At 39.0% G+C, this 1,082,378-nt stretch overlaps 1 protein-coding gene, 1 non-coding gene and 2 pseudogenes across 4 annotated transcripts; 2 read left to right on the top strand and 2 right to left on the bottom strand.

Moving 5' to 3' along the window:
* Nucleotides 1-110,519: 110,519 nt before the first annotated feature.
* On the bottom strand, nucleotides 110,520-756,950 carry Adarb2 (adenosine deaminase RNA specific B2 (inactive)). Of its 3 annotated transcripts, none has more exons than XM_004662206.2 (10): nucleotides 756,562-756,950; nucleotides 339,237-339,323; nucleotides 318,785-319,692; nucleotides 191,070-191,184; nucleotides 159,579-159,747; nucleotides 155,925-156,076; nucleotides 147,555-147,723; nucleotides 127,694-127,875; nucleotides 114,688-114,866; nucleotides 110,520-111,693 (listed from the first exon to the last, which is right to left on the bottom strand). In XM_004662206.2, the coding sequence occupies exons 1-10, from the start codon at nucleotides 756,659-756,661 to the stop codon at nucleotides 111,517-111,519; spliced, it is 2,238 nt and encodes a 745-aa protein (XP_004662263.1). In that variant the 5' UTR covers nucleotides 756,662-756,950; the 3' UTR covers nucleotides 110,520-111,516. The 3 variants fall into 3 exon arrangements, with proteins under 3 accessions (XP_004662263.1, XP_045007435.1, XP_045007436.1); XM_045151501.1 differs by having other exon boundaries at nucleotides 111,517-111,693; nucleotides 114,693-114,866; XM_045151500.1 differs by lacking the exon at nucleotides 339,237-339,323.
* Nucleotides 243,602-245,862, bottom strand: LOC123461429 (annotated as a pseudogene).
* On the top strand, nucleotides 303,941-304,047 carry LOC123461839. Its single transcript, XR_006637904.1, has one exon. It is a non-coding gene; the product is annotated as a U6 spliceosomal RNA (small nuclear RNA).
* A 198,117-nt stretch (nucleotides 756,951-955,067) lies between the features above and the next one.
* LOC101594284 lies at nucleotides 955,068-964,244 on the top strand (annotated as a pseudogene).
* Nucleotides 964,245-1,082,378: the final 118,134 nt, after the last annotated feature.

The following is a 1,082,378-nucleotide window of genomic DNA, read 5'->3' as shown; positions in this document are numbered from 1 at the left end:
CTGAAAATGCCTTCATGGACAGGCTCAGAAATGTGTTTCCCAGGGATTCTTGTTGCAGTCAAGTTGGCAATAATATCAGCCATCAAATCCCCTTATTAAATTATGATGGAGTTCAAGTAGGTTAGAGTTTAGTTCTAAAACTTTGAACGTTTAGATATTTGGTCACTTAAAACTTCTGGTGCTGTAAAGCATATCATGATGCATATTTTTCCATTTGTTTTAATCCTAAGAAGAAAAGTCAATTTAAAAAGATCCTTTTCATTCATGGAGTATACTATAAAATTAGATCAAATAGACAAAAGTAGGCCCATTGATTTGAAATTACATATTAATCTATGAGGCAAATATCTCCCCTGCTTTGAAGTACACCACATTCTATAGGTGAGACAAGCATGTATAAAGACATTCCCACTGTGTCACATGTTGTGATTCTTCTGATATATAGGCTTCTTTTTAATCCATGTCAATATCAATAACAAATTAGTACTGAGCACTAACTTAGTTAATAACTAGTTTTATTAATGACTACTGCCTATCAAGTATTTTGCATATATTATTTTAGTCTCTTTAATACCCTACAAGAGAGGTGCTATTATTCTTATTTAATTGAGAAGATAAATTCTTGGGAGACATCAGACAGGTGATAAAAACCAGTTTATAAGTTCAGGTTGCCTTTACTCTCATTATATCAATTACATCCATGGGTCATAGTTTTCTGCAAGAGGACCCCACATATACTGGCCAAGAGGAAATGAGAATAAATTTAGGTAAAACTTACTTTTCACTCTCTTCCATATAGCTAAATTGAATACTGAATTTAAATTAAATTAGTATTTGTTGTTATCAGATGTGCTCAGGAAAATGTGGCATATTTGAATACAGGAGCTGTTTTGTAAGTCCCACTTGTGGCATGATATAAGTATACTCTAGACCCCAAGAACTGGTGGGTGAGCACCAAACTGGGTTTACAGAGTGGCTGGTAGGATCATGGATGTGATATTGGGGTCTGTAAGCTTATGCAGCATGCTCGGTGGGTTGTGAGTGGCTGAGTGATGAAATGTATGTTTTAGTTTCCTGCATAACTTCCTTTGATCTCTATAGTCATCAAGGGTAGTTTGAACTGAAGAAGAAGGTATTGTAGGTAGAATCACAACATTTTTTTTTCTTTTAGGTTTCAGATGGACCTCTGCATTCAAAGAAACAGAATTTAATGGCTCACTTCTTGGTAGGCATACCAGAACATACTACCTCACCTCAAAGGGGCCAGAGATAGCAGGGAAAAGAAAGTTCTGCTAATTTGAACCTGAGTACCTCTATTAGTTATTTTTCTTATTGTTGGGACAAAATATCTGACAAGAAGCAACTTGAAGGTTTTATTGTTTGCTCACAGTTTGAGGGGTGCAGTCCACCGTGGCAAGGATAGCATAGCAGCACGACCTTGAGGCAGCTGGTCACATTGCCTCTGAACTAAGGAAACAGAGAAGGTGACTGCTGGTATTTCTCCTTCTTCTTTTAAACTCAGTCCAGGACTACAGCCCTTGGAATAATATCACCCATTTTCAGGGTGTCTCCTCAGTGATTCAAGTATCAAGTTGACAATCAGTATTAACCATTACAGAATCATTTTGGAAGGCAGAGCTGGGACCAGGGTTCTGGGCACAGATGCAGGCATCTGAGCCAACCTTCTGGCATCTCAGAGCAGTTCTTACTGTCGACATCTTCCAGGTGTGATGTCTTCATGTTCTAACTCAAGTGTTCAATAGGGCAAACACCAGCCTGTAGTCCCAGTGTCTTGGTGAGACTGGGCAAGTGAGCCCATACATAAACATTGGGTATATGTGCACTCACACTACACCCCCAACACCAGAGATATCTCCAGCTGTGCATGGGAGAACAATGACTCATTATCTTGTTTAAGCCACTGTAATTCTGTTGCCAGCAGAACAATATCTGAACATGAAACACAGTTGACTTGTCTAAATGTACTTTGCCGAGGAATTTTTATCTTTTTAGTAAAGTCTTCAAGGTTTGATTAGACATGGACATGAGCTGACATCTTGCAGCTTCTATTGGCTGGTCAGGGCTGGCTATTGGGAACATTCCAAACAGTCAGTGTCCTTCTTTTGGCTCTCCAAGCTGAGCAATGGATAGCCCACACTCAAAATGCTATTTTTAGCTCAAAGACTATTCACATGTATATTTATATTTTATAGAAACTTATTGGTTTATGAAGGAATTTATCACCTCCATCATCTTCTATTTAAATATGTGTCATGTTCATATGAACTGTGTAGGACCCAGACGCTTCCAGGAGACAGCAGCAAAGTTCACTTGCTTTTTATCCTGAGTTATAAGCAACTGGCCTCACAAGGAAGCTGGTTAGAAACCTGAGGAGAGAATTGTTTTTATTTTTATTTTTTTGAGGAGAGAAGTTTTGACTATGGCATTCCTCTCTGGCCAAGATCTGCTGTCCCCTGAAGGTCTAGGGGCTCTGGAGATGCTCAATTCTGTTTCTCAAAATGCATCAAGAGTAACAGTAAGGAAGCACTGTGTCCAGACTACTGTTCATATCTTACTGTCTTCCACAAGGCAGCTTTATGTCTGCTTCTATTTTCTGAAGGAGATTGCATGGCTGAGAAAGGCAAAGAATGTACTTGTGGTGCCATAGAAGCAGCACAGTTAATCACTGCTAATCTTGAATCCCTCAAATGTAGCTTTTCCACTGTCTCTCTGTTTGTCTTTTCTCTCTGTGTCACCGCACCTCTCTCTCCCTCCCTCTTTTCCTTCAGGGCATGCTGTCTGTAGATGTCCATTGGATAATATGACAACACATTTAATTTTAGGTAGCATGTACTGCTAATAGTAGTACCTCATTAAATTTTACAATATAATTTCCATATAGTAGTACATTTGAGCATTAAAACCGAAGAAAAGAGATTTAGAGAGATGCAAACAACTTTGGCCAAAATCTTGTTGCTAATAAGGGACAAAATAAGGTATGTACCAGAACTTGGGGCTGATGTTTCATCAGGTTCTGTGCACAGACACTCAGTGAACAGAGCTGGCTTCTGCAGGTATTGACATGTGCAGGCTGTCACTAAGTGCTTGGTACCCTACATCCTCTCATGTAATCTCATGGTATGTTCAGAAGGGAAGCATCATTGGGATAGACATCATCCTTACCATGTGAGTGCATAAAGCACTTAAAGAGAGTTGAATCACTTTTTCAAAATAACACAGAGAATGTCAGAATTACCATTTGATCCCTGATTTTCTCCATTCCAAACCCTTTTATGCTAGAAAGGAGCATAGCTATGGTGTTGGGTATTGTAGCAGACCCAGAAAAGGCATCCAAGACTGCTTGCAAAAAGCTCAAAGCATCTATCTGAAAAAGAGAAGCAGATTCTCCAATGGAGAGTAAGTTAGCACCCGGAAAATTGAGATAACACTTACTTTTTTGATAGACAGTTTGATAGGTGTAGGCCCTCTTATACCCCATAATTGATGGTAGCTTGATATTGTAGAGTGGGCTTGTGTTTGGGTATGGTTCTGACTTGTTTCCCAGCTCCAGCTATGGGTCTATTACCACTGAGTGGATCCGTTAGCCAAATCAAGAGCAATTGGTTCCTCACCATGGCTGTGTACCACTATTGCACTTGTATGGGCATCACATCAGGTTATTTGTTGCTAATTAGGTTAAACAATGAGTTGCTTGGACAGATCTTGGTCATTTCCCCCAGTCGCCTATGTAGCACCTTCTGGCACTAGACACACTGACTGTCTGGGGACTGACTCTGTCCTGGCTTCCAGCCATGTCATTCCATTTTACGTGTCAGCTGCGTATGGAGTCTTCAGCAATAGGGTCTTACCACTGGCCTTTGGTGGGTCATCAAGTACTCTGACAGAAGTCTGTCATTGTTTTGGGAAACCTTGTAGGTTTCTCTGATCAAAAGCTCATTGTGGATGGTAGGCCCAAGCTGGAAGTGGGGGTTACAGGTCAGTGTCCACTAAGAAATTGAGGAAGAACATAACTAATATACAAGAGTTAGAGAGGAGAGAGATAGAGGGGGAGAGGGAGGGAGGAAGGTGTAGGAGATTTAGCTCAGTCTTGATCCTACCCTCTCCAGTGTCTTGTGGTTCAGGTGTTTCCTGTAAGGGTCTAGTGAAGGTTCAGCCATTTGGTCTGTCTTTTAGGAAGTAGAATTTTATCGTACCATTGCCGTTTGGGTCCGGATTACTGTTTTCCACCCTTCGATGCCCTCCCCGCCCTCCCATCCATCCTATTGTCTAGTCCATGAGGTGCTTGTTGGGTATGTAAGGTATCTTGGGTAGATTCAGGTTAGGTGTTGTAGATGAGTGAGACTATGTGTCAATTTTTTTTTTTCTGTGATTGGGTAAGTTCGCTGAGAATGATCTGTTCCAGGTTCAACCATTTTTCCTCAAATTTCTTTATGTCATTCTTTCTAACTGCTGTATAGAATTCCATTGTGTAGATATACCACATCTTTGTTATCCATTCTTCTAATAATGGACATCTGGGTTGATTCCAGCTTTTATCTATTACGAATTGAGCTGCTACAAACATGGTTGAGCAAATCTCTCTGGCAGATCCTAAGAAGAGAGCTGCCCCAACATATCTCAAAAGGGGCCCAACTGAAACTAAGGACAATTGGCGAAACAAGAAAGGGTGATATTTTCCTGTGAACCGGATACCAGCACAAAGGGGAAGAAGACCAACGCAGAGAAAAATCAACTCCTACCAAATCAGACAGCCAGAGCCTCAGAGGCCCCCAACACCTCAGCACTGAAGCAGACCAAAAATGAACCCAACATGGCTCAGGGAAATTTTGCGGAAGAGGGGGCAGAAAGAATGTCAGAGTTACATGTTGGGTCATGATTTGCAGAGACATTTATTGTACCAATAACTGTGGGCTAACTCCACAATGCACGACCCATTTACATCAACAAGGAGGATCCAATGGGAGGGGGTAGATCACAGATGAGCCTAAACAATGGTACCAAACTGCCTGTATTTACTGAAAAGAAAACTAATAAATTAAATTTAAAAAAAAAAAGCTCAAAGCACAAAAGTTTTAAACATGGAAAACAACCAGGGTGCTTTGAGTATCACTCAATGTGATTCTGTCTGTATGGTGTGTACATTGTCATGGACACAATGCAGATGGAAGAGAGAGCTGAGCCACTCTGAGGAGTATGGGAAGAGCTGTGACCAATAGCAGACATAAGGCCCTGCAGGGATAAGGAGTAATCGAGGAACAATAAATAAAACCACTAATCAAAAAGTTTGGGTATGGTATGATAAATGTCTCTGTATAAAACTGTGGGCTAACCCCACAATGCACGACACATATACCTCAACAAGGAGGGGCCAATGGGGAGGGAGTAGATCATGGATGAGCCTAATAATGGCACCAAACTGCCTGTACTTGCAGAATAGAAAACTAATAAAAAAATATATCTGGGATATTTAAAAAAAAGTTTGGGTATGGTTGTAACCCTGACATTGCTCATGCATTCAGGTTCAAGTAGGTGAGGGAGGGGCAATGCCAAGAATCTGGAGGGGAAGTGAGGCCAGGAGAAAGCCAGCAAGGAGGAGGGTAGAAACTGATTGGTCACACTGCTCCTGCATTTGGTTCTTCTCAGTTCCTCTTATTAGTAAACCCAGCACACCCACATGCAAGCACTCATACACATGCACAAACACATGCAACATCAGCACACATGTGTTCATAAAGGTGCAGCCTGTATTTGCATTACACACAACGCATTCACATAATGTGTACACAGTGTAATGCATATGCAAAACACGTAAACATATACTTGTAATTACACATAGGCCACATATGCACACATGTACAACTACAAAGTGTAAACTAGACAGAGCATTCACAGATGAGAACTAGATTTTCTAGTGGGTACAGAAGAGTGGTTAGAAGAAAACACATTCCACAGGAAAACTGAAATCCTTTCTCCCACATCCTGTTCCCATTAGCAGAAGTCTTTATCCTCCCTGCCCCTGGTTCTGACTCAATCCTTCCCCACACCCTCTGATCTTTTCTTTCTCTCACTAGAGTGATGTAGCTCCCTTCAGTGTTGCCAATATCCAGGTCCACCCATTGCCCATTCCCTTGGACTTTCTCTTTGCAAGGAAGGAGAATGGGTGATAAATAATTTTCTTTCTCAAGGATAAGAATAATGATCATTGTTTTTCCTCTTTCCTTTTTGTCTTGTTTAAAACTTTTTATGGAAATTTCTAAGCAAACAGAGAGCAGATTAGGCTGAGTTCTGTGCTCCCATCCTCTCAAAGTGAGCTGTGTTTCACCCCCACCCTGTTTTGTTCTGATTCTTTGTTCGCTCTGTCTTTGTCTATCTCTGTTTCACTAGCTTTTTGAAATAGGGGCATGTTCTATAGCCCTGGTTGGTTTAGTATTTCTTACATAACCTAGGCTGGCATGTAACTTGTGGTAATCTTCTTGCCTCTACCTCCTGCATGATGGGATTATAGACATGAACCATACTCAGCTTTTGCTGACTCGTTTGATGCGAACATCTAATGCCATATGGAAGCTCTGTTTTTAAAATGTCAGTCTGGGGCTGGGAAGATGACTTAGTGGTTAAGGCACTTACCTTCCAAGCCTAACCACCTGGGTTTAATTCCCCAGTACCCATGTAAGCCAGATACACAAAGTGGCACATGCATCTGAGCTCATTTCCAGTAGCTGGAGGTCCTGGAATGACCATTCTCTCTGTATCTCTTCTCTCCCTCTGCTTATAAATAAATAAATAAATAAATAAATAAATAAATAAATAAATAAATAAAAGACTGTCAGTCTGTTGTTTCTAGATCCACTCAAGAGTGGCTGTATCCTTTAGGAAGTCTATCACTAATTTAAAAAGTCCATAATATTTAGAAAATGGGGAAATTAAACTGAGATGCACTGTGAAGAAATTGCACATATTTGAAGAATATTCTAGCATTACACTGCCCTTCCCATCTCAGGCTCTTGTCTTATAAAATGCTGGGGGTGTATTTTTTTTATCAGTATGAGTAAGCCCAGCACACCAGCACTCTGGGATGCTGATTTATCTTGTCTGTTCTAGTAACAGGTCATGGAAGTTCCCCTTTCTTATATTCCATACAAGGACCACTGACCACAGAAAGCTTAGTTTTGCATACCCATTAACAGAGGCAGCAGTTCTTTCTCAGGCCTCCTGCCATCTGTGCATCTTATCCATCCATATTCTGCAGCAGAATGTATGCTCCCTCAAGGCAGACTTGCTTATCCAGCTCTTCTTCACAGCAGGTAGTAGAGTGCCTCATATATAGTGTATATATAATAAGTCCTTAATAAATGTTCAATTAAACCCTTGGGCCTCTTAATGTTCCTTTTATTTCCTTCCTGAGATTGCATAAGAATTTCAAGTCATGTTGGTAGCATGAGAAAATTGAGTTTCTGGGGCCATCTGGTGATTAATTTCAACCTTCAGAATGTATTGGCTCTGCTTGTCCACATCTCCCACTCTGGCCTCCTCCCCACACCTATGGGAGCCTCTGGGGTCGTTGCTTGCCAGACCTGTCAGAGAATTTCTGAAACTAGCCTGACATTTTGCTTTATTTTGAAAAATGATTCAGTGTGGACTCAGTTGTGGAGAGCAGCCAGGTGATTTTGTGCAGTGCGTAGTGCAGACGGGATGCAGTCCTCTAAGTAATGCAGGGACTGCACACTCCCAGGCTTTGAACCCATGGTTCTTTTTTTTTAAAGTAACTTGTTTATATTTATTTATTTATTGGACAGAGGGAGAGAGATTGAGAGAATCTGGCTTATGTGGGTCCTGGGGTATCGAACCTGGGCCCTTTGGCTTTGCAGGCAAATGCCTTAATCACTAAGCCATCCCTCTAGCCCCCGAACCCATCATTCTTTTTTTTTTTTTTTTTTTTTTTTTTTTTTTTTTTTTTTTTCGAGGTAGGGTCTCACTCTGGTCCAGGCTGACCTGGAATTAACTCTGTCATCTCAGGGTGGCCTTGAACTCATGGCAATCCTCCTACCTCTGCCTCCCGAGTGCTGGGATTAAAGGCGTGCGCCACCACGCCCGGCTTAGAACCCATCATTCTTGATGAAAAAAAGGCAAGGTGGGTTAAAAGCAGCCTTGTGGTTCTGGCTTGTTATGGAGAAAATTCTGTTCCCAGAAGCTCTTAAATATGAACATCCTTTTAAACTCTGTATTTAATTCTTTTGCAGGATATAGCAGTATTTTCACGAACTGGTTGTGCCGCAGAAGGCTTCGTAGCAAGACTAGGTAGCTTAAGAGAGTATGCACAGATGCATTTTAGGACATACACAGCACACCAAGAGAGTTCATGAGGTTAACTCATGGGGAATCAGTTATGTGTGTTTGTTTACTTGTACTTATGCACATGCACACATGTGTGCATGCCAGGGCCTCTTGCTGCCGAAAATGAAAACCAGATGCAAGTGCTTCTGCCACTTTTTGTGTTTGGCCTACATAGAAGGCTTAGGAATTGAACTTTGGCCCACAGGCTCTGCCAGCAAGCACGTTTAAAGTTGAGCCATCTGTCTATCTCCAATAATGGATGTTGAATGCTTATATTGTTGCCAGGCACAGAACTGAGAACTTTACCCATATTTTTTAGTACATATTCTTATTCTATTAAGTTGATTAATTGCATAAGGCCCAAGTTTAATGTAGAGGAATCTGTGTGAGAATGTGGGTAGAAATGCTCCAGATGTGGTGACATAGCAGCCTATGTGTCAAATGAATTATTTTTAACATATGGTAGGTACTAGTTTAAGTGGCAGATATTACATATATATTCCTATCTTCTTCCCCTATTTTATATTTTTATAAGTAATATTATGAAAAGGACAAAAATCTTCAAGGCTGCTTCTTTCACTGAGCACCAAGGAATACTAGAGGTTGGCAACTTCATTGATAGTGAAGTTGGGGTGGTCATAGTGTGATACCTGCTTAGGTAGACCCTGCCATTCCAGGAGATTTAGAAGGTGGCACAGGCTTTTTATAACCTGAGCTTTATGGTCACACAATTCTAAACTCATGACATTCTGTTAGTCACAGGACCTTCCCCATTAAAGGCAGGGGCTCTGAAATAGACATTCAGATACCTGGAGGCTTGACTCACTGGGAAGGGATGCTTTTGTTATCTTGCTGATACACAGATTTGTCATTATGAGAAAGGCATTATATGTGTCCCTTGTGTGCATTTATACTGTATCTTTTTGATATATATGTGTTTCTGGGTTGTCACATTGTGCATATTTAACTATATTAATGATCAGACTTGGCTTCATGGATATATGACTTGTATGGTTACATAAAGCCCCTCACTTGATTTATTGCTTAGCTATGCCATTTTTAAATTCTACTTTTTCTTTCTGTGTGTACCTTGTGTACTTGCATGTATATATGCACATTTATATGTGTGGGTACATGTGAATAGATGTCTGCATGCATGTGTAGGCCAGAAATTGACATCAGGTAGCTTCCTTGATTGCTCTCCATTTGTGTGTGTGTGTGTGTGTGTGTGTGTGTGTGTTTGTTTTTTGAGGTAGGGTCTCACTCTGACCAGGCTGACCTGGAATTTACTGTGTAGTCTCAGGGTGGCCTCGAACTCACAGTGATCCTTCTACTTCTGCTTCGCAAGTGCTGGGATTAAAGGCATGTGCCACCATTCCCAGCACAATGGGTGCACCAGGGCCTCTAGCTACTGAACATGATTGTGTCCACTTTATTTCCTAAGACAGGGTCTTTAACTTAAACTCAGGCTCTCTGATCAAGCTAGTTTATCCCGTCAGCTTGTCCCAGGGATCCTCTGTTTTGACCTCCCGAGCCTTAGAATTACAGGCAGGCCACCATGACAACCCAGCATTTATGAGTGCTGGGAGTCCAAACTCAGTTCTTCACAGTTGTATGACAAGTGATTTACTAACAGAACCATTTCCCCAGCCCCTAAGTTTTTAATATTGCTTCAATATGGGCAGTGCATTTTCATTTGCTCTGGACACATTTGGTATGTAGATGATCTTGAGACTTATTCCAAGTAGTTGTTAAAAGTGTGTGACCGATTTACGTGCTACCAGCCATCTACAAAATTCCTCATGTTCAACATCCTCAACAATGGTTGGCATTTTTAAACTTTAAAACGTTACTAATCTGATTATTGTGCAATAACATTTAATTGTGTTCTTTACATTTTTATTTCCCCAGTCACTAAAGTAGCAGATCTTTTTATGCTTTGGATTGACCATTCCCTCTGTTACGAAGTATCTCACTGTCTTACCTTTTGTTTTAGAATGTCTTTTTCTCCTTGAGATCACTGATTCAGTTAGCCAGGCTAGCCAGCCATGATTGGGGATCTGACTATAACTGCCTCTCTAGTGTTGGGATTACTTGTGTGTACCATGTCCAGTATTTTATTTGGGTATGGGGGAACTGACTGCAGGTCCTCATGCTTGTGCTAAACAACTTTACTTACTACACCATTTCCCCCAGTCCCATTTAATTTTTTTCTATAGAAATATTGAGTTGTCCCAGCATCATTCTCAACCATTTATCAAGTGTGCATGTATCCTACACCACACCTGGACTTTCCATTCTGTTTCATTGCAAATTTGTCATTTATTTTGTCAATATCTTAATTAATTGAGCTTTATTATAAATGTGAATATCTAGTAGGGCATATCCAGAATTAAAAAAAAAAACATATTGGGACTTTTTAAAACATTTTTTTCCAAATTTTTATTAACAACTCCCATGATTATAAAAAATACCCCATGGTAATACCTTCCTTCCCTCCACTTTCCCCTTTGAAACTCCATTCTCCATCATATCCCCTCTCCATCTCAATCAGTCTCTCTTTTAATTTTGATGTCATGATCTTTTCCTGGTTTTATGATGGCCTTGTGCAGGTAGTGTCAGGCACTATGAGGTCATTGATATCCAGGCCATTTTGTGTCTAGAGAGAGCATGTTGTATGGAGTCCTACCCTTCCTTTGGCTCTTACCTTCTTTCCGATACCTCTTCCGCATTAGACCCTGAGCCTTGGAAGGTGTGATAGCAATATTGCAGTACTGAACAATGCGGTCACTTCTTTCCAGCACCAGATACCTTCTGAGTTGTTCCAAGGTCACTGCCATCTGAAAAGAGAAGATTCTCTACCAAAAGTGAGAGCAGCATTAATATAAGGGTATGAACATTAACAGAAGTGCTTACTGGGCAGTTTGATAAACGTAGTATATAAATTTAGCCAGACAACAGCAGACGTTACACCCCTAAGGCTCATGATTACCCCTGTTTTAAGTTTTCAGTATCAGGGATGTATTCCCTCCCATGGAATGGGCCTCCAGTCCAATTAGAGGGCAGTTTGTTTCCACCATGATAGGGACTTTTTTTTTTTCTAAATTAAGAACATACTTTCTTTGGATACATCAAGTGTTGGTACCATGTTTTCTCTCCTCCCTATCCCCATTTTGCTGGGGGCCCTCAGTGGGGTTGCTGGTATTCCCCATGGGATTGTGGGATATGCACTGTAGGAGCAGCATGGCATCCCGACCTATGTCTTTTACAATTTTTCTGCCCCCTCTTCCACAAAAATTCCTTGAGCTGTGGTGGGTGTGTTTTAAGTCTCCTTCAGTGGTGAGCTTTTAGGAGCCTCTGTATGTGTAGGGTATCGTCAGTGTCTGTCTCCTTCACCCTGGCACTGATTGTCAGGCTCCCTACGGAAGCAGCACTCTTGCTCATCTCCCCAAATCCTCTGTGGTTTCAACTGGACCTTGAAATGCAAGGAGTGGTTTATCTCCTCAGGTCTTGCTACCTTCTGAAAAAGAAAAACAGATTCTCCAACAGAGTTAAACCAACATAAGATAAATTGGATGTGTTATTAATTTAGGAAGAGTTTGGTGGATGTAGCCCCTCTTTCAACCTCAGGCCACTAGAAGCTTGACATTGGAGAGCATATGGGTTCCTTTCCACTGAGGGGATCTCCTTAAGCCAATCAGAAAGCCATTGGTTGCCCACCAAGGCTGTGTGCCACCATTGCACTGGTGTGTACATCCTGTCAGGCTGGTTGCTTCTGAGTAGTTTAGACCCCTGTTTGCTCACACTGTTATTGGCCACTTTCTCCCAATAGCTCATGTACTGCTTTCCAGCACTAGATGGGTTATCTAGGGATAGCTCTCTTCTGGATTCCAGCCAGGTCTCTCAATGTTCTGTGTCAGCAACATATGGTGTCTTCAGCAATAGCGTCTTACCTTTTACCTCAGGCAGGTAATCAAGTACTTTGACAGAAACCTGTCTTGTTTGGGGGACCTTGTATGTCTCTTATATGTGGGTAGCAATGATTTCTGGTACTGGAAGTTATAGGTTAGAGCCAAAAATTTTTTAAGATTAGGCTTCATCCCACCTTCTCCAGGACTCTTCTTTTCAGATATTCCCCCTATGCTCCTGTTGAGGTTTAAATATTTTAGTCTACAAGGAGAAAGGTTTCTATTGTACCAGTTTATTTTGGGTTTAGTTTTGTGTTTATTCCAACCCCCCCCTCCAACCACCTCCTCTTCTCCCCTCAAACCCTTCTATCCCTATTGTCTGGGCTGCAAGTTGCCTATCTGATATGCCAGCAATTCAAGCTGATCCAGGTTAGGAACTGCAGATGAGTGAGAACATGCAGTATTTGTCTTTCTGTGACTGTGTGTGTTTGCTGAGTATGGTCTGTTCTGAGTCCATCCATTTTCCTAAAAATTTTATTGTATCATTTTTTTTTCTTACTGCTGAGTAGATTTCCATTGTGTAGATATACCACAGCTTTGTTATCCATTCGTCCATTGAAGAACACCTGGGTGGATTCCCGTTCTCAGCTATTGTGAATTGAGCAGCTGTAAACATGGTTGAGCAAATATCTCTGTAGTGAAACATGGAGCATTTGGGGTAAATACCCAGTAAGGGAATAACTGAGTCTTTTGGCACTTATATATTCATCTTTTTAAAGAACCTCCAAATTGATTTCCATAGTAATTGTACAAGTTTGCATTACTACCAACAGTGAATGAATGAAGGTTCCTCTTTCCCCACATCCTTGCCAAAATTTATGTCATCTGACTTTTAAAAAATGTTTTCACAGGAAATGTACATAGATATGTGTGCATTTAATTTAATTTAATTTATTTGTTTATTTGAAAGGGGTAGGGAGAGAGAGAGAGAAAGAGGCAGCCAGAATGAGACAGAGAGAGAGAGAGAGAGAGAGAGAAAATGGGTGCACTAGGGCCTCCAGCCACTGCAAACAAACTCCAGTTGCATGTGTATTTTGTGTATTATGTGGGTCCTGGGGAATTGAATGTGGGTCCCTTGGCTTTGCAGGCAAGTGCCTTAACCACTAAGCCATCTCTTCAGTCCTTGTTTGATTTTTTTTTTTTTAAATGATTGCCATCCTTACTGGAGTAAGATGAAATCTCATGTTTTTTTTTTTTTATTTGCTTTTCCCTGATGATTAGGGATGTTGAACATTTTCTTAAGTGTGTATTAGCCATTTGTATTTCTTCCTTTGAGAACTACCTATCCAGTTTTTTGCCACATTTTTCAGTGGGTTGTTTGAATTTTATTGTTTTATTGTTTATAGTTTTTTGAATTCTTTGTAGATTCTAGATATTAGGCCTCTGTCAGTGGTATAGCTAGTGAAAATTTTCTCTCATTCTGTGGGTACTATTGGCTCTGCTTATGGAATGTTTATCTGTGCAAAAGCTTTTTAGCTTGATGAGATCCCATTGGTTGAGTGATTTTTTAATTTTCTGGGCTACCCGGGTATTTTTCAGGAAGTCCTTCCCTATTGGGATTTTTGAATGACATTCCATTGAGTCCAGAAACCAATCTGAAGTATTGGTATATTATTTTATTTCTTTTATTTATTAGTTATGTACACAGTGTGTATACAGTCATGTTGATACCATCATTAGCCTCCTCCCTGCCCTCCCCATCCACAGGGACCTTCCTCATTGGGGAATATGGGTCATGCATTGTGGGGTAGCCATTAGTTATGGGTAAGAGGCAATGTCTCTGTGCATAATGATACAACGTGTGACTCTGACATTCTTTCCACCCCCTCTTCCACAAATTTCCCTGAGCCATGTTGGGTTCATTTTAGGTCTGCTTCAGTGGTAGGTGTTGAGTGTTCCCTGTGTCTAGGTCCTTCACCCTTGTGCTGGTACCAGGCTCACCAAGAAAGCAGCACTCTTGCTTATTTCCTCAATTACTCTTAGTTACAGCTGGGGCCCTGTTGAGGTGTGATGGGGTGGTTTTCTCCTTAGGATCTGTATCCATCTGAAAAAAAAAGCAAATTCTCCAACAGAGAGTGAAGTTAGCATCAGATAAATAGGATAACCATTGTTATTTTAGAACAAATTAAATAGGCATAGGCCGTCTTGTAGCCCACGATTGGTGGGAGCTTGATAATGTAGAGTGGGCTAATTTTTGGATATGGTTCTGACTTGTTTCCAAGATCCAGCTATGGGTTCCATTCCACTGAGCAGGTCAGTTAGGCAAATCAAGAGCTGTTGGTTTCCCACCATGGCTGTGTGCCATTATTGCATTCATGTGAGCATCATGTCAGGTTGTTTGCTGCTGAGTAGCTTGCTTGGACATATGTTGGTCATTTTTCTCTCATCACTCAGGCAGCACATTCTGGCACTATATTAGCTGTTTGGGGACTGACTGTCTTCCATATTCCAGCCAGGTCACTCCATGCTCCATACCAACAGCATATGATGTCTTCAATAGTAGGGTCTTAGCACTAGCCTTTGAAAGTGGGTCATCAAGTACTCTGACAGAAATCTGTCTTCTTTTGGGAAACCTGTAGGTTGCTCTGATCAATACCTCATTGTGTATGTTAGCCACATGCTGGTACTGGGAGTTACAGGCCAGCACCAAAGAAGGAAGAAAATGATAGGTAGTGTAAAAGAGATAGAGATAAGAGGGAGGGAGGGAGGGAGGGAGGGAGGGAGGGAGGGAGGGAGAGGGAGGGAGGGAGGGAGGGAGGGAGGGAGGGAGGGAGGGAGGGAGGGAGGGAGGGAGAGGGAGAGAGAGAGAGAGAGAGAGAGAGAGAGAGAGAGAGAGAGAGAGAATAAGAAGAAGAAGAAGGAGGAGGAGGAGGAGGAGGAGGAGGAGGAAGAGGAGGAGGAGAAGAAGAAGAAGAATAAGGTTAGTCTTCATCATACCTTCTCCAGGGCTCTGTGATTCAGGTGTTCCCTCTAAGGACCTGATGAAGGTTCAACCATTTAGTCTGTCTTTTAGGATGTAGAATTTTATGGTATCATTGTCATTTGGGTCCAGTCTTGTGTTGCCCACCCTCACCCTCCCCTCCCGCCCCACCTCCTTATTGTCCGGTTCTTGAGATGCTTATTAGGTATGTCAATATCTTGGGTAGATTCAGGTTAGTAGCCATAGATGAGTGAGACTATGAGACCATTATCTTTCTGTGATTGGGTGACTTCACTGAGAATGATCTATTCCAGGTTCGACCATTTTTCTTCAAATTTTATTGTCATTTTTCCTTACTGCTGTGTAGAATTCCATCATGTAGATATACCACATCTTTGTTATCCTTTCATCTAATGAAGTTAAATGAAATCTGGGTTGATTCCAGCTCTTAGCTTTTATGAATTGAGCATATAGAAATATGGTTGTGTAAATCTCTCTGAACTGAGGTGTAGAGCTCTTAGGATAAATGCCCAATAAGAGAATAACTGGGTCTGTTGGTAACTCTATAGTAAACCTTTTTAGGGGTCTCTATATTGCTTTCCAAAGTGGTTGTACCATCTTACATTCCCAACAACAGTGGATGAGAGTTCCTATTTCTCCACATACACTCCAGTATTTGTTATCATTTGATTTTTTAATGTTTGCTATCCTTACTGGGGTAAGATGGAATCTCATAGTTGTTTTAATTTGCATTTCCCTGATGATTATGGATGATGTACATTTTCATAAGTGTGTATTTGCCATTTGCATTTCTTCCCCTGAGAACTGCCTGTCCAGTTCTTTGCCCCATTTTTTAAGTGGGTTGCTGGACTTTTCATTGCTTAGGTTTTTGGGTTCTTTGTAGATTCTAGAAATTAGGCCTCTCCCAGTTGGATAGCCAGGAAAAATTTCTCCCATTCTGTTGTCTCTGTTTATTGTATGTTTGTCTGTGAGGAAACTTCAGCTTCATGAGATCCCAATGGTTGAGTGATTGTTTAAATTCCTGAGCTACTGGGGTTTTGGTCAGGTAGTGTTTACCCATTCCTCTATCATGGAACGTTCCTCCTATTTTCTCTTTCAGCAGTAGCTGAGTTTTTGGTCTTATATTGAGGTCTTTCATTCATTTGAACTTGATTTTTGTGCATGGTGAGATGTGAGGATAAAGTTTCAATTTCCTGCATATGCTTATCCAGTTTTTCTAGCACCATTTGTTGAAGATACTGTCCATTTTTCTAGCCTATATTGTCAGGGTCTTTGTCAAATATCAAGTAGTTGTAGTTACTTGACCCAAAGTCTGTGTCTTCAATTCTATTCCATTGGTCTATAATCCTGTTTTTATGCCAATACCATGCTTTTTTTTTATTACTATGGCTTTGTAATATAACTTTAGAACAGGTATGGTGATGCCTCCAGAGGTGTTTCTTTTGATAAGGATATGCTTCAATCTCTGAGGTCTTCTGCTGTTCCATATGAATTTTGAGATCTTTTTTTTTCTATCTCTGTGAAGAACAGTGTTGGGATTTTGATTCGTATTGCATTAGATCTGTATATTGCCTTGGTAAGATTGTCATTTTCACAATGTTAATTCTGTCTATCCAGGATCATGGGATGTCTTTCCATTTTCTCAAGTCCTCCTCAATTTCTTTTTTGAGTGTTTTTATGTTTTCATTTTATAGGTCTTTCACATCCTTAGTTAATGTTATTCCAAGGTATTTTTATTTATTTATTTTTGTTACTATTGAAAATGGGACAATGTCACTTATTTCTTTCTCTGTTTCTTTGACTTTTGCATATAGAAAGGCTATTGATTTTTGTGAACTGATTTTGTATCCTGCTACTTTGCTGAAGGAGTTAATCACCTTTAAGAGTTTTGAGATGGAGGATTTCAGGACTCTTATGTATAGAATCATGTCATATATGAATAGAACTAACTTAACTTCTTCTTTTCCAATTTTTGTCCCTTTTATTTCTTTCTTCTGTCTTATCGCTTGAGTTAGGACTTCCAGTACTATACTGAAGAAGAGAGATGAGAGTGGACACCCCTGTCTTGTTCTTGATCTCAATGGGAATTCTTTTTTTTTTCTCCATTTTTATTAACATTTTCCATGATTATAAAAAATATCCCATGATAATACCCCCCACTTTCCCCTTTGAAATTCCATTATCCATCATATCCCTTCCCCATCTCAATCAGTCTCTTTTATTTTGATGTCTGAGCTTTTCCTCCTCTTATGATGGTCTTGTGTAGTAGGTAGTGTCAGGCACAGTGAGGTCATGGATATCCAGGCCATTTTGTGTCTGGAGGATCATGTTGTAAGGAGTCCTACCCTTCCTTTGGCTCTTACATTCTCTCTTCCACCTCTTCCACATTAGACCCTGAGCATTGGAAGGTGTGATCGAGATGTTACTCAGTACTCCAGTCACTTCTTTCCAGCACTATGATACCTTCTGAATCATCCCAAGGTCACTGCCATATGAAAAGAGAAGATTCTCTACCCAAAGTGATAGTAGTGTTAATATAAGGGTATAAATATTAACAGAAGTGCTTACTGGGCAGTTTGACAAGCATAGTATATACATTTTTCCAGACATGAGCAGATCTTACACCCCTAAGGCTCATGACTACCTCTGTTTTAAGATTTCAGTATCAGGGATATATTCTCTCCTAACCCCCTTGGAGCAGGCCTCCAGTCCAATTGGAGGGCAGTTGGTTTCCTCCATGACAGACATGCCATTATTGCACCCATTGGCTCATTTGGCCTAGCTGGCCAATTATAAGGCTTGCAGTGTCCACTGTTGAGTATCTTCACTTGTGGTATCTCTTTCTCCCATTGAACATCATGTAGAATGGCTTCTTCCAGCTTTCTGTCAGCTGGTCTACATGGAGGAGGTTATCAGCTCAGTTCCAGCAGGATTTTTCAGTGGTCTTGCAGCCCAAGTATGTGTAGTCTTCAGCAATAGGGTCTTACCATCTATTCCTGGTGGGAAACGAAGGGCCTTGGCAATGACCTATAATGTTTAGGGGCATCAGGGACCTCCCTGGGCAACAAGTCACTGGAGGTATCTCAATGGGAATTCTTTTTTTTTTTTTTTGGAGTTTTTTTTATTTTGATATCATTCTCTTTTCCTCTTTTAAAATTTTTTTTATTTTTTTTCTTTTCACAATTTTTATTAACATTTTCCATGATTATAAAAAATATGCCATGGTAATACCCTCCCTCCCACCCCCCCCCCCACTTTCCCCTTTGAAATATATTTCTCCATCATATTACCTCCCATCTCAATCATTGTACTTACATATATACAATAACAAACTTTAAGGTACCTCACACACTTCCTTTCTCTTCCCTTTATGTCTCCTTTTTAACTTACTGGCCTCTGCTACTAAATATGTTCCTTCTCACGCAGAAGCCCAATCATCTATAGCTAGGATCCACATATGAGAGAGAACATGTGGCACTTGGCTTTCTGGGCCTGGGTTACCTCACTTAGTATAATCCTTTCCAGATCCATCCATTTTTCTGCAAATTTCATAACTTCATTTTTCTTTACCACTGAGTAGAACTCCATTGTATAAATGTGCCACATCTTCATTATCCACTCATCAGTTGAGGGACATCTAGGCTGGTTCTATTTCCCAGCTATTATAAATTGAGCAGTAATAAACATGGTTGAGTACGTACTTCTAAGGAAATGAGATGAGTCCTTAGGATATATGCTTAACAGTGCTATAGCTGCATCATATAGTAGATCAATCTTTAGCTGTTTTAGGAACCTCCACACTGATTTCCACAATGGCTGGACCAGATTGCATTCCAATCAGCAGTGTAGAAGGGTTCCTCATTTTCCACATCCCCGCCAACATTTATGATCATTTGTTTTCATGATGGTAGCCAATCTGACAGGAGTGAGATGGAATCTCAATGTAGTTTTAATCTGCATTTCCCTGATGACTAGTGACGTAGAACAGTTTTTTAGATGTTTATATGCCATTCATATTTCTTCCTTTGAGATTGCTCTATTTAGCTCCATAGCCCATTTTTTGATTGACTTGTTTGATTCCTTATTACTTAACTTTTTGAGTTCTTTGTATATCCTAGATATTAATCCTCTATCAGATATATAGCTGGTGAAGATTTTTTCCCATTCTGTAGGGTGCCTCCTTGCTTTTTTCAGTGTGTCCTTTGCAGTGCAAAATCTTTGTAATTTCATGAGATCCCAGTGATTAATCTGTGGTTTTATTGCCAGAGCAGTTTGGGTTGTATTCAGAAAGTCTTTGCCAAGACCAATATGTTGAAGGGTTTCCCCTACTTTTTCCTGTAGCAGTTTCAGAGTTTCAGGTCTGATGTTAAGGTCTTTAATCCATTTGGACTTAATTCTTGTGCATGGCGAGAGAGAAGAATCTATTTTCATCCTTCTGCAGATATATATCCAGTTTTCCCAACACCATTTGCTGAAGAGGCTGTCTTTTCTACAATGAGTATTTTTGGCATTTTTATAGAATATCAGGTGGCTATAGCTACCTGGACTTACATATGGGTCCTCTGTTCTGTTCCACTTATCTACATATCTGTTTTTGTGCCAGTACCATGCTGTTTTTGTTATTATGGCTCTGAAGAATAGGTTAAAATCAGGTATGGTGATACCACCAGCCTTATTTTTGTTGCTCAGTATTATTTTAGATATTCGAGGTTTTTTGTGATTCCAATTGAATTTTTGTTTTGTTCCATGAAGAATGCCTTTGGAATTTTTTTTTTTTTTTTTGGTTTTTTTGAGGTAGGGTCTCACTCTAGCCCAGGCTGACCTGGAATTCACTATGTAGTCTCAGAGTGGCCTCGAACTCATGCGATCCTCCTACCTCTGCCTCCCAAGTGCTGGGATTAAAGGTGTGCGCCACCATGCCAGGCACCTTTTGAATTTTGATAGGGATTGCATTAAATGTGTAGATTGCTTTTGGTAAGATTGCAATTTTCATAATATTGATTCTTCCAATCCAGGAACAAGGGATGTTTCTCCACTTTCTAGTGTCTTCTGCAATTTCTTGCTTGAGCGTTTCAAAGTTCTCATTGTAGAGATTCTTTACTTCTGTGGTTAGGTTTATCCCAAGGTACTTTATGTTTTTTGATGCAACTGTGAATGGGAGTGATTCTGTGATTTCATCCTCTGTGTGTTTGTTTTTAGCATATATGAAGGCTACTGATTTCTGTGTATTTATTTTGTATCCTGCTACATGGCTGTAGGTTTTGATCAGCTCTAACAGTTTGCTAGTAGAGTCTTTAGGGTCCTTTATGTGTAGAATCATGTCATCTGCAAATAATGGCAACTTGATCTCTTCCTTTCCAATTTGTATCCCTTTTATGTGTGTCTCTTGACTCATTGCTATGGCTAAGACTTCCAAAACTATATTAAATAAAATTGGGGACAGTGGACACCCTTGTCTTCTTCCTGATTTTAGTGGAAAAGCTTCCATTTTTTCCCCATTTAGTAATATGTTGGCATTAGGATTGTCATAAATAGCTTTTATCATATTGAGATATGTTCCTTCTATTCCCAGTCTCTGTAGCACTTTTGTCATGAAGGGATGTTGGAGTTTGTTGAATGCTTTCTCTGCATTTAATGAGATGATCATGTGATTTTTGTCCTTCAACCCATTTATATCAAGTATTATATTTATAGATTTGCAAATATTGAACCATCCCTGCATCTCTGGGATAAAGCCTACTTGGTCAGGGTGAATGATCTTTTTGATATATTCTTGTATTCTGTTTACCAATATTTTGTTGAAAATTTTTGCTTTAATGTCCATGAGGGAGATTGGTCTGTAATTTTCTTTTTTTGTTCTATCTTTGCCTGGTTTTGGTATCAGTTTTATATGGCTTCATAGAAGGAGTTTGGTAGAATTTCTTCTTTTTCTATTTCCTGGAAATGCTTAAGAAGCAATGGTGTTAGCTCTTCCTTGAGGGTCTGGTAAAATTCAGCAGTGAATCCATCTGGGCCTGGGCTTTTTTTAGTTGGGAGATTATTGATAACTTTTTGGATCTCCATGCTTGTTATTGGTCTATTTACATGATTAATCTCATCTTGATTTAATTTAGGTAGGTCATATAAATCAAGAAAATCATCCATTTCCTTCAGATTTTCTTACTTTGTGGAGTAGATGCTTTTATAGTATGTCCCTATGATTTTTTGAATTTCTCTGGAATATGTTGTGATGTTGCCTTTTTCATCTCTGATTTTAATTTGTTTCTCTTCTCTCTTTCTTTTGGTCAGATTTGCTAAGAGTTTATCAATCTTGTTTATCCTTTCAAAGAACCAACTCTCTGTTTCATTAATTCTTTCGATTGTTTTTTTTGTTGTTGTGTCTATTTCACTATTTTCTGCTCTAATCTTTATTATTTCTTCCTGTCTACTGATTTTTGGTTTGCCTTGTTCCTCTTTTTCCAAGGCTTTAAGGTGAAGCATTTGGTCGATTACTTACAACCTTTCTAATTTCTTAATATAGGCACTTAAGGCTATAAAATTACCTCTTAGAACTGCCTTCATTGTGTCCCAGAGATTTTGATATATTCTGTTCTCATTATCGTTTTATTCTATAAATTTTTTGATTTCCTTGTTGATTTCTTCATTGACCCATTCACCATTTAGTAGTGTATTGTTTAGTTTCCATGATTTTGTGTATGCTCTATAGCCTTTCTTGCTACTGATTTGTAGTTTAATTCCATTGTGGTCAGATAGAATGCAAGGAATTATTTCAGTTTTCCTGAATTTGTTAAGATTTGCTTTGTGTCCTAATATATGTTCTATTTTAGAGAATGTTCCATGTGCTGCTGAAAAGAATGTATATCCTGCAGCCTCTGGATGAAATGTCCTGTATATATCTGTTACGTCCAATCCTTCTATGACCTCATTTAGTCCAGATGCCTGTCTGTTTATTTTTTCCTGGGATGACCTGTCAATTGATGAGAGTGGGGTGTTACAGTCACCCACTACCACTGTGTTTGGTGTTTTCTGTGACTTTAGTTCTAATAGTGTTTGTTTGATGAATTTGGGAGCCCCCATGTTAAGTGCATGTATGTTTAGGATTGTAATGTCCTCCTGTTGGAGTGTGCCCTTAATCAATATAAAGTGACCTTCCTTAACTTTCTTGACTAATGTTGGATTGTCATATATACCTTGTCATATATTAGGATAGCATCCCCTGCTTGTTTTCTAGGCCCATTTGCTTGAAACACTGTTTTCCAACCTGTCACCCTAAGATAATGTCCATCCTTTTTAGAAAGGTGAGTTTCTTGAAGACAACAAATTGTAGGATGTCTTTTGGTTGGGGTATTGAAGCCGTTGTATTAAAAGATATTATTGAAACGTGTGTATTTATGTTTGTGATTTTTTTTTTTTTTGTGGTTCCAGATCTATCTTTGCTCTTGTGTTAACTAGTATTTGAGTATTGCTTGTTTTTTCTAGGTTCCTTATATGTGTGCTTTTCCTTTTCTTCAGGATGGAGGATTCTATCAAGTATTTTCTGTAGAGCTCATTTAATCTGCTTTTGTCATGGAATGTCCTTATTTCTCCATCTATTTGAATGGATAGGTTTGCAGGATAAAGTAACCTTGGTTGACAGTAGCTATCTTTCAGAACTTGTAATACATCACTCCAAGCCCTTCTGGCTTTAAAAGTTTGTGTTGAATAATCTGCTGTAATCCTGATGGGCTTGCTTTTGTAGGTAACTTGATTTTTCTCTCTAACTGCTTTCAATATTTTTTCTGTGGTTTATGTGTTTAGTAGTTTGATTATAATATGACGAGGAGAGGTTGTTTCCAGGTTTTGTCTGGCTGGTGTTCTAAAGGCTTCCTGCAACTGCATTGGCACCTCTTTCCCAATTTGGGGGAAGTTTTCTTCTATGATTTTGTTAAAGATGCCTACTATGCCTTTGGTGTGGAATTTTTCTCCTTCTACTATGCCCTGAATTCTTATATTTGATCTTTCCATAGTGTCCCGAATATCTTGAAATTCCCACTCATACTTTTCTATAAGTTTGTCTTTCACTTTGTTGGACTGTATTAGATCTGCCACCCGGTCTTCTAGCTTAGATATTCTGTCCTCTCCATCCATTCTACTGGTGATATTTTCTACAGAGTTTTTTTTTTTTTTTTTTATTTGAGAGCGACAGACACAGAGAGAAAGGCAGATAGAGGGAGAGAGAGAGAATGGGTGCGCCAGGGCTTCCAGCCTCTGCAAACGAACTCCAGACGCATGCGCCCCCTTGTGCATCTGGCTAACGTGGGACCTGGGGAACCGAGCCTCGAACCGGGGTCCTTAGGCTTCACAGGCAAGCGCTTAACCACTAAGCCATCTCTCCAGCCCCAGAGTTTTTTATTTCATTAACTGTGTTCTTCATTGCTAGTAATTATTACTGGTTTTTCTTCATTATTTCTATTTCCTTATTTATGTCTTGTATTGCCTTCTTTATTTCATGAAATTGGTGTCCTGCATCTTCTTTGATTCCTCTGATTTCCTCTTTGACTTCTTTGATATGTTCTTTTTTTTTGATTTATTTTTTTTTTAATTTTCTTATTAGTTTTCTATTCTGCAAGTTTGGTACCATTATTAGGCTCATCGATGACCTACCCCTCCCCATTGGCCCCTCCTTGTTGAGGTTTATGGATCATGCATTGTGGCGATAGCCCACAGTCATTGGTATGATAAATGTCTCTGTATATCATGACCCAACATGTGTCTCTGACATTCTTTCCACGCCCTCTTCCACAAAATTTCCCTGAGCCATGTTGGGTTCATTTTTGGTCTGCTTCAGTGATGAGGTGTTGGGGGCCTCTGGAGCTCTGGTTCTCTGATTTGGTACGCATTGATTTTTCTCTGTGTTGGTCTCCTTCTCCCTTGTACTGGTATCCGGTTCATCAGGAAAACAGCACCCTTGCTTGTTTCGCAAATTTTCCTTAGTTTCAGTCAGGGCCCTTTTGAAATATGATGGGGCAGCTCTCTCCTTAGGATCTGCATCTATCTGAAAAAGAGAAGCAGATTCTCCAAGGGAGAGTAAGTTTGCACCAGGTAAAATGAGATAACCATTATTTTTTTTATAGAGAGTATAATAGGTGTAGGCCCTCTTGTTCCCATGATTGATATTGGTGAGTGGGCCTATGTTTGGATATGGTTCTGACTTGTTTCCCAGTTCCAGCTATGGGTCTTGTACCACTGAGGGTATCTGTTATCCGAATCCAGAGCAGTTGGTTCCCCACCATGCCTGTATGCCACTATTACACTTGTGTGGGCATCACAACAGGTTATTTGCTGCTATGTAGGTTGGAACATGAGTTGTGTGGACAGATATTGGTCGTTTCCCCCAGTCGCCCATGTAGCATCTTCTGGAACTAGACATGCTTACGGTCTGTGGACTGACTCTCTCCTGGCTTCCAGCCATGCCGTTCCATTTTACATGTCAGCTGCATATGGTGTCTTCAGCAATAGGGTCTTACCACTAACCTTTGGTGGGTCATCAAGTACTCTGACAGAAATCTGTATTTCTTTGAGGAAACCTTGTAGGTTTTCTGATCAAAAGCTCATTGTGGGTGATAGTCACATGCTGTTACTGGGAGTTACAGGTCAGTGCCCCTGATAAAATGAGGGAAAAAGGTAACTAATATATAGGAGTTAGAGAGGCGAGAGAGAGGGAGAGAGATAGAGAGAGAGGGAGGGAGGGAGGGAAGATGTAGAGGATTTAGGTTAGACTTGATGCTACCCTCTCCAGTGTCTTGTGGTTCAGGTGTTTCCTATAAGGGTCTGGTGAAGGTTCAGCCATTTGTTCTGGCTTTTAGTACATAGAATTTTATGGTACCATTGCTGTTTGGTTCTAGATTAGTGTTTCTCACCCCTTCGATGCCGTTCCCTCCCTCCCCATCCCTCCTAGCGTCTAATCCATGAAATGCCTGCTGGGTATGTAAGGTATCTTGGGTAGATTCAGGTTAGGTGCTGTAGAGGAGTGATACTATGTGGTGAGATTTTTCTGTGATTAGGTAAGTTCACTGAGAATGATCTTTTCCAGGTTCAACCATTTTTCCTCAAATTTCATTGTGTCATTTTTTTCTTACTGCTGTACAGAATTCCATTGTGTAGATATACTACATCTTAGTTATCCATTCTTCTAGTGATGGACATCTGGGTTGATTCCAGCTCTTAGCTATTACAAATTAAGCTGCTACAAACATGGTTGAGCAAATCTCTCTGGCCTGTGGTTTGAAGGTTTTAGGGTAGATGCCCAGTAAGGGAATAACTGGGTCTATTGGTATCTCTATAGTCAGCTTTTTCAGGAGTCTCCATATTGCTTTCCAAAGTGCTTGTACCATCCTACATTCCCACCTACAGTGGATGAGTGTTCCTGCTTCTCCACATTGTCACCAGCATTTATTTTCATTTGATTTTTTGATGTTTGTTATTATTGGGTTAAGGTGGAGTCTCATAGTTGTTTTAATTTGCATTTCTCTGATGATTAGGGATGATGAACATTTTCTTAAGTGTGTGTTTGCCATTTGTATTTCTTCTTCCGTGAACTGCCTGTTCATCTCTTTGCCCCATTTTTTGAGTGGGTTGTTTGACTTCTTACTGTTTAGATTTTTGAGTTCTTGTAGATTCTAGAGATTAGGTCTCTATCAGTTGGATAACCCAGAAATAGTTTCTCCCATTCTGTGGGTAATCTATTGGCTTTGCTTATTGTATGCTTGTCTGTAAAGAAACTCTTCAGTTTCATATGATCTCATTGGTTGAGTGACTGTTTAAGATTGTGAGCCACTGGGCTTTTGTTCAGGAAGTGTTTTTCTATTCCTATATCTTGGAAGGTACTTCCTAAATTTTCTTCCAATAGTATTCGAGTTTCTGGTCTTATATTGAGGTCTTTGATTCATTTGGATATGAGTGTAGTGAATGGTGAAATGTGTGGATCAAGTTTCAGTTTCCTGCATATGGTTATCCAGTTTGTTCAGCACCATTTGTTGAAGATGCTGTCTTTTTTCCAGCCTATATTGTTCGGGCCTTTGTTGAATATCAAGTAGCTATAATTGCTTGACTCAAAGTCCAGGTCCTCAAGTCTATTCCATTGGTCTATACTCCTGTTTTGATGCCAGTACCATGCTGTTTTTATTACTATGGCTTTGTAATATAGCTTTAGATCAGGTATGGTGATGCCACCAGAGGTATTTCTTTTGCTGAGGATATGTTTGGATATGCGAGGCCTTCTATCTTTCCATATGAAATTTGAGATCATTTTTTCTATTTCTGTGAAGAACACTGTAGGGATTTTAATTGGAATTTCATTAAATCTATGTATTGCTTTTGGTAGGATTGTCATCTTCACAACGTTAATTCTACCTATCCATGGAAGAACTCAAACCAATCTTCCTTAAACTGTGCCACACAATTGAAGAACAAGGAAAGCTACCCAATTCCTTTTCTGAAGCTAGTATCACCCTAATTCCAAAACCTGGCAAAGATGTCACAAGAAAAGAAAACTACTGGCCTATTTCCCTAATGAACCTAGATGCAAAGTTCCTGAACAAAATCCTCACAAATTGAATCTAACAACACAACAAAAGCATCCTCCATCTGTACCAAGTGGGATTCATCCCAGGAACACAAGGGTGGTTCAACATACAGAAATCTGTCAATGTAATACACCATATAAACAAAGTTAAACATAAAAACCACACGATCATTTCAATAGATTTAGAAAAGTCCTTTGACAAGATATAACATCACTTCATGATCAAAACATTAGAGAGAATTGGCATAGTTGGTACATATCTTAACATAATAAAGGCAACATACAAAACTCCAGAGGCCCAAATAGTACTTAATGGAGAGAGACTGGAGGAATTCCCATTAAAATCAGGAACAAGACAGGGTTGTCCTCTCTCACTTCTGCTTTTCTTTTTTTTTTTTTTTTTGATTTTTTAAATTTTTTTTATTTTTTATTGGAGAGCGACAGACAGAGAGAAAGACAGATAGAGGGAGAGAGAGAGAATGGGCGCGCCAGGGCTTCCAGCCTCTGCAAACGAACTCCAGACGCGTGCGCCCCCTTGTGCATCTGGCTAACGTGGGACCTGGGAAAGCGAGCCTCGAACCGGGGTCCTTAGGCTTCACAGGCAAGCGCTTAACCGCTAAGCCATCTCTCCAGCCCTCACCTCTGCTTTTCAATATAGTACTGGAAGTCCTCGCTCAAGCAATAAGACAGGAGAAAGAAATAAAAGGAATACAATTTGGACATAATCCCATTTTCAATAGCAACAACAACAACAACAAAATACCTTGGAATAACATTAACCAAGGAAGTGAAAGATCTATACAATGAAACATAAAAACACTAAAAAAAGAAATTGAGGAAGACTTGAGAAAATGCAAAGACCTTCCATGCTCCTGGATAGGTAGAATTAACATTGTGAAGATGATTTGTTCTTTGACTTCTTTAAACATATTTACAGTCATTCTTTTGAAATCTTTTTCAGGCATTTCCTCTAACTCTTTCTCACTGGAGGTCATTTCTGATGCATTAATACTTTTAGGTGGATTTATATTGTCTTGTTTTTAGTGTTTCTTGTGTTATAATGTATATATTTTTGTATCTTGGATTAAGTTAGTGCTTGGATTTTCTAGCTAACTGGGTATTCTTAGCTGTATCAATTGATTTGATGTTATATATCTTCAGGGTAGGAGCTTAAGTTGTTAGGTGTGGCTCTTAAGACTCTCAGAGTATCTCCAAAGGTGTTCCTAGGGTTTGAGTTTGCTTGCTATGGGAGTATTCAGGTAGGCTAAGTGGAATAAAATATAGATAGGTTCTAAACTTTAACTAAACACTGTAGACATTCAATCAAAAACAGCACCGAGTATTTATGTAACAGTAGGTATTATAACAACCATATCCTCTATCAACAAAGAGGTTAAGATTTCTGGTCTGTTGAGGGATCCAAGTCAGCTTGTGACCAAGTGAGATCCATCCCTGGTGCAATCCCAGTTACCTTGGATGATTTTGGTCTCAGTCAAGTTGCTGGCTGGATCGTTGGGCTGCTGTTCTGATTTCTGGGGCGGGGCATGGCTTTTCCTGTGTGGCAAACCGAGCCTGGCAACTGTGGCCCTGCAGATCAGCACCCCCACTGCTGGAACCGTTACTGCTGCTGCTGAAGCTGGCACTGCTACATCTGTCATCACTGCTGCTAAAGCTGCCACTGCTGGGTCTGTCTTCACTGCTGCTGAAGCTGCTGCTGCTGCTGTAGCTGCCACTGCTGGATCTGTTGCTGCCTCTGAAGCTGCCACTGCTGAAGCTGCCACTGCTGCCACTGAAGCTGCTGCTATTGGATCCACCGCTGCTGGGGCCACTGTTGCCAGTGCCGGAGCCCCTGATGTTGCTACCAGACTCTGCTCCTGCTTTGGTCCCTCTATCAGCTCAAATTGGTGTAGCTGGGTCCTGGGACTACTGCTCTGTTCACTGGAGCTGGGCACAGGCAGTGGGGGAGGGGAAGGAGCTGCAGGTGCTCTAGTTTTCTCGCTGTTCCACGTGTTCTTCTACCTTGTGATCTGCTCCTCCGTTGTTTACTGCCACTTTCCCTTCACGTTTCTTGAGTTCACAGAGAGCACCGGTGTTAGTGGAAGCTCCCCTCCCCTGGCTTTTCCTGTGGCTTGAGGTGAGCCTGGCCACTTTCTGGTGTGCTGCCACCGACGCAGTCAATGGACCTGCTGTGGCCACTTTTGCTGCCCTGTGTGGGCTCTGGATGCTCTGGATCTCCCCTACTTCTCTGCTGTCATTTCAATTTCCTATACACCTCACTTTTTAGTAAAAGTGTGTATTTTGCTGAGTTCTTTTGGTCTTTCCCCCCCCCCCCCCAGGCTGCTTTGGCATGGTACCTATGCCACCATCTTAACCAGAAGTCTCAATGGGAATTCATTTAGTCTCTCTCCATTAAGAATTATTTGGGCTTTATGAGCTTTATATACAGCCTTTAATATGTTGAGATATAAACCAACCATGCCAATTCTCTCCACTTTTTTGATCATGAAGTGATGCATTTTGTCAAAGGCCTTTTCTGCCTCTATCAAAATGATCATGTTGTTTTTGTGTTTAAGAGGGAACTAGGCCTATTTTGTGTGACATCTCTGCCTAGTTTTGATATTAGGGTGATGCTAGCTTCATAGAAGGTGTTGGGGAGCTTTCCCTGTTCTCTGATTGTGTGGCACAGTTTGAAAAAAAAATGGTTTCAGTTCTTCCATGAAGGTTTGATAGAATTTAGCTGAGAAGCCATCTGGTCCTGGACTCTTTTTTTTTTTTTTTGGTGAGGTTTTTGATTACCTTTTCAATCTTGATGGGTGTGATACATTTGTTTAGGGGATTAATCTGCTCTGAGTTTAGCTTTGGTAGGTGGTATTTGTCCAGGAATTCATCCATTTCCTCCATATTATCTAGTTTTGTGGAGTCGAGGTTTTTGAAATAAGTCCTGGTGATTCTCCCAATTTCACTTATGTCTGTTGTGATCTCTCCTTTTTCATTTCTAATTTTGTTAATTTGAAGTGTCTCTTTTTTTCCCACTTGATCAAATTGGCCAGGGGCTTAATCAATATTGTTTACTTTTTCAAAGAACCAGCTCTTTGTTTCACCAATTTTCTTAATTGTTTTCTTAGTTTCCAATTCATTAATTTCTGCTCTGATCTTAATTATTTTTTTCCATCTGGAGCTTTTTTGGTTGGATTCTTCTTGCTTTTCCAGTGCCTTAGGTGGATGATTGGGTTATTGATTTGGGATCTCTCTGTATTTGTTATGAAGGCATTAAGTACTATGAATTTTCCCCTGAGGACTGCCTTCATTGTGTCCCAGAAGTTTTGATAAGATGTGTTCTTATTGTCATTTGTTTCTAGAAATTTTACAATTTCAGTTTTTATTTTGTCTACTACCCATTTATTGTTTAAATGTGTGTTGTTCAGTTTACAGAAGCCGATGGGATTCATGGTGCATTTTTTGTTGTTAATTTCTAGCAATACAGCATTGTGATCTGATATCATGAAGGAAATCATGTACATCTTCCTAAATATTTGGAGGCAGGCTGTATGACCCAGTATATAATCTGTTTTAGAGAGTGTTCCATGGGCTGCTGAGAAGAATATATATTCTGTGGATTTGGGTAGAATGTTCTGTAGATGTCAATTAGGTCTAATGATTCTGTGGTTTTGTTGAGCTCTCTCACTTCCCTTTTGATTTTCTGTTTGGATGACTTATCTATTGCTGATAGGGGGGTATTGAAGTCTCCCAATATGATGATGTTGGTAGTTATTTCTGTTTTATTGTCAAGTAGTTTTTGTTGTATGAATTGTGGTTCCCCTGTGTTTGGTGCATAAAGATTTATGATTGTGATATCCTCTTGTTGGATCATTCTCTTGATAAGTAGGAAATGGCCTTCATCTTTTTTAAATTGCTTTTGGTTTGAAGGCTATTTTATCTGATATTAGTATAGCTGCACCTGCTTGTTTCTTATTCCTGTTTGCATGTAATATCATTTTCAACTCTTTCACCCTGAGGAGGTATCTGTCTTTACTGGTGAGGTGGGTTTCTTGAAGACAACAGATTGAAGGGTCTAATTTTCTGATCTAGCCTGCTAGCTTATGTCTCTTTATGGGTGAATTAAGACCATTAATATTTAGGGTAATGACAGTGAGGTTTGATTTGATCCCTGTCATATCGTGGTGGTTTGTGTGGTTTGGTGTTTTCTTGGACTTTGTAGTTGTTTGTGACTTCTATGAGTTTGGTTATTGTGATCTGCTTCTTGTAGGCATTTGAGGTTGATTATTTAATTCTTCTGTGTGGAGAGTTTCCTGAAGTTCTCTCTGCAGGTTTGACTTTGTGTTCATGCAGTAGTAAAGCTGAGTTTTATCATGGAAAGTTTTTCTTTCACCATCTATTATGAGGGATACTCTTGTTCGGTAAATTAGTTTGAGTTGGTAACCATAGTTTCTTAGGCTTTGCAGTGTTCCATTCCAGGTCCTTCTGGCTTTTAGAGTTTCCATTGAGTAGTCTGAAGTAATTCTGATGGGGTTACCTTTATATGTAATGTGTTCTTTTTCCCTAGATGCTTTTAGGACTTTCTCTTTGGTATTGATATTTACAGTATTAATGATAGTATGTCTTGGAGAGTTTGGTCCAGTGTGTTTGGAGTTCTGTTAGCTTCTTGTAACTTGATCGGCCTTTCTTTTGAGAGTGTGAGAACGTTTTCTTTGATAATTTTGTTGAATAAATTCTCCATGCCTTTGGTCTGAAATTCTTCTCCTTATGGTATTCCCATGATCTCAATGTTGGGGTTTTAAAAGGTATCCCACAATTCCCTTTTGTTCTGTTCCTAAAAATTTTCAATTTATTGAAACTTTTGGACTCACAAACTGTTTCTTCTGTTTTGTCTTCCAGTTCTGAGGCTCTATCCTCCACATGGCTGACTATATTCACCAGAGTTTCTATAGAGCATTGAGCTTGTTCAATTTGGTTTGCATTTTCTAATGCTTTTTTAAAATTTTTATTAACATTTTCCATGATTATAAAACATATCCCATGGTAATTCCCTCCCACCCCACCCCCACACTTTCCCATTTGTATTCCCTTCTCCATCATATTACCTCTCCATTACAATCATTGTAATTACATATATACAATATCAACCTATTAAGTATCCTCCTCCCTTCCTTTCTCTTCCCTTTATGTCTCCTTTTTAACTTACTGGCCTCTGCTACTAAGTATTTTCATTCTCATGCAGAAGCCCAATCATCTTTAGCTAGGATCCACATATGAGAGAGAACATGTGGCGCTTGGCTTTCTGGGCCTGGGTTACCTCACTTAGTATAATCCTTTCCAGGTCTATCCATTTTTCTGCAAATTTCATAACTTCATTTTTCTTTACCGCTGAGTAGAATTCCATTGTATAAATGTGCCACATCTTCATTATCCACTCATCAGTTGAGGGACATTTAGGCTGGTTCCATTTCCCAGCTATTATAAATTGAGCAGCGATAAACATGGTTGAGCATGTACTTCTAAGGAAATGAGATGAGTCCTTTGGATATATGCCTAGGAGTGCTATAGCTGGGTCATATGGTAGATCAATCTCTAGCTGTTTTAGGAACCTCCACACTGTTTTCCACAATGGATGGACCAGATTGCATTCCCACCAGCAGTGTAGAAGGGTTCCTTTTCTTCCACATCCCCGCCAACATTTATGATCATTTGTTTTCATGATGGTGGCCAATCTGACAGGAGTGAGATGGAATCTCAATGTAGTTTTAATCTGCATTTCCCTGATGACTAGTGACATAGAACATTTTTTTAGATGCTTATATGCCATTATTTCTTCCTTTGAGAACTCTCTATTTAGCTCCATAGCCCATTTTTTGATTGGCTTGTTTGGTTCCTTATTATTTAACTTTTTGAGTTCTTTGTATATCCTAGATATTAAGCCTCTATCAGATATATAGCTGGCAAAGATTTTTTCCCATTCTGTAGGTTGCCTTTTTGCTTTTTTCAGTGTGACCTTTGCAGTGCAAAATCTTTGTAATTTCATGGGGTCCCAGTGATTAATCTGTGGTTTTATTGCCTGAGCAATTGGGGTTGTATTCAGAAAGTCTTTGCCAAGACCAATATGGTGAAGGGTTTCCCCTACTTTTTCCTGTAGCAGTTTCAGAGTTTCAGGTCTGATGTTAAGGTCTTTAATCCATTTGGACTTAATTCTTGGGAATTATGAGAGAGAAGAATCTATTTTCATCCTTCTGCAGATATATATCCAGTTTTCCCAACACCATTTGCTGAAGAGGCTGTCTCTTCTCCAATGAGTATTTTTGGCATTTTTATCGAATATCAGGTGGCTATAGCTACTTGGGCTTACATCTGGGTCCTCTATTCTGTTCCATTGATCTACATGTCTTGTTTTGTGCCAGTACCATGCTGTTTTTGTTACTATGGCTCTGTAGTATAGGTTAAAATCAGGTATGGTGATACCACCAGCCTTATTTTTGTTGCTCAGTATTATTTTAGATACTTGAGGTTTTTTGTGATTCCAAATGAATTTTTGGATTGTTTTTTCTATTTCCATGAAGAAAGCCTTTGGAATTTTGATAGGGATTGCATTAAATGTGTAGATCGCTTTAGGTAAGATTGCCATTTTCAAAATATTGATTCTTCCAATCCAGGAACAAGGGATGTTTCTCCACTTTCTAGTGTCTTCTGCAATTTCTCGCATGAGTGTTTTAAAGTACTCATTGTAGAAATTCTTTACTTCCTTGGTTAGGTTTATTCCAAGGTACTTTATTTTTCTTGATGCAATTGTGAATGGGAGTGATTCTCTGATTTCATCCTCTGTGTGTTTGTTTTTAGCATATATGAAGGCTACTGATTTCTGTGTATGTATTTTGTATCCTGCTACATTGCGGTAGGTTTTGATCAGCTCTAACAGTTTGCTAGTAGAGTCTTTAGGGTTCTTTATGTATAGAATAATTTCATCTGCAAATAATGATAACTTGATCTCTTCCTTTCCAATGTGTATCCCTTTTATGTGTGTCTCTTGCCTTATTGCTATGGCTAAGACTTCCAAAACTATATTAAATAAAAGTGGGTACAGTGGACACCCTTGTCTTGTTCCTAATTTTAGTGGAAAAGCTTCCAGATTTTCCCCATTTAGTAATATGTTGGCTGTAGGCTTGTCATAAATAGCCTTTATTATATTGAGATATGTTCCTTATATTCCCAGTCTCTGTAGGACTTTTATCATGAAGGGATGTTGGATCTTGTCAAATGCTTTCTCTGTGTCTAATGAGATGATCATGTGATTTTTGTTCTTCAACCTGTTTATGTAATGTATTACATTTATAGATTTGTGTATGTTGAACCATCCCTGCATCTCTGGGATAAAGCCTACTTGGTCAGGGTAAATGATATTTCTGATATACTCTTGTATTTTGTTTGCCAATATTTTGTTGAGAATTTTTGCATCTATGTTCATGAGGGAGATTGGTCTGTAATTTTCTTTTTTTGTTCTATCTTTGCCTGGTTTTGGTATCAGGGTGATGCTGGCCTCATAGAAGGAGTTTGGTAGAATTCCCTCTTTTTCTATTTCCTGGAAATGCTTAAGAAACAATGATGTTAGCTCTTCCTTAAAGGTCTGGTAAAATTCAGCAGTGAAGCCATCCAGGCCTGGGCTTTTTTTAGTTGGGCGATTATTGATAACTGTTCAGATCTCCATGTTTGTTATAGGTCTATTTCACTGATTAATCTCATTTTGAGTTAATTTAGGTAGGTCATATAAGTCAAGGAAAGCATCCATTTCTTTCAGATTTTCATACTTTGTGGAGTATATGCTTTTATAGTATGTTCCTATGATTTTTTGAATTTCTGTGGAATCTGTTGTGATGTTACCTTGTTCATCTCTGATTTTATTAATTTGTGTCTCTTCTCTCTTTCTTTTGGTCAGATTTGCTAAGGGTTTATCAATCTTGTTTATCCTTTCAAAGAACCAACTCTTTGTTTCATTAATTCTTTGGATTGTTCTTTTTGTTTCTGTTTCATTAATTTCCGCCATAATCTTTATTATTTCTTCCTGTCTACTGATTTTTTGTTTGCCTTGTTCTTCTTTTTCCAAGGCTTTAAGGCGAAGCATTAGGTCGTTTACTTGCGACCTTTCTAATTTCTTAATATAGGGACTTAAGGCTATAAATTTACCTCTTAGAACTGCCTTCATTGTGTCCCAGAGATTTTGGTATGTTATGTTCGCATTATCATTTGACTCTATAAATTTTTTTATTTCCTTCTTGATTTATTCATTGACCCATTCATCATTTAGTAGTGTATTGTTTAGTTTCCATGATTTTGTGTATGCTCTATAGCCTTTCTTGCTACTGATTTGTAGTTTAGTTCCATTGTGGGATCCCCCATGTTAGGTGCATATATATTTAGGATTGTAATGTCCTCCTTTTGGAGTGTGCCCTTAATCAATATAAAGTGACCTTTCTTATCTTTCTTGACTAACGTTGGAGTAATGTCTACCTTGTCTGATATTAGGATAGCAACCCCTGCTTGTTTTCTAGGCCCATTTGCTTGAAACACCGTCTTCCAACCTTTCACCCTAAGATAATATCTATCCTTTGTAGAAAGTTGAGTTTCTTGGAGACAACAAATTGTAGGATCCTGCTTTTTAACCCAGTCTGCAAACCTATGTCTTTTCATTGGGGCATTGAGGCCGTTGATATTAAGAGATATTATTGAAAGGTGTGTATTTATGTTTGCTTTTTTTTTTTGTGGTTCCGGTTGTACCTGTGCTGTCTTCTGTTAACTAGTATTTGAGTATTGCTTGTTTTTTCTAGGTTCCTTATATGTGTGCTTTTCCTTTTATTCAGCATTAGGATCCTATCAAGTATTTTCTGTAGGGCTGGTTTTGTCTTCAAATACTCCTTTAACCTGCTTTTGTCATGGAATGTCCCTATTTCTCCATCTATTTGAATGGATAACTTTGCAGGATAAAGTAACCTTGGTTGACAGTTGTTATCTTTCAGAACTTGGAATATATCACTCCAAGCCCTTCTGGCTTTAACAGTTTGTGTTGAATAATCTACTGTAATCCTGATGGGCTTGCTTTTGTAGGTAACTTGATTTTTCTCTCTAACTGCTTTCAATATTTTTTTTTTTAGGTGTGTGTGTTTGGAAGTTTGATTATAATATGGTGAGGAGAGGTTCTTTCTGGGTTTTGTCTGGCTGAGGTTCTAAAGGCTCCTGTATGTGCATTGCCACCTCTTTCCCAATTTGAGGGAAATTTTCTCCTATGATATTGTTGAAGATGCCTACTATGCCTTGGAGTGGAATTCTTCTCCTTCTACTATGCCCTGAATTCTTATATTGGATCTTTTCATAGTGTCCCAAATATCCTGAAATTCCTACTCATACTTTTCTATAAGTTTGTCTTTCTCTTTGTTGGACTGTATTAGATCTGCCACCTGGTCTTCTAGCCTAGATATTCTGTCCTCTCCCTCATCCATCCTACTGGTGAGATTTTCTACAGAGTGTTTTTGTTTCATTAACTGTGTTCTTCATTGCTAGTAGTTCTGACTGGTTTTTCTTTATTATTTCTATTTCCTTATTTATGTCTTGTATTGCCTCCTTTATTTCATGAAATTGGTGTCCTGCATCTTCTTTCATTCCTTTGATTTCCTTTTTGTTTTCTTCTTTGATTCTTTTGATTTTTTCTTTGACCTCTTTGAACATATTTATAATCATTTTTTTGAACTCTTTCTCTGGCATTTCCTCTAATCTCTTTCTCACTGGAGGACATTTCTGATGCATTAATACTTTTAGGTGGATTTATATCGTCTTGCTTTTTAGTGTTTCTTGTGTTATAATGTATATATTTTTGCATCTTGGATTAAGTTAATGCTTGGATTTTCTAGCTAGCTGGGTATTATTAGCTGTATCAATTGATTTGATGTAATATATTTTCAGGGTAGGAGCTTAAGGTGTTGGGTGTGGCTCTTAAGACTCTCAGAGTATCTACAAAGATGTTCTTAGGGGTTGAGTTTCCCTGCTATAGGAGTATTCAAGCAGGCTGAGTGGAATAAAATACAGGTAGATTCTAAAAGTTAACTAAACACTGTACACATTCAATCAAAAACAGCCCAAGTATGTATGCAGGAGTAGTTATTATAATGACCAGATCCTCTATCAACAGAGAGGTTAAGATTTCTGGTCTATTGAGGTATCCAAGTCAGCTTGTGTCCAGGTGAGACCCTTCCCTGATGCAATCCCTGTTACCTTGGATGATTTTGGTCTCAGTCAAGTTGCTGCCTGGGTTGTCGGGCTGCTGTTCTGATTTCTGGAGCTGGGCACTGGCTTTTTCTGCAGGGCAAACTGAGCCTGGCAAGTGTAGCTCTGAAGATCACCACCCCTGCTGCTTTAACTACTGCTGCTCAAGCTGCTGCTTCTGGGTCCTGTGCTGCTGGACCCACCGCTGCTGGTGCCTTTGCTGCTGCTGTACCTGCCACTGCTGGAGCCACCACTGCTGCTGAAGCAGCTGCTGCTGTGTCCACTGCCGCTGCTCCCACTGAAATTGCTGCTTCTTGGTCTGCTGCTGCTGCTGCTCCTGGGTCTGCTGCTGCTGCTGCCGCAACTGGAGCTGTTACTGCTGGGGCTGCTGTTACCGGTGCCAGAGCCACTGATGTTGCTGCCGAAGTCTGCTCCTGCTTGGGTCCCACTTTTGGCTGAAGTTGGCGTGGCCGGGTCCCGGGACGCTGCTCTGTTCGCCAGAGCTGGGCTCAGGCAGTGGGGGAGGGGAGGGAGCCGCCGCTGCTCTGGTTCTCTCACTGCTCCATGTGTTCTTCTACCTCGTGGTCTGCTCCTCCGTTGCTCACTGCTGCTCTCCCTTCACATTTCCTGTGTTGCGGAGAGCGCCGGTGTGAATGGAAACTCCCACACCTGGCTTTTCCTGTGGCTGAAGCCAAGCCTGGCCGCTTTCTGGTGCGCCGCCGCGGCGGCGGTTGGCTGAGCTTCTGAGCCACTTTCGCCAGCCTGTGCAGGCTCTGGATGCTCTGGATCTCTTCGACTTCTCCACTGCCGCTTCAATTTCCTATACATCTCACTTTTTAGTAAAAGTTTGTATTTTGCTGAGTTGTTTTGGTCTTTTTTCCCCCCTAGGCTGCTTTGGCGTGGTACCTACGCTGTCATCTTAACCGGCCTAATGCTTTTTTATGTATAGTTTCCATTCCTCTGTTGAGTTCCCTTTTCACCTCACTTTCTAATTTTCTTGATATTTCTTTGAATTCATCCTTGCATTTCTTTATGACTTCACTGAGCTTAGCCAGCTGATTATTGAGGTCCTCTTTTTTTTTCACTGTTGTTCAGATCAATTAACTGCCTTTGGAACCCATCCAGGTTTTTATCTATTCGGTCTAGTTTAGCAAGGACAGCATTCATATGATCGACGGCCTTTTGTTGCCTTTCTGCCAATTCTGCTACTTGCTTCATCAGGGTTGTATGGCTTATATCTTCATTTTGGTGTTCTGATCCTAATTTATCTTCTTTGTTTTGATTAGAGATGTCCATTGTGGGACTTGGCAATCTTATTGGATTTACTGCCATTTGAGTTTTCATGTTATTTCTTTTGAGCTGTGGTCTGCCCATAACAGTGTAGGAGTCTTATTTAATTTTTGAGGAAGGTGTAGTCTACCCTTGAAGTATCTTTAGTGGTTATTTGCCTTTATGTTTGCTTCTACTAGGTTTCTGGAGGCAATGCGACCTGCCTACTAAAAAGGAAGGAGCCATGAGGCTGTGGTAGGGTCCCAGGACCTGATATAGGGGCTTGTGTTCAGGGATTCAGGGCATGGGTCTGTGTGGTAAGGAGGCCCAAAGTGGACAGGAGTGTGGGGAGTTGTGTTCCCTAGCCTGGAGGCATGGGTAGAGCTAATCTGGCCTGCCTGGATCTGCAAGGGGATGGGGGGAGGGTGGTGGTGAGTGGTTTGGCATTCCTGAGCCTGGAGACCTGGTTAGAGTTATGCTGACCTTCCTGAGTCCATGCACAGGAGTAGGGGGCAGTGGCAAGTGGGATGGCATTGGCACTCATAGTGAGTGGGATGGCATTCATATGCATGTAACCTTGCTTGTGGTTAGTGTAGGTGGAACTTGCAAATTGGACTATGGCTAGGGTAGGTGCTTGATTGAGTTGGGGGTCTGGTAGGCTACCTGAGAGTGTGGGAATCAGCCAGATTTTTTTTTTTTTGCCCCTCACACCCTCCCACTGGAGGTCTACTATAGTTTGCTCTCTCCTTGAAGACCCAATGAACCCTTAATGTCTTGCCTTTCCTCCCTGGGAGGTGTGGCATGGTTAGACAGATGACATCTTGACTGGAAGAGTATTTTAAATAATGTTTAATATATTTGGATACTTCTCCATTTATCTTTGTTTTGATATTTCTTGGTGTTTTTTCTTATTAGTTTTGTACTCAATGAATATAGTCAAGTTGGTCCCATTGCTAGCCTCATCCATGTCCTACCCCCTCCCCGTGGCCCCTCCTTGTTAAGATATATTGGTTATGCATTGTGGAGTTATTGGGCCTTGAGAGGCCTGGACATGAGGCCTAGTGGAACTTCCTGAGCCTAAAGTTTGGTGACCTGTCTCTGGCCAGCTATGACTCAGCAGGTTCCTAATGGCCTCAGGCCTGCTACTGCCATGTAGGAAGTTGGAGATCTCTCTCGTGTGCTTAGAAACAGTGATCTCAAAAGTTCCAGTATGCTATTGACCCTTACATCTCACCCCATTCTAAAATCCCCATCCTTGTTCTCAAAGCTATATAAGCACCTGCCTGTTACAATAAAGTGAGTTCCTGCTTCAACAAGACTCCTGGCTTGGTGGTTTGTTCCTGGCCATCGACATCCTCCTCCTCCTCAACCCCTTGGGAGGAACCAGCGGGCCTGGTCCTTCTCAGCACTATCTGCTGGGGGAGCCTGGCAGTCTGGCACCCAACGTGGGGCTATGGGAACCCAGCAGACTAGTGCCCCATTTGAGGCATTCTCATTGAGGAGGTCAATCGGTGTGCGGATGAGTGTACCCTCATAAGTTATGTGGCAGTCTTCATATTTAATGTGCTAAACTTTGCTTCTATAACTGTACTTTCTTGCCAACATCTCTTCGTTCCCTTTCTCTTTCCTTTCACTTTCGGTTCACCGGCAAGCTGTATCTGTGGCTTTTGTATTTCTGAATGGGTCATACATCCCTAGTGGACACACCATGTGAACAGACCTGGAGAAGACTCAAGGCGTATTGCCCCCTCATTTCAGTGAGGGCTCCATCCCAGAAGATGAAGCAAATCTGCTGCGGAGATCTGCTACCATCTGCACCGTGTTTGGTATCATTGAGCCGACCCCTAAGGACACAAATTCATCTGGCCATCATGGATCTAAATCTGAACTTAATTCTACAGCATGTTTACCTATCTTTTGGGTCCTTGTTTTTGTGTTGTACTTGTGTATCTGTGGGTTGCTATTGCCCTAGTTTTATGGGCATTTCTCTCTTGATTTTATAATATGGGACAGTCTACCTCTAAATCCATCCTGCCTTAGAATCTCTCAGGACACTCCTGAAGAGTAGAGAGCTTGATTTGACTGATAATCAGGTTTGACAGACCTGGGATTGCCTTCTTAAGGTGGTGCCATGGCTGCTGGAAGGAAATCTCATTGATTGGGACACTTGGGATAGGGTGGAGGCCCTTGTTCATCAGACACATGTGGAGATGGGTCAGATACCCACCTTAGGGGTCCTCCCTACAATCTCGGCTCATAAGGGCTGCTTCCCTCTAAGACAAACCAAACAAAAACAAAAGACAGAGGAAAAAGGAAAAGATAGTGTACAACCTGATCCGGCTACTCCTCCTGGAGATGCAGCTTTAAAAACCCCAGAAAAAGGTGGATCCTTATACCCCTCACTCACTCCCTTTGGGAGTGCTCTTTGGCCTTCTGGGGGACCGCCCCCACATTCTCCATAGACTAATCCTTTACCCTTTGGCCCCCACTTCATATTTGACCACCAAGCCACCAGAAAATGCAACTACTCTTCAATTTCCTGTCAATCTAAATCCTGGGGGTAATCGCCCTGCTGCCTGGTATTCATGGGAAGCTCAGGACCTTAAGGAGCTTAAAAAGGTGGTCTTGGAGGATAGACCTAACTCTCCTTGGGCTGAGACCCTGTTACAAGGACTTTCCCATCAGCCTTGCATGACCCAAGATTGGAAAAATCTAGTTAAGTCTGTCTTGTTGGGTCCCCTATACATTAAGTGGTGTACCTTTTTTCAAGATGAGTGCCATATACAGGCTGAGCAAAACCAAAGTAAACAGTCCCCTGTGCCCATAACTTTTGAGATGCTCTCCTGTTCCTCTGATCAATATGCTGCAGGCACACCACAGGCAGCTATACCTGATCTGTATAGGGGCCAGGTCAGGGCACTGGGGTTGGTGGCATGGAAAAAGCTTGATGAGGGACCCTCTGAACCCCCCCCTCTGCCCTTATGGGTATTACTCAGAAACCATCTGAGGTCTTGGCTACATTTATAGATAAGGTGGAAAAAAGTCTCCAAAAAAATTTTCCCCAGGGCCATTGTGGGATCAGTTTACTAGAATGTTAGTTTAGAAAGGGATGACTGCCTATTATCGCCTCACCTGTGCAGGTCTCAAGGACAACTCCATGAGTAGATGGATTATAGCCATGAAGGATGTTGGCACTATCTCCTATCAGGCTAGAGCCATGGCTGCCACCCTTCAGGACAATAGACAAAGAGATTTGGCTATTGTGATCTGCATATTACAGTTAAATCCTAAAAAACTAACATGTTTCAGGTGCAGGGTGCAAGGGCCATTTTAAAAAGAAGTGCCCCAACAAGACAAAGCCTACCTCACCCTCTGAGGGGATAACCAACATCCCTCGCACCTGCTGCCCTAAATGCAAGAAGGGGTTTCACTGGGCTAGGGAGTATCGGTCAAAGTTTGACATACAGGGAAAGCCTTTAAACTCCTCCTGGGGCTCCCCCCAGCCCCATTAAATAAGGCCATTGGACCATCCCTCTGGTCCCCAGCCTTAGACCCAGAATTATTTTAAATATTGGCAATAAAAGATTCAAACTTCTCATTGACACTGGGGTGGACCAAATGGTCCTGAGAAAGGAGGAAGTGCCTCCTCCTGGCAGCTTGTGTCCAGCCCTCCTCTACTGTGAGTTGGTGGGCAGTCAACCTCCTGGGAGACTGCCACGTGGCTCCTTTGGACTGACCCAGGTGGGAGCAGGGGAGAAGTCTGCCCTCTCATGGTGACTGGGCTCACTGCTAACTTACTGGGGTAAGACATCCTTGGAGATGCCAAGGCTTCATCACTACTGACCAGAAGGCCTTTTATAATGATTTGTTAGATGAAGAATATCAACAACAGTTTGAGGAAGGGAGGGAATATCATCCCAATTATAGAGATGACCCTTACTTTGAGCAATCAGACAAAAGTACTCCAATGAACACCCCCAATTCTAAGGGCCACTGCCCAGCTCCCTCTTCCCCCGGTTTAAAATCCAGCAGAGACCCGGGAATTCTATATGGGTTGAGCAGTGGCCTCTCCCTTCTAAGTTACACCAACTCCACATACTTATTGATCAACAGTTGGAGGCTGGACATAACCTTCCCTCCACTAGTCCCTGGAACTCTCCTGTCTTTGTCATAAAAAAACCTAATGGGTCCTGGAGATTTTTACATGATTTAAGGAGGATCAAAGAATGCATGATCTCCTTCGGAACCCCCCAGAGGGGACTCCCATGGATCCCAGCTACTCCCAATATATACCATCTTACTATCATTGACATTAAAGATTGCTTCTACTTGCAAGGCATGGCGGTGCATGCCTTTAATCCCAACTCTTGGGAGGCAGAGGTAGGAGGACTGCCATGAGTTCAAGGCCACCCTGAGACTCCATAGTGAACTCCATGTCAGCCTGGGCTAGAATGAGACCCTACCTCAAAAAACCAAAAAAAAAAAAAAAAAAAAGATTGCTTCTTCTTTATCCCTCTCCATCCAGGAGACATGGAAAAACTTGCATTCTCTGTACCTGATGTTAATTTTTGTGGCCCAGATAGGAGATTTGAGTGGACTGTCTTACCTCAGGGCATGGCTAATAGCCCACCCATTTGTCAATATTATCTGTCATCCATTTTATCTTCTCTTATCAATCACCCCAATACTCTGTTTTATATTTATATGGATGATGTTATTCTTGGGTGCCTAGATTCCTCCACACTCCAGGACTGTAATTACCCATCAATGTCTAACTATCCTTCATACAGCTTTAAAGTAGCTTCTGAGAAAGTTCAAATTGTGCCTCCCTTTAAGATTTTAGGCTCGATCCTTACCCTACATACAGTTTCACCTGTTAAACCACAACTTTATATGCAGGATTCTTACACCTTGCCTCAACTCCAGAAACTCTTGGGAGAAATTAACTGGATGAGGCCCTGGATACCTATAACCACTGAGGAATTATCCCCCTTGTTTGACCTCCTAATGGACCTTGATCTTTCATCCCAAGCAACCCTAATGTCTGGGCAGAGATAAATCCTCCATAGAATCCAGAAGGCCATAGATAACTCCAATCTCAAATGATTTGACCCTGATCTCCCTCTTTCCCTTTACCTTTTCACTGGGGAGACCCTGATAACTGCCCTGATGGCTCAAAAGGGCGAGCCTATTCAGTGGATTCACCTCTCTATCAGTGGGGCCCCTAGGGTCTATTCTTTAAGTAACCAAGTTGCTGATTGTATCATTAAAGGAAGGGAAACTGCCATTAGACTCTTTGGTATTGAGCCTCACTCCATCATTACCCCATATAAGATAACTGATTTCACTTGGCTCCAAAGAAATAATATAAGAGTTGCTATAGCACTTGAGGGGCTCCTGGGCACCATAGACTTCCATTATGGCCCTCATAAGTGGATGACCTCCTTCTATAGGTTGAAGTGGAGACCCCCAGGCTTTTCCTACCTCAACCCAACACTGACTTCCTCATTGCCTTTACAGATGGATATACTGGAGGACATAAGAGCAAGACCATTCCAAGAGGGAATTCTGGCCACACTGCCAACTCACTGTGTTCTTGTTGGAGGCCCTTGCCTGGCGTCTTCTACCGGTACTCTCCGAAAACTCAAGAAACATGAAGGGAGAGTGGCAGTGAACAACAGAGGAGCAGATCACAAGGTAGAAGAACATGTGGACCAGCGAGAAAACTAGAGCAGCGTCGGCAGCCTTCCCTCCCTCACTGCCAGTGCCCAGCTCCAGCGAACAGAGCAGTGGTCCAGGGACCCAGCCATGCCAACTTGAACTGACAGTGGGACCCAAGCAGGAGCAGAGGTAACTGGGGTTACACCAGGGAAGGGTCTCACCTGGTCACAAGCTGACTTGGAACCCTCAACAGATCAGAAATCTTAACCTCCTTGTTGTCAGGATTAAGGGTGTGGGTGGGCACCACACACCCTAAAGGACAGTTAGAGGATCTGGTTGCCATAATTCCTACTCTTGGATAAATACTCTGAGAGTCTTGAGAGCCACACCTAATGCTTTAAGCTCCTACACTGAAGTTATATAACATCAAATTATCTGATAAATCCAGTAAATCCAATCATTAAATAATCCAGGATGCAAAAATATATACTTTATAACACAAGAAACACCAAAAGTAAAGACAATATAAGTCCACTAAAAAGTATTAATACAGCAGAAATTTGAAGAAAAATGGTTGAACCTGGAACAGAGAGAGATCATTCTCAGTGAACTTATCCAATCACAGGAAGATAATTGCCACAGCACCTAACCCAAATCTAAACAGGATGCCAATATACCCAGCAAGCATCTCAAGGACTAGACATTAGGGTGGGTGGGGAGGTAGGGGAGGGCAAGGGAGGGGGAAGGAAACACAAATCTAGACCCAAATGGCAATGGTACCATAAAATTCTACATCCTAAAAGGCAGACCAAATGGTTCAAATTTCATTGTGTCATTTTTTCTTACTGCTGTGAAGAATTACATTGTGTAGATATACCACATCTTAGTTATCCATTCTTCTAGTGATGGACATCTGGGTTGATTCCAGCTCTTAACTATTATGAATTGAGCTGCTGTAAACATGGTTGAGCAAATCTCTCTGGACAGAGGCTTGAAGGTTTTAGGGTAGAAGCCCAGTAAGGGAATAACTGGGTCTGTAGGTAACTCTATAGTCAGCTTTTTTAGGAGTCTCCATATTGCTTTCCAAAGTGGTTGTACTATCTTACATTCCCACCAACAGTGGATGAGGGTTCCTATTTTTCCACATCCTCACCAGCATTTATTTTCATTTGATTTTTTGATGTTTGCTATCCTTATTTTGGTATGGTGGAATCTCATAGTTGTTTTAATTTGCATTTCCCTGATGATTAGGGATGATGAACATTTTCTTAAGTGTGTGTTTGCCATTTGTATTTCTTCCTCTGTGAACTGCCTGTCCAGCTCTTTGCCCCATTTTGTGAGTGGGTTGCTTGACTTTTTATTGTTTAGGGTTTTTGAGTTGTTTGTAGATTCTAGAGATTAGGAATCTGTCAATTGGATATTCATCAAATATTTTCTCCCATTATGTGGTTTATCTATTGGCTTTGCTTATTGTATGTTTGTCTGTGAAGAAACTCTTCACCTTCATGTGATCCCATTGGTTGAGTGATTGTTTGAGATAAGATACTGTGCTACTGGAGTTTTGTTCAGGAAGTCTTTTTTCATTCCTATATCATGGAATGTTCCTCCTATATTTTCTTCCAATAGTAGCCAAGTTTCTGGTATTACATTAAGGTCTTTGATCCATTTGGACTTGAGTGTTGTACAAGGTGAGTTGTGTTTATCAAGTTTCAATTTCCTGCATATGATTATCCAGTTTGTCCAGCACCATTTATTGAAGATGCTGTCTTTTTTTCCTACTATAGTGTTAGAGTCTTTGTAAAATATCAAGTAGCTGTAGTTGCTTGACCCAAAGTCCGGTTCCTCAATTCTATTCCATTGGTGTACAGTCCTCTATTTATGCCAGTACCATGCTGTTTTTACTACTATGGGTTTGTATTACAGTTTTAGTTCAGGCATTGTGATGCCTCCAGAGGTATTTCTTTTGCTGAGGATATGCTTGGCTATCTGAAGCCTTTTGCCTTTCCATATGAAATTTGAGATCATTTTTTTCTATCTCTGTGAAGAACAATGTTGGGATTTTAATTGGAATTGCATTAAATCTGTATATTGCCTTTGGTAGGATTGACATTTTCACAATGTTAATTCTGCCTATCCAGGAACATGGGAGGTCTTTCCATTTTCTCAAGTCCTCCTCAATTTTTTTTTCCCCAAGTTAGGGTCTTGCTCTAGCTCAGGCTGACCTTTAATTCACTATGTAGTCTCAGGTGGGTGGCCTTGAACTCATGGCAATCCTCCTGCCTCTTCCTCCCAAGTGCTGGGATTAAAGGCCTGTGTCACCACCCCTGGCTTGTTTTGATCTTTCTTAATGTATTTTATAGTCTTCCTCCATAAAGATATTAAGCAGCCAGGTATAGAAGTTTATACTTATAATCCCAGTACCTGGGAAGTGAAGTTCAAGATTATCCTCAGCTGCATACCAAGTTGGAGAATTGGCTAAGATACTATGATGATTAATCTTCATTTTCAACTTGATTGTACTTAGTCATTATGGAAACATATTTCTGGGTATATATGTGAGAATATTACAAGAACGATTCAACTAAAGAATATCCATGAATGTGGGTTGCACCATCCAATGGGCTAGAATCTGGGACCAAATAAAAATGAGAAAACAAGCTGATTCTCTCTCTCTCTCTTTGCTTCCTAACTGTGGATGTGATGTGACCAGCTGCCTCATGTTTCTGCTGCCATGATGGACTGTACTTTTAAGTTGTGAGCCAGAATAAATCCTTTCTTTAAAGTATCTTGTCACAATAAGAAATATCATAGAGCTACACATGACCTTGTCTAAACAAACAAAACAAGACAGAGCAGAATAAAAATCAAACATACTTTTCTAGAATTCCTCCTAGGTGACTCATATTTTTTCTTTTCTTTTCTTTTCTTTTTTTTTTTTTTTTGAGATAGGGTTTCACTCTAGCCCATGCTGACCTGGAATTCACTATGTAGTCTCAGGGTGGCCTCGAACTCATGGTGGTCCTCCTATCTCTGCCTCCCAAGTGCTGGGATTAAAGGTGCACGCCACCACTCCCGGTTTAACTCATATTTTTGATACTTACGTGAATGGTGTTTTAAAAGTTGAAAATATTTCTATTGGTTGCTCACAGAAAAAATACAATATATCTTTTCATATTTTTAATTTTCAAGGAAAGAGAGAGAGCAATACATACAGAGAGAAGAGACAGGGAGAGAAGAAGAGAGAGAATGGGCACACTAGGGTCTCTTGTTGCTACAAATGAATTCCAGATGCACTTTGTACATTTGGCTTTATGTGAGTACTGAGGAATCAATCCCAGGCCATTAGGCTTACAAGTAAGAACTATAATCACCAAGCAATCTCTCCAGCCCACAATTAGCTTTTACATTGGTTTTGAATTTGCTAAGATTTTGTTTTCCTTTTTCATATATTTTGGAATCATTTCAGATTTACAGAAAACTTCAAAGTTTAATACAAAAAGAAAATTTTTGTGTACCCTTTATAGTTTTCAGTTGTGTTAATATTTTTTTGTGGCAAAGAGGAATTTATTTGTCAACACTGATATTGACAATGGCACATGGGAATTAACTGATCTTCAGACTTCATTTTGGTTTGGTGAAATTATTTCATGTTTCCCTGTCCCAGGCTGCATGTGAGATCCAACAATGCATTTCACTGTGTCTCCAAAGTGTCCTCTGATCTCTCACACCTGCTATATTAGTTTTTTTTTTTTTTTTTTTTTTTTTGATTGCTGGGACAGAATATTCAAGCAGAAAAGCTTAAAGTTTTCAGTTCCAGAGGGTAACTTCCATGGCAAGGAAACCATGGTAGGAGAGGAGACTGTTTTACATCATCACACTAGCACTGAGGGGGAGAGGTTAGTGTGTATGACTTCAAGACCCATACCCAGTGACACATTTCCTCTAGCAAGGATTCACCTCCTAAATGTTCCGTAACTTTCCTGAACGTGCTACTTCCTAGGGATTAAGTATTTAAACATACGAGTCAATGGGGGACAGTTTACATTCAAATTATCATGACCACTGAGTCTATTTTTAAAGACCTTGACACTTTTGTGTTTATTATTTATTTATTTGAGATCAACAGAGAGAAAGAGGCAGAGTGAGAAAGAGAGACAGAGAGAGAGAAAGAGAGAGAATGGGCATGCCAGGGCCTCCAGCCACTGCAAACGAACTCCAGATTCATGTGCCCCTGCTGTGCATCTGGCTTACATGAGTCCTGGGGAATTGAGCCTCAAGCTTCACAGGCAAGTGCTTAACCACTAAGCAATCTTTCCAGCCCAGACCTTCACACTTTTGAAGAATGGCTATTGAGGTTTGGGTGTCTCTAATATATTACATTTAGACATTTTGACTACTTTGTGGGTTCATGGAATGTGGGATTTCCACCTTGTTTGAGACAGGTTTTCTTGTACACTGCTATGCTATTCACTAGGCTAGCCTGTTCACAGCTACCAGGAAATTATCCTGTTTTCACTTCCCTTCTTCATGTCCATAGGCATGCTGGGATTACAGATGCCTGCTACAGTGTCCAGCTTTTATGTATGGTCTATGGATCTGAACTTGGGCAGTTAAATTTATGTAGCAAGCGCTTTATCCATGAGACGTCGTCCCACCCTGGATACATTTGGTAAGGAAAATGTCACTTCTTTTTGCCTTTTATTTACTTGGCACTTACCTACTCATGGACCTGTGTATTTATATTATACTTTGAATTGTGGTCCAATATTAATTATTTATTGTGCATTTCAAGTTGGTCCCAATTTTTCCAGTGAGAGCTTTCTCGGATTGACTTGTCCTTGAGCAACACCCTCATTATTGTATTTTTTCAATATTTTCTTACTTTCTGGTACAAGTTATTTGAGGCTCATCTTATATTTTCCTTGTACCTCCATTAGAATCAAGCAATTCTTCAATTACTGGGAGATAATATTTTCTTAGTGATGATATATAGTGTGGTGGTTTGATTCAGGTGTCCCCCAGAAGCCTAGTTGTTCTGAATGCTAGGTTCCCAGCTGATGGAGATTTGGGAATTAATGCCTCCTGGAGGGAGTGTATTGTTGGGGGTGGGCTTATGGGTATTAAAGCCAGTTTTCCCTTACCAGTGTTTGGCACACCCTCCTGTTGCGTGGTCTACCTTATGTTGGCCAGGGGGTGATGTCCACCCTCTGCTCATGCCATCATTTTTCCCTGCCATCATGGAGCTTCCCCTCGAGCCTGTAAGCCAAAATAAATCTCTTTTTCCCAGAAGCTGCTCTTGGTTGGGTGATTTCTACCAGCAATGTGAACCGGACTGCAACATATAGGAACCCAATTCCAGGTGTTTGCTGTGTTCACTGCATTCTTGGTGCATAGCACATAACATGAAATAACACTGTTAAAGAAAAACCATTTTCTCTATACTCTGCTCTCACAAGTCAACACAGAACAGTTCTATGATCAGATATATATTTTATTTTCCTACACTGAGAGACTCTATAGTGGAAACCAATTGGGTATTGCTTAATTCTCTTCTGATACTATCTATCTGAAGTTGGCTTCTGTAAATACTGAGTTTGAAAATTTTCTAGGAAGTTTATCAGTATTCAGCTAAAGCTTTTACTTAAGCTTGCTGGTTTATTATAAAGGATTCAGATAAAGAAATAGATAAGAGACTGGTAAGGAGAGGTGTGGAAGAATCCCAAGGCCAGAAGCATGTGTACCCATAGCGTGTGGATGCATTCATCTACCTGAAAATTTGCCAAATCACATTGTCCTGGTGTTCTAATGGAGGTTGATCTACAGCCACCTTTCTCATTTTTCCTATAGGAGATAGATGGAGCTGGAAGTATCATCTCTCTTATCTTGTCATGATTTGGTCTTTCCTGTGAAAAGCTCCATCCTGCAGCTAGCTGGAGGCCCACCCTAAGTCATATCATTAATACAAATACACCTGTGATTGAAAGGGCTTATTATCAATAGCAGAAATTTTTAAATTTCACATTGCTTTGAAAATGATGGAACTTTTAGGAACTTTGTATAAGAGCCAACTATTATATCAAAAGATACTGTTATCAACCATATCACTCAGGCAATTCCAAGGGATTTAGGAGCTATGTAAGTTATCTTGACATGGAGCTCAAAAGATATAAATTATACATCTATCCATCTTCATCTATTTATCTTTCTATCTATGTATCTATTTATGTATCTATGTATCTATCTATCTATCTACTCTGTATGTGTTACAGATATTTGTATATGTTTCTATATTTACAATTTCCCCAGCTCACATGGATGAATACCTTCATGTGAAACCAAGAAAGGTAGTATAGGTTAGTATTCACTTTTTCAAGATTCACTTCTTCCAAGGTAGCCACACTATTTTGTATTCACCAGGAATAGCTTGTTGTTCATATTCTGCAGCATTTGATGTCATTATTGTTTCTTTGGGGTTCAGCCACTCTGATAGATATGCAATGGAATTTCACTTTTGTTTCAATTTTCATTTATCTAATAGTAAATGGTGCTTGTCATTATTTCATATGTGTGATGGCTTTTATGTCAACTTGATAGGACCTAGAATCATATAGAAAGGGAGGCTTTGGGCATGTCCCTGAGGGGTTATTTTGTTTAAGTTGGATGAGGTAGAAAGACAAACCTTAACTGTGGACAGCACCAGCCCCATGGGCTGAGGTCCTGTACTGTATAAAAAGGAGAAATCTTGCTGAGCACCAGTATTCATCAGTCCATGTTTCTTTACTGTGGACTGAATGTGATCAGCTGCCTCAAATTCCTGCTCGTATGCCTTCCCTGCCACTGTGGACTATAATCTCAGACTGTAACCTGAAGTAAACCCTTAAACTGCTTTTTGTCATGTATTTTGTCTTAGCAATGAGAATGGAAGCTAATATAATATTTATATTTTCTTAGCAATATATTTGGCAAATTGTCCATTCAGGTTTATTGCTGACTTTTTTGAATGCATGAGTGTGTGTGTGTGTGTGTGTGTGTGCAGCTGAGCAAACACATATGTGCTCAAGTATGTGGAGGCCAAAGATTAATGTCAGGTATCTTACCTGATCTCTTTTTACTTTATTCTTTTTTTCATTTTTAAAATTTTTAAAAATTTATTTGCAAGGATAGAGTGGGAGAGAGAGAATGAGTGTGCCAGGGCCTCTAGCCATTGCAAACAACTCCAGATGCATGCACCACTTTGTGCATCTGGCTTTATGTGGGTACTGGGGAACTGAGCCCAGGTCATTCGGCTCTGCAGGCAAGTGCCTTAACCACTAAGCATTCTCTCCAGTCTATTTTCATTTTTTATTGAAAACTTTAGTAGTGAAATTATTGCAAATAAGTAATAGTCACATCAGGTTATACTCTCATGTCCCCTCTCTCCCACCCCTATTCTACTGACAGCCCTCCTCAGTGGGGTCATTGGTAATCGCTGTGGGGTCATGAATACACCAGTCAATCTCTGTGTGGGAGTCAATGCCTCAGAATATATTTCCCACCCTGTGACTCTTACATTCTTTGCACCCCATCATCCATAATGTTCCCTGAGACTGGGAGATCATGTTATAAACTTCCTTTTAGTGTTGAACTCTCAGTGGCCTCAAGGTTTTTGGCTTTGACAAGTTTTGAGTCTCTTCAGTGTTTACCTCCATTTTCTTGGAATTGGTTCTAAGGCAAGCTGTGAGATAAGTACTTCCTCTGTAATCTTTCCTGGGCCCCAGGCAGGTAGATGTGAGATTAATGACTTGTCCAGTGCATTTGGGTCCTGGGTCTTCCTTGCTATTCACTACTATCTGTATAAAGCAGATTCTTTAAGCAAATGTGAGAGCTGCATTGATCAGAGGAGTTAAGCATTTATGACAAATTATGATAAATTTGATTTAATTCTGTCCCTCCACTTGTCTATCTAGTATTCCCTGATTCCCTCCCTGCTTCTCTCTCTGTAAGCCTTATTCCAGCTTCCTCACCATTAGTACTATAAAGTTTTCAGTACGGCAGGGATTAATTTGAACCTAAGAGTTATGACTTTGAATATTAATAGTCTCAACTCACTAACCAAAAGTCACAGGTTGGGATGGAGAGATGACTCAGCAGTTAAGGCACTTGTCTGCAAAGCCTAATGACCCAGGTTGGATTGAATTTTTACCCTACTACCTAGGTAAAGCCAGATACACAATGTAGTGCATGCATCTGGAGTTCATTTGCAGTGGCTGGAGGCCCTGGTGTGCCCATCCTCTCTATCTGTCAGTCTCTTCTATATCTCTCTGCTTGTGAATACATAGTTATTAAAAGATGCAGGTTAACAGTGTGGATCAGAAAAATGGATCCATCCATCTTGTTTCTTCAACAAACCTACCTCACCATTAAGGATAGACACCTCCTCAGGGTGAAACAATGGAAAATGATTTTCCATGCAAATGGAAATCAGAAACAAGTGACAAAATAGACTTTAAATCAACAGTAATAAACCCAAAGGATTGTGTGCATGTGTGAGGTACATTATTTAGACTACCATATGACTTGACCCAATATTCAGTGAACTTGAATATAGATCAGTTGAGATTATATCATTTGAGTGATAGAGATAACAAGGTAATAAAGAAAATATATATAGTGTCTTAGAAACATGTTAGAGTGTCTCGTGTGACCAACATGTGTATATGGTGATTAAGGGTCGCAAGAGGTACCAGGTATAGTGACACACAGCTTTAGTCCCAGTACTTGGGAGGCAGAGGTAAGAGGTTCACTGTGAGTTCAAGGTCACCCTAGGACTACATAGTGAATTCCAGGTCATTTTGGGCTAGAGTGAGACCCTACCTCAAAAAAAAAACAAAAAAAAACAAAAAAAAAAAGAAAGAAAGAAAAAAAATAGAGTCATAGAAAGCAAGAAGAGAAACAGAAGGGTAGAAAGCATACATATAAAATGGCAAAATGGATCAAATTTCACTTGAAACATTCATTTCGATAAATTTCAAATATGATAAACTCAAGGGGATCAATTACCACACATTATTATTGTGGTGGTTTGATTCAGGTGTCCCCCATAAACTTAGGTGTTCTGAATGCTAGGTTCCCAGCTGATGGAGATTTGGGAATTAACGCCTCCTGGAGAGAGTGTATTGTTGGGGGCCGGCTTATGGGTATTAAAGCCAGTTTTCCCTTGCCAGTGTTTGGCACACCCTCCTGTTGCTGTGGTCCACCTTCTGTTGGCCAGGGGGTGATGTCCACCCTCTGCTCATGTCATCATTTTCCCCTGCCATCGTGAAGCTTCCCCTCGAGCCTGTAAGCCAAAATAACTCTCTTTTTCCCAGAAGCTACTCTTGTTGGGTGATTTCTACCAGCAATGCAAACCGGACTGCAACAATGATTATTATTATTATTATTATTATTATTATTATTATTATTATTATTTGTTGTTGTTGTTGTTTTTTCAAGGTAGGGTCTCACTCTCGCTCAGGTTGATCTGGAAGTCACTATGTAGTCTCAGGGTAGTCTCAAACTCATTGTGATTCTCCTACCTCTGTTTCCAGAGTGCTGGGATTAAAGGTGTGAACCACCATGTCTGACATAATAACCACATATTTTATAGCCAAACTTTGTAAGACCAAAGAGCCAGAAAGGTATCAGGAGAAAAATGACTCATCTGGTCTAAGCATAGTCTCAATCGTGTTACTAACTGATTTCTAATTAGAATCTAGGCTGAGCAAAAGACATTGGGATGACATATTCAGAGCAGAGGAAGAAGAACATGTGTCAATGAAAAAGTCACACATGCAGATCCAATTCATCCTTCAAAAATGGAAACTCTAGCCCAAAATGAAAACTGAGAATTTGTCACTAATGGAGGTGCCCTACAAAGTGCACTTTTGTTCTGTATGACGTGAAAGTTTACTAGATAGTAACGAAAATGGTGACATTAATAAATAAAAGAAAAACATTTGTCACAACAAAACTCCCTTAAAAGAAAAGGCAGCTCAGACCTCAAGGATGGAAGATAAGATTTCATTTGTTGACAAAGAAATTCAATCCAATCTCTATTAAAACTCCAGTTGGGGGGTGGAGAGATGGCCTAGAGTTTAAGGCACTTGCCTGCAAAGCCTAATGACCTGAGTTTCATTCCTCAGTACATAAAGCCATCTGCACAAGGTGGCACATACATCTGGAGTTCCTTTGCAGAGGCTGAAGGCCCAAGCATAACCATCTCTCTCTCAGTGTTTGTTTTTAATTCCAGCACTGGGAAGGAATGGTAGGTGGGTCACTGTGAGATCAAGGCCACCCTGAGACTACATAGTGAATTTCAGGATAGCCTGGGCTAGAGTGAGACCCTAAGACCCTATGTCAAAAAGAATAAAAATCTCCATTTGGCTTTTTTAAATTTTTCCAAAGTGAATGAGCTGTTTTCAAAATTCTCATGAAATTACAGTGGACCAAGGATAGCCAAAATAATCATTTAAAAGAACATTCCTATATCATTGAAGGTACTTACTAAATTTTCTTCCAGTAGTTTTCGAGTTTCTGGTCTTATGTTGAGGTCTTTGATCCATTTGGATTTGAGTGTTGTGCATGGTGAAATGTGTGGATCAAGTTTTAGTTTCCTGCATGTGGTTATCCAGTTTGTCCAGCACCATTTGTTGAAGATGCTATCTTTTTTCCAGTCTATATTGTTTGGGCCTTTGTCGAATATCAAGTAGCTATAGTTGCTTGGCCCAAAATCCGGGTCCTCAAGTCTATTCCATTGGTCTATACTCCTGTTTTTATGCCAGTACCATGCTGTTTTTATTACTATGGCTTTGTAGTATAACTTTATATCAGGTATGGTGATGCCACCAGAGGTATTTCTTTTGCTGAGGATATGTTTGGATATGCGAGGCCTTCTGCCTTTCCATATGAAATTTGAGATCATTTTTTCTATGTCTGTGAAGAACACTGTAGGGATTTTAATTGGAATTGCGTTAAATCTATATATTGCCTTTGGTAAGATTGTCATCTTCACAATGTTAATTCTGCCTATCCAGGAGCATGGGAGGTCTTTCCATCGTTTCAAGTCCTCCTCAATTTCTTTTTTGAGAGTTTTTATATTTTCGTTGTATAGATCTTTTACTTCCTTGGTTAACGTTATTCCAAGGTATTTTATTTTTTTTGTTGCTATTGAAAATGGGACTATGTCCTTGATTTCTTTTTCTGTGTCTTTGTCATTTGCATACAGAAATGCTTCCGATTTTTGTGCATTGATTTTGTATCCTGCTACTTTGCTATAGGAGTTAATCACCTTCAGGAATTTTGGGATGGAGTCTCTCGGGTCTCTTACATATACAATCATGTCATCGGCGAATAAAAGAACAAAAAAATTGGAGGACCCAGATTTCTGTATCTAAGAAGTTATTATAAATTTACAGTAATAAAAATAGTATGATAGTGTTACAAGAATAGGAATATGGATAACTAGAAGAGAATTAATAGTCCAGAAATAATTCTGATAATAAATAATAATGAGGGAATGAATACTTTTTCAACTATTGGTACTAGTATAACTAGATAATCACTTGCAAAGGAATAAAGCTGTATTCTATACCTTACTCTGTATGCAAAAATTAACTCAGAATGGATCATAAATGTAAGGACAGTAACTATCAAAAATATTTAAAGGTGACATAAGAGGAGATATTTTTAACCTTTCATTAGAAACTAAAGAAAAACTATAAATTAGGTTTCATAAAACTTTTAAAATGTGCTTAGAAGGACATCATTAATAAAGTATAACCACAATGCACAGAAACATTTAGGATCACTTTTTTGGTAATTTACCTAATAAAGGACTAGTAAACAAGACACAAATCAAAAGTATACAAAGTCCTGAAGAGTTATTGTAGTGGTTTCAGTGTGTATGTAGAGTTTGGAGCTCTGGCTGTTTGTGCTTGCTGGTGTTTGCCAACTACTGGATGGTATCTCTCTGCTATTGATCTGTGGAAGTGAGCAAGCTTCTTCCACCATTGATGTTGCTCCTATACATCTGTAAGCCCCAAATAAACCCTTTCTCCCATAGGCTGCTTCTAGTTTGATGTTTGTCCCAGCAATGAGAAACTGATTGCAACATCACGTAATTTGGTACTGAGAAGTGTGTCCATTACTACAACGAATCTGACCATATGGATTTTGGTCTTCTGGAACTAGTGTGCTAGAGGAATATGGAACATCTTGTTACTTTGCATTAGAGAAGCCTTATGAGCTTGATGGGTTATTCTGGTGAGAGTTTGAAAATTCTAAATGCCAAGAGAATTGTGTACTGTGAATATTTGTCTTATGAGCTTTCAAAGAGGAAGAAGAGAACTTCATTGGACCTTGAGTACTGGTGGAAAGGCTGATTGTGTTCTTTCCACGCCCTAAGAATTTGAGCAAGGATAAATTTCAAAATAATGGACTTGTTTGCTTGACAGAAGCTCTAAAACAGAAAGATGTGAAGAATGTATATATGTATTACAGGAAAAATTCAAGCAAGTTTACAGTTGCTGGTTTTAGGTTGAAGAAGCTGCAATGGTTAAACGGATTACTACCATTAAGAGTGGGCCAAGTGCTTTACGGTGGGACAATGAAATGTTGCCTAAGGGTGAAATTCACCCAGAAAGGCTCAATGAGTAGGAATGAAAATTCTTTTGAAAGAAGATGACTTAAAGGAAGAATTCTAAAGAAGTATGTTGCTCTTCAAGGTCAAGATCAATCCCCCTGTATTTAAAAATTTGGCTTTCCACAAATCTGGTACTGGTTTTTGAAGCATGAAAAATGTAGAGGAGCAGATTAGGAAGTGTACACAGTTTCTAAGAAGCAACATATGAAGCAGGGTTGAATCTCTGTATAAAGGCCCAGCAAGGCCATTGTATAAAGAAAAACAGCTCCAGGAACCAGCTTCAGAGATACAGCATTGTGAAGTAGGGTGAAGTTCCAGTATTAGAGATCAAGAAAACACCATTGTATGGAGCTATGAGGATGGGCTACAGTTTTAAATGCAGACTTAAAGATGTTTTGGATATACCAGAACTGTACAATGGGTTCCATGGAGCACTGTTGGCTTGGGATGAAAGCTTTCCCTGGTTTACTCAGCCTAGCTGGAGGGACAGAATAAAAAAATTCAGAGACTGTTGTCACTGGTTATAGATGTCAGACTTGAATTGCACATGTTTGATGTTTACCTGATAGTTATTGATTTATATTGGTCCTTTGTTATGCCTTATTTCAATGGAAATATTTACCCTGTGCAATTATGTGTTAGAAGTATTTAACTTGTTTTTATCTTACAGGACTCACAGTTAAGAGACAGTTTTGAATCTCAGATGAGACTTGGGATTTTGGAACAATTTTAAAATTTGTAAAGCTTATGGGGACCTTTGAAAGTTGATTGAATGAAATTTGTGTTGTGAGATGGTCATGAGTTTATGGGGGCCAGGTTCAGAATGTAGTAGTTTAAATATGTGGCTCCATAGACTCAGGCTTGAATCTTGAGTACCCAGTGGAAGAAGGAGCCCTACTGGGGAAGAGCTATGTCACTGGGGCAGAACTTGGGGTTTTTAATCCCTAAGGTGTTTGGGGGTGGATCTTGAGTCTAGCCCTGAGGTATGTGGAGCACAGTTTAAAGCTTTGGTTGTTTGTGTTTGCTGTTGCTTTCTGGCTGTTTGATAGTGTCTTTCTGCTATTGGTCTATGGAAGTGAGCCAGTTCTTCTGGCATTTTTGGCATTCTCCTGGATCTGTAAGTCTAAAATGAACCATTTCCACTCATAAGCTGATTTTGGGTGGATGTTTGTCCCAGTAAAAAGAAGGAGACTGCAACTAATATTTTTTCCAAAGAAGACAAATAAGCAGTACCCCAAATGCTAAGTATTATCACCAGTATTCATTAGGGAGCTTCACATGAAACTTATGAGATACCATTTTATTTCTGCTAGATGGTCATATTAAAAAAGGTAGACCATATAATAGGTGTTGGAAAAGATGTTCAGACATTAGAGTATGCATGCAATGTATAAAATGATGCCATCACTTTGGAAAATAGCTTCCAAATATATTAAATAATTGATTATTGGGCTGGAGAGATGGCATAGCAGCTAAGGCATTTGCCTGTGAAGCCAAAGATCCAGGTCTGATTCCCCAGGACCCATTTAAGGTAGATGCACAAGGTGTTGCATGAACCTGAAGTTTCTTTACAGTGGCTGAAACCCCTGCCATGCCCATTCTCTTTCTGTCTTTTCTATTTCTTTCTCTCTCTCAAATAAATAAAGAATAATAAATACAAAAATATCATTTGATCCAGAAATTCCATTGCTAAATATATATACAAAAGAAGCTTATAAAAAGTTGACAATGAATGCTTTTGGCAATTTTATTCATTACTTTCAAAAAGTGAGAACAGATCAAATGTCTACCATCTGGTGAATGGATAAACAAAATGTTATAGCCACACACTAGAATATTATTCAGACATGAAAAGTAATAAAGTACTAATTTCAATGTGGATGAATTCAAAATGTTATGCTACACTTATGCTATCTCCTCTACATTGTTCCTGTTGCTCTGGCAGTTGTGATAGAGTTGTCTCATTCAGTGCTAAGCACTCACTTGTCGCTACCTCTCATCATGTTGATGAGCCTTGGATTTCCCCAGTCGTTACTGTCATCTGCATAAAGAAGGTTTTCTAACAAAAAGTCAGAACAACACTAACAAATGAACACAAATCTAGAGGTTCAATTTAACGGACATGGTGTAGCCATTTAGTCAAAGAACAGTGGTAGCTTCTCTTCTATGGCCTCTGCCTTTCCAAACCATAGGTTTTTCATTCATCTTTCAGTACCAGGTTTTAATTCCCTTCCACTGAGTGGGCCTCAAATCCAATCAGAGAGGAGTTGGTTACCCCCATGACTGACCTGCCACTATTGCACCAGTGGGATCATCTTGCTTGGCTGGTTGGTTGTATAGCATATGACCCAATCATACCACTTGTGAGCATATACTCTAGGAACTCTACACTGTACTTCAAAGATACCTGCTCAGCTATGTTTATTTTTGCTTTATTCACAATAGCTAGGAAATAGAATCAGCCTAGATGCCCATCAATAGATGGATGTATAAAGAAGATGTAGTACATGTGTGCAATGGAGATTTATTCAGCTGTAAAGAAAAATGAAATTATGAAAATTTTAGAAAAGTGTATGGGTATGGAAAATATAATATTGAGTGAGGTCACTCAGGCTCAGAAAGACTGATGCTGCATTTTCTGTCATATGCAGAACATAGATTTGAAATTTTAGATATGTGTATAAATTGGAGCAAAAGTTAGTAGTAAAGGCCAGGAAGCTAGAAAGAGACTAGGAGAGAGGAGGAGAGGGAGGATTTAAGGTAGGGGATAGTAGATGTGACAATAGAGGCACAGAATACTAGGGGAGGAAAGGTGAAGATGGGGTTAGGGGAGGGTGACAGAAGAGAGGACAGGGCAGGGGGAGGGTTCATAAAACTACTGACATTATTAACAAGCCATATGGAAACCTACTTCTTTGTTAGCTAATTAAAAATCTATAACTTAAAAAAAAGTTTGGCCAGATAAAATTATTGACATTATGAACAAGCCATATGAAAACCAACTTGTTTGCCAGCAAATTAAAATATATAACCCAAAAAGAAAATAAAGAGTTTGAAGTATTCCGCTTGGGTAAAGAATTCTGTGCACAGACCTACAGGTTGTTACCGGAAAATTCCAATGCTGAGGGTGAATCATCCCTCAATGTGCTGTTGGTCAGCAAGGTCCACAACAACCCTATGAACTGTCTACTGCTATCTAAATTTGTGTATGAGAGAGCTGAAATATTGAAAAGTATATTTATCAATGTCACATGGATCTTAAGAGGCAGAAGTAAGATTCTAATCCATTTATAGGATTGGTATAATGGATCATAGGTTATAAGAACCCTTTTTTGATGGTGTTAGTAATTAAACCCAGGGCCTCATGAATTTTAGATAAACTCCTCCACTGAGCTCACCAACCCAGCCCCTAGCTTGTGGGAACTTGGACTTTGTAAGAGTCTTGTCACTTCTCTGGCATATGTACAAATGTATTTTGATCATATTCACCCTCAGTATACTTATTTACCTCTCATTCTCCATACCTACTTAGCTACTTTTTGCCAACAACCTTTCATGTATTTTTTTTTTTTTTTTTTGGTGACCACTAAGTTTAATTAGGGTTATTTATGTGAGCAAGATGGGGGGCTGGAGAGATGGCTTAGTGGTTAAGCGCTTGCCTGTGAAGCCTAAGGACCACAGTTCGAGGCTCAATTCCCCAGGACCCATGTTAGCCAGATGCACAAGGGGGCACACACATCTGGAGTTCGTTTGCAGTGGCTGGAGGCCCTGGCATGCCCATTCTCTCTCTCTCTCTCTCTCTCTCTCTGCCTCTTTCTCTGTCACTCTCAAATAAGTAAATTAAAAAAATAACAAAAAAGATGGGACTATTTCCTGGAGCATGGGAAGCTTACTAGTGGCTACACCAACATCCACTAATTGCCAATAGCTCCTCAGTGAAGGGTGAGGCCTCATGAGTCCCTCCCCCATTTATAATGGAATGATTAAAGGCCCAATCTTGTGTAGACTTGTGCAGGTGATCATAGCTGCTATGAGCTCATAAGTGCAATGTCAAGGTTGTGTCCAGAAGACAGCATTTCATAGCTCTAACATTCTTTCAGGCTCTTACATTCTTTACCTTCCCTCTACTATGACACTCCCTGGGTCTGGAAGGGTGATACAAGGCTCTTACATTAAATATGCAGGCTGAAATTAAGTCTATGAACAATAGCATTAACTTATGAGAATCTTCCCCAGGGGTAGACATAACAGTGTAACTGCTCCCCAAATATCTTTTGAATCATAGTCTTGTTTATTTTTATTTATTTATTTGAGAAGGATAGCCAGAGAAAGAGGCAGAGAGAGAGAAAGAGAGAGAGAGAGAGTGGGCACTCCAGGGCTTCCAGCCACTGCAAACGAACTCCAGATGCATGTGCCACCTTGTGCATCTGGCTTACGTGGGTCCTGAGGAATCAAGCCTCGAACCGGGGTCAAGCACTTAACCGCTAAGCCATCTTTCCAGCCCAATCATAGTCTTTAATACAATCAAAATCACAAAAAATAAAGCCAGAATCCATATAGAACAGATTGGAGGGTCCCTTTAAGGAGTTTCCAAGTCTTCTCTTTTTTCCTTTCTTCTCTACCTCCCTTTCTCTTTCCTTCACATGTGTGTGTGTGTGCACATGCACACCTGGGTGTGAATGTGTGGAGCCAGAGGGTGATGTCCAGTGTTTTACTCAATCATTTTCTGTTATTCTTTGAGGCAGGGTCTCTTGCTGAACCTAGAGTTCACAAGTTCAGCCAATGAGCTCAAGGGATTCCATGTTTCTACGGTTCCAGTGCTGGGATCACAGATGGGATTACAAAAGGTCAGACTTGCACAGATAGTGCTATACTACCAAGCAAGCACCTCAGCCCATTTTCTAATTCTTTGCAATGTTCCACATCCTTTCTGCCTCTTGGAATTGTCTCTCTGACAAGAAATTATACAACTAAGACTAAAGCATGCATAAATCAAGAATCTTACAAACAAAAATCTTACAAATCTTGAGTCAAAGCAACTTGACTTTTCCTTTTTCTGTCTATACAAATACTGCTTTCTCAAGGTAACTCAGATTCAGAAAGACAAATATTGCATGTTTTTTCTCATATGTAGATCATAGATTTTAATTATTACATGTGCATGGTGCAGAACATGAAACAAAAAATGGGACAATGATAAGGTATAAAAGGTCTTAAGAAGTAGAGGAAAGAAGGTAACAGAATTCATGTAACACAAAACATGGGGCTTCAAGTACTCAGACAGAAATCTTTCTTTTAGGAAACCTGTATGTTTCTGTGATCAAAAGCTCATTGTGGATGATAGCCACATGCTGGTACTAGGAGTTACAGGTCAGTGCGCACTAAGTAAAGGAAGAACAAGTTAGCTAATATAAAAGAGTTAGAGAGAAGAGAATAGGAGAGAGAGAGAGAGAGAGAAAGGTATAGAAGATTAAGGTCAGTCTTCATCATACCCTCTCCAGTGTCTTGTGAAGATACCATATGCGGTTGACACATAAAATGGAATGACATGGCTGGAAGCTGGAAGACATTCAGTCCCCAGACAATGAGTGTGTCTAGTGCCAAAAGGTACTACATGGGTGATTGGGGGAAAATGACCAATATCTGTCCAAGCAACTCATGTTCTAACCTACTTTGCAGCAAATAACCTGTCGTTATGCTCACACAAGTGCAATAGTGGCACACAGCCATGGTGGGAAACCAGCTGCTTCTGATTTGACTAACTGATCCCCTCAGTGGAATGGGACCCATAGCTGGAGCTGGGAAACAAGTCAGAACCATATCCAAACATGAGCTGCTTTCCATTATCAAGCTACCACAAATCGTGGGCTACAAGAGGGCCTACACCTATTAAATTCTCTGTAAAAACATAAGGGCTATCCCATTTGTCTGGTGCTAACTTCACTCTCCGTTGGAGATTCTGCTTCTCTTTTTCAGATAGATGCAGATCCTAAGGAAAGAACCACCCCATCATACCTCAAGAGGGCCCCAGCTGAAACTAAGAATAATTGGCAAAACAAGCAAGGGTGCTGTTTTCTTGGTGAACTGGGTACCAGCACAAGGGGGAAGGAGATCAACACAGAGAAAAGTCAACTCCTACCAAATCAGAGATCCTAAGACCCAGAGGACCCCCAACACCTCATCACTGAAGCAGTCCAAAAATGAATCCACCATGGCTCAGGGCAATTTTGCAGAAGAGGGGGCAGAAAGAATGTCAGAGCCACATGTTGGGTCATGATATGCAGAGACATTTATCCTACCCATAACTGAAGGCTAACTCCAGAATGCATGACCCATATACCTCAACAAGGAGGGGCCAAGGGGAGGGGGTAGGTCATGGATGAACCTAACAATGGTACCAACTTGACTATATTCACTGAGTACAAAACTAATTAATAAAAAAAAAAACATGGGGCTATTGTGGGGACAAAGGGGTCAATAGGAATGGAGTAAGGGGATAAGAATAGGTGAGGATAATCAACTAAAACAAAGTGCTATGAAAATGTCATCATGAAACACATTACCTTGTATACAAATTAAGAGCTTTAAAAATACTACTACTTTCTGCCTTTAAGGCCGGCACTTGGGAGACTAGGGTAGGAGGAGCACTGTGAGTTCGAGGCCAGCCTGGGACTACATAATGAATTTCAGACCAGCCCTGTGCCAATGATACCTAGCTCCTCCCACAAATTGCAGTGGTTCTCTCCTGTTTCCCGTTTATTAGCTCTTACTGTCTATACTTTTCAGCCTGATTTGACACTCCTCCCCCATACCTTTATCTTCCTCTCTTTTATTCAAATACCACCTGCCATTTATTGCTCCAATCAATTCCTTCTGCTTGAAATGCTCTGATCATTCTATCTTATTCTCATTTTCTACACATTTAACATTATTAACCATTAAGTTCTGCCAAATGACACCTATGCTCTCTTCACTATTTAATTTCTCCATACTTATCAGTACGTCTCACAATTTCTTGATATCATATATGATAGCTCCTTTTTATTATTCCCAAGGACTTGGGCTTGTGATTTTGTCACAGGAAGGTTCAACAAATATTTATTTATTAATTAAAGAATTTGGGCCTCACTATAGTGATTTCTTTGATTTATCCCTGTCAATGATTGGTTGAAATCTCAATAATTATGGGAGAAGGGGAGTGACAATATGAATAGAAACTGGGGAAAAAACTCTTCCTTCACTAATACTGCTGTCATCATTATTATTTATTGATCACTTACTTTGCCCTCTACAAACATAGCTCATTCAATCTTTGTAATGGTCCCTATTCTGTTAAGAAAACATGAAGAATTGGGGCTTAGAAGGAGCAAATAATTTGCTGAAATACATAATGCACACAGGTCTTTCTGATGCTAGTTGTGGTTTGATTCAATTGTCCCCATAAACTTATCTGTTCTGAATGCTTGATCCCCAGCTGGTAGCAATTTGGGAATTGGAACCTTGTTGGAGGTATGTTTTGGGGGCAGGATTATGGGTGTTATAGCCAGTTTACCATTGCCAGTATTTGGCACACTCTCCTGCTGCTGTTGTCCACCTGATATTGTCCAGAAGGTGATATCCAGCCCTCTGTTCATGTCATGCTTTTCCCTACCACCATAGAGTTTCCCTTAAAGTCTACAAGCCAAAATAAACCCTTTTCTCCCATAAGCTGGTTTTGGTTGGGTGCTTTCTGCCAGCAATGTGAAGCTGACTGCAACACCAGTGTATATGAAATTATCTTCCAGTTATTATAAGAAGACCAATTCAGGCTGCCATCAGGTATGGGGCAATATCAGCAACAAAGAAAGTCACTACTGCTTAACTCTGTACAAAACCGAGTGGAGTGGGCTGAATAGATGGCTTAGTGATTACTGTACTTATCTGTGAAGACTGAGGACCCAGGTTCAATTCCCCAATACCCACATAATCCAGATGCACAAGGTGGTGCATGTGTCTTGAGTTTGTTTAAACTGGTTAGAGGTTCTGACTAATCCACTCCCCCCCTCTAATGAATAAAAATTGATTTAAAAATATTTTTAAAAACTCAGTGGGCAAAAGGCAAATAAACTGTATCTTAATCCAGGGAGTTTTTTGAATGGATGCAGCTAACATAGACTCAATAATAGAAATTGCTATCTGTAAAGTAGCCCCTGTCTTCACAGTGAGCTTTCAGGGTAGTACTATTTCTTTTGAAATGCAAAGTAGTTCTTCCTACAGAACAGAAATTTCTAAGACCTCAGTCTTTGATATTTATTCAAAGAAGCTTAATGGCCGGGTTAAATTCATTCAGTAAGGTGCTAGATTGATTTCCTTCAAAGAAAGACATCAGCTAGAAAGAATGAAGAGCTCCGATGCTTGCGAGGCAAAGGTTAAGAAATCTGAGGCTCTGTGATGGGTGGATAGAGGTCACATTCTCCTGAGGATAGAACTGGGCTTCATTAGAAATGATGAGCTTTGTTCTTGGGCTCTCCTCTTACATTGCAATTGTGGGAATTTGAAATCTTCATGTTTTTTGGTATGTTATTCTTTTTATGTTTATTATTTTTATTGAAAACATATTTTGTATGACTACATCATGTGTTGGTACTCTCTTTTCCCTTGTTCCTGCTCCCATTCAACTGGGGATGCTCCTCAGTGTTGTTGTAGGTATTCTCCATGGTGTTGTGGTTTATGCATTGTGGGAGCAGCAGTCAATTATTTATGGGGGAAAGGAACGCCTCTGGGCATGATGTTTCAGCCTGTGGCTCTTATAAACTTTCCGCCCCCTCTTCCACAAAATTCCCTGAGCCATTGTGGGTGAGTTTTAAGTCTACTTCAGTGATGAGCTCTTAGGAGCCTCTGGATCTCTGCTTTGGTAGGTGTTGAGTATCCTCAGGATCTGTCTCCTTCACCCAGGCATTGGTTATCAGGTTCAGCTTGGAAGCAGCACTTTTGATCATCTCCCCAATTCCTCTGTGGTTTCAGCTGTGGCTTGTCTGAAGTGCAAGGGGTAATTTGTTTCATCTGCTCTTGCTGCCTTTTGAAAAAGAACAGATTCTCCAATGGAGAGTGAAGTCATCAGGGTTTAAATGGGATAAGCATTATTAATTTAGGGAGAATTTCATGAATGTAATCCTTCTTTTAGCCAAAGACTAGTGAGAGCTTGACACTGGAGAACATAATCTTTGTCTCCATAGGATTCTGATCTGGGTCTCAATTGCAGATATGGGTTCCTTTACACTGAGCAGATCACTTAGTCAATCAGAAAGCTATTGGTAACCCACTGAGGCTGTGTGCCACCATTGCACTGGCATGTACATCCTGTCAGGGTGTTTGCTTCTCAGTAGCTTAGATCTCTGGTTGCTCAGACCATTCTTGGCCATTTCCCCCAGCAGCTTATGTAGCACTTTCCAGCATTAGATAGGTTAACTGTCTGGGGACTGGCTTTCTTCTGAATTTCATCCAGGTCTTTCCATGCTCTGTCAGCAGCATATAGTGTCTTCAGCAATAGTGTCTTAGCTTTGCCTTAGGCAAGCAACCAAGTGATTTGACAGAAACCTGTCTTGATTTGGGGACCTTATAGGTCCTTCGATCAACAGTTCAATGTGGGTAGCAACCAATCTCTGATACTGGAAGTTACAGGCCAGAGACAGGAAAAAAAATTTCTTTAAAGCTTAGGCTTCATCCCACCCTTACCAGAGCCCTACTTTTCAGGTTCTCCCCTTTTACTCCTTTGAAGGCTTATATCTTTTAGCCTATCTCTAAGGATAAACGTTTCTATGGTATCAGTTCATTCTGGATTTAATTTTGTGTTTGTTTCCCCTCCTCTCAAACCCTTCCATCCCTGGGCCTTCAGTTGCCTATCAGGTATGTCAGCAACTTGAGAAGGTGCAGGTTAGGAACCGCAGATAAATGACAGCATGCAGCATTTGTCTTTCTGTGATTGGATTCTTCATATTCTGAGGCAGGGTGAGGCTCTATATCCCTTGTTTACAACAATATCTTGTGAGAAAGTATGAGAACTATTCATGAACCTCATCATCTGGATTTTATACTTCTGCTATCTGAAAGTGCCCTAGAGTTTCTTATGGCTTTGCCCCAAGGTTGTATACTCTCCAGACCCTGGTGGATTCATGAAGTAAAGGCAGATATTTATTTTATATTTAGTCACATGAACATAAAAGCTTCATTACCTTTTAGCCCAATATAGTTAAGTAGAATTGCTTTTAGTGAAAAAAGTAATCACAGCTCATTTTCCTCTACTTTATTCATCTGTCTCATGAATTCACAGAGATGATGGCAAAACACAGGCAATAAGTGGCTGACATCATGTTGGGCACTGTATTCACCTTCCTCTTTGTAGACTTAAGTAGAGTTTTGGGAAAGATTGTAACCAAGGAATTTCCTTGATATCTCTTGAAAATAGATTTCTGGCAACTCTAATCTTTCAGACTTGCCTAGATGTATCTGAATCTCAACAAAAAAGTCATAATTTGTGGTTCTTACTATACTGAAAATCAAGATGAAGGAATAATTTCAGAAGCAGAAAGAAATATTTCCCTTTTCAAATGTCAACAAAAAAGTTCCTTAGGTAGAGTCATAGTTTACAGAAACTGCAATGAATATTAATTTTTCATTATGTGAAACTTTAATATATGAATATACAGTAATTTGATTGTGTTTCCATTCAATTATTCTCTTTTGTACCCTCTACCAAGACCCTATACCCTGAGTATCATCTTTTTTCAAGGTATTCTTCCTCTGTTTTGTGGTCTCACTCTTTTTGCCCTTCCCTATCTTTCATGGTAAAATGTTAATGGATTCAGAACCATGCTTATCTTGTGGGGGTATTGATAACCACTGAGAGGTTATAAATTAACCAGTCAATTCATGTCTAGAGGATGGTGCTCCAAAGAATGCATATTTACTCTGTGACTCTTATTTTCTTTGCTCTCTCTCTTTCACAGTATGCTGTGAGCCCTGAAGAACATGATAGAAATCTCCTTTAGTGGGCTGGAGAGATGGCTTAACAGTTAGGAACTTGCCTGTGAAGCCTAAGGATACTGGTTCAAGGCTCAATTCCCCAGTACCCATGTAAGTCAGATGCACAAGGTGGCACATGCATCTGTAGTTCATTTGCAGTGGCTGGAAGCCCTGGAGCACCCATTCTCTCTCTCTCCCTTCCTCTCTCTCTCCCTATTTCTCTGTCTGTGGCTCTCAAATAAATAAATACATAAATTTCCCTTATTGTTGAGTTCTTGACAACTTATTTTCTCCTTTGAGAGTTTTAAGTCTCCGTAGTGTCTGATGCCATCTCTATAGAGAAGGGTCTCTGTTATCAGTGAGCTTGGCACTCATATTCATTCTGCCACTTCCTTTGTAATGTTCCCTGAGCCCTGGCAGGTGTGAGAGTGATGACTCATCCAATGCTAAGTACAATTTCTTCTCATTTTGGTCTCTCTAGTACTTGACTCTATCTATAAAAAGAATGTTCTCTAACCAAAAGTGAGTTTAGCTTTAATCAAAGGGTTTAAACATATGCAATTAGAAGAAATTTTTGATGGGCATAACATCTGAGTTTAGCCAAAGAACAGTGGAAGGTATCCTTTGGGATCTATAATGTACTAAGCCATAGATTTTTAACTTAGTTCTCAGTCCCAGGCCTGAATTTCCTTTCACTGAATGAGGCCTCATGTCCAGTTAGAGAACAGTTGATTATACACATAAAGTATATGCTACTGTTTCTCCCATGTGCATATGGGTGCCTGAATGGTTGATTTGGTAGTTCACAGAATCCAATGCTTGCCAAGACATTAGATGACTTCTCCCCCGGCAGCTTGCCATAGCCAGCAGGAAGATGACTTCTGTCTCAGTTTTAGCTTGACTTCTGTCCTGTGACCAGAGCCTATAGTGTTTTCAGCAATAGGTTCTTACTATCTAGTTCTGGTGGGTAGCCAAGTGCTTTGATAATGGCCTGTACTATTTGGGAGGCCTGATATGCCTTCCTGACCATAGGCTCCATGTGTAGGTATGACTCATCTCTGGCACTCACATTTACTTGAAACAATCTTTGGCTTTAGGGTAAAGCTTTCTCTATCCCCACAAGGTATTTCCACCCAAGCTACTTCTCCCTTTATTTCTCTTCATTTTTTCATTCTGGGCATCAAGCTTCTGAACATATTTCTACATGCAGGTAATTCTCCACCTGTTCAGTGCTAGAAGAGCCTGAGGCAAATCTGTGTGCAAGATATTTAATAAGAGAACATGCTTCCAGAACGAAGGCAGTGAATATAACAGTAAGGATAATTGAGATTCAGGCTCATTCTGTGGTGGTGGGGTGCTGGGCTCCTCTGGTGACAGGTAGTGCTGAGGAAGGACCAGGCCTGCTGGTTCCTTCCAAGGGGTTGAGGAAGAGGGAGAATGTCGGAAGACTCAGAACTTCTCCTCATCACTGGAGAAAAACCACACTGAGTCAGGAGTCTTGTTGAAGCAGGAACTCACTTTATTGTTACAGGCGGTTGCCTATATAATGTTGGGAATGAAGGCAGGGATTCTAGGATGGGGGGAGTAAGGGCCAGTAGTAAACCGTGACCTTTGAGATGATTGGTCCCAAGCACGCGCGTGTGGGATTCCAACTCCTACGTGGAAGTAGCAGGCCAGAAGCCATTAGGTGTCTTGCTGAGGCCTAGCTGGCCAGAGGCAGATCACCAAACTTTAGCTAGTCTCAGGAAATTATACTAGGCCTCAAGCCCAGGCCTCTCAAGGCCCAATATTTTGGTTGTACTATGGCAGTATAATATCTCATATTTTAAATATCTAATACTTATAAATATATCATATTTTAAATACTTAACATTTATAAACTCAGGCAGAACCTGTCACCCGTCTTGAAAACAGTACCAATTGATTTATAGATTAATTCATTTAACCTAGAAATTTTTAGCACCTGTGTTTGAAAACATCTCTGATTAGTTTAGATACCTGTGTTGGTACAAATTACTCTGAGAACACTGGAAACAGAACCATAGAGTTTAATAACTTTTTTTTTAAAACCAAAACAGCTAGCTAAATTTTAATATAACCCTTGATAAATCTTTTTGAAAGAAAAAACATTATTTGACAGCCCATTTATTTGGTTTAAGCTTGATAGTTATTGATTTTATGTACCACAGAAACTTTTATTAACATAAAACAATTTTATGTTTTATCCATGACTTAAATTTGATAAAGCTTAAGTAAGCTATCCTAACATCCCAGGAAGATAAAAGTTATCATTATTGAAATTAAATCACTTAAACCTAAGTGATTAAACCTAATTATGACCATTCAATAGAATTAGCATAAATAAGACAGAAGCTATTTTTAAAGTTATAATGTCTTTAGGTGTGAGTACTTCACCTTAGGAAAATAACCACTTCTATGTGAGCCTTTATCTTAGGAATAGTTAAAATCATGATGAAAAGAGGAACCTAATTTACTTTACTGAGAGAGTCTTAAAGCCAGTTTTATAACCCTTAAATCATAACAAATTAGCATCAGTGACCTGTTAATGAGTGAGGTCTTATCATAAGACTCAGTTTCTCCATTGATAAAACCTTGACATCAGGTAAACATTAGATTTAATCCAATTAAATGTTTAAATGAAGGGGCCCTTCCCCTGCTATACACATTAGGTAAGTCTGATGCTTATCTTATGTAAGGAGTTTGTAACCTGGTCAAATATCTTGACTCAGTTGACCTATTTAACATTTTGTCTAGGGAGAAATTTTATTTAACAGATGCGACTTTAGGTGTTAAAAGAGAAGAACTTGGGCTGGAGAGATGGCTTAGTGGTTAAGCGCTTGCCTGTGAATCCTAAGGACCCCAGTTTGAGGCTCGGTTCCCCAGGACCAATGTTGGCCAGATGCACAAGGGGGGGCATGCATCTGGAGATTGTTTGCAGTAGCTGGAATCCCTGGCATGCCCATTCTCAATCTCTCTTTCTCTCTGTCTCTTTTTCTCTCTCTCTCTCTCTGTCACTCTCAAATAAATAAACAAATAAATAAAATGAACAAAAAAAAAAAAAAGAGAAGAACTAAAGAGAACCACAGTTATATATTGTACATTTTTTTCTTTGTCAGAGAGCATTGGCCATTTTGTCTCTAGTCAGAGTCTGGGAGACACATGGCTTAAACTTGTATGGGGTCTGAGATAAAAGGGGGTTTTATCCATTTTTTTAAAGTCCAGCTTTCCATGAATGTAAGTAGCATATGTTGGAAAGCAAGAGCAAAATGAAATTACAGAGCAGAGATAAGCATCCTGACATTTCTTATCCTATTCTGAAGTTGTTTGTTTTTACATAGCAAATTTACCCATTTGCAAAACACAAGGGGTTAGACTTTTGTCTATGTTTAACCTGGTTAAACCTCCAACTTTGTGACCCACCTAGCATAGGCATCAGCTGTGTCTAATGTAAGATGAATTTAGATTAAGGCTATGTCCCTATACAAAACTTTTAGAATATCCTTAAGAGTCTGTAAACAGTTGAAAAATCTCTAACTTTAGGCATGGCATTTAGGTTTAGCCTGAAAATTGTTTCCCACATATGCACATCAGTCCATTACAAATTTAACCTTGATCAAACTCTTTGGGCCTGGGCAGCAGGACGCAGCCAGCCCTTATTCCAGTAGCCTAGTTCCAACAAAGTCCTCTGCAGTCTTTCCTTCCCCTCAGAAAGCTCATAAGCCAACCCTTGAAGTTCAATGCTGTCTGCACTTAGCATTTTATTCTCATTAGAATAGTCCATAAAATTTGGCTTACCACTCCAGAAGACACCTTCAGTTGTAAGCACCAAGTCCATGCCTATTCCTCCAAAACAAAGGTTCCAAAAGATCAACATCCACATGGTCAGGTTTACCTCAGTCCACTTATTGGTACCAAATTCTGTAGCAGACAACTTCAGGTTCATTGAGATATACTTCCAGACCAGATACAGTTATGAAGGAAGGGATATTTATTGATGCTTACAGATCCAGGGGAATTTCCACAATGGCAGAAAAAGCTGGCCTGCCTTCACAGGCCCAAGGGGAGGGAGAGAGAGAGAGAGAGAGAGAGAGAGAGAGAGAGAGAGAGAGAGAGAGAGAGAGGCACAGCCTAAAGGTCAAAAGCCACACAGTGTGTCCACTAGGAACATATGACCCTTTCAGAAATACAAAAGTTGCAGATGCAGCTTGCCAGAGAACCAAAAGTGAAAGGAAAGAGAAAGGGAATGAAGAGATGTTGACAAACAAGTACAGGTTATAGAAGCAAAGTTTACCACATTAAATATGAAGAATTCCTCATAACTTATGAGGGTATGCTCACCTGCACACCGATTGACCTCCTCATGAGAATGCCTCACACTGGGCACTAGTCTGCTGGGTTCCTGGTGCCCCACATTAGGTGCCAGATGCCAGGCTCCTCTCCAGTGGGTAGGTAGTGCTGAGGAAGGACCAGGCCCGCTGGTTCCTCCCAAGGGGTTGAGGAGGAAGATGAGCATCAGACAATTCAGAACCTCTCCTAGTCACCGGAGAAAAACCACACTGAGTTGGGAGTCTTGTCGAAACAGGAACTCACTTTATTGTTACAGACGGTTGCCTATATAATGTTGGGAACAAAGGCAGGAATTCTAGGATGTGGGGAGAGGTAAGAGCCAATAGTAAACCACGACCTTTGAGATGATTGGTCCCAAGTGCACGTGTGTGGGATTCCAATGCCTATGTGGAAGTAGTAGGCCAGAAGCCATCAGGTGTCTTTCTGAGTCCTAGCTGGCCAGAGGCAGATCACCATGCTTTAGCTAAGCTCAGGAAGTTCCACTAGGCCTCACACCAGGGCCTCTCAAGGCCCAACAGTGGGGGGATAATATGAGCAAGAATTATACTACCTCAAGGCAAGCTCAGCCTTTTATCGTCTGTGTTGGTAAGCCATGGGTTGTGAGCTCCACTAAGACCAGAGGAGATAATGTGACCAAATATAATAAGTTGATATTATGGTGCATGGAAAGCCATAACAAGCATTGCTGAGAAATGTCATATTTATACCTGCAGTGCTGCTGCCACAAAGTGAAAAGCACCTGTCAGCACCAGTTGAACTTGCATGATGAAGTGACCCAGACACTCATAATTGTGGGGGTTGAACACCTGTTCTTGGCATTGCTTATGAGTCTGTCCAAATCAACTTGCAGGATGCTGGCTCACTACTTCATTTTAGGCTGCTATGAGTTGAGCTGTGGGTCACTTTCTTACACCAACTCACCCAATCTGGGATCTATGCTCAAGCTTTTCCCATGTTGTTTGGTCTTAGGGAGCCTCTACTCCATGAAGCCACAGGTGCTCAATACTAGAGAAGCACCTGTGCATTTAGTGCTCTTGGCTATTGGAGCACCACCCCAAATACATTAAGACTTAAGAGTTCTATAAACCTTTCAATTAATATCTTTATGTTTTCCTGTTTCAAATCATTTGTTTTTTAATGTATATAACATGCTTTGATCATAATCCCATCCCATTCTCTTATCCTCACTTCCAATTTCTAACTACTTCCTCTTTTACTTTGATGCTGGTTTCCCCTCCTCTACATTCAACATTTGTATGTCCAATATTGTGTGGGCCTTGTGCAGGCAATGGCAATCACTATGAGGTTGTGAGTGCAGCGGCAACCTTTACATTCAGAAGACAGTGTACAAAGTGCTCATTCTCATCCACTGGCTCTTACATTCTTTGCACTTTCTTTGGTAATTTTCCCTGAGCAATAGAGGGCATGATAGAGATGTTATATTTAGTTGCCAGCACTCAACAGTCACTAATTCTTAGCACTTTCAAGAGATTGAATCTTACAGCTATCATTGCTGTCTGCAAAACACTACAGGCTATTACCAAGCCTCTTTGTTGTTCACCAGGGCTAGAAGGTAAGTCCCTATTGCAGAAGGCATGACATTCTTGGACTCCATGTCACTGAGAAAGTAAGCTGGAGCTGAGCTGGAAGATTCCTCCCTCTTCACTGCCTGTCAGGATGCTGCAAAGAGCTATACAGCCTGCTGGGGCAGAAAAGTCATCAATGGTCTTAACCAGCAGTGGATCCTGCAAGCTTTGTGGCTGCCCAGCCAGACCAAATGTACCAACTGGTTCAATGGTAGAATGTTTATTATAGGGGAAACCAACTGCATTTTGATTAGATTTTAGGCCCACTCTATGAGATGAACTTCCTGTCTGGCACTGAAAACCTTGTACCTGGGGGAATTGTAAGCCCTATGGGGGCACTCCTCCTGTTGTCTGGCTAAATGAATATATTATGCCTACCAAATTGCCTTCTAAATACTTATATTTATGCCCATATATTAATGTTAGTCTCACTTTTGGTTAGAGAAGCTTCTCTTTAAGGGATAGTGAAGTGTTCCTCACTAAGTGAGGCATCTCTATTACATGTTTCTAAGGCTTGGGGACCATTGTGGAAGAGGTGGAAGAAAGAAAGTAAGAGCTAAAGGATGGGAGAAGTGTTTACAATGCTATCATCCATATACAAAGTGACCCTGATATTCATGACCTTGCTTATGACAATATTTGCATAATAAGAGGGAAAATGATAATATCAAAATAGAAGAGAGAGAGAGAGAGAGAGAGAGAGAGAGAGAGAGACTATAAAGAAAGATTCAGTGGAGGAGGATTTGAGAAGGGAAAAGGAGAGGGTACTGGGAGGGGAGTATGATCATGGTATATTGTTTATATGTATACTGTTGTTAATAAAACATTACAAAATTGAAGAAAAAATGCTTTTCTAACCTCCCACTGATCTTTGCCTTATAAGGATGGCTATACATATCACAAAGTCTCCTAAATTACTAAGCCCACTCTTTAATCCTTGCTGCTCTCACTCTTGGTTGGAGAATCTGATTTTTAATATATAGATAAAATATATATACAGAAAATACCAGGGAGAAACATGCTCCATCAATATGACAAGCAAAGATAGACAACTGCCTACCATGAGATGAGCCACCTCTATCACATCAACCAGGACCCAGGAGACATTATAGAGGAAGCGACAATTTAAACATGAGTGATGCTCTCATTGCTAGCCTGACAACTAGCTCTAGGAAGATGGAGGCAAAAACTGTAAAAACCCAAAATTCATCAAAGCAGAAATTCAGAGGTTGCAGAGAGTTCAATATTAAAGTAGATGCATAAAACACCTGCCTTGATGTTCAGGGAACACTGTGGAAGAGGGGATGGACAGATTGTAAGAGCTACAGGGTAGGATGGAAGTATTCTGAGGCATTGTCTTCTTCCACAGATATTGACAGACACACTCATTACCCCCACATTGAATGCCAATAATCCCACTGAGGAGAGCCCTCAGTGGAGTAGGGGTGGAGGAGAGGGTATATAAGAGTATAACCTATGGGTTTCTGTGTCCTTGGGCTGGCCATGGTCCCCCAAGGCATCCCAGGCAATCAGAGAAGTGAGCGGATGAGAATCACTTTGGGAGACAGTTTATGTGAACAGCTCTTGGTTTATTGTCAGGGAAATGTGTTTATAAGTTGAGGGTCCTAAGGGGATTGTTTGTGTAAGATTGCCTACTGATTCCTAATTAGCATATGGGGACATTAATTTCATCACATAGGCAATGGAAGGGGTAGAGGCTGTGCAAAGTTGCTGGCTGATACCATATAAGGAGTTTCCTAGGCAACTGGTCAAAGGCCACAGGATTATGGGCAAAGCCTAAGTCTTATCTGCATGTCCAGGTATCATGTGCTTGGAGAGGGAGCGGCCTCACTTGATGCCAATCTCGGTCTGAGATTTTGTCCAGGAGTCCAGGCTCATTGTGACCCCAAGAATGGGGGGAGGATCCTGGCTCACTGCAACCCCCAAGCGTGTGGGGAGGAGCTCCCTTGCCATCAGGTCCCTGAGATATGACTGTGGTTCAGGCTGCTGCAACCTGGGGCATAGCCTGGGACCTTTGTGTCAGACAGCTTAGGTTTGCTTTAACCCAGGGCCTTGCCTATGTCCGACAATAACCCAGTGGTAGTATGGTCAACATGTGATGTATTCATGCAGAAGAGTTCATAAATAATAAAAATTTTAAACTCTTAAAACATTTAAAAACAACCAAGTGTGAAGGAATTGAAAACAAAATAGCTCCTCTGAGCAAAGATGAGAGCAGTACTAATCTATGGCCATAAACATAAATATTTAGAGTATAATTTGATAGACACAATCAAAGTATTCATTTAGCCAACAATAGTAGTAACTTCCTTCTTAGGACCTGTGGCATTCCCAACTATAGGCTTTTGATCATATTTTCAGTATGAAGCATGAATTTACTGCTGTGGAACAGGCCTTATCTCTAATCAGAGAGTATTTGGTTATCCACATAAGAGTTGTGCCACTAGTGCATGAGTGAGTACATCTTTCCAGGGTGGTTGGTTGTGTAGTTTTCAGGCTATACTACTGGGCAAGACCATAGATTACTTGTCTATCCCAGCAGTCTCCATACCATTTTCCAGTACTACGACAGCTAGCCATCAGGGAGGGGACATCCAGCTCTGTCACAGTTTCATTTTTTTATGTCCTACAACAAAAGTATGGAGAATTTTAGCAATAGGGTGGGCAGTTTAGACTATTGGAAATTGCCCGTGTTGTTTTGAAGGCTGGAAGCAGTGTCATTGGGCAGATTTTAAGGTGTGGTGGTGGGTTTGAGATTTAAATCTAAAGATATGCAAGTGTGCCCAGCTGGAGTTTCTGAACTGTGCTGTGATGTGTGACTTTTAGGCTTGGGCTTCTCTCTGTGTGTTTGGTCCTGTGAAAACAGGCCAGCTTCTTCTGCCATTATGGAACTTCCTATGGATCTGTAAGCTTTAATCAATCCCCTCCTCCATAACTGTGCCTGGTCTGGAAGTTCATCTCAGCAAACCTGAAGCTGTCTGCTACAGAAGTTGGTACCAAGAGTGGGTTGAGATGAATCTGACCATGTGGATGTTGGTCTTTTGGAATCTTTGTTTTGGAGGAATAGGCACAGACTTAGTGCTTGCAACTGAAGATGCCTTCTGGAGTGGTAAGCTAAGTTTTGTGGATTATTCTGATGAGAATTTGAGTATTCTAAATGCAAACAGTATTGAACTTTGAGATTTGGCTTATAACATTTCTAAGGGGAAGGAAAGACTGCAGAGGACTTTGTTGTCACTGGGTTACTCACATAAGGGCTGGTTCTTTCCTGCTTCCCAGGCCCAGAGAGTTTGATCAAGGTTAAATTTGTTATGGACTGATGTGCTTGGCTAAAGGCATGTGACTGGGAGATTTTAAATTGGAAAAATTCAAACAAGTTTAAAATTGACAGGCACTGAGACTAATCTTAGGTTACTGAAGCTGCTATTGTCAAGCACATTAGCAATGTTAAGGAAGTTGGCCCAACTGCTTTACATTAAAACAATAAAAAGGATGCCTGAGGAAAGACTATGATAGAAATGCAAACTCTTTTGTAAAGATTTGACTAGAGAAGGGACCTGCTTTTCAAGGTTATGATTTATTTTGTCCCTGAATTAAGAATATGGCTGTGTTCTGCACACCTGTTATTGGTTTCAGAAGCATGAAAAATGTGAGGAGTGGTCATGAATTGCACATGGCTCTAGGAGCTGCTGCTGAGATGAGTCATGGAGCAGGGCCTGAAACCCTGATAGGCTGAAAGAGCCTTTGGACGATGACAATGGTTTGCATAAAGACCTGAAGACATTTTGGAGGGTTACCATAGAGAGCACTGTTGGCCTAGGATGGAAATGTTCCCTGGCTACTCTGCCCAGCTGGAGGGATGGAATTGGAAAATCTGGAGACTGTCAGTCTCTAGTTATATTGAAATTGAACTGCAGAAGTTTGATGATTGCTTGATGGTGGTTGAGTTTGCACTGCTTTAGTCTCTCTTTGCTATGCATTATACCAGTTGAAAATGTTTACTGTTTTATGTTTATGTACTGTTTAATGTTGCCTTTATATGTTGGAAGTATTTAACTTGTATGATTTTACAGGACTTACTATGTTAAACTAATTAAGACTGTGGGGACCTTTGAAATTGAACTGAGTACAATTTACCAGTTGTCATGGTTATAAATCTATTGGGGGCCGGGGTGGAATGTGCTAGTTTGAATAGCTGGCCCCCAATATATTCAGTGCTTTATTAGTTTGTAGCTTGCATCTGTAGCTACATGGGTGGAGGCAGTGTCACTGGGTGGATCTTAAGGTGTGGTGGTGGGTTTGAGATTTCAGCCTAATGATGTGCAAAGCATGCCTAGATGGAGTTCCTGAAGTGTGCTGTGCTGTGTGAATTTTAGGCTTGTGCTTCTCTCTGTGTGTTTGGTCCTATAAAAGCAGGTCAACTTCTTCTGCCATGATGGAACTTCCCCTGGATCTGTAAGCTTCAATCAATCCCTTCCTCCATAACTGTACCTGGTCTGGAAGTTCATCTCAGCAAACCTGAAGCTGTCTGCTCTACTCATCTAGCTCATTCCAGCACTACATGGACTAAGTGTCTGGGGACTGGATCTCTTCCAGATAACAGCTATGTCTCTCCATGTTCTATGTTGGCAGCATATAGTGTCTTCAGCAATAGGGTCTTACCTTTTACCTCAGTCAGGTAATCAAATGCTTTGACAGAAGCCTGTCTTGTTTTTTTGACTTTGTGGGTCTCTCTGATTAACAGCTCAATGGGGGTAGCACCAATTTCTGGTACTGACAGTTACAGAACACAGCCATTTTTTCTAAGGTTAGGCTTCATCCCACCCCTGTTTTAACTTCTTATTTTCTTTTTAAAATATTTTATTTATTTGAGTAATAAGGAAGGAGAAAACAATGAGAGAAAGAAAGAAAGAGAAAAAGAGAAAACTGGTGTCTCAGCCCTACTAGTCCCTGTGAACACCTCCACCTTGTGTATCTGACTTTATGTGGGTACTGGGGAATGGAACCTAGGTTCTTTAGCTTTGCCAACAAGGGCTTTAACCATTAAGCCATTGCTCCAGCCCCTAACTTTTTATTTTAAAATAGGGTTTTACTAAATTTCACAGGCTGGCCTTATGTTCACATTGTAGCCCATGAACTTGTGATTCTCCTGCCTTAGCTTCATGAGCACCTGTGATTATACATATGTACCACCAGGTCCAGGTCCTAGGACCATTCTTTTTTCTTTTTTCAAAAAAAAAAAAAAAACAAAGCATTTTACTTATTTATTTGCAAAGAGAGAGGAGGGAGGGATGGAAGGAAGAAAGGAGACAGAGAGATAGAGAGGTGGATCAGGGCCTCTTGCTGCTGTAATGAACCCCAGATGCATGTGCGATATTGTGCTTCGTGAGTCTGGATTTATGTGGGTACTGGGGAATTGAACCCCGGTTATCAGGCTTTGCAAGCAAGCATCTTAACTGCTGAGCCCTCTGTTCAGCCACCTTCAGCCACCTTTATGGATGGAAGTTGGAGAGCAAAATGCTGCCCAGTGAGTACAGGCTAAACAGGGAATGAAGAGCCTTTCAGGTGTGTGGTGATTAATTTTATGTGTCAATTTTTCTGGGCTATGGGGGGACATTCATGTGAGGGTAGTTTTAATGAAGCACTGAGAGTAAAGCATAATGTCCTCCCTGAAGTGAGTGGGCTTCATCTAATCAGCTGAAGGCCTGAGCAGAATAAAGACTGGGATATCCTGAAGAGGAGGAAATCCTGCTGCAGCCAACCTTTGGATTCAAACTGCACCTCTTCCTAGGTCTTGAACCTCCTGCCCTATAATGCAGACTTTAGATTAAGCAAGCTTCCTCATTCATGGGGACCAAGTCCTTAAAATAAGCTCCTCTCTCTCTCTTTCTCTCTCCCTCTCTCTTTATATATCTGGTTAGCTCTGCTTTTCTGGAGACCTCAATTAATACAATGTAAAAGATGAGCCAGGACACAGCACAGGAATGTCTAACTCTAATAGCAGTTGGGTAATATTAGAATATAAAACACAAAGTGTGTGAAACTCTTAGGAATTTGGAATCCTCAGGGACTGAATTTGACATTTTAAAAGGTATCATATATCTTTTTACATGTTTAACACATTCAGCAAAGTGAGTATAGCATCCAAGTTTGAACTGTCATGATTATTCCCGTTCTCTTACAGAAGTAGCTACTTGGGAAGGATGCCCTTTGTTCCCTCACCTCCATGGGCAGTGGTCTGACTTTTATTTCCTACCTACAGTTGAAATTCAATGTGAAAAGTTCATTACCATTTATTTTGGAGCAAGTAAGTTCAGGTGACCAAACTGATAGACACAAAGCCCAGTTTGTCATGTGCTGTATGCAGAGCCATATGTTCAGCCTCAAGCCACCATTGCTCAAAAAGTAACCAGTTACCCCTTAATCACTAAACATACTTCCCACATCCCCATTTTACAGGTTAAATTGGAGGTTTTTGAGGAGCTTGAGACATGAACCTCTTTAGATCCTTGCTGACTCAGGTGTGTGGCCTGCAAGAAAACTTTGTGGCATGGAATCATCTGTTGTGCCTCACTGAAGTTTCTGAGGGCTTGTCAATAATCATGTGTCATGGGGCTTGTGTGTATGCACACAAAAAGAAATTGATGGTCATGATCCAACAGGCCTGAGGCCTTCAGGGACATTCTGATGTTTTTGGAGGTGTCACTTTATTGCCAGGGTGTGACATGGCTGCATCATTTATGGCAAGGCTCTGGACGCAAGGGATAGTCACTTAATGTAATTGAATGGGGAAGCAAAAACAAAGTGATATGTCACTCAGTAGGCCACTGTGTTTACAGAATACAACTGGCAGAGACAGGCCTGGGGTGTGCTAAGGAGGACTTTTCCAGAACTGGGATTTTGCTTTCATGCAATTGTGACATAAAGTAGCTCACCCCCATCTCTTTCTCCCTTACCATGATGCAAGAACATCTCTTTGCAGGCCAGGATTTGCTCATTTACATATGTGGTCAGATACTTCCTTCTGGATATAAACTGGATTGAAAAGACTGAGCAGTAATGCTTCCTTCTGAGCTAAGAGTTTGGAAAAATCCCTTTGCCTTGCTCAAATTTTGATTCCATTCCTTCCACTACCAGTGAGCCTTTCTCATCAGCAAAAATGCTCATTCATTCATTTTCTTGCAGCTATTTATTGAGCACCAATTACATGCTAGACACCATGGATACATTAGTAAAGAAACAGACAAAACAAAACCAGAAGCTCCAAATCAGTGCTGTGGTAGATAGAATTCCTTACTGATGATCTCTTTCCAAAAGACCTACAATGACATCTGTTCTGTGCCCAGGATGAGATGAGTCAGGGAATCTATGTGAACAGTGGAATGTAAGACACCAGCTCTGGAGGATCCCTCTGTCGGTGCCAATCCCTGGATAGTCCTGGTTGTCCTTGTAGGATTCTTTTAGCATTCCTTTGCTGAATACTTCTCACCCTCTGCTCAACATTCTGTTTTCTGTATAGCCCTCCCCTTAACCAGCATCTTCTGTTGCACTACTCTGTGTTAGTCTTTCCTAGTTAACTTTACTAATGAGCCATCAATATTCACTGTCTCCATTGCTTTATCTTTCTTCCTACATTAGCTCATTGTGTCAAAATGCTGCCTCCAATCATCTAATGACATCTTTAATGTGTCACTAACAAATATCCCTTGGTTGGCAGTGATTGTTCAAAGACTTCATACTCTTGCTTTCAAAACTTATTTTGGCATGATCATAGTCCTGATATACTCTTTCTTCTTAGGTTCTATAAAAAAAAATATGTCACCTCCTTCTCTGGACAACTTATCACCTTCTACGAATTCAATTCCTTCTTCTACTCCCCAATATTTTCTTACCTGAGGAGTATGTGAAACTCTTGGGAATATGGATACCCTAGGGACAAAACCTTGCATTTTAATGCAACATATGATCTTTTTATAAGTTTGGTACACTCATTTTACTAAAGCTGTGTCATTTTTAGCTGAGGAGATGACTCAGTGGGTAAACAGCTTACTCTTGAGGACCTCAGTTTGGATCCCCAGCACCTGTATAAAAATGTTTTGTCCTCCATTGGTTTTTGCCTTCCCAGGCAGCCACCCAGGGATGGCTTTACCCTTGGCATATAACTCTTGAGCTCAGCCTCATTTCACAATGTCATGGGGTGCAGTGCACAGCATGAATAAGCAGGGGACTGTAAACTATGAAATCAACCAGCCAGACAAGAAGTACACATTTCAGCAATAGTGGAGCACAGCCTCTGTGAGTAACAAACTGTTCTTTGATTGGACATGAGGCCTTCTAAATGGGAGAGAACACATACCTGGATTCTGGAAATCAATTCCGATTTCCATAGTCAGAAAACTCATACTTCAGAGAGAAGCACTCATTGCTCTCTTGAGAAGAACAGTGGACTTGCAGACTAAAAATTTCTCAAATAACTTTGCATATCTCCTTTAAGCGAAGCTGCTCTCAGTCTTGATTGAAGAATTTGCTTTATTTTACAGATAGCTGAGGAAACAGAGGACAGTCAATATCCATCCATAAGAGAAGAAGGCAAGTGATTGCCCACCATGAGACTTGCCATCTCTTCCACATCTACCAAGGCCCAGGTGAAATTGCAGTGGAAGCAACACCATGAACACTGCTCTTACTGTGAGCCTGACAACCAGCTCCAGAGTGATGGTGGCAGTCATGGTGATCAAGCACAACTTATCAAAGCAAATCCAGAGGCTACAGAGAACTCAGCACTAAATCAGACTGCCAACAGGCTTGCCACAGTACAGGGAACATAGCAGAAGAGAGGGTGGAAAGTTTATAAGAGCCACAGAGTGGGTGGGAATACCTTGAGGCATGGTCCCCCCACTATCCCCCTGGGACTGACTGAGGCCTTCATGACCCCACAGTAAATCCCATAACACTACTGAGGAGGGCCCCAGGGATATAGGAACAGATGAAAGGGAATAAAAGAGAATATATATATGGTGTGTGTGTGTGTGTGTGTGTGTGTGTGGTGTGTAAAGGTGGGGACAGAGGATCCCTGTAATGGTTAAGTTCTGTTGTCAAATTGATCAGATTAGGAATCTGCAGACATTGTCTTTGGTTTGTAAGGGTCCAAAAATCACTGAAGAAAAACCCGGGACTCAAATAGTATGTAAAAGCAAAGAGCGCTTATTCTGCAGAATCAGCCAGCATACAGGGGTCAACCATTCATACAAAATGGCAACCCCAAGAGGAGCTCACAGGCTCCTTTTAAGCACAGCTAGGGGAATTTTAGTGGGCTTAGTCTATTTTTTTATTTGTTTGTTTGTTTTGGTTTTTCAAGGTAGTGTCTCACTTTAGTCCAGGCTAACCTGGAACTCACTATGTAGTCTCAGGGTGGCCTTGAACTCATGGCTATCCACCTACCTCTGCCTCCCAAGTGCTGGGTGTCGCGAGCACTCTCAAAGATGATTGGTTGAGAGGATTCCGCCCACGAAGGTCAATAATACTCAGATGCTGGTGTACTCGCAAAGGAGTTTACTGGGATGAAAGTCACACACAAGCAAGTCCAAACTATCACAACTAATATTATAGCTAATATAATATATATCCAAATTATATTCATCACTACTAACACAAGAATATTTCTAATGAGTCTAACATGTATACAACCTGATATCGCGAGACTTGGGACGCAGTATCGCGGGACTCGGTCTCAACGCGAGACTCGGTCTGTGAGATTTCTGACGTCACAACCTGGCGACGCGGGGTCCGTGCTCCGACTTTTTCTCGGTTCGCAGTTTTCAAGGCGAGTCTCAGTCGTCTCGGTCGTTCGGACAGCGTGTCGGGCAGATGAATTCGGATCAGTGATGCGTCTCGCGGAGGTCTCAGTCCGGACCGCTGAGCAGCGGTTCAGTCAGTCATAGTGTCGGGAGGACTGGGACAATGGCTGCTAAGCAGCTGGGTTTTTTGTATTTTCCACTACTTATCTAGGGTTGCACACACACCTTCTGGTAATCTCTTACTATGTCATTGTACTCAGCTTTTTCTTAGATTTTTGCTTACAAAGGTTGACTTTGCAATTTTACTCTCACACACAAAGAAAAACAAACTTATTTATCTAAACTGTCCCTGGACCATATGCTGGTCCTTACATGCTCATAACACTGGGATTATAGGTGTGTGCCACCATGCCTGGCTTAAGGCTTAGTCTATTTTAACATGATTGGCTAATTTGAGCAGTAACTGTACTAGTACTTCTCTGATTGGTCCTAAAGACTTGGTGGGCTAAACCTAGGGGAATTCCAGGCAGATTGGGTAACCTTTCATTGTGATTGGCTAGGCAGGCAGCAACTACATTTGCACAACTTTGATTGGTTGGGATGAACGGTGCTAAGGGGACATGTCTGGGCATGTTTGGGCATGTTTCTGGGAACTGACTCAGCCCCTGGGTGGCTATCTCCTACAGCCACATGTCAGGGTCACTGTTGATTAACAGTTTGCCTTTTCCCAGAAGTCTTGCCTGCCTTTCCAGGAAACTGAAACTTAGGCCTACTTAGGGAGGCTCTTTATTGAAACCTGTCATGGTGTCAGTTTGGTCCCTTCATTTCCCATCTCGAATCCTTGAGATGTGTTTAAAGGTTGGTATTGTTGTCTTAGAACCATTAATTGTGCTGTGACTAAGTGATCCTTAACAAATTTGACCAAGGCATTAATAATGCAGGACCCACAAGTGAGGGCCAGCAACAGAAGGATAAGGGAACCTGCCAGGGAAGAATTTAGGGTTGTTAACCAAGGGGACCAATTGAACAAAGATTTATACCAGTTTTGATTTTCTTTCTATTTTTTGCCCTTTCTTTTAACCTCTTGTGGACCATGGCTAGGCTGTTTCTGACAATGCCTGAGTTGTTGGTATATAAACAGCATTGTTCTCCTAGGACCTGGCAAAACCCTCCTTGCTGTAGAAAGAGCAGGTCTAATACCCTTCTATTTTGTAGTACTACTTCAGCTAGTGAGTCTAGTGACTACTCTAGGTGATGGACAGACTTCTCTAATTCAGCAAGATCTGAGTCTGTAAGATTAGTTAGAGACTGATAAGTCTGATCCACCTTAATTAAGACCATTGTACCAGTGCCAATCTCTACAGCTATGCTGGTCCCAATTAGCATTGTGAGAAGGATTGCTTTCTAGTTTTCCCCCTGTTCTTATCACACATAGCCCTTTCCCAGTTACTTTTTGGAGGGTGAGAACTAGAGACTTTCCCCAAGAGCATCTTGGTGGGCTTTTTGAAGGAGTTGACAGGTTTCCTGTGGTGGCCCAACCAGTATAGTATGAGGGTCTGGGGTCCAGACAGAGCCAACAGTCTTCCCTAGTAAGGTTAGTTGTGGAGTTAAGAAACTTGAAAATGAAGTTAAGCAGCTGTAACTCAAATACACTGGACATATCTGGGACTCTGACTGCGAATATGGCCACATCCCTTGCTGGGGGGTGGGAGCCTGAGACCAAAGTTGGTGCTGTAAGTTTGAGTTTCCCTGGCCATGGTTTAACAGGGGGTAGTACTAAGATGGGGTTGGGCCCAATGGGTACTCCATGGTTAGCCCCTTGTGGCTGGGCATGGAGTCATATGGTAAATACCACTCCTGGGTCCTTTCCTGTTGTGCATTTTCTTAGTCCCCAACTTTTACCAGTATCCCATTTGGCGGAAGCTTTTTCTCTGTTAGTAAACTTAATTAATTGCTGATTACATCAGGACCGCTCACATGAGAGGGACCTCCCTGTTCTGGTGACAGTGATATAGTCTGTTTTCACAGGGTGGCCCAAGAAATGGGCCCTTGTGGATTCACAACCCCATGCTGCACAATAGTGTGATTCTGGGCCACCACACTTTGCCTGTTGCCCTGAGGTTTTGTCATGACCCAGGCACACATAAAAGGCCTTTTTTCTTGTGTTGACTTATGCTTGAGGGAAATTGCATCCAAAGGATGGGTTGCACTGGCATGGGCTGCCAGTTTCAGTATCGGTAGAAGCATAGTCCCAAGATTGCCCCACTAGGTCACACAAATCAAACATCAGATCAGGGAACCAGGTTCCAAGGGTGGTTAAATGGGACATGGAATTAACTACCTCCCCTGTGACCATATCAGTAATTGTCCATGTGAAATTGTAGGGCTGATGTGGGTGTGAGGTGATCAAGGTACAACAGAAGACAGACATGATACAAAATAATCTGGCCATCACTGAGTCTCTAGCTTACAAATTCTCAGTTTGAATGGGTCCTGTGGGTGTGTGATGGCCCACCACAATCCTGGTTTCTCCTCAGGAGCATAGTCATCTGGATCCATGTGCTGGTCAACAGGCTTCATGTGTGAGTGATGTATCCAGGCAGGGATGCCATCTACCTTGACAGCAGTTGGGGTGGGCAGAATCACAATGTAGGGTCCTTTCCAACCAGGTTCAAGAGTCTCATTCCTGTGTCTTTTGATGAGCACTAGATCTCCTGGCCTGAACCTGTGGGGTGTAGGTGGTGGTGCCTTCTCATAGATGGCCTGCAGCTGAGGCCAGAGATGTTCTTGCACCTGAAATAAAGCTTGTAGAGAGAAGAGGAATCTTTCATCATCAAATTCAGTTAACATTTCTGCTTTTATATTAAGCAACAATGGTGGGGGTCTTGCAGACATGATTTCAAAGGGAGTCAGTCTCATGGTGTAAGGGGAATTTTGAACTTGGAAAAGGGCAAAGGGAAGGAGAGACACCCAGTCACCACCAGTTTCAAAGGTTAATTTAGTTAGAGTCTCCTTTAGGGTCTGATTCATTCTTTCTACCTGTCATGAACTCTGGGGATGACACACACAATGGAGTTTCCAATTTGTCCCCACAGTGTTAATTATAGCCTGGGTTACCTGTGAGATGATGGCTGGTCCATTGTCTGACCCTAAAAGAGCAGGTAAACCATACCTTGGAATGATGTCATCTAATAGCTCTTGGCCACAGTTGTGGCAGTCTCAATTTTGGTTGGAAAAGTCCATCCTGAAATGGTGTGTATAAATATGGTAAATACTTGTGTCCATATAAACAAGGCTTTATCTCTGTAAAGTCAATTTCCTAATTTACTCCTGGCCGGGTTCCTCTTTCTCTGATTCTCGACCAAGAAACTCCACTTTTTGTATTTACTAGGTGGCAAGTATGACGCTGGGCTATGGCTTCTGCTGCTTTCTGTCTTAAGTCAAAAACTTTAAGGTGGGCCCACCTAAGGAAGTCCTCAGTCTTCTGTTGACCCAGATGTGTGCTCTCATGTATTTGTCTAATGAGTTGATTAGCAAAGTCTTATGAGAGAATGATCCTCCCATCAGGGGTTTTATACCATCCTTGTTCTTTATAGGCTGCTGTGCAGGTACGGATCCTCCATAGTTGTAGTTCTGAGTCAATATAGTTGGGTGTGGGTGTCTCTGGCAGGATTAGCACCACCAGTGGGGGCAATTTTGCCACCAGGGCAGTAGCAACCTGGAGGATTGCCTCTCGTGCTGCCTTGCCAGCCCTGTTATTCCCTTTAGAAGTAGGATCATCTCCTTTCTGGTGACCAGGGCAATGCATGATTGCTATCTCTTTGGGGAGCCATGTAGTTTGTAGAAGGTCTAAAATCTCCTGTTTATTTTTATTTTATTTATTTATTTATTTTTTGGTTTTTTGAGGTAGGGTCTCACTCTAGCCCAGGCTGACCTGGAATTCACTATGGAGTCTCAGGGTGGCCTCAAACTCACAGTGATCCTCTTACCTCTGCCTCCTGAGTGCTGGGATTAAAGGTGTGCACCACCACACCCAGCTCTCCTGTTTATTTTTTAATGGTTTCTCCTTCTGCTATCAACAGTCCTCCCCTTTTTTTCAGGGTAGGATCTCAGTCTGGTCCAGGCTGACCTGGAATTAACTATGTAGTTTCAGGGTGGTCTTGAATCCATGGTGATCCTCCTACCTCTGCCTCCCAAGTGCTGGGATTAAAGGCATGCACATGCCTGTCTACAGTCCTTTTCTTTATAAATGGCCCCATGAACATGTACCATTGCAAAGACATAACAGCTACTCAGTATAGATATGAAGTCTCTTTCCTTGGCCTAGTAGTAAGGCCTTGGTTAGGGCTATCAATTCAGCTTTCTGGGCAGACATACCTGAAAGTTGGGCTTCTGACCATATAGTTGTCTCTTCAGTTGTCACTGCAGCTCCTGCATACCAGACACCATCCTTAAGGAAGCTACTACCATCTGTATACCAGGTCTGCTCTGCCCCTTTATGGGGAGCGTCAGGTCCCTTGTAAACTGCTCAAGATCTCCGAGCAGTCATGTATGGGACTGTCAAGATCCAGATCAGGTAACAGGGTTACAGGATTGAGGGCCTGACTATTGGCAAATTGGACCTGTGGGGGGCACTGAGGAGAAGAGCTTGGCAATGAGTCAGTCGGGCATTAGTCAGCCACCTGTCAGGGGGCTGCTTTAGCACTTCTTCAATAGCGTGAGGAGTAGTCACCCTCAGGGTGTGGCCCAAAGTTAGTTTATCTGTGTCCTTGACCAATAAAGCAGTGGCTGCTATTATTTGGAGGCATGGGGGCCATCCCATTGCCACTGGGTCTAATTTCTTTGATAGGAAAGCAATTGGCCTCTTCCAAGGCCTGAGAGTCTGAGTTAATATCCCTTTGGCTTTGCCTTTGTTTTCATCCCATAAAGATGGAAAGGTTTGTGGATATTTGGCAAAGCAAATGCCAGGGCTTCAAGGAGGGCCTCTTCCCAGCAGAGGAAGGCCTTCTCCATTTCTGACATCCATTCTAGGGAGCTTTCTTGTCCCCTTGTGGCCTCATAGAGAGGCTTGACAATTTCTGTGAATCTGGGCATTGCAGTCAAGTTCGCATTGCTGGTAGAAATCACCCAACAAAGATCATCTTGTGGGAAAAAGAGGTTTAGAGGTTTACTTTGGATTACAGGCTTAAGGGTAAGCTCCATGATGGCAGGGAAAAATGATGGCAGGAGCAGAGGGTGGACATCACCCCCTGGCCCACATAAGGTGGACAACAGGAACAGGAGAGTGTGCCAAACACTGGCAAGGGGAAACTGGCTATAACATTCATAAGCCTGCCTCCAACAATACACTGCCTCCATGAGGCATTAGTTCCCAAATCTCCACCAGCTGGGAACCTAGCATTCAGAACACCTAAGTTTATGGGGGATACCTGAATCAAACCACCACATTTCACCCCTAGCCCCCATAAACTGATAAACATCCATGATGTAAAATGCCACGCATTAAGTCCAACTTTAAAAGTTTTTATCAGTCCCAATGATGTTCATATCCTCATAGTCCAAGATCTTTTGACTGAGCCATAATACCAAAAAATGACCTCAAAAAACCCATAATGGCACATAATAAACATTCACACTGCAAAAGATGGCATCGGGCATAGCAAAGAATATTCAGTCAATACAAGATTTAAAACAACAGGGCAAACATCAAATTCCATAGCTTCAAGTCCAACAATTCTAGTCAGTGACAAATCTCCAATTCTGATAATTCTAACCAGCAACAAACCTCTGGCATTCCAATTCCACCCCTCCAGCTGGGCTACTCACAGTCCTGGAAAACTTCATTGGGGCTGATAGCTTTCCTTAGCAACTAACTCATGGTCCTGGCCTCTCCACTGGGTCTTCACTGCAATCCATGGTTCATCCTCATGTCCCCATGTGGTCTCCATGCAGGCATCCAACAAACCTGATTCACACTGCCAATGGACATTTCCAAAACACAAGACTGTTGCAAACTCAATGACCCTCTTTCCAGCATTTCTTATACTCCACAATACCAGGTAGGGTGCCAATTTGTTAATCCAGGGGGGGAAATAAAGCAGACTCTGAAGAACAGGACACTCCTTGAGCACTCAGTCCCCTTCAAAAGAGTCTACATGCTTTTGTTGCCCCAATGCAGGTTAGCTGGCCCAATCTCAAAGATTGTAATCTTTCAATTGTAGCTGAATGGGCAGCAGTTCACCCAAAGATTTTCCATTCTGTACCATATCCCTCTGCTCACACCAATTCATTTCTACACCAAGCAACCCTGCACAACTTCTCAGAATCCAGGCATAACAGCAAATTTTTCACACAACTTGCCTCTAGCCCAGTCCAAGCAAAGCTCTTTCTCATCCTCATAAGCCAAATCTCACAGTTCATAGTTCTTACTGCATTCAGGTCTTTCAACTCTGACCAGAATAGTCCATTAAGCTGTACTTATAGCATTGCAAGGCATCTCTTAGGCCAAGGTTTAAAATCCTTCCGCATTCCTTTTGAAAATCAGCTCCAAAAGGCCAAATCCAGTCAGGTATCTAGCAATAACTCCACTCCTTGGTACCACTTTACTTTGCAGTCAGGTTCAGCCTTACTTGTAGACATCACCAACCAAGAGCAGCTTGTGAGAAAAAGAGGCTTATTTTGGCTTACAAGCTTGAGGGGAAGCTCCATGATGGCAGGGGAAAATGATGGCATGAGCAGAGGGCAGACATCACCCCCTGGTCCACATAAGGTGGAAAACAGGAACAGAAGAGTGTGCCAAACACTGGCATGGGGAAACTGGGTATACTACCCATAAGCTTGCCCCCAACAATACACTGCCTCCATGAGGTGTTAATTCCCAAATCTCCATCAGCTGGGAACCTAGCATTCAGAACACCGAAGTTTATGGGGGACACCCGAATCAAACCACCACACTGGGTATCCAAAGTCTACAAAACCTCACCAACCCCCAAAACTCACATACCTGTCACTGGGCTCTGGAGTGTGGGATTTTGAGAATTGTCTCTTTGCTGTCTTGAGACAACAGATGTTGGCCCCCCTTGAGTATGTACCCAAGGTATGTTACTTCCCTCTGGCAGAGTTGTACCTTTCTGGCTGAAACTCGGTATCCCATGTGGTCCAAGTCTCTCATCAAGGCCTCTGTGGCCAAGTGGCAGGCTTCTTCATCTGGGGCCACTATAAGGAGGTCTTCTATGTACTGCAAGAAGATTATCTGGGGATGGGCCTGATGGTACTCACCCAAATCCTCATGGAGTGCTTCATCAAAAATGGTGGGTGAGTTTTTGAATCTTTCTGGTAATCTGGTCTATGTTAATTGCCCATTGGATGCACATTCTGGATCATTCCAAAGGCAAAGAGAGGTTGACTGGCTGGGGCCATAAGCAAACTGAAGAATGCATCCTTGAAGTCCAATACTGTGTACACATTGTGTTCAGGTGACAGAGAGCTTAGCAGAGTGTATGGGTCCAGCACCATGGGGTGGATGTCCTCTACCCATTTATTAATTTCCCTCAGATCCTGCACAAGCCAATAGTCATTAGAGTGGGGCTTCTTTACTGGCAGGAGAGGCATATTCCAGGCAGACTAACAAGGGACTAATATTCCTTGTTCCCAAAGCTGGGTTACGTGAGGCAGTATACTATTTTGGCCTCTTGGGACATAGGGTATTGGTGGACTCAGATTAGGCTAACATTAGCTCTGAGTTGGACCATGATTGGGGCCCAATGTTTGGCCAATCTGGTCTGATTTCTCTCTGCCCATACACCTGGAATCCTTTCTTATAACTTCTTGAGACACAGGCTTTCAAGGGTAGTGTGGGAGGGTGAAGAGTAGAGTTTATATTCTTCCTCCAGGGACACAGTTAACACTTGTACAGGACCATTCTGATTGAGAACCTGTACTCCCTCAGGGCTGAAATGGATTTGTGCCCCCATTTTAGTCAAGTAGTCTTGCTGTAGGAGTGGATATGGGTGTTCAGGGATAACCATGAACGAATGGATTACCTGTCCCATTCCTAAGTCCACTTCTTTTTGGGTAGTCCATGAATATTGACTTGTTCCAGTGGTTCCTTGGACCCATGTACTTTTGGTGGGCAGGGCTCCCATAGGTTGTTTCAGGATAGAATGTTGAGTCCCATTATCAACCAGGAATCAGGAAAGCCACTGGATTCCCCTCCATCTTCAGGGTTACCCAGGGCTCATGGAGGGCACATGAGCCCTGATGCCCTCAGTCACTGAGTTCTCCTATTTCCACCTATTTCCAGGACTTTAGAATTTTTGTCCCTTTGTCTTTTTGGACATTCATTTTTTTCCCCAATGTCCCATGTCTTTGCAATAAGCACATTGGTTCTTTTGGAAATGGGGTCGGTGTTGTCCTTCCCCTCTCAATTGTGGGGCTGGCTTGCCCCTGTCTCTCCCATAAGACATGATTTTTAACTCCCTTGGGTCAGATTTTTTCTAGTTTGTTTTTAGTCTGGGGTTTCTATATTGTTATAAACTTTTTCTGATATTGTCACAAGTTCTGACATCTGCTTACCCATGAAACTGTTCAGCCAATGAAGTTTTCTGCAGATGTCTGGCACCACCTGGTTGACAAAAGCCATGTTCAGGGCAGACTGGTTTTCTCTTGCTTCTGGGTCCAGGGTTGTATAGGTTTGGTAAGCTTCTAATAGCCTCTCTAAAAAGGCCCCTAGGATTTCCTCCTTACCTTGTATAACCTGCCCTACCTTAGATAAATTTGTAGGCTTCCTAGCAGCCTGTCAGAGGAGCCCCCACCCCCCAGCAGTAGGCTTTGAGTCTCTCCTTACCATCAGGGCTGTTGGGGTCCCAGTCAGGGCAGGCTAAGAGAAAGAATGCACCCACAAGAGCCTGCACAATCAGGGGTTGGCTGTTAGGTCCAGGAACTAGCTTGCAGGTGGTGGCTAGAATCCATTCCCTTTCCTTTGTTGTGAAGAGAACCTGCAAAAGCTGCTGACAGTCATCCCACGTGTGCTGGTAAATTATCATTATGGAATCTAATAAGTCTAGGAGGGCCTAGGGTTTTTCTGAAAACTTTGGATTCTGCATCTTCCAATTATACAAGTCACTAGTGGGGAAAGGGATATGATCCATGAGCTGTTGGCTGCCCTGATTGGGGGAGGGGCTATTGCTCACAAGGGCAGTGTAACCACTGTGGGGTCTGCCTGTCTTGTGGTCTGGGCTTGCATATGGGGGGAGGATTGATCATATTATTTCCAGTTTTCCCTTGGCCCAGATAGGCAGTTATCTCATGTGGCCTGGGCTCCAGTGCAGGGGAGGTTACATTGGGAGGTGGGTGGAGGTCTTCCTCAGGGTCAGAGGGTGGCACCACAGCCAGTTTATGATCCTCCTGTGGCTTAGAGTACTTAACAGACAGAATGGCTGGGGCTGGCTGCAAACAAAGGGTTCAACCAAAGAGTGGGGGGGCTTTCTATCAGGTATTGTGAAACTGTGATGTATGGGACCTGGTCAGGTTGCCCAGGATTCATGATACCTTTAACCTTATAAATGGTGGGGAGGTGGAAGGTGCCTCCCTCTGGCCATCCCACATTGAAAGTTGGCCATTCATTCCTGCAAAAGATTGTTTTCCCAACTGTACTGTTAAGCTCAGATTGTCTGCCAAGCATCTGAAATCCTTGAAGTACAACTGGACTAGATCTAGTGGGGTGAAACTTGCTTCCTGCCCCATAGTACTTTTCAGGAAGACTTTCAAGAAAGTAGCAAAGGACAAGTAGACACAGGCATACAGACACAAAACAAATTCCCCGGGGCATGAAAAAGACATTCAAATGCCGCTGACAATGGCCTATCCCATGAACAGGCTCCACCAGACCAGATGGGTGTGACCTGTCAATGTCTAATAAAACCAGAGTCAGACTGGAGCTCTCTAGCTCCACCAGATGGGGATCTGGAGCATCCTTGGAACCACTGGCCCTGAGGTAATAATTGGCTTGTCAGCCTTATCTTCATGGGCCTCCAGATTGTACTGGACACCAGATTTACCAAAAACAAAGCAAAGAACAGAGCAGACAAAAGACACATAGTACAGAGGGGTGCCATGTTATGAGCATGTAAGGACCAGCATATGGTCCAGGGACAGTTTAGATAAATAAGTTTGTTTTTCTTTGTGTGTGAGAGTAAAAACGCAAAGTCAAACTTTGTAAGCAAAAAACTAAGAGTACAATGACATAGTAAGAGATTACCAGAAGGTGTGTGTGGAACCCTAGATAAGTAGTGGAAAATACAAAAACCCCAGCTGCTCAGCAGCCATTGTCCCAGTCCTCCCGACACTATAACTGACTGAACGGCTGCTCAGCAGTCCAAACTGAGACCTCCGTGAGACGCATCACCGATCCGAATTCATCTGCCCGACATGCTGTCCGAATGACCGAGACTCGCCTTAAAACACCGCGAACCGAGAGAAAAGTCGGAGCACAGACCGTACCACCAGGTTGTAAAACGTCAGAAATCTCGCAGACCGAGTCTCGCGTTGAGACCGAGTCTCGCGATACTGCGTCCCAAGTCTCGCGATATCAGGTTGTATACATGTTAGACTCGTTAGAAATATTCTTGTGTTAGTAGTGATGAATATAATTTGGTTATATATTATATTAGCTATAATATTAGTTGTGATAGTTTGGACTTGCTTGTGTGTGACTTTCATCCCAGTAAACTCCTTTGCGAGTACACCAGCGTCTGAGTATTATTGACCTTCGTGGGCGGAATCCTCTCAACCAATCATCTTTGAGAGTGCTCGCAACAGCGCCCAAACTCATCTTATGGCAGAAAACCAACTGTTCCCCTGAAAATGCTCCACTGTTGAGTCTGGGGGTCCCTAGTGATCCTGGACAAGTCTCCAAATGTAAGGGTCCAAAAATCGCTAAAGAAAAACCCTGGACTCAAATAGTATGTAAAAGCAGAGAGTTTATTTTGCAGGATCATCCAGCATGCATGGGTCAACCATTCATAAAAAATGGTGACCCCTGTAGGAGCTCATAGGCTCCTTTTGAGCACAGCTAGGGGAATTTTAGTGGGCTTAGTCTATTTTAACATGATTGGCTAATTTGAACAGTAATTGTATTTGTACTTCTCTGATTGGTCCTAAAGTTTTGGTGGGCTAGGCCTAGGGGAATTCCAGGCAGATTGGGTAACCTTTCATCATGATTGGCTAGGCAGGCAGCAACTACATTTGTACTCTTTGATTGGTTGGGATGAAAGGTGCAAAGGGGACATGTCTGGGCATGTTTGGACATGTTTCCAGGAACTGACTCAGCCCCTGGATGTCTCTCTCCTCCAGCCACATGTCAGGGTCACTGTTGATTAACAGCCACCTTTTCCCAGAAGTCTTGCCTGCTTCTCCAGGAAACTGAAACTTAGCCCTAGTTAGGGTGGCACCTCACTGAAGCCTGTCATGGTGTCAGTTTGGTCCCTTCAGGTTGAGTCTCTGATATTGCTTCTAGGAAAGATTAACTAAAGGAGGAAGTCATTCTTCCTGAGTGAGCCCTTTCCCCAGAGTGGGAGGTCCTCAATGAGAGGAGCTTTATGTAAAAGCTCTGAGAGAAAAGAATCCTTTCCCCTCACTTGCTTATTTGCCAGTGCTGCTTGCTGGTGAGTGCTTCACTTGTGTGTTCTACTTGACTATTCTTCTTGGTGTTAGAACCAAGTTTTCTCAGTTTTATGCCCAGATCACTGAGAGAGTTGGGCATGTATGCAACAGCAAAGAGCTTTATTTTGGGCTTAAGCTTGGGATCCAGACTTTATTAATGAGTGGGTCCATCCAAGGGCCCCAAATGGCATCTGGGTGGAGCTTTTATTAGGTTCAAACAAAGAAAAGGTAAATTTCCAACATAGCAGTTACATGATTGGTTGACATTTAGCAAGAGCATATATGTTTCAAGCTGATTGGTTACATAGTAGCTGAGGAACATTAAGTAAACTTATCTATAATGACAAGAGCCACAGGAATATATAACATCTACTTGTTTCTTTTTGATTGGCCCATTACAGGGACTGTTTTGGGTACTGAGCAATTTGTGGTTGTTTTTCCAAGTAATTGCAAAGTGCTGTGTCAGTAATTTGGGCCCTGCTGGGAAACAGAAAATTAGGCCTATTATTATTTTTAAAGTCTGTCATGGCATTACTTTGGTTTGGGCTCTTCACTCAGTCTTCCAGCATGGACTGAAGACCAACATGGATTGAAGATGAGTGACTCTCCAGGAAGCCTTCAGGTCATCAGTGCTAGATTGGGACTGCTGAGGTATCCAGCCCCATACATGTACTGAGTAGCTACCAGGTTCCTTGACTCTCAAGCCTGCAGACTGCTGTTGTTGGACTTCCATAAGCTAATCCAATAGATCCTCTTTTCAATACAATTTGTTCTTATTGGTTCTGGTACTCTAGAGAACCCTGACTAAGACAGATTTTGGTACCAAAATTGGGGTCCTAGAGAAACATAATTATAAGAATGGATTTCTCTAGTAGGCTTTGTGTTATCTTCAGTGCTACTAAAGACTTTACTACTGACAAGGAGAGGGCACTAACAATCCATGGTGTGCACTATTTAAAGAACTCTGTGAGAAAGGTGTATTTGGTGATCTCAAGCCATGCCTTGTGAACAGCAAGGGATTTAGTGACTCTGTATCTATTAAGGGAAAGGCAGAAGTTCAGAATGGAAAATTCCTGGCTTAAGACCCACATATATAATCTGAAGGTTTCTAAGTGTTCCCTGGAGGAGAGTCTCCTCTTTAGATGTAACAGGGCTCAAATTGCAGAAAATCAAACCCAAGCTCTTATGATACAATTGGCTAACTTGCAACACAAGCTCAAGTCCCAGTCTCACAGGCTCTTAGAAGTTAAATTGATTAGAAGAGAGTGGGATCCTATAACATGGGATTGGGGTGAATGGGAAGACCCTGAAAAATCTTGGGACATGGAACTCTCAGAGTCTGAAGAAGTTATTTTGCATCACAATGTGGTTTCCTCTCTCTTAGCAACAGTTGCATACCCATCCATGCTTCGAAGGATTGCCCTTTCCATCCTTTCCTGAAGGAATTAATCCTTGTTTGTCCAAGGAACCAGAAATGACCTTTCCTGCAGGAGGTGCTGAACAAGACTATGGTGATATGCCTAAGTGCCCATCTTCTCCTTTAGGCCTATAACCAGATACAAGACAAAGCAGACCCCTAAAGGTGAGATACACCTTTAAAGCACTTCAAGAGTTTTCTAACTTGTACAGGCAGAAGCATGGACAATATGTGTGTGAATGGATTTTAAGGGTGTGGGATGATGGAGGATGGAATATAAGATTAGGTCAAGCTGAATTTATTGAAAAGGTTCCATTAAGTAGAGATTATATATATAAAACACTGCAGCTCATACAGTTGGAAGAAGTGCCAAGAATTTATTTGATTGGTTGGCTGCCTGTTATACCTTGGCTTAATATTGATGAAGGCTCAGAGAACTTGGAATGCTGGAGTGGATTTACTATGTAAACTCATCTTTGTCCACACAATGGAAGGGTCCAGAAGATATATTCTTCACTAAGACTATAAGAAAAAGATCTGTGAGTGGAGCACCAGCATACTTAAATTTCCCAGTAGTTGCTGTGATATAAAGAAGACATCATGGTGGGAGCCACAGTTGTTGCATTAGGTGAATTAGATGCAACGGGTATAACTGAATCTTGGAGTAACAAGAGCCAAGTGGTAGTGCTGAATCACCAAAAGTGAGGTGAGCATGTTTACCATAAGAGACAGCATAGGCAAAGCAATGCTCATAACAGTATGATTTGTGTAGATCTTTGGTACTGGCTGATTAATCATGGTGTTCCCAGATGTGAAATAGATAAGAAGCCTACTGACCTACTGCTTGATCTGTATAAACAGAGCAAACCGAGTTGAGTGTGGTGGTGCATGCCTTTAATCCCAGCACTTGGGAGGCAGAGGTAGGAGGATTGCCATGAGTTTGAGGCCACCCTGAGACTACATCGTGAATTCAGGTCATCCTGGGCCTATTAGTGAGATCCTACCTTGAAAAACCAAAAAAAAAAAAAAAAAAAAAAAAAGCAGAGCAAGCTGTATAAACATTTCAAGAGCAAAGGAAGGAACAAAAGGCCACTTTGGATTATAACAACAGAGAATCAAGGCCTCTTAATTGGTTTCTAGTTTACAGATCCTGAGCCCCTTGAATAAAGCGGTGGCTGGGTTTCCTCAAGGAAGAACTCTCCTGCAAGCCCAAAAGTGTCAATATTCAGCTTAGTTCTATCCTGCCTCAGAGGAACCTACAGCCTTTTTCCAGGGTAACTGGGGAAAAGAAGGAAATAATCAGATCTCTTGAGGCCTATTGGACACTAGCTTTGAATTGACATTGATTCCAGGAGACCCCAAACAACATTGTGTCCTTCTAGTTAAAGTAAGTGCTTATAGAAGTCAGGTGATCAATGGAATTTTGGCAAATGTTTGACTGACAGTGGGTCCAGTGGACCACAAACTTATCCTGTAATTATTCCCTCAATCCAAGAGTGCATAATTGGGATAGATATACCTAGGAGTTTGCAGAATCCCCATACTGATTCCCTGACCTGTGGAGTAAGGGCTATTATGGTCAAAAAGGCCAAATGGAAGCCATTGGAGCTGCCACTACTAGGGATCATAGTGAACCAAAAACAGTATGTTATCTCTGGAGGGATTTCAGAAATTAATGCCACTATAAAGGACTTGAAAGATGCAGGGGTGGTGGTTCCCACCACATCTCCCTTTCACTCTCCTATTTGGTCTGTAAAGAAGACATATAGATCCTGGAGAATGACAGTGGATTATCAGAAATTTAATCAAATGGTGACTCTAGTTGCAGCCGTTGTACCAGCTGTGGTTTCATTATTTGAGCAGATTAACACATCTCCTGGTATGTGGTATGCAGCTATTGATCTTGGGAAGACCTTCTTCTCACATAACAGGCCATACCAGAAGCAATTTGCCTTCAGTTGGCAAGTACAGCAGTACACCTTTACAGGGTTATATTAACTCTCCAGCTCTGTGTCATAACTTTGTTCTCAGGGATTTTGATTGCCTGTCCCTTCCACAGTGTGTCCATTGCATCAATGACATTATTCTGATTGGATGAAATGAGCAGGAGGTGGCAACCACTCTGGAGTTTCTGGTACAGCATGTGCACTTCAGGGAATGGGAAATAAATCCATACAAAATTCAAGGACCTTCCACCTTGGTGAAATTTCCAGGAGTTCAGTGGTGTGGGACATGCAGGGATATTTTTTCTAAGGTGAAGGATAAGTTGTTGCACCTGACCACTCCTACCACTAAGAAGGAAGCACAACCTGTTTGGATTTTGGAGGCAGCACATTCTTCACTTGGGTGTGTAACTTTGCCCAATATACTAAGTGACTCAGGAAGTTGCTAGCTTCCATTGGGCCTGAGAACAAGAGAAGCCTCTTCAACAGGTATAGGCTGCTGTGCAGGCTGCTCTACCCCACTTGGGCCATATGATCCAGCAGATCTGATGGTACTTGAGGTGTCAGTGGAAGATAGGAATGCTAGTTGGAGCCTTTAGCAGGCCCCCAGAGGAGAATCACAGTGGAGGCCCTTGGGATTCTGGAGCAAGGCTCTGCTTTTATCTGCAGACAATTATTCTCCCTTTGAAAGACAGCTCTTGACCTGGTACTGGGCCTTGGTGGAAACTGAAAACTTAACAATGGGCCACCAAGTTACTATGCGACCTAAGCTGTCCATTATGAGCTTGGTGTTATCTGACCCACCAGGCCATAATGTTGGATGTGCACAGCAGCAGTCAATCACCAAGTGGAAGTGTTAAATGCATGATCTGGCTTGAGCAGGCCCTGAAGGTTACATGAGGAAGTTGTCCAAATGCATATGTTTGCTACTCTTGTTACAATGCCTTCTCTCTCCAAGCATGTACCCATGGCATTATGGGGTGTGTGTGCTCTATGATTGATTGATGGAGGAGAGAGGCCAGGGCATGGTTTATAGATGGTTCAGTGTGTTAGGTGGGCTCCTCCTAGAAGTGGACAGCCACAGCATTACAGCCACTTTCTGGAACAACTCTGAAGGATTGTGGTGAAGGGATGTCTTCACAATGGGGAGAACTTTGGGCAGTGCACATGGTTGTGCATTTTTCATGTAAGAAAAATGGCTAGAATTGCAGTTATACACTGATTCATGGCTGTGGCCAATGGACTGGCTGGGTGGTTTGGGACTTTGAAGGAGCACAATTGGAAAATTGGTTAGAAAAACATTTGAGGAAGGTGTATGTGGATAGACCACTCTGCATGGGAAAAGGATATAAAAGTACTTGCGTCCCATGTTAATGCTCATCAGAATATGACTTCATCAGAGGATAACTTTAATAATCAAACAGAAAAGCTTACTTGTTCTGTGAATTGAGGCCAACCTCTTTTCTCAGCCATCCCTGAACAAAGTGGCCATGGTAGCAGGGTTGCAGGTTATGTATGGGCCCAACAACATGGGCTTCCATTAACTAAGGCTAACTTGGCTATAACAGAGGTCAACATTGAGCCCCAATATTGTAGCATTCCTTGGGGTGACCAGCGAGCAACCTGGGCCACTTCTATCATGGAAAGGGCAGTGTTTTGTCCTTATTGGAATAGACACTTATTCTGGGTATGGATTTGCTTTTCCTGAATGTAGTTATTCTGCCAGATCTACCATCCATGGACTTAAAGAATGCCTTATCCACTGTCATTATATTCCACAAAACATTGCTTCTGACCAAAGAACTCACCTAACAACCAAGAAAGTGCAGCAGTGGGCTCTTGATCATGGAATTCACTGGTCTTACCATGTGCCCCATCTCCCTGAAGCATCTGGCTTGATAGAATGGTGGAATGACCTTTTAAAGAAACAGTTACAGTGCCAAGTAGGTGACAATAGCTTGAAGGGCTATGGGAGTATCCTACAAAAGGCTATGTATGCTGTGAATCTGTGTCCTATATATGGTAATGTTTCTCATATAACAATGATCCATGGGTCTGGGAATCAATGGGAATATTACCATGTACCATTACCCCAAGTGACCCATTAGCTAAAATTTTGCTTCTTGTTCCCACAGCTTTATACTATGCTGGCTGGAGGTTTTGGATCCAGAGGGAGGAGTCCTTTTGCCAGACATCACAAAGAACATTCCATTGAATTGGAAACTAATACATCCTCTTGACCATTTTGGGATCCTGATGCCCTTGAGTGAAAAGGCTGAAAAAGGAGTTACAGTGGTAGCAGGAATGACTGATCCAGAGTACTGGGGGTGGGTGGGTGGGGGATTTGACTTCTTATCCACAGTGAGGTAAGGAAGAGTATGACTGGAGTGAAGGAGATACTTTAGGGCATCCCTTGGTGTTACCATGCCCTGTTCAATGGACAACTGCAACAACCCAATCAAGGCAGTGTGATAAATGGCTCAGATCCTTCAGGAATAAAGGTATGGGTCACCCCTCCATGTAAAGAACCAAGACCTGCTGAGGTGCTTCCTAAAGGTGGAGGAAACACAGAATGGGTAGTAGAAAAAGAAAGTTGCAGATAACAGCTAAGGCTATGTGACCGGTTACAAAAATATGAGGACTGTAATTCCCATGAGTGTTTCTGTCCTACTTGGTGTGTGTGCATATATAAACCAATATTAAGATGCTTTTGTTTTTCTTTCCTGTATATATCTATTATGTAATTATTATTGTTTGGGATTATATGACTCATTAACTGTTGTTGAATTTATATTTAACTTATTAGGTAATAGAGACTAAGAATTCCTCAAGGGATCTTGCCTTGTGTTGGGGGAAAGATTGGGCCTATCCAGCTGTATGTGGGATAGTTATATCATGTTAGGCCAAATTATGAGCTTTTTACTGTCTTAATTTGAAAACTTAGTATGATGTGAGGGATATGGTTTGGTGTCAAATTGACAAGAGGTGAACTTGTGATGGTTATGTTTGATCAGATTAAGAATCCACAGACATTCCTTTTGGGTGGGTCTCCAAGGTTGATTCCAGGAAGGATTAACTGAAGGAAGAAGTCCTTCCTCCACAGCGAGCTCTTCCCCCAGAGTTGATGGCCCTTTCTGAGGGAGACTTTATGTAAGGAAGCTCTGGGTGGAAAGGAGCCCTTCCTCTCACCTGCTGCCAGTGCTGCTTGCTGGTGAGTAAGCACCTGCAGGTGAATCTTTCCTGTTCAGCTCTCCTTTGCTGGTATTGGAACTATGTTTCCTCAGCCTTCCAGCATGGACTGAGGACCAGTGTGGACTGAAGACCAGCATGGAATGAAGACCACTGGCTGTCCAGGAAGCCTTCAGGCTTCAGTGCTGGATTAGGACTGCTGAGACATCCAGCCACCTATACTGAGCAGCTACTGGGTTCCTTGACTGTCCAGCTACAGACTACTATTGTTGGATTGACATAAATTAGTCCAATAAATACCCCTTTTTATTCATTCTATTGGTTTTGTTCTCTTAGAGAACCCCAACCAATACAATTCCCAAGACTCATTGGTTCACTTGTCTAGCTGAATTAATGAGTCATGAATTACACGAGATTCTTACTTAAAAAAATAAAGTGCATGCCTTTAATCCCAGCACTTGGGAGGCAGAGATAGGAGGATTGCCATGAGTTTGAGACCACCCTGAGACTACATAGTGAATTCCAGGTCAGCCTGGGCCACAATGAGACCCTACCTTGAAAAACAAAACAAAACAAATAAATAAATAAAAAATAAAAATAAAGTGAAAAAGATTGTGGAAGACATCTCCCATTGACTTCTGGTCTCTACATACACATGTATACACGTGCATGTGACCCCTACATGTGTATCTACACATATGTGAACATGCACACATACACATGTAACACACACACCACAAAAGTCATGGCTCCTTTGAGAGAAGCAACTCATTTACTTGAGACACCTGCTACATGCTGTCAGCATCTCTGAAGACAAATATATAAACTGATATTTATTCCGCTTCTTTCAGTGTGAGAGAAATTTCAGCCTTTGTTTTGATTTCAACACAGCTCTGCATGTGGTATTTGAAGCCTTTGAAGGCATAATGTCATCTTCCCAAGGTCACATAACTCATAGAAGACACAGGAAGGGCTAAAAATCCAGCTTTCTGTTTCTGAAGGACATTATATTTCCATTCACCTATCTGAACTCTTCCTCCTAGAACCAAATCATTGGTTGTCAGAGTCCATGCATGGTGTTATCGAAGAGTGATTACCAGACATTCATCAAAATTCTGATACTTCAAACTCCTATATGTATCTGAGCAAATAGAGTGACAGTGTTTAAAAACAGAAAGGCTCTTTATGAGCTCAATTTAGGTTTAGGAAAGTAACTTATAATTCTAGGGCATTGAATGTGACTGCTTTGGGGTTCATCAGTATTTGTGTTTATCTTTGGTCTTACCATGCTTTATCTTTATCATGTTTCTTTTGGAAAGCTGACCTTTTAAGAGCAGTGGCTTCCTGAACCTCACTGGAAAAAGTGTGTTTTTCTCATCCCATTAAACCTGACTGAGGGAACCTGATTTAATAGCTCCAAAGTGGACAGGGCTGTGATCAATCATAGGTTTTAAAAACCACCACGGTGGTCATTTTGTCCTTCAACCTTCATGCACACTCATCAAATTTTAAGAATCAGAGTAGATTCCAGTTACTTTCCTTGGGGACATGCTCTTAGCTGAAACCTTTTACTAAGACAATATATCACAAACTTCATGTTTCATGCTTTAAAAAAATCTCAACAAGAAAGAAAAATACCACAAGAAAGGAGCCTGTGCTCTAGGCTAGGGCAGCCAGGGACCTGACTGACTTGAAGAATGTTTGGGGCATGTAAGTAGAATCATTACATTTAAAGAGGTTACCAAGACTCTGATCACTCATTTCCAAGAATGATTGATTGTTTTTTGTTTTTCTGTAGGAGGGGTCTACTGTGGACAGTAGCAGGCAGTGGGCACCAGACCTGAAAGTTATTTCTGGAGGGCCATTGAAGTTACTTTGGAGACCTTTCTCTCCTTTAGCCAATCAATACTTACCACTAGTCACTTACATTCCTTAAAGGTTAGAGATTTGGAGTAAGTGACTTTAGAAAATTGAGATGTATCTCAGAATTTCACTTTCAGGTATCTTTTTTGTTTGTTTGTTTTTGAGACAGAGTCTTGCACTGTAACCCAGGCTGGCCTGAACTTCACTATGTAGTCCCTTGCTATGTATGTCCTGAACTCATGGAAATCCTCCTGCTTCAGCTCTCTGAGTGTTGGAATTATAGATGTGAGCTACCATACCTGGCTTCCTTTATTTGTGGTATTGGAGATTGAACTCAGGGTCTCACATGTGTTAGGTAAGTGCCTTACCACTGACCTATATCTCAAGGTCTCAGGTATCCTTTATTTCCAACTAGTAACAACTCTGGTTCATTTCTTATCCTTTTAAAAATATTTATTTATTTGGAAAAAGAAAGAGGGAGGGAGGGAGAGAGAGAAACAGTGAGCATGCCAGGGGCCTCTTAGCATTACAACAGTACTCCAGATGCATGTGCCACTTTGCCTATCTGGCTTTACATGTGCCCTGGGGAATTGAACCTGGGCCAGAAGGCTTTGCAAGCAAGTACCTTTAACCAATGAGCCACCTCTAGCCCTATTATTCTTTTTGACTAGAGGTAACTGTCAGCTTTTAAAAATAAGAAGCTCTTTGAAAACTGATACTCAAAACTGACACCCTTAGGAATGAAGCCAAAGTACCAAACTTATTTTTTGTATTTTTCTGTGAAAGAAAGAGAGAGAGGGAGAGAGAGAGAGAGAGAGAGAGAGAGAGAGAGAGAGAGAGAGAGAGAGAGAAGAGAGAGAGAGAGAGAGAGAGAGAGAAGAGAGAGAGAGAAAGAAAGAGAGAGAGAGAGAGAAGAGAAGAGAAGAGCAAAGAAGAGAAGAGAAGAGAAGAGGGGAGAGGAGAAGAGAAGAGAAGAGAAGAGAAGAGGGGAGGAAAGAATCAGTGCACCAGGGACTCCAGTTACTGCAGTTGAACTCTAGATGGGTGTGCCATCTTGTGTGAATGTGCTACCTTGCATGCTTGTGTCACCTTATGTGTTTTGTTTATGTGGGATCTGGAGAGTCAAACATGGGTCCTCAGACTTTGCAGGCAAGTGTCTTAACTGCTACACCATCTCTCTAACCCTCAATTTTTTTTGTTTTAAATATTTTACTTATTTATATATTTGAGAGAGAAGGAGGGAGAGAGACACACAGAGAGAATATGGGTGCTTCAGGGCCTCCAGCCACTGCAAATGAACTCCAGGTACATGTGCCACCTTGTGCATCTGGGGACTAGGGAATCTAACCTGGGTCCTTAGGCTTCACAGGCAAATGTTTTAACCACTAAATCATCTCTCCAGACCAAAGTACCAAACTTCTAAAAAAATATTTTATTTTAATTAATTAATTTATTAATTAAAAAATTAAGAAAGAGGGAGAGGGAGAGAGAGAGAGAAAGAGAGAGAGAGAGAGAATGGGTATACCAGGGCCTCCAGCTACTGCAAACTAATTCCAGACGTGTGCATCCCCTCCCCTTGTGCATCTGGCTAATGTGGGTCCTGGGGAATCAAACCTGGGTCCTTTGGCTTTGCAGGCAAATGTCTTAACCACTAAACCATCCCTCCAGTCCCCAAACTACCAAACTTTTATGTTTTTACTTTAACTCATGGAAATCCTCCTGCTTTAGCTCTCTGAGTATTGAGATTATAGATGTGAGCTACCATACCTGGCTTCCTTTATTTGTGGTATTGGAGATTGAACTCAGGGTCTCACATGTGCTAGGTAAGTGCCTTACCACTGACCTATATCTCAAGGTCTCAGGTATCCTTTATTTCCAACTAGTAACAACTCTATTTCCTTTATTATCATTTTAAAATATTTATTTATTTATTTTTGTCTTAAGATCCTATGTCCACTTATGCTTTCTGCCTTTATCCTAAGGTCATATGTGCTTTCACCTGAGTTAAGCATTACTTTAGCGATTGTAAATAAGTATAGATAGAAAAAATGGAAACAATGCTTACTCTGGATTGAAGAGAGTGCACAGTAGAATTTTAGATACTTTGTAAGATAAAAGGAATACTTTCAAATACGAGATAGTGATAGTAGTCATTCAAATGATAGTATGCAAGACTTAATTGACAATTAGAAAAAAAAAACAACCAAAGCTCCTTCAGCTAGCAAACTTAGGTCCCTTTCTGGACATACTTGTGGCTAAGCTTATATCCCTGGAAAAAAAGCAGCATGTATCACTGGGAAAATGCTTGAGTGAACTCTGGAAGGTTCAGTCCATGCAGAGATATGTTGCTATAAACATTCCATAGTGATGATGTTTTAGGTTTGTTTTATGCTCCAATATCTTTCTGGAATATTATTCTACAAGTAGATTACCAGCTACACATATACTTAGTCTGTTATGATAAATTTAGATGGAGAACTCAGAACATAACATTTATAATGCTTTTACTTTCAGGGCAATATGACATTGTGATTTTGACTAGCTTGGGAAATCCTGTGACATTGTAGGATAAATCTTGTTTTCAACACTTGACAGTAAGAAACCTGAGGTTCAAAGCCATGCATGAAGTGATTCATTCATTTTACACAACTAATGAAATGCTGATTTAAGGCTCAAAGGCAAGTCTTTTCATGCCTAGTCCCCTGGTAATGTAACTAGTTCACTTGTTAAATCTAAAAGGGCAACATCTGGGCTACTTATCATGTCTCTTGCATAGTCCACTAATCAACATAACTACTATAAGAAGAAAAAGATTTTGGAGCAAAATACTCATTTCTCTTCAGGCTTTAACTAATCACAGTATATCATGGACTTCTAGAGACTCTTGTGTGTGACAAAAAAGGACCAACAATCCAAGAATGAACAATTTTACTTGATGTTTTTATTCACTTAACAGAAACATTCACTTATCAGATATCACTGATGTGCAATATACAGAACTTGGAGGGAAATTAACATATGTAAATTTGTATTTTAAGGTTTTAGATTTTTTTTTTACAAATATTACAAATGTACATCCATTGGTACAATATTGCCATTCATCATGCTTTTTATGTACATATCTTCAATTAAGAATTAGTATTTATTAACTTCATTTTGCTTAAAAAATGCTGAGAATTAACTGGGCACTGCTGGGAAAGATTCTTTTTAACTGATACACAGATTGTAGAGTGATAGAAATCTAGTGCCTGTGTGAAAAAAAAGGAACTAGAATCTGAATAACTATATTAATTGAAAGGATGCTTTATCTCTCTCTCTCTTTTTTTTTTAATGATGAGCAGGGAAATAAGGTACTTTTGCCAGGGTTTAACACTCTATACATTTCCCTGGAGGGATGGTATTGTTTGGTTTAAATTTCCGGAGATGTGGCCATCTGTGATCCTTTTGGTTGGAGGTCAGATTGAATGGCCCAATTATTTCGGGAGTTGTAAATCTCTATAGTCAAGCTATCATTTGAAGACATAGGGCGTGTCCTAACCATGAGCCCCAATCTATTGCACAGACCAGTTCAGGAGCAGAAACATGCCTGCTACTTCATCCCTCTCAGGGATACCAGGGAGTCAGAACAAAGGAAGTAGACAGCATCAGGGAAGCACAGACTATAAGAAGGGGGTTAAGAAAGGGTGGAAGAGAAATTCTATCCAAAGAGATACAATTCATAGGAAAATGATCCAACAGTGGTGCTGATGGTTAACTCATTCTCTTATTTCACAGCTTTCTCAAGGGTGAACGAAGCCCTCTGGAAACAATGCTCTGTCCTCCATGGTCATATCTCTGATGGTCTGCATTGTCTGTCTCTGCTTCTCCATTTCCCCACTATCCTTTATCTTATTTGGAGTTTGTGAGAGAAATTTGAAAAGAGTCAAAGTGGACATCACCATGGACCAATACCTCCATATACCCTTTGTTTTATTTCACACTGCCCTGCCCTAACTTGATGCTCCTACACCATGACCCCCAGCACATTATTTCACCTCTGTCTGCAAGAGACATGAAAGAACAGTAAGACCTTAGAGGTCATGTTTTTCCCAGCTGAATTGACTCTCATTGATATAGCTTTTCCTGAAGCATAGAGTTTTTAATTTTCAACTCTACTATGAATTTTGCAAAAAAAAAAAACAAAACAAAAAAAAAACAAAAAAAAAAACTTAAGGCCAGGATAGCTCTTCACAGTGTACAGGATGGTAGATAATCCTGGACTGGATTATGGACTCTGCACATTCTCCTAGATAAGGGTGATGGAGAAAAAGGTTTTTCAGAGTGCTAGCTAAGTGAGAGTTCTGCCAAAATACATGTTCAGAGCAGTCAAATAGTAGTACATACAAAGAAACTTTTTTTCTAATTTTCCTTTGGCTTCTTTTAGAAAGTGACTTTTTAAAAAATATTTTAGGCCAATTAGATTATTTTATTAGAATGGCTTCTTAAAAAAGTTTCCCTACATAAAAATGTCTACTATATTTAAATTTCAATTTTTAAATTTTTTTAAACAAGATACTATAGACTCATTTTGAATCTAAAAATAGGATTTCATCAAAATACTCTAACTATTCTATTCTGGGCATTGATACACTATGCATTTACTATTTATGGCTCTCCAGATATGGTAAAGCATTGAACTTTATTGATAAGAGGTTTCCTGTAAAAAGTAAATTATATGGAAAAATATGAGCTATGCCTTTGTTTGAAAAGTAACTTAGCTGGACATTTCTGAGGAACATCAAGGCATCACAAAATCAGTAGTGGTATGATAAGTATATACAGATTTAAGGAGAATCAAAGAAATACAAAGGAAACAATAGTTATAGACTTGCGAATCCTTTTGTTAGCAAAAACAAAATCCAAAGAAATCCTAAATTAAATAACTTGATATTATACATAAACCTTGTGCTAGAGGGGGATAAACAGAATGTGTATGACCTTTTCTATTGGGCTCAGTCCTGTGAAAAGGTTCGCCAATGATTGGGCGTTGACTTTTTGACTAAGAAACAGGCAGGGAACCTTCAATTCCTTATCTTCCCAATAGGAAAGCAATGTGTGTTTTAGAGACAGATAAAGATGATGCTGATTCTATTTGGACTTCAAATAAAATGAGTGAGGATAAGTAGCTGTGAATACAGAATACAGAAAGTTTGGAAGGAAAGGACTTTGAGCTGTTTGTGGAATGAGGCCAAAAGAGATACAGGGTGGTAGTTTTGAAATAAATGGATAGAGGAACAGTTAAGGTGACTTAGATGCCTGGATGTTCCCTGACTTTATGTTCTATACATCCTTTTTTTAAAAAAAAGATTTTATTTTTATTTATTTACTTGTTTATTAGGGAGAGAGAGAGAATGGGCATGCCAGGGCCTCTAGCCACTGCAAATGAACTTCAGATGCATGTGCCACCATGTGCATCTGGCTTACGTGGGACCTGGAGAATTGAAGCTGACTCCTTAGGCTTCACAGGCATGCACCTTAACCACTAAGCATCTCTCCAGCCTTACATCCTCTTTTACATTGGTTTATTTATATTTTTTCACTGTGACTAAAAGTTACACATCACCTATTTGTGTTTTGTTCTTATAGATGCTTCAGATAGGGGATGTCTATATGAGCTACTGTCTGAGACTAACTCAGTAGTCAAAACATACAGGTATACATAGCCTAAAAGTAGTCTAGGTATGTTTTTGTGGTTACTGAACTGAAAGAAATCCTTACACTTTTCCTACCAGCCCTTTTGTCTCAGAGTTCATTCTAGGTACACCAGACACTATGCCACATCCTGTGACTGGCCACTTTTGTGCAGAGTCAGAAGTAGCATATGTGTGACACAATATGGTTATGCTGTACAATCCTAATTTTGTTACTCAGTTGCTTCAGAGAATAAATGTATCCAGTCCTTTCCTTCTTCCCTTTTAACAGCTCTTTGTTTTCCTCATTGCTTGAAAAATTTCTTTTTCCGATTCCTTGGTTGCTTAGCACATGTCTGACCTTAGGTTGTTGCAACAACTCTTACTCCTTTTACTGTGCAGAGCCAGGGACTGTCCTCCCTGCTCCATTTCCCTCCTCATTTCACATCCATTCTGACTAGTATCACAAGTACCTTCCAAGATAGTTAGCTATTCCTATCCTTTGCAAGCAGCCAAGTGTTTCCCATGATAACTCTTGGGAAATCCCCCAGCTTCTCAGAATGACTTTCTGCAGCATTTAAAGTCTTCTACCTTCACATGGCCTCAGCTCTCCTCCCAAGAAACCTCTTATTGACTTAAAACATGGACCCCTAAGGTAGGTCTAGGTGGTAGAATAGAATCAGTGGGTGGCTTTTCTCAGAAATATAATTCATATATATTAAAATTTTGGTTGTTTCTAGAGAACCCATGCCATAGACAAGATGAATCATGACCACATGACTACAATTCAGGCATGTGGGAGTGTTCACTATTGAGTAAGTGGTTGCTTTCTATGGTCCTTAACTCAGATCAAATGGGTGACACCCACTTGACTCTTTGAAGGATACTCCATTCATACAAACATTCATCATGTTTGAGATCCTGCTATTGATGCTAGCCTCATTGAACAAACAACATTGTTTGGAGTGCACATATTAAAGAAAATGTGTGTTATCCAAGCAATAACTCTGAATATGAATAATCTGAGATATGAGCTTAGATTTTAGCTAATAACTGACTATAGTTCCAGTCTTTCAGAGAAGGGATCCAGGTTCGATGGTTGATAAATAATAGCCAACTCTCAATGTTTCTTGGTTCTTTAAACTTCCTCTAGTGATATATCACATTATCAGAAATTAATATAAATTGGCCCTATTAGTCTTTAAATTGAATTAAGATTTCACTTTCCTAAATATTTGTGAAATATTAACATGAATGATTTGTAAACATATTTTCAGGTCTTTTAAAACTTTATTTTGAGAAAGTTATGTGTTATGGTCCCCATGTTTGTTTTTTTTTTCTAAAAAGCTTGAAAAAAATAAAAGGACTTGAGTGATTTTTAAATTCTCTGTGTGTATAATGTATGTGTACATGCATGCCATAGTGTGTATGTGTGCTTACCTTCTAAGAAGAATTTAGTCAAAAAGTCAGAATTTGGTCCAAGACTCAGTTTCCTCATTACCTAGTAGAAAGGTTACAGGGAAGTGGCTATGTCATACATAATTCAAACTTCAACAGCTATCATTAGTTACAAAAAGAAATGAAGAGTTGCGATCCATTGAGTAGGATTGAGTTGCTTTGTATCACTCATTTAGTAGAATATTTTAAAGTGGCTTTCTTACATCATGGATTACAACACAGTTGTACCTTGGGTAAGTGATTCTTTGTGTGGCAAAAATGTTTTCCATTTCTCTGCTTCTAAGTTTAGTCTTTTCTTAATAGTACCCATTTCAAGTCCTTTCTGAAAGGAGGTGATAGATCTGAATGAATAATGAAGACAATACATCATTCCTATTGGTTTCTTTGGGTGGAACCCATGGCTTTTCTCTCCACTTGTGGCTTATCTTGAAGTATCACATCTTGTGCTAGTGAGACCCAAACCCAAATACATCACTAGTGAGGCCCATAGCAGGGGAAGGAGGACGCAGGATGGTGTATACAGCTTGTTGTTAAATGGCAACACTGGTACATCTTTTCAGTCCTGTGTCTTAGCTCCTTTTGTTTGAATAGACACTTTCCTTTCAATGGCACCAATAAGAGATGGAGCTAACACAATGGCACTTATACCTCTAGATACGACGGACAGAGCTCCTGGTACCAGCAACCTGGGGAGAAGTATCATGGCCTGAATTCAAATTTAATTGCTCATCCAAACTTGGATATGTGTGTGTTTTCAGACCACTGGAGGAAAACAAATGCTGAGAACCGATGAACACAACAGATCAATACACGACCACGTCCTCTCCAGGGATTTCACTCTAGTTCAGCAGCAAAGGAGTTTGGTGACTTAGAGAGTTAGTAGAAACTGATCTTGTTCTGGTGGTTTCCTCACCCAGGTACCCAGACCAGTTTTCTGAAAAGCCTTAAAGAGCTGCTGTTTAACAGACTGGTAGGTGTGAGCCCCAAGTTTGGCCTCACTGTACATGGCTGGCATGTCTCCAGGACCTGGGATCCGTGTGCTCAGCTGTGGAGAGAAGGAGAAAGAGCACTTAACCCTGAGCATAAACAGGGGCCTTAGGCTGGGAAGACAGCTCAGTTGGTAATTTGCTTGCTTTGCAACCATGAAGATCTGAGTTTGATCCCTAGAATTGTGTTAATAAAAAAGCCAATCATGGTGTTGTGTGCTTATCATCCTAGTGTTGGGAAGGTGGACTTAATCATGTCCCTGCTTTTTCTGGCTAGCCTAGCCTAAATAGAGAAGCACTGGGCCAGTGAGGTCCCTAGTCTCAGAAAAGGTAGATGTGTGCCTGAGGAATGACAATCAACATTGTCCTTTAACCTCTGTACACATGTTCACATGCACACACACACGTACCTTTACACACATACATGCATCATACATGCACACGTGCATGCACACACACATGCACACACACATGCACACATATACACGCACACAGAAATAGGGCCCTCTGTTGAGTTTCATAAGTTAAACATCAGCTCTTGGTTCCTGCCCTTTTCTTTACTTCCTTTAAAAGTTAATGGCAGTGAACTGAGTTATATTGGAAAATTCTATAGAAACAGCCCTTAAGAAAACTTCGCTTCCTCAGATGTGCAAATAATTAACAATCATATAACATAATATATAATTTGCCTTAATAGGACTTGGAGGCTGAGGCAGGAAGATTGTATGAGTTCAAGGCTAGCCTGGGCTACATAGCAAGATCTTGTTTTAAAAGCCAAAACAATTATGTAAATGTATTAAAATTGTCAATAAAAGTTAAAAAACAAAACCTACTGCTTTTTATTTTCTTTCTGGAGAATTAAAGGTTCAAAAATAGTGATTGGTTTTGAGGTTGTGTGCACTAATATCATGTCAGGCAGAAGAAAAGAAGAGCTTTGAGTTATACTGATAGTCAGCTAAGACAATAAAAATAGGATATGCTCTCCATCAAGCTTCTGAGTTATAACAGGCAAACTTTGGATCCAACATAAGGCAGGGAGAAAAATATAGTTCTTTGCTCTTCTGGCAGTAGAGAAGGTCAGGATGATATCAGGAAGGCTTGGGGTGGGAGAGCTTCAGATCGTACTGCAGGGTTTATAGATCAACATACACACTCACTGGTCAATGCCACCATGAGCCTGTGGAAAAGAAGACCTGTTTATTCAGCAAGACCAAAATCAGTGCCCTCCCCAGACCTTCAAAACTGTGTGGAGGAAGTGATGTGGGAGAAGGGATTGGAACAGGCATGAGCGAGCCTGAGAATTCCTATGGGAGCTGTGGGGTGCCTGGTCACAGATCCACATCTACCATGGTTTTGTATGGCAAAAGTCACTGCTAAGCTCAGAGTTAACCATGCAATTTACAGTGTTCTTTCATATGGCAAAAATGTTTAAGTTCCCTCTCTCAACCATTCTTATGTAAACAACCCAAATTAAACTCAATGAGTCACAAAACAAGACATTAAAGTAGAACTAGTTGGGAAGAAGAAAGGCTTCATCAGGAGGAGAGGGAGACAAGACAAGGTAATGGGGGTGAATATGACCAAAATGTATTACATGCATGTGTAACATTATCAATAAAATAAACCTTTAAGTGTCCACATGTCTATCTGTTCTACACTACCTACACAAACCTGCTTAATAAGAGGAAAAGGAAACTATGACACAGAATAGAAGAGGGTCTAATTGGGAATAAGGTTTTTGGTGGAGGGAGTATTTGGGAGGTGGAGATGAGGGTTGTGGGAGTGGATTATGATCATGGCATATTATCTAGAGTTATGGAAGGTCTCAATAAAAAGTTTAAAAAACATTTAATTTTATTTGTGTGTGTATGCAAGTACAGGCCAGGGCCTTTTGTCACTGTAAATGAACACCAGATACCGACACTGCTTTTTTCATCTGGCTTATGTGGGTGGCTTGGGAATTGAACCTAGGCTTGCAGCCTTTGCAAGCAAGCCCCTGCAACCACTGAGCAATCTTCCCAGCCCCAGCTCTATTGCTTCTATTTGGAGTCATTACTGAGGTAAAAATAGTACAAAAAAATCAGCAAAACATTTTTCACTTGTTGGCTTGTTTTTCAGTTACTTGTGTATTTTTTGCTTATAGTAAGTTATGCTTGGGAAACACATGCAAATCTATATTTCAGTTTAAAACTCTAAAATGTAGTTATCCTTATTTATGGGGGGGGGGAGCATTGAAATAGTGGAGATGGGTAGGCTTCAGGATTGGGGAAATATTCTAACTCTGACATTTGCTACCTTTGAAATTGTTGGGGGAGGATTAATTAACTTTTTAAAGCAGTAGTGTCCTGGGGAGAATACTGAATTCAAGAAGTTTCCATGGTGCTTTTTCTTTTCTTTTTATAAGTTTGTGTGTGTGTGGTATGCATGCTCATATGTCTGTGTGTGCCTTTGTGTGTGCATATGCATGTGTATGCATGTGAATGTGGAAGCCAGAGGTTGACACTGGGTCTCTTCACCAGTCTCTCTCCACCTTAATTTTTGAGACAGGGTCTCACAAGTAACCTAGAACTCACCCCTTCAGTTGAACTAGCAGACAGCAAGCTAGTTCTCTTGTCTATCTTTCCAGTGATGATATTACAGATGTGTGAAGACATGTCTGGCATTGATTTGAGTGTTCGGGATCCTAACTCAGGTCCTCAGGCAAGTACATTACCCACTGAACCATTTCTGGGCTCTCTGTGTGCTTAGGACACTGGGTAAATCAGTTGGCACAGTGACCGGTGGAATTATGTGGCCACTGATAATCTCTTTTTCCACCTGACTTCCCACAGACACACTTCCAAGCTCTGAAGCTGCTGGTCTAGGTAGCTGCTTGGTAGCAGGGTTTTACCTCTAAGTGGAAAATGCCTGGGGACTTGGAGACAAGGAAACAAAGCTTGGTTTGTGTGTGCACCACCCATCAAAATCCTGCAGACCAGTAACACCTGTTTCCCTGGAGCTTACTCAGGGCTTGAACCTGAGTCCCCCCCACCCAGAGGGCAGGTGCAACATACCCTACCATACAGTCGGGCCCACCGGGAAGAGAACATGTGCTTGCAGAGCCGAGATGCGCCCCCGCAGCTCCTTTTCCCTGTCATGGCGTTAATAATCTCCAGGTCCGCGTTGCTCGCGACCCAGTTCATGCTGAAGTGAGGAGATTTTCCTGGCTGCCGTGGCTCAGCATTACTCACTCCTGTCAAGAGAGAAATAGGATGCAGCCAAGCATTAATATTCCTGGCTTCACACTGGGCTCCCGTGAGAACAGATAATGGGAAATAAAGCCTGCGTCTGAGCTGGGACCAGACATTCATATACAGAGTGTCTGCCTGTTCCTTTTTGAAACTTGGCCAGGTTGAAGTAATCATTTTAATTGAAGGGGTGGAGGTTGACAATCAAGTTCAACCTAATGTCAACTTTATGCTGAGAGGCATCTCTCAGACCTGTTTCCAACCATCTTTAAAAATATTGTGTGTCTGTGTGTGTTGAATATGCATATTCATATGTGTTCATATGCGTGGATGCATGTGGTTGCGTGTGTGTGTGTGTGTGTGTGTGTGTGTGTAGAACAGAGGTCAACATTAGGTGTCTTCCTCAGTTTAGTTCTTGTGTCTCTTTTACATTATATTAATTACTTATGAGAGAGAAAGAAAGAATCACACCAGGGCTTTTTGCTGCTGCAAGTGAACTCCAGATGCATGTACCACTTTGTATATCTGGCTTTATGTGGGTCCTGGGGAATTGAACCCAGGATGGAAGCCTTTGCAAGTAAGCACCTTTAACACCGGAGCCCTCTTATTTTGGGAGGGAGGGTCTCACACTGAGGTTGGAGTTCACTGACTCACTAGCTAGCAGGTAAGTTCCAGGGATCCTCCTGCCCACAGATTTTCAGTGCAGTGAGAGATTATAAGCATATAATGTCCAACCTGGCTTTTGTGTTGGCAAGACGGCCAAACCCGGGTCCTGGTGCTTGCAGCAGTACGCCATTTCTCCAGTCACAAGTTAACCTTTTAGCTTAAAGAATTTTATGGACTATGTTTGAAAAATAAAGACCATTCTAAATTTTTCCCCTTTATAAATGTTTGTTAAATTAATGAACAAACAGAGTCCTATTAAAAAAAAAACAAACCTAGGAAAATGTATTGGGTACTCATTGCATACCTACCCCTTGTTCAAGGCAAAATATAGGGCTGGTAAGCACTCCCAGAAAGACTCATAGGTTTACAGTTCAGCATATGATAAAAAGGAGTGTTACTTTTAAGTTAAGAGAAATATACATATAAGATAATTAATGAAAGAATGCCATTTAGAAACTGCATTGGATGCAATATTTGCAAGACTCCATCCAAACTGAAAATGGGAGGCTCTTTATCAGAAAGTTAATAAGAATTTCAAGGCAGGTTTGTGGCCTAGGCTTATAATGGGATCGCCAGTTCAAGGGCAGCCTGAGTAACTGAAATGCTGCTTCAAAATACAAAGGAAAGAAAAAGAGGTCTGGGAGGATAGCTCAGTGGCAGAGCACTCATCTAGCATGTATGAGGCCCTAGGCTCAATTTCCAGACTGAAAAAAAAAATCTCAAGATGATAACCTCACATTAAATCAAGCACAGACCTTTGTAAAAAAAATTTATTCATTTGAGAGAGAGAAAGAGAGAGAGAACGGGCATACCAGAGCCTCTAGTTTCTGAAAACAAACTCCAGATGCATGTGCCACCTTGTGCATCTGGCTTATGTAGGTACTGGGGAATTGAACCTGGATCCTTAGGCTTCATAGGCCAGTACCTTAACCACTAACCCACCTCTCCAGCCCCATGCACAGGCCTTTTTAAGCTCAAGTCCCTGTTTGATTTGTGTAACTGGGTTATGTGTCCATGAAGCTGATTCAACACATAAAATATCTATAAGTTTCAGGGAAGTGAAGTTCAGAACATGCTTCTCCAAGTCCGATCATATACTCTGATTTTCATTTGGGTTATACAACCCCTACAGCAATTCTTCCCACAGTGGAGCCATGGGAGAAAGCTGAGTGTTCCACTCTGGGACAGCATCTGCTAAGTGATCTGGAGTTCAGTTATGTTTTCTGCTTCTAACCTCAGCCTCAGTCACAAGTCTTGTCTAGCTGTCTTATGATGCCCCTCATTCTGATTGAGACTTCCTGGATATTCTGGGCTGGGGTAAGATGTCTGGTAACTTCATTGGGTACCTGCCCTCTCTTCTGTACTGTTCTGTCATACTATCCCAAGAATTCCAACACAGACAAGACTCTGATGTTTTGTTGATTTCCTATGTGATGTCTTTCTTGGAGATTATGTTTTCAAACTGCTATCATTTCAATGTAAAATGTCCCTCATAGGCTCATGTGCTTGAACACTTGGTCCCCACCTGGTGGCACTGTTTGGGAGGTGGAGTCTTACTAGAGGAACTGGGTCACTGGGTGTAAGCCTTCCTGTTTGCTATCTGCTTCCTGACTGTGGGTGCAATGTGACCAGCTGGCTGCCATACTTTCCCCTCCATGACAGACTATGTTGCCTTGTATTTTAACCTGACATAAATTCTTTCTTCATTAAGCTGCTTCTTGTCAGGCATTTGGTCTAATAATGAATAAAGTAATTAACATACCAACTAACCTGTGACCTTTGTAAAAGGGTTATCTGAACAAAAATACAGTTTGGAGACACAGTGTCCCAAGTGAGTTTAGCCAGATGGTTTGCATAGGCTGCATTTCCTCATGTTCCTTCATACAGCCCAGATCCTTGTAAGTTTTGTAGGCTCTTCAGTAAGGTCCACTCTCTGCTTTGAGTTTCACGATCCAACCATGGAAGTAAGCAAAGAATTCAGTCTCTGGTCTGGCCACTTCAATGATACCCTTCAAAGGTTGGTTTCTAATTTTTGTCAGTTATCCTCTACTTATATCTCTTGCATTTCTCCTCCTCTGTTGCTCCTGCAGCCAATCCTATAGGTGACTGTGTCCAAAGGCAATCCATATGGGCTTTCTCCTTTCTTGTCTCGTTCTATCTTGTGCAAGTCTGCCCAGCCACTCCCTCCAGTCCTGACTGCTTCTTTCTGCTACCTCCTCCTCCCCAGCAATGGACACAGGAAGATGGATACATGAGAAGACATGTCCAAATTATGTGGCCAAGGATAGCTTGAATGCAACTCAATATAGCATCCTAAACGTATGTAAAATGTGTAGGTTTTTCTTTGGCAAGATTTTTTTGTTTGTATCATTTGATTTCATGATTCTTGAGTGTGAAATTTGTAGATGGTGACATCATGTCGTGATGCCAAAAGGTTGGACATGTCTGAGAGCTCCATGTAAGTGAGCAGAGCCTGCACTGTAGCTTTCTGCAAGTGCATTGCATTTAAGCCACTGGGGTAATTCTTTGGTGTCATAGGAATGAATCACTACTGGTGTGAAGCCCAGGTGTTGGGAAGCAGTCCAGGTAGAAAGTCTTGGCTGCAAAAGCACAGTGGGTTTCCAGAACTCTGCTGTAGGCTTCAAGTGAGGAATCTGCTCTTAGGCTTAGTAGAGGAAGGGAGTACACACCAGAGTGCCTTCCTAAAAACAGCCTGCATTTCAGAGGAAGAACTACTCAACTATGAGTGTCATAGCTATAGACTCCAGGAACTCCTGTGTCCTCAGCCCCAACCCCAGTGTTCCTGGATAGAACATACTCTGAGCACATGGCCTTCTGAGTTTGCTGACTGCCACCTACACAGCCTGGTTCCCAGACTGAAAGTCACCCTGTGACCTTCTTCTGGTCATGGATGGGCAGTGTTGGATGTTCAGGCAAATTCCACTCACATTAGCTCTTTTTCCTAGAAGTGATTCTCTCTGGTAGCTGCCCACACCTGAGAGCTGGGCAGGGGGGACAATCTGGCCCATTGGCAGCCATGGACTGTCCTACTGGGCAGGGTCAGTCTTGGCAGGAGGAGGCAGATGCTCAGGTCAGGGATGACTAGATACAAAGAGAAGTTGTTACTGCCCTGGAATTGTGTGCAGCTAGACTTGGCAATATGACAACTTCCTCCTCTTCCAAGTCCTTCTCTCTCCTGCTTTCACCCCATTCCTCTAGTGCCTATGTTTACAGTGATCACTGAGGCACATAGTTGAGTCTTTTCCAAAGTCTTTAAATTCTGGACTTATAGGCAAACCTCAGAGTGCTTGATGTCAATATATGACCTGCCTAGTTTCTTATAGCATACCTGTCCCTCGGCTTTCCTTTTATAACCTCTTTGCTGGGGACAGTATTGTACTTGGCCACTAGCTCTCAGCAGTGCCAAGGGCTCAATTGCAGCCCAGCTGGGCTCCACTCCCATCACCCTTGGTTGCCAGCCTCACCAGGGTGCAGACAATGCTGGGAAGACAGCCATGAGGATTCTTGTGTGTTCTGCTTCACATGTGGGGGACACAGAGGAAGGAACATGAGTGGTGTAGCTGTGTGTGTAACGCATGTCAATGTGGGGCATAGAGGCTGGCATTTGGCATCTTCCTCAATCTCTCTCCACCTCACTTTTTGAGACATGGTCTCTTACGGAACTGAGATCTCACTGATTTTGCTAGGCTAATTAGGCAGTGAAGCCTAAAGATGCTGTTGTCTTTGCCTCTCCAGTGCTAGGATAAAAGTGTGTGTCACCAAGAATAGTTTTATATGGATACTGGGGATTCAAATCAGGCTCTCTTTTAATGAACTGGCCACCTTAAAGGAGCAGTTCCTTAGTTTTGAAAACTTGTACAGAAGCCCAAGAAAGGGCAAAAGGGAGCAAGTAGTCCCTGAAAGACTATAACCTGGTGAAGACCAGAATCTACTACCAGCTTTTCCTTAACAATTATTTCTGGCCTTTATAGGAATAAATCCATTTCCTGTCCAAACAATTCCTCTGTCAAAATAGTCTATGGTAGAAATATGCTAATGAAAGTTTGTATAACCTGTTGTTTAATACAGGTATGTGTTGACATTTCTTGATTTGTAAATATGCTAAACAACCAATAGGTTAATCTTCTTTGATGAACATTTGGGGAGATAGTATGCATTTCAGAGTAGATCTATATGAGAATAGCTGGTCTTTACCAGCCTTTGGCACAGATATTCTGCCAGGTTGACAATTAGAGAGAATGGCTCAATGATGTTGTCTTTCTTATCATTTTAGTGCGCCTAATTATGTAAACAGGCGGTCTCAGAAATAGACCAAGGTCAAATATCACTTCTATGACTTCCTAGCAATATGATCTCTGGTACATTAATTAACCTACCACTGCTCCTCCTCCCACCAATATTTGATTATTACCACTGTCATGACGACCAGTGTCATTATTCCCATTATTATTTAAAAGCGGAGAGAGCAAAACCAGAATCCACCCATGAAAATGATCTTCCTAATAGCTCATGTAGCCATAGAAAAATGCCTTCTTTTAAAAAATTCTTTATTTACCATTTTAAAAAAGGGCATTATATAAGTGAGACATTATAGCATGTCTTTAAATAGTCAGTGCACCTACTATATTTAAAATGTAATCTGCTTTCCCCAAATTAAATTTATATAAGACATTTTCAAAGAGGTAATTTTTATACTAAGTGAGGCAAGTCTATAATATAGAGAAGTATTACATTTAATTTTGTGAAATGAATGGAGTATCATGCTTCTAGGCATGCATGGAATCATAAAGTTGAAAGAATAAAAGGGGCGTCTTCAATTTTATATACTGCCAGATACCCTGTGAGACTCTCTTTCCTAAGCATTAATGAATTTGTCATATTGCCATTTTATCCATTATCATTAACATGAACATCATCATAATTACAGTAATTTTATAGCTACTGTCTTGTCTTAATAGAGTATATTCAATGGAAAATACATGATATGTGCTGCGAACTGTGGAGGCAGTGTGACAAGACCAAGGATGGACTGACAACTGGTCCATTCTATGGTGAAGTTGTCTTAACAAGTTCTTTTGGTGTTTAAACAAAAAAATCCATTACAGTTGTCTCTCCTGTTTTCCTTCACCTGAGTTTTTGCTGGGTGTTTGTTATGGTTGATGGCACATGCCACAAGCCATCAAGATAACAGTACCATCTGTGGTGTCAAGTGTGAGAGCCTGATGATGTAATAACAATATCACCAGGACTGTGACACCTGTGTTTCTTTTCTTCTCAGGGAAGTGAATGCTTCTACTGGCTATTAGTTTCTAGAGTCACCAGGATTGTGACTTTATGCATGAGGACAAATGACTAGGGATTACATTCCACATAGTTTGAAGTGCACTGGTTCTCAGGATCCTTCAAAAGGTCAGAAATATCCACAGCCAGAAAACTGTAATGCACCGTTATTTTCTACCTCTGTTCTTATCAGGCTCTCTTTACCTAGGTACTTGTCAGCTCGTGGTAACAAAAAACTTTCCACTTGCTAAAGGGCAGAAACAGATAACTTTTAAGGTAGTTTATGGTCCGTCCTTTGTCCTACTTATTCTATAGCCACTTTCATAACCCCTTGAAGAAAAGGCCACCATGATCTACTCTTAGATCTGGGCACCAAGTGATCATTTCAGCTGAACTTGAGCTGATTACCTTGTATTTCTCAAGCACTAGGAAGGTGGCACCAAGATCAGAGCAGCCTTTCTAAAAGAGCTCTCTCTCCCCCACTTGTTTATCTCCAGACTGCAGCTTCAGCCTAGCTTGTACCTTGAAACTTCCTTGACAGCTCCTCTCCGATCTCTGTCCTTTAGCTTCCATTCTCTCTGTCCCCCGCCATGCTTCCTTCTCTCATTTCTCAGGACCATGCTCACATGTATCCATCACAATAGGATTGTGCCTGGTACTTACAAGTAATCAATACATATTTGCACATATTTGTAGAGTGATTAAAGGAATGCATGAATTATGTGGACAAATTTGATGTTTGTATAAACCAAATGTATTGACAATGGAAGCATTGTTCTTGTAGTAGTACAATAGAACAAAATATCTTACTCATTATTTTTTGAGACACGTTTCACCAGGTAGCACAGACTGGCCTAAAACTTGTGATACTTCTATCTCAGTCTGAGTACTGGGATTAAAGGTGTGTACCACTCTAACTGTCTTCAACTGTTTTTAAAGTACATGCATGAAAATTTGTCACTTACTCCATGCATCATATATCCATATTTGTTGTCATATTAAACTGATTCAGCAAAGCATTAACAATCAGATAAAATTGTCTGCTACCACCTCAATGAGTTCATTAAAAAATACTGTTCATGATATTAATTTTAGAAATCTTTCTTGAATTAAAGAAGGCTGACACTTCATAGAAGATCCTTGAACTTAGTATGCACTCTCTCAAAAGTAGGACTATATTTATAGATATTTAGAATGTGAAAAGAGATGTAATTGAGCAAAAATTTGTCTATTGCTGGTGAAAATTTTAATGAGTGTTAAACTTCTCTTTTTGTACATATGCATGCAAACATGTGTACATGTGTTTATATGTGTGCAAGTACATATGTATGTGCATGTGTGTGGTGGCCAGAGGATAACCTTGGGTGCTATTCCTCAGGAACCTTCCACCTTTTGTGAGACAGGATCTCCCATTGGCCTGAAATTTGCTGAGTAGGCTAGACTCACTGGTCAGTGAGCCCCAGATATCCTCTTGTCTTTGTCTCCTCAGTGCTCAGATTACAAGTGTGTAACACTGTCTAGCTTTTTACATTGGTTCTTGGGATTAAATTCAGCTCTTCATGCTTGTGAGGCAAGCACTCTACTGACTGAGCTGTCTCCCCAGTCCTCAAACTTCTATGTAACTAATTAAGCTGTCATGAAATATGATTAACTAAAGGGCTTCTCCTGTTTATTTTTACTGTTTCAAGATAAGAGGCACTATGCAGAGTGAGAACTGACATTCTTGATTTTATCACTAATATACTAATGTTCATCATATGAACCTAAATTAAGAGTCATAAACAACTCATAGTTTAGAAATCAGTTCTCTCAAATTCATTGCCAAGACCTTGCTATGTGCTATAAAAATAACCATGGTCTCATATATATATATATATATATATATATATTTTTTTTTTTTTAGAAAGTTCAACATTAAAACCACATCTGTTAAATATACATTCACATGAATAAAGAGAATTTGTTTGCGCTATCCAGATTTTCCCTCTTTGTTGAGATCTATTGTTTTTCTTGAAAAAATGTTTCTAACAGAAGCATATATTTTGAGCTTTATAGAAAAGGTTCTCAAACTCACTTTCCACTTCATGTCACATTTTTCTAAAGAGATAGGTATTCTGAATACAGATTTTTCTTCATCATCACTCTAACCATTTTTTTTTCACCTTATTGATACATGAGAAGAATCACTTCTTTAGGGTAGCCACTTTCAAGCAATGATGTAAATTTTGCTGAAGGGATTCAAGGCTGTAGATGGTGTAAATGTAAGCTTCTGGTCTTGTAGTTGGCCATAGGCTTGATCTATGCAGAATTTTTCAAGTATAACTTTCAAGAACCTTGGTATGCACCCTGAGAACTGTGGCAATAAGAGTATCCTTTCAGCTTGGCTGATTCTTTGTAACCCAGAACTGATTTATCCATATCTAAATTTCAGGGCTTCATTCTACTAATACATGCACTTCATCTTCTAGGGCAAGTCTGCACAATGACCTTGACAGAGGCTCATTTGCTTGTTTGAGTGCACTTTTTATTAGTATCTTTATGACAGAGCTCATTCCCCCCCTTTAAAACTCTTCTTTCTTTCTTTTGTTTTTTCTTTCTTTCCCCTTTCTGTTTTATTTTGTAAGAAATTCAGATGATTTCTTTTCAGAATTTGCGTAATTCTTTTGATGTGCATGTGTAGTTTGTATGGTGTGTATGGTTTGCATGTGAGTATGCCAGTTTGCACACCCCATGTGCATATGTGTGAAGGCCAGATGAGGATGTGCTGTCCTCTTCTATCACTCTTCTACCTTATTCCCTTGAGATGGGGCTTCTCATTGACCCTGGAGCTCACTGTTTTTCCAACGGAGTAGCTAGCTAGTAAACCCTACCAATTCTCCTATTTCTGTCCTTGACTTGGCACTGGGGCTATGGGCATGCACGACTATGCTCAGTATTTTACATAGGTGCTGGGGTTTGAACTCAGGTCCTCAATGCTTATGTAGCAAGCACTCTTACCCAATGAGATATATCTCCAACACATGTATGATTAGTTTTTAAATGTATGTCAAAATCAATGAAGTTGTTGGTGTGGTAGTGCACACCTTTAATCCAAGCACATAGGAAGATCATTGTGAGTTTGAGGCCAGCCTGGGAATACAGACTGAGTTCCAGGTCAGTCTGTGCTAGAGTGAGACCCTACCTTGAAAAAAATAAACAAGCATAAAAGCGATGAAGTAATATACAGGTGAGATACCAAGTTTTAGCCTCATTTTCATTTCTACAATAATGAAAACCAATTCTAAATTGGCATGTTTAGTCATACCAAACTGGCTATCTGTATTGGAGACAGACATAACTTGGGCTAGGGCATTTGGGACAAGGCACCTCAGGTCCTCTGTCTGTTACCTGATGCTACTCAAAGATGTCAGGAGGTTTTAAATTTCTCTAATTGTCAATTTCCTTTGAATTTCTCTAATTTTCTGTTTCCTAGTTACTCATTTCATACTTATGATTAAAATTTATTATTTTGTTTATGTTGGCATGTTGCCAGATGAGAATGCCATTTGTATATAGCACAGTTTGGACACTGAATGCTCAGGGAGAGATGCACTGGTGCTCAGAGGATGGATAAAACCTACTTCTTTTACATTGGTTTGGTAAAGCTTGTGTATTGTCTTTTCTATTGTGTTTGTGAAATTAAACCTTTGAAAAGATTAGATGCATACAGAATGAAGGCAACTTGAGAGTCAGAAGCATAGAGAAGGAGAAAACATGAATATAGCAAAATATATGAAAATCCTCCTAAATTTAACTTAAAAATAAATCTAAGAACTATGATACCTTTTGGGGGCATCTGGTGTGGGAACATTTGCTTCTACTTCCATTGTCTTGTCCAAAGCTATGTCTGATATATAATCACAGTAAGTACTTTTCATCAATTTAAAAGACAGAAGAAAGAAAAAAATAGAGAAAAATGAAAGCAAGCAAGAGGTGAAACTGGTCCCAAATGATATTTTATAAAAATTGCTATAATTATTGACCATTTTATAATAAATATAACCTTGTAGATATTAAGGCAAATCTGTTCTATGCTTGGCAGTAGATGAGCCTGCAGTGCTATCTAAATGATCATAGGAACAGTAGGCAGCTAAGAGCTTTAGAAAAGCTTCAGTGAGTTGGCTTGCCTCTCCCACACCAAGTCCCCATTAGTTAGATGGTTGCCACCTCTCCAGTTAGTCTTGTAATGCATTATTACTTCTTATGTGGTTTAAAAAATTAGACATCTAAGAAATTGTACTATACTTCCATGGGATACAGTGTGATATATTGAAGGACCTTCAATTTAGACTGATCAGATCTGAGTTCAAATCTTTGTTTCTTTTGGATTAATAGAGAATCTTAAGAATGTCTAGCATATATTGAATTTATAATTTTTTTGATATTTAAAAAGTGGAAAAGTGGGATGGAGAGATGGTTTAGTGAAGCCTAAGGATGCTGGTTCGAGGCTTCAGCCTAAGAAATTTAAATCATAAGTATGAAATGAGTAACTAGGAAATAGAATATTAGAAAAATTCAAAGGAAATTGACAATTAGAGAAATTTAAAACCTCCTGACATCTTTGAGTAGCATAAGGTAACAGACAAAGGACCTGAGGTGCCTTGTCCCAAATGCCCTAGCCCAAGTTATGTCTGTCTACACATTAACCATATGTACAAGGGGGCGCATGTGTCTGAAGCTTGTTTGCAGTGGCTGGCGGCCCTGGCGTACCCATTCTCTCTCTCTCTCTAAATATAAATATAAATATAAATATAATATATATATATATATATATCCTCTTTCTCTCTGCCTGTCGCTGTCAAATAAACAAAAAGGTGGAATATTAGGGCTGGAGAGATGGCTTAGCAGTTAAGGTGCTTCCTTGCCTGTAAAGCCAAAGGACCTAGGTTTGATTCCTTAGTATCCATATAAGCCAGATGCACAAGGTAGTGCATACATCTGGAGTTTATTTGCAGTGGCTGGAGGCCCTGGTGTGCCCATTTTTTTTCTCTCTCAATAAACAAATAAAAAAGAAAATATTTTTAAAAAGTAGAATATTAGTATCCTTGTTGTTGGCTGGGGACAGAAGTAGGGATGCAGAGATGGTATATCAAAGAGAAGTGGTTCAAGCACACTAGCATGCCATCCTGCTTTATTAATATTAACTCAGCTCCCAGGACTATTATGAAGAAATTATCCCATCCACAACAGCACAGCTCTATGTCACAGGAATGAAAGGTAAAGTCTTAGTAAATTAACAGCTATCTACCATTTTATCATCATTATCTTCTTAGCTGTGCATTTGCAAGTCTCTGTAATCTAACAATAATCTAATAAAGTCCTGGGTCTTTGAATATAGGATGAAGACATTCCTAACATGGTCTTTCTATGTAGCTCAGATAGGCCTGTAATTACCCTGTAGTCAAAGTTGTCCTCCAACTCACCTCCCAAATGCTCAAATTGCAGGAATGTGTCACCACACCCCACTTCAGATGCTGGTTTTGAGTCCATTGCCTGAATGCTACAAACTCTCCCACTGCGAACAGAAAGTACCTCAGGATCTCACTCTGTGAAGGTTCTGGTATAGAGTGATCCTCCAGTGACATCTGAGGAAGGAGACTCCTCTTCCACCTTCTTTTAGGTTTGTGATCTTTGTACAATCTTGAAATGGTGAGCATTGTAGAATAAATGAGTAAGTGGATTTATTTTTTGTGATAGGAAGCATCTTTTCATAAGTATCTGTTTAGCACAGTTTTGTGCTTTGCATGAATTATTTTGCTTCATTTTCATTACTGTTCCCACGAGGCCTGGTTGTACCCCTAATGTGAACCCCTAATTCTAGAACTATGAGGATACATTTTAGGCCCAACTACTCCCAGTTGCAGCACATGCACAAATAGCAGATTTATCTTACTGTTTCCTCTTTCTGGTGGCTTGGGCTCAGACTAAACCAGCAAAGCCCACTCGCGCCTGTCCCTGCTTGTTACTGGAGCGCCTCTGCACAGGCAGCTCTGCTTTTTCTCAATGCGCTTGCCTGATTTTTCCACAGGCAGTGCCTTGAGAAAGTACTTTTTGCTCTGATCTAGTGACAGGATGTGATTGAAACCCATACTATTCTTCCCTCAGCTTCTCCTAAGTTCCCATGAACCTACAAGTCCAGGGCTATAATGGATAAAAATGACCTTTCCAAAACCTCTTTGATACTTTTTGCTGGCTGCTTTCTATAGCACATGTCTTCCACACGTCTTCACGTCTTCCAGAATTTCCATGACTGTATGACTCATGACTTTTGCAACCAGCTGTGCCAGGCTGGCTGAAACACTGGGGATCTCTAAAGATACCTGGCCTCTCTGGGAAGTAGTGGCTGTGGCCTTGCAAAGGGCTTATCTATGACATATGCTTCTTGCCAAGCCCTTGTGACAGAGGGTGACTCTAGTTGATTTCTGGGGCCTGGCTGCTTCCTTCCTTCTTTCTGAATCATCCCATCCACTCGTTTGTCCATCCTCAGTGCCTGCTGAAGAATGGCACCAGGGGTAGGTGCTGAAGGCCTTGCATGTCATTAGTTCATTAGGGGTGTGTATCTTTGTACTGGTTACCCTAGATACCACAGTGAAAACACAGTGATGTGTGATGTGCTGAGTCTCATATACTCATGCTAAAATGTTACCTTTTATTATACTCAGGGATGCTCTGGAACCTTTTCTGCTTTTTTTTTTTTAAGTCGCTGCATTGTTTCAATTTTGCTCTTTGACAGAAATGAAGATGGACTCAGAGTTGTCATTCTGTCACCATGCAGCAGCTTTGCAGACAGAGCAGAGGCTAGTTCCCACAGATGGGGCTTCCTTACCACTGAGGAGAGGCCAGTTGTGCTTGTATGAGGTAGGCAGCTGGCCGATGTCTTCCATCCTGTGGCTTATGGCCCGGGAGAGGTGGCCTGTGTGGTGCAGGCTTCCCACCACAATGCTGTGAAGGTACACGGGCTCTATGAAGTGACAGAGGAGGGCTCCTTGTAGTCCTAGCACATTCCACCTGTTAGGAAAAGCAATGGTGAAGTCAGCAATATTTTCATTCCTGCTGGAAAAGCAGCCCATAGTCCACCCACCCTGCAGCTTCCTGGTTCTCAATTGTCACTTTTCCCAGGCTGAAGAAAGCTAGCCTGGGAGCTCCCAAGGCACAGCAGAGCCAGCAGGATATCAGCCATCATTCTGGGTGGCCCTAAGGCTTTGAGGTTGAGCTCTAGGAGTACCTTTGCATGTTAGTAAACTTAACTTCCTTTTTCTAGAACTGAATTGTTAAGAGAGGAAGCTGTATGCTCTCTTGAGGACTTAAAATTAGATTGCTTAGAAAGCACTGAATCCTCCAAATGAATTTGAATTTTTTATTTATTTATTTATTTATTTTCAAGGAGGGAGAGAGAGAGAGAGAGAGAGAGAGAGAGAGAGAGAGAGAGAGAGAGAGAGAGAGACTGAGACAGTGGTCTCCATCCACTGCAAACAAACTCCAGATGCATGTACCACTTTGTATATCTGGCTTTACGTGGGTACTGGGGAATCAAACACAGGTTATTAGACTTTGCAGGCAAGCACCTTAACCATTAAGTAATTTTTCCAACCCCTCCCTTAATTTTTTTTTCAAGTAAGGTCTTTCTCTAGCTCAGGTTGACCTGGAATTTAGTCTCAGGCTGGCCAGGAACTCATAGTTATCCTATCTCTGACTACCAAGTGCTGGAATTAAAGACATGCACCAGCCAGTTGTGGTGGCTCATGCCTTTAATCCCAGTACTTGGGAGGCAGAGATAGGAGGGTCATCATGAGTTTGAGGCCACCCAGAGACTACATAGTGAATTCCAGATCAGCCTGGGCTAGAGTGAAACCCTACTGCAAAAAAAAAAAAAAAAAAAAAAAGAGGGGCTGGAGAGATGGCTTAGCAAAACCGAAGGACCTAGGTTTCCTTCCCCAGTACTCACCTAAAGCCAGATACATCTGGATTTTATTTGTGGTGGCTAGAGGCTCTGATGTGCTCATTCTCTCAAATAAATAATTACTTTCTTTTTTTTTTTTTTAAAAAAGAACAAAGAGCTGGAGAGATGACATAGCAGTTAAAGAACTTGTCTGAGACATCTAAGGATCATATTTGGTCTCTCTCCAGATCCCATGTAAGCCAGATGCACAAAGGTGACACAAGCACAAGTTCACATGCACACTAGGTAGCACGAGCATCTGGAGTTCAATTGCAGTGGCTGCGGCACTCTGAATTTTTCTTTATATTAGCTGGGAAATAATACAAAATTAAATTTGTCTATTTCAGTTTAGGGAAAAGTACTGTCTTCTATTCCTTTTGTCCTTAGCAGTCAGAATGACCTATTATGCTAAAATTAAGTGACATTAATAAATGACTTTGTTTTCATCTGGGGATTTTTTTTTATTATTATTTTAAAAGCCCAGATCAGAGTGAATGACAGGGCCATTTTCATAGAAATAAATATAGCTCTGTCCAAATGTTTTTGTTTCTTCAACAAAAGTGCAAGGAGAATTGTAAGATTTTTTTGTCCCCTAAATTTAAGATAAGAGGTTTTGCATATCTGCTACTGATTTTGTGGTTTCCACTCTAAATAATGTGTTTAGAATTCAACCTCCATTGGTGGCAAGCATTATGCAGCTAATTTCTTACATCATTGTTCTTTCATTAATTAACATTTCTCCACAGTTCGAGCAATTATTGTGGGACCTCCATGCTGTACATCTCTTTTCATGATTAATAAGGAGTCATTATATTTCCCTTCCTGAAGCAGTCAATTAACACAGAATTCTTTCCATTAATTACCGCATGTCTCTCTACCTGGAGAGCAATCTGCTCTGAGAACCAGTGACACCAATTGCTTTAAAAAGTTCTCTTTAAATTTTATTCAGAAAACACAAGCAATTTAGCTAGCAATATTAATTTGCCTCAGAAGCATGGCGGTGAATGAGAAACATCTTTTAATCTCATGCAAGAAAAGGCAGCCATCTGGCTGGTGAGAATTTCAGGGAGCAACTCTCTCAGTCTCCCTCTGTAAATGCAGGTCATTAAAGTAATGTGTTCATCTACATAAAACTAAAATGGAATATAAAAGGTAATATTTATATACAAACAATTTAGTCCTACAATTTAAACAGTCATTGGTTTTATGAGACATTTACTTTAAGTCTATCAGATTTGCATAACTTCAGTTAAAAAATATTGTGGGCATTTCTATAAGTCATATCGTTTGCTCCTCTCAGAAAGCTAGGAAAAGGCAGTCTGCAGATACACATAATCTTATAATAGGGTAAATAGCTGAGGCTTCTGAGGGAAAGGGTATATCTAAAAGAAGTACATGTCTTTATTTATTGATGCTTTGGGACTCCTTCATTTGGCACTAACGTTTCAGCATTGATTGGTATTTTCATTACTACAGTCCAACACACCAACTGTGTATCTTTTTAGCATCCCCAGTTTTCACTGATAGTTACAGAATGTCTAGTAGAGCTAGGAGAGGTGTTTTGTGCAATTTGGGTTTTTCTTTGAAAGAACAATGTTGGTGAATTTTAGTAGTGCTTGAAGGATTTGGTTCATTCTCTTAAAAAAAAAATTATTTATTTGAGAGTGACAAACAGAGAAAGAGGCAGATAGAGAGAGACAGAGAATGGGCGTGCCAGGGCTTCCAGCCACTGCAAATGAACTCCAGACGCGTGCACCCCCTTGTGTGTCTGGCTAACGTAGGTCCTGGGGAATTGAGCCTCCAACTGGGGTCCTTAGGCTTCACAGGCAAGCGCTTAACCGCCAAGCCATCTCTCCAGCCCTTGGTTTATTCTCTTAAATCAGAAACATGAGGACTTAGTATGAGAAGGATGTCAGGAATAATAGCATCCCAGCAATCTGAGGTAGAATCCTGAGGATTCTGTGGCAGAAGGAATTTAAGTTGCTGGCTATGTAACAGGACTCAGTTTCAAACACACAACCCAAAACAACTGTCCAAATAAATATAACTCATTAATTAAAAAAAACTAAGGACTAATTTAACAGGATTGCTGCCAGCTAGTATTTTAGACATCTCTGTTTTAGATTTTAACATGATGGGAAAGTATGCCAAAAAAAAGGTTATAACTTGTAGCAAAGGTTTCTGGGAAATTATGCCAAAAGGTTATTATTTGCACCAATGTACTTTTGGGTTACAAACAACACAAGTGGGGCCTATTAATCATTCTCTTTCTCTCTATCTGCCTCTTTCTTTCTCTCTCTCAAATAAATAACTTAAAATTAAAAATATTAAAATTTTTCTTATCAATTAAAAGCCAGGAAATGCACATTTTCCCATCTATAACAAAGAACTTTCTTCAAACAAGTCAAGCCTTAAACAATAACATGAATATTTACAGAAGAGATGTCGTAGTTCTTTGCAACCATCAAAGTATTGGATTTGAACAAAACTTCTGGAGCATTTTTGACTGGTTCAGATTCTGCAGGATTGTTTAAAGACAAATAACTTCTACATCTGATTTCCTCCTAATAACCTTTACAATAAAGAGAAAAACCAAACTTCTCTTTGCCTGACTATAGGAGTTTAAACTTAGTCAGCTAACATGATCCATAAAACTAAATGTCTTTCTGAATATGAACTGGAGAATTCTCGGCATTCAGGATTGAATGGAAAAATACCTCTCCTTTTGTTCAAATAGCTGAGATGACTGCAATGTTGACAGAGACAGAAATCCCATGTCTAGTTTTCAATATAGATAATCCCTAAATAAATATATTTTTGTCTGTTTGTCAATCATTGAAATACCACAGATAAGTGGGGGAAAAGATCTTAGAAAAGGTTGCCTTTCTTTAGCCAAGGGATGTAATTTCCTTGCTGAATTTGAACCATGGCCTCAAAATTACAATGAGAAAATTATAAGATTCCTTTGAGGATAGGCTCTATATCATACTGTCCCCATAGGTATGCACTTTAGAAGTAAGAAGGAACAGCCATTAGTGGCATATGCTTTGGACAATTTTTCTCCCTTCCTATTGTTTATACCACTTTAATGTAGTCTTGCAAAATGGTACAACTTTGGGGATGTGTGCTTGCTTTGCCAGTATAAGTACCTGAGTTTGGATGTCCAGAGCCTATGAGAAAGTCATGTGCTATGGGCATTGTTACTGTTATAAGGGAAGTGGAGACAGGAGAATCTCCAGAAGCTCCTGGGCCAGCTAGCTTGGAGAATGAAACAGTGAATAAGGAAAGAGCCTGGAGAATGAAACAGTGAATAAGGAAAGAGCCTGGAGAACCAAACAGTGAATAAGGAAAGAGCCTGGAGAACGAAGCAGTGAATAAGGAAAGAGCCTGGAGAATGAAACAGTGAATAAGGAAAGAGCCTGGAGAACCAAACAGTGAATAAGGAAAGAGCCTGGAGAACGAAGCAGTGAATAAGGAAAGAGCCTGGAGAATGAACCAGTGAATAAGGAAAGACAGCCTATATCCAACATGGTAGCACACTCTCAGGTCCCACTCCAGACCTGCTGAATCAGAGACCCTGGGGTGGGGTCCAGCACTTGTGATGTGACAAGTCCTCTAGATGGTTCAAGTACTGTGGGACTCTGGAAATTTCCAGACTCCATATTGGAATAGAGTCAGTGTGGTACTGTCTGCTTCTCAGGACATTTGAGGATTATAGGAGATCATTTAATTTTCTATCCATCTAGAGATTGGTATTCATGTTCCTCTATACACCTTTTCCAAAGTCATATCTCCCTCCCCACACTTTTACAAAGATAATAATTCCAAGGCATGATCACTTTTTATCCCATTTATAGTTAACTAATTAACTTTCATTGGCTTTCCTAAGTAAAAGAGAAGAGTTATAATACTTGAAATCAATATTATCACTTCTAGGAATTGATCTCATTGTTATATTCTCAATAAAAGGTCATGATATATGTATGAGGATGGACATTAAAGAATTATTTGTAAAGGAAAAAATAAGACAAAACAAAATTAAAAACCTGGAAATAACCTAGTTGCCTCTTACTAGGAAATTGATTAAATAAATAATGATATAAACATGGAAAGAAAATAGATATGACAGTCATACTATTTGCCCAATTACCTGTGGAATATGCCATCATGTTCCTGGCTAGGGCTCTCTGACCTCCTCCATGCACCTTCTTCTATTAGAATCTCATGTCCAACCAGTTGCTTGCCCAGTGCCTCTTGTTAGTTGTCAGTGGACTGATGTCTGTCTTAGAATGCATTTTGTTCATTCTCTTTCTTTGTGTATTTATGGTATCTCTTGTTTATTGGTCTAGATGGCCAGTTCTGTTTTGCAGAACCAGGCTTCCCAGCCCCCTGTTCTCTCCACATCTCTGGGCAACGTCCTGGGGAGGAGCAGCAAGCCATCTCAGGTTGGTTTGATCTGGTCATTCTGTCTACTTTATGGAGTTGTTGCAGCAGTAACAGGGCAGGAGATACCAAGCTATCCTTGAATTGTTACTGTTTTTGATTTTTAAAAGTGTCATGCATTTGATCACTCACTATTTTCATCATGGGAGATTGTACAAAATTCACTTAAAAGCTGTCATAAAAATCATAATGTAAAAATCATGTGAAAAAAGAGGTAAGAACATTTTTTTTAAGAATTTTTTAAAATTATTTATTTATTTATTTGAGAGCAACAGACACAGAGAGAAAGACAGACAGCGGGAGAGAGAGAAAACGGGCACGCCAGGGCTTCCAGCCTCTGCAAATGAACGCCAGACGCATGCACCCCCTTGTGCATCTGGCTAACGTGGGACCTGGGGAACCGAGCCTCGAACCGGGGTCCTTAGGCTTCACAGGCAAGTGCTTAACCGCTAAGCCATCTCTCCAGCCCAAGAACATTTTTTAAACTGGGCTATGATGGTATGCACCAGTAGCACAGAAATTTGAGAGGTTGAGGTAGGAGGATCACGAGTTTGAGGCAACCCTAGGCTAGGCAGCAAGTTCCAGGCCAGCCTGGGCTACATAGTGAGAACCAATCTCAAAAATAAAAAAAATGAGATGAGAAAGTACTAACACTTTCACTTGACTTCCATAGAGTTGATCATACCTTAAATATAAGGTACCAATGAATAAACCCCATGTAGTCTAGGGCCGGGTGGGGGAGGGAAGCCAGGAGTACTTTGAGGGGACATGGAGCAGCAGGTCTTTGATGGGAAGAAGAGCTTGCTTTACACAATCAGAATGTGAGTTAAGAGTCAGACATTGCCTCACTCTCCAGAAAGCAGCTATCATTTTTTACAGTTTATTTTTTAATGGAGAAAATTTTAATCTGTTCATTTAAAGACACACTGTGATCAATAATCAGGCATAGATACTTAAAATTAGAAACCACATCTAAAGGGGCATTAATTGCACAAGATTTAGATTTGTATATGACACTCAAGTTTGGCTTCTTACAGGCAAAAGCAAAAACTACCACTCTGTTTTTCCCAATTCCTTAAGAAGACTGTAGCTTTTGCCTGCAATTGACTGTGCAGGGCATGAAAACTAACTCTTTCTATAGGAATGTGACATGTAACCATAACAATTGCTGTCACCTGTTTTTTGTTCCACTGGTAGGACAGGTAAGATGGTGGTATGCTCCTCAATCTTTTCTTTTCTTTTTTTTCAAGGTAGGGTCTCACTGTAGCTCAGGATGACCTGGAATTCACTATGTAGCATCAGGGTGGCCTCGAACTTGTGGTCGTCATCCTCCTACCTCTGCCTCCCGAGTACTGGGATTAAAGGCATGTGCCACCACACCCGGCTGCTCCTCAATCTTAATTTGTGGTTTTGATGGCAAATTTTCACTGATGAAGTAAAACAATCCAGTTTCTACAGATTCATTTAGTCTTTAAGGGTGCTGATAGAGGTGGGATTTTAGGAACATATTTTACCATGTTTTTGTTTGTTTTGTTTTAAATGTGGTTTAATGGTTTCCAATGAGATAAGCTAAACAAAAATTTCCATTAGGATGCTGTACTGGTTTCCTAAGGCTCTGTAGCAAATGACCATGAACAGAGTGGGTTAAAACAACAGAAATCTATTCTCATATGATTCTAGAGATGAAAAGTCTAAAATCACTGTATCAGTGGGATCATGCTTTCCCTTCCTCACTCTTTTGGCTGCTGGAAGCTGCATGAAATTTTTGGTGTTCCTTGGTTTCTGCCTGTATCAATTCAACTTCTGTCACTGTTGTCATAATAGCCTTTGCCTATGTATGTGTTCTTCAGTCCCTAAACTTCCTCTGTCTTTCTCTTATTTGCCCTTTTTGTCCTTCCTTCTTCCTTGTATCTATATGTCTGCCCCTTTCTGCTGCACTCCTTTCCTTTCTTTTTATGTGAGCCAATGAATTTTATTAGTGTTATGCACAGGATCCTGAACAAGGGAGTCTTTATAGAAGCATTTGCCAGTAGCTACACCACCAAAGAAAATGGGTCTCTCTCCCCAGCAACCAGTAATTATTAACCAGTAAGACCTCAAGCAGGAACAGGACCTTATGGCCCTTTCTCCGCATGACATAATGTTGATATACCCAGTCTTCTGCAAGTCTTATGCTGGCAGTCACAACTGCTGTGAGCTTGAGAGTGCAATAGCAATATTATGCTACAAAGACAGCTTTCCATCACTCTCCATTCCTTCCTCTGGCTCTTATGTTGTTACTGTTTTCATCTTGTTTATGGCTGAGTCTCATATTCTCACTATTCTGACCAGTTATGAGTCTCTGTAGTCATTTACCATTGACCACTTCAAATAGGAGTTTCTCTGACCAAAGCTGATGCTTTGCCTCTCTCTCACAAGGATGTATCTTGGATGCACTTAAAGGTTACCAAATAGGGTGCACATCTCCATTATCCAACCCAACCATTAGATATGTTTGGGGAATGAAACATGGACTTATCATCGTTAGGACACCATTTAGGTCTCTATATCCCAGGTAATTCCATCTTGTCTTCTGTTTATGAGAACCCAGTCTAATATTTATCACAGGTAGGCTCTATCATAATTTCTCTTTGAGGAATTGTGCCCTACGTAGGAATTCCTTTGTACACAGGTATCATTGGAAATACTCCTCAGAGTAGCAATCACCTGGAAACATTACAGACATCCAGATGAGGAATTAACCTCCCAATGGCAGGGCTATTAGATGTAACATTATGTCTGTATTGAAGGGTCAGTTCATTTTCATAGAGCCATGGTTACAGTGTTGAACAATAGCTTGTAAGCCATTGGCATATGAAGCAAAATATCAACAACAGGAAAATGTAAGTTGAAAAGATTACCAGGGGCATGGAGAAATTATTTAGTGGTAAAGGTGCTTTCTTGCAAAGCCTAGTGACCAAGATTCAATTACCAGTACCCATGAAAAACCGGATGTTGAGTGGTACATTCATCTGGAGTTCATTTGTAAAGGCTAGAGGCTCATTCACTCTCTCTTCCTCTCACTCTACTTGCAAATAAATAAAATATTTTTTAAAAATAACAGGAATATAGCAACAGTTGGCCACTCATTTTTGTAGCTGTTGGGATATTTGCTATTCTGTTTCTTTATTTTTCTTTATTATATTTCACTTTTCATTGAGGAGTAGGAACAGTTTCTCTATGTAGACTGGGTTGGTCTCAAATCCACTATGTAGCCCAGGATCATCTTCAACTCGTGGTGATCCTCCTGCTTCAGTATACTGAGATCTGGGGTTATAGACATGTACCATGCCTGGCTTGTGTATTCCTTTATAGTGACACGAATACCATTCATTTTGAGCTGCTATTTCAGAGGGGGCTTCTCAGTTTGTTACTTGAACTCTTTCTTCATTACTTTTATTACCTGGGGGTTTTAAAATTTATCATTATTATTGCTTTTCCTGGGTATTAAATCTAGGATCTTGAACACATCAGGCAAGTACAATATCATTAAACTATAGCCAGCACTTGGTTTTGTGAGACATTATCTTGCTATATAGCCCAGGCTGGTCTTGAACTTAAGATCTTGCCCCAGCCACCAACCTGCTACAATTACAAGGACATTTAGAACAGTGTGTAGTTTTAGAGAGTAAGTTTTGTTTCCTGTGTAAGCCAACTGACATACAAGGAGTTTAGTTCACCTTATTTGGAACTTTGCAATGAGCTTTTATTTTAGCTCCAGGGTTTTCAGTAATATTTCTTCTAGACTGAAAGACCTAGAAAAAGAAATATCACATGCAGAAGATTTTTTTGTCCTAGTAATTTTCCAAAAAATTCTGATGACTGTTTCAAACAAAACAATCTGATTTTGTTTTCTATATTTGATACCAAATTTTTGAAAAACTTACAACAATATTTTTTTTTGCCTATGTGTATGTGTATAGTGTTTACCCATATGTATATACATATTTGTATGTATGTGGATGCAAGTATGTGTAGGGGTCCATGTGGACTCCAGAGGACAACCCTGAGGTTGGTGTTGGTCTTCAAGTATGCCATTCACTTCTTTTTGAGACAGTGTTTCTCATTGGCCTAGACTTCACCAAGTAGGCTAGAATAGCTGTTGAGCAAGTTCTAGTGGCCCCTTGTCTATGTTTCCTTAGTACTAGGATTACAGGTGTACACTGCCATCCACAGCATTTTGTGTGGGTAATAGGGATTGAACTCAGGTCCTCATGCACATAAAGCAAGCACTTTACTGACTGAACTGTCTTCCCAACCCCTCACAATTATTTTTGGAAAAAAAATTACCTGGCACATCCCCAGGTCAGACTCAGGGCTATTTTTTCCCATCAAAGGGAAAGTAATGAGCTTGTGCCCTCTCTGAACATGATTCCTGCATCTAATCTGCCCAGTCTTGGGCTTTGCAGCTTTGGAGGGCAATCAGAACTTGTCCACCCCCACTGCTGCTTCGAGAGGACAGTGCCGCCTCACTCATGCAAAGTCAAAGGCACTTGCCTGTGTTACAGCAAGGAGACTATATTTTTACTTTTATTTTTTTGAGGAAAACCCAACAAACTGGCCTTTTTTCTGTATGGGGGGAGGGACAGGATTGGCACACCAGGACCTCCAGTTACTGCACTAGAACTCTAGATGTATACACTCCCCCTTGTGCACATGTGCAACCTTGTGTGCATGTGTCACTTTGTACATCTGGTTTTTGTGGGACCTAGAGAGTGGAACACGAGTCCTTAGGCTTTGAAGACAAGCACCTTAACTGCTAAGCCATATTTCCAGTCCAAGACTACATCCTTAATGGAGCCTCAAAGAAAAAAGACACTTAGGTATATCTTGAGTTCTACAGAGGAATTTATGATGGAGTCTGTGTAATAACTTGGGAATGCATGTGCGGAGGTGACCAGATTTTTGAGAAAAGTGAAATATTCCAGGCCCCCAGCTCCTTGCTAAGAAGTATCACAAATGAGAGCCTATATCATGCACTTCTCTGAGCCTCAGATCCTGAGTCTGTGAGATGAGATGATTAATAATGACATTGATAAAGCAGCACCTGCCTGTGACCTGCAAGCCACCTTGAACACCAGATTCATTTAAAGAAATTTGAAACACTGTTCAGCGTTGGCAATACAGGTGGGGTCTCTTCTTGCTCACAGTGTCTGGGCCTGAGTGCTTTTTCTCACCCACAATCCCACCCACAGAATACCCTATTTTTCAAGCTTTGAGACACTTGCTGCAACCTGAGGTATTGTCACAGCCTTGCAGTTCTCTCCTTGTGTTGTCTGTGATTCTGGCATGTCAGTTCCTCTCCTCTGTGGGAAGGGACTACTATATTCCAGATTTGTATGGTGTATGCGAGTGAAAGTGTGGACATGCCAAGGTGTACAAGTGGAGGAAAGAGAATAATGTTGAAAGTCAGTCCTTGCTTTCTACCTTGTTTGAGTCAGGGACCTTTATTGTTCACTATTGCATTTGCTCCCACAATCTTCTGGGATCTTCTCCTGGCTCTGTCTCCCCTCTTGTTGCACACATGCTGGGATTGCAGACACCTGTTATAGCACCTAGCTTTTTAAGTGGGTTCTGTGGATCCAAACAGATACTCATCCTCATACTGCAAGCACTTTACAAGTCATAAGCTGCTTTCCCTCTATTGCTTCTAGGCTGGTCTTGGTGACTAGTTAGCACCTGATATATTTTCAACATTCCTTCATGTCTGTAACTGGTTACATAATTACTTGGTCAGATGTATATACCAAGCTTCTAAGATGAACACTGTTCTGAAAGCTTTAGGGGAATTCATGACTGTTGTTCCTTAGCAAGGCATGATCTGTCAGGGAGCCAAGATATAAATAGACACCTCAACAGAAGAGTCTTATTGGGTGAACATGGTTGATGAGTACCTGCCCAGTTCATAGTTCAGACATAGCACAAGAGTCCTGTTATTTAAATACCATTATTAATTTATTTACTTGAGAGAAAGAGAGAGAGAGGAAGGAAGGGAGAGAGACAATGGGTACACCAAGGCTTCTAACCACTGCAAATGAATTCCAGATGCATGTGCCACCTTGTGCATCTGACTTTACATGGGTCCTTTGGCTTTGCAGGCAAGCACTTTAATCACTAAGCTATCTCTCCAGCTAAAGATAATGTTTTAAATGAAGCAGGGGAATTGTGGTTCTGTGATAGTTCTAGGATTTTTGTGAGTGGTGAAGAAAAGGACAATGGATGGAGGGGCATAGATGAGAATCTTCTACTCCTGGCATGTGGGCTGACTCTCATATGGAGACATGGGTCATCAAAGGGATTGGTCTGCAATTAGGCTCTCATCCCACAATGGAATTGGCGAAATCAGGGGTGGTCATTAGTGAGAGCCACCACTGTTTGCCCTGGACCCTCACTCACTGTCTCCATGCAAATTGAAGGATAGTTATCATCTGAATGCTAGAGAAAGTCTGAAATCATGGATAGAGGAAGAACAGTAGCCAATGTGTAAGTAAATGTGTGAGAGATTTTCTTTACCATGTTGTTTTATGGCTCAGTATAAAAATTTCAAGCTTTCTGTAATACATTTTTACATTTTCCTATAAACCAATGATACCACTGACACTGTAAAATGAAATTGGTTGTTATTCATAAAAATCCTGTACCCAGAAGAATGCCTGTTGTTATTAGGGATAGTATTACTGAGGTATTATTAATCTTCAAGTGGCCAATTATATAGCTTTGTTTACTGTTTGGATCACTGGATACAACAAGCTTTAGTTCACCTTAATATCAAAATGAATTTTCAAAGAGAATCAGGGATTTTTCCAGTTGCTGTACTTTTTCTACCTTAATTAAAGACACTTTTATTAATTTGTTTTCCTATTAATACATTAAAGTCACATTGTTGCAGTCAGGTTTGCATTGCTGGTAGAAATCACTTGACCAAGAGCAGCTTGTGGGGAAAAAGGGGGTTATTTTAGCTTACAGACTCTAGGGGAAGCTCCATGATGGCAGGGGAAAATAGTGGCATGAGCAGAGGGTGGACATCACCTCCTGGCCAACATCAGGAACAGGAAAGTGTGCCAAACACTGGCAAGGGGAAACTGCCTATAATGCCCATAAGTCCACCCTTAATGATACATTGCCTCCGGGAGGCATTAATTCTCAAATCTCCATCAGCTTAGAACCTAGCATTCAGTACACCTAAGTGGATGAGGAACACCTGAATTACCACATTCTGCCCCTGGCTCCCATAAACTGATAACGATCCATGACGTTTAATGCAATAAAATGAAATGTTTCAGTCCAACTTTAAAAATCCCCATAGTTTTTTTTTTATCAATCCCAAAGATGTTCAAACACTCCCATAGACTGAGATCTTTTAACTGAGCCATAATACCAACAACAACAAAAACACCCATAACACAGAATAAACAAACTGCAAAAGATGGCCTTGGACATAGCAAAGAAATATTCACCCAACACAAGATTTAAATAGGGCAAACATCAAACTCTGTAGCTCCAAGTATAACAACTGTAGTTAGTGACAAGTCTCCAAGTCTGGTAATTCTAACCAGCAATAGGTCTCAGCAATTCCAATTCCACCCCTCCACCTAGGCTACTCACAGTCCCAGAAAACTTCATCAGGGCTGTCATCTTTCCTTAACAGCCCTGTCATGGTCCTAGCATCTCCACTGCATCCATCATCATTGCTCCATTAGGTCTCCATGCAGGCATCCAGCAAACCTGCTTCACACTGCCCATGGACATTTCCAAAACACAAGATTGTGCTGCAAATTCAATGACTCTCTCTTTTTTGCATTTCTTATACTCCATAATATCAGGTGGAGTGCCAATTTGTTAGTCCAGGGGGGAATAAAGCAGACTTTGAAGAACAGGACATTTCTTCAGCATTCAGTACCCTTCAACAGACTGCATTCTTTCTGTTGTCCCATTGCAGCATGATTGGTAGCATAGATTGGGAGGAAGTAAAGTGGTTTGTGAAATAGCACACCACTTCGTACTGCCTCCTGGATAGACACAGCGGACATACATAACTTCTAGATCACACACACTAATAATGGAATTTTAAAGTGGTGAATTTTGAATGTTACTTTTGTCATAATATAATTTGGTAATAAAATTAATTGGTAATTAATTGTATTTATGTATTTTAATTTTTAAAAATAATGACTGAATTTAATAGTGAATTTTCAAAACTGCTTGAAAATTTAATAACCAACTCCTGAGGACTCAAATTTTTCCAGTGTTCTGTGATACTGGCTGTGGTGGTTTGATTCAGGTGTCCCCCATAAACTTAGGTGTTCTGAATGCTAGGTTCCCAGCTGATGGATATTTGGGAATTAATGCCTCCTGGAGGGAGTGTATTGTTGGGGGTGGGCTTATGGGCTTTATAGCCAGTTTCCCCATGCCAGTGTTTGGCACACCCTCCTGTTGCTGTGTTCCACCTTATGTTGGCCAGGGGGTGATGTCCACCCTCTGCTCATGCCATCGTTTTCCCCTGCCATCGTGAAGCTTCCCCTCGAGCCTGTAAGCCAAATAAACCTCTTTTTCCCAGAAGCTGCTCTTGGTTAGGTGATTTCTAACAGCAATGCGAACTGGACTGCAACACTGGCTATAGTGCATCATGGATTGCAGTCTATAGCCAAGTATATACTGCCACTGTTTTATAGATTGTAACTCCTCCCTCTGCCTTTTTGTTCTTGGAGGCATAGAGTCTTGAGTGTCAATAATTCCTTGAGTTAGAATGTTTCATCTGTATTTGTGTGCAAATGTCCTTTATTTTGAACATTATTTAAGCACTAGGTTGAATTTTTGTTTTTGTACAGGATGGTAAACAGATGAACACATACATTATCAGATGACCTTTTTGTGAAGCCTTTGTACAAATAGTGCAAGTTACAGATGCTTATGGTCTTAAATCATTAACATAACATATGTTCCTGCTCAAAAATGGCAAATGTGCTTCTGTTTTGAAATAAGCTGGTGCCTCAGCAACTGCATTCTTATGCTCAGGGTCTGACTATAGGGAGGTACAAGGACTTCCATGCCAAAGGAACTGTTTTGATGCCAATTGCTTTTGCCTGACCCAGACAGGACCGTTTAAAGATGGTACATTATTTCTGCCACTGTCATGGTCGCCACTGCCCCGTCCTCATCATCATTATCAACAAGCACTTTTTATCAGGGGCCATCATGCGCATCTCACTGTAACAAACACCATGCAAATCAAGTGGCACCAATGATCCCTTGAAGGTCAGAGCCTAGACACACACACACACACACACACACACACACACACACACACACACACACACACACACCAGTATTCAGCAGCTTCCTTGCCATTTCAGGGTAGGAGATGGGGTGGTGATGGGGCAGAATCTGAGGAGAATAAACCTGCAGCTGGGCAGGGGATGAGAGTACACTGGGTGACAAGACAGATACTAGGCTAATGGCTGCTAGTATTAGTCTCAGAAACTCATTGGTTTAGGGAATATGTGGAGCAAAAATGAGATGGTGCAGCCAGGGAGGGAGATGAAGGAGAGAAGACAAGATGCAAGGTAAGAGACAGATACAATGACACAGAACAAGAGACAGGGGAATATATAGAGAGATATAAGGAAAGACAAAGGGAGAAAGATGAAAGCATTACAGACACATACAGAAAAGGAGAGACAGAATGATAGAGAGACATAGGGAAAGAGAGGAGGGGAGAGAAATTAGACATAAGAGAGAAACACACGGGCTGGAGAGATGGCTTAGCGGTTAAGCGCTTGCCTGTGAAGCCTAATGACCCCGGTTCGAGGCTCGGTTCCCCAGGTCCCACGTTAGCCAGATGCACAAGGGGGCGCACGCGTCTGGAGTTCGTTTGCAGAGGCTGGAAGCCCTGGCGCGCCCATTCTCTCTCTCTCCCTCTATCTGTCTTTCTCTCTGTGTCTGTCGCTCTCAAATAAATAAATAAAATTTAAAAAAAAAAAGAGAGAGAGAGAAACACAGATAGGAGACAGAGATGAAGAGATAGAGCCAAACAGGTAGCAGAGAGATAGGGAGATAGAGAGATAGAGATACAGAGAGAGATGAGACAGAGATATATAGAGAAATTTAGGGAGAGAGATATAGAGACAAAAGGAGACAAATAAAAAGAGAGAAAGAGAGAGACAAAGACAAAGAGAAAGAGAAAGCAAGTAGAAATGGAAGAGAAAGCAAAGCATAGAAACAGATAGGGAGGGAGGTTGGCTTTGAGGGGATGGAGCAAAGGGGTGAGGGGGCGTCTTCAAGACCCTGTATGGTCATATCCTCATTTCTGCAACATGTCCTTCTGTCCTGTCTTGTCTCCACAAATGCAGATCTGATGAGGAGGAACAGCCAAACCACTGAACTATGTCCTACCTAACAGAGGGATTAAATCCTGGGTAAATTCAGTGAGAGCTTGGGGCATTACATTTCCCCAAAACTTTTACTTTCTGTTTAAAAGGTCTAGATGAGTACAGAACATATACCTGGGAGGCTGAGGTAGAGGATTGGTGTGAGTTTGAGGCCACCCTGTCTCAGAAGCAGTAAGAAAAAACAACAACCACAACCACAACAACAGTCTTGCTTCTTTCTCCATGCAGGATACCATTTGAAAACCCCCAGAAGGAGTGCTATGTGGACTTTTAGCTTTTTTCAGAGATTTTATTATAAAGAGCTTTTGAGCATTACTATCAATAGCTATTCGAACAACCAGTATAATCTATGCCTTGTAGCCCCTGTTTAATTTACTATCTATTGATGTTTAAGATCCCAGTGACAACAAAATTTCATTTCAGTAGCATTAATTTACTTCATTTTTCTGGGGAGTCAGAGAGTTAATTTAGAAACCTGCGCTATCTTAGGGAACCAAGAAAATTTCTTTTAAAGTGAAAATTGCTGCTTTTTTTCTTTTATTCCATGAATGGATGAAAAGATTGCAAAGGAGGAATTCATTTTCTTTTGAAAGATGAGCTCTTTTCCGACGCTGGGTTGTTCCCTTTGATACTCAAACCAGTGCTTTGATTTAGGCCATCTTCCTGCTCTGCTCCACCAGGAGCAATGAAAGCCAGGGACGTAAATGACACTATTTTTTTTTTTTTTCTTTTTGTAGCCACTTGGTAATTTCCCATGAGAATTTAGAATCAGTGTTCTCAGCGGTGGATATTTTCTCTTTCCTGTAGCTTCAGGAGCCTTAAAGAGGAGAGTAAGAGTACTTGCCGTGCTGCCTGTGGCAAAGGCAGAGGAACCCCCAGAGGCGCATCTTTTTCCTTCTGGGGACCCAAAATGCCGACGTTTCATGGGGCTTCATGCGTTTCAGCATTGCTTAATGTCCCCTCCTTGTAACACAAGCAGAACTTACCCCCCCCCCTTGCTCCTCCAGCTTAGCGTTCCACTCTCTATAGTGAAAGACACCCAATGGATCAGTTCTTGGGGTTATAATATAATAGGTTCATCCAGTTGGTTCACAAACATTTATTGAGCATAGAAGATGTGCTCAGTCCAGGGTGGCTGCTAGTGGCACAGTCTGAGGCTTTTAGGACTTTGATCTATGGGGGAAACCTTTCAGGATTTCAACTGGGTGACAGCTTTGCCAAATTTACCTTTAATTCCCTGTTACAGTTACTTTCCAATTTCTGGGACAAAACACCTGACCAAAAGCAGCTAATGGGAGCAAAGGCTTTATTTTTGGCTTGTAGTCTTAAGGGGAAGCTTCATGATAGCAGGGAAGAGATGGTAAAGTGGAAGAAGCTGGACATCACACCTTGCTGCAGAAGCTGGCAGAAAGCAGCAAGTGTGAGCTGAGCTCCCATGGGCAGGGAAACTGACCCTAGCACCCTAAAGCCTGATCCCACTAACATATCTTCTATAGCAAAGCTCCATCTCCCAAAATGCCACAAGTTGGGGAGCAAACACTAAGAACACAAGTTTATGGGGGACTTTGATTCAAAGTTCCACAGTGCTCCAGATCCTGCAGTGGTAAAACTGAGGACTTTGTGGTTGTAAGATGTCTTTTTCCTTAGGGGTCTTGGGCTTCATTTTCCCTTTCACCTTCCTAGCCTCTGTCCACATACATCTTGTGAGACCATTACTCTCACCTTCTGACAACTTTCAGTCACAAATACATCCATACTTCAGGGAGTTCCTATCTTCTGACATTGTGACATGACACTGTTATCTATACATGTGTTGGGCTGCACTCATATGCATTTTGGGACACATGTGGCTCATAGATTGTAGGTTGTACGCACCTAAAATTTAGGGGCATGCACTAGTTTACAGGATATGGTAGGATAGGATGCTCTGCTTTTCACTTAGATTATAAACTTAGATTATACACATAAATTCACTTAGATTATAAAATTAGATTGTACATATCAATAGATTCAGCACTCACTCTATGTTTCTTCCTTCCTTCCTTCCTTCCTTCCTTCCTTCCTTCCTTCCTTCCTTCCTTCCTTCCTTCCTCTCTCCCTCCCTCCCTCCCTCCCTCCCTCCCTCCCTCCCTCCCTCCCTCTCTCTCTCTCTCTCTCTCTCTCTCTCTCTCCCTCTCTCCCTCTCCCTCTCTTTGAGGTAGGCTCTCACTCTAGCCCAGGCTGACCTAGAACTCAATCTATAGTCCCAGTCTGGCCTTGAATTCATAGCAGTTCTCCTACCTCTCAATCTAGAGTTTTGTATTTTTAATGACCATCTTATGTTTTGGTCAGGGGTGGCTTGGGAGTTTATGGCTCTTTCTGGTAAATTCAAATTTTGCACTGGCCCTTCTCCTAAAAGTATTCCCTGTGATGATTTTCCAAAGAAGAATCTATGAGGCATCAGAATAGAGATGGGCAGGAGGCAGGAAGTAGGGTGTGAGCATCAGGATGAGGTTGAGGGGAACAGGTTGGCTCACATCCAGCTTCGAGCCTCTTTCCACTGAAAAGGTGCACTTTTCAGAAGCTGAGATGCTATTTCTGCAATTTCCTCCTCTTTCTGTTTAGCTTGGCTCTGAGACTTCTTTTTTTTAAAAATATTTTATTCTTTCTTATTTATTTACTTGAGAGAGACAGAGAGAGAAAGAGGGAGGGAGAGAGAGAGAGAATAGGCGTGCCAGGGCCTCCAGCCACTGTAAGTGAACTCCAGACATGTGCACCCCCTTGTACATCTGGCTAACATGGGTTCTGGGAAATCAAGCCTCAAACTGGAGTACTTAAGCTTCACAGGCAAGCACATAACCTGCTAAGCCATCTTTCCACCAGAGACTTCAATTTTTGAGAACAGCATAGAAGGCTTTTGACTTCTAGATGTGTGTGTGTGTGTGTGTGTGTGTGTGTGTGTGTGTGTGCACGCGTCTGTGTGTTCATGCACTGTGTGCAGGAGAGTGAACAAATATATGTGTGTAGAGGCCAGAGCACAATCTGAAGTATCATTCCTTAGGAACCATCTACCCTTAAAAAATTTTTTTGTGTGTGTTTTTCAAGGTAGGGTCTCACTGTAGCCCAGGCTGACCTGGAACTCACTCTGTAGTCCAGGGCTGACCTCAAACTCACAGTGATTCTCCTACCTCTGTTTCCAAGAGCTGGGATTAAAGGTGGGTACCACCATGCTCAATCACCATTCTCGAGACAGTCATTCACTGGCCTAGAACTCACCAATTAGGTTTTACCTGCTGGCCAGTGAACCCCTGGGATGCCTGTCTCTGCTTTCCCAGTGCTAATATTACAAGTGTGTACCATCATGTCCAGCTTTGTTCCATGGGGTCTAGGGTTTCAACTCAGGTATCCATGCTTGTGAAACAAGTAATTTACTGACTGATCCATCTCACCAGCATCTTGAATCCTCCACCATGTAAAGAGCATGGGAGTGAAAAGCCCAATGAGAAGCCATTGCTTCTCAATTAGTTTTGTGGCTATTTTGACAAGGATCAGCCCATTCAGAGATGGCAGACTCAAGACAGTACTTTTTTTCCACTATGAAAATCACTGATTGAAATCTGGATCATAACCAAAAATGAAACTAATGCATAAGTCAAGTGTTTTGAATGTTTGCACTGACAACTTAAAAAGCTAGGTATTTGTTTCTCAAGGCATTTTCCTCAAGAGCATGACATGTAGAAGGCATTGCAAAAGGGTACTGTGTCTTAGGGAACTTCCCTCCTGATGACATGCACTGCACTTTTCTGACCTCACTCTGTACTAGGACCGGGAACAATTTTGCTTTTCCCATTGAGGACCACATCTGACTTTTGGAAGAGGATGCCTGGCTGGGTTCTTACCTGGCAATCTTGTCTGTGCAGGACATGGTGACTAGCTGTTCCCCAAGCAGGATGCCATCCCATGTTTGGACTGCACTGGAACCCCGAACAGGGACTGTTCCCTCCCCAGACTCAATCTTGGTGCGCAGGTGTCCTCGAAATTTCCTGACGATGTGTTTGCAACTGTTTACTAGGAAAGAACAGATGGTGGTGAGAAATGGAGGGAGTACTTTTCCAGAGAGAATGCATCTGATAACCCAAGATTTATATGAGACATGGATTTTCCTTAACCCCTAAATTATGAGCTCCTGAGGGTGGTTATTACATGTCTGTCATGTGTCTGCCCTGGACTCTCCTCCTTTCTTTCCAGAACCTACTTGACATATACCCACCTCAAACACTATACTATATACCCCATATTATTTGATGAACTAGCATGAGCAAGAACAACTTTATATTTATGTTCTTTCTTTAAAAAGATTCTATGTATTGTATTGTTTGGATTATACTGCACTAAAAAATAGTTATCTGCTTTTCATACAAATGCTATATAAAAAAAGCACAGTGATTCCAATATATATATATATTAATATGAAGGACTATAAATGCTTTTTAAAGTATGTTTTGAAGTTGTAAAAGTTGCATGAATGGAGGTTTTTATTTACTTTCACTGACATGCTGAATAGTAGGCATGAGTTTTAGGAGTCCTTTCTCACAGAGGTCACCATAATTTCTAGCATACTTTCTTAATGGTTCTAAAAGTGAAAGTTCTTTTAGTACAGATTCATCATGCCAAAAGTTATCTTTTGGGATGAAAAGCTTCTATAATACTTGGAGAAAATAAACTTTTGAGGGTTCCTCATTTTTTTTACTTCCTTGACAACCAGAAATCCTATGTGATTTAATTTGGGCTTATCTGTGAGTCAACCATGGAAGGAAGAACCACAGAGAAAAATAGAGTCTGGATGGGTGCAATAAACAACCTTCCTCAGGTAGAGTGAAACTACCCCACCCCCACAGCTTTAAATGGTGCTGGAAATTGGATGATGTGGTGGTAGTGAAGATGATGGTGACCCTGGAGGTGATGTAGTCATGCTGATACTTCCATTGGTAGTGGTGATGGTTGCAGAAATAACAGGGGTGGAGATGGCAATGATGATTGTGAAAATAATGGTGACAACAGTGTTGATTATGATGGTGGTAATTGTGATTATGTGATGTCAGTGGTTATGATAATGGTGTAGTTCATGTTACTCAAAAATGCTTGAGCAAACTTGGGTTTGACCTGGATTTTTACATGATGCAGGTGAGGTGTTTTCCAGCATCAGCTTCTCTGCAAATAGCATCAGAAGTGTAGGAATCAGTACACCTCACAACCTCTACATGTTACCAAAAGGTAAGGGGCTTTCTTCTCCTATTGAGAGGTAGATTCTAAGGAAATATATCCTCTGTCTCTCTGGTTCTGTCAGTTATGGTGCCATTATGCTCTCCAAAGAACATGAGTGTCTGTATCATTTTACAGGTTTCAAAAGTTGCCCATTTCATTGTAAAGTCTTTCTAAAGTTTTAGCATATGTTAATGTCAAGAAATAAGGAAGCCTGGTTTGAGTTACAGTGGTTTCTAGGAGTCAACTCAAAGCTTTTAAATTAGATTAATTTCACTTCAGGGGCCAAGTGTGTGAGATGCTCCTGAAAAAATATATATACATATAAACCATATATATATAGGATTTTTTTCTAGGTAGGGTCTCACTCTAGCCCAGGCTGACCTGGAATTCACTATGTAGTCTTAGGGTGGCCTTGAACTCACAGCAATCCTCCTACCTTTGCCTCTCAAGTGCTGGGATTAAAGATGTGCGCCACCACGCCCGGCTCTGAAAACATTTTTTGTAGGTCATGAGTCCCTGCTGCCTTACTCTAGCGCGCTCCCTGCTAAATTTGCTTGGTCCTGTGGTGAGTTGGAGAGCTGGTAAACTCCTTCAACCCATTTCTTCTGGCTTTTTCTCTTTCTTGGCTAATTGCAAGAGGCAGGTAGTAGTTGAAAATGTCATTTCAAGTAGAATGAAATGCTAATACAACCACAACTTCAAGTGAGTGAACTGGCCTTAAATAATCTACATGGGGCTTACTGTGTGCATGAGGTAGTGGTGATAAACAGGGTTAAAACTCTGCCTGCCATGTACCTGTCAATTCCCCCAACTCCGTAAGAACATTATAGTTCAATTCTGATCACCCAGGTCATCAGACATTGTTGTGTCTACTGATTGAAAATCCTTGTTTTTTTGGATGATGGGTAGGTAAATTAGTATGCCTTAGAAAACAGTTCAAGTGAAGATTTAATTTTTAGGGGAGAAACAAAAGGGGTGGTAACTCATGACAATTAAATAAATCAGCTCCACCAGAAGCCAATGATTTATCTAAAAAGTGATGCATGGTTGCTACAATGATGTAATGTGTATGTGTGTGGTGTGAGAGAAAGACCAAAAGTATAAGAAAGGAACAAAATATTTTTAAACACTGAATTTTAAAATTTATTTCAAACTATCTTCAAGTAGTATATACTAGAAAGTATATTTCTGAGGTAGCCAGTTATTTGTTATAATAACCAAACCTGTAATAGCTACCACATGGTCATGTAGGTGACCTTTGTCTTATGTGATGATGCATGATGAGTCTATTAAAATTCATTACCCCATAATATATGAAAATGATTGTATAACACTTGTTTCTGTAACTCAGAAGGAACTTTAAAGATAGGGTCTTGAGTTGTGTTTTAGATTCAATGATTTACTATGGCCTTCTGGTTATACAATAAATGGGCATACTAAGCAATTAGCATAAATTTCTAGACACATTTATGATATAATCCTGGTATGTAGATGACATCTTATAAAGGTATACCAAAGACGTTAATGGGTAAAATTCTTGGAGAATGACAGTAAGAATGAAGTTACTTTTTAAGCCATGTCATGACAGAGGGATTTGTGAAGTAAATGTGATAAACAGAAACCTGCCAACAGAGAGATCTATACTGAGTTTGCTGGCAATTTGGGAGGCGGACCAAAGTTTCTTAGCCACAGTGAGGTGCTGTGAGTTTTTATATTCTTATCTTACATTTAGATCTTACCAGACAGGCCTTCTTCTAGACTCGGCCTCCAAAACCACTGTGGAATGAGATCGTCCTCCTTGAGGCTGGAGGGAGTGTCATTCCTCCTTTGTGGACACAGTATATATCCCTGGTTGTGTGAAGAAGTGTTTTTTAGCACTTGTCTTCATGTTGGCATGTCTAGGTCCAGGAGGATTTAACAGTTTTGTTTGAGTTACCAAGATGAATGCGGTGGCTCTGGCTTGTATAAGACCAGAAAACTCATTCTACAGATGCTATTGCTGAAGCAGTTTGCCTCTTCCTGATGTGTGCAGTGCACCATGCTGTGAGCTGCAGAGCTGGGCCTGGCCTTGGCAGGTACTCTGCCACACTGGTTCTCCTTGTAGTCCTCCCCACTGTGCTAGCAAGAAATAAATGCCCAAACTGTACAGGGGACAATTTAAGGAGGCTTAACAATAGTGATTTAAAATCTAACTGATGCATTTTTAGTAATCCGAGCCTGAGCCAAAGGGAGTCTGGCAGGAACCCAGGTTTTGTAAAACTTTTCAGATGACCCAATAAATAAACCAAGAATGGAAACAATGGAATCTAGTAAGTTCCTAAGCTTGCAGATAATATATTTGCTAAAACATCATGGGCCAACTGCCATTTAGCCATATTTAAAAACTCCAGGGATGAGACATTATTTGATCTGTTCAGATGAGTGATTTAATGTAAAATAAAACTGGAGAATATAGAATTTTTCTAGCCACACATACCAGGGAAGCAAGGCTTGATGGCAATGCCAAGATCCTAATGTTTCTCCTTACACTCTGTGCCTTGAATGTGGCCTCAGAGAGTTAGGATAGTTCTGTGTATTTTGATGATAGGGCTTGGGAATCTCATGAAATATACTGAGCTGTAAGGTCAGAAAAGTTTGGGGTAGAAGGAACTCACTCTGCTCAGGGTGGAGAACTGGCAATATGCTTCTTGAGATTCCATGTTAGGCTTGGTTCTTTCACGGTTCTTCTGATTATATGGTACTTGCTTTAATGATGGCTTAAAACTCAGAGAGAGCTAGGGCTGTAGCTAATTTGCTAGAGTGCTTGTTTACCATGCAAGAAGCTCTGGTGGGTTCCATCCTAGGACTGCATAAATTTAGCTCAGTGGTGGTGCATGCCTATAATCCCAGCACTTGAGAGGTGGAGGCAGGAGGGCAAGAAATTCAAGGTCATCCTTGGCAACAGTCTGGGCTACATGAGACTGGTCTCAACAACAGCAGCAGCAACAACATCATCTGGGGAATTGTCTTATGTTGCTCTTCTCTGTATCTTTGCATTTATAGAAGGGAAGGGAACAATGTAGGCTACTTGTTCAAGTTTCCAGAGTTCTCTTAGACTCAGTCATGTTATAGTTTATTTTGGAGATTCTGATGCATAACAACCTGTTGAGTGTTTACGTTGGCTTGCACATCTATCTCCGTGTGCATGTGTTTGTACGCTTATGCATGTGTATATATGCAAGAAAGAGAGAAAGAGAAATAGAGGGAGAGAGAAAAATGTTGGCATGCTGCTGGCCCCATGAGGAGATGCATAATAGTTCTATGCAGACAAAATGAGGGAGTGAGAAAAGGAAAAAGAGCCCCAATGTTCAGACCTAAGCAGGACACTATTCTGAGTGGGTCAGGATTACAGAGAACCTTGGGAAGACCAAAAATTCTAGTCTAGAGATTCCTTTGCCTTAGGATGAGCCTCTTAGATCTCCACTGAAGAGCTCTGTGAAATGGGCTGAGCATACCTGTGCTCTTTAGTCTCTGAGTTTGTGAGTAAAATGACACTACACTGACCTTTAGGGCTAGAAAAGATGGTTCCCAGGCCTTCATTTAGGAGCATGTGCTCTGAGTTGGTGATGCAGTGAGGCTGCAGTTTCTGCAGGTTAACTTGTATGGATTAAATGGTGCTAGCTGCTAACCTCTGGGACTAGAGTTAAGTTTTCTCTGTTTCTGAAAATCTACCTACAGGGGTCTTGTCATCATTGACTTTGCTTCCTCATGAGCCCTGGAAAGCTCCTCTCAAAGCAAAGGCCCAGCCACTAGCATTCTAGTATCCAGCAGTCCCATCTTCCTTAAAGAGTAGCAGCACAAGTCACTATAGGAGAAAGCAGCAGGCAGGGCTAAAAAGTGGTGCTTAGTTGGGTGTGGTGGTGCACACACCTTTAATCCCAGCACTTGGGAAGCAGAGGTAGGAGGATTGCCATGAGCTTGAGGCCACCCTGAGACTACAGAGTGAGTTCCAGGTCAGCCTCTACTAGAATAAGACACTGTATTGAAAAACAAAAAAAAAAGTGGAGCTTAGAGAATTTCTGTAAGGTGGGAATTGAAGAAGCTGCTCCTGAGAGATCCTGCTTTCCCACGAGGTATGAAAGATGCTGAGCAGTCTCTCTGCAGGCTCCTTACAAGTGGAGAACAGCAGGCATTTTGCTTTTCTTGCCCTTATGGAGTGATGAGGGGAAAATGATGCATGCCATTTGGCTGCCAAGTCAACTTTGCAACCTTGCTAGTGCTGCCTTCTCCACATTCCCTGGGTGGGGAGAGTAGGGAGATGCCGGCCTAAATTAGAGGCATGCAGTCAGTAGCATTTTCCTTTTGCTTAGTATATCTATAACAAAAATGGGAGGGAAGTGTTTTATTTTTTCCTCCTACCAGCACCTGACACTTCTTAAAAGCACCATGAAATAAAAGACATCTGTGTCTGGAAGTGAACCTCAGGGGGCCTCTGAGAATGCATTTCTTTGTTTTTCTAAACCACTGACATTGCTAGTTAGAACTGAGGGTTGGAGAAGCCACAGTTGGTGCCTGATGTACAGAGACATGGGAAGCCCAATGAGCCAGAACTGTCCCCACAGGGGACTGGGCTGTCTCAGGCATGGCCGGAGGTTTCTGTGGTCCTCATTCAGCCCTCCCCTAACTCCTGCTGGGGATTCATGGGCCAAGGAGGAAGCTGGGTAAATTAGTGCTAACCCCAAATACTTCATAGGACTGTTGGGAAATGTATCAAATTTTACAATTTTCTAGGGAAAATCATTGTCATGTAGATCAAGAATGATGGACATTTTAAGAAAAATAGATTAGATCTATGGTTTCTTTCCTCTTCTTTCTTTTGGTCTTTCTAAAAACTTCACACTAGATAAACCGTGATCTATGTGATCTCACATGGCTTACATCGTGCCCCTTCCCTTAAGGGAGGACTGTGGCTACTATCATACCATGGTACCCCAGTCCCATCTTAGCCCTCTTGCTCTCCTGGGAGCAACTCCTATAAGGTTTTCTGACAGCTAGTGTGTTACCTTTTCTTTTCTCATGTGTGTGTGTGTGTGTGTGTGTGTGTGTGTGTGTGTGTGTTTGTGTGCTGCACGCGCACATGTGAATGGAGGCCAGAGAGCAGCCTCAGGTGTCATCCTCGGGAATGTTGTACAGGCCTAGAGCTCACCAGTTAGCTAGACTGGCTGGTTCTGCTGCCCTAGCTCTGGGTGTACATGCCCATGCTGCCACATGCAACAACGATCCCTGGATATGGAACCCAGCACAAATCCTCTTGCTTGTGAGACAAGCAAAATGCTGATTTAGCCATATCTTTAGCTGGCGGGTTTCCTTTCCTGATTCTCAATTCATTTTGATTCTCTCATTTGCCTTCCAAGGATGTGAAAATCTCTTAGAATTGCATCACTCTTCCCAAAGGGGAAAATGATGGGGTTAGAGGAATGCTGACAAAAGGACAAGGAATTTCTGTAGACCAGCATCTAACTTGAGGGTTAAAGAAATAAACTAATGCATGTAGTATTAAAAAACACTGCCCTCATACTTATTTATCTTTGGTAAAGTTCTTCTACACAAGCCTAAAATATGGCAGACACTCAATAAATGATTTTTTTTTCTGACTTTCATGATTACAACACAAGGATAGTCTTCCATACAAGGAAAATGTGAAGGCCAGAACTAAACCTTTAATAACATTGTGTACTGTGTTTGTTCTAGAGATTTTCTCTCAGCACAGACCATACTTGATGGCTCAGCAACTGTTAGGATCAGATCCTTCATCATGTGCATGCATTACTTTTACTTTGTCTAAAATATTTTTATTTTGTTTAGTTGGAATGAAAAACTCAAGATAATAACTATGATTTGTTTAATTTCATTGTCTACTTCAGAAGATTTCTCTCAACCGCTGTTATTTACTTTTGTGTCTCTGTGACAAAATGCCTCACAGAAACAACTCAAAAGAGGATTTATTCTGGCTCATGCTTTCAGACATGTCAGCTCATCATGGTGAGGATGGAGGCTAATGCAGAGCAGTTCACTTTATGGCTGCTAGGAGACAGAGAGCAGCAAGATGAGAAAGGAAAAAAGCAAGATATAGCCTCAAGGACTGATCATTAATGACTTGCTTCCTGCAAATGTCCTGCCTCTTACTTTTCCCTCTTCCTAATAATGCCTGCCATCATAGTATGATGACATCAGGGGGTTAATCCTTTGATGAGGTAGATTTGGATCTCTTAATGTCATCAAGTTGACAACTAAAATTAACCATCACATAATGCTTCTAGAAAGAGTTTGGAAGTGTGTGTGTGGTATACATACATGTAGGTGCAAGATGTATACATAATGATAATAGAATTTCAGGTGTGAGCCCTTGGAATTTCTTATTTTGGAGGCAGCAATGGCACCAAAGTGGAGACCTACACAGAACCTCCATCCCTGTCACACATAGTACCTCCGTTCTCTGGTGGTGGAGGTGACTGGGAAGTGGAGGTCCTGCTGAAGGAGCCAGCAATGAAACTTTGGAGTTAATTGGAGCTGAATTTTTCCAAGGCCTCATTGGCACCTGGCTTTGTTACAAAAGCTGAGTTGTTTTTTTTTTTTTTTCCTCTCCAAAGTTGCCAACCAAGGCAAGAGGAACCTCTTCAAATTTGCTCTCCCTCCATGTAATTCTCACTTGCTTTGTCCCTCATTCCATTTTCCAGCTTGGGATATAGGGACTGTCTGCCCTATTAAAACAAAGCAGAAAACTATAGCAATTAAATAGGTAATTTTAGACCTCTAAGTACTTTTCTGCCCATGATCTGGATATTTTAGACTGAGATTTGGAGGTATGATAATGTAGTTAATTGTAACTGTGATTAACTTCCAGCATCTTAGCGCTGAGGCTACACCATACACAAGATGCTTGGGATAGAGTCTGGTGGGGTAGGGGTAGGGGGAGTCTAGCCTGGCCACATTTGTTGACAAAAGGCAAATATGTCGTCTCTTACTGTCAGTGGTGATTTCATAGGGAGAGTTGAGTCTTGCATCTCCACAGGGGGACGTGCTCACATAGAGATGGAAAAGGATGTTTTCTCGCAGCCTGTAGCCTCCCTCCTTTAAGTGCACAAATATAGATCTCTCCGAGTCCTCACGATGCTTGCTAGGGACACAAAGAAAAGATGGGTAATTTTTTTTGTTTTTTGAGGTAGGGTCTCACTCTAGCCCAGGTTGATCTGGAATTCACTCTGTAGTCTCAGGGTGGCCTTGAACTGATGGCTATCCTCCTACCTCTGCCTCCCAAGTGCTAGGATTAAAGGCATGCACCACCACACCCTGCTCAAGATGGGTAATTTGTAATAAACCAAAACAGAATTGTTTCAACCACTTGGGTACTTTGGCTCTTCTTTATAGAGTTAGTTACTTGTTCCTTGTTGTTAACCTTTTACACCCCTACCTCCCCACACGGTGTTTTCCCTTGCATGACTACTTTGGGGATGGTTGTAATGAAACCAGTTGAAAACAAACAGAAATCCTTTTATTCCTACCATCTCTTAGTGTTTAAATTTCGGTTTATCTTTGACAAGCTAGAATATGTCACTTATAAAGACAATGCTATGGATTTGCAAAACTTTATTGTAGAATGTTGTGGTGCCTTTCTGATTAGACATAGTCTTTAGTAGGCACCTGTGTGGCCAGTGGAGGGTAAAGAGACTTTATTTATTTTTTTATTTATGAGAGAGAGAAAGAGGCAGATAGAAAGAGAGAGAATGGGCACACCAGGGCCTCTAGCCACTGCAAACGAACTCCAGGCGCATGCACCATCTTGTGCCTCTGGCTTATGAGGGTACTGGGCAATTGAACCAAGGTCCTTAGGCTTCACAGGTAAGTGCCTTAACAACTAAGTAATCTCTCTAGCCTGGGGAAACGGACTTTAAACAGGGCTTGTGTATGGCCACCGGCAGACAGTGGAAGTAGTGAAGGATCTCTTTCTGAATCCAACTAGGATCCAAATAGGTATGAAAACAAAAACAAAAACAAAAACAAAACAGAAAACAAGCTTCCTAATCTTAGGCCCATGCATACCTTTTACTCCTCAAAAACTTGCCTTGTAATCCTTGACCCCAAATTTGAGCAGCCCTGCCTCCTTAGGGGAGACCCTGCAGTGACTGTTGAACAACTAGATTCATTTCCTTTCCTGGCATCTGCTCTCTTGCAATCTACTTTCTACCAGTCTTGCTGTTTCGACATGTTCTGCCCCATTGGTGATGGATTCTGTATAGCAAGGCCCTGAGATTTCACAGGCAGCAGAACAGACATTGTCTCCCCAGGAAACCCTTGAGGCTCCTACCAGCTCCACTGCTACCACCTGCCCTTCGTTTGTCCAAACAATCCCTTCCCAGATGCCCTGGGAGCAAATGTACCCAGTCTGGGTTGCCCAGTGCAGAGCCAGCCACATCCCAGTGCAAACCTCTCTGGCTCTTATTGTCATTTTAGAGCCATGGTTGGTATCCCTATGCAGGACAGGAATAGGGTGTGACTGTTTTTGACTCTCTCCCAGCTGGTTGTGCAGCACTTGAGCATGCAGCCAATTCTGGGCACAAGTTGGCTGGATTGCCTTCAGTGACACAAGCAGGAGATAGAGGCACTTAGAATCATTTCCAATCAAGCAGTTGGATATTCAGGAAAAATCCTTCTCTGCATTATGAGAGATTTCCATTTCCCTTCTCCTCCGTTCAACCCCTCAGCAGGCCTCCTGGAACTGATGTGGTAATATATCATGCTGCTGTGCACTGCTCAGAGGCTCAGATAAAAATTAATTGAGTGTATTAAGGTATTGCTTTTATTTGAGTCTGTTTGGCATATATTTGGGCCCTTCTCCCTTTGTGTGCTTTTTTTTTACATGCTGTGTGTGTGAATGAGTCACTAGCTAAAGTCCCCCTGGGAGCTTATTATTAGTGGGTTTGAGGAACCCCACTTCAAAGGATAAGAAAGGGCAGCTGGAAGATGCAGGAAGATGCAGATTCTGGCAAAGACTCCTAGCAATAAAATCACTGAGACTAAATTGATCAGTGGAGGAATGTGTCTGAGATATCATGTGCTCAAATCTAACCTGTGTTTCAGCTTATGTTTAATGCCTCTTGGAGAGGATACCAACTCAGTGACAGCTTGCATCTTCCAGATGGCTCCCATGAGAGCCTCAGCAGTTCCAGCACTGGAGAACATTTCTTAGGACCTTTTTGCTTCAAAACACTGTTATTAAAATGCATATATAGATGGAGTCAGAAAACAAGTAACTTCTTAAAGGTCATCACTGACTACTTTAATCATGATGCTTGATTACTATACTTAGAAGTCTAGAGAATGGAACACATTTGGGAGTGTGGGAATGTGGAGAAAACTGAGGCCAGGATATGGTGAACTCATTCACAGAATAGGGGATAGAAGGTTCTGAGCACCTGTGTCAAACTGGCCCCTGTGTCATTTGCAGGAGCAGCTTGCCTGACACTTGTTTAGTGGAACCTGAGTTTATCACTTGAGATGAGGCCTAGGGATAGGGAGTAAAATTATAGCCCATCTATGAGCCTGGCATCTGAGAGATGACTCTGGCTAGTTTTAAGAAAAATGCTGAGCTCTATAAGAAATTTTCTTTACTGAAAAATTCTTGCAAAACCAGCTTTAACAAGGGAAGAGAGATATTCTCTCCACTGTAGAAATACCAAACTGTGAGCCCTGTTTGAAGTGTACACAATTTTGTCAAAATTGAACAGAGATGTCAACTTCAACTTGGCACCTTTCCATGGCTGAAATGAAAGTTTACCAGAGAGCAAGTATATTGATTCAAGTCATCTCAAATTGCCACTGAACACTCTCTCAATTTAATCAACATAATTATGATCCCAGAGAAAGCAAAGGGTCCCATCTCCCATGAGACAGTGAATTCACTGTTTTGTTCCTATTCTCCCTTTCCATTGTTCTTTCTATCTCTTCTACTAAGTTACCTTCCCTTCTTTGTCTTCCCCCTCTATTTCCTATCCCCTCCCTGTACGACCTTTTCTTTTGGGAGAAAACTTATGTGCTTTACAGCTGGTCCTAGAACTGGATTGTCTCTTCACCCCATTAGCATTTAGAATTTGAGTAGTAGCTGGAAAAAAATCACTGACTAAAAGTGGATAGCATGTGAAGTGCAGAGACTGCCAGGTCCTGTGGTGTGGATGGCTCCAGAGGCACCTGAAACGAAGCTAATGTTAGTGGGATGCTTCAGTGAACTTTTGGATGGTTTAATTGAAAAATAATCAAATGACATAAGCTGTGACAGGGTGTGTCCCTGTGCATGTGTAGGTGTGTGTGTGTGTGAAACTTGTAGGTCAACAGGCTGTTTCCCAAAGAGAGAGATGGTGGCTAGTGCAGAGGATGTCTGGTGATTTAGTGCTTTGCTGCCTTCACGGCACTCAAAGGATGCTCACATCAATAAAAATAGATGCTTTGTAGTGCACAGTTGCACTTGCTGTATATGAGATCTGCCAGGATAAAGGAATAGCATGCTCCAATCTGGTTGTGAGCCCCCACTTTCCATTGCTTGGCTTCTAACCAGCCAGGTGTGCCAGCACACCTATAAGATTTAGAGCCCGACCTAGTCCAGCCCATGCAAGGGGGCCTGTTACCTCAAGTGCAGCTCCAGTTGTGCATAGAGAAAGTGAAGAAATGCCCGTCTGGCTAGAATCTCAGCATGGCAGTCATTGACAACCAGTCCTTGGTCACTGATGTGTTCACCACTGATGCACTTGGTCCCAGAGGACAGGACGATGACCTGAGCTTGTCTGGTGTCCAAGCCTAGGGGACATAGAAGATGGTTAGCACAGCTTGGGCTTCACTCTCCCTCACATTTTGCTGCCAGGATATCCATTACATAGCCTTGATGTTTACCAGGATAATATGTGTGGCATATGTGATGGTCAGTTTTCATTGTCAACTTGATTAGATTTAGAATCACCTAAGACACTGTTGAGGCATCCCTCAGGGTGACTGTGAGGGAGATTCCAAAAAGGATAAACTGATGGGTGAAGACCTACTTTGAATATGGATGGCACCATTTCTTGAGCTGGAGCCCTACAGGGAATAAAAGGTGAAAGGAAGCAGAGCTTGTATATTCCCCTTCTTCCTGCTTTCTAATCTGGGGTGCTCTACTCTGTGATGCCCTCCCCATCAGGATGTACTGAAAATCTGACGCCATGAGCAAAGCAAATAATTTCTCCCTCTACAATGTTCTGGGCATTTTGTAACAATTGTGAAAAAGTAATAAATATGATATAATTTGTTATACTCTTGGTATCTGTGTAAGAAACAGGGTTTTCTATTTACTACATATTTTGTAGGAGAGGCTTGAGGAAAGATTGCTATTACAGAGACAGGGTGGTGACCGGTTACCAAAGAACTGACAGGGCTGAGGCCAAACCTAGTCCTGGAGGAGGAGTGGCAGGACTTCTGCAGCTATTCCTGCTGAGACTCTACAGTGGAGGAGGAAGAAGAGCTCTTAGCCACTTGTACCACAACAACCCAAACTCTCTTCCTAGAAGTTCTGCCACAGATCTATTCCCTCCAAGGTGAGTTTTATCTTCATGGAAAGATTTGCTAATGGGTAATGCTCATGCACAGGAAGGAATGAAGGCAAAAGAAGGTACAAGTCTGACCCTTGCCCCAAGATTCATCTGTATTTTCTATGGAGAGGTGGCACAAGGTGCTGTGGTTTGAGTGGAAAATGTGCCCTGTAGGCTCATACATTTGAACACTTGATCCCCAGCTGGTGGTACTGTTTGGAAATATTGTGGAACCTTTAAGGTGTAGACTCACTGGAAAAAGTAGGTCACTAAAGGACATGACTTGAGGTTTTGTAGCCCAGATCCATATCCTGTTTTCCCTCTACTTCCTGACTATAGATGTGACCCTTGATCTCTCACTCCTATTACCACTGATACACTTGTATCATCCGAAACTGTAAACCAAATTAAACTCTTTCTCCACTAAGTTGCTTCTTGTTGAGTATTTGATCACAGCAATGAGAAAAGTAACTGATAAGCAAGGTTGGGATGGCTGTCTGCATACTTGAGGTCTGTATGCACTGGCCTCACCCTCTTTCAGCTCTTAGGAAACAGGTGACCAGCAGAACCCAGATGACCTGATTGTCATATCTTCTACTCCATGTTCTTCCCTTGCCTCATCCTGCATACCAACTCCTTGTTCCATGAGGAAACTCTTGAGTATCATGAGGACATCTCCTTTTCTGAGTCTCTAACTTCAAAGACTTCCCTACAGCTAGAAAAAAAATCTAAATCTGTGGATATCAAAGCCCAGTGGTTTTGAACATGTTTCATATACATACCTCATATCTTTCCTCCATAGTAAGTCCATTTTGTTGCCCAGATCATTTGCTTCTACTTTAATGTCATATATACATGATTTTATATATCTGTATAAATCTATACCTCCTGAATATTATATATAATAATAATAAATGTCACAGATCCATAATAGCATGAGGGTGAGCTAAGTTTCAGATTGAAGATCACAAGGGTTTCTGCCTTCCCTGAGGAGCTACAGGACCCATGGGAGGTGGCAGGCAGCCATGTCTAGTACTTTCATCTAGTACTTTCCTGTCCAGGAGGCTATAGTCTCTTTTCCACTCTTGGGGAATGCCCTAAGGGACAGCCCTATGCTATTCACCTTCTTTTCTTTGCTTGTTGTATGTGTGCGGAGTATATGCATGTGTGCATATATGTTTATATATGTGTAGATATATGTGTTGTGTGTGGGTGTGTGTACACATGCACATGTGTTTCCATTTATGTGGAGGCCAGAGGTTAAAAGATTGGTTGCCTTTCTAATCATTTTCCACCTTATTTTTTTGGGATAGGATTTCACTGAACTAGGAGTTCATTGGTTCATCTAGACTAGTTAGCCAGAAAGTCCCTGGGATTCTCTTGTCTCTGCCTCCTCAGCATATGGATTACAGGTGTGCACTACTGGACATGGGTTGTTTGTGGGTACTATGTTTCTGAATTCAGGTCCTCATGCTTATACACTGAGTGCTTTACTAACTGAGCCATGCTCCACAACTTAAAAAGCAAGTATTTTTTTGGGCTGTTTCTAGAACTTATGAAACAAGGCATCTTTGAGATTCTGGCCATACTTAACCAAATGCAAAAGTTCGAACAGTTCTATCAAGATTTCCAGAGAAAAACTTCTAATGTGCCTCTTTTGCTATCACTCTTACTTAAATCCTATTAATACTTGACAAGAGCAGAGAGTTTTGAAGTCAAACCTACAAAAGGAACATTAAAAAAAAAAAAAACACCTGGTCTGGAGAGACAGCTTAGCTATTAAGGCGTTTGCCTGCAAAGCCAAAGGATCCCAGTTCGATTCTCCAGGATCCACACAAGCCAGATGCACAAGGGGGTGCATGCGGCTGGAGTTCGTTTGCAGTGGCTGGAGGCCCTGACACACCCATTTTCTCTCTCTCTCTCTCTCTCTCTCTCTCTGTCTGCCTCTTTCCCCTCTCTCTCAAATAAATAAATAAATAACATATATTTATTAAAAAACATCTCTCTGAATCCTAGTTTCCCACCCATAAAATAGGTGCTACTAATTTCTCCACCTTTCTCAGCTTTTCCTTTGGTTAGATAACATTTTAGGAGTTGATAATTCGTTTATACTAACATGAAAAAGTCAGTGCATGCTTTGTGGTTACTTTTCACAAAATAATGTTCATTTTGACCATAGTCAAAGGAGCCCTGTCAACAAAAATGGCTCTCTGGAAGAAATGGGAACAAATAAAACAAAGAAATCTTGAAAGTCTTCAAACTCAAGGTTTTTGAAATGTGACAAAGGTCACCTTTGTTTGAGGAGAACCCATAAGACCACAAGTCAAAGGTTATTCCTTCTCTTGCTCCCATGGATACACACACATATACACACACACACTTCTCCTCAATAGCTGGTGAATTTCTTGAGGGTAGGAACCAGAATTTCTACAGAATATTCTAAAAAGGGATTCCCCAAGAGTCTGTAATTAGATAGCTTGCTTGACACCATCTAGTCCCTGTTGATGACTCAAAAACAAATCCAATTTTCCAGGTCCTGCAACTGAGAGTCCAGGGATGGTGCTGAGAGGCTCATTAGCCTAACCCTATATGTGAGAAAACTGCTATTTACTGGGTTTAGGATTCTGTGCTGTGTATAGCCAGTGCAAAGTGATGACTTAGCAGTGATTCCTACCACCCTGTTGAATTCTGTGATAAATATATGTATGAGCCATTTCTTTAAAGAGATGATACGTAAATTGAGGCCCAGAAGAACAGACCTTCCACTTTTAATAAGATTTTTTTCTTCAAATACAAACACTGCTGAAAATATAAAGTACTGTATAAATATACATACTTGTTTTTCTAACTTGAAAATTTCTCCCTTGAGAATTTAATTCTAATGTCTAAGGGACATCTGTCTCCCACCCTGACTCCCTTCCCCAGCCCAGGCTTTTCTTTGTGGGATGAAAAGGGAGCAGGGAGGGAAGAATAAGTAGCTGTGAGAGACCTGAGGGATGGGCAAGGGTGACAAGGCCACCATGGACTTATTTAGTCACTGTTGTCAGAGGACTGAGTCACCATATCCATTCAGTAAGCCTCCCAGCAGGCTGCATTGCCTCCTTGCCTGCTTTTGGACAGTTCCCAGCTGGGTGTCCACATTGTTTTCTTCATCCCTCCCTCCCTTCCTTCCCTGTCCTTACCCCCTCCCTCCCTCTTCCCTCCCTCCCTCCCTCCCTCCCTCCCTCCCTCCCTCCCTCCCTCCCTCCCTCCCTCCCTCCCTCCCTCCTTCCTTCCTTCCTTCCTTCCTTCCTTCCTTCCTTCCTTCCTTCCTTCCTTCTTCAGCAAAGCTGGCCCCGTCCAGTCACTCCTACCCACTCTCCTTGCTCTCGTGGTTTCTGGTGATATCCATTTTCAAAAAGGACTCAAGTGTCCTGGTCATGCTGTCTTCACACTCCCTTTTTCCTGGTTGGTTCCTTGGTTTCTTAGTGATTTCAGATAATAACTGGTTATGTTTAGACCTCAAGTCAGCAGCTGTGCTGCTTTGAGCAACATAGGAAGTAGAATACAAGCAAACACTTCATATTCTTCTCCAAGAAAGGCTGAAAACAGCAACAAACCCAGCTGCCACTGTTTCCTTGGTCCTGACTCAGCTGTTCTCTAGCTGGGCTCCCTCCTGGTTGGGGGTTCCTAGAGATAGAACTAACAATCATATGTTAGTAGGTAGTGCTATAGGAAAGAGGGCAAGCCAATTAGTCATTCATCTCTCTAAGGGTGCCTTGGGAGCTATTTTCTAATTGAAAGAGTTAACAGGACCCTAGATTATTGAGAAAGGGTTAATGAGGACACCATCTTGACAGAGAAAACATCTTGAGGCAGATTAAAGCAGATATTTCGAGTCATGGAAATTAATATTTCTAACCACTTTTTTAAGTGTTTGCACATGCGATCTAACTTAGCAGGCACCGTGGCTCCTGAAGCCCTGGCCTGGTTTTCAGCTTTTGATTCCTTAGAAATCAGAGCTGTAGGTGGCGGGGGGGGGGGGGGGGTCGGGGGAGACTTGGCTTTCTCTTCTCTCATTAATTCTCAACTCTGCTCCACTCCAGGCTTTGCCATGTTCAGTACAATTAAGTGGCTCAAGAAACACATTATTTCTTATTCTATTTTCATCAATCTTAATTTCTATGTGCCAGCACTATGCTACATAGGAGACATAAGATACGTATGACATGGTTCCAGCCTTTAGCATGTGTCTAGAGAGATTATACAGAGACAAAAGAAGTGCTGAGATAGATAGATGATTATATATAATAGATTCTGGAAGACATTTTGGTATCTGGGTATGTGGCAAGAAGGTTTCCTAGGCAGAATAAACACAATTGCCAAAGGCATAAACTGGAAAAGGCACACATCTATTTTTGGGAACAATGGAAAGTTTCATTTGGCATCAGTGGGAGATTTGAATACAAAAAGTAGTGTTAAGCTTAAAATGCAGCTAGGAATTGATTACAGAGGGTCTTGAATCCCACCCTGAAGATATTAAGTCATAAATCTGTAGACAATGGGAGTTTGTTAAGCAACTTTTTGAACAGGACAGTGACATTGCGATCTAAAGTGAGCTTAGTGCAGTTGGAAGGGATTGGACAAGCAGAGAGAGAAGGCCGAGGTAGTAGCTGGAAAGCCATTGAAATAGCTTAGAGTTTGAACATTGTATAAGGTCACTGGTGTGCAAACACCAGTGGGAACAGGCAGGTGTGTCCAGGGGCACTCAGGATAAAGATGACAATCCATCAATATGATTGGGAAATTAAAAGAGGACATCTCCTTTTATATATATATATATATATATATATATATATATATATATATATATATATATATATATATAGCTCAGTGAATAAAGTGATAGCCTCAGAAGTAGAAGAGCCCAAATTTGATCACCAGCACTATGTGGTTGTAATTCTAATGATGGGCTATGGGGGAGATAGGTGGATATTTGAGGCTCATTGGCCAGCCAGTCTAACTTATTGGTGAGATTCAGGTCAATGAAAGATCCTGTCTCAAAATGGTAGATTCCATTCTTGAATAACAACATCCAACTGGCCACCACATGTACACATGCACACATGCAAATACACATACATACAACAAATAAGATAAAGGTTGAGGGAGATGACGAAGTCAAGGTATATGCTGAAGAATTACCTACTAAAATGGAGACTATATTTTTATGATGAAGGGCCAAATTCAAACCCAAAAGTCCTAGTTTGGGGAGGAGATAGGCATATGGTCATTATCTTTAAAAAATTTTTTTTTGTTTATTTTTATTTATTTATTTGAAAGTGACAGACAGAGAAAGAGGGAGAGAGAGAGAAAGAGGGAGAGGGAGAGGGAGAGGAGAGGGAGAGGGAGAGAGGGAGAGAGAATGGATGTGCCAGGGCCTTCAGCCACTGCAAACAAACTCCAGATGCATGTGCCCCCTTGTGCATCTGGCTAACGTGGGTCCTGAGGAATCGAGCCTCGAACTGGGGTTCTTAGGCTTCACAGGCAAGTGCTTAACCACTAAGCCATCTCTCCAGCCCTCATTATCTTTTAAAAAAGGTATTTTATTTATTTCTTAGAGAGAGTGAGAGAGGCACATATAAAGAAAATGGGCACAACAGGGTCTCTAGCCACTGCTAACGAACTCCAGGTCATGCACCACCTCATGCATCTGTCTATGTGGATACTGACTTGGGAATCAAACCTGGGTCCTTTATGCTTGCAGGCAAGTGCCTCAGCTGCTAAGCCATCTGCCCAGCTCATGGTCATTGTCTTTACTCTCAAAACTCATGGAAGGAGACATCATGGCATTATGAATTTTATGAGCTGTAAAACTGAGGTCAATATCAATTGAAAAATATTGGGCTGGAGAGATGGCTTAGCAGTTAAGGTGCTTGCCTGCAAAGCCAAAGGATCCAGGTTCAATTCCCCAGGAACCAATGTAAAGCCAGAGGCACAAGGTGGCACATATGTCTGGAGTTTGTTTGCAGCAGCTAAAGGTTTTGAAGTGTTCTGACTGGGCAGAAGCCACTTACTACTCCACAGAAATGATTTACATTCTCCTTGTGACACTTTGGTTTCCATAATGGAGACCCCTGATTCCTGGGTTGTGGGGTGAGGGGCCCATTGCAAAGGGGCCTCAAGACTGTCTCAAGTCCATGTACTCATAAGCTCCATATGTGGTGCTTTGTGTATTTTTTCAGAACTTTCTAGGCCACTGGAAGCAGAGCCTGGGTTGGGAATTTCTGGACAGTGATTTCAAGCAAGTCAGGAATAGTCTAAGGTTATATTTATATATAAGGATATATATATATTAGAAAATTCTGGAATAAAAAAGACCCATATAGTTGCCTTACCTTGAAGCAAGGGTATGTGATTTTGCACTTACCAAATATGTATATGTACGAAATATGGGCTTTGTTTTTTTTGAGTAGGTAGGTTCTCACTGTACTCCAGGCTAGCTTAGAAGTCTCAGCCTGGTCTCAAACTAACAGAGATCCTCCCACTTCTCCTCCTGAATGCTAGAATTAAAGGTGTGTGCCACCATGCTTGTGTGTGTGTGTGTGTGTGTGTGAGAGAGAGAGAGAGAGAGAGAGAGAGAGAGAGAGAGAGAGAGAGAGAGAACATTAGGACCTATAGCTACTGCACAGGAACGACATATACATGCACCACCCTGTGCCTCTGGATTTACATGGGTACTGGGAAATTGAACTCAGGCCATTATGCTTTGCAGTCAAGTGCCTTAACTGCTAAGTAATCTCTTCAGCCCAAATGTGAGTATTTCTAAGTGTCTGTCTCCTTTAATTGGAGAAGACACAGCTGTGAGCTGTTCCTCAACATGTGGGGTAGCTAGGGAAGCAGGGAATGAGTCATGAAGGAGTTTGCAAGTGGTATCATGCCAGCAGCACCCACTCCAGTGTAATAGTCCTTCAAGTAATTTGGTTTAGTCTTTTAGTCTATAACATGCAAAGTTGTGTGGAAATATTACTATATTACACATAGTTTTTGATCCTCCCTTTTCTCTTTATAATTGCATAAAACTAAAATGTGAGTAAAGCTAATATTCTGTGTAAGTACAAGGGGAATAGTCATAGGCACATAGACATACTGATTTTTTATAAAATAAGTAGAAAAAAAATGATCAAAGATCTCCTTTCCCATGAAAGCACTAGTCTCAGTTACTTTTTTTATAATTTACTTGCCTTTAAATAGCATATCATTTTCAGGCTTTTCGTAGTATTCCAGTACACATGAAAGCAAGAAAAACCTCTTAAATTGTAGTTAAGAAATGCCTATGTTGAAAATATCCATTTAATATTGTACATGAAAGAAAACTACAGAAGAATCCCAGTCATATAAAACAGTCTGAATAAAATACTATTCATTCCTGTGCTAGAGAGATGGTTCAGTGGATAAAGTACTTTTTGCACAAGTGTGAGTACCTGAGCTTGGATTTTCAGAATGCATGTAAAGCTGGATATATGGCAGCTTGAGTGTCTATAAACCCAGTATGCTTATAGTAAGAAGAGAGGTGGAGACAGGGAAATCTCCAGGAGCTCTTAGGCCAGCTAGTCTGGTGAGATCCTGCCTAAACAAGGTAGAAGGTGAGGATTGACACTGAGGTTTTCCTCTGACCTCCATACATGTGCCTGGGCATGTGCACACCTGCATTCACATGCATGACCATGCCTACATACATATACATACATTACACACAAAATTTAAAAATTCTATTACTCAAGCAACAGAGCAAAATCATACTATATAGCTCATCAGCATAAAGTAGCTTATTTCCATAATATGAAAATGGATTACACTAAAGTGCAATACAAAAACATTTTCATAATCACAAATAGTGATGTGGCATCTGACAAAAGCTTCCATGACTTTGAATGAAAATTCAATGAGGTAGAATAAATTTTTTCATTGTGACTTTGCACACACACACACACACACACACACACACACGGCATCATGCTTAATGAAGAAACCCTGGAGGGATTTCTGCTACTCTCAGGAAAATGCCAAGAATGAACACTGTAGCTCTGTTATGTAACATCTGTTGAAGTTATTAACCTGCACAATGAGAAAAGGAATTAAAGTTTTGGTAACTGTAAAGAAGGAGGTGAGGTAAGCGCTGTCTGAGCATGCTATGACTGCATGTGTGGGAACCTCTGGAGCGTCCAGTTGAAATACTGCCAGAAACAACAGGACATTATAGAGAACAAAGTTAATACACCAAAATCAATAGTTTTCATATATACACACAATAACTAGAGAGAAACTATAAAGGGAAAACAACTCCATTTATAATAGCAACAAACAAGGTAATAGAAATAAGTTTAACAAGCAAGGAGCAAGAATGTTGAGGGATAAAATTTTAAAGCCCTACCAAAGGATATCAGCAATATGAAGAAACAGAAAGACATGCTGCATTTTAGCTATGAAGATTTAATATCATGAATTCTCTCTAAATTGATTTATAAGGTTAACATTATTCCAGTAGAAACAGCAAGAGTTCTTTATTCTGGATGAAGTCACCTGATTTCAAAAGTGTAGTTTAATTATTTTTTTGAACCAGGCAAGTTGATTCTACAGGGAAACCCAGAGAATTCTGGTAAAAAGGACCAAGGCTACGAAGCAAATGCTAGCAGATATCAAGCAGGTTGCAAAAGTTCAATAACAAATCATAGTGGAACTGATGCATGACATGAGACAAGTGTGACAAAGGAGAGAGTTTAGGAATCAGCCCCAGTACATATGAGAATTTAGTCCAGGATAAAGATAATACCTTTTCAAGCCACCAGAGGAGAGTTATGCTTTTTAGTGAAGGCATCTTATAACTGAAGAGTCATCTGTAAAATATAGTTGTATCTTTATCTTATATCATGCACCAGGATAAATACCAAATGGATCAAGAGTCACAGTGAAATTATAAAGAATTACACATGAATGTTTACTGATGCTATATTCATAACTTACAAAACTTGGAAGCAACCCTCATACCCTTTAGTAGGTGAATAGATACATTAATTGTGCTCCATCTACATAAAGGGATGTATTATTTAGCACTAAAGGAAATGATCTGTCAACACATGAAAAGACAGGGAGGAAATGTAATTGCAGATCACTAGGCTGTATAAGTCAATCTGCAAAGGTTACACACTGTACAATTCCAACACATGGCATTCTGCAAATTTCAAACCAAGGGAGCTTCAGAGGACCAACCCCATCCTGTGGCTCTTAGAGGCTCCTCCCTGTTCTGCAATGCTCCCTGAGCCTTGGAGGGCTTGTTATAAGTCTCCTTTAGTGCTAAACTTTCAGTAGCTGCTGATTTTCTGCTTTGATGAGTTTTGAGTCTCCTCAGTTTATACTGCCATCTCTGTGGAGGAGGTTCTCAGGTTAGCAGTGAGAACAACACTCATATTTAATCCATCATTTCCTCTGTAATGCTTCATACAACCAATTTTCAATATGCCCACATATTAAAGTTGCCAATAAAATTTAAATTAAAATATCTAAAGGAGCTGAGGAGATAGATCAGCCAGTAAAGTGCTTGCCTTGCAAGCATGAATAACTAAGTTAAAATTTCAGAACCTAAGCCGGGTATGGTGGCACATGCTTTTAAACCCAGTACTTGGGAGACAGAGGAAGGAGGATTGCTGTGAGTTTAAGGCCACCCTGAGATGACATAGTGAATTCCAGGTCAGCCTGGGCTAGAGTGAGACCATACCTTGGAAAAAAAAAAAAAAGCAAGAAAGAAAGAAAAGTAAAAGAAAAAAAAAATTGGAACCTATATAAAAAAGTAGGGGGAAGGTTGGAGAGATGGCTTAGCAGTTAAGGCGCTTGCTTGCAAAGCCTAAGGACCCATGTTCAACTCTCCAGATCCCACGTAAGCCAGACCAGCAAAAGTGAGGCAAGGACAAGGTTGCACATGCCCACTAGGTGGTACAAGCATCTGAAGTTCAATTTCAGTGGCTGAGGCATTGGTGTGTCTCCCTCCCTCCCTCTCTCTCTCCCCCTAAAGTAAAAAAAATTAAAACCCTGGGAGTCTGGGAGATGACTCAATGGATAAAGCACTTGCCAATCAAAACTGAGGATGTGAGTTCAGATCCGAGACTCCATGTAAAAGCTGAAACATGTGGTGGACTTTTATAATTCCATCACACTGTTGGTGAGATGGGAGGCAGAGACAGAAGACCATGGACCAATTAGCCTGGTAAATGCCGCAGTGAACAACAGTGAGAATGAGAAGAGATCCTGGCTAAAACTAGCTAATAGGCAAAGACTGACACCAGAAAGTTGTCCCCTTGAAGTGGCACATATATGCCTGCATTCATGCACATGAATATATATATACGTTGCACACAATATACACATGCATGACAAAAAATCCAGGAAGGGTGGCATGCTCTTGTAAACCCAGTTCTGGGGCAGTTGAGAGGCATCTGGGGCTTGCTGGTCATCCAGTCTAATCTACTTGGTGAGTTTGAGACAAGTACAAGGCCCTATCTCAAAAAAGCTGAGTGGTAAACCGGGTGTGGTGGTGCACGCCTTTAATCCCAACACTTTAATCTGAGGCAGAGGTAGTAGGATCATCATAAATTCGAGGCCACCCTGAGGCTACATAGCGAATTTCAGGTCAGCCTGGGCTAGAGTGAGACCCTAACTTGAAAAACCAAAAACCAAAACAAAAACAAATAAAAAAAGGTGGGTGGTGCCTGAGGACCCCAGATGCCCTCTGGCTTCCACACACATGCATCTGCACACACCCATTGTATGTGCTCATGTGTGCACACACTATGTCTTTGGAAGGACTCTGAAAATCTGTCTTTAAGCAATGTTTCTGAGCCATGTTTGTGACCAAGTGAATTTGTGGGGCACAAAGCTGAGCACATGGAGAATTTTCATTTCTTTGGTTGGCTGTAGGCTATTCCATGGATTTTTGCAGTAAGCAATTTGAGAAAATAAACCACTAAACTCAAGGGGCAGACTATCTGAAACTGAGATTTGCACACATATTAAACAATAGATTTAGGTGTCCTTGCAAAGAATCCCTAGTCTATTGGTAGCCTGGGCACTGTGGTGACCATTTTCCCTACTGCCAGTTTCAAAGGATGGTGAGTATCTTGTCAGTGAGTCTTAAATACTGACTTTGACCTTGGAAATAAGCTGGAAAGCCCATATTTATAAGATTCAATACTTTGCTTGTTAGAATAAGTATGGGAATCATACACTCCTTTACATCCTTCAAAAGGAAAAGCATGTGGCCTGTGGATGTATGTCAGCTAGTAGAGTACTTGCCTCACATGCACAAAGCTCTGGGTTTGATCCCCAGCACTGCAAACTGAATGTTGTGGTATATGCCTGTCATCCCACCCCTTAGGACATAAAGTCAAGAGGATCAGAAGTTCAAGATCATCCTCGGCTACATAGCGAATTCAAGAAGAGTGAGTTCAAGGGCTAGAGAGATGGCTTAGCAGTTAAGGCGCTTGCCTGCAAAGCCTAAGGACCCAGTTTTGATCTTTCTCCAGATCCCATGTAAGTCAGATGCACAAAAGTGAGGCAAGGACAAGATTGACATGTCCACTAGATGGCGCAAGTGTCTGGAGTTTGGTTGCAATGGCTGAGGCCCTGACATGTCAATTCTCTCTCTCAAAAAAAAAAAAAATTAAAGAATAGTGAGTTCAAGTACAGCTTGGGATGCATGACTGTCTCAAAAACTGAATAAATAAAAATAAAACAAGTAAAATAAAACCAAATTCTCTCAGAGGTCATGCTCACCTCTCATTTTGGATTGTTGAGACTCCCATTGGTATGAGCCCAAGCTCATTTGACAGGCATCCTGGTAAGTAAAAAAGAGTGGATCCAATTTCTCTGACGTCTTAATGGTGCCAAATATGAGCCAATATTTGGGTTTAGAAATGTTAAAAATGAGTAATTCTGCTATTTTAACATTACTCATCTGTTTTCTTCTAATATGCTTTGTACTTGTTTTCTAGACACAGACTTCATATGTAATCCCAATAGGGAATGAGATGGTCTCAGGCCCGGGGTGCCTTGTTGCCATGTTGTGAGGCTTGCATTCTTCAGCATGGTGACAATAATTTAGTTATGACAGTCACTTTTAGGGCTGACACTATACACTGATTACCCACACTGCTTACTCAGGTACTGCACAGCTTAGTGGAAGGCACTGAGGAAAGCCTGCAAATAATGACAGCCAGTCACTGTTTACTGACAATGTGAGGCCACTTTGGGCATTGTGGACTTCTCTGCACAGCCCAAAAGAGGCAGTCATTGTCATAGCAGAGGCCAAGATATCAGCTTGGTTGTGACTATGCTACCTCACCTAAAAACTGAACTCCCAAACTTTTATGGGCTAGAAGTGAGGTTGGTGGTGAGGCTGGGGAGGGAACAGTGATGATTCTGTGGTTGTCCAGCAGGAAGCTGCATGTTTGCTGGTCAGAGCTGAGCTAGTCCACCCCACATGGTCTCATATGTGCCTATCATTGCTGCAATTCAAACATAGCAGCCCCCCTCCAGTAGTGGATTGTGATTCACTCAGTGTGCAGACAGACAAGCACATCAACCGTCTTGTTTCAACCATTAGACTTAACTTGGTCTACATGAGACTAGTATGCCTGACATTTTCCTAAATTAATGTGTGTGTGTACATACACACACACATGTTGAGGCTAGAAGTTGATATTAGGTGTCATCCTCAAATACTGTCTATTGTGTATTGAAACAGTGTCTGTCAGTGCTCACCAATTTAGCTATTCCAGCTTTATAGTTTTCTCTGAGGATCTGTCTGTCTTTGTCTCCCTAGGGACAGGATTACAGCTGGGTCCCCTGCCGGATGTCAGCTGCCCTGAGGATCAAAATGTAGGTGCTCATGGCTTGCATAGAAGATGATTTACCCAATGAGTCATCATCCACACTAGCCCCAAATTAACTTTTTCCCCAGATATAACTTATAAGGGAGATGTGGCTAAAAAGCCCCAGCAGTATCTACTGCTACCATATACCTTTTTACAAGATTCCCCTCATAGCCAGTAACCATGATTACTCAGTATTAAACTGAAAATGAAGAGATTTGAGGTTCAAGGAGATATGAACATGCAGTGTTTATGGATGGGCTATCTGTTTGGTTTATTTGGCTAGATGGCCCCCAATATATTAACTGTCCTATTAGTTTGTAGTTTGCATCTGTAGCCACCTGGCTGGAAGTGGTATCTTAAGGTGTGGTGGTAGGTTTGAGATTTCAATCTAAAGATTTGCAAAGTGTGCCTAGCTGGAGTTCCTGAAGTGTGCTGTGCTGTGTGGCTTTTTGGCTTGTGCTTCTCTGTGTTTGGACCTGTGGAGGCAGGCCAGCTTCTTCTGCCATTATGGAACTTCCCTTTGATCTGTAAGCTTTAATAAATACCTTCCTCCATAACTGTGCCTGGTCTGGAAGTTCATCTCAGTGAATCTGAAGCTGTCTGCTACAACCTGATTCCAATCTCTCCTCCCTCCTCTCTTTCTGTTTTAGAGACAAGAATAAAATTCTTTTTTTCCAGTTCACTGACAAAGTTGTAGCCAGCAGGCATTTGTAGAAAGAATCTCCCTTTCTTCCCTGGGCTGATAGGGTACCTTTATCAGTCCTGGGATAGGCTGAGGGAGCCCCAGGGATGTACACACCCCAAAGCTCTCATGGGCCTGTTGCCAGTTTCCATTTTGACAATTATTTGACACTAATAAAAAGGAAATTGTCTAAGATGTTTTGAATCACCTATCTCAGTTCTTGCACGTAGACATGTTCTTGGTTGATACAACTTCGAAATGATCAGAATGGAAGGTAGTACATGACATGCATTAAAAAGGTAAGGTGACCAGACTAGTTTATGAGAATGTTATTAGCTATGTCACCAGACACAAACATTGTGAAGAGTTCCACTGGCTATAATATGGTAATTTTTCATCCAGCGAATATATTCAATGCCTTCAACTTATCCTCCAGAAAGAAGTAGAATAATGATGAACTCTGCAATTAATAGGTTTAAGAATCTATTTATTCTCCTGTTTGGATTGAGTCAAACCTGCTCTTTGCCCCACTAGTAACTCATTCTTTTATATCAAAGGAACAAATACAAAATACCTGGTTTGATCTATGTGAAATCTTTTTTTATGCTGCACTCAGGATAAGTGACAAGGTCTTCTCTATGGTGCCAAAACCAGAAATAATGACAGCACAAAGCCACGGTATATACATAATTCATAGGTTAAAGATTTTAAGTGGCAGTGCTTTCTGTGTCTGTAAGCAATCGCCTGGTATTCCCATTCTTGTTCTTTATGCTGGTGCCCTGGTTTTAAGAAGATAGATATGGGATCATATTTGAAACTGTTCAAAGACAAACTCTCGTTCAGGCCCTTGAGATCCATACCTTCTAATTTATGCCCCCTTTTGTCAACTTCCTGATATTTCCTATCTTTCCTTAACAGAGTTGTGTGAATTGCTTCCTTGAATCTCAGTTATTGTCAGTTGAAATATAATTATTGTCCTAATGACACAGGTATGTACTGATTTGAGATTGAATGACCAAACCCATTATTTTGATGTTTATCTTCTCTTCACCTCTTTTTTTCCCCACATTGATTTTGTCTTCTTCTGGATTTCTCCTATAGCTGACTACATCGAGGATAACCCCGGAGCTAAGACTCTGCTACAGTTGTGTGTGTGTGCGTGTGTGTGTAGTATGTGCATGCATGGAGGTCAGAGGACAACCTCGGTGTGTTGGTCCTCACTACTAGTTTGGGGCTCTCATGATTCTGCATCCCATTGCCATAGGTGTATTGGTATTACAGGCATGTGTGTACTTGTGTCTGGCTTTATATGGGTTCTGAGGTTATAAATTGCATGCATCAGGTTTTCACAGTAAGTGCTTTCAATCAATGAGTCATCCTCTCAGCAACCCCTTTTCAGAAAAGAACTCTCACTAACCCAGAGCTCATCTCAGGGATCCTCCTGTCTCCTCCTCCCCAGCACTGGGGCTACAGGTGCATCCTACCCACCTAGCATTTGATATGGGTATTGGGATTTGATCTCAGGTCCTCATTCCTGTAAAACAAGCACTTCTCCCCTGAGCCTTCTTCCCCATCCCATTAGAGTCGAACTGTAAAAGCATTGGCAAAGAAGCCAGAAGACCTCAATTTTGCTATGTGCTTTGCTTTGGATATGCATTTTCCCTCAAAGGCTTGGTGGAAATATTTATAAATGGGGTCTAGTGGGAAATATTTAGGAGGGTGCTTGTGTAGCAGTTAGCTGGGACAAAATACCTGACCAGAGCAGCTTATAGGAGGAAAGGTTTATTTTAGGCTTTCAGTTTCAAAGAAAACCTTCATCATGGTGAAGGAAGTAGCTCACTTCATCACACATCCACAGCAGAGAGAGAGAATTACAAGGACAAACAGGCTGTAAATACACAATAGGCTAGAATGCTCAGCCCCAAGCTTTCCCCCCAGTGACACACCTCCTGTAGCAAGGCTCTACCTCTCAAATGCTCCACCAGCTAGGGACTATAAGTAAGTAAGAAACTTATAAGTAAGTAAGTAGGAAACTTAATCACAAACACCTGGGAGCTCTGAGGGGTCTTTTTATCCAAATCACCATAGTCTGCAAAGGGGATTTTGAGATCCCAGTGTTTTCCTTTCTCCCATTGTGCTCTACCCATGAATTGAGGGGCTTTGTTCTGCCGAGTGCATGCCTTGTGGCAGTTGAATGCCACAGGATGGATGGATCTTATGTACTGGAACTTCTAAAACTGTGAGCTCAAATTAACCCTTGCTCATTGTATTCTGATGATTTCAGGTTTTGACTATAGTGCTGGAAAGCTGATTACCATGGTGTGCTAAGAAGCCATTAGACATTGGATTTCATTAGCACAAATACCCCAAAATTCCAACACAGAGCTATCTAGAACCCACTTTATCCCCCAGTATTTACCAGATAGCAGCCCTTTCAATGCCACCCAATATGAGAAAAAAGAATCTTGAAGATTTAAATACAGGGTCAACTAGAGAAGAAAGGAATATGTACCATGATCTCACATGCATGTATTGCAAAGGCCACAAGGACCTCAAAGGACTACAGTTTTACCTGGTTTGCATATTTGGTCATTAATTAGCATAAGCTCTTCAGAGTATTTTTTTTTTTTAAATTTTACTTCAGGCTGTATAGCAGGGGACCCAGGCAATGATATTACTCTACTTGCTCATGGATATGCACAGTAGTATTCTGAAGTTTCCTCCTCTTTCTTCCTCCTTCCCTCTCTTTCTCCTGCCCTTCCTTCCTATGCTTATCCAGATATGTGTATGTGTGTGCATAACAGAGAGAGAGAGAGAGAGAGAGAGAGAGAGAGAGAGAGAGAGAGAGAGAGAGAGAGAGAGAGACAGACAGACAGAGGGAGAATTGAGGTGAATGTAACAGTATAACATTTTTGCTTGTTAGGTAAGATATCATGGTTTAAATATACTAAAATATTGGCTGGCACTTAGTCAGAATATGTTGGTTCCTTTTCTATACCTTATCCCTTCTCCTTCCCTCTCATCCATTCTCTTCTATTTCTTTCCCTTCTCTTTCATTTCTTTCTTTTCCCTTCTCTTTCCTTCTGTTCCTTCCCTCTCCATTTCTTCCTTTGCCCTTCTCTTTCTTCTCCTCCCTTGTCCTTCCCTCCTATTCCCTTCTTTCACCAACACTGTTGTTTCCATTTTAAAAAACTCTTAATTTAATCATATTTCCTTCTTTAACCTTTCTGATTAATAAGAAATAAAGTAAGGCATTTTGTGAGGATGTAGCTTGTGGTTAGGATGATGGCTTCTCTTCTTAGCTAATTTAGCTTTGAGGATTTTCATTGGCACCTTGTAAATTATCCCAGACTAAAGTATTTATCTTTAAATGAGCCACTAATGGGGTTGGGCTGGGACAAATGAACATCTGGGGACTGATTTTTCTCTTATTTTAAAGAGAGGTGTTTAGTATAATAAGTCAGCATCCAGGCTATATACAGGGTCAGTGAGAGGGGTAATAAAAGCTTTCCTGGCCATTTTATGTCTGGAGGGAGCATGTTGTAAGGAGTCCTACCCTTCCTTTGGCTCTTACATTCTTTCCGCCACCTCTTCTGCATTAGACCCTGAGCCTTGGAAGGTGTGATTGAGGTTACTCAGTAATCCAGTCACTTCTTTCCAGCACTATGATACCTTCTGTGTCGTCCCAAGGTCACTGCCATCTGAAAAGAGAAGATTCTCTACCCAAAGTGAGAGTAGTGTTAATATAAGAGTATAAATATTAAGAGAAGTGCTTACTGGGCAGTTTGATAAGCATAGTATATACATTTTTCCAGACATCAGTAGATGTTACACCCCTAGGGCTCATGACTACCCCTGTTTTAAGTTTTCAGTATATAGTGCCTGACACTACCTACACAGGACCATGATAAGAGGAGGAAAAAATCATGACATCAAAAACAAGAGAGACTGATTGAGATGGGGATATGATGGAGAATGGAATTTCAAAGGGGAAAGTGGGGGGGGGAGGTTATTACCATGGGATATTTTTTATAATCATGGAAAATGTTAATAAAAATTGAGAAAGAAAAAATAAAAAAGCTTTCCTGCATTTTGCAGTCCAAACAGTTTCAACCAAAGATTTAGAATCAATTGCCCATTAGCAGGCCTTACTATTCTAGGATGCTGTTATCTATGAATCTTAATGTGCTTGAACAGATCACAGAGATATAGCAATTATTAAGATCAATCCCTTGAAATCAAGATGATAATTTACCATCTTTTATCATATGAGGTTTCTTTGGGTACTCTTTTGTCTGTCTCCTTTGTTTCAGCTTATCTTCCTCATGCCTGACTAAATATAAATAAAAGGCTCTGTTTAATTTTAAGATCAAAGTGATATGTAGTCATCTACAGGAGAAATTTGGAAAGGAAGAGGTTTTGAGGTATTTGGGGACTAAAGTGCTTATGTTGGAATTCTACAAGGCCCCTGTGAAGGTGACACATGCAAATGCTCATATGATGAAAAGAGAAGCTTCAATTATCTTCGAACTGTCATGATTTGTCAAGTGCAAATGGGAAAGTAACATTTAAATACCAGCTTTATCTGCTTGGACACAACAGCATGATCTTTATGCAAGCTAGGATCATGACAAAGCAAGAAGATTTCTTTACCTCCTGAACTCATTTAGGTCCAGAGTAAATGTGTGTAACAAAGCACAGCCTACACTTTAGAACTTGAGAATTCAGGCATCTTTCATTTTGTGTGTCTGTGTGTGGGAGGTGTATATGCATATTGATAAATGTGGGTATATGTTGGGAGGGGGAAGCCAGAGGTCAATGAAGATTGTCTTTCTCAATTTCTATCTGCTTTATTTTTTTTTCAGATAGGGTTTCTCACTGAGCTGGTGACTCATTGGCTAGATAGAAGTCTCATGGATTCACTAGTCTCTACCTTCCCAAGTGCCAGAATCATCGATGCATGCCAACTCACCAAACATTTTATGTGGGTGTTGGGGATCGGTTCAGCAAGGACTTTACTCACCAAGCCAGGATTATTTCATTGTTAAATTAATTGGTACTTTAATATTGTCCCTAATAAAATAGACCTTGCAATTTTGCTGGGAGAACTTGATATTCACAATAGTTATTCTGAACATGTTTTATGAATTTCAGATTTTTTAGGCTCCTTTTCAGAGATGTACTGTTTTTTTCAAGACATTTCTAAGTCTAAGAAATTTGTGGAGTGATGAAAGCTGCATGTTAGCTTCCATGGAGAGGAATAATTTTTTTGGGAAATTGTTTTATAGCTCAGTCTACAAAAAGAAAGATTTAAACATAAGTCCCTGAAAAAAAAAAAAACCCTCACAAAGTGAGTTTCCTAAAGTTATAAGGGTGAGGGAGGGCAGAGCTGGACTGGGAAGTTGTTATCAGCTTTGACCACTCAGGTTTCTTTAGAAGTATCAAGGACTGGAGGTGAGGATGCATGAGCTTTTCATGTACGGTTATCTTTCTAAGTTTGTCCAATAAATAACAGGAATGAATGTTTTCTAGCCTCTGTCTCAGGGTTGTGTTCATCAAATTGATTACTGGATGTAAACATAAACATTCGAACTGTATATTTCCACATCAAATACAAGCAACCATTATTAATTTTTCCTTCAAGAATCACTTTCTCATGGAAACACGACTTTCTTAATAAAGCCATACCTTTGACTACTTGGCTAACTGGTGCTGTCTAGATTTCAGTGTGCTTTGTCCAAAACAACTAAGGCCATATAAGAACCAACTCAGAACACTATGACTTCTTGTGCGTATATGTATTTATTAGTGTGTATGCAGATGCATGTCTGTAAAGGTGCATGTGGAGGCAAAAGGACAACCTTGGGCATCACTCTCAGAAAAACTGTCCACTTTTTTTTTGAGACAGGGTATCTCCTTGGCCTAGAGCTCACTAATTAGGCTAGACTGTCTGGTCAGTGAGTCCCAGGGATCCTCCAGTCTCCATCAACCCCAGTGCTAGAATTACAGACACATACAACTAGGCCTGGACTTTTTCATGGGACGTTGGCATTGAACTAAAACCACTAAAGTGAGGCATGCACTTTACTGACTGAGCTATCTTCTTAGCCCTCAAAGCATTTTTCACAAAGTTTATCTCTCATGCACATTTTTAAAAACAGGGTCTTACTTTGCAGCCCAAGCTACCTCAGAACTCACTATGTAGCCTAGGTTGTCTTTAAGCTCACAACTGATCGCCTTGCCTCAGCTTCCTGAGTCCTGAGATTACAGAATACACCACTATCCTGACAGGGAAGAAGAAAGGTGGTGATCCTAGAGACACGAGGTCTAGGGCCCATGTGACAGAGGCTCCAGAGGGAGCTGACAGGAAAAGAAGTGGGTTGGTTCCCAGAATACCTTACCCAGAGGTCACATGACTCAGCAAACATGTTAAAGTCTTGTTGTTCTTACTTTCTTTCTTTCTTTCTTTTTTTTTTTTTAAGGTAGGGTCTCACTCTGGCCCAGGCTGACTTGGAATTCACTATGTAGTCTCAGGGTGGCCTCGAACTCATGGAGATCCTACTACCTCTGCCTCCCGAGTGCTGGGATTTCACCACATCTGGCTACTTTCTTCCCTTTTCAAATTTTTTTTCATTTTTTTTTAATTAACAACTTTCATGATTATAAAAAATATCCCATGGTAATACTCTCCCTCCCCCCACTTTCTCCTTTGAAACTCCAATCTCCATAATAACTCTCCCTCTCAATCAGTCTCTCTTTTTTTTGATGCCATGATCTTTTCCTCCTATTATAATGGCCTTGTATGTGTAGTGTCAGGCACTGTGAGGTCATGGATATCCAGGCCATTTTGTTTCTGGAGGTGCACGTTGTAAGGAGTCCTACCCTTCCTTTGGCTCTTACATTCTTTCTGACACCTCTTACGCAATAGACCCTGAGCCATGGAAGGTGTGATAGAGATATTGCAATACTGAGCACTCCTGTCACTTCTTTCCAGCACCATGATGCCTTCTGAGTCATCCCAAGGTCAACTGCCCTCAGAAAAAAGAAGATTCTCTACCAAAAGTGAGAGTGGCATTAATATAAGGGTATGAAATTTAAGAGAAGTGCTTACTGGGCAGTTTGATAAGTATAGTATATACATTTAACCAGATAGCAGCAGACGTTAAACCCCTAGGGCTCACGACTACCTCTGTTTTAAGTTTTCAGTATCAGGGATGTATTCCCTCCCATGGGGTGGGCCTCAGTTCAATTGGAGGACAGTTGGTTTCCACCATGACAGATGTGCCACTATTGCAGGGTCTACTGTTGAGTATCTTCACTGGTGATTTCTCTCTCCCATTGAACTGCATTTAGAATGGCTTCTTCCAGCTTTCTGTCAGCTGGTCTACATGGAGGAGGTTATCAGCTCAGTTCCAGCAGGATTTCTCAGTGGTTTTGCAGGCCAAATATGTGGAGTCTTCAGCAGTAGGGCTTTACTATCTATTCCTGGTGGGAAACCAAGGGTCTTGGCAATGGCCTATAATGTTTTGGGGGCATCAGGGACATCCCTGGCCAGCAACCTACTGGACGGTATTCTATCTCTGGCAGTGAAATTTTCTAGCAACAATCTATGGTTCCTGAGTGTTTGAGTGTCCAAACAGGTTGGTTTCCACATAATTTATTTATATTCTCTTAGATTTTTTAAAAATTTATTTGAAACAGAGTGAGAGACAGAGAGAGAGAATGGGCATGTCAGGGCCCCTATCCACTGCACATGAACTCCAGTTGCATGAACCACCATGTGCATATGGCTTACATGGGATCTGGAGAATCGAACCTGGGTCCTTAGGCTGCACAGGCATGTACCTTAACTGCTAAGCCATCTCACGAGCCCTACTTTCTTGTTTTACTGAGGAAAAAGAAAGCTAACTCATAAAACATGAATATTATAATACTTTGCTGTTCCATCCATTTTCCTGTGGTTTTCACATTATTATTATTATTATTATTTTCACAAGGTAGGGGAACAGGGATGGAAAGGAAAGGGGAAGAGAAACAATAAACATAAATTCTGTTTTAAAATACCCCAGTGAGAGCTGGGCGTGGTGGCGCATGCCTTTAATCCCAGCACTCGGGAGGCAGAGGTAGGAGGATCGCCGTGAGTTCGAGGCCACCCTGAGACTACATAGTGAATTCCAGGTCAGCCTGAGCCAGAGTGAGACCCTACCTCGAAAAACCAAAAAAAAAAAAAAAAAAAAAAAAAAACCCAGTGAAACCTGATTCTTTGTATACTAGCAAAAAATAAAAAATAAGAAATGCATAGTGTTTCAAAAGCTGTATAAGAAAGCCTTGCTGTAAGCATGAGTTGGACTTGAGTGTGACTTGGTTTTGAGCTAGTGATAGAAGAGTCTGTATGATCTAGACAAGATGGATATTTTGTTTCAGGATAGAACTGGGCTAATAGACAATCCACTGTAATTCCAGGTTATATACTGGGTCTGGGATGATTCTCTTTACAATGTCCTGATGCTACTTAATGGTTTTCCACTGAACATTACTCAAAATAGAGAAGACTTGATTAGAATAGAATGGAGATATATGGTCAGTTATGATTAACTTATAGAAATTGTAAATGAGAGAACATGGTTACTAAGGAAAAGGGTAAGGGGCTATCAGCCTTAATTGGCATAATGGGGAAATGGGGAATGAAGTTGTACCATCTATATTGGGTAAAATAACAAACCAAGGCTTAAGTTTATGACCAAACATTACAAATATAAAAATCACAAATGAAGCAATAAGTGGATCAATAGATGAGTTAATAGAGATCAGTTAACATTGAAAATCTATACATGTGAACCAATATAGTATTTAGAGTCATATGAACAAAATTCTAAACTGGATAAACAGTGACTTCCTGCTTTTGACACCATGCCTTCCCCTTCTGCCATAGCCTAGGCCTCCTAAAACTGTAATCCAAAATAAACCCTTCCTTTCTTAAAAAAAATTGGGTATAAATGGATAGTTTTATTTTATTTCTGTTTATTTGTTTATATTTATTTATTTATTAGAGAGAAGAGAGAGAGAGAGAGGCAGAGAGAGAGAGATAGAAAGACAATGGGTGCACCAGGGCCTCCATCCACTGCAAATGAACTTCAGACACATGTGCCCCCTTGTGCATCTGGCTTATGTGGGTCCTGGACAGTCGAACCAGGATCCTTTGGCTTTGCAAGCAAATGCCTTAACTGCTAAGCCATCTCTCCAGCCCTGTTTACTTATTTATTAGAGAGAGAGAGAGACAGATTCAGAGAGAATGGGACCTCCAAGGCATCTAGCCACTGCAAACGAACTCCAGATACATGCACCACCTTGTGCATCTGGCTTTATGTGGGTCCTGTGGAATCAAACCAATATCCTTTGGCTTTGCAGGCAAGCATCTTAACCATCTTAAGCCATCCCTTCAGCCCAGAAATGTCTGGTTCTAAGACCAAAGAGAAATGTGCAGTGGAATTGAAGAATAATAGTTTTTAGTCATGAGTTCTTTCTATTTGAATTTTTACTTGTGGCAGAAATACTAGATAAAGTTAAAAATTCTGTGGGAAGATGAACCAAAATTAAGGCCATGTGAAAAACCAGATGGAAACCTACTACTTGGCAATCCAACTTAAAATATAAAATTTTAAAAAGGATTTAAATGCAGATCCCCTGTATTGGTGGACAAAGCTGCTTCCAGAAGTCAAAAGGTATTAATTGAAAATCCCAGTGCCAAGAATGAGTTATTTTCCAGTGAGTTGTTGGTCAGGGAGTCCCCAGACCCCAAACACACTGTTGGTTATTGCATTGCTCTTGGTTGCCCACCCAAACTAGATGATGAGTCCCTATTGCTGAAGACAACACATGCTTTGGTTTCAGGAAATAGAGAAGTCAAGCTGGACCTGAGCTGGATGCTTGTCCTCTACTAGCTAGCCTTTTCTGTGCCAGCAGGTGCTGTACAAGCTGTGTACTTCACAACACAAGGGATGGTGTACCCCTTGGTGTGATACTGGCTGATGACTTATAGGAGTAACCACCTGCACTCTGAATGTATTTTACGTCTGCTCTACAGGAGAGAAACCATGCCTGGTATTGTAAATGTGATCCAAAGTCTGTAACTAGGCCTTAGTTTCCCTTGCAAAACAAATGGTAAGACCCTATTGCTGAAGACTTCACACACCCAAACATCAGAGAAATCAAGCTGGTGCTGAGCAGAAAACTTTCTCCCTGTATACTAGCCAACTGAAAGCTGGAAAAAGCTGCACTGTATGCAGCCCTATGGGAGACAGAAATCATCATCAGTGAAAAAAGTGGATACTGGAAGCATCAAGTTTGGCTGTACAGGCCAAATGACTGAACGAATGCAATACTGGAATGTCTACTCTGGGGGAAACCAACTGCTCTCTAATTGGACTGGAGGCCCACTCTTGGGGTGGGAATACATACCTATTACTGAAAACCTAATGAAAAGCCTATATCAGGGGAGGTAATGAGCCCTAGGGGTATAAAGCCTGGTCTTGTCTGGATAAATCCATATATTATTCTCACCAAATTACCCTGAAAGCACTACACTTAATGTTCATATTCATATATTAATACTACTCTAATTTCTGGTTATAGAAGCTTCTATTTTCAAATGGCAAAGACCACTGGGATGACCCAAAAGGTGAAACAGTGCTGAGAAGAAGGGATGGAGGAATGTCCAGCACTGAAACATCTCTATCACAACCTCCAAGGCTCAGGGTCCATTGCAGAAAAGGTGGCAGAAAGAATGTAAGAGCCTAAGTAAGGTTACCACTACTTACATGACCTTGATATCCATGACCTCACAGTGCCTAGCAATACCTTCACAAGATCCTCATAATAGGAGAAAGAGATGATGACCTCAAATTAAAAGAAACACTAATGGGGATATGATGGAGAGCAGAGATGTGAAGGGGAAAGTGGGGGAGAGGGAAATATCAGGGTTTATTGTCTATAAGTATAGAAGTTGTCAATAAAAAATAATTTCTTTAAAAGTCTGTGGCTGGGAATTTCAGACTAAGGGGAGAGCCCATTACTGTGATTATGCTAATTGGATAGCATATCTTCTAAATATCTATGTTTGTTCTCATAAATAGGTTCTACTTGTAGCCTTGAACACAGAAGTTTCTTTATGCAAAGTTACCAAGAATAAATACCTAGTTTGTGCCTAGTCCTTAAATATACGCCATCTAAGCCATATCCTCTAAGACTTAGGTGAAAAGAATACAGAGCAGAAAGATGACAAGTAGGGCTAAGGAAAGCTCTTTTAGATATGACAAGTCCTGTACACTCAAGAACACATAGCAGATAGGGCTCATGCACACGATTGAGCCTGTCAGTATCTAATCATACATGAGGGAGGGCCCATGAGACCCCTCACCTCCCAGAGTAAATAGCAGAAACTATTGATTGCTAGGAAAGAGTAAGTCATGTACTTTAGAGAGTAATCACTGGAGTATTGTCTATTTTCTAGTAAATAGCCTCCCACCCATGATTATGTAAGCAATTCTAATTTAAGTGAGTAGGTTAAAAAAATAAGCAAGGCATGGAAGTAGATAAAAAACCTAGTCTGTTCATAAAACTATATTTTCCCAATAGTATTTCTCATAATGGCTGAAAAAATGGTATCTCTCCTACAAATGGACAGGGTGAATTGAATGAAGTTTATTTCAGAATAAGCTTAATTTTGTTCTGTTATAATATATACAAGACAAACCAGTATCAGAGGCCTTTAGACATTTGCTTCAATAACTGAGCTAGAATTAAGATTACATGGCATATCAACCTTAAGTAAATGAATATTTACAAATATTTTCATTCTTTACTTTGTACATTTCTTTCTATTATTTTTCTAGATCAATGGTTATTAACTATTCCCTTTATAACAGGATAGTAAATTTCAGCAATAATTTCTCCAGGGTTCAAAAATGACTAGTTCTGGGCTGGAGAGATGGCTTAGAGGTTAAGTGCTTGCCTGTGAAGCCTAAGGACCCCGGTTCGAGGCTCGGTTCCCCAGGTCCCACGTTAGCCAGATGCACAAGGGGGTGCACGCGTCTGGAGTTCATTTGCAGAGGCTGGAAGCCCTGGCGCGCCCATTCTCTCTCCCTCTATCTGTCTTTCTCTCTGTGTCTGTCGCTCTCAAATAAATAAATAAATAAATAATTAAAAAAATGACTAGTTCTAAAGCTTTACTTTGTAAAGACACTTTCACACAATAAATTTAGTTCACATAAATAAATAAATTGCCCACACAGAAAACAGTGTGTGTGCTGGCAATTTAGAAATATTATATTTCCACAAGCTTTTGTAAAATTTTACTGTTTTTCGGGTAAAATATGAGAACAACTTTCAAAATTTGCTACTGTTGAATTTCCCATAAAAGGGGAAAATTTGAAGAGCTGGGAAATGTTGGAGAATGAACTCACTGAGTCGTGCTAACTTATGCTTTTGTGGTTGGAAGCATATTGTAGATGAAAAAAGAAAAGCTACTGATTGGTACCTTTGTCCTTTTTTTCCCCTTCCCTCTATTTTTTAAACTTTATTTTTCATGTATTTTATTTATTTATTTATTTGAGAGTGAGAGAGAGAGAGAGAGAGAGAGAGAGAGAGAGAGAGAGAGAGAGAGAATTCGCATGCCAGGGCCTCCAGCCACTGTAAACAAACTCCAGATGCATGTGCTCCCTTGTGCAAATGGCTAACATGGGTCCTGGAGAGTCAAACCAGGATTCTTTATTTTTTATTTTTTAAAATTTTATTTATTTATTCTTTTTTGTTTATTTATTTATTTGAAAGTGACAGACAGAGAAAGAGGCAGCTAGGGACAGACAGACAGAGAGAATGGGTGCACCAGGGCCTCCAGCCACTGCAAACAAACTCCAGATGCATGCACCCCCTTGTGCATCTGGCTAACGTGGGTCCTGGGGAGTCGAGCCTTGAACCAGGGTCCTTAGGTTTCACAGGCAAGCTCTTAACCACTAAGCCATCTCTCCAGCCCAAACCGGGATTCTTTAGCTTTGCAGGCAAATGCCTCAACTGCTAAGCCATCTCTAACCCTCCTTCTCTCCTTTGCTTTTCCTCTTTCTTTCTGCTTTCCTTGAACATCAGGATGGTAATTTAAACTGAATTATCTTGGAATGTATGGTAGAAATCTGGGCAGTTCTTAACATTTATTTTGTTATTAATCCTGTGCCTGAGTACACTCTCTTTTAGGATTCTCTTTTTTGTTTCCATATGTGTGTTGTGTGTTTGCATGTTCATATGTGTATGCATGTGCATGTGTGCTAGTTTCACTAGCAGGTCAGTGAGCCCCAGGGAGCCTGTCTCTGCCTCCCCAAGCACTAGGGTTACAAGTACATGCTACTATGCTCAGCATTTTTCTATAGGTTCTGGGGCTAGAGCTCTGGTTCTCATGCTTGTAAGGCAGGACCTTTATTCATTGAGATCTTCCAGCCCTTTTTTCTTATATTTTTATTTATTTGCAAGGAGAGAGAGAGAGAGAGAGAGAGAGAGAGAGAGAGAGAGAGAGAGAGAGAGGGAGAGAGAGAGAGAACAGAGAGAGAGAGAACAGAGAGAGAGAGAAAATGGGCACATCAAGGCCTCTACTCACTGCAAACAAACTCCAGATCTATGCACCACTTTGTGCATACAGCTTTACATGGGTACTGGGGAATCAAACCCAGGCCTCCCAGGTCATTAGGCTTTTCAGTCAAGTGCCTTAACCACTAAGTCATCTCTCCAGCCCATCTCACAGCCCTTTTAAAGGATTTTTGCATTGGATTAAAAAATTATGATCTATTTTCTATTAGAATAACAGATTCACAAAAGTAGGCACTTGATCCATTTTATTCCCTGCTGTTTCTCTGGAACCTGGCATAACTGGGACTCAAGAAATAATTGGTGAATACAAAGGTACCGTGGTTACTACTAAATGACAATACTGACTCTGGATAAGGCCTCTTCCCAAGTTCAGTATGTACACATTTGACCTTCAAAATAATTTTATTAGTTAGGTATTCCTTTAACTGAGTCTCAGACAGAGCAGGTGATAGGCCTAAGTCACAGATCTTGTGGGTGGAGCTGGCAACCAAATGCAGGCGATTTAGTGCCTTGGCTCACATCATAGCACTCTCTTCATTGGGCTGTTATACTCTAAATGAGACACCGACTCTTTCCCATGCTTTCTTGGGCACAGAAAGTGGTGCCCAATGTATAGAAGTATTGGATTAATGGCTGGTTGATAGCTGGATAGAACAAGGCCATTTGAAACAGCAATGCTCTTGGGTGAAGTGGATTCATCCCTCAATTTAGAATATTTCCTATTCTGCAGAGGCAAATGCCATCAAATGTGTGAAAGGTGGACAAATAACACAGTGGCTTAGGCTGTATGCACGACACCACATACAATGATATCATTGATGAAAGCAAATTGCTTTGGCTTAGAACAGGGTACTGCATTTATAAAGTAATTTTCACCTTTCAAACATTTGATGTACTTTATCTTACTCAACAAATTACATCATGAGAAACATTACTATTTCCTTTTTGCTATGAAGCCTGAACTAGACAGGCTAAATAACATCCCCTGTGCCATCTCTAAGATAGAGTCCCAAGGGCTTCTGTTCATGTTCCATTGCTCTTGAATATCAGATTGGCCCTTGGGGGGCGTGTCTAGGGAAAACATACCAATCATTTGATTTTTTGTTCATTTTTGTAACTAATGTAAATAGTTTGGACAGCAGATCGATGGTCTTTTTCAGTCCTAGAAATTACGTACTTGTGCAGAGATAAAATGAGTACAAAACTTATTTACAAACATTTTATTTATTTATTTCAGAGACACACACACAGAGAGAGAGGGAAAGAGAGAGAGAGAGAGGGAAAGAGAGAGAGAGAGAGAGACAGAGAGGGAAAGAGAGAGACAGAGAGGGAAAGAGAGAGAGAATGGGATCACCAAGGCAAGGCCACTAGCTACTGCAAATGAACTTCAGATGCATGTGCCATCTAGTGCATCTGGCTTACATGGGTACTAGGAAATTGAACCTGGGTCCTTTGGCTTTGCAGGCAAGTACCTTTATTGCTAAGCCATCTCTCCAGCCCAAAAATTTATTTTTATTTCATGATAATCATCACATAATCAGTTGGTTAGTTACAATGGGTTAGTAATTAGAAGTGTTCACAAATCTGATTGCTCAAACCTAGCCATTAAAATTATTTTCCAACTTGGTTTATTATAGAGGTGACCTCCCATCAGGCTGACTCTTTCCTTCCTTGTGTCATTATTATTTTCCAATCTCAGAGAGCAGTTTAGGATGACAGTCTGAATAGGAAGAGGACTATATATCCAGTAGTTTATGTCCCAGCAAGAGTACTTAAAACACTCGGGAGCCAGACTCTCTGAAATATGTCCTATCTTCCTATGTCACTCACATCTCTCTTTGTCCTCTGTGTCTGTGTCTCCTGCTTCCTTCTGTGCACCTTTTGTCCTCTGTGTTCTGTCTGTGTTCCTCTGGTATTGTCTTGTGTCCCTTTGTGTCCACCCTGAGTCTAAGGTGCCCTCTTGAGTCCTAACTGGATTTCCATATATCCTCTCGGTGCCCTGTGCACCTTCTATTATGTCCTCTTTTCTGACCCCTCTTTGCACCTCTGTGGCTCCTGTGCTCTTTTTATCTATTCTCTCCCTTCCTTTCTTCATAGGCCTGCCTGCACTCTTGGAAGTGAATGTGTGGAGTGTGCACTGAGACATGCCCATGGATAGATAACCTTTTTCCAGGGAATAAGATATTCTGACAACCAACCTCCTTTGAAAAAGTATCCCCATACCTGACTACCTTATCCAAGTTGGTTCCACCTCCTGAACCCATGGTAATATACTTTTTTTCTGTGTAAGTGATGGCATCAGTTCCTAGTATTGGCACATTAGAGGTGTCAAGGAGAAGGAGAGCATTTTCTTATCTTTCAGCCTCTGATGGCTTTTGTGGTGTCCTGGTCTAGCTTCTGATTTGAGATTTTACAAGCAAAGGGATAGCTTAGTAATCTTGGACTCCAGTTGGCTTGAGCTACATACAGAACCCTTTCCTAATGGACTTAGCACATGGGACCCTCCCCTGCATTGCACTGCATGGACACCCCACATCAAACAATGGCACCTCTTGGTAACTTTGCTGGAAACACATTTGGAACTAGAGGCAGGGGGACTAATCCAGCCTGGACTGCTTTGGGGTGTACATGATTAGTTAAGCAAACTGTGTCCTCTAATGGAACATTTTTGGGGAAATCTCTATTTACCATCTTATGCAAAAATGGCATGAATGTGATTAAAATCAGATGAGTCTTGGAAAAGGACATGTGCAGTGAACAACAGCTTGCATAGCAGCCCTTTCAATCAAATCAGAGTTGTCACCTTTATTCTACCCTTAGAAACCAACTTTTCCTCCTGTACCCAAAAAGGAGAGCCTCACACAGTAACCTGCTGCTTTTGAGAACTCTAGCTCTAGCAGCCAATGACTCCTATGCAGTGGATCTGGCTCAAACATTCATTTTGTTCTCTGGTAACACTTCTTGCTGATTTACTATTGGTGTGTGGCTTTTTAGTTCTTGTATAAGATGCTCAGAACCTGTAAACACTGGTCTAGACTGCAACCACAGGCCACACCAGCATCATTCTTGAAATGGAGTGTGAGGAAATACCTAATAGGATTCATGGAAGTCATCTAGACACTTGTGCAGAGATGGGTTTCCATGGGCTGACCACACTGCATTACCAATGTGTTTGTTCTGGCAAAAAATGTGGTGACTAACTTCTTTGAATTTTATATTGCCTGTCTTTGTCCCATCTTCATGTGGTATAAGAATCCTATGGCCTCTAGGATTGGTTCAATGCTAACATTTCTTTCTGTGGTGATGAAAATACCCACAGGAAAAGGAAGTGGTTGTTACCTTTGGTCATGACGATTCCTGCCAGTGCTTTGTGGCGGGCATACACGGACATCAGGCCAACTGTAAGCTCATGGAACTTCTGTGTGACCAGCTGGGACACAGAGTCAGCAAATTCCTGAAAGACACAAGCATCAGTGCCCATCAAAGAACACCCTGCACTACCATATCACATGTCTGCTGTCTATTTTTCTCTGTCTCACAGATTCAGGAAGGACTGGGTTGTGAGGAATTAACACCTAGTATTGTCCATAGTGGAAATCCAGGTCCTTGCCCTGTCTATGAGTGGGTACCTGTCTTGGGTCTGAGCAGGAGACTTTTGGAGAGAAACATATAATTCCTCTCTCTCCTTGTCCTGTAGAGTAGCAAGTTCACAAAAGTCTCTTAGGTAGAACTTGACTGAAAAAAGCCTTAAAGAACATGAAGGGTATTTTCACCCTGTGGATTACTGTCCATTACTTTCTTTTCATATGCATGGGGCATATTTAAGTATTTAAGTAGCAAGCATATCTTAGTTAGTCTTGGAGGACTGATTACTACAGCTCACGCTACAACCTATTCTCTCATTTTCAGACACTGCAAGTACAGACATGGGTATGCACATGCAACATAGCATGCAAATGCATACAACATAAAATGCACATACAAGCACACACAAACACATATGCCCTCCCAATATACAATGCACACTGCACACATACAAATATATATGTGTGTACAAACTTATGCATGCACATAGATACACATACTTATATGCCACACACAAACATACACACCAAACTGATGTAATTTCTATTAATAGATCCTAAATCCAATCCATATTTCTGTTAAACAACACATGTCTAGTAAGAAAGGCCAGGAAATATGGTTCTGTGGCTTCTCTTCCTCTAGGTCCTCCAAGCCCTGTGACACAATATTGTTTTCCCTTCACATGGGGTCCCATGACTTTTCATTGGAGCAGCTTGTGTGATGTGACTATCACAAGACTTGGAGCAGGAAAACCTGATTGGTATCCCAGTTCTACAGTCTATGAGGACAAGTCATTCAACATCTCTGAGCCCTATTTCCACAATTTACAAGGTAGTCCTCTTAATTTCCATCTGACAGTGCTTTGGGAGGATTAAGTAAATTAACTTCTTAAATGCTTAGTACAGTGCCTCACACTTGGTAAGTGCTCACAAATGATGCCTATAACTGGTACTCTTCTCATTGTTTTCCCCAGTCACTGAAGGTATTGGTCAAATGTTTATGTAGCCAAATAAAACCAGCAATGTATCTATAAAGTGGGCAAACAAACTTATTTTGATGAATTGGATGTTAATGTTTCCAGCAGGTACATTTTGATATCATATAGGAACTGATACTCAAATGGACAGGTTTCTGATATATAAAGATAAGGGATAAGTCACCAGGTTAAATTTTCATTTGCATGCAATCATGTCAATATGAAAACAGGGCTACCTAGAGAATAGTCAAGGGCTGCCTGAGGAAACAGAGACCTGCCAAAAAATAACCCAACATGTCTCCACTCTCAATTATTTATAAGTGTGGCTTGTTATTTTTAAATTGCTCCACAAATCATTATGGATACCCTATAGAAGATAGATATCTACAAGCAGGCTTCTACTCAGTAGGTATAATGCTGGGTGGAGAAGGTGAGCACTGACTTTTCAAGGACTACTGTACTTGGAATATCCCTGGCTCTTCTACTCAAGGGGTTACCACAAAGCCTAGACTTCTAATGACTCATCCTGAAGGTTGTTGAAGTTAGTCCTGCCCTTTTATGTACTAGAAACTGAGGTTTAGTGAGGGTCACCAATGTCTCCAGACACTTTGTGTGTTGAGTCCTGATACTGCTTAGGGCTTAAAGCAGTATCTCTGGAGGTTGAAGACAAGACCAAGGTTTCACAGGCTTTGCTCCTTTCAAGGATGCTAGGGGAGTGAGAAGAAATAGGAACAAGGTGGTTTATTTTCCTAGATATGTAGTCAGCTAGGGAAAGGACTGAAAAGAGACAAAGAAGAAATATCACCTGGCCCTACCTTGGCAGAATTGGAATTCAGCATATGATCCAGTCTTATCCCTCAGCGACAGAGCCCCTGGCTTCTTCCCCAATCTGACATACCTAGTTATGCTGGCCCCTCTTGGCGAAACCCTTGAGTCCAAAAATACAAATCAGTCTCAGGTTGCCATCTGGCTAGAACATCCAGAAAGGCTTCCTCTGAAGCTGATGCTAGAGATGAACTTTGAAAGAAGAGCGCAGTTTACTCTATTTCCTTTGCTGACCAAAAGAATGAGTTTTATCTTCCTTCCTCTGGCCAGCTGTGGAGAACATGCACAGATGAGGAAACCATCAACTGTGTTTTTGAGTGATCCACTCTGGGTGATGTGATGATATTCTATCAGCAAGGGTGGTTCACGTAATCTATCTTTGTCACTTTATTTCTGGAGTCAGTTTCTTTGTTTAAAAGAAAATTTATTTATGTGTGTGTGTGTGTGTGTGAGAGAGAGAGAGAGAGAGGGAGAGGGAGAGGGAGAATGGGCATCCCAGGATCTCTAGCCAGTGCAAATGAACTACAGATGCATGTACTACCTTGAGCATCAAGCTTACATGAGTACTGGGGAACTGAACCTTTGTCCTAGGCTTTGCAAGCAAGTAACTTAATCACTAAGTCATCTTTTCACCCCTGGAGTCAGTTTCAAATTGTTCATGTATGTTAATCTCCTTCCCATATTTTTAAATGTTTTCAGGGCAAAACCAAATATGGGCCTTTGAAAATCCCTTTCTTGATACTGGGAACCTAATGTATCATGTGTTCCCTAGAAATTACCTTAGGTGGTGCTTTTAATTGGTCTTTCTTCTTTCTATGATATAGTCATGTCCAAGGATAATAACTGTGCCCAATATAGGTGACACCTCCTAGTCCTTTTATGTTTGCCTGGTGAGGCTTCTCAGAATATGATGTTTCCAAAGTGCTGAGTAATGATGCAGCTTACACAATGAATAACCTCAGTTATGTTTCTGAAGCCCACTTTGCTTTTTTTTTTTTTTTTTTTTTTTTTAAGAAATGGGAAGACACCCAAACAGAGCAGTAGAAACTAGCTACATGCCAAGCATGGTGCTGGCTCCTGTGTGTGCCTTGTTCTTTTAATCCTCACAGGGAGGACACTGATTTTAGCCCTTTCAACCATCAACGTGATATGAACCAATGTTACATGTCCAGGATGTGACAGATACAGGACTTAAGCCCCACAAATCTTCTGTACTGATCTGGAGAACTAATTGCTCTAAGAGAAAACATGGATGATGAAAGAGTATGTGAGAACTCGATCCATCCCTAGGGAGTCATTGGCAGTTAATGGTTCAATGGTTCCTGGGGGAGTAGTAGATATTTTCTGCAGTGCTGTCGCAACTGGTAGGTTACATGTACTCTGGTAAATAATTCTCACCCATATTTATGCAGGAAACCATAATTAAAATTAGAGGGACACACACATCAAAGTATAAGATGAATTCACTGGGAAAATAAAGGTATTCAGTAGAAAGCAGATAGGAAAGGGGGCCAAGACAAGGAGGGAATTATGATCATAATACATCCATTATTTTATACATGTCTAAAACTGTCAATTAAAAATTGAAAAGAAAGATTATGTAGAGTTGTAAATTATTTGTAAGAATTTTTTAATGGTTCATTAAAAAGCAAGCAGTATTTTCTTCTGAAGATCTTCCCATAGGCTTAGTTCTCTCTGTGTGCAAAGCTAGTGGCCCTGTTTGTAACTGGACATGACCAAATGTGCACTGTCATCTTGAGGAGGGCCAGGCTGCATATAGAGGTCTCATGGTCCCTTGACACCCTCTGGGCTTGTATTGTGGGATGCTGGTGCACCCATTAAGAGTTAATTAGCCCTGAGCCATAGCCATCTCCTAATGGAGTCATTTGAGGAAATGTTGAAGCAGAACAAATCACATTTGGTTTGGATCTCAGCATTTCCACAGATGAGTTCTTTGACTCACTTCATTTGGCAAAGCACATGGGCCGATGGGACTTCAGGTGGATTGTGCTATTCAGAGAGTGACAGAGACCTCTAGCTAGCAGAGAGTATCTGAGAACTGAGGAAGGCAAGATGTTACGATTGTTGATGGAGGCCTGAGATATAGCTACCAGATACAAGGCCACAGATCCTGGTACTTCATTCAATCCTGGGAGGGTCATATTAAAGTTATGTGTAACTGTTCTCTGACAAGCTGAGGGTGCTTCATCCTCCCAACACACAAACATCAAAACTTGTTTCTTATTCTGTTATACCATGGCCTACCTATGATGTCTATATCTATATGTAGATATAGATATATATTTAGTTTTTTTGTATTTTTTATGAGAGAGAGAGAAAGAGAGAGAGAGAGAGAGAGAGAGAGAGAGAGAGAGGGAGAATTGGCTCACCAAGGCCTCCAGCCACTGTAACTGAACTCCAGGGGCGTTCACCATCTTGTGCACATATGTGACCTTGTGTACTTATGTTCCTTTGTGCATCTGGCTTACATGGGATTGGGAGAGTTGAACAGGAGTCCTAAGGCTTTGCAGGCAACCGTCTTAACTGCTAAGCCCTCTCCAGCCCGCTAATATCTTTTAAAATTATTTCACTTTGTGGATATATGTGTTGCATCCATATGGTCATACATGTATGTGTGGGTGTTTAAGCATGCATGGGAACCCCAAAAGTTGACGTCATGTATGTCCCTTTATCACTTCTCAACCTTGTTTTTGTGAGGCAAGGTCTTTCAGTGAACCTGGAACTCATGATTCAGCCAGATAAGCTAGTCAGTGAGGCCCAGAGCTGGTATTACATCTTTGTTCCACACACTTGACGTGTTATGTGGGTGTTGGAGACCCTAACACAGGTTCATATGTTTGCATGGCAAGTACTTTACCCATGACACTATCTCCACTGGTCTCCATCTGACCTCTTAACTCCTAAAATTGTTTCTTGCCTTAACATTTGGAGGACATCTCTCACTTTTGACATTCACTGTCTAGAATACCAGCAATATCCATATAAGGATTCTTTTAGTCTTTGTCTTGGGTGATAGCCTTAAAATTTCCTATTTTTAATGATACAACCACCACTTAATATTGGATTACATGGCTTGTATTTATTTTACACTTTCTTGGTCCTGCCATAACAACTGCATGTGGTCATTATGTAATCAATAATCATGCACATATTGGATGGATGACCAAGTATATGAAATCATGGAATTCTGAAGTGAACTAGAAGGGTGTTGTATTAGTTCTCATTGCTGGGACAAAATACCTGACAAAAAGCAACTTAAGGCGGGGAAGGGTTTACTTTGGTTTACCTGGTGGGAAAGGAATTGTGAAAGGAGCCTAAGGCAGCTGGTTTACAGTCAAAGCAAAGATGAATGCTAGTGCTCAGCTCGCTTTTTCCTCTTACTCTGTCTGGAACCCGAACCCATGGCATGGTGCTGGCCTCATCTAGGTTAAGTCTTCCCACTTCAATTAGCCCAGTCTAGAAACTCCCTCACAGACATGTCCAGAGGCTTGTCTCATAGGTTATTCTAGATCCTGTCTAGTTGACAATCAATATTAACCATCATAGACATATAAATGTGTGTCTAAAGGGTAAAGCATTTAGCAAAACTGATAATTTTTTTCCAATTAATACAGTTTCTCTGTCTACTGCTGGTGCCATAACAGAATCTTACAGCCCATGTGGCTTAAACAACAATTTTTTTCTCATAGTTTTGAAAGCTGGAACTTACAGATCAAGGTAGGAAAACAGTTTCATGCTAAGGCCTGTTCTCTTGTCTTGTGTGCACTGCCACCATGTTGTATGCTCACACGACTTCTCTCTCTTTCTTTCCTTCTCTCTCTCTCTCTCTGTGTGTGTGTGTGTGTGTGGAGAGAGAGAGAAAGAGAGAGAGAGAGAGAGAGAGAGAGAGAGAGAGAGAGAGAACATGCAAAAACAAAATCAAACATCAGACTCATTGATGAATGGTGTTTCTTATTTTAATACCATCAACCTATGAGATTTGAGCCCCATTCTTCCTTTAATCTAAGCACTTCTTTAGTGGCTGTGCCTCCAGTCACAGTTACATTGACAATGAGGGCTTCTGTGTGCTATGGGGCGACAAAAATCCAGTCCACACGGTTCTGACTACCTCCTAGTCACGTCCTTTTTGCAAAGAAAAACAGATTTATTCTTTCTAGCAACCTTTTCCCCAAGTCATCACTAATTTTAACATCAATATTAGTTTTAAGTCTAAAGTCTACTCTAAGTCACATCTAAATCACATATGGGAGAAACCCTAGGTATGATTCATTTTGAGGCAAAAGTCCTACCTAGTTATAAAGCTAAAACCAAACAAGTTATGCCCTTTCAAAATACAGTGGTGAGACACATAGAGAATAGACATTTGTATTCCACAAGGGATACAAGAGGTATTTGGTCCCAAACAAGTCCATATTTTAGCAGGAAAAAAATCCATTGTATCTTAAATCTTTGGTTTGATGCTTCAGGCTCATTAGGATGTCAATGTTACCTCCTAGGCTTAGAGAGAAAGAGAGAGAGGGAGTGAGAGAGAGAGAGAGAGAGAGAATTCTTTGGTGTATCTTTGTGTGTGTGTATGTGTGTGTGTGTGTGTGTGTGTGTGTGCAAACATATGTGTGTGTATGTGTGGGTGCCCATGTTTTTGTGTGTATGTTTGTAGGCCAGTAGACAACCTTGGGTATTATTCACCAGAAATACTATCCACCTCTTTGGGGTATATCACTGGCCTCTAACTCATCACTTAGGTTAGACTGGATGGCCTGTAAGCTGTAGGGATCTACCTGTCTTTACTTGTTCTGAGCTAGGATTATAAACATGTACTATAGTGCCTAGCTTTTGTGGAATATGGGGATTGAACTCAGGTCCAGCATGCTTGCCTTTTATCAACTGAGTTATCTCCCCATACGTGATGTATATTATATGGCACAGATGCTATTAAATCAAGACCCCACTATACTTATTTCATTTATTCTCAATGCTTGCTTACTCCAAATACAGCTTCATTGGGTGTTGGGGTTCTCATGTATGACATTTGAGAAGACAGAGACATTCATCCATAACATGCACAAAGCAAAAAGTCACCTGAGCAACACCCTTTCTGATGATTATATGCCTTAGTCTGGCAGCTACAGGTATCATGTACCAATTGCTCTTGTACCAAGTGCACAAAGTAGATCCTAAATTATGTGGATCCACAGGGTTGGCAGAGATAGCGTTAGCCAGGTTGGTGTACTTCTCTCCTTTCTCCCTAGCATTGTGAAGCCATGTTATTCTGGGCTGCCTTTGAGTGTTGAAGAAATGATGTTTGCCATGTTTAGGTGTAAACTCCACAGCATCTCCAAGATGCTCCATGTTTATTTCTCAGATTCTGCCTCCCAATGCTCCTCATCCTTCACTTCCCTTTTCCCTCCTTACTCAGGCAATTGTCTCCTTGGTATGGCTACTAGAAACAGAGACAATGTTTCCCACTTGTGAACTATGGGGTCTCACTCACTTTAAGCCACTGATGCAAGGGGTTGTATGTTATAAAAATAGCAGTTTCTTATGGTTGGCATGAAATTATTCCCAGATGTCAAGGATCAGGTCCATTATTCCCTTTTGGTGGCTGACTATAAGCATTTTCAATATGAAAGTCACCATTATTAAGCTTCACTTATGGAATGTTTAATTTCCGTAAGTCATTGACTGGTGGAATCACATGCAAAAAGAAAGACAGTCATCACATCATATATTTATCCTCTTAGTGCCAGCTGATCTTGGACCACTAGAAAAATTGGAGCACTCTGGGCTTTATTTTTGAGAATCCCCTTAGCTCTGGTACAAAGTTTGTCCTCAATGCAAAAATCTGAGTGATGTTTAATGCCACTATCATCCTGGACTCAGTACTACCAGAGAGCTCTCACCCCAGTCCAGGCCCTGAGGGTTAATTAAGGCTAAATAAAATGCTTGACCAGTATTCTCATCAACCCAGGCGACTCCATGAGGGCATTTTCTCCATTACTATCTCCTCCTCTATAATTCTTCCTTTTTATCCTTTTTGAAAAAGAAAGGATTGAGGGAATGATAAAATTTATACTAAGCTATTTCTCAACTAATGTTTTACAAAAGTGAATGCAAGAAGGAAAAAGGCTTCAAAGATTTCTTTAACTTTTCTTACTTTGGGTGTTGAATTCATTAAAATAGAGATTTTCAGTTGGCACATTAAGATTTATTTCTTTGATATTTAACTTGTATTACTTCCTATAGCCACTTTTATGAGTATAACATTACTCCCCATTCCTTTTTGTAAGATTACTTTTGTGGTTCATGCATGTGTATGTATATATGTTGCTGCATGCACTTGTATGTGTGTGTGTGCATGTGTGTGTGGGTGTGTGTGTGTGTATGCATATGTGTCCCTGTGGAGGTCATAGGTTGATACTGAATGTCTTCCTCATCACTTTCCACCTCTCTTGTTTATTTATTTATCTTAAATATTTTTATTTATTTATTTGATAGAATGAGATGAGAGAGAAAAAGAGAGAGAGAGAGAGAGAGAGAGAGAGAGGGAGCGAGAGAGCATGCCAGGCCCTCCAGCCACTGCAAATGAACTCCAGACACATGTGCCACCTTGTGCATCTGATTTACATGGGTCCTGGGGAATTGAACCTAGTTCTTTGGCTTTGTAGGCAAGCACCTTAACTGCTAAGCCATCTCCCCAGCCCCCTCTTTTCTTTTTTATTTTTGAGGCAAGTTCTCTCAACCAATTTGGCCAGAATAGCTAGTCAGCAAGCCCCAATGATCCTTCCATCTCTGCTTCCCCAGAGCTGAGATTATAGGTATGTGCTACCATACCTAGATTTAACATGGGTTCTGAACTCAGGTCCTCATACTCACATGACAAACACTTTTCCAGCTGAGTCTCCTCCTCAGCTCTTTTCTCCTTCCTAAGATTACTACAAGTAGGAGTAGCTCTCCTCCAGAAATAACTTACTACCCTCAGTCATTTGTCTCTGTCTTGAGAAAAGACACCAGAATGGCTTGTTCATTAAAGATTCTTCTCCTCTATTCATCCTGTCAGGCCCACTTTGGTGTTTTGTTTTTGTTTTGACATAAGAGTCTCACTATAATTCCCTGGACTCAAGCAACCCTCCTGCCTCAACTTCCTAAGTACAGGGATGGCAGAAGTGCCACCAGGTCCAGCCCACCTTGGCTTTTAAATGTTCATAGACCTATGCTACCTTTGCATTTGGTCAAACATATATGTTTTTATTTTATTTATTTATTGTTTTATATGATAAGGTTTCAGTATGTAACCATGCTTGCCTAAAACTCATGCTTCTCTTCCCAAGACTGTCCAGTGCAGGGATTACAGACATGTCTAAGCACACCAGGATTAAGTGTACATATATTAGCTATAAACTCAGGGCATTGTAGGCATGGTTTTTATGAAGGATGATTTTATATGTTTATGTATTGAACTATGGCCTTTAGTTTTCTTGGGATTTGAACATTTGTTCTAGGTGTCCATATTGTCTTATTTTTAAAATTTAAATCCTTTTTAGTATTTTATTTTTATTTACCTATTTGACAGAGAAAGAGGGAGGGAGGAGGAAAGAGAGAGAGAAAGAGAGAGAGAGAGCTTGAGAATGGGTGCTCCAGGGCCTCTAGCCACTGCAAACTAACTCCAGATAAATGCACCCCCTTGAGCATCTGGCTAAGGTGGGTCCTGAGGAATCGAACCAGGCTCCTTTGGCTTTGCAGGCAAATGCCTCAACTGCTAAGCCATCCCTCCAGCCCCACATTGTCTTCTTACAGACCTTCAAGAGTCTTTGAGAAAAAAAGTTGGCTTTGTGAAAGTCCAGAGAAAAATATGTTTCTAAACTTCTATCTCCTCAAGGAAACCCTTTCCTTGCTTACTGTCTCCATAGTACAACTACTTCAAATTAAATCACATACATGATTTGCAGTGTATACAGTTTTTCATAGTTGAATTTGTATATGATTGCACAGGGTTAATAGAAATGAGACAGAAGCTTAAGATTCTTTTTTTAAGGCTGAGAGAAGGCATGTATATAGATGAACTAAAGAAAATGTTGAGAGTTGATTAAGAATTTTTACAAATCAGGAAGAAAAGAACAAATCATTAAATGGAATTGGCAAAAGTTTAAATAACCAAGTCACTGAAAAAACTCAAATGCCCAAGGAACATGAAAATAAATTTGCCATATTAGTAATTAAAGTAGTACAAATTAAACCACAATAAGATACTAATTCATGGGCTGGAGAGATGGCTTAGCTGTTAAGTACTTGCCTGTGAAGCCCAAGGACCCAGGTTTGATTGCCCAGAACCTTTATAAGCAAGATGCGCATGGTGACACATGCATCTGGAGTTCGTTTTCAATGGCTAGAGATCTTGCTGCATGCACTTTCTCTCTCTTTCACACACATAAATAAATAAATTAAAGTTCAAAAAAATACTAACTCATACTCATCAGACTGGTAAAAAGAATCTGGAAATACAAGCACTGGATAATCTGTCAGGTAATAAAATTTCACCCATACTACAGGTAAGACACATTATTCTTTATATATGAAAAACCTTTATTTTATTTTATTTATTGCAAGAGAGACAGAGGTAGAAAGAGAGAGAGAGAGAGAGAGAGAGAGAGAGAGAGAGAGAGAGAGGGAGGGAGGGAGGGGGAATGGGTATGCCAGGGCCTTCAGCCACTGCAAACAAACTCTGTTCATCCAGCAATGTAGAACTGACTACAACACCATCATACATGATTTCCATGTATCTCATTAGAAGAGTATTGCTGATCATGTGATTAACAACACTGTAGACAGCCCATGGCATATGTCTTTGTGGCAGGGACACCTTTTCTGTTAAGGTCAAGATTTCCAAGAGTCTCATGTAAGGCACAACACTGAGTTTTTACTCCAATCACTATGCAGTTTGCACTTTTGCTTTGTTTCCCCCCTCCTTAGATGAACTGTGAGGATAACCACTGTCCTGGAAGGGTAAATGGATTTCACTATACTTGCCACTGTCCCCAACATCAGCAGCAGCTGCACATTACTATTTCTAGCCTCTTTGCTCTTTGCTGAGTGCTCTGCTTGGGGCTATTGCTATGCCATTTAATCCCACCAACAACTGTGTCATCAGGGATTATTAATTCCATTGTGTACTGATGCGGAAATTTAGAGAGATTCCATAACTTGGTCAAAATTTACTTTTTTATGTGGTATGCATGCACATAGATTCTTTAATAACATCAGAACACAAATTTTTCCACATAGTGAAAATTCTTCTACATTGAAAGGAAGTCCACCTGTTACTTTGGCTCCAGCCTTGAATGACTACAGACCCCTCCATGGTCTTGTCCAGTGCTAGCCACTGTATGGAAGAAAATACATGTGGTAAGGCACCTCCAGACACCCAGCTGTGGATAGCATGAACTTCCATCAGAAAGCCTGTCTCTTTGTTAGACAGGTGAGGGGCTGAGAGACTGCACAGAGGCAAGCAAGATGCTGCTTTGTGATACAGAAAACTCTCCACAGGGAGACTCTAAACCTGCTCCCAAAAGCCTGGAATAATCAACAGAGAGCCATTTGCAACATAAATTCTTTGTTAAATATGAAAAAGAGAGACATCCAGCTGTACTCATTATTGTTGATGATTTGGCAATTTAGAAAATGCCTGCAAAAGGGTCCCTTGGTAAAGCATAGGAGGATTAATGTGTTTTCCCCAACCATTCATAGTCTCCCAGGATGCCATTTATACTGTGGGGAAAGGCACCACTCTCACAAAACCTGACTAAATATCCCTGGCTTCTGTCAAGGGGAAAAGGGTTGGCAGTTGATATTGGTGGTTTGGTGGGTGCTCAGCAGAATTCAAGGAAACCCTCTCAGCTACCTTGAATGCCTGGGTAAGCTCAGATCTAAAGTTCTAATGACCAAATTGGAACCAGCTGGACATTTGGAGCAGAAACAGAGGAGAGTGTATTTGGCTTCTTGTTAAATGATAGTGATAATCAGATGCTTCTGGTTCCAAAGGTTAAATGGTAAAGTTGCTCCATATTTAATGGGTTCTGTGTTACTGTCCTTAATAGAAAAATAAAACACAGTGCTATGTTCACTTGTTTTTTGTTACCTGCATCTTGCCTCTTGGCTCTGATTACCATAGAAGATTACCAACATTATTCAAATCACAAAAATAAACTTTAAATGGGAATATTGAAAGACTTAAACTGTATGCATTCCCAACACTAATATTTTGAGTGGCATAAATAAATAAAATGTGTTCAAATTTACAATAGTAGTCCTCAGGGTAAAATTGACATTCAGCCAAAGTGGTTGGAATATTAAAATCAATAGATTATAAGGATGAAAGCCTTTAGTAAATATTTTCCTGTTTAAATCTCATCTTTGAGTTTATAATGCTGAAATATCAAAAAGGTTAGATTTGCATATGGGTAAGACAAGATTGAATCTGGGAATCTATACCAACACATTCGCCATTTCTCTTTTCTCCTTTGAACTTCATTTTGCATCACGGAGTATTCTATGAGTTGTGGTGAGAGGGGTCTGGGGAATGAAGGTCAAGTGTCCACATGGAAAGGGAATATACATTTGGTGCTGTATGACAGACTTGTGCCCCTCCTGAACAATCTTTCTCTTCTGAAACTGGGAAAGCAAGAGAAATGCTGCTAGAAAATAAAATCATCCTGTGAACCAGCAAACTAAGACTTTGATAATAATCAGAGAAAATGGAAGATGACCTTTTCCAGTCTCTATCTTAATATTCCTTGGCGTTTCTATGGAAAAGTCAGTCTCTGAATCTTGGTTGTGACTCCTGTATGCTAACAATTATAATAAGGACTCTTTAATTTCAAAATCAAGATTGGTAAAAACCACTGTCTAACTAAGGAACTGAAATTACATAATGATTCAATATTCTGTATCTTGAATTAACTACAGCCTGATAAAAAAATTGAATGAAGCCATGTATCTGGCCATGATACAGTGGGAAAAACTCTGCATGTGTGAGCAGAATTATAGTTGAGTTTTGCCAACAATTTCTTCCAACTGTGTCACTTCACAAGGAGCAGTTAGCGTTTTTGAAGCACTGTGGAAGAATCATAACAACAACCTCAGAAGTTTCAGGTTCTGAATCATGGCAAAGAGTCTTATGGCTACAGCATCACTACAGAACATTTCTGGATAATGTATTCTTCAGAGATACAGAGAACATGTGTCCTCTGAAGACACAAACATTGCACTTTAGGAAGCAATCATACCATCATGATTGGCAAGTAACAACACATGATTGTATGTGGCATGTCATGGGTCTTTTCTGTGTCTGTGGTCTCATTTAGAGTATACTGGCTGCATATACCATGGGGTCTGAGGCTTAGAGTTATTCTATTTTGACAGACTGCATTCTCCAAAGAGGGCTCACCATCTTCCTTCCCACTGGCACATTGCACCAATGATTCTTTGTATCTTCCACCTACCAGTGGGCTCTCTCCTCAGTGATTGTTCTAATCAGTAAGAGGAAGGGCTGCTGACATGTGACTTTTGCATAACTTATAAAAGGACACCTATATATATGTCTTGTTCTCTTGGGAAATCTCTGCATAGGCTCAGTAGAGATGGCCGAGGCCTCAGCCACAAGCAGGCTGAGTAAACTAACAATAGCCTGCTCCACTTGCCTCTGCTGGGGATCCTTCTGGGGAGTGGGTCCATCAGCTCTCAATCAATCAAACCATTGTTGTGTGCAGCACAGATGAGTCATCCTGTTGAGCTTTGCCCAAATGGTGGGTTATGAACAAAACTAATCATACTGATCTTTACTGCTAAGCTTTGGTGGCTTGTAACACAGCACCAATGACTAATATAAATCTTATTAAGGCAGTTCTATGCTATGAGAGCTTACATACCTCAAGCCTTCAAGATTCACATCCTGGCTTTGCCGTTTCCCTGAGGTGGACATCACCACCATTGTTTAGGCCTGATTTCCTCATCTCTCTCTCTTCTTGATTTTTTTAAACTTGTTATTTAACATTTTACATATATATTGTATGCATTTTACCCATTCACATCTCATTACCCTTTCTTATCCCCCAAACTTTTGCAGGTCTCCTTCTCACCACATACCAATGGCTGCACTGCAGAAGAGACTGACTGCCTCTCCCTCAACAGCCATTAACTGCCTGCCAATAGCCCTTCATGGAGGACTGGGGTTTCATCAACCTCCATATTGATTTTCTCATCTCTTAAACATGACTCACCCTCTGTTATGTAGGATTGGTAGGAGTTCAGATGAGACCTACAATCTGAAATGCTCAATGAAGTACTTAGCGCTGTGCTTTTAACCCTAGTACTGAGATAACAATTGTATTACCAGTCAGCCCTGTGCAAACAAGGCTTCTTAAAAAATATGGTAACACCTCACAACTTATTTGCATCATTAGTGAAATTAGCATTTTCTCAGTAGTAAGCTGTTTAAGGATGTGTTTTGATATGGTTAGGCAGGTGCAGGCAATTTTGGGAAGGCCCATGTTAAGCTAACCTTTTCTGAAACATTTCCATTATGTCAAGTGGTTTACTTGAGTTCTCCCTCCCTCCTGGCTGGGTTAATGTGGGTTCCTGGGTCCTCAGTGCCTGGTTGTGGTTCCCCTGAAGGCGTCCCAGGTAACTGTGGAGACAAAGGTTGTGCACAAGTGAGGAGAGAAAGAATCAGTCTTGGGAGACAGTTTCTGTGAACAGCTCTTGGTTTATTGTCAGAGAAATGGGTTTATAAGCAGTTGGGGGTCCTAAGGAGATTAGATGTACAAGGTTGCTTGCTGGTGCCTAATTAGCATATGGGGAATTTCATTGCAGCACTAGGCAATGGTACAGGGAGATGGGCTGTGCAAAGGTGCTGGCTGATACCATACAAGGAGTTTCCTAGGCAACTGGCCAAAGGCTACAGGGTTATGAGCAAAGCCTGTCTTATCTGAATGTCCAGGTATTCTGTGCTTGGAGAGGGAGTGGCCTTAGTTCCTTCTGATCTCAGGGTCCAAGATTTTGTCTGGGAGTCCAGGCTCACTATGACCCCCAAGAATGGGGGGGATCCTGGTTCACTGCAACCCCTGAGAATGGGGGAGGAGCTTCCCTGCTGGTCTGGTCCCCAAGATATGACTGAGATATGATTAGCTGTTCAGGCTGCTGCAACCTCTCCATAGCTTGGGGCCTTCGTGTCAGACAGCTTAGGTTTGCTTTTACCCAGGGTCCTGCCTATGTCTGACAGCTCCCCCTTTGTTTTTATAATGGGGAGGTGTCATCATATTGAGTGAAATCATTATAGTCTATCATAGGCTCAGATAGGGCTAGATGGTGCATAAGAACCTGAATAGTGGGCTGGAGAGATGGCTTAGCGGTTAAGCGCTTGCCTGTGAAGCCTAAGGACCCCGGTTCGAGGCTCGGTTCCCCAGGTCCCACGTTAGCCAGATGCACAAGGGGCGCACGCGTCTGGAGTTCGTTTGCAGAGGCTGGAGGCCCTGGCGCGCCCATTCTCTCTCTCTCCCTCTATCTGTCTTTCTCTCTCTCTGTCTGTTGCTCTCAAATAACTAAATAAAAAAAATGAACAAAAAAATTAAAAAAAAAATGAACCTGAATAGTAGCAACCTTAGCAATATTAGTTATTTGTTGTCTGATAACTTTGATTAGCAGGGGGCTACAAGTAATAGGTTTCCTATGGCAAGGAGGGGGCTAAGGACTAAGTGACTAAAGGGTTAGAAAACCACGTGATGGGGTCCTTAGGCTTGTAGCAGTCAAGCAGCGCATTGTGGAGTTTTTTTTTTTTTTGAGAGTTTTAACATCTTGTTTAACAACATTTGATTCATTAACAACAAAACAACATTCTAGTCCCAAGACCACATACATCCCCCCAAGTTCAGCAGTAATGAGGTCTAGCCCTTTAATGGGGGAACTGCTTCCAGCCCTGGAGGGAGAACCCATGGACCCACAGGAGTGTGAAGGTGAAAGTAGGACAGAGGGGAAGGGAAATGGGAGCAAAGAGAGGGAAGGCTAATCAAAATGAAAAAAGAAAGGAAGAATTAAAAATAAAATTTATTTTAGACATCATGTGTCCTTTCAGTTTTTTTCCATTTATAGTAGACCTGTCATCAAAAAGTCCTCAACAAACTTACTGAAAATTTTAATTAATTATGCAAAATAATGTATTTGGTGCAATTTTAAGCCAGCATCTTCAGCAACAAGGCACCCAAATATTAGCTAAATGTTATTTGGAGTTACACAGTCCTATGTTGTTAGCAACTTGTTCCCTCTGAACATTGTTTTCTGATAAGCCTTCCTCCCTGGGCTTTCATAGTTCACACCACACACTTTTGTGACAGTTGACATGTACGCCATCCTTGTTAGACTGGATGCCTCAGAGTGAGCACTTTAACTCATCTTATTTGGGAGGTGCACACAGTGTGTCCCAATCCAAGTGTCATCTTGACTTGGGGAGGTTTTCCCAGGCACACACTATCTCTAAAGCCCTCCTCCAAAGAGAATTAGGAGGGAAGAATGGTCTCTTTGGACAAGCTGGGCTCATTCAGTCATGGCTTGAGGAGAAGCCACAGTGGAGATCTTATTTCTCAAGCATTTCTGCTTTTATTCCATCTCCGGACTTGTCCCTTGAAGGGAAGAATCAATCAGAAAATTATTGAGCAAAGCACTAATGAAATACAGAAACAAATAAGACAAGGTCTATAGATAAGGCCTAATATTAAGGAGGAAATATGAAACATTAAGTGACTAATTGCAGCCAACATTTCTCCAGGATTTGGTGTGTCTGAGTAACCAAGGCATATTATTTATGTTAATTTACATTATGATCCTAAAAGTCAGTTGCAATTATTACCCTATTTTACAGGTGAGCAAGCTGACCATAAGTTATGGACCTTGGATTCACAAAAGTTTACTCAGACCTATTGGTATGGTGTTTTACAGGTACTGGGGAGAGTAGGTGACTAAGAGAGATAAAGCTGCCACTTAGTTCTCAGGCAATGTTAGCCTATATCCTAGTGATGCAAATGGACTTAAGTTGATAAGAAGCAAGGTGTTTCAGAATCTGTATTGTGCGTACTTTATGGTCTATGACCATATTCATTGAATTAGTTTAGTGAGGCAAGTGAGTTTCAATATCATTGTAAACCAGGCAGGCAGGCAGGCAGGCAACCACCAACACGGAATCACCTGGGGTGTCGTGGTCCATATGCCTCTGCCCAGGCCACCTGAATTAAGTCAGGGTTTGTGAGCATGCAGCTCAGGGTATTCTAGTGCCCAGGAGGTTTCCCAGTTGTTGCCTAAATACTGGAGGAATCTGAGAGTATGTGAGAAACAGGCAGGAATAAAAGTCCTCTGTACACAAAGGCAGGAAATCACAGACAGCGGTTGTGTTAGTCACCCTTCTTGCCACTGTTACAGAATATGGATGGAAGCAATTTAGAGGAGGAAGGATTTATTTTGGTTCACAGTTTCATGGTGGCAGAAGGCATGGAAGCATTAAAAAAAAGAATTGTAGATTTTGTACACTAGCTCATGTCATCTACCTGTTGGTAAAGTTTCAATTGTTCATAATTCCCTAAATTTTTAGATGCCCAAAAATCATGTTACATATATTAACAGTAGATTTTGTTTAAGCAATCAACTTTAAATTGAATACTATAAAAACAACAAATAACCTAGAATCCAAGTTGGAAAACTGTAATATTTCCATTTTTGTTAAACTGGTGTCTTCTGATCTTCTCTGGAAGATATTTTGAGTTGGGTTTAATTACAATCTTTAAGTTCTCATAAGTGTGTTCACATAATGATAGTAAAAGACAAGCCCTCAGTTTGGGGTTGATTTGTGATTGTTTGCATTTGTCTGTGTTGAGAACAACATAAAACAAGAAGCATATCATTGCATCTAGAAAAAAATAATCCCCTTGGGAAAAGCACTTTTTCCATAAAGAAAGTTGCATTTATTTTCCAAGGTTTTATTAGCTTGAATTTTTTTAGTTATGATAGGGCCAAATAATTAGGAATCTCAGCATCTGCTTTGCAAAACCACCACCAAAGTCATATTAGCTTCCAGATTGCTACAAAGGAGGCTCTTAGACCTTTCTAAACTAATGGATTTGCCTCCTAATCTACGTTATTTAAAAAAGATATTAATCAATCAATTTATTTATTTGATAAAGAGTGTGTGTGAGAGAGAAGAAGTGAGAGACTTGTGTGTCAGGGCCTCTAGCCACTGCAAATGTGCTCCAGATGCATATAGCACAATTACATCACATGAATGACATGTACAACTCTGCTGGCCCTATATAAACACTTCTTAGAGATAAAACAGTGCCATCCAGTCCTTCTGTTACATATGTTGAATGTAATTCTATCAGGCATGACTTCCTTGAATCTGTCCTCAACTTACCTTGAAACTCTGGTCTCTTCACCAACACTCAGAAAAGCATGTTTTTCCACTGACATGCTTAAATATTAAATTGATATGAGCCTGACTGCGTAATTCATGTTTCCAGCTGGTCTGAAAGGGAGTGGGCAGGGAGATGACCTCAATGCCTTGGTGACCTCTGATGACAAATATTTTAAAGTGATTAGCACATCAGCTGTCAACTTTACACAAATCTCACTGTCATTGTCTGTCAGATACAGCCTTGTCTGAAGTTGGAGTCACTCACTCTGTGTGACAGCACCTCTCAGGAATCAACTGTGGCCAAAGAAATTTGGACCCCAAAATAGATCTGCACTGAAAATTCTCAGTAAAAGATTTTTTTTTGCTCTTTAATAAAATTCTTGTTTTGTTTTTTACTAGGTGCAGATCCTTCAGATTTCTGTGTTGTCACACATCTAATGAAGTCCTTTGGAAGTGGGAGGAAGGATAGAGCATCCTGGTTTCTGTTGAGGCTACTGAGTCTTCCAGGCTGTCTTTGAGTTCTGAAGACTAATTGGTGTGTGGCTTTGGAAAACTTCAAAGGTGTACAAATCCCAGGTCCTCAAATTTCAGGGCCTTTTGCAGCCTCTCAGAAGTTATGGAGCAGGTGCTGCTATATTCAAGGGATGTTTCATGAAACTGAGCTCCCAGGACCTCTGAAACATGTATTTTCCTGACTGAGTGAGATGGGAGGGTGGTTAGCATTTGCTTCCTGCTCATGTCAGAACTCCTCTCTGTCTCTTCATACTGGCAGGACATCAGGATGTGGGTATACAGGTTGGTTAAGGTTATCTTGTTGGCAAGTGGATGCCGGGTTTGCCTTACCTTTGAGGATTCACATAGAAAAATGACCCACTCACATTCTGTCACCTTTGCAGACATCCTTTGCCTCCTCACAGCTGGGAACAAAGTATCATCCCATGGGACACCTTAAGGCTAGGAGCTGTCCCCAAGTACCACTTTCTTAATTTTTTTCCTTTTTGTTTTTGTGTGTATGTGTGCTTGGTGTATATTATATTTGTGTTCATATGTGCATGGGCACATATGTGATTGCAGGTGCAATTCATGTGCATGTAGTTGTGTGTGGAGACAGAGGATAACCTCTGGTATCATTATCAGGTACTATGTTGGATGGTTAAGTTTGTGTCAACTTGATGTGTTTAGGAATCCAGAAAATCCTTTTAAGTGGGTCTGTGAGGTTGCTTCTGGGCAGGACTAACTAAAGGTGAGCCCTTCTCCCAGAGTGGGCCCCTGTCGGGGGCGGGGGGGCTTTATCTAAGGAAACTCCAGGAAGGAAACTATTCCCCCATCACACCTGGCTGCCAGTGCTGCTTGCTGCCTTCCAGTGTGGATTGAAGACCAGTGTGGATTGAAGAGCAGAGTCTCTCCAGGATGCCTCCAGGTCTTCAGTGCCTCATTGGGACTGCTGAGGCATTCATCCTCATGGACTGAGCAGCTACCAGGTTCCTTGACTTTCAGGCCTGCAAGCTGCTATTGTTGGACTGCCATAAACTAATCCAATAAATTCCTTTTTAATACAATTCATTCTATTGGTTCTGTTCCTCTAGAGAACCCTGACTAATGAAGATTGTGGTACCAGAAGTGGTTCTAGAGAAACTGAATTGTAAGGATAGATTTCTCCAGTGGGTTTGGTGCTCTTTGGAATATGTTCTCCAACTTCAGTACCACTAAAGGCTCTACGGGTTATGAGAGCACTTTTACTGGTAATGGTGTGATCTGTTTAAATAAGTCCATGAGATAGATGTATTTGGTGATCCTGAGACATATCTTGTAAACAGCAAGGAATTTCATGACTCTGTATCTAGAACTTTTAAATATTTGTGGAAAAGTTAGAAAAATGATGATGCTGGATGGTTATTTCTAGCATCTCTGCATAAACTATTAAGAGAAAAACAGAAGCTCAGAAAGAAAATTTCCAAGCTTAAGACACACGTACATGATCTGAAGGTATCTAAGGGAGCTCTGGAGAAGAGTCTCCTCTTTAGCCAGAACAGAGCTCAAATTGCAGAAAACCAAGCCCAAACTCTCATTGTAAGATTGGCTAACTTGCAACACAAGCTCAAATTCCAGCCTCACAGAGTATCAGAAGTTAAAGTGAGGGCACTGAGTGGAAAAGAGTGGGATCCTGTGACTTGGGATGGGGATGTGTGGGAAGACCCTGAAGAATCTGGGGACATTGAACTGTCAGATTCTGAAAAAGTTCTTTTGCATGCGAATGTGACCTCCCTCATTTAGGGGCAGTTGCATCCCCACCCCCACCCCTCTGAAGTCTTGACCTTGCCAGAGGGAATTAATCCTTTGCTGAGGAAACAGCAATGACCCTCCCTGCAGGAGTTGCTGATACTCCTCTGTGCAGACCCATCTTTGCCTCTAGGCTTACAACAAGGTGTAAGGTTAAGCATGGTCCTAGCAGTGAGATAGAAAGCATGACTCAAGAGGAGGTGAGGTACACCCCTAAAGAACTTCAGGAGTTTTCAAACTTGTACAGGCAGATGCATGGGAAATATGTGTGGGAATGGATTTTAAGGGTGTGGGATGATGGAAGAAGGAATGTAAGATCAGATCCAGCTGAATTTATTGAAATGGGTCCATTGAGCAGAGATTTTAGATTTAACATTGCAGCTCAGGTAGTTGGGAGAGGTGCTAAGAGTTTATTTGGTAGGTTGGCTGAAGTATGAATCCAAAATGCCCTACTGTGAGTGAGCTCCCGCTGCCTGATATCCCCTGGTTTAGGGATGCAGGGATTAAAAGGCTCTGAGAATTTGGAATGCTGGAGTGGATTTGCCATGTAAACTCATCTTTGCCCCCACAATGGGAGCATTTAAAAATGTGCCCTTCACTAACACTATATGAGACAGATTTGTGAGAGGAGCACCAGCATACTTAAAGTGCCAAATCACTGCTTTTATATATAAAGAAGACATCATAGTGGGAGCTGTAGTTACTGTATTAAATGACTTATATGTAATGGGTCTAACAGGATCTTGGAGTAACAAGGGCCATATGGCAGCACTGAATCGCCAAAGATGAGGTAAGCATGTTTACTATAATGTACAGCATAGGCAAAACATACTCATAATGGTATGACTCATGTAGAACTTTGGTAGATGGTGTTCCAGGAGTGATACAGATAAGAAGCCTACTAAGTTCCTGCTAGATCTGCATAAGCAGAAAAGTTCCAGAGCAGGGGAACATAAAGCCACTTTGAATTATAGCAACAGAGAATTAAGGCCTCTTAACCAGTTTCCAGACTTGAGCCAGTTTACAGATCCTGAACCCCTGGAGTGAAGGGGTGACTGGGTCCCCTTGAAGAAGTACCTCCTACAACCCCCAAAACTTTCAATTCTAAGCTTCATCCTATCCTTCCTCAGAGGGACCCGAGGTCTTTTGCTAGGGTAACTACACACTGGGTAAAAGGAAATAATGAGAACTTTGGGGGCTTACTAGACACTGGCTCTGAATTGACATTGATTCTAGGAGACCCCAAATAGCATCATGGCTCTCCAGTTAAAGTAGGTGCTTACGGAGATAAGGGAATCAATCATTTTGGCAAATGTTCGACTGACAGTGGGTCCAGTGGGTCCCCAAACTCATCCTGTGATTATTTTCCCAGTCCCAGAATGCATAATTGGTATAGATATACTTAAGAGTTGGCAGAACCTCCACATTGGTTCCCTGACTTGTGGTGTGAGGGCTATTATGGTTGGAAAGGCCAAATGGAAGCCATTGAAGCTCCCACCACCAAAGAAAATAGTGAACCCCAAACAGTATCACATTCCTACAGGGACTTCAGAAATTAATGCCACTATAAAGGACTTGAAGGATGCAGGGGTGGTAGATCCCACACATGTCTCCCTTTAACTCTCCTATTTGGTATGTTGAAAAGACAGACAGATCCTGGAGAATGATAGTGGATTATAAGAAACTTAATCAGGTGATGACTCCAATTGCACCTACTGTACCAGATGTGGTTTCTTTATTTGAGCTGATTGCTGTAGGTGGAAGAAATACAGAATGGGTAGTAGAAGAAGGCAAATACTAGCTAAGGCTATGTGACCAGTTATAAAAATGAGGACTAATTGCCATGACTGTTTCTGTCCTATCTTGTTAAGAGTATTTGTAGAGACTTCCGGTTAAGATGGCGGCGTAGGTACCATGCCAAAGCAGCCTAGGGGGGAAAAAGACCAAAAAAACTCAGCAAAATACACACTTTTACTAAAAAGTGAGGTGTATAGGAAATTGAGGCGGCAGCGGAGAAGTAGAAGAGTTCCAGAACACCCAGAGCCTGCACAGGCAGGAAAAGTGGCTCCGGCACCTCGGTCAACCGCCGCCGCGGCGGCGCACCAAAAAGCCACCAGGCTCAGCTCCAGCCACAGGAAAAGCCAGGTGCGGGAGCTTTCCCTCAAACCGGCACTCTCCGCAACTCGGGAAACGTGAGGGGGGAGCGGCAGTGAGCAACGGAGGAGCAGACCGCGAGGTCGAAGAACACGTGGAATAGCGAGAGAACCGGAGCAGCTACGGCTCCCTCCCCTCCCCCACCAACCTGAGCCCAGCTCCAGCTAACAAAGCAGTGGCCCGGGACCTGGCCACGCCAACTTGGGCTGACAGCAGGACCCAAGCAGGAGCAGAGTTTGGCAGCAACATCAGTGGCTCCAGCACCGGTAACAGTGGCCCCAGCAGCAGCAGACCCAGGACTGGCAGCAGCGGCAGACTCGGCAGCAGCAGTTTCAGGGGGAGCAGTGGCAGAGGACACAGCAGCAGCAGGTACAGCAGCAGTGGTGGCTCCAGCAGTGGTAACTACAGCAGCAGCAGAGGCAGCAGCAGCAGTGGGTCCAGCAGCAACACCTTCAGCAGCAGTGGCTACAAACCCAGCAGGGGAAGCTTAAGCAGAAGCAGGGGTGCTGATCTGCAGGGCCACACTTGCCAGGCTTGGTTTGCCCCGCAGGAAAAGAAAGTGCCCAGCTCCAGAAATCAGAACAGCAGCCCGACGACTCAGGCAGCAACTTGACTGAGATCAAAATCATCCAAGGTAATTGGGATTGCACCAGGGAAGGGTCTCACTTGGTCGCAAGTTGACTAAGATCCCTCAACAGACCAGAAATCTTAACCTCTTTGTTGATAGAGGATCTGGTCATTATAATAACTACTCTTGCATACATACTCGGGGCTGTTTTTGATTGAATGTGTACAGTGTTTAGTTAAATTTTAGAATCTACCTGTATTTTATTCCACTCAGCCTGCTTGAATACTCCCATAGTAGGGAAACTCTACCCCTAAGAACATCTTTGTAGATACTCTGAGAGTCTTAAGAGCCACACCTAACACCTTAAGGTCGTACCCTGAAAATATATTACATCAAATCAATTGATACAGCTAAGAATACCCAGCTAGCTAGAAAATCCAAGCATTAACTTAACCCAAGATGCAAAAATATATACATTATAACACAAGAAACACTAAAAAGCAAGAAGATATAAATCCACCTAAAAGTATTAATGCATCAGAAATGTCCTCCAGTGAGAAAGAGTTAGAGGAAATGCTTGAGAAAGAGTTCAAAAGAATGATTATAAATATGTTCAAAGAGGTGAAAGAACACATCAAAACAATCAAAGAAGAAATCAAAGAGGAAATCAAAGGAATCAAAGAAGATGCAGGACACCAATTTAATGAAATAAAGAAGGCAATACAAGACATAAATAAGGAAATAGAAATAATAAAGAAAAACCAGTCAGAATTACTAACAATGAAGAACACAGTTAATGAAATAAAAAACTCTGTAGAAAATCTCACCAGTAGGATGGATGAGGGAGAGGACAGAATATCTAATCTAGAAGACCAGGTGGCAGACCTAATACAGTCCAACAAAGAGAAAGACAAACTTATAGAAAAGTATGAGTGGGAATTTCAAGATATTAGGGACACTATGAAAAGATCCAATATAAGAATTCAGGGCATAGTAGAAGGAGAAGAACTCCACTCCAGAGGCATAGTAGGCGTCTTCAACAAAATCATAGAAGAAAATATCCCCCAAAATTGGAAAGAGGTGCCATTGCAGATACAGGAAGCCTTTAGAACCCCAGACAGACAAAACCCAGAAAGAACCTCTCCTTGCCATATTATAATCAAACTTCCAAACACACACACCAAAGAAAAAATATTGAAAGCAGTTAGAGAGAAAAATCAAGTTACCTACAAAAGCAAGCCCATCAGGATTATAGCAGATTATTCAACACAAACTTTTAAGGCCAGAAGGGCTTGGAGTGATATATTCCAAGTTCTGAAAGATAAAAACTGTCAACCAAGGTTACTTTATCCTGCAAAGTTATCCATTCAAATAGACGGAGAAATAAAGTCATTCCATGACAAAAGCAGGTTAAAGGAGTATTTGAAGACAAAACCAGCTCTACAGAAAATACTTGATAGAATCCTCCATGCTGAAGAAAAGGAAAAGAACACATTTAAGGAACCTAGAAAAAACAAGCAATACTCAAATACTAATAAACAGAAGAGAGCACAGGTAGAACCAGAAACACACACACACAAAAAAAATGGCAAACATAAATACACACCTTTCAATAATATCTCTTAATATCAATGGCCTCAATGCCCCAACGAAAAGACATAGATTTGCAGACTGGGTTAAAAAGCAGGATCCTACAATTTGTTGTCTCCAAGAAACTCACCTTTCTACAAAGGATAGACATTATCTTAGGGTGAAAGGTTGGAAGATGGTGTTTTAAGCAAATGGGCCTAGAAAACAAGCAGGGGATGCTATCCTAATATCAGACGGGGTAGACTTTAGTCCGACGTTAGTCAAGAAAGATAAGGAAGGTCACTTTATATTGATTAAGGGCACACTTCAAACCGAGGACATTACAATCCTAAACATATATGCACCTCACATGGGGGCTCCCAAATTCGTCAAACAAACACTATTAGAACTAAGGTCACAGATAACACCAAACACAGTGGTGGTGGGTGACTTTAATACCCCACTCTCATCAATTGACAGGTCATCCCAGGAAAAAATAAACAGAGAGGCATCTGGACTAAATGAGGTCATAGAAGGAATGGACCTAACAGATATATACAGGACATTTCATCCAAAGGCTGCAGAATATACATTCTTTTCAGCAGCACATGGAACATTCTCTAAAATAGACCATATATTAGGACACAAAGCAAATCTTAACAAATTCAGGAAAATTGAAATAATTCCTTGCATTCTATCTGACCACAATGGAATTAAACTACAAATCAGTAGCAAGAAAGGCTATAGAGCATACACAAAATCATGGAAACTAAACAATACACTACTAAATGATGAATGGGTCAATGAAGAAATCAAAAAGGAAATCAAAAAATTTATACAGTCAAATGATAATGAGAACACAACATACCAAAATCTCTGGGACACAATGAAGGCAGTTCTAAGAGGTAAATTTATAGCCTTAAGTGCCTATATTAAGAAATTAGAAAGGTCGCAAGTAAATGACCTAATGCTTTGCCTTAAAGCCTTGGAAAAAGAAGAACAAGGCAAACCAAAAATTAGTAGACGGGAAGAAATAATAAAGATTAGGGCAGAAATTAATGAAATAGAAACAAAAAGAACAATCCAAAGAATTAATGAAACAAAGAGTTGGTTCTTTGAAAGGATAAACAAGATTGATAAACCCTTAGCAAATCTGACCAAAAGAAAGAGAGAAGAGACACAAATTAATAAAATCAGAGATGAACAAGGTAACATCACAACAGATTCCAGAGAAATCCAAAAAATCATAGGGACATACTATAAAAGCACATACTCCACAAAGTATGAAAATCTGAAGGAAATGGATGATTTCCTTGATCTATATGACCTACCTAAATTAAATCAAAATGAGATTAATCACTTAAATAGACCTATAACAAACATGGAGATCCGAACAGTTATCAATAATCTCGCAACTAAAAAAAGCCCAGGCCCAGATGGATTCACTGCTGAATTTTACCAAACTTTTAAGGAAGAGCTAACACCATTGCTTCTTAAGCTTTTCCAGGAAATAGAAAAAGAAGGAATTCTACCAAACTCCTTCTATGAGGCCAGCATCACCCTGGTACCAAAACCAGGCAAAGATAGAACAAAAAAAGAAAATTACAGACCAATCTCCCTCATGAACATAGATGCAAAAATTCTCAACAAAATATTGGCAAACAGAATACAAGAATATATCAAAAAGATCATTTACCCTGACCAAGTAGGCTTTATCCCAGAGATGCAGGGATGGTTCAACATACGCAAATCTATAAATGTAATACATTACATAAACGGGTTGAAGGACAAAAATCACATGATCATCTCATTAGATGCAGAGAAAACATTTGACAAAATCCAACATCCCTTCATGATAAAAGTCCTACAGAGACTGGGAATATAAGGAACATATCTCAATATAATAAAGGCTATTTATGACAAGCCTACAGCCAACATATTACTAAATGGGGAAAAACTGGAAGCTTTTCCACTAAAATCAGGAACAAGACAAGGGTGTCCATTGTTCCCACTTTTATTTAATATAGTTTTGGAAGTCTTAGCCATAGCAATAAGGCAAGAGACACACATAAAAGGGATACAAATTGGAAAGGAAGAGATCAAGTTATCATTATTTGCAGATGACATGATTCTATACATAAAGTACCCTAACGACTCTACTAGCAAGCTGTTAGAGCTAATCAAAACCTACCACTATGTAGCAGGATACAAAATAAATACACAGAAATCAGTAGTCTTCATATATGCTAACAACAAACACACAGAGGATGAAATCAGAGAATCACTCCCATTCACATTTGCATCAAAAAAATAATAAAGTACCTTGGAATAAACCTAACCAAGGAAGTAAAGAATCTATACAATGAGAACTTTAAAACACTAAAGCGAGAAATTGCAGAAGACACTAGAAAGTGGAGAAACATCCCTTGTTCCTGGATTGGAAGAATCAATATTGTGAAAATGGCAATCTTACCTAAAGCAATCTACACATTTAATGCAATCCCTATCAAAATTCCAAAGGCTTTCTTCATGGAAATAGAAGAAACAATCCAAAAATTCGTTTGGAATCACAAAAACCCTCGAATATCTAAAATAATACTGAGCAAGAAAAAAGAGGCTGGTGGTATCACCATACCTGATTTTACCCTATACTACAGAGCCATAGTAACAAAAACAGCATGGTACTGGCACAAAAACAGACATGTAGATCAGTGGAACAGAATAGAGGACCCAGATGTAAGCCCAAGTAGCTATAGCCACCTGATATTCGATAAAAATGCCAAAAATACTCATTGGAGAAGAGACAGCCTCTTCAGCAAATGGTATTTTGAAAACTGGATATATATCTGCAGAAGGATGAAAATAGAATCTTCTCTCTCGCCATGCACAAGAATTAAATCCAAATGGAATAAAGACCTTAACATCAGACTGGAATCTCTGAAACTGCTAGAGGAAAAAGTAGGGGAAACCCTTCAACATACTGGTCTTGGCAAAGACTTTCTGAATACAACCCCAATTGCTCAGGCAATAAAACCACAGATTAACCACTGGGACCTAATGAAATTACAAAGATTTTGCACCGCAAAGGACACAGTGAAAAAAGCAAAGAGGCAACCTACAGAATGGGACAAAAATCTTCGCCAGTTATATATCTAATAGAGGATTAATATCTAGGATATACAAAGAACTCAAAAAGTTAAATAATAAGGAACCAAACAAGCCAATCAAAAAATGGGCTATGGAGCTAAATAGAGATTTCTCAAAGGAAGAAATACAAATGGCATATAAGCATCTAAAAAACTGTTCTACGTCACTAGTCATCAGGAAAATGCAGATTAAAACTACATTGAGATTCCATCTCACTCCTGTCAGATTGGCCACCATCATGAAAACAAATGATCATAAATGTTGGCGGGGATGTGGAAAAAAAGGAACCCTTCTACACTGCTGGTGGGAATGCAATCTGGTCCAGCCATTGTCAAAATCAGTGTGGAGGTTCCTAAAACAGCTAGAGATTGATCTACCATATGACCCAGCTATAGCACTCCTAGGCATATATCCAAAGGACTCATCTCATTTCCTTAGAGTACATGCTCAACCATGTTTATCACTGCTCAATTTATAATAGCTGGGAAATGGAACTAGCCTAGATGTCCCTCAACTGATGAGTGGATAATGAAGATGTGGCACATTTATACAATGGAGTTCTACTCATGGGTAAAGAAAAATGAAGTTATGAAATTTGCAGAAAAATGGATGGATCTGGAAAGGATTATACTAAGTGAGGTAACCCAGGCCCAGAAAGCCAAGCGCCACATGTTCTCTCTCATATGTGTACCCTAGCTATAGATGATTGGGCTTCTGCGTGAGTATGAAAATACTTAGTAGCAGAGGCCAGTAAGTTAAAAAGGAGACATAAAGTGTAGAGAAAGGAAGGGAGGAGGATACTTAATAGGTTGATATTGTATATATGTAATTACAATGATTATAATGGGGAGGTAATATGATGGAGAATGGAATTTCAAATGGGAAAGTGTGGGGGTGGGGAGGGAGGGAATTACTATGGGATATATTTTATAATCATGGAAAATGTTAATAAAAATTTATAAAAAATAAATAAATAAATAAAAAGAGTATTTGCACATCTACACCAATATTAAGATGCTTTTGTTCTTCCTCTATTTCTCTAGTAGGTAATTAATACTGATTAAGATCACATTTCTAGTTAATTGCTGTTGAATTTATAGTTGACCTATTATACAAAAGACTAAGCATTCCTCAAAAGGAATCTTGCTTTGTGTTTGGGGGAAGATTGTGCATTTCTGATTGTATGTGTGATAGTTATATCATGTTAGGTGGAATTATGAGTTTGTTACTGTCCTCATTTGGAAATTAAGTATTATATAAGGAGGTGAGATGTGGTGTCAAGCTGACAAGGGGTGGACTTGTGATGGTTAAGTTTGTGTCAACTTGATCTGTTTAGGAATCCACAGACATTCCTCATAAATGAGCCTCTGAGGTTGCTTCCAGGTAGAATTAACTAAAGGAGGAAGTCCTTCCCCCAGAGTAACTCTTTACCCCTCACTCTGGGCTGGAGGAGGGGCTTTATCTAAGGAAGCTCTGGGAAGCAATGTATGCTCCTCCCACATGGCTGCTGGTGCTGCTGGCTGCATGCTGCTTTCCAGTGTGGACTAAAGACCAGCATGGACTGAAGACCAGTGTGGACTGAAGACCAGTGTGGATTGAAGAGAAGAGTCTCTCTAGGATATCTTCAGGCCTTCAGTGCCACATTGGGACTGCTGAGGCATCCAGACTGATGGAGTGAGCAGCTACCAGGTTCCTTAACTCTCAGGCTTGCAAGCTGGTATTGTTGGACTGCTGTAAACTAATCCAATAAATTCTCTTTTAATACGATTCATTCTATCAGTTCTGTTCTTCTAGAGAATCCTGACTAATACTTATGTTCACCTGTTTATTTTTAAGATAGGGTCTCTCCTTGACTTGGAACTCACAAAGTAGGTGACTAGTTGGCCAAAATTACTAAGGACCTGCCCATCTCCAACTTCTCAGCACGGGGAGTACAGACACAAGTCACTATGTCAGATATTTATGTGGATAATAGGGATAAATTCAAATCCTCATGCTTACCAGACAACCACTTCACTGGAAGAACTGTGTCCCCAGTCACCCCTCCCTTTTGTCTATGTACCTCTCATTTCTTTTAGATAACTTGAGTCCTACCTGGAAGACCCAGGAGTGCCCAAGCCCAGATAGTAGCGTAGGGATAACTAGTGCTTCCAACTATAAGTTAAGGGATTTTACACAGGCTACGGAGTCATTGTCCTAGCTGTGCAACTCTGGGACTATCTTTGAACAGCTTTACCATAGGGTGGAAAACCCAGATGGTTAACCATGGAAACTGGGTGAGTGCCTGGGACACATCTTCTCACTGATCTGCAATAGGAAGTGAACAGCACAGTGTCTGGGTTATGTCAGACTTTTTCTTCTGTCCATCATTAGCCACTACTTGGTGTCCTTTCCATGACCTTCATAGCAATTCTGTTCACACCAATCCAGTCTACAATATCATTCCCACGTTTAAGACCCCTCTTGCATCTGACTTCACTCAGGCTTCTCTAAGTCTCAAACCTTCAAGTAGAATCAGGGCCTCTGTTTTGTCTCTATCTTAGCATGTTTCTTCTCTGCTTATGTTTCCTCTATCTCAACTCATGCGAATTCATCCCCAATTCTGCCTTAGCATTTTTTTCCTGTGACTTTAGACAGTACTCTGTTAGGAATTTTTTCCAAATCCCAAAAGCACTGTCTACCCAATGTATTGGGAAGCATGGTCATATACAGTTTTCATGTGAACATATGTGTTTGTCTTATGATTTCCAATCTGTTCAAAAGGGAATTCCACCTAAATTTGACTGTGAGGACAAAGAACATTTTGGTCTTAACTCTCACAGAAAACAGGAACAGGTTAATAGAGAAAAATAAATGTTTGTTGAGGTAAATGGTTAGGAAAAATTACTTGAATTCCTTTTATTGGATCTGTAATTGCCACTTTACCATGAAGCCTATCTGGCCTCATTATTTATACAAAATTCTTTTGTATGAGGTCCTTCTTTATTACAGCATTGTCTTTCCAAATGGCATCATGCAGTGACACTCAGTATTTCTTCTCCTAATGCAGTGGGAAGGTATTTTATTTATATCACATTTTATCTGGCATCAAAAATGTCTTGTGGGTTAGGGAGATAACACGATGGGTAAAGTGCTTGCTGTGCAAGCATGAGGATGTGAGTTCAGATCCCCAGTACCCATAGAAAATACCAGGCATGATGGAGTATACCTGTCATCTCAGAACTGGAGAGGTAAACCACAGAGAATCTTGGATTACTGGCTAATTAGTCTAGCTGGATCTGTGAGCTTTAGGTTCAATGAGAGACCCTTTCTCAAAGACTAAGGTGGAGAGTGACCGAGGAATACCCACAACATTGACCTCTGGCCTATACACACACACACATACACACACACACACACACTCATACTCATACACAAAAAATCCACAAACACACCCACATACATATTACACATGCATGCACCACACACACACACACACACACACACACACACACACACACACACACACCAGCTTTCATCTCCACAGGTCACCATACAATCAATAGTGATAGCAGACAGGGTTGTGCTTTCTAGGAGATCGCTCTGGCCTTCAGTCTGAGGCTTGAGACAATTTTTTGTTCTTAGCGTTCTTACCAGATTGTTCTATAGCCCAAGAGCCCCATTATAAGTAGTTCAGAGGTGGAGATGCAAGCAACCAGGTCCAGCCTGTTTGCCAAACAAGGCTCCTCTTAAGGGAGTACTTCTGACACCAGAGCTCCTTCCCACTTCTCTTCAATAACTGTGCAGAGAAAAAAAACGTAAAGCCTATGTTGCTAAGATACCTAGAATTTTTCCACTGAAAAGTTGAACCCTTTTAGAAAAGTGCATTACAGAGAAAGAGAGAGAGAAAGAGAGAGAATTTCAAGACATGTTTTTTTTACTTTCATGTGGTCTATTTTATTCCCTTTCTCCTTTGTCTTTCTGGTGTGTGTGTGTGTGTGTGTTGTTGTTGTTGTTGTTGTTAAAACAGTCACTAGGTTTTAGAAAGTAAATTTCTGTCTTTGTACTATATCTCAGTATTTTTTTTTTTAAATTGTCTTTTAAGAACACTCCTTAGAAAGAGTCAAAGTGCCAAACTATTACACCAGTGGAATTTTGTCCAGTTTCAGATAAAACCCAAACCAATTTTTTTTATACTTTGTTACCTTTGACAAGGCTTCTCTGGAGATGTTTATCATCATCCTCAACTTCTTTTGTTTATCATCTTTTTTCCCCTTTATTTTACAGCTGACAAAGGGAAAAATAAATCTGACACCATCCTTGGAAGATGGTAATGCATTTAAAACTTTTTTCTTTGTCAGATGTGATAAAAATCTTGCCTAAAACCATTTCCAACCTTTTCAGCAGAAAGTCCAGATGGCTTTGCAGCCTGAATAACAGACTTTACTCACTGATGCTTCTCATGGTGTCAGCAGGGCAATGCCTTTCTCACAACACAAATGCAAAACAAAAGATAGCATCTGTGGTTTAGAGGGTGGGAGGCAGGAAGAGCTGATGCTCTTGTCTGGTGAGAGTGAAAACAAAGAGAAACTCTGAGCTGCCTCTACTTTCCATTGGAGAATCTGCTTCTCTTTTTCAGATAGATGCAGATCCTAAGGAGAAAGCCACCCCATCATACCTCAAAAGGGCCCCAGTGGAAACTAACAATAATTGGGGAAACATGCAAGAATTTTCTTGGCGAAATGGGAACCAGCACAACAGTGATGGAGATTGACACAGAGAACAATCAACCCCTACCAAACCAGTTATCCAGAGACAAAGAGGCTCCCAAGACCTCAACACTGAAGCAGACCTAAAATGAACCCAACAAGGCTCAGGAAAATTTGCAGAAGAGGGGGCAGAAAGAATGTCAGAGCCATACATTGAGCCATGACATGCAGAGACATTTCCTCCTACTAGAAAATAAAGGCTAACCCCACAATGCACAACCCATATACCTCAACAACGAGGGTCCCTGTGGAGGTGGGGAGGACAGGGGGGAGGCTAACAATGGTACCAACTTCACTGTATTCACTGACTAAAAAAAAAAGCAAAACCCTCCCAGAATGAAGATTCCATCAGGTGGAATGCCAGAGTGAGGGGAAAATGCCCCCAAATTAGCTATGGATGGTTAAAAAAAGCCTAGATGAAGGATAATTTAACTTCTCCATGAACTCCAGTCAATAGGATCAGTTATATGTGCCTGTCATTTTCCTCCAGTGGAGTGTTCAGTTCTGCCAGATTCTGTTTCTGATGTCACCTGGATGCCATCACACTGAAACTTGTCATCAGCAGAGTGTGGATAAGAACACAAGCTCTGGAAAAACTGAGATGGCAACAGCACCTGGCAGAAGGGCCATCACTTGTCACTTACTCTTACTTTGTATGAGAAGGAAGAATAATTCTTAGCTTGTGCTGGCCAGAGCTAGGACATTCTAGGTGGATGAAATCATTCGCAAATGATACTGATGGGTCCTTTGGCTTATAGAGAAATAAATGTATAAGACTGGCACTTTATTTTATAGCAGAAGAAACTGAGTCTGAGGGACGACAGAAGACTCTTCAACGTGTTGTCCATTAGTGTTGAGGAAGAGAGAGGTCTGGGGATACTTTGTGCTTATGAGTGGTTCACACAGCTTCTTATTCCTACCCCAGTAATGTCTCAGTCTACCACTCAGGTACGAGAAACATTGGACTATGTTTTCACACCTTTTTCTTATCTTCACTTCAATTTACACTCCGTGCCAAGCTCATTATTATATTATATCATTATTACTTCTTTAATAAAATTCCAGCCCAACCATATCCTTCACTGAGTCATAATTTGTCCATATTGAAAAGCCACTTCTAATCAGCTGTCCCCAGTTGTGACAGTCTTATGTACATACCCACAACAATGGGTTATTGTTTCTTACCCCTGTCTGTGTATTATATTCTCCTGGGGAGATGGAAAACATTGCAGTGTCAAGGGTCCAAACTAGACCAATTATAATAGAATGCCTAGAGATGGGGCCAGGACATTTCTGTTTTAAACCCAGATTTTCATGTGTAGCGAGAGAGTCACTGGCAGGCAGGTAAACAGCCTGGAATAGCATATATTCTATCCTGACAAAGACATTTTGAGTGTCTTCATTTTATGTGCTCATCTTGTTTTAACTGTTTAAACTTCAGTGTCCCTGGAAAGCCAGGACAAATGTCTTTATTTTTCCTTTTCTTTTGTATAGCATCTTGTTGTGGACCAGGCTAGTCTAAGACTCATTATGTAGTATAGGCTGGTCTTGAGCTTATGATCCTCCAGCTTTAGCTTCTTGAGTGCTGTGATTAGAGGTGTGCATCACCATATGTGGAAACAATATTTTTGTGTTTGGGACCTTGCCACTTTGTTAAGTGCAGACATATTCACATTTGTAACTGTTGCCTGGCTGATGGATAGGGGCTGGGGAGCATGACTTGTCAAGTGAGTGAAAAAACATAAGAGAGTGACAACCAAGAAATGACCTTCAAGGTGCTACAGAATCTTGAAAAAATGTGAAACAAATTGGTACAGGAAGATATGTGGGAAATGCATGTGTTTGGACCCCAAGCTGAATATGCAGAAATGAACTGATGTATACTTTGGTCTCTTAAAACCACTTAGGCATCTGTCAGACCACTAACATTTCTCTCCTCTCCTCTCCTCTCCTCTCCTCTCCTCTCCTCTCCTCTCCTCTCCTCTCCTCTCCTCTCCTCTCCTCTCCTCTCCTCTCCTCTCCTCTCCTCTCCTCTCCTCTCCTCTCCTCTCCTCTCCTCTCCTCTCCTCTCCTATCTCTCCTCTTCTCTCTTCTCCTCTTACCTCCCCCCTTTCTTCTCCTCCCTTCTTCCTCTTCAGCCTTCCCCTCTTCTTTCTCCACTCTCTTTCTTTCTTCAGGGTCTTGCTACGTAGCCCAGGCTGGCCTTGGACTTGCAATTCTCCTGCTTCTGCCTCTTGAGTGCTGTGATTACAGGTATGTATCACCATGCCCAACAGTAATCAAAATTTCATTAAAAATACTGAAAACATAGCCCACAATAGATCTATGAAACGATTAGTTGTATGAAAAGGGGGATGAGAGGATTCTTGTCCAGGCTTCACTGTCAGTAGGAGTCTGGGACACTGAGTTGCTGTGGGCCTTGATTTCTCCATCCATATAAGGATGCAGTTGGTTCTGTGTCTAGAATCCTGATATATTTTGATATCATCAATAGCAGAATATGTGAAGAACCTTGGTAAGAACTTTTGTTTCTTGATATTAAAAATTATGAAACAAGGAGCTAGAAAAATGGCTAGGCAGTTAAAAGAGCTTGCTTATAAAGCCTGCCTTCCCAAATTCAATTCTCCAGCCGCTCATGTAAGCTGGATGCAAAAAGTGGTACAGGTGTTTGGTGTTCATTTTCAGGGGCAAGAGGCCTTGGTGTCCTCTCCCCATCCCCAGATATATATATATATATATATATATATATATATAAATGTATATATACATGTACATATATATTTACTTTTATATAATAAGTAAATTTTAAAATATTAAATAATGATAAATCACTTGTATTTCATATTTTAAAAATTCTTGAGGGACATAATCTGTAGTGCTAATACTTTAGTCACAGATGTTAGTTTCAGAAATGATCTTATATGTTATAGTAGTTATTGCTGGGACAAAATACCTGACAAAAATGAGTTTAAAGGAGGAAGATTTTATTTCAACATACAGTTCCAAGTGGGGAAAGAATGGCAGCGGGAGCTTGAGACAGCAGCTCACATTAAGCTCATAGAGAGGAAGCAGAGAGTGATGAAAGCTGGTGCTCAGCCAGCAATCTCCTGCTTAAATACTCCAGGATCTTGGTCATAAAATGTTCTGCCCACAGTTAAGGTAGGTCTTCCCACTTCAATTAACATGATCAAGATGACCCCTCATAGACATGCTCAGAGGCTAACTTAATCTAGATAACCCCTCATGGGTGAGGGTTTATTTTGTCTAGAGTGCAGAATAATGAATGCACAGGCTCCAAAATGTCAAATAGTATTTCCTGTCCCATGATCAGTTCATATTTTGTAAAAAGCATGAATTATAATATAACCATCACAGGAAATTATTTAAAAGACTATGATATATTCATAATATATTTGATGCCCTTTTCAGACAGCTTCTAAATTGGTTGGAAGAATATTGAGGGACAGGTCAGGGACATAGAGATCTTCATATGGTGTTTTGGGTACAGAAAGTGAAATGACCATAAATACTGGGGAGAGCAGAGGAAGGGTGGCCAAGGCAGCTGTTTTGAGTTTGTCTGATACTGTCTATATTTAGCATCCTCTCATTCACAGCATATGATTGTGAAACTCTTTGGATTCAACCAAGTTTTGGGAAAAAGATCCCTTGCTATCTGTATTCCAATCTGAAAAGCAGATTTAGAGAAAATAATGGAATGAGGATTTGAAAAGATTGATTATATTCCAAATTTAGAACCCCTTTCTCCAAAGGGCTCCTTCGTGATGACAGGCATTCATTTGAGGTGTCCCTTGTACATGACTTCAACAAGTTCCTGCTCTCAATTTTATCATCTTTAAAATGGAACAATTGCATCGGGATGGAGAGGTGGCTTAGCGATTAAGCACTTGCCTGTGAAGCCTAAGGACCCCGGTTAGAGGCTCCATCCCCCAGGACATACGTTAGCCAAATGCACAAGGAGGCGCACGTGTCTGGAGTTCGTTTGCAGTGGCTGGAGGCCCTGGCGTGCCCATTCTCTCTCTTTCTCTCCCTGCCTCTTTCTCTCTATGCCTGTCACTCTCAAATAAATAAATAAAAATAAATAAAAAAGAACAATTGCATTGAATGGGTTTTTCTGATACTGACTAAATTCTGATCTAAGAACTGTTAACTGTTGTATTCTTTAGTCCATGGGGTGTATGTGTGTGGGGGATACTTTATGATCTTGACTATTTCCTTTGAATATGTCCCTGACCCAGTGGCTATTCTTTTATTCTCAGGAAATGATCTCAACTCCTCTGACAAGCACTGTTCTGATGTGTATATTTTAAACTACCATTACTCTGAATCAGTATTGCATGTTATCCTTTTCCATCCTTACCACCAGAGCATAGACTGCTTCTCCTGTATCAGGCCAGACTTCTGATGAGATTCTTGATTCATCCCTTCTCCTTCAGAATGTTGTCTGTTTATAACTTTTCCTCTTTTAATAACATCAATTTTATCTGAAGTTTTGCTGTATTCTTTTTTTTTTTTTTTTTACTTCCGTGGTGGCAAGTTTTGGTTGTTACCTTGATTTGAGACAATAGGTCACACCATTTTGTTTGTGAATATGGTTCCAGAAAGGATTAACTGAAGAGAGAAGATGCCACCCTGAATGTAGAGGTTTTCATTCCCATGAGATGGGGTCCCAAAGTTAATAAAAGGAAGAGAGGCAGAAAGTGAGCTGAGTATCAGCACTCATCTTTCTCTGCTACCTAACTATGCAGCAAAGTTCCAACACCCAGTCCAGCTCCTGCTGTCATACCTTCCCTGCCATGGTAGGCTGTCTCCACTCTGAAATCATGAGCCCCAAATTCATCTTTCTTCCTTTAAGTTTTTTTCTGTCGGGTGTTTTGTCACAACAATGATGAAAGTAGCTAATGCAACTTTTTTTCTTCTGTTAAAAATAAATAAAACCATCTTACATCCATAAGGATAGCCAATATTTAAAAGTCAAGTGAAAACAGATGTTGGAGAGGATGTGGGGATAGCCGGCATCCCCAGTGAGTAGGGTCCTTGCTGGGGGGGGGGTGCTGGGATGAGGTTAAGGATGGTATCAACATGTGCTGTTTACATACTGAGTATGTCCATAACTAATAAAGAAAAAAATGGCATAAAAATAAATAAATTAAACCAAATGAGTTACGGTTAAGAGGGTGGTGTAGGTACCACGCCAAAGCAGCCTGGGGGGAAAAAGACCAAAAAAACTTAGCAAAATACACACTTTTACTAAAAAGTGAGGTGTATAGGCAATTGAAGCAGCAGCGGAGAAGTAGAAGAGATCCAGAGCATCCAGAGCCCACACAGGATGGCAAAAGTGGCCCTGGAAGCTCCGCCAACCATGGCAACGGTGGCGGCGGTGCACCACAAAGTCACCAGACTCGGCTGCAGCCACAAGAATAGCCAGGTGCAGGGAGCTTCCTCTCACACCAGAGCTCTCCGCAACTCAGGAAACGTGAAGGGAGAGTGGCAGTGAGCAAAGGAGGAGCAGAATACAAGGTAGAAGAACACTTGGAACAGCAAGAGAACTAGAGCAGCTGCGGCTCCCTCCTCTCCCCCACCGCCTGAGCCCAGCTCCAGTGAACAGTGCAGCGTCCCGGGACCCGGCCACACCAACTTGGGCCAACAGTGGGACCCAAGCAGGAACAGAGTCTGGCAGCAACATCAGCAGCTCTGGCACCAGTAGCAGCAGCCCCAACAGCAGCAGATCCAGTAGCGGCAGCAGTAGCAGACCCAGCAGCAGCAGCTTCAATGGCAGCAGTGGCAGTGGACCCAGCAACAGCAGCTTCAGCAGCAGCAGTGGCTCCAGAAGTGGCAGCTACAGCAGCAGCAGCAGCAGAGACAGCAGTAGCAGTGGGCATAGCAGCAGCAACATCAGCTGCTGACAGACCCAGCAAAGGCAGCTTTAGCGGCAGCAGTTCCAGCAGTGGGGGTGCTGATCGGCAGGGCCACAGTTGCCAGGCTCGGTTTGCCCCAAGGGAAAAGCCAGTGCCCAGCTCCAGAAATCAGAACAGCAGCCTGACGACCAGGCAGCAACTTGACTGAGACCAAAATCATCCAAGGTAAATGGGATTGAAACAGGGTAGGGTCTCATGTGGTCACAAGCTGACTTGGATCCCTCAACAGACCAGAAATCTTAACCTCTATGTTGATAGAGGATCTGGTTGTTATAATATCTACTCTGACATACATACTTGGGGCTGTTTTTGATTGAATGTGTACAGTGTTTAGTTAACTTTTAGAATCTGCCTGTATTTTATTCCACTCAGCCTACTTGAATACTCCCATAGCAGGGAAACTCAACCCCTAGGAGCACCTATGTAGATACTCTGTGAGTCTTAAGAGCCACACCTAACACCTTAAGCTCCTATCCCGAAAATATATAACATCAAATCAATTGATACAGCTAAGAATACACAGCTAGCTAGAAAACCCAAGCATTAACTTAATCCAAGATGCTAAATATATATACATTATAACACAAGAAACACTAAAAAGCATGATGATATAAATCCACCTAAAAGTATTAATGCATCAGAAATGACCTCCAGTGAGAATGAGTTAGAGGAAATGGCTGAGAAAGATTTCAAAAGAATGATTGTAAATATGTTTAAAGAAGTCAGAGAACAAATCAAAGGAGTCAAAGAGGAAATTAAAGGAATCAAAGAAGACGCAGGACACCAATTTCATGAAATAGAGAAGGCAATACAAGACATAAATAAGGAAATAGAAATAATAAAGAAAAACCAGTCAAAATTACTAGCAATGAAGAACACAGTTAATGAAATAAAAAAAACTCTGGAGAAACTCTCACCAGTAGAATGGATGAAGGAGAGGACAGAATATCTAAGCTAGAAGACCAGGTGGCAGATCTAATACAGTCCAACAAAGAGAAAGACAGACATAGAAAAGTATGAGTGGGAATTTCAAGATATTTGGGACACTATGAAAAGATCCAATATAAGAATTCAGGGCATAGCAGAAGGAGAAGAATTCCACTCCAAAGGGATAGTAGGCGTCTTCAACAAAATCATAGAAGAAAATTTCCCACAGATTGGGAAAGAGGTGCCAATGCCGATACAGGAAGCCTTTAGAACCCCAGCCAGACAAAACCTGGAAAGAACCTCTCCTTGCCATATTATAATCAAACTTCCAAACACACAAACCAAAGAAAAAATATTGAAACCAGGTAGAGATAAATCAAGTTACCTACAAAAGCAAGCCCATCAGGATTACAGCAGATTATTCAACACAAACTTTTAAAGCCAGAAGGGCTTGGGGTGATATATTCCAAGTTCTGAAAGGTAACAACTGTCAACCAAGGTTACTTTATCCTGCAAAGCTATCCATTCAAATAGATGGAGAAATAAGGACATTCCATGACAAAAGCAGGTTAAAGGAGTATTTGAAGGCAAAACCAGCTCTACAGAAAATACTTGATAGAATCCTCCATGCTAAAGAAAAGGAAAAGCACACATATAAGGAACCTAGAAAAAACAAACAATACTCAAATACTTGTTAACACAAGAGAGCACAGGTAGAACCGGAACAACAACAAAAAAATGGCAAACATAAATACACACCTTTCAATAATATCTCTTAATATCAATGGCCTCAATGCCCCAACAAAAAGACATAGGTTTACAGACTGGGTTAAAAAGCAGGATCCTACAATTTGTTGTCTCCAAGAAACTCACCTTTCTACAAAGGATAGACATTATCTTAGGGTGAAAGGTTGGAAGATGGTGTTTCAAACAAATGGGCCTAGAAAACAAGCAGGGGTTGCTATCCTACTATCTGACAAGGTAGACTTTAGTCCAACGTTAGTCAAGAAAGATAAGGAAGGTCACTTTATATTGATTAAGGGCACACTCCAACAGGAGCACATTACAATCCTAAACATATATGCACCTAACATGGGGCCTCCCAAATTCATCAAACAAACACTATTAGAACTAAGGTCACAGATATCACCAAAAACAGTGGCAGTGGGTACCTTGAACACCCCACTTTCATCAATTGACAGGTCATCCCAGGAAAAAATAAACAGAGAGGCATCTGGACTAAATGAGGTCATAGAAGGAATGGACCTAACAGATACATACAGGACATTTCATCCAAAGGCTGAAGAATATACCTTCTTTTCAGCAGCACATGGAACATTCTCTAAAATTGACCATATATTAGGACACAAAGCAAACCTTAAAAAATTCAGGAAAATTGAAATAATTCCTTTCATTCTATCTGACCACAATGGAATTAAACTACAAATCAGTAGCAAGAAAGGCTATAGGGCATACAGAAAATCATAGAAACTAAACAATACACTACTAAATGATGAATGGGTCAATGAAGAAATCAAGAAAGAAATAAAAAAATTTATAGAGTCAAACGATAATGAGAACACAACATATCAAAATCTCTGGGACACAATGAAGGCAGTTCTAAGAGGTAAATTTATAGCCTTAAGTGCCTATATTAAGAAATTAGAAAGGTCGCAAGTAAACGACCTAATGCTTCGCCTTAAAGCCTTGGAAAAAGAAGAACAAGGCAAATAAAAAATCAGTAGATGGGAAGAAATAATAAAGATTACCGCAGAAATTAATGAAATAGACACACACACACACACACAAAAACAATCCAAAGAATTAATGAAACAAAGAGTTGGTTCTTTGAAAGGATAAACAAGATTGATAAACCCTTAGCAAATCTGACCAAAAGAAAGAAAGAAGAGACACAAATTAATAAAATCAGAGATGAAAAATGTAACATCACAACAGATTCCAGAGAAATTCAAAAACTCATAGGGACATACTATAAAAGCATATACTCCACAAAGTATGAAAATCTGAAAGAAATGGATGATTTTCTTGACTTATATGACCTACCTAAATTAAATCAAAATGAGATTAATCACTTAAATAGACCTATAACAAACATGGAGATCCGAACAATTATAAATAATCTCCCAACTAAAAAAAGCCCAGAACCAGATGGACTCACTGCTGAATTTTACCAGACTTTTAAGGAAGAGCTAACACCATTGCTTCTTAAGCTTTTCCAGGAAATAGAAAAAGAAGGAATTCTACCAACCTCCTTCTATGAGGCCAGCATCACCCTGGTACCAAAACCAGGCAAAGATAGAACAAAAAAAGAAAATTACAGACCAATCTCCCTCATAAACATAGATGTAAAAATTCTCAACAAAATATTGTCAAACAGAATACAAGAGTATATCAAAAAGATCACTCACCCTGATCAAGTAGGCTTTATCCCAGAGATGCAGGGATGGTACTATATATGCAAATCTATAAATGTAATACATTATATAAATGGGTTGAAGGACAAAAATCACATGATCATCTCATTGGTCGCAGAGAAAGCATTTGACAAAAATCCAACATCCCTTCATGATAAAAGTCCTACAGAGACTGGGAATAGAAGGAACATATTTCAATATAATAAAAGCTATTTATGACAAGCCTACAGCCAACATATTACTAAATGGGGAAAAACTGGAAGCTTTTCCACTAAAATCAGGAACAAGACAAGGGTATCCACTGTTCCCACTTTTTTTTTTAACTTATTTTTTATTTTTTAAAAATTTTTATTTATTTATTTATTTATTTGAGAGCGACAGAGACAGAGAGAAAGACAGATAGAGGAGGAGAGAGAGAATGGGCGCGCCAGGACTTCCAGCCTCTGCAAACGAACTCCAGATGCGTGCGCCCCCTTGTGCATCTGGCTAACGTGGGACCTGGGGAACCGAGCCTCGAACCGGGGTCCTTAGGCTTCACAGGCAAGCGCTTAACCGCTAAGCCATATCTCCAGCCCTGTTCCCACTTTTATTTAATATAGATTTGGAAGTCTTAGTCATAGCAATTAGGCAAGAGACACACATAAAAGTGATACAAATTGGAAATGAAGAGATCAAGTTATCATTATCTGTAGATGTCATGATTCTATATATAAAGGACACTAAAAACTCTACTAGCAAAATGTTAGAGCTTATCAAAACCTACAGCCATGTAGCAGGATACAAAATAAATACACAGAAATCAGTAGTCTTCATGTATGCTAACAACAAACACACAGAGGATGAAATCAGAGAATCACTCCCATTCACAATTGCATAAAAGAAAAAAAAAAGAAAGTACCTTGGAATAAACCTAACCAAGGAAGTAAAGAATCTCTACAATGAGAACTTTAAAACACTCAAGTGAGAAGTTGCAGAAGACACTAGAAATTGGAGAAACATCCCTGTTCCTGGATTGGAAGAATCAATATTGTGAACATGCCAGTATTACCAAAAGCAATCTACACATTTAATGCAATCCCTATCTAAATTCCAAAAGCATTCTTCATGGAAATAGATAAAATAATCCAAAAATTCATTTGGAATCACAAAAAACCTCGAATATCTAAAATAATACTGAGCAACAAAAATAAGGCTGGTGGTATCACCATATCTGATTTTAACTTATACTACAGAGCCATAGTAACAAAAACAGCGTGGTACTGGCACAAAAGCAGACATGTAGATCAGTGGAACAGAATAGAGGACCCAGATGTAAGCCCAAGTAGCTATAGCCACCTGATATTTGATAAAAATGCCCAAAATATTCATTGGAGAAAAGACAGCCTTTTTAGCAAATGGTGTCGGGAAAACTGGATATATATCTTCAGAAGGATGAAAATAGATTCTTCTATCTTGCCATGCACAAGAAATAAGTCCAAATGGATGAAAGACCTTAACATCAGACCTGAAACTCTGAAACTGCTAGAGGAAAAAGTAGGGGAAACCTTTCAACATATTGGTCTGGCAAAGACTTTCTGAATACAACCCCAGTTGCTCAGGCAATAAAACCACAGATTAATCACTGGGACTTCATGAAATTACAAAGATTTTGCACCGCAAAGGACACAGTGAAAAAAGCAAAGAGGCAACCTACAGAATGGGAAAAAATCTTCTCAGCTTTATATCTGATAGAGGATTAATATCTAGGATATACAAAGAACTCAAAAAGTTAAATAATAAGGAATCAAACAAGCCAATCAAAAAATGGGCTATGGAGCTAAATAGAGATTTCTCAAAGGAAGAAATACAAATGGCATATAAGCATCTAAAAAACTGTTCTACGTCACTAGTCATCAGGGAAATGCAGATTAAAACTACATTGAGATTCCATCTCACTCCTGTCAGTTGGCCACCATCATGAAAACAAATGATCATAAATGTTGGCGGGGATGTGGAAAAAAAGGAACCCTTCTACACTGCTGGTGGGAATGCAATCTGGTCCAGCCATTGTCAAAATCAGTGTGGAGGTTCCTAAAACAGCTAGAGATTGATCTACCATATGACCCAGCTATAGCACTCCTAGGCATATATCCAAAGGACTCATCTCATTTCCTTAGAAGTACATGCTCAACCATGTTTATCGCTGCTCAATTTATAATAGCTGGGAAATGGAACTAGCCTAGATGTCCCTCAACTGATGAGTGGATAATGAAGATGTGGCACATTTATACAATGGAGTTCTACTCATGGGTAAAGAAAAATGAAGTTATGAAATTTGCAGAAAAATGGATGGATCTGGAAAGGATTATACTAAGTGAGGTAACCCAGGCCCAGAAAGCCAAGCGCCACATGTTCTCTCTCATATGTGGATCCTAGCTACAGATGACTGGGCTTATGCGTGAGAATGAAAATACTTAGTAGCAGAGGCCAGCAAGTTAGAAAAGAGACATAAAGGGAAGAGAAAGGAAGGGAGGAGGGTACTTAATAAGTTGATATTGTATATATGTAAGTACAATGATTGAAATCGGGAGGTAATATGATGGAGAATGGAATTTCAAATGGGAAAGTATGGGATGGGAGGGAGGTAATTAACATGGTATATTTTTTTATAATCATGGAAAATGCTAATAAAAATTAAAAAAAACAAATGAAGATACTGGTTTGAATAAGAACTCAGAATATGACTTTATTTGAACATATAGCAGTCTTCCTCCATTACTAGTAGGTTTTGCTGTTCATGGTTTGACTTACCCATAGTAAATAGAAAATTTCAGAAATAAATCTTTTATTTTAAATGATTTATTACAAGGCAGTTTTACAATTGTTCCATTTTATTTATTTATTTATTTATTTATTTATTTATTTATTTGAGAGCGACAGACACAGAGAGAAAGACAGATATAGGGAGAGAGAGAGAGAATGGGCACGCCAGGGCTTCCAGCCTCTGCAAATGAACTCTAGACGCGTGCGCCCCCTTGTGCATCTGGCTTACGTGGGACCTGGGGAACCGAGCCTGGAACCGGGGTCCTTAGGCTTCACAGGCAAGCGCTTAACCGCTAAGCCATCTCTCCAGCCCAAGAAATAGATTTTTAGCAACTTGATGCATGCTTGCTTTATATACCTGGTGATACCTTACCACACAGCTATTACCTATAGATAAGATGGAGCCTTGTAGTTATAATGCTCCAAGTTGTTGGGGCTTGTCAGACCTCACTAATGCAGAACTTCTGATTATATTTCTGAGGGACATTACATATACAATGAACTTCCCCAAGGAATTCTCTTGACCCCTACTTGCTGTAGGCCTCTAGGATCAGTGTCATTCTACTAGGGACTTCTCCATTCCCACCTGTCCAAGTGTCACCCAAATATAGCCTGTTTGTGCTACTGCCACCTGCTGACCATCCCTGGAAGTCAGCAGAACCGCAGAACTGCAGCTGCTGAGACGGCAGAGATGGAACCACAAGCCCCAGGGCATAAGGCACTGCCAGCAACCCTCAGAAACTAGGAGACAGGGTTGTAACAGATTTTTTCCTGGAACTCTGGGGGAGGGCCCAACCCTTCTGTTCCCTCTGTTGTGTCTTCCCTTTTAGCTCTGTCACCCAAACTATGAAATAATATATTTATATTTATTTATTATTTTATGAGAGAGAGAGAGGGAGAAAATTGGTACTCCAGGGTCTCTAGCCACTGCAATTGAACTCCAGATGCACGTGCGATATGCCATCTTGTTCACATATGTCATCTTGTGCACCTGGATTATGTGGGTTCTAGGGAGTCAAACCTGGGTCCTCAGGCTTTGCAGACAAGTGTGTTAACCACTTAGCTATCTCTCCAGCCTGAGATACTGTATTTCTTAGTTTGGAGAAAGCATTCATGCAGTCATCATACAGTCATCTCCTTAACCCGCAGGGGATGTGTTCCAAGGCCACAGAGATACCACAGAGAGTATCAACCTCTAAAAAAATCCATATTTTCCATTACATACATATCTACAATAAAGTCTTATTTACGAATTAGGCATATTTGCATTTGTCTCAAAAATAGATTATAATAATATACTATAACAAAAGTTGCCTGAAACTTATGAATTGTTTATTTCTGGAAGTTTCCATTTAACATGTTTAGACTGTTACTGGCTATGGGTAACTAGAACTTGGAAAAGGGAAATGTTGGAATGGACAGATGGAGTAATTTTCCCTGGCAACACAAGAAACCAGCACACAAATGTGATCTTCCTTTCAACTGTGCCAATTCCACGCTTGCTTCTAGAGTTGAGAGGTTGATGTGAGGCACATTTCATTATATTCTTAAAAATGCAAATAAATTTCTTGCTAATTAATGGTTCTCCAAGACACCCCATCTGGGACTATTTTCCTCTGGGAGACTATTTCTCACCCTTCACATTTGAGATTTCAGAGAATGGAATGCTGGGTCATTTATTATTCATTCAACAAGTGCATGTGGAGTGTCTGTTTTATGCTCTGCACACCCAAGATTCCTTCTTTTCTATTCCTGGCCTCCTAGGCCTATATAGAGTAGGAACCTTTTGTTTCAGGCACCCCTGCAATGAGAAAATGCCCATTATCATGTGGTGGTTGTGTGAAGAGGTAAATGGGACACTGGGGAGCCAGGGACACTTGTATTTCCCTCTGACTGTGTCACCAAGCAAATAAAGCCTTGGTTGCTACCCTGGCTTTGGCTCATTATACTAGCGAACCATTTTGACACCTGGAAATTTGAGTTGGCTTCCCCACCAGTCTGGGCCTGAGGTAAACTGATCACTCAAAATGCCTTCTGTCACCTCTTTATCTGTGCTGTGCTCTCTGCACTGCCATCATTCTGGAGGGTAGCCTGTTCCATGTCATACTTGACTTTTATGATTGGTGCCTCCCAAAGTAATGTATGTAAATAAGAGTCTTCCCTTTAATCATGTTTTAGGGATATTTTTCCTCAAAAAAACCAAAAACTGTCATAGAGGTATCTCTACTTCTTTCCTATCATATGTTCAAGCTTTTTAACTTTGTTGATAGTTTAATTGATTTAAATTTTTTTTTATTATTCATTTGAGAGAGACAGAGGCAGAGAGAGGGAGAGAGAGAATGAATGGGAGTGACAGGGCCTCCAGACACTGCAAGTGAACTCCAGGTGCATGCACTACCTTGCATCTGGCTTATGTGGGCCCTGGGGGATTGAACCTGGGTCCTTTGGGTTTGCAGGCAAGCATCTTAACAGCTAAGCCATCTCTATAGCCCAGATTAGATTGATTTAAATGTAGCTAATAATGTGTGCTGTAAAATTCATCATAAGGACAGGGGATTTGGTAAAGTGGGTAAAGTGCTTGCTGTGCAAGAATCGGAGCTGAGTTCAGATCGCCAGTACTCATATAAAATACCAGACATGGCAGTGCCTACTTGTGATCGAAGTGCTGGGAGAGGTAGGCATAGGAAGATGCTAGCTAGCTTGTCTAGCTGAATTCTTGAATTCTACGTCAGTGACAGAACTTGTCCCATATAAGTAAGATGGAGAAACCATAGAGAATAGCCAATATCAATCTCTGGCCTCCACACACATGTGCACCTCCACCCACCCACACATGTGTGACCATGCATACACTCATATATGCACATCACACACAACAAATGCAAAAAAAAAAACACACACACAAAAAAAACAACTCATCAAAGGATGTGCATGTGCTATGAGCTGGCTCTTTCACATGCCCGTTCTCCTAGAATGTTACCCATTCCTGCAGCCCCACACATCTCATTGTGAAGCAGGTCTGTTCCTGCCATTCACAGAACAGACTTTATGCAACTCTTAGCTCTGGACCATGTTCCCTTTTGGTGTCCCTATTTCTCTGTTCATACCAGCTCAGCTCCACATCCCAAAGGTCTGACTTTGGCTGAAGCACCTCCTCCAATCACTAATTCTCTCTTTATGTGTGTTCATATAAGTACATTTTTTTTCTATTAAAAATATTTTTATTTATTTGTGTGTGGCGGGGGGGGGGGGTAGAAAATGCACATGGGAATTCATGGGACTCTTGCCCCTGCAAATGAACTCCAGATGCACACACCATTTTGTGCATCTGATTTATATGGGTACTGGACAATTGAACCCAGCCCACCAGGCTTTGCAAGCAAGCACCTTCAAGCTATCTCCCTAGCTTAATAACAACCTTCTTAAGTTACATTATAATTAATTAATTCAAAATTACTAAATACTTACTTCAAAATAATATTTTAGATGCCTCCCTGAGGGAAGCAACTCTGTTTTCTTCATTTGTGAATTCCTAGTACCTAAATAAATGCTGTGCAAGTATTTACTGAAAGGCAGTTGAAATGGGAATCCAAACATACTGGTGTGAGCTGAGTTTGTTATGTACTGTCTCTGTGGCTTTAGGCAATCATTTCTTTGAGGTTTATTTTTCTTATAAATAAAAAGGATCCACACCTGTTTTCTCATGTTGATGTAGTCACTATATTAAAAGAGGCAAAATATAGACAAGATGTTCAGTAGATGGTAGAGTGGCATGCACCTGTGAAGTGTTATTTCAGTGTGCTCCTGGAAGCAGTGTTCATGGCAATGAATTGTTCCCAAATGTCCTTTGTCCACTCTAATTCCAGGCCAGTGTGTCATCTCCTATTTAAAAAGCACTGGTTCTAAGCCTATTTCCTAAATATTGGGCAATGCTCAGTGCTTTATTGGAAAGTCCACTCCTTTTGATAAAATAGTGAGGAATATTCCTTCATTGTTTTGGTTACTGTACTGATTATAATAATGGGTCAGCTGGTGGTTTTTGGAAACTTGTGTACTAATTTAAAAAAAATGAAAAGGCTGAATTATTAATTGCATTAAAATTAAGTACAGATGTGAATTAACTATTTTAGTTATATTATTTTGTTTATTTTAATTTTTAACATTCCTTAACTTTTGAATGTTCAGAGACCTACAAAACAAAGTGGCTAAGTAAAAGTTATCAAGTCTGAATACCACCAACAGAGGGTGATAATTGTCTTACACATGGGATAAGTTAGAATAGATGAAATTTAGAAACAAAATAGATCTTATATATGTTATTAAATGAAATAACAACATCGAATATCAATGCTCAACATAAATCTTCAAGGAAACCAACCCTTTACAGACAAAATCATTTTCTCCTTCCCTTCCTCTTCCAAGGTTCATTAGTTTGGCTGATTAAATACTTGGGTGACTAATTAGAATCTAGAGTGGATATCAGGCAACCCTAAGAAATCATTATAGCATTCCTTGAGGTTTATTTCCTGTCATTGAATTTTATGTTGACAGCTCTGATTATAATCCTGTCAGGTACCTAATTTTTAAGTAGACTCTATATTTCAGAGAAAATTTAGGTTCACGGCAAAATTGGATGGAAGATTATAGAAGCTCCCTTTTATGACCTGCCCCCAAGCCTGCTTGTTATTAACATCCTGAACCAGGGTACATATACCTCCCAGAGACTGTTATTCACATCAACAGTCAGCCTAGGCATTGAGCATTCTATAGGTTTAGACAAATGCATGGTGACATGTTATAATGGGGTTTAGGGTCTTCAGTAATTTCCTTGAACTCCAAACTGTGAGTTTGTGTATGTTTTTAACCAAAGAATTGAGATAAACCAGATTGAAAAGGATGATTATTAAATTATTACATTTATTCAGGGAAGAGGAAAGTACAGAGAGTTTCTGCCATTTGGAGGGCAAGAGGGGTTAGGGAGCTCACACAAGACTAGGGGTTTGGTGTCTCCTCTTGTCTCAACGCAGCTGGGATCTGAAAGTTCTGAAGAGATGAGCAGCCAGAAAAAATAGGGGCCTGCTCACCTGGTAAGCATCTACTTATAACCTTATTGTGGTGGGCCTATTCTTCAGGCTTAGGTGAGACAGAATGTGGGCTGATTGTTCTGGCCTAGGGGCTGGCTCAACAAGAGGCCAAGAAGCCAAGTTTTGGGACTAAGCTTAACCCACTACAATGCCAGGATCAGATTTAAATTCTTGGAAAGGAGAACTCCCTCCCTGGAGGAGCTCAGGTTGTTTAGTCTAGTCAAGAGATAAGGAGAGAAGAGATCCTTTCTGATCTCTAGTGAAGTGGAGGTTTAAAAGGAAGATTTAAGGGCATTTCTGCCTAACAAAGCTCCCTGACTCCTTCTTGATGTGTCCAGCATTACAGAAGGAAACAGGTCAGTTTCACTACCCCTCATATCTCCTATGGTCTACTTGTTCATTCTTCCTTCCATGTAACCTTTGGCAACAGGTGATTTTATTTTTAGTGTCTCTGTAGTTTTGACTTTCCCAAATGAAGTCAATCTAGTACATCACCTTTACTACTGGCTTCTCATCATGTTTTCATGGCTTGGTAATTGATGTATTTTTAATACTTTATTTCATTGTTTTAACATATGATTTGCTTACCCCTTCACTAACTAAAGAAAATCTTGTCCCCAAATTTAGCAATTATAAAGAAATCTCATAAAAATATTCATGTACTAATTTTTGGGGGAGCAAACAATTTCAACTTTTTTGAGAAAGCACCAAGAACTGAGGTTGCTGACTTATATATATAAGACTATGCATAATTTTGTAAGAAACTACCATACTGTCTTTATTGTAGCAGTACCATTTTGCATTCCTATACTTTTAATTAACCTTTTTTGTGTGTATGTATGGATATGGTGTGTGTGAACATGTATGTTGTGTGTGCATCCTATGGTTTGCGTGTGGAAGTCAGAGTACAACTTTGGGTGTGTCTGCCTCCATCTTCCACCTTGTTTAAGACAAGATCTCTCTGGTTTTGCTGTTGAGAAGTCCAGACTAGTTGGCCCACAAGCTTTAATACTCTCCCAACTCTGCCTTCCATTGCTTTAGGGGTGTCTAGCTTTACATGGGTTCTGGATTTCTGAACTCTGGTCTTTAGGTTCAAACAGCAAGTGCTTTTTTGGCCACTGAGCCATCTCCCCAGCCACATTCTGCATTCTACCAGCAGTGAATGAGAGCTCCTGTTACTCCTCATCTTTATCAGTATTAGGTGTTCTCTGCATTCTGGCCATTCTAATAGTGGTATCCGTTTTTTTTTTTTTTTTAATTAACCGTTTCATCTTTATTGGGGAAAAATATGTTAAAAGACAGACCCATAAAGTGCCTGTGACACTGAGACGGTAGTGAGTGGCATAGAAAGAAGGCTGCCCAAGACTTGGGGTTCTTGTTTTACCTATCAAAGTTTCCAATGTCTATAAAAGGCTTTTGGCACCTTTGTGGCAGGAACAAGCTACCAACCTGTTGATTTTCATTGATGGTCTTACTTTGTAGCAGACCAGGAAGTCAATCTCTTGTACCTTCCAGTGCAAGACGAAGATTTCATTAGGCTCAAGACATAGTTTTCCAACCACAGTCTGAAAGCCTAATGGTAAGGTTTTTAAAGCAGGTAAGGACTTGACAGCAAACCAGTCCACCTTCGAATATTGGGAACATTCTGTGGATACTAGAGCTCCATGCTTTGTCACTATGAGTTTAAGATGTGTTAGCGGATCAGGTTTCTTTGCCCTCTGGTCCTTACGTATCAGATTTTTAAATGCTCAAATCCTGAAAACTCCAGTACATGCTCCCTGCACAGCTGTAGCTCTGAAATGATGAGGAATGACTGTGAAATCTGCATGTTCTCAGTGGCATTTGTGCATTTGTGTGTGTGGAGGGATGATACTGACTTTATAGCCAACCATCTTTGTCCAGAATTTGCCTGTAATGTCCAATGGGAAGGCAGCCACACAAGTGACTGGTGACTGAGTCTTTTCTCTCTTCATGGACCACCCTTGCTTCCGCACTGTCTTCTTAAGGACTGGAAGTGGGATGCAGTGACATTCAATTCCCATGTGCTTTAATTTCTTCTTCAGAAGGGAAGACAAAGGTATTTAGCAAAACCTTTACAACCGTGCATACATCTGTCTCCATCCACCCCCATATCTACTCTTTGGAAAGTCAGAAAGATGCCTTCCATTTCCACTTTCCTTTCTATTCCTTCCCACCCTAAAACCTCCCCAAATCATGCAGACAACAAAGCTGGTCTTTTGGGTGTCCCTCATCCCACAGAGTGGGAACTGCTTCCAGTCTTCTCCTGGTGTTACTTTGTGAAAAAAGCATTTCTGCCTTAGTTGGGCAAGCTAATACTCTTTTTGGCATGGAATTCTGATTCTCTTCCTAGGTCTTCGTTTCCCATTCCTTGCCTTTCTGTAGCACCCTTCCTTGGTTGGAGGCTACAATAGATGGACTCCTTTTCCTCAGCTCAGAAACACAGTTGACAGGGAGAGATTGTCCTGGGACACTGTTCTGGGGTTTATTTGCAGTCTCCCCTCTTTTCTCGCTGTTCACAGACTTCCCCAGGGCCAGGCCCCCTGCCAGGGACTGCTGCAAGCGCTCCTTCACAGCCACGAGCTTCAACTCCAGGTCAATCCTGCGCTCCTCCTTCTCCCGACACTGAGCTTCTAGGGTGGCCACAGCTTCTTCCAGGGCCTTCAGCTTTGCTCCTGGGCTGCTCCGGATGGCTTCTTTTAGCTCTCTCTTCTCCTGCCGCAAGGCCATTAGTTCTGTCCGAATTGTCTCCTTCTCTTTCTCCAGGTACCTTTTTCTACGAGGTACCTCCAGGCATCCTCCTCAGCTCGGTTCTTGCCATACTTGTATTGATTGGCACTGGAAACATGACGCTTGACTTTGAGCTGAGGGTCCACTCGATGGGACTTCTCACTGCAGGAGGATGCATGGGCTTCACCTGTGCCCCGCGGATTGCTGAGGCTACTCATCCTGCACCTTCTCTGTAAGGGATGTCATCATAGACACGGGGCTCAGGCCACTGATCTTTGCGTACATGAAAGAGTTGCGCCCAGTACTTACAATACTGGTTAAGGTCTCCACATCCACGTAGTCATAATGCAGAGCCTCTGGGATGACTTTGGAGCCCATCTCCACCAGCAACAGTCCAAGCCAGCGACCCAAGTCTTCTGAACTGCTTGTCTCTAGGATGGCCACTTCCTGTCGGTTGCACAGAATCCTAAAGGCAATTGGATGCCTGGGTCCAAAGCCTGGAGCCATCTCACAGCCCTGGAGGGCGACAGCGTTCACGTGGGTGCGCAGGTCTTCACGCTCCTTGTGGAAATACAGTGCGTTGCACTTGAGGCGACACCAGCGTTCCTTCCAGCCCTGGTTCACCAGCACGTTCAGATAGCCACAGCACGGAACTTCCTCCTCAGCAGAAAAGGTCTGCAGGTCCTCGGCCAGTGCTTTCTTCTTGGAGAAGTTGATGATACGGGTGATCTTGCGGCCAGCAGCCCTGCTCACAGAGCCCTTCAGTTCAGCCAGCTGTTCTTCCCTGTGTCATGTTCACAAGCCTCCCGGTGGCCGAGGTGGAACTGCTTTCACTCATGCCCAGGCTGTGGGAATCTGAGGTTTGCTTCTCTTGGGACAACCTCTTGTGCAGGTCCAGCTGGCACAGGAAGACTGGGGATCTGGGGACTTCCCTCGGCTCCTCCAACAGGCTTGCTGACCTCCCGGATGACCTTCAGCCACTTGCTTTCTGCTCTGCAGTGCCCGCACCAAGACCTCAGTGGCTCCCTGGGAGGACAGCTCATGCCGCTTGTGCCTACAGGGATGTAGATGGCACTACAGGCATCAAGTGCCAGCCTCAGATGTGGCTGCAGGTCCTTGGAGCTTTTGTAACACAGGAGCTCGTCCTCCTTGATGACGGTCAGCTGCTTGGCCCACTGCCCGAAGCACTTCTTCCGAAGCAGGAAGGCACATATCCTGCAGTCCCCTACCAGGAGCATAGAGGACTCTTCTGAGGGCCACTGGTGCCGGGGCTGTGGCGCCTTTCCTTGCTCCTCTTCCTCATCATAGGACTCATAGGAGCTGCTCATGGCGTCAGCGTCACTGTAGGAGTTCTTCAGCTGGCCGTTCATCCTAGTGGTGGGGTAGCTGCTCTCTGCGTCTTCATAGTACCCATCTGCAGTTGACTGGGCCGGGCTGCAGCCATTGTGGGAGCTGATGTACTCAGGGCACTTGCGGGATCCCAGAGGAAGGGCCTCTTCATAACAGTCCTCGGGAGGAGGCTTGTTGGGCAGTGGTGGAGGCAGGTCAGCTGCATTTCTCAGCGATGGGCTCTTGTCTGGCTCCGGGCTGACTCCTTTACTGTGTTCCATGTCATCTTCTGGCATGTCCTGAAGATCACTGAAGTCACAGTCAAATTCCTCAAAGACGGACTCCACGAAGCTGGGCCCGGAGTGCAGGCCTGCAGAATTCACATACAGGTAGGAGGCTTCTTTGGCTGGGAGGGGCTGCAGGTTCTGCAAGATGGAGGCCGCGGCCATCTTCTTCTCCAGGGTGCTGTCACTGAGGTACTCATGGTCCAGGAGGCTGAACAGTCCAGTGATCTCTGGGAGCAGCTGCTCCAGCACCTGGTCTCGGTCCATGGCGGCCGGGACCTCTGCGGGGGGAGGCGGCCGAGCGTGCGATCCCGCGTCTTCACTGTTGTTTTAATTTGCTTTCCAAGTAACCAATTTCCCATCATCTAGTACAGTTTCTTTGGTGGTTCACAAGGTGAACTACAAATGATTCTTTTGATATTTCTCTTGAGATAATGGTATACAGACGGATCACAGAACACATATTCGTCTTTACTCTTCTCATTACTCACCTGCCTAAGAGTTATAGGAGTGTGGTAGGGTGGGGCACATAGATGAGGTTTCTTATAAGCTGCTTATGACAAGAATCAAAACCAGGTGGGCAGTAATTTTTCTATAAAATCATGTTCTTTAATGAATATTTAAACTAATTTAAGTCTGTTGCCCTGATAGCAAACTCAATAGACATTACAGTGTGCAGGATTATATTTGTACTTGGGATAATGTTTTTGGATATCCCCAAGGTTGTCTCTGAGGTATTCAATACTTTGTATCCTGAGGATGATAAATAGATGTCAACTGTCACTTTGGAGATACTGAGAAATGAGCTGGATAAAACAAAATGTGCCAATACCAGCCCATGTATGGCTAATTTCATCTCATTTTGACTTAGTTCATATTGTCCAATACTTTACTTTTGATATAGCCTTGGTACTTACGAAAAAAATCTTCATTAGCTGTGTTTATGCCAGCTGTGCTCCCAGAAGTATGTGTGGCACATTCAGAGAATCTAGATCTGCTTCTAGGACTCCAAGACTTCTGGGTAGTCCTTGGGGAATTCAGTGGCAAAATTGGGTGTCATTAATAGCAATGTTTCTGCTTATTACTGACTTAGACATAAAAGTTGAAAAGTTTTGTGGAATATTCCAGAAATCACAGTTTTTATTACAACAACAGAGATCTTGATAAAATAACACAACGTGTCCATGCTCCTAGTACCTGTAGTCTCTGGTCTTGAGTTCTGAGAAGCAAAGATAGAGTTTGGCTGGGCAGGAAGGGAGTTTTTGCCTGAGTGTGTCTTCCTTCCTTTTAAAGCTATCAACTATCACATTTCCTGCTTATCCATTGTCTTCCTATGGGATGTACCCTGCTCTAGCATCTGTGGACATGTAAATTCCTACTGCTGGTCTAGTTTTTGCCTGGCCTTTTTAATATCAACATCTCACTGGCATCTGGATTCTAGTTTATTTAATACTGTTGTCTCTACTTTCCCTTAACTTAACTCCTATATTTCAGGTTCCTCTTTAACATGGTTCTTGGTCCTTGACTTCATTGAAGTCTCTGCAATTCCGTGATTCATTATTTTGTTCCCTCCCTCCCTGTCTCCTTCTCTACTTCCCTCCCTTCCTTCAGCAAAAATTGAATGGTGGCTTATTTTGAACCAAAAATTATTCAAGGTAAATGGTATCTGATCTGGCTTAGTTATTATGCTGTGTAAGGAACTAGAAAATATTTACATTTACACCACATAAAGATTTCTGATTTGCACAATGCTTTGTGATAAGAAGCTCCCAGATGCTGACATTTCTCAGCTCCAGATAAACAGTCTCAAACACTCTGCTTTAGAAGTTAAACACTTCTGATAAACTATGGAGTTAAGTCGGATCAATGACCAATAAATAAATAAATAAATAAATAAATAAATAAATAAAAATAAAAAAACAAAAATCCCCACAAAAAACACCTTCTCATTCTCTTTGTGTGCATGACTCAATAAGTCTCCTGGAATTAAAGAGGAGGGAAAAAAGAAGAGAAATAACCTAACTCAGTCTCCAAATTTTGCAGGCCACAGGAAGAGAAGGCTCTGCCAGCAACTTATATTTATTAATTGACCAAGAAGATACTTCTAAAGAGCCCATGTTGTTCTGACATTGCCGCAGACACAGGAATGGTCCTGGGCCAAATCTAGAACTAATCCTTTTGGTAGGTACATTTTCAAGCATAAGTCTTTGATTGGTATAGAGATGAACTGGGGAGGGGAAAATGGCAACTGGCTCCTCACTCTTATAGGTACATACACAACCCCAATTCCATTCCTCCTTGTCTTCAACTGTCACTTTCTAAAGAAAGTGTCATGGAGGAAAGAGACAGCATTCCTCTCCACTCTTCAGTTTTTACATTCTTCCCATCTCCTTTTCCACGATATTCCCTGAGTCATATAGGGGATGATATTAAGGCCCCATACAGAATTGAGCTCTGAAGAGTCATTTATTTATTTTCAGTTCTGTGACATGTTATGAGTCTCTGCATTAACCATGATAGTAAAACTTTTGTTTCTGGTGCTGTGTGGTGTTTTTTTTTTTTCTTTTAATTAAGAACATACTTTGTATGGATACACCATATGTTGGTACCATCTTTTCCCTCCTCTCTGCCCCTATTCTGATGAGGGCCCTCCTCAGTGGAGTTGCTGGTGTTCCTCATGGGGCTGTTTGTTATGTGTTGTGAGAGCAATTTTGATTAGGTGTTTGGTGAGTATCATCTAGACCCAGGCAGGAGGTATTTCAGTTGTCTCCAGCTCTGGGCTCAGGAACACTGGAAATGAGTTTGCAGAAATGTTATGCTTTAGTACTCACTGCAAGAATGCAATGGAACTTAGGCAACTTCTAAAAATGAGCAATAAAAAAGCTGGAAGATTTTGATTTTCTTTTTTCTTTTGTTTTAGTTATGTACACAGTGTATAAAGTCATGCATGTTGGTACCATTGTTAGCCTCCTCCCTGTCCTCCCTCCTCTGCAGATACCCTCCTCGTTGGGGAATATGGGCCGTGCATTGTGGGGTTAGCCATCAGTTATGGGTAAGAAGCAATGTCTCTCTGCATAATGGCCCAACATGTGGCTCTGACATTCTTTCCACCCCCTCTTCCACAAATTTCCCTGAGCCATGTTGGGTTAATTTTAGGTCTGTTTCAGTGGTGAGGTCTTGGGAGTCTCTGTGTCTCTGGATATCTGGTTTGGTAGGAGTTGACTGTTCTCTGTGTCTATCTCCTTCACCTTTGTGCTAGTACCAGGTTCACCAAGGAAGCAGCACTCTTGCTCATTTCCCCAATTACTCTTAGTTTCAGCTCGGGCCCTTTTGAGGTGTGAGGGGTTAATTCTCTCCTTAGAATCTGTACCCATATGAAAAGAGAAGCAAATTCTCCAACAGAGAGTGAAGTTGGCACCAAATAAATGGGATAACCTTTGTTTTATAAGAGAGAATTTAATAGGTGTAGGCCCTCTTGTAGCCCACAATTGGTGGGAGCTTGACAATGTAGAGTGGACTCATTTTTGAATATGGTTCTGACTTGATTGAGCTCCAGCTATGGGTTCCATTCCATTGAGCAGACCAGTTAGCCAAATCAAGAGCAGTTGGATTCCCACCATGGTGGTGTGCCACTGTTGCACTTGTGTGAACATCATGTCAGGGTGTTTGATGCTAAGTAACTTAGACCATGAGTTTCTTGGACAGATGTTGGTAATTTTATCCCCAGTCACTCCAGTATCACCTTCTGGCACTATACATTCTAACTGTCTGAGGACTGACTCTCTTCCAGATTCTAGTCAGGTCACTCCATGATTCATACCAACAGCATATGGTGTCTTTAGCAGTAGGGTCTTAGGGTCTTACTACTAATGTTTGGTGGGTCATCAAGTACTCTGGCAGAAATCTGTCTTCTTTTGGGAAACCTTGTAGGTCTCTCTGATCAACAGCTCAAGTAATATAAAAGAGAGAGAGAGAGAGAGAGAGAGAGAGAGAGAGAGAGAGAGAGAGAGAGAGAGAGAAATAGGAGAAGATTAAGGTCAGTCTTCATCATACCTTCTCCAGGGCCTTGTGATTCAGGTGTTCCCTCTAAGGGCCTGATGACAGTTCAACCATTTAGTCTGTCTTTTAGGATGTAGCATTTTATGGTAACATTGCCATTTGGGTCCAGTTTTATGTCCCCCCACCCCCACTCTTGCCATTCCCTCCTGCCCCACGCACCATATTGTTTGGTCCTCGAGATGCTTATTAGGTATGTCAACATCTCAGGTAGATTCAGGTTTGGACCTGTAGATGAATGAGACTATACAACAATTATCTTTCTGTGAATGGATGAGTTCATTGAGGATGATCTAGTCCAGGTTTGACCATTTTTTTTTTCAAGTTCCATTTTTTTTTGTTTTTTTCTTACTGCTATGTAGAATTCCATCGTGTAAATATACCACGTCCTCGTTATCCATTTGTCTAATGATATATGTCTGGGTTGATTCCAGCTCTTATGAATTGAGCAGCTATAAACATGGTTGAGCAAATCTCTAAACTGAGGCATGGAACTTTTAGGATAAATGCCCAGTAGGGGAATAACTGGGTCTGTTGGTAACTCTATAATAAACCTTTTTTGGAGTCTCCATAATGCTTTCCAAAGTGGTTGTACCATCTTACATTCCTACCGACAGTAGATGAGGGTTCCTATTTCTCCACATCCTTGGCAGCATTTATTTTCATTTATTTTTTTTAAATATTTTCTATCCTTACTGGGATAAGGTTAAATCTTATAGCTGTTTTAATTTGCATCTCCTTGATCATTAGGGATGATGAACATTTTCTTAAGTGTGTGTTTGCCATTTATATTGCTTCCTCTGAGACCCACCTATCCAGTCCTTTGCCCCATTATATGAGGGGATTGTTTGACTTTTTATTGTTTAGGTTTTCGAGTTCTTTGTAGCTTCTAGAAACTAAGCCTCTGTCAGTTGGATAGCCAGCAAATATTTTCTCCCATTCCATGGGTAAACTATTGGCTCTGCTTATTGTATGTTTGTCTGTGAAGAAACTTTTCTGCTTCATGAGATCCCAATGGTTGACTGATTGTTTAAGATCCTGTGCTAATGGGGTTTTGTTCAGGAGGTCTTTTCCCATTCCTATATCATGGAAAGTTACTAGTATTTTTCTTCCTGTAGTAACCGAGTTTCCAGTCTTATATTGAGGTCTTTGATCCATTTGGACTTGATTGTTGTTCATGGCAAGAAGTGTGGATCAAGTTTCAATTTCTTGCATATGGGTATACCGTTTTTCCAGCACCACTTATTGAAGATGCTGTCTTTTTTCCAGCGTATATTGTTAGGGCCTTTGTCAAAAATCAAGTAACTGTAGTTAATTGACCAAAGCCTGGGTCCTTGATTCTGTTCCATTGGTCTATACTCCTGTTTTTATGCCAGTACAATGCTGTTTCTATTACTATGACTTTGTAATATAGCTTTAGATCAGGTACAGTGATGCCTCCAGAGGTATTTCTTTTGCTGAGGATATGCTTGGATATCTGAGGCTTTCTGCCTTTCCATATGAAGTTTGAGATCCTTTTTTTTTTTTTTTTTTAAATCTCTGTGAAGAGCAATGTTGGGATTTTGATTGCATTGCATTAAATCTATATAGCCTTTGGTAAGATTGTCATTTTCACAATGTTAATTCTGCCTATCCAGGATCATGGGAGGTCTTTCCATTTTCTCAAGTCCTCCTCAATTTCTTTTTTGAGTGTTTTTATGTTTTCATTGTATTGGTCTTTCACATCCTTGGTTAATGTTATTAAGGTATTTTTTTTGTTGTTGTTGTTGCTATTGAAAATTGGACAATGTCACTTATTTCTTTCTCTGTCTCTTCGTCTTTTGCATATAGATAGGCTACTGATTTTTGTGCATTGATTTTGTATCCTGTTACATTGCTGAAGGAGTTAATCACTGTGGTGGTTTGATTCAGGTGTCCCCCATGAACCTACGTGTTCTGAATGTTAGGTTCCCAGCTGATGGAGATTTGGGAATTAACACCTCCAGGAGGCAGTGTATTGTTGGGGTGGACTTATAGGTGTTATAACCAGTTTCCCCATGCCAGTATTTGGCACATTCTCTTCTGGCTATTGTCCACCTAATGTTGGCCAGGGAGTGATGTCCACCCTCTGCTCATGCCATTTTTTCCCCTGCCGTTGTGGAGCTTCCCCTGGAACCTGTAAGTCAAAATAAACCTCTTTTTCCCAGAAGCTTCTACTGGTTGGGTGATTTCTACCAGCAATGTGAACCTGACTGCATCACCTTTAAGAGTTTTGAGATGGAGTTTCTTATTCCTGTTTGCTTAGAATATCATTTTCCACCCTTTCACCCTGAGGAGGTGTCTGTCTTTAGTGGTGAGGTGGGTTTCTTGGAGAAAACAGATTGAGGGGTCTAATTTTGTGATCCATCCTATTAGCTTATGTCTCTTGATGGGTGAGTTAAGGCCATTAATATTTAGGGTAATGACTGTGTGGTTTGATTTGGTCCCTGCCATATCATGTTGGTTTATGCAGTTTGGTGTTTTCTTGGACTTTGTAGCTTTTTGTGCCTTCTCTGTGTTTGGTAATTGTGATCTGTTTCTTGTAGGCACTTGAGGTTGATTATTTGATTCTTCTGTGTGGAGAGTTTCCTGAAGTGCTCTCTGCAGATTTGGCTTTGTGTTCATGTAGTTGTAAAGCTGAGTTTTATTATGGAAGGTTTTTCTTTTACCATCTATTATGAGAGATACTTTTGCAGGTAGAGTACTTTGGGTTGGGAGCCATGGGTTCTTAGACTTTGTAGTGTTCCATTCCAGGCCCTTCTGGACTTCAGGGTTTCCATTGAGAAGTCTGAAGTAATTCTGATGGGGTTACCTTTAAATGTAATTTTTTGTTTTTCCCTAGCTGCTTTTAGAATTTCTCTTTGGTATTAATGTTTAGAGTCTTAATGACACTATGTCTTGGAGAGTTTCTCCTTTGGTCCAGTTTGTTTGGAATTCTGTTAGTTTCTTGTAATTTTATGGGCTTTTCTTTTGGAAGAGTGGGAAAATTTTCTTTGATAATTTTGTTGAATAAGTTCTCCATGCCTTTGGTCTGAATTTCTTTCCCTTCTAGTATTCCAATGATGTGAATATTAGGAAGTTTAAGGGAGTTCCACAGTTCCCTCATGCTCTGTTCACAGAAATTTTTAAAATTATTGAAACTTTTGAACTCTCAAACTGTTTCTTCTGTTTTGTCTTTCAGGTCTCCGTTTCTATCTTCCACATGGATGACTCTATTCTTGAGAGCTTCTATAGAGTTTTGGGCTTGTTCAATTTGGTTTGCATTTTCTACTACTTTTATATGTATAGTTTCCATCCCTCTGTCAAGTTCCCTTTTCATGTTATTTTCTGTTTTTCTTGGTGCTTCTTGGAATTCATCCTTGCATTTCTTTCTTCATTGAGCTTATCCAGCTGGTTATTGAGATCCTCTTTTTTTTTTTTTCTCTCTCTCACTCTCCTTGTGATCATTTAAATGTCTTTGGACCCTTTCCAGGTTCTTATCTATTAGGTCTAGTCTAGTGATGACAGCATTCATATGATTATTGGCTATTTGTTGCTTTTCTGCAAATTGTGGCATTTGCTTGGTCAGGGTTGCATAGCTTATAACTTCATTTTCAAGTTATGATCCTAATGTCTCTTATGTGTTGATTAGAGACATCCACTATAGGACTGGCCAATCTTATTCGATTTACTTGCATTTGATTTTTCATGTTATTCCTTTTGCATTGTGGTCTTCCCATTACAGTGTACGAGTCTTATTTAATTTAGGAGGAAGCTATAGTCTATCCTTGAAGTGTGTCCAGTGGTTATTCCCTTTAATGTTTGCTTCCATTATATTTCAGGTGGCAATTAGGCCTGCCTGCTCAGAGGGAAGGAGCCTGTGATGCTCTGGTAGGAGCCTAAGGACCTGATGTAGAGGCTTGTTGTTCTGTGATTTGGGGTATGGGAGTGCATGGTCAGGTGGTCTGAAGTGGACAGGGTGGCAATGGCCAGTGGGATGGCATTCCAGAGCCTGGAGGTGCAGGTGGAGCTAATCTGGATCTCCTGGGTTCACAGGGAATGGGGGGGGGCGATGGTGAGTGGGATGGCTTTCAGTGGATGGAGTTCGGGTGGGGCAGTGGTTGCTCTGGGTTAGGGGAGTAGGATGGTCACCCATGTGTTACAGTGCTGGTGGAACTACACTGGCCTGGGTCCTCTGGCCTCCAGTTAGTGCAGGAGGAGCCTGCTGTTGGGACTATGTCTAGAATGGGTGCTTGAGGGTTATGAGAACTGGTGGGCTACCTGAGAGTGTGGGAATCAGTTGATTCCCTTTTTATCCACCCCAAGCCCCCCACTGCTTATCTGTTAGAGACTGTTCCCTCTGGAAGACCCAATGAACTCTTTACGTCTTGCCTTTCCTTCCCTGGGAGGTGCGGCACGGTTAGGCAGATGCCATCTCTACTGGAAGTCTCAATTTTGACTTTCTGTTTGTATGTATGTGTATGTGGTATATATGCATGTGTGCATGTGTGTGGGCACATATATGCATACAGATATAAATGCTCATGAATAGACATGCATGTGGAAGCTAAACATCAATGTGAAGTATCTTCTTCAATTACTCTCCAGTTTAGTTTTTTAAATATTTTATTTATTTATTTGAGAGAGAGACTGGAAAAGAGAGAGAGAGAGAGAAATGAATATGGGTACACCAGTGCCTCTTGCCACAACAAACAAGCTCCAGAAACATGTACCACTTTGTGCATCTGGCTTTATGTGGGTACTGGGGAATCAAACCCTGGCCATCAGGCTTAACAAGCAAGTGCCTTTAACTACTGATCCATTTCTGCAGCTACTTTACCTTGTGTTTTTTTATACAGAGTCTTCCATTGACTCTAAAGCTCACCAATTCAAATAGATTGTCTAGTGAGTAAGCCCCGGGTTCTTCCTGTGTCCACTTCCCCAGTCAAAAAGCAAGTAAGCTCCAGAGATTTTTTTGTGTTCATGTACCCCAGTACTGTGATCACAGGCACATCTGTCCAAACTGAGGTCCTAATGGTTATGTAGCAAGCACTGTATCAACTGAATCATCTCACCAGCCCCAAGATTTTTCTTTTCAATGGCAGATCTTCATATATTTATGTGCCTTTACTGTTCAGACACACTAACCTCAGTGAGAATATCTGGACTAAGCTTCCCCCATTTCTCTTCTTCTGACAGCCCCGTGCCCCATGCCCTGTCCTCATCCCTACAATCAGGGACTTTTATTCCACAACAATGTGCTCAAAGTAGGGTCAAAGTGCCCTAAGGTGATGGAAGCATAGCTAAATGAATTTCTTTTGGGAGTCAATGGCCCAGATCTTAAGCCTTCCTGGAAATTTAAGTGTAATTTAAGAAACTGGAAGAAATTATTGAGTCACTATCCTAATCCCCTGAGAGTTTCTGTATTCACTTGAGTGAATAGAGCTTTAATCCTCCTTGGTACCTGCAACCTCTAGACAGGATTCTTAATTACCAGAATCTAATTTTTAATTCATGGGCACTACCTGAGTCATGTCTGTCGCTCAAGTAAACTCATGTGAAAATAAAGTATTAAAATCAATAATTCAACTTCGAGGTGAAATGGAACAGAAAAATAACTTTCCAGCTTGCCTGTTTCCCAATTTCCAGGCAGCAGATTTTTGCCTTGTCATAATGGCTTCTGTTTCATGCCCTCTGTGAAGCTGTCAACCCCCCAGGGTGGCATATAGGCAGTCTGGTCATGCACCCAACAGAGATGTAGGTATAGCAGCAGTTTCTGTGGGCATGTGGGAGGCTGAATGTTGGCTTCTATAGCTCATGGAAACAAAAGCAATAGCAGTAACAGCACCAATCTCCAGGAAACTATCCATGCATACCTTCAGTCCAGGGTAAGCACTGGCCAGCTACCAGGATAGCCACAGCATGCCAAGTTATGCTGCTCTGATCTCAATGCTATTTTCTCTTAATGGATTTCCAAGTTCACCAAAGTCCCATGTCTTTGAGACATCTCTGACTACTTGTTTCTATAGTGATCATGAAGACAGCTAAGTATATCAATTGCATATTATTTTATGTCAGGCACTGTGATAAGCACTTGACATGTATCCTCTAACTTAATTGTCACAATAACCCTATAAGAAAGGCATTGCAGTTTTCCTTATTTACAAAAGTGGGAACAAGTAGAGTAATGAATAATTTGTGAAGTTTCATGTGGATTACAGTGGTAGCCTGGGTTTAAAACCTAGATAGACACCTCTTCCCATTTCATTGGCTTCATTTCTTCTTTTCCTCCATGGAGGCAGAGCTGACATACACTAGGTTGCTCCCACTTAACCTGCTGGATCTGAGCCTCACGCCCCTGGAAACCATTATAGAAAGTTGGGCATGCTCGCCATTCCCAAGCTGACCTCCTTTCCTTGGGCTGCTATTTGTGCAGCTAGTGTGTTATTTAGCATTGTTTGTCTATCCATTGTTATCATTTAAAAAATATTTATTTATTTATTTATTTGAGAGAAAGGGAGAAAAAGAAGTAGAGTGTGGGCATGCCAGGGCCTCTAGCCACTGTAAACAAACTCCAGATGCATATGGCAACATGTGCATGTGGCTTATGAAGGTTCTGTGGAATTGAATCTTGGACCTTAGGCTTTGCAGGCAAGTGTCTTAACTGCTAAGACATCTCTCCAACCCATAGTTATATATTTTTTTATACATGTTGAAATAAGAGGGTGAAGATGATAGGGATATAGGACAGAGAGTGTAGGAAGATGTGATTTGGAGGATTTTGCCCTGTTTTATTTGAACAATGGTAGAAATTCCATGTGGAATCATCCAATCTTTTTTTCTGAGGGATAAAGCTTGGAGCATTCCTCTAAATTTTGCAAAAAGTCTCCCCCCACCTTTGATAAATACTTAGCGAATGTTAGACATTGTGCCATATAGGTGGAGATGAGAGCATGTGTGTGTGACCTTCAGTCACCTACTTATGCAGAGCAAGGATCACAATGGGGACAGCCTTAGGGAACAAATAAAGAGAGAATATCCATCTATGTCTCCATGTTGTCTCTAATATGAGGGCTGAACATTCCTCTTGTCTTTCACAGCACGAGGATTGCCCTTTTGGCATGACAACTCCCAAGATGTTTAGGTAGACTATTTCCATGACCCTCGTGGATTTTTAACTTTAAGTACTAACTGCTCACCCAGTACAAGAGAGGCAGAGACAATAGGATTTGTCATGAACATGAGGCTAGCCTTGACTAAAGAGTGAGATCTTGTTTCAGGTCAAACCAAACCAAACCATATTGTTTCAATTTATGAACAATTATCCCTTTCAAGTGTGAGTTCATCTTTGTGACAACAAGAGTCCTTGTTAACAAAAAGCACTGTTGTCACAGTGAGTTATGGCTTCTGGTAAAGGCAGGAGCACAAGTAGTTAATTCTGCCCTGCCTGCCTTGCCTGGTTGAAGGGGATGCTGGGGAACTCACAAATTGCAGCCACATGCATAGCAAAGGTACCACCCAGCCATTTAGTCAGAGGGTGCTTCAGTTCAGAGGCCACACATCCATTAAGCAAAGCTTGCACAAAAAATGTGCTGGACATTTAACTTTCTGAGACTGTAGATATTCCACATTCTCATGGCTGTGCTGCTGGCTCCTGCCACATCTCTCTAGGCAACTGGCAATGCTAAATATCCATAATGTGTCTTTTGCTAACTGGAAATATTTCTGAAATGCACTATGTCTCAAAAGCAGTCATTTGGAACATTCTGCAGGGCAATTTCTAGTTTCCACTCTTGATGAAGGAAGGAAAAGCAATCTGTGAGAAACACATTGTATGGTGATGAGAGTACTCCGAAGCCCTTCAGACATAGGCACTGGCTAACTGAGGATTTTGTGTTACCACTTACTCATTCATACACCTGACATTTCAGATTCTCCGTTTTGGGCCACTTTTTCTGTTTGCTCATCATGACCAACATACCTGTACAGTCTTGTCCAGGTGTGGCAAACCAGAAATCTAGGCAAATACTTCACCACTTGGCCACACCCTTAGTGAACAGTCAGCATTTTAAACTTGCTGCTAAATAAAACTGAGCAGCAAGCATTTCTCCCTGAGTTTTGGCCTCATGTTTACCATCCTTGACTGTCTGTTTGCCTCATCCTCACAAAGGGAGCACTGTTGCTCACAGCTATTGACACTACTGCTTAAGAGGCCCTGACAAAAGCCCCATGTGGGTAGATAATCCAGACAATTTAGACTGGGGACCTTGATCAAGCACATAGCCTCTGCTCACAGCCTGCATTCTATCACCCAATTTTTCCTCTTCCTGTATGTGGTTGGCTACTATCTATATCCAGTTCAGTTTCTGAATAAACCCTTCCTTCCATAGCCATGCCCCTCCTCACACCTTACCTCTGCCTGATTCTTGGGCATCTGAGGCAGACAAGCATAGAAAAATAGTTTGAGCATCCTAGGCTAGCACTTGCTTAGGAACAGATAGATACCTTTCCTCACAATGCACTTACCAACCTGTTTGGGGTGTGGGACTCTCACTGCAACTGAGCTACAAGTACATGCCACTGCAAACAAGGAAATAGGGTTCTCATCCCCCAGTGACCATTATTAGTTCCATTAAGATACATTACAAGGGCTGGAGAGATGGCTTAGTGGTGAAGTGCTTGCCTGTGAAGCCTAAGGACCCCAGTTTGAGGCTCGGTTCCCCAGGTCCCACGTTAGCCAGATGCACAAGGGGGCGCACGCGTCTGGAGTTCGTTTGCAGTGGCTGGAAGCCTTGGCGCACCCATTCTCTCTCTCTCTCTCTCTGTCACTCTCAAGTAAAAATAAAAACAAAAAAATAAAAAAAAATACATTACAAGATATATCTGGGAGAACAGCAAGGGGCCATCCAGACAGGACTGGTTTTGGGTTCATGAACAGTAAGACAAACTGTGTTCCTTAATTGAAATTTTAGGGGGAAAACCCTGTTATCATTTTATGTTTAAATATAACTGGGTGTACATATGATTAAAATAAGATGCATCATGAAGGGACATGTGTGGCACAGAAAAATTTATTTAACATAAACCTGTCAATCAAACCAGAGGACCACCTGAACTACACCCAAAGTAACTGGTCTACACTCCCCTAAAAATCCTATAAATAGGATCCCCAAACTGTTTGCTGGAACCCTTGAATAATATTACTAAGATGGCTTCTTGGCCCTCTTGATGAAGTTTATTTCTGCTTTTTACCTTTGTGTATGTCTTTTCAGTTCTTTGCATAAGATACCAAGAACCTAGAAATATGCAGAAACGACCAGTAGCATCCTCTTTTCCATGACCCAGCCTGGGCATTCTTGCTGGCTGCTTTTGCCTCTATTTTGCTTTGCCTATCTGTCTTCCTCCCTGACTTGCTCACTCAGTTGTATATGGTGAAGACCTTAGGAAATTCTTTCCCAGGTCTGGCCCACCTAGGAAAGAGAGTTCTTTCTGAGAACAACCCCATAGACATGAAGAGCAGCAGGGAGACAGCCTCCAGGATGGAAAAGCCTAGTGTCTCAGGAACTAACACCTTCTTAGAAGACCGGTTCTAAGTGTGAGTGAAGCCAGCAGGGTAAATGTGGGGACATCTCTTGCTGTTGGGATTTCACTGTTGGTACAAATTATTTTTTAGGATATATTTGGTCCTTTTATTTGTTGCTTGGGGTGTGGATGTAGAAAGATCAGGAATTCAAAGTCATCCTCAATTATAATCTATGTTCAGGGCTAGCTGAGGTGTCATGGGATCCTGTCACAGAAGGAGGGGACAACTAGAGAGCCTCACAAATCTGAGTATTTGAGAGATCCTCAGAACCCATGTAAAAATGCTGAGTGTAGTGGCATGCACGTGAAATTCCAGGGCTGGGGATGCAGAAATGGAAGGATATCTGGGGTTCCCTGCCTAGCCAGTCTAGTCTAGTTAGTGAGCTCCAAACCACTGAAGGACTCTGTCTCAAAGGTAGGCAGTGTACCTGAGCATGGCATCCCAAGTTGTCCTTTGGCCTCCACACATACTTGCCCACACACATACACACACTGGAAAATTCATGCATATGTGCACACATAAACACATGCACAAATAACTTTAAAAATAATTTTAAAGGAAGGTATAGAGAACTGTCCACATAAGAAACACTAAAGGATACTGATTCTATAGGCAGATTTTCTTTTCATCCTTATATTGCCACTATTCTCAGCCTAATCATCTTCACAGCCTCCATGAAGAAAGAGGCATGTGACCATAATCCCAGAATTTAAAAGGCTGAGGCAGGTAGACTGGTAAATTCAGGCCCAGTGTTGAACACCTAGTGAGATCCTGTCTCAAAAGAAAAAGAAAAAGTTAGGTAGCTGGTGGGGAACTGGCTCAGTGGATAAAGCATTTGCTGAACAAGTGTGAGTTATCCACCTAAGTGCTGGAGATGTGGTGGCCTGCTTTCCTGTAAACTCAGAACTTGGAAGGAGATAAAGCTGATCTCTGAGGCAAGGTGGCTTACAAGACTAGCTGAATCAGTGAGCGATGGTTTGAAGGGAGAGATCCTGTCTCAATAAATAAGGTTGAAGATAGAGAAGTCTCATATCAACCTCCTGCCTCCATGCATGTATTCCCATACATACATATGGGCAAGCACATCACACACAAACATACACAAAGAAAGAAATGTAGGAGTCTTGATGAGGTAAGGAGCTGTGTTCAGCAGTACTGTCTCAAGTGTTTAGGCATGGGGAAAGAGTGGGGAGGCTAAAAGTCATGTAAGTGGGTGCACACCTGCAGAGCCCTATCTACCCTACTCTCCAAGGAAGCTGCACCTCTCCAAGAGGTGTGCACTCTAGGGAGATGCCAGGGAGAGTTCTGTAAGGGAGTCTAGATCCAAGCTCCCTTAGACATGCACAATAACAGGAAGGAAGTCTGTAGGGGGCTCTCCTGACAAAGCCCATGGTTTTCACAGCTCTTGTTCATTGACTGTAGCCCAGCCTTGGGCACCCTGCATGGCTGAGTGAGTGCAAACCATCCTGTATGCATTTTTTTCTTGTCAAGGTTGATGTTTCTTAGCCTCCCAGCAAGCCATACATCATGAAATATTGATAGGGTTCCACCAGACTGCCGCACCTGACATTTGATTTATAGCTTTAGGTGATCTTTTAAAATTCTAAACAGTCAATGAAGGATCAAAGGAAATGTCATATTTGCAGTGTTCAAGCTCATAGTAGGCCCTTCTGAAGCCATAAAGGGAGCCACCTGGTGTAACTCACTGCCAACTGGCCAGCCATGGGTGGGGCTTTGAGCCACTAGACCACAGGTGGAGACAATCTTCCCTGTGCACCCCAAAACCTCAAATATTTATCATGTTAAATATCAACCTCCAGAATATTGCCTTCATTTAAGCTTTTCACGTTCCAATGATTTTTTATTATTTCCATCGACCAAAATAAATGAAGAAAATGTTTTAGACTACACTTGAAAGCATGTAAAAATCAATAACTGGATTTAAAATGTCTTGAATACATTCATTTTCAAACATTTTCCCTCAGATCTTTAAATAGCTTTTCTTGGAGCATAACATTTTTTTTTGAAAAGTCAAATATGGAGCATTAAGTGTATAATTACCATTTTAATTATAACTCAATCATCCTATCTGCTTTGCATAGAAATTAAAGCTTTTATGTCAGGATTTTGGGCACTCACAAATGTTCAGGAGCAATTAATATTAAAAGTTTAATTTTTTTATGTACTGGGATGAACTTTGCAGTTCTTCATTTCATTCTTGCTCAGATGGAAAAGCAGAGATGTTCCTGCTTGTCTTTTAATTTCCAAGCTAAATCCTCTTCCACTCTCGAGTTTGTTCCTGAATCCCCGAAAATGACTCAGCTAGTGAAGTGCTTGCCATGCAATCATGAGGAACTGAGTATTATGGATCATAATACATACATAAAAAGTAAAAAGTGGGCTGGCGAGATAGCTTAGTGGTTAAGGCACTTGCCTGGAAAGCCTAAGGACCCAAGTTCGATTCTCCAGGACTCATGTAAGCCAGGTGCACATGGTAGCGCCTGTGTCTGGAGTTCATTTACAGTGGCTAGAGGCACCTGGAGTGCCCATTCTCTCTTTAAATAAATAAATAAATAGTGAAAAGCTGGGTGCATCTGTACCTGTAATCCTAGAGCTGGGGAAGCAGAGATAGGAGGATCTCTACAGCCTATTGGCCAGCTACACTAGCTGAATCAGTGAGCTTCAGGTTAATCCAGTGATAGAGCCTTTCTCAAAAAGGTGGAAAATGACTGAGAAAGATACCCAATGTCAACCTCTGGCCCCCACATGCATGCATACATATTTGCACATACATCTTCAAGCACACATTTGCCCATGCAACTATATACATGTGTAACACGCACACACACACACACACACACACACACACACACAGTAGTGGATAAGGTGGACCTAGGAATAAGGTTTCTAGAGTATGAGTCATATTTCTCTCCATGACTCTGCCACCTTGACAAAATCATAGCCTCATTCAACCTGTTTGCTCATCCATAAGATGGGATTATAGCTCTCCGTATATTGAATAATTGATGTAACTTCAATGAGTGAATATGTGTAAAGTGCTGGGTAGAGTGCCTGGCCCTAGGCTATACCATGTAGGTGCTTCATAATTTGTATGAGCCCCCTATTACTGTATGATCTAAAGTAATTCCAACTGTTGTGATAGTTATTGATTTTCCTCCTACCTTGAACAGGATTGTTTAAAAAAAATGGTAGAACCCATGAATCCTTGGTATTCAGGTTGCATGGAGTTGTTCTTACTGATCATGAAGCAGTCTAAAGCCTTGTGCACCTGCAGGTGCATGGCATTGTAATACTTCCCTTTCTTCTGTGTGTGTGTGTACATGCATGGGCATCAAGTTACGTAGGTATACTTTGAAAGACTCAATTTTGTTTTTATAAAGATGTTATTTAGTTAAAACTCCAGCATACTGTCATTGAATTTAGTCCTGAGAATGAAATAATAAAAAGATAGATTTTTCAATTACTTTGCTACAAAGGGATGTTGTGCTTTGTCTCATGCTCCCTAAGCCCAACGTTGCAGGAGCATGTGTGTGTGTGTGTGTGTGCATGTGTGTGTGTGTTTATGTGTGTGCATGCACACATTTATGTGCAATATGCAGTCTCACCATTTTTCTTCCAGTTAAACCTCAATCTAAGATCTGGTCCATTACCTCTTGAGCTGCTACTGCTGCAGCTGGAAGGAAAATTATTTTTATGGGCATTGCCTTGGCAAAATAAAATAATTCCATTTTTAGAAAGGCTGTTGAATAGGTCCCTTCCCCCAGCATTTATTTTTGCTGACTGCTTATTTCTCTTTTACTTTTCATTTCTGCCTATTTTTATGTTTTTAGTGTTTCTCACTTGTGCTTAACATCATATTTTTTCTACTCTATTAGGGAAAGTGACAATGGAGGAAGGCAGACATAATTTAAAAATAATTACTATACCACATCGTCTATACCTTGAGCCCGATAACATTCCTGAGAGTTAATCACTAAATATTACTTACATAATCAGACATAATCCTAACCATAATTACAAAGTCACCAAGAGCCTGATATGCTTTGTAAGTGATCATGTGACTTGGATTTTTCTAGGACAGTGTGGATTTCACATAACTATATTACTTTTAGTGAAGGAAAGTTATTAACTATTTAAGTATACATAGCTTAGTTTTAATAGCTCTGGAAGATTTTTCATGGAAGTAAGATTATTCCTGAGCAGGGCTCCCCTTCCTAGGGACTGTTTTCGGGTGAGGGCTCCATGCTTTATGGTACCTGTGGATACATTTAGTTCCATATTATTGCTGAGGGCTTCCATCTGTATGGGTAGCACCTTGGATCCTGCTCAAGCCCTTTTATTTAATTATTTTGTTTATTTTTCTTTATTTATTTGAGAGCAACAGACACACAGAGAGAAAGAGGTAGATATATAGAGAGAATGGGTGCGCCAGGGCCTCCACTCCAACCACTGCAAATGAATTCCAGACATGTGCGTCCCCTTGTGCATCTGGCTAATGTGGGTCCTGGGGAACTGAGCCTCGAACCAGTGTCCTTAGGCTTCACAGGCAAGCACTTAACTGCTAAGCCATTTCTCCAGCCCCTGCTCAAGCCCTTTAGTGGAGGCAGAGAAGAAGGCCTGGAGAGAGCTGGTTTGCACTGCCTGCTCTGGCCTCTGTGGGTTGGCAATATGCCTCAACCACAGGTACAACTCTTTGCATTCCAGCCTATCTGCTCCAGGTTTGAAGTATTCGTCAGCCTCCCAAAACTCTGCTTACTTGGGATATAAGTGGTCCCTTAACTTAGTCTTCCTTCAGTACTCATAGTGAGCATGCTAGGTTCCTATGGAATCCTAATCCATAAAGCAGCAAGTTAGAAAAAGTCTCCCGGAGTGTGCTTGAATCGCTTGCTAGTCACACATCTATTGCCCATCTGAGCAACTGAAAATAGTGGAGAATAAACTGATAAGGGCGGAATGTGTGCTATTTTTTGGTATTCATTATTACACCAATGTTGTGCTTGAGATTCTGTCAGCAGCTTCATATATTTGAACACTTGGTCTCCACCTGGTAGGGTAGTTTGGGAAGGTTATAGAACCTTCAGGAGGTGGAGCCTCACTGGAGGAAGTGGGTCACTGGGGATGGGCCCTAAGGTTTTCTGGCCAGGCCTCATTTCCTGCCCACTGCCTGTTTCTTGAAATGTGACAGGCTGCCTCATAGATGTCATGCCTTTCCCACCATGGTGGACTGTGTCCCTTTGAACTGTAAACCAAAATAAACGCTTTTTTTTTTTTTTAAGTTACTTCTCGTCAGGCATTTGGTCACAGCAACAAGAAAAGTAACTAATACAGTGAATTCAATAGTAACACAATTGGAGGAAGAAGAGAAAACTGCCTGTAGAGATGATGAGCATTGACAAATAACAATTCCTGATTGTGGAGAACATGAGGAAGACCACAGTCCCTGATGGTACAATTCAGTACCACTGTTTTCTTCTCACTCTTCTTCTAGCTGTCTCAGGCTCTTAGGAAGTTGGAAAATCAAACTCCTTGGAAACAGGAGTGTCAGATGCGTTCCCAGTTTGGGGAGTGGCTTGACTTAATTTATTCATTACATTTCCCTTATTTATCGTTTATCCATCTCCAACACACAATCACCATGTGGTTGTTGGTGCTGGGGATGTCACAGTAAATGAAGGAGAAAGCAAACTGATTTCATGGATTTCAGCTCCTTTGTGACCTCCTTATTCCTAAGCAGAGATGAAGATGCTCATTCAGCACAGGATTGATACAAAGACTGAATGAGTTTGGAACTCCTTTTATGAACTCAAGAGTGCTGTAAAACTGTAATTTGTCCTTATCAGAAAGAATACCAAAGAGCGTGTGATTCTCTTGTTACTGACAGAAAACAATCTAGTCCCTTCCCTAAGCACTGGGAAAAACTGTCTTAGAACACAGGCTACAAATTCCAACAGAGTAAAAAAATATTACTAGTTTCCAAACAGACATCTTTTCTAGTTGAAAATTGTTCAGAATAGATAAGTTCCAACAGCTTATAAACATGGCTAATGGCCTTATTTTCTGTTATCTGCCATATGAATCCCTACAAAATCCTGGCTGAAGATCATAAAACACCTTGAAACTAGTACAAAAATAGGATAGGACCTGTAAAACTAGGCTTGTATATTAGGAACAGACTCTATTACATATAAACATGCATTGTGGGATCAAAAAATTGTGTTATAAAATAACTCACAGAGGAAATTATTTTTCAATATAGGATTTTAGGATGACTTTTAGGATGGCTTTTAGTAAGCATTTGGATAATACCTCAAAACATTACAGATGACAGAATAAAATACAAAGGTAGTAGAAGAAAATAAAAACATGTGTTCCTGGGGGAGGAGTAAAATTAACTTTCAAAGTATAAAAACAGAAGATTCAATCATATTTTATAGAGCGATTACATAAAAATTTGAAATTTGATTTTTCTCAGTTCAAAAATTCGCCATGAAGGCTAGGAATGCAGCTCAGTGGTAGAACTATTGCTGAACAAGCTTGAGGATCTAAGTTAGATCCCTAACACTATAAAAAGATATAACAAACCACTCTATCATAATTATAATAAAAAGCAAAATAAAAGATTTGTTCTAATTTGAGAGGCTGAGGCAGGAGAATCACATGTTTAAAACCCCTGGATAATGTAGAAAGACCCTGTTAAAATGTAAAAATTAACCAACCAACTACTCAAACAAACAAACAAAGCTAGGGACATAGCTTAGTGGTGAACAATCATGATCTCAAGCAAAATGATTATAATCAGAATTATCCTCATTGATAAGAGTACTATAAGGTTTCTTCTTATATAAGACCATGGAAAGAGTCTAGTTCCCAATCATTGGGTATCTAGTATTTTCCCCGACAACAGAACATTGGTGAATATACAGCTCATGTTTTCCTCTGTGCTGTGATACTGGGATATTTTGTGCTTGATCATAGCACCTGTGTTTAGTCTGCTGTGCATATTTCTTGGGGCATTACTGAATTAGACATTATACAAACAATGAAGGCATGTAATTAAACTCTTGGCTGGTTAGATAGTAAGTGTCTTGGTTTTTACTTTTCCTTACAAACACCAAATATTTCCTTTGAACAGATCCTAGAAGTGAAATTTGTGGGTCAATCTGTATTCACCTGTGTGCAATTGTTGGCATGTATTGTCAAATTATTTTTCAGAAGGCACAGTCCACTAGCAGCCTCTGATAGTGGTACCACACACATACCACCACAGCATGAGGGCATCGGCTCAATGGGAGACTTTCCTCTGTTCCCCCTTTTCTGCTACCAGTTCTTTCTTGGGTTCATGTATTTCTTACATTTGTCACACTCTAAGTGGTTTCTGGTTACCCAACCAATGCTATCTACATTACAACTGTATTCTTGAATTGAATCACTCATCCTAGACTCCAAGAGTGCTTCTTGAAGCTCCAGGGACCAAGCAATATGCTACCGAGACAACACAGATCTCAATAAATTTTTTAAACTTTTTATTGGCAACCTCCATACATATAGACAACATGCTCTGATCATAATCCCCTCCCACCAATCTGTGATTCTCTCACCTGAGTCCCTCTTCCATTGAGTCATTTCTTCTTTCCAATTAGTCTTGCTTATATTTTGATGTCATCATTTTTCCTTCTATTATGAAGGTCTTGTATAGGTAATATTGTTTACTATGAATACTATGAATACCATGGCCATTTTGTGTCTGGAAGACAGTATTACAAAGTACTCCTCCCCTTCTTTTTGCTCTTACATTCTTTCTGCCACTTCTCAACAACTTTGCCTTTTTTGGAAACAGGTCTTATCATATAAACATGATTGAATTGTATTCCTCACATAGACCAGGCTGACCTCAAACTTATGGAAATCCTCTTGCCTCAGTCTCCCAAATACTAGAATTATAGGTGTGCACCACCACATGTAGCAATATTGTCATCTTCAACTCATAAGAATGAGATTTAGGAAAATATTTATACTAAAAAATAAAAAAAGTAGAAAGCTGTGACTTGTCAAATAACTCAGCCACATTTAGGGTGTGATACCCAGCACTCCTCCAATCCTAACATGTAGATGATGTTTTGGTTGAATTGAGCTAGTCTTTTGGATGAGGTCACTATCTGAGCTTGGGTGAGGTTCCAATTTCATGTCTTTATGGGTCTCCTCAGTGAAGGTTAAGTGAGCTCTATCAGGCTACAAAGAACCATTAGACTGTGGTATAATAGATTGTTCCTAGTCCTGCTATAAACCAAAAAGGAGTTTATCACAAAGAATTATTTGATGGAGTTGGCTTTTAACTGTCACTCAGCCATGCAACAGCCATTGTGATCTTTGCTGTCAATCTATTAGGTCCTATTTTCTTGTAACAGGAGAAAATGATTTGGTGAACTACAGGGTAAAAGACAGTCAATAAACCAATTCCTTAAGAAGAGACTCTTAGAGCATAGACAGGCCAGCAGGCAAATACTGACATTTCCATGGATATTTCTTAATCACTTTAATAAAACATTTATGGGGAAGGTCATATGGCTATAGGATACCATATGACAACCATAAACTGAGCTGAACTGGCCCCACATTAGATCTCTGTGACAGTGTAGGATCAATTCTTCAGTAGGAGCATATTTTACTCTAAATTGATCTGATTACACTAAAAAATAACGTTTCCATCCCTGAGACAACAGGTTTCATTTCCACTTCCATCTGTCAAGCTGATGTACCATATGACTACATAGTTAAAAACCCATATAAGTAATTTGGAACAGAAATTCATCCCATTGGCTCTTTATAGGCTTCTCCATATGATGGCATTCATATGGAACCCTCTCTGTACAGGCTGGCAAAGGCAGCAACTGATTCTTCCCTCAACTCAGTTGCCTTCATTCCTCCCTTGCAGCTGGAGTCAGACTCACAGTGAATAAACCTGGGTGGTAGGTTCTTTCTTTATTTCAAAGAACACATCTGTATGAATTAACACTATCTCAAACAGTTCCACATTGAAAAAAGACTGCCACACTACTATTTTTAGAAATAGGCCAATGCTCTATTTTAACATTTTTATACTCCCTTTTTCTTAAGTAAAGCCTCATGCTCTGCTCCAAGGAGAATCTCCTAGTTACAAGGAGCACTACCAGAGAGAAAGGGGATTGTTCCCCTTTATTTGATTATAGAGGGAAGTAGATGGGTTGGTTTCATGGATCTAGTTTCTTTCTATGGGCATCTGTTCCCATCCTCTACTAGGAAGAGATAGATGACAGAAAAGAGAGAGGTAGCAGACATGGTGAGAGGACAGAGGCTATGTGGGGTACTGAAGGACTTATGAGAACTGGGGCTAAAGCCTGCAGCAGAGCTACAGAGGCGCCTCTATTTGTTTGCCTTGCTGTCTTGTCTTACCTCCTTAGAGCCACCCAAGCACTGGGCTCAGGAGACATAAATTAGTCCCTGGTGTTCTTTCTTTTTTTTTTTTTTTAAATTTATTTATTTATTTGAGAGTGACAGACACAGAGAGAAAGACAGATAGAGGGAGAGAGAGAGAATGGGCGCGCCAGGGCTTCCAGCCTCTGCAAATGACCTCCAGACGCGTGCGCCCCCTTGTGCATCTAGCTAACGTGGGACCTGGGGAACCGAGCCTCGAACCGGGGTCCTTAGGCTTCACAGGCAAGCGCTTAACCGCTAAGCCATCTCTCCAGCCCCCTGGTGTTATTTCTAAATAACCTAGCACCAGAGAAAAGTGCAGGCCTCAACATTCCTCTCTGTCTTTGCAATGAAAGTCTTTGAAGCTTGGTGAGAGGTGATGAGAGACATGGAGATAATTAAGGATGGGTCATAAACTTGATTTCCTATCATAGGTTCTAAATCTCACTTTTTGTTGCCAAAAAGGACTCAAACCTGTCTGCTAAAAAACCTTGCTGGATACTGTCTTTGGAAATTATCATTTTTTCCCCTAAAATCTCAGAATCATAGAAGCAAAAGCCTAGACTTAAATAGACTTTGAATTAGAATTCTACACTTCTTTCTCTTTGCTTCTATATGTATATAGTATATAGCAGAGATACTTTTGCTAATTTTACAAACTAGGAGCTGCTCTTTCTATATAATGTAATCTATAGTCTATGTTGTCTAAAGGGATATTAAAAATAGTAATTGACTATATTGTTTCCCCAGTGAGGCTCTACCTTTTAAATGTCATTTATCTTTGTAAGAAAGGACAGAGAGAAACAGGGAGAGGGAGAGAGGGAGAGAGGGAGGGAGGGAGAGAGGGAGAGAAATGAGCATGCCAAGGCCTTTAGCTGCTGCAGACAAACTCCAGGTACATGTACTGCTTTGTGCATCTGGCTTTATGTGGGTACTGGGGAATCAAACCTGGGTTGTTAGGCTTTGCAAATAAGTGCCTTAATCACACACACACACACACACACACACACACACACATATATATATATACTTCTTTCAATTCTACTATTCTAGAAAGATTTCTGTCATTACTTATTGCATGACCTTCTGGTATAGGCCATGTAATAACCAATCTGAACAGCTTAAGGAACAACTCACCAAAATGAGGAATGATAAGTAAAGACCAATGTTGTATTTTATAGGCCAATTTTGAGGAAAACTAATGAACTATTTAATAAAATAAAACCATGAAACTTAAAACACCAAAGTGTTTGGATGCTTTCAATGGGGAAAAGTGGAAAATCTTAGTACTATGACAGCATCTGTCTCTATGATCTTCTAAGATGCAGAATAAAGAGAGGTATAGAAAAAATAGTATACTTGGTATGCTGTATTTAAAAATTGTTGCTTTATAATGATTCCTGTACAACTTACCAAAGTAAAATCTCTGAACTTCAATATATATTTTTCAATTATTTTTTTACAAAATTTTATTTTTAAAATTTTGCATATTGCATACATGTATATAATATATTTTGATTCAGTTATGTAAAATGTCTAACACTTTTTATATTATAAATAAATCAGATGGCATTGGTAGCCCATAAGTGGAACAAGTTTGATTCAACTCTATCACATTTGGCATACTAAATTTATTATGACTATTAGAAGCAAGAACAATTGGTTTTTATTTTTTACTCTTCAAAATGTTAAAATTTTTCTCTTTGAGTATTCCATGCATGTACCTATTTTGATCATCTTCACATCTCATTACCATCTCTTATCTCTTTCTCATTTCTACTAAGCACCTTCTTCCCATTTATGACCCCTTCCTCCTTTCATGTCTTTCTTGCAGCCCAGTGAGTTAATTAGGGTTGCTTGCAAGGCATGGAGCATGGGCAACTTACCATTGGCTAAACTTGGCAGGAGACAATAGTTTTTAGAGGTTAATCAGGGCTTCAAACAGTATTAGAAACCAAAAATGAGGCAAGTACCCTATGACAGAAGGTACTTTGTCTATTTGTTTTTATTTTATTTTATTTTATTTTTGAGATAGGGACTCATGTATCTCAGGCTAGCTTGAAACTCACTATATAACTGAGAATGACCTTGAACTCTTCATCTTCCTGCTCCAACTCTCAAGTGCTAGGATTACAGGAATGCACCACCATGCATAGCTTTACCTTGCCTTTTAAAATGACCTAATCCAGTGGAACCAGGTGAACCTTGAAGCCAGATAGTCTGGTGTTCACAGTGGCAAACAGCAAGAGAGACCCTGTGTCACACAAGACGGGCGCTGAGTGCTGGCACCGTACCTGGGGTTGGCGTGATGTCTACGGATCCAAACCCATCAAGCACTGAGCCATGACCTCAGCTCTGACTTCTGTTTTTATATTTGTCATTTCTTACTTTGTGTTATATTGTATTGTGTCCATAAAGGGCTTAAGACTGATTTCCCCTCTGATTAACTTGAAATACATTTCCAATTTCAATAAAATAAAATAAAATAAAATAAAATAAAATGACCTAATCTACCAACACTGTTAGAAGTAGAACTAGCACCTACTAGAGTCATATAAATTACATCTGATATAGTAATCACCATCCAATACTTCAAAGATTCTTTAGAATATTCTGAATTTGTGAAAATACTCTTTTAGCATCCATATGCTAAAAATTACAAAATACTGACGAAGAAACCAAGAAAGATCTAACCAAATTAATGGAGTTGTGCACTGTATTCTTGGGATGAAGGGCCCAAATAGTAGAAATGTCAGTTCTTGACAAATTGACCTATAGTTTAATAAACTTCTTATCAAATGTTGGGAAACATTTTGTGGAATCGAGAAGCTAATAGACAGCTGTAGTATGTAATGCTATTCGGCCATGAGGAAGTTGAACTATGAATACACATAACAACCTAGATAAATCTCTAGAGAATTATACCAAGTAAAAAAAGGATTATCTCAAATATGTGTTTATGACCTTTTATGTAATATTCATGAAATGAGAAAATTAGTGACTACCAGAGGTTAAAGCTATAGAAAATTGTGAAAGGAGATGGACATGGCTACAAAAGGCACTTTTAAGAACCCTTGTGGAGAGGGATATTTTGTGTCTTGACTGTGGTGATGGAGTACACACACACACATACACACACACACACACACACACACACACACACACACACACACAGGCACACAGACACACAGACACACACACTTATACTGGGAGAACTTTGAATAAGATAGATGGATATTATTAACGCCTATGTAGTATGCATGGTTGCATGTTGAGAACAAGGGGCAAGTTTGGGTGTTATTTCCCAGGAACACTGTCCACATTTTCTCTTTTCTTGGGATAGTGGGTTTCCAATTGGCCTGAGGACATCAATTAGGCTAGAATGTCTGGCCAGTGAGCCCTGTAGATGTGCTTGTCTCCATTTCCACAGTGCTAGAATTCCAAGCCTGTATCACTGTGCCAGGCTTTTTTTTCCACATGGGTTTTGAGAGGTCTAATTAAAGTCTTCATGTTTGCATGGGAAGCAACTTACTGTCTTGTATCTATATGGTTATTAATTAGTATTAAAATAAAAATTAGGGCTAGGGATGGTGAGATGGTTAATGGTTAAGACTCTTGCTTGTGAAGCCTATGGACCCATGTTCAAATCCTCAGATCTCCTACACCAGACACAGAAGGTGGCACATGTGCAAGGTCATGCATATGCATAAGGTGGTGCCCATATCTGGAGTTCAATTGCAATGGCTGGAGGCTCTAGCATGCCAACTCCTCCCTGCCACCCACACACTCTTTAAATAATTAGGCCTGGAGAGATGGTTTAACAGTTGAGTTTGCTTCCAAAGAAAGGACCCTGGTTTGATTCCCCAGGACCCACATAAGGCAGATGCACAAGGTAGCACGTGTGTCTGAAGTATATTTGTAGCATCTGGAGGCCATGGTCTGCCCATTCTCTTTCTCTCTTTCTCAAATGAACAAATAAAATATTTTAGAACAATAAAAATTAAATATTCTCATATATATCTGTCACAGCACATATACACAAAGTCCTGGGGCTCATCTCAAATCTACAAATATGATTTGGGGAGGGAAACTAAGGTAGCGCAGCTGAGCAAGCTTCCTGGGTGATTCTGTGGAAGAGTCAGGTCAGTCAATCCAGGTATGGTATCTTGGAACCACCACTGGCAGTCCTTACCTTTGATATATATCCTTGTGAATATACCCGGAATGCCAGGCAAGGGACGTCATGCTGTACTTCTCTTTCCCTTTTTATATGAACTTCTGGCTTTTTATGAGACTACTGTATTGTTTACATTGTTCCTGTGCTCCCAGATAGGTATTTGGATCTTGGCTATATGACAAGTTGTTTGTGTACAGGGGATAACATTCTGACACCCAGCAGTATTATCTCAAACAATTAGGGTACAAAAGTTGAAGCATTAATTGGAAGTTTACTGGAATATTTAGGTACTTCTATCATTTAGGCATATGAATACGTAAAGAATATTCAGTGAATGAATGACCATAAACCCTTCTTTTTTTTTTAAAGGTGGTGAAAACAGCACTTCTTTTTTAAAAAAAATTTATTTATTTATTTATTTATTTATTTATTTATTTATTTATTTGAGAGTGACAGACACAGAGAAAAAGACAGATAGAGGGAGAGAGAGAGGGAATGGGCGTGCCAGGGCTTCCAGCCTCTGCAAACGAACTCCAGATATGTGCGCCCCCTTGTGCATCTGGCTAACGTGGGACCTGGGGAACCGAGCCTCGAACCGGGGTCCTTAGGCTTCACAGGCAAGTGCTTAACCGCTAAGCCATCTCTCCAGCCCCATAAACCCTTCTTATATTACAAGCTCCCTGTTCCTCCTCCAGCATGGCATTTAGCACATGGTGCTTATATAGCCTGTGGGGCTGGAGATTCAAACTTCTTTCTAGTTCTTGCAAACAGAAGAATATCCTGGGCAGTGGACATTTACCCTTCTTAAAACAGATATCTAGGAAGGGGTCTACTGAAGAAGCATATTTGAATCATCAGTTTATTCTGGAATGGATTAATTTTCTCACAGCACTAGGCTGTGGCAATGCTGTATGAAAGTCCTCAGCAGAATGTAATATCTGTTTAACTTGCACTATTTGCTCTAGAGGCAGTTTACTAGTCACTTCTTTTCTAGAAATCATTACAAAGAAGGCAATAAAAAGTTAAAACAATAGGCAAACATTAAGAACTTTGAATCTTGTGAAAGATAATGCAAATATATTACTCTACTCATTGCTGTGAGCAAATATCTGACAGGCAACAACTTCAGGAAGGAAGAAGTTTGTTCTTGCTTAGTTTTGAGGGGATGCATCCTACTATGATAAGGAAGGCATGGCAGCAGCAGAGCTGGTTATATTGCAGTCATATCCAGGAAACAGAGGACAAATAGGAAGTGGGCCAGGCTATAAACCTCAGGGTCCACTCCCAGTAACCTGCTTCAGCAAGGTTCCACAACTTTGCCACACAACAGCAGCAAGGGGACTGAGTGCTCAAGTGCATGATCCCATGGGGTATATTTCACATTCAAACCAGGAGAGCAAGTGTTTTTGACATTTTTTGTTTGGTATATGTAGTTACTTTAGTGTCTTGTCTGTAAGGTTAAACAAACACAAAATGTATTTGGTGAGTTTAAACATATACTTACATGAGATTTGCAACATAACTTACAAGTTATTATTATGATTGAAGGATGGTTCTTGTTAATTGGTTCAGTTCACTCAATCAGCAAATACCAAAGCAATTTGATAACTCCAAGTAAGAACCATTCAAGTAGTAACACTAAATTATTTTTATTGTTTGAAACAACTTCATGACATTGACAAAATGATAAGGCAGTTGTAGTAGAAAAGGCACAGCCCACAATTAAGATCACAAACAATTTAATCTCAGTCACTGTTTTCCTGTGAAGTTGAAGAAGTAATTTGACTATGTATTTCAAACATGCATTTTAGTTATCATACAAAAGCATAATAGAAGGAAGAGGACAATTAGAAAAACACAGCAAGGAAATAAAAATATTAACTATTCCCCAAAGAAGATGTGTTGGATCCTGTCTATTCAAACTACCTCAACAAAATGTGAATGGAAAAAAACAAACAACAACAACAAAAAAAACCCAAAAAAACCACAGTCTCTCATCTTAAGGAAGGAAGAGACAGGCAGCAATACACATCTGGTAGCTAAGATTGGGCACCAGGAGTACAGAAGCATGGAATATGGAAGCTGGCCCAAGATAAAGACAGAATGAGAAAGGATTTTCAGGGAGCCACAGTAGAGAAGAAAACTTTTAACACTGAGATAAAGGAGCTGAGTCGCAGAGGTAGAGAAGGAATCTTCAGGCAGGAGAAGTGGGATTTGCAGTGGTACCTGGATCCACAAAACCTCAAGGAGAAGAAGTTCATTCTTGTTAGGGTTTGGATAAGTATACCCCAAAGGGCCAAGTTTGTTCCCCAGTGTGGCATAATTGGTAGGTTGTGGAACCCTTAGGAGGGCCTAATGAGAGGTTCTGAGGTCACTGGGTACCTTTTTTGAAGGAGATTATGGGATCTGTGCCTGCTCCTCTTCCTCTTTGCACCCTGTTTCATGAGATGGGCAGTTTGGTTTACTTATACACACCTGTAATGATGTATTACTTTAGCAGAGACACACACAGAGAAAGTCCAGTCCACTCTATCCTGGACTGGAACCTTCAAAACTCTGTGTCAAAATTGACTGTGGAATTTTGTTATAGTGAAATACAGCATGTGGAAGGATGGTACACACGGATGCTGGGGTAAGTCACCGTGGTGGCATAGATGCTGCTCTATAAGGGTTGAATAGGAATCCTTTGGATCCCCAATTTTAGTTAATGTGGAGTAATAGGCAGGAAATTGATGGTTAACAGCATCATACAATGAAAAAGTGTGGCAATGAATGGTTATCAGCCTCAAAAAATGTTCTTAAACAATGGTGGAAAAGTAGAGTTCAAAAGTTTTGCTAGGAGCTAGGTATGATGGCACAGTCTGATAGTGTGCCATCATACCTAGAAGGTATAAGTAAGAGGATTGCAAGTTGAAGGCTAATGTGGGCAACATGGCAACATATTATCTCAATGAAATTTGTATTTCCCTCTGACAGAGACCTAGAACCTACAAAGAACACAAACAACTAAACATTAAACAACCCCCTCAAAAATTGAACAGTGAGTTTTCAATATGTCAGCATATTATCTCAATAAAACATTGTATTTCCTTCTGACAAAGACCTAGAACCTACAAAGAACACAAACAACTAAACCTTAAATAACCCTATCACAAATTGAACAGTGAAAGCATGAAATGCAAATGGCTATTATACACTTAAAGAGATATTTAACATGTTTAGTCATCAGAGAAATGCAAATCAAATCAACTCCAAGATTTCATTTCATCCAGCCAGGCTGGCATTTATCAAAAAAACTGAATGACAATAAATGCTGGAGAGGCCGTGGGGAAAGAGGAACCCTTACCCACTGCTGGTGGGAGTGCAAACTGCTACAATCACTATTATGGAAATCAGTGTGCGGACTCTTGAAAAACATTAAAATAAATCTACCATTTGATCCAGGTATACCACTCCTGAGCATAGATCCTAAAGACTCCACTCTTTACTACAGAGACACTTGCTTAGCTATGTTTGTTGCTGCTCTAGTAACAATAGCTAGGAACTGGAATCACCCCAGATGCCCATCAACTGATGAATGGATAATAAAGATGTAGTACATATACATAGTGGAATTATACTCAACAGTAAGGAAAAATGGATTAATGAAATTTGCAGAAAAATGTTGGAAAAAAGCATTCTAAGTGAGGTCATGCAGGTACCGAAAGACAAACACCACATACACTTTCTCATCTGCGGTTCCTAAGTAGGATCAATTAAAGATGACTGCAAATCATTGTATGCATCAGGAATATGGGCACCAAACTAGAATGAGACCAAGAAAGAGGAGAAATAAGGAGAAAGGAGAAGAGTTACCTAACAGGTTAGGGAGGGACAGAATATGGGGAGGGGGATGGGGAAGGAATTACACAAAAGTTGAGACTTTTAATAAGTTCCACAGAAACCCTCACTCTGGTTAGCATTCTGTAAGATATGGCCACCAGTAAAGGGGGAAGACAGACAGTCTGGATAGAAGGTAAAAAAGCTTAACCTTAAAACCATGCACTCTGGCCAGTAAATCCCAGGCCCAGAATTGGGTTGATCCCAAACTGAGCTGTTGGCCAGGGAGACCAATGAGATCCCTAAAAGAGTGTAGGCCATTGCCAACACACTTGATTACTTGCCAGAGCTAAAAGGTAAGACCCTATTGCTGAAGACACCACAGGCCGTGGTCACAGGACATCAGAATATCATGGTGGAACCATAAAAGAGACTAGCTCACTCCTGGCTAGCTCTCTCTGAGCTGGAATGTTCAATGGGAGCTGTTGAAGGAAAATGGTCACCAACAGCATGAATGAGTAAGGGACTCTGAAGACTATGAAATTAATCAGCCAGTTAAGAAGTATACACTTGTGCAATAATAACACACAGCCTCTGTGGGTAACCTATGGCTCTCTGACTGGACATGAGACTGGACATGAGACCTGCCCAGTGAGAGAGAACTTATATCTGGTACTGGAAACCAAGTCAGGATCCCATGTTCTGGAAACAGACTTCAGTAAGAAGCTCCCACTGATCTCTGGAGAAGAAGAGTAGGCTTATACATCAAAAAATTTCTCAAATAAATTTGCATACCCCCTTTATCACAAGCTGCTCTCACTCTTGTTTGGAGAATCTGTTTTTATATTATAGATGGCAAAGAAAATACAGGAGAATCAAGATACATTGATAAGACAAGAAGGCAGTTGACTGCCCATCATGAGATGTACCACCTCTACTGCAACTGCTAGGGCTCAGGAGAAATTTCAGGGCAAGTGGTGACATGAACTCTTTTCTTACTGCTAGCCTGACAACCAGCTCAGGGTGATGATGGCAGATATAATGGTCAATCAAAATCTATCAAAGAAGAAATACAGAGACTACAGAGACCATAACACTAAATCAGACTGCCAACAGAGCTTCCATAGCTCATGGAACATTGTGGAAGAGGGGGAAGAAAGATCATAAGAGCAACAGAATGGGTAGGAATACCCTTAGGCATGGTCTCCTGGTACCACAGAGGCACTGACTGAGGTCTTCATAACCCCACAGTAAATACAGTAACCCACTGAGGAGGGCCCCCAGGGAAATAAAATCTGGAGCAAGGGAATAAAAGAATATAACCTGTTATAATTTATGCAAAATAAAAAAATTAAAAGTTGTATTCGTTTTTCAACAAATACCAATCCAATATGATAAATGACTGGACTATGATATGGTGTTATCTTGACTGCAACCAAGTAAAGTTGCATTATTTAATTAGACTCTGTGGTGGGTAATTTGGAGTTTCAACTTGACTAAATGGAGAGCTGCCCAGAGAACTCATAAAGCATCCCATGTGTGTCTTTGAGAGCTTTTCCATAGAAAAGTAGAATGTGTATCACCAACGTGAGAAGGGAGACTCATTCTTCACATGGGCAGTGCCATACAATCAGATAGATAACTGGGTGAGAGAGAAGGAAAACTATACATGAGCAGGATACACTTTTCCTGCTAATTTAAACATTACACTAAAGGTTTTCTGGCCCTTGACTCTTTAGTCTTGCTCAAGAGTCTCACTTGATATGAGGTTCCCAGCTTCTTTTTTTATGTGTATTTTATTTATTTATTTATTTGAGAGTGACAGAGAAAGAGAAAGAGCCAGAGGGGGGGGGGGAATGGGCGTGCCAGGGCATCCAGGGCATCCAGCCTCTGCAAAGGAACTCCAGATGCATGTGCCCCCTTGAGCATCTGGCTAATGTGGGTCCTGGGGAATTGAGCCTTGAACCAGGGTCCTTAGGATTCACAGGCAAGCCCTTAACCACTAAGCCATCTCTCCAGCCAGGTTCCCTGCTTCTTGGGCTGAGTATCATTACCAGCAGCTCTCCTCTGAAGTTTGCAAATGGCCATCATGGGATTATTGGTTTCTGAAATGGTGAGACAATTATCTATCTATCATCTCTTGTCATCTGTCATTCAACTTTTTAAAATTTGTATTTTTTTTTGCACGTATGCAGTATGTGTGCTATGGTGTGTGTGTGTGTGTGTGTGTGTGTGTGTGTGTGTGTAGTGTATGCATGTGTATGTGTTGATGTGGTGCCTTGTGGGCTTACCTGTGGCAGCTGGTAAGGAACAATGAGGATGCTCGACTGCTGATTTTTCCTTGTGATGGAATCTCTCACTGATTCAGGAGCTTGTGGTTGTGATCTACAGTGATTCTGTCTCTGGTCCCCATAGGACTGGGGTTACAGGCATGGATGCTATAGCCAGGCATTTAGGTGGGTTTAGGATATTTGAACTCAGTCAATCTCAAGCCCACTCAGGTCCTCATGCTTGCACAGGAAGCACATGTAGCCAACAAGCTATCTCCCCAGCCCCTATCTACTTTTAATTATCATTGCTCTATAAATCTATCATCTATCTGTAAGTCTGTCATCTGTTACTTCATCTATCTTTGAGTCTATCATGTATTATTTACTTGTCTTCCTATTTCTATTTATCACCTATCATCTATCTATCATCTATTTATACTATCATTTATCTATTTATCTTCATCTGTCTAATCATCTATCTATGTTCACCATCTATCAGTCATTTACCTATCCATCTTTCTAACTACCTATTCACACACACATATTCTACTGGCTTTATTTCTCTGGTGAACCCTAATACAAATCCCCACATAAAATTTTTGTTGAAGAATACAAACATTCTTACATATTTTCATCATCATCATCATCGCCACCATAGTCATCACTATTAATATCAGCAGCATTTGTATAGGTTACTCTCAGTAACTGTCAGTGCAGGCTGTAACAGCTCCCCACCCCAGATTGTTGATAAAATAGAGGGAAATGTTTTACTATTTTCCATGGGATTATGCTTGTGTCAAAAACATCCTCCAGCATTTTGCCACATGAATCTCTTATTTCCCTTTGCTTATCAGGAAACAGAGCAAGAGAATGGGACTTGAGAAGTTTGTCACTGTGCTAATTTATGATACATCTTGTTCAGACACGTTGCTGTGGTTCAATACAAAGTTCATACTCTTAACGCATGCTGCCTGTGGCAGCTATGTAGATAAAGGATTTAACAAAATGCTGCAATATTACATTTCAGCATGACAGAGAGCTTCCTGGCAGCTGTCTCATATTTTGTGTCTGCTGCCAGTTGAGATGTAAAAACTGCCAGACTATTTATTTCTAAATGGAAATTGAGGCAGTAACAATAATGAAAATGTGAATAAAATAATAGGAAAAACCACTGCTATTAAATTTGGTCCAGTGATCCTTAAGAGTTTAAATAATTAAATCTATTAAAATGTATCACTTATTCAACATCCTTCATACTGGAAATAAAATGCCCTGATGGTTTTAAATTCTAGAACAACTGTGCTCATGGTGAGGTAGTTGGCTAGTGGAGGCTGACACTGTATCTGGCTCCTAGGCATTGGATTTTACATAAAGCTTACTGGAGCTATTTTGAGGCTTCTTACCCACTTTCTATTTCAAACCTTAATTTTTTTTCCTGGTTGTAATTTCTGCCCCATTAGTTTCTGTGTGAACTCTGTGGCTCTGCCTACTTGCTTTGGAAGCAGAGCACTCTTTTGGATAGGCTGTCTAGATATTTTATTATTCTCTAAACACTGCTTCCACAATTGCTTCATTTATGAACTATATTTGGTAACTTGAGGAAAATCTCTCCCATATATGGTCTGCAGTCCCGGGTGTCATTCACTACCTTGGGGACTTGATTTGTGTCTAATACGTAGATTTCTAAGCAGAGTGGAGAACTACCAAGGGCCAATGATTCTGATTTGTTGCTGTTTTGCTTTTATAAAAGACACCAGAGTGAGCAAGTCTACTTCAGAAATAAAGAACAGAATTAAGAGTTTTAACAATTCAAAGGACACCATGATAGAAAATAAACTCATACCCTACTAAATGAGAGAACATATTTGAAAGTTATAAAGCTTTACAACATTCTATAGATATACAACTTAAAAAGTTTTCGTGGTTGATTTAGTTTAAAAAGATGTTTTCAAAAAAATTTAACATATTTATTTGAGAGAGAGAGAGAGAGAGAGAGAGAGAGAGAGAGAGAGAGAGAGAGGATGAGAGAGAAACAGGAGAGGGGAGGAAGGGGAGAGAAAGAGAATGGGCACACCAGGGCCTCTAGCCACTGCAAATGAATTCCAGATGCATGTATGCACTACCTTCTGCGTCTTGCTTACATGGATACTAGGGAATCAAACCTGAGTCCTTTGGCTTTGCCAGAAAGTGCCTTAACCACTAAGCCATTACTCCAGGCCAAGAATACAGCTTTTGATAATAGTATCTGTTGCAGTTCGGTTCGCATTGCTGGTAGAAATCACCCAACCAAGAGCAGCTTCTGGGAAAAAGAGTTTTATTTTGGCTTACAGGCTTGAGGGGAAGCTCCACAATGGCAGGGGAAAACGATGGCATGAGCAGAGGGTGGACATCACCCCCTGGCCAATATAAGGTGGACCATAGCAACAGGAGGGTGTGCCAAACACTGGCATAGGGAAACTGGCTATAAAGCCCATAAGCCCGCCCCCAACAATACACTCCCTCCAGGAGGCATTAATTCCCAAATATCCATCAGCTGGGAACCTAGCATTCAGAACACCTAAGTTTATGGGGGACACCTGAATCAAACCACCACATTCCGCCCCTGGCCTCCATAAACTGATATCCATACATGATGTAAAATACAATGCATTTATCTCATTTTAAAAGTACCCATAGTTTTTATCAATCCCAATGATGTTCATACATCCCCATAATCCAAGATCTTTTAACTGAGCCATAATACCAAAAAATAACCTCAAAAAACCCATAATGGCACAGAATAAATATTCACACTGCAAAAGATGGCATTGGGCATAACAAAGAAACATTCAACCAATACCAGATTTAAAACAACCAGGGCAAATATCAAACTCTGTAGCTTCAAGTCCAGCAACTCTAACCAGTGACAAATCTTCAAGTCCGATAATTCTAACCAGCAACAAGTCTCTGGCATTCCAATTCCGCCCCTCCAGCTAGGCTACTCACAGTCCTGGGAAACTTCATCAGGGCCGGCAGCTCCTCAGCAGCCATCTCATGGTCCCGGCATCTCCACTGGGTCTCCACTGCAAGCCACAGTTCATCCTCATGGCCCCATGGGGTCTCTATGCAGGCAACCAGCAAACCCGCTTCACACTGCCCATGGCCATTTCCAAAACACAAGACCATGTTGCAAACTCAATGACCCTCTTTCCAGCATTTCTTATACTCCACAATACCAGGTAGGGTGCCAATTTGTTAATCCAGGGGGGATTAAAGCAGACTTTGAAGAACAGGACACTCCTTGAGCACTCAGGCCCCTTCAAGAGAGTTGACATTCTTTCTGTCGCCCCAGTAAAGGTCAGCTAGCCCAGTCTCAAAGGTTGTAATCTCTTAGTTGCAGCTGAATGGGAAACAGTTCACCCAAAAATTTTTCTTTCTGTGCCATATCCCTCTACTCACACCAGTTCATTTCTACACAAAGCAACCCTGCACAACTTCTCAGGACATGGGCACAAGAGCAAGCTTCTCACACAAATTGCTAGCCCAGTCCAGGCAAAGCTTTTTCTCACCCTCATAAGCCAAACCTCACAGTCCATAGTTCTTACTGCATTCAGGTCTTGCAGCTTAGACCATAACAGTCCATCAAGCTGTACTTACAGCACTGCAAGGCATCTCTTCGGCCAAGGTTTCAACTCCTTCCACATTCCTCTTGAAAATCAGCTCCAAAAGGCCAAAGCCACACAGTCAGGTGTCTAGCAGCAACCCCACTCCTGGTACCACTTTACTGTTGCAGTTCGGTTCACATTGCTGGTAGAAATCACCCAACCAAGAGCAGCTTCTGGGAAAAAGAGTTTTATTTTGGCTTACAGGCTTGAGGGGAAGCTCCACGATAGCAGAGGAAAACGATGGCATGAGCAGAGGGTGGACATCACCCCCTGGCCAATATAAGGTGGACCATAGCAACAGGAGGGTGTGCCAAACACTGGCATGGGGAAACTGGCTATAAAGCCCATAAGCCTGCCCCCAAAAATACACTCCCTCCAGGAGGCATTAATTCCCAAATATCCATCAGCTGGGAACCTAGCATTCAGAACACCTAAGTTTATGGGGGACACCTGAATCAAACCACCACAGTATCCTAGGACAGAATATACTATGAAATTTTAAACTCTGAAATAAAAGGACTCAAATACAAATAGGATAAAGATTTGAATATTTTTCTGAAGAAGATATACAAATGCCACACAGTGTATTAACAATATTCAATTTCAGTCACTAGGGAATTAAAAGTATAATGAAATAACATTTTAGAGGTATTAAGATGGCTAAAATTAAAAGGACAAGTAATAAGTGTTGGCAAGAATATAAGCAATTGGAACCCTCATACAATTCTTGTAAGATTTTCAAATGATGCAACCAGATTTTCAAAATGCAAAATACATTTGGACCCAGCAATTTCACTGCTGGTTGCATACTAAAGACAAATGAAAACATATAGCCACATAAACATGTATGGAAATGTCTATAGTGACATTCATTATTCACAATGTCTCCAAATGTTGAATGGATCAACTGTCAAACTGATATAAATTTCAGTATATTCATAAAGTACAGCACTATTCAGCAATAAAATTAAATACTGATGCACGTTATAACAAGAATGGACCTTGATAACATCTTACCAGATGAAAAAAAAAAAAAAAAACAATTTTGAAAGATCACATAGTTGTCTGAGTCTTCTCCCATGAAATGTCCCAAACAGGCAAATTCATAGAGACAGAAAATAGATGTTGATTAACTTGGGGAAAGGAGAAGAGAAAAATAATAATGCATTCTTTCTTGGTAATGAACATGTTCTCAAAAATTACTGTTGATAATTTTATATCATGGTGAATATACTAAAAACATTAAATTGTATACTTTATACATAGTAACTGATTCACATATCAATAAAGTCATTGACAGAATGAGATTATAGTACCCATGAGAGTTCTCATCTTATCGTTTTCTCCAGTGGTCATCTATACACTCCACCCTTTGGAGACTTTAACATATTAGCTTAATCAAGGATAGGTTTGTCCAGTTGGGGTCATTCAGAGATTTCAAGGATTTTTTTTTCTGGGAACTTCATCCATTTGGGATGTGGTAGTATCAAAAGTTTCCAGGATGAAAAGCACAAGACCAACATTAAGGAGGAGGATGAGAGTGGGGGAGGAGGGAAGGATGAGGAGGAGGAGACAAGTGTATCTATGAGGCTCAACGTCAAGCCAGGTAGCATTCTTTGCAAGCTCTATGCCAGCAAGAAACCCTTCCTCAAAACATGTGGATAACATTCCTGAGAATGACACTGGTTGTTGTCTTCTGGCCTCCATACTCACACAAACAGAGACAATATACCATGATAATAGTCTTTTCCCACCACCATCTCTTCCCACCGCCCAAGTACCCCTCTCACTGAGTCCCTTCTTCTTTCCAACTAGTCTCGTTTTTTTGTTGTTTTTTTTTTTTTGACTTTTCAAGTTAGGGTCTCACTCTAGCCCAGGCTGACCTGGAATTCACTATGGAGTCTCAGGGTGGCCTCGAACTCACAGCAATCCTCCTACCTCTGCCTCCCAAGTGCTGGGATTAAAGGCGTGAGCCAGCACTCTCTTGTATTTTTATGTCAGCATTTTTCTCCTCTTTTTTTTACGCAGGTCTTGTGTAGGCAACATCAGGCACTATGAGATCATGAATATTTTGTGTTTGGAAGACAATATTGCAAATCAGTCCCCCCCCCCCGCTTTTTTGTACTTTTGAGGTAGGATCTCATTCTAGCCCAAGCTGACCTGGAATTCACTCTGTATTCTCAGGGTGGCCTTAAAATCATGGTGATCCTCCTACCACTGCCTCCTGAGTGCTGAGATTAAAAGCATATGCCACCACACCTGGATAGTCCTCTTCTTTGGCACTTATATTCTTTCTGCCACCTCTTCCACCATGGTCCCTGAGTCTTGATGGGACCACACACACATCTTAAATCTGCATGACAGTCAAGAGTGGACGTGCCTGTTAACCAATATAGTTTGGAGGGCATTAAGTAAACCTTTATTAATAAATGAAAATTGTTCCAACAAAGTTGGGCTAATTTTGATGTTCTGACAATAGAATCTAAAGGACTTTAGACGACTCAGTCAGGGCAGGTACTAACCCAAGTAAGATTAGTGGGTACAGAAGGAGGAACACCAAAGGGAATTCTTCCACTGTCCCTTTCACTCTTTTACAGGATTTTATAATTTCAGTTCTGTGATGGTATCTGTTCAATGCAGAGATGTCAGTTAGAGGATTTAGTGGATGAATTTGGTTAATGCCAATAGGATACATCTATTTATTTGAGGTAGCATCCCTGTGGTGATTTGAGTCTGAATGTATGTCCCCCATAGACTAAGGATTTTTTAAAATTAATTAATTAATTATTTATTTATTTGAGAGCGACAGAGAAAGAGGCAGATAGAGAGAGAGAGAGAATGGACACACCACAGCTTCCAGCCACTGCAAACGAACTCCAGATGCATGCGCCCCCTTGTGCATCTGGCTAATGTGGGTCCTGGGGAATCAAGCCTCGAACTGGGGTCCTTAGGCTTCATAGGCAAGCGCTTAACTGCTAAGCCATCTCTCCAGCCCAAGACTAAGGATTTTTTAAAAAATTATTTTATCTTTGCGAGAAAAGAGGTGGATAGAGGGGGGAGGGAGAGGAGGAGAGAGAGAGAATGGGCATGCCAGTGCCTTTGAGCCACTGAATAAACTCCAGATATGTGTGTCCCCTTGTGTGCATGTGTGACATTGCATGCTTGCATCATTGTGCATTTGGCTACATGGGACCTGAATATTTGAACATGCATTCTTAGGCTTTGCAGGCAAGTGTCTTAACTGCTAAGCATCTCTCCAGCCCTAAAGTATTTCTGATTAAGCTTTCTATCTAGTCTTCAACAGGCAGAGTCCTGTTGGAGGAGGTGTGTCCCTGGGGTTGAATGTTGAGTCCAGGCTTACTAGGTGTGTAGAAAGCCAGCTTGAGCTCTGGCTGTTTGTGCTTGCTGGTGGTGGTACTTCTCTCTCTGCTATGTATGCTGATCTATACAGAAGTGAGCAAGTTTCTTCCACCACAATGGAACTTCCCCTGGAATCTTTAAGCCTGAAATAAATTATTTTCCCCCTAAGTTGCTTCTGGTTGGGTGTTCGTCTCAGCAATGTAAAAGTAACTGCAACAATCCCCAAAGCTTCATGTGATTATTTGACTGAATTGACAAAGGTCAAAAGAATTTGATTCTACCGGAGGAGAAGTTGGTATTTTTCATCTAGCCATCCCTGGTTTTTTTTCCCAGTTATTAGAAAAAGACGAACAAAAATTTCCACCCAATCTATCAGCTCAGACTCTTGTTGACAACAGCAGAAATAATGAGCAGGGGTGCCCTCGTCTGATGTCAAATGGGTTCTTGGTCTCTTTGGCTGCCTTCTACCATTGATTTGAAACTTGAACTGCAAGTGGCCATCTCAGAACACAGGTTCCTAAGCTCATTAAGGAAAAGTGCTTGCTCTATTTCTCATTCAATTGCCAAGTTCATTAGAAATGCTTCAGACTTCACTGAGTTTACATAATTTCTACTAGCTTTTCTTTTAGTTTTGATTCATTGTGATTCCATAATTGCTTGGTTTGGAATCATCACATGATGCACAATCTTTAGGCAACCAGAAAGTCTTTGCTGAGTAGGTGGTATCTCAAAGGGGACCAGGCACTGTTCATTTCTCCTCCCTAAATCTAAGAGACAAGTGTTATGCTATCTCATCTTTACAGCACAGAATGATTAGATTGCACCCAAAGTCACAGGTATAATGGCTGCTTTGTGAAGCCAAACTCAATCAGCTAGACTTCCTACTTCATGGTCTCAATCACATTGCTTATTTTGTGAGTCCATGTTAACCTGGGGGTGCTTTTTGATCTCAAAATGTGATTTGAGAGAGTTGGTAGATGGTTCACTTAGTAAATTGCTTAGTGCACAAGCATGAGGACATGAGTTCAGATCTTCAGCACTCACATGAAAAATCTGGGCTCCTATCATCCCAGCACTGGGGAGGTGGAGATAGAAGGATTACTAATACTTGATGGCTAGTCTAGCCAAAATTGGTGGGCTCTGGGTCCAGTAAGAGACTCTGTTTAAAAAGAATATGGTGGAGGGCTAGAGAGATGGCTTAGAAGTTAAGGCATCTGTCTGCAAAGCCAAAGGATCCCTGTTCAACCCTCTAGGACCCATGTAAGCCAGATGCACACAGGGGCACATGCATGTGGAGTTCATTTGTAGTGGCTGGAGGCCCAGGTGTACCCATTCTCTCCCTCCCTCACCCCTCTGCCTTTTTCTCTCAAATGAATAAATGAATAAAATATATTAAAAAATAAGGTGGGGAAGAGTTGAAGAAGTCATCCAACATTGACAACTGGCTCCCACATGCATGTGCACATACATTCACGTGCACCCCCATACAAACATGCATTCATACACATAAGGATGCCCGTACACACATGAATGTTTGCACACCACGAATATATGCACATGCAAAAGGGATTTTTAAAAATATTTTTCCATATATTGCCATCATTATATGGACAGGATTATTGGAATAAGTAAAATGTGTGTGTGGTACATGTGTTTAGTGTCAGTATGCACATGTGGAGGATGTATGCTTAAGGGGTGTTTGTGTGCACCATAGGAAATTTCACTTAGAAAAACAATACATGTGCAGGAAGGAGGTGGGGGTTGGGCTGGGCAGGTGATGTCTGAGGAAAGAGACAATGAGAATTCAGGAGTCAACCTCAAAGACAAAGGAAGAAGGGAGATGTTGGTCATACTGTAACAGTTAGTTGCTGCCTGCAGGCTCCCACCTGTTTTCCAGGAACCAGGCAGAAAGGAGCAAGCTGTCAGCTCATCTCTATGCTGTATGCACTGCTTCTATCCCTTCATACTCACTTGTAACACGACAGTGATTGCTAATTCCTAGGAGCAGAGTCAGCTCAGAGCTGAAATACAATTCCTTACTTCCTTTCTTATCCTGATGGCTGATATTAAAAAAAAATGAATAAAATGAACTCAGAGCTCTTTCATCTTTATTTATAAAACACACCTAAATAAACTGGCTAAGATGAGGCATATTTTTGATATTATTCAAGTAACCTGGCACAATTAGTTTGGAAACATATTATAATTAAATGTGCCTATATCTTTTTGGGTAGGTGAAGTTGTCTGCTGCTGGTCTTTTCTGTGCATATAAGAGAAAGGGAAGCAGTACAGGGACTGAATATATATAATATATTGCAAGTGGATATAGGATTTTGTATGAAGTAGATAGCTGGGATTGTAAAGAAGAGGTTCAGTGGGTGAAGTACTTGCTATGCAAGCACAAAGACCTGAGATCAGAGCCCCAGCACCCAAGTAAAATGCGAGGCATGGAATTACACCTGAAATTCCAACATTGTGGAGGTGGAGACTAGTGGATCCCTTAAGTGGACTGGCTAGTTAGTCTAGCTGAATCAGTGAGATCTAGGTTCAGTGAGAGGCCTTGTCTCAAAACAGAAGGTGGTGAGTGATTGAGAAAGACAACTCTGACCACTGCTTTTGGTCAAAACCACTTGAAAGTACTTTATCAAATGCCTTGATTGTTGTGATTTGTGTTGGTGCCATGAGCATCAATACTGAAGGTGGCAGGTGTGAGCCTCACAGAGTCATCATTCTGTGATTTTTAAACGGAATTTCTTTTAAGAGAGAAGATTATTTCCTATGCATGTGAACAAGTGTGTATATACAGACTCATTTATATATGCATATCTACATATATACATGTGTGCATATACACATACTTTCATGATCTTACAGTTGTTCAAGTCTGCAAAATTAGCTGCACATATTCATGCACATACATACACATTTGTATAAGCACACACATAGATGTATATGCACATGAATATATATATATGTATATATGTGTATATATATATACATATATATATATATATGTATATATATACACACATACACATACACATACTATCTACATATGTGTATATATGCTCCTGTGCTAAGAATTATAACCTTAACAGATGAGTCCTTAAGATATCATGGGGTCATTTTCTGATATTTGAAGCTTTCTTCTTACAAGAAAATTTCTTTTACAAGTCAAATATATGCACATAGAGTTAATACTAACTTATTTTAAAGTTTGATTCTTATTTTTAAAAATTTATTTATTTTATTTATTTATTTGCAAGCAGATAGAAGAGAGACAGAGTGCATGGACATGGCAGGGGCTCTAGATACTGCACATGAATTCCAGAGGCACATGCCACTGTGCACTTGGCTTTATGTGGGTCCTGGGGAATCAAACTCGGGTTGTTAGGTTTTGCAGGCAAATGCCTTAGCCACTTAGCCACCTCTCCATCCTTGATTTTTATTTTTAATTTTCTTCCTTTTTGCATGTATATGTGTGTGTGTTATGCATATATGTGTGATGCATAGTCATGTGCTTGTGGGGCAAATGTGTGTGAGGGGCACCTTATTCTTTGAAATAGGGTCTCTTGCTGTCCTAGAGCTTACCAATTCTGCTAGACTAACAGCCAGTAAGCCCCAGGGATTCCCTGTCTCCACCTCCTCAGCACTGAGATTTCAGGTGTCTGCCACTATGACCATCATTTCACATGTGTGCTGGGGATCTGAACTCAGTCTTCATGCTTATGCATCAAACACTTTACTCACTGAGCCATCTTCCCAGCCCCTCATATCTGACTTTTTAAGGGTGTGTGATCTCCTAGTGGAGTTCCTATGTGGGGAGCATGGCTGTGGCATTGCTGACATAGGGTCTTTCTTTCATGGCACCTGATTTGGCCTTCTTTCCTCAGTGATTTGACAAAACTTGTAATGCATCACAGCAGTAGCACAATCAGATACCCTGTGATTTACTTGTTTTCATTTTAAATCCTCTGAGTTGAATTCTGAAATCTCAGCCCAAGTAAGAATTATTTGGCATACTTGTTATCATTCGGGGATAAGTGCCTATGGTTACTAGGTTGTTGTGGTTGGATCTTAAATGGCCTCCAAAGGTCCATGTAGTAAAGACTTATTTGGTCCTTAGCTGGTGGTCCTATTAGGAAGAGGGTCAGTGGAGAAAGTGAAGGCACTGAGGTATGTCCTTGAAGGAGATGTTAGGACTTCAATGCCTCTTCCTCCTCTTTGTTAATGCATGTGTATAAGTGGATTTATGGTGTGTGTGTGTGTGTGTATGTGTCTGTGTGTGTGTGTGTGTGTGTGTGTGTGTGTATGTAGGTACCTATGTATATAGGCCAGAGGACAACCATTGTTAGTCAGGAATGTTATCTATTTTTTTGATACAGGGTCTCTCACTGGTCTGGATCTCACCAATTAGGCTAATATGGCTGGTCAACAAGTCCCCAAGATCCTCCTGTCCCCACCTTCTGTTGAGATTGTAGGCATTCCCTATCATGCTTGGCATTTTTGCTTGGGTTCTGGGGATTGAACTCAAGTCCTTATGCTTGTGACAGAAGTACTTTACTAACTGAGCAGTCTCCCCAGTCCTTCTTATCACTCTTTCTGCTTCTAGGTTTCCACAAGGTCAGTAGCTCTGCTTCACCACATTCCCCACCATAACTTTTCTGCCCTACCTAGCAAGACCAAATCAACAGGGCCAAATGTCCATGAACCTCTGAAACTGTGAGCCAATCAATATTTCCTCCTTATAAATTGATTATCTTAGGCATTTTTTTTTTACTTTTTTTTCATAGTGACAGAAATCTGACAAATATAGCAGATAAATCTGATGGGGAATTACTTGTTTGCAATATGGGAAACCTCACGTCTGACTATGAGGTCCTTTTAAGGGGCCGGGCTTTATGTTATGCATTTCTCTTTTATTCCTAGCAAATCTAGCATCAGGCACACTGTCTGGGGCAGAAGACTTCTTGATGTAAATGTCTGTGAGGTAAATGAATGGATGGGCAGATGGATGATAGATGAATGGAGGGAAGGCTGAGAAGTGCGAGAGAGTAATGAATGAATGCATGGGTAGGAGAAGGATGGACAGAGGGAGGGATAAATGGATTTATACATGGAAGCCAGTCTCTTTGAAGGTAGGACTGACCACAGTCCACTAGCTGAGCTATGAACAAAGTTTAATAGTCAATTATGTTTTTGTCTAAATTCTGAGAAAAAATTGGTATATTTTAAACAAGAATAAATAAATATTGGCTGGGGATATGGTTTAGTGCATAAATCTCTTGCCATGCAAGAATGATGACCTGAGTTTAGATTCCCAGAACCCACATGAAAATAGCAGACAAATGTAGAAGCCCTCTTGAAATTCTAGCAATTTGGAATCAGAGACAGTGATACTGGAGTAAGCAAGCTAGCTAGACTAGCCAAGTGGTAAACTAGGGGCCCTAATGAGAGATGTTGTCTCAAAAAATAAGGTGAAAAGTGACAAATGATGCCAACCTCTGGCCTACACATGTATGCATGCACACTTGCATTCACAGACACACACATACACACACACACACACACACACACACACATACACACACACACACTCATATCCATATGTATGTATGAACACACATACATGCATGCCTACACACCATATACATGCAAAAACCCAATCTCTAGCTAGATGGGAAATAACTCTGTCTCTTTCCTCATATTTCAAAAGTTATGAAAACAAAGCTTGCACATCCTAATCATCTCAATGTTTTTGTAGATGTCTCACTGTTTGTTTTACCTTACTTAGAATACACAAGTCAGTGATATGCTTGCATTACAAATAAACTGCCTTCCTGTAAATTAACATTGAATTTGGATTTGAATAGTGCTAAATAGGCCTTCCTATTTGGCTGTGATGGTAGATGGGACCATTCATAGAATGTTTCTATGTATCTTCAAAACAAATATAAACATAATTAGCTCTTCTTCAGAAATAATTTGGTTGTAAAACCCCATGATTTCTAAACATGTCTTCCATTTTAAGGAACTCCAGTATGCAAGCAGTGAAATATATAGCATCCATAAATTTAGCACCAATTCATCTCAGAATTTACTATGGCCTTTACTGCAGAAAATTTTCCAACAGTGAGATTTTGTAATGCATTTAAAGTGTTATTCACTTTTGGATAACTAGATACAACCCTTTAAGCAATGAAGGAACACTTCCACTATAGCAATTATCTCAATGTTGTGTGGGTGCTCATCTTTGTCTCTCGTATTCATTATATGTGTTTTACAGTTATCATGTTTCTCTGTTTCTTTGGTATCTTAAATGCCTGGTCTTTAATTAATATTTTAAGCATTTAAAGGATATTAGTTGATGACTTGCACATGTATCTCTGTATCCTTCGAGGACCCTAACATACCATGGGAACACCCTTTCCAATATTTGTTGAATGATATCCTTACTAAAGAGAGGTGGATAATTCTGTGTTATGATATATGAGCACTGTGTAGCTGGGCAAGTAAAATGAAGGTTTTAAATGTTCCTTGGATATTTCTTCTTTGTATAAAATAAGAATGACCTTTGCAACTCCTTAGGTTCAGCTGCTTTTGAATTATGAAGAATTTCTTGTGAAAAAGGCATTTCTTATAGCCTACTTACCCTTAGAAGAGTGTGACTTCTCTGTAAAAAAAAAAAAAATTACACTTCCATAGTCTATGGAGGACTACCTATGTCAGATGAAATTTTATTCTTGTCTGTAGTGCTCAAAAGAATATTTCAGCTCATTACTTCCTGAATTCATCAGTGATTCTCAGTGGTAATAACCTTTATGGTGTGTGTGTGTCATCTTCTACACTGGAACTCCTCTCTACTCTTCTCTGCCACCTGTAGGTCCATAGCATACAATGCGTCAAGACTCCCAAGAAATCAATGGACATATTGAACTGGGTTAGTTTAGAATAAATTTAATGATAATTTTCAGTCTCTGTCTCTCTTAGTTAGAAACATTATGATGGCTTTGGTTTTTACTTATTTATTTTCAGTTTTGTTTGATTTCTTTGAATCTGAGTCTCACTATGTCAGGCTGGCCTTGAACTCACTAATCCTCTTACTTCACTTCCCAGGGCTATAAATATAGGCATGCACCACCACATTAGGCTTTCTGTGTATTTTATATATAAGTAAGAGTTGACTTTTACAAAATAAGGTAATTACCAGGAGAAAATATAAAGTAGGTTCAGATAGTACCTGCTCAAAAAAGCACATTAGGTATAGAGGTGCACATTTGTATATATGTGTGTATCTCTCCAAATTAAATTTCAGGACTAAATAACTAAATTTAGAACAGACAAAATATGCGTACAAATCAACAGTGTCCAACTTTTTGACATTGTGCCATGAAACTGTCATAACAAATGAACTATACTACTTTGGTAGCCATCCTAGGTTGCATGTGACCCACAGTTCACAGGTCTAATGGCACAATGCTTTTAACTTCAGTGAAAGAATACACATACTGTTTTATATTATATGGTAACCTAGGAAACTACTATGCATTGAAGGGAGTGGAGCTGAGTGTTCTGATTTCTTTGAACTATGTAGTAGAGTTAATGCTGTTGAATATTTGTACAAGGAGGTGATGGTTTCATACCAGTCCCCATCTATCTATACTTCCTTATCCATTGTTCCTTCACATTGTTCTTGAATGAGTTTGAAGTCTCTGATATCCATTATTTTATTTTGCTATAAAGTTTGGGAGGTGCACAGTGCTTCTAACTCTTTACTCATGCCTCAATTAAATTTGGTGGGTCCCAAAAGCCATAAAATAGGAAGGAGACTAATGATATTGGAAGGAAGAAGGGTTTAGTGGGAGTGGAAGGGGTATGAAGGAAGGTAAGCTGGGTAAAATATGATCAAAATACATTACATATATGGATAAAATTGTTAAAAAGTAAAAAGGGCCAATATTAGTATTGATCAGTGGTAGAATGCTTGCATAACATGTACAAGGCCCTGGTTTGATTTCTAGCATTGAGATCAATCAATCAATAAACAATCACATAGAAAAAAATGATCATTTTAGCATGATTTTCTTCTCTTGAGAAAATAAGGGGCATGAACTTATAGTCAGTGCCTGTAGTCAAATGGACAGGAAACACATCATATGCATAACTCATACAGACTGTGATCTAAAATAGATTAGCATTATCCACTTTGATCAAGCAGGATTTGTCCCACAGATGCAGGGATGGTTCAACGTATGGAGATTGGTTACAATAATATACCACATAAATAAACTTAATTTCAAGAACCACATGATCATCACAATAGATGCAGAGAAGGCCTTTGACAAAATACCACACCACTTCATGATAAAGGCACCAGAGAGATTAGGCATATATGGATGGTTTATATCCCAATACAATAAAGGCTATATGTAAAGAACCTAAAGCCCAAATAATACTTAATCTGGAAAGACTCTTTGAGATTGGGAACAAGCCAGAGGTGCCCATTTTCACCACTGCTCTTCAATATAGTACTAAAGTCCTAGCCTATGCAATAAGTCAGGAGAAAGAAATATAAAGGAATACAAATTGGAAAGGAAGAAGTCAAATTAGCCCTACTTGCAGATGACATGATCCTGTAAATAAGTGACCTGAAAGTCTCCATCTCAAAATTCCTAAAGGTGATAAATTCCTTCAGCAAAGTGGTGGGATACAAAATCAACACACAAAAATCAATAGCCTTTCTTTATGCAAAGGACAAATATACAGAGAAAGAAATCACTTAGGCTGTCCCATATTCACAAAATAAAATACCTTGGGAAACACCTACTAAAAATGTGAAAGATGTATGTAATGAAAACATAAACATACTCAGGAAAGAAATAGACAAGGACTTGAGAAGATGGAAGGACCTTCATGCTCCTGGATAGGTAGAATTAATATTGTGAAAATGGCAATTCTACCAAAAGTAATATACAGATTTAATGCAATACCAATAAAAATCCCAGCATCAAGCTCTCAGGGAAAGAAGGAACTCTGGAGGTATCAACATACCCAGTCTAAAGTTAGATTACAAAACCTTGGTAATAATGACAGCATGGTGCTAGCATAAAAACAGAAACATAGACCAATGGAACGGAAATGAAGACCCAGCCCTTAGGTCAAGTAAGTACAGCTACTTGATCTTTGACAAAAGTGCCAATAATGTAAACTGGAGAAAATATAGCATCTTTAACAAATGGTGCTGGACAAATTGGATAATGACATGTACAAAAATGAAACAGACATGCTCATCTCACCATACACAAAAATCCACTCCAAATGAACTAAGGAACTCAGTATAAGATGTGAAACATTTCAAATACTGGAAGAAAAAGTAGGAGGAACTCTCCATGATATAGGGGTGGGGAAGAACTTCCTGAACAATATGCCAGTAGCCCAGGAAATTAAAAAAAAATCTTTCAACCAATAGAATCTTATGAAGTTGAAAAGCTTTTACACAGAAAAATGTACCATAAGCAAAGCCAATAGATTACCCACAGAATTGTAGAATGGGAGAAAATTTTTAGCTATACCACTGGCAGAGGCCTAATATCTAGAATATATAAAGAACTCAAAAAACTAAACAATAAAAAAATCAAACAACCCACTCAAAAAATGGGGTAGAGGAAGAAATACAAATGGCTAATACACACTTAAGAAAATGTTCAATACCCCTAACCATCAGGGAACTGCAAACATATATTGCTGACTCAGAACATGGGACCTGTCTGGAATCCAGAAGAGAGCCAGTCCCTAGACAGACCATTTAGTGTTGGAAAGCACTACATGAGCTACTAGGGAAAAGTAGCCAACACTACTGTGAGCAAGCAGAGGTCTAAGCTACTCAGAAGCAACCAGCCTGACAAGAAATACACACCAGTGCAATGATGGCATATAGCCTTGGTGGGTAACTGATGGCTTTCTTATTAGCTAAGAGATGTGCTCAGTAAAAAAGGAATCCATATCTGGAACTGAGAGCCAGGTCAGAATCCTATTCAGACAAAGATTATGCTCTTTAATATCAAGCTCTCACCAGTCTTTGGCTAAAAGAGGGTCTATGTGGTGGTTTGATTCAGGTGTCCCCCATAAACTTAGGTGTTCTGAATGCTAGGTTCCCAGCTGATGGATATTTGGGAATTAATGCCTCCTGGAGGGAGTGTATTGGTGGGGGCGGGCTTATGGGCTTTATAGCCAGTTTCCCCATGCCAGTGTTTGGCACACCCTTCTGTTGCTGTGGTCCATCTTATGTTGGCCAGGGGGTGATGTCCACCCTCTGCTCATGCCATCATTTTCCCCTGCCATCTTGAAGCTTCCCTTCGAGCCTGTAAGCCAAAATAAACCTCTTTTTCCCAGAAGCTACTCTTGGTTGGGTGATTTCTACCAGCAATGTGAACCGGACTGCAACAGTCTATATCCATCAAAATCTCCTTAAATTAATAATTCTTATTCTATTTAACCTATGATGACTTCACTCTCTGTTAGAGAATCTATTTGTCTTTTCAGAAGGTAGCAAAACCCAATGAGATAAAACATCCCCCACGTTTCTACCAGGGCTCAGGCAAAACCACAGAGAAACTGGGAGAAGAGCAAGAGTGCTGCTCCCATTTGCACCTGACAAGCAGCACCAGGGTGAACAAAAGAGATGCCAAGGACATTCAACACCTACCAAAGCAGAGATCTAGAGGCTCCTAAGAGCTCATCATTTAAGTAGACCTAAAACACACCCACCAAGGCTCAGGAAATTGTGTGGAAGAAGGGGTGGAAAGATTATTAGAGCCATAAGTTAGAATGTCATACCCAGAGGCATTGTCTTCCCCCGAAAACTGGCTGCAGCTCCTACACCGCATAATCCACAGCCCCATGGAGAATACCAGCAACCTTACTGAGAAGGGTCCTCAATGGAGTGGTGGAAGAGAGGAGGGAAAGGATGGTATCAACACATGATTTATCCATTCAAAGTATGTTCTTCTTTTTAATTTTTAATTTATTTATTTAAGAGCGACAGACACAGAGAGAAAGACAGATAGAGAGAGAGAGAGAGAGAATGGGCGCGCCAGGGCTTCCAGCCTCTGTAAGCGAACTCCAGATGCGTGCGCCCCCTTGTGCATCTGGCTAACGTGGGACCTGGGGAACCAAGCCTCGAACCAGGGTCCTTAGGCTTCCCAGGCAAGCACTTAACTGCTAAGCCATCTCTCCAGCCCTCAAAGTATGTTCTTAATAAAAATAAAAATAAACATAAAAAATCAAGTCACATGAACCAGAAAAACACCTGTCTCTCCATATTTCCTGTAGGCTGGATGCTGTTCTTTTATGATCATTTGGGGGAGGCATTTTTACCCTCTAACTTTCCGCTTCATGTGTACACCCTAGATTCTGTTATTCACAGTATTGCTACATGTTTCACTATGCCAACTTTATGTATAAATTTAGCAAGAACCAAACTGCAGCAGACAGTTCCTGGAACTGTCCTGTGGAAACCCCAACTGCTCTCCTTTGCTCTTGCTTACTTTAAAAACGGGTAAAGTAAAAACCATAATTGTTTAATCTAACTTTTTATGAGTTCTTGCCTTTTCCAGCATGAGCCTCATGAAATACTTATATTAATAGCTTATGATGTTGTCTCTTTAATCATCATTCCCAGGTCACAGTGAAAGGGTAGCTAAGAGGCTCAGTGTCACACAAATGGTCACTTACAGACAGGACTAAAATTCAGATCAACTTGACTTCTAAATTCCTTCTTAGAATCACCTCTGTTCATGTGAAATGCTATGGAATCCAAAGATGGTTCAAAATAATGGTAATTTCCCACTTCTAGAGACAACTGTAAGATGGGCAATTATTGCAGAAGCTCTCCAGCACCTGTGCACCTTGCCTCTTCCCAAGGGATGAAGAGATTGGAGAGGTTGGCCTCCTTCTTCCCTCATCCTCTCATTGACTCTTAAACCTGCACAATGTCAGTGTATTAACTTGCTCAGGGGTAAGGGTTGAGGTAGTTCTTTTTCTTTTCTGCTTGTGATTGTGGGCACTTGGATACTTGCCTTCTTTCTGGACTGTAGGTTAAGAAACCCATTCTAGGCTTGTGAGAGAGCTTAATAGTAAAGTGCTTGATTCACAGGCATGAGGACCTGAGTTTGATCACCATAACCCAATCCATATACAAAAAGCTGGGCATGGTGATGTGCATTTGTAATCCTGGTGCTGTGGAGGTAGACAGAGGATCCCTGAGACTCACATGCCAGTCATCCTAGGATAATAAGTGAGTTCCAGGCTACTGAGAGACCCTGTCTCAAAAAAGTGGACAGAAACTGAGGAGGTCCTAAGCCATCCAAAGGTTTTCTTTTGGCCTCTACGAGCACTTGCAAACAAATGCATACCCGCCCCCCCTCCCCCCCCACCAAAAGATCCTTATGTCATCCTTATTTTATCACTCATGACATTTGTCACCCACCAGGCCCAGAATAATACCCATAATGAACAGAACTAAGACTGGAAAAGCTTTCCTATCTCTAAAACTATGTGACTTCTTGGTTACACAAAGTGATAACTTCTATCAGGATGACTTGCCATTGTACACACACAAAGACACTCAGAATTTGAATAAATTACTCAAGAATACCCAGCTGGAAAGTGGGACAGGATATAAATTCGTCTAATGAGTTCCAATTCCTTCTTGTCTTCACTTCTCTGAGTACATGCATGTTACCATAGCTACCACAGGTTAGCCACGCCTGTGGGTGTGTATTCCTGTGTTCTGCTGGGAGCCCTTCAGAATTGACAATGGAAGACCATTCCAGTTTCCTGCATTGCTGGAGATGGCAAACATGCATTTCAGGATCATGAGGAATCGAGCGCTGTAGAGCTGCTTGACACAGTTCCAGCCCAGCTGTCTCTTCCTTGAAGTCTGATGTGGCCCCTCTATAGAAAAATTTTTGGCTCTCTATGCTACAGAAATATGTGGTTTTCTGTATAATGTTTGTCTTTCTCTGTCTTTCACTTGGTGTCCCAATTTCTAAGTTTACTTTTCCAGTAAAAATTGGTGTTGGTGAAGTGTTGGTCAATGTATCTGAAAGAGGCTCTGGCATAGATTTGGAAAAACGAGAAAATGGGTCAAAGATAATTGTTTTCCTTAAAGGCCTTAAAGAAAGTCAGGCATGGAGTACAGTACGCTTACGAGGAAACAATGAACCCCCTGGAACAATGTAAAAATTGTTATATGACTAATTTTTCTAAATGGTGGCAATTGCAATTGACTCTTTACCAGGAATCCTTACATAAAAACAACCGAAGTCAGAAATAGCTTAATTGGGGGGACCAAAGTCTAAGTATTGGAGGAACGTGAAAAGGAAAATTCAAAATAAATAATTAAAGGATAAATGGATCTGCTGGATCAGTGATTAATGATGGGAAGCCCCATTTGTGGTTGTTTTATCTCTCACCTTTAATAGAGTAATTGAAAGTAGAAGTCCAGGAAATCACAAGTGCTTGACTGCACATACATGGGGAAAATGTGAAAACAGTTAATCATTACAGGGGCCTGATGACTTTACTTGAGGTGAATAATTATGGGATTGTTTGATGATAAGGAATAACAAAAAGTTTCTATGAATTCTGTGAAATTGTACCTTTCTTGAAGTTTGTTCTTGCATGACGTGATCGGAAAATAAAAGACTGAGGCTAAGAGGTGTGTTAGCAGAGAAGCAGAGAAATATAGAAGCATGGAAGCATAGAAACAGCGAAAAAAGAAAGAAAACAAAAGAGAGAAAGATGGAAAAACTCAGCTGCCTTCAGCATTAGCCTGTCAGCTTGCACCAGAACTTGACTTCGAGTCGTTATTTCGCCACTCCCTTTCACACCTCTCTTCAGGGACCCTCCTTCAAGCCAGGGCTGGACCCTGGCACTGCATGTGGCTCTGTCAGTGATCTGCTTCTTCTCACAAGAGCAGGTGGGCTACTTTGACTGGTGTGTGCTGGACTGTGCTCTGGGGTGACTCTGCTTGTTAGGATAGCTTAGGACTGGCACTGCCTATTCTTAGGGGCAGGATCAAAATTCTATGGCTAGATATGGAAGCCTTCTTACTGCAGACATTAGCTTCTGTTAGCCTATTCTGTATTACTTCACATTCCTGGTTTCGGCATTGTTCTAGAAGAACAGTGCATAAATGCTACAATGGTCAGTACATGGGTTTTATGGAAACACATTCACTCTAATTTCTCAGTTTGGATAGCTAAATAAAACTTCAACCTCAAACCCTGCATCCTGAGAGTCATTTTACTAAGAAATTTTTATCTTATGGAAATTTCACAAATGGAAATACTGCAGAAGAGGGCTTTTATCACTGCACTTATTGCAGTTGTGACCAGAAGGAAAATGCCCTGTGTTCAAAACATTCTCCCACATGGTTGGTGTTTGTGTGTGAACTTTTGTCTGTATTCCTTTCATTTTAAGTACTTGAGTGAATCCAAAATTACCCAGAGTGCATTAATTTAGAAAAATACATTTTAAAAATGTTTAATTGTATGTTAATGGTACAAAGTATTGTTCCAGTTTATCACCTTCCAGGCATCATTAGGCTCTAAGACGAACAGATGAGTGACAAGTTTGTGAGAGTGATATTGGGACCTGAGAATAATGAGCTTTTCCATTCCTATCTGAGTGGTTCTTACAACACTTCAGTTCCTATGCCTTATTAGAGTTGTGCACATAGATGCTCCTCCAACCTCTGGGAAAGCAAGAAGTCCCAGAATGTAACATTTTTGAGCATACTTGACACTAAGTCAACCTCTGACTCTTTTAAGGAGACTTTTGGGGCTAAGGAGCAAGGGGTGAGAAAATGAGATTGTTGGAAACAAAAGATCCCCTGGGGTTTCTACCCTTGTCTTCCTCTTTCAACACTACACAAGGGCAGCAGGTCCTTTAGAATCCAGCAGCCCTGAACCACCCTGTTAGAGGAGGTAAACCCACATTCTCAGAGATATCCTCGGTTTTCTCTTTGGTTTAGAAAGCAGGATATTAATGGAAAATACCACTGAAGTGAGAAAAGATGAGCTTTGGTTTTGGGCAAGATTCTTCAGATTTCCTGTCAGCATGGGGGTGTATTTATTGTTCTTTAAGTGTTATCAAATAGTGGCTGCTGTCATACTGTACCCATACTGTATGCATCATGTTGATATATGGGTATCCTGTATCAGATTTCATTTTTTTACAATGTGAGATCTGGAACTGAACATTTTATTTATTTTTTTTTGTTTATTTATTTATTTGACAGCAACAGACAGAGAGAGAGAAAGAGGCAGAGAGAGAGAGAGAATGGGCGTGCCAGTGCTTCCAGCCACTGCAAACGAACTCCAGACGCGTGCGCCCCCTTGTGCATCTGGCTAACGTGAGTCCTGGGGAACTGAGCCTCAAACCAGGGTCCTTAGGCTTCACAGGCATGTGCTTAACCACTAAGCCATCTCTCCAGCCCTGGAACTGAACATTTAATTGCAGCTATTTTTTTTTATTATTTTATACTTTATTTTTTGTTTGTGTTCATGTGTGTATGCATGTATGTGTGAAGGTGCATGTGTACATGTGTGCATGAGTATGTACAGCCCATACTCTCTAGCCAGTCCAGTGGTGCTCTGTTCACCCCAAAGATGGGATTAGAAAGGCTCATCTAAATTTTTCTTGGAATTCTTGATACTTCTCCTGCCTTCCAATTAGGCCTATCTGCCCATTGAGGTCATTTCCATAGCAACTATCCTGGAAATAGGAACAAGAGATACATCTACAGTATTCTCTTGGTGCCAAATGCTATTCTGAGCCTTTGTATTAACCCTTTTGTATTTCCTTACTATTACATGAGTTGATTATTTTATGATCATCCCATTGTATGGCCAGAAAGCTGAGAATCTTGGATTGAACAAACTTACTATCTATTACTGGTGAGTGCGTGTAGGCAGTCTGACTCAAGAGGCCAAGATAGCCTTCTACTCTCAGGGTATACCCCTCTGTGTCGTGTCACCTTCCCAGAAAGGAACTGAGAAGCAAACAGGGTGGGAGGCCCTGGGATATTTATGTCTGTGCTTACTGTGCTCATTAGCTGCTTGATCCTTGGAAATTCTTTGGAGGCTTCAATCAAGTTTGTTGCTCAGTAAGCACTGATTGCTGGCCTGCTGCCTATATAAGTTACTTCTCTGAGATCATATGTATGGTAAATACTTTGTATACCCCTAGTGTATACCAAGGATACTAAGCAACAGAATAATCTCAGGGTAATTGAAAAGTGAATGGGAGGCTGAGCAGATGGTTCAGTGGGTAAAAGCTCTTGCTGTGAAAGTGTGATGACCTGAGATTGAATCTTTAGAATCTGTGTGTATGTGGATATGGTGTCAAGTATCTGTAATTCCAGACACCCTCTTATAGCAAGATGGGAGGCAGAGACAAGAGAAAGCTTTTGGGCTAGCCACTTGGGTGGAAAAATGCTAAACAATAAGAGACTCTGCCTCAAACTAGGTAAGGATCAATGCATGGGATGTCCTCTGACTTTCACACATGCTCAGAGACATGTGCATGCACAGGCTCACATGCACACATATACACACAAATGAATGGGTGAAAGAGTGGTTAGGGAGAGAGAGTGGAGAGCAAGAGAAGGAGGAAGGGAGGGGGAGAGGGAGAGGTTGAGAGACATAAGGCTTTGCTGGATGGTTCATCTCCTGCCCTGGTGGTAGGTCAGATAGTGTTGGGGTATACAATGCATTAACAGGGATGGAGTATGAAGGACTACTGAATTGTTTTCAATAGAGAACAACATTTCCCCATTTCTTCTAAACTCTCACGAACCATGTTTTCTTTTAATAAAGGAGCTAGGGACCTTTGTTTATTTTTATTTATTTATTTGAGAGCTACAGACAGAAAGAAAGAGGGAGAGGGAGAGAAAGAGAAAGAGAAAGAGAGAGAGAGAGAGAGAGAGAGAGAGAGAGAGAGAGAGAGAAAGAGAAAGAGAGAGAGAGAAGACACACCAGGGCATCCAGCCACTGCAAACAAACTCCAGACACGTGTGCCCCCTTGTACATCTGGGTCCTGGGGAATTGAGCCTCAAACTGGGGTCCTTAGGCTTCACAGGCAAGTGCTTAATTGCTAAACCATCTCTCCAGCCCGACGAACCATCTTTGACACTTCTAAAGAAACCATTTTTTGCCTGTATTAGTTAAAAGTTGATTCACAGTGGGTTTTCATGAATCCAGAAGGTGATTTTTCTAAACAGTTATGACAGAGATGGTCTCCACTCTCTTTTGCTGATGATGATTAGATGTCCATCCTCCCTACGGAGCCTTTGAGTCCATAGTTGTTCAAGCTGCTTATGAACTCTGCCAGGGACATGTATAACAACACAGAAACATGCAAATAAAAATGGTCTAAGTTACCCAAGTGCTGAGGAAAACACAGAAAGAGGCTTGCCTGCAAATGGGGGCCATCTCAAAAGAGTGAGGTCTAGGATGTTCTTTGGAGCAAAAGCATACTTGGCAATGCTCTGTGTGCATTTTTATCATACTCCCTCTGGCTCTGATGACTGGGGACTCTTGTTCTGTTAACCTTTTCTGGACGCTTTCTTTCTGTAACTAATTTGCATGTTGGCATTCTCCCATGTGCCATCTTCTTTCTGCTGTCTCTCTTTTTTTCAGTGTAACAATGAAACCCAAATGAAGAGTGGGATGACCATCCCATAAAGCCTGTCCATTCCAGCAAGGCTACATCACTGTTGGCAGAAAAGATCTTCTTGCATGGGAACTTCTGGTATGTTCCCACTACCTCAGTGCTCCGCAAAGGAGCCCAGAGAGCTAAAGGGTGGGGTTTAGTGGGAACTCATCCTCAAGAGCTGAGTGGACCCTGACCTCTAGGCTTCTTCTCAAAGTGGGCAAAGAAGCTCCCAGAAATCTCCAACCTGGTGCTCACTTTGGCATCACATATACTAAAATTGGAATGATACAGAGAAGAATAGCATAGCCACTGTATAAGGATGACATGCAAATTTGCAAAGCAGTCCACATTATTATTATTTTTTTAAAGAAATCTCCAACCTAGCTAAATAGAGCATTCTTAAAGGAAGAAATATGAATGGCATATAAGCATCTAAAAAAATGTTCTATGTCACTAGTCATCAGGGAAATGCAGATTAAAACAACATTGAGATTCCATCTCACTCCTGTCAGATTGGCCACCATCATGAAAACAAATGATCATAAATGTTGGTGGAGATGTGGAAAAAGAGGAACCCTTCTACACTGCTGGTGGGAATGCAATCTGGTCCAGCCATTGTCAAAATCAGTGTGGAGGTTCCTAAAACAGCTAGAGATTGATCTACCATATGACCCAGCTATAGCACTCCTAGGCATATATCGTAAGGAATCATCTCATTTCCTTAGAAGTACATGCTCAACCATGTTTATTGCTGCTCAATTTATAATAGCTGGGAAATGGAACCAGCCTAGATGTCCCTCAACAGATGAGTGGATAATGAAGATGTGGCACATTTATACAATGGAGTTCTACTCATGGGTAAAGAAAAATGAAGTTATGAAATTTGCAGAAAAATGGATGGACCTTATACTAAGTGAGGTAACCCAGGTCCAGAAAGCCAAGTGCCACATGTTCTCTCTCATATGTGGATCCTAGCTACAGATGACTGGGCTTCTGTGTGAGAATGAAAATACTTAGTAGCAGAGGCCAGTAAGTTAAAAAGGAGACATAAAGGGAAGAGAAAGGAAGGGAGGAGAGTACTTAATAGGTTGATATTGTATATATGTAAGTACAATGATTGTGATGGAGAGGTAATATGATGGAGAATGGAATTTCAAAGGGGAAAGTGTGGGGGGGAGGGAATTAACATGGGACATTTTTTATAATCATGGAAATGCTAATAAAAATTTTAAAAAAGAAGAAATCTCCAACCTACTGAGACTTGGCACCCACATGTGCACTTCTTCCTTCTCACAGTTTGTACTGGGTTGCTGGGATGAATTTCCAAACAGACACAGTTTTTGGAGAAATGGATTTATTTCAAACTTATAGATACAAGGGAAGTTCCATTAATGGTGGAAGAAGCCGGTCCCCTTTTACAGATCCAAGACAGAGAAACAACAAAAGAGCCAGAAAACACTCAAAGTAGCAAGCACACTTAGAACTCACATAGCCTTCTCCACACCTTTGGGCTGGGATCAGATCTTCTCCCAAACACACCTTTGGGCTGGACCCCAGGATATACCCACCAGTGACACTTCCTCCAGGCAGGCCACTAGAGCTCCAAGTTACAAGCTTAATGAAGATCCTGAGGGCTGGAGAGATGGGTTATTGGTTAAGATGTTTTCCTGCAAAGTCTAATGACCTAGGTTCTATTCCCTAGTATGCATGTAAGGTTAGATACACAAAGTGGCACATGCACCTGGAGTTCATTTGCAGCAGCTGAAGGTCATGTCATGCCCATTCACTCTATTTCTCTTCTCTCTCTTCCCCCCTCCTTGCAAATAAAAAACAAAACAAAACCCATGAGTCCTTGGGGGGCATGCACTCACATTCAAGCTACCATACTTCTCTTTCCTTATACATAGTCAAGCTCTACAACTTTCAAAATCAATCAACTCCTTCATTTTGTCATCTATATAACACACACACACACACACACACACACACACACACATATGACCAGCATCAACTGAAGACCCATGTGGCTTGAAACCCAGTGGCTCCTCAGGAAGCCTCCAGGCCTTCCGGAACCATCTACAGTGCTGAGTCAGGACTGCTAAGGCATCTGGCCACGTAGACTGAGCAGCTACCAGGTTCAGTGATTCTTGGGCCTGCAACTGCTATTGGACTACTGTAAGCTGATCCAATAAATCCCCCTTTTAAAATAATTCATTCTAGAAGTTCTGTTCCTCTAGAGAGTACAAGTATAGCATATGTTATGTATACATTGTACAAATGTAAATCCTATGAATAAGTAGAACATACTACGTATGTTGTATAATGTATACTTGCTACATATATAACATATGGTACCTATTACATAGGCATTGTATAAACTTACAAATGTATAGAAGATCTATGAAGCCTTACATGCCTTACTAAAGAAATGTTTTCTTTTCTTTTTTGCATGTGTGTATATATGTACATGACCACATATATGTGCTGGTACATGAGCATGTATGTGCATGTGCAGGCCAGAAGTTGAAGTCTGGTGTATACTTCAATCACTCTCCACCTTATTTTTATTTATTTATTTATATATTTATTTAATTTTTATTAACATTTTCCATGATTATAAAAAAAATATCCATGGTAATACCCTCCATCCCCCCACCTTATTTTTTGTTTATTTATTTATTTATTTGAGAGTGACAGACAGAGAAAGTAAGAGGCAGAGAGAGAGAGAGAGAATGGGTGCGCCAGGGCTTATAGCCACTGCAAATGAACTCCAGACGCATGTGCCCCCTTGTGCATCTGGCTAACGTGGGTCCTGGGGAATTGAGCCTTGAGCCAGAGTCCTTAGGCTTCACAGGCAAGCACTTAACCACTAAGCCATCCCTCCAGCCCTCTCCACCTTATTTTTAACAAAAATATATTTTATTTATTTATTGCTGTTTGTGTATGTGTCATAGTGTGCATGTGGAGGTCAGAGGACAATCTGTACCCCATGTGAGGCAAGGTATTCTGTTCACTGATCCATTCATGAGCTTCTATGAAATCCTCATGTTTCTTTCTCCCTCCTTTCATAGAAACCCTGGGATTTATAGACACTTGACAGATTACAAGAAAATCCACTATTCCTGGCTTTTATGTGGGTGCTGGGGTTCTCATGTGTGCATGACAAGCTGTTTACCCACAAATCCCTCCTCTCAGCCTCCTAAATAATGGTAGCAATGATGTAACATATTATTGTTATTCTGACTGCTTCTCGTGAGGAAACAGAATGTAGAACGGCAAAATTCAGGGACAACTTGGTGTTCAGAAAGGCAATTTTTGCTTTGTGGAAAGAATGCCTTGCTCTTCTATGTGAACCACAAGAGGGTGTGTGTGGCCACAGAACCAAGAAGGCAGAGGTCTTGAAAGAAAAAAGCCATTTGAATAATTCTTGGTTGACACTGCTAACATATTCACTCATGAGTGGGGTATACAAGTTCAGAGAAGCAGGTAGCCTTCCTGGGATAGAAGAGTATCTTCAGGATGTGATTTGTGGAGGATTGGTCCAAAACTTGGTTTCTGAGTGTTGCTCAGGAAACAGAATCCCAGGATGTGTGGGTGGAAAATAATAAGCTTTCATGTAAACTCTAAGAATGTCTAGTTCCTAGAATCTAGGAAGTCTCTCTTTGGGTGAGGCCCAGCTAGTTACAGCTTGTTAGAGCCTCCCGGGGCAATTCCCTGGCTCAGGAGTGGAGGTAAGGAGGTAAGTGGGGGACATCCACGAAACACACAAATAAGTCAATCCTAGAGAAAAGCCCATTCTTATGACAGTGTCACAGCTCTGGAGCAGTGTGCTTCACCCTCAAGGCAAGTACCAAAAATAATACATCACAGATCCCAAGAAACATGAATTGACCTTAGACAAGAAACTCCACAATTCAGAAAAAATATCCTTTGACTAGGTAAGTTATAGAATTATTAGATAAGAAAGACTGGTTTCTCACATGACTAACTTATTAATTCCCTTTTGCAAGTTATACATTATATCATTGTAGTGAAAGAAATGTGACATTCATTTCTAATAATTGATTCTTGGGCTTCATTGGCAGAGAGTTCCTTCCAGGGTGTACCCTACATGAAGCCCTTGATAATTTTATACATAAATGAAATCAAACAGCAAATGTCAGCTCAGATGAATAGATGAGTTCATAGCAGATAACAGACAGAGGTTATAAACACTATTCAAAGTGTTGAAAATAATTTCTCAAATTTTAATCTTCTTTGATATAGAACTTTCATGGCAAGGTCCCATGTCATTGATTTATGAAAAAAATGAGCAAATCTTTTAAAATTTATTTATTTTTGAGAGAGAGAGGGAGAGGGAGAGGGAGAGGGAGAGAGAGAGAGAGAGGGAGAGGGAGAGAGAGAGAGAGAGAGAGAGAGAGAGGAAATGAGAATGGACACTCCAGGGTCACAGCATTCAAACTCCAGACATATGTGCTACCATGTGCATCTGGCTTATGTGGGTTTGGAGGAGTTGATCCTGGGTCCTTTTACTGTTAAGCTATCTCTCCATCCCTGAGTGAACATTTTTAAAAATATTCACTGGGGTTGGGGAGATGGCTCAGCAGTTAAAGGTACTTGCTAGCAAAGCCTACCAGCCTAGGTTCATTTTCCCAGTACATATCTAAAGCCAGATGCACAAAGAGGTGCATGTATTTAGATTTTAGTTGCAGTGGTGAGAGACCCTGGTGTGCTTTCATCCTCTCTTTCTCATCTCAGATGAATAAACAAGATATATTTGAAAATATCTATTGTCCATCTGTCTTTCTTGGGAGTGGAAGGGCATATAAGCAGGGATGGGGCAGGATGATAGGAGTATGGGGAAGGGCGACCAAAATTATATATGAAAATGTCATAAGGAAACCTGTTACTTTGTAAGATAATTAAGAAAATGAGAGCAACAGTTTGTAACCCAATGAGATTATAATAGATTAGTCAGAGAGACCAGGAAATTAATAATAATAGTGCCTTTATAGAAATTTCTTCTATTTATATGGTGTTTTTGGTATGTTCATAATGGTGGGAAGCACTCTAGTATCTAATAGGAAGGGAACATTCTTGTTCCTCTAGCACATGAGGGATGCTTAGTATCATTGTTGAGAGTCTAGGATCCTAGGGTCTTTACAGACACATTTTATACCATTAATATTTGCCTTCTCAGAACCTAATTCACAGAATTAGGTTTCAACACTTGCTTCTGGGGTGACATTGTGCAGCTTGTGAAGTGTCAGTGACAGGAGCAATGCAGGTGCCTGGAGATGCCTCTCTTACTGGTTTTTCAGCCTGGTCTGTGCCTGCCAAGGTCTTTAGGCTGGTGTACAGTGGCTTCTCTCCATTATTATAATAATACCTCCCCTCACAAGGCAGCATGGTGAGCAAAAGCAAGTGTGCATGTGCACGTGTGTGTTGCATATGTATGTATACATGCTCATATGTGTTTATGTGGAGGCCAGAGGTTGAGGTCAAGTGTCTTACTCAGTTGCTCTCCTTGTTTTTAGAGATAAGGTCTCTTATTTACCTTGAGTTGATTGATTCCATTAGAGTAGTTGGCCATCAAGTCCCAGGAATCCTCCTGTTTGTGCCTGTCCAGTGTTGGGATTATAGGTGCTCATCACCATAACTGGATTTCATGTAAATTTTGGGAGTTTAGACTCAGGTCCTCATGCGAGTGTGGCAAGCATTTTGCTGACTGGACAATCTCCCCAGCTTCTACCACTTGCTTTTTCACTGAAACAATTTACAAAAATCAAGACAAGGTGTTCCTCTTTAGTTAGTAATAGTTCAGAGAGAATATTGGGTGTGAGTACTCTAGTCTGACCCAGAGCCTGAAACTTCTAGAAAGAAGGAATGCATCAGATATGATGCCATTCATGTACCTTCAGTCTTGGACATAAATTCCACCCTCCAATTGCTATCTATGGATGAAACTGTGACCCTCACACACAATGCTATGGAGGTCTCAAGGTCCTTGTCTATGTGTCATGGAAGTGAGCTTTAGTTTTTTCCAGGCTAATGGCTGAACTGGTATGGTAAAAAATTTAAACAATATCTATAGGATAAGGGACTGAAATATATATTTTTGTAAATAACCTTGGCAATACTCACAAGAGACTCAGAGGCTCATATTTAGGACTCTTATTCATCAACTAAACAAATCATTATTTAAGTGTGTGATGTCACCCATTCCCATGCTTCCTAGGACTTGATGTTATAAAGGAAAGGGATAAGGGCAGGTGGAAAAATGGCCATGTTATATTAAATCTCATCACATTTGTTGCTTTGAGAAGGGGACGTTAAGAGATAGAACAACAGTGGGCCTGTGAGTACAGAGACTCATAGATTGGTGGGTAGGCTGACACATGGGGTAAGCTGTCCCAATCATAATAAGCTGATTTGCCCTAACCTGATGGTAGTGTATGACCACATACATGCTTGTCAGGATGAGTAATTAACAGATATGCTTTTATGAGGCTGTTGACTTGCTGAAGTTTAGTCACCTATGTAGTGAGAGTGAAGTAAGAATGTTATCATTTCTTTGTCTTTCCACAAAATTAGGTAGAAACTCATCACAGACCAGTAGTCACCCATTACCCAAAGTCTGATTGAAATTTTCCCCAAGCCCATGTCTCAGGGATTTTTTAAACTCTAACATCTTTGAAGTTATCACCAGTGTTGTGATTATGTGACCTTTACTGAATGTTTCCAGTGCACCAGACACTTTTGATTCTATGACATTTCCTGAGGACAGAGATGATGAAGGAGCAAAACTAGATGGCATGAGGGAGGAAGACAAGTGACCAGGGGAAAACAGCAGCTGACTGCTGGTGGGTGTTCTTCATTTTCTAGCTATGCCTGTTAGGCTCAGAAAATCATCCCCTGACACTATTGGGAAGTTTAGGGACTCACCAGGAAGACAATGTCTGTTTTGTTTGTGTGTCTTTATAGACAGATGCTCTCCTGAGATGAAGTTCATATCATAGTCTATTGCACTGGCAGTTTCCCCCTGTCTTGAGGCATGTTGTTGATCCCAGTGCCCCAGGGAGATGACAGAAATCAGAGCTGAGAAACACAAGAACAATGTCAAACAATGTGACTGCCTGTAAATGAGAATAAGTGTAAAGAAAGTGGTTGCATTCAACAAATCATGGAAGCATAAAGGGGTGCTATTTGTGGGGAAGAAGGGCACCAGCATAAAGCGGAGGGGGAAACAGAAGGAAGGCAGTGTTGGGGGCATATAAAAACAAAATATAATGATATATATGTATGAAAATGTCCAGTGAAATTAATTTCTTTGTACAATGACCAATAAATTAAAAGGCTGGGGATATAGCTCAGTCAGTAGTTCTTGCCTTGCAAGCATACAGTCCTGAGTTCAATCTATAGAACCCATGTAAAAATGCAAGACTTGGTGGTACATGCCTGTATTCCCAAGACTGGGGGCAGAAGGAAAAGATAAGAGGACCCCTGGAGCTCACTGGCCAGCTAGTCTAGCTTAATTGGTAAATATAAGTGAGTGAGAGTCCCTATTGATGTACCTGAGGAATTACACCTGATGTTGTCCTCTGACCTCCACATGTTCGTGTACATACATGGACACACACACACACATACACACACATACACACACACACATGTATGTGCACAAGCACACTCACAAACATGCACACATATCCATACATGTTAAAATTATTTTAAAAATTAATTAGAAGCAATCACACAACTTCCCACTAAAATCCCCTCACTGTTCTTTTCTGCTTCAGGGACCACCATAGCATTAGGATGTGCTCAGAAGTCATTCAAGAATTGCTGCAAGCTGGGTGAATGGCCAAGGGCAAAACCTCCCTTACTGTCTCTGCCAAGAGGAGGTTCAACTCCCTTTTGGACAGTGCAGCAAGGAGTATTCCATGGGTAGACTTCCTATATCTACAGAAAGGACCCACTAATGCTTCTGGGATGCTTACAGATCAACCAACATAGACAGGGTTAAGCTACTCAAAGCCAGGTGAATGTGACATCCACACCTACTCATTTTTTAATTTAAGTTTATTTAAAATTTTAGAACCTTGCCATTGTTAGTTTGTTATGACAATCTTAATGAGCCTGAGTCTGACCTTCTTTACAGCAGTCAGGTACTGCCTCTTTCTAGTAGGATGATGAAACAGCACATGTGTGAGATGAGAGAAACCTGCTGTAAAGCAGTGAAAGGCATTGGGGCCACTTGGGTGTTCTGTCCTGTGCAAACAGTTGGCTTGTGTCCTGCAGTGCAGCTCTGATTAATGCAGTCACACACTTAGTCCCATTGGTCTTCGGCTAATTTTAGGGACAAATTTCATGAAATAGGATCATGCATAGGTGCCCTGATTCAAATGTGCAATAAAATGCCAAGACTGAAAAAAATGGTTCATTTCAATTACTTTATATATTCCCATGGCTTCTTCCCCACTCTTAGTAGAAATAGCTATAAGAGCAGGAGAGGGAATGGAGTACTGAGAAATGGACAGGGGTGAAGCTGCAGGCACAAGTCACCACCAAAGGATCTCTAATGATTTGGTCAAAGCAGCCAATTTGTAGGATTTGCTTTTGAAGACATTTCCTTGCTTAGGAAAGGAAAGGGAAAAGGAAAGTGTATTTCAGTTGCTCTGACTAAATCTTTGAAAAGCTCTGTGAATACCAGTTTGCTCATGGAGGTTTAAAAACAAGCAAATAGGCTGGAGAGATGGCTTAGCAGTTTAGGCGTTTGCCTGTGAAGCCAAAGGGGCCAGGTTTGATTCTCCAGGACCCACGTAAACCAGATGCATAAGGGGCACATGCATCTAGAGTTCATTTGCAATGGTTAGAAGCCCTGGTGTGCCCATTCTCTCTCTCTGCCTCTCTTCTAGCTCTCTTTCTCTGCTTGCAAATAAATAAAAATTAAAAAAAAACAAGCAAAAAAAAACTAAGGATTAATCAAGTGTGAATGACAAATCCACAAACAAGCAACTGAACTACCTTTTCACAATTATCATATCCATAGGGAAATGAAACTTCTTTACCAGCATTACTGAGTACACTTATTCTCTTTCCTAACCAGTTTTCATGGCAAGGAAATGCTTAAAAATATATCTTTGTTGTTGAATTTATAGTTTTTTTTTTCAAGGTGGGCTCTCACTGTGGTCCAGGCTGACCTGGAATTAACTATGTAGTCTCAGGGTGGCCTTGAACTCTTGGGGATCCTCCTACCTCTGCCTGCCAAGGCCTGGGATTAAAGGCATGGGCCACTACAAGAATTTATAGTTTATCTGCATGTGTATGTGTGTATATTATATGTTCATGGTTACAGGCATGCTCATATGGTGTGGGTGTGCTTGTGTGTGAAGGTGTAGGTGTGCATGTGTGTGTATATATATGTATGTAGGCTAGATGTTGATGTAAGGTGTGTTCTTTAGTCATTCCCCACCTTATTCTTTGAAACAGGGTCTCACTGAATCTAGCACTCACAAATTTGGCTAGATCAACTAGTTAACAAGTCCCAGGGATACTCCTGTCCACCTCCTGAGTGCTAGGACTATAGGCATGTACCACTACATCTGACATTTTTACACAGTGCTGGGAAACTGACTCATGTCGTTATACTTGTGTGATAAGCAGTTTAGCCATTAAACCATCTACCCGGCCTTGAGCTTATGATTTAAACATTTATGAACTCAACTCCTTCCATGCCAGATATGCAAAGTAAACTGGAGAGAGAAGCAAGTTCTGCAATTTTTAAACAAATCATTTTTCATGAAAATGCTTACAGGTAGTGAGTATTTTTCTGCTTACTTGGTCTGGTTCCTACTTCCATCTATTAGCTCAGGAAAGTCTTGTTATCAGTTGTAGATAGATAAAACATGGAAGATTCTCCACAACAATTTACAGAACCCTAGGCCAGCATATTCTTTCAGCATAGGGAAATCTGACACCTTAGCTCTATTCCATGTCTTAAAGACATTAACAAAAACTTGGTTTTGTCAGTCTGGCTAATTGTCATATCTCAAGAAATGGAAGGTATGAGGCAAGTCAAGTTTTAAGACACAACCTGAGGTATAAGAAATGATAAAAATTAGATCCTGATGAAATCATAGCTGCAATTTGAACCTTTGTTGCATTTGTCATGCTACTGAACTTACTCTTACACAATCCAGACTGCAAAAAAAATCTCTATTGTGTCATGGTTTACCATTATAAATCATCCCTTTAGGTGTTTCAAGAACATTTAAATTATGAGCACAGCAACTAAGATCATGTATGCAGACACACTATGCAGGACTCAAGGACAGGTGTGGGAGGTTCTACTTCCTTAGAATATTATCCTATGTATCCCATATGTTCCCTGCCCTCACTCTAGAGATTTTTCTGGAAGGTCACCATCTGCATGCTGTTCTCACTATTCCTAAGCATGTCACATATGAAACACTTTTTTCTACACTATTACTTAAAGGAGAGAACTCCTTCTAGGGTGGCTCCAAAGCCTTGTTTGTAAGACCCAGTCATTGGCTAAAGTAATAAAAAAAAAAAATCCTGTATGTAGCAGTCTTCTATGGAAGCAATATGTACCTCTTAGAACCAGTATCTAGGCTGGCCAACCTGCAAATCTAAGAGTGTCTGGCAGAATATGAATTTTGGTGTCAGTGCCTAAGTTCCAGAAATTGCATCTTCCCTTTGTGCTGCTACAGTGTCCCCAAAGGTTACTCTGCGGAGCTGTCCTTGCTCAGGAAGGCAGGAAGTGCACCGTTCTGATAGTGCAGGCAATAGTTTTGAAGATGCTTTGTTTGAAGCACCATGGTAAGTGGAAGAAGAGCAGCCAGCCAAGGACACATCTTAGGGACTCACAAGCTAAAATGATGGCGATATTATGTTCATTGTGTATATACAAAGGAGAGAGGTTCTTGAAATATAGATAAATGGGGTTTATAAAGTATAGATGAAGGATTCCATGATGCTTAGATGGGGCATGAAATATATACAGACGGCTTCCACGATGGTTTCAGGTAGTTTCTAGGCAAAGATGGTAGTCCAAACCATATAGGCAGAAGGCTGATGGTGCATTTAAGAGATTCTGTTTTGTCAAGATGGGGATTCATGATGTACAGACAGAGGTTTCCATGGTGAATAGCCAAAAAATTCTATAAGGTATATATAGGATTTCCCCTCCTACATAGATGGAAATTCCACAATCATAGATGATCTATAGAGAGGGGATTCCTTAATGTGTAGACAGGGTCCACAATGTATATACACAGGCTTTGTGATTTATAGTTGGAGGTTCTATGTCTAAAGATGAAGTTTTTATGATTTATAGAGGTTGCATGATGTATAGATAGAGATTATATAATGCACTGGATAGGGCTTCTATGATCTGTAGGTGGAGGTCTCCTGATATATAGACAGGGGTTTTAAGAGGCCCAGAGTTCTTTGGAAGATAAGATTTAGGGAAAGCAGAAAGGCAAAGCAGTATTTATAACAATATTTGGAGTCCTCTTATAACCCCCTCATCCCAAACTCTATCCAGGACAGGCTTTTAATTCCATAAAACTACCTATGATCCCTGGCCCTGAGTCCCACTGTCATGCTTGGCCCCCACCCAGCTGCGAGGTGCATGTCCCCAGGGGGATGAGAGTATAATGAGCCGCTGGCATGGAGGCACCACAGTGGTGTGATGAATGGCCTGCAACACGCGTGCTGCTCTGTGCCCTTCATCATCCAGTCGGAGTGGTTAGCAGACTGTCAGAGAAAAATAATTTAGCAGCCATGGCTTTAATGGATGTGCTGCAATCTGAGGTCAAATGACTATTACAAAGTAGTAGCGCTGCCTGGTTTCTCCATCGTGAGAGCTCAGGGTTGACAACATGAAAGAAGAAAGCATCACACCCAGAACTCACTGACATCCTTCAATTTCATACAGTGGGAAGCAGGAGAGAGACAGGGGCAGGGGATGTTTCCTGTTCAATAGTAAATCCCAGGCCTGGGAAGGGGACTCCTAGGAGGGATCCAGACTCTCTGTAAAGTCCTGTCAGGTTAAGTGAAAGAGCAATAGTCAGCACACCCAAAGTCACTGATTTGGGCTTCTTAGACAAGATGGACAGAGATGTGAGCTGGCCCAGACACGTTAAAGGTCACATGCAGCCTCTGAAGGAGCTCTTACCTCTGCCAAGCCTGGCTCCAGGCAGTAGGGGATTACACTAAGTGAGGTAACCCAGGCCCAGAAAGCCAAGCGCCACATGTTCTCCCTCATATGTGGATCATAGCTACAGGTGATTGGGCTTCTGTGTGAGAAGGAAAATACTTAGTAGCAGAGGCCAGTAAGTTAAAAAGGAGATATAAAGGGAAGAGAAAGGAAGGGAGGAGGGTACTTAATAGGTTGGTATTATATATATGTAAGCACAATGATTGAGATGGGGAGGAAATATGATGGAGAATGGAATTTCAAAGGGGATAGAATATTCTTATGGCTGTTATTTTAGACTACAGATAGTATAGAGATGGACTAAGAAGAGAGTAAAATCAGAAAGATGGAGGCATGAAACAAGAAATAGGGTGCAAGGCTATAGAATTTCTTGCTTTCAAGTACAGGAGGACTGATCTGGAAAGTGTTCTTGCTTTCACAGCATGTTGTTAGTTGGATTGTGATTTTATTTGAGTGTAAGTTGGAAGGCAAGACAGATGGAGACTATGGCCTATGTCCCTCTCATCTGCTCCTTAGAATCATCACTGAATGCTTGACGAATGCATTTGAGATGAAATGAATGTGTAGAAGGTAGCCCTCTGTCAACCAGAAGTCCTTCAATATTCTTATTTGAAGTATACATGTGTAGTTAAGTGTTGTATGTATGTATGCATATGCAGAACTGCATACATTGTACATATGCATATGAAGGCCAAAGAATAATGTCAAATGTCCTCCTTTATTGATCTTGTACCTTATTTCCTTGGGATGGAGTTTCTTCCTGAAACTGGAGCTTTCCCTGAACCTGGATCTGGCTGTTTTTCAGTTAAACTGGCTGATCAGCAAGACACAGTGATCCTGTCTCTGCCCTCCTCAGCGCTAGGGTGACAGAGATGTGGGGCCACACCTGGCTTTTTATGTGGGTGCTGGGAATTGAAATTAGATTCTCATGATGCACAGCAGCAAGTTGTGTTACTTGCTGAGCCATTTTCTCAGCACTGGAACTCCTTCATTATTTATAACCTCTCCTTTTGCATCCAAGCTTTGTGCAAAGCAGAACATCTATTTTTGTAGCCCATGCTTGCTTAGAGTTAAACTAATGAGTGAATGAATGGATGCTTTACCTAGTCATGCTTCAAGGTGAGGGATCATTTATGTACTTTGTGTCCCCACTCAGTATCCCAAGTTAATATCTGGGGTTTTGGTGGAACCCTGCATTCTGTAACAGATTCATCATTTCCCATGGCAAGATAATGGTGTTGTGATGGTACAATGGTAGTGATTTCAGGAATAACTTATAGTTATTAAGTACTTACTATGAACCCCACACTGGGCTAAGTGTCTTTTCACTATGTAAAGTGTTTCTTTCCATGATTGGTGCCCAAAAGGAATAAAAATAATTTCCTGTATGTACAACATTAGCAATGCCAACAAACAAGTCTCAAAATGATAAAAGATAATTTGCATAAATAAGCAATTACAAGACTCAACAGAATAAGTTTTAAATGCTATTAGAATAGCTCCTGCTACATAGGCAGGGCTGAAAAGGCTTCTTAAATATGTGAAGATAAAATCATGTAAGAAAGGAGACCCATAGGACTAGGGATGTAGCACAGCAGTAGAAGGCTTGCCTGGCATGCAAAAGGCTCTGGGTTTGAACTCTAGTGTTTTCAAAATGACAAAAAGAAAGCAGACCCACAATTGTGTGTGCAAAGGCCTCAGTGATAATCACCTTGTTGAGCAAAATGGGACTCTAGCCCTTAATTCTCATTTTTTTCTTTTTGTTCTCCTTCCTTCCTTCCTTCCTTCTTTCCCTCCCTCCCTCCCTCCCTCCCTCCCTCCCTCCCTCCCTCCCTCCCTCCCTCCCTCCCTCCCTCCCTCTTTCCTCTTTCTTTCTTTCTTTCTTTCTTTCTTTCTTTCTTTCTTTCTTTCTTTCTTTCTTTCTTTCTTTCTTTCTTTCTTTCTTTCTTTCTTTCTTCTTTCTTTCTTTCTTTCTCCTTCTCTCCTTGTTTCTTAATTTTCTAAGACAGGATTGCTTGTGGTCCAAGCTGGTCTTGACTGCTCTATGTAGCTTAGGATGATGTTGAACTTCTGAGCCTCTGCCTCTACTCCCCAAGTGCAGAGAGTCTAGGCATGCACTGCGACTTCTGGTTTATGTGCTTGTGGCTGCTGAACCCAGGGCTTAATACACAGAAGACAAGCACTCTACCAACTGAGCTACTGCCTCAGCCCTCCTAATTGTCATTTCTCACCTCCTCTGCCTTGTGAAGCATGTTTCTCCCTCTGACCCTTGGCCTATGCTGGCTCTACTTACAAAGTATCCACCTGGCTGCCCACAGTTATACAGGCTGTGTCCACTTGTAATGGAACAACCCCCTTCACTTGGTTTTTCTAGAGTGCTGGCTGGAAATGCCACCCAGGCCATCACTCAACACATATACTTCCTACTCTTTTCTTCTACTTGCTGAGGGAATTACTTAAGGGCTTGGGAAATGGAGTCATCCTTCCTGCAGGTGGACTACTCTTTGGGGACAGAAGACCCACCCAGTCTTGTCCTCACTTGTTCCCTTGCCCTTGGCTTCTTCTCTGGCAGATGATATTGTCACTGTAAGTTTCCTGGCCTCAGAGTTCTCATTACTTCTGCTAAGTTGTTAACATTCTCTTTCTTTTATAGTCATATGCTCCTCTCCCCGCCAAACCCGGAAATTGCTCTTAATAAGCTTAGGAAGGACCTGTGTTTGATCACACACTGCTCACAGCCCCTAAAAGAGAGGGACTGGCTCATTCCCCATCATGGCAAGAGCAATCCCCGCTCACATCCATCCCAGCATCCTTCCACCTGGCAGGTAGCTACCTGAGAAATCTCACCTGGGGCAAGAGGTTGCTTTTACTCCTGCTAGGGGTGTGGCCAGGCAACCGGATGTCAAACAGGGCCTGCAGGGCGGCCTGTGCAGCCTGGCCTTTGGCTAGCTTCTTGCTCCTTCCTGAGCCTTCGAACGTCCTCCCGTCCACGCACACGGCCATGACAAAGCTCTTGGCGCGCGGTTTCTCGGCTGTCTCCGAGAGGCACACATACCGCAGGCCTGAGCGCAGCTCGTTCAATATCACTACTGGGTTCCTGTCACCCAGAGCCCCTGGCGCTGGCCTGTACCTGTGAGGTCTCGCCTGGCCCATGAGGTCCAGTGTGTGGTAGAGCAGCCGCCCTCGGTGGTAGGCCGAGGACAGAAACTCCGTGTTGACGGGAGGGCAACCCCGGAAGTCCTCTCTTCTGGAGGAAGGCTCGAACTCCTTAAACAGTGTGTCTGGGAAGTCGGCCTGGTCAGAGGTGAAGTCCGTGCAGTGGCTGGTACTGCTGCCCATGGCCAGGTGGGCCTGGAAAGCATTGGGGAACTGAACGAAGGACTTCAGGGCAAGTTCTGCCGCCCTCATCTTGGCTTTCTTCTTGGTGGGCCCTGTGCCTTCAAAGGTGAGTCCGTTCACTTCCACCGCCACTGCAAAGACTGGGGCATGTACGGGGCCTGTCTGTGACACCATCCGGTACTGCAGCCCTGGTTTTAGCTCATGCAGCTGGACCAATGCGTTCTTGTGTGTCATGGACCATGAGAGCTTCTTCCAGATCAGCTGTAGTTTGCAGAAATGACCTCCATTTCCTTCTTCCAGGGGTCTTTTCCTTTTTATGCTGGGAGTGCTACCTCTGGCTCGCTCTCCAGGGGTCAGGGGCCTGGTTCCCAAGTTGCTCACATTACGGTTTTCCTTCACTTCTGCACTGCTGGTACCTAGAGGTGAGAACAAATTAGTCATGACCCAGGGCACTTTCAGGTCACCACTAATGACTAGTGGCTATACTGTAAAGCTAGAAATGCACACATATGCAGCCATGCCATCAGCAGCACAGGCCTGGTCTGCATATTTGCTGGAATAACGTTGGCAGACTATAGGGGAGGAGGCTCTGTGGGGACCAGTTGCCCATGGGAGGCAAGGTCTGCATCCTTGGGCAGTTTGTGGACAGTCATGCAAGGAGAAGGTAGCAGGCAAAGAATGTGTCCTGCTTATGGTCTGCTGTTGGGATTGTAAGCTGTGATGTTGTCACCCAAGAATATCTTCCTTCCTCTCTGCCAATATTGACTCCTAAAACCAAATATATAAATGGCCCTGCCCATCTATGGATTTGGACAACAGACTTTGTGACTGATGCCGATGACCCCACTAAGGAGTGAGGTGCCCTGCTACTGCCAACTTCTTTCATAGGCAGATAGATTTCTCAAAACCACAACCTCCTAGTTCATATCCAGAGGTTAGAAATGTTGGTGTCTCCTGAGACCTCCCTGAAGGGGACAACTAGGTTCCAAACCAACTTAGACACCTGTAGGCAAACAACCTAAGCAGGCAAATGTAGCTTCTGGAGCCCAATCACACTGCATGTTTATAGAGATGTGAGTTAAATGGCGCTCACATGGCTCTATATCTGAGGTATTTACCACCTTGCAGTTTACAGAAGGGTTATCCTATCTCCATCCTGGAAGAAATCCTCACTGGACCTGTTAAGACCACAGGTACTGGCATGTGGCTTTGATGCTTCAGTTGAAATGTAGTTCTTAGGCTTCACTGTTAGAATCATCCAGAACTTAAGAACAGTGGGCAAGTGTACTAATACTTTCATTCTCATTTCAAATAGACATTGCACATGTCAATGTAGTGAGGTCAGAACCATAAGACTATCAGGTGTGTTCAACGTTCTGCCATCTATATTATATTATATTATATTATATTATATTATATTATATTATATTATATTAATTATTATATTATATTATTATATTATATTATAATTCTGCCATCTATAATAATGTCATCTATAATTGTTTTACCAAGTAATTACAAAAATCCTCACAGTGTTTTAAGTAAGTTTTTGATTTTGAACTGAGCAGTACTCATAGCTCTCCTTGTCCGCATGCTTCTGCATGTGGCCTGGACCACAGGTCCAACATACCTGAACCGCAAGGCCATTCTTGGTGACACTGTGCTGTGGGTCAGCTTCAGGTGTCTGTGACTGTGCGCTCTCCTCCCCTGAATGACCACTGGGATCCCTAGGTTATTGTTTCTCAGCTCCTTGTCATCTCAACCAGCCAGGCAAACAGTTAAAACACAACAACCATGCCAACATGTTTTAAAGAATATGGATGTACAGATCAGAGTGGATGTGCAAAGGTACAAGCCCTTTGGAAAACATTTTTGGGATCATAGTAAGAATTGAGAAACAAACACCCTACTCATCAATTCTGCCCTTGGGGATATGTTCCAGAGAAACTTCTATTTCTAGAAGCAAAGATTAATAAGGATGCTCATGGCAGCACAGTTTTTCAAAGCTGAAAATGTAGAAAATGACTGACTTTCCAGTTAGAGAAATGTAAATACATCACAACAAAGTCAACTGCACAATAGTAGAAAGAAATTCTATCTAATGGATTTTATATGCTTCAACATAAATAAATCTCAGAAGTATAAGATAGATGAAAAACCAACTTGAAAAAATAATTTATAGAACAGGATAATTATGATAAGTTGTAAGAACAGCCAAATTATAGGTTATTCATGTAACAAGATATATGTGGCAAAACTGAAGGTGCCCATGGAATAAAGACATGTCCTAACCTTCTTTGTGAGGAAGGGAAGAAAAAAGAATAAGAGGTAGGAAAATGAATTTATCCATATTCATAATGATTCATTATTTCACAAAATTGGTTTAAAATGAATTTAGAAAAATTATTTGCTAAGTACTGGTGATGAATGCATTTAAATATAATTAAGGATGGCCATCTTGGACCATTGTTTTCTCTTAAGTTTAAAGATCTAAGTTGTGACTTGACACATGATCAGTTGAGTTTCTGTTGTACTGTAGTGGATGGTATGCTTACTTCAGGTTTTCTGTGTGTGTGTGTGTATCTGTGCACACACAAGCACATGAAGTCTTGTATGCATATGTAAAGACCAAAGGACATTCTCGGTTGTCATTTCTCTGGAATATTGTCCACTTTTTTTTTTTGAGTCAGGGGCTCTCATTGGCCTGGAATACATCAAATAGGCTAGACTTGCAGGCCAGCAAGGCCCAGAGATCCATCTGTCAGTTTCCCCAGCTCTGGAACTACAAGTGTATGCCACCACTCCTAACTATTTTTTATGTGGGTCCTGAGTGATCAGACTCAGGTCTTCATGCCTATATAGTGAGCACTTTGGCAACTGAGCTATCTCCCCAACCCATGAAATGATAAACTCTCATTAATTATGAAATAGTCTGAGAATTATGGCTATGAGTAGTGTTAATATTTCCTACTTATTTGTCCCAGCTTCTATGTATCCAACTGAAAATCTAGACATTGCTATATTTCTTTTTTTTTTAATTTTTATTAACATTTTCCATGATTATAAAATATATCCCATGGTAATTCCCTCCCTCCCCACCCCCACACTTTCCCGTTTGAAATTCCATTCTCAATCATATTACCTCCCCATTACAATCATTGTAATTACATATATACAATATCAACCTATTAAGTATCCTCCTCCCTTCCTTTCTCCACCCTTTATGTCTCCTTTTCAACTTACTGGCCTCTGCTACTAAGTATTTTCATTCTCACACAGAAGCCCAGTCATCTGTAGCTAGGATCCCCATATGAGAGAGAACATGTGGCGCTTGGCTTTCTGGGCCTGGGTTACCTGACTTAGTATAATACTTTCCAGGTCCATCCATTTTTCTGCAAATTTCATAACTTCATTTTTCTTTACCGCTGAGTAGAACTCCATTGTATAAATGTACCACATCTTCATTATCCACTCATCTGTTGAGGGACATCTAGGCTGGTTCCATTTCCCAGCTATTATAAATTGAGCAGCAATAAACATGGTTGAGCATGTACTTCTAAGGAAATGAGATGAGTCCTTTGGATATATGCCTAGGAGTGCTATAGCTGGGTCATATGGTAGATCAATCTCTAGCTGCTTTAGGAACCTCCAACTGTTTTCCACAATGGCTGGACCAGATTGCATTCCCACCAGCAGTGCAGAAGGGTTCCTTTTTTTCCACATCCCCGCCAACATTTATGATCATTTGTTTTCATGATGGTGGCCAATCTGACAGGAGTGAGATGGAATCTCAATGTAGTTTTAATCTGCATTTCCCTGATGACTAGTGACGTAGAACATTTTTTTAGGTGCTTATATGCCATTCGTATTTCTTCCTTTGAGAACTCTCTATTTAGCTCCTTAGCCCATTTTTTGATTGGCTTGTTTGATTCCTTATTGGTTAACTTTTTGAGTTCTTTGTATATCCTAGATATTAATCCTCTATCAGATATATAGCTGGCGAAGATTTTTTCCCATTCTGTAGGTTGCCTCTTTGGTTTTTTCACTGTGTCCTTTGCGGTGCAAAATCTTTGTAATTTCATTAGGTCCCAGTGGTTAATCTGTGGTTTTATTGCCTGAGCAATTGGGGTTGTATTCAGAAAGTCTTTGCCAAGACCAATATGTTGAAGGGTTTCCCCTACTTTTTCCTCTAGCAGTTTCAAAGTTTCCGGTCTGATGTTAAGGTCTTTAATCCATTTGGACTTAATTCTTGTGCATGGCGAGAGAGAAGAATCTATTTTCATCTTTCTGCAGATATTTATCCAGTTTTCAAAACACCATTTGCTGAAGAGGCTGTCTCTTCTCCAATGAGTATTTTTGGCATTTTTATCGAATATCAGGTGGCTATAGCTACTTGGGCTTACATCTGGGTCCTCTATTCTGTTCCACTGATCTACATGTCTGTTTTTGTGCCAGTACCATGCTGTTTTTGTTACTATGGCTCTGTCGTATAGGTTAAAATCAGGTATGGTGATACCACCAGCCTCTTTTTTGTTGCTCAGTATTATTTTAGATATTCGAGGTTTTTTGTGATTCCAAGTGAATTTTTGGATTGTTTTTTCTATTTCCATGAAGAAAGCCTTTGGAATTTTGATAGGGATTGCATTAAATGTGTAGATTGCTTTAGGTAAGATTGCCATTTTCACGATATTGATTCTTCCAAGCCAGGAACAAGGGATGTTTCTCCACTTTCTAGTGTCTTCTGCAATTTCTCGCTTGAGTGTTTTAAAGTTCTCATTGTAGAGATTCTTTACTTCCTTGGTTAGGTTTATTCCAAGGTATTTTATTTTTTTTGATGCAATTGTGAATGGGAGTGATTCTCTGATTTCATCCTCTGTGTGTTTGTTGTTAGCATATACGAAGGCTACTGATTTCTGTGTATTTATTTTGTATCCTGCTACATTGCTGTAGGTTTTGATCAGCTCTAACAGCTTGCTAGTAGAGTCTTTAGGGTCCTTTATGTATAGAATCATGTCATCTGCAAATAATGATAACTTGATTTCTTCCTTTCCAATTTGTATCCCTTTTATGTGTGTCTCTTGCCTTATTGCTATGGCTAAGGCTTCCAAAACTATATTAAATAGAAGTGGAGACAGTGGACACCCTTGTCTTGTTCCTGATTTTAGTGGAAAAGCTTCCAGTTTTTCCCCATTTAGTAATATGTTGGCTGTAGGCTTGTCATAAATAGCCTTTATTATATTGAGATATGTTCCTTCTATTCCCAGTCTCTGTAGGACTTTTATCATGAAGGGATGTTGGATTTTGTCAAATGCTTTCTCTGCATCTAATGAGATGATCATGTGATTTTTGTCCTTCAACCCATTTATGTAATGTATTACATTTATAGATTTGCGTATGTTGAACCATCCCTGCATCTCTGGGATAAAGCCTACTTGGTCAGGGTGAATGATCTTTTTGATATACTCTTGTATTCTGTTTGCCAATATTTTGTTGAGAATTTTTGCATCTATGTTCATGAGGGAGATTGGTCTGTAATTTTCTTTTTTTGTTCTATCTTTGCCTGGTTTTGGTATCAGGGTGATGCTGGCCTCATAGAAGGAGGTTGGTAGAATTCCTTCTTTTTCTATTTCCTGGAAAAGCTTAAGAAGCAATGGTGTTAGCTCTTCCTTAAAAGTCTGGTAAAATTCAGCAGTGAGTCCATCTGGTTCTGGGCTTTTTTTAGTTGGGAGATTATTGATAACTGCTCGGATCTCCATGTTTGTTATAGGTCTATTTAAGTGATTAATCTCATTTTGATTTAATTTAGGTAGGTCATATAGATCAAGGAAATCATCCATTTCTTTCAGATTTTCATACTTTGTGGAGTATATGCTTTTATAGTATGTCCCTATAATTTTTTGAATTTCTCTGGAATCTGTTGTGATGTTACCTTGTTCATCTCTGATTTTATTAATTTGTGTCTCTTCTCTTTTTCTTTTGGTCAGATTTGCTAAGGGTTTATCAATCTTGTTTATCCTTTCAAAGAACCAACTCTTTGTTTCATTAATTCTTTGGATTGTTCTTTTTGTTTCTATTTCATTAATTTCTGCCCTAATCTTTATTATTTCTTCCCGTCTACTACTTTTTGGTTTGCCTTGTTCTTCTTTTTCCAAGGCTTTAAGGCGAAGCATTAGGTCGTTTACTTGCGACCTTTCTAATTTCTTAATATAGGCACTTAAGGCTATTAATTTACCTCTTAGAACTGCCTTCATTGTGTCCCAGAGATTTTGGTATGTTGTGTTCTCATTATCATTTGACTCTATAAATTTTTTGATTTCCTTTTTGATTTCTTCATTGACCCACTCATCATTTAGTAGTGTATTGTTTAGTTTCCATGATTTTGTGTATGCTCTATAGCCTTTCTTGCTACTGATTTGTAGTTTAATTCCATTGTGGTCAGATAGAATGCAAGGAATTATTTCAATTTTCCTGAATTTGTTAAGATTTGCTTTGTGTCCTAATATATGGTCTATTTTAGAGAATGTTCCATGTGCTGCTGAAAAGAATGTATATTCTGCAGCCTTTGGATGAAATATCCTGTATATATCTGTTAGGTCCATTCCTTCTATGACCTCATTTAGTCCAGATGCCTCTCTGTTTATTCTTTCCCTGGATGACCTGTCAATTGATGAGAGTGGGGTGTTAAAGTCACCCACCACCACTGTGTTTGGTGTTATCTGTGACCTTAGTTCTAATAGTGTTTGTTTGACGAATTTGGGAGCCCCCATGTTAGGTGCATATATGTTTAGGATTGTAATGTCCTCCTGTTGGAGTGTGCCCTTAATCAATATAAAGTGACCTTCCTTATCTTTTTTGACTAACGTCGGACTAAAGTCTACCCTGTCTGATATTAGGATAGCAACCCCTGCTTGTTTTCTAGGCCCATTTGCTTGAAACACTGTCTTCCAACCTTTCACCCTAAGATAATGTCTATCCTTTGTAGAAAGGTGAGTTTCTTGGAGACAACAAATTGTAGGATCCTGCTTTTTAACCCAGTCTGCAAATCTATGTCTTTTCGTTGGGGCATTGAGACCGTTGATATTAAGAGATATTATTGAAAGGTGTGTATTTATGTTTGCCATTTGTGTGTGTGTGTGTGTGTGTTACTTGTTCTACCTGTGCTCTCTTCTGTTAACTGGTATTTGAGTATAGCTGGTTTTTTCTAGGTTCCTTATATGTGTGCTTTTCCTTTTGTTCAGCATGGAGGATTCTATCAAGTATTTTCTGTAGAGCTGGTTTTGTCTTCAGATACTCCTTTAACCTGCTTTTGTCATGGAATGTCTTTATTTCTCCATCTATTTGGATGGATAACTTTGCAGGATAAAGTAACCTTGGTTGACAGTTGTTATCTCTCAGAACTTGGTTATATCACTCCAAGCCCTTCTGGCTTTAAAAGTTTGTGTTGAATAATCTGCTGTAATCCTGATGGGCTTGCTTTTGTAGGTAACTTGATTTTTTTCTCTAACTGCTTTCAATATTTTTTCTTTGGTTTGTGTGTTTGGAAGTTTGAGTATAATGTGGCGAGGAGAGTTTCTTTCTGGGTTTTGTCTGGCTGGGGTTCTAAAGGCTTCCTGTATCTGTATTGGCACCTCTTTCCCAATTTGGGGAAAATTTTCCTCTATGATTTTGTTGAAGATGCCTACTATGCCTCTGGAGTGGAGTTCTTCTCCTTCTACTATGCCCTGAATTCTTATATTGGATCTTTTCATAGTGTCCCGAATATCTTGAAATTCCCACTTATACTTTTCTATAAGTTTGTCTTTCTCTTTGTTGGACTGCATTAGGTCTGCCACCTGATCTTCTAGCTTAGATATTCTGTCCTCTCCCTCATCCATCCTACTGGTGAGATTTTCTACAGAGTTTTTTATTTCATTAACTGTGTTCTTCATTGCTAGTAATTCTGACTGGTTTTTCTTTATTATTTCTATTTCCCTATTTATGTCTTGTATTGCCTTCTTTATTTCATTAAATTGGTGTCCTGCCTCTTCTTTGATTCCTTTGATTTCCTCTTTGATTTCCTCTTTGATTTCTTCTTTGATTGTTTTCATGTGTTCTTTGACCTCTTTGAACATATTTATAATTATTCTTTTGAACTCTTTCTCAGGCATTTCCTCTAACTCTTTCTCACTGGAGTACATTTCTGATGCATTAATACTTTTAGGTGGATTTATATCGTCTTGCTTTTTAGTGTTTCTTGTGTTATAATGTATATATTTTTGCATCTTGGATTAAGTTAATGCTTGGATTTTCTAGCTGCCGCTGCCGTGTCCACCGCCGCTGCTCACCCCGAAGCCGCTGCTGCGGGATCTGCCGCCGCTGCCGCTCCTGGGTCCGCTGCTGCTGGGGCCACTGGTACCGGTGCTGGAGCCGCTGAAGTTGCTGCCGAACTCTGCTCCTGCTTGGGTCCTGCTGTCAGCCCAAGTTGGCGTGGCGGGTCCCGGGCCGCTGCTGTGTTCGCTGGAGCTGGGTTCAGGTGGTGGGGGAGGGGAGGGAGCCGCGGCTGCTCTGGTTGTATCGCTGTTCCACGTGTGCTTCTACCTCGCGGTCTGCTCTTCCCTCCGTTGCTCGCTGCTGCTCTCCCCTCACGTTTCCCGAGTTGTGGAGAGCGCGGTGTGAGGGGAAAATCCCGCACCTGGCTTGTCCTGCGGCTCGAGCCGAGAGTCCGGCGGCTTTCTGCCACTCCGCGGCTGCGGCGGGTGGCCGAGCCGCCCCGGAGCCGCTGTTCCTGCCTGTGCAGGCTCTGGATGCTCTGGAACTCTTCTACTTCTCCGCTGCCGCCTCAATTTTCTATACACCTCACTTTTTAGTAAAAGTGTGTATTTTGCTGAGTTTTTTTTGGTCTTTTTCCCCCCTAGGCTGCTTTGGCGTGGTACCTATGCCGCCATCTTAACCGGAAGTCTCCGCTATATTTCTTTTATTTTTTTCTATCAGCCTTGGCTAGTGTGATTAACACTGTATAGGTGGGGAAACTGAGGTTCAAATGGGTAAAGTAGAGTTTGCAGAGGTTACAAGGTTGTTAATCAGCTACAGTGTGACTCAAGGCTGGGTTCTGCTACCCCTCATGTGTGCTCTGGCTGTGAGTGGATTTTATGGACTCAGAATAGTGGCATCATATTCTTGGTCATTATAGAATAGCATCTCTTTCTGAGCTGTCTGGTGACAGTGATGAAGCAGAGGCTGTGTGACGGTGTCTGAAGTGATCTGGGAAGGTAGAACTATGTCCGTATTTCTTTTCATGCACCTTGCACATGAGTAAAGTCCTCAGGGCCTGGAAAGTCTCAGCTCTATAGAGGTTTTGTAGCAGGTGTGGATGTCTTTTTTTTTTTTTTTCCTTATCAAGCAAGTGGAAACTCAAGGCGAGTTTTCCAGCTAACTTACAGCTTAAAAACAGACACTGAATGTCTTTCTGGCTTTGACACATGGACCTGCTTCTGTCTGCATTGTGAAAGCACCACAAAATGAGCTGTGTTAGAATCACCACCATGCTCCCCTCTCCTTAGTTTATGACATTGTTGTTGGAGAATAATAAAGAAGAAAGTACAATTTTACAGGCACAAAGGATACCTTTGAAAATCAGGTGCCCTCAAGCAGTATCCTGACATTTGAGAATGTCCTTTTCAGCTTGTACACTGCCTCCTTTTAGCTCAGGGTTAACCCATCAGTCATAGCTATCATCATGTCTCTATAGAGACCAAAACAGGTCTGGCCAGCATGTTCCAGTGGGAGGTGCTGGGCTCCACTTTGAAAACAATCTCAATTTCTCACTTACTTAATTTTCTAAGTTGTGAGTTGGGTTTACTATTATCTATGTTAACTTGATGCTAAAATATACCAGGCTTGGAGAAGCTTTATTTTTGTTGTTCAAAATGTTACTATGAAAGCTTTATAAAATGCTGCAACTTCATTTATTATGGATTTCAGTGAAAATAATAGCCTTCTTCAGAAAGTGCTGGATCACATTTTTTTTTGCTCACGGTTATGTGTATTGGGAATACATACTGCAATGAACTTTGCCATTTAGGGTTATTTCAAGACAAGCGGGAGTATATATATCAGGTTACCCATGTGGTTTTCCAAGCTGAACTTAAAATGGAAGTAAAGAATAAACCAAACAATTCCCAACCACCTATATGAGATTGCCTAGAAACTTGCTTGAAGCCCTCTAATTTCTTATTGATTTCTTACAATGTGGGGATTGAGTAAGCATGCCAGTGTGATTATGGCAGCTAGCATATCAGATGACCTCCACTGTATCTTAAGAAACAGAATTCAGAAAACACTTTTCCTTTCAGCTGCACCAAAATCCCTTTTGTTTGCTTCGCTTCTTAAACTCTTAATATCCTATGATTGACAAAGTTGAAACTTCTCATATAAACTGTGATCATCACATAGGGATGTGACCCCCTTTCTTAATAATCAATAATCAATAATCAATAATCATTAGAAGTCGGTAAAAACTATAGATGTTGGTCCCTACTCTAGATTTTTTTCTAGAATTTCTGAGGTGATATTGGGAATGGTGTTATTACCAATAGCCAAATGCTATAGTACACTGACCCTTGGAGTCCAGCAAGCAATGCCAAGCACAGCTGGGCTTAGGCTCTGGTTTCTATCCTGGGGGCCCGAGGATGTGGGTGGTGCAGTAGTCATTCCACTGTCAAGCTGGCAAGAGACCAAATGACCCCTTATTTGTTTCTGTCTATACATCTCTAATCACTTTATCTGTCTATGCTCATTTTTTAAAGATAGAAAATGAAGATTTAGTAATATTTGCTTTTCAGTTGAATGATATTTTAGATACTAGCAGGGAAACAGTGTGGACAGCTTCTTTTTAATTGTCTTCTGTCAAATCTCTCTCTTCTCTTTTCTTGTTTGATTTGCTGGAATTCTCAGTTTTCCATAGAAATTCAAGGTGTCCCCAAAAGGACAAACAGTTTTCTAATATCTGTGGAGTGTTGGTTGGAATATCTAGACCCACCCAGAAATATCCAGTTACATCTTATGAGGTCAAAGAATAGCACTTAGCTCTGCATGTTGACAACAAAACTCATCCCTGTTATCTCCTTTTGCTTGGCAAGTCAAACACTCATATGAACATCATACCAAACCTATTATTGTGTATCATATGTGAGTACAAAATACTTTTCTTTAGACCCCTTATCTCCAGTGGGCACAATGCAGACACCTAAATGCTCCCTTAGTGATAGGCTCAGGGCCAGAGAGATTCTCCCCAGCTCTGATGTTTCCTGAAGGTACTTGCCTCCAGGTTATGTTGAAGCTCACACCCAGGTGCCAGGCACATGAAGGCATTTTGCTACAACCATTTACTCTGAGCCCTTTACAACTTCAACTCTACATCCACTCATTAATATTTCCTTCTTCCACAAGAAAGGCATCAAATATGTTACACTGACCTGGGAAATTATATTCATTTTTTCTCCATTTACTTGATAGTTTTCACACACTCAATTGTCACATATAATAATCTGTAGATAAAAAAGTTAGAAGACCAAGAAAGAAAGCTCTTACTTCTAAGCACAGACGTAAAAAGCTACTTATTAAGGCTTAGGGGGTAATGAGAGAGATTGTGTTATTGATTCCTATCTCTGTCTTGTTATTTTTGCTCTTGGGCTGTGCACATGCCTCTCCTGGACATGGGGACTTTCTTTCTGATTGCGCATGCATTCTTGCCTGGTGTAAACTGGCCCCTCGGTATGTCACAAACTTTAATTCATTTTTCACACTATTACTGGGGTCACCCAGGGGTGCAATCAGTGTATGTTTGCTGGATGAGAGTGACTTTTAGGCGTTATTATCACACACACATACATGCATACCATAATATTAAAATGATGAATATATTAATTTGAATGATTGTAGCAATAATTTCATGCATGTACCAAAACATCACATTGTACACATTACATATCTATAATAAAAGACACAAAACATGAATAGGGCTTAGTCCCATGCATGCCTGGTCAGCTGGCAGGTGAATGACCTTGATTTTACTCAAGGGCTTACTGAAGGCTCATGCCATTTCTAAGTCATTCATTCAGACTCTGATCCTCTGAAAGAGACTGAGACAAGCCTGAACTTTTATCTGGCTGAACCTTTTTTATGTTTTGATCCATCACTTTCTGGGGCATGGCCTTCTATCCAAATCTCATGACAGACTCATGAGCTTGTTTGTTTGTCTCAGGAATGCAGGAGTGGATTCTCTCTTTCTTATGTGTTCTAGAGGCAGTACATTGGTCATTATGGCTTCTAAACCTCAGAAGCCTATCAGGTGTTTTGGAGTAGAACTTCACAGTATTGTGAGCAACAGTGGGAACAGTGCATGCAATGGTTCTAACATGGACTGACAATGCTGCAGACATTCCAGTTGTGTGCTTTGTTGTTAGGATAACAGTTAGTTGTGGTCACTAAGGACTCAGATGTTGGCCCACATTGCTTCAGAGAGCATAGCACAAGAAATACAGTGGCCTGGTTACTAGAATTCTCTCTGTTGTTCTGGGATTATAGGATTTGCAGGACCTATGTGACAAAAGTGATTGGATTCAAAAGGGCTTCTGCTTTACACTTGAAATAATCCATATGGGTGGTTAATAATAGGGCATAAGGACAAATGAATCATTTAATTCGACTTTGGAATTCATTCTCCCAAATAATTACTATTCTTGACAATCACAGCTCACAGTCTCATATGTTAGATTTAGAAATAGGTCTGCAGGAACTAGTCTTCTAACTTAGAGCCAGACTGGGAATTCACCTATCTATGGATGAGAATCAGTAACAAAAAATGAACTCAATAGACAGTGGAATGAACTCAGTGAGGACATTATCACATATAGTAATGAATTACAAGAGACAATAAGAAAGTCAAATCAAGAAATGAAAATGGAAATCCAGGTGTGGTAGTGCATGCCTTTAATCCCACACTTGGGAGCTGAGGTTGGAGCATAGTTGTGAGTTTGAGGTCAGTGTGAGATTACACAGTGAATTCCAGGTCAGCCTGAGCTAGAGTGAGACCCTATCTCAGAACAAAATGAAAATGGAATTCAATAAGGAGATGGAGGTGCTGAAGGAAAACAATGAAAAACAAAAGTGTAATAACTCATTTAAAAGGCTACCAAGAAAGCCTTACCAATAGAATAGATCATGTAGAAGAAAGACTACTGGGACTCAAAGACAAGACAGAGGATATATATCAGAAGGCCAAATTTAATGACAAATTTTAAATAAGCAAATGAACAGAACATGTGGGAAATGTGTGATACCTTAAAAACACCAGACATCTGAATCATGACTATACAAGAAGATGAAAAACTAAAGACCAAGGTCATAGAGAATAACTTCAATTGAAAGGATGGAGGAAGGGGCTGGAGAGATGGCTTAGTGTTTAAGGTGCCTGCCTGTGAAGCATAAGGACCCATGTTTGATCTCTCTCTAGATCCCATGTAAGTCAGATGCAAAGAGGTGAGGCAAACACAAGTTCTCACATGCCCACTAGGTGGTGCAAGCATGTGGAGTTTAATTTCAGTGGCTTAGGTCCTGGTGTTCCAATTCTCTCTCTCTCTTTCTTTCTTTCTCTTTCTCAAAATATAAAATAAAAACTGGTGGAAGAAAAATTTCCAAATCTTACAACATAAAGGCCCACCTAGGTACAAGATGCACATAGTAAAGAAGAACAGACAAGAAATTTCCCATGTTGAACTATGGTTAAAATACTATGCATAGAAAACAAATCAAGAGTACTAAATGCTGCAAAAGAAAAGCAGCTTATCACTTACAAAGGTAAATCCATCAGAATTACACCCCGTTTTTCAAAGGAAACTCTGAAAGCCAGAAGGGCTTTGAATGGAGTATTTCAATTTTTGAAAGACCATGTCTGCCAATCCAAATTACTACACCCCACAAAATATTTCTTCATATTATAAGGTGAAAGAATATTTTTCTATCATAAAACTGTCTTTATGGCTATTCCAGCCATATAGAGAATAGTGAATGGAATTCTTTGCACTGAAGACAAAAAAAAAAAAATATACTTAAGAGACCAAAGCAGGGAAAAAGCTGGAGAGCTGGCTTAGCAGTTAAGTGCTTGCCTGTGGAGCCTAAGGTCCCTGGTTCGAGGTTTGATTCCCCAGGACCCACGTTAGCCACATGCACAAGGGGGCACATACATCTGGAGTTCATTTGCAGTGGCTGGAGGCCCTAGCATACCCATTCTCTCTCTCTCTCTGTCTGTCTGCCTTTCTGTCTGTGTCTGTTGCTCTGAAATAGATAAATAAAAAATGAACAAAAAAGAAATCATTAAAAAATAATAAAAACTAGAGCAGATGTAAAAGAAGATTAAGAAAACACCAAACTCCACAAATTCTTCAACTTGGCAGGGATTAAGTCACATCTCTCAATTATGACTCTGAACAACAATGAACTCAACATTCTAATAAAAAGAACCAGATTAATAAATTGGGCCAGAAAACTGGATCCATCCATTTTCTGCTTCAAAACACAACCTTACCACTAATGATAGACACAAAATTAGAGTGAAAGAATAGAAAATATATTCTAAGCAAATGCAAATATAAAACAAGCAGGAGTGGCTACACTAATATTTTACAAAATGGACTTTAAACCAAAAATAATCAAAAGAGATAAAGAAGACCACTTCATACTCATCAAGGGAACAATTCAATGAGAATATATTATAATCATAAACATATATTCATCAAACACAACTGTACCAAATTTTATAAAGCAAAATCTACTAGACATTAAATCAGAAATTAATCCCAACACAATAATAGTGGGAGTCTTTAATACCTCATTACTATCAATAGACAATCATATAAACAGAAAATAAACAATGAAACTAAACATCATAGATCAAATGGACTTAGCAGCATCTCCAGAACATTTCACTCAAACTCTACAGAATACATATTCTTCACAGCAACTCATAGAACCTTCTCTAAAATAAATCATGTATTAGGACATAAATCAAGTCTCCACAAACTCTGGAAAATTCACATAATTCCCTGCATGAAATCTGGCCACAGTGCAATAAAGCTAGGAACTAACAATAAGAGAAATGACAGAAAATATGACAGAAAAATAAATCAGCTTCTGAAGATTGAACAACACAGTATTGAACAATGAGAAATCGACAAGGAAATAAAAAAATTAGAATTGAATGAAAATGAAAACACAACATACTAAAACTTATGAGACACAATGAAGGCAGTCCTAAGAGGGAAGTTTATAGCTCTAAATATCTACATCACAAAAACAGAGAGATTTCAAATAAATAACTTAACAATCCACCTGCAGGCTTCATACAAACAGTAATAGTCCAAACACCAAAATATAAGAAGGAAAGAAATAATCATGATCAAAGAAGAAATCAATGAATTGGAAATAAAGAGAGCAAATTAAAGAGTCAATGAAACATGAGGTCCTCCAAAATAATACAGCCTATTTCCAGAACACTGGTTACCTTCAAGAGCTGAATGGTAAATCCCTATTGCTGAGACACCACAGCCTGCAGCCACAGGACATCAAGTGACCATGCTGGAACTGAGACAGAATTCAGTTCTTTCCTAGATAGCTCTCAGAGTGCTGGAAAGTATTATGAGAGTGGCTGGGGGAATAACAGTTGCCAACAGATTTATTAATCAGGAAATTCTGCTAGTTACAAAATCAACTGGCTAAGCAAGAAGTATATATTTGGGCAATAGTGACACACAGCTGATGTTGGTAACCAACTGCTCACGGGTTGGACGTGAGTCCTGCTTAGTGGAGGAGAACTCATATCTGGCTCTAGGAACTAAGCCAGATTCCCTAGAACAGGAAACCAATAGCCTCCAGAGAGAGAAGCTGTACTGCTCCTTAAGTAAGAATATATACTTCAATACACCATTATCAGTAATAGACAGATCATCCAAACAGAAACTCAACAGGGAAGAAAGAGAGCTCAACAAAACCATAGATCACTTAGACCTAACAGACATCTAGGAACTTTCCATCCCAAATCTACAGACTAAACATTCTTCTCAGCAGCCCATGGAACATTCTCTAAAATAGATCATATACTGGGTCACAAATCCTGCCTCCATATATTTAGGAAGATTGACATAATTTCCTGCATGATATCAGATTACAATGCTATATTGCTAGAAATTAACAACAAAAGACCCACCAAGAACCCCACTGGCAACTGGAAACTGAACAGCACACTTTTAAACAATAAATGGATAGTGGATGAAATAAAAAAGGAAATTGAAAAATTTCTAGAAATGAATGACAATGAGAACACATTGTACCAAAATTTATGGAACACAAGGAAGGTGGTCCTCAGGGGAAAGTTCATAGCACTCAATGCCTTCATACCAAAGACAGAGAGATCCCAAATCAATAACCTAACCATCCACTTAAAGACACTGGAAAAGCAAGAAAAATACAACCCAAAAAGCTCCAGAAAGAAAGAAATAATTAAAATCAGAGTGGAAATTAATGAATTGGAAACAAAGAAAACAATTAAGAAAATTGACAAAACAAAGAGCTGGTTCTTTGATGAAATAAGATTGACAACCCCCTGGCCAATTTGATCAAGCAATAAAAAGAGATGCTTAAAGATAACAAAATTTGAAATGAAAAAGGAGAGATCACAACAGACATAAGTTAAATTGGGAGAATCATCAGTACTTATTTCAAAAACCTCTACTCCACAAAACTGGATAATGTGGAGGAGATGGATAAATTCCTGGATGCATACCATCTATCACAGCTAAACTCAGAGAAGATTAATCCCCTAAACACACCTATCACACTCACTGAGATTGAAAAAGTAATTAAAAAACCTCCCCCCAAAGAGTCCAGGACCAGATGTCTTCTCAGATGTCTGAATTCTATCAAACCTTCATGGAAGAACTCAAGCCAATTTTCCTCAAACTGTGCCACACAATTGGAGAACAGGGAAAGTTTCCCAACTCCTTCTATAAAGCTAGTATCACCCTAATTCCAAAACCAGGCCACGAGAAAAGAAAACTACTGACCTATTTCCTTGATGAACTTAGATGCAAAGATCCTGAACAAAATCCTCACAAACCGAAACCAACAGCACATCAAAATCATTATCCACCTTGATCAAGTGGGATTCATCCCAGAAACCCAGGGTGGTTCAACATACGGAAATCTGCCAATGTAATACACCACATAAACAAGGTTAAACACAAAAACCACATGATCATTTCAATAGATGCAGGAAAGGCCTTTGACAAAATACAATATCACTTCATGATCAAAACATTGGAAATAACTGGCATGGTTGGTTCATGTCTCAACATAATAAAGGCAATATGCAAAGCTCCTAAGGCCCAAATAATACTTAATGGAGAGAGTCTGGAGGAATTCCCATTGAGATAAGGAACAAGAACATCTCTGCAATGTAGTACTGGAAGTCCTAGCTCAAGTAATAAGACAGGAGAAAGAAATAAAAGGAATACAATTTGGAAAGGAAGAAGTTAAGTTAGCTCTATTTACTGATGACATGATTGTATACATAAGAGACCCGAGAGACTCTGTCCCAAAACTCCTGAAGGTGATTAATTCTTATAGCAAAATAGCAAGATACAAAATCAATGCACAAAAATCAGTAGCCTTTATATATGCAAATGACAAAGATACAGAGAGAGAAATAAGGGACATGGTCCCATTTCCAATAGCAACAACAACAAAATAACTTGGAATAATCTTAACCAAGGAAGTGAAATATCTATACAATGAAAACATAAAAATACTCAAAAAAGAAATTGAGGAGGACTTGAGAAAATGGAAAGACCTCCCATGCTTCTGGATAGGCAGAATTAACATCATGAAGATGGCAATCCTACCAAAGCAATATATAGATTTAATGCAATTCCAGTTAAAATCCCAACAGTGCTCTTCACAGGGATAGGAAAAATGATTTCAAATTTCATATGGAAAGTCAGAAGGCCTCGCATATCCAAGCATTTCCTCAGCAAAGGAAATACCTGTGGAGGCATCACCATACCTGATCTAAAGCTACATTACAAAGCCATAGTAATAAAAACAGCATGGTACTGGCATAAAAACAGGACTATAGACCAATGGAATAGACTGGAGGACCTGGACTTTGGGTCAAGCAACTATAGCTACTTGATATTTGACAAAGGCCCTTACAATATAGGCTGGAAGAAAAAGACAGCATCTTCAACAAATGGTGCTGGAAAAACTGGATAACCATTTGCATGAAATTGAAACTTGATCCACACATTTCGCCATGTACTACACTCAAGTCCAAATGGATCAAAGACCTCAATATAAGACCAGAAACTCGAATACTACTGGAAGAAAACTTAGGAAGTACTTTCCATGACATAGGAATGGAAAAAGACTTCCTGAACAAACCCCAGCTCATGATCTTAAACAGTCACTCAACCAATGGGATCACATGAAGCTGAAGAGTTTCTTTACAGAGAAGCATACAATAAGTAAAGCCAATAGATTACCCACAGAATGGGAGAAAATATTTGCTGAATATCCAACTGACAGATGCCTAATGTCTAGAATCTACAAAGAACTCAAAAACCTAAACAATAAAAAGTCAAGCAACCTACTCACTATATATATATAAAATATATTATATATTATATGTACATATGTATAATATATATGTAATATATATTATATACATAATATATAATATATATATTATATATAATGAATAGGCTTATCCTCTTTTATTTTAACTGTTCTCACTTTTGGTTGAAGGATCTATTCAGTTTTACAGATGGAGGAGAATATGGAGGACTACAAAGATATATCAGTGCATCAAGAAGAGAGAGCCAACTGTTTACCAGGAGATGGGTCACATCCACCTCATGTTACCTGGGCCCAGAAGTCATTACCAGGGAAGAGGTGACATGAATCCTGCTGTTATGGGTTGCTTGAAAACCCTTTCAAGGAAATGGAAACAGACACTGTGGTCACACAGAGAGATCCAAAATCTTTAGAGAAAGCAACACTAAATCATATCTCTATCTTATCCACTAAGGCTCAGGGAACATCAGAGAAGATGGAGCAGAAAGATTATAAGAGCCTCAGGGTGGGTGAGAACAGCCTGAGTCACCATGTTTTACCCATCCCTGCAGAGACTGGCTGAGGCCTCTTGATCCACATAATGAATATCAATAAACCCACTGAAGATCCACATCAGTATTAGGGATGGTGAGGGGTCTATATGGGCAAACTTTTTAAATTAAAAAATCAATACATTAAAAATAGAAAAAAATGATGAAACAAAGAGCTGTTTCTTCAGAAAAATAATCAATATTGATAAGCCCCTGGTCAAATTAATCAAAAGAAAAAAGAGAGATGGTTCTAGTCAATAAGATTATAGAGTGCTGTTTTCATGGTAAATCTGGTACCAGCACAAGGCTGAAGGAGACAGACAAAGAGAACACTTAACTCTTACCAAATCAGAGATCCAGAGACACAGAGGTTCCCAAGACCTTATCACTGAAGTAGATCTAAAACAAACCCACCAGAGCTCAGATTGCACTGTGGTGGAGATGAAGTTTCCTGTGAACAGGAGATTCTGGTTGAGGATGTATGATGGAAAAGGAAAGGACTTGGAGGAATGGCTGCATTTCAGGTGATCATGGGATTCTTGTGACTTTGGTGCTGCAGGTAAGGATAAAATGTACATGGATGCAACTGAAGAAGATGGATTTTCTGGGAAGATGGGGGTACAGTTTTCTGTTCTGGGGAAAACTTAGCCAGCCACTCCTCCACGATCATAAGGATCTGAGTGTTTGTGGACAAAGAAAGACACACCCACTCTCCAAACATATTGAGCTAGGTTCTCTCCATACTTTGGGGAAGTGAAGCTGCTTACTGAGATTATCTTCATCCTCTGTGTTTGTGGTGCCAGGACTTAGGTACTTGAAGGGAGCGAGGAAGGTTGACAATATGCTCACTTTGTCTGGAAAGAAAAGAACAGGAAAAGCACTTTTGACATCGAGTTTCAGAAAAACTCAATGCTTTCCTATGTTCTTATGACTGAGGGTTGGGTAAGGGAGGTGGAAAGGTAATTTTGGTCACAGGTACTTCATTCTGACTCAAGCTTCTGAATTTCTGACAGCATTTTATCAAATTCCTTTCCATTCAGTTTTAAACTTTATGCTTTCCATCTTTCTTCCCTTGTTTTTGGCACCTTCCTTTCTCTTTTTTCACAACCCTGAAAACGTTGAATAATTTCCTTCAGGAAAGCAACCTCGCATCCACATATCAGGCGGATGGGCCAGCACCCACCACATCATTTCATTTCATTTCATTTCATTTCATTTCATTTCATTTCATTTCATTTCATTTCATTTCATTTCATTTCATTTCATTTCATTTCATTTCATTTCATTTCACTGAGTGACTAAAGTGAGTAAAATAATCCTAGAAGTAAGAAAATTGTATAAATAAAGCCAAGGCTTTCCCCCTTCCCTCATTTGTGAATATTTGTTTTATACCCCTAAAATGCCTAAAGAAAAAATAATAGGCTTATTACAACCAAAGGCATGTCATCCAGTAGAAGAAGCAGAGGGGAGAGTTAGGGCAATATGAGGCAGAGGGCATGAGTAATCAGTTACGGGAATGGTAACCAGAGGAGGAAAGGAAAAGCCTGTTGAGCATATTGGGCACTGTGCACTCAGCCCTCAGCACAGTGCCCTTGGGGAAATGGACCAAACCAGGAAATGCCACTAGTGACTAATGTTTTTTTTATTCTAGGCCTACCTGGCACTCATTTTATAGTCCAGGCTGGCCTTGAACTTCTTATTCTCCTGTCTTAGCTGCCTGAGCCTATGATTATAGGTATATGTCCAACTCACACTTTTTTTCTTGAACAGTGGGGTGGAGGAATTGTAAGTATTAGGTATTATTAGTATTAATATTATTAGGAAGTACTTAAAAATTACTAGTGAAGGGAGCCAAAAGAAAAGTTCATTATTTTAGATATTCTCTCTCAGTGAATTAAACCATAGAAGTTATATTTGTCTAGGTCAAACCCACTTCATGGAAGAGAGCCTGTTGGAGACAGCCCAAGAGGTGCATTCACTTCTGGATTCCCCTCATGTCTGGACAGTTTCATGTTTGAATATGATCTGAAACAGTACAGATAGAAATGCTGCCAGTACTGATCCCATGTGGCTCTGGCTTGTTCTAGAGACATTTCTGATATTCTTGTTAAGTCACTCTAGCACTGACCATCAAAGGCACAGCTCTTGTGCTGTGCAGTGGACTTTTGTTCCTTTCTGAAGCCTTTCCCCACCTCAAGGCAAGATGCTTCCTGAGGTTACTATGTTTATAACATACTTCTTGGCTGTTTCTGTCATTTCAGAAAAGAACTGTATACATTTGCATGTATGCCTTGATCTAAGTGTGATATTTCATGGAAGTGCTCACTGGTGGTTTTATATACCTTTAGCCTTCAAGCAACCAGACACAGCCTGGAGCTTGTTCTTGTGTTCTCTGGCTGGGCCTGTTTTGTCTTTATCCAAGCTTTTCAGAGGCCAGGAGAGATCATATTGAAATTCATCCAAGAGCTGTTAACATCTGTTGTTTCTAGTACAGACAGCCACCAAGACAGTGTTCACAAAAAAGAGCAATAAATAACTCAAATATGAAGTTCCTGCCCCTCCTTCATTCTACCAAACTACAAGAATACCTAGAGGAAGGAGTTGTTCTCCTTGAACTCTCACAGCCTGAACTAATTTACTACAAGAGAATGAAATACCTTGCTTGAGTTTTAATTTCATTAAGCAAGTTCAATAATGTTGTACAAAGACTGTGAAGCTCAGCTGATTTAGTTTGAAGGCTATAAAATGAAATTATGATTTTTTAATAAAGCAGGGATACCAGCCAAGCACCCACAAATACGTATAGTGAACTATTTCAGAACCCACCTTAGTAAAATTTGAAATATCTAAAAGACTATTTTATATCTATTAGAGTTGTCACTTTTTGCTATTGCTGTGGATTTCTTTTTAATGCTTATCAAACAAAACCACAAGGCAACTAGCTAAAACTGAAATCCATATGAACAGCACCATTTTTATATGCATCTATTATCCACAATGTGTGAGGCATACACAGACTAGGACAAATATTTATTATTTACATGAATTCATATTTAAGGCAAAAGACTCCAATAAACATCTCTCTAAGGAAGATATTCTAATGCTCAATCAGCACATGGCATGATATTGAGTACCACTAGTCATTAAGGAAATGTAATGAAAACCACAAGAGGATAGCTGTTATAAACAAAACAAAAAGCAGGATGTCTGTGAATATGTGGAGAAAGTAGAACACTTGAAAATGCTACTTGTGGTAATGTGAAATTGTGTAGCTTCTGTAGATCCAGCAGGCTACTTAAAGTGTTGAAACTTGAAAGAAGTGTTGGTGTGCTCATGCTTACCATAGCCTTTGACACGATAGCCTGGCAATGTAAACAGCTTGTGTCCAACAACAAATGAATGAGACACAAAATGTATATCCATACAATATTGATTGGCCCCAAAAGATGTAAGTCTTAGCCAGGTGTGGTGGCACACGCCTTTAATCTCAGCACTCAGGAGGCAGAGGTAGGAGGATTGCCGTGAGATCAAGGCCACCCTGAGACTCCATAGTGAATTCCAGGTCAGCCTGGGCTAGAGTGAAACTCTACCTCAAAAAACCAAAAACGAAAAAAAACAAAAAACAAAAAAACACGATGTAAGTCTTGCCATTTTAACAATATGTTTGAAACTGTAAGACCTTTTGGTAAGTAAAATATGTCAGACATAGAAACACAAATAACTTATCACACTTATAGGTGTACTTTAGGAAAGTTTAATGCACACAAGTGGAAGGCAGTGGGGAAATGTCAGTAAAAGTACAGAATCTTGCACATATAACAGGATGAGGTTTCAACAATGAATGTAGAATATGGTCAGTATTGTTAAGTATAATGCATTGAGGGACCTAGGAGATGGCTTAGTTGGTAAAGTGTTCATCTACCAAGCATAAGGACTCAAGTTTGATTCCAAGAACCCAAGTAAAATGTCAGACACTTGCCATCCCAATACTAAGGAAACAGACACGGGAGGATCCCAGGTGCTTGTTGGGAAGCCAGTTTAGCTTTAAAGTCCTGAGGGATGGTACTCAAGATTGTCCTCTAGCTTCCACACATGGGAATGCATACCCACATGTACAGAAATAGCTCTCTGTCTCTTGGAAATTAGAAACTAGAGATCAACACACGTGTACACACATACAAACACACACACACACATATATATATACACGTATATATACACACACACACATATATATATATGACTGATAATAAAACATTAAATACCTAAAATGTGATGAGAGCAGATTTTTAGTGCATGCACATATAGTGGTAAGTAACTATGAGTTGTGATAGATGTGTTAAAATCATTGTGATAATTATTATACTATGTGCATATTTATTAAATCATCACCTTACACATTTTATTTTTTTATTACACATTTTAAATACATACTACTTTATTAGTTAATTAAATACTTAAAAATTAAAATAAAAAATCACCACAGTAAAAATACTCAAATTTAACTGGACATTTTGCGTTTTATCAGGCAGTCCTAATCATGCCCTACCAAGCTTTTATTTTCTCTAGTACAGTGGATTTTAGATTTAATGGACCAGCTTAAAAAAATGAATCTAACCAGATGAAGCAGGAAACTATTATCTACTAGTACTTCCTCTGTTTTGTAAAAGAGATTTTCCTTTTAATATCTTTTTATTTATTTTTAATATTTAATAATATAAAAAAGTATATAAGGTCTGTGTGAGAAGTAATGGTTTCTAAGAGAGAACAGTTCATGTCATCGAAGTATTCTCAGAAAAGAGAGTAGTTAGATTTTTTATGTACAAAAAGGCAATCATTTGATGTCCATGCTATTTTTTACAGCTTCCTTGATGTCCATTTGTCTGCTTGTCATCCATATTCAACTGGTTCAATAGGAGGAATACTGCTATATTCCCTCACTTCTGTTTGTGAGTCTCACAGACACCTTATAGAAATCTAATTATGTAAAGGTTACTGATGAATGACAGAGACCATATATTTTATTATTTTTTTAAGAACATACTTTGTATGTATACATCATGTGTTGGTACCATCTTTTTCCTCCTCTCTGCCCCTGTTCTGCAGGGGGCCCTCCTCAGTGAGGTTGCTGGTATTCCCCATGGTGTTGTGGGTTTTGCTCCCACAGGGAGCAGCAGTAGTCAGTTATTGGGGGGAGGCGATGGCTCTGGGCATGACATCTCAACTTGTGGCTCTTACAATCTTTCCACCCCATTGTCTACAAAATTCCCTGAACCTTGATGTGTGTGTTTTAAGACCCCTTCAGTGATAAGCTCTTAGGAGCCTCTGGATTTCTGCTTTGGTATCTGTTGACGATCCTCAGCATCTGTCATGTTTGCCCTGGCACTGATTGTCAAGCTCACAGTGGAAGCAGCACTCATGCTCATCTCCCCAATTCTTTTGTGGTTTCATCTGGGTCTTGACTGAGATGCAAAGGGTGGTTTATCTCATGGGGTCTTGCTACATGCTGAAAAAAGAAAATCAATTCTCCAACAGAGAGTGAAGTCTGGAAGAGTGTGGCTGGGCCCTTCCTATGTCCCAGCCATTATAATTTGTTTCTCATATCCAGCTCAGTTTTTTTCTTTAATATGATTTCACTGGTAACTGACCTGAAGAGCTGTAATAGGCCTAGTGTGGCTCTGGTGGAGAAGTCAAGAGTTATTTTCAGGATAAGTTTGATCACCATTAGTCATAAAACAGCATGTCACTTCTAATTCATTACTTGGAAGATTTCTGGCCATTTGCATTATAAACCTTATTACTCATAGCAGAATAAATAGCTTTGCCCTTACTTAACCAATTTAACATCGTTTTGCAGCATATAGGAAGCCATTTTCAGTCCATGGAAGCCCTTTCTTGGAACCACATAGGCGCACATAGGAAAGCTGGAGTCTACAGGGCAAAGGTCCCAAGGTTGTCATTATTATTATTATTTTGATCATGTAACAATTTGGAAAAAAACTACTACACTGTCATAGAGCTAAGAGATGAAGACACTTACTAGAATAACATAGGCATTTTTTTTGTTTGTTTGTTTTTTCGAGGTAGGGTCTCACTCTGGTCCAGGCTGACCTGGAATTAACTCTGTAGTCTCAGGGTGGCCTTGAACGCATGGCAATCCTCCTACCTCTGCCTCCCAGGTGCTGGGATTAAAGGCGTGCACCACCACGCCTGGCCAACATAGGCATTTTAAGATTTCCTCATCATCTTTTTCTAAAAAAATTATATTGTCCCAAAGTTCTTGTCAACATTTTGGGACGAAATGACTGTCTCTGGGAAATTAGAAAGTAAGAGATCAACTCACATTTGCCAATACTTCCTGCCTGGAAACATTTTCTAATAGTAGAAAAGTGGACCCTACAAAGTATATACAGTAATATTGACAACTTCATCTAAGCCAAGATCACAGTGTGCTACCAAGGCAAGTAGAATTTGAAGGAAGAAAATGCCATGCATGGAGAGATAGGATCCTAGAGCTCTCTGGAGGTCTCTTCTGTCTTTGCTTAAAGTTAAACTGTGCACAAGCACTGGGAGACTATGAATCTGGCAGAGAACAACTGCTGGAGGCTTGAAGGTGAGATGAAGATTCAGGAAATTTTAGAGTACTGAAAGGAAGATCTTCAATGCACCTGAATAGAGAGTCAGTGTTTAGGGAGGGTCTTGGAAAGGTCATCTTTTAGGGCTGGGCATGTCCTATTTTGAAATGAGCAAGCACGCCAGCCAATAATAAACTGCTTACTAGAAGAAATATCAAGAAACACTACAAAATCCCAATTCTCAGCTATGCAGCCAAATCTTTGAAGTACAGCTAATAATAGCAGTAATCATAAACCTCTTCAGGACATGCAGAGAAGCAGGGGAACCTTCAGGTAAAGCACCAAAATGCAATGATGTTGACAGTAAAAGATAACAGGTAAGATAAATAGAGGTTACAAATGCCCTTAAGGATTTCAAGGAAAATGTAGATGTAATGAGTGAATAGATAGGGAGTCTTGGTAGTGTAAGGAAAACTGAAACTAAAACAGATGAAAACGTTGAAGCTGAGAACTACAGCGTTTGAAATAGAAAACATGCTGTAGATTTATATTACTATGATCATTTTGGAAGAAAATTAATATAATATAATATAATATAATTAATATAATATAATGTAATACAAACTATCAAAACTGAGGCACAGAAGCAAAATAGTGAATAAAAACAAAGTCTCAGTGATCTTTTGAATACTATGAAGCAGGCAAGGATTTATGTTATATTATGTTATTATATTTTATGTTATTTATGTTATTATATTATACATGAATTATATTACATTTATGTTATATTAATAATCATGGATCAAGAAAGAATGGAAAAAATATTAAGAATACTTTAAGAGTTTTCAATTACATTAAATATCCAAAATCACAGATATAAGTTAAATCAACCCAAATAAAACTGCATCAATGTACATCATTGTCAAAGTGCTAAAAATAACAGACAAAGAGAAACAAATCAAAGTAACCAGGAAATATGACACGTCATATTCAGAGAAACTATTATGAAGGTGATAAATATATGTTTAAAAAACACTAAAAGAATATTAACTGAAGAAAAAAATAATGATGATATATTATAATGCTTATTACATGTTTATAAAACATGTTAAAATAAGGGCACAGTGTACATAGCTTGTCATAAAGTAAATATAAATATCAAGTTGCAGATATCTTCCTTTGTTCATGTATCAGGAGCCTGTGGTTAGCTAAATATGCATAGTTTAATATTCTAATCCCTGTCAATAAAAATGGGAAATAAATATACAGCCAGTGGGTGCACCACATAGTGCTGAATATCATTACACCCTAGGGAGACACAAATTAAAACTGCAGTGAGGTACCAATACACAACTATTACAAAGGCTAAAATTAAAAAAGACTGACAATGCTAAATGTAGGGAAAGAAGCAGAGAAAATCACAACTCATGCATTAGTATAATAACTTCAGCAATCTTTAGACAGTGTTTGGGCTGTTAAATAGACCTCTTATTATGACCTCTTAGCTCCCCATATAGGTACCAGTTTAAGATAAATGAAATATATATGTTTATGAAAGATGTGTATAAGGATATTTGTATTAACTTCATGCGTCACAGCTCTAAACTCTAAATATCCTAAATTTCCTTCAACAGAAATATGGATAAATAAATTGTGATACATTTACATATGGTATAGTATAGAGTCAAACAAATCAAAATGGAAGAAACCTTGAACTGTCAAATTACACTATGATATGGATGTCATTCCAAAGCATTATATGGAACAAGAAAATTGAGTCATAAAGGAGACTGTGCCATCTGATTGGGTATATAAGTCATTTGGGGATAGTCAAAACTACCTCATGATGAAAGAAAAGCATTCTTTCATGATAACACTGTTTTGGGAAACTTCATCATCAGAGCAAAGTGGTGCCTGTAAAGGTAGATTACATGGTGTCTGACAATGAAGGATATTTATGGCATGATGAAAACATGGGATATTTAGCCAGATCCATGAGATTCATGTTTGTATGTATTTGTCATTGAACAACAACATTTCACATTATGTAAATTATACTTTATGTTTAAAATATTTAAAAAAACTAAAAATTATGACTGGTAAAAAACAAATACCTCAAAGCATTATTTAATCTATAAACGGGAAAATGGGAGCTGGATAAAATGTTAAGAATTTTAGGATGATAGATATTAAATGAAGATTAGTATAGAAAGGAGTACATGGCACAGCCACTGACATCCTCATTTCTGCAGACCTAGATTTTGTTCTTATTGTTTACTTATTTTGTGGTTGTGAAAGCTCAGATGCATTAAAAATTCTTAGGCATTACAAGAAAAATTACAATCTCAAAGCTAAAGCTACCCTTTGGAGCCATCCTTAGATTTACTTAGTATGAAAGTACCACAATGTAATCCATCAAAGGTGATAACTGCAGTGAGAATGCTACAAATTTGAAAGTGAAGATCTGATTCTTGATTCTCAGACTCAAGTATTCATGCCTCTGTAGTTCTGAGGACTCAACTTCTTCACATAGATGATTTGAGGAACCATAGATTGTTTCCTGGAAACTATCTTGTGGATGGAAATACTGTTTTTTTGTATTATTTTATATTTTTGCATATGTGTGATATGTGTGCATGTTTTTGTACATGGGTTCACATTTGTGTGGGTGCACACATGTTTACATGCATATGCAAATGTGTGTGTGTGTGTGTGTGTGTCTGTATATGGAGGCCACAGTTTGACACTGAGTATCTTCCTCACTCATTGTCCTCTTTATTTACTGAGACTAAACCTATCCTTTGAACCTAGAACTTGTTGTTTGGCTTGTCTAGCTACCAAACTTGCCCTGGAGATTCCCTGTTTCTATCTCCTGAATGGTAGGTTTCAGGTGGGACACTATGCCTGCATGTATATGGGTTCTAGGGACCAAAACTGTAATCCTTATGCTTGAGTGGCAAGCACTTCATTCACTGAGCCATCATTCTAGTTCAAGCCCCTATAAACTTTGTTTTCATTGTGTAGAATGATTTTTTTTTTTTTAAATCTTGCTACATGGGAATGCCAGTTATCTAGAAAATACTTTCATATGAAATAATACATTGTGGAAATTTTTTTTTAAATAAATTTTTTATTTATTTATTTGAGAGCGACAGACACAGAGAGAAAGACAGATAGAGGGAGAGAGAGAGAATGGGCGCGCCAGGGCTTCCAGCCTCTGCAAATGAACTCCAGATGCGTGCGTCCCCTTGTGCATCTGGCTAACGTGGGACCTGGGGAACCGAGCCTCGAACCGGGGTCCTTAGGCTTTACAGGCGAGCGCTTAACCGCTAAGCCATCTCTCCAGCCCCATTGTGGAAATTTTAATAAAAGATGATAATTGTTAAAATATCTAAGAACTTGATCTTATACTTTGCTTTCTAAAATGTGCTAGATATTTTGTAGGATAGGTTACTTAAAAATACATAAATTGTGCATGCTGATTTTGTCTTTATTTTAAAAACTGAAAATGAGGTTTTGCACTCTTGTCAGAGCACCCGCTTTGTAGCCCACATGATTTCCACATCCAGCACAGATATCTTGAACAGTTACATAACTGGAAAAGAAGGATGACAGTTGGAGTTCACAGAACTGTGTGGGTACCCTTAGGCTATAATACTTTGGCCTTTTTTTTTTTTTCATAAGTTCTGTTCTTATGTTTTCCTTTTGCCAAAACACAGTTTGACAGATGGCCTTCCTCAAGCTTGACCCATTTTCTTTCATAACTGTATGTTCTAATCAAATATAGGTATGTCCTTAAGTGAGTAATACTTCTACATAAACATAAACCCACATCAGTGTGAAGGCAAGGGTTACCTTTATAAGCATGGACCCACATCAGTATGAAGAGAAGGGTTACCTTTCTAAGCATGGAGGCACAACTGCAATGTAACTGGTTTTATTATAATAAGAAGTTAATACACGTGTATGTGCACACATGTATACATATACACACAAACACATTCAAGGACACATGGGGGAGGCAGATATATATATATATGTCTGCAAACCAAGAAGAAGAATCCATGGGGGAATCCAATCCTAATGACACCTTGACCTCTACTTCTAGATTGTGAAACTATAAGACAACCAATCTCTCCTATTTATGCCCCCCAGTACGTGGGTACTTTGTTATGGTAGCTCTAGCAAACTCATACATTGATGTATTTATATTGAGTGTAAGTACTTGCATAGCTAAATATATTATTTCTGACTCAGATGCTATGAAGAAACAATGCAGAGACTTCATCTCCTCAGGGAAGCATCTTTAGGAGGTGACTGATTTGCTGAGATATGGCAGCTAATAATCATATCTATTTCTTAAGAAGCACAAAGCATCTTTAAAACCAGATAGTCTGACTCATGGGCTTTTCACTTAGGAGAGGGAAGAACATTACAAGGAGGAGGAAAGACATGTTCAAGGTACTGAATAGCGTCTGGGTAGCACTCCATTGAGCCTTGAGGGATTAACTCAGGATTTCCATTTGAATTGGGGGCCTCAAAGGCAGCCATCCCTTGATACAAAATTTACAAATTGTGGGAGTTGAACAGTGGGTATGGGAGAGAAAGGGAAAAGGAGAGAGATTAAAAAGAGCAAGAGGAGGGCTGGAGAGATGGCTTAGTGGTTAAGCGCTTGCCTGTGAAGCCTAAGGACCCCAGTTTGAGGCTCGATTCCCCAAGACCATGTTAGCCAGATGGACAAGGGAGTGCACACATTTGGAGTTTGTTGCAGTGGCTGGAGGCCCTGGCGTGCCCATTCTCCCTCTCTCTCTCTTTTTTTTTCTTTTTCTCTCTCTCTCTGCCTCTTTCTCTCTGTGTTGCTCTCAAATAAATAAAAATAAAAAAATATTTTTAAAAAAGAGTAAGAAGAAAGGATATAGAAAAAGAGAAAGAGAGTGGGGTCAGGGAGAAAATCAGACAGATAAATATTCAAGCCCAGGTCCCTCAAAATCACCTCCACCCTTGTCCTGAGGGATAACCAACTGTTAAGAAAGAGACATGGATGATTTATTAGTTATCTTCAGGAAGAGCCTGTGCAACTTTTCCTAGTTAAAACAGAGACTTATCCCTGTCTCTTCCTCTGCTTGGATGAGGCCAAAATTGGGCATGATTACCTTGGTCTTAGGAAATAGACAACACATAAATTTATTCTCAAAGTTTTAAAACTTGTTATATAATCACTTTATGTATCACTGCAACCAAAATACCTGGCAGAAGGAACTTAAGGGAGAAAACGTTGATTCATGGGGTTCCAGTCGATTACAATGGAGAAAGTATGGTGGAGAAAGCTCAGCTCTTGGCAGCAGGAATGGCAGGCGGAGGCTGTTCATGTCACGGTGGACCAGGAAGCAGCATGCAAGGAAAACCTTCAAAAGTCTTGCCCTTGGAACCTGTTTACCCCAGATAGGCTCCACCTATTATTTATTTATTTATTTGTTAGATGGGAGAGACAAAGGAATGGAAGGAGAGAGAGGAGAGAGTTGGTGGAGACACAAATGTATCACATTGTACATCTGGATTTATGTAGGGGTACTGGGGAATAAATTTTGGGCTAAAGCTCCACTTATTAAAGGCTATACAGCTCCTCAAAATAGCCATTTCAGCTTGGGGAACAAGTGTGTAAAGCATAGGCCTTTGGGAGATGCTTCAGATTCATTCCATTGCACTCATAAAAAGTAATCACACATGAAAGTTGCAGTAAGCTTTTGGTAATGATGTCAGCTATAACCACATATGCAACACCATGGCTTCTTAGAGACAAGTTCTCATGTAGCCCAGCCTGGCCTCAAACTCACTATTATCCAAGGATAACCTTGAATGTCTGATCCTCCTGCTTCCAACTTCACAGTGCTGTGATTACAGATGCGCACTATTATGCCCAGTTTTACATGGTGCTAGGGATTAAATCCATGGCTTCATGGGTGTGAGGCAAGCACCCTTCCATCTGAGCTACCCACCCCAGCCTCTGAAAACACAATTTATCTTTTTTAATATTTCATTTTATTTATTTATTTAAGAAAGAGAGAGAAAGAGAGAAATAGAGAATGGGCATGAAAGGACCTCTAGCTCTGCAAATGAACTCCAGATACATGCGCCACCTTGTGCATCTGGCTTACATGGGTCCTGGGGAATTGAACCTTGGTCCTCTGGCTTTGCCTTAACCTGGCAAGAGCCTTAAACACTAAGCAATCTCCCCAGCCCTGAAAACACAATTTCTAACAGACTGTTGGTTTCTTGAGTGACAAAATCAAGATTGAGCCTTTGTATAGAGTTTGTCCCTTCTTATAATTGCATTTCAAAGACATTTTGTTCTCCTCCTAGTTTGCTCCCCCTCATAGCATATTCCCATGTCAATATGGTACACATGACAGGTAGGTTTTGGATGAAACAATAATTGCAGTGCTGTAAATAGTCTCTAAGACCATAAAGATATAATTAGCTTCAGCTAACTTTGGCTTCTTTTTGTAAATATAGATTAAAAACCTGCATATAAAACAAGCACACACCAAATCATTCCATGTGTTCTTCCAGATGTGAGTGGTGGGCACATACAGATGCCCTGACAAATGATTGAGAGGGGAAGGTGAATTTTTGCAGGAAAATGTATTTAATGTAAGAAAAAAATTCTCAAGGTATATGTTCACACTTCACTTAGAGGCTCACAGCTTTCCAAATGATCTGCCAAGTCATTTTGTGGTTTTGCAAAGTTTTTTTTATTTTATACCCTTGGGATGGATGCTTTTAGAAATGACATGACATCATTGTCTACATTTGAGTTTGGCATTCTCAGTGAATGTTGATGCATAAGTACTAATGTAGGCTTCTTTACTTCAGTGCTGACACAAAGGTCATGTTAGACAACTTGGAGCTATAGGACCTGTTCTAGTGACCATTCAGCCTGGACATGGCTGTTTACTGTATGTTTTTCTGAGTGGGGCATCTTAAAGGGCCACTTCAGTGAGAGATGGTGTGATGAGGAAAGAAGTTCAGAGGCCCCCAACACCTCAGCACTGAAGCAGACCAAAAATGAACCCAACATGGCTCAGGGAAATCTTGCGGAAGAGGGGGCAGAAAGAATGTCAGAGTTACATGTTGGGTCATGATTTGCAGAGACATTTATCATACCAATAACTGGGGGCTAACTCCACAATGCACGACCCATTTTCATTAACAAGGAGGGTCTAATGGGAGGGGGTAGATCACAGATGAGCCTAAATAATGGTACCAAACTGCCTGTATTTACTGAAAAGAAAACTAATAAATTAAATTTAAAAAAAGAAAAAAGAAAAAAAAAAAGAAGTTCAGAGTTCAGTTACTGTTCTGTTTCAACTCCTGACATTGGACTTGAAAGCAAGGGGCTCCTTTGGCCAATTATTACTCCACTAAAACCAGTGAAATAGAGGCTCTCAAGGGTTGCTACTTCAGCAAGTGTCTCCTGAGTCTATAGCCTGATGAGCACTTGGAAGGGAAGTTCAAATATTTATGGTAACAATTGCATTTTGGAATTATTTCTGTAGTTAAGAATTTTTTTTTTTTTACAAACTTCAGTGTATTTCTCAAGTTAGGAAATAGTTTTCTTGCTCTACTTGACTTCATAGCCAAGTACCAAATCTTACACACTGATACAAGCACATGACCTCCCTAATAGCCTCATGTCAACTCATAGAAGTTGTCTCTTGTCCTAAATTTATTTTTCTGTAGGAAATTTCTTAAGTGTTCCCTTCCGATATGTTCCATATTTGTTGGTTCTTATGCAAACCTGGGATAAGGAGGCTGTTCATCATGAAATTTCTGAGCCTTTACAGTAACCTGGTGGGGGCATCAGTATGTGAATGTGGTGGTGTATATATGTGCTCATGTTCACATGTGCATGTTCACACATGTTGGCACATAGGCATGTCAGTGTGCATGCATATGTGTGCACATGCATGTGGAGGCCACTGGTTGATTCAAGTGTCACATTTACTGAAACATGATCTCCCTCCAGATATCTCTAATTTCACTAGTCAAGCTACCTAGCTGGCCTCAGGGAGCCCTTGTCCCTGCCTTCCAAGTTCAAGGATTACAGTCAAGCTTCCATACCCACATAGCCTTTATGTGGGTGTTCAGGATCCAAACTCCATTTGTTACCCATGAATGACAAGGACTTTATCAATTGAGGCATTTCTGCAGTTCCTAAAATAACATTAAGTATCTTGGCTTCACTGTGTCCACCTCTGCTGCCATAAGTAACTAGTTATTTCTGCAAGGGAGATGTTTATTGGTGATGAAGGAGCTCTTAGAGGTATGAAGTGGCAAATGGCTCTAGAAAGATATTAGATTGTGGAAAATTCTGGAGGACTGAGAGCAGGATCCTTTATTGTTCACTTGGTTCTGAGGATAAGTAGAAAGGTGAAATTTTTATAAGAGATGCTCTAGACTGTGATTCTGGTTTGAAAATATGTTAATCACCTTGAAGCTGAAAGTTCTTGAAAAATTCGAATTAAACTTTATAGACCTTCACAGGTACAGCAACATAGTAACCCATTTCTATGATGGTAAGGAGAATGCTCTGCACAGTATGTGATAGTGTTACACTGGTTCCTAGGCGAGAAGTTTTTATTTCTATGGTTGTGTCTCCCAGAGTCTTTATTCAATACTTTTGATTCTTTACAGGTTCTCTGCCTTCCTTTCCTCTTTTTGTTGGGAGTAGATTAGACCAAAATTCCCTTGTTTTATAATTTTATATACTGTGTCCTTTTAGTATAAACATGACTCTAATCAGTGGTCTCTGGATTGGTATCTCCTGCCTTTTCTATGCTGAAACTTCAACATTTGGTCCTATCACTTGTGCTAGTGAATGGGCAGGTTCTGGAGCATTAGGCTTCTGCCTCAGAGGCTCACCTATGGAGAGAGAGAGAGAGAGAGAGAGAGAGAGAGAGAGAGAGAGAGAGAGAGAGAGAGAGAGAGATTGAGAGAGAGAGAGAGAGAGAGAGAGAGAGAGAGAGAGAGAGAGAGTGAGAGGGAGAGGGGGAACGTGTGCATGTGTGTGTCATGTGCAGAGGTGAGAGAACAACTTCAGGGTGTTGTTCCTTGCCTTCCACCTTCCTTGAGATGGGGTCTCTCTTGTTTGGTGCTGTGAAGGCCAAAGTAGCTGGCCCATGAGCTTTGAGATTCTCTTGACACCCCTTTCCATTGCCATATGCATGTCAGGATTAGAGACACATGTGCTACTGCATCTGTCTTTAGGTGGGTTCTGGAGTTCTGAACATGAGTCATTCAGGCCTGTGCTGTAAGTGCTTTTAACCACTGAGTCATCTCCCCAACTCTCAGCAAGATTTTTGAATAATTCATTGTGCATTGGTATCCCTAAAATATGACAAAGAACAGTATGATTTGACTTATGAGCCACATCTGTTGCCTGCATTTTCACAACTCATTCTACTCTTCATCTATTACACCATAATAGTGCAACATGTCCCATGTCCATGTGGGAGCATGTGACTCCCTGGATTGAATAGTGGCCAGTGTTAGGGTTACTTTTAAGTTATCTTTAATATACATAATTTCTTTGCTTGGCTGTGAGTTTTGGATTATGATTTCATAGTGACATTGCATTTGTCTTGCTTTACTTGGCATGTGCTCTGGGGACTGGGTATAGTCTGCCTCAGGATGTCTCAGCCTGTTCCAGTTTGTCCTATCATTCCAGTATGATCATTGTAGCATCACTTTAGCTTTTAAGTGTCCTAGTTTGGAAAATAAAACATAAGGTCACCCTACTTATGAACAAAGCCCTAATTTGCAGGGGTTTGCTGGAGGCAACTATATCTACTCTTTAACACTTAATACCCTTATGATTCTAAAACAAAATTCTTCACTTCCTAGTAGACATTTTATCTGATAGTTTTCTAGGTACTTTTAAGCCCATATGCTCAAAATTGATGAGTGTGTCTAGTATGTTTAGTATGTCTCTGACCCATTTAATGTCATCTACTCAGGGTCCAAATTATAAACCCTTGAGTCACTTTCATTTATCTATTTACCTCATTCCCTGTGTTAAATGGGCTACTGAGTTTTCTAGAGCATAGCTTCTGGTCATTTCTTAGTTCCACACCAGGCTATCATCACATTAACTATTGCATGGGTTTCTTCAGTAATCTCAGATCTACCATGCATTCATTGCCCTTTACTTGTTGCCAAAATTATTCCTCTTTACTTAAGTCTATACAGGAGGTGCAGGATGTAGGAAATGGCATGGAGACTTTGGAATTATTAAATTATTGGTTTCTATCATTGCACAAGAGAATCCAAGATGTACATCAGTAGGAGAAGAAGAACTGTGCAGTACGGGGTCCTATTTTCCATGCATGCTGAGATGCTGAGATTGTACTTTAAGATCTCAAGGGAGAACTGAGGGATTAAAGCAGAGGCTGATTGTGACGAAATTTGTATTTTATAGCCCATTACATGAACTTTGAAGGGAAGAAGCAGTGTGAGTGAAAGAGTGTCACATACAGAAAAAGTGACTCTTCTTCCAAACAGGAGGGTCACACTTGTGTGAAGGGATCCTGGGGATGGCCCTGTCTTTTATTCTTCAAGCTTAGACAATATTTCTAAGCTAAGTTCTCACATGATAGCTGAATATACTGCTTTGAAATGAACCCTAATGCAAAAGTTGGATTTTAAGCTCCACTGTGTTGTGTGAGTGAGCAGCCTTGATCATTTCCACCAGATATTTCATTCATGAGACCCTTTGATAGCCCTGAATGTCCATCATGGAAATTCTTCATTTTGTATAATCCCAATAGTTGTTTTATTTTTTTAAAGAGACTAAGAAAGTTGTGACACACCTGAGGTCTTTCTTCGCCCTCCACCTCATTGTCTGATTTCTTCTAAAACACTAGTCACACAACATATTTAGGTTGTAACTTTCTGAGGGTCTAGACAAAGCTTGACTAGCTGACTGATTTATCAGACAATTTTAAGTTCTAAATCGTGTACATACTGTGACACATTGTCCCATTTGTCTGACCTCCTTAAATTTCAGTATAAATCATCATTGTTATCACCATGACTGTGTCATCACCACCACCATTACTATTGCATCAAATTATTATCACTACCATCATTCACCACCGCCATCAATGGCATCACCACATCCACCTCCACCATCATCACAACATTGCCATTAGCATCACCATCAGTATCATCATCACCATTACCATTATCATCATCATCATCTATATAACGGGGTTATTGTGAGAATTAACTGAGTTCAGATACAAAACAAAGCATAATCCTGGCATATGAACAAATTTAAAACATGTTCACCATTAGCTTTATGTAGTTATTAAAGTCTGACTTACTTCCCAGTACATCTCACAGGATACAAAAATCTTTGTCTTATTAGATTTCTTTAGATATTTTTGGTTCTAGTGTTTTCAGAAGTTGTTGGAACTAGTATTTCTTTTTATTTTATTTTCTGACTTTATTTTATTAAGATACTGAATTGGGCTCATTTGAAAACTAGGAAGATGGTACAAAACCTCCAACAGATAATAACCCTGTTCTGTGACTTCAGTTAGCTACATTGTCAATATTGATCTTGTCTCCACTTACTGTTAGAAATTTGGTTAATTTATCATCTCTTATATGGATTAGATACTCTACTAAGTGAATATGGAACAATGATGGTATAAGTAATTATTTAAAGAGCAGGTCATAGTATTAGAATTTGCAAGTCTGAATTGAATTATTTCCCTTTAGATTGAACTTCTGGCTAAAGTATGAAGATGATATTTATTATTTTTATTATTTTTGACCTCCCTAATAGACTGGTTTTCATGCTGCTAAATTATTCTTCCTGAAGCTGACCAGAGCATGACCACAACATCAAAGCCACCCTTCCTTGGCCCTGTATTTACAATGATCCATAATGGTCATATGTGATGAGGTACACACAGCGTCAAGCACAACTCTCCACTATGCGATATGGCCCCTTATTTGTTGTCTCAACTCACCTTTATCTCACCTGGCACCTCTGCCATTCTCCAGGTTTGTCTGTGGTAAGTTTTGGCCTTTCAAACTGAAGATGGAAAGAGCATGTGATTCATTCCTCCATTCATTCAACCAGGTTTACTGGACACTTACCTGACTCTAACAGGAGTGTCTTTTGCCATCTCTGGTGTACATAATCATCTACAAAGTGTGCACTCAAGAACTACATAGTCTAGTTATAAAAACAAATCTCTCCCAAGCCTCATAATGTTCAACATAAGTTTTAAATTTTGTATTGGGCTGTATTCATGGCAATTCTGGGTTAAACATGGCCTACAGGTCATAGGTCTAGCACCCCTAACAACACAGCTTGGAACTCCTATTCTTGCTTCATTTCCTCAACAGCCTTCACCATCAATAGTGATATGTATTACATTTATTTGTTAAATGTCCATCTATCCTAATTAACATGTAGGTTTCATGAAACAGGGAGTTCTGCCCACCTTGTATGGTTGCTAATGTCTCAGTGTTGAGGATATCTCTTGGCAAAGAGCATGTGTGCAAAAACACACAGTGAATTAAGTTGCCCAAGATAGCTAACCTTTCAAATTGCTTATGGCTGTGAATAAAAAAAAATCTGTTTCTTGGATCCTCTAATACTATCTTGTTTTGTCCTGACTCCTCTCCAAGCTGAAGTTCCCAGCACCTAAAGAGTTTAAGACTTCTTTTCACAAGTTCCCTACTTCTATGATCCAGATGAACGCTCTATGCTTCCTTGGAAATATCTAAAAAATTAATTCTGAGGCATGGGTAGAACAAAAACGAACTATATGTGTTTTCTATTTTTCATTATAATATTTAAAATGGAATAAGATGCAATAGATTAACAGGTGCACAGTTTTAATGGTGGAATTTAAGACATTGGGATACATGTGGCAGAGAATTTTGTACCTGATTAAACACTCATTCTTGGTTCTGTGTTGGCTTGACTGCATCAGTTTCCCTGAAATGTCAGGGTTATATTTGGGGGGAAGAGCCACTCTCTTCTTGAATCAGCAACCTTGCCCTCAGGAATGCAGCTACAGGGAGACAGGACATTCTGTCTCTGGAGTCAGTGACATGAGGGACAATGACAGAAGAGCTTTCAAGAGAACATCCAAAAATGTGCCCCTGTATACCAAACACTACTGATTTCCCTTGGGTAATGTTTGTTCAGGACACAGCATGAATTTTGGCATTCAGTAGGGATATAAGTGATACTCATTGAATTCATGTGAGTAACATGAGACATGAAAAACATGGATTAAAGTAAAGGAAAAGGATCTTTAGTTATTGTATTTGGGTTATTTTATTTTTTTCTGAGGTGGGAATGCCTTCTCCAAACACTAGTAAAAATAATCTTGTTTCTTTCACATGGTACACCAATGTCAAAGTCAGATCATGTGTTTATAGTGCTTCTGCCCCATTTTATAATTCTTTGGTAGGATAGTGTTTGTGGTTCAGGTGTAGAAAGGAGAAATTGCCTCATAGTATAATACCTACTTGTACAAAAAATACCTGGATGTAGCAAATTACATGTACAATGAATATATAGTATAGAAATTAAGAAAATAAAAGTCTTTGAAATTAGATGATAAAGACATGATATTTAGCCACTTAAGATGTGCAGATGACACAACTTCATGGAATCAGCAAGCACTGACGAATTTAAGCAAAATTTTAGCCATCAACGTCCTTTTGTTAGCTATTGGTTTTTATTATACTTCATAATTTTCCTGCTTTGTGTTTGACTTTCAGTCAATTACTAGGGTCAACAGGGTAGGTCCCTCTGCCTCTCAGCTTCCTGTAAAGTTGTTAACAATTGCTAGGTTATAATAGAAGAAATATTTCAAAGATCCTTCAGGGGATAATAATAATATGATTATATTCTAAGACTATTTGTAAATACAAACTTGGTTTTATTTAGGGCTATTGAAATATTATTTGGAAGGATACTGGGTTGTCACTGAGTAAATTAGTGGGGGTTATACCAGATTTAACTGTGTTGCATGATTAGGAATGTTAGTAATAATAAAAATAAGGATAGACAGAAACCTAATAGATTAGCTGTCCATGGGAGCTCACTTAATAAAGAAGGGCACTGTGGAGCAGATGTGAATGAGAGGAGGCACTTGCCTGCAGAACATCTGGAAAATTGTTTTCATGCCTTGAATGCACCCAGTGCACAAAGGGGCACTGAAGTATGTGTGAATTTTGTTACTTGTCCCTTAGAAGGATTGAGGATGAGGAAGAATCAGAGAGCCAGGCTTGTTGCCACCCTATTACTCCAGAAAATTGGGAGGCTGAGGCAGGAAGATCATGAGTTTAAGGTCAGCTTGTGATGCAAAGTAAGTTGAAGGCCAGTTTGAGCAACTTAGTAAGACATTGTCTCAACATAACTATTAAAAGAAAGAACTGGAGATAGAGTTCAATGGTAGAGTATTTGCCTAGCATATATGAGACCCTGGGCTTGAGGTCAAGTATCCAAACAAAGCAAAACAAAGATGGGTCAGAAGAATGAGAATTTCCCAGTTCTGAATGACAGGAAGATCCATGGACCACACAGGAATGTGACTATTGTATGAGAGACTCAAGGAACATGAGGACTAATGGGTACAGCTTCCCAATCTGCAAGTTGGCCCATCCTCTGTGGATACATGGACCACATAGGAAAGTGATTATGATATGAGAGAGACAAGGAACACAAGGGATGATGGGTCCAGCTCCCCAACCTGGAAGCTTTTGGCTCATTCTCTATCTGCTTTGCTTCTGTGGAAAGAGGAAAAAGTGAGTTCTGGCTTCAGATTTTCAATAAAACCCAAGCAGGCATTTGAAGAGACTAACGCAGGGTTGGTTGGACTTCAGTTTCCAAAACAGCTTCCAAGTGCAAGACCATTTAGAAAGTGAAAGACATTGTGTTGTAAAATATTAGTTTCTTGTTAGTTCTCACGAACAGATAGGGAAGTAAAATGTACAATGTAAGAGATGGATTTTCTTTGAGATGGGTGGCGTGGTGCCACTATCCATTAGATTCTATGAAAATCAACATGCCACCTCTTTCAGTGTGGTAAAATTAGATCTAAAACTATTTAATTTTGTTTCCAGAGTGTCTTCCACATCCAATGCCTGACTTGAGGACACACAGTGATAAAATACCCTGAATTATTTCTGGTTCTCCTGTGCCTCTGCCAAGTGAGAATTGTACATTACACATTTTCTGTGGGGTTTTGTGGCTGGGATAGAATGTCTTCCATAAAGACCATGTCTGCCACCTTCTTCATTTTACCTCATCTTCACATTATTCATGTTTTAGTAATAACATGTGGAAAATTGATATTTTTAATTTGCCTGACTATGGCTTTAAATAAATCAGATAATCAAGAGCATGAGTGAGTAGTCATTTTGGGGATCAAGCCATACTGAGAGTGTGACTAAGGCAGCAATGCTGGGGTGAGTTGGGGAAGGCCTGGAAATAACACTTAAGAATAAGAACAAATAAGGAATTAAACTTGTCACCACACCTGGAATGTGCTCTTTTTAGAGGCTCTGACAAGAACCAAAAAGTTGTAAAGAGCAAGAACAAAGAAGCTTCCAAGCACACCTAGTGTGAGCTCTTTGCCATCCAGAAGAATTCTACCTCACCTTGCCACCATATGCCTGACTGCGGCCGTTTTGTCTTAGCATGTGGAGTCTGCACAGTGAGAGCTACTATCGGTGTTGCCAGGACACTATGAAAAAGAAATTCTAGAGGCAAAGGGACGAAGAGTGGAGTTGGTAGGATGCTGGGACTGGGACCCAAGTATCCAGGTTTCAACCATCTAAGTATAAAAATAGGCATGCAGCATGACCTGTGGATACCAGGGAGTGAATGAGATCATAGAACCGAGACTAGGGGAGTCTATAATGGTCAAGACAAGATGGCGTGGCCAACAGCAGGCACCATTAATTCATCAACAAGTGTACATATTATGCATCATATTTGACTTTCACTTGTATTTAAGGGAACAATGAGCTCCCTCAACCTCAAAGATGAAGGACTGGTTCTTGTGCTTATAAAGTTAACACAAGGACAGATCAATGCCCCTTCTAATCAGGATAGTTCCTTTTCCACAAAGACCAGGCAGAGCCTATGAATCTTTTACAACACAAAGAGGTACATGACAGACAATCATGGAAGCTGCCATATAATGAAGACGGTAACAAGTTTTAAACCACTTCAGGAAAGAAGCTGTGCATTATTTAGTTTGATTTCCCCAATTTACACCTTAATGCAAACACTCTATAATGATTTGGTAGACTGGCCTAAACTGACTACAGTGCCATTCTGTATGTTCTCCTTATGTCCTACCAGCTCTTACAGATAAAGAAATCAAAGGGAATTGAGTTTTCTTGTTTGTATTAGGAAGTTTCAGGAATGTCAGGTAGAGTAGTTCCCAGCAGATAAGAATAGGCATCATTGCCAAATTGTTTTTCCTATGGACATATAATACATTTGTAGAATACTGATTTCAATAAAATTAAACACATTTCTTTACTGGGATAGCTCCTCAGGGCTGGTATAGTGTACATCTTGCTGATATAATTTGAAGATATCTGATATGGACTGAGTGAGTAACATTTCTCATAACCTTGGGAATGTCTTTCACAAGTGTCTTAGGCAACTTCTCTTCTACAAGAGAGACTTGAGAAATGCTGACATATGGACTATCAGAAGGCCTAGTCTGATGTCTTTGGAACTTCCCTGCAGACATTTCCTCAGTAATGTAATGCAAAGATTTCATTTAGCTTTGAATTGCTGAATTCCAGGGTGGGTAAGAAGTGGGAAGCTATCTAATTTTGCTTTGGGACAAGAATTTGTAGGGGAGTGTTTTAGCCAGGAATGAGACATATTTCTAAAATTTATTGTTAAGCGATGTTTTTGTTGACAATCTCAGTCTATTCATAGTTAATGACAGCCTAGTAAGGGCCAGGAACTTCCTGCATAGTAAGGGATCAGGAGAGAATGTAGTAGAGGGTGTTTCACTAAGGAAAAATGTCTGTGGAAAAATAGAATCTTAACATAACTGAAATTTTGTGCTACAACATTTATGTCATCTGCATCAAGTATGAATGATCAAATATGTGAATCATCTGAAGAGATGTGTGAAATGTGCTCAGAGAGTAGAATGGTCTCACATTCAGGAGTTAGATAAGTCCCCCATTTTTCTGGCTTTGCTATTTAGCATCAATTTTTCTTCCAATAAAAAAAAAGAAAAAGAAAAACTATTTTTCTAGGAGGACCAATTTTTGAGACAAAGGCTACTGGTTGAGTGAGGTTGACCACTCATTTCAGCTCCAAAGGGAGGTCTGATAAATTTAATTGCTTCCCAAATAGAAAAGACTTCAAATTTTCAGAGTTCTTAGCAACATGTAAATATGAGAACCTTGTTTAGAAACAACTAAATATTTCAAGATGGCCTTGCCCGAGAATTAAACTAAGGGTAGGGTCTTTCTTGTTAGTCCTTGTGTGGCTGCACTTGTGTTACATCCAAGCCACATACTTCACCTTGTGATTCTTCTGTGCATCGAACAGGACTCAAGCCAAGGTCCTTTAGATTGCTTGATGGGCACTAGAAAGTCTTACTTCTGGCTTCTTTGGAGTTCGTACATTTGTCGTACAACTTCAGGACAGTGGCCCTTCCAGGAACTGTCTCTAATGTGGAAGAAAGTTTGAGGCAGAAAAAGGCTGACCTGTATCCTCCCACTGCTCTTTTTTTCTCTACCCTGCCATTGCACTCTGATTTCATCTGGCCCTGATTCAGTCTTGCTACTCAACTTTTCAGTTCCATGAGCCAAGACTGGTTTTCTAATGCTTGCAACTATATTCCAAAGTATGTAGCACTCATTACTAAATAACCTCAATGTTTTATTTTGACATCAGGTCTTTTATGAGTAAAATGAAAATTATAATATCTCCTTGTGTTTTTGTAAGGACCCCCACTCAATCATCACTCCCTATGACTTAGGTATCATGGAATAGAAGAGTAGCTTTATGTGGGAGGAAAGTTGGGTTTTCATTCTAAGAAGCAGAAATAATTGCTAAGTGTGGTATAGGCAAGGTATAGGCTAGTATCCTTGACACTGATGTATTTTGCTGCTAAAGTCGATAGGAGACCATTATCATTCATGGTCACTTGATTCATGCCAGAAGGGACAGACTGAGGCTGCTACTTGGGCCAAGCTGAAATGAACAATCAGTTTGGAATATAAAAATCCTTAACAAAAATGTATGGGGACCCAGGCAGCCTAATATTCTAAGGAACAAATGACTTCCCAGTGACTTGGCTCATTAGGACATTAGCAAGTTGGCTGCAGACTTGATTCCACTCAGCATGTCACAAGGCCTATTCCCTTTCTCATCCCTTCATGGTGCATTAAATGAAAAAACTCATGATGATTGTATTGTCCTCTGCTGTCCTAGCACACCTGACTTTCCAGTTCACTACTGTGAGGAGGCAGGCTCACCCTTGTGTGATTGTATTCCAGTCACAGGGATGCTGTCCCCCAGATATTAGTAGACTCAATAGCTGTGAGAAGCAGTGTTACAGCTTCCATGGTTCCCATGTTCAATGTGCTGACTGTCATTGGGGCTCACTGTGAACCAGGACTGGAGGGCTGTTATAAGGTTGGGGTGTCTGCCATCAGCACACTTTGGAAGATGTAGCTAAGACAAGAAATGACTGTACCAAGCCACTTGTGCTTTGTCAGAGTTTCTTCTTTGTTTTAATGACAAACAAGAGAGGGATCCACCACTTATATAAAAAACAAGAGCTTGTTGGCCCCAAAGGAGAATCTCTTCTTTGAATGGAAGAAGCTGTTGCTAGGCACTGACTATGCTATGACCACACATTAAGCTGGAGTTTTGTGAGTGTGAGTTTGAAAGGTTCACATGAAGGTGATAAAGCACTTGCTACCCAAGTGTGAGGACTGGAGTTTGGATCTTTACCACCCACATACATGCTTGTTGTATATAGCAGCTGCCTGTAACCTCAGTGCTAGGAAAGCCCAGATGGGATTCCTGGGGCAAGCTGGATAGATATACCAGCTGAATTCGTGAGCCCTGGTTTCAAGAAAGAGATCTGACTCAGAAAATAAAGAGGAAAGTGATCAAGGAAGATTACACCATGTCAAACTCTTGTCTCTTCATGTGCAAAACCACAAAAATGTACATGCATAACCATACACATGTATGCTGTCATACATACATGCACATATATGACATACTACACTATGTATGAAGAAAAGAGAGAAAGGACCACATGGAGGGAGCTCTGCTGAAAGGCTTCTTTTGGGGACATGTCAAACTTCAAAGGATGTATTCACATGCACATCTCATGGGCCAGGCCATCAGCCAAAATGGAGATATGCTCTTTGCAGATGCTGACAGTGTCCTTGAGTGTCCAGTCATCCAATAGCTCTGCAAGGACGATGTGGCCCAGTACAGGGCTCTCACCACTCTGCTGGTATTTTACTGAAACCAAAGGACAGTGTCACCTCAGGTAATCTGGGACAGGTTGTATTTTGTAGGGCTCCTCATTGCCTGTGCCTTTATCATTGCATAACTCAGCAGTGCAGTTTTCAAGTGACAAGGCATTGCTCTGCAGATGGCAGTGACAGCACTTATGCACGGCATGGGCCAGAGCTGAGTCCAAACCCATTAAACTCTCATCCTCTTCTGATCATGTGAACTACTTAAATCTCCTGGGAAGGCAAGAGCAAGGTTGCTTCAGGTCACAGGTTTTTCTTGTTTGGTCAGCAGTGAAATTCATGGCCTCAAAGGACTCCGACAAAATCCCCAAAGGCAAAATAATAAGAAAGTATTTGGAGATCCTGAAAAGGAAGCTGGAATAAGAAATATTAGGACTACTTTTCTCATTGCCCCCCCCGAAAGAAATTAGTGGATTAATTTCAGATACACACACACACACACACACACACACACACACACACACACACAAACCCACTTGTTTTTCTTGTTTAGATCATTGTGTAATGTTCAGCATGTATGAGCAGCAGAAGCCCAAGATCTGCTTTGCTCAAATGAAGCCTCAGGTAGAGATTTCCCACATAAAATTCTCAATATATAAACCACAGTGGGGGGGGGGGTCATTCATTATCTAGGGTCTCCACCAATGGGTGGGTAAGAAGCAAGCCCCATGTCTTAGGTCATGATTTTACACACATCTCACATGCCAGATGGAACTAATAGGCACAGTGTTAATGAGTAAATATTTATCACATATTGACTGTGTTTCAAGAAAAAAATGTGAAGAATTAATTTACATGTATTATTTCAACAAGTACTCATGGCAATTTGGGGGGGGGTGTTACAGTTATTGTTTTTATCTACAAGGAAGCCAAAGCATGTAGAGATTAAATAATTTGCTAAAATTCTGGTTGAGTAATTAGTTTTCACAAGGCAAAAGATTTTCATAAATAAGGGTCTCTGGTTCAATATATTTCAAAGGAGGCATATTATAGTCATGTATCCATGCTAAATAATGAAATGAGAATCTTGCTTTTCATATATTTTTTCCTACAGACTTTGACTACAAGTTATCATATCCAAACTGGCCATGGTATTTGTGGTTGTTTGAATTAGGTGTCTCCTATGGACTCATGTGTTCTGGCTGCTAGGTCCTCAGCTGATAGCTATTTGCAGAGTAGAGCTTCTTGGGGGTGAGCTTATGGGTGTTACAGCTAGCTACTTCTTGCCAATGTTTGGCACAGTCTCTTGCTGCTGTTGTCAATCTGCTGTTGTTTGGGAGTTGATGTCCAGCCTTTGCTCATGCCATACCTTTCCTGTGTCATCATGGAGCTTCCTCTTGGGTCTGTAAGCCAAAATAACTTTCTTCCCACTAGCTGCTTTGGTCAGCTGTTTGTCCCAACAACAAGGAGGCAATGACAACTTTATTAGTTACTTTTCTTTTTGTTGTGACAGAATTTATGACAAAAGAAACATCATGAAAGAAGGATTTTTGACTTATAATTTGAGAGACTTCAACAGTCCATCATAGAGGGGAAGGCTAGGCAGCAGGAATAGCTCACACCTATAGCAGCAAGTATATAGAGCCATTGGCTCACATTTTTGTAGATCAATAAACAGAGAGCTAAGATGGGAAGTATAGATAGCCGCTAGGCTATAACCTCTAGTCTCATCCATACAGTCCCTGTATGTGTTAGTAAGGCTCCATATCCAAGTGCTTCTACAACCACAACAGCTGGGAAAACAAAGGTTCAAATACATAAGCCCATTATGCAACATTTCACATTTAAACCATAGCAGACATCATGGGTGAGTCATCAATGTTTATCTTTTAAAAGAAAACATTTATTTTTATTTATATATTTATTAGAGAGAGAGAGAGAGAGAGAGAGAGAGAGAGAGAGAGAGAGAGAGAGATAATGGGCACACCAGGACTTCCAGCTACTGCAAATATACTTCAGATGCATGTGCCATCTTGTATATCTGTATTACATGGGTCTTGGGGAATCGAACCTGGGTTCTTTGACTTTATAGGCATGCACCTAACCACTAAGTCACCTCTCCAGCCTGATTGATGTTTATCTTAACAAGCTGCCAGTGATCAGTGAGCATGATCACTGTGGATCCCACAGTCCAGATGCCTTCCTTGCAGGATTCATTACCTGATATGCTTGTGCCATAAACATGTCAGACTCTTCCCAGGTGCTCAGGTACAGAATTAAAAGGAATACATTGGCTTTAGAACATGCACATAGACACATTGCTCTCCAGGGAAACCTTATCACTGCACCTGTTTCCATTCAATCTTTAATCTCATGAGCACATGATGTTTGGGAAGAGAAAGGGTAGGCACAGATGTGGCTTGCTAACTGCATTTCATATATGGTCTTCTCCCTAATGAATTTCTTTCCCCCTTAATTTCTACAACTTCCCTATACAGGTGCTCTTGCTTACTGGAAATAAACTTGTTTTTGGCTTTTCCTTACGTGAATTGATTGGTCTTTCAACTCTTTGGAAAACTGTCACATGATGAAGCAAAGCTGGGTTTTGGAAAATCTAGGTTAGTTTAGGGGAAAATGCAAAAGTGTTATATTCATCGTCTTGAAAAATAAGGAAGGAAAAATCAGGTGTGATACATGCCTTTAATCCCAGTACTTGGGAGGCAGAAGTAGGAGGATCTCTGGGGGTTTGAAGCCAGCCTGGAGCTACAGAGTGAGTTCTATGTCAGCCTGGGCTATGTGAACCCTACCTAGAAACTGCCTCCCCCAACAAAAACAAGGAAGGAAAGCTGTCACCCTTTCTGAGTACATCAAGGCCATGCTCTAGGACAGCAGGTGTTTGCAAGATGGAGCCCTGTTTATACTTTCTTCCATTCCTGTCAGTACCCTCCATCCCTGGAACCCTGGATTATGGTCATTCCAGGACTGTTTGATGGATTGTGGGCTCTCATTTAGTAAACAATGGATAAAGGGAGGAAAAAGAGAGAAGTGGATACTCCTTGAAGAACAACAGTATAAGCCTATAAACCTATAAGCTTAAGAGAAACATTCTTCAGGAGAACTAGGAAGATCTACACTCTGCACAGAAATAGAGCTAGAAATGTCTTTCTTTGTCTTCTTTTTTTTTAGCCCTGATGTTTCACAAAGCATAATCATAAAGTCTACTCATGTTTATGACCTTGCATTAAAGTAAATGTGTTATTTTATATAAGCACTTTAAGAGTCCACTAAATACCTGCTTACAGCTCCCTTATTCTCTGATGTAATAACAAGGCCAGTCTGGTTCCCAGCTGATATTTACTTTGACTTGCTGTTTCTGTAGCAGGGCCGATTGGCTTCCCTGGGAAGCATCATTGCTTGAAACTGTGTTCTCTTCTGTTCATCTGTTCCTGGGAAGCCCAGGATGACAGTCTGTGATTATATGGCTTTGAGACCTCATTTCTGTCTCCTACAATGCCACTGAAGGACAGATTAAGTACAGTATCTCTTGGTACCTCTGATGGGGAGGTTCCCTAGCAAAGCAGTTGCTGTTTAGGAAGACCTGTTGTCAGGGATGAGAAGAAGGAAGTGTCTGGGATAATCCCATAACTTCCATTATTTACCTTTTGGCCTTTCTCTCAGAAGGGTTAGGTTGTACTTGGAGAATTTCAATTTTACTATTTCAATTTAGGTAACAGGCAGAGGCTAGGGTAAGGGACAGGAAAGTCACTGAATTAAAATATGTTTCTGAAGTTCCTGAAGTTAGCTTGGTCATATCCTAAAGTTGGGGTGTTCATCCTTCTGATAATAGGACATGATGCTCTCATGTATAAATATGTTGGAATTATTCATAGCTATCCCGAAAAGCATCAGGCCAATGGATTGCAGGCTGGATACAAGTAGAACCTAGTGCTAGAACTCTGGCTATTGTTACTCTTGGCATTGTGCTAGACCAACACTATTAAAAAAGATGTTCATGGGTTATCTAACAATTCAAATGCTGGTGTCAGATGAGGGATAGAGTTTCTGAGTGTTCAAAAGCATTCTGGAGGTGGTGATTCATTCACCAAGCCATCTGTTACTTTAGGTTCATCAAAAAGCTATTCTGGTGACTTATTTCCTCCCAGAACCCAGCTCAGAGGCCTTTCCTTTGCTCCATGAGCTTTGCTTTATATGATTGTTTTCTGGGTAGCACTGGTAGGCAGAAAGACACTAAACCTTCTCAGTTAAATGAGAGATGAATATGCCCAATGTCATTTGTATCGAGGCCCAAAGACCAAGACCACCTGTAAAATGAATGTCTTATAATGAAATTGTGAGCATACTTTAAACAGTTTGTAATCTTTTTTTAAAAAATATATTGCGATTATTCATAATTATCTCAAATATTTCTAAAACAAGGTTAAATGTGTACTCTATGTAATGTATTTCATTGTAAGTATATACCAAAATATTTTTGAAAATTTTCATATTGTTGAATATAGGGAGATTTCACTATTTTCAATATTATACATATGCACATATTTACAATATCCACATATAATCTTTAATGTTGTACATGTATTTTTTTTTTTTTTTTGGTTTTTCGAGGTAGGGTCTCACTCTGGTCCAGGCTGACCTGGAATTAACTCTGTCATCTCAGGGTGGCCTTGAACTCATGGCAATCCTCCTACCTCTGCCTCCCGAGTGCTGGGATTAAAGGCGTGGGCCACTTGTACATGTATTTTTATCACATCTCAGATAATCTTCAGTTAATAGTCTTAGTAGTAAGTGGTTGCGCTAAAAGGAATAAACAACTAGAATGCTGTTTTAAATTTATTTTTAGCACACATACCTATACATAATTAGGTTTCATTATGCCATTTTTTCCTATATTTTTGTGCTTCCCTCTTCATCTCCTCCCTCCCTGAGACCTCACATAGTCTCTCTTTCATTTTGATGTCACATGTGACCACTTTTTCTTTCCTTTTTCTACACACTTCTTGGTATCTCAAATGTACACAATCAACTATCCACCCATGGTGCATGAACATACCCATTTCCCTTAACCCTCATCATCCAAAAAGGTTATTATTTTAAAAAAAAAACACCGTCCATTTGAAAGGAAAAGTGCATATAATTGCTTTGACTTGCTTATGGTTTATAACTCACAGGACTGTTCATCTGACTGTTAATGTTTCCTGGTGAGGGTGCAAATTGTTTGTTGAGCTCTTAATTGAATGGTGAGCCTTTCACCTGCATGGATTGAGTGACACCAGAATGAATTTCTGTAGCTGTTATGTCCCAGGAACACTCAGATCAGTGGGTGGAGTTTGGGGCTTCATCTGCCTGTTACTAAAATGCTTCTCCAGCCTCAGAGGAGGTAGGTAGTAGCATTTGCATCTCATTAACGGTCTCTACATCCAGCTGGCACATCTACAGCTAGTTTGTCCAGGAAGCTGCATCCCATTTCTGAAAGTTCTGGGTCCCACATGGTGGGTCAGTGACTACTCAGAAAAAGCTGACCCAGGGCTGGAGAGATGGTTTGGTGATTCAGTCCCTAGTACCCACATAAACCCAGATGCACAACATGGTGTATGCATCTATAGTTCATGTTTGCAGTGGCAGGAGGCCCTGATATACCCATACACCCCTTCTCTGAGATAAATAAATAAACAAACAAATAAACATTTTTCAAAAAGAAAAAAACTGAGCCATTTGGGGTTAGTACACTGTGGAGAGACTTGATGAACTCGTTATCCACCTATAGGCCCATTGCCCTTTTTAACCTCACTCAACCCTTAAACATATTATTGTTCCTTCTCACCAGTGTCTCTTTACTGTCACAAGTGTCCTTACCCCTGGAATTGCCTTCTATAGGCCAGAGAGGCATCTCCATCGCTGGCACAATGCACTTTCTACCAATGTGATGATACTGTTGGTAGACAGTAGCTTCAGGTCATGTCCTTGTCAGTGTGTTTAGTGACCTTATCCTAAACAGGTAGCTTTTCCCCTCCTCTTTTGAGTCATCGCATTTACAAGGCCTCCTGAATTTCATTTGCATTGAGTGTTAAATTTATCTTCATTCACTAAAGTAGCATTAAGGATGAAGGCTGCTCCCAGATTTGCTTTCTGCATCTTGGAGGGATCAACATAACCATTGCCCTTAGCTTCATTGTTTCTCATGCCATATGGGATATTTGCTTACATCCCCAGGTCTCTCTGGGGATATAGAGATCTAGAGTTTCTGGAGCATGCCATTTCTGGTCCTGTAAGGGACCTCACCCCCTCACCTGTCGGCTCTAACTTCACATGAGGCACAAGCGAGCCTGTGAGACTGCATAGTTCCCACTGCTGTGGGTGAGAAAGAGCATTGCCCCTTCCGTGTACCCCAGAAAAATAAGCCCAACAATGCACTACAATTCCTACTTCCTGCTTCTCTCCAGGCTGTGAGTGGGTCAGTGTTGCAGTCATGTTCTCATTGCTGGTAGAAATCACCCAACCAAGAGCAGCTTGTGGGAGAAAGAGGTTTATTTTGGCTTACAGGCTTGAGGGGAAGCTTCATGATGGCAGGGGAAAATTATGGCATGAGCAGAGGGTGGACATCACTCCCTGGCCCATATAAGGTGGACAATAGGAATAGGAGAGTATGGCAAACATTGATATGGGAAAACTGGATATAACACCCATAAGCCCATCCCCAACAATACATTTGTTCCAGGAGGTGTTAATTCCCAAAACTCCATCAGCTGGGGTCTAGTATTCAGAACACCTAAATTTATGGGGGCACTTGAATCAAACCACCACATTCTCTACTGGCCCCCATAAACTGATAACCATACATTATGTAAAATGCAATGTGTTCATCTAACTTTAAAAGTCCCCATAGTTTTTATCAATTTCCAATGATGTTCATATATCCCTCCCCCATAATCCAAGGTCTCTTAACTGAGCCAAAACACCAAAAAATAACCTCAAAAACCCATACGGCACAGAAAAACATCCACACTGCAAAAGATAGAATTGAGCATAGTAAAGAAATACTCAAGCAATACATGATTTAAATAGGGCAAATACCAAACTCTGTAGCTCCAAGTCCAGTAACTCTAGCCAGTGACAAATCTCCAAGTCTGATAATTCTAACCAGTGACAAGTCTCTGTAGTTCCAATTCTGCCCCTCCAGCTAGGCTACTCACAGACCTGGAAAACTTCATAAGGGCCTGCAGCTTTCCCTAGCAGCCATCTTGTGGTCCTGGCATCTCCAGTGGGCCTCTGCTGTAATTCACAGTTCATCCTCATGGCCCCATGGGGTTTCCATGCAGGCAACCAGCAAACCTGCTTCACACTGCCTGTTGCCATTTCCAAAACACAAGACAGTGTTGCAAACTCAACGACCCTCTCTTTCCTGGATTTCTTACAATCCACAATACTAGGTAGGGTGCCAAATTGTTAATCCAATGGGGAATAAAGTAGACTTTGAGGAACAGGACACTCTTGAGCACTTGGGCCCCTTCAGAAGATTTACATTCTTCCTGTTACCCCAGTGCAGGTCAGCTGGCCCAATCTTTCTCAAAGGTTGTAATCTCTCAATTGCAGCTGAATGGGCAGCAGTTCACCCAAAGATTTTTCTTTCTGTGCCATATCTCTCTGCTTACACCAGTCCATTTCTACCCAAAGCAACCCTGGACAACTTCTCAAGACCAAGGCATAACAGCAAGCTTCCCACACAAACTGTTAGCCCAGTCCAGGCAAAGCTCTTTCTCACCCTCATAAGCCAAACCTCACAGTTCATAGGTCTTACTGCATTTAGGCCTTTCAACTATGACCAAAATAGTCCATCAAGCTGTACTTACAGTACTGCAAGGCATCTCTTAGGCCAAGGTTTCAAATCCTTCCACATTCCTCTTGAAAATCAGCTCCAAAAGGCCAAAGCCACACAGTCAGGTGTCTAGTAGCAATCCTACTCCTTGGTACCACTTTACTGTTGCAGTCATGTTCACATTACTGGTAGAAATCACCCAACCAAAAACAGCTTATGGGAAGAGGAGGTTTATTTTGGCTTACAGGCTCGAGGGGAAGCTCCATGATGGCAAGGGAAAATGATGGCATGAGAAGAGGGAGGACATCACTCCCTGTCCCACATAAGGAGGACAATAGGAACAGGACAGTATGCCAAACACTGGCATGGGGAAACTGGGTATAACACCCCTAAGCCTACCCCCAACAGTACACTGCCTCCATGAGACGTTAATTCCCAAAACTCCATCAGCTGGGGATCTAGCATTCAGAATATTTAAATTTATGGGGACATGTGAATCAGACCACCACAGTTAGGAAAATTAGGACTTCCTGAGATACCACTTTCCTGACTCTCAATCAGCTTAAGCTGCATCCAAGATTTTTGGAACTCAGCGCCATGTATTTGAATCTTTTTCTTTCAGGTAACTTTCTGACACATTTCTAGGCCAAGAAAGCTTCCCTAGAGCACATTCAGATCATCAGTGAGATGAATGGCCTCAAATAAGAATTGGGGACTAATGATTCATGCTGTTAGGAGCTAAGTGAGGCAAATACATGCTGGCAAGTTCCTATATGAACACACCTTCAAATATCCTTTCCTTATGACTAAAAGCTTTACTAAATTTGCCCAGTCCCTGTCCACCATTTTAACTTTTTTTAAATTTTTATTTATTTATTTATTTGAGAGAGACAGACACAGAGAGAAAGACAGGTAGAGGGAGAGAGAGAAAATGGGCGTGCCAGGGCTTCCAGTCTCTGCAAACGAACTCCAGACGCATGTGCCCCCTTGTGCATCTGGCTAACGTGGGACCTGAGGAACTGAGCCTCGAACCAGGGTCCTTAGGCTTCACAGGCAAGCGCTTAACCACTAAGCCATCTCTCCAGCCCCCATTTTAACTTTTTGAATATGTTCTCCATGGCCATAGGCTAAGCATTTTTAGGAAATTTGTCATCTGTCTTTCCTTCTTGACCTATGACCTTAAACTGAGTATGCCCATGTTGTACTTTTTAAATTGAGCGTGTTTAGGAATGTACCTTCCTCCAAAGTGCTTCCCTTTGTAAATATATATAGCTTCTTCAAATAAAATCACCACATTTAATTTGCTCAGGGAGGAGATTACTTTGAAAATAACTCCTGTGCTCTCTGCCTGCAGCAGTTAATAAATTTTTCTCAACTCTTCTGTCTTAGCTATGCTTGTTTTGACTTTGCATTCACCAAGATGTGAACCCATTGAATTTAGTTACAATGTCACAGGTAAATGTGGCCTCAGGTAACGGTGAAGGGTGCAGTATGTTGTGGTTTTAAAATTCAGATGGAATCCAGCTAATAAGACTGCTATGGAAATTCAGTGAGGCACCACTTAAGAGAGTGCTAGGCAGTGAAAAAAGCAAAGAGGTACCCTACAGAATGGGAAAAAATCTTCACCAGCTATATATCTGATAGAGGATTAATATCTAGGATATATAAAGAACTCAAAAAGTTAAATAATAAGGAATCAAACAAGCCAATCAAAAAATGGGCTATGGAGCTAAATAGAGAGTTCTCAAAGGAAGAAATACGAATGGCATATAAGCATCTAAAAAAATGTTCTATGTCACTAGTCATCAGGGAAATGCAGATTAAAACTACATTGAGATTCCATCTCACTCCTGTCAGATTGGCAACCATCATGAAAACAAATGATCATAAATGTTCGTGGGGATGTGGAAAAAAAGGAACCCTTCTACACTGCTGGTGGGAATGCAATCTGGTCCAGCCATTGTGGAAAACAGTGCGGAGGTTCCTAAAACAGCTAAACATTGATCTACCATATGACCCAGCTATAGCATTCCTAGGCATATATCCAAAAGACTCATCTCATTCCCTTAGAAGTACATGCTCAACCATGTTTATAGCTGGGAAATGGAACCAGCCTAGATGTCCCTCAACAGATGAGTGGATAATGAAGATGTGGCACATTTATACAATGGAGTTCTACTCAGCAGTAAAGAAAAATGAAGTTATGAAATTTGCAGAAAAATGGATGGACCTGGAAAGGATTATACTAAGTGAGGTGACCCAGGCCCAGAAAGCCAAGTGCCACATGTTCTCTCTCATATGTGGATCCTAGCTACAGATGATTGGGCTTCTGTGTGAGAATGAAAATACTTATTAGCAGAGGCCAGTAAGGTAAAAAGGAGACATAAAGGGTAGAGAAAGGAAGGGAGGAGGATACTTAATAGGTTGATATTGTATATATGTAATTACAATGATTGCAATGGGGAGGTAATATGATGGAGAATGGAATTTCAAATGGGAAAGTGTGGGGGTGGGGAGGGAGGGAATTACCACGGGATATATTTTATAATCATGGAAAATGTTAATAAAAATTAAAAAAAAAAAAAGAAACAAAAGTCCAGCTGACCGCCTGCTGGCAGACTTGCTTACCTGAACTCTGCAAAATAGATAGTGCCATGCCAACAAAAAAAATAAAATAAAAAAGAGAGTGCTAGGTATACTGTGAGCGCTACCTAAGAGCCTGAAAAAGACAGATAATTTTTCAGCGAGAAGTGTTCTCTGCTTTTTTTTTTTTTTCATTTTCCACTGAAATTTGAAGCCTGTCATGCCTCATAACTGTCAGAATACTTTACTTTCTGGGCTGGAGAGATGGCTTATCGGTTAAGCGCTTGCCTATGAAGCCTAAGGATCCTGGTTTGAGGCTCGGTTCCCCAGGTCCCACGTTAGCCAGATGCACAAGGGGGTGCACGCGTCTGGAGTTCGTTTGCAGAGGCTGGAGGCCCTGGCGCGCCCATTCTCTCTCTCTCCCTCTATCTGTCTTTCTCTCTGTGTCTGTCGCTCTTAAATAAAAAAAAAAAAAAGAATACTTTACTTTCTGTAAAGACCTCCAAATTGCAGTTCAAAATAAATTTTTACCTAGAACTGATGTTGACACTAGCAATGATACATCAGTCAAAGCCATGAAGTTTCTGTTTTTGTTCTTTCCTTCATTCCTTCCTTTTATTCCCTACTCAACTTACTGTGAATTTGGAGGAGAACATGACACTTATTTTCTGACAAATTTGCTAACACTCTAGGGCACATGTTGGATAGAAATGCTTGTACCTTGTCAAGGGCCTTGGGTCAGCTTGAGCTTCAGCTCAGAAGCCACCCTGAGCCAGCTCATTGTGCTCTGCATGAGGTTTAGCACATTCTTGAGAACCTCTGGAGCTGCTAGAGTAAAGGCCCAATTCTGAGACAACTCTATGTCATTAAAAGAAAGTTCATCCAATCTAAAGAAATGTATTTTGTTCTGCCTGTATGCCATATTTCCTTATGGTATTGTTTGAAAAGAGAAGCCAAAAAGTTTATTAGAAGATTTCTTTTGAACAAATGAACTTTAAAAAATTGAATGCATGTTTCTTCTGGTGCTTTAGCTGCATGAGTTTGTTTTCTTTGGTTTTGAAAATAGATCCTCAGCCCAGAAAGCCAAATGTAACATGTTCTTTCTCATATGTGGATCCTAGCTACAAATTATTGGACTTATATGTGAGTAGGAAGAAAACTAAGTAGCAGAGGCCAATAAGCTAGAAAGGAGATATATAAAGGGAGGAAGGACTTAATAGTATGGTATTGTATATATGTAAGTAGAAGAACAGACTAATGGGGGTGAAAAGGCCTAAGTGATGTCAGGGAAGAGAATGAGTAAAGGGAAGGTGGAGGGAGGGCTAATCAAAATCTAAGAGGATATAACTAAGTCATATGGAAACCTACTTTTTTGGACAATAGAACACTCAGTAGCAATATATTGTTACTAGAAAATTTTCAGTGCTTGGGATGGGATACCTTCCAATGAGTTGTTGGCCAGGGAGGTCCCTGATGCCCCCAAAACATTACAGGCCATTGCCAAGGCCCTTGCTTTTCCACCAGGAATAGATGGTAAGGCCCTACTGATGAAGACTCCACATGCTTGGGCTGCAAGGTCACTGAGAAGTCCTGCTAGATCTGAGCTGAAAACCTCCCTAAGGTAGACCAGATGACAGAAAGCTGGAAAAAGCCATGCTGTATGTAGTTCAATGGGAGAGAGAGAAGTCACCAGTGAAGATACTCAACAGTGGATACTTTAAGCCTTATATTTGGCCAGCTTGGCCAAATGAGCCAATGAGTACAATAGTGGCATGTCTGTTATGGGGAAAACGAACCACTCTATACTTGGATTAGAGGCCTGCTCCATGGGAGGGAATACATCCTTGATACTGAAAATCTACAACAGGAGTAGTCATATACCCTAGAGGTATATTGTCTTCTGGTGTCTGGCTAAATGTATATCCTATGCTCACCAAACTACCCAGTATGTATTTCTCTTAATATTCATACCCATATTTTAATGCTACTGTCACTTTTGGTTAGAAAAGCTTCTCTTTTCAGATGGCAGTAACCTTCGAATGACTCAGAAGGCACCATGGTGCTGAGAAAGAAGTGACAAAGAAGTGTTCAGCACTGAAATATTTGTCACAACTTCCAAGACTCAGGATCCATTGCACAAGAGATAGCAGAAAGTATGTAAGGACGAAAGGATGGGCAGGACTCCTTACCACCTGCTCCACCAGACACAAAATGGCCTGGATATGCATAACCTCACAGTGCCTGACACTACCTACACAAGACCATCATAATAGGAGGAGAAAATATCATAACACCAAAACGAGAGAGAGACTGATTGAGAGGGGAGGGGATAAGATGGAAAGTGGAATTTCAAAGGGGAAAGTGGGAGGAGGAAAGTATCATGGGATATTGTTTACAATTATGGAAATTGTTAATAAAAGATAGATCCTCATTTTATGTTAAGATTATTGTATCTGTAAGTTTGAAAATGCTCAACTAGGTATGGTGGTACAGACTTGAAATCCCAGCACTTAGGTGGCAAAGGCAGGAGGATTGCAAGTTTAAGGGTAGCCTCGTATACAAAGGAAGTTTCAGGCTAGATTAGCTTATATGATGAGACCTTGTCTCAAAAAAATGTCCCAAACTACCAATATATATTTCTTTCATGTCAATGCCTACTGCACACATGCCATCCATATATCTTTTAGAATGTGAGTTAGACAATCTTTTAGGCTATCAATTAAGAAAAGTGGTGGGACTATCCCATGTATAGTGAATTTTATAGTCAGTCTAGGTAAAAGGTGGCTGCAATAATTCCTGAAGAGGACCTTGTGGCATGGGCTGGGTGGGTGTGACTCTAAACCTTATAGCCAGTCTAGGTAAAATGTGGCTGCACCCATTCTTGGAGAATACCTGCATGGTGTGGGGTGGATAGGTATGGCTCTAAACCTTATTCTTCTCTTTCATTTGTTTCATTTGTCCTGTGTGGCTTTAGATCAGCCCATGCTATTCCTCTAAGTCTCAATTTTCTCATCTTTACTACGAAACACTAGCTACTTCCTAGAGTTGCCATGGATATCAAATAAGAGAATCCATATATTAATATATATGGGACCTATTTCTCAACTGTAAATCTTACTATTTTAATTTAAGGAGAGTATCTGTCATTGACTAGATGAATAGTAAGTTACAGCATGGCCTGGGTATAAATTTAGGTCTACATATTGGCATGAAGAAATGAAAAAATAGATAGTAATTGTATGATCCATGCTCTGTTCTTACTGTCTCATAAGAAGAGTACTGTTATCAGTCTGCTTTTCAGAGAAGGAGCTCAAGGAATGGAAATTTTGGCCCATATTGCCAGTAAGTAGTAACACTGTCTCCCTTGGCTGTGACCTCCAGGATCAGTGTTCATTGCTTTAATAAGTCATATCTTAGGTTCACTCTTCAAATGCTGAAGGCACTGATGTTACTCACAACAAAATGACAAATTCATCTTTTTAAATTTATTTTGTCCAAACCTAAATAGTCTTCAATAAAAGATAATTTTCCAGTTATGCAATCAATTCTGCCAACATGGATAGAAATGTTTAGTGATATTTACTAAATGTTAGAAATGAGCTCAGTTAAGTGGGATTAAAAAATTCTAGTGCAATAATATTTAGTTATACTTTTATTTCTATATAGTTAATCCTAAGGAAAACACCAGATATGCAGTATGTGCTAGACCAATGGAGAGGGGCCAGGGCACATTTGTTGATGTATACCTACATATTTGACTGTCATGGCTGTGGGGTATGGGATGTTCCTGGCATTAAATAGGCAGAGAAATGCTGCTGTTGTACACGCTACAGTGCTTAAGAGTATACCAACATGCAGAATGATCTGGCTCCAGGTGATATTCTTGCCAAGCTGGCAAGATCCTGGAATATGAACACTTCTGCATTGGTTGGAAAGCTGGGCCCATTTTAGCCTTGCTAGTTAGGGTCATATTACTTATTTTCTACCATCCTGCACCCAGTCATATTGGCAGCTTCAGGGATGCCTTTGTGGACATGGGAGACAGATCTTGGCACAAACACTTGTGTTGGCCTCATGCTGTCCTCATCTCTGGCCACGGACAAGCTTCATCCTCCATCAAGTTTTTCTGATCTCTCTGGAATCTGAGAGGATTCTTCTCTCTATAAAATCATCCTGCCCATATTCATATCCAGGATTTGAAGATGAACTTGTTTTCCCTTTGCCTTCAGCTTTGGGTCTCCCAACATGTCACTAATCCTTAGACCTAGAAGTCACCTATCTGTCTTGATAGTCCTCTCAGAGCCTTTGAGTACAGGTGAGACTATCCCTTCCCTTATTGCTTATCTTTTAAAGGTGTTCTTCAAACACTGTTGAAGTCCTATTCTCCTCTCACAAACCTGAGTCAGATGGCTGCACCTGTTCTCCTTGATACTTTATACCACTCTCACTGTCTTGTAATTACTCTAGTCAGATTTCTTTCTTCAGTGTGGAAGGACACAGGGCACACTCAGTTGGTGGACACTTGGACAGAGGAAAGGTGGTAGACAGCTGTGTAGATAGCTGAATGTATGGATAAATAATGGATGAATTGTCAGATATAAGGATGAGTACATGGATAGATGGATAAATTGTCAGGAAGTATAGACTACAGAGTCAGGAAGTATCTAGACAATGGTGTGCTTGAAGACCAGATGATCAGAAAGAAACTTATCCAGAGATTTCTAAGGTATTTGATAATTTTGTTGTATATGTTATCTTATTTTCTCATAATAACAATGAAGAATTATTGATGTATGGATTAGTATCATTATTATTAGGTTGTCAAGCAGAGACAGAGACATAAGTAACATACTTAACTTCAAATAAAAATCCACTTAATAGGGGGTAACTTATATGTGACTCTGGCAACCAAGCCAGGTTCCCTAGAAAAGGAAACCAGTAGGCTACAGAGGGAACCTGTCCAACTCTTTAACTAAGAAGAGCAGATATATGTATCAATATATCTAATAACTATGCTTAACACATTTTAGTCAAACTGTTCTCACTTTTGGCTGGAGAAGCTTTTCTATCTTAGAGAGGAGGAGATTGCTGGGGAGAACAAAGATACATCACTACATCAAAAAGAGAGAAATGACTGTCTACAATGAAATGTGTCAGCTTTAGCTCATCTGCCCATGCCCACAAGTCATTGCAGAGGAAATGGTGACATGAATACTGTCCTCTTGGTTATTCAATGGCTACAGACATTGTGGTCACTCAGACCTCACCAAAACAGAGATACAGAGTCTACATAGTGAATTCCACCTCAGTCTGGGCTAGAGCAAGACCTTACCTCCAAAAAAAAAAAAGTTAGGGAATAGGTTGTGGAGCCTTCATTAATAATATAGAAAAAATGGTATCAGTATAAGAGTTTATCTTGGGTCTCACCCAAGTATACTGAGTTGTAGGCAAACCAAAGAAGACTTTTTGTAGGGCACAGCCTCACTTTATGGAGTAGGTAAACAGTGGCATCAAATTTCCAGAAGGTTTGTGTTGGGGATCTGCAACAAATTAAGGGTGACATGGAGATGTTTGCTGGCACAGTGGTTTTATTAATGTCATTATATCTCTAAGTACTTATTATTATATAACTGAATGAATTGTGTTGTCCAAGGTTATTGCTTAGATTACTTGCTGGAAATGGTAGTTTTCCTCTTTCATCATACAAATCTAAGTGTTATCTAAGTGTGTGTTAGCTCTTCACGTTACATTGGATGGCTCATTAGCTTTCACATCTCTAGATATGTGCTTTGAGAGTCTTTAGATTAAAGATGCATCAAAGTGAGTCAGTTCTCTAAGATTTGGACAAGAAACCATGGTCTCCCTGGACATTATCCAAGTGTAAAATGTATCATAAATTGCTTTTAAAAATTAATAATTCACAAAATCTTTGGGCTGAGCCCAGTCTGGCTTGAGGAGATAAGTAAAGTAAATATTGTAAAGTCAATTTTTAATAATCTGTGGCATAAAATTTAAGCACAAGAGAAAACATTTAGCAATTAGGCAGTACCATTCACTGCATGATTAAATGTGAATAATAATATTTAAAAGCCCCATACCTTACCTGCTAGCAGAAAAGGTCATTTAAAGTTCTAATCTTATACATAGCACAACTCATACCACTTTTTTGTTTAATGAGCTCCTGCTCTGTACTTTTTATGTTTGAGTAGTCACTTTTTATAAGAATTCCTACATAGATAGCTATGTGTAAGTCTGACAAAAAGAAGCCCAGATACTTGATGGCAGGTTGTCAGACTAGCACAGTCACTGAAAACAATATAATTAGATCCTTCCTGAAGTTGGTATCTAGTGATTGAGTGTATTATCTAATTATTAAGACAGTGTGCTTACCTCTGAGGGGATTTTATTATAGGAAGTTTATAAAACTGGTAGTTGAGGTTTATCTTTCATCTAATGTATTCCAAGCAGATGCTGGCCACTGGGCTCCAGTTTTGTACAATAAGGAATAAAATGCATGATGGAAGATGGCAGGTCCTTATATTCCAGAAAGAGGAATTAAAATAAAAAAAGCAGAGGAATCGAGCTAGCTCAACTATAATATAGAATACCACATTCTAAGACTGCAGAGTGTGTAACAGATTGTAGTCAAGAACATTTTCTCTGTACCCAGAATACAGATTCTGGGAAGATAAATGAGGCAAGATGATAGAGGGCCTAACACTTGTCCAGAACCAACATCACAGAAGTTAATTTGGTATTTTTTTAAAAGTCATATGAAGTTTGAAGTCATAGATAAACTCTCTAGAATCTTTTTTTTTTTTTAAATTACACAATTATATGGACTTATTGAGTGAGTATTGGAATCTACCATGGACCACACATCATTCTAGACCTTGACACTAGAACAGTGAACAAAACAGACAGGAATTTTGCCTTTATGAACTTAGATGCCAGGGAATAGAATCCATCCAGAGTTAACATTCATAGTTTACCTAATTCATATGGGATTGAGCAATGTTACAGAACATTACTTAAGGTAGCTCATGGATATTAACTGCCCTGTTCTCATCCCTGCAATACCCACCCCATTATTCACTGTTTCCTGAAGCAAAGCCAAGGTAGGGAACATGAGAACATGTAGATTGGGAGGTGGTTGGAGAACAGGGTAGAAATCATCACCTTACTCTAAATCTAGCTAGAATTCTTGAAGTGTTTCAGACTGAAATGGGAAAAATTAAATACATTTTACATGATTAAATTGGCTTACTGAGGAAGAGCTGATAATCTATTAGATGGACCATTTTTCCTCAAAAGTAGTTTGAAAAGAATATGGCAGGAAAAGCAGCCTGAAGAATGATGTGCTAATAGCACAGCAGTTTTAGGCTTGAAATTCTTAGTCTGAAAGCTATGCTGAGTTAAGAAATCTCTATTTCAAGAAGTCTAATATGGGGCAATGACCTCCGCCTGCCCATAGAACCAAACTCTGCTTGAGCTTCAAGGATTTACAATGCAAGGTCAGCAGAAGGGGGAAAAAACAAAAACAAAAACAAGGATACCAAGATATGTCAAAAGAATGATCAAAGATACATGGAATCAATAAGGTCTAGAATGATATTTTACAATGTTATGCTTTCCTGATACTGGAAATTTATTGTCTCAGTTAGACCTTCTAGAGCTCAGTGAGTACCCAGTAATTGTCCTCATTCTCCAGCCCGATGGCAAATGCTTTTAGACACATAAACTCTAGCCTGAAGCTGTGAAGATGACTTGGCTGATGTCCTCCTTAAAACTCATGTAGAAATTTGACATTGTAACAGGTTTAAAGGATAGGACCTTTAAGGGGTGATTAGATCACAGAGGCATTGTTCTCATTAATGAATTAAAACCATCATCATGGGAGTAGATTCATTATCATGAGACTGGATTCCTGATAAAAAGAATGAATTTGGCCAAACTTCTATCTTCTGAATGCTTGCCTGATTTCCCAACCCATTTGAAATAGATATTCTCTCACCAGACACAGCCCCTTGATTCTGGATGCACCAGCCTCCTGTAAACTAAATAATTGTATTATTTATAATTTACCAGTCTGTTGTAATCTACTATATGAGCAGAAAATGGACCAAGACAGCTAATCAAAGACTTCTGACAAATGACAGTAATAATAAAACTAATCTGCTAATGTGAGTCAAAGAACACCTACTATAGCATCTTTCAGACCAGAAGGAATTATCAATTTTATGGAAACCACTCAGATTTAAGTGGTACCCAGATATGAAGAGCATCATTTTTTTTTACATCATAGGCCCATTCATGTAGTATATCTTGACTCTATACTTTATATTAGTTTTTTTGTCTTTTAGGTCAAGTATTTAGAGCAAGTATGCTTTCCCCACTTCACAGACTCAGGTATTTTCACTTCTATAATTTGTTTTGGAGCCCATACCAATGAAGTGAACATTAGTATAAACCCTGTTTCCCTGCTTAAGAGCCCTGAGATCTCTACAATCTTCTGCATCTAGGTGACTTCTTCAGCTGGATTCCCTTGTGGTTACCTTCTCAGCCCTTTCCTCTCATGTTGGGGTCTTAAGCATTTATAGGCTGCAGACTTCATGATGATGTTCAGACCACTAGTCTCCTCCATTCCTGAAATGAATGCCCTTCTTTCTCCACTGATTTGATTCGCATTCATGGCTTAAAGTCTAGAGTCTAGATTGCTTCTTGTTTACTTTGCAGGATTCCATGAGTCCCTATGCAAACCTCACTTTTGTCTTCACTCCAAAACAACTTGTTTCTTAGTCTATAGCCAGACCCATCATTGGCTACTTTGTCCTGGCAGGTGCCATTAAGTATGTTCCCTGTACTCTAAGAATCTTACGAGGAGAAAGCTTTATTTTCTTTCTGTTCTTAGTGAAGTTCTATGTATAGAAGGAAATTCTCAAAGATTTTTTTTTTGGTTGATATTAACTAAGGAAGTCAGAAGAATATTAAAGATTTTTGTGTCCTTGAGAGTAATGGGAACCTAGGGCTCTTCACCCAACTCCTTCCTACTCTAGTGGATATTCTATGCACCTATCTGGGATGAGAATAAAGTTATATATTTTCTCACCTATGCAATAGCCATGGTTGTAGATCACAAGGACAATGGTATGACCTCTGTTTTGCCTTTACTTTTTGTGCTAAAGCTTCATGTTTAACCAGCATATGTACAAATTCTTTTTTATACTTCTGGAGAGTACTATCACTTCAGTATAATTTCTTGGATTCTTTGCTAAGAAAGTTTTCGTTGTAGCAATGAGGCCAGTTTTTAAATATGCTCATTAAGTATACATGTAAATTTGGCATTTTGTCATGATAGACAGAAAAGAGAGAGATAAAAAATAAAAGGCGCAGATGGGGCACAGACAGTTTCTCATTGCATGTTCCATATGATAGAACTCAACACATCTGGTCTGCTATGAAAAGCATCTTTGTACTAATTTGTTTGTCAGTATCCATTGAGAGGACGATATGTCATCCTGTCGTATTTTGGTTGCCCTTAGATGTTTGAAGACAAGGCTAACCACAAATTGAAACTGTGGCCACCTGGGAGTGAGTGGAGGAAACCACCAGCTGTTCAAAGGAACATCAATTGCAAATTTTTAAGCTGAAATTTTACCCTAACCTATTCAAAAGCATTTACCAGCTGCATTGAAAAAGCTAATCATGGTAATAAGACAGGAAATCCATTCCTCCTTATGGCAGTGTGTGTGTGTGTGTGTGTGTGTGTGTGTGTGTGGTGTATGCATGCACACACCCCTTATTAATAGAAGAAAACAATAGAGTGGAATGGCCAGGGTTCAAAGAGCATGAATTCTGTCTTAATCCTTCATAGTTCAAGTCTTTCTGGTCAAGAAAAGATAGCATTTTATGTAATTCATCTGCTTTGTAGGAAGAAGAATTGAGATTTCATTGTTTGCTTCATTTAAGTTCCATCTGGTTCCTGATGGTCGCCATAGTTCCTATATTTCATATACCACCTATTTCTCAGAACAGAGTATACCCAACAGCATCCATTCACTTAGGTATTTTGTCTCCCTGAATAAATTTTAATATTTCCCGAGAACAGATACAATGTTTGTTCTAGGACAAAATAATCATTGTTTTACAAATGTTATTTGATCAAATTAATTGTTCTGTCTTTTAAACAATATATGATGTGTTGAATTTCTTATATTGAATGTGCTGCCAGCCTGTTCCAAAAATGTCTTTGCAATTCTTGTCAAGTTATCATGTAACTGGTCTCCTAGAACATGCAAATTGTGGAAAACACTGTGCTCAGATTCTTTATATCTCTCTGAGAAAGAGTCTCTGTCAAATATAACTCTTGCTAGTCTCTCTGGTCTCAGAGGTTGCCTGACAACAAAAGCTAGCTTTGTCCCTGACTTGCTTTGAGTCCTGCCATCCTCTTCTCCTTCTTTTAAGCACATTAGTTTATAACCTGGATTTTATCATTGAACTGCATTTATGTTAATATGTATAAATATATTGTTGGGCTTGTAGTATACATGTTGTGATAGATTAGAAAATGTCATCTGCCAAAGGCTATTGCCTTCCAACTATAAGTCAATTGTCAGAGAATGTGCAAATATGGAGGAAAAAGAAGGACTCAACACAGAGCTGAACAGTGTGGGTTAATTCCATGAATAAACATTCTTCAAAAATGCCCAGGCAGGACTGGAGAGATGGCTTAGCAGTTAAGGTGCTTGCCTGCAAAGACTAAGGACCTGGGTTCTATTCCCCAGTACCTACATAAGAAAGATGTACAAGGTAGCACATTCATCTGGAGTTTGTTTGCAGTGGCTAGAGGCCCTCCTGGTGTACTCACCCTCTCCCTCTCCCTTTCAATCTCTCTCTCTCTCTCTCTCCACCTCTTTCTTTCTCTTAAACAAATTAAATAAAATATCTTAGATTAAAAAATTCTGGGGCATATCCTGAAATCTATCCTTTCCTCTACTTGGCAGTCATTTTTGAGCACTTCTGGGTTTGTCAAGAGGTTGCGTTTATATTCTATATTTGATCTAAAATTTAAAAAAGAAAATTTATATAGAGAAAAGACCCGTGGCTTATAAAATGATGATATTTTAGGCTTTCTAGTTAGGGGCATGAGGCTAAGCAAGACAGCAGACAAATTATCACTGTAAGACAACACATCTCTAACATATCAGCATCATTAAACTGGGCTTCTTGGTTCTTTGAAGTGAACAATTCTGTCATCTGCACAGTTTAACAAGGACATAAGAAAGAAACTATGGAAGGAACGAAGCATATGTCTGAATCCTCAGTATAAGGAGAAGGTTCAGAGCTTGTTATGTTTAATACAGTGACAATCATGAAGTAGACAATGCTGTGGTTGTACATCTTTTTCACCTACTCTGAATTTTCCTGTTTTTGTAGTTCATGGGTTCATCAGGGAATAAGATGTAGTCTTTTCTGCAAGGGAGATGAGTTTTGCTTTCTGGGTTCCACCATAGAAGGATTTGTTTATAGTTGGGACCTTGAAGAAGGACATAATTAAGGCAGACAGCATTATCTATTCTTTGAAATGTTTTTAAAATTTATCTCTAAGATTGAGTTTTAAATATTAAATAATGCATAAATAGTGCAAAAGGAGTGTAACTGAGGAGGGAGAGTGGTTTTGAAAAAATGGTATTGGGGCCATTAGCTGTATTCCCAAACCAAAATCTATAAAAAGAATAAGTAGATTAGACCTTATAAAATTAAAATCTTGTATTCTTCAAAGAATGTTAAGAGAGTAAGACAAACTAATGACTAGTAGAAAATGCTTGAAAGGACTGTTGTCTAAAATTTATAAAGAAGTCTCAAAACTTGATTATTATGGAAAATCCAATTAAGAATTGGGAAAAGACAAGTCACTTAATTAAAATGGATGTATAAGTGACAAATAGACCCATGAAAAAATGTCCAACATTATTAGCTGTTAAGGAAATTCTAATTTAAACCACAGCAAGATATTGCCACATACTAAGGAAAATGGCTAAAATAGAAGCCGTGACATACTAGAGGTTGGTGAAATTGTAGACAACACAGAATATTGGACATTGCTGGTAGGATTGTCAGATTTGACAACTGCTGTGGAAAATGTTAGTAATAATTTATAAAACTAAAAGAGGGGCTGGAGAGGTTGCTCTGTGGTTAAGACACTTGCCTGCAAAGCCTAAGGACCCAGGTTTGACTCCCCTGAGCCCACATAAACCAAATGTACGTGGTGGGGCATGCATCTGGAGTTTGATTTTCGTGGCTATTAGCTCTAGTGCTCATTCTCTCTCCTTATTTCATGAATAAATAAAAAATAAAGTTAAGAAAAAACTGAAAGAGCAAATAACATATGATGGAATTACATTCATGGACATTAATCTGGAGGAAATGAAAGTTACATTTGTTTAAAAAGTTGAAGATGGATGTTCATAACAACTTTATTCATACTAGCCCCATGTTGGAATCAACTCAGATGTTCTTCAGTGAACAAATGGCTAAACAAATTGTAACATATGCATCATGGAATCCCACTCATCTAGTAAAAGGAATAAACTCATTCTCTGCATAGTAACGTAGAAATTGTCTAGGGATGCTAAGTGAAAAATAAAAGCAGTCTAAAAGATTACATGATTTATTATTCCTCTTATATAACTCTAAACAATGTTTAGAAATGGATAATAGATTTGTGGTTCCCAGGAGCTGCACATAGGAGTTACGTAGGCATACGTAAAGGATAATAGGAAACCCTTGTGGTTATAGGATGTTCCATTTCAACACTGATGTTAGATACAGAAGCCTATCCCTCTGATGAAATAACATGCAATCAAACACCAATGTACAGTTACACACACACACACACACACACAGAGTACTGATGAAAAAATAATCAGTAGTAATTTGAATAAGATGGTTGTTATAAGGGTGTTGTAGTTATTTTCATGTTTCTGGGACAAAACACCTGACCCAACAGAGCTGATGAGAGGAAAGGTTTTTGTTTTAGCTTACAGTGTCGAGGAAAAGCTTCATGATGGCAGGGGAAAGACAGTATGTCATGAGCAGTGGCTTGGACCTGACTTCTGCTACAGCAGGTGGAAAACAGCAGCAGAAAAGTGAGCTAAACTTGAGCAAAGGGAGCTGGCTATAACACCCTAAGTCTGCTCCCAAACACACTATCTCCAGCAAGACTCCATCTCCCAAATTGTCACCAGCTGGGGAGTAGACATTTAGAACACATGAGTTTATAGGGGATATCTGTTTCAAATCACCACAGGTCCCTTGTAGCAATGGCTATATCCTGATTAGGATATTGTGCTATAGTTATATAAGATGTTATCATAGGTGGGAGAAGTGAGTAAGGAGTATAGTTGATAGCTCTATAATCCTTTTTCTTTTTTAAAAAAACATTGTCACACAGAAATTTAGTTATCATACATTGTGTCATTTTCAAATGCCATTTGTTTATAATAGTCTTTCAATATAAATCTATAATTATCTTAAGATTTTCAAAAATTTAGTTAAATGTTTATAGGATTCTGTAGATTTTATGTTTGCATAAATCTCATAATCAAAATGAAGCATTGAATCATGGCCATAAACTGAGTAGTGCTTGTGGTGTAGCTTTAGCTGATGAAATCTCACTGATCTGCTATAGGACGAAGCACTCATTACCCATAAGCATATGCAATGATTTGTAAATGGCATATATTGAACCTTCAGGATTTGTGCTATTTGATATGCAAATAGAAACTCTGGTTCTCAAAGAAATTACCCTGTAAAGAGCATCGAGTTGGATATGAGTCTGTGGATTTAGGCCTGTCTCACAGACAGCCATGTGTGAATGGGAGGCAAAGGCTAGTGTCCTGTTTGGTACAGAAATGAGACAGCCTTTGATGAACAGTAGCCTATGCTAGCTTAGGGTTTTTCAATAGCACTCACTTACCTGGCTGTTGCTAATAAATTTGTACAATTGCAAATGCATTAGCTATGTCTCCTGCTGGGCTAGACTATATCACATTAGCATGGGTGTTTACTCAGGATACCTGATTTGGGGGTCTTTTTAAAAATTATGTACAATCTTTTTTTTTTTTTCCTTTTATATTATTGCTTTTCTCTAACACTGTTGTTGAAAGGCTTGAAAGATAGATTAACAAAGTGCTTGCATGGAAAACATAATGATCCAGCTTTGATTTCCTAGTCCCCACATAAAGACTGATGTAGCATCTGGAGTTCACTGTCAGTGCCTGAAAGCCTGGCATGCCCATTATCTCTCTTTCACTGCCCCTGCCTAGTCTGCTTATAAATAAATAAAAGTATAAAAAACCCCTCTTCTTAGAACTGTGTTCTTCCTATTCTCTTCTCCTTTCTTCTCCTTTATCCTTGTTTTCCTTTCTGCTCCTTCCCTTCCCTTCCTCTTCTCTTCTTCATTGTTAGAAAACCCATTTTAAGAGAATGGCTAAAGGAAATTATTAAATATAGTATGTGACCAAACAATGCTTGGATTTCCAAATAAGAAACAATGAGAGGAATAAAACCATAGCTAAATATAATAGAGTATCCTCCTTATGTCATTCTCAACACAAACAGAGGCTACTTCAAACAATTATGTTTAACAAGTGGATAAAGGGACCTGGATGATGGCAGTTTCTATATTTCATGTATGTTATCAGATTGTGCTATGCTGTAAATATACATTGCAATTTCTAGAACAATGACTTGCAAAGTTATACAGACAACATATTGAAAAAAATAAATAAATCAAGGTAAACTTTAAAATTATTTGAATATTTAAATATTCAAATAACCTACAAAATGCTAGATAAAAAGAAGGAATGGAATAAGACACAACAAATGAGCAGAATATAAATAATAAAATACCAGGTTTAAGCCTCAACATATCAATAATTACTTTAAGCATAAGTAGTATACCAACTAACAAGTAGATATTGGAGCAGTGTGTTTAACATCATCTACTGAGGGCTAGAGAGATGGCTTAGTGGCCAAGGCACTTGCCTGTGAAGCCTAAGGACCCAGGTTCAATTCTCTAGGTCCCATGTTAGCCAGATGCACATTATGGCACCTGAGTCTGGAGTTCCTTTGCAGTGGCTAGAAGCCCTGGCATTTCCACTCTCTCTCTGTCTCCCGCTGTCCTTCTGTATCTAATAAATATGTAAATAAATAAATAAATGATAAAAAATTATAAAAAATCATCTACTGAAATATTTTCCAACAGTATACTTCCTAGGAAAAATCTATCCCTATGATATAACTAGGTTGTGAAAAACCACCATGTGAACTTAATAAATCTAGTAATCTATTAATATAAAATAAATAAATAAATAATATAAATATAAATCTATTAATATAAAATAAAACAAATTCCATAGCAAAGACAATGAGGTAAAGATGAAAAGTGCATAATAATAAAGGATCACTCCACTGGCAAAAGATAACTACCCTAAAAGTATATTCACCAAGCAACAAAGTGTCAAAAATATATAATGCAAAACCTGGCAGACTCAAGATAAGAGATTTAAGAAAATCTGCATTTTAACATTGACATCTTAAACACCCTACTCTCACCAGTGTATATAATTAAACTGAAAGTCAGCAAGGATACCATCAACCAATAGAATATGACTGACATGTGAAGAATTTCATCTTACACAGAATACAAATATCTGTCAAGCTCTGTGGAACATTCTAATACAGAACATATTCTAGGTGCTGCGCATATTGTCTCAAGCTTAAAATAATTGAAGTGAATTATAATGTGCTATGTGACTATAATGATGCTGAACTGGTGATTAATAGTAGAAAGATGACAAGAATGCCACCTATGCCTCCTAGCACTTGGAAATTCAACAACAGACTTATACATAATCTAGGCATCAAAGAAAGGGCCTCAAAGGGATTATAAATGCATTGAACTGAATGAAACTGAAAACATGAGTTTAAAATCTGAGTAATGCGGGTAAAGAAGTGCTGCAAGGAAACATGACATTCACCATTTATACATATATGGAGTTGCTCTAGAATGCCTACATTGGAAATGAAGAAAGAGAGAAATTGGTATGCAAGGTTCTCAGAAATTTGGAAATGGACTTCACATACAACATAGCTATACTACTTCTGGGCATATACCCTAAGGATTCCACACTCTACTACAGAGATGCATGTACATCTATGTTTATTGAAGCTCCATTTACAATAATTAATAGTTTGGAAATGGCCTAGATGCCCAGTGACAGAAGAATGGAGAATTAAAATGTGGCACATATACACAATGGAATTTTATTCAGCAGTACAGGAAAATGAAATTATGAAATTTGTAGGAAAATGGATGGACCTGCAAAGAATCATATTAAGTGAAATGACTCAAAGTCAGAAAGACCAAAGCCACATTTTCTCTCTGATATGGAGGTCTTAGTTTATAATAGCTGTACATATGTAAACATGAGGGGGTTAAATGTGGATAAAACCTAAGAAGATATAACCCACTCAAAAGTGAATGTAGAGAGGCAGTAGAAGTGGAGTGCAGTTAAGCAGAAGAATACACGTGACATGTAAACTGAAGATGGGAAAATACAGGGAGGAGGGAATTGGATGAAAAGGAGGAACAATGAAAACAAATTGTATGTGAAAATACCATCAATAAATAATAAATAAAATAAAACTAGGAAAAGAAAGGATGGGGATATGGCTCAGTGGCAGGACACTTGTATTCCTGAGATGTTTTCTGAGTATTCCCAGCACTTCCAATCAGGAACACATTAACATGTACACACACACACACACACACACCAGACACATGCCAAAACTAAACAAACAAGATAAAAGAGGACATTAATGAATTCTAAAACATCAAAATCACTGAACAAAACTGGCCCATGAAAAAATATTTGATTTCATAACAGCTTGTAAGATTGATATAGAGAAAAAGAAAACAAATTTTCAATATCAGGGCTAAGTTGGTATCCTTCAATGAAAGGATAAAGGAAGCCCTGAAAAGCTTTATATTTATAAACCAACAAAGAAGAGATCTTTCCAATTACAAAGTATAAAAACTTAACAAAGATGGGAAAAGCAATCCTAACATTATCACAACCATTGAAGAAAACAAACTTGTAACTAAAAATTTTCCCAAAAGGAAACATCTCAGAGGAAGTTAGGAACCTCTGATTTCCTTCCTTTTTCCTTCACAAAATTTATCACAATTCATAATAATTATGAAGTAGTATACTGACACAATTCAATTTTGCATTCATAGCATAAAGCTTGATACCCTATAGTAAGTGCATAAATATTAATTGGATCAATAAGTGGTATCTGAGATGAGCCTTTTTGTTAAGTTAGTTATTCTAATTTAACATCTTCAGAAATAAGAATATCAAAATTAAATTTGTTTAGCTTGACAATGACTTTGTCATTGCAAGATATTATCTAATTGGAGAACCAGCATGGGTAGAAGCTAAAGAGAAGTATAAAAATAGGTCAGAATAAAACATATGCTCACATTTTTTATTTTATAAAATATTGAGTTGGCAAAAATATTGAGTTGGTTTTCCCTTTCATGAAATCTTAGCTAGTTACCATGATCTTTAAATTTCTACCTTTGCTAACCATATTTTTATTACAGTAGTTTAGTCAAGGATGCTCATTTATTTTTTTCCTTTTTTATAAAACATGTTTTGAGATTTCTCTTTGATGTGTATGTGTTTGAGGGGTGAAGAAGCACATGTGTGAAGGCCAGAGGTTGATATTGGGAATCTTCTATGCTGTTTCTTGGAGAAAGGGTTTCTTGCTGAATCTAAAAGCTCACAGATTTGGCTAGACAAACTAGCCATTGAGCCACAGGGATTCCTTGTCTCCAACTCCACAGTGCTGAGATTATAGGCTTATAGGCGTGTACCACCTCACCTGACATTTTTTATGTGGACACTGGGAGATTTGAACTCAGGTCCTCGTGCTTGTACAGCACACTCTTTACCTACTGAGCCTTTTCTTCAGCCCATCATTCATTTTGTAAATGAAAAGTCCCAACTCTTGGAATTTCAGTTATACCTGCTTGTCATATATAATCATGAGTATCTGAGTTTGGATTCCCAGAACCCATGTATGTATGAATACACATGCCTGTGATCCCAGCATTAAGAAGTTGGAGACAGGGAAATTTTGGGGCTTGTTAGGTATCTTATCTACCAGAATCTGTGAGTTCTAAGTTCAGAGAGAGAGATGCTGACTCAAAAAATAAAGTGGAGAGTGATGTGGAAGACCTCCAGTGTCGACCTCTATCCTCCGCAAACATGTACTGCACCTTCGCACATACATATATATTGACACACATATGAATATGCATACATGCACACATACATAGGCATGCACAAAAACGGAGATAAAGAAATACTTATTCAAAGAATAAAAGAAAAAGTCCTGGGGCTGGAGAGATTTCTCAGGGTTTTATGCACTTGCCTGCAAAGCCTAAGGACTTAGATTTGATTTCCCATTACCCATGTAAAGCCATATGCACAGAGGTGCATGCATCTGGAGTTCATTTTCATTGGCTGGAGGTCTTGGCATGGCCATTCTCTCTGTCTGCCTCTCTTCTCATTATCTCCCTCCACTTGTAAATAGTTAAATAATTATTTTTTTTAAGTCCCAGGATTTCCATTTTTGTTATTTCTTCACTTTGCTATTGATCATTTTCTTTTTTTTTAATTTAATTTATTAGTTTTCTTTTCAGTAAATACAGGCAGTTTGGTACCATTATTTAGGCTCATCTGTGATCTACCCCCTCCCATTAGACCCTCCTTGTTAATGAAAATGGGTCGTGCATTGTGGAGTTAGCCCCCAGTTATTGGTATGATAAATGTCTCTGCAAATCATGACCCAACATGTGACTCTGACATTCTTTCCGCCCCCTCTTCCACAAGATTTCCATGAGCCATGTTGGGTTCATTTTTGGTCTGCTTCAGTGCTGAGGTGTTGGGGGCCTCTGAGGCTCTGGCTCTCTGATTTGGTAGTTGATTTTTCTCTGCGTTGATCTCCTTCCCCTTTGTGCTGGTATCCGGTTCACAGGAAAACATCACCCTTGCTCATTTCGCCAGTTGTCCTTAGTTTCAGTTGGGCCCCTTTTCTTTAGAGGGATAGTCATCTTGGGGCTCAAGAAAGGCTATTGCTGACTGTATACCCACAAGGAGGAAGACCAGTCTTTCTGCTCAGTGCTGTAAATCAGAACCTAGTATAGCAACGTGTTATCCATCAAAATGTCTTGAACAGATACTTGAGTAAATACTTAATTTTAAAGGATATTCTATATGGTGATGATTCTGGCTAAAACATATATACATAGATGAATATACATGGATGTATATTTGTATTGCTTCTTTAAACCAGAAAGAAAACAATGATATTTCAAAGAAGATGTAAAGTTTTGAAGTTTGAATTAAATTAATAGATTCAGAGCAACATGATAATAAAAAAAGTTGAAGATGTAAAAGGTGATAGGAACAGAGACCAATGTCAATATGTCCACATCAAATGGAATGTGAAAACATTTTTCTTAGAAAAATACCAGATAAAAATTTCTCTGCTTTTTTTTTGTTTATTTTTATTTATTCATTTGAGAACAACAGACAGAGAGACAGAAAGAGAGAGAATGAATGGGCGCGTCAGGGCTTCCAGCCACTGCAAATGAACTCCAGATGTGTGTGCCCCCTTGTGCATCTGGCTAACGTGGCTCCTGGTGAATCAAGCCTTCGATCAGGGTCCTCCAGCTTCACAGGCAAGCACTTAACCACTAAGCCATCTCTCCAGCCCTATCTCTGCTTTTAAACAAATATATTCCTTCATTTTTCATCTGATTAAGGAGAAATTCAAGTTGTCATTTTAATTCTGATGAAATCATTGAGAATGACTATTATTATAATTAAAAAGGGGTTGAAATTAAGCGAAAGTAATAAAGGGAGTCAGGAGTGAGAAAGGTGAACATCAAGAAAGAAGAAAAATAGAACAACTATAATAATATTCTGTGAATAGCTGTAGCTTGAGTTAAATTACAATCAATACATCTTATGAGCCTCCTCCATGTTTTGTGTAGAATCATGCTGGCCATAAAAATGTTATCTTCTTATTACATAATACAGTGGAGGCTATATGGTTTGCTGTGTGATTGATTTTAAAACGATTTGATGGGGGAAGAGGGAAGCATAATTGCTGTCACAGAACTGGATCAAGATGTACCGATTCAGGGCTCATGCCATCCTATGCCTGTGTTGTGAAGAGAATTCTTATTTCTTTCATAAATTATGAGCCAGATTAAATCATTTGAGCATAATCATACCGTGAGATAACTGATAAGAAGCCAAGATCTTACCCCAAGTGTGCCCAATTACCTCGTAGATATACCTTTGGGTATGCCTATGAGGCTGTTTCCAGAGATCTTTTAAGAGAGGAGAGAAGAGCCACCCTAAATGTAAGCAGCACCATCTCACAAACTTGAGTCTGAGATAAAATAGAAAATGAAAATGATGGCAGAGAGCTGAGCCTCATGCTTCATCTTCTGTGCTTCCTGACTGTGGATACAATGTGACCAGCCACCTCATGTTACTGTGTCCATGCTTTCCTCTGCCCATGATGACACATATCCCATCTTAAATGGTCCAAGTAAATTCTTTTTATCTTAAGTTGCTTTGCCAGGTATTTTGTCACAGCAATGTGGAAAATAATATAGTACATATCATACCAATGAGGAACTCTCTGGAAGAAAATGTACTGATAGTTTTGTATCTGTACAGATAATTTAAATGATCAGTATTAGAATGTTCTACTTATGAATATGGTTATGTCAAACAATTTAAATGATTCCTTCAAAGCTTACATCATTGTAAGTATCAGTACAAAGGAGATTTGGAAAATGGATCAATGACATTTTAAGCTTACCATACTTTTAATTATAAATGTAATTGAAGACACAATTATTTAATTACTTGAAAACTTGATGCATATTGGATAGACACTAAAGATCAACATGGCCATTTTAATATTGATGCGCTGATTTTTGTAATGAAATAGACAATAATGATTGTTAAAATAGATGGCAGAGGAATAATTTGAATTTTTCACTTTATGTATATATGTGTGTGTGGAAATGTATGATGTGTGAGTGTGTGCACATATGTGTCATAGTACATATGTGGAGCTCTGATATCAAATTCAGGGTATTTTTTAAAAAATATTTTATATTTTACTTATTTATTTATTTGACATAGAAAGAGGGAAAGAGAGAGAGAGAGAGAATGTGAGTGCACCAGGGCCTCCAACCACTGCAAACAAACTCCAGACACATGCACCCCCTTGTTCATCTGGCGAACGTGGGTCCTGTGGGATCAAACTTGGGTCCTTTGGCTTTGCAGGCAGGCACCTTAACTGCTAAGCCATCACTCCAGCCCTCAACTTCAGGGTGTTTTTACTTTTATTCCACCTTGCTTGAGACAGAGTCTGTCATTTTTTTTTTTCTACTTCATGTTGCATAAGTCTAGATAGCCTGTGAGCTTCTGGATTCTCCTGGCTCTTCCTTCCATTGCTGTAGGTGCCTTGAGATTACAGACTAATGAGTCCAGCTTTACATGGGTGCTTGGGGCAGCAGACTTATAAGAAAGCATCATTAAACATAGCCATCTCCCCAGCTCCAAAAATTTGAATTGTTTATTAAACTATTAGATTCTGAGCAAGCTAATAATTAGAGAACAGTACAGATGACAAAAATGATGAAAACTCAGACCATTGTTCAAAATTCCACATGAAATGTTGCTTGAAGATATCTTTTCACTTTTTTCCCCTCTTTTAAGTTCATGTTTTGAGAAAACTTTTTTCAAGGGTTTACCTTATTTTATCGTCAATTATCATGTGAGGTAGCTCTTAGGTTCATGGGACAAATAGGCAAATACAAAGAAAATTAAAACATTTTTGGTGCATTTTCAGTCCACCTGGGAAGCCCTAAAAGCAAAAAGGTGAGAGAATTTATCCACAATGGCTCAATACCAGCAGAGTTTCCAAGTAGAGGTGTCTCCTGAGCCAAGATAAGACAAAATGAGAAAGGTCTCATTGCTTTACTATGTTTTATTCCTCTAAGGAGAAGGACCATATCCTGTTATAGTCCTGTGAATACCACCTACAATCTTTAAAACTTACAAAGGGACTTTCCCATTAGCCTCTGCATGGGCAGGATGCTTGGCAGGCAAGTGCCTTAACCACTAAGCCATCTCTTGAGCCCCGAACTATGTTTTGAATCAAACTATTAGATTCAATCCTCCCAGACTTCTTTCCTTTCCCTTAATATGGGAGACTTCAAAGCGCACATAACTTGTCTAATGCTCACAGTTGATATGCAAACCTGAGGCTTGCCTGTGTCCAACCTGGACTCTTGTCACTGGATTGGTGCCTGGATGTGGACACCCTAGTCACAAACATGGGATAGGGGAAACCATAAAGACATAAACGTAGAGAATTTTCTAATCTATACCTTCCTCAAAAAATATTCCATGAGGGGCTGGAGAGATGGCTTAGCACTTGCCTGTAAAGCAAAAGGACCCAGGTTTGATTCCCCAAGACCGACATGAGCCAGATAAACAGGGTGGTGCATGCATCTGGAGTTTGTTTGCAGCAGCTGAAAGCTCTGGCACACCCATTCTCTCTATCTGCCCCCCTCCTCTCTCCCAAATAAATACAACTTAAAAACTAATTTTAAAAAAATTGCATGAAAAAGTCAACTTTATGGCTATATGAATACAAAGCCAAACATACAGAGAATACTTGGGGAAATACTCCACACACAACAGTCAAACAACCAATCTTAAGAGCCAACAAGAAGAGCACAATAACCAAAACAGACCAGGCTCAAAATAGTACAAAACACAATAAAACATTGAATCCATAAAACACATCATCACGGCAGGTATTAATTCAAACCTCACAGTAATAACCTTAGGTATTAACAGTCTTAGCCCACCCATCAAAAGACACAAGGTATCAGGGTGGAACAAAAAACTGGATCCTCCTATCTGCTGTTATCATGAAACCCACCTCATCACTAAAGATAGACACCTCCTCAATGAGAAAGGATATAAAATGATATTCCAAGCAGAGGGAATAAAAAAAAAGCAGGTGTTGCTATATTAATATCTGATAAAATAGACTTCAAACCAAAAGTAATCAAAAAGGACAAAGAAGGCCACTTCTTACTCATCAAGGGAATGATCCAACATGAACTTACCACAATATATGCATCAAACACAGGTGCACCATAGTTTGTAAAGCAAAGTCTACTTGACCATGAAACAGAAATAAACACTACCACCATCATAGTCAGAGACTTAAATACTCCACTATCATCAAAAGACAGATCATCCAAGCATAAAATCAACAGGGAAATAATAGAGCTCAACAATATCACAGATCAATTAGACTTAATAGATGTCTACAGAACATTCCACTGCAACAATACAGAATACACATACTTCTCAGCAGCCCACAGAACATTCTCCAAAATTGATCATTTATTAGGCCGTAGTTCATGCATCCATAAAGTCAGGAAAACTGAAGTAACTCCCTGCATCATATCATAACACAATGCTTTAAAGTTAAAAATTAACAACAAGAGACACATCAAAAACTCCACCAGCTCCTAAAGACTAAATAACATGCTTTAAAACAATGAATGGGTTGGGGAGGAAATCAAGAAAGAAATTGTAAAATTCCCAGAATTGAATGATAATGAAAACACAACCTACCAAAACTTATGGAAAACAATGAACACGGTCCTAAGGGGAAAACTTACAGTGTTGAATGCCTTCATTACAAAGACAGAGGAATCCCCAATTAATAACCTAACTGTCCACATATAGGCACTGGAAAAACAGGAAGAATCCAACCCAAAGAGTTCCAGATGAAAACACATAATAAAGATTATAGCCAAAATTAACAAATTGGAAACTAAGAAAACAATTTAAAAAATTGATGGAATGAAGAGCTGGTTCTTTGAAAAAATAAGCAAGATTGACAATCCCTTGGCCAATTTGATCAAGCAAAAAAAAAAAAAAAGTCTCAAAGTAACAAAATCAAAAATGAAAAAGGCAAGTTCCAACTGACATCAATGAATTTGAAATAATCATCAGGGTATACTTCCAAAACCTCTACTCCACAAAATTGGATAATCTGTAAGAAATATATGAATTCCTAGACACATACCACCTACCAAAACTTAACCCAGAGCAGATTAATCTCCTAAACAAACATCACATCAATGGAGATTGAAAAGGAAATCAAAAACCTCTCCCCAAAGAAAAGTCCAGGACAGAATGGCTTCTCAGGCAAATTGTATCAAACTTCATTGAATATTTCAAACCAATTTTTTCTTAAAATGTTTCATATAATCAGAGACCCAGGAATCCTTTCTAACTACTATTATGATGTTATTGTCATCCTAATTCCCAAACCAGACAGAGATGCAACAAGAAAAGAAAACTATAAGCCTATATTCCTGAGAAATTTAAATGCAAAGATCCTGAACAAAATGCTTGCAAACCAAGTTCAACAACACATCAAAAACATCCACCTTGACCAAGTAGGCTTCATTCCAGTGATGCAGGTATGATTCAACATATAGAAATCAATCAACATAATACATCACATAAATAAACCTAACCATAAGAGCCACATGATTTTCTCAATTGATGCACAGAAGGCCTTTTAAAAACTGCAACACCACTTCATGATCAAAATGCTGGAAAGAATATGCATGTGGAGTTTATATATCAACACAATAAAGACTATATATAAAGCCCTAAATCCCAAATAATACTTAATGGGGAAAGACTCAAGGAGTTTCCACTGAGATCAGGAACAAGACAGGGATGCCCACTCTTAGCACTGCTCTTCAACATAGTACTGGAAGTACTAGCCCAAGCAATAAGACAGGAGAAAGAAATAAAAGGGATTCAAATTGGAAAGGAAAAAGTCATGTTAGCCCTATTTGCAGATGACATGATCCTGTACATAAGTGATCCAAAAGTCTCCATCTCAAAACTTCTAATCATGATTAATTCCTTCAGTAAAGTTGCAGGATACAAAATCAGTGAACAAAAAAATCAGTAGCCTTTCTATATGCAAAGGACAAATATACAGAAAGAAATCAGTGAGGCTGTCCCATTTTCAATAGCAAAAAAAAAATAAATTAAATACCTTGAATAACACTAACCAAAGATGTGAAAAAAAACCTATATAATGAAACCATAAAAACACTCAAGAAAGAAATTGAGGGAGACTTGAGAAGATGGAACCCATACTCCTGGATAGGCAGAATTAATATTGTGACAATGGCAATTCTACCAAAAGAAATATACAGATTTAACGCAATACCAATAAAAGCACCAGTATCATTCTTTACAGAGATTAAAAATGTGATCTCAAAATTCATATGGAATGGCAACAGGCCTTGGAATTCCAAACATCCTCATCAATAAAATAAAATAAAATAAAATAAAATAAAATAAAATAAAGTAAAATAAAATAAAATAAAAACCCTCTGGAGGTATCATCATACCCCATGTAAAGCTATATTACAAAGCCATAGTGACAACAACAGCATGGTATTGGAATAAAAATAGAACATAGACCAATGTAACAGAATTGAATACCCAGACCTTATGTCAAGTAACTACAGCTACCTGTTCTTTGACAAAGGTGCCAATAATGTAGATTGGAAAAAAGACAGCATCATCAACAAATGGTGTTGGAAAAATTGGATGACCATATGTAGAAAAATTAAATTAGACCCACTTATTTCTCCATACACAAAAATCAAGTCCTAATGGATCAAAGACCTCAATATAAGACCTAAAACTCTTCATCTACTGGAAGAAAAAATAGGAGTCATGCTCCATGATATAGGACTGTGAAAAGACTTCCTGAACAAAACCCAAGTAGCCCAGGAAATTAAACAAGCACTCAACCAATGGGATTTCATGAAACTAAAAAGCTTTTGTACAGGCAAACATATCACAAGAAGAGCCAATAGATTGCCCACTGAATGGGAGAAAATCCTTGCCAGCTATACCTCTGACAGAAAGCTAATATCTAGAATCTAGAAAGACCTCAAAAAACTAACAATAAAAATTCAAACAACCCACTCCAAAAGTTGGGCAGAGTACTGAATAGGGAATTCTCAGAGGAAGAGTTACAAATGACTAACACACATTTACAAAAATATTCAACATCCTTAACTATTAGGCAAATTCAAATTAAAACAACTAGGATATTCTGTGTTACCCCAATAAGGATAGCAAACATTAAAAAATCAAACGAAATCAAATGTTGGCGAGACTGTGGAGAACTAGGAACACTAATTCACTGTGGGGATATTAGCTGGTTCAACCACACATGAAAAGCAATATGGAGACTCCTGAGAAAAGGTGAATATAGAGTTACCAATACAGCCTATTATTTCCTTATGGGACATTTATCCTAAATGGTCCATGCATCAATGCAGAGATATTTTCTAACCATGTTTATAGCTGCACAATTCATAATAGCTAAGAACTGGAATCAACCAAGGTGCTCATCATTGGATGAGTAGATAACCAAGATATGGTATATCTAAACTATGGAATTTTCCTCAGCAGTAAGAAAAAAATGACGCAATGAAATTTGTAGAAAAATAGTCGAACTTGGAACAGATCATACTAAGTGAACTCACACAATCTCAGAGAGACAATCATCCCATGGTCTCACTCATCTGCAGTTCCTAACCTGGATCAGCCCAAGTTGCTGACACACCTGAATAGCACTTGAAGGCTTGGACAATGTGGAGGGTAGGGTTGGGGACAGGGAAGGGGTGGGAACTGAACACAAATTGAAGTGGTACCATAGAATACTATATCCTGTAAGTTAGACTGAATGGTTCAACACTCAATAAGACTTCAGGGGGAGCATTTGTATTGAAGGGCCCTGGAGAGGGTGAGATGAAGCCTAACCTTAAATTTCTCCCATTTCTCTTTTTTCTGTCTTTTTCTTTTCCCTTGGTGCTGCCTGTAATTCCCTGTACCAGGATGCAATTAACATCCACAAAGAGCTGTTGATCAGAGAGACCTAGAAGGTCTCCCAAAGCAAACATGACAAACTTCTGTCATAGCACTTAATTACCCACCAGAGTTAATAGTAAGACCGTACTAATGAAGACACCATACACTTTCATCACAGACCATGGAGAGACCTGGCTGGAATCTGGAAGAGAGCCAGTCCCCAGACATCTAGTGCTAGCAGGTGCTACATGAGCTATGGGGGAAAGTGGCCAATATCTGTCTGAGCAACTCAAAGTCTAAGCTACTCAGAAGCAAATAACCTGATGTGATGCTCGCACAAGTGCAATAGTGGCACACAGCCATGGTGAAAAAACAATTGCTTGTGGATTGGCTAACAGGTCCACTTAGTGGAAAGGAAACCATATGTGGAACGGGGAAACAAGTCAGAATCATCCAGGTAACAATTTTGCTTTCCAATATCAAGGTTCCACTAATCTTGGGCTATACCCTTTAAATTCTCTCTAAACTAATAATGGCTATCCCATTTAACCAGTGCTGACTTCCCTCTCCATGAGAATCTGCTTCTCTTTTTCTGACAGGAGCTGGACCTGTGGAGATAAATGACCCAGTGCACTTCACCCAGGCCTCAGCTGAAACCACAGAGGAATTAGGGAAATAAGCAAGAGTGCTGCTTTCTCACTGAACCTCATATCACCACAAGGGTGAAGGAGATAGACACTGAGGACACTCAACATCTACCGAACCAGTGACCCAGAGGCTCCTAAGAGCTCATCACTGAGGTAGACTTAAAATGCACCCAACATGGCTCAAGAAATTTTGTGGAAGAGGGGTGGCAAGATTGTTAGAGCTACACGCTGGGACGTTTTGCACAGAGACATTGCCTCTCCCCCATAACTGGCTGCTGCCTTCACAATGCATGACCCATAATCCAGATGGGATTGACCTGCATCCCCAATATGAAAGGCCTCTTTAGAAAAGTGGCAGGGATGAGGGAAACATTGGTACCAATATGTATTGTTTACATACTAAGTATGTCCATATCTAATTAAAGTAAAAAATAAAAAAAAGTCATAGAAAAAAATCTGTAAAATTTGTACCTTAAACAGAAAGTAATTTTACAGGAAGAGGAATGTAGCTTTAACAATAAAGCCACTTCAGTTAGAGTATACTGTATTACCCCTTTTCTCTGATAATATTTATCTTATTACATGTTAGCTGATCTGAATGAAAATTTGCACAAACTACAGAAGTCAGGAAGATACTTTAAATTCAAGCCCCATTATCACCATTTATAATATAACTTCATTCTTTAATAGAAGTAACTCTTATAAGGCTCTTACTTTGTGTAGTGTGTATGTGTAAAAAATATTGTGCTACTCAAATATAGCAATTCAGGAAGTGACTATTACTTTTCTAGATGTTTCTAATATGGAGTCTTATGATGAGGAAAACCTATACTTTCCTAACTGCTGTTTTTATTTATTCCATCTGTAATGAGTTCAGATACTTTTTCTTTTAATGTCAAAGAAGCTTTTTTTTCCTGATTCTTAGTGATTATGTTTATTTTCCATGCACAAAAGCTTTGAAAGTCTGCAGTTTAAAAGGCAATTATGCTGGCTTTAAATTCCAAAGGTACTTTGTAAAAATGAATAATAATAAATGACAATGTTAGGATCAGAATTGGTTGTTTTTCCTATAATACTATGTTTGTAATAGTAGTAGGAGCACTATAAATACCTTTTTAATTTTAAAAGCATCTACATGATGAACACATAATTCTTGTTGTCAAAATTTTCTAACTTTCAAGGCTTTTTAGGAGCAGAATAGTAAAATATGCTAATTCACACAGATAGCTCTAAATTTCCTTTGAGAAGAAGCTACCTTAACTGCCATTTCAGATTTTATATTTTTGCTCTAAATGAGCGATTTCATTTAAATAAAAAGGTCTTATTTTATGTGATTAAAATTCCTGTTACCCTAAAGCATATTGATTTATTATTGACGGCACTCTCCTTCAAGAACATTCCTCTCAAAGGCACTATGCAAGAACCCTTATATTTCTTTTTTTTAATTTTTTAAAATTTTTTATTTGAGAGCGACAGACACAGAGAGAAAGACAGATAGAGGGAGAGAGAGAGAATGGGTGCACCAGGGCTTCCAGCCTCTGCAAACGAACTCCAGACGCGTGCGCCCCCTTGTGCATCTGGCTAACGTGGGACCTGGGGAATCGAGCCTCGAACCGGGGTCCTTAGGCTTCACAGGCAAGCGCTTAACCGCTAAGCCATCTCTCCAGCCCACCCTTTTATTTCTTACTCTTTGCCATTTTATATTAATCTCAATGTATCTGTGTTCATACTAATTAGATAAAATATACTTTTCTGTATAATGGTTACATATATGGATAAATATAATTGCAAATATCAGCATATTCTGCCCACCTGCGTGAACCTTTCTACTGTATGCTATCATCCATGTAAGGGGCTTTCAGAAATTTAAGAACCATTTTCAATGGACAAAGGAGAGATATTGGAAAAGTTCTTGTTTCAATCCTCTATAAAATGGTATAAAGTTTGTTAAAATAAATTTTGGTAATTGTTTTTATAAAACACTGCTTCTCTTTTTTTAGAGGGATGCAGAACCTGAGGATAGTATCAGCCCATTGTACCCCACCTGTGCACCAGCTGAAGCCATAGAGTTAGTGGGGTAATGAGCAAGAGATGCTTTCTCAGTGAACCTGGTACCAGCACAAGGGTGAAGGAGACAGACACAGAGAACACTCAACTCCTACAAAATCAGGTATCCAGAGACACAGAGACTCCCAAGACCTCCTGTCACTGAAATAGACCTAAAGTGAACCCAACATGGCTCAGGAAAATTTGCAGGAGAGAGGGCAGAAAGATTGTTAGAGCCGTAAGTTGGGTCATTATGCACAGAGATATTGCCTTTTCCCCATAACTGAAGACCACCCCACAATGCAACATCCACAATCAGCAAGGGAGGGAAACGACAGGGAGAAGGCTAATGATGGTACCATCATGGCTGTATACTCACTTTATACATAAGTAATAAAAATAATTTTTTTCTCCAAAAAATAGTTTTGTAAGTTTATGCGTGCACACACACACACACACACACACACACACACACACACACAGACACACACACACTTATAGTGACTTTTTTCTGAGGAAACATGAATGTCTGTTTACCCCACAGGTCACCAACAACAGACAAAAGAAACGATTCCACTCAAGTCTAGCTTGGTGAACCAATATGTTTATTCAGGGTTACTTGCAGGAGTATGGGTGAATGTTACTTGTTACATGTAGGGGTGTGAGTGACTCAAAGGTGGCTGCATCCCTAGAAAGCCCACCCAAGCATGGCTGATGACTCATGAACATTATGTTCCTCTAGCCCCTGTGTAACTTTTGGGCTCTACCTTAAAATCTGTTCTTCTCAGCATTTTCTTTTATTGCTTTTATAACTTTGGGAGTGGGGCTTTATCTCCTGAGTCCAGTAAATTTCATGAATGTGTTGAGTCATATACGCCTCCTTCTTCTCTCTTGGAGGGATGTTTCAATTCAGAGGAAATAGTTATGCAAAACTAAAAAAGTAAAAACTAAAAATGTTTAATTGTAGTTTATATATAATTTTTGTTTATATATAGTGACAATTCTTATGCACTTATATTATTATTTATATGTTTTTAAATAGTATAAAATATAAGCTGGTCATGGTGGCACATGCTTTTAATCCCAGCGCATGGGAAGTAGAGGTAATGAGGACTGCTATGAGTTTGAGGCCACCCTGAGACTACATAGTGAATTCTAGGTCAGCCTGGGCTAGAGTGAGACCCTGCCTGGGGGGGAGGCGTGGTGGAGGAGAAGAGTGAATCAGGCATGGTGGCACATGCCTTTAATTCCAGTGACTATACAACTGAAGAACATGACCCTCCCTCAAGAAACATTAATTTCCAATAACTCCTCTGGGACAAGTGGGTTCTTATGAGTCCATCCCACTTCCACAATGAAATGTTGACAGGCTCAATCTTGTTCATGAAACCACTGTTGCTGTGAGTTTATGATAGTAATGGCCATGCTATGTTCAGAAGGAGCATTCCATAGCCCTTCTCTCCGTTCTCTGGCTTTTATATCCAATCCCTCTTCCACAATTCTTCCTGTGCTTTGGAGGAGGTGATACAGGTGTTCTGTTTATGGTCAAACACACAATAGTCACTTATTCTCAGTACTTTCATTAGCTATACACCTCTGCGTTAACCTCTGCCCACTGTAATAAGAAACGTAAGTGACTGAGGGTGAGAGCAATACTAATCTATGTGTATAAACATAGGCATTTAGAAGGCAGTTTGACAGTAGTTATGAATCTAGTATTAGTTTCTCCTAGAATCATTGACCTCCTTAAATTTATTATCCCAGGAATTCTGGATCTGTTATCTAATGTTTTATCTACATAGGCTTCAGGAGCCTTCAGGATTCCCATTTTACTCATAAGAGCTGAGATTCCCACTGACCCTGTTTGTTCTTTCTAAGCTTCACTTCTCATTTCCTCCTGTATAAATTGGTAGAGTTGCGTGGTGCCAAGATTACAAGGAAGAGTCCCAGTATTATATCAGCTCTGAGCTTTGAGCAGAGACTACTATTGCTTACATTTAGTGAATTGAGGCAGTCCATTCAGATTTTAATTTTAATATGAAATACATTACTGGTGAGCTGAACACAGCATAATCTGGAGAGACACAGTCTGGATTTCAGTGATTCATCATTTTAATCCTCATGATATTACTCATATGTAAATTCCACCTCTTATCGCTAATATCCTACAATGTTTTCTCTAATGCCTTATTTATTTTTTGAGACAGGGTCTTATATAGTCTACATTGGTCAAAAATTCACTATATAGCTGAGAAGATCTTGAACTTCTGATCCTCTTGTTTCTACCTACTGAGTACTGGGATTATAAATATATACCATCATGCTTTCTTATGTGGTATTAAGGGTCAAACCCAGGGCTTTGTGTATATGAGGTAAGTACTCTGCCAACTGAGTTACAATCCTAGCCCTCCAATGCTTACTTTGTGGTGGATGGAGGGGTACCATGTGTAAATTCTGTTTTTCTTAGCTCAGAGATTTCTTGTTGGAGCCACAGCCCACAAAGACTTTCCAAAATTGTAGAACAATTTGAGTGTCATGATGATGAATAGCACCAGGTATAGATTTTATTTTCAATCTGATTTCTTAGCTTTCTGCAAACCAACATACTTGTAGTCTATCTTCTAGGTGACTATAATATATAGTCCCTAAAATATCCAAGGTAGCCATGAAGTAGATATTAATTGTAAGGTATTGCCCTATACATTTTCTACAGACAGGTAGAAATGATGCCAGGATGCCAGGAAATATGATCATTTCAAATGGATAAATGAATACTAGGAGGCCATGAGCTACAAAGATTCTGTTTTTCTCATGCTTCAGTGGAGGCATAGAAAAACTTGATAATGATACCCCATACATACACACATCCAATGCCAGCCATTGCCAGGCCCAGAGGAAGGAAAAGATTGTAAACTGCAGAAGGAGCTTGTGATCACACTTTCTCTACAGGTTCAATGACAGGTTAGCTTCAGTTTACGGGCTGGTGTCAGCTGAATCACTTTCCTAAGTACAACTGTTAGGTAGTCCAAATGTCAGTGTTTGCATCTGTGCAGTCCATGGCTAGTCTCATTTGATATCAGGTGGTTAGTGACTTATGTCCCCTTAGTTGCCATTTTTATCCAGGTAGAGAAGAATATGCTACATTGTTTCAGAGGAAAAAAAGAGAAAAGTAGTATTTTCAACAGTGTTTTTCTTCAATAAGCTAAGTTGTCTGAAAAACAGTTATTTTCTGAAAAGTGGATATTCATGCCTGTTGTTTTTAGTTATTTTTTGCTCACATACATTGTTTTTGACATATGCTTTCTACAGTTTTAATAAAAAAGTATTTGTGTGGCTGATCTTTCAGAATAAAGAGACAATATTTTAGAGAAAACTTAATTCAAAGAATTTAATGTTTTTATATAGTTCTGAATTTTAAAAGCATTTTAAATTAAAAATAACAATAGATAACATTATTATCCTAAGTCCTTTACACACAGTATCTAAATGAATTCTACGTTTTATCCTTCCTGTATATTGGGCATTACTGTTTACTCACAGAAGATCACACAGGAAGCAAAGTTAATCATTTTTATTTATTCCTATGACATATAGCTATGTCTTTTTTTCTGTGACAACTTATGAAATGTAATAATCAAAATGGATTTTAACATTTGTTGGAATATTGATGCTTCTTATGCTAAATAACTTGTACAGATGGTGTCCTTTAATTTTCAAAATTGACATTGATAATTAGATATTCTCTGCCTTTTCATAGATAAGGGAATTAAATTCTGAGAAATTCAATGACTCATATTAATTCTGCTATTCAGAATTGTCCCTTTTTAACGTGGAGATAAGTCATCATTTGCTTTTATGTTGCAAACATACCAATAGATAAATGACATGGACACTCAACAAAGTAATGTGAACCAATATTACAAAAATAAAAATAGTAATATAGTATCCAGGTTAATTTTTAAGCAATATATGCTAAATATTCATAAAATAGCATCTTTCTGTAACTTTCTCATAACTACAAAGCTAAATGCCCCTTAATGGTTTATTAAGGCATTGACAGTTTAATCATAGATTGAATTAGATTTGGATTATTCATTTTTCTTCTGGAATAGCTTTTCTCATTATCACTCCAACACAGTACACTTTCTTTTCTTTTTTAAAAGAAATCTTCTTGGGAATTTCAAAGCCAAGGTATGGGTTCTCTTCTGTGTGAGAAAGTGCTCCTAACATGTGCTTGTGAAATCCCATCCTAGTTATGTCTGTCTTTGGGCACCATCACTAAACACTACCATTGGGACTCACTTGCTGATTTTACTCTTAGCCTAAACTATAAGTTTTCTCTGTGTTTATATTATTGTCATTACCTTTGTGATGCTGAGATAAAATACCTGACCAAAAGCAGTTGATAGGAGGAAAGGCTTTATTTTAGATAGTACTCTCAAGAGGAAGCTACATGATTTTTGAGGAAAATGTGGCATGAGTAGAGGCTGGATATCACTTCTGCCACAGCAGGTGGAGCTCTGGCAAAGGGGATCTGGATATAACACTCCAAAGCCAGTCCCCAGTAACAAACCTCCTCTAGCAAGGCTCCACCTCTCAAGTTGACACCTGCTGGAGGCCAACTGTTCAGCACTCATGAATATGGGGGACATATGATTCAAACAACTACAGTTAGTGTGTAGTTTCTGTTTGGGAAACTGAGTTCACACCAAATGCCTGGTAGAATGAGCTATGCAGTACTTGAAGCTGAATTGATAAACAAAAATGTAAATAAAACCAGAAAATTGAATTTTCATATTTTAGCTGCTCCATTGTTTCAAATAATGACAGTAATATTCCAAGCTTACACCTTTGCTAATCTAATGGCAATAAAATAAACATTTTATAAATGATACTTATCCTCTTGAATGTAAAGTACTCACTACCAATAAAATTAAAGATTACTTTACATCCAATAAGAATATTAAGAATATCAGTCACATATTAAGCTGAGATAAAAATTACAGCACATAGAAAATTTCAGTTGAACCTTTTGTATTGTCTTGACTTTATAAAATTAGAGGAAACACAAAGAAAATTCCAACCAAGGAAAGAAAAGAATGGAACAAGACCAAGTGCAAAAGGTATGGCCAACAACAATAAAAGTAATGATAATAGGAGCTATAATAGGCCAATCTGAAATGTGAGGTGAGCATATTAAGATGTGATGCAGCAATGTAAATGAAAAAAAAAACACTAAAGGGAATATGAATGAAAGCAAATTAAGCAAAGCAAGGTGAATTGACATATGCCTTTCATAGGATGGGAAAGACTGAAAGGAAGTGGGTGTCTGAGATAAACAAGTCAACATTTTCTAATGAGATAAGTGAAAACTAATTTAAATATTTTTTTCTACTTGAGCATAGGAAAAAGTCAAAACTACTCCTAACATGAATTTCATATTTATCATTTTCATAGTAATATTTTTTCCTTATAAGAACTGTTCCACTGTTAGTGAAACTTTTATACTGTAATTAAATATCCAAGTAAAATATCTTAAGGAAGAAAGACTTATGGTTTTGGAGGTTTAAGTCCCTTGTGTTGGGAAGGGCATGGTGGTACAGAATAGCTCATACTATGGCAACTGGGAGGAATAGAGGAAGAAAATTTGTATTCTGTGGTATTTCTCTTCATAGTCTCTTATTCTTACTGGGTTATGGATATGCAACATCCATGCAGTGCATGTCTCCCCACAGATTTATCCTTTATAGAAACACCATCACTAACATATTCAGAGGTGTACTTTAATAATCCCTGTCACTTCTCAGTGCAGCCAATTTGACAATCAAGATTAATCACCACATTCTACTTCATGGAGAAGACATGTTAGAAACCTACAGCTTACAATTGACTCCTGCTATAGATGTTTTGCTAGCATTTATTCTTCCTTAATACTTATCCTTGCTGTCCCTCCATGTTTTCCAAAACTAATAAATTCATAAATATTAATAATTATTTTGCTTACTAAATGCTGTGTAATTTTTTGTTATATGTAAAAACTTCTTTGATTCTACTAACAGACTAGACTAAAATTTGCATTTAATCATGTCCTCCAACTTTCAAGTTCTTCAGTTACTCTTTTTTAAAAAATTATCATTTATTTATTTGAGGGAGAGAATATTGAGAGAACGGGGGTGGGGGGGGAGGGAGAGGAGAGAGAGAATGGCTGCTCCAGATGCTGTGAATGAACTCTAGATGCATATGCTACCTTGTGTGGTTTATGAGGGTCCTGGGGCATTAACACTAGGTCTTTGGCTTTGCAGGCAAGTGCCTTAACTACTAAGCCATCTCTCCAACCCTTCAGTTATCTTTATAGCCTTTGTATAGGAATGGAGAAAGATGCAAAATTTCAATACATTTCAAGCAGTAAGTATTGTATCTTTATTACAAGTAGTAAGAGACTGCTCTACTTTTAAAATATGTATATTTATTTAATTTAGAGAGAGAAAGAAGGGGGTTAATGGGAATGCCAGGTCCTCCAGCCACTGCAAATGAACGCCAGATGCATGTACCACCTTGTGCATCTGGTTTATGTGAATCCTGGGGAATTGAACCTGGGTCCTTTGGCTTTGCAGACAAGTACCTTAACCGCTCTCCAGCCCTGCCCTACTTTTTAAAGATGCAAATTGTGTTTTGCTGGTTTTATAGCTCATTCCTAGTAACTTAGACCTGAGTGAGAATCAGAAATCAATGAGTAAAACTGCATTAAGTAAGTGTTATCTAAGAATGTTGAGGAAGCCAATTACTGAGCATGATAAAATTCATGAAGAAGAAGGACTCAACACCAGATAAGTGAGTTATCTTTCCCTGGAAACTTACAAATAAAAGATAAATGTTTCTCTTATAAATATTGAGGCAGAGAAATCTATCATAATGACAGGAAGATACAAGTGCATCAATCTCTCTAATCATCCATCTGCTGCAATTTGTGTTCATTAATAAATTGCATAATATGAGGATATCAGAAATACATAATAGATTGATTCTATTAAAGTGATTACTTTTAGTTCAAGAAATTAAAGGTTTCCAATAACATTAAAAAATATAGTTTCAGTGGTATAGACAGTGGTGGTCAACAAAGAGGGTTGTTAAACAGTGATTGCAAGTTCAGACAAAAGGCTTATAGACTGATATGCTGATTAGTCTGGTGAATGGAAGTTTAAATGTGAGAAATATGGTTGCTCATTGATATAGGAGCGTTGAGAAGTATAATTTAGAAAACTCAATTTTCTCCATTGAGGAATATTGAATCATTCAGTATTTTAGAGAAAAATAAAACAGATGAAAAATCTATTAGTCCCGTTGGGGGCACTATAGTCCACAATGATGCTGTACAGAATTTTTTTTTTTTTTAATCACGTAAGGCCCATGTGCTCTTTAGTATGGTTCCATTTTGTAATGAGTAATTCTCTACTACACTTCTGAAGACTAGTCTATAAGTGGCCATATGCTGCCCATTGGGATTTAATGCTACATAATGGTGACTAGAGAGGATCAATGAAGACCAGATGTAAAATCAATAAACTAATGCTTTGTCTAGTAATGAAATAGGACAGGAATTTTAAAACCATAAGTCTGTGCCTCTGCTCTTGTACTTATAGGAGCTCATTCTTTTGGAAAGTCATTTTGGCTTTGGTGTCTTAGGGATTCCTTTATTTGAATGGAAATATTAGTATATTTACTACTACCTCAGATGACTATGATGAGGACAAAAAAGGCTTTGTGGACCACCAAAACAGCACTCAAATACAATGATCACAGTAGTAAGAACAACAATAACCCATCTTTGTTTGGAACTGACTTCATCAGCTACATTTCTAGTGACTTTGCAATATAGATTTGTTTAACTCTTACAACTCTATGACATTACTGTGTCCCACTTTACAAGTCAACAAACAGGGCTACCAACATTGAGTAAAACTATGTTGTTATGTAGCTATAAGTAGTAGCACTGAACACAAAGGGTCCATGGGAAAGTGTTGCTACAAGGAAAATCACACTAGAATCAGAGGACTTAGGTTCAGATCTCTGCTTTGTCAGTTAACAGGGGAAAGTATTGGGGTTCCTTAAGTCAGAGTTTACACAGTTGCTTAAAAGAAAATAGTTATATTTATGAATATTATAATCTTGTTGTGAGGATTAAAATTGTATTATATGTAATTTCATCTACTGTAATGCTCGGTTCATGGTGGACTTTGATAAATAATGTTTTCCTATGTATTTATTCAACATATCTTTTCAATAATACTTCTTTGAATGTACTTGACTTATACCCAGGGAGGGCTGAATATCTTAGAAGGTTTCAACCTATGTAATTTTCAAATGCTGTTACATTCTTCTTAATTTAATTATAGCACTTGGTTTCTTTTCTTGAAGCTCATGACTTCATCAGGGAAATATTTGAAAATTGATTGTTTAATCACTTAATTGTAAAACATGAATGGAACTTCTTAGTTAACTACAGCCAGTGGCTAAACATTTAATTATAATTTTATATGCCATATTTACCCAAAGCATTTTAGTGGTAGGGATGAAATTAGGGACCTTTGGATGAGCAGGTCAGTAGGATGCTACTTCAAGCACTAGATAAAATAAATTAGAGCAGTACAGAGGGAATGGATTTATAATAGTTCTAGAGCAGGATGCTTGTGACTCTGCAGCTATTGGGATTATGCTGGGGAAATCCTTGGATTTCAAATTTCTTTCATCCAGGAAATCAGATTTTTATATTTCTCTCTAAAAGGTATTAGGACTAAAAGACTTTTCGCTTGTGGCTCCTGGCAAGCAACAGTGACTCTTAGGTTTGAGGAGGGAGAGATGGCTGTATAGATTGTCACTATAATTTCAATAGGGTGGGCAAAATTGATTAAAAATATAGAAGTCCAGTGCTACAGCTGTTTTAGTTTTGAGTGGAGAGAGATTACATGTGAGGTTTTTTTTTTACTATAGCCTTTTGTAGATATTGCTATATATTTATTGAATATATTTAAGTCATTAATACTCTTTTGAAAGTACTTGACTTATACCCAAGGATGTTCGTGATCTCAGAAAGTTTCAACATACACAAGTATCGAATTTTATGTTTGATTGATTTTAATTTAATTGCAGTACTTGGTGTAATTCTTATATGAAGAAGGGAAGAGCATTAAAAACATATGGGATAATCCTTTTTTAAGCATCAAAGGGGAAAGACAGTCATACTTCCTATGTTATTTGTTGTTTAAAGGGTAAAGGTTTGAAGCACACATGTCAGCTGTGTTTGAAAATTGGTATGAAAGTGCTTGTGAAGGTGAGGAGAAGATTAAATTTGAGGCTAGTATACTTTCTCTATGAATATAATGAATATAATGAATGACTATAACTGTCAGATAAGACGTTGGGCTCTTCCTATTTTACTGAGTATTAGAGTCCAGAGTAATTTTAAGTGGTTGGTGAAAGGAAGGAATTATGATGTTCTGTTCCTCTGTAGAGGCTTTCCACCTACCCCAAAGCAACAAGAACAAAAGTACCATGAAGAAAATAAAATTTATGCTCCATATCTACTCACAAAGCATTTTAGCAAAACTTAGTCATTCATGTGAATTTTATAAGAATTGTGGAATATCACATAGAAACAAAAGAAAGATCCATATAGATTTTTTCTCCACAAGTAAGGCATAATGTTCCCAATAAGCCACTGGAAGGCACAGGATGAACCTATTTTGCATGTCCAGTAGTCAGGGCTTCAATCTGCACACAGTGAAGATATTAAATTAACATAAGAAACAGTGTGAAATTGGCTTATACATGCTTCCTATTGCTATGCAACTGGTCTGTGAAAACTTTTCTACCAGAAATAAGTAAGATGAAATGGAAATCATAGTTTATACATTAGTGCTTTTTCTTTAGTTTCACTATTTTATTTTTATTAGTTTTTTTAAGTTAGCATATAGAGGTATGGAATCCTCATGCACACATTTTTTTTTTTTTTGTTGATCCTTCTTTCCCACATCCCTCCCTCATCCTTTTGCCTCTCTCCTCTTGCTGGTTCTTTCCCTCTTCTTCACAAGCTCCCCTTCTGCTGCTGGGTCACATGATTCTCATTACACTTGCCCTCATTTTAAGATCCATTCATCTTGACCCATGGTTACATTCTAGTTCTCCATGACTTACACCTCATACACATAGGCACATATACTACATTCTTGAAAAGCTAGGATCCACATTTGAGAGAAATATAGTTTTTGCCTTTCTGAGTCTGCCTCATTTCTCTTACCATAATGATATCTAGTCACATCAATTGTCCTATGAGTGTCCTTATTTCCTTTTTCTGTATGGCTGAGTAAAATTTTATTACGTATATGTACCAACATTTTATCTATTCATCTGTTGATGGACAGCTAGGCTTGTTACATTTCTTAGCCATTGTAAGTAGAGCAGCAATATGGATGACAACTATTATCATGATATAATGTAAGATTCTTTGGATATACATTATGGAGTAGTATAGCTGAGCTACATAGTAGTTCTATTGTTACTTTTTCGAGAAAACCCTTTATTGATTTCTAAAGTGGACATACTAGTTTATACTGCCACCAGCAGTGAATAAGGGTGCATATGTACCCATACCCTTGCCAGCATTTATTGTTTGGTTTCTGGATTTGTGAGTAGAAAGAGATGGACTCACAAAGCAGTTTTAACTTGAAGCATCCTGATGGCTAATGATGTTGAAGACTTTTTTCCTTCTTCTTTTACATGTCTTTGTGTGTGTACTTATGTGTCAGAGGTTGATTCTGGTATCTTCCTCAGTCAAACTTCACTTCATTTACTGAAGTTGCCAAGTTAGTTAGTCTATACAGCTTGCCTAGGAGATGCCCTGTGTCTGTCCTGGAGTGCTGAGATGACAGGTGGGTTTACACATTCTAACGGTCTTCCAAATAGCACCTTAAGATGTTTAAGATGGAGACTGATCACTGAAAATATGAATCTGTCAAAGGATTTCATGATTCAAACTATAATGAGATATCAGAGAAAAAAACTTCACATTTGTAGCTGGGTGGTTTGGGCTATGTCTTTGCATAAGGAAGACTTTTAGTTCACTATCTTCTACTGTTCAAAGTCCTTTGATGGATGATCCTAATGGACTGTGGACCCTGAACAGTCAGTCCCTAGGCATGGTATCTTAGAACAACTTATTCCCCAGGAACGTCTGTCTTAAGGCATGAAATGGGACAGCTGTTACCTTGTCTGGCTCCCATGCTATAAATATGACCTGTAGATGAGACCACATATCAAATTGACCCAACCCTGAATGATTGTCCAAAACTAGTAGGTGTATGATTGTGGTAATTTGATTGTGAAATGTCCCTGTAGCCACATGTGTTTGTGATTAAGCCTCATCCACAGCTCCCAGCTGGAAGAACCTTTGAAAGGAGGATCCTTAATAGAGGAAGAGTGTCATTGAGAGACAAACCTTGAAGTTTATTAGTCCCTCCCTTCTCGGTGTTCATAAGTTCATCCACTTAGACTACTTCCATCCAGATATGTAACAAGATGTGAGCCACCTTCCTGCTCATGATATGCTTTCTAAGGAAACTTAGATGAAGCATCCCATTGAAGTTATAAGCCTGAAATAAACCTTTTCTTCATATAAGTGGCTTCTGGTCAGGTGTTTTGCTCCAGCAATGAGAAGGTAACTGCAATAATGATTTGGGGTCTAATTCTTAATTCTAGTTTTCCTTTTTTTCTTTTCTGAGGAAGACAATGGTGGTAGTAGAAACTAAGAGCCATGTTACTCAGTTTACAATTGGACATTTTACTCCAGTTTCCTATTTAAAGGAAGTACACATTATTCTTGGAGCTCTAAAAATTAAGAGCAAAACAATTGAGTCTGTTGAATGACCTGAAATATCATGAGACACAGTGTTCAGACTCTTGTTGATTCTTATTAGCTATATTTCCTTTCTAGGTGAACTTTACATGAAACTGGACCCAGCATAAGCAATTATTAGCCTCATGGGGAAGCTACATGATTCATTAAAAGAAAAAAAAAACAGAAAGAGAAACAATACTAAAACAGGAAAGAAAAAGTGGCATGCTCATTTCACAGGTAACTTGCATTCTGGAAAGGCATGAAACTTGTCTTAATTCACAACCCTGGATGCATGTGAAGAATAGGTAAGTCATTCATAGAAATATTTTTTTTGAGTTGGATTAAGAACAAGAATTGGGGCTGTGGAGATGGCTTAGCAGTTAAGGCATTTGCCTGCAAAGCCAAAGGACCCAAATTCGATTCCCCTGGACTCACTTAAAACAGATGCACAGGGTACATGCTTCTAGAGTTTGTTTGCAGTGCTTGGAGGCCCTGGTGTGTACACTATTTTTCTCTGTCTGCTTTGAATTAAATAAAATTTAAAGAAAAGAATTGTAGCAATCCATGGAAATAGATTCTAGTGGAGTGATGTAGGGATCCCTAACTTTTTTTGTATTTAAAGTAGCAATTTTATTTGAATTAAAATTATTTACAAAAGCCCAAAGACATACTTCATGAAACTGGTGCAAACTAATTTTTTCCTGCTGTTGGCTTTTGCTCCAAAGATCACAGCTGAGAAATACTGTGTAAAATAAAAATAGTATTAGATTCAGAAAAGTACTCTAATGTTCTAGTTTCCAATTGGTAGAAATATTTACAATGGAAAAAAAGGTTACCTTAAAACTTTAGTTAATTTGCAAGTCAGCCTCAAGCACCCTAAAATGCGAGTTCTCTGAGGGTTAAAGACACACAAATGCTCTGCAGTAGGTGAGGCGGTATCTTCCCTGCCGCTCCCACCTCACCAAAACCTGCATGTCTACCAGTGCTTGACAATTAGTTATTTTAAGAACAAAACAAAACTGTTAAACACTGAGGTAAATCAATTCTCAAATGATCTCCAGCGTAACAGAAAAAATGTAGTTCGCCCTGATTGATCTCATCCAAATGTTTACTATTCTTTACCATCCTCCACAACTAAAATTCACCAAAACCTCTGTTCATTTCCCCAAATGCAATGATTAATAAATACCAATGTATTTTAAAATAACTCCACAAAATATATCTAACTAATTTGTGGATATAATTTAACAATATACTTTAAAAACTTTCCCAAATTAGTTTTATTTGCAGGGCAAATACAATCTCTATCTTTCCCACAGTACACTGGCATACTGTGTTCTGAAAGGGTGATGGGTAGAGGTCTCAGTGGGTAGAAGAACAAAATTTGCCTGTCAGTTACGTCCTTATACATTTCCCAACAATCTGTATTATTCAAAATAGGAAGACAATAGAAGGCAGTCACTGAATTAAAAAAAAAAATTACAGCCCCAGTTTGTAACTTTATACAAGACCCCTAACTTTTGATCTCCCAGCAGCTCCTTCTCTCGTGTTTCACTCAGCTATCCATACCTATCTTACTGATATTTTAGGGTGGTCCATGGATTCTGCTAATTATGACTTTCCTCATGTATATGTCACACACACACACACACACACACACACACACACACACACACACACACGTAATTTCCCTAGACACTTCTGTGAGAAACAGACTTTGGATAGATGTTAGGGCATGTGTCTATCCCTACTCTGGCACTCAGCATGCATGGCTTTGGCTATTGCTAGTCATAATCCTCAGTAGTTTATTTATTTTTTCCAACTGGATAGAAGATCAGAGGTTACCTTGAAGGGACCTTTTATTTTATGTTTTATCTTCAAGGACAATTAGCTCTGTATACTATATTTTTTTTTTTTGCTAGCTCTTTTTTTAAAAAAAATTTATTTATTTATTTGAGAGCGACAGACACAGAGAGAAAGACAGATAGAGGGAGAGAGAGAGAATGGGCACGCCAGGGCTTCCAGCCTCTGCAAATGAACTCCAGACGCGTGTGCCCCCTTGTGCATCTGGCTAACATGGGACCTGGGGAACCGAGCCTTGAACTGGGGTCCTTAGGCTTCACAGGCAAGTGCTTAACCGCTAAGCCACCTCTCCAGCTCATCTGTATACTATTTTACTAATGGTCACTTTACTTCCTGAAAAGCTTCCTTTTGCCCACTGGTCTTTCACTTCTCTTATTTCATTGTTGGATTCCATGCTCCTTCAGATACCATTGATCTGCAGAATTTATCTCCTTTCTTCACTGTTTATGCAGTTTTATTCTTAAAGCTACGAGTTTTTAAAAAGATTCATACATATAACTCCTTTCTGTGTTTTACCCTTTTATCCAAACTTCTCAGTGACCTCTACTGCTTTGAGTCGAAACTCCCTCTGTGATCTCTCTACACTAGCAGTATGTGCTTTATGTACAAAGGACACAAATAGAAATCAGAGACCCTTTCAAAGAGGAATCCCAAATAAGAAGCCTAACAAGACAAACATAAAATTATACATGAATCTCAGGGTGTCAGGCCCTTACTAGCAAAGCTAAATGTATCATAATACAGAAGAGGACTTCTTAGTCCTTAGAGCTTTTTGCAAAGTAGTTCTCACAAGATTGAAATATAGTATCTCCAGGTCAAATTTAATCTCTATTAAGCACTCGATGGCTAAATTAATAACCTTATAGATACCTAATTTAGATAAACCTTTAACTATTAACCTCCAATAATGTCATCATTTAACTGAGTAGGAAAGAAAACATCTGGGTGGGTTCAATTAACCAAGGGCATGGATATGGATGTGACTGAAGAACTGGTGCATTATAATTGTGTTTTATTGACCTTGATGGAAAATTTCAACCATTCAGGAGGATCCCCAGAAATAGATGGGCTTTTCCTTTGTGTACAAAACTTTCATGACATTCTCCATGTTATATAAAACACAGGTAAAGTCATCATTATGGCAGAGACATTCTTCAAGTATAGTCTTGGTCCCTGAGTTAGACCATTTCTTTTTGTGACTTTTAAGAATTGTGAACAAACCTACTCCCTACCTACTAGCCACCAGAGTAGGGAATCCCAAATTCAAGCTGATTATACTCCCTAGTCTTGGGCATGGATAAGCCTAGCAGGTCACCTAGGGCCTGCAGTAGGGACTCATATATCTAAAGCAATAACATTCCTTCACCATCAGTATTGGGTAGCCAAAGCAGGCTGCCCAGGGCCTAGATGGCTGAAAATACCAGGGAGACCCAAGACTCATCTGTATGACAAGAAAAGAAAGCTGACTGTCTAGTATGAGACCAGTCATCTCTATTATATCTTCTTGGACCTATGAAACACTATAGAGTATTTGGTGAATTAAATATGGATGCTTGCAGATGGAGACTTCTGAGTGCAAGAACATAGTGAGTGTTGAGGAGGAATGATGAAGAAGCTGATGTCTGCCACCAGGTGTCCTAGTGGTAATATACAACATCAACACACAAAAATCACTAGCCATTTTATATGAAAAGGACAAATATACAGGAAAAGAAATCAGTGAGGCTATTACATTTTCAATGGTCATGAAAAAAATCAAATACCTTGGAATACCAGTAACCAATGCTGTGAAAGACATATTTAAGGAAAACCTAAAAACACTCAAGAAGGAAATTGAGAGGGCTTAAGCAGATGGAAAGACCTCCAATGCTCCTGGATAGGTAGAATTAATATTGTGAAAATGACAATTCTACCCATAAAATATATAACTTTAAGGCAATATCAATTGAAATTTCAGCTTCATTCTTCACAGAGATATAAAAATGATACCAAAATTTATATGGAATGGCAGCAGGCCTCAGATATCCAAGTGTATCCTCAGCAAAAGAATCACCTCTGGAGATATCACTGTACCCAATCTCAAGCTATATTACAAAGCCATAGTAACAAAACAGCATGATACTGTCATAAAACCAGGCATATAGACCGACCAATGGAAGAGAATTAAAAACCCATATTTTTTGTCAAATGTTCCAATAATGTAGACTGGAGAAAACACAGAATCTTCAATACATGTTGCTGGATAAATTGGATAACAACATATAGAAAAATGAAACTAGACCTACTCTTCTCACCATACACACAAATCAACTCCAAATGGACTAAAGATCTCAGCATAAGACCTGAAACTTCAACTACTGGAAGAAAAAAAAAAAAAAAAAAAAAAAAAAAAAAAAAAAAAAAAAAAAAAAAACTACCTCAGGAGGAACTCTCTCCAGTATAGGAGTGGGGAAAGACTTACTGAACAAAACCCTAGCAGACCAGGAAATTAAACAATTCCTCAACCAATGGTGACCTCACAAAGCTAAAAAGCTATTGTACAGACCGTATTGACAGCCATTAAAAATCCACAAATTGGAGAAAATTTTTGCCAGCAATACCACTGACAGAGGCCTAATATCTAGAACTTACAAAGAACACACACAAAAAAATCAAACAACCCAATCAATAAATGGTTTAGAGGTCTGAATAGGGAGATCTCAGAGGAAGAAAAACAAATGGCTAATACACACGAGAAAATATTCAACATCCCTAACCATCAGGAGAATGCAACAATGAGAAAACAACAATGAGATTTCATCTTATTCAAGTACGGATGGCAAGCATTAAAAAAAAAAAAATCAAACAACAAATATGTTGGTGAGGATGTGGGGAAGGAGGAATCCTCATTCACTGTTGGTGGGAATGCAAGCTCATGTAACCACTATGAAAATCAATATGGAGATTCCTGACAATGATTATTGCAGAGCTACCAACAGACCCAGTATTTCCTTTACTGAGCATTTTACCTAAATGCTCCATGCTTCACTAACAGAGATATTTGCTCAGCTATATTTACAGCTGTTCAATTCATAATAGCTAAGAACTGGAATCATCCCAGGTGTCCATCAATGGATGAATGGATAATGAAGTTGTGGTACATTTACATAATGGAATTCTACTCAGCATTAAGAAAAAATAATACAATTAATATTTTAGGAAAATGGACACACTTGGAACAGATCATACTCAGTGAACACAAACAATCAGTGAAAGACAAACACTCATCTGCAATTTCTAACCTGGATCAGCATGATTTGCCATATATTCCATAGGCAACTTAAGTCTCAGACAATAGGTATAGAATAGGTATAGAAGGGAAAATAATCACAAAAAATAAACCAAAAATGAACTGGTACCATACAACCCTTTGTCCTTGACAGTAGACTTAATGATTTAACCCTCAACAGGTGTATAGCAGGAGGGTCCAAAAAGAATGGCCCAGCAGAGGATGGGATGAAGCCTAACCTTCACAAAGTTGGAATTCACAAGTAGGTGCTACTCACATTGAGCTGTTGATCAGAGAGACCTAAAAGGTCCTCAAAATAAGACATGCTTCTGCCAAAACACTTGATTCCCCACCTGAGGTAAAAAGTAAGACCCTGTTGCTAAAGATACCATATACAGCTGACATGGAACACAGAAATGCCTGGCTGGAACTCATGAAAGAGCCAGTCCCCAAACAGTTTACCTGTCTAGTGCTGGAAAGTGCTACATGAGGTACCGGGGAAAAGTGGCCAACAACAATGATGTGAGCAAACAAGGGTCTAAGCTATTCAGAAGCAACCAGCCTGACAAGAAGTACACACCAGTGCAATGGTGGCACACAGCCTTGTTGGGTAACTAATAGCTTTGTGATTACCTAAGAGATCTTCTCAGTGGAATGGAACCCATTTCCAGAACTTTGAACCAGGTCTGAATTCTATGGAGACAAAGATTATGCTCTCCAATATCAAGCTTCTACTAATCTTTGCCTAAGGTAGGGGCTACATCTATGAAATGCTCCCTAAATTAATATTGCTCATCCAATTTAACCTATGTTGACTTCACTCTCCATTGGAGAATCTGTTTGTCTTTATCAGAAGTTAGTGAGACCTGAGGAGATAAGCTACCTCTTGTATCTCAGCCAAGGCCCAGAAGAAACCACAGAGGAACTTGGGAGATAAACAAGAGTGCTGCTTCCATGATAAGCCTGACAATCAGCACCAGGGTACAGGAGACAGACTCTGAGGATACTCAACAGATATTAAAGCAGAGATCCAGATGCTCCTAAGAGCTTATCACTGAAGTAGACTTAAAATACACCCACCAAGGCTTGGGGCATTTTGTAGAAGAGGGCGAAGAAAGATTGTAAGAGCCACAGGTTGGGATGTCATGCCCAGAGGCATTGTTTCCCTCCAAAATCTGCTGCTCTCACAGCACATAATCCACAGCCCCATGGGAAAACCAGTATCCCCACTATGGGCTAATCCCTGTGGAATAGGAGCAGGGGGGGATGGAAAAGATGGTACCAACATATAATGTAGCCATACAAAGTATGTTCGTTTTCTTTTTATAAAGTACAAAGTGGTTCCAATACTATCTCGAGAAAGAACTAGTAAGTACATAAAACATGATAATTACATAAAATAAGATATTCATAAAGTCAATAAAGCCAAGAGTTGATTCATACAAAGATGAATAAATAAACAAGTAAATAAAACTAATAAATTTTAGTTTGACTAAATCAAAACTGACATAAGTAAAACCAGAAACTAAATATGGACATAAATATGGACTGGTTTTACAGATGATAATTGGATTTTAAGGAAGTATTATGAACAAGGCATACCAACACATTCAATAATACATATAATACCTACTAGGACAGCTACACTCAAAAAAGTTAATGGAAAGTGACAGGGACAATGTTAAAAAATGGAATCTTGCACAGTTGGAGGGAATGTAAACTGATGGTGTTACTACGGACAATAGTATGGCAATGGTCAAAAAATTAAAAATAAAACTAACATATGATCTGAAAATTCTACTTCTAGCTCATAATCAATACACTTGAACACAGGGATTTCAAGAGGTACTTATACACCTGTGTTCACAGCAGTATTATTTAGCTTAAAGAGGAAGAACATTCTGTCACTTGCTATGCCATGTGTAATCTTGAGGACATTGCATTAAATGAGCCTAAATAATGGTACCAAACTGCCTGTATTTACTGAAAAGAAAACTAATAAATTAAATTTTAAAAAAAGTATAACTGCAATGTCTGAAAGTAGACTTTTACATGAATAAAATGGCCTCTGAAATACATGAAAAAAAAATAATCTAGTTGAAAAGGACAAGTTCTCTATATTTTCACTTATATGAGGTACCTTGTCAGTCAGATTTATAGGGAATGGGGATTTAGGGCTCAATGAGTACAGACGTTTAATTTAGGAAGATGTAAAAATTATGTGGCTGGATGGAGGGGATGGTTGTGCACTCTGTACCCAATGATATTGACTATATACTTAGCATGGCTAATATGATTGACACTGTGAGCATTATGTTAAGTAAATTACCCTGCACTCACAAAGGAAAATATCACATGTTTTTTGTTATATATGTTAAATCTAGATTAACAAATAGACATGAATGTAGAAGGGGAAGTATTTGGAAAGGGGAAGAAACAGAGGGGTAAGATGGGTAAGAAATGGTTATGGGGATAAATATAAACAAAGTGTATTACATGCATGTACAGAACTGTGATCGTGTACCCCATTGTTTTGTACTGTTAATATACATTAACAAAAATCAATAAGATGATACATTTTATGTTTATGTGCCTTTTATAGTTAAGGTAAAAGAAAAAAGATAAGAAGGTTTTTGCTAAGCTTTAAGAGAAGTTGTTTCCTTCTTGTCCTTTACTGTTCTCACAAATGATGACGGTGTCATGCCAGTTATAATAAGGACCAAGCCACCGAAGATGTTCTAAGTAAGCATGGTCACATGGAAAAGTTTTGCTTACATTACATAGGGCTGGAATTCAACCATGTTAATCCCTGCACCCTCAGCCTCACAGAAAGATTGCAAACATTGTCACTGAAAAATGTGGCTTTCATAGGAACAATTTCTCCAGGTCCTACTTATGTATCCAAGTAACTAACAGATGGTAGTTAGCAAGGGCTACAGTGAAAGGAAGGCAATCTGTTAAAAAAGCTGATGCTTTCCTGTTCTTTTGCCAGATGCAAATCAAGTACCACCTGGAAGAAATTTAATCATTTGAAATGTACACAAAAATAGTCTCACTTTGAATTTAAATGTTCACTTATAATGGGCATGATGGCTAAAATAATTAGGAAATACAGATTTATTAATTTAGGGTTTCAGGTAATTCAGATTATGATAACATTGACCTAGTGGATGTGTCTGTAAATTAAGTACCTAGACCTAAGTAAACAAACAAAAAAAAACCTTTTAAAATAAGAAAACAAGAGACACATAAAACAATTAGACAACACTTTATGGAAAATAAACTTTGGTGAGAGCTAAAACTAACTTTGCAATATTGCCATTTCACATTTCAAAAAGTTTCATGTGCTGTATGCAATATCTTTATAGCATCAGGATTTATAGCTGTGTCTTTAGAGCATCAGAATTTTTCACATGGACATTTTGTTTTCCATAAATTTATATTATTACTACAACTAATTTTGAAGTAATTGAATCATTTGTGATTATTAATTTCTATACACAATCATTTCTAAATCATTTGCAAACTTAAAAATTATATTTATTTGATTGAGGAAGAGGAAGAGAGAGAGAGAGAGAGGGAGGGATCATGGGTTTGCCAGGGCCTCCAACCACAGCAAATGAACTCCAGATGCGTGCTCCCCCTTGTGTTTCTGGCTAACATGGGTCCTGGGTAATCAAAACAGGGTCCTTTGGCCTTGCAAGCAAATGCCTTAACCGCTAAGCCATCCCTCCAGCCCTGCAAACATTTTTTATAGTAAGGAATTTGTCAAAAGTACTTGGAGTTGGCTTAGTGGATAAAGTGCCTGCTTTGCAAATATGAGGGCACAGGTTTGCAGCCTCAGCACCCAGGTAAAAGGCTGAGTGTTGTTGCACTTGCCTTGTGACTATATTCCTAGCACTGGGAAGGCAGGAACAAGGAATCCCTGAGCTCACTGACTAGCTAGTTTAGCTAAATCAATGACCCCTAGATTCAGCAAGAGATCCTTTTTCAAAGAATAAGGTAGAGAGTAATTAAGTAAGATTCTTGGCTTGGACCTCTAGTCTCCATATTTATACATGTACATCAATGCACACACATGTGACACATACATGCATACACATATGCATGCATATCATATACTCACACACACACAAAAGAATTTATCACAAGAAAGGAAATTTTGTGTATGGAAACTATTTCCCCTTCTTAGACTAGCATTTAGCTCACAATACAAATGCATAATTTATGAATATAAACAAAATAATGCAGATTCTTTTAAAAATATTTTAATTATTTGCAAGGAGATAGAGAGAAGGAGAGGAAGAGAATGAGCACATCAGGACCTTTAGCTACTGCAAACAAACTCCAGATGCATTTGTCACTTTGTGCATTTGGTGCATTTGGTCACTGGGGTATTGAACTCAATTGCTTTGTGGGTAAGCACTTTAACCATTGAGAAATTCCTCCATCCCAAAATAACAAAAATTTTTAAGGCAAAATTTCATTTTACTTTGACACATATCACCTCCAGGATTGTACTAGTTCATATGTAGATCAAGTTATTCATAAAAAGTCTTATATGATATTCAGAATATATGATTGTTTTAATTATGGTATTATTTACAAGGAAATCCTATTAACCAAAATAAATTGACAATTCCATGCAAAACTAAATGTTTCAAATCAATGAGGCATATCCATTATCTAATTTCATCTAAGGCCTTAGCTAAAGAAAAAAGTTTTGAAAACCCAGTAAGAACAGAAACCAATGTAATTACTTATCCTTGTGTTAAACAGTACTGGGACCGAGCAAAACTAACTTCACTGCTTTCCCCAGGAAATATCTGTACCTGAGAGATAAGCCTAATAACCAACTAAATAACTTACTTATCAAAAGTGACACTTTGCACTTGGGGACTCACTACTAGACATTGCTGTGCTTAGGAATCTGGAATTGGATCATGAACTCTCCTGTATGCAATCAGTTCTCTACTTGTCAGAACTGCCTTCAAATCTCCCATGCCATGCTACTAATACTATACATACCCTTCCCTAATTTCCCACTTTGAGAAATACTAAGGCTTTACCAAGGTCATATTCCTTCCCTCTTGCTCTATAATAACCTCAGCTTCTCATCATCAGGCCATGTGGTTATCATTTTGGGGTGAGGACAGTTAGCAGTGTTAATCAAGGTAAATTCAGAACATATGGGGGGTGGTAAAAAAAGGTTACTTGTGGTCCTTACCTGCCTTCCTCTCCCAAACATGCATTTATTTAACCTTTTACTTTGGGTAAAATGAAATAGTAAGACTTATTTTGGAAAATAAGATGTTTGGATTGTCTGAGAAAGATCAATCCTTTCCACTGGGGAGAGATTCCATCTTGTAATGTCTTGGGGCAGATTTTCATGCAAAGCAACACATATTGTTTGAATAAAATAAAGTTAGTTGCAACTGAAAAATATCTTTGGAGAACAATTTTCTAGTAAGTAAAATAAATAAATTGAGGGCTAGAGAGATGGGTTAGCAGTTAAGGCACTTGCCTGTGAAGCCTAAGGATCCAGGTTCAATTCCTCAGTACCCATATAAGCCAGTTGAACAAGGTGGCACATGCATATGGAGTTCATTTTCAGTGGGAACAGGTCCTGGCATACCCATTCTTTCTCTCTATCTGCCCCCCTCTCTCTCTAAAGTAAATAAATAAAATATTAAAAATAAATAAATTGAAAGACCATGAAAGCTAATACAAGTCAGGGAAATGGACAATCATGGCAGACACAGCATTACACTCATAATACCAATTCTGGGTAAGCTGGCATGAGCAAGCCTAGATTCAACTTGATGCTTCATACTTAATTCTTTGTTTCTGATTCTGCCACAGTGAGGATCCTTCCATGTGGAGTTGGAGACACACCTCATTAACCCACTACATAAAGCATCTCATAGCTTCTTAGAAATCTTTGCTTTGCTTCTGATACATGTGTATTTGTCTTTGAATCTTTGCACATCACTGTAAGAAAAGTGGATGTATACATCTCAATTTCTTACAAATCTTTCCCATCTGCAAAATGGGCATTCATTTCAGTCTCATAGTTGCCATCTATCTCCTAGTCCTAAAGAGATGAATAAATAGCTAATAGCTCAACTGAAAATAGATCCTTTGAGTCTCAACCTTACCTCTTGCCTCAGTTAGTGAGCAATTATCTTCTACAAATTTAAGCTTTCTGTTTTGTGGTACTTGTTTTCATGACCCACCAAAAATAAGAGGAGCAAGTCATGAAGTCAGTCTCCTGTTTAAAGATGACAATGGCTTCTTCCTGCCCATCATCACAGAAGAAGTCTGCTACATGGAGATGGAAGTCCTCCTTAATGAACCCTTTCTCTTTTCTGTTTTGAAATCTATGCACTATTCTTACCATGATTACCCACCAGCTATGAAATCCCAACTTACTCACCTTTCTTCCCATTTTTTTTTTCACTGCTATCTTTCATTGTAGGTTCTCTACTCCTTCCCAGGTCCAGTCACCCCTTTCCTGGGATTCTTCAAAAGCTGGATTTTCCTTCATGCTATGGACTAAATTGTTTCATCCCAAATACATGGGTTACTCTAACCCTTAGAATCCCAGTATGCAATTGAATTTGGAAATAGATTATGTTATGTTTGGTCATCTCTGCAAATCCAAATCAAATGACTGAAGTCCTTCTAGACGAGGACTTTTACACACACACACACACACACACACACACACACACACAGAGAGAGAGAGAGAGAGAGAGAGAGAGAGAGGGAGGGAGAGAGAAAGAAAAAAAGAGAGAGAGAGATACAAATGGTGTGAAGTCACAGAGAAACTTTAATTATAAACTTCCAGCCTCAAGAAATGGGAGATACAAACATCTATTGTTTACTCTGCCATTTTGTTACAACAGTTGTAGCTGTTTAATACACTGTGATTTTTTAATATTGGCAGCTTTACTGAATCTAGAATATTTAGGAAGAAAATCCCTGGGCATGTCTGTGAGGACTTACCTAAATTAGGTTAATTGAGATGGGAAAGCTCACCATTCAATGGACTGGGTTGTTGGAATGAATAAAAAAGAAAGTGCAAGCTGGGCACCAGCATTAATGGAGCTCTGTTTCCTGACTGCAGATACAGTGTGACCTGTTTCTTAAAACTGCTGTCATGCCTTCCCTGCCATGTTGTACAATATCCTCAAACAGTGAACCAAAATTCCCCTTCAGTTTCCCCTCCTTCCCTCCCTCCCCTCTCTTCCTTTCTCCCTCTTTCCCCCCTCCCTCCTTACTACCCTTCCTTCCAAGTTACTTTGTCAGGTATTTTCTCTCAGCAACAAGTAAAGTAGCTAATTAATTCACTCCAGAGATTTTTGTAAATGGAGTCTCCACATTGGTCAGTACAGTGCCACAATCATTATGATGTTCTCAGTTACAGACATGCCCTTTCTATTATGTTTGCCTCAGGTGACTCTAAGGCCTTGCAAATCCACCCTCCATGAGTGCCATCTTGAAAGACTTGTTCCCGGTACATTACTTTAACAGGAACGTTATGCTGTGTCTGGCCTGTTAGAATGATAGAAGCACCATGTGTGTCTCAGACATTCCTGAACATTCAAATGGGTTTCTTATTGATTGACACCCTGAATTTAATGGTATCTTATCTTCATACTTAGTGCTTCAGTTGTTATCCACTTCCCAATTTTACATTTTCTGCCTACTTTTCACTGTGATAACAAATAATCTTTTATTTCTTAAATAACTAGGGCAGCACTCTTCTAAAAGGATCTAACAGTGAAATCTGTTGTAAAATGAACCATCTTGTAATGCACATAAGTGATTCCTAATATAAACATTTAAAAATTTAGTATTAGATTTGTGTAATGTGGGATAAATCAAATACTCATTGTACCAAATATGAAAAACAGCAATTTTGTGTATAACATGCTGACAGGTTTTTATGGTCATATTTAAATGCTAATTTGGACATTATGTATTCTGTTGTTTTTACTGATCTTTAGTAAGATGAAAGAAGTGGTTTTTTGTTTGTTTTACTCAATTGAATTAAATTCTTTAACATCTGAACCTATTGTATGTCATGGGTGGGAATATGAGAAAATCATTTCAGCAACAATCCTACAATTCAAACTTTGACAAAGAAGTGATGATATATCTATGACATCATAAAAATACCTTAAAGCCAATTTATCTTTGTGTCATAGCTCCTGATAGCTCAACCCCCATAGGTCATTTTCCATTTCAGATAACTGGTCCTATTGTCTTTACAAGTACACGTGTACTTGTCAAGCCTGCAATCCTAATGTTTGGTTCAGAAAATATGGCCATTGTAATTATAGTTCTTCCCAGGGTTGAGGAAATGAGAATCCAACTCAATCCTTTTATCATTGACTTGGATGATATATTTCTTACCAAATGAGAATGGAGAAATTTCAAGGGCAATTTATTTAATACCTCCTCTGCATATAATTTATTTAGAAAAGAAATTTGCCCCATTCAGAAACAAGCACACTTTTAAGAAATATTCTTTTAAGATATTGATCTTGTGTGTCTTTCCCGGTCTCTACTAGACCTTAAATAATTGTCTCACTTAAGCCACAAGGTGAGTCTCTGAGTCTCTTTGCTGGAAGCAACCTTAATTTTTTTTCAGGTTTTTTAAATGATATTTTGCTACCTGGCTTCTATTTTTAAGATGAATAAAGAATATTTTCACTTTTTATATCCCACTTTTTATGCCATAACCACATTCCTTCCTCTATGCCTAGATATTTGATGTCCACCTTCAATAGCCACACAGCCCATCTGTGATCAATTCTGGAGAAATTTTGGGTATTTATGCCATGTGTTCATGCTTGTCATTGTTTCCTTTGAAATCTTTTTCGTAGGGAATGGAGGCTTAAGGAGAGAAGTAAGAAAGTGACAAGACACCAATTGTGTGCTCTGGCTTGGATGTTACTCATGCGTTTCAACACTTTCCCACCAGTCGGTGGCGCTGTTTTCCGAAGTTGTGGCACCATTTGGACATGGGGCTAGCTAGCCCACATAGGGTCATGGAGGTTGCAGGGCTTACAGTATAGGACCGCTGCACTTGTGGCCAGAGGGTTCTGTTTCCTGAGCCACCTGGTACAACCAGTTAGAGCACAAGCTCAGTGTCATTCCAGAAGTTTCAGCCCATTTCTTCCCCAACTCCCCAGGAAGGACTATATATATCCCTCTGAAACATGAGTCAACATAAATCATGTTTGATCCCTCAAGTTGTTTCTGTCTGACTTTCTCTCTCTGCCTTTATTTCTAGATGCACAAGGTGGCACATGTGTGTGGAATTTGTTTACAGGGGCAGTAAGTCTTGGTATGCCCATTGTCTCTCTCTCTCTGTCAAATAAATAAACAAAATAGTTTAAAATATATTTATTTATTTATGAGGGAGGGAAAGCGGGGAGAAGAGGGAAGGAAGGAAAGAGGGAGAGAGAGAGGAAAGAATGGGCCTGCCAGGGTCTCTAGCCACTGTAAATGAACTCCAGACATATGCACTACCTTATGCATCTGTCTATGTGGGTTCTGGGGAATAGAACCGGGTCCTTAGATTTTTTTTTTAATTTTTTTTGTTTATTATTTTTATTTATTTATTTGAGAGTGACAGAGAGAGAGAGAGAGAGAGAAAGAGGCAGATAGAGAAAGAGAGAATGGGCGCACCAGGGCCTCCAGCCATTGCAGAAGAACTCCAGACACATGCGCTCCCTTGTGCATCTGGCTAACGTGGGTCCTGGGGAATTGAGCCTTGAACTGGGTCGTTAGGCTTCACAGGCAAGCGCTTAACTGCTAAGCATCTCTCCAGCCCGGGTCCTTAGTTTTTGCAGACAAGCACCTTAACCTCTAAGCCATCTCTCCACCACTTTGTCCGATTTTATGTCCCATCAACAAAGAAAGTCATTGGAGCTGGAATGAAGATGTCAGCTTCTCTCTAACATCTTCCTTCTGCTCCTCACCAGAAACAATGACATCACAGAAATAAAGGCAGTTTACAGAGTGTGACAAGGTTGGTTTATGTGTTTATATACCATGATGAACAAAATATAAATATGAATATGCTTCCAAACAAAATCACAATTACACCATGTTCCTCAAGGCTTTGGAGCATTTCTGTAACATGCAATTTGCAGACATGCTGGACTGTCATGCCCATCCTGCTTTCCCTGTCAGGAGCTACCAAGGCTAACTTTGGACCAGCTTTGGCCTGCAGGGGCTGAGTGAATGAAGGAGACCCAGCAATGAGGGAGGAAGTCGTATGATGATGGAAGAGAGCCTGAGTGAATGGAGTGACTGAGAGGTCTTGGCAGATTTTCATGTCTAAATGGAGTCAAGGCAGCACAAGGACTCTGGAGATGATATCAAGCTCTTGATCTCCTGGCAATTTTCTATTTGGGTGTTCATGGAATTTGCTAGTTGCCTTTCCTCTGCACTGCTCTACTTTCCCATTACTCATCTCTATAGAGTCCTCAGGTCAGGACCTGGCTCACAGGTGGTATTTGGTAATATTCAGTGGGACCTGGATGCAGTTCTTTGGTAGAGCTTATCTAGTCTTGCTGAGGCCTTCAGCTTGATTCTCAATACCCAAACAAACATTTAAAAGGGAAACCCATATGAACCCCCCCCAAACAAGAAATATTCACTGTAAATTAGCAAAGGGGTCACAACAGTTGTAATGTGACTGGTCCTCACATTAAAAGTGGATAACCCTGAATCCTCACATTAGCATGAGGACTGGCTCTCAGTGAGACTTTGTAGCAAGGCCTTTTCCAAAGGTCCCTGTATATACCTCATAACAGCAGCCATGCCAAGCAAGTGCTTTCTTCTCTGTTGAGAGATTTCAGCTGTTCGGTAATGTTTGGTTTCTTTGAGGCAGAAGTCCCAAATCTTGAAGAATAACTGATGCTGTTGTTTGCTATGCTATGGCTTTGGGTGCAAGATCTAGTTTCACTGGTGCTTTTCTCACTTGGAGAAGCCAACAGCTCCAGGGAAGACCAGCCTTTCCTCCCTATGGTTAACATGTTTCCTGTGGGATTCTGAGTTCCAACCACAGTGGCTCAGCCCCAAAGCTCACCTCTGAAGAAAAAATGACTAAATTACAAAAGAATGATTGAATGCATTCTCTGAGTTTGCTTATTGTGATCTGCTTCTTGTAGGCATTTGAGTTTGATTATTTGATTCTTCTCTGTGGAGAATTTCCTGAAATACTCTCTGTAGGTTTGGTTTTGTGTTCATATAATTATAAGCTGAGTTTTGTCATGGAAAGTTTTTCTTTCACCATCTATTATGAAGGATACTTTTGCTGAGTAGATTAGTTTGGGTTGGAAGCCATAGGTTCTTAGACTTTGCAGTGTTTCAATTGAGGCCCTTCTGGCTTTCAGTGTTTCCATTGAGAAATCTGAAGTCATTCTGATGGGGTTACCTTTAAAAGTGATGTGCTGTTTTTCCCCTAGCTACTTTTAGGTGTCAATGATTAGAGTCTTAATGACAATATGTCTTGGAGAGTTTCTCCTTTGGTCCAGTCTGTTTGGAGTTTTGTTAGCTTCTTGTATCTTGATGGGCCTTTCTTTTAAGAGAGTGGGAAAGTCTTCTTTGATTATTTTGTTAAATAAGTTCTCCATGCCTTTGGTCTGAATTTCTTCTCCTTCTGGTATTCCAATGATCCAGATATTAGGACATTTAAGGGTATTCCACAATTCTCTCATGTTCTGTCCACAGAAATTTTTGAACTTATTGAAACTTTTGAACTCTTAAACTGTTTCTTCCATCTTGTCTTCCAGATCAGAGTTTCTATCCTCCAAATGGATGACTATTCCTGAGAGCTTCTAGAGAGTTTTGGACTTGTTTAGTTAGGTTTGCATTTTCTACTACTTTTCTATGTATAGTTTCCATCCCTCTGCCAAGCTCCCTTTTCACATCATTTTTCTGATTTCCTTGAAGCTGCGACTGTGGGTACTGTGGCTGCCTGGGGAACTGGGGGACTGGTGTGCTACCAGGGATGGAGAGAATCAGCGATTCCCTTTTTGTTACCCTCTGTGCCCTCTCACTGGCACTCTGTTAGAGATTGCTCTCCCCTAAAAGAGCCAGTGAACCCTAAATGCCATGCCTTTCTTTCCTGGGGATGTGCGGCACAGTTAGGAAGTTGCCATCTTGGCCCATATACCTCAACAAAGAGGGGCTAGGGGGAGGGTGTAGGACATAGATGAGCCTAACAATGGTACCAACTTGACTGTATTTACTGAGTACAAAACTAATTAATAAAAATAAATAAATTAATTAATTTTTTTAAATGACAGATGGAGAACTATGAAGAAAGTAAAACTGATTTACTCAGACAATGAAGACTGAATATATTTGTCAGAGCTTGGTTAAAAACACAGCAAAATATTTTTGACCACTATATGTTCTTTAAAATTTGGTGGTAATTGATGTATCTTAAACTTTTTGTTTAAAGCATTATTTTTCTGCAACAATTTAATGAGAACTTTTGCTGAGAATAAACTTATTTTAAAAAAAAGAAAAATAGGGGCTGGAGAGATGGCTTAGCAGCTAAGCGCTCGCCTGTGAAGTCTAAGGACCCCAGTTCGAGGCTCGGTTCCTCAGGTCCCACGTTAGCCAGATGCACAAGGAGGCGCACGCGTCTGGAGTTCGTTTGCAGAGGCTGGAAGCCCTGGCGCACCCATTCTCTCTCTCTCCCTCTATCTGTCTTTCTCTCTGTGTCTGTCGCTCTCAAATAAATAAAAAATTTAAAAAAAAAATTAAAAAAAAAAAAGAAAAATAGGGAATTCTGAAGATAGGTTTCAGTTGACACCTTTTGAAAATTTTGTCTTGACTGGATGAATCAACTTCTTTGTTTCAAATTTATTTATTCCCTGTTTTCTTACCTCTCCTGTCCTTCTATACTATGATCAATTCTCATAAACCATAAAATATGGTAGATATAAAAAGAGACTTTATGGCATACATATACCATATAAAAGTTACAATTCTTAGGCTGGAGCAATTGTTCAACAGTTAAGATGCTTGTCTGGGAAGCCTAAAGGCTCAGGTTCAATTCCCCAGTACCAACATAAGCCATATTCACAAGGTGGCACATGCATCTGGAGTTCATTTGCAGTGGCCAGCAGCCCTGGTGCACCCATTCTCTACCTGCCTCTCTCTCTCTCAAATAAATAAATAAAAGTTACATTTCTTTTTCTCCTAGAAAAGCAGCTACTTTGTCTGCATCTGTCTTCAAAACTTTTAAATGCTTATCAGTTTAGCTGTTGGTTACAACTGAGAGATTCCCAGGACCTAGCCAGAACATGCATATAAAAGGCAGTACTGTTTTGCTACACTTCTATCATATCTTTGAAATATATGGATATTTGACAGAACTTAAGGGAAAGCAAAAGCAAAAACAAAAAAGTCACGCAATTTGGTTTTCAAGAACTAATTAAGGTCCCATAGAGGTGCATGAGAAATACTTTTTCACACTTCTTCTTGACTCCATGGAAATGAATCCCTATGTTGGAAAGCATATCAAACACTGGTCCCAACTGTGTTTTAGTTTGGGCTTTGTTGACACATTAAAGCCCTATTGCTTTGGCTGCTGGCACAGCAGCAAGATGGAGGCTTAGGAACAGACTGAATTGACAAGCACAAAAGGCAAGGTGCCACCTCCATGTGAAAATTAAACACACTACTGAAACAGTGCCCAAAAAGCCATGGCACACTGGCTATTAACTGGTCACTTTTTATCCTGAGGGCATGGAGAGTATAAAAAGTAAAAACGAATAAGGTAAGCATTCCTGGTACAATTCTGGCACTCTTTGCTTTGGAAAAATAAAAGTCAAAATAAATGTTTATGCTGGCAGGTTGTGAAATCTCTGACTACCTCCTTTATTCCATCTTGTGCTTTTAAGTAGAATAGGTTGAACTCACCAAGGGACACTGGATCTGACACAGTACTGAGACCCCCTCCATGAAATAAAAACAATCTGTCTGACCAGAACATTGAGGACCAGTCATTTACTACTTCAACTGTAATTTTAAATGCTCCCCCACTGCTGGGATTGATGCTGTCTTCCTATAATTATAGTGGAATCAAAAGACTAGCACACTAATGCATTGAGCTACTATGCCAGCTATTTTTAATGGTGGCTTCTCAGCTAATGTTTTTAGTATGTCAACCACCCAAGATTGCCTACATCAGTCTTGTCCTTTATTTTTCTTTTGATTTTTTTGCATTTTATTATTTATTTTTTGATTAATGAATATAATAAAAACAAAATACTGGATAACTAGGTTTGAGGACAAGTACAGTACAACATTCTCCTGAGAGAAAACCATGAACTAGTTGATAGAAGCAAGAGTACATGAGCCATCAAAAGAAAAGCCCTTTGGTTAAATATATCTGTGGGCTCATGCTCACTATCCAGTACAGGATGCAGAAATTGTTAATCCTAGATGTCAGTTAAGAAACCAATGAGAGGCCTTCCTGATTGACATGCCACTGGGTACCCAACTCCTGGATACCCTACTCCTGAGGTTGTACATGAAGTGAATATGCCAGAGCTAAAAGCAGAAAGAGAGAAACAAGATACTACATACAAAGGAAATCCCATCAGAACTACTTCAGATTTCTCAAAGGAAAATCTGAAAGCCAGAATGCCCTGGCATGGAACACTTCCAATTCTAAAAAAATAAAGGCTTTCAACCCAAACTACTGTACCAAGTGTACCAAGTATATGTATCCCTCATAATAGATGATAAAAGCAAAACATTCCAAGAAAAATTCAGCTGTATGATTATAAGAACACAAAACCAAACCTACAGACAATACATGAGGGAAAACCCACATACAAGAGTCAAAAAAAAAAAAAACAAACAAAAAAACAATCTCAAGTGCCAACAAGAAGATCACAATAAACAAAACTAGAGCAGGATGAAAAAAGTACAAAGCACAAGAAAGCACCAAACCGCACCAAGCACCCATCATGGCAGAGATTAAACTGAACCTCACAATTATAATTTTAAATATTAATGGTCTTTACTGATCCATCAAGTACTTTCCATGATATAGGAATGGAAAAAGACTACCTGAACAAAACCCCAGTAGCACAAGATCTTAAACAGTCACTCAACCAATGGGATCACATGAAGCTGAAGAGTTTCTTTACAGACAAGCATACAATAAGCAAAGCCAATAGATTACCCACAGAATGGTAGAAAATATTTGCAGGTTATCCAACTGATAGAGGCCTAATCTCTAGAATCTACAAAAAACTCAAAAATCTAAAGAGTAAGAAGCCAAACACCCCATTCACAAAATGGGGCAAAGAGATGAACAAGCAGTTCACAGAGAAAGAAATACAAATGGCAAACACACACTTAAGAAACTGTTCATCATCCCTAATCATCAGAGAAATGCAAATTAAAACAACTATGAGATTACGCCTTACCCCAATAAGTATAGCAAACATCAAAAAATCAAACAAAAATAAATGCTGGCAAAGATGTGGAGAATTAGGAACACTCATCCACTGTAAGTGGGAATGTAGGATGGTACAATCACTTTGGAAATCAACATGGAGACTCCTGGAAAAGCTGACTATAGAGATACCAAAAGACCCAGTTATTCCCTTACTGGGCATCTACTCTAAAATCTTTAAACCACAGGCCAGAGAGATTTGCTCAACCATGTTTGTAGCAGCTCAATTTGTAATAGCTAAGAGCTGGAATCAACCCAGATGTCCATCACTAGAAGAATGGATAACTAAGATGTGGTATATCTACACAATGGAATTCTATATAGCAGTAAGAAAAAATGACACTGGAACAGATCATTCTCAGTGAACTTACCCAATCACAGAAAAATAATCACCACATAGTCTCACTCATCTACAGCACCTAACCTGAATCTACCCAAGATACCTTACATGCCCAGCAAGCATCTCATGGACTAGACACTAGGAGGGATGGGAGGGGGAGGGCATTGAAGGGGTGGGAAACACTAATGTAGACCCAAACAGCAATGGTACCATAAAATTCTACTTCCTAAAAGGCAGACCAAATGGCTGAACCTTCACCATGCCCTTACAGGAAACACCTGAACCACAAGACACTGGAGAGGGTAGGATCAAGTCTAACCTAAATCTTCTACATCTTCCCTCCCTCCCTCTTCCTCTCTATCTCCTCTCTAACTCTTGTATATTAGTTATCTTCTTCCTCATTTTCTTAAGGGGCACTGACCTCTAGCTCCCAGTAACAGCATGAGGCTATGACCAACCATGAGCTTTTGATCAGAGAAACCTACAAGGTTTCCTAAAAGAATGACAGATTTCTGTCATAGTACTTGATGACCCACCAAAGGTTAGTGGTAAGACACTATTGCTGAAGACACCATATGCAGCTGACACATAAAAAGGAACAGCATGGCTGGAAGCCAGGAGAGAGTCAGTCTCCAGACAGTCAGTGTGTCTAGTGCCTGAAGGTGCTACATGGGCAACTGGGGGAAATGTCCAATATCTGTCCAAGCAACTCATGATCCAACCTACTTAGGAGCAAATAACCTGTTGTGATGCCCACACAAGTGCAATAGTGGCACACAGCCATGGTGGGGAGCCAACTGCTCTTGATTTGGCTAACTGATCCCCTCAGCGGTACAAGATCCATAGCTGGAGCTGGGAAACAAGTCAGAACCATATCCAAACATAAGCCCACTCTCCCATATCAAGCTACCATCAATCATGGGGTACAAGAGGGCCTACACATATTAAACTCTCTATAAAAAAAGTAAGGGTTATCTCATTTGTCCTGGTGCTAACTTACTCTCCATTGGAGAATCTGCTTCTCTCTTTCAGATAGATGCAGATCCTAAGGAGAGAGCTACCCCATCATACCTCAAAAGCGCCCTGGATGAGACTAAGGAAAATTGGTGAAACAAGCAAGGGTACTGTTTTCCTGATGAACCGGATACCAGCACAAGGGGGAAGGAGATCAACACAAGGAAAAATCAACACCTACAAAATCAGAGATCCAGAGCCCCAGAGGCTCCCAAAACCTCATCACTGAAGCAGACCAAAAATGCACCCAACATGACTCAGGGAAATTTTGCGGAAGAGGGGGTGGAAAGAATGTCAGAGCCACATGTTGGGTCATGACATGCAGAGACATTTATTATACCAGTAACTGTGGGCTAACTCCACAATTCATGACCCATATACCTCAACAAGGAGGGGCCAATGGGGAGGGATAGGTCACAGATGAGCCTAACAATGTTACCAAACTGCCTGTGTTTGCAGAATAGAAAACTAATAAAAAAAAATTTTAAAAAGACACAAGTTAACACGATGGATCAGAGAAAACAAAAAAATGGACCATTTTATCTATGGTCTTCAGAAAACCCACCTCACTACTAAAGATAGGTACCGCCTCAGGGTGAAAGGATGGAAAATATTATTCCAAGCAAATATAAATAAGAAACAAGTGGTTTTTGCTATATTAATACCTGGATGAAATAGACTTCAAACCAAAAGTCATTTTTAAAAAAGGACAGAGAAGGCCACTTCTTACTCATCAAAGGAATGATCCAACATGTGGTCATCACAATCATAAATCTATATGTGCCAAACAGAGGTGCACCACAGTTTATTAAACAAAATCTACTTGACAGCAAAATGGAAACACCAACACCATCATAGTTGAGGACTTCAAATCTCCACTATCATCCAAGTAGGAAATCAACAAGGAGATAATAATGTGCAATAATACCACAGATCAAAGAGATGTAATGTATACTGGACCCCCATAAACTTAAATGATCTGAATGTCATGTCCCTATCTGGTGGCAATTTTGGAATTAACACCTCCTGGAGGCAGTGTATTGTTGGGGACATAAACAGTCAGCTTCCACTTGCCATTGTTTGCCACACTCTCCTGTTGCTGTTGTCAGCCTGATCTTGACCAGGTGATGATGTCCACCCTCTGCTAATGTCATCATTTTCCCTCATCATCATGCAGCTTCCCCTGAGTTTGTAAGCCAAAATAAACCCTTTGTTTTTTTCCCACAAGCTGTTCTAACCTGACAGATATCTATAAAACTTTCCACCCAATTTTACAGAATACACATTCGTCTTAGTAGCCCACAGAATCTTTTCCAAAATAGATCACATATTAAGGCCATAAAGCATTAGTTAAGGAAAATTGATATAACATCCTGCATCATATCAGGTCAAATCCTTTAAAGCTAGAAATTAAAAACAGGAGACACATCACCAGCTCCCGTAGACTGAACAACACACTTTTAAACAACGAATGGGTTGTGAAGAAATAAAACAAGACGTTGTAAAATTTCTAAAATTGAATGATAATGAAAATACAAGTTACTAACATTTATGGGACACAATGAAGGCAGTAATCAAAACAAAGACATAGAGATCTCAAATTAATAACCTAACCATCCATCTAGAGGTGTTGGAAAAACAAGAAGCTAACCCAAAGGGCTCCAGATGGGAAGAAATAATCAAGAGCATAGCAGAAAATAATGAACTAGAAACTAAGAAAACAGTTAAGAAATTTGATGAAAAAATGAACAAGTTTGATTAACCCTTGGCAAATTTGATCAAATGAAAAAAGAGAAGTTTGAAATTAGCAAAATCAGAACTGAAAAGGGAAATGCCACAACAGACATTAATGAAATTGGAAGAATCTTTAGGACAGGCTGCCAAAACCTATAATCAGAGCAAATTATTCTCTTTAAAAAAACCTATAACATTCATTGAGATTGAAGAGGTAATCACTAACCTCCCCCAAAAGAAAAGTGCAGAGCTGGATGTTTTCTTGGCCAAATTCTATCAAACCTTCATTGAGGAACTGAAGCTAATCTCAAACTGTTTCATATAATTTGGAGAACTTGAACTCCTCCCCAACTCCATTTATGAAGTTAGCATCACCCTAATACCAAAACCTGACAGACATACAAGGAAAGAAAACTATAAGCCCCATATCCCTGATGAACTTAGATGCAAAGATCCTGAACAAAATCCTTGGAAACTGAATTCAGGAGCACATCAAAAGCATTGTATATCTTAATCAAGCAGGATTCATCTTAGGATGCAGGGATGGTTGAACACTCAGAAATTGGTCAACATAATACACCACATAAGTAAACTTAGTAACAAGAAACACATGATAATTTCAATAGATGCAGAGAAGGCCTTTGACAAAATACGACATCACTTCATGATCAATACACTGCAGATAATGGGCATGTATGGTTTATATCTCAACACAATAAAGGCTATATATAAAGCACACAAAGCCCAAATGACACATAATGGGGAAAGACCGAAGGAGTTCCCACTGAGATTGGGAGCAAGGAAAGGGTACCCACTCTTCAACATAGTAATAGAAGTCTTAAGCCAAAGAATACTACAGGATAAAGACATAAAAGGAGTACAAATTGAAAAGGAAGAAGTCAAGTTAGCACTATTTGCAGATGACATGATCTATACATAAGTGACCCAGAAGTCTACATCTCAAAACCTCTAAAGCTGATTAATTCCTTCAGTAAAGTGGAAGGATACAAAATCAACTCACAAAAATCAGTAGTCTTTCTATATGCAAAGGAAAAAAATACAGAAAAAGAAATCAGTGAGTCTGTTTCATTTAAATAGCCTTAGAAAGTGGAATAACAGTAACAGAGGATGTGAAAGACCTACATAATGAAAACATAAAAACATTCAAGAAAAAAAATTGAGGATGACTTGAGAAGATGGAAAAACCTCCCAGGCTCCAGGATAGGTAGAATTAGTATTGTGAAAATGGCAATTCTACCAAAAGCAATATGCATATTTAATGCAATACTAATAAGAATTCCAGCATCATTCTTCACAGAGAGAAAAAAAAATGATCTCAAAATTCATTTGGAATGGCAGCAGCCCTCAGATATCCAACATATACTCAGCAAAAGAAACACCTCTGGAGGTGTCACCATACCCAGTCTAAAGCTATACCACAAAGCCATAGTACCAAAAACAGCATGCTCCTGGCATAAAAACAAAAAATACAGATCAATGGAACAGAATTGAAGACCTAGACCTTAGGTCAAGTATCTAAAGCTACTTGATCTTTTACCAAGATGTCAACAACATAGATTGGAATAAAGATAGCACCTTCAACAAATGGGGTTGAACAAATTGGATAACCATATGTAGAAAAATTAAACTGGACTCACTCATCTCACAATACACCAAAAGCAACTCCAAGTAGATTAAAGTCCTCAATCTAAGACCTGAAACTCTTCAACTACTGGAAGATAAGAGGAAGTCTCCATGATATAGGAACACTGAAGGACTTCCTGAACAATAGCCCAGATGTCCAGGAAATTAACCAATCTCTCAATGAAAAGGGATCTCGAGAAACTGAAAAGCTTTTGTACTTACAAACATAACATAAGCAAAGCCAACAGATTAACCATAGAATGGGACAAAATTTTTCCCAGTTATGCCATTGACTGAGGTTTAATAGTTAGAATCTATAAAGAACTAAAAAAACGCCTAGGTAATAATAATTAATAAAAAATGGTCTAGAGAATTGAGCTAGGGAGTTCTCAGAGGAAGAAATACAAATGGCTAGCACACACTTAAGAACATGTTCAACATCCCTAGCCATCAGAGAAATGTACATTTAAGCAACGATGAGATTCTACCTTATTCCAGTAAGGGTGACAATCATTAAAAAAAATCAAACAAGGGCTGAAGAAATGGCTTATTGGTTAAAGTGCTAGCCTGTGAAGGTTAATGACCCATGTTCAACTCTCCAGATCCCAAGTAAGCCAGATGCACAAAGCTGAGCCAAGTGCAAGGTCACACATGCCCACTAGATGGTCCAAGCATCTGGAGTTTGATTGCAGTGGCTAAAACCTTGGCATGCCATTTTTCTCTCTCTCTTTTTCTCTCTCTGTTTGTCTTAAAAATAATTTTTAAAAAATTAAAAATTAAAAATAAATGTTAGCCAATATTGGCTGAATGTGGGGAAAGAGGAACCCTCATTCACTGTTGTGAGAATGCAAACTTGTACAAACACAATGGAAGCCAATATGGAGATTCCTGAAAAAGCTGAATACACAACTACTAACTGACCCAGTTATTCTCTTACTGGACACTTATCCTAAATGCTCCATGCTTCACTACATAGTTATTTGCTTCAACATGTTTATAACTGCTCAATTCATAGTAGGTAAGAACTGGAAATGAAACCAATAAAAGTGTTTTAAGGGCAATTTCTTATATCAGTATTCAATTTGGCAGTTAAGAATATTTGTCCTTCATGCTGTCATTGTCTGCTCCATGAAACCTATCTTGTGCTTCTTTTTTCTTATCTAAAATAATATCATCAGTAAAATATTTCTTAAAACAACATAACCACAAACTTAAAATTGAGTCAATTCCTGTTTTATGTTGAGTCTTCAATAATCTCTATCTCTCTCTCCTGACTTTTTGAGATAGAGCCCAGGCTCACCTAGAATTCACTATGTAGTCTCAGGCTGGCCTCAATCTCACAAGGATCTGCCTACCTCAGTTTCCTGAGTGCTGAGATTAAAGGCATGCATCACTACAGTGGACTTGAATATCTCTTTGAGATAGAGACCTAAGATGGAATATAAAGGAGTGCCTGAAAATGGGAGCAGTCACCAGGAAATACACGGTTGGGTTACTCATAAGACCTCTGAAGACGTCAGCACTCTTTGAGAAACACCTCTGTTCCCTGTTGGGTAGTCAACTGAAGATGTGGCCTCGTATTTCTATATTGTGTAGCTATTTGACTCACTATCTAGCTTGTTTACAGCCACTAATAATGTTAATGGTCCTTTGTTATGTGGTGTGTGTGTGTGTGTGTGTGTGTGTGTGTGTGTTATATGCACATGTGTGCATCTCATGTGTATGTGTGCTGAGGCAGAAGAGGACATGAAATGTCCTTTGTTCTTCCATTTTATTTCCTTGAGATCGAGTCTCTTTTTGAACTTGGACCTTGCTGGTTTATCTGTTGTTGTTGTTGTTGTTTTCAGACTGATCAGAGAGCCCCAGGTAACCCTACTTGTTGTCATTCCCCTCAGTGCTAGGGTTGCAGATGTTGGTGGCCATACCTGGCTTTTTACATAGGTACTCGGGATTGAACTCAGGTCATTATGCTTGTGCTCCTACCCATTTAGCCATTTTCCCAACCCCTTTATATGATTAGCTCATACTGTCCCCTCCTCCTAATGCTACCTGAATACTTCACTATGAAGGAAATAGCAAACAATTCTTTATGGAATAGAAAGTTCCACAGAGGCCTATAAATCTGCCCATCACACCATTTGGAATAATCAAAGCCTGTAGACTTTTCTCCCACCAGAACATCATCTGGGATTTTTTTCTCTAATGGGCACACAAAAAAAATCTTTGTTCAAACTTGGATCTTAAGCTATTTTTCCTTTTCCCTATGAAACAGAAACCATATTTATGTAAAAGTTGATCCTAAAGAAATGCTGAGACGAGTGTGATCATAAACCCCACACCTGATTAATACCCCTCTAATATTTCATTGGCTATGAAATTTTTAAGAATTCTGATGATCTATACCCACATTTTGCCATCTGCAGATGAGAACACTGTAACTCAAAAAGTTTGAGCAACTCTCCTATACAACACAGCTGGGCTGATCACTACCTATCACAAGGCTCAAGAGCTTTCCATTGCAGCAAGACTTTCTGCTACTCAATCTGTTAAGATTGCCTTCTATGAATTGCTGGAGAGCTGCAGCCATTTCTTTCCGTTCCAACATAAAATGCTGATTGCAGACGTTGAAAGAGTCATTTCTATTAGAGAGAGCAACTTCTGGCTGGATTTAATTTGGAAGTCTCTACAGCAGCACAAACAGAAAGACCCCTTTCCTGATTCATTGCCATGATGCACATTGTTAACTGCTGCAGACAGTTCAGTTATGACTTCCCAGATTGCCAAAATATGAAGTTTTCAGATTACATTCAGCATTTACATATTGCCTTTGGTCATCTTTTCCACTTTTCATATTTCAATTTTGATCTGAGAAATCTTTAGAAAGTGCCAAAAATTTTGGAAACCATTATTTTAAATTTCACTTGTGTTAACTGATGATAATTGCTACATTTTTACTATTACACTTTGACATTGTTATTGTTATTGTTAAATTTGGAGGCTTACTGAGGGCCTGTGAAAAATGAAAAACTCTAGAATAGATTGATAGTTGAATATTTGGCTCAATAATCTTGATTAATTTATTGAGTCAATTGGTGTGATAGTACTTTTTAATTTGATAATTTACTCATTCTTACATTCATCAAATATTTTTATGTAATCTATTGTCAGGCATTTCTAGGGAAAGAAAAGTAAATAAAATACTGTTATTATCCTATATAATGTAGAATAGAAAACATTGACACTGCTAGTAATATATGGAAAGAGATGATGAGAGAGTAATTCAGATAATGTTTCAGAAAGCTCTTGAGAAGATGGTAAATACTGGAGATACATGTTTTTGTTTTTTTTTTCATGTTTATTAATTATTATTATCAACATATTTTGTATGGATACATCAACTGTTGGTATCTTTTATTCCCTCGTTACTGCCTGAATTCTGATGAGGATACTCCTTATTCGTATTTCAGGTAGTTCCCATGGGGTTGTGGGTTATGTGTTGTAGAAGCAGCAGGGTTTGAAGGAATGCCTTGGGCATGATGTTTCAACCTGTGGCTCTTACACTTTTTGCTCCCTCTTTTGCAAAATTCCCTGAGCTGTAGTGGGTGAATTTTACATCTGCTCCTAGGAACCTCTGGATCTCTGCTTTGGTAAATGTTCAGTATCTTCAGGGTCTGTCTCTTTCATCCTTACACTGATTGTCAGGTTCAGTATGAAAGCAGTACTCTTGCTCATCTCCCCAGTTCCTTTGTGGTTTTAGCTGTGGCTTGACTGAGGTGGGAGGGGTTGTTTACCTTCTCTGGTCTCACTACCATGTGAAAAAGGAAAACAAACAAACAAACAAAAATCCAGATTCTCCAGCAAAGAGTGAAGTCGGTCAGCATAGTTTAAATGGCATAACATTGTTAATTTAGGCAGAATTTGATGATTGTAGCCCCTCTTTTAGCCAAACACTAGTGAGAGCTTGACACTGCAGAGCATAGTCTTTGTCTTCATAGCATTCATGCCTGGTTCCTAATTCCAGATATGGGTTCCTTTACGGTGAAAGGATCTCTTAGCTAATCAGAAAGCTATAGGTTGCACACCAAGGCTGTGTGTCACTATGGCACTGGTGTGTACATCCAGTCAGGGTGTTTGCTTCTGAGTAGCTTAGACCTCTGTTCGCTCAGACTGTTGTTGGCCACTTCCCCGCAATAGCTCATTTAGCACTTTCCAGCACTAGATGGGCTGGCTGGGGATTGGCTCTCTTCTGGATTCCAGCCAGGTATCACTGTGTTCTGTGTCTGCAGTACATGGTGTCATCAGCAATAGGGTCTTACTTTTTGCCTCAGATGGGTAATCAAGTGCTTTGAAAGAAGCCTGTCTTCTTTTGGGGACATCCTAGATATCTCCTGTCAATAGCACATTGTGGGTAGCAACTGATTTCTGGTACTGGGAGTTATAGGCCAGAGATAAAAACAAAAAATTAAACTTAGCCTTAATCTTACCTTCCTCAAGTTCTTTGTTTTCAGGTGTTCCCCTCTTATTCCTGTTGAGGGTTATATTTTATTTTATACAAGGATAAATGTTTCTATGGTACAAATTAAATTTGGATTTGGTTTTGTGTTTGCTTTTCCTTACTCTCCCATTCCCTCAAACCATTCCATTCCTACTGCTGGGCCTGGATTTGCCTGGCAGGTAGGTCAGCAGTTTGAGCTGTTCCACAGTAGGAGCTGCAAATAAGTGACACCACGTGGCATTTGTCTTTCTGTGATTGTGCGAGTTCTCTGTTCCAAGTCTGTACATTTTTCTACAGATTTCTTTGTAACATTTTTTTTCTTACTGCTGGGTAGAGTTCTACTGTGTAAATGTACCACAACTTTTTTATCTATTTATCTAAATATGGGCACCTGGGTTGATTCTTGTTCTTAGCTATAATGAGTTGAACAATTATACTTTTTCATAGGCTCAGTGAGGAGATAAAAATTAACAAGCAGTGCTGGGAGATTTCTCAGTGGGTGAGCACTTGCTGAGCAGGCATGAAGACAAGAGTGTGGACCCCAAGTGCCGATATAAAAACATTCCAAGTTGGTACATGCTGATAATCCCAGTTCTAGGGAGGTGGAGATAAGAGGATATTTGGAACTTGCTTGCTACCTACTTGAGGTAGTTTGAATAGATGGCCCCCAATATATTCAATGTTTTATTACACTTTGTAATTTGGATCTGTAGCCACCTGGCTGGAGGTGGTGTCACTGGGTATATCTTAGGGCCCAGCTCTAAGTTGTGGTGGTAGATTTGAAATTCCAATCTAAAGACATGCAAAGTGCCTAGTTGGAGTTCTTGAACTGTGTTGTGGCTTCTCTCTCTTCTCTCTCTCTCTCTCGACCTGTTAAAGCAGGCCAGCTATTTCTGCCATTATGGAACTTGCCTTGGACCTGTAAGCTTCAATAAATACCCTTTCTTCCATAACTGTGCCTGGTTTAAAAGTTCATCTCAGTGACCTGATTCTACTACAGAAATTGGTACCAGAATGTGGTTTGAGATGAATCTGACCATGTGAATTTTGGTTTTGGAACTTTTCTTTTGGAAAAATGGGTGTGGATGTGCTACTGTAAGGTTTGTGAATGACCAAAGACCACACAAGACAACTCTGAGGCAGGAAAAGTTGCTTATTGGGGCTTGAGCTTCCAGACTGTCTCACAGGAGTATAGAGGGAGAACAGCTGGTGTCACTCTGGATGGTTTGGGTTTTTATAGAGATTTTCCTTTTGGGAGGAGGATACAGAAGATAAACGAGTGAGGAATTCAGGGGAGAGCAGGGACCAAGCAAAGAAGCTAATTACTCAGAGGGTCAGAGACCAAATGGAGGAGATAATAAATCGGGGGATGAGTTGCCATTAGGAGAGAAGCCAGGTTGCTTCTAAGATAAGATTGGTAGGAAACTATGTCTAAAAGCATTGATAGGTCAGGGGAATGACGGTTAGGTAATATAAACATCTAAAATTGCATCAATCAGGCTATTATCATTCTCTTCCTTCATCTTGACTCTATCTTGGTACTATTTTCCTACCTAACAGGTACTTGCAACTGACAGGCTGTTGTCATTGTCTTACTTCATCTTGACTCTGTATTGGCACTCTCTTCCTACCTAAGAGGTACTTGCAACTGAAGATGCCTTCTGGAGCAGTAAGCCAAGTATTATGGACTATTCTTGTGAGACTTTGAAAATGCTAAGAGCAGAGAGATTTAAACTTGGACACTTGGCTTATGAACTTTCTAAGGGAAAGGAAAGACTGTAGAGGACTTTGTTGTAACTGGGCAACTGATATAAGGGTGGGCTACATTCTGCTGCCCAAGCCCAGAGAGTTTGATCAAGGATAAATTTGTAGTGGACTGATGTGCTTGGACAAAGATAATTGGACTGAGAGGTTTAAGATTTAAGTTGGTAAACCTCAAGAAAGTTAAAATTACAGGCACTAAGACTGGTTTTAGTTTACTAAAGCTGCTATTGTCAACACATTAGCAATCATAAAGAATATGGCCCAACTGTTTCACATTAAAACAATGGAAAGGATGCTTGAGAAAAGAATATGATAGAAATGCAAACTCTTTTGGAAAAGAGTTGACTGGAGAAGGAATCTGCCATTCAAGGTCATGATTTAATTCCTCCATGAATGAAGACTATGACTGTCCTGATCACCTGGTATTGCTTTTGAAAGTATGAAAAATGCATGAAGTAGATAATGAAATGCACACAGTTCCAGGAGCTGCTTCTGAAATGTGGCAAGAGACAGGGAATTATGACCCAGATAGGCTGGAAGGGCCATTGAAAGATAGACTTTGGTTTACATGTAGACCTAAAGACGTTTTAGATATACCAGGACTGTGAAAGGGCTACCATAGAGCACACTGTTGGCCTAGGATGGAAGTTTTCCCTGGTTACTCTGCCCAGCTGGAAGGGCATAATTGGGAAATCCAGAGACTGCTATTCACTGGTTATATCAGACTTGAAGTGCAGAAGTTTGATATTTTCCTGATGGTGGTTGAGTTTGCATTATTCCAGTCTCTCCTTACTGTGCCATATAGCAGCTGAAAATATTTACTCCATGCCATGATATGTTGAAAGTATATGACTTGTTTGATTTTACAGGATTCACAGCTAAGAGGCAATAATAAATGTCAGAAGAGACTTGGGACTTTGGAACTATCTTAAGTTGGTAAAGACTGCAGGGACCTTTAAAATTGGACTGAATAGAATTTACAATGTGAGAGGGTTATGAATCTATTGGGGGCCAGGGGCAGAATGTGGTAGTATGTATGAATAGATGGCCTCCAATATACTCAGTGTGTTATTATAGTTTGTAATTTAGATCTGCAACCCCCTGGCTGGAGGTGTCATTGGCCAGATCATAGGGTCCAGCCCTGAGCTGTAGTGGTAGATTTGAAATTCTAATCTAAAAATATCAAAAGTTCCTAGTTGGAGTTCTTGAAGTGTGTTGTGTGGTGTGGCTTTTTCCCCCCTTTCTCTCTTCTTGTACCTGTGAAATCAGGCCAGCTTCTTCTACCATTATGGAACTTTCCCTGGATCTGTAAGCTTCAATAAATATCTCTTCTTCCATAACTGTGCCTGGTCTGAAGTTTTATTTCAGCAACCTGACTCTTGTCTATTAAGCTAGTATAGCTGAGTCAGTGAGCTAGCTCTATGTTCAACAAAAGACCCTGTCTCAAAAACGAAGATGGAGATGGGCTAAGAAGACACCTGATGGTGACACTGGCCTCCATGCACATACATGTATGCATACTCACATCCACATATGTTCATACATATTTGAATATATATATATATACAGAATGTATACCGTATAGAAAAATTTGAACATATAATAAATACAACCTAATGACAGAAGACAATCCAGTATTGGGGAAAAAAAAAGGTTGAACATGAGTTTCTTGAAGAATGCTGAGCCATTTAGTTTGGATTAAGCATTGTACTTTAAGTAGAGGTGAGGCAGGAACTTGAACATAAACATGTACACCTCCGATATTGTCAAAGTAACAATGCAGAACTGCAGATTTGTAGGACTGGAAGGTCCTTTCAAGGTGATCTAGTCTACCCTGATGCATGAATTATGTTTCAACATTTCCTAGCCAGGGAAAAGATACCTGGTACTACTTTGCAAACCCATTTCGATATTTGTGTGGAAGAATAATTCATGTAAAGAAATAGCTATTTGCAGCATATGCACATTTGAAGTGTCACTTGCCCATGCACTGTCTCAAAATGTATATTGGTTCTTCATGTTTCAAATAATATATACATCTTTTCAAATCCAAGGAAAATAACTTTTTAGCTAAAATAATTGTTGAGAGAAATATGTATCATTTTATAATGGAGGACTTATAGCATATAGATAGATGGCATATGCCATGATAGATGGAATATAGCAAGATAATTGAAAATTCTAAAGTTAAATGAGCAGAAATTTATACAAACTAAAAAGAATAGCAGCAATTTAAAGCCATGTCCAACTCAAAATATCACTAAAGATGTTAAAAACAAGGTCCTAAACTGCGAAGATTCAACTTATCTCTGTGTTATGCATACGTTTTAGCAGCTTTAAAACAAGATTTATCATAAGCACATAATTTCAGTCTTTATTAACTCAGAAACACAAAATTTTAGTAAATTTTATGAATCATATAGTAGCTGATGTGAGAGTAGATAGAATTCTATAAGATCAATGGCTGCTAAGTACCACAGAAAAGAATCCAAAAAGGCATCCTCAGTTTTTATAAGCTTAGCACCCTACTGGGGAATGATCCCAGGGGAATGGTTTTATAGCTTTAAAAGGACCAGAACTCACTCTTCCACAAAAGATTTTATTCCACAGAGCACTGCAGAGTTTTCTTATATTTGTAAATTCTAGTTCCTCATAAAATTTACTCACTGACTTTCTATATCTCTCTGAGATAGTAGAACTCTATTTTGTCTTCAATTATTAGAAGATAATTAACAGTTTTTATTCTGCTCTTGATTTTTAAATTTTTTTTTATTTCTTTCATTTATTTGAGAGACAGAGAGGGAGAAAGAGCCAGATAAAAAGAGAGAGAATGGACATGCCAAGGCCCTTAGCTGCTTTAAATGAGTTCCAGATGCATGTGCCATCTTGTGCATCAGGCTTACATGAGTTCTGGGGAATTGAATCTGGGTCCTCTGTCTTTGCAGGAAAATGCCTAACCACTAGGCAATCTCTCTATCTCTGTTCATGAATTTTATTTTTTAAATTTTATTGGGGAAACTAAGGGTGTCATTTTGCATGCTTTCTTATTAATTTGCATGTTGCTGAGTTATTACCATTTTTGTCTCCTGGTGAAATATCTTTGCATTTAAATTCTTACATCCATTATACTATCTATACTTTTCATATATAAACATGTTTGTGTGCATTCATGAGTTGATGATCTTTTAATGCTTAAAATATTTAATGTGGACTGGAGATCTTGGTTAGTGGTTAAGGTACATGCCTGCAAAGTCAAAACATCCAGGTTCAATTTCCCAGAACCCATGTAAGCCAGATACATAAGGTGGTGCATTCATCTGGAGTTCATTTGCAGTGGCTAGAGACCCTGGTGTGCCCATTCTCTATATCTATATCTATATCTATATCTATATCTGTATCTGTATCTGTATCTGTATCTGTATCTGTATCTGTATCTGTATCTCTATCTATCTCTATCTCTATCTCTCTCTCTCTCTCTCTCTATCTCTATCTATCTATCTATCTATCTATCTATCTATCTATTTATCTATCTCTATCTGTCTCTCTCTCTCTCTCTCTATATATATATATATATATATATAAAATATATGACTCTTTTATCTGTCTCTCTCTAATAAATAAAGATAAAATATTAAAATTATTTAATGTGACAGACAAGGAGTTTGTCTTATATGTCATTTTCATTGTAAATGAAGTATTAGTAAATATTTACTTCTGCTCATTTAAATGATTACAATTTAAATTTGTATGTATTAAGTTCAATACAAACTACATTGTGTCTCCAAAGGGGGGGAAATCAGCCTAAGAATTCAATAAGCATATTGAGTATTTACTGAATGCTCTATAATGAGACTACTGAGTTAAATAAGACAGAGAATTGACTCTTCCAATGCAAAAAGTGCTGAAGTTTCTTTAGAGCAAATGACATCCCTTAGAACTTTGTGGCAAGCTTAATTTTAGAACAATGCATAGAGCAAGGATCACACCACCTTCCAGAAATGCATTTCATGAAAGGTTAGTAGAGTAACCACATATGAGGAAGAAAGCCCATACTGAGAAAGGAACTACATGAATAAAGACCAACATGACAAGCAGCATGGTCTGTCAATAACATACAAGGCATTCCATGATGCAGCATGTGATGGTTTGTGAACAAGTGGTCTCTAGACCATGGAGAGTTTTTCTTGTCTTTCTGACTTTATTGGGAAGAATGATCACTTGGATAGAAAATGGTTATAATTATAATAGCCTCATATTTTAAAAATCTAGAAAGAGGAATTTTATTAGCATAGATTCTCCTTAGTGAGTGTATATAATTGTTTAATGCTTATGTTCAGCATTTTCTTATTGACCTGATAGATGATCTTACCTATTTTTTTTCCTGAGGAAATTGTACCTGCTCAGCTTTAGTTTTTGTAATCTGTTCACCTCTTTGGAAGTCAAGGAATGTGTGCTTCATTCCAGTAATTGTCTATTCTTGGCATAAAGGGAAAACATTGCACATAGAAAGGTCTGTCTGGAGTTAGTCTTGACATTATGTTAAAGATGGATATGGCCAAAGTAGATAAACAAATGAATTGAGGGCCCCAAACATAATATATCATGGAAGCAATGTAAATCAGGTCAAAACATCATAATCTTACATGAAAGCAGAAGGGGAACTATGTTGGGGAGGAAGAAGATGAGGGGGCAAGAAGGAAACCACCAGGAAGGGGGAGGATGGGAAAGGGAGCAGACCAATATATTTGCAGTGCACACACACACACACACACACACACACACACACACACACACACACAGAGAGAGAGAGAGAGAGAGAGAGAGAGAGAGAGAGAGAGAGAGAGAGAGATGAGTAACATTGTCAGAATGAAATGTGTGCTATCTCAAAAGTAATAAGAAAAGTGGTTCATAAGAAGAGATACTGGCTCAGTTTTGTACAGATAACTGATTAAGACCAGGAGAAGGTATGGTATTGAAGAAAGATGACAGACAGCAAGCCAGGAATTCACAATGGCATTCATGAGCAAATCAGTTGTCAGCATCAGAAGTAAGGAAGAGTTGTGTGATTGAGGGTCCCAGTATATGATGCTGGATAGGAGTCAGGCATGTGGTATTTCATTTCAGAGTGGGCTTTGGAAACAACATTTTTGGAGTTGGATCCTAGTTTTGTATTATTTATTTATTTATTTATTTTGTTAATTTGAGAGCTACAGACACAGAGAGAAAGACAGATAGGGGGAGAGAGAGAGAATGGGTGCGCCAGGGCTTCCAGCCTCTGCAGACGAACTCCAGACGCATGCGCCCCCTTGTGCATCTGGCTAACGTGGGACCTGGGGAACCGAGCCTCGAACCGGGGTCCTTAGGCTTCACAGGCAAGCACTTAACCGCTAAGCCATCCTTCCAGCCCTACTTTTCGTTTTGAACCTTAGTTTATTTATTGGCAAAAGGGACATTGCATTACCAATCTCACAAATTTGTTGTGAAGATCAAGTGTGCTAAGATAATCAGAAGGGATTGCAGGCCTTCTACTATAAATCTTGCTGTGGTGGTTTGATTCAGGTGTCCCCATCAACTTAGGTATTCTGAATAGTAGTCCCCCCAGCTGCTAGCAATTGGAAATTAAAGCCTTCTGGAGGCAGTCTCTTGCTATGGTCCACCTTATTTTGGCCATGGGGTGATACCCACCATCTGCTCATGTCAACATTTTCCCTTGCCATCCTGGAGCTTCTCCCTTAAGTCTGTAAGCCAAAATAAATGCCCTTTTTCCCACAAGCTGCTCTTGGTTGGTTGATTTCTACCAGCAATGGGAACCTGACTGCAACAGTAAAGTGTTACCAGGGGTGGGGTTGCTGCTAGACACCTGACTGTCTGGCTTTAGCTTTTTGGAGCTGATTTTCAAGATGAGTGTGGGAGGATTTGAAACCTTGGCCTAAGAGATGCCTTGCAGTGCTGTAAGTACAGCTTGATTGACTGTTCTGGTCAGAGTTGAAAGACATGAATGCAGTAAAAATTGTGGACTATGAGGTTTGGCTTATGAGGGTGAGAAAGAGCTTTACTTGGATTGGATTGGCAGTTTGTGTGGGAAGCTTGCTGTTATGCCCAGGTCCTGAGAAGTTGTGCAGGGTTTCATTGCATAGAAATGGATTGGTGTGAGCAGAGAGATATGACACAGAAAGAAATATCTTTGAGTGAACTGCTGCTAGTTCAGCTGCATTTGAGGGATTGCAACCTTTGAGACTGGGCCAGCTGACCTGCACTGGGGCAATAGGAAGAATGTAGACTCATTTGAAGGGATCTTCTCAAGGAGTGTCTTGTTCTTCAAAGTCTGCTTTATTCCCACTGAATTAACATATTGGCACCCTATCTTGTCTTGTAAGCATAAGAAATTCAGGAAAGAGAGGGTCTTTGAATTTGCAACACAGTCTTGTGTTTTGGAAATGGCCATGGGCAGTGTGAAGCAGGTTTGCTGGATGCCTGCATGGAGACCTGATGGAGTCATGAGGATGAACCGTGGATTGCATTGGAGACCCAGTGGAGATGCAGGGACCACAAGATATCTGCTAAGGAAAACTGCTGGCCCCAGATGAAGTTTTCCAGGACTGTGTGTAAGCCTAGCTGAAGGGGTGGAACTGGAACTCCAGAGACTTGTTGCTGGTTTGGATTATTGGACTTGGAGACTTGTCACTGATTGGAGTTGTTGGACTTGAAGATACAGAGTTTGATGTTTGGCCTGGTTGTTTTAAATCTTGTATTGGTTGACTATTTCTTTGCTATGCCCAATGCCATCCTTTGCAGTGTAAATGTTTATTTTGTACCATTATGGGTATTTAGGTGGGAGTTTCTGGTATTATGGCTCAGATAAAAGATCTTAGATTATGGGGATGTTTGAACATCATTAGGATTGATAAAAACTTTGGAGACTTTTAATATGGACTGAATGCATTGCAGTTCACCTAATAGATAGTTAACAGTTTATAGGGACCAGGGGCAGAATGTGGTGGTTTGATTCAGGTGTCCCCCATCAACTTAGGTATTCTGTATGGTGGTCCCCCAGTTGATAGCAATTGGAAATTAAAGCCTTCTGGAGGCAGTGTATTGTTGGGTGTGGGATTAAGGGTATTATATCCAGTTTTCCCATGCCAGTGTTTGGCACACTCTCCTGTTACTATGGTCCACCTTATGTTGGCAAGGGGGTGATGTCCACCCTCTGCTCATATCATCATTTTCTCTGCCATCATGGTGCTTACCCCTTGAGTCTGTAAGCCAAAATAAATCCCTTTTTCCCACAAGCTGCTCTTGGTTGGGTGATTTCTGCTAGCAATGTGAATATGACTGCAACATTTGCTAAAAATCTATGGCTAGGGAGGTCGTAGGTGCTATCAGGGAAACTATTACTGTTGCCATACTAAAAGGACATGGTGTCAAACTGCCTTTTGATATATATGTTTATACCCACAGACACTCAGCCTCAATCACAGATGTTATTTTGGAGTGGGCAGAGGTTAATACCGAGACACATTTTGCTGAATCACTGAGAATAAGTGACTATTGTAACCTCAATCCTAAATGGGATATTATTTGTACCTCCCATTTCAAGGCTCAGGGAATATCAGGGAAGAAGGGTGGGAAGAATGTAAGAGATGAAAGATAGAAGGGGGTGTGGAAGACGGTCTTCTATACACAAAATGGCCATTAATACTTATGAACTCAAAGCATTTGTGGGTTTTCTGCACAAGACTAAGCCAATCAGCATTCCATCATGGCTGGGGGAAGGGAGGTAATCATGAGGCCCTACCTCTCCCAAAGGAGCTATTGGAAGCTCATGGCAGCTATGGGATAGGGATGGGGAGTCACATTCTTTAGTGATATATCCACTGATAAATTGTCTATGCTGATAAAATAAATGCTAATTAATCCCAGTGGGTTATACAAAAAAGCATGGAAGTAGGAAGGGACTAGTTTGAAAGAAGAGATTTAGTGAGTGTGGGAAGGAGATAAGAGAGGAAAGTGGGGTAAATGTATGTAAATAAAATATATTATATACATGTGTGAAATTATCAAAATAAAATTTCTTTTCTTAAGGAATATTTTTTAAAATTATTTATTGGTGAGAGACAAAGAAAGAGGCAGATAGATAGATAGGTAGAGAGATAGATAGATAAATAGATATAGATAGATAGATAGATCAAGGCCTCCACCAGCTGTGAATGAACTCCAGATATATGCACCACCTTGTGCATCTGGCTTACATGGGTCCTGGAGAATCAAACTTGAGTCCTTTGGCTTTGAAGGCAAGTATGTTAATCATTAAACGATCTCTCCAACTCCCCAAATAAAACTTATGAAAAAAATAGAACTGTGAACATTCCTAATGACAGTAAATGTGGGTTTTGGGAGCTGGAGGAGTTCTTGGAATAGTCAATATGGGAGTGATTGTGGCAGAAAGCACCCTTTTAGAATGTGGTAGAAGTTAGTATGCTTTTTATTCCTGATGTGGGAAATTCAGAAGAAATAGTTTGAAATTAAGAAATGGGTAGAGTTTCAAGGGTAGGTGAGAAATAAGAGAAGGGGGTATTTCTGAAAGGCAAAGGGAAGGAAAGGGAGGTAAATTTAGTGGGCTATGAAAAATCATTTGGTCTATAAAGCAGGTTATACAAGTGGGGTAGAAAAGCAGAGAATGGATGAGAAATGTGGCCAAGACACATGGCTGTTTTAGACAGGCCCAGATCATGATCTTTATGCCAAAATGGAAGGAGAATCATTGAAGTGTTTTAAATCGGGAATAATTAGATTTGCTTTTTAGAAAATCAATTTATCACCAGAGTTCTTGTTATGCAGGTGAGAAATAATGCAAACTTAAATTAAAGGGACTGTTGGAGAAGGAGCAGAGCTACAGTCCATTAAGGAAATATAAATTTATAGAACTTGATCACTTGAAACCTGGAAATAGGGGAGAGAGAGGATTTTAGATTGGGCAATTTGGGGGGAGGCTTTAGCATTCATCAGGATGAAAAATGTAAATTTAAAGCAAATCTTAGCCAGGTGTGGTGGCTCACATCTGCAATCCCAGTACTTAGGAGAATGAAGCAGGAGTTTGAGGTCAACTTGAGATATTTATTAAGTTTCAGGCCAGACTGGCCTATGGATTGAGAATATGAATTAAAATCAAAACCAAAACAAGGGATGGAGAGATAATTCAGTGGCTAAGTGTGCTTCCTGTGCAAGCCTCAGGAGGTGATGGAGCCTGGGACCATCTGAGTTTGAATCTCTAGCATCCACAGAAACAGCAGGGCATGTTCACATATGCCCTTAACCCCATCCCTGTGGAGAGTAGAGGCTGTAAATTGCTGTAGCTCTGAAGTGCAAATTACTGAATCAGTAAGAGATTCTGTTGCAAGGTAAAAATAGGTGGGTGAGTGATGGAGGAGAAATACCCAATATTTTTCTCTAGCTGCCACAGGTGAGGCCATAGGGCTGTTAAAGTATCATTACATCACACACACACACAGACACACACACACACACACAGTCCACATGCACACATACTGTATGCAAGCCAAAAAAAAAAAAAAAAGAATGAAAGAAAAGGAGAAAGGAAGGAAGGAAAGAAAAAGAAATAAAGGAGGAAAGAAAGAAATCACAAGAAAAGAAAAAAACTAACAAAAACCCAAAGCAAATCTTTATAATGGGGAAGATGGTGAGTACAACTTTGAATGGTTTAGGACTCATCTGGAGGGATCATAACTACATAGATGGATAATTTTTAGGAGCAAGAGATATCTTTCCCTGTTAAATCCTAATGCTGAGTCATCTTCAGTATTTGGCATTTGTTGGCATTATTTGCAGCTTTTATGTTAAAATCTCAAATTCATTTTCCAACCTTGTCTCTCTGTGTGTCTCATAGCCTCTAATGGTTTTGAGTCTAGCTTCTACATTGACATCTTATATCCTGAGCTCTGAGCAGCATTGTGTAGGTTTCAGTGTGTAAACTGTAGTCCCTGCCTTCTGGGAGGCTGAAGGTGGAAGGTGTTCACTTACTAATAGCTACACCAAAGCAGTTGACATTCTATAGCAGAAATGGAAGTGAAACAGTACAGAATACAAAGGAGTAAAGACCCAGGTCTAGAATGGTGGTCAGGAAGTACCTACATAAATGGAATGATATATAAGGCTCTTTTGAGAGAAAAAGGGGGGTGGCATTGTCATGGCTACTGAAGTCCACACAAGGAAGGGATATGGACCTGAATGATACCTCCAGAAAAGACAGAGGTACAGCTGCAGGTATGGCTGTGTGTACCTAATGAGACAGGCTGATGTAAGTCATTTTTTATGACTAAAATAACTATGAGAGGATCTAGGACTTAGTAGGATATTCCTATCTAACTTGTTGAATGGGATCATCTGGCTATGACAGTGAGAAGTCTGGTATGGAGATGGTTCCTTTATGCTTGAGTTTGAGGTGGGGGAAGAAGGTCTGGGAAGAGATAAGCTCATCAGGTTATGAGAATCCTGTGTGCAGAAGGTTGCACTAGAAACCTTTGTCTACACCTGATGAGCAGGAACCAGAATGGAGAGACCACTGGAAGAACAAGAAGATACCTTCAGTAATAGAGGGCCTGCAAACAGTGAGGGATGGAGAGGGCCTACTGGTTTCAGTGACACAGAGGCCATTGGCAACTTAGGAGTCAGCAGATAATGCACATTTACTATAGGATGTGGAAGAGCTCCTATCATCTATGTCCCTCCAATGCAATTGCCTCTGATAGTGGAGACCTAGTATGATTATATACATTCTTGTTATAGATAACTTATGTTAAACACTGACTATATGTGTAGAAAAGCTTAGTAAAGACATTCATTAACAAACAGCAAACAGAAAATTGACCAGTCCAAGGAATGAGGGTGTGGCCAAATCAAAGGATCAACCATGGATAAGAAGAAGTTTTTCTTTCAGACTAAATCCAAGGGGCAGTTTTTCCTATTTGTTGGGGGTTGATGGTAGTTTTGAATTCCTTATGCAGAGAAAATGAAACCTTTAGACAGCTTGTTATAATAGTTTTTATAGTGGTTTGATTCTAAATGACCCCCATGTGCCCATGTGTTTATGGTTAAATCTTGTGCTTAATCATCAGCTGATGGGACCTTTGGGAGGTGAAGCCTCCTGGAGGAGGTGAGTCACTGGGGCAGGCTTGGAGGCTTATAAGTTCAGCCTCACTGTATGTTCACAGGATCTCTTGCTGCTTTCTCCCTGTCTGTGTGACAGGATGTGATACTGGGTTATCTGTATGTGCCATGCTTTCCCTGAATGATGAAGCTTCCCCTTGAAACTGTAAACCAAAATAAACCCTTTCCATCCATAAGCTTCTGCTTCTAGTCAGGTGTTTTGTCTCAGTAATGAGAAGACAACAGTTTTTAAAATTGAAGCTTATAAGCAAAGCTTGTTCATGAGAATCTATGAATGTGTTCTGCTTCATGAATATTTTGCATAAATCTGGATCTTAAGTTGGAAGAGGTAGCACTGGCCAATGGAAAGAAAGTGTGTAAACCAATTATTCTTTTGTATCTGTATTTTATTTTAACAAAGGCTACAGGGAATGAATTACAGACAATGCTTCCACAACAGCTAAAGATATAATTGTGTGCATTTTCTAGGCACAGGGGTGTGGTGTGTATGCACACATGCTAGCATTTTTATTTCTTTGCAAATATGGAGAAAATAATTTGTTTTATAGGCAGTTACATATCATTGTGAGAAAATTCTCAGCTGCCTTGAAAACAGTAACTACTGCATTTTTAACAAAGAAATACTATAAAAGCAAAACACTCTTTGGAATCAAGAGAGAAAAGAGGGAGGAATGAGGAGAAAGAGAGAGAGAGTGAAGGTCAATGGGTCTTTTTAAATAAAATATGCAGAATGAGTATGGTCTACAAGATAGTGAATATGGCCAGGGGCCAGGTAGTTTCACCTTAGGAGAGAAGGTGGTCAGGGTTCAGGTCTAAGTGTTATGGTCTCCATTGGTCTCAGTGAAGAACTTTCTCCAGGAAAGAGCCCCAGGCACTGTCCAAGCTGATCGTCTGTGCAAATAACCTGGTGCTCTGGATGACTGGGTTTCAAAGTCATGCATGAGAATGTGTTCATAAAATTTCTATTTCTTATGGGATGAATTCAAGGCTCCATTCAGGAGGCCTAAGCTCTCTGACTGACAGACCAGGAAGGCAAGGGCCCTGGAATGCATTTTGCTAGTGGGTTATTGCTGCTGCTTCCATGGCAACATACACAAGATTGGGGAGACAAGGTAAGGTTTTAAAGACAGCCTTCTTTTTATAACTTCCCCTCACCTTATCCTCTTCCATCTGACCACTGTTCCCATGGCAACCAGAACAAAAAGGCCACCAGCAGCCAGAACACTGATTTGTACAGTGAATTTACCAAGTGTGAAGAAATACCTTGCACATATAAGGGAACAGATATAGACTTCAGCATAGCACACCTGTGAGTCATCTACTGAACATCTAGATGAAAATTGCCAAATGATTCCAGGATGCCATAGCTCTCTGAGATGTGAATATTATTTTAAATGGTGTGTCTAAACTGGGGACTTTATGAAGTCACACTGAACCCAGAACAGATTCCACAGTAATGCCTTTCTTTCCCAAATGAAAATGAAACTGCAGGGCTGCCCATGTGTGGTAGAGTAGTAGTCTTGAGAGAGTTCATAGTAATTCTTCATAGTTACTTGCCTAGAATTTGAGTAAAAATCCTTAAGCATCTTCCCTTCATGACAGTGCATTATTCTTGGGGCAGATTCACCTCTTATCTTCACTGGCTGTGTGAGCTTGGACAATGGGACTGATAAACCTGGCTTTAGACTCCATGAATGAGGCTAAATTTCCTTTCCTGGATGGTCTGTTACACATGATGATATTCCTGAAAACAGTGAAAAGAAACACATATGTGGATAAAATGGGAACACAGATGAAGTGTTACACTTTGCATCTCTTCTCACATTATAAATATAAGGTTTAATGCTCAAAGAACTTCATCATTACTATTTTCCATAGACTTCAGTAGAGAATCTATCCATATGTTATATTACCTATATATGTTCTATCATCTGTAGTATCCAATATTAAACATAATCTTCTAATATAGGCCAAACATGTCTGAAAGTCCTCTGGCAGGTGTGGCCCCCAGCACATGTTGCACTGGTGTGAGTGTATGACTTTTCCTATGCTTGGACAGCATCACTGTTGCTCTGAATCCCATCTCAGGGAAGTATACTTCAATTAGAGAAGTTTTTGATAGTTACTCTGGAATTTTGATTATGCCAAGGTAAATTGTCCTGTCATGTGTGGGCTTGGTATCCCTACATGGTAAATGTTTTATTCCAATAAAACTCTAGCAAAACTTTGCTGAGCCTGTAAAGAAAGGTAGAAACAGGAGCTTCAAATGTATCTAAGGGGCCAGTACTTCCATAACAGATATCTGCCATACATGATTTCTACTAATGTTTTATAACCCTAAAATACTGTGTGATCTAATATGGCATATACTATATAATTGTAAGAGTTTTCAGCTTGGGAGGGTACCTCAACATATTATCCACCTCCCTTTCTAGCTTTATTCCTTCCTTTCAATCCTTCCTTCATTCCTTTCTTACCTCCTATTTCCCTTCTTCCTTCCTTTCTTTCTCCTCCATTCTTTCATTCTTTCCATCCTTCCATGCACCATATTTCATGCCCACTTTTACATAACGCTAGGGCATGAATCTGGAGCCTCATGCATGCTAGACAAGTTCTATCAACTGAGCTGCATCCTCAGCCATGATATCTAAAATTTTTACTTTGTCTTTGACACAAAGCATGAATGTTCAACTGGTGACTATAACTAGAATTATAGGAATCTCTCCATTGTCTCTGTTTCCTTAGTGTCACACTGATTAATACACTAGGCTCAACTATCAAAATTATGGGATGGAATGTGCTCTCTCTACACATTGACAGGTGTCTGGATGCTTTTAGTTTCTCAGTGTGATGGTTAGCATTATCCTTAGCTGCTGGCTGTTAGAGTTATGAGAGCTAAAGTAGGAATGTCCAGAGGAGAAGGGGCTTGAAAATAGACTGCACACCAAAGAAGCCAAACAAAAGGATAATTGTCCCTGAATGAGAGGACATCACTGTAGCATTCTAGGTACAGTGTCTGAGTAGTGTATTTGGTAAGATTAGGTCTGAGAGGCCTGTATAGTTGCATTTATTGGGCATATTTCAGACCTCAATCTTTCAATTACAGGGTAGCCCATAAGGGCTGACCAGGATCTTAGGCACAAATTTAGTGTATACAGTTCCTTTTATGGCAGGTGTTACATAGGAGTATGTAGTCCTATTTAGATACACAGGTTTCAGAATGAAGACATGGGATATGGAGCAAAACCCCAACAAGGGACTCACTATATGTTCCCTGGGACACTGGGAAGAAGTCCTGACTTTTGACAGGTTTGTTGAGATACTGAAAATGGGTGACAATACACTAACTTTTAGACCTTCCTTTAACACGGTCAGAAATGATGCTCATGTACTAAGGGTACAGGTACCACTGACTAGGAACTAGAGATCTTCACTAGGTAACTAGGGAAGAAGCCAGGTACATGAGATCTCATTGCCTACATTTTCAGAAGCTCAGTTCCTAAGAGAGAATACAGAAAACATGTTAGAACAAGCTGGGTTGAGGGTTTACTTGTGCCTCTTAACCTATAAATAGAATTTGTGCAGATGGAGGACAAAAGTAGCCCAGTGAGTCAGAATGAGTGAAGGCAGTGGTCTGACATGCAATGGTTTCTAACTAATACAAAACCAGTATCAGACAATAGGGCAACTTGCTCAGTTACTTGAGGAATGCATTTTGCAATTGATTTATGTTTGTCAATGCTGAGAATGATGGTGTACAAGGAAGAAGATTTGCTCTATGAGTTGCTGGGTGAAAATGGACACTAACACTGTGAACAAGCACATATGAAATCAACCTGAAAGACAAGACGTACACACCTGTGCAATAGAGGAAATCAGCCTCGGTGAGTAAACAATGACTCTCTGATTGCCTAAGAATCCTGCTCAGTGGGAAGGAACTCATAGCTGGTATGGGAGCCAAAACAAACTCCAATGGGAACAAGGGTCATGGACTCCAGTGAGAAGCCCCCTCTCATTTTTGGCCAAAAGAGATGTTAGGCCCCTCAAACTCTCTCTTAATTTACAGCACTTATCCCCTTGAATGCATGCTGTTCTCAGTCTGTTGGAGAATATTTTTTTCCAGAATGTAGCAAAAAGAGAGCACAACCAAACTCAATCAACATGACAATAAAAGATAGCTTCTCACACAATAACCAGAGTCCAGTTGAAACCATAACAAAATCAGAGAGCTAAGCAAGAGTGCTTTCTCACAGTGAGCCTGAAAACCTGCATCTGGGTGATGGCAACACAAAACTGAGAGCACTCATGATGTATCGAAGCAGAATTCCAGGAGCTGTTGAGAGCTGAACTCTAAAGTGCATTGTTAACACACCCACTGGAGCTCAGGTAACATTGTGGAACAAGTGGGACAGAAAGACTGTAAGAGCCACACAGGAGAAAAGATTATTCAGAGGCATTGCCCCGCCCCTTGATTGACTGTTTCTCTCACAACTCATAACCCATAACCCCATGGTGAATGCCCATAACCCTACTGATGAGGGCCATTCAGTGGAATGTGGGAAGAGAGGAGGGGAATTTACCAATACATGATATATCCATATAAAATTTCTACTTAATAAACTGGATGCAATGGTGGATTCCTATAATCCCAGCCTTTGTGAGGCTGAGGCAGGTCAATCACAATTCACGGCCAGTGTGGCTAGATAGTGAGATGTTGTTAAAAACAAAAACAGAGCCTTCTATTCAAGATGGCAGACTAATAACCACACTTCAGCTCCTGGGATAATATGAAGCAAGATGTGTGGGGCTCCAGTTTGAGAAGGTCTTAGACTTCCACTGGGCAGGCATGGAGGGGCACAGTTGGGAATTTCCAGATTCCCATGTTCTCAGGTAGTTCACTAGACATTAAGATCCCCCAACCACTTGCAGCAGCCTCCATGCCACTAACTCCCTTATCAGGTTTGTTGTTGAGCTATCCTCAGGCTCTACCAACGATGCCCATGCATGCTTCCCTGCTTCCAGTCCTGCTACCCACAGGCACCTGTCTGTCCACAGCTGGAGCTTCCTTGTCTCCTGACTCACTACCCACAGGCTCTAGTCCATCCACAGCCAGTGCCTGCTTCTCTGTCTCCCCTCCCCCTGCACTACCCATGGGTGCCCCTCTGTTCACAGCTTGCTTGTGCTTCCCTGTCTCCTACAGACTCCCCACTTGTGTCCAGCCCACATGCACTTCCCTGTATACTGCTGCTCTACCCACAGGCTCCCTCAAGGGCTTCTATCTATGGCCTTCCCATGCTTACTTGTCTGACCTCTTTGGTGGGCTGGCCTGCAGGCTGCCACCGTTCCCTTACTTGAAGACCCTCACACTCTGTGGTACCTACAGGTTCCCTTGTGTGCACCCCTTGGCCAGTGCCCCTGTGTCCCCCACAGCAGCAAACACTCTGATCTGGAATGGGCTGTGGAACCCAGCAACTCCCATCATCTCTCCAATACTCTACCACACTCTCAGTGACTACTTGGGGCAGCACCAGAAGGGGAATACAGGAACCTCAAGAAATCACCTGCCAGGAGAAACCAGTGAGTCCTCCATAACCTACCCATCTGGGAACAGTAGGAAAGTAAGGAAAAGTGCTATGGCCTTGGAGCCACAGACAAAACACAGATGAGATCAGGTCAAAGATATCCCAGGCCTCCAATTATACCTTTGGTATTAAGGACCAGCCCAGAGCTGCTATGCTCTCCACAACCTGCACATCCCAAAATACACTATTCAAAAATAAAACAGAATACTTATTGAATACACTACAAAGGAAAACTTTTATTTCTCCATAATTAAATATGACTCCCACACTGAGATGAGTAGATCACAACACACACATACACACACACACAAGAAAAAAAACAACTACAAAACAACAAATTTATAGATCTCCCACAAGGTTGCTTAATTCCACAACAGACATTTCCAATGAAAACACAAAGGAAACAACAGCAATAGAACCCCAAAACAAAAACACAAGATATATGACCCTGACAAAGCCAATTACAGAACTGGTAACTAATGAACAAAAAACCAACAATTGCATAAATGAAATCCACATAGCTGTCTTCACTAGGCTTAAACTAATAGACAAAAGCCAGAGAGATCTCAGATGAGAGATAAATGAACTGATGGTGAGCTGAAAGAGGATATAAATTACGAGCTGGTTAAGCCTAGTGAATACATAAGAAAATATAAGAATGTAATACCTTCATAAAACCCTCATAATAGAAGGAAAAGATGATGATATCAAAATAAAAGAGAGATTAATTGGTAAGAGGGATGGGATGTGATGGAGAGGGTATTTGTGAAGTGAAGGTGGGGGAGAGGAGAGAATTATAATGGTTTATTGTTTATAATTATAAAAATGTCAATAAAATTTAGAAAAAGAGAAAATCAAAACATTATTTGAAATTGAAACTCAACAAAGGGATGGATACTACACAGTAAAAGGCAACAGAAGATACAAACCAAATTGAACTAGGGAAAACATCTTTAGAAACTCTCATGAACAGAGTTAAACATATGGAGGATAAAACTCAGAGCTGAAAGACAAGACAGAAAAAACAGTTTGGAAGTCCAGAAATTTTGATAATCTAAAAAAAAATCTTGTGAACAGAGCATGATGAAGCTGTGCTATACCCTAAAACATGCTAACATTCAGATCATTCATATACCAGAAGGGGAAGAAATTCAGACCAAAGTAGAAATTGTTAAAAAAAATTATCGAGGAAAACTCTCCTACCCTTTCTAAAGAGAGTCCCATTTGATACAAAAAGCAAAAAGAACACCAAGCAGTCTGGACCAAAGAAGAAACTCTAAACAACAAAAACAAATTGAGAGTGCTAAAAATACAAGATAGAATCAACAGATTACATACAAAGGCAATTCCATCAGAATTACACCAGATTTCTCACTTAAAACCCTGAATGCCAGAAGGTCCTGAAATGGACACATCAAAGTCAAAAAAACTAGGACTTCCAACCTAAACTACTATACCCAGTGAAAGTGCCCCTCATAATAGATGGTGAAAGGAAAACTTTCCATGATAAATGCTAGCTCTGAAATTGTATGAACACAGAGCTAAACCTACAGAGAATACTTCAGGGAATACTCCACACAGAAGAGTCAAACAATCAAAGTCAAGATCCCACAGGAGAAGATCACAATAACCAAAACTAGAGCAGGCTCAAAAAAGTACAAAGTCCAAGAAAACAGCAAAACCCATAAATCACCCTAACATAGCAGAAATTAAATCAAATCTCACAGAGGAAGAATTAGAAATGGCTAACACACACTTAGGAAAATGTTCAAAATCTCTAACCACCAGGAAATGCAAATTAAACCAACTATGGATTCCATCTTATACCAATAAGGATAGCAATTATTAAAAAAAAATCAAACAACAACAAGTGCTGGTGAGGATGTGGGGAAAGAGGAACCAGCATTCACTGTTGGTAGGAATGCAAACTTTTGCAACAACTATGGAAATCCATATGGAGACTCCTGAAAAAGATGAATATGTAATTACCAATAGACCCCATTATGCCTTTATTGGGCATTTACCCTAAATGCTCCATGATTCACTATAGAGATATTTGCCCAACCATATTTCTACTGTTCATTTTGTAATAGCTAAGAACTGTTTTCAACCCAGGTGCCCATCATTGGATGAATGGATAATGAAGTTGTGGTACATTTACACAATCGAATAAGAAATAAGAAAAAAATGATACAATGAAATTTGTAGAAAAATTGATGGACTTAGATCACAGTCAGTGAACCTACACAATAGCTGAAAGACAAACACCGCATGTTCCTATGCATCTCCAGTTCCTAACCTGGATCCACCTGAGTTTCTGGCATAAGTTACAGGAAAACTCAAGGCCCGGACTATAGGGATGTAAAGGTTTGGTGGGGGATGGGGGAAGAAGGGGAAATTGAGGGGAAATAAACACAAAACTAAACCCCAAAATTAACTGGTGCCATAGAAACCTTTGTCACTGAAAGTAGACTAAAAGATTCAACCGTCAATGGGAGTATGCAGGGAGTACCTGACATGAAGGCCCCTGGAGAAGGTGGGATGAAGCATAACCTTAATTTATTTATTTTTATTTTTTTTTTTTTTAGCTCTGGCCTATAACTACCAGTACCATAAATTGGTTGCTATTCACATTGAGCCATTTATCAGAGAGACCTACAAGGTCCCCAAAGGAAGATAGGCCTCTGTCACAGCACTTGATTTCCCATTTGAAGTAAAATGTAAGACTCATTTGCTGAAGACACGGTATGCTGCTGACACAGAACCCAGCTGGAATCCAGAATAGAGCAAGTCCCCAGTTAGCCTGTCTAGTGCTGTAAAGTGCTATATAAGCTACTGGAGGAACGTGACCCCCAACAGTGTGAGCAAACAGGGGTCTAAGCAAGTTGTACACATGAGTGCCATGGTGCCACAGCACCTTGCTATGTAACCAATAGCTTTCTCACTGACTAAGAGATGTGCTCAGTGGAAAGGATACCATATCTGGAACTGGGAACCAGGTCTGAATCCAATGGAGACAAAGATTATGCTGTCCAATGTCAGGTCTTTGGCTGAAAGAGGGGCTACACCCATCAAATTTTCCCTAAATCAATAACACTTGTTCCATTTAACATATGTTGACTTCACCCTCTGTTGGAAAATATGCTTTTCTTTTTCAGAAGGTAGCAAGACCCTAGCACTTCAGCCAAGGCCCAGGTGAAACCACAGAGAAATTGAGGATACAAGAAAGGGTACCGTTTCCATGGCAAGCCAGACGCTGAGGATACTCCACACATATTAAAGCAGAAATCCAGAGACTTCTGTGAGCTTAATACTGAAGTAGATTTAAAACACACCTACCAAGACTCAGGGAATTTTGTGGAAGAGGGGGCAGAAATATTGTAAAAGCCACAGTTTGGGACTTCATACCCAGAGATGTTGCCCCCACCACATAAATGACTACTGCTCTCACAATTCATAATCCACAACCCCATGGGGAATAGCACCAACTCCACTGAGAAGGGATCCCAGAGGAATCAGGGAAGGAATGAGGGAAAAGATGGTACCAACACATGATGTGTCCATAATAAGTATGTCCTTAATAAGAAATAAAAGATGAATCAGGAGGGAGGGGAGGGCATTGAAGGGGTGGGAAACTCTAATCTGGACCCAAACGGCAAAGGTACCATAAAATTCTACTTCCTAAAAGGCAGACCAAATGGCTGAACCTTCACTAGACCCTTACAGGAAACACCTGAACCACAAGATACTGGAGAGGGTAGGGTCAAGTCTAACCTAAATCTTCTACATTTTCCCTCCCTTCCTCTCCCCCTCCCCGCACTCTCTCCTCTCTAACTCTTGTATATTAGTTATGTTTTTCCTCATTTTCTTAGTGGGCGCTGACCTGTAATCCCCACTACCAGCATGAGGCTATCATCCACAACGAGCTTTTGATCAGAGAAACCTACAAGGTTTCCTAAAACAATGACAGACTTTTGTCAGAGTACTTGATGACCCACCAAAAGTCAGTGGTAAGACCCTATTGCTGAAGACTCCATATGCAGCTGACATGTAAAATGGAATGGCATGGCTGGAAGCCAGGAGAGAGTCAGTCCCCAAACAGTCAGCATGTCTAGTGCCAAAAGGTGCTACATGGGCGACTCGGGGAAATGACCAATATCTGTCCAAGCAACTCATGGTCTAACCTAATTAGCAACAAATAACCTGGTGTGATGCCCACACAAGTGCAATAGTGGCACACAGCCATGGTGGGGGACCAACTGCTCTTGATTTGGCTAACTGATCCACTCAGTGGTACAAGACCCATAGCTGGAGCTGGGAAACAAGTCAGAACCATATCCAAACATAAGCTCACTCTCCAATATCAAGCTACCATTAATCATGGGGTACAAGAGGGCCTACACATATTAAACTCTCTATCAAAAAAGTAAGTGTTATCTCAATTTTCCGGGTGCTAACTTACTCTCCATTGGAGAATTTGCTTCTCTTTTTCAGATAGATGCAGATCCTAAGGAGAGAGCTGCCCCAACATACCACAAAAGGGGCCCAACTGAAACTAAAGAAAATTGGCGAAACAAGCAAGGGTGCTGTTTTCCTGATGAACTGGATACCAGCACAAAGGGGAAGGAGACCAACACAGAAAAAAATCAACTCCTACCAAATCAGAGAGCCAGAGCCTCAGAGGCCCCCAACACCTCAGCACTGAAGCAGACCAAAAATGAACCCAACATGGCTCAGGGAAATTTGGCGGAATAGGGGGCGGAAAGAATGTCAGAGTCACATGTTGGGTCATGATATGCAGAGACATTTATCGTACCAATAACTGTGGGCTAACTCCACAATGGACGACCCATTTACATCAACTAGGAGGGGCCATTGGGAGGGGGCAGATCATGGATGCACTTAAACAATGGTACCAAACTGCCTGTATTTGCTGAAATGAAAACTAATAAATTAAATTAAAAAAATAAAATAAATTAAAGAAAAACAAAACCCTGAAACTGTTGATATAATATTCAGTGGCAAAATACTAAAAGTTTTTTCTCTAGGATTATGAGCAAAAGAAAGGTGTCTGTGACTCTCTCCTCCCACCCTACCGTCTCTATTGTCTGGTTTTCAAGATGCCTATTAGGTGTGTCAGCATCTTGGGCAGACTGAAGTTAGGAGCCACAGATGAGTGAGACCACGCTATGGCTGTCTTTCTGTGATTGGGTGAGTTCACTGAGAATGATCTCCTTCAAGTTAGATAATTTTTCTTCAAATTTCACTGTGTCATTGGGGGGTCACAAACTGGACCAAAATTGAAATGGTACCATAAAATCCTATATCTTGAAATACAGACAAAAAGGTTGAACCTTTATCAGATCCTTCAAGGGATCTGAATCAAAGGGCCCTAGAGAGGGTATGATGTCTAACCTTAATCTTTGGTTTCTCTCTCTCTCTCTCTCTCTCTCTCTCTCTCTCCTCTCTTTTTCTTTTATATTACCTATCTTTTAATTCCTAGTTTTCCCTTGGCACTGGACTGTAACTCCCAGTACCAGGATGTGGTTAACATCCACAATAAGCTGTTGATCAGAGAGACCTACAAAAGTTCCCAAAGAAGAGAGATTTATGTTAGAGCACTTGATTAACCACCAAAAGTTGATGGTAAGAACCTACTGCCAAAGACACTATATGCTGTTAGTACAGAACATGGAGAGACCTGGCTGGAATCTGGAAGAGAGTCAGTCCACAGGCAATTAGCTTGTCTAGTGCCAGAAGGTGCTACATGAGCGACTGAGGGAAAATGGCCAACATCTGTCCAAGCAACTTGTGATCTAAGCTTCTCAGCAACAAACAACCTGACATGATTGATGCTCACCCAAGTGCAATAGTGGGGCACAGCCATGGTGGGTAACCAACTGCTTTTGAATTGGCTAACAGATCTACTCAGTGAAATGGAACCCATAGTTGGAACTGGGAAACAAGTCAGAACAATATCCAAAAAATGAGTCCTCTTTCCAATATCAAGCTCCCACCAGCCTTGGGCTACAAGCATATCTATACCCATTAAATTACCTCTAAAATAATAATGGTTATTCCATTTATCCAGTGCTAAATTCACTCTCTGTTGGAGAATCTGCTTCTCTTTTGCAGATGGACACAGAATCTGAGGTGAGATTCAGTCCATCGCTCCTCATCAGGGTCCTAGCTGAAACCATAGAGTAATTGGGGAAATGAGCAAGAGTGTAGCTTTCTTGGTGTACCTGGTACCAGTACAAGGGTGAAGGAGATAGTTACAGAACACTCACCTCCTACCAAACCAGATATCCAGAGACACAGAGGCTCCCAAGACCTCATCACTGAAGTAGACCTAAAGCAAACCCAATATGACTCAAGGAAATTCATGAAAGGGGGCAGAAAAATTGTTAGAGCTACAAGTTGTGTCATTATGCACAGACACATTGTCTCTTCCCCATAGCTGATGGCTACTCCCACATGCATGATCCACAGTCCCCAATGAGGAGGGTCCCTTTGGAGGGGGGGGGGGACAGAGAGGAGGCTAACAATGTTACCAACCTGGCTGTTTACACACTGAGTATGTAAATAACTATTAAAGAAACAAAAAAGACAAAAAATATCTCTGTCTTCCACTTCTATTCAACATAGTAATTGAAATATCAGCCAGAGAAATTAATCAGGAAGAAAGAAGCTAAAAGCATCCACTTTGCAAACAAAGAAGTGGGATCACATCTGTTTGCATGTGGTATAAGACATAATTTTATATGTGGAAATCTGTTAACTTTCTAGAAAATTATTAGAATAACTGAGTTTCACAAATTTTAAGAATATAATCAATAAATATGAATCAGGTGCATCTTTATATTCTAACCACAATCCATTTGTAAAGGAAAATAAGAAAAATCATTTAATATTAGCCCTGAAAAATTTAATTATTAGGAGTAAAAATAGAAAGTTAAAACCTGTGTACTGAAAACTATAAAATAATTCTAAGAACGTGCATATTCAGGTAAATGGACAGATATGGCATGTTCATGTGTTGCAGGACAACATTAGTCAATGATTATAGCACCCCTCAGAAATCTACAAATTAAGTACAGTTTCTATCAAATTCCCAAGGACACTGCTGAAATTTTTTGCTGAAATAGTAAAATTCATTCTAAAGTTCATAATGAAAACTCAACATGGGTCTCTGAAGAGCCAAGTCAATTTGGAAAAAGACCAAAGTTGAAGAATATACACTTTCTTATTTCAAAATTTACTACAGCACTACATACTTTTGGCATAGAAGTACTTAAAGAAAAAAAACCAACAAAACAGAACAGAAAGTCGAGATATAAACCTTTGTGCATATGGTCAAATGATTTTTTGCCTGTGTATATGTGTGTGTGGTGTGAATGCATGTGTGAGGGCATACATATATATATTCAAGAGGACATACATGTGTTTTCAGTTCATGTGCACATGTCTGTGGAGGCCAGAGGTTGACATTAGATGTCACCATCTATTGCTCCTTACTTTTTTTTCTGTTTTATTGAAACAGGGTTTTGTACTAAACCTGGAGTTCACTGAGTTGGCTAGGTAAGTTAGCAAGCAAGCCCCAGGGAATCCTCTTATCTCTGCCTCCCCAGTGCTGGGATTACATGAGCATGTCACCATGCCCAGAATTTTTACCTGGGCACAGCAGATCTGAAATCAGGTTCTCATGCTTGCATGGTAAGCACATATCCAGTAAGCCATTTTCTTACCCAGAATACATAAAGAACTGTGCATAAACAAAATCCAATGCAAAAGAGTCAAAAGAATTTAATGTCCATTTCTCACAGATAGTATATAAGTGACCAATAAACAAAAAGGTGCTCAATCTTACTTCTTGCTGAAGGAGTGAGAGAGCTATGAGAATCTTCTACACACTCAGGAAATGAGGATGTCAAGAAATGAATTTTTTGAATTGCATAAGGTAAGATGATGAAATTGCCTTGAAAACAGTATGGTAGCTCCTCAAGAAGCACAGAATCGGGCTGGAGAGATGGCTTAGCGGTTAAGCGCTTGCCTGTGAAGCCTAAGGACCCCGGTTCAAGGTTCAGTTCCCCAGGTCCCACGTTAGCCAGATGCACAAGGGGGCGCACACGTCTGGAGTTCGTTTGCAGTGGCTGGAAGCCCTGGCTCGCCCATTCTCTCTCTCTCCCTCTATCTGTCTTTCTCTCTGTGTCTGTCACTCTCAAATAAATAAATAAAAAATGAACAAAAAAAATTTAAGAAGCACAGAATCACCACATGACCCAAGGGAGTACATGTGAGGACTGATCAGATGTTGAAATACCCATGTGCATAGTAGCATTATTCACAATAGCCAAAAGGTAAAACCAACCGAATATCTATTCATGGATAAGCAAAATGTGGTCTTTATAATGGGGTACCATTCAGCCTGGCTATCTTATAATGATCACATTACATGGACTACAGGGAAGCTGTTGGGGCTTTATATCCCATCAGTATTGCCTATTCAAAAACTCATAACTAATCCTTCTTCACTCTGACTACTATGTCTGTGAAGATACTGATGTAACTTTTCCTATGTAAATAGCAACTTCACAGAATTAAAAAATGGTCCAAGCTTGAATTTAGTTGGCAAGGGAAGCCAAGAATTAAGCTTGTAGATAAAGTTAAGAAATATATATATATATATATATATGCTGTTACCTTGCTTATAAAATCATATTTATATTTTATTCTGTCTCTGGATATGATTTTAATGTTTTCTAATATCCCTCTGTGTGTGTGTATGTATGTGTGTGAGTGTGTGTGTGTGTGTGTGTGTGCATGTGCGTGTTTGTACGCTCATGTATGTGAGTGTGGGAGGTCAGAGGACAACTTGGAGCGTGGTTTCTCACCTTCTACCTTGTTTGAGGCATGGTTCTTCATTCTTGTTGTTCACCATTACTTTATCAGGCTAGCTAGACTATCAGCTCCTGAGGAATTCTCTCCCTCTCCTCCCTTTCTGCAGTAAGCACACTAGGATCACAGAAGCTTTCTATCATGTCTGGCTTTTACGTACGTTCTGGTGACCTGAACTCAGGTACTCATGCATGCATGGCAAATGTTTTATCACTGCACCACCTCTCCAGCTCTTTTTTTTTTTTTTTAAGTTTTTTTGAGCTAGGGTCTCACTTTAGTTCACACTGACCTTAATTTCACTCTGTATTCTCAAGGTAGCTTTGAACTAACAATAATCCTCCTACCTCTGCCTCTCAAGTGTTGGGATTAACATGCCTGGCTCCTTGTTTTTTGTTGGGGGGAGGGTTAATTTTATATATTTATATAATGTATTTTGATTACATTCATTCTCCATTACCTTCTCTTTCCCCCTATACCACTAAAGAAGTGGTGAACTTCTTTACAACAAGTCCCCTTTCTATGTTAGTGTATTTTTGTTGTAATTTTGTTTTGTTTTTGCTCAGTACATTGGGAACAATGTAATAACTGGTTTGGATATTCTTCTAAGCTTCTAAATTCTGAGCTTATAGCATATATATAGAAACAAATGACTGAATAAAATATGTTTTATCTTTGCTTTAAGGGATATAAGTTATAGATTCAAATGATTCTAAAGGGTAGCGGATGACAAAATATCCTTCTGTGACAATGATGCCATCATCCTTAGTATTTGCCATTGTTTTCTGGATATACTTAGCTTTAGGTCTCTTAGAATCTAGACAAGTCCATCTGAAATGACACAGTTCCAATGGTTTACAACATTATGGCATCCTAGATATCAACTTTATAATTTGGCAGCAATTCAAAGAAAAATTTCAGTTATTTTGCCCTAGGTTTGCAGATGTTTAAAGAAAATAATGCTTCTGTCTCAAGGGAGAGAAATATTTTAAACAGCATTATGCTTGAGAAAAAACAAAGGTCTCCACAGAAAATTCAGCAATATCTTTGTTCCTTTTATTTTAGAATTTTTTTCATCAATGGAACTTCTTTTATAATAACACCAAAGCCCATTGATTATTAGGTGATTTCAAGAAATTCTTTAAAAATATGAACCACCTCTTTTTGAAAAAAATATTTTATTTTACATTATTTGAGAGAGAGGGACACAGATAGAGAGAGTGGGTGCGCCAAGGCCTCTAAGCTGTTGCAGATGAACTCCAGAGGCATGAGTGCTGGGTTCTCAGGCTTCACAGGCAAGTGCCTTAACTGCTAAGCCATCTCTCCAGCCCTGAACCACCTGTTCTTCAATCAATGTAGAACAACTAAAGAAAAGAATGAGCAAACAACAAAATAGTTCAGTAATTGTCTGAGGCTAGTTGTTATTTTTGACCCATTGTTGACACTCATTTACCCTCTTGTTGTCACTTAGGTCTAAAAGTCAGGTGTGGTCTCTGATGCTGTCTTTCTTTGAGAAATATTAGCATTTACAAATTTAAAAATGTAATACTATGTCATTGAATCAGGTTAGAATTGAGCTTGTTATAACTGGTTCAACTTTCAGAGTATTTACAAATCAGCAGTGGTGGAATTACCCCTCTGGTTTCAAATATACCATAGAGTGACTTAAATGAAAACCTCCTTTCTGTATTCTACTGTGTGCCAGAGGATTTTTCTTTTACTGAATGAAAGAGTCAGCATCTCATTTATTAACAATGCAGATACACATCAAAGTGACTATTGAATCTGTCTCTCCCCATTTATTTTGCTTTCCCATTTCTACAACCTATATTTCTTGTTTAACAAATTGCTCTTGATGTGACGTATTCACAATATGCCCATAAGCACAACTGAAACACAATTTCCTGCTAGCTTCAGTCAAAATACATTAATCCTCTCTATATTTCCCAGGACAATACTATCTCTCATGTGCAGACTTTATTTCTCTCATTTGGCTGCAGAGAAGAAAAATCCTTGAAAATTGGATTGAAAAGTCTCTTACACACACACACGCGCGCGCACACACACACACACACACACACTCAGAGATAAATTCCTTGTGTGCACAATTTTCCTTAAATGTTCCTATTTTCATGATGCTCCATTACAAAAAAATCCACTCATGTATGAGTGAAATTAACAAAGAAAAATAGAGTCATTCAATAGCTGAGAGTCCCTGTGTTAACATCACAACAATGGCTGACATCTTTCCATCAATCTACTGCAGTGGCCATGCAAATCAGCACCCTGCCTCTCCTTTCCCAGCACTCACATTACACCCCTATGAAACCTGAGCATAACGTTTAAGGAACTGAAAGCCCCTTTATGCAGCTTTTTCTCTTGAATATTCACGTGAGGGGTTATGTGCAAAATGATCAATGTAGCACAAAAGTTTGCTTCTGTATGTCACTGGATAAGCATGCCTGGATATAAGAGGTATTGCATATGTATATACATAGAAAGGTATGCATGTAGTTGAGTGACAGGTACACATAGAGGTAATTTGTAGGTATATATATGTAAGTAGATATATAAGCATGTGCACAGATACAAGTGTACTATGTGCACAGATGTGCATGTATGGATATATAGGTGACTATGTAGGTATATAAGAAAATAAGTAGAACTGTTTGTATCTACATAAGGTAATATAAAGTTAGGTAGACAATTACTCATGTAGGTACCAGTGTAGTTACATAGTGGTGTGAACATATGTAGATATACAGGTATGTAAATATGTATACCAATAGGTAGATGGGTACACATGAAGGTACATGTGAAGGTATAATTACTGTTAGACACATATACAGATATGTATATCTAAGTATAAATGTCAGATAGATACATATGTAAGTATGTATTTAGGTATGGGTACATGTGATATTCAGGTACCCATATAGTTATATCTATAGGTACACATGTGTCTATGCGTATGTACATTCTCATATATGTAAGTAAGCACAGATGTAGGTAGGTACATGTGAGAGTATGTAGTTGTGTGCATATATATGCATGCAGATAGTTATATAGGAGCCAATGTGAACAAGTAAAGCAGGTTACTTACATAGATACATATGTAGGTAACTGAAATAGGTAATAGTGTGGTTGATGTACATATACAAATGTCTGGAGCACATAGTACAGTTAACCTTCATGTTCAACTTGACTGTATTTGGAATCACCTATGAGACTTGGATGTGTCTTTGATGATATCCAAAGAGATTTAACTGAGGAGGGGAGACCCACTCTGAAGGTGGGTGGCATTACCCCATGGACTGAATAAAAAGAAGGGAAAAATCCAGTTGAACCCCACTGCTCATCATTCATCAGTTGCTACTTCCTGATTGCAGATGCAATGTAGCTTCATGTTCCCACCACAGCCAGAACAGATTGTATTGCTATTCCTTCCCTCAAACTAGGACCAAAAGCATATCGACATTTTCTTAGGTTGCTTTTGCCAGGAATTTTGTCACAGTGATGAGAAAAGAAATTATATAGTAGGCATTCATCAATATATGCACATATGTAGGTAAGTACCTATGCTGAATATATGTCAGTATGCATATACATGTATACATGCAGGTATGCTTGTAGGAATGTAGGTTCTAAAGTATGCTATTGTGTGTCAATGGCTCCTATTAACTTGTCTCCAGTGGCTGCCTTCTTTTCAGGGTGGGCTGAGTGAGGACGTCTAGTGTCTTGTTCCATGCCAGCCATACTTGATTACTAGCCTCATCTGAGCTAGTGATCATTAACTTCTTCCTCACTGTCCTGTCATCTTGTTGTGACACATGCCTTGACAGCATGTAATAATCATGCCTCATCTTGCAGTGTAGGCTTGGGTTTAATGGTGTTTGATGGGAGGATAAAAAAAAGTAGCAATGAATTTCCTTTGTTTATCCCTCTATGTTCTATGCCTTTTGTATATTGGACAATATATACATTGGGACCAGAACACATTCACATTCAGATTTCTGATGTGTCATTAATTTACAAAATGTTGGCTTTGGCATGGAGTATTGAAGTTTCATCCAATGAAAAATAAAATATGTTACTTTCTCTTCCTTCTCTGGCTGCCTCATCTGATTTCAGCAATTAGATATTTGAGAAGGCCTGGCAGAGAATTAACATCTATTTCAGCTGGTGGGAAACATGAGGTGTATTATTTCTGGTACCTATATATCCTTGCTTAATGGAAGAGAGACAGTCCCTAAACATGTCATATAAGCTACCCATTCTTCCCTAATATTTACCACTTGGCCAATTAATTTTCTCAAGGGTAAAGTTGTAAAACTTGTTAGAGAAACAATAGTTAAAATGAGCACACACACATGCACATGTGCACGTGTGAGTGTATATATGTATATACATGTAACTGTACATATTATTACATATGTGTACATAAAATAAAATGAAACATTGGTGAAAATAAACAAGGATGAAAAAGAATATGTGTATACTTATGTTTCTTCATTAAGTGCTAAATACACATCATATTGAAGCTTTTCCAACCAGAATTGTGACAGGTCTTTTTATTTGAGATATAAGAAGTAGAATTCTAAATTATCGTATTATTTTTCTTAAATTCCCCCAAATTAATGTGTATTGCGTATATGACTCTAAATAGAATATTAAATAAACTGTAGAGTATAGGCCAAATGTCCAAAAATTTTGTATCTAGAGATTAAAATAAAATAGAAACTAGGTAGTGTCAGACTAGAGCAGAGTCAAAAAAAAATCCCAGTTTATGTTGCCAATTTGCTTTTATTCTGCATTAAGTTAAGATTGCTCTTATATAATAATATTTGATTGCTTTTTCCTTATTTTTGACAGAGGTATGAACTCAGGCATCATTATGGACTACAAGAAAAAGTACCTGTTATAATTACTTTCATGTTGCTTGGACAAAATACCATGACTAAAAGCAGCTGATGGGAGCAGAGTTTATTTTGACTTAGTCTCAAGGGGAAGCTCCATTGGGGCAGAGCAGAGCAGAGGCTGACCATGGCACCTTGCTTCAGCAGGTGGAAAATAGCAGTGGGAGTGAGATGAGCTCTGATAAAGGGTTCTACTTGAAAGTGTAGCCTTAACAACACACCTTCTCCCACAAAACTCTACCTCCAAAATTGCCCTTAGCTGGTGAGCAAACATTCAAAACATGAGTCTATGGGGAACATTCCACATCCAATCTACCACAATTGCAGTGTAAAAGTTATAGTGATTTGTAATCAGCATTGTATCTTTACTTTGAGAGGACAAAGATCAATGAGGATTGACAAGAGCCCATATATACTAGTACCACAAAGGAATATTAGATGTGGGCCTATGAGATGTTTCAAAGAAAGTCAGAAGTCTAGACTGTGTGTGTGTGTGTGTGTGTGTTTGTGTAATATTCCCAAATTTAAAATGACAAGGTTAAACTACCATATTCTAAATTAATATATGAGAAATATATGCATTGGTTTTGAGGTTGGAAGGAGAAAGGGGAGAGAACATATAGTAATTTTTCCTTATATTCCAATTTAGACTTTGTTGGTTAGAATTTCTATGACTCTTGGTCTGTGTTCATTGCCAGAACCATCTACTGCACTTGTAACACAGAGTGTTGGGCCCCAGCTCCAGTTGAGTGGGTGGCTTCTGGAGGTCTGAGCAGCTGGGAAGGTTGATTTTGGTCCTTACCCTAATGGCCAGGGTCTTGGATAGCATACCTGGTTTTTCTAATTTGGCAATTGTGTTGGGCTGAGGCAAAGCTTTTTTTTTTTTTAACGATCTTGATTATCTTTGAGATAACCTAAGGGATAGTAATCCTAGGGATACCTCAATTCTTTGAGCTTCCCGGATGTAAACTGTTTAATAAACAAATCATAAATGATGGAACATTTTTTTGTATACACTCATTAAGCTTTTTCCTGAAAAAATTGGTATGTTAAGCCCTCATTGGTAAAAATCTACAGAAACCATAAGAGCATTTTGCTTGAGAGCAGGAATATTTCATAGCTCCCAAAGAGTAGGGAACAAAGTGCCCCATTAATAAGTGGAGACGGCATGGGCTTGCCTTTGGCTGTCCTCTGACAACTGTAGTTACTGATTGCTAAGATAAAGATGAACACATGAAATTCACAGCTCATTTTGGGATTGGGTTGGCTAGAGTATAAATTATAAACAACCACCTGGGACATTCTTTAAGACAAATTTAAAAAATAAGAAAAGAAGATATATGCATCCTATAGTGGACATATTTTGGGGAAAAAGTTTAGGCATTATGAAGTGTATAAAAAGATAACTGTTTTGTAATCAGTGCTTTCAGGCTCACATGAACTAAATGACTGAGTTAAAAACAATTGCCCTTGGTATGAAAGGAGTGCTTAGCATGAACTAAATGTAGGTTCAAATCTCTGCTGAATCAACAATGGTCAGTAAAATAGCAGCGGTGGTGGTTTTTCCCTGACTGAGTTAAAAAGAATTGCCCTTGGTATGAAAGGAGTGCTTGGCATTATTCCAGAGAAGTGGGAAAAGGAAAACACAGATGGACAGGAATTAATTGAATTTAGAGGGGATTGGAGTCTTTCCATTGTAAAAATTTAAATATTAATATATCAGCTCCTCATTTTTCAAAAACTGTGGAAATTACTAGAGAAGGTCATACATCTTTTATTTTTCTGGTTTGCTTTGTGAAAATGTTCAGCTTAAAGTATCCATTATTATTTTTATACAGCAAATACTTTCTTAAATGTATGACTACTTCGTAATTTATAAGCCACTATAGACTCTGAGGCCCACACTTTCCTTTAAAACTTTAAAACTTGTGTGTAAAGTAAGTACAAAGATCCTACAATTGATACTGCCTTTTAAAATTGTACTCAAAATAATCCATAACAAAATGAAAATGGTAATATTTGTTTGTACCACATGACCGGATCTGAGTAGCCAATGACCTGTGTCTGGGCTGCTAGAGTGTGATGTATTACAGTTCCTACAATTTGCTGCAGGCAGAAATCTTAATTAAGGCCTTTCCTAAAGAGTGACCTTCAGAGAGTACATTACAAATTTGGAGTAAAAATAGACCATAGGACTCCAGTGGAACTACAGAATGTTGGATATATATTTTTCCCCAATGATTATGTTGTCATTGATATCAGCAGGACTGTGAAACCCCTAAAAGATAAACTTGCCTTACGCATTAAGAAAGATTGTATTACTGCAGAGAAGTAGAGGAGTACTCTTACTCTTGGAGGGTCTTCTTAGTGAATGCGTAGCCCCTTCCGCAAATGCAAATATTATGAGTCTTGTTGATTTTTATGTCTGCACTCATGGATCACAGAGGTGCTGCATATAACAGTGTTTATATCTTCTTCTAACCTGTTACATTTGTATTTGGTCTTCTTTCTATGGACAAGGTTATAATATATAACTTTTGTTAATTGCTTAATTTTATGAAATTGTCTGAGAGGGTCTGCTTTTTCCAAGGAAATGATTTCTATTTTTTGTTAACATAGGATGAAACACATCCAATCTGGAAAGGAAGTCTTTACTGTACAGAGCCCCGCTCCCCATTAATAGAAGTTGGATGGAGTTGTCTGTTACAGAAAAGACAAATCACTATGCCTCAAAGTGCACAGACTCCTGGCATTGGGTCTGCCAGTATAGCTATGCAGCTCAAATCAGGTAGCATTATTTCTTCTGGCTGTGTAAAGTATGGTGGCCAAATGTTTCTCAATTGGCTTATTTCTTGGCCAAAATTATTCCCTGTTATTTTAACTCGTGGCCACCTTCTCATTTACTCAGACAGACCTCAGAGTCACCTGACCTTGCATCTTTTCTTTCTTTTTTTTTGGCAGGGCATGGCCATGCATTTCTGGGCTACATGAAGACATTATGGCACAGCAGTGAAGTCACCTGGTACCATTTGTGCATGCATCATCCATTTGAACGTTACAGCTGGTCACAGTTCCTCTGATCTAGCTTTTTTCTGTGATTGTAAAAGAACAAATATCTTCACAGTTTCAACTTAGTGTATTTTCTCAGAAGTAAATCCACAACTTTAGATTTTTCTTCTCTTATTGTTTAATCTTTGTGTGTAGGATGTGATGTGCATTGTACATGTTCATGTGTGTGAGTGCAGGTGCACAATTCTATGATGCTTGTATCATTCTACTTTGTTTGAGTCAGGATCTCTGTTGTTCACCACTGCACCTGCCTGACTGGCTGGCCCACAAATTCAGGATTCTCCTGTCTCTGTCTCCTGTCTTACCTCATGAGGGTTGGGATGCTTGTTACTACATCTGGCTTTTATGTGGACTTTGGAGATCAGTGCTCAGATACTAATGCTTGCATAGCAAGCACTTTACTCACTGAGCCATTTACCTTCCTCTCTCTCTCTTTTTAAAAAAGTACTTATTTATTTGCAAGGAGAGAGAGAGAGAGAGAGGAGAGGAGTATGTCTGTGTCAGGACCTTTTGCTGCTGCTAATGAACTCCAGATGCATTGCCACTTTGTGTACTGGCTTTATGTGGGTACTGGGTAATCAAACTCAGTCCATTAGGCCTTGCAAGCAAGTGCCTTAACCATTGAACTGTCTCTCCTATCCACTCTTTCCCTTCTTATTCCACTCTTACTTCTACTCTTCACACTTCCTTTCTGGTCCCTAATTGTCCCTCTTCCAGTTTCATGTTATAACTTTCTTCCCTCTCTTCCTTCATTCCTTCCCTCCCTTTCTTTCTTACCTCCATGCCCCATATGAGAGAAAATGTGATACTTGGCCTGTGTTTGGCTTATTCAGCTTAACATAGACTTTTCTATTTGTATTAGAAAAAAGAAAGCAGAAATACCAATGTCAAAGTTTTCAAAGCATGATGGACTTCATAAAGATGAGAAAGTATTTTAAATAATAATTCTTAGTTTCAAAAGCTTCCCAATCACTTCAGCCTGTCTGACCTTAATAAGATGGATTCTAAAATTTTGAAACACTTTTAATGTCTAGAATAAGGATATTTAGTGATTAAATATTGCACTTGTGATGTGAAAAGGCATAGACTAGTCACACGTGTTTCTTTTTTTCTTTCACTTCCCTCTCATGAAGCATCTCAGGAGAGACAAACATGCAGTGACACCTTAAAATTAAAATATCACACACACACTTATATAATGAAGGGTTTTTTTTTTTGAAAACTACTATTATGGAAGGAAAAGTACCCTAGACCTCACCTTTCATTAGCTATTTTCTGACCATGAGAAATGAAAGCACACACTAGCTACAAATCAGTCATTCCATGACAGCTATGGTCATCAAGGAATAAACAGATAGCCCAGGAGAAAGATAAACTATAGTCTGGGCCATGAGAAAGACATTACCCAACCCTTCTCTGGTGGAGGAATAGGATTCTGTCACTCAGGTAGTAGATAATAGGACAACTGTAGCAGGCAATGCTATACTATAGACTGCTTGAAAATAATAATCAAGAGTAGTGGGTTCAATGCTCAAATAACCTACTTTTTGAAACACTCAGAACAAGACATAGGAGACCACATTTAAACCTAAATTTGTGCAGTAATTAATAGAATGGGTATTAAAATCTGAATTAGGACACCCTGCTTGATGAATGAAGTAATAGGCAGCTGAAGTAATTGTTTTTCATAGTTCTTAGAACTTTGCAATTGCTTTTTGGAACCAACTTGTTCTTTTTTAGCTTAACCAGTTATATAATCTCATTGACACCTAGCATTATGGTACCTGCAGAATGTATTACTGCCCTTGAATTGCTTAAAAAAAAAGTCTGATCTCAAGTCTATAAAAGAAAGCCTGTAAGCAATGTGTTCCCAGGGGAAGCCCAGCACTTCCATTTGTCATTTTGCCTGACAATTAACAGTGTCAATTAGTTAAAAAGTCCTAAGCTAAGGGGCAGTGTGTTTGTGGAAAATGAAAATAGAATGAATAAAAGCAGATTTAATGAGCCTGACAATCTTGAGAACATCCTGCCCTTAGCCCCATATCATCTTGAGCCTGTAGTATTACATACTTATGCTTCATGAATCTGTACTACTCCCAATAAAGTGGTAAGTTCACTTGCAATAACATTTTAGGGGGAAATAAGGAAATAAAAAACAAAACTTTGAGTGCCTAGAAAGCTCACACCAGGTTCCAGAAATACCCTTATTATTAAAGTTTGCAGACAACTCTGCAGTTATACTTACCATGACCTGGCTGCTTAGGTGCATACAGGAGTAACCTGCTAAGCTTCACCTCCTCAGTGTGATCTGTTGAGGGATCTGCACTGCGGCTTGGTCAATAAGAGTTTTGCCCCTTCTGTTACTTTGCAGACTGGAGCCAAGAAACATGACCTCAATGTGATTGTGTGAGGACTTAAGTAGTCTGTGGTTCAGTCATTTATTGGAACATCATTTGTAATTCAAGGTATTTTTCCCCATTTAAAAGTTTCATAAATGAGCCGGGCATGGTGGCACACGCCTTTAATCCCAGCACTCGGGAGGTAGAGGTAGGAGGATCGCCATGAGTTCTAGGCCACCCTGAGACTCCATAGTGAATTCCAGGTCAGCCTGGGCTAGAGTGAGACCCTACCTCGAAAAAAAAAGAAAATCATAAATGATGGTTAGCTTTTTAAGCTGAGACATTAACTTGTTTAAGACACAAGGAAATAGTCTTGGTGTCAAAATGAACCATCTTTGTAACTATTTTCTTAAGGAGAAAATGATTTGTGACCCAGTCATGGTGCTGCATGCCTTTAATCCTACCAGAAGTAGGAGGATTGCCATGGGTTCCAGGCAACCCTGAGACTACATAGTGAATTCCAGGTCAGCTTGGGCTAGAGTGAGACCCTACTTCAAAAAATCAGAAAAAAAAATTGTGAATTCAAATGGAAGAAGAAGAAATATTACATCCCGTTGCTGGTGCTACTACTAGCTCAGTTAGAGGAGTTTCCAGCTCCACCCACTGGCCTAAATGGCTGAGTGGAGGCGGGACCTACAGCAGTGACCTGAGGAGCAGCTGTCTTAGGCATTTCCCATCTTTTTCTCTGAGCTGGGCTCCAGCTTGAGTTGTTTACCTCCTGTGGGGAACAGAGGAGGAGCTGCCCAGCTGAGTCGAGGGGTGTGAGTTTATCACTTGCATTTGGAAGGTGCTATGTGTGTCAAGGATGCCCGCGTGTGGACACATCCTGTTCTGTTTCTCCAGGTTCCACTGGGCAATTACTAGTCTCTATTCTTATTAAGTCTTAAAACTTTCAAGGGCATTTGGTACCAACATTTTTCTATAGCTGTATCAGAAACCTATCTTCACATCATAATGTAAGTTTGATAGGACCATTTTGTTATTTGTATGAGGTAGAATTGGGTATAATGGTTGAATTAAATTTAGTAATCCTAAAAAAATAATCTGAGTCAAAAGACCTGTTGTCATGTCCTGCTGTCCAGTTCGTGGCTAGATAATTCACCTCTTAGGGTTTTAATTTTTCTGTTAAAAGTAGATAGAACCTTTTATATTTATCTAACTGAATCATTGTAAAACAAAGGAGTTAACACAGGAGAAAGCTACTTCTCATTTGTAAAATTCTGTAGAATGAAGGTTGACAATTCTTATTTTTGGTCCTTAATAGTTGCTGATGTTTATTTTGTGATAGTGTCTTTCATTCACTTAATGGTTTTTCATTGAGTCTCTGCCTTTTGATTTAGGGAAATGAGCTTAGAACAAGATAGAGAAGTTTAGGCTTTAGTGGCACAAAACAGGTAGCAAATAAAAAGTAAGTGACAAAGATATGTCCAGGTTGTACCAGGAATGATGACCATGTGCAGGGGAAGATCATAGATAAATTTGAGGGCAACTTAGCTACCGTGTGATCTCTAGACAGTGAGATCCTGTCAAAAAAATCCAAAACCATGAAAGGCATGTCAGACACTAATTTGTGATACACAGAGAAATTAGACACTTAACACCTACCAAAGCAGAGATCCAGAGACTCCCAAGAGCTCATCACTGAAGAAGACTTAAACTCACCCATCAAGGCTCAGAGCATTTTGCAGAAGAGGTGGCAGAAAGATTTTAAGAACCACAGTTGAGACATCATGCCTAGAGTCATTGTCCCCCTCCCCCCCCCCAATAACTGACTGTTGTTCCCACAATGCTTAAACCACAACACATAGGGAATACCTGCAACCCCACTGAGGGGTGTCCCAGTGGAATGGGGGCTGGGATGAGGGAATAGAAGGTACTAACACATGATGTATTCCAAACTAAATATATTGTTAATAATAATAGCAATAATAAATAGATAACAGAAGTGATCACTACTAGAATAACTTCATGTAAAATAGTAACTATGGATTATATTGCATTTCCACCTCATTCAGTCTTTCTAGGATATCAGAATATGACCTTGTTTGGATATAAGGTCAGTACTGATGCAAATGTTGAGTAGATTCTATTGGCATAGAATGGAGCCATGATCATATAAGCCTTGTATCTCATAAGACAATGGTCCTGTGAAAACTGAGACCTATGGAGGAGGCTATATGACAGCTGAGGCAGAAGCTGGATGAAGCAAGAGTGATGCTCCCCTTCAGTCATCAGAGAACACTCTCCAGCTGACTCCTTGGTTTTGAAATTTGTTCCACCAGAACTAGGACAGTATAAATTTTAGTGGTTTTAAGCATCCACCGCCCCCCCCCCCCGACACTAGTGTGTAGTACTATGATCTCTGATATTCATACTTACCTCCTTCCTTAGTCAGATCTTGAACCTAAAAAGAATCCTTTTGGACCCATTACTGAGTTTATTGTGACTACTAGGTCTGCTAGGACCTACTAGAACTACAGCCTCACAGTTCTTGCTTGTTTACACTCCCGGAGCACTAGCATGGTTATGATTCCTCCATCTTGATGGGAAGTCTCTTAGGTTTTGAGCACACTTCAGTTTTAGATGGACTTTAGAAATGCTCTATGTCATTGAGTTGGAAGCTACAGAAAAGTACAGACCTTTGTTTTCATCATGGCTGTCACCAGCATCAATAGCAGCATCATCAATTCATTGAGACCATTATCGTTATTGCAATCAGTAACATCATCATTGGCACTAATATCACCATCACAAATTGCTGTCTTGTCACAGTCATCATCATCATCACCATCAGCCGCAGCATCATCAACTGTACTGACATCACGATCAACATTGACATCATCACCATCGTTATCATTGTTGCCATTAATGTCACCATCATTGCTGTCAACATCATCACTGCCAACGATGCCATAGTCATCATCAGCAGTAGTATCAGCAGAAACATCACCCTATCATCAACAGCAAGCAGCCTCATCAACATCATGATCATCGTTGCTATCAGCATCAACATCATTGTTGCCATTAATATCAACATCGTCATCATTAACATCATCACTATCATCATCATTGCCATCATAATTCAGAGCAACACCATTGTTACCAATATCATTACCATCTTCATTACATCATAATTTTCCCTGCCTCCTTAGCACATTGCTTCCATCCCATGGAGAGTAGTGCATACCGGGCTATGGAAAATCATTACACTGTGAGCTATTTGGCCTTGTTTGTCTGAGACATGTACTAGAAAACAATTCAATATTAAAGAGATTTTTTAAAAAATTTATTTATTTGAGAGCCACAGACAAACAGAGAGAGAAAGAGGCAGACAGAGACTGGTCGCACCAGGGCCTCCAGTCACTGCAAATGAACTCCAGATGTATGTGCCACCTTGTGCATCTGGCTTGCATGAGTCCTGGGGAACCAAGCTTTGAACCAGGGCCCTTAGGCTTCACAGGCAAGCACTTAACCTATAAGCCATCTCTCCAGCCCTTAAAGAACTTTTGAATAGACATTTATAGCACAATGACCCAATAGCAAGGACTTGTAATATACTCAGAGAATTTTAGATCTAGCCCTACTTGTGGTTCCTAGATTTTGTGTCTCTGCCTTTCAACCTCCATAAACCTACATTATTACCTATTAAATGGGGCTGGTACTTGTCCCAATCATTGTGAATTTCACACAGTACTGTGTGAAAGTATTTATTTTGTGAGCAGAAAATCAGTATCCTAAAGGTTAAGTTATTTACATGAGGAAACACAAATATCTACCTCCAGCCCAAGTATGATGTAGGGTCTTTGTGATTAGAGGATTCATGCCCCCACATTATTGCCTATACTGTTTCCTTTCTATGGAATACTGCCTATTTAATATTTTTGTTTAAAGGCTCATGAACAAGTATGCTAAAATTTCTAAAATATTATGATGTAATTTATTTTATTTCAATTTTTATTAAAAAGATAGAAAAAGGCAGAATATATACATACATATATATACATATATACATACATATATATGTCTCTATATATCTATATATCTATATCTATATCTATATCTATATCTATATCTATCTATATATATATCTATATATATATATAAATGAGAGAGAGAGAACTGGCATGCCAGGAACTTTAGTCACTACAAATGGACTCCAGACACATGCACAACCTTGTGCATCTTGCTTATGTGGTTACTGGGGAACTGAACATGGGACTTTTAGGTTTGCAGGCAAATGCCTTAAATATTAAGCCATCTCTGTAGCCCAAAAATTAATTAATTAAACAATTACTTAATTTGTGGTAAGCCCAACAGGCTATTTGATGCAAGAAAGCAGAGTGAGAGAGCATGTATGAGAGAGAAAGAGAATTGGAGGTCCAGGCCCTCCAGCCAGTACTATAAAACTCCAGATGCATGCACCCCTTGTATGCACGTGCAATCTTGCGTACTTGTGTCATTTTGTGTGTCTGGCTTACGCGGGACCTGGAGAGTTGAACATGTGTCCTTAGGCTTCACAGGCAAGTGCCTTAAATGCTAAACCATTTCTCCATTCCTGAAAATTTATTTATTTATTTATTTTTGTTTTTCAAGGTAGGGTCTCACTCTAGTCCAGGCAGACCTGTAATTCACTATGTAGTCTCAGGGTGGCCTCGAACTCATGGAGATCCTCCTACCTCTGCCTCCTGAGTGCTGGGATTAAAAGTTGGTGCCACCATGCTCAGTCTGAAATTTTATTTTTTTATCTGAGATGTATTTTATAGAGTGAGCTTATTTAAAATAATGGTCAATTTAAAAACTACTTTTTAACTCATGTTTTTCTCAAGTTGTATTGAGAGTGCTAATTGTTTTTCTCTTTCATATAAATAATCAATTAAAATTACTCATGCATTTGGTCACACATGAACAGGTACATATACACAGGTTGGAGTTCCCAGTACCCATATAAAGCCAGATGTACAGAGTGACACATGCATCTGGAGTTTGTTTGCAACAGTTATAGGTCCTGGTATGCCCATTTTTTCCCTCTTCTCCCTCTCTGTCTGTGTATCTTTTTCTCTGTCTCTCACTGCATGCAAATTAAAAAAAAATTAAAAAGCACCAATTATACTCTTTTAGATACTAAGTACACCTTAATTCTGTAATCCTATTTTAAAATTGACTTGTGCTGTGTAGCTAAGTTCTCCTTGGAGAGGAGTAAGGCTCCTAAGTCTCAGGAAGGTAAGGAAACTTACTAGACAAAGGAAACTCTGGAAACTTACAAGATTTAGAAAGATCAGAAAGTTTAAAGAACAAACAGGGTCCCTCTGCAAGGATATATAAGCAGAGAACAATTTCTCTAAGAAAAAAGTCTATGTGGTGATGCTGCCTCTAAATTGGGCAGAGAGCTCTAGTGATGTAGCTTTTCCTAAATCATCTTCCATTTTGGTATGCAGGGCTTTTACATGATGCAACTGCCTTTGAATCACCTGTGCTCTTATAAGCAACCCCTCACTCATGTTACTGTGGAAACAAAATAACATCACTAGGATGGTTTCTTTGGTCTGTATAGGGTAAATAGATGCTTTTGTTTTTATAGCTCACAAGGAAAAGTCACACAACTGTGGTGGTGGTGATACTCAAAAGGAGCTATATAAATGTCACTCTTCCCTTCATTTATTGGAGTTAATTGAAGAGAGCCACACAACATCTGAGATTTGTGCAGAAGTATATATTTCAGACTGTAACTCCTTTGGCAATGAAAGAGGGGAGAGTTTAATGTTGATGATATGGAAAAAGATTACTAGAGGATATGGAAGGTGAGGCATTAAGAAGAATGAAGAAAATGGAAGAGAATAACTCCTAGAGGCAGAAAAATTTATGAAAAAAACCCATGAAGTTAAATATAATTAATTATATTTATATTTACATCTTTTTTATTTATATTAATTATAATTATAATAAAATTAAAATAAATATGTGGAGCAGCAAGAATTCCTAATCAGTGTTCTGGTAGCATAAATAAGTAGACATCTTGGAAAACTGATATGATCCAGTAAAGTTGAAATTACACATAGTTTATGACCTAATAATTCTATCATAAATTTATGAACAAAAGATACTCCAAGACACAAAACACATATTATTTATCAAGACCAAAGTGAAAATTCGTCCATATTACACATTCAAAATTACCATAAATGGATTATTCTAGAACAAATACTATTTTCACAAAAAATGGAGAATAAAACAAGAAGGTCAAAAGAATTTTCTTTAATATTTATGTTCGCCCACTTCCACTGAATGCCTTCTTCTTTCCAGTTATTCCATTTTCTATTTTAATGGGTTTTTTGTTCATGCCATACATGACAAAATTTTTATAGGTACATATATGTCTTTTCAAATTTTATAAATAAGCAAAGCCAAAATATAATCACATATGAGCAATAAAGCTATATTTTAAAAAGATATGAATAATTACACATGCAAAGTGGAGAGTAGACCTATTGTTGAAAAGAAATGCAGGAGGCTATGGAGGGATTACTGGTTTGGACCTCTGGCTCAGTGTGTTGGTTGTAGTGTCCACCTCATATACATTGTGTAGATATATGTAACATAATTTAAAAGTAAGGAGTGACATATTCCTAAAATTAAAAAAAATACAAATGGTTGAAAACTAATTTAACAGCAAATGTGATGATGAGGAACAAGATCACATGTTTGAAAGGTTACATTGGGGCCTAATGGAACCAAAAACAACATATGCAAGAGTAATTTAAGCTCAATTTCTAGTTTTTATAGTTTTATAATTTTTATATCATTTTCTATTAATCTATACATACTAATGGATGCTAATACATTAATGTATGTGTGTGTATAATGTCACTTTTCTAACATAAAAATACACTCAAATATGAAGAGATAGAAATATATTAGTTTTAAAATGTTGAATAACTGTATTTCTGTTATGTTCATCCATTTTAGAATATATTCCCAGCCTTTCTTCTCCTACTTCTCCCTCATCTCTTAGTAATCAATCATCCATATGAACCATTCAGCATTTACCCATCAACATCATATGTCACTCATTTGTCACCCATCACACACCCATACCCACTACTCATCCCTTGTCCCTCATTAATCACTCACCACCCACCCATCATCTCTCATTCATCATTTGTTCACCGTCCATTCCTCATGACTTACTCATCATCAACATCACCCATTATCCCCTCAGCACTTATGATATCACTCACCAGTCACTAACCAGTTGTTTCTTACTGATCACTTATCATTCACTCATAATTTATTTGTCACTTACTCATTACCCATAACTCGCTACACATACTCACTACTCAGCTCTCCTTCACCCTTCACTCTTCACTCATATATCCTCCATCACTCAGTTACCACTCATTCACTCATGCCTCATGTCCTTCATCACTCATCCCTTGTCTCTCACTACTTACACATTATGTCAGTTGCTCATCAATAATCTCTCACTAGTAATTTATAATTTAGTATTCATTTCCTTATCATTGAACATTCATCATCCAGCACTCCTCATTATCCAGTCATCATTCATCACTCACTCATCTCCTATCATATACTGATCATTTATCCCTTACCCATCATTAGTCATCACACATTTACCTCCCAGTCATCAGTCCCTCAGCACATCTCATCCCTCATCAAACATTACTCAGTACTCATTATTAATCTCTAGCTTATTCACACTTGCTCATGCTCATCCCTCATGAAACATTACTCAACACACATTATTCAGCTATAGCGTATTCACACTCACTCATATACTCATCTCTCATCAAATCTTATTCAGTACTCATTATGCAGCTCTACCTTATTCACACTCACTCATATGCTAATCCCTTGTCTTTCAGTAATCATCACTCAGTGCTCACTCAACATATATATCTTTTGCAGGTTTAGTGTGAGTGTGTCTGTGTGCATATGTACATGTGGGCATATGTGTGTGAATGTGTTTGTACATGTGTAGTGTGTGGAAGCCAGACATTGACATTAGGTGTCTCTCTTGATCACTCTCTACTTGATTTACTTGATCCCAGAGCTCACATTTGGCTGGTGTAGCTAGTTGGATTTCCCTGTATTCTCCTGTCACTGCCTTCCTGAGAGCTAGGATTATAAGCAGGCCACCACAACCAACCACATTTTTAGGGGGATGCTTAGAATCTGAACTCCAGTTCTCATGTTTATCTACTGAGCCATCTCCCAAGCCCCTATGTTATATCTCTTATCCCTCACCAATGTAATTGCCCCTCTAACTATATGAGGATATGATTTCTGTATTCTTTTAATCCTTACTACATAGACTTATAAAATGACAAGTGAGGACTGCATGCTGCTGCATGACATACCACTTCTTTTTGTATTTTATTGGACATAATCTGCTATATTTGGTGAGTCCTACATCTTAAAAATCTAGATTCACAGGTTTCTTTGAAATGCTGAAGTAATATTTCAGGCCTGGGTCTCTACTCTGAATAGTGATACTTACTGATTCAAGGTCTGAGGTGCTAACTGCCAGTCCCCAAGCTCCTCCCAACTTTTGCACTCACAAACCCCACCTGCTTCCTCCAAGTGTCATATCTGATCCCTCTTGTTATTTAAGCTTTCTTCCTGTGCTCTTAGGAGACTTTAATCTAACTGTGATATATACATACACACACACATATATACATACAGACAAACACACACATGCGTGTATCTCAAAGTGCTGGTATGCTTTTCTCTTTTTAGGAAATTGTAGAGGATAGAACTGACATTACTTTGAAGTCATAATTCCATGGAAATTCTGTTTTCACAGCTATATCGAAAAGACTGCACAACACAAATAATAATATAAATTCCCAAATTCATCTTGATATTTATAGGATGGTTTTATAATATTAAACTATTTATTATTAGAAAATAATCATTTACTATATATATATATATATATATATATATATATATATATAAATAATCAATACTATTTAATAAATACTTTATATTTCAGCAGGCTGGAGAAATGGCTTAGTGGTTAAGGAGGTTGTCTGTGAAGCCTCAGGGTCCTGGCTGGATTCCCCAGGACCCTTGAAAGCCAGATGCACAAGGATGCATATGGAGTTCATTTGTAGTAACTAGAGGTGCTGACATGCCCATTCTCTCTATCTACCTCTTCCACTCTCTCACAATCACAAATAAATAAATAAAATAGTAAAAATAAATAAATACTTGATATTTCAGGAGGATCTCACTCCATAGCCCAGGATTGTCTCAATTTCTAATCCCTTACCTCAGCCTACTACGTGCTAGCATTACAAGCATGTACACCATGCTTGGTTTTAAGGTTTCCTTACTGACAAGAACTTACAGGACAGTAATTCAGTGTTCCATATACATATTTAGATAGTGTTTTCCTTATAGCCAATTCAAAGAAATTATTGTGAACTCTTGCTAGAATGGAAGTAGTAGTGAAACAACTTTCATTATTCTCAAGAAGCTACCTGTCTGTCTCTGAAAGCTAGAAGCATCCTCTCCACTGTGCCTTTTTGAAGAGATGATACGTGGTGTTCTTGGAAGGCTTAAAATTTTCTGAAATGAAAGTTTAATTTGTTCTTGGTGAAAACACTTTTGAGATTCCTGGAATTGTGCACAGAATTCACCATCACGTATACATAATTTTTCTTAAGTTAATTATCCAAATATTTCTCCACGTTCTCAAAGACAGTTTTATCCAAAATGTATTCCATAGAAAGTTACATTGAAATTGACCAGAGAGCTTGTCAAAATGCAGAGTCCTAAGCCAAGCCCCAAATAGAATCACTGAAGATAGAATTTGGAAATTGGGACGAATATAACTCTCTCATACACACACACACACACACACACACACACACAGAGAGAGAGAGAGAGAGAGAGAGAGGGAGAGAGAGAGATAGAGAGAGAAATTTGCACTTGTGTTTCTTACAGTTATCCTTATTTCAATTAAATCCAAAAAGATCTCATAAATCAATTTTGCAGGAAACAATCCCACGGAGGGGCTCAATCAAATAGCTCAAATGTATCACTCTCTGGTAGTCTGTTCTGACCCAAGGGTAAGATGTAAACTAGACAAGGGAATTTATAGACTTCTTGTCCTTCACACAATCCTCCATAAATATCATTTCTCTCCACTGGGCATTTCAGGAGGATTAGAAAAGAAAATTCAAGGTTTTCTTCACTGACAAGAACCTGCATGGCAGAAATTCAATGTCTCAACTACCTGTGACACCATTGAATCTGTTAATCAACAGCAAGATTAAGATTGTAAAAGAAGAGTGGGGAGATGGTCAATCTAAATTCAGGGTATTGTGAATAAACCATATGATAACCTGCTTTTTTGGATAATGGCACAACTAGAAGTCACAGACTGCTAGTAGAAATATTTCAGTGCCAGGAATGGGATACCTTCCAGTGAACTGTTGGCCAGGGAAGTCCCTGATGCCCCCAAACATTATATGTTATTGCCAAGATCTTGGTTTACCACCAGAAATAGATGATAACACCCTATTACTGAAGACTTCACATGCATGGGCTTCATAGTCACTGAGGAATCAAACAGGAACTGAGCTGAACACCTCCTGTCTGTAGACCAGCTGACAGAAAGCTGAAAAAATCTATACTGCATGCATCCCTATAGGAGACAGAAGCCATCAGTGGTGAAAACAGTGGACACTTCAAGCCTCAAGTTGGGCCAGCCAGGCCAAATGAGCCAACAGTGACATGTGTTTTATGGGGGAAACCATCTGCTCTCTAATTGGACTGAAGATATATATGCTCTATGGAAGGGAATGCATGCCTGGTACTGAAAACCAAATCAAAAGCCTATGGGGGGGAGGTCATGAGCTTTAGGAGTGTAATGTCTGCTCTTGTCTGGCTAAATGTATATATTATGCCCACCAAACTGCCCTGTAAGCACTTTACTTAATGATCATACCCCTATATTAATGCTACTCTCACTTCGGTTAGAGAAGCTTCTCTTTTCAGATGGTGGTGTCCACTGGGACGACCCAAAAGGCACCAAAGTGCTGAGAAGATGTGCCAGAGTAGTTTTCAGCACTGAAACATCTCTATTACAAGGCTTTCAAGGCTCAGGGCCCATTGCAGGAGAGGTGACAGGAAGAATGTAAGAGCTGAAGGAAGGGTAGGACTTGATTATAATGCAATCATCCAGACATAAACTGGCCTTGTTATCCATGACCTCACAATGCCTTGCAATACCTTCACAAGACCAACATAATAGTAGGAAAAGATGATATCATCAAAATAAAAAAAAAAAGAGAGACTAATGGAAAGAAGGAGTGTGGTATGATGGAGTATGGATTTGTGAAGGAGAAAGTGGGGGAGGGGATGAAATTATCATGATTTATTGTCTGTAAGTATGGAAGGTGTCATTAAAAAATAACTTTAAAGACAGGTATGGTGGTGCATGGCTTTATTGCCAGCACTTGGAAGGCAGAAGTAGGAGGATTGCTATGAATTCAAGGCCTGTCCGAGACTACATAGTAAATTCCAGGTCAGACTGGGCTAGAGTGAGACCCTACCTCAAAAATAAATAAATAAAAAATTAAAATAAGTTAAAAAAATTAGAAAAAAATATTGTATTTTCTTCCTTTCTAAGAATTCCGGTAATGGCTACTGCCTACCTGATTACAAAGTGAGTCATTGGGCATTATACTTTGGGAATGCCCTGGGGAAAGGGAGGAAACTTCTGGGACATAAAAGCTATTGATGGCAGCCAGGTAAAGAAACAGGAAAGCATGCTACACAGTACTCTGTTTAGTCATTCACAATGGATGCCTTATTCACACAGTTCACATAAACATGACTGGTGGTAGCCTGGGTTCCTTATCACATCTGCCTGTTTTATGGTGGGATCCTTTGAGACATTATCTTTCACAATTGTCCAACTGTAAATGTAATTGACAATGGTTGGAATAGTCATACTAGAGATGTGATTTTGTCAACCGCATGTAGTGTTAAAACCCTTAATGTCCTCTCAGAGATCTTCTGTCACCATTTCTAATCTCTGAATGAATAATGCAACAATTCATGGGAAGAATAAATCAAATATATCTGTGTGTTTCTAGAAGGGAGTGATGCTACAACAGATGAACTTAAAACATGCACTATTTGCTTACTATTTGTTCCTCACTGCTTTCCATCTAGAACCCTCACATCTATGGATGTAAGATGTCAGTGTTGGCTTCATTTTTGTGCATAAAGGACTGGAGATGTAGCTGTGTGGTAGAGAGGCTGCCTAATTTGCATGAGGTCCACAGTTCAAACCCCAACACCATGAAAACAAAACCAAACATTTGCATGTATGGGCTCTATCTAGCGGTGATATGACAGTTTTGTGGTTTAAATCATCCATTTCCCAACTTGTATTATCTTAACAATTATTTATTTATTTGTTTGTTTATTCATTATTGGTTTTTCAAGGTAGGATCCCACTCTGTCTGGCTCAGGCTGACCTGGAATTCACAATGTAGTCTTAGGCTGGCCTTGAAATCACAGCAATCCTCCTACCTCTGCCTCCCAAGTACTGGGATTAAAGATGTACACCACTACACCATGCTTTAACATTTATTTTTTATCATAACCACCTTTGAATTGAGAATGAAATGCAATTATATCTTCAACTTATTTCATTAAAAATTCTTTACACAAGCAAGAAAGAATTAATTTTTCAAAACATATTGTTAAGATGTGTGCATTTTGGGGACTTCTGTTTAAGGTGGTGGTGTAGGTACCATGCCAAAGCAGCCTAGGGGGGGAAAAGACCAAAAAGACTCAGCAAAATACACACTTTTACTAAAAAAGTGAGGTGTATAGGAAATTGAAATGGCAGTGGAGAAGTAGAAGGGATCCAGAGCATCCAGAGCCCACACACGCTGGCAAAAGTGGACCGGACAGGACTGTGACTGCGGTGGTGGCGGCAGCACCAGAAAACCATCAGGCTTGGCTTGAGCTGCAGGAAAAGCCAGGTGAGGGGAGCTTCTACTCACACTGGAGCTCTCCACAACTCAACAAATGTGGAGGGAGAGTGGCAGTCAACAATGGAGGAGCAAATAACAAGGTAGAAGAACACGTGGAACAGTGAGAGAACTAGAGCAGCTGCAGTACCCTCCTCTCCCCCACCGCCTGTGCCCAGCCACAGCAAACAGAGCAGCAGTGCCAGGACCAGGCCACGCCAACTTGAGCTGACAGTGGGACCCAAGCAGGAGAAGAGTCTGGCAGCAATATCAGCGGGCTGGCACCAGCAATAGCGCCCCCAGCAGTGGCGGATCCAGTAGCGGCAGCAGCTTCAGAGGCAGCAGCAGCAGCTCCAGCAGTGGCAGCTACAGCAGCAGCAGTGACAGACCCAGCAGTGGCAGCTTTAGTAGTAGCAGTAGTGGTTCCAGCAGCAGGGGTGCTGTTCTGCAGGACCACAGTTGCCAGGGTTGGTTTGCCCCACAGGAAAAGCCAATGCACAGCTCCAGAAATCAGAACATGAGCCCATAGACAAAGCCAGCAACTTGACTGAGACCAAAATCATCCAAGGTAACTGGGATTGCACCAGGGAAGGGTCTCACTTACTCACAAGCTGACTTGGATCCCTCAACAGACAAGAAATCTTAACCTCTTTGTTGATAGAGGATCTGGTTGTTATAACTACTCTTGCATAAATACTAAGTGCTGTTCTTGATTGAATGTGTACAGTGTTTAGTTAAATTTTAGAATCTACCTGCATTTTATTCCACTCAGCCTACTTGAATACTCCCTTAGCAGGGAAACTCAACACCTAGGAACACCATTGTTGATACTCTGAGAGTCTTAAGAGCCACACCTAACACCTTAAGATCCTACCCTGAAGATATATAGCATCAAATCAATTGATACAGCTAAGAATACTCAGCTAGCTAGAAAATCCAAGCATTAACTTAATCCAAGATGCAAAATATATATACATTATAACACAAGAAACACTAAAAAGCAAAATGATATAAGTCCACCTAAAAGTATTAATGCATCAGAAATAACCTCCAGTGAGAATAAGTTAGAGGAAATGTATGAGAAAGATTTCAAAAGAATGGTTGTAAATATGTTCAAAGAAGTCAAAGAAAAAATCAAAGGAATCAAAGAAGAAATAGAAGAGGAAATCAAAGAGAAAATCAAAGGAATCAAATAGGAAATCAAAAAAGATGCAGGACACCAATTTAATGAATTAACAAGGCAATACAAGACATAAATAAGGAAATAGAAATAAAGAAAAACCAGTCAGAATTACTAGCAATAAAGAACACAGTTAATGAAATGAAAACCTCTGTAGAAAATCTCACCAGTAGAATGGATGAAGGAGAGGACAGAATATCTAAGGTAGAAGACCAGGTGGCAGATCTAATACAGTCCAACAAAGAGAAAGACAAACTTATAGAAAAGTATGAGTGGGAATTGAAAGATATTAGGGACACTATGAAAAGATCAAATATAAGAATTCAGGGCATAGTAGAAGGAGAATTCCACTCCAAAGGCATAGGAGGCATCTTCAACAAAATCATAGAAGAAAACTTCCCCCAAATTGGGAAAGAGGTGCCAATGTAGATACAGGAAGCCTTTAGAACCCCAGCCAGACCAAACCTGGAAAGAACCTATCCTCGCCATATCATAATCAAACTACAAAACACACAAGCCAAAGAAACATTATTGAAAGCATTTCGAGAGAAAAATCAATTTACCTACAAAGGCAAGCCCATCAGGATCACAGCAGATTATTCAACACAAACTTTCAAAGCCAGAGGTTCTTGGAGTGATATATTCCAAGTTCTGAAAGATAACAACTGTCAACCAAGGTTACTTTATCCTGCAAAGGTATCCATTCAAATAGATGGAGAAATAAGGACATTCCATGACAGAAGCAGGTTAAAGGAGTATTTGAAGACAAAACAAGCTCCAAAGAAAATAATTGATACAATCCTCCATGCTAAAGAAAAGGAAAAGCACACATATAAGGAACCTGGAAAAAACAAGCAATACTCAAATTCTAGTTAACATAAGAGAGCAAACGGAGAACCGGAACCACACACACACACAGCCAAAAATGGCAAACATAAATACACACCTTTCAATAATATCTCTGAATATCAACGGCCTCAATGCCCCAACCAAAAGACATAGGTTTGCAGACTGGGTTAAAAAGCAGGATCCTACAATTTGTTGTCTCCAAGAAACTCACTGTTGTACAAAGGATAGACATTATCTTAGAGTGAAAGGTTGGAAGATGGTGTTTCAAGCAAATGGGCCCAGAAAACAACCAGGGGTTGCTATCCTAGTATCTGACAAGGTAGATTTCAGTCGAACTTTAGTCAAGAAAGATAAGAAAGGTCACTTTTATTGATTAAGGGCACACTCCAACAGGAGCACATTACAATCCTAAACATATATGCACCTAACATGGGGGCTCCCAAATTCATCAAACAAACACTATTAAAACTAAGGTCACAGATAACACCAAACACAGTGGTGGTGGGTGACTTTAACACCCACTCTCATCATTGACAGGTCATCCCGGGAAAAAATAAACAGAGAGGCATCTGGACTAAATGAGGTCATAGAAGGAATGGACCTAACAGATATATACAGGACATTTCATCCAAGGGCTGCAGAATATACATTCTTTTCAGCAGCACATGGTAAATTCTCTAAAATAGACCATATGTTAGGACACAAAGCAAATCTTAACAAATTCAGGAAAATTGAAATAATTCCTTGCATTCTATCTGACCACAATGGAATTAAACTACAAAAGAGTAGCAAGAAAAGCTATAGAGCTTACACAAAATCATGGAAACTAAACAATATACTACTAAATGATGAATGGGTCAATGGAGAAATAAAGAAGGAAATCAAAAAAATTATAGAGTCAAACAATAATGAGAACACAACATACCAAAATCTCTGGGACACATTGAAGGCAGGTCTAAGAGGTAAATTTATAGCCTTAAGTGCGTATACTAAGAAATTAAGGTAATATGATGAAGAATGGAATTTCAAAGGGGAATGTGGGGGGTGGTCTTACCATGGAAAATTTTTTATAATTATGGAAAATATTAATAAATATTGTGAAAATAAATAAATAGATAAAAATTAAAAATTAAAAAAAAAGAAATTAGAAAGGTCACAAGTAAATGACCTAATGCTTCACCTTAAAGCCTTGGAAAAAGAAGAACAAGGCAAACCAAAAATCAGTAGATGGGAAGAAATAAAAAAGATTAGGGCAGAAAGTAATGAAATAGAAAAATAAATCCAAAGAATTAATGAAAGAGACTTGGTTCTGTGAAAAGGATAAACAAGATTGATAAACCCTTAGCAAATCTGACCAAAAGAAAGAGAGAAGAGACACAAATTAATAAAATAAGAGATGAAAAAGGTAACATCACAACATATTCCAGAGAAATTCAAAAAATCATAGGGACAGACTATAAAAGCATACTCCACAAAGTATGAAAATATGTAAGAAATGGATGATTTTCTTGATTTATATAATCTACCTAAATTAAATCCAGATGAGATTAGTCACTTAAATCAACCTATAACAAGCATGGATATCTGAACAGTTATCAATAATCTCCCAACTAAAAAAGCCCAGGCCCAGATGGATTCACTGCTGAATTTTACTAGACTATCAAGGAAGAGCTAACACCATTGCTTTTTAAGCTTTTCCAGGAAATAGAAAAAGAGAGAATTCTACCACACTCCTTCTATGAATCCAGCATCACCCTGATACCAAAACCAGACAAAGATAGAACAAAAAAAGAAAATAACAGACCAATCTCCCTCATGAACATACTTGCAAAAATTCTCAACAAAATATTGGCAAACAGAATACAAGAATATATCAAAAAGATTATTCACTCTGACCAAGTAGGCTTTATCCCAGAGATGCAGGGATGATTCAATATAAGCAAATCTATAAATGTAATACATTACATAAATGGGTTGAAGGACAAAAATTACATGATCATCTCATTAGACACAGAGAAAGCATTCAACAAAATCCAACATCCCTTCATGATAAAAGTCCTACAGAGACTGGGAATTGAAGGAACATATCTCAATATAATAAAAGCTATTTAGGACAAGCCTACAGCCAAGATATTACTAAATGGGGAAAAACTGGAAGCTTTTCCACTAAAATCAGGAACAAGACAAGGGTGTCCACTGTCCCCACTTTAATTTAATATAGTTTTGGAAGTCTTAGCCATAGCAATAAGGCAAGCGACACACATAAAAGGGATACAAATTGGAAAGGAAGAGATCAAGTTATCATTATTTGCAGATGACATGATTCTATACATAAAGGACCCTAAAGACTACTAGCAAACTGTTAGAGCTGATCAAAACCTACAGCCATGTAGCAGGATACAAAATAAATACACAGAAATCAGTAGCCTTCATATATGCTAACAACAAACACACAGAGGATGAAATCAGAGAATCACTCCCATTCACAATTGCATCAAAAAATAAAGTACCTTGGAATAAGCATAATGAAGGAAGTAAAGAATCTCTACAATGACAACTTTAAAACACTCATGCGAGAAATTGCAGAAGACACTAGAAAGTGTAGAAACATCCCTTGTTCAAGTATTGGAAGAATCAATATTGTGAAATTGGCAATCTTACCAAAAGCTGTCTACACATTTAATGCAATAACCATCAAAACTCAAATGGCATTCTTCCCAGAAATAGAAAAATCAATCCAAAAATTTATTTGGAATCACAAAAATCTCGGATATCTAAAACAATACTGAGCAATAAAAATAAGGCTGGTGGTATCACCATACCTGATTTTAACCTACACTACAGAGCCATAGAAACCAAAAACAGCACGGTACTGGCAGAAAAGAAGACATTTAGATCAATGGAACAGAATAGAGGATCCAGATGTAAGCCCAGGTAGCTATAGCCACCTGATATTCAATAAAAATGCCAAAACTACTCATTGGAGAAAAGACAGCCTCTTCAGCAAATGGTGTTGGGAAAACTGGATATATATCTGTAGAAGGATGAAAATATATTCTTCTCTTTCTCCATGCACAAGAATTACATCCAAATGGATTAAAGACCTTGATATCCCTTAATCTCTGAAACTGCTAGAGAAATAATTAGGCAAAACACTTCAACATATTGGTTTTGGCAAAGACTTTCTGAGCACAACCCCAATTTCTCAGTCTAAAACCACAGATTAATCACTGCGACCTCATGAAATTACAAAGATTTTGTACTGCAAAGGACACAGTGAAAAAAGCAAAGAGGCAACCTACAGAATGGGAAAAAAATCTTCACCAGCTATATATCTGATAGAAGATTAATATCTAGGATATACAAATAGCGCTAAAAGTTAAATAATAAGGAATCAAAGAAGCCAATCAAAAAATGGGCTATGGAGCTAGATAGAGCATTCTCAAAGGAAGAAATACAAATGACATATAAGCATCTAAATAATGTTCTATGTCACTAGTCATCAGGGAAATGCAGATTAAAACTACATTGAGATTCCATCTCACTCCTGACAGATTGGCCACCATCATGAAAACAAATGATCATAAATGTTGGTGGGGATGTGGAAAAAGAGGAACCCTTCTACACTGCTGGTGGGAATGCAATCTGGTCCAGCCATTGTGGAAATCAGTGTGAAGGTTCCTAAAACAGCTAAAGATTGATCTACCATATGACCCAGCTATAGCACGCCTAGGCATATATCGTAAGGACTCATCTCATTTCCTTAGAAGTACGTGCTCAACCATGTTTATTGTTGTTCAATTTATAATAGCTGGGAAATGAAACCAGCCTAGATGTCCCTCAACTGATGAGTGGATAATGAGGATGTGGCACATTTATACAATAGAGTTCTACTCAGCGGTAAAGAAAAATGAAGTTATAAAATTTGCAGAAAAATGGATGGACCTGGAAAGGATTATAGTAAGTGAGGTAACCCAGGCCCAGAAAGCCAGGCACCAGATGTTCTCCCTCATATGTGGATCCTATCTATAGATGATTGGGCTTCTGTGTGAAAAGGAAATTACTTAGTAGCAGAGGCCCATAAGTTAAAGAGGATATATAAAGGGAAGTGAAAGGAAGGGAGGAGGGTACTTAATAGGTTGGTATTGTATATATGTAAGTAGAATGATTGAGATGGGGAGGTAATATGATGGAGAATGGAATTTCAAAGGGGAAAGTGCGGGGGAGGGAGGGTATTACCATGGGATATTTTTTATAATCATGGAAAATGTTAATAAAAATTGTGAAAAGATAAAAAATAAAGTAAAATAAAAAAAATGTATGCATTTTGGATAGACCTGTATAATGGCATAATCATATGGTGCTATTTCTTTGCTATCACTATCTTATTCATTTCCTTATATTTTTCCTGTTTGGCACACTATCTTAATTATGCTTTAAATAGCTTTTGAAAACCAAGCATTAAGAGATATCAGCTGGGGAATTATGGTTAAGCTGGCTGCATAGGAACCATGCCAAAGCCGCCTAGGGGAGAGAACCCCCCCCCAAAAAATCAGCAAAATACACTCTTCTACTAAAAAGTGAGGTGTGTAAGAAATTACCAATGGCATCAGAGAAGTAGGAGAGATCAGAGCATCCAGAGCCCACACAGGCAGGCAGAAGCGGCTCCAGCAGCGGCAGCACCAGGTCTGCGGGGCCACAGCTGCAAAGCTTGGCTTGAACTGCAGGAGAAGCCAGGTGAGGGGACTTTCCACTCACACTGGAGCTCTTCACAAACTCAAGAAACATGGAGAACCACAGCGAACAACAGAGGAGCAGATCATGAGGTAGAGGTTCATGTGGATCAGCAGGAGTAGTAGAGCCACAATCCACGGCCTCCCATCCTCCACCACCAGTTCAAGTGCCCGCAAGCACCAAAGACTAAAGTAAGGGAGATCACAGCACCCAGCAGTTATGACTAGAGCAGCAATCCAATGACCTAGCCAGCCTACTTGAACACACAATGCACCAAAGAGGGACCCAATCAGGAGCACAGCATAACTGAGATCAAAATCATCCCAAAAGGTAACTGGGATTACACCAGGTAAGTACCAGCCAAATAAGCCTGGTATAGAGGCCTGAACTAGAAGTGCTTATTGTACCTTCCATATCAGAATAAATTATGTGTTAAATCTGATAGATGGTTGGATTTTGCTGTTCTTTTTTTTTATTTTCTTTATTTTTTTAATTTCTTTATTTTATTTTTTTCTTTTTCAAGGTAGGGTCTCACTCTAGCTAAGGCTGACCTGGAATTCAGTATGGCGTCTCAGGGTGGCCTCGTACTCATGGCAATCCTCCCACCTCTGCCTCCCGAGTGCTGGGATTAAAGGCATGCGCCACCACACCTGGCGGATTTGCTGTTCTTAAATAAGCAATATTTTGGGCTTGTTATTTGTTGCCTCTTAATTTGTAGTGGCTTTGCTTCCTCTTCTGTTGTATAATAGGGAAGGGTCTCACTTTGTCATAAGCTAATTTGGGACCCTAAACAGACCAGATATTTTAACCTCCTTGTTGACACGATTAAGGCTGTGAGGCACCACACACCCTAAGGGACAGTGATATTGTTTTGAGTATCTGGTTGCCATAATACCTACTCTTGCATAAATACTCTGTGCTGTTTTTCATTGAACATGTACCTTGTTTAGTTAAATTTTGGAATCTGTCTGTATTTTTCCACTCAGCCTATTTGACTACTCTCATAGCAGGGAAATCCAACACCTAGAGAGCCTAACCTATTACCCGAGCTCCTACCCTGAAAATATATAACATCAGATTGATTGACACATCTAATGATACTGCAGCTAACTAGAAAATCCAAGCATTAAATTAATCCAAGATGCAAAAATATATACATTATGACACAAGAAACACCAAAAATCAAGACAATATATATTCACCAAAAAGTATTAATGCATCAGAAATGACCTCCAGTGAGAATGAGTTAGAGAAAATGCCTGACAAATATTTCAAAAGAATGATTATAAATATACTCAAAGAAGTCAAAGAGGAAATTAAAGGAATGAAAGAGGAAATTAAAGGAATCAGAGAAGACACAGGATGCCAATTTAATGAAATAAAGTGGTCAATACTAGACATAAATAAGGAAATAGGAATAATAAAGAAAACCAGTCAGAATTACTAGCAATGAAGAACACAGTTAATGGAATAATAAAAAAAAAAATTCTGGAGAAAATCTCACCAGTAGAATGGATGAAGGAGAGGACAGAATATCTAAGCTAGAAGACCAGGTGGCAGATCTAATACAGTCAAACAAAGAGAAAGACAAACTAATAGAAAGATATGAATGGCAATGTAAAAGATCAAACATAAGAATTCAAGGTATAAGAGAAGGAGAAGAATTTCACTCCAAAGGTATAGTAGCCATCTTATCAAAATCATAGAAGAAAACTTCCTCCAAATTGGGAAAGAGGTGCAAATGCAGATACAGGAATCCTTTAGAACACCAAACAGACAAAACCTGGAAAGAATCTCTTCTCTCCATATTATAATTAAACTACCAAACATAAAAACCAAAGAATAAATATTGGGAGAAGTTAGAGAGAAAAATCAAGTTGTCTACAAAGGAAAGCCTATCAGGATTACAGCAGATTACTAAACAAAACTTTAAAAGCCAAAAGGCTTGGAGTGATGTATTCCAAGTTCTGAAAGATAAAAATTGTCAAGCAAGAATACTTTATACTGCAAAGCTATCCCTTCAAATAGATGGAGAAATAAGGCCATTCCACAACAAAAGCAGGATAAAGGAATATTTGAAGACAAAACAAGCTCTACAGAAAATACTTGAAAGAATCCTCCATGCTGAAGAGAAAGAAAAACACTCACATAAGGAAGCTGGAAAAAGCAAGCCATATTTAAATACTAGTTAATACAAGAAAACAAAGGTAAAATGGAAAGAACTACAAAAAAATGGCAATAATAAGTACACACCTTTCAATAATATCTCTTAATATCAACGGACTCAATGCCCCAACTAAAAGACCTAGGTTTGTAGACTGAGCTAAAAAGCAGGATCCTTCAATTTGTTGCCTCCAAAAAACTTACCTTTCTATAAAGGATGGACACTATCTTAGGGTGAAAGGTTGGAAAACAGTTAGAAAACAGCAAATGGGCCTAGGAAACAAACAGGGGTTGCTATCCTAATATCTGACAAGGTAGACTTCAGTCCAACATTCGTTAGGAAAGATAAGGAAGGTCACTTTATATCGATTATAGTCACAATCCAACAGGAGGACATTACAATCCTAAACATATATGCACCTCACATGGGGATCCCAACTTCATCAAACAAACACTATGGCACTAAGGTCACAGATAATACCAAACACAGTGGTGGTGGGTGACTTCAACAACCCACTCATCAATTGAATGGTCATCCTGGCAAAAAAATAAACAGAGAGGCATCTAGATTAAATGAGGTCATAGAAGAAATGGACCTAACAGATATATACAGGACATTTCAACCAAATGTTGCAGTAGATACATTCTTTTCAGCAGCACATGGAACATTCTCTAAAATAGACCATATATTAGGACACAAAGCAAATTTAACAAATACAGGAAAACTGAAGTAATTCCTTGCATTCTATCTGAACAAAATGGAATGAAACTACAAATAAATAGCAAAAAAAAAAAAAAAAAAAAAAAAAAAGCTATAGCACATACACAAAATCATGGAAACTAAACAATACACTACTAAATGATGAATGGGTCAATGAAGAAATCAAGAAAGAAATCAGCCACGTCTTGTGGCACATGCCTTTAATCCCAGCACTTGGGAGACAGAGTTAGGAGGATTGCTGTGAGTTCGAGGCCACCCTGACACACCCTGACACTACATAGTTAATTCCAGGTCAGCCTGAGCCAGAGTGAGACCCTACTTCAAAACAACAACAACAACAACAACAACAACAACAACAACAACAACAACAAAAACAATAGAAAGAAGGATATCAAAAAAATTCATAGAGTCAAATGATAATGAGAACACAACATACCAAAGCTTCTGTGATGTAATGAAGGCAGTCCTAAGATAGAATTTTACAGCTTTAAATGCCTATGTTAAGAAATTAGAAAGGTCTCAAATTAACAACCTAATGCTTCATCTTGATGTCTTGGAAAAAGAAGAACAGGGCAAACCAAAAATAAGTAGATGGGAAGAAATAATAAAGATTAGGGCAGAAATTAATCAAATAGAAACAAACAAACAAAAGGAAAAAACAATCCAAAGAATCAATAAAACAGAGTTGGTTCTTTGTAAGGATAAACAACATTGATAAACCCTTAGCAAATCTGGCCAAAAGAAAGAGAGAAGAGATACAAATTAATAAAATTAGAGATGAAAAAGACAACATCATAACAGATGCCAGAGAAATTTAAAAAATCATATGGACATAGTATAAAAACATATACTCCACTAATTATGAAAATCTGAAAGAAATGGATGATTTCCTTGGTTTAAATGACCTACATAAATTAACTCAAGATGAGATTAATCACTTTAATAGACCTATAACAAGTATGGAGATCCAAGCAGTTATCAAAAATCTCCCAACTAAAAAAAGTCCAGGCCCAGATGGATTCACTGGTGAATTTTACCAGACCTTAAGGAAAGAATTAACACCATTGCTTCTTAAGCTTTTCCATAAAATAGAAAAAGAAAGAATCCCACCAAACTCGTTCTGTGAAGCCAGCATCACACTGATACCAAAACCAGACAAAGATAGAACAAAAAAAGAAAGTTACAGACCAACCTCCCTCATGAACATAGATGCAAAAATTCTCAACAAAATATGGGCAAACAGAATACAAGAATATATCAGAAAGATCATTAACCCTGACCAAATAGGCTTTATCCCAGAGATGCAGGGATGGTTCACCATATGCAAATCAATAAACGTAATACATTATATAAATGTACTGAAGGACAAAAATCACATGATCATCTCATTAGACACAGAGAAAGCATTCGACAAAATCCAACATACCTTCATGATAAAAGTACTATAGAGACTGGGAATAGAAGGAACATTTCCAATATAATAAAGGCTATTTATGACAATCCTACAGTCAACATATTACAAAATGGGGAAAAACTTGAAGCTTTTCCACTAAATTCAGGAACAAAGAAGGGAATCCACTATCCTGACTTTTATTTACTATAGTACTGGAAGTCTTAGCCATATCTATAAGGAAAGAGACACACATAAAACGGAAACAAATTGGAAAGGAAAAGATCTAGTTATCATTATTTGCAGATGATATGATTCTATATATAAAGGCCCTTAAATACTCTACCAGCAAACTGTTAGAACAGATAAACATATATAGTCATGTAGGAGGATACAAAATAAATACACAGAAATCAGTAGCCTTCCTATATGCTAACAACAAACACACAGAGGATGAGATCAGAGAATCACTCCCATTCACAATTTTATCAAAGAAAAAAGTACCTTGGAATAAACCTAACCAAGAAATGAAGGGTCTCTACAATGACAACTTTAAAACTCTCAAGCGAGAAATTGCAGAAGATACTAGGAAATGGAAAAGCATTCCCTGTTCAAGTATTGGAAGAATCAATATTGTGAAGATGGCAATCTTACCAAAAGCTGTCTACACATTTAATGCAATAACCATCAAAACTCAAATGGAATTCTTCCTAGAAATAGAAAAATCAATCCAAAAATTTATTTGGAATCACAAAAAATCTTGGATATCTAAAACAATACTGAACAATAAAAATAAGGCTGGTGGTATCACCATACCTGATTTTAACCTACACTACAGAGCCATAGAAACCAAAAACAGCATGGTACTGGCAGAAAAGAAGACATGTAGATCAATGGAACAGAATAGAGGACCCAGATATAAGCCCAGGTAGCTATAGCTACCTGATATTCAATAAAAATGCCCAAAATACTCATTGGAGAAAAGACAGCCTCTTCAGCAAATGGTGTTGGGAAAACAGGATATATATATATATCTGTAGAAGGATGAAAATAGATTCTTCTCTCTCTCCGTGCACAAGAATTACATCCAAATGGATTAAAGACCTCGATATCTGACCTGAAACTCTGAAACTGCTAGGGGAAGAAGTAGGGGAAACACTTCAACATATTGGTCTTGGCAATGATTTTATGAATATAACCCCAATTGCTCAGGCAATGAAACCACAGATTAACCACTGGTACCTCATGAAATTACAGAGAATTTTTACAGCAAAGGACACTGAATAAAGCAAAGAGTCAACCTACAGAATGGGAAAAAATCTTTGCCAGCTATACATCTGATAGAGGATTAATATCTAGAATATACAAAGAATTCAAAATATTAAATAATAAGCAGTTAAACAAGCTAATTAAAAATGGGCTCTGGAACTAAATAGAGAGTTCTCAAAAGAAAAAAATATGGATGGCATATAAACATCTGAAAAAATATTCTTCATCCCTAGTCATCAGGGAAATGCAGATTAAAAGTACATTGAGATTCCATGTCACTCCTGTCAAATTGGCTACCATCATGAAAACAAATGACCTTAAATGCTGGCAAGGATGTAGAAAAAGAGGAGCCCTTCTACATTGTGGAAATCAGTGTGGAGTTCCTAAGACAACTACAAATACATCTACCATATGACCCAGCTATTGCACTCCTAGGCATATATCCTAAAGACTCATCTCATTACCTTAGAGATACCTGCACAACCATCTTTATTGTCACTCAGTTCACAATAGTTGGGAAATGGATTCAGCCTAGATGTACCTCAACTAATGAGTGGATAACATACATAGAGCACATTTACACAATGGAGTTCTACTCAGTGGTAATGTAAAATGTAGTTATGAAATTTGCAGAAAAATGAATGGATCTGGAAAGGATTATACTAAGTGAGATAACCCAGTCCCAGAAAGCCAAGCATCATATGTTCTCTCTCATATGTGGATCCTAGGTACAGATGATTGGATTTTTGTGTGAGTAGGAAGAAAACTAAGTAGCAGAAAAGGGATATAAAGGGATATAAAAGCTAGAAAAGGGATATAAAGGGAAGAAAAAGGAAGGGAGGGGGCACTTAATAGGATGATATTGTATATATGTAAGTAAAAGAATAGATCAATGGGGGTGAAAAGGCCCAAGTGAGGTCAGGGGAAGGGACTGGGTAATGGAAAGGTGGAGGGAGGGCTAATCAAAACCCAAGAGGATATAAATAAGTCATATGGAAACCTGCTTTTTTGGACAGGACCATAGATTGTTGCTAGAAAATTTTCAGTGCCAGGGTTGAGATACCTTCCAGTGACTTGTTGGCCAGGGAGGTCCCTGATGCCCCCAAAACATTGTAGGCCATTGAAGAGGCCCTTGGTTTCCCACCAGGAATAGATGGTAAGACCCTATTGCTGAGGACTCCACATACTTGGGCTGCAAGACCACTGAGAAATCCTGCTGGAACTGAGATGATAACCTCCTCCATGTAGACAGTTGACACAAAGCTGGAAGAAGCCATTTTGCATGCAGTTCAATGGGAGAAAGAGAAAACAGCCATGAAGATACTCAACAGTGGACACTGCAATCCTTATATTTGGCCAGACAGGCCAAATAAGCCAACGAGTGCAATAGTGGCACGTTTGTCATAGTGGAAACCAACTGCCCTCTAATTTGACTGGAGGCCTGCAACATGGGAGAGAATACATCTGATACTGAAAACCTAAAACAGGGGTAGTCATGTGCCCTAGGGATGCAATGTCTGCTGCTGTCTGGCTAAATTTGTATACTATGCTTATCAAACTGCCTAGTAAGCACTTCTCTTAATGTTCATACCCTTACTTTAATGCTACTTTCACTTTCGGTAGAGAGTCTTCTCTTTTCAGATGGCAGTGACCTTGGGATGACTCAGAAGGCTTCATGGTGCTGGAAAGAAGTAACAGGAGTGCTCAGTACTGCAATATCTCTATCACACCTTCCAAGGCTAAGGGTCTATTGTGGAAGAGGTGGTGAAAAGAATGTAAGAGCCAAAGCAAGGGTAGGACTCCTTATAAAGTGTTTCCCCCAGACATAAAATGGTCTGAATATCATGATCTCACAGTTCCTGACACTACCTACACAAGACTATCATAATAGAAGGAAAAGTTCATGACATCAAAGTGAAAGAGTGACTGATTGAGATGGGGAGAATGGAGTTTCAAAGAGGAAAGTGGGGGGGGGAGGGAGGGTATTACCATGGGATTTTTTTTGTAATCATGGAAGTTGTTAAAAAATTGAAAAGAAATATCAGTGGGCTTATGTGTAATATGTACAATGTGTAACAAAATTTAAGAAAACAGATTTATAGCAGCTCAATTCATAATAGCTAAAACCTGGAATCAACCCATTTGTCCATCACTAGAATGGATAACAAAGATGTGCTATATGTACACAATGGAATTCTACACAGCAGTAAGAAAAAATGACACAATGAAATTTGAGGAAAAATGGTTGAACCTGGAACAGATCATTCTCAGTGAACTTACCCAATCACAGAAAGTTAATTGCTGCACAGTCTAACTTATCTACAGCACCTAACCTGAATCTTCCCAAGATGCCATCATACTCAACAAGCATCTCAAGGACTAGACAATAGGGTGGGTGGTGAGGGAGGGGAGGAAAACGATGGGGGTGGGAGACACAAATCTAGACTCAAATGGCAATGGAACCATAATATTCTACATCCTAAAAGGCATATCAAGAGGTTGAACCTACACCAGGTCCTTGAGGACACACCTGAGCCACAAGACACTGGAGAGGGTATGATGAAGACTGACCTTAATCTTCTACAGCTCCTTTCTCTCTCTCTTCTCTCTAAGTCTTTTATATTAGTTGGCTTGTTCTTCCTTTCTTAGTGGGCACTGACCTATAACTCCCAGTACCAGAAGGCGGCTATCATCCACAATGAGCTTTTGATCAGAGAGACCTACAATGTTTCCTAAAAGAAAGAATTCCCTCAGAGTACTTGATGACCCATCAAAGGTTAGTGGTAAAACCCTACTGCTGAAGACACCATATGCGGTTGACTCATAAAATGGAATGACATGGCTGGAAGCTGGAAGAAAGTCAGTCCCCACACAGTCAGCTCATATAGTACCAGAAGGTGCTACATGGGCAACTAGGGGAAAATGATCCATATCTGTGCAAGCAACTCATGGTCTATCCTACTTAGCAGCCAATAACTTGTCGTTATGCTTCCATAAGAACAACAGTGGGGCACAGCCATGGTGGGAAACCAACTGCTCTTGATTTGGCTAACTGATCCCCTCAGTGGTATGGGACCCATAGCTGGAGTTGGGAAACAAGTCAGAACCATATTGAAACATGGATATGATAATGGAGCCGACTATCCATTATCAAGTTACTACCAATCATGGGGCTCAAAAGGGCCTACACTTATTAAATTCTCTACAAAAAAAATAAGGGTTATTCCATTTGCCTGGTGGTAACTTTACTCTCCGTTGGAGAATCTGCTTCTTTTTTTCAGATAGATGCAGATCCTAAGGAGAGAAACACCCCATCATACCTCAATAGGGACCCAGCTGAAACTAAGAATAATTGGCAAAACAAGCAAGGGTGCTGTTTTCTCGGTGATACCAGTACCAGCACAAGGGTGAAAGAGATGGAAACAGAAACCAATCAACTCCTACCAAATCAGATATCTAGAGACCCAGAGGCCCCCAACACCTCATCACTGAAACATACCAAAAATGAACCCAGTATGGCTCAGGGAAATTTTGCAGAAGAGGGGGGGAAAGAATGTCAGAACCACACGTTGGGTCATGATCCATAGAGACATTTCTTCCTACCCATAACTGTGGGCTAAGTCCACAATGCATAACCCATATACCTCAACAAGGAGGGGCCAGGGAGAGGGGGTGGGACATGGATAAGCCTAACAATGGTACCATCTTGACTGTACTCAGTGAGTACAAAACTAATTAATAAAAATAAAATAAAAAATAAAATAAAAAGAAAAGAAAACAGATTGAAAAGAATGCATCACACACCTCTCTGCCTCTACCATTTGGAATTTCTTTAAATAAATTACTCCCTCACAAAATAAGATATACACATTCAACTTTTAGCTAGAAAATCTCCTATTATACAACATCAACTTGTTGAGGGATTTATTGAAAGATAAAGTCAGATGTTCCTAGAACATCAATGAGTTAATACTTTCTCATTCATATTTCCTACCATATAATCTTTATGACTATATCATGGAAATTGATACTTAGTTTTATAGAGTGATAAATTGTGTCAAAATTCAAAATCATTGGGCAATGCAATAGTCTTCCAAATCCAAAACTTATGTATATTCAAGATATTTATTTGTCCTTAGGGATCTAGATTAATATGGCTCTCTTAGGGTCTTGGCATACATAGATTGCTTAGAGTGTTGGCTGTTTAAAAGAATTAATTAGCATCTTACTAGGTCCCCAGTGGGATGGGGGCATGAACAAAGGAAATAGGGTACCAGCACATGATGTATCCATATGAAATATGTTGTTAGGAAGAAGAAAAAGAAAAAGAATGAGGCTAGTAGATAGTTCTTCTCTATTGTTTTAAGACCAAAATATAAATCTGCATTCAGTAGTCATTGAGAACTCTCTTAAATATGGTTCTAGTCTCTTACCATTGACCACACTTTGCTGGCCAGAGCTTCCATTTGTATGTAAAGATCCTTCAATCTTTTCTCTTCTGTCATTTTAATAGTTGACTACACTTTGGTTAGAATAATCATGTATGATTTACCATTTCAATAACCACATGCCTTCAACAACCACAAGCTTTTCAAAAGCAAACTATTGCATTTTGGCTTCAATGCCAGTAAATATTCATACTGAATATTATACTTTTTATGGTATAGTTTGGTCCTTGTTGGTACATATTTCCTCTAAGGGTAGTCAGATAATATATATTTTTGGCCAATAAATCTTTCCATTTATTCTTCAGCTCTGCTAATGCTGCAAGAACATAGTGGTTGATAATACATGCACAAACTATCTGGTCATGCTCCATCAAGCCTGAATTCAGACACAAAATCAGTCCTTTCTTTTCCATGCTTAAAGTCCTAGGTCTGTACTAAGTGCTTACATTCAAATGAATTTGCTCAAGACAGAAGCCATGGAGTCCAGCATGCTGTCTATGGCCAGTCACGCTCTGTACTCCAGGCAGTATCCTGCATCCCCTCTCCTCACATACCACAAGTCACTCCTGTTTTCTATTGTTAATTGTCTTCCCTTTTCCAAAAGTCAGCTTACTGCCTTCTTCTCTGTTAGCTGAATGGGAAAACTTCCATCTGGCTCTGAGAATGCTGGCATAAAGTGTGTGTTTCTTTGCAGATGTCCACATATTCATTGATCAACCAGTACACCCCTTGCTGAGTCCTCCCTGGACTGACTGCACCAAGGCACTACCTTTGTGGACATTGATGCCCACAGTTGAGCCTGTACTAACCCTAGGATATTTGTAACTGTATTTCCATGCCAGCATGACATGGGACAATTGTTTCAAAAGGCAAGTCTGCAGGCTGGAGACAGTTCATGACAGTTTCTCTTAGTCCATGCCCAAAAGCAAAACAACATGGACATTGAAGTATTTTTGTGAAGCTACATTTTTCCAAGTGAAGAAATTATCACAATTTTTAATGACTCAATTTTTTGCTACTAAGATACCATAGTAGTTCACAGGGTTATGCTGTGCTCAACATTCAGTTTTGAAGTCCAAAATCCTGGGACACATGTTTTAGGAATGCAAACATATATCACTGGGCAAATGACAAGCACATAGCATGTATTTCATTGCTCTGTTCAACCCATATTCCATATATTCACTCCAGAATGATGGAAACCATGGAGGGAAGAAGGTATATAAAAGTGATACTAAGATAGACCTTTTTTTTTTTCAATAAATAACTCAGATGCCAGTTTTCTTTTCCAGGGAAGTTTTATGGTTGAGTTAGCTGAGTCTCAGGAAGGTTAAATGATTTCCCTAAGGCATCATCTGACACACATCCACACACACCTTCCCACTGAAAAGACTTGTTCTGCTTGAGTTGGAACCCAAGAGCCTTCCAGCCCCGAGCCATTTGCTCTAACCACCACACCGAGGGGACCCTGGTGGGAAGCTTGCTATGCAGCATCCCCTAATGTCTACTGCTCTTACTTCTTGTGTTTTCAACAGACATCTTTTTTTGTTTAGAAAACTCCAAACTAGGAGCCTATGTAGTCTCCCATTTTTTTGTGTGTATGTGGCATGTTATAAAATGTAGACAGCTAATTTTAAAATTATATATTTTTTGTGACTTGACCCTGTTTTATCTCAAAATCATAATGCATTCTAATAATAATCTAATTACTACCAATGATTTCTTTTATTAGTTCATGGTGTGTGTTAACTCTTGGTCTATTAAATTACTATGTATTCAGGCAAAATAATATACATCTGATTTTTTAGGGACTTTATAATATTTTTCATATAAATGAATAATACTATCATTATTGGCCAGGAAAATTAATGATGTAAATTTATTCCTAAAATCTGAATTTGATCATGTAGCTTACTTAAACAGTATCACATACAACCTTTTTTAATTAGAGAAATTGTCTACAATGATACAATAAGTGAAAGGACAGAACTGGCTCCTGCCCTTCATATGCTCTATCAACGTGCAGCCACAGAAAGAACGTGTCCATCTGTTAGGGAATGAGTGGATCATCACTACACACTAGTTTTGCTAGCACCTTGATCTTGGACTCAGCCTTCAGCACAATCTATTGTGTAAGCTAGCCAGCCTATGACACTTTGTTATGCAGTCTTTCAATGATAGTAAGATGAGGTCTGTAATTAGAAGGTTGTAGACTCCTACACTAGCCATCATTTATTCCTCAAGTAGCTGTTGAGGGACTACCTGGTAGTAGGAGCAGAAGACAAAACAGTAACTATAGTAAACTAATACTTTATAGGGTTATAGTAGATGATGATGATATGAGGAAAAGAAGCAGAGTGGCTCAGATGTGCTGATATGAGAAAGAAGAACTCATTTTCTGCAAAAAACCCTTTAAGTGCTTTATTTAGGAAAGAGCAACACGGGACCAGCTGCAGAGAAAGAAGGAGATCAAGCAAAGCAGGAAAGTAACCAAGGCTCTTTTGGCAAACACTCTTTTGGATGCTTGGCTAAGGCCTTCCTCCAGTGAATTCCTGAGTGTATATTCAAATACAGTCTAGGCAAATTCTTTGTTAACCTAAAAACTGTATCAAATAGACTTTGAACTTTTGCAGCAGTATTTATACTCAACCAAGATGACAATTTTCTACAAGACCAAAATCTAATGCAGTTTAAAATTTGGGCACCACCAACTGGGGTAGGAAAGGGAATAAAACAATTGAAGCATCTTTTCTGCCACTGTCTTGTTGCTAGCTCTCTGTTCTAGGTATGAGGGAGACATGACAAATACCATTAGTCTTTGTGCAGTTGATCCAGTTCAAATGTGTGTAGAATCCATGAGAAGAAAATTTGGAGGCACCTCTCTCCTTCTGGTCTTTGAGACTACCTTCAGCTCTTTTCTTCTCATTGTTTTTGTGGCAGGGCAGGTAAAGATGATATGATTTTCATTAGTTTCTTGATCATTCAGACAGACACTAGTAATATGGTGAAAAGGAGCTCTAATTTTGTATTATATCCAAGCTTCACAATTTATTAACTGTGTACTTAGGGGAGCCATTCCAAAGCAATAGAGATAAATACAGGCACCCATATCAACAAGGTCAAATGAGAATATTGCCTAAACATATAACTAACTTCCCTGTTATATCACTTGGACAGAAAGCTCATGAGGGATTTTATTGATTTTTATTAATTAATTACACTTGAGATGAAACTGAGAAGAAGATCCTGACTTAATTATTTGTTTTCTGTGTCTCTGGGGCAAACCTCTTGTAGAGCCTCAATAGTGGCTGCCCTTGACCATGGGACATGTTTAGTTCGATGAAGTCACTAATGAGTAGGAAGCCTCAATTTCCCCTTTTATAACCTGCTTGTAGAACTGGTAGGAGAATTCTATGAGATCCCTCATGGTAATTTAATTGTATTTATTCTTTTCTGGTAGGCCCATACTCTTTTAGCCTCTCAGAAGTTGCCATGGGTTAGAAATGCTTTCACAAGTTAATATTCTGAAACTTAATTGCCAATGTGTTGCATGAACAGGTGGGAGTGATTTAGCTACTGCATGCCAGAGGTTGAGGTTAGCTTAGGTCTCTTGTTATTTTTCTAACCCCTATTCCATGTGATACCTTGAAAGATCTATGAGATCTCCAACATTTGCTAAATTATTGTGTGCCTTCATCTTGGGCTTTCTGGCTTCCACAACAGTATAAAATCAATTTCTGTTTATAAATCACCCAGTCTTTGGAAGACAGAATCCAATATTTATTGTAATAAGCATCCCAAATCTGCAGAGTACTGGAAAACCCAATAGCAGGCCAGATTGGTGTGAGCAAACAGCCTCTTGGCTGATCCTGAACCTTTCCACATGGTTGGAGGAGCTGAGCAAGAGGAACCCCAGTTTATCTAGAACAGCAGCATGTGAATAGATAATGTTTCAGATCCTCCCAGGAGGAGCCAGCAGGTCTGAAAAATACCGTAATTGTGCCTTGTTTCAGACCTTCAATGTGTGGCATTCAGGAGAATACCAGTGCATTTTCTAGACTAACTGAAACAGTGTGTTGAACTCAGATACTATTTTACTTTTTTTGTTTTTTCGAGGTAGGGTCTCACTCTAGCTCAGGCAGACCTGGAATTCACTATGGAGTCCCAGGGTGGCCTTGAACTCACAGTGGTCCTCCTACCTCTGCCTCCCCAGTGCTGGGATTAAAGGCATGTGCCACCATGCCTGGCTTCAGATACTATACTCCTTGACTTCACCAGTAAATATGTTCCATTGTTGGGGGGTCAATAATATGCTTTTATTACTTCACTGTTAGGGATGATGTTGTTATGATGCTTGACAAACTAGCCTTGTGAGGTTTCCTTTTAATTTTGAATTTTATGTAATCATAGGGTATGATCACCAATAAACTTAACCTAATGCTTCCTCACTATTAACTAATTCTGAAAAACTTCTCTGGGGCTTGCCAGGCCCCAATCCCTTCAGAGAATTTTTGCAGGACATTGGAAATGATATTCACCATGGGACTGAGGAGGTTTAAGGCCTGAGCTGTTACTGTTTAGTTTGCAGTTAGAGTTACAACTTGGCTAAATATCACTTAGTCAAAATGTTGAATTCTGCAGGCTTTGCAGATGGGACTGACTATTTATCTTTAATAAATTCATTGACACACATAAGAGGTATTATTTGTTTGAGGAAAGGATATAGAAGTAGTACCAGGCTACTGATGTGTAGTATCTCATTAGGTCCATGTGGACTTAAAAGTGCTCAAATCCAAATTAAGCACTAGAGTCTTGGAAAACATGGCAGCTGTGGAATGGAAAGGGGAATTTCAATGAGAGACTCAGCAAGGTATTTTAAAGGTGAATCAGGGCAAGCCCTTTAAATGTATCAATCTACATGTCTAGCTTTAAGACAAAGCTGGTAGTTTTAAAATTGTACTTGCATTTGTTATGTGTGTGTGTTGCATGTTGTAGAATGCACACGTGAACTGAATCCATGAGTATGCAGATGTGCACCCCTAGTGCACATATATTCGGAAGCCAGAGGAGGGTGTCAGATGTCTTTCTGTATTACTCTTCCACCATATTTCTATGGGGTGAGTATCTCATTTAACCTGGAGCTAATATTTTCAGGCCAACTGGCTGACAAGCCAGCAAGAGCCAGTGAGCCTCCTGTCTCCAGCTCCCTCAGCATTGGGTTTATAGGCATGTGCTACTATGCCCAACATATTGCAAAGGTGCTGGGATCAAACTCAGGAACTTATGTATGTACAGAAAGTGATCTTACATACTGAACCAGTTCTCTAGCTCCTATAATAGTATATTTGAACTATTTGAAATTCTTTTGCAATGACTATTAAAATATTGTTTTCAACCACTTATGATAGTTACTTCTGGGTATTTATTTTCAGCTAAAATTCAAATTTAAAATGTCTTAAACTAAATATGGGAAATAGTTTCTCTTTTATTGAATTGTGAATCTATTTAGTAATCTTGGAGGTGAAGGGTAGTATGGATGACATCTTGAAGTTCATGATTCCCTTATAATGATTTGTAACCTTAGGTAAAGAACTCCCCCTCTGATAAAGTTGCTTCCTCATAAGACTCTAACCTAGACTGTATTAAAACATTAGAAGCCTTTGCCACAAACTTAATAATAACAAAATATCATTATAGAAGAAACCTCAACTTGGGATTAATTTTTTCTTTGCTTATTTTGTTTTATTTGTGTTTGTTACTGAGGTATTGGCAAATATATTGACTAAGTATACTTGAAATATTAATGAATGGTAAATAAATATCTAACTTTAGGAATTAGATTGCTTATAATATTGACCATATTAATTGAATAAATATTTACTTAACACTTCCCCATGGTAGGCCCCTGTGTTCCTGCTCAGAGTGTATTTTTAAGCAAAACAGTCAAAAGCTATTTTTTCACATATGGTTTTGTGGTTTGAATGTAAAATGTTCCCTATAGAATCATGTGCTTGAGCACTTTATCTCTAGCTGATGATACTATTTCAGAAGATTATAAAATCTTTAGGAAGTGGAGCCTTGCTGAAGGAAGTCAACAGGACAGGGATTGTTGAATAAAGCTTGAATGGGGCTATCTCTGTTAAATAGTGTGCAGTAAGCTTATGTGTAGAAGCCCTAAGTGAGAAATTATTTTAAGATGACTTGACTGATAATATATTTTATATATAAGAGAATGCCTACCTGCTGAATGTGAAATTTCTGTCTAGATAGAATAGAGAAACCCTTTTGTACAAGACAAGTCTAACAAGAATTGAATTTAAAGTTTTATTTATTTGAGAGAGTGAGAAAGAGAGAGAGAGAGACACAGACAGACAGACAGAGAGAATGGGCACACCAGGGCCTCCAGCCACTGCAGACGAACTCCAGATGCATGTGCCACCTTGTGCATCTGGCTTACACGGGTACTGGAGAAAAGAACCAGGGTCCTTTGGCTTTGCAGGCAAATACCTTAAGCCATCCCTCCAGCTCAAGAATTGAAATTTTAATAGCTGATGTGCACAGATCAACACAAAGAGTCATGGAACATGAAATCATGGGAAGCTATATTCAAAGTAAAAGAACAAGGCTAGTGAAGAGAAACTAACCTAAATAAAACAGCACACATGGTTTGCCCAACAGATAATTTAAAATAATTGCCATAAGCATGTTTACTGACACTAAAGAGCAATATAGTTCCAAACTTGTAACATCAACAAAGAGAAAGTTTTAAAGAGTATCAAAGAGAAATCATGGTAGTGGAAAATCCTGTAAGTTAAATGAGAAATTCAATAGAAGGTCTAGGCAACAGACTAGATTAAGCCAAAGAAAGGATTAGTGAATTCAAAGACAGTTTTTCTGGAAATCATCCAATCTCAAGATTAGGAGACAAAAATAATGAGAGAGTGAAGATTGTTTCTGAGACTTGTGAGACATTGTCAGGCAGAACAACGTGTGTGATCAGTGTTCAGAAGAAAAGCAGAAGGACAGAGATTGATGAGTGAAGAAATAATTGCAGAAAACTCTACACTTCTGAAGAAAAAAAATAGAAAATACAGTCCAAGAAACCAAAAGAGTACCAAATAAAACAAATTCAGAGCTAATCACAGAGGTAGAGATATAGCTCAGTGATAGAGGCTTGTCATACACATGTGAGGCCCTAGGTCCAATCCCCAGCACTGAAGAAGAAAGGCATATCACAATTAAATGATTAAAATTGGGGTAGGTCACGGATGAGCCTAATAATGGTACCAAACTGCCTGTATTTGCTGAGTAGAAAACTAATTTAAAAAATAAAAAAAAATAAATATAGTTAGTATGGAAAGAGGCAAGGAAAGTTGAGCCACATGAAAGGAAATTATCATAAGATTATCCACAAATTTCCTAGCAGAAACCTTTAAGCCAGAACAGAGTGGAATGATATTTTCAATACCTCCAAAGGAAAAGAATCTAACAGAGTAAGAAACCATGTTTTTCAGAAATGAAGGAGTGATAAAGACTTTTGCAGATTAAACAAATTTCACCAGCATTGTTACCATTTCAACTACTCAACAACAATAACCAAAACCAAACAAAGAAAGAACCCAGCTAAAAACAGACTTGAATGTAACTTTCTAAAGAAAATTGACAAATGGCCAAAGGGTACAAGAAAAAGTATTCAACAGCTTTGGTTATCAGAGAACTATAAATTAAAGCCACAGGAAGTTTTTACTTGATGTCTATTAAATTAACTACTACCAAAAAGATGAAAGAGGCTGAATATGGTGGTCCTTGCCTATAAATCCTTGCACTCTGGAAGCTGAGGAAGAACCAACCATTCAGAGTTCAAGGCTAGTCTAAATAGAGCATTCTAGGTCAGCCTGAGTCACATAACTAGACCCCATCTCAGCCAGAAAGCAAACAATAAACAAAAGCAAACAAATTTATGAAAGAGAATGCATGTTGGTAAGGATGTGTAAATATAGAAATTCTTATACACCATAGGGATTTTTATTAAAAGTAATGTTTCCACTTTGGAATGTAGTTAAAGAGAATGCTCAAAAATTAAACATAGACAATGGGTGCAATAGTGGCATGTCTTTTATGGGGGAAACCAACCATCCTCTAATTTGACTGGAGGCCCATTGCATGGGAGAGAATACATCCCTGGTACTGAAAACCTACAACAGGGGTAATCATGAGTCCTAGAGGTGTACTGTCTTCTTGATGTCTAGCTAAATGTATATACTATGCTCACCAAACTGCCTAGTAAGCACTTCTTTTAACGTTCATACCCATATAATAATGCTACTCTCTCTTTTGGTTAGAGAAGCTTCTCTTTTCATATGGCAGTGACCTTGGGATGACTCAGAAGGCACCATGGTGCTGAGAAGTGACAGAGGAATGCTCAGCACTGACATATCTTTATCACACCTTCCAAGGCTCAGGATCCATTGTGGAAAAGGTGGCAGAAAGAATGTAAGAGCCAAAGGAAGGTTAGGACTCCTTACAACATGCTGTCTAGATGCAAGACCTCATAACAGGAAGAAAAGAGCATGACATAAAAGAGAGACTGATTGAGAGGGGTAGGGATATGATGGAGAGTGGAGAGTAGAGTTTCAAAGGGAAAAGTGGGGGGGGGGGAAGGGAGGGAATTACCTTGGGATATTTTTTATAATTATGGAAGTTGTCAATAAAAAAGTAAAAATAAATAAACATAGAATTACTATATGATCTAGCAAATTTATTTCTGTGTATGACTCTAAATACTTTGAAGTTAGTATGTGGAAAAGGTGTCAATACTCACATGCTCATTGCAGAAACATTAAGCTCAAATAACCAAAAAAGTGGAAATAACCAAAGTGCCCACCAGTGGATAAATAAATTTAAATATATGATGTATACATGCTATGAAATATGTTAGTCTTTAAAATAATGAAACTGTCACAATACCACTGTTGGACCTATAGGAAATTATTCCTAGTGAAATCAGACACAGATACAAATAATGCCTGATCTCATATGCATAATGTTTAAAAAAAAAGAATTCATGGAAGTAAAGACTAGAGTTACCAGAGCCTAAATGATGGGGAGTACGTTGTTTAGCAAAGAAGTTGCTCAAGATTTCGGCATTTTTGTCAGGGAGAAGTAGGTTTTAATGATCTTTGGCATTGTGTGAAGACCACAGATCATAATAATGTATACTTCAGAATGTCTAAAAGAACAGATTTTAAATATTCTCAGCCCAAATATTAAAGTATTTCATGTGGTGGATATATTAATTACCCTAATTTGATCATTCTAGAATGTATACACGTAACAAAGAATCACATTGTACCCCATAGATATGTAATCATTATCAAGTAAAAATAAAATAAAACTAATTATTTAAAATATGGCTGGAGAAATAGGCACTAAATTTTAAATTTTACTTCATTCTGATTAAACTTCAATTGCCACATGTGGTTCAAACTACTTCAGTTCAGATATCTAGAATAATGTAGAAAGTTGCTACCCAAAAGGCTTATAATCCTGGGGCACTCACATTTTTGGGGGGGGTATGATATAAAAAATAAATAAAATAAATTCTTTATCCCGTGCTAAGCACATGGACAATTATGCAGTTTGGCCCTGTCGCAGGAGCTGGTGGAGCCCTGTGTACACATGGCAATGCCAGGACGAGGGGCTGGTCTGAGCACTCAGAAACCATTACTTCTTACAGCAGATGACTGCCATGGTAACAAGAGAGAAAGAAAACAGAAAATAGTAAGGGAAACCCTGGGTTTGGACATGAACAAGCACTTATCACTGAAGAAAATTGAAAAGTCTTGCTTTTGAGCAGAACGGTTAATCTACTGGGCATGTTCAAATGTAATTTTAGCTGGAAGCTTTGGAGAACTTCTGGGTAAAACTGTTGCAGCAGACATAATGTAGCATAATAAAAATGGTCACTGGAGAGGAAAACCATGCAATGGCCAGAGAACAGCCCGAGTTTCTACTTAATCAAGGTAAACAGAAATAGATATATACCAACTACATCTCCCAGAGAGCAGGGGACAAATTCAGTGGAAATCATCATTCTGTGTCTTCTTGTTCATAGAAAGAAACAGGAATCTTGGATCCTTTCATCCATAGCTCTAAGGCCCTGAATTGGCTCTAAGACCCTGAGTTGGCATCCACGTGAACAAGAGCTCAGGCGAGCACAGTGCCTTCTGGCTCCAGGTAGAACTTCCTGCTTGGCTCTTAACATGACCTATGTAATTCTAGACCACAATCATGTCATCATTCCAGATAGTGTAGGGGACACTCATGATGTGAAGGGGTAGGGATATCTTATAAGATTATCATTTAGCGAGGCCACATACTTGTATTGGTCCTGCTATCTACAGAGCTTGAAGTGGCAAAAGTTTTTGTTTTAGGATGCATCCCAAGTCCTGGATGCAGCTGTCTTTCTAGCTCTTGTAACACTTTATAACCCAAGTTAAAGAATTGATCTCAAAGGCATCTAGGACTGTGTCTGAATATAGACCCATGCCATGAAGTCAGGCTTCTCAGGAGAAAAGTACCATGGTTCCCATGCACTACTCAGGTTTGTGTCTGTCTAGGCGGTGTGTGCACCAGTGGCCAGTCAGCACCTATGCAGGTGACACAGCACTTGCTTTGCTATTCTTTGAGCAGGCTTCTCTAAGTCTCTGATTTTTCCTTATGACATTTAGGGAAACTGTATCATATTACCTCTTATCAGAGTAAGTTCTAGAAAAGAAATGCCTATTTTAATGGAGTTGCATGCTAGTATTGTCCAAAGCACAGCTCTCTACTGTGATGCATATTTCCAACCACTATGCAGTAGAATAAAGGAAAAGTAACTTAAAATATGAAAATAATCTACAAAGTAGTAGAGGTTGCAAATTGCTTCACTTGAAGCATTTATATTTTAAAGTTCTTACACGATGGTTGCAAATGGGAGATTTGCCAGAAAGCTTATTTTAAACTCTTTTGGTTAACAACTCAGTCTTACACAGGCTGGGATTAAGGAAGGAGTCATTGCTCATTTGAAGTAGCAACAGGAATCAGACATCTCCTCCACACTGCCAGTCAGTGATTTACTGAAAATTCATTGAGTCACCTGTAGTGGAGAGGAAGATTTCATTTTAATCTCAATTTTAAAATTTATTATATTTATTTATATGTGCTTATTTATCTTATTTTTTAGCATGTTGTGGTGTACATGTTGGTATGCATGTCCATTTATGTTTGCATGTCCATGTGTGTGGGTTGCCTGTGCACTTGTGTATGCATACATGTGTAGGTCAGCGGTTGACTTTTGGTGTCTTCCTCAGTCACTCTATCTTGTTTTATTGAGACATGGTCACTTGTTAAGCCTAGAGATCACTGACTTGACTAGACTGGCAAGCCAGCAAGACCGAGAGCTGAGGTCTTAAGCATGTGCTCCTGCACATCAAATAGTTTAGAAAGCAAAATGCATGCCTAACATCTCTCCTGACATGTACTGAAGGGATCTTCATATGTGAACTCTGCATGTCTGTGTACCTAGATGCCCCATGGGAATCAATAAATGTGCCAGATGAGAATCAATACTTCACCAATAAGGTTTTAATTTAACCAGAATTTTAATGTCTTTAATACAGTAAAAAAGTATAAGAAAATCCTAAATTACATTGTTCCTGTATCTGAGTGCATAAACAACTTTCAACTTGATCACTTATTTAGTTAAGAATTTCATACATTAAGTCGAAATTTCAATTTTCTGACTATGTACGTTGCATGAGCCTATTTTTAATTTTTTTATTTTTCTTTATTTATTTAAGAGAGAGATTGAGAGAGAGAGAGAGAGAGAGAATGGGCAAATCAGGGCCTCCAGCCACTGCAAACAAACGGCAGATGCATGTGTCCTCTTGTACATCTGGCTTACATGGGTCCTGGGGAATCAAACCTGGGTCCTTTGGCTTTGCAGGCAAACACCTTAACTGCTAAGCCATTTCTCTATCCTATATGAGCCTATTTTTATATTGTGTTTGTGTATATATGTATATAGCAGGACACAAACCAAAATTTTCAAAAGTGCATATATCTGGGTGGGATAGTTGTTTAGTGACTTCTCAGTTACATTTTTCAATACTTGGCCTTCATTCCTTTGAAGTGCCAAGATTTTTACAATGCTCATACTTTGCACTTTTTCAAAATAAGAAGACAGATATAAAAGTTATGTTCAAGTAAGAAAGTACGATGTGTTAGGCTCTCTTTTTCAACATATAATAAAAAATAGAATTACTTTTGTGGGCTGAGTCACAGATATAGAGAACATTCACCAAATACCATAGTTTTATATACTTTCTAATAATTTAATATAAAGTAGTAAAATATAATATAAAGTAGTATTTGGTGTAGTACAGATATCTAGAGAAAAAACAAAACAAACTCCATAACAAATAGGTGTGAATTTTTCATTAATTTCTGATTGATGTGTGTCACTTCCTATAAGATGAAAATTATGGGAAATTATTTCGCACATTTTCTGAATATTGGATCTAAAAAGTGAATCATTTCCTACATAATGAAGAAATCACACAATCATCAAATGTTTACCTGGTCTGTGCTCCTTGAAACTTCAATTTCTGAGAACAAGGTAAGATCCCATTTGAATGACAGAACAGATATCAGAAACGTCAAGCAAGTTAATCTAGATCCCATTCTGTTATCATCCTTACATTTATTCTTTAAATTTTACATCAATCAGAGTATACAAAATAGACACTTCTACTAATATTTACACATGTTTAGCAGTGACAGAAGCCACGAGATTTAGAATGGTAGCATAAATTATATAATAGCCATTGGATATTCTTGCATTTAAAATTTATTGAAAATTTTATTTATTGGGGCTGAAGAAATGGCTCAGTGGTTATGACACTTGCCTGTAAAGCCACAGGACCCAGGTTCTATTCCAAGTACCCACATAAAGCCTTATGCATAAGGTTGCACATGCATCTGGAGTTCTTTTGCAGGGTCTAGAGGCCCTGGCATGTCCATTATCTCTCTCTCTTAAATAAATAAATAAAATATTAAAACAATTTTTACTAATGCACATAGTACTATTTACCCTTAAAATATATGAATTAGGCTTCTGGGAGTCCTGATAAGGCAGTATAATTCAGCAGTTAAGAACAAGGCTCTATCACCTAACAGATCTGGGTAGGAAAACTGATTTAGCTACCAACCATCTGTAATTGACATTGGAATTAATAAATCTCCACACATCTCATTATGTTCATTCATAGTCTTTGGTCAAAAGTCTTTACTCCACATGATTTCAGAAAGCAGGCAAAACCCATAGAGTTTCTATTAAAATAAATGTTTAACAGTGGTAAGTATCATCATTATTTGTGCTATAATTGCTGATACTGTGATATTATTAATAGTATGCTATAAAAACCTGGGTTCTTCTCAGTTTGTATTTGAAAAGGCTTACACTAACAGAGGTCCTACACAGAGTTGGTTGATAGGGCACACAGTAATTAGTCTATATCCTCCAAACTGCAAGAATTGGAGACAAAGCCATTGTGCAGAATAAGATCTCTAAAAGGTGGGGAAACTAGCACTGGACACCTGACTGTAGAAGTATATTAGATGAAATGTGAAATGGCTTGCCAAAAGCTCATGCAAACCATTATTAGTGAAAATTATACAGGAGTTTTTCTATCCTGGGAAAATGCAAATGTCTGAGAATTTTCAAACTCAAAACTCTCCTTTTCTTGTGACTAGTGTAAGTTTTCATTTTTTCATGTTCTTATTAGTATTATCTCTTTCTCATATACAATAGAGAGAGAGAGAGAGAGAGAGAGAGAGAGAGAGAGAGAGAGAGAGAGAGAGAGAGAGTTTTTGTGTGTGTTTGTGTACATTCAATTCATGTTAGATGCATGTGATAAAGGGTATAAGGGTGGATTTTCACATATTATTATAACTTAGATTAGACCCTACAACAATTTACCTATTGTCAGAAATTTCTTTTCTTTTTCCCTTGAATGTTTATGCATTAGTTATTAAGGTGTATTTTGGCCCTAATTTTATATCTCACTGAGAATACTTTGATTCTCCTTCACAGAGAATTTCTGCATTTGCTTAGGTAGAAATAGTGTGCTGGAGACTCTGGTGATATTTCCTGTGTGCATAACCACAGGCCTCATTTGTACTTCTTCTTTCCTAGCAGCATTAAGACTACTCACTCTTACTAGAGTGAGGATTACAGCATTATTGGTTATAAAGCCTTTAAGCTTTCTTTTTAGGTATGTTTCAAATCTTTATCTCCTTATACTAATCACATGTACTTCTTGGACCAGGTTTAGATGGATAAATGTGAAAGAAAGGACCACTTGACCATATTGTATTCTCTTCTCTGTTGTCTACATTCCTCCACTCTCATTTATAAGTGTAGCCATGATTATTTCTATTAGCAAATCATTAGTACTAAATGACATGAACTAAAACCTGTGATTACTCAGTTTTGTGTTCTTTTCTTCAGGGGGAACAAATAAGGCAATTATATTAAAACATACTTAAATAGTAATGATATGCGCTGAGAGATTCAAAATAAATAAGTTCAAAATAAATGTTATAATAAAATTAAAACCATATTTAGGTGCTAGCAAAAATAAAAATACTATAATTCAACTTGCATGTTATAGACCCAGTGCAGGAATGGTTAAATTATTCAGAAAGGCTACACAGCCTTACATTGGACAAATTACAAAGCTGTCCCTGGATTTCTTAGTTGACTCACTCATATACAGTTTATTCCTGGGATTATCTTTGAGACTCTGTCTGGAACATAACATTGATATTATCAGTTTATATTAAAAGGGATTGCATTTCAGCTACAACTCAGCCCCACCATCTTCAATCCCCCAATCATCAGTAAAGAGGAACTGTAGTTAAGTCGTATCTTCCAAGTTAATAATGGCTCTTTCTCAAAAACAACTAATGATTTCAATTTTCACTGGAACAAAGGTAATATTCTTTACCCCACAGTTTAATTTCACCTAAAACTTAGTTAGAGCCTCTTTATCCAGTTTTTATTCTCACATTAGCAAAATTTCTAAACATTCACAACTATACTTCTAATGCACTACTTTGAAATCCTTTATTTTATAAGTACCTGGCCCTGTATAAATATCTTGCCTATTTAAACATTTCTTAATTATTGTACATGTGGTTTTTAATCACTCTGTTTTATAGTTTAATTCATTCATCCACTTCATTTACTCATCTATCCATTGTTTAAGCATTTCATTCATGTATTCAAAAATTATGTGTTAGGAGGACTTCCAGCCAAGATGGCAACCACCTAGCTACACTGCAGATAACAGGGAAAGAAAGGCAAGAAATTAAGGGTTATCATGGTCTTCTTGCCAGTGAGAGGGCACAGAGTGGGGAAAAACAGGGAGACACAGATCCCCCCTCTGGTGGATAGTCTACGCCTCCCCATACAGCCGCAGCACCCCATGCCCCAAGTGGCTGTGCTCCAATTGTGCACCCGTCCACCCATCGCGCACCCTCCAGCCTGCTGTACTGACATGGGGACCTCGACCATTGTGCTCTGATCATGTGCACTAGCCCGCCACGCTGTGTTGGGTTCGCACACCTGTGGGGGCCACCTCTGCAGTGATTAGGCGGCTGCCAGATCCCCCGCTGCTGTGCTCCTATCACTTGCCCACTGGCCAGCCTCTGCTGTTTCCCGATCCCGTGCCCGCATCAGGTGCCTCTGTACTACAATTGCACATGCAGTGGGCCCAGTTCCACAGCAAGGGCCACACAAGCCCCCACTGAGTCACTAGCGCCAGCTCAGGTGCCATCCCCTACCTGTCCATTGCCACCAATCCCCACTCCCTGAGGCAGGAGAGCCCAGACTGTTTGCAGGTCCCAGTGTTCCCAGCCAGAGTTTGGGCAGCTTCAGGGCTTGCTACCTCAGTCCCCCTTCAAGCTCGAAGGCAGGCAGCTTTGGTGCATTACTGGGTGAGAATTCAGTCAACTTTGGTGTCCCTGTCAGGCAGTAGATAGGCGGCTTTGGCAAGAGAGAGCAAAAACCTAGGCAGCTTGCAACTGCCCCAGGCTGCCTTAGATTCTCATTGAGCTAGAGCCCAGGCTGCTCCACCCACCTTCCTGCCCATATACTGACATGGATAGACCACAGTGCAAAAGAAATAACATGAAAAATAAAATGCAAGAAAATCCAGACAGATCACCCAGTCCAACAAGTCCAACATCTAACCAAAACATAGAAGAGTGTTTAGGATCAGAACATCAAGTGGAAGCTATGAGCAATGCAACCCTGACCAACTTACTGCTAGAACTTGCAAGAAAGCTACAAAGGACAGATAATCGTGTGGATGCTACCATTACTAAGCTAGAGCAATATGATAAGACACTGGAAGGAATTCAGAGAGCTAAGAGAGTTGAGGGAGAGTGAAGAAAAAGAGGACCTTAAAAATCAGCTTGCCACACTAAATAAAAACATAAAGAAATGCAAGGATGATTTCTAAGAATCAAGAAAATCAGAAAATGAGGTGAAAAGGGAGCTGGACAGAGCGATGGAAGTGATAGGAAAGTAGTAGAAAATGCAAACATAATTGAACAAGTCCAAAACTTGCTAGAGGCTCTCAAGAATAGAGTCAGCGAAGTGGAAGACAGTAACTCTGATATGGAAGATAAGATGGAAGAAAAAGTTTGAGAGTTCAAAAATTTCAGTAAGTTCAAAAGTTCCTGTGAACAGAACATGAGGGAATTGTGGGATACACTTAAACGTCCTAATATCAGAATCATTGGAATACCAGAAGGAGAAGAATTTCAGACCAAATACATGGAGAACTTATTTAACACAATAATTGAAGAAAACTTCCCCAGTCTTTTAAAAGAAAGGCCCATCAAGATACAAGAAGCGAACAGAACTCCTAACCGACTAGACCAAAGGAGAAACTCCCCAAGGCATATTATCATTAAGACTCTAAACCTTGACACCAAAGAGAAAATCCTAAAAGCAGCTAGGGAAAAACAGCACACCACTTTCAAAGGTAACCCCATCAGAATTACTTCAGACTTCACAATGGAAACTCTGAAAGCTACAAGGGACTGGAATGAAACTCTACAAACACTAAGAAACTATGGCTTCCAACCCAAACTACTCTACCAGGCAAAAGTCTCCCTTATAATAGATGGTGAAAGGAAAACTTTCCATGACTAAACTCAGCTTTACAATTATATGAACACAAAACCAAACCTACAGAAAGTATTACAGGAAATTCTCCACAGAGAAGAAACAAATAACCAAACACAAATGCCTACAAGAAACAGATCACAGCAACCAAAGCCAGAGTAGACACAAAAAATTTCAAATTTCATGAAAACACAAACACACCTCTACCACCACAACATGGCAGGGATCAAATCAAATCTCACAGTCATCACCCTAAATATTAATGGCCTTAATTCACCCATCAAGAGATACAAGATAACAGGGCGGATCAAAAAATTATACCCCTCAATCTGCTGCCTTCAAAAAACCCACCTTACCACTAAAGACAGAAACCTCCTCAGGGTGAAAGGGTGGAAAACAATATTCTAAGCAAATGGGAATAAGAAACAAGCAGGTGAGGATGTGGAGAAGCAGGAACACTCATTCACTGTTGGTGGGAATTCAGGATGGTACAACCACTTTGGAAAGCAATATGGAGACTCCTGAAAAAGCTGACTATAGAAATACCAACAGACCCAGTTATATCCTTACTGGGCATCTACCCTAAAACCTTCAAACGCAGGCCAGAGAGATTTGCTCAACCATGTTTGTAGCAGCTCAATTTGTAATAGCTAAAAGCTGGAATCAACCCAGATGTCCATCATTAGAAGAATGGATAACAAAGATGTGGTATATCTACACAATGGAATTCTATACAGCAGTAAGAAAAAAATGCTACAAAGAAATTTGAGGAAAAACGGTTGAACCTGGAACAGATCACTCTCAGTGAACTTACCCAATCACAGAAAAAAAAACACTGATACATAGTCTCACTCATCTACAACACCTAATCTGAATCTACCCAAGATACCTTACATACCCAGCAAGCACCTCAGGGACTACACAATAGGATGGATGGGGAGGATGGGGAGGGCATTGAAGGGTGGAAAACAGTAATCTGGACCCAAATGGCAATGGTACCATAAAATTCTACTTCCTAAAAGACAGACCAAATGGCTGAACCTTCACTAGACTCTTACAGGAAACATCTGAAACACAAGACACTGGAGAGGGTAGGATCAAGACTAACCTAAATCTCCTACATCTTCCCTCCCTCCCTCTGCCCCTCTCCCCTCTATCTCTCTCCTCTCTAACTCTTGTATATTAGTTATGTTTTTTCTCAATTTCTTAGTGGGCACTGACCTCTAACCCCCACTACCAGCTTGGGCCTACCATCCACAATGAGCTTTTGATCAGAGAAACCTACAAGTTTTCCCCAAACAATGACAGACCTCTGTCAGAGTACTTGATGACCCACCAAAAGCCAGTGGTAAGACCCTATTGCTGAAGTCTCCATATGCAGCTGACATGTAAAATGGAATGGCATGGCTGGGAGCAAGGAGAGAGTCAGGCCCCACAGAGTCAGTGTGTCTAGTGCCAAAATGTGCTACATGGTCGACTGGTGGAAATGACCAATATCTGTCCAAGCAACTCATGGTCTAACCTAATTAGCAACAAATAACCTAATGTGATGCCCACACAAGTGCAATAGTGGCACACAGCCATGGTGGGGAACAAACTGCTCTTGATTTGGCTAACTGATCCACTCAGTGGTACAAGACCCATAGCTGGAGCTGGGAAACAAGTCAGAACCATACCCAAACATAAGCCCACTCTCTAATATCAAGCTACCATCAATCATGGGTTACAAGAGGGCCTCTACTTATCAAACTCTCTATAAAAAGAGTAATTGTTATCTCAATTTCCTGGGTCCTAACTTACTCTCCGTTGGAGAATCTGCTTCTCTTTTTCAGATAGATGCAGATCCTAAGGAGAGAGCTGCCCCCACATACCTCATAAGGGGCCCGACTGAAATAAGGAAAATTGGCGAAACAAGCAAGGGTGCTGTTTTCCTGATGAACCGGATACCAGCACAAAGGGGAAGGAGACCAACACAGAGAAAAATCAACTCCTACCAAATCAGAGAGCCAGAGCCTCAGAGGCCCCCAACACCTCAGAACTGAAGCACACCAAAAATGAACCCAACATGGCTCAGGGAAATTTTGCGGAAGTGGGGCGGGGGGAAGAATGTCAGAGTCACATGTTGGGTCATGATATACAGAGACATTTATCGTACCAATAACTGTGGGCTAACTGCACAATGGACGACCCATTTACATCACCAAGGAGGGTCCAATGGGAGGGGGTAGATCATGGATGAGCCTAATCAATGGTACCAAACTGCCTGTATTTGCTGAAAAGAAAACTAATAAATTAAATTTAAAAAATTATGTGTTAGACAATGTCCTGTGGGTAGAAAATGATAGCTTATGGTTTCTAAAATGGTGCACACACTTCTTTAATAGAATCTCAGATGTATTATATTCTTATAATGGTTGTATGTGGTGCAATGGAGCAAAAACAAGATTATTGCTTTGTGTTTATGAAGCATTCCTATCTCATGGGCGTTTTGATGCCCACACAATCACCAAGTACATACAAATCTTATGAAGGTAATATCTATTTCTTCTTACTGTTCATTTTGAAATAACTAATATAAAATATCCAGTATTTTTTATGGAGAAAGGGATTTATTGAAGCTTACCAATCCAGAGGACATTCCATAATGGTAGAAGAAACTGGCCTGCTTTCCATAGGCCCAAACACAGAGAGAAAAAGCCACAAGTCAAAAGCCACACAGCTTAACACACTTCAGGAACTCCAGCTAGGCACACTGTGCACATCTTTAGGTTGGAATCTCAAGCCCACCACCACACCTTAGGACTGGACCCTAAGATCCACCCAGTGACCAGGTGGATGCAGAAGCCAACTACAAACTAATAATAAAACCCTGAATATATTGGGGGCTATCCAAACTACCACATCAAGTCTCTTATTTGTATATTTATTTTTACTATGCATATGTGTCCATATATTGCTTTTTACTTTAAATACAGTATTTTAATTTTATTATATTAAAATACAGCATTTAATACAATGCAATAAGTTTGGCAGACAGTTAGATAATTTGTCTTAATTTTTAAACTGCTCCTTAAAGAAATGAAGTATTAGGGGGAGATTCTGAAATTTCTTTTAACATTAACATAAGTACTATCTTGTGGAGCAGCATTTCCACCATACAAATAACATAGACCTTCCATACCTGTTGTCACCATGTTAATATTTGTTTCTGTATTATTTTTGACTTCTAGATAATATGAGTACTCAGAATACCCATCCTTACATGAGACATTTAGCACTAGGCTCAGGCCAGGTCTGTGAATCACACATATAATTGGCCTTTAACAGATGAGATGCAGGGTTGGAGAGGTTGTTTAGCAGTTAAGGTGCTTGCCTGTGAGGACTGCGGACCCAGTTTTGATGAGGTTTAATTCCCCAGTACCCATGTGAGCGAGAGGCACAAGGAGGTGAAAGTCTAGAGTTTGTTTGCAGTAGCTTCAGGAACTGGTATACCCATTCTCTCTATCTCTTTCTCTCTCACATAAATAAAATTGAAAAAAACAAACAAACAAACTTAAAAAGTGATGAGATGCTACAGATATGCAATGCCCTGTGAAACATACATGATAACTCATAATAAAATGTGGCTTTGAATTTGCTTCCAAACTTTTATTTATGTGGATGTAATAGGTATCCCAAAGCATATATAAGCTTTGCATATAAATGTAAGCAAAATAGCAAAAATGCTTAAAATCTTTACATCTTATAATTTATAATTGCTATTTCAAATTTTGAATCAATTCGATAACTCCAATAAGAATATAAAATATCCATTATTAAAGGTTTCTGAATCATATGTTTTTTAAAACCATCAACATGCTTGCATTTCCTTGGGGTTTTGGGAAGTTTTTCAAAGTCAATTGTCATTATGATTTTGGAGTATTTATTAAGTGTGCCAAACTAAAATGGTAATGGGTCATCAAGAAAGCACTCTTCTTGAGCTTAAAGCCTAAAAGCTTTGGATCAATGACCCAGTGAAAAATTTAATATCTCCTATTTCATCTTTCTATTTGCCTTTTTGTTTGATTTTCATAGGAATCTAATTCTGAATGTTTGCAGTAGGCAGGTGGTTTTCTTCTCTTCACCTTTGATTAAAAGCATGATGCAGCCAGGGGTTGATAATGGGGTCAGTGTGTGTGTGTGTGTGTGTGTGTGTGTGTGTGTGTGTGTGTGTTACATATATATATTTATGGAGGGAGAGAGAGAGAGAGAGAGAGAGAGAGAGAGAGAGAGATAAAGAGACAGAGAGACAGAGATAAAGAGACAGAACATGTATACATGTATGTCCATGGGTGGTGTGTACTGATATTGAGGAGACTTCAGGAAACAATGGTCATAAACCTCAAGGGTCAAGGTAGAGGCTTGTAACCTTATGTTTAAAATGATCTTTTCTACCTCAGAATATGGAGTCTAGCTGAAATAAAATGCGCCAAAAATGGCAAACCAAATCTATTCTTGAGCTTCCAGGTATAAAGACAACTTATATCCACATATTGCTATCACTGTTTGCCTTCTCAGTTCCACAGCTAACTGCTAATTCAAGCAAGCATCCTTGCTTTACTTATGGGTTTTAGTGAGAAAATGATAATAGCTTCAGAAATAGGACTAGATTCTGTAAATCCTTATGTTAACATCAAGAAACCACTATAGAAAATGCTTTAGCTAAGTATAGGTATGAAAAGGCAAGAATCTGACTTACTTATGTAATTTCTTTGCTATGTTTGGAGGAGAAGGAATTTCTTGTTTTCCTTGGGACACATACAATTCAAGTTACCTGCAAGTCCATTTTTACATATTCTATTATCCTGAATATTTGAAATAATCATACTGAAAAACTGTTAAATTGTTCCTAGATTTTTTTTTCTTCAAGTTTTCATAATTCCACTTGGGTTGGTGATTCTGAAATCTGAAAACATTTATTTTATTTAGCTATGATTCTTTTGATCTAAAATCTTCTGTCTGTTCCTTGACAATCCGGAAGCACTCATATATTTCTTTTCTTCCTTTTTTTTTTTTTTGGTTTTTGAGGTAGGGTCTCTTTAGCCCAGGCTGAGTTGGAATTCACTATGTAGTCTCAGAAGTCTCAGACTGCCCTCAAACGAATGGTGATCCACCCACTTCTGCCTACCAAGTGCTGGGATTAAAGGCATGCACCACCACGCTCGGTTCAGATTTTCTTATAGTTCACCACGTTTAACCAGTACAACTGGAAAGTCTTCAACCAGTACAACTGGAAGAACTTTCAATTCAAAACATTTCTACAGTCTAACATTTTTGGGCATAATTCTGCCATCATAAGTGAATGTTGATTTTCTTTTCATCCTTGGATTATTTCTGTGTAAGTCTTGGTCAGAGAGGATGAGCTCCAATTACATCTTCTTAAGCAATCACCTTTCATTTGCATTTTATTGTACCTTAATGGCTGCGAGCTTGTAGACCTTGTAGATGTCTGTTCATTTAGTTTCCAAGTAGCAGCACTGACAGCATGCAGTCATTGTTTTTGGCATTGTTCTTGGCCTGAAGTTGTCATACTACACCTCCCTAAGTCATATTTGACCACATACAATATAGGTAGCATAAAAAATGCATATGGTTACTTTGTTGTTTGCACTATCTTGGATCACATCATTCATGCAGGGAGTCCTGACATAGAGATACTCTAAGCATTCCAATTTGCTCATGTTAATTATTAGGTAAAATAGAGACAATTGCTCCTTCATTCAGAATGGAGACTTTTGAAACAAACTGTCCTTAAGTGTTTGGAACCTTCAGAATTTAAGGATTATGTCAATCAAGTAGAGAAAGAGAGTGAGGGGGTGAAGAGTTACCCTGTCCTGCTTTTAATTAGGAAATTAGTCAGAGATTCATGGAGAATGACAAAGAGAAAGAATTGTAATAGAAAATGTATCCAGAACATACCTTATTTAAAAATGTATTGCTTACTAATATGTCTTTTAAACACATATGATCTACCTTTACTTATAAAAACATTCTTATCCCTGCAATATAGATAAGCATTTTTGAGGTAGTTTTGGTTTAAGGATGAGATATACCTTGATGGTTTTATAGAGTGTGCTGAGTAGTAACTGAATAGTTTGCACTATTCAAAATCTTCATCCTTGTTTTTGATTTTAAATCAGTCAAAAAATAATTAACAAAACTTAAACTCAACTCAATATCCTTAACATGGCTGACCAAAGGGTACTATTTCCACTGTGAAGGAGGCTGATGCAAGGCGATTAGAAATAAAATTTTAATTTTGTATGGCAAAATGAGTAAAATATATTAAGTTGAAATACTCTTCCTTCTGTTTGATAACACATTTACTAAAGGTGCAGGTAAGCCTTCCAGGTTGAAAAATTTAGAAATGTATTGGTGAGAACATCAGATACATGACTGAGCAAAGAGAATGAGCCAGCAGCAGCAACAGCAGCAGCAGTAAGAAGTGGCTGCGTGATGGGCCTTTACTGTCACTAACCTTCACAAATCTATCATTCTGAATACACAAATTAAAATTATTCTCCAAGCAAGAATGCCATTGAACTGTACCTTATAAAAATCCTGGGTTAAGTAGAAAAATGCCAGGCTGATATATCTGTGCAATAAGACACATATAATCATGCTGCTGTCAGTAACATCCCCCACCCTTTATGGACTCATCTTTCTGAGGAATCTATGAATAACCCAAATGCACATATAGCCTCTTGCCAAACACACAGCAATAGATTGTGTACTATGTTGGCTACCATTTGACTCCATCTGAGGGTATTAAAAGATTCATTTAAAACATTTGATTTTTACTAGTGTTATTTTAAGGTGTTATTTCACTTATGTAGCAACTTAAAATGTTTGTTGCTTGAACCACTACCTGCCCGGATTTTTCAAGCTTTATCAGATAACCTATTCCTTGTTTTTTGCACCTTTGAAATTACATTTGAATCTTTTTATAATTTCATGAAAATATTTCTTATTTTAATGTAAGTAATACAACCCATAATTTAGGAATCTCAAATATATAATCTAGAAAACATTATTTATTGGCTTATTTCTGTATGCCAGTCAGTCAGTTAAGGAGTTACACACACACAGAGAGACTCCTATTGCTTACAATAATTCTATGAGGTACATATTAACATACTTTCTTTATTTTTGAAGTGAGCATACAAAGCAATGAATTTCATTATGACCTTTTTCATACATGTGTCATTATAATTGTCTAATTTATCCCCAATTCCAACTATCCTTTCCTATGTCCTTTGCCTGCAGGTTGGTTCTTTTCTTCCCTCCAATTTTCCCACTTCTGCTATCATGTAAGATGTATTCTACTAGCCTTTCTTTTCTTCTACTTATCATTAGGTTAAATAAATATGCCAGACTCAGAAAACAGAAAAATTGCTTCTTGCTTCTGACATGCTAAATGTAGACTTAAAATTATAAATGCATATTTATATGTGGGGAGATCATGAAAATATATGGGGCAACAGGAGAAGGAAAAGAGATCTTGCAGTGTATATACATGCAAACTATTATCTAGAGCTATCACACTAACTGTCCAAAGTTTTCAGTGATGTCAATGGAGTTTGGATTTGCCTCTTTCAGGTACTCTAGGTTTCTCCTCACCCAAAACTCCCTGGATTGGGAACCTTGCTGCACTGGGATATGATTATCCTTTTCATAACTAAGACTTTCCAAAGCAAGTAACACTCTTCAGAGTAACCATAGGACCTCCTCCTTCACTAAGGGGCTAACTCTGTTTCCTGATGAATCCCTTTCCATCCATGCTCTCAAGTAGAATATGGCCTCCTTTATTTTCTCTTCTTTATTCATTTTTCTTCTATATTGGTTTTTATACTTTTAATTTTCTATTTACTTATGAGAAAGAGAGAGAGAGAAAGAGAGCAAGAGAAAACAAAAGGGGTGGATACAGGGAGAATGGGAGTGCCAGGGTCTCCAGCAGCATGTTGCAAAGGAACTACAGATACATGTGGCACCTTGTGCATCTGGCTTATGTGGGTCCTGGGGAATCAAACTTGGGTCCTTTGGCATTGTAGGCAAGCACCTTAATTGCTGTCATCTCTCCAGTCCTTTGTCTATATTTTTTGCCTCACTCATATCACACCTTTATTACCAGATTCTAACCCTTAAAAATGCATCTCCTATTAAAATGGGAACTGTTCTTTGGACACTTCACTTCCCACAAAGACAGTTTCTTCAAAGAGCTGAGATTAGGTTCCTCCAAGGGATATTTACCAATATGAAGATACTTTGGTTATCAAAACTTATGGAAATGCTGAATGTATGGGATAGATAGAGGTTAGAGACTTTGATAAATTTCCTACAAATTCAGGACTTATAACAAAGAAGTGTCCAGCTTCAAAGGTCAAATTGTTCAGGTTAAAAAAACATTTCTCTAACTACTTATCTTTGTTTATTAGAGCTATCGCTATCCATGTGACTTCATTGCAATGTGACTTCTGTCTCTATCTTATTGACACTCCCCTCTTGACAGTCTTCATATAAAACTCAATAGTCATTCTTTACATTTCATCTTCCTTGAATGCTATATGTGAGGCGTCCCACATTTACCATCTTTCCTTCCTTTTTTTTTTTGTTTTTTGAAGTAGGGTCTCATTCTAGTCCAGGATGACCTGGAATTAATTATGTAGTCTCAGGGTGACCTAGAACTCACAGCAATCCTCCTACCTTTGCCTCCCGAGTGCTGGGATTAAAGGCGTGCACCACCACGCCCAGCTTTTACTTCCTTCTTGACATATTGTCTTTCCTTGGTGTTCTTCATGTTGGCTCAACATTCTGAAAATGATCATAGACACATCCTCTTTTCTCCAGTCTCGTTTCTAAAGAATTCAATTCATTACATTCTCCACCTATGTGTTATAATATTGTTGCAGGGTTAGCTAGTCTACTTCAGTAGCCTCCTAGATCTTTTACAAAGGTTGACCAACACCACTACGTCTCTTATTTACAATGACCCAGAGTGGTGTTTTAAATTCATGAACTTGATCATGGAATTATTGTATATACATACATACATATATATATATGTATGTATTCTAAGGAGATATATATATATGTGTGTATATATATATATATATATATATATATATATATATATATATATATATATATCTTAGTTCAGAACAGTTGTTACCACTTTAAAGAAGTGTATCCTAACCCTGTCCATCTTCCCATTAAGCCAAATAAAAAATGAGAGGCATTCAAACTGGGCATCATATTATAACAGCAGACTCTAGGCCACCTTGTTTGCAATGCTGTGAGTGGGCTCCTCATGTACCTGCAGAATGGAACTTTGTGCTCCATGATTAATAGTCACTGAATGATTGAATAATGATTGAACAATTTAATAGGACTTATTTTCTTGAGAATATATAAAAAATGCAAATCTATCATTTTAGGACAAAAACTAATAGAAAGCTGCTATCTAGCATAAAAATCTTCCTTGAAGGCATCCTTTGGTGAAAGACACACACAGCATTCCAAAGGTCCTACTTTAAAAATTCTACTTCTAGCCCAATAAGAATCATAGATCTACAAAATTCTGTACTGGTTGTAACTGAGGTAAGCATTTTATTCATTCATCTGATAATTTATTAGGTTTATTATCAGTATTGTTGAATAGTGGTTGTACCTTTAAAATCCATGTTGTCTTCATAAAATATAACAAAGTCTAGATTCCATATCTGATTTTCAATACCATTTAAAGTTACCTTCTGGCAGGGTACTATGTATGCTTTTTTTGCATGCTTATTTCTAAAATATCTCACCGTTTCTTGAGGTGCAAACTGAAATAAAATGCTTTATGTCATATATTTATTCTATTAGAGTAAAAATGTCCCTAGACTTTGTTCCCAATAAATTAATTGTTAATATTTTTTTTTAATTTTATTTATTTATTTATTTATTTGAGAGTGACAGACACAGAGAGAAAGAGAGATAGAGGGAGAGAGAGAGAGAATGGGCGCGCCAGGGCTTCCAGCCTCTGCAAACGAACTCCAGACGCGTGCGCCCCCTTGTGCATCTGGCTAATGTGGGACCTGGGGAACCGAGCCTCGAACCGGGGTCCTTAGGCTTCACAGGCAAGCGCTTAACCGCTAAGCCATCTCTCCAGCCCAATTGTTAATATTTTTATCATGTAGTTTGTGTAGGCATTTTCCTATATCACTAATGCTTCATTTCCTGAAGACAAACAATTTTTAAAATTTTTTCTGATGCTCATTTCTACCTCCAAATTATTATGTCTATCTTTAGTACTATGTGCTAAACTTTTACTTTTGAGAAACCAACAAAACTATTATGAAGAATAGCTATTTACCCTTATTTTACTAAGCCATAGGGACTAATTTATACATTATATCTTGTATTCTCATCTTGGATGGGTCATGGTTCCCATGTGTGTGTGTATTTCTGTGCCCATGTGGTGTGCATATATGTATGTATATATGTATGTTCATATACATGTAGACACATGCATATGAGTGTGCTACAGAAGATTGGTAGTTTGCATTGTGTTTCTCTGTTAGTCATTACTTCTTTTAGTGAGGCAGGGTCTCTTTCCCAGAGCTCGCCAACTCCATTAGTCTAGCTAGCCAACTGGCCCCAGGGATACACTGTTTCCACCTCCCTACTTCTAGTTTTTTAGGCAAGCTACCATACCCACCTGGCAATTATATGAGTACTTGTGATTCAAACTCTCATCCTTATGTTTGCACAGCAAGAATATTTTATACTGATCTCCTTATCCCTCTTTCTCTATTTTTGATGGCATGTCCCTTTGTTTAATCTCCCTATAACCTTCCCTTGTGCAATTTTTCCTTACTCCTGTCTTAGAAATGAGCTCAGAAAACCTCCTTCATGTCTAGATTTTGTCATTTAGTCAAAGTCCATCAGAAAGAGGGAATTTTTTGAGGGAAGGAACAATGAGAACTCTGTACCCTTTGCAGAAAGGGACACCATGATGAATGAATATGTTGTCACTGAAGTGAAGAAATAGCTAAAACATAGTGCCTTGAGAATACTGGATTTGTCCAGCACAGAGTATAAATACTTATGGGAGGTAGCAACCACAAAAAGCACAGTTTGTTTTTTAATATTTACATTTTAAGATTACTACAGAAATGTGTCATGGGAGTAAAATAAAGACTTTACAAAACCTCTTTAAATTTAATATTTTAGGTTATCAGAGTCACTCTTTTGGATTTTTAAAAAGTGGTCATAGATACCCTTATTTATAATCTCTCTTCTGAGAAATGATGGTTTATATTGATTGCCCATTTTACAGAACTTAGATTCACCAAGGAAACAAGGCATGCCTATAAAGAATTATGTACATCAGGTTGGCCTCTGAGTAACCTGTGTGGAATTATCTTGATTAGATTAATTGAAGTGAGAAGACAAACCTTAATTGCGAGTGGCATCTTCCATAGGTTGGGGTCTTAAACTGCATCATAAGGACTTTAAAAGATGCTGGCTAACACATGCATCATTCTCTGCTTCCTCGCTGTGAACTGAATGTAACTAGCTGGCTCAAATTCCTGGTGCCATGCCTTCCAAATCATGATGGACTGTAACCTGTAACTGTATGTCAAAATAAATCCTTACTTCTTTAAGCTATTTTTTTTTTGCCAGGTTTTATAGTCATAGCAATGGGGAAGTAACTAATATATAAGGATTTCTTTGAATGAGGCTCACTCATATTTTCAATATTTCTTCTTGACTGATATGCACCTAGTTGGAATAAGCTATCAGGGAATGAATCATTTTTACATGCTCTAAGGCCAACTCCATCTAGATAGCATCATTTCACCATGACAGGAACATTTACTAAAGTGGCAATAATATCTTTCATAGACTCAGCAGGTATGGCATATCATCTAGCTAATTTCAGATATAGATTAGAACAACTTTGCATAGAACCAAGTGTACATTTTCAGAACATCCCTGGGTATTTTTTGGTGCACTCTGCTTTCATATTATTGGCTTTTAAATTATTCCCATCACCGGAAATTTCACCTGTAAGTATAAGCTAATGAAAGGTGAGTCCCATTGTAGAATCAGAAGTAGTTCCAAATGTAAGAAATAAAATGGAATTTTCTTTTCCTTATTTAGCCTTAAGATTTTTTTTCTTTCTCACTCCCATTTTTTCTTTATGTTCCTTCAACTTCCTTTAAGAAAAGTGAAGATATTTAACAACTGAGCTACTGAAAAGTTTTACATTTAAAGAATGTTTTTGCCAGTTAATGATTGCTGGTGGAGGGGCAGTCATTCTCCTCATTGGGATAGCCACTGATAAGTGGTGGTAAGAAGAAGGGGTTCAAGCATGAATGGGAAGGGGTAAAAGAGGACAAAGGAGAGTTGTATGTGGTAACATGTATACTTAAAATGATAAAAAACATAAAAATTAAATAATTTTGTAAAGGCAATAAGGAATGGAACAGAGAAAATTACCAAGTTAAGCATTTGTAGGGAAAATAGAGATTCCAAGTAATCTCTGAATTGTTTTGTTGGTAGAGGATTGTCTTGTTCTCAGAGGTATCTCAACCAAGATGTACAGCTCCACATGGCCTATAGCAGAAGCTGACTTCCTCCATCTCTCTTTTTAGTCTCCTCCTATTTCTGTTCAGTATCTTTCTCATGTGGGGCATAAAAGGATAAATCAGTGACCTTTAAACCTGGTAGTATAGCCATGAGCACTCTCATGTAGGCTTCAGGTTAGCTCTTCAGATGCTCTTGGGAAAGTGCCTGCATCTCTTTGAAACTTGATATCATCAACTGTAAGGTCCCGAGGTTATCTCATGTACTTGGGTTGCAATAAGTGCTGCACATCTGAATGATTAGAGAAATTATAATCATGTCCATGATTCTCTCCCTCTCCTTAAGGATTCTGATCTCAGGACCTGGTGGAACTTAACATTCAATTTGGGAACTATCCCCAGGTGAATTTGGATAAAGACTTCGGAAGCATCTTCATTCCTTGAGGCTTAGACACTCTGGGTACCTGCTGGGGAGGACAGGATGTCCAATGTTCTTTTGTAGCTCTACATATACATATAAGAAGATGCCTCCTTACATATTATTCTACAATTGCAAACATCTAAAGCTATAATTTGCCATGCATTTTCAGTTTATTTTATGCTAACTCTAAAAGTATAAGTCATAGATTAATGTTAGAACCCTCACAATGATAATGAGCTAAAAACCATGTGAGTTCATATAGTGTGATTTCTAGCCCTTCTGCACAGCAGGGCCTTGTTACATGCTATTACCTCAGAAGAAAGCAAATTACCTCTTGGAATTCTCTCAGTATAGTCTATAAATTCCATTCCAACCAAACAAAACACTGCAGTTTTGACAATCAATTTAGGAAAATGCTATTTGAAAGCTAAAGTGGGGCTTTTGAACAGGGTGTCTTATTTATGTCTTTCTCCTTTTCTTATTTCATTTAATTACTTCATTAGAAGCATAGACCTTTGGACAGGTCAGGTGTCAGTTAGTTTATTTGTTTTCTTTTTACATTTAAAAATAGTTATTTATTTATTTGTTAGAAGGAGATACAGGCAGATAGAGAATGGGCATGTCAGGGCCTTCAGCTGCTGCAAATGAACTTCAGACTCATGTGCCACTTTGTGAATCTGGCTTACATGGGCCCTGGGAAATTGAAACTGAGTTCTTTGGCTTTGAAGGCTAGTACCTTAACTACTAAGCCATCTCTCCAGCCCAGTTTATTTGTTGTTATCTTCAATAGCCCACTAACTTTCAACTGATTGTGTGACTGGCCCTTAAACCACAAACAAACTCTTCCAGGAAGAGTAGTTACCATCCTGTTGCTGGGACAAAATGCCCAACAAATAGTAGCTAATGGGATGTTGACCATGAGTGATAACGTCTGTACAGACAAATTAGACTCAGTATACCTGTGATTTGAATAAGGACAGTCATCCTTGATTCAGAAAGCTTTGCAGATGACCCTAGTCACTGACAGAAATGGGCGCAGGAACAATATCTCTAGATGCTCTCCTTTCCTGATCTGACAGAAGATCCTTGGGTAAAGGAAGGTTGTGAATAAACAGAAGCAAATAATTATTATTTGTCCAAATTATAAACTACAGCCATGTTAATTTCAAGGCCAATGAGGGCTGTCCTTCAGAGTTGTCCCTTGGATGGATTTCTATGAAATCACTTGTTTATGTGCCGCCTCTTCATTGGCAGGGCACTGAGAATGCTCTACAAGCCCAGTGCATCTCCCTATCATTCACTATGTGTTGTTCCAATTTAAAAGAAGTGGAGCTTGTGGCAGAGAAGCCATCAAGCCAAGTCTTAGAGTCTTGATTCACATCTATGACTCTCAATCCTATTGATACATTCATTCAGTGTTGGCATATCTTTGCTTATCAGATAGATAAATTTTCTTTGTGAATTATATATCTTATTAATGTCAGTCCACAAGACAAAAAAATATAGAACATGAGCATGCTGGGGTTTTCTGAGATGTATAGTTAACATAAAATGAAATTTCTCAGCAAGCAAGGCTTAATTGTGCAAAACCAGCATCCAGCAGAACTCTATCTGACATGAAAGCTGAGTTGGCTGAATGGACCTCATAGGAAGCGTATCTGCTCTGGAAGGGAAATAAAAAGCCTGGAGCAGAACAATACAACTGAGCATAAATATATGTGTGTTCCTATCCTCTGGGGCTCTCCCTCTGCCTTTTATTGACTCTTGCCCCAAACCAAGTCAAACCTGACAGCAGCTTTCACTTTTTCAACGACAAAATCAGGTGAGGTGATTAAACAGGTCAGTCTGACCTTGGAAGGTAGAAAGGGCCTGGGTGGGCTTGGAGCTTGTGGCTGTTTGAGAATCTTGGAGGCTAGATAAATGGCTCAGTGAGAAAAATGCTTGCTATGCATGAGGCCTGAATTTTGTTCTCATGCACCCATGTAGCATTCTAGTCATGGTGATATGTGTTTGCATTCCTAGCACTAGAAGGGGGAAATAAGAGAATCCATAGGATTTTCTGATAAATTAATCTACCTATATGCTAAGTACCAGATTCAACTAAAAACCTTGTCTCAAAAAATATGGTGGAGAGAGATTGAGGAAGGCACCTGATATTTACCTTTGTCCTTCACATACATGAATACTCATAAGCATGCACACTGACACATACACATGAACATGTACACACACACACACACACACACACACACACAGAGTCATGGAGTAGGGTTATACCAGATGTCCAAGCTGTAACTATGGGAAGTCTAGCATAAAGCAGTGGTACATATATCATTGTGAGGCTGGGGAGATCTTATCACAGGTGGCTTTGTAGAGGCCCTGGCTATGTAGGGTTCTCCAAGAGCCTCCTTTAGTGGGCACTTCTCTTTGCTGGGGAGTGAAGGAGATTTTTCTCAGTGAGGAGAAATAAAAGATGAATAGTTACCTACAGATTGGAGAGGGACAAATCATGCCTGTATTTCTTGGGATCTCAGCTTTTTCCCTGTTTTCTTTAAATTATAACCCTCTCCTTGTCAACAAATAGTACCCCCATTTCAAATCTGCACATGGCACCCTGAAGGGATGTTACCTTCATCTTCTTTGGGCACCTTTTTCTCATGGATATTTCTTTTTTGCCTCCTTCCCCTTGAACCTACCATAGCTGAGGGGTTTTGTGTGGCTGGTGCAGACTCTCTTAGGGATGCTAGACATGGATCCCAGCACAGAATCATAAAGATCAAGATTACTCCCTACAAGGTTCAATATCTCCTGCCATAAATCTCTGTATTGGGAAAGAAAACACAAGAATGGGGCAGAACATCTCAGCCCATTCATGATGGTTGCTTTAATAACTACTACCATGGCCCACTTAATTACCTCTGAGGAAACTCATTTTTGGCCTGTCTTCAAGTAAGCTCTGGAGATGTGCAATGTTGTCTGTGACTTCAGTGGTGGTGGAGGGACACTACAAGAATGTTACATGGCCTTTGAGCTCTAGTTCCCAACTGGCAAATGAGGACAATCATCTTTATCATCGTTTTGATGGAAGGACTAGAAACAGTGACCGTCCTTAACAAGAGATGGGTTTATGAATCATTCAGTGAAACCCCTATAATGTAAAATGGTGAAATAAAACACCCAAAACTTTGAAGTGTATTTGCAAACAGTTAATAGTAAGTTTATAAGGGTAAATCTGGCCAGTTAATATGTCAGTCACAAGTTTAAAGGTGAGATTATGAAGTGCTGGCTAGGAGCCACAACAAACACCATCCTGATATGTGATACTACTTTTTAAAGGACATAAGAAAGGCATGGTCCTACTTTTCCAACAGAGAATTCTGAGTCATGTTTCAAAAAGGCTTCAACTTGTTTAGCAATTTCATCTCATAGAAATTACCCATGCCTCACTGGACAGTGCCCACAACACATCATGTTATCAGTCCCATGCTGGGCAATACTACCAACAGTACTGATACAATATTATGAGCAGATCATGGACTTTTTATAATCCCAAAAAACAGCAGTGATGATGAGAAATCAAAACATTTCTTTATGAAGATATGACTGGCTGGGTAATGACTTGAAACTTATTCCCCCAGATGGTCAATAATGCTTTCATTTTTGTGGGTGTGTGGAAAAGCATCAGGCCAGAACCTGAAAGTGGATATGTATATGTGGAATGGAAGATTTTCAATGAACATCAATCTTGATAATAAGCCATATCTCAACACCTCAGGCTAATCCCCATGGGACCCACATAAACCTACAGGCATCCAGGCAGTGACTGTAAAGAGATCCCACTTAAATGAAGGGAAGAAATAGCATTGCATTTTGTCACTCCAGAGGAGCTACAGGGCCAAGGTCCTGACCTAAACCTTCATTGAAGCAAATGCTCATTACATTTTCCTATTTCCCCTTGGGAGTAACATCCCTGAACATTACTACCTGTATAAATATCATCTTTTATTAACTAATGAGAAGGCTGTGACCAAGGCATCACCATGGTGTGAGTCCTTCCAGGAATACACAGCTACTTTGGGAATTTGTAGGGCTTAAAGGCCACTTTAATTCCTCACTCTGTCATGTCTCAGCATAGAGGAGAACTGGGTTGTTGCTTTTGGCTCTAAGAATGCTTCTGTAGATATATTTGGAGATGAATGAATAATGCTCGAAGAGGATATTCTCCATAAAGCATTCCAAAAAATATGAAAAGAGGTAAAGTCTTAAACATAGCTTAGAAGTGATTTGACACATATTAGGACTCCTCTTTAGAGATGACACTGACATAATAAATGTATAGATAAGACCTGTGACAAACGAAAACTTTTATTTTAAAATTTTCCTTCATCATTTTATTTGGCCATTAATTCCTGCTGTCTTCCCTGCTCAAAAAAAAAAAAAAATAATAATGGCCTCTGCAATTTCAAAACAGTTCTTTAACCCACTTGTTGGTATCTTTAAGATTCTCTGTGATTACTGAAACTACAATGATATGATTCATGTAGGAATCATATGATTCCTATATGAAAGCATTGGATTTTTATGACATCTGGACTGAAGATGACAGATAAAAATACAGAGAATTGGGGAGCAAGGAGGAGAGGAACTTTTAGTTTTATAAGGGCCAAACACTTGCTATAACAAGAAAGATTACAGAACAATTTATTTTATTGAAATTTAAAGTCAGAACAATTGGAAGGTCTTTAGTATATCTGTATCACAGAATCGATACCCTCTCCTGGCTGAGCCAGGTGAAAACCCATGGGATAATTTTGAGCAGGATAAACTAGAAGTATATTCAAAGCCTAGTGGGCTGAGTATCAATCAAGGGGGCACCTGGCTGACCTTGACTTGCTCTATCATTTTCCCAACAGTGGACCACTTTAACCAAGGTGATCTTGTTTGGATGGGATTTCTAATTTAGGATTTTGCTAAATTCTCAAGGTGTGTCTGCCCCTTACATTTTTCACTATTATATTTTTGGGTCATTTTAGTTGACATTGAGGATTAGCTGTTAGCCTGAAACCAGTATTAATGTTTCCTCATAAGCTTCCTCTCTTCTTTTCTTTTCTTTTTTTTTAATTATTTATTTATTTATTTGACAGCGACAGACACAAGAGAGAAAGACAGGTAGAGGGAGAGAGAGAGAATGGGCGCGCCAGGGCTTCCAGCTTCTGCAAACGAACTCCAGATGTGTGCGCCCCCTTGTGCATCTGGCTAACGTGGGACCTGGGGAACCGAGCCTCGAACCAGGGTCCTTAGGCTTCGCAGGCAAGTGCTTAACCGCTAAGCCATCTCTCCAGCCCTCTCTTATTTTCTGAAGCTCACAGATTTGAATAAATTGTCTAGAAAGTTCCAGGGATCAAGTCTCTCTGCCTCACTCAGCACTGGGATTATAGTTGTGTGCCTCCACGTCTTTCTTCATATGGGTGCTGGGGATCTGAACTCATGAGTCATGCTAGCATGGCGAACATGTGACTGAGTGAGCTTCCTTGCAAGCTCTTGTCTAATATATTATTCAAAAACTGCTCTTATGGATCCAATGAACATGGACAGGAAACTCAAGCAAGTAAAATACACATGTGGTCCTTTCTGGAGATTAAAACCCAACCGAGGGGCAAAGACAGATATGTAAATGTGGCCATTTAATTTGAAGTTGATGTGGCCAATGCACTGACCATCTATGTAGCATAAACAGAGAAACTATGACATGGCTGCCTGTCCTTAAGTGGTGGGTAGTACTCAGAAAGCAGAAAGTGGCTGAGATAATTTTAATAAAGGGCAAGACAGAAGAACATATCTTACTTTTCCCATCCCAGTTGTTCATGAATTAGGGAGTGCACTCCACTTTAATATGGATAAAAACCCAAACAATAAAAACATCTTGAGTGTCAACACTTTCCTAAAAAGTAAATGGAAAAGAGAACATGAGCTGGTTTTTAGGCCTTTGACCTCATTTGACCTTGTCTTCCTAGTCAAGATGAACCATGGTGATTTTAATTGTAATGTGATTTCCTGGGGAATTTTAATTTTTTCAAAAGGCAAACATTTAAAGAAAATATCCTCTCGCTTTAATTATCAAGAAGATACATATTTTCAATGATGGGGAATTTCTTGGACTTCTTACATGCACAAGCTCACAGGAAATAGACACACACACACACAACTTGTATCATGAATAAAAGCACAAATAGGAAAACTAGCTCCAATTTCTTCAACCACGACCAGCCTGAAACATTACTACATAGCTGGTCTAGATTAAAAAAAACAAAAAAAAAAAACTTGACAACAAAACAGAAATAAACACCAACACCATCATAGTTGGGGATTTCAATACTTCACTATCAGTAATAGATAGATTGTGCAAACAGAAAATTAACAGGGAAGTGAGAGAGCTCAATAAAACCACAGATCAATTAGACCTAACAAACATCTACAGAACATTCTACCCCAAATCCACAGACTACACATTCGTCTTAGCAGCTCATGGAACCTTCTCTAAAATAAATCGATCATATACTGAGTCATAAAGCTTGCCTTCCTATATTTAGGAAAATCGACATAATTTTCTGCATGATATCAGATTAGAATGTTGTATTGCTAGAAATTAACAAAAGATGCACTAGGAATCCCATCAGCTCTTGGAGACTGAACAACACATTTTAAAACAATGGGTAGTGGACAAAATAATGAATGAAATTGTGAAATTTCTAGAAATGAATGACAATAAGAACACATCATACCAAAACTTATGGGATACAATGAAGGCAGTCCTCACAGGAAAATTCACAGCACACAGCACTAAATGCATTTATAACAAAGAGAAAGAGATCCAAATCAATAACCTACCCATCCATCTAAAGACTCTGGATAAGCAAGAAGAATTCAACCCAGAAAGCTCCAAACATAAAGAAATAATTAAGATCAGAGCATAAATTAATGAATTGGAAACTAAGAAAACAAGAAAATTAATGAAACAAAGAGCTGGATTTTTGAAAAATAAACAAGATTAATAAACCCCTGGCCAATTTGACAAAGCAAAAAAAAAGAGATGCCTCATATTAACAAAATTAGAAATGAAAAAGGAGAGATCACAACAGATAGAACCGAAATTGGGAGAATCATCGTAACTTATTTTAAAAACCCCTACTCCACAAAACTGGATAATATGGAAGAAATAGATGAGTTCCTGGACATATGCCACCTATCAAAGGTAAACTCATAGCAGATCAATCTCCTAAATGAACCTATAACACACATTGATATTGAAAAGGTAATCAAAACCCTCCTGCAAAAGAAGAGTCCAGGACTAGATGGTTTCTCAGCTAAGTTCTATCAAACCATCATGGAAGAACTGAAACCAATCTTTTTCAAACTGTGCCACACAATCAAAGAATAGGGAAAGCTTCCCAACTCCTTTTATGAAGTTAGTATCACCTAATACCAAAGCCAGGCAGAGATGCCACAAGAAAACTATAGGCCTATTTCCCTGATGAACTTACATGCAAAGATCCTTAACAAAATCCTCACAAACCGAATTCAACAACACATGAAAGCATTTTCCACCTTGATCAAGTAGCTTCATCCCTGGAATGCAGGGGTGGTTCAACATACGGAAATCTGTATTAAGCTTACATAAATAAGCTTAAACACAAAAACCCCATGATCACTTTGGGCATAAAAGGCCTTTGACAAATTGAAACATCACTTCATCCTCAAAACATTGGAAAAAAATGGGCATGGATAGTTTATATATTAACTTAATAAAGGCGATATATAAAGCTCCTAAAGCCCAATTAATACTTCATGGGGAGAAACTGAAGGAATTCCCATTTCAATCAAGAACAAGGCAAGGGTATCTGCTCTCACCTTTCCTCTTCAACATAGTATTGAAAATCCTAGCTCAAGCAATAAGATAAGAAAAAGAAATAAAAGAGATATAAATTGGAAAGGAAGAACTAAAGCTAGCCCTATTTACAGACAATCGGATTCTATACATGAGACCCAAGTACCTCCATCTCAAAACTCTTAAGGGTGATAAATTCCTTCAGCTAAAGATACAGAAAAAGAAATAAGCAGCAGTTTCCCATTTTCAATAGCAACAAAACAAAATAAAATACTTTGGAATAACATTAACTAAGGATGTGAAAGACTTATATAATGAAAACATAAAATCACTTAAGAAAGAAATTGAGGAGGACTTGAGAAAACGGAAAGACCTGGCATGATACTGGAGAGGCAGAATTACATTGTTAAAATGGAAATCTTACCAAAGGCAACATACAGATTTAATGCAATACCAATAAAATAGTAATATCTTTCTTCACAGAGATAGAAAGATAATATCAAAATTCATATGGAATGGTAGAAGGCATCAGATATCCAAGCATATCCTCAGCAAAAGAAACACTTCTGGAGCCATCATACCTGATCTAAAGCTATATTACAAAGCCATAGTAATAAAAACAAGATGACTGGCATAAAAACAGGATTGTAGACCAATGGGACAGAATCAAGGACCAGGACTTTGGATCAAGTAACTACAGCTACTTGATATTTGACAAAGGCCCTAACAATATAGGCTAGAAAAAAGACAGCATCTTAAACAAATGGTGCTGTACAAACTGGAAAACCATATGCAGGAAAATGAAACTCGATCCATAAATCTCTCCATGCACAAAAATCAAGTCCAAATGGATCAAAGTTCTCAATATAAGACTGGAAATTTGGTTACTACTGGAGGACAAAAGAGGAGGAATATTCCATGATATAGAAATGGGAAAAGACTTCCTGAACAAAACCCCAGTAGCTCAGGAACTTAAACAATCACTCAACCACCAGAATCTCATGAAGCTGAAAGTTTCTTCACTGACAAACATACGATAAGCAAAGCCAATAGATTATACAGAATGGGATAAATTTTTTACTGGCTATCCTACTGGCAGAGGCCTAATTTCTAGAATCTACAAAGAACTCAAAAACCTAAATAATAAAAAGTGAAACAATCCACTCACAAAATGGGGCACAGAACTGGACAGGGAGTTCTCAGAGGAAGAAATACAAATGGCAAACACACACCTAAGAAAATGCTCATCAGCTCTAATCATCAGAGAAATGCAAATTAAAACAATTATGAAAGTCCACCTTACCCCATTAAGGATAGCAAACATTAAAAAATCTAATGAAGGGCTGGAGAGATGGATTGGCAGTTAAGCGCTTGCCTGTGAAGCCTAAGGACCCCAGTTCAAGGTTCCATTCCCCAGGACCCACATTAGCCAGATGCACAAGGGGGCGCACACATCTGGAGTTCGTTTGCAATGGCTGGAGGCCCTGGTGCACCCATTCTCTCTCTCTCTCTCTCTCTCTCTCTCTCTCTCTGTCACTCTCAAATAAATAAAAGTAAATGAACAAAAATTAAAAATTCTAATGAAGGGCTGGAGAGGTGGCTTAGTGGTTAAGTGCTTGCTTGTGAAACCTAAGGACCCCAGTTTGAAGCTCAATTCCCCAGGACCTATGTTAGCCATATGCACAAGGGGGTGCATGTATCTGGAGTTCATTTGCAGTGGCTCATGCCCTGGCATGCCCATTCTCTCCCCGCCCTCTCTCTCTCTCGGTAGCTCTCTCTCTCTCTGTGGCTCTCAAATAAATAAATAAAAATAAATGAAAAAAATAAAAAAATCTAAATCTAATGAAAACAAATGCTGGTGAGGATGTAGAGAAATAAGAACCCTCATTCACTGCTGGTGGGAATGTAAGATGATACAGCCAGTATGGAAAGCAATATGGAGATTCCTAAAATGGTTGACTCTAGAGTTAACAACAGTTATTCCCTTACTGGGCATTTACCCCCCAAGCTCCATGCCTCAGTTCAGAGATATTTGCTCAACCATGTGTATAGCTGCTCAATTCATAATTTCTAAGGGCTGGAATCAGTCCAGATGTCCATCATTAGACAAATGGATAACCAAGATGTGATATATCTACATGATGGAATTCTACACAGCAGTAAGGAAAAATGACACAATGAAATTTGAAGAAAAATGGTTGAACCCGGAACAGATCATTCTCAGTGAACTCACCCAATCACAAAAATATAATCGTCACATGGTCTCACTCATCTGTAGCTTCTAACCTGTATTTGCCCCAGATGCTCACATACCTAGTAAGCATCTCAAGGACTGGACAATAGGGAGGGTGGAGTGGGAGTGGAGGGCAAGGGTGGGGGTGTGGGATACAAAACTGGACCCAAATGACAATGCTACCATAAAGTTCTACATACTAAAAGACAGACTAAGTGGCTGAACCTTCATCAGGTCCTTAGTGGGAACACCTGAATCACAATGCCCTGAACAGGTATAATAAAGACTAAACTTAATCTTCTCCTGTTTCTCGTCTCTCTCTCTCTTTCTGTCTGTCCATCTTCTCTCTCTTCTCTCTATCTCTTTTATATTACCTGTCTTTGTTTTCCTTTTTTTCCTTGGTGCTGTCCTGTAATCCCAGTAGCAGCATGTGATTAACATCCACAATGAGCTGTTGATCAGAGAGACCTACAAGGTTTCCCAAAAGAAGACAGATTCCTGTGAGAGTACTTGATGACCCACCAAAGATTAGTCGTAAGAACCTACTGCTGAAGACACATTATGCTGTGGATATGGAACATGGAGTGACCTGCAGAATCTGGAAGAGTCAGTCTCCAGACAGGTCGTCTAGTGCTAGAAGGTGTTACATGAGAGACAGGGGGAAAATGACCAACATTTGTCTAAGCAACTCATCGTCTAAGCTACTCAGCCCTAAACAACCTGATGTGATGCTCACACAATGCAATAGTGGCACACAGCCATGGTTCTTGATTTGGCTAACTGATCTGCTCAATGGAACAGAACCCATAGCTGGAGCTGGGAAACAAGTCAGAACCATATTCAAAAAATGAGCTAACTCTCCTTTACCAAGCTCTTACCAATAATGGGCTACAAGAGGGCCTACACCTATTAAATTCTGTCTAACCTAATAATGTCTATCCCATTTATCTGGTGCTGATTTCACTCTCTATTGGAGAATTTACTTCGCTTTTACAGATGGATGCAGATCCTGAGATGAGAATTAGCCCATCTCACCTCAACAGGGCCCCAGATGAAACGAGAGTAATTGGGGAAATTAGCAAGAGTTCTGCTTCCTTGATGAACCTGATACCAGCAAAAGGGTGAAGGCGATAGACACAGAGAACTACTCAACTCCTACCAAACCAGATATCTAGAGACACAGAGGCTCCCAAGACCTCATCACTGAAGTAGACCTAAAATAAACCCAATATGGCTCAGGGAAGTTTGCGAAAGAGGGGTTGGAAAGATTGTTAGAGCCACATGTTGGGACAGTATGCACAGAGATATTGCCTCTTCCCCATAACAGATGGTTAACCCCATAATGCACGACCCACATTCTCCAAGGAAGAGAGTCCCCTTGGAGGGGGAGGACAGGAGGAGGCTAACAATGGTACCAACATGATTGAATACATACTATGTACAAACTAATAAAAAATTATATATATATATATATATATACACACATACATACATATATGTGTGTGTGTGTATTTTTAAATACTTATTTTTTAAATATTTATTTTAATATTTAAGCAGAGATAGGGAGTCGAGAGAGAAAAAGAGAATAGGCATGCCAGCCAGGACTTTTAGCCACTGCAAAAATATTCCAGGTGTATATGGAACTTTTGTGCACCTGGCTTTACTTGTGTACTGGGGAATAGAATCTGGGTCATTAGGTTTTGCAGGCAAGTTCTTTCACATCTTTTCCATCACTCCAGTTCTCTTGTATGTTTTTTTATGCTTCAGCTGAATGTTTTATAAAACTTGAAGGTGACTGCTTGGTCACTTGGTAGTTGGTCACTGGGAACACTGATTTTCAACTAATTGACAAATTTAATCTCCCCTAATTACCTGGAACTGAGATCCCAAATTGCCTGGAGATGCCATTAAAAATATAGTCTTGGAGTCAAATTCTCTGAGTTCTGTTATCTACAACCTAAAGGGTAACTCTAATGCCCATAGATGTTTAGGGTATTTAGAGCTAATTATGAACTACCTGGAGAATGACTAGTGTTCTAGGAGTATCCATATTTATTATGATACTTTTAAAGCTTGTCTATAGTGGCATACTCTTGGCAAGACACATGGCTGTGGCACTGGCATAGGAAGCCATTTGAGTCAGTCCCAAATTTTGCAGGAAGACTTGGAGACACCATCAGTTCTAATGTGGGAACACTGGAAGCACCTTGGTCTTTCCAAATTCTTTGCAGTCTATATACTTTGCAAATTTTCTTGCTATAGCTTTTTTGTCTCTACCCTGTATACTCCTAGTAGTTCATGGGAAAGGTGACATATAATTGTTTTTCTTTTTTTTTTTTAAAGTAACTTTCTATCTTGAGAGCTAAAAGGACTCACTTACTGATAAGTTTGTTATTTCTATTCTTATCCATGTGACAGCAAGCCAAAGATAGCTTGAAACATGTATTATATACAAGGTGAGAATCAGTTCTGGAGTTGATAGTCCTTAAGAATAAACATGAGCCCCTTACATGGGTATAAATTTATCATTTTCATTGCTGTGGCAAAATACCTGACAAAAACAAGTTAAAGATGGAAGGGCTCATTTTGGCCTGTGGGTTGAGAGGACAGAGTCAGTCCATCATCACAAAACGGTAGGAGAGTAGGTGTCTGTCAGCAGTCAGGAACAGGTGAATGCTGGGTTTGTTTGCTTTATTCTTTCATTCTTTTGGAAAAAATTAATCTGAGACCCATGGAATGTGCCACACATGTTTAGGGTGGGTCTTCTCTCCTTAACTAAACTTCTCTGCATATGTTCTAATAGACAGGCTAAAAGGTGTGTTAGATGATTCCAAACCCAGTGAACTTGAAAACGAAGATTAATCCTTGTAAGTGGGAAGGTCAAAACATCACATTATTAAGCTTTTCAGGAGTTCCAAATCATGCTTGTTTCATTCTTGTTTCTTTCCTTGGTGTTCATGAAACTATGTTTTAGGGTGAGCAAACTCTGCATTCATTTGCAGAAACTATTGTGCTCACTGTTGTTTGATGAATGCTCACACTTCTGGATACTTCTACTAATATGTTCCTAAGCCTTAAACCATGGATACAGGCTCATATCTGAGATGAAAGTAAAATGACAGTGGATGGAGAGAGAAATGACAAGAACCAGAAAGCCACATGAATGAGTCAATATGCAACAGGTATTCTCCAGTTTTTACCACTACTGCTAAATTACACAGTATTCTGATCAAGTAGCATACACATCTTGCCACCTCCTCCAATCTGTAATGGCCACATAAGTTTCCCTGGACCCATGTGTTCATATAATACTCAGGCAACAACAAAAACAGTTCTACTCTCCCCTAACTGAGCAGATGTTAAACATTGAGAGAAACCTCCAGCTGTTAATAAAATCTTTATACAAAAGTCAGTTTGATTCAGAGGGTGAAATAAAATGAACATTCAGCAATACTTCAGCATCAGTGTAGCTAAAGATCTTGGTAAACACAATATACTGAAGTGATATTAAGCTCTGTTTCTTCAGATTAAATATATCTCATCTTCAGATTTATACTGGCACTTTATGGCTTCTGCAAATGACTGCCTCTGCACAGCAAAGTAATTCCAGCCTGTCATATTTGTCTTTAGAAATTGTAACAAATTATGGTGATTTATAACATCAAACTTGAGTCTTCCATTTTTCCCCAGGTGGCAATGTCACTGATTGTGAGATACTTGGCCATCCATTTATTCAGGGTGGAAGATGACAGTGAGGCATGTTTCATCTGCTTGTATGACACTTTGAGGGGACCCTGGTGACATAACTCAAGCTGTCCTGTCCTATCTTCTAATGAGGTGTGACTTCTCTTGGCTGAGTGAGTGTCTTCCTGCCTTGAATTCCTTACTCTAATCTTCTTGGTCCTTAACAGTCAATAAAAGTGAAATGTTGGATCACCTTGGTCTATGAAGAGTTGGGTCATCAAGTACTCTGACAGAGGTCTGTCATTGTTTTGGGAAACCTTGTAGGTTTCTCTGATCAAAAGCTCATTGTGGATGGTAGCCCCAAGCTGGAAGTGGGGGTTACAGGCCAGTGCCCACTAATAAATTGAGGAAAAACATAACTAATATACAAGAGTTAGAGAGGAGAGAGATCAGAGGAACCTACAAGGTTTCCCAAAACAATGACAGACCTCTGTCAGAGTACTTGATGACCCACCAAAGGCCAGTGGTAAGACCTTATTGCTGAAGACTCCATATGCAGCTGATACGCAAAATTGAACGGCATGGCTGGAAGCCAGGAGAGAGTCAGTCCCCAGACAGTCAGCGTGTCTAGTGCCAGAAGGCGCTACATGGGCAACTGGGGGAAACGGCCAATATCTGTCCAAGCAATTCATTGTCTAATCTAATTAGCAACAAATAACCTGACGTGATGCCCACGCAAGTGCAATAGTGGCACACAGCCATGGTGAGGAACCAACTACTCTTGATTTGGCTAACTGATCCACTCAGTGGTACTAGACCCATAGCTGGAGCTGGGAAACAAGTCAGAACCATACCCAAACACAAGCCCACTCTACAATATTAAGCTATCATCAATCATGGGGAACAAGAGGGCCTACACCTATCAAACTGTCTATCAAAAAAGTAAGTGTTGTTTCAATTTTCTTGGTGCTAACTTACTCTCCGTTGGAGAATCTGCTTCTCTTTTTCAGATAGATGCAGATCCTATGGAAAGAGCTGCCCCAACGTACCTCAAAAGGGGCCCAACTGAAACTAAGGACAATTGGTGAAACAAGGAAGGGTGATGTTTTCCTGTGAACCGGATACCAGCACAAAGGGGAAGGAGACCAACGCAGAGAAAAATCAACTCCTACCAAATCAGAGAGCCAGAGCCTCAGAGGCCCCCAATACCTCAGCACTGAAGCAGACCAAAAATGAACCCAACATGGCTCAGGGAAATTTTGCGGAAGGGGGGGAGAGAATGTCAGAGTCACATGTTGGGTCATGATTTGCAGAGACATTTAGCATACCAATAAGTGGGGACTAACCCCACAGTGCACAACCCATTTACATCAACAAGGAGGGTCTAATGGGAGGGGGTAGATCATAGATGAGCCTAAACAATGGTACCAAACTGCCTGTATTTGATGAAAAGAAAACTAATAAATCAAATTTAAAAAAAAAAAGAGTTGGGGTTATATAATGTAAGTACATTACTCCTTCCCAATAAGGTTTCCTTTATTTCAAACTAAGGCAAAAATTTCATCTCTCATGATCTTCACAACAACTTGGAATCATGTTCTCTTAGAGCAGGAAGACAACATAGAGACCCACCTCCCCAAACTAGGCTAAAAATAATTGGGTGAGTGGCCCAAGAACGTAGGCTACTGGCATGTCTGGATCAATGTCTTTGGTAATGCTTGAATATGCTACCCCAAGTTCAGATGCAGATCACAAGGGGATGTTATCATAAGTAAAAGCCTGTGTCAGAGGCTTAGGGTTAGATAACATCATGACGGTGGCTTTTGGGGTTCTCTGTACGAAGAGAGAGATTACTACTCCTTCCCTCACTTCATCACATGATAAAAGGAGAAGTCAGCAAAGTGGACTTGCCAGGAACTAACCAGCTTGATTTTAGACTGTCAGCCTCCAAAACAGAGAAAATTAATGTCTGTTGTTTCAGCCACCAATGTATGGCATTTTTAAAAATTTAATATTTTATTGACAACTTCTATACTTATAGACAATAAACCATGATATTTCCTTCCCCTCCCTCACTTTTCCCTTCACAACTCTGCTCTTCATTATATACCCTCCTTCTCTCCATTAGTCTCTCTTTTATTTTGATGTCAGTGTCTTTTTATCCTATTATGAGGGTCTTGTGAAGGTATTATTAGGCACTGCTATGGTATTTTTTTGTATATCTGAGGCTGCTTCTCTGCAAGATACTGTTCTGCAAATATTGGGATGACTTCCTTTTCACTATCTAGGGTCAAGAGACACTCTGAATCACCAAAATGTGCCAATGATGTAGCTCTACTATGGACATTTGATCCTGTCCCATCTCACAAGGATATCTAACATGGGACATTGAACTACAAAGCAGTCACAAATCAGTCACTACTGGAGAGTCTGTCCTATGAATTTATTTAATAAATAACTAGAACTGCATTTATGAATATTCTGAATTTAAATGATCAGGTAGCCTTGGTGGCTCGAGCCATCACAAGCAAAATGAGAAAACTGAAATTGCTCATTTAAATGAAATACATAACATAAAATTCATAACATAAAATATAAAATCCTCAAGTGTGTTCTGCAGGAGATAGGCAAGAAGCAATGATAATCCCCATCCTGGAAACTAACACAGAAGCCCAGAGGGGCACTGTGAGGGCATGTAAGATGTGTGCTTGGCCTATCTATGGAAGTAAGAGTAGCAGCACTGGGCTCTTAAGGACATTCAGATAGCAGGATATTCTGCAAGTAAAAAGAGGGTGGACTCTGCACTGGGAGATGCAACATATATGAAGGCAGCAGAGGCTTTGGCCAGATATACCAAGAAAGTTAAAGTTATTGAGAATTGCAGGAGAACACTGTATAATACAGAAGCACTGGAAGTCAATAATAAAGGGAAAAGGCAATAAAACAAGGAAGGAAAAACCTTAGTCACCCTCACTGTCAGTTTGGCTGCTGTTTCCTTATAATAGTCAGCTCAGCACTTGGTACTCTAGGTTTCATCATTAAGACATCCACATCTTCAAGGCTTTTCTCCATGGAAACTCACTTCAGCCTTTCTTCTGTCTTCAGTACTTGAAGGACAAGATGGGTAATTTTTTTTAATGTGACAGACACATGCAGAGTCTCAGAGCAGGGAGGTGAGAAGACTTGACCAGTTCCCTAAGGTATTAATAGCAGCACTGGGAAATGAGGCTGGAGCCTGAGGTCAGAGTTACTTCTATGGAATTAGAGCCAAGGATTAATATGGAACAGTGACTAAGACATAGAAATTTGAGTCTTGGTGATCTGAGATCCACTTTTTATCCAGGAATATAACAGGTATGTGACTCACTCTCCATGATTTAAGAAGAAAATGAACCCTATAATGAGAGCTAAGGAGAACAAAGACATTCTTCACGTAACTCTTGAACATGCTTACCAATAGTAGCTGGTGTTATTTCCCCATGCCTTGAGCTAGCTTTGTCTAAATTCTTGGGCCACCATTATTTTCCCTTGTTTAGAGCTGATTCATAGACTAGAAATTACTGCCAAGTTATGAAACCAGCCTAGATGCCCATGGACAAATAAATGCATAAAGAAATGTGGTTGATAACTGCAATGGAGTTTTACTGAGCTGTAAAAAAGAATAAGATTGCATTATTGGAAGAAATAAGACTCAGAAATACAAAGATCACATTTTCTCTCATGTGCAGAATCTACATCTAGCTACCTACATGACATGAAGGTAGAAGGGCACAATGACAGAAAAAGGAAAACAAAGTGAAAATGGAGGAGAAAAAAGAACAAGAGGTGATAGGGAAGAAAAACAAAATATCACCTATTTAATCTCATATATAAAATATAAATTTATATATACACAAAAAGTAAAAAAAGGGGGCTATGAGGAGAAAGAAAGGGTATAAGAGGAGGTATGGGTAAACAAGAGAGGATGGGGAGGACGAAAAACAAAATATGGCAAGTGTTCTTTTATATGCAGATTCTATATTTCATAATATTTGCATCTATACATACATACACACATACATATACATACATATATATGACGCAAAAGCAGAAGGGGAAATATTTGTAGAGAAGAATGGGACCAGCAAGAAGAGGGGACATAAGAGGGTAGTCAGTAGGTGAATGTAAGTGAAGTAAAATGACTTATATGTGTGAAAATATCATACTGAAATCCATTATTTTACACTAATTAAAAATATTAATGAAAAATTAAAGTTGATATTAGAGTAAGTTAAGTTTTAAATTTGAAATCTTATTTTGAGCGTCTAAGGAGTTAGGTGAGCTGGAAGCACTTGTCGTGCAAGCATAAGGACATAAGTGCAGATCCCTAATGCTTATCTAAATGCCAGATTGAATGTGGTAGCTGCCTATAATCCTAGTGTGGGAGGCTATGATAAGGAACCCCTGGGGCAAACTAGATATTTAGACTAGCTAAGTGAGCAAGCTCCGGACTCAAGCGAGAGACCCTGCCTCAGTAAATCAAAGTCAAGAGCAATCAGGAAATACACTTGATGTCATCTTGTGGCCTCTACATTCATACACACACCTGCATGTTCACCCCCTCACAAATATGAGTGTACACACTCATAACCACCACGAACATATGCAAAACAAAAAAGATACATAAAAGCAAAATATTTTGAATTCTATTAAGATGTTAACAAAATATAATATTATTTAACACTTCAAGCTAAAGATAACAAGACAAATAAAGTATAAATTCTTTAGGACCATATAGATTATCTTGATTCCATTTCTGTGAAACTGAGGAAAGAAACACAAAAGGTGCAACATGAGCCAGATATGGAATAGTGTAGTCTTCTGTGGAATTCTAGATTTAATCACCTTTCAGACATGGCTATTGCCATCTGTTCACAAGGGGATTTAAAGTGACATAGTACTGTTTGACAATTTTGCTTTTATTTACAGAGGCTGGATCTAACATATATTTTACTTGATAAGCGGGAAGTGTCAAAATGAGCCACAGAGTAAGTGGTGACAAAGGAAATCATTTCAATAAAATTGCATAATTTGCAACAAGTCACTGAAGCAACCACATTAAATATGGCTTGTACATGGCATTCACACAGTTTCTGACACTCTGTAGAGAGGTATTGGGTCTGAAGGAACTACACTTAAAAAGCAATTTTCAGAATTTCTGCTCTTTTAGTGGTTTAAAAGCAGTGATTACATATATATATATATATATATATATATATATATATATATATATATATATATATATGCATATATATTTGGTAGCTGACAAGTGAACAAAAAACAATAATTGAATAGTACCATTTTACCCAGAAGGCAAGCTGGTAATTAGAGGTATAACAGACAGTTTGGATTTCATCTGAGTAGTGGCAGCTCTGACTTTTTTTTTTTTCCTAACACAAGGAGCCAAATCTAAGCTTCTATTCTCAAGAGCAATAAAAGAAGTAAATGGGATTTTATTTCCAGTTCCTTGTTTCTGACTAATCCATGTTTTCTTGTCCCCGAAGGAAAGTTCACACGCCCTAAGATAAAGAAGGGACATTCATGCAATAACCTGGGGAATGAAGAGAATTTCTCAGTAGCCAACTTGGTCAGTAATAGAATGTAAATAAAGTCAGCTTTCGCCACCCAGGGCACTCTGGGCAGTAGCCACCAGCCACCTCTTGGCCTAGATGACTCATGAAATATTTCACAAGGACAGATATCTCATCTTTGCCTCTTGGAACAGAATCTCCTCACTCAGACCCAGTGTAGACCTTGCAGCTACAGCTGACTGCATGAGTAGACTGATACCCAAGACTTAGTGATAGTTTTCTAGCTGGTTTTGGGACCCATTAAGGCCTGTTGAGAATGATGGTGTCACTCTCCTACCTCTCCTACCTTGAGTTATTGGAGTGCATAGGATTCCATCCTTGAAAGTGAATGGGATGCTTTCCCCTGTCCTTATTCCTGCTAAACTCAAGTAGAAATGAAGCCCTGAAAAACAAAAACTTAGTATCCTGCCCCATCTCTGGGCTGTGCATTCAGGACCTTCAAACTTCTGCCAAATGACTTCTGGGAAGAATGACTGCCAGGTGGTTCTGCCATACAAATCAAGGGCCCTTTGCAATCAATATGCTGGGAGCACATTCTAAAATATCTCTTTACTTCCTTTAATAGCAGACACTGACAAAAGAGACCATTATTTAGTATTCCATTTTTGATAGCCCATTGTATCTAAAAAGGGTATCAATTAAAGCTTGAACAAACCACTCAAGCTTAATTGAAGGACAATTTAGACATCACAGTAACATACAGATTATGCTGCTCATTGTTGCATTTATTCAGTGCAGAAACTATTCATATCTCCCACAAATCCTGTGCCAGTGAAGAGATTTCATAGTGGAAAAGAAATGTTAACAACAGAAGAAATATAAACTGTCACCAACTTCATTCTTCAATGGATGAAGGGAGCTTTTAAAATAAAAAAAAATAGCTTTTAAAAATGGTGTGGTGGAAATATTTATGTCTAGGTTCTGAATAACCAGGGACTTGTATTCATTATTCGTCCTTTGTAAAGGGGCTGCACAAGGCTGACTTATTCGTGCCAGCTGTTGAGAAGTATTAAATTTATAGCCTGTGCAGACACAAGGTGTCTATGGCCAGAAAGCTCTAGTTCATCCCATTCGAGCCAATTTTGCCTGTATTTCAAGAATCTAGGTCTTGCAAAAGGGGTGCTTTAGAGTAAGTTTAGTGGCCCTTGCACGAGGCTTATCAAAAGCAAGATTCGTAGAAAGGAAAGAATATAAAGTTGGTGACTGCAGGAACTCAATGTATGGTGGTTTCAATGCATGCTGTTATCTTGATTTTGTTGTTTTATCATCCATAAGATAGGACTCTTAGTGGTGTGATCACATTGCCCAAGCTTCATATCATCATGAGAGTCCCATGGTACTAATACATTGACTATTAAGTGCTGATGGCAAGGGTGTAAGGAGCCAGGTAGGACTAACCTAGCCTGGGGTGCTGTACAGACTGCTGACAGGATGAGAGCTAATGTGTTTCCAGTTACAAACCAATGAGCCACCATTACCCTCCCTTGGGCACAGCCTCATGGACAGCAATGAGAAGTATCACTCCATATGTGATGCAGACCATATGACTGGCTTTATCACTTGCATTGGCTCTAGGGGTTTATTTCTACACATTTGTCCAAGGCAGAATCAGTTGTCTCAGGAGCATCACCTTTCACATATACCACAGACCATGCGCATCATGAATTGGCTACTTATCTGCAGGGGTTGCTACTCTGGGCTTTGCTGGATCCCATCCAATAATTTTCAAGGTGAGGAATGGGTGGAGGACAGACGATATTGGAGGTAGTAGACTTAATTTGTATGAAGTTCAACAAGCCATGGTGGAAATGTTAATGCCAGTGCTTGTGTCAGAGTGCGTGAGGGCATGGGCATTTGTGCATGTACAGACTCCACTGAGAAGCTGGGTTAACAACCAATATCTATGTGATATATATATGATATAATATAAAGTATCTGTAGTACATAAAATATATAATATGTAAAATCTATGATATATAAGGTACACATAATATAGAAAGAATATAATCTGTGATATATATATATATATATATATATATATATATATATATATATATATAATGCATGTGTATAATGTTAAATCCATAATATGAAGTATATAATAATAAAGTTTATATAATATATAAACCCTTTATAAAATTAAATTCTATATACTAAAGCCAACTTATAAAGTATAGCTAATATGTGTACAATTCCATTTTGCACTACCATATAATTACTATATAATGTATTTGAAATTCCTTTATAAAGAAATGATAAAGAAGGTTTAGTTTGCAGTTCTGGAGTTTCAAGGGCTATCATCTGGTGATATTCTTCATATAGGTAGTCTCAAGATGGAATTGAGCAGCACATATCAAAACATAGAGATTACCTCTGTGTGTCTATCCATTTCTCCATCTTATAAAGCAACCAAAATTCAATTATGTGACTTTCCATCCTAATAATCTTATTAAATCCTAATCACCTTCCCAAGGTTCCACTTATTAGTAATGTGCAACAAGGATTTTTTTTTTTTCTGGTTTAAGTTTCCACCTTCTTAATATCTTACAATGGAAATTAAATTTCAACACCTAAACTGTTGGAGTTACTTTCTCATTTCTGGGACAAACATGCAACCAGAAGCAGCTTATGGGAAAGGATTTATTTTATACTTACAGATTCCAGAGGAAGTTCCATCATGGTGGAAGAAACTGGCTCACTCCACAATACAACCATAAAAGAAAGAAAGAAAAAAACCCCAACATCAGCAAGCACAAGCAGCCAGTGCTCAAGTTGGCTTTCTACACACCTAGTGGAGATAGGCTCAAGAGCTTCCCCTAGTGGACACACCTCCTCCAGCAGGACTCTACCTACTGGAGACTAAATAGAAAGCTTAATCCCAAATACCTGAGTCTATGCGGGACATACATTTTCATTCAAATCACCACATAAACTCTTAAGCAATACATTAAAACCATAACTAGATAGTATGCTATATATATATATTGAAGCCCATTCACAGATATATGCAAAAACACTTATAACTATATAAATGAGCATATGGATATGTACTTTGCAGTAGGAATGTGAATGGTCCCTCAAAAGTTTGGAAGTTTTAGTGAGAAAATTTTAATGAATCGCTAATAAAATGCTATAAAATTAAACCTTATTTGTCCTACTCTCTCACAGATATTTGTGCTTACAATTCAGTGTGCCAGTGTAATGAGGACTCCATTGCATCATGAAGTGTGCATAGGATGGCATGGTAATGACTCCATGTTTTCTAAGGAATGTTAATTATATGGTAGGCTATCTTTTAGAACCATAAATGGTAGATTTGATTGACACATAAGTCTTTATTTAATTTTGCCTTTTATTTCCATTTTTCTTATATGTCATAAGTTTAAAGAGAAATCAAAATGTTCACAATCAATTTCCCTTGGACATCGGGGGGGGGGGGGATTTTTTTCAACAATAATCCATACTCCCTTTGAGCTGGAGTATAAAGAAAACAAATTAAGATCAAACAGAACAGATGAGAGGAAGTATTTCTTTGTGTGCAAATTAGTTTTCAAATCAATCCAAGCTAGTAGTAAACTACATGAATTTTATCAATTTCATGCTAATATTTTTTTTTCTTTTATTCTCTTCTAGCTCCTCAAAATGACTAGTAGTCAGGAAAGGATTCTCATTCAGATGTGGAGTACTGTTGCCATAGCAGCTTGAGGGATATTACATTGTCATGGGACTGAGTGGAGCAAATGTTGGGAGAGGATGTTGGGGGATGATGCAGACCTAATTACATTTCATTAAATGAATCAGAAAAAAAAAAAAAAACAAAACACCTTGATATCACTGGAGGCAGAAACACAGTATACTCCAGGCCTGAGGAATGACCTCAAAGAAAACATATTCAGCAACCTGAGACATCAGTGTGTTTGGGAAAAACAGGAGAGTGGATGATGCAGAGAACATGGTTAATGTATTTGTAAACTTGTTCTCTACTTTGCAGAAACTTTCCCACTGCAGTCCTGATTCAACTGAAGGTTTTATGTAGCATCTAATCTTGGCTGCTCCCCACCCTCCCCACCTTTGCCATCTGGTCCAGTCTCAGGCAGTTCCTTTACATACCTACAGTGACTTAGGATTTGTAATCAATGTCCACCTGTGTCTCTCTTGTTCTTTAGTAGGGAAAGTAAGGAACCAGAGTCGGTGCCCCTGCACAGAATTTTTCTCAAGTCACAACTTCTGTCCTAAGTCACAGAAGAAAACATTGCATCCTGTGTGTTTCACCTCTAAGACAAGAATATAATCTCTTAACAGCATCATTATGCCCATTAAGGTAATGTCTAAAAGTCTCTATAGAAAGGCTGCTTTATAACCATCAAAAGGTAATGACTTTTAGGAGAACACAGCTGGGTTCTGGGTTAAGGATGAAAACAATGCTGTAGAGGTGAAATGGTCCAGAACCTATTACCAAGATGCTGATAACCATTTTGACTAAAAAGGGTATGAAAAATCACTGCCCACAAAGCTGGATAGACCTTTGATAATAATCAGTGAAATTCTGGGCAAGCCAATGAATTACACATAGATTGGATGCAGGGTTATAAGACAGGATGTTTTTGTCAGGTGCTAAAACATATGCATTGCTTTTGGGGGAAGAATGAATCATTGTATAAGCATTTCATATTAGGAATAGACAAGAAAAACTGAGACAGGCAACTTAGTAGGCAGATACAGTAAACAGAAGTCAGGAGCAAAGAGTAGCACTTGGGTCCAAAGCCCAGGCTCTATCAAAATAGATAGGCTGGACTACATATACTGAATAAATTACAAGGCATATTATAACTGCTGGTACTCTGAGTATGCTGTAGGTAGCAATGATGTTAGAATAGTGAGAGTGGGGTGTAGGAATGAGATAATGTTGAATGTTAGGATGTTATGGGGGTATCTGTTAGTCAATAGGTGATGGAGAGATGTACAGAGTTCCAAGCCTATGAGAGATTCACTCTGGGTTGGGATGTAGCATGGAACATTAACCTACAGATGAGAACAAAGAGGATCAAGACAGAAGTGAAGCAGTTGAACACGGGCATCATCCTATGAATCAGGCAGTAGGGGTTCTGACAGTGGAGAGAGGAGGGTCTGGTAATAACTTGGAAGACAATCACCAAGACTGAATAATAATATGTAGAGAATCAGGGAACAGAGTTGAACAAAGAATGTCACTGAGCAAGAAAGTGATAATTTAGCAAGCCTGTATTTCTTAAACCCTGTACATTTCCAAGCAAGTATAGTCTCTAGGCATAGATCTTCACCAGCTCTGGGGAAAGGATCTACACATCTCAAAATATTCCAATTAATCAGAGAATTCTATTGAACAAGAATGTTGGGCTGAGGCTTTGAGTTCTGAGGCACTAGTTTGTTCTAGGGAAGTGATTCATAGTGAGTTTGTGTCTTCCTTTGGCAATGCCTGAGTTGAATAGCAACCCTCAGTTACCATGCCACTGCTTGCTTAAGTGACTCTCACCTAGTAAAATTCCATGCACAAGGCTCAGGTGAAGTGCCAAGGTTGGCAACATTTTCACACGTCATTGCTGGAAGAATTGTGTCTACAAAACTCAACTGAAAGAAGGAACCTGAAAGATTGCACCTGGTATTAGCTGACCCTTCACCCTGAGCAGCTTTCCCTTTGTCAATATCAACTTGAATACTTTCACTGTGATCAACTATATCTGTGTCTATGTTAGCCTTACTGAGTTCTGTGAGTAGTTCCAAACGTTGAGAACAGATGTGGTCTTAGTGACCCTGGTATAATCAGACATTCCATCCCTGTGTTGGTGAATATATTGAGTAGGTTAAGAAAGAATGGTAAAAAACCTAGTTTTGTAATGTTGAGTTCAGTGAGGCCAGTAAGCAGATACATATAGGTATCTGCATCAGAGCTGGGTAGAGAAGACTTGCCAGAGGATAAACAGTCAACATATTACTATATGGGTTTATGATTGAAGTCATAGGAGTGAATTAAATCCATGGACAATGTAGAGGAAGTAATAGTGTGTGATAAGTGGAGAAAGATAAATATGCAGAAAAAAGGGAGAAAAAAGGATAAAAGGTATGTGAGAGTCTTATCACAGCAGCCACATATTCAAAGAGATTAACCAGTTGTCAATCATAGAACACATCATTCACAGGATGTCAAGAAGGTCAGGTAAATTAGGAACCTGGAAAATTGACACTGGATTTAGTTACAGTTACTTTGTGACATGGGTTAACAGTTTTGTTAAAAGAGAGGTGCTAAGAACCAGAGCATAGCATGCTTGGTGATAAATTTGGATAGAGGGCTAAAGAAATCTGACTGTGAAATAGTAAAGGAAGAAAGGAAGGCATGTGTTTGCACATGCAAAAGTATGTGTGTGTATGCACATGTGAATGTCTGCGAATGTGTATTATTTTTGAACTTGTTGAGATGAGTTTTGAGAGATACTAGAAGAGAGGGAAAGTTTGAGAACTCCTCCAGAAAAATGCAGTAGAAGTTTTACAATGGAGCGGGAGTAGGGCTGAGGGTTTGCCACACAAAGCTCAGCTACTTGATATTTGACAAAGGTCCTAACAATGTAGGTTAGAAAAAGACAGTATCTTCAACAAATGGGGCTGGACAAACCACTACGTGAAAAAAATCCTTCATTTAAGTAGGTAAACTCTTCTTTCATCAAAATGGTGAGGTAAGATGAGGTAGGGCATGGAGCAGATATCATCAAATCTATAAGCTTGTAGTCAGACAATCCACTTACTTAAAAAAAATCTACTTCCTCTGGCCAGTAGGCACAAATTCCTGTTTTTAAGAACTCTTGGGGCGAAGGAATAGTTGTTATTCACACAGTTATACACATGCTATTATCACAATTGCATTTGATTATTGTAGTATATATATATATATGTATATATTTTATACATATACATATACATTATATATATATGTATATATTTTATACATATACATTATATATATGTATATATTTTATACATATACATATACATTATATATATATATATATATATATATATATATATATATATATATATATATATGTATGTATATATATATGGAATCAATAAAGAAAGAGGTGAGGGAGATAGGAAATGGATGTAGTGTAGAGACAACAAGGCCCAAGGGTGGACAAAGGCCAGCATGGTGGTGCCTGTGGTCTGTTGTATTGATAGGTACACGGTTTTGTCCCAGATATGACAAGAAAAGACAATGCTTTTAAAAATATTTCTTTTTTTAGACCTATTTTGATCACTTAAAAAAAAGAAACATAAAACATAGCTCCTTGTTTTCTAAACATCTTTGTAATGGAGATGGTCACACCTATTTTGCTCATTTTCCATGTATGAAAAATGATACCTGCACTGGGTGCAGGAAGAGCTGGGAACAGAAACCAGAAACCAAAATTTTCACCCCCCCCCCACATTCTTCCCTAATCACGAACATCCTCCTACTTCTTTTAAGCCAACTGTGATTCCAGAGAAATTATGGGTATGAGTGCACGTCACCTTAGCTCTTGAGTCATTGCCACATGCTTAGATTTAGAGCAGAGAAACTACTTACAAGTCAGAATAGAATTTCAAATATATATTTGTCACCTCTACTAGAAATTTTGAGTGAAATATAGCAAATCTTCTTTTAAAAAATCTTTTCTATTTTTCTTTTTAAATATACTAATAGTTTAAAGACATAGTTTAAAGTAACATGTGTGACAGACAGGGTTAAGTGTGGGATGTTTGGAGCTTGGAAATATAAAGTTGTTAGCATTTAATTTATTCTTATATGTGATGGTTTTACTGTGAACCAAAACACAAAGTAGATGTAACAGAGAAAGAGATGGAGGATGAATCTGAACCTCTTCTTGTCCATTGTGGGGAAGACACAGCAATGCAAAGCTGGAAGGTAGAAGAGCTCATGGGCACTTTGCTGGATCCAGGCAGTCTCCAGTTTGTATGATTATATAATGCAGGTGTGCCTTTGATTTTCTTTTTTGTTTTTACATTTTAATTGTTAATGTGTGTGTATGTATATATAATGTGTGTATGCTGTGTGCATGGGTGCATGTGTCATACTGTACCTATGGAGGTGAGTGGTCGTCTCTTTCCACTTTGTTTGAGACAGGGTCTTTGTGTTTGCCTCCACACACCCATGCACTTAAGCTTTGGAGTTCTCTTGACTAGGCCTTCTATTGTTAAAGTTGTTACAGACACATGCACATGCACCACCTTCTGTTCAGTTTATGTTTGTGCTGGGAATCCAAACTACTGTTGGAAGGCTTGCTGAGCAAGCCTCTTTAACCATGGAAATATCTCCCTACCCCTGATTTTGTTCTTTTACCCTCAGTGTTTACCCACTGAATCTTGAACTTTCCTTAATCATATGAGCTTTTAATAGAGGAATTCCTTCCAAAATGAAAGAAAGTCCAATTTTATAAGAGGCTAGAAGAAATTTAATGGTAAATATAGGCACATACACATCAACAAACAAACAAAATAATACAAAGATTTAGCTGGGCAAAAGAGTCTCTCTGTGTCTGAGAAACTGGGATCTTTTCACCCACACTACATCCTCAACCAGGAGCCGTTCTTAAGACAAGCTCTATAGACCATGGAGTGTTCTCTCTGTACTCAGAAAGCACATGTAACTGAATTGGACTTGTTTTCATCCTTGTATTTCTGATCAAATTTTATAGTACCTCTTTGCTCTCACTGAATTTCCTGGAAGTGCTAACCTTACAGTACTACAGAACATGCTTTCCTTACTGTACCTTTGGTCTGATAGTGGTGAATAATAGCTGTTTTCCAAGAAAACTCATTCTCTGAGAGTTTCAATTGTACTGATTTTGCCAGCTCTAGAAACCTCCAAAGCACCTGAGGTCTTTGAAACCCAAGAAAAACACATCAAAACATTTTCACAGTTAATGGCTTTGTGAAAGTATATATACTCTATCTAGGGCTTACATGAACCGATACTTAAAGGCCTAAATACTGGCTGACTGCAAGTAGGCCCTGTCACATAGGTTCCCATAGGTGCAATTTTTAAAAGAATTCACTTGAGACAATCAGGTGAGTTTTTAATTAAATGGTTGATTTGATAGATTTGTGTGTGTGTGTGTGTGTGTGTGTGTGTGTGTGTGTGTGTGTGCGCGCCCATATGTTTGTGGGGGTCATAAGTGTGTGTGTGCATGGGTGTGTGGAGGCCATAGGCTGATATTTGGTATCCTCCTCTATCCTTTTTCCTTACTTATTGAACCCAGAACAGAACCTAGAACTGTCTGATAAGGCTAGCTTAAGTAGCTAGCCAGCTACAAAGATTTTTAAAATCTGAATCTGCAGTACTAGAATGATAGGCAATGTCACCATGCCCAGCATTTTCCATGGGTGCTAGGGTTTAGAACTCATGTTCTCATGCTTATATGACAAATACTTTACACATTGAACCATCTCCCCAGGACCCTGGTTACAGAATATCTACAGTAAGCAGGACATATTAGATGCCCTGATTCTATTGGTAAGTCAATAGACCTTGAGTGGTTAATATATTGGTAAGAATAAAAGCCAGTGCATATAGTTCTAGAGTACCAGCTGACAACTGTCCATTCTTCTACAATGATGAGAGAAATCTGTGTAACATCTATCTGTATGGTTTTGTATACAATTCACAGCAAGAGATTCAGCTATTTAAAATACAGTTTGTGTATTAGATATTTTTCTTATTGTGATAAAATATCTTACAGATTTAAAGGAGGTTTAATTTAGTTCATGATTTGAAAGGCAAAATTCAATCATTTTGGGGAAGGCATGGTGGAGTTTGTGGCATTTGGCATATGTGGGTGAGACCTCTCATCTAACCAGGAAGCAGTGATTTAGGATTGCAAGTTAGGGTTGACCTACAGGCCTCAATACCACCCCTTAGCAGCCCATCTCTTACAGTTAGGCCCCATCTACTAAAGGTTTCAGTACCCCCCCCCCCAAAGTGCCACCAGCTGGGGATGAGTGTTCAATCATATGAACCTTTCAAAGTCATTTTATATTCAAACAACCACACTGCACTTTAAAAATACAGACAATAGCAGAATGAAAAAGAGAAACAAAATAGCAGGAAGGAAGCAACTATGGGATGAGCTATGCCCTGCCCCAAAATTTATTTGTTGATATTCTTAAGACCTCAAGGCATAATTGTGTTTGGAAAGAGGATGGTTACAGAAATAATCAAGTTACTATTAGGCCATTGGGAGACACTCAAACCCCTTATAAGCATAAAAGGAGATACAAACAAAGTGTGACCTCTTGAAGACAAAGAGATGACAATGATGTATAAGCCAAAAAAGAAGAGAAAGAAGGAATTACAGGGTTAAAATTGTGATGATGAATTTTTTACTACCAGAACTCTGAGAAATAAATGTCTGTGTTTAAGCCAATGGCTTGTGGCACATTGTTGAAACAACCCTAAAAAAACAACATAAAGTCCAACAAAAAAATTCTCTACTTGCTGTCAGAAAGGGGAAAATACTAGTCAGGTGAAGTCCAAGAGAGAAAGACTTCCAAGTAGACCATCTTTCTCAATGATCAGAAGATGCAAAATCCATTCTTAGACCTAAGAAATCCCACACAGTAATTAATAGGAATCACACTTCTCATTTCTGGCCTTTTCTTTGAACCTCAACAGTTGAGAATCTCCTGATTTTTGAAAGATCTACAGGGAATATTTAAGTGGCAAGATGGTTTAGTTTTCCCTTTATTGTTTATATAAGCAAATGTAGGTTATTCCTGCTTCCAAATGATTTATTTCAGGACATGCCAGTAAATTCATGTTGATGTTGCTGCCTTGTGGACTGAAAGACATCATGGAAAGTTACATATTATATAGTGAGTCTGTCTTGTTTTAAAAATTTTTTATTTATTTATTTGAGAGCGACAGACACAGAGAGAAAGACAGGTAGAGGGAGAGAGAGAGAATGGGAGCTCCAGGGCTTCCAGCCTCTGCAAACGAACTCCAGACGTGTGCGCCCCCTTGTGCATCTGGCTAACGTGGGACCTGGGGAACCGAGCCTCGAACCGGGGTCCTTAGGCTTCACAGGCAAGCGCTTAACCGCTAAGCCATCTCTCCAGCCCAGTGAGTCTGTCTTAAATACTTAAGGAAACCATAGGACCCTAGAGCTGAAAGAAATCTCAAAGATGTCTGAATTGCACTCTCTTGGTTTATAGATGACTGAGCTGTATTGTTTTAGGCTTTGCTTCCTAAGTAGATGTTTCCATTGCTTGACATAGCCTATTTTCAAGTTAAAGTGTACTTAGAACACTCAGCATGCAAAGTGAAAAGTGCCAGTGTTCACAGAAACTTCCAGTTTCTCACATCATCAACTTCTGCACTATGCTTGGCAAAGAAGCAAGCTGTTTAGAGTTTAAACATTACTGTTGGACCATGAAAAAGAACACATTTCAAAGAATGAATTTCATTCTTCAGTGTATTACTAAAGATAAAGCAACTGAAGTCTGTCTGTCCTTCCTCCCTCTCTCCCTCTTGCCTGTTCTTCCGGCCTTCCTTTACTCCATTCTCCTTTTTGAGTCAACAGGGTTTCTTATGTTTGATTGAACTCACTGTGTATTGGAGATAATCATGGATTTCTTATTTTCCTGTCTCCTGCTAGGATTACAGGCAGCTGCCAACACACCTGGCTTATATACTGCAGGAGATTGAACCCAGGGCATCCTGCTTTCATGATCAAAATTTTCAGTCCTTCATTGCTTCTTATTGGCGATGTTAGTTTAAAAACTCTTTGGCCATGTTCTTTCAGCAGCAAACAGACATGGGTGTATAGAATATATTTTCTCCTTAGTAATGAGCTAAAACAAAGTTCTTTCACTGCTAGCCTGAGACCTTCCTCAAGAAAGATGGACGTAGACACTGAGTACACTCAAAACTCATCTGAAAATTAAAGGTTGTTGAATGTTCAACACTAAAGGAGGCCTATGTCATGCCCTCTAAGCCTCAGAGAACATTGTGGAAGGGGGGATAGAAAGAATGTAAGAGCAGCTGGGTGGGAAAGTATATTCTGAAGCATTGTTCCCTGCCTCAGAGACTGACAGGACCATTTATGACCCCACAGTGATTACCAATAACTCTATTGTAGAGGGCACTAGTGGAATGGGAGTGGGGGAAGAAGGGACATAAGAATATAACTCCTTGGGAATATGCAATTTGCAAAATGTCCTATATATTAAAATTATCAACTTAAAAAATATCCAAAATATAAAATTGTTATTCAATACTTGTAAATAAAATAATGTGGTGGTTTGAATATAAAATGTCACTCATAGTCTCATGTGTTTGTGATTAAGTTGCATACTTGATTCCCAGGTGGAGCCTTTGGGATGTGAAGATTTGCTGGAGGAGGTGGGTCAGTGGGAGTGGACTTTAGGATTTTATAATCCAGCCCCATTTACCAGCACTCTTGCTGTTTTCTCCCTACTGATGTGACCAGATGTGATGCTCAGCTTTCTGTTCATGCGCTTGCTCCTTCCATAGCTACTTCTGGTCAGTTGTTTTCTCCCAGCAATGAGAAGGTAATTACTACAAAGAATAATTTTGTTAATGCTCAGAGTCAAGGCTAGATAAATAAAGGAGAGGAGGAGACATGTTTTTCCATTTACCTTCTACCTCTTCTGTCCTTCCCTCCCTGTTGTAGAAGCAGTGTGCGCACACTGCCGCCTCCCCATCCCTCCTTGTTCTTGGTGGTTTGAGAAGAAGGGATGGAGGAGTGTCCAGCACTGAAACATCTCACATTCTCCAAGCCTCACGTTACATTGTGGAAGAGGTGGCGGAAAGAATGTAAGAGCCAAAGGAGGGGTACCACTTCTTACATACAACTGTCTTGACAGAAATTAGCCTCGATATCCAAGACCTCACAGTGCCTAGCAATACCTACATAAGACTCTCATAATAGGAGAAAAAGATGATGACATCAAACTAAAAGAGAGGGAGGGGAGATGATGGACAGCAGACTTATGAAGGGGAAAGTGGGGAAGGAGAGGGAAGTACCATGGTTTGTTGTCTATAAGTATAGATGATATATATATATATATGCACATACATATATATAAATCTTAAGTAGCAGTTCAGAAATGATTCCTGTGAAAGCAGAAAAAGTAGACTTACTCTGGAAAGCATCCTTGTGAAAGCCCATGAACAGACCAGTGTGAACAGAAGTCCATGGCAAGAAGCCACACCTGGGTTAAGCATTCAAGACTGCTTGACTGATTAGAATTTTATTGATAGAAGAAGCTGGAATGTTTTAGGTCCATAGGCAAATCATCTTGGGCTACCTTAGCTGCTCTAATAGCCATTTGTCATCTATCTCTCTGTGGCCTAACATCCTGTGACTATTAGGCAAACCTTCTAGACAGTCCAGGCAGACCTCCCTAGTTTCCACCCACCTACAACTTAAAAACGGCATGGCATTGTAGTCAAGCAGAGATTGTCCTGCTTTGTGGAAAGCCGACTGCCTGATGTTTCTTCCCATGGATTTGAAGCATGGTTTGATGTATGGCTTTCTTTTATTCTATGACTATAGAAATTTCATGAAACTGTTACCAGGTTGAAAAAAAGTATTCGGTGTAACTTGAATTTATGTTCCTATTTTTTTTTCCTATTTGGATACAGTATATACTATTTATTATTGCCTTTTAGAAGGGAGCTATTTTGAGGGGGTGGGTATCACAAGAATAGGGAAACTTTAACAACCTGGCACTTTGCTTGGCTTGAGTACACACACACACACACACACACACACACACACACACACACACACATTATTCCTAACAATGCATTTAGCAACCTGTATCAGGCTTCACTTCAAACAGTGCAATGTCACCCCTCCTATCATCTCCGTGATAACACCAATTTTGTAAGTGATTTTATTCAAACATTTTGGAAAACACATCCTATAACAGGAGACAGGGACCAATTCAGCCTGAACAGGTTTGGAGTACATGTAAGGCAAACTCGGTCCCCTGAGGGAACATTTATGGAAGAATACACTATTGACCATCTTATGCCTATGCACATATGCCTATAGGACAGGCATATGGTTAAAATCAGGACATGTGTAGTGAACAAAGTCTTGTATAACCTAAGTCTGTCAACAAACCAGAAATACTACCCATAGTCCACCCTTAGAAACCAACTCCTCTTCCTATTGTACCCCCAAACAGAAGCTCAGAACAATAAGCACTGCTCTTGGCTCTTGGGTACTCTAGCTCAATTAGCCTGCTGTTTCCTTGCATTAGCCTGCTGTTTCCTTGCATTTGTGTCCTATACTGTATCTTCAAATAAAATATCTTGCAGTTTTGTTATTTGTATCTAGTTTTTTGATTCTTTCAAAATGATACTCCAAACCTGAAAATACCAGGTCCAAACAAACTCTGGCAATACACAGGCTTTGAAAACCTGACCTACAAGATCTTCCTCCAAACCTCTTTTTATCAGGAGTTGAATTCTCAAGGCTGAAAGAAACATATTGCTTGAATAGTTGTGAGAGGGAGTCAGGTATCTTTGTTAGGCAGTTAGGGTGACTGGGACCCCCTAAAGTAAAAAAGGAGGAATGTCTTTGGGCTTTGCCAGAAATAAGAAAGGAAGGTGGCTTCTACTTATCCATTGCCTAAAGGAGTTCCCTAGATCTGTTTTTCCACAACCTGAACCTCTCCTGGAAGGGAGGCCCCCTTTCCTAGAATTTAAATATAATCTTGACATTGTGGTTGGTCAAATTCAGCCTGCAGCCCAACGTCATGGTTGCCTCTTCATGAGCCAGTCCTTAGCTCAGACCAATTAATTCTGACTCTGGCTCACCCAAGCTAGAAGGTAAGGCTCACTACAGTAAGGTTATAAATGTTTATGAGGGGAGGCAAGCTATCTTAGCTGCTGGATCATCACTCCGGAATCTTCAGGTTCTGGTTGGTCTCCCCTTCTCTCAGCCCAGTGGGGCTGAGGGGAAGGTCAAACACCCTGACCCCTATCTAAGCCCTTCTGCCCTCTACATGGCAGGAACTCTGCAATTTCTTTTTTTCTCTAAATCTCTTTTCACATTTCTTATAGGTCCACATGGGCTCTCAGACCATGTAGGTATATTCATTTTTCTTCCCTTGGTTTTGTACTTTCCTAAATAAATATAATTTAATAATTGTCCTCAGTTTGGTTTGCCCGATTCTTTGCTTAAATACAAACATGAACTTAGGGTTTGGAGAACAAGGACTTGCTGGACTCCCAAAGGAGCCCATTTCAGTTGAATCTGAGGAATATGCTGGGCTGGAAGCAGGCAACTTTTCTGAGAAATGAGATACCAAATAGATGACTCCCTGAAAGTAAGATTTAGCTGGGATTTGTTGGAACCTGATGTTTAAAGCTGGTGATAAAATACTGATTGGACCCTGGAAGAGATGAGAATGACCTGCTTTCACTCAGAAGCATATGAGGATTATGCAGATCAGATGGTCTAGCCTGAAGGTAAAAGCTAATAGTGGTAGGCATGGATGGGTAGGCTTTCTTTTCTAAGAGCTCTCTGGCATAGCAGCATCCTGTGGAAGCCTTTGTTTGGCATCAATGGGATCCAGAACCTTCTCGCTCAGAACTGATTATGAAATTTCCTGATCCAGTCAAGAACTTGCTGACCAGAATTTGATTGAAAGGCTATTCCTGTTTCCTCAAAGGGGAAACTATGTAAGTACCTATGATGGCCTATATGTAAGAGCTTCCCTTGAAAGCTCTCGGGTCATATATACAGGGCATCTGGGGTACATACTTCTAAGGTAGGCATTTTGCCTACGTCCCTCTTCCTACGTTTCCTTGTAGGTCATAGAAATGTGACCATAAGGTATACTGGTGATGTTCATCTGATAGTGGGTGACAAGAGGATGAAACACAGCCTATGGTGCTGAGGTCCAAGTTGGTGTGCACATCTGCAGCCCTTGGTGGAGAAGCAAGACTTATACACACATGTGGCTGACACAGAGCATAGGGTGCTGACTTGTCTACTACAAAATATAACTTAATATCTCTCTTCAATCAACCCAGGCATCTTCTTTAAGCAGGCAGAATGAGAAGGTAAATGTTTTCAAGACCACAGTGGTATCATATAATAGCTTTTGAGTCAGATCTAGCCCAGCTGGACATTGGTCTCAGAGCCAATGGTATGGATGTATGTACTCTTAGCTGATAATTTTATTAACATAAGTTTTCTACATTTGTTTTTAGCTGTTGTGTCTCATACAATGGAGATATGAATTAGTTTAATTTATCAACTCATTCATTCACCAAGCACTTGGAAAGATGCATGAGGCAGAAACTGTATATTGCCCTCACAGTTTATGCCAATTTACTCTGGGGCACTCCAGGACAGAGCAGACAGAATGACCAGGCCCAGAGCACAGAGTTTCCTGTTGGAGACACTGTTCCTTTGACAGGGATACGTCCAGTCTTCACAGCCTGGAGAGAGTAAGAGCAAGCATTCTCTAAACATCACCAGGCACCAGGTGGCCAATAACAGTAGGAAATTACTGTTTTAATCATTAATTACCAAGTAAATTTCACTTTGATGGTACAATATATGCAGTGATTTCTGTCATAAATTGACATCTGTAAGTCATAAATTGCTTAGTTTTAGCTGATTTTAATTGCTAAATTTTCCCAAGCTGCATGGTGTACACACTTTGGATCCAGTTCAAAATTCTCTGGCACATGGATGCCTTCCCAACAGAAACCTTGGATTCTGATGGTTTCAACGGTGCAAGAGGTACCAGAATTCTCAAAAAAGCATTCGGTCTAATCATGGTAAAGAGAGAGAGAGTTCAGAAAAAAGCAAGAAAAGCCTTTACTCAGACCGGAGATTCTGGCAGGTCTCATAGAAAGCATGCGGTTTCCACTGTGGAAACAGAAATCAAAGGGACACGATGCTCTAATAGACTCAAGGAGGCAGGTTCTGTCTGCATTGTTCAGAAACATCCTAGTTTCTTCTCTGTTTGATTTGGAACAAGTTATCCCTAGAGGAACATACAGTCCTTTTTACTCAGAAGCCTAAAAATATGTGCTTTTGAGAACACTGTTATGGTAGGTTAAGAATAAAAAGAGTATGTGTAGGATAGGCAAAAAGAACTTGCACTTTTCTTCTAAATGTGGAAATGATTCTGAGAATAACGAGTTTAAGAATTTATTACACTGTAACTATCTTTTTCCATTCTCCAAAAATAAATCCCATTCATCTCATTTATAAATGAAATTATGGATTTACTTAGAATTAATAAAATTTTGAAAATTGCATAATTGACTATTGAAGGAATTTTGGAAATGAATGCCCTGAGATATCAGGGTATGGTTGTAATACTTCAGGGCTGCAACTTCTTGTCCCTCTCTCTCTTTCTGAATCTGGTGACGTTCTGTCTTTTTAGGGGAGCCTGAATCTTTTGGGCTGCAGTACTAAACAGAAGCCATTGTCTGGAGTCCACCGTATCCTTGTCTCAGGGGATTTGTGTCTTACAGGATGGCAGCCTGATTCTGTCTGCATGAAGTTCTTTTTCCCCCTTCATCCCTCTATCCTGGGCAAACACTGGCTTCCTGACTTCTCAGATGCTTTGTTTGGGCTTCCAGGCCTTTCCCTTGACCATGGAATTGATTTCATGCATTAAATGTCCTCTGGTTGAAACAGTCTTTCTAAGATAACTTATAGATTATAATATTAAAAGAGCATTTTTCTTAAGTAGAATTTGTGGCTTAATTATCACTTCTAAGAACAGTGAGAGCTGGATATAGTGGTGCACACCTATAATTTTGCCACTCTGAAGGCTGAGGCAGGAGTGTCCTAAGTTTATGGCTAACCTGGACCACATAGTGAGATAGTTTCAAAACCACAACACAAATAAACAAGAAAGAACAGGGGGTGGCTAATGATGTTTTATATAATCTATGGCTTGTGATTTCTTGAAATGAATGGGTATCATCAAAAGCTAGAAGCATACCCTTGTCAAAAAATAAGTACATGGATGGGAAAAAGGCCAATTTAAAAACTTTCCCCATTTAAGACAATTTAGGTTTATAAGAAAAATTTAGAGTCTTATGAAAAATAGATGCTGTGCATATTAATCAAGGGAGAAAAATTTTTAAATAACAATGCTCTTCTTTGCCTATTTTATGGATTACAAATAGTCAAATCTCAGAGTTGAGGGCTAGAATCATCCAGTCTTCCATATACCAAGTAACAAAATCCAAAGGGTGAAGAGGAGAGAACTATCCCATGGTTCAACATCAGTACAGGAAACAACTGGTCTGGTCTTGAGGGATAAAGGCTATCCTTAAACCTCATTGACACCAAGAACATCTTCAAATAAAACTTTCTTCTCAAACTGAGACTTCAAGTCAAGGTTGTATCTGCCTAACCATGCCTCACCTCCTGGGGAAGGAAAGGCAACACCTTTAGGGTTCACTGGGGTTTTTTTTGAGGTATGCAGAGTTTAGTAGACATACAGTGGGAGGGTGTGGAGGAGCAAAGTAGGGAATCTGCTGATTCCCACACTCTTGGGTAGCCAACCAACCAGTCCCCCAATGCCCTTAAGCACCATCCTAGCTGCAGTCCCAGCCACAGGTTCCTCCTGTAATAACAGCAGGCTAAGTGGACCCACACCAGCAAGCTGCGTATCTTCCCAGGGTCTCACCACCTCTGAGCTCCACATGCTAATGCTGCCTCCCCTCCACTGCCCTGCATGGACCCAGGCCAGCAGTCTAGCATTCCCCCAGGGGACCTCCTCCCATGAATGTCCTCCCACTCACTTCTACCCCCCCCATCTTGCATGAATCCAGGCCAGTGGGCTAGTGTTTATCCAGGGGCCTCCATGCACAAATGCCATCCCACTCACCACTGCTCCCCAACACTGTGCACAGACTTAGACCAGCAGGCTAGCATTCCCATGGGAGACCCCCACTTGTGTGATATCCCCATCCTGCCTTGCCACAGGGCCCAACAGTCCCATCCATTCCCTGATACATGGTCCAAAGGGGCCCACTACCCTATACCCTCACCCCTCAGCATCTCAGAACCATCACCCATTCCCATCCTCCCCAGACCCAACATCAGTCTGCTTTGTCCCATTCTTCCCTACTCCTGTTCCCTTGGGCCACCTGAACATGTAGTCCCATACCCCAAACTACAGAACAACAAGACACTTCATCAGGTCCCCAGGCCCCCATCAGAGCCTCATTGGCTCCTTCCCTCTGAGCAGACAGACCCCATTGCCATCAGAAGCCTAGTGGAATCAAAGGTAAAAGGGAATAATCACTGAAGACTGCAAGGGTAGGGTAGACTACAGCTTCCTCCTAAATGAAATAAGACTCCTATACTGTGATGGGCAGACCACAGCACAAATGGAACACCATGAAAAATCAAATGCAAATAAAGCCAGCAAGATTGCCCAGTCCCACAATGGATGTCTTTAATCAAAACACAGAAGAGACATTGGGATCAGAACCCCAAAATGAAGATATAAGCTATGCAACCCTGACCAAGCAAATAGGAAAACTTGCAGAAAAGCAACAAACGGCCAATAGTCATATGAATGCTGTCCTCACTAGACTAGACCTAATAGAGAAGAACCAGGAATGGTTCTAAAGACAGTTAAGTGATGTGAAGGAAAATGCAAAAAAAAAAAAAAAAGAGGCTCTCAATAACCAGCTGGCTAAGCTTGATGAAGATATAAATAAATGCAGGGATGAATTCCAAGAAGCATTAAGAAAATCAGAAAATGACATGAAAAGGGAACATGATAGAAGGGTGGGAACTATACCAAAAAAAAAAAAAAAAAAAAGCAGTAGAAAATACAAACCAAACTCAACAAGCCCAAAACCCTATAGAAGCTCTCAAAAACAGAGTCAGCCATGTGGAGGATAGAAACTCAGAACTGGAAGTCAAAACAGAAGAAACAGTTCATGAGTCCAAAACTTTCAGTGAGTTCCAAAACTTTTGTGGACAGAACATGAGGGAACTGTGAGATACCCTTAAGTGTCACAACATTCAGATCATGAGAATGCCAGAAGGGGAAGAAATTCAGACCAAAGACATGGAGAACTTCAGAGAGTGGGAAAGTTTTCTTTGATAATTTTGTTGAATAAGTTCTCCTCAAAAGAAAGACCCATAAAGTTGCCAGAAGCTAACAAAACCAAAAGAGAAATTCTCCAACACATATTATCATTAAGACCCTAAACATAGATAACAAAGAGAAAGTCCTAAAAGCAGTTAGGGAGAAACAACACATTTAAAGGTAACCCCATCAGAATTTCTTTATACTTCTCAGTGAAAATCCTGAAAGCCAGAAGGACCTGGAATGGGACATTGCAAAGTCTAAGAACTTATGGCTTCCAACTCAAGCTACTCTACCCAGCAAAAGTATCCCTCATAATAGATGGTGAAAGAAAAGCTTTCCATAATAAAACTCAGCTTTACAACTATATGAACACAAAGCCAAATATACTGATACTACTACAGGAAATTATCCCCACAGAAGAATCAAATAACCAACCGCAAGTACCTACAAGAAGCAGATCACAATAACCAAACTCAGAGAAGGCACAAAAAAAATGACCAAGTTCAAGAAAACATCAAGACACATAAACCAGCACAACATGGCAAGGATTAAATCAAACCTCACAGTTATTGCCCTAAATATTAATGACCTTAATTCACCCATCAAGAGTCATAAGCTAACAGGGTGGATCAGAAAATTAGACCTCCTCAATCTGCTGTCTTCAAGAAACCCACCTCACCACTAAAGACAGACACCTCCTCAGGGTGAAAGGGTAGAAAATGATATCCCAAGCAAATGAAAATAAGAAACAAGCAGGCATAGCTAATACTAATATTGAATAAAATAGACTTCAAATCAAAACTAATCAAAAAGACAAAGAAGGCCACTTCTTACTTATCAAGGGAATGATCCTACAAAAGTATAGCAAATCATCAATCTTTATGCACCAAACATAATAAAAAAACAAAACAAAACAAAAACTGACTTGACAAAAAACAGAAATAACCACCAACATCATCATAGTTGGGGACTTCAGTACTCCACTATCAGCAATAGATAAATGGTCAAAATGGAAAAATAAGAGGGAAGTAAGACAGCTTAACAAAACCATAGATCAATTAGACTTAGCAGAAATCTACAGAACATTCTACCCAGAATCCACAGACCACACATTCTTCTCAGCAGCCCATGTAACCTGCTCTAAAATAGATCATATGGGTCATAAAGCTTGCCTCCATATATTTAGGAAGATCAACATAATTTCCTGCATGATATCAGATCACTACGCTGTATTGCTAGATATTAACAACAAAAGATGTGCCAGGAATCCCATCAGCTCCTGGAAATTGAACAACACACTTTTAAACAATAAGTGGGTAGTGGATGAAATAAAAAATGAAATTGCAAAGTAGACACAGAAAACACTCAACTCGTATCAAATAAGATATCCAGAGACACAGAGGATCCCAAGACATCATCACTGAAGTAGACCAAAATTGAACCCAACATGGTTCAGGGAAATTTTCAGAAGGGGATAAGGAAAGATGGTTAGAGCCACATGTTGGGACGTTATACACAGAGACATTGCCTCTTAACCATAACTGATGGCTAAACCCACAATGCAAAACCAACATTCCCCAATGAGGAGGGTACCTGCAGGGGAAGGAGGACAGGGAGGAGGCTAATGATAGTACCAACTTGTCTGTGTATACACTGTGTACATAAAAATAATAATGGAAAACATATAAACTATATGACAAATAAAGAAGGTCCTTGTGTGTGTGGGGGGGGGGGCTTCCTCTCCACCATTTTTCCTGATTAGATTTTTTAATGGGAAAAACATATCATTTTTCTTGAGGGAGTTTTATAAAGGGAGGGGGAGTACATGCATTGTTTAGGAAAGCTTGGATATAAGTTTCTACTAAGGCTAATGAAAAGATTCTCATTCCTACCTCCAGGTTGATTTCAAAGCCTGGTCTGAAGAACTATACATATTTTGGACACTCTGATTCTTCATAGTTATTTCCAAATCTTTATTGATTATTCATATCATCTAGGGGCTTACTTTCAAGAGATTTTTTAGCCAATTAATCTTGGGTAGGACCTATGAATTTGATAAGGAAGTAATGTTATCATCTGACAGATCACATTTGGAGTCACAAGGCCATCACTAGCAGCAGGGAACTAACTACATTTATGGACCCAAACAATTCTTGCCAGTTTCAGTGTTGGAATACAAACACACCCAGAGTTGATCTCTTTAAACTTTCCCATCTGCTAACCACATCCTCCTGCTCTTTGAAAGCATGGGACATGTTTTCTGACGACTTCTGATCATCTGTCACAGGTCTTCTGCACATTTATTCTCCTACTGTTGTAAGATTTTAGTATTTTGAACATTGCTTCTTCTTAACTCAATTTCTTCAATTAATATTATTATTTTCCTTTTTTTCAGGTATGTGTGTACAATATTATGCATATGTGTGTAGAGTACCCACATTAAGGCTAATTCAGGGTATCTTTCTTCAGTTGCTCTCCACCTTAATTTAGAAACAGGAATTCTTACTTGAATCTAGAATAAACCAATTTGATATTATTATCTATAACATATATAATCTAGCTTGCTCCAGGAATCCTTCAACTCCACTCCTGAACAATGGCTTACAAGTGGGCTATCATGCCCTTACATCCTTTGCAAACTTTCTGAGGTCCTCATGCTTATGTGGTAAACTGCATTTTTTATTGAACCATCTCCCCAACCTGATGTCTGACATTATTTTTAGTAGTCTCAATATACATTAAGATGATGATTTAATTAATTGCAATTTTCCTCTAAAATTTTCCTTCATCTTACATTTCCCATCTATTCCAATGTTAATTATCAAATCTTTACCTTCTTTAAACTTGTTTTACCCTTCCCACTTTCCCAATGCTAAGTCATTCTTGTTAATTTCCTTATCACCAGTGATTTCTTTCATCCATTATTTCCACATCTGCCACCTGCTGTGCCCACTGTCCTTCCTCCAGCAACCATTTTCTGCTAATGTCAAGTTCAGAATCCCAGAAGCCACTCTTGACTCTTAGTCTCCTTGTGGTTCTACTCCTAAAATCTACTCACCTTGAACAATCCTAGTTTTGGAGTGAACCCCACATGGCTGGCTCCAACTCACAGCCCATTTAAGGTCTGCACCTGAGCATCTGAAATGTAGCTACAGAAACAGCTAAACCTGCTATTAGATGCCACCCAAAATTCATAGCCTGTGCCTTGAAGAGCTCCCCATGCTGCCTTCCAATCCAACCAATTTGGTTAATTTATAATCCACTTTTGGGAAAGACTCTTTCACAGGTTATTTTATTTATTTGAGACAGAAAAAGATAAGGAGGCAAATAGAGAGAGGGAGAGAGAAAATGGGTGCTCCAGGGACTCTAGCCCCTGCAAACAAACTTCAGACACATGCACCACCTTGTGCATCTGGCTTACATGTGTACTAGGAAATGAAACCTGTGTCCTTAGGCTTTGTGGGCCACTAAGCCATTTCTCCAGCCCTCTTTCACAGTATTATCTCTTCCCTTGATTCTTTAAATGTCTTCGCTTTCTCATTCTTTTCTTTTTTTAAGTTTTATTTATTTGAGAACAACAGAGACAGAGAGAAAGAGGCAGAGAGAGAAAGAGAATGGGCACGCCAGGGCTTCCAGCCACTGCAAACAAACTCCAGATGCATGCACCCCCTTGTGCATCTGGCTAACGTGGGTCCTGGGGAATCAAGCCTCGAAACAGGGTCCTTAGGCTTCATAGGCAAGCGCTTAACTGCTAAGCCATCTCTCCAGCCCAACACTTTCTCATTCTTAGCGGTTGCCCATGCTTTTCATCAGGGTCACATCTGCATTCTCCTACCATCTGTGGGTGCAGCTGACACCTTCACTAGGAAACCCTGGATGTACCACCAGGACTGAATCTTTAAGCTACTTAATCCCTGCAAGTGGGCCTTGCCTCCCTTCCCTTCTTGAAACTTTCCTGTTGAATATCACCTTCTTACTCTTGCTCTACCACTTTTCACTTCTTTTTTGCATATGCATGTGTGTGTTCATGTGAATCTTGGGCACATGTATGCAAGTACTATGCAGTGACTTCCTTAGGTCCACTGATTTGTGTATTGACAACTCCCAATTTTATCTCAAAAGTGTATTCCTCCTTGAATAATTCAGGCTTATAGAACCATTTCCTACTTGATTCTACCTGGTTTCAAAGTATATCTTTCATAACTTCCCTCTTGCAAATGGCTCCATTCTTTCCTGCTTTCATTCTTTCTCCAAACATCAGATCCACCAGTAAATGTTTTCAGTTCTCTTCTGAAAGTGTATTGCCATAATAATCACTTCTCAACATCTCATAGTTTCTCCTTATCAGGAAGAAAAATAAAATCCTAGGGTTAATGGAATATAAATTAAGAGAAAAAAAATATTAAATGTAGTTCCATTGGTCAGAGCAGATAGAACTAACAGAGTTTAGAAACAAAATACTTCATGCTGTCATGAAATCCAGCAGATATCAATAGTAAGATATATTAGAAACATGATTATTCCCAGCAATATTCCAATGAAGTCTGTCAGTACTCTCCACAGAAAAGCAAACTTGATCAAGCTTCTGCATGCACTGGTGCAATGTTATGATTTACCATAACTTCTGAATCTTTTTCTAAGAAATTTGGCATTTTAGCATTCAAAAACCTATTAAGTCTGGGACCATGAGTTCTCTTTAGTGCAGTATCTTAGACTGTCTGGGCCCTGCTGGCCTTAATGTTAGTTTTAACTTTCTCCAGCCAATCAGCGAGCTCCCTGTTCAAGAATATTCCTCTTGTTCTCCTTATTGAATCTATATTAATGCCATTCATTCCTTCAAGACTCAACATGAGTTGTCCCATCACCTCTTTCTTTTTTTGATTTCTTAAGATTTTATTTTTATTTATTTATCAGAGAGAGGGGGAGGAAATAGAGAGAGAAAATGGGTGTTCCAGGGCCTCTAGCCACTGCAAATGAATTGCAGACACATATATCACATGTGTATCTGGCTTGTGTGGGACCTGGACAATTGGACGTGGGCCCTTTGGCTTCACAGGCAAGTGCCTTAACCACTAAGCCATCTCTACAGCCCCATCACTGTGTTTCTCCTCAATAGCCACTATTGTGAGCAGAAAAGAAAGAATACAGTAAAGCTCTCAGTAAGTGGGGATGGCATGCACAGTGATTCCTGGTTAAGCTCTTGACTTCAGCACATACAAAATACTTGGAGCAGCACTATTTATACTCACATTTTGCTGATGTTACTTATGTCAAGTACCTTTCTCAATGCTCAAGAGTCTTGGAAATAGGAACAGTAGATCTCAGAAAGCATTGGTAGGAACAGTTTTCACATTTGGACAGTGAACCTAGCAAGGTTCATTTACATGACTTCTGGCAGCAGCGTTGTACCCACAATCTAGGTCCCGAGTCTTCCATGTGCAATGTGAATTGTATGGGTAGAGCTGCTCATGGATATTGACAATACAGTCTCACCTCCATTGACTGCAAGCTCTTTCTAGGGACTCATTTTACAAGACTCATTGAGACAGTTGCTTTAAATTCACAGAAAAGTTACAAGGTGTAGTAGTAACTTTCTCGTTGCTATAAACAAATACCTGACCAGAAGCAGCTTCAGGAAGAAAGGGCTTTTTCAGCTTACAGTGTGAGAGTACAGTTTGTTTTGGTAGGGAAGGCATGGTGGCAGGAGCTTGGAGTTGAGCTGGTCACATTACATCCAATATTGGGGAGGAGTAGAGAACCGTAAATGCTTGTGATCAGCTAACTTTCTACCCTTTCATGCAGCATAGAGCTCCAGCCCATGGAGTAGTGCCAACCACAGTTAGAACCCTAATCTAATCAAGAAAAGCCTTCACAGTAATTGCCAGAGATTAATTTCCATGATGATTCTAAATCCTGTTAAGTTAACCACAAGAGATCAACCATCACAGGAGGATTGTAAGTAATGTGACTGGAAGATGACAGTGGTTATCAAGACATGTGCTGTGCAAACTCTCCCACCAAACAGGAACACTTTATGGACCCAGTGAAAATAGCCTAGAAATGCTTGGCAGACATTTTGTGTCTAGCCTCCATCGTCCAGTGGGAGTGGCTTAATTTGAACTGTTTCTAAAAGGGACACTGGGTTCAGGTAGCCTCTAGAAAATATTCAGGAAAAGAGAGGGCCCTACATCAGCCACATAGTTCTAATTACTCATCTGCAGGAGGGTCTCCAGCCAGCACTGCCACACATAAATGAAAATTTACACCTATCAGGGCATTGATATTTAAACTATCTGTCTCTGATTTCAGTAAAAGGACATTTTGCTAAATTATTAGTTCAAGGAATGGAGGAATGAAGGGAGGGAGGGAAGTAAGCCATAGACTTTCATGTGGTGGTCACAATGTTGCTATTTTCTAATGAGCCTGGAAGAACTGCCCAGTGAAAACTAAATGTGTTTAATTTACTGATGCTGGCTCTGTTTCCCAAAATGCTGACTTGAATCTAAGGTGATTTTCATATTGATGAATTAGGTGGACAAAAAATACATGGTAGAATACTGTGGTTGTTTTAGTTCCTCTAAATGAGTAAGTTATAATTTATATGATGTTTTTGAAGGGCCTGAACTGGAGAGCAGTCATAAAGATTAAAAGGGGATAAGGTAAGAGAGAATAGCAAGGAGAGAAAAACACAGACAGCAAGAGAGAGAGAGAGAGAGAGAGAGAGAGGGAGGGAGGGAGAGAGAAATTTGAAATTCATTTGGTAATTTGTTTGAATCACAGTACCATGTATGCCACATGTCTACTCAAATCCTGGCCTGCATAAAGGGAAGACAAGAGATGGTGTTGCTCAGGGAACCAGTATTTTTACTCCCTATGGGAGTGAGGCTGTTGTACCAAACGTCTGTAATACATAATGAGGCTAACAAAGGTTGCCTCTGGGTTCTTATGCAGTCTGTTTTCAGTTTCTAATTTTATTCTTAAATTTTATTTTGATGAGTGGCAGAGGAGGAAGCCTTAGGAAATAAATATTTTTACCTTAGCACCTGTCTTCTTTTTAGAAATTAGGTATATCCACTTGTTATATCAGTCAGCTAAGTGTTTAATTGCCTGTAAATTTGACTATCTTTCCCTTTAGCACTTTAGAAAAAGAAAAGTTTGAAACATTTTTTCTTAAACTGTAGTAATGCTGAAAACATTATAATATAGTATGCTGAGGACTTTCTTGTAGATGATGTTTTGAAGTAATGACAGAATTATGGACTGCTTGTTTTATTCCCACATTTCCATCCTTCTTTTCTATCCCAACATTCCAACATACCTGGGGACACTGGCAATTATTATTTAAATAAAGAAAGAAACAAAGAATAATTTGCATCATTTTATTGATTTTTTTTTTGCCTTAACTAAATTACTATGTCATGACTAAGACCTTCATTTTGAAAGAAACAATATTTTCTCTGCATGAAAACAACACAAATCTACTTTTAGGAGCACAAAAGTTTTCTAGATATAAACTGCATATTATATACATTATTTATATAATACATAATATAATTACATGTCATATATGTAATTTGTGTCTGTATACAATAAAATTGTCACAAAATTATACTATAAGTTTAGGAGGCTTTTGTCCATGTGTATGTATGTGTGGTGTGTGTATGTATATGTGTGTTTGTATATGTATAGTGTGGTGTGTGTATGTGTGTGTTGGGGGGTGTGGAAGTCAAAGGTTGATATCAGCCAAGTTCCTCAATTATTCTTCCAACTTTATTTATTTATTTGAGAAAGAGTTTCTCATTGAATCCAGGAGTCACAGATTCAGCTAGATTAACTAGCTAGTGAGCCCTGGAGATTCCCTTTTTCTCCCTGGGGTCTTCAATTATAGACATGCACCACTATGAATTTATGTAGTTGCCAATAATCTAAATTAAGGTCCTCATACTTGAGTGGAAAGTACTGTTACTTGCTAAACTATCTTTCCAGTCCAAGCCTGATCTTTACATGTTTAAAAATAGTTTTAATGACAGGTTTGGTTTGCAGTTTCATGAAAATATTTACATAGTGTGTTCCTAATCATATAACTTATTTCACTCATATTTTCTTTCTCGATAAGCTTGGAGGTGAAACAGAGAAACAACAAAGGATTGATGAAAGCAGAGCTGACACAAGTATCAAATACTTTTCTCCTGAGAGGGAATTGGTACTGTGGGTGCCATGAGGGCACTTTATTGCCCAAAAAACTTCAAGGCCAGAGCCTGGTATGAAAACACCTCCATGATCTTTTACCCTGGATGAGAGATAACACTGCACATTGTGGGGTGACTAAATGAAGTTCCAGCATCTCTAGGGCTTGCCACTTGGAACAGGGGCTGCCATTGGTACTTCACAAAGACAGACTCAGCTCACGTACTTGGCCATGGCTTGAAGGAAGGAGGCTTTGCTGAAGTGATCATTTCCTTCCCTATTCCTTGTATGTACTTTATAATTCAGTCACAAGGGCAGCCCAGGAGAAAGCAAGTGCTTTTGCTCTGTTTCCCATAATAAGAGAGCAAAAAATGACAAGTTAACAGGGGATCCTCACTTGTTCAGTGCCAGAAAATGGCCACTGTCAAATCCTGAGAAATCTACTCCAATTCCACTGTTGCTGCACCCACATCCACTCCTCATATCCCTCACCTCTGTGATGGCCTGAGATCAGGATGCTCTTGTTTCACTCTGACGCTTAGGGTGCTCAAGGAGCAAAGAAGAGGCCAGATAGTTCCATTGAATAGGGAGGACTTAGAGAGAAAATGTCAGACTCCTGAGACTGCACAGCAGACAGATCCTCAGAATCTAGTCACATTTTTGCTGTGTTGGACATTTACTAACAAAGTGTTTCTGGGATGTCTGAGAGACTGTTTTGTCCTTAGGGAACACACACATTTAGCTTGGGTAAGACTGGTTTGTTGGTCTTTTCTTGTACACTGCTTTGGCCTAATGGTCTTAGAGACCCCTCAGATACTGGTGATCTACTTTGATGACTTCAGCCATGGTGTAGCCACTCGCTGTGCTCACAGGCCCTGGTTGTGGTCAGAAGTCACCTAGAACAGCCCGAGCTCAATACCTACCAGCATCCTCTGCAGATGTAGAAGTGGGAAATGGAGCTTTGGGGCTTGGGGCTTGGGCAGGAGGGTTTATCTACAAATGTTTTTGGGCATAGATGTAGGGTCAGCATGGCCATCTGTCCTTATCACAGAGTCAAGCAGAAGGGGGTCAGTGATTCTTGTCATAAAACCTCAGAATTCCAAGTGTCGACATAAAAAAGCCAGGGCAGAGGGGTCATCTTCTTTTGAGAATATTCACATAGTAAATGGTGCTATGTCTTCAATCTATATAAAATAACAGCTTTATAAGCAGGAAGATGGCAACTTTAGGAACTGCGAAACTATCTATAGTTGTTCATCTCTTCATTAAAGATCCCTAATATACTTATTTTATTCATCAAGGTGAGCTGAGGTAGGCAGATATTAATTTTACATATTCTCCTAAAAGCCAAGCAATGGGACACTTTAAGGCCATATTAGGTGACTACTTCATTACCCAGCATGAAGTGAGAGAAGTCAGGGTAGACAGAATGGGAGGGAAGGTTAGTTTGAGTGTGTTTGATGGTGTTAAGCAATACTAACTAAGATATCCAGGGGCTAGCAATTCAAAGACTTATGACAGGTAGAAACACTGAACCCAAATGAAAAAAAAAATTTTAAAAAGGACTGGGAAGTAATATTTAAACAGGGAACTCGATTTCCTGACTTTGTTTTACAGGTTATTAAATTGGATTAGTTTTGTGGGTGAATTAAGATTATTGATAGAGCAGAATGAATCAATAACAGTAAAACCATAATAAGTAGTGCTAATTAATTCACCCCTCATGGAATGGCTTGCTGTGATTGGATTTTAGGAGCAAAGCAATTCTGCTGTTTGTGTTTCTTAAAAAAAAATTAAAACTAATATATTTCCCTGGCTGCTTAAGAAGCTGCTATAAATTAATGGCCAGGCTGTTTGGCTCATTAAAAAGGTAGCAGTTTGATTTTGTATTCTCACTGCTGATATTTCTCTGAAAGGGAAAAACGTATGACTCCTCCTTGCCAGCTCACAGGCGGTAATCATGGAGAATAATGGGTCTTAAAGATGCCAAAGCCACACATTTCACAGTGGAGAAATATGCAGGGTGAAACATCCGACAAAGCAGCAGGCAGTGTTTCAGCATAAGCACCTGCTGGATCAGACAGCTGTAAAGCATCCTGCTTTTAAATACTCTTGCAGCATTGAAATACAATGTAAATATATATCGTGGGATTATTGTTTGAGGTACTGAACTATGTCTGCTCCTCTCTCTCTCTCTCTCTCTCTCTGTCTTGCTTTTGCTGCCTTTGCTCTCCTCCCACCTGCTGAGACATCTCTGAGGCTCCTCTCACCTGTGTGTTGGACCATATGATAGGGTACAATTGGATGGTTAGCAAAGGGTTGCAGTGGGGTGCAAATGACATGGGAGACCAAGCTTCTTGGTTTTAAGTGGAGGATAGTTTGCTCCAGAGAGAATAGTGTAACTGTGGCATTAGAAGAAGTGACAGGGCACTGTTTTAAGTCTGCCCATCCCAATGTACTTCTATTTCCTTTTCTGTAGTTTATCTCAAGACCTCTCAGACAGAACATAGCATGGCCCCTCTCAAGTCAAAGTGGAGAAACCTACACTGAGGTGAAGTTCACTCAGTGGCCTCTGAGCAGAGGTTCACTTGATACCCATTGTAGTGGGGCTCATTCAGTTCTCACTAGTTGAAGAGGTAGCTTCCTGTTTCCTGAGCTGTTTCATCATGAAACTTGCTCCCCATCATCTCCTGTACTCATGTCTTACAATAAATGGAGCATTTTATGTTCAAATTCATCACAGGTCACACATTTGGAGATGCATGCATTGAAGCTGCTGAGTTCATGAAAATCTGGTTTAGTTCATTTACGGTTATTTCACACTGTGGGTTTGGAAGCAGTCACTTTCCCTCTCTGTAGATGTTTCTTCCATTGACTCTTGGAAGCAATCTATTTGGATCTGAGAGTTAATTAAGGATCATATATGTGTGGTGTGTATGTCTGAGTTTATATGTTACATGTTGCATGGTGTGTATGTGTAGTGTACAGCAGATGTGTCCCCTATGAGTACATGTGATGAGAGGTCAACATCGGGTGTATTCCTCTGTCGCTCTTCTGTTTTATTTCCTTGAGATGGATTCTAGTGAGTCACAAAAGTTCTCTGGCCTGGGCCCCTGACAGAATCAGGGTTATAGGCATGCATGGCCATGTCCAACATTTGACAGGGGTGCTGGGATTGAACACAGGTGATCTCAGTGCCTCATGTTTGTGTAGCAAGCATTTTTATTCTCTGAAACCCCTCCCTATCCCATAACTGAAGGGCTGTCTCATTTCCTAAATGCAGGGCCTGGAATGTAGCAAGATGTAGCTGATTTAGCAGTCAATCATTCAGGTCCCTGGCAGGTCACAAATGATTCATGGCATTAGTCACCACCAGTTCTAAGGGGCATTCTTATCCCTATCATAACAGATGTATCTTGGGTTCTGCAAACTGCCTTCAGAAAACATAGCTAACATCAATATGAGTTAGCCAGAAGGGATAGATGAGTAGCATGTCTTAGAGCTGGGATTTCCAAACTAAAAATATTGAAGGTGCCAGGGTTGCGAGTATCTTGTGGTCTTTATGTGTTGAAAAATATTAATCTCCATTGTGAGGCATTGGTACAAACATAACACATCTATGATGTTTAGAGATGAGGTTTTTAGGACATGATTAGGATTAGATAAGATTATCATTGGAGTCTCCCTAATTAAATCCTGGTGGCTTTTTCCAAGGAAGAAGGGAAAGGCTAGGAGATGGCTCAGTCAGTAAAAGTAATCTTTTGTCAAGCAGCAGTACCTGAGTTTGATGTTCAGTACTCATTTAAGTGTTGGGTGTGGACATTCAGATCTATAATCCCAAAAATGGAAAGGTGGATTGAAGTAGATCCTAAGGTGTTTTTTGGCCAACCACTCTATCCTAATTGGTGATTTCTAGGCCATTGGAAAACCTTATCTCAAAGAAGATATATGGAGTTCCTGAGTATGACACCTGAAGTTATCCTTTGGCTTCCACATGCATGAACACAAACACTCACATAGCACAAGCACACAAACACACAAGAAATGAAGAGGGAGAGATACCTGTGAAAGAATAACATACAGATGGACACAGAGATTAGAGTGATATGGTCATCAAAAATACTAACAACAACTAAGAATATTTGAAATTCCAATCTACCTAGCTCTCTCACATTTTGTTTGGAGATCCTGCCATGTATCCAGTTTTTCTGGCTTCATGCTACTGCTGACCTCACACAGAATTCAAGGTTTCTGGCAAGGGTTAGTATGCTTCAGATTGTGTAGGCAGTGCCAAGGCTTGTGAGAGTGATGTCCAGGGAATGGTGCAAGAGATGAGCAGGTGGGCAGAGCCAACAATAGCCTTGATCAGTCATAAGCTGGGCAGTGAGAAGTACTGATGGTATCTATTTTTTATATCATGTGTCAAGAATCATACAATGTGTGTTGTGGTTTAGTTGTATTCCATACTCCAAATTCCTACAGTGAATCTCTAACTCCCAGGACCTCAGGTGAAGTCATTGAGCTGGACTCTAATCCAATATTACTGTGCTCTTATAAGAGGAGGAAATTTAACTTAGATCCTCAGAGACGAGTTGACAGTTTGACAGGGGATTTTCAAGACTGTAAGCAAAGAAGGCATTGTTGTGTAAGCTGCTTAAGTTTGTGGTATTTTTTTATGACAGCTTGTGCTGACTATGCAATGCATTTTATCTCATTTGATCATCATCACACTTCCCTGATGAACCTTGTGCACAGAGATGCATGAAGATAGAAGAGAATTGCATTCATACATATACTCACAGAGGTATATTGTGTATACACAGGTACATGTACACACACCTGTACACAATACAGATACAAACATATGCAAATACCACAGAGATATACACACCATTCAGACACACAGACACAAAGATACTCAGACACACACAGTACCTGGTTATGATTCCCTGTAGGAGAAAAAGGCTGGTTTAGACTGATGAACTGGTCATAATTCCTCTATTGGGACATAGTCTTAGGCAGTGTTGTGGCAGGTGGAGTCTTGAGAGTTTTGAGTCAAGTTACATACATGAATGCACAGGATGGGGAGTCAAGATATGGGAGCATCAAGCTTGCCCACCTGCCTTAGTTTGCCCTGGCTTTCAGGTCCAATTGCTTGGAACACTCTCAAAGCATCCTTCTCTCCCAGTTTTCAGCCTCAGTCAGACATATGGAGTTACTCCACTCTCACTTACCCAGCATCTTGGAAAGAATATTCCTTACTCAGTAACAACATGCTCTTAAAATATCTTGCTTACTAGACTCTGGGTCTTAATAAAAACCGAATCATAAATAGAAGGCAAAATGGATTTCTTCAGACAACTGCTATGTTAGGTCCAACTGAATTCTTAGTTTTGTAGCTGATTCATGTAATTTGTGTATTTTATTAAAGAAAGAGGAAAATGGGAAAATTGTAGTATATGCATAACTCCAAGGTAAACATTATTTTGGTAGAATCAAGAAAGTTGTTTACTCTGATTTGAGGTATTATTATTTAGGTGGCACATGGATGCATGTGACTGCCATTCAATAAACAGATGTTTATATTTGATAGTCTTAGGTATAGAAAGGGACTCTGAGATGCACCATCATAACACAGCCCAAACATTTCATTTCTCTATATAAAATGGAAGTATTTCAGAAAAAGTAAAAGAAAGTAAAAATTTCAAATGAGAGGTAGCCAAGCTAAATAAATCTATAATTTGAGGAAGAGCAAAGATAAAGTATGGCATCTCAGCAAATTCTTGGCTACAACTGATATCTCTACCCTTTCATCTTTTATTGTTATAGTCATTCTGATCTGTGTTCTCAAGTGTCTCTCAAATGTCTGGCCTACTGCCGTTCATGGGGCATTTCCTTCCTGAAACTCTAACCCTTCCCTAGAATCTCTGACACTTGACTCACCAATTGTCTGACAAACACTAGTAGTCTCCTATTTACAAAAACACTTTCTCCACTCTCTAATGATTTGCATTTTAGTGAAAAAGACTGACAAACTATTAATCTAGTGAAGAACAATGCCTTATAATTGTGTCAATTGTATGTCATATTTCTGAAATAGCATACATTCATCCTGATCTGTGCTCAATAGTTATCTCTTCATGGAACATGAAAAAATTTGTCTTAAGCTATTTTTAAAATCTGTTTCTTGGGGTAGTTTTAAGTTAAAAAGAAGTGACTGGTCCTTACAGATCCTATATCCTTCTTGCTCTGGACATGCATGGCTCTCTCTGGTACCAATACTCCCAGAGAGCAGTGTGTTGGTTACAATCAAACCAACATTAACCTGTCATCATCATCTGGGGCCATAGCTTGCATTAAGCTTCACTCTTGGTGTTGAACAACTATGGATACATGCATAATAACAGATACCCATGCATAGTATCATAGAGTATCATACAGAATATGTTCACTTATCAAAACCTATTTTTGTTTTTGGTATGGATCTCTTTCTCTCCTTAATCCTTGGAAGGCACTGAAATTTTTACTCTGTTTAAGGTTCTTCTTTCCTATAATGTTATATAGCTGAAATTACACATTATATAACATTCTTTTAAATTATCTATTTATTTTTAAATAGCCAAAGAGATAGAGAGAAAAGAGACAGAGAGAATGGGAATACAAGGGCCTCCAGCAGCTACAAACCAGCTTCAGATGCATGTGCCACTTTACACATCTGACTTTACATGGGCACTTTATATTTCATGGTTGAGTTGTATGGTAGCTTATTAACTCATCCACTGAAGAACATGTTACATCCACATTTTAGTTATTATGAATAAAGTCACTATACATGTGCAGATTTTGCATGTGTTTCCTATTCATTCATACACCAAGGAATTTAAGTGGAGATTTATATGGTGAGAATGTATCTTAAGCTTCCTATACCCTCACTAATTCAGGGGAAAGAGAAGTAGCAGCCTGGGCTAGAAGAAGCTTGGCATAGAGAGAGCAGTCCTAAAATTATGTTCAAGGCACAAAGAAGAAGCCTCTATGAGACCAGGCCAAACTGTTAGAAGTTCCTATGTCAGGGTTGGAAATAGGCTCAGTGGTTAAAGGGGCTTGCTGGAAAAGCCTGATGGCCTGGGTTCAATGTCCCAGTACCCATGTGGAGCCAGAAGCATTGAGTGACATAGGTGTCTGGAGTTTGTAGCCGTGGCATACCCATTTCTCTCTCTCTCTCTCTCTGCTTGCACATAAATAAAAGTATTTTTAAAATATTTTATTTTTATTAATTTATGAAAGAGAAAGAGAGAGAGAGAAATGGGTGTGCTAGGACTTTAGCCACTGGACACGAATTCCAGATGCATGTGCCACTATGTGCATCTGACTTATGTGTTCTCGGGAATCAAAACTGGATCCTTAGGCTTTGTAAGCAAGCACTTTAACACTTTAACCACTGAGCAATCTCCCCAGTCAAAAATAAAAAAAAAATAAAAAAAAGAAGTACTCATGTGACCTTTCCCATGAAGCACAGATTGGGTGTACATAGCCCATTAATTCCTGTCAATATAAAACTGTACTATGCCATGAAAGGGGCTAGTTTGTGAGAACTTGATAATATCTGTCATATGGGATTATTTTTTTCTGACTATTACATTAATGTACTTGTGTATATATGTATATACATTTCTGCTTCTTGATAGAAAGAAATATATATACAAAAAGATAGGAGAATACATATGTGTGTGTTCATACACATACACTGAGACATATATATGCCTCAGAGGCAGGGAGGGAAGAAAGAAGGTAAGAAGGGAGACACACACACACAGGCACACAGGATTGCTTTACATGTATAATCTTAGAATAGCATGCTGTGCATGACAAGCCCCACTTCAGCTATATTAGTGCCTCTGAGCAGGATGCTGCTGCTGCCCTCAAGGTCTCTCCTTCCCCATCTCACTTGGCACTTAAGTTGCATAAACAGCACTTGAATTGACCTTCTTAATCTAATCAATTCTGAACTGCTCCATGTGGAGGGCTACCAGACTCTTGAAGAAACTTGGGGCTGTTCCACATTTCATTTACATAATAGATGAGATGTACAAATGGATTAAGTGGTAGATAAGCAACTTGGGAAAAATAGAAACTATCTCAGAGCTTGCCCACTGCCAAGCACACTCAGCTGCTATGGGAAATCATAGAACTCCATGTGCTGGGAATCAGGTTTTGGTGCTGTGCAGCAAACACCAGCACCAGACTCAGCCAGGGGCTTGTGTGTCACTGATCCTTAGTCAGTAGACCCTTCCCAAGTCAGAGTCCAAATTCCATGTCTTAGGAAGCACAATGGTGTCTCTTGACACATTGTATCTTGGATTTACCTCACAGCTTCAGATAATCAGTTCTTTGGAAAGAACGTGGAAACTCTAAAAGTTATAATTATGTCCAGGCATCAGAGGTCAGGGTCTCTAAAAAAGTCTTGCATTTTTTCTTTGGATATATTTTCTGCTTTTAGTTGGGATTTATATTAGTAATCATTATTAATTTACTATATCCTCCATTACAAGTAAGGCACCACAAAGTTTCAAAAGCAATGAGTATGCCCAACAATAGCTGCAGTCAGTGATTACTTTTCCATGTGTATGTATGTAAGTATGTATGTATATATATATATAAAAGCACATGTATATGTATGTGTTCATATGTGCAGGTGTATTATGTGTGCAGATGCACTTGCCTATCTACGTTCATGTGTGTGTGTAGAGGGTAGAAGTCAGTGTCAGGTATATTCTCAAATGTTCTCTACCTTGATGGTTTTTTCTTTTTCTTATTTATTTATTTACATATTGATTTATTTGTTTTTATTGACAACTTCCATTATTATAAACAATATTCCATTGTAATTCCCTCCTTCCCTGCACTCATCCCTTTGAAACTCCATGGCAGTGAGCTTGGGATGACTCAGAAGGCACCACAGTGCTGAGAAGAAGTGACAGAAGAGTGCTCAACACTGAAATATCTCTATCACACCTTCCAAGGCTGTGGAAAAGGTGGCAGAAAGAATTTAAGAGCCAAAGGAAGGGTAGGACTTCTTACAACATGCTCCTTCAGACACAAGATGGTCTGTATATCCATGACCACACAGTGTCTGACACTATCTACATAAGTCCATCATAATAGGATCTTTTTATTTTTTTAAGGAAGAGTAAAGGTACTCCACTGAATTAAGAGCTCACAAACTTGGCAAGAAAAACTAGCCAGAGAAACCAGGGATCCCTTGTCTCCTCCTCTTCAGTGCTGGGATAACAGGAACACCAGTGCTCCTTGCATTTACATAGGCACTGGGGACCCAACTCTGGTCTTCACACATGCATGATGAGCACTTTACTACTGAGCCATCTCCTCAGCCTGCTAATGCTTGAATTAAAATCATTTCTGAGGGACTTCATGGCAGCCTTCTACTCTGATATAGATGAGCCTTTTGCAGGATGCTCATGGTCATAAATGTATAAAACTTCCCAAGGGCTCCATCTCATAGGAAGACACATTTGTCATGAAAACAAGCCTTAATGAAACAGTGTTTGTTATGTTGCCTGTAGTTCTCAAATAGATGGTTTCACATTCATGCTGTGTCTGGTCAGATCTAGCTCCCTCCTCTGATCTGGTGAATTTATTAATTGTGGTAAGGGTTATTCATGGGCCTATTTTTGAAAGCACTTCCTAGTTCATAGGCTGAGCCATTTTCTTCACTGTATTTCTATTGGTGCTCAGTTTACTTTCTTATCTTTCTTTTTTCTTTTCTTTCTTTATCCTTTCTTTTTCTTTCTTTCCTCTTTTGCTTTGCTTTTCTCTCTTTTCCTTTTTTCCTTTTACTTCCTTCTTTTGTGATGATGAGGATTGATTGCAAGGCCTTTTGCATGCTTAGCAAGGGCTCTACTACTGATCTAACTCCCCAGTATTCCACTTCATGTTCCTTATAAACTGTATTGCTTCTCCTGGTAACTGTGAAATTCCATCCATCATAAAATAAATTTCTGATCATGCTCTGGTGAAAGAATGCTTCTCTGAGATGAAAGCATATTGAGCCTTTGTATCCTACATCAACAGTGGACCAACTTTTCTTTCCCAGAGCACACATTTTCACATGAAAAGCCCTGCAAATTTTGCTTCCTAGAAGACATGTGAAAATACCACATAATAAGATGGAGCTGAGGGGCTCAACATTTTACAAATGTCACAGAATTCTTTATCCGGACAGGACCTTTAATGTAGATGCGATTGTGAGGACATATAGAGCTTTGCATTGTACAAAATGCTTTCAGATTTGACTTATTATTTGATCTTTACAATGACTCTATGAAATATATACAGAAACATTTTAAAAATAAAACCATATAGGCCCAAAGAAAGTAAAAGAGTTACTGTGATAAAATATAAAGCCAAAAGAAAGTAAGGGCACCCATGAAAGTGAAATATTTAGGTGAAAAATTTTCAAAATAATGTAACATCTGTATGAAGAAAACTACAGCAGATCAAATACCTGAATACATGGAAAGGTATTCTGTATCCATGGGTAGGAAGACTTAGTATTGTTATTAAGACATTTCTACTTGACTAAATCTATGGATTTAACACAATCCCAATCAAAATCCCAGCAGGTTGTTTAGATTCTAATGATCATACAGAGAGGCAAAAAACCCAGAGGAGCCAACATGGTACTAAGGCAGATAAAAAAGAAGTCTATCACAACCCTATATCAATGCTTACTCTTAAACTACATTAAATGAGACAGTTTTGTTGGTAAAATAATAAAAATAAACAGATCAATGGAACAAAATAGAGTCTAGAAATGGACCTAACACAAATAGACTGAACTAATCTTTGATAAAGGAATAATGATGCTTAAACTCTATGTTTACAAGTACAATGATTCTAAACAGAGATTTATGTACTCATAACAAAAATTTACTCAACGTGAACCAAAAACCTAAAAATTAAACTGTAACTCCTAGAAAATAACACAATGGAACATATGGTCTTGGATACAGTGATGGCCTCTAAGTTATAACATCAAAAGTACAGTCCATGAAGCAAATAAGCTAAATTTGATTGATAAGCTAAATTTCATTTAAATTAAAAACATCTTGGTGAAAGGGAATATCCAAAATGAGCTTTTGATCAGAGAAACCTACATGATTCCCTAAAAGAATGACAGATTTCTGTCAGAGTACTTGATGGCCCACCAAAGTTTAGTGGTAAGACCCTATTGTTGAAGACACCATATGCAGCTGACATGAAAAATGGAACGGCATGGCTGGAAGCCAGAAGAGAGCCAGTCCCCAGACAGTCAGCATGTCTAGTACCAGAAGGCGCTACATGGGCGACTGGGGGAAATGACCAATATCTGTCCAAGCAACTCATGGTCTAACCTACTTAGCAGCAAATAACCGGTTGTGATGCCCACACAAGTGCAATAGTGGCACACAGCCATGGTGGGGAACCAACTGCTCTTGATTGGCTAACTGATCCCCTCAGGGGTAAGGGACCCATAGCTGGAGCTGGGAAACAAGTCAGAATAATATCCAAACATAAACCCTCTCTCCAATATCAATCTATAATCAATCATGGGCTACAAGAAGGCCTACAACTATTAAACTCTCTATTAAAAAAAAAAAAGTAAGGGTTATTTCATTTGTCCTGGAACTAACTTACTCTCTGTTGGAGAATCTGCTTATCTTTTTCAGATAGATAGAGATCCTAAGGAGAAAGCCACCCCATCATACCTCAAAAGGGCTCTGGCTAAAACTAAGGAAAATTGGCAAACAATCAGAGAAACAAGCAAAGGTGCTGATTTCCTGATGAACCAGATGCCAGCACAAGGGGGAAGGAGATCAATACAGAGAAAAATCAACTCCTACCAAATCAGAGAGCCAGAGCCTCAGAGGCCCCAACACCTCATCACTGAAGCAGACCAAAAATGAACCCAACATGGCTCAGGGAAATTTTGCTGAAGAGCGGGTAGAAAGAATGTCAGAGCCACATGTTGGGTCAGGATATGCAGAGACATTTATTGTACCAATATGACCCATATACCTCAACACGGAGGGGCCCATGGGAGGGTGTAGGTCATGGATGAGCCTAATAATGGTACCAAACTGCCTGTATTTGCTGAATAGAAAACTAATTAAAAAAAAAAGAAATAAACAAGAAAACGAGGAAATATTATACAAACCGTGCGAACATATTTCCACAAGAGATACCAGATAAAGGACTATTATGCAGAATATATAAAGATTCTAAAATTTGACTATAAGAAAACATACAACTCAATAGAAAAAGGGTTGAAGCCTTTAACTGATACCTACTAAGAATATGTAAGTGACAAATATGTACATGCAAAAATGCTTAGAAAAACAAAAATTTAAAACATGCTGCCTGTGGTAGTTTGAATAGATGGCCCCCAATATATTCAGTTTTTTATTGTTTGTAGTTTGCATCTGCAGCCTTCTGCCTGGAGGGATGTCACTGGGTGGATCTTAAAGTGTGATGGTGGGTTTCAGATTTCAATCTAAAGATATGCAAAGTGTGCCTAGCTGGAGTTCCTGAAGTGTGCTGTGGTGTGTGGCTTTTGACTTTTAGGCTTGTGCTTCTCTCTCTCTGCTTGGTCCTGTGATGGCAAGCCAGCTTCTTCTGGCATTATGGAACTTCCTCTGGATCTATAAGCTTCATTAAGTTCCTTCCTCCATAACTGTGCCTGGTCTGGAAGTTTATCTCAGTGAACCTGAATATGTCTGCTACACTGCCTCACTTCCACAAGAATTACCAAAATCTGTAACATTTGCAACATCAAATGGTGGTGAGAATCTTGAACACTACAATTTCAAATTCATTGATGATGAAAATGAAACAGGACATCACAACTTTGGAAGACAGCTTGGAAGTTTCTAGCAAAACTGAGCATATATTTTCCATATATCAATCAGGCAATGACTAGAATTCTCTCTGGATTTTTGTCAGACAAATAAAACTAGAGTTGATTTTGCCTTAAAAGCCAGGAAATCCAATTCTCTTTTTAACCAAATGATGGCTCTCTGTCTTCTTGAAAATTTGATGAAAATTAAATAGCATTCTCATTATTGAAGTGGGAGAAAAAAAGATGTCACACAGTGGGCTGAAGAGAGTGCTTAGCAGTTAATCTGTGAAGTCAAAGGACCCAGGTTCAATTCTCCAGGACCCACATAAGCCAGATGTACAAGGTGGTGCATGTGTCTGGAGTTCATTTGCAGTGGCCAAAGGCCCTTGGATGACCATTCTCTTTCTCTGTATCTGCTTCTCTCTATATATCAAATAAATAAAATTAAAATTAAGTATGTAACCTTAAAAAAACTGTCAGACACATTTGATTCCTATTCAAATAGTAGTCTGGATTTGTAAATAATATAAAGGAACACATAAAAGGCTCCTTTACTAACTTGTTAAAATAAGAAACAATAAACAGAAATAAAATACAATGTAATGAAATCAATATACAAGCTAGGGTTGTTTTTAATTATAACTTAAATTAACCAGAGTATCTCCTTTATGAAAGAGTTTATTTCTAGCACAAATATAATGTCTATAAGCATATACTCAACTATGCTGTGGAACTGAAAAGTTTCTGTCTTGTTCACTAAGAAGTTTTTGTTTTTCTTAAATTTCTGGTTAAAGTTAATGTAACTAAATGCAAACTCATCTTCTCTGCTGGTGTCTCATCTTCTTTATTGTTTACATATAATGGTGATGCAAAATGAATGTTTCATTTCTGCTCAATGATATTTTATGTTAGAAATAAAAAATAACAAAAAAGAATAATTAACTTCTGAGATGAAGATGCTTAGGTGTTAATTGAACTCCTTGAAATTCTGTGGCCTTTCAGAGCCCTTACATATTTCTGGTTAAAGAAAAACTTCTGATATTTTACTCTTCCAAAAAGCAAAAGGGCTAAACTTTATTTCAAATATTGCTTTCTTTATTTTTTTGAGGTAGGGTTTCACATTAGCCCAGGCTGATCTAGAACTCTCTATGTAGTCTCAGGATGGCCTCGATCTCGTAGTGATCCTCCTACCTCTGCCTCCCAAGTGCTGGGATTAAAGGCATATGCCACCATGCCCAGTGGCTTTTTTTTTTTTTATGGAGGTAAAAGGAAAATATATATTTGAATGTAACTATTTAAACAGACCAGTGATCTTTATACAGGCCAGAATTCAGGTAGGAGGGAATGGTTGTATGAAAACATGTTTAGACACTTATTTTATTTGTAAGTTGATTTGAGTTGTTATTGTGAGAACTTAGCAAACAAGATGGGTAAACATTGTAAGTTAACTTGGGTTGGCATGAGAAATTATTAGAATATTTTATCCCTTAGCTGAACAATTTAGAATCATGCCCATTTTTCCTGTGCTAAACGTATTATAAAAAGAAAAAGTAACTCAAGTCCAAGAAATCCTGGCTTCCATATAAAAAGACTGAGCTAATTATAGTAGGTAATTACAAAAACTACATTTTTCTAACCCTTGCCTTGTATGCCAACTGAGCCTCAGTATTGAGTTCATAAATTCTGTCCAGTACCCCATAAGTTGACTGCTTTGAGATGCCTACTTTAAAGCCCTGAATTTATTTAAGTTTTCTATTTTTTTAAAATTTTTTTTTGTTCACTATTTATTTAGTTAGTTGAGAGCAACAGACACAGAGAGAAAGACAGATAGAGGGAGAGAGAGAGAATGGGCGCACCAGGGCTTCAAGCCACTGCAAACGAACTCCAGATGCATGCGCCCCCTTGTGCATCTGGCTAACGTGGGACCTGGGGAACCGAGCCTTGAACCGGGGTCCATAGGCTTCATAGGCGAGCGCTTAACCGCTAAGCCATCTCTCCAGCCCTTAAGTTTTCTATTTTTGAAATGCCACAGATCCTATATCAAAGTATATTCTGCAGTGATGCTAATAAATTTAGCTTGACTTAATTAACAAAGTTATTTTTTGTCTCTCTCTCAACAGCAATCAATATAAGAACCATGTGAGGTCAAATGATGGGTGTTCATGTGTAGGTTTTCATGGTAGGATGGATTAAGGAGGCTAAATGCTGGTGAATCACTCAACACAGAATGGTGGCAAAGATCCATCCTTCTTCAGTATGCATAACACCTGGGTGGAGGTGAAGGACCACTATGCAAAGGGCCATACTAGAAAAGGGAAACAGTAAAGAACTCCTGAAGTGAGAAGGAAAGTGATTTTGATAGTCAGGGGTCAAGGAACAAAAGCAAGTTCTTGTATTTATAAAGTTCAATTCTAGATGTGATAGATGTATGTGATCTATTTTGACAAGAGTCCATGATAAAAGACTTGTGTTTTGCAAGTGATAACATTCATAAGGAAGGAAGAACTTAGAAAAGTAACACAAGGACTGGGGAGGCGGCTCAAGTGGATAAAGTGCTTCCCACATAAGCAAGAGGACCTGACTTCAGATCCCTGGAACCCATGCAAAAGCTAGGCATGGTGCCAATTGCCTATAAGCCCACAGCTTGTAGGTAGCTTGCTGGATAGCTAGTTTAGACAAATTGGTGAGTTCTAGGTTCAGTGAGAGAACCTGTTTCAAAAAACAAAGTGAAATAATATTGTTCTAGTGGTTAAGGTAATGGACTAGAAAAAATAAGGTGGAGAGTAACTGAGGAAGACACTGCATTGATTTCTGGCACACACACACACACACACACACACACACACACACACACACACACACTTATGTGCATGTTCCCACAAACACATGCATGCCCACACATATATAAACATGTATATTTATACTAAACACACACCCATGTAAAAGGTAAAAATAACAGACAATATGAATGTAGAATGTTTGTAGAAGTTGGCTTTGAGGTCTGGAGAGATGGCTCAGTAGTTAAAAGTGATGGCCTAGGTTCAATTCTCCAGTACCCATAAATCCAGATGCACAAAATGGTGCATGCTTCTGGTGTTCATTTGCAGAATCAAGAGGCAGTGGCATACCCATTCTCTCTCTCTCTCTCTCTCTCTCTCTCTTTCATCTCTCTTTCTCTCTCTGTCTCCTTGTTAATAATAAATAAAGTATTTAAAAATTTAAAAAGAAAATTGGCTTGAAGTCTACTTTTCTTTGTCTTGATGAGGCTAATATCTCTTCAGCTGAGGGTCAAGAACCTCCCAGGGCTGACTTATATAATCATGCATCAGATTCCTGTCCACCCCTACAGTCTCTGCTTCAATGACCGTGTTTGTGGGTCAGTGCCTGGGAATTTCTTTTTCTATCAGGCATGTAGATTATGCCAATGTTAAAGTTTACCATGCTTAAATTTGAGAAGACAGAAAACTGTGCTTAGCTATTGTAAACATATTTTTATGTTTATTATTTATTTATTTGAGAGACAGAGACAGAGAGAGAGAGAGAGAGAGAGGGAGAGGGAGAGAAAGGGCAGACAGAGAATATCTATACCTGAGTGCACCTAAACTCAGAGCTTTTTGAATTGAAAACCTGACTGTTTCACTAGGTGTGAAGGAATCTTCCATTCTTCTCTCTCCCCTGTTTTTACTCTCTTTTTCCTTTTCTAGATATTTCAGGTTGAAAGTGGCCAACACCTTGACTTACACAAGTTCAGGAGCTAAAAGGATTGTCATTCATCCATTCAATGTATCTGGATGGCTTTGGTACCCCACAGAAGTGATCAGGGATAAATGTCCATCTCAAATGTGCCAACTGACTGTGCCCAATACACAGGAGTCCAAACAGAGCTTCTGCATGAAGAAGGGAGGATGAAAGGCTTAATATGGTGAAGTGACATCACAGTAACTGTTCACCACCTCAGTACATTTAACCCAAAGAGAAGTCCTGGAAACAGCAACACTGTCACCTTAGGGTCCTGCACAGTTCATCTTCAGAGATCTTAAAGGTCTGGGATGTCAAGGTTGGCTCAGAGATTTTCAGCAACCAGAATCTGGTGCATATAGTAGAACCAGGGACAAATTTCTTCTTCTCATCACTAGTCTCAGAAGCAGGTAGCATGGGAGCTGCTGACTTCAATCCTGGCTTCTCACTTTTTGAGAAAAGTATTGGCTTAGGTGGAGAGCAGTAAGAACAGAATTTCAATACCTGGAGACATGTGAGTTTAGCTGTGTTGGGAACATTGGTTGAGGCAGAAAGTTATAAGTTGTGAAATAAGCCAGATGTGATGGTCAAGAAGTCAATGGAATGCACAGTGGTGTGAGGTCAAAGAGGCTACTGAAGAACGGAGGATGGACAGTGCTACCCCGAAACATGCTGTAGCTGCAGCTATAGGAGAATATCTCCTAAGTAGTCATACTTCCAGAAAAAAAATGTGGAATTTGATAATTTAAGATACAAAATTGGGAAAACAGCCAAACTCATAAAAAACAGATGGAAGAATGGTGGTTACTAGAGCTGAAGGTAGAGGAAAGGTGGCATGTTGAACAAAAGCTGAAGGCTTAATTATCAGATGAATATGTTCTGAAGGTCTCATGTAGAATGTATAAGAATGATAACATTGTATTATGTACATATTCATGAAATTCACTAAGGGAGTAGCACTTCTGAATAATGGGAAGTATATGTGTGATGATGGATATGATAATTAGCTTCATGATAGTAATCATTGCATACTTTATATGCATATCAAAACATTATGTTTTATCGCTTAAATATGCACAGATTTCATCGTTACATCTCAGTAATGTTGCTATAAAAATCAGAGATGACTTAGTGGTTAAGGTGCTTAAGCTGTGAAGCCTAAGGGCCCAGGTTTGATTCCTGAGTACCCATGTAAGGTAGATACACAAGGTGACATGCATCTGCAGTGGCTGGAGGACCTGGTGCACCCATTCTCTATCTCTCTCTTCCTCCTTCCCTTTCTCTCATAAATAAATAAATAAATAATAAATAAACAAAATATTTAAAAGCATTGCTTAAAAAATCAGCATCAATAGTCTTCTTAGTTTATCTTCTGCATATTTTTAAAGGAAGATTCTTGGATCTCCTGCCTGGATGGAGTCTGAGAGGGGAAATCTGATTTCACAGAACTCTTCTATTCTCAGTTCTTGATGGGTGAGTAGGCCACATGGAGGTAAGACAAAGGGGAGAGCAGGGCCTGCTAACTTCCAGGGGAACATTATCTGGAAAGAACAAGTGATATGAACAGAAATGATTTCAGACAAACCCCACTACCTTTTTCATCCATAGCTTCTCTTAAGGAACTGGTGAAGGTGAAGCCTACTCATATCACCTTTACTTCTTATTCCCAACCAAAATTGCATTTCTTCTAAATAGTGAGACTGTCATTTGAATCTCTTGGTGAATGTATGGACGCAATGGTATTGAGGATTCCCTGAAAGGGAGTTATGTTTTGGGATTTTTTTATTGACATCTTCTAAATTCATCCCATGCTTGCAAGATGACATCACACTTTTGACCTACTAAATATCTACACAATTGTTAGAACATATAGCTGTCATTTTATCTAACATGTTGAATCTTGCCTTTTCTCATCCTATCTCTCTGTTTTTATGTCTATTTAACTCCTTTTCTCTGTTTTTGTCTCCCTGTTTCTCCCCTCCCCCCTACCACACACCAAAATTTTTCTGTCTTGTTTGACAAGGCAACTGGATTTTATCATGCTTGTCCAACATTATTCTACTTATGCTGCTACAGGGAAATCTCCTTAGAGAAGGAATTTGGTTCAGTACAATTTCATCTATTATTCAACAATCTCTGTGTAGCTTTGGTATCTTATACATGATAAATTATTATAATGAAAGAAAATCTGCTCACCAGTTAGATTTGTAAAAGACATGATGAAATTCTTTTGCCAGCATTATTTACCTTGTTCATTCTAGCAATGATTCTAGCAATGATCTGGGCTGTCCTAGGAAAGGATATTCTGTGGTGGGTGAGACTCTAGTATATGAATGGTTTTCCTACATCTCACATTACATCCAGTTTCTTGTCAGAGAAGATTCAACTTATAGTCAATTTGAGAACCCATTTAAGAAAGTATGGTAGAATATACTGATAGAATCAGACATCCAATGAGTGAAGTAAAGTCTGTCATAATGCTAGGAGTTCCTTTTCTTCAAATTCAATGTAGTCAGTTTCCCTCAGTGTCTGCCTTCATGCTATTCTGTGCTGCTTCTGCCCAGATCAGACAGAGTCCTTCTACTCCCATGCCTTTCTTCCTGTAAACTATGCTCTTTAGGTTTTCTGTACTGATGTGACCAAGTGTCAAGCATACCCATGACTTCTCAGTAGTCTTGAATTTATTAAACTTGCATTACACATCTTTCAGGTAACTTCCAATTAGATATAAAAGTGTTGAATTAAAAAAATCAATATTTTCCAAAGCACATTCTATTGTGCATAATTTCTGTGAAATTTTAATAATTAAAAATGTAAAAACAATAGTTATGTAAAAACAGGAAGAAGAACATAGCATATTTAATTGATTAGTTTATTGGCTTATTAATGTGAAATCCCAAACAATTATTAGTGAGCTAACATAAATTAATGAACAAACTTATGGTGTGCAAATGTATCTGACTTCAGCTCTGTCTTCCAAATTTCCTAACTTAGAGTTTGTTGGAACGATATAGGGAAAGTTCATAAGAATAATCTTTTGCCTAGAATAGTATTAGATAATATGCAAAATGCTACCCCATGCACATTTTAAATATGGGCCATCTTACTGGGTTTACTGTAAGACACAAAGATGCACACAGCAGGTCTTGGAAATGGTGCTGGCCAGTTAATTACATGATTAGCATTATTTATTTGTAAACATTTTATTGAAATTTGCATTATACATTGCATTTTGACATATGGAGCAAATAGGTACCAAGCTTTCTGTCAGTTATAGCTTTTCCCTCTCCATTTTTCCGCTCTAGTCTTCAGTGATGGGACCATTTACAAATAGCTTCCAAGAGTGGAAACTTTCCTTCAAGTTGTGTTGGAAATGATATTGGCATAGTAACTTGTAATGAGATGATGTTGCTAATTAGTTTTCAAATGGCCCAGGGTCTGTATGTTTGTCAATACCCCGTTGTGCCAGTAGAGAGACTGATAAATTCACCATATTGTCTTTAATGCTCTTGGAAACATTTGCTCATCACTTTCTTGGCTGACCAAAAGACTCCTTTGCAAAATTAACATTTTAAGAAGCTTAAACCAATGGAGCAAGATCAAGTGTAATTGTTGGAAAATACTGAAAGTACCTCAGCAATTCAGCAGCCAACTGCAGGAGTTTAGATTTTGCAAACCCTGTACATGGAAACTCAAAGCATTTTAAAATTAGGGATCCCTCCTCTCAACTCCTCTCGTGAGTAAAAGTAAAGTCCTGACTTGACTGGTCCCTTATCCATGTGCTCATTCACTCAGTGAACATTCACTTTCCCCACTGCAGAACATCCACTGGGAGTCAGGCCGGCGGCACAGTCAGTGGGCATGCATGAGAAGCCGACTTCTGTTGGGAGTGTTGAGGTATGCTGAGCCACTCACAGACATGTGTATTAGCACAGACAACACAGATGCAAGTAGGCTCTGGCATGTACTCCAGATGTCGAGAAGGAACTGAGGCTTGGATTAATGGCATATTTGTGGTGTAGGGGAGGATTCTCTGGGAGGATAATCTGTGAGGTAATTTTTGGAAAAATGAGTAGAAACTTGAAAGTTAGAGAAAAAGTTGAAGAGTATGAATTTAAGAAACACACTCAAAATGGTCTGTCGACAATTAACCCATTATTAATGAGAAGATATGGTAGGCAAAAATTCTTGTGTCATGATTGTTTTTCTTCAGAAAAAAGAAAATCAGTAAATAATTTTTGTCCAGAAACAAAGTAAGTCAATTATAAATATAATTATTTATATGAAGAGGGATACTTTTCTCTTCCATAAAGTATTACTACTCTAGGAATTATTTTATACCATTAATAATATTAGTAGATAAGAGAATAAAATCTGACATTAGACAAGTAGTGTTAATAAATATGTATGTGCAAAGCCCTATATTGAGGGCTATACAAACCTTCTCAAAGCATGGGTTTTCTTTAGGACCAGAGTCTGCAGTATGGATGCCTCCTTAGCATAAGAATATTGTTCTGTGCTATGGTTTAGGGAGTGGCTAATAATGCATAGTATCTGATGACAGTGGCAACTATGCAGGAATAGGGGATTGATGCCCATCAAGCAGTGAGCTCCAGTTCCATGAAACACCATCCCAGAGACTCCTCTGAGAAGGCCTGTAAGATTTGGTAACATAGCAACCATGCCAGGGTTGGTGAGGAATAAGACAAGAATGATTTCATAGCACATAAGGAAACCAAGGACAAGCCCTTGATTTACTGAACTTCTTCTTTATTCCATTTCTCCCATGGCAATAAGCTGAAATGAGTGAAGGGATATGATGAAATGATTCTCTTCACATAACTGCATTATCTTAGGGGTATAATGAACCTTCTGCCTAGGAGCTACTAGTCTCATGTAAGTTCCACAGAACTCCTGAGCACAGTTTTAGGAAGTTATGATTATATATGTAAAGAGGATAACATGTTATGCTGAGGATGCCTTTCTTTTAAAGAGTTGTAAGGCTTCATTAAAATCTTGAAAGTGACAGTAATGAAATGAAAATGAGACCTTTCAAAGAGGTCTGGGTACATTTCTTTTCTATTAATTTTTTGGTGGGGAGTGGATGTGTGTTTATAGCAGAAATTAAGTGGATAGCTTGATGGCTGTGATATTTATCATTGTTAAAGCAATTCTTCATCACCCAGTTTTGCTCAAAAGTCCACATGTAGGCAAGGTGCTCATTTATACCTGAGTAGTGAACGGATGTGCTCAGCTTCTTGGAGTCACAATACTGGCCCACATTCTTTTACTTCAAGATGCTAATCATACATCCTAGGCTGAGATTTTATTGCTATAAACTGGCTTAGGTGGTGAGGAGTCTTCAATGGGTGGATCAGAAAGTTTAGGAGAAGGAAAGCCTTCTCCATCTATAAGGTTACTTTGTGGAAATTCAGTGTAAAACCACCAGGGACTGGCTGTCAGCAGGGCTCCAGAGACGTGTGGTCACCCTGAATCCCTCACAAAGGTCAAAGTGCTCCATGAGAGAATCACAGATCCCTAAAGCCAGGTCTGGTCAGGTGACAGATCCAACTTCTATACATGGAAACAACAAGGGGATAATAGGGCACCTGAAGTATGAGGCACCCAGGTAGGAATCAATGGAAACCATAGTTTGAAAAAGAATCTAGGGCATGGTTCTCACCTACAACCTTCTCAGGTGTGGATGTGCACTTGCTGTCTTGAATGGAGTAGGATATGCAGGCTCATCTAACAGCAGAGCTTGGCAAGTGTATGATGAGGCTCATGGTTTACATGCTACACATACATTTCATCACTTTACTGTGACATTAAAGCATGTAACTCACTAGTCACATATGTGATGCTAAGAAAATGGCCTAAAAAATTTAGATGGATAACTTGAGAAAATGTATGTTGTAAATTAACAGTTTATTTCAAACACAAAATTCAAGCTTCCCAGAGAATGATTGTATACTGGCTATTCTCCATTATGGCTGGCTTGATAAAGGGTCCTAGAACCTAGGGAGCCATGAGCAAAGGCCATGGATAATCTCACTGTTCTATTACTAGGGATGTACTTATGTGCTACGGTTTGTTGATCTGCAAAATGAGAATGATAATAGGTCCAAGTTCAGAGGGTTATTGTGAAGATTAAGTCAGAAAACATGTAAAGTGTTAGTGCTTTATCCCATAAACATGCAGTAACTATTAGTAGCTGATAATAATGTGATTGATATCATCATTATTATTACCACTACTGTCTTATATATGATACTCTGGATAATGGATGAATATTCTCCAGGTGCATGGATTCTCAATAAATCAGTTGATGGAGAAGTTATTTGGAAATGTAGGTCTTGGAATACCTACAATGGAAGAAATTTATTAATATTTCAGTACACTTTCAAGACTATAAAAGGCATTGAGTTCATTATAGGGAAGATGTATTTTCCCAGTGGTGCAAGACAGTAAAGAGAGTTAAGGAAAAAAAAATAAGAACATGCCAACAGCCTTTTCTTTCTTTCTTTTTTTTTTTAATTTTGAGATGTCTGACTATGGAGCCAAAGCTGGCCTTGAACCTAGTCTCAGACTATCAACTGCTGGGATTATAGGCATATACCACTCTGCCTGACAAGCAAACAATTTCTTAAATATATTTCACGTGTCGAGAATCATTTGTGGAAAATATTTTTAATATAGCTAACACTATCAAAAATTGTTTCTTCTTTGTAAAACTCAATACAAAGTTAATTTCACCTGCAGGTGAGCCTGCAGAGAATGAATGTTTGTCTACAGAGAGAAGTTGAGATTTGAAGGCAGGCCTTTTTGGCATTGTTATCAGATCAGTTGCTCAGTCTGCAATACTTACAGGAACCATATTAACAATCACACAACCAGTAGACGGCTGTCTTTTATTTGCACAATCCAATATTACTATAGATACCTAATGTAAAATGGAGATTAAGATTCAGTGGGAAAACATACACAGCTGCAGGTAACAGATGCCTTGCCTTGAATGACTCAACATTTATTCCTACCCTCACATTTATCCTGTTTTGTACTACCACTTAGTAGCTCTGTTTTTTTTGGACACATTTATGATTCCCTGAGCCTCAGGCCCCTGGTCTATAAAACAGTGATATTAATGCTACCTCTTTCACAGGTATTTGTGAAGACTACATTGGATGATAAACATGCAGTGCTCAGCATGTAGCTCTCAGAACAGATTAGCCAGTGGCAGGGAAGATAGTCCCCATAACAGCAGCAATCATGCTTTAATGTGAGTAACAGGGCCTTCTTCAGTCACAGAGGGTTGATTCTAAATACTATTTATTGGAAAAAATAACCTCTTGGTGTGAGCCTTCTGGACTCAGATGCAACAACAAACAAGTTTCTACCAGCAACACACTATCTGCCAAGAGTGGGAAGCTGGTTTGCCAGTCCTGTCCTTGAAACTCTTAACTTAGTTATTTTTTTGAATACTTTTAGTTTTAGTTATTTATTTGAGAGAGAAAGAGAGAGGGAGGAAGAAAATGGGCACCCCAGGGCTTCCAGCCACTGCAAACGAACTCCAGATGCATGTGCCACCTTGTGCATATGGCTTACATGGGTCCTGGAGAATTGAACCTGGGTCCTTTGACTTTGCCGGCAAGTGTCTTAATACCTATGCCATCTCCCCAGCCCTTAACTTAGTTTTTGAATTTCACAGCAGTACTCCTAGTATGGTTCTTAACTTCAGAAGGAGCTTCTTGTAGACTTTCATTATGCATAATAATGATAATAATGATTGCCTGAGCACTGGGACCAAGTAGCGAATGTAGTCATGTACCAAATAGGTATTAGCATGTGATCGTTGGACCAATTCCAAGGTCAAACATTCCATCTGATTCTATGCTAACATTTTTTTTTCTCATTCTCTTGCTGACATGAGCATCTCCTTGTGCTCTGAATGAATTTCTCATCTGTGCCTTGCCAACTACTGTCAATTTTTCTCTAACAACACAAGTTTGAACTTGAGGTGTTTGAGCTATTTTCAAAAACACCTCCTCTTTTAGCTATTATAATCTAGGCAGATAATGCTTAGAAGAAATAAATCAAGTGTGTTATTCTTGTATAAAACTTATTGTATAGTGTATGCACAACAAATGTATGCTGAGTTAATGAGTAATTCACAAGCACATCAAAACTGATTGGTGATTAGGAAACCTTGGAAAGAAAGCTGGCATGAGGATAGAGCATACCTCTACCTCAAAGGTGATGGCCAGTAGATGCTATGTGTTTTGGGTTATTTTCAAATATCTTTCAAAGACATCTTTAGGAAACAAATCAAAGTAGCTCATTTTTGGCATGTGTATGTATGGGTGGGGAATGCTGCATGTGTTCTGACAATTTGTATGTGGATGAGTGCACATGTGTGTGCAGGCACATATGCACATGTATACAGAGGCTAGACATAGACATCCAGTGTCCTTTTCAGTCACTGTCCACTTCATTTGAAGCAAGCTCTCTCACTGAACCTGAAGTTTACCTATTTAGCTAGACTAGCTAGCCAGCAAGCCCTCAGGGACCCTCCTGTCTCCACCTCCCCGGTGTTGGGATGAATGTCATGCACTGCTACACCTGACTATTCTCTGTGTACTCACACATGTATACTTGTGCAATTTATAGACTAATTCATGTCCCCAGGCCCTAAATTAATTCTTATAGGTCACCATCTAATGAGTTACTTTCAAATAAACAATAATCCAAAGATATGGAAGAAACAATGCAAACAGATCTGGAAAGTCTCATTCTCTTCTTAGAAACCTTAGAACTAAAAGAAGACATGGGAGTCTTCATGGAGTACAGAATCACATAGTATATCCTCCATCTGAGGTTGGTCTGGTCAAAACAGAGGTCAAGAGAGTTAATGGGACTCAGGTTATGTTTGGTCTAATGCACAGAAAGGCTCCACTGGAAAATGCATAATAGAGGTGTGATAGTTAACAGGAAAGCCCCTACACCATCCAAACGAGGTTTAAAGGCAGGATATTATAATCTAATGCTGTTTCTCCAATCAGGTCTGTTTTCCTAGCCAGAACAGAGTGCTTCTTTTTGGGATGGTTAATCTTGATTTTCAACCTGATCTTATTGAGAAGAGCTTAGGGTATTGGGAAAGCACCCTTTTTTGATAGCATCTGTGAAAATGCAGAGTATTAGTTAAGGTGGATGATACTACCCAATATACTTGGAGTTGGACAGAATAAAAATGGATAAAAAGAGGGCCCATTGGAGCAAGCATTCTCTTTAAGTTATGGCTGCCATGATGTGAGCTGCTCTGCTCCACTTCATCCATCCCAACATGATGGACCAAAATCTCCAAAACTATTCCCAAAATAACTTCATCCTCCTTTATGCTGTTCTGTTACAGCATGAGAAAGCTGACTGACACACATCCAGAGACACAGAGGATTTGTTTATCTAGTTGGTACCTGTGGAATATATCCTTGGACAACCACATAGCATCAGAATGAGTGTGACATTATCCAAACTTTGTTTTGTGCAATGAAAGTAAGATCCACTCTGATTTTAATGTCAGTTGCACTCCAATTTGTATTTCACCACTGATTTTCTTCCTAAATTAACTATTCTTTACAACATCTCTGAGAAATAGAATCACTTTCTGACACAGGCCCTTTGAAGGATGGAGAATAAGGGGTAGCATTCTTTTTTTTAAATTATTATTCCTTTTCCTTCATCTGCTGGCATGTAGATAAAAGAGGAGATACTTCACCTGCGTTTGTCACTGAAGAAGCTGACTCAATCTCAATGTACTGGTGATTTCATCAAGAAACCTCTATGATTGTAGTGGTCTGCATGAATAAGGAGCTCTGGGTGGAGCCCAGGCTGAGAAAAACCGCCTGATAGTGAAATTAGCATGACAGTCTACCCGGGTAGACTACAGTTAAAAAGCTTCAGAATCTCCTTCTGAGCACAGTCAATCTTCTCACCTGAAAATGGTTTAGGTCATACAGTAGAGGAGGATTACAGAGCTGGTAAATTTTGTATGGAAAAGTATCATGTCATCCTTCCCATAGCATCTGAAATTTCTATGTATTTTTGCTAGTAAGGGGAAATTGTGCTAATTGAGATTTAATTGGTGTCAAAAGCCATATAGAGTTTTGTTTGCTCCAACTTAAATGGTCATGGTAGAACTCACAAATATCATGATAAGAGATGTACTATGGTCATAAACATCCTGATGACATACTGTTTTAAAGCTATGATAAATTTTTTGTACCTTTTCTCTTCTGTCTTTCTTTTCTTTTTTTCCAGGTAGGCTTTCACTCTAGTCTAGGCTGACCTGGAATTCACTCTGCATTCTCAGGGTGGCCTCAAACTCAAGGCTATCCTCCTACCTCTGCCTCCTGAGTGCTGGGATTAAAGGTGTGTGCCACCATACCTGGCATTTTTGTACCATTTTTAACTCACAGAGAAATCAAAAACAAAAAACAAACAACAACAACAAAAACACTGGTTAAAACAACAATACAAAATGGATTATTTTTCTGAGTAATGAAGTATACATAAAATGAAAAATAATCAATATTTATTCTGGACTTGCCACATAAATATCAGTAGTAACTAGATAAATTGCAACCCAAGTCTTAAAATTTTTACCTTATAAATTCCCAAAAAGATTTGTTTCCCTACCATTTACAACTATACTATACCTCTTCAAGACTATCTCATGTTTATCCTTATCAAAATTATTCAAAGTTGGCTATTTATAGAACAATTTGATATTAAATGAACATATTACTTCCCTGTTGTATTAGGGTAGCAACCACTAGAGAGTTTTACCCAAAAGGTGTATGGGTACTTGTATATGGGCACAGAAAATGGAGGTAATGGTTAATGAAGTAAGGTGTATGTGAGATCCTATTTGGTTGGCACTATAGAAATTCACATAGTATAGTTTGAGAAAAAGAGAGAGAGAATGGACACTTCAGGGACTGCAAATAAACTCCAATCACGTGCACCCCCTTGTGCATCTGGCTAACATGGGTCCTGGGGGAATCAAACCTGGGTCTTTTGAGCTTACAGGCAGACACCTTAAGCCATCCCTCCACACCAAATGTAGTGATTTTTAATTTGCTTTTTATTTTATTTATTTATTTGAGAGTGACAGGCAGAGAGAGACAGAGAATGGGTGCACCGGGGCCTCTAGCCACTGCAAATGAACTCCAGATGCATGTAGCACCTTGTGCATCTGGCTTACGTGGATCCTGGGGAATTGAGCCTCAAACCAGGGCCCTTAGGCTTCACAGGTAAGTGCTTAACTGCTAAGCCATCTCTCCAGTCCCAAATGTAGTGATTTTATATTAACCATTTCTTATCTGTGCTGGGACTTTGGAAAGCACATAGTTTTATAAAACTTAGCTCATTCTCTGTCAAATATGAGTTGCTGTCTCAAATCACTAGTTTAACGCTCTAAAATATGTTTATTTATTTGATATAGAGAGGGAGACAGAGACAGAGAGAGGGTGGGCACATCAGAGCATCTTGCCACCTCAAAGGATGTCCAGATGCATGTGCCGCTTTGTTCATATGGCTTTACTTGGGTACTGAGAAACTGAACTGGGCTATCAGGCTTTGTAAGCAAGCACCTTTAAGTGAGCCATCTCTCCAGTTCCTAATACTCTTGATAAGAATCAAACTAAAGCACATGTGTGCACACGTGTGTGCATACGCACACACACACATGCACACACAGCAGCTGAGACATGTCTTGCTATGTAGCCAAGAGGTACTAAAAACATGGATAGAACCTTTTGAATTGAAATCTATTCCTTGAAACCCCATTCTATAGCTTTAGAAAATCATTTGCATCAGTGATGTATTACACTCAGTGTTCTCAACACAAGTCCCAGGCTACATGTGAATGAATTTAGTGTGGCAGGTTCTCTGTGAGGGCAATGTGAGCTAGTGGTTTTCTCACAGGATTTTACATACAAGGCAGGAAGATAATTTGTAGTGCATGTGTCTCCTTTCCTGCTGGGTATCCTATTTATGGAGCAGCTACAATGGCAGACAGTTGGCAGAGGGCTGGGGAAGAGGACCCTGTGAAAATGTGCTGTAGCTTTCTAAAACATGATAGAATCAAAATGCTTCCTATTTAAAAAGCATCCCGATCATACTGTTTCTGGATAGATACATGCATAATTCATGCATGCATGCATGTGCATATACTTACACATTATGATGTCCAATTTTCCTTGCCAGTTTGATTGTATTTAGAATCACCATGGAAACTTACCTAGGTGTGTCTATACAGAGGTTTCCAGGGAGATTTAACTGACCATGGAAGACTTACTCTACATGTGGGCTATACAATCGATGGAGTGGGGTTCTGAATTGAATAGAATGAAGAAAGTGAGCTAACCAGCAACATTTCTCTCTCTGCTTCCTGACTATAGTCACAGTGTGAGCAGCCACCTCATGCCTGCCACGATGCCTCCTGTGCCATGATGGACTATGCCTTCAAACTGCAACCCAATAGAAACCCTTAGTAATCACCTTGTTAGATAGACATGTAGAAAAGTGAAAAACAAAGATGTTGAACAGTGGTGATGGCTAAACAGGCTAGGGTTTTTTCTTACAAAGCTTGCCAGCCTGGGTTCAATTTCCCAGTGACCACAATAAAACCAGACACAAAAGTGGTACATCCATATGGAGCTTATTTACAGCAACAAGAATCATGTATGCATGTGTACACACGTGCACACACACATACAAACAAAAAAAAAAATAAAAGGCTTAAACAAAAATACAAGAATTCATCATGCTTTTAAAGTAGAATAGGCATTGGTATATTTTTTCCAGTTTTCATTAAATAGTCTTCTAAAAGAAATGGGGGACTTCCAGACAACATGGTGACCGCCAAGCTGCGCTGCAAATCCTGGGGAAAGAAAGGAAAGGCATTAGCTGTTCACTGGGTCTTTTAGGGAAGAGCAATCTCCAATAAATTGTCAGTGGGAGGGCACAGAGGGGGGGAAACAGAGAATCGATGATGCCCTCCCCTCAAATAGTAGCCGTTTCCATGGAGCCAGGTATGGCATCTGTAGTACTAGAACAAGAAACACTAGGGTTTTTAATATAATTTTTATTTTTATTAATTATGAACTTTATTGTATGAACAGACTGCATATTGTTCATATTCCCACTGGGCAAGACTCTTACGTTTCTTCTTCTCAACCCTCATTCCACTGAGGTCACTCTTCAATGGGATTATTGGTATTCACTTTAAGATTATGAATACATTAGGCAGTCTTCATACCCTGCAGCTCTCAGAATCTTTCTACACCTTCTTTCTGCCATGTTCCATAAGCCTCAGAGAGCATGTTACAAGTCTCTAGTTTGCTCTCTCAGAAGCCTCTGATTTTCTACTTTGATGAGTTGTGAGTCTCCTCATTGCCTCGTTCTCAGATAAGCAATAACAGCAGCACTTGAAAACACTAGCTTACAAGGTTGATCAAACTGATGTTTTTGTTATGTGTGTGCATAGTAATGGTATGTGGCGTATATATAAATGCACAGAATATGCACATGTGTGTGTGCAGATGCTCACACCCTGTATAGATGTGTGCATAAATAAGAGACCAAATAAGAATGTTGGGAGTCTTCTTCCATCATTTTTCTGTGTTGTTTTCATGAATCTTGGTTTATGAGTTAACCTTGAGCTGCCAATTTCAATCTTTCTGGCTGACAAGTGAACCCCAGCAATTCTTCTGTCTCTGCTCCTAACAGACTAGAGTTTATAGGTGTGCGTGGCCATATCTGTCTTTCTACATGGGTTCTGGGGATCAAATTCAGGCCCTCATTCTTGTGTGGCAAGTGCTTTTACCCTCTGAGCCATCTCCATGTCCCCTGAAAATAAACAGTATATCCTGATTATTGTTAACAAAAGGAAATATTGGTATGAATATATTATCTGTAAGTAATCCTCATCACTTCTTGTTAATGATTGTGACTGAGATGATAAATCCACACGCTAACTATAATATTGAGTATATTGGATTTGCCAGTGTATTAAAAGAGTGTCTAACAATCCTAGCAGGACATGCAGTGAGAAAGTTTGTGTACATTAAGATCTAAATGATACTGAGAGCTCTTCCCAATTTCATCATTTGTGCTATGCTAAAGAAACATATGATTTTTTTTATCTTCTCATTCTGCTGTGTTTCCAATATCACAGCTAAAACTTGGAAGGCTGAGATAAGACAAAGGGCAAGCCATTATGGCCAAAGTATATGGATGGCACATTTTACATGCAATTATTTTTATAATAGCTGAATAAAACCATTTATATAATAGAGTTATGCTAATAAATAGTATATTAAATTTTCCTGTTGGGAAAATAATTTAGGATTACAATCTCATGTATGTAAAACTAGGCTAAACTGTTTTCAAATAGATATCAGGGAAAAAGATACATTTTTTTCTATTATTTCTCCCTTTTTTATCTTCTGGTTCTCTAGCAATCTCAGTTTCATCTCTGCAGCCTCAGGGGTCATTGCAAGTCTCATTTGAGCAGTCAGTGATTTACAGGGACCTTCAGACATTTGTTGGTCACTAATTTAATCAGGTTTTTTGATTACATGCAGCTCCTATTTTAATTATGTCAATGTCGCTGTCCCTTACATTAGATACACTGCCCAGGGAGAGAAGTGGTCCAGAATCCCACTTGATTGCCCTTTCTTCTGAGCAAATCTGTGATTATGACTTCAGTAGAGAGCGTGGTCTCTTCTTGCTTATTTCAGAGTAGAAAATCTAACTATCTTAAATTCAGAATTCTTCCAAAAGTCCAGAGTCATCATTCTTATGAGTGGCTAGACTCCACAAAGTAACACTCCCTTTTCCTGATCAAGAGTTCTTTGTGGTTTCAATTAATATTAGTTCTTTATATGCCTGTAATTTTACGTTTGCGTGACATGCATACTTTGTGTGCATATGCACTCATCTGTGTGTGGCACTTTTATGAGAGCATGGGAAGTACATTGTGGATGGGTATGTGTGTATCCACTCATCTGTGTGTGGCACTTTTGTGAGAGCATGGGAAGTACATTGTGGATGGGTATGTGTGTATCCACTCATCTGTGTGTGGCACTTTTGTGAGAGCATGGGAAGTACATTGTGGATGGATGTGTGTGTATGTGCACTCATTTGTGTGTGGCACTTTTGTGAGAGCATGGGAGGTACATTGTGGACGGATGTGCCTGTATGTAAGCCAGAGGCTGATGTTGAGTGCTTTTCTTCACTTGTGCACCCTGCTTTTTGAGACAGGATCTCTCACTGAACCTGGGACTCATGGATTCTGCTAGACTAGATTAATTGAGACTTGAAGACCTCCTATCTCTGCCTCCCCAGTGCTGAGATTGTATACATGTGGCATCATGCAATATTTCACATAGCTGATGGGGTGATGAATTCAGGTCCTCAGGAGTGCATGGCAAGCATTTTACTGACTAAATCATCTCTCCTTGTTTGTAGTTTGTTTTTAATGTATGTACTTTGATTAGGATGAAGAAAATATGCTTAGTTTATTAAAGTTATTGCAACTTTTGGTTATGATAAACATGTTCTTCAATGTTGAACACTCAATCATAGCTACTACTGTGTGAAATGAAAGATCTTTCTGTCATTTGAAACTACTCTCAGTGTGCTGAGACTGGAATATGATGCAAAGACAAGAATATTGATAGTAGAAGCTTAGAAATATATTGACTGAGAATATGAATTCATGAATAAAATAGGGAATGGTAAAAGGCATACCAGCCCATAATTTAATAAAAAACTATTTAAAATGTATGAAACAAAGTAGTGGTTTTGCTGATGAACTATCTATAGAACAAAAGGTTAGGTGAGAAGCAGCATGGTTATGGGATTTAATATTCAAAAACTCTAATATTTTTGGTGTTTGACAGCCCATTTATTAGTAATTTAGCTACAAACTAAATTACTATAATTTTTTCACATGAAAATTCAACCAGATTCAAGGTTATCATGGGTTACTTATTTCTTGGTAAGTCTCAACATTACTTGCTTCCCTTTTCTTTCACCTTCATTTCCTACCACTAGCATGGGTGTTGGCAACCTGGGATTTAGGTCTAATCCTAAAACAGGTGTTCTCACAGGCTCTCTAAGACCAGAAACATTGGTGTCACTTGGTTATACTTGAAAGTTCTGGTTTCACCCCATACCCAGGGAACTAGAATCTCTGATGGAAATATCTCCATTGTGTGGCTATGCCCTCCCATTTTGGGTTTTGTGAGACTTTCAAAGATTATGGGGTGTTTCAGGTAAGAAATTAAGTTAGTAAGGCAGATGAGAAATCAAGTTAAGAGGGAAAGCAAAAGAAAGATTTAGAACTTTCAAGAGAAAGCAAATTGCTGTCTCGACCTCACCAGAATGGGAGTTACAGGTGCATGATGAGGTATTTTATGTACATTCTAGTGATTCAAACTCAGACATCATGCTTGTACAGAAAATACACACTGAACCAACTCCACAACATCATCATTTTAAATTTATATTATCTTACAACAAATATGAAATAATTTATTTTAGAAATAAGGTCTTCTAAGTTTTGATAAATAAGCATGAAAATTTTCTTCTTTCCAGTGTCTGATAACTAATTCCAGTAGAAATGAATGGTGAACGTGTTGGTGGATAACTCAGCCAGAAGACAGAAAGGAAGTGGTTCTCTCTTGCTTGCTAGTAATGCTGTGCCTCTGGCAGGGAGATATTGAAAAGACTCTGTCCTGCAGTCAGGTTTGCACTGCTGGCAGACGTCATCCAACCAAGAGCAGCTTGTGGGAATAAAAGAAGCTTATTTTGGCTTAAAGGTTTAAGAGGAAGCTCCATGATGGCAGGGGAAAACAATAGCATGAGCAGAGGGTACTTATCACCCCCTGGCTCACATATAGTGAACAACAGGAACAGGGGAGTGTGCCAAACACTGGCATGGGGAAACTGGCTATAATACTCATAAGTCCGCCCCCAACAATACACTGCCTTCAGGAGACTTCAATTCCCAAATCTCCATCAGCTGGGAACCTAGCATTTAGAACACCTAAATTTATGGGGAATACCTGAATCAAACCACAGCAATAAGCTCAGAATCACAATGCAAGGGAAGCCTGACCAGTACTTCCTGGTTTATACTGAGGATACTATGCAATCTTACACACTAGAAATCACTCAGTTGGTTTCTGGCTTCATAATTTTGGGAGATATTCTGGTTCCTCCCAGTTCTACTTGCTAACCTGTGTATCAGGTTAACTGTATATACCTTCAGGAGTTACTAGAATTTAAGTGGAAAATGGTCACCTAATATGCAAGCAACAGTTATGCTTAGCACTGCCACCTGGCTGGATCATTCCAGAGTGTTGTCTAGTGACTAAGCCTAACTCATCATTGTACAATAACAATGAAATATAATCCAATTAGCTCCCGAGGAGCTAATCTTGTTACGGTTGGGAATTAAATCCACATGTATTCCTGGGAAACAAACCTAGGTTTTAGGTAGATTCTAAAAACAGAATGAAATGTAGTATCTGCCATGAAATTATTTACCATTTTATTAATGAGACAACATGCACTAATGAACAGTGATCAGATATAGTATAGCACTAAGTATTGGTGTTTGGACCCGGACCTGGAAATTTGGCAGGATATTGGAAAAGGAGGCATTTGGAGTGAGCCTTTTGAATTTGTTCCATGGTTTATTTCATAGATTTATGCTAACTGGGTCCCATCCCTCAGTTCCACAGCTAATGAAGAGTCAGCTTGCCTGTGCTTAAGCTGAGACATTTGTCCAGTAGAATTTAAATTATACTCATCAGTAGGAAATGCTGAACGCTCAGTACATGAACATACTCTCTTCATAGTTTCTTTAGTGACTAACAGCAGAAAGGAAGGAGGGCAAGAAGGAGACAGAGGGATGGGTGAGGTATAGAAGGAAGTACATGCAGCCTTTCTCCGGGTCCTAGTGTCCAAACTGGTTTGTCTTTAATGCCCTCCTCAGCAGTAGCTGGTAGTGCCTGATAATGATGTTGCAGTGCCTGATACTGCCGGGTTGTGCGTGAAAAATATCGCTGGCTAGAAAGATGCATGCTAGACACGCTAGCAACCTGTAAATTAACACATAAGACCTCCAGGAAAGATGTGAGCTGGGGGACACTGTAGCTAGTCCCCAGCTCTCCTTGTGTGTAGTGTGACCCTCACTTGCTGAAAGCGTTTCTCAGATTTGTTCAGGTCACAAGTGGGATGGAAATGAGCTGCTGGGCCACTGCTTCACACATCCGGATTTAATAGACTTTTTTCCACTGATAAAAGACCACTAATGAGTTCATTTTCAAGCTATTAAATTGGCTATAATAGCTAGTTCTACTGATGATTGCACGGAGACCTGCTGGTCACAGTGGGTTTTGTCTCCTTCGTTAACTATTTGCTGCCCTGATACTGAGATCTAAACAATGCATGCAGAAAGGCTTTATAGTGGGGACAGGACATATGCCAGCTCTCTCTTAGGTCTAGGATCCTGAAAAGTGCTTTGTTAAACTAATTCAGATTTCTTGCACACATACAATTGCTACATCACTTATTCCTTATCAAAAACTTTAGTCAAGTCAGAGTATAAGCTGATTAAAGTTATGTGGAGGGAAGTTGAATATTTACAGGTAATATATTGAGAACACACACCTTCTTAATTGCGTGCATAAAAGGATAAATCCATGGCAGTTTGCCTCTTCTTGTGATAGTGCCTGAAAAGGAAATTTTATTTGGGTATGTTTTCTGATATAGGCATTTGTGGGCAAATAGTACAGCTATCATCAATAGATGAGCTTTTCACGGATAGGGCAATTGTGCAGATTAAATAACTGTGTTGCTCCATGTTTCCACAAGCATTACAACATGTGCAATTAGCAAATAGTCTCTCCAGGTATCTGGCTTAAACACACTTCTCTGGGGTTTAAAGGAAAGTAATTAATAGCAGGGTGCTTGCAGCCCCAACCTGCCCTTTTCATTATAATTTTAGCAGGCCAGCTTCATATTGACTCCTAATGCTCCCATTTATTACACTTTTGTTTTTAGCTATTTAAGCAAAGGTGCCCAGAGCCCTTCAAGCTTGGGTAGCCACCAGCTGAATTGTATTGCTGTTTTGTTTTTAATTATTACTGACTGTTTTTCTTTTAAAGATTGTTTGATTATGAGGGGACCAACAGGTTAGAGACATTAAATTGCACAGTGATAAACTGTAATGTGCAGCAATTAATGGCAGTGGCTCATCTTAAGCAAATATGTGGCATCAATTCACACTGCTATGAATAGATGCAGGTGTACAGACATAGACACAGACAACAATATTCACGGTCAGGCGCTGCTCCACAAATTATTAGTCACAATGTAAAATACTGGGGGTTGAGGCTTCAATAGGAATTTTGGGGAATATGACTCAGCCCTTAATAGTTGCTAAGGCTGAAAAAAGGCTATTAATTTATAGTGATAGGAATTACATATGATTCATATTAAAATACCATTGTTGAAAGACTTACTACCTGCTGAACCCTGATGTGTGTGTGTGTGTGTAAATTTACTCACTCCCACCAAAACCGGAAGTAGGAGCAAAAACAGAAGGAAATCCTCTATGCCAATGAGTCACACAAGTTCATCTTCAAGGCCTAGAGTGAAACTACAGCATGTTAGAAGTAGCTGATATCTCTGTCTCTCCTTTCCCTGGACCTAAAGCATACTGAAGACTCTGAATCAGCTTATCTCTCTGTCACTGCTAAAATCTCAAATACATGGTTCCTTTTTCAACTTACTCTTGGAACAAATACTTTAAGATACTAAGACAGTGGCAGTCCATTTGATTCAAGGGGGAAATTCACCATGTTTCTTTGGAAATCACCTGCGTAGATGACATTCTTTCTCCAGTAATTGGTTTCTTACCTCTTGCAGCTTTGCTAATCCAGACTTACATCGCTGGAGCTTCTCATTCCCCCAGGATCTGTGCCTGTGTCTCCTTCACCACTCCTCTCCAAAGTGCACCCTACACTATTACTTTCACCTTGGGACAAAGATATTGTCCTTCTGTTGACATTCTTAAGACAGTCATATGACATATACATTAGGATGAAGGAAAGAAGGGGAAAAAAAGTATGTATTTTGTGCTATTTCTGCCATAACTGTTGAATTCATTCCAAATGACTTGATATATTTTCTCAGCGGTGAGGTGTATCTGTGTGTGTGTGTGTGTGTATGTGTGCAGTCCACCCTTTATCTTCTAAGAAGAAATCTTGAGCATTAAAAGAAAACATATTGAGATTCCTTGACATGCTTGTATATTCCAACCTTGCATGAATGGTGTTATTCACAGGCACATAATTAAGGGGAAGCATCTCTCTAATTAGGGTCATGACATATTTTCACTATTTAATACTGTGTGGAACTACAAGGAAAAAATTCGTGTATCTAAAGGCTAAAAGCATGTTGAGATCAACCAACCTAGAGAAATTGGTATGGCATTTTCTTCCTTAGAATGTGATGACCCTTCTCTTCCATTGACTCATTAGAGTTCATGTGGTGGTGTTTGCACAGGCCAAGTACTTCAGTTTACCTAAGTGTGCCTGACAATGAGGTTTTCAAAAACATGACAATTCAGGAAACACTTATGTGAAGGAGCAGGTGGGGGAGTTGACTATTGATATCAGCAGAACTTGACAGCTATCCCACAGGGTTCCCAGAGAATGGTAGCCCTGGGTGTCCTTCTGGGTTGCTCTGAGTTGTGCAGAGGGGCTGGGTCTTCATACTTATGCAGAACTCACCAACCTGGCCCCCAGAGGAATAGCTTAGCAGTTAGAAAATGAGTGATAGAGGCCAAGGCATAGAGACTTATTGTTCATCTCTCCTTTGTGCAGCTGATTACTTGAGTCCAAATACTCTGGGAAGGAAGAACTGAGTGCATTTCCAAACACCAACTGGACAAAGCCACCAGAAAATATATGTGCTCCTGACATTTGGTTTATAAAAGGATTTTAAAACAGTACTGTAATTAGTAGTTATTACTCACTAATCTTTATTTCTATAAATCTAAGGTAGCCACTATGGTTGTCCTCATTATATGTCATAAAATTCAAGTTTGAAGACATTCAATCACTTGTCCAGTGGTGGTGGTGGTTGTAGCCCTGGTTAGTGTGAACTTCCAAATTGTACTACTGAGTATTATACTACCCAAGGCTCTTTTTTCAATGAACCATGGACTAATGTAAGAGATTATCCTGGGTTTCACTTTTGGATGTTTTGTTTCCTTATGTATTTATCATCCATAAGATAGCCATGTTTTTTGCATTCTTAAAGTTTCATTTTAAGTGTTTTTATAGGTAGCTCTGTATCATCCTATTTTCTTCTTGTTCTGTTTGATCCTTAAATACTTATTCATACATGGAGGAAAAGTTTGTTGAGCCTTGCTTTAAATTGTTGGCTTGTAGTGATTAGAGGATGAAAAGAATTAAATTAAAGATATATATCTGAATTTTGATGAAAGTTATTGATAATACAATATGAGCAAGCTAATTTGAGTTTTAGAGTCATAGTTATGCTGACAACATAAGTTTAGCAAATCTATGAAACTTTTAAATGATACAAGCTCTAAAATACTGCTTATTAGGATGTGTATGCAAAGATACTATATTAACATCTCAAGAATGGGGATGAATAGCAGGAAAATGTTAAAATATAAGAGAATTTACTTATAGGTAGTAAAGTAAATCATGAAATGAATTTGAGATAAAGCAAAGCAAGCATTTTTCACAATTGAAATACTAATAAGTCAGTTAAGTAGTTTAAGATTATTTCAATAAAAAGATTTTTAAGCAAAAGTATGAAAAACCTGTGGAAAATTTTATGATATTGTGCCTGTTTACCTTGCATGAGACTCTGGGTTCAATGCCCGGCCATGCATAAAACAAAAATTTTGTTTCTTTAAAAGAATGTCTTTATAATTTTTCTACCATTTTTGTCATTACTATTTTAATGATAATTCATGTGAAACATACTTGAAGCCTGAAGATTATGCCTAATTTCAAAGTGAAACTTGAAAGTCTGTTACAAAAACTCTGCAGCAATTTGCTTAGAATTTCAAGCAGAGCCCTGCACTCACCCACAAAAAAGTGACTTTTAAAGCAGGTGTGCATTTTAATTCATGCCAATCTTTGTGATCCATTAATGCTTTAAGTGTGTGCTTGTTTACATGCTGTAATCTTGTTTGCTCCTGAGTTGAAATTTGACTGGTAGTTATCTTTTAGTACTGTATTCAAGGTAGAGTTGAATAAACATGTAACTTATTAGCTGTTTTCTGCCACTTCATGATTAGGACACAGTGCCTTCATGTACCAAGCTAATAACGAAGATAAGGCAGCTGCTAACCCATAGCATTAAACCTCTGAGCTGTAGACCAGCAGTTAAGCATGCTCAGCAAGCACAGAGAGACTCAAGGAGTTTATTTCTCCAGGCTTACAAATTTGATTACTGTAGAGTACAAAGCTATTAAAAATATGACCTTTCTTTTTTTATATGCCTTGGCAAAAATCCAGATAATAACTTTGTTTGACTTGGTTAGTATGATAAAGTGCTTATTCAGGTGGAAATCAAATGGCTTTCTATACTCAAAATTATACCTTGAGGTCTAAATGTCCATCATCGATATAACACACAGACATGTTAATTCAAGCCTGAAAATAGGTAATGCTGTTAAAGAGGGAAATAGAACCTTTCCATCTTCTCCAGGGGAAAACACATATTGGTGTGCAGATGTCACTGAGTTAAAATGGTAAGAGGTAAAACTTTTGTGTTTTAGGACAAATAAGGTGAAAAGACTTAATTATACCATATTATCTCAATATAAAAATGATGCCTATGACAGGATGGAAACTGAAATAAATTTTGTTTTTCTTAAACCACTGTTTTCTCATTGGGTACATGCATGTGTTCAGGGTGTACACATTCATGTGATTGTGCACATTTGTATGCACATATGTATGCACATGCATGCATATCTATGTGGAGGCCAGAGGTTAATGTTGGGTGTCTTACTCAATTTCTCTCTCCTTTATTTTTGGAGACATGATCTTTCTGAATTTGGAGAATATGGATTCAGCTAGACTAGATCCTAGCGATTCTCCTATGGTGGTTTTATGGGCGTATGACACCATGTTTGACTTTTACATGGGTGCTGGGGTCTGAACTTGGGTCCTCGTGTACAGGAAACACTTTACTCAATAACCATCTCCACCACCTCTTTTGCTTTCCTTTAATCCACTGTTTTCTCATTTGGAAGTTTTGAGTCAGGCACAAGAGATACAGTTTGGATACATCACTCTAAGTTTTAATGTGAACATTAAAAAATATCAAACAAGGCCATAAATTTATTTTTCTAAATCATGAATAAAATTTTGAAAGGTAGAATTTGTAAGAGGTTTAAAACAAATGAAAGGAAACATTACAATTTGATGACTGTTTCCAGCTGTGGTTATGGAAATGTGCTCCATCAATGGACAGTAGAATGAGAAAAATAAATGTATTAATGTATTTTAGGAATCATGTAAGAGTTTTAGAAAATATCCATTTTCTATTAGATGGAGAACAAGGGATGATGGTCTCTCTATGTGCCGGCCTATTACAGCTGAGCTGCAAAGGTTGTTGTCTGTTTTCTATGGTGCAGGTACAGTAGAATCATTAAACTTACAGAACAGTTGTAATTAAGCAATGATGTAAACCAACTCAGTCTCACTGACAAATCCAGGCAATGTATTCAAGGATAGAAATTTAACTGTTTATTTGTGTTTGACATGAGTGTCCATGTAGCAAATCTAATGAGATAAACAAAAAAATCCCTGGAACTAATAGTGATTTTAGCAAGATCTGTAGGATACTAGAATAGTACAAAATTATCAGTTGTACTTTTATATACTACTGTCAGTCTTATAAAATAGGAAATATTTACAAGAGCAAAGTAAATGGCAGATATATCTAATAAAAGAAATCCAAAATTTGCATCTTGCACACAGTAAACTACTGAGACAAACGGGAGAATATCAAAATATGTAGACATACAGAGATCAAAATATGAAGACAATTCATGTTTATTGGTTAAAAATGCAATCATGTCAATATAGTAACACTTCCCAAACTGATACATAACATTTTAGAGGAAAAAGATGACAAGCTGCTCCTAAATTTTATATGAAGATGCAAATGACCAAATAGTCAAAATAATTTTGATTCTCTCTCTCCCCCCATGTCTCTCTGTCTCTCTCTCAAAATTAAAATAACAAAAATCAAAAACCACAATGGCTGGAAAGATAACTTAGTGGTTAAGGTGCTTTCCTGGAAAGCCTAAGAATGCCTGTTCAAATCTCCAGTTCCCAAGTAGCCAGACACAGTGATACAAGCATGCAATGTCACACATGCACACCAGGGGGCGCATACATCTGGAGCTCATTCACAATGGGTGAAAGGGCCTGGTGCACCTATTCTCTCTCTCTCTCTCTCTCTCTCTCTCTCTCTTTGTCTCTCAAAATAAAATTAAAAAAAACTGAAATAATAATAATTTTGCAAAAAAGTGTAGTTGTAAAATTTACACTGTTATTTCAAAATTTACCATAAGAGCCCAATCAACTAGATTAATTAAAGTTATGAAAAATCCATAGATAAACATATTTAATGGCAACTAATTTCTACAAAAATGCCAAGTTAGTTCAGTAGACAAAGCATAGTCTCTTTTTAAATTTTTTTCTTTATTTTTATGTATTTATTTGACAGCGACAGACAAAGAGAGAAAGAGACAGATAGACAGCCAGAATGGGCATGCCAGGGCCTCCAGCCACTGCAAATGAAGTCCAGAAACGTGCGTACCCTTGTGCATCTGGCTAATATGGGTCCTGTGGAATCCAGCCTTGAACTGGGTCCTTCTGCTCCACAGAAAAGCGCTTAATGGCTAAGCCATCTCTCAAGTTCAAAGTATAGTATTTTTAAGACATAGTTCTAGGGTAATTGCATAATGATTTTAAAATAGATAAACTTAAAGCTTTAAGCTATACTGTATACAAATGTTAACACAAAATGAATCATGAACCTAAAGGCCAATTGCAAGAATTTTAAAACTTCTGGTAGAACTCATGGTTAAACTTCTTCCTAGCTTTAATTTAGTAAATAATTTTTTTTTACTTTAAGCATAAAAACACAATTTATTGAATGATATGATGAACAATTGAACTTTATTAAATTTCACAATTTTTGCAGTACTAAAGAAATAAAATAATAACTAAGGAAATATTTTAAAATTATGCAAACACTATACACTAATTTATTAATTTGTATGTCATGTTTATTAAGAATATTATAACTCAATAGTAAGACAAAATCCAGTGAAAGGAATAAAATTGTGAAAAGTCATTTCAAAGATACTATGTGGGCCAAGATGGCAACGCGTAGCTGCCCTGCAAATCCCAGGGAAGAAAAGGCAAGAAATTAAGGGTTTTCTGGGTCTTCTTGTCAGTGGAGGGCTCAGAAAGGGAGAAATCAGGGAATCGCGGATCCCCTCGTTGGTGGGTAGACCACCCATTTCTCCAAATAGCTGGTGTGCCCTCCTGCCAACCCACGCCCTATCCCATACCCTGTCACTGTCCTGCACACGTCCCACGGAGCCCTGCCGCCATCGGGCGCCCCGTCCCATGCCCCACTGCCTACTCACATCCTGTCCCACTCCCTGTTGCCCTCCTGCACAAGCCTGCACCCCGTCCCACTGCCTTCACGCATCCCACCTCCGCGCCCAGTAGCTGTCCTGCACCATGTCCTGCGCCCCCGAGCACAGTCCTGCACCACTCCCTGTGCTCCCCGCAGTCCCTCACACCACCACCATGCCCTGTCCTGCACCCTGCTGCCGCTCCCCACTGCTGCGCCTGGCTGCCGGCCTGCCACCACTGCAGAAGCTTAAACTGCTCTGCACATTTGCCCACATTACTGCTCCTTCTGCTGCACATTCAAGAGACACAAGCTAACAGGATGGATCAAAAAATTATACACCTCAACTTCCAGTTAAGATGGCGGCGTAGGTACCACGCCAAAGCAGCCTAGGGGGGAAAAAGACCAAAAAAAAACTCAGCAAAATACACACTTTTACTAAAAAGTGAGGTGTATAGGAAATTGAGGTGGCAGCGGAGAAGTGGAAGAGTTATAGAGCATCCAGAGCCTGCACAGGCGGGAACAGTGGCTCCGGGACGGCTTGGCCACCCGCCGCAGCCGCGGAGCGGCAGAAAACCGCCGGACTTTCGGCTCGAGCCGCAGGACAAGCCAGGTGCGGGATTTTCCCCTCACACCGCGCTCTCCGCAACTCGGGAAACGTGAGGGGAGAACGGCAGCGAGCAACGGAGGGAGGAGCAGACCGCGAGGTAAAAGCACACGTGGAGAAGCGATACAACCAGAGCAGCCGCAGCTCCCACCCCTCCCCCGCCGCCTGAACCCAGCTCCAGCGAACACAGCAGCGGCCCGGGACCGGCCACGCCAACTTGGGCTGACGGCGGGACCCAAGCAGGAGCAGAATTCGGCAGCAACTTCAGCGGCTCCAGCACCGGTACCAGTGGCCCCAGCAGCAGCGGACCCAGGAGCGGCAGCGGTGGCAGATCCCGCAGCAGCGGCTTCGGGGTGAGCAGCAGCGGTGGACACGGCAACGGCAGCTTCAGCAGCGGTGGTGGCTCCGGGGGTGGCAGCTACAACAGCAGCAGAGGTGGCAGCAGCGGCTCAGTTTGCCCCGTAGGAAAAGCAAGTGCCCAGCTCCAGAAATCAGAACAGCAGCCCGACGACCCAGGCAGCAACTTGACTGAGACCACAATCACCCAAGGTAACTGGGATTGCACCAGGGAAGGGTCTCACTTGGTCACAAGCTGACTTGGATACCTCAACAGACCAGAAATCTAAACCTCTTTGTTGATAGAGGATCTGGTCATTATAATAACTACTCTTGCATACATACTCGGGGCTGTTTTTGATGGAATGTGTACAGTGTTTAGTTAAATTTTAGAATCTACCAGTATTTTATTCCACTCAGCCTGCTTGAATACTCCTATAGCAGGGAAACTCAACCCCTAAGAACATCTTTGTAGATACTCTGAGAGTCTTAAGAGCCACACCTAATACCTTAAGGTCCTACCCTGAAAATATATTACATCAAATCAATTGATACAGCTAAGAATACACAGCTAGCTAGAAAATCCAAGCATTAACTTAATCCATGATGCAAAAATATATACATTATAACACAAGAAACACTAAAAAGCAAGACGATATAAATCCACCTAAAAGTATTAATGCATCAGAAATGTCCTCCAGTGAGAAAGAGTTAGAGGAAATGCCTGAGAAAGAGTTCAAAAGAATAATTATAAATATGTTCAAAGAGGTCAAAGAACACATGAAAACAATCAAAGAAGAAATCAAAGAGGAAATCAAAGGAATCAAAGAAGAGGCAGGACACCAATTTAATGAAATAAAGAAGGCAATACAAGACATAAATAGAGAAATAGAAATAATAAAGAAAAACCAGTCAGAATTACTAGCAATGAAGAACACAGTTAATGAAATAAAAAACTCTGTAGAAAATCTCACCAGTAGGATGGATGAGGGAGAGGACAGAATATCTAAGCTAGAAGATCAGGTGGCAGACCTAATGCAGTCCAACAAAGAGAAAGACAAACTTATAGAAAAGTATGAGTGGGAATTTCAAGATATTCGGGACACTATGAAAAGATCCAATAACAATACACTACTAAATGATGAGTGGGTCAATGAAGAAATCAAAAAGGAAATCAAAAAATTTATAGAGTCAAATGATAATGAGAACACAACATACCAAAATCTCTGGGACACAATGAAGGCAGTTCTAAGAGGTAAATTTATAGCCTTAAGTGCCTATATTAAGAAATTAGAAAGGTTGCAAGTAAACGACCTAATGCTTCGCCTTAAAGCCTTGGAAAAAGAAGAACAAGGCAAACCAAAAAGTAGTAGACGGGAAGAAATAATAAAGATTAAGGCAGAAATTAATGAAATAGAAACAAAAAGAACAATCCAAAGAATTAATGAAACAAAGAGTTGGTTCTTTGAAAGGATAAACAAGATTGATAAACCCTTAGCAAATCTGACCAAAAGAAAGAGAGAAGAGACACAAATTAATAAAATCAGAGATGAACAAGGTAACATCACAACAGATTCCAGAGAAATTCAAAAAATTATAGGGACATACTATAAAAGCATATACTCCACAAAGTATGAAAATCTGAAAGAAATGGATGATTTCCTTGATCTATATGACCTACCTAAATTAAATCAAAATGAGATTAATCACTTAAATAGACCTATAACAAACATGGAGATCCGAGCAGTTATCAATAATCTCCCAACTAAAAAAAGCCCAGGCCTGGATGGATTCACTGCTGAATTTTACCAGACTTTTAAGGAAGAGCTAACACCATTGCTTCTTAAGCTTTTTTAGGAAATAGAAAAAGAAGGAATCATACCAAACTCCTTCTATGAGGCCAGCATCACCCTGATACCAAAACCAGGCAAAGATAGAACAAAAAAAGAAAATTACAGACCAATCTCCCTCATGAACATAGATGCAAAAATTCTCAACAAAATATTGGCAAACAGAATACACGAGTATATCAAAAAGATCATTCACCCTGACCAAGTAGGCTTTATCCCAGAGATGCAGGGATGGTTCAACATACGCAAATCTATAAATGTAATACATTACATAAATGGGTTGAAGGACAAAAATCACATGATCATCTCATTAGCTGCAGAGAAAGCATTTGACAAAATACAACATCCCTTCATGATAAAAGTCCTACAGAGACTGGGAATAGAAGGAACATATCTCAATATAATAAAGGCTATTTCTGACAAGCCTACAGCCAACATATTACTAAATGGGGAAAAACTGGAAGCTTTTCCACTAAAATCAGGAACAAGACAAGGGTGTCCACTGTCTCCACTTCTATTTAATATAGTTTTAGAAGTCTTAGCCATAGCAATAAGGCAAGAGACACACATAAAAGGGATACTAATTGGAAAGGAAGAAATCAAGTTATCATTATTTGCAGATGACATGATTCTATACATAAAGGACCCTAAAGACTCTACTAGCAAGCTGTTAGAGCTGATCAAAACCTACAGCAATGTAGCAGGATACAAAATAAATACACAGAAATCAGTAGCCTTCGTATATGCTAACAACAAACACACAGAGGATGAAATCAGAGAATCACTCCCATTCACAATTGCATCAAAAAAAATAAAATACCTTGGAATAAACCTAACTAAGGAAGTAAAGAATCTATACAATGAGAACTTTAAAACACTCAAGCGAGAAATTGCAGAAGACACTAGAAAGTGGAGAAACATCCCTTGTTCCTGGCTTGGAAGAATCAATATCGTGAAAATGGCAATCTTACCTAAAGCAATCTACACATTTAATGCAATCCCTATCAAAATTCCAAAGGCTTTCTTCATGGAAATAGAAAAAACAATCCAAAAATTCATTTGGAATCATAAAAAACCTCGAATATCTAAAATAATACTGAGCAACAAAAAAGAGGCTGGTGGTATCACCATACCTGATTTTAACCTATACTACCGAGCCATAGTAACAAAAACAGCATGGTACTGGCACAAAAACAGACATGTAGATCAGTGGAACAGAATAGAGGACCCAGATGTAAGCCCAAGTAGCTATAGCCACCTGATATTCGATAAAAATGCCAAAAATACTCATTGGAGAAGAGACAGCCTCTTCAGCAAATGGTGTTTTGAAAACTGGATAAATATCTGCAGAAGGATGAAAATAGATTCTTCTCTTTCGCCATGCACAAGAATTAAGTCCAAATGGATTAAAGACCTTAACATCAGACCGGAAACTTTGAAACTGCTAGAGGAAAAAGTAGGGGAAACCCTTCAACATATTGGTCTTGGCAAAGACTTTCTGAATACAACCCCAATTGCTCAGGCAATAAAACCACAGATTAACCACTGGGACCTAATGAAATTACAAAGATTTTGCACCGCAAAGGACACAGTGAAAAAAGCAAAGAGGCAACCTACAGAATGGGAAAAAATCTTCGCCAGCTATATATCTGATAGAGGATTAATATCTAGGATATACAAAGAACTCAAAAAGTTAACTAATAAGGAATCAAACAAGCCAATCAAAAAATGGGCTAAGGAGCTAAATAGAGAGTTCTCAAAGGAAGAAATACAAATGGCATATAAGCACCTAAAAAAATGTTCTACGTCACTAGTCATCAGGGAAATGCAGATTAAAACTACATTGAGATTCCATCTCACTCCTGTCAGATTGGCCACCATCATGAAAACAAATGATCATAAATGTTGGCGGGGATGTGGAAACAAAGGAACCCTTTTGCACTGCTGGTGGGAATGCAATCTGGTCCAGCCATTGTGGAAAACAGTGTGGAGGTTCCTAAAGCAGCTAGAGATTGATCTACCATATGACCCAGCTATAGCACTCCTAGGCATATATCCAAAGGACTCATCTCATTTCCTTAGAAGTACATGCTCAACCATGTTTATTGCTGCTCAATTTATAATAGCTGGGAAATGGAACCAGCCTAGATGTCCCTCAACAGATGAGTGGATAATGAAGATGTGGTACATTTATACAATGGAGTTCTACTCAGTGGTAAAGAAAAATGAAGTTATGAAATTTGCAGAAAAATGGATGGACCTGGAAAGTATTATACTAAGTCAGGTAACCCAGGCCCAGAAAGCCAAGCGCCACATGTTCTCCCTCATATGGGGATCCTAGCTACAGATGACTGGGCTTCTGTGTGAGAATGAAAATACTTAGTAGCAGAGGCCAGTAAGTTGAAAAGGAGACATAAAGGGTGGAGAAAGGAAGGGAGGAGGATACTTAATAGGTTCATATTGTATATATGTAATTACAATGATTGTAATGGGGAGGTAATATGATTGAGAATGGAATTTCAAACGGGAAAGTGTGGGGGTGGGGAGGGAGGGAATTACCATGGGATATATTTTATAATCATGGAAAATGTTAATAAAAATTAAAAAAAAAAAAGGAAAAAAAAATTATACACCTCAATATGTTGACTTCAAGAAACCCACCTCACCACTAAAGACAGACACCTCCTCAGGGTAAAGGGGTGGAAGACAATATTCCAAGCAAATGGAAATAAGAAACAAGCAGGCATAGCTATATTAATGTCAGATAAAATAGACTTCAAACCAAAAGTAATCAAAAAAGACAAAGAAGGCCACATCCTACTTATCAAGGGAATGATCCATCAAGAGGATATTACAATCATAAATCTGTATGCACCAAACACAGGGACACCACAGTTCATAAAACAAAACCTACTTGACAATAAAACAGAAATAACCATCAAGACCATCATACCTGGGGACTTCAATACACCATTACCAATAATAGACAGATCATCCAAACAGAAACTCAACAGGGAAGTAAGAGAGCTCAACAAAACCATAGATCACTTAGACCTAACAGACATCTACAGAACTTTCCACCCCAAATCCACAGACTACACAATCTCCTCAGCAGCCCATGGAACATTCTCTAAAATAGAACATATACTGGGTCACAAAGACTGCCTCCACATATTTAGGAAAATTGACATAATTCCCCACATAATATCAGATCACAAAGCTATATGGCTAGAAATCAACAACAAAAGACCCACTCAAAATCCCAATGGCACCTGGAACCTGTACAGCACACTCTTAAACAATAAATGGATAGTGGATGAAATAAAAAGGAAATTGCTTGAATGACAATGAGAACACATCATACCAAAACTTGGGACAAAATGAAGGCGGTGCTCAGGGGAAAATCCATAGCACTCAATGCCTTCATAAAAAAGACAGAAAGATCCCAAATCAATAACCTACCCATCCACCTAAAGGCACTGGAAAAACAAGAAAAACCCAACCCAAAGAGCTCCAGAAGGAAAGAAATAATTAAAATCAGAGCAGAAATTAATGAATTGGAAACCAAGGAAACAATTAAGACAAATGACAAAACGAAGAGCTGGTTCTTTGAAAAAATAAACAAGATTGACAAACACCTGGCCACTTTGATCAAGTAAAAAAACGAGAGGCTTCAAATTAACAAGATACAAAATGAAAAAGGAGAGATCACAACAGACATAATTGAAATCAGGAGAATCATCAGGACTTATTTCAAAAACCTCTACTCCACAAAACTGGGTAATGTGGAGGAGATGGATAAATTCCTGGATGCATACCATCTATCAAAGCTAAACTCAGAGCAGATTAATCACCTCACTGAACCCATCACACTCATGGAGATTGAAAAAGTAATAAAAAAAAAACCTCCCCAAAAGGAAGAGTCCAGGACCAGATGGCTTCTCAGCTGAATTCTATCAAACCTTCATGGAAGAACTCAAGCCAATCTTTCTAAAACTGTGCCACACAATTGAAGAACAGGAAAGCTACCCAAGTCCTTCTATGAAGCTAGTATCACCCTAATTCCAAAACCGGGCTGAGATGCCACAAGAAAAGAAAACTACCAGCCTATTTCCCTAGTGAACTTGGATGCAAAGATCCTGAACAAAATCCTCACAAACTGAATCCAACAACACATGAAAAGCCTCATCCACCTGGAACAAGTGGGATTCATCTCAGGAACCCAAGGGTGGTTCAACATACGGAAATCTGTCAATGTAATACACCACATAAACAAGGTTAAACATGAATCCACATAATCATTTCAATAGATGCAGAAAAGGCCTTTGACAAGATACAACATCACTTCATGATCAAAACAAGGAGAGAATCGGCATAGTTGGTACATATCTTAACATAATAAAGGCAATATACAAAGCTCCAAAGGCCCATATAATACTTAATGGAGAGAGACTGGAGGAATTCCCATTAAGAACAGGAACAAGAGAGGGTTGTCCTCTCTCACCTCTTCTTTTCAATATAGTACTGGAAGTCCTAGCACAAGCAATAAGACAGGAGAAGGAAATAAAAGGGATACAGTTTGGAAAGGAAGAAGTTAAGTTAGCTCTATTCGCTGATGACATAATTGTATATGTAAGAAACCTGAGAGACTCCATCCCAAAACTCCTGAAGCTGATTAACTGCTATAGCAAAGTACCAGGATACAAAAATCAATGCCCAAAATCAGTAGCATTTTTATATGCAAATGACAATGATACAGAGAAAGAAATAAGGGACATAGTCCCATTTTCAGTAGCAACAACAACAACAACAAATATACCTTGGAATAATGTTAACCAAGGAAGTGAAAGATCTATAAAATGAAAACATAAAAAAAAAAAAAACCACTCAAAAAAGAAATTGAGGAGGACTTGAGAAAATGGAAAGACCTGACATGCTCCTACATAGGTAGAATTAACTTTGTGAAAATGACAATGCTACCAAAGGCAATATATAGATTTAATGCAATTCCAATTAAAATCCCTACAGTGTTCTTCACAGACATGGGAAAATGATCTCAAATTTCATATGGAAAGGCAGAAGGCCTTGCATATCCAAACATATCCTCAGCAAAAGAAATACATCTTGTGGCACACCATACCTGATTTAAAGCTATATTACAAAGCCATAGTAATAAAAACAGCATAGTACTGGCATAAAAACAGGAGTATAGACCAATGGAATAGACTTGAGGACCTGGACTTTGGGTCAAGCAACTATAGCTACTTGATATTTGACAAAGGCCTGAACAATATAGGCTGAAAAAAGACAGCATCTTCAACAAATGGTGCTGGACAAACTGGATAACCACATGCAGGAAACTGAAACTTGATCCACACATTTCACCATGCACTACACTCAAATACAAATGGATCAAAGACCTCAATATAAGACCAGAAAGTCGAATACTACTGGAAGAAAATTTAGGAAGTACTTTCTATGATATAGGAATGGAAAAAGACTTCATGAACAAAACCCCAGTAGCTCATGATCTTAAACAGTCACTCAACCAATGGGATCACATGAAGTTGAAGAGTTTCTTTACAGACAAGCATACAATAAGCAAAGCCAGTAGATTACCCACAGAATTGGAGAAAATATTTGTGGGTTATCCAAGTGATAGAGGCCTAATCTCTAGAATCTACAAAGAACTCAAAAATCTCAACAGTAAGAAGTCAAACACCCCACTCACAAAATGGGGCAAAGAGATGAACAGGCATTTCACAGAGGAAGAAATAAAAATGGCAAACACACACTTAAGAAAATGTTCTTCAGCCCTAATCATCAGAGAAATGCAAATTAAAACAACTATGAGATTCCACCTTACCCCAATACGGATAGCCAACATCAAAAAAAAAAAAAAATCAAATGAAAATAAATGCTGGCGAGGATGTGGAGAAGCAGGAACACTCATCCACTGTAGGTTGGAATGTAGGATGGTACAACCACTTTGGAAAGCAATATGGAGATTCATGGAAAAGCTGACTATAGAGATATCAACAGACCCAGTCATTCCCTTACTAGGCATCTACCCCAAAACCTTCAGTCCACAGGCCAGAGAGATTTGCTCAATGATGTTTGTATTGGCTCATTTCATAATAGCTAAGAGCTGGAATCAACCCAGATGTCCATCACTAGAAGAATGGATAACTAAGATGTGGTATATCTACACAATGGAATTCTATACAGCAGTAAGAAAAAAATGCCACAAAGAAATTTGAGCCAAAATGGTTGAACCTGGAAAAGATCATTCTCAGTGAACTTACCCAATCACAGAAAATAAATTGCCACATAGTCTCACTCATCTGCAGCATCTAACCTGAATCTACCTAAGGTACCTTACATACCCGCAAACATTTTATGGACTAGACACTAGGAGGGATGGGGAGGGAGGGGAGGGCATAAAAGGGGTAGGAAACACTAATCTAGACCCAAAGGGCAATGGTAACATAAAATTCTACTTCCTAAATGGTAGACCAAATGCGTGAGCCTTCACCAGGCCCTTACAGGAAACACCTGAACAACAAGACCTGGAGAGGGTAGGATCAAGTCTAACCTAAATCCTCTACATCTTCCCTCTCTCCTTCTCCCTCCCCAACCCCTCCTCTCTCTAGCTTCTCTAACTCCTATATATTAGTTACCTTTTTCCCTAATTTTCTTAGTGGGCACTGACCTGTAACTCCCAGTACTAGCATGGGGCTATTACCCACAATGAGCTTTTGATCAGAGAAACTTACAAGGTTTTCTAAAAGAATGACAGATTTCTGTCAGAGTACTTGATGACCCACCAAAGGTTAGTGGTAAGACCCTATTGCTGAAGACTCCATATGCAGCTGACGCGTAAAATGGAACGGCATGCCTGGAAGCCAGGAGAGAGTCAGTCCCCAGAGAGTCAGCGTGTCTAGTACCAGAAGGTGCTACATGGGAGACTGGGGTAAATGACCAATATCTGTCGAAGCAACTCATGGTCCAACCTACGTAGCAACAAATTACCTGTTGTGATGCCCACAAGTGCAATAGTGGCACACAGCCATGGCGGGGAACCAACTACTCCTGACTTGGCTAACTGATCCCCTCAGTGGTACAAGACCCCTAGCTGGAACTGGGAAACAAGTCAGAACCATATCCAACCATAAGCACACTCTCCAATATCAAGTTACCATCAATCATGGGGTACAAGAAGGCCTACACCTATTAAACTCTCTATTAAAAAAGTAAGGGTTATCTCATTTGACCTGGTGCTAACTTACTCTCCGTTGGAGAATCTGCTTCTCTTTTTCAGATAGATGCAGATCCTAAGGAGAGAGTCACCCCATCATACCTCAAAAAGGCCCTGACTGAAACCAAGGAAAATTGGCGAAACAAGCAAGGGTGATATTTTCCTGATGAACTGGATACCAGCACAAGGGGGAAGGAGACCCAACACAGAGAAAAATCAACTCCTACCAAATCAGAGAGCCAGAGCCCCAGAGGCCCCCAACACCCCATCACTGAAGCAGACCAAAAATGAGCCCAACATGGCTCAGGGAAATTTTGTGGAAGAGGGGGTGGAAAGAATGTCAGAGCCACATGTTGGGTCATGATATGCAGAGACATTTATCATACCAATAACTGTGGGCTAACCCCACAATGCACGACACATATAGTGCAACAGGGAGGGGCAAAAGGGGAGGGTGTAGATCATGGATGAGCCTAATAATGGCACCAAACTGCCTGTAATTGCAGAAGAGAAAACTAATTTAAAAAAAGATACTATGTGAGAAGCACATAAGAGTATGAAAAGATTCTTAGCATGCATCATCAAGGAGATGTAAACAGAACTACAAAGAGACATTGTTACCCACCCAGTAGAATTCTGTTAAAAGGACAGTTGGACAGAACATAGAGAAACTGGACTTCTCATACTTTGCTGCTGGGAATCTAAATATGTACAGCTACATTGAAAAATTGTTTGAGAGTTTCCTAAATGGTTGAGTGTATTTGTATGGTAAAGTAACACTGAAGAGTCTATCTAAAAGCAATGGAAGTAGATTACCACACATAGGTATGTGGTAATAGTACATTTATTCACAGCAACAAGAGTTAGAGACAACAGTGATGGATAGTCAAACGGTGGTCTATTTCTACACAATGAGATAATATTCTGTAAAACAAAGGTATGACACTACTGACACATGCTACAACATAAATGAGTTGCTTAAGCACTATACTGAGTAGAAGTTAAAAGCAAGGCACTAGATACTATGTGATGCTTTTATATGAATGGTCCAGAAGAACAAATACAGAAAAACATAAATTTTCTCAGTGACTGCTCAAGGCTACATATGGGTTGGGAATTTACTGTAAGTGATTATGATAGAAATTCTTGTAATAGTGATGGTAGCACAACATTAATTGAGTCATTGAGATATTCACAAATATAGGTGAATTTTCTGGTCTGGAAGATTATATCTTAGCAAGGCTAAATCAAACACATTTCACGCTTAATACTTGCATATATTATATCATATTTGAGCAGAAATAAAACTAAACTATAGGACTAAACTAAACTACAGGGGCTGGGGATATGACACAATGGTTAAAGGTGGTTGCTTGCAAAGCCTGCCAGCCTGGGTTCCATTCCTCAGTACCCACATAAATCCAGATGCACAAAGATGCTCATGTGTCTAAAGTTTGCAGTCGCAAGTGGCCCTGGCAACCCATTCTCTCTCATTTTTACTCTGTCTCATAAAAAATTAAAACAAATAAAACTTGAGTTTATGTAGCCAAGTTACACCATTATTATTGCTGCTATCAACCACAGAATTCCATCAGTAACACCTAACCTTAGCTCCTCCTCCAGGCTTGGCATTATGTGATGTTACCTCAACTGAGCAGCCTCTCCCATGAACTTTTTATTTATTACACTTATCTTCTCTGTTAGGAAATAACAGGTGTATATTATTGTTGCCTGTTTTGTGCATGGATTTCTTGCTTTGCCTTCTGGAATGTATGGAGGATTCCTGAGTACAGAACCAGGGACTGTGCTTCGTTTTATCATCAAGAATCCTCAGCATGCTAAGTGTGGTAATGCATGCCTTAAATCCCAGCACTTGGGAGGCAGAAGTAGGAGGATCTCCATGAGTTTGAGGCCACCCTGAAACTTCATAGTGAATTCCAGGTCAGCCTGAGCTAGAGTGAGACCCTACCCCAAAAGAACAAACAAACAAACAAAAAAACCAAAACAAACAAACTAAAAAAGAATCCTCAGCATGCAGGCTGAGCAATGCAGTAACAATAGCTAATATTTATAGAGTGAATTAGCAACTATAACATTTAATCCTCAAACAACCCCCTGAGGTAACTACTATTATTCTTTTGACTTTATGCACAATGCAACTGAAAGAAAACAAAGAAAAATGATTTTCCACGTAACTCAGATAGCTATCATGATTAGGACCTATTTTTAACCATTAAACATAATTTTCAATTTTCTACTATTTTCTGATGACTAGTCATGGCTGGCTTTTCTGTAGTGTGGACTTTCAATGAGTGGTATGGATACTGTAATTGATTAACTGATCATGTCATCTCATTTGTTTCCTTAAATGCAGGTCAAGGACAGTGTGGGAGCACTTGTGTATGGGTCTAAATCCTGCTGAATATTTCTTGAGACAGTGATGTTCACCTATTGGTAAGATCTATAATCATAAACTGATGAATATTTGTGAGGTTATGACAGTCTCCATCCCTGAAAATAACATTGATTGATATGTTTTTAAGGGACTGACATATGTAACTCTTTATTAAAATCATTAAATGACTCTTTGAAATAAAGAGGCAGTCATGTAATTAATAGTTATATACTGCCTGACAGCATAATTATTCAGTACCAATATGAAGGAACAAAATGACTGCTAATTTCATCGTCAGTCTTTACAGGTTGAAAAGCGGCCTGTAAAGGGAAGAAACTAGAAAGAAAAGATGGCTTTTATAATCCATTGACAGTATTAAAAAACCTTACAGTTTTTTTGGTGTGGGGGTGCACACCTTTAATACCAATACTCAAGGCAGAGGTAGAAGGATTGCTGTGAGTTCAAGGCCACTCTGAGAATACAGAATGAATTCCAGGTTAGCCTGGGCTAGGGTAAGACCCTACCTTGAAAAACAAACAAACAAACAAACAAAAAATAAAAGAAATTAATAGTTGAATTATGAAAAATATTATATTTATCTAATCAGAAAACTAAAATGAATGTACATTTCAATAAAAATAACTGCTAAAATATGATCATAGATAAGATTCTAGCACTCATTCATTATCTCTTTTACTATTTGGTAGTGCTGAGGATTGAATCCAGGGTCTCCACCATACTAAGCATGCACTCTGACATTGAGCCTCATCTCTAGCCTTAAATTCCTCCCCTTCTAACTGTTGTTTTCTGTAAGGACTTTTTAACTCCTCAGGAAAATGTTAATTTTTTTATTATGAATATAATTTGTATGGACAAATCATGTGTTAGTACCATCCTTTCCCTCTTCCCTGCCTCCATTCTGCTGAGGACCTTTCTCAGTGAAGTTACTAGCATTCCCCTTGGGGTTGTGCGTTATGAGTTGTCAGAGCAGCAGCTAGTCATTGGGGAGGCGGGCAATGCCTCTGGGTATGTTGTTACACACTGTGTCTCATGATTTCTGCCCTCCTTCCACAAAATTCCCTGAGCCCGTAGTGCGTGTGCTTTAAGTCTACTTCAGTGATGAGCTCTTATAAGTCTCCAGATCTCTGCTTTGGTTGGTGTTGAGTATCCTCAGGGTCTGTCTCCTTCACCCTGATGCTGATTGTCAGGCTTGTCATGGAAGCAGTACTCTTACTCATCTCACCAAAACCTCCATTTAGATTTGACAAAATGTCTCCATGAATAACTCATAACTATTGATGAGTCCTGAAATCCAAATCCAAATAGACTTTATTTTTATGTTATTTTTTCTTTAATAGAAAACAAAACAAGAATTTAATATAAGACAGCAGGGTCTCCTTATTTAATTCAGGTTTTGGATCCCAGACTTGGGAATGTGCCTGGCTTCTAAATCACCTTCTTTGCCTATACTGAGAAGAAATTAATCAGTATATAATCAGTAAATAGTAAATATAGAGCAATGATTGCATCATATGTTAGTAAGGTACCCTAAAGTTTGGATCATCAATGGCAAGTTTAGAGGAAGTTGAAACAGAACCTCAACATTGGCTAGGATTTTCGGGGTCATGTGGAAGTAAAGATGATACCAAATTTATTGATGAAGATCAGAAGGGATTGGGCTTCAGATGTGAAAAGAGGACCTTAAAAGTGCCAGGTTTGGAGTCCAAGATTCCCATAACATAAAATCATTCATGTATAGAACCATCATAGATGTCCATCAACATCTGAAAAAATAAAGAAAATATAGCATATACACATAGTTTATTCAGCTATCATGAACACTGAAATTATGTCATTTGCAGGAAAATGGATGGACTAGAGATCATCACATTAAGCAAAATAAGACAGATTCAGAAAGGCAAATGTGGCATGTGTTCTGTCATGTTTAGAATATGTATATATGAAAATGGAAGAAGAACTATGTAAGGGAAGGAAGAGGTCTAAATGAAGTAGAAGAAAGAAACGGGGGAATAATGGGAAAAAAGGTGAATGTCCCATGCTTACTCTCATATATGGTCTCTCTATGAATATGTTTGTGTATTTATGTATGTATGTGTCAATCTGTCCATCTAACCTACCATCCACCTACCTATCTACAGAAGTAGCAGGACTATCTGAAGGGATGAAGGAGATCACCAAGAGTGGTATCAGGGACAATGGAGGGTAATGGGGTGAGTATGAGCAAAGCACAATGAAAGTAATATATGAAAATGTCAGTGTGAAACCCATTATTTTGTCTACTAACTAAAAATATGATAGCTTTTTTAAAGGAAGGAAAACTAAGTGAACACAGTCATTCACAAAGTAACATACATACTGCCCTGCATACATTGCATAAACATATGCATTGTGTGTAAACATAATCCACCTCTTGTGGAGAGCCCCTCGGGCCAAGCCCTAAAGATGGCGCCTGACGGAAAGTTCTATGCTTGGGACAAACAAGTCCATATTTGGAGGAGCTCGTCCTCACCGCTGCTCATTGGCTTCTGATGCTTCCATATTTGGAGGAGCTCAACCTCACTGCTGCTCATTGGCTTCTGATGCTTGTTTACTGGAGAGGTTGCGTTGCCTGGGGTGATTGGGCGAGTGAGAGCGCTTAAAAGGAAGCCCCGCCCGAGGCTCGGGGGAGATGAAGCTTGAAGTTGCCTGAATAAACTGCTGTAAGAAAAACTGGTGGTTGTGTCTTCCTTGCTGGTCGAGGCGGACGCGACAACCTCTCACAAAGGTTGTGTGTAACTGCATGTGTTCCTCATGTGTCCCCCTCCTTTCCTGCCTGTTTCTGTCCTTACTTGACCCCTCGGGTTTGGTTCGCCTCAGCTTCTGTGAAACACCTTCTTACAATGGCTGTCTTTCTTCTCATATGTTCACACGTGACTCACATGCTGGAGTCAGCTTCTAAGGTGAATCACTCACTTCTGAAACACTGAGATTTATACATTTTAATAATCATGGTCATGCCCAAGAAGGGCCTGACCAGTCTCTGGTTGATGTACTGATATTAAGGCTTCTTGTCTAGCCAAAGCTAATGAAAATGAAAATACTAGAAGACTGTATGATAGGATTGGAAATCTGAAAAGGGCTTTTGGTTATCATGAGGCATTTGATTCCACTTTGAGAGTTGTACCCACTTGTGAATTCAAGACTGCTTCACATAAAGAACAACTCTTCTCCATCCTTTAACTTGATTGTCTTAGCAACTTTCCTCTCTCTCTTCCTCTTCTCATATGTGCTGGAGGTTAAAGGGTCAAGCCAAATGTCTAACAAACAACTTTAATTTTAGACTTAAGTGTCAGTTCTTACACAGTCCCTAATTACAGTATAAAAGCATAAGCTATAAAAAAATTTTGTGTGGAGGTTTTTCCATACAAACAAATCCATGGCATTGTCATCTAACATTCCTAGGTTTCTAATACAGTTAAATTTTACTGACTTAGTTTTCCTAAAAGAGGAAAAGTAAAGGCAGTGGTTATGTCATGACATTATTATTAGTAGTAGGGGTTTTCTCTGGCATTGTTGGTATATGGTTAGAGCCACCATTCTTTGCAATCAATCTCCACCTGGACTTCTCTCCTTGCCAGTATACATACACACAATAGGATTAAAAAAAAAAACAGTGCTATATAATATGACACAGCCCATTATAACTATCTGTAATGTAACTCCTAAGAAAGTATATTTTTGATTTGTTTCTTCTTAGTGTTTCTTATTAGAGCATACAGAAACACATATTCTGGCCTAATCCTCCTCTTCATATTTCCTCAGCATTGTTTCTCTCTTTTTTCACTGCCCTGATAAATTTTTCTTTCATCCATCTTTCCTCTACTCTGTACTCATTTCTATTGGGCCTTCACCATAGTGTGTTACAATATATAAATATACCTCTTTCTACTAAACTAAGGTTCTCCTAGATGTGGGGAATCTTCCGTCATTGATTTTGCCCCAACCATCAAACTATTGCAATTATTACCAGAAAATTAAGCAATATTAGAGTTTATCCAGATATTTTTATAAGAAAGAGGCATCTGTCTGCAACTGCCAAGTTCTGAGTAGACTTAATATGATGCTAATTTACTTCTATGGGGTTTTTTGGCTTACATTAATAATAGCTTGTTGGAAAGAGGAAAGTGAGTTGTCTCATGACTCTGTGACATAAAGTGCTCACATTTCTTTAGTAGATGTTTTGTGGATACAGTTTAGCAATCTGATACATTCTCATAAAAGTACATTTATTTTCATGTGTGCTTTGCGGTGTTATCAATAGCTATCCCACTCATTGTTAGTAATTCATTTGGATGCCTTTGGCCATAGTGCAGGTAGATCACATAGGAAGTAGCCATGAAGAAGGGGCACATCTACCACTCTGTGCATCCTCACAAGCACCATAGCCAAATTCCTCAGGGTGCCAAATCATTAGGAGACTTTCCTTCTATCTAGATTCAGTATGATTTAGGAAATATAGCACCAGAACATGAGTTTCTATCTATCTTCCTGTGAGCTGCCTGTGTTCTACTCTTATTTATGGAGAAATAGAAAGTATGGGCTGCCAGGGTGGGGATATGGCTTAGTGGTTAAGGTGCTTGCCTGCAAAGCCAAAAGAACCAGGTTTGATTCCTCAGGACCCATGCAAGCCAGATGTGCAAAGTGGTGCATGCATCTGGAGTTCATTTGCTGAGCCTAAAGGCCCTAGCATACCCATTATTTATCTATCTCTCTTTCTTCCTCTCTCTCTCTCTCAAATAAACAAATAAAAATAAACTTTAAAAAAAGAAAGCATGGGCTGCTACATGTCCCTATGATAAAGTTATCTCTAGAGAAAACTGGCAATTACGTGAATAATGGAATGAAAATAAACATATTAAGAAATATAGGGCTGGGAAGATGATTCAGCAGGTAAGAGCACTTGCTGCTCAAACATGAAAACCTGAGTTCTATCCAAAACATCCACATAAAAAGCCAAGCATTTCACACATCCCAGTGCTGAGGGAGGCAGAGACAGGAAGATCTCTGAGACTCCTTAGCCATTGTAATGGTAAAACTTCCAGGTTTAATGAAAGGCTCTGCCTCAGGCATGGAAGGCAGAAGAGTGATGGAAAGAACACCTGATGTCTTCCTGTGGTCTCCACATGTGTGTGTATAGGTGCAAGTGTTCAGCACAAATGTTCATATACCACACACCATTCATACTACAAATACACACACACACACACACACACACACACACACACACACACACGGGGAAGAGGGAAATAAAGGTTGTAAAAGAGAAATTCAGCTCTTTTATGCATGTCTTCTCTTTTCCTTGGTATGTTTAGAGGGGAAATATACATTTAATACATACGTCTGAAAAGACAAAGGGTCGCCTCACCAGTGTTGCATGATAACTGAGCATAAATCCTCCTCACGATGGGAAGTAGCCATGACTAATTGCATTCTGCTGACTTAGGGTGCACTATCGTCAGCTGCTTGCTGTTCAGCACTTGCTAAGCTGTTAATTATTGTTGTGAGGCTCTAAAGAATGTTTTCAAAACATTTTAAAATTCTGCCACTGTGATAGCAGAGGGAGGAACTTAATATACCAGAATTCAACATGAGAAAGACAAACAGAAATTTATTTTAAAATGAAAATAATTTAATTGTGGTCTTTTATTCCATAGCTGTTGGTGCCTAAAATACATTTCTAACATTCTGCTGATTGTCACTTGTGAGTCTCAGCTGTCCTGGATTTCTGTTTTATTCTGTACATGAATGGCATGTCTGGCTATGAAGTCAGTCAAGTTGCAAGGAATGAATTCAAACCTTGACATGCCTTAGTATGAGTGTTTACATTTTATATCAAATCCTACTACACTTTTACAAATTGAGAGGACTCTAAAATGAGCCTAAATGTCGAGTTCACCTTTCTTCTCTAGACTATGAGCTTTCTCATCTAAGCCTGAGGCCTACATCCAAACCAAAGACATAAGTCACTGTTGCCCAGGATTGGTATATATACTTTGATGTGCCTAATTGTCCTATGCCTTTGAGTTTTAATTCCAGGTCAATCTATCTTTTATTGTATGTTGTGAGTCTTGGACAAGTATCTGGGCTTCATTTTGTTCCATGGAAAACTTATCTGAGGACATTTCTCAGTGGGTAGTCTTTACCAGACAAGCATGAAGATCTGAGTTTAGATCCCCAGCACCCACTTGAAATGACAGGGATGGTGCTGCACACTCATAATCCCAGTGCTGTGGAAGCAGAGTGGATGTACCTCTAGGTCTTTCTGGCTAGCTAGTTTAGCTGAATCAGTGAGCTTTAAGTTCAGCAAAATATCCTGTCTTAATGGATAGGGTAGATAAGATGAAGACACCTGATGTTGACTAATAGGTTTCCATATGCACCTTGTGCGCCCACACATGCACTTGCACTCATACTCACATGGACACACCCACAAACACACATATATCACACACATATACAAATGCTAAAAATTAAAAACAGAGACTTGGAGACTCTTACAAGTAGAAACTGTGAGAGAGAAACACAGTATCTTGTAATTAGGGCTTTGCAAAAACCTAACAGAAGGATGTCATTATGGCAATTATGGACACTCAAAGAAGACAGACACTCAGTGGAAGTGGCTCAACCCATTCACAAGTGTCTTCTTTCAATTCTTCTTCCACAAACACTAAGGGTCCAAATTCAGGAAGTTTAGATTTTGTATTTGTGACCTTTGTGTTTACCTGATTCATTCTTTCTCTTTCATTTGAACGAGGCAAGAAAAATCTGTAGAACTCTTTTAGAGCCACCCCCCGATGAGTGACCTAGGCTTGGTACATGGAGTTTCTATCAAACACTTTGCAGGTCTTAAACATCTATTTCTGAGACAATTACAGGTTTACTTCTTAGAATTACAACCACCCGGGGATGATAGTTGCCTATTCATCATGATATTCCCAATGTCAATCATTGGATTCTAATTTATTCTCCAATTTTGTCTTCTCCTATATTCCACACCTATAACTCCTTCTATCACCATGAGTAGAGGTTTAATACAGCCTTTCTGGCTCACTTGCTGCTCTGAGTGTCTGCAGACTTTTCAGCAGATGCAGCTTACCTTTACAAGGCTTTTTCTAAAGTGTCCCATATCAGCATTGCTTTATATTTGTGGGTGTGTGTGTGTGGTATACATGCATGCGTATGAGCTCACATGTGTTTGTGGGTATATGTGCATATGTGTGCAGAGGTAGGTGGATGTGCATGCATGTGCACATGTAGGTGCAGGGTAGAGGTTGATATATAGTGTTTTCCTTAATCATTCTATACCTATTTATTAAGATCTTTCAATTGAGCCCAAAGCTCAGTTATTTGGTTAGTCTAGCTAGCTAGCTTGGCATGGCAATCCTGTCTTTGTCTTACAAGTGTTGGTATTACAGGTGGGCTGTGACACCCACCTGTCATTTATGTGGTTTCTGGGAATATGAACTCAGGTGCTTCCACTTATGTGGCAAAACTTTTACCCAATGAACCACCTACCCACCCCCTTCCAAATCCCTGTGTTTAAATTTCCTATAGGATTATCACTTGACATGCAAAATAACAGGTAGTTTTGATCTTTCCCATGATTTAATAAGGAAAGACTTTGTAAATATTGCTAGCTTGTGTTCCTGTACTTGACAGAAAATCTGAAAAGGAAACCAGTGTAGGCCACCACTAATCATCAAGCCCATGCCTTGGTGAGAATAGGAGCAGATAACACACATGCAAATAGAAAAGTAATTCCAGACAGTGATCATGCCACACAAATTGAAAGAAGCGGGGGGGGGGGGGTTCTATTTGGTGGTTGATGTTATTCATCCTGTAACCTGAGTGTCTCTGAGAAGGAAGGGACTGGATCCTTCATCTTCTCACCAGTGTGTCTCTGGGAAGGAGGGGACTGGATCCTTCATCCCCTCACCAGTGTGTCTATGGGAAGGAGGGGATTGGATCCTTCATCCTTTCACCAGGGTGTCTCTGGGAAGGAGGGGACTGGATCCTTTATACTCTCACTAGATTGGCTCTGGAAGGAGGGGGTGGGATCTGGCTCTACTTTACTGTCATTATTTCAGAAGTATGGTAAATATATAAATTCACCATCTGTGAATTTCCAGCTTTTACAGATCTAGAAGAAACTGTGGTGCACTTAATTTACCAAGAGCTACATGATCCTAACCCAGTCTGGTAATGCAAATCTTTATTCTGATTTTTATCTTCTCTTATTCTTTTTTCCTTCCTCCCTTCAATGAGACTTCTAAAACCATTAACAGTCACTGAAATGTTCTTGGGTACAGCTTGAATGAGATCACTCATGCCTTGCCTCAAAGGGACCTACCATTAAGAAACTTCCTGCTACTATGTCACATTCCTATTGACTGTGTAAGTCTTGGCTCAAAGCCAGATGGCCTTATGTTAATATCACGCAATTTTGCAGGGTATCATGTTAGAGAGTAGCAAATATGCTCACCATTAATCTATAGTAAACAATGGCATATTTTCATATTTGCAGTACTGAGGATCAAACCCAGGGTTTTATGCATGCATGCTTGTCAAGTGCTTTATCATCACTTAGATACATTCATAAGACAACACCATTATCATTTTATGATTCTGAGGAAGGATTTCTACACCTAATAAATGAGAGGCAGGCCTTTGAGTGCCAATAACAAATGAATTGAGGCCAAATAAATAAACAGATGCCTGGGATGAATAGATCTGCATAATGATGTGTGGGGAGATATCTAACTGATTATTGAATGTATTTTTTCATAATTTTTAAAATAAAACATAACAATAGACTGGGATATAGGACAGTAGATAGTTTTCTTATACCTCCTGCCTCCATATTTAGGAAAATAACTAGATTTGGGCACTTTTATAAAGGGTAATGTATTATTTTAAATGAGATCAGGTGTTTTCAGGGTGGTATGGCTATAGACTACATTATTTCAAATAGTAATTTGTAAAAGAAGTTTTTAGAATTGAGCCAGCCTATTTGAGTTCTTTTGGAAACGTATAGTGTTGTAGAATTTCTAAATCACAATTATTCTTTCTTTAAAAAATTATCACCTTCCTCTTTTGAAACTACCACCAAAATGGGTCAATGAACTTGATCTTAGAAAGGAGCTGAGGGGCTGGAGAGATGGCTTAGTGGTTAAACGCTTGCCTGTGAAGCCTAAGGACCCTCAAGGCTTGATTCTCCAGGACCCATGTTAGCCAGATGCACAAGGGGGCGCACGCATCTGGAGCTCGTTTGCAGTGGCTGGAAGCCCTGGCGTGCCTATTCTCTCTCTCTCTCTCTCTATCTGCCTCTTTCTCTCTCTCCATGTCACTCTCAAATAAATAAAAAATGAACAAAAAATTAAAAAGGAGGAAAGGAGCTGAGCTCACTGTATGTGCCATCTTAGAAATACGTGTTATTTGCAGACAAAATTAAATGGTAGTATAGCAGTAAAAGGCATTTTAATAAAATGCTAATTACATTCAATGTTCTAAACTTTAGAAGCATAATTATTTTAAACTAATATCTGAACTACTTCTATGTCCATAAGAGAATCTAAATGGGATGACATATTCATGATATTGAATTCCAGGAATAGAAGTAACATCATTCTTAAGCACACAGCTGCTTTAACAGGCTCACACATTTGCAGACATATATACAATTTGCACATACATGTGTACTCATATGCAAGGACAAAACACAGCACATAGAAATGTGGTTTTCTATGTCAAATATTGGCAGAGGCATGTTCTTAAATCCCCCATGTATCTAAGACAGTTAGGGACAAGAGTGATTTTAGTTCTGATTAGTCGTAGTGTCATTCCCCTTTTAAAAAAATAACATCCTGACCTCTCTCCTTTGCACTCCTGTTGCCTCAGTTTCTATCTGAGTTAAGACAATGCATAGCCAGTTGATGTCACACTGATATAATCAGCTGTCCCTTCTTACCTAGTAGGCACACACCTTTTTTAATGTCTCCAGCTTATAATTACTCCAATTTTACAAAGTGTTTGGAAATGAATCTATCAGATGTCATCATATGCTGAGAAACATTTCTGCATTTAACTTTTGCTTATTATAATATTTCAAATTACTTCAAGAACCTTAGAAACAACGCAATATTAATATAACCTTTCCACTTGATACATTTTAAAATATGTACATATGATAAAAGAAGTTTAATTTAATTCAGGTCATTATCAGAAGCAATCAGTACTGGTTAAAAGAAAGTAATATGAAAGCGCAGATATACATTAATAATTCAGCTTTAACTAGCTCTAATCAGCTTCTCACGAAGCAAACAGTTACTTTCCAAAAGTGAATGCTGTTTTATTTTTTCTGATCTATTCTTATTTTAGCCTATTTACTGTCATGGCCAGATGCAATTAATCAAGCCAGTCTCAATTTACAGAAGACAGTCCAGTTTAACTCTTGAAATTCTCTAATATTCAATATGTGCTTACTAAATTAGGTATATTTTTGAAATTTTAGAAGGATCATTATATGCCCAGAGTTTATAGCACTTTGTTGTTTTAAATTCTTCTTAAATATCTGAATGCCTTTTGATAATATCATTCTTGGATGTTCAAGTTTAAACATACACAGAATTTTAAGAGGTTATCTTGTGAATGGTTATATTCATTCACTGTTTTAAATACTTCTCAGATGGAAATGTTTAACAATCCATTCAACAATGAATTTTTGGTGTCGATTTATAAAATGCTTGGGGTGAGTATTAAATTTGTTAGGGCAGTCTGTGGACAAGTAAGTCTTGGCAAGCGTATATAGAATATAAGTGATGTAACTTCTTGCAGATCTCTAAAATAGCATGAGCTCTGAGACCACAACACTGTCTTTACCAAAATACTTGCCTTTAAATTTTCCCTCAGTACCAAATTAAAAGGTTTCCTTCAGAAGTGATTATGCCCAGCATTTGGTAGCTGGACAGTCTCTCTACCCAGCTTGCATCACACTCTACCCACATTTAGCATCCTTCTCAGGACACTCATTTGTTGTAATTGAAGCCTTTCTAATCTCTCCATTTCTTCACTACAGACAGAATCAGTTGTCATGTTTCTCTTGTAGAAAATTCACCACTCAGTCACTCTACAGCTTTCTTGGTTACACTGTATGATTTCGGTCCCTTTTATCTATCTCAATATTTCTCTCCAAATAAACTCCAGCTTCTCTCTGGTCTGGGATGTTTTCATTTCTGTACCATTGTTTGGATTGTTGCCAAAGTGTTTTTGTTTAGCCAGGAACTTCTTATCTAGAAAAGAAATCTATTCAGAACCTTATACAGAAACTGAAAAGTTGAAGCAAACAGAATCAAGGACCTTACTACAGCCAGCCATGACAAATGCATTCATAGACATTTTTTCCACTGAGACTCAAAAGTATGCCCTGGAAGCATTATTGCTACTTTAAGATACACACCATACTAGCTAATGACACTTCAGCATTCAAACTGTAGGAGATAGATCATTAATAATATGGGAACAATTTCAGGTAGATGGTAAGGAGACAATGACGTTGACAGGAGAAACCAAAAGAGAAAGATGGATTTGCTTTAAAGCACAAAAGAAACTGTAAATGTCTCCTATGGGAAACTTTTGCATATATGTTAGTCATAAGATTCATCCTGTAATGAGGCAGATGACTCAATAGGTAAGAATACTTGCTACACAAGAATGATGACTGGAGTTCAATCCCCAGCATCAATGTAAAAAGCCAAGCATGTTCACACATGACTAGAATCCCAACATTGAGGAGGGTGAAGACAGGAGGGTCACTGGGACTCACTGGCTAGCCAATGTTGCAGAAAAGCAGGGAGCCCCAGGTTTAATGAGGAGAAACTCTCAGGGAAATAAGAAACACTCACATCTGCCCATGCATGCGTATATTTCACACATAAAGAGAAAACATCCCAGTCCTTGTGTTTACTGTGAATTTCAGTAAGAAAGTTTGCCATTACATAATGTTTGAACTAATATAAATTGAATTTAAATATTAATATTTTAATCAGAAGTTTTGGCCATTTTTATTTAATGTTTATACTTAAAACAGTGACATCTCTTTTATGAAAAAAGCTCTGTCATGAACTCTGTGGAAAGTTTTAAAATCTAATGGAAAATTGTCTCTGAACAGAAGCAGGCATGCTGGACAGAAAAGAAACACTAGTGTATCAGACCATTGCAGTTTTAAATATTGATCTAATTTTACCACAGTGATTCTGTTTATACTATGAGGTATTTGATAATTTTTCTGCCAATGATGATGCAATTTCTATTTCTACAGAATCTTTGAAAGTCTTTATCTTGACAATTAAGTACCAGGAAAAGATGAGCATGTATAATTGCTTGTTTCATTCTTTAATTGTGACATTTTTCCTTGATTAGAGTTATAATCACATAGTGCTTCATAAATCTTGATTACTGGTAGAAAATGCAAGTCTAATGAAACTCCTGAAAAGAAAATGTCTTCTTTCAGTAGATAGCAAAGTTCTTTTTTTTTTTTTCTTAAATAGTTACTCTCAAGTTAAAGTGTTAGAGTATTCTGGTTTTCAAATAATTTTACATAAAATAACTCACTGTTTCCTTAATTCTTAATTCATGACAGAGTATAGGCAAAATATTATAACTTCTCATTTCTGAGACAAAATCTTACACTGCAGCTCAGGCTTCCCAGAGACATTCTGTATATCTCAGGCTGACTTCAGTATCACGATAATCCTCATGTCTCAGCCTCCTGAGTGCTGAGATTATAGGTGTGAGCCACCATACCTGGTTTATGATAACATCTTGTTCTCTCAATAAGTATTGATTACTCTTTTGATAAGACTGCTAGCTTATCCCTAATTATATGAATAGTGTATGAGGTATAATTTAAATTTGATTTCAATCTTAAGTGGCATTTTATTTGTGTGTGTGAGAGAGAAAGACAGAGAGAGAGACAGAATTGGCACACCAGGGCCTCCAGCCACTGCAATCAAACTTCAGACAGGTTTGCCCCCTGATGCACATGTGACATTGTGTGCATAGTCACTGTGTGCCTGGATTATGTGAGACCTAGATAGTCAAACATGAGTCACTAGGCTTCGTAGGGAAGTGCCTTAACTGCTAAGCTGTGGAATTTTCTTGTTTAAAAAGCATTTAAAAAATATTTGATTAATTTATTTGAGAGAGGAAGAGGTGGATAGAAAAGAGGAGAATGGGTGCACCAGGGCCTCTAGCCACTGTGCATGAACTCCAGATTCATGTGCTAACTTGCTCATCTAGTTTCATGTGGGTACTGGGAAATAGAACATGGGTCATTAAGTTTTCAGGCAAGTGCCTTAACCACTAAGCAATCTCTCCAGCCCTTAACTGCCATTTTCTGATATGTAATCAGACATGTTATCCCTTGTACCAATGGCCTAGCTTAACTGACATTTTCACATTACAACGTATCAAGAATTGCTCTCAATACCTTGCTTCTCAATAAATTAACATATCTGAGTTGCTTCAAAATACTGCCTGATGTCCCCTTTCTGTTTCCTTAAACCATTAAGATGTCAAGTGGACAAACAGAAATAAAAATGGTAAATGTATTTGTCTGACTTGGGGAATATATAGAATATTTTCAGGTAGGCATAGCAAATTGGAGTTGCTTCCATTATCAAATAAAGGTTCAAGGATGAGGGGGATCATGGCCATTAGATGACAGGGAGAAGATAGTCGAGGTGTTTTTAAATTGGAGGAACATTTTCCACAATGAAATGTTGCATTTACAACTCTCATTAGCTGTTATTATGATAGTCCTTGAATTGTCCTCCCAAATCCTACACCCAACATAAATGAAGCAACTTTCAATCATTTCAGATGTAGCTATTACACTCCAATGTAGAAAAATAGTCTCAAAATGTCATTAACTTTTGAATTAACAATGACTCTTGATTGTTTGAAAAAGGATGACATATTTCCCCACTGAGAGTATGGGAGAACTTAATTTAAATGCTGAAAGTACATATATTTGAGTAACTTGATGTCAAATAAATCTTTCAACATTAATATAAAAATGGCACTTATAAAAGCTATTGAAACCTTATAAAGTATCATTCTGTTTGTTCAACTTTCATTAGGTTTTGGTTTCAGGTAAATTACATATAGCTAATAATATATATTCCATATTAATGTTCCTTGTGTTCTGATCACTATTTTTCTTTGTGTCTTATGTGTACTTTATGGTCCCCTAATACAGGCCTATGAAGCCTATCCTTTTATTGTCAACATTTCTGAGATGAGAAGATTTATAGGCATATCTTGATCAAATGTCTTGTCTAAGATTACATATCTAATAAGATCTCATCACAACCTGTCTTGTTAGGATGTCTATAGAATAATAGTCATATATGGATTAAAAAGGAGAGAACAGAAATCTTTCATTCATCATTTATTTTCTATTTACCTAACATGATGTTGCAGACACTCATATTTTTAACTCGTGCATCTACTTTATAAGCAGTATGTCTCTTCCACGCCCACTCCCTGATACTGGAGCAGAGAGAACTTGGCTGACTGTCATCATCATTCAATTTGGTAGTGGAAGGGAAACTACTTCATGGGATGTTTCAACCACCACCTTTCATGACAGTCAAAGGCCCACCACAGATGCATTACCAACAACAGAAAACATGTCTCCAATATTGCCAGAAATATTAAGGATGGGAGGGATCCTTGGCCAGTGAGTAAGAGTTCTCTCTTTCTGCCTGCCAATCCCTGCCCCAGAGCCTGGCCTTTAGGCTTAGCGCAATGTTCTGTTGGCAGTTAAGAGTCGGAGCTTCGGAGGTTCCTGCAGCCTTCAGGGATCCCAGTGTATTAGGAAAGTGTCATAAAATTCAATCATGGATAAGAGCAAACTTTTCCCTACTCCCTTATTTTCTAGCCCAGACACTGTGATCAGCCTGGTGAACTGTGTTTGCGCCATCCTCCCCAAAGAAAGTCCTAAGTACAATTTTTTTACTTCTATCAATGCCATTCCTACAAGCCATTAAGGGAGCTGTCGTTGAGCCTCAAACCTACAACTTGCTTTGTTACACAGAGGGTTGTGACTCACTGCATCTACCTCACAGTGAAACTTCATAACATAAAGGTTTTCTAAGTAGGAATGAACTGAAGTAGGTCTTAATACTATTGTACATTGGATGAGGTAACAGATCTGTTATGCTGAACCACCTTCCATGATAAGGAACTCATCACCTCCCACGCATGTCTCCTGTTTTTCTTAGCAAATGTCTTTTGTCTATCTTTTTTTTTTCCATTAAAATTTTACCTTTGGGCTGGAGAGATAATTTATCAGTTAAGGTGCTGTCTGTGAAGCCTAGGGACCCAGTTTCTAATCCTCAGAATCCATGTAAGCAAGATGCACAAGGTGGTGCATGTGTCTGGAGTTTGCTTGTTTATTTATTTATTGCAGTGGCTGGAGGCTTTGGTATACCCATTTTCTCTTTCTGCCTCTTCCCCTTTCTCTCCCTCTCTCATAAATAAATTAATTAATTAATTACATATTTTAAAAAATATTACCTTTGTAGAAATGGAGTTGAATAATCCCATTTGCATTTAATGCTCATAGTCTTACTCCTTAGAATGAAGAGGTTAAATATAAGCACTTTTCTAACTGCTCAGATCTTTTATATTGACAGATTGGGAAGGGAATGAGAGAATATGATTTCTCTTTTAGTATGATAATCACTAGTGGTGTTTAAAAGAAAGTGGGTGAAAAGTGACAAATGAGCCAAAAGCAATTCCACCTTCTAGGAAAGGTTAAAACTAAGTATATTTTTTCAGAGGGAAAAGGGTTCAAGTAGTCCATTTACATTTTCACTTGAAATATGAGAAAAACACAATTGAGAGAGAAAAATACAAAAACAGCAATGCTCTCAAAATGCTTACGGTGAGCCAACCAGCTAGTGTGCTTTACAGAGATCAGAAAAATATAACGTGAAGCCTACTGTTCTCTGGGATATTTATATAGTTGTGTGATGTGTATGTTTATGCTTCTCATAAAGACTTTGGGGGAGCATCCTGAGAAATAGTATAATATACCTTAAAAGAAATATGTGTTGTCTTTATCAGTTGATAAATTTAATGTAAATTTTATAAATTAATATTTTTAGCTATGTTTTTTGACATTTTCATACATAGTTATTATGTTTTTTCACATATATCCCATATTTCAAGTCCGCTGAATGCAGGAACTGAACTGCAAAAGGCCTCTAAATGTTGCTGCACATGGCAGTAAACATTCTGGAGTAAACAGGCTGGAGAGGTGGCTTAGCAGTTAAGTGCTTGCTTGTGAAGCCTAAGGACCCTGGTTCGAGGCTTGATTCCCCAGGATTCACATTAGCCTGATGCACAAGGGGCACATGCATCTGGAGTTCATTTGCAGTGGCTAGCATGCCCATTCTCTCTCTTTGTCTCTGCCTGGAGCTCTCAAATAAATAAATAAAAATAAACAACAAAAAATTTAAAAAATGAAAAAAGGATATAACTTTCTTAAGAGACAAAAAGCAGATGATGATTTTTAGTAAAAGAAACTAGAAGATATAAGAAGAAATTTCTGAGTGAAACAGCATGCCAAAAATAATTCATATCAACTGGAAAAATAGCAAGATATCAAAATTACTTTTAGCTAACATTAACACATATTATAAACCTGGGAAAAGTTAGTTGTAGAGAAAAAGTACAATTACTGATGGCCTCATAATAGCTAACCTTGTCAATTTTTTTTCAAATCCATGTAATTAATATTAGAAGTTACAAATGATTAGTAGTAGATATTATTCAGGACAAAATATAAAGTAATTCAACAAAAATCTTAGGACATGTAGATTTAAATGAAGTGTTGGCCAGGAATTCAGTATCTTCAAATGGAAGAAGAAAGGAAACCACACTACCTCCACCAGACACCTCGTCACTGTGACTAGCACAGTTCCAAAAATTTCTCAGAATTATGTTTTCTCAGGGTCTTTGTGGCTCAGGATAAATGTTCGAACTCCTAATGTCAACCACCAAGACCTCAATAATAATTTTTAAATGCAGGAAGTATTTCCCCAGGGCATTGGCATTTCCTCCCTCCGTGCTGCAGCTGCATTCACTAGCATGCCAAGCTATGCCATTGTTGATTGACTGTTCTGCAAGCACCACTCCATCTATGTCCCAGAGTTGTCACTGCCACCAAGCTCCGCCTGTCCCCAGGCATCTTGCTTACAGAAGAAAATTATTCACATGCGTGTATATTAAATGTAAAATAAACCATTTTAGCCACCTTCATCTATCATACAACTTGCTATTACAGCTCAGTTAGGAGAACAAGAGAAGCAGGACAAAGAAGTGGGGTAAACTCAAGTTTTGCCTTAAAAAAAAGCTAGACATCAGCTTGCTAGTAGTGACATGGGTTATCATAAGTAGTGAAAGAAAAATGTGCAGACTGTTCCAATTGCTGCCATATGAGCTTTGTCTTATCCTGCCAAGTACTAACACGAAGTGGACAGTCAATGATGATGGTGGTGTGTGTGCAATTTTTCTTGTCTGCTCTAGAGAAGCTGTGTAGAGTTCCTGCTGCGATGCATCTGAGACTTTTACAAAGCTTTTTAAAATGACTTTTCTGATGGACTATAGAATATACGGGCATCAAGCTCAATTTTTTGAAGCTTGGATTTTTTTACTTTCTTTTGCTAATCTTTCAATTTTTTAAATGAGGTTCCACTTTCAAATGGTGATGGCTAAACACCTCTTCAGGTGTGACTGTATGATATTAATTTTCATACCTATTCTCTAAAGTGCAGATTGTGTCTGTGTAAACACCCAGAAAGGAAAAGGATGAGGCAGAATACAAGATGTCAGTGTCATGCTGAATATGGTCTTAATGTGGATGCAAAAAACAAAACAAAACAAAAAAAACAACAAAAAAAAAAAACAGACTTATAATGTTCAGGAATCCCAAAACATGGAACATTGGTATCAGAGAGCGGAGATTCAGTAAGCATTGAGACTCTTGCAGGGTTTCAAAGGAAGTGTTTCCGTCGGAGGAAATGTGGGTGACATAGGAACAAAAAATCTGGGAACTTAAGATACTAAAATAGAATTTTTAAGATGCTAAATAGGAGAGTTGGCGCAGTGTTGTATGGCACATTGCTTATTTAAGTCTTCTTATGGAATCACTGACTGAGCCAATTCTAGAGTCTCAGGTGGGGTAGAACCAAAAGGTAGTTTTTTAGTGAGCTTTATATTTTGGGCTGTGTGTATGTGTACATGCACATGCACACATGTGCACACATGCATGCATGCATGTACTTCTGGGCATGATTATGCAGGCAAGAGAGAGGACAATCTTAAATGTCATCCTCAGGCATCTTTTTTGAATACATAGGTCTCTTACTGGCTTGAAGCTCACAAATTAGGATATAGCAATTGGTCATTGAGACCCAGGGAACTCCTGTCTCAAACTTGTGGCACTTTGAATACAGGTGTGCTCCACCAACCTCAGAACTCTTATGAGGTACTGGGAATGGAAGTCCAACACTCATAGTTGCCCTGCAAGCACTTTGGTAGCTGAACTATTTTGCCAGCCTTCAGTGCGTCTTATTGATTCAGTGAGTCCTAACTAGATGGACCCTGGTGAGAAAAACATATGAACTAATAGAACATGGAGTTCCACGTAGCTTAGGGAACTCTGATTGCCCCAGTCAATGAAGACAGTGATATATGACAGGATGTACCAACATAATTAGGTTCCAGAAAAATGCTTTAAAAATAAGTTCCTGAGATTAAGCAATGATATAACATGTACCTAGAAACAACAGTTGCCTCACCTGGTCTAAGCTGTGCTCAGTCAAACAAAGACAAAGCTAAAACTTATTTATTCTTGCACACACTTAACCAATATCAACACTCATTATAGACTCACTATCACTTCTAGTCCTGCTTTCTATGTCTGCTCCTATCTGCCTTCTGGTCTTATCAGTGTTCCTGCCTCAGCTGTTTGTAAGTCAGTGATGTTCATCTGCGCTCTCTCTCTCTCTCTGCTTTGAATCATTGTCTATAATGTTCACATTGCAGTACTCAGGCTCTCTTTATTGTTTATTGAAATGCCTTTTCCTAATCTTCACATTTCTTCATCCATCAAGACTTATTCACTCATAAATTCAGTCAGTCTCTTAACCATACAAGGTGCTGTGAGACATACTCCATTCCTGCCTATGTTGAGCTCATCATCCAGTAGGAAAGACAAAAAAGACATTGACAAACAATAACGATTCTTTTTTAATAACTGAAAAACTGGGAATTATGCCATTTGACAGCATGTCCCACCTTATGTAAGGGGGTCTGAGAAGAGTCTTAGAAAGACAAGATATGTATTTTGACAGTGTGAGGATAGTCACTGAAAAGGATGGTCCACTTAATACCATTAGAGGATTTCCATTAGACTAAAACTGGATTTATTCACATGGCCTAATTACTCTTAAAATGGATTTTCTTGCTTGGGTATAGTTCAGTGGTTGAGGCAGTTTGATTACATAGCATCTAATAATGATGATGAAGATGATGGGTTTTATAAATATTGCCTATTTTATGTTAGATATCATCAGTGATGCATGTTAGCCACATTGGGCTTCATGAAAGACAACACAATGGCACCATCTCAAGTCCCAACCTACTCCTAGTTGGCACACATCTTGAGAGTCTTTTCTGATTCTTAGTGTTCCCTGAATTGTGAATTTTGCATCTTTTCAATCCACAAACAATGAACATTACTTAGTACTAATTAAAAAATAGTTTTTTTTAAGAAAAACTCCTAATAACTGATACATGTTAATGACTATTAAGAAAGAGTGTCAGCCTTTGATAGTGATGGTGGAGTTACCTGGTTTGATTGCTAGCTGAACTCAGTGTCATCAGTTTAATCACAAAAAGTCACTACGTTGGGCCCACTTGCAGTAAAGCACAAGTCACCCCATTACAGTGGGAGTAGCAAGGGGAAACCAATGCCTGGAGAAGGCCTTTGTTTCTGGGAATTAAATTTGTTCCATATGCTAATTTGCAAGAATCCATTATACTTCTAGCACCGGATCTCCTAGTGAATTCTTCACCATCACTTTTCTTGTTTTGATGTTTATAAAGGAGAAGGTCATATATATCTTTTAATGATCAGATAGGATAAGTGCTTTGAAACTCAATCATGACTCTAGAATATGCCAAGATGAAACTTCTGTGCACACATAGCACTCATGAACTGTGCACCCACTCCTGGATGGAATGTAGCCATGCTCTCTAAAGTGTTAATCAGAAAACAGGATTAGAAACACCCTGATTCTACAAACAAAGCAGGTATTCATTAGCAATGGTGATTGATGAGAAAATTGTAAAGCTCTACAATTTGGAGAAGAATGAAATACATTGAACAAATTTTCATCTCATGTTACCTCTAACACCCATGCAAGATCAATAGTCACTGCTAATGTTCCTAAGGCAGTCCCATGTTACTTTTGGGGCACAATTTTAAAGGATAAGTAACTGTAGAGGTCCTTACCAAGATAAGTAAATAGTTTCAATCTTTCTCATTTGTATACCTTCTTGGAAGCATAAGAAATAATAAATCATTTTACAGTTCTTTCAAGAAACTGTATTGAAAAGTATTGCATGAAGATAGATAGATAGATAGATAGATAGATAGATAGATAGATAGATAGATAGATAGATAGATGTATATAATTTTATTTAGGATATTCCAGAAACTAGATTCTCTAATAAATGAACTGAGATGCCACTAAGATGGTATAATAAATTCTCAACAGATAAGCACATGCCATTTATGAGAGAAATAACAGAGAAATCCAACAAGATTTGGGTTTCAGGACATGTAGGCATGTTAGCAGGAAGCTTAGAAAACTGGAAAATTATTTTTAGTTTTACAAAGTTCCTTTTTATACAAAGTATAACATTTCTCCGGCTTTTCAGCTTCTGAAGATTATGACATAAAATTTATACTGTATGTGTCCTAGACTCACTCCTTTGCATCCTGAAATAGTTCATCTTCCTCAGTAATGCTCTCTTCAAAGTAAACTAATTTCTAACCCTTTCATATATAACCAGGCACAAAGTGATGTTCTTTAACTTGAAGAACCCAGATGCAGGGCAGATAGTGTAGCAAGTTTTATTTTTAATTCTTTCCATAAGCATTTCCTTATTCTTTTTAAATTGAATTCATAAGAATTGACCCACAATCAGGTTGACCAATATTGTAATAAAAATGCTTTTTTTCTAGGAAATGTTTGTTCAGATTTTTTTCCACAATTTTATAGTTTTTTGTTAAATCAACCACATTATTCACTGGATCATCCCTATATTCTCTCAAGTTGTATGAATTTAGAAAATAAATGTGTTACTAAGAATAAGCCCATATTTATGTTTAATCAAGGGATTCTGGTTCTCATGGGAACTTGTTTTTGTATAACTAAGCAGTTTGAATTGTCTTTCTATTTTAATACATAGTCAGAAGATACGGTGGTTTGATTCAGGTGTCCACAAAATAAACTTAAGTGTTCTGAATGTTAGGTCCCCAGCTGATGGCAATTTGGGAATTTAAACCTCCTAAAGGCAGTGTATTGGTGGGGGTAGGTTTAATGGGTGTTATAGCCAGTTTCCTCTTGCCACAGTATGGCACACTGTCCTGTTGCTATTGTCCATCTAATGTTGGTCAGGAGGTGGTGTCCACCTTTTGCTCATGCCATCATTTGCCTCTGCCATCATGGAGCTTGCCCTCAAATCTGTAAGTCAAAATAAACCCACAAGCTGCTCTTGGTCACATGTTTTCTGCCAGCAATGCAAACCTGACTGCAATAGAAAATAAACCTATAGTTATACAAAAAAAAAAAAAACAAAAACTAGTAATACTGATGCTGATACTGTGGTGATGGCTATTTATTGAACAATATTTCTACATGATCTATTTTAAATGTGTCTTGTACACTGGGCCATCAAGTTAGTTCCACTGTCCTGTGATGGGACTATTGTAATCATGTAGCTTCATGGAGGAAACAAACTCAAGGGGGCATGCGTAATTCATGTGCTTATTATAGGTTTAAGTGGTAGCTTTCACTTGTTAACCCATAGGCTAAGATGCCTCTCATTGCTTCTTATTCACATAGAATTTTATGAAGAAATTATCATATTTGGTAATATTGTGTGTCTTGGGAAAGTAGATGTTTAGATGAAGCTTAGAGTTCTGACAATGTACTCAGGATGCACAGCTATTAAAGCACATATCTACATCTCACATTTAGGATCAGTTATGAAGCTGACTTAGTGGTGTAAATTTATAATACTACCTACTCTGCAGGTGAAGTCAGGAAGATAAGAATTTCAAGGCCTGTTACAAGTGACTTCAAAGCCAGACAGAGTGACTCTTAATAAGATTTTTGTCTCAAAATATAAAAAATGTAAAAGAAGGCTACAGCTACAGCTCAATGGTAGAGCATTTACCAAGTATATATAAGACCCAGTACCTCAAAACAAAAATTCAACTATAATGGTTTGTACTTTTCAACTTACTTTTCATTCCATAACATTTATTTTTTAATATGGCACAAAAGTTAGAGGAGGGAGGATTCTTTTTATGTCTTTTGGACTACCCATTGTTATAATTTGATATAATGTCAGAACGTGATACAATTTAAAGAATTTTCAGTCTAATGTGATTCATAAAGTACTGTCTGTAGCAGTGGACATTCCTAACTGTGACATGGAACAGTGTATTTTTTATAATTTATTCTTTTTATTGACAACTTCCATAATTGTAGACAATAACCCATGGTAATTCCCTCCCTTGACCCGCTTTCCCCTTTTATAATTTTTATTTATTTATTTATTTGCAAGGAGAAGGAGGGAGGATACAGGGAGAGAGGAGAGACAGAGAGAATGGGCATACCAGGGACTCTAGCTGTTGCAAACAAACTCCAGATGCATGCACCACTTTGTGATTTATGTGGATACTAAGCAATCAAACTTGGGTCTTTAGGCTTTGCATGCAAGTTCCTTAACTACTAGGCCATCTCCAGCCCTGAAACAGCATTTTTTTTACTATTATTTTCATATTACTCTCTTCCTTGAACCATATTTAATCTTTCTGACCATTATAATATATAATTTCCCTTTTACATTTTATCTATTGCTTATTTGCAGAAATGTGTATATGTGTCTATTTTTTTTCTCTGTTTGCATATATTCAAGTGTAGTATTTGTTTGCATGTGGGTGCACATGTGCACAGATGGGTGCATAAGAGGCCATAGGTTATGGTAGATCTTCCTCCATCTCTCTCACCTTATTTATTGAGACTGAATCTTTCACTTGAACACAGAGCTTACAGATTTGCTTAGTCAAACTAGTCTGCTTGCCTCTGGGATCCCTGTCTGTGCTTCCCAAGCACTGGGACTACTGACAGGCCACCATGCCCGCTGCACATTTTTGTTGATTCTACAGTCCCTAGGTCCAGTCTTCATGCTTATATGACAAGTGCTTTATCCACTGAACCGATTCCCCAGCCCTTAATTTTCTTTTGTCTTTAGCATGTTTCTTCATTAAAGACATGAGTGTCTCAAATGTTTCAGTACATATAAGAAATTCTTATTGATTACTCTGCAAGTATTGATTCTCTAACGTGGGCCAGATTGCCAAATAGGGTGGAAATAACTCCTGGTTAGTTTGGGGTCTGGAGTCTATGTCTATTTAGGTAGGGTGTTTCAGAAGTTACTGACAATTGATGGAGTCTGCCTGAGTAGTAAACTATTTACTGGCTCACTGTATCACTGGCTTTCTGTTGTATCATCTATAAAACCATATTGATTTAAGAACAAAGAAAAATTTCCCAGCTTCTAAAGTTTTTGAATTTGTGATATGCACCTAATTATCCCTATGATGTTTTCTAAAATCATGTAGTTTTTGACTTCCTGAGTAAGGGATGATGATAATTAAACATGGTGTGGTTTAGAAATCATGTTTCTGTAATCACACTAGGTTATTCACTCTGTATTGTATCTTTCAATCACTATAAATGTGATTACAAACTCTATCTTAATGTCTTTACAATAACTACTACTGGGGCGCTACTAAACTGTATTACCATTGCTGTTGCTTCTTATAGGTAATGTTATAGATGATGCAGCAATAAATATTGTGGAATCTAAGAGGTTTGTACATATTAAATTTGTAATTGGTAAAGGCATCAATTTAATCTGTGCCTTGCTGTCTTTTCCTGGGCATACCAGTCACCTTGAGGATCAGTGAAGTATTTGATTATATGAAATTTTAATTTAATTGTTGTATTATTATATGGGTTGCATGGGGGGAAGACCTTATATTTAATTGCAGTACTTGAAAAAGACGCATGTACTTCAAGTTTCCTTAGCCACCATCATATTCCCATAGTTAAGTGTAGGATGGCAAGAGTCAAATGCTGTTATCCCATGATGACTTAAGTATCCATTTTAGAGAAGTCTTTGTTCACCAGCAACACCCTATCTGCATGACTTTCAGAAGCTCTATCTCCTTTTTTTGAGGACAGTTCAAGGTTTTTAGAAAGCTGCTCATTTCTTCTTTTGTACTGAGTGGACCACAGGAATGGCTTATATGTTCAGCTATCCCCTTGTGAGACAGACGGCATGTTTCCTGCATGGCTATGAGGGAATGAGTGTGCCAGTCACCTGCCATAGAATGACAAATTACCTCCTTGCCATTATCAGAGCTGAGGCAGTTCTCGCCATAGCATCCTCCAGATGGGCTTAATTAAACTATTAGCCAATGAGCAAGGTTTGACAGCTCCATTAGGAACTCTCCTGTGCTTAAACAAACAGCAAGAATAAAGAGTCTCTTCATGGCATATTTTGCACATGTGTTCCATCCTCAAAGGACATGATCTCCAAAGGTCTGTTTTTGGCAAACCTCATTGGGATATTAGGCCATCTTTCTATAGTCATCTAATCCTTGAAAACATGTCACAAGCCATACAGTGTTGGTTTCTGTGAAGGAGAGAAACCACACTTCTGCCAGCCAACTATCAGGGCCATTTCCACCACCAGCCATACCCTATCTGTTGGTCTCAGCTATAAAGCCTGTAGCCACTTGTTTTGACTGGTTGATACTTCCAGAATCATCCTGTGAATGCAAGAGGACAGTCTTTTGTGAACTAAATGCATTTATTACCACATAGAGTAATTTTGGACAAACATTCTTTCCCATTTATAATTCTTGTTACTCAAAGGGCACACTTCATGTACCAAGAAGCACAGTGTAGCATCTATTTCTAAGCTTCATGGGCCCAGGTACACATGAATCTAGAGAGAACAGAGGCTGCCAGGACCTAATGATTATATTTTGTGTGTCTTTAGTGATGATGATCCTACTTTAGATAATCACAAAACATCCCCTCCATTTTGTGCTGGCCTCATCCAGAACATCAGTGCTTTTTGCTAGCAACTAGATTGTTCACTTTCTTGCTGCCCACCTGCCTTTCCCCTGCATCATCTACCTAAGACTGAATATCTGTGTCTGTCTGAGTTCTTAAATAGAAACCTGAATCACCCTAGATAATAATATCAGGGGGAGATGCATTGGGAAGAATGTATAAGCCCTGAGGGTGTTACTTTAAGGGACTGGATTAATGCACTTTCTTTTTGTCATGTGCACACATCTGAACATACTTTCCTCTGGGAACCATACTGAAATTTCTTCCCTCAGCTGTGAGCTGAGATTGACTTCACTTCCTTCAATGTTGACTACAACTTTACCTTACCTACAATCTCCCTCACACTAGCCTCATTATTTCATGCTTTACTCGAATTTCTTTTCTCCATACCTCACCCTTGTCTTTGTTCTATATATCCTGGATTTTCTGGTGGCCTTTCAGTATATAGTTCTTTACTTTGTTTACTGCCATTATTTTCCTACTTCTTCTAGCACAAGTGGTCCATAAGGGCAGATCTTTCTTATTTTGTTCCTGACATATCCCAATGTGGACCAATCCCTGTCATAGAGCAGGCACTCAGTAAATAAAGTGTCCTTTAACAACAAAAAAAAAAGTTCAATAATGATAACCATATAATCCATGCACGATTGATGCTATGAAAGGGAGCCTGCTGGGACTGAATCAGCCCATATGCATATGCCCAGAGACAGCAGGTGGACCTTCCTCAAGATTATCCACTACCATAATTTTTGTCCTTGTTTCCATTTCTCTCAGCTCCAAGGTCATCTCGGACCTCTAGTGACACTACTGGTTCATTTCAATAACTCATAATGAAACGCTAAAATTGTGTTATGTATTGACATAGCTACAAGAGATTAAACGTCAGTGCTTCTGTTTTCTTCACTGTCATTTACATGTGATATTAAGTTCAAAGTAGTGCTGTAAGCATCTGAGAAGATGACAGTGACCAGAAGTAAACTTTACTTCTGATTACAGGAATGGGGGCTCTTGGAGGAGAGATACAGGGAAAGGGGATGGAAGGGTGAGGGAAGCTTGGCAGGGGTCTATAGCACAGAGCTCTTCTGAGGGTTTCTCTGAGGTGTTACTTCATGTTCATATATATATCCTTCTGAAAGATAAACCCCAGGACAACTGTGGATGCTAATTAAATTAATGTGCAGTACAGTGCCATGGAAGATGTTGAAAGCCCCTAGGTGCACTCTGCAGGGTGGCATATTTCAGGATGGCTTCTAGATGCACCTCTTTTTACTCGGGCTGATTGGACCCATTAGAAGTGAACACTTTTAATCAGCACTCTATGAACACCTTTACAATGAACATTTACTTATAACTAAGTTGCTATTGATTAACCATCTATTATAACACAGCCATGGTGCAACTCTCCTGCGTGCTCAGCAATCACAAGGGGTACTGATATCAGTTGAATTTCCAAAACATTCTATCCTTTATGCCAAAGTTTAGCATTTTGATTCCAGAAAGGAATCAATTAAATGGAAAGCCTTGTTAGAAAAAGTGAAATAAAGAAAAAAGAAAAGAAAGTCAGATAATGCCCTGATGCCCTGATAAGTATAGCTGAATTTCAATAGTAAGTTCATAGCTGGAGACCCTACAAACTCATCAGAAATGAAACCTGTAAGGTTTTGACTATTTTGAATGATAAAATGATAACCCTCTTCACTGCTTTTTTAATCATATATATGTGTGTGTGTGTGTGTGTAGAGAGAGAGAGAGAGAGTGAGGGAGAGAATTGGCACCCAAGGGCCTCAGCTACTAGAATCAACTGTAAATACTTGTGCCACCTAGTGGGCATGTGAAACCTTGCACTTTCCTCCCCTTTATGCATTTGGGTTATGTGGGATCTGGAGAGTCAAACATGGGTCCTTGGGCTTTTCAGGCAAGTGCCTTAACTACTAAGCCATCTCTCCAGACTCCTAGCTACTACTTTGAATGACAAATATCTCCTTCTTGGGGTAGAAAACTGATGTCTTTCTATGGTGACTTTGTACATAGCTGATAAATTAGTCGTTTCAGGAAGTTTGTTTTGAAGTAAGCTGTGAGTTTTGTGGGAGGTGTCAGTTACCCACATACCTGTCATAAGTCTCATTTATATAACTTTAGGTTAGATAATGAGATGAACCCATTGAAGACTCAAGTCTATATGTAATTGTAATCACTTTCTTAATATAGTCCTGGCATTTTTAAATTGACTTCTTGCCTTTTAAAAGACAAAATATTTATAAAATCTGAAGAGAAACCAAAGTATTGACTTTTTGCCATTAAAGTAGTAAATTAATAACAATTTAAATTTTCTTTTCATGTGTATATCTATGCATGTGTGTAGAGGCTAGAAGTTGACATCGGGTATTAACCTTGCTCATTCTCCATTGTTTGCTGAGTCAGCATCCCTCACTTGAGCCAAGAGCTCATCTATTTGGCTAGTTTAGCTAACCAGATTATGCCAGGAATACTTTGTTTCTGCCTCCTGAATGCTAGAATTACAGATGAGTCACTGTGCCACACAACATTTATATAGGTTCTGAGGATATAAGCTACAGTCCTCATGCTTGCATAGCAAATGATTTATTCACTAAGCTATCTCCTCAGTAACCCCAATTTAACTTTTTGAAGGCATAGCATCGTTCATATGGATGTCAATTAATATCTAGAAGGTAATTCTGGAAAAAAGTTCCTTTGTGTTAACAAAGTGTTGAGCAACATAGGCACATTGGGGACCACTGGCAAATTCAGTCCCAGGGGTTTCCATCACCACTTTGTTTGTTAATCATATTTGAAGTTTCCAGGGATCCACATCTAATTCCACATGCCTCCTCTGCCATGCCTTCTATCTCAAATTAGACAGACACATTTTGTACAAAATTTACAAGATTTGATGCTTTCAAAGATGTGAAAATTAGATTGTTCAACTTTCATGCTGGCTAGAGAAGAAGGGAAAAGTGGAAGAAGGGTGTATGGAAAGTCAGCTATATAAAATTGTGTATTACTCCATAATAAAGTTTATGACTTTGTGAGTGATACATTTTTAGTATTTCATAAAAGGCCAATCTCTTAATAATGGAGTTCTTCACTGTGACCTAGGATTTGGAGATGCAATTGTTCAATATGTGGTATTTATATAGAATCTTTCTGTATGCTAGAACTGAATTTCTTCAGAGAAATGTGTTCATTTAAGTCAAATTAATTGCAACTACTATAATTCAAAATTTGAGAAGAAATGCACTTATTTATAGGGGATGACTTAAAGTTATTCTTCTTAAGTGTTAGCTAATCCATAACTGAGAGGATGCTGTGAATTTTCATTCAGTATATAAATTGGAGACATTAGCATAGATCAGAGAAAATCAGAGCAAATTATTAAAAACAAAGATGTTTTTCCATTTAAAAATCAGAAACTCTCATTCTCTAAAATGGTGCTTTCATTAATTTTATTTTAATAAAGATTGTTTTGAAGTCCAGGATTTCTTACTAGTTCCATGATGTCAAATCTACAACATTATGGTCTTTTGCAAAAAAGATAGCATGCAGATTGATGAAAAGTTCAAAGGGAGGCTTTCAGAATCAGCATTTCCAGGGGGAAAGTTTCTTCAGATCTAGATTTAAAAAAAATTAAAGCAGTAAAACATTATTTATCAAAGCTTGATGGCACATCGATAGAATTGAAAATTTTAATTAATGTCTTGCTCACTGTGAATAGGAAGTGAAATTTAGTCTTGGGAAAAGAAATCACTAAGAATTTGTGGAATTTTAAGAGTGTATTTTCTTGTCTTCAAAATTTTTCCCTTTACTATTTGTTTATTTTTATTAAGAACATATACTGTATGGAACCATCTTTTCTCCCCTCTCTGCCCCCATTCCAAAGGGGGCCCTCCTCAGTGGGGTTGCTGATATTCCCCATGAGGCTGTGGGTTTTGCATTGTGGGAGCAACAGTCAATTATTGGGAGGAGGCAGTGCCTCTGGGCATGAAGTCCCAACCTATGACTCCTACAATCTTTCCACACCCTCTTCCACAAAATTCCCTGAGCCTTGGTAGGTGTGTTTTAAGTCTACCTCAGTTGTGAGCTCTTAGGAGCCTATGGATTTCTGCTTTTGTAAGTGTTGAGTATCCTCAGGATCTGTCTCCTTCATCCTGGCACTGATAGTCAGTTCACCATGGAAGCATCACTGTAGCTTCTCTCCCCAGTTTCTCTGTGGTTTCACCTGGACCTTGGCTGAGATGGGACAGGTGGTTTATCTCCTTGGGTCTTGCTACTTTCTAAACAAGAAAAACAGATTCTCTAATGGAGAGTAAAATCAGCATAGGTTAAATTGGATAAGTGTTATTATTATAGGGAGAGTTCAAAGGGTGTAGCCTCTCTTTTAGCCAAATGCTACATTGGAGAGAATAATCTCAGTCTACATAGGATTCAGACCTAGTTCCCAGTTCCAGACATGTGATCTTTTCCACTGGCTGGGTATTTTAACCAATCAGAAAGCCATTGGTTGCCCACCAAGGCTGTGTGCCATCATTGGACTGGTGTGTATATCTTGTCAGGCTGGTTGTTTCTGAATAGCTTAGATCCTTGCTTGATCAAAACATTGTTGGTCATTTCACCCCAGTAGCTCATGTAGCCCTTTCCAGCACTAGAAGGGCTAACTCTCTGGTAACTGGCTCTCTTCTGGATTCCAGCCATGTCTCTCCATATTTTGTGTTGGCAGCACATGGTGTCTTCAGCAATAAGGGCTTACCTTTTACCTCAGGCAGGTAATCAAGTGCTTTGAGAAAAGCCAGCCTTATTTTTGGGACCTCTTAGGTCTCTCTGATCAATACCTCAATGCAGGTTGCACCTACTTCTGGTACAGTGAATTACATGTCAGAGCCAAAGGTTTATAAGTTAGGCTTCCTCCCACTCTCTCCAGGGTCTTTCATTTTGAGAATTCTTTCTATTCTTCTATTGAGGGTTATATCTTTTAGTCTACCTTCAAGGAGGACAATTTCTATAGTACCACTTCATTTGGGTTAATTTTGTGTTTATTTCCCCCACCCTCCACTGCTCCCCAAACCCTTCCAACCTTATTGTCTGCATCTCAAATTGCCTACCCTGTATGCATGTAGAATGGACATTTTCACAATATTATTTCTACCCATCCAGGAGTATGGGAAGTCTTTTAATTTGCTCAAGTCCTCTTCAATTTATTTCTTGAGTGTTTCATGTTTTCACTTTATATATCTTTCATATCCTTGGTTAGGGTTATTCCAAGGTATTTAATGTTTTTTGGTTGCTATTGAAAATGGGACAGTTTATCTGATTTCTTTCTCTGTATATTTGCCCTTTTCATATAGAAAGGCTACTAAATTTTGTGTGTAGATTTGTATCCTGCCACTTTGCTAAAGGAAGGAATCACCGTTAGAAGTTTTGAGATGGAGGCTTTCTGGTCACTTATGTAAAGGATCATGCCATCTGCAAATAGGACAAATTTGACTTCTTTCTTTCCAATTTGTATTCCTTTTCATTTCTTTCTTCTGTCTTATTTCTTGGGCTAGTGCTTCTAGTACTATGTTGGAGACAAGTGGTGAGAGTGGGCACCCCAGTCTTGTCATGGATCTCAGTGGGAACTCCTTGAGTCTTTCCCCATTCAGTATTTTTTGGGCATTATGTGCTTTATATATAGCTTTTATTATATTGAGAGAAAAACCCTCCATGCCTATTCTCTCTAGTGCTTTCAACATGAAGTGATGTTGTGTTTTGTCAAAGGCCTTCTATGAGTCTATTGAAATGATCATGTGGATCTTTTCATTAAGTTTATTTATGTGGCATATTATGTTGACCAATTTATGTATGTTGAATCATACCTACATCCCTGTGATGAAGTCTACTTGATCAAGATGGTTAATGCTTTTGATGTGTTGTTGAATTCAGTTTTCAAGGATTTTGTTCAGGATCTTTGCATCCAAGCTCATCAGGGATATAGGCCTATACGTTTCTTTTCTTGTTGTGTCTATGTCTAGGTTTGGAAACAAGGTGATTCTAGCTTTATATGAGGAGTTGGGGAGGATTCATTGTTCTCCTCTTATGTGAAACAGTTTCAGAAAAATTGGTTTCATCTCTTCAATGAATGTTTTATAGAATTTGGCCAAGAAGCCACCCAGTCCTGGACTTTTCTTTTTGGGGATTTTTTTAAATTACCTTTTCAATCTAATGAATGTGATAGGTAGGTTTGTTTAGAAGGTTAATCTGCTCCAAGTTTAGTTTTTGAAGGTGGAATGTGTCTAGGAATTTATCCATTTCTTCCATATTATCCAATTTTCTAAAATAGGTCCAGATGATTCTTCAAATTTAATTGATATCTAGTGTGACCTTTCCTTTTTATATCTGATTTTATTAATTTTGGAATTATCTTTTTTCATTTAATAAATTGGCCAAGTTTTAACGAATTTGTTTATTTTTTCAAAGGAACAGTTCTGTATTCCATTGATTTTCTTAATTGTTTTCTTAGTTTCCAATTCATTAATTTCTGCTCTGATCTGGATTATTTATTTCTGTCTGGATCACTTAGGTTGGATTCTTCTTGTTTATCCAATGCCTTTAGTTAGATGGATAGGTTATTAATTTGGAATCTCTCCATATTTGTTATGAAAGCAATTAGTGCTATGAATTTTCCTCTTAGGACTCTCTTCATTGTGTCCCATAAGTTTTTGTAGGCTGTGTTTCCATTATTATTCAATTCTAGAAATTTTACAGTTTCTTTTTTGATTTATTCCACAAGTTATTAATTTTTCAAAGCATATTTAAAATATATATTTTTTTTGAGAGTGACTGAAACAGAGAGAAAGACAGATAGAGGAAGAGAGAATGGGCGTGCCAGGGCTTCCAGCCTCTGCAAACGAACTCCAGACGCATGAGCCCCCTTGTGCATCTGGCTAAAGTGGGACCTGGGGAACCGAGCCTTGAACCAGGGTACTTAGGCTTCACAGGCAAGCACTTAATTGCTAAGCCATCTCTCCAGCCCTCAAAGCATATTTAATCTCCAGGAACTGGTGTAATTCCTGATATGTCCCTTGTTTTTAATTTCTAGCTTTAAAGCATTTTGATCTGATATGATGCAGCAAGTTATCTCAACTTTCATGAATTTATGTAGGCATGCTTTATGTCCTAATATATGGTGTATTTTACAGAAGTTTCCATGCATGGCTTAGAAGAATGCATATACTTTACAATTGGAGTGGAAAGTTCTATAGATGTCCATTAGGTCTAGTTGATCTATCTTGAGCTCTATTATTTTCCTGTTGATTTTTTGCTTGGATGATCTGTCTAATGATGACTGTGCACTACTGACATCCCCAACTATGATGGTGTTAGTGTTTATTTCTGTTTAATTGTCAAGTTGGTTTTGTTTAATAAACTGTGGTGCACATGTGTTTGGTGCATATAGATTTATAATTGTGATGTTCTCATGATGGATGATTAAGAAGTGGCCTTATTTGTCCTTTGTGATTACCTTTGGTTTGATCAAATATTAATGTAGCAATACTTGCTTGTTTCTTATTTCCATTTGCTTGGAATATCATTTTCCATCTTTTCACCCTGAGGAGGTATCTGTCTTTAGTAGTGACGTGGGTTTCTTGAAGATAGAAGATGGAAGAGTCCATTTTTTGATCCACCCTGCTAACTTGTGTCTTTTGATGAGTGAATTATGACTGATAGTATCTCAGGTTACAAGTGTGAGGTTAGATTAAATCATTGCCTTGATCTGGTACTTTATGGGATTTGGTGCTTTCCTGTTCTTTGTACATTTTTGAGCCTGCTCTAGTCTTGATTATTGTGATCTTGGCTCTTGAGATTGGTTGTTGGACCCATATGTGTGGATTATTCTCTAGGTATTCTCTGTACATTTATCTTTTTGTTCATATCATCACAGAGCTGACTTTTTTTTTCATGGAAAAATATTTCACCATCCCTTATGAGGGATACCTTTGCTGGATTCATTAATATGTTTTGGAAGCCATAGGTTTTTAGACCTTGAAGTATTCCATTCTAAGCCCTTCTACCTTTCATGGTTTCCACTGAGAAATCTGAGGTAATTCTGTTGAGATTCCTTTATATAGAGACAGTTGTTTGCCTCTTGATGATTTTTGAACTCTCTTGTTTTTTATTTTTAAGACTTTTTGTATTTGGTTTTCCAAGGTAGGGTCTTGCTCTAGCTCAGGCTGACCTGGAATTAACTATGGAGTCTCAGGGTGGCCTCAACTCACAGCAATCCTCCTACCACTGCCTCCCAAGTGATGGGATTACAGATGTGCATTACCACACCTGCCTTGTGGGCCTCTCTTTTGAGAGATTGGTTATCTTCAATAATTTTGTTGAATAAATTACTGTGCCTCTGGCCTGGAATTTCTTACACTTCTGGTATACCAGTGATCCAGATGTTTGCTTGTTTTAGGTTATCCCACAGTTCCCTCGTAGTCTGTTCACATTATCTTTGTACTTAGGAAAGTTTTGGGACTCCCAGTCAACTTCCTCTGTCTTGTGTTCCAGCTCAGAGGCTTTATCTTCCACATGAGTGACTCTGTTAGTGAAGGATTCTAGAGAAGTTTTTAAAAGCTCTATTTGATTTTTGTTTTCTGTTGTATTATTCTGGCTCATGACTATATCTTTTTTGAGGTACAATTTCAGTTCAAAGTCTGATTCTCTTGATGCTTCCTTGATTTCATTCTTGCATTTGATCATGTCTTTATTAAGCTTCATTTGCTCATTATTTAGCTCTTCTATTTGTTGACTCACCTTCAATTCATTTATATATGTTGTGGCTTCTCTAGTTTTCTTCAATTAAGTTAAGCCTAGTGACAAAAGCTGAGTGCTTTAAGAGGTGATTCTACTCAATTTCATTTATGGGATTGCTTTTCTTTTTATATTCTTTGTTTCCAGTTTAGCATTTCTTTTGATCAGGATTACATAACTTGCTGTGTTTTCATTCTTGGATTCTTGCATTCAAGTTTTGTTGTTTTTTCAATGATTTCATTAGACACATCCATTGTGGGATTAGGCATCCTTGTTTGAGTTTTCTCAGTTTTCTGACTTTCTTTTTTTTTTTTTTCTATACTGTAGTCTACTCATCTTGGATAAAAGTCTTAATTTATTGAGGAGGAAGCACAGCTTTATAGGATCTTATAGGATCTTCAGTGAGTTTTCTGTTTTAAATGTGAACCATGTTGTTGGGAGAGGGAATTATAACCAAGATTCCAGATTATGAAGATTGCATGTACATCTAAGGTTCTTGGGGAACTGGGAGGTGGGAAACTGGGAGGTATGGCCTACTCATCTACTTGCACACACTCTTCAGTGCAAGGAAACCAGGGGCTTGGGGATATAGGAGCTGGGATACTGGAGAGCTAGGATCAAGAGTCCAGCTCCCACAGAGCACCATGCACCCTTTTACTCAGGAGAACAGGGATTTTGGGACCCAGGGGCTGGTCAATCAGAAAGGTATAGCAAAAGGCCTGTTTCTGCAGGAAGCCCATAGGGTCCAGATGGCCCCAAGCCAGCAGCAGGGGCACTGGTATGAGAGAACTGGGAGGTGAAGCAGGAATCAGGAACTCTGGCTTCTTTTCCCTTTTTTATGTTGTACAGAATGTATGTTTTCTCTTCCTCATAATGGAAAATTTTAAATAATTACTTTCTTTCATCTTGGCCTTAGACGGATTGTGGTGATAATAAATTCCCCTTTCTATCTCAGCTTGGAAATTACAAGTTAGCGAACATTTCATTTTCCTAAATCTCTGGAGGTTCAAACAGATCATCTATCTCCTTTGATGGAAGCTGTTATTCAGGAACAGAAATCAGAAGAAAATTTTATTGTAAATGTTTTGAGTGCATTGTTCTCTATAAACTGAGTGAACATTTCAGAATTGTATATTCTGAGATCCCTTGAAAGTTTCTTTCAACAAGAAAACAATAACATGGTGACAGAAAACCTAAGAAGTTCCCTGGAAATCCAGAGATGTAAGCTCTACCTCTGTCTCTGTCTGTCTGTCTGTCTCTCTTTCCCTCTCCTCTCTCTGTCTTATTTTATTAAATGCAATACAGTATATAACAGTACTGGTAAAACTCATAAGTAAGTGCACACCAGTTGGGACACATCTTGTCAGGTGTCTCTGTCCAGCGGTGGAAAATGTCTTTGGCTATGAAGTCTAAGGATGTCTTCTGTTCCAGGGCAGCATGCTTGGATCAGAACACAGTCACAAATCTACCTGTGGATGGCAAGACATTGACTCAAATGCAATCAATGAAAACTGCTTTGGGGTTGTGTATCTCTTTGTGTAATGCTCTGTTGTTTCAGATGTGGCTGTCAGTCTTGTTATCCTGTGAAATCTCAGTGAAGTTCTGCTTCATTGTCAGAAGTGCCAAGATATTATCCAAGTGAAGAGAAAAGGTCCTTCAGAGCTGGATTTGTTTTTTCCCAGATACTGTAGTTCTGTTCAAATTAATTCACTCAAGTTGTGGTTAACATAAACACTACCAAGAGTATGACATGTCAAATTAGCAGCTTTGCAAATCTCCTGTTAATTGTCAGCTTAATTAAAAAATTGCTAATTATAATGTTTGTAACTTCAAATAACCGTTCAGCTATAAAGTACAGCCTGTCAGGTGTAAACAGGGAACTAGAGAGAAAAAAAATCAATCGGCATCTGTTAATTTATCAGTGGCAGTACACCAAATTGAAAAACGGATTGCCTATTGCACTGTAAATCTGCATTATGATAAAAAAAGACCAATTCATTCAACACCTGCTTAATAAGTGGTAATGGCCATCTTTACTGACTTGCCCAAGGGTTTCTCTGCTTATCAAATTCCCATCCTATTTAGGAGTGGAAGTAAAGCAATACTAGCCATGCAGACAGCATATAAGACCCTTTACATTTTCACTACACAGAGACATTTAGCTGTGGGTGCTACAAAAAATTTAAGAAAAACCAAAATACTAGAATTAAAATATGCACAGATCACTCTTTTCCCTGCAAGAATTTGGAGACTGCAGGTCTATCACTTGACCACTTTAATATGAATTTTCCAAACTTTTCTAGATTCTGGGGTTGTAAGGATGTTGGAATACACATCAGTCTCAAAAATCTATTTAATTCTAGTTCAACTTTCTTGTTATTACAGTTACCTTTATGCTGCTGGCACACACTACCTAATCAAAACAGCTTGTGTGAGGAAACATTTATGTTGGCTGACAGTCTTGAGGGAAAACAAAATAATGAAGAATAAGCAGCATGAGTACAGGCTGGACATCCCATCACCATTAGGAGAACAACATCAGGTGGACATCCCATTAACATCAGGTGTCCAACAACAGGCAGACAACAGTAGCAGGAAAGTATGCCAAATACTGACAAGTGGAAGCTGGTTGCCCCAATGACACACCTTGTCCAGCAAGGCTCCAATTCCAAAATTGCCACCAACTGGTGACCCAACGTTCATAATACATGAGTTTATGGAGGACACTTGAATCAAACTAATGTACATGTCCTTTTTAACATTTCTATACCCATGATCTACAGTTTATCCTAGTGGATGCTTGCCACTGTATTGGATTGTATCAAATCATGCTATTTTCCAATTTATCCAAGTACATTCTTTTTATTTCCTGTGAGCTTTTGAGTTTTGAGGCTTTCTTCCTTGTTGCCTTCTCTCCAAATAACCATTCAATGACCCAGGAATGAATAATGCTCCAGATTATATAACAGTCACTGCTCCTGGTCCTTTTGAGATCACACACAAGAATTGACTTATTTCTCTGGACAAGAAGTCACAAGTAAACTATTGCAGATGAGTTAACAAGGACTGGAATTGTCCATTCTTGATTTAACTACTATTCATTGAGAATTTTCTTTTTAGAAATTCTATTAACAGGAGTGAGACAAAGATAAAGGTCCTATCTCTGGGAAGTTTACAGGCTAATGGGACTATGCATACTACATGAAATTTAAAGGGAATGACCATCAGTTGTAATAACCAAATAAAATAAATCATAATAACCTAACAGAGAACTCATTTTCAGGACTTAATAGCATCTTGGGTTTTATATTATCACACACAAGGATGACAAACCAAAGAATCACAAAACAGGGTTGATACATCTCCTGATTACTTTTCCCCAGTATGTCCTAAATCTACCTACAGTACCTGATTTATCTGATGGCCAGTTGCAGAATGAGTACAGTCAGAGGTGCCTAATTTGTCCCTATCCACTCTAATCTGCAGTCCTTGTTTTAATTCTCTGATGTTTTGATTTTATAAATGAGATAGCAGTTCATATTCTACCCATCCTTCCTTCTAGGGTACTTTTAGTGTCATTTCACTGTCCTATTTGCATTGCTGTCTGAGTGATCATCTGGCACATTCCCTTCTCTTCTGCACACCTACATGTAATAATGGCTCCTATGTTTGCTGTGTCACAAAGGGTCAATGTCTCTTAGATTATCACTTTTTTCCTAGTCTGAAACTTTCTCATTTCATTTCCTTCAGGAGAGTACATACTAGAATGACTGACTCTTTCAGGTTCCTTTTCCTAATTGTCTTTCTTTTATTTGATGCCTTAGACTTTGACATCATTGGTCTGAAGAGGCAGCTAATGTGTGTAGCACCAGGAGTGTAGACAAGTTTGTAAAAGTCCAAGTACCAGCCGGGAGCTAGTAAGGCAGTAAGCTGAGAGTTGGAATCAAAATAGAATTCAAGGGCTGGAGTGATTTGCTCAGTGGTTAAAGGCTCTTCCTTGCAAATGCTGATGGCCAGAGTTTTATCTCCCAATACCCATGTAAACCCAGATCCATAGAGTGGTGCATGAATCTGGAGTTTATTTGCAGTGGAAGGAGGCCCTGGTGTGCCTGTACCCACTCTCTATCTCTTTATCTCTTTCTCTCAAAAAAATAAAATATTTAAAAAATAAATGAGGGGGCTGGAGAGATGGCTTAGTGGTTAAGGCATTTGCCTACAAAGCTAAAGGATCCTGGTTCCATTCTCCAGGACCCATGTAAGCCAGATTCACAAGGGGCGCATGATTCTGGAGTTTGTTTGCAGTGGCTGGAGGGCCTGGCATGCCCATTCTCTCTCTCTGTTTCTCTCTCTCCCTCTTACTCTCAAATAAATAAATAAATAAAACATTAAAAATGAAATGAGCATTCAAGCAAGGTATGTGCATAGAATGTGTATAATTCATTGACTCAATGTAGGTCAGCATTAATAATGCCTATAATCAGCCTTCAAAATTCCTATTGGATGATAGTTCTACTATTACCATTAAATAGGTAAGATACTTAAGCTACCAATCTTCACAAATATGCTAAAAATCTTTCAGACAGAGATGATGAAACAATATTGAAGTATCATTATTAGCTAAATTTGAACTTTGATTTCTTCATTTTGTTATACTCTTTTCTAGGTATCAAAACATATGTCTACTGTTACAGTATCATAAGAATACCTTATTGTCCTAAAAATTCATTGTTTCAGATTCACCCCTCCCCTCTAAATCCTGGGAATTACTGACCTTTTTAATGTTTTCATAGCTTTGCCTTTCCAGAATGTCATGTACTTGGAATCATAGAAAATATAGCATTTCCTTATTACCTTCATTCACTTAGCAATAAGTGTTGAGGTCCTTCATGCCATTCCATGATTTGATAGCTCTGCTCCTTTCAGTGATAAATAATATCCTATTGACCACAGTTCATTGAAAAAGAGCATCATAGCTATTTTAAGTTTGACAAGTATGAATAAAGTTGCCAGACATATATAGATGGTATATTTGTATAAATGTAAGCTTTCAACTCACTTGGCTTAATACCAAGCAGTGATTAAAGTAAATGTATAACTTTGCAAGAAACTGACAAACTTTTTCCTAATGGTATTGTACCTTTTTGCACTCCCACTAGCAAAGAGGGAGTCTGTTGCTTCACTCAAAACTGACTTCATGGCCTGTACATTGCTGTGATTGGAGGTTCTTTTGTAGGAAGTTCCATGCCCTGGGAACAAATTCACTAATCACAATTCAATCTATTAATAAAAATAGAAAACTTTGCCCCATTTTGTGAGTGGGTTGTTTGACTTTGACATGCAAAGACATTTCTCCTACCCATAACTGTGGGTGAACTCCACAATGCATTTCATTATACCTCAACAAGGAGGGCCCAGGGGGAGGGGGTAGGACATGGACGAGACTAACAATGGTACCAACTTGACTGTATTCACTGAGTACAAAACTAATTAATAAAAAAATTAATTAATTAAAAAAATAGAAAACTTTCTATCAGTGTATGCTATGAGTTAGCTGTTTATTCTCAACATCTCATTTAATCATCTCAATGACAGAGAGGTACGTACAATTATCTCTGTCTTGGTGATAAGAAACTGAATGTTGGGAAGGTTAAGTTACTGCTGAAATATCACAGTCAGCAAATAGCAAGAACAGAAGTTGAAAGTCAATTTGGCTGATTCAGAAGCCTGTGTACTTTCTATCCAGTGGCTTTTCTCTTGATTACATCAATGATATTGCTTATACCCATGTTTTGCAATGCCTTCTCAGCCAATGTCCAAGGTAGATCCATGCCTTGCTGAGTGTGTGGAATGAATTGCTTAGAACAAGGTGGCAAAAGAAACATACACAGGTGAAGCAGAAAAGTAGGTAGTGCTTGGAAAGCCACAAACCAAAAAAGGAAAAACTATCAAGACTTTTCAGGTTTATCATGGCTATCCTTGACCAATGTCAAGGTAGAATAAGCCTTTGTGTTTGATTGCTTATGTCACCAGAGTTTCCATGATAACTTCTTGTGTTAAGTATTTCTCTTTCCCCACAGAAAGTAACTAAGAAAAAAAGAAAAAAAAAAAAAAAACCTTAGGCTATTGCTAATTCCCAACTTCAACATCTTTAATTTTGGTTATTTCCCTTGGCTCCTGTGCTTATTGCCCTAGATCCTTCTTTAATATTTAAGGCTTTCCATACCACTTAATAGAAAACCTGAATGACCATTTCTAACTAATTAAAAACATCATGTCAAGTGAGGACTGTGTACAGTCCTCCAGTCAGTTATGAAGAGGGGTCATGAAAACAGAGATTGAGCTTCACATATGGGTAACACTTGTCAGTCAAGGGAACAAAACAGATTTGTTTCCATTCCTAATAATGAGAGCTGAACAAATCTCAAAGACAATCTGGTGGGATATGCCCTATTTCATATGAGAAATCTGCAGCTCAAGAGGTCTGATCCTTTGGTCCAGTGCCTTACCTAGATGTTAGATGGGTTAGTGGCACATCTGGATTCTTGGCTACAATCAAGATCTCTTTAAACTATGCCCCATGCTAAAAAGTAATTGCTGACAATAAAAGAAAATGTCATCAGTTAGGAAGCAGTACCAAAAAATTAACTCTGTGTGTAGGAATCAAGAGTGTTGAATCATGTAATGGGTCTGGAGGTCAGATGTCAGAGGCATGGAGCATTTCCCTTGGAGCATTCCTGGAGTGTATGCTATTCTGTGGGCTTGGATTCTTTAATCTGCAGAATTTATGACCCTGAAAGCTTCTGAAATTTGCAGACTTTCAGGACCTTTGCCAAACTTCCAGGTACAGAATGAAAGAGAGTTAGAACTTGAGGAGACAGAATGGGTTCATGAACTAGCAGAGATATCCAACATTTCAAAACCATGACATTACATGGATATTAACTATATTGTGTAAAACTTTAAATATTACCAAAAGATCTTGGGCAGTAAGTAAATATGTTTAGTTGAATTCATGGATATCCTCGGATGCATGTGGCCTATGGGTTGCAGGTTATATATACTTGCAAAGCTATAGTACCAGATGATCAATCAGATATGTTTTATGTGTTTTGTAGTGTGTGTGTGCGTGTGTGTATGAATGTGTATATCCTCACACCCTATGCATGTGGAAGTCCATATCACTTATCTGCATGTTTTCTGGTGGCAGTGCCTCTCAATGATTCCAGAGCTTATTTTTATGGGTCCCAGGAACAGATTTTTTTTTTAATTTCTTTTTACTTTTAGTATTTTTATTTTCTTATTTGACAGAGAAAGAGAGAGAAAGGCAAATAAAGAGAATGGGCATGCCAGGGATCCAGCCACTAAGAATAAACTCCAAAACTTGTACCACTTTGTGCATCTGTACATGGGTACTGAGGAATGGAACCTGGGTCCTTAGGCTTAGCAGACAAGTGCCTTAATGGATAAAACATTTCTTCAACCCCTCAGTAACTCTTTAGTCTCTGCTCCTTACAAAGCTGGAGGTAAAGATATGTGCAACCCTTCCCAGCTATTTACATTGGTTCTGGGGAATCAAACTCATTGTAATCTTTACCTTAGCTCTCCCTATAGTCTTTACATATCCAATCTGAAGCACATGTGTTATAAGGATTACAAAAACTTTGAACTTTCTTTTTGATGATTTTTAAAGACTTCCCACACTCAATTGTATTATGCTTAAGTTGAACTCATATATCATTTATGTTACACTGAATGCCAGAATACAAATGAGGTTCTTTGTAAAATATATTTGCTAAGACAAAACATTTTTATTTTGTATTTTATAGCAGAGATAGATCCATAAAAATAAATCATGCATTTATAAGCAGCAATTGCTGAAAATAAGTGAACTAAGCAATTTTCTGGTCTCCATTGGTACTGAGAAATCTTTGTTTTTGCAGCTGAATATTCAAAGGATGTTTACCATAATTGGAATACACTTGATAGTTTGAGTGGCCCACACTTAGCAGGCTTCAAAAAAGGTCCTAAATTATTTGTTGCAAGCCCTTCGATAAACAAGAAGAGTGCTGCTCAATTGCCCTAAAAAGACAAATTAGAGACATTTCTGTTTGTCCCTACTGATTTCTCAATTTAGTGATAAAGTTCTTATTGACATTTGTACTAATAGCCTTCTTGAAATTCATAAAAACTTCAATAATCATGCTATAGAGCAATGGTAATAGGAGAGATAAATTCTCTCTCTCTCCTTCCCTTTCTCCCTCTCTCTCTCTCTCTGTCTCTGTCTCTCTCTCTCTCACACACACACACAAATAGGTCCCTACCTACATGACTTTATTTGCAACATGTTGGGATAATACTGCATCAATTCTCCATCTAACAGGAATACTCTCCTTGACAGGCATTAAGGCTACTCTGAGCTCCCTGTAGACCAGTTGTTCTCCTTGGCTGGCCAAGTCCAGTTTTAGCAGGACCACAATTAAGCCATTTTATTGAGTGCCCACTCTCATCTGGTGGTGATGATATCAATTAAGATCCTTTTAATTAGTGGTAATTTCCTAACCACTTCTTACTTCACCCTTTGGTGCATTTGGAGGCAAGTTTGTTGTTTATTGTTGGGTTGTTCATATCTTCTGACAACTCCTGATAGCAAAGGTGTTAGAGGGTCCAGTGGATTAATCCTGCCTCCCAAATTTATTGAATGATAATGATGGAGAAATCAGAGGCAGTGTGGATGTTTTACATGTTAAGACAAGCTGAAGCCCACTTCAAGCAAGAAATAAATATCGTTTTGTTGACAAAAGAATAAACAGTTGTATTTAGAAGGCTTTTTATGAAAAGTTTAACAAAAGCTTCCTTTGCAGTACATTGAAGTTTAGAAGTAAGTAATATCTATTGTTTTTATTAAAATTTGACCATAGTCTTTAATTGGTTGTGTCCATTTACAGATGGGTTTTGTATAGGTTATATTATTCATATGTATACAAGTTAATAATGTAAAAATGAGGTATTTTTCATTTAGAGTTGGGTTATTAATAAATTTAGAAGATGGCATTCTGTGGCCTTGTCTGCTTCTGTCAATAGTCACTGTCACTGCCCATTCCATATTGTCCCATTCTCTTCTATTTCTGTTGAATGGCACCTGCCCTGACTTTTCCCTGTGTATTCTGCCTACTTCCTAGAAACACTTGAGGTTGTAACCCTTTATGAAGTTCATTGCCTTTGTCTCTATCTGCACAGCATGGAGACTCAGCAGAGTTAGGACTTAATAAATGCATCACAGACCATAAACACAGATGTGGGAGCAGTATTCAGGCTTCTTGGATTGCTCAATCTGTTTTTGTTTCCTGTCAATGGCCCACATGATTCTGTAAGAGAATGACTCCAAGCAGGTGATTAGGATTTCTGTACAGGAACCATGACGAGAAGCAATTTCAGACAATGAAAATCTCAGACACCTGGAAGGGATGGAGGAGGCCAAAAGTCAGTGCCACTGATAATGTGAGTTGCATTTATTACATGTCTACTGAGTGAGTCAGCTACACATTTCAAGTCTTCTTCTTATTTTGATTTTTAAATGGAATTTCAAATTCTTTATGTGGAAAGAAAAAGAAAGGTCAAATACAGGTAATTTCATTTTCCTGTCATGTAGCCTTTTTTAATAAATATAATTATCTAGGTTTAGTTATCTAGATTTGCTGTCTGTTCTAATATCCCCTCTTGTTTCTTTGGCAAGTGACAGCAACCTAGAAAGGCACAGTTGTCTGCCTGTGCCAATATTTTCTCCTTTATCCATTTGTAGACTCCTATAAATCTGGGCTCTGTTTCTTTCTGTCTTTAGAACTTTGTTAGAACTTCTAAATACTATCACATGATTCTTTACATAGCTTATGTGAAAGAGGACACCTACGATTTTTGTGAATTTTTATTTTATGGAACTGTTGATATTGGCCAGTTCCAGCTTCAGTGATGTGCATATTAGAGATATCCAGAATGAGCCACCCATCATGCCCACTTCCATTCTCCTAATAATGTATATTTGTAAATTTGTGGCACAAAGGTTGGGTTTTTGATGTTGAATCACGATGGAGAAGACTGGTTTCATTGTGGAAACATCATAAATGCCCTTCACTGTCCTATACCTGTCACCCACCACAACCATTGTCATAGGTGGTCCACCCATGTAGCTATCAATGTGTTTATTATATTCCTTTACTGGAGTATAAGTTGAACATTCTTAGCTGTGGTAGTATGGTTATATCCTCTTTTCTGTATCAAGTAGCTATGTCCTCAAGTGAGGTTCTGTATCTCTGTGGCAAACTAAGGTGTGTAAAGCTAATCTATCAGAAAGGATAATATTCCATGGTATCAAGATGCCAAAATGCCCGTAGATATTCAGAGTGTAAGGACATGCATATATATTTTTTCAATCATTTTTTATTTCACTGAAATGAGTTGTGCATCTATTTCCTCCAAATTGTAACAGTCTCTCCTGAGGAAAGAAGGTGGCTTATAAGACTCAGGTAGCTAACAAAACTTATAAGGCTCAAGAAATAATGAAACTTACAAGGTTTAGGATGCTCAGAAAAATACAAGGTTCACAAGGACTTGATCTTATAAAACTCATATGGACACTAATAGCCCACCTCTAATTATTTATGTAAATAGTAAATGAGCATCTCTCCCTAATTTTTTAAACATTTTATTTATTTATTTGCAAAAAAAAAGAGAGAGATAGAAGAGAGAAAGACAGAGAGAGAATGGGCACTCTAGCTACTGCAAACAAACTCCCGGTGCATGTGCCCTTGTGCATCTGGCTTACGTGAGTCCTGGGGAATTTAACCTGGGTCCTTTGGCTTCACAGGCAAATGCCTTAACCTCTAAGCCATCTCTCCAGCCCTATCTCTAAGTTTTGACATTTCTGTTTTCCTCTCTTCTTTCAGTGAGACTTAATCCTAAATTGTACATGGTTTGCAATTAATGTCTCTTGAATCAATGCTGTTGATTGCTCCAACATTATTAGCAACTTGCAATTTAACTAAGGACATATCTCTGGGTCAGTAAAGGGAAGGTTTGCCTTTGACAAGTGACGTGAATGCTGCTCACATTTCTTCCCTGTAGCCCACTTTTCTTCTCACAGTGTAGATCCTTATGCTCCATTGTATGTGCTTCTACTTCTTCCTCCCTGCTGCATATTAAGCAACTCCCATATCTTCTTTTTGGATGTAATAAGTAAATGACCAAAGACAACAAATGAGAAAACTAAAAAGTAGAAATGAGAAATAATTACTCTGGGTGTTCAAAAATAAGTGAGGTGAAAACACATTGTTAAGCTCAGGGTTTCACACCCTCTTACAAATTGTTAATAGCCAGGTATTCAAGAGATACTAACAGATTGGAGAAGGATAGGCAGACTGAATGAATGACATTGTCCATTCCTGTGTTAAACACAGTGTCATGGGACCAAATACCTTCATCTCAGCTCCTTTCTGGTGTTGCTTCTGCCAGGGCTCATGATGCTGACTTGAAAGTTGATGGATTACTTAAAAGACTGTAACCCTGGCAAGGCAAAGATCACCAATATAAATTCTCGAACCATAAATTTTATTGTAATGAGATAATAAGTAATTCTGAATATATGTACATATTATGTTACACTGAATGTTGAAAAGTGCCTTGTTTTATACAACATTGCTTCATGATCAAAACATTGTAGATAATTGGCATGGTCGGTTCATATCTTAACATAATAAAGGCAATATACAAAGCTCCTAAGGTCCAAATAATACTTAATGGAGAGAGACAGGAGGAATTCCCATTGTGATCAGGAACAAGACAAGGTTGTCCACTCTCACCTCTGTTCTTCAATATACTTCTGGAAGTCCTAGCTCAAGCAATAAGACAGGAGAAAGAAGTAAAAGGGATACAATTTGGAAAGGAAGATGACTCCATCCCAAAACTCCTGAGGTGATTAACTCCTATAGCAAAGTAGCAGGATACAAAATCAATGCACAAAAATCAGTAGCCTTTCTATATGCAAATGACAAAGATATATATAAAGAAATAAGGGACATGGTCCCATTTTCAATAGCAACAAAAAAATAAAATGCCTTGGAATAATGGTAACCAAGGAAGTGAAAGATCTATACAATGCAAACATAAAAACACTCAAATAAGAAATAGAGGAGGACTTGAGAAATTGGAAAGACCTCCCATGCTCCTGGATAGGCAGAATTAACGTTGTTAAGATGGCAATCCTACCAAAGGCAATATAAAGATTTAATGCAATTCTAATTAAAATCCCAACAGTGTTCTTCACAGAGATTAAAAAAAAAAAAAATCTCAAATTTCATATGGAAAGGCAGAAGGGATGAAAAAAGATTTCCTGAACAAAACCCCAGTAGCTCACAATCTTAAACAGTCACTCAATCAATGGGATCACATGAAGCTGAAGAGTTTCTTTACAGATAAGTATACAATAAGCAAAGCCAATAGATTACCCACAGAATGGGAGAAAATATTTGCTGGCTATCCAACTGACAGAGGCCTAAACTATAGAATCTACAAAGAACTCAAAAACCTAAACAGTAAAAAGTCAAACAACCCATTTACAAATTGGGGCAAAGAGCTAAACAGGCAGTTTACAGAGGAAGAAATACAATGAAGACTGACCTTAATCTTCTATAGCTTCTCTCCCTCCCTCTCTCTCTCTCCTCTCTAACTCTTTTACATTAGTTATCTGTTTCTTCCTTTTCTTAGTGGGCACTGACCTGTAACTCCCAGTACCAGTATGTGGCTATCATCCACAATAAGCTTTTGATCAGAGAGACCTACAAGGTTTCTTAAAGAAAGGCAGATTTCTGTCAGAGTACTTGATGACCCACCAAATGTTAGTGGTAAGACCCTACTGGTGAAGACACCTTATGCATTTGACATGGAAAATGTTATGCCCTGGCTGGAAGCTGGAAGAGAGTCAGTCCCCAGACAGTCAGCATGTCTAGTGCCAGAAGGTGCTACATGGGCGACTGGGGGACAATGACCAATATCTGTCCAAGCAACTCAGGGTCTAACCTACTTAGCAGCAAATAACCTGTTGTGATACCCACACAAGTGCAAAAGTGGTACACAGCCATGGTGGGGAACCAACTAGTCTTGATTTGGCTAACTGATCCCCTCAGTGGTACGGGACCCATTAGCTGGATCTGGTAAACAAGTCAGAACCATATCCAAACATAAGCCGGCTCTGCATTATTAAGCTACGATCAATTGTGGGCTACAAGAGGGCCTACACCTATTAAATTCTCTTTAAAAAGTAAGGATTATCTCATTTGTGGGGTGCTAACTTATTCTCCATTGGAGAATCTTCTTGTCTTTTTCAGATAGATTTAGATCCTAAGGAGAGAGCCACCCCATCATACCTCAAAAGGGCCCTGGCTGAAACTAAGAAAAATTGGCAAAACAAGCAAGGGTGCTGTTTTCTTGGTAAACCAGGTACCAGCACAGGGTGAAGGAGATAAACACAGAGAAAATTCAACTCCTTCCAAATAAGATATCCAGAGACCCCCCAACACCTCATCACTGAAGCAGACCAAAAATGAACCCAACATGGCTCAGGGAAATTTTGTGGAATAGAGGGTAGAAAGAATGTCAGAGCCACGTGTTGGGTAATGATATGCAGAGACATTTATCCTACCCATAACTGTGGGATAACTCCAGAATTCATGACCCATACACCTCAACAAGGAGGGGTGGCGGGGGGGGCGGGGCGTAGGATATGGATGATCCTATCAATGGTACCAAATGGACTGTATTCACTGAGTACAAAACTAATTAATAAAAAAAGGAAAAAAAAATCCCTGTTTTGAGGTACTTTATAAGAAGACAACTTAGTATCAAGTATACTAAGCAAAGAACTGCAGAGATGGCTCAGTTGATAAAATGCTTGTCATGTAAACATAAAGACCTGAGTTCAGATACTTGGTACCTATGTGAAACCTGGTGTGGTGTTTTGTGTCTATAATCTCAGTGCTGGGAGACAGAGACATGAAGATTACTTAGGGCTTTCTGGCTAACTATAGCCAATTCTGTGAGCTCCAGGTACAGTGAGAGAGCCAATCTCATCTCAAAATATAAGTGGAGGGTAATTGTAAAAGACACCTGACATTGACCTCTGGTCTCCACACATACAACTAAACATGTGCATATGTAAAATATGAACATGCATGCTTATGTACCCATTTATTCATGCAAAAGTAAATAACAAATTTACAAGCAAGGGTTTATATTTATTTCTTACAGGAAATACTGTTGCAGTCATTAATAGGATGAACATCCAACCAGACACATTTTATAGGAGGAAGGAGTTTATATGAGCTTACGAATTCAAGGGAAAAATCCACCAATGGTAGAAGAAGCTGTTTATTTCCATTGATCCAAGCAGGGAGAAACAATGCAGCAAGCACACACCAATACCAGTAGACACACATGTCCACAACTTAAACTGCTCTGTCCATACAGTTGGGTTAGAATTAAGATCCACCCCCATGAACACCTTAGGGATGAACCCCACATTCTGGCCCTAGTGACACCTTCTTCAGCAGGCTGCTGGAGACTTAAGCAGGAAGCTTAACCTTAACAAAAGATACCTAAGGCTAAGGGGACATACAAACCACATTCAAATGCCACAATACTCATAACTTACTGTTGCAGTCCGGTTCGCATTGCTGGTAGAAATCACCCAACCAAGAGCAGCTTCTGGGAAAAGGAGTTTTATTTCGGCTTACAGGCTCAAGGGGAAGCTCCACGATGGCAGGTGAAAACGATGGCATGAGCAGAGGGTGGACATCACCCCCTGGCCAACATAAGGTGGACAACAGCAACAGGAGGGTGTGCCAAACACTGGCAATGGGAAACTGGCTTTAACACCCATAAGCCGGCCCCCAACAATACACTCCCTCCAGGAGGCATTAATTCCCAAATATCCATCAGCTGGGAACCTAGCATTCAGAACACCTAAGCTTATGGGGGACACCTGAATCAAACCACCACACTTATTAACATAACTGTACGGAGATAGGGATTATTTTAAGAAGCACACAGAGAGTAAGGAAAGGATTTGTGTGTGTGTGTGTGTGTGTGTGTGTTTGTTTTTTAAGCACTAAGAAAAAGCAAAGAGGACAAATGGAGAATAGTGCTTCTGCCCACAGAAACGAGAATGTTTGATGGAGGCTTGTTCACCTTTTGGCACACAGGAGAGAGTGCAAGCCTGGATCAGGGCCAGGAATAAGTTTCAAAGGCAGACTTCTAATGATCTTATACCAGCCAGGGCATATACCTAAAGGTTTTACATTCTTCAAAATAGTTTCACAGGTTGGGACACGGTGTTTAAAACATTAGTCTATGAGAGTGACTGCAGATTCAAATCATGACACATCTACATTTTGTAGCCAGATATGTAAGGATCTAAGCAACTACTACCATAGAGTACTCCAAACAATAAGCAAATATTTTTAAGTATATTAAATTAAGAAAAATAAATGTTTATTGTCTGAATAAATTTATATAGCAGAATATTTAATCTCTGCAGTTAAAAGAAGTTAAAAATTCAATGCAAGGGATGAGAAAATGTATCTCAGAATGCCCAAGGTGATCCATTGTTTGGATATCAAGTTTTACATTGCGAATATTTTTGACTGTCCCTTCTCTTTCTCTGCTTCTGAATAAGTGATTCTTTGAAGGAGCCATTCCTTTAAAATCTTCTAACACTCCAAATGTGATAGTTTCAGCAAATTCAATGTTATAAATGCTACAAATCCCATGATCTTAACTTAGAATTTTATGTTTTATGTTGAATTTCTATTATTGGGTTGTGTTTATTTGAAATAGCATCCCTTGGTGTCCTGGACCTCCTTGGCTAGTTTTTGACATTTTTAAAGTGTTGGTGCCACTCTGACACAAATAATACAAGTTTGATCACTATGAAGTTGACTTGCAGTTACAAATCAGAAGGAAAATTTTACACCACCTCACATGAAATTATGTCATTCTTGATTTGATAAATGTGTAAACAACCCAAAACCTTAAGGTGTATCAAGGTCTTTCCCTATGTTGTGGTTACAATTGTTAAAGAGTGATGCTAATTTTTATTTCTAGCTTCTAGATTCTGCAATGATACATGTGCTTGACATAACCAGTCACAAAGGTCACATCTCACCCACTAATCATCTACAGGGGTACAAAAGAGGCAAAGTCCATTTCCAATAAGTCCATTGTTCTAAAAAATTGAAGTGAAAGTTATTTAAATGTGCCTCACTGAGACTTTTTTTTTTTTTTTTTGATATGTGAAGGATAATACCAGATGCAAAGGACCTGGGTTTCAGAGGTTTGAAATCAGGAATGCATGGGTGTGTTCTAAGAACCTGGAATCACAGCATTCATTACTTGCTGAATCTCTGAGCCAGTATCCTTATCTGTAATCAGTGAGATAATAGCGCCACTATCAAAGGACTCTTGGCCATCACCAATGATACCATGTGTGAAGAGCAGTGCATGAAATATCATTCATTTTCTTAGTGTTCATTAAATAGAAGGACAGATTCTAGAAACTGGAGGTTGCTATATTTGCAGAGTGAAATGATCAGCTTGGATTTATGCTCCCTGAAGGAATGCAGGTCCTGATTTTGTTCTGAGCAGTAGCTCCTGTGAAATGGCTACTGATTTCTGCACACATCAGATGATTCACAATCCTCTCACATGTACAACAAATGTATAAATTCTTAGGCACTTAATGACTAACGAACTTAAAGCAAGACATCTGTTAATAGCTATAGTATTGAGGCCAAGTGTTGTATTTCTCTGTGGGGGTACATTATAAGGAAATGAATGGGAGAGACATTGAAAAATCCCACTTGTGCTATAGAAGACAGGGGCATCACTATTTTCTCAGGTCTACCCAAGTTTTTATACAGAGGTCATGGTCAGGTGTCTATAGTGCCTTCCTTCACTCTGGGCTACCATAGCTGTAATCAAGGCATCTTTAGATAAGTTCTGGCATATAAGTCATTGACATAGAGTTCTACATGTTTTACATTTAAAACAAACAAACAAAAAGTTCATGAACATTTATTTCATTGTGTTTAAAGTGCAAGAACTCCTTTAAAAACAAAATAGTTCATTAGTTTTAATCATGGATGACAGAATGACATCATTATGACCATATTAGCCAGTAAATAGACTGCAATTTTCCTCTTTATCTTTATAATGATTGTTCAAGATTGTCGTGGGAATAAAAGATGAGATCTTATAAATAGTGTGTATTTAAATAATTGTGCAGACTACTTTCAGGGACATCCTGATTGATTATTTAGTTTATGACTTTTTAAAGGTATTTACTAAATGAACTAATGGCTATGTAGGAGCCCACAAGAAGATGGGGGAGAAAATTAAGTGGAAAATCACTGGAATTATGGGAAACCCAGATCTTATTGCTAAATCTGTAGGGTCTTGCCACATCTGCTTGATGTTAGGCCCTCTGCTAGCATCCTCCTAAGAACTCCACCGTCCACTTATTCTGGAAAACAAATACTCTCAGTGCTCACCATTAGTAGTAGAAAAATCTTCTTTACCCCAGGAGTTGAGAAACATGGCTTGAGGCCAAGATAGAAAATTTTATCAACATTATTATTTCCTATTTAAATAACAAAATAATGCATAGAAGGACAAGCTTGAATCTCAAAGCCTGGACACTAATGCTCCTTTCTCAAGGTTCCATTTTTGTATTTGAAGCTTAGATTATCTATGTTTTGTTAAGGTAATTTGCCATTAGTGTCTTTGAACTAAAGATACAGATATTGACCATTCTGCACTTGAGCAATATGATTCTTGTTTATAGTGAAAGACCAAAATGAGTGCTGTAGGTTTGATAGACTAAGGATTTAAAAGTCTTCTAAATACCAGGATGTATTGGAATTGGGGATAATTGGGCTGCCATTAGCACAGATAGGAAAATAACAAACATTTGTGCATAGATGGTTATAGGATTATCAGTCAGAAAAAGGTGTCTGATGAAGGTCACTTGTTATAGCAGACAGCCTCAGTTCATTGAGCCACAATTATGGAGATAGAGATTTATTGAAGTTTACAAATCCAGAGGAAGTTCTATGTTGGAAGAAGTTGGCCCACTTTCACTGAACCAAGCAGAGACAGAAAAGCCAGAAGCCAAAAGGCAAAAGCCACACCACAGACACACTTGGAACTTCAGGCAGAATTCAGGCACTTTGCATATATTTAGACTGGAATTCAAAATCCACCACCACACGTTAGGGCTGAACCCTATGATCCACCCATTGACACTTCCTCCAGCCAGATGGCTGCAGATCCAAATTACAAACTTTAAGAAAACCCTAAATATATTGGGGGCCATCTGTTCAAATTACCACACTTGGTAAGGAATCAGAATGTTGGGTTGTAGAGATGGCTAATGGGACAGTAAAGACCTCTAAGTCACGTTCTTATGGTGGTGGACTTCTTATCAATAATTGAACTTAAAATGTATTTATTAATGAAGGTACTGTGGATATGTTTCAGTCAGTAAAACCCTTGCTATGAAAACATGAGGACCTAGTTTGTAGGAAGGATTTTTTTTTTAAATTTGTTATTTATTTATTTGAGAGCGACAGACACAGAGAGAAGGACAGAGAGAGGGAGAGAGAGAGAATGGGTGCGCCAGGGCTTCCAGCCTCTGCAAACGAACTCCAGACGCGTGCGCCCACTTGTGCATCTGGCTAACGTGGGACCTGGGGAACCGAGCCTCGAACCGGGGTCCTTAGGCTTCACAGGCAAGCGCTTAACCGCTAAGCCATCTCTCCAGCCCATGAGGACCTAATTTGAATCCCCACATGAAGCATAGCATGGCAGTGTGATCCTATAGTCGCAGTGCTGGGAGGATTGAGATAGGAGGATCCTTGGAGCTTGGTTGGCTAGCTAATTGAGCCAAATCAGTGAGCTCCAGGTTCAGTGTGAGACCCTGTCTTAAAAAATGAGTTAGGAATAGGATATAGCTAGGTGTTAAGAGTACTGGCACCATGTCCCAGGCTTAATACACAGCATTCAACAAAAATAAAATCATTCATATAGATTTTTAGCTGGATGTGATAACTCACACCTTTAATCCCAGCACCCTGAAGGCTGATGTAGGAGGCTTTCCATGAATTCAAGGCCTGTCATGGCTGCAGAATGAGTTCCAGGTCAGCCTCATCTAGAGTGAAACTCTGTCTAAATTAATAATAATAATAATAATAATAATAATAATATGGTCAATGATTGATGATTCATTGATTCAAGACATTAAAAGAGTTGCAGTCTGCTCATTGTTGCATTCATTTTTCATTTTTTAGAAATTTCAACTAAAAATATGAATTTGCATGATTAAGTAACTACTGTAACAGAAGGGTGGCAGCATTTCTGCTGTCCTGCCTAGGGTGACCTCAGGCTAGGCTGATGGTCTCAGCAGAGTCTAGTTGCCCTTTGCTTCCTACTGTCCTCTGATGAGCAGCCTGCACATCCTGCTCACTTTTTCAGGAAATTACTCCTTGTTCAGAAGTTCATTACATTTATTTACTTTACATGCACTAAACAACATTATTCTTTCTTTTCCTACCCAGCAGAGGATAATCACAGTGTTACAAGGATGGCCTACTTTTTCTGGTAAATTCTCCCCTATAAGTATCTTTGGTTATGTCTCCTAGGAAGGAGACAGTGGGGAACAAACTGTATCACTTGACATACACCACAGGCTTGGTGATTTTATAAGCTTAGTGTGAGTATAAACTCTGAAGTAGATAGATGACTTGGAAATGATGATTTTAGTTCTAGCATAAGGACGGTGGTTACCCAAAGAAACTGCCCAAGTCAAAATTCACATGATACCATTCATGAACATCTGTGAATTCCTCTTCCAGTATTTGGTATAGTAATGCATAAGGACTTATGCATAATCATATATATATATATATATATATATATATATATATATATATATATATATGTAATAAGATGAAAGGTATGTGGCTGGGTCATTTTGAACTTGCCTTCTGGGTTTCTTTCCTTCACATCTATTTTTATCTCTCCTATAGCATTTTATAAACTTAAAGTCTAAGAAGGTATGGGGGTGGTCTCTGCCCTTAAATCCTTACTTAGAAAAGTAATATTTCATGCCACAGAGCTCATTTCTTGTCAACAGGGCATTTCTCAGTTGTAGCTAACTTCAACTGGAAGGTTCTTTGTATGTGGCCATTGCACTGGAAGTGATAGCAACCTCTTTTCCCTTTAATATCATGTCGCTCTAGTACTTGAACTCAGCTTGCATATTTCTATACGAAACCTCCTCTCCTCTTGGCTCTTTGCAGCTGCATGGCAATCAATGCCCTGCCTGCCAATTTCCTGCCTAGACTCTGGTTCCTGGAATTGGGTCTGGTACTTGTCAATTTCTTCAGTACAAGTGGAGCAAGAGGTGATGGTTTTTTATGTCCCTGGGGACTCTGACCTTGGTTCTAGGCAGGAATTCATGCCAATGGCTATTGAAACAGTACATTACTAAATTGTCTAGTCAGTCTCTCCTAATATCCTACCAGTCACGATTTGGGGCAATTCTAACAACGTATGTCCTGTGCTACATTTTCTGAGAGACAGCTTTAAACAACAGATATGGGGCACTTTTTATTTCATCTTTCCAAAGATAACTCAAGCCATTGAGAAATGAAAGGCAGAGGGAACTGTCCTTCTCATTTATTCTTGGAAGGTGGATGATTATGCATACCAGGTTGCCTGAGACAGTCCCAATTTATACCTCTCTCCTGGCATAATTATTAATAGAGCCCTCTCTCTCTCTTTTAAGAGTGTCCTGGTTAGGATGATAAATTATATGAGCACCCTATTTAGAGGAGATCTGTGCCATGTGCCCAATGGCCGAGGTTTCTTTATTTCCTTCACTCTATCATATCATCAGACACATATCTTTCCAAGCAGAGCTAATTAGAATTTTGCATAAATGGAATTACTAATGAGATATTTGTCCTTGTGCTATTATTTGGCTTGAAATCTGTCCTCAACTAAATGGCTGATTACTTTCAAGGTGATCAGATTCCACTCAGGGAACTCCTGGACCCTTAAAACCTCATTTCCTGTGACCTGGTTAATTGAGGTGCTTTCTTTCTAATGCATCATTATGGCCAAGGAAGGGAGCATCACAGTTACCACACTTAGATCAATCTCTGCCACAACCAATCTCTGTCCCAGATTTTAGAGCTGCAGATTCTTCTAGTGCAGGTCCAGCATTTAAGCCAATGAAAAATTATCCACTTTTAATGTGAAAAGGTTTGTTATGGTTTAAATATAACAATAGCCATGGAAGGCTCTTCATTCATGGCTGATGGGAATCTGATAGGTGATTGGCTCATGAGGGCTCTAAATTTATCAATATTTAACCTGTTGGTGAATTCATAGCTGATTGCCTGTTAATCAATAGAAACTTTTTGGAGGATGTAGGTTAGATGTGTGCTCTTATAGGGTTTGCCTTGTCCCTGACCCTTTCTTCTTTGTCTTTGCTTTCTGGCCACAATATGGGGGGTGGGGATTTTCTCCTCTCTGCCCTCTGTGCTATCATGCCCTGCTTTACCACAAGCCCAAAGCAATGCAACCATGTGATCACAGACTAACATCTCTGAAACCATAAGCCAAAAATAAATCTTTCCTCTCTTAAAATTGCATTCTCAGGCAAGGGTCTATAAACTAAGGACTCAGACTCCTCTGGCATCAAAAGAAAAGTTGAAAATGTTACGTTAAAAGGCCTCACCTTAAGCTGGGCATTGTGGTGTACGCTTTTAATCCCAGCACTCGGGAGGCAGAGGTAGGAGGATCTCCTGACCAGGAGAAAGGTGAGGACAGAGCAGCCCACCTGTTTATAACAGCCAATCTTCTCATTGTAGGAACCACCTTTGTTTGCACACACATCATTCTGACTTGTTTTTAGTTGATTTATTTTGCTTCAGGAGAAAAGTTTACCTTGTAGCAGCAATAAAATATATTTCTTTTATGTCCAAACTATGCAGACCAGAATACATTTCTCCCAAATTCACTTCCTAAAAGCAGTCTATTGTAAGCCAGAACACATGCAGCATGGTTCTTAATGTCCTCTTTCCCAACAACTTATACAACAAAATTCCAAAGAAATATTATTATGAGTATTACTATTTCTTTTCTCCCTTTTGTAGGAATAACCAAAACTTAACGTGGCAAACTAATATAGTTCAAAGAAAAGAAAAAACTCTAATACAGGAATTAGAAAACATAGGTTCTCGTTCTGGCTTTGTAATAAATTATCTGTTTTCTTTTGGGCTAATTGTTTGGTCTCTGGGTCATAGTTTCCTCACCTGTAAAAATGCAGTGATTAAATTGGATATCCTAAGCCTTCTGTGAACACCACTGTTCTGCAATTCTCAAGTGAGCTGAATCTTTCTAAAAAAAATCCTCTGGCTGCACACGAAGCTTGTGTTGTCTCCAAATTCCTGCCTCCACCTTTATGATAATGCATAATAACATTTATTTCCCCTGTGATCCAATATTATCACCCAGCGAGGCTTCAGTGTTTGGGCTGATTTCTTGCAAATGGTTCTTCCAGCCACTGAATCCCAAGGGAGAAGGCAGCAAATTAATGTATAGATTCAGAGACAGTGTGCATACCACAAAGCAGTCTCGCATATGAAAGAGCTGCCCTCAAGATGGACTATGTTAGGAATAGCTGGTGATGGCCAAATGAAATCCCACAGAATACTGTATTACAGAATTCTTATTCTCTTCTTTCAGAGAAATGGTTACATACTATGCTGTTGCACAGGCGCTAGCACATGGCAGATATTTGAAGTAAATTTCAAAGCCATTTCTCTTATCATTTAGCCTGACTTGCAAAGGAATAAATATATTTCATCTAGTACCAAAAGAGTTGGAAAAAACTCCAAAAACAGGGATGAATAAACAGTTCAGTCAGTAAAGTGCTTCTCTGCAAGCATGAAGATCTGAATTTGATTCAAAGGACCTATGCAAACAAAAGCCAGGAGTAGCGGAATGCATTTGTATCCCCAACATTGGGGCTGGGAAAATAAGGAGATCCTTCCAGCTCATTGGACTCCTCATCTAGCCTAACTGGTGAGCTTCAGGACAATAAGAGACCCTATCTTCAAAAAAGGTGCGTGTCCTTTGGCCTTCATATGCACACACATGCTCCTGCTCACATGCACACACACACACACGAACATATGTGCATATGTTCATACACACACATACAGGAAAACTCCAAAAAAGTGTAAGGGCACAGAAATGAGAGAGCACAGAGCATTAAAGACCCCCATAGCACAAAGCCAGTAGCGCCTTGACTTGGCATACACTAGAAAGGACAGTCACATTTTCTTGTGTATCTTCTGAAGAGTGACAAGGGTATCACTAAGAGGAACAGCCATCATAGAGTTGTTACCCTTCTTCTGAATGTTCTTCTTAACAAACCAACCAATTATAGAAGCAAACAAAGAGAACCTAGAGAAACAAACAAAGCAAACCTAGAGAACTTAAAAGAATAATCAGGATTACCGGTTCTTTCCTTGCTTTGATCTCTAAGATAGTCCTTTCCTTCAACTTCACTTGAAAATTAGGCAAGGTTTAATTAATTAAGCACGGTATAATTTCTGAATGGCACATAGTCTTCAATTATACTTTCTTTGGTCTGCAGTTGGTTGGGGCTCGAAATGTGTCCTGTGATTTCTCAGTCTTTCACCTTTAAGATGAGGGAAAACAGATCTGAGTCATCTGGGATCATCTGCCAAGTCTAACAAGGGGCTGAGAACATTAGATGTGGTTCTATGAAATTTAAATTGCATGTATTTATTTATTTATTTATTTGGAAGGATATTGAAAATGAAAAAGGATACTATTGAGGGAGATTGATTCCTCATTTCATTCAGAATTAAAATGGCTAAACTATAGAAAAGAAAGTATGAAGACAGTAAAACAAAATATTTTAGAGATTTTTTTCTTGAATTTACCCAGGTAGAATTAGGGGTAGTGCTAAAATTGCTACCCATATGTGTGCTACCAGAAATATGTCACTTTCCCACTTAGGTTGACACATGTCTTGGTTCTAAAGTAACACCATTCTGCAAATATCAGAGCTGTGGTTCACAAAAAATCCAAACCTTTCCATTTATGCTACTTTTGGAATGTAATGCAAAGAAAAGGAAGTGAGGGACAAAAAGAAAAGTACATAGGAAGGCATTTATAATGTCTACATTTAGAAAAAGAAACACAGATTTCTATCAGGGTACTTGATGACCCACCAAAGGTTAGTGGTAAGACCCTACTGCTGAAGACACCGTATGCATTTGACATGTAAAATGGAATGGCATGGCTGGAAGCTAGAAGAGAGTCAGTCCCCAGACATTCAGCGCGTCTAGTGCAGGAAGGTGCTACATGGGCAACTGGGGGAAAATGACTAATATCTGTCCAAGCAACTCATGGTCTAACCTACTTAGCAGCAAATAACCTGGTGTGATGCCCACACAAGAGCACTAGTGGCACACAGCCATGGTGGGGAACCAACTGCTCTTGATTTGGCTAACTGATCCCCTCAGTGGTACGGGATCCATAGCTGATGCTGGGAAACAAGTCAGAACCATATCCAAACATTAGCCCTCTCTCCAATACCAAGCTACCATCAATCATGGGCTACAAGAGGGCCTACACCTATCAAATGCTCTATAAAAAAAGTAAGGGTTATTTCATTTGTCCTGGTGCTAACTTACTCTCCGTTGGAGAATCTGCTTCTCTTTTTCAGATAGATGTAGATCCTAAGGAGAGAGCCACCCCATCATACCTCAGAAGGGCCCCTGCTGAAACTAAGAAAAATTGGCGAAACAAGTAAGGGTGCTGTTCACCTGGTGAACTAGATACCAGCACAAGGGGGAAGGAGACCAACACAAGAGAAAAATCAACTCCTACCAAATCAGAGAGCCAGAGCCTCAGAGGCCCCCCAACACCTCATCACTGAAGCAGACCTCAAACGAACCCAACACGGCTCAGAGAAATTTTGTGGAAGAGGTGGCAGAAAGAATGTTAGAGCCACATGTTGGGTCATGTTATGCAGAGACATTTATCTTACCCCTAACTGTGAACTAACTCCACAATGTACAACACATATACCTCAACAAGGAGGGGCCAATGGAGAGGGAGTAGGTCATGGATGAGCCTAATAATGGTACCAAACTGACTGTATTTGCTGAATATAAAACTAATTAATAAAAAAGAAAAAAAAAAAAACAAACGAAAGGAGTGAGGCATTCGTCTACATATACTACAAGTGGCTCCAAATATTTTGCAGTTACTCATAGTAGGAAACTCCCATCTCCCCAGATGAGGTTCTTGCAATGCAGAGTCACTTGGGTGAGAAATCAGCAGCAGGACTGGCATAGTTTCAGACCATCTCATGTCCTCAGCCCCAGGACAAATGTGGGAAATTCTTCTGAATGCCACTCTGACCTTGTCAAGATTGATTATAGCAACAGATGCTTAGTGGTCCAGGTTATACACCTACCCTATTAAAGAAGAGAAGAAGGCATCATGACTATCTCTCTTATATTGAAAGCATGTAATGTGGAAATTATAAATTAGTTTGGGTGACCCAAGAAATGAAGTTAAGGTAAATAATTCTATAAGATGTCAGAGAATCTCATGACATGTTGAATATATGATTCATAAATTCAGCAAATAACAAAAAATCCCTAATTTGAGCTATTTCACAGAATATATAAAGGACTTAAGTCAATATGAGAATATCCTATCAACATCCTATCTAGGACTTAGTATGCATTTTCATGGCCTGTGATCAAAAGCAGATGTCCACTTCTAAGCAGTATATAAGTGCATTTTGAGATTCTAAAGAGTACATTTTAGTGCACTTAAATATTAAGAGTAAAGCATAGAATAAACCTGCACCTATGCTATCTGACAACAATCAGTTCAAAACAGCATCTCTCTAAAATCCATGACAGTAAAATAGGCTTCTTTGTAAGACAAAGTGTTTAGAGGTCATTAGTAACCTGAGGATATCCTTATCCTTTCAAAAATTCATTTACACTTCCATAAGTTGTAAGACAGTACATAACTATTTTCTCAGTACTCTGAGAAGCAGTGAATGCAAAGTATTTGTTATAAATTCAAAGACAAATTGTAGGGAGAAAAATATGCATGCATGTATGCATTTATGCATACATCACTCTATCTGTAATATATATATATAATATATATATACATATGTGTATATATATGTATATATTTATAATATTTAATGATATTTCCTAGGGTATAGTTGTTTGGTTTTAATGTCAGGTCACGTAAGCTTTTGGTAGAAAGAAAGATGATTTCACCAAAAGTTTTTTTTTTTCTGATTTTAATAATTGTGGTAGAAATGTTTATGAATGAGAGAATATTTCCCTGAAGTCACAGAAAGTAGTGAGTTCTAAAGTTGCCTCTTAGTCTGCTCCCTAGTGGGGGAGGAGAAAGAAGGAAAGCAGATAAGTTCAGACCTCGTGACAAGAAATGATGGGGTTAATTAATCAAAACAAAGTGTCCTATTAGTTAAGCATACTTTAGCAACTCTCTCTCTCTCTCTCTCTCTCTCTCGTGTGTGTGTGTGTGTGTGTGTGTGTGTATGCATTTAAAAGGGCAGGGACTGAAAAGACAAAGATAGGAACCATTAGAATAAGCATGCTCATTGTCCTTATTACCTATCACTAAAATTCCTGTGCTGCTAATTTCAATCAATTTTCATTTACTTCTTCAATGAGTCAAAGCAATAATTACATTTTTATTTTCTATTTTAAATTGTGAAATATCCTTTGAGCACATGTGTACAACACAAATTCAACAGACAGGAAGAAGTGCCTTGAGAGGAAAGTTTCATAGTCATATTTATTTTATTTTTATTTATTTACTTTTTTGAGGTAGGGTTTCAGCTCAGGCTGACCTGGAATCCACTATGTAGTCAGGGTTGCCTTGAACTCATGATGATCCTCCTACCTCTGCCCCCCAAGTGCTGGAATTAAAGGTGGGTGCCACAACACCTGGCTTATTTCTTTAATTTTTTAAAACTAGGACAGTAGCATTAAAAAAAAAATTGTGAACACCCCAAGGGTACTTCTGAGGTCTGTGCAAGCTGGAGCCACTTATGGAAATAATTATTCAAATGAACGAGCATCTGTACATCCTGGAAATGAGTTAGGTGGCCAAAGAAGGCTTGTTTTCTCCTCTGGAAAGGTTGGAAGTATGCTGGGATGCCAGGATCCTGGGTCATCTTGTGCAGGATGAAGGGTTCAGAATGACTTCTGTCTGTGGACACTCCTAAGCCCACTCAAAAGTGCTACTCTTAACAATTATGCCTCTTAAACTCTTCCTCTTTTATTTATTTCTTTCTTTCTTTCTTTCTTTCTTTCTTTCTTTCTTTCTTTCTTTCTTTCTTTCTTACTTTTCTCAACTCATCCAATTTGTACATTTCTAAGTAAAAGAAACCTTGGCATTCATTATTTATTAGATATTTTGCCTACCTCTTGAAATTGTCTACATAACAAAACAAACAAGAGGAAGCTGGTTACTGGAGACTAGCACTCTAGTTTGAAGGCTGGTATTAATGGCAAGGTTATGGCACTGCATGCACTGAGGAAATGGTAGAGTGTCTCCATGGCCTATTCAGATAGATAGTTAAGTGAAATGATTGTCATGGATATAAACTAGCTGGAATGAATCGACTTAATTGAAGAAAGAAAGGATCATGTGCTAGGAAGTTAGATCCAAATAGGTTTAAAATAATCATAGTTTGAAAGCTACAGCTGCTGCAAGCTCTTACAATCATGAAATTGATGAGCAGTTAATTTGCGTGAAACTAGAGAAAGGTCTAACGGCATTTAGGTGATAAGAAACAAAAGCTGCAGGGTGCTGATGGAGCCCATCAATCTTTCGGGAATAGCGAACATCCATCACATGAATAAGGAAACACACAGAACTCTGAAATGGGCTTGAGTGCACAATTAACTGATGTGATTGTATACCCGGGCTCTGTTCTATGTGTGTATAATATTTTTCTAATTAAGTTCTGTGTACTTGAAGATCAGAAACTATTCCTTAAAAATATTTTATGGACTGGGAATGATAATCTTATTATATTAATGATGCTCATTAAGAATACTATGCTATCATTGATGAAATATTAACATTAGCAAATGAGTATTGTTGAGTCCTTTCATAATTGGTGACAATTAAAAAAAGCAATATGTTGAGGATTGACATGTGAAAGGACAGGATAATGAATCATGATCAAATATGAAATGAAGAAATTAAAGTATGTGATACATATTTATATCAACATCATTCTTTATAGCCATCATATCAGTGGACCAAAGGCATGTGACAATTTTCTAATGGATCCTGAAGCTAACATAATACTTATGCCTAAAACTTTCTATCTAAAACTCTCATATATAAAAAAGGAGTTTCTTCACTCTCTTTAGTTGACTTTGTGACACAGAAAAGTTCAAACTTGATTTATAAAATAAGGTCATAATGATATTATATGAATTTAAATGTTTAAATAGTGGTATATTTTTCTTTGTAAAAAAAAAAAAATTGACCAAGGTTTTACTTCAGAGTTTGAAGAGTCAGAGTCCATTTCCATAAGCTTGATTCTGGTTGTCACTACAGTGATGAGTTGAAATATGATGGGATCCTGGAAACACCAATAGGACAGGTTGTACTGTACCTACTACAATATGTACACATTTGATGAAGGAGAAGTCCACCTGTTCCATTTAGCCCCACTGTAGTCCATATTAAAGAAAACTAATAGGTTATATTAAAGCTACTAGTGCATATAACATGGCAGTTCTAAAAATAAATTCTAATATTTACAGTTTCTTTTTTAAAAGACTGAGAAGATATTCATCATGGGGTGATGGAATAACAGTAATCCAACTGAGGGGGACACTCAGAGGAATGGGAACAGGGAGGAGAGAATGGAACCAACATGTGATTTGTCCATACAACAAAGTTTCTAATAAATAAAAATATGCTGAGAATATGACACTTTATTCTATTGTGATTCTCTTCAACTATACCATAGGGGAATGTTCAGTAAGATGCCTATTTTAAATAACATCATGTAAACTGTTCCTATTATACAAACAAATAATGAGGAAATGAAGATTCTCAGAGGGTGTGGATGTGTGAGTAGGAGAATGCTGAAGGCAGAGCTTTGATTTTGAGTTGTGGTCATGAGCAATCAGTAGAGAAATTGGAGACTGAGAGGGCAGAAGGATCTTGTGGCTCATAAATAGCCTAACCTTATTGTCAGCCTCACAACTTGGGGACATGCTCCCAGCCTAGCAGGACACTTCTCAGTGGATGAGGTCTGGGCATCCTTTAAGGCAGTTATGGTAAGATAGAGCATTGGGAGTGCTTAGGAGATAGGAAGACAATATTTTTTTTTAATTTTTATTTACTTTTTAGTATATGTGGTGCCGAAGCGAGCACGGAAGACAATATTTTTGATATGCTTACTTTGCCTACTTTAATTCCAGAGGAAAATTGTGACTTAGGTCAGCATTGTGTCAGCATAAACTTACTGCATTAGTTGTCAAACCATTGCTGGTATTACAGATTGTTAATAACATCCTCTTATATATTTCTACTCTTATTAAAATTAAGATAGGGATATGTGGTGGTTTGAATATAAATGTGTATCCCCATAGCCTTAGGTCTTTTTGATTAAGGTTAAGTTTCCTACTTTGTCTTCAGCAGGCGAAGCCCTGCTGGAGGAAGTGTGTTGCTGGAGGTGGATCTTGAGTCCAGCCCTAATAGAGGTATTTATAGAAAACTAGCTTGAATTCTGGCTGCTCATGCTGGCCTGTGTTGTCTTTTATTTTTTTTCTGCTATGGATGTATGATAATGTGAGCCAGCTTCCTCTGCCATGTTGAAGCTTCCCCTGAAATCTGCAAACCTGAAGCAAATTATTTCCTCCTATAAGCTGCTTCTAGTCAGGTGTTTGCCCCAGCAATGAAAATGTAAAATGTAACTGCAACAGGATATCTTTTTCTAAATATTTAAAACTAAAACAAAATCTGTATTAGGTAACAATAACATTTATAAAGAACACCTTTATAACTGTGTTATATAAATAATGACTTAGGCAGTGATGAACCATATATATATATATGATGGCAGTTCTAAGAATACATTGCCTAGTGATACTACTGTGGTCCTACTGTGTTTAAGCATACGTTCTGCTGATTGTGTTATGGCAAAGTCTTCAAATGCCATACTTATCAGATTTACCACATTGTTAAGGGGCACATGACTATGTTAATTTTGAAAAATAAGTCACCTCAGTACCCTGCGCTCCAGAACCAAGCACAATAATGGCCTGCATTTTCCTCCCTGGAGTCCATTATGTACATGGGGATAGACAGACTCATATTGTAAAAGAAATAAAAAGGCATCCCTCACGATATACCCAACAATGCATTCTACTTCAGGATACATAGATTTGCCCTTGTATTTTATGGACACAATGAAGTCCATGATAAGGGTGTAATATAATTCATAGACTTCTTAACAGACATTTATGCTGTCTGCTGAAGATTTTTATCTCAGGGATCTATGTGTTTAAAGCATCTGTGTTTAAAATTTTCACATATATACATGTACAATATATAAGGATTACTGGATTATATGGATTTTAGATTTTGATAGGCTTAAGTTACCCACTGAGTATCATGAGTCTCAACATTGATGTGGGTGTCACTTTTTCTACATTTTTGTGGTAATTTTTAAATAATGCAATTAGAGATTCTGCTATTAAAGTAACAACAATTCCTAGAAAGAAACAAACTTCCTTTTCAAACACTGCTTACCTAAGACTCCCCTCCTATCAGAGATTTGGGGAGGAAGAAAATAGCATATTACACACTGTAATGCTTGCTATTCTTAGACAATTGTCAATGTAAGAAGGCAAATGAAAGGAGAGATTAATTCCTTTATGGATTCACAGCAAGAGCCACAGGCCTCTGCTGTGGCTTATGTTTCAAAGTTGGCAGAAGTATGTGCAAGGTGGAAGTTTAACTAATGAGTTTCTGCACAAGAAACAGATTTCATATCTTTGTGTTGATACCTCACTCAGTGGGAACAAGCTCTTTCAGATGTTGGCATTCTATGACAGATTTGCTTCAGGACACTAAATGCAAAATGACATGTTTTGGTGTTTATGTTGTTTTGAAAGTGCTGGTGTGAGGGGTGAAAGTACCAGATTGAGTTCCAGCAATGTAGTGACTGTAAGATCCCAAGAGAATATTTGCTGAGCTCTAAATTCTTGTTTTCAATTATGACCACCAGAATTGCAGAGGTGGATGGCTGTTTGTTAAACTTTAAGCAGTATGAGTTCTCTGAAGCTAGTACAAAATAATTAGATAGAAAAATAAAAGAAAGAGGAATAAAAAGCAACACATGTTCCTTCTTCATCACTTTTTTAATGCAGTTTTTCCATACCTGTATGTGTATACATGTGTGCCTGTTCTTGTGTGTGTTCGTACATGTGTGTATGAGTGTTCATGCTTTTATGTGTACTTGTGTGAAGAGGATAGAGGACAATCTTGGGTTGCTATTCGTCTTTTTTTACACAGTGTTTCTCACTGGCCTAGACTTTGCCAAATAGGCTACACTGCCTGATCAGTAATGGCCACGGAGCCTACTGTTTCTGCCTCATTGTTGCTAGAACTACAAGCATGTGCTATTATGCTTCTTTTAATTTTCTTCAAATTAATTAATTTATTTATTAGAGACAGAAGGAGATAGAGAGAAATAGGTGTGCCAGGGACTGTAGCCACTGCAAATGAACTCCAGATGCATGTGTCACCTACATCTGGCTTACGTGTGACCTGGAGAATCAAACCTGGATCCTTAGGCTTTGCAGGCAAGTGCCTTAACGGCTAAGAAATCTCTCCAGCCCTACCATGCTCTTTATATGGGCTCTTAATATTGGACTGAGGTCCTCACATTTGAATAGGAAGCATTTGCTTACTGAACTAACTCTCCAGTCTTATTAAAAAAATATATTGGTGTATATTAATTGTACATAGTGATAGGTTTAATAGATATTTTTTAAAATTATTTTTATTTATTTATTTGGTTTGAGAGTGACAGACAGAGAGAGAAAGAGGCAGATAGAGAGAGATAAAGAATGGGCATGCCAGTGCTTCCAGCCACTGCAAACGAACTCCAGACACGTGCGCCCCCTTGTACATCTGGCTAACGTGGGTCCTGGGGAATTGAGCCTCAAACCAGTGTCCTTAGGTTTCACAGGCAAGCGCTTAACCATTAAGCCATCTCTTCAGCCATTTAATAGATATTTTCATATTATGTATTTCACTCATAATCCACCCCCTCAATCTAACTACTAACAAAATCAATATGGAACTTCCTCAAAACTAAAAGTACAATTAACTTATGAACCAACTAGGCCACCCATGGCTAGATATCTGAAGGAGTCTAAAGCAACATGCCATACCAACACGTTCATATTTGTGTTCATTGCAGTACTATTCATAATAGCCAAGTTATGGAATAAGCTTAGCTTATTCCATTTGAGTGTATATGGAATGATAATTCAACAGATGATGGATAAATAAGTGAAATATTATATATATACATACATATACATAAATAGATAGATAGATAGATAGATAGATAGATTTTCTTTTTCCTTATGTAGACTATTACTCTGTTAGTCTGTAGCAATAGGCCAGTAAACTATTCCTTTAAATGTCTTCCACAATATATTTAGACCTTTCTATGCCTTCATGTCTCCCCACCTGTATTTGTTCTCTCAGCATAGGGCCCTAGGATTTTCTTCTCCACTCTTGTAACTTAATTCTTCTTTCTCCAGGTGGTCTGAAGTAGATGGAAATCTCATCTTGTATATTCTATGCTCTGATGAAACTTGGCACATTTTGCCACTTACTTTTCAATCCCCATTCATTTCTCTTTGCTTTTAGTTGTTGGTTACTTTGCCTGCTATGGATAAAGAGCAAAATTCATGTGCTTGGTCCTAAACCTCAGTCACTTAGAAAGGGATCATATTTGAAGGCAGTATATTTCAAGAGTTTATGAAGTTATAATGATGTCATTAGAGTGGCTCTAATACAACCTGACTAGTGTCTTCATAAGAAGTAGACATTTGGTCACAGATACAGCACACACATGGGAGGGACCTAAAGCCTCAGGGCAAACAATCATGCTGACACCTTGGTCTTGGACTTTCAGAGATGCATGAAAATAATTTCCTGACATTTAAATTGTTCACTCTACAGTGGATGGTTACTGTAGCCAATACCATGGGTTTTTCTCTTGTAATTTGCTTTGTTGCTCAAGACTTTGGGCCTTTGTTCTTGTTTTCCTTTGTTGTAGGTTGACTACAAGCTGAAAGAATACTACTTGGATCTATTGGGCTAAATAAATTTATAGTTAAAATTAATTTCACATATCTCTTTAATTACAGAAACTAGAACCATGGAAGGCCTTATGCGGCTCTATTTCTTTATGTCCTGTGTTGTTGTTTCATGTCTCCACATCTCCACACACACCCATGCATGCAGTCCTCTCCCCTTCTGATTAGACATCAGCTGTGATTTCTCCCTTTCTCTACTCCCCAAAACAGGTGAGCTGCTTATGCTATACATTCTTTGTTTGGTGTGCTTTTTCATACTTAAGGCAGTTTCAGAATGCATGTGCTTATGCTTTGACTATTAAATCCATGTCTACTATTTTATATGCTCACAGTCCTCATGGCTGTAATCCTGAAGCCCAGCATGGAGTCTGGCACTATGAGAGGAGGTTGTTATATGTTCTTAACAAAGGACTCAAGATAGTCTGAATGAATGCCCCCCCCCCATATATTCAAGAGTTTTGTAATTTAGATCTATAGTCACCTGGCTGGAGAAAGTGTCACTGGGTGGATCTTATGGTCCAGTCCTAAGGTGTGGTGGTAGATTTGAAATTCCAGTCTAAATATATGCAAAGTGCTAGAGTTCAGTCTGGAGTTCTTGTAGTGTATTTACTTGAGTTTTGGTGGTTTCTTGTGGCTTTTTTTTTTTTTAATTTCTTCTTAGACCTGTGAAAGCAGGCAAAATTCTTCTGCCATTATAGAACTTCCACTCTATCTTCAATAAACCCCTTCCTCCATAACTAATTTGGAAGTTCACTTCAGCAACCTGAAGTTGTCTGTTATAGAAATAGTACCAAGAGTGGGGTAGAGTGCTATGATGAATCTGGCCATGTGGATTTTGGTCTTTTATAACTTGTGCACTGGAAGAATTAGAAAGTTGTTGATTGCAACTAAAAATGCATTCTGGGGAGATAAGCCAAGTATTATGGACTATTCTCATGAGAGTTTGAAAATGCTAAGAGTAGAGAGAATTGAACTTGGGGGCTTGTCTTATGAACTTTCTAAGGGGAAGGAAAATGGCAGAAAACATTGTTGGAACTGGGCTACTGGCATAAGGGCTGGCAGTGTTCTGCAGCCCAGGCCCAGAGAGTTTGATCAAGGTTAAATTTTTAGTGGGCTGATGTGCATGGTTAAACATATTGGATTGATATATTTATGATTTTAAATTGGAAAAACTCAAACAAGTTGAAATTACAGGCACTGAGACTGGTTTTAGGTTGCTGAAGCTGCTATTGCCAAACCCATTAGCAGCCTTAAGGAAGATTGCCCAACTGATTTACATTAAAACAATGCAGAGGGTACCTGAGGAAAGACTATGATACAAATGCAAACTCCTCTGGAAAAGAGTTGACTGGAGAAGGTACTTACTGTTCAAGGTTATAAGTTATGATTTATTTCATCCCTGAATAAAGAATATGACAGATAGGCAGGACATGATGACCCTCATGAGTATTTAGAAGATGGACCAAGGTTTGCATGAAGACCCAAAGATGTTTTGGATATATCAGGACTACCAGAGAGTCTGTTGGCTAGGAATGGAAGTTTTCTCTATCTACTCAGCCCAGATGAAGGGGAAGAATTGGAAAATCCAGATACTTTCAGTCACAAGTTATTATATCAGACTTGAACTGCAGAAGTTTGATGTTTCCTCGATGGTTGTTGAGTTTACATTGCTCCAGTATCTCTGTATTTTACCTAATAGCAATTGAAAATTTTTATTCTGTGCCTTTATATGTCAAAAGTATATAACTTATTTGATTTTACAGGACTCACAGATAAGAGACAATCTTAAATCTCAGATGAGACTTGGGACGTTGGAACTACTTAAATTAGTAAAGATTGTGGGATACCTTTAAATTTGGACTGAACATAATATACAATGAGAAATGGTTATTAATCTATTGGAGACAAAGGGTGGAATGTGGTAGTTTGAATGGATGGCCACCAATATATTCAAGAGTTTTAAATTTACATTTGTAGCTATCTAGCTTGAGGAGGTGCCAGTGGGTGGATGTTTGGGTCCAGTCATAAAATGCAGTGGTGGATTTGGATTTCCAGTCTAAAGATATGCAGAGTGCTGGAGTTCAGCCTGTAGTTCTTGTAGTGTGCTTGATTGACTTTTGGTGGTATCTTGTGGCTTTTCTCTCTCTCCTTGGACCTGAGAAAGAAGGCCAGCTTCTTCTGCTATTATAGAACTTTCCCTATATCTTCAATAAATCCCTTCCTCCATAACTGCACCTGGATTGGAAGTGCATCTCCATAGCTTGAAGCTGTCAGGTACAACACTGAACCTCATTAGGCACTAAATAACCAAGCTGTTGGCCTTTGAAGTGAATATATTCTGTCACTAATGAATAAACTAGAACTCCTATGCATAACATAAGGTGTAGTATCAATGTTTGTATTATATGAATAGTCAAGAATCATTTGATTTAATTAATCTCCATTTTTTTTTTTTTTCGAGGTAGGGTCTCACTCTGATCCAGGCTGACCTGGAATTAACTCTGTAGTCTCAGGGTGGCCTTGAACTCATGGCGATCCTCCTACCTCTGCCTCCTGAGTGCTGGGATTAAAGGCGTGCGCCACCACGCCCGGCTTAATCTCTATTAAAACAGTAACTTTGTTGTAATTTGAAGGGACAGTTTTCCTTTTGAATTTTCTTAAAAGATCTTCCAAGAAAATATGGCTGCAAGTTATTTAGAGTGATTAAAGACAGGTTTGGCTGGAGAAGAGATGTGTATCATCAGAGCTATTGAGTATATCATGCTTTCTGGCTTCAGTGTGCCTTAACTTCCTGTGTACAGTGGACAATGCTACAGTGCTCATATTCCCAAACTCAACAGATAGTTTTGCCCTCAAGTCCTAGGTTCTTGGTTCAAACAAATAAACAAGGGATAGGAAGATTGCTCAGTGGTTAATAAGCTGCTGAACAAGCATAAGGTTCATATTTGTAGCATCCAATAAAAGCCGGGTGTGGTGGTGCATGTCTGCAATCCCAGAACTGAGGAGACTGAGAGGAAGGGATTCCTAGGCTTCACCAGCCAACCTAGCCTGATTAGCAAGTTTCAGGCTAATGAGATCCTATCTCAAAAAACTAAGATGGAAGTCTAGGGAGAGGGCCCTATGGTTAAAAATGCTGACAGCCTGGGTTCAATTCCTCAGCCTCCTGATGCAAACAGTGGTGAAAGCATCTGGTGGTCCATTTGCAGTGGCAAGAGACCCTGGTGCACCTGTAATGACAGGCAGGCAAGCAGAAACACACAGATATATGTGTGTATGCAAATAAGCACATTAAAAATAAGATAGAGTGCTACTGAGGAATCCAAACTCCAACTCTGGCCTATGCATGTGCACACACATGCATGTGCACCTATAAAAACATATCTGATTACACATATAATGCACACACGTGCATGGACACACACACACACACACACATACACACACACACACACACACAAAGAAACAAAACAAAAATCTACCTGCAGATCAGGGAGAAGCGCCTTACTTTCTTATTCACAACAATTAAGGGGGAAAGGGTTTGGGTAAAAATGTGTGTATTCAATGTTTAGAGAGCTCTAACTAATGGAACAATTCCCATCTGTATTTGCTAGAACTCTACATATATATTTTTAAGACAATAAAAATAATTGCATAACAAAAAGACCATGGGCTGATGTCCCAAAATATTTGCTAAGGTATAGCAGTATTTTGTTCTTGTGTTTCAATCTTGTAGCACATTTTGAAGTATATTTTACCTAGTTGGTTAGAGATACTCACAAATTCCTGTAGAACACTCTTGAGGTAAAGGAACTGGTGGAATACATTTTTGTTCTTTTCTGCATTTCCTTCTTCTCATTCATTTCATCCCCAATAAACAACTCCAATGCCTCCAGCCTCTAAAAGAGCCTGACTCTATCCTGGAAGGGTTTGATGTCACCAACACCATGTTACTGAATGCATTAGTGCCACTGTGTTAATCTCTTAGGTATTTGCTAAACCTTTTATCTCTAATTATGCAACACAGGGTTTTGTCTACCACTGAGGCCTGTGGGGACACTGGGGAGTATAAAAGCCCAGGGATTCTAACCTACAAGGGGCTTTATAAGAAATCCATGGCTTACTCCTTATTTTCCAGATGAACAATCTGAGTCTAGGGAGATTAAGTAGCTGTCGAGTTTTCCAAGTCTAACATTGAAAGCAAACCATGTTAGGAGAATGCTGGATGATGTAGAGTGAGCAGGAGGAACTTAACATAGCAAAACAGTACCCCCACCTTCATCTTATGTCCTTTTATTTTGTCTTTTCTTATTTTGTTATCATTCACTATAGTAATACATAAAACCATAAGTCAAAACAATAACCCAACTATAGACAGCTTTTAGTTACTTGTTTAATACCAAGTAAACTGATTATATTTTCTAATTGGATATCAGCTAGAACTTTTTTACTTTAAATGAATCCATGGTATGATATTATTTTCCAATAAAAATTTTAAAAGGGGCTGGAGAGATGACAGTGGTTAAGAAACTTGCCTCCAAAGCTAAAGGTTTGGTTCCCCAGGACCCACATAATCCAGATGCACTAGGTGACGCATGCATCTGGAGTTTGTTTGCAGTGGCTAGAGGGTCTGGCCCACCCATTCTTTCTCTGTCCCTTTCTCTCCGGTTCTCTTAAATAAATAATTTAAAAGAGAAGGATAGAGAGATGGCTCAGCAAGTAAAGGTACTTGATTGTAAAGCCTGACATTCTATGTTCAATTCCACCTTACCCAGATGCACAAAGTAATGCATATATCCGGTGTTCATTGGCAGTGGCAAAATGCCCTGGTGCTCCCATATTCTCTCTCTCTCTCTCTCTCTCTCTGTGTGTCTCTCTCTTGCTGTCTTTCTATCTCCCCTTGTAAACCAATAACTAAGCATATAAAAGAATTAAAAGGAGATTCACACGTGATAACATTCATGAGACACTTAAATTCATTTATGTTCTAACACATTTAACTTTGTATATGGCAACAAATATCAAACTCAGGTCACTTATATGAAAGCCTATATGGCAACAAATATCAAACTCAGGTCACTTATATGAAAGCCTTCTTTGTAATACTAACTGAAGACCATCACGGCAGAGCTAATGAGAGAAAAGGTAACACTAAAAGAAAAATAACTTTTAATTTCCATCATAGTTAAATTGAGAGAATATAAGGAAAGTAATCCATTTCTGATTTTTTAAAGAGAATGATCTATTGTGTAGAATCTCTTCTCTCAAAATTATTTTGTATGTTGATGTTCATCAGAGCTTTTCTACATTTGGCTTGTAGTATACAACTCAGATCCATCCTGTAGTGTGTCCTAAAGCACATGCCATGAAACTCTAGCACAGAATGGCAGAAGACATTGCATAGAGAAATGATTCTGTAGCCAAATAGCCTCAGAAACTCAGAACCATTTTTACTAAAAGGTTTTGTATTTTAACCTAACATCTTCTATTTTGCAGAAGATAGATGAAATGAGAATTTTCCATATCTGTTTGGTGTTAGAAGTAATATGTTTAAAAAAGTTATTTCCAAAGAGTATTTCTCTAAAATATTCTGTATCCTTTTACTACAAATACCACCTACAAAGTAATAACGATTAAACTTCAGTCCTTGGAGTTAAATTCACAGATATTGAATCCATACTTATGAATAACAAACCATTTCATATATTAATTACAGCAAAGTGTTTGCTAATTTATTCTCTTGAAAACTGTCAGGTGGACTACACACTAATTTTTGGTGAGGGTCAATGAGTTTAAATAATGCATATGCTTTTTTTTTGTCTCCCAATTGCTGATTTTTAACTTTTATTTGGTCTTTAACTAAATAGAAGTGATAAGTTCTACATTTATTTATTAACCACCATAGTTAATTGAACCTTTGCATGTATCAATTTATGAGTAATGAGCATAGTCAGTTGAATGCAATGGTGACATTTAGTCGGGACTTCAAAGTTTGTGTGGTTTTTATGGTTTGGTAAACTTGGATCATCCTATTTTTTGACAATATGTAGAGTATCAGTAGTCAAATTGATCATTTCCATTAAAGCAAAATATTTTAAAATGGAAGAGCTTAATATAAGATATATTTGGACAATTAAAGAAATAGGTTAAGCATATCTATTCTTTTTGCTCAATGTTTTCAAGTAGCAGGAAGGGACTGAGGGAGTCTCAGCTAAAAGACTAATGGGTTTCTAATGGCTGAACATCCTGGGGCAGGGTCTTATGCCAGAGTTACATGTGTCCTTGTGGGCACAGAGTAAAAGTGAACCAGTTCTGCTTTGTGTATCCCTTTCAAGTGAAGCTTCTAGTTGGAGGCTTAAAATTACTCCATACTTGGAGTAAGAGAGTGTCTTACTGACTCTTGTTTTAGCAAAATCTAAAAGCAATTGTGAATTTGCAAGGTCACAGACATTAAAAGCCAGTTAATGTCCCATCTTGGATTTTGTGCAGCAGAAAGTGCACACACTATCAGTACTATGTGAACTGGTTGGTGAACTAGTTCAGACATGACTCCAGCCCTGGAAAAATCAGGCCTCAGAGTCCCAGGTTCTGTAGCAGAGGCACTAGCTGATCTGCACAGTGAGCATCAAGAATCTCCCTGGAGAGAGCAATGTCTATGAAGCTTATCAGACCAGCTATGGCCTTTGAACATAGGGTGCCACTGATGCTGTTTCTTCTATTCCTCAGTTTCTCAAGCAGTCACAGGCCCACAGGAGTGAGAAAAGAGCACATGCCAGCAGCTCAGTAGTGTTAATTTTAGTTCCTTTTCCCATTAAGATGCTCATGTGAAGGGTCATCATTACCATTGATTCAGTCTCTTATTTATCCAACAAGTGTTTATCAATTAATTTATAAATATATGTGGATGAGGAGATAAATGAAATAGGAAGTTTAGAGTATCAATGTATATATGCGTTGGCATGCACATGAATATGAATGTGTATCTATGTGCATGAGTATATTTATATACATGCATATATATATGCTTGTGTGTGCATGTGAATATATAATTGTGTATACACATATTGTTTATGTACATATGAGTGTGTTTGTTTTCTGTAGTCTGTAGAAGTCAGATTGGACAGACTCCAGTGTAGAAGTACCTATATATTCTTTTTGTTTAAAAATAATGGAAAGAGGGCTGGAGAGATGGCTTAGCGGTTAAGCGCTTTCCTGTGAAGCCTAAGGACCCCAGTTCGAGGCCTGGTTCCCCAGGTCCCACGTTAGCCAGATGCACAAGGGGGCGCATGCATCTGGAGTTCGTTTGTAGAGGCTGGAAGCCCTGGCGTGCCCATTCTCTCCCTCTCCCTCTATCTGTCTTTCTCTCTGTGTATGTCGCTCTCAAATAAATAAATAAAAATTAAAAAAAATAATGGAAAGATATAAAGCTCTTATTTTTCAAGGTACAACATTCATGTTTGAAATAGTCTTGTATCTTCAGATTACTCATGCTGTGATTAAAGTCCATGCCTTATTGCTTTGTGATCCAAGGGTATTTTAGTATAAAATAGTAGACATTTAGCTGTGGGAGACACATCTGCCAGAATACCAGTTTCTAGGTGTGCTAACTAGAGAATTGCATTTTAACATTGCTGTGACACCCTCTGACACATATTCCTGTTGTAAAGAGTATTGGTCTGGTATTGAGATGACTGGAGGCCACTTCAAGGAAAACAACTGCTTCTACTGCTTCCTCAGAAGTTCCAGCAATTTGAGCCATTCCTTCTTTCCCTTGCCTGACCTGCATGAGTGATGGGATAATTTCAAGCTCTTTCTTGGATGTGTGTATGTGTGTGTGAGTATGAATGCATGTTGGTGTGTGTTTGAGTATGGGGATGTGTGTGTGTGTGTGTGTATGTGTGTGTAAGCACAGTTATAAAGGCCAGAAAACAACCTTTGGCATTGGTCCTCACCTTTCCACCTTGATTAAAGCAAAGTATCTTGTTCTTCACTGCTGTATGCACCCAGGCTATCTGCCCTGTGAGCTTCTTGGGCATTCTGCTATTTCTACTTCCCATTCAGCCATAGGCATGCTGGATTATAGACATTTGTTCTATGGCATCTAGCTTTATATGAGTTCTTGGGATCCAAACTCAGGTACTCATGCTTGTATGGTAAGCACCTTATACACTGAGCCATCACCTAAGCTCAACATTTGTATCTATGTTATATACTCAATAATTATTGTTGACTGCCTAGAATTTGAAACACAAGCAATAGATCTTGGAAATTTTGCCTTCAAAAGTTTTCATTTGTTTTCAGGATATTGTTTTATTTTTTTCCCCAATAGAGAGCATTACTATAGTGCCTTTGTCATCATGTGATGATTGAAGTCATGTGTGTATGAGGGGTATGATGGTCACGGGTCAGGTGGGATAGAAAAACAACTTTTCCCAAAGCTGTGTACAGAGGCCAGAAGAGCTCCTGTCCAAATGATAGGTGAGGTATACTCATCCCTAAGATACCTGCTGTTTTCCTCTCAAAATATAGCCTAAAATATCCCTGGCAAATTTGAAAGGTCTTTGATTACTGTGCTGTGTCTTAGAAAAAAGTATGTATCTTCTATAATATTCTGTAATGGCTATGAGTTTTATGATTTAAGAAGCCCTTCACCCTTGAAATTTTTGTGTAATTTTTTCCAGGTTATCTTATTTATATAACTTTCAGCTTATTCCCTAAAAGATGTTGAACAATCCAAAGGGAGCAGATTACATTATGGCATGAGTGCTCATAACTGTTTGAATGTGTGTGTGTGTGTGGGGGGTAACACAAACAATAAGGAATGCCAAATATTTGTCAGTTATTCTGGTTAGACTTAGATGTTAATAAATTAAGAATGTTTTATGTATTAAATTTTATATGCTGCTTCTTTCTCTTATGAACAACCAAATCATATATTTTTACCATGAAAAAGATACATACCCATAAGCAGTTGATCAAACAGGTCAGGTGCCCATTGTCTGAAGAAAGCAGAGGCCTTGAAGGTTATTGTTATCTCTGTAAACCACTCTCAGCAAAAACTCAGCAATCCCTAGAGATGGTTCTAAGTCCTCAGGTTCTCTTGTAAGTTTGGCAACAAAATGAGACTCAAGCTTTGTTGTTTTGCTTTCCAAGAAAGTGAAGATCCCTGTTTCTTGTCAGTATAACAGTATGTTGTTCATTGAAAGTGGGAGAATTCAAACATTTTCATCCCTAATGCCCCAGAACAGCCCGAGGCTTACATTACAGTTGGAAATGGAAAATGTGCTGTAGTAAGAACTTGATTACAATGGCAATTTCTAATGTTGGAGAAAGACATGGCTATATATTGCAAAAGAGTATAGTGGAGCAGAAGATTGAAAAATAGACTTTATTTGTAATGGAATAGTAATGTTAAAATAGCTTAAGAGAAAATGACTTTTTGTTGTTTTGTTTTAAACCTGGTTTCATCAAGGTTGAGATTTGAACAATTTTAAGTAAAAAAAAAAAGTCTTAAAATCAAGGATTTATCCACTATTGACTACAACATGTCACCATTTCATTCAACTGAAACACCAATTAGTTTCTAATAGATTCTATTGTGTGAATGGTATGTGTCTTTGACTTCATGGAAATGAAGAAAGGACTAGAACTTAAGTAAAACAAGACAAAGAAGTAGATTGGCAAAAGTCATATTCACCCACAGATGAATAAACTTCATGACACCATTAGCTGAAATTGAAAGTTGATGTAGTCTAATCAAAATCAAGGATCCTGTACCTGACAAACTAAAACCACCAAGAATTGAGTGCAAATCATCCATACACTTTAAACAATAGTAAGACATATATGTTTAAAGATTTTAGACAGCTAATTACTGTAGCACATTCTATAAATACAAAATCTCTGAGATAAATTATTGATGGCAGTAAATAAACATCACCTTCTGTTTACATCCAATTGCCATGCAGCTAACATATTTTAGAACATGTTCTTAATCTTTTCTTGAATCTGAAAGCTATGGGGCAAGGGAAGGAGAGACCAGGCTCTTGGGCCCCTGGTCTCTCTCCTGTCTTGAAATAGCCCTGCTGACACCTGCCAGCCAAGTAGCAGTGGACTGATGGGAGGTTGTGAAGAACTATAGTTTTCCAGTTAGTCCTCTTCCACTTTTGCTTCTATCCATCTTAATTAAAATCCCAATAGGATGAGGCAAAGGAGAGATTAGGTGGATCAATAGAACAGGTAAGACTTTTAAAAAGGAGATTGGCAAAAAACTTATTAAGCTGAAATTTGAGAGGTATTTAACCCAAAGTGTAGGATGTGGCAATTAAGATTGATGATGAAGCTCTCCTTTCTTCTTTATTTTCCCAGTGTCCCACATCAGATGATTTTACATATGTCACCATCTAACATCCTCTTGCGAACAAAGGAGCTTTCAGTACCATGCCACTCAGAAGGTTTCTGTTAATAACAAGTGCCAATTTTTGTAGCTCTTGAGAGTGAATCTAAAGGATTATGAAAAAGTTGGGGTTATTTAACTCTGGAGATCAAATTTTAGTTTGGTACTTTTTTTCATACAATTTTGTTCTTTAGTATTCTAGGATCTAAAGGTTATAGAATACTTGGTAAGTGAATTTCAACAGCTTCATGACCTATTTTTCAATTTGTATTATTTTTCAATTTATCTTGTTTTTATTCTTTATCTGAGATTCCAGTCCACATAAATGCCTAAACATCCATTAGCTTTCAGATAAAGGGAATGGCAGTAATATGGTCCACATAAACCACTTGCTGGATAAAAGAGGCAGATGTGTTAGATCGGCCATGTGCTCTTGTTAATGGTGTCTGCTGCAAAGCTGCTGTTCTCCCACCATGCTCTGAGGCACTCATGCCACCTCTGTTTTTCCTAACCACTTCCAGGATGTTGTCATTGACCTCACTGACCTCATACTGTTTGCTGCTTAGAAGCTGAGAATTCCATGTGTAAAAAATGGTTTGGAGGGAAAACTGAGGGAAGAGTCAAGGTTGGAATAGGAAAAAAGAGAACATTCCCATGATTCCAAAAGTTACCTTCTTCATTCATACTTCCCATAAGCCTTCTTTGTTATGGGAAAACAAACTTCAGGTGTGCCTGTGTTTGAATAATATGTTGTGAAATGCACTCATTTCTCCTTCTCCAAGCATGAAATCCTCAGGTATTTGAGTCACATATTTTAAGTTCCTTTTGTTTCTCTCAAGTATATTTATTTCAAAGAATAACTCACAATGTATAACGGGATTATAGAGCTTTATGAAAGAACTATTTCCTTAGCTGTTACCATCTTCCCATGTGAAAGGTCAAAGATATTAACTGACATACAAATCAGAAAGACGCTGCTTGCCCAACTGCTTACACTTTATATATATAGTTTGAGGAACACATAGTTTTTATTTTCACAAAGGCTTCTTAGGGATTACTGGGGACTTTGTCTTCCAGGAGTTTTGAGGTTATATTCTTCTTGATTATAACTAAGAAAACTTTCCTACAAACTCTAACAAAAATAACCTAGATTGGACTGGAGAGATTGCTTAGTGGTTAAGGTACTTGCCTGTGAAGCCTAATGACCCATTCTTGACTCTCCAGTTCCTATATAAGCCAGATGCACAAACTGAGACAAGCATGCAAGGTCGCACATGCACATAAGGTGACACATATGTCTGGAGTTTGACTGCATTAGCTAGAGACTGGCGCACCAATTCTCTCTCTCTCTCTCTCTCTCTCTCTCTTTCTTTCTCTCATAAAAAAAGATTTAAAAAAAAAACCTAGACAATAATTCTGACAGACATGGCTTGGTTTGCAATTTGAACCAATTTCTGTGGCTGGGATAAGCATCCATGATTAACTCCTGAGACATCCCCATCCTCATGTACTTTTCTTTCCATTTATAAAATTCATATCACTGCCCATAACTGCAGCAATCATTAATATTCAACTATCAGTATACTTCCTCCATTTCAAGAAAGATGTTCCAAATTATCACCCAACTACTTTGTCCATTACAAGGTGCAAGACTGTTGAAACTTTGCCTGCTGTAGTTTAAATATGTTCTCTCCAAAATTCAAGTGTTATTAATCAATAGTATATATAAATGGAACCTATTTTAGTGTTTTGTTGACAACATCTATGCATGTATGTAATGTACCATGATCGTGGTCCCCTTCTCTTCACATTTTAATAGGAGGATGTCATAGAACCTAAGGTCCATATCCTTTCCAGGGAGGCCTCAATGGAAAATGTATCCATCATGAAATCCTATGGGGAAAGGTTTTGTCTAGGAAAACCCACCACAGCTTTCATGCTCTTCTCTATTCATATCTGTTCTAGAATGGAGAGTGAGCTATAATTAATACAAAAAGTTTACTTTTTAAATTATAGAATTTCTATGAAAAGCTTTATTTCTGAAGGTTACAACCTCTTTCCAAAAAGATTCCTTCTCAATATGTTTTATGTTCTTGCACAGTTTCATAGTTCCATAATAATCCTAGTATCTATCTCCTCTTGGCCCCTCACATAGCAATCTTTTTATTGCTTCAGCTTCATTTCTATCTCACCTGAGGTAGTGAGGGAAAGCTCTGAGACAGAAAGATATAGATAAGCACTAAAATTCTACTTCTTAAAAATCTAATTTTCAAGGGTTTTCTTCATTCTTCATATAAACATTCAACAGATATGCTTCTGTTTACTCTCTGCTTTGTAGTTTGTTTAACCATGTAGGGATTTTTCATTTTTATCTCTCAATTTTTTTCATATCATCTTTAGGATCCAGAGTTTAGTAATTTCTTGTTTTCTTCAGCTTTCAAATTTTGCCAATTTGAAAATCAATTTTATTATTTTTTAGAACAATGTTTTAAAACAGTGGCCTGGTCTGTGTAGCCAATATTTACTATCATGTCTGATCTTAGACATGGTTGGCTTGAGGACCTTTGGAATCAAAAAGAACATAGAGATGTGTTACTAGAATCAGCCTGGCATGCTTAGCATTTTCCCAAAGAAATAATTTGACATTTTCTTTGACTACACATTAAATGGATACTTGGATCTGAAGACTGTGAAGCTAAATTTTAGGAGGAAAGCTCTTTTCTGCAGTAAGCACAGAATTTAAGCATTTCCCTGATTTATTCTTTACCTATGGTGGAAACCAAACTGATCTAAGCAAAGTGGACAGAAGATGTAGCTCCCTTCCTATAGGTGGGACTTCAGAAGCTTTTGGAAGTATTACTGATTGCAATTATTTCTCATAAAGATTAGTACTGTATGACATATCTTTAACATACTTCTATGTATGAAAATGACAAATTAACTTATACACATGGTTAATGTAGAAATTATAGACACAAGATCTTGAAACTGTAATGTATTCAGCTATTTTGTCTGGGATTGTGTACAATGCCAATAGTGTTCATTTATAGCCTAGAGTCTAATTGAACTTAACATCATCTGTGTTTTGTACAAAGTGGCAGAGTATAAATACTCAAGGAAAATTCCTTGTGTTAGAGGTGTGATGAGAGAATTAGAGAGGACAAGGAAGAGCTTCTAAAGCATCAGAGGCTCTCAAAACCAAGTTTCTTATCTGTAATTTAACCAGAACAGACACTCAAAACAAGCTTTGGTCTAATCTGCCTCTCAAAGACGAAGCAATATTTTGCTGTGTTCACTGGACCTTTAACTCATAATGATAGTCAGCCCTGCTTAAATGTGTATTTTCTGTATTGATATGTCTATACCATCCTTGTTCTGACTGTTGCAAAGAGGCCACATGTTGGCCACCAAGAAGTGAATTAAGTTTATTCAGGACAGTGAGCTTAAAGTTGTCAATATTGCTCTGTTACACTTCACACTGAGTTGTTGAGATGTTTTGAGAGGTTGTCTGGAGTCAGAGGGAAAGTTTAGGTCACACTCTCTTTTTACCATATTTTGTTATAGCATTTTAAAGAAATGATTTTTCCTTTTCTGCAGAGAATAAATAATACCATTACCTCCGTAGCTCATTATGAGGATTTAATGAAATGATAAACATAGAAGCATACACTAAATGATTATAACATATTGCATCCTACATTCCTTACTCTTCTTTCTAGAGTCTTTGCTCCATTAGCTTATCAGCCTTTGGCCACACATGTAAAAACCAACACCTGCTGTTAACTTACTATAGGATGATGGTGTGGCATGAAAATACACATGAAGAGAATGTGAGAGTGGCTGGAATGAGTACATGTAGTCCTATATTAGGATAGAGTCTCAGCAGTCCATATTAACATAGAGGAATAAGAGAAAATAGTCTTAGTTCCTGACAAATATCCTTAACCTTTATCTTGATATGGTGGATTATTTGAAGCAAAGAATCGCAGCACTGTAAGTTTTTTTTTTTTTTTCTTTTCTTTTCTTGTTTCTACTGCTGCTTTATGGAATAAGCTTCTGCGACAGTCTTAATAAGTAAAAGCAAATTTGTGTTCCTATTTAAACCTGAGGTCTAAGGGATTATTGATCAGTTTCATAGATCATTGTTTAGACTTTCCAGAAATTACTACAATGTGTTTTCTATGTAAAACTAAGTAATTGCAAAGGGTTACTTTGATAAGTTGCACAATACTCATTGCCAGCTGGAGTCTAGTGGTAGGGTTTAATGTTACAAAACTGTAGCCATGTTCTCTCTGCCATGTCACAAACTCTATAGTAAACAAAATCTGTTTTCTTGATACAAACTTTACTTATGAAGTTTATTTAGATTTAAATTCTAGTAAGCAAATAGAAAGGTTTGTTAGCTGCTGAATATGACATAGACAGTGTTTTTGATTTTTTCTTTCTTCCTATTTTCTTTTCTATAGTCTCTTTATTTTGGTCTTACCTTGGATCTATGGAAGCTGGATAAAGTTTAATTATATAGAATGATCCTCACTGTAGGTGATGACTTGATTCCAAGGGTGGGGCAATTTTGAAAGTGTCTTCAAAGTGAGAAAGAAAGAGAATAGGGACCATTTCAAGGAAGATCCATACTCTCCTTGATGTTTTTAATGTGGATGATTACATGCCTGGTTCTTGCAAGAAAGAACTTAACTATCTAACCATATGGTCCTCTCTTTCCTGTTAACCGTTAATAAATCACTACCTCAGCAGCTAGACTGTATTATTGAGATGTTTAGTGTGAAATTTGTTTTTCCTCACTGAACTTTAAGCAGAATTCCAAGTGCCAAGTCTCTAAAGCCAAGTGGGGCAATTTAGAGATAATTACTAATTATGCTAATTTGAGAAGTTGCTGCTATTTTCTTCCCTGGTCATTTTATGCACAGTTCTCCTGAGAGAACAGTCCCTCACAATGCTAATAACCTTACCTCTGAAGAATTTTGTAGAGGACAGTATGTCCTAAACCTAACATCCCAAACTTAAGGTTCAGAGTCAAACAAATAGTGTAGAAAGATAGATTATTTTTTATGGGAGTATGTGGTCTCTCCATGAAGGTTGTATACTCATTATTTGTCACAAGGCAATGGCAGTTATTTTTCTTGATACTCTAACCCAGATGAGTAAATATAACATCTAATAGATTTCTCTGTTTTTCTCTCATCATCTCTGAATGCTAACAATAAATACTAAGTACTGGAATCCTCCATTATCTGTCATTGTGGGCATTATGTGTTGTTGATACTTACCAACGTTTTTCTTTTTTATATTTTTATTTATTTATTTGAGAAAAAAGAGTGGGAGATGGGCTGGAGAGATGGCTTAGCAGTTAACCGCTTGCCTGTGAAGCCTAAGGACCCTGGTTCGAAGCTTGGTTCCCCAGGTCCCATGTTAGCCAGATGCACAAGGGGCGCAAGCGTCTGGAGTTCGTTTGCAGAGGCTGGAAGCCCTGGTGCGCCCATTCTCTCTCTCTCTCCCTCTATCTGTCTTTCTCTCTGTGTCTGTCGCTCTCAAATAAATAAATAAATAAAATTTAAAAAAAAAGAAAGAAAGAGTGGGAGAGAGAGAGAGGGCATGCCAAGGATCCAGCCACTGCAAATGAACTCCAGATGCATGTGCCATGTTGTGCATCTGGCTTATGTGGGTCCTGGGGAATCGAACCTGGGTTTTAGCTTTGCAGGGAACAGCCTTAACTACTAAGCCATATCTCCAGCCCAATTACCTTTTCTCTTAAAAAGTTACCACTAAAAGATAATGTGATGAATCACAAAAATCATTATGAATGTCTCAGTTTGAAAATGCTTGCATAAATCTTGAGTTAGACCATATGTGCAGAAGTGGTGCCTTTAAGGTACTATGAGCTACTCTGGAATCCACACCCTGCTCTTACTTTCAGCATTATTGGTCATAAAGACCACATTGGGACTTAATTTGTATTTCTTATATTATTTCCCAGCTTGGAAGACTTACTTGGATAGGATGAAGGCTTTGACATGTGCTAGACATGTCTCATAGTCTGCCCACCACTACTTCATAAAATAGAAGTACGCTAAGGAGCATATTTTTAGACTAGGCATTTGTTTTCTTAATAGCTCCATTCCATGTGTGAATGCCAGTCCTTGAAAACACTCGGGGCATTGCATTTCAATCAATGGCAATAATATCTGAGTATGGGTACTCCGGTGTCTTTTGTGTCCACAGAAACAAAAACTATGGTCAGACACAGTGGAGTCCAACTAGGAGCTCTGCCTAGGAGACCAGGAAGTCTGCTCTTCAAAGTGTGGGCTGGATCTAAGATGTTACTGTTTCCTGCTTTTGTAGAGGCCAGATAATTTACAGTTTCAATCCCCAAATGCCAAGAACTCAGTATCTCCTCTCAGAAAGGAAAAATCCCAGACTGGATCACATCTTTATGATGCTTAAAGTGTACTTGAAACTCAGGCTCTGAACAAAGCACCCTGAGTGTTCCCTCTATTCCTGGATATGACAAATACTGATTGTTGGAACACCATCATAGCCGATGGGAACACTTTGAATATTGGTAATTGGCATGTATTTCATTTACTCTTTGTTGCAGAACAAATTTGGATAGGGGATCCCTCACAAACGGACAAAGAAGAAAGAACAGTAACTATAGGAGAAATGGAGATGTTTAAATGTAATTTCCCTGCTAGCTAAGTGAAGTTACTTTCTTACTCAGTCTCACTCAATGACAACATAGTCATTGTGAGTTCTGCACCATTCTTCTCTTGTATTATGCTATTCAAAAACTGGAAGCTCTAAGCATTACTAGCATTTCCTGAAATTGATTAGTTACTTATTTTTTAATGAAAATAAGTGATGAAAGTGTTTCCCTTCTCTCTATGTCACTGTATATTCATAAATACAGCGTCCTACTTTATAAGAAGTAGGAAGAAAAGGGCTCTGAAATCTCTAAGCTACTCCAGATTGGAGTAGAATTCTCAGTGCTGCTTAGAAAATAATGTGACTCTGAGCTATGCTGTTCTGCCACAAAGCATCCCAGTGAGGAATTAAAACCTAGACAAATTCTCTGGGTGTTTAGCCATTCACTGTTAACTTGGAGTTTACTTTTCATTGTCAATAATTTTCAAACTGGCCGTCATTTGTTTGCTTAAAGTATACTCACTAAAACTAAAAAAAAAAAAAAAAAACCTGTAGGTTATATATGCCAAAAATGCATTAAAATATACTTAATGATAATATTTTAAATTAGATTCAAAGCACATGCAGTTGAATTCATGTCCCAAAGCCTAAGTGACAATGACCGAGATCTTATTTATGAGTTATCCTGTGTTCATCTTCTGACACTTGACTTGATATTCAAACTTGCTTCATAGTACCTGACTAAGCAGAAATATTAGGTGCTTTTTCTTTTCATCTTGTAAAAGTTAATATGTTTGGAAGGAGTCACAGAGCTTGTAACCAGGTAAACAGAACACATAATTTGATGGATCCATTCATACAAATGTAAGAAATAAATATCAGTGTATTACAGGATTGTTTATTCTTTGACTATCTTTGCGTGAGCAAACAAGTGTGGAGTTCAGCATGCTTAGTCTTTCTCTCAATAGGAGCTGACAGTGCTGTGGGAGCTATATAATATAATCATACAGTCATCCTGTCCAAGATAGCTTTCCCACTTACTAACACAACTGTGATTTTAACTGCATTGGGTAATAACTGATTTTCTTAGTGACATGCAATTCCTTAGTGGTGACAACATAGTCATTATGAGTTCTGCACCCTTCTAGAAATAGCTTATCAAATTGTTTCAACTAGCTGAGGACAGATTTTCAGTAAAGAAAATGTCCAGCTATTAGAGATCAAGGGAGGCTGTGGCCCTGTATGTTAGCTACTTTACTTATACCATGAATAAATACTTGACAGAAAGCAACTTAAGAAAGGAAAGGGTTTATTCTGGGTTACAATTTCAGGTTGATAAAGTCCATAATGGGGGGGGGGAGGTTCTTGCCACACTACAGCCAGAAGCAAGAATGAGGAACAAATAGGAAGTAGAGCCAGGCTATAAAAACTATATGACCATCCCTAGTTCTTCATGCAAGGCTCCACTTCCTAAACATCACCAACAGCTGAGGATCAAACTCTTTAACAGTGCAAACACTGATATCAGAACTCAGGCTGAAGACTCTGAGTACCCAGGAGGAAGTCATACACCTGGGACCTTGGGGTACGATGCTGCATGAAAATGGAATGTGCAGTCACAGTCAGTCAGTCCACTTCAGAGAAGCTTACGTTGACGTGTAATGTCCTAATTGCAACCATACTCCTTATTTCTGAATTGTTCAGAATTAAGAAAAGCTTAAGCCAGGCCATGTATTCAGATGACATTGCAGTTTGATGGGTAGGTAATGAAGTCTGAAGCTGGTAAAGGAAAGGGAAAACAAAATACAAACAACTGCAATTGCTACAGTCTATAAATATTCACAGTGGTGCATTATTCCAAAGCTTTCTCATGTAGTCTCCAATGGCTTTTAAGTAGCATTTTTAAAGCCAACAAGTTCTTTTGCTTGGCCATAAATATGAAGAGGCTGTAGGTAATTGTAAGCATCATTGCAGAAGCTTGCTAAGCACATGTACTGTCTTTATTTCAGCTATACACATTGACTGAATTCTTACTTTGGGTGAAGCTCCACACTCTACACACCCACTATTGGGACCTTGAAGGAAGTTATACTTTGTTCCTTTAAACTAATTATTGTTATTCTGCAGTTACTAACTTCCTTGAAGAAATGGCACTGAGTTTTGCTCTATTAGTTTAAAAAATGTCTTGGAAATAAGGTGTTAACTATTATTTAGAACATAAAACTAAGTTCCTTAGTTTTAAGCTAGATAAACACATAGGGGATAATGGAAAGAAGGCTTATATAGTGGCAAAACCAAAAATGCTCTAGAAATTTCTAGAAGGAACTGGATCTCTATGATAATATAGCAAGGCAAATGCTCCATTCTTGGTCTCTCCTTGCTCTCACATTCTCTCTTCTGTACAATGATGCAGCTATGACAAATGCTGGCTGCAGAATTTACTTTGCATATGTATTATGATTTTGTATTATGACTCTCTTGAGTCATAATTCAGTATACTATGTCATATCACATTAGACATTATGTATCACTGCCTGAGTTCCAGAAACAGGCTGTCTAGCCCCATTGGCTTCTTCAGTTAGGGAGGCAATTTAGATTCTGAATATACAGAAAATAACCATTAGGCTAATAATCATTTATCTAATACAACTGATGGCAGTCATCAAGATGGTGGTAATTAATTTAAAAATATGATTTTTAGGAAAAAATACGCATTTCAGATAAACTGATAATTTAACATCAATTGCTTATTATCAAACTCTATTGTGAAATGGAAACTTCTAAAATTACTAATTAATTTTCTGAGTATTTCCTAAAGGTTTTCACACCAAATGATAATTAGTGAAGTATTCATGTATGGTCATATCACAAAAGTTTATTTGAGGTATAATTAACTTTAGAAAATATAGCATACTTTTCTTCCTTGGAATTTCCAATATGTTCTAATTTTGAGAAATCTTGAAGCAAATCCTGTTAGTTTATATAAATCATAGCTCAAACTAAAAAATAAATGCATCTTGTATAGAGTCCATTTTGAAATTTTATTCCATTTCATGAGAGAAATGGCATGCCACAAAAGTCTTGGCAGATTTAGGATTCTGAAATCTCTCAGTATATATACCTCCTGAATATCAAGGAGCTACTGTTGACAATATCTCCAAGAATAAAAAGTCTAGGATATGACCCAAAAGTTCACATATACCTCGGATAACAATGAAATATATGTATACCTTTTTAATTCACTGGGACATACATAATTTAAATCATCTTAAAACTCCTTGGTGACCTAAGAAACTATGTCCTTTCAAACATGTTCATTTATGTAGATAATAACCTTTCCCTCTTCCTATAAGACATGAAATGGCACCCCAAGATATAAGGTTTAAGTTTACATACAGTATTTCACTCTCATACTATGGCCCAGGTTGGCCTCTGACTTACTCACTATGTAGCTTAGACTGGCCTTGTCATGAATTTATCATAATATTCCTGCCTCAGTTCCCCAAGTCCTGGAATCACAGATGTATGCTCCTTATCCAGCTATGACATCAGTCAAAACAACAAAACAAAAACAATTCATCGGGAGGCCAAGGTAGAAGGATCGCTGTGAGTTCGAGGCCAGCCTGAGACTTCAAAGACTACAAAAAAAAAAAAAAAAAAAAAAAAAACAGAAAAGTTCTGTCTCTACCTCAGGCCTTGGTTTGAGGTTTTTGTTTAGTTTTTTTTTTTAATAGTTTTGTCAGTTTTGAAAAATCATTTGTAGACATAAATTCATTTCTCAGAACCATTTTGGTGCAGAAACAACAGTACTGTTCATATATGGAGCATTCTGACAATGTTGTCTCTCATTTGTGTCAGCTTGCAGAGTAACCTGAGCAAGGGGCAGCTCTGGGATACCCACGGAGGCAGCTAAGCATCCTCAGCGGCATGGTTCTGACCATGGGGGTCATCGGTCATATACTGCTTCTCATTCCATAGCCCTGGGTTCCTAGAGAAGCTATCAGCTGCTGTCATGGAACTTGTAAAATTAGCTTTTGAAATGACACCATCCTCTTTCAATATGTACATAAAATAAGGGTAGCTTACAAACCAATTTGGTATGGCATGTAAAAAATTGAAATATTAAAATTATTAAAATATATTATTAAAATAAAAATTAAAATTATAGGAACATTTTAAAATGCTGTATTATTTAGAAAACTAGAAAACATAAACATCAACTCACAGATAATTAGAAAATGCTAACAAAGTGAAGGAAGGAATGCAGGAAGACAGGAAGGCAAGAAAGAAGGGAGAAAAGAATCCGAATACTAACAAAATACTAACAATAAAACACAGGCTTAGCTCAGCATTAATAAAATTTTTGCATACATAATAATGAAGACAATCAGTTCATGAGGAAATCATATAGCTGAGATACCAAGAGCTACTCTGTGGGGAAAGTAGTTATAATCTGTTCCCCTGTCCTCACAGGAGGTTGGAATTTTTCCTATGTACCATATTCCCATATTTTAACAAGGATGAATCAACTAGACCTATCTCTTCTGACTCACTCCTGGGCCAATCTCTCAGAAGGCTACCGTCCATCTCAGTGTGCCCAGACAATTTCACTCACCAGTATCTGGGAAGCACGTGGAGGACAATAGCTCATCTTGGTCCTACCCCAAAGGTATTCTTATCTCTGCGTGTGTGTGTGTGTGTGTGTGTGTGTGTGTGTGTGTGTGTATGAATCTACAGTAGAGTTCCTCAGTTAACTTTGGGCTGTTACTTACGTCCTTCCTGATGTTGTAAAAGGGGCTATCACCCTGTGTAAAGAAAAGGCAAGGAAGGGTTTTTGGAGAGTATAGGAGGTAAGTGCTTTCTCTGAACACCTGCTAGAGCAGGTAAGCGGCAAAGCTCTGAAATACCCCATTCCATTTATGAGGGACCCAGGGTCTGCTCAAAATTAAGAATTATTGTTTGTTTTACAATCAGCATTTTGGATTCCACAATCTCAGACAGGCACACCATTTTATAGAACTTAAACTAGTTAGGGTAGTATGGGGACTGTGTCCTGTGCACTTTATTGAGATGCTACACTTTTCCTTTCAATCTCATTTGACTCATGACAAAGAAATATTAAAAATAAGTTTTATTATAGTGTGGAAATGTTCCTCTTTTTCCTACTTATATATTTTGCCATAAAAGCTTATATTTCCAAGGATTCTCCATATATTCATGGTATGAGAATCTAATGCATTTTCCTTATTCAGGTGCTAATCAATGTGAGAATCGGGTATCCTTTCATTTAGTGCAGCATTCCCATCAACTTAACTTCAGAAAATAAGTGCCACTTAAGTTGTAAGCATTTAGCTCAGTTCCGTGGGTTGGGCCATTTTCCATGTAAACCTTTTAACAATTACAAACAGAGACTATCGTGTAGTGGGGCCACTAACTAGAATATGTTGTAAAATACCATAATGATTAATTTTGCTTATAAATTTTCTCTGATTAAGACGGATCTACCTGGAGAGATGGCTTAGCAGTTAAGGTACTTGTCTGCAAAGCCTTAATGACACAGGTTCAGTTCTCCAGTACCCACCTAAAGCCAGCTGCAAAAAGTAGTGAATGCATCTGGAGATTTATTACAGCAGCTACAGGCCCTGGCATGCTCATTCTCTCTCTCCTCTCCCTCCCCGCCCCCTCTGTCTCTCTCTGCTTGCAAATAAATAAATAACCTAGCAATGAACAACTGAAGACTCAACAGGCATTTATTCTCAGTACTTTGAAGAGTTTTGAGTCTTCCCAGTAGTCATTTCCAACTATAAAAGAAATTTCTCTGACCAAAGGTGAGGATGGCCATAGGAATGTGAGAAAGCTGTAGAAATGGTGTAGAAGGTAAAGTTCTTGCCTTCAAAGCCAAAGGACCCAGGTTCAATTCCCCAGTGCTCTTGAAAAGCCAGATGCACAAGGTGGTACAAGTGTCTGGAGTTCATTTGCAGGGGCTAGATGCATGCCCATTCTCTTTCTATCTGCCTCTCTCTCACACAAACAAATAAAGAAATAAATGGGGAGATGAGACAAGAGAATGTAGTGGGAAGGTATTGCATTTAAGATGCTCTGTGTACAAAGATAAATACTGCCAATTCACCCAGGCCTGGTGGTGCATGCCTTTAATCTCAGTACTTGGGAGGCTGAGGTAGGAGGATCACTGTGAGTTTCAGGGCAGCCTGCAACTACATAGTGAGTTCCAGGTCAGCTTGTGCTAGCATGAGACCCTACTTTGAAAACTAAAAACAAAACAAAATACCAGCTTTTTTTAATTCAAGAGGCACCTGGAGCATTAGTGTGAGGCATAGTTAAACTTTTAGATGTCTTTGAGGGTACTTTTGAGAAGATTAACTGAGAGGGAAGACCTGTCCTCCATATGGCCACATCTTCTATGCCCTGAGATCCATGATTGAATAAAAATGAGAAAGCAAGCCAGGCACTGGAATTCTCCTTTCTCTGCTTCCTGGTTCACTGAAATATGAGCACATAGCTTCCCTCCACTCTAGGCAATGTCCAGTTTCTCCTCCATACCTTTGCCACTGTGAGGAACTGTTTTCCCTTAACTGCCAGCCAAAATAAATTCTTCCTCCATTAAGTTGCTTATTTCAGGAATTTTATCATGGGAAAGAGAAAAGTAAATTCTCAATACAGTTAGTACCATTTTGTAAGTTATGGGGCATGTTATCCATAACTTCTTGTCAAGTCTGGATCTTTGCAAGTAAAATGGGGAATGATTTCTAGTAAGTTTCATTCTGAAAGTGTATGTTTGTAAGACCTAGTGCAACCTGGACACAGGACAGCTCTGCTACAAAACAGTTGGTCAAAGTGGACATTTCACAGAAGGTTAACTCTAGGAGAGCAACTAATATACTAATGAAATAGAAGGGCAATGTAACAATAGACATAAATGACCAGTATAACTATCACTGGTTTGTTAGTTTATATGTGTGTGTGGTGTCTTGGATGAATTTGTTCAGCATGGCTACTTTTGTTTGGATGATCATCAGAACCTAAGGCATCCATCATTTTCCCTCATGTGAATATGCATTAAACACCATCAGTTGGATATTTTCCACTGATAAAAATGACTTGAGGGCTGAGGAGATTGCTTAGTAGTTAAAGACAATGACTTTCAAGGCCTGCTGGCCCAGGTTCATTTCCTTAGCATACATATAAAACCTGATGCATGCATGTGTGTTCCCAATGTACCTCCAACAGTGAGAGAGGGAGCCAGGAGAACCTAAAGCTTATGGGCCTGCTGGTGTGACATTTGCTTGTTTGCAGTCTGACAGTTGGTTTGTAGCTGCAATTGACTCTGTCTCAAAGAAGGCAAACCATAGGCACCTCAAAGTGGGCCTCTGACCTGTACACATGAGCTGTAACATTGTAACATGTGCACACATAAATGCACACACACACACACACATACACACATATACAAAAAGTAATTTTTAAAGATTTGATAAAAATGATTCTAAACACTTAATCTAATTGCAAGACTTTACAAATAAAGACCTCAATTAACATAACTGAAGAAAATCAGCACTTATTTGAATGAAGGAAGAGTTTAATTACAAACCTAATTTCCAAGTCTATGATTTTTGCCTTCCTCAAATTGAAAATATGTCAGCAGAAAGAATGACCTCAATGATATCAGGAGAAATAGTAACTCATTATCATTTTAAAAATCTCTTTTAAAAACATTTTAAAGAAAATGAACCCAAATATTTCAACGAGTGAAAATTTACTGTTTATCTCAGTATAAGACCAAAATTTTCATGGTGATAGAAATTAGTTCATAATGGGAAGTACTCAATAGCAGACTTTTAATGAACTTATTGTCAACATACTTTTAAAATTTCCCTGTGAATGTTCTACATGGAAAGACTATATTTGTAATAAATAACCTGGTTTTGTGGGCCTATAGTCAATGAAATGTACACACACACACACAAATGAATTTTAAGTATACAGCTCAGAAATAGCTTCTGTTGAAGTGTTCTGGGATTTTACATAGTCAGGAATTTGACATATATCAGTCCTTCATATTCATGGGTCCTAAATCCATGAATTTAAAAATGTTTTAAAAAATCACATTTTAGGCCAGTATGATGGCATACTCCTTTAATCCTAGCACTTGGGAAGCAGAGGTAGGAGGATTACTGAGAATCTGAAACCATCCTGGGAGTACAGAGTGACAGCCAGGTGTGGTGGAGCATGCCTTCAATCCTAACTCTTGGAAGGTAGAGGTAGGAAGATTGCCATGAGTTTGAGGTTACTCTGAAAGACTACATAGTGAATTATAGGTCACCCTGAGCTTGAATAAAATCCAACCTCAAAAAAAAAAACAAAAAAAGAAAACACAAAAATCAAAAAACAAAAAACAAAAAATAGCCAGGCATAGTGGCTCACACCTTTAATCCCAGCACTCAGGAGGCAGAGGTAGAAGGATTGCAGTGAGTTCAAGGCCACCCTGAGACTACATAGTGAATACCCTACATTGAGAAACCAAAAAACAAGTGAGTTCCAGATCAGCATGGCCTATAAGCAATACCCTACCTCAGAAGAAACAAGAATAAATAAATAAATTAAATAAATTACATCTTTACTTAATATACAAGCCATTTTGCTATTTTTGCTTAATTTATACACTATAAAAGTTACTTAAAAATTTACATCACACTAGGTATTAGAAGTAACCTGGACAAGATTTAAAGTGAAAAAGAGGATATACATATGTTCCAAGCAAATTCTATGACACATTATATAAGGAACTTGAATACCCAATGGGTTTCTGAAAACAGTGTTCTGCAGAAACCAAGAGGTACAGGCAGAAGAATTTTATTCATCATTATGACAGCGGCAGAGACACTAACAAAAGCCACTGGAAGCCAGACATACAGACTGCCCTGTGTAACCTTGGACAATGTATGGCACTGGTGGAATCATGCCTGTATATTAGACTGAGTTCTGGGTCTCAGGTTTATGTAATTTCCCTTATTACCCAGCTATTGGTCTAAAGGCTCCCATTGCTCCATAAATGACCATTATAAGGATCTGCAGAACTCATCTTTTTCTCCTTATGTAAGTTCAGTAGCATGAAGATCCCTCAAATTTCCATTTTTGGAGGTTAGAGATGATATTCATAAATAAAATGCCACTAAAAAAATTAACTTAGAAATCCTACCTGTGGGTTTTTATGTAAAATGTCTTTATAAATACAATTTGAACAGATGGAAAGCATCATTTCAGTCAATTTGTACATAATAGAGTTGCACTACTCAGTAGTGAATATCCCTTTCTTATCTGGTGGGTGCACTGTGGATTTTCTGAGGAGGATCTCAGCGATTTAACGTTTATAGATTGATATATTGAGGATCAGTTACAATACAATGAGTTCAAATGTCTCTGGCTATTCTGGAGCTGAATTTATTTTTGTAATTTTCGCATTCATATAGTTACTATATTTGAGACAGGGAATGTATGTTTGCCTGCATATGTTTGCTAGGGGCTTGAATTTGATTTTGACTTTGTTAGCATTCAATCAGAATAAACTAAATCTAAGAAATTGTAGATGAGTGAGACTATGTGGTGATTTTTGTTCTGTGATTGGGTAAGTTCACTGAGAATCATTAAGCTTGTTGTGTATGCATAATAGTAGATGAAATAATATACTGTGTGCAAGCACACATATTCACATGCAAGATAATACATTCCCTATACATTTAGATACATGATAAACAGAAAAGCTTATTTGATTTTGATAAATACACTTTCTAGTATTCAAGTTTGGTTCCAGAGTTTTGCTGAATAAATAGCATACTTTATTTCCATGAAAAACTATTAGCAGATTTGCATATTCTAGCATTGGGTTCATTTATACTGACTGTGTATATGCTTTGTATATGTTGTGTCATTTTTATACCTCCTTAGAATGGAGGCCTGTTTACAGTGGGATTGAACACTTCTTAACTCTAATTTTAATTCATGGTGTACTTTAAATCTACCATAATTAATTCTGATATTGTAATTTAACGTAGCTATTGTAGAAATATTTGAAAAGGAAGTTTGCATATGTGAGTTTAGATTAACATTTTTTAATGTTTCCCTGAATTTAAAATCATAAAAATGCATTAATGAGGCCACTTGAGCAAGATAGAGTGAAAAGTCTACATAAGATATATGTGCATACTCACATGGACATATAGACATGCACACAAGCATATGCACATAAGTGCATTCACACAAGACTGGTAAAACATCATGAACTTGTTGCCATCTCTTCAGTATCATCTTGGAAATAAAACCACAAAACTCTCCTTTGAACTTCCTTTGCATTATGTGTCTATGTTATTACCTTGACAACCACTGGTAACAAGCTTCCAGTGCAGTTCCCAAAGTGACAATTAATTCTGTACTGATCACAGATTATTCCTACATTTTGCATATTCTTGAAATGACAGCTCATCTTTCTAGAGACCTATGCTATTTTGGTGGCCTTTTGTACCTATGTCTTCCATTCCACACCAGTGTCTTCTTAAGCCGAGCATATCTGATTAAAGCTCAAAAGACATGTCATTCTGCTCATTTAGCATCTTTCTTTCTGAAGTTACTACCCCTATTCTTGAGGTTTTGCTTCATTAATCATTTCTTTGAAAAGTAAGAAATATGTAATAATGATCCTACTGTGGTTGAAAAAGCTCTCAGTGGGAGACATAATATTATCTTTCTTTTAGTGTGGATGATAACTTTTGTTATGACCTTGATAATTCCCACTACTTTTACCTAAAAAATAACATGCATGTTCAGAGAAGCCATAGAAGGGACGAATGAAAAGAGGATACAACGAAGTTCACACAGGCATACAACAGCCTATTGGGTAGCAATAGTTATGACAGAATAATCAAGGAAATGTTCTGGGTATTACTTAATCAAATAAAATGTTAGTTCAACTCTACATCTATTTCATATCCCTGGGAGATACTATGGCTTATCTATAAGAGATTTTATAATGATATCAATGGAATTTATAAATCTTATGGCCTTTATTGAAGTAAAGATAATATTCCTGGAAAAAGGTACATATACCATAAATGTAGACTTTGATTTTCAGGAAATGGCCCCAAAGTGAATAGAACTGTGATATTATATCTTCTATGGACTGAAAAATACCCAGGAGATGATTGTGTTTTAAGACAGAATGTTTAAGGAGGTTATAAGGTCACATGATTACATCACAATCTTAAAATTCAAATACTGTTGTGTTTTGTAGATAAGGAAAGTGGTATAGTAGAGAGGCACTTCTAGACTTTAGAGTGGATCAACATGTGGCGTAGGATAAAAAACATTTGATTCTATAATTTTTTCACCAGAATCATGCTCTTTTTGCTCTAGCTTTTGTGCCTAGTCCATGGAGAACCACAAGGTATATAATTACTGGCTAGTTAATTTTTCTAATCCCCAAAGCTTATTGTGGCTGGGTGTGGTGGTGCATACCTTTAATCCCAGCAGTTGGGAGGCAGAGACGTAGGAGGATTGCTGTGAGTTTGAGGCTACCCTGAGACTGCATAGTGAATTCCAGCTCAGCGTGGGCCAGAGGGAGTCCCTAACTCTGGAAAACAAAATATAGATAGATAGATAGATAGATAGATAGATAGATAGATAGATAGATAGATAGATAGATGATAGATAGACAGACAGACAGACAGTCTTGTCCCCTGTTGTATTGAAAAATACTATCATAATAAGAAATAAACCCACTAAGCTTCCATCTCTGCATAGCACCAAGAAGATCTGATGAGGGCCATGGGACAGTAACAATAAGTTGAAAGGTGGTCCTTATTCTAGGGATATCAGTAGTATATTGGGGCCTTGACAAAAGTAGAGATCCTATAGAGTCATAAAAGAAGTCATTTGTTTGTAAGTTTCATATTAAAACTCTTGCCACTTTAATCCTTTGTGTAAGAGCAGTATTTAACCGAGGAAGGTGGCAGTACAACTTCTGTTGAACAACAGTCTTATCAAACAGACTCAAGGCAGCCATGATGCCTGATGTGGGTGCTTCCTGGATTTGTGACCTCAGCACATGTCTTAATCTCTTCAGCAATCTGTAAAACAAGGGTCACTACCAGACAGCATCATTTGGAATGTATCCTAATCTTTGTACAGTATAGGTGTTAGATAAATATTAGATGTTTCAGTTCATGCTGCTTATGGATCAAGTGAGAAGTAGGTTGTATTGGACATCCTCAGTGATGTCAATAATTTATATTTCAGTAATTCAGTGAATTTCCATGAGAATAAAGAATTAAGTTAAAGGGACTTTTAGAATGTTGGTTCTCTGGATTGTGTTGATCTGTATGGCTAGTTTAATATTTTCCATAAAAGAGACATTTAATATCATTAGCTTTATTTTATTATTTTATCAATGTTATGAATAACCTGAATTTTATGATCCAGCCCATGGTTTTGATACACATAATTTCTTGTCTTTATTTTTATGTATCTCACAATTTATTTCTTTCCAATTCATTTTTTTTGTTTTTTTGCTTTTCAAACTTTATTTCAACATAACTATGCATAAGAAATACACTCATAGTGGTTAATAGAATGCAATTAAGTTTAATTTACCATACATAATCTTGACCAGAAACTTGATACATGGTTTGCGATTAAAAACCAAACTTATTCTTTGTTTATGTTTTATTACTTTTATCAAGCATAGAGGTTATTTTTGAGGTAAACCAAGACTAGATTGTAATACCTTCTGGCAAAAATATATTTCAATAAATCCCATAACATTGCTTTAGAGATCTACACAGAACATTTCCAGTGGGTTCTGTGGACCAGAAAAAAAAGATGATAAACTTAGGACAGTGCAAAGAAAGAGTGACTTTCCAAGGGCAGCATCAGAATGATTCCCTGGAAGAACATGCTTTAGTATGGAAGCTAATACTTTGCATGTCCTCTTATGTGACACTGATAACAAGAAATCTGAAATGGGCTGAGAAGATGGAACAGAATGTAAAGGCATTTGCTGCATAGCCTTGATGACCTGAGTTCAGATTCATAGAACACTTGTAAAACTAGACATGGTAGCATACATTCATAATCCCAGTGTACCTAGGATGAGAGGGTATATGGAGACAGTAGATTCCAAAATCTTACAAGCCAGTTATCCCTGAAAATATAGCAGTAAAATAATAAAACATTCCACAGCAAACTAAGTGAAAGAACTCCAGAAATTGTCCTCGGATATTCTCATGTGTACTGTGGCATACATGTGCGTGCGCACACACACACACACACACACTTCATATCAACCACATACATCTCTACTCACACTCAAGATAAATAAAGGACTCTAATGCAGCAAAATATTTCTTTGTGGTTGAAGGACACCTGTGAAACCATCTTGGTGATCACTGAATGAACGGCTCGGGTGGAACAGGAACAGCAGTAGCAAATCTAAGTGCAAGAAAAGCTGAAGACCATGTTTTTAGCCACATTGGATATGGGATAAAACACTTTCTCAGTGAAAAGTCATATGCGCTAATTCCTGAATTCCGCTGTGAATTTATGATGAATATGTAAATATAGCATTCAATTTAGTGTGTGATCTCAATTTAATCACTTTCAAAGTTTAGCTTCATTGTTTTTTTCAAATTTTGGAATACTTTCAACCACAAATAAGAATCAAGAGCCATATATACTTGCTGCAGCTAGGATTACTGTGGCCAAAAGTGAGCACGTCAAGTATGTATGAGCTGCTATGGGATTTTGTCTTCTGCTACATTGTGAGTTTAAGTTTATATATGTCTCTTGCTTAGTTCTTATGAAGAAGGTGGAGGAGATAATAGATTAGGCAGACAGATTATAACAAACTAATATGATTCAAACAAAGGACAGTGGTTGCCATCTTTTCCATATTGGACTTTGTATTTGAAGTGTGGAATGAATGTGGGAACAGAAGAACCTTCTCTGATAATATAGCAGAACTCTACTATTGCTTTATGTAGATGAGTGTACACCCTACATTCTAGGATGTTCAGGCAAAGAGCCGCTGTCCTTGGTAACAAAAATTTCTTGGCTTTATTACAAGTAAGAGCATGTAATTTAAGTTACTCCTTTGGCTTTAAGCCAGACCTCCTGTTTTTCTTTTTTCTTTTTTCTTTTTTTTGAGGTAGCCCAGGCTGACCTGGAACTCACTGCAGAGTCTCAGGCTGGCCTTGAATTTACAGGTATCCTCCTACCTCTCCCGCCCAATTTCTGGGATTAAGGCTTGCACCTCTATGCCAGGTAAAACCAGAAGTTTGTGTTATACATATATCAGTGTACCCAACCGCAGTGGGTATGGGGCTGAACCCTGCCCAATACCTGAATCTTCCAGAGGAGGAAGTCGAAGCACTCTTTATTAATAAGGAACATGGAAGAAACAGTTACACATCCATGAGAAAGGAATGTACTTCCTTCAGAAATACTAAATATCTAAGCTGGAAGTCCAAGAAGGAGAGAGGTTGTGAAGTATACCTCAGGGTGGCAGCAAAGGCACCTTTCCCAAGAGGAGGGTTCTCTGAGGAGAGCTGACTTCCCAAGAAAGGTACGTCAGGCTCTTGAATTTGTTGGGTCTGAAGGTTTCACTTCATTTCTTACACGTAAAAGTCCAGTGTGAAATGAACCTGACAATGATTGTGGGACTAGTCTGGCAAACAACAGAATTGTGATCCCCATGCTTTCTGAAAGGGGAGTTTTCTAAATTATCTCTTCCACATAGATGACAGAAAAGATAGAACTACCCATAGATTTGATTTCAGGTTACTTTAAGCATTTTAAGGGCTTCTTCTATTGTTTACCATTTAGTATGTGACTAATAATGGTATTCAATAAATTTTTGAATGGATAAACTCTGATTTGAAGAACATTGTGGTAAAAATAAATGAGACAGTACTGTTTATCAATAAATGGCACACACTCGAGACTTAATTCTACACAAATATGTATTAATAATGGACTGAGATGATCAGAATGTAATTTAGGGGATGGAAAGATGCATAGCAGGACACCTCTCCTTGAGAAAACACAAGCAAGACAATAGCAACAGTCTCCATTCAAACTTGCAGATAGTTTCACGCACCTAAGATATGAAGTCTAATCTGTTCTCGATTTTGTTATCGTAGTGATGGTTTATAGATGTCATCTCAATATACTAACCCCCCATTGATTTCTCCCTTCTATAAGCTGTATAGCTCACAAAATCTATACACAATCTCAGTAGAAAGTATTCTCTTCTACCTTAGTGATCTGATCATTTCTTGAAGAACTTGTTATTCTAGATATGAAATACATTTTCCCAGTGTCTTTTAATTAAGTAGTTATTATGTTTTAAGATGATAGAACAAATAAAAATGTTCAAATAAGATCATATTTTCATGACTTTTTATTTGACAGAATAAAAGAAATACATATGTACCCAGTTTTGTGAAAAGGAAGATCTAATTCTACTTTATACTTTTAAATTTCTTTTTTTCATTATGGACTTCATTATGTGTCTGTTATATTGAAAGTGTCATAAGAAAAAAGATAGGAGAGATAAACTTTAATCTGGCTTAAGGACAGAGAGATTTTTAAATGTATCTATTTATTTATTTGAGAGCAACAGAGGGAGAATGAGGCAGATATATAGAGAGAAAATGGGTACACCAGGGCCTCCAGCCACTGCAAACTACTCCAGACATGCACCCCCTTGTGCATCTGGCTAACGTGGGTCCTGGTGAATCCAGCCTCAAACTGGGTCCTTAGGCTTCACAGGCAAGCGCTTAACAGCTAAGCCATCTCTCCAGCCCGACAGAGAGATTTTTAAAATAAGTAATTTTATTCTGTCTAAAATTCTTTTGTGCATATGTGGTTGTTGTTTCTTATTTTATGATGTAAAAAGATGGGTTACTTTTTAATCTATGCATAAGACAAAAAGATTTATTTCACTTTGTGAGATACAAGGTGAAATTTCAATTTATTATGCCTTAGAATGCTTACAATTAAGGAATTAATATTTCCCTCAATATTATAAAACACCATCACAGACATCTTTCCACAATCTATCTAAAGAATCTGTGCTCTCAGAAGGCTAGCCAAGATTATTTTGGTGTATGATTTCAATAGTCCCATTAGGCTACTGCTGTTCCAAAAACAAGAATGTTTTAACATTTCAGTATTCAGTATTTCAATAAATTATTATGCATTTTAAATTACAAGTCTGCCTGTACTATATATCACATGCATATATGAGGAACCCAGAAGCATGTAAATGCACAATTTAATGAGTTGAATTCTATTTATTAACTACAAACAAAAGCCTATGTCATGATTTAATTTCCCTGAAATTAAAAAGCAGAATAAAATCTCTACTGATATATGAAAACATATGAACACTTAAAGTTCTTAGTCTTAAAAATGAACTTTTATATGGTAAGTTTTAATAAGTAAGTATATCACTGTTCCAATGAGTTCTGAAGTTCTCCAAAGTAGAGTGGCAAACCCATACTGAAGTAACATATTGTCCTATATCAACACTACTTTTAGAGAAACATTATTTGTTCTGAGTTACTCTCTTTTAAGGGTTGTCAAAGTTACTGTATTTCCCATGCTACTATCTCAGTGTTTTCTTTGTTGTTGTTATTGTTGTTTTGTTAGGTATATTCTATTGTTTTTCCCCAGGGATCTAGCAAAAAAAGAAAAAGCTATTACAATATGATTTCTCTTTTAGAGATAAAAATAGAAACAGAATTATTTAAATTAATAAAATCTCTTTTATAACCATGTGCTTTTGAATAAAGACAAGTTCTTTAAACTTACATTCAAATCCAGTTTTTATAGTTGAAATGTGAATAAAATATTCTTGTGCTCATAATGATGTTGGGTGATCAACGTTTTTTGTTCACCTCAAGGAACAGTAAAAGGTACTGCTTTTCAACAATCTTTTGTTCATTCCCCAAATTAAAAAAACAAAGTCTGTTTTAAATGTACATATCAGACAACACCTGAGCCCATGTACATTTTTACATTTATTTCTCAGTACCTAGGCTACCACACAACATACTGTCAAGAGGGCTTTTTCCTTTAAGGCCACAGCTATTTTCACGAGCACAAGCCTGATGCGAGGATGTGAGTGCAGCATCTGTTATAGACAGGGATGAGTGAACCCAGCCAGATTTGGGGTTTGGAGGAGGTCAAAATCTATTTTGATGACATTTCTGTCATGTTTATTTAATTACATTCTTCTAAATGCAATTAAACTTTTAGGAAATATTACATTTTTGCTTGAAAATAAGTAAAGTGTGTAGTTCTTTTGGGTTTTGACTAGCACAATCTCTTTAAAACAATGATGAGGGTCATAGGCACATACTCTTCACAAGCTTATCATGAGTCCTAAGTCTTGCTTTGTAGAAATATTTGCGTCTCAATTTTGGTTTCTTTTTAACTGTAAGAAGGGTTTTAAGTGATTTAGCATTTCCCACTAACGAATAATGAAAAGAACTGAGTGCCCACACCCCTGTCCTATTTTAATACCGCATTTGAGAAAGCATATTTGAGAAATCATGTAGTACATTAGAAAATGATGAGGCAGGAGGAAACAAGAATCAAAGATTTCATCTCAAATAAATGGAGCAGAAAAGATTAGTTAAATGTACAAAATTCTCCAAAGCACATTTTGTGGGTAAGGTATTTGAAGGAATAGTTTCCATTATGTGCAAATTTATTTAAAAGTGCTACGCTATCATTTAGACCTAAGATTCACTCTACATATGTGAGAACTCAGGAGAGTTGATGAATATATTCCAATCAGTATTAGTTTCTTATTATTATGAATGGCAAAACAACTGCTGCTGAAAGAGACCTTGGTGTGTGACATGAATGAGTTCTTGGCTGACACGGATTTTAAAATGTCCAGTGGAATGCTTATAACTACATTGGAGTGATGATGTTAAGGAAACAAATACACTAAAAATAATGCCTGCTCTATTCCACATTTGCATTCACATTACTGGATTTTTCTTTCTTATCTTCATATTGTATAGAGAAGCTTCAGCTAGGGTGCATATTCATGTTAAAACGAAATTAGTAGTTAGACAAACATGACAATTCTAATTGACCTGTACACTGGAATCGGACCAGTGAAGTCACCCTCAATCTCATAATTTTTAGTGTAGCTGGCTCAAAAAAGCTTTCAATTTTCACCTCTTAAAACATCTAAATAAAATTAACTTATACTCTAAGGTTACTTATGTATTTATATTGTAGTATTCTTTGATTTTAAACACAAATACTACTTTTCTTTGTTTATTGAAATGCTTCATTTATTAAATAGCATTTCTTAACTAAGTATAATATCATCTCCTTTATATAAACATAAGATTAATATGAATTGGTTGCTATTTCTGAGATCAAAAATTAGTATTAACTGTCAGAAATTGTCATAATTTAAATCTGATCATAATGAATTTTAATAAATGTGTATTTTATAGCACAAAAGGAGTGGTATCTTTACTGGCCATTTTCTAACCAGAAAGCAGATACTAATTATATTCAGTCCCCATCAATAAGAGAAAATATAATTACTATGCTGTTCTTCATACTCAATATGTATAACTAGAATAAAATATAATTAAACATCTCATATATATATATACACATATACATATACATATACATATACATATACATATATGCAGAAGAGCCACCCAGGTGGTTTGAATTAACTCTTTATTTTCAAAAATATCTATTATTCTTCAGAAAAAGTCCACTGTATTTGCAAGTGGTCAATTTATTTTAAAGAAATTAAAGTCCTCTTAAAAACCATACAAATCAGTTTCAAAGTAGTTAATCCTTGGTCATGATTGTTGGGCAACTGAATTCACTCCTGTCACATTACTTAGAAAAATTACTTACAAAAATTCAGCCAAGAAACCAGGTGTAATTGCCCCTGACTTTCAGTCATTCTAAACAAAATTTAAAAGAAAATAGAACCTGAACTTTCATGACCGAACAAGGATGTCTTTGCATCAAGGTAGTAAGAGATACAAGTAGAGAAATAGTTCTCACTGTAAGTTTATAAATGTTTAGAGGTATGTTTCTGGTTTCTAAGATCTCTCAAGAGCATAACAATTTATGTGGTATGAAAATTAAAAGGGACTTTTCATCTTTCAAAATCATGTCTCTTTATTTGATATTAGTACATTAATAAATAAGCTATAATACATTAATAACTAGGAATAAACTGTTATCTTTGCTTAATAAATTATTTACAGTATATATTTATTAGAGTGAAGAAAAGCATTTAATTATAAAAATCAAGGTTCAATTAGATTCATTCTACCTACAAATATACATCAGCATGAATCAGGATTGTGACAGCATTAGCCAGTGCACAGTGCTGCGTTGTTTGCAGCTTTTTCTTTTCAATTTTTTTTTTTTTTTTGTGCTATCATATAATCGCACAGAAAGAAAGTTCTTGTTCAGTAGTTGGGTTGTTTTGTAGAGGACATTCATGCCTTTTATAACTCACTTGGCAATTGTCTTTTCTCATTTTCAAATTGCCTAAGTGATTGTAAAATCTTGATTAGGGTATGGAAACCTATTCTTTCATTAACCTTGTTTTAAGTTATTATGATGCAAATTGTCATAGCAATACCTATATCAAAATAATATTTTAAAATTAAAAACCAGAGAAGTATAATTACTTTTCAATTTTCTGGGTTGTTTAAAACTGTTCTGGTTACATTTTAGAAAATGTTCTGGTTACATTTTAGAAAATGAACTATGTATGTACAAAACAGTTTCATGTGTTTTTACTACATACATGCACACATGTACACAGTAATATGTTCATCTATATATATAACATTTACTTATACAAACAGCTTTAAAATTAAATACTCAGCGATTTCAGAGCACAAGTAACTTTTCCATGCCTCAAAAATTAAAATCTACCTTGTGTTTCCTTATTTAACACTCTTCTGGGATGACTTTTCTATAACAATCCAATTGTTACAATTTAGATATGAGTACATGAGTCTTGTATTTTTATTCTAAATTTAAGTTCACTCATCATACCTAATGGCCTTGAAGCAATTTTAAATTACTGTTATTACATTGGTCACCAGAAACCAGAGGCACTAATAAATTTTAAAAGGAGATGAATCACAAAAATAAAAGGTTCACACAATTAGATGCTGGCTAATGGTTGTTTTAATCAATTTGATTTTATCACTATATCCAGTCCTTCCTCTTGAGCTGTCAGCAAGTGAGATAAGAGCTGTTGGTATAGATGGCTGTGTTCTCTCACCAGCCAGAGTGACAATGTCAGGGATTAAGAAGGTATTGCAGGGGATGGAGACCAACACTGCCTGCTGTTGTCCCCTCGTCCAGAGCAAAATCTTTCTATTTCATTAATTTTTCATGGAATTTCATTTCACAAGTCAGTGTCTGCCATCCATCTGCTCCACTTATTCTGTTTCTTTTGCCAACTTTTTATTTGCATTTCGCAATGTTGAGCAGCCTGCTCCATACTCTGCTACCTTCCCGAGACTCATCATTTGACTTTTACAGAGCTACCTTGTGTTGTTGCTTCCAAAATTCATTTTCAGTTCTCTAAAGCTGCTTATAATAATCAGCCACCACAGAAAAACACTGAAATTTCTTAACTTCTTCTGTTTATCAAATCACACAAAGAAAGACATGTCTTGTAAGAATGCTAAATTTCAACTTACCAAAGGATTGTTTACGTAGCATTTGTGATACTTCCCAAATTCGTTTTCCTTCCTAGTGTAGGGAGGAATGTAATTCCCTTAAAATAATTTCCTTTAATTTACCTTGCAAAAACCACTACATGTATATCAGCTCCAAGACTATTTCCAAACATGTTTGTTTTGAAGGTGGTATTTGTTTTATTTCAAGAAACTTCGTTTATTTTATTCACTATATGAAGTCATGGATTAGATATTAAAATATTTCATTTAATAATTGTATTTTATGCCAATGTATAGCATCTTTTTGGGAAAAGGCAGAAAAAGATATGCAAAATGGAAAATACTTGCCATTTCAGTAATAAAAAATTTATTTATAAGATTCCTTATACATATTTTCCTGATTTTTTTATGTTCTAGAGAGTAATTGATACATTTCAAGTAATTTATTTCTATGTGTTATACCATTCTTTGATGAGTTCTTCTGGTTAGACTATCTGACTGAGCTGATGCTAATAAAAAAAAAAAAAACCTTAAATCTTTATCAGTAGTATTTTCTTTTAAAAGCACTATCCTTTATAACCACATAATAATGAAGTTGTTTATGATCATCATGTTTAATTCTATGAAGAATTATAAATTAAAGTGCAATCACTTCATTCTGTATGTACACAATTAAAGTGTAGGTAGTTACAAGTATTAGTGTTTTCTGAAAGGCTCTAAATGAAATAGGTAAAACTGATGTGTCTAACATGTTAAATGGATGTAGGCATTGCTTTGTCACAGAGATGTTTTGCTCATCTCAGTGTAATTTTAGTTGCTTTTCTTTAGGACTCCACACTTCTCTTTTTTATAGAAAATGAAATCATTCACAAATAATTTCTAAAAGAAAACCCTAACAAAAAATGGCATATGAAAAGCAAGCAGAGAAATCATATGAATTCCCAAGAAAACAACAAAAGTGAGATTGGTGGGTGGGGAGATTTATTCTAGGAATATTTTTTTAAAGTTTAGCTTAGAGAAAATTGCATGCTCCTGCTAATTAATCCCTGAAAGTTGTATTCTGTGACTTATTTTTCTTTCTCTTTTAGTTAGGATTATTATGATATGTACTATTTCCTATGTGATGTTTTGACCAAGTGCTACCTTGTTCATGAAAGTACTTTTTTCTGGGATGATGGATTGCATTTAACAATAATGAAACTATTCTGTTATCATTATTTAGGCTACAGTGAAATGTATTAGCTCAGATCATACATTGTTAGCATCATAAAAAGTGTGTCATACCAAAGACACACCTCAAATCTATGTACAGAAAGTGTCTAATTCTGACATAGCTTGTCTGTTTTACTAGCTGGAAATACATGCATCATAGGAAAATCTATTGACATTTGTCTTAATTATATTTATTCACTTATAATAAGAATAGTCCTTAACATCTGTTAAAAGCCAGCATATTCCATTACTACTCAGTACAACCTTACTAGAATTGCTTAACAGTGTGGATTTTAAATTGTAGCAAGGATTTAAATTTAGATAAGCTTACAAGTTGATGCTATTTAGAAAAGATGTATGATTATTAAGACAAAATTTAGACTCACCATTGTTCTTCTTGGAACAGAAAATCAAGCATCCATCACAACAAGGGGCTCTATCTAAACTTACCTATTCCTAAAAAAAATGAAAATAATTAAAATTTCTCATAGTTTTTCCTTTAATTTGAGCACATATATCTATATTGTTAACTTTTCTTGAAAAGTTAATATTTAACAATTTGATTTGACTTTCCTTCCATTGTCGCTGTTGGCAGGTGACACAGAAAATGTCACCCCCGTACAAATCTACCCAAAAAAGAAATCGGCAGATGAGTCTTGATTGCCTTTTCCACTTCAATATTTGTCTATGAAAATTTAGAAACCTGATATAGTCAAAATTACTAAACATACAAATATTTTCTCTAAGAATTTCATTGTACTAGTCACAGTTGCTTACAGCAAATGAAAGTTCTTTCAAGTTTCTTTTTATTTCCTCTCAAAACAAATGATCACTAAGTATGCCTGACATTTAATGGTAAAATGAATGATGTAAGCTAAGAATTTCCACTAGCTTACATATCTATATATTGCATTATTGTAAAGAATACTCTATAGTCTTGTTTTTTTTTTTTTTTTTGATAGGCAGACAGACTAAAACTATTGGGAAAAAAGAACCAGTTAAAGTGTAAAGATGGTGTTTTGTTTTGCTTCTTTTAAAGTTATATTATATTTATTTGTTACTGAAAGCCATGTTTTTCTATTAATGTCACTTTATTGGAATTTGCTTTGAAGCAACACTGAGTTTGAGAATATGTTCAAGTAACAAAGTGGAAGTATACATCGTAGTATTTAAGATCTAAACTAGATTTAAAAATCTCCTTTCTGACAGTAAACGCTGTGGAGCATCTTAAGGAAGATGTCGGCCTTCTTTTTATTCCTAGTCTTCTTGATGCATGATGATATTTAGTGACTGTTTGCTATTGACATCTGTGTTCAAGCTGATTGTTAATTTCTATTATTAGGAGTAATCATGGACTTGGGGATTGTGAGAGAGCAGTTAGCAGGCATTCTGACAGGAACTTATCTTAGGCTATTACAAAGATGAAGATGCCCTAGGGAGGAAGTACAAGCACAATTGTATCTGACCATGCATCCTGCATGAGAACTGGAAAATCTAATAATTTTAAGTTGTATCTTTTCCATCTGTTTTGTATGAAATTATGCTCACTTAAAACACACACACACACACACACACACACACTTTAGATAATTATCGTCTGAACTTTCTCCAACACACTAATATGGAGGTAACATTACCTCAAGTTCCTCTTTGAGAAAGATGAGGCAGCATTTGAATAATTTTCTTAATCATTCTGTCGAATGCACATACACTAAGAGCACTTCTAAGGCACCATATTGGAGCAATTGATAATTTTATACAAGCCCTGTGCAGAAGCTTATGGTGACACTGACTAACTTCAATGCAAGTGACTTTCAAGAATACCAGTAACAAGGCCGGCCCATCATGAGTTTGTCAGTGGCAGCCTGTCATTTGGTGGCGTTTTCTCCTTTCCTGGTTTACAAGATTGCCTTTTCTTGTTGCCTCGACCAGATACAGCGCTGATTTCTTTTCCTGTGATGACTTCTGCTTATTTCTCCAAGGTTGAGCTCTGTGCTCTTTCTCTGTCTTAATGTTTACACAACCACGGAAGTCCTCACTAAGTAAAAACTGCCAACCAATCTGGGAACGCGATTACCAGGGGGTTTGCCCACTTCCTCTGAGACAATTTGGATCAGAAGAGTTGGCGCGAGGGCTTTCATTCCCTCGTCTCTTATGTATGTTGGCTTAAATGAGTATTTATTTGGCACTCTGAGATCTTGTGGCTTCCAAGATGGACTAAGGCTGTGCCAGCCTCTGGCATGGAGGTAACTGTGGCACCCAGAGATGCGAACATCCCGCTAGTCAGGGGCTCCTAGCATTGGCTCGGGTTGAACATCTTCCCCTCAGCAGCTTCCTCACTGCTTGAAGAAGCCCCAAGCTGTTTAAAAAAGCATTTGAACTCGCAAGTGTCCTGCTCTGTGTGGACATCCCACCAGCATCCTAAAGTAAAGCTCCCGAGAACGGACCAGACTCCGAGATCGAGATCGCAGGGACCAGGGAGACGTGAGAGTTGCACAGGCAGAGCGCGCGCACAGCGGGGAGCTTCTTACCTTTCCTCTTCGACCTCCTCCTCCTCCTCCTCTTGCACTTGCATTTGAGTTGACTACTTAGCCCTCCAGACCCTCTGCCACTTCCCAGGACAGATGCCATGGCCGAATCCCAGCCGCCGGACCCGGAGCGGAGTCAGTCCTTAAACAATTTCACCTTTTTCGCTCTTCTTGCTGCTGCTGTCGCCGCCGGGGCCCCGAATGTTTCTGCTTTTGCAAATCCGGGAGCAGACTCACTTTTTAGGACCGGGCAGGCGAGCGAGCGAACGCGCGCTCTAATTGTTCCCTGACACTTGGTGCCAGCTGGGCTGAAGGCCTCTGAGGGAGCTGGAAAGCTGGATTTCTCCTTGGGCAGAAAGCTGCCAGAGGGCTGCCCAGCTGTCCCAAGCGCCCGGAGCTCGCCTCTTCATCTGGGCTCCCAGAGCACGGCTGCTACTTTTGCGCCCGGGTTAGTTGTTTGGCACCAGTCACTTTGAAGCTAATCACGCAGGGAGCGCGTCTATTTGCTGCTGCAAAGTCTAATTAGATCCAATCACAACTGTCTTCTAGTCTGACATCAGCACACCAGCCCAAGCCGCCCCTGGTAGCTTGCAAACTCAGCTCCCTTTTGGATGGATGGAGTGGAAGGAGAGCGTTGCTGAGAGGGAAACACAAAGACGCTGGGCTGGTTTATCTGGGAAAAGCTCGAGGGTGAAGTTTAAGGAGGGTAAACTCTGCCAACCCTTGCTAGGGTATAGAAGCTTCTTAAGCCTTAAGCTCAGAAAGAGGCATAGACCAAGTTCCCAAACCCAGCAGTTTTAACTAGTTAATGATAATTTTCATTGTGTGGAGGGGAAATAACTCTCCCAGTGGGAAATTCACTTCCTCAGAAGAGGGACTCAGATTTGCAATTCCCCAGAGACAACCTCTTTAGGCAGTATTTATTTCATTTCTCAGAGACTGTATGGTTGACTGTTTGCTTGTTTTATTTGATTGGTTCCCCCCACCCACAGCACCCTTTTCTTATCCCAAGGCTTTTCCCTTTGTAAAAGAAAAATATTGCATAAAGACAGGTGCTAGGATTTGCATTTGAATTGTACAGAGAATGACTGGGCTTTCTGGGTCATTGTATTTATTTGAGGGAGGGCAGGAGGGAGAGAGCATAGGAAGGAAAGGAAGAGAAGAAAAGGAAGAGAGAGGTTGAAAGGGAAGGAGGAGGAAAGTAAGAAAGAAGAAAAAGAGGAGAGGGAGAGAGATCATGGAAGGCAAAGGAGGAGAGGGAGGAAAAGAGAGAGAAGAGAAAAACTTCAATTTATAATTTAAAGCTAAATATAAAATTTAGACAAAGAAAGTAACATTTAGGAGGAGGTGGCATGCAAATTGAAATAGTTTTAAGCAGTCTACTTCCTTGGATATCCTAGATTTCAAGACTAGACTTATAGAATAATAAAATTTTAAAAGAATATGTAAGAGGGAATATAATCCAGCAATCGTCATTGCATTTTGTATTTAAACCTCACATGATATTAGCAATCATAACGTTTGGATAAACATCCACTCTAAAATTCCATAGTATGAGGTCAGAGTCACATGTTGGGTCATGATATACAGAGATATTTATCGTACCAATAACTGTGGGCTAACTCCACAATTCACAACCCATTTACATCAACAAGGAGGGTCCAATGGGAGGGAGTAGATCATGGATGAGCCTAAACAATGGTACCAAACTGCCTGTATTTGCTGAAAAGAAAACTAATAAATTAAATTTAAAAAAAAGTGACACATAGTTGTTTCTGACATAAGTACATCTTTTTTTTCAACTCCTTAAGAGCCTCAACATTTCCAGATTATTTTACGATTATTTTACTTACACAAGGAAAACTAATTTCTCTAGGGAACATGTGGTATAATTAAGATGTCCATGCCTGGTGTTGCTACACAATGAGCTGACAGATAGCTCAATTTTTCTTGATGATAAGTGGACAGAGATGTTTTATTTCAAATCCTAGCTCTACTACTGTGATTTTGGGTAATCCATTTAAAGTAGGCCTCAGTATCCTCATCTGTAAAATGGGCTTGGCAATAGTTGTTCTTTCATGGGCTCATTCATACTTCTCAAGCTATATAAACAGGAACTCTCACACAGTGATCACTCCATAATTATATTTTAAATTGATCCAACTGGCAAATTTGAGAGAATCTTACAGGTAACTCCAAGAGGCAGAATGTGTACATTTTCCTTTTAGCACATTTATCTCTCTGGCTCATTTCAAACTGATGACACCAATTGAACCAGCTTCCCTTTTTTAGGCTGGTTTAACAATTCTGGTCCACCATCAACAAAATTTAATGCTACTGATAATTTCCAGTGAATGTTGAGACTAATGTAGCTGTCCTACAAACTATAATATAGAAGGTAATGATATTTTGGGGAAAATTCAATGAGAATCAGTATAATATTCAGCATTTGTAGTCTACCTTGTCTTTGTGTGTGTGTGTGTGTGTGTGTGTGTGTATTACGTGTGTGCAGGTGCATGTGCATGTGCAGTCTGTCTGTGGAGGCAAGAAGTCCTCATCAGATGTCTTCCCCAGGTCTCTTGTTGAATGTAGAGCTCACCTATACTAGTTATCCAGTGATCACCAGGCAGTCCCAGTCTCCACCACCCCAGCTCTAGGATTACAGGTCACACCACCACATCCAGTAGTTGACATGGGTCCTGGGGTTAACAATTCAGATATTCATGCTTGTGAGGCAAGAACTTTAGCAAATGAGCCACTCTGTCTACCTCTGTATACTTATTTGAGTAGAGCAAACACTGTGGTGAATTATTTCAGTGTACCATACAAAACTAACCTATCTTCTAGGCCCAGGCTCTGAGCAGTGATGAGCTAAAGAGACATGAGATAGACATGAAGAAATAAGCAATGTATTATGCCAAATACCTAGAACAGTGGTGACAATTGTGGGATGCTGAGAATGAGTGTTAAGTGGGGAGACCCAACTAGGTCTTGAGTGTAGAAACTCTTTCTTTGTCACAAACGCATCGCTTGGATGTAAGGACAAACTATAGAAGCAGCTCTGTCCAAAAAGTCTCACCAAGGCCTTGAGATCTTTATTTGCAGAAATTCAACTGTATGAAATTTCTGTGTTCCACTCGATGCTTTATATTATCCAAAGTTGCCCTACTTATATGTCTTTGAAAAACACATCTCAAAGTTGAGTCACCAAAGGAAAATATTTGGGACAGCACTATAAGTAGATATCCCATGGCTGCTGAAATTTATTAATGAGCCTCTTAGAACCCCCATCATCACACAAAGCTGAGGAACTGCCTCTGAGACTCACATATATTGAGTCATGATTTACAAGGTCAGTAAGTAAACCAATCATGAAACAGAATCTCTAAATTGTATTTTTTTCTTCTTATTTAGGTTAGGTAGGATAATAAAATTGATATCTATATGTAAGCAGTTTTGAACCCAATTTGAAAGTTGCTTAAGATAAAAATCTTAGCAAATATTTGCACTTTTTTATTGGTAAGACCCTACTGCTAAAGATACCTTATGCTGTTGGTACAGAACATGGAGTGATCTGGCTAGAAACTGGAAGAGTCAGTCCCCAACAGTTAGCTTGTCTAGTGCCACAAGGTGCTACATGAGTGGCTAGGGAAAATGACCAACATCTGTCCAAGCAACTCGTGGTCTAAGCTGCTCAGCAGCAAGCAACCTGACATGATGGTCACAGAAGTGCAATAATGGCACACAGCCATGGTGGGTAACCAGCTGCTCTTGATTTGGTGCATTGATCCACTCAGTGGAACAGAACCCATAGCTGGAAAACATGCCAGAACCATACTCAAAATTCAAGGCCACTCTCCACTACCAAGCTTCCACCAATCGTGTGCTACAAGAGGACCGAGACCTATTAAATTCTCTCTAAAATAATAATGGTTATCCCATTTATCTGCTGCTGACTTCATTCTCTAATGGAGAATTTGCTTCTCTTTTTTTGTTTAATTTAATTTATTAGTTTTCTTTTCAGCAAATACAGGCAGTTTGGTACCATTGTTTAGGTTCATCCATGATCTACCCCCTCCCAATGGACCCTCCTTGTTGATGTAAATGGGTCGTGCATTATGGAGTTAGTCCACAGTTATTGGTACGATAAATGTCTCTGCATATCCTGACCCAACATGTGGCTCTGACATTCTTTCTGCCCCCTCTTCCTCAAAATTTCCTTGAGCCATGTTGGGTTCATTTTTTGTCTGCTTCAGTGATGAGGTGTTGGGGGCCTCTGAGGCTCTGGCTCTCTGATTTGGTAGGAGTTGATTTTTCACTGTATTGGTCTCCTTCCCCTTTGTGTTGGTATCCGGTTCATCAGGAAAACAGCACCCTTGCTTGTTTCGCCAATTTTCTTTAGTTTCAGTAGGGCCCCTTTTGAGGTATGTTTGGGCAGCTCTCTCCTTAGGATCTGTATCTATCTGAAAAAGAGAAGCAGATTCTCCAACGGAGAGTAAGTTAGCACCTGTAAAATTGAGATAACACTTACTTTTTTGATAGAGAGTTTAATAAGTGTAGGCCCTCTTCTACCCCATGATTAATGTAGCTTGATATTGGAGAGTGGGCTTATGTTTGGATATGGTTCTGACTTGTTTCCCAGCTCCAGCTATGGGTCTCCTACCACTGAGGGGATCAGTTAGCCAAATCAAGAGCAGTTGGTTCCCCACCATGGCTATGTGCCACTATTGCACTTGTGTGGGCATCACACCAGGTTATTTGTTGCTAATTAAGTTAGACAGTGACTTGCTTGGACAGATATTGGTCATTTCCCCCAGTCACCCATGTAGCACCTTCTGGCACTAGACAAGCTGACTGTCTGGGGACTGACTCTCTCCTGGCTTCCAGCCATGCTGCTCCATTTTACGTGTCAGCTGCGTATGGAGTCTTCAGCAATAGTGTCTTACCACTGACCTTTGGTGGGTCATTAAGTACTCTGACAAAAGTCTGTCATTGTTTTAGGAAATCTTATAGATTTCTCTGATCAAAAGCTCATTGTGGATGATAGCCCCATGCTGGTAGTGGGGGTTACAGGTCAGTGCCCACTAAGAAAATGAGGAAAAACATAACTAATATACAAGAGTTAAAGAGAAGGGGGTGAGGGGGAGGGGGGAAGGGAAGATGTAGAAGATTTAGGTTAGTCTTGATCCTACCCTCTCCAGTGTCTTGTGGTTCAGGTGTTTCCTGTAAGGGTCTAGTGAAGGTTCAGCCATTTGGTCTGCCTTTTAAGAAGTAGAATTTTATGGTACCATTGCCATTTGGGTCCAGATTAGTGTTTCCCACCCCTTCGATGCCCTCCCCTCCTTCCCCATTCATCTATCTCTTTTTCAGGTGGATGCAGATTCTGAGGAGAGAATCAGCCCATCACACATCAACAGGGCCCCAGCTGAAACCAAGAGTAGTTAGGGAAATGAACAAGAGTGCTGCTTTCTTGGTGAACCTTGTACCAGCACAAGGGCGAAAGAGACAGACACAGAGAACACTCAACTCCTTCCAAACCAGATATGCAGAGACACAGAGGCTCCCAAGACCTCAGCACTGAAGTAGACCCAAAGTGAACTCAACATGGATCAGGGAAATTTGTGAAAGGGGTGGGGAGATTGATAGAGCCACATGTTGGGTCATTATGCACAGAGACATTGCCTCTTCACCATAACTGATGGCTAATCCCACAAAGCATGACCCACAATCCCCAATGAGGAGGGTCCCTGTGGAGTGAGGACAGGGAGTAAGCTAATGACAGTACCAAAATGGCTGCTTACACACTGAGTGTGTACATGACTAATGAAAAAAAAATAAGTTAAATTAAAAAAATTGTATTTCTTAGAGTTCCTCAATTTATTTATTTTGTAGATAATGTATACAAATATTATTTTAACAGAGATATATGCTGTTTCTGTATTTTATTTATTTTGTGTGTGTGATGATGCATTGTAGATGGTATTGTAGATGAGTGCAGGGTGACAAAATCAGATGTCTCCCATTTTAGGAGCAGTGGCTGTTAAAACAGTGGTTTTGGGAGCTAGGGAGATGACAGTTGGTAAAGTGCTTTTTTGGCAAACATGGAAACCTAAGGTTGGGTCCTCAGTGTCCATGTAAATGTGTGAAGTGATAGTGTGTATCTGTAATCACTGGTGTGGGTGGGGTAGACATAGGAGAATCCCTAGGACTTGCTGGTTAATTTGACAAACTGAATGTTAAACTCTGGGTTCAGTGAAAAACCCTAGGTAGCAGTTATGTTTTCATGGCCTGGAGAAAAACACAAGACCAGTAACAGCTTATGAAAGGAAAACTTTTCAATACAGGCTTACAGTTTTCAAGGGGGTTTTGAAGGGAAAGCATGACAAGGGCAAATAGCTGGGTGTCACATTACCACAGTAGTGGAGAAAGAAGAGAGAGTTACCTACTTCAGTAAAAAGAGAGACTGGGTTATGACATGGGAAGGCCTGCCCAAATGACATACCTCCTCCAATAAGCTCCAACTCCTAAAGGATCCACCAGCTAAGCAGTAAATATAAGGTTTAATCACAAACACAAGAGACCACGGGGGGCATTATACATTCAAACTACCACACCCTATCTTAATAAGTAAGGTGGGAAGTGATAGAGGTAGATAGATACCCAACATTGACCTCTGGCTTCCACATGCATACAAACACATTTGGAACCCCCAATCCCATCTCCCCATGGATTCTCACACACCTATAAACATTCATACACCCACAAAGTGGCTCACAATGACAGATATTTATATTCAAGCATAGTTGCTAATAATGTTTCATTTTTTATTGCAAGCAGGGCTGAGAATGAGCAATGCTGATCATCTGCCATCCTTCTGATGAATCTTTTGCTTTTTATCTTTTCCCAGAATCACTTGAGCACTGCTTGGTAGCCTAAGATGGTGATAGACAGTTTGAAGAAGTATAAGGATCAGGTGCCAATCTAACCCATTGTCCATCAGGAGACATCACTGATGTGTCCTGTGCTAATTGTACTTAGTCACTGTCCTTCCCACAGAAGAAAATATGAACCGTGAGCTTCCAAGGAGGATCTAGGCTGGTCCAAAAGCCAATGACGACCCTGCATGAGTCATCTCAAAAGCTAGATGAGAAACAGAAATAGAGGATGGGGGTAGGGAGCAGTACTGCCCTCTTACTCAAATGACACATTTGTACTAAAGAAGGAATTTATATATTCAAGGTCAAATTGGTTCTCCTTATATAGACTCATTCAAAACATCACATTGTTTTCACTGTTGCTCTTGTTAGTAATGTAATTTTGTATGACAAATATGTTTGTTTCTTCAATGTCAGTCTTACAATAGTTCATCCTTTTTTCTACATCACCACTATGTGGTTCTTGAGCCAGGACGATAAATGCCTTTTGCCTGATAATTTGTAATATTCTTCACAGTGCTTCCTCTGTCCAAACTACAGGGCAATGTCTACATGATATAGTCACTCTTACTGAATTTCCATACAATCTTAGAAAGAAAAGATGAGAAGATATTAATTCCATAGGTGAGGACACAAAGGCTCATGAAAATAAAGAAGGCAACAGTCAAATGGAATATTAGTCAGGACTTGTACTCATGCCATTGCAACTTTATGACCTCGTTGTTTTAGTACCATGCTCTACTGCTTTTTATTTTGGATACTGAGACTATTCAGTTTGGGGAACTTCTACAAGCCTTTGTGAGATAGAAGAAAAAATACATAGAAGAGCTGGCTCATACTATGTACACTGCAACACATTCATGAGCAACAGTGGCCTTAATCTGCATTTATAACTCCCAGCCACTAAGAGGTGCTCTTTCTTCAGAATAAACTTCCATGTGGAGATAAAAGCCATACTATATGGTGGCAGAACCAGGACATAGACAATACTAATGTAGTCCAAACGTACATGTATTAGAGACTATATAGACTCCCAGAACTGACCTGACTTGAATTTACATCAATTAAAGAGCCAAGGCACATATAGCATGGGGCATGACAACAGAGCTGAGATCTTTCTCCCCAAGTTTGTGATCTTTTGTCCCAATTGCAATGGACTTGTTATAATTGGTCTAAAACTATGTATACTTATTTTGAAATCTTGATGTTTAATATCATCTCATAACGATAAGGATTTTCATTTGTTTATTTTTATAAGTACATATTAATTGAACAAATTAAAGGCTTTATGACATTTCTATGCATATGTACATACTCCATGGTATATGTTATGCATACATATTTTTTTAACCATTGATCTCCATGGATCTCTAAGTTGATTCTAAATTCATGATGTCTATATTCTAAACCGTTAAGTTTAAAATGCAGTTAAGTTTGTATCTTCTGGTTTCCAGAAGACAAGTAAGAACACAGACATAAACCAACATGACTTGTTCAGAATTACAATTTTAGATAATATTCCCATCCTATCAAATAATTGTACTAGGTAGAAAATATGAGAACAAAGATTTCCTTAGGATATTTATGTTTGCTGACTTGTTCTATCATCATACATGACATTAAGTTATTACTTTTACAAGCAGAGAAGTAGTAGAAGAAGGCTATTTTACTCTTTCATCTTCAGCCATTGTTCTTAAATTTAAATAACATCAAAGAACTTGGGTATGAGACCTGAAAGTGTTGTAAAATGATATATCATGATAACATCTGCTATATCAAATGCATTTTTATTCACATTTATGTCAAAGAGTGTAGAAGCAGGCTGGTGAGGAGGGAGCTCAGTGGAAAGGTCTCTGGGAGCACCAAAGAGCCTTGAATGTGAAAATGCTCTTTATACCATGCTCTTACTAAAATTGTTTTTTTCTCTTTGTTTACTTATTTTTCTTTTCTTCCAGGCATGCTTATGGTTTTAGAACATCAAATGCATACTTAGCAGTTTTCATAGTTAACATGGTATAGACTACATTTGCAAAATGCCTTTTTCATAGCTCCAAAGGATATACAGAACAGTCAAAAGAGCTTTGAAGAAAAACCATTTAGATATATAAGATTTTCCTTGATGAACATCATTTAAGTTTTAATTTGACAATGTAGACCTTCTGTCTTCAAGAGAACATTTACTTGTGTTCTTGAATAATGTTAATGAGGATACTGCTTAGAATATCCAATTAATAAAAATAAAGGAAAGTTGGCAAATGCACCTCAGTTGGTTGAGTGTTGGCCTAACATGCACAAGAGCATGAGTTGCATTCCCAGCACTGCATAAACTTGGTGTAATGGGACACAACTGTAATTCTAGCACTTTTGTGGTATAGGTAGGAACATGAGTTCAAGGTCATCTTGAACTCTGTAAAGAGTTTGCAGCCAGATTGAGTTCATGAAATCCTATCTTAAAGCAAAATAAAAAGAAAGAAATGAAAGAAGACTGAAAGCAAAGAAGGAAAGAAGAAATTAAGAAAATGACCTACATTTATAATCATAAACTCAAACTTCAAATTCTACTTCCATCTGTTTTATTTCAAGTATGTTGCCAAAGTCATTGAACCTTCCTGAACTTCATCTGTAAATGAGAGAAAACTATAAAAATGAATGGCCAGATAGATTAAATAAAAGGTTAAAATTATCAGTGGTTTTTTTGTGTGTGTGTGTGTGTGTGTGTGAATGAACCCTGAATAATCAACTCAAAAAAGATTGTTGTTTGTTGTCTTTTTGCAATACACAGGACACCGATGTTAACTGTTGGCTTACAATCATGAAAACACATTCAGAATAAGACCACACGTGAAGAAAGACTCCCACTGCATGATTCTGCAGGCTCAGAGACCCATTGGCCCTGTACTCTGGGTGACCTTGAGTTATCAATCTTTCCTCAGGGCTAATTAAAACATCTGATTCCATTTCTTTCTACAGGCTTGTAGTGTTCTTGAGGTGGATTTGCCAGCTGCAAGGACAATGTGCAGAATCAATATATTAAGATAATCATGACCTTTTGATAAAGTCAAGTATGGTATTTTCCTATTATATAATTGTGCAGAATATGAGAAACAATGGCATTAAATGCTCTTTCTCCACATTCAGGATAGATAGAATTACTTACATTTTCATCGAAAATGCCCTTATTTGCTAGTTCCCGAAATATAAAACAAGTTTTTTGGATCATAAAGAATTACTATTATTTAGAGGTTTATCAATGCAAAGTTTACCATAAATTTTACTTTGTCTTAAATTAATACAGATCAATGAGCTCATTTTTTCTCTTGTCCTTTCCAAACCTTCTCTTGGAAACCAGTGATTTTCAAAATAAATGATGTCATATCCCCAGAGTGCTATGTGACAGCATGATGAAAGGAAGAAAACAAAACACAGATGGAATTAATGGTTTGGGGTGTTAATCAATGTAATAAATTGAAGGGAAGGAATGAGAGTTTTCAGGATTACATTTCTGTTATCTAAAGTAGGGTTGGCTGATGTAATTAATTTATTTTAATTTTCCCCTCTGATGACTAAAATCTAAGCATTTTATTTCCGTTTTGGTTTTCCTGGCTCTCCCATTGCTGACACATAGGCTGTGTGTATATTATGAGACCCTAGCAGGTTATTTATATTTTTATTCCTTTTACATTGCTCCATGATGATCATGTGTTCAGAAAGGAATGGACAACTGATTCTTTCATTGTTTAAATGGCTTGATCCTTTGGGACATTTATGGCACTAATTTCAAAACTTGCATTATAATGCCATACATGGAGAATAATAAGAAGATGAAAATCTAAAGAAATGCTAGTGGGAAAATATACATATGGTGTTATCTTCATATATATATATATTATTATATAAATAATATAATATATATATTATTTATAGTTATATATATTTCCCACTATATATATATTTGTTTATCTATCTATGTATCTATGTATCTATCTATGATTGTTTACATGTTCTGAGTGGGAATAAAAACTAGGAGCTAGCTGACTCAGAGCTTCTGTTTTCCCAGAGATCCTGTGACCTCTCTTGGGATCCATGCTTGACTGGTTTCCAGGAATGTCAATAAAAGGCCTCATTACAGGTCTCACCCATTTGCCTGGTCTTTTGGAGACTATATATGAATAAAAGTGGCCATCACAGCAGGGGCAACAGGGGTGGGAGACTTTCCCATGAATAAAACAAGCTTAATAGTTCCTCTTATCTGCAAAGATGTGGTTCTCATGAAGAGTAATGTCAAATATAACCAATAAATATCTCACAGGACTAAAACAGATGGGTGTGAACAATGTGACAGTGTCACAGTTCACAGAGGTGGCTTTGATTTTGTATGTCCATTCCCAATACAAATTCAGGCCACATATAAACATTTTATGGGATGAAATGTTATTCCCTTACTAATCAAACCTTGGTTATTGAATAGTTTTTGCTTTTAGCATTATTACATATTAGGAAAATAATCTATGCTCCATTTGTTCCTTTAAAAGGAATGATGACCTTTAATCCCAGTACTGGAGAGGCAGTGGTAGGAAGATTGCTGTGAGGTCAAGGCCACCCTGAGACTCCCTAGTGAATTCCAGGTCAGCCTGGGCTAGAGTGAGACCCTACCTCAAAACAAACAAACAACAGAAAAAAAGATGAAGACAAACAGCAGCGCCTACCAACACATCAGTACCACGCCACAGTTATATATAAAGTCAAGTAAAGCAAATACAGTGTAAGGAATCACACAACAATCCTGACCCAAGTATGTAAAGAGGATGACAAGAAAAATGCCAACCCATGTAGCAAGGGGGTTTGTTCATTGCCTTCTCCCCCATGTTTGAGAATGAAACAAAGAAGAAAAGCTCATTATAATCCTCCCATAAAACCAGTTGTCTCAGCTTAGTTTGGACAAGTCCCTGCCAGGATTCTAACCCTTCAGCTTGATAATTTTCCTAGAGATGTTGACATTCCTTTAACATCTTCTTAGAATGAAAACTTCTTTTAGGTTCTGCTGAGTTCTTCCAGCAGTTTAATACCATGTTTTCTTCTTCATATTATTAGTGCTCCATGAAATTATTTATACATCAACACATGCCTTAAAATCCTACCAATGATAAAACTTTCCTCTGAAGAACTAAGGCCCTCTGACCTTGAGCTTGACTTATGTGCTGTGGGGAACAGCTTTTCCTTAAAGTATTTTGGTAAGGATTAAATACATTTTGAAAGTTATTTGACTAAGAGTAATGTGTGTGGAGGTACCAGAAAATAACTCAAATCAGCTGGTGTCTCACAAAACATATTAAAGGTCTGCCGTTAGCGGATGGACTCAGACCCAGGAAGGTGACCCAGCATCATAGTGAGAACAAGTGGCCAAGAGAGGGCAGAGCCAGCTGCACTTGTTAGAGGCAGAAAAAATTGTACCTACCTCCTAGTCTCAGAATAGGGGCTGACACCTATGAAATAATGTATAGCTATTTGGTTAACAATGAAAAGAAACCTAGTGACCAAGTATCGTTATTTTGACCACAGTGTTGGATGTTAAATGATAATATTATTGTGTGTTGTAATAATTTCACATTTGCATTTATTAATTTCTGGATACTTTCCTCTTATCATATAAGTGACTGACTGCTTCTTCTCCTTTCCAGAGTAAATCTTCAGACCAGCACTAGTTGGAATATGAGAGAAAATGAATTTTTATTAATTCAGATCTCTATTTTCATGAGATCTTTGTCTGTTGCCTCATTTATTGTTTAAAAATATATAAGAAATACTATGGGAGAAATAATTACAGTAAAAATAAAAAAATGCAGAAATAAAGTAAAGGAGATAATTCTAGAAAATTCCATGAAAATATGATGAGTTCCAATCTCTGAAGTATGTAGGAGAGTTTAGAGAGAGCATAATGTTAAGAATTTAAGTGCAAAGCAGCCCTGGATTCAAAACTCATCTCAATATCTTTGTCTGCCAAGTGTGGACATAAATGTTTATCTCCATCATACAAAGTTATTTATGTGAAATATATTGATCACATCTATAGCCACTCCCTGAGAAGACCTATTCTCCTGTACACTTATTCTGTTGCCACAAAGTAAATGAATGAATATTATTGAGGGCTTTCTTTTTTTTAATGTATTGTGTGTGTGTGTGTGTGTGTGTGTGTGTGTGTGTGTGTGTGTGTGCAGGGCGGGGGGGAATGTGTTCACAGCACATGTGGGAAGGTCAGAGTACAGCCTTACATGTAGGTCCTTGCTTTTCACCTTGTTTGAGATAGGACCTGTTTGCTGTTCTCTACTGTGAGCACCAAGATAACAACTTTATCCAGTAAGCTATCACCCCAGGTTCCTACTGCATTTTGACATATACTTTCTCATGAGTACTTTGACAAAGAGGTAGTTTTCAGCAGCATACTTCATAATCGGCGGAATTCTCCATGGTCATTGGTGCCTTAGCATCTGTGAGTTTAGGCACAGCTGAGCTGTATACTTAGGGTGACAGAGGAGCTGTTTAAAGTCATGTTAGTTTCCATCAGAAAATGTGAAGGATGCTTGTTCTCCGGAGCCAGCCACCAAGCCATTTAGAAGGAGAGAGGATTTTCTGGAGACAGTCACCAGCAATTCATGTAAATTGCCATTTGAGTGCAATCAATAGATGTGACAAACAGCAATGCTGGCAACAGGGGACATAATGAAGGTGAGACTGTGTAAATGCTCGCAGATAACAATGGAGGGGAAATTACAGGGCAGTGCTGTATTGAATAAGTGCAGTGCCAAATGAGCTGCTGTGCCCGGGTCAAGCCTTCCAACTGCTCAAGTGTCTGTGTTCTTGTCCTTTGTAATTGTTAGTGGCAGCAGAGATGGCTGGACCTGTGGAGGGAGGGCATATATTCAGCCTGCATTTGTTCTGCATTACAATCCACTCAGGATGCTAACGGCTGATTCATGGTGTCACTGACCACCTCCCAAAGGACAGGACACCATGGCAAACACTGATCCTCTCCCAGCCCATGTCAAGAAGCCCATCATTAAAGCAATAATGGATTTTGTGCTCCCCTGGAAAAGGATTCAGATGGAAAATCACTTCAGCTCTTATTATAATGTTTTCCATTTGTTTAGTATCTAAGAAACCATTTCTGATAATGAAAGGATATGTTAATATTGTATTTCTTCTTAGAAAATAGAAAAAATTAGTAAACTGTAATTTAAAAAATATAGCCCTATAACTTATATGTACTGGGCTTTTCAATAATATTAAGGCCAAATCATTGTTTTAACTTTTAAAATTTATTTTAGTTATGAGAGAGAGGAAGGGAGAGAGAGAAAGAAAGAGAATGGGTGCACCAGGGCCTTCAGCTGCTACAAAAGAATTCCAGATGCATGCACCAACTTGTGCCTATGGCTTACCTGGGTCCTGGGCAATTGAACCTTGGTCCTTTGGCTTGCAGGAAAGCACATAAACTGCTATACCATTCCCTTGGCCCCCAAACAGAATCTTTTGATATGTAAATTTTTCTGATTTTAATAACTTGTGATTGGATTTCTATTTTCCTAAAACTCTGTTTAAAAATTTTCTATCTATATTGGAAATTAACTAGGCAGTGCTATAATTGTGCTTTATAAAGGACTCAAATTTTATCGATGAAAATGACTGCTTTTTCTCTATAAATTCTATTAACAATTAAATAATTACTTTCTAAGTTATTTAAATCTATAATTATGATATAATAGAAAGCTAAAACTATCTTCTCTTTGTGTCATAATAATAATGTGTGTCCAAAAAATTTGAAAAATCAAAATAAACAGGTGAGGGCTCTTCAATCAGACTGGTCATATTGTCACATATAATTGCAAACCAGATGGCAATTGGAGATAAAATGCAAGTCTGCTTCTTAGATAAGAAAACCACAGAAGATAAGCATGCCTGCTGCATATAGCAGCTCTCTCATGGTTAGTGAGTAATAGTGGAAATAGTGAGGGGTCTGTGGGAGTTGGAAGCCCACTTTCATTCTTTCTCAGCTACGTGCCATTTCATCCACATAGTCTTCCAGTTAATCTTTGCTTTGCAAATGACATGCATTGGATAGTGATTGTATTTATCCAAAAGTTGATTTGTCCACATAAAAAAGAAAAATTTCAGTGAATCCAATATTGTAATGTTCATTAATGAGCATGCACTTTTCTTTCAAGGTTTAGAGGTACAAGGAAATATACATTTGAACAAAGAGAGCTTTTGATAAAAATTGTTTCATTTGGCAAATGACATATTTAATTTTTATATTTATGTATTTATACCACCTCCTCCAAGGCTCATGAACATTGTGGAAGAAAGGAAAGAAGATTTAAGAATTGGAGGGTGGGGAAGAGAACTGTAATATGCTGTCTTGTGGACATGATATTTTGTGTTACATTTATGAACTCATAGCAGCTGTGGTTTTGTATAAAAGACTGAGCATGCCATCATTCTATCATGGATGTAGAAGGGGCTTATGAGACTCTATTCCACCCAGAGGAGTTATTGGCAGTTAATGAATGCTGGGAGAGTGGGGAATAATGTTCTTTAGCAGATAGCCACTGGTTAGTTAGTTGCCTGTACGCCAGGATATAACACCCCACCCACACTCATGCATGCAATTCTATTTGACTCTGGGTCAAAAATTTAATTGACTAACCTCCTGCTCCCCAAATAAACCCATGAAAGTAGGGATGGAGTTAGTTAGGAAGAAAAGGGGGTGGGATGGCAGGAGTGGGAAGGGCAAGATAGGGAAATGGGAGTGAATATGAACAAAATACATTAGACACATGTATGAAATTGTCAAAAATAAAATAAAACATAGTTAAATTAACTCAAAAGATTTCTATGCCGGGCTGGAGAGATGGCGTAGGGGTTAAGAGCTTGCCTGTGAAGCTAAGAACCCTGGTTCCAGGCTCGGTTCCCCAGGTCCCACGTTAGCCAGATGCACAAGGGGGCGCACGCGTCTGGAGTTCGTTTGCAGAGGCTGGAAGCCCCGGCGCGCCCATTCTCTGTGTCCCTCTATCTGTCTCTCTCTCAGTGTCTGTCGCTCTCAAATAAATAAATTTAAAAAAAATTTAAAAAAATAAATAAAAATATAAAAAGGATACTTGCTATTTAAAAAAAAAAAGATTTCTATGCCATGCTTTATTATTTGAGTTTATCTAGTATTATATGAATTATATAACACTTACCTAAGAGTATATTCATGCTGCTAAAACATTTACTCCTATTGTTCTGCAGGTATCTAGGCATCAGCAAAAGTCCAGCTATTAGAACCAACATAGCTTTATGAGGAAAGACTGTGATGCAACTTGGATCATTCCAGTTTATCAAGAGCAAGCACTCTAGGCTAAGCAATGAGAAAAATGGTTAGTCATGTTGAAGAAAGGGCTTCTCAAGTTCACAAAGTCAGCCTATGGGGAAGATGATCTAAAGGAAAAATCAGACATAAAACAAATTTTGCTTCTAGCTCTTATTTTCTCATAATTTGATTGACCTTATACCATTCTGTGGATATAAAAAAATAGAACTATGATCAGCTAAATGAATATTCAAATCTTTTGCAAACAGAAAGATTTCTTTTTAAATGAATGTGTATGTTGAAGGCTACCAATTGAATTTGCTGTAAATGCAGTTTCTGGACTCTGATTTCCTGGTGTCCTTGCTTCTGGAATACATCCTTATTCATGTCACTGAGGGCATATTCACAAGACACTGACTTGACTAAATATCTGCACATGGGGATATCAAGGCCTTAATTCTAGTAAACAAATTAACCAACTTCCTCATTTCATCTACTTTGTGGATAATCCAGAAATCCATGGGTCTGTTTTTGTTATTTTTTTTCTTTCTGCATTTTGATTATGTCAGGTTATTCAAATGACTACAAGATCTAATATGATTTGAATCTTTACTTTTGTCTTTCAAAAGAAAAAACTATATATCCAAACAAGTACTGGAGAGATGGTTTTGCATTAAAGTAGCAAAGCCTAACAACTCAGGTTCAATTATCCAGGACCCATGTAAAGCCAGATCCAGTGGCACATGCGGCTGGTGGTTGTTTGCAGGAGCTGGAAGCCTTAGTACATATATTCTCTTCCTCTATATGTCTCTCTCCCTCTTTCCCTTTCTTTTCTCTCTATCTATCTCTGCATATAAATTATAAAATTAAAACTGAAAAATCAGTGATTCTTTTTAAAGCCTAGAGAGAAATGAGGTCACAATCTGATACCCTAAAATCTGGAGAGATATGGGTACAGAAAATCATAGCTAACCAGATTAGATGGACATTTTAGATCAGAGATTCTTGTGGGAGCCAGTACTGTACATGATAGGGAAACTTGAAGAATTGTAGACTTCTTGTTCTCCACTGTGGGCACATCTAGAAGATAAAGACTCCTAGATGGGGAACTCGGCCATCCGGGAGCCTTCATGCATTGGTCATTTTTACCTTCAGTAACTCAATTACACCTTCACAGTGATGATCAAAAAAATTTCATGTGCATGCCTCTGGAGTTCATTTGCAGTGGCTGGAGGCCATGGTGTGCCCATTCTCTCTACTTGCCTATCTCTCTCTCTCTCTCTCTCTCTCAAATAAATAAAATAAAATAAAATAAAATAAAATAAAAGCATCCAAATGTAAAAACAAAACAAAACAAAATACTTCTTGCATCTAGCAGAAGAGAAAACTTAAAAGCTTTCATTTTGATATTGACCAGAATAGTCCCTTCACTTGAATAAAAAGTCTGCCTTCTCAGAGCCCAGCCCATTGCAGTTCCAATCAGAGATGAAACAGCTTGGAGGAATGAGGTATCCAATTTCTTTTCTAGCTTTTCCTTCACACCTGATTTTTCACTGCGTTAATGGAAGGAAGAAAGGAAAGAATGATGGGAGAGAAGATGAAAGAAAAAGAGGGAGAAAAGGGATTAAAGGAGGGAAGGAAGGAAAAAGGAAGAAAAGGATGCAGGAAGAGAGGGAGGGATTTAGGGAAGGAAGGAGGAAGAAAGGAATGAGGGAAGGAAAAATGGAAGGGAGGGAGGATGGAAGGAACTCTCACAGGTGTTAACCCTAGGACATGGGTCACTAAAGATTGAGACCTAATAATAAAAAACACTTCCCCTCTCCCCATTCCTTACTGCCACATCAGTAGGGCTGGATAAGACTAACACAGGTACATGTCTCAGGGCTTTAATTAAAGAGGAAATCTCTAAGGTATGGCCAAGAAAACTAATGGGTTGAAAATAAGGAGAGTGGAGAGACTTCTGGTTAAGATAGCGGCTTAGGTACCACACCAAAGCAGCCTAGGGGGAAAAAAGACCAAAAAAATCTCAGCAAAATACACACTTTTACTAAAAAGTGAGGTGTATAAGAAATCAAAATGGCAGTGGAAAAGTAGACGAGATCCAGAGCATCCAGAGCCCGCACAGGCCGGCAAAAGTGTCTCCAGCAGGTCCGATGACGACGGCAGCGGCAGTGCACCAGAAAACTGCCAGGCTCGGCTCCAGTCGCAGGAAAAGCCAGGTGAGGGGAGCTTCCACTCACAACGGAGCTCTCCGCAACTCAAGAAATGTGAAAGGAGAGTGGCAGTGAGCAATGGAGGAGCAGATCACAAGGTAGAAGAACATGAGAAACAGCGAGAGAACTAGAGCAGCTGCGGCTCCCTCCCCACCCCCACCACTTGTGCACAGCTCCAGAGAACAGAGCAGTGGTTGCAGGACTCAGCCACACCAACTTGAGCTGACAGTGGGACCCAAGCAGGAGCAGAGTCCAGGAGCAACATCAGTGGCTCTGGTACCAACAGCAGTGGCCCCAGCAGCAGCAGATCCAGTAGCGGCAGATCCAGCAACAGCAGCTTCAGAGGCAGCAGTCACAGACCCAGCAGCAGCAGCAGCGGAGGATCCAGTAGTGGCAGCTAAAGCAGCAGCAGCAGCGGTGGACCCAGCATAGGCGACAAACCCAGCAGTGGCAGGTTCAAGAGCAGCAGTGGAAGTTCCAGCAGCAAGGGTGCTAATCTTCAGGGCCACAGTTGCCAGGCTCAGTTTGCCCCACAGTAAAAGCCAGTGCCCAGCTCCAAAATCAGAACAGCAGCCCAATGACCCAGCCAGCAATGTGAGTGAGACAAAAATCATCCAAAAAGTTAACTGGGATTGCACCAGGGAAGGTTCTTACTTGGTCACAAACTGACTTGGATCCCTTAACAGACCAGAAATCTTCACCTCTATGTTGCTAGAGGAGCTGGTTGTTATAATGACTACTCTTGCATAAAAACTCAGTGCTGTTTTTCATTAAATGTGTACAGTGTTAACTTAAATTTTAGAATCTGCCTGTATTTTATTCCACTCAGTCTACTTGAATACTCCCAGAGTAGGGAAACTCAACCCCTAGGAACACCTTTGTAGATACTCTGAGAGTCTTAAGAGCCAAACCTAACACCTTAAGCTCCTAACCTGAAGATATATAACATCAAATTAATTGATACAGATACAAATACCCAGTTAGCTAGAAAATCCAAGCATTAACTTAATCCAAGATGCAAAAATATATACATTATCACACAAGAAACACTAAAAAGCAAGACAATATAAATCCACCTAAAAGTATTAGTGCATCAGAAATGACCTCCTATGAGAATGAGTTAGAGGATATGCCTGAGAAAGATTTCAAAAGAATGATTGTAAACATGTTCAAAGAAGTCAAAGAACAAATCAAAGGAATCAAAGAAGAAATCAAAGAGTAAATCAAAGGGAAATCAAAAAAGATGCAGGATACCAATTGAATGAAATAAAGAAGGCAATACAAGATATAAATAAGGAAATAGAAATAATAAAGAAAAACCAGTCAGAATTACTAGCCATGAAGAACACAGTTAATGAAATAAAAAACTCTGTAGAAAATCTCACCAGCAGAATGGATGAAGGAGAGGACAGAATATCTAAGCTAGAAGACCAGGTGGCAGATCTAATACAGTCCAACAAAGAGAAAGACAAACTTATAGAAAAGTATGAGTGTAAATGTCAAAATATACGCGACACTATGAAAAGATCAATTATAAGAATTCAGGACATAATAGGAGGAGAATTCCACTCCAAAGGCATAGTAGGCAACTTCAAAAAAATCATAGAAGAAAACTCCCCAACATTGGGAAAGAAGTGCCAATGCAGATACAGGAAGCTCTTAGAACCCCAGCCAGACAAAACCTGGAAAGAACCTCTCCTCGTCATATTATAATCAAACTACCAAACACACAAACCAAGAAAAAATATTGAAAGCAGTTAGAGAGAAAAATCAAGTTACCAACAAAGGCAAGCCCATCAGGATCATAGCAGATTATTCAACACAAACTTTAAAAGCCAGAAGGGCTTGGAGTGATGTATTCCAAGTTCTGAAAGATAACAACTGTCAACCAAGGTTACTTTATCCTGCAGAGATATCCAATCAAATAGACGGAGAAATAAGGACATTCCACGATAAAAGCAGGTTTAAAGAGTATTTGAAAACAAAACCAGCTCTATAGAAAGCACTTGATAGAATCCTCTATGCTGAAGAAAAGGAAAAGCATACATCAAAGGAACCTAGAAAAAACAAGCAATACTCAAATACTAGATAACACAAGAGAGCAAAGGTAGAACTGGAACCACAAAAAAAAAAAAAAGGCACACATAAATACACACCTTTCAATAATATCTCCTAATATCATTGGCCTCAATGTCCCAATGAAAAGACATAGGTTTGCAGACAGGGTTAAAAAGCAGGATCCTACAATTTGTTGTCTCCAAGAAACTCACCTTTCAACAAAGGATAGACATTATCTTATGGTGAAAGGTTTGAAAACTGTGTTTCAAGCAAATGGGCCTAGAAATAAAGCAGGGGTTGCTATCCCAGTATCTGAAAAGGTAGACTTCAGTCCAAGGTTAGTCAAGAAAGATAAGGAAGGTCACTTTATATTGATTAAGGGCACACTCCAACAAGAGGACATTACAATCCTAAACATATATGCACCTCATATGGGGGGGCTCCCAAATTCATCAAACAAACACTATTAGAACTAAGGTCACAGATAACACCAAACACAGTGGAGGTGGGTGACTTTAACACCCCATTCTCATCAACTGACAGTTCATCCCAAGAAAAAAATGTACAGGGAGGCATCTGGACTAAATGAGGTCATAGAAGGAATGGACTTAACAGATATATACAGAACATTTTATCCAAAGGCTGCAGAACATACATTCTTTTCAGCAGCACATGGAACATTCTCTAAAATAGACCATATATTAGGACACAAAGCAAATCTTAACAAATTCAGGAAAATTGAAATAATTCCTTGCATTCTATCTGACCACTATAGAAATAAACTACAAATCAGTAGCAAGAAAGGCTATAGAGCTTACACAAAAACATGGAAACTAAACAATACACTACTAAATGATGAATGGATCAATGAAGAAATCAAGAAGGAAATCAAAAACTTTATAGAGTCAAATGATAATGAGAACACAACATACCAAAATCTCTGGGACACAATGAAGGCAGTTCTAAGAGGTAAATTTATAGACTTAAGTGCCTATATTAAGAAATTAGAAATGTTGCAAGTAAGTGACCTAATGCTTCACCTTAAAGACTTGGAAAAAGAAGAACAAGGCAAACCACAAATCAGTAGATGGGAAGAAATAAAGGGCAGAATTTAATAAACAAACAAACAAAAAATCCAAAGAATAAGTGAAACAAAGAGTTGGTTCTTTGAAAGGATAAACAAGATTGATAAACCCTTAGCAAATCTGACCAAAATAAAGAGAACAGACACAAATTAATAAAATCAGAGATGAAAAGGTTAACGTCACAACAAATTCCAGAGAAATTCAAAAAATCATAGGGACATACTATAAAAGCACATACTCCACAAAGTATGAAAATCTGAAAGAAATGGATGCTTTTCTTGATTTATATGACCTACCTAAATTAAATAAAAATGAGATTAATCACTTAAATAGACCTATAACAAACATGAACATCTGAACAGTTATCAATAATCTCCAAGCTACAAAAAGTCCAGGCCCAGATGGATTCACTGCTGAATTTTACCAGCCCTATTAGGAAGAGATAACACCATTGCTTCTTAAGCTTTTCCAGGAAACAGAAAAAGAAGGAATTCTACCAAACTCCTTCTATGAGGCCAGCATCACCCTGAAACCAAAACCAGGCAAAGATAGAACAAAAAAAGAAAATTACAACCCAATCTCCCTCATGCACATAGATGCAAAAATTCTCAACAAAAAATTCACAAACAGAATACAAGAATATATCAAAAAGATCATTCATTCTTACAAGTAGGCTTTATTCCAAGATGCAGGGATGGTTCAATATACACAAATCTATAAATGTAATACATTATATAAATGGGTTGAAGGACAAAAATCACATGACCATCTCATTAGATGCAGAGAAAGCATTTGACAAAATACAACATCCCTTCATGATAAAAGTCCTACAGTGACTGGAAATAGAAGGAAAATATCTCAATAAAATAAAAGCTATTTATGACAAGCCTACAGCCAACATATTACTAAGTGGGGAAAACCTGGAAGGTTTTCCACTAAAATCAGGAATAAGACAAGGGTGTCCACTCTCCCCACTTTTATTTAATATAGTATTGGAAGTCTTAGCCATAGCAATAAGGCAAGAGACACACATAAAAGGGATACAAATTGGAAAGGAAGAGATCAAGCTATCATTATTTGCAGATGACATGATTCTATACATAAAGGACCCTAAAGACTCTACTAGCACACTCTTAGAGCTGATCAAAACCTACATCCATGTAGCAGGATACAAAATAAATACACAGAAATCAGTAGCCTTCATATATGCTAACAACAAACACACAGAGGATGAAATCAGAGAATCGCTCCCATTCCTAATTGCATCAAAAAAAAAAAAAAATACCTTGGAATAAACCTAACCAAGGAAGTAAAGAATCCCTACAATGAGAACTTTAAAACACTCAAGCGAGAAATTGCAGAAGACACTAGAAAGTGGAGAAACATCCCTTGTTCCTGGATTGGAAGAATCAATATTGTGAAAATGGCAATCTTACCTAAAGCAATCTACACATTTAATGCAATCCCTATCAAAATTCCAAAGGCATTCTTCCATGGAAATTGAAAAAACAATCCAAAAATTCATTTGGAATCACAAAAAACTTCGAATATCTAAAATAATACTGAGAGGGCTGCAGAGATGGCTTAGCGATTAGGCGCTTGCCTGTGAAGCCTAAGGACCCCGGTTCGAGGCTCGGTTCCCCAGGTCCCACGTTAGCCAGATGCACAAGGGGGCACATGCATCTGGAGATCGTTTGCAGTGCGGGAAGCCCTGGCGAGCCCATTCTCTCTCTCTCCCTCTATCTGTCTTTCTCTCTATGTCTGTCGCTCTCAAATAAATAAATAAAAAATGAACAAAAAAAAATTTTTTTAATAATACTGAGAAACAAAAATAAGGCTGGTGGTATCACCATACCTGATTTTAACCTATACTACATAGTCATAGTAACAAAAACAGCATGGTACTGGCACAAAAACATACATGTAGATCAGTGGAACAGAATAGAGGACCCAGTTGTAAGCCCAGGTAGCTATAGCCACCTGATATTTGATAAAAATTCGAAAAATACTCATTGGAGAAAAGACAGCCTCCTCAGCAAATGGTGTTGGGAAAACTGGATATATATCTGCAGAAGGGTGAAAATAGATTCTTCTCTCTCACCGTGCACAAGAATGAAGTCCAAATGGATTAAAGACCTTAACATCAGACCTGAAACTCTGAAACTGCTAGAGGAAAAAGTAGGGGAAACCCTTCAACATATTGGTCTTGGCAAAGACTTTCTGAATACAACCCCAATTGCTCAGGCAATAAAACCACAGATTAATCCCTCATATCCACTGAGTAAAAACCAAGTGTGATGATCTATGCTTGTAATCCTACTGCAGAAAATGTGGAGACAGATGGATTCTTTGGGCTTACTAGGCAATGTGTCTAGCCTTCTTAGTGATTCCAGGCCATCTTGATTCAAATATAGTGTGTGGCATCTGAGGGGTGGACACCTGAGGTTTTCCTCCAGCACACACAACACACACACACACACACACACACACACACACACACACACACACACACGCACACACACACAGAGAGAGAGAGAGAGAGAGAGAGACAGAGACAGAGAGAGAGAGAGAGAGTGAGAGTGAGAAATGAGCTACCAAACTAAATAAAACGACGACATGAAGGAATTTTAAATGCATATTTTGTAATTGAAAGAGCCAATATTCAAAATGTATATGCTACATGATTATATTGGAAATGTATATACTAGATGATTTCAAGTGCATGGTGTTCTGGAAAAACCAAAACTATGGAGACACTAAAAGGAAAAGGGGTGGGTTGGAGAGATGGCTTCCCTGCAAAGCCTAATGACCTGGGTTCAATTTCCCAGTACACACAAGAAACCAGATGCAAGATGTGGTGCAAACATCTGGAGTTCATTTGCAGTTCCTAGTGGCCCTGGTATGTCCATTCTCTCACTATCTGTAATAAACAAACAAACAAACAAACAAACAAACAAACAAACTACTTTAACAAAGTATCAGTGGTTCCTAGGTTTTGAAGGCTATGGAATGGATGATTAGACAGAGAACAGAGGATTTTTAAGGACAGTACTTCTACCCTAAATATATTTGTCCAAATTCCTGCAACACATACAAAAATTCAAGGCAACAGAAAAAAAAAAAATCTCAGCTCTAGGGGACAATAGTGTCTTAGTATGATTTCATCATTGACAACAAATGTGTCACAGCAATGGAAAATAATAATAGGGGAAATTTGGCTAGGAAGATGCCTCAGTAGTTACATAGGATTGTTTGTGAAACCTTTCTGTCTGGGTTTAATTCTCTTGTACCGTTTTAAAGCTAGATACACAAAATGGTATATGTATCTGGAGTTCATTTGTAGTAGCAAGAGGCCCTGGTGTGCTCATACTTACACTTATTCTTACTCTCTCCTTCATTCTCTAATAAGTAAATACATAAATAAAATATCAAAAAATAATAATGGGGGAAATTGAGAGAAGATTGGGAGAGATCCAATTCCTCTTACTATATCTATCTACCAAAATATGATTAAAAGGAGGCAGACAGATGGCTAAGTGCATAATATGTAGACCTGAGTTTCACTTCCCAACACCCATGTAAAACACCTGTATTGGTGCCCTATTGGTTAATTCCCTGCTTAATGAGAGACTCTGTCCCCAAGAATAAGGTGGAGAGTGATTGAAGAATACACCTAACATCAATTTCTGGCCTCCCCCCACCAATGAGTATATGGCAGGCATTTCTGCACACACATATTCACACACACATATAAATATGCATACAAACATTCACACACACCACACACATGCAAAATAATCTGGTCTAAAATAATAATAAAAATCTTACAAAATTGCAGATTAATTATCATAACAGAGTAACTAAACTATTTTAAATCATATTACAGATTATAATATTAATTACATTATTTATGTTAGAAGATAAATTGAGTATAATATTTTAGATAAAATTAACTTTTCTGTATACTAATCATACCTAAAACATTAATTATGCTAGATAAAAACATGTCTTCAAAAATATTTGTTTTGTGGGCTGGAGAGGTTAAGCACTTGCCTGTGAAGCCTAAGGACCTCCGGTCGAGGTTTGTTTCCCCAGATGCACAAGGGGGAGCACACATCTGGAGTTTGTTTGCAGTGGCTGGTGGCCCTGGAGTGCCCATTCTGTCTCTGTCTCTCTGCCTCTTTCTTTCTGTCTGTTGCTCTCAAATAAATAAACAATTTTTTTAATAGTTGTTTTGTGAGACATTAGAAAGGATACGAAGTATATGAGTAGAGGATGCAAGGCTCCCAAATTCTTGTGGAAAGATATATTTCCAACACAGGTCCATTCTATATGATGATGGACATGATTCTGTATGCTCCATTTATAGAGAGAGTCATACCATTTAAAGTGAGGACTGCTGTCTTATGATACTGGATATTCAGCTCATTTTCAATGAAAATGAAAGTGTTTTGAAATTATACATATCTTTTAACACATTATATAACACTAGCTATTTTGATTGCTGGGAGATTGCACCAGCCACCTACAAATAGCATTTTTATAGAAGCTTGAAAAGCTATAGTTTAATACGGTTCATTGATTTATCACAGCTCAATTTCATTAAAAAAAAAAAAAAAGCCCTCAAACCTCAAGATCCTTCAGTTAACTAAAATAATGCTTTCAGCTCTTGGATAGTGAAACCCAGGCAAAAATGACAAGAAAACAAATACTTGTCAGATTTATTAAGTTTCTAAAGTCTTTTGAAGAAGTTCAAAAGTCACTATGAGCTGCTTCTATGTTCTCGTCAGTGATTCTTTCATTCTTTTTTTAATGTTATTTTTTGTTCATTTTTTATTTATTTGAGAGTGACAGAGAGAGAAAGAGGCAGAGAGAGAGAGAGAATGGGCACGCCAGGACTTCCAGCCACTGTAAACGAACTCCAGAGGCGTGTGCCCCTTTGTGCAACTGGGTAACATGGGTCCTGGAGAATCGAGCCTCCAACAGGGGTCCTTAGGCTTCACAGGCAAACGCTTAACCGCTAAGCCATCTCTCCAGCCAGATTCTTTCATTCTTAAAGGACAGCCTCAGAGAGGGCTCTCAGTAACCACGAAGGACTCACAATTGACTAATCATAATTTTTGAGGATGGAGTCCTAAACATTAACATCTTTAAAAATTCCACAGGTAATTATCAGCATCCAACAAAATTGATGATGGCCATGGCCTTGAAGTTCTACAGAGGAAAGTTGAGAACAACCACTTGGCACCATCTACAAAGGAAGACTGAGGATCACCATTTTGCAGCATCTAAAGGAAGGCTGGGCACCACTGTTGTGGCATCTATGGGAAGAAGTTGAGGACCACTATTTTTCAGTATTAACACAAAGGTTGGTGATCAGTGTTCTATACTGTTTATAAAGGGGATTGAGCATCAGTGTTCTATTAAACCCACAAGGAGAATCTGAGAATCACTGTTCTACATTATCCACAGAAAGACACTTAGGAGCAATTTCTGTACCATCTGCAGAGTGAGGCTGAGAACCACTATTCTGTAGCATCTGCATGTGGGTTAAGCTCTACTGTTTTGTATTATCTGTATAGGGAGGTTGAGGAATACTGCATTGCATTATTCAATGGAAGGTTGAACCAAGCTGGATCTCCATAGGATCATTTACCTAGTAAATATAAGTATTTAGACTAATAATTTAGCATACTTCTACAGGGGTATTGACTTGAAGTTTCATGTCATTTCCACATGCAAACTACTGAAATATCCAATAATGAATGCTATACTGTGATGAACTTACTTTTATACTTTATTTTTAATTAACATATCTATTTGAACATATTTGTGTGGCATATTAAAACCTTATATATGCCTCAGAATACTCCTTACAACACTGAGTTTTAGAGGGCATACTGAAAGTTTCCTTTAGTATTGAGCTTTCATATTGATTTTCAGCTTTGATGAGTTTTTAGTCTCTTCAGTGTCTACCTCCATTTCCCTAGAGAAAGTTCTTAGGCTAGGACCCCACAGTGAATACTAATAATCCTAATGAGGAGGGTACTCAGTAGAATGGGGCAGGGAGAGGAAACATAAAAGTATAACTTGATAGGAATATAATCATTAGGCAATGTGTTCATATACTAAAGTGCTCAAGAAAAGTGGAAGCATTGATGTACTAAAAGAGGGATTAGGAAGTAATATAGCAACATGCTCTTTATAACTAGTTTGTAAACTATTATGTGCATATAGGTGAGAACATGCTTCTATTGTTGATATAAAAGAGAAAGAAAATCATATTTAAATTGCATTTCAAGAAACATTCAGAGGACTGATAGTTCTATGATGCTTACCCTTGGGAGCTAACTGATTCAGGGAAGGTGCTTTGGTTACAGAGGGATCATCTGAATCCCTGTTGCCCAGGCTGTGATTTCAAATGCATCTTGGTCTTTCCTTTATAGAGAGCTTCATGATGAGACTGCCCCACTACCTCTCCACAGGATGTCCCAGGGGATCTCCAAGGAACGTAAGTATCTTTCTAAAAATGCCAGTGGCAAAGAATTAATGCATCCACATTTCTATAAAAAGAAAAAAACAGGACTGGAGAGATTGCTTAGCGGTTAAGCACTTGCCTGTGAAGCCTAAGGACCCCCGTTTGAGGCTTGATTCCCCAGGATCCAGGTAAGCCAGAAGCACAAGGGGGAGCACACATCTGGAGTTCGTTTGCAGTCGCTGGAAGCCCTGGCACAACCATTCTCTCTCTCTCACACTCTTTCTCTCTCTGTCACTCTCAAATAAATAAACAACAAAAATAAAAATAAACAAACAAGTGCTCCCAAGCTATACTATTCTATATTATTGTTTCTACAAGTGTGAAGTGCTTCCTCCCTCGGATTTGCTACCACCAACCTCTGGGTAAGGACATTCATGACATTATTCTAACTGCCTTTCTTATAACTCAAAATAGAATTTTTCATGATCTTTACTTCTAGAAGGAGCTGTATAAATTTTAAAGATCTTTTAAACAGCCATGCATTTATTTCCCAAGTGGTGTGATCCATATTGATGTTTTGCATTTACTTTGATCCACTCTATCTCTAAAAGTTTATTTTTTAATGCAAGTGGAAAAAGTAAATAAAAGAGAACTTTCAGATCTCTCTCTTCATATTTAATATTCATGCAAATTTTAAAACTTGAATGATTTCTGTAAATTTTGCTCTATATATCATAAGTATTTAGTTTAGGCATGTAAAGATTTTCCCCTTAATTTGTTGCATTTCCTTGCAAAATATTGATGCAAATATTCTCTGAGACAAGTAATTATAAATACCATTCAGATGTCTGACTGAAGACAATTCGTTGCTTAAGGATTGTAGATGTTTCAAGTCATCAATTTGCAGCAATCAATGATAAATCAAAAAGGGCCCTGGGTTTGTGTGTATACATAGGTTAAATCTGATTCTTCTATGAGAATGATTGCTGAAGATTTTTAGATTCTGCTGACATCTGTTTACTGATGTTTACTGATATGTATCTTAAGGCAAATTTTCAAGACTAATTCTTTTTTGGCATAAGATATAGAACTTTTTGATATTTAATGTACATGTTAGTAGGTATATTAGAGTATCCATCTGAGTTTTTCTTCGATGTTAAAAAAATATTGTTTTTTAAGTATCATAAAAGCTTGGCCTACATTGATGCTATTTAACACTTATTCAACTGAGCAAGGAAGAGAAGTTACACTTAGCACACTGGGCAAAGGCCACACTGCTAATGCTGACCCCTGCCAGCTACAATCCATGGAACACAAAGCATCCACAATTACTTCTCTAGTGTATTTTGCAAGACACAGGGGGTCATAACAACTGGACTGTTATGTTGTGGGAGAGCAATAATTCAAGTTATGTTTGCTTGTGCAGGGCTTGAGCAAGCTGCTAAGGTCAGTGTGGTTATGCTGTCTGAGGATGGACTGAATGTGAATGGTTTGAGCAAGCCAACAGAGCAGACTTAAGGCTAGCTGGAGCTTGGGGTGCAGAATTTCAATCACCCTCTGAATTCTCATTTTTTGAAATGATTGGTGAAACCTTGTTTTATTTCTGAAACAAAGTTTATTTTTCTTTTTTCCTTTTTCAAATTAAAAATATACTTTGTAAGGGTACCTCATGAATTGTTACCTTCTTTTCCCTCATCCCTGTCCCCATTCTGCTGAGGACCCTTCTCAGTGGGATTGTTGGTAGTCCCCATGGGGTTATGGGTAATGCACTGTGAGAGTAGAAGTCAGTCAGTGGTGGGGGACATGCATCTGGGTATGCTCTCTGACCAACCTGGTGCTCTAACAGTCTTTCAGGCCCCTCTTCCACAAAATTCCTTGAGCTGTATTGGATGTGCTTTAAGTCTACTTCAGTGTTAAACTCTTAGGAGCTTCTGAAACAGATTTTATTGGAGCTTCCAGTATCCTATAGAAAGCCAAATTTCTTTTGACCTGCTTCTCCATTACCTTTCTTCTCATCCCAAAGCCTTCACCTCCAGAGACCTCTGCATAGGGAGCATTGCTACATTGCAGCCTTTTCCTTTCAGCTCAGATGCCAATATTTAAATAGAGTTAAAGCTAAGTAAAACACTCACCCAAATTAACAAGATAACACAAAAGGGGAAAAAGGTTTTGAAATGAAAAATTCTCATTTGAATGTATCTGAAATGATCTCTGGAGCTCCTGGTCTTATGGATGCCTAGAATCTGCATGCAAAACAGTAAAAAACCAGGGTGTAGTAATACATTATTTCACTTTATTTAAAACACATTCTGCTCTCCTGATTTTTCTTAAAATAGAACTAGGGAGTTATTTTTTCTTCTCTGTATCACAAATATGTTTTCCCAATATAGTTCAACTGATTGTATTTTGCTGCCAGAGTACTGGCAAGTCTTCAATTATAAATGGGCATGTTTTTTTTCTTAAGTCCCAAACTACCTTGGTTTCCTGTTATTGAGTTCTAGGAAAGGAACAATACTGCCATTTTTTTTAAACAGCATAATTTCAGGTTAATATAGCACAGCACAATCTCTCTTGCTCTCTCTCTCTCTCTCTCTCTCTGTGTGTGTGTGTGTGTGTGTGTGAAAGAGAGAGAGAGAGAGAGAGAGAGAGAGAGAGAGAGAGAAAGAGAGAGGAGAGAGATTCACTCAAGCAGGTGTAACAGTCCAGTGTGCACTCTTGCCTGTGTGGCCACAAGGGGTCACTGGAGAGTGTTGCTGTTGCTCCAACTTCTCAGCAATATTCTTGCTTTGCCTTCAGATGATCTCCTTGGGAGCAATATTAAAAATAATATTGAAACAAGGAATGTGTGTCTACATATTTAATAAATTGGAAAAGGGTTAGAGACAAATTATTCTTTGAGGATTTGTTTCTTCCAGACTTTTTTTTTTTTTTTTCCTGTAAGATAACAGTTTTTGGTGACTTAGCTGCCCAGATGTTGACATTTCCCAAAAGAACTGGGGAAATACCAACATATTAGGTTTTGGAGAATGGAAGGCATAGATATACTATATGCAAAAGAAATCATTAAAAACAGAAAGAATATATACCAATGAAGAAAGGAGTTTCATGATGTTTAAAGAATACAACTTAACAGCATAATATGGTGCTTTGTCTAGAAACAAAGAAATTTAAAAAATTGATATTTGGAACTTAAAACATAAAGGGTATTTCTGGTCAAGATGGTATCTGCCTATCCATGCCTCACCTTGTGGAGAAGGAAAGGCAAGATCTTTAGTGTTCATTGGTGCTTTTAAGGGTTTGAAGATCCTAGTAGATTTCCAGCAGGAGGATACAGAGGAGCAAAGTAGGGAATTCACTGATTCCCACGCTCTTGGGTAGCCCACCAGTCTCCCATCCCCTCAAGCAGCCATCCTAGCTGCAGTCCCAGCTGCAGGTTCCTCCTGCACTAACCACAGGTTAAGTGAATCCAGGCCATCAGGCTAGCATTCCCCTGCCCTAGGCTTTCCAGACAAGGGGATCTACACATGCCCCTGACCCTCTGTGCATGGACCGGGGTAAGCAGGCTAGCTTCCATTCCCCTTCCCTAGGCTTTCCCTCCATGCGAGACCTCTATCCCACTTGCCTCCCCCCCTGCACAGACCAGGTCCTACTGTACTTCTTCCAGCCTACTCAGACCCAGGCCAGAAGGCTATTCTCCCCTCCCTACCCTTTCCCACAACCTCACTAGGACCTCTGCCAATCTCCACTCACCTCACACCTGCCTGACCCACAGCAGTCCCATATCCGTGCACTGCCTTGGACCTGGCAGCTCCATACACCTCCTGCTACATGGTCCAAACAGACCTGCTGTCCCATCCCCTCAGCCCTTACCATCATGGAGCCACCATGAATTCCCCTCCAAAGCCCAGCTGCAACATCAGTCTGCTTTGTCCCATTCCTTCCTAACCCTCCTGGCCAACTGCCACACAGTCCCATACCCCAAACCACAGAACAAGGCGTCTCTTCATCAGCTCCTAGGGCCCTCATCAGAGCCTCCTGGGCTCCTTCCCTTTGAGCAGGCAGGCCCCATTGCCATCAGAAGCCTAGTAGAAGCAAACATAAAAAAGAATAATCACTGAAGACACTTTAAAGGTAGAATACCACTTCCTCCTAAATTAAATTCCTACACTGTGATGGGCAGACCATAGTACAAAAGGAATAACATGAAAAATCAAATGCAAGTAAATCCAAAAATGTTGCACAGTCTCACAATGAATGTCTCTAATCAAAGCACAGAAGAGACAACAGGGTCAGAACCCCAAAATTAAGATGCACACTATGCAACCCTGGCCAAGCAAATATCAGAACCTGCAGAATATCCACAAAGGGCCAATAATTGAATGAATGCTGTCCTCACTAGATTAGACCTAATAGAAAAGAACCAGGAAGGATTCCAAAGACAGTTAAATGATCTGAAGGAGAGAAAAACAGAAGAGGACCTCAATAACCAGCTGGCTAAGCTCAATGAAGACATAAATAAATGCAAAGATCAATTCCAAGAAATATTAAGAAAATCAGAAAAAGATGTGAAAAGGGAACTCAACAATGGAATGGAAACATACATAAAAAATCAGTAGAAAATACAAACAATATTGAACAAGCCAAAAATCCTATAAAAGCTCTGAAGAATAGAGTCAGCCACATGGAGGATAGAAACTCAGAACTGGGAGACAAAACAGAAGAAACAATTTGTGAATCCAACAATTTCAATAAGTTCAAAATGTTTTATTAACAGCTCACAAGGGAACTGTGAAATACCCTTAAACATCCCAACATTCAGATCATGGGAATACCAGAAGGGGATGAAATTCAGACCAAAGGCATGAAGAACTTATTTTACAAAATTATTGAAGAAAAATTTCCTACTCTCTCAAAAGAAAGTCCCATCAAGTTACAAGAAGCTAACACAACTCCAAACAGACTGGACCAAAGGAGAAATTCTCCAAGATATATCATCATTAAGACTCTAAATATCGATAACATCATCAGTCTTTATGCACCACACAAAGGTGCCCTACAATTTATAAAACAAAACCTACTTGACAACAAAACAGAAATAACCACCAACACCATGGTTGGGACTTCAGTACTTCACTATCAGCAATATATAGATCATCCAAACAGAAAATTAATAGGGAAGTAAAAGAGCTGAACAATACCACAGATCAACCTAACAGATATCTACAGAACATTCTACCCCAAATCTACAGATTATACATTCTCCTCAGCAGCCCTTGGAACCTTCTCTAAAATAGATCCTATACTGGGACAAAAAGCCTACCTCCATATATTTAGGAAGATCAACAAAATTTCCTGTATACCAGACCACAATATTGTAATGCTAGAAATTAACAGCAAAACATTTTCCATGAATCCCACCAGGCCCTGGAAACTGAACAACACGCTTTTAAACAATAAATGGGTGGAAGAAATGAAAAAAAGTAAAATTACAAAATTTCTAGAAATGAATGATAATGAGGACATAACATATCAAAACTTATGGGACACAATGAAGGTGGTCCTCAGGGGAAATTTCATAGCACTAAATGCCTTCCTAACAAAGACAGATAGATCCCAAATCAACAACATAGCCATTCACTTAAAGGCACTGGAAAATCAAGAAGAATATAACCAAAAAAGCTCCAGATGGAAATAAATGATTAAGATTGAACAGAAATTAATGAATTGGAAACAAAGAAAGCAATTAAGCAAAATGATGAAACAAAGAGTTGGTTCTTTGAAAAAAAATAAACAAGACTGATAAACTTCTGGCCAATTTTTTCAAGCAAAAGAGAGATGTTTCAAAATATAAAACGAATAGAAATGAGAAAGGATAGGTCACAACATCCAGAAGTAAAATTGGGATAATCATCAGGGCTTATTTCAAAAATACCTACTCCACAAAACAGGATAATATGGAGGAAATGTATTAATTCCTGGACACATACCACCTACCAAAACTAAACTGAGAGGATTAATCTAATAAATAAATCTACCACACTCAACGAGATTGAAAAAGTAATTTAAAAAAACCCTCCCCAAACAGAAGACAGCTCCCAAACTCCTTCTATGAAGGTAGTATCACCAAAACCAGACAGAGATGCCACATGAAAAGAAAAATATGGGTCTATTTCCCTGATGAACTTAAACACAAAGATCCTGAATAAAATCCTCACAAATCAAATTCAACAACACATCTAAAGCATTATCTATCAATTAGGCTTCATCCCAGGAACACAGGGGTGGTTCAATGTACAGAAATCTGTCAATGTAACACACCACATAAATAAGTTTAAACACAAAAAGTACATGATCATTTTGATGCATGCAGAAAAGGCTTTTGACAAAATACAATATAACTTCATGATGAAAACATTGGAGAACATAGACAATGATGCTTTTATATATCAACATAATATAGGCTATATATAAAGCCCTAAAGCCCAAGAAATGATTAATGGGGAGAGACTGAAGGATATCCCACTGAGATCAAGAACAGTACGGTGGTGTCCACTCTCATCTCTGTTCTTCAACATAGCACTGGAAGCCCTTGCTCAAGCAACAAGACAGGAGGAAGAAATAAAAAGGATATAAATTAGAAAGAAAGAAGGTAAGTTAGCCCTGAACCTGGTACCAGCACAAGGATGAAGAAGATAGACATAGAGAACACTCACCTCCTACCAAACCAGACATCCAGAGACACAGAAGTTCTCAAGACATCATCACTGAAGTAGACATAAAATTAACCCAATGTGACTCAGGGAAATTCACGGAACATGGGGTGGAAAGATTGTTAGAGCCACAAATTGAGACACTATGCACAGAGACATTGCCTCTTCCCCATAACTGATGGCCAACTCCACAATGCATGACCCACTTCCCCAATGAGGAGGGTCCCTTCAGAGTGGTGAGGACAGAAAGGAGGCTAATGACGGTACCAACATGGCATAGCTATATACACACTGTGTCCATAATTAATAAAAAAAAATGAAGTGTAAGGGAAATATTATCGTATTTAATTTTTAGTATAATATCCTTTTAGAATAATGAAATAAAATTCAACAACTGATATCTATCCTTGAGTAGCCACATTTCTGAAGTGATTTAAAAATATTTGTTTAGATTGTTGGGTCAAGATGGTATCCACCTAACTGCACCACAACTCCCAGGAAGGAGAGACAAGAAATCAAGGGGTCACTGGGACTACTAGGGAAAAACAATCTCTAATAGATCACCAGTAGGAGGGTACAGAGGGTCAAAAAAAGAAATAGGCTGATTCCCATGCTCTTGAGTAACCCACCTGTCCCCCAATCTCCCCAAGCTGCCATCCTAACTACAGTCCCAGCCTTAGGCTACTCTTGCAGTACCTGCAGGAAAAAAGGCCTAGGCCAGTAGTGCCACCTGCTCCACAGGCACAGGCAATTGCCAGGATACACACAGCCTTCCCCACCCCTGTGAGGTCACAGATATCCACCCCATCTGCTGTATGTCTTCTGACCCCCTCACTCCCCAACTCCCATCCCTCTCCACCCTGCCCCCACCCGCCCAGCTTTGGAATCACTCCACTCTGCCCCGCCCACCCCTTGACTTCCAGCCACTGCACTTGGCCAGCCCCTGACCCAGGACTTCAGACCCCACCTGCCCGGCCCTGCCCCACGAAAATTCTAGACCCCTCCACTCTGCTCCATCCCTGAGCTCATGAATTGACTTCTTGAGCACAGGACTTCAGACCTGCTCTGCTCAGCTCTGCTTGAGCCCACAGCCCCTCCCCCTGAAAATTCAGTCCTGCTCTGCTCTACTCTACTGCACCCCACCCCTGGCAAGTTTTGACCCTCCCCACTCTGTCCCAATGTGAAACACCTCCAAGCTCCATCCCCGCCCACCACTACTGCTCCCTCCACTCTGCCCTACCATCCCTTAGACTTCTACCCTCCCTGACACATGTCTTCCTTCCACTTTCTTTGCTTGGTCCCTCCTCCACAATGCCAGTCCCAACTGCTCTAATCCACTCCCACATGAATTATGACCCCTCTGCTCTGCTCCACCCTCAACCCCCTAGACTTCAGACCTGCTGTGCTCCACCCCACCCTGCCCCCAGGCAAGTCTTTACCCTCCCCACTCTTTCCAGATGTCCCCAGGCTCCAACATTGACCACTGGGACAGCTTGATGTACCCTGCCCCATCACCCTCTAGACTTCCACCCACCCTGCCCTGAGTATTCCATCTGCTCTGCTAAGCCCCACACCTGTGACATCAGATCCAAACACTCAGCCCCACCCATAAGCCAATTCTGACCTCCTCCAATCTGCTCTACCACCCAACCTACTGCTCAAACCAGCTCTGCTCTGCTCTGCTCAGCCCCACACCCACACCCTGCAAATTCAGACCAATTTGGCTCCACTTTGCCCCACCCACAAGTGAGTCTTGACCTTCCATTCTCTGTCCAGACACAGAACCACTGGCCCCCAAGCTCCACTCCCACACTCACACCATCTCCACTCCCCACGAATTGTACCACCTCCCCTGCCAATCTCAACCACAGTCCCATTCTTTCTGCTCCCACACTGTGATGGGAAGACCATAGCATAAAATAAATAACATAAAAAAATCAAATGCAAGTAATTCCAATAAGATCTCCCAGTCCTACCATGGAAGTCTGTAACCAAAATATAGAAGACATGATAGGATCATAAACCCAAAATGACATAATGAGCAATCAACCCTGAACAAACTATTGGTAGAATCTGCACAAAACAGCAAAGGACTGATAATTGTGTGGATGCTGCCATCAGTAGACTAGACCTAAGTGATGAGAAAATAGAAGTTGTCCAAACACAGTTAAAGAACATAAAGGAAAGCAGATAAAAAAGAAATGAAGACATAAAGAAATGCAAGTAAGAATTCCAAGAAGCATCAAGAAAATCAGAAAATGATGTGAAAAGGGAACTTTACAGAGGGATGGAAACCATACATAGAAAAGTAGTAGAAAATGCAAACCTAAATGAACAAGCCCAAAACTCCTTAGAGGCTCTCAAAAATAGAGTCAGCCATGTGGAGGATAGAACCTTATATCTGTAAGACAAGACAGAATAAACAGTACTAGTGTGCAAAAGTTCCAATAGGTTCAAAAATTTCTGGAACAGAACATGAGTGAAATGTGGAATATCTTCAAACATCCCAACATTCAAATTGTGGGAATATCAGAAGGGGGAAAAATTCAGACCAAAGGCATGGAGTACTTATTTAAAAAAAAAAAAAAATTGAAGAAAACTTCACCACTCTCTCAAAAGAAAGGCCCATCAATAAGCTAACAGAGCACCAATCAGATCAAACCAAAGGAGATACTCTCCAAGAAATATTGTCATTAAGACTCTATACATTGTTATCAAAGAGAAAGTCCTCAAAGTAGCTAGGGAAAAAAGCAACACATCAAATTTAAAGGTAACCCCGTCAGAATTACTTCAGATTAATCAATGGAAACCCTGAAATCCAGAAGGACCTGGAATGGAAGACTGCAAACTCTAATAATCATTGCCTTCCAACCCAAACTACTATACCCAGCAAAAGTATCCCTCGTAATAGATGGTGAAAGAAAAACCTTCCATAACAAAACTCAACTTTACAACTATATGAACACAAAAAAACCTATAGAAAGTATTTCAGGAAATTCTCCACACAGAAGAATCAAATAATCAACCTCAAGTACCTACAAGAAGCAGATCACAATAACCTAACTTAGAGAAGGCACAAAAAACTTCAAATCTCATAGTCATTACTCTAAATATCAATGGTCTTAATTCACCCATCAAGAGACACAAGCTAACAGGGTGGATTAGAAAATTAGACCACCATATCTGTTGTCTTCAGGAAACCCACCGCACCACTAAAGACAGATACCTCCTTAGGGTAAAAAGTTGGAAAACGATATTCCAAGCAAATGGGAAAAAGAAACAAGCAGGTGTAGCCATACTAATATTGGATAAAAGAGCATTAAACCAAAGATAATTAAAAAAAAAAAAAAAAGACAAAGAAGGCTACTTCCTACTGATCAAGGGAACAACCCCTCAAAATTGCACCACATTCATAAAACAAAACCTACTCAACAATAAAACAGAAGTAACCACCAACACCATCATAGATGGGGACTTCCATACATCATTATCAGCAATAGATAGATCACCCAAACAGAAACTCAACAGAGAAGTGAGAGAGCTCAACAAAACCATAGAAGATTTAGACCTAATGGACATCTATAGACCATCCCCCTCCCCAAATCCATGGACTTCACAATCTTCTCAGCAGCACACAGAACCTTCTCTAAAATATATCATATACTGGGTCACATAGCCTGCCTCCATATATTTAGGCAGACTGACAAAATCCCCTGCATAATAGATCGCAATGCTATATTGCTAGAAATTAACAACAAAACACCCACCAAAAATCCCACTGGCTCCTGGAAACTGAACAGCACACTTTTAATCCATAAATTGGTAGTGATCAAAATAAAAAATGAAATGGAGAAATTTCTAGGAATGAATGACAATGAGAACACATCATATCAAAACTTATGGGATATAATGAAGGTGGTCCTTGAGGAAAAAATCATAGCACTAAATGCCTTCACAAGAAAAACATAGGAACTTCCGGTTAAGATGGCGACGTAGGTACCATGCTAAAGCAGCCTGGGGGGAGGGGAGACCAAAAAAACCCAGCAAAATACACACTTTTACTAAAAGGTGAGGTGTATAGGAAATTGAATCAGCAGCGGAGAAGTAAAAGAGATCCAGAGCATCCAGACCCCGCACAGGCCAGCAAAAGCGGCCCCAGCAGCTCCACCAACCATGGCGGCGGGCACACCAGAAAGCAGCCAGACTCAACTCCAACTGCAGTAAAGGCCAGGTGCGGGAGCTTTCCCTCATACCAGCACTCTCGGCAACTCAGGAAACATGAAGGGAGAGTGGCAGTGTGCAATGGAGGAGCAGACCACGAGGTAGAAGAACACGTGGAACAGCGAGAGATCAAGAGCAGTTGTGGCTCCCTCGCCTCCCCCACCGCCTAAGCCCAGCTCCAGCAAACAGAGCAGCAGTCCTGGGACCCAGCCACACCAACTTGGACCGACAGCAGGACCCAGCGGCTCTGGCACCAGTAACAGAGGCCCCAAAAGAAGCAGACCCAGAAGCAGCAGAAGCAGGAGACCCAGCAGCAGCAGTTTCAGTTGCAGCAGTGGCAGTGGACCCAGCACCAGCAGCTTCAGGAGCAGCAGTGGCTCCAGAAGTACCAGCTACAGCAGCAGCAGCAGCAGCAGCGGTGGGCCCAGCAGCAGCAGCTTCAGCTGCTGACAGACCCAGCAGAGGCAGTTTTAGCAGCAGCAGTTCCAGCAGTGGGGGTGCTGATCTGCAGGGCCACAATTTCCAGGCTCGGTTTGCCCCGCAGGAAAAGCCAGTGCCCAGCTCCAGATATCAGAACAGAAGCCCGACGACCAGGCAGCAACTTGACTGAAACAAAAATCATCCAAGGTAACTGGGATTGCACCAGGGAAGAGTCTCACTCGGTCACAAGCTGACATGGATTCCCCCAACAGACCAGAAATCTTAAACTCTATGTTGATAGAGGATCTGGTGATTATAATAACTACTCTGGCATACATACTTGGGGCTGTTTTTGATTGAATGGGTACAGTGTTTAGTTAACTTTTAGAATCTACCTGTATTTTATTCCATTCAGACTACTTGAATACTCCTATAGCAGGGAAACTCAACCCCTAGGAGCACCTTTGGAGATACTCTGTGAATCTCAAGAGCCACACCTAATACCTTAAGCTCCTACCCTGAAAATATATAACATCAAATTAACTGATACAGCTAAGAATACCCAGCTAGCTAGAAAATCCAAGCATTAACTTAATCCAAGATGCAAAAATATACACATTATCACACAAGAAACACTAAAAAGTAAGACAATATAAATCCACCTAAAAGTATTAATGCATTATAAATGACCTCAAGTGAGAAAGAGTTAGAGGAAATGCCTGAGAAAGATTTCAAAAGAATGATTGTAAATATGTTCAAAGAAGTCAGTGAACAAATCAGAGGAGTCAAAGAGGAACTTAAAGAGGAAATCAAAGGAATCAAAGAAGATGCAGGACACCAATTTCATGAAATAAAGAAGGCAATACAAGACATAAATAAGGAAATAGAAATAATAAAGAAAAACCAGTCAGAATTACTAGCAATGAAGAACACAGCTAATGAAATAAAAAACTCTGTAGAAAATCTCACCAGTAGAATGGATGAAGGAGAGGACAGAATATCTAAGCTAGAAGACCAGGTGGCAGACCTAATACAGTCCAACAAAGAGAAAGACAAACTTTTAGAAAAGTATGAGTGGGAATTTCAAGATATTTGGAACACTATGAAAAGATCAAATATAACAATTCAAGGCATAGTAGAAGGAGAAGAATTCCCCTCCAAAGGTATAGTAGGTATCTTCAACAAAATCATAGAAGAAAATTTCCCCCAAATTGGGAAACAGGTGCCAATGCAGATACAGGAAGCCTTTAGAACCCCAGCCAGACAAAACCTGGAAAGAACTTCTCCTCGTCATATTATAATCAAACTACCAAACACATAAACCAAAGAAAAAATATTGAAAGCAGTTAGAGAGAAAAATCAAGTTACCGACAAAGGCAAGCCCATCAGAATTGCAGCAGATTATTCAACACAAACTTTTAAAGCCAGAAGGGCTTGGAGTGATATATTCCAAGTTCTGAAAGATAACAACTGTCAACCAAGGTTACTTTATCCCGCAAAGTTATCCATTCAAATAGACGGAGAAGTAAGGACATTCCACGATAAAAGCAGGTTTAAGGAGTATTTGAAGACAAAACCAGCTCTACAGAAAGCACTTGATAGAATCCTCCATGCTGAAGAAAAGGAAAAGCACACATCAAAGGAACCTAGAAAAAACAAGCAATACTCAAATATTAGTAAACACAAGAGAGCAAACGTAGAACCAGAACCAAAAAAAAAAAAAAAGAAGCCAAACATTAATACACACCTTTCAATAATATCTCTCAATATCAACGGCCTCAATTCCCCAATGAAAAGACATAGGTTTGCAGACAGGGTTAAAAAGCAGGATCCTACAATTTGTTGTCTCCAAGAAACTCACCTTTCTACAAAGGATAGACATTATCTTAGTGTGAAAGGTTGCAAGACAGTGTTTCAAGCAAATGGGCCTAGAAAACAAGCAGGGGGTGCTATCCTAATATGTGACAAAGTAGACTTTATCCAATGTTAGTCAAGAAAGAAAGGTCACTTTATATTGATTAAGGGCACACTCCAACAGGAGGAATTACAAACCTAAACATATATGCACCTAACATGGGGACTCCCAAATTCATCAAACAAACACTATTAGAACTAAGGTCACAGATAACACCAAACACAGTGGTGGTGGGTGACTTTAACACCCCACTCTCATCAATTGAAAGGTCATCCTGGGAAAAAATAAGCAGAGAGGCATCTGGACTAAATGAGGTCATAGATGGAATGGACTTAACAGATATATACAGGACATTTCATCCAAAGGCTGCAGAATATACATTCTTTTCAGCAGCACATGGAACATTCTCTAAAATAGACCATATATTAGGACACAAAGCAAATCTTAACAAATTCAGGAAAATTGAAACAATTCCTTGCATTCTATCTGACCACTATAGAAATAAACTACAAATCAGTAGCAAGAAAGGCTATAGAGCATACACAAAATCATGGAAACTAAACAATACACTACTAAATGATGAATGGGTCAATGAAGAAATCAAGAAGGAAATCAAAAACTTTATAGAGTCAAATGATAATGAGAACACAACATACCAAAATCTCTGGGACACAATGAAGGCAGTTCTAAGAGGTAAATTTATAGCCTTAAGTGCCTACATTAAGAAATTAGAAAGGTCGTAAGTAAAGGACCTAATGTTTCACCTTAAAGCCTTGGAAAAAGAAGAACAAGGCAAACAATAAATTAGTAGGCGGGAAGAAATAATAAAGATTAGAGCAGAAATTAATGAAATAGAAACAACAACAACAAAAAACAATCCAAAGAATTAATGAAACACAGAGTTGATTCTTTGGAAGGATAACAAGATTGATAAACCCTTAGCAAATCTGACCAAAAGAAAGAGAGAAGAGGCACAAAATAATAAAATCAGAGATGAAAAAGGTAACATCACAATAAATTCCAGAGAAATTCAAAAAATCATAGGGACAAAGTATGAAAATCTAAAAGAAATGGATGCTTTTCTTGATTTATATGACCTACCTAAATTAAGTCAAAATGAAATTAATCACTTAAATAGACCTATAACAAGCATGGAGATCCGAACAGTTATCAATAATCTCCCAACTAAAAGAAGCCCCAGGCCCAGATGGATTCACTGCTGAATTTTACCAGTCCTTTAAGGAAGAGATAACACCATTGCTTCTTAAGCTTTTCCAGGAAATATAAAAAGAAGGAATTCTACCAAACTCCTTCTATGAGGCCAGCATCACCCTGATACCAAAACCAGGCAAAGATAGAACAAAAAAAGAAAATTACATCCCAATCTCCCTCATGCACATAGATGCAAAAATTCTCAACAAAATATTGGCAAACAGAATACAAGAATATATCAAAAAGATTATTCACCCTGACCAAGTAGGCTTTATCCCAGAAATGCAGGGATGTTTCAATATACGCAAATCTATAAATGTAATACATTATATAAACGGGTTGAAGGATAAAAATCACATGATCATCTCATTGGATGAAGAGAAAGCATTTGACAAAATCCAACATCCCTTCATGATAAAAGTCCTACAGAGACTGGAAATACAAGTAACACATCTCAATATAATAAAAGCTACATACGACAAAACTACAGCCAATATATTACTAAATGGGGAAAAACCGGAAGTTTTTCCACTAAAATTAGGAACAAGACAAGGGCTTCCTCTCTCCCCACTTTTATTTAATATAGTTTTGGAAGTCTTAGCCATAGTAATAAGGCAAGAGACACACATAAAATGGATACAAATTGGAAAGGAGGAAATCAAGTTATCATTATTTGCAGATGATATGATTCTATACATAAAGGACCATAAAAACTCTACTAGGAAACTGTTAGAGCTGATCAAAACCTACATCCATGTAGCAGGATACAAAATAAATAGACAGAAATCAGTAGCCTTCATATATTCTAGAAATAAACACACAGAGGATGAAATCAGAGAATTACTCCCATTCTCAATTGCATCAAAAAAAAAAAAATGTACCTTGGAATAAACCTAAACAAGGAAGTAAAGAATCTCTACAATGAGAATTTTAAAACACTCAAGCGAGAAATTGCACAAGACACAAGAAAGTGGAGAAACATCCCTTGTTCCTGGATTGGAAGAATCCATATTGTGAAAATGGCTATCTTACCAAAAGCAATCTACACATTTAATGCAATCCCTATCAAATTTCCAAAGGCATTCTTCCATGGAAATAGAAAAAAAAATTCAAAAATTCATTTGGAATCACAAAAAACCTCAAATATCTAAAATAATACTGAGGAACAAAAGTAAGGCTGGTGGTATCACCATACCTGATTTTAACCTACACTACAGAGCCATAGTAACAAAAACAGCATGGTACCGGCACAAAAACAGACATGTAGATCAGTGGAACAGAATAGAGGACCCAGATGTAAGCCCAGGTAGCTATAGCTACCTGATATTCTATAAAAATGCCAAAAATACTCATTGGAGAAAAGACAGGCTCTTCAGCAAATGGTGTTGGGAAAACTGGATATATATCTGCAGAAGGATGAAAATAGTTTCTTCTCTCTCACCATGCACAAGAATTAAGTCCAAATGGATGAAAGACCTTAACATCAGACCTGAAACTCTGAAACACTTAGAGGAAAAAGTAGGGGAAACCCTCCAACATACTGGTCTTGGCAAAGACTTTCTGAATACAACCCCAATTGCTCAGGCAATAAAACCACAGATTAATCACTGGGACCTCTTGAAATTACAATGATTTTGCACTGCAAAGGACACAGTGAAAAAAGCCAAGAGGCAAGCTACAGAATGGGGAAAAAAATCTTTGCCAGCTATATATCTGATAGGGGATTAATATCTAGGATATACAAAGAACTCAAAAAGTTAAATAATAAGGAATCAAACAAGCCAATTAAAAAATGGTCTATGGAGCTAAATAGAGCATTCTCAAAAGAAGAAATACGAATGGCACATAAGCATCTAAAAAAATGTTCTATGTCACTAGTCATCAGGGAAATGCAGATTAAAACTACATTGAGATTCCATCTCACTCCTGTCAGATTGGCCACCCTCATGAAAACAAATGATCATAAATGTTGTTGAGGATGTTGAAAAAGAGGAACCCTTCAACACTGCTGGTGGGAATACAATCTGGTCCAGCCATTGTGGAAATCAGTGTGGAGGTTCCTAAAACAGCTAAAGATTGATCTACCATATGACCCAGCTATAACACACCTAGGCATATATCCAAAGGACTCATCTCACCTCCTTAGAAGTATGTGCTCAACCATGTTTATTGCTGCTCAATTTATAATAGCTGGGAAATGGAACCAGCCTAGGTATCCCTCAACTGATGCTTGGATAATGAAGATGTGGCACATTTATACAATGGAGTTCTACTCAGTGGTAAAGAAAAATGAAGTTGTGAAATTTGCGGAAAAATGGATGGACCTTGAAAGGATTATACTAAGTGAGGTAACCCTGGCCCAGAATGCCAAACACCACATGTTCTCTCTCATATGGGGATCCTAGCTACAGATGACTGGGCTTATGCGTGAGAATGAAAATACTTAGTAGCAGAGGCCAGTAATTTAAAAAGGAGACACAAAGGGAAGATAAAGGAAGGGAGGAGGGTACTTAACAGGTTGATATTGTGTATATGTAAGTACAATTATTTTTATGGGGAGGTAATATGAAGGAGAATGGAATTTCAAAGGAGAAAGTGTGGGGGTAGGAGGGAGGGAATTAACACGGGATTTTTTTTTATAATCATGGAAAATGCTAATAAAAATTAAAAAAAAAGAAAAACATAGAAATCGCAAATTAATAACCTAACCATCCACCTGAAGGCACTGGAAAAGCAAGAACAATCCAACCCAAAAAGCTCTAGTTGGAAAGAGATTATTAAGATCAGAGCAGAAATTAATGAATTGGAAACTATGAAACAAGAAATTTGATGAAACAAAAAGTTGGTTCTTTGAAAAAATAAACAAGATTGACTACCCCCTGGCCAATTTGATTAAGTAAAAAAAAGGGGGTGCCTTAAACTCACAAAATTACAATGAAAAAGGATAGATCACAACAGACATAAGTGAAATTGGGAAACCTCTACTGTATAAAATAGGAAAATATAGAGGAAATGGAAAAATTCCTGGACACATACCATCTACCAAAGCAAAACTCAGAACAGATTAATATCCTACACAAACCTCTCACACTCACTGAAACTGAAAAGGTGATTAAAAAAAGAATAAACCTCCCCCAAAGGAAGAATTCAGGACCAGATAGCTTCTCACATAAATTCTGTCAAACCTTCATGGGAGAACTAAAACTAGTCTTTCTCAAACTATGCCACACAATTAGAGATCAAGGAAAGCTCTCCAACTTCTTCTATGAAGCTACTATCACCCTAATACCAAAACCAGGCAGAGATGCCATAAGAAAAGAAAACTACAGACCTATTTTCCTGATGAACTAAGATGCAAAGATCCTGAACAAAATCCTCACAAACCAAATTCAACAACACATCAAGTCCATTATCCACCTTGATCAAGTGGGCTTCATCCCTAGGAATGCAGGGCTTGTTCAACATTTGGAAATCTGTCAATTTCATTCACCACATCAACAAGGATAAACTCAAAAAACATGATCATTTTGATAGATACAGAAAAGGCCTTTGACAAAATGCAACACCATTTCATGATCAAAACATTGGAGAGAATTGGCATTGTTGGTTCATATCTTAACATAATAAAGGAAATATACAAAGCTCCTAAGGCCCAGATAATATTTAATGAAGTGAGACTGGAGGAATTCCCATTGAGATCAGGAACAAGATAGGGGTGTCTTCTCTCACCTCTGCTTTTCAATATAGTACTGGAAGTCCTAGCTCAAGCAATAAGACAGGAGAAAGAAATAAAGGGGATACAATTTGGAAAAGAAGAAGTCAAGTTAGCACTATTCGCAGATAACATGATTCTATATGTAAGAGACCCAATAGCCTCCATCCCAAAATTCCTGAAGGTGATTTACTCCTATAGCAAAGTAGCAGGATACAAAATCAATGCACAAAACAAGTAGCCTTTCTATATGCAAATGACAAAGATACAGAGAAGGAAATAAGTGACATTATCCCATTTTCAATAGCAACAACACCAACAAAAAAAAAACAAAAATACCCTAGAATAACATTAACCAAGGAAGTGAATGATCTATACAATGAAAACATAAAAACACTCAAAAAAGATATTGAGGAGGACTTAAGAAAATGGAAAGACCTTCCATGCTACTGGATTGGGAGCATTAACATTGTAAAAATAGCAATCATTCCAAAGTCAATCTATATAGATGATAGATAGATAGATAGATAGATAGGGCAATTCTCGTCAAAATTCCAACATCGTTTTTCACAGACATAGAAAAATTGATCTGAAAATTCATATGGAAAGGCAGAAGGCCTCACATATCCAAGCATATCCTCAGTAAAAGAAACACCTCTGGAGGCATCACCATACCTGATCTAAAGCTATATTACAAAGCCATAGTAATAAAAACAGCATGGTATTGGCATAAAAACAGGAGTATAGACCAATGGAATAGAATTGAGGACCCAGACTTTGGATCAAGTAACTACAGCTCCTTGATATTCGACAAAGGCCCTAACAATATAGGCTGGAAAAAAGACAGCATCTTCAAGAAATGGTGCTGGACATGCTGGATAACCATATGTAAGAAATCGAAACTTAATCCACACATCTCGCCATGCACAGCAATTAAGCCAAATGGATCAAAGACCTCAATATAACACCAGAAACTCGGTTACTACTAGATGAAAAGTTAAGAGGAACATTCCATGATTTAGGAATGGGAAAAGACTTTCTGAACAAAACCCCAGTAGCACAGGACCTTAAAAAATCATTCAACTAATGGAATCTTATGAAGCTGAAAAGTTTCTTCACAGACAAACATACAATAAGCAGAGCCAATAGATGACCCACAGAATGGGAGAAAGTATTTGCTGAATATTCAACTGACAGAGGCCTAATTTGTAAATTCTGCAAAGAATTAAAAAATCTGAACAATGAAAGGTCAAACATCCCACTCACAAAATGGGGCAAGGAATGGAACAGGCAGCTCACAGAGGAAGAAACACAAATGGCAAACACACATCTAAGGAAATGTTCATCATCCCTAATCATCAGGGAAATGCAAATTAAAACTACTATGAAATTCCACCTTACCCCAGTAAACATCAAAAAATCAAGTGAAAATTAATGCTGATGAGAATGTGGAGAAATAGGAGCCCTCATCCACTGTTTGTGGGAATGTAGAGGTACAACCACTATTTAAAGCAACATGCAGGCTCCTTAAAGAAAAAAAAAAAACAAAACTGACTTTAGAGTTACCAACAGACCCAGTTATTCCCTTACAGGGCATGTACCCTATATGCTCCACACTTCAGCTTAGGGAGATTTGCTCAACCATGTTTATAGCTTCTCAATTCATAATAGCCAAGAGTTGGAATCAACCCAGATGTCCATCACTAGGTGAATGGACAAATAAGATGTAGTATATATATATGCTTCTGAAAAGCATTTAATGGAAGGATAAATATCTAAATTTTATTTTGTACAAAAGCTATAGAAAATGTTTCAGTATAAGTATTATCAGCTATCACAAACACACCTCAAAATTCTCTGAAACTTATTTAGGTTAAGGTATATAATTTTCTGTGTGTGTTGGCTGTGTTTGGAGGGTGCCCAGGCTGGTCTTTAACTCACTATGTAGCTGAAGATGGCCTTAAACTTCTGATCCTCCTGCTTCCAACTCCCACCTGTAGGGATTGCAGGGATATGTCCTATGTTCCCCATGTGTTGGGGAATCAAACTCAGGTAAGCACTCTACCAACTTAGCCCACTCAGTCAGTGAAAACTCATACCTGGTACTGAGAACCAAGCCAGAATTCCATGGATAGGACATTCATGGTCTCCAGAGAGAACCTCCACTGGTCTTTGGCTAAGAAGAGTGAGCATGCACATTAAAAAAATAACTATGCTTATACCCTTAATCCAAGCTACTCTCACTTTTCATGTGAGAATTTGTTTATCTTATATGTCAGAGAATACTCTGGAGCTCCAGGATACATCAATACAACAAGAAAAGATAGTCAATGACTACTACTAGACAGGTCACCTCTACCACATCTGATGAGCCCAGGAGTCATTGCAGAGGAAGCAGTAGCAAAAGAACTACTCTCACTGCCTAACAAGTTTGAAAACAAGTTTCAGGGAGATGACAATAGACATTGATCATTTGAACCTCTTCAAAACAAAACTCCAGAGGCTACAGGGAATTACATTAAGTCAAATTTCTATCATGTCTGCCAATGCTCAGGGAAAATTGTGGAAGAAGGGGTGGAAACATTGTAGGTAGAATTAGCATGAAGCATGGTCACCCCACCAATAGACACTGATTGAGGCTTTCAGGACCCCACAAGGAATACCAATAACCCCACTGAGGAGGTTCCTCAGTGGAATGGGGGAGGGAAGAGAGTGTATAAGAATGTAACCTTTTAAAATATTTGTTTAAAAAGTTCTGTTAACAGAGAATACTGCAGCAGGACAATGGAAAGATTTCTTTTGTCTTACCTAACCATGACAAAATAGGTAGTGGGACACAGAAACAACTCACTGACAAGCAAATTGTCACATAGGTTCATTATTGGCCAGCCTCAGATTAGAAGAGAAAGCTTATTTTCACCTATTAATTTGTCAACATGTTCACAGTTTCCATCAATCTTCAGCCCACCTTCTGACTCCTGTGTCATTTTAGCATGATATTGTTGAGTTAGACAAAATGAAGAAGCATTTTATAGGGACAGTAATTGTCCCTATCCCTAGCTTGCCCTGAAGTCTTAATTCCTTTATTTCAAGAAACATAGCACCTTATGATCATCTAAGCAGTTCAACACAGGCGGTCAGATGTCTTTCAAGTTTAAGTACTCAGAAAACCTCATGAATTAATTGTATTCTGTATCACCTCTGTGAAAAGCTAGTGTCCAAAGATTGTAACAGGAAAGTAATTGATTCAGAGTATTAAAATCAAAACTTGCCCCAGAGCCACATTATCTCTCCCCAACCCTAGCCCCTGGAGTCCAGAAATTTCATTTATTTAGGAATCCCTTCCTATGGTTTGTGCAAACACATGAACACATACACACTTGATTTGCTGGAGTTTAAGGACAGTCACATAGTGAAAGAAAATCTTGTCTCTGATTTTGTTGTCCCTACCCATTCTTCAGTCAGTGCACATGCTTGGTTGCTCTGGATATTCTCAAATATAAACTATGATGATATTTAATACACTTGTTACATAGGTTAAAAGACATTATAATTATCTAATAGTGCTATGTATCCTGCACTTTCAGAAGGTTCTGCCCTTCTGTCACTCCCTTTTCAGCCATCTGAGCAACAAATTAACCTATAACTCAGTAGCTTAAAACAATCACACAATATTATTTCACCCTGTTTCTGAAGCGATGGTCAGGATTTCTTCATGCTCAAACCTAGATTGATGGGAGAATCTGCTTCTAAATTCCCTCCATGGTTGTAGGCTAAATGCAGTTCCTTACTGGCTGTAGGGTGTAGACTTAATTTTGGGGGAGGGACACAAGGTTTTTAGAATGCCCCTACAACAAGAAGACTGGCATCCTTTGAGCCAGGAATGGGAGAGAGAGAAGAGATGGAAAAGGAGAGAAGGGAGGAGAGGAGCTACAGAACATGAAGGAGAAGGAAGAATAGAAGAAGAAGGAGGAGAAAGCATCAAAATGGAAGAAGCAGCATATTGCAATCCAACTTCAGAACTGACATTCCATACTTTCTAGCTGGTTTTCTATCCATCACACCTGGTATAAGTGTGAGTACCTGGAAGCAAGGATCACTGGGGGCCATCAGGGAGGCAGCCTAGCTCAGTCCCCAAAAGATGCTTAGCTGCATACAGGATTAAATGCTTGAAAGGTATAAAAAACACACAGTAAATTGATGGAATGATATTGTGAGCTTAGAAGTTATTAAGGTGTAGACCAGGACTTCCTAAAAGAAATATAGGGAAACTCACATAGGTAAACCATATATAGAATTTGAAATTTTCTATTTATCTACATTAAAATTTCATGACATTGTGAGAACCCCATTTTCTAAGGCTTGCTGTTTTTTTTTTCTGTAAAGCGGGGAGGTCTTCAGTTCACATTTTCTGAGGGATACTGCAAACCTGGGAACATGCAGATGAAATGCATGGGGTAGGCCCAACAGGAACAAGTTCTCAAATTATTAGGTGCAAAGGTTACTATAGATTCTTTGTTTGCATTTAGTATGAATTAATTTCTTACAATCACTGTGGGAGATACAAAGCAACTGGACAGCATGTAAAAATAGTTGAAGGATATACACACAGAAAACAATCAACTCCTACCAAACCAGATATCCAGAGACACAGAGGCTCCCAAGACCTCATCCCTGAATCAGACCTAAAGTGAACCCAACATGGCTCAGGGAAATTTGTGGAAGAGGGAGAGGAGAGATTGTTAGGACATGTTGGGACATTTTGCACACAGACATTGCCTCTTACCCACAACAGATGACTAACCCCACAGTGTTAGAGCCACATTCCCCAAAGAGGAGGGTCCCTGTGGAAGGGGGAGGACAGGAAGAAGGTTCCAACATGGCTGTATATTATATACACTGTGTACATAACCAATAATAATAATAAAAAAGAACAGGAAAAAATAGTTGATGGGACTTTCTACTATGCCACAATAAGAATCATGAAAATGATGGCTGCTATGATAACCATAATGCATTTAGCAATTTTTCTGTCATAAGCAAAACTTCTAGTGACAAAGTTTAACTCCAAAACATTTTTTTTCAATCTTGTTTTCTAAAACTGTGCCTTATATGCTACGGTTATATAAATTACGCACAGGGTAAGTTACTCAAATGAAATAGCATAACTTCTCTATTGCTATATGCTTTTTTGTTTAAAAGGCAATAATTATATAAACTACCATTCTCTTCAATACATATGACTACAGACTATATATGACATTAAAATATTGGGCTGGAGAGATGGCTTAGCGGTTAAGCGCATGCCTGTGAAGCCTAAGGACCTCGGTTCGAGGCTCGGTTCCCCAGGTCCCAAGTTAGCCAGATGCACAAGGGGGCGCACGCGTCTGGAGTTCGTTTGCAGTGGCTGGAAGCCCTGGCGCGCCCATTCTCTCTCTCTCCCTCTACCTGTCTTTCTCTCTGTGTCTGTCGCTCTCAAGTAAATAAATAAAAAAAATTTAAAAAAAATATTAACTTATTATACTTTTAAAATTTGTTTTCATGAAAATTTTATTGAGCTAATATTCTGTATAGTTATACACAATGAGAATGAGAGGGTTAGACAGAGAGAGAGAGAGAGAGAGAAAGAGGAAGAAGGAGAAAGGGAAGGGGAAATAGAATTTGAATAGAGGGCAGTAATATTATTTAATCTTATCAAGTAAATTTCAAAATATGTTTAAAATTCTTGTCTATGCACTTTCTTTGTAGCATACTTAGCTTTTTGATAAACTAAATTCAGAAGATCCAATTAATGGAGATATTTAATGCCTGTACATTATTATAAAGGACTCCTTTGTTCTCTGTTTCTCCTGTGTCTTCAACTATGTCATTTATCAGTGGGTGCTGAGAAATAATTGTCTAGGTTCTAACAATTGTCTATTGTTGAAACTTTTGAAATTTTAAGATAAAGATGTACAACTGGGGCTGGAGAGATGGCTTAGCGGTTAAATGCTTGCCTGTGAAGCCTAAGGACCCCGGTTCGAGGCTCGGTTCCCCAGGTCCCACGTTAGCCAGATGCACAAGGGGGCGCACTCATCTGGAGTTCGTTTGCAGAGGCTGGAAGCCCTGGCGCGCCCATTCTCTCTCTCTCCCTCTATCTGTCCTCTCTCTCTCTGTCACTCTCAAATAAATAAATAAAATAATTTAAAAAAAAAAAGATGTACAGCTGTTCTAAGAAATGGTTTAAGATTACCTTCATGGATTTGTGGACAGATTATTGGAAAAGTGCAGCAGCTGACATGGTTTTAATGCAGTTTGGGGTCTCCTCGTTCATTTGTCTAGTCAAATAGTTGACTTCATTAATTTTTGGAAATATTGATTTATATTCTTATTGTGATAGCATGGCTATGAAATTCTGAAATATCATGGAATTCTTTAGTGTTTTAATATAGAAGGAAGCATGTTAATAATCATGACAATAATGCCTTGTCTATTTAGCATTATTTCCTTTGTATGGTGTTCTCCTTAGATTGCAGCTATAAACAAAAAGCCCACATCTGAATGATTACTATTCAGCATGAAATATATGACTACACCATGCTGTTTTAATGTCTAAAATTTAGATATCTTTTTCATTTAAAATGCTGTAATTTTAAAAGCCAGTAAATACATTTTATGCAACTTCATACTCTAAAAAATTACTCCTTGAATCTGTCAAGATTGAAGTTTAACTCCTGGTCAAAAATATGTGAATTTTTTACTGGAGAAAATATGTGTGACTGATTTGCTAATATAACTCACTTTTATGCAAATTTTACTGGTATGGAGAGTCATTACCTTTGCTATAGAACTAATGTGTAATAATTCACAAATATTATCAAGTGCTTTTAATTTGATGAATGCCTCAAAAAGTGCTATATTAAAAAAAAACATTTATTCATTTTTACTTGTTTATATTTGGAGATGCATTCCATGATGTGTGTTTGGAGGTCAGAGGATAGCTTTAAGACATCTGTGTGCTCTGCCTTTCTTGAGACAGTGTCTCAACGAATGGCTGCTGCAAATGAGCTATGAGATTGCTAACAAACTTCGGTGAGCTTCTACTTAGGTGTGCTGTTGTAACAGTCACATGCATCACTTTGCATGCCACTTTATGTGGGTGCTGGAAAATTGAAACTGGCTGGAAGGCTTTGCAAGAAAGCACCTTTACAACAGAACCATATCACCATCCCCACAAATTCTACATTTTAGTTTGAGAAGCAATTAATTATAGTAGACACAGCTACAAGTCTGTAGTTTTAAAGAGTTGGCTTTGGAGTTCCTCACTGTAGGAATACCCTCACTTAAGATGAGATACTATTTTTATTGTGTGAGTTGGGCACTTGAAATAATTAACTTGAAAAGTTAAACTATTTAGCAATATATTGTAGTAGATAAGACATACAAATGTGAAAAAATAAATGAATTCTGTTAAAATAATTTTGTTCATCAGAATATCTTTTGTTTTCTGCTACAGATGTCTAATGCTGTGTCTTGAATGTGTCCCTAAAAGTGGATTTGGGAGAAATATACTCAGTGTTTGATGTAAGTCTTGGAAAGTGTACTCTAATAGGAGGTGGTTAGACCATGAGGGATCTACCCTTATGAGAAAGTCCTGTTGAATAGAAATGGGATTGAGGCTTTAAGCTTGATCTGTGGTCCCTCAAGCCCTTTTGCTCTTCTGCCTTATGTTAGGAAATACAGCAGCAAGAAGGATATTGTAGTTTGGCCCCTTGACCTTTGATTTACCATCCTACAAGACTATAAGAAATAAATCCTTGTTACTAATAGAAGAGATTCAAATATTCTGCTATAACAAACTAAAACATCCTGAAACTATTTTCAGTAACTCCATCTTTCCTTTCGAATGAAGTTAGTGATTACCAATTGTCTAACTTAATTCCTTGGACTTAATAAAGCATTTGTAGATATTGCAAATTAATAACATAAAATTTACAAAATATTTTTCTTCCAATCTGTTGTCTTTATTTGGACCTTACTTCTGATATTTGTTTTGGACATGTATATTATGGTTTTCTAAAGGAACAGAATCATTAGAATAAATATATATTATGACAGAGTATTTATTAGATTGGCTTACATTATACAGGCTGGGCAGTCCAACAATGGCTATCAGGTCTGCAGGCAGAAGATGCCAGGTACCTAGTAGCTGCTAAGTGAATGAGACTTGATGCATCACTAGACCAAATCTGTCACTAAAGGTCTGGAGGACTTCTGGAGAGCCATTGGGTATCAATACACACTGGAAGGGCAAACAAGATGGGTTCTGATGGTAGTACAGGATGATGGAAAAGGGATAGAGGTACTTAGTGAGAAGTAAAGGCAAGTGAGAAAGAAGCATGGCTTTTTCTTGGGACCTGTTCATCTCTTAGGCTTTTGGCAGAAGGTGCTAAACACTCTGGGGGAGGGCCTTTCCTGCTCAGTTAATCCTCCTTGGGACTTCTCCACAGACTGGCTCATAGGTATGTCTCTTAGTTGATCTAGATCCAATCAAGTTAAAATTAAGATTAGTCATCATTGGTGGGGACCATAAAATAAGAGCTAACCATCACAACATAAAAAAATTCTTAAGCAAATAGGTTTTGTCTGGTTTCTAAATGGCTTTTCTTTATTAGTTATGTACATACTCAATGTGCAAACAGCCATGTTGGTACCATTGTTAGCCTCCTTCCTGTCCTCCCCCCTCTGAAGGGACCCTCCTCCTTGTGGAATGTCGGTCATGCATTGTGAGGATAGCCATCAGTAATGGGGAAGAGGAAATGTCTCTGTGCATAATGTTCCAACTTGTGGCTCTAACAATCTGTCTGCCCCCTCTTCCATGAATTTCCCTTAGTTCTTTTTAGGTATACTTCAGAGATGAGTTCTTGGGAACTTCTGTGTCACTGGATATCTGGTTTGGAAGGAGTTGCATGTTCTCTGAGTCTATCTCCCTTACCCTTGTGCTGATACCAGGTTCACCAAGAAAGCAGCACTCTTGCTCATTTCCCCATTTACTCTTAGGTTTCAGCTGGGGCCCTCCTGACATGCAATGGGCTGATTATCTCTTCAGGTTCTGCATCCATCTGAAAAAGGGAAGCATATTCTCCAATGGAGAGTGAAGTCAGAACCAGATAAATGGGTGTGGTGGTTTTAATAGAATATATGGCTCCCAATATATTCAGTTGCTTATTTGTTTGTAGTCTGTGGCCACCTGGCTGGAGGTAATGTCACTGGGTGGAAATTAAGGTGTGGTTTTGGGTTTCAGATTTCAATTTAAGGATATGCAAAGTGTGCCTAGCTGGAGTTTCTGAAGTGTGCTGTGGCTTTTGACCTTTAGGCTTGTGCTTCTCTCTATCTGCTTGGTCCTGTGAAGGCAGGACAGCTTCTTCTGCCATTTATGGAACTTCTCCTGGATCTGTAGGCTTCAATAAATATCCCTTCCTCTATAACTATGCCTTGTCTGAAAGTTCATCTCAGTTAAACTTGAAGTACAGAACTTGGTACTGAGGAGTGGGCTGAGATGAACCTGACCATTTGGATGTTGATCTTTTGGAACCTTTGTTTTGGAGGAATAGGCATGGACTTGGTGCTTGCAAATAAAGATGTCTTCTGTAGTGGTAAGCCAAGTTTTATAGACTATTCTGATGAGTCTGAGAATGCTAAGTGCAGAGAGCATTGAACTTCGAGGCTTGGCTCATGAGCTTTCTAAGGGGAAAGAAAGACTGCAGAGGACTTTGTTGGAACTGGCTACTGGCATAAGGGCTGGCTGTGTCCTGCTGCCCAGGCCCAGAAAGTTTGATCAAGGTTATATTTGTAATGTACTGATGTGCTTGGCTAGAGATATTGGACTGAGAGATTTAAGATTTTAAGCTGGAAAACCTCAAGCCAGTTAAAATTACAGGCACTGAGACTGGTTTTAGGTTACTGAATCTGCTATTGTCAAATACATTAGCAATCTTAAAGGAAGATAGTCCAATTGCTTTACCATGGAAAGAATGCCTGAGGAAAGACTATCTTAGAAATGCGAACACTTTTGGAAAGAGTTGATTGGAGAAGGAACCTGCTTTTCAAGGTTATGATTTATTTTGTCTGTGAATTAAGAATATGGCTGTGTTCTGCACACCTGGCATTGGTTTCAGAAGCATGAAAAAAGCAAGGAGTGGTCATGAATTGCACATGCTTCCAGGAGTTGCCACTGAGATGTGGCATGAGGTAGGGCCTGATGCCCTGATAGGCTGAAAGAGCCTTTGGAAGATAGACCATGGTTTGCATGAAGACCTCAAGATGTTTTGAATATACCAGGACTGTGCAAGGGCTATATATATATACATGTATGTGTGTGTGTGTGTGTATGTGTGTGTGTGTATATATATATATATATATATATATATATATATATATATATATATATATATATATATATATATATATATATATATATATATATGTATATGTATATTTAATTAATTTATTTATTTATTTGAGAGCGACAGACACAGAGAGAAAAACAGATAGAGGGAGAGAGAGTGAATGGGCGTGCCAGGGCTTCCAGCCTCTGCAAACGAACTCCAGATGTATGCGCCCCCTTGTGCATCTGGCTAACGTGGGTCGTGGGGAACCGAGCCTCGAACCGGGGTCCTTAGGCTTCACAGGCAAGCGCTTAACCGCTAAGCCATCTATCCAGCCCTATTTTTTTTTTTTTTTGAGATACCATCTCACTCTCACCTCAGCAAACTGGAATTCACTTTTTAGTCTCAGGGTGCTCTTGAACTTATGGTGATGCTCTTACCTCTGCCTCCCAAGTGCTGGGATTATGGGTATACAAAAGCACTGGAATTTGAAAATTTCCCATCCCATAATATTCTTTTGTCCCCTCTCTCCACCCTCATTTCACTGAAGACCCTCCTCTTTGCAAGTACTCCTTACTTTGCTTTGCTGTTTCATTACTTTTCTTGTCCTCTGTCCCCCGCATCACAATGCTGATGGACTCAAAACAGTGCAGGTCCTATGTGGGTATTGATAATTGCTGTAAGGTCATGAATGCACCAGTTGGTTCATATCCCAGTTTAGGTGTCAATGAGCTCCCAGGGTGTCTCTGATATCCATCTCTCATCTTGCTATCAGATAGCTGAGATTATAGAAGTGCACTACCATGTCTATTTTCATGTGGGTTCTAGTGTCTGAACTTAGGTCCTCACAGTTATATGAAATTTACTTTACCTGATGAGCTATCACCCTTGCCCCTATTTATTTATTTTTATATATTTATCCTGCCATAGCCTGAAAGAAATGAATACAATTGCACTACTATGTTTTGTCTATGCCTTGAGATATATTTAAGATAAGGCCATTAAGATGGCCTCTAACTCCACAAGATAGTGGCCTTAACAGCAATAGAAGCTTGAGAAGAGACATATATTGGGTAGACCAAGTGAAGACACAGGGAAAACAAAGAGCCATGGACATAGACTTCACATAGGCTGTTGTCACAGAATCCCAGGAGCCAGCCTTGCTGGAACCTTGGTCTAGAACTTCTAGGGCCTCTAACTGCACTGGCAAATTTCTTTTTATGGAAATTCAGTGGAATCATTACTGTTTACCTGCCATCTTTTCTTCCTTCCTTTACCTATTTTGTCAGTTGACTGCTTGTGACATTAAGGCTTGTGCCATTTGCATTTTTAAAATTGCATTTCTTTATTTATTTGAGAACAAAAGAGACAAAGAGAGAGTGAGAGAAAATGGGTGTGCCAGGGCCTCTAGCTACTGCAAGCAAACTCCAGATGCATGTGCCACCTTGTGCCTCTGGCTTACATAGGTACTGGAGAGTCAAACCAGGACTCCTTAGGCTATGCATACAAACACCATAACCACGATGCCATCTCTCCAGACCCCATTGAATTTTTATTTATTTTTTTAATCTCTCTCTCTTTTCCTAATTTAATTTATTAGTTTTCTTTTCAGCAAATACAGGCAGTTTGGTACCATTGTTTAGGCTCATCCCTGATCTACGCCCTCCCAATGGACCCTCCTTGTTGGTGTAGATGAATTTAAAAAAATTTTTTTTCATTTATTTTTATTTTTTTTCTTTATAGTAACAATTTATTTTTTTCCCTACATTAATAATATGGCTGTGCTCTACACTCTTGATATATATATATATATATATCTATTTTGAGGTTTGGCCTCACTAGTCAAGGCTGTCCTCGAATTTCTTTTTTTTTTTTAAATTTAATTTATTAGTTTTCTTTTCAGTAAATACAGGCAGTTTGGTACCATTATTTAGGCTCATCTGTGATCTACCCCCTCCCATTAGACCCTCCTTGTTAATGATAGTGGGTCGAGCATTGTGGAGTTAGCTCCCAGTTATTGGTATGATAAATGTCTCTGCAAATCATGACCCAACATGTGACTCTGACATTCTTTCCGCCCCCTCTTCCGCAAAATTTCCCTGAGCCATGTTGGGTTCATTTGTGGTCTGCTTCAGTGCTGAGGTGTTGGGGGCCTCTGAGGCTCTGGCTCTCTGATTTGGTAGGAGTTGATTTTTCTCTGCGTTGGTCTCCTTCCCCTTTGTGCTGGTATCCGGTTCACAGGAAAACATCACCCTTGCTTATTTCACCAATTGTCCTTAGTTTCAGTTGGGCCCCTTTTGAGGTATGTTGGGGCAGCTCTCTTCTTAGGATCTGCATCTATCTGGAAAAGAGAAGCAGATTTTCCAACAGAGAGTAAGTTAGCACCTGGAGAATTGAGATAACACTTACTTTTTTGATAGACAGTATGATAGGTGTAGGCCCTCTTATACCCCGTGATTGATGGTAGCTTGATATTTAACAGTGGGCTTGTGTTTGGGTATGGTTCTGACTTGTTTCCCAGCTCCAGCTATGGGTCTAGTACCACTGAGTGGATCAGTTAGCCAAATCAAGAGCAATTGATTCCTCACCATGGCTGTGTACCACTATTGCACTTGTGTGGGCATCACATCTGGTTATTTGTTGCTAATTAGGTTAAACAATGTGTTGCTTGGACAGATCTTGGTCATTTTCCCCAGTCGCCTATGTAGCACCTTCTGGCACTAGACACGCTGACTGTCTGGGGACTGACTCTCTCCTGGCTTCCAGCCATGTCATTCCATTTTACACGTCAGCTGCATATGGAGTCTTCAGCAATAGGGTCTTACCACTGGCCTTTGGTGGGTCATCAAGTGCTCTGACAGAAGTCTGTCATTGTTTTGGGAAACCTTGTAGGTTTCTCTGATCAAAAGCTCATTGTGGATGGTAGGCCCAAGCAGGAAGTGGGGGTTACATTTCAGTGTCCACTAAGAAATTGAGGAAAAACATAACTAATATACAAGAGTTAGAGAGGAGAGAGATAGAGGGGAGAGGGGGAGAGGGAGGGAGGGAAGATGTAGGAGATTTAGGTCAGTCTTGATCATACCCTCTCCAGTGTCTTGTGGTTCAGGTGTTTCCTGTAAGGGTCTAGTGAGAGTTCAGCCATTTGGTCTGTCTTTTAGGAAGAAGAATTTTATGGTACCATTGCCATTTGGGTCAAGATTACTGTTTTCCACCCTTCGATTCCCTTCCCGCCCTCCCATCCATCTTATTGTCTAGTCCCTGAGGTGCTTGCTGGGTATGTAAGGTATCTTGGGTAGATTCAGGTTAGGTGTTGTAGATGAGTGAGACTATGTGTCAGAGTAAGGAAAGGTGGAGGCAAGGCCAATCAAAATCTAAGTGGAAGTAAATAAGTCATATGGAAATCTACATTATTGGACAATGGGACACACAGGAGCTATAGATTGTTACTAGAAAATTTTCAGCGCCAGGGATGGGATACCTTACAGTGAGTTATTGGCCAGGGAGGTCCCTGATGCCCCCCAAACATTACAGGCCATTGATGAGGCCCTTGGTTTCCCACCAGGAATAGATATTAAGACCCTATTACCGAAGACTCCACATACTTGGGCTGCAAGGTCTCTAAGAAACCCTGCTGGAGCTGAGCTGAAAACCTCCTTCATATAGACCAGGGGACAGAAAGTTGGAAAAAGCCATGCTGAATGCAGTTCAATAGAAGAGAGAGAAATCACCAGTGAAGATATCCAACAGTGGGCACTGCAAGCCTTATATTTGGCCATCCAGGCCAAATGAGCCAATGGGTGCAATAGTGGCATGTCTGTTATGGGGAAAGCTAACTGACCTCTAATTTGGCTGGAGATCTGCTCCATGGGAGGGAATACATCCCTGATATTGAAAACCTACGACAGGGGTAGTCATGAGAACCAGGAGTATAACATCTACTGCTGACTGGCAAAAAGTAACATACTATGCTCATCAAATTGCCAAGTAAGCACTTCTCTTAACGTTCATACCCATATCTTAATGCTACTCTCACTTTTGGCTACAAAACTTTCTCTTTTCAGGTAGCAGTGAACTTTGAATGACTCAGAAGCTCCATGGTGCTGAGGAGAAGTGACAGAGGAGTGCTCAGCACTGAAATATCTCAATCACACCTTCCATGGCTCCAGGTCCATTGTGGAAGAGGTGGCAGAAAGAACATAAGAGCCAAAGTAAGGGTAGGACTCCTTAAAATGTGCTCCTCCAGACACAAAATGGCCTGGGTATCCATCACCTCACAGTGTCTGACACTACCTTCACAAGACCATCATAATAGGAAGAAAAGATCATGACATCACAATAAAAGAGAGACTGATTAAGAGAGGGAGGGAAAATGATTAAGAGTGGAGTTTCATAGGGGAAAGTTGGGGGAAGGAGGGAATTACCAAGGGATACTGTTTACAATTATGGAAGTAGTCAATAAAAACTATTAAAAAAAATAAAAATAAAAAAAATAGAAAAAAGTATAAAATGAGGGCTGGAGAGATTGCTTAGTGGTTAATGCATTTGTCTGCAAAGCCAGTGGACCCAGATTCAGTTCCCCAGGATCCACATGTACAAGGTGGCATAAGTGTCTGGAGTCCCTCTGGAGTGCCTAGAGGCCCATTCTCCCCCCCACCCCGTGTGTGTGTGTGTGTGTGTGTTTCTGAATTTCTCTCTCTCAAATAAATTACTAAAATTTAAAAAGTGTAAAATGATATTTTAAAAATATTTTTTAAGGCTGGAGAGATTGCTTAGCATTTAAGGTGCCTGTCTGAGAAGCCTAATAGCCCAGGTTCCATTCCCTAGAACCTACATAAGCCAGATGTCCATGGTGGCACATGTGTCTGGAGTTCATTTAAAGTGGCTAGATGCCCTCGTACACTCATTCTCGTTCTCTCTGTGTCTCTAATAAATATACAAAACACAAAAATACTAGATAATATTTATTTATTTGCAAGAAAGAGAGATGGGGCAGGGTAGAGCTCCTTTGTAATGTAGGCAAGCTTCAGACAAATGTACCAGTTTGTGCATCTGGCTTTATGTGGATACTTGGGAATTGAACCCAGGCCAATAGACTTTACAAACATGTGCCTTTAATGGCTGAGCCATTTCCCCAGCTGATGAAAGAATATTTAAGACTCCACTCATAGCTGGCATAGGTATTCATTCTTCCTGTTATATAGGACAACCCCACCACACAGTAATAAAGAGCAAAACATCTGGTACATCATTTTTGAAGGTATTATTTAAAAGTACACTGTTTTATCTCAGAAGATTTCTATTAATTTTGGAAAATTTTGACATCAAATTTTGACAAATAATATGTTTTTATTCTTGTCAAAGCATTTTACTTCCATAAACATTATTCACATTCCTATTTCTTTATCAAATTTTTAGAGAAACTCCATGTTTATATGGTCACACTATTGAGTTAGATTTATTTTTTAATGGATTCATTTCCCAAGGCTGTGTTACTTTGTGCATTGAATGATTTCCTGTACATTCTACCATCAACTCTTTTGCGAACAAACACCTGTCTTCATTCATTTAACAAAAGCAGAAGCAAAATCAGTATTTCTGAAGAAATTATAGGGATAAAATCTACACTTTTTAGATTACGTAGAATTTTAGTAATTATGCTGCTTTTCACCCATTTTCCTAACTTCTTATTAAACATTCTAATTTTGCTTCTTTCATACGTCAATATACCCTTAGGCTTTTAAGTACCATGGTGATGAGCAAGGCTGGGCTCTGTGTGTTGTTCTGTATATTTCATCACTGGGAAAATTCATGGCTATGTGTATTTAGACAGTTTTGAGGTAAATGTCATGCAATTTTAGAGCCAGAAATCACGCTTAAGAGAATCTGTGCCAAGATTTCATTTCATAGATACAGATCCTAAGGTATGGTTAATGTTTGTTACATAGTTCTTGAGGATTAGAAATGGGAATATTACACTAGCATCCTAAATTGAAATGCATGTGGAAATTACTTTGTGCCAAATATAAGCTTTTTTGGGTGACTTGGGATGATTTATTTTGGAAGATAATCTCAGGGAACAAAAGTCTCAGCATTGGAAGAGATGTCCATGTACAAGAGGCAGGAAAATAAAACACTTTATGATCATTAAAACCATCTGAATGAACATTAACCAAAGAGATGACAGGAATTTTCTATTGATAAACACCCTCAGAAACAAAAACAATGAAATAAATATGCACCATCCTTGAAGTGGTATAGCCACCAGCCAGATTCCTGTGTTCTAGTAAATAATACTCCACTCATGTTTAAACAGAAAACCCCAATTAAACTTAGTGTATCAAACTTAAACACAAGAACAAATAGATATAAATGTAGAAGAGGCATGGGTGGAAAGTAAAAGAGTTCAGTGGACGGGGATGCATAGGAGAGCCCAGAGAAGTTAATGGGAATAATTATGGTCTAAATATATGATATGTATATTATAGATGTTAATAAATAATATGTATGTGTATTATGTATATTAATAAATAAAATAAATAAGTGAATGAACAAAAAACAAGTCTTTATTCATCAAAATTAAAAGCAAAGTATTAGCTATACAAAGGAGAACAGACTAGAAGTTATTTCAAATCTAGATTGAATTAAACATAACATTTGATTGAAACGTGGCACTCAATTTCTACGTTTCTTCTAAAGAAAAGAATATCATCTCAAAATCTTTCTACGTTTAAAGGTGAAGTATAATGAGTGTCAGTTATGATAAATCAGCATGGAAATACCTGTCCCCAGTTCATGTTCTGCACACTGACTCATAAAGATCAAAAGCAGCAGTATTGTGGAAACAGGTCAGTGGTTACAAGTGCTTGCTTGCAGAGCTGCTGGCTCAGGTTCAATTCCTCAGCTGTCCATGTAAAATTGCACTGGTATTCATCTGCAGTAGCAAAAAACATGTACACCTATGTGCTCTCACACACATGAAAATAAATTTAATTTTTTTAAAAGAAGAATAGTAATAAATATGTGTTTTTATTAAAAACTATATTGACATTCATGCATTAATATCAACATTTTTGGAACATATTTAATAACTTGAAATATTTTAGATAAAATGTGTTGGTGTTTCTTTTCTCTCTGTGTTGTAAATTCTATAGAACTTGGAGTTATCTCATTTCTGATAAACACAGGTATTCTGTTAATAAATTAGAATATTCTAGATAAATGCATTTAGAAAGATGTTGCTAAGTGCATTGACACCTAACTTACATTCAAATGTGAAATAATGGTAATGCCATGTGCTTGGGACTTGTGTACTTGCGTCTTCAGAATTTCCTTTTTTTCATGAAAGGCTGCTGCTATTGTCATAGATGAACACCAACAAGAGCATGCAAGAGCAAGAGATATCAGCTGCTCCTTAAATTTCTTTTTCTTTAGGCTAATTTAGAACCATATGACAGAACTGTTGTTAAAAAGAAATCAAATAACTTAGTAAAGTAATAAGAAAAACAAACCTTTACCCTCTTTTCAGCTCACAATAACTGAGTATGAGGCTGTTTCTCTAAATGCCAAGGATTTGTCCTAGTGTTAATACATTTTATTGTAGTAAGGTCCCATACATAATTCAAATTGTACTTAGAAAGACTACAGATTTGCTATTTTTGACTTTTTCTGTGATTTTAGTAAGCATGGATAGACATTACTTACATGGAAAATCCCCTCAGAAATAAATGAAATTTAAAAACATAAATATAAAAATGTATAGCAATAACAATGATACAAATCTAATAACTATTAGTCTATTTAATTTTTTAAAGTATTTTATGCATTTTGGATTCAATTCCTACATACATGTCATAAATAAAAGTGATTATAGGCAAGCTGGTAATATGTGGGATCATAATTCAGTTTTAGTGTTTAATATAGGACAGAGAACACAGTTAATTTCAGCTTTTTTTTATGTTCCTTCTGCTTGATGGGCACATCTGAATCTACTGAAAAATCCATACTGAAGGCAAGAAAGAGACAAATGGCTTTGCTGAGAGATATTTTGTTTGAAGAGTGCATGTTTTGGGTGAGCAAGATTTTACCTTTAACAATGAATATTTCCTTGTGATGTTGCCTACCTTATACACAGACAGTCTAAAGAAAATCCCATCTTCCCCTTTGCTCTAAAAAATATTTAATTTCATGGACCAAACTCTAAAACATATTGGCAATGTGTTCTATATTTATTTTGGGACTTTTTTTGTCTTGGAGACAAGTTCTGTCAGTGTAATTAAGGCTGGACTAGAACTCACTATGTTGATAAGCTTATTATGAACCATTTCTGCCTACTCCAAAACTAGATAAAATGAGCTAGGAAGCATAGTCTGGAAAACATTGTGGATGTGACATTGATTAATTATAACATATCCAGAGAGTGTTCAGGCCAACCCAGCATATCTATTTGCTGCTAACTACTACTGTTAGCACTATTGCAGGAGGCTGTCTATGCAGGGTGGCTAAGCGACCTTTCTGTGTTTAAGCCTCAAGAAGACATGAAAGAGACCTGCTGAACTTCTTTGTCACAAGCAACCCACTTCTCCAGTTCTGAAGAATATGGTGCACTTTCTTCTTGTAGCCCCCAAAACAGGAGTAAGATTAATGTCTCATCATGCAAAAGGAACCCATTTGGATATATAAGAGAAGAATGTTCTAATGAATAAGTCTAATTCCTACTGACAAGGATTTCTTGCATGACTATCAGGAATTCAATTGTGTAAGTGTGTAATAGGAAATACAAATGCCCATTTAGAGATGGCTTACTGGTCTGGTAGGTAACCTAACAGCTTTAGACAGTTATCTCTTTTAAGTTTTGCAACAGGTTCATGAAGTAGTAATGTACATTGTTCATCTTTTAACACTAATGATATGTGAACATGAGATTCAGGGTATTAACTAGGGCTCTCTACTTCCAGGATTTGGCTCTCTCTGAGTGAGAAAAGGGAAGGTGCAGCAGAGGAAGACATTGAGGAAGAAGCTATTAAGGATTTATTTATGTCTATGTGCAAAATATTTCTGGTCACATTCAACATTATCCCTCTCTCCCCTTAAAACACCCTCATATGTGTGATTATGAAAGCCAGAGGACTACTATTATTAGATCCCTTTCATGACACAGTGTGGTTTGAATTGCACTAATAGAGTAATAATATGAGAAGTGTTATTTCCAATGGCAGCTATGGATCCAGTATGTGGGTGTCCCTAGGTGAGAACAAGGAGGTCTGTTTGATAATTGGAACATATTTTTTTTTCCCCCTGGGAATCACTCATTTAAGCCAACAGTCTCTTCCATCTTTGATGTCTGGAATTTTTGAGTCATTTTCTTCCTTCCCTTCAATGGTTAAGTCCACATTTCATTGAAATATTATATTAATTATATTCATTTGTTGTAACCACAATATCTAACAAGACAATTGATGGATTTGATCAGTTCGTGGCAGTGAGAGTACATAGTTGAGAATGTTGACATCACAGTAGACCATAAATTAGAGAGTGAGACTAAAACCAGACACAGGCAATCCTAGAAACCCTACCTCTAATGGCCTCTTTCCTTCACTTAGACTCTACATCCTGAAGATTCTACAACCTCCAGAATTGTGCCAAAAGTTGAAGAATGCTCATTCAAACTATGAGGCATTGGGGAGAGCATTTTAGGTCAAGCCCTAACATTGAAAGTGATTTGTTTATTTGACAGAATATTGACCTGCACACTGATAAAAAGAAAGATCATTCTATTTACTTAGGCCTATTGTGTGAATATAAAGTCCTGGTGTTCAGTGTAGGCAGTTGACCATCCAAGGAACAAATTAAAGATATAATTATGAAAAATGGGAGGAAAATGGTCAAGTAAAGTATGCATTTTCCTGTCTTGCAATCCCATGCTAGGTAAAGTGACTTCTCCTGTCTTTCTACAGTTTTCTCTGTAAATATGCCAGTGTCCCTGCAAAGCCCATATAATCCAGGTCAATGACCTGCTATTAAAAGAAAAATAGTATTTGGAGTCAGAAGCTTTGTGCTTTTCTACACCACCAATTTTCTGTCAGGCTTGATTACATGGTTTAGGGTTCTGGTTTACTTCTTTTGCTTCAAAATGTAAAAAGACCACTGCACAATCCTTCTAGGTATAATGCTCTGGCAAACATGCACATGAGTTTTTCCATGCTCTACGAATGCTTTACTTTAAGAAATGAGGGAAACTAATGCAATGGGTTTGGTTGTTTGTTTGTTTTTGTTCTGGAGATGTTGGGGATCAAACTCAAGTAAGGCAGGCATGCTGCTCTGCACAACATGCTACAGTCTCAGTCCTGGAAGTTGTCTTGTTTCCTTGCTTTTGTGTTTTTGAGACACAATCCACTATGTAGACCAGGTTTGAGATTTTATCCTTCTGCCTTTGCTTCACATGTGCTAATTGGGATGCAACACCATGACTGATTCATTTCTTGAAATATATAATCCCATGGGAGTGAAGAGCAAAATGATAGAACTTGTCACAAATTTTCATTGATACTATTTGTGGGTCAGAAATATTGAGGAAGAGCTGGAGAGATGGCTTAGTGGTTAAGACGCTTGCCTGCAAAGCCAAAGGACCTCAGTTCGATTCCCCAGGACCCACATAAGCCAGATACATAGGTGACTCATGCATCTGGCGTCCATTTGCGAAGCTCTGGCATGCCTATTCTTTCTCTCTCTCTCTCTCCCTGCCTCTGTCTCTCTCAGAAATAAAGAAATGAATAAATAAATAAATAAATAAATAAATAAATAAATAAAATATTAAAAAAAAGAAAAAAAAGAAAGAAATATTGAGGAAAGTGTATTCCAAGTATTCAACTAATTTATCTTTATCTAAATGAATGTATTTAAATGGTCCCTGTCCCTATTTCCATATATCTACTTTTAAAGTACTGTAATGTAAACAGAAAATTTATCTTAAAAGACAGTTGCAGTGGATATGAAGGTGAGAGTTACAGCTGGAAGAACTGTTTTATCTCACACTCTTCACATATTTGAATTTCAGGTACAAAGGGGCTATAGTGTCTAGAGAGGTATGAGAGAACAGTAGGATCCTAGCATGGGGCATGTTGTGAGAACACACGGATGAGCAGCTTAGTGCTGTGAGGTCAGTCCTTTCTACAAGAGAACTATCATGGGAGTTACACTGAATTCTAATGATTAAGTTAAAGAGTGAACTAAAGCTTAGAGTCAAAGAATAGGGGAGAAATTTAAGTCATCAGGTATATTTTCAGGTTGGTTCCAATGGATGGCAGATCAATTTGTCATCAATGAGGCAGGAGGTAGGGATTTAGGAAATCCATGTCTGTCCTTGCAAGATAATCATGAGTTTCATGGGCTGGAGAGATGGCGTAGGGGTTAAGCGCTTGCCTGTGAAGCCTAAGAACCCTGGTTAGAGGCTTGGTTCCCCAGGTCCCACGTTAGCCAGATGCACAAGGGGGCACACGTGTCTGGAGTTCGTTTGCAGAGGCTGGAAGCCCTGGCACGCCCATTCTCTCTCTCTCCCCCTCTACCTGTCTTTCTCTCTGTGTCTGTCGCTCTCAAATAAATAAATAAATAATTTAAAAAAAAAAAACATGAGTTTCATCCATGAGTCTATTCTGAGTCTTTGTCTTTTGAGTGAGATTTTACAGTAACATAAAAGGGCAGGGTTGCTTTAACTATGATTGTTTTGAAGACCAGAAAGTTCAAGTGAAGGTTAATATTGGCATTAGAGACACACTGAGAGATTTCTTGATCTGCTTCAGAGTGAGTACACGTTATATTCTAGCTCAAGACTCCCATGGACATTGAGATTATCAGATAATTCTCCCCAGAAGTTCCCTCTGACAGGAACTATGATGTATGGAATTGAGTTAAAGTTGCTTATGGAGAAGAACAACATGGAATAATGAACAGTTAATAGACTTCCTTGAAAATTAGAGGGAACTAAAGAGTTCATAACTATCCCTAAGACCAACAAGCAATAAAACTTCAGAAGCATGGCCTTGATAAGCCTGTGTACTCCCAAATGGTAAACTAAACTTCCCTTAGCTCAGACAATCTTGAGGGAACAGAAACTTTCTGGTGTGATATCCTCCCTAGACAATTTTTGCTAAAGAGGCTTATTCTGAGTAAAGACAAATAACTATAGTTCCTTATGTACTTCTTGGACCTATAGCTGGTTTTTCTTAGAATGCCCCTTATAAGCTTGCACACCACCTGGCCCAATGCATCGGTGTTCATTCTGTGAGAGAGCTGAGGCCTCTCGCTGTTTCAATAAACAGTCTGTCTGTAGAGATCAGGTCTGGTGGTTTCTTTGCTTTATCTCTTACACTTTCCTTACAGATCAGAGGCACCAGAGGTGAGTAGGAGTAAGGCTGTTGTCTTGGGTGTGATCCACAGGTCTGGGGATCAGTAGTGTCACTTTGTGGTTCCCTAATTTAAAAAGGGGCTAGATTTTGTTATTTCACTGCTTCAGGAGGCATCTTTGGCTGTTGGTCACATGTAAGGAAGTGGTTCTTATTGGCCCAAGATAATTCCCTGAGTAGAGTGCCATCAAAAGAGAGTAGTAGCTAGAACTTAGACAAGGGAGAGATTGACTCCCTTCCCATGAAAAAGCCTTTGGAACAGGGATCCACCGAGTGAAACCAAAGCATTGATCTGCACATGGTCAGGTTCATCTCAGTCCACTCCTCGGTACCAAGATCTGTATCAGACAGCTTCAGGTTCACTGAGATGAACTTCCAGACCAAGCACAGTTATGGAGGAAGGGATATTTATTGAAGCCTACAGATCAAGGGGAAGTTCCATAAATGGAGAAGAAGCTGGCCTGCTTTCACAGGCCCAAGCAGAGAATAAGAGATAGAGATAGAGATAGAGATAGAGATAGAGATAGAGATAGAGATAGAGATAGAGAGAGAGAGAGAGAGAAGCACAAGCCTAAAGGCCAAAAGCCACACAGTGTGTCCACTAGGGACATATAACCTGTTTAGAAATACAAAAGCTGCAGATGTAGCTTGCTGGCAAACCAAAAGTGAAAGGAAAAAGAAAGAGAACAAAAACATGTTGACAAGCAAGTACACATTATAGAAGCAAAGTTTAGGACATTAAATATGAAGACTGCCTCATAACTTATGAGGGTACACTCACCCGCACATACACACTGATTGAACGCCTCAATGAGAATGCCTCACATGGGACACCAGTGTGCCAGGTTCCCGTAGCCCCATGTTGGGCGTCAGCCTGCCCGGCTCCCCTGGTAGGTAGTGCTGAGGAAGGACCATGCCTGCTGGTTCCTCGGGGGTTTAGGAGGAGGATGAGTGTCGATGGCCAGGAGCACACCACCAAGCCGGAAGTCTTGTCGAAGCAGGAAATCATTTTACTGTTACAGGTGGTTGCCTATGTAGTGTTGAGAACGAGGGTGGGGATTCTAGGATGGGGGGAGAGGTAAGGGCCAATAGTACACTGCGGCTTTTGAAATGATTGGTTGTAAGTGTGCACACTCAGGAATTCCAACTCCTATGCGGAAGTAACAGGCCAGAGGCCATTAGGCGTCTTGCTGAGTCATAGTTGGCCAGAGGCAGATTGCCAAACTTTAGCTAGGCTCAGAAAGTTCCACTAGGCCTTGTGTCCAGGCCTTTCAAGGCCCAACAGTTATTCAACAAAATTATCAAAGAAAATTTTCCCACCCTCTCAAAAGAGAGTCACAGCAAGATACAAGAAACTAACAGAACTCCAAATGACTGGAACAAAGAAAAAACTCTCTAAAACACCTCATTGTTAAAACTCTAAACAATAAAAACAAAGAGAGAGTGCTAAGAGCAGAAAGAGAGAAACAACACATTACGTACAAAGACAACTGTATCAGAATTCCCTCAGATTTCTCAATGGAAACCTTAAAAGCCAGAAAGGCCTTAAATGCAGCACTTCAAAATCTAAGAAATGATGGCCTCTAACCCAGATAACTGTACCAGCAAAAATATCCCTCATAACACATAGTGAACTGCAGGCATTTCAGCTTTGCTAAGTTTTGTGGGCTGGAAAGGATATGTAATCATATAGAACACAATTTGAATTTTACAGAAAATTATGAACACTGAAAATTTCTCACTGGCTAGATTCATCCCTCCATCCTCATGTTCCTATTCATGATGCACTGTTGCTTCCAGGTCTAACTCATCTCCTTAGTGCTTTGAAAGCCTTTTATCATTTGTATCTGTTTAGCAGATATATTCTCACACAATCCAACAATTAATTGCTGAGATTGATAGAGAGAGAAGGACAGAGAAATGAAAGATAAACAACTTAGGACATTGGTGCATTATGTACAGAAACAAACATAAGCATTAGGATTATGAATGGGGGCTGGATAGATGGCTTAGTGGTTAAGTGCTTGCCTGTGAAGCCTAAGGACCCCGGTTCGAGGCTCGGTTCCCCAGGTCCCACGTTAGCCAGATGCACAAGGGGGCGCACGTGTCTGGAGTTCATTTGCAGAGGCTGGAAGCCCTGGCGCGCCCATTCTCTCTCTCTCTCCCTCTACCTGTCTTTCTCTCTGTGTCTGTCGCTCTCAAATAAATAAATAAAAATTAAAAAAAAAAGAAAAGAAAGGATTATGAATGGCAGAAACTGTTTCTCTCCCTCTTCCACTATTGTAAACTATTTTTGCCGTGCATATCTATTTATAGTTTAATATTTTGAGCTCATCATTTCTGAATGGAGTAATACACTGAAATTTATAGATTGCAGAGCATAAGTATTTGGGAAATGGTTATAGAAATATGGTTAAGTTTAACAGCTGACTTTGTCCTTGATTCAGCCTGTTTCATTCCATGCATTCTCTATGCAAAAACAATTGAAGGCCAATCAGATGAGAACAAGTGGGCTATGGGTTGAGAGCCTGCTGGGTCATGGGAGGCATGTATTCAGCAGCCACCAGAAGGCAGGCATCAGAGTGGGGTAGCTTTACACTGAGAATAAAGAAAGTCCAGGAGACTATTGAAGGAGGATTTTGGCCTAGTGAAGATGAGGGGGTCATAAATTAGACTGTCTGATTAATAGTCATTTATAAATAAAGGTAAAGTTACAGTCATTGTCAGTCATTGATCAACTCCTTAACGTTCAAGTTATTAATGAAGAGATTGTGTTTTGGCTTTCACAGCTGGCTACTGTCTGCTGTGGCTATAATTCCAATGTCCTGTGTGGTCTGGCCACTGTGCTTTTGCATTTTCAGTGTTTTACCAGATCATCTTAAAGATGAGGACTCTGAAACAGCAAGAGATTCAGTGGATACTCAGAGGCTGTTCCTTTAAGAATTTGACTTCACGGAAGACTCTGGGAGAGAACAAGATCTCATTGCACCAGGACTAAAAGAACAAACACATAGCTTTCTTTGTTGTTAACCACCCCACATCACAGACAGCCATGGGCAGGAGACACTGTTTAGCCAGTTCAAGCCATTGAATGTTTTCTTTTTCCCTGCTGCTTTTTTAGAGAAAATTATAATGATTTAGCACATAAGAGAATAGACCGTTGTGATACACCAAGTTGCAACCTTTGCAGGAAGGAGTAAGGCCTGGAGATAGCAAAATACCAACTGGTTTGGTTCAGCCAAGGTGTAGACCAAGAGGTCACTTTCTTCAGGAGATGGGTCATGACCCCACTCCTCTTTGATCTAACTTTAGCCATGAACTTCTGAGCCTCTTCTCTGTCTGTGCTCCCTGCTGGTTTACTCGAGTTGTAGATTCGACAAAATGCTTTCAGACTGATCATAATTTTGCACTGACTATTAGCTAATAGTCAATGACAATTCTGTCAGCAATGAGTTATGTGGTTTCAATACAATATAAGCAATAGGTACCAACAAAAGTCCATAATAACCTTACACATTCACATAATAACACAGCAGACAAAAACATAAGCTTTTACTGTACTTTGAAAAATAATCATAAATGATATAACTATTGTCCTCTTAATCCCTATACAAAGAGACTGGAAGCAACTATAACATGTTAGATACTGCTCCAGGCCATAACCTGGAGATGATCCCAGACTCTTTAAATTGTCTGCCTGGGAAACCTCACGGCTACTATTTCATCTAATGAATATCAATAATAGTGGCCACCTTATCTTAGGACATTTGCTCAAACACGTTACAAATGCAAATCCTTCCTTGTACTGTAGAGAGATAGAGATAAACCTTCAATGTAGGAAGGCTTAACTGGGATTTTTGACAGTGATAATGCAAAAAAGAAAAATAAAAACAATATGCATTCAATGGAAACCAATCCCAAACTGAATTGTGATCATTTACTGCCTAAAAACTATGATCTTATAATGCGGTGTTGGCATTGTAGAACTACATTTCCAAGCCAGATGTTGATGTCCCTGTTGTGGTATTGGTTCCATCATTTAGTAACTAACTATAGTTGAATGTTTCTGTGAAATTCATGAGAAACAGTTTGAGATATACTTTATGTTAAGATGATTTTGTCCAATTATAGGGCAATATATATGTCCTGAGACAGTTCATCTAGGCTAAAATATATTATTCAGTAGGTGAATAAATAAATGTATATTGATCTAATGATTTCTTTTTAGATCATGATAGGTTGTTGTTGATGTAACTCCATTGTAAAGTTAGAAGCATATGCATAACTCTCTTGCATCTCAATAATGTGAGAGTCATTCCTCAGAAAAATCACTGTCCAGAAAGAGGGACACCTGTCTCCCAGATTCTGTTTGGGGATACAAAGCCTCACTTTCTTAAATGGCAAAACCAAGGTTTGAGGCCAGCAAGCATAGGGAATAATTTATCTACCATGGACAGTGCTTGGCTTGGACAGTAAACATACCCTTTTTGTAAACAATGCACCTAGCAATCAATTTGGCACTTAGAATTCCCACCTGTAACTGAGTAGCATGTACACACCACTCTAAACAATGAACAAGTTTTTCCTTCCCCCTATCAGCCTTTGTTCATGATCAGTCTTATTCAAATATATTTCAGATGGATTTTGGATTGTGATACTAGGGGGCTATCCAACCTGAATTGGTTTGGAGTATATGTGCAGTAAGGCAAAATGTGTTCTGTAAGTGCATCTTTAGGGGAAAACTCTTATTTAACATCTTATACCCATGTATAACTGGGTATATATGAGTAAAATGGGATGCATCTTGGGAAGGAACATAAAGAATATAAAAATTATCATGTAACCCATACCTATCAAACAAACCAGAGGACCACCAACCCATCCTTCCCAAAAAATCCTACAAAGAGAAGTTGAAAATAACTTCCTGGGACAGTTGAATGATTTTCATCCACTATGCCTTTCTTGGTATTGTAGTCAAACATTTACTATGGCTTTGCTCTTAATAAAATTGCTTTCATATAACCATATTTTATCTGTTCTATCATTAACTGGTAGCTTCTTTACTTGTGGTATTTCTTCTGCTTATATGTTTTCCGTATAAAACCATTAACTCATAAGTTCTAGAAGAGTAGGTGCTTAGTCCAGTGGCACACTTTAGTGAGATATCACAAACCGATTCACTGTAAGGGTGAGGGATGGCTTCACACATTTTAGGAGATTCATGTAATGGCTCAGAAACCTTCTAATTCTTCCTATTTCTTTGCTCTATCTCCATCCTTTATTGGCTATGTTAGCATCTATATACTTTGTTTCCAATACCAAAAAACAAAAGGAGATTTTTTTTAGGTACCTGAAACTCAGAACAAGAGATCATAACCCACATGTTCATACCTCAGTGACACTCACTGATTGCTTCTCAACCATGTTACTGATTTTACCAATGCTCTCAAATGAACAAATATTAGTTTTCTCTGCCTCTGGCCTGCATGAGTTCTCAATCTGCTTCTTAAAGTCCTATCATTTTTATTATTATTACTGCCATTTATTTTACAAAGAGCTATAGATTTTTCTCTTCCTGTCTTTTCCTGATAAGAATTCTGCTACATGAAATGCAGTGAGGCTACTGGTGCAAATTACTGACTAGATAATGTTGTCTGACATCAGGGTCAATGGTGTTGTTTGCAGTGGGAAAGTAGTTAAATTTATACAAAAGATTGTTCAAATTAGAGAACCTGCAAGTTAGTGGCTGGGAACAAAGGGTAAAATCACAAATATGCTAATACATCTTGCTATCACAATATGACTATGATGAGAATAAAATATTGAAAAAATATAATTATATTAAATATGGCAGATGGTGATATTCAAATGAATATCTGATATTTGAATGCAATTGGAACTTTTATTCTTACAGCCACAATTGAGGAAGAATAAAAACATATCACAAGTCTAACTGATTTTGCCATCATCATTTTTAAAGTATAAATGTCTCCTTTATTTGGGTTCTTTTAAGGCAAAAGAAACTTTTAAACTCAATTCGTGTTGAAAACTACTGTGAGGTCAGAATGAGTTTTGTACATTTCTTTCTCAGTTATTAGGCTTCATTTTATAATGTACACAGTTAATTTTCAAATAGTGGTTAAAAATACCTACCTTTAGGAGTTATTCATTACAGCTATCAGGATTTTGTGCTGAGATACTTGCAAACAACCAATGGAAAGCTCCTGTTGGGCATTGTTATCTAAGGGCATTGCTTAGATAACTAAATTTCATTAAATAATTAGTTAAATTTATCTATTTTTCTTAAGATAAAAATAATTCATTATCTGGATATGATTTTGACTTGTTTTCCAGTTCCAGATATGGTTTCCATGGTTTCCTTTCCACTGAGTGGATCTGTTAGCCAAACCAAGAGCACTTGGTTACCCACCATGACTGTGTGCCACTATTGAACTTGTGTGAGCATCATGTCAGGTTGTTTGCTGCTGAGTTGCTTAGACTTCCAGTTGCTTGGCCAGATGTTGGCCACCTTCCCTTGGTAGCTCATGTAGCACCTTCCAACATTACATGGGCTAATTGTCTGATGACTGGCTCTCTCCCGGATTCCAACCAGGTCTCTCCATGGTCTGTGCTGACAGCATTTGGTATCTTCAGCAGTAGACTTTTACCATTAACCTCTGGTGGGTAATCAAGTGCTCTGACAGAAGTCTACCTTATTTGTTTTGGGAGATCTAGTAGGTGTCTCTGATCAACAGCTCATTGTGGATATAGACCACATCCTGATACAGAGAAGGCCAGGCCAGCACCACGGGAAAAGAAAAAAGGGAAAGCCAAAGAAACAAGATAAACAGGGGAAATTTGAGGTTAGGTATCATCTCACTTTCACCAGGGGCCTTTGATTCAGGTGCTCCCTCTGAGGTCCACTTGAGGATTTCCCGTTTTAGTCTGATTTCTAGGATATAGTATTCTATGGTACCAGTTCAATTTGGTTTTAGATTTTGTGTCTCACTCCTCCATCCTTTCCCTTTCCTTAAGCCTTACCCTCCTTATTGTCCAAGCCTGAAGATGCTATTCAGTTATGTCAACAACTTGGGCTGATCCAGGTTAGGACCTTCAGGTGAACGAGATTATGCAATAATTGTCTTTCAGTGATTGTATGAGTTCACTTAAAATGATCTGTTCCAAGTTTGGCCATTTTTTTCTACAAATTTCAATGTGTCATTTTTTTTTATTACTGCTGAGCTATCAGAATTCCATCATGTATATATATCACATCTTGGCTATCCACTCATCCAATTATGGGCACTTGGGTTGATTCCAGAGTTCAGCTATTATGAATTGAGCAACTATAAATATGGTTGAGCAAATATTTCTGAACTGAGATGTGGATTTTTAGGGTAAATGCCCAGTAAGGGAACAACAGGGTCTACTGGTAACTCTATATTCATCCTTTTCAGGAGTCTCTAAATTGATTTCCACAGTAGTTGTAAAAGCTAATATTCCCACAAACAGTGAATGAGGGTTCCTAATTCTCCACAGCCTCACCAACATTTATTTACATTTTATTTTTTAATGTTTGTTATCCTTAGTGGAGTAAGGTAGAATCTCATAGTTGTTTTAATTTGCATTTCATTAATAGCTAGGGATGTTGAACATTTTCTTAAGTATGTATTAGCCATTTGTAATTTCTTCCAGATTATTTAATTTTGTGAAGTAGAGGTTTTGGAAATATGCTCTCATGATTCTTCCAATTTCATTGATGTCTGTAGTAGTATCTCCCTTTTAATTTCTGATTTTGTTAATTTTAGACTTTTTTTAAATTTATGCTTCATCACTTTAGCTGGGGTTTGTCAATCTTGTTTACTTTTTTAAAGAACCAGTTCTTCATTTCATTGATTTTTTTAAAATTGTTTTCCTAGTTTCCAATTCACTAATTTCTGTGCTAGTCTTGACTATTTCTTTCCATCTGGAGCTCTTTAGATTGGATAGTTGTTGTTTTTCCAGTGGCCTTAAGTGGACATTTGTTGGACATAGGCAGGGCCCTAGGTTAAAGCAAACCTAAGCTATCTGCCAAGAAGGCCCCAGCCTATGAAGAGTTCATGGCAGCCTGAACTGCCCATCATATCTCAGGGACCAGACTGGCAGGGGAGCTTCTCCCCTCATTCTTGGGGGTTGCAGTGAGCCAGGATCCCCCTCTCCCTATTCTTGGAGGTTGCAGGACCCCAATATTGGCAGGAAGTAAGGCCACCTCTCTAAGCATGGGATATATGTACATTCAAATAAGACTTAGGCTTTGGCCATAACTCTGTGGCCTTTGGCCAGTTGCCTAGGAAACTTTATATGGTATCAGCCAACAACCTTTGCACAGCCCACCACCTGTACCCTACACCTTCCCTTTGCCATTGCCTATGTGCTGGAATATATGTCCCCATATGTTAATTATGCATCAGCAAGCAACCTTGTACATCCAATCTGCTTAGGACCCATTTTCTACCCTCAACTGCTTATAAACCCTTTTCCCTGACAAAAAAGAAACTGAGAGCTGTTCACCAAAACTGTCTCCTGAGAGTGATTATTTTTCTGGTCACACATGTACAACCTTGGTCTTCACAGTTGCCTGGGATGTCTTGGGGGACTGAGGTTAGTCCAAGGACTAAGGAACCCACAGCTGGTGCCTGAACACAGACCCTATAAAGAGGGACAGGATAGGTGAGTGCTGTCCTAGGGGAACTTGGAGATATAGGCCCATGTGGCCTTGTGTCCACATTTTTGAGAGCTGGCAAGTTTCTCTGTTTCCTCCTTTATTTTCAGTTCATGCCATTGCAAGGGACCAGACATGACAAACTGGCAACTGACATCTCTTGGCCAAGGACACTCTTCGGTATTAACTGAAGGACAGCTGTCCTCTGCCTGTACCCAAACAGCCCATTGGGTGTTGGACAGAACCCTCTACCTATTTCTCTTTAACACAAATACTGGTGACACATCAACCTCTTCAAAGCCTGTAGGGCAGGCTTGTGTAGGTTGTGTTTTCATTATCATTCAAATTTAGGAATTTTACAATTCCTTTTTTGATTTCTTCCATGACCCATTCATTGTTTAAAAGGGTGTTGCTTACTTTCCAGGAGTTGGTGTTCTTGATGTGTCTCTTGTTGTTAATTTCCAGCGATCTGACATGATGCAGGAAGTTACTTCAATTTTTCTGACTTTATGAAGGCATGCTTTATGGCTAATATATGATCAGTTTTGGAGAAGGTTACATGGGCTGCTGAGAAGAATGTGTATTCTGTCAAGCTGGGGTGGAAACTTCTGTAGATAATTGTTAGGCCTAGTTGACCTATGATGTTGCTGAGCTCTATTATTTAACTGTTGATTTTCTGCTTGGAAGTCTCCAACTACGGTAGTGTTGGTGTTTATTTCTGTTTTATTGTCAAGTAGATTTTGCTTTATAAATGGTAGTGGTCTTCTGTAACCTTTGATTTGGAGGAACACACATGGACTTGATACTTACAACTGAAGATGCTTTCTGGAGTGGTAAACCAAGTTTTATGGACTATTCTGATGAGAGTTTGAGAATGCTAAATACAGACAATATTTAACTTTGAAGCTTGGTTTATGAACTTTCTAAGGGGAAATAAAGTCTACAGAGGTCTTTGTTGAACTGGGCTACTGACATAAGGGCTGGCTTCTTGCTACTGCCCAGGCTCAGGGAGTTCAAGCAAGATTAAATTTGCAATGAACTGATGTGCTTGGCCAAAGATAATTTGACTGAGAGATTTAAGATTTTTTATGCTGAAAAACATCAAATATGTTAAAATTACAGGCACTGAGATTGGTTTTAGGTTACTGAAGCTGCTATTGTCAAATACATTAGCAATCTTAAGGAAGATGGCCCAACTGCTTTACATTAAAACAATGGAGAGGATGCCTGAGGAAAGATTACCATAAAAATGCAAATTCTTTTGGAAAGAGTTGACTGGAGAAGAAACCTTCTTTTCAAGGTTATGATTTATTTATTTCATGAATTAGGAATATGGCTGTGTTTTACACACCTGAAATTAGTTTTTGAAGCATAAAAAAATGACAGGAGTGGTTATGAATTGCACACGGTTCCTGGAGCCACTGCTGAGATGTGGCATGAAACAGGGCCTGATGCCCTAATATGCTAAAAGTGCCTTTGGAAGATGGACTGTGGTTTACATGAAGACCTGAAGATGCTTTGAATATGCCAGGACTATGCAAGGGCTACTAGAGAAGACACAGTTAGTTAGCCTAGGATGGAAGTATTCCCTAACTACTCTGCCCAGCTGGAGGTGCAAACTTAGAAAATCTTGAGACTGTCAGTAACTGCTTATATTGAACTTAAACTACAGAAGTTTGATGTTTGTTTGATGGTGGTTGAGTTTGCTTGTTTTAGTGTCTCCTTGAAATGCATTATACTAGTTGAAAATGTTTACTCTGTGCCTTTAACTTGTTTGATTTTACAGAACTTACTATCTTAAATTGGTCAAGACTGTGGGGACCTTTAAAATTAAGCTGAGTGTAATTTACAATGTGTAATGGTTATAAATTTATTGGGGGGGCAGAGGCAAAATGTAATATTTTGAAAAGATGGCCCCCAAATATATTCAGTGTTTTATTAGTTTATTGTTTGGATCTGTAGCCACCTGGGTGGAGGCAGTGTCACTGGGTGGATCTTAAGGTGTGGTAGTGGGTTTCAGATTTCAATCTAAAAATATGCAAAGCATGCCTAACTGGAATTCCTGAGTGTGCTGTGCTGTGTGGCTTTTGACTTTTAGGCTGGTGTTCTATCTCTGTGTTTAGTTCTGTGAAAACAGGCCAGCTTCTTCTACAATTATGGGCCTTTCTCTGGAGTTGTAAGTTTCAATAAATCCCTTCCTCCATAACTGTGCCTTGTCTGGAAGTTCATCTCAGCAAACCTGAAGCTGTCTTCTACACCCTCTGACTCATGTGGACAGCATGTTGGTACTTAGTGGCCAGTCAAAATACCAGAGCAAATGGCCTGATTCCAGAGCTTACACAGGGACCTAGCCTCCTGAAGCTAGGCACAATGGGACCTTCCAGAACCAGGGGACTAGGAAGAGTAAGGGAACAGGGATCTGCCCTATTTTGTGCTTAGCCCTCTAGGACATAGACCAATGCAGGCAACCTAGACTGGGGAGGTGGGAGGAACCCAGATATATGGGGTCTGGTCTACTCATTCCAGAGGGCCATGGCCACCCACACACTGACCAAGCAAGGAACTCATTTGTAATGGACTGATGTGCTTGGCTAGAGGGATTGGACTGAGAGATTTAAGAGTTTAAGCTGGAAAACTTTAAGCAAGTTAAATTTACTGGCACAGAGACTGGATTTAGATTACTAAAGCTGCTATTTTCAACACATTAGCAATCTTAAGGAAGATGGTCCAATTGCTTTACCATGTAAAGGATGCCTGAGGGAAGACTATCATAGAAATGCAAATACTTTTGAATGGTGGTTGAGTTGGCCTTGTTTTAGTCTCTCCTTGCTATGCCTTATACCAATTAAACATGTTTACTCTGTGCCTTTATATGTTAGAATTGTTTAACTTGTTTGATTTTATTCCGTTGTTTATTTATTTGTAGTTTGCATTCTGCAACCACCTGGTTGGAGGAAATGTCACTGTGCGGATCTTATCATGTGGTGGTGGGTTTCAGATTTCAATATAAAACATGTATGCAGGAATTCCTGAAGTGTGCTGTGGTTTTTGGCTTTAGGCTTGTACTCATTATTCCCCCTTTGGAAAACTTAAATATATTTTCGTATCAGTTGATACTTTCTCCCATGCCTGTTGGGCATCCACATATGCCAGGGAGAAATATAAACATGCCATTAGTCATATGCTTCAATTTTTTGACACTCTTAGGCTGCCTGATCAAGTAAACACAGATAATGGCCCCTGCTTAGTAAGTAAAAACTTTACAAGTTTCCTGCAGATGTGGCAAATTACACATGCCACAGGCATTCCATATAACCTTTAAGGCCAAGCCATCATGGAAAGATATAACCAAACATTTAAATCACAATTACAAAAACAAAATGGGGAATCACTACTCCCCCCCCCCAATGATCAGGTAAAGAATGAATTATTCACCTTAATTATTTTAAATTTTTCTAGAAATGAAAAAAATTCTCCATTTCAAAAACATTGGTCATCCTCTGTCACATACAGCTCAATTAAGGTCAGATGGAAAGACTCATTGACTGGGGCTTAGAGAGGACCAGACCCACTCCTCACAGCAGGGAGATGGTTTGGATGCATCTTCCCTCAAGATGATAAAAGCCCCATTTGGATACCAGCAAGGGACCTAAAATATTTTTCCCAGCAAGGGGACACTGGCAATCACTTCTTCAGGGAGTGTCCCACCCCTGAGGACTGTTCCTAAAATGGTCTTTACCCTGCTAAACCAAACAACTCCCTTCCTGTGGAGGATTGCTGGCTTTGCCTCTGATCTGGGCCTACCTGGCTGCTTGTAGTAACCACCAATAATACAACTACAGTTGCCCATACCCTAAAAAATTTCTCAGCCATCTTCCCCATCCTTGTCCAGCTTTTGCCAATGTCTCCTTCTGGAAATTGCATTTGGGCCCCACCTTCCCCTATGTTTGTGGAGGCAGGATGACCTATGACTTTCTGCCCACCAATTGGATGGCCCTTTGTGCCCCAGCCACCTTAATCCCAGATGTAGATATTATTCCTGGAAATGAGGCCCTCCCTATGCCCTCTTTTGATTATATTGGAGGGAGACCTAAGAGAGCTGTACAAATGATACCTTTACTTGTTGGGATGGGAATAACCACAAGCATGGCCACCAGAACAGCCTGGATGGGCATGGCAGTCCATCTCCACAGAAAGCTCTCTCTCCAGTTGATCAGGGACATAAAAGCCATGTCTCACACTATCCTTGATCTCCAGCAACAGCTAGATTTCCTGGCTGAGGTAGTCCTACAAAACAGAAGGGGACTAGACCTATTAACAGCTGAAAAGGGAGGCATATGCTTGATTTACAGGAAAAATGCTGTTTCTATGCCAATAAATTGGGAATTGTTCAAGACAAGATCAAAAGATTTCAAGAGGACCTGGAGAAGAGACAGTGAGACCTGCAGGACAACCCACTGTGGACGGGCCTGCTTGGCTTCTTATCCTACCTCCTCCCTCTACTTGGACTCCTTCTCCCTCTCCTCACTGTTGGGCCTTGTGTATTTAACAAAATTACACAATTCATTCACCAGCAGCTAGAGGCAATAAAACTCCATCAGGTTGAGATACATTACCACAGGCTGATAACTCAGGAATTAAGTTCCTCAGATGACCCACTGCCACCTCATCTGCCCTCCATGTGACCAATGATGGGTAAGATCTCAGACTGACTGAGACAACCTAAGACAGGCCATGGAGTGGGTTCTCAGTGAGCTAAACACCTAGTACGCAGTGACAGGTAAGATCCCCAGAGGGCGGCAACCTAAGAGGGGCCAAGGTGACTAATGCTCTTACACAAACAAAAGGGGAAGATGTTGGGCCTTGAAAGGCCCAGATGCAAGGCCTGGTGGAACTTCCTGAGCCTATCTAAAGTTTGGCTATTTGCCTCTGGCCAGCTATGACTCAGCAAGACACCTAATGTCCTCTGGCCTGTTACTTCTGCATAGGAGTTGGAATTCCCATGTGTGCATGCTTAGAACCAATCATTTCAAAAATCACAGTATACTATTGGCCCTTACCTCTCCCCACCCATCCTAGAATTCCCACCCTCATTCTCAACACTGTATAGGCAACTGCTTGTAACAATAAAATGAGTTCCTGCTTCGACAAGACGCCTGGCTTGGTGGTTTGTTCCTGGCCATCGACATTCATCCTCCTCCTCAATCCCTTGGGAGAAACCAGTGGGCCTGGTCCTTCCTCAGCATGACCTGCGAGGAGAGCCTGGCAAATAACCTCCTCCTGCCTTTGATCTTAATTTCTTCCCCTTCTGGTATACCCATTGTCTGAATGTTAGTGTGTCTTTGGGTATATTACAGTTATGCCATGCTCTATTCACAAGAAGTTTTGAACTTATCAATGTTTTTGGATTTCTGAACTGTTTCTTCTGTTTTGTCTTTCAGCTCTGAGGTTCTGTCATTCACATGATTAACTCTGTTCTTCAGAGCTTCTAGTGAAGTTTGTGCTAGTTCAATTTGGCTTACGTTTTCTATTGCATTTTTCTGCATAGTATCCATTCCTTTGTCAAGATCCAATTTCAGGTCATTTTTTTTTATTTTATTTTTTGATCTTCTTAATTCATTCTTGCATTTACTTATGTCTTCATGAAGCTTAACCACCTGTGTATCAAGATCCTCTATTTTTTGGCTCACCTTCAGTTCACTTAACTCTCTATGGAGGTCTCTCTGGGCTTTGTCTATTTGGTCAAGCCCAGTGAAGACAGCTGTGTGGATTTCATTCATGTGATTGTTAGATTTTGTTGATTTGCTGCCAATTCTGCAGTTTGCTTTGAAAGGGCCATATATCTTGTGTATTTATTTTGGGTTTCTATTTCTGTTGTCTCTTATATGTTATATTGGACAGATACTTTTTTTAAAAAAAATTTTATTTATTTATTTGAGAGAGACAGACACAGAGAGAAAGACAGATAGAGGGAGAGAGAGAGAATGGGCACACCAGGGCTTCCAGCCTATGCAAACGAACTCCAGACATGTGCGCCCCCTTGTGCATCTGGCTAACGTGGGACCTGGGGAACCGAGCCTCGAACCGGGGTCCTTAGGCTTCACAGGCAAGCGCTTAACCACTAAGCCATCTCTCCAGCCCTGGACATATACTTTTGGTGTCACTCATCATGAGTGCTCTCCTTATTACTTTAGCTACCCACTTGTATGCTGAAAAGTTCTGCACAAAACAGGTAATTTAGGATCTAAGGAGAGCATGATAATATCCTTCCAGAACACAGAAATCCTCACTGCATCCTTCTGAAAGTGCAGTCTTCACAAAATGTACATTTTCCTTTATCAATTACCAAAAAACATATAGAGGCTGAAGATATGGCTTAGCGGTTAAGGCACTTGCCTGTGAAGCCTAGGAACCCAAGTTCAATTCCCCTGTTCCTATGCAAACCACATGCACAAAGTAGTGCATGCATCGGTAGTCAGTTTACAGTGACTAGAAGCCTTGGTGCACCCATTCTCTCTCTTTCTCTCAAGTATATAAAATAAAAAATATATATATAAAGCACATCTAGGAACAAAATTTTCTATCAGTCTTACAGATGAATATCATTTGGGCCATATGTTATCATAACAATAATAATAATGATAATAGTAATAGTAATCAAAATGAAAGTTCTAATGTATTGAATTGTTTCACTATGATACATATTTTTATCCTTGTTTTTATTTAAATCTCAGAGCTGAACAATGAAAATAAAGACCATTTTATTTTGCCAATGAGAACATTCTGTTATAGAAATTAGTCAAGCTGCCCTAAGTGATGCCACTAATTTGTAACCAAATATCTGACACACACCTTTCTTTCTCCCTTTCTTTCATTCTTTCTTTTTTGCTGCTGCCCCTTACATCCAGGAAGGAATCTTGAATCTAGTTGCTATCCAAACTAATTTATGAATTGAAAAGAAAATTTTCAATTCATACAGTCATGGTGATGAGGAAGGAGAGAAGCTAATAGGTAGTCAATAAAGCTAATTTATAATAGGACAGCCTAGTATTTAAGAAGAAAGAACACAGGATTTCCAAGCCTTGTGACGTCATCTAGACAGTATTATTTTTAAGCATTATGCATTTATTGGCCTGAGATTATGAACAATCTGAAACATGGTGATAAAATTTGAATAATTAGATTAAGATTATAGAAAAGAAATAAGAAAAACTAGACCTTGTGCTGGAAGGTTTATGCATGTAGAGTGAGTAGGCCAGAGCTCCTAGTTCATTCCCAGCTTCCCAGTTCCTTGCTTCCCAGTATCTATACTGCTAAAGTGGGGTGCCTGGACCCTGTGTGCAGTGCTAAGGGAGCAGACCTTTTGCTCCGAGCTCCCTGGCTTCCTAGGTCCTGGACTACCACCTCCCACTCCTCTTGTCCCCAGTACTATTTGGGGCTGCCTGCACCCTGTTTGCTTGCTGCAGGAGCAGAATTTTGCTACTGGATCTCCAGATTATTGGCTTCTGGTTAAACTCCCACTTCCACTGCACTGAAAGGTGTATTCAAGCAGAGCGAGTAGGCCTGAGCCCCTGGTTCTCAACCTCTCAATTCCCCTGGTAACCATGTTGCACTTGCAACCTTCACAACCTGTGAATCTATGATTATAACCCTGTCCTACTCCAATTCAGTTCAAACATGAACTATAACACTCACTGAATCTCCTAAAAGGACAAATATTTGCTTGCTCCATAATAAAATGGGACGTTAACCTCAAGATTGGTAGACCACAATGAAAAAAAAGTAATAAAACAAAATGAAAGAACTGAGAGATTTCAAACAAGGATGCTTAGTCACACAATGGAAACCTCCAATGAAATCATAGAGAAAACAACAGATATTGAATCATAAAATAAATACACAATAAGCTATGTGATCCTGACCAAAAGAACTGCTGAACTAGTAGAAAGTCATCATAAGACCAACAATTGTATAAATAAAATGCATACAGCCTTCATCACTAAGCTTAACTTAATAGAGGAAAACTAGAGATCCCTCAAAAGAGAGACAAACAAATTGAAGAGGACAACAAATAAAGGATCTCAATGACCTGCTGTTTAAGCTTAATGAAGACATGATCAAATGAATTCCAGGAAGCATCAAGAAACAAGCCTTTATCAGAAATGGGACCTCATAAAAGATGGATTCAATGTTAAAACAGAACTAAACATACATACAAATCAAATAGACTTTCTAAAATCCTCTCTATAACCCCTCACTAACAGAATCAATCATGTGGAGGACAGAACTTTTGATCTAGAAGTCAAGACAATAGAAACTGATTTCCAGTCTATGAACTAAGTTAAAAAATGTGCAAAAAACCATGTGAACAGAATATGAGAGAACTGTGGGACACCCCCAAGTATCCAGAACATATTCATACCAAAAAGAGAAGAAATTCAGGTCAGAGGCATATAGATCATATTCTACAAAATTATTAAAGAATAATTTCCCAGTCTTACAAAAGAGAGGTCCATCCAGATACAAGAAGTTCACAGAACACAAAACATACAACACCAAAGAAGAAACTCTCCAAGGCATATCATAGTTAAAACTCTTAACATTGAAAACAAAACCAAATTGCTAAAAGCAGCAAGAGAGAAACAACTCATAACATACAAAGAAAATCACATGAGTTACCAGATTTTTCAGTGGAAAGCATGAAAATAAGAAGGGCTTAGAATAGAACACTACAAAAGCCTAAAATGTCATGGCTTCCTACCAAAACTACTGTACCCAGCCAAAGTATCCTTTATAATAGACGGAAAAAGGAAAATATTCATTGGCCAAACCAGCTTGATGGTTATATGAACACAAACCAAATCTACAGAGAATACTTCAGGAAATATTCCACACAGAAGGCTTAACAACCAACCTCAAGAGCCTACAAGAGGATGACTACAGTAACCAAAACTACATCAGGCATGAAAAATTTCAAAGCACCAAATCTCATAAACCTCCAGTATGACAGGGATACTATCAAACATCACAGTTATAACTTTAAATATTTTTTTTCTCAATTTTTATTAACATTTTCCATGATTATAAAAAATATCCCATGGTAATACCCACCCTCCCCCCACTTTCCCCATTGAAATTCCATTCCCCATCATATCCCCTCCCCATCTCATTCAGTCTCTCTTTCATTTTGATGTCATGATCTTTTCCTACTCTTATGATGATCTTGTGTAGGTAGTGTCAGAAACTATGAGGTTATAGATATCTAGGCCATTTTATGTCTGGAGGGAGCACATTATAAGGAGTTCTACCCTTCCTTTGGCACTTAGTCATGAGCCATGGAATTTTTTATTTATTTATTAAATTTAATTTATTAGTTTTCTTTTCAGCAAATACAGGCAGTTTGGTACCATTGTTTAGGCTCATCCATGATCTACCCCCTCCCAGTGGACCCTCCATGTTGATGTAAATGGGTCATGCATTGTGGAGTTAGAACACAGTTATTGGTACAATAAATGTCTCTGCATATCATGACCCAACATGTGACTCTGACATTCTTTCCAACCCCTCTTTTGCAAAATTTCCCTGAGCCATGTTGGGTTCATTTTTGGTCTGCTTCAGTGCTGAGATGTTGGGGACCTCTGAGGCTCTGGCTCTCTGATTTGGTAGGGGTTGATTTTTCTCTGTGTTGATCTCCTTTCCTTTTGTGCTGGTATACGGTTCATCAGGAAAACAGCACCCTTGCTTGTTTCGCCAATTATCCTTAGTTTCAATCGGGCCCCTTTTGAGGTATGTTGGGGCAGCTCTCTCCTTAGGATCTGCATCTATCTGGGGAAGAGAAGCAGATTCTCTAATGGAGAGTAAGTTAGCACCCAGAAAATTGAGATAACACTTACTTTTTTGATAGAGAGTTTAATAGGTATAGGCCCTCTTGTACCCCATGATTGATGGTAGCTTGATATTGGAGAGTGGGCTTATGTTTGGGTATGGTTCTGACTTGTTTCCCAGCTCTAGCTATGGGTCTTGTACCACTGAGGGGATCAGTTAGCCAAATCAAGAGCAGTTGCTTCCCCACCATGGCTGTGTGCCACTATTGCATTTGTGTGGGCATCACATCAGGTTATTTGTTGCTAATTAGGTTTGACCATGAGTTGCTTGGACAGATATTGGTCATTTCCCCCAGTCGCCCATGTAGCATCTTCTGGCGCTAGACACACTTACTGTCTGGGGTCTGACTCTCTCCTGGCTTCCAGCCATGCCATTCCATTCTACGTGTCAGCTGCATATGGAGTCTTCAGCAATAGGGTCTTACCACTGACCTTTGGTGGGTCATCAAGTACTCTGACAGAAGTCTGTCATTGTTTTGGGAAACCTTGTAGGTTTTACTGATCAAAAGATCATTGTGGATGGTAGTCCCAAGCTGGAAGTGGGGGTTACAAGTCAGTGCCCACTAAGAAATCGAGGAAAAACATAACTAATATACAAGAGTTAGAGAGGAGAGAGATAGAGGGGAGAGGGGAGAGGGTGTGAGGGAAGATGTAGAAGATTTAGGTTAGTCTTGATCCTACACATTCCTGTGTCTTGTGGTTCAGGTGTTTCCTGTAAGGGTCTAGTGAAGGTTCAGCCATTTGGTCTGCCTTTTAGGAAGTAGAATTTTATGGTACCATTGCTGTTTCGGTCCAGATTACTGTTTTCCACCCTTTCGATGCCCTCCCCACCCTCCCCATCCATCCTGTTGTCTAGTCCCTGAGGTGCTTGCTGGATATGTAAGGTATCTTGGATAGATTCAGGTTAGGTGTTGTAGATGAGTGAGACTATGTGTTGAGTTTTTTTTTTTTTCTGTGATTGGGTAATTTCACTAAGAATGATCTGTTCCAGGTTCAACCAATTTTCCTCAAATTTCTTTGTTTCATTTTGTCTTACTGCTGTTAGAATTCCATTGTGTAGATATACCATATCTTAGTAATCCATTCTTCTAATGATGGACATCTGGGTTGATTCCAGCTTTTAGCTATTACGAATTGAGCCACAAACATGGTTGAGCAAATCTCTCTGGTCTGTGGTCTGAAGGTTTTAGGGTAGATGCCCAGTAAGGGGATAACTGGGTCTGTTGGTATTTCTATAGTCAGCTTTTTCAGGCGTCTCCTTATTGATTTCCAAAGTGGTTGTACCATCCTACATTCCCACTAACAGTGAATGAGTGTTCCTGCTTGTCCACATCTTTGCCAGCATTTATTTTCATTTTTTTTTTTGATGTTTGCTATCCTTATTGGGGTAAGGTGGAATCTCATAATTGTTTGAATTTGCATTTCTCTGATGATTAGGGATGATGAACATTTTCTTAAGTGTGTGTTTGCCATTTGTATATCTTCCTCTGTGAACTGCCTGTTCAACTCTGTGCCCCATTTTGTGAGTGGGTTATTTGTCTTCTTATTGTTTAGTATTTTGAGTTCTTTGTATATTCTACAGATTAGGCCTCTATCAGTTGGATAACCCACAAATATTTTCTCCCAGTCTGTGGGTATTCAATTGGCTTTGGTTATTATATGCTTGTCTGTAAAGAAACTCTTCAGCTTCATATGATCCCATTGGTTGAGTGACTGTTTAAGAACTTGAGCCACTGGGGTTTTGTTCAGGAAGTCTTTTTCCACTCCTATATCATGGAAAGTACTTCCTAAATTTTTTTCTAGTAGTATTTGAGTTTCTGGTCTTATCTTGTGGTCTTTGATCCATTTGGATTTGAGTGTAGTGCATGGTGAAATGTGTAGATCAAGTTTTATTTTCCTGCATGTGGTTATTCAAATTGTCCAGCACCATTTGTTGAAGATGCTATCTTTTTTCCAGCCTATATTGTTCGGTCCTTTGTCAAATATCAAGTAGCTATAGTTTCTTGACCCAAAATCCGGGTCCTCAATCTATTCCATTGGACTATACTCCCCTTTTTATGCCAGTACCGTGATGTTTTTATTACTATGGCTTTATAGTATAGCTTTAGATCAGGTATAGTGATGCCACAAGAGGTATTTCTTTTGCTGAGGATATGTTTGGATATGTGAGGCCTTCTGTTTTTCCATATGAAATTTGAGATCATTTTTTCTATCTCTGTGAAAAACACTGTAGGGATTTTAATTGGAATTGCATTAAATCTATATATTGCCTTTGGTAGGATTGTCATCTTCACAATGTTAATTCTGCCTATCCAGGATCATGGGAGGTCTTTCCATCTTCTCAAGTCCTCCTCAACTTCTTTTTTGAGAGCTTTTATATTTTCATTGTATAGATCTTTTACTTCCTTGGTTAACGTTATTCCATGGTAATTTATTTATTTATTTATTTATTTATTTATTTATTTATTTATTTATTTATTTATTTTTGTTGCTATTGAAAATGGGACTATGTCCCTTTTTTCTTTTTCTGTAGCTTTGCCATTTGCATACAGAAATGCTACCAATTTTTGTGCATTGATTTTGTATCCTGCTACTTTGCTATAGGAGTTAATAACCTTCAGGAGTTTTGGGATGGAGTCTCTTGGGTCTCTTACATATACAATCATGTCATCAGCGAATAGAGCTAACTTATCTTCCTCCTTTCCCAATTGTATCCCTTTTATTTCCATCTCCTGTCTTATTGCTTGAGCTAGGACTTCCAGAAAAGCAGAGGTGAGAGAAGACATCCCTGTCTTGTTCCTTTTCTTAATGGGAATTCCTCCAGTCTCTCTCCATTAAGTATTATTTGGGCATTTGGAGCTTTGTATATTGCCTTTGTTATGTTAAGATAGAACCAACCATGCCAATTCTTTCCGATGTTTTGATCATGAAGTGATGTTGTATCTTATCAAAGGCCTTTTCTGCCCCTATCAAAGTGATCATATAGTTTTTATGTTTAAGCATGTTTATGTGGTGTATTACATTGACAGATTTTCATATGTTGAACCACCCTAGTGTTCCTGGGATAAATCCCACTTGGTCATGGTGGATAATGCTTTTAATGTGTTGTTGGATTCAGTTTGCAAGTATTTTGTTCAGGATCTTTGCATCTATGTTCATTAGGGATATAGGCTGGTTGTTTTCTTTTCTTGTGGCATCTCTGCCTGGTTTTGGGATTAGGGTGATGCTAGCTTCACAGAAGAAGTTGGGTAGCTTTCCCTGCTTTTCAATTGTGTGGCACAGTTTTAGAAAGATTGGTTTAAGTTCTTCCATGAAAGTTTGATAAAATTCGGCTGGGAATCCATCTGGTCCTGTACTCTTTATTTTAGGGAAGTTTTTTATTACTTTTTCAATCTCCATGAGTGTAATGGTTCATTGCGGTGATTATTCTGCTCTGACTTTAGCATTGGTAGATGATATGCATCCAGGAATTTATCCATTTTCTCAACATTTTCCAGTTTTGTGGAGGAGAGGTTTTTGAAATAAGTCCTGATGCTTCTCCCAATTTCACTTATGTCTGTTGTGATCTCTCCTTTTTCATTTTGACTTTTGTTAATTTGGAGTCTCTCCTTTTTTGGCTTGATCTGTAGGGAGCCAATGCAAACACCATTACAAGATGGCGCTGGCTTCCTGCCAGTCTTGAGGTAAACATTTCCTTATTTAGGCAACGCCTTGACGCCAACCTCGCTTGAGGTTGCGCATGCGCTTGATGCACCTTGTCTTAAACCTATCCTGTGGCTCCTGGTGGCAGGTGAGCTTTGGCAGCCAATCAGTAGATGCCCCGTAGTGCTAGGCCCTATAAAAGCAGCTGTAATCCTACCCTCCTCGCCCCTTGCCATCAGCTTTCCTGTTAACCAAGAGGCTCTCCAATAAAGTGTGATCAAGAAGGATCTTCGTTTGCTGGTCGTTCTTCTCCTGCTGGTCAGGGGGTTCGCCGCAAAGTGGTGCCGAAATCCCGGGACGCCCGGTGCTTTGTGGTCACCGGGCGAGGGGCCGAAGAGTATCCAGAACTTGACACACGGAGAGGAAGATGTCGGTAAGTCATCCCCAGTCATAATGTTTTTTCACTTAGATCCCTACCTGATCCTTGTTATTTTCATTCCTGTGTGGTTTATTGTCCTTGTCGTTTGCTGTGAGTGCAACATGGGCAACTCAGAGGACAGAATTGGTAAGGGTACACTGCCATTTTGGCGGCTGATTCACTCTTGCTTAAGTAAAGAAAACCACATGGAACTTATTAGAAGGGGACGGGAAGTTCTCGCAAGGCATCAGGATAGCCTTTCTGAGTCAGATTCAAATGGGGAGTCAAAAACTAGGCCTAGAAAAAGAAAAAAAAATAAAAAAGAAGGGATTAAACAAAGATAAAAGTTTAAAAATATGAGCTCAGAGAAACAGGTGAAATCTATAATTGCCCCCCCCCCCCCCGCCCCTGAGGGGAAAAGAGGAGCCTTTAACAGGCTCTATCCTCCCATTGAGGAGCTTACACATGTAAATGTACTTGACACAGATAAGGAGGCTAGCTCCAATTCTGCAGAGGAGGAAGAAGAAGAATTATTTAAAGGGGAAGAGGAAGGACTAAAGGAGGCCACCGCCTGTTATAAAAGGGAGCAGACAAAGGGGCCTAAAGGCCAAGGGTGTGGTCCTTTACAGTCGATAGAGCCTTCCGCACCCCCACCCTATAAGTCCCCTGGGGACACATGCCGCTTCATTAAAACAAAAACCTGGTCGCAGCTGGCCTCCGCTTTTCCTGTTTTTGAGGATCCAGTAACTCAACAAAGGAGACATGAACCAGTTCCCTATAAACAACTAAAGGATTTGGTTCAGGCTGTCAAGGATTTTGGACCAGGTGCAGATTATTCCGTTGCGTTGTTGCACAGGGTTATTACAGCAGGGCTCGGAGCCTATAGTAAGAATGTTTAGACCCGATTCCCCTCAAATTGTTGAATGCCTAATTGTTTTTGAGGTCTTTCAGACATTCTCTATTTCTTTTAACTTATTCAGGGATTCCTTATATGTGGCTAATGCGGTTGCTGGCCTAGAGACTGCTGCTTCGGTTCGCTCTACTAGTCTAGTGTCTAATATTCTTTTACAACTTCAGTCTTTAATTTTGCAGTGAACTTGCCCTTTCTATGTCTTAGATAATAAATAAAAAGGACCGGATCTTGTTAATAAGATCCAGGGGAGCTGTTTGTGTTTTTCCACAGGAACAGGATTCTCCTCATTGGGTTCCAGCCTGGCTGGTGAGGACAGTCAAGCGATCTCTGGAGGAGGGTCCAGAAGACAGTAAGGTCCATCAGGGCAGAGATGATAAAGGTCTTGCAGATAATCTTCCTCCTGTGCCTGGAATCCATTAAAGGAGAGCCACGTTGGGGTATTCTGTCAACCTTTCCCAAACCTATGCCGGTGCTCCATGCTGCCACGGTCTTCCCTCGCTTCTTTACAACTCCATTTTCAAAGTGGATTTTATGTGGAACAAATGGCAGCTGCACGGACTTTATACCCTTTGTACTGTTGCAAGGAGGACTTGTAGCTTGCAATAATGTGCCCGGGACCCTCCATACGGAGAATCAAGTGGAAGAGGGTGCTAATGACATTGGACATGGCTGTGGGAGGAATACTTCCTTTGCCCCTGCGCCGGCATGTGTTCATCCACCATTTCTGTTCGTTCTTAGTAACTTCTCTTTCAGTAATTGTACCAATGCTTCCTGTTATTTGTCTCAATGCTGGAATGCCAAGGTATTCAAGAATGCTATGGTCCTTAGGGTGCCCCGGTGGGTCCCCATGCCTGTAGAGGCCCCCAGCACGCTATCACTATTCAGACAAAAAAGAGATTTTGGTATCACGGCAGCGGTGTTAGCAGCTGTGACCGCAATAGCAGCTGCTGGCACAGCAGCCGGTGTGGCCATGGCCACTTCGGTACAGACTGCTGAAACTTTGAATAGTTTGGCCTCCTCCACTACCGTGGCCCTGGAGACTCAGACAGCCCTAAATTCCCATCTAAAGAGTGTTCTCTTATTTTAAGGAATGGGTAGGAGTGGGAATGTTCCTGGTGTGCTGCCTGGGAGGATGCATACTTTGCCTCTGGTTGATTTGCCGCCTGCGAACCCAGACCAAGAGAGACAAGATGGTCATTTCTCAAGAGCTCGCTGCCTTGGAAAGTGGTTGCTCCCCCCAAATTTGGCTGTCAGCTTTAAAAGGCAAATAGCTCCCCTGGCCCTTGCACCCTCAGGGTCTCAGAGTACCCATTGCACGAGGATGGGCAGGGATCTGGTAGCTTTCGTTTGACCACCGCCTTTGCACTCTCAGGGGATCTGTCCCATTGCACTGAGGAAGGGGAGGCTGAACTTCTTCCCTTGATCGGTCAACACATCATGAGGTGCGGACCTGATCGGGAAGGTGGCTATTTTTCCTGAGCTATGCCATAGGTTAATAAAAAAGGGGGAACTGTAGGGAGCCAATGCAAACACCATTACAAGAAGGCGCTGGCTTCCTGCCAGTCTTGAGGTAAACATTTCCTTATTTAGGCAACGCCTTGGCGCCAACCTCGCTTGAGGTTGCACATGCGCTTGACGCACCTTGTCTTATGCCTATCCCTGGCTCCTGGTGGCAGGTGAGCTTTGGCAGCCAATCAGTAGACGCCCCATAGTGCTCGGCCCTATAAAAGCAGCTGTAATCCTACCCTCCTCGCCCCTCGCCATCAGCTTTCCTGTTAACGAAGAGGCTCTCCAATAAAGTGTGATCAAGAAGGATCTTCGTTTGCTGGTCATTCTTCTCCTGCTGGTCAGGGGGTTCGCCGCATTGATCAAATTGGCCAGAGTTTTGTCAGTCTTTTTTATTTTTTCAAAGAACCAGCTCTTTGTTTTGTCAATTTCCTTAATTGTTTCCTTGGTTTCCAATTCATTAATTTCTGCTCTGATTTTAGTTATTTCTTTCCTTCTGGAGATCTTTGGGTTGGATTTTTCTTGTTTTTCCTGTGCCTTTAGGTGGATGGTTAGGCTATTGACTAGGGATCTTTCTGTCTTTTTTATGAAGGTATTGAGTGCTGTGAATTTTTCCCTGAGGACTGCCTTCATTGTGTCCCATAAGTTTTGGTATGATGTGTTCTCATGGTCATTCAATTCCAGGAATTTTTCAATTTCATTTTTTATTTCATCCACTATCCATTTATTGTTTAAGAGTGTGCTGTTCAGTTTCCAGTTGAGGTTGGGATTCTTGGTGGTTTTTTTTTGTGGTTGATTTCTAGGAATATAGCATTATGATCTGATATCGTGCAGGGAATTATGTCGATTTTCCTAAATATGTGGAGGCAGTCTTTGTGACCCAGTATATGGTATATTTTAGAGAATGTTCCATGGGCTTCTGAAAAGAATGTGTAGTCTGTGGATTTGGGATGGAAAGTTCTGTAGATGTCCGTTAGGTCTAAGTGGTCTATGGTTTTGTTGAGCTCTCTTACTTCCCTGTTGAGTTTCTGTTTGGATGATCTGTCTATTACTGATAATGGTGTGTTGAAGTCCCCAGCTATGATGGTGTTGGTGGATATCTGTTTTATTGTCAAGTTGGTTTTGTTGTATGAACTGTGGTGTCCCTGTGTTCTGTGCATACAGATTTAAGATTGTAATATCCTCTTGATGGATCATTCCCTTGATAAGTAGGATGTGGCCTTCTTTGTCTTTTTTGATTTGAAGTCTATTTTTTCTGTCATTAATATAGCTACACCTACTTGTTTCTTATTCTCATTTGCTTGGAATATTGTCTTCCACCCCTTTACCCTGAGGAGGTGTCTGTCTTTAGTGGTGAGGTGTGTTTCTTGAAGGCAACATATCGAGGGGTCTAATTTTTTGATCCATCGTGCTAGCTTGTGTCTCTTGCAGGGTGAATTAAGGCTATTAATATTTCGGGTACTGTCTGTGAGATTTGATTTGATCCCCATCATTTTGTGGGGGTAGATATGTTTTGGTGTTTTCATGGGCTTTGAAGTTTTTTGTGCCTACTCTGGGTTTGGTTGTTGTGATCTGCTTCTTGTAGGCATTTGAGTTTGGTTATTTATTTCTTCTTTGTGAGAATTTCCTGACATACTCTCTGTAGGCTTGGTTTTGTGTTCATATAATTGTAAAGCTGGGTTTTGTCATGGAAAGTTTTTCTTTCACTATCCGTTTTGAGGGTAGAGTAGTTTGGGTTGGAATTCCATAGTTTCTTAGAGTTTGGAGAGTTTCATTCCAGGCTCTTCTAGCTTTCAGGGTTTCAATTGAGAAGTATGAAGTAATTCTGATAGGGTTTCCTTTGAAAGTTGTGTGCTGTTTTTCCCTAGCTGCTTTTAGGATTTTCTCTTTGGTGCCAATGTTTAGATTCTTAATGATAATATGTCTTGGGGAGGTTCTCCTTTGGTCCAGTCAGTTAGGAGTTCTGTTCACTTCTTGTATCTTGATGGGCCTTTCTTTTATGAGACTAGGGAAGTTTCCTTCAATTATTGTGTTAAATAGATTCTCCATGCCTTTGGTCTGAAATTCTTCTCCTTCTGGTATTCCAATGATTCTGATATTAGGATGTTTAAGTGTATCCCACAATTCCCTCATGATCTGTTCCCAGGAACTTTTGAACTTACTGAAAGTTTTGGACTCTTGAACTGTTTCTTCCATCCTGTCTTCCAGATCAGAGTTTCTATCTTCCACTTCGCTGACTCTATTCTTGAGAGCCTCTAGAGAGTTTTGACTTCTTCAATTAAGTTTGCATTTTCTACTACTTTCCTATGTATCACTTCCATTTCTCTGTCCAGCTCTCTTTTCACCTCATTTTCTGATTTTCTTGATGATTCTTGGAAATCATCCTTCCGGCCTAGATGGTGACTGCCTAGCTGTGCTGCAAATGAGAGGGAAAGAAAAGCAAGACATTAAGGGTTTTCTGGGTCTTCATGTCAGTGGGAAGGCACAGGGGTGAAAAACACGGAATTGCATATCCCTTTCAGGGAGGGTAGCCCACCCCTCACACCAAATAGCCACCATGTCTTCACCGTGCCCACCGCCACTGCCACTGTGCTCTGATCGCCTGCCAATTGTGTGCCGATTGCTCACCAGTCGATCCCTGTGTGCAGAAGCTTGATCTGCTCTGCACACTCACTCACATTAATACTCCTGCTGCTGCGCGTTCAGCGAGCCCTGTCCCACAGCAACTGCAACACAAGCCCAGACTGCGTCTCTCACTCAGGTGCCATCCCCTACCTGTGTGCCATGCCGGCCATCCTCCATTATCCTGTGGCGAGAGAGCACAGACTGTTTCTGGGTCCCAGTGTTCCCAGCCAGAGATTGGGCTGATTCAGTGCTTGGTACCTCAGTCTCCCTCCAAGCTCAAACACAGGCAGGTTTGGCGCATTACTACTTGAGAATTCAGGCAACTATGTTGCCCCTGTCAGGCAGTAGATAGGCAGTGTTGGCATGTGGGAGCCAAAGCTCAGGCTGCTTGGCAACTGCCTCAGGCTGTCTCAGATTCCCATTGCACCCATACACTGTCATGGGCAGACCACAGCACAAGAGAAATAACATAAAAAATCAAATGCAAGAAAATCCAGTTAGATCATTCAGTCCTACAATGAACACATCTAACCATAACATAGAAGAGTTACTAGGATCAGAACATCAAATCGAAGCTATGAGTAATGCAACCCTGAGCAACCTACTGGTAGAACTTCCAGGAAAGCAACAAAGGACTGATAATCATGTGGATGCTACCATCACTAAGCTATAATAAATTGATAAGAAATTGGAAGAGTTCAAAGAGAATTCATAGTTTTGAGGGAGAGTGTAAAAAAAAGAAGACCTTAAAAATCAGCTGGCCATACTAAATGAAGACATAAAGAAATGCAAGGTTGAATTCCAAGAATCATCAACAAAATCAGAAAATGATGTGAAAAGGGAGCTTGATGGAGGGATGGAAATGATACATAGAAAAGCAGTAGAAAATGCAAACTTAATTGAACAAGTCCAAAACTCTCTAGAGGCTTTCAAGAATAGAGTCAGCAAAGTGGAGGATAGAAACATTGATCTGGAAGACAAGAAGGAAGAAACAGTTCGAAAGTTGAAAATTTTCAGTAAGTTCAAAAGTTCCTGTGAACAGAACATGAGGGAATTGTGGGATACACTTAAACGTCCTAATATCAGTATCATTGGAATACGAGAAGGGGAAGAATTTCAGACCAAATGTGTGGAGAATGTATTTAACAAAATAATCAAAGAAAACTTCCCCAGTCTCTTAAAAGAAAGGCCCATCAAGATACAAGAAGCCAACAGAACTCCAAACATACTGAACCAATGAGAAACTCTCCAAGACATATTATCATTAGGACACTGAACATTGACCCCAAAGACAAAATCCTAAAAGCAGCTAGGATAAAACAACACACCATTTTCAATGATAACCCCATCAGAATTACTTCAGATTTCGCAATGGAAACCCTGAAAGCTAGGAGGATCTGGAAAGAAGCACTCCAAAGTCTAAGAACTGACAGCTTGCAAACCAAACTACTCTACCTGGCAAAAGTATCCCTCATAATAGATGGTGAAAGAAAAACTTTCCATGACAAAACTCAGCTTTACAATTATAAGAACACAAAACCAAACCTACAGAGAGTATTTCAGGAAATTCTCCACACAGAAGAAATAAATAATCAAACTCAAATGCCTACAAGAAACAGATCAAAATAACCAAACTCAGAGTAGGCACAAAAAAACTTCAAACTGGGAAAAGCCAGGTGCGGGCGCTTCCCCTCACACCGCGCTCTCCGCAACTCGGGAAACTTGAGGGGAGAGGGGCAGCGAGCAGCGGAGGAGAAGACCGCGAGGTAGAAGAACACGTGGAGCAGCGAGACAACCAGAGCAGCCATGGCTCCCTCCCCTCCCCCACTGCCTGAACCCAGCTCCAGCGAACACAGCAGCGGCCTGCGACCGGGCCGTGCCAACTTGGGCTGACAGCGGGACCCAAGCAGGAGCAGAGTTCGGCAGCAACTTCAGTGGCTCCAGCACCGGTAGCTTCAGCAGTGGTGGTGGCTCTGGTGGTGGCAGCTACGGCAGCAGCAGAGGCAGCAGAAGCGGCTCGGTTTGCCCCATAGGAAAAGCCAGTGCCCAGCTCCAGAAATCAGAACAGCAGCCAGACAACCCAGGCAGCAAATTGACTGAGACCAAAATCACCCAAGGTAACTGGGATTGCACCAGGGAAGGGTCTCACTTGGTCACAAGCTGACTTGGATACCTCAACAGACCAGAAATCTAAACCTCTTTGTTGATAGAGGATCTGGTCATTATAATAACTACTCTTGCATACATACTCGGGGCTGTTTTTGATTGAATGTGTACAGTGTTTAGTTAAATTTTAGAATCTACCTGTATTTTATTCCACTCAGCCTGCTTGAATACTCCTATAGCAGGGAAACTCAACCCCTAAGAACATCTTTGTAGATACTCTGAGAGTCTTAAGAGCCACACCTAATACCTTAAGGTCCTACCCTGAAAATATATTACATCAAATCAATTGATACAGCTAAGAATACACAGCTAGCTAGAAAATCCAAGCATTATCTTAATCCAAGATGCAAAAATATATACATTATAACACAAGAAACACTAAAAAGCAAGACGATATAAATCAACCTAAAAGTATTAATGCATCAGAAATGTCCTCCAGTGAGAAAGAGTTAGAGGAAATGCCTGAGAAAGAGTTCAAAAGAATAATTATATATATGTTCAAAGAGGTCAAAGAACACATGAAAACAATCAAAGAAGAAATCAAAGAGGAAATCAAAGGAATCAAAGAAGAGGCAGGACACCAATTTAATGAAATAAAGAAGGCAATACAAGACATAAATAGGGAAATAGAAATAATAAAGAAAAAACCAGTCAGAATTACTAGCAATGAAGAACACAGTTAATGAAATAAAAAACTCTGTAGAAAATCTCACCAGTAGGATGGATGAGGGAGAGGACAGAATATCTAAGCTAGAAGACCAGGTGGCAGACCTAATGCAGTCCAACAAAGAGAAAGACAAACTTATAGAAAAATATGAGTGGGAATTTCAAGATATTTGGGACACTATGAAAAGATCCAATATAAGAATTCAGGGCATAGTAGGAGAAGAACTCCACTCCAGAGGCATAGTAGGCATCCTCAACAAAATCATAGAGGAAAATTTCCCCCAAATTGGGAAAGAGGTGCCAATACAGATACATGAAGCCTTTAGAACCAGCCAGACTAAACCCAGAAAGAACCTCTCCTCGCCATATTATAATCAAACTTCCAAATACACAAACCAAAGAAAAAATATTGAAAGCACTTAGAGAGAAAAATCAAGTTACCTACAAAAGCAAGCCCATCAGGATTACAGCAGATTATTCAAAACAAACTTTTAAAGCCAGAAGGGCTTGGAGCGATATATTCCAAGTTCTGAAAGATAACAACTGTCAACCAAGGTTACATTATCCTGCAAAGTTATCCATTCAAATAGATGGAGGAATAAAGACATTCCATGACAAAAGCAGGTTAAAGGAGTATTTGAAGATAAAACCAGCTCTACAGAAAATAATTGATAGAATCCTCCATGCTGAACAAAAGGAAAAGCACACATATAAGGAACCTAGAAAAAACAAGCTATACTCAAATACCAGTTAACAGAAGACAGCACAGGTAGAACCAGTAACACACACACACACACACAAAAATGGCAAACATAAATACACACCTTTCAATAATATCTCTTAATATCAACGGTCTCAATGCCCCAACGAAAAGACATAGATTTGCACACTGGGTTAAAAAGCAGGATCCTACAATTTGTTGTCTCCAAGAAACTCACCTTTCTACAAAGGATAGATGTTATCTTAGGGTGAAAGGTTGGAAGACGGTGTTTCAAGCAAATGGGCCTAGAAAACAAGCAGGGGTTCCTATCCTAATATCAGACAGGGTAGACTTTAGTCCGACGTTAGTCAAGAAAGATAAGGAAGGTTACTTTATATTGATTAAGGGCACACTCCAACAGGAGGACATTACAATCCTAAACATATATGCACCTAACATGGGAGCTCCCAAATTCGTCAAACAAAAACTACTAGAACTAAGGTCACAGATAACACCAAACACAGTGGTGGTGGGTGACTTTAACACCCCACTCTCATCAATTGACAGGTCATCCAGGGAAAGAATAAACAGAGAGGCATCTGGACTAAATGAGGTCATAGAAGGAATGGACCTAACAGATATATACAGGACATTTCATCCAAAGGCTGCAGAATATACATTCTTTTCAGCAGCACATGGAACATTCTCTAAAATAGACCATATATTAGGACACAAAGCAAATCTTAACAAATTCAGGAAAATTGAAATAATTCCTTGCATTCTATCTGACCACAATGGAATTAAACTACAAATCAGTAGCAAGAAAGGCTATAGAGCATACACAAAATCATGGAAACTAAACAATACACTACTAAATGATGAGTGGCTCAATGAAGAAATCAAAAAGGAAATCAAAAAATTTAGAGTCAAATGATAATGAGAACACAACATACCAAAATCTCTGGGACACAATGAAGGCAGTTCTAAGAGGTAAATTTATAGCCTTAAGTGCCTATATTAAGAAATTAGAAAGGTCGCAAGTAAACGACCTAATGCTTTGCCTTAAAGCCTTGGAAAAAGAAGAACAAGGCAAACCAAAAATTAGTAGACAGGAAGAAATAATAAAGATTAGGGCAGAAATTAATGAAATAGAAACAAAAAGAACAATCCAAAGAATTAGTGAAACAAAGAGTTGGTTCTTTGAAAGGATAAACAAGATTGATAAACCCTTAGCAAATCTGACCAAAAGAAAGAGAGAAGAGACACAAATTAATAAAATCAGAGATGAACAAGGTAACATCACAACAGATTCCAGAGAAATTGAAAAAATCATAGGGACATACTGTAAAAGCATATACTCCACAACGTATGAAAATCTGAAAGAAATGGATGATTTCCTTTATCTATATGACCTACCTAAATTAAATCAAAATGATATTAATCACTTAAGTAGACCTATAACAAACATGGAGATCCGAACAGTTATCAATAATCTCCCAACTAAAAAAAGCCCAGGCCCGGATGGATTCACTGCTGAATTTTACCAGACTTTTAAGGAAGAGCTAACACCATTGCTTCTTAAGCTTTTCCAGGAAATAGAAAAAGAAGGAATTCTACCAAACTCCTTCTATGAGGCCAGCATCACCCTGATACCAAAACCAGGCAAAAATAGAACAAAAAAAGAAAATTACAGACCAATCTCCCTCATGAACATAGATGCAAAAATTCTCAACAAAATATTGGCAAACAGAATACAAGAGTATATCAAAAAGATCATTCACCCTGACCAAGTAGGCTTTATCCCAGAGAAGCAGGGATGGTTCAACATACGCAAATCTATAAATGTAATACATTACATAAACGGGTTGAAGGACAAAAATCACATGATCATCTCATTAGATGCAGAGAAAGCATTTGACAAAATCCAACATCCCTTCATGATAAAAGTCGTACAGAGACTGGGAATAGAAGGAACATATCTCAATATAATAAAGGCTATTTATGACAAGCCTACAGCCAACATATTACTAAATGGGGAAAAACTGGAAGCTTTTCCACTATAATCAGGAACAAGACAAGGGTGTCCACTGTCCCCACTTCTATTTAATATAGTTTTGGAAGTCTTAGCCATAGCAATAAGGCAAGAGACACACATAAAAGGGATACAAATTGGAAAGGAAGAAATCAAGTTATCATTATTTGCAGATGACATGATTCTATACATAAAGGACCCTAAAGACTCTACTAGCAAGCTGTTAGAGCTGATCAAAACCTACAGCAATGTAGCAGGATACAAAATAAATACACAGAAATCAGTAGCCTTCATATATGCTAACAACAAACACAGAGAGGATGAAATCAGAGAATCACTCCCATTCACAATTGCATCAAAAAAAAAAATAAAATACCTTGGAATAAACCTAACCAAGGAAGTAAAGAATCTATACAATGAGAACTTTAAAACACTCAAGTGAGAAATTGCAGAAGACACTAGAAAGTGGAGAAACATCCCTTGTTCCTGGATTGGAAGAATCAATATCGTGAAAATGGCAATCTTACCTAAAGCAATCTACACATTTAATGCAATCCCTATCAAGATTCCAAAGGCTTTCTTCATGGAAATAGAAAAAACAATCCAAAAATTCATTTGGAATCACAAAAAACCTCGAATATCTAAAATAATACTGAGCAACAAAAAAGAGGCTGGTGGTATCACCATACCTGATTTTAACCTATACTACAGAGCCATAGTAACAAAAACAGCATGGTACTGGCACAAAAACAGACATGTAGATCAGTGGAACAGAATAGAGGACCCAGATGTAAGCCCAAGTAGCTATAGCCACCTGATATTCGATAAAAATGCCAAAAATACTCATTGGAGAAGAGACAGCCTCTTCAGCAAATGGTGGTTTGAAAACTGGATAAATATCTGCAGAAGGATGAAAATAGATTCTTCTCTCTTGCCATGCACAAGAATTAAGTCCAAATGGATTAAAGACCTTAACATCAGACCGGAATCTCTGAAACTGCTAGAGGAAAAAGTAGTGGAAACCCTTCAACATATTGGTCTTGGCAAAGACTTTCTGAATACAACCCCAATTGTCAGGCAATAATTCCACAGATTAACCACTGGGACCTAATGAAATTACAAAGATTCTGCACCGCAAAGGACACAGTGAAAAAAGCAAAGAGGCAACCTACACAATGGGAAAATTTCTTCGCCAGCTATATATCTGATAGTGGATTAATATCTAGGATATACAAAGAACTCAAAAAGTTAAATAATAAGGAATCAAACAAGCCAATCAAAAAATGGGCTATGGAGCTAAATAGAGAGTTCTCAAAGGAAGAAATACGAATGGCATATAAGCATCTAAAAAAATGTTCTACGTCACTAGTCATCAGGGAAATGCAGATTAAAACTACATTGAGATTCCATCTCACTCCTGTCAGATTGGCCACCATCATGAAAACAAATGATCATAAATGTTGGCAGGGATTTGGTGAAAAAGGAACCCTTCTACACTGCTGGTGGGAATTAATCTGGTCCAGCCATTGTGGAAAACAGTGTGGATGTTCCTAAAACAGCTAAAGATTTATCTACCATATGACCCAGCTTTAGCACTCCTAGGCATATATCCAAAGGACTCATCTCATTTCCTTAGAAGTACGTGCTCAACCATGTTTATTGCTGCTCAATTTATAATAGCTGAGAAATGGAACCAGCCTAGATGTCCCTCAACAAATGAGTGGATAATGAAGATGTGGTACATTTATACAATGGAGTTCTACTCAGCGGTAAAGAAAAATGAAGTCATGAAATTTGCAGAAAAATGGATGGACCTGGAAAGTATTATACTAAGTGAGGTAACCCAGGCCCAGAAAGCCAAGTGCCACATGTTCTCTCTCATATGTGGATCCTAGCTACAGATGACTGGGCTTCTGCATGAGAACGAAAATACTTAGTAGCAGAGGCCAGTAAGTTGAAAAGGAGACATAAAGGGTGGAGAAAGGAAGGGAGGAGGATACTTAATAGTTAGATATTGTATATATGTAATTACAATGATTGTAATGGGGAGGTAATGTGATGGAGAATGGAATTTCAAACGGGAAAGTGTGGGGGTAGGGAAGGAGGGAATTACCATGGGATATATTTTATAATCATGGAAAATGTTAATAAAAATTTAAAAAAAAAAACAAAACTTCAAACTCCAATAAAACACCAATCTACATATACCATCAAAATATGGCAGGGATCAAATCAAATCTTACAGTTATTACCCTAAATATTAATGTTCTTAATTCAACCATCAAGAGACACAAAATAACAGGATGGATCAAAATACTAGATGTCTCAATCTGTTTTCTTTAAGAATTCCACCTCACCACTAAAGACAGACACCTTGTCAGGGTGAAAGGGTGGAAATCAATATTCCAAGCAAACCAGAATAAGAAATAAGCAGGCGTAGTTATATTAATATCAGGCAAAATAGACTTGAAACCAAAAATAATAAAAAAAGACAAAGAAGGCCACTTCCTACTTATCAAGTGAATGATCTAAGAAGAGGATACTACAATCATAAATCTGTATGCAGCAAACACAGGGACACCACAGTTCATAAACCAAAACATACTTGACAATAAAACAGAAATAAGCACCAACACCACCATAGTTGGGGACTTCAATACACCATTATCAGCAATAAACCGATCATCCTAACAGAAACTCAACAGGGAAATAAGAGAGCTCAACAAAACCATAGATCACTTAGACCTAATGGGCATCTACAGAACTTTCCAAACCAATCTACAGAAAACACATTCTTCTCAGCAGCCCATGGAACATTCTCTAAAAGAGACCATATACTGGGTCACGAAGACTGCCTCCATATATTTAGGAAAATTGACATAATTCCCTGCATGATATCAGATCACAATGCTATATTTGCTAGAAATCAACAACGAAAGAACCACCAAGAATCCCACTGGGACCAGGAAACGGAAAAGCACACATTTAAACAATAAATGGATAGTGGATGAAATATAAAAAGAAATTGAAAAATTCCTGGAATTGAATGACAATGAGAACACTTCGTACCCAAACTTATGGGACACAATGAAGGTGGTCCTCAAGGGAAAATTCGTAGCACTCAATGCCTTCAAAAAAATACAGAAAGATCTCAAATCAATAACTTAACCATCCACCTAATGGCACTGGAAAAACAAGAAAAATCCAACCCAAAGAGCTCCAGAAGGAAAGAAATTATTAAAATCAGAGGAGAAATTAATGAATTGGAAACAAAGGAAACAATTAAGACAATTGACAAAACAAAGAGCTGGTTCTTTAAAAAAATAAACAAGCTTGACAAACCCCTGGCCAATTTGATCAAGAAAAAAAAAAAAAGGAGAAGCTTCAAATTAACAAAATACAAAATAAAAAAGGAGAGATCACAACAGACATAAGTGAAATTGGGAGAATCATCAGGACTTATTTCAAGAACCTCTACTTCACAAAACTGGATAATGTGTAGGAGATGGACAAATTCCTGGATGCATACCAATTATCAAAGCTATACTCAGAGCAGATTAATCACCTCAATGAACCATCACACTCATGGAGATTGAAAAAGTATTAAAAACCTCCCCCAAAAGAAGAGTCCAGGACCAGATGGTTTCTCACCTGAATTCTATCAAATTTTCATGGAAGAACTCAAACCAAAGTTTCTCATACTGTGCCACACAATTGAAGAACAGGGAAATCTACCAAACTCCTTTTATGAAGCTAGTATCACCCTAATTCCAAAACCAGGCAGAGATGCCACAAGAAAACTACTGGCCTATTTTCCTAATGAACTTAGATGCAAAGATCCTGAACAAAATCCTTGTAAACTGAATCCAACAATACATCAAAAGCATTATCTACCTTGACCAAGTGGGATTCATCACAGGAAGATAGGGGTGGTTATACATATGGTAATCTGTAAATGTAGTACACCACATAAAGAAGCTTAAGCATAAAAACTACATGATCATTTTGATAGATGCAGAAAAGGCCTTTGACAAGATACAACATCACTTCATGATCAAAACATTGGAAAGATTTGGCATGGTTGGTTCTATCTTAATATAATAAAGGCAATATACAAAGCTCCAAAGGCCCAAATAATACTTAATGGAGAGAGACTGGAGGAATTCCCATTAAGATCAGGAACAAGACAGGGTTGTGCACTCTCACTTCTGCTTTTCAATGTACCTCTGGAAGTCCTAGCTCAAGCAATAAGACAGGAGAAGGAAATAAAAGGATACAACTTGAAAAGGAAGAAGTTAAGTTAGCTCTATTTGCTGATGACATGATTATATATGTAAGAGTCCCGAGAGACTCCATCCCAAAACTCCTGAAGGTGATTAACTCCTATAGCAAAGTAGCATGATACAAAAACATTGCACAAAAATCAGTAGCACTTCTATATGCAAATGACAAGATACAGAGAAAGAAATAAGGGATATACTCCCTTTGTCAATAGCAACAACAACAACAACAACAACAAAATACCTTGGAATAACATTAACCAAGGAGGTGAAAGATCTATACAATGAAAACATAAAAAACACTCAAAAAGAAATTGAGGAGGACTTGAGAAAATGGAAAGACCTCACATGTACTTGGATAGGCATGATTAACATTGTGAAGATGACAATCCTACCAAGGGCAATATACAGATTTAATGCAATTCCAATTATAATACCTGTAATGTTCTTCACAGAGATAGAAAAAAATGATTTCAAATTTCATATGGAAAGGCCTTGCATATCCAAACATATCCTCAGAAAAGAAATACCTCTGGTGGCATCACCATACCTGATCTAAAGCTGTGTTACAAAGCCATAGTAATGATAACAGCATGGCACAGGCATGAAAACAGGAGTATAGACCAATTGAATAGACTTGAGGACCCAGACTTTGGGTCAAACAACTATAGCTACTTAATATTAGACAAAGGTCTGAACAACATAGGCTGGAAAAAAGACAGCATCTTCAACAAATGGTGCTGACCAAACTGGATAACCACATGCAGGAAATTGAAACTTGACCTACACATTTCACCATGAACTACACTCAAATACAAATGGATAAAAGACCTCAATATAACACCAAAAACTAGAATTCTACTGGAATAAAATATAGAAAGTACTTTCCATGATATAGGAATGGAAAAAGACTTCATGAACAAAACCCCAGTAGCTCACAATCTTAAACGCTCAACTAATGGGATCACAAGAAGCTGAAGAGTTTCTTTACAGACAAGCATACAATAAGCAAAACCAATAGATTACCCACAGAATGGGAGAAAATATTTGCTGGGTATCCAACTGATAGAGGCCTAATCTCTAGAATCTACAAAGAACTCAAAAACGTTAACAGTAAAAAGTCAAACACCCCACTCACAAAAGGGGGCAAAGAGCTGAACAGGCAGCTCTCAGAAGAAGAAATACAAATGGCAAACACACACTTAAGAAAATGTTCATCATCCCTAATCATAAGAGAAATGCAAATTAAAACAACTATGAGATTCAACCTTATCCCAATAAGGATAGCAAACATCAAAAAATCAAACTAAAATAAGTGCTAGAGAGGCTGTGGAGAAGCAGGAACACTCATCCACTGTTGGTGGGAATGTAGGATGGTACACCCACTTTGGAAAGCAATATGGAGACTCCTGAAAAAGCTGACTATAGAGATACCAACAGACCCAGTTATTCCCTTACTGGACATCTGCTCTAAAACCTTCAAACCACAGGCCAGAGATATTTTCTCAACCCTGTTTATAGCAGCTAAATTTGTAATAGCTAACAGCTGGATTCAAGTCAGATGTCCATCACTAGCAGAATGGAAAACTAAGATGTGTTATATCAACACAATGGAATTCTATACAGCAGTAAGAAAAAAACTACACAAAGAAATTTGTGGGAAAATGGTTGGACCTGGAACAGATCATTCTAAGTGAACTTACCCAGTCACAGAAAATAAATCACCACATAGTCTCACTCATCTACAACACCTAACCTGAATCTACCCAAGATACCTTACATACCCAGCAAGAATCTCATGGAATAGGCACTAGGATGGATGGGAGGGAGGGAAGGCCATCAGAAGTTTGGGAAACACTAATCTAGACCCAAACGGCAATGGTACCATAAAATTCTACTTCCTAAAAGGCAGACCAAATGGCTGAAACTTCCCCAGGCACTTACAGAAAACACTAGAACCACAACACACTGCAGAGGGTAGGATCAAGTCTAACCTAAATCTTTTACATCTTCCCTCCCTCCCTCTACCTCTCCCTCTCTCTCTCATCTCTCTAACTCTTGTATATTAGTTATCTTTTTCCTCATTTTCTTAGTTGACCCTGACCTGTAACTCCCAGTACCAGCATGGGGCTATCATCCACAATGAGGTTTTGATCAGAGAAACCTACATGTTTTCCCAAAAGAATGACAGATTTCTGTCAGAGTACTTGATGACCCACCAATGGTTAGTGGTAAGACCCCATTGCTGAAGACACCATATGCAGCTGACAGATAAAATGGAATAGCATGCCTGGAAGCCACAAGAGAGTCAGTCCCCAGACAGTCAGTGTGTCTAGTGTCAGAAGATGCTAAATAGGCGACTGGGGGAAATGACCAGTATCTGTCCAAGCAACTCATGGTCTAACCTACTTAGCTGGAAATAACCTGTTGTGATGCCCACACAAGTGCCATAGTGGCACACGGCCATGGTGGGGAACCAACTGCTCTTGATTTGGCTAACTGATCCCCTCAGTGGTAAGAGACCCATAGCTGGAGCTGGGAAACAAGTCAGAACCATATCCAAACATTAGCCCACTCTCTAATATCAAGCTACCATTAATCGTGTGCTACACCTATCAAATGCTCTATAAAAAAGTAAGGGTTATCTCATTTGTCCTGGTGCTAACTTACTCTCCATTGGAGAATGAAGCAGACCAAAAATGAACCCAACATGGCTCAGGGAAATTTTGTGGAAGAGGGGGCAGAAAGAATGTTAGAGCCACATGTTGGGTTATGATATGCAGAAACATTTATTGTACTAATAACTGTGGGCTAACCTCACAATGTATGACCCATATACCTCAACAAGGAGGAGCCACGGGGAGGGGGCACATCATGGAGGAACCTAATAATGGTACCAAACTGCCTGTATTTGCTGAATACAAAACTAATAAAAAGAAAACCAGCAATCCAACCCTAAGTGTTCCAGACAAAAGAAACAATTAATATCAGAGATCATAGCTGAAATTGATGAATTGGAAACTAAAAGAAGAAGAAGAAGAGGAGGAGGAGGAGGAACATGGAGAAGAGGAACAAAATTGATAAAGAGCTTGTTCTTTGATGAAAGTAAACAAATTATTAAACCCTTGGCCTACTTTATCAAATGAAAAAATAGAGTCTGAAATTAACAAAATTATGAATGACAGAGGAGTTGATGTCACTGAAATTGGAAAAATTATGAAGTTATATTTCCAAATCCTCTACTCCGCAAAATTGGATAACCTTGAGCAAGTGGACCATTTCCTAGACACATACATTTGTCCAACACTAAGAGCAGAGCAGATGATGTCCTAAACAAAGCCATTACATCCATCGAGATGGAAAATGTAATAAAAACCCTCACCAAAACAAAAAATCCAGGAACGATGGATTCTCAGCCAAATCCTACCAAACCTTCTTTGACTAACAAAAACCTCTTTTTCTGAAGATATTTTAGATAATCAGAGAAGAGGAAACTCTCCCCAATTCCTTCCATGAAGCTTGCATAACTCCAATACCAAAATCAGATGAAACTACAAGCAAGGAAAACTATAGACCTAAATCCCTGATAAAGTTAGATGCAAAAATCCTGAACAAAATCCTCACAAACTAAATTCAACATCAAAACCACTACCCACCTGGATCAAATATGCTTCATCCCAAGGAGGCAGGTTTGGTTCAACATGTGGAATTCAGTCAATGTAATACACCACATAAATAAACATAAATACAAGAACAATATAATCATTTCAATAAATGCAGTGAAGGCCTTCAACAAAATAAAGTATCATTTCATGAACAAAATGTTGAAGAGACTAGGCATAAAGGGTTTATATCTCAACATTAAAAAGGCTATATGCAAAGCACCTTGTGGTGGTTTGATTCAGGTGTCCCCCATAAACTTAGGTGTTCTGAATGCTAGCTCCCCAGCTGATGGAGATTTGGGAATTAATGCCTCCTGGAGCGAGTGTATTGTTGGGGGCGGGCTTAAGGGCTTTATAGCCAGTTTCCCCATGCCAGTTTTTGGCACACCCTCCTATTGCTGTGTTCCACCTTACGTTGGCCAGGGGGTGATGTCCACCCTCTGCTCATGCCATCGTTTTTCCCTGCCATCGTGGAGCTTCCCCTCGAGCCTGTGAGCCAAAATAAATCTCTTTTTCCCAGAAGCTACTCTTGGTTGGGTGATTTCTACCAGCAATGCGAACCGGACTGCAACACACCTAAAGCCCAAGTTATACTTAATGGGGAAAGACTCAAGGAGTTCCCATTAAGGTCAGGAATAAGGCAGCAGTACCCATTCCCAGCTCTGCTTTGCAACATATTAATTCAAATCCTACTTCAAGCAATAAGACAGAAGAAAGATATAAAAGGAATACAAATTTGAAAGGAATAAGGCAAACTAGTCTGATTTTCAGATGACATGATCCTATACATAAGTGAGCCAAAGGCTCTATCACAAAACTTCTAAATGTGATAAATTCCTTCAGCAAAGTGGCAAGATACAGAATAAACACCCAAATATCAGTAGTCTTCCTATATGAAAAAGACAAATTTAAAGAGAAGGAAATCAGTGAGGCTGTCCAATTTTTAATATCAACAAAAATTAAATATCTTGGAATTACACTAACAAAGGATGTGAAAGAACTATATGCCAAAAACACAAAAACTCTCAGTAAAGAAATTGAGGAGGACATGGGAAGATGGAATGACCTTCCATGTTTCTGGATAGGTAGAATTAATATTGTGAAAATTACAATCCTCCCAAAAGCAACATTCAGATTCAACTCAACACCAATAAATATACTAACATCATTATTTAAAAAGATAGAAAAATAACCTCAGAATTTATAAGGAATATCAGAAGGCCTCAGATATCAAAAAATATACTCAACAAACAGAATACCTCTGGAGGCATCACCATACCTGATCTAAACCTATATTACAAAGCCATAGTAACAAAAACAGCATTGTACTGGCCTAAAAACAGGCATATAGACCAATGGCACAGAATAGAAGACCCAGACCTTAGTTCAAGTAAAAGCAGCCACTTGTTCTTTGACAAAAGAGTCAATAACATTAATGAGAGAAAGGACAATATCTTCATAAGTGGTGCTGGCCAATTTGGATAATCACATTTAAAAAACTAAAACTAGACCTACTCCTATCACCATGCACAAAATTCTACTCCAAATAGATTAAAGACCTCAACATAGTACTTGAAACTCCTAATTTCCTGAAAGAAAAAATAAGGGTAACTCTCCACAATATATGTTTGGGGAAATACTTCTTGAATAATACCCCAGCAACTGAGGAAATTGAACTATCATTCAACCAGTAAGATCTTGTGAACCTTAAATGCTTTTATACAGATAAATAAATTATGTACAGAGTCAACAGAGTATTCACAGAATGGAAGAAAATTTTCACCATCTGTACCACTTAAAGAGGGCTAGTAACTAACATCTACAAAGAATCAAAAAAAAAAAAAACTAACCAATAAAAAAAAATAATAAAATCTACTAAAACAATGGGGCAGACAACTGAACAGGAAATTTTCAATGGAATAAATACAAATGGCTAATACTGACTTAAGAAAATGTTCAACACTCTTAGCCATCAGGAAAAAATCAAATTAAAACAACCATGAGATTCCACCTTACTCCAGTAAGGATGTCAATAATTCAAAAATCAGTCAACCATAAATGTTGGTGAGGAAAGAGGAACCCTCATTCACTGCTGGTGGGAGTGAAAACTTGTATAGCCACTATGGAAATCAATATAGAGATTCCTAAGAAAGATGAAGATAGAGCTACCAACAGACCCTGCCATTCCTCTATTGGGGATCTACTTTAAAAGGCTCCACTCTTCACTGCAGAGGTATTTGCTCAATCATGTTTATAGCTTCTCAATTAACAATAGCTAAAAACTGGAATTAACCTTGATGCTCATCATTTGATTGAATAATGAAGATACAGTATACATACACAATGGAATTCTACTTAACAATAAGGAAACATGATACAATGAAAGTTGTAGGAAAATAGATGGACTTGGATCAGACCATAGTACATGAACTCACACAAGCACAGAAAGACTAACACCACATCTTCTCCCTCATCTGTGGTTCCTAACCTGGAATACCTTGAGGTGCAGGTATGACTGACAGGGAACTCAAAGGTCAGATAATAGGGATGGAAGTTTGCTGAGAAAGAGGAATGGGAAGGCAAGGGGAGATATACATAAAACTATATCCAATGTGAATTTGTTCCACAGAAAACTTTCTCCTTGATAACAGACTAAATGATACAACCCTCAACAAAAGCATGCAGGAATTGTCTGGTAATAAGGGCCCTGAGATGGTGAGATGAAGCCTAACTCTGAAACATCTGTTTCTAGTTTGTAACTCCCAGTACCAGAAATTGGTTACAATCCACATTGAGCTGTTGATCAGACAGACATGCAAGGTCCACAAAACAAGACAAGCTTCTGTCAAAGCATTTGATTACACAACAGAGGTGAAAGGTAAGACCCTATTGCTTAAGACTCCACATGCTGCTGACACAGAACATGGAGAGATCTGGATGGAATCTGGGAGGAACCAAGTTTCCAGATGGATTGTCCTTATAGTGCTGGAAAGCACTACATGAGCTGCTGGGAGAAAATGGCTAGCAATACTGTGTTCTAACAGGGGACACTGCCATACAAAAGCAACCAGCCTGACAAAATGGGCATGCCTGAGCAGTGGTGGCACTCAGCCTAGGTTGGTAACAAATGGCTCTTTCTGATTGTTTAAGAAATTTGATCAGTGGAAGGAACACTTAGCTGGAACTGGGAATCAATTAGAATCCTATGAGACTAATGTCAGGTACTCCAACAAGAAGCTCCTACTAATATTTAGCTAAAAGAGAGGCTGCGCCCATCAAAATCACTGTTAATATTATTGCTTATCTCACTGAACCTAGGCTGACCCCTGTCTCCTATGGAGAATCTATTTTTCTATTTCATAAGGCAGCTAGAACCAGAGATAAATCACCCTTGCACATAAGCCAGGGCCCAAGTGAAACCACAGAGGAACTGGTGAAATGATCAAGAGTGCTATGTCAATGGTGAGCCTGTCAACCAATGCCAGGATCATGGAGACAGACACTGAGTATACTCAAAACACACCAAAGCAGAAGTACAGAACCTGCTGAAAGCAAAACTTAAAACACAGCCACCATGGCTCAAGGAACTTTGTAGTAAAGAGGGTAGAAATATCATAAGAGCCACAGAATGGAAGGGAATGTTCAGAGGCAATGCCACCCCTCACAATTACTGACTTAGGCTGTCACATCTTATAACACTCAAACCTAGGAGTAATATCAGCATTCCCACTGAGAAGAGCCCTCAGTGGAATGGGGGCAGTTAGAAGAGAAATAAAGGTACTAACATATGATATGTCCATACAAGTTTCTACTTAATTAAAAAAACAAAACTAATTAACATACACAAATGTATGCATGCATACACATACATGGAATGTATGTTTTTACTGGTATAGCATATTGGACACCTGTTATACCTTGCTTTGTATAATATTTAATCAGCAGTTATCGACACTTTTAAGTGTTGTGGAGGAAGATCTCTTGTTTGGAGTTTATCACAATAATTAATGACTTAGAAATGGAAAATATAAGCTTTCAATATCATCATTTTTGTCAGCTGAATATTTTAGTAGGTACCTCAGAATTATGGAGCCAAAGCTACACAAAATTTCAGTGGAAATAATGTATCCTTCTTGCTTATTAAATGACAAAGCAAAATGCACTATAGGAAAGTAATAAGGCTAAGGCTTTAAAATGAGTTCAATAATAGTTCTACTATTTTGCAACTCAAGAGTTATAGAATATCTGTAAAATTCATTAATTTTTAAACTTTGTTTTCCTTATGAGAAACACTTTTAGTAATTATCTTTCACAGTCACTTCCATACAATTCTGTATCATGTAACTGTGGAGTGATATTCTTAAAATATTAGCAGTTAAGGCACTTGCCTATGAACCTTAAGGACCCAGGTTCAATTCCCCAGTACTCACATAAGCCACATGCATCTGGTGACACATACATCTGGAGTTTATTTGCAGTGGTTAGAAGCCCTAGTGAACCCATTGTTTCTCTCTCTACCAGCTTCCTTCTTTCCTTCCTTCCTTCCTTCCTTCTTTCCTTCCTTCCTTCCTTCCTTCCTTCCTTCCTTCCTTCCTTCCTTCCTTCCTTCCTTCCTTCTTTCTTTCTTTCTTTCTTGCTTTCTTTCTTGCTTTCTTTCTTTCTTTCTCTTTCCTCTTTCTTTCTTCTTTCCTTTTTCTTTTTTGCTTTATTCCTTTCTTTTCTCTCATTCTCTGAAATAAATAAAAATTTAAAAAAAAATTATTTTCTAAACTACTCCCTGTCCCATGTCACCATTTTGAGTAAATATAGGCCAAAAATGTACAATTTTTCATACTGAGGAAATAGCTAATTCACAAGCATGCAGTCATGAGCTTATTCCCCAGTATCCAAGCAAATACAAGCATGGTGGTGTATTCATGTAATCCTACTGATTGAGTGGCAGAGACAGGCAGATGGTCACTGGTCTAGTATAATTGGTGAGCTCAAGGACAATAAGAGACTGTTTCAAAAGGGGTTGGCAACGTTCCTGAGGATCACATCCTCTCACCTTCCCTGTATATGCATAATTCCCATATGCACATGCACATGCAAGCACACACACATGCATGTCCCCCATATTCACATTCTATACATTTACATATATTCCCACATAACCATATGAAAAAGGGCTCATTCTTTTCAATGCCATGTATGTGATAACAACTTTATTAGAGCAAGAACAATAATTCAAATCTCCCCATGACCACTCCATAGCTTGTACCTTTTAAAATAGGAGTGAAGTGGCCCTGTGAGCATGACAGCAGCCTTCTTGGTGTTTCTAAAACATGTGACATTATAAAAGTTAATTATATACAGCCAGTCAAGTAAAACAACTCAAAGTGCAATTCGCACATGAATCTTGGTGGTTTCCATGGTAATGGGAAGTTGAGAGTTTCCAAATAGGACAATCTTACAACAGAAATATATTTAGTGATTTTTCTGACATCTCATAAGTGGATAATCATGCTACATCTATCATGATGCTACTGAGAGCTAATGTCAAAGAGAAAAAGCAAACTATATTCCAGGTCAACCCATGGACAACACATGTAACACATAGTATTTTGTGCTTGGTGCTTTTTACGAAGTGCTGTGCTGAATTTAAAAAAAATTAAAGATTTATTTATTTACTTGATACAGAGAAGGAGTGTGAGAGTGAGAGAGAATAGGCACAACAATGGTCTTGACAAGGTTCTTGGAATCCATAAATGAAGAAAAAATTACCCCTTAAAGACAAGGGCAAGATGAAGATAGCAGATGTTCACTTTTATGCTCTAAACTCCGAGTTTCTCAGCTCTCCTGCTGTCTCTTACAATGTAGGAACTACCGATTCTACTCTTAAAATTTTGGAGATGATAATGCTGGCTCAATGGATGGCCTTGTGTAAATTAAACCTGGTGACCATAAAATATGACTTAACCTAGGTATCCAAAATGATACATAGTTCCACAGGTACAGAGAAGAATCCTTTGAGAATTCAAGGACCTCCCAAGTCAGTGCATGTGTGGGTCCTAATATGACCAAGTTACTGGTTAATATCTACTTTCTCTGTGAAACAGCACATAGCATGTGCTGCCTTAAAATAGCATAGAAGTTTTGGATATGGCGGAATTGCCACAGTCCTATAGACCATACTTGAAACAAGGAGGATTATCTGTAGTAGGGTCAGAATGGAATTCAAGGCAGCTTGCCCTATTTGATCACTGACTGAGTGTTGAAAATGGGTAGAAATGATGATGTGGAGCTATTTCCCCTGGGTTGAAACATTAGCTCCTGGAATAATGAGAGAGGTGCACCAAGCTCAGAAAACGCCTAAGAGCATTAAAAGAAGCTCATGAAACTTACAGGAATCATGAGTTCCTTCCCCAAGGTTTCATAAGCAGTGACCAATTGCTGAGGGGAAAGAGTCTCTTTGCTGGAACAGCCTGCAAACTGTACAAAGGACTTCAGTAGCACCTTTCTATGCCACCACCCTTGTTGCAGTGGTACTTTTCAATCGTATAGCTGGTTAAGTCCCCCATTGCTCCTGTAGATAACCCCTCACCAACTCTCCTGTAAGGAACTCCAGTGAATTCATTGTTTTACTAAACTGTATTTGAATAGAATCATTTATTTGGTCTGTGTTTGCATTTTCTATCTAAGGGGAATATAGTCACAAAACATGAGATCTCCAGAAAACCATAGTAAGGTTTTTGTATAACTTTCAAACGTTTATTTACTTGTCATGAGAGCAGTGTAATTGAACCCTTTCACAGATAAGCTTCAGTAAGCATAGTACTTAGTGCTCATTGGAGATGAAAAGATTGTGTTGGTACCATGGCAGAACAGATCCAGAGGCATGGATAAAGTACAAAGATACCTTGCCTTTCAATGTTCTGTTGCTACCTTCCCCTTCCCTTCACACACACACACATTTGAACTCATAGAAAATCCTCCATGACTCAAGCAATCATATATTTTTATGCAAACCTGGACAATTTTGATTGTCTTTATAGCCGGGGATTCAGGTATAAACAAGAACATTTCCCAGACTTCCGGCCAAGATGGCGACCGCCTAGCAGCACTCCAGAAACAAAGGAAAATAAAAGGCAAGTATTAGAGGGCAATTAAGAAAATTTTGCAAGAGGGAGGGCACAGATTGGGGTAAAACAGGGAAACACACACCCCTGCGACCCCAGTGACCTGCCGCATCCCGGGGCGGCTGAGTGCCCTGGTGGCCCCGCACGCATGTAGCCCCATGCGCGCCAGCGACCCTGGGCGCCCCGCGCCCCGCGCCCCCCCCCCCGCACGCCCCGCATGCCTAGCCACGTGCACACTGAAGCCCCGTGCGCACCCCGCCTCCTCTGCGCTCCCCCGCACACCCCTGAGCCCCACCCCCATGCCCAACACGCAACCCTCGCCCCCCCCCCCCACACTTGACCGACCAGTGCGTCCCACACCCCCCGCCCCTCCAGGGCACCCACCTGCTAGGGCACCTGCCAGCCTGCTGCACTGAAGCTGAGACCTCCTACCTCGCCCTTCTTCTCTGATCCTGAGAGTAGACCAGCCACATGGTGCTTGGTTCCAGGGCCCATGGGGGGCCACCCCTACTGTGCAGGTGCCATCCCCTACCTGTACATCGCCACCCATGCCCCACTCCCCTGAGGTGGGAGAGCACAGACTGTTTACAGGCCCCAGTGTACCCAGCCAGAGTTTGGGCAGATTCAAGGCTTTCTACCTCAGTCCCCTTTCAAGCTCGAAGGTAGGCAGCTTAGGTGCATTATTGGGTGAGAATTCAGGCAACTTTGACGCCCCTGTCAGGCTATAGATAGGTGGCTTTGGCAAGAGTGAGCAAAAACCCAGGCTGCTTGCAACTGCCCCAGGCTGCCTTGGATTCTCATTAAGCTAGATCCCAGGCTTCTCCACCCACCTACCTTTCCATACACTGACATGGGTAGACCACAGTGCAAAAGAAATAACGTGAAAACTAACATGCAAGAAAATCCAGATAGATCACCTAGTCCAACAAGGATTACATCTAACCAAAACATAGAAGAGTGTTTAGGATCAGAACCTCAAGTGGAAGCAATGAACAATGCAACCCTGACCAAACTACTGCTAGAAATGGCAGGAAAGCTACAAAGGATAGATAATCGTGTGGATGCTACCATCACTAAGTTAGAGCAATATGATAAGACACTGGAAGGAATTCAAAGAGAGCTAAGAGAGTTGAGGGAGAGTGAAACAAAAAAGAGGACATTAAAAATCAGCTGGCCACACTAAATGAAAACATAAAAAAATGCAAGGATGATTTCCAAGAATCATCAAGAAAATCAGAAAATGAGGTGAAAAGGGAGCTGGACAGAGCGATGGAAGTGATACATAGGAAAGTAGTAGAAAATGCAAACTTAATTGAACAAGTCCAAAACTCGCTAGAGGCTCTCAAGGATAGAGTCAGTGAAGTGGAAGATAGAAATTCTGATCTGGAAGACAAGATGGAAGAAACAGTTCGAGAGTGCAAAAATTTCAGTAAGTTCAAAAGTTCCTGTGAACAGAACATGAGAGAATTGTGGGATACACTTAAACGTCCTAATATCAGAATCATTGGAATACCAGAAGGAGAAGAATTTCAGAACAAGGCATGGAGAACTTATTTAACACAATAATTGAAGAAAACTTCCCCCGTCTCTTAAAAGAAAGGCCCATCAAGATTCAAGAAACAAACAGAACTCCTAACCGACTAGACCAAAGGAGAAACTCCCCAAGGCATATTATCATTAAGACTCTAAACATTGACAACAAAGAGAAAATCCTAAAAGCAGATAGGGAAAAGCAGCAGACCACTTTCAAAAGAAACCCCATCAGAATTACTTCAGACTTCTCAATGGAGACCCAGAAATCCAGAAGGGCCTTGAATGAAACTCTCCAAACTCTAAGAAACTATGGCTTTAAACCCAAACTACTCTACCTGGCAAAAGTCTCCCTTATAATAGATGGTGAAAGGAAAACTTTCCATGACAAAACTCAGCTTTACAATTATATGAACACAAAACCAAACCTACAGAAAGTACTCCAGGAAATTCTCCACAGAGAAGAAACAAATAACCAAACACAAATGCCTACAAGAAACAGATCACAGCAACCAAACACAGAGTAGATAGAAAAAAAAAAATTAAATTCAATTCCATGGAAATGCCAACACACCTCTACCACCACAACAGGGCAGGGATCAAATCAAATCTCACAGTCATCACCCTAAACATTAATGGCCTTAATTCACCCATCAAGAGACACAAGCTAACAGGGTGGGTCAAAAAATTAAACCACTCAATCTGCTGCCTTCAAGAAACCCACCTTACCACTAAAGACAGAAACCTCCTCAGGGTAAAGGGGTGGAAAACAATATTCCAAGCAAATGAGAATAAGAAACAAGCAGGTGTAGCTATATTAATATCAGATAAAGTTGACTTCAAACCAAAAACAATCAAAAAAGACAAAGAAGGCTACTTCCTACTTATAAAGGGAACAATCCATCAAGAGGATATTACAATCAGAAATCTGTATGCACCAAACACAGGGGTACCACAGTTCATAAAACAAAACCTACTTGACAATAAAACAGAAATAACCACCAACACCCTCATAGCTAGGGACTTTAACACACCATTATCAGTAATAGATCATCCAAACAGAAGCTCAACAGGGAAGTAAGAGAGCTCAACAAAACCATAGAACACTTAGACCTAACAGACATCTACAGAACTTTCCATCCCAAATCCACAGACTACAAATTCTTCTCAGCAGCCCATGGAACATTCTCTAAAATAGACCATATACTGGGTCACAAAGACAGCCTCCACATATTTAGGAAAATCGACATAATTCTCTGCATGATATCAGATAATAATGCTATATTACTAGAAATCACCAACAAAAAACCCAACAAGAACCGCAATGGCAACAGGAAACTGAATAGCACACTCTTAAACAATAAATGGATAGTGGATGAAATAAAAAATGAAATTGCAAAATTCCTGGAATTGAATGACAATGAGAACACATCATATCAAAACTTATGGGACAGAATGAAGACAGGCCTCAGGGGGAAATTAATAGCACTCAATACCTTCATAAAAAAGACAGAAAGATCCCTAATCAATAGCCTAACCATCCACCTAAAGGCATTGGAAAAACAAGAAAAATCCAACCCAAAGAGATCCAGAAGGAAAGAAATAATTAAAATCAGAGGAGAAATTAATGAATTGGAAACAAAGAAAACAATTAAGGCTCAGCATACAAAACAAAGAGCTGATTCTATGAAAAAATAAACAAGATTGACAAACCTGTGGCCAATTTGAACAAGCAAAAAAAGGAGAGACTCCAAATTAACAAAATTCAAAATGAAAAAGGAGAGATCACAACAGACATGAGTGAAATTGGCAGAATCATCAGGACTTATTTCAAAAACATCTACTCCACAAAACTGGAAAATGCGGAGGAGATGGATAATTTCCTGGATACATATCATCTACCAAAGCTAAACCCAGAGCAGATCAATCACCTCAATGAACCCATCACACTCATGGAGATTGAAAAATAATAAAAAAAACCTCCCAAAAAACAAGAGTCCAGGACCAGATGGATTCCCAGCCGAATTTTATCAAACCTTCATGGAAGAACTCAAACCAATCTTCCTAAAACTGTGCCACACAATTGAAGAACAGGGAAAGCTACCCAACTCCTTCTATGAAGCTAGTATCACCCTAATCCCAAAACCAGGCAGAGATGCCACAAGAAAAGAAAACTACCGACCTATTTCCCTAATGAACATATCAAAGATCCTCAAAAAAATACTCGCAAACTGAATCCAACAACACATCATAAGCATTATCCACCTTGACCAAGGGGGATTTATCCCAGGAACACAAGGGCGGTTCAACATACGAAAAGATGTCAATGTAATACACCACATAAACAAGCTTAAACATAAAAGCCACATGATCATTTCGATAGATGCAGAAAAGGCCTTTGACAAGATACAACATCACTTCATGATACAAACATTGGAGAGAATTGGCATGGCCGGTTCACATCTTAACATAATAAAGGCAATATACAAAGACTCAAAGGCACAAATAATAGTTCATGGAGAGAGACTGGAGGAATTCCCATTGAGATCAGGAACAAGACAGGGATGTCCTCTCTTACCTCTGCTTTTCAATATAGTTCTGGAAGTCCTAGCCCAAGCAATAAGGCAGGAGAAGGAAATAAAAGGGATACAATTTGGAAAGGAAGAAGTTAAGTTAGCTCTATTCACTGATGACATGATTGTATATGTAAGAGACCTGAGAGACTCCATCCCAAAACTCCTGAAGGTGATTAACTCCTATAGCAAAGTAGCAGCATACAAAATCAATGCAAAAAATCAGTAGCATTTCTGTATGCAAATGACAAAGACACAGAAAAAGAAATAAAGGACATAGTCCCATTTTCAATAGCAACAAAAAAAATAAAATAGCTTGGAATAACGTTAACCAAGGAAGTAAAAGATCTATACAACGAAAATATAAAAACTCTCAAAAAAGAAATTGAGGAGGACTTGAAAAGATGGAAAGACCTCCCATGCTCCTGGATAGGCAGAATTAACATTGTGAAGATGACAATCCTACCAAAGGCAATATATAGATTTAACGCAATTCAATTAAAATCTCTACAGTGTTCTTCACCAAGATAGAAAAAATGATCTCAGATTTCATATGGAAAGGCAGAAGGCCTAGCATATCCAAACATCCTCAGTAAAAGCAATACCTCTGGTGGCATTACCATACCTGATATAAAGCTATATTACAAAGCCATAGTAATAAAAACAGCATGGTACTTTTATGAAAACAGGAGTATAGACCAATGGAATAGACTTGAGGACCCAGATTTTGAGTCAAGCAACTATAGCTACTTGATATTCGACAAAGGCCCAAACAATATAGACTGGAAAAAAGATAGCATCTTCAACAAATGGTGCTGGACAAACTGGATAACCACATGCAGGAAACTAAAACTTGATCCACACATTTCACCCCGCACTACACTCAAATCCAAATGGATCAAAGACCTCAACATAAGACCAGAAAATCCAATACTACTGGGAGAAAATTTAGGAAGTACTGCCCATGATATAGGAATGGAAAAAGACTTCCTGTGGCTCAAGTTCTTAAACAGTCACTCAACCATTGGGATCATATGAAGCTGAAGAGTTTCTTTACAGACAAGCTTATAATAAGCAAAGCCAATAGATTACCCACAGAATGGGAGAAAGTATTTGCAGGTTATCCAAGAGATAGAGGCCTTATCTCTAGAATTTACAAAGAACTCAAAAGTCTAAACAATAAGAAGACCCAGTTATACCATTACTGGGCATCTACCCTAAAACCTTCAAACCAAAAGCCAGAGAGATTTGCTCAACCATGTTTGTAGCGGCTCAATTCGTAATAGCTAAAAGCTGGAAACAACCCAGATGTCCATCACTAGAAGAATGGATAACAAATATGTGGTATATCTACACAATGGAATTCTATACAGCAGTAAGAAAAAATGACATAAAGAATTTTGAGGAAAAATGGTTGAACCTGGAACAGATCATTCTCGGCGAACTTACTCAATCACAGAAAAAAAAAATCAACACATAGTCTCACTCATCTACAACACCTAACCTGAATCTACCCAAGATACCTTACATACTCTGCAAGCACCTCAGGGACTAGACAATTAGATGGATGGGAGTGCGGGGAGGGCATCAAAGGGTGGAAAACAGTAATCCAGACCCAAACGGCAATGGTTCCATAAAATTCGACTTCCTAAAAGACAGACCAAATGGCTGAACCCTCACTAGACCCTTACAGGAAACACCTGAACCACAAGACACTGGAGAGGGTATAATCAAGACTGACCTAAATCTCCTACATCTTCCCTCCCTCCCTCACCCCACTCCCCTCTATCTCTCTCCTCTCTAACTCTTGTATATTAGTTATGTTTTTCCTCAATTTCTTAGTGGACACTGACCTGTAACCCCCACTTCCAGCTTGGGCCTACCATCCACAATGAGCTTTTGATCAGAGAAACCTACAAGGTTTTCCAAAACAATGATAGACTTCTGGCAGAGTAGTTGATGACCCACCAAAGGCCAGTGGTAAGACCCTATTCCTGAAGACTCCATACGCAGCTGACGTGTAAAATGGAATGGCATGGCGGGAAGCCAGGAGAGAGTCAGTCCCCAGACAGTCAGCGTGTCTTGTGCCAGAAGGTGCTACATAGGCGACTGGGTGAAATGACCAAGATTTGTCCAGCCAACACATTGTTTAAGCTAATTAGCAACAAATAACCAGATGTGATGCCCACACAAGTGCAATAGTGGTACACAGCCATGGTGAGGAACCAATTGCTCTTGATTTGGCTAACGGATCCACTCAGTGGTACTAGACCCATAGCTGGAGCTGGAAAACAAGTCAGAACCATACCCAAACACAACCCCACTCTACAATATCAAGCTACCATCAATCATGGGGTATAAGAGGGCCTACACCTATCATACTGTCTATCAAAAAAGTAAGTGTTATCTCAATTCTCCGGGTGCTATCTTACTTTCTGTTGGAGAATCTGCTTCTCTTTTCCAGATAGATGCAGATTGTAAGAAGAGAGCTGCCCCAACATACCTCAAAAGGGGCCCAACTGAAACTAAGGACAATTGGTGAAACAAGCAAGGGTGATGTTTTCCTGTGAACCGGATACCAGCACAAAGGGGAAGGAGACCATTGCAGAGTAAAATCAACTCCTACCAAATCAGAGAGCCAGAGCCTCAGAAGCCCCCAACACCTCAGCACTGAAGCAGACCACAAATGAACCCAACATGGCTCAGGGAAGTTTTGCGGAAGAGGGGGCGGAAAGAATGTCAGAGTCACATGTTGGGTCATGATTTGCAGAGACATTTATCATACCAATAACTGGGGCCTAACTCCACAATGCACAACCCATTTTCATCAACAAGGAGGGTCCAATGGGAGAGGGTAGATCACAGATGAGCCTAAACAATGGTACCAAACTGCCGGTATTTACTGAAAAGAAAACTAATAAATTAAAAAAAAAAAAAAAACACCTTACAGGGTTAGTACAATAATGTATATAAGTGAAATGAACCACTGTATATAAAATTGATGGTACCAAAAATAATTATAGGGGTGGAGAGATGGCTTAGTGGTTAAACGCTTGCCTGTGAAGCCTAAGGACCCTGGTTCGAGGCTCGGTTCCCCAGGTCCCACATTAGCCAGATGCACAAGGGGGCGCATGCGTCTGGAGTTTGTTTGCAGAGGCTGGAGGCCCTGGAGCGCCCATTCTCTCTCTCTCCCTCTATCTGTCCTTCTCTCTGTGTCTGTCACTCTCAAATAAATAAATAAAAAAAAATTAAAAAAAAATAGAACTTTTCCAATGGACAAAGCAGCATGCAGGATAGATAATTCAATATAAATTTATAGTATTCTGGTATTTATATTCCCATAATGAATTTGTGATAAAAATGATATAATATAATATAAATAATCTGATAATGATATAATTAAATCTATTAAAAATAAAAAATATATATATATTCTTTGCTTACTTGCCTTATCAAATTTTATGTAAAGTAATGGTCACTTAACTCTGTTTTAGGGTTCATATTCAAAATAGTAATTTGGGATAGTTATCCAGTACTTTTGTTTGCTCTTTAAATACTGATTGTTTAATGAGGCCATAAATGGCTGTCATTAAATAACTGTTTATTTATTATCTAATAATTTTATTATATTTATTTATTTTATTTATTTTTAAATTTTTTAAATTTATTATATTTATTTATCTAATTATCTAATAATTTTAAGAGCAAAGAGTGTTGGTGATTTCCTTGTGGTTCTAGCAGTAAGGTGGCTAAGGCTGGAGGATTAAGAGTTTGGGCTACATAGGGTGTTTAAGGTCTACCTGGTCTAAGGGTTGAGACCTTATCTCACAAAAAACAAACAAAAGGGCTGGAGAGATTGCTTAGTGATTAAGGCATTTGCCTGCAAAGCCAAAGGACCTTGGTTTGATTCCCCAGGACGCATGTAAGCCAGATGCTCAAAGGGGCACATGCATCTGGAGTTCATTTACAGTGTCTGGAGGCCCTGGTACACCCATTCTTTCTTTCTCTCTCTCTCTCTCTCTCTCTCTCTCTCTCTCTCTCTCTCTCTCTCTCTTTCTCTCTCTCTCTGCCTCTTTTACTCTCTTACTCTCTCAAATAAATAAAATAAAGGCATATAATAACTATTTTCTTAAATTACACAGAAGAAAAAATGGTCTCACTCCTGTTTTTGAATGTATAGAATGATTCATTGCCAGAAACAGTTTAGAAATTGCATCTACCAAAGAGATATTAAGAAATTATGCCCTGCAAAGTTATTTTACCAGAACTTTATGGGATGAGTCTGCCAGTTTGCTGTGCTCCTGCTTTACAGGGAGTCTGTATCCTCCTCTGAAGATTATGCCCAATCCCAGAAGCACCAAGAAAGTATATGTGAAGGACTGTAAGGTAGCAGGCTAACCAAGAATAGTGTTGGAAAGCCAAAGGTGCTCATGAAACTTACATATCTACAAAACTTCAGAAATCTTGAGTATGTAGTCAACCAATGGTTAACTTCTTTAATGCTTAAATCAGTACTTTCTCAGAAAATTTTTTTGTGATAAACAACCAAAAATATACAGGGTCACATAAAGAATTAGGGTTAAGAGATTTTACCTTGAAGAAAGTCTAAGCTCTGGAAGCAGAGACCAAGAAGAGCAATAGTAAATGGACCAAGAAGGGTAGGTTAAGATACTGAGACTCTCCTTAAGCCTCAGCATCATAGTGAATAAGAGAATTCATGAGAGTTGAGTTTGTTGTGTGATACCTTTTTTTAAAAATATTTTTTGTTTGTTTTTATTTATTTGAGAGTAACAGAGAGAGAAAGAGGCAGAGAGAGAGAGAGAGAGAGAGGGAGAGAGAGAGAGAGAGTGAGAGAGAGAGAGAGAGAGAGAGAGAGAGAGAGAGAGAGAGAGAGAGGGAGAGAGAATTGGCGCACCAGGGCCTCCAGCCACTGCAAACGAACTCCAGATGCGTGTGCCCCCTTGTGCATCTGGCTAACGTGGGTCCTGGGGAATCGAGCCTCGAACCGGGGTCCTTAGGCTTCATAAGTAAGGGCTTAACCGCTAAGCCATATCTCCAGCCCCTGTTGTGTGATACCTTTTTAGCTAAGTATGCTTTGTTCCACCATTTGTATTGATATTTTTCTTTTAGACTAGATGACCATCCTTTGTAAGACTTCCCCAATCTAGGGGCTGGAGAGATGGCTTATCAGTTAAGGCACTTATCTGTGAAGCCAAAGGACCCAGGTTTGATTCCCCAGTACCAATGTAAGCCACATGCACAAGGGGGCACATGCATCTGGAGTTTCATTGCAGTGACTAGAGGCCTTGGCACACCCATTCTCCCTCTGTCCATCTCCTCGCTATCTCCCTCTCTCTGCTTACAAATAAATAAAAATAAAATGAAAAGACTTCTCTACATCTAACTCCACTGTCTTTTTTTCCCCTTATCATATATTGCCTTGTATAGAATTGGCCATTTTGATGGCTGACTTAATGTAAAACTTGACTGGGAAGTGTAGTACACAGAATAAAGTCAGACTTCATTTTGGGTATTTCTTTGAGGGTAGTCTCAGATGACCTTACCATTTATTTTTACTTATTTATTTATTTACATTAACATTTAAGTCAATGAACTGAATTAAATAGATATCTCTCCTTAATGTGCCTTATCTTGTCAACTTGAAGTCTTGAATAGAGCAAAAAGAATTAGAACTGGCTCTTGAGATATCAGATAGTCACTAAGATACATATCCAAAAGAATCTATGTCTCTGGAGAATCATAAAGGAATTATTTTTGGTGAAGAATGGAAAGGGAGAATTTGGTAGGCCACAGGGTCAGTGAGGGCAGAGGGGGGTAATTAATGTGACTTCTGTGGCCCCCAATCTATCAGACTCAGTACTCACTGAGCTCTCTAGTGAACTGGAGGTGTTTTTATTTATTTATTTATTTTTTTGCCATCAAAGTTCTCTATAATTGATAAATCATTCTCTCTGTCTTTGGATGGAACACACATCCTTTATTTTGTGATCATTCAGTAGATATTCAAGATGCGATTGTTTTGCCTATTGTTGAACTATGATAATAGAGGAAAGATTCATTCCTAAAGACAGTCATAATATCATCTTCAGGCTTTGTTATGAGCACATGTAAAGTACCTCAATATTTTTCAGGAGTAACTGAGAACATATATAGAAGGGCATATATTTCAGGGAGTAAAGCAAATTTTGTATTTTGTGATCAGTGGTGTGAACATGGGCATTTGGCTACATGGCCTGTGAATCAATACAGAATCTAAAAGACAACTCAACAAAATCTTTTCAAATTTCCATTTCCCTCATTTAACAATGGGTATATATTATTAGCAAAATGTCAGGGTAGGAAAGATCATAGAGTGGTTAAGTCACTTGCCTATGAAGCCTAAGGACCCAGGTTCGATTCCCCAGTACCCATGTAAGCCAGAAACACAAGGTGGCATATGAATCTGAAGTTCATTTAGTATGGCCCTGCCATGGCCATTCTCTTTTTATTTGCCTCTCCATCTCACTCACTCAAGTATATATTTGTATATAAAAAGTCAATAATTATTTCCAGATTTTCAATTGGTACTATTCCCACACTCTCATGCCTTCTATAGAAAAGCTAATATTTCAGAGAAGAGACAGGCATATAAAGAGATAATCACAATGGTAACCATAAATCAGATACTGGTATTTTAAGAGGTTAGCTATAACCAGGAAAGAAAGTGCTCTGCTCACTTGAGGAAAGAGGAAATGGCTTCTGAGCTAAACATTCAGACAAAGGCTAATCTGTGATGTGTACAGATGAGAAGTGGAGAGACAGACTAAAGTGCAAATGTTCAGGAGCTGTGGGAATGATGCAAAAACATAGGCTCTCTGTGTGTGTGTGTATGAAAGCAGGTGTTTATTTGTACATGTGTGCACAATGTTGTGTGTGTATGTGTGTCTATGTATAATGAGAATTGTACAGAACACTGGAGGGTTAGGATAAGTCTATTAGACCAAAATTTGGTAAGTTTTCCAAAGTTGTCAATATAACACTGCATGGGAATATTTTTAAATGAAATGTTGAATGGAGTAGACTTTATTTATTTTTTTTAAATTCATAATGTATACATTTTATTATAGCAATTACAATTTACACACACACACACACACACATACACACAAAATAGAAGTTATATAATGGAAGTTAGAGGGACTCCTTTCCACACTTCTTAGAGTATAGTCTAAGGCTATTTGAAGATACTTAGTTTAGTGCATTAAAATATTTTGATGTACATTGGTAATTGGAAGATATTGATTTCTGAATTGGAAATATGGATGAATAGTCTATATACATATTTAGGAAGCATTTTCTGGAGAAGGCATTTGTTAATCCACATTTCCTATTGACTGTCATGTTACTTTCCACTTGGTTTTGAGGATTTCATGGAACATTTTATAGGCTGTGAGTTCTTCCCCTTAGACATTTTTTCTCAATTTTTAATAATATTTTCCATGATTATAAAAAATATCCCATGGTAATACCCTCCCTTCCCCCCACCCTACTTTCCCCTTTGAAGTAGAATGATTGAGATGGGGAGGGGATATGATGTAGAATGGAATTTTAAAGGAGTAGACTTTAAAATGTAGCTGTCATTTGGAAGTTATAGTTACTCATTATGGTTTTCACTTAAGTCTTAGATGCCCAGCTTGTAAAATATATATTAATATATTGTTTTTGAAAACTAAAAAAATAACTGGGTGAGATTTTCATATGATAGGCTTTAGAAATCTGTTCTGAGTTCCCAATTTTTTAAAAGTATTTAATCTATGCTTAAAGAATTATTTTATACGATAAAAAGACAAAGCTCCATCCTGTTATAACTCACTTCAAAAAGATAACTCTTGAATAGATGCTCTGTAACCTTCCCTTGCATAGTGATTAGAATGAAAGCAGACATGCTTTTGCAATGTTATAATAATGAAATTTCAAATGACCCATTAGTGTTACTTTTTAACAGTTCTAGTTGTGTGATTTTACAATATTCATAGGATGGATATTTTAGAAAAAAAACTGTATGCAATGAAATGTTTATAGTCAGTGAAATATATAAAGTAAACACAAAGGAATTTCAAATTAATTAGATACCAAAATACACCATATCACTTCATATGTTTTATTATGCTTCCTTATAATTACATAATAAATTGATGCAAGGTCATGTCCTATAGAACCTTTTCAAACATGTTCTCAGTAAGCTGCACTTAGAAACTACATGTTTTTATTTTATTTTATTCAGGACAGTTGGTAACATTACATGATTCTACCTCTTATGAAATATTAAAGTGATCTTCATGATCATCTGAGTCATCAAGTGTCATACATCAAGAGGGATTTTGATGAAAGTCAGATAGTCTGTGTCTTTTCCGATTCTGAACATCCTTGGGTGGAGATAAATTTAGCTTCACTAACTTTCTAAAGTGTGGCCTGATTCACATAGAGTCACTTAGATATTCCTCCATTGTGTCAGGATATTTCCTATTCAACTAGGATTCTAAGAACTTGCCATGTAACTGTAATGTATTTTTAGTATGAATTTGTATTTATACAATACACTGTTTTGGTTTACACAATAGAAATAGAAATAAGATCATGAGTAAAAGAAATAATTACTATTAGTAATAAGGTTTCTTGGTTGGGGTGAATGTATGATGTGTTTATATGTATGTGAGTGCAGGAATGCATGTGCCATGGAGAGAGTGTAAATGTCAGAGGACAACTTTCTGATGTTGATTCTTGCCTTCCTCATAGTTTGAGACAAGGTTTACCATTATAAGGTGCCTCATTTGCCAGGCAAACTTCCTGAACTTCTGGTGGTTTCTCCTGTCTCTACCTCTCTTCTTGCTAGAGGAACAGTGGGATTACAGATGCACATTACAGTGTCTGGCTTTATGTGTTTGCTGGTTCTGGGTATCTGAGGGCTTGTGCTTATCCTTGTGCTATGAGGTAAACACTTCATCTACAGAACTACTTCCCCATCCTCAAAGTTTCTTTAATAACTCAATTTTCTTTGAAGTCAACAATTTTGACAACTAGCCAAAGAATATGAGTTTTTTTTCTTTATTAGATATTTACATACTCAGTGTGTAAACAGCACATGTTTGTTCATCCTTAGCCTCCTGCCTGTCCTCCCCTTCTGAAGGGACACTCCTCATTGGGGTTGCCAGTTATCCCCACTGGGATTGTAGATCATGCATTTTGGGGGTAGCAATCAGTTATGGGGAAGAGGCAATGTCTCTGTGCATAATGTCCCAACCTGTGGCTCCAACAATTTTTCCATACTTTCTTCTGAGAATTTCCTGAGCCATATTGGGTTTGTTTTAGGTCTACTTCAGTGATGAGGTCTTGGGAGCCTCTTGTCTCTAGATCTCTGATTTGGTAGGAGTTGAGTGTTCTTTGTATCTATCTCCTTCACCCTTATGCTGATACCAGGCTCACCTTGAAACAAGAAAACTCTTGCTCATTTCCCCAATTACTCTATGGTTTCAGCTGGGGCCCTGTTGAAGTGCAATGGGATGATTCTCTCCTCATATTTTATGTCCATCTGAAAAAGAGAAGCAAATTCTCCAACAGAGAGTGAAGTCAGCTCCAGATAAATAAGATAACCATTATTAGTTTAGAGAGAATTTAATAGGTGTAGGCCCTCTTTTAGCCCAAGATTGGTGGGAGCTTGATATTGGAAAATGAACTCATTTTTGTTGTTGTTGTTTTTTGGATATGATTCTGACTTGTTTCCAAGTTCCAGCTATGGGTCCCATTCCACTGAGTGGTTCCATTAGCCATTTCAAGAGCAGTTGGTTACCCACCATGGCTGTGTGCCACTATTGTACTTGGGTGAGTGTCATGTCCATTTGTTTGCTACTGAGTAGCTTAGACCATGAGTTACTTGAAAAGATGTTGGCCATTTTCCCCCATAGCTCATGTAGAAACTTCTGGCACTAGACAAGCTAATTGTCTGGGGACTGACTCTCTTCACTTCCAGCCAGGCGTCTCCATGTTCCTTACCAACAGCATATGGTATCTTTGGTAGTAGGGTCTTACCATTAACCTTTGGTAGGTAATCAACTGCTCTGACAGAAGAATGCCTTCTTATGGGAAACTGTGTAGGTGTCTCTGATCAACAGCTCTTTGTGGATGTTATCCACATCTTGGTACTGGCCAGTGCCAAGGGAAAAGAAGGAAGAAAATGTTAGTTAATACAAAAGAGAAAGAGAGAAATAAGAGAATATCATCACACCCTCTCCTGAGCCCTTTGATTTAGGACTTGATGAAGGTTCATTCTTTCAGTGTGCCTTTTAGAATATAGGATTTTATGGTACCAGTTCCATTTGGGTCCAGTTTTGTGACCTCACCCCACCCTTGACCTCCCCTCCCACTCCATCCTCCCTATTGTCTGGTCCATGAGATGCCTATTGGGTATTTCAGGATCTCAGGCAGATTTAGGTTAGGAGCCATAGATGAGTGATACCATACAATGATATTCTTTCTGTGACTGGGTGAGTTCACTGAAAAAGATTTGTTCAAGTTTGACCATTGATCTTCAAATTTCATTGTATCATTTTTCCTTACCGCTGTGTAGAATTCCATCATGTAGATATACCACATCTTGGTTTTCTGGGCTCTGCCGGAAGACAGGTAGTGCTGAGGGAAGGACCTGGACTGCTAGTTCCTCCCTAGGGGTTAAGGAGGAAGATGAATGTACGATGACTCAGAAACCTCTCCTGGCCACCAGAGAGAAAACACACTGAGTCAGGAATCTTTTTGAAGCAGGAACTCACAGAAAAATTCGCTTTTTTTGCTGTGAGCAGTTGCCTATATAATGTTGGGGATGAAGGTGGGGATTTTAGGATGGGGGGTGAGAGGTAAGGGCCAATAGTAAACTGTAACTGGTGAAATGGTAATTACAATTCCTGTACAGAAGTAGCAGGCCAGAAGCCATTAGGCATCTTGCTGAGTCCTAGCTGGCCAGAGACAGGTCACCAAACTTTAGCTAGGCTCAGGAAGTTCCACTAGGCCTCACGCCTGGGCATTTCAGAGCCCAACATTGGTTATCCATTTGTCTGATGATGGGCATCTAGCTTGATTACAGTTCTTATCTATTATGAATTGAGCAGCTGTAAACATGTTTGAGCAAACCTCTCTGTTACAGTCCGGTTCGCATTGCTGGTAGAAATCACCCAACCAAGAGCAGCTTCTGGGAAAAAGAGTTTTATTTTGGCTTACAGGCTTGAGGGGAAGCTCCACGATGGCAGGGGAAAATGATGGCATGAGCAGAGGGTGGACATCACCCCCTGGCTAACATAAGGTGGACCATAGCAACAGGAGAGTGTGCCAAACATTGGCATAGGGAAACTGGCTATAAAGCCCATAAGCCCACCCCCAATGATACACTACCTCCAGGAGGCATTAATTCCCAAATATCCATCAGCTGGGAACCTGTCATTCAGAACATCTAAGTTTATGGGGGACACCTGAATCAAACCACCACACTCTCTGATTTTTATTGGTATTGTATTATATCTATATATTGCTTTTGAGAATATGATTTTTAGTATAGCAGACATCATACTATAATAAGAAATGGATTTATTGCTTATATAGATTGAAATGTGTTAGATAATTTGTTTAAATCCAATAACATGATTAGGTGAAAGTGATATGGTTGGTTGGGGGTTTCACTCAATGGATCAAGAGATTGCTTCCATTAAAGGAGTGAGTACCTGAGTTTGGATCCTCAGACCACCACATAAAGCTGGATAATGTGGCTTTAATCCCAGTATACCTATAGCCAGTAAGGAGGCAGAGAGAGAAAATTTCCCTAAAGCTTGAAGGTCAACTAGTCTGGCTTATGCAGTGAAGAACCATAAACAAGGTGAAAGATGAGAGGGCCCACACTTGAAATTGTCTTCTGACCTCCACACACATGCTTGTACTCACAACTATGAACACACACACATATACCCACACTATACATAGATGCCAAACTTCTCCATATGATAAGTTTCAATGACATTATTTAATTGCATAGACATATTTGTTCATGTATGTGTATAGATAAAATTATTATTTTTTTATATTATATACTTGAATAAATGTATTTATACTTGCCATATATGTAATTGTACTTGTGATTGATCCATCCTAGGATCACACGTATGTTAAGAAGGAATAAGTGTTTTGATTATGCACATAGATCAAGTTGTGACTTAGAGGCCATGAGCACTGTTTTAAGCATTAAACATGCCCACATTCCTTCCCTGTTGATTAGTAGGCCAAAGCGAACTCCAACATGTTGATGTGGTGCAGATATTCAGCCATATAGCAGAGCAGAGGATGATTCTCAATAACACAGAGAAGAATCATTTTTAGAATGAGATATGTATTGTGAGCTTGGGTGCGGCAGGGATCCGTTCTCAATTGCTTGCTCTTTGGAGGGATTAATAAAAGAGAGGATTAATTAGGGATTAGGTACTGCCAGGAGTAAAGGGCAGTTTAACAACAGGGTATCACATTTCTAGGTGGAAATAGAAACGCCATTCTACAGTGTTATTAGAAAGAAAGCAATAGCCACTCAAAGAGGGGGCCATTACAGCATTTTACAGCTGCTACCTGACCTTGGAGAAAGCTTTTTCTTTACATCTGCTGCTGGCTTTATCTATCAATTCTATCCTTCAGGTCAGCTCAGTGATGGGTCTGTGCTTTGACTTTTTCAATCTAGCTGACAAATAATTTTTTTTTAATTTCCAAATATAAGAAAACAAGTTATTGAGTACTTTGAAATGTTATGTATAGTATATAGCAAACTAGTTAGGAAGGATGGCTTATGTTCCATTTCCTAAGCTCAGATATAACTCAATCAAGCCAAGACTAACTTATTCATTCATAGAAGCCAATGCTGATACTTTCATACAAGTTAATATGTAGATAAAATGAGGCAATATATGTGAAACATGCTCCATTCTGCATAACTTGTACTCAGATATGTAACAGTAAACTTTTTGCTTGCTCCTTCTCCACCTTGTTCTTTTTTAAGCCATTCTTTGATTCTTTCTTGCATGTATAAATACTGATGGAAATAGATTTAGCTGGATATTTAAAGTGATTTACTTACCTAGTTGAAACATTGTATCCAATGACCAATACATTATTGGTTCACAATATTTTATGATGTTCATAAAATTAAGATTTTTATTATATTCACATTATAAAGATTTTTCACATTTTGTGTATGTATGTATGTATGTAAGCACGTTTGTATGCATGTGTGTGATGTATGTGCGTGTGTATGCATGCTTATATGTGGGTGCACGTGTGTGTAAGAGAGATTGTATGCGAATGAATGAAGAACAGAGATAGATGCTGGGTGACTCTCTCTATTGCTCTCAATGAATTTGGTCTTAACTGATTTAGCTGGAATATCTATCTAGCAGACTGGTGATATCATCTTATCACCACGGTTCTAGTATTCCAACTGTGTACCATTGCACCAAATTTTCATGTGGATTCTGGATATCCTTGAACTTTCCTCTTCTCTCAGGATTCTAAGAAGATTTTCTGCAATATACAATACAAATTTCGGCCATTATTAGTGAGAATGCTAGGTGTCATTACTGTCATTGTCTTATATTTCTATACTATTTGCTTTTCCAGCCTTCTTGGAGTGACCAACAGCCTTTGCCATGGCCTAATGGAATCCACCATGGGTCCACCAAGGACCACCGCAAAAAGAACTGTAGGCATATAATTTCTATTCCATCTTCTTAATTAAGGTTCACCGAGGTAGGTATTGCTAGGGTCTTTATGTATCAATCAATAGAAAAGATAACAGAAAAAGAAACTCTTCCTCCTTCCATGGGTCTGTTTTGAGGTATGGATATTCAGAAAAACTTGTCTAGAAAACAACCACTCTTTCCTATGAAATGTATCCTCTTCTTGACCTAAGTACATTTTACCTTTTATTATGCTGTAATTGTGATAACTACTAATAAGATCTTATCACACAATCTTTGCCTGACCCTTTGTTTTCTAGAGAACAATGCGGGTTAAGAAAATTGTTATGACTAACTCTCAAAAGCCATTCTGCAAACTTGTCATTTGGAGAAAATTTACCATCTGCCTCAGTTCTTAGCTTCCCATGATTTAGAATATATATATATATATATATATATATATATATATATATATATATATGATCTCTATTCCAGCAAGAAGCCACAGCAATACAAGTATTCTGTGTCAGAGAACACTTCCCATTTAAAAAACATTGCTAATTGGTTGTTGTTGTCTTCTTGTAAAAAGAAAAAAAAAACTGTCTATGGGGATGTAATAAGGCCATAGAATTATAGGATTTGTCTTTCCCTATAGCTCTTGAATACAGAGGAAATTATTTGGTGAGAATCATCATATATTTGGACTTAGGCTGAAGTCAGAATTGATTATACCAGGGAGATAAGACCTCCATGTTGCATTATGGTGGCATTCAACACCAAATAATAGGAAATAAAAAAACTTGTGTCATACAAGTTTCTCACAATGTATTGCTTCTAGACAATGGGTTATAGTTTCACCATAGCTTATTTCAGCATTATCCAATAAAACATATTAACACTCATAGACTAATGTATTCTAAATACTTGGTCCTCAACTGATGGCAATTTGGTAAAGTTGTATGTCCTTTGGTAGGTGGAGCCTTGCTGGAGGATGTGTGTCACTAGGGTAAATTTTGGGGCAATGTAGCCCAATTCCAAGCACAGTAGTTACACTACTTCCTTATTGCTGATATGTGTTAATGTGAACCAAGTTCCTGCTTGTGCCATGCTTTTCTTACCATGATAAAACTTCCCCTTGAAACTTTAAACAAAATAAATCATTTTTCCTCTCCAAAGTTGCTTTTGCCTGGGTGTTTTTGTCTCATCAACAGGAAAGTAACTGAAATATCCAAAAGGGGCAGTGGTGAAATGGAGTCCTCCAGGCCAGTACAGAATTGGTCTTTCAGTTCCAGAGAAAGATATTTGTGAGTACATGCTTAAGCTTGAAGTGGACATATGATCTGCTTAGATTGATGTCACTTAGTTTGTTTGTAGCCTTCATACACCTCCCAGTACTTGAACAATGGACCAATGCACATGCTATCCTTTGATCAGGATGGAGTTTGTGCGTAGATCTGTAAGTATGAGCCAATCTAGCAGTTACCATGGCTAAGTGTCCTTTAGTGTAGCAGTAGATATCTGTGTTTGTATATGACAACTTTTTTTTTTTTGGAGAAAATGTTCTGCACCAGAGAACAGGGCAGTTACATCAGGTGTCCTCTGCCTGAGAAAGGCAGCTGTTCATTCTTGCCAGAGCTGTGGTGTGCTGCAGGTAGAGGTGTATCTTTCTCACAGCATTTTTGAATGTCAAAACTGCTTTATTGCATTGAGGAGATGGCTTAGCAGTTTAGGCTCTTGGGTAGAATCCCCAGTACCCATGCAAGCCAGATACACAAGGTAATGCATGCATCTGGAATTTGTTTGCAGTAGTTTGAGGCCCTGGTGCACCCATTCTCTTTAAATGTCTGTCTGTCTGTCTCTCTCTCTCTTAAATAAATAAATAAATAAAATATTTTTAAAATGTGTTATTAACAAGCTTAGTAGTTTGTATGACTTATCCCATTTTAGAAAACAAAACAGAATGCATGAGTGGATCGGCCTTAGACTATAACTGTTCTTTCCTTGCTGACCCCGGGTGGAGAGCTGGAGAAAGAGTGGTGGGACAAACTGCAAACTCCCCAGTGAAGACATAAGATTTTTTTCAATATTCTTTCAATGTTCTTGGAACTGCTTTAAGTTGAGGGAAAGTCCATATGAAACCATCTGGGACCCATAAATGTCAGGGAATACAGAGCATGTTGTATGATGAAAACCTCTCTCTCAACAAGAAAATCTCTCTCAACAATATATTTTTTATGCTTCTCCTCAAAAGATTTTATATAAGAATAAGATGAAAAGTCATGTAGATCATCTGGCAAATGACTTTTCATTCTATGCCCACCTATTCCAACAGTTTCTTATTGTTAGAGAAACAAACAACCCAAACCTTTAATTGAAAAGGATCACATCCCAGTCATACACATATGAATAGGTCACTGGTAAAATTATTTTCCTGGTTGTAATCTTTGTAATAAAACATGCATATTGAAGCTTGGCAATGTCTTAATGATTAAGGGTTTACTCTGATTGTGGTTTTGCTGTGGGTATTAAATTAGGTTCTTTAACTTTGTATTAAACATCTAATTTTAAGGAAGTGTAAACCACTGCATTAGCACTTGTATACCACATTACCAACATGACTTGAACCAAAACTGAATTAGAATCCAACCCTAAGAACTCCACATAGAAAGAAATAATCAAGATCAGATCAGAAATCAAGAACAATTAAGAAAATTGATGAAACGAAGAGCTGATTCTTTGAAAAAGTAATCAATATTGATAAATACCTGGGCAATTTTATCAAGCAAAAAAGAGAGATACTTCAGGTTAACAAAATTAGAAAGAGGTAGTGGGAAGAAGTTTGTCATGAGCACATGAAAATTAGTAGAAGGAAAAGTTTCCATGTTCTATCATCAAATCACATGGTTACAATTAACAGTAATGCATGCTGCACAATGTATTTTATAGCCAGAAGAGAGAAATGTCAATGTCCTTACCACAGAGAAACACAAAATGTTGGGATTATCTTACTGTCCTGAATAGATCATTCTACAATGTATTCATGTTTATGAAAACATCACAAATGTGCCCAAGAATTAAGTAAAATTATATGTTGATCAAGACAAAATCCAATTTCAGACACTAGTCTACAGTTATGAAAATACTTTCTTATATTTTCTCAATTAAATTTTAGAAATTTTTAGTTTGGTCTATGTTTCATCTCAAGTTAATGAATACTTATGATGCCATTGGAAGACAAATTTCACTGTGCTTTTCTTCACTTCCATTACTTGTTGCAAATATATTCATTCCTCCATATAATCAAAATTAAAAATTTTATTGACTATATTCAAGAAAATTATAAATATGTAAAGTTTTCTTATCCCTTGGTTAGGTTTATTCCTCTATACTTAATTTCATCTGAGGGTAATATGAATGTCAAAATGTTCCTGATTTCTTTCTCAGGAAGTTTACTATTGATATCTAGAAAAGCTACTAATTTGCATATTTTTACTTCATATTCTATTACTTCACTAAAACTGTTTATTGGGTCAAAGACATTTCTCATACAGCTTCAGATTTTAAAATATATAAACATAACAATTTTAAAGATGGATATTTGATTTTTCAAAAAAAAAAAAAAGAAAAAAGAGAGGTCACAACAGACATAAATGAAATTGGAAGAATCAAGACCTACTTCTAAAACTTCTATTTCACCAATTTGGATAATGCTTATCACATTTAATCTTTTCTGAGTTAACTCTCTTTGGAGAATATGCTTGTCTTTTTCAGACAGTATCTATGTACAAGGAGATAAATTATCCCTTACATTTCAGCCAATCCCCAGCTGAAACCACAAAGGAGCTGTGGAGATGAGCAAGAGTGCAGCTTCCATGGTGAACCTGACAATCATCACCAGGGTGAAGGAGATAGATGCTGAAGACACTCAACCTAACAAAGCAGAGATCCAGAGGCTCTTAAAAGTCTATCACTGAAGTAGACTTAAAATACACTCAACATAGCTCAGGGAATTTTGATAAAAGGGGCAGAAAGACCAATAGAGCCACAAGTTGGGACATAGTGCCTAGAGGCACTGCTTCTCCCCAATAACTGAGTGCTGCTCCCACACCGCCTATCTGAAAACCCCACATGAAAACCTATAATCCCACTGAGGATAGCCCCTAGTGGAATGGATGTAAGGTCAAAGGAAAGGATGGCACCAAGACATAATGTATCCATACTAAGTATGTCCATAATTAATAAAAATAAATATAACATGAGCACATATATTTCTTCACTTACATGATTCTTTTTTATTATATATATATATATATATATATATATATATATATATATATATATGGTGACAACTTCTATACTTACAGACAACAAACCATGGCATTTCCTTCCCCTCCACCACTTTCTCCTTCATAGCTCTGCTCTCTGTCATATCAACTCCCTCTGTCCATTAGTCTCTCTTTTAATTTGATGTCATCATCTTTTTCTCCCATTATGAGTGTCTTGTGTGGATATTGCTGTGAGGTCTTGGATATTGAGGCCAAATTGAAATTTGAGGCCAAATTCTGTCTGGACAGTTGTATGTAGGGAATGGTGCCCTTCCTTTTGCTCTTACATTATTTGTTACATTCATTCTGTGATGGACCATGAGCCTTGGAGAGAGAGAGATGTTTCAGTGCTGGACACTCCTCTGTCCCTTCTTCTCAGCACTATGTTGCCTTTTGGACCATCCCTGTGGTCATCAACATCTGAAAAGAGAAGCTTCTTTAACAAGAAGTGAGAATAATATTAATATATGAGTATAAACATTAAGTGTATTGTATTCAGGGAAATTTGGTGAGAGTAATATATGCGTTTATCCAGACAAGAGCAGGTTTTATATCCCTAAGGCTCATGACCTCTCCTGCCATAGGCTTTTGGTTAGGTTTTCAGTACCAGGCATGTATTCCTTCCCATTGAGTGGTCCTTCAGTACAATTAGAGTGCAGTTGATTTCCCCCAGAGCAGACATGCCAATAGTGTACTCTTTCAGACATTTAGCCTGTCTGGCCAAACTTGAGGTTTCCAATGTCCACTGCTTTCACTGCTGATGACTTCTGTCTCCCATAAGACTGCATACAGTGCAGCTTTTTCCAGATTGCATTTGCTGGGCTACAGGGAGAAGGTATTCTGCTTAGCACCACCTTGATTTCTCAGTGACTTTTCTGCTCAGGCATGCTATGTCTTCAGCAATAGGATCTTACCATCTCTTTCTCATGGGTAACCAAGGGCCTTGGCAATAGCATGTAATGTTTTGGAAGCAACATAGACCTCCCTGGCCAATGACGCACTGGGAGGTATCCCATCCCTGGCACTGAAAATTTTCTAATAACAATCTATGGCTTCTGGATGTGCCATTATTTAACAAAGTAGATTTTCATATGTCTTATTCAAAATATCTTGAATTTTTATTGAACCTCCTCCACTGCCCTTCTTTTATACAATCTCTTCCCCTGACCTCGCTTCGGCCTTTTCCCTCCCTGTAATCTGTTCTTCTTCTTACATATATACAATACCATCCTCTTAAGACCTTCCTTGTCGTTCCTCCCTTATAGCCTTTTGCTAGCTTCTGGGCCTCTGCTACTGATTATTGATTCCAGATCACACACAAGTCTATACATTTGCAGCTAGGATCCACATATAAGAGAGAATATGTGACGTTTGGCTTTCTGGGCCTGGGTTACCTCACTTAGTATAATCCTTTCCAGATCCATCCATTTCCCTGCAAATTTCATTTTTCTTTACCGTTCTCTTGTGTAGATGTACCACATCTTTATTATCCATTCATCTGTGGATGGACATCTAGGCTCATTCCATTTCCTAGCTATTGTGAATAGAGCAGAAATAAACATGGTTGTGCAAATATCTCTAAGGTAGTGAGAAGAGTTATTAGTTTGCCAGTAGAGTTTTTAGGATCTTTTATGTATAGAATCACATTATCTGCAAATAGTGATAATTTCATCTGTTCCTTTCCAATTTGTATCCCTGTTATGAGTGTCTCTTGCCTTATTGCTATAGCTAAGACTTCCAGTACTATATTAAATAAAATTGGGGACAGTGGACACCCTTGTTTTGTTCCTGAATTTAATGGAAAATCTTTGAGTTTTTCACCATTTAGTATTATGTTGGCTGTAGGTTTGACATAAATAGCTTTTATTATGTTGAGATATGTTCCTTCTAGTCCCAGTTTCTGTAATACTCTTACCATGAAAGGATGTTGGAGTCTGTCAAATGTCTCTTTGGCATCTATTAAGATGATCATGTGATTTTAGTCCTTCAGACCATTTATATGATGTATTACATTTATTTATTTGCATATGTTGAGCCATCCATGCACGCCTGGGATAAAGCCAACTTGATTGGGTGAATAATCTTTTTGCTATATTCTTGTATTCTGTTTGCCAATATTTTGTTCAGAATTTTTGCATCTATGTTCATGAAGGATATTGGTCTGTAATTTTCTTTTTTTGTTCTGTCTTTGCCTGGTTTTTGTATGAGGGTGATGCTGGCTTCATAGAAGGATATCTGTTGTAATGGTGCCTTTTTCATCTCTAATTTTATTAATTTAATTAATTAATTAATTTTTATTGATTTTTATCTCTTCTCTCTTTCTTTTGGTCAAGTTTGCTAGGTTTTATCAATTTTGTTTATCCTTTCAAAGAACCAACTCATTGCTTCGTTGATTCTTTGAATTTTTTTTTATGGTTTTTGTTTCATTAATTTCTGCCCTAATCTTTATGATTTCTTCTCATATACTGCTTTTTGGTTTGCCTTTCTCGTCTTTCTCCAAGGCCTTAAGGTGGAGCACTAAATTGCTTATTTTTGAACTCTCTAATGTCACAATATAGGCACTTGGAGCTATAAGTGTTCCTCTTAGGACTGCCTTCATTGTGTCCCAAAGGTTTTGGCATGTAGTATTATCATCATCATTTTTTTTCTATGAATTTATTGATTTCTTCAATGACCCATTGATCATTCAATAATGTGCTGTTTAGTCTCCATGAATTTCTGTATACTCTGTAGCTTTTCTTTTTGCTGAATTGCAGTTTTATCCCATTGTGATCAAATAAAGTACAAGACATTATTTCAAATTTCCTATAATTGTGGAGATTTGCTTTTTGTCCTAATATATGGACTATTTTAGAGAATATTACATGTGCTGCTGAGAAAAATGTATGTTCTGCAGCATTTGAATGGAATGTTATGTCGATATCTGTTAGGTGCATTTGTTCTATGACATCATTTAATTCAGATATGTCTCTGTTTATTTTTGGCTGGGATGACCTGCCAATTGATGAGAATGGGGTATTGAAGTCTCCCACTACAATTACATTTGATGTTATCTGTGACCTTATGTCTAATAGTGTTTGTTTGATGAAACTGAGAGCCCCCATGTTAGGTGCATATATGTTTAGGACTGTAATGTCCTCCTGTTGGAGTGTTCCTTTAATCAGTATTAAATGACCTTTTTTTATATCTTTCTTCAATAATGATGATTTGAAGCTTATCCTGTCAGATATTAGGACAGCAACCCCTGCTTGTTTCCTAGGCCCATTTGTTTTAAATACTGTTTTCCATCCTTTCACCTTAAGGTGGTATCTATCTTCTATTGAGAAATGAGGGTCCTGGAGGGAACAAATGGCAGGATCCTGCCTCTTAATTCAGTCTGCAAGCCTGTGTCTTTTGGATAGTGTATTGAGGCCATTGATATTAAGAGTTATTATTGAAAGGTATGCATGTATTCTCGCCATTTTTCTTATTTCATAGTGTTTCCTGTTTTCCCTTTACTCACTTGTTTTAACTGTTACTTGACTGGGGGTTATTTTTTTCCCCTATTTCCTCCTGTGCATGTTTAGCTTTCTCTTTGGCATGAAGAATTCCTTCAAGTATTTTCTGTACAGCTGGTTTAGTTGTCATAAATCCCTTTAGCCTGTTTTTGTTGTGGAATGTCCTTATTTCTCCATCAATTTAGATAGATAGCTTTGCAGGATAAAGTAATGTTTGTTGGCAGTTTTTGTCTTTCAGAACTTGGAATACATCATTCCAAATCCTTCTGGTTTTTAAAGTTTGTGTTGAGTAATCTGCAGTTATTCTGATGGGCTTGCCTTTATAGGTAACTTGTTTCTTCTAATTGCTTTCAATATATTTTCTTTGGTTTGTGTGTTTTGTAGTTTAATTATAACATGGAGTCTAGGGGTTCTGTCCATTTTGTCTGATTGGTGTTCTAAAAGCTTCTTGTATCTGATTGGCATTTATTTCCCAATTTGAGGAAAATTTTCTTCTATGATTTTGCTGAAAACACCTACTAAACCTCTGGATTGAAATTCTTCTCCTTCTGTTATACCCTGAATTGAATTCTTATGCTTGATCTTTTCAAAGTGTCCCAGATATCTTGGAATTCCCATTCATACCTTGCTATTAGCTTTTCTTTCCTCTTTGTTGTACTGTATTAAATCTGCCACCTGGTCTTGTAGTTTACAGATTCTGTGCTCTCCTTCATCCATTCTACTGGTGAGACTTTCCACAGAGTTTTTTTTACTTCATTGACTGTATTCTTCAGAGCCAGGATTTCAGCCTAGGTTTTCTTCAACATTTTTATTTCTTTACTTGTGTCTTCTAATGACCTCCTTATTTCATTAAGCTGGTTTCCTATGTTCTCTTTCAGAAGTTTGTTTTCTTTTTTATTTCCTTTGTTTTCTTTTTGACTCACTTTATTTCTTCTCTGATTTCTTTAAGCATAGATATCATCATTTTCTTGAAATCTTTGTCAGGCATTTCATCTGAAACATGATCATTGGTGATCATTTCTGATGGATTTGTAGTTTTGGGTGGGACTGTATTTTCTTGATTCTTTGAGTTTCTTTTGCATCCTGAGTTTATTTGATACTTGGGTTTTGTACTTATCTGCAGTGTTTCCAGACGTGGCAAACCACCTCTATATACTCTCAGGATATGAGTTCAAGGTGCCAGGCACAGCTCTTCTCTCCCAATCAAGCCGCAGAAGTAATCCTAGGTTTTTGGGTTTGCTTGCTAAGCAGGTATTCTAGTGTACTGGTTGGAATAATTTACTGGCAAATTCTAAACTTTAACCAAGTAACATACATAATGAATAAAAACCAGCACAAAGTTTACAATTATGGGGATTAAAACTAACAGTTACTCATATAAAGTCAAAATCTCTAAGGGTGTGTGTTGTTCTACACCCTCAATCTTTTCAGCTGGGAGGTAGAGATTTTTGTTCTGAATTAGGTTCCAGGTCAACCTGGATCTGGATGAGACCCTGCCCCCAATAATGACAGAAACAAAAAACAAAGGCTCTCTCTATATATGAAAGCACCAAAAGCAATAAAATTCAACCTCCAAATACAGCTTATTTGAAAATGGTAAAGTCAACCAAGAATATATATCCTGTAACCTGCCCTGACAAGGAAAGAGAGATTAGCTCTTGCAGGATGTGTATCTGTTTTTTGTTTTTGTTGTTGTTTTTGTCATTCATCCTCGTTACCTTTTGGGGTGGCTTCCAATCTCACCAATGCTGAGTACCTGCCTAGATCCCTCCGTGTTGCGTTGTGCAGCTGTACCTCTGATGTGTTCTGCTGGCTGTGCTACCACTGGGGGCTGAATGCTGGAGGTTCCTGGTGGGGGATGGGAGAGTTGAGACTTCTGGGGTTTCTTGCACTTTCAGTAGTTCTTTAGCTGATCTCAGCTGTTTTCCTTCAGAGTTCTGAACTTTGCAAAAAGGCTAGTGCAGTTGAAAATCTGTTGCTTGGTCTCTGCTGCTGCTACCTGCTGCCTGGTGTGCCTGGCAGGACTGCCCTTGGAGGGTGGGCATGGGTTGCAGACCCAGATAGCAGTAGCCTCAGTGGGACTCTGGTCATTTTACTCCTTTCTGGTGGGTCTTTGTCTCTCCAGCTTCTCTGCAGTGTCTAAGAATAACCTGTACTCCTTCAATTTTCAGAAGAAGAGTGCATTTTTCTGGGGTTTTGCTTAAATCCCTCCCTAGGCTGGTTTGGTATGGCTCCTGACCCTTCTTACCTGGAAGTCTTCCATCCATTCTTATTTAAGTCAGTCTTTTACTCACAGCAGAGCTTGCTGTCCTTCACAAGCCCAGGTGATTCTTTTTTTCACTTACATGATTCTTATATATTGAGTTGCTGATCTCCCTGTTATCTAAGTACATTTATAGGTAAATCTCTAAGAAATTTGCTTCATACATGTTGACTGCATTAAGGGCAGAGTTCATCTTATATATTTTCAGAGACTTTCTCAGAGAATGGTGGTTTTAAATTAAAAAAAAAAAAAAAGAAAATGTCCTAAAACAAACTAACTTGTAGGTTAGAAGTGTGTGTGTGTGTGTGTGTGTGTGTGTGTGTGTGTATTTACTTAGTGGACAGAATCAGAGTAAATGAACAAAAAAAATGAAGAGAAACATGCAATTTAAGTTCTCAATGCCATTCTCTTACAAATGTGCAAAATTAATTAACATCACCAGAAACACTGGTCTTTAAAAGTAAGAAAACATGCATAGGAAGATGCAGGTACAAAATTGATCATAGGACCTGAAAATATTTTTTAAATGAAAGGACCTTGTTGAGCAATTCAAGATGGAAACATTTGTTAACTCTGTAGCATTTCCCATTGGCATTCAAGAGATTAGTTTATGGTGGTCTTTGCCCAAGCATCCCTGCAGATGAATATAGCTGAAAGAACAGCAAAAGATATTTTGTTAGCGTATGCTAGAAATCCTCAATAACTTTGCTGTACTGTATGTATTGTATGTATACCAGACAAATGAGGACTGATTTTGCAATATCTTCTGTCTAGATATTAAATAAATTGCCAATTATAATTGCCAATGGATTCCACAACACTACTATAGCTCATTCTTCCATACACATTAAAATAAAATACCATTAAGCACGTTGTCTTTTAAAATGATCTTTTGAAGTGTTTCCTAACAAACATATTTACAGCATTTCTCAGAGAAGTTTCCTTTTACATAAATACAGAATATACACACATATTAACAAAAATATGGCTATACATGTTGACACACATCCATTTTCCCAGTATTTTTAGGCTGAGGAAAGATGGCTGAGAATGTGAGGCTGGTCTAAGCTACATAGTGAATCCAAGCCTATCTTAGTAAACTATGTAGTGGGACCTTTTCTTGAAGTAAAAGTTAAACACAAATATGAGCATCCATATGTACATATAATATGTGCACATACACACTTACTCATATATGCACATGCATACCACAATGCACATACAAGCACATGCAGACATGCATATACTTGTGCATATACAAAATTCTGTCTTTCCATGCAAACCAACACTGCTACCATTTCAACTCTTTCTGAATTTCTGTAATGCACTTGGCTGTACACTGTTAACAAGTTTGAAGCTCTCCATACGTTTATAAATACTGATTTTGGGATCAAAATAGATTACTTAATTTTGTGAGAGTCATATCTTATACTTCATTATTTGTCTTAAGTATCAATTATAGGATTTTGTACTATACATAATAGGGTTAATATGTTGATTGACACTTGTTTGAGGAACTCCTTGGTGAATAGCATCTCTGCAGTCACAGTGCCACACCTCTGTGTGGCTCTTCATATCAGGTATAAATTCTCACTATTTCTCATCATTATTATATAATAAAGTAAAATGTATGCTTAAATTACAAGTTCTAAATATTTCCCCACACACAAACTAGTATTAGAGCTGAATGGCTTTGCACATTCTTCGGAGGAAAGATTGAAATCCAGTTAGCAGTATGAGTCAGCTGTCTATATTTATGACATTCAATTTTATGGAGTGCATACATTTATTTGGGAATGGTTCTTGAGGGAATAAGAAAATCAAGATGAATGTCTTTGGCATTCTCTATGTGATACCTGAGCAACTTACACATTCTACCAAATCAGTAAAAAAGCAAAATCATGCAAGCATGCAAGTTAGTTGTTTGCGAGTTTGCATGCAGAAAATCTGAAAAGATGAATTTCTTATTTTCATTATTTTTGCTTACTTTAGACACCATTTTAACACTAAGACTTATATTGTACTTTTAGACTCAATGCATGAATTCTATTTGCTAGTGCTTGACATTCTCTACTTGCACAATTATTTGTGAAGGCTCCATTTTACTGGTTCCACAGCAGACTATAAAATTCATACTTTCTCTCTTTCTCTCTTCTGTCTCTCTTTCTTAGTGCTAGGAAGTGAAACCAGGATCACATATATTCCAAACACAAAATTTCTTTTAAAAGAGGTAAAATCATATTTGTAAAAATATACCCTAGCTTCAGGGCTGATCGAGGTAAGAGCCTGTGTTCTGGTGAACATAAAGGTGTCAGAGAAAAAAAAGGAACATTGCTCTGCATGACATAATGTTATGAATGTACACAATGCTCTAAAGAAAAGAGGAAAAAAGCCTGAAACAGAGAAAGTGATGTTAGATAATGAAGTTACCAAGAAGAAGAGTGTGATGGTGTTTTGTAGTGGTGACAAAATGTGCAATACAAACAACTTCATGGAGGAAAGATTTATTTTGCTACTGATTATTGAAATTTTAGTCTTTTATGTGGATAGGACATGTTGAAGCAACTTATGTTATGGCAGATAAGTAGAAGAGAGTAGTAAGAAGAGTCAGGAAAAGATTTAGCCTCCAAATAAATGCCTCCTTTCTCCTTACTTTGTGAAGCAAGGATCATCCTTCCATAGTTCTATTACTTTTCAAACCTATTTATATTTTTATCCATTAATTCATTAATTTATTCAATAGGTCAGAGATCTCATGTACTCATCATCTATCAAGTGGCCATAAAACAGACTTCAGGGAGAAGCCCCCACTGTTCTCTGGAGAAGAGTAGGCTTGTACACCAAAAATCTCTCAAGTAACTTAGTATAACCTCTTTGACCCAAGCTGCTCTCACTCTTGGTAGGAGAATTTGCTTTATTTTATAAATGGCATACAAAACAAAGGAGGGCTAAGATCCATCAATAAGAAAAGAAGATAACCAACTGCCTACCATGAAACTTGCCACCTCTTCTACATCTGCTAGGGGCCAGGAGAACTTGCAGAGAAAGCTGTGACATGAATACTGATCTTACTGATAACCTGGCAACCAGTTCTAGGGTGATGGTTACAGCAATGTTGATTAATCAAAACCTATCAAAACAGAAATCCATAGGCTACAAACAGCTCAACACTAAATCAGACTGATAACAGGCCTGCTATGGCTCAGGGAATATTTCAGAAAGGGCAGAAAGACTGTAAGAGCCACAAAGCAGGTAGGAATATAATGAAGTACAGTCACTCACTACCTTGTAAGGACTAGATGAGGCCTTCATGCCCCACAGCGAATACCATCACTCTAATGAAGATGGCCCCAGGGAAATGGGAGTACTGTTGAGGGGATAAAAATGCATAACCTATTATAATATATGTATAAAATAAAGTTGAAAAGCAATAAAAATAAAATTTTAAAAATAAAAAAAAATGTAGAAAAGAGTGCTGCAACACAAGGTATTTATCACCTTATAAAGGAATTGGTAAAGATTCTTTGAATTTTTTTAAAATACAAATGGGAGATATACTTACTTTCTGGGGAGGGGAAGAAGCCTATAAATAAGCCAGTTGAAAATGATGTAATAGTTACACCTTATAGGCATAATATTCAACAGGATTAACCAACCATCAGTAATGTGTGACAACTTAGAATTTATAGAACCACCTGCTTAGGATCATGAAGCAGAGCCTCCTCCATGGGTTCTTTTCATTACTTCAGGACACCTACAAAGTTTCCTAAAAGAAAGACAGATTTCTGTCAGAGTACTTGATGACCCATCAAAGGTTAGTGGTAAGTGGCTGGAAGCTGGAAGAAAGTTAGTCCCCAGACAGTCAATGCATCTAGTGCCAGAAGGTGCTACATGGGCCACTGGGGGAAAATGACCAATGTCTGTCCAAACAACTCATGGTCTAACCTACTTAGCAGCAAATAACCTGTTGTGTTGCCCACATAAGTGCAATAGTGGCACAAAGCCATGGTGGGGGACCAACTTCTCTTGATTTGGCTAACTGATCCCCTCAGTGATATGGGACCCATAGATGAAACTGGGAAACAAGTCAGAACCAAAACCAAACATAACCCCACTCTCCATTATCAAGCTACCATCAATCGTGGGCTACAAGAGGGCCTTCACCTATTAAATTCTCTATTAAAAAAGTAAGGGTGGGCTGGAGAGATGGCTTAGCGGTTAAGCGCTTGCCTGTGAAGCCTAAGGACCCCGGTTCGAGGCTCGGTTCCCCAGGTCCCACGTTAGCCAGATGCACAAGGGGGCCCACTCGTCTGGAGTTTGTTTGCAGAGGCTGGAAGCCCTGTCGTGCCCATTCTCTCTCTCTCCCTCTATCTGTCTTTCTCTCTGTGTCTGTCGCTCTCAATTAAATAAAAAAAAAGTAAGGGTTATCTCATTTCTCCTGGTGCTAACTTACTCTCCATTGGAGAATCTGCCACCCCATCATACATCAAACGGGCTCTGGCTGAAACTAAGAAAAACTGGCAGAACAAGGAAGGGTGCTGTTTTCTTGGTGAACCGGGTCCCAGCACAAGGGTGAAGGAGATAAACACAGAGAAAAATCAACTCCTACCAAATTAGATTTCCAGAGACCCAGAGGCCCCCAACACCTCATCACTGAAGCAGACCAAAAATGAACCCAACATGGTTCATGGAAATTTTGTGGAAGAGGGGGCCAAAAGAATGTCAGAGCCACATGTTGGGTCATGATATGCAGAGACATTTATCCTACCCATAACTATGGGCTAACTCCACAATGCATGACCCATATACCTCAATAAGGAGAGGCCAAGGGGAAGGGGTAGGTCATGGATGAGCCTCATAATGGTACCAAACTGACTGTATTTGCTGAATACAAAACTAGTAAAAGAATTAAAATTAAAAAGAAACAAAAAATATATGCAAAGTGCCTAAGTTCTCTCTGAGATCCTGAACTGTGCTTTCTTGTGGATTTGATGGTAGCTTTTCTCTCCTGTTGGAGGGGGCCAGCTTCTGCCATTATGGAATTTCCTCTTGATCTGTAAGCTTCAAATAAATTTTCTTCCTCCCTTTGGAAGTTCATGCCAGCAACATGAGGCTTTATGCTACACCTCCTGAATGGTTTACAAAGTAATAACTTCTTCATAGGTTTGTTTAGGCTGACAGATAGTCTTGTCCTTTAATCAGCTGTTTGAGTCAGAATTGACATACTTGCAATGAAAAGTCAAATTATTCCAATATTGTGCCCAAGACCAAAGATACAGATGGTATCAATCAAATAGTTAATAGCTTTCTTTGATATTAAGTAAAGGATACTACATAAACCAAATGATTTCTTTCCTGTGGTGCATCTTATCTTACTGTGTTTGAAACTAGTAAATGAATATGTACATGTGTTCATTTTCTTATTATTAAAATCAAATACATTTAAGAATTTAATTTGTACAAGAAATAATACAAAGTACTATGGATGTCACATCTATTGATAATACACATTATTTATGCACAATTGTCAAATATAATAGTCTTCCAACATGTTCACTACACTGTTTACAGACTGCATTTAGGATGACCTTTGGAATCTTTTAGTGAGCTTGTTGTGTTTCCTCTTGATGTTGTTTTCCAGTGCTGATGCAATGCTGAGTGGAAATAGGTCCCAGAAGCTAGAGGTGGGAAGATAGGGTATGGAAGGAACAGGGGGCTGTGGCATAGGGCAGCTGTCAGGTAGAAATGCCTCTTTATGAATATCAGTGTTAATAATCCTGGAGGATGGGAGATCATCCTTAGTACCTGATATGTAAAACCACTTCTGCAGGAGATGATTATTTTTGTTGTTGTTTTGTTTTGTTTTTCGAGGTAGGGTCTCACTTTGGTCCAGGCTGTCCTGGAATTAACTCTGTAGTCTCCGGGTGGCCCTGAATTCACGGCGATCCTCCTACCTCTGCCTCCCAAGTGCTGGGATTAAAGGCATGTGCCACCACACCCAGAAGGAGATGAAGTTTTTAACCACTGCAAGAAGAATATGGCCAAAGTTTTGTTCAATAGAATTGTGTTATCAGCTATTCTACATGGTCATAAGAATACTCTTTCTATTCAAGGCTGTCTTAAGACACATACCTGAGAGTGTTGGAGTATTTTCTGCATGCCTTTATGTATAACTGTTTTATAACCTAAATTAGCAGTGCTGTGTATATGTGCAGGGGTGTATGTGTGTGTATAAGTGCACATGTTCAACTGGGAATTCACATGTGTGTATATGCATGTGCAGGTCAATGGGAAACCTTGAGTGTTTTCCACAAGAACCATTTACCACTTTAACAGACAATGCCCTTCACTGGCCTGGATCTCACCAGTGAGATTTGACTTGGTGTCCAATTAGCTCCATAAAGCTACCTGTTTTTACCTCCCTAGTGTTACCATGGCTGGCATTTTCACAGGGTTTGGGAGATTGAATTTGGACAGTCATGCTTGCTCAGTGTGCACTTTACTAACTAAGCCATGCCCCAGCCCCTCTTCCTAATGAGACCATAATGCATTCATGGAAGTCCACACTTCTGAAAACAAAATTTGCCCCTACAGCAATCTTTACTCTCCGTTGGAAAATTTGCTTCTCTTTTTCAGATGGATGCAGATTCTAAGGAGAGAAACAGCCCAGCACACCTCAAAGGGGCCCTAGCTGAAAGCACAGTATTTGGGGAAATAAGCAAGAGTGCTCCTTCCTTGGTGAACCTGGTACCAGCACAAGGGTGAAGGAGATAGACACAGAGTCCTACCAAACCAGATATCCAGAGACACAAAGGCTCCTAAGACTGCATCACCGAAGTAGACCTAAAATGAACCCAACATGGCTCAGGGAAATTTGTGGAAGTGTGGGCAGAAAGATTGTTAAAGCCAGGACTTCCAGTTAAGATGGCTGTGTAGGTACCATACCAAAGCAGCCTAGGGTGGGGAAGCAAAAAAACAACCAGCAAAATACACACTTTTACTAAAAAGCGAAGTGTATAGGAAATTGAAACAGCAGCAGCTGAGAAGTAGGAGAGATTCAGAGCCCGCTGGGGCTGGACAAGCTGCTCAGGAGGGGCAGGTCCATGCACAAGAATGTAGCAGGCTTAGGTTGAGCCACAGGAAAAGCCAGGCAAGGAGATTTTCCACTCACACCAGACCTCTCCACAAACTCAAGAAACGTGAAGGGAGAATGGCAATGAACAATGGAGGAGCAGATCACAAGGTAGAAGTACACATGGAACAGCAGGCAAACTGAGCAGCATTGGCTCCATCCCCTTCTCCACCACTAGTGCCCAGCAATCTGGAACAGAGCAGTGATCCAGGAACCTGGACACACCTACCTGAATTGATAGAGCACCAAAAAGGGACCCAATCAAGAGTGCAGCTGAGACCAAAATCATTCCAAAAGGTAACTGGGATTACACCAGGTCAGTACCTGCCTAATAAACCTGGTATATAAGCCTGAATCAGAAGTGCTAATTGCACCTTCCATAGCAGGATAAATTATATGTTAAATTGGATGGATGGACAGATTTGCCATACTTAAATAAGCTGTATTTTGGGCTTGTTATTTATTGCTTCTTGAATTATAGTAGCCTTGTTTACTCTTCTGTTAGACATTAGAGAAGGGTCTCACCTAGTCACAAGCTGACTTGGAACTGTCTACAGACCAGAAATCTTAACTGCCTTGTTGTCAGGATTAAGGGAATGGGTACGGCACCACACAGCCTAAGGGAAAGACAGAGGATCTGGTTGTCATAATACCTACTCTTGGATAAATACACTGTGCTGTTTTTCCAGTGTACATTGTTTAGTTAAATTTTAGAATCTGCCTGTATTTTGTTCCACTTAGCTTACTTGAGTACTCTCATACAGGCACACCCAACACTTAGAATCACTTTTGTAGATACCCTGAGAGTCTTCAGAGCCACACCTAGCACCTTCAGCTCCTACCCAGAAGATATATAACATCAGATTGATTGATATACCTCATAATACCCAGATAACTGGAAAATCCAATCCTTAAATAATCCAAGATGCAAAAATATATACATTATAACACAAGAAACAAAGGAGGCTAAGAAGACACAGGACACCAACTTAATGAAATAAAAAGTTTAATTCTAGACATAAATAAGGAAATAGAAATAATAAAGAAAAACTAGTTAGAATTACTAGTGAAAGGCAGGATGGAAAATTTTAAAGTAAACTTAGTGAAGAAACAGCTGGGGGACAGCCTGAACTGTATATTTAGGAAGGAGTAAATCAAAAATAGGCTAAAAGATAGGCTGCATGTGGCCCAAGTTATGGGTTGGTGGGGTCAACCTAAACTTTATGTCCCGGGAAGAGGAAAAACAAAACTACAGTTTTGAGAAAAACCAAAATAATAAAATAGTTTCCCAAGATAGCCTGACCAAGGACTTAAACTCTGGTTATGCACAAATAAGATATGTAGACATAACTGTACAAGCTTTGCAAATACCCTTGTGAAACCTACCCCCCATTTCCCTTCCTTGCTAAAAACCCTATAAAAAGAAACACCCAGTAGGACTCGGGGTCAACTCCTCTGTCTCCTGCATGAGATACGTGTTGACTCCAGAGCTCTGGTCATCCCGAATAAAGCCTCATGCGTTTGCAGCAAGTTTGGTCTCCTGTGTGTCTTTGGGTGCATGCTATCTCAACTTGAGTGAAGGTCTCCCTCTGGGGGTCTTTCACTAGCAATAAAGAACACAGTTAATGAAATAAAAAACTATGTAGAAAATATCACCACTAGAATAAATGAAGGAGAGGACAGAATATCTAAGCTTGAAGACCAGGTGGCAGATCTAATAGAGTCCAAAAAAGAGAAAGAAAAACAATACTCAAATAAAAAGCAATACTCAAATACCAGTTAACACAAAATAGCAAATACAAAACCAGAAGAACTACCAAAAAATGGCAAAAATGAATACACGCTTTTCAATATTATCTCTTAATATCAATGGCTTCAATACCCCAACCAAAAGACATAGGTTTGCAGACAGGGTTAAAAAGCAGGATCCTTCAATTTGTTGCCTCCAAGAAACCCACCTTTCTACAAAGGATGAACACTATCTTAGGGTGAAAGGTAGGAAAACAGTGTTTCAAGCAAATGGACCAAGAAAACAAGCAAGGGTTGCTATCCTAATATCTGAAAAGGTAGACTTCAGCCCAACATTAGTTAAGAAATATAAGGAAGGCCACTTTATATTGATTAAAGGCACCATCCAACAGGAGGACATTACAATCCTAAACATGCATGCACCTAACATCAGGGCCCCCAAATTCATCAAACAAACACTATTAGAACTAAGGTCACAGATAACACCAAACACAGTGGAAGTGGGTGACTTCAACACCCCACTCGCATCAATTGACAGATCATCCATGGAAAAAATAAACAGAGAGGCATCTGGACTAAATGAGGTAATGAAAGGAATGGAATTAACAGATATATACATGGCATTTCATCCAAATGCTTCAGAATATACATTCTTTTTAGCAGCACATGGAACATTCTCTAAAATAGACCATATATTAGCTCACAAAACAAATTTTAACAAATACAGTAAAATTGAAATAATTCCTTGCATTCTATCTGCCCACAATGGAATCAAACTACAAATAAATAGCAAGAAAGGCTATAGACCATACACAGAATCATGGAAATTAAACAACACATACTAAATGATGAATGGGTCAATGAAGAAATCAAGAGGGAAATCAAAAAATGTAGAGTCAAATAATGAGAACACAACATACCTAAATCTTTGGGACACATGAAGGCAGTCCTAAGAGGTAAATTTATACCTTTAAGTGCCTATATTGAGAAATAAGAAAGGTCGCAAGTAAATGACCTAATGCTTCACCTTAAAACCTTGGAGAAAGAAGAACAAGGCAAACCCAAAATCAGCAGGTGGGAAGAAATAATAAAGATTAGGGCAGAAATTAATGAAATAGAAACTAAGAAAGCAATCCAAAGAATCAATGAAACAAAGAGTTGGTTCTTTGAAAGGATAAACAAGATTGATAAACCCTTAGCAAATCTGACCAAAAGAAAGAGAGAAGAGACACAAAATAATAAAATCAGAGATGAAAAAAGGTAACATCACAACAGATTCCAGAGAAATTCAAAAAATCATAGGGACATACTATAAAAGCATACACTCCACAAAGTATGAAAATCTGAAAGAAATGGATGATTTCCTTGATTTATATGACCTACCTAAAATAAATCAAGATGAGATTAGTCAAATAGACCTGTAACAAGCATGGAGACCAGATCACTTATCAAAAATCTCCCAACTAAAAAAAAAGCCTAGGCCCAGATGGATTCACTGCTGAATTTTACCAGACCTTCAGAGAAGAGTGAAACCTATTACTTCTTAAGCTTTTCCATAAAACAGAAAAAGAAGGAATTCTACCAAACTCCTTCTATGAAGGCAGCATCGCCCTGATACCAAAACCAGGCAAACATAGAACAAAAAAAGAAAATTACAGACCAATCTTCCTCATGAACATAGATGCAAAAATTCTCAACAAAATATTGCCAAACAGAATACAAGAGTATATCAGAAAGATCATTCACTCTGACCAAGTAGGCTTTATCCAAGAGATGCAGGGATGGTTCAATATATACAAATCAATAAATGTAGTATATTATATAAATGTATTGAAGGACAAGAATCACATGCTCATCTCATTAGACACAGAGAAAGCATTTCACAAAATCCAACATCCCTTTATGATAAAAGTCCTACAGAGACTTGGAATAGAAGGAACATTCTCAATATAATAAAGGTTATTTATGACAAGCCTACAGCCAACATATTACTTCATGGGAAAAACTGGAGGCTTTTCCACTAAAATCAGGAACAAGACAAGGATGTCCACTGTCCCCACTTTTATTTAATATAGTATTGGAAGTCTTAGCCATAGCAATAAGGCAAGAGACACACATAAAAAGGACACAAAAGGAAGAGACCAAGTTATCATTATTTGCAGTTGACATGATTCTATATATAAAGGACCCTAAAGACTCTACCAGCAAACTGTTAGAGCTGATAAAAACCTACAAAATAAACACACAGAAATCAGTAACCTTCATATATGCTAACAACAAATACACGGAGGATGAAATCAGATAACCACTTCCATTCATAATTATGTCAAAGAAATAAAGTACCTTGGAATAAACCTAACCAAGGAAGTAAAGTATCTCTACAATGAAAATTTTAAAACACTCAAGCGAGAAATTGCAGAATACACTAGGAAGTGGAAAAACATCCCTTGTTCCTGGATTGGAAAAATCAATATTGTGAAAATTACAATCTTACCAAAAGCAATCTACACATTTAATGCAATACCCATCAAAATTCCAAAGGCATTTTTCATGGAAATAGAAAAAGTAATCCAAAAATTTATTTGGAATCACAAAAAACCTCCAATATCTAAAATAATATGGAACAATGAAATAAGGCTGGTGGTATCACCATACCTGATATTAACCTATACTACAGAGCCATAGTAACAAACCCAACATGGTACTGGCACAAAAGCAGATAAGTAGATCAATGGAACTGAATAGAAGACCAGAAAGTAAGTCCTGAAGCAATAGCCACCTTAAATTAGATTAAAATGCCAAAATTACTCATTGGAGAAAAGAAGCCTCTTCAGCAAATGGTGTTGGGAAAACTATATATGTATCTGTAGAAGGATGAAAATAGATCCTTCTCTCACTCCATGCACAAGAATTAAGTCCAAATGAATTAAAGACCTTAACATCAGACTGGAAACTCTAAAACTGCTACAGGAAATAGTAGGGGAAACCCTTCAACATATTGGTCTTGGCAAAGACTTTCTGAATACAACCCCAATTGCTTATGCAATAAAACCACAGATTAACCATTGGGACTTCATGAAATTACAAAGATTTTGTATTGCAAAGGACACTGTTATTAAAGCAAAGAGGTAATCAACAGAATGGGAAAAACTTTTTTCCAGCTCTATATCTGATAGAGGATTAATGCCTAGTATATACAAAGAACTCAAAAAGTTAAATAATAAGAAATCAATCAAGCCAATTAAAAAATGTGCTGTGGAGCTAGAGAGTTCTCAAAGAAAGAAATATGGATGGAGTATAAACACCTAAAAAAAATGTTCATCCCTAGTTATCAGGGAAATGCAGATTAAAACTACATTGAGATTCCATTTCACTGCTCTCAGATTGCTACCATCATGAAAACAAATGATCATGAATGCTGGTGGTGATGTGGAAAAAGAGGAACCCTTCTACACTTTGGTCAAAATGCAATGTGGTCCAGCCATTGTGTAAATCAGTGTGGAGGTTCCTAAAAGAGCTAAAGATTGTCCTACAAGACGTCTCAGCTATTGCACTCCTAGGCATATATCCTAAGGACTCATCTCATTTCCTTAGAAGTACATGCTCAACCATGTTTATTGCTGCTAAACTTATAATAGCTGGGAAATGGAACCAGTCTAGATGTCCCTCAATTGATGAGTGGATAATGAAAATATGGCACATTTATCCAATGGAGTTCTACTCAGTGGTAAAAAAAAAAATGAATTTATGAAATTTGCAGGAAAATGGATGGATCTGGAAAGGACTATACTAATTGAGGTGACTCAGGCCCAGAAAGCCAAGCACTCTTTTTCTCTCATATGTGTATCCTAGCTACAGATGATTGGGCTTCTGTGTGAGATGGAAAAAACTCAGTAGCAGAGGCCAGCAAGCTAAATAAGAGATACAAGGGGAAGAAAAAGGAAGGGAGGAGGGTACTTAATAGGTTGGCATTGTATTTATGTATTCAAAAGAATAGATTAATGGGGGTGAAAAGGCCCAAAGTGAGGTCAGGGGAGGAGATTGAGTAAAGGAAAGGTGGAGGGAGGGCTAATCAAAATCTAAGAGGATATAAATAAATCATATGGAATCCTCTGGTTTTGGACAATGGAACATTCAGGAGTCATAGACTGTTGCTAGAAAATTTTCAGTGCCAGGGATGGGATACCTTCCAGAGAATAGTTGGCCAGGGAGGTCCCTGATGCCCCCAAAACATTACAGGCCATTGCCAAGGCCCTTGGTTTCCCACCAGGAATCCATGGTAAGCCCCTATTGCTGAAGACTCCACATACTTGGGCTGCAAGGCCACTGAGAATCCTGCTGGAACTGATAACCTCCTCCATGTAGACTAGCTGACAGAAAGCTGGAAGAATACATTCTACATGCAGTTCAATGGGAGGAAGATACACCACCAGGATACTCAACACTGGACACTGCAAGCCTTATAATTGGCCAGCCAGGCCAAATGAGCCAACAGGTGCAATAGTGTCATGTCTGTCATGGTGGAAACCAACTGCCCTCCAATTGGACTGGAGGCCTGCTCCAAGGGAGGGAATGCATCCCTGATACTGAAAACTAAAAACAGGGGTAGTCATGAGCCTTAGGGATGTAACATCTGCTTATGTGTGGATAAGTGTATATATTATGCTTATCAAACTGCCCAGTAAGCACCTCTCTTAATATTCATACCTTTATATTAATGCTACTCTCACTTTGGGTAGAGAATCTTCTCTTTTCAGATAGTAGTGACCTTGGGATGACTCAGAAGGTATCATGGTGCTGGAAAGAAGTGACTAGAGTACCGAGTAACATCTCCATCACACCTTCCATTGCTCAGGGTCTAATGCTGAAAAGGTGGTGGAAGGAATGTAAGAGCCAAAGGAAGGATAGGACTCCTTAAAGCATGCTCCCTCCAGACATAAAATGGCCTGGATATCCATGACCTCATAGTGTCTGACACAATGTACACAAGGGCATCATAAGAGGAGGAAAAAATCATGACATCAAAATAAAAGAGAGACTTATTGAGATGGGGAAGGGATACGATGGAGAATGTAATTTCAAAGGGGAAAAGAGGGGGAGGGAGGATATTACCATGGAATACTTTTTATAATCATGGAAAATGTTTAAAAAATTGAGAAAAAATTATATTAAATTAAATTTAAAAAAAGAATGTTAGAGCCACACGTTGGGCCATTATGCACAGAGACATTGCCTCTTGCCCATAACTGATGGCTAACCCCACAATGCATGCCATATTCCCTAATGAGGAGGGTCCCTGCAGAGTGGGAAGTACAGGGTGGAAGCTAATTATGGTACCATCATGACTGTATACATTGTGTGCATCAGTAATAAAAAAGAATGTGAATTGCAGTCTCCCTTGAGAAAACAAAGAATTCATTAGAGTGACCCAGAAGACCCAGGCCCAGGAGACCAAGTTGTTTAGTGTAAAAACCTAGGACTTTATAGATATTAAATACAACTCAATAAGTCCCATTTCCAGAAACAATAATAATCTGTTTCATTAGCATATAGAGGATTTAGGTATTATTAATTCTTATATTTTCAAATATAATTTGTTTTTTCATTGCCATCCCCCCTTCTTTTGCCAAGCCCCCGTCCCCTCCAATTACACTATCTCCTTCTGTTCTGTATGTTCACTTTTGTTTTGTTGTACCTTTATAACTTTTGCCACATTCCCCCCAGGCATACTTATATACATACTTTCAAATATTTCACACTAAAACCTTCACATCACAGAGAACTGTGGTTTGGCTTTCTGAGTATGAGTCAGTTAATATGATTCTAAATAGTTCCATCTACCTTTGTCTTCATACATTTTTCATAATTTCATTTTTCTATGCTGATGAATAGAATTTCATTGTGTACACCTCATTTTCATTATCCATTCCTCTGCTGATGGGAATCTAAGCTGATTTCTTTTTTAGTTACTGTAAACAGAGTAGCAATGAACACTTTTGTGCAAGTATCTTTATAGTATAGTATAGAGTCCCTGGGGTACATGCTCAGGAGTGGTATAGGTGGGCATTATGGAAGTTCTACTTCTAAATATTTGGGATATCTGTGTACTGACTTTTGTAATGGCTATGCTAGTTTGCATGAACACTGACAGTGGATAGGGGTTTATCTTTCTCTGTATCTTTGCCAGTAGTTGTATAACAATTGCCCCACATTATTATTTCTAATTTTCTTACTGAGAAAACAACTAAAACCATTATGCTCTGTAGAAAGGATATATTTTTCTTTATGAAACTTATTTAGTGTCTATAAGATTGCACTGAAACACTCTGGGTAAAATGATGATCCTCAGTTACAAAAGACAAGTGCTGATTTTCCTGTGGCTTCTTTCCTTGTTTCATTCTTATAGTATTTTTATCTATTTATAAGGAGAAGAGAGAGAGAGAGAGAATTGCATTGCAAACAAACTCTAGATGCATATGTCACTCTGTACATCTGGCTTTACATGTGTACTAGGGAATTGAGCCAGAACATTAAACTTTGATGGGAAATGCCTTAACCACTCAGCAATCTCTCCAGCACCTGTAGTTTATTTTCTTCAGTTGCAGATGGTTACTCTTTATGTCCTCTGCAACCCCATGTGAGTCCACTCTGCATATGTGCACCTGTGTCTTAATTAAATCTGCTTCTGAAATCAGAGACCAATGAAACAAAGCCTACCTTAACAATTTTTTACAAAATATTATATATATATATATATATATATATATATATATATATATATATATAGAGAGAGAGAGAGAGAGAGAGAGAGAGAGAGAGAGAGAATGGGCACACCAGGGCCTCCAGCCACTGCAAAGGAAGTAGATGCATGCACCACCTTGTGCATCTGGCTTATATGGGTACTGAGGAATCAAGCCTTGAACCAGTGTCCTTAGGCTTCGCAGGCAGGTGTTTAACTGCTAAGTTATCTCTCTATCCAACCTTAACAAATTTATTTTATTTAGTTGCTTTTCCTAATAATTGTTTTTTTAATTTAATTTATTAGCTTTCTTTTCAGTAAATACAGGCAGTTTGTTACCATTGTTTAGGCTCATCTGTGATCTACCCCCTCCCATTGGACCCCCCTTGTTGATGAAAATGGGTCGTGCATTGTGGAGTTAGCCCCCAGTTATTGGTATGATATATGTCCCTGCAAGTCATGCCCCAACATTTGACTCTGAAATTCTTTCCGCCCCGTCTTCTATATTGTAAAAATATGCTTCCAGCTGGGCATGGTGGCACATGCCTTTAATCCCAGCACTTGGGAGGCAGAGGTAGGAGGATCGCTGTGAGTTTGAGGCCACCCTGAGACACCATAGTGAATACCAGGTCAGCCTGGGCTAGGGTGAGACCCTACCTTGAAAAAGCAAAATATATATATATATATATATTTTGCTTTCAATTATGTCAGTTGTGCCACATTCTTGGTATTGGAGACAATTAGAAACCATCATGAACAGATCCACAATGCATTCCTACTGTTTTGAAAAGGAAAATTTCCCACCAGTTCTGAGATGAGCATAAGCAAAACTTTTTTCACCCACTCACAGAATATATTAAAGTAATTGTGTTTATGGCTATATGCGACACATAGAATTGCACAAAGAACCAGGGCCCAATGTGGTTTCTGTATCCAGAACTTGTTGCCATCCAGGTGTACCACAATCAGTGTGAATCCATGTTGTCATATTCCTGTGAGTGTCTTGCATGCTGAGAGACTATAGGTGCAGGTTACAAGATGGGCAGGTCTGTGGGGACTGAAAATCTTGCATGTACTGAAACTTGTCATGCTGTATTCACTTACGTTGACCATGGCAAGCTAAGGTTTTGTCAGAGATTCTGGAAGTCAAGCTCTAGGCCTTGTTACAAGTCTACAAAGGTCAATTTCATCAAAGATTTTACCAGCACTAGAGATGCTAGAAAGTCTTTGGTGCCCTAGCATTATTGCTACGTTTCCAAAATGGTTAAACTGTAGCTGCAGAAACTGATTATAATAGTCAGTATGAGACTTTTAGAGGGCTTCTGAGTTTTCACTAAGATAATAAACAAGAAATCTCTTGTAAACCACACAGCATTCAAAAATGTGAGGTCTTGTTTTTTATTTTCTTTTTTTTAATTTTTTTTTTTTTTACTTTATTTATTTGAGAGCGACAGACACAGAGAGAAAGACAGATAGAGGGAGAGAGAGAGAATGGGCGCGCCAGGGCTTCCAGCCTCTGCAAACGAAGTCCAGACACGTGCGCCCCCTTGTGCATCTGGCTAACGTGGGACCTGGGGAACCGAGCCTCAAACCGGGGTCCTTAGGCTTCACAGGCAAGCGCTTAACCGCTAAGCCATCTCTCCAGCCCTTTTATTTTTTTAATAGTGTATCAAGTTGCTTTCCTGGTGGCATAGACAGAACAATTACAGACTTGAAGGAACCTGTGTTATGGCCCATTAAACCCTAGCTCCTGAGGCAGAACTGAAATTTGTCCTGAGAGACACTCTTGTCTTCTTCTTTGCTATGATAGGATGACCTGCCTGACATCAACTCTGTACTTTTGGTTTGGAACATGGAAGGCCTCTTCTTGTCTTCCATTTCTGAGGTTCTACCTTATCTGTGATGTTTCATGTATTCTGTATAGTGGTTTTTTTTTGTTTTTTTTTTTTTTTTTTGAAATAGGGTCTTGCTGTCACTCAGGCTGATCTGAAAATTCACTATGTAGTATTAGGGTGTCCTCAAACTCACAGTGATCCTTTTTTATCTATGCCTCCTGCATGATGGGATTAATGCTGTATGCCACCATACCTGGATTTTACATCTTTTTTGATTACTTCACTACAAACACAAGGCCCATATCCATGTTGGTGATGAAACAAGATATAATGTGCCTTTATCATAATTAGCCATTTCCTTTATTCTATTTTTTTTCATTTCAAGAAGGCAGTGTTAGTATTGACAGAATATTTCTACATCTATGTCAATGTTTCATCACAAATGACCTAGCTTCTTCTGAAGCAGATGTTTGACATAGTGAAAAGTACATAGGGTTTTTGGTACACAGAGTTAAACACATATAACTCAGGCATACGCAGGAACTTATAAGAGAGAGTCATTGATAATGGCACAACAAAAGAACCTCTTCGACAAATAAATATATTAGCCCCAAGGTGAAGGAAGCAGCAAAACTCTAATATATGTAGATGCACATAACACATTTAGCATGTCAACATTACTATGGTGAAATACAAGAAGACAATGCACAAATTTCGTTTTGACTTTCATGCAAACTCCCTTTTATGTATGGATAAGCTTTGCTGGCAGTAAGAAGAAGCAGACTTTCCCAGTTGGAGTTCAACCAGTGCCAGCTCCATTGGAAATTAGAGCTTATGGTGTCATTGAACTCTGTCACATGTATAAAAGGTAGGAACCAGTCTTGGTTCCTATGGGCCTCTGGACAATGTTGGCCAGGTTAATAATATCTCTAGAAGTAGAGAAGATGTGGAAGAGCTCAATCTCTGGATTTAATATCTGTCAGCCATATAAAGTTTTGGAAAAACTCACTTCTGTAGGTAATACCATCCCAATTCTCTTTAGGACAATATTTCATCTCTCTATATATGCAGAGATACAGTTTAGTATTTACTCCTCCAGAAGGTTTGCTCAAATTATACCAGAATTTTAAACATAAGCCATGAGGAAGCATGGCCAAGAAAAGAGATAACAAAAAGAAATACAGACAACAAAAGCAAGCAGAGGCAGAAGATGAAATAAATAGAATCTTTACAAAATATAGTAATCAATTAAGTAATTCTTGGAATCTATACTTGATAACTTTCAAAAATAGAAATAAACAATTAAAAAATAAGATTTATGGATTTTTAAAATTATTGTCAATTTTTATTTATTTATTTGAAAGCAATAGACAGACAGAGAGAAAGAGGCAGATAGAAAGAATGGGTGTGCCAGGGCCTCCAGTCACTGCAGACCAACTCCGGATGCATGTGCCAACTTGTGCATTTGGCTTACATGGGCCCTAGGGAATTGAGCCTCAAACCAGGGTCCTTACTCTTCACAGGCAAGCACTTAACTGCTAAGCCATCTCTGCAGCCCAAGATTCATAGTTTTTAAGTAAAGTAATTCTATTTATGAGAACTTCCTTCATGCAAACAGAGGCAGAGTATGTTTTGCTTATATATTGAAATTTAAAGGTTTACCACATATTATAGAGAAATTATACCCAGGAAAAGTAACCATATTCTGCTATTTTTTATACATCTGTATGCCTGTTGATCTATAGTTCTCAGTTGGGAAGATACACCTTACTCTGCCAGTACTGGAAGAAACTATTGGTAAAGAGAGGAGGGCAAAAAGGAATTGTATCTGAGGTAACAGTGAGTATAAAGTGAGCTCATTTGTATCAGTTGCATGTATATTTAGACACTAAAGCAAAACAGAATGATCTCCAGTAAGTCTGTGTTGATTTCTATTTTTTGGTGGAGATTTCCTGTTATGTTTGTTTACATTGTTCATAGTTTCACTTAATTATTACTTTTTAAAATAAGCATATATTTTAAGTAATTAGAAATAAACATAAAATGGAGCAATGAACTATAAATGGATATACATATGAATTTAACTGTAATTTCTTAGAAAATAAAGACTGTCTTCTTATTGTATTCCCTATTGTATTTAGAAGTGCACTCCTACATGTCATTAGTTAATATTTAAAATAATCTACTCTAAAATATAAAGACATAAATTATTATTTACTATAAGAAATTTAATTAGTTTGAAATGTGAATAAAGTAAATTGATGGTAATAAATGTCAAATATCAGTTTGATAGAAAAATGAAAAGCAATTGAAAAGAGAGATTTAACATTAAAGCTGTTGTTGAGATATGATGAAATGATTGCTGTCATCAGAATTTCATTTTTTTAATAAAAATTTCTAGAGTGAATTGATTTGACCTCATTTCTGCTTATGCAGAATTATGTGTTTTGTAGAATGAATGTTTGTGAAGGGGATTTTGACTGTTATAACAGGAATAGAAACATGCAGGCCTATCCATATGTTTATTCAAATACAACCATGTCAAGAATTGCCTAGCAACACTGTGTGTGGACAAGATGCAGGGTGTGTAGCAGGGTTTATGACAGCACAGAGAAAAGAAGGCTGCATAATCAAGTGTCATAATTGCTGATTTATTTTTAAGGAAAGAGATATAAGAATATCTTCCAAGCTATGTTCACTGTGTAAGTGCAGAGCCCAAACTGCGAAGCATCACATATGTCATGTTCTTGGCTTGGGAGTTACACATTCTGTATCTTTGTTATTCCAGGTTTATAGTGAGAAATATCAGAAGTCATACTTCTCAAACCTGCCAAAAAGCAGGGGAGAAATCCTATGTCATGAATCACCACAAGATACTTATGTGATGTGTATATGCATTCAAAATACAAGTATTATTGTGCATACTTGCAAACATGCATGAGAATATAAACATGTATATATTCATATATTTTTCCTAAGTTCATTAGAAAACCAGAATTCTATAAAGTATATTGATAAAGAGTTTTGTTATTTGTAATTGACTCAACATAATTGAGAGTGGGATGTTCTAAGATCTGCAGACAACAAGCTGGAAATTCAGGTGAGCAGATATTGTCAGTTCTTGTTCAAGGTTGATGACAGAAGTTCAATGCTACAACTCAAAGACAGTAAGACAGAGAAAATTCTATTTTTTCTCAGACTTATTGCTGTATTCAGTTGTCAGTGGTTTGGGTGAAGTTGATTCATGTGAGGAAAGGCAATCAGTTTTGCTCTGCCTATTGATTCAAACCTGAGTGTCATCAGAATCATAGTGAGAGAAAACCCCAAAATAATGTTTAGCCAAATATTTGTTTATTACATTGCCAAGTCTCATTGATGTATAAATTTGAATTAACTCACAAACATATATGATGTAATATTATGTATGTGTGCATGTATTACAATATTTATACATAACATATTTATATTATGTATATTATTTTTATATATGATTTCAATTGCTATATACAGAGAGAGAGGAAGATGGTGATAGGAGGGAAGACAAAAAGAGACCAAAATAGAAGAGAAATAACTACATAAAAGACCATAGAATTCTAGATGCTGCATTAATGACTGGTTGAAATTTTAGAGTTTAATAGCCTTTCAAAGTTATAAGTCATAAATTAATTTTTAAAACCAGATGTTCTAGACTTATTATAGGAACCAATGTAGAAGTAATTTTGATCAAAATATGCACAGAATAGAGGAGGAAAATATATTCTAGTATATGTCATTCTTGAAAAATAAGCCAAAGACAGTCACTTTTGTCTAGTACTGCAAAATTTAAAATTTGATTTTCATGTTTTGCCTTTAATAGTAATAAAAAAGCAATGCATCTGTGAGAATGTTGTTTTCTGCTTTAGTATAGAATCTTTTAAGAACTGGGCACATGAGTTGTCTAGTTTGTCATAGAATACTCAATAAACACAATAACTTTCCAGTATACTATTCAGCACAATATATTCAGTAAAATAAAGCTGTGTACATGTATTTAATTTATAGGTTAATGGTTTCTTGCTGTACACTACAGAAGGAAATGAAAAAAAAAAACTGTATCAACACCACATATTAGAAACAGATTTTTTTCTTAAAGAAATTCAAAAACAAGGAAAATCTTTATTTGGACTCAATGCTATAGATCTTTTCAGAATAGATAGGGACTACATACAACCATAGATCCATGCATGTATCAGTTTGTAAATAAATATTTGGAATGGTTCTTTAAGCTACATTCTATTTTGCCCTTTACAAATAGACTACAATAGGTTCATTAAATTTGTTCATTAGACCTCCAGATGGGGGATTCTCAGTTAAGAGACAAACTGAAACATTTTGGAACAAATCTTTTATGTAAATTAGGGCTTACATATGGTTCATCAGATTAATGAATTAATCAATGTTCTCACATAATTTCTTGTTTGTTTCCAAATTATCAGTTTATCTTTCCTTCACTAATTTTACATTTCACCTGTATTAGAATCTTCAGCTGTCAGATTATAATTCTCATATTTTATTTCTAGCAGTCACAGCTATAATTTTAATGGTTTATATACCTTCTCCTTACCATTTTTCATGCTCCATACCTTTCTCCAAATTTCTTCTGCTTTGAGTATCATGTATAAATTTCTGTGAGATTTATGAATAATAATTTATGCCCATTTTAAACACATCAATATTATTTTTGTAGATGCTTTAGTTTCTCATGTTTTGTGCTTGTCTTTTTAGATAATATTTTATAAAATTTGGTTCTATCCTTAGCTAGAGAGACACACATACTTAATATTTAATTAGAATTTATGAAGCAAAATGAAGAGACACATAGAATATGTTACTCAACCAAGTAGAATGTACATGACCCTCAAGGTCACTGGGGCAATTCCCCAGGCAAGACTATTGCAGGCCATTAGACAAATCTAAAATTTGAACATTTTGAAAGAGCTAAAATGCATGTTGTATGGCCATAAATAAGCAAAATTGGAAGCCAATTTAATAAATTTTTGAAATTCACATATTTATGGTTATTGTACAGCACAATCCTAAATAAATAAACAATGGATAGAAGAATAAATCATAATAGAAATCTTAAGACACTAAGAAATTAATCAAATGAGAGCATAACATATTCAAATATATGAGGTACAAATTTCATTGTGTCGTTTTTTCTTATTGCTGTATAGAATTCCATTGTGTAGTTATACCAACATCTTAGTTATCCATTCTTCTAGTGATGGACATCTAGGTTGATTCCAACTCTTAGCTATTACGAATTGAGCTGCTACAACCATGGTTGAGCAAATCTCTCTGGCCTGTGGTTTGAAGGTTTTAGGGTAGATGCCAAGTAAGGGAATATCTGGGTCTGTTTATATCTCTATAGTCAGCTTTTTCAGGAGTCTCCATATTGCTTTCCAAAGTGGTTGTACCATCTTACATTCTCATCAACAGTGGATGATTGTTCCTATTTCTCCACATCCTCGCCAGCATTTATTTTCATTTGATTTTTTGATGTTTGCTATCCTTACTGGGATAAGGTGGAATCTCATAGTTGTTTTAATTTGCATTTCCCTGATGATTAGGGATGATGAACATTTTGTTAAGTGTGTGTTTGCTATTTGTGTTTCTTCCTCTGTGAACTGCCTGTTCAGCTCTCTGCCCCATTTTGTGAGTGGGGCATTTGACTTTTTACTGTTTAGATTTTTGAATTCTTTGTAGATTCTAGAGATTAAGCCTCTGTCAGTTGGATAATCAGCAAATATTTTCTCCCATTCTGTGGGTAATCTATTGGCTTTGCTTATTGTATGCTTGTTTGTAATGAAACTCTTCAGCTTCATATGATCCCATTGGTTGAGTGACTGTTTAAGATCGTGAGCTACTGGGGTTTTGTTCATGAAGACTTTTCCATTCCTATATCATGGAAAGTACTTCCTATATTTTCTTCCAGTAGTAGTCGTTGAGTTTCTAGTCTTATATTGAGGTCTTTGATCCATTTGGACTTTAGTGTAGTACATGGCCAAATGTGTGCATCAAGTTTCAATAATCTTCATATGGTTTTCAAGTTTGTCCAGCACCATTTGTTGAAGATGCTGTCTTTTTTCCAGCCTATGTTGTTAGGCCCTTTGTCACATATCAAGTAGCTATAGTTGCTTGGCCCAAAGTCTGGTGAACCTTGAACAGATAATTCTCAGTGTACTTACCCAATCACAGAAAAAATAATCACCACATAGTCTCACTCATCTACAGCAACTAGCCTGAATCTACCCAAGATGCCTTACATATCCAGCAAGCATCTAGTGGACTAGACAATAGTATGGGTGGGGAGGGAGGGGAGGGCAATGGAGGGGGTGGGAAACACAAACCTAGACCTAATCGGCAATGGTACCATAAAATTCGACATCCTAAAAGGCAGACTGAATGGCTGAACCTTCACCAGGACCTTAGAGGGAACACCTGAGCAACAAGACACCGGAGAGGGTAAGATGAAGACTGACCTTAATCTTCTATAGCTTCTCTCCCTCCCTCCCTCTCTCTCTCTCTCTTCTAACTTTTTTATATTAGTTATCTTTTTTTTCCTTTTCTTAGTGGGCACTGACCTGTGACTCCCAGTATCAGCATGTGGCTTTCATCCACAATGAGCTTTTGATCAGAGAAACCTACAAGGTTTCCTAAAAGAAAGACAGATTTCTGCCAGAGTACTTGATGACCCACCAAAGGTTAGTGGTAAGACCCTACTGCTGAAGACACCTTATGTGGTTGACACATAAAATGGAATGGGGGCTGGAGAGATGGCTTAGCAGTTAAGGGTTTGCCTGTGAAGCCTAAGGACCCCGGTTCGAGGCTCGGTTCCCCAGGTCCCACGTTAGCCAGATGCACAAGGGGGCGCATGCGTCTGGAGTTCGTTTGCAGAGGCTGGAAGCCCTGGCGGGCCCATTCTCTCTCTCTCTCTCTATCTGTCTTTCTCTCTGTGTCTGTCGCTCTCAAATAAATAAATAAAAAATTAAAAGATAAATAAATAAAAATAAAATGGAATGGCATGGCTGGATGATGGAAGAGAGTCAGTCCCCAGACAGTCATCGCATCTAGTGCCAGAAGGTGCTATGTGAGTGACTGGGGGAAAATGACCAATATCTGTCCCAGCAACTCATGGTGTAACCTACTTAGCAGAAAGTAACCTGTCGTGACACTCACAAAGTGCAATAGTGGCTGGTACCAGCACCAGAGTGAAGGAGATTAATACAGAGAAAAATCAACTCCCACCAAATCAGAGATCCAGAGTCTGTCACTGAAGATAGAGCTACTATTGTGTAGGTCAAACAGGCTGAGTAAGGAGCCCTGCAAGTCTTCTGACTCTGCTGTCTGTAGGACCATTGGGTTACCAGTTTTCATGTCCACACCCAGCTGTTTAGGTAGATATTCTGGAGAATTCAACTTAGAATAAAGCAGGACCTCTCAGGAACTCATGCTCACTAGGTAAATGCTCTTACCTGCTAAGACATCTCTCTCCAGCCCCATAAAAATTGTTTTAAGGCAACACTATGAACAACATTATGAAAACAAACTAATTGAAGAAAACTCTGGGTTTCAAGAAAGATAGGATTTACTGAAACTAGATTATGAGGAATTTTTTAAAACCCTGCATTGACTTACTAAATAGATATAATTAGTACATTTAAAACTTTCTAGGATTCAGTGACACTGATAAGTTTTAATAACCACTTGATGAAAACTTAGTATCAATTTTTCTCTTTCACAACAACAGAAGCAAACCCTGCCACAAAACCCCAAAGATATGATGAAAAAATCTATAACCAATGAATACATCTTAATAATATAGCTATAAAACATTTTAAAATGTTATTTTGTAAAATTATAATATAAAATATATATATAATCTGTCCAAAAGTGATTTATTCCAGTAAAGAAAGATTGGATTATCATTCTAAAATCAATTAATGTAACAATCCATATCGATAGAAAAAGTATAAATGATAAATAATCATTTTAATTGATATAATGAAGGCATGTAATAAAATTCAGTATCACTTAATGAAAGTTTGATAACAAAATAGGATTGTAAGGGCATTTACTATGAAAAAGTTTTTCTTTAAATCATTTAGACTTGACATTAGTTTCAAAAGTAGAGTATTGCATGTGGAGTTAGTAAGATCAAGGGAAAGACAAGGTTCCCACACTCAACCTGGAGCAGATCATTTTCAGTGAACTAACACAATCATGGAAAGAATATCGCCACATAGTCTCACTCATCTATAGCACCTATTCTGAATCTATCCAAGATGCCAACATACCCAGCAAGCACCTCGAGGACTAGACAATAGGGTGTGTGGGGAGGGAGGGGAGGGCAGTGGAGGGAGTGAGAAACACAAATCTAGATCCAAACGGCAAAGATACCATAAAATTCTACATCCTAAAAGGCAGACTGAATGGCTGAACCTTCCCTAGACCCTTAGAGAGAACACCTGAGCCACAAGATACTGGAGAGTGTATGATGAAAACTGACCTTAATCTTCTACAGCTCCTTTCTCTCTGTTCTCTCTATTTCTTTCATATTAGTTATCTTTCTCTTCCTTAGTGGGCACTGATCTGTAACTCTCAGTACCAGCATATGGCTTTCATCCATAATGAGGTTTTGATCAGAGAGACCTACAAGGTTTCCTAAAAGAAAGACAGATTTCTGTCAGAGTACTTGATGACCCACCAAAGGTTAGTGGTAAAACCCTACTGCTTAAGACACCGTATGCAGTTGATATGTAAATGGAATGTCATGGCTGGATGCTGGAAAAGAGTCAGTCAATTCTTTTCAGCTTTAAAGTGGAAGACTAAGGGAAATCAGAGAAGGAAACAGACCAGCAAGCATCCATATTGAAAAAGAACAATTTAAGCTATTTCTATTTGCAGATTCATAATCATGTCTTTAGAAGATATTAAACAAATAAGGTAAAATGATTAAAACCAGTGTCTTTAGGAATGTCATCACTAGCAAAAATCAATTCTATACTTTAGTTGTGAACAAACAACATAAAATTAAGAAAAAATCCTATGTGAAATATTACTATATTAAAAATAACTCACATGGGACTTCCGGCCATGATGGTGACCGCCTAGCTGCCCTGCAAATCCTGGGGAGGAAAAGGCAAGAAAGTAAGGGTTTTCTGGGTCTTCTTGTCAGTGGGGGGGCTCAGAAGGGGAGAAATCAGGGAATCCTGGATCCCCTAGCAGGAGGGTAGACCACCCATATCACCAAATAGCTATTGCACCCTCCTGCTATCCCATGCCCTATCCTGCACCCTGTCACTGTCCTGCACACCATCCTACTGCACCCTGTCCCACACCCTGCTGCCATCCCATCCCACAACCCGTCACTGTCCCACGCACCATCCCACAACACCCCGCCACAGTTCAATGCCCTGTCCTATGCCCTGTACTGCATCTTGCCACCATCCCTCATCTGTCCCGTGCCCCATCACTGTTCCACGCACCATCCCACGGTTCCACGCCACCATCCCACACCCTGTCCTGAGCCCTGCCGACCATCCGCACATGGTCCTGCACCCCTTCCTGTGCCCCACCGCAATCCCTTGCACCACCGCTGTGCCCTGTCCTGCATCCCGCTGCCATTCCCCACTGCTACACCCGGCCATGGGCCCGCCACCACTGCAGAAACTTAAATTGCTCTTCACATTTGCCCACATTACTCCTCCTGCTGCTGCACATTCAGTGAGTTCAGTCCCACAGCAACTGCCACACAAACCCAGTATGTGTGTCTGGCATGCATCAGTTCAGGTGCCTTCCCATCCAGCCCCCAAACTCCTGAGACAGGGGAACACAGACTGTTCCTGGGCCCAAGTATTCACAACGAGAGTTTGGGCTGTTTCAGGGCTTGGTACTACAATCCCCCTCCAAAGCTCAAATGCAGGCAGCTTTGGCATATTACCACATGAGAATTCAGGCAACTTTGGCGCCCCTGTCAGGCAGTAGATAGGTGGCTCTGGCAAGAGGGAGCCAAAGCCCAGGCTGCTTGGCAATTGCCCCAGGCATATATAGTAAAATTGACATAATTCCCTGCATGATATCAGATTACAATGCTATATTGCTAGAAATCAACAACAAAACACCCAACCAAAATCCCAGTGGCACCTGGAAACTGAAAACACACTCTTAAACAATAAATGGATAGTGGATGAAATAAAAAAGAAATTTTCAAAATTCCTGGAATTGAATGACAATGAGAACGCATCATACCAAAACTTATGAGACACAATGAAGGCGGTCCTCAGGGGAAAATTCATAGCATTCAATACATTCATAAAAAAAAAAAAAACAGAAAGATCCCAATCAATAACCTAACCATCCACCTAAAGGCACTGGAAGAACAAGAAAAATACAACCCAAAGAGCTCCAGAAGGAAAGAAATAATTAAAATCAGAGCAGAAATTAATGAATTGGAAACCAAGGAAACAATTAAGGAAATTGACAAAACAAAGAGCTGGTTCTTTGAAAAAATAAACGAGATTGACAAAGACCTGGCCAATTTGATCAAACAAAAAAAGGAGAGGATTCAAATTAACAAAATTCAGAATGAAAAGGAGAGATCACAACAGACATAAGTGAAATTGGGAGAATCATCAGGACTTATTTCAAAAACTTCTACTCCACAAAACTGGATAATGTGTAGGAGATGGATAAATTCCTGGATGCATACCATCTGCCAAAGCTAAATTAAGAGCACATTAACCACCTCAATGAACCCATCACACCTATGGAGACTGAAAAAGTATTAAAAACCTCCCCAAAAAGAAGAGTCCAGGACCAGATGGTTTCTCAGCTGAATTCTATCAAACCTTCATGGAAGAACTCAAACCAATCTTCCATGGACTGTGCCACATAATTAAAGAACAGGGAAAGCTACCCAACCCCTTTTATGAAGCTAGTATCACCCTAATTCCAAAACCAGGCAGAGATGCCACAAGAAAAGAAAACTACTGGCCTATTTCCCTAATGAACTCAGATGCAAAGATCCTGAACAAAATCCTCGCAAACCAAATCCAAAAACACATCAAAGGATCATCCACCTGGACCAAGTGGGATACATCCCAGGAACACAAGGGTGGTTCAACATACAGAAATCTGTCAACGTAGTACACCACATAAACAAGGTTAAACATAAAAACAACATGATCATTTCAATAGATGCAGAAAAGGCCTTTGACAAGACACAACATCACTTCATGATCAAAACATTGGAGAGAATTGGCATATTTGGTACATATCTTAATATAATAAAGGCAATATACAATGCTCTGAAGGTGCAAATAATACTTAATGGAGAGAGACTGGAGGAATTCCCATTAAGAAAAGGAACAAGACAGGGTTGTCTTATCTCACCTCTGCTTTTCAATATAGTACTGAAAGTCCTAGCTCAAGCAATAAGACAGGAGAAGGAAATAAAAGGGATACAATTTGGAAAGGAAGAAGCTAAATTAACTCTATTTGCTGATGACATGATTGTATATGTAAGAGACCTGAGAGACTCCATCCCAAAACTCCTGAAGCTGATTAACTCCTATAGCAAAGTAGCAGGATACAAAATCAATGCACCAAAATAAGAACCATTTTTATATGCAAATTACAAAGAAATAGAGAAAAAAATAAGGGATATAGTCCCATTTTCAATTGCAATAAAAAAATAAAATACCTTGGAATATTGTTAACCAAGGAAGTAAAAGATCGATACAACAAAAACATAAAAACACTCAAAAAATAACTTGAGCAGGACTTGAAAAAATGAAAAGAACTCCCATGCTACTGGATAGGTAGAATTAACATGGTGAAGATGACAATCCTACCAAAGGCAATATACAGATTTAATGAAATTCCAATTAAAATCCCTACAGTGCTCTTAACAGACATAGAAAAAATGATCTCAAATTTCATATGGAAAGGCAGAAGGCCTCGCATATCCAAACATATACTCAGCAAAAGAAATACCTCTGGTGGCATCACTATACCTGATCTAAAGGTATATTACAAAGCCATAGTAATAAAAACAGCATGTTACTGGCATCAAAACAGAAGTATAGACCAATGGAATAGACTTGAGGACCTGGACTTTGAGTCAAGCAACTATAGCTACTTGATATTCAACAAAGGCCCAATCAATATAGGTTGGAAAGAAAGACAGTGTCTTCAACAAATGCTTCTGGACAAACTGGATAACCACATGCAGGAAACTGAAACTTGATCCACACATTTCACCCTGCACTACACTCAAATCCAAATGGATCAAAGACATCAATATAAGTCCAGAAACTCGAGTACTAATGGAAGAAAATTTAGGAAGTACTTTCCATGTTATAGGAATGGAAAAAGACTTCATGAACAAAATAACCAGTAGCTCATGATCTGAAAGATTCACTCAACCAATGGGATCATATGAAACTGTAGAGTTTCTTTACAGACAAGCATACAATAAGCAAAGCCAATAAATTACCCAGAGAATGGGAGAAAATATTTGGGGGTTATCTAACTGATAGAGGCCTAATCTCTGGAATCTACAAAGAACTCAAATATCTAAACAGTAAGGAGTCAAACACCTCACTCACAAAATGGGTCAAAGAGATGAACAGTCAGTTCACAGAGGAAGAAATACAAATGGCAAACACACACTTAAGAAAATGTTCATCATCCCTAATCATCAGAAAAATGCAAATTTAAACAAATATGTGATTCCACCTTACCCCAATAAGGATAGCCAACAACAAAAAATCAAATGAAAATAAATGCTGGCAAGGATGTGGAGAAGCAGGAACACTCATTCACTGTTGGTGGGAATGTAGGATGGTACAACCACTTTGGAAAGCAATATGGAGACTCCTGAAAAAGCTGACTATAGAGTTATCAACAGACACAGTTATTCCCTTACTGGGTATCTACCCTAAAACCTTCAAACCACAGGCCAGAGAGATTTGCTCAACCATGTTTGTAGTGGCTCAGTTCGTAATAGCTAAGAGCTGGAATCAACCCAGATATCCATCACTAGAAGAATGGATAACTAAGATGTGGTATATCTACACAATGGAATTCTATACAGAAGGAAGACAAAATGCCACAAAGAAATTTGAGGAAAAATGTTTGAACCAGGAACAGATCATTCTCAGTGAACTTAACCAATCACAGAAAAAAAAATCACCACATAGTCTCACTTATCTACAGCACCTAACCTGAATCTACCCAAGATACCATACCTACCCAGCAAGTATTTCATGGACTAGACACTAGGATGGATGGGGTGGGAGGGGAGGGCATCAATAGGGTGGGAAACACTAATATAGACCCAAATGGCAATGGTACCATAAAATTCTACTTCCTAAAAGGTAGACCAAATGGCTGCACTTTCACCAGGCCCTTACAGGGAACACCTGAACAACAAGACCCTGGAGAGGGTAGGATCAAGTCTAACCTAAACCCTCTACATCTTCCCTCCCTCCCTGTCCCTCTCCTTCTCTCTCGCCTCTCGAACTCTTGTATATTAGTTACTTTTTTCCCTCATTTTCTTAGGGTCACTGACCTGTAACTCCCAGTACCAGCTTGGGGCTATGACCCACATAGAGCTTTTGATCAGAGAAATCTATAAGGTTTCCTAAAATAATGACAGATTTCTGTCAGAGTACTTGATGACAAACCAAAGGTTAGTGGTAAGACCCTATTGCTAAAGATACCATATGCAGCTGACTCGTAAAATGGAAAGGCATGGCTGGAAGCCAGGAGAGAGTCAGTACCCAGACAGTCAGTGAATCTAGTGCCAGAAGGTGCTAAATGGGTGATTGGGAGAAGTGACCAATATCTGTCCAAGCAATTCATGGTCCAACCTATGTAGCAGCAAATAACCTGTTGTGACGCCCACACAAGTGCAATAGTGGCACACGGCCATGGTGGGGAACCAACTGCTCTAGATTTGGCTAACTGATCCCCTCAGTGGCATAAGACCCATAGCTGGAACTGGTAAACAAGTCAGAACCATATCCAATCATAAGCCCACTCTCCCATATCAAGATACCATCAATCATGGGGTACAAGAGGGCCTACACTTATTAAACTCTCTATAAAAAAAGTAAGGGTTATCTCATTTGTCCTGGTGCTAACTTGCTCTCCCTTGGATAATCTGCTTCTATTTTACAGATAGATGCATATCCTAAGGAGATCGGCCCCATCATACCTCAAAAGGGTTCTGACTGAACCTAAGGAAAATTGGCGAAAAAGCAAGGGTGCTGTTTTCCTGATGAATCGGATACCAGCACTAGGGGGAAGGAGACCAACACAGAAAAAAAATCAACTCCTACCAAATCAGAGAGCCAGAGCCCCAGAGGCCCCCAACACCTCATCACTGAAGCAGACCAAAAATGAACCCAACATGGTTCAGGGAAATTTTGCAAAAGAGGGGGAAGAAAGAATGTCAGAGCCACATGTTGGGTCATGATATACAGAGATATTTATTGTACCAATAACTGTAGGCTAACCCCACAATGCACGACCCATATACCTCAACAAGGAGGGGCCAATAGGGAGGGGGTAGGTCATGGATGAGCCTAATAATGTTACCAAACTGCCTGTACTTGCGGAATAGAAAAATAATAAAAAAATAAAAGTAATAAAATAAATCAAAAAAAATACCCTTAAAATAAAAGCTGCCTTGCTTACAAAAATGGTAGCTTTTTCTTTAATCTGTATGACAATCACAAGTTTTAGTAGAACAAAAAACTGTTTTTGATAAAGATGAAACTTTAAAAGGATTTCTGTTTCCCAATTTCAAAAATTAAAGCAAAGCTGCTATAGCAAGCAATGCATGTGCAACCAGCATACAGATAGATATCAAAATCAATGAAATATCACTAAAACCCAGAAATAAAATGATGCACTGATACTCAGTTTAGTATTGGCAAGAAAAGCAAAGGACATATCTATAGAGGGTGTCTTTTCATTGCACGATGTAGAGACAAATGAATATACACATGAAAATGAAGGAATTTGACACCTGCCTCATACCATACACACAATAAATTGTTTCTAAGATGTAAGCATAAAATGCTGAACTATGAAACTTTTGTAGGATAATATAGAAGTAAAATTTTGTAGTTTTGGAATAGGCATTAGTTTCATACAGTCTCATAGACAAACAATCAAAAAATATAAATTAACTGGATTTCATAAGTATTATAAAGCATTATTACTCAATGCTTTATAATATGAAAAAGTCTTGATGAAAGTACTTACAGAAAAAAGAGGAGGGAATGTTCTGTTCTAGAGTGTGCTAAATTATCATTTGCAAATATAATAGAGTTGGGGTAAAGACAAAACCAGCTAAACTTTTGGATTCATATGTTAGTATACAATAAAATATAGTTGACAACAGCATGACTGGGAGGCTAAAAGCCAGAGATATTTATAAGCCCATCACATAGGGTCAGAAAAATGCTAAACTGTTCTTGGCTAGTGTTGGCTAGAGCACAAATTTTTAAAGACAAGTTTGATTTAATTGGAATAACAGTAAACTTGTATCTGAGGCATGTTGTACTCATCAGGAGGGTGTCCAGTAATTTATTAGATATCTGCTAAGGAATATGAAGGAACTGGTTCTTACAGAACATTTTTTTAATGATTGTGAGGCTTATATTTAAAATCCTATATAAGGGCTATAAAGGTTGCCAGCAATTAAACATGCTTGTTTGCAAAGCCTGATGACCTGGGTTCAATTCCCCAGTACCCAAGTAAAATCTGATGTAAAAACTGGCACATGTATGTGGCATTTGCAGGTTTTTCTCTCTCCCTTTATCCCTGCTAAATAAATATTTTTTAAAAAAATACCTACATAGCACAACCATGCTCCAAATCTCCAGAGTTTAAATCATCCAAAAAGACGTACAATTGTCTTCAGAACAAATAGATTAAATAGGGTGATTTTAAGTGGCAAACACATAAAAGATTATATATGGATGAGGAATGAAAACAGCAAAATCTTTACCCTTTTTTTAAACAATGGCTCTTCTTTTTTTCTTTCTTTCTTTCATTCTTTCTTCTTTCTTTCTCTCTCTCTCATTTCCTTCTTTCTTTTTATCTTTCTTGTTTGCTATTCATTTCTTTCTATATATTTTTTTTCAAGGTAGGTTCTCACTCTGGCCTAGGCTGCCCTAGAATTCACTATGTAGTCTTGGGCTGCCCTCAAACCCATCGCCATTCTCTTACCTCTACCTCATGAGTGCTGGGATCAAAGGTGTGTGCCACCATGCCCAGCCTGTTCATTTCTTTTTCTTTCCCTCTTGTATGTTTGTGGTATTCTTGTACAAACACACCAGTACTGTTTATGGATATTATCTTATCAATATAAACACAATTATAAAATTAGTTATGCATAACATACTATTAATGTTTTGTTCAAATGCACGTGCATGCTTTTAATATAGGGGACAGACATTTAAGAATGAAGTGGGTGGGTCTTATGATACTAAGGCAGGATTAGAAAGGGTGACTCATGAAAATCTTCTGCTTACTTTTACAAGAGCTGTCCAGTTCCTTTTTGTCCTTGCTTCATCATTTTAGATTCAATTTCTATCAATACTATAAGGATTCCTATTTCTATACATCCTCACCTTATGTGTTTATAGCTTTTCAGTGATATGATGTGAATTTTATTTTGGTTGTATTTACTTTTCAAAAATGGCTTGATGCTGTTGATGATTTTTCTTCATGTGCTTATTGGTTATTTGTATTTTATATAGAAAGTTGTCTATTTAAAATTTTGTTTTAATTGAGTTATTTTTCTTTTAGTAGCGGAGTGGTATGATTTCTTTTTTGTTTATAGTATTCTTCAGGTTTTAACTATTCTAGTTTGTCTTCTAATTTTCTTGATAATGCACTTAATACAGTTATTTTGTAACTTCAGTGCAGCTCAATTTAAACTATTTTATGTAGTAGATAACATTTTGGATGAGATATTTAATAAACCTCATAAATTATAGCAATCCAGCTTGAATGAATGCAGTTTTATATTAAAAAGTCTTCAAAATATAGCTTGTATCTAGCTCTTTCCCTCTACTTTTATGTAGTTATTTTCACAATTTTCTTTTATTATGCATTCTTTTTCCATTAACCATGATTAATAATTTCTGGCATAAGCAAATATATATATGTATATGTATATATAATTAGTTTTCTATTCAGGAAATCCAGGTAGTTTGGTACTATTATTAGGCTCATACGTGACCTACCCCCTCCCCATTGGCCCCTCCTTGTTGAGGTATATGGGTCATGCATTGTGGAGTTAGCCCACAGTTATTGGTACGATAAAGGTCTCTGTATATCCTGACCCAACATGTGACTCTGACATTCTTTCCGCCCCCTCTTGTGCAAAATTTCCCTGAGCCATGCTGGGTTCATTTTTGGTTTGCTACAGTGATAAGGTGTTGGGGGCCTCTGGGGCTCTGGCTCTCTGATTTGGTAGGTGTTGATTTTTCTCTGTGTTGGTCTCCTTCCCCCTTGTGCTGGTATCCGGTTCATCAGGAAAACAGCACCCTTGCTTGTTTCACCAATTTTCCTTAGTTTCAGCCAGGGCCCTTTGGAGGTATGATGGGGTGGCTCTCTCCTTAGGATCTGCATCTATCTGAAAAAGAGAAGCAGATTCTCCAACGGAGAGTAAGTTAGCTCCAGGACAAATGAGATAACACTAACTTTTTTTTTTTTTTAATAGAGAGTTTAATAGGTGTAGGCCCTCTTGTAGCCCATGATTGATGGCAGCTTGATATTGGAGAGAGGGCTTATGTTTGGATATGATTCTGTCTTGTTTCCCAGCTCCAGCTATGGGTCTTGTACCACTTAGGGGATCAGTTAGCCAAATCAAGAGCAGTTGGTTCCCGACCATGGCTGTGTGCCACTATTGCACTTGTGTGGGCATCACAACAGGTTATTTGCTGCTACATAGGTTGGACCATGAATTGCTTGGACAGATGTTGGTCGCTTCCCCCATTCGCCCATGTAGCACCTTCTGGCACTAGATACCTGCCTGTCTGGGGACTGACTCTCTCCTGGCTTCCAGCCATGCCCTTCCATTTCATGTGTCAGCTGCATATGGTATCTTCAGCAATAGGGTCTTACCACTAACCTTTGGTGGGTCATCATGCACTCTGATAGAAATCTGTCATTCTTTTAGGAAACCTTGTAGGTTTCTCTGGTTAAAATAGGATAGCAAATGAGTAGAAAGCAAGACAATTTTTAAAGTAAGTTCCTACGTTTTATTTACTAGAGAGAGAGAGAAAGAAGTTGAGAAAGAGAGAGAGAGAATGGCTATACCAGGGCCTCCAGCCACTGCAAACAAACTCCAGATGCATGTGCCCCCTTGTGCATCTGGTTGTGGGTCCTGGAGAATCAAATCAGGATCCTTTGGCTTTGCAGGCAAATGGAAAACAAGACAAAATTTATTGTTATATTTACTTATGTGGTTCATGAAGGTTTGAGTCATCAGTTTACATTTGTGAAAGCTACTATAACTAGCAACAGTTTGTCTGATATTATTTATTCACTAATAACTTAATATTTCCTCCTTGTACTTTTTTGCTGCTGAAGACCAACGCCAGGGCAAACCATTTTATTACTTTCTAGCTTCTGTTACTTCTATGGGAAGATCTGCTGTGATTTTCTGAGATCACTTGCAAGAGCTGAGCTAGTGGCTCCTTTCTTGTTATTTGCATAATCTTTTGCACTTGATTTCTAATATTAATTTCACAATAAAGTCTCAATGTGATTAATGTTGATTTCCTCATCATTGAATTTCATTGAGATTATCCTATATGTATGATAAGATTTTTTTAATCAAATTTTGGAAATTTTAGCCATTATTTACTGCAGTAGAATTTCTGACTTTCTCCTCTCCATCTATGATGCATTCTATTTATTTATTTATTTATTTATTTATTTATTTATTTATGATAGATAGATAGAGAATGGGTGTGCCAGGGTCTCTAACCACTGCAAACAAATGCCAGAAGCATGGTCTACCTTGTGCATTTGGCTTACGTGGGTACTAGGGAATTTGACCTGGGTCCTTAGGGTTCAAGACAAGTGCCTTAACCACTAAACCATATCTCCAGCCCTATGAGACTATTTTATGTGCATTTGTACATTTCAGCTTTTCACATTTCTTAAGGCTTTCTTCATTTTTAATGAGCCTTTTTACTCTCTGTTTCTTAAACTTCATAAAACTCATTTGACCTGTCCACAAGTTCATGTACACTTCTGCTTGGACAATCTGCTGTTGTGCTTCTAGTCTACTGTTCACATTAGGTACAGTCTTCACAACTAAACAGAACGTTGACTAGAAGACAATAACTTGTGGTGGGGAGGTATTTCGGTGGTAAAGTACTGCCACACAAATGTGAGGGACAGTTTAGATCCATAGCATCCAAATAAAGGACACACTGTGGCTGCCCATGATCCATGTGATCTGGAGACACAGTAGGAGGTCTCCACAGCAAGAGAGATAGCTCAACTAGCTTAATTGTGGACCTCTGGGTTCAAATGAGAGCCTATTTTAGTCAATGAAGAGAAGAGCAATCAAGGAAGACCCTAAGCATTAATTTCTTCTTCCACATGCACATGCACAGATATACATCCACACACATGTGAACATTCACACACAATGCATGTCACACACAATTGTTTATAATTCCCCTACTTATTAGGGTTTTTAAAACCACATAAAGACCTTAGACTACTTTCACAGTTGTAACGGGGCTGGAGGGATGACTCAGCAGTTATGGGTGAAGCATGAGTAACTGAGTGGGGTTTAGACCACTAAGTTTTAAAATTCATCACCCATTTAAACAGCTAAGTATTATCACACATGTCTGTAACTCAATAATCCTGTGGAGAAGAAGGTATGGGAGAATATCTGAGGCTCACCAAATGCAAGCATCAAATTCAGTAAGAGACTCTCCATAGCAAATTCCATCATGAGGAAAAAACATGTGGGTGAGTGATGGAGGGGTATACCTAATGTTCTCCTTGAGCCACTTCATATGAGTCCGTGGGACACAGCATCAACATATATACGTACATACAACACACACATCATCTACATCACAGTACATATATTATGTACATGGAAGTAGAGACACACACAAGTATTATAAGAAACTACTTTAAATTTAAGTTCACAAACTGGAATCAATTATTTCACAATTCTTAAGTTCAGACATCCAAAGTCTATTATGTCTTCAAGGACATGTTGTGGGTATCATTTCCTGACTTGTGAATGACTGCATTCACTGCTTATTTCTTTATCTCATTATTCTTCTATAAACCTCTGGGTATCAATATAAGGCACTAGTCATATTGGGTTAAGGTCCACTCTAATGGCATCATTTTAATGGATTATCTGGAGTCAAAATTTGACTTCCTGGAGGCTAGAACTGTAACACATAAAATTTTAGGAAAACATGTTTTTATTTTTATGGCTAACATTAAACTGGAGAGGGATAGATAGTAGTCCCCACATACTTATGTTCATGCTTACAATATGATCTTGATTTTTTTTCAAACTTTTACTAATGACTTCCACGATTATAAATAATATCCATGGTAATACTCTCTGCCCCCCACTTTCCCCTTTGAAACTCCATTCTCCATCATATCCCCTCCCCATCTCAATCAGTCTCTCTTTTATTTTGGTTTCATGATCTTTGCATCTTATGATGGTCTCGTGTAGGTAGTGTCAGGCACTGTGAGGTCTCGGATATACAGGCCATTTTGTATCTGGTGGGGGAGCATGTTGTAAGGAGTCCTACTCTTCCTTTGGCTCTAACATTCTTTCCACCACCTCTTTTGCATTAGACCCTGAGCCTTGGAAGGTGTGATCCAGATATTACACTACTGAGCTCTCCAGTCACTTATTTCCAGCACCATGATACCTTCTGTGTCATCCCAAGGTCACTGCAATCTGAAAAGAGAAGATTCTCTACCAAAAATGAGAGTATCATTAATATAAGGGTATGAACACTAAGAGAAGTGCTCATTGGGCAGTTTCATAAACATGGTACATACATTTAGCCAGACAATAGCAGACGTTACACTCCTAGGGCTCATGACTACCCTGTTTTTAGTTTTCAGTATCAGGGAGTATTCCCTCCCATGGAGTGGGCCTCCAGTCCAATTGGAGGGCAGTTCGTTTTCACCATGACAGATTTGCCACTATTGCATTAGTTGGCTCATTTGGCCTGGCTTGCCAAATATAAGGATTGCAGTCTCCACTATTGAGTATCTTCACTGGTGACTTCTCTTTCTCCCATTGAACTGCATGCAGAATGGCTTCTTCCAGCTTTCTGTGAGCTGGTCTACATGGAGGAGGTTATCAGCTCATTTCCAGCAGGATTTCTCAGTGGCCTTGCAGCCCAAGTATGTGGCGTCTTCAGCAATAGGGTCTTACCATCTATTTCTAGTGGGAAACCAAGGGCCTCAGCAATGGAGTATAATGTTTTGGGGGCATCAGGAACCTTCCTTGCCAACAACTCACTGGAAGGTATCCCATCCCTGGCACTGAAAATTTTCTAGCAACAATCTATGACTCCTGAATGTTCCATTGTCCAAAACTAGAGGATTTTATATGATTTATTTATATCCTCTTAGATTTTGATTAGCCCTCCTTCCAGCTTTCCTTTACTCAATCTCTTCCCCTAACCTCACTTTGGGCCTCTTTACCCCCATTAATCTATTCTTCTACCTATATTGATCTTGATCTTTTAAGTGCATAAGTGTGACAAACTTTGGGCTATTTTCTCTATTTTCAAATGAAGTTAGCATGGTAAAGTCCAAATAATAGCAGAGGTATGTATATAAGGTTAGCTCACACCCAGAAAACAAAAATATCAATATAGCATGGAAGGATTTTAGTGTTAGACCTGAATCTATCAAAGTTCATATGCATAAGACACAGCATGGAATGAAGATATCAGCTCCCCATAAATGCCTTGTTCAGCATTGCTTTTGGAGAAGGGGAACACTGGGAAAGAGAAGGAATGAAGATGCTCCACCTGATTTTGTAAGTCCAGGATTATGTGAACACAGTCCACTTCTGACAAGTAAGGAACCCTGAAAAATATTTAAGTTTAGGTTTAAACAGATAATCTCTTGTAATTGTTCGATTGAGTATTCCATAGTCCCATGACCTTGAGCACTTGGTCCTAGTTGGTGGTGCTGATTTAGGAAATCATGAAGCTTCTAAAAGGTGAAGCTTAGATGGAGGAAATGGGTTACTGAACAGCAGCTCTAGAAGTTTTACAGTTTGGCCTGCTTAAGCTCTATCTCCCCTCTCTGTGAAAATTTCCAGGGATACACTTCTGCCACTATGACCCCTGCCATGGCTTACTTGTCATAATGGACTAAAACTGAACCCATGAACCCAAATAATCATCTCTTTCCTTAAATTGCTTCTGAATTATATTGCAGTGATTAAAAGACAGAATGCCACAACTCTGGTTATTTTTAAATATTTGATTTGCACTGATATTTCAGGAACATTGTTTTTAATCCAGATTTTTGACCCTGTGTAACACACTTCTCATTCTAGAAGAGATGACTTGAATCACTCCTCTTTTCCATTTCATCTCTGGTCTCTACTGAAGTGTACAGATTCAAAAATACAGCCTCAGAGAGATAGTTTGATAGATGAATGGTCTTTTGAAAGTTTAAACTCAATTCTTGTCATTATTTATAACTTTCCATCTTAATATTGTACTATTTTGCCTTGACAAATACAAAAGTTAACTCTGAAACTATTCCAGATAAAATTTTTATACAGTTCCTCATCGCTTCATTCACTTTCTCTTTAAGTTTCTCTTTTCAATTCCTATTATCCTCCTCAAGCATTGCCCATAAATTTCTCTCCTTGTTATCTTACTGCCTTGTTAACTATGATTCTTTATTTCATGCTGGTTATTTGTTCATGCTTATAATCTAGATCTTGCCTATCATGAATTGGCTTAAAAGTTTCTATGGTGCCTCTTTAGCAATAAATCTTGTACTTTATTCTTATCAGCAACCTCTTCTGTATCATCTCATTTCCATTTTTGTCTAAATCTTTGCTTCATTTTCTCTGCTCATGCTGAAATTACTTTGTCTCATCAGTTAAATGTAAACTTTTTTCTCTCTCTCCTTTCTTAAACACACACAAACAACCAATCTTATGCTTTCCTTCAGTTAAGAGTCATGAGATTAGTAATATGTGTATTTCTCACAAAGGCAGTTGAATAACTTTATCAATTGTTTATATGCCAAGTATTTTGCTTGAGTTTGTGAAGTAAATATCACCAAGTAACACTTATTTCTGCTTTCAAACAGTTTATTTTCCTCCATAATAGTTATGGCATACTTTTGGCTTGTATATGTTGATACAAATAGCTGTATTACTAAGGGTATAGACTAGGTGCCATGCAAATGAGACTGGTACTCCTGGACTAAACATGAAATTTATGAGATGAGTAGAGATTACATATGGAAGAGAGGGTCATTTGAGTTAGAACTTGAGAAGTAACAAAAGCATTGATGGTCTAGCAAAGTGATAATATGAAAGACTCAGACTATGGAATTTAAGTAAGCAGGTTTTATTTTCTTTTAAACTATCTGTGTTTATACAAATCATATTGACAGAGAGGTAAGACTGATATAGAGTGGGATACATTTTTGTCAGCACTGTAGTTTTACTAATTCTCCTCTCTTATTATTAATACTGATTTAGATTGGCCCTGCCTTTGCAGATATGATTTTACTCTATTCATTAATTTCATTAAATTATAAAATTAATGCTAGACTCAGTAAATTTTTTCATGTTTAAAAAAATATTTCTTTTCATTAATTTGTGAGGGGGGAAAAGAGAAACTGAATGAGAGCCTCTTGGTGCTGCAAAAGAACTTCAAACACATAAGCTACTTTGTGAATCTGGCTTTATGTGGGTACTGTGAATTTAACCCTGGCCAATGTAGGATAGCAAACTTTGCAAGCAAATATATTTAACTACTGAGCAATCTACCCAGCACCAAATTCTGTCATTAAAAATTTATTTATTTGCATGTGTGTTTGTTTTACAAGTTCTCTTCCCACTATTAATTAATCCTTTATGTGGGTGGCTAGATAATTGAACTCAGCAATCCAGGCATGGTTAATTCAGGGCTTAAGAGAAAATAGTGAAAAATGACTATAGAATCAAACAGTTACTCTTTGCTATATATATATATATATATATATATATATATATATATATATATATATATGTGTGTGTGTGTGTGTGTGTGTGTGTGTGTATTTTTCCTCCCCATGGAACCTTCAAATATTTTTGACCTCAAATATTCAGAATGGAATAGTGTTAATAAGTGTTAATATATAGTTTCTGTGTTGGCAGCATATGGTATGTTCAGCAGTAGGGTCTTACTTTTTGCCTCAGGGAAGTAACCAAATGCTTTGGAAGGAAGCAGTTTTATTTGAGGACCTCATAGGTCTCTCTGTGTGGGTAACAACCAATTTCTGGCATTGGGAGCTACAAAGTAGAATAAAAAATGTCTTTTAAGTTTAGGGTTAATCCCACCCTCTCCAGGGTCCTTTTGTTCAGGTGCTCCCCTCTTACTTCATTTGAGGGTTAAATTTTTCGTCTCTTTCCAAAGATAAAGGTTTCTATGGTCCAAGTTGATTTTGGACTTAGCTTTGTGTTTGTTTCCCACATCCTCTTGCACTCACCCCCAAACTCTTCCATCCTTATGGTTTTGTCCTTAAGTTGCCTATGAGGTATGTCAGCATCTCAAACAGGTGCAGGTTAAGCAGCCCAGATAAGTGACACCATGTAGCATTTGTTTTTCTATGATTGTGTGAATTTTCTGAGGATGATCATTCCAAGTCTCTCCATTTTTTCTGCAAATTTCATTGTACATTTTTTTTCTTACTGTTAAGTAGAATTCCATCATGGAAATGTACCACTACTTTTTATCCATTCACCAAATTATGGGCACCTGGGTTGATTCTAGTTATTAGCTACAATGATTAGAGCAGCTATAAACACGGTTGAGCAAATATCTCTGTAGTGGTTGAGAAAATATCTCTGTAGTGATGCATGGAGCATTTAGTATAAGTGCCCAGTAAGGGAATAGTTGATCTGTTGGTACTTCTATGTTCATCCTTTTCAAGAATCTCTATATTAACTTATGTGGTGGTTATGCTAGTTTAATTCCTACCAACAGTGGATGAGGGTTCCTCTTTCCCCACATCCTCTCTAACATTTGTTGTTGTTAGATGTTTTAATGACTACGATCCTTACTGGAGTAAGGTGCAATCTCATGGTTGTTTTAATTTGTATTATCCTAATGGTTAGGGATGTTGAACATTTTCTTAAGTGTGCACTGGTCATTTGTATTTCTTCCTCTGAGAATTTGCTATTCAGTTCTTTGACCCATTTTTGGAGTGGGTTGTTTGACTTATAATATTGAAGTTTTTGAGTTATTTTTAGATTCTAAGTGTTAGGCATCTGTCAATGGCATAGGTAGAAAAGATTTGATCCCATTATGTGGGTAATTAATTGGCTCTGCTTCTGGTATGTTTGTCTGTGCAAAAGCTTTTTAGCTTCATCAGATCCCAGTGGTGGAATGATTATTTAATTTCCTGGGCTACTTGGATTTTGTTCTGGAAGTATTTCCCCACTCCTATATTATGGAGAGTTCCTCCTACTTTTCTCTTCCAATTGGAGAAGAGTTTCACATTTTATATTGAGGTCTCTATTCCATTTGGACTTGGGTTTTGGAATACTGCTGATACAGACCATGGAGAGACATGGCTGGAATCCAGAAGAAAGCCGTTCCCCAGACAGCCTGTCTAGTGCTGGAAAGTGCTACAAGAGGTACTTCTGGAAAGTGGCCAACGACCATGTGAGCAATCAGAGGTCTAAGCTACTCAGAAATAAACACCTTGACAGGATGTACATGCCAGTGAAATGATGCTACAGCCTTGGTGGGTAACCAATAGCTTTCTGATTGGCTAAGAGATTTACTCAGTGTAAATGAACTCATATCTGGAATTGGGTACTAGATCAGAATCTTATGTAGACAAAGATTATGGCTCCAGTGTGAAGCTCTCTCTCTCTCACAAGTTTTTGGCTAAAAGAAGGGCTACGGTCATCAAATTCTCCCTAAATTAATAATTCTTGTCCAATTTATGCTATGCTGACTTCACTCTCATTTGGACAATCTGTTCTTTTTCAGAAGGTAGTGAGACTGAAGGAGATAAACTACCCCTTACACTTTAGCCACTCCACAGGTGAATGTACAGAGGAACCGGGAGAAAGAGCAAGAGTGCTACTTCCATGCTGAACCTGATAATCAGCACAAAGGTGAAGGAGGAATACCCACAGAATATTCAACACCTACAAAAGCAGAGATCCAGGAGCTCATCACTGAAGTATATTTAAAACTCACACCACAGCTCAGGGAATTTGTTTTGTTTTGTTTTGTTTTTAATTTAATTTATTAGTTTTCTTTTCAGCAAATACAGGCAGTTTGGTACCATTGTTTAGGCTCATCAATGATCTACCCCCTCCCATTGGACCCTCCTTGTTGATGTAAATGGGTCGTGCATTGTGGAGTTAGCCCACAGTTATTGATATGATAAATGTCTCTGCAAATCATGACCCAACATGTGACTCTGACATCTTTTCCGCCCCCTCTTCTGCAAAATTTCCCTGAGCCATGTTGGGTTCATTTTTGGTCTGCTTCAGTGCTGAGGTGTTGGGGGCCTCTGAGGCTCTAGCTCTCTGATTTGGTAGGAGTTGATTTTTCTCCGCATTGGTCTCCTTCCCCTTTGTGCTGGTATCCGGTTCACAGGAAAACATCACCCTTGCTTGTTTCGCCAATTGTCCTTAGTTTCAGTTGGGCCCCTTTTGAGGTATGTTGGGGCAGCTCTCTCCATAGGATCTGTATCTATCTGAAAAAGAGAAGCAGATTCTCCAACAGAGAGTAAGTTAGCACCTGGATAATTGAGATAACAGTTACTTTTTTGATAGAGAGTTTAATAGGTGTAGGCCCTCTTGTACCCCATGATTCATGATAGCTAAATATTGTAGAGTGGGCTTGTGTTTGGGTATGGTTCTGACTTGTTTCCCAGCTCCAGCTATGGGTCTACTACCACTGAGGGTATCAGTTAGCCAAATCAAAAGCAGTTGGTTCCCCACCATGGCTGTGTGCCACTATCAATCCAAATGTCCATCATTAGAAGAATGGATAACAAAGATGTGGTATATCTACCCAATGGAATTCTATACAGCAGTAAGAAAAAAATGACACAAAGAAATTTGAGGAAAAATGGTTGAACCTGGAACAGATCATTCTCAGCGAATTTACCCAATCACAGAAAAAAAAAAAAAAAAAGAAAAAAGAAAAAAAAACATCGACACATAGTCTCACTCATCTACAACACCTAACCTGAATCTACCCAAGATACCTTACATACCCAGCAAGCACCTCATGGACTAGACAATAGGATGGATGGGAGGGCAGGGAGGGCATCGAAGGGTGGAAAACAGTAATCTGGACCCAAACGGCAATGGTACCATAAAATTCTACTTCCTAAAAGGCAGACAAATGGCTGAACCTTCATTAGATCCATACAGGAAACACCTGAACCACAAGACACTGGAGAGGGTAGGATCAAGACTAACCTAAATCTTCTACATCTTCCCTCCCTCCCACTTCCCTCTCCCCTCTATCTCTCTCCTCTCTAACTATTGTATATTAGTTATGTTTTTCCTCAATTCTTAGTGGGCACTGACCTGTAACCTCCACTTCCAGCTTGGGGCTACCATCCACAATGAGCTTTTGATCAGAGAAATCTACAAGGTTTCCCAAAACAATGACAGACTTCTGTCAGAGTACTTGATGACCCACCAAAGGCCAGTGGTAAGACCCTATTCCTGAAGACTCCATACGCAGCTGACACGTAAAATGGAATGGCATGGCTGGAAGCCAGGAGAGAGTCAGCCCCCAGAAAGTCAGTGTGTCTAGTGCCAGAAGGTGCTACATGGGTGACTGGGGAAAATGACCAACATCTGTCCAAGCAACTCATTGTCTAACCTAATTAGCAACAAATAACCTGATGTGAGGCTCAGGGAATTTTGTACAAGAGGAGACAGAAAGATTGTAAGAGCCACAGGTTGAGACATCATAACCAGAGGCATTCTCTCCCCCTCAGAAATAACTGACTGCTACTCCCACAATGCATAAACTAATACCCCATGGGGAATACCTGCAACCCCACTGAGGAGTGTCCCCATTAGAATGGGGGTAGGAACAAGAGTAAAACATGTACCAGCACATGATGTATCCAAACTAAATAATAACAATAATGATATATTTAAAAACATATTTTCCAAATGGCATATTTGGCTGATATCTTGCTATTTAAATAATTAATATAGAAAAATACTGGGGAGGGCAGAGAGGAGGCTAACAATGGTACCAATTTGATTGTAATCACTGAGTACAAAACTAATTAAAAAAACAAGCTAGAAAACTCTACAGTCTTAAATACTAGCAAGTGATTCATTTAAGATAGTTTAGAAAATAAATAGAAAAATTAATTAATCTAATAACTATTAATTTTATGAATGTTTTTCAACAGCTTTATAATACTTTTTTAGGCAACTGATTTACTGTTGACTCACATCTCCAGCCTATAAGACTATTTTAAACATAATTTAGTTTGTATTGTTTTGGCTCATTATGGTATCATTAATGCTAAATATTAATAAATAATTATCATGGAGTTTACTTAATATGCTTTATTAGAACCATTAAATCTATAACTCATTTGAAGTTAGCATACAAACATCATCTGGAACATATTCAGATTATACATTTTCTAGGTGGTGGGTTGAACTCAGGGCCTTGAACTTATTTGGCTAGTGCTCTATCACTGAGTTATATCCTTACCCTCCAACTGCAGTATGTAGCAAAGATATGTACCTCTGCTGGTCAGCATTAATTGATTTACTGTTTGAGCTTTCAGACTCTTTGGTCCTATATGAAATGAAAAGTTCTGAGTAATACCAGTGTAGATCTATCAATTTCAAAATTCCGTCTTTAAAAGGAATGCCATTAGGTCTGTATCACATACAATTGATGTGCCTATACAAACTCAAGTATTTGACTGTATAATCCCTAAACTATTAAAATTTAATGCAAATATTTGAAATGAGTAAATTTTATCACCTCAAATTGTACTGTTATTATTTGATTTCTACTGGGATCTCATAAGAGTGTAAGAAAACAATTCTTATGTAATAAATTTACCATTAATCCAACAGAGAATATAAAATTCTGTTTATGCTCAGCTATAGAGAAAACAGTTATTTTTTTTGTATTTGAATGAATAGCATTATAATTGTATAGTAAGTAGGATACAGGGATTTCTAGTGAATTTGTGTTTTAATTTTGTACATATAATAAAAATGTTATATGCCTTTTTGGAAAATACAGGTTCAGTGAGGTAACATGAAAGTTAATGAGATTTGAAACAATAAATATACATGCATGCACACATGCAACCACAAGTCACAATTCATGTGTGTGCACACACATGAACATAATACATAAGCACGCATACTAGGATTAATATTATGTGACATTTCTCACCATTAGTCCATTGGTTAGGTATACAGGTAACTTCCTACAGTGTGGGTGAGTAGAGAAGATATAAAAAGCACAGATAATTAATTATGTGTTTGGACTATTAACATTATGTCAACTGTACTAGCCATATTTCACTCATTGCCACAGATCTCTTTGATGTGACGTCTGTTTGACTTCCAGCTTGGGTATGCTGGCTCTTTCTTACTCAACATGGGACTATAATTGTTTAAGCTTCACAACAGGATGGGTTAAGACACACAAAATTTGAAAATTACTTACACTTTTCTGGAGAAATAGCCTATATCAACAGCTATAAACAAACTACAATGTTGGTGGTAATTTATAAAGCTGTATTTGTAGTCATCAACTCATGGCGAAGGGTGAGAAAAATCCAAATATTGCCATGTCTCTTGAACAACACAAAGGGGATAAAATATGTAGACTTTCAAATTTACATTTGGATTCACAATGGACATATTGGGGTTTTTAAAGGTAGAATCTCGCTCTAGCCCAGGCTGACATGGAACTCACTATGGAATCTCAGGGCATCCTTGAATTTACTGAGATCCTCCTACTCCTGCCTCCCCAGTGCTGGTGTTAAAGTCATGCACCACCACTCCCTGATTGTGACTACATTTTTCTCAGCACATATGCCCATAACATTTTGAATGCTCAGACTGAAAGATTCATAGAGAAATGATTTACTAAAAGTGTTCTCAACACACACATATAACTATGAAGTGATGGATATGTGAATTAGCTTGATCATGACTATTTCACACACACACACACACACACACACACACACACACACACACACATCTAAAAATCTATAAAGAACTCAAAAACCTAAACAATAAAAAAATCAAATAACCCACTCATAAAATTGGGCAAAGAGCTGGACAGGCAGTTCACACAGGAAGAAGTACAAATGGCAAATACACACATATAAGAAAATGTTCATCATCCCTAATCATCAGGGAAATGCAAATTGAAAAAACTATGAGATTTCACCTGACCCCAGTAAGGATAGCAAACATCAAAAAAAAAAAAAAATCAAATGAAAATAAATGCTGGCAAGGATGTGGAGAAATAAGAACCCACATCCACTGTCAGTGGGAATATAAGATGGTACAACCATATTGAAAAGCAATATGGAGACTCCTAAAAAAGCTGACTATAGAGTTACCAACAGACCCAGTTATTCCCTTACTGGGCATCTACCCTAAAACCTTTAAGCCTCAGTCAAGAGAGATTTGTTCAACCATGTTTATAGCAGCTCAATTTGTAATAGCTAGGAGCTGGAATCAACCCAGTTGTCCATTACTAGAAGAATGGATAACTAAGATGTGGTATAACTACACAATGGAATTCTACACAGCAGTAAGAAAAAATGACCCTGTGAAGTTTGAAGAAAAATGGTAGAACCTGGAACAGATAATTCTCAGTGAATTTACCCAATCACAGAAAGATAATTGTTACATAGTCTCACTCATCTACAGCACCTAACCTGAATCTACCAAAGATGCCAACATACCCAGCAATCATCTGGAGGACTAGACAATAGGGTGTGTGGGGAGGGTGGGGAGGGCAAAGGAGAGGGTGGGAGTCACAAATCTAGACCCAAATGGCAAAGATACCATAAAATTCTACATCCTAAATGGCAGACCAAATGGCTGAACCCTTGCCAAGCCCTTAGAGGGAACCTCTGAGTCACAAGGCACTGGAAAGTATATGATGAAGACTGACCTTAATCTTCTACAGCTTCTCTTTCTCTCTCTTCTCTCTAACTCTTTTATATTAGTTATCTTTTTCTTCCTTCTCTTAGTAGGCACTGACCTGTAACTCCCAGTATCAGCATGTGGCTTTCATCCACAATGAGCTTTTGATCAGAGAAACCTACAAGGTTTCCTAAAAGAAAGACAAATTTCTGACAGAGTACTTGATGACCCACCAAAGGTTAGTGGTAAGACCCTACTGCTGAAGACACCTTATGCGATTGACACATAAAACGGAATGCCATGGCTCGAAGCTGGAAGAGAGTCAGTCCCCAGACAATCAGCGCATCTAGTGCCAGAAGGTGCTACATGAGTGACTGGGGGAAAATGACCAATATCTGTCCCAGAAACTCATGGTGTAACCTACTTAGCAGAAAGTAACCTGTCGTGACACTCACACAAGTGCAATAGTGGCTGGTGCACAGCCATGGTGGGAAACCAAGTGCTCTTGATTTGGCTAACTGATCTGGTCAGTGGAATGTGACCGATAGCTGGAGCTGAGAAACAAGTCAGAACCATATCCAATTATATATCTCAAATGCATGTTATTTTTATTTTTCAACAATACTTCAGTATTGTACACCCAGAATAATTATTGTTTTTATTTGTCAAGCATACCTCAATGAAATGGGGCAAGAATATTTTGAAACTAACTGCTAATATGAGAACTTTTGTAGCTTAATATGTAGCTTATAGAAAAGTAAAAGCTTAAATCAGCATGAATTTGATAGTTTCCATTCTGTATCAAGTAAATAAATAATTATTAAATTAGATTTCAATGTCCCCTCATCAAATCCAAAGAAGAGAAAAACTCAGTAATCTTGTAACAGATCTTTTTGTATGGTGGATGTGTAAGGCTACGTGAGACTCATGCTTAAGGCATTGGAGGAAGAGAAACTGAACTGTCAGAAGACACATTGATCAGAAGGGAGGGCAACAGGATATAGAGTGAGTTGGAATGGTCTCTATGGGGCATGGAAGGACAAGTTCTAAGTATGAATTATAACTTTATAATCAAAATATTATTTATTAATAAGTTAAAGTGTTAATAGATTACATATTCATAGTAATCCCAGGGGTTGTGACAAAATCCTATAATTGCTTATACTGATACAACCAAAACTTAACTAGAGCTTTTAAAACTAATGTATTTGTCTTTGGTTGTGTTTGGTATATTAGTTTTCGTATCAAACTGTGAATTTCAGAGGTTTGAGAAGTTAGAATTACTGAATGCTGATTTAGATACTGTCTTTTACTCAGAATAAAATATGGTGAACTGACTGCATTTGTAAGGAGAGCATTTGAGCAGAAGACTCTGGCTCCAGGTTGATAAAGAGGCACACTACCTGCTCTATTTTCTACAAACATCTTATTTTACTGAATACATACAGAATGAGAATGGGTTTTACAATGTTCAGTTTAGTTAGCATTAATACTGTTAAGTCATTGAGTTGCTTATACTTTTGAACATTGAAATAGTTCTATTTTCCTTAGACCTTTCCTATAAAGGCTTTCTTCAGATTAGACCACAAACTCTATGGGTGATTTTTTTTCTTCTTTTTTCTACATGTTTCCTTGATATTTTGAACATTATTTTATTGGTTTATAATACCATATTATACTAATATTGTCATCTGCAACCTTACATATTTCTATTTTCTGCTGTGAAATCTCACTACAATCACTAGTTAATAAGTCCAAGTTATCCAGGTGAAATCTGTACTTACAGCAATACTGATATGCTTACTTCTTCATCACACACATTAAAAATTCTGCTCAGAAACATAGCACTGCTGCGTAATCTCTGAGGCTCAATAAAAATAAAAGGAGTAGAGTCATGTTTGGTTTGCTTTCCTTTATTCCTAAAACACAACATGAAAGACCATGTCCCATTTCTTGCCAAGGAATAAAATGCACCAGATGCATCATGTTAGGTGTGTGTGATGACCAGGCAGTGACCCCTTCCTCAGCTTCTGTACAGTGTCCTTGTCACAGTGACTTGTGTACTATGTATGATTTGGAGTGATATGGCTGGATCTGCTTCCTGTAAAACAAATGAAAATATGTCTTTGTAGACACACTCTGAGTTGGAAAGAGGATAGGCTGAAGGAGGCATCCCGGAAGCTTATCTTTGTTTGTCTTCAGATCAGAAGTTGGAAATATCTTCCTCTAGTGGGAGTTTCTCCTGGGCTATCAAGGGCTTTTTTAATCCTGAACACTAACTATTGTGTTTTATTCACAGGCATGCCACTAAACTCCTTCAGGATTCTGCACACCTCAACTTGGGCACCTTTGAGGGTACTTCTGTTTCATTGATGTCTTAAATACTTCTTATCAAATAAACGTTTTTGTGTGTAGTATGCTTGTCTAGTGTACACACATATGTATACATGCTCACTTGTGTATGGGCACATGTGTACATGTGCATGTAAATATGGAGGACATATCAGGCATCTTTCTTCTATTGCTCTCCACCTTATTCTTTGATACAGGGCCTTTTATTTGAACCCACAGCTCACTGATTTAAGTAGTCTAACTAGTCAGCTTGCCTTAGGACTCCTATCTCTCACTGCTTCTGGAGGTCTGGGATCGTAGACTTAGACCAATGTGCCTAGAATTTGCATGGATGTTAGGGATCCAAGTTCTGGACCTAATACTTAAATTGCTTTGCTAACTGAGCCATCTGTCCAGACTCTCAAATAAATAAACTCATGATAATATTTCTAAATTTCTAAAGCCTTTCAAGAATGTCTGTTTCTCAGTTTGGTCTGGTAACACTATACCTAATAAACAACCTCAGGAATGATTGCTGAGTCTATTCAGCTCAACCTGTAACTCTCATCACATCAAAACTTCTGTGTGTTCTGTGGGATGCCCATCCTTTTCCCTGAGCATGTTCTTGCAGCCCACTCACAGCCACCTCTCCTAAAAGTCAGATGATTAAGCTTTTATAGTTTGCGCATTTTTCATCATTAAAATTTCTCCCAGAAATTACCATTTCAGAGATGATAGCAATGTGTTAAGCCAGATACATGCTACATGGTAGAATATCTACTTTGAAAATGTAATTATTAAAAATAATAATGATGGTACCAACATGTGCTGGTTATAAACTGAGTATGTACATAAATAACAAATAAAAATAATACTGAGGGCTGGAAAGATGGCTTAGTGGTTAAGGGGCTTGCCTGCAAAGCCTAAGGACCCATGTTTTACTCTCCAGATCCCACCTTAGCCATATGCACAAAGGTGAGGCAAGGGCAAGGTCGCACATGTCCACTAGGTGGCAAAAGTGTCTGGCAGTCTATTGCAGTGTCTGAAGCCCTGGTGTGTCAAATCTCTATTTCTCCTCTCTCTTTTTCTCTCTCACTCTTTCTAAAATAATAATAATGAGAAGGCACTATATAATTTTTTTAGAAATTACCTATTTCTAAGTAATGTGTTTGAACTTTAGAATTTTATTATTATATTTATTATATCATATATTTTATTTTATATTTATATTATATTATTTTTATTATATATAATATTTATAAATATTATAAATATACATAAATGTATAATTTGCTTTTATTATTTTTTGAGACAAGGTTTCAGGTAACCCCAAGCTGGCCTTTAACTTGCAATGTGGCTAAGGATGATATCAAGCTCTTGATTCTCCTGCATCCATCTCCCAAGTGCTGAGATTGTAGGAATGCACTACCACATCCAGCTAATATAAAGATATTTTGACTTAATATCTAATGCCTCATTGGCCATTTGTTGTAGGTAATAGAAAATAGATTAACCTTTCTTTATCATTAAAATCAATAGTATTCTTGTCTAAGAGTAGCTAGTTTGGTCATCACTTCCTTAGGGTAAATACCACTTTCTAGTTGCATCTCATAATAATACAATGCATAATAATACAATCATGATACAGGAAAATCTGCTGAGATTTTTGTGTGAGACCAAGAAATTTATTAGTCTTTCTTGATTTCTATATTCCCACCTATCTATTAAAAGTCAAATGATATCTGAAGCACCACTTGCAGCTGAAAGATGTTTTAATTTTTCCCTATCAATATCTTTGAGCTGCATAGAAGCCTTTAGTAGCATAGAGGAAAATAAAATACAAGTTATACAGATGTTTTCAATATTCTAAACATTGGTATTGTATCAGGATGTGAGGAGTTTTGAAAAAGAAATACCATTGATGGCCTCAATGAACTATTTTGAGAAAGAAAAAAAAAAACTATCACCAACAAAAAAGCCCAATGACCAGAGAATAGGCAATGTAAAATTGAATGCCAAATATGTGATGGAAATAAGAGGGAGTCAAGGAGAAGGCTTGAGCAAGAACGACCAGCAGGTAGGCAAGATCAGGTCTGATTGTGTAGGCCAGAACATATGAACTCAGCCTGCACATGTTTACCTCAGGAAGCCTGGGTTCTTCTTTAAACATTAATTATATGGCTAAGTAATAAACAGATGGGGATGGATGGGTGAGTGAGACAGAGAAGCAAGAACCAGACATAATGATAATAGAGAAAATTGAACAGGGCATTAAAAGCAAGTGACTGAAGAAGCTGACAGGCTATGGAATAGATTTGGAAGCAACCTGCACTGAAATAAAGCTCTAGGGCAGAATGGTGCCAGAACCTAAGACTGGCAGAGGTTGGGGCCCAAGATCTCTGTGAGATATAAGCGAGAAAGACCACCCATGTCCTCTCTGTCTCCTGCACTTATTCCACTTCCCATTCTGCACCTGGTTTATATTACTAAGTATAATGTTCCCCTAGTTTGAGTGAGATCTCTAGTACAACATGGTGCTTACTGCTAATACTAGTGACCTATGTTCTTGAAAATTGTGAAGGACATTTTGAGTTTCATCGCCATGTAAAAATATGTATGCAAAATGGTGCACATTAGCCCTCCCACAATGTATACACATCTCAAAATCTGTGGTACATAATGAATATGAACTGCTTTTATTTATTTATCAATTTAACAATTCTTTAAACATAGATTATTTTCACTAGGGAAAGGTCTTTTGAAGTCAGTATGGATTGTTACAAGTGTGTGTTCCTTTCTAGTGAATGGTGTGGAAAAAGACAGAATAGAGAGGACCTATAGTTGTTACATACTTACTTCACATTAAAGAACATAATTTACACCACCTAATTACAACTTTGAAATTAAAATGAAGAGTAGTGCTAATATAAGAAAGACTAGTTTCAATATGATCATAAAACTACTAATAGAATGAAATTGGACATTCCTTTTAATGGGTACAGATCATTGTATTTCTAGAATTGAGGCACATCATCCTTAAGTGAACAGTTCCCATACACTTCAAAAAGTCCTCAGGGGCTGGAGATGTTGCTTAGTGGTTAAGGCACTTGCCTGCAAAGCATAAGGATCCAGGTTAGATTTCCCAGTAGCCAGGTAAGCCAGATGCACATGGTGATGCATGAGTCTAAAGTTTGTTTGCAGTGGCTAGGGGCCCTGGCATTCTCTCTCTCTCTCTCTCTCTCTCTCCCTCTCTCAAATATATAAATAAAAATAAAATATTTGTTAAAAGTATTCACAAAATACTCTCTTATATTGGAGCATTGGCCAGAACACAGAGTGCAGAAGAAAACAAGTAGCCTTTTCTAGAAGCCTGTGGGTTTGAGCATATACCAAGGCAGCTCCTCTTCTAGCTCTCAAGGCTGCCATAGATTTCATGTACATGCTTCTATTAGGAGCCAGATGCCTGCAGCTGCATGCCAAAACATAAAGGAGAATTTTATTTAAAAGTTCTGTTAGTATATTTCAGGAAAAGAAAAGCAACACCAAGCAGAAGCAAGGAAACTAAACATAAGCAAACAGCATGGGAAGAAAATCAAGGTTTCTGAGAATGGTGTCATGTGCTTGACATGCAAAATTATCAGCATAACCTGTACACACTATTTGAAATGTTTTATCAAATTCAATTGCAGTCCAAACTTTTCAAACTTTTATTTTTTACATTTTAATATACCTATACATATATCTTACATTTTGATCATATGTACCTCATATTATTTTCCATTATTCTTAATTTCATTCTACTGCTTCTTCTTATTACTTACCAGTGGCTATGCAACAGAAGAGACTAACTCCCTCTATTCTGCCAGCCTTCTGTCATTAGTTCATTAGGAAAAGGATTGCTCCTCATAAGCCCCTCCTTATCTATTGTTGACTGGCCACATCACATGTAGATCTTGTCCAGATCACCACATTCTGTATGAGTTCATAAGTGCAATGGTCTTATTGTGTCTAGATGCCAGAGCTCCACAGAATTCCTTCCCATTCTCTAGTTCTTACATTCTTTCTGTCCCATCTCCCACAATGCTCCCTGAGCCATAGAGAGGATGATATCTCTTTTCCATGCAGGGCCATTCACTTATCAGTCACTTATTTTCAGAACTTGAAGATTGTGAAAAGATGGATCTGATTTTCTGATTTAGTCTATTTGTCTATGTTTTTTGACTGGGGCATTTCGATCCTTAATATTCAGAATTATTATTAAAAGGTGTGAGTTAATTTCCATCATCTGGTATTTTGGTGATATTGTTTTCTTGGTCTTCATTTGCTTAACAACTGTTCTACATTGATTATTATTTTTTCCTGTAACCTCTTGAATATCTTGATTTTTTAAGACAAAGACATATATAGCTCTGGATGCCAGTCAACTCACAACTGTATATTTAAATATGGACTTGATTCAAAATGGATCATAATGGAACATTAAATGAGAATACTTGATTATTACATGTCAGAACAGACTCATAATAAAGGAAAAAGGATGGTTGGACCAAACAGACGTGCTTACAAGTCTGTCTTTACCCAGTTTCCTTCATCAGTCCAGCAAAAATATGTCTACACATTCATCATTAGGGTTACTTAAACATTTGAATTTTGCAGTTAAATCCCTTATTTAGGATGCTTTTTGTACTTGCATCCACATTTTAATTATTATTATTATTATTATTATTATTATTATTATTATTATTACTAGCAACATATATTGTATGGATATATCATGTGTTGATACTTTTTTTTTTTTTTTGCCCGCATACCTGCCCCATCTCCTAGGTCCCTCCTCAGTGGTGTTGCAGGCATTCCCTGTGGGCTTTTTGGTTATGCATTGTGGGAGCAGCAGTCAGTTTTTAGGGGTAGACAGAATGCCTCTGGGCATGATGTCTCAAGCCATAGATCTTATAATTATTCTGTACCTTCTTCCACAAAATTCCTGGGCCAAGATGGGTGAGTTTTAAGTCTAGTTCAGTGACAAACCTCTGGATGTCCATTTTGGTAAGGGGTTAGTACCCACAGGTTCAGTCACCTTCACCCTGGCACTGATTGACAGGTTCACCATGGAAGCAGCACTCTTGTTCATATCCCCAATGCCTCTTTGGTTTCTACTGTGGCTTGATTGAAGTGTGAGGGGTAGTTTATCTCCTTAGGTCTCGCTACTTTCTGCAAAAGAAGAACAGATTATCCAGCGGAGAGTGAAATCAGCATAAATTAAATGGGATAAACATTATTAACTTAGGAAGAATTTGATGTATGTAACCCCTCTTTTAGCCAAAGACTAGTGAGAGGTTGATACTGGAGAACATAATCTTTGTCTCCATAGTATTCTGATGTGGTTAAAAATTCCAGATGTGGGTTCCTTTACACTGAGTGGCTCTCTTAGCCAACCTGAAAGTTATTAGATTGATAGATAGATAGATAGATAGATAGATAGATAGATAGATAGATAGATAGATGCATACATACATACATACATACACACACACATACACTTGTATGCACATCCTGTCAGAGTGTTTACTTCCAGGTAGCTTAGAACTCTTGTATATCAGAACATGGTTGGCAACTTTCCCTCTGTAGCTCATGTAGCGCTTTCCAGCACTAGACAGGTAACTGTCTGGGAACTGGCATTCTTCTATGTTCCAGACAGGTCTCTCCATATTCTGTTTCAGCAGCATATGGTATCTTTAGCAATAGAATTTTACTTTTGCCTCAGGTGGGTAATCAAGTGCATACACAGAAACCAGTCTTATTTAGGAGAACTTGTAAGTCTCTTTGATCAACAGCTCATTGTGGGAAGCAATCAATTTCTGGTACTGGGAGTTACAAGCCAGAGACAAAAAAGCAAGTTTTTAGGTTTCATCCCATGCTCTCCATGATCCTTCTTTTCAGGTGATTCCCATTTACTCCTACTGAGGCTAATATCTTTTAATCCATGTCCAAGGATAAATGGTTGTATGGTACTAGTTCAATTTGGATTTAGTTTTGTTTGTTTCCTCCCACCCTTCCCTTCCCCTCTACCCAAAAATTTCCATCTCTATGGTCTGGGACTTGAGTTGCCTATCAGGTCTGACAGCAAATCATTTGGTCCAGGTTTGGAACTGCAGATAAATCCATGTGGCATTTGTCTTTCTGTGATCTGTAAGTATGTTACTATGATCTGTTCCAAGTGTGTCCATTTTTCTAAAAATTTCTTTGTACCATTTATTTTACTATTAAGTATAATTCCTTTGTGTAAATGTACTACAATTTTGTTATTCTTTCATCCAATGATGGGCACCTGGGTTGATTCCAGTTCTTAACTATAATGAATTGAGGATGTATAAAAATGGTTGAGCAAATATCTCTGCAGTAAAACATGGAACATTTAGAATAAATGCCCAGTAGGGGAATAACTAGATCTATTGGTTGCTCTATATGCATCCTTTTCAGGAATCTCCATATTTATTTCCAGAGTAGTTGTGTAAGTTTACATACCCACCAACAGTGAATGAGGATTCCTATTTCTCCACATCCTCAACATTTGTTGTTACATTTTTTTCTTTATTTTAATTTTTATTAACATTTTCCATGATTATAAAAAAATATCCCATGTTAATAACCACCTTCCCCCTCCCACACTTTCTACTTTGAAATCCCATTCTCCATCATATTACCTCACCATCTCAATCATTGTACTTACATATATACAATACCAACCTATTAAGTACCCTCCTCCCTTCCTTTCTCTTCCCTTTATATCTCCTTTTTAACTTATTGGCTTCTGTTACTAAGTATTTTCCTTCTCATGCAGAAACCCAATCATCTGTAGCTAGGATCCACATATGAGGGAGAACATGTGGTGCTTGGCTTTCTGGACCTGGGTTACCTCACTTAGTATAATCCTTTCCAGACAATCCACTTTTTTGCAAATTTCATAACTTCATTTTTCTTTACTGCTGAGTAGAACTCCATTGTATAAATGTGCCACATCTTCATTATCCACTCATCAGTTGAGGGACACCTAGGCTGGTTCCATTTCCCAGCTATTATAAATTGAGCAGCAATAAACATGGTTGAGCACATACTTCTAAGAAATGAGAGGATTCCATTGGATATATGCCTAGGAGGGGTATAGCTGGGTCATATGGTAGATCAATCTCTAGCTGTTTTAGGAACCTCCACACTGTTTTCCACAATGGCTGGACCAGATTGCATTCCCACAAGCAGTGTAGAAGGGTTCCTTTTTCACCACATCCCTGCCAACATTTATGATCATTTGTTTTCATGATGGTGGCCAATCTGACAGGAGTGAGATGTAATCTCAATGTAGTTTTAATCTGCATTTCCCTGATGACTAGTGACGTAGAACATTTTTTAGATGCTTATATGCCATTCGTATTTCTTCCATTGAGAATGCTCTATTTAGCCCCATAGGCCATTTTATTATTGGCTTGTTTGATTCCTTATTATTTAACTTTTTGAGTTCTTTGTATATCCTAGATATTAATCCTCTATCAGATATATAGGTGGCAAAGGTTTTTCCCATTCTGTAGGTTGCCTCTTTGCTTTTTTCACTGTGTCCTTTGCAGTGCAAAATCTTTGTAATTTCATGAGGTCCCAGTGATTAATCTGTGGTTTTATTGCCTAAGCAACTGGGGTAGTATTCAGAAAGTCTTTGGCAAGACCAATATGTTGAAGAGTTTTCCCTACTTTTTCCTCTAGCAGTTTCAGAGTTTCAGGTCTGATGTTAAGGTCTTTAATCCATTTGGACTTAATTCTTGTGCATGGTGAGAGAGAAGAATCTATTTTCATCCTTCTGCAGATATATTTCCAGTTTTCAAAACACCATTTGCTGAAGAGGCTGTCTTTTCTCCAATGAGTATTTTTGGCATTTTTATCAAATATCAGGTGGCTATAGCTACCTGTGCTTACATCTTGGTCCTCTATTCTGTTCCACTGATCTACATGTATGTTTTTGTGCCAGTACCATGCTGTTTTTGTTACTATGGCTCTGTAGTATAGTTTAAAATCAGGTATGGTGATACCACCAGCCTCATTTTTGCTGCTCAGTATTATTTTAGATATTTGAGGTTTTTTGTGATTCCAAATGAATTTTTGGATTGTTTTTTCTATTTCCATGAAGAATGCCTTTGGAATTTTGATAGGGATTGCATTAAATGTATAGATTGCTTTTGGTAAGATGGCCATTTTCACAATTTTGGTTCTTCCAATCCAGGAACAAGGGATGTTTCTCCACTTTCTAGTGTGTTCTGCAATTTCTCGCTTGAGTGTTTTAAAGGTCTCATTGTAGAGATTCTTTACTACCTTGGTTAGGTTTATTCCAAGGTACTTTATTTCTTTTTTTGATGCAATTGTGAGTGGGAGTGAAACTCTGATTTCATCCTCTGTATGTTTGTTGCTAGCATATATGAAGGCTACTTGATCTCTTCCTTTGCAATTTGTATCCCTTTTATGTGTGTCTCTTTTCTTATTGCTATGGCTAAGACTTCCAAATCTATATTAAATAAAAGTGGGGATAGTGGACACTCTCGTCTTGTTCCTGATTTTAGTGGAAAAGCTTCCAGTTTTTCCCCATTTAGTAATATGTTGGCTGTAGGCTTGTCATAAATAGCTTTTATTATATTGAGATATGTTGCTTCTATTCCCAGTCTCTGTAGGACTTTTGTCATGAAGGGATGTTGGATTTTGTCAAATGCTCTCTCTACGTCTAATGAGATGATCATGTAATTTTTGTCCTTCAACCCATTTAAATAATGTATTACATTTATAGATTTGCATATAATGAACCATCCCTGCATTACTGGGATAAGGCCTACTTGGTCAGGGTGAATGATCTTTCTGATATATTCTTGTATTCTGTTTGCCAATATTTTGTTGAGAATTTTTGCATGTATGTTCATGAGGGAGATTGGTTTGTAATTTTCTTTTTATGTTCTGTGTTTGCCTGGTTTTGGTATCAGGGTGATACTGGTCTCATAGAAGGAATTGGGTAGAATTCCTTCCTTTTCTATCTCCTGGAAAAGCTTAAGAAGCAATGGTGTTAGCTGTTCCTTAAAGGTCTGGTAAAATCAGCAGTGAATCCATCTGGGCCTGGGCTTTTTTTAGTTGGAAGATTATTGATAACTGTTTGGATCTCCATGTTTGTTATAGGTCTATTTAAGTGATTAATCTCATTTTGATTTAATTTACGTAGGTCATATAGATCAAGGAAATCATCCATTTCTTTCAGATTTTCATACTTTGTGGAGTATATGCTTTTATAGTATGTCCCTATGATTATTTGAATTTCTCTGGAATCTGTTGTGATGTTACCTTGTTCATCTCTGATTTTATTAATTTGTGTCTCTTCTCTCTTTCTTTTGTTCAGATTTGCTAAGGGTTTATCAATCTTCTTTATCCTTTCAAAGAACCAACTCTTTGGATTATTTTTTTGTTGTTTTTTTATTTCATTAATTTCTGCCCTCATCTTTATTATTTCTTCCCGTCTACTGATTTTTTGTTTGCCTTGTTCTTTTTCCTAGGCTTTAAGGTGAAGCATTAGGTCAGTTACTTGTGACCTTTCTGATTTCTTAATATAGACACTTAAGTCTATAAATTTACCTCTTAGAACTGCCTTCATTGTGTCCCAGAGATTTTGGTATGTTGTGTTCTCATTATCATTTGACTCTATAAATTTTTTGATTTCCGTCTTGATTTCTTCAGTACCCATTCATCATTTAGTAGTTTATTGTTTAGTGTCCATGATTTTGTGTATGCTCTGTAGCCTTTCTTGCTACTGATTTGTAGTTTAATTCCATTGTGGTCAGATAGAATGCAAGGAATTATTTCAATTTTCCTGAATTTGTTAAGATTTGCTTTGTGGCCTAATATATGGTCTATTTTAGAGAATTTTCCATGTGCTGCTGAAAACAATGTATATTCTGCAGCCTTTGGATAAAATTTCCTGTAGATATCTGTTAGGTTCATTCCTTCTATGACCTCATTTAGTCCAGATGCCTCTCTGTTTATTTTTCCCAGGATGTCCTGTCAATTGATGAGAGTGGGGTGTTAAAGTCACCCACCACCACTGTGTTTGGTGTTATCCATTACCTTAGTTATAATAGTGTTTGTTTGATGAATTGAAGCAGCTGAAGCAGGAGAGAATTAGTTGATACCAGGGAGTAAATCTCTACATTATGAACTTGGATGACACCATTGATGATGAGAAATTAAGGAAAGAGTTTTCTCCCTTTGGTTCAATCACCAGTTCTAAGATAATGCTGGAGGATGGGAGGAAAAAAGGGTTTGGCTTCCTCTGCTTTTCATCTCCTGAAGAGGCGACCAAGGCAGTTACTGAGATGAACAGACGCATTTTGGGCTCCAAGCCACTGTACCTTGCCCTGGCTCAGAGGAAAGAGGAGAGAAAGGCTCACCTGACCAACCAGTACATGCGGTGTGTGTCTGGGATGAGAGCTCTCCCTGCCAGTACCTTTTTAAATCAGTTCCAACCTGCAGCTGGTGGCTACTTTGTTCCACCAGTTTCACAGGCTCAGGGAAGACTTGCTTATTACACCCCTAACCAGTTAGCACAGATGAGGCCTAATCCACGCTGGCAGCAAGGTGGGAGACCTCAAGGTGTTCCCACAGCCGTGCAGAACTTTACATCCCGTGCTGCAGGTGCTGCTGCTGCTCCTCGGGCTGTGGCTCATACAAGTACGCCTCCAGCTTCCACAGCCCTCACCCTGCCATTCAGCCTCTGCAGGCACCTCTGCCTGCAGTGCACGTTCAGGGCCAGGAGCCCCTGACTGCCTGCATGCTGGCCGCTGCAGCCCCCCAGGAACAAAAGCAGATGCTGGGGGAACGTTTATTCCCTCTAATCCAAACACTGCATGCCAATCTGGCTGGAAAGATCACAGGCATGCTGCTGGAGATCGACAACTCGGAGCTGTTGCACATGCTGGAGTCCTCAGAGTCTCTCTGCTCCAAGGTGGATGAAGCTGTAGCAATTCTGCAGGCTCATCACGCCAAGAAAGAAGCTGCCCCGAAGGTGGGTGCGGTCGCTGCTGCTACCTCCTAGACAAGGGAAGGAAGATGAGCCAGAAGCCAAATAACTCCTCATGGAATTCAGCTCAAGGTTTGAAGACTTCCTAGATTGTCCTAAGGACCTCAACACCACAAAACAGAAGTTGCAAGTTTAATAGGTCATTTTGTATCAAAAGGTCAATTATGAAGCACCTAGAAATTTTCAATTATAAGAACATATTCTCTGGGTTCTACTTTGGCCCAGTATTAACTGTTTTGTGTGTGTGGGGGGGGGGTTGATTATTCCCACCCCCAGAAATTGGTTGTGATGTACCCAAGTCTTAAGTTTTTCAATAAAGGGAAAAAAAAACCTCCATAAAAAAAAAAAAAAAAAAAAAACCTTGGTACTAAAAACAGCAAGAGATATTGAAAGCATTCATTGAAATGGTTTCATTAATAAGTCTTAGTTTTCCTGAAAATTTCTTTATCAAATCCACCATCATTATTGTTTTCCTTGTCATCACAATTACTTTCATTATCACCACCACCACCACTACCACCATAATCATAATAACCATTAAAAGATTATGCCTTATAGGGCTGCCTCTGAGTTACATTGTGAGAATGCAGGCTCTACTTGTATGTTTTCTTTTTTTCCTGAATAAATTGATGCTTCTTGTTTAGCCATTTAATGTCTTGGCTGTTCCATTAAAGTATAAGAATATTGTATGCAAAGCACAGAACAGGACAAAACAACCATATAGACTAAATAACTTAATAAAATATAGTACTTTCAAATGGTATTTGGTGCCTAGTAAGTACTCAGCAAATTCTAGCTTTTTATCATCAACTTCTCCATCATTATCACCATCCTACCCAATGTAGAATCTGTTTGCATTTTTAAACAGGTAACCCTAATTCATGCCTGAGAATTAAAAATTATATTTTATTTTTGGGGGATTGAGGACAACATTGTATTTTGTCACTTTCAGACACACAGAGGCAAGATAATTGAAGGAATTCCTGTCCTATATTCTCTCCTTTTCTGCAAGGAAATTATACAAAGCAAAGCCTTAGCTCTGAAAGTGCTGGCCTAAAGGGAAGCCAGTGATGGAGATTGAGATGCTACTGTTCCAGGCTTCCTGAGTAATGAAATAATGGTTATGCATGTAGCTGGGTTGAGAAAATGTTGTTGGCGCCTCTGGGAATGCAACTGGAGACAGCTCCAGAACTTAGAGGACAGGAAATTGCCATATAATATACAGTATATATATTTCCGTCTAAATTCAGGGATTTTAAAAACTTAAAACATGTAATATTTCACTTCTCAGGGTTCCTAAAGTTTATTGATCATGGTGATGCTGCTGCTGATAATAATGATAACAGTAATGATAATAGTTGATAGTTAATGATAGTTTTGATTTAATTGATATTTTAATATGGTCTTCCTTTTAAAAAATATTTGACGGTTCCGGTCAAGATGGCGACCGCCTAGCTGCACTACAAACAACGAGGGAAAAAAAGGCAAGTATTCAAGGGAAATTAGGAACTTTTTGAAGAGGGAGGGCACAGATTGGGATAAAAGAGGGAAGCACACACCCCCGCGACCCACGCCCCGCCACCCTGCCCACCGCGAATAACTGCATCGGGCGCGGCCCCGCGCCCAGCGGCCCAGCGCCCCGGCGCCCCGTGCACACCAAGCCCCACGCGCCCCGGCGGCCCAGTGCACCCCACAACCCCCGTGCCCCACACCCACCGCACCCCCCGCACCCCCTCAGCGCGCCCCTCCCCCCCAGCGCGCCCCACGCTCCCTATCCACACACGGCAGACGCGGCCCAAGCGAACCAAGGCATCCCGCACCCCGGGCACCCAGGCCTGCCCCGCGCGCGCCCAAGACCCCTGCGCCCCACCCCCGCGTGCCTCGAGACAACCCCACGCCCGACCCACCCTCCCGCGCGCCCCACCCCCCCGCGTGTTCGGCGCTCTCTATCCACACACAGCAGGCACGCCCCAAGCGCCCCGCGCCCCGGGCGCCCAGGCATGCCCCTGAGACCCCCACGCCCCACCCCCACGCGCCTCGAGCCCACCCCGCGCGCCCCGCCCCCGCTTCCCCCCCCCAGCGCGCCCAACGCTCCCTACCCACACGCGACAGGGGCGCTCAAAGCGCCCTGCAGCGTCCAGCGCGCGGGCGCCCAGGTGTGCCCCGCGCCCCCCACTGCGTGCCCCGAGACTCCCCACGCCCCACCCCCACGCTCCTCGAGCCCCCCCGTGCACCCCACCCCCGCCGCACGTCCAGACTGCCCCGCAGCGTCCCGCAGCATCCAGCACTCCATCTTACCTCAGCGTGCTCCACACCCCCTGCGCTACCCGCGACCCCCTGGGCCCCCTCACCCCACCCCGCGTGATCTGCCCCCTCCCCGCCTGCGAGTCCAGAGCACCCCACGGTATCCCACAGCGCCCCAAGCTCCTAGCTGCCCCGCCTCCCCTCACGCCCTACTATTCTCACATCACTTGCCGCCAGTCAGTTTCTGATGTGTCCTGATTCCATACCCACATCATCTGCCTCTGCACTACAATTGCACGTGCAGTGGGCCCAGTCCCACAGCAAGAGCCACATAAGTCCACACTGAGTCACTAGCGCCAGCGCAGGTGCCATCCCCTACCTGTACATCGCCACCCATCCCCCACTCCCCTGAGGCGGAAGAGCACAGACTGTTTACAGACCCCAGTGTACCCAGCCAGAATCTAGGCACCTTCAAGGCTTGCTACCTCAGTCCCTTTTCAAGCTCAAAGGCAGGCAGCTTAGGTGCGTTACTGGGTGAGAATTCAGGCAACTTTGGTGCCCCTGTCAGGCTGTAGGTAGGCGGCTTTGGCAAGAGTGAGCAAAAACCCAGGCTGCTTACAACTGCCCCAGGCTGCCTTGGATTTGCATTAAGCTAGATCCCAGGCTGCTCCACCCACCTACCTGCCCATACACTGACATGGGTAGACCACAGCGCAAAAGAAATAACACGAAAAATAAAATGGAAGAAAATCCAGACCGATCACCCAGTTCAACAAGGATCACAACAAACCAAAACATAGAAGAGTGTTTAGGATCAGAACATCAAGTGGAAGCAATGAACAATGCAACCCTGACCAAACTACTGCTAGATCTGACAGGAAAGCTACAAAGGATAGATAATCGTATGGATGCTACCATCACTAAGCTAGAGCAATATGATAAGACACTGGAAGGAATTCAAAGAGAGCTAAGAGAGTTGAGGGAGAATGAAAAAAAAGAGGACCTTAAAAATCAGCTGGCCACACTAAATGAAAACATAAAGAAATGCAAGGATGATTTCCAAGAATCATCAAGAAAATCAGAAAATGAGACAAAAAGGGAGCTGGACAAAGCGATGGAAGTGATACATAGGAAACTAGTAGAAAATGCAAACTTAATTGAACAAGTCCAAAACTCACTAGAGGCTCTCAAGAATAGAGTCAGCGAAGTGGAAGATAGAAATTCTGATCTGGAAGACAGGATGGAAGAAACAGTTGGAGAGTCCAAAAATTTCAGTAAGTTCAAAAGTTCCTGTGAACAGAACATGAGAGAATTGTGGGATACACTTAAACGTCCTAATATCAGAATCATTGGAATACCAGAAGGAGAAGAATTTCAGACCAAAGGCATGGAGAACTTATTTAACACAATAATTAAAGAAAACTTCCCCCGTCTCTTAAAAGAAAGGCCCATCAAGATTCAAGAAGCAAACAGAACTCCTAACCGACTAGACCAAAGGAGAAACTCCCCAAGGCATATTATCATTAAGACTCTAAACATTGACACCAAGGAAAAAATCCTAAAAGCAGCTAGGGAAAAACAGCACACCACTTTCAAAGGAAACCCTATCAGAATTACTTCAGACTTCTCAATGGAAACCCTGAAAGCTAGAAGGGCCTGGAATGATACTCTTCAAACTCTAAGAAACTATGGCTTTCAACCTAAACTACTCTACCCAGCAAAAGTCTCCCTTATAATAGATGGTGAAAGGAAAACTTTCCATGAAAAAACTCAGCTATACAATTATATGAACACAAAACCAAACCTACAGAAAGTACTCCAGGAAATTCTCCACAGAGAAGAAACAAATAACCAAACACAAATGCCTACAAGAAGAAGATCATAGCAATCAAACCCAGAGTAGATACAAAAAAAAAAAAAAAAATTCCATGGAAATGCCAACACACCTCTACCACCACAAAATGACAGGGATCAAATCAAATCTCACAGTCATCACCCTAAACATTAATGGCCTTAATTCACCCATCAAGAGACACAGGCTAACAGGGTGGATCAAAAAATTAGACCCCTCAATCTGCTGCCTTCAAGAAACCCAACTTACCACTAAAGACAGAAACCTCCTCAGGGTGAAAGGGTGGAAAACAATATTCCAAGCAAATGGGAATAAGAAACAAGCAGGTGTAGCTATATTAATATCAGATAAAGTTGACTTCAAACCAAAAACAATCAAAAAAGACAAAGAAGGCTACTTCCTACTTGTAAAGGGAACAATCCATCAAGAGGATATTACAATCATAAATCTGTATGCACCAAACACAGGGGCACCGCAGTTCATAAAACAAAACCTACTTGACAATAAAACAGAAATAACCACCAACACCATCATAGCCGGGGACTTTAACACACCATTATCAGTAATAGACAGATCATCCAAACAGAAACTCAACAGGGAAGTAAGAGAGCTCAACAAAACCATAGAGCACTTAGACCTAACAGACATCTACAGAACTTTCCACCCCAAATCCACAGACTACACATTCTTCTCAGCAGCCCATGGAACATTCTCTAAAATAGACCATATACTGGGTCACAAAGATAGCCTCCACATATTCAGGAAAATTGACATAATTCCCTGCATGATATCAGATCATAATGCTATATTCCTAGAAATCAACAACAAAAAAACCAACAAGAGCCCCAACGGCAACTGGAAACTGAATAGCACACTCTTAAACAATAAATGGATAGTGGATGAAATAAAAAATGAAATTGCAAAATTCCTGGAATTGAATGACAATGAGAACACATCATACCAAAACTTGTGGGACACAATGAAGGCAGTCCTCAGGGGAAATTTCATAGCACTCAATGCCTTCATAAAAAAGACAGAAAAATCCCAAATCAATAGCTTAACCATCCACCTAAAGGCATTGGAAAAACAAGAAAAATCCAACCCAAAGAGCTCCACAAGGAAGGAAATAATTAAAATCAGAGCAGAAATTAATGAATTGGAAACAAAGGAAACAATTAAGGCAATTGACAAAACAAAGAGCTGGTTCTTTGAAAAAATAAACAAGATTGACAAACCTCTGGCCAATTTGATCAAGCAAAAAAAGGAGAGACTCCAAATTAACAAAATTCAAAATGAAAAAGGAGAGATTACAACAGACATCAGTGAAATCGGCAGAATCATCAGGACTTATTTCAAAAACCTCTACTTCACAAAACTGGAAAATGTGGAGGAGATGGATAAATTCCTGGATGCATATCATCTACCAAAGCTAAACTCAGAGCAGATCAACCACCTCAATGAACCCATCACGCTCATGGAGATTGAAAAAGTAATAAAAAACCTCCCAAAAATGAAGAGTCCAGGACCAGATGGATGCCCAGCCGAATTTTATCAAACCTTCATGGAAGAACTCAAACCAATCATCCTAAAACTGTGCCACACAATTGAAGAACAGGGAAAACTACCCAACTCCTTCTATGAAGCTAGTATCACCCTAATCCCAAAACCAGGCAGAGACGCCACAAGAAAAGAAAACTATCGGCCTATTTCCCTAATGAACATAGACGCAAAGATCCTCAACAAAATTCTCGCAAACCGAATCCAACAACACATCAAAAGCATTATCCACCTTGACCAAGTGGGATTTATCTCAGGAACACAAGGGTGGTTCAACATACGAAAATCTGTCAATGTAATATACCACATAAACATGCTTAAACATAAAAATCACATGATCATTTCGATAGATGCAGAAAAGGCCTTTGACAAGATACAACATCACTTCATGATCAAAACATTGGAGAGAATTGGCATGGCCGGTTCACATCTTAATATAATAAAGGCAATATACAAAGCTCCAAAGGCCCAAATAATTCTTAATGGAGAGAGACTGGAGGAGTTCCCATTGAGATCAGGAACAAGACAGGGATGTCCTCTCTCACCTCTGCTTTTCAATATAGTTCTGGAAGTCCTAGCCCAAGCAATAAGGCAGGAGAAGGAAATAAAAGGGATACAATTTGGAAAGGAAGAAGTTAAGTTAGCTCTATTCGCTGATGACATGATTGTATATGTAAGAGACCCGAGAGACTCCATCCCAAAACTCCTGAAGGTGATTAACTCCTATAGCAAAGTAGCAGGATACAAAATCAATGCACAAAAATCGGAAGCATTTCTGAATGCAAATGACAAAGACACAGAAAAAGAAATAAAGGACATAGTCCCATTTTCAATAGCAAAAAATAAAATAAAATACCTTGGAATAATGTTAACCAAGGAAGTAAAAGATCTATACAACGAAAATATAAAAACTCTCAAAAAAGAAATTGAGGAGGACTTGAAACGATGGAAAGACCTCCCATGCTCCTGGATAGGCAGAATTAACATTGTGAAGATGACAATCCTACCAAAGGCAATATATAGATTTAACGCAATTCCAATTAAAATCCCTACAATGTTCTTCACAGACATAGAAAAAATGATCTCAAATTTCATATGGAAAGGCAGAAGGCCTCGCATATCCAAACATATCCTCAGCAAAAGAAATACCTCTCGTGGCATCACCATACCCGATATAAAGTTATACTACAAAGCCATAGTAATAAAAACAGCATGGGACTGGCATAAAAACAGGAGTATATACCAATGGAATAGACTTGAGGACCCGGATTTTGGGCCAAGCAGCTATAGCTACTTGATATTCGACAAAGGCCCAAACAATATAGACTGGAAAAAAGATAGCATCTTCAACAAATGGTGCTGGACAAACTGGATAACCACATGCAGGAAACTAAAACTTGATCCACACAATTCACCATGCACAACACTCAAATCCAAATGGATCAAAGACCTCAACATAAGACCAGAAACTCGAAAACTACTGGAAGAAAATTTAGGAAGTACTTTCCATGATATAGGAATGGAAAAAGACTTCCTGAATAAAACCCCAGTGGCTCAAGTTCTTAAACAGTCACTCAACCATTGGGATCATATGAAGCTGAAGAGTTTCTTTACAGATAAGCATATAATAAACAAAGCCAATAGAATACCCACAGAGTGGGAGAAAATATTTGCAGTTTACCCAACTGATAGAGGCCTTATCTCTAGAATTTACAAAGAAATCAAAAGTCTAAACAATAAGGAGACAAATATCCCACTCACAAAATGGGGCACAGAGTTAAACAGGCAATTCACAGAGGAAGAGATACAAATGGCAAACACACACCTAAGAAAATGTTCATCATCCCTAATCATCAGAGAAATGCAAATTAAAACAACTATGAGATTCCACCTCACCCCAATAAGGATAGCCAACATCAAAAGGTCAAATGAAAATAAATGCTGGCGAGGATGTGCAGAAGCAGGGACACTCATTCACTGTTGGTGGAATGCAGGATGGTACAACCACTTTGGAAAGCAATATGGAGACTCCTGAAAAAGCTGACTATAGAAATACCAACAGACACAGTTATACCATTACTGGGCATGTACCCTAAAACCTTCAAACCAAAAGCCAGAGAGATTTGCTCAACCATGTTTGTAGCAGCTCAATTCGTAATAGCTAAAAGCTGGAATTAACCCAGATGTCCATCATTAGAAGAATGGATAACAAAGATGTGGTATATCTACACAATGGAATTCTATACAGCAGTAAGAAAAAACGACATAAAGAAATTTGAGGAAAAATGGTTGAACCTGGAACAGATCATTCTCAGTGAACTTACCCAATCACAGAAAAAAAATCGACACATAGTCTCACTCATCTGCAACACCTAACCTGAATTTGCCCAAGATGCCTTACATACCCAGCAAGTACCTCATGGACTAGACAATAAGATGGATGGGAGGGCGGGGAGGGAATCAAAGGGTGGAAAACAGTAATCCGGACCCAAACGGCAATGGTACCATAAAATTCTACTTCCTAAAAGACAGACCAAATGACTGAACCTTCACTAGTCCCTTACAGGAAACACCTGAACCACAAGACACTGGAGAGGGTAGGATCAAGACTGACCTAAATCTCCTACATCTTCCTTCCCTCCCTCTCCCCCTATCCCCTCTATCTCTCTCCTCTCAAACTCTTGTATATTAGTTATCTTTTTCCTCAATTTCTTAGTGGACACTGACCTGTAACCCCCACTTCCAGCCTGGGCCTACAATCCACAATGAGCTTTTGATCAGAGAAACCTACAAGGTTTCCCAAAACAATGCAGACTTCTGTCAGAGTAATTGATGACCCACCAAAGGCCAGTGGTAAGACCCTATTGCTGAAGACTCCATACGCAGCTGACACGTAAAATGGAATGACATGGCTGGAAGCCAGGAGAGAGTCAGTCCCCAGACAGTCAGCGTGTCTAGTGCCAGAAGGCGCTACATAGGCGACTGGGGGAAGTGACCAAGATCTGTCCAAGCAACACATTGTTTAACCTAAGTAGCAACAATTAACAGGATATGATACCCACACAAGTGCAATAGTGGTACACAGCCATGGTGAGGAATCAATTGCTCTTGATTTGGCTAACTGATCCACTCAGTGGTAGTAGACCCTTAGCTGGAGCTGGGAAACAAGTCAGAACCATACCCAAACACAAGCCCACTCTACAATATCAAGCTACCATCAATCATGGGGTATAAGAGGGCCAACACCTATGAAACTGTCTATCAAAAAAGTAAGTGTTATCTCAATTTTCTGGGTGCTAACTTACTCTCCATTGGAGAATCTGCTTCTCTTTTAGAGATAGATGCAGATCCTAAGAAGAGAGCTGCCCCACATACCTCAGAAGGGGCCCAACTGAAACTAAGGACAACTGGCGAAATAAGCAAGGGTGATGTTTTCCTGTGAACTGGATACCAGCACAAAGGGGAAGGAGATCAATGCAGAGAAAAATCAACTCCTACCAAATCAGAGAGCCAGAGCCTCAGAGGCCCCCAACACCTCAGCACTGAAGCAGACCAAAAATGAACCCAACATGGCTCAGGGAAATCTTGCGGAAGAGGGGGCGGAAAGAATGTCAGAGTTACATGTTGGGTCATGATTTTCAGAGACATTTATCATACTAATAACTGGGGGCTAACTCCACAATGCACGACCCATTTTCAATAACAAGGAGGGTCTAATGGGAGGGGGTAGATCACAGATGAGCCTAAATAATTGTACCAAACTGCCTGTATTTACTGAAAAGAAAACTAATAAATTAAATTAAAAAAAATATTTGAGAGAGAAAGAGGCATGAGAGAGAGAGAAAGAGAGAGACAGAGAGAGAGGGAGAAAATGGGCATGCCAGGGCCTCCAGGCACTGCAAAAGAACTCCAGATACATGTGCCACCTTGTGATTACTTGGTTCCTAGGGAATTGAACCTGGGTCCTTTGGCTTTTCAGGCAAGTGCCTTAACCACTAAGCAATTTTTCCAGCCCTAAGTGACTCTTTCATATCTTTCTCTATATCTATCTGTTATTAATAGATCTATCTATCCAACATCTGATCAATCATATAAATACCAACGCACAGGTATCATAAATTATATTACATAGTCAAATTACGCAGATGGGTTTTATTTATTTTCAAGGTACAGATGAAGTTTATGGCACAGTTCATGGGATTAAAGTAGTGAAAACCTTGTTTGTATCCAGTCAACCTACCTGTAGAACCTGGCTTTTGAGTAGAATGATATTCTATGTGAATGGAAAATAAGATTAAAGTAAAATTTTTGGGTTATTCCACTTTGTATATAATTTATGAAGGCACATGTTCACAGAGTGGTTGATGCTGATTATAAAATGTTATCCTACACTAAATTCTAGTAATTAAAATATTTAAATAAATGAAGGAATAAATTTATTTATGTCTTTTTGAGTCTCGTATGGTCTTCAATAACCCAACTGTGTGCCATAGCAACTGGGTGTTAAGGAGTGAGCCTCTCCAGAGGATAGAATGTATTTAGCATTATCCCTCAATATCACCCATTTTCCAAGCTGTTTTAGTGAGGAAATACATAGGAAGGGGTAAACTGGTGAGTGAAAATAGAAATGGAAAGAAAATTGCTGTGACATTATCCGTATTAAAATGTAAATATATATCTAGCACCAAATGTCTAACATAGGGTCTCTTTTAGTATTTATTTCATTTTTGGTTTCTTATTTTTTCTAATTTCATTTTTCTTAATTTATAATGTTCATATTTGAACATAATGTTATTTGAACGTTATTTACTTCCACTAACTTCCTTTGTACCACATTCCATCCTACATTCTATTGTAATCCTTCTTCTTTATCTTAACCATCCTCTAGTTTAATTACTCTGTTTTGATATCCTACATTAATACTAAATGTTAATGAGCTTAATATTGTGGAAGTTTTGTGGAGGTAATGACAGCAAATGTGGTCATGAAGCACTGGGAAGTAACCTAAAAAGTACTGTCTTAAAGTATTCTTCCTTATCCCCTGGCTCTTACGTTCTTTCCAATCTCTTTTTGCAGTATTTCCTAAGGCTGGGAGGGCATTATGAATATGTCTCAGAGCTGAGATTTGTGGTGCACACCTTTATTATTTTTATTAATTTAATTTATTAGTTTTCTTTTCAGCAAATACAGGCAGTTTGGTACCATTGTTTAGGCTCATCTATGATCTACCCCCTCCCATTGGACCGTCCTTGTTGATGTAAATGGGTCGTGCATTGTGGAGTTAGCCCACAGTTATTGGTATGATAAATGTCTCTGCAAATCAAGACCCAACATGTGACTCTGACATTCTTTCCGCCCCCTCTTCCGCAAAATTTCCCTGAGTCACGTTGGGTTCATTTTTGGTCTGCTTCAGTGCTGAGGTGTTGGGGGCCTCTGAGGTTCTGGCTCTCTGATTTGGTAGGAGTTGATTTTTCTCTGCATTGGTCTCCTTCCCCTTTGTGCTGCTATCCGGTTCACAGGAAAACATCACCCTTGCTTATTTCGCCAATTGTCCTTAGTTTCAGATGGGTCCCTTTTGAGGTATGTGGGGCAGCTCTCTCCTTAGGATCTGTATCTATCTGAAAAAGAGAAGCAGATTCTCCAACGGAGAGTAAGTTAGCACCCGGAAAATTGAGATAACACTTTTTTGATCGAGAGTTTGATAGGTGTAGGCCCTCTTGTACTCCATGATTAATGGTAGCTTGATATTGTAGAGTGGGCTTGTGTTTGGGTATGGTTCTGACTTGTTTCCCAGCTCCAGCTATGGGTCTAGTACCACTGAGTGGATCAGTTAGCCAAATCAAGAGCAGTTGGTTCCTCACCATGGCTGTGTGCCACTATTGCACTTGTGTGGGCATCACATCAGGTTATTTGTTGTTAATTAGGTTAGACAATGAGTTGCTTGGACAGATATTGGTCATTTCCCCCAGTCGCCCATGTAGCACCTTCTGGCACTAGACACGCTGACTGTCTGGGGACTGACTCTCTCCTGGCTACCAGCCATGTCATTCCATTTTACGTGTCAGCTGCGTATGGAGTGTTCAGCAATAGGGTCTTACCACAGGCCTTTGGTGGGTCATCAAGTACTCTGACAGAAGTCTCTCATTGTTTTGGGAAACCTTGTAGGTTTCTCTGACCCCCACCTTTAATCCAAGCACTTGGGAGGCAGAGGTAGGAGGATCACCATGAGTTTGAGGCTACCCTAAGACTGCATGGTGAATTCCAGGTCAGCCTGAACCAAAGTGAGACCCTACCTCGAAAAACAAAAACAAACAAACAAAAAAGATGTTTCAGTTTACAGTGCTTATTTCATAATCACTTATTCTTAACATTTTGAGGAGTTGAGTATTGAGTCTTCCCTAGTTGTTCCTCATCTGCAAAACAAAGCCATTAACTTTCTTTCCATAACGAATAAAATTGTTTCTCTGATCAATGTTTATAGCAGTAGCAATGACACATGGACATAAACATAATATTTTAACGTTTTTATTCATATATGCATATTTTATGTATTTCTGAAATCATTTAAAAATCTTCCTTCCACATTATAATTTGCTTAATATATAGATGACATTGAAATAAAATAATTAATTTTAAAGAGCTTTTAAATGCATACAGATTTGACAGTTTATACAAAGCAACTTCAGAAAAGTGGAACAGGTTTTTATTAGTGAAATAATGAAATATATGGGGATGGTCTGAACTGCACTTCAAAAGTACCACACAACTCTGTAAATAGCAACAAAACCAGATCATATTTCATGCATTGACTTAATTTTTGTCAGGGACTGAGTAGTTTTAATCCAAAGTAGAAAGTCTTAAATGTTTGTAGAAATTTAAAAAAAAGTACCTTAATCCTATAGAGGTACTTTTGTTGTTAATTCTTGAGATCATTAATTTCTGATAAATATATTATATACTATGATAACAAAATAAGAGGAAATTTGTCCAAATCATTTTGAAAACTTGAGAGGAGAAATAAAATTCAATGAAAATAATTTTGTATATACCTATGATGAAACACAATTCCTGAATATGTCCACCATAAGAAACATGACTACCATCTCAGGTCCACATTGACCAAGATTAGCATGAAAATTATAGGAGGAAGTGTTAATTAAGGTTTATTATAATTCCAAGGGATTCAGTCCATCCTATCAAGGTAGGCCTGACAACAGAACTGTGAAACAGCTACTTCAATTGCATCTTTAGTCAGGAAGAAGAGATACATGACTACTACTGCTCAGCTGGCTCTTTCCTTTATATAGCCCTGAATTTTAGTACATGGAATGGTACCATCCAAAGTTAGGGTGGGTTTTCTCTCCTCATTTAACCTAATCTAGAATCTCCATCAGAGATATGTCCAGAGGTGGAAATAGGAGGATTGCTATGAATGAATTCAAGGCCAGTCTGAGACTTCATAATGAATTCCAGGTCAGCCTGGCCTAGAGTGATACTGTCCCTTGATAAACAAAACCAAACAAAACAAAATCAAAGAAAACTTTTTCATCCTCTGAAAAGAGAGTTCCATCAAGATACAAGAAGCTAACAGAACTCCAAACAGACTGGAAGAAAGAAGAAATTCTCTAAGATACATCATTGTTAAAATTATAAACAATGAAAACAAAGAGACAGTGCTAAAAGTAGCAAAAGAGAAACAGCATATTACATACAAAGGCAATCTCATCAGAATTATCTCAGGTTTCTCAATGAAAATCCTGAAACCCAGAAGGGCCTAGAATGTAGCACTTCACAGTCTAAAAAACTATGGATTCTAACCCAAACCCAGAAAAATATACCCCATCATAGATGGTAAAAGAAAAACTCTGACAAAAGCTAACTAAATCATAATATGAACTCAAAGCTAAACCTACAGAGAATACTTCAGGAATTCTCAACCAAGAAGAGTCAAACAACCAACCTCAAGAGCCTACAAGAAACTAACCACAACTAGATAAGACTCGAAAAGTACAAAGTCCCAGAAAACACCAAACCCCATAAAATACCCCAACACAGCAGCAATTAAGTCAAAACTTACAATTATTACCTTAAATATTAATGGTCTCAATTCACCTATGAAAATACACAAGTTAACAAGGTGGATCAAAAAATGTACCCTACAAATTTCTATCTTCAAATAACCCTACTCACCACTAAATACAGACACTCCCTAAAGGTGAAAGGACAGAAAATGATATTCCAAAAAAATAGAAATAAGCAAGTAATTACTGGTCTATTAATATCTGACAAAATAGACTTCAAACCAAATGTAATCATTTAGGACAAAGAAGGCCAATTCTTACTCATCAAGGGCATGGTCTAACAAGAGGATATCACAATGATAAATCTATATGCACCTAATAAGGTACACCACATTTGTTAAAACATAACCAACTTGATAACAAAACATGAAGGCCAACACCATCATAATTGTGGACTTCAATATTCCATTATCATAAACAGACAGATTATGCAATCAGAAAAATCAACATGGAAGTAAGGGAGCTCAACAAACCATAGATCAACTTGATCTAACACACATCTACACAACATTCCACCGAAAATCTACAGAATGTCCATTCTTCTCAGCAGCCCATGGAACATACTCCAAAATATATCGTATATTAGGCCATTAAGGCTGCATCCAGAAATTCAGGAAAACTGACATAATTTCCTGCATAATATTATATCACAAAGTTGTAAAGCTAGAAAATAACAACAAAAGACACTTCAGACATTCCATCAATTCCTGGAGACTGAACAGCACACTTTTAAACAATAACTTGGAAGTAAAATAAATTTAAAAATAAATTGTAAAGTATCTAGAATTGAATGACAATGAGAATACAACTTAACAAAACTTATGGGACCTAGTGAAGTCAGTCATTATGGGAAAATTCATAGAAATAAGTGCCTTCATAACAAAGACAAAGAGATCCCAGAAAAATAACCTAACTATCAATCTAAAGTCAATGGAAAAATAAGAAGAATATAACCCAAGGAGCTCTATAAGGAAAAAAAAAATAAACAAGATAAGAGTAGAAATTAATGAATGGAAAACTAAGGAAATAATAAAGAAAAATAAAAAACAAAGAGCTGGATCTTTGAAAAAAAAATAAGTAAAATTGATAAACCCCTAGCCAATTTGACCAAGCACAAAAGAGAGGTGTTCAAGTTAACAAAATGAGAAATGTAAAAGGAAAGATCAAAACAGACATAAATGAATTTGGAAGAATCATCAAGACCTACTTTCCAAACCTCTACCACAAAACTGTATAATTTGGAACAAATGGATGAATTCCTAGCTACATACCACCTACCAAAAGTAAACTCAGAGCATATTAATCTCCTAAACAAACCTATCACATCCATTGAGTTTGAAAAGGCAATCAAAAACCTTCCCAAAATGAAGAGTCTGGAACTTGATGACTTCTCAGTAATTCTATTAAACCTTAATAGAAGAACTGAAAACAACTTTTCTCAAACTGTTCCACATAAGCAGAGAACAGGGAATACTCCCCAATTCCGTTCATGAAGCTACCATCATGCTAAAACCAAAACCAGACAAAGATGCCACAAGAAAAGAAAACTATAGATGTATATCCCTTATAAATTTAGATGCAAAGATCCTGAACAAAATCCTCACAAACCAAATACAGCAACAAATCAAAAGCATTATTAAACTTGATCAAATAAGCTTCATCCCAGGGATGCAGGTATGGTTAAACATACAGTTATCAGTCAACATAATACACCACACAAATAAGCATAATCACAAGAACCACATGATCATTTCAAAAGATTCAGAGAAGGCCTTTGACAAAATACATCACTTCATGATCAAAAGGCTGGAGAGAATACACATGGACAATTTATATCTCAGCCTATAAAGTACCTAAAGCCCAAACTGTACTTAATAGGGAAAGATTGAAGGAGTTCCCATTGATATTGGAAACAAGACAGGAGTATCCACTCACTACTCCTTTTCAACATAGTTCTAGAAGTTGTAGCCCAAGCAATAAGACAGAAAAAAGAAATAAGAGGGATACAAATTGGAAAGGAAGAAGTCAATTTAGCCCTATTTGCAGATGACATGCTCCTATACAAAAATGACCCAAAAGTCTCCATATCAAAACTTCTGAATGTGATTAATTCCTTCAGTAAAGTGTCAGGAGACAAAATCAATACATAAAAATCAGTAGTTTTTCTATATACAAAGGACAAATATACAGAGAATGGCATTAGTGAGGCTGTCCCATTTTCAGTAGCAACAAAAAAAATTAATGCCTTTGAATAACATTAATCAAGTATGTGAAAGAGCTGCATAATCAATACATCAGTACACTCAAAGACTATAAAATTAAAACATCAGTACATTCAAGAAAACAATCATGAAGGACATGAGAATATGGAAAGAATTCCCATGCTCCTGGATAGGTATGATTAATATTGTGAAAATGGCAATTCTACACAAAGGAATATACAGATTTAATGCAATTCCAATAAAAAAAAAAAACTCTAGCATCATTCTTCACAGAGATAGAAAAGATGATCTCAAAATTCTTATGGAATAGCAACAGACCTCATATATCTAAGCATATCCTGAGCAAAAGAAACACCTCTGAAGGTATCACCATACCCAATCTAAAACTATATTACAAAACTATGGCAACAAGAACTGCATGGCACTGGCAAAAATAAAAACTATGAAAATAAAATATAGACCAATGGAACAAAAATTGAAGACCCAGACATTAGTTCAAATAACTATTGCTACTTGATCTTTGACAAAGGTGCCAATAACATAGAATGAAGAAGCAACAGCATCTTCAACAAAAGGTGCTTGACAAACTGGACACACATATGTAGAAAAAGTGAAACTAAACACACAGATCTCCCCATACACAAAAATCAAGTCTAAATGAAATAAAGACCTCAGTATATGACCTGACATTCTTCTACTGAAAGGAAAACTAGGAGGAACTCTTTGTGAAACAGGAGTGGTGAAAGACTCCCTGAACAAAACACCCATATCCCAGGAACTTACAATCATTAAACCAATGGGATCTCGTGAAGCTCAAAAGGTTTTACTCAGAAAAACATACTATAATCAGAGTCAATAGATTATCCACAGAATGGAAGAAAAATTTTGCTGGCTTTACCACTGATAGAGGCCTAATATTTACAATCTGCAAATAAGTCAAAAATTAAACAGTGAAAAGTCAAACAGCCCTCTTCAAAAATGGGGCAGACAGGGCCAAAGAGAAAGCTTAGTGGTTAAGGTGCTTGCTTGCAAAGCAAAAGGACCTTGTTTGATTCCCCAGGACCTATTTAAGCCAGATGCACAAAGTGACCCACTTATCTGGAGTTTGCCCTAGCTGGATGCCCTGGCATGCACATTCTTTCCCTTTCTTCCTCTGCCTTGTTCTCTCTTTCAACTAAATAAATAAAAATATTTTATTTTTTAAAATGGCTCAAACAATTGAATATGGAGTTCTCAGAGGAAAAAGAATATATATATATGGCTAGCACAAACTTAAGAAAACAACCTTAACCAGCAGGGAAATGCAAATTAAAACAAATATGTGAGTCTGCCTTACTTCAGTAAGGTTGGAATCATTAAAATATCAAATGACAACAAATGTTGCTGAGGATGTGGAGAAATAGGACCCCTCATTCACTGTTGATGGGATTTCGAGCCTGTAAAACAACTATGGAAATCAATATAGAGATTCCTGTAAAGGATGAATACAGAGCTGCCAACAGAACCAGTTATTTCCTTACGGGGCCTTTACACTTAATTCATACTTTAGTACAGAGATATTTGCTTAACCATGTTTATAGTTGCTCAATTCATAATAGCTAAGAACTTGAATCAATGCAGGTGTTAATCCCTGGCTGAATGGTTAAGGAAGCTGTGGTACATTTACATGATAAAATTCTACTTAGCAATAGGAAAAAAATGAACAATGAAATTTGTAGAAAAATGGACGATCTCAGAGTAGATCATACCCAGCAAATTCATACAATCACAGACAAGCAATTGCCTCATTGTCTCACTCAGCTGCAGTTCCTAACCTGGATCAGTTCAAGGTGCTTGCATACCTGATAGGCATCTCAAGGCCCAGACAATAGGGATGGAAGAGCTTGGGGGAAGGGTACAGTTGGGCAATGAACATAAAACTGAAACCAAAATAAACTGGTATTATAGAAACATATATCTTTGAACATAGACTAAAGGTTGAACCACAACAGGATCATGAGGGTGGGTGGAGCATGTGAAATGAAGGACCCTGGATAGGGTGGGGTTAAGCCTAACCTTAAAATAATAATAATTATTATTATTGTTGTTATTATTATTCTTGTTGTTGTTGTTATTTTGGCTCTGGCCTATCTATAACTTCCAATACCAGAATGTTGTTACCACCCACAATGAACTGTTCATCAGAGAGACCTAAAATGTCCTCAAAATAAGACAGAGGCTTCCGTAAAAGCACTCTATTACCTGCCTGAGGTTAACATGAAGACCCTACTGCTGAAGACACATGTTGCTGGCATGGAACATGGAGAAACCTAGCGGGAATATAGAAGAAAGTCAGATGCCAGACACTTAGCCTGTCTAGTGGTGGAAAGTCTTACATGAGCTACTGAGAGAGAATGGCCAGCAACTCTCTGAGCAACCAGAGGTCTAAGCTACTCAGAAACAAACACCCTGATGATATGTACACACAAATGTAATAGTCACACACAGCTTTGGTGAGCAACCAATAACTTTCTAATATGCTAAGAGAACTGCTCCATGGGAAAGAACACATATTTGGAACCAGGAATGAGGTCTGAATCCTATGCAGACTAAGATTATGCTCTCCAGTGTCAAACTCCCATACACTTTGGTAAAATAAACACTATATCCATCAAATTCTCCCTAAATTAATAACACTTGTCCCATTTAACCTGTACTGACTTCACTCTCATTTGGAGAATCCCCTTTTCTTTTTCAGATGGTAGCAAGACCCAAGGAGATAAACTACAATTGCACTTCAGCTAAGCCCCAGATGAAACCACAAAGGGATTAAGGAGATGAGCAACAATGCAGCTTCCATGGTAAGCCTGACAATCAGTGCCAGGGTGAAGAAGACAGATGCTAAGGATACTGAACCAAAGCAGAGATCCAGAGGCTCTCTGAGAGCCCATCACTGAGATAGACACAAAAAGACACAAAACGCTTAGGATTGAATGGCTCTTAGACTTATAAACAGAGAGTTGTGAGCACTTTAGCTTACTGTGCACTAACTGATTTAAAATATACAAATGTTAGAGAATTTTAGGTGTCTTGAAAAACTTTGAAAACCACAATAATGACTTCTAAATAAGAAGGATTTTCAACTATCTGTTACAGAGAATTATTTAATTAAATTACTATTTCAAACATAAATAAATCTTTCATGACCATCAATTCATAAATAAATTTCTATTATATGCAGTATATGGTCAAGACTATAGAAGTGACACTCCAGGAGTTCCTTGTGTAGTCAGTGTGTGGGCAGGCATAGCAGTCTGGAGTGAATGAAGAGGTCCCATTTCTGGGCTCCTTCCACTTCAAGGTTCTGAGATCCTTGGGTGGTCCTTGTGTGGACAAGCACCGTGGTCTGGAGTGAGTAGAACAGACCCATTTCTGGGCTCCTCCACCTCCTGTTCAAAGTTCCTTGAATGGACAGTGTGTGAGTGGGCATGGCAGCCTGCAGTGGGTAGGCCAGACCCCTGTATCTGAGCTCCTCCTACCTCATCAGTCTGGGTTGCCTGTACTGGTTTGTGTCCTGGAGGGAACAACATGGAGTAGGCCAGATTCCTGTTCCTTCACTCCCCCTTGTCCCCTGGTCTTGGTAGTTCCCATTGTGCCTTGGTCAGGGAGGCCTGGCCCCTGTATGAGCAGTGAAATCAGGATTTTTGCTCTGGTATTCTGACTGGCCACTAGGGACCAACATCCTGGTTCACCTGACGCAGAGGCTGAACAGGCCAAAGGACTAAAACCTGCTTCTTCCTCAATAAAGTAAAGTCTTTCTCAAATGGAGAGACAACAATGCAAAAAGCCAACAAAGTCAGAAACCTGAGAGATATCTTACTAAATATAGTCTTACTAAAGAAGCCTCCAATGAAATCATAGAGAAATCAGCAAAACTTATAACCAAATGAAAGCACAAGTGAGACCTTGACTAAAAAAAAAACAAAAAAAAAAAACAAAAAAACACAAAAAAACCAAAAAAAAAACAAAAAAAAAAAACATTAACTTCAAGCAAAATATAAAAGAACCAACAATTGTATCAATGAAATTGAACAGAATTGTCTCCTACAGTGTTCAGCCTTTGACAGTAGGCTGAACTTGATGGAAGAAAACATTAGACCCTCCAAAGAATGATCCAACAGGAGCACATCACAATCATGAATGTATATGCTCCAAACTCAGGGTCACCACAGTTTATAAAACAAAATCTACTCGACAATAAAATATAAATAAATGATAACACCATCATAGTTGAAGACTTCCATACTCTATTATCATTAATACAGAGATCATATAGCAGAAAATCAATAGAAAAATTATAGAGTTCAACAATATCATAGATTAACTAGACCTAACAGAAATTGACAAAACTTTCCACCCCAACACAACAGAATACATATTATTCTTAGAAGCCTAGGGAACATTCTCCAAAATTGACCATATATTAAGCCACAAAGCATGCAACCATAAAATCAGGAAAATTGAAGTTCTTGCATCATGTAAGATGACAATGCTTGAAAGCCAGAAATTAATAAGAAGGGACATATCAAGAACTCCACCAAGTTCTGGAGACTAAACAACACACTTTTAACAGTGAATGGGTCATGGATGAAATAAAAAAAAAAAAAAAGAAATTGTGAAAATCCTAGAATTGAATAATAATGAAAACACAACCTATGAGAACTTATGGGACTCAATGAAGGCAGTCACAGGGGAAAATTAATAGCCATGAATGCCTTCATTACAAACACAAAGAGATAAAAAAAAAAAAAATCAGCAACCTGACTGTCCATCTAAAGTCACTTGAAAAACAAGAAGAATCCAACCCAAAGTGCTCCAAATGAAAAGAAATAATCAAAATTAGAGCAGAGCTTGCATGTGGTGGCACATGGCTTTAATCCCAGAATTTGTGAGGCAGAGGTAGGAGGATTGCCATGAGTTTGAGGCCATCCTGAGATTACATAGTAAATTCCAGTTCAGCCTGAGTCTGTAGAGTGAGACCCTACCTGAAAAAAAAAATTCAAAATTAGAAATTAGAACAGAAATTAATGAATTGGAAACTAAGAAAAAAAATTTAAACTGATGAAATGAAGAGCTGATTCTTGGGCTAGAGAGATGGCTTAGCGGTTAAGTGCTTGCTTCCCTGTGAAGCCTCAATTCTCCAGGACCCACATTAGCCAGATGCACAGGGGGCGTACACATATGGAGTTCATTTGTAGTGGCTGGAGGCCCTGGCACACCCATTCTCTCTCTCTCTCTCTCTCTCTCTCTCTCTCTCTCTCTCTCTATCTATCTCTCTGTCTGCTGCTGTCAAGTAAATAAATAAAAATGAACAAAAAAAAAACCTTTTATTAAAAAAAGAAGAAGAGCTGGTTCTTTAAATAACAAGCAAGATTGATACACAGCTGGCCATACTTATCAAGTAAAAAAATGAGAACATGCAAATTAAAAAAGCAACAGTTAAAGAGTACAAAAGTTTCAGTAAGTTCAAAAATTTCTGTGAACAGAACATGAGGTAAATTATGGGATAGCCTTAAACATCCTAACATTCTGATCATGGGAATCCAGAAGGGAAAGAAATTCAGACCAAAGGCATGGAGCACTTACTTAAAAAAATTATCCATGAAAAGATTCCCATTCTCTCAAAAGAAAGTCCCGTCCAGATACAAGAAACTAGAAGAACTCTAAATAGATTGGACTAAATGAGAAATTCTCCAAGACATGTTGTTATTAAGACTCTAAACATTGACACCAAAGAGAAAATTCTAGAAGCAGCTAGGGCAAAACAGCAGATGACATTTCAAGGTAGGCCCATCAGAATTTCTTCAGACTTCTTAATGGAAACCCTGAAAGCTAGAAGGGCTGGAATGGAACACTGCGAAGTCTAAGAACCTATGGCTTCCAACCTAAACTATTCGACACAGCAAAAGTATCCCTCATAATAGACGGTGAAAGAAAAACTAATCATAACAAAAATCATCTTTATTATATGGACACAAAAACAAACCTAAAGAGTGTTTCAGGAAATTCTTCACACAGAAGAATCAAATAACCAACCTCACATGCCTATAAGAAGCAGATCACAATAATCAAACTCAGAGAAGGCACAAAAACTTCAAAGTTCTTAAAAACACCAAACAACCTATACCAACACAATATGTCAGAGATCAGGTCAAACCTTACAGTCATTACCCTAAATATTAATGGCCTTAATTCACCCATCAAGAGATGCAAGCTAACAGGATGGATCAGAAAATTAGAGCCCTCAATCTGCTGTCTTCAAGAAACCCACCTCACCACTAAAGACAGACACCTCCTTGGGGTGAAAGGGTAGAAAATGATATTGCAAGCAAATGGAAATAAGAAACAAGCAGGCATAGATATAGTAATATTGGATAAAATAGACTTCAACAAAAAATAATCAAAAAAAGACAAAGAAGTCCACTTCCTACTTGTCAGGGAATGATCCATCAAGAGAATATCACAATCATAAATCTTTATGCACCAAACACAGGGGGCCACAATTCATTACAAAACAAAACAAAAGTTGACAACAAAACAGAAATAACCACCAACTCCAACATAGTAGGGGACTTCAATATGACATTATCAGTAACAGATAGATCATCCAAATGGAAACTCAACAGGGCAGTAAGAGAGCTGAACAAAACCATAGAACTTTTAAACCTAATAAACATCTACAGAACATTTCACCCTAGATCTACAGAGTACACATTCTTCTCAGCAGTCCATGGAAGCTTCTCTAAAACACATCATATACTGGGTCACAAAGCCTGCCTTTTTATATTTATGAAGAGTTACATAATCCATACAAGATAGCACAGAAATTAACAAGAAAAGATCCACCAAGAATCCCATTGGCTCCTGGAATCTGAATAGCACACTTTTAAACGATAAATGTGTAGTCAACGAAATAAAAAAATGAAACTGTGAAATTTCTAGAAACAAATGACAATGAGAAGACATTATACCAAAATTTATGGGACACAATGAAGGCGGTCCTCAGAGGAAAAATCATAGAACTAAATGCCTTCATAGGAAAGACAGAGAAATCCAAAATCAATAACTTAACCATCCACCTAAAAGCACTGGAAAAGCAAGAAGAATCCAACCCAAAAAGCTCCAAATAGAAAGATTAATTAAGATCAGAGCAGAAATTAATGAATTGGAAACTATGAAAACAACTAAGAAAATTGATGAAACAAAGAGCTGGGTCTTTGAAAAACAATGAACAAGATTGACAAACCCCTGGCCAATTTGATCAAGCAAAAAAAAAAAAAAATCAAAAATAAGATAAAATAAAGAGACATTTCAAAGTAACAAAATGAGACATGAAAAAGGGGTGGTCACAACAGACAGTGAAATTGGGAGATTCATCAGGGCTTATTTCAAAAACCTCTACTCCAGCCGGGCGTGGTGGCGCACGCCTTTAATCCCAGCACTTGGGAGGCAGAGGTAGGAGGATCGCTGTGAGTTCAAGGCCACCCTGAGACTCCATAGTGAATTCCAGATCAGCCTGGGCTAGAGTGAGACCCTACCTCGAAAAACCAAAAAAAAAAAAAAAAAACAAAAAACCTCTACTCCATAAAACTGGATATTATGGAGGAAATGGATAAATTTCTGGACCCATACCATCTACCAAAGCTAAACTCAGAGCAGATTAATCTGCTAAACAAGCCTATCACACTCATCAAGACTGAAATGATAATGAAAATCCTCCCCACCCAAAACAAAGAGTTGAAAACCAGATAGCTTCTCAGCTGAATTCCATTAAACTTTCATGAAAGAAATCAAACCAATATTTCTCAGACTGTGCCACACAGTTGGAGAACAGGGAACGCTCCCCAAGTCCTATGAAGCGAGTATCACCCTTATACCAAAACCAGGCAGACGTTCCATAAGAAAAGAACACTACAGCCCTGTTTCCTTGATGAGCTTAGACCCAAAGATCCTGGACAAAATCCAGACAAACTGAAACCAACAACATATCAAAAGCACTGTCCTACTTGATCAAGTGGGATTCATCCCAGGACTGCAGGGTGGTTCAACACATGAAAATCTGTCAATGTAATACACCATATAAACAAGGTTAATTAAAAACCTGAACATTTTGAAAGATGCAATAAAGCACTTTGACAAAATATAACATCACTTCATGATCAAAATAATGGATAGAATTGGCATGGTTGTTTTATATCTTAACATAATAATGGCTATATATGAAGCCCCTAATTCTCAAATAATACTTAATGGAGAGAGAATGAAGGACGTCCCATTAAGATCAGGAACAAGACAGGGCTGTCCACTCTCACCTCTGCTCTACAACATAGTACTGGAAGTCCTAGCTGAAGCAATAAGACAGGAAAAAGAAATAAAAGAGATACAATTTAGAAATGAAGAATTTGTTACCTCTTTTTTCCCAATGACATGTTTCTATATGTAAAAGACCTGAGAGACTCCATCTCAAAACTCTTGGAGGGGATTAACTACTTCAGCAAAGTATCAGGATAGACAGTAAATGCTCAAAATCGGTAGGCTTTCTATATGCAAATGACAAAGAAACAAAGAAATTAATAAGTGACATTGTCTCATTTTCAGTAGCAACAACAACAAAAAAAAATAAAATAACTTGAAATAACATCAACCAAGTGTTGCAGTCCGGTTTGCATTGCTGGTAGAAATCACCCAACCAAGAGCAGCTTCTGGGAAAAAGAGATTTATTTTGGCTTACAGGCTCTAGGGGGAAGCTCCATGATGGCAGGGAAAACGATGGCATGAGCAGAGGGTGGACATCACCCCCTGGCCAACATAAGGTGGGACACAGCAACAGGAGGGTGTGCCAAACACTGGCAAGGGGAAACTGGCTATAAAGCCCATAAGCCTGCCCCCAACAATACACTCCCTCCAGGAGGCATTAATTCCCAAATATCCATCAGCTGGGAACCTAGCATTCAGAACACCTAGGTTTACGGGGACACCTGAATCAAACCATCACACCAAGGAAGTTAAAGATCTATACAATGAAAATATAAAAGCACTCAAAAAAGAAATTGAGGAGGACTAGAGAAAACAAAAAGACCTCCTATGCTCCTGAATAGACAGAATTAACATTGTAAAAATGGAAATCCTACCAAAGGCAATGTGCAGATTAATGCAATTCCAGTTAAACTCCCAACATCGTTCTTCACACAGATAGAAAAAATGATCTCAAAATTCATATGGAAAGGCAGAAGGCCTCGCATATCCAAGCATATTCTCAACAAAAGAAATACCTCTGGAGGCATCACCATACCTGATATAAATCTATATTACAAAGCCATATAATAAAAAACAGCATGGTACTGACATAAATACAGGAATATAGACCAGTGGAAAAAATCAAAGACCCAGACTTTGAGTCAAGAAACTACAGCTACTTGATATTTGACAAAGGCCCTAACAATATAAGCTGGAGAAAAAGACATCATCTTCAACACATTATGCTGGAAAAACTAGATAACCATATGCAGGAAATTGAAACACATCTCACCATGCACAACAGTCAAATCTAAGTGGATCAAAGACCTCAATATAACACCAGAAAATCAGCTACTACTGGAAGAAAAGTTAGGAGGGACATTCAGTGATTTAGGAATGGGAAAAGACTTCCTGAACAAAATCCCAGTAGCACAGTAACTTAAACAATCACTCATCCAATGGGATCACTTAAAGCTGAAAAATTTCTTCATAGACACACATTCAATGACTTCTTCCAGCTTTCTGTCAGCTGGTCTCCATGGAGCAGGTTATCAGCTCAGTTCCAGCAGGATTTTTCAGTGGCCTTGCAGCCCAAGTATGTGGAGTCTTTAGCAATAGGGTCTTGCCAGGGCAAGGAGTTGTCAGGAAACCTAGAGGGGATGTAATTAGGTGTTCATCTAATCTTGCCTCACTGGCTTAACATCCTGGTTACACCAGGCTTCACATCCTGACCATAAACTGGCCTTTTGTATAAGATAAGATTCTGTAAGCAGCCTGCTGACCGACATTTCAGAAGTACCTAATAGGAAGCTGGATGGACCAGCATTCTGAGTAAAGAGTTAGCTTATGAGTCGACCCAGGCAAAATGGAGAGGCTTTTGCTCTATGGCTCCTGACATAAAACACTGAAAGAATAGGTGTGGAGTGTTTATATTTCAACACAATAAAGGCTATATATAAAGCTTCTAAAGCCCAAATAATACTTAATGGAGAAAAACTCAAGGTGTTCCCACTGAGATTGAAAACAAGATAGGGGTGCCCACTGTCACTATTTCTCTTCAATATCGTACTAGAAGTACTAGCCCAAGCAATAACACAGGAGAAAGAAATAAAAGGGGTTCAAATCAGAAAGGAAGGTCTCAAGTTAGTCTTATTTTCAGATGGCATGATCCCGTATATAAGTGACCTGAAAGTCTCCATCCCAAAACTTCTAAAGGTGATAAATTGCTTCAGCGAAGTGGCAGGATACAAGATAAATGCACAAAAATAAGTTGCTCTTCTATATGCAAAGGACAAGTATATAGATAATGAAACCAGTTAGGTTGTCCCATATTCAATAGCAAAAGAAAATTTAAATACCTTGAAATAACTCTGACAAAGTATATGAAAGAACTATATAATGAAAACATAAAAACGCTCAAGAAAGAAATAGAGGAGGACTTGAGAAGCTGAAAGTCCTTCCATTCTCTTGAATATGTAGAATAAATATTGTGAAAATGGTAATTCTACCAAAAGCAATATACAGATTTAATGCAATACCAATAAAAATACCAGAATCACTCTTCAAAAATGTTGAAAAAAATCTCAAAATTCATATGGAATTTCAGAAGGCCTCATATCTCCAAACATACCCTCAACAAAAGACACACCTCTGGTGGTATCACCGTACCTGACATAAAGCTATATTACAAAGCCATAGTGACAAAACAACATGGTATTGGAATAAAAACAGAAACATAGACCAATAGAACAGAATTGAAGACCCATACCTCAGGCAAGCAACTACAGCTCCTTGATCTTTGACAAAGGTGCCAATAATATAGACTGGAGAAAAGACAGTATGTTCAACAAATTGTTTTGGGCAAATTGGATGACCACATATATATAAAAAATGAAACTAGACCCACTCATTGCACCTTATACAAATAGCAAGGCCAAATGTATTTAAGACCTCAATTTCAGACTTGAAACTCTTCAACTGCTGGAAGAAAAAAATAGAAAGCACTCTCCATGATATAGGACTGGGAATAGATTTGTTAACAAAACACCAGTAGGCAAGGAAATTAAATATGCACTCAACCAATGGGATCTTGTGAAGCTAAAAAGCTTTTGCACAGACAAACATACCATGAACAGAGCCATAGATTACTAACTGAATGGGAGAAAATCTTTGCCAGCTGTTCCACTGACAGAAGCCCAATATCTAGAATCTAAAAATAACTCAATAAACTAAAAAATGAAAACATCAAACAATGCACTCCAAAAGCTGAGCAGAGAACTAAATAGACAGTTTTCAGTGGAAGAATTAAAATGGCTAACACACACTTAAGAAAATATTCAATATCCCTAACCAATAGGGAAATGCAAATTAAAACAACTACGAGATTCAGCCATACCCCAGTAAGGATAATAAACATTAAAAATTCAAATGAAAGAACATGGGGTGAGGCTGTGGAGAAATTAGAATACTCATTCACTTTTGGTTGGAATGTAAGCTTGTAAAACCACTGTGGAATTCAATTTGGAGACTCCTGAGAGGATGAATATAGAGTTACCAGCAGATCCTGTCATTCCTTTACTGGGCATTTACCCTAGAAGCTCCACATATCAGTTCAGAAATATTTGCTCAAACGTGTTTATAGCTGCTCACTTCACAATAGCTAAAAAATGGAATCATTTTGTCTTATTGCTGTAAAGAATTCCATTATGTTGATATAACACATCATAGTTATCCATTCTTCTAGTTATGGACATCTGGATTGATTCCAGTTCTTAGCTATTATGAATTGAACTACTACAAACATGATTGAGCAAAGCTCTCTGGCCTGTAGTTTGAAGGTTTTAGGGTAGATGCCCAGTAAGGGAATAACTGGGTCTGTTGGTATCCCTATAGTCAGCATTTTCAGGAGTCTCCATATTGCTTTCCAAAGTGTTTGTACCATCTACATTCCCAGCAACAGCAGATGAGTGTTCCTACTTCTCCACATCCTTGCCAGCATTTATTTTCATTTGGTTTTTTGATATTTGCTATCCTTATTGGGGCAAGGTGGAATCTCATAGTTGCTTTATTTTGCATTTCTCTGATGATTAAGGATGATGAACATTTTCTTAAGTGTGTGTTTGCCATTTGTAATGCTTCCTCTGTTAACTGCCTGTTGAGTTCTTTGTCCCATTTTGTAAGTGGGTTGTTTGACTTCTTACTGTTTAGATTTTTGAGTTCTTTGTAGATTCTAGAGATTAAGCCTCTATCAGTGGGATAACCTGCAAATATTTTCTCCCATTCTGTGGGTAATATATAGGCTTTGCTTATAGTATGCTTGTCTGAAAGAAACTCTTCCACTTAATGTGATCCCATTGGTTGAGTGACTGTTTAAGATTGTGAGCTACTGGGGTTTTTTACAGGAAGTTTTTTTCCATTCCTATACCATGGAAAGTACTTCCTAAATTTTCTTCCAGTAGTATTCGGATTTCGGGTCTTATATTGAGGTCTTTGGTCCATTTGGATTTGAGTGTAGTACATGGTGAAATGTGTGGATCAAATTTCAGTTTCCTGCATGTAGTTATCCAGTTTGTCCAGCACTATTTGTTGAAGATGCTGTCTTTTTTCAGCCTATATTGTTCAGGCCTTTGTGGAGTTGCTTGACCCAAAGTCTGAGTACTCAAGTCTATTCCATTGGTCTATACTCCTGTTTTTATGCCAGTACCATGCTGCTTTTATTACTATGGCTTTGTAATATAGCTTTAGATCAGGTATGGTGATGCCTCCAGAAGTATTTCTTTTGCTGAGTATATGTTTGGATATGCGAGGCCTTCTGTCTTTCCATATAAAATTTGAGATCATTTTTTCTATCTCTGTGAAGAATACTGTAGGGATTGTAATTGGAATTGCATTAAATCTGTATATTGCCTTTGGTAGTATTGTCATCTTCACAATGTTAATTCTGCCTATCCAGGAGCATGGGAGGTCTTTCCATTTCCTGAAGTCCTCTTCAATTTATTTTTTGAGTGCTTTTATGTTTTCATTGTATAGAACTTTTAGTTCCTTGGTTAACGTTATTCCAAGATATTTTATTTTATTTTATTGTTGCTATTTAAAATGGGACTATGTCCCTTATTTCTTTCTCTGTATCTTTGTCATTTACATATAGAAATGCTACTGATTTTTGTTCATTGATTTTGTATCCTGCTACTTTGCTATAGGAGTTAATCACCTTCAGGAGTTTTGGGATGGAGTCTCTTGCAAATAAAAGCATGTCATCAGTGAATAGAACTTACTTAACTTCTTCCTTTCCAAATTGTATCTCTTTTATTTACTTCTCCTGTCTTATTGCTTGAGCTAGGACTCCAAGTACTATATTGAAAAGTAGAGGTGAGAAAGGACAACCCTGTCTTGTTCCTGATCTTAATGGGAAAAATGGTTGAACCTGGAACAAATCATTCTCAGTGAACTTACTCAATCACAGAAAAAAAAAAAAAATCACCAAATAGTCTCACTCATCTCCACTATCTAACCTGAACCTACCCACAGTACCTTACATACCCAGCAAGCATCTCATGGACTAGACACTAAGATGGATGGGGAAGGAGGAAGGACATTGAAGGGGTGGGAAACACAAATCTAGACCCAAACAGCAATGGTATCATAAAATTCTGCTTCCTAAAAGGTAGACCAAATGGCTGAACCTTCACCAGGCACTTACAGGGCACACCTGAACCACAAGACACTGGAGAAGGCAGGATCAAGTCTAACCTAAATCTTCTACATCTTCCCTTCCTCCATCTCCCTCTCTGTCTTCATCTCCCTCTCCATCTCCCTCTCTCTCTCTTCTATCTATAACTCTTGTATATTAGTTATCTTTTTCCTCATTTTCTTAGAGGGCACTAACCTGTAACTCCAAGTACCAGCATCGGGCTATCATCCACAATGAGCTTTTGATCAGAGGGACCTACAAGGTTTCCTAAAATAATGACAGATTTCTGTCAGAGTACTTGATGGCCCACCAAAGGTTAGTGGTAAGACCCTACTGCTGAAGACACCATAAGCAGCTGACGCATAAAATGGAATGGCATGGCTGGAAGCTAGGAGAGAGTCAGTCCCCAGACAGTCAGTGTGTCTAGTGCCAGAAAGTGCTACATGGGTGACTGGGGAAAATGACCAATATCTGTCTAAACAACACATGGTCTAACCTACGTAGCAGCAAATAACCTGTTTGATGCCCACACAATAGTGGCATACAGCCATGGTGGGGAACCAACTGCTCTTGATTTGGCTAACTGTTTACCTCAGTGGTACAGGACTCATAGCTGGAGCTGGAAAACAAGTCAAAATCATATCTAAACATAAGCCCACTCTCCAATATAAAGCCACCATCAATCTTGGACTACAAGAGGGCCTACACCTATTAAACTCTCTATTAAAAAAAAAGCAAGGGTTATCTCATTTGTCCTGGTGCTAACTTACTCTCCATTGGAGAATCTGCTTCTCTTTTTCAGATAGATGTAGATCCTAAGGAGAGAGCCCCTCCATCATACCTCAAAAGGACCCTGGCTGAAACTAAGAAAAATTGGTGAAACAAGCAAGGGTGCTGTTTTCCTGATGAACCAGATACCAGCACAAGGGGGAAGGAGACCAACACAGAGGAAAATTAACTCCTACCAAAACAGAGAGCCAGAGCCCCAGAGTCCCCCAACACCTCATCAGTGAAGCAGACCAAAAATGAACCCAGCAAGGCTCAGGGAAATTTTGCGGAAGAGGGGGTGGAAAGAATGTCAGAGCCACATGTTGGGTCATGATATTCAGAGACATTTATCATACTAATACCTTTGGCCTACTCCACAATGCATGACTAATATACCTTAACAAGGAGGGGCCAGTTGTGAGGAGGTAGGTCACAGATGAGTCTAATAATGTTACCAAACTGTCTGTATTTGCTGAGTGAAAAACTAATATTTTTTTTTTTTAAATGGTATCAAGTCAAGTGCCCATCATTGAATGAATGGATAGCCAAGATGTGGTATATCTCCACAATGGATCTCTACTGAACAGTAAGAAAAAATGGCACATTGAAATTTGTAGAAAAAATGGTTGAACTTGGAACAGGACATTCTAAGTGAACTCACACAATCACATAAAGATAATCATTACATGATCTCACTCATCTGCACTTCCTCACCTGGATTAACACAAGTTTCTGAAATAACTGAATGGCATCTTGAGGCTTGGTCAGTAGGGAGGGTAGGGCTTGGGGGGAGAAAAAGGAGAGGGGGACACAAAACTGAACCCAAATTGTACTGGTACCATAGAATTCTATATCCTGAAATTCTGACTAAATGGTGGAACCCTCCAGAGGACCATACAGGGAGCACCTGAATCAAAGTGCCCTTGAAAGAGTGAGCCGAAACCTAACCTCAAATTCCTCCTGTTCCTCTTCTAGATTTTTATTTTTTTTTTCTTTTTCCTTGGGCGTGGCCTGTAATTCCCTGTATCAAAATGTGGTCTACATCCACAATGAGATGTTGATCAGAGATCTACTTCCATCTCCCAAAACAAATAAGACTGATTTTTGTCAGAGCACTTGATTACTCAGCAGAGATTAATGGTAAGACCCCATGGCTGAAGACACCAAATGCTGTTGGCATAGACTGTACAGAGACCTATTTGGAATCCAGAGGAGAGCCAGTCCCCAGACAATTAGCCCATCTACTGCTGGAAGTCGCGACATGAGATACTGGGGGAAAGTGGCCAACATCTGGCCAAGCAACCCAAAGTCTAAGTGACTCAGAAGCAAACATCTTGACAGTGATGCTCACACAAGTGTAATAGTGGCACACAACCATAGTGGGTAAGCAACTACTATTGGACTGGCTAACAGATCTGCTCAATGGAAAGGAAATGTGGAACAGGGAAGCATTCTGCTTTTTGTTGTCAAGCTCCCACTAATATACTACAAGAGTGTCTAAACCCTTTTATTTCTCTCTAAATTAATAATGCTATTCCCCTTTAACCTGTTCTGACTTCATTCTCTCTTTGATAATCTTTTTCTCTTTTTCAGATGGGAACTGAACCTGAGGAGATAAATGACCTTGCACATTCCACCCAGGTCCAAGCTGAAATTATAGAGTAATTGGGGAAATGAGCAAGAGTGTTGCTGTCTTAGTTATGCTGATGTCAGTGCAAAGATGATGGGGAAAGATACTGAGGATACTCAACACCTACCAAACCATTGATCCAGATGCTCCTAAGTGCCCATCACTAAGGTAGTCTTAAAGCGCTCCCAGCAGGGCTCAGGGAATTTTGCAGAAGAGGTGGCTGAAAGATTGTTAGAGCCACATGTTGGGACATTTTTCATAGAGATATTGCCTTCCCCTGTCTGCAGTGCATGGCCCATAATCCCCAGGCAGTTGACTTGCATCCCCAACAAAAAAGGCATCTTCAGAAAAGGGGCAGGGAGGAGGGAAAGGATTGTAGCTAACATGTGATATTTACATACAAAATATGTCCATATCTAATAAGAAAAATAAATAAATTTTAAAAAGTAACAATCCAAATGGGCCATGAAATTCACTATGTTGATAGTAAGCAGCGATCAAAATAATATATTTTTAGTTTAGATATATTTACATGTAATACCATAATTATGTAATTCAACCTCTGTAATATGTAGTGAAATACAGTCTAAAATATTATATACCAAGTTGAATTTTGATGGAGTTATCTACCATTCTCAATTCCAGAATGAAACCATGAAATAAAGTTTACAATATAGCAATATATCAAACTTATACAACATAATAAACTGTATTTTTTCACATTACAAATTGACAAATTCATTTAGTTGAACAATTCCAAGTAGGAATATAGTGCAATGAAGATCACCTGTACTTGTGTATGAGCTTATATGTGCAGCTTCAAAATCCTCAGGTTTAAAGTGATTATTAAGCATGTTCCCAACCTATATTTTATAAAGAAGAAATATCTAGAAATTGATAACTAAGTGGCAAAATAAACATAAAAATGATAAATATATATCCATATATATATATGTATATTTATCATTTATGCTATGTTTCCTATATGTATTTCTACAAATGTATTTTTAATATCAAACCATGAACATGTTTCACCGTGTCCTGTCTACTCTTTTGATTTATTTCTACATAAGTAAGTTAAGACAGTTGAGAGTGAGGACTTGATCAAAGGTAGGACATAATTAAGATTTATACTCTTCCATTTTCACTGGAAAACAAGATTTCATGCATTTCAGATCCAATTAGTTTATTTGGTAGATGTGACCTTCCCAACACCCTTCTTCAAATACAGGATGGTGATATCATTAGCAGTGAGAGCTATGCCAAATACTATGTTTAAACTATTTCTGGATTCATATTTAGTACATTTAAAAGAAAATATATACCCTAGATTTTGTAGCTGCATCCATTTGTACATGCAAATCCAGTAATTGCTTATATAAATTGAGTAAACTGTACATGAAAACAAGTTATTAAATGTTCAATTAATCAGTATGAAAAAGAGAACTCATAATGATCTTGCTACAAGCAAACTCTTTCCTAGATTATTTATGTGAGCTAAAAACAGTCTAATATTTCATTGGTACATGAGAAAGGGAATTTTTTTTTTGTTTCCTGGGGTTTGGCTCTATTTCTCGCATTAATTGATTTTTATATACACCTTTTATGTATCAAATACAAAAATTCCATGATGAACGTGAAAGGTGTTTTGGCCACCTCATTGTGTTCACATTTAGCATTGAATAAAATATGGTGATACAAAAATAGTTATAACCTCTTCCAATTTCTACAATCTTCTCTCTTCCATGTGGTATTCAATGGTAGTAATAATGCTACAGAAAATTGACATAATATTTTTATTCTTAGCCATATGAATTTGTTAAAATATTTTTCATAAATTCTCCTTCTCTAAATGAGAGATTCAACTACCTCTTGCTTACCTTGCTATTTCTTTGTTAATATTTATTTATTATTTTTCATTTATTTGTTTGAGGGAGAGAAAAGGACAGATAAAGAGAGGGAATGAACATGCTAGGGCCTCCTACCACTGCAAATGAACTATAGATGCATATGCCATTTTGTGTGCCCGGCTTTTACATGGGTACTGAGGAATTGACCCTGGGCCAGCAGGTTTTACAAGCAAGTGCTTCTAGCAACTGAACAGGCTCTTCAGTTTTCAAACTGCTCTTTCTGTAAGTCTTATAAACAAGAAATTTTCTTGTCCTTCTCTATCTTATTTACAGTGTAGACTGCCACGTGATGACTATGACCCACTTGAGAACATATTTAAATTCTGATTGTGCTGAGTGATATGGAGTGAGATTGAAAGGAAGCTCTAGGTAATGTTGACAGTCAAGTCCCTAAGTATCAATGGCCATGATTATGCTGCTCGGCATTGTTTTGTTTGAGTTCTACAGTGGACTTGGAAATATTCAAGTATAGTTGGACATAGGAATACATTGATGAAAATAAGCATATAAGGATGGACAATAACCTGACAAATATAAATTAAAAAATATTTATTAAAATGTTTTTGCATGCCACAGTTTTCCTTAATTACTTTGTGGGTAAATATCTGGATTGTTATCATTTGAATATGTGTTCTTAGACTTTGAAGGAGGCTGAATTAACTGACTCACTAGGTTGGCCAAAAAAAATTTCAGAAAAAATAACATTTAGGCTGTGGCAAGGATCTTACTGGCTGCCTTAATCAAGACTATAGTGAAGATTAGAAGAAAAAACAGACTGGAAAACTTTGAAAACTTCACTTAGGCAAGACAAAGATGAATTTGAAAGTTTTATTTGGATAAAGTCAGTGAAAAGAAATCTGATCCTTTGCATAGGGACAGTTGAGAAAAATTCATTGAAAGCATCTCAAGCATTGGCCTGACCCTACAGGTTCAAGATTATGAAAGAGTAAACTCATTTGAAATACACATTCAAGAAGCTAGCTTCAGCGTTATCATACATAGGGAAAATTAGCAATAGTTTCCCAGTTTCACCTGTCTGGGCATTCAGAACTTCCTCCAGCTGTGGTCCTTGGGACCCTGGTGACTTCTGGATGTGGTGGCAGATTATGGCACTATTGATATGATACTTGTCTTGAAGATATGTGGCATATAAGAATTGTGTGGTCATAGAAGCTTCTGTTCATATTTCAAAATGGCTTTGGAGCCCAGGTGATTTGTAACAGAGTCAGTGTTCTTCCAGGCAGCCCTGAGAAAGCAGTGCATGCAGCTATGCTGGTAAGGTCCAAGATATAATGGAGACCACAGAATGCTGAAGATGACAGGAATCTGGAACATCTCACAAGGAAATCTGTAGTCAGCAGGGGTAGTCAGTCCAAAATGAGGCCATGTGGACTATGGGAATAAGACTGGCAAAGGTTTTTTTTTTTTTTTTTCCAGTTCATATCATGGTACATGGTTCCCAAATGCCAGACAATAAGAGGATTTGATTGTTCTTTGCTGTGCTTTGTTTTTACTTTGGTCCATATTTTGTTGTTCTTCTACTTGTCCTTGATGAAACAAAAATATTTATTTACCTTCTAGCACTATGTACTAGAAATGTATTGCTTGCTTTTGATTTTATAGGACCTCACAGCTATCAGTCCCCCCAAGTCTTAGAAGAAAATTTCACCTTGTGCTTTTTAACAATGTTGAAATTGTGTTTATGAAGATTCATGTAAACAAATAATTTGCAGAATTTTGCATTACAAGATGAAAATAAGCTTTCTGGGAGTTAAAGGACATAACATAATGGGTTGTGGATATTTGTTTGGTGATGGTAAATATTCACTGGCAACTTGTTTGTATCCATAAAATCCTAAGAGACTATTGAAACAGCTCTGTGTGTGTGTGTGTGTGTGTGTGTGTGTGTGTGTGTGTGTGTGTGTGTTTCCACAAAGTGTAAGATGATAGGGGCTTTGAGTTAATCAATTATTAATTCATTGATGTGTTTATAATTTGAGTAGATTATTGAAACTTGGTGGCAGGGTCTGCTTGGAAGATGTTAATCACTGGGTATTGGTTCTAGAGGTCTATCTTGCCATGGCTCCTACCTGTTAAGACTCTGCTGTTTCTTATTAACATATTTTTAGCTGTACATGTTTCCTGGATGCCCACTGTGGTAGTTTGAATAGATGGCCCCCAATCTATTCAGTTTTTTTTTTTTTTTTTTTTTTTTTTTTTTTTTTTTAGTTAGTAGTTTTTAACCTCAGCCACCTGACTGGAGGTAGTGTCACTGGGTGGATCTTAAGCTGTGGTGGTAGGTTTGAGATTTCAATCTAAAGATATGCAAAGTGTGCCTCGCAGAAGTTCCTGAAGTGTGTTATACTGTGCAACTTTGGGTGTTTTGCTTGTGCTTCTTTCTCTGCTTGGACCTGTGAAGGCAGGCCAGCTTCTTCTGCCATTTTGGAACTTACCCTGGATCTGGAAGCTTCAATAAATCTCTTTCTCCATCACTGTGCCTGGTCTGGAAGTTCATCTCAGTGACTCTGAAACTGTCTGTTACATCCATTATGTTCCTCCCCAACCATGATGGACTAAAATGTCTAAGACCTTAATCTAAACACAATTCTTCCCTTAAGCAGTTTCTTTCTGGTGTTTGATCATAGCAACAATGAAACTCACTAATACAGGCATTTATCCCACTAAGCTTTTCACAGGAAACAATAGCAATTGCACATAATGCTTCCTGAAAAAGAAGCACTTACTAGTTCCTTTCAGCACTTTGTGAACAACCTGTGACTGGCATCTAAGTAGAAAACTCAATCCTAGAGTGGTTAAGTAACTTTTTCCATTTTCTACTTCAGGTAAATGATGGAGCTGCAATTCTCAGTCAGTTCTATATACATCCAGAGCTATTAGTATGCAAAATCCTTTCCATTTTCACTGAGCTGCTTCAATATCTTGACACAATCACTGGTTTGGTGGTAGAGGACACAATATGCAAAAGAATGAAAGAACATTATTTTTTCAGCTGATATTATTTAAAACTTCAACATTTGGCATAATGCATATATCTCAAAATTATGACCTATTCAAGAATTTAGATTTCTACATTTTTTTTTAGATTCAATGGACATATAGTTCAATAAATATATCAATTGTATAAAAGTTTGCATTAACATGTATGTGTATCAGGAAAAATGTCATAGTATTTGCTCATGTTATGCAATTGAGCATGTGGTTTTTAAAATCTTTTCTTAAACTAAAGAGATAATCTCTTCATAGGAGTTGGCCCAAAATTTCTGAGAAGCAATTTTTTAATGTACTTCTTTTCTTTATTACTAAACTTTCTTTTTTACTGATTTTTTTTATTTGTTGTATACACAGTGTGTTAGCCTCCTCCCTGTCCTCCTCCCTCCAAAGGGACCCTCCTCATTTGGGAATGTGGGTTGTGCATTGTGGGATACCTCTTTTCAGATCTGAAGAATTTTACTTTTTTGAAAGGCAAATGTTTGAGAAAGAAAAATGTATTCTCATTTTGGGGGAATTTTATTTTTTTCCTTTGCATGTAATCTTTGAAACAGGCACAGATATTTGTCTCTGGCATTTTCCTAGAAATACATAGATGTCTTATCTTGTTCATCACCTAGGGTGATGAAGCATTCATTATAGCATGACCCACCAGGTAACACAGGACCTACATTTCTGACAGCACAATTTGAGAAGAGACATATTGGCCTTTCTTATAAAAATTGTTTTTCAGATCATATTGGAAAAAGTTTGCTTAATTCTCTACTTGTTAAGTAGACAAAAAGAAATTAAAGAATTGTGATAAGAATTCTTTTAAGCAACTTACAATTCTTGTAGAAGTGGAAAGTCAGATAGTAACTTTTCCCAGTATAGCATGCTTGACCCCTGCATTGAACTACTGTGAAATTTAAAGGTAACAGACTTGGGTTCAATGGGAGGAGAATGTTTATCTTCCAGACTGAGGAAGAAAGCCTTGGGCTACACAGAGCTGTAAGGGCAGAGGGTACAAATACTGGTTATCAACATAGTGCAATGCTGTGCAAGGGATTTAAACATCATAAGTGTGATGAAGGCAGATTACTCTTAAGGCCCTTTCCAATTTCAGATAGGGCACTATGTTTCAATGTGATTTACCTGCAGTCCTTGATAAGAGTCAGGATGCCTTAGCAAGACACATCGTGGGCAAATCCATGAATCATCTGGCATTTGTTTTCCTTGCTATCATAAATGTGCCTTTCTCATGTGTGTACTCTTTCTAGTTTCTTTCTCAATCAATAGCCAAGTTCCTATGTTCTGATGGTGTTCTCAGACAGTATTAGCATTCAAAATATTCCAGTAACTTCTACCTTACATGAACATTTATACTAAGCAAGCCCATTTCCTTCTACTATAGGCCTTTAGGGATCAAAGGACTAATTAGGAGATTTGCAACTTCTGTCTACATATTAGTACTATCATAGCCAACAATTCAATATGGGCTTTGTGTTTTAATATAGGAGTTTTTATTACAATGGCAATCCAGTAAACAGAATATTTTATATTACATCTATTTTTAGTAACCCTTAAGTCATGACTGTCAACATAAATTGTTATGACTGAGAAAAAGCACAAAGGAGAAGCTAATCAGGACTTGTGGCCTCAACCAACAAGACTGCATGTCTGGAAATGTGAACTAGAGACCTTAGCCTGCAAGTGACCAGAATCTGCCTTAGCCCTGGTTTAAGAGGAGTGATTTCAAGAAACAGAAATATTTCACACATCAGTTATATTTATATAAGGAAATAAACCGAGGAGAACTTGAATATCTTTAAAATATCGAGTTCAGATTCTGACTGAGATAAAGGGAATCATAAGTTTTATCACTAGTATGCATAAATATTCCCAATTAACATTTAAATAACCTAAATAGCAATAAAATAGCCAACTTATTTGTACACATTTTCAGAATTCAGATTTGTTGTAATAACTGTAATAGGTCTCTGCATATTTTCAGGCCTATCTTGGAACTTACAAAGGGTGTCCTAAATATCAACATCTTAAAAATTTATAGTAAAGAAAACATTTTTTTTCATTGATGATACATGAGCTAGTATAGTGACAATGAACAGAAAGGCTTATTAAGGGAAATCGAGTGGAGTTATATTGAATCTTAATGTGTCTTTTGAAACAATTACTCAGAAACAGTTATTATTGTCATATTTGTATCAGAAACTGCTTTATGTTGTATTCAGTTTATGTTCTTCAATTGGTGTGTGTAATATCTATCTATCAGTCTGTCTGTCTGTCTATCTATCCATATATGTGTGCATATATAAATATTTATAAATGTAAGTATTTAAAAGATGAATTAAATTATGAAAGGCTCAGATATGTGTATGTACATAACAAATGTTGTGTATGTGTTGTGTGCATATGTGTTAGATCTATGCAAATGGAAAAAGAGAGACTAGACTGTCCATGTAAAATATAGGGCAAGAATTACAAAGATGTTCAAAATATTCTGAGTATTTTTTAAGCACAGGGAATAAGAGAGGGTTTGTAGTAGAAAAAGTATACGTTGTGTTTATAGCACTTTCTCATCATTTGGAAAAAATACCAAGCTAGAAATAGCTTATAGAAGGAAAGGGTTTATTTACAGCTGACAGCTTTGAGGACCAGTTTTTTCCATGGCAGGAATACTTAAGTGGGCATAACATTTTCACATCAACAGAGAGGAAGTAGCAAAATCAAGGTGAATGTGGCAAGTAGGGCTGACTTTCCACTAGTGATGTACTGCCTCTAGCAAACCTTTGACTCCTAAAAGCTTCCCAAACTGTACTACCAAATGGAGATTAAGTATTTAAACATATGAGACTACAAGGCTAATTTTTTATTCAAACTGCCACAGTTGCACAAAGTATTTGGAAAATATTCAATATTCATTAATTCAGTTATTAAACAACTCTTTGTTATTAAATCATTTGTACATTGACTACCTATGTTGCTACTGAGCCCTAAACCTGACAAGAAATTCAACATGAGTGAGGAAAATTTATTTTGTCTCACAGTTTTAGGGGATACAGTCCTTCATGATAAGGAAGTCATGATAAGGGATGATGTTGGCTGGAACATATGGCTGGGACTCCTCACTTTCTTACATCTCAGCAGAAAAGATGGATGGAAATACTGAAATAGGGTTGGTTTTGGTTTTTCACTTTTTTATTCCCAACTATGGTGTTTCAGGGAGGCTCTTCACTTCTCAGTTAATTATCTCTGTGAATACACTCACAGACAAATATAAAGTTCTGTCTCACTAATTTCCAAGTCCTTTTTTTTCATACAGTCAAATTGATAATTAAAATTAACCATCACAGCATTATGTCTTTATGTGTCTGGTGCCACATGGAGCTATAAAATTTAAAGTTGTATTCCTCTCCCCACAACAAAACAAAACAAAACAAACAAACAAACAAAAAACCCTGTCACCTATCACCTGGACTTATCAGAAATTACATTCATCAAGCCATCATTTGTAAACAAATTTATTTTTGGAAATAATATATTTTATTTATTCATTTGAGAAAGATAAGTTGGTAAAGAGAGAGAGAGAGAGAGAGAGAATGGGCACACCAGGGACTTCAGCCATTGCAAACAAACTCCAGATGCATTCACCCCTGTGTGAATCTGGCTTATGTGGGTCCTGGAGAATCGAGCAAGGATCCTTTGGCTTTGCAGGCAAATGCCTTCACTGATAAGCCATCTCTCCAGCTCCTAGAAACAAATTTAAAATAGCAACTGTGATTTGTTCTTTGAAAGAGGTGCCTGCAGAATCTTTAACTGAGAACCAAAGTGATCATAGATATTAGCAACAAATAAAATGATAACTGACTTTTTGACTCTTTATATAGATATATATACACACACACACAATATTTATTTATTTGAGAGAGAGGGATCAGATAGAGAGAGCAAGAGAGACAGAGAATGGACATACCAGGGCCTCCAGCCACCACAAACAAACTCCAGACACATGTGCCACCTTGGGCATCTGGCTCACATGGGTTCTGGGGAATTGAACCTGAATCATTAGGTAAGTGCCTTAACCACTAAGCAATCTCTCCAGTCTGATAAATGTATTTGATAAGTGAAATTCTATGAAATACAGAAATATTAGATTAAAAATTGAATGTATTACTGACAAGCTAGTAGTGAGATAAGTTGAATGATTACTACTGCTCATTATAGGACAAAACAAAGAAAGAGGATAAGAGTACTTAAGAGCAGATGGGGCAAAAAGAAAACAAAAATCAGTTATCATGCTTAAATATAACCAAGTCAACAGTTACTGCAAATGTAAATGAACTGAATTTTTTTAAAAAAGCTTTTAAAATGCACATGACATAGCAGGTATCTATCTAAGTACACTTTAAATATGGCATAAAATTTCAAAGTAAAATTCAGAAAAAATATATTTTCAGTAACACTAGCTCAAAGGAAGTTGAAATAATTACATTAATATTGAAGACATATAGTATACAATAATACTGCCTTATATAAGACAGACATCATGATACTGATGAAGTGTTAATTTGCCAATAAGAAAACCGATACCCTAATAGAAATGCAATTAATAACAAAGTTTCATGGGAATTCTGATAGAAATAAAAAGGAAAATAAGAACTCTGTAATTATTTGTGAAACATTTCACAAGTCTCCCTAATTAATTAATAGAATGATTTTACATGTGAAACACGAGGTTCCTGAAGCAAGAACCAACACCAGCATTCTAATATGATTTGATAAATACTTGCTGAACGTCATACTGAGCACCATAGAGTATACAGAGTGTTAATGAGAACACGGACATGAAACAATTACCAGTGGTTTTGACTTTGGAATCATACTGTTTACTGAACATAACAATCAAGATCACAAAGTTTGTCTTTGAAAACAAATCCTTAAAAAAGAGTTGTTTGTTTTTTTTTTTAAATCCAATCATCCAATTGTCACAGAAGAAATATTAAGGAGAGTAATCTTTTTTTAATTATTTTATTTTATTTTTTAAAATATTTTTTGTTCATTATTTATTTATTTATTTATTTGAGAGCGACAGACACAGGGAGAAAGACAGATAGAGGGAGAGAGAGAGAATGGGCGCGCCAGGGCTTCCAGCCACTGCAAACGAACTCCAGAGGCATGTGCCCCCTTGTGCATCTGGCTAACGTGGGACCTGGGGAACCGAGCCTCCAACCGGGGTCCTTAGGCTTCACAGGCAAGTGCTTAACCACTAAGCCATCTCTCCAGCCCTTATTTTTTATTTTTTGGTTTTTTGAGGTAGGGTCTCGCTGTAGCCCAGGCTGACCTGGAATTCAGTATGGAGTCTCAGGGTGGCCTCGAACTCTTGGCGATCCTCCTACCTCTGCCTCCTTAGTGCTGGGATTAAAGGCATGCGCCACCACACCCGGCTTGAGACGAATCTTTTAATGAAATAAATTCTATCAGAATTCTTTCCATTACCTAAGATGTAGCTCACATAGTGCCTGGGTAACTGTACAGCATTATGTTGTTGAATTAGGGAATAAACAGAAGCCTCAAATGAAAGCATCTTAAAATTATAAAACTTGAGAAGAAATCTAAAGACAAATAAAATGAGACTAGTAATTTGTTATGATAACACAAAAGCCAATGAGGTACCAGCAGAAAGCAAACAAAAATCAATAAAACCAAAACTGTTGCTTTTTAAAGATTATTAAAACTCTAGCTTCAGTGATCAAGAGAAACAACAAAACACAAAATTTTCTAGCCTTAAGAATAATATAATGAGATTACTACAAAAGTGTGTCAGATTAGGTGTGAGGGGATATTAAAATAACTTTAAGTCAATACATAAAAAAATATAAAATTTGTTCCAAGAATAAACTGATAATCATAAGAATCATAATAAAGAAATAAAATTCTAATCCTGGGTATAGTGGCTGATGACTAATCACATTAGAAAAGCTGAAGGGGTTGGGAAGGGATGATGACTGGGCATCTGAGGCCAGCCTGGTAGGCATAGTTTTAGGAAAATATGAGTTACAGAGTGAAAACTTATGTCAATGAATGAATGAATGAATTTTATGCTGTCATGTGTTCCATAATAAAATGTGAAGAATTTTAGAGAAAAATCCTTAAAATGTATTACAATGTCTTCCAGGAAGTAAGATTGCAATATATGAAAGTAGAACTTCATTAAACATCAAACTATGCAAAGTCATTACATTATGACCTGCTGGTCAGAGATACCTGGAAGGTATCTCAAAAGAAGAGAGACTTCTGTCAGACCACTTGATTATCACTAGAGGTTAATGGCAAGACCCTAACACCAAAGACACCATATGCTATCAGTACAGAACATGAAGAAACCTAGCTGGAATCTGGAAGACAGCCAGTCCCCTGACAGCCCATCTAGTGCTAGAAGATTCTACATGCACTACTGGGAGAAAGTGGCCAACATCTGCCTGAGCAACTCAAGGTTGAAGCTACTCAGAAGCAATAGTGGCACACAGCTATGGTGGTAACTAACTGATCTTGGATTGACTAACAGATCTTCTCAGTGGACAGGAACCCATATATGGAACTGGAAAAGAAGTCAGAATCATATTCACATAATGAGTTTTCTTTCCAATATCAAGTTCCCACAAATCTTGGGCTGCAAGAGGACATGCACCCATTAAATTCTGTTTAAAATAACAATGGTTACCCAATTGACCCAGAGCTGACTTCATTACCTACTGGAGAATCTGCTTCTCTTTTTGAGATGGAAGCAGGACCTGAGGAGAGAAATGGTTCACCAAATTTCACCAGGGCCCCAGCTGAAACCATATAAGAATTGGGAAAATAAGCAAGAGCTTGCTCAGTGAACCTGATATTAGCACAAAGGTAAAGAAGATAAACACTGAGGACACTAAACTCCTACCAAATGAGATATCCAGAGGGACAGAGGCTCCTCAGAGCCCATAACTAAAGTAGACATAAAATGAACCCATCATGGCTTACGGAATCTTGCAAAAGAGGGTGTGGACAGATTGTTAGAGCCACAAGTTGAGACATAACACACAGGGACATTGCCTCTTCTGCATAACTGATGGTTGCCCCCAAAATGCATGCCCACAATCCCTATGGGGATAACCGACATCCCCATTGAGGAGGGTCCCTTTGGAGGGGGCCAGGGATGAGCATAAGGATGATACCAACATGTGTATTTACATACTATGTCCATAACCAACAAAAGTAAATAAATAAAAATAATAAAAGAAATAGACAAAGCCACAGTTAGAATGATAATGAACTCTAGTGGAGGTAAGCAAAAACATGACTGAATATAAGCTACTTGGGTGCACCAGGCATATTATCTGTAGAGGACATTATCACAACCATAAAAGAGTAAAAAGTCCAAAAAGAAAAAGAAAAAGACAACCTATGGGAAATACATCACATGAATGTGAAAGAAGCAACCACAAATAAAATTTTGAGATATGAAGACAGCATTTTGAGAAAAATGTAGGATGATTTACTGAAATTCACCCTGGGTCTATAAAGTTTCCTTAATATTTGAAAACAAATCAGTATGTTTCCTATACCAATATAGTAACAAGTGATATATCAGAATAATATTGAATTTTTAGCAAGATTAATCTCTGACACAAGCTCTCAGCTAAGTCAAAAGAGTAGACTTCTTTAACCCAACAACTGAAGTTCTTCATAGGAAATCCCCAACCCTAAGGTTAAAATTTATGAAAAATCTATACAGCAAAGCTCATACGTAATGGTCAAAGTCCACAGGAAGGGCTGAGAGATGGCTTAGTGGTTAAGCACTTGCCTATGAAGCCTAAGGACACTGGTTTGAGGCTGGATTCCCCAGGACCCATGTTAGCCAGATGCACAAGGGGTTGCAAGCATCTGGAGTTTGTTTGCAGTGGCTGGAGGCCCTGGCTTGCCCATTCTCTCTCTTTCTATCTGCCTCTTCTCTCTGTCCATCACTCTCAAATAAATAAATAAAAATAACAATTTTTTTAAAAGTCCACAGGAAAACTATGAGAAATTTAATAGGTAACATGTAAAGTTTTTTTTTTCCATTTTTTAAATTTTATTTATTTATTTGAGAGCGACAGACAGAAAGAGACAGAGGCAGATAGAGAGAAAGAGAGAATGGGTGTGCCAGGGCCTACAGGCACTACGAATGAACTCCAGGTGCGTGCACCCCTTGTGCATCTGGCTAACATGGGTCCTGGGGAATCAAGCCTTGAACCGGGGTCCTTCGGCTTCACAGGCAAGGGCTTAACTGCTAAGCCATTTCTCCAGCCCACATGTAAAGTTCTTACTTAGCATAATAAGAGGAAGATTTTTTTTTCTTTTCTTCTGTTTAATTATATAAATATAAATAGCCAAAGCAGTGAGATAAAAATACATACGTTTTGTGAATAGAGCTTTGAAAGGCAATGCAAAGATATCTATGTTGGAAAATAAAATGAATTTCAAATAAAGTTCCAATATTTTTCAAAGAAGAAAACATGAGAGATGAACTTAGACAATTATTAGGAAGGGTGCTGTAGCCTTGCTAGAGGAGGTATGTTGCTGGGGTGTGCTCTGTGGTATTATAGTTAAGGGCTCCTGCTTGCCAGAGATAGCTAACTCTTGCTACTTTCTAACAGCTACTGTGGCATGATAAACTTGTCCTCCTATGAGCGGATTGTGTTTTCCCAGCAACGAGAAGGTAACTACAACTTTAGCTATAAAACAATATTTAATAAATGAAATTATGCAACATAAGCACATGAAATATCTTCAATATCAGCCTGTGGAGATGATACACTGGTTAAAGAACTTGCTTGAAAGCCTGCTAGCCTGAGTTTTACCCAAGTGGAGCTAGATGCATACATATACAATCTCAAGGCACCTAAGGTAATGGAAGATAGGAAGATCCAGGAGGGTTTGAAAGCTTAGGAGGCAGTTAGAATGACAAACACAGCCAAAACACAATAAGACACCCTACCCTGTCTCAAAAACAACGTGAGGGGAGAGGACAAACATACCAAGTTTGTCCTCTGATCCCAACATGCATACTATGGCATATCCCTGCTCCCCACACATATTTTACACATCCACATGTACATAACCTACATATAAATACAAAGTTATGTTCAACCTCATTCGTAATCAAGAAAATACAAATAAATTCAATGTTTTATCACTAAATTTTAGTTTAATGCAGAAAAATGATAAAATGTCTATTAGCACACATAGTCCTTGCCACCAATGCAGATTTGAAAATATTCTTGCAGTGCTTCAAAAGTTGGCTTAGTGGATAAAGCACACACTGCCCACGTGGAGCAGCTGAATTACATCCACAGACCCCACATACAAAGATGGAAGCTACAATAGCTAGCTACTTTTGCAAAATCCAAACAGAATAATTTCCCATAAGCTCATGATGAGTCTAGTTAATAGCAGAGTGAAAATAAGAAATAAGAAATAAAAATAAAAAATAAGTAAACCTGCCTCAAATGATGCAAAAACACAAAGAACTGCACAAAAAGTTGTTCTGTGACCACCATATGTGCACTATGTGTGTTGTGTACATGAGCTTTCCCCCGACATTTTGTCTCTCTCTCTCTACCTCTCCCTCTCTCCCTCTCACATACACACAAATAAAATATTAAAAAAATTAACATCCGGTTAAGATGGTGGCGTAGGTATCACGCCAAAACAGCCTGGTGGGGAAAAGACCAAAAAAACTCAGCAAAATACACACTTTTACTAAAAAGTGAGGTGTATAGGAAATTGAAGCATCAGCGGAGAAGTAGGAGAGATCCAGAGCATCCAGAGCCCGCACAGGCTGGCAAAAGCAGCCCCAGCAGCTCCGCCAACTGCGGTGGTGGCAGGGTGCACCAGAAAGCCGCCAGGCTCGGCTCCAGCCGCAGGAAAAGCCAGGTGCGGGAGCTTCCCCTCACACTGGCGCTCTCCACAACTCAGGAAACGGGAAGGGAGAGCAGCAGTGAGAAGCGGAGGAGCAGACCGCGAGGTAGAAGAACACATGGAGCCGCGAGAGATCCAGAGCAGCTGCGGCTCCCTCCCCTCCCCCACCGCCTTACCCCAGCTCCCGCAAACAGCAGTGTCCTGGGACCGGCCACGCCAACTTGAGCCGACAGTGGGACACAAGCAGGAGCAGAGTTAGGCAGCAATATCAGCAGCTCCGGAACTGGTACCAGTGGCCCCAGCAGCAGCAAACCCAGGAGTGGCAGCAGCGGCAGACCCAGTAGCAGCAGACCCAGGAGCGGCAACAACAGCAGACCCAGCAGCAGCAGCTTCAGCCACAGCAGTGGCTCCAGAAGTGGCAGCTACAGCATCAGCAGCAGCAGCAGCAGCAGAGGCAGCAGCAGTGGGCCCAGCAGCAACAGCTTGAGCTGTTGACAGACCCAGCAAAGGCAGCTTTTGCAGCATCAGTTCCAGCAGTGGGGGTGCTGATCTGCAGGGCCACAGTTGCCAGGCTTGGTTTGCCCCACAGGAAAAGCTAGTGCCCAGCTCCAGAAATCAGAACAGCAGCCTGACGACCCAGGCAGCAACTTGACTGAGACCAAACTCATCCAAGGTAACTGGGTTTGCACCAGGGAGGGATCTCACTTGGTCACAAGCTGACTGGGATCCCTCAACACACCAGAAATCTTAACCTCTATGTTGATAGAGGATCTGGTTGTTATAATAGCGACTCTGGCATACATACTTGGGGCTGTTTTTGACTGAATGGGTACAGTGTTTAGTTAACTTTTAGAATCTACCTGTGTTTTATTCCACTCAGCCTACTTGAATACTCCCATAGCAGGGAAACTCAACCCCTAGGAGCACCTTTGTAGATACTCTCAGAGTCATGAGAGAAACTTCTAACATCTTAAGCTCCTACCCTGAAAATATATAACACCAACTCAATTGATACAGATAAGAATACACAGCTAGCTAGAAAATCCAAGCATTAACTTACTCCAAGATGCAAAAATATATACATTATAACACAAGAAACACTAAAAAGCAAGACGATATAAATCCACCTGAAAGTACTAATGCATCAGAAATGACCTCCAGTGAGAACGAGTTAGAGGAAATGCCTGAGAAAGATTTCAAAAGAATGATTGTAAATATGTTCAAAGAAGTCAGAGAACAAATCAAAGGAGTCAAAGAGGAACTTAAAGAGGAAATCAAAGGAATCAAAGAAGATGCAGGACACTAATTTCATGAAATAAAGAAGGCAATACAAGACATAAATAAGGAAATAGAAATAATAAAGAAAAACCAGTCAGAATTACTAGCAATGAAGAACACAGTTAATGAAATAAAAAACTCTATAGAAAATCTCACCAGTAGAATGGATGAAGGAGAGGACAGAATATCTAAGCTAGAAGACCAGGTGGCAGATCTAATACAGTCCAACAAAGAGAAAGACAAACTTATAGAAAAGTATGAGTGGGAATTTCAAGATATTCGGGATACTATGAAAAGATCAAATATTAGAATTCAGGGCATAGTAGGAGGAGAGAATTTCACACAAAAGGCATAGTAGCTGTCTTCAACAAAATCATAGATGAAAATTTCCCCCAAATTGGGAAAGAGGTGCCAATACAGATACAGGAAGCCTTTAGAACCCCAGCCAGACAAAACCTGGAAAGAACCTCTCCTTACCATATTATAATTAAACTTCCAAACACACACACCAAAGAAAAAATATTGAAAGCAGTTAGAGAGAAAAATCAAGTTACCTACAAAAGTAAACCCATCAGGATTACAGCAGATTATTCAACACAAACTTTTAAAGCCAGAAGGGCTTGGGGTGATATATTCCAAGTTCTGAAAGATAACAACTGCCAACCAAAGTTACTTTATCCTGCAAAGTTATCCATTCAAATAGACGGAGAAATAAGGACATTCCATGACAAAAGCAGGTTAAAGGAGTATTTGAAGACATAAACCAACTCTACAGAAAATACTTAATAGAATCCTCCATGCTGAAGAAAAGGAAAAGCATACATATAAGGAACCTAGAAAAAACAAGCAATACTCAAATACTAGTTAACAGAAGAGAGCACAGGCAGAACCAGAACCACCAGGAAAAGTATACATATAAGGAACCTAGAAAAAGCAAGCAATACTCAAATACTAGTTAACAGAAGACAGCACAGGTAGAACCAGAACTACCAAAAAAAAAAAAAAAAAAAAAAGGCAAACATAAATACACACCTTTCAATAATATCCCTCAATATCAACGGCCTCAATGACCCAACCAAAAGACATAGGTTTGCAGACTGGACTGGATTAAAAAGCAGGATCCTACAATTTGTTGTCTCCAAGAAACTCACCTTTCTACAAAGGATAGATATTATCTTAGGGTGAAAGGTTGGAAGATGGTGTTTCAAGCAAATGGGCCTAGAAAACAAGCAGGGGTTGCTATCCTAATATCAGACAAGGTAGACTTTAGTCCAACGTTAGTCAAGAAAGATAAGGAAGGTCACTTTATATTGATTAAGGGCACACTCCAACAGGAGGACATTACAATCCTAAACATATATGCACCTAACATAGGGGCTCCCAAATTCGTCAAACAAACACTATTAGAACTAAAGTCACAGATAACACCAAACACAGTGGTGGTGGGTGACTTTAACACCCCACTCTCATCAATTGACAGGTCATCCAGGGAAAGAATAAACAGAGAGGCATCTGGACTAAATGAGGTCATAGAAGGAATGGACCTAACAGATATATACATGACATTTCATCCAAAGGCTGCAGAATATACATTCTTTTCAGCAGCACATGGAACATTCTCTAAAATAGACCATATATTAGGACACAAAGCAAATCTTAACAAATTCAGGAATTTTGAAATAATTCCTTGCATTCTATCTGACCACAATGGAATTAAACTACAAATCAGTAGCAAGAAAGGCTATAGAGCATACACAAAATCATGGAAACTAAACAATACACTACTAAATGATGAGTGGCTCAATGAAGAAATCAAAAAGGAAATCAAAAAATTTATAGAGTCAAATGATAATGAGAACACAACATACCAAAATCTCTGGGACACAATGAAGGCAGTTCTGAGAGGTAAATTTATAGCCTTAAGTGCCTATATTAAGAAATTAGAAAGGTCGCAAGTAAACGACCTAATGCTTCGCCTTAAAGCCTTGGAAAAAGAAGAACAAGGCAAACCAAAAATCAGTAGACGGGAAGAAATAATAAAGATTAGGGCAGAAATTAATGAAATAGAAACAAAAAGAACAATCCAAAGAATTAATGAAACAAAGAATTGGTTCTTTGAAAGGATAAACAAGATTGATAAACCCTTAGCAAATCTGACCAAAAGAAAGAGAGAAGAGACACAAATTAATAAAAGCAGAGATGGACAAGGTAACATCACAACAGATTCCAGAGAAATTAAAAAAATCATAGGGACATACTATAAAAGCATAAACTCCACAAAGTATGAAAATCTGAAAGAAATGGATGATTTCCTTGATCTATATGACCTGCCTAAATTAAAACAACATGAGATTAATCATTTAAATAGAGCTATAACATACATGGAGATCCAAACAGTTGCCAGTAAACTCCCAACTAAAAAATGACCCAGGCCCAGATGGATTCACTGCTGAATTTTACCAGACATTTAAGGAACAGCTAACAACATTGCTTCTTAAGATTTTCCAGGAAATAGAAAAAGAAGGAATTCTACCAAACTCCTTCTATGAGGCCAGCATCACCCTGATACCAAAACCAGGCAAAGATAGAAAAAAACAAAAACAAAAACAAAATTACAGACCAATCTCCCTCATGAACATAGATGCAAAAATTCTCAACAAAATATTGGCAAACAGAATGCAAGAGTATATCAAAAAGATCATTCACCCTGACCAAGTAGGCTTTATCCCAGAGATGCAGGGATGGTTCACCATACGCAAATCTATAAATGTAATACATTACATAAACGGGTTGAAGGACAAAAATCACATGATCATCTCATTAGACGCAGAGAAAGCATTTGAGAAAATCCAACATCCCTTCATGATAAAAGTCCTACAGAAAGTGGGAATAGAATGAACATATCTCAATATAATAAAGGCTATATATGGCAAGCCTACAGCAACATACTAATAAATGGGGAAACACTGGAAGCTTTTCCACTAAAATCAGGAGCAAGACAAGGGTGTCCACTGTCCCCACTTTTATTTAATATAGTATTGGAAGTCTTAGCCATAGCAATAAGGCAATAGACACATATAAAAGGGATACAAATTGGAAAGGAAGAGATCAAGTTATCATTATTTGCAGATGACTTGATTCTATACATAAAGGACCCTAAAGATTCTACTAGGAAACTGTTAGAGCTGATCAAAACCTACAGCAATGTAGCCGGATACAAAATAAATACACAGAAATCAGTAGCCTTCATATATGCTAACAACAAACACACAGAGGATGAAATCAGAGAATCACTACCATTCACAATTGCATCAAAAAAAATAATAATAATAAAGTACCTTGGAATACAGCTAACCAAGGAAGTAAAGAATCTCTACAATGAGAACTTTAAAACACTCAAGTGAGAAATTGCAGAAGACACTAGAAAGTGGAGAAACATCCCTTGTTCCTGGATTGGAAGAATCGATGTTGTGAAAATGGCAATCTTACCTAAAGAAATCTACACATTTAATGCAATCACTATCAAAATTCCAAAGGCTTTCTTCATGGAAATAGAAAAAACAATCCAAAAATTCATTTGGAATCACAAAAAACCTCGAATATCTAAAATAATACTGAGCAACAAAAATGAGGCTGGTGGTATCACCATACCTGATTTTAACCGATACTACAGAGCCATAGTAACAAAAACAGCATGGTACTGGCACAAAAACAGACATGTAGATCAGTGGAACAGAATAGAGGACCAAGATGTAAGCCCAAGTAGCTATAGCCACCTGATATTCGATAAAAATGCCAAAATACTCATTGGACAAGAGACAGCCTGTTCAGCAAATGGTGTTTTGAAAACTGGATATATATCTGCAGAAGGATGAAAATAGATTCTTCTCTCTTGCCATGCACAAGAATTAAATCCAAATGGATTAAAGACCTTAACATCATACCTGAAACTCTGAAATTGCTAGAGGAAAAAGTAGGGGAAACCCTTCAACATATTGGTCTTTGCAAAGACTTTCTGAATACAACCCCAATTGCTCAGGCAATAAAACCACAGATTAATCACTGGGACCTCATGAAATTACAAAGATTTTGCACTGCAAAGGACACAGTGAAAAAAGCAAAGAGGCAACCTACAGAATGGAAAAAAAAATCTTCGCCAGCTATATATCTGATAGAGGATTAATATCTAGGATATACAAAGAACTCAAAAAGTTAAATAATAAGGAATCAAGCACGCCAATCAAAAAATGGGCCATGGAGCTAAATAGAGAGTTCTCAAAGGAAGAAATATGAATGGCATATAAACATCTAAAAAAATGTTCTACATCACTAGTCATCAGGGAAATGCAGATTAAAACTACATTGAGATTCCATCTCACTCCTGTCAGATTGGCCACCATCATGAAAACAAATGATCATAAATGTTGGCGGGGATTTGGTGAAAAAGGAACCCTTCTACACTGCTGGTGGGAATTAATCTGGTCCAGCCATTGTGGAAAACAGTGTGGATGTTCCTAAAACAGCTAAAGATTTATCTACCATGACCCAGCTATAGCACTCCTAGGCATATATCCAAAGGACTCATCTCATTTCCTTAGAAGTACATGCTCAACCATGTTTATTGCTGCTCAATTTATAATAGCTGGGAAATGGAACCAGCCTAGATGTCCCTCAACAAATGAGTGGATAATGAAGATGTGGCACATTTATACAATAGAGTTGTACTCAGAGGTAAAGAAAAATGAAGTTATGAAATTTGCAGAAATTGGATGGACCTGGATATTATTAGACTAAGTGAGGTATTCCAGGCCCAGAAAGCCAAGTGCCACATGTTCTCTCTCATATGTGGATCCTAGCTACAGATGATTGGGCTTCTGCGTGAGAATGAAAATACTTAGTAGCAGAGGCCAGTAATGTAAAAAGGAGACATAAAGGGTAGAGCAAGGAAGGGAGGAGGATACTTAATAGGTTGATATTGTATATATGTTATTACAATGATTGTAATGGGGAGGTAATATGATGGAGAATGGAATTTCAAATGGGAAAGTGTGGGGGTGTGTAGGGAGGGAATTACCATGGGATATATTTTATAATCATGGAAAATGTTAATAAAATTTTTTTAATAAAATTTAAAAAGTAAATAGTTACAAATTTATAGTAACTTAAACTTATCAGAAGACTCAGTGTGGGTCCCTGGATCCTTGGGGGCCATGGTTCCTCAAAGGCATCCAGGCAACCATGGAGAGTGAGTGTGCCAGAAGAATCACTTTCAGGAAGCAGTCTCTATGGATAGGTTTAATAGGGAAATGGGTTTATAAGCAGTTGACAGCAGGAAGAGGGTACTAACGGATTGGATGTACAGGGTTGCTTGCTAATGCCTAATCAGCATATAGGGACATACATTTCAGTACATAACCAATGACAGAGAGATGGTATAGGGTACAGGAGGATGGGCTGTGCAAAAGTTTCTGGCTGATTCCAGATAAGTAGTTTCCTGGGCAAATGGCCACAGGTCCCCCTGTGGTTGAGAGAACCCAGGTAGATGTGGTTGGATTGTCTTAGGACCATCTGAGCATGAACTGGCTGAGATTTTCTTCCAGAACTGTTTATCAAATGGTTAAGTAATATTTGACATGGCCTGTATCTGTGTTCATATGGCATGTAAAACAGATGAGATATTAGCAGAGTTATGAGAAACATATATGCAACAGTTAACCTTGATAAAAGAGAATCATCATTAAAGGCTATAAAACAAATATATCTTTTTGGTTCAGAAGTTATATATTCTTAGATTTGAAAATATACCTTTTGACATTTATATATATTTTTTTAATTATAAAATTAGAACTACTAGAGATGGGGTAAAAATGTCTTAAGGTTTTGTTTGCCCTCTTGGAAAGCTCTTGTTGTATTACTTAATTGGCCATTCATATATTTATGGTACATTTTTTTCTTTGGTTATATATTTCTACCTGAGTGTTTAAGGCCAAGCAGATAGCCAAAATTTAATCAAGGATTAATTTTGGAGGTCACTAATGGCCCTCCAAAAGAGACTTTAGGGACACAGGAGTAGCCCTACATCTTATTGGTATTTTCTATCTGTCAGGATGAGTCAGGGCCACTCTGGCCAAGCAGTTTTCCCTTCTTTAGGAAGCCTGAAGGACTGATTGCTCCTCAATTGTGATTCTTCTATTTCAGAATTTACATCAATTTTGTTTGGGTCTTTGTATCTTCCCTGATCAGGAAGACAGGTGGCTTACCAGGCGGCTAGCATAGAAGTGTCCCATCATTTCCAGTGGCCTCATGACCTTGGAGAACATGTCAAAATATTGGTCCTTTTTGCTTTGATGATTCCAATTGGCTTTGGCTCCTACATAGGTTATTAACACACTTAGAAAGGTAGTTAAACCAGCCTATATGTGTGTACATATAGAAAACATTTGATTACTGAAATATATTTAGTTAAAGAATGGCAGAAGAGCTTCTTAAAATCATTTTGTCTAAAGCTGAAGAGATGGCTTAGTGGTTAAGTGCTTCCCTGTGAAGTATAAGGACCCTGGTTTGAGGCTTGATTCCCCAGGACCCACGTTAGTCAGATGCACAAGGGGGCACATGTGTCTGGAGATCATTTGCAGTGGCTGGAGGCCCTGATGTGACCCTTCTCTCTCTCTGCCTCTTTCTCTCTGCCTCTTTCTCTCTATGTAACTCTCAAATAAATAAATAAAAATGAACAAAAAGTTATTTTGCTAACCTTTTAAAATTTTGTTGTAAGACAAAAAGTAAGACAGTATCAAGGCTTAGCACTTGTGTTTGAAGACATTTTTAATTGGTTCAGATACCTGGGTGGGTACCAATTACCCAGAGAACATTGGAAACAGAACCACAGAGCTGGAAATTATTTTTTCTCAGATGAGGACCATTGTTTGAGCATGAGACTGTGCCCTAAAGTAGGGAATATGTCTTAAGAGTTAATTTTGTTATAAGCACTGGACTTAAGATGTCAGAAATGAAACAGGTATTTTACACACAATAGAGCAGAATCTGGTCTTTGTTGAGCCAAAACAGCTAAGCTCTAATATAACCCTTGATATGTTTTGAAAGGAAAAATACCATTTGACAACCAATGATTTTAACTTAATCTTGATAGCCATTGATTGTGTATACCATGGAAACTTTATTAACATAAACAATTTTATGTTTTACCCGTTACTTAAATTTGATAAAGCTTAAGCAAGTTATCCCAACATTTTTACCTAGCAGGAGCATAAAGGTAATAGTCACTGATATTAAATCACTTAGAGCATCTTTAAAGGTGTGTAAACAGTTGAAAAATCTTTAACTTTAGGCATGATGTTTAGGTTTAGCATAAAAATTCTCTCCTAGACTGTTATGAGCATGTAAGGACCAGCATATGGTCCAGGGCCAGTTTAGATAAATAAGTTTTTTTTTTTTTTTTTTTGTGAGAGTAAAAATGCAAAGTCAAACCTTGTAAGCAAAAACTAAGACTAAGCTGTGTGTGGTGACATAGTAGAGATTAGCAGGTGTGTGTGTGGAACTCTAGATAAGTAGTGGAAAGTATAAAAACCCCAGCTGGGGCTGGAGAGATGGCTTAGCAGTTAAGCGCTTGCCTGTGAAGCCTAAGGACTCCGGTTCGAGGCTCGGTTCCCCAGGTCCCATGTTAGTCAGATGCACAAGGGGGCACACGCGTCTGGAGTTCGTTTGCAGAGGCTGGAAGCCCTGGCGCACCCATTCTCTCTCTCTCCCTCTATCTGTCTTTCTCTCTGTGTCTGTTGCTCTCAAATAAATAAATAAATAAAAATTATTAAAAAAAAAAACAAAAAAAAAAACAGCTGCTCAGCAACCGTTGTCTCAGTCTTCCCGACACTATGACTGACTGAAAGGTTGCTCAGCAGTCCGGACCGAGACCTCCGCGAGACGCATCACTGATCCGAATTCATCTGCCCGACACACTGTCTGAACGATCAAGACTAGGCTTGAAACACCGCGAACCGAACCGAGAGAAAAAGTCACAGCACGGACCCCGCATTACCAGGTTGTAAAGCGTCCGAGACGTCGCAACCCAAGTCTCGCGTTACTGCAACCCAAGTCTCGCGTTATCAGGTTGTATACATGTTAGACTTGTTAGAAATATTCTTGTGTTAGTAGTGATGAATATAATTTGGTTATATATTATATTAGCTATAATATTAGTTGTGATAGTTTGGACTTGCTTGCGTGTGACTTTTATCCCAGTAAACTCCTTTGCAAGTATACCAGTGTCTGAGTATCATTGACCTTCGTGGGCAGAATCCTCTCAACCAATCATCTTTGAGAGTGCTCGCGACATAGACATTCACATCTTTATCCACGTACTTTAACATTCTGATCTAAGTACCATTCAAAAAGCATTTTTAATAAGCATTCTATGTCCAACATTGAAAAATCCTTTCCAGTTCCTTCAATCAACTCATCTTACCCCATAATTAACCATTTTTTATAAGATTATTAAGAGAAACTACACAAAGTCGATTAATCCTATTACTCACTGATAGGCAAGTAGTGTAGATTAAAGATAATTTTATGTCATTAATACCTCTAACGCACTTGGAAATGATTTTATTGGGAGAAACTAAGGAAATTTTATTTCTGTCTTGAGGCACGCTGGCCTATAAATCAGGTCAGTTGTCTCCTCCTTTTAAGAAACAGAACCTCAAAATCTTTTTTTTTTTAAATACCTGGCAAATTATAAGTCAACACTTTAGAAAGAATTTTGTTGTTTTCAATAATCCTCTATGTAGTTGTAGTTGATGTAGAACAGGAACTCAGTAATTATCATGTAACAAACTATGGCATTATTTATGTAAAACTTCAGTTCAGCATAGGCTTTAGTTCAACATGACTTTTTTTTTTCCTTGCCACTTCTTGGTACAAGAGCTGTAGGCAGTGGCTGGGTGGGGGAGGGGGCTCACTTGACTCACCACAGTCAGATAAGCCCTGCCCTGCTCCCAGCACTCACCCTGGGATGGGTCTGGTACACGTGGAGGTAATGGCTGAGACAACTTCCAGCCAGCCCAAGTCTACCTTTACAAAGGGGAAAGAAGGGAGGGGGACCCCAGGACCACTGGGGGCTGTTGGAAAAGGGAACCAGAGACATTGTGCCTGCATCGGCTGAGGCACCATTTTCTTGGCATGCATGAGCCTGCTGCCAAAGTTGAGCTGCTTTGGAGCACTTGCAAAGCTGGCTTGTATTTTCACCACTGCCCTAGCAGGGAAACTTGAAAGGAAATGAAAAGAGAGTGAAGGGAAATTTCCTTCCTGAACTGTTTGTTTCCTAGCCAGATAAGCTATTCGGGTCCATGTGTCTGGGCCACATGGATTCCCAGAAATCATCAAGGGGGCAACCTGGAGGACATCTTCCCAAAAGGAGTTTTCCTCCCTCTGGGAGAGCGTAATTCCCCTAACTTTCAGGAGAGTCCTTAATCTATGAATCTGTGATTCCTTTTGGTGGGAGATAATATTTTTCATGACAGAAAAAGAGTGGAAATGCCAAGACCAGAGGGCAACATTCCTGAGGGCTGAGTAGCGCCATGGGAGATTCCCCAATGGTCTGGACCCAAGTTCCAGTACACAAGTTTAAGAGACCGGCAACCTTCTCTAAGGGCTTTTAAGAGGCTGATGTGTTACTGGCTTTTTGTGTTGGAGAGAAGTAGATAGTAGGTCTTTGCCAATGCCTAATGGGCTACTGGGGTCCAGGCAGATGATGGCTGACCTTTAGTCAATACCAAAGAGTGGCCTAGGCCAAGAGACATCCATTGCCATTTTGTCCTGTTTGGTCCCTCATGATGGCACAAACCAAAAATAAAGGAGGAAAAAGAGAAACATTCCACCCCTCAAAAACATGGAGGCAAAGGTATGAGGGCTGATATATCCCAGTCCCTCTGGGAAAGCACTCACTTATCCTGACCCTTCTCAGTGTGTCCCTGTTCAGGCACCAGCTGTGGGTCCCAGGATCCTTGAGTCCGTGGTTACCCAAAGGCATCCAGGCAACTGAGGTGAGTATGATGATGAAAGAATCAGTTTCAGGAGGCAGTTTCTGTGAATAGCTAGGTTTAATCAATAGGGGAATGTGTTTATAAGCAGTTGAGAGTGGAAAGAGGGCCCTAAGGGGATTGTATGTACAAAGTGCTTTCTGATGCCTAATCAGCATATGGAACATACATTCTAGCAGGTAAGCAATGGCAGGGAGAAGGTACAGTGTAAAGGGTGATGGGCTGTGCAAAAGCTGCTGGCTGATACCATATAAAATGTTTCCTAGGCAACTAGCCAAAGGTCACAGGGCAAAGCCTAAGTTCAGGTGTGCCAGTCTTGGAGAGGGAGTGGCCTCCTGTAGCCTGGGGGTCATTAGCCTTTTAGGGCAGCTCATGCCCATCTACTGAAGGATCCAGATTGTGCTTGGCAGTGCCTGACAACTCAGGATTTCAATTACAGTGAAATGAAACAAGGCAACTAATATTATTGTCTCACATTAGGCAACATTTGATAGTTATAATTGCAAAAAGATGAGGGTATGATGAGCTGGAGAGATGGCTTAGTGGTTAAGGTTCTTGTCTGTGAAATGTAAGAACTAATGTTTGCATCTCCAGGTCCAACATAAGCCAGGCACACAGTGATTCAAATGTGCAATGTTGCTTCTCCCTTCATCACTGAATAAAATAATCATAGAAATATTTACAATGGACATGAGTGTTATTTTTCATAGCAGTCATAGGAGTGCTTACCTTTGAAGTTCTGAATACCTCTTCCTTTTCTGAATTTACAGGGAACAAACTTCCTTTGCCCACTTTCTATAGGGCCAATGAATTAGGTCAAACAATCTCATCTAGAATTTTAGATATTTTTAGTAGTGGACTTAAAGGATGCTGTTCCACACATCACACATAAAAGTAAGTACATCTATACCATCTCTCAATTTTGATTCACATTCCATTTGCTTCAAATATGCTTGTGGGCCATATGTATTACTATAGCTTTTGTTTTTAAAGATTAAGTTATTCTTAGAAAGCAAACATTTTGCATATTTTCTGGGGGCAAAGTGATATTTTGAACTAAGTATACAACATTAACAACGTTAATGTCACAGAAGGGTATATTAAGCTAAAATGTATCTGTAATCTAATCAGTTTATAACTTATGATAGTAATTATGCTAATGTCTATTCTTTAAGCTAATTTTAAATATGAAATGCTTTCATATTAACTGTAGTGATTGCCCACTAAAATGTGTACCCTTGAGTCATGCTTTGTTTTCCCCTCTAATCACCCTTTCCTCCAAATTTAGTTAACCACCAGCTCCTTTCTGTTTATTATTACTGTTATTATTAAATGTGTGTGTGTGTGTGTGTGTGTGTGTGTGTGTGTGTGTGTGATGTTCACGCTTGAGTGTCTTATGTTTGTATATGTGCTTCCACTTGTGTATGCTAGTGAGTATAGTATTCATATGCCTGTGTGCATGTGGGGGCCAAAGGGAGATGGTGAATGTCTCATTTTATTGTTTTCCACTTTCTTTGTTGCTATAGGTCATCACAGAACATAGAGCTCACTCACTAATTTGACTAGTCTTCTTGTTAGCCAGTAAAGCCAAAGTACTCCTTGTCTCTGTTTCCTCGGTGCTAATATTCCATGTCCTTATGACCACTAGAGAAATTTATGTGGGATTTGGAGATCTGGCCTTAGAACTTAGGTCCTCCTGCTTGTACAGTGATCATTTTGCCAATTGAAGCATATCTTCGATTCCTCTCCTCTCTGTTTCTATGCAACTTAAAAGTTGGATTTCCATATAGGAATAAGATCATATGGTATTTGATTTTCTGTGTCATACTGATTTGAGATTATATAATGTCTTTCCATTCATTCTGTCTCAAAAGAAAGAAATTCTTTTTTAAAAGTATGTAGAACATTTTATTTTGGGGAAATCTCTGAGTACTTTAGAAGAGTTAATTTTTAACTTTTCTCTTAACAATTTAGCATGCTCATCACTGGAGACTCCAGTTTTTCTCTTTTGTGCAGTTTAACACAACTCTGAATCCCATACTCAGGAGAATATTTGACAATCTACTTGCATTTAATATGGTTAATGGAAATTTAATGTTTTCACAATTGCTTTTTCCCTCACAGCAGAACTAAATTATTTATAAATAATCTTTAATGTCTTTAAGTAAAACATAGTTCTTCTAACAAGCCTAAGCAAAGGCAATTACTATAGTTCAGTTTGATTTTCCTAAACCTGACTTTGCAAAATAGATTTAATTCCCTTACCCCAGTTAGGGATCCTCAAACTTAGGCACTATCACAAAATCACTGACTGTCCCCACTGGCCCTACAATGGTGTTTTGCTTATAGTAAAATGCGTAGATATAAGATTATCTATGTATTTTAAGGAATACAAAACCAGAAGATCTTGTAAGACTTTTCCAGTACTCATCTGTCCCAAGACAATTGTTTAAATTTGTTTGCTGTGTGATAACATGGGTTCTTCCTTTGCCACCTCTTGGTATATTGAATGTCATCCCTTACAGTTAACCTTGCTTTTCTGGGGAATGCCAAAGAAGAAGCTGCTGTATTACATGGTGAAGAAAGTCAATAGATCTTAATATCAGCTCTTTATTTTGTTTATTTTATTTATTTTTTTTGTTTTTGTTTCAAGGTATGGTCTCATTCTCATTCAGGCTGACCTGGAATTCACTCTGTAGTCTCAGGCTGGCCTTGAACTCAGCTATTTATTTATATATAACCCATAACCCATTACCAACTCTTGTATAAAAGAGAATGAAATGAGGTTCTTGTGAAGAACAATGAAAGTATTTATTTTTCCTTCTTTTGGATTTTCGAGGTAGGGTCTCACTCTAGCTCAGGCTGACCTGGTATTCTCTATGTAGTCTCAGGGTGGCCTTGAACTCATGGTGATCCTCCTACCTCTGCCTCCAGAGTGCTGGGATGAAAGGCATGCTCCACCATGCCTGGCAATGAAAATATTTAAAAAAATTTCAAATAAGTAGCATATTCTTAATGGATAGTAGAACATAGTTTCTGTTGTACTGTTGTATGAATAACCTTATAATATTTGTTTAATATATCTTTGTTGTATTGGAACAAACAGAACTTCAAGAAACAAAGGGTATTGCAATGCTGGATAATGATGGGATAAATGTGTCAGATATATTTAAGTGGATGTGGAAAAAACTGTAAACTTTAGTAAGGTTTACAGTCTTCTTATAGTTTCATTTATCTAATAAGTATTGCTGGACATAATTTACATGGTACCTGCCATATCTCTCTTGTTTATATCCAATGTTTCTTCATTTACTTGAAATGAATAGAAAGAACATGAGATTTTATTACCAAAAATATACTTTTTCAAAATTTTTTAATCTTTTTATTAATTAATTTTGTACTCAGTGAATATGGTCAATTTGGTACCATTGTTAGGCTCACTCATAACCAACACCCTCCCTTTGGCCCCTCCATGTTGAGGTATATGGGTCATACATTCTGGAGGTAGCCCACAGTTATGGGTAGGATAAATATCTCTGCATATCATGACCCTACACGTGGCTCTGACATTATTTCTGCCCCCTCTTCCACAAAAATTCCCTGAGCCATATTGGGTTCATTTTTGGTCTGCCTGAGTGATGAGGTGTTGGGAGCCTCTGGGTCTCTGGATCTCTGATTTGGTAGGAGTTGATTTTTCTCTGTATTGATCTCCTTCACCCTTGGGCAGGTACCCTATTCATCAAGAAAACAGCACCCTTGCTTGTTATGCCAATTGTTCTTAGTTTCAGCCAGGGACCTTTTGAGGTATGAAGGGGTGGCTCTCTCCTTAGAATCTACATCTATCTGAAAAAAAAAAAAAAGAAGATTCTCCAACGCAGAGTAAGTTAGCACCAGACATGAGATAGCCCATATTTTTTAATAGAGAATTTAATAGGTATAGGCCCTCTTGAAGCACAAGATTGGAGGTAGCTCAATAATGGAGTGTGGGCTTATGTTTGGATATGGTTCTGACTTTTGTCCCAGGTCCAGCTATGGGTCCCATACCACTGAGGGGATCATTAGCCGAATCAAGAGCGGCTGGTTCCCCACCATGGCTGTGCACCACTATAGCACTTGTGTAAGCATCACGACAGGTTATTTGCTGTTAAGTAGGTTAGACCAAGAGTTGCTTGAACAGATATTGGTCATTTTCCCTCAGTCGCCCAAGTAGCACCTTCTAGCAGTAGATGCACTGACTGTCTGGGGACTGACTCTCTTCCAGCTTCCAGCCATGCCATTCAATTTTACATGTCAACCATATAAGGTGTCTTCAGCAGTAGGGTCTTACCACTAACATTTGGGTCGTCAAGTACTCTGACAGAAATCTGTCTTTCTTTTAGGAAACCTTGTAGGTCTCTCTGATCAAAAGCTCATTGTGGATGATAGCCACATGCTAGTACTGGGAGTTACAGGTCAGTACCCACTAACAAAAGGAAGAAAAAGATAACTAGTAAAAGAGTAAGAGAGAAGAGAGAGAGAGAGGGAGAGAGAGATGCTGTAGAAGATTAAGGTCAGCCTTCCTTATCTCCTCTCAGGTGTCTTGTGGCTCAGGTGTTTCCTCTAAGGGTCTGGTGAAGGTTCAGCCATTTTGTCTGCCTTTTAGGATGTAGAATTTTATGGTACCACTGCTGTTTGGGTCTAGATTTGTGTACCCCATCCCCTCTCTTGCCCACCCCTCCCTTCCCACCCATCCTATTGTCTAGTCCAAAAGAAGCTTGCTTGGTATGTAAAGCATCTTAGGTAGATTCAGGGTAGGTACTGTAAATGAGTGAGAATATGTGGCGATTTTTTTTTTTTCTGTGATTGAGTAAGTTCACTGGGTATGATCTGTTCCAGGTACAACCACTTTTCCTCAAATTTCATTGTGTCATTTTTTTCTTACTGCTGTATAGAATTCCATTGTGTAGATATACTACATCTTAGTTATCCATTCTTCTAGTGATGGACATCTGGGTTGATTCCAGCCCTTAGCTATTACAAATTGAGCTGCTACAAACATGGTTGAGGAAATCTCTCTGGCCTGTGGTTTGAAGGTTTTAGTGTAGATGCCTAGTAAGGGAATAACTGGGTCGATTGGTATCTCTATAGTCAGCTTTTTCAGGAGTCTCCATACTGCTTTCCAAAGTGGTTGTACCATCGTACATTCCCACCAACAGTGGACCAGTGTTCCTGCTTCTCCACATCCTTGCCAGCATTTCTTTTCATTTGATTTTTTGATGTTTGCTAACCTTACTGGGGTAAGGTGTAATCTCATAGTTGTTTTAATTTATATTTTCCTGATTAGGGATGATGAACATTTTCTTAAGTGTGTGTTTGCCATTTGTAATGCTTCCTCTGTGAACTGTATGATAACTTCACTTAGTAGATTAATCTGCTCTGAGTTTAGCTTTGATAGATGGTATGCACCCAGGAATTTATCCATCTCCTCCACATTATCCAGTTTTGTGGAGTAGAGGTATTTGAAATAAGTCCTGATGAGTCTCCCAATTTTACTTATGTCTGCTGTGATCTCTCCTTTTTTATTTTGAATTTTGTTAATTTGAAGCATCTCTCTTTTTAGCTTGATCAAATTGGCCAGGTGTTTGTCAATGTTGTATATTTTTCAGAGAACCAGCTCTTTGTTTTGTCAATTTTCTTAATCGTTTTCTTAGTTTACAATTCATTAATTTCTGCTCTGACTTTAATTATTTCTTTCCTTCTGGAGATCTTTGGTTTGGATTTTTCTTGCTTTTCCAATGCCTTTAGGCAGATATTTAGGTTACTGATTTGTGATTTCTTTGTCTTTTTTATGAAGGAATTGAGTGATATGAATCTTGTCCTGAGGACAGCCTTCATTGTGTCCCATAGTTTGGTACGAGGTGTTCTCACTGTCATTCAATGATAGAAATTTTGAAATTTCATTTTTTATTTCATGCACTATCCATTTGTAGTTTAAAAGTGTGCTGTTCTGTTTCCAGGTGCCATTGGGATTCTTGGTAGGTCTTTTGATGTTAATTTCTATCAATATAGCATTGCGATCTGATATGTAGGGAATTATGTAAATCATCCTAAATATGTGGAGGCAGGCTTTGTCACCCAGTATATGGTCTATTTTAGAGAATATTCCATGGTGTGCTGAGAAGAATTTGTAGTCTGTATTTGGGATGGAAAGTTCTTTAAATGTACATTAGGTCTAATGGATCTATGGTTTTGTTGAGCTCTCTTACTTCCCTGTTGAGTTTCTGTTTGGATGACCTATGTATTAATGATAATCGTGTATTGAAGTCCCCAACTATGATAGTGTTTGTGCTTCTTTCTGTTTTATTGTCAAGTATGTTTTGTTTTATGAACTTTGGGGCCCCTCTGTTTAGTGCATACAGATTTAAGATTGTAATATCCTCTAGATGGATATCCCTTGATAAGTAGGAAGTGGCCTTCTTTGTCTTTTTTTATTATTATTTTTGGTTTGAAGTCTATTTTATCTGGTATTATTGTAGCTACACCTGCTTGTTTCTTATTCCTGTTTGCTTGGAATATTTTTTCCACAATTTCACCCTGAGGGTGTGTCTGTCTTTAGTGGAGAGGTGGGTTTCCTGAAATTAACAGATTGAGGGGTCTAATTTTTTGATCCACCTTGTTAACATGTGTCTCTTGATGTCACCTATTAAGATTAAGGTCATTACTGTTTAGGGTAATGACTGTGAGATTTGATTTGATCCCTCTCATATTGTAATGGTATATGTGGTTTGGTGTTTTCATGGACTTTGCAGTTTTTCTGTGCCTACTCTGAGTTTGGTTATTGTGATCTGCTTCTTATAGGCATTTGAGTTTGATTATTTGTTTCTTTTCTGTGAAAAATTTCCTGAAATTCTCTCTGTAGGTTTGTTTTTGTGTTCATATAATTGTAAAGCTGAGTTTTGTCATGGAAAGTTTTTCTTTCACCATCTGTTATTAGGGTTACTTTTTCTGGGTAGAGTAGTTTGGGTTGGAAGCCATAGGCTCTTAGACTTTGCAGTGTTTCATTGCAGGCCATTCTAACTTTTGGGGTTTCCATTGAAAAGTCTGGAGTAATTCTGATGGTGTTACCTTAAAAGTGGTGTGTTGTTTTTCCCTATCTGCTTTTAGGGTTTTCTCTGTGGTGTCAATGTCTTAATGACAATATGTCTTGGAGAGTTTCTCCTTTCGTCTAGTTTGTTTGGAATTCTGTTTGCTTCTTGTATCTTGATGTGCCTTTCTTTTAAGAGACTGGGGAAGTTTTCTTCAATTATTTTGTTAAATCAGTTCTCCATGCCTTTAGTCTGAATTTCTTCTCCTTCTGGTATTCCAATGATTCTGATATTAGGACATTTAAGTGTATCCTGCAATTCCCTCAGGTTCTGTTCACAGTAATGTATAATTTCCATTCCTCTGCCAAACTCCCTTTTCACATCATTTTCTGATTTTCTTGATGCTTCTTGGAATTCATCCTTGCATTGCTTTTTGTCTTTGTCTGGGTTGCATTACTCATAGTTTCATTTTGGTGTTCTCATCCTAATAACTCTTCTATGTTTTGATTAGAGATGTTCATTGTAGGACTGGGTGATCTCACTGTAATTTCTTGCATTTGATTTTTCATGTTATTTGGGCACGTAGGTGGGTGGATTAGCCTGGGCTCAATCACAATGGGAATTTGAAGCAGCCTGAGGCTGTTGCCAAGCAGCCTGTGCTTTGGCTCTCACTTGCCAAAGCTACCTGTGCTCCTGTCTGACAGGGGTGACAAAGATGCCTGAGCTCTCATGCAGTAATGTACCAAAGCTGCCTGTGCTTGCACTAAGAGGGACACTGAGGCACCAAGCACTGAAGCAGCCCAAACTCTGGTGTGGCGGAACACTGGGACCCAGAAGCAGTCTGCATTCACCTGCAACATGACAATGGCAGTCAGCCAGCATGGCAGACAGGGAGGGGATGGCAGCTGGGCTGGCACAAGTGACAGACACAGTCTGAGCTCACATGGGTAGTTGCAATGGGCCTAGGCTCATGCATGAATGTGTAAAAGCCAGAGCTTTAAGTGAGCAAGTAGGAAGATCAGGCTAAGCTTCCACAACCAGGGATTGGCACAGCAGTGCTGTTTGGTGGGCAAATTGATCAAAGGAGCCTGAGCTCCAATGGGCCAGCAGGTGTAGCCTGGCCAAGTTCACTCGTGGGCAGGGGTAGCAGGGCGATTGCCACTGTGCAGTGAGGCAAGTGGAACTTTGTTGGCCTGGGACCCTTTTTCTACCTACATTCAGTACAGGAGTTTCCTGAAGCTGGGAGTAGGAATGTTGGCTGCTTGGGGGTGGGTTGGGCTACCCACATGCGAGGAAATCAGCGATTCCCTGCTCCACCCCACCTCTGTGCCCTCCCACTGGCAATCTATTGGGGATTGATATCCCCTAAAAGACCCAGTGAACCCTTAATGTCTTACTTTTCTTTTCTGGGGTTGTGTGGTGCAGTTAGGTGGTTACCATCTTGGCTGGAAGTCCCCCATGAGTTTTTGTTTTAATCAGATTCATCTTATTCTTATTTTGGCAACTTTTATCAATTTCCAGTCATTTTATTCTCTAAATGATTTTATAATTAACCCATTAAAATATCAGAGACTATAAGTCTCTATTATTATTGGGTTATAACAATGGACTTTGCCATTGAATAAGAGATGTTTAAAATGAATTATAAAGATGTGAAGAAGTTATATTTTTAAGTTATTATTGGTACATATCAATGTAAATATCTTTGAACATTAAAAATTAATGACCAGTCCTTTCTATATCTGCCAGGAGAAGACATGGATTACAGTAGCTTTATTATTGCTTCTCATTGGAAAGAGTGACTCAGCCACCACTTATTGATGTTTCATATTATTTTAAACAACTCAAATTATGTATATGCTCTTTTAAAATCACAGTGATGCAGTTAGCCATTTTGATTTTGCAATGAATGTACAGATGATCCTGCCAGGCTCCTCCCTGGTGGGTAGGTAGTCCTGAGGAGGGACCAGGCCAGCTGGTTCCTCCCAAAGGGTTGAGAAGGAAGATGAGTTTCGGATGACTCAAAAACCTCTCCTAGTCACCAGAGAAAAACCACACTGAGTCAGGAGCCTTGTGGAAGGAGGAACTCGCTTTATTGTTATAAGCAGTAGCCTATATAATGTTGGGGATGAAGGTGGGGATTTTAGGATGGGAGAAGAGGTAAGGGCCAATAGTAAACTGTGACTATTAAAATGGTAATTCCAACTCCTGTGCCGTAGTGGTAGTCAAGCAGCCACTAGGTGTCTCTCTGAGTCCTAGCTGGCCAGAGACAGGCCGCCAAACTTTAGTTAGGCTCAGGAAGTTCCACTAGGCCTCACACCTGGGCCTCTCAAGGCCCAGCATCTCCCCCATTTGTTTTTGTAAGAGCATTAGCACCATGGCCTCTGTCTTAGGTTGTCCCCCTCTGGGGATCTTATCCATCACTGGGTACCATGTGTTTAGCTCACTGAGAACCCACTCCATGGCCTGTATTAGGTTGACTCAGTCAGTCTAAGATCTTACCTATCACTGGACACATGGAGGGAAGAGGAGGTGGCAGTGGGTCATCTGAGGAAATTAATTCATGAGTTGCCAACCTGTGGTAATGTATCTCAACCTGATGGAATTTTATTGCCTCTAGCCACTGGTGAATGAATTGTGTAAGTTTGTTAATTACACAAGGCCCAACAGTGAGGATAAGGAGGAGGGGAAGGAGGGGCCTACAATAGGGAGGAGGTAGGGTAAGAAGCCATGTAAGCCCATCCACAGTGGGCTGTCCTGAAGGTCCTGTCACCTCCTCTCCAAGTCTTCCTGGAGCCTCTTAATCTTGTCCTGGACAATTCTCGATTTATTGGTATAAAACCAGCATTTTTCCTGTAAAAACAAGCATATACCTCCCTTTTCGGCCATTAGTAGGTCTAGTCCCCTCCTGTTTTGTAGGACTACCTCAGTCAGGGAATCCAACTTCGAGGAATGATATCTGTATCTGGGATTAAGGTGGCTGGGCACAAAAGCCCATCCAATTGGTGGGCAGAAAATTATAGGCCATCTCACCTCCACAAACATAAACCATTCCAGAAGGCGGGCAGCATTGAGCACTGGGCTCACTTGTGTTAAAAGTACATAAGGAAGGATGAATGTGCCCCACATTTGTACTGGAATTATTAGGGAAAAGTGAGGCCCAAATGCAAGTTCCAGAGGAAACATTGGGAAAAGTTGGACAGGGATGGGGAAGGTGGCTGAGCAATTTTTTAAGGTCGTATGGGCAACTGAACTCAAGCAGCTGGGGAGGCCCAGATATTTTAGGTTTCTAGCTGGTACTCAGATGGGTCTTTTTCTTTTTACAAAGTTTTCCCATGGACAAAAAATTTATGAGTTTCATATAAGTTTTTATCAAAAAATTCCTTTCTGGGGCTGGAGAGATGGCTTAGTGGTTAAGCACTCACCTGTGAAGCCTATGGACCTCGGTTCGAGGCTCAGTTCCCCAGTTCTCACGTTAGCCAGATGCACAAGGGGGCACACACATCTGGAGTTCGTTTGCAGTGGCTTGAAGCCCTGGCATGCCCATTCTCTCTCTCTCCCTCTATCTGTCTTCCTCTCTGTGTCTGTCGCTCTCAAATAAATAAATAAATAAATAATCTTTAAAAAAAAATCTCCTTTCTGTTACAGAGTTTTGGCATTTCAATCACTTCTCAGTACAAAAGATTATCCCAATGTTGGGAAATAAACAAATCCTTTGATCTCAGCAATACAAACATAAATCTTAAGGAATGGCCAGCTCTTATCAGTAACACTGAATGTGTATAATCTTGCTTACATGTAGATGCTAAAGCCTTGCTGTAAAATGGCCCAGAGCTATGGATACAAGGCCAGCCAAATGTCTCTAGACAATTCCTCTCCCTCCCCTACCACACTTTTTTTTTTTTTTTTGAACCAGGCCCTTCTGGGCCTTGGTGCAGAAAGACTGTGTATGTCTTAGGTTGTTCTCTACGATATTTAGCCCTTACCTGCCATCAGTACATGAATTCCATCATTCATGCCCTATCTTAGGTTGACCTAACTCAAGAGAATCTTACCCATCTTTGACTACCAACCTCTGCAGGGGCTTTAAGATAATGTCTCAGGAAGCCAGGTTCAGTTCATAGCTGTATCCCATGTACTTCTGTACAGATATCCATAATGGATCCCAAAAAGGCATTTAACGAGTATGGGTAGTAGACACAGAATGAGCAAAAGACAAACACCTGTAGCAGCAAAGCTTCCTATCCAAGAAGTGAGAGAATTCCATCCAGGCAAGGCAGACTTAAAAGCAGATATTAAGTCATCAGCAGATTTAGCTGCATCAAAAGTAAGATGATTATTTTGCAAAGACAAAACCTCTGAATGTAACTGAATCAGATCCAAGGAAATATTATCATTATGTAAAATATCTTAAATGCATTTTCCCAATGCTATTGACTGTCATTATATTTTTTACAAGTTACAGAAATGTATTGAAAATCTACATGACACTCCAAATGCATTCTAACTTTCAACCCTAGTATGTAGAGTGTCTAACAGGTGAAACTGTATCTAGGGTAAGGATTGAGCCCAAGATCTACAAGGGAGGCACAGTTTGAACTTTCTCAGAAGCTACTTTAAAGCTGTGAGTATGAAGGATAGTTAGACATCAAAAGTACAAGCCTAAAGCCAAAACCCATAGCATACTCCAGGAACCCTACAAGGCACACTTTGTATATCTTTAGATTGAAATCTGAAACCCACCATCACACCTTAAGATCCACACAATGGTACTGACTCCAGCCAGGTGGCTGTAGAATGTAGACTACAAACAAATAAACAACTGAATATATTGAGGGGGGGGGGAATTTATTTAAATCACCACATTCTATTCCTGGAGCCCAATAGATTTATAACCATCATACATTATAAATTGTTAGAAAAATTGAAAACATTGAGAGTAAATAATACCTTTTTTAGTTGGTCATGTGGGGGTAAGGATTCCCCCTTTTGTTTTTGTAATTGAGACTTGAGAGTCTTATTATTTCTTTTACCAATAGCTTGGCTATGGGGGTTGTATGGGATGCCTGTGGAATGTGATATTTTTAGGTCTGGATAAAATCTGTAAAGGCCTTGTTTATGAAGCAGGGGCCATTATCTGTTTTAACTTGGTCAGGTAGTCCAAGGGTGGCAAAGCAGTGAAGTATATGGCTAATTGTATGTTTAGATATTTTCCCAGCATGTGCCAATGCCCAGCACACACACGAAATGATATGAACTGAAAGAAAAAATCAGTGAGCCCAGTCACCACGAGAGGGTGGACTTTTCCCCTGTCCCCACATGGGTCAGTCTAAGGGAGCCACGTGGCAGTCTCCCAGGAGGTGGACTGCCCACCAACTCCCAGTAGGGCAGGGCTGGGCACAAGCTGCCAGGAGGGGTCCATCTATTTAAATTACCATATTTTGTCCTTGGCTCCCAATAGATTTATAACCCATCACACATTATATATAAATTGTACTCAGTTTAATTTTAAAGGTCCCCACAGTCATGACCAATTTAAGATATTAAGATCTGTAAAATTAAACAAGTTAAACATTTCTAACATATAAAGGCACAGAGTAAACATTTTAAACTGGTATAAGGCGTAGCAAGGAAAGACAAAAACAATGTAAACTGAACTATCAAAACCTAAAATTAGCCTCAGTGCCTGTAATTTTAATTTGCTTGAGGTTTTTTTAGCTTTAAATCTTAAATCTCAGCTGGGCATGGTGGTGCACATCTTTAATCCAAGCCCTCAGAAGGGGAGGTAGGAGGATTACCATGAATTTTAGGCCACCGTGAGACTCCATTGGAAATTCCAGGTCAGCCTGGGCTAGAGTGAAACCCTACTTAGAAAAACCAAAAGAAAAAAAAAAAAATCTTAAATCTCTCAGTCCAATATCTCTAGCTAAGCACATCAGTCCACTACAAATTTAACCTCTCTGGGCCTGGGCAGCAGGACATAGCCAGCCCTTATGCCAGCAGCTTAGTTCCAACAAAGTCCCCTGCAGTCTTTCTTTTTCCTTAGAAAGTTCATAAGCCAAGCCTTGAAGTTTAATGCTGTCTGTATTTAGCATTCTCAGACTCTCATCAGAATAGTCCATAAAATTTGGCTTACCACCCCAGAAGACACCTTTAGTTGCAAGCATCAAGTCCATGTCTATTCCTCCAAAACAAAGGTTCCAAAAGATCAACATCCACATGGTCAGGTTCATCTCAGTCCACTTATCAGATAGCTTCAGGTTCGTTGAGATAAACTTCCAGACCAGGTATATTTATGGAGGAAGGGATATTTATTGGAGCTTACAGATCCAGGGGAAGTTCCATAATGGCAGAAAAAGCTGGCCTGCCTTCACAGGTCCAAGCAGAGAGAGAGAGAGAGAAGAGAGAGAGAAGCACAAGCCTCCAGAAACACAAAAGCTGCAGATGCAGCTTGCCAGGCCCTGTTCAGAAATACAAAAGCCACCATCAAACCGAAAGTGAAAGGAAAGAGAAAGGGAATGAAGAGATATTGACAAACAATTACAGGTTATAGAAGTAAAGTTTAGCACATTAAATATAAAGACTGCCTCATAACTTATGAGGGTACGCTCACCCACACATGTACACCGATTACCTCCTCAACGAATGCCTCTCACGGGGCACTAGTCAGCTGGGTTGCCAGAGCCAACTGGTTCATCCCAAAGGGTTGAGAAGGAAGATGAGCATCCGACAACTCAAATACCTCTCCTAGTCACTGGAGAAAATCCACACTGAGTCGGGAGTCTTGTGGAAGCAGGAACTCACAGGAACTCACATTATTGTTATAAGCAGTTGCCTATATAATGTTGGGGATGAAGGCAGGGATTTTAGGATGGGAGAAGAGGTAAGGGCCAATAGTAAACTGTGACTATTGAAATGATAATTCCAACTCTCAGCAGAAGTGATAGACAAGAAGCCATTAGGCGTCTTGCTGAGTCCTAGCTGGCCAGAGACAGGTCATCAAACTTTAGCTAGGCTCAGGAAGTTCCACTAGGCCTCACGCCTGGGCCTTTCAAGGCCCAACATGATCCCACATGCCAAGCTGAAATCTTTCTAAGTAAAATGTTCAAGTGTCTTTTCTCCTCTTTATAGGTTTATATTCAAGTATTAGCCCCAATGTGAAACAGGTACATATTGTGGAAAATTTCTATATTAAAGACTAAAATGTATTTTATTTTTTAAGGTAAGAATTTTTTTATTAGTTATGTACACTGTGTACACAGCCATGTTGGTACCATTGTTACTATCCTCTCTGATGAGTATGCCACATTCTTTTCAGTCATATATGTGGTAACATAGTCAGCATTCTAAAAAGAAGGCATCCTCTCCACTAATTTACTCTTTCAAACAGATGTTCCATGAACTCAAAATTATCCCAACAGGGCTGGAGAGATGGCTTAGTGGTTAAGTGCTTGCCTGTGAGGCCTAAGGACCCCGCCTCAAGGCTCGACTCCCCAGGACCCACGTTAGCCAGATGCACAAGGGGGCACATGCATCTAGAGTTCATTTTCACTGGCTGGAGGCCCTGGTGTGCCCATTTTCTCCCTCCCTCCATCCCTCCCTCCCTCTCTCTCTCTCTCTCTTCATCTTTCTCTGTCTGTTGCTCTCAAATAAATGAATAAAAATTTTAAAAAATGATCCCAACATGTTTTTGCCACCTTTTCTCTTGAGCTATGAGGTTATACTGAGTGTTTTCAGCAATGTATCTCTCCCTCAAGTATTTTCCCAAGTGAGTATGTTTAGGGTTCCTGAATAAAATCTCCACACTTCCTCTGTTGGGAGAAGATGCTGCTGTGGAAATAATTTCCATGCTTGCCTTACCTGCTGTACATAATGAATATTTCTCCACTCTTTATGTTCTTTTGTCATATTTTAGGTGTTCATCCATCAAGATATGAGTACAACTATAATGCTACACTCTTTAATCCTATGTCAAGCAAGAATTCTTACGAAATGAAAGGTGCTTCTCCTGCTACAGTTTATTTTTTTGTAAACACATGCACACACAAACACACACAAAGCATTAATACTGTTTCCAAACATATCAGCAATATATTTGAGCAGTAGCATTGAAAGGCATTTATAAAATGCAATGTAAATTACTGAATAATCTCCTCTTTTGGAAGTTCAAGTCCCTCTGTGTGATGGCTAATTGCAATTATCAACCTGATTGCATCAGGAATCAAGTAAGAGTCCCTCCTCTTATGCAGGTCTGTGAGGGCATTTCTAGAGAGATTAACTGAGGGCCAGTGCTTCCAGTGGCAGTTATGGTATAAAGTTGTTAGAGGGAAAAGTGTCCACTGTGCTGTTACTGCTGAATGTACCTTCCCAATTTCTTACATTCTTTGGAATATTTGAATTGGCTCTTTAAAAATGATAAGGTGTTTGACACACATAAATGAATTAATGTATGTCAGCATGAAGTGGGATAAACACTGTTGACTTTGAATGGGTTAAAAAGGAACAATATATGCTGGTCTTTACCTGTCTCTGGAACCCTACTGAGGATGGGCATCAGTGAAGCAGTACTATATACCTGTAGTATGACAAGAGAAGCACATCCTCTATGATTAAGTAAGACACCAGAAAGCCATTAGGCTTTGAAGATGAAGGCTGCCAGGCATTTGCTGCAGCAAAGTGCTGAGATCTGACTCAGATCTCCAAGGAAATGCAGGTGCATGGAGGATTTCCTTGGAGAGTCTCCTAATTGCTTTGCAGGTCTAAACATTCAGTGAGATGTTGTCAAGGATGGATAGCCAATTTCATCCTGCTAAACAAAACCCATAATTTGGAAAAATTACATCCCTGGACACCATCATTGGCCTACAATGACAACCTCCCTACTAACAGTTAAAAGAAGGAAAAGAGAAGAAACATTGGAAGCACAGCAAACTAAGTAATGCCTCTTTACAAATGCAGCATATGGTTACCCTTTGGAAAGGAAGCAAAATAAAACATTGGCTAAATACTTGATGTGACTCAGGACAGTAGTTCCTTAGTAGATGGTGACTATTTCTTTGTGAATTGTTATTCTGAAACAAAAAGTGGCATATTCTGCTACACAAGTTAACCATATTTAAGGTCTGTTTAGCAACATGTACATAATTACAACTTCCGCCTGAATAGCTGGTTAGTCATGAGACAGATATTTGTGTACATGTGGTTTAGCTACCTAAGCATGCCTGTGTGGACACATATGACTTTATGTGTTTGTATGTTCAGGTGCATGTTTTTTTTTTTTATGCATGCATATGCCAGAGGATAATCTGGCTAGAATTCCTCAGCCACCATTCACCTCTTATTTGAGAGCCCTTTGCTCCTTGGTGTGCAGCTCACCAAATAGTCCAGATTGGCTGGCCAGTAAGCTTCAGGGTAATGCCTGTATCCTCCTTCCCAGTGCAGGCATTGTGGTGGTTTGATTCAGGTGTCCCCCATAAACTTAGGTGCTGTGAATGCTAGCTCCCCAGCTGATGGATATTTGGGAATTAATGCCTCCTGGAGGGAGTGTATGATTGGGGGCGGGCTTAAGGGCTTTATAGCCAGTTTCTCCATGCCAGTGTTTGGCACACTCTCCTGTTGCTGTGGTCCACCTTATGTTGGCCAGGGGGTGATGTCCACCCTCTGCTCATGCCATCATTTTCCCCTGCCATTGTGGAGCTTCCCCTTGAGCCTGTAAGCCAAAATAAATCTCTTTTCCCCAGAAGCTGCTGTTGGGTGATTTCTACCAGCAATGTGAAGTGGACTGCAACAAGCTTTGTAAGCACTTTCCATTGTACCTTGACTTTTGTTTAAACCTAGATTCTGGCCATTAAACTCAGGTCCTGATGCTTATACACCAAGCATTTTATGAACCAAACTATCTCCCAGTCTCCAAATACATTTTTTTTTTTTTGTGGGAAAAGAAATATTCTTAACCCCAATATTTTTTCCCTCAGATGAAATAAACTAGGACAGTGACATGCACTTATAATCCCAGCAGTGGAGAAGATAAGATAGGATAGTTATCATTTCATACCCAGCCTAAGCTAGTGAATTTAAGGTTTCCTGAACATTTTAGTAGGAATGTGTCTCAAAGAAACCAACAATAACAAACAAACAACAACAACAACAACAACAAAAAAAAACACCCTTACATCCAAATAGTCACAATGACCACCAGATACCCTGATCAATAGCTGAGTGATGTCAGGAGGTAACACTGGAAGCCAAAGCTCTGAGAGGCAGAAATGAACAAACAGAATAATTCTGACAAAGCCTTTCTTTTATTTCTTAATGTGTTTGGTTTAAGAGAAAGATGCTGGGAGCTTAATCCTCTTGCCCTCTCATTCTTTACATGTGCCTACCCATATGTAAATATCAGTTTTGTTTTCATGTTAATTGACAAGCAAACATGTACTTGGTGCATATCTGGTGAACAGAATTTTCCTAAAAAGTACAAGACAAAACATCGGCTTGTCTATAACCATAGGTCAAGTCTGCACTCTATTGTCACACAGACTAAGGCTGTTTTTATCTACTGTTGTGACTGTCTTTAAGCTACTTAAGGCAAGAATGCTTAGAAGCATAGTCCTCTTGATGTGAACTGAATTGTGCATTCATGCTCTCACAGAGCTTGCCAGTACCCCTTCAAGACCTGCGCTGTTCTGAGCCCAAACACATTTTGACATGGAGGATTTAAGAGGACAGAAAGAATGAGGCAGTAAAATATAGGAAGGAACAATGTAATAAGAGCGGGGAAGAGGGTACAAAAGATAATATAACAGGAATATCATCAAATTACAGTATTCTCACACATTAGTTATTAATGAAAACAAAGAAAACCACAATTAAATATTAGAAGTTATGGTTAACATAACATCTTTTATTATTTTCAGACAAATTTTCCACCAGTTTCCCAACCAGTTTTCTGGTCCAAATGATGGATTAAATGAAAATTGGTAACTACAGGATCCTGGCATTTATGATGAGCTTTCAGAATTTCTCCATGTACCATATTTTTGTAGGTATTTAATTGGATAAATGTATATGTTCATTGTAAGTATAATTCTGGATCCATAGTAGCCATGGTCTTACACAACAAAATCACCCCTGAGCAATGTGAAAAAGTATCTCTGAAAACAATCCTGGCAAGCTGTAGTCATTTAGGAAAGAAGGCATTTAGCTTTATGTTAAATATTTAATACAGATGTAACCAGCTGTTGAGTTGTGGCAGGGACTTCTGAGAAAAATGGCTTCAAATGAAATTAAATTTATATTAAAACTTTATTCAAAATATAAAACAAAGAGGATAGTGTCTATCTTAGGAGATAAAACATCAGGAGGCAGGATGAAGATATGTCTGGTCCTTAGTTGACTTTGAGATCTTCTGGCATAGGAATTGCTAAGCCCTGTGTATATAGTGAAATTACCATCAACAGTATCAAGATGCTCATGATGGCCTTGAGGATATAATTCCCTTCCTTCCTATATCTGCATAACTAATCAATTCAGTTAAATAAAAATAAACTCTTAATTCTAACATATGATGGCTTATATTCAAATGGTTTTATAAATTTCCTCCCAAATAAAGTGGAGGCCTAATTAGATGATATAAATGTGATAGATAAGCAGTTAAATGCTATTAGAAATGTATTAAATATTGGGCATGGTGGTGCATGCCTTTAATCCCAGCACTGGGGCAGCAGAGGTAGGAGGATCTCACTGAGTTCAAGGCCAATCCAGGACTACATAGTGAATCCAGGTCAGCCTGAACTAGTGAGAGCCTAGCTTGAAAAACTAAATATGTATTAAATATGATGTGTGGGAAACTCTACCTGATACTAGACAACAGCCTGGAAACCCATTCAATAAGAGGTGCTACAAGAGTATTCTGCACTGAGAATATGCACCATAAATCACATCCTTTTTGCATCCTTGCTTTTGGGTAAAAGCTATTTCTACATCCAAACAAAGCTGCATTGAATGAGAATAGTTCCCCTCCACACTTCGGAATACTTCTAAGATTTTGCATGAACATTCTCATTATGATTTTTTTTATTAGTTATGTACACAGTGTATATAGTCATGATGGTATCATTATTATTTGTTATAAACGTTGTTGAGCAAATCTCTCTGGACTGAAGAATGGAACTTTTAGGATAAATGCCCAATAAGGGAATAACAGGGTCTGTTGGTAACTCTATAGTCAACCTTTTTAGGAGTCTCCATATTGCTTTCCAAAGTGGTTGTACCATCTTACATTTCCACCAACAGTAGTTGAGGGTTCCTATTTCTCCACATCCTCACTAGCATTTCTTTTCTTTTCTTTTTTTTTTTTTTATGTTTGCTATTCTTACTGGGGTAAGGTGGAATCTCATAGTTGTTTTAGTTTAGATTTCCTTGATGATTAGAGATGATGAACATTTTCTTAAGTGTTTGGCATTTGTATTTTTTCCTCTAAGAACTACCTGTCCAGTTCTTTGCCCCATTTAGTGAATGGGTTGTTTGACTTTTTATTGTTTAGGTTTTTGAGTTCTTCATAGATTCTAGAAGCTAGGCCTCTGTCACTTAAATAGCCAACAAATAGTTTCTCCCATTCTGTGGGTAATCTATTGACTCTGCTTATTGTATGTTGTATTGTCTGTGAAAGGATTTTCAGCTTCATGAGATCCCCATGGTTGAATGATTGTTTAAGATCCTGTGCTACTGAGGTTTTGTTCAGGAAGTATTTTCCCATTCTTATATCATGTAAAGTTCCTCCTATTTTTTTCTTTCTTTTTTTTTCGAGGTAGGGTCTCACTCTAGCTCAGGCTGATCTTGAATTCACAATGTTGTCTCAGGGTAGCCTCGCACTCACAGCAATCTGCCTATCTCTGCCTCCCGAGTGCTGGGATTAAAGGCATGCACCACCACACCGGGCTCCTCCTAATTTTAATTCAAGTAGTAACTGAGTTTCTGGTCTTGTATTGAGGTCTTTGATCCATGTGGACTTTATTGTTGTGTGTGGTGAGATATGTACATCAAGTTTCAGTTTCCTGCATATAAATAACCTTATTCCAATTATACACATTAAAACTTTACAACTTAACTACACCTGTAGGCAAAGCTCTGAGCTTGTCTGTGAGATATTTTCTAGATTAGATTAATTAATTCAGCTAAGAAAACATACCCTGTTTATGGATGGTGATTCTAGGAGCTAGAGCACCCAGGCTGAACAAAAAGGAGGAAAATGGGTTGAGCATGAACATGCTTCTCTCTTCTCTCTTATTGCAAATGCAAGGTAACCAGCTATGTCACCCTCCTGCTCCCTCAATGGATTGCACTTTCAAATTGTGAACCAAAATAAGTTCTTCCTTCTAAGTTGCTTTCTTAAACATTTTGACAATCACCAGAAAAGTAACTAATACAGTAAATTATTTAAAACATCTCATTTTTGGTATGATAGAGAATGCTTTAGAAGACTAGCATTACTCTAGAAAAACTTCCAAAATATGTATCTGTATGTTTCTCCAGCAATAGCTAACTATCTAACCAAAATGAAGTAACCAAAACAATAAAAATCAAAATAAAAAACTACCTTGTGATTCCAGAAATCTTGATCTGAATCAGTAATAAATGCATCTGTCCATAAGCAAGGCTCATGGTTGGGTTAAAGCACTTGGCTATCTGAGACTGAACTTGATTCTCAAAATATGTTTATTAACAAAGTTGGAAGCTACAGGGTTTTAGGGGAAAATGTGCACAAATGTAACTAAGAAATAAGAATTTATCTGATTCATAAAAGGGGCACTTCCAGCTTCAGTCTTGAGCCACTGTTACATAAATGTTCAAAACAGTAAAATTCATGAAGCTCCAAAGCATCCATTGATATGATTCCCATATCTTTCACTACCTTCTGGTTCCTCATAAGCTAGGGCTTAGTCTCCTGGATGTGAAGACAAACAGAAAAACAAATGGCTGGGGTCTCAGAAAACTAAAGACAGGTGCATCCAGAGTACTGGTAACTAATCTATCTGTCTCTCTCCTTCCTCAAAATAGAAGGCAGGAATTTCAACAGGAGCCCTCTTAACCTGATACCAGACTTTGGTATTAGATACTTTACTTATGGAGATTTTTTTCTTCCATTTATCTTTTACCTCAAGAACACTTCAGTGGAAATAAAATTTATCCATGGCTGGCTAATTCTATGCATTGATGCCATCCATGACATTTTCAGAGAAAATGTCTCAGCTTGATCCTCTTTCTCAACAAATTCTTTTCAGCAGATAAGCAAATCCATTTAGACTTATAAGAGAAGATCTCTATAGCAGCCCAATGTTTCCAGGGTATATGTTTCTACCATTCTGTGTGCTGGCTCATCCTTTGTGAATAGTCTCATCTTGGAGTTCCATTTCCTATTTGCTTATATAGATGCATATTTGAAACTTTATAAGTTAATACAAGTGAGAGGTGGGTAATTTCTTCTCTTAGCCAAGTCACTCTTTTATCTTTATTCACATCCCTTACTGAGATGCATTTTTTTTTTTTCCACAAAGTCCTTGAAGCAGCGAGCTTTCTGGCAGAGAACTGATATGACAGGGAATGTAAGCTCTTTGGAAACATTCTTCCTAGGAAAGCTTGTCCATTATGTGAAGTGGATAAAACTACTTTAATTGCAAAGAAATATGAAACACAAAATCATTTTGGAAGCTTGTTATATTTGTTAAAAGTTCCAAGGTATTTCTTAAACTACAGAGGGAGATATTCATCAACAGCTAACTACACTACCTAGAAATTACAATTATTAATATAATCTTATGTTTGTCTTATAATTTCAATCACCAGTATAAATATTTCAGATAAAATTCTATATTGTTATAGCATAAACTCAAAAACAAAAACAAACATTCCCTCTGACTTATGATCTTCTTATAAGCTATAAATACTGTACATAGGAATCTATGTACCTATCTACTTAGCTATCTGTAGACTTCTTAGCTCACACTTAGCCATTGTATTTGTACAAATTGGATCTGAGTAATAGGTCAGTTTGGTTACTGAGAAGTTTGAAATCAAAACATTTCAGATGTTTTAAGATTTCACTTCTGCCCCACAGTGCTTAACATTAGATTATAACAAGATATGCTTAACAAAATAGACACCAAAGAACTTGGTTTGTCTCTGTTTTGTGCATGTGCTATTTATGAAGAAAGGTAAAGTGCTTATGTTTATTTTGAAATCTTTGTTAGTTGTTGATGAATAGTGACTATGGTCATCTCCATTTCTGTACATATTCAATCTCAGACAACAGTGTGAATGGCAGGGTGCTTAGAAAAGCCACAAGGGCAATATAACTGAAAGAGGATTCCATTTGTCTCCACCTGGAAGGCTGCCTTTTTAGCACTTAGATTTTGAGTTAAGCATTCAGCACAATCACTTCTAATTGTCAGTTTGTGAGTGGTAAAGAGTGTGTTTGTTATTATGAAAATCCATTGAGGAGTGAGGCCCATGGTCACTTTCATCTTCCATGGTCCCATGGAGAAAAGAACTAGTCAATAAATATTTGTTAATGGAACAAAGAATGGAAACAAGTGGCAAACGGTGGAGTTCCAAAGAAGCAAAAAATATTTGGTACCAGAGGCTTTTATTATATCACTGGGTCAGAAAAGTCTCCAGAATTGTACTTGTAGGCAGATGACAAAACATCCACAGGATTTTATTTTTTAAAAAAAGAGAGCATGGATTCTTTGCTTGTATGTAGCTCCTACTGCACCCCTACTACAGTGTTGTTCCCAGTAGACATTTCTTTTTCTTCAGTAGAATGGCTTTATAACCTCTCCCATTTCAAAGAACAATCAACAGTTGTGCTGAACTTTTGAGGGACTAAGACAATGTTGAGGTACACTGTCCTTGATTGCTCTTTCAATATACCTTCCATTTCTGTAATACTATCTTAACAAAGTGAGCATTTTATTCTATGACATTGCTTACTGCCCCACTATGGCCATTTTGGGTAAGTTTATTTTGAACTTTGTCTTGTGTGTTTCAGAATTTTTCATCTTCTTTGGTTTCAAATGGGTTCTATTTCTTCTAAATGTTTAGCATTTTCTATCTTTCTACATTTGGTATGGCTAGACAGTGCATGAGGTTCATCTTTGCTTATCTTCCTCAGTTCTTGTGTTTGCATAACTGTTCTATATACCATGCAGGGTGCTGGCTGGACCTTGTGCAGAAGTGTAAAAAGTAGTTGCATTAACAAAAAGTAGAAAGAAAAGTATTTTATGTAATTTTTCTTATTCCCCCAATAATTTGTAATATTTGTGACTGAACTATTTGATTTCTAAGACAAGTTAACAAGAAAAGTATAAGTTATGTGTATGTTTGGAGAAGATTCACTGGAATTGGGGGAGGGGACAAAGAGTGTACTAGGAGGGCATAGTGATCAAATTACAGCATGTTTATGCATTAAAATTCTCAATATGGGCTGGAGAGATGGCTTAGCAGTTAAGGCACTTCCCTGTGAAGCCTAAGAACCTAGACTTGATTCACCAGAACCTACATAAGCCAGACACACAAGGTTAAGCATGTGCACAAGGTAACATATGTGCACAAGGTGGTAAATGCATCTGGAGTTGATTGCAGTGGTTAAGGCCCTGGTGGGCCAATTCTCTCTTTCTTTGTTCCCCTCCCCTCTCTCTTTTGCTCTTGCTTTCATCAATTTAAAAAAAAAAATTCTCAATAAAAATCAATAGCTAAAATGCTGCCTATTCTGAAATTAAAAACGATCATTTTTATTACTTAAACTTGTTTTATACAGAATGACTTTCTTCTACATTTCAGTATGAAATCATAACACAGTGACTCCATCTTAATTATGAAATTTTTCTAGGAAAAATTATTTTATAATTAACTTGATTTTCTGATTACTTGAATTTATAATTATCTCAAAGTTTTACCAAATTTCATTGCATTAAGGCATAGCTTAGCTCTATAAACACTGCAATACATCTGGGCAGTTAAACACTCTTGCATGAAAAACCTCCAGCTTAGGTACAATTACCTAGCACTCACATATGCACAGGTTGGTACACGTTTCTGGAGTCCATCTGCATGGCAAGAGGTACTGCAGTGCCTGTCCCTACTCCCTCTCTCTAGTAAATAAATAAAATATTAAAAATAAAAATTACCATGAATTGTAACTAATATTCAGACTTATTTTCATGTCCAATTTTGGATTTTTGGAACAATAAGAATTCAAAAGAAATAAATCCTAAAACTATGCTCATAAATATGAATGTGTATCATTTATGGAATGAAATAGAAGGAATTTTGCTCTGGGAAATCACACCACATCTCAAATAATCATATATACATTTGGGCTATTCAGCAATCTCTTTTATGGAGAAAGAACTCTGGGAGCTGGAAAATGGTTCAAGGATTAAGCATATTTGCTTGCAAAGCCTACTTGCCTGGATTTAATGCTCACCTCCCATGTGACACGAGCAACGGGTGTTTGTTTGCAGCATCAGGAGGCCTTCTCATGCATGTGCGCAAGTGCGCACACATGCACACACATGTGCAAGTACATAACAATTTAAAACAAGAATTATGGTGAATATTTGAGCAATAAAATAAACGTATAGGTTTTTAAGAAGCTTCACTCTATCTAGAACACTAATGACTACTCAGAGAGTAATTTGACAAAAAAATCAGAAAATTTTGGGCCAGTGTACATGATTTATAATAATTTACTGGTGCTAAATGACAAAGGCAACTAGATTCTATTCTTATTTGATTTGGGGGTAGACACGTTGGAAGAAAGATCATTAAAATCCTTCTGTAGCCATTTCACTGATACCATGGAAAGGAATAAGCCCATTACCTCATTGGATCACAGTAACATCTGCTCTACATCTATCTGTCCTCACTTGGGGAACAAGTGGATACATGTGATACCTATAAAAATGTTCTTATGCTTTGATACATTATGGGGTTGAACTTTTATGTAATAATCTCAATTAAAGGGTCCTAATATACATCTTGGGCTGGAGAGATTGATTAGTGGTTAAGGTGTTTGTCTATAAAACCTAAGAACCAACATTTAGTTCCCTAGTACCCACATAAGCCAGATGCACAAGGTAATGTGTGAGTCTGGTGTTTGTTTGCAGTAGCTTGAGGACCTGGCATGCCTGGTATCTCTCTCTCAAATAAGTAAGAATAAACTGTATGTATATATATATATGAACTGGCTCTTGTTGGGAATTTGTGAGAGAAAGAGTTAATTTTTCCACATCTTACTTTCTTCAGATATTGCAAATAGATATTTAATACCCAGATAAAATAATACATAGAACTGAATGACATATTTAAAATTACTTAGAATAGAGCCTGATTTATGTAAGACTCTGAGTAAATAGTTCTGCTTATTGTTAATTTTTTTGAGTATTTTGATTTTGTTGAGTTTTATTTTAATTATTCTGTTTCAATAGTTACAGCAATAAGAATATTAGGAGTTCTGTCTTTTTAGTGTTTTACCATTATTATTAACAACATTTTGTATGGCTACATCCTATTTTACTACCCTGTTTTCCCTCATACCTGTCCCCATTCTGTTGGAGATGCTTCTCATTGAGTCTGCATATGTTATCTATGAGGGTGTGGTTTGTACATTGTGGAACAGCAGTCAGTTATTTTTAGGGGGAGGGAATGCCTCTGAAAATGATGTTGTAACCTTTGCCTTTTACAATCTTTCTGCCCCTTCTTCCACAAAATTCCCTGAGTTGTGGTGGGTGAGTTTTAAGTCTATTTAAGTGATGAGCTCTTAGGAGCCTCTAGATTTATGCTTTGGTAGGTATTGAGTATCTTCAGTGTCTGTCTCTTTCAATCTGGGTCTGATTTTCAGGTTTGCCATGGAAAAACCATAGTTATTTATCTCCCCAATTACTGTGGCTTGGCTGAAGTGCAAGGGGTACTTTAATCTCTTCCAGTTTCACTAACTTCTGAAAAAGAAAAACAGATTCTCAAATAGAGAATGAAGTCAGCATAGCTTAAATGGGATAGACATATTAATTTAAGGATAATTTGATTATGTAACCCCCCCCCCCGCCCTTTTAGTCAAAGGCTAGTCAAGCTTGACAATGGAGAACATAATTTATTTATTTATTTATTTTGGTTTTTTGAGGTAGGGTTTCACTCTAGCCCAGGCTGACCTGGAATTCACTATGTAGTATGGCCTCAAACTCACGGCGATTCTTCTACCTCTGCCTCCCAAGTGCTGGTATTAAAGGTGTACACCACCACGCCCGGCTGAGAACATAACTTTTGTCTCCATAGAATTCTTATTTGGTTCCCAATTTGAAATAAGGGTTCCTTTACACTGAGCCAGTCAGAGAGCTATTGGGTACCCGGTAAGGATGTGTACCACTATTGCACTGCTGTGTACGTCCTGTCGTGGTGTTTGGTATTTATTTCTGTTTTGTTGTCAAGCAGGTTTTGTTTTATAAACTGTGATGGACCTATGTTTGATACATAAAGATTTTTGGTTGGGATATCTCATGGTGGATCATTCCCTTGATAGGAAGAAGTTGTCTTCTTTGTCCCTTTTGATTACTTTTGTTTTGAAGTTGATTGTACCCTCTTATTTCTGATTTCCATTTGCTTGGAATATCATTTTCTATTTTTTCACCCAGAGGAGGTGTCTGTGTTTTGTAGTGAGGTGGGTTTCTTGAATTCAGAAGATAGAAACCACCACTTTTTTTTGATCCACCCTGTTTACTTGTGTCTTTTTATAGGTGTTAAGACCACTAGTATTTAGTGTTTTAAGTATGAGGTTTGATTTAATCCCTTCCATGTTGAGGTGTTTTTGGATGGTTTGATGCTTTCTTGTTTTGTACTTTTTGAGCCTTATCTAGTTTTTGTAATTGTAATCTTCTTCTTGTTGGCTCTTGAGATTGGTCATTTGATTCTTCTGTGTGAAGTATTCCATGAAGTTTTTCTCTGTAGGTTTGGCTTTGTGTTCATATAATCATATAGTTGACTTTTTTAATGGGAAGTTTTCTTTCATTATTTATTATGAAGGATACTTTTGCTGGGTAGAGAAGTTTGGATTGGAAGCCATAGCTTTTTAGAGTTCAAAGTGTTCCATTCCAGGACCTCCTGGCTTTAAGGTTTTTTTTTTTTTTAATATTTTTTTTTAATTTAATTTATTAGTTTTCATTTCAGTGAATACAGGCAGTTTGGTACCATTATTTAGGCTCATCTGTGATCTACCCCCTCCCATTAGACCCTCCTTGTTAATGAAAATGGGTTCTGCATTGTGGAGTTAGCCCCCAGTTATTAGTATGATAAATGTCTCTGCAAATCATGACCCAACATGTAACTCTGACATTCTTTCCGCCCCCTCTTCCGCAAGATTTCCCATTGAGAAATTTGAGGTAATTCTGATGAAATTGCCTTTTTTTGTAGTGAGTTGTTTCTCCCTTACTGCCTTCAGCACTCTTCCACTTTCTTTTTATTGTTGTGTTTTCACTAAGATTTGCCCTGGAGAGTTTCTTCTTTGGTCCTGTCTGGTTTCTGTGGGCCTTTTGTATCTGGATGGGCCTCTCTTTTGAGAGATTAGAAAAATTTTCTTCAATAATTTTGTAGAATATGCTCTCTATGCCTCTAGCCTACATTTCCTCTCATTATGGTATACACATGAATTGGATATTTGGCCATTTTAGGGTATCCCACTGTTCCTTCATATTCTTTTCACTTGTTTTTTTTGAACTTAGTGAAGTTTTTGACCTCCCAATCCATTTCTTATGTCTTGTCTTCCAGGTCAGAGATTCTGTCTTCCATATGAGTAACTCTATTAGTGGGGGCTTCTAGAGAGATTTTTTTTATAAGCTGTATTTTATTTTTGCCTTCTGTTGTTTTATTTTGCATCATGTTCATCTTTATTTGAGGTATAATTTCAGTTTCAGTTCTGATTTTTTGATGCTCCTTGGAATTCATTCTTGCATTTGATCAATTCTTTATTAAGTGTAATCACTTGGTTATTGAGATCTTCCATTTGTTGGCTCACCTTCAATTCATTTATATCTCTTAAGGCTTCTAACAATTTCTTCAATCAAATTAAGCCTACTGTCAAAAACTGAACACTTTAAGAGATGATTATACTCAATTTCATTGTTATGATATGATATTTTTTGATAGTTTCTTCCAGTACAGCAATTCTTTTGATCAGTGTCTATTTCATTGTCATGTTTTTATTTTGAGGTTGAATTTCTGTTTATTTATTTATGATCTCATTGAAGGTTTCCATTGTGGGACTAGGCATCCTTGGTGGAGATCTCTCACTTTTATGACATTAATTGGCTTTTTTGCTTTGTGGTCTACTCATCTTGGGAAAACACTTTATTCTATTGAGAGGGATGCAAGTATTTGTCCTTGTAGGATCTTTAGAGGGTGTTTGCATGTGCACACCCTCTGTATCCGGGAATTGGGTACACAAGGGCACTTTAATCAGGAAGGTGGAGCAATGGGCCTGCTTCCACAGCAAGTTTGCAGGGTGCAAGCTGAGTTCTGTCTTTCTAAGACAAGTCCTCACTTTGTAAAGCATATACACCCTGTTGCTGTGGCAATCCTGCCTAAGCCTCCCAAGTTCTGGGATTATAGACATGAGGTACTATATCCAACTCATTAATTCTATTTTGGTAGCAATAAGTAAAAGAATTACATGTATAATAACATGAATAAGGTTAATTAAGTGGTGATGCTGAGATTAAACCCAATTCCTGAATGAACTTTTCTCCCACTACGTTATTGTAATAATGCAGTTGATGAGGACCAACTGTCAACAACAATCAGCCTCACTGTATTCTACCTGTCTAACAGGTGTTCTACTTCTCCCTACCATTTCATATACATGATGCTCATTTGACCGATGACTGTGAACATTGCTTCAGAAAGTCTTTACTGTCTTGTTGCCTAAATTCCCTTTGAGGATCTTAACTGAACCAAAGATAAGATTATGAAATTGTGATGTTTACACTGTAACACTATAACATAGGTAACAAAGATGGATATAAGGATTAGGGGGATGGGATATTGATGTGTATTTACTCCTTTTATGTGGCAAGCACTGTGATTAATATCTTAACAAGTCATCTAATTTAATTTTCAGAACAACTCTGTGAAAGGGACTTTGCTATTCCTACTTTTTAAAAAAATAAAACACATAAGCATTTCTAACGTTTTATTAAGACATGGTGATCATGCTGATCATGCATATTTATGCAATATATTGTGATATTTCAGTGCATCTATCTAATGGATTCTGAAAAAAATAGGTTAATTAATGTTTAATCTTCTTATTATTACTTTTTGTTTGGAGCCTTCCATCTCCTCTCTTTCAGTGATATATAAAATGTATGTAAAATGGATGAACTACATTCACCCTGATTAAGCATTATACATTGAATTCATGTATCAGACTATCAAACTGTATCACATAATCATGTAAAATTAAAATGATCACCAGCATGATCTCTTAGTTCAGAGTTCCTTGCATGGTTAGTGTGTAGGTAGGCACGGTGGTCAGGAGTGAGTAGCCAGAACCCATTTCTGGACTCCTCCCACCTCCTCCAGGGTCTGAGTTCCCTGTATTGTCAGTGTGTGCACAGGCATGGGAGTCTGAAGTGAAGAGGACAGATTCCTGTATCTGGGATCCTCCCACCTTCCCAGTCTAGGTTGCCTTCACTGGTCTGTACCTTGGTGGGCATGGCACAAAGTAGGCCAGATCCAAGTTCCCTTGCTCCTCCTACTCCTCTGGTATGCCCCACTGTGTGTTAATGGGGGAGGCCTGACTCCTGTATGAGCTGTGGAATCAGGCCTTTTGCTCTGGTATCCTGACTGGCCACTAGGTACAAACATCCCTGTTCCCCTGAGTAAGAGGGTGACAAGGCTAAAGGTAAAACAAACCAAAACAAAACAACAAAAAAACTTTCCTCCTCAGTAAGATAAAGAGTTTTCCTAAAATGGGTACACAGCAGCACAAAAAAGCCAATGAAGTCAGAAAACTGAGAGGTCTCCACCAAAGATGCCTCGTCCTACTACAGAAGCCTTCCATGAAATCATAGAGAAATCAACAGAAAACCATTCCTGAAATGAAAATACAACAACCAATGAGACCTTGATTAAAAAATGAATTGTTGAACTTGAAACAATCTATCAAAGAGCCAAAAATTGTATCAATGAAATTGAACAGAATCATCTCCTGGAGTGTTCACCCACTGAGAATAGGCTTTACTTGATTGAAGAAAACATTAGAACCTTCCAAAGATATTTGAATAAACTAAAGGTACTTCAAGAAATGGAAGACCGGGCTGGAGAGATGGTTTAGCAGTTAAGCTCTTGCCTGTGAAGCCTAAGGACCCCAGTTTGAAGCTCGGTTCCCCAGGTCCCACGTTAGCCAGATGCACAAGGGGGCGCATGCGTCTGGAGTTTGTTTGCAGAGCCTAAAGGCCCTGGCGCGCCCATTCTCTCTCTCTCTCTCCTTCTATCGGTCTTTCTCTCTGTGTCTGTCACTCTCAAATAAATAAATAAATAAAAATAAATAAAAAAAGAAATGGAAGACCTCAACAAAACTGGTTGATTAAGGAAGACTTGACCAAATGCAAGAATGAGCTACAGGAAGCATCAAGAAAATCAGAACTCAAATTGAAATCATACCTCATAAGAGATGGACATGATACAAAATAACATAACAGAAAACAAAAATCAAATAGAAATTATAAAACCTCTGTAGAACTCCTAACCAATAGAGTAATTCATGTGGAAGACAGAACCTCTGACCTGGAAGACAAGACAGAAGAAATTGAACAGGAAGCTAAAATCTTTGCTAAATGCAAAAAAACTCAAGGGAACAGAATATGAAGGAACTGTGGGATAACCTAAAATGATAAAATATCCAGATTATCAGTATACCAGAGGGAGAAGAAATCCAGTCCAGAGATATAAAGAACATATTCAACAAAATTATTGAAGAAGAACGTTTTCTGAATCTTGCAAATTAGAGGCTCGTCCAGATACAAGAAGCCCACAGAACCCCAAACTGGCACAACTAAAGATACTCTCCAAGACTCTTAACAATGAAAACAAAGGGAGAGTGTAAAAAGCAGCAAGAGAGAAGCAATTCACAAAGCAACCCCATGAAAATAACAGATTTCTCACTGGAAACCCTAAAAGCCAGAAGGGCCTGGAATGGAATACTTCAAAGACTGAAAAACTATGGTTCCAAACCAGGCTACTTTACCCAGCAAAATATCTCTCTTAATAGATGGTGAAAGAAAAACTTTCCATGAACAAAGTCAACTCTATGATTATATGAACAAAGCCAAAACTACATACACTACTTGAGAGTATACTCCACAAAGCACAGTCAAACAACCAATTTCAAGAGGCAACCAGAAGGTCACAATAACAAAAAAAAACCAAAAAACAAAAGGCTCAAAACAGATTAAAGGTGGAACCCTTAAGAGGACCTTAGAGGGAACATGAGAATTGAAGAGACATGAAGTGAGACAAAACCTAACCTCAAATTTCTCTTGTTTCTCTTTCTTCTCTGGCTTTCTTTTTTTCTTTTCTCTTGGGGCTGGCCTGTAATTCCCAGTACCAGGATGTAGTCTGTATCCACAATGAGCTCTTGATCAGAGAGACCTACTAGATCTTCCAAAACAAACAAGACAGACTTCTTTCAGAGCACTTGATTATCCACCAGAAGCTAATGGTAAGACCCTACTGCCAAAGACACCAAATACTATTAGCATGGACCATGGAGAAGAACCAGTCCCCAGATAAGTAGCTCATCTAGTACTGAAAGGCTGCAAAGTAAGATTCCACTCTTTATATCTACCACATTTTCATTATCCATTCATAAATTCTATTTTCTAGCTATAAGGAATAGAGTAGCTTTGAATATTGTTGTGCAAGTATCTTTGTAGTAAAGCATAGAATCCTTAAGCCTATGTCCAGGGGCAGCTATAAGAAATCCCTGTAAGCTTCTGTGCTTCAGGATGTTGAGTTTGAATATCTCAAGGATTTGAGCTTGAAATCAAGATGGACTATACTGACTCCTTTATATACAAGCCCACAGACTAATATCATGGAAATGAAAGGGTTGCTTTATTATATTTTTAAAATATTTTATTTATTTGAGAGATAGAGTATGTGTGTGTGTGTGTGTATGTGTGTGTGTGAGAGAGAGAGAGAGAGAAGGAAAGATAAGAGGGAAAATGGGTGAAAAAACCAACTCCAGACACATGTGCCACCATGTGTGTCCAGTTTAAGTGGGTCCTAGGGAATCAAACCTGGGTCCTTTGGCTTGGCAGGCAAGTGCCTTAACTACTAAGCCATTTATAGGTGACTTTTGAAGAATACATTTACAAACTCATTTAGTGTTTGAAGTGAATTTGGTACTTCAGAATTTCAGTGTGTCACTCCATACTTAATGTGTTAGATACTTAAACCCCACTGTGAGTGTCAGCATTGGAGATTTGGCTTGGATTGTGAGAGTTCTCACTTCAAAAATGGATTAATGCTACTGTAAAAGGACTTGCAAATGTGGATTCACTCTCACCCCCTTTCTTCATTCAGCTGTGTGTGAATGTAGTTTGAAGTTCCACACCAGAGGCCAGCACTTAATTTTGGAGTTATCTTTCTCCAGAATTGTGTTATCCAACTGAGAGAGGCCTAATCTCTAGAATCTACAAAGAACTCAAAAATCTAAACAGTAAGAAGTCAAACATCCCACTCACAAATGGGGCAAAGAGCTGAACAGGCAGTTCACAGAGGAAGAAACACAAATGGCAAACACACACTTAAGAAAATGTTCCCTAATAATCAGAGAAATGCAAATTAAAACAAATATGAGATTCTACCTTACCCCAATAAGGATAGCAAACATCAAAAAAATCAAATGAAAATAAATGCTGGCGAGGATGTGGAAAAGTAAGAGCACTCATCCACTGTTGGTGGGAATGTAGGATGGTAAAACCACTTTGGAAAACAATATGGAGACTCCTGAAAAAGCTGACTATAGAGATACCAACAGACCCAGTTATTCCCTTACTGGGCATCTGCCCTAAAACCTTCAAACCACAGGCCAGAGAGATTTGCTCAACCATGTTTGTAGTGGTTCAATTCATAATAACTATCAAATAAATAATAAAAATAAAAATAAACCAAAAAAATTTAAAAAGCACAGATTTTTCATCTTGAGCTATTTTACTACACAAATTTATTTATTATATAACAGAGCTCTAGTAAAGAGTGAAATAATTTATATCACTTCATGAATATCTAGGGGCTTCAGGGCATGACAAACTTGGCAATCTGAGGACAGAGAGAGCAGAAAAGTACTCAAGCAAAATGACCAAAACAAACCCACAAGAAACCTCTAAATAAGAAGTTTATTTATATATTGATTTGAATATATACATACAAATATATTTTAGAAAGTTCTATGTTATAATGATTACTATGTAATTAAGTACAATTAAAATAATAGCAAGACTGGAAAAGAAAATGTAGGTTTAAAATGAAACTAGTTCTGGCCGAGATGGTGACTGCCTAACTGCACCACACATCCCTGGGAAAGAAAAGCTAGGCATTAAGGGTTCATTGGGCCTTTTAAGGGAGAGCAGTCCCTAACAGATTGCCAGTGGGAGGGCATAGAGGGGACAGAAAAGGAATTGTTGATTTCCTCACTCGCCAATAGCCCACCAGTCCCCTAGTCTCTCCAAGCAGCTGCTATACCCACAGTCCCAGCTTTAGGATGCCCCTGCACTTATGGTAAGAAAGAGGATCCAGGCCAACATAGTTCCACTTGCCTCACTGCACAGGGGTGATTTCCCTGCTACCTGTGCCCATGCATGACCTTGAGCAGGTTCCACCCCCTGGCACTTAGGACCCTGAGCTGCAATGGTCCAATTGCCTGCCACATGTATGCTGCTGATCCCTGTTTGGCAAGCTTAGCCTGCTTTGCCTATTTGCCCACTTACTGCTCTGGCTGTCACCCATTCACACGCAAGCTCAGGCCCATTCCACCTGCCCACTTGAGCCCAGGATCACTCTGCCTCTCTACCTGCTCCAGCTCAGGTGCAAGCCCCTGCTTGTCTGCTGTGCCAGTTGACCACCAATTTTCTGTTGCAGGTGAGCTCAGACTGCTTCTATGTCCTGGTGTTCTGCCACATGTGAGTTTATGCTGTTTTGGAGCTTGGTGCTTCATCAACCCTGTGAGCGTGACTGCAGGCAGCTTTAGCATATCACTGCATGAGAGCTCAGGCAAATTTGGAGATTCTGCCATGCAGGAGCTCAGGCAGCTTTGGAAGTTGAGAGCCCAAGCTCAGACTGCTTCAGCATCCAGACTCAGGCTACTTCAGCTTCCCACTGTGCTTGAGCTCATGCTGATCCACCCAGCCACGAATTAGCTCAAGATCTCTCAGCCCATCTGCTTGCCTGACTGATAGCCCAAGGCAGCTCACCCAAGTGGCACTACTTTCCTCGCCCCATCAAGAACACAGTCTTACTCTTCCTACCCATACACTATGATGGACAGACCACAGCACAAAAGGAATAACATGAAAAATCAAATTCAAGTAAATCCAGATAGATCACCCAGTCCTATAATGAACATCTCTAATCAAAACATGGAAGAAGCCGGGCGTGGTGGTGCACGCCTTTAATCCCAGCACTTGGGAGGCAGAGGTAGGAGGATTGCTGTGAGTTCAAGCCCACCCTGAGACTACAGAGTTAATTCCAGGTCACCCTGGACCAGAGTGAGACCCTACTTCAAAAAAAAAAAAAATGGAAGAGACATTAGGATCAGAACACTAAAATGAAGCTATGAGAAATGCAACCCTGACCAAGCTATTGGTAGAACTTACAGAAAAGCAACAAATGACCAATAATCATGTGGATACTACCATCACTAGACTAGACCTAATAGATAAGAAGATGGAAGGAGTTCAAAGACAGTTAAGAGATATGAAAGGGAGGGGGAAAAAGGGACTTCAAAAACCTGCTGGCAATGCTAAATGAAGAAATAAGGAAATGCAAGGGTGAATTCCAAGAAGCATCAAGAAAATCATAAAATGATGTGAAAAGGGAGCTTGACATAGGGATGGAAACTATACATAGAAAAGTAGTAGAAAATGCAAACCCAGTTGAACAAGCCCAAAACTCTCTAGAAGGTCTCAAAAACAGTCATCCATGTGGAGGATAGAAACTCAGATCTGGATAAAAGATGGAAGAAACAGTTCAAGACTTCAAAAGTCTCAATAAGTTCAAAAATTTCTGTGACCAGAACATGAGGGAATTATGGGATACACTTAAATGTCCTAATATCTGGATCACTGGAATACCAGAAGGAGAAGAAATTCAGACTGAAGGCATGGAGAACTTATTTAACAATATAATCAAAGAAAACTTTCCCAATTTCTCAAAAGAAAGGCCTGTCAAGATACAAGAAGCTAACAGAACTCCAAATAGACTGAACCAAAGGAGAATCTCTCCAAGACATATTGTGATTAAGACTCTAAACATTGACACCAAAGAGAAAACCCTAAAAGCAGCTAGGGAAAAACAACACACCACTTTTAAAGATAACCCCATCAGAATTACTCCAGACTTCTCAATGGAAACCCTGAGAGCTGGAAGGACCTGTAATGAAACACTGTAAAATCTAAGAACCTATGGCTTCCAACACAAACTACTCTACTCAGCTAAAGTATCTCTCATAATAAATGGTGAAAGAAAAAATTTCCATGACAAAACTCAGCTTTCCAATTATATGAACACAAAACCAAACGTACAGAGAGTATTTCAGGAAATTTTTCACAGAGAAGAAACAAATAATCAAACTCAAATGTCTATAAGAAGCAGATGACAATAACAAAACTCAGAGTAGGCACAAAAAAGGTCAAAGTGTATGAAAATGCCAAACCACATTTACCATCACAATATGGGAGGGATCAAATCAAATCTCACAGTCATTACCCTAAACATTAATGGCCTAAATTCACCCATGAAGAGACACAAGCTAACAGGATGGAACAAAAACTTAGACCCCTCAATTTGTTATTTTCAAGAAACCCACCTCACCACTAAAGACAGACACCTACTCAGAGTGAAATGGGGGAAAATAATATTCTAAGCAAACTGGGATGAGAAACAAGCAGGCATAGCTACATTAATATCAGATAAAATAGTCTTCAAACCAAAAATAATCACAAAAGACAAAGAAGGCCACTTACTACTTATAAACGAACGATCCATCAAGAGGATATTACAATCATAAGTCTGTATTCACCAAACATATGGGCACAACAGTCCATAAAACAAAACCTACTTGATAATAAAACAGAAGTAAACACCAACACCATCATCTTTGGTGAATTCAATATACCATTATCATTAATAGACAGATCATCCAAACAGAAACTCAACAGGGTAGTAAGAGAGCTCAACAAAACCATAGATAACATAGACCTAAAGACCACTACAGAACTTTCCAACCCAAATCCACAGATTACACATTCTTCTCAGAACCCCATATAACATTCTCTAAAATAGACCATATACTGGGTCACAAAGCCTGACTCCATATATTTAGGAAGATTGACATATTTCCTTGCATGATATCAGATCACAATGCTATATTTCTGGAAATTAACAAAAGACCCACCAAGAATCCCAGTGGCACCTGGAAACTGAACAGGAAACTTTTAAACAATAAATGGATAATGGATGAAATAAAAAATGAAATTCCAAAATTTCTAGAAATAATTGACGATGAGAACACATCATACCAAAACTTATGGGACACAATGAAAGTGGTCTTCAGGAGAAAATTCATAGACTCAATGCCTTCATAAAAAAGACAGAGAGATCCCAAATCAGTAACCTAACCATCCATAGAAACGCACTAGAAAAGCAAGAAAAATCCAACCCAAAGAGTTCCAGAAGGAAATAGTTAAAGTTAGAGCAGAAATTAATGAATTGGAAACTAAGAAAACAATGAAGACAATTGACCAAACAAAGAGCTGGTTCTTTGAAAAAATAAACAAGATTGACAAACCCCTGGCCAATTTGATCACACAACAAAAGAGGTGTTTCAAATCAACAAAATTCATCATGAAAAAGAGAGATCAGAACAAACATAAGTGAAATTGGGAGAATCATCAGGACTTATTTCAAAAACCTCTACTCCACAAAACTAGATAATGTGGAGGAGATGGATAAATAACTGAACACATAACATCTACCAAAGCAAACTCAGAGCATATTAATCTCCTAAATGAACCTACCACACTCATTGAGATTGAAAAAGTAATAAACCATTCTGCACCCCTCCCCCCATCGCAAAAGAAGAGTCCAGAACCAGATGGCTTCTCAGTTGAATTCTATCAAACCTTCATGGAAGAACTCAAACCAATATTCCTCAAACTGTGCCACACAATTGGAGAACAGGGAAAGCTCCCCAATACTTTCTATGAGGCTAGTATCACCCTAATGCCAAAACTAGGCAGAGATGCCACAAGAAAATAAAACTACCAGCCTATTTCCATGATGAACTTAGATGCAAAGATCCTGAACTAAATCCTTGCAAACCAAATCCAACAACACATCAAAAGTATTATCCACATTGACCAAGTGGGATTCATCCCAGGAACACAGGGATGGTTCAACATATAGAATTCTGTCAGTGTAATACACCACATAAACATGTCTAAACACAAAAACCACATGATCTTTTTGGTAGATGCAGAAAAGACCTTTGACAAGATACAACATCACTTCATGATTAAAACATTGGAAAAAAATTTCCACATATTCTCACTCATTTACAGCATCTAACCTGGATCTTCCCAAGATGCCTTATACACCCAGCAAGCACCTCATGGACAATACAACAGGATGGGTGGTGAAAGTTGGGGAGGGAAACAAAGGAAGTAGGAAATGCAAATCTAGACCCAAATGGCAATGGTACCATAAAATTCTACATCCTAAAAGGTAGACAAAATGGCTGAACCTTCACCAGGCCCTTAGAGGGATCATCTGAGCCACAAGTCACTGGATAGGGTATGAGGAAGACTGACCTTAATCTACTGCTTCTCTCTCTTCCTCTCTCTCTCTCTTCCTTCTAACTCTTTCATATTAGTTATCCTTTTCTTCCTTTTCTTAGTGACCTGTAACTCCCAGTACCAGAATGTGGCTATTATCTACAATGAGCTTTTGATCAGAGAGTCCTATAAGGTTTCCTAAAAGAAAGACAGATTTCTGTCAGAGTACTTGATGACCCACCAAAGGTTAGTTGTAAGACCCTACTACTGAATACACATTATGTTGTTGACACATAAAATGGAGTTGCATGGCTGGAAGCTGGAAGAGAGTCAGTCCCCATACAGTCAATGTGTCTAGTGCCAGAAGGTGCTATATGGGCGACTGGGGGAAAAATGATCAATATCTGTCCCAGCAACCCATGGTCTAACCTACTTAACAGCAAATAACCTGTTGAGATGCTTACACAAGTGCAATAGTGGTGCACAGCCTTGGTGGGAAACCAATTGCTCTTGATTAGGCTAACTGATCCTCTCAGTGGTATGGCATTCACAGCTGGATCTGGGAAACAAGTCAGAAACATTTCCAAACATAAGCCCACTCTCCCTTAACAAGTTACCACCAATCGTGGGCTACAAGAGGGCCTACACCTCTTAAATTCTGTATTAAAAAGTAAGGGTTATCTCATTTGTCTGGTGCTAACTCACTCTCCATTGGAGAATCTGCTTCTCTTTTTCAGGTAGAGGTAGATCCTAAGGAGAGAGACACCCCGTCATTCCTCAAAAGGGTCCCAGCTGAAACTAAGAACAATTGGCAAAACAAGCAAGGGTCTTGTTTTCTTGGTGAATCAGGTACCAGCACAAGGGTGAAGGAGATCAACACAGAGAATAATCAACTCCTACCAAATCAGAGATCCAGAGACCCAGACCCCCCCCCCCAACACCTCATCACTGAAGCAGACCAAAAATGAACCCAACATGGCTCAGGGAAATTTGGGGGAAGAGGGGACAGAAAGAATGTTAGAGCCACATGTTGGGTCATGATATGCAGAGACATTTATCCTACCCATAATTTTGGGCTAACTCCAGAATGCATGGCCCATATACATCAACAAGGAAAGACCACGGGTGTGGGTGGGACATGGATGAGCCTAACAATGGTACCAAATTGACTGTATTCGCTGAGTACAAAACTAATTGATAAAAAAATAGCCAAGAATAAAAATAAAATATAAAAGAAAAACAGAAAAAAAAAAAGAAAGAAAGAAACAACAAACTATACATAAAGCTAACTAACTTATTTGGTTTTATCTGCATTTTCACACAGGTTATGTTTGCTCACTGTTAATGCAACTGTTCTTGTTCCCATCCAGAAGCATTAAAAAATTGAATGATAGATAGGTCTGTTATTTTAAGCACATAGTAAACTTGGGTTATTCCAGACTGAAGTGAGGTCTCTAATGTAAAGTTATCATTGCCTTCATTATGGTAGAAACATAATCCAAAGACAATTACCTATAATTTTGTTCATTATTCCACTCATGTCAGAAAAGGTATTCAAACCTACCCTAAGTTGAAGATACGTTGCAATGTGCTCATATCTTCATGAAATGGTATCTTTCCTGTCAAGTTATATCAGTAAAAAGAAGGCAGCTCTACTGACCCATAGTGTGATTTGTTAAGAATTCTTACATTAAGTTATGTTTAGAACCAAGAATGCTTCTATGTTTGCATGGTCAGGCTACAAGCTGCAAACCACCTAGGCTCAAATAGATCAGTTTCAATTATAGAGTTTGGATGATTTAAATTAGGCAAAACACTAAACTATTGTACAGTTACTATATGGCTCAGCTGTCCCTGTACTTAACTTCTGTTTCCTTTCCATAAGTGTTGCTTGATCATGATATAGTCTCAGAGTCCTCAGCCTGGTACTGAGGCCTTCTCTCCTATGGAACCAAAGAATAAAGTCTTCTGATAGTTTATATTGTTTGTCCATTAAAATCATGTTACTTACACGTTGTTTCTATTTATGTTTTATGAGACTATAGGATCTGATAGTTGGAGATGGCTTTTCTTTTTATGTGCATTATTATTATTGTTATTATTAACATATTCCATATGGATAAATTATGTGTTGGTATCCTCTTTTCCCTAGTCTCTGCACTCATCCCATTGGGAACATTCCTCAATGGGCTTGTAGGCATCCCCTATGGGGTTGTGCTTTCTGTGGTGTGGGAGCAGCAGTCAGTTACTTTTGGGGGAAGGGAATGCCTCTGGGTATGATGTCTCAACCTGTGGCTCTTACAATCTTTCTGTCCCTTCTTCTGCAAATTTCCCTGAGCCAGGATTTAAGTTTACTTCAGTGATGAGCTCTTAGGAGCCTCTGTATCTTTGCTTTAGGAGGTATTGAGTATCAGGGTCTTTCTCCTTCAACCTAGCAATGATTACCAGGTTCAGCATGGAAGCAGCACTCATGCTCATCTCTCCAATTCCTCTGTGGTTTCGGCTGTAGCTTGGCTAAAGTGTGAGAGATAGTTTATTTCCTCCAATATCACCACCTTCTGAAAAGGAAAAACAAATTATCCAAAACAGAGGGAAGTCAGTATAGTTTCAATGAGATTCAACATTATTAGTTTAGGGAGAATTTGTTGTATATAACTCCTCTTTTACCCAAAGACTAGTGAGAAATTGCTACTGGACAGCATAATTTTTGTCTCTACAGGATTCTGATCTGGTTCCCAATTCCAGACATGGGTTCCTTTACACTGATCAAATCTCTTAGCCAATCTGAAAGCTATAGCTTACCCACAGAGGCTGTGTGCCACTACTGCACTGTGGTGAACATCCTGTCATGGTGTTTGCTTCTGAGTAGCTTAGATCTCTGGTTGCTCAGACTGTTGTTGGCTACTTTCCCCCAGTAGCTCACGTAGCACTTTATAACACTAGACAGGCTAACTGTCTGGGGACTGGCTTTATTCTAAATTCCAGCCAGCATATGTGTCTTCAGCGATAGGGTCTTAGCTTTTGCCACAGGTGGGTAAAATCAAGTGCTTTGACAGAAAGCTGTCTTGATTTGGGGACCTCCTAGGTCTCTCTGATCAATAGCACAATGTGGGTAGCAACCAATCACAAGTGCTAGGAGTGTCTTACAGGCCAGAGACAGACAAAAAAAATTATTTTAAGCTGGGATCCCTACTTTTTGGGTGCTCCCCACTTACTCCTTTTGAAGATTATATATTTTAGGCTATCTCCAAGGATAAAGGTTTCTATGGTACCAGCCTATTTTGGATTTAGATTTGTGTTTGTTTTCCTTCCTTCCCCTTCCTCTGCCCCCAAACCCTTCCTTCCTTATTGTCTGGGTCTTGGGTTGTTACCTATCTGGTATGTCAGCAACTTGAGCAGGTCCAGGAACAGCATGTAAGTGACACCATGTGGCATTTGTCTTTCTGTGATTATGTGAGTTTTCTGAGTATGATCTGCCCCAAGTCTTTCAATTTTTCTACAAATATTGTTGTATCTTTTTTTTTTCTTACTGTTGAGTAGAATTCCATTGTGTAGATGTGCCACAACTTTGTTATCCATTTACTCAATGATGGGCACATGAGTTGATTCCAGTCCTTAGCTATAATTAATTAAGCAGCTATAAAGATGGTTGAGCAATTATCTCTGTAATGATGCATGTAGCATACAGGATAAGTGTCCAGTAAGGGAATAACTAGGTCTCTTGGTAGCTCTATGTTCATCCTTTCCAGGAATCTCCATATTGATTTCCATAGTGGTTATACAAGTTCACATTATCACCAACATTTTTGTTGTTAGATGTTCTAATGATTGCCATCCTTACTGGAGTAAAATGGAATCTCATGGTTATTTTAATTTGAATTCCCTTATGGTTAGGGATGTTGAACATTTTTCTTAAGTGTGTGTTAGCCATTTGTAATTCTTCCTCTGAGAACCCCCTACTCAGTTCTCTGCTTCATATTTGGAGTTGGTTGTTTGATTTTTTTTTTTATTGCTTAGTATTTTGAGTTCTTTGAAGATTCTAGACATTTGACTTCTGCCAGTGGTATAGCTGGTGATGATTTTCTCCCATTCTGTGGGTGAGCTATTGGCTCTGCTCATGGTATGTTTGTCTAAGCAAAAGCTTTTGAGCTTCAAGAGATCCCATTGGTAGAATGATTGTTTAATTTAATGGGCTACTGGTGTTTTGCTCTGGAATTCTATCCCCAGTTGTATATCATGGAGAGTGCCTCCCATTTTTTTCTCCAGTAGAAGAAGAGTTTCAGGTGTTATATTGAGGCCATTAACCCATTTGAACTTGATTTTTGTGCATGGATAAGTTGAGTGTGTCTAGTTTCATTTTCCTACATATGGTTATCCAGTTTGTCCAGCACCATTTGTTGAAAATTCTTCTTTACTTCAGTCTATATTATTGACACCTATGTCAAAGATAAAGTAGCTGTAGTGGCTTGATGTAAGTTCTAGATCTCCAATTCTATTCCATCGGTCCATTTTTCTGTTTTTATGCTGGTATCATGTATCTTTTACTGTGTTTTTTAAAATTTATTTTGTTATATTTTATTTTATTATTTTGTATTTTTTGGATTTTTCAAGGTAGGGTCTCACTCTAGTCTAGGCTGACCTGGAACCCACTATGCAGTCTCAGAGTGGCCTTGAACTCACAGCAATCCACCTACCTCTGCCTCCTGAGTGCTGAGATTAAAGGTGTGTGCCATGACACCCAGCTCAAAAATATTTTATTTTTATTTATTTATTTATTTATTTATTTATTTATTTATTTATTTAACAGAGAAAGAGGGAGAGATGGAGAGAGAGAGAGAGAGAGAGAGAGAGAGAGAGAGAGAGAGTGCGCCAGGGGCTCCAGCTGCTGCAAATGAACTCCAGATGCATGTGCCCCCTTGTGCATCTGGCTAGTGTAGATCCTGGGGAATCAAACCTGGGTCCTTGGGATTTGTAGGCAAATGCCTTAACTGCTATGCCATCCCTCCAGCCCACTATGGTTTTGTAATGTAACTTTAGATAGGGTGCGGTGATAACTCCTGAGGTGTTCCTTTTTGCTGAGGACATATTTGGATAGCCAAGGCCTGATGCCATTCCATATGAATTTTGAGATAACTTTTTCTATTTCTGTGAAGAATTTTTACTGATGGAGATTTTTTATTGGTATTGCATTAAATCCTTATATTGTTTTTGGTAGAATTATCATTTTCCCAATATTAATTCTATCTATCCAGGAGCATAGGAGGTCTTTTCATCTTATAAAATCATCCTATTTCTTTCTTGAGTTTTATTTTTATGTTTTCATTATATAGGTCTTTCACATCCTTGGTTAGTGTTACTATTTAATTTTTTTGTTACCATTGAAAATGGGAAAATCTTGCTCATTTCTCTTTCTGTATATTTGTCCTTTGCATATAGGAAGATTACTGATCTGATTTTTGTGTGTTGATTTCGAATTCTGCCACTTTACTGAAGGAATTAATCACCTCTAGAAGTTTTGAGATAGAGACTTTTGGGTCACGCATGTATAGGATTATGTCATCTGTCAATACAGATAATTTTACTTCTTCCTTTTCAATTTGTATCCCTTTTATATCTTTCTCATGAGTTATTGTTTGGGCTAGTACTTTGAGAGCAGTGGGGATAGCAGGCACCATTGTCATGTCCCTGATCTGTGGCAACTCCTCACATCTTTCCACATTACATATTATATGGGCTTTAGGTGCTTTATATACAACATTTATAGTGTTGAGATATAAACAGTCCATGCCTATTATTTCCAGTGCTTTGACCATGAAGTACTGTTGTATTTTATCAAAGGCCTTCTCTGCATCAATTGACATGATCATGTTGTTCTAATAGTTAAGTTCATTTATGTGGTGTATTATGTTGACTTTTTTCCACACATCAAACCATTCCTGCATCCCTGGGATGCAGCCTACTTGATCAAGGTGGACAGTACTTTTGATGTGCTGTTCAATTCAGTTTGTGAGGATTTTGTTCAGAATCTTTGCACCAAAATTCATTAAGGACATAGGCATATAATTTTCTTTTCTTGCTGTATCTCTGTTTGGTTTTGGTATTAGGGCATTGGTAGCTTCATAGAAGTTGGGGAGGATTCCCTGGTCTACAATTATGTGAAACAGTTTGAAGAAAATTTTTCAGTTTTTCAATGAAGGTTTAATTGAATGCAGTTGAGAAGCCATCCAGTCCTGGACTTTTATTTTTGGGGGAGGTTTTTGATTACTTTTTCAATCTCCATAGATATTATAGGTTTGTTTAGGAGACTAATCTGCTCTAAGTGTAGTTTTGATAGGCAGTATGTGGCTAGGAATTTATCCCCTTCTTCCAGATTATCCAAATTTCTGGAGTTGAGGTTTTGTAATGCCCTGAATGTTCTTCCAATTTCATTGAATTCTGTTGTTACCTCTTCTTTTTTATTTCAAGTTTTGTGAATTTGAGACTTCTCTTTTGTATGCTTAATTAAATTGGCCAGGGGTTTATCAATCTTATTTATCTTGTGCAAGAACCAGTTCTTCATTTCATCAATATTTTTAAAATGTTTTATAAGTTTCCAATTCATTAATTTCTTTTCTTATCTTGATTATTTCATTCTGTCTTAGGGTTGGAGTGCTCTTGATTTTCCAGTGCCTTTAGGTGTACAGTTAGGTTGTTAATTTGGGACTTTTTTGTCTTCATTATGTAGGTTTTAGTGCTATGAATTTTCCCCTTAGGGCTGCGTTCTTTTTGTCCCATAAGTTTTGGTAAGTTATGTTTGTATTATTATTCAATTCTAAGTATTTTACAATCTCCTTTTTTTTTTTTTTTTTTTTTTTTTTTGGTTTTTCAAGGTAGGGTCTCACTCTGGTCCAAGCTGACCTGGAATTAACTCTGTCATCTCAGGGTGGCCTTGAACTCATGGCAATCCTCCTACCTGAGATGAGGCAGAGGTAGGAGGATTGCCATGAGTTCAAGGCCACCTTTGGTTTGTGTTTTCTACTACTTTGTGTATACTCAAGTTCACTTTTCATATCATTTTCTGATTTTCAATTGTTTGCATTTTCTACTACTTTTCCATGTATATACAAGTTCCCTTTTGACACGATCTTGTGATTTTCTTGATGCTTCATGGAATTCATCCTTGCATTTCTTTTTTTCTTCATTTAGCACAACCATTGGTTTTTGAGGTCCTCTTTTCTTTCTGTTCTCCTTCACGTACTTTGACTGTCTTTGGACCCTGTCCATCTTCTCATCTATTACATCTAGTGTAGTGATGGCAGCATCCACATGATTATCTGTCTTTTGTTGCTTTTCTGCAAGTTCTACCAATATCTTGGTCAGGGTTGCATTGCTCATAACTTCATTTTGGAGTTCTGATCCTGGCTTTTCCATGTTTTGATTAGAGACATCCATTGTAGGACTGGGAAATGTTATTGGATTTAATTGCATTTGATTTTTCATGTTATTTTTTTTGCGCTGCCTATTCCAGTGTATGGGCAGGGCAAGTGGGACTGTGTTCACGATGTGTGGAGGAAGAGGTGCCCCTTCAGGTGAGTATATCTGAGGTCACATGGGCAGTCATAGTAGGTCTGAGGTTGCAGGGGTGGGTGAGGGGAGTAGGTCTGAGGTCACATTGGCTGGGGACAGAGCAGGTCTGAGGTTGAGCAGGGGCTGGGGAGCAGGTCTGAGGTCATGCAGGCCTGAGGAGTGAGACTGAGGTCTTGTGGACAGAGGGAGTGTGTCTAAGGTCATGGTGCAGGTGGGCAGGCATAGTGGGTCTGAGGTCACACAGGCAAGTGGGAAGAGGAGATCTGAGGTCACACAGGCGGGCAAGTGGAGCAGGATGATTGCCCATGTGAAGCAGTGCATGTGGAACTGTGCTGGCCTGAGTCCCCTTGCCTACAGTTAATGTGGGAGTAAACTGAGGCTGGGACTATGGCTAGGATGGCTGCTTGGGGGAATTTGGGGACTAGTGGGCTACCCAAGCATGTGGAAATCAAATCCATTTTTTGCCCTTCCATGCCCTTCTACGGGAGGTCTATTAGAGACTACTCTCCCCTAAAAGACCCAGTGAACCCTTAATGCATTGCCTTTCCTGCCCTGGGAGGTGTTGCATGGTTAGGCGGATGCCACCTTGACCAGAAGTCTGGCATTTATTCTTAACATGCTAAAAATTCCCATTGATGAGGAAGATTTCAGATGCATCCATGTCATCAGTAAGGAAAACTTAAACTCAACATATAGGACAACTTAAAACATGTGGGCAAGGATTCTCATGAGGGGTCAGTATAACTTGAATGCCACTTATGCTTTTTCTGAGAGACAGAAATGTATTAAGAAAAGCTACTTCTTCCCAGAGACCCTACTCCAGAGGGTTTATGCATGGATTCCCTGTTCCTCAATGGTCCTTGTGTTGCAGAGTTGAAGCTGCATGGACTCAGAGAGCTTCCTGTGGAAGCATACCCTTTGCACTGCATTCCTGATTTAATGGCCCCATGGTCTGCAAAACTGCATCATCCACTCTGGAGGGTGAATGCTTGAAGTGAGTAGGCCAGAGCCCCTTGCTGGTTTCCCAGCTCTCTGGTCCCTGCTGCAACTTGGGGAGGTCCCTTTGTGTGGACTAAAGAAGCAGGCCTTCTGCTCTGGTTTCCTGATTTGCCTTGAGTACACAAATCCCTATTCAAAGAGGCATAAGCCACTGTAAGAGCTAACCTCTTGCCCTGGCTCTCCTTCTTCCTAGTACCTGGTTCCCCAACCCCTGTTCCCTATATGCTGAAGAGGACATCCAAGTAGGCCAGAGCTCCCAGTTCCTCACTTTCTACATCCATAGGTATCTTTGAGGTACCTGCAATCTCCACAACCTTTGCATCTGTGGTTATAACCCCACTGTATACCAATCTGGTTATCTTTTAAAACAGAACACTCTCTGAAGATCCTCCAGGAACAAATACATGCTTTCACTTCAGTAGAATAAATTGTTGCCCAAGATGGGTAGACCACAACGCAAAAATAAAAAAAAAATCAAAAGTCAGAAAAATGAGAGGTCTCCACCAAGGCTGCCTATTCCCACAATGGAAGCCTCCAATAAAATCAACAGAAAATTAATCCCAAAATGAAAACACAACAACAAATGTGATCTTGATCCTGATCAAAAGAATTATTGAACTGTAAGCAAACCACCAAAAAATCAACAATCGTAACAATTAAATTGAGCTGAATCATCTCTTAGAGCATTCAGCTTCTGACAGTGGGATTAACTTAATTGAAGAAAATGTTAGAAGCCTCAAAAGAGTTATAAATGAGTTGAAGATGAGACAAGAAATTGAAGATCTAAATAACCAATTGATTACTCTGAATGAACACTTGATCAAATGCAAGAATGAATTCCAGAAAGCAACAAGAACATGAAAACTCAAACTGAAATTATACCTCAAAAAAGAGATAGGCACAATGCAAAATAACACAACAGAAACCAAAAATTAAATAGAGTTAATGAAAACCTCTCCAGAACCCCTCACTAACTCATTTGGAAGACAGAACCTCTAAACTGGTAGACAAGACAGAAGAAATTGATTGGAAGGCCAAAAACTTTGTAAATTCAAAAAAAATCATGTGAAAAGAATATGAGGGAGCAGTGAGAAACCTTAAAAACCAAATATATTGATCATGGGTATACCAGAAGGAGTGAAAATCCAGGACAGAGGCATAGAGAATATATTATACAAAATTATTGAAGAAAATTTCCTGTCTCTCAAAAGAGATATCCAGCCAGATGCAAGAAGCCTATAGTATACTTAACAGACAGGACCAAAGAAGAAACTCTTCAAGGCACATCATAGTTAAAACTTTTAACAAGGCAAACAAAGAGAGAGTGCTAAAGGCAGTAAGAGAGAAACAATTGACTACATACAAAGGCAAACCCATCAGAATTATCTCTAATTTCTCTGTGGAAACCCTGAAAGTCAGAAGAGCCTGGGATGGAACACTTCAAAGTCTAAAAAAACTATGGCTTCCAATGCAAGCCTCTCTACCCAGCTAAAGTATCCCTCATAATAGATGGTGAAAAAAAAGTTTCTATGAAAAAAGCCAACTCTATGGTTATGTGAACACAAAGCCAAACCTACAAAAATACTTGAGGGAATACTCCACACAGAAGCATTAAACAACCAACCAATCTCAAGAGCCAACAAGAAAAAGATCACAATAACAAAAACTAGACCAGGTTTAAAAACAGTACAAAAAACAAGAAAGCACCAAACCTCATAAAGCACCTGATCATGGCAGGGATTTAATTTCATCTTACAGATAAACCTTAAATATTAATGGTCATAATTCACCCATCAATGGACAAAAGTTAGCAGTGTGCATCAGAAAAATGGAGCCTTCTATCTGCTGTGCTCAAGAAACCCACCTTACCACTAAACACAGATACCTACTCAGGGTGAAAGGATGGAAAATAATATTCCAAGCAAATGGAAGTAAGAACCAACCAGGTGTTGCTATCTGATAAAATAGACTTCAAACCAAATGTAATCAAAAAGGACAAAGAAGACCGTTTGTTATCAACATGAGAACATCACAATCATAAATCTATATGCACAAAACACAGGTGTGCCAGTTAATGAAACAAAACTTATTTGACAACAAAACAGAAATAAACACCAACACCATGATAATCAGAGACCTCTATACTCCATTATCATCAATAGAGAGATAACTCAGGCAGAAAATCAACAGGGAAATAATATATGTCAATAGCACTATTGATCAACTAGACATAATGGACATCTACAGAATTTTGTACCCCAACTCTACAGAATACACATTCTTCTTAGCAGCCCACAGAATGTTCTCTAAAATAGACCATATACTAGGCAATAAAGCATGCCTCAATAAATTCAGGAAAACTGAACTAACTTCCTACATAATATCAGTTCACAGTTCGTTGAACCTAGAAATTAGCAATGACACACATCAAGAATTCCGCCAGCTCCTGGAGAATAAACAACATACTTTTAAACAATGAATGAATTATGGATTAAACCAAAAAGGAGATTGTAGTACCCGGGCATGGTGACACACGCCTTTAATCCCAGCACTCAGGAGGCAGAGCACTCTTTAGAATCTGTCAAGAATAGAGCCAGCAATGTGGACAATAGAAATTCAGATCTGGGAGACAAAACAGAAGAAACAGTTTGAGAGTTCAAAGGGTCAATAAGATCAAACATTTCTGTGAATAGAACATGAGGGAATTGTGGGTTATCCTTAAATGGACTAACATACGGATCATGTGAATACCAGAAAGGGAAGAAACTCTGACCAAAGGCATGGAGAACTTATTTAACAAAATAATCAAAGAAAACTTTCCCAATTTCTCCAAAGAAAGGCCCATCAAGAGAAGAAGCTAACAGAACTCCAAACAGATTGGACCAAAGGGGAAACTCTCCAAGACATATTGTCATTAAGACTCTAAACATTGACACCAAAGAGTAAATCCTAAAATAAGGTAGGGGTAAACAGCACATCACTTTTAAAGGTAACCCCAGCAGAATTACTTCAGATTTTTCAATGGAAACTCTGAAAGCCAGAAGGGCCTGGAATGAAACACTGCAAAGTCTAAGAACCTATGTCTTCTAATCCAAACTACTTTACCCAGTAAAAGTATCCCTCATAATAGATAGTGAAAGAAAAATTTTCCATGACAAAACTCAGCTTTACAATTAAATGAGCACAAAACCAAACCTACAGAGAGTATTTCAGGAAACTTTGCATACATCAGAATCAAATAATCCACCTCAAATGCCCACAAGAAGCTGATCACAATAACCAAACTCAGGTAAGGCACAAAAAACTTCAAAGTCCATAAAAACATCAAAGCACATATACCAACACAATATGGCAGGGATCAAATCCAATCTCACAGTCATTACCCTAAATGTTAATGGTCTTAATTCACCCATCAAGAGACACAAGCTAACAGGATGGATCAGAAAATTAGACCCTTCAATCTGTTGTCTTCAGGAAACCCACCTCACCACTAAAGACAGGTACCTCCTCAGGGTGAAAGGATGGAGAATGATATTCAAAGCAAATGGGAATAAGAAATTAGCATGTGTAGCTATACTACTATCAGATAAAATACACTTCAAACCAAAAAAATATATATATATATATATAAAGAAGGCAACTTTCTACTTACCAAGGGAATGATCCATCAAGAGGATATCACAACCATAAATCTTTATGTACCAAACATAGAGGTACCACAGTTCATAAAAGAAAACCAATTTAAAAATAAAGTAGAAATAACCACCAACACCATCATAGTTGGGGACTTCAATACACCATTATCAGTAATAAATAGATCATCCAAACATAAAATCAACAGGGAAGTAAAACTCAACAAATCCATAGATCACTTATACCTAAAGATATCTATACAACATGCCATCCCAAATCCACAGACTACACATTATTCTCAGCTGCCCATGGAACTTTTTCTAAAATAGATCATATATTGTGTCACAAAGCCTGCCTCCATATATTTAGGAAGATTGACATAATTCCCTCCATGATATAAGATCACAACACTATACTTCTAGAAATTAACAACAAAAGACCCACCAAGAATCCCATTGGCTCCTGGAAACTAAACAGCACAATTTTAAACAACAAATGGTTAGTGGATGAAATAAAACATGACTTACAAAATTTCTAGAAGTGAATGATGATGAGAACACAATGTACCAAAACTTATGGGACAAAATGAAGGTGGTACTCAGGGGAAAGTTCTAATACTAAATGTCTTCATTACAAAGACAGAGAGATCCCAAATCAATAATCTAACCATCCACCCAAAGGCACTGGGAAACCAAGAAGAATCCAACCTTAAAAGCTCCAGACAGAAAAAAATAATTCAGATCAGAAATTGATGAATTGGAATCTAAGAAAACAATTAAGAAAATTGATGAAACAAACAAAATGACAAACCCCTGGCCAATTTGATCAAGCAAAAAAAAAAAAAAAGGATACACTTCAAATTAACAAAATTAGAAATGAAAAAGGAGAGATCAATTCAGCTAGTTTCTTCACAGACCAACATACAATAAGAAAGCCAATAGTCTACCCACAGAATGGGAGAAAATATTGCCTTAATAGCTTACTGACAGAGGCCTAAATTCTAGAATCTACAAAGAACTCAAAAACCTAGACAATAAAAAGTCAAATAACCCACTCACAAAACGGGGCAAATAACTGGACAGGCAGTTCACAGAGAAAGAAATATAAGTGGCAAACACACAATTAACAAAAGGTTCATCATCCCTAACCATCAGGGAAATGAAAATTAAAACAACTAGGAGATTCTACTTTACCCAAGTAAGGCTAGGAAACATTAAAAAATGAAATGAAAATAAATGCTGGTGAGGATGTGGAGAAATAGAAATTCTCATCCACTGTTGGAGGGAATGTAAGATGGTACAACCACTTTGGAAATCAATATAGATGCCTAAGAAATCTGACTATAGAGTTACCAAAGGACCCAGTTATTCCCTTAATAGGCATGTTCCCTAAAACCTTCAAGCCTCAGTCCAGAGAGATTTGTTCAATCATGTTTATAGCTGCTCAATTCATAATAGCTAAGAGCTGACTCAACCAAGATGTCAATCACTAGAAGAATGGATAACAAAGATGTGTTATATCTACATGATGGAATTCTACACAGTAGTAAGAAAAAAAATGACACAATGAAATATGAAGAAAAATGGTTGAACCTGAAACAGATCATTGTCAATGAACTCACCCAATCACAGAAAAATAATTGCCACATTGTCTCACTCATCTACAGCACCTCACCTGAATCTACCAAAGATGCCAACGTACCCAGTAAGCATCTCTAGGACTGGACAATATGGTAGGTAGGGAGGGAGGGGAGGTATGGTGCAGCACAAATCTGGACCCAAACAGCAATGGTACCAACCATATTATACATCCTAAAAGATAGACCAAATGGTTGAACCTTCACCAATCCCTTATAGGGAACACGTGAGTCACAAGGCCCTGGAGAGGGTACAATGAAGATTGACCTTAATCTTTTACAACTTCTCTCTCTCTCTCTCTCCCTTTCTCCCTCTTCTCTCTACCTTTTTATATTATTTATCTTTGTCTTCCTTCTCTTCGTGGGCATTGACCTATAACTCCAGTACCAGTAGGTGGCTATGATCCACAATGAGCTTTTGATCAGACAGGATGACAAGGTTTCCTAAAAGAATGACAGATTTCTGTCAGACTACTTTATGACCTACCAAACTTTAGTGGTAAGACCCTACTGCTGAAGACTCCATATGTGGTTACACAACATGGAGTGACATGGCTTGACTCTGGAAGAGATTCAGTACACAGACAGTCAGTGAATCTAGTGCTAGAAGGTGATACATGGGCAGCTGGGGGAAAAATTACCAATATCTGTCCAAGCAACTTATGGTATAAACTACTTGGCAGCAAATAACCTGTCATGATGCTCACACAAGTGCAATAATAGCACACAACCATTGTGGGCAACCAACTGCTCCTGATTTGGCTAACTGACCCCCTCAGTGGAATGGAACGCAATCCTGGAACTGGGAAACAAGTCAGAACCGGATACAAAAATGAGCCCACTCTCCATTAACAATCAACCACCAATCATGGGCTATAAGAGGGCCTACACCTATTAAATTCTGTCTAAAAAATTAATGGTTATCCCCTTAATCTGATGTTAACTTTACTCTCCTTCTGACAATCTGCTTCTCTTTTTCAGATAGACACAGATCCTAAGGAGAGAACCACTCCATCTTACCTCAAAAAGGCCCTAGGTGAATCTAAGAATAAATGGCAAAACAAGCAAGGGTGCTGTTTGCTTGGTGAACCTGGTACCAGCACCAGGGTGAAGGAGATCAACACAGAGAACAATCAACTTCTACCAAATCAGATATCCAGAGACACAGAAGTTCACAAGACCTCATCACTGAAGCAGACCTAAAATGAACCCAACATGACTCACGGAAATTTGCAGAAGAGAGGGTGGAAAGAATGTCAGAGCCCCATGTTTGGTCATGATGCACAGAGACATTTCCTCCTACCTATAACTGAAGGCTAAGTCCACAATGCATGACCCATATACCCCAGGGAGGGTCCAGGGGGAGGCGGGAGGACCGGGAGGAGGCTAACAATGGTACCAACTTGACTGTATTCACTGAGTAAAAACTTAATTAAAAATTTATCAAAACTATATATTGTTATTATTGTTATTTTATTATGATAAATAAAATATTTGTTATCTTGAGTTAATCATTATATGTGTTTACCAAAATAATACACTGTACTACTTAAATATAACTAGTATTTGTCAATTAAAATTAAATTTATTTTTTAAAATATTTTATTTAGTTAGTTAGTTATTTGAGAGAGCAATAGAAAAAGAGAGAAAGAGAGGGGCAGATAGGCAGAAAGAGAAAATCAACCCCCTTGTGCATCTGCCTTACATGTGTCCTGGGGAATCATTTAGGGATCTTTAGGCTTCACAGGCAATCACCTCAATGGCTGAGCCATTTACCATCCCTCAAATTAAAATTTTAAAAACATAAACAAGGGTGTTTCAAAGAGTTTCCAGAAAAAGCAATACCTCCCAATCCCAAGCATAGTAGCCTGAGAAGGCCTAAGACATCCTAAGTTTGATCCTAAGCTGTCACGCCCGCCTCACCAGCAAGGAGGACGCCACAATCAGGATTCTTCTGAACACACTTTATTGGGGACTGCCAAGCTGCTAGATGCGAAGACGCGAAGACCCAGAACCATGAAAGGCAACTGTTTATATAGGGTTTTAGGCCGCTTACCCACAAATGATTGGTCAACTGCGGATATGTGGCCACCAGTGATTGGTTACTTTCTGGATGCCTCATTAGCATCGGCCCACGACGGGTTGGAGCATGCACACTGTGCTTGATTTACACCAGCTGTGACCAATAAGAGGCCAGAAACCGGCGCCAACTTGTAATAGCGTCTGCACGGCTCCTAACATCTCCCCCTTTTTTATTATTTAGACACCAAGGGACCAAATCACCGATCTAGCCTTTCCCACTTCTGGCAACAGGTGATCAAGGTTATAAGGCCTTGGAAAACTCACAACTCACCTTATCCTGTGCAATGAGTTATTCCTCAGGGATGTGCAAAGGCTGAGTGTGAAATAAAACTAAAAGTCTTATGCCTAACCTGGTGCAATGAGAATAAGCTCTCAGGGTGCAAAGGCCACAAGACAGCTCAAACGAAGGGAGAAAATGTCCAGGTCAAGCAATAGCAAAATTACACACAGGCACATCATGCAAGTACCAACGAGGCCCAGAGTAAGCACCAATCACTGGTTTCAGCTCTCTATTGTTTCAGAGTTATCAATCAAGCGTTAGGTGAATGTCCTATTTCCAGTGCAGCAAATGTTTGCACTAGCATAGCAATGTCTCTGAGTCTTTGACTTCGCATTTTACAGAAACACCAAAAACACCCGATTGCAGCAGCAATCATAAACAGCATCATGGAACCCATTCCAGCCCATTCCTTCAAATAAAGGGTAGCTTTCTATATCCAGTCCAATAATCCCGTAACCAAAAACAAGTCCACTCATGTTGAATTCACATGAGTCAGCAGTCCAGTTAGTAAGCAAATAATGTGATAACTGGCGTGACAGATTATACACAATCCATTTTCCATTCACATTCCAATTGTGCCAATTACCATAAAGTATCAACTTGTTCTTACACTAAATTAATTCTTTGATTAACAATCATTAACCCTCCTCTTAATTGTGCATTAATAGAAGTTTGAACATCCAAAGTATTAGCTACATTAACTGATAAATTATTCAAAGTCGCCGCAATTTGTATAGTAATAGCAGCCACAATGGCTGTAGTAATCCCAAAATCTCTTTTGATTCTAAACAAAGTCATAGAACTAGGAGAACAGCATATAGTAATAGCAGCCACAATGGCTGTAGTAATCCCAAAATCTCTTTTTGGTTCTAAACAAAGTCATAGAACTAGGAGAACAGCATCATGTATTACAGGTAGAGGTTTTGGGAATACTGAGAGTATTCCCCAACGGGGTTCTGTCCATATCCCCAGCAGGTTGAACAGGGGTAATATCATCAGCACAGCAATCACGATCTTCATCCTTTTCTGGACTCTCTTTGACCACTCGCATCAGTCTGGCAGGAACCCAAATGGGATTGTCTTGATCCTGTGGAAAAACACAAACAGCTCCCCTGGATCTTATTAAAACAAGATCTGGGCCCTTCCATTGATTAGATATAACATCTTTCCATTTTATTTTTTCTGAAACTGGTGATGGTGGCAGACAATGCCTGTCTGCTGCTGACCTACCCATCACGTCCAAATTTAAAAAATTAAATGTGTCTAGCCTGAGTGGCGCAGGCATCTTGATAGATAGATTTCCAATCAAGATATTGTCCCATTGTTAAGCAGGCTTTCACTGTATTATACCAATCTGCAGGAGTCATTGCATGAGCAGTGAGCCTCTCTACCTGAGCCTGAGTAAAGGAGGCATTAGTCCCATACGTCCTAACTGACTCTGCAAGATCTTTTAACTGTTTATGTCCTATGGGCTCATGATATCGGCCCTGAGCTGGATCGTCAAACACTGGAAATATTTGTTGAATTTTTCTTATTTCTTTTGGCTTGCAGAAAGAAGTTCCCTCCATGTATCTCAGTACTTCCCTATTTGTTAAAGGTGGGGCAGAAGGCACAACAGGTGGGTCAGGGCGATATCTCTCAGCCTGATGCCTGTCAGCTTCCTCCTCTAACAGAGCCTCATCATACAAGTCCAACTCCCCTTCGCTATCTGAAGATTCAAAAGATCTTACAGAAGCAGTCTCAGAACTTGATGAGCTTGCCACATGTAAATATTTGAATTCACTTAATAAAGGATATAAATCATTACCTTCCAAATCTTTAACCTTAGTTTCCTTTTTATCATTAACCTTCATTACATTTTGTTCCTTCCTTTTATTACCTTCTAAATCTTTAACCTTAGTTTCCTTTTTATCATTACCCTTCATTACATTTTGTTCCTTCCTTTTATTACCTTCTAAATCTTTAACCTTAGTTTCCTTTTTACCATTAACCTTAGTTTCCTTTTTACCATTAACCTTCATTACATTTTGTTCCTTCCTTTTATTACCTTCTAAATCTTTAACCTTAGTTTTCTTTTTATCATTACCCTTCATTACATTTTGTTCCTTCCTTTTATTACCTTCTAAATCTTTAACCTTAGTTTCCTTTTTACCATTAACCTTAGTTTTCTTTTTACCATTAACCTTCATTACATTTTGTTCCTTCCTTTTATTACCTTCTAAATCTTTAACCTTAGTTTCCTTTTTATCATTAACCTTCAGTACATTTTGTTCCTTCCTTTTATTCTGTTTTCCTTTTTGTTCCCTTTTTTCTGTTTCTGACATACTGTCCTGATGTTCCGCTAAAGTCCTCTGGCCCTCTTTCACTTTAATGAGCACACAGGGCAAGAAGAAAATCACAACAATAGCATCAACCTCCCAGGGCAGCATACCTCTCAGAAAAAAGTCCGGATCCGTCCGTCCCGTGTGTCAGTTCTGAATCCTCCTAAAAACAGGGGTCTTCGCTGGTGCAAGATGTTCTTCAATTCCCGGGGTTTTGGCACCACTTGTCACGCCCGCCTCACCAGCAAGGAGGACGCCACAATCAGGATTCTTCTGAACACACTTTATTGGGGACTGCCAAGCTGCTAGATGCGAAGACGCAAAGACCCAGAACCATGAAAGGCAACTGTTTATATAGGGTTTTAGGCCGCTTACCCACAAATGATTGGTCAACTGCGGATATGTGGCCACCAGTGATTGGTTACTTTCTGGATGCCTCATTAGCATCGGCCCACGACGGGTTGGAGCATGCGCACTGTGCTTGATTTACACCAGCTGTGACCAATAAGAGGCCAGAAACCGGCGCCAACTTGTAATAGCGTCTGCACGGCTCCTAACACCAAGCACCAATGCAAACACCTGGGTATAGCCATGCACAGTCCTTTGGGGAATAGACAGAGATTCATTCTCAAAGATAAGCAACAGAGGAAGACAGCCAAAGGTCTCCTCTACCTTTCACATATGAATGTACAGGGTACACACAAGTGCATATTCATCTGCATACAATACACATGCACCACACGCATACACATCACACCAAACATATTACACATGCTAAAAAAAAACAAACAAAATATCATGAAAGGCAAATTAAAAAATAAAAGTTAGTAGAGTACAATCAAGAATAAACCTGAATTCAACTTGCAAGAATTTTTGACCTGCGGAAGAATTGACTTTTTCCTGAGGAAAAACTGAGATTTTTCCACCCACATAGAATACCTCTGCATCAACACAGAAGAAAATACATCCTGAAATTCCAACACACCACAGCCTTGATGGTGACTTGTTATCTTACTTCAAGAAAGTCTGTATTTTTCTCTAACCATCTAATCATCATGCTTGCAAAACAGTTGATCATATTTTGAAGAGCAAATTACTCTGGCAGAAACAAGTGCATTTGCTACATACCCATAGGCACTAAATAATTATTGTTGTCTGGTGTCTGTCATTTGTTAAACTCCTCACCTGAATAGGCACAGCATAGAGTAACACAACAAGGTCTATCATTAGACCTTGGATGTTAGATTATATACAATTTGTTTACATTAGAAGGTAAGCTTTGTTATAATCTTCTTAAAGGTCTATCAGAAAATAGGTCTTTGGGGACTGGAAAGATGGCTCACAGGTTAAAAGTGCTTTCTTACAAAGTGTAACAGTCTGGGTTCAATTCCTCACTACCCACATACAACCAGATGCACAAAGTGGTGCATGCATGCATCTGGGGTTCCTTTACAGTAGAAGGAGGTGCCCATCCTCTCTCTCAAATAAATAAAATATTACAAATTAAAAAATAAAATAGGACCCTTAAATTTATTATTATAAGTCATTGTTCACATAAAAGGAGGCAATTCATTTTCTTTATGTAAATCTCTATAATTTTATATGCTTCTGCTGAGTATTAAATATCAAGCATTTGCCTTGGTAAACAAAATTCAGAATCCTCTCACTATAATACAATGCTGTATCTTTCTAACAATGAAAAAATGTGTTTCTTAAATAATCAAGATTCTCATTTTATCATTTATTTTCTGTTATTAGCTTTCATGAAAATTCTCAAACAGTACCTTCAAGGAGGTAAAAAGATTCTATAAAACTATCAGGATCAAGACTGCATGATACTGACAAAAAAATTAGTTGGACAATGGAACAAAATAGAGAGAACAAAAGTAGATCCATGTAAATGTAGTGAACTGACCTTCAACAAACGAAAATCAGCAGATGGAGAAAACATCTTTTGCAAATATATATTAAAAGAATAAAAATATGAGCCATAGATTAAGAAAAACTATTGATAAATAGCACACCTAACAAAAGATTATCTACAACATGCACATCCATTAGAATTAAACAAGATTTAGCCAAACAACTCTAACAAAAAATGGACAAAAATAGGGCTGGAAGGATTGCTTAGTGGCTAAGGCATTTCCTGCAAAACCAAAGGACCCAGGTTCAATTCTTCAGGAGCCACGTTAGCCAGATGCACAGGGGCACATGTGTCAGGAGTTAGTTTGCAGTGGCTGGAGGCCCTGGAGCACTGATTCTATTTCTCTCTCTCTTTCCCTCTCAAATTAATAAAAAAAAAATTAAAGGGACAAAATACCTGAACAATTATCTCTTCCCAAAGAGATATAAGTATAGACAATAGGGATGTGAGAAGATGCTCCATGCAATGTCTTGAGAGAAAATAAAATTGAAAAAAATTGGATGTCACTATATTCCAATTAGCATAATCAAGGTCTAAATCCAGTATAGGACCCAATGTTAGAAAGCACGCAGAATAGTGGGGATTCTTATTCATTATTGGTGAAATTGCAAAGTGTTGTAGGTACTTTGGTAGCAAGTTTTAAGGAAAATTTCTACAAAATTGGTATGTCCTCTGCTTCTTGGCTTTGTTCTTGGGCATGATTTATTATTACTACCACATAATTCAGTTACTGCATTACTCCAAATTTCCTCAAATGAGTAGAATTTTATGTTTTCACAATAACCTGCATATAGATAGTTATAAAAGCTTCATTTATAATCATCAAAATTTAAGATTAGACAAAATGTCCCTAAATAAGTACATCAAATGTAGTATGTAAAATTAATTTCAGTTTTAGAAAGAATAAATGATATATAAAGCCATGAAGGATGTAGATGAATCTTAAATGTATATGACCAGTCTGATATATGAGTTTAATCTATGCTATTTTGTAAAATGGAAAAATATGAAGACAGTGAAAATCAGTGGTATAACAGGTGGG

Source organism: Jaculus jaculus, chromosome 6 (assembly GCF_020740685.1).
Source record: "Jaculus jaculus isolate mJacJac1 chromosome 6, mJacJac1.mat.Y.cur, whole genome shotgun sequence".
Classification (NCBI taxonomy): domain Eukaryota; kingdom Metazoa; phylum Chordata; class Mammalia; order Rodentia; family Dipodidae; genus Jaculus; species Jaculus jaculus.
This window is presented reverse-complemented; position numbering and strand designations above follow the sequence as displayed.

Excerpts from the sequence above, each read along its gene's own strand:
- Adarb2 (XM_004662206.2), bottom strand. The coding sequence starts at position 756,661 with ATGGCATCTGTCCTGGGAAGTGGCAGAGGGTCTGGAGGGCTAAGTAGT. Across the intron at positions 114,867-127,693 it reads CAACTGGCCTCTCCTCAGTG|GAGTGAGTAATGCTGAGCCA; the intron begins GTAAGGAAGCCC and ends CTCTCTTGACAG. Across the intron at positions 111,694-114,687 it reads GGGCCCGACTGTATGGTAGG|CTGAGCACACGGATCCCAGG; the intron begins GTATGTTGCACC and ends TTCTCTCCACAG.